The following is a 1114293-nucleotide window of genomic DNA, read 5'->3' as shown; positions in this document are numbered from 1 at the left end:
CCCTGGCAGGCAGGCCCCCTCCCTCGGCTCACCTTCAGGTCACTCGGGGGCGGCCTCGTCCCACGGGCAGGTCTCAGAAGGCTGGGTCGGGCTGGCCTAGAGCTCCCGTGAGCTGGGGCCAGGTGGGAGGGCTCCCAGGGCCGGAGAGCAGTGGCTTCAGGTGGGGTTCCACTGAGGCTTCCGGGCCTCCTTTGTGACGCAGGCGAGGGTTCCCTGGAGGCGGGACCATCTCCCACTCACCGGCAGGGGGTTCCATCTGGGTCTGGTGTGGGGGAGGGGCCGAGAGCAGCTCCTGGCCGAGCGAGGGTCCCTTTGCGGGCCTCTGGCCCTGCGTCCTGCCTCCTCCTCCCTCCTCCACCCCACCGTCCTGAGGGGGTTGCAGGGGCTGCCGGGAAGGAAGGCCAGGCCCTCCCCCCACCCTGCCTGAGAGGCGGGGACCAGAGACCCTCACTGGCAGTGGGGTTTGCCAAGGCCCCGCCGTGGGGCTCTGCCCCTTAGTCTCCAGTGAGATTGGTGGGTTCTGGGGGCCTCGCCAGGTATAAAGGGAGGTGGTGTTCCCTACCCGAGACACCCACGTTCTGCCAGCTTGGGCTCAGCGGCCTCCCTCTGCCCCTGGGGACTCTTGAGGGGCAGTCGGTCCTGGCTAGGGGAACAGGAGAGGCTTCTGGACTTGACAGGGGCACGCCAGTGCTTCCGAGCGTGAACCAGTCACCCGGCTGATGGAGGCCGGGGGCTCCGGGCGGAGCAGGTCCAGCCACAACCCAGGCTTCCGTTCCTCGGGCCCCACTCGGGTGCCAGCACGGTTCTGCTTCTGTTTCAGAACCCCACAGAACAAGCGGTCCCCCAGGCCCCTGGGACTCTGGAAGGGTGTCTGGGCAGGGCCGCCCATGCTGGGCCCTGCTGGGAGATGTCACACCCTTTTGGGGGAGCTCTCTGCTTGCCCCCCCCCCCCCCCGCCCCGGAGGAGGGCAGCGCTGGGGGAGGGGGGCTCATAGCCGACCCCACCCTCACTGCCCAGGCGAGGCTCTCCTCACCCCCCTGTCTGGTCTGTCTCCCAGCACCCACCCCATCTGAAGGCCAGAAACCCAGGCAGAGCGAGAAGCCGGCAGCCTGGGGCACCTGGGCTGCTGGCCTGGAAGGGCACGAGGTCAAGGTCAGGGGAGTGAGCCGCCGGGGGACTGCCCATCCCGGGGGCCTTGAAGCGGGCTGGGGGCCAGCTCGGCCAGCTCGAAGCTCCTTCCCAGAGCATGACGGCCCTGGGGACCCCACAGGTGACACGCTCCAGCCAGAGTACCACCTCTTACCCCGCCACCAAGGCCGCCGGGACGCAGACGCTGGCTGCTGGCCAGAGCCCAGCCCCGCCGTTCCCACCCAAGCTGCCGGTTCATGGGTTCTGTCTGCAGCCGTCCGGAAGCTGTGAGCCAGGGGCCAGCGGGGCGTGGTGCTGAGGCCGACACCATCTGGTGGGGCCGGCAAGGCGGTGCTCGGGTACCTGGCAGCCAAGGGAAGCCACGGCTCCACAGGGCAGGGAGCTACAGACCCCCAGCCTGGCCAGGTCCCTGGGTGCAGAGTCCCAGCCCCCATCCCATCGTGCCCAGGACAGTCTGGAGGGTGGATTTAAGCCTTTTTCCTAGGTGAGCTCGGGGGTCAGTGGGGGCTCCCTGCTCACCCCTGCCTGTATCTTGGGCAAAAGATGTGAGATGGGGGGTTGGAGACCCAGGCTCCCATGGGGGGAGGGGTGGGCACCACCTCCCTCATCGGCCCTGGGACGAGGGCAGGTCTAAGACCCGCCCTTGACTGTCGCCACCCCTGCTCTCGGGCAGGATCGTCTGGGCAGCTCCTGTCCTCTGCACGAAGCCCGGCCCCACCTGGCAGGTGTCTCTGGGCCTCTGCAGGGCAGCGATCAGATCTCCCCGCGGGTCTGCCCACCCGTGCTGTGGACAGCCGCGAGGCGCCCTGCTCAGAGGAGACAATCGGGCTGGAGGAAGTTGAGGACATTCCCAGAGCACTCACAAAGCTCCCGGCCTGTGGGAGCACCCCCACACCCTCCCTGACAGCTGCTTCCTGACATCAGGCCTTGGGTCCCCTGCACAGGAGAGAAGGGGCCGGGGTCTGACTGCCCCTGGTCTCTGTCACTGAGCCACCAAGCCAGTCCCCTCACCTAGAAGAGCCGTCACAGAGTCTGAGAGAACGGATGGTCCGTGCCAGGCGCAGAGGTGTGGTCGGCAAATAGCACACGGGGCACGGGGCACGCACAGGGGAGCTCGGTCACCCAGCGGGGGGTTGTGGGTGACGGACGGCAGCTTGTTCGGAGAGGCTGCTCGTCCGTCTTGAGCTCTGTGGTTGCTGCTTCCATGGTCCCTAGGGTTCTACCCGTTACATAACTGCCACCTTCTTAGCTAATTAGCGATTCTTTATATTAAACCCTTGCCATTGCAATCATGGGTGTGGTTTCCGTCTCGAGTGGACCCTGACTGATACGTAAATTGGTACCAAGAGTGGTCCCTGCCACCAGACCTACAAAGACAGATCTGGGGCCTGGCTCGGTTGTGTCCTTGGGCCTGTCTGCACGGCCAGGCTCGTCGGGAAGGGAGACTTGTGGTGTGCAGGGGCTTCGCGACTGATGGTGATGGAGCGGTCACCGTGGTGGTTGTGACGCACCCACTGAATCAGGGGGCGTGGGAGCCCAGGCCCTGTGGCGTGTGGCCGTTCCTGCAGTGATGGTGGCCGCAGGGACTGTGGCAGGGGGTGGGCTCTCCTGAGTGTCCTGGAGCACACACAGGAAGAAAATGACCAGCTCAGGTCATAGCCCGGGAGTCAGGGGGCTCCATGGCGGCCCTGAGAGGACCCGGTTACGAGCACGGGCCAGTGCTGCTGAATGTCAAACGCGACAGGTAATCCCGTGAGCCGTGTAATTACAAAGTTGGTCGCATTTACAGACACGTCAACTTTCTTGTGAGAAGTCAGGGCGCTGACTGCAAAGGGATGCGACCCTGGAAGTAGGAAGGGGGCTCAGATGAAGCTGAGAACTTGGAACCCCAAGTCCCCGAGCCCCTTTCCAGGGGTGCAGCCCGTCCTCGTGTGGGAGGAGACGAACCTTGTTTTCATCATCAACCCTGAGAGCCTCGTGGGGGTCAGGTGCCCAGAAAGAAGGATGCTCATTCTCTTCAACCTCCATGACCCCCTCCCTCACCCAGGGACTCTAGACCCATAAAAGGGGTGTAATCTCAGCATCCTGGGGGAGGGGGCAGGTACAACGTCTAATCCTGGAGGAAACAGCATATGCACCCCAACAATTGCAAGATTGTGCTAATTCACACAGGGGACCCTGGGAATTCTGTGTGGGAACGGAGTCTGAGGGTGTTAGGCCACGGCGGAGGGAACACAGCTCTGGGCTGGGTCGGCGCTAAGGCCGTGGGCACGCCCCCCACAGACGCTGGAGACGGTGTGCCCGGTGGTTTTGCCAGTCCCCGTGGCCGAGTGCAACCCTCACTCGTGGTCTCTAGTGAAGGAAGACGAGATGCCAGAACTTCCCGAGTACAACGGAAGGAATCCAAAGGCGTAGGATCTGTCCAGTGTGACCATACACCCTGCCCCCTGCAGCCCCCAAGAAGGGCCACAGGACTTGTCTCCCCGTAGCCCGATTACTACGATAGACCGTAGCGTCCCCCACCCTGAACCGTCCTCGTATTGCCGTGTACGTTGCTCGAGGTGTGGTGTGAACGCGCCGCTGGACTTGGGCTCGTTGATATTTAGGACTTTTGCAAGACAGGTGTGTGCAGGGGCCACGCTAATGTGTCTCGTTCCAATTCCGGTTCGTGTGCTGCCGAGCCAAGCATGACATTTAGGATTCTGCAACTGGTAATTCAATTGGTTTGCAGCGTTCTTTGGGTTGAGATCATGCTTTCTTCAACGATGAACTTGAAAGCTTTTCTTCTTTTTCTCGGCATGAACGAGTTTAAAGACCTTTGGAGTTGACAGCAGCAGGACGGCCCAGCGGAGGGACCCTGGGCTTTCTCCACTAAGTTAGCTGTTGGTTCATCCGCTTTATTTTTTGAGAAACCGTGTTTTAGGTTTATTCATTCTTCTATCCTTCTGTTCCTAATTTATTAACTTCTGCTTTTGTCCTTAATTCCTAGCTCCTGATTTCCCTTGCTTTACTGTCTTTTTCTGACTTCTTGAACGGAACACGTACTTCGTTTTCTTTTCATTGCTTGGTAATCTCCTTGGGGCCTGCCCATTCCCTGGGCACTGCTCTGACTACCTCCGGCAGCTGCTTCTCCGCACACGTTTTGTTAGGATTAGTTTTTCAACATTCTTTGATTTCAGATATGATCTCCTCTCGGATCCAAGAGCTGTGTCACCCGCAGGGAACTTTACAAAATTAACTTCCAGCTTTGTCGTCTTGCGATGACGTAATACTATCCATACGCTATCGCGAACGTCTTCTCGCTAACCTGAAACGTGGTGATCCTGTAGACTCTCACTTCCCAGCTGAGTCTGATCTACGTGGGTGAGGCCCACAGTATCCTGCTGCTCAGGAGCCCCAGGCGGGGGGCGACAGGGCGACCCGTGCCCCGGGCCCGGAGAGCACTGGGTCAGTGGAGCCGGCAGCCCAAGGAGGCCTCCCTCCGGACCCTCGCCTTCAGCCTCTTCAGGCCACTGTGCTCGGGGTCTACCAGGAGGCCATTCTCCGCGGCTGTCCAGGCCTCTGCATAGCGCTGCTCCTCCATCAAGGTCTGGCCCCGATGCAGGAACACTTGGGCAGTGGGGTCCCGGCCTGGCCGCTCCCACAGGCTGCTCTGGGCCAGCGCGGGCGCCAGCTCGAGGGCCCGGGTGAAGGCGCCCGTGGCCCTGGCCTCATCTCCCAGGCTCAGCAGCAGGCGTCCCCGGGAGCACAAATCCTCCACCTGCGTCGGGAGGCCACCGTCCCTCCCATCCTCCCGGAGCACACGGTCCAGGTCCCCAAGTGCCCGCTCGAACTCCTGCAGCTCAGCCAGACAGGTGGCCCTCAGGCGCAGGTGACGGGCATCGCTGCTACCTGCGAGGACGGCCAGCGAGCAGTAGCCCAGCGCTCGCCCCGGCTGCCCTGAGTTCAGGAGGGCGTGGGCTTCCCGGGCTGCAGCCTGCACAGAGGGGACAGAGGGACACGGGGCGGGTCGGTCCAGGAAGCTGCGGGCCCCTCACCAGCCCTACACACCTGGCCTCTGCTCCTGACCTGCCAGAGCGGCTGGCAGCTTCAGGAGGGGAAGTACAGGGGAGGGGACATGGGCTGCAAGCCCTCCACCTTGTAACCCCGCCCAGAGGGGTCCCCCCTGGACTCCCTTCTCCTCACTGGTCCTCCCCTTCCTCACAGCCCCACTGCTTCTGCCATCCGGTGAACTCCTCCCTCATTCCTCCCCGCCTCAGCCCCTCTCTGCAGTCACCTCCCCGACGACGGGCCCACGGATCCCACACTGCCCACCTTCCCGCGGCTGCGCTGGCCCCGAGGACCCTCGCGAGCACCGCCTCTGCCCAGCTCCGTCCCCGAGCCCCCTCCTCTGCCCGAGGTCAGGAAGGCGGCCGCTGAGCATTGGTGGGTTTCTCCCTCTGGTCCACGAGCCGCTCCTGCAGAGCCAGACTCAGCGCCGAGAAACTACTGCACTTGCTCCCGCATCGGCCACCGTGACCTCCGGGGACTGGGATTCACTGTGCTTCACCCCCCCCCCCCCCCCCCCCCGGACTGGTAGTGGTGTCGTGAGGAGGGCGGGGCCAGAGGTCAGCGGGCACCGTCCAACCTAGCCCTGCCCACCCCCCCCCCCCCCCGCCCCGCCGGGTACAGCGAGGGGGCTGGGGGGGCCACGGCTGGGGACTGCGGCCCATAGGCCGCCCCTCTGACACCCCCCCCCCCCCCCCCGGCTCACTTTCTGAACCGACGTGGGTGCCGATGAAGCCCACTCTCAAAGCCTGCCCCCATGCGCTCCGGCTCCCCCAGCGCCCCCTGGGATGAACCCCTCTCCCAGGAACCCACAGCGGCTCCCGCTGGAGAACACGGCGCCCCCGGGGCCGGCCTTTCCCGCCGCCCCTCTCCCTCCGCCCCGCGGCGGGGTGCAGCCGAGCCGGCCTCCCGAAGAGGCGCCGAGCATCGCGGGGCCCGCACGGACGCCGTCGGCCTGGGAGGGGGCGGCCCGGCCCGGGGTCCGGGGTCCGAGCGACGCTGCCCGGGCGCCGCCTGCCAGGCAGCCCGGGGGCGCGAGCCCGCGGGAGGCGGCACCTGCCGGGAACCTCGAGGCTCCGGTCCCGGCGGCCGACAGGGGCCGCTGCGGAGCATGCGCCGGGCCGCCGGGGATCGGGGCGCGCGCCGGAAGCGGGCTCCACCTCTCGGGGTCACTTCCGCGTCGGCCCAGCGTCGCGCAGACGCTCACCCGGGCGGTCTGCGCCCCGGAGCCGCAAGCAGCCTGCCGGCCGCCCCTCTGCGCCCCCTGTTCCTGCTCGGAGCCCCCCGCCCGGGCCCCCTTCCCGCTCGGAGACCCCCCCTCCCCACTCCTTCCCGCTCGGAGACCCTCCCCTGGACACCCTTCCCGCTCGGAGCCCCCCATCCCCTTCCTGCTCGGAGAGCCCCTCCCCCCCATCCTTTTCCCGCTCGGAGCCCCTATCCCGGACCCCCTTCCCGCTCGGAGAGCCCATCCCGTTCCCGCCTGGCACCATCCCCGCCAGGTAGTCGGACACCCCTTCCCCTCCCCCCTCCTCCCATCTCAGAGACACCCTCCCCCCAGACCCCTCAGGGGCGCCCAGAGACCACCCAGCTCCCTCCTACGAACCGGCCCAGACCAGTCTCCTCCGTGCCGAGACCCCAGCCAGACCCGTCTCAGAGATTCCCTGGGGGCTCCAGGTCCTGAAGACGGGACCCCCCCCCCCCCCCCCCAAGGTGGCAGCTCGTCCTCCTGCGTCTCTTCGCTGTTTCCACCCCTAATGCCTGTGCAGCCACTTCCTCTCTTAAGCCCCCTGGCTGAAGCCCCCGGTAGGGTTTCCGTTCTGCTGCCGGACCGCGAGAACTAGAACCCACTAGAGTCCTGGGCACAGCGGGCGTGAGGACGTGGGGTACCTGCCTCAGGTCGCAGGGCGCTTTAATTCGTAGTCCCTGGGACTCCGGTCCGCTTGTGCTCTTGGCCTCCCCTTCCGGTGGTCCCTTCACTTCCCTCCCCCTCCCCACAGGTGCAATTCAGCCACTTCCGGGGGGCTGTTCCCCAGCCCAGCGTCTTCCCCCGCCGCCAGGGTTCCTGCCCCCAGCCTGCGGATGGGGCAGCCCCTTCCCTCTGCCCCTGCCCCGCTGGCTCTTCCGTCAGACTGGCCCCCACTAGCCCTCGGCCCTGAAGCCTCTCACCCTCCCCCAACCCCCTCCTCCTCCATCCACACGAGCTGCACTGACCACCCGTTTTGTGGTTTTTGTGAACTTTCTGAACGTTTTCCTACCTCCACGCCTTTCCCTTGGCCTGTCTGTCCCCTCATGGTTTCGCCTCCAGTGCCACCTTGTTAACCCCACGGCCCTGTCTCAGGGTCTTTTCAATCCCGGTACTCTCGAGAGTGAACCCTCCCGCTGCCTCCCCTGAGAGACGAGGCCCACAGCGCTGCTGGAAGGCGCTCGGTGTCTTCTCGTCGACTAGACAGCGATCGGAAAATCAGCCAGCCGGAGGCGGTGACCCCAGCCCACCGCCCCGCCGTGGTGCCCCGTCAGCTCACGGCCTGCAGGAGCCCGCCTTCCTGCCACGCTCTCACTGGGAGGGACGTGCCGCTCTTTCCCCGACCTGGGGTTGGAGCGGGCTTCCTGCGAGGGCCGCTGCTCCTGGCTGGCTTGGCCGGCTCCGACCAGGGGTCCCCTCTCTCTCCCCGGCCCTGTCACTTGTGGCTCATATGTCTCATGCATACGAGGGAGGTTGCTGGGGTCGCTGGCCAGACTGGCTTGTGTCCCCATCCCACCCCCACCCCCCCACCGCAACTGAAGTCAGGCAGACGGGGAGGGCAGGGGAGGGCAGAGCCGCCCGGGGCGAGGGGCCGGGGCGCCGGGCGGGGGCTCCGTGGGGCGCACCTGGGTGAGGCTCTGCCGCTCCGAGGCCTCTAGGAGTTGCAGCAGGAAGCTGAGTTCCTGGGCGTCCGCCTCTGCCAGGCACTGAAGATCCCGCGCGGCGGCCGGCACGTCTCCCTTCTTGAGCTGGAGCAGGCCCCACCGGGCCCGGGCCGCCGCCGACAGGGGGGTGGCCTGCGGGGCTTTCTGCAGGCAGGCGCCAGCCTCCTCATAGCTGCCTGTCGGCGATCGGGGAGGGACGGTCACGGGGGGGGGGGGGGGGGCTGGGACGGGGGACGGGAGAGAGAGGTGGGAAGCTGGCCACAGCCTCTCTTGCTCAGTGCCGGCCCAGGGAGAGGCCAGATGATGGAGGGGCTCGGCTCCGGGAACAGGAGACGCCGACACCGTGCCAGTCGCAGCTTCCCTGTTGGCCCGATCCTCCCCACTTGGGGTGGGGGTGGGGGTCACGAAAGCCCCTGGCATGGCTCTGAGCCTCACAGTGGTCACCTGGAGGGTCTCTCCTGAGCACTCACAGGAATTTATACTCTACTGCAGGGCAGTCTAGGCCTTGAGGAGGGCACCTCACAGGCTTGGGTGGGACAGTGACAGGCCAGGGAAAGGCAGGCTGCAGAGAGCTCTCCCCTTTCACGTTAGTGCTAGAACAACTTCAGGATTTTGCCCCGCGTGGGCGTGAGGCCAGCCCGCCTAGGGCAGGGCCTGGTGTCGCCGGACCCTGGTGCACGCGAGCTGCATAAACGCACGAGCCGCCGAGGAGGCCGCGGTGTTGCGGTCCTTTTGTGAAAACCCAAACCGCTCCTTTGTTTCTCCTCCCTGCAGGGGGCCCTGGTGGTGACTGCGAGCTCTGGACCCTTACACCCCAGGCCCCACGCGGGGACCAGGTCACAGGGCTGAGGTTTGGGGTGGAAAGGACCCCAGGAGGCACTGAATCCTTTCATTTTACAGAACAGCACCAGGAGTGACGGGAGCCGGACACCCGCGTGCCCCGAACCCGGGCTGAGCGTACCCGCTGCCGTGAGCACGTCTGCCAGCAGGATGTACCAGCCCGGCTGCCCGCCATCGATTGCGACCAGCGCCTCCCCGGCCGCAATGAGGCCCTGGGCGTCCTCGTCGCTGAGGGGGGCCCCGGCGTCCGACGCCTGGCTCAGGAGGGCCCGGCAGCGGGAGGAGAGGCCCTGGGTGATGAGGGCCTGGGCCTCTGGCTTCAGAGAGCGGATCTCAGGGACCGCTGTCCTCGCATCAAGCTTCAGAGCCAAGAGGATGTCGTCCACGGCCTCCTGTGGGGAGAGCGGGGGCAGAAGGCGTCCCCGCGGGCGTTTGTCAAGTGTTCTCCCAGGGCCTGGGCGCTGGCCGTGCCAGAAGGGGCACGTAGCCGGGCCGCTGGCTTTGCACGATAGGACGGCCCGGCCGGCGAGCCGCACAGAGCAGAGCATGGGGAGCTGCGGCCAGGATGCTGGGGTTCCGGAAAGGGAGGGATGGCTGGCACCAGGGAGGGCACACTGAGGAAGAGCCCGCCACAGGCTGGAACGGAAGCCAGGCTGCCAGTGCCCTTGGGGGAGACTCAGGACTCCCGAGGGGCAGACGCCAGCACCGTCTCTAGAGGCTCTCAACTCAGCGTCTGGGACCATCTCTCCTTGCCTCCGAGCACACGGCCCTTACACGGTTAGGAACCCTGGCAGGCAGGCCACCTCTGGGCTGCAGCGCCTCAGGGCGGCCACCTAGCTTCAACCACCGGGCTGTGACGTTGCTCTTGGCTGAGAGGTGCCGTTGTCCAGGGCCGTTCAGCTGTGGCTGCCTGTGTGCAGGTTTTCTCTGGGAAAAGCCCCTGTCCTGGGTCTGCCAGTGCGTCCCCTCCCACCTCTGTCCCTGCATGCTGACCACCCGAATCCTTGGGCTCTGTGCAGACGGCTCGGGGTGGTTGCCAAGAAGGCAGCTGCGGTCTTGTTATGTTAAGCTGAAGGGGGGGGGGTCTAGTAGCCCCGAGGGCTTGCACAGCCTGAGCTCACTGAGGCTGGGAGGCACGGGGGCTCTTCAGATGAAAGGGACAGACTTCCTGAAACCTGGGATGACGGGACGTGATGATGAGTGTCCCGGGAGCCCCCGTGCAGGAGGAGTTTTAAGGGGCGTCTCACGCTCAGGACGGTCTGGCCCTGCTCCCTCTCCCCTTGGGCCCCAGAAGGAAAGCGGTGTCCTGGTTCCTCCCGGGTGGCCCTCCCCCAAAGCACTGTTCCCCTAACCCCGCTTGCCCAGTCCCAGGCGGGGAGGGGAGGGCCTGGTACCTTCTGCCGGTCCAGGGCCAGGGACAGAAGTGCCCGGCCGCACAGAGCCTGCACGTTCTTCGGCTCAGCCCGCAGCACTGAATTGAAGTCAAACATGGCAGTCTTCTTCTGGCCCAAGAGCCCATAACAGTGGGCCCGGATGAGCAGGGACTCAACTGCTTGACTCCCTGGAGGAAGGGGGTTGTGGCATCAGGACGTGGCCGCTGTTGGGCCGGGGGGGGGGGGGGGTACAGCATCTGCCCCCATCCAGCATCTGCTGGTGCCCAGCGGTGGGGCAGGGCAGGGGCGCCCCAGCTTCGGGGCCACCTTGGGGAGCTCACGGACCCCTGGGCACCAAGACACGATCTTGTGTCTGGGTTGACCTGGGGGCACTGGCTGCGGGGCACAGGGAGCCCAGCCATAAGGGTGGCATCCGGGAGGGCTGGTGGACAGTCCGACAGGGGTCCCAAGAGGAGGGGGCACTGGGGCTGCATCTGAGGTGAGGCCAGCCGAGCGTCCCGGAGGCAGACGGGTCCTCGGGGCTGGAACAGCTGGACGTGGGAAGGTGCCAGGTGGGCAGGGAGGAGCCCTCTGAGTTCTTGGGCCCCTCCCCAAGGAGACCGCCACCGCGCTCCCTCTGGTCGTCTGTCCAGTGATGGGCAGAGAACAGCACACCGGGCCCTGCAGGATGCTCTGGCTCACGTCCCCTTCCCCACTAGTGCGTGCAGGCCGTGAGCCCTGCCGTCCAGTCCTCACCACCCCGGCCCCTCAGCCCGGCGTCTCCATCACCCACTTTGAGAAGATGAAAACGAGGAGATGCTTAGTAAGTGCAGAGCCAGGAATCCACCTGACGACCCGATCCAAAGTCCGCACTTTGAATCTCCACGTGCCCCAGGAATTTGAGGCGCGTCCTTGGGGACGCCTCTCCCCTCCAGCATGCGCGCCCTATGCCACCACATCGAGAAGGCCCCACTTCAAGAGGCCCCGTCGCCCAGGATGGCGCTGGCTGGGCAGAAGGTGACAGCAGGCTCGCTCCTACAGACACACCCCCACTGTTTCCAGGAAGGGCTGAAGGGGGCCAGGACTCTTCCCGGTTGGAGGGAGGGGGCCAAGCTGGGGGAATGGCCTCGTTCCCTCCTGCCCACAGGGCCCAGGGTGTGTGTGTTGGGGGGGGTCCCGGCTCAGGTCCCAGCCGGTCTGGCCGGTCTCCCAGGTTTTTTAGCATGCTCGCCTGGACGGCTAGGGGCTAGGGCAAGGCGTGAACCAAGAGCGTGCTGGGATCCCTCAGGTCTCTGACCCCCTACCCCCGCGTGGCTCATCTTGCCCCCGTGTACCCGGCACAGGATGGGAACCCCGGGGCGGGCGGGCAGCTCCTACCTGCAGCGAAGATGGCCAGAGAGAGGTAGGCGATGGCCTCCCTGGTGTGGGCCGCGCCCTCGGCCCCGCTTGGCCGCGCCCGCAGGATGGCCAGGGCCCGAGCGTGGCAGTGACCCCGCAGCAGCTGCCGGTCCTCGTGGCTGAAGACGTCCAGGGTGGGCTGGAGGCAGGCCGTGTCCCCGGACTGGACCACCTTCTTCACCAGCTGCGGGGCAGGGCAGTCACCGGGTTGCCCCCTCCCCCCTGCGCCGGATGCCCGGGCCCCTCCACCCCCAGGTCCCCTCGCAGGGGGGCAGGGGCGTGGCCCACGAGGTGGAGCTTCCAGGGGCGGGGCTAAGGGGACCGGCTCCCGCCTGGGTCGGCGCGTTCCGGGGCCGAGAGCGCCGCCGGGAAGGGGGGGACGCGCTGGGCTGCTCGCCGTGGGGGCGGGGGTCCCAGTGTCCCCGAGCCGCACCTCCTCCTCCGAGCCACGGAGGCCCACACGCTGCAGGTCCAAACGGGAAGCGCGGGGAAAGGGGGCTCTCAAGTCCTAAGGGGACAGAGGGCACCGGAGTCCTTCGGAAGGCGAGGAGCAAATGCCCTGGGACCCGAGCCCGTTCCGGGCGGAGCGAGACCCGGGTGGGCGTGGCCGCGGCTCTCGGAGCCGCTGGGTCCCCCAGAGAGACCCGCTGCTGCCCCTGCCGGCCGCTCGCTGAAGACCCAGGTCCCAGAGCGGAAGGTCCCGGGCATCCTCCCCGCCCACCCGCGTGGCCTAGCGCACGGAGACAGGGAACCCGAATGTCTGACCCAAAGCCTGACACCTTCCCCTGGAACATGACCTCGGACCCCGGTTCCAACGGGAAGCCCTCATGCCACCTGAGGGAGGTGAAGTCCTGCTCTTCCTGGGAGCAGAGCGGGTGTCGGAGAGGGGCGAGGCCAGCAGCACCTCTGCCATCCCCCTCCCTGAGCAGGGTCACCTCCAAGCCTAGTTCACTTGGAAGACTTGGGGTGAAGCTCCGTCTACACCTGACTCTTGGCCCTTTTCCTTCATAACACAAGGAAAGCAGCTAGGAGGCACCTACTACACGCGGGAGACCTGCTGGGCCCTGGGGCACCTGCTCTAGCTGTTTCAGCAAAAACCCGTAAGTCCAGGGCACAGATGAAGAGACTGAGGGTCACAGAGGCGAGGCGCCTTGCCCGCGGCGGCAGAGCCCGGGGCTGGGACGAGTTCTGCCCGCTCCGGAGTCCAGGCTGAGGGTTGCAGAGTGAGGCCAGAGGGCCTGGTGCCCTCCAGGGGGCTGTGGCCCAGTGGGGCCTCCTCACCTGGTGGGCGTCATGGAAAAATCCCCTCCTCAGCTGCAGCAAGGCCAGTCTCGCCAGCACGGGGGCCGCCCCGGGCCTCTGGGAGAGGGCCACCAGCAGGGCCTTGTGGGCGTCGTCCAGGCGGCCCAGGAGGTACAGGGCATCGGCCCCCAGGAGGCCCGAAGCCTCGTCTCCCCTGTCCAGCTCCGTGAGGAGCGTGGCCAGCTGGTACACGCCGTGGGCATCGCTGTGGAGAGAGTAGCGGGGGGAGAGCTGTGCCCCTTCCACCTGCCCAGTGAGGCGGGCCACGGGCAAGTTCTACCGCCGGCACCTGGTCCGCGCACCTCCCCTCCCACCCGACTACAGAGGCCCGGTTCCTGCCAGAAGGCCCCTCACACACGTGGTGTCCAGAGCTCCAGCCGCCCTCTGACGTGCACCCTGGGCGCTCACTCTCTGCCCTGTCCTGCCACGGAGCCTGGCATCTGTCAATTCCCAGAGACAAGAAGTCCCAAAGGGCCCCCAATCTCATTCGGGGAAAGTTCCTCCTCAGCAGCACATTAAAGCGATTTGAACTGAGCATCCTGGAGGCAGAGGAAGGTGTGTGTGTGTGTGTGTGCGCGCGCGCGCGCATGTGCAGGGTGGGTGGTGGCCGTAGAGCCGACCTCAAACACTCCCCCCACCCCTCCCGGCCCAGGAGGCTCCCAGCTCCGTGCTGTTAGCTTTGCGGAAGCACGTTCCTGCCCCCTCTCAGCAAACAGAATTGCAAGTCAAAACAGCTGCAGATTCACCCACTGACTGAACAAACCGGCAAAACATCTGCAAAACAAACATCAGGGCGGGGGTGGGGGGCTGAATGGGCAGGCAGGCGGCTCCTGGGCTCAAGGGCCTCCCAGGGGGCGGTGCGCCCGGACTCAGAAACCCCACCTCCGCGCGCATTCTCGGGGCGGAAGGAACATCGTGGAGATGTTGCGTTATAACAAAGGGCAAAAGCTCTAGGAACGCGCGGGGAATGTTCCCGGGGTGCGCTATCCAGCTGCCCCAGAAGGAATCTAGGGGCCAAGGAAACGTTCAGGAGCTGCTGAATAAAAAGCAGTGGGCTAAAAATTGCACACAGAGCACACACTCTGGTGAATTCTATTTTGTGTGTGCACCGGGGAAACAACTAGAAGGGAACGTTATCGGTGCGGTGGTGGGCAAGTCGTACATTCCCATTCCCATTTTTGAGTTCTTAAATTTCTAGGGCCATTAGCCCACAAAACATCACATCGTTTGAGACTGAGAGTCCTAAGACCTGGCTGGGCTCCGCGCTGAAGCTGCCATCCATGATTTAGGGATCCCCCCCCCTCCCCCCCCGCCCGCGGCTGCTTCCTGCCTCAGTTTACTCATCCGTAAAATGGGAAGACGCACAAACCCTAGCTACCTCGCAGGAGACCAGAAAGAAGCAGCAGCCCCGGGGGTGCACCTGGCTAGTTTTTACCCTTCCTGCGCGGCGGGGCTGTGCATCTCGGCGGCCTTCCTCCGGCGGCCCGGTGCGCCCCTGTGTCCCAGGTCTGGCCTCCGCTGCAGCATCTCGCGGCCCTCCTCCCGCAGCACGGTCAGCAGCAGGCCCCGCTGGTTCCAGGGTACGTAGGCCTTGGCGACGAGCAAGGCCTCCTCGGGTTGCAGCCGGCTGGCGGTGACATAGTCCAGCGCGCCCAGGAACGTGCTACCCGTCAGCACGCGCAGCAGCCCTCGGCCGCACAGCGCGCGCACGCAGCTGCCCAGGTGCGGCGGTCCGTGCTCCACCACCTCCTGGAAGTCCTCCCGGGCGCGCCGCGCGTCGCCGGCGTGCAGCGCGCAGAAGCCCCGCAGCGCCAACAGGGGCGCTCTGTCCCCGGCGCGCGCAGGCCGCAGCCAGCGCTCGCACAGCGTCCGGGAGCCCGCCGTGTCCCCGGCCAGCAGGAGGCACTCAGCCAAGCGAGCGCCCAGGGCCGGGCGCTCCCCGGGCGGCGCAATGCGCAGCAGGACACGGAGCGCGCGGGTCACCGGGGCCAGCAGCTCGCGGCCCGAGTTTTCGCGGAGCTCAGCGCGGCCCCGCACGGCCTCCTGGAAGTGGACGAAGCCCACATCCGCCGCCTCCTGCGCCCGGGCCCGCACGCGCTCTCGGTCCCCAGCGGAGAGCACCGCCTCGAACTGCCTCCGCGCCCCCGAGGGGCTCTGGCGGAAGGCCTCGTGCAGGTCCCGAAGCAGGTCCCGGGCCCCACCGTCCAGGAATAAGGCCGCGGCCGCGCGGGTGACCAGCAGGGCGGCCAGACGCTCACCTGGGGAGAGAAACAGAGGCACTGGTCCTGCCTGTTGGGCCACATCCTCCGGGGTGTCACCTATAGCCCCCGACCGTGCGGCGCTTTGGACCCTCTGGAGCACCTCGTGGCATCTCCCGAAAGTGTCCCAGTAGCCCAGGACATCGCATCCCGAAGATGGACCGTTAGTGACAGGGCAGAATCGGGCGCGACAGCCGGGGCGCCTGTCCGGCAGTGTTCTCTGCCCGCGGGTTCAAAGCCAGTCTCACCGCTCAGCCCACAGGGAAATTTAGTTAGAAAACTTCTTTACTTTTTAACGATGGATTTGGGGATTGAGTTCCCTCTCTGGGATCAGGCCACCCCCCGGGGTCAATGCGGAGGTTCTTGACCCTGTGACCTTGGTAGGGGATGGCTGGAACTTCAGCATTCTGCTGCTGGCCTCCTTTGGCCTGGGTTGGGACCCAGCGCCTCCCTCTGGAGACGAGCCCCAGGTCACGGCCAGCGAGTAGAGGATGGATACATCCAGTGCTGCTTACACAGTGGGGGCCTTGGGCCATTTAGGGAATCTCGCTGTGCCTCAGTTTCCTTTTCGGCTTTATAATGGGGTTAAAAATGGTCTACACACGAGGCGCCTGGGTGGCTCAGTCAGTTGGGCCTCTGACTTTGGCTCAGCCCCACATAGGGCTCTGTGTTGACAGCTCGGAGCCTGGAGCCTGCTTCGGATTCTGTGTCTCCCTCTCTCTCTGACCCTCCCCCACTCATGCTCTGTCTCTCTCTGTCTATCAAAAATAAATAAATGTAAAAAAAAAAAAAATTAAAAAAAAAAGAAAAATCTCGCACCCTGAGATCAACCAACCAACAAGGTCACCGTGTCTAGTCTTGGTGGCAAAGTAGGATGCTTTGGGCCTTTCCTGTCCTTTACTCGTTTCTGAACAAAATTCTATGCCTGAGTTTTACAATACTTCACGTCCTAGGGAGTTGCGGTAGGCGGAGAGCCCTTGGGGCCCGTGGGGATCTGCTACCTATTTACCCACATGGAAGTGTGTTCTCTGTTCTTCTGAGGCTCCAGTTACCCAATCAGACTTCCAGACACTGTCCCACACGTCACCAAGATTCTGCTCATTTTTCTCGTGTTCTTCATACCGGATAATTTCTATCTTCACCTTGACTGGCTCTTCTGCTTTCTCCAATACGCTCTGCATTTTTCAAATCTAGAATCTCCGTTTCATTCTTTTTAAAACCAGTGTCCATTTACCGCCTCAGATTCCACATCTGTTCATTCATTGTAACCGTATTTTCCTTTGGTTCTTGAATCGATCTGGAATAGTTCCTTTCAAGTCCTTAGTCTGCTAAGTTCAGCACCTGGATCATCTTGGGCTCAGTTTCTGTTGACTTCTTTGTCTCCTGACTGTGGCTTCCATTTTATTTCCCAGTTTCTTTGCATGTCCTGTTGGTGTTTTGTAGAGACTCTGGATTCAGTTATGTTCCTCCGAAGGGGATTTTGTGTCAGCAGGCAGTTACAGTGGACAGGATCAACCCCCCAGATTCCGTCTTCTCTTTGCTGGGCCCAGCTAAAATCTCTGGTGAGTCCTTGAAGCTCCCAGCAGCTGCTCTTTCAGACCACCCAGTCTCTCCCACGGATGTGCAGTTTGGTGGCCCATCAGGGATTCAAGTGGATTTAATACACAGATTTGGGGTCTAACCCCCTCTGTGGCTCCCCCCTCTTCAGGACTTTCCTTCTAAACTTTCCAGCCACTTTTCTCAGCCTGAACTCTGTCCTGCAACCTCTCAACCCCGTACAACGGCAGCTTCCTGTTTTACTTGGCTAACACATGGACTGAGGGGGCTTCCTCTGGCAAAAAGCTGCAAGCCTGTGCCTCTCGCGTGGTGTACATTTGGTCACCGTTCGGTGCCTTCAAATGATTGCATTTTATATTTTGGCCAAATTTTATCACTGTTACCTGTGGGACACAGTCCAGTCAAGCTCGTCCACCATTATGGAAGCCAGACGCTTCTATTGTGAGACTTAAACATTTCGACAATATGGGGGGATATAAATGCTATTCCACTGTTGCTTTAATTTTAATTTTCCTGATTACTAGCGAGGCCAATTTTTAAAATTTTAATTATTTTTTCCAATGTGGTGGGTGGAGAGTGGTATCTCATTGTTTTAATTTGCATTCATATCATTGCCATGATGGTGAACATTTTTCATATTTCTTTGCCATCTGTGTTTTCTCTTATGGGAAACGCTTTTGCCAATTCTCATATTGAATGTTTTTTCTTATTGATATGTAGGAATTCTCCAAATACTCTAAGTAGTCATCTTTTGCCCATTGTATATTTTGCAAATATTTTCTCTCTGATGTCGATTTTCCTTTAATTTCCTATAGTTGTGGGTAAAATGGAAGCTTAAAATCTTAAATTTAATCAAACACAACAAATTTCCCTTTGTTTCCACTTTCTGTGTCTTAAGAAGTCCAGCCATCCACAAGAAATCAGAGTGGCGTTCTCTTACATTTTCTTTTAGAAACTCTACAACGTAGCTGTCACGTAATCCACCTGAAATTTACTTATTTTTATTTTTTTGCAGAATCAGCAGCATCCGCTAAATAACGGTCGTCTTCTTTCCCTATAGACCTGTGATGCTCACTCTCACATATCAACTTCTGGATGCCCACAGGTCTGTTTCTGGCCTTTCGAATTTGTTTTATTGCTCTTTCCATCTGTCCCTGAAGTCAGTAACCTTTGATATTGGTTAGTATAGCTTTGTATTGACTGGTAGGGGAAATCTTTATACCACTGTCTTCCACTCCATTTTCTCCTTCTCTCTCCCCTCCCCCTCCCCCCCCCCCCACCTCCTGCTCGTCTCCTTCCCCTTCTTCTTCTTCTTTGTCTTGTCTGCTATTGTTTTTTTGCCCTTCTATTGTAATACCAACTCTTTCTAACAATGAACATTGGATATCTACTTATATGGGTATTCTTTATTGTTTTTAAATAAAGTTTTATAATTTTCTCCACAAAGTTTTATAGCTCTTTGAAACCAATTATTTTCCGTCGCTACAGTGAGCGATATATTTTCAAATGATAAAGTTTATGTTTGTTGCTCGTGTCTGTAAATGTCAGTGCGTTCTGTACCTCCATTTAAATTCTGTCCCTATACCTAATACCTTTTTGCTGTATCCGTTGGCTTTCTGCATAGCTAATCACATTGTCTGGAATAACTTTGTTTCTTCCTTTCTAGTCCGACATTTATTTATTTTTATCTTGTTGCATTGGCTAGGATCTCTAGTACAATCGTGGACACAGGGGAGGCGGGGAGCCACCACATTCTTGACTTTAAACGGAAGACTTCTCCCAACCGTTAAGTTGACATTTGGGTCAGGTGTTGATAGCATCTTTCTCAGTGAAGGACGTTCCCTTCTATTCTTTGCATACATTTGTCAAAATTGTGTTAAAAATATTCCAGACTGCTTTTCCTGAGTTCCTTGCGACGATCATACATTCTCCTTTCATTAATGAAGGTAGTGGATAATACGATCGTGGACACGGGAAATTGTAACTCCCCTGTTATTTCACTGAGTTTTGGCTGAAACACGCACCAAAGCCTGTTGCCGTGAGTCGGCAGTTGTATTGGCTACTACTGCTGTGTGACAAACTGCCCCGAAACTTAGTGGCTGAAAACAATGACCGTTTCGACAACCAGAAGAGCCCATGATTCATTCTCAGTTTGGGCTACTTGGGTGGAGGTGAGCAGTTCTGGTGATCTCACCCGGGCTCCCTCATGCCTACAGTCATCTGGTGGCTTGCCTGGGCGGGAAGGTGTAAGGTGGCCTCACTCCCAGGCCCGGGGCCTTGGTGGTGGCCTGGTGGAGCCTCCCTCTCCGTGTGCCCCCGTGGCTCACTGGTCTAACTTCACGGCCCCGGGGGTGTGGCTGGATCACCCCCGACGCTTGCTGTGTGCGTTCAGCGAGGATGCACGTCAAACCTTAAAACGTCTGCCCACCTAGCGTTCAGGGGAAGGCGGCTGGCACTGCCTTTCCCCATCTCTAGGTGCCCGGCTGCCCCCGTCTCCCTGTCTAGACCCTTAACTCTGAACCCCTTCTTTGTGTGTTGGATTCTGAAACCTCTTCCTAAAACCAAGCTCCCTCTCATCTCAAGGCTCATGTGCTCAGCCGCCTAATGACATGTCCACATGACTGGCACAAGGGACATGTTTTTGAGTGCTTAATGGGTGACACCATTTTAAGCGTTGGACACATATTTTCACTGAACCGCAACAGTGAGCTTCAGAGGCCAGTGCAGCCACCAGCCCCACGTGCACGTGGGGAAGGGTGGGAGAGGCCGCGCGGCCGGGAAGGATCTTAGAGGATTTGTGGCAGGGTGGCGTGGGGCTCCTGGGACTTCACCCACTGACCCACGCTCTGTCCCAGCCCCCCACCGGAGGAGGACCCAGTAAACGGACCAGAGAGGAGCAGTATCTCAAACTGGGGGTGCCTAAGTCCCCCATGGCCCCCTTTCCCATCTGCTCCCGGTCCTCCTCCCGGCCCGGTCCTCCTCTCGATCTGGTCCTCCTTCTAACCTGGTCCTCCCCCAGCCCGGTCCTCCTCCCGACCTGGTCCTCCTTCTAACCTGGTCCTCCTCCTGCCCTAGTCCTCCCCCCAGCCTGGTCCTCCTCCCAGCCTCCCGGCCTCTTAGCATCTTCTGTGATCACTCTGGCTCCCTCGGCACATCTTGCACACGGCAGACAGAAGGAACTAGAAATGCAGCCGAGAGCACATCTCTCCGTAGTTTAAAACTCTTCTATGGTTCCTTGCTGCTCTGGGGGTAAAGTCCAAAGTCCTTTCAGGGCCGGCAGGGCTGAGCCACAGCTATCTCTTCAGGGCCTCCCTTCTCCCTCTGCTCCTGCCCCCTGACGGCTACTACGGCTCCATTCAGTGGCACGGACACCCCAAGTTCTGTCTCTCTTAGGGACCTGCCATGTTCTGTTTCTGCTGCCTGGCACCCTTCAGTATTAACTCAAATGATACCTCCTCCAAGAAGCCCCCCACTGACCACCCAGCTAGAGTGGCACCTTGCACGGTCCATTTTTCTAAGCACATTTTTTATTTGTTCCTTTTCTTGGGTGCTTTGTAAGGGCAGGGGCTTGTCCATCTGGTCACTGTGCTGTCCTCACTCCGGGAACACCCCCCCCCCCCACCCCAACACTGCACCGTAACCAGCCCTGAAGCACGCTGTGAAGGCTTGGCTGGGCGACTTCCACCCGGCACGTAGGGGACAAGAGCCACACTCTTACCTTGGGGGCCGCTGCCCACCAGGTCAGACTCCAGGGCCCGGCTGCACGCTGCCCGGCAGTCCTCATACCTGCCGCTGCGCAGCAGGGCTTCCGGTGACAGGGCATGGCTCCAGGTGCCCCCGGGGTCCAGGGCTGCCAGGAGTCCCCGGCAGGCGGTCTCCTGCGGGCCGGTGCCGTCCTCTGCCTCCCGGCGCCCTGAGATGTAGTCCTGGAGGGTGCCGATCAGCACGGGGAGGTAGGGCTTCTGGTGGGTTCGAACGAAGGCCACGGTCCGGTCTGCGTTCGAGGCAAAGGCCTGCAGATAGTCGACCGCGCCCGCGTCGGCCTGCAGCCCGGACAGGACGCGGGCCAGGGCGCGGGTCAGCTGTAGCTCCAGGGCTTGCTGGCCGTGGGCATCCAGCAGGCTGTCGCAGCGCCGCACCACTTCCTCGTGGTGCCCGTGTGCCAGCAGGCCGGCCAGGGAGTGCAGGACCGTGGCCGGGTGGTCCGGGCAGAGGGCGGCCAGGAACGCGGAGGCCAGGGTCCCCGTGAGGGACACAACCGCCATACCGTCCCAGTGGATGGGCGGGATCTGGCTGTCGCCCCGGCACCAGGCCTCGAGCGTGGCCACCACCGGCGCCCCCCGTGCCTCCGCCAGGGCAGCGCGGACGCTCCGCAGGGCCGAGGGGGCGTGGCAGCTGAAGGCCGCCAGGTAGAAGGCGGTGGCCAACGGGGGCTCTCCCAGGGCCAGGTGCCGGTCTCCCTCCCGGCAGAGGCAGGCCACGAGCTCTTGGGCCGACATCACGCAGTGCCCGCGAAGGGCCCGTGTCCAGTCCTCACGGGCACCTAGGGTGGGGAGGGGGTTGTGTGGTTAGTCCGCAACCCTCCCCACTGAGACCCCAGTGTCAGGGCCTGCGGGGTCAGGGACTCTAGGCCCTTGCCTCCCCCCCCTCCGGCCCCCACCCAGGCGGAGGACCCCTCAGGAAGGTGGAACACACGACCCCCTCCCTGTCCTGGTCACAAGGGCCACCTTCTCAACTGTCTGAATCTGCAGAGACCCGCCCAAACTCAGGGCCACACCTCTGCCCACCTCCCCAGTCCACCATTCCACGTGGGTGCCCTGGGCAGCTGGGGAGGTGAGGGGCACTTGCCTGGCTCCTGGGTGGGGGTGGGGAGCCTCGGTGGCCCAGGCCAGGGGGTCAGTTCTGAGGTCGGTTCCCGGGGACTAGCCCCTGCCAGTCCCCTCCCTCCCTTGCCAAACCCGACCTGAAGTCCTAACGACAGTACTCGGGGACATTCTCTCTCGGGTCCCAGAGCGCCTGCACACAAGCCCCACCTAATACACGCTGTCCAACACACGGACACCCGCACAAGCACCCTGCGACACAGAATACACGCGTGCACTCACCCAGGCACACACGCATGCACACACGCTCACTCGCACCCGCCTGTGCGCTCAGACACGCACACTCGCCTGTGCTCCGAGGCTGAGCGGGGCGCGCGCAGCCGCATGGAGGGGTGGGGTGGGGGGGGGGGCTGCGTCGCCGGGTCCGTTTCCCGGGAGAAAGTCAACACCCGGCGTCCCGGCTGCTCAGCGGCGCCCCCAGCGGCCGGGCGCGCCCCGCCCCGCCCCGCCCCGCCCCGCCCCCAGGCCCTGGCCCCACCCTCGGCCCCGCCCCGGACCCCCGCCACGCCCCCAGGCCCTGGCCCGGGAAGGGTCCGGGAGGAGGAGGGCTGAGCGGCCCTGCAGGGCCAGGGTCTGGGCAGCCTCCGAGCAGAGAACCCCGAGTTTGCGGGAGGTGGGGCTCGGGCCACTGGGGACCGGGACCAGCACTCACCGCATCCTCACCGTCCTCACCGAGGAGGAGGGAGCTCTGCGGAGAAGAGCCTGAGGCCTGGCCGCCCAGAACTCTGCCTTGGCTGCCTCGGGGCCCCTTCCCCACCGGCCCCTCTTCCCGCGGGTTGCTTCCGTGGAAGCCGGCTCTCGGGCCACCCCCTCCACGTGGGCTCCTGTGGGTGTTCCCGCGGGCTGTTCCCAACACCCTGCAGGTGGACCCTTATCTGCGCATCCAGCCCCTTTCTGCTGACTTCCTGGGTCCGGCCCAGACAACCCGTGCTGAGCAGAGGGCCTGCCCTTGCTTGGGGAGAGGTCCCTCGGCTGTAAGGAGCAGCGACCTCAGCCTGCTGGCCCAGGGTCAACTTGACTGCAGCTGAGGAAGGTGCTATTTTAGGAACCCCCTCCGCCTCCTGCCCTCCCTACCCCAGCAGGAGGTAGCAGCAAGGCTCTGAGATGTTGAGCCCTGCACAGGTGGCTGGTGGAGGGAGGGTGGGGGGGGAGTCGGTGATTAGCATGTCCCTGGAGAGATCCTCTTGCTTTGGGCGAGGCCCCTCCCAGTTCAGGTTGCTCAGATGCCAGGTAAACCCAGGTTCCTCTGTGGGGCTCAGAGAAACAGGCTGGGGTGCCTCTGGCGGAGTGGGGGGGGGGGCGACACAGGTGCCATGAGGCAGGGTGGTGGGGGCCCTGGGAGTGGGGGCCGTCGCATCTCTGACGTCCTTCCCGGGGATCCCGCTCCTGGGATGTGGCCTCTCGGCCCATTAGGGAGGGCACCACGGGCAGAGGCAGAGTCTGGGATCCAGATGTGCAGGGGGCGGGGGGGCGTGGCTGGCAGGGCCCCGTCCCCGCGACTTTCACAAGGGCAGAGCCCCCGAGCCGCGAACGAACGCGGTGGTGACAGTTTATGAAGAGCTCTCCCGTCGCTTTGATCACTTTCACTTAAATTACCCTAATTAGGCAAAAGCCATAATAGAGCGGGGCCGCCACATGGGGCCGTGCGGGGCCCGGGGCGCACAGGCAGCAGGCCTCTCACCAGCACGTCAGCTCTGATGGGCCCCCTGCCTCTCCGCCCTGCACATGGAGCCCGCACGCCTGCAGGCGCAGGCCAGACGATCCCGGTGATCTCAGTGGCCCACGAGCCGTGGCCACGGCCCCCCGGCCTCAGAGCCATACACTTGGCGGATAAGCCCAGGGCCCCTGCCTCCTGGCACCGGGTGGGGGGCTCAGGAGGCGGGACCATGAGCAGGTGTCACGTGTGCGTGGGCTGACCTGAATTCGACAGGAAGCTGACTCCCTGACCAGCGTCAGGTGGAGCCCTTGTGCCGCTGTGTCCTCTAGAACAGGACAGGACAGGTGGCGTCTTTGAGGGGAGGCCACGGCTCATCCCCAGCTTTAGGGGAAGCGGGGTTTCGCGGTGAGGAGCCCACAAGCGCTGTGTGGATCACGAGCCTGGTGGGAACAGGGGCCGCAGGGGCTGTCCCTCCGGGTCGCCAGAGGCGCCCCGGGCTTATCAGACCCGGCCCGGAGAGGGAGGGAGGGGGTCTCCTGCAGGACTCCTTGCTGTCCCTGAACCAGCCACGGAGTGGCAGCTCCGAGGGACACGGGCACCCATGTCGTGACCCCCCGCGGGGGCGCGTGGTCCCTGCTCTGGATGCCGACCCGGTCATGGCCGACTCGGGGATAAAGACCCACCAGCTGGAAAGGGAGCTCTGAGCCCCGTCATCAGAATTGTCTTAGGCGTGAGCAGAAGCATGGCAGGGAAGTTGGAAGCAGACGTAGTTTAGGGATGCGGGCTGCTGGCTGTGGCCTTGGGACTGACCTCACAGTTCTGTGGCTTCCGCCCCGTGTCAGGCGGGTGGGCAGGGTGCTCCTGGGCCCCTAACAGGTGACTCTGGGCTCGCTCAGGGCTGCTTCCTGGCCGGGCGGCCATTTGAGGCTCTGGCTCTTTCTCTGGGCTCAGAATCCATCCAGCGTCCCGTGAGCCCCGGGGTGCTGTCCGAGGGCGTGTGAGCCCCCCGGGGGCCCCCCGGCTGCCAGGCTCAGGACGCCCTCGGGACTCCGAGCCGCCCCTACTTCACCCTGAGGGGCTTACCTGTGGCCACAGTGGCTGGACACCGGCAGGGATCCGGGGACAGCAGTGGGTGGGGACCTGGTCGTCACCAGATGAAATTTCAGCTTCTCGTCCCTGCGGCCGAACAGGCAGGATGCAGGGGGTGTCGGCGTCCTCTGGAGCCTGGAGCCTGCAGGGAGGCCCTCTCATCCTGGGGCTTCCTCCTCGCGGGGCACCACCCCCAGGCCTGGCCCCGTCCCTCGGCCTGGCAGGCGGAGGCCACACCTGTCACGGGGCGGCTCCTCCCGATCAATAATGCAACGGGGGAGGGGCGCCCCCACCTTTCCCTCACCCACCCACCCACCTGTCGCTCTGCGTGTTTCAGTCTCAATTACAGGGCTGGCGGTTGGCCGAGGGCCGTCTCTGCGTCAGGGGCGCTGTTGTGGGTGAAGCCTCGGTTTAGGCGCCAGTGGAGATGGCTCTTCATCAGGTGTTTTTATCAAGGAGGCTTCTGGGGCTCCCCTGAACTAACAGCTCCTGCCCATGGGACTGCCCCCGCCCCCGCCGGTCACTCAGCCCAGCCGTCCTGGCTCCCTTGAAGTCCCCAACCCCACCGGTTCCTCCAGGAGCCCGTCCTGCCCCAGGGCCTTTGCACTGCCTGCTCCTCTTCCCTGACACTTCCTCTCTCGCTTCTTTCAGGTCTGGGCTCAATCGTCCCTCCTTAGAGAGACCTTCCCTGACCATCCCTCCCCCCGACCCCTGCATCTAAAGCAGCTCCCTCTTCCCCCCTGCCGCCTCATTTGCTTTGCCACCTGGCACAGTGTGCTTGCCTGATGTTGGCTTTTTTCCTTGGGATGTTGGCTCCCGAAGAGCAAGGTTCAGCTACAGTTGTCCAGCAGGTACCTGACAGGTGGGGGATGAAGGAGGGAGGGAAGGAAGGAAGGAAGGAAGGAAGGAAGGAAGGAAGAAGGGAGGGAGGGGGGAAGGGCGGAAGGGGAGAGGAAAGGAGGGAAGGATGGAAGGAAGGAAGGAAGGAGGGAAGGAAGGAGGGAGGGAGGGAGGAAGGAAGAAGGGAGGGAGGGGGAAGTGAGGAAGGAGAGAGGGAAGAAGGAAGGAAGGAAGGAAGGAAGGAAGGAAGGAAGGAAGAAGGGAGGGAGGAGGGAAGGAAGAAGGGAGGGAGGGGGAAGGAAGAAGGGAGGGAGGGGGGAAGGAGGGAAGGAGGGAAGGAAGGAGGGAGGGAAGGAAGGAAGGAAGGAAGAAGGGAGGGAGGGGGAAGGGCGGAAGGGGGGAGGAAAGGAGGGAAGGATGGAAGGAAGGAAGGAAGGAAGGAGGGAAGGAAGGAGGGAGGGAGGGAGGAAGGAAGAAGGGAGGGAGGGGGAAGTGAGGAAGGAGACAGGGAAGGAGGGAGGAAGGAAGGAAGGAAGGAAGGAAGGAAGGAAGAAGGGAGGGAGGGGGGAAGTGAGAAGGGGGAGGAAAGGAGGGAAGGATGGAAGGAAGAAGGAAGGAAGGATGGAAGGAAAGAAGGAAGGAAGGAAGGAGGGAAGGAAGGAGGGAGGGAAGGAGGAAGGAAGGAAGAAAGGAGGGAGGGGGGAAGTGAGGAAGGAAAGAAGGAAGGAAGGAAGGAGGGAAGGAAGGAGGGAGGGAGGAAGGAAGAAGGGAGGGAGAGGGAAGTGAGGAAGGAGGGAGGGAAGGAGGGAGGAAGGAAGGAAGAACAAAAGAAGGAAGGAAGGAGTGAGGGAGGAAGGAAGGAAAGGAGGGAGAGGGGAAGGGAGGAAGGAGGAAGGAAGGACGAAAGGAAGGAAGGAAGGAAGGAAGGAAGGAAGGAAGGGGAAAGTTTGGAAAGTTCCTCCCCCAAAGCCACTCAACTCTCTCCTCTGCCTTCCCCTTCCTCCGGAACTTGGGAGCCGGCAGGGGAGGGGCGCGGGGGTTAATGGGCCTGCTGGCTGGTCCTGGTTTGAATAAACGAAGTCTATCAAGCAGGCACGGAATCATTAATCACGCAGAGAAATAACACAACGAAATGACTTTTCGAGATGTCGTTGGTGTAATTATCATCCTGCCCATTACGTTAACCGCCGCCATTTATATCTGTGCTGTCTAAGTATGCAAACAGTAATTAACGGGGTAATGAACTGGGGCCCCAGAGCCTCCCCTCCCCGAGCTAATTTGCATGTTAATTATCATTAGTGACCAGGGAACAAGTTATAAACAGCCTAATTAGCAGCCAGATCATTTTTACAAGAAATCGCGTGCACTTTGACACTCGAGCCGGCGTCAGATTAATGAAGTCGGGCGGACCGGCCCCTCCTGGGGCAGGGGTGCCCTCCGCGCAGCGGCCTCGTGGCCCCGGTGACGTGCACCAGCAGGGCGCGATTAGGGGTTGACACGGGGCTGGCTGCAGTGCTGCACGAAGGGCGGGGTGCCCCGCGAGCCGTCCCCCCCAGACTCAGGCCGCCGACACCGGCCCTGGATGGACCCTCCCCGCCCCCCTCCTTGGGCGGTGGGCTCGGGGTGGACGGGAGGAGCCGGGAATCCGGCCCGGCTGGGCGACACCGGGGGAGGGGGGGACAGAGGCCCAGCCGAGCCTGGAGGCCGCCCCGACAGGAGCAGCTACCAGCGGGGACGGGGCCGGGGGCACTCGGTGCGGGGGTGGGGGGGGCAGGAGACAACAAGAGTAGCCATCGGGGGAGGGGGCTTCTGGCCAAAACAACTCTGCGGCACCTTGCAGGCTGAGGGCGGGGCCGGTGCAGGGGTGGGGGGACTCCGAGTGCCCCCCCGAAGTTCGTCGCCACGTGCAAAGTATCTGTGTTTGCACCTGCTCGTCTCGTGGACCCGCAGCTGCTCGGCCGAACATCGGGTCTCACTCCTCGAAAGAGGGGACTTTCATTCGGCTCCTGCCGTGTGCCGGGCTCTGCTTCCCCTGCCTCACACCCCTCCCCCACACCCCTGCAGAACAGCCCCGTGAGGGGGTGACTGTGGTGTCTGCTGAGCCCTGGGTCGCCTCTGTGACCGCACCCCGGGTGCTTCCTGTCCCGCGGCCTTGGCCTCTCCTCTCCCACCTTCCCTCCAGGCGCTGGCGACGCTCGGGCCTCCATTCTGTCTCCTCTGCAGAGGCGCGCTCTGGTCACCCCATCCGAGACGCCCCCCGTCGTGCCCTTGACCGTCCGCGTCCCCGGCTGGGATGTCAGCAGACCGGGGCAGGGACCCAGCACCTTGGGCACCGCCTTCCAGTGCGCTCGGCCGGACTCGGCGAGCCCCGGGGGGTGGGGTTAAGCGTGGCCGCGCGCCGCCCCAGAACAGGGCTGGCCCCGGGAGGAATGGTCACTTCCGGCCAGGCTGGCCCTGTCCCACGTACTCACCACCCACGGCGGGAGCCCGTGCCCACAAGACTTCACTAATGGCTGCTAACAGTTACGTCCCGCTATTTCCAGGTGTCACAAAAGACAAGCCTTTTGATATTTTCCGGCCACCACGAAGTGAAGACACCTACCTGTGTCAGCTCCTGGGCTGTGCAGCCAGCTGAGGTCCGGCGTTGGCCACCCCTTCAGGTTTTCTTTTCCACACGGATTTCAGAATCTGATTGGTTCCAGGGGTGCCTGGGTGGCTCGGTCGGCTGAGCGTCCGACTTCGGCTCAGGTCGTGGTCTCGAGGTTTCAGGGGATCGAGCCCTGCGCCGGGCTCTGTGCGGACAGCTCGGAGCCTGGAGCTGCTTCGGATTCTGGGTCCCCCTCTCTCTCTGCCCCTCCCCTGCTTGTGCTCTGTCTCTCTCTCTCTCTCAACAATAAATAAACACTAAAACAAATTTTAGAATCTGACTGGTTCCCATAAAAAGCTGTGCGACATATTTTAGGAGAACTTTTCCTACATTTATTGATTAATTTAGGAAGGTTTGCCATTTGCAGACCCTCCACATTTCTGAGTCACTCCTACCTACTTTGCCTTTTTCCCTGTTACTACGTTACACGGGCATCTTACCACACGGGACGTGTCGTTTGCGCCCGTGACGGCTCTGGGTTTCTCCGCGTTCATTCGGTCCCCAGTAACGGACTGATGTTTCCTGGGGCTTGGAACGGCCTTACAGCTGATGCCAGTGGATTTTCACGGCCCGGGGTCGTGCCGGCTGGAAGCAACGTGGCTTTTCTTCCTCCTCGCTGGTTCCCACGCGAACCGTTTGGCCGGAGCGTCGGCCGAGCCGCTGGCACGGTGCTGATGGATGGTGACGGGGTCTCCTCGTCACCCCGGCTGCACTGTCGGCGGTGACGCTACTTGAGGTGTGACCCTGGACGAGCCTCCGACCGGGCAGCCGGCAGCCTCCGTGATGGTTGGGGCCGGATCCCCACCCCTTTCTGGGGCAGACCCCGCTGAAAATGAGGCCCGGTGTCTAACGGGGGGGTGGGGGGCAGGGCCGGAGTGCTAGGTCGCGGAGGGTCCTCAGAGCAGAGAGCGGGCCCCCGGGAGCATGGGGACCGCAGAGGGGGCTTCCATTCTCTGTGCTGAGCGGGCAGCGGGACGCCCTCGTATTCTCTCTCCAGCACGTCGTGCGGGCTTTGCCGCCCCGTCCCTGCAAAGCCCCCTGGGAGCCAGTGATGAGCCACAGGCGTAGGGGGAGCATGAGCGTCACCTGCTTGTGGTCCCGTGCCCAGCGGGGAGGGCTGTGGGGGGCAAGGGTGGGGGCAGCGGGCCGTGGGGAGCCCCGCATGGTTCCAGAAGGTGCCATCGCCGCGGGAGGCCCAGGAGGACGCAGCCTGGCCTCCGCACCAGCCCCGATTCCTTGCGGATGTGGCTGCCACTTGGCTTCTCCTCGTGGGGCCACGTCGTCAGGAGTCAGCAGGGGTCGAGTCAGAGGAGAGAGCAGCTGCTGCCGGCTGTGGTGACCGAGGTAGGGCCGCACGCCGGGGACGCAGACGCCTCTGGTCTGCCCCCGGAGCCTCCAGAGGGAACCGGCCCTGCCAGCACCTTGGTTTTAGCCCCGTGACACCCAGGTCGGCCTTCTGGCCTCCAGGACAGTGAGAGAACACATTTCGGTTGTTTTAAGCCACTAGGTTTGTGACAACTTTGGCAGCAGCCTCGGGAGACTGATGGAGGGGGAAGCGACCCGAGGGACAGACCAATCCTGCACGAGTGCGTCACCTGCGTCCGCTGGGGCCGTGGGCGGCTCTGCTCCCCCCGCCCCCCCACCGCGTCCCGGCGTCCGGGCCAGGGGGCTCTCCCGCAGGGAAGCAGGGCACGGGTGGGAGGGAGCGAGCGACGGTGGGAACACCGCCTGTCCCAATGTTTGGTCACAAACGCTTGCTTCTCTGACACACGCAAGACGCTCCAGCCCCTGAAAGGCATCGAGCTCGAAATCCAGGCTCTTGTGACGCGCGTTATGTCTGGATGTGGCTTCCGGACCCCGAGACCCGCGTGCGGGCCACGGAGCTGAGCGATGCCCGTGCACTCCGGGCTCCTGGTCCCACTCCCGGGGAGATGCCCCTGTTTCCGGCATCTTCCTGGACACATCTGCGGGGGCCTTGAGAAGATCACCTCTCCGGTGGCTGAGGAGCCTCCTTCGCCTGCCCCCCGACTGTGGACAGGTTGGGGCCAACGGTTGTTTTCTATCCTTCGCAGTCGATCCGGGCTGGTGGCTCTCCGGCCAGTCCTACTGTCTTAAATCTTAAAAAATATATATATTTGAGTTGACACAGTTCCTTGTTCCCAAAGCCACACCCATCGCTCTTTCCTAGGTGTGTTCCCTCTTCAGATTTAAGATAACTTTTTAAACTTATTTGGGGGTGGGGAGAATAGAGAGAGAGGGAGAGAGAGAGTCCCAAGCAGGCTCTACGGTCAAGGAAGAGCCGGACTCGGGACTCGATCCCGTGGCCCTGAGATCGAGACCTGAGCCGAAATCAAGAGTCGGATGGTCAACCTACTGAACCACAGGTGCTCCTGTGCTGCCTCTTTAGACTTGGCCGCAGACCACCCTTCGGGTGGTGTCCCCCGAAGGCATGAGGCCCATCCCCCGATTCGGGCTTTGTCCCCAGGCTGGGTCTTAACCCCAGCCTGGGGCCACAAATCTCATACTTTTACCCACGAGGAAGAATTTCATCTTCTGACCGTGCGGTCCAGGGATTTCTGGATGCCCCTTCCCCCGCCGTGCCCGCTTGGGACAGGCCATCAGCTCTCCAAGCACCGTGTTTCCCAGGAAACCGGCCGAAGCCCGCTGTCCACCGCGGACCCGTGGACCCGCCTCAGAGCGTCCTCCCCGGAGCCACACGCTGCCTCCCTGCAGACCTGCCGTCCCGGTTGTCTCGGGCATCGTTTAGGAAATATTTTGCTGTGTCGTGACACGACATGCTTCCGGCCCCCCCAGAACTTTCTCTCCACCAAAGCCGATGTCGCCGTGCCATCATCGCTGGGTGGGGGGGGGGGGCACCCGCTTCTGGTTCCGGTTTCTGTGTCGGTCAGCTTTGGCTGCAGGAGCCGAGAGCCCGGCGTGGCTCCCAGCAGGCCCCTTCCTGGTCACGGTGCGCAGGGGACTGCTGGTGCTGGGGGGCAGGGGCGGCCCTCGCCAGAGCACGGCAAAGCCATCTCGCCAGCCGCAGCCCCAAGTCGGGAGGGTGGCGAAGCTCTGACTCCTGGGGGGCTCGGCAAGGAGGGGAGCAAACGGGTGGTCGTGACCCAAACCGTACAGTCCTCAGCAGGGTCACGCGGACACAACGTGACCTGCTTGGGAGACACGCTCCGTGTGGGACTTCTCCAAGTGTCGCTGGGCTGATGTGCTGCGACTCCCGAGCAGAGCCGGTCCAAACGCCTCCGATGGGAAGCCGACCCCCCCGCCCCTAGGACCCGGTGCCTCGCCGCGTCACGTGCGCGAGCTCGGGATCGATTGTGTAGCGACTCACGTGCTTGCACCCACGTATTGTGTGTGGCCAAGTTCCGCCCGGCTTCGGGCCAAGGGCAGAGGCGGAACTCGATGCCCGCTGCTGCCTGTGGCTGTGGTCCCACCCCCAGGAGGGCGGAGGGGAAGGCCCCACATTCGAGGGCCACGCGGGGCCGACCTGCGGCGTGGACGGCGTTTGGGCGTCTGCCGCGCCCGCTGGGAAGACGTTTCCAACAACGAGAGGCGAGCGGAAGCAGACAAGCCCAGGCTCCCGGTGGCTCGCGACAGCCACCTCTTGGCCATGTTGCCTGAGGACTGGCGGCTGGCCGCGGCCTCCCTGGGCTCTGCGGCTCCGGCCTGAGTGTGGGTGGCGGACCTCCCGAGGGGCCCCGAATGCCGACCGGATCTAAACCCACAGGCGCGGACTGTGAGAGCGGCCCTTTTTAGGTCTGGAGGCCATTGCACGGTGGTTATAAAAAGCTCGGCCGGGTAGATCGTGAGAAAGGGCACTTGCGGGGAGGTGGGGTGTCACAACCCCTCATTTCCCTGGTGAGTAACCATCTCTGTCCCCTCGAGCATGGGGACCAAGCAAAGCGATGACACTGGAAAGCAGGACTCTCCTATGCATATCGTTTTGCTAAATTTAGAAACCAGCGCCGTGGGCTTGGTATGTTCGGTACTTGCTATATATTTAAAAGAGTTTGGCGTATTAGATCATCCAATGGACTAGCCTTATGCTTCTAGTTTAAAACTTTAATGACTGATCTGGATTTGTAATTTTTTTCAGTTAGCTTATTTATTTTTGAGAGAGAGAGTGCGCATGCACATGAATGAGGGAGGGGCAGAGAGAGAGGGAGAGAGAGAGAGTCTCAGGCAGGCTCCACACTGTCAGCACAAAGCCCAGCGCAGGGCTCGAACCCATGAACTGTGAGATCGTGACCTGAGATGAAATTAGGAGTCAGAAGCTTAGCTGGCTGAGCCACCCGGTCGTCCCCAGATTTATAATTTTAAGTTGAATAGGACTTCAGTGAGTTTGTGAACAGCCCTGGAATTTGAAGAGACTTTAAAGATTTGTCGATATTTAACAGTTTAATTCGTTGGACTCATGAGAGTTCAACAAGTCTTCAGGGAGGTTTGTCTTATCAGAAAACGGAAGCACTTAAATACGAAAAATTTGTTTCCTTGTAAATGTCTAAAATGTTGACGTGAATGTAATTGCTCTTCCTCCTTTGGAAAACGATGGTTGCGATTTTAACTTTTTTTAGTGTATTTATTTTGAGAGAGACAGAGAGAGAGCAGGGGAGGGGCAGAGCGAGAGGGAGAGAGAGAATCCCGAGCAGGCTCCGGGCTGTCAGGGCAGAGCGCGACGCGGGGCTCGGACTCACAAAACCGTGAGATCGTGACCTGAGCCGAGATGAAGGGTTGGACGGTTCACTGACTGAGCCACCCAGGCGCCCCCGTGGTTGCGATTTTAAGATCAGAAAAAGAATAGAACGATTTCTCTGTGATCAAGAGCTTAAGGAAGAACAGGGTTTGAAAGTTTATCGGGGGCAAGATCCCTGGAAAGCAAGAGGGACTTGGGGGCCAGCGGGCAGGAGACAGGTTTCCTGAGTCGGGGAAGCTGGCGGCAGGTGCCTGCGCCCGGAACCAGGTTGCTTCTGGCTCCCTGGACTGCAGGCCGTGGCTGACCCTTCCCTTGCCAGCCTGTCCTGGGCTTCCGTCCGCCCAGAGGTCAAATGAATGGGTCCAGTGACGCAGCTCAGACCCCAGCAATGCCGGTGCAGCCGAGCCTCCCTGCCAGGCGAGGGACAGGGGTCTGGGATCGGACGGAGCCCCAGCCGGGGATTTGTTCCCCATTGGGAGGACTGTCCTGCCCGTGACAGCCGTGGCTGCAGAGCCACAGCAGAAGGGCAGTTCTGCGGTCTCGGTATTGATTTCCTGCATTGCCAAAATGGCCTAGTGTTTTAGTGGCGTCCACGTTTCCTTTAGCAAAATCAAAGAAGTGCAATATTTTCCGCGTTCGAGGGATACAAACGACGCATGTTGCAAAAGCGAGCAGAAAATGTAAGTTTGCAGAACCATACCCATCCCACATACGCCGTTATCGTAAAATTCCGTATTAGCAGATGCCTTGGTTCCCCCCCAAAAGTATTGCAGACAACAGTGAAACGTCATGTGATAAAAGGAAAGCTCTTTCTGAGTCTCGACATTTTATTTTATTTATTTATTTATTTATTTATTTATTTTTTTAATTTATTTTTGGGACAGAGAGAGACAGAGCATGAACGGGGGAGGGGCAGAGAGAGAGGGAGACACAGAATCGGAAACAGGCTCCAGGCTCCGAGCCATCAGCCCAGAGCCTGACGCGGGGCTCGAACTCACAGACCGCGAGATCGTGACCTGGCTGAAGTCGGACGCTTAACCGACTGCGCCACCCAGGCGCCCCTGAGTCTCAACATTTTAGCAAATAGTGAGGATGTTCTGATGAAATATTTGTCTCTGACCCCGATGCCGTCCGCATCGGTTAGCTACAGCCGCGGAACAAGCCACCCCAGGGTCTTAAACCACTCAGTGCTGGTAATTGTTCACATGTCCTTGGTCAGCAGCGGGTCAGGGACGGTCTTCCCGTGTCGGGGGGCTGGCCGTGGGCTGGGGTGGCTGGGGTCTCACCTGTGACGGGCCGGCTTGAGTTCGTTCGGAGAGAAAACACGAAACGCCGGACCCTTGGAGCCGCGCGCCGCCGTGTTCCGTGGGTCGGCCCGGATTCAGAGATCTCCCCCGTCCCTTCCTGCAGGGTGCGTGCAACACTGCCGTGCAAACGACGCGAAGGAGGCGAGGGGCGAAGGATCGTTCCCTGCTGTGCTGTCACTCTGGAATTGAGATGCTCTTTCTAACTAATTTTTTAAGGGACTGACTGCCCTTTTTGTCCCCGTAGCAGGCTGTCCCCGTCCTAACACGGTGATAAACTTCTCATCCCCCTACCAGCAAGCACACCCTTCATCTTTCTGGAAACCCTTTGGACGGGGGCTGGAAAGGCTCCTGCACGGAAGCTTTAGAAGCGGCAGGTGGGACGGGCCGCCTTGGCCTCCGGGCAGCTCAGGGCGGGTTTTGTCTGACGATGATGATGTCAAAGTCTGAGCCGACGATCTCAAAGATGAGCTCTGGATTTTTGAAACATACTGGCACCCTGGCCGCACACGAGCACATCTTCCAGGGTCTTGTCCTTAAAAATAGCGTGGTGTTATGGGATGCCAGGATTGTGGGATGTCCTGGAAAGTAGGGTTGGCTTGCTTGGGCTGAGCCCATGGGTCCACGAAGCCCCCGCCCTGCGGGATGTTGCCCCCCGGAGAAGCCCCGTCCAGTGCCTTCCCACGGCCCCCGGGCCAAGGCCCATACTCCCCACGGAGGCCCCGCGGCCTGCTGTGGCGGCTCTGACCTTGATCCCACGACACCGGGTTGTGCCGGAATCATCTGAATGCCTTTTATTCTTGGGCTCAAACAGAACGACCTCCTCCCTCTCATCTGGGCTGGTGGGGGCCTCAGGGCCTGGGGCCTCTGGGACTTCCCTCCCTCGGACGTGGTGCGGGGGGGCCCCCTGCTGCCTCCAGGCCCTTCGTGAGCGGGGCGAGGGCCGTGGGCCTGGGCTGGGGCCACACTCGCTGCTGCCCCTGTGCTCCGACCGGCCCTGGGGTGCTGGCTGGGGCTCTGACCGCCACAGAGACCCAGGCCCACCCACAGCCTCTCTCTGCGGCCCTCCCTCCTGGGGGTGCTCCGGGAATGCAGGCACCTGGGTGCAGGGCGCCCCCGACTCGGGCCTGCCCCCACCAGGCTCCGCAGCTCCCACCCCGCCCCGTGAGCCCCCTTCCTGCCTCCTCCCCAGGACGCCTCGAGCTTCTCAGAGTATCACAAATAACGAAAGTTCTTTGCGCAGGTAGGTGCGTATACACGTGGTCGCACGCGTGCAAAACAGCGCGCGTGTGGGCATGTGCCCCAGGCACTCAGTAACGCCAGCGCCTGCCCAGCCCTGACTATGTGCCGGCATGCTTGCCCGACCCTGCCGTGTGCCTCCGAGGGGCTGTGCCCGCCCCGCTGGGACAGACGGGGAGAGCTAGCTTCAGGGTGTCCCCGAGGCCCTGTGCCTAACTTGATACTCTCTCTGCAGAGCGGACCCCACGCTGAGAAGCTTCAGGCCCCGCGAGCCCTGCGCCTCCCCTGCCCCCATCTCCCGGCGGAGGAGCTGAGGCCCAGAGGAGCCCGGGAATGGGGAGCGGTGTGGGTCACAAGTGGAGGCTGCACCGTGCTATCCTCTGACATCGACATCTCCCTGGAGGGCAGGCCCTCTGGCTGGAACCGGGGGCTGGGGGATGGCAGGCGGTCAGGGGGCCGGGACCCCTGCAGGGTGGTGACCCCCTGCTCCCAGTGAGCCGGGCCTCTGGGAGGGGTCGAGGCGAGCTCAGTCTTGGATTCTGGGTCTGGCCCAGCTCCAGCCGGCTTCCTGCCCCAGCCCCCCCAGGCCCCCAGGCCCCCAGGAGCGACGGGCCGGTGGACAGAAATGTCCCAGCTTTTGCCGTCAGGGCAGATAAACAGTCAGCCCGCTGTTTATTCCTGCTGAGCCCGCCAGGCCCCTCTCTCTGGAGCCAGGGGAGCCGCTTACGACGGTGATGAGAGAAGCCCTTCATCTGCCTGGCCCGCGAGTGCCGCTGCGCCCGGGGGGCCGGGGGGTGGTGGCGGGGAGGGCCCGGGAAGCTGTAACCTGTGAGCCAGGCCCAGGGGGACCGGGATGGTGCCGGGGCCTCCGGTGGCCTCTCGGGGCAGGGGCCGGGCGTCGGGGCGCGGGCGCTGGGCTCCGGTGGGGTCAGGCCTTGAGCTGATGGAGGGTGGGCAGGGCGGGGAGCCAGGCTTCAGGGAGGGGCTCAGCCCCGTGCAGGGAGGGGCCCTGGGGTCTGGCCCAACCCCAGATGCCTGGCAGCTGGCGCCTCTCACTCACCGCCCCTCCTGGCCTCCTGCCCCCAGTCGTTCTGGGAGGAAGTCTTTTGGGGTGGGAGGGCAGCGGCCGGGCCCCAGCCCCTCCTGTCCCTGGGCCCCACCCTCTAGGGCAGCCCAGTCAAGGTCAAGGCGGCCCCAGCCCCAGGCAGCCTGCAGAGGGAACACTCCAGGACGGGCTGGAGGGCGTCCCGTGCCTCCGTGTCTCCGTCTGGGCAGTGGGGGAGGGTGGCCTGACCGTCTTTAGGCTGGCTGTCCCCCCAGGGTGGGCAGTGACCTCTGGAGAGACAGGGCTCTTACCCCAGCACGGCCTCACCTACGGATCACTGTCCGTGCCTGGGCCTCAGTTTCCTTCCTGAAGAAACAGTTTCGTGGTATCTGCTCTGAGCCCACAGGGCATCAGGGAGCCTGCCGTCTGGGGCGGCCCGGCACCTGCCGACTCACAGCGCGTGCTCAGCGGATGCTGGCTCCGCCCTGGGGCCAGGCCTGCAGCCCCGACTGAATGGACGGCGTCTGCCTTCTCGGCCCCCATGGCCCCCCACCATCCAAGGCCTGTGGCCCCAGGATCCCGAGCCATCCTGGAGGCGGCCTCCTGGGATTACCTCCTGAGGTCATTGCACGTAGGCGCCAGCAGAGGGAGGCCGCGCTCCACACAGAGCCGGGCCTTTTGCAGGAGAGGCTCCCTCCCAGGTGCCTTCAGGAAGCAGGGAGGCTGGGCCCTCAGGCTCACAAAGGCGGGAGGGGAGGGGAGTGCGTGCAGGGAGGTCCAGGGATGGAGAGGCGGTCCTGACTATTAACACCCACAGAGACGGGTTTTCTGCCCTGTCTCGTTCCGATCACACGGTGTCTTTGCAGGAACCAGAGTTCCACAGTTGGGGCCCGCATCGCTCCTGGCTGGGAGCTTAGAGCAGGCAGAGCCCGGGAGGTGGCCCCGCAGAGCGGGCACTGGGCCGGGCACATCAGTCTTGAGAAGCCGGAGCCCTGTGAGGCGCAAGAGTCTATGCGAAGGGCAGGGGCCCCGAGGCCTCAGGGACACCGGTGCAGGGCCTCGAGGGAGGGACAGCCCCCTGCCCACGTACGGCCGAGGCTGAAGCAAGCCTCCCTTCGAAGCTGGCAGGGACACCTTGCGGAGAGCGAGCCTGAGAGCCCCTGTCCACCGCTGATGGGGTCGGGCCGGGACGGCGCTTGAGGAGAGCACTATGGCAGCGGCCTTAGAAACGTCTGGAACCAGTAGGTCTGTGTGGGATCCACGCAGAGGACGTGACGTGAAGCGTCGTGAGTGTGGGGGACCCAGATGTCCGTCACAGCGGCGTTTATGACGCCAGATACGTTTGACACGGGACAGTTGCTGTGGGGCCCGAACACAAGCCCTCTGCAGCTAACAAAACCCGCGGGGCAAGAAGAAACAAAACAGGGCATCTGTATTAGCTCCCGGCGGCTGCTGTAACAAATTACCTCCAACTTAGTGGCTAAAAACAACGCTAATTTGTTGTGTTAGCCTTCTGGGGGCCAGAGTCCTAACATCAAGGCACAGGCAGGACTATGTTCCTCCTGGAGGCTCCGGGCGAGAGCCGTCTGTTTCAACGTGTCTCTTTCCAGCCTTTTCTGTCTCCACATTGAGATTAAGTGCAAATCACACATCCTAGCAGAGAGGGAAGCCAGAGCCTGGGAGGGCCCGGTGGGCTAGCCTCGGGCCTGGGGCCGCCCTGAGAGCTCCCACCACGGCGAGCCCCGAACTGAGGCTCCCCAGGCCTGTGGCCGGGTCTCTGAAGTCGGCGTGGTCTGCTCTGCCCGGGAGCATCTTGGGTCGCAGGGAGGGCAAGGGAGGGCCGGCCGGGCGCCTGGGACAGGGAGCTGGGGCCTGTCCCTCTGAGCCCGTGGCTCCGTGCAGCTCAGCCCTCCCCGGGAAGCTCAGGCCAGGGGCCAGCCGAGCACACGCCTGGTGGGGCCTCCTGGGTCCAGGGTCTTGACAGTGGGGGACACGCTGATGATCACCTGCTTCTATTCCGTTGAGCCTCTGTGCTGGGGCAGCCCTCGGAGGCTGAGTGTGGGGGGGACCAAGGGCTTGTGCGCCAGTGACCCTGGGACCTGGGGTCAGAGGCTGCACGCGGGAGTGAGGGTCGGAGGTCAGGCTGCTGGACTTGGCCTGACGGAGACCCCAGCCAAGGGGTGGGACCTCTCCAGCCTCGGTGACTATTGGCAAAATGAAGCCTGTGGTTCCTGAGCAGAACTCAAGACAGACGTGGGACCGGGCTGCCCCACTCGGGACCTGGGGGTCACCATGGAGACCCTCCCTCGCTGCTCCCTGGTTTCCCTGCAACAAAGCTGAGCTCCTTTTCTTGGAAAAAGGAACGGAAGCAAAAGCAAAGACAAAACTTGCCTCTGAATCCTCAGCGCTGTTGAAGGAACAAATCAGGGTTTGACGAGGCCGGGGACGCACGTCCACATTGCGGGATGAGTGGGGACCACACGGCCACAGGGAGGAGGCGGGATGGTGGCTTCTCTCTGATTCCCTCGGGGGCCCTGTGCTCACACACGCGGGGTTCCAGGTCCCCACGGCAAAGCAGGTGCCACACAGTCCCTCTAAATCATGTTCCCTGCTTACCCGCCCCTATTCTACCGGAATTACTGACGATTTCCACGGGGATCTGGAAGGAGAAAGAAGGAAGAAAACGAGGGCAGGGGAGGGACACATCCCCCAGGGTGTGCTCGGCTGGGCAGCCGAGAGCACTGAGGTGCGGGTGGGGGTCACCGATGTCACCCTGTGGGGTGGGTCATCGGGGCCGGAATCCCAGAAACAGGAGCTTCTTGTTGATGGCAGGCTGGTCCCTGTCCCCACTCTCCTGGCCACCCTGGACCCCGCTCGGGAACCTGGGGGCCGGATGAGGCCGTCACAGGGGCCCTGGTCTAACCAGCAGCACGTGCGCGGCCCGGGCTCCGGCTTCCTGCACATCACGCGTGCGCCCCGAGGACGGGCATTTGGCAATGAACAACTTGGCCGCTTTCCCCACGTGCCTGCCGTGGGGGCCCCACCCCACAGCGGGGGTCTTGGCATTGGAGTTTGCCAGACACAGCCAGGCGGGCGTGGTGGCCGCCCGTTGGCGGTATGCGCCCAAATTCGGGTGGAAATCCGGGGGTGGGAGCAACCGTGTGGACAGAGAGGTGCCCGCGTGCGGGAGCCATTAACCGCCAGGTAACAGATTTGATTAATTTTGTGCCTGGAGGGTTTTTTTTTTTTTTTTTCTTTTCCCAAAGAATCAGAGAAAACAAAATATTTTTCTAATTAAATAAATCTACGGTGCACGCTAATGGGGCCCGTCTGTGGGCTTGTGACAGGGCAGGGGGAGACGTGGAATAATGATTTTATTTTTTCATTAAATAGAATTATAGGCAGTTACTCAAAGCAACGCTGAGCCTAATTGAAAGAAACCCATTTCTTCTTAATTTACTTTCACGGTTTTGGATGATAAAAGAGCGTGCTCGTTGGAAAATTAAATAAAAAACACAACACGAGGAAAGGGGTTTCCGTAGGCGCGTTATTTTCTCCTTCGAGATTTGAGGAGCGGTCACTAGGCTCAGGCGGGAAAGAGGACGCCAGGCCGTGGGGGTTGTGTCCGGGGCTCCGGGGGGCCGGGCAAGGACAGCAGCAGCCAGCCGGGGTCTCCCGTCCGTGCAACACGCGGCGTGCACAGCCCCACAGGGTGCAGACAGCGCCGAGTCTGTCCCAGACCCTCCTCTCTCACTTCTGTGGGGTCTAGACGGCCCTGCAGAAAGGGTTTCTGCTCACCGGAATCATCGGGAAGGCTGCCGGCCCGGAAGCTCGGGGCCATCAAGACGGTTCATCAGAGTCTGTGCCCCTGGGGTCAGAGCCCTGCGTGCCAGTCCTCCAGGAGGGGTCCCGCCCCCTCCCAGGTTTGTGCTGTGGTCTCTGACCAGGGGCCTCCAGCGTCCTCTCTGGGCATCCATCAAGTCCGCCATCCTCCCGATGCCCGAAGCTCCGCTTCTTCCAGGAAGCCCTCCCTGACCAGCCCCCTCCTTCGCACATCCCACTCCCTGCGTCCAGCTCTGGGCGTGAGTGAGGGCCCAGTATTTACTGAGCTCCTACGGTGCGCCGGGGAGGCCTAGGAGATCCCGGCGGGGGGGTGGGGGGGACCACAGCGCAGCCTGCCTCGGTGGCCACGACTCCAGGAATGGGTGGCCGCGTGTAGATGTTGAGCCTCTGAGACGGAGCTAGTGTGACTCGGGAGCTGAATTTTCAGTTTTATTTATTTTCATTAATCTAAGTTGAAATTGTCGCTCTGGCTGGTGGCTGCCATATTGCACAGGAGTCTTTGAAATTCTGGTGACGTCCTCGCGTGTAAGAGTCTTCAACACAGAGAGAGGAGGCCTCTGTGCCTCCATAATACACACGCTGTCCTCAGTTTTGGGGGAAAATAGCATTTCTTGGGTGAGAGATAAATTCAACCAGACAAGCATGGGGACATTTATTTTTATTCTATTAAAAAAAATTTGTTTTAACCATTTATTCATTTTTGAGAGACAGAGCGTGAGCGGGGGAGGGGCCGAGAGAGAGGGAGACACAGAATCCGAAGCAGGCTGCAGGCTCCGAGCGGTCAGCACAGAGCCGGACGCAGGGCTCGAACTCACGAACCTCGAGATCATGACCTGAGCCGAAGTCGGATGTTTGACCAACTGAATCACCCGGGCGCCCTCGATTTTTATTTTTAATCGAAAAATTTTAACATAATATAAAGCTCAGAGTGCACAACGGCGTCTGGGACGAATCAAGGTCCCCCCGCCCGGCTGCCAGCCGCCCCCACTCCTGGGGGTTCCTCTTTATCCCTGAGAGTCGCAGTGAAGGGGTGGGGGTCCCCACGGGGGGTCAGGCACCTGCTGCAGCTGCTGAGTTTCCTGTGACCAAAGAGCAGTCACGTCGTCAGCTAACACCCCCGTCCACGTGTGCCCGTGACCCCCGTGGGCGGACTCCCAGGAGGGAGACACAGACCAAGGCCTCAGGGGGTTTCTCTGTGCATTCCTGGGCGTGTGCCCCCGTTCTCTCTGCCTCTGAGCTGCTGGGCTGTGGGGTCCCCACCAGGGCTGATGGAGGCCACGGGCTGTCCCGCAGTGGAGAGCTGCTGGGGGGATCCCCGGGCTCCCTGCCCCACCCTCCTGGGAACGTGACACCGAGGGTGCCCTCCTCTGCCCCCCAGCTTTCCCGACCCCTCTTGGCTCCACCTTGACGGCCTCGGCTCTCAGGATCCTCCCGGCTGGGAGCGGGCCGGCCGCCCCCCCCCGCCCCCGGTGGGGTCTCCACCTGTCTGTGCGCTGTGGCCGAGTGGTCACCTCCGGGTGAGGTCACTCCCCGTGGGGCCACTTTGCCGGGAGGATGTTTCCATTCACCGTTTCTGCTACTTTTTTTACACTAACTGCTTCCCAGGGAGGGCCCGGTGGCCGCACATAATGGTTCCCGTCTGCAAGGCTTCCAGGCGGCTTGTCATTGGCCGGGCCCCGAATCCTCTCCAGAGGAGCCAGGATGAGCCACTCCTGTCCCCCGGGGAGGCTTAGCTCCCAGGGGCACCGGGCGGGGGGGATTCCTCATTGTAGCCACTTCTCCTTGCTTTCTCGGGACCTGGGCCCAAAGGGGTCTGCCTGGTTCGGAGTGGTCTTCCGGGCTCACTTATTAAACACCTGCTGTATGCCAGGCCTGTGCCGGCCCCCGAGGCCTGGGGCTGGGCGCATGAGCTCCGCCGAGCGCCGGGCTGTGTGTGACACCTGCGTTCTTTCCCAGGAGACCGAGGACCCCAGGCTGCCCCACCTGCGCTGCGTCTGGGGTGTCAGCCGCCTGGCCAGGTTTCCTTCAAGTGTCACTGATCACCCCTGGCTGCCTGGGTCGGGGGCGGCTGGTCGGCGGCGTCTTCGTGGGCCGGAGAGTGAGCCCCAGCGGCCGGCATCCACCCTCTGCGTCGCCGCTTCTCAGCCTGCGGGGCCCTTGCGTGTTCGAGCACGGGTGCCGTTGGGACCCCCGCCCCGGGGCCTGCCCCTGGGTCACCAGGCCTTTCCATTACCTGCGGCTTCTTCCCAAAATGTGCGTTAATGCTCCCCGCCCCACGGCATGCACCCGTCAGCGTCCGCAGAAGGAAACGGGGCTGTGTCGGGTGGGGTGGGCTGGGGGTCCCGGGTCAAGGAGGGGGACGCATGGGCGGGGCTGGGCGGGAGCAGGTGCCCCCAACGGGTGCGGGGAGCCCGGAGGCAGGAGGGAGCCTTTGGGTTTGTGGACGGACGCGTGGAGTTGTCTGGACGGCACTGGGCTGACGAGCCTCTGTGCCTCATTGGTCTGCGCCCCAATGGCTCTGCCCTGGGTGCAGGGAGGGAGGGAACCGGGTGCTCGGCAGTGCCTTCCCCTCCCAGACCCCTCTTCCGCGGCCCCGCCGCCCACCCTGCCCTCTGGCCGTGAAGCCCATGGAAGGGGCAGCGGAGAAGTGTCCGAGGGGCCCGAGAGGGCTGGCCAGGCCTCCTTCATCCACAGAGAGCTGAGGAGGGGTGTCTGGCCTCCCCTCAGCCCGGGGAAGGTGGCCAGGGTCGGGCAGAGAGGTGCAGGGGGCTGAGCGGGAAGCACCCTCTTTGGGGGTCTCGGGGCCTCCGCATCACCCTCCGGTCCTCCCTGGTGGCCTCCGAGCCCCTGGGTGGAAGCTGGCACCACAGGGCGGTCACGGCGAGGCCCGCCAGCCAGCCACGGAGGCGCGCCCGGGGCGTGATGGATGGAGGCGACCGTCCTGCGAGGCCGTGACAAATGTCCCTCTCACTCACAGGCTCTCCTCGGGATCCTCTAATACTCCTCGAAGGTGAAGTCCCATTTTTCCGCTGTAATCACACTATTAAACTTTAATATCCAATATTAATAAAACATTCTCTCCCTAATAGAGCCAGCCGAGGCTGGGGGCGAGCCAGTGGGAAGATGGCCCCTGGGTGACCGTCCTCTGCTCTCTGCCCGCCGGGCCGGGTGTGGGGGCAGCACCGGGGGCGTCCCCTGGCCCCTCTCTCCCCTCACAGCACCAGGCTCCTGCTGGCTTCCGCCAGGCTCTGCATGGGTGAGCAGGGCGGCGGCCTCCGGTGGGGAGTGAGGGGGGGGGTGTCACTGTCCTGAGTTCACTTCCGGGGAGGCCCCCTGCACCTCCCCCTCCCAACCCCCGTGCTGTAGCCACGCTGCCCGCTGAGCCGCTGCCCATCGTGGGGCTGCTGAGAATCGTTTGTCCACACTGGGGCTGTCGGGAGAGCGCGGGGACCCCTCGCGTTGGCTGGGACGGACGGTGCAGCCGGGGGCCATCCAGGGACGCGGCATCGATCCCTCTCAGGCCTGTGCGGGGGGAGCCGCCCTCCCGCCATGCCTGCCTGTCTTCCTGACTGCTCACTGCCACCCCCGAGCCCCAGTCAGTGTCACCTGTGCCCCCGGGGCCTCCCCAAGATGTGGCGTGTCTGGGGTGACCGGCGGGGGCCTGGGCCACTCAGGAGTCCCCGTGCCTCCAGCAAAAGACAAAGGCCACAGGGGGACCGGGCCTGGGCTGCCGTGCCGTGACCTTTGTCCAGCAGAGTCGTCACCCCTCCCCCTGCCCCAGGCCAGGAGCCCCGTGGAGCAGCCTCAGTGGGCCCTCGGGAGGCTTCCGAGGAGGCGACTTTACTCCTTCTTCGGGTGGGGACAGAGGGGTCAAGTCTGGGGCCGTGGGGAACCCTCTCCAGGCCCGATCGGTCTCTGCTTCCCCCAAATGCCAGGCCGTCCTGGGCACAGAGAGTGGGGAGGAGGTGGAGGGTCCCCCGGGTCTGCAGGCTGGGGCAGGACCCCAGACCTCAGAGGCTGGAGGTGTTTATAGATGGAGGCTGGCCAGGAAGCAGGGGACAAAGAGGCTTTGCTGGGGGAGGGGCCAGAGCAGGGACAGAAAACCTTCCCTGGAAATCTGGCTGGCTCTCCGGTTGGGGGGGGGAAGGGAGGGAGAGGAGAATGGGGACTTTGTGCACAGCCCTCTCCCCAAGCCCGGCGCCGCCCCACCCTGGCAGCACGTGGCTCCCACCCTGCATCCCACCACCTGGAGCCTTCCAGAAGCTCGGCGGCTGCCTCCTGGCCCGGCTGTGTGGCTGGGGCGTGAGGCCCGGGGGAGCCAGGGATTCTGAGCCAGGGTTTGGAGTCCAGGTTTTAAGGCCAAGCCCCAGGGGGGCCTGAGTGGTGCCTGGGGGAGGGGGACAGAGCAGGAGCTAGTCTGGCTCCTGTGCCCGGGGTGGTGGGCCAGGAGTGTCCCCAAAGAGCCTGTGAGGTCATCTGGAAAAAATCAGCGGGCACATCCAGAACGGATGCAGCGCCCTCAGCCCCTTTCCATGTCCCCCCGGGGTCATGAAAACCAGGGGGAGGTGGTTTCCAGGTCGTTGCTCAGACGCTGTGGTCCCACACCTGGCCCCGCTGTCCCCTCCCAGCCGGCTCGGCCACCTCGGGCCCTGCATACAAAACCCAGTCTCGCCACCCCCCGCCCCCGCCCCCAGCGCCCTCCCCCTGTCCCCCGCCAGCCTCTGCCCTGTCTCCTGGGCTTCCTGGAGCCCAGGCCACGGGCCACCGGCGGCTCGGCCACCTTAAGGGGTCTTCAGGCAGTGTGGTGCATCGGACCAAACGGTGGGGAAGCATAAAGTCCACACGCATTCACTAATATGAGATTGAAGATTAATCATGACTTCCACAGAAATCCCATTATGCAAATAATAATCATTTTCTTCTGCAGGAGCCTCGAGGCCTGCAGGGTCCAGAGATCCAACTCCCCGACCCCCAGGGCATTATCTGTTATGAGACTTTGTCAGATACAGGCACGGAGCCCTAATGCGTTTGCACCTTTTCCAAAGAAAGCTCGGGGACCTCTGGATAAAACCAACCGCGTGCGCGCGCGTGTGCATGCGTGTGTGTGTGTGTGTGTGTGTGTGTGTGTGTTTCTTTCCCCAGAACAACTGCAAAGCGTTTTCAGATTTAAGTGTAAGATTTTGTTGCTAAAGGCTGAGAAGAAATCAAAGCTGCATACAGTTAAGTCCGCTGCCCTGGCCCCAAGGAGGTCACGGGACAAACCACAAAGCGAACGTAGGCGCCGGCCAAGGAAGGGGCAGAGGGGTGCGCGGGGCGTCCCCGTGGCGGCCTCACTCTGAGCTGGGGCCCGGCTGGCCTCACTGTCCAGGAGCGCTTCCTGACCTTTGTCGTCGCTGGAGACTCGCGACTCAAGACCCCTTCTGGTCTTACTGCGGAGTTGACGACGACGTGTCTGAAAAGGCCAACGGGGACCACGCTGTGCTAATGAGGTGCTGAGCTCTTTGGCCTGACGCTCAAAGACACACAAAGTCACACGGCATTCAGCTCACCCACACGGGGAGGAACCTGTGGGGAGTGAGGGACGGGACAAAAGTGTATCCACGACCCCAATCACGTAAGTAAACCTGATTCCCGTGATCCTCGGGTGTGGCTCGGTGGACCGAGCACGAGGGGGACAATAGGACAGCTTTCTTCCCACCTTCGTTAGTGCACGTTGGGGCACACGTGTGTGCAGCAGGCCGAACGGTGGCCCCGAACGCACTCGAGGAGCTAGCACCCAGACCAGAGTCTCCCCCACCCGGGCCCGTGTCCACTCCCGGTCACACGTCCGCACGCCTCCCCGGAGACTTCCCACGGCACGCACGGGGTTTGCCTCTTTCTGAACTCGACACGCCTGGAGTCACACGCGTGGCCTCTTCTGTGTCTGGCTCCGTCCTGTCAGCGTTGCTGGTGACATGAACCCACGACACGCGGGGCTGTGATTTTCTGCCACAGTCTCCCGTCCTGCCTAGAGCACCGTTTGCCATCCCACCGGATGGACGCCAGATTGCGTCCACCCCGGGGCTCCCGCCGACTGCGTTGCGTGAATGCCGTTGTGCGTGCCGACTGGGGCACGTGGGCAGGGTGGTCTTCTCCCCAGCGCTGGGGAAGCCAGACTTCAACTTCAGTCATTTTGGTAGGCAGGTCTCACTGGGAGGTTAATCTGCATTTCCCTGCTGAGCAATGACACTGAGCACCTCCCACCCCCAATTGTTTATAGGATAACTTATGAAATGCCTGTTCAAGTCTGCTCCTTACTCTTTGATTGTTGGACTGTCTTTGGTTCTTGCCGATTTGCAGATGGTCAGTATATGTTCTGGGTACGAGTCTGTTACCAGATATATTTGCTTTCGGTCCACGGTTTGCGTTTTAACTTTCTTGTCTTCCGGTCGGTGTTTGCGTATTCTACTTAAGAAGTCTGCCTCCCTCCAAGGTGTGTGGATTTTCTCCTGCGTCACCTTCCGGGAGTTTTGCTGTTTTACGTCTCGTATTTAGATTCGCGTTGTCCTAGGAGCTGATGTGTGTGGGTGCGATGGAGAGATCCGGATTTCTTTTCCATAGGGTATCAGGCACCATTTCCCAGAAAGGTTGGACTCCCCCTGCCACACTGCAGTGTGGCCTTTGTCCTACACCAAGGGACCATCTATGTGTAGGTCTGTTTCATGGGCCTCTTTGTCTGTCCTGGTGCCAAGGCCAAGACTGCAGTCCCCTGGCTGTAGCTTCGTAAGAAAGGGTCCTTCCGCTTTGGTCTCCTGTGACATTGTCCTGTCTCTTCCTGATCCTTGCCATTTTCACGGGCACCTCAAGACTGGCTTCTTGCCTCCCACCAGTGAAAGCCTCCTGGAATTTTAAGATGAGCATTGAACCCGTGTATTGATTTGGAGACACTTGGCATCTTTCAATGCTGTATTTTCGGTACACGAACATGGTGTGGTCCCCCATTTATTTAGGCTCTGCATCACTGTGTTTTTGAGAGGAACTGCACATTTTAAATTTATTCTTAGGTATTTGATTTTTTAAATGTTACTGATATCATTTCACTTTGGGTGTTTTTTTTTAATTTTAATTTTTTAAAACATTTTATCTTATTTTTTGAGAGACAGAGAGAGAGATTTTATCTTATTTTTTTGAGAAAGAGAGAGGGACAGAGCACAAGCAGCGGAGGGGCAGACACACACACACACACACACACACACACACACACACGCACACACACACACCGAATCTGAAGCAGGCTCCAGGCTCCGAGCTGTCAGCACAGAGCCTGATGCGGGACTCGAACTCACAAACCGCAAGATCATGACCTGAGTCGAAGTCAGACGCTGAACCGACTCAGCCTCCCAGGCGCCCCTCAATTTTTCGTTGTCCATCTGATTCCTGGCCAGCACGTGGGAGCCCTCACCCCCCCCACTCCCAAACCACCATAAAAACCCAGACCTGTCTCCTTTCCAAGCCCCTTCAAGTCATTTTCGGACAAGATGAGCCAGCACTGCCCTCTCCCCAGAGCCTCACTGTGGGAGCCATAAACCTTCTCATTTTCTTGGGGGGGGGGGTATATGTGGTTATTGGTATCAGCATCCGAACCAAATTTTATATGGGGTGGGGTGATCGATCTTGTTCCTTGTGTGGGGTGGCTATAGCACTGGCATATACGAACATCATTGACTTTCATATATTGACCTCATATCCAGTCACCTACTGAATTTATTTTTTTTTAATTGTTTAATGTTTTTATTTATTTTTGAGACAGAGAGAGACAGAGCATGAGCAGGGGAGGGGCAGAGAGAGAGGGAGACACAGAATCCGAAGCAGGCTCCAGGCTCTGAGCTGGCAGCACAGAGCCCAACGTGGGTCTCAAACCCACGAACCATGAGATGGTGACCTGACCCGAAGTCGGACGCTTAACCGACTGAGCCACCCAGGCGCCCTGCATTTATTTGATCATATAGTAATTTATCTGTGGATAAAACAAACCGTTTTAAACATTAGCCTCTCAGGTAATTCCAACCGTGAGATCATGAATGACCTGAGCCGACATCAAGAGTCAGACACTCAACAGCTACGCCACCCAGGCACTACTCTGCATTCTAGTATCTTTAGTAAATTGGTTTCTAGCTTAATTCCACTGTGATCTGTACTTCCAAGAAACTGGAAGCCAATGTCCCCTCATACCTTGTGTCTTGGAAGCCTCATCTTGAGTCACCCTCATCCTGGCCCTCCCTTGACATTTCTGGGGTGTTTTCTATCTCTGAATATGATAAACTTTGGTTAATATTCCTTGTGTACCTGCGGTTGTTGGATACAGTGGTGCGTATCTGTAAACCAGGTCCTTTCTAATTACATTTCCAAACCATGTTCTTACTGAAATTCTACTTACTGGTTCTTTCCGTTTCAGGCTGAGATAGGTGAAAATTTTGCCATTATGGTTATAATTTTGTTCTCTTCTCCCTTTATATCTGTCAACTTTTGCCCTATATGTTTTGAGGTTATATTATTAGGTGCATATAAGTTTAAAATTATTGTGTTTTCCTGAAAAGGTGACCACTCTGTCTTCACTGGGCATCTCCATGATCTCTAGCACAGCTTCTTGCATTGTTTGACATTAGTGTATCAAAACTTGAATGTCCTTTTGGCTGGTTTTATAGGGCACAGATTTTTTCCATACTTTTTGTTTCAATTTTTGTATGTCTTTACAGCTAAAGTGTATCACAAGCAGCATATAGTTGTTTTTTTATTTTTATTTTTTTTAACGTTTATTTATTTTCGAGACCGAGACAGAGCATGAACAGGGGAGGGGCCGAGAGAGAGGGAGACACAGAATCTGAAACAGGCTCCAGGCTGTGAGCCATCAGCACAGAGCCCGATGCAGGGCTCGAACTCACGGACCGCGAGATCGTGACCTGAGCCGAAGTCGGACGCTTAACCGACTGAGCCACCCAGGTGCCCCAGTTGTTGTTTTTTTAAATACATGATGACAGTTTTTATCTTTTAATTGGAACACTTAGTACTTTTACATAGGATTAGTGATATTTTGGGGTTTAAATCTACCATGTGACTATGTTGCTTTTCTATTGAAGACATCTATTTTTCTCTTTCTGTCTTATTTCCTGTTTTCTTCTTTTCTCTCTGTTAACTTGTGAGACACATAGATATTTTCTTCTTCTTTTAGTCTTTACCCTAAAAATTAAAACATGCAACTCTGCCATAGTTGATGACTTCTCACTTCTAAGACCGTGGAAGCAGCTTAGAGTATTTTAACTCCATTTATCCCCCCTTGAATTTTGTGCTATCGCTACAATACGTGTTAATCCTAAATATATATAAAACTTCGTAAGACATTATTATTGTTTTATATAGTCAAGATTCATTTATATTTATTCACCTAGTTATCTTTTCTGTGCACTTAACGGCCTCATGCATTTCATTTCTCCAGTTTGGAACAATTTTCTTTCTGTCTGAGAACTCTTTTTAATATTTGTGTGTGTGTGTGTGTGTGTGTAATGGTGTGTGTGATGTCATGTGTGTGATACTGTGTTTGTGTGTGTGTGTGTGTGTGTGTGTTGCTGCTACGTCAGTTTTCTTAGTTTTTATTTGTCTGCAAGTGTTGTTTTTGGCTTTCCTTAAAAACAACTTTATTAAGCTTTATTTACACACCACTAAATTCGGGGTGTGAATGAGTTTTAGTGTATTTGCAGGATTATACAACCACTGCCACCACCCCTCGTTCCCCACCCCCACCTCAGGTGACAGCTGGTGTACCCTGTGTGTGTACACATTTGACTTCTTGGGCATCTTGTATCACGACACGGGCCCTTCCGTGTTTGGTGTTTTCAGTAAGGTTTCCGAGGCGTATCCACGTTGGAGCCTGAACTGGTACTTCTATGGCTTAATATCCCACTGTCTGGATCTTCTACATTTTGGTTATCATTCAACGGTTGATGGGCATTTGAACAGTCTCTTCTTTTTGGCTTTTGGGTGTAAGGCCGCTATAAATGTTTGCCTGGGCAGTGTTTGTGTGGACATATGTTTTCGTTTCTGCCGGGTGTTCACCTGGCAGTGGAACTGTGGGGTCATACACATGGTCCGTGTTTCACTTTTTAAGGAAGTGTTGGCCTTTACTTGTGAGGTTCGCCCTTGGGTCAGAATTCCAAGTTGGGAGTTATTTTATTTCAGGACCTTAAAGAGAACCCCACGTCGCCTTTGGCTTCTGTTGTTTCTGTCTTACTGCTATTTTGAGGACATTGTTCAGTTCTGAAGTTTCCATTTATTACTTTCCACAGATTCCAAATTTCTGGTGAAACTCTCCATTTTCTGAAAGACGCCTTGTTAAGCCTTTTCTGAGGCCTCTAATACGCACGTCACCTGTGGGTCTGTTTCTATTGTCTGTGCTCGTTTCTCGCCTTCTGGTTGGCCGTGTGTCTCAGTGTCCTGTGGCTGCTGTTAACAGATTACCTCAAACGGGGGCTTATGAGGACAGGATCTCCTTCTTTTGGAGGCCAGAAGTCCAAAATCAAGGTGCTGGCAGGGTGGCCCTAAGGGGGAGTTCATTCCTTGTCCCCTTCAGCTTCTGGTGGCTCCAGACTTCCCGCCGATCTCTGTTTCCACAGTCATGTGGCCTCCTCATCTTGTTATTGTGCGTCCGGGACCCATACGTTCCAGCGTTTTCCGTTATATGGCAGGAGGATTGGCCTGCCGTAAGCTGCAGTAGAAGGGGAGGGGTATCATAACGTATAGTGATTGTCTAATAAAATAAAAATTACTTGGATGCTGAGTATGGAATACTCATTTCTTTACAGAGTTGAACCACGGTACAAATGATTCAAGTGCCGAAGGTCGATCTTTTTCCTTGTCGTCAATTGTTTGAGAAATGAGTTCCCGACAAGTTATTGAGCATATTCTGGAAGTACAGATGCATTCTGCAGCACGGCACGGAGGGTCACTCGGAGAGCCTCTGGGACTGAAGGGGGTTGGCAGTGACCTCACCCTCCTCCCTCGTCAGACGCACGGTGTGGCCATGAGAGGGGGCTCCGGGGCCTGGACGCCACGGCCTTTGCTGTGTGACTGACCTACACTTCAGCTTCCTCAGTGATGATGGCCCCGACCTCATGGGGCTCTTGCGGGGAGGAAGTGTGTGTGCGAGGCGTCCGTAGAACAGGGGGCTCGACACCTGGTAAGCACTCCGTAGACGTCTGCCAACAGCTTCGGCAAAATTGAATATCCAGAACTTTCCTTTGGAACCCCAAGTGCAGGCTGAGGACGAATTTCTGATTTGGTGGAAATAAAGACAAAAACCAGGTAAGGCCCTGACTGGTGCCTCCAGCCAGGGCTGTCCTGGGAAAGCACCAGCAATATCCCCCCCACCGGGCCCGGCTCTTGGTGACCACGGCCACGCCCTCCGGCCTCCCCCCTCCACACCCGCTGCACTAATGACTTCACCTCTCACTTATCATTCTACTTTAGCAAGAGTTTCGAGCACTTGAGAGTTTTAAGGTCTAGACATAGGAATTTGTGTCGTGGAGAACAGGGCTGACACCGAGTCCCCAGAGACAGTCCCACGTGGGGCTTGGTTTTCAGCTCACACGGGCCGGTTTCTTTGCAGCCTGAGCTGAGGAGACCCAGATTCTCCGCCACGATGCTTCCAGAAACGTCCAGCGCAGGGAAGCAGCATCTAGGGTCTAATCTCAGAGGTGATTGAGAAGAATCCTTCAACGTTTCTCTTCCTCCTTTTTTTGTTAAGTGTGAAGCTGGAGTTTGTGTAATCCTTCTGGACCGGCTGCCTACCCAAGATTAAGGAAAAAAAGCCCGAAACTCTCATGGTTTACCACAGCTCCCGTTCGGTTCTTGTTCACGTCACAGTCCTATGAGATTTGGGGGCTGTCCTGGGTGGGTGTTCCCAGTTGGTGTTTCGGGGACCCGGGCTGATTCCTTCTGCCACACGCGGCCCTTTGCTTCCAGCGCATGGCCCTGAGAAGGGGACAGAGGTACCAACCCCTCTTAACGACCTCATACCGCTTGGGTTTCTGTTGGCGGGACCCGGTCATGTGACCACGCTGTCCAGGTGCTGGGAGATGGCGGTCACGGGATGGGATGCTTGGGGATGAGCGATGGTTTCTGCCGCCGTTTGGTTTGAGCTTTTTAACACGGAAAGAGCTGCGGTGCTGGCTTTGGTGATATACACGTGCGGCAGTGAGGAGGGGAGAGGGCAAGTCTCCAGGTTCCGGAAGAAGGAGAAAAACCATGATCGTCGAGGTATGGGCTGAACTGGGGGTGTCTGGGGGGCTCAGTCGACCGCGCGTCCGACTTCGGCTCAGGTCATGATCTCATGGTTTGTGGGTTTGAGCCCCGCGTTGGGCTCTGTGCTGACAGCTCGGAGCCTGGAGCCTGCTTCGGATTCTGTGTCTCCCTCCCTCTCTGCTCCTCCCCTGCTCGTGCTCTGTCTGTCTCTCTCTCTCAAAAATAAACATTTAAACCAATTAAAAAGGGGCGCCTGGGTGGCTCAGTCGGTTGAGTGTCCGACTTCGGCTCAGTTCATAATCTTGCGGTCTGTGAGTTCGAGCCCCACGTTGGGCTCTGTGCTGATGGCTCAGAGCCTGGAGCCTGCTTTGGATTCTGTGTCTCCCTCTCTCTCTGCCTCTCCCCTGCTCGTGCTCTGTCTCTCTCTCTCTCAAAAATAAATAAACATAAAAAAAAAAAAGATATGGGCTCAACTGTGACCACCACCCCATATTCAGGGTTGGAGTCCTAATCCCCAGCACCTCTGGATGTGACTGTGTTTGGAGGCCGGGTCTTTACAGGGGTCATGAAGTTAGAATGAGGTCACGAGGGTGGGTCCTAATCCAAGAGGACAGGTGTCCTTATATGGAGGGGGGATGGGGACACAGACACGAATGGAGGGATGACCACGTGAGGACACGGGGACAGGACGGCCGTCCACCTGCCAGAGAGAGAGGCTTGGGAGGACACGGCCCTGCTGACCCCTGGGCCTCGGACCTCCAGCCTCCAGACTGTGAGGGAATCAATGTCCGAGAACTTTGCCGTGGAGCTAGCGGGCTGGTAACACACGTCAGAGACGTGGTCGAGCTGTCAGAACGCACGTCCTCAGTGGCAAAAATCATGCAATACGTGTCAGGCTTCGGTCTGCTCTACAACTGGAAAAGCACCTAGACGTGGCTCTTTAGGGGAGACCTTAAGCCGAAGATCCACAAGATCCCACCGCTGTGGCTCCTGAGGCCCACCATCTCCTGCAGAGGCTCCTGCAGCCTGTGCCCCTGACATCTGGGGCGTCGCAGCTCTGCGACGGTTGTGACGAAGCAGGCGGGCGGTCGCGGGCGTTTTCACGTTTGCCCGGGGCAGAGACATCGCCCCAGCTGCCGCGTGGTCCTCCCTCCCCAGCCGCCCGGTTCCCCTCCTGGGGCGCCCGCGGAGCAAGTCTGGGCTTCCCCGGGACAAGGCTCACCACGTCTGCCAAACGCTGCCATTGTGTTTGCACACAGAGGCCGTGGGCGTCGTCGTTCATTTACGGGCAGACGCGTTCGGCGACCCCATGGTGCTCTGTTTCAGGCGCCGTGGGGTCCGAGGTGCTGCCCTTTGCCCCGTGTGTCAGGCGTGGAGAAGGCGTCTCTCCTTCTGTGGGGCCCTCTCCTGTCCGCGGGGCCGAGCCGTGCCCACGGGTGGCTCGCAAGCTCGGGGGGGGGGGGGCCCGGTGGTCCGACGTGGACGGGGTGGACTGTCATGCCGATCTCATCCCTGGCAGCTGCCACGTCCCACGAAGCAGCCTCATGGGAGCCCTGGCCGGGGGCCCAGAGAACAGTCTCAACAGGCCCGGGTGCGGAGAGGAGGAAGGCCCGTGGGCCACCCAGCTTCTCTGGGGACGACGCCCATGGTGTGTGCCTAGATCGTCACATTTTCTTTATCCAGAGGCCCAGGGGCTTTTTTTTTTTTTTAGTGTTTATTTACTTTTTGGAGGGAGGGGAGAGGGGCAGAAAAGAAAGGGAGACACAGAATCCCAACGGGCTCCAGGCTCTGAGCTGTCAGCACAGATCCCAACGCGGGGCTCGAACCCACGAACTGTGAGATCATGACCTGAGCCGAAGTCAGACACTGAACCGACCGAGCCCCCCCCCCCACCCCCCCAGGCGCCCTGAGGCCCAGGGGCTTAACATGTGAGTTGTCCATTCAGAGATCCAAGGGCCCCGGGGAGTTTAGTCCCCTCGCCGCGGTGCACGTGGGCAGAAGACAGGCGTTTCTTTCCATCTTTTTTATTTTTAAAATTTTAGAGCACTTCGTGGAAGCATAGCTTGTGTGTGATAAGAGGCACCCGCCGGACCGCATGTTATTAGGATCGCTGGTGCAAAACGAAAGAAAGCAAGCACGGGGGGGGGGGGGGGGGGGACGTGGGGAACTGGACGTCGCACGCCTGTGCTGCGGGAACGTGGCCTGGCGCGGCCGCCGCGCTGAACAGCGTGGCGGCTCCTCGAAAACTTAAACACGCAATGACTGCGTGAGCCAGCCCTTCCGCCTCTGGGTGCCTCCTCAGAGGCTTCAAAGCTGGGACTCGAACGGGTATCTGCACACACCCATGTTCGCACAGTCTTGTGCACAAGAGCTACGACGCGGGAGCCACGGAAGGGGCCGCCGACGGGTGGATGGACGCACCAGCGTGGACCGTCCGGACGACCGCGCGTGACTTGTCCCCGAACGGGAAGGAAACTGTGACGCGGGCCGCGACGCGGACGGACCTTGAGGACGTCGCACGGAGTGAAGTCAGCCCGTCACAGAAAGACAAATCCTGCCCGATCCTACTCTTATGAGGCCCCCGGAGGCAGCGAATTCACGGAAACAGAAAGAAGAGAGGGCGCCAGGGCTGGGGGAGGGGGTGCAGGTTAGCGCTGAATGGGGACGGAACTGTAGCTTGGGAAGACGGAAAGTTCTGGAGGCGAATCGTGGTGACGGTTGCACAACCAGGCGTGTGTGTTTAATGACACCGAGCTGTATATCGAATGGTTAAAAGAGTGTGTTTTACGTCGCGTATGTTTGACCGCCATTAGAAAACGTACCCAGTTAAAGTGTCCGGTTGGGTGAGTTTCGGCAAATGTGTAATCCATCGTGTAACCACCTCCCAGAGCAAGTCAGGATGCCCTGCCACCCCCTGGAAAGCTCTCCCCTCTCCTTTGCAGGCAACCCCCCCCCCCCCCCCCCCCAGCCTCCACCCCGGGCAAGCCTGGGTCTGATTCCTAGCACTACGGATACGATCGGAGTGTAGAATACGGCTACGTCCTCTTCTGGCCTGGCTCCTTTCTCTCAGCATATTTGTTTTGGGAACATCCATGCGGTCCCTTCTCTACTGCTGGGCAGTATTCTGAGTAGGACCCCTCCATGGTATTCATCCCATGTATCCGTCGTATGTATCGATATTATATCCATCGATGCCCCGTGATATATCGATATTATATCTGTCGACGCCCCCGTTACGTATTAATACCTTATTGTAACCCCACGTATCAACCGTATATATTAACACATTGTAACCATCACATGTACCCATTACATATTGACACATTTGTACCAATCACATCCGTCCATCAGTGCATTATAACTATCGTCCAAACCTTTGCGATACATCGTCCGTGCATCGTACCTGGAGCACACACGCATATGCTGTATCTTCCAGCTCACCTACTGTGCGTATCGATACATTATATCCATTACAGTTGGCCCTTGAACCAGGCAGGCGTTAGGGGCGCCAACCGTCCCACACAGTTGAAAATCTGTGTGACTTTGGACTCCCTCCAAACTTAACTAACAGCCTACTGTTGACAGGCAGCCTTACCGGTAACACAGTCGGTTAACATCTATCTTGCGTGTGATGCGTATCGTATAATCTCACGGGAAAGTCAGCTAGAGGAAGGAAGACGTTACTGAGGAAATCACAAGGAAGGGAAAATACATTTCTGGCATTGCACTGTATTTATAGGAAAAAATCAGCATTTAAGGGGACCCGCACGGTTCAAGCCCGCGTCGGTCGGGGTCGGCCGTGCAGGGCGGAACTCTGGGGCTCCCCCGTGCCCCCCGCGATGGACTCTTGGGTGGCTCGCACCGTGGTGTTCCCACGAATACAGTTGCTTGGGGGCATTCACTGACGCATCCCTGGGTGGACAGGCGTTTCCGTTTCTGGGGTAAATGCCTAGAGGCAGGATAGCTGGGTCTATGGTGAGTTTAGGTTTTTCCAGAAAGGCTGTGCCATGCTGCGCTCAGTCCCAGTGGCCCCATACCCTCCTCAGCACTGGGCATCCCCAGGCTCTTTGAGTTGAGCCGGCCTGACGTCATTGTATTTCCCCGTATTTTTTTCCTCGTGCTTTGGAGCAGGATCTCTGCGGCCTCCTGCTTTTCTTTATCTGCCCCCTCCCCCCCCCCTCCCCCCGCCACTGCCACCGCCCCTCCAGGCCTGGAAGGTTCTGGCTTGGGTGGAGGTGTCTGCTCGATGCCAGAGGTCCGGGGGCTGTGAGGCCGGGATCTGGTCCTGCTGTCCGGGGCTCACGCCCTGCTGGGAGCTGGGACTTCGCACTGGTTCTCAAGGGGCTGCCCGGAGGAGGCGGGGATGATGCTGAGCCCGGAGGCCTCAGAGGCCTCTGACAGACATAGCGGGAGGGGGGCGACTTCCTTGGATGGTGCACCTCCCACTCGGGCCCGGGGCTGACATTCTCTGACCCAGCCTTTGACTTTCCCGGCTGGGAGGGACAGCTTCACGTCACAGGTTGGGGGTGGGGGGCCAGGCCGGGAGTGGCCAGCACGCGGGCTTCTGGGAGGGGCCGTGTGCGTGTGGGGAGCACGTGAAGTCAGCTCACGGGGTCTGGGGTCCAGGGCCCGCGGGGGCAGCACCATGAGCACCTGAGAGCCAGCGAGGAGGGTCTCCGTGACGGCGTGTCGCCTGGCTGGGACTCACCCCCGTGGCTGCCCCACGGCTCCGTCCGGGAGCCAGAACTTCGAGGCGCTGACCCACAGCCGCCTCCTGTGACCCAGGCCTCTGCGTCCTGCCTCAGGGGGACAGAGGTGTGTCGAGTCTCTGGGGGGCGTGCGTGGCGGGAGGGCTCCACTCAGCGGCGTCTAGGTTGGGACTCTCCAGTGGAGAGTCCCCCCCTCCCCCCCACGTGGACTGTTCTGGAAATGCTGTGTCGCTGGCTAGTGTGCATGGTGGGCGGAGATGAGTGGTTCACGCGTCTCTCGCTTTAAGCCCCAAACTCTGCAAGCAGGCCACGAGTCCAGGCCGGGAGCGGCAGACCCTTGCCAGAGGCCCTGCAAAGTGGCAGGAGGCGCTTGGCGACCGGACCCGCGTCTTGGGGTCCGGCTGAGCCTGGGCCCCAGCCGGTGGGGGACAGGTGGGGCCCGTCTCTCCTGGCCTCCTGCCTGCCTGGTCACCGGCAGTGTGGCCTTGGCCTGGTTTTTCTGCCCTAGTCCCCGAGTTCGGGGGCTTAAAACACACCCCCCTTTCTTCAAGGAGTGATCGTTTCAGTTTCTGTCTAAAAGAATTGATCGGAGACATCGCCACTGCCAGATGGGGGTCTGACTGGCCACAACAGCCAGCGTGCCCCTGGTGGTGATGGGGTTCCTGCCCCAAGCGCGGAAACCTGACGTTCTCCGCAGCCTGGAAATGTCGGATTTCCGTTTGGCCTGTGGCGGCACCGAGGCCAGCTCCGGGCCCCCCCCCCCCAAATCTCTCGCGCTGAGCCGCCCTCGTCGGGGGCCCCCCGGGGCCGCACGGCATCGGCAGCGGGGACTCCTGCCCCGTGGGGCGGCCCGGCTCCCCGTCTTCTCCCCTCCGCCCTCCAGAAGCTTCCAGAACCCCCCCCCCCCCGGACCCTGGCCCGTGGGCTGCCAGCAGGAGAGCCCGGGCCCCCGGCCAGCACCCTCCGCCCCCCACCTCTGCCCGCCGAGCTCACCGGTTCTGAGCTATCATGCCCTCTATCGCCTTTGTGAGAAATGTAATCCATAAAATGCTTTCGTGGTAACCTTATCCACGGCAGCCAGCGATAGCATCTCGCGGCCCCGTGACAGGCAGGAACTCGCAAGCATGGAGTTAATAATGCAGACTTTCAAAAAAGGAGGCTGGCAGAGGGAGACGCGGCCGGGAATAAAAGGGGCCGGTGTGGCCGTAATTGGGACCATGTGAACTTCCTCCGAGGGGGATTAGGGGGAAGAGACAGGCCTTGCCCGCGAAGATTAGTTTCAATTAGACGGGCTGGAGGCGAAAGGCCGGCCTCGGTGCAAGATTAAAACAAGAAGGAGAAAGTCTCGGCGGCGGTGGCTCTCGGCCCGCAGCGGCCGCGAGAGCCACTAATTGAAGCGAAGCGAGCGCGGGCCGCTCGGAAGGACGCGCGTTAATTGATTCGTCGCTGGCTCTGCTTCGGGCCTTCCCCGGCCGTCCTGCCCCCCAACCCCGCCACCCCAAGGCCTTTCCAGATCTTGGGGGGGGGCTGGGGGGGCAGTGGCTCGCCCTCGCCGGCCACCTCACCCGGGGCTCTTGTCCTCGGCCGGTGCCACCGTGTGACCCAGGCCCAGGTGTCGGGGTCACTTCTGGCCGCAGTCGGTGCTGGTCCTCCCCCCGCCTGGCCCCAGAGAGCTTTCACTCGGGAGCTTTAAAAGGGCTTTGTGGGCGCTGCTGAGCCTGGATGGAGCACCCCGTGTCCTCCCAGGGCTCAGACCCCGCGTGCCCGGACCATTGGTGCTGTGCCAGGACCCCGAGCACAAGGGATGTGCCGGCCTGCCCGCCTTCCTTCCTTCCGGCCTCCTTCCTCCCTCCCTCCCTCCCTTCCTTCCTTCCTTCCTTCCTTTCTTCCCTCCTTCCCCCCTCCTTCCTTCCTCCCTCCCTTCCTTTCTTCCTTCCCCCCTCCTTCCTCCCTCCCTCCTGCCTTCCTTCCTTCCTTCTTTCCCTCCTTTCCCCTCCTTCCTTCCTCCCTCTCTCCCTCCCTTCCTTCCCTCCTTCATTCCTTCCTCCTTCCTTCCTTCCTTCCTTCCTTCCTTCCTTCCTTCCTTCCCAGAGAAGGTGGGCATCCCGATCCCAGCCAGTGGGTCACTGTTCTGTCCTTCAGCTGTGCTCCAAGATGGACCCTGGGCCTGTGTCCAGCCCTGCGTGCAGGTCTGGGAGCCAGAGGCAGGTAGGTGCCCAGGTGTGGCCAAGGTGCCCAGGCCTGCACGTGGGGGGCAGGGCCAGCTGCTTCCTGGCACCTCCTCGGGCCGTTCCCCTCCAGGCCCCTCAAGCACGTAGTGTGCTCGTGTGTTTTATAAATCCTTCCCATTGTAATGACAGCTAAATTACGGAAAATGCATTTTCACAGCTGGTGAGAAAAGCCATTAGCATTAATCAAGGACCCAGCCTCGTCGGGGATTCGCAGGCTGAGTTTTGTTGGGGAACTTATGGGCGTGCGAAACAGTCATTAGTGGGATTCGTTTGAAATGGGGCCGATCGTTCATCTTTACGCCACACTTGGGGAGCCTCCTTGCTGGGGGCAGAGGGCTGCACTCACGGAAGGCCACCTCGAGGTCACTTTGCTCGGGTGTGTGTGGGGCTCTGGTTTTCAGGGAACCCCCCCACCACCGCCCCACAGCGGAGGGGCACCTCTGTCTCAGGAGCCAAGGGACGTAGTCCGGGTGACATCTGGTCACCCATCAGGGGACAGCAGGGAGGGCCCTCCCTGTCCCGGTGTCTGTGGTCATGCCCAGCAGGCACGGGGCCAGGAGTCTCGGTGTCCTTTGAGTCCAGGGCCATCGTGGGTCCTGGCCTCACGGCGATTACAGTCTCTGACCTCGGTCTCCCCGGGGAGCAAGGTGCCTGGCACTTGCTAGGTTCTCAGAGAGTAGAGGGAATGAATCAGTGACGGGCCACCGGCCGGCCAACTTCTTTTTTTTTAATTTTTTTTTTTTTAACGTTTATTTATTTTTGAGACAGAGAGAGACACAGCATGAAGGGGGGAGGGGCAGAGAGAGAGGGAAACACAGAATCAGAAGCAGGCTCCAGGCTCTGAGCCATCAGCCCAGAGCCCGACGCGGGGCTCGAACCCGCGGATCGCGAGATCGTGACCTGAGCCGAAGCCGGCCGCTTAACGGACTGAGCCACCCAGGCGCCCCAACCGGCCAACTTCTAGCCTTGAGCATTGGCTACCTGAAGGCAGTGTGCTGGGGTGACTTTTTAACATAAACGTTTTATTTTGGGATAATTTCAGGAGAGAGAAAAGCTGCAGAAAGAGAACGGAGCGTTCCCATACCGTCTCCTTCTCCGGACTCTTTCCCAAGCCCTGTAACTGCAGGGTCATCTTGAGACAAACATCGGACAAACCCAGACTGGGGATCTTCTCCGGGACCCCCAGCCCGTTCTCCTGCGGGCCGTCCTCACACCCCCTGCTAGCACCTTGGTTGTTAGCATCACCTCGGACGCGTGCTGCCAGAAGACACGGGAGGGTGTGCCCCGGGACCCACGCTCCTCTGTCTCCAGGCGCACCCGTTAATGGCCTTCGGCCCCAGGATCCCGTCCCGGGACCACACGGCATGACGGCCCTGCTCTCTTCTGGGCTGCGGTAGCTTCCGTCTTTCCTCGTGTTTTCCGACCCTGGCGGTCTTGAGGGCGACTGGCCAGGGGTCCTGGAGAACGTCCCCATTCGAGGTTTGTCTGATGTGTTTCTTATGGGTAGACTTGGGCTGTGGGTGGAGGAAAGAGCGACTCTGGGGTGAGGGTCCCCTCCGTCGCGTCATTTGAGGGCACCTGAGGTCTGCATGACATCACACGGGCTGCTGAGCCGGGTCACCCGGTGGAGGCGGTGTCCATCGGGTGTCACCTCTGTAGGGCTCCTCGGCGGCCGGGAAGATCCAGCCACGCCTTCTGTAGGAAGATGTGTCCCTCCCCCCCCCCCCCCCCCCCCGTCTGTCCTCCCTTCCATCCTTCATCGGTACCCGCATGAGCTCATGGGTATTCATCTCACGTTTGAGTTATAGTCCCTGTTATGTTCTTTGCGTTCTGTCCCCGCTCACGCTGACCCGTGTGTCCCTTCTTCCCTCCCCACTGCCGGCTGTCCCGGGCGCATCTCGCACTTCCCCGCTGCGGCCTCAAGCATTCCTGCTTCCTTCATTGGCAACTGGAATTAGAAACCGCGAACTGGGCACCCGGCGTGCTTGCCGCGTGCCTCTCGGGGGACGGAACCGGGGAAGACGATCGTGCGCGCCAACCCGTGTACACGCGTGTGTGTGGCCACAAAGTCGTACGTGTGTTGATGAGCCGTGTATACGCGTTCGCGTACTAACTGGTGTATACGTGTGTTTGGACCCGTGTATACAGACGTGTGCATACTAACCTGTGAATACGCACGGATCTATGGCTGCCGGGGTGGGGGGGGGCTTCAAGGGTCCACGAGGGAGGTTTGCACCTGCACAGAGAGACAGCTGGGGGCAAGTGGCGTAATGGGGTGCCGGGCGGGGAGGCCCTGTGGGGTCAGGGAGCCAGGGGCGACTTTGCAGGCGGTGGGTTTACGCTGGGGTGGGAGGGGCAAGTGTGGCGGGGATTCGGGGGACAGGGAGGGCCAGGACCAGGAAACCTCCCAGGGGGGGGGGTCAGGGAGCGGACCCTTCTGGGAGATGAACTGGATGTTGATGGAGCCCGAGTGTGGGGGGTGGAACACACGGGCCAGAGAGCCGTCCTGTACTGTCCTCAACATGTCCCACACCAGGCACGGCCCCTGGTCCTGGGGGACAGCTGGTGGCCGGGGCAGGGGCTGAGACAGGAGATGACAGGCTCCTCACCGGCCCCGCAGGGCGGAAGAAGGAAAGGAGCTTCCTGTAGAGACAGAGCGTCAGACTCAGGCTGCCCGGAGGCCGGAGGCCGGTCCTCAGCGCCCGGAGCCCCCGGGGCCCCGCAAGTGGCAGCGGGGCAAGAGGCGGCGGCCTCGGCTTGTGGTGGCCTCCTCGGGCGGCCAGGGAGCTCGGGCCCCTGGCCACCTGCCTCACCGGCCTCGCCCTGCCCCACCCCCTGCCCAGCAAGGACGGCCGCAGTCTGCAAACTTGAAAGCTGTTCACAGTGTGGCCCCGGGCACCCAGGCGGGCACTGCCCCGCGGGCCGTTTCCTCTGACAGGTGCCGCCACTGCCACCAGGCCACGGACACAGAGCCGCCTGGCTGGGGTCACGCAGCGGGCGGTCTGGCCGTCCCTCCGCACACAATGACGGTCAGCAGCTGTTTTGCAAAGAGAGTGAAGGTGTTTCCCGTCTTTGTCTGAGGAGGGACCGGGCTGCACAGCGACGGGGTCCTGGGAAGGCCGGTTCTCCCCGTCCACACCGTCCAGCCCTAGGAAGGGTCCTGGGGGTGACAGCCACACGGCTGGGGACGGGGACACTGGAGCCTCGGCCCCAGCACGCCCCCCGCTCACTGTCTGCCTCTCTCCCAGGACGAGTGGGGACAGCGGGGACGCTCACTGTTGGATGCACACGTTTATCTGCCGGTTTATTCCTGTGTCTGGGAAAATCATCAGAACCACATCTTCCATCCCAAACCAGGGGGACACAGCTCCCTCAGAGCTCTTCCGGCGGTGGGGCCTGGGCGCAGGGACGGTGGGACGAGGAGGCCGGAGGGGCTCGCCCACTGACCCGGGGTCTGCCTCTCGAGCCAGGAGCAAGAGAGCCAGGCCCGACCGGCCGCTCAGGGAGCACTGCCCCCTCCCGGCTGACCGGAGAAGCGCGGTCTCAGAGCTTTACTTCCTCCTCGGAGACCTTAAAAATAAACCAAGCCAGTCTGGTGCTCTCTGAGTTTGGGACACAGACGGTCCCCCAGTCGTCACCATCTCTCCATGACAAACAGTGTGGCTTCTCTTTCTTCTCTCATGTGCTACCCGGTGGGCACAGGCAGCACGTTTTGTCCCCGGGCTGTTTCCCACCCGGAGGAGGTTGGGGGAGGGGGAAGCTGACACCGAGGCCTGGAGCCCTGGAGTGGCTGGGGGGGGGGGGGGGGAGCCGGGGGGACAGGTGCTCAGGAACTTCCCACTCTGGCAGGGCGGAGGGGAATCTCCGGGGTGACCGCCCCGGGGCCTGGGAGAGGTCACCTGGAGGGAGGCGTGGGTTTCCAGAGACGGGCTCTGTGAGGTCCAGACCCCTAGGTGTTCAGTGACAGTGGCCCTTTCTTCTGGGGGTCACGTCCAGGCCCAGGAAGCCCCCCCCGCTGACTGCACTGGGTGGAGGTTGGTGCTCTCTCAGGGGCTCTGGCTCCCAGGAGCGCCTCCTCACGCTGAAGACCTTCTACTCCTTCTGAAAGTCAAAGCCTCCAGAGAGGAGCAGCGTCAGCAAATCCCCCGCCCCCCCCGACCCCCCCCCCCAGGGTGGAAGGAAGTGAAGAAAGTGTGGGCGGGGCCTGTCCTCTGACCCACCCGGCCGGCCAGCCGTCACTCACCCCCGTCCCAGGACCATCGAGGTGCATCTTGTCGGAGCTGGGGGCCAGCCGGATAGCAGGTGACCCTAGACGTAGACCCCCGCCCCCCACCTGCTGCTCCCTACGTGGGGCCCAGTTGGAGGCAGCTGGGCGTGGGCCGCAGGGAGCAGGGGGCTTGCCCGTGTCTGCGCACGGCTCAGAGGACACGGGCACAGGGCCTTCGGGACAGATGTTTTCTGGGGCGACAAACCCACGTTTGTCTCTCCGTAAACGTCCCCCCAGAGGCTGGGGCTGCCTCCTCTGTGGGCTCCATCCGGCGTCGCGTCCACATGGAGGGACGTCGATTTCTTTCTCGGGCGGAAACGAGATCCGAGTGCCTCCCGCGGGGGCGATCTGTGCTGGGCTCCGCGCCCCGAGTGACACCCGCGGACGTCCGAGGGCGGGGTGGCCCGGACGCGCCTGTGGGTCTTGTCGGCCCGTGGGTCTTGTCGCTGGCACGGGGGTCCTGGCCGTCCGCGGGCGCACCGGGCTGCGGCGGGGTTCGTTTGTTAAATTTGCTGTCAACTTCCAGGCGCGATCGATCAGCGATTTTAAAGGTTCTGTCCGTTCGGGGCTGGAACAACAGTGCGTCAGATTTTGAGCTGCAAATTCTTTCCGGTAAATGCAGTAATGTTCACTGGGTTAGCGGCAGCCTGAAGGGCAGGCCCCATCCCTCGTCTGGCGGGGCAGCTCCCGTGCTGCAGCGTCTCACCACCAGGCGGCTGGGTGGTCAGCTGGTGGTCACCCCAGCTTCCTGGGGGAGGGGACGCCCCAGGCTGTTGGCGGTGGGGGGGGGGATGTGTGGGGGTGGTTAGGGAGGTGGCTTCCTGTCGGGCTGGGGCTCAGACCCTTTGCAGAAGCTAGTTCGTACCAGCGGGAGGCAGCGCTTTGGGCCCCTCCCTAACTTTCTTTCTGGTGGCGGTCCCCTACCTGTGAGACAAGCGGGTGGGCAGCTCCCGGGGAGGACCAGCCCGGGCTTGGGTTCCAGGAGCGTCGGGGCCCTGCATCAGGGAGCCACACAGCGTCCCCACTCATCTGTGTCCCGTGCGGTGTTCCCCAAGGTTCCAGTGCGTTTGTGACTTGTACAGAGGACATGTTCGGTTCGGGCACCAGGCAGTGGGGGACGGCCCGAGCCCAGACTACCTTCTCTGCACCCCTTTCTCTCCCTCCTGCGGCCAAGGTGAAGTGGCCACAAACCCAAACCAGAAGTGGGGCCGGGACCACAGAACGCCTGTCCTCGGGGACCCCGTCCCCGGGGACACCCCTCCCTCGAGCTGAGGCCTGACCCAGGCCAGGTCCGTGGTCTTTGGCCAGGCCACCTGATTGCGACCGGCTTTCTTCAGTTGGGCAGCCAGCAGGGCGGGCGGTGTGGGGCAGCCGAGACCCAGCAGACAGAGGCTCCCTCGGGTCTGGGTGGGACCGGACAAAAGCAGGATCCAAGTGCTGGAGGCACGGGGGGCAGGGGCTCTGAACCGGTTTGAGAGCCAAATGCCAACGTAAAAGGGCAGCTGTGTAGGAGGGCTCGGGGCGCCCGGGGGAGCTGGGCCTTAGCCGGGCATGGGCGGGGCCGGGCGGGGGGCCAGGGTGGGGCCCCACTGAAGCTTAATTGGGCCCGCCGAGGTGGGCAAGGCCCTGGGGTCTCGTACAGGGGCCTTCCTGCTCCTCACCCGGAGCCCCACCACCTCGGCTTTGAACCACTTGGGGGGCGGGGGCCCGGCTGCTGGCTCCAGCCTGTTTCCCTGAATTCAGACGGACTGTGCTTTCTCCAGGACGGGAAATGGATATCAACAAACTTCCACCCGAAGATCAAACTGCTTCCTCCCGCCGGCCCCAAGGATGTCTCGAATCCTCTGACCGGCCCCTGCCCCCAGCCCCCAGCCCGCGTCCCCCTAGCCTCTCAGCCCTGCTCGAGGGTGGTGGGTGAGGGGGGCCGGGCCAGCCTGCCAGTCTCTGGGGTCCAGGTGAGGAGCCCACGGGGACCAGGGCCGCCTCCATCAGGGGCCTCTGGAAACGCCCGGCCAAGCGCGGCTGCGGTTCTGAGCCCCACCCTCCGCACCCCGCGCTGTGGGGTTTGGCGTGGTCCCCGGGCACAGCCTTCTGTGCCCCCAGCGCGTGGCTCCCGAGGGTCCGGCCGGCTCAGCTGAGACCCGCTGGGTTCTGAAGCCGGGAGACTCGGATTTTCTCCCTAAAGTCAGCTTCCGGGACACGCTTGTCTCCCCTGGGGCTGCGGGGCACAGCTCTTAACATCTCCCATCAGGGCCCCGCTCAGAAAGCCAGCGAGTGTGGAGTGCAGAGGACATCAAACCGCGAGCCTCCCGAGGACGCTGCTGCTGTCAGGGGTCCCTGTGGCGCAAGGGGCCGAGTCGAGCTTGGCAAAGCCAGGCCTCGTCCCTGTGGTGGAGCTCTGGGGACAGGGGGCGCGTCGTACGTAAGGCTTCCGGGCTCCCTCCGGGGCCTTGGGTCGTGAGAAGGACGAAGGACGGAGAGGTGCCCCTGGACCCGTGTTGCCAGTGTGGGCAGGGGGCTTGCGGTTCCCACCTGGGGGGCCGTGTGGACAGGCCGCGGTGAGGAAAGGGCTCAACGGTCACCAACGGAGGCCCCGGGAGGATGGGGGACACGGGCTCCTCCCTGACTGGCCCTGGGAGGGGCTGTGTGCACGGGAGACCAGCTCACGGGTTACCCACGAGAAAGAGGGGGGTGGTGCCAGGCTGGCCTTCAACCCGGGTGTGCCCGTTGCCGATGGGCACAGGAAGTGGGGGCATGCCTGTGACCTGGGGGTGACAGAGACGGGGGCAGGGAGAGACAGAGAGAGACAGAGGGCAGGGGAGGACACTGCCCCAAAGGGTGTTTCAAAGACCCTCGATCAGGTCCCCGGCCCCTGGGCTTCTCCCGCCCCGTCTGGGGCTGCGGCTGGGGCTCCGGACAGGCTCCTCCGGGGTGACGGCCGTCGTGGAGAGGCAGGCCCCGCGTCTCAGTGCTGGGAGGTGGTGGCGAGGTGGGAAGGTGCCTGGAGGCCTCGGCCGGCCCTGCCCTGCTCGAGTCCAGCTGGCCCCCCGGGGGCAGTCTCGCGGGTTCTCTCGAGCGCTGGCGGCCGTGGTGACCATCGTGATGGCGACCGTGGCCGGGCTGCCTCAGAGGGAAGGCCGCACCCGACCCGACCCCCTGCGCAGCCCCCGCCCACCGGCAGAGGGGAAGGTGGCGGCTCAGGGAGGCGCCCTGACGCTCCCGGGGGCCCCCTTCTGCACCCCCCGGGGCGGGCTCCCCCTGCGTGGGCGCCTCCGTGGCGGGGGGCTGCTGGGCCCACAGCCCTCTGGGCCGAGGCCACTCGCCCGCCCGCCTGCAGGTTGACGGATTAGCCGGGCTGCGTGGCCTGGCTCGGCGTCCTCGCCCCTTCCTATGCCGGGAAGAGACGGCAAGCCCTGTTTATTTAGACTTTTCCTAAAGCTGACAGCTTGAATCAGGCTAATTTACCTGAAGTATACCAACCGTCCTTGTATTTATTTTACGATGTTTCACCGGCGTAACCCAATCCCCGCCCTCTCCTGCCTTGTTTACGGCGGCTTGGAGCACATCTGTCTCCCGCAGCACCGCGGCCGCTGCCCTTCGGTTCAAGGACGGCGGAGAGGTTTCCAAAGGGGGGCGCCCGGGGGTCGAGCTCGGCTGGGGCTGCACACGCGGCCCCCTTCTGGATCTGGGGTGCGGGCCAGGCCTCAGGGCGCCCCACGAACAGCAGGACTTGTCACGTGCACCCCCTTCCCGGCCTCACCCGTCGGGGGGGGGAAGGAACTGTTGGTGGGGGCCCGGCAAGGGGGTTGACAGAGGCCCCCACGCATCTCACGACCGAGCTCGCCGGGCGCCCCGGGCTCTGGGCTGGGCCTCTGTGCATGGGGAGGTCTGGGCAGGAGTTCCAGGCAGAGGTACGAAAGCCTTGTGTGGGACCCCTCTTGCTGTTTGAGGAACAGAGCCTTTGTTTCCCCCAGAGTATTAACGACACGCCGAGCCCAGAGCCACCGTTCCCAGTGCCTGATGGGTGGGCGCTCCCACTGGGCTGGTCATCACTGGGTGACGGAGTTCAGCCTGCCTGTGGGGTCCCCGAGGACCCCCTCCCGCTCCTGGCCGCCCTGGGTCCCCCGGCGTCTGGCCGGGGAGAAGACTGGCCTCCACTACCCCCCATGTGCTATGAATACCCTGGTGGGGCCCAGAGGCAAAGCTCCACCCAGCACGACGACGTGGGTACGGCCGCCCCAGGCCCTGGGGGCTGGCGGAGAAGGGGTGGCCCTCGGGTCACAAGTAGGGGTTGGAGGCCCCGAGGCCCCAGGGACCCCCGGGCCTGAGATTCAGCCGGGCCTGCAGGGGATGCTGACTGAGTCCCTCCCCCCGAGTGGGGCGGAGGTCGGCGAGCGAACGGGGGTCCTGCCAGCGCCGGGGTGGGCGGGAGGGCCAGGTCCCGGTGGTCGCCGTCCGGCCTGCCTGTGCAGGGGCTCCCCCGCCCCGGAGCACGCTCCCCCCGGGAAGGGGCTGAGGCTGCACGGTGCCATACATCTCTGTCAAAATCTCTATGAATAAATTAACCTTTTTAAAGATTAGTGCACTCTAATACCTCAGGGTTTTTAAACAGCACAAATGCTAAAAATATTTTGACAGAGCTTGCTGAGTTTCCAGAGCGGCTCATCGACAAAGCCCGGGACCCCGGCCCCGCCGGCCGGCACCGGCGGGCAGGGGGAGCGGCCCCGGGGAGAAGGCGGCCCGCGCAGCGGGGTGGGGGCGGGGGCGGGAGGCGCTGCGGCTGTGCCCCTGGGTGGGGCATCGCTGCCCCTGTGTCTCAGCCTGGACCTGCCTCGGTGGTCCTTGGCCAGCTCCTCCCTTGTGGGCCAGGGGTGGAGGCCTCCTGCCCGACGGGGCCTGCTTCTCCCCCCGGGGCTGAGGAAGGCGGCGTGTCCAGGCCGGGGCTCAGTGTGGACGGAGGCCTGGAGTCAAGAAGTGGGGTTGCGGGGTGCTCCGGGGAGCATGGCGTGGGGAGGCTGGATCTGGGTGAGTGGGAGGGCCGGCGGGGGACGGGGGGGGGGGGGGTGTCGCAGGGCAGTGGGGGATGGGCGTCTGGGTGCAGGGGGAGGAGGAGGCGGGCTCTTGGCCCGAGCCCAAGGGAGCCACTGAAGACCAGAAGAAGGGGTGCCGGGCGGAGCCTGGAGAAGGTGCAGAGGCCAGCAGGGTCCCTCTGACCCCACGACGTCCCCTTGTCCCAGGGCCACCTTCCCTGCTTCTCTGTGACTTCTCAGCACCCAGAACTGAGCCTGGTGCAGAGCAAGAGCTCAGTGGCTGAGAACTGGGGGTGAGGGTCCCCTGGAGCCCCTGTCTCCAAACCCACCCACTTTTCCTGGGAGCTGGGTGAGCTTCCGGGGTCCTGGCTGGCCCAGCGGGGGCGGTGCTGTCCCCTTGGCCCCCATGGGCAGGAGGAGCCCCTTCCTCCCACGGCTCTCTGCCCTCTCGGCCGAGACCTTACCAGTAGCTGTCACCTCGGCCCTCGCTACGACACCCCCCCCCCCCAGGAAAATGGCAGTGGGAGGGGCATTCCCTGGGGCAGGGGGCTCTGGGGAGCTCGGGGCCCATCAACAGGGGGTCCCAGCCTCCTCTCCTCGCTGGGCCAGGAGGGGCAGCTCAGGGCTCCGTCCTCAGAACCCAGGGAGGGCTTGGCCCCCATTTGTGCCTGTGCCACACGGAGAGCCCAGCCCGCCGCCCAGAGGAGCAGGCGGGCACCTGCGGGGCGGGGGGGGGGGGGGGAGAAGGAGGGCATGGGGTACCAAGGGCCTTGGGAACAGGTCCCTGCGAATGGGGACCGGGAGCCCCTTCTCCATGTGTGAAGCTCCTGGCTCTCACCCTGGAGGGTCTCTGTTGCCCCAACTTCCACAAACGCTCTTCAGGCACCCGCTGCCTGCTGGGCTCAGCTCTGCCCCACCCTGGGCTAGTGCCCCTTTCCAGAGGAGGCGAGGCCCCGGCCCTCACCTGCGAGGAGGCGGTAGGGCCCGGCTTGGACCCCCCCTTCCTGTCCCCCACCTTCAGCTGCCTCCGGCTCTGGCCCTCTTGGGGTTTTGGGGTCTTCCGGATGCTATGTCCTATCTGCCCTCCCACCTGCCCTGCTCCTGTGTCCCAGCCGGCTGTTCTCCTGCTTCCAATTAAATAAACGCCTCTTCCTCCAAGAGGCCTTCCCTGATCTCACGAGGGCGAGTTAGTCCCGTGACATCTCCAAGACATTATAGGGTCTTCCCCTCTTATAAGACACCTGTCCTGCCTAAGCTTTTCTGGGTGGGTGGGGGGGGATCCTCAGCCTGGTCACGGCCTGGGGTTTCTCGCGAGGCTGGGCAGGGGCAGAGAGGGCTGGCCGAGGCCTCGCAAGGTCCCTTTCCTTTCTACACGTCACAGGCCCTGGCTGGAGGGAAGGAAGGGTCAAGGCCAAGCCCAGCCGTCCCCGTGTTTGCTTGGGGAGTGCTCCCGTCCCCCCCCCCCCCCCAGGCACCAGGGAGTCACCTGCAGCCGGCCTCACCCCGCCCACCACCGAGCACAAACTTGATGTCCCTGCCACACTCCCCTGGCTGCGGGGGGCTTATCGTGCTATAGAATGTGGCATCCCAAACCGCAGCTCCGTTTACGAGGTGGCATGGCATGTGGGACCTCAGCTTCCAGGCTGTGACTCCGTCCTGGGAAGAGCTCGGGACCCCCCTCCCATCCCCCATCCCCATGCCTTGGCCGGACCTTGGCAGTTCCTCTGGCGGCCCGGCCCCACCCTGGCCCAATGCTTGCTGTCTGTCCATCTGTCTGCCGGTCCCTCTGTCCCGGTCAGAGCCTGGGGTTGGAGGTTCTCCCTGTCCTGGAGGTGTCTGGAGGAGGTTCTCAGGCATCCTCCCCCAGGAGGATTGTCCCTGCGGGGACACCTCCTCCAGGAAGCCCTCTCAGAATCCCCGAGACTGGACCAGATCTCCTTTCCGAGTCCCTGAAGGGCTGCGGCGTTCTCTCGTGTGTGAGGGTTGCCCTGCTCCTTGCCCCCTCTAGGCCGCCCTGGTCAGGAGGACAGGGGCCACCACACAAGTCCAGTCCCCCAGCCTCTGTACCCTGTGGGGCAGGTACGAGGGTGGAGGGGCGACCGGGGGATGTGAGCCTGGGTGGCTCACGGGGCCAGTGACTCACCCATACCCGTGGTGGGGCTCAGTCGTGTGCCCTTGAGCGTGCGCTGCACGTGGGGCGTGTTAGGACCCCACCGCCCCGTTTAATCCCGAAGGCAGGTGCTGTCACCCCCTTGTCACCGACGGGGACTCGGAGGCCTTGCTCTGCACCGCCGGCCCCCGGGGAGCCGTGCTGGAGGCAGCCGATAAGAGTCCTGATGTGAGTCCGAGGGAGGCGGGCACACACCTCAGAAGGCAGAGGCGAGGGCGGCCCCCGCTGCTGAGTTTGAGGGAGACCCCGAGAGCCAGGACGTGGCCAGCCAGGTGTGCCCACCGAGCTCTGCTTGGGGGTGACAGGCTCCGTGTCGGGGTGAGGGGAGGCTCAGCGGAACTCGTGTAAAGGGTCAGCTTCGTTTGTGACAAGGGAAGAAACATTTATCCTGAGTTATTTCAGACAAGGCCCCTTAAAATGCTCCTTCTGTGTGCTGGGGACTGGGGGCGTGGGGGGGTGGGGTGACGGTGGCGGGGCTGTAGGAGTAACAGGTGAATAAAACACAGAGTAGTCAGGGAGTGGTCAGGACTGGGAGTATGACCCCCGGGAGGCTTCTCGGAGGAGGTGGCGTTGAGCTCAGGTGCAGCCTGGAATGTTACTTGTACAATGCGTGCTGTATCTCCTTCCTCAGGACATTTAAGCCCAGGGTGAAGGGGGAGGGCCCCTCGCTGCCCTGGGGCAAAGCTCCGAGATGCGGTGAGGAAGGCGGAGGGAGGCGCCCGTCTGGCCATTCTGTTGGAGCAGGAGCCAGGGCGGGGTGGCACGGATGTCCCAGGCCCACGGTGGGAGTTTATAGGACCAGGACGAGTGAGGGATGGCGGGGCGGAGGGGTGAGGCATTCCCAGGGCCTCGCTTTTGTGCTCCTGTGACACCCTGGTTTCCGGACGTTCCTGGGGGTGACCAGTGAGTGACAGCCACCAGCCTGCCTGCGTTCTGCAGACTCAACATTACAGAGACGGGACAGGGACCCATCAGGGGACAGGGAGACTGTCTGCCCCCAGGGAACCCCCCACCCCCGACGGTTTCCCCGTCATTCACATTCGTGGGGCAGCCGGAAGGGGCTGGTCTTGGGGGAAGGCGGGGTGGCCCTTCCTGCTGCCCTGGCTGGGTCCCCCTTCCCCCCAGTCCACCCTAGGCTGGTGGGGGCGGTCTGTCCCACGGCTGGAGGCAGGACAGTGCTCTCCAGACCAGCTGGCTCCCGTCTGTCGTCTGTCCTCTGCTTCCCGTGCCCCCATCCCTGCCTTTTGTCACGGTGCAGAGATCGGCGTGGGCCCTGGGCCTCCGTGGGTGTCTGTGCTCTGGGGTGGGGACCCTCTGGGAGGAACGGCCTGGCAGGGCCCACAGGGCGGGGCTGCTTTCGGGGTGTGTGGGGGGGCAGGCCCGCATCCCCGGCCACCCAGCCCCACCCGTGACCCACACAGACACACGGAGTTCTCACAAAAGGTAATTCAACAAACTCTGGACCCGATCCCGAAATTTGCTTACAAGGACCTCTATTTATAGAGCCTCCCCCTCCCTCTTCCCTCTGGGGTCGGTCGGCCATCCATACACTTTCAAGCGTTTATAACTCTATTATTAAATTTAAAGTTGGCCGCGGTTTTAATTCGGAGTGAAAACGCATTCTGTGGGGGGGCTGGCGGAATGCGTTTTCGGGCCACTGCCAGCAGGCGTGTCTCCAGGGGTCCCTCCCCGGGAGATGGCCCAGGTGGGTCCGGGAGACCCCGACTGAGGGCTTGCCGGAGCCCTTTGCCCCGAGGCGCTCGGGCAGCTTCTCTCACTGGGGCTTCTGCTGCTCTGGGCGGCCGGGGGTGCAGCCCCAGTCCGGTGGCCACCGCTCTTGGGGGGTTTCAACGCTGTGAAGGGAGCTGCCCTGTTCTCGGTGCCGAGGCCGGGAGCCTGAGAGGTAGTCACAGCCCGCTGGGGACGGGCCGGCTGCTGGGCTCCAGACGCCTCCTGAACAGGAGCCGAGCTTTCTGGGAGTTTGTCTGTGTCTCTACGGCGGAGAGGGGTGTCTCTACACCCCCACCGTCTCCTTAGAGCAGAGTCGGGGTGCAGGGCCGGGCCCCGGGCGTGCTGGGCGTCGGGATGGGGCTCGGGCTCAGCAGTGGGGCTGTGTGAGTCCCTCTGGATTCCTCCTTCCTTCTGGTTCTTCGGATGATCGCGGAACACCATTTGGTGTCGGTACCGGCCCACATCCAGACTCCCCTGGGAGAGCAGACGCCAGGCCCCCCTGCGGCTGGCACGGCCTGGGGTGGCCCGCGGGCGGCAGAAGGTGGCCAGGGAGGCCAGGCCGGCAGCAGCGAGGAGGCCGGGCCCCACAGACGGCGGGCTGCTCCCTCCCCTCGCCGGGGGCGGTGTTGATGGGAGGCTAGTCCTCTGGTCCGACCCCACAGGAATCCGTCCGCGGGGCCTACGCAGCCGTGTGTGCGGCAGGAGGCAGCGTGGACGGAGCGGGCGGCCAGTAGGTGGTGTTCCCGGCCTGCTTTCCGGGTGCTGCGGCCCGTGCCTGCCGGCCGGCTCCTGCGAGCAAGCTGGGCGCATCTGGAAATGTTTGATTTGATAGAGTGTCGCTTTACATGGCAGAAATGAGCGTAAGCGGTTTCTTGACCCACCAAGTGAGAAATGTGATCTGGGTTTTACTGCCGACCCTTTAAATAAAAACCAGATCGCTTATTAAACCATTATCTATCAAGGATGGGGAGGGGCCAGAGTGTGTCCACACGGGCACAGATGGGAGTGGATGTGGCCCTGTCTCCCGGCGAGGCGGGGGGGGGGGGGGCGGGGGTCAGCCAGGTCAGTCCCGCCGAACGAGGGCACGAGGAAGGGGCTGGAGCCCAGCGGGCGCCCTGCCCGCCCCTTCGCCAGCCGCCGGGGAAGGTTTGCCGCTTTCCTTGCCGGAGCGGCGTGAGTATCACCACCAGCTGCTGCCCACGGGCCCCGAGAGCCCTGCTCCCGCCGGAGAGGCTGGGCGGACTGTCGGCCTGTGGGTCCCCACGGCCCCGGGGCCGCGGGCTCGCACCTGGCCGCTGTGCCCACTGCCGACGTGCCCGTGGATGCAGGCACTCCCGCCCCCGTGGCCGCGGAGCTTGAGTCTCGGGGAACAGCCGTGTCTGGGCTGTGTGGGAGGATGCACAGATGACCAAGGTCCGGGGCCCCTCCCTGGCTACAGGCGCACCTTTACGGGGGTTGGGGGACCTGCATCCCGGGGGTCCTGGCTGCCTGAGATCCAGAGGGAGGCTGGCGTGTGGAAGGCGATGGGCCCCCACCTCCGTGGGGTGACTTCCTTCCGTTTTGAGTGGTTTTGCCTGATGAATGGGGTGTCGTCTTTGCTATCTACTTTAAAACACGGTTCTCACATCACCTCCCCCTTTCCTGCGGTCTTTTCAGTAAACGAGTCCCACTCCTGGCTCTGCGCACACGTCCTGGTCAGCTGACCAGAAGGCCACCTGTGGCCCTCCTAGGCATTTTCTGTCCGTCCAAGGACACATTTCAGGTGCGTCGTGCTGAGGCCTGAGCAGATCCCGCCCCACACGCCGGGGTCCTCACTGCTGGGACCCGGGGGTTTCCTGAGCTGGACCCAGAGGTGACGTGGGGAGGCTGGTCAGGCTGACCCGGCCAGGGGCAGGGTCGGGTGACGGGGAGAAGGGCCGTGTGGGGGGGACCGTCCAGGAAAACAAAGGTGGTGTGGACGGGGGAAGGCCGGGTTCAGGGACACGGGGAAGGACGGAGGTGTGATGATGTCGATGAGGCAGAGTCGGGGACAAGTTGTGAGGACGGGGCCGAGCTGGCCAGGCACTGCGCCCGGGGTCTGCTCCCCTGCAAGGCCGGGGGTCCTGCACACCCCGAGGCCTCGGCACGGGTCCCGTTGACTGCCGGGGAGGCGGGAGGACACGTGGGGCGCCCCTGAGCCGGGCTGCGGACACCCGGTGCTTCGAGGCGCCGGGGGGGCGGGGGGGACCCCGGGACCGGACAGGGGGCGCCCCGGCTCCTGTGGTTGTTCGGCAAACCTCTGTGGGGGTGCAGAGCCCGGAGCTCGGGGAGCCTCAGAGATGCAGAGGACCCCACGGCACCCGCCATCCACCCCCCAACAGCGGGGGCGGCTCCGGCCCGCCCGCCCGGCTGTGTGGCCCACCCTCGGGGTGCTGCTGGGGGTCCGGACACGGCAGGTGCTGCTTCTCAGGGGCCGGTAAGGGGTGGCCGGGCAGGAGAGGAGGTAGGCCGGGGGTGCCGAGAGACCCCGTGGTCGGGGGGGGCGCGAGCAGTGGGGGTTGGCGTCAATCGGCCTCTGGAGGGTCACGGGGTTCCCACGTGGGGCGTGACCCGCAGAGCAAAGCCGGGCAGAAAGCGCCGGATTCGGTCTGACAGTGGAGAAAAAGGAGGCCCAGAGAGGGTGAGTGACCGGCCTCGGGACACACAGCCAGAAAGTGACGTCTAAGACAGGGCTCCAGGGACCCGGAGTCCCACCCCACATAGGCGTTGCTGCTGGGGCAGGACGGGCGGCGGGAAGGAAGCGGCCTCCGTCAGTGACAGCGGCCACAAGGTCGTGCCCACCCCCCCCCAACATGCTGCGGGTCTTTGGCCCCATCCCACCCGCCCTCCACTGGCCACCACCTTCTCCGATACGGCCCGCTGCCCGCGCTGGGTTGGCCGGGGCAGATTTATCTCTGCTGTCATTACCAATAGAAATATGGCCCTGCCCGAGTCACTGTAGTTACCGTGACAGCCGTGAGGGGAACACGCGTGATGTATGGGCCGACACTCGTGTGGCCAGATGCGCCACGGTCCCCCCTCGGCAGACCTCACAGGGCCGCTCTTGACCTTGAACAGGGCCTGTGACCGCAGCAGGGAACCCCCCAGCACAAATGGGGGCCGCGTCTCGGTGGCCCCGTGGGGCATCCAGGCCTGGGGTGGCTGGAACGTGGGGTCTTCAGGCGGCAGCCCGCTTGTGGGGGCTGCATCTGACACAGGGGGGATTGGGGGACCTGGCTCAGGGGACGGCTGGGTCCCTGGGCTCCTGGAGGCCAAGGTGTGGGTTTGAGTGAAGACAGGGGCTTCCCAGTCCTGCCCCCCAACCAACATGTCCCCCTTGTTCCTCTGGCCCATAATTTTTGGCCACTTGTCGGACTCCCCACCCCTCCAGGTGGGGCTCTGGTCACGGGAGCCTGGCCCTCCCTTTCTCCTCTCCGCTGTCTCCCTGACCTGCTTCTCCTCCAGCTGCTCTGCAGGAGTCCTGCCTTGGGTCATCTGCCGATGGGTTTCTGCCACCCTTCGTTCCGAGCCCTGGGCCCTTCTGGGTCCTTGATTGCCACGAACACCATCTTGAATTGAGGGGCGCACAGTGAGGGTCCCTAGGCTCCAAAGCCACACCTACTGCTGTCCATGTGTCTCTTGTCGCCGGGGATGGTGGGCACTGGCCGGGGGTTCCCCCCCACACGACCCCTCTGCGTGGTTGCTGTAGCTGGTCTGGAACCAGGGCGGATCCTTGGAGCCCGGAATCCCAGCAAAGCCTGTGTGGGGCTGCTCCGATTTGCTCCCCAAGCGGAACGGGCCGCTCTGGGGACGAGGTGGTGGGATGCGGGGACCCTGGAGGCCACAGATTTCTTGTGCCCCCGGGTGTCCGAGGCCAAGTGCCCAGCCGGGTGCCGGTGGGTGAGGGAGAAGCCGCATCTCACCCAGGAGGCCCCTCTGTGCCTTCTGTGCCCCCACGGGACTCGCGGGGAGAACCCAGCTGTGGCCCGGATGCAGGCAGCCCCCTCCTCAGGCAGGCCTACCACGCCTGACTGTGCAGAAGGGGTAATGGAGGGTCGGGAACCCCTCGTAGCTGCCATGGAGGGAAGAGGCGGAAGGGGCGGGAGAGCAGCTTTTCTAGGGTCGGATCCAGGCTCGAGCGGAAGCCCTGTTGGGGGGGGAGGCGCGCAGCTGGCACCCAGGCTGTGCCAGGTGGGGCAGGGGTGCTGGGGTGACCTCTGTCCACGGGGCAGCTCACTCACAGGGCAGACCCCGGGCCGTGCCTCCCCCAGACCCCCTGCCGTGGCTCCTGGTGGGTGGGAACAGCACCTGCTCTGGGCTCTAGGTCCAAGGAGACGCGGGCCAGGACAGCTGAGCCCCAGGGCAGCCCCCGGGGCAGAAGGGCAGTGAGGCCTGGGGCCAGGGTCTCCACGGGGGAGCTGCCGGCTCTCAGGTCCTGAGGGTGAGTAGAAGCTGATGTGGGGGTGAATCAGGAAGGACAGACGTCTGGGGGCAGAGGGGACGGTGCCTGCAAGGGTGCAGGGTGACAGTGGCCTCACACACCAGCGCGGTGCCAGGCTAAGGTTGGGGGAGGCTGGCGGGTGGGCCAGGCAGAGCTGTGAGCTGGGGGAGCGGGGCAGGGCCTGGGGGGGCCGGAGGCTGCCCTCTGCCTAGACGGTCACACTGGGTGACTTCTCGGCCGCTCTGCCCCGTTCCCCTCTGGCCCATGAGACACCACAGTGGGCCAGAGAGACGGCGACCGGATGTGCACGTTCAGCAGGGAAATCCTGGGGCTACAGTAGGTGCCAAATAAGTGTTTGCTGGACGCACAGATGACACGGGATAAGGCAGCCCTCCCGGGGGCCATGTGACCTCCTCGCCATCCTGGGCGGTTCCGGAAGCTGGCTCTTTCTAGGGTGCCAAGCCCCAGGCTCCAGTGGAGCAGACACGAACACCGATGTGCACACAACCGTGGAGGCACATGCACGAACCCTTGTACGAACACACGCGTTCACACACAAACACGAGCGAATGCTCGTGCAGGCACCCACACTCACACTCATGTGAGCACCATGTACACGAATGCACACGCTCGTGCACACGGCACCCTTGGTATACTTGTGCGGGCACACAACCGCGCGTGCTCATGCACGCGCACTCGGGGGGGCACACATCACCACGTGTGCACCCTTGTACACACGCACACTTGTGCGCACACAACCACTCTGGAAGCACACGCTCGTACACGCACGCGGTGCAAACACAGGGTGGTGTTGATGCACGCAGCACCCCCCCCCCCCCGCCCCAGCCACCGACATCTCCGTCTTGCAGCGCCCCCAGACTGTGCCGGCTGCAGCCTGTGTGCGTGGGTTACACACTGGGGTGTGTTCCCAATAGATCGTCGTACAGGGAATCGCACGCGTCTCCACAGAGAGAAATCGTACCCAGAGGGTCACCGGCAGCTCTGCTCCTTAAGGGTGGGAAACAGAGGAGACCGAGCTATTTGAGTGGCCGGACCCCGGGCTTCTGGAACAACACCGAGAAGGCCACGCGATGACTTGGTCGGCATTTGTGTCCAGCAGGGGCGGTGGGCGTTGCGGGCAGCGGCTGGCAGGGGCTGCACGGATGGGGTCCCGGCCGGGAGGCAAGCAAGGACACCCACCCTCTCAGGCCTCCCGTCCTGCATCCCGGGAGCAAGGTGGGAAAGCAGCTGAAGGGGACAGAGTCAAGTGTCCCCAGGGGAGCTGCAGCCGGACAGCTGGGCTCCCTGGCGAGGCCCAGGCACCCCCGGCCGGTCCCACTGCCCGGGCTCATGAGGACTGAGCCTGGTGGGGGACACCGCCCCTGCCCTGGCCCCAAGGCTGGGCAGGGACCGCGGACTTGCCGGCCGCTCCCGGGGAGGCCTTCTCTACCCCAGGCTAAGCACGAGCAGCCGGGAGGCTCTGGGACACCCAGCAAGGACCCTGCTTTGACCCTGCTGACCTCAGGGAGGTCTCTGCTGAGGCCGCCTTGCTGGGGGCTCCGAGGGGCCAGAGTTTCCAGGACTTGGGGGCGTGCACCCCAGCCCCCTTGATGCCGGGGCTGCGTACTGGGGCCCGGGGCGGGCGGCCGGTGCCAGGCTTCTCTTGGCCGGTCCGAGCGGATGAGCTTCAGAGCAGGGTCCCCCAGGCCCCTGCCGTCTTCCTAGCCTGGCCACAGTTACCCAATACGTTTGTTGAGTGAAAGAACCAAGAGCGACGTATCTTCGTCCCTTGTGTGTGGAACATCCCACCAAGACATCAAGGGCAGAGGGCACCCCGTGAGTCTGCAGGGACGGGACCTCCCAGAGCACACGGTGCCCTCCACGTGCTGGCACCGCATGCCACTGAGGGGCTCCTAGGCCCCGTGGGGGTTTCATGGGGCCCACTAGGTCTGCTCTGTCCTGAAGCGGTCAGGGTGGGCCTCCCGTGGAGGACCAGGGCGGCGTGGGCGCCTGCCCCGAACGCACATCCCGTGCTCCCCGGTCAGCAGCCCTGGGTTTCATTACCCCCGAGTGCCCCCCCCGGAAAATACCCCCAAAGTAACCCATCCCTGCCGTGTGATCGTATCAGGCCTCTGCGGCTGAAAACTTGCCTCGTTCATCTGGTTTCCGTGCTTCCCAGCTGTGTGGGCGTGAGCAGGAGTCAGGTGGACGAGGTCTGGGGACAGAACCCGGTCGGCGCCATCCAGCCCGGCCCTCCTCCGGCCAGACCGCTGTGGGGTGAGGCGGCCCCGACGCACCGCCGTGGGCCAGGCGCCCGGAAGGAGAGAGCCCTGACGGTGGGGGCGGCGGGGGGGGACTGTCCCCCTCGAACCCGTCCCTCTGGCCGTGCGTCCATGTGAGCTGGAACTACATGTCCAGCTGGTCCGGAGGGGGCCTCCCAGAGCGCCTGGGCGGCGGGCCCCTGTCACCCCGGGGGAGGGGGACACCTGGGGTCGGCGGCGGGCAGGCAGGTCACGGCCTGTGGCCGTCCAGCTGGTCCACCGTGGGCACCTTGATTTACCGTCCCTGCCCCTTTAACGGCCTCCTCCGGGCGCGGGCGGCGAGCCCCTCCCTGGCCGGAGCTGCCCCGTGCGGCTGAGCTGGGAAAATCTATTACCGCCGAGTCATTAATCTGGGGCTGCCGCCGCGGGCGCTCCGGGCCCTCTATTTAATGGGCTGCTTCCTGAGCTCAGAGCCGCGCCGCTCGCCTCCCTTGATCAGCTTTGTTTAATTATCAAAATATTTGATGCAGAAAATTGACATTAGTTCTGAAGGTTCTGCCCTGCTCCCCCCGCCCGGCTCCTGGTGACATTGAGTGCCTCGGCCGCTGCGCCCCTCAACTCAAAATAGCAAGCGGCCGCCCAGCCCGTGCGCGGCCAGGCGGACACGGCCAGCAGCCGGTCGGGCCCGGCGCGCCGCGTGGGGCCGCCAGGCCCGTCGGGACCCCGACCCGGGCGCCGCAGTTCTGGACCCCCGGGGACGCGTGTCCCCCGTGTCTCTGCTGCCCCGGGGGCCACTCTCATGGGAGCGGCTGGAGCTGGGACTCAGCTTTGCACGGCCACCGTGGAAACTCTGGTGTCCCTCTGTCCCCACGCTGCCGACGGCAGGCTGGGCTCCCAGGGTGGGCGCCGCCCGTGTGTCCCGCTGTCTGGTTGTCGTTAGCGCCTCACCCGTCTGCGGAGCCCCCGAGGGACCCTCTCGGGCGGGGGCCAGGCTGCCCTGAATGGCTGGGCCCCTCTCCGTGGGACAGGACAGGCCCTCTCGGCCAGCCACGTGGCCAAGGTCTGAGTAGGGGCGGGACAGAGCCCGTGAACACTCGGCTCTGCTGTTCCACGTCTGTAAGGCTCATGCTGCTCCTTTCCACGCGCTGAGCCCAGAGCCCTAAAGGCTCCAGCTCCCGGGCTCCGACTGGGGACAGACAAAGCTGCCCTCCTTGCATTCCCATTCCGGGCCACGGTGGGGTTGGCTCACCGGCCCCTTCAGGCCTCAGAGCTGGTCTTGGAACTCTGCGTGTGCACGCGTGTGCGTGCACGTGCCCTGTGCGTGTCCCGTGTGTCCTAGACACGTGCCTATGCATGCCCACATGTGCCCATCACAGGCTATAACCCAGGGCAGTTAAAGTCACCCTCAAGGAATCCCCTGCTGCCTGACTCCTGGACCTGGGGCCGTCACCTGTGGGGGTCTGTCTTTGCTTCCGGAGGTCAGTGGCCCCAGAATGTGGCTTCCTGGTCCACGTGGTCAAGGTGGGGGTGGTGGCAGCCATGGCAGGCTTTTGAGCAGGGGCAGGCACACAGACACATCTGGAGAGCAGTCCAGCTTCACAGCCGGATCAGCAGACCCAAAACTCATTTATTTGCTCACGGTCCCTCAGTCTTGGGGACACTGGCCAGCGTTTGTCCTCAAACGTGGCTTATTTTTAGATGTCAGATAATTTTCAAAACAGAAGTAGTTTCAAGGTTGAGAAGAAGCCATTATGGAAAACAGTGTTCCAGCTCAGACTCGCGGTTTCACTTGCAGTCGGTGTCCCCCAGCAGGGACAGGACACAGGAAGGTGTCGCGCTCAGGGAGGCAGAGCGTGGCCACGGCCTCAGGTCCACCTGTGGGAAAAGCGGAATGAGCACCGTGCGTGACCTCCCGGCCGCTGGGAGGTGATGGGGCGGCCGCGGTGGCTGGCCCCTCCCGAAACCCCATGGCTCCTGTCTTTGTGACCAATGCGTGCTGTGCATTTGTGAGTCCGGGAACAGATGACACGGTCCCCTCTCAGGAGCTGGAACCACGCTGCGATGGGCCCTCCAGGATGCAGCACAGCAAACGAGCTAGCAAGGGGGAGCCCTGAGTTCTGGGAAACAGGAGCAGGGCGGGTCTGTTTTCTGCACTGGGTAGACGAGTTTCCGTCAAAAATATTCCACGGGTCTTTGCTGATTTCTGTGTGAGGGCCCGGGTGGGGCTGCTGTGTGGTCTGTGACCGGGGGGCTCGAGGGAACCCTGATGCCAGGGGGAACTCACGGGGCCACGCAGGTGCACAGGGAGGCCTGGGTAGGACCGTCCTGGGTTGTGGGGACAAAGTCCCACAGCCCTATGGAGGTGGACCCCCCCACAGCCAGCAGGCCAAAAGCCCGGGTGCCGGCAGGACGCCCTCCCTCCGGAGCTCAGGGAGGCTCGTGCCCGCCTCTGCCAGCTCCGGGGGCTCCAGGCGACCCTCCGGCCTCTGCTCTGTGGTCACGTGGCCGCCTGCTTCCTGTGTCTCCTCCTCTCCCAGGACACCAGCGGTGGCACTGGGGCCCTCCCTAAACCCAGGAAGACTTCATCTTGAGATCCTTAGCTAATTATACCTGTAAGACCCTACACCCCAGTAAGATCTCGTTCTAGAGTGCGGGGTAGACGAACTTGGGGGGACCCCGGTCAACCTGTCCGTCTGTGGGAAGTGTTTCCTTATTCTCCCCGAGCAGCCAGCCGAGGAAGGACATCAGGGTGATAGGAGGCCAGGGTTCTTCCCTCGGAGAGACACGGGCAGCGAATTGTGTGCAGAAGGACGCCAGCCAGCCCCGGAGGACACTGTCCCGGAGCCGAGCGCCGCGGGGCCTGCGCGGGGACCACGGGACCGCGTGCGAGCTGCATCCATTATGATACACGCATGTGCACGGCGGCCACTGTCCTAAATCTTGGTGGAACTGAGCAGGGGGTAAATGAACACACTAATAAATAACCATGGTAGTGACCTGCTACCCCCACCCCTGGCCCAGTGGTCTTTGAGCTCATTACTCTGGACGCCGTTTGGAGGCCACGGGCAGGTGACCTCTGTGAATGCTCATGGAGACCCCTGCATTTTTAGTGACGGCACCGTCTGCTCGCTGTGTCGGGGCATCTCAGTGGGCATAAGGGGGGCAGGATTTCCACACGCAGGGAGCCCGTCCCCATCCCTGGGCTGTTTGTCTTTAACTCCTGGAGCGACACCCCCCCTGCACAGCCTGGTTCCTCCCGGGAGCTGAGGCTGGGGGGCCGTCGTGTCTGCGAGGCAGGCACTGCCCTGGGCAGGGCGGGGGTCTCCAGACGGGCGTGGGGGCATTTGGGAGACTGTGCCTGTGGGCCCCTGGAAGGGACAGCCCCTGAGCCATCTCGGGGAGGGCTGCCGCTCTGGGCCCCACTGCCCTGGCCGCCCGGACACTCGGGGGTTAAGCCTCCTCGCGCATCAGCGCTGGCGCCCGGGGCGATCACTTTCAAATATATTTGTTTGTGGTCAGAAGTCGTCACAGACCAGGGCTACCGAGACCTTGACTTTTCCCTGACACTTACAATTATTGCCGCCCCGGGGACTCATTTTCTGTGCGGCCACCTGCTGACCCAGCCAAACGTTGGGCCGTCCTGTCGCCTGTACGTCCCGTGCTGTCCTCCTGCGTGGTCCCCCCTCCAGGCCCGCCGCAGCACTTGGGCTTGGAGCCCCCACCACAGCGTCTGCCCCCTAATCCAGCCCTCACCTGCTGTTTTCTCCCCACGCCTGTGCCAGGGCCCGAAGGGACCCCTCCTGGCGCCCCTGCAGCCCCTCCCGGTTAGTGTCACCCTGCTGGGTGGGGGGGGGGGCGGGGGTGGGTGATGAGGAGAGGCAGGAGGGGGGGAGGGGCAGATGGGGGGACGGAGGGGTGGGGGAGGGGAAGGGGACAGAACGCCAATCTCTTATCATCTCCCCATCCTGGATGAGGGGTACTCCCCCAGCCCGGCCTGCTCCGGCCCCCCTCCCGTGACATGCTGCTCACCACAGTCCCGCACGTCCACATGTCAAGGTGTCCCAGGGGCCCGCTCACACGGGGCCCCAGCACCAGCCCAAGGTGGGGGGAGGCAGGGGTGCTGTGGCCTGGCTGTCTGTCCCGGGCGGGCAGTGGCCCGGCCTCCCTTTGGACTCTGTGGCCCCCGAGGTCAGCGCTGGTCTCAGTCCCCATAGGACTCACTGCCCAGGGTTTCAGAAAGCCAGTGGACAGACGGCCCCACTGCCTCCCCTGCCTGTTCCCCGGGCCAGCCCGGTGCTGGGGGGACAGGTGGAGATGCCCTTTGAGGAGTGTCATTTGGGGAGAGGGTGTCTCCACCCCTCCCCCAGCAGGACGGCAGGGGCCTCAGCTTAGTCCGAAGGTGCTCGGACAGGTCTTGTCTGAAAAGTGCCCACCGTCCCCTCCAGTGAGGGGTGTCCCATTGGCCCGTGGGGCAGCCTCCCTCCCCCACCCCATTGCACCGTAGGACCCCAGGGAGAAGGGCTCCCCGCAGCCTTTGCCTGGGGTACTAGGTGACCACGGTGGGGGCAGGGGAGCGACCCCTCCGGGAGGCCGGGCTCCCAGCATCTGCCCACTCCTCCCCCTGCTGACTGTCACCCCTGCACTGCCCCACCCTGGCCGGACCGCTCAGCTGTCCTCAGGAACTGGCCACGCCCTTGGAGACACCAGGCCGCAGGCTCGGCCGGCCGCCAGGGCCTCTGGGGAGGGGGGTGGTCCCAGCCCGCCTTAGTTCCACTGCGGCCCGCAGTCCTGATGGCCCAGCCCGTGGATGGCGCCATGTCCCCCGTGTCCCCGCGGGGCTCCTTCCCTCACTCCTGGCACAGCCGGCTGGCTGGCCTTTGCCGCCTATTCGGATGCTGCCCCAGAGTCTCCAGCCCCCCCTCTGCCCACGTGGGAGCAAGGGCCCCTCCCCCAAGTATGGGACGGGCCCGTCCGCTCTGGGCTGTGGGGACTGCCCGTCCTGAGTGTGGGGCGCACTGGACAGCTGAGGCCGTACGGGCTCCAGAGGTGAGACAGCAGCCCGGGGGACCTGGCAGGAGGAGCGGCCCTCGGCCGGTGGCGGTGGGCGGGCGGTGTTCCCGCGGGAGACACGGCAGGCGCAGACCCGCGGCTGCGAGCCCGAGCGAGGACGGGACAGGCAGACGGCTGGGCAGAGTGGTGGGCAGCCTGGTGGGCGGCGGGGGGGTGTGGGGGGGTGCTCAGCCTCCAGGACAACACCCCGGTGGCCCTTTGCAGAGCACGTGAGCCGGGCTGGGCCCCGCACCAGGCACTGTGGGTCAGCGGAGGCGGCCACTCTGTCCCCTGGAGGGTAACGGGGGGCCGTGCTCTGAGACTTTCGGGGGAAGGAAGTCTGTCGTGGGCTGCGCCCAGTGCCCACCCCCGCCCCCTGCCCCCCGCCTTCTCTTTGTATCGCTAGGCCTAACGTGTAGCAATCGCCCCCCTCTTGGCTTCAGACAACACATTCAGTGTCTCAGAGTCTCCAGAGGCCCCGGCTCCAGGAATGGCTTCGCTGGGTCACCAGGCTGCAGGGACCTGTCCGCCGGGCTGTGTTCTCATCTGTGGGCTCGGCTGGGGGAGGGGCCCGCTTCCAAGCCCACTGAGCTGCTGGCAGTAATTTTTTCTCTGTGGTTATAGGCAAACGTCCTCGTTTCTTGAGCAGGGGTCACTCGTGGAGGCCACCCAGAGCCCCCTGCCCCGGGGGCCTCTCCCAGCACCGCGGCGCCCTGCTCCAGGCCCTGCAGGGGACTGTTGCTCAGGCTCACATGTGTCCTTCTCACCTAATGTGACCGAATTGGGGGTGACTGCACCGTCACCTCTGTCACCACTGTCACCTCTGTCACATCCTAGGCTCCAGCTGGCTTCATGCCAGAGGACGGCTCACGTAAGGCCATGACTCACAGAGGGGTCACCTTAAGGGTGCCAGTCACTCTGGAGTGTCCCCAGACACCACACTTGGGGGCAGACACTGCCACCGCTGGAGCTGGGTGTGGGGGTGTGTGGCCGGACGGTCTAGAGGGAGGTAGGACGGGAAGCAGAAGTGACCTGGGAATGGACACAGAAAAGCTACCCCCAGGCTCCCCCCTCCCTCCAGATGCCACCTCCCCCACAGACAGGCCAGTGCCCGGGGACATCGTCGGTACATAGTAGGACAGTGCAAGGAGCTGTTCCAGGTGGAACCGCCATGGTGCCCCGAGGCCCTTTCACCGGTGTGGCCAGCGGTATGTCAAGGACCCTGCTCAGAGGCCCAGAGCTGGGGGCCCATCTGCGTCCAAAGTCGGGGCGGGGCTTCCTGTCCCCACCCCAGCTTTTCTCTCTGGTCCCAAGCCACTTCCTGGGACTGCAGCTGGTACAGGTGGGGTTGGGCCCACTGCGGGGGTCGGAGGGCTGCAGGGTTCAGGTCCTGAGGGCTCTTAGGGGGCGTGTATGAGGAGGAAGACATGGTGGGGAGACTCTGGGGGGTCCCAAATCAGGCAGACAGTGGAGGAGCCCCTCCTGTCTCCTGTTCTGCCCTGAGGACAGTGTTGGGGGGGTGAACCCTGCCTAGAGGCGGGTGATGGGGGCCAGAGCCCTGACTCGGGCCAGCAGGTACCCGACGCGGAGGCCGTGGAGGCCAGCGGGGCTCAGGTGGGCGGGCTGGCCCCCAAAACCGGGGTTGTGCCCACAGATGGGCTCTGGAACCGGGCCTGGGTGAGGCCGTACGGATGGAGAGGGTATGAGTCTGGGTCCTGGGGCCCCACAGGAAGAGGCCAGCGGGCAGGCCCAGGAGAGTGGGGGTGGAGCCCAAACCACAGGAGGCGGTGGCCTGTGACAGATGTCGCTGTGAGGTGACCGAGGAGAAAGGGACACTGGGTCATGTGCAGAGGCACCCACTGACCCTGTGAGAGTTAGGGGACAAGGACCTGGGTCCCCAAGGACCAGGGGAGCCTCATGGTATCTTCCTGGGGTGGGGGTGCCTTGTAACTAGAGCTCACAGGGTCCGGGGGCCCACGAGTTCCCAGGCGCGGGGAGCTGGAGGGGTGTAGCCGGGCCCCAGGCCAGCCCTCCTTGGACCTCGCCGTCCGTGGGGCCATCAGGGCAGCCGTGGGGCAGCTCCCGGGAGGGGACTCCTGGCTCCTGGTCCCGCCTTCACCAGCCAGTCTCGCCCAGGCAGTCCCTCCTAGAGCTGGTTTTGATTTCTGCTTAAAGTTTCATGGTGCGGGGCCTCCAGGGGGCCGTCTTCCTGCCACGCTGATAGAGTCGTGCATATTCGATGAGCCCGTCAGCGTGAGGCTGGAGGCAGCTCCCCGGCTGGCAGCTGGCGGGTAATGAGCCCGGCGGGGGGCCCGGGCTGCCCTCATCTGTCACTGCCCGGCTTGCCCGGGACTTCGGACGCACCCCCGGGAGGAGGCCTGCTTGTGCGCCGGCTCCCGAGGTGAGAGGACTCACCCGGCCTGGAAGGGCCCTGATCCTGGAAGCCTACCTGGCTCAACTCGCAGCCCAGCTCTGCCTGGCTGTGTGACTCTGGCACAGCCCCTCAACCTCTCTGAGCCTCCATGCCCTGCGCTCTGCTATAGGGCCTTTAACGGCACCCGCCTCCCAGCTACATGGTGAGGAGAGAACCAGAGAATCCACACCCAGCCTCAGTCCAGCCCCGACGTGTTGGAACCCAGTTTGGGAAGCGCTGTCCGAATACTGGAGTTCCTGCAAAGCAGAGGAGAGACGGCCTCCCTGACGAGTGGGTGTGCAGCTGCAGGGGGCAGGACCAGCTCCTCTGTGGGCATCTGGGGGTTTCCGGAAGCCTCCCTGGCGGACCAGGTAAGGGCCCGTCCTTTTCCGCGGCATGGACGGTCTCTGAAGACGCACTGGGAGCCTCTTCTCAGAGGCGCCTCTGGTCTGTCCTGGAGCTCGAGAGTGCCTGTGGCCGAGCGGGGGCGCAGCCCGTTCAGCAGGTGGCAGGTGCCCGGCTGAGGGGCTGTTCTGCGGGAAGGGTCCGTGACCTGGGTTCCGATGGGTCTTCAGGCAGGGCAGTGAGTCCCCTCCAGGCAGCCTTGACCCCGTCGGGAAGCGTCTGCCTTTCTGGCACCAGCAGAAGGTCCGATGGCTTTGGAGCCACTGTGCCTACCTGCCTACACGCTCACTCAGGTCGCGGTGCCCAGGACCCGCCGTGGCTGCCCTCCCCGCCGTCTTTGGTGAAAACATCGATCCTTGACATTTCTATTCACACTAAACGCTTTCCGCTCTGTCCCCAGGCTCTCCCTCCGAGAGGTGACACCGTGGGTGGAATTAACACACTTGTGCTGGCCCAGACGGTGTCCGGGGCGGCCTTGAGCAGGGATGGGCCGTGACCAGGTCTGGGGCCAGTAATGACCGAGCGGGCCTGGGCTCCTCCCTGCCCACACCTGACTCGTGCCCCGCGGCGCCCCTCTGCACCCGTCGTACCCGGCCAGTGTGTGTGGGGTGGGTGCGGAGGTGAGTCTGAGGGTTGAGATCCGGCAGGTCCTGGGAGGTGGTGGGGCCTTTTCTTTCTTTTCGAGGCCGGAGAACCCTACAGTTTGGGGTCCAGAGAGAGCACCGGGCGTCTGGTCCAGCCTCTTCCCGTGGGAGGAGACGGAGAGCCAGGCCTGCAGAGGGAAGCTGTCCCCCCAGGGTCACAGAGCCCTGTGGGTGCCGCTCGCTGCTCCAGGGAAAGTGTGCTGACGGGTGGGCGGTGCCCCGGGATCTGCCGGCTCCCAGGAGCCCAGCGAGGGGGGAATGGGACCCACCTGGGACCCGGGCTTCCTGCCCATGGGTCCTGGGGGACCCACCCGGAACTGGGAGAGTCTTTGGCTCGCTGAGGCTGCTGCCCTCGCTGGCGCCCTCTGAGGGTGTCCCCGGCAGCCCCCCACCCCCCGAGGTGGCCCCAAGCCCTCCCTGCCCTGCTCTCAGCTTGTCTCCAGGAGGAGTGGGTCCACGCCTCCCTGATGAACTGGAGGACAGCCACCCGTGGTGCGGCCACTTCCTCTGCTCCCTCCGGGGGTGTGTCTGAATGTCCTGGGCGGCCATAGCAAAGTGCCACCTACTTGGTGGCCTCAAGCAGGACAGATCTTTGCTCACGGTGCTGCAATTTGGAAGTTGGAATCAAGGTGTGGGCGGGACCCACTTTCCCCAAAGGCTCTAGGGGACAGTCTCTCCAGCTGCTGGTGGCCCCAGGTGTCCCTGGGCTTGTGGCCACATGGCTCCGGGGTCCGCCTCCTTCTCCCCGGGTCTGCGTGTCCCCTTTTGCGAGGGGACGGCCCTGACCCACTGTGACCCCATCTTAACCCGATCACGTGTGCCATGACTCTGTCTCCACCGCAGGCACGTTCGTGGGTACCCGGGGGACGGGGGGGGCGGGGCTTCAGGGTGTCTTTCCAGGAGACGTGCTTTGGCTTGCCGAACCCCCCGCCACACGGGAAGGGGTGCCCCTGATGGAGGAAGTCGAGCGGGTGCTGTTTGGGGCAGAACGTACCCGGAGAGGCTCTGGGGGGTGGCTGGCAGCAGGGGGTGTCCCGGGAACTCCCAGGCCTCGGGGCGTCCGTGGGGAGGACGGGGGCGGGGCACAGTGCTGACTTGCACGCGGGGCCCGCACTTGGGGGGAGAGCCAAGCTGTCCAGTAGCCTCTGAGGCCTCGTGTCCTCGCCTCCGTCCCGACATTCTGGCCAAGGCAGTGGACCCAGGAGATAAAATGCAGGATGCCCAGTCACTTGAGTCTCTCGGGCGCGAGGAGGCCCCGGCATGGCCCGGGACACACTTACACTCTAGCTCATTCGGGTTCAGTGTTCATCCCAAGCCCAGATGCCGGCATCCTGTTTCTCCGGCAGCCCTGGCCCGGATCTTCACCTCGCAGAGGGCTCAGAGCCGCTCCCGACCCCGCTCCGCCCCATTCAGCCCGGTGGCAGGGCTCCCGCGGGCCCGGGACCGCAGGGAGGGGGCGCCTCACCCCTTCCACGGCCCCGGGCCAGCGCACCCGAGGCCGTGGCCGGGCCGCGCGGACGGCCCCCCGGGGGGCCCCGCGCCCGCCGAGGTCTGGGTGCTGCCTGCCCGCTCGCCCGGTGGACCTGTGGGCTCGCCGGGCCCCGCTCCCCCGCCTGCCGGCTGCCCCGGCCGAGAGGCCCGCCTCGGGCAGGACGGGGCAGCCCCCTGCCGGGCCGGCAGGGCCTCCGTGCAGGCGCCACAGGAAGGCCTCGGCTGCTGCTCGGGTCCCTGAGCCGAGCTGGTTCCTGAGCCACCGCGGCTGATCCGTGGAGGCCGGACCGTCTCCAGGAGAGAAATATGGAAGCAATTACTCTGAGAGCCGTGGTTTGAGTAATTCCCAAAGAGACACCAGGCCTGGTCCTTTCGAAGCCTGGTGCACGGCGCCCTAATGAAGCAATTAAGGCAAAGATCCTCTGACTTTGATCTCGATGGGGTAATTTTTACAAAAACATCACGGAGTGATAGATACCCATAACTCAGGGTCCTTAATTGTACTTAATTTGTTTGGAATACGAATGTGCATTTAATTAAAGCCCAGCTCGGCCCGCATGCTTCAACCAGGGCTGTCAAAGAAAATTAAGACCCAGTTTGCTTTCAAAGTTACTGGTTTTTATCAGGCAAGGACAGCGGTCTTCGAACAGAAGGTTAGAGATAATTAGGCCGAGAGCTACAGCCGCAGAAAGTGGGGAGAAGGCACCACTGAGCGGAGGGGGTGGGGAGAAGAGAGACGCTGCGGGGCGGGGGCTTGGGGAGGGGGTGGGCTGGAGGTGGGGACGCGTCCCCGGCTGGGGTCCGCCCAAGGCCAGGCCGGCAGGGCGTCCGGCCCTCGGTGCTGTCACACAGGACCTGACTCCCGTGCGCCTGGGCCCATCGCTCTGGGAGGGCTGTGAGCGCCCCGCCCACTCCTCGGATAAGACAAGGGCGAGTCGAGGCACAAGCGAGAGCCTGAGGTCGTCCATGTTCACACGGGCCCTCCCCTCCGTCCGGCACGTCCCACGGTGTGGTCTTGCCCGGCCTTGGATGTCTGGCCGCCAGTGGATCCCTGGGGGCGCGTGGGTGGGGAGCCAGGTCCGTGGGGTTTCAGGGAGGGAGAGCGGAGGGAGGGAGGGAGACCACCCCTCCCCTCTCTCATCCCAGACTTCCCCCGGTGCCCTGGGGGGGACGCTCCAACCCCAGCCCGGCCGTGGCAGGGTCCGCGGGCCGGACACCAGCCATGGAGCCCTCAGCTGTGGCGCCCCCGCTCGCTTCCCGGCTAGCAGGGAGATCAGTGTCCCCGGCTCCCGCCCCGTGTCCTCGGGGTGCAGTGTGCCTCTCCTCAGTCAGGTCCCTCTCGGGCTGCCATTCAGGGGCCTGTTAGCAGCCGTCTCTTTCAAGCGTCGAGAGGTCAAGTAACTTGCTCAAAAGACCCAGCTAGCGACCGGAGAGGATCCGTTCAAACCCGGAGTCCCGGAGCGCCCCCGTGTTGCTGCCTCGGGGGGAAGGGGGCTTGGTGCTGGGGGTCCTGGAGAGGCTGGCCCTCCAGGCCTGTGGAAGGACACTGTGCTTTGCTGGGGGCGTCTGCCTGGCCAGGCGGCTCCTTGTCGCTGTGACCCCTGAGCGCCGACTCCCCGGACGGCTCTTCCTGGAAGCAGATCGCTGATCTGTCCGTCCTCAGGGGTTGCCGCCTTGTTGGGGGCACCTGCCTGTCAGATGCGGGGGTGTTGTTGGCGGTGAACCCCAGGGAAATGCGGCAGGAACCTAGTGACCTACAGACACACAGCCAAGTCCGGGGGGCGGAGATGCCCCCAGATCCCAGGACTCCCGGCACCGAGCGCCAGGCTGTCGCGGGGCGTCCAGGGGCCACTGTGGCGCGGCCCCGGGGCTGGGCGTGAGCAACGAGGACCCTCTCCCCCCGTTCCAGTGGCCGAAGCCTGAGACCCAGGCGTGGGGGGCCTCGTTCCCTCTGGAGCTCAGAAGGAGGCTGTTCCCCAGCCGCTGGTGGTTTGCCTGCCGTCCTTGGAGATCCTGGGGTGTAGACGTGCCTCCCCGTCTCTGCTTCATCACACGGTGCTCCCCTCTGTGTGCGTGTCTCATTTCCCCCTTTTAGGACACCAGTGAGCCGGGATTAGGGGCCACTCCACCCCAGTGCGGCCTCATCTCAACTGATTACATCTGCAAGGACACTGTTCCCAAATAAGGTCCCATTCTGAGGTCCTGGAGGTTAGGACGCGATCGTGTGGCACGGGGGTCGTGGTTCAGCTTCTGGTGAGGTCCCCACGGGTCGGTGGGAGGATTAAGTGAGCCGGTGTGTGTCGCACAGACCCTCGGAGTTGCTGACCCAGGGACAGAGGCAGGCGTACTCGCGAGTGGTTTCCCTCTGCCAGGCATCACTGTGCCTCTGACCTGCAGGGTCTGTGGAGCGGGGCCTCTTCTGGCACCTGTGACCCTCCTCCCAATGCCTGTGTCCCTCGTCCCAATGCCTGTGACCCTCGCCCCAATGCCTGTGTCCCTCCTTCCAACACCTGTGTCCCTCCTCCCAACGCCTGTGTCCCTTGTCCCAATGCCTGTGACCCTCACCCCAATGCCTGTGTCCCTCCTTCCAACACCTGTGTCCCTCCTCCCAATGCCTGTGACACTCGCCCCAATGCCTGTGTCCCTCCTTCCAACACCTGTGTCCCTCCTCCCAATGCCTGTGTCCCTCGTCCCAACACCTGTGTCCCTTCTTCCAACACCCGTGTCCCTCCTCCCAATGCCTGTGTCCCTCCTCCCAACAGGGCTGAGGGTCAGTGGATTGAATGGTGGCACAGTCCACCCCCGTGGCTGCTGTTTGTCCGTGCACACCTTGTACACACGTCCGGACGACGGCAGAAACCTGTTTATGCTTCTGCCCGACGTGGTGCAATCACCTGTCGGAAAAACAGAGACACCTTTCCCTGTCCCGACGGGGGACGGAACCCCCACAGTGTGGACCCACTTCATCCCGGGCAGTGCTAGCTTCTCTTCTGGTTGGGCTGTGATATATCTTTTGCACAGTTTTGAGGAAGTATTTGCATGTGAATATTTTGTAGAGCACAGAATAAATTGTCAAGCACACATGTACACGCACACGCACGCACCAAGGCACACACACGTACAGACACACGCACTTGCCTGCCATCCCTGTGGGAGGAGGGACACACGTGCACGCATACATGGGCACACACAGGCACATATATATACACACGCATGCACATGAGCACACAGGCACACGCACACACACACATGCTCATGCACACACATATGCACACGGGCACACACATGCACACGCACGCACACGTACACGCATGCACACAAGGCACACGCATGCTCATGTGCACACATGTGCACACACGCACACTCTCACACAATGCTCATGCACACACGTACACACGTGCACACACATGCACATACATGTACACACATGCACACACGCTCACGCACACAGTGCACACATATGCTCATGCACACACGTATGCACACGTGCACATGCATGCACACACAGGCACACAAGGCACACATGCTCATGCACACACATGCACGCACATGCTCACGTGCACACACACACGTGCACACACACACATGCTCATGTGCACACATGTGCACACACTCACAAACATGCACACTCTCACACAATGCTCATGCACACATATACACACGTGCACACATATGCCCACGCATGCTCATATGCACACACATGCACACGCACACACATGCTCATGCACACACGTATGCACACGGGCACACACATGCACACATGCACACAAGGCATACACATGCACACAAGGCACACACATGCACACGCGCACACACGTACACACATGCACACAAGGCACACACATGCTCATGCACACACATGCTCATGTGCACACACGTGCACACACAAACATGCACACTCTCACACAATGCTCATGCACACATGTACACATGTGCACACACATGCACACACATGCTCATATGCACATGCACACACGCACACACACACACATGCTCCTTCACACACATGCACACACACCTGCACACGCACACACATAGAAGAGAGCATGTGACTGCACGTTGGCTGTAACCATGCTTCCCATCACACTCACCAGGCACAGCCCGTGTTTACGCCCACCCTCTGTTTCTCACTCTGTTCCCTTTGCCCGCCCCGCGTCTCAGCTGGTGGACGTTCTCTCCCCGGTCGGGCAACTTGAACTAACGTGGCTAACGCGTCTGGTCCTCAGTGGCCCTCCTTTTGTCTCGTTTGGGCTGCTGTGGCTCCCTGCTGATTCTCACCATCCTTCGCGGAAGCACCAGCACGCACACGGGCCCGGGTTCCAGCCGCATGTCCCCACGGCAGCCACAGCCTGACGTCCCCTTCGGACGTGGCATCGGTCGCTTCTGCTGGGGCACGTTGGCTGGCACGCGGAGCCACACTGTCTGTCTCAACTTCGGAGCCGCTGACGTGCCAGCTGGTGGCCGCGTCTGAACCGCAGCCTCGGAGTGGCAGGGACGGCAGGTGAAGGCTCCGGGAGCGCGTTAGCAGGTGTCAGAGCGGGAAGAGCCCTCGACCCTGGGCCCTGGAACCGTCCATTCGCGACTCGTCACATTGGTCACGTCCTGAGGGCCGGGGCCCAGCTGTTCCGGGTGCAGAGGCCCAGCGGGCACTGTAGCTGAGGTCCGCTGGGCCCAGCGGGTGGCGGTGACACGGCAGAACAAGGACCCGCAAGGGCGCGGCGCGCCGTGCTTGGGGGCAGCGGCACCGTGAGCGGCGCGTGACGGGGGTGGGGCCCAGCGCCGCCCGCGGACGGGGAGCTGCCCGGAGACGGCGGTGGCGGGGCCCAGGGAGGCAGCCAGGACCAGACGTGTTGCCACTTCTCCGGTCAGCGTGCCCCAGGTGGCCCAGGGGTGGCCTCTGCTCTGGGCAGGTAAGTCACGTGGCAGAGGTCACAGGAATCGCCGTGGACGGGAGTCCGGTCCCAGGACCCACGCAGAACTTCGTCTCCGCACCTGCCACGGCAGAGTGCCACGGGCTGGGGGGTTAGGACACAGAAACGGATCCTCTCACATTCTGGAGGTCAGAGGACACTTCCAGGCATCCCTGGGGCTCTGGCCGCATCCCTCCGCCATCTACCTCTGTCACCGCGTGGTGCACTTCTCTTCCTATGAGGCCACTGGCCGTGCTGGATTAGGGCCCCACCCTGACGCCCTCATCGTCACGAGCTTACATCTGCAAAGACCCCACCTCCGAATCTGACCACAGTGACGGGTGCTGGGAGTTAGGACTGGCACGTACGTTTTTTGGGGGGACACGATTCAACCCACGGCAGCCACCGTCCCTGCCACCACGGCCACTTTGTGGGCGGGCCCTGAGCGAACACGGGGCTAGCCGGGGGCAGGGGATTAGTGGCTCTCCCCGAGTAACCGTGTCTGCCTGCATTGGACGGCCTCCTGTGCAGGGGACGCCCTCCCCCGGCTCATCAGCATCTCCGGCCCCGGGCCCCGCCCGCATCTTTCCCTCAGGCCCCCCGTCCCCACCGCCCGCTGTCTAAGCCCCGGCTCGTGCAGGCACCCGCCAGTGCGCCCCCCCAGCAGCGTCCGTCCACACCGCCAGCCGCCTCTCATCCGCACGGAGCGAGCGTACAACCAGGCCTGGCGCTGGCCGTTTGCTCAATGACGGCTTCCTGCGCCCTGTCCCGGGACCCTCCTGATTACAGCCGGGACGCTCTAATTTGCCTCCGGCTCGTGACGAAGTGCAGTTCGGAGCCACCTATAAACCAAGCCTGGGGTCGGTGTCTCCAGTCGAAGGTCACGAGGAAGTCCCCGCGAAGCTGTGGGCGGGACGCCGAGGCGGCCGCCGCGCGTCAGGAGTGGGGTGCAGGCGCCCACCTCCCCGGCCAGCTCGGGCTCCGGGGTGCCGTTCCCGCGTGACCGGGGACCGCTGCCTCCACGCTCGCCCCCCGTTCCGGCCCCAGGTGGCCCCGTCGGCAAGGAGCAGCGGGGGGTGGGCCGCCCGGCGTCCACGGTCTGCACTCGGTCTCGGGCGCCCCAGGAGCCGGGAGCTGGTCCTCGAGACGACGACCCGGCCCCGCCCCGCGACTCCTGCTCCGGCGTCGCCGGGATTCCACGTGGCATCTCTACCTGCCCCCAGGACCACCGATGCCGGCACGTGTGCTCGTGATGAGGTCAGCGGAGCCGTGGGCACCGCGGCCCAGAGCCACCCGCGGCGGGACACGGGCGCAGCCCGGCCGGGCGGGGGGTGCGCCGTGCTGCCCCCGTCGAGGGGGGCCGCTCCGGTCTCACGGCGCGCTGGCCGCGCGGGGAGCTCAGACGCCTCTTCCTCCCCCGCGGGATCCACGCTCCACGCGGCCCGGAAACCTCACCCGCGCGTCCGGTCCCTGCGTTTTCATGGGTTTATCGCCCGCCTGCTGGCGCACACGGGTCTCGTTAGGTCATCCGGTTTGAACTCGCCGGTTCCCCGACGCCGGGACGGGTCGACGCGGTGTCACGGTCGGGTAGAGCGGCGTGACGCCCTCAGGGACCTCTGGTGGCTGAGACCCGTGTGGGTCAGATCACAGCAGGAAGCGGGGGTTAACGGGGTCCGGGGCAGGGCAGCAAAGGTGGGCATCGAGGCTGCCGGCTGGAGGCCGAGCCCACGCGGGTGCACGCCCACGTGGCCCGTCGCCTGTGCTTTCGAGGTCTTCCCTGCACACCTTCCGCGTCGGGGGAAGCGCCTGCACTGGGTTCGCTGCCTGATCGGGCGTCAGACAATCCAGAGCATCGGTGCCCGACTGTGAACGACGCCCACCCCCCCCACCCCCCCCCCCCCCGGGAAGGGGCCACCCGACAGCATCTGGAGATATTTTCAGTTGTCACAAGGGGTAATGAGTGACACTGACATCTAGCGGGGCTGGGGTCAGGATGCTGCTGAGCACCCTGCCGCGCAAGGACAGCCCCCACCGCGGAGAACGGTCCGGCCCCACTTGTCCGTGGTGACACTTGGCCAGCGTCATTCTCCCAGACCCGTCTGCCTTCTGCACGCCCAGGTGACCACCCCTCAAGAGGCAGACAGTGGCCGTAATCTCTGTCTTTCCCGGTCACGTGAGGTTGCTCCTGCTTCCCACTCGCGGGCACAGAGAGGTCCCGGGGGTGAGACAGCTGTTTTGGGCGCAGGCACAGAGGGCAGGTCGGAGGGTTTCGGGGACAACGTTTCAGGGTCCTTCCCAAGGTGCCTTAAAGCTGGGGCTCAGACTGTGAACCCCAGGGACCCGAGAGAGAGGTGTGACTCCCCACGGCGACGGCCAAGGCGGGGAGGTGTCCTGTGGCACGGAGCGGGTCACATTTTGCTTGGTCTTTGTCTTATCCCCAGAGATGCCACCGTCGAGCAGCCCAGACGAAGGACACCGTATGTTTAGCTGTGACTCGGTCCACTGTCCAGGCACCGTGGGCTCCACTGCCAGCGGCCCGGTCACGGCCACTTCCCTGGAATGGGGAACAGGGCACACCACGGCGGGGAGGGGGGTCAGCTGAAACGGCCCCCCCCCACGGAGGTCCAGGCCCCGGGGTCTGGAGGCTGTGGATGGCACAGTCTCCGAGATGGGATTAGCTCAAGGATCTTGAGACGGGAGACGGTCCCGGACTCCCCCGGGGGTGGGTGTGTGTGTCCCAAATGCCACCTGGTGTCTCACGGGGGGGGGCGGGATGGCACAGAGGAGGGCCCTGTGGATACAGAGCAGAGGCTGGGTGACGCCCGCAGCCCCCGGAAGCTGGAGCAGGGGAGGATCAGACCGTCCCCTGGAGCCTCCGGAGGGAGCGTGTCCCCACCGACACCTGGACCACGGCCCAGGGACGCCGGGTTTGGACTCCAGGCCTCCAGAACCGGGAGAGAAGAAACTTCTGCTGTTTTCAGTGGTGCACGAGGGGCCCTGCGTCCCAGCGGCCCCAGGAGACCAACTCGGGGAGGCCTGGCCCCGGGGTCCCGGCCTGCAGAGGACAGGGACGGGCTGCATGGGGTGGACGCTGAACCGAGTTTCCCCCTGTGCCCCGTGCTCCTGTCCGTCCCTGGCCCCGGGCTCTGGGGGCCGAGACTTCTCATTCAGATCCAGATCCAGTGCTCTGACCTGCCATCCAGTGCGCCCGCCCCGGTGTCCCCCCAGCTCGGCTCCTGCTTGCTCCCTCCCCTCCCCACCTCTGCTCCCGCCCCTCCCCTGCCTCCCCCTCCTGCTTTACTCTGCAGGTGGACACATGAGTGCGTGCTCCCCCCCCCGCCCCCAGATCAAGCGCAGGCTCCGACCGCGTCCCAGGAGGCTCCTGGCCACCCTCCCCGAGGACCGCCTCTGTGCCGCTGCCCGCCGACTCCGGGCTCGCACCCCAGGGTCCTGAGAGCATTTGTGCGCCCTGGTGTCTGAGACTTGACTTTGCCCTGTCTGCACAGCACTCACCGCTCCCTCGTGTGCCTCCCCTTCATTCACAGATTCTCTGTGTCGCTCCCCCAGAGGGAAGGCTCCTTGAGGGCAGGGGCCTTGCGGTCTCACTTCCTGCTGTGCCCCCAGTCCCTGGGGCCTGGCCGGTGCTCAGAGACACGTTTGCTCAGTGGATGCGGGAACGAACAAATGAGGGAGAGCAGGTGCACGGGCAGCAGGTCCAAGGGACGACCAGAAGGTCCCCCTGGCAGGGATGCGGCCTCGCCCTCCCCGCTTTTGCCGAGAAGCAGGACTGCAGCCCTCGACGACGGTCACCGACGGTGGGCACCAGCGAGTCCCAGGGCGACGTGGCGGGCAGGCGGCAGAGCCACCAGAGCGGCTGAGCCCCCACCACGCGCAGCTGGACCTCGCCCCTGGCCCTGCCCTCTGGTGTCCCAAGGGGTTGGGAGGGGGAGAGGCCCCAGCAGGCGGTCAGAAGCAGGGCAGAGGCCCGGCGGCGGCAGGGGACGGGGAGGGGGGGCTGCTATTGCTGGGTCCTCGTCCCTCGACCTTGCCACACCTCTGTATGGGACCCTCATAGCCTCACCCCTTCCCAAGTGCCCGGGCCTTCTTTCTCCTGTGGGGACTTGACTCACCGAGATGGGTTTGAAGATTGCGGCCGGGCCGCGGCTGGCCCGGCAAGGCCCGGGTGGGCACCGCCTTCTCTCGGAAGCATCTCAGAGACTGGGGGTGGGGGGCGCTGCCAGCGGCTCAGCGAGGCCCCTCGATGGGAGGGTGCTGGATGGTGGCCTCCGCCTGGAGCCGAACACCCTCCTTGGGGACATTTCTGCCTCTGCAAACGCGTGGCCCTGAATCCGCGGCGTGCACGCGAGCCCCACGTGGGCAAATGGCCTCCCACGTGTTTACCTGGCCGCGGGGAGGGGAGGCCGGGGCGTGTGGGAGCGTCTGTCCCCGCAGAGGCGCTCTTCTGGGGCGCAGCCCCTGGTACCGTAATCTGGGGATTTTCCTGGTGTGTCGCTTTTAATGGATGTTATTATGGTCTGGAGTCTGATATTCCGGTAATTGACCTCCTGGGCTTCATCCTGTGCCCTAATAATGCCGTCAGGGGCTCGACGTGAGAGTCTTAAAATAGTGATTATTTACAGTGCGTGCCGTTCCGCCGCGAGCAGTCCCGCCTTGGGCTGGGGCCGGGGGTGAGGGCGGGGCCTGGGGCGGCTTGGGGAACCCTGCTCCAGCTCGGAGGACAGGCCCGGAAGGACTCGGGAGAGGCCGTGTTCAAGCAGACCCGCGCCCGAGCCGCCGGGCGAGAGCTGTGTCCGGCCAGGCCCGGGGGCTGCTGCGTGCCGGCGTTCCCCTGGAGCCTTGGGGAGTGGACGGGCCCACGCCGGCTGCACCCAGGCCCCGTGTGTCACCTTAGCTGGGCACTTTTCCCATCCAGGTCTGTAAAATGGGCACAATCGAATATCTACGTCAACAGTTAGATTCACGTTACCGAGCGAGAGAAGGCAGTCCGCCAAGGCCGCACGGTTGCAGCCCTTGGCGTTCCGGAAAAGTCCGGTCTGTGGGGACGGTGAGAAGATCAGGGGTGATGGGGGGGAGGGGGGGAGGGATTTGTGGTGACAGGTACGTGTCCTCACACACTGGTCCAAACCCACGGCCTGCACAGCGCCGAGAGCGACCCCAAAGTGAACCGCGGAAGCTGGGGGACGATGACGCGTCCCTGCGGGCACAGCGACCATCACAGACGCACGCTCTGTGGGGTGCAGATGATGGGCCAGGCTGTGTGCACAGGGGACAGGGCGCGAGTGGGGACGCTCTTTCTCTCAAATTTGCCCTGAACTTCAGACTGACCTACAAAATAAAGTCTGCGAGGGGAGGAAAAAACTACCTGGTCAGGGGTGGATGAGGCCCGTGTGAGCCGGTGTGCACAAACCGCGTGCCTGGGATAAGTCACGGGTCTCAGGTGCAGCGGCCGTTGGCAGCTTGGCATGGGAACTGAGACAGAGGCCTTGCTGCCCGCAGGAACCAGCCCGGAGGCGGCCGGGATGTAGACGGAGACCCAGTTGTCCGTCAGGAAGCCAACGGCACAAGGTCAGTGGTGACGCTCTCGCCCCCACAGGCTGGCGATGGGGGCAGAGGCGCCCCAGACCCCCCCGCCCCGCCCTGCCCGGCCCCCTCCTCTGTGCTCGGCACCGGGGTGACCGGCTGCGGAAGGGAGTCCCCAGGGACCACGGCGCTCGGCGGCTCTCAGAATTGGGAGCTGGTGTGGAATCTTTGTTAGCGTCTGGACATACATCTTTTAAATTATAAATCGATAAATAGTTAATTCAATAATAGAACTCTCTTGAATATTTCATGCTGCCCGAGCACCGCGGAGCTTCGCCTGGATGTTGATGGCGCGGAGGCAAAGTCATTCAAGGCAAACTTCCCCCAAACTCCTGTTAGCGGCTGCGGGTTCAGCGGGGAGCAGGCGCGAGCCCCCCCCCCCGTCACCTGGTCCCCCCACCGTGTGGTGCCCGGGAGGTGACCCTCAGGAGGCTTGGGCATGGTCCCCCGTAAACCACCGCAGCTCAGAGCAGGGCCAGCCGTCTGATGAAAATGAGGTGTTTGGGGTGTTTGTGTCCCCCGAGTTTATATGTTGAGGCACCAAACCCCCGTCCGTCAGAATGCGGTGGTCTCGGGTCGTCAGGGAGGTGAATGTGCATGAGACCAGAGGGGTGGGCCCGGATGCAGCGTGACAGGCACCCCCATGAGAAGAGTAGGGGTGGGGGCACAGCCGGGCTCGGAGGGGTGCAGTGTGGTAAGCTCACGGGGAGGGGACGGCACCCCCACACCAAGGAGAGGGGAGAAAGTCATGCTGTGTAAGCGGCCGGGTCTGTGGGGCTCCGTCCCAGCCGCCCCGGGACAGGATCCGGGAGGCGTCTGTGCGCCCCCCTCCCCGACCCTGCACCTGTCCACGATGGCTCAGCCAGGCTGGCATGTGTGTCCCTCCCTCTGGAGACCTGGCTGCCACCACGACGGCCCACGGTACCCAGCGAGTCTGTCCCTGGGCATTGGTGGAAGAGCCAGGCCGCCGGGCTCAGGGTCTCCGCTCTTGTCCGCGCGTCGCTGTTCCCAGGCTGTGTGACCCCCGCCTTCCCCCGCCCCGCAGGGCAATGAGTGGCCACAGAGAGGTGGAAAATGAGCTTTGCTGTCACGCACGTCTGTGCTGAACCACGATCCCACCGCCCCTCCAAGCCTTGTGGCTTGTGTTCACCTGTGAGCCTCAGGCTTCTCCGTAAAGGGCACCCTCATCGCGTGCGGCTCTGCGCTGGCACGGGGAGGGTGTGGCTCGTAGCCACTGTGACTGAGGTCGCTCATGCTGTCGTGGTATCCTGGGGTCTTCAGCCTGGGCCGTGGTCTGGGAGTGAGCTCCGGCCGGGAGGAACGGGACCCACGGGGACCTGTCTGGTGCCCTGTGTGTGGTTCTGACTCGATAATACCCCTTTGCAAGTCCCGGTGCCAACCTGGTTCCCTGGCCCCGGCCTTTGCCCCGAGGAGGGTCCGGCTGCGGCCACGGGGACGGCCCCCAGGGGCTGAGCGACCTCCCGGTGCAGGTGCACGGCACCCCCCGGACACATGCCCCCGAGCTGGCTCTGGCCGCTTGGGAGGGCGAAGGGAGGCGATGCTTGGCGCCTGCTGGCATGCCGGCCCGGGGGCCCTCGGGTGGTGTCTGCGGGGCCCGGGAAGCCAGGGACCCGGCTTGGCGGGTCACGCTCGGCGTGGGCCGTTGCTGTGGGGAAGCGGGGCCCGTCCCCGTGCCGTGGCACGTGCGGTGGAGGAGCGTTAGTCTCGGTGGGGGAGGGGCAGCCGGCCCGGACTCCCAAACCGCTCTCTGGGCCCATCGGCCCCGCGTACGCACCCCTGCACGGCCTGACCTCTCACCTCTCCCCATCCCCCAGAAGACCCGATAGGGACGTGGCCCCGGGTCCCGGGACGCCCAACCCCGGGAGGCCCTCCTAGGGGAGCTGGGTGGGGGAGGTATTCAGCAGGTGCCGCATCACAGTCCCGTGCGTCTCCTCCAGAGCGTTCTGGACCAGGGGCCGCTCGGTGCCCAGGCTTCCAGCCAGCGGCGGCGTTGGGCAGCCCTTGACGTGCCCGGGGTCCGTGACTTGGGTCTCGGAGCTTGCAGGGGTGGGGATGCCGCGGGTGAGGGTCTCAGAGGTGAGTCTGAGTCCCCAGGGGCCCAGACGGCCGCTCCTGCCAAACTCCCCTGAGGTCTGCCCAGCCTCGTGGCCGTGGCCCGCGTGGACCCGGGTCTGTGGTCGTGCGCGTGGGGGCGAGACGCGGGCGCGTGGTGAGCGCCCCGGGCTGGGAGGGGCGGGCACCGCCCTCAGAGACGGGCAGACTGACTTGCTCCGTGCCCTCACGTCCAAGGAAGGGTGGCCGCCCCCTTCCCGGCGCGGGCGGCCTCCGCGGCCTCGGTGTGCCGTTGTCGCCGCGGCAGCCCTGCCTCGCCGGCCCGTTAGCCCTCCTGCCAGCGCCGTGACACTGACAGTAGATTAATGCCTCTTTAATCAGCGAAAATGAACGCGGCACGCTGCTGACAGTCCCATTTTCTGCTAACAGATTGCAGCCTAGCGAAACCCGGCGCTCAGCTGATTTTTATTTCTGCCAGAGATAATTCAGCGCGGGAGGACCGGCCACCGTCAGCCCATCCGCTGCCTCGCCGCTCAATAAATCTCGCCGCTCACCCACCTGTCACACGCCGGCCGCCGGGGACGGATCGAGACTCCGCGGGCCGGTGGCGTTTCGAGGCTGTGGCGGGGCCGGGAGGCACGCGGTCTCTGCCGTCCACACCGGCCGGGATGTGGCTCTTCCCGTGGGGGGGGGGTGCGTCACCGAGTGCCTCAGAAGCCACAGGGCAGGAGGGGCTGCGTGAGCGTGTGAGCAGGTGCGCGCGCGGGCACATGAGTGTGTGTGATGTGTGTGCCGGTGCGTTCGTGAGGGGGTGCACGTGTGCGTGTGTGTGCGTGGGCACGTGTGCGTGTGCACACGCGTGGTGTTCGAGGCCATCCCAGGCTTCCTGTGGCTCCCGGCCACGTCTCCCAGGCTGTTGTCTCTCATTACTGTTTTCTTTTTTTAGGTTTATTTATTTATTTTGAGAGAGAGAGAGAAAGAGAGAGAGAGAATCCCAAGCAGGCTCCATGCTGCCAGCCCCATGCGGGGCTTAAACTCACAAACTGTGAGATCATGACCGGAGCTGAAGTCAAGAGGCGGGTGCTTAACGGCTGAGCCACCCAGGCGTCCCTCGTTACTGTTTTCTGTGCAGGTGCCAAGAGCATCCCTGGTCCACCTGCTCCCAGAGGGGCATCCGGTGATACGGAAGGTGATGCTCGGGGAGCAGCTGGGCGGACCCCCCCGCCCGGATGATGGACTCCTCCGGAGCCTTCTGGATGCTTCCGGGAGGCTCTTTCCAGCGGCGGGGCACATCCTGTGCCTCCAGGTGAGACCACCGGCGTAGCCCCTCGCACCTGCCTGCTGCCCCCCCTCGGGGTGGCCGGGGCACACCCTCCCGCTGCAGGGCTGTCCCCGAAGCTGCCCCCAGCCAGCTTTGCCTTGGGGCCTGACTCCGGGGCGGGGGGTGGGGGGGAGGGGTCAGAGGGCAAAGTGACCTTAGAGGATTTTGCCTTCGGATCTTCCCCAGCACCTGAGCCTTAACTACGTGCTGCCTCTGCTGTGCTGGGAGGAGAGAGGGAAGGGTGCTTGGGGGCCGGGCCCAGGCCTGAGTCACGGGGAGCCCCGCGAGGGGGCTGCTACCACGGGGAGGGGCTCCGTGAACCTCCCTTCGGGTCCTTGCCATGCCTCCAGACCCTCTCGCGGAGCTGAGACGTGAGATGCCGGTCCTGGCCTCTGGCCCAGGCCGCAGGAGGATGGGGCGATGCACCTGCCGCCTCAGCGCCCCAGGCAGGCCTCTGTCCTCCCCATCTGGAGCGGCCCCAAGTCCTGGCCTCGGACCCGCCCCGGCCTGCGCTGGGATGGCACGGCCCTCCGCCTGCCCCGGCCGGGAGTCCGCAGCGGCTCCGTTCCACTGGCACCGGCTTTGTCCCGGTCCTCCAGGGCTGGACACGGGGGGTGTCCCACCCCTTGTTCCACGGGCCGCTCTGCCCACCCCCCCGACACTGGCTGGACCTCCGCTGGCAGAGCCGACCGGGGAAGGAGGGAGGGGGCTGCCGGGCGCCCAGCTGCCTCCGCGGCCGCGCGCTCCCCGAGCTCTCTGTGTGCTGCTGTCTCTGGGTCGTGGACCCGAGCGTGTTCACAGCCTGGCAGGGAAACAACGCGGGCAAAGTGGCCTCCCGGCAAACCGTCCCATGCGGGGCTGTGCAGCCGGGGAGGGAAAGGCCAGTGGGCGGATGTCGTGTGAGCGCCACCGTCCCTCCCCCTGTCCAAGGCAGACATCACTGATCGAACTCAGCACTGCTTTTTCTCCCAAAGGCAATACCGCTCCCTGCTCTAGGGTGAATCTCTTCCAGGCTGGACGTGGGTTGTGTCCTGCCAGAGACGCTGGCCGTGTGCCGTCCTTCCCTCCCTCGGAAGCCCAGAGCTTCGTGCCCCAGTCCCGCGACCTCCGCCCGGCCGGGCCGTGGGTCTCCACCGGCGGGCACGCCCCACAGGGGAACCCGGACCTTGGCGCGCCACGTTCGGAAAGTCCGGGCCGTCCGCTTGCCGGCTGGTACAGCCGGGCCCGCCGCGGCCCTCCCGCCACCCCTGGGGATGTGACCTCTCACCCCAAAGGGGTCACGGGCCTGGCTGAGGTCACTCAGTTTGCACATGTGACAAGGGGCCTGGTGACAGCCTTGCCGGCCTCCTCCTCCACTGAGCTCCTGGAGGGCGAGAGGGCGTCTCCGGTCAGCCCTGCACGAGGAGGGCCTGGCCTCCCGCCTCCGGCGGCCGCAGATTCCTGCCACTGATGTCATGGGTCGGCTGCTCTCGGGGGCTTTGGGTTTCGGGGCTGGTCCGGTCTTGGTCTCCACCACCAGCGGGAACGGAGCTGCTGGCTCTGCACTGGCCCCTTCTGAGGGCCAGGCCCCACCTGGGGACAGGACGGCTTCACCAGGGCCTGCTGGGGCTGAACGAGGGATGAGAAAAGCCAGGGGACCCCTGGCACTGTGCCTCCAGAGCCAGCAGCGCGGCCTGAGGGCCCAGCTCTGGTCCGTGGGCGGTGATTCCCTGCGAGGCCTGGCGCCCACGTGCGCTCCCCGGAGCCGTGCAGACGCCCGGCAGAAAGCGATTTCTCTAGAAAGGCCTCCCGGAAAGCCAGAGGCTCGGGCCGGAGCCTCACCCCTCCACGAAGGCCCTGGGCCAGCTCTGCCCCTCAGGCCACCTGATCCTGTCCGAGTGGGGAGAGGCTGGCCTGGGCCACCTGCGGGGGTCCCGGGTATGGCCTTGGCTTGGCCTCGAAGGGGAAGGCCTTTCCGGGAGTTCCCGCGGCCACCCCAGACCGCGTGAAGGCCCCGACGTAAAATCGTCCTCACTTACCCTCTGCCACCCAGATACCCGAACGGCCAACCGGAAGCCCTCTGCGTGGGGAGCCCCAGGTGTGTTCTGGGATGTCTCCACAGAGCGTCCTTGTCCTCGGAGGCCAATGAGGAGGGACGAAGCCGTGTCCGGCTTCCTGGTCCGGGAAGGGCCCGGAGGTGCCACCCGCTTGCCGGAAGGCCATCTCCAGGCACCGTATGAGTAATACTTAAATACCCCAAACCCTCCGGCCTGAGAGGGGTCCTGAGGGCCAGCCCTGGGCTCGGGTCTTTCTGCACGGGTCTTGGTTCCCCGTCGCACCGCCGGCCGGGGGTCGGAGGGGCAGACGCGGCAGAGGCTGGGGCTGGTCTGCCTCCAGAGTCACACGCCCGCACACGCCCTTACACACGCAACGGAGAGGCACACCCCTACCGCACAGAAACACGCACGACACACGCTCGGAGACCTCCCCCAGGGCCCAGGGCCCCTGCAGCCCTCCCACAGATCCCGGGTGCGGGGGCCCCGGGGTGCTCTGGGCCACAGGCCCCACGGGGGGACGACGCGACGTGTGCGTGGGTGTGTGAGTGCAGCATGCGGGGGGAACCACGCTGGCGTGTGTGTCTGTAGAGCACGGCTGCTGGGGGCGTGCACACGCGGGGCTGCACCCTCACGCACCTGCCTGCGTCACAGACACACACGTCCTCCTCTGCACCTGTGCTCAGGGGCCGGAGCGTGGGGCCGAGGCCGGGGCCGCCCTGGGGCGGGGGGGGGGGGGGGGCAGCTGCCCGAGTCCACCCTGCCGCGACAGCTGCGAGCCACCGGGGACACGGGCAGCCTCCCCTGCCACCCGCAGGCTCTCATCTGGCTGCCCCGGAACCCGGGGTCGGAGGCCTGGTCCCCGCGGCAGGTCCTGACCCTGAGGGCCGCCCCTCCCCCGGCCCCGTCTCGGCTGACAGGCTGGCATTTCCCTTACTGTTTGCTCTTTCTTCTCCCTGACGTGTCGACAAGCACAATCGTGTTCCCTGACAGACGGAAATATCAGACCTGAAGCACGGGGACAAAGCAGGCTTTAAACTTTAACGAGAGGCCGTAATGGAAATAAAATGTAAAGCTCCCCGTCAAATGTGGGGTTTCTGTTTTAGTGGAGAAAAAGTGCCCTAAATAATAAATAAACCACGTGTGTTTCAGTTCTTTTATGTGCGTGAATATTTAAAACATGCAAAAATGTGGAGGACGCATTTGCGGGGACGGAAGGAAACCCGCATTTCACTCCAGAAGTGAGTAACTGAGGGGAGGTGTGGGCAGGAGACGGGGAAGCAGAGTAGGCGTGTGTCCAGGGCCGGCAGCGGGGCGAGGGCGGCGCGCGAGCGGGTCTGGGGACGGGCCGCCTGGCGCTGGGTCTCCGGGGTCCGCCCTGCGCCCCGCCGGCCGCGCTGAGCCCGGCTCCCCTGCCCACCTGTCTGCTCTGCCCCCCCTGCCTCTTTTCTCCTCCCAACAGCTGCACCCTGGGGACTTAGTGCCTCCTTTGCACCCTGGCCTGCGCGAGCTCCCGGGACGCCCGAACGGGGACAAAGTCCCACAGCCCTACAGAGGTGGACCCCCCCCCCCCCCGCAGCCCTCAGCCCGCAGGCCAGAGGCCCGGGTGCCGGCAGGACGCCCTCCCTCCGGAGCTCAGGGAGGCTCGTGCCCGCCTCTGCCGGCTCCGGGGCTCCAGGCGACCCTCCGGCCTCTGCTCCGTGGTCACGTGGCCGTGACCTGGGTCTCCTCCTCTCCCAGGACGAGTGGCTGGACTAAGGCCCGCCCTCACACCCTCATCCCAACCTGAGGACATCCATCCTCAAAGACCCTGTCTCCAAATAAGCCACACGCACAGGAACCTGGGGTGAGGACGCAGACATCTTTCAGTTCGGCCCACAGCCTCCCGAGTCCTGTCCTGGGCAGGGTCCCTCTGCCGGCCCGTGGGCTGGGATCCTCTCCGGGGCTCTGCTGGGGAGGCCCGGGCCTCCACCTCCACCTTCCCCCGCCATTAGCCACGGGACCTCTGCAATTAATTGGCACTTTCTGTCCCTCGGACACCTGGCGTCCCGCACCTCTGAATCTGGAGGAGCTGTAGGCTCCGAGGACACTTGGGGACCAGTTTTCAAAAACCCTGTTGCGTCCTGGAGCGCGTCTGCCGCGTTCACGGGGTGGAGATGTTCGGTCCCCTGCTCACCCCAGCACCTGCTCCTGGTGGCGCCCGAGGGCAGGCGGGGGCACCGGGAGGGACAGCGGGGGGTGGGGGCCCTGCGGAGTCGCATGCCCGCCGCCCGCCCCTTCCTCACCACACGGCCGCGGCCCCTGCCCCCGCACACCCGTGGTGACGTCCTTGGTGAAAGGGACACAGGCTTGGTTAAAGGGACCCATTTTCACGTGGGCCTCGTCAGATCCTCCGCAGAAGGAAGTGGTGTTTTCCAGGGCACAGTCCGGCCTGGTGCCGATGAGAAGAGCGATAATCCTGCCGCCCGAGAAGCGGTTTCCACGCGGACGCCGGTGTTTTGGTCTCGTGTGGTTCCCGAGGCACGTGCGTGAGACGGTCCTCGCTGTCCCCGTCCAGTCAGGCGCGTGGGCGGCCCCGGCCCTGCTCCCTGCCCAGGTCTGTGCTGGGGTCACCAGGGCCTAGTTACCCGGAGATCAGCTCTGAGCCATTACCCCGCAATCCTGGAAACCCGCTATTGCTTTTAATGACAATTCCTTTCGCTGACCCACCTTGGAGGTTCCCCGGAGTAACCAGTCAATTATTCATCGCCCGGCCCTCCCCGGGATGGGGAGGCGGCAGAAAGCCTCGCCGTCTGCGGACCGCGTTCTGGTGTCAGCGCATTAAATTTTAAACTCCGTCACGTCAGGGGCCGGCCCCGAGATGTGCCCCTTCCAGACCTGACGGGGGTCAGGCCAAGGGGGCTGTGAGCTCTTGTGTCTCTCTGACGAGGACGGCCCAGGAGTACCCGGGACGGAGCAGAATTCCAGGCTCTCGGGTGGAAGAAGTTTCCAGACCCGCAAGCACATTGGTCAGCTAGAGAGGGGGATTATCACATTTGTCCCTGGTCCCCTCAGAGGCCGGAGGGAGCAGCCGGAGAGTAAGAAGCTGCCAGTTTACGAGTGGGGAAACTGAGGTGTGGCTTCCTTTAGAGAGTCCCTGGGGGCCCAGGAGGGGTCTTTGCAGAGCCCCCCCACCCCCCACTGCCGCCCGTCCCCAGTCCCAGGCAGCCAGGCTGATGCTCCTAAGTGCTCTGCGTGCAGACAGGCGGCCAGGCTCCCGGGAGGGCGGCCCAGACCGTTCTCATTACAGCCAGACAGAACCCTGTGAAATCGGAACACTAACATCATTTACATCAGCAGCGTCGCGGCAAAACGGCCTACAATGGTGTTTTACGTGCTACATGTGCACCATAAATATTTCCATAAAAACATGCATTAAAATATAAAAGTGGGCCCCCAAATATCAGAAGCTGGGAGGGAGGAAACCCACAGCCAAGCCATGTGGCGGCCTGCTTGGCGGGAGCAGCTGTGGTGGGGCCTTCCCTGTGGGCGGGACCCCTAACCTCCCTCCTTGGGGGTGGGCGGCACAGGAGAGCCGCGTGGGCTGGGCACCCCCACCCCCTGCCCGGCCTCGGATGTGCCCACAGGCTGTCTCCACCCCTCCATCCACCCCTGCCGGGGGCTGCCTTCTCCGGACCGGCACCGCCCAGCCTCTGCTCGTAGCTGCCCCTCCTTGGCCCCCCGCCCCCTCTGCCACACACTGCCCCGGGCTGACCCTTCCGGGCCCAGCCCCCCTGGCAAGGTGGACCCGTGTGGCAGGGTCAATGTGTCGAGCCTGGGTCCTCGTGTGCCGCGAGATAGTCAACTCCTTTCACTGCACCTGTGAGCACTTTGGTTGACTCACTCCGTAGCTGTCTCACTGGAGGTTGACACAGAGAAGTTAAGCGACTTGCCCAGGGTCACGCAGCTAGGAAGTGGGACCAGCTGTCTGGTTCCAGACCCCGAAGGTCCCTGAGCACCCTATACGGCGGAGGCCCCTCCTCTCTGACCACCCCTAGCTCAGGGCCTCTCCGTTGCCCCTCCAGCAGTCCCGGCCCATTTGCCGCAGTTTCGGGTCCTCTGAGGTCTCCCGGGAACTGGAGGCCCATCTCTGTCCCCGGCTGAGCTTGTCCCTGGCGAGGGGGGAGCCCTCCACGAGGCTGACCGGGTAGAGCCCCCAACATCCATAGCCTTGTCCCTCATCCGGTGCCCCGGCCTCCCCACCCCTCCCAGGAATGCCACCCTGCCTGGCGCACCCTCCCCCCATTTCTGGCCCTGGACGGAGCCCGTGGCACAGCCTCTGAGGTCCCCCACCCCCCCGCAAGCCTCCCTGCCTCTTCCAGCCAGACCTGGAGACCCCAGCATGTGCCACCAGCCCCCTCCCTTCTGTCCCCAGCTCCAGGACACTTCCCTGCAGGTCCCCAGAGGACACCCAAGCTCACTGTGGACAAGGTCAGGTGCCTATCTGAGGCAACGCAGGAGAGGAGGTGGTCAGAGAGAGAGGAGCTGGCCCCTGCCCCCGGGGCCCGGACGTGGCCCGGAGAGGTGTTCTGCTGGAGCCCAGCCCAGAGCAGGGCAGCTCGGCATGCGGGTGGGGGTGGAGGGGGGCAGCGCTGCGTCCTGAGGCGCAGGGAGCCCCAGAGGAGGGACAGTGCGGCAGGGACGCCCACAGGGTGTGCCGACGTCCCCGAGTTCCTGATGCAATGACTAAAACCCACTTAGAGAGGAATCGGATGGAAGACAGAAATGTCCCAGAAGGTACACAGGAGCGTCCCCGCTGCCCCTGCCCCCACCCGCCGAGGATCTCACGGGGAGCGGAGCTGAGCTCCTGCTGCGGCTCCCCCGAAGCAAGGCGCAGAAAAGCCAGCCCTGCCCCCCTGCCCCCCACCCCATCCTGCGAACTCGCGCCCGGAGCCCCCTGGTGGTGAGTGGCCGCCACTGCAGCGGGCTGTCCTGGGCGGGGTCGGCCCTCTGGGGGTCCTGGGGCCTGTGAGCCTGTGGCTTCATGGCAGAAGGGACTTGGCAGGTGGGGTGATGTTAAGGACGCGGAGACGGGAAATCACCCCGAGTATGAGGGCCCGGTATCATCACCTTGGAGGGAGCTGGGGGTCAGGCGAGGACATGTGGCCCCGGAAGCAGATGTCGGACTGACAGGGGCAGGAGCTGAGGTGGGCGGGGTCTCCGGACCCCGGTGAGGGTGAGGCCACACTGTCCCCCAGAGCTTCCGGAAGATCCCACCGTGAGGACTGCCCCCCACCCGGCTGAGCGTGGGGCTGAGTCCCGTCCGTCTTCTTGCAGTGACGTGACCGCGGGCACCTGAGTTCTCTTCTCTGGGCCCCAGTTTCCTCACCTGCGCACAAGGCGTCCGTTGTCCCCACCCGAGTGCAGGACGGACAAGACACGCCGAGGTGCAAGTCCTCTTACCGTTGGGGGCGGCTTAGCGTACCCCCGGACCTTCCGTCCAGCCGTGAGCCCGCGTTTTTAAGGTGAGAAAAGTTACTCGGGCCTGATACACGTACGTGGCAAACCGGATCTGTATTTGTTTTTTTCTATGTATGGAATTAGTTACTGCCCTTCTTTACTGGGACGGGTTAATGGCTACACATGTGATAACTGGGAGTCGGGGGTTACATCTGCACTCTGTGAGGCTCTGGAGGGACCGCATCTCACACGCCTCTGCCCTTGTCCCCGGGGGTCCTTGCAGCGGACGCCCCTCCCCCGTGGCCGGCTGTGTGGACCCCGAGAGTGGGGCGCGGGCTTCCCGGGCTGGTGCCGACTCGGGGGCCGGGCCTGCGCCGCCGTCCCCGGGGGACCCGACGCGGCTGCAGGAATGAGGCCTGGACGCCCCTCCCTTGGGTGCGGGAAAGGGGGAGCCGTCCTCCTCTAGGTAGTTGGCGAGACTGTATCCTCAGGGGCCTGCTTCTGGGTGGGCTGGGGTCTCGGAGAGGAGAGTCCCTTCTGAGATTGTCCACAGCTCTTTCCCTGGACCTCTCGGGATGTCCGAGGAGGGCTCACCAGGATGGGCCACAGACGGAGGGCAGGGTGGTGTCTTTTGGGTATTTTCTCTGCTGGGAGGAATTAGGCAGGGGGTGGGCCTCTCGGGGGCAGCGGGACATCCTGGGGACAGGCGGTGCCCGGCGTGTGACCCAGGCCTGGGGGACGCGGAGCTGAGGGCTGGGCAGGTGGGGCTTCCGGCCCGACCCCCTGGCAGTCCGTTCTTCCTGCGGCTCCGCAGACAGGAGAGTCATGCCTCCCTTTCGTTGTGTTATTGCAGCCCCTACAACAGCTCTGTCCGAGGAAGAGCCGGAAACGCACGAGGGACGGAGGTCTCCTCAGTTGATCCCAAACAAAAGGCGGAGGGGAGCCCCAGATACAACCTGAGAAAGACCCGGTCCCTCTCGGGGTTCGCCCCCGGGGGGGGCAGGGAACGTGCGTGCTGACGGTCCCGGGAGTTCCACGGTGCCCACCCGCTGTCCTGTCTGCTCCCGACAAGAGGTGAGGACCCGGGGGCACGGGTGTCCCCGGTTCTGTGAACTCCCCGTCCCCTTTAAGGACCAGAAAAAGGGCCCCTCTGGGCCAAACCGGCACTGAGGCCCTGTGTCTGTCATCAGCCACCTGACTTAAGGAAGTGAACCCCCAGGAGGATGCCGCACACCATGCCCGGCCCTGGGGCGCCCGCAGCCCCGCCGGCCCTCCCGGGGAGTGCCGTGACCTGAAGGGGCCCCCGCCCGCCCGGTGTCCACGGCGATTCGGCACGGCGCGTAAAACCTCTTAGGGCAGTTACGTTTCCCAGATTGTTTTACAGCGAAACTCGGTGTCAATGTTATGCTTTGAGACATTTAAGAAACAACAGTTCACGGTCTCAGATCTTTACGGTTGCGCGCTGGCCCAGCTGGTGTTTGAAATTCAGGAGGAACAGCCGTCGCGTTACCCCGGGGAGGACGGCCCGTGAAGAAAGTGCCCAAATCGCTCCAACGTGTTTCTGGTTTCACGTCCCCGCCCGGAGGACACGTGTCTGCGTCCGGGCACGCGGAAAGGGGAGATCTCCAGACAAGCCCACTTGGAAGCCGACCGCACGGGACGGCCCCCCGCGGGGCCCCAGGGGTGGACGTCGCCGCGCCACTGGCCGGTCGGCTCCCGTGCGGACGCCGTGGCCTCCGTGGCCGCGGGGCTCGGGAGACTGGCTTCCCGGGGCACGTGGCTGTTGTCCGCGTGCTTCCCGGGTGCAGCGTCTGCCCCGGGGGTGCGCGGAGGCCTGTCGCTCAGGGCCCGCGGGGCTTGCTCGGGTGGCGGCCGGGGGCCCAGCCGGAAGTGCCTACTAATGCTCTGCGTTTGCGGACCCGCAGGGGACACAGAGGCGTCTCTGCTCCTAATCGGAACAAACCCAGCATGGAAGTCAGCGGGAGGGTGCAAAGGCACATCCCCGCGGTGTGTTCGCGGAGCCAGTTGCCTCAACTACCTCGGGACCCCCTCCAGCCCTGTGGCCGAGGTCAGAGGCCGCTGCCTGGGGAGCCTGGAGAAGGTGTCGGAGGCGCTCCGAGTCCCTGCCTGCCCTTCACCCCTCCTTATGCGGTTGTCTGCTCCTTACTCGGGGAGACTGCAGCAGACCACGTCTTCCCGGGCTGGACTGTGGCTCAAGGCAGGTGTCTGTTGTCCAAACTGGCTGTTCTAGGACCTCTGAGCTTGCCTCCAGCCAGCGTCAGGAGGGGCCTAGAATATCACGGAGGGTCCTGAGACCCCAGCCCCCCACTGCAGAGCTGCCCAACTCCGCCTTCGTGGCCTGATAAGGTGGCCGGGGTGGTGGCCCCCAGCCGGCCAACGGATAGACCTCGTGTGAGCCTTTGCCCCCAAGCCTAGGCAGTGGCCAGCCCCGGGAAGAGCCCAAAGCTTGTACTGGGCACTGGGGGCTTGTGCTGGGCACTGGGGCCTTGCGCTGGGCCCTGGGGGCTTGCGCTGGGCCCCGGGGGCTTGCGCTGGGCCCTGGGGCCTCGTGCTGGGCACTGGGGACATGTCTCAAGAGCCAAGGCTGCAGAGGTGACTCATGACTCTACTCTCTGTAGTAGAGTGTGTGCCTGCCGGTGACATGTGAAACGTGAATTCAAATCCCTGACAGGTAACCGTGTAGCATAACCATGCAAATTAGTTTCCTGGGGCTGTCAGAACAGACCCTATACACGGGGCGTCCCTCTTCTAGTCCTGGAGGCTGGAGGGTCCGAGGCCCAGGTGTGAGCCTCTCTCCCTGGTGTGTGGACAGCCGTCCTGTCCCCGTGTCCTCCCGGCGGGGAGTGAGGGCTCAGACCCGGAAGACCCTGTGACCCGCCAGGCCAGCACCGGCCCTCCTTGGAGGTGAGGGGGCCCCTTTATCCGGAAGGAACGGTAGTTGGACGAGGAAAGCAGTGGGTTCCGTAGGCCCATCCTTGACCACACGTGAGTGCAGGAGCACGTGCACACCCGCGTCGGCACGTGGACGGCCCCGTGTGCGCACACAGGGACCCAGCAGCCGCCTGGAGGTTCTCCGGGGCACTAATGAGCCGCTCGCTCGGAGGCCCTAAGGAGATCGGCCCACGCGGGTCGGGTTTCGGATGGTTGATGAAGGGAGCCAGGGCCGCGAAGGCCTCTGGTTATAGTTTAGGAAAAACACAGGGCAAGTCTCCAGTTCAAAAGGCAGAAAGATGAAGGCAGGGAGTAGGCGGACGGCCAGAAGGGTTTACAGTCTGGCTCTGAGTCTGGATGTTCCTCCCGGGAACCCCAGCCTGCCGCAGAGCGGGGGGCAGCTAAGAGGCTGGGCCCCAACTCGACACCGGGATCGGGTGGGGGCAGGGCGGTCCCTGGGGGCCCCGATGGCCACACCGTGAGCGGGTGCTTGCGTAGATGGATCCCGGGGCCGCACCCCCCCAACCGCGGCCGCCGCTCCCCAGTCTCAGCCAGGAGGTTGGGAAGGGTCAGTGCCAGAACGGTTTTCCACTGAAAAACCTCCGATTTATTAACTTTGCTCCAGAAGCTAGTGTGTCTGTTATTTATGCTACTTTGATGTAAAAAGCTGTTTGTTTACGTTTTATTACGTTATAAATCCCCGGAGAGCAGGCATGATATTTTTATGATACCCAATAAGGATCCTCTTGTGAACACGTCCAGGGGCGGGGAGGGTCTTTGCTGCCCCGTTACCGCGGTCTTCCCTCCCACGGCCCTGTTTCTGCCCTGTCTCTGTCCACATGCGGCTCGCAGATGTGTGTCCCAAAGAGCACGTGGGGCTGGGTGCTGGCTGCAGAGTGTGGCCTGGCTTCGCGGAGTCCAGGAGCCCACGGGCGGCTCCCGTTGCCGGGCCGGGGAGGGACGTCGCTCGCTCGCGCGGGCTCGTAGCTTCTTTGCAGACCCAGGACAGGCCTTTGTCTCTCGTGCAGGTGTGGGCGGGAGATGGGTCACGCTAAGGCCTTTTGGCTCAGCTTCAGGGGCTCCTTCGCTAGAAGCAGAGACGGGCCGGTGGGGTAGGCCGGGGCAGCCACACCTGTCCCTGTCCTCCCTCCACGGATGCTGATCACGTACCTGTCCGGGACCAGACCTGCGCCAGGGGTGTGGACACGGGGGCAAGCAGGCTGCACGTGGCCCGACCTGTGGGAGGTGCAGAGCCGTCTAGGGACGGACGGCTGACGCTGATTTGGGGCCAGACAAGACCTCACAGAGAGGGGCTACGGGGCTGGGGTCGGAGTAGTAAGCAAAAGTCCAGGCAGAGGTGCCCAGGGGTGCAGGGCATGGGGGTTTGGAAAGGTCAGGGTCCCCCTGAGGCTGGGCTCCCCAAGGCGAGGGGAGCGGGCGGGGTGGGCAGGTAGGGGTTTTTGTGAAGGAGGGGAGTTCACGTCACTTTATTCTGGAAAGTTGTCATCTAGGAGCCACTGGGCTGGTGCGGGCTGGCAAGTCTCAGGTTTGCATTCTTGACTCTCATACACTTGCGATTTCTCGTGGGGTGGCTGTCTTTGTCTCCAGACTTGAAGCTCCGTGAGGGCAGGGACTTTCTTTCTGACCACACCATCTCCAGGACTTGGCCATCAGACCTGCTTATGGGAACAAGCGTATTCAAAAATGAATACTCATCAAATAAGTTAAAAGAGGAACAGATTAGTCAAGTAACCCCTCAGTGTCGAGTAAAACCCCTCTCCGGGCCAGGCGGGTCGGCACGAATGCGCACAATGGCCCACGTGGGCAGTGGGGGCTCCTGGGAATCACTAGGATCAGTGGTGAGCACTGGATTAAAAGCATTCAAACCGATTTTATACAGCTCTCGACCCCACGGGGTCAGGGGTCGGCGGCAGGTCACTGACCTCCATCCCAGACGTGGCAGCTTCCTTTCAGGGATGGTTTCGACGTGCCCACTGGTTCCACGGCTCCGGGCACCCGGTCTTCCCGGAGGCACACTCAGTAGGGCCTGTGCATCCTCTCGCCCGTCCCGGGCTTTGCCGCCCGAGGGCCTGGCCTCTGCCCACGCCTCCCTCCCTGCTCCCGGCGCGTCCTTCTGAAAGCTGGGTGCGCCATGTTTTCTGAACCAAAATTCAAGACCGTCCCACTGGGAAGCAAGACTGAAGGTTCTGGAGGCCAGGTGTCCAAGGTCAGAGTGACGGCAGGCTTGGTTTCTTCTGAGACCTCTCTCCTGGTCGTCTCCCCCTTGACTTCATAAGTCTGCCCTCTGTGGGTGTCCCTGCTGGTCTTGAGGAAAGGCCTAGACTTCACTCTGCCTACCATGGCCATGCGGTATGGGGCATCATCATAGGACAGGGACTAGGGGCATAGGACCAGACAGGGATAGGGGACACAGGACAGGGACTAGGGGACACAGAACAGGGATTAGGGGACATAGGACAGGGACTGGGAGACACAAGACAGGGGCTGGAGACACAGGACAGGGGCTGGAGACACAGGACAGGGATAGGGGACACAGGACAGGGGCTGGGGGACATAGAACAGGAATTGGGGACACAGGAGCAGAACTGGGGACACAGAAGAGGGGCTAGGGGACACAGGACAGGGAATGGGGACACAAAATAGAGATTGGGGACACAGGACAGGGATTGAGATCACAGAACAGGAACTGGGGACACAGGACCAGAACTGGGGACACAGAAGAGGGGCTGGGGGACACAGGACAGAGACTGGGGGACATAGGACAGAGATTGGGGACCCAGGACAGGGTCTGGGGGACATAGGATAGGGATTGGGGACACAGGATAGGGACTGGGGGACACAGGACAGGGATTGGGATCACAGGACAGGAACTGGGGACACAGGACAAGGTTTGGGGGACATAGGACAGAGACTGGGGACACAGGGAGCAGCAGGTAACAGAATGGGTGGTGGGCTGGTGAGGGGACCTGGGTGTGAGAGTAACAGGGGACAGTGTCCCAGTCGGGACCAGAAGGACCCCAGGTGCACGGTGTACCCTGGGGATGGTCGGGGGACAGTGGCTGGTGCCTTGAGGGGCAGCGTGTGGGGACCTGGTGGGCGCTGGGGGGACCTGGTGGGCAGTGGGGACCTGGTGGGGGCCGTGGGGGACTTGGTGCTGTCTCTCAGCAAAGGTGGGGCCATGGCAGGGCCAGGACGGCTCCGTGGGTGAGGGAGACTCGTGTGAGTGTGTGTGTGTGTGTGTGTGCACGTGCGCCGTGGCGGGGGTCCTGGAGGAGGAGGGCAGAGGAGGGCAGGTCCAGACGTGGTCGGACACCCCCTGCGTTATGGGCTTCCTACCACGGATGGGCAGTCCGCTGCTTTGTGACTGCCGAAGCGGCTGTTTACAAGGGTCACTCACAGTGCTGCAGACGGTGGGTCTGGACAAATGTCGCACACCCACCCTCCCGGCATCGCGCGGAATATTCTCGCCCCCTCCCCCCCCCCAGGAACAGGCGCTCCACCTGTACGCCCACCGGCCCCCACTGCCGCCCCTCTGGGTGCCCGGACCGAGCCCCCAGTCTCCGGTGCGGCACAGCCTCTCCAGGGCCGCCCGTGCCCAGGGGCGCCCGCAGGTGTGCTTGGGGGCGGGACACCTGGGGTCGCACCTGCCCCGCGGCCTCTCGGCTGGGAGAGCCTTGCTCGCAGCAGCCACGGTGTCGGAGGGAAAACCGGACGAACGCCGAGGCCAGCGGAGGGCCCGGGGCACAGGAGGCGCTGGGGAAGTCGGTTCTCTTCTCCCGTCCGCCTCTCCGCACTCAGACACTCTTTACCTCCACGGAGACACGCATCGGCTTGGCAGCCACGGGCGCCACCCCCTCCCCCCGGGCTGCAGGGCCTCTGATCCCCGCTGACCCCCCTCAAGGGGCTGTGGTCTGGCGCCCGGGGGAAGTGATGGGCGCATCAGCGTGAGCCGGGTCCCCCCTCACGGGCCCCCGTGTGCGGTGAGGTCTCTTCTGCACGTGACCCTCTGCGGCGAGGTTAAGCCGTGGCGAGCACCCGGAGAGCCCCGTCTTCATCGTTTATGCTGGAAGATTTTCAGGTGGAAAAGAGGGATAAACCCAGCACGGGCGATAACGAAGCCCGTGGGTGTGCTGGCGACACATCTGTGTCTGCGATCCGGGGGCCGGAGCCGCGCGCGCACCCTCGTCAGACGCGGGCTCGCAGGCGGCGCGGCCTCGCCCTGTCATCGGCTGTCAGGAAACTGCAACCTTAGAGTGAGTATCAGATGAGTTGCTAATGTCGCAGAACAAGCGGAAAACATGCGTACGGGCTCTGTTTTATGGCTGCTCTTGAAGTCAGAACCTGCGATTGTAACCCAACGCCGCCTCGCCGGCCTGTTTCCAGTGTTGTCGGGGAAATGGAAAGTCCAGATGACTTTGGCCATTATCGCCTGGAGCAGCTGATCCGCCACTGGCCCAAACGGGAGGAAGCGGGCCGAGCGGTTCCAGGAGGGCCGTGGAGCCGCGGTCCTGGTCCCCTTTCGAAGGGGGGCTTGGCCTGGCGTCGCGTCCCGGGAGGCCGGCGTCCCGGTGTGCGTGCCCTTTGTGGCAGGCAGGCCCTACGGGGCCCTGGGGGCCGTGGCATCTGTTACGGGCTGAATTGTGTCCCCCGAAAATTCGTACCTTGGGGTTGTAGCCCCTAGTGCCTCGGAATGTGGCCTTGTTCAACATGGGTTCGTTGTAGAGGAACAAATAAAAATGAGGTCACCAGGGTGGTTCCCAATCCCACATGATGTCGAGAAAGAGGTTAGGACACTGATGCACACGGGAGAAGCCATGTAAAGATGAAGCAGAGGGGAGCGTGGGGGGCTCAGTCGGGTGAGCGTCCGACTTCGGCTCAGATCACGATCTCACGGTCCATGGGTTTGAGCCCCACGTCGGGCTGTGTGCTGACAGCTCGGAGCCTGGAGCCCGCTTCGGATTCCGTGTCTCCCTTTCTCTCTCTGCCCCTCCCCTGCTCGTGCTCTGTCTCTGTCTCTCTCAAAAATAATAAACATTTAAAACAAATTTTAAATACATTTAAAAAATTAAAAAAAAAAAGACGAAGCAGAGATGGGAGATGGGGAGGTACATCTCTAGCCAATGGGGCGCCGAGGATCGCCAGCCAATGGCCAGCGGCTGCGGGAGGCTGGGAGGATTGTTCCGGAGCCTCAGAAAGAACCAGGCTCGCCCGCTCCTGGGTCTCAGACTCCAGCCTCCAGAACCAGGAGAGTCGGGGCTCCTGTTGTTCAAGCCCGGCCCCGGTGCCGGGTCACGGTGGCCCTGGGACGTCCCCCAGCAGCCAGGTGCTGCTCCGAGCGGAGTGGGGTCCCGTCAGGGTTGCTGGGCATGACCCGATGGGCGGGCTCCAGCCCTACAGATATTTGGGGGTGCTTGGGCCCTGCCCTGGGGGAAATGCCCCCACAGTCAGGGTGTTACCAGTCCCCAGCTTGGGGGGCAGGCGTGCTCTCAGTCTGATTAGATGCCTTTGCTGTTTTGTGACTCACGGCCGTGCCCTGTGGTCGGGTTGGGGGGCGCCGACCCCCACAGGGGGATGCGTCCCACCTCCAAGGTCAGGCTGCATTTTCCAGCCGTGGGGTCAAGACTGAACACACCCCTCTTTATGGCCGCCCACCTTTGTAGGATGAGAATGGGCCTTGGCAAGATGGATGGGGTGGGCATCTCGGCCCCACACCCCCCCGGCTCGTCTGCAGTGGTAGGCAGGCCGGGGACGCCCAGGAGCCTGACCGTGGACTTTCCCGCCCCCACCCCTAGTTGGGTTTGGGCGGCGGAAGTCACTGGAGGCCTCAGCTGCTCGTGCTGGATGCTGGTGGGTGCTGTGCCCCTCCCCCACCGTCCTCACCTCCAGGCTGCTGCTACCTGCCCCCCACCTCCCCCAGCCGAGCCCGTGTCTTACATGTGACCCCCGGGTTAGCCTTCCTCGACTTACCCCACAGTGAGCCGCCGACATCCCGCTGGGCCCCCAGCTGATGTGGGGGGGGGTCTCCCGCTGCCACCCACCCACCACCCCGATTGCCATCGTGCCGCTGCAAACCCCGAGGGGCTATTGAAGGCCCTGGTCACCTCACCTCCTCTGTGCCAGCCTGCTTCCCATCACAGACACGTCCGTGGGGTTAGGGGGGACACTGTGAGGTGCTCACTGACGAGGGCCCCTGCCTCCCCTCCCTCCAGTCTCTGAGGCCATCGGGAAGGCAGGACATGAGCGCACGCGTACGAGTGGGCCCAGAGAACCAAGGACCATCGAGGCTGCAGATTCTGGGCCCTTCTGTTGGATGCCGACCGTGTGGCGACTGCCGGCCCCCTGCCCCTGCCGAGCTGGGGTGCCCGGTCAGGTGCTCACGGAGGCCCGGCATGGGAGCACACGGGGCCCGGAGGAGCCTGAGCCTCCCCCGTCAGTCTGGAGGGAGCACCTATGCCTCCCGGACAGGTGGCAGAAGCAGGCAGGAGCCGGCCGTGCCGAGGACCTTCCCCACAGTTCTGGAGACTGAAGTGATGGGGAGGAGGGGCGAGCCGGCCAATGGGCTGGGACGGCAGGTGGGTCTCCGCCCCGGGAACCGAGACATCCACGGCCCTGGACTGGGGCCGGGGTGCCCGCCCCAACTCCCCACCCCCCACCCCCCTGGGCTCCAGCTGTCACCTGGGCGTGGCAAGGAGGGGACCCCTGAGCGAGGACAGCCAAATCCATTCAGAACGGACCGGTGTGCAGTCACATCCGTGGGGCTCCGCCCACGCGCTGTTTTCCGGCCCGAGGTTCTTGTCCCCGGCGGCCTGTGCGCATTTGTGTTGGGGGTCGGCAGGGGCGCAGCCACGGTCTCTGAATCTGAGCAAGACCCGGGAGGAAGATTAAGTGGCCCGGAGCGTGTGTGGGAGGGGGACGGGGCCCCTCCGCTTCCGGCCCCCAGGGCTCCGTGCTGGCATCTCCTCGTGCCTGAATCCATTACCCCGGGAATGTGTCACTTGGGGGTGGGGGGCTGCCTGGCCTCGTGCTTTTACAATTAGCCATTCTCTGAACACCTGGGCCGGGATTCCAGAGAGGCCAGGGGAGAGATGGAAGTCTTGGGGGGTGACCGTGCACCTCCTGTTGGGAGCAATAGACCAGGGCAGGTCCACGGTCCCCCCAGCCTCTGTCCCCCAGCCTTTATCCCCTAGCCTCTGTCCCTCAGCCTCTGTCCCCCAGCCTCTGTCCCTCAGCCTCTGTCCCCCAGCCTCTGTCCCCCAACCTTGTCCCCCAGCCCCTGTCCCCCAGCCTCTGTCCCCCAGTCTTGTCCCCCTGCCTCTGTCCCCCAGACTGTGTCCCCCAGCCATTGGCCCCCAGCCTCTGTCCCCCAGCCTTTATCCCCCAGCCTCTGTCCCCCCGCCTCTGTCCTCCAGCCTTGTCCCCCAGCCCCTGTCCCCCAGCCTCTGTCCCCCAGCCTTGTTCCCCTGCCTCTGTCCCCCAGACTGTGTCCCCCAGCTACTGGCCCCCAGCCTCTGTCCCCCAGCCTCTGTCCCTCAGCCTTGTCCCCCAGCCACTGGCCCCCTGCCTCTGTCCCCCAGCCACTGGCCCCCAGCCTCTGTCCCCCAGCCTTTATCCCCCAGCCTCTGTCCCTCAGCCTTGTCCCCCAGCCTTGTCCCCCTGCCTCTGTCCCCCAGCCTCTGTCCCCCAGCCTTCATCCCCCAGCCCCCTTCCCTCAGCTGCCCTCCCCCAGCTGGGGGGGAGGGGGCAAATCCCGAGTGGGAGGGTCTGAGGGGCGGCCCGCGGTGTGAATCAGACCTTTATGAGTTTTGCCGCACTTGCCTGGGAGATTCATGGGCCTGGCGCCCTCGACTCCGGGTTATGAACGGGGCCCTCAGCCATTTCCTTCTCATTTAATTTATCATTTGCGCCGTCTTTCAACACCAGGCCCCCGCCGGCAGTGCTGGAATGCCGGCTGCCGCGAGCGGGTGGGGAGAGGAAGGCAGACTCAGGGCGGCCCTTCCCCCAGGGCCGGGCCGTGGCGTGGGTCCCGTCCAAGCCCACCCGTCCTGGGAGAGCCGGGCTCGCGGAGGCCGGGGTGGCGCCAGGCAGAAGGGGCCTCGGGGGAGATTCTCAAGTCTCGGGGCCAAGACCCACCGGGGTCTTGACCTCGCCGTCCTCCTGGCCCGTGCCGGTCACGCCCACAGCGGCCTCAGGACGGGGCATCACGCCCACAGCGGCCTCAGGACGGGGCATCTCCTCCGCCTGAGTGTCCCTGTCGTGTTTGGATTAAGAAGCGGGGATTCCGGCTGCCGTGAAAAGTGCGTGACGAAGAGAGCGCCCGCTTTGCCGGATGCCAGCTTCCAGAGGCAGCGGGAGCACCGCGGCCCCCGGGGAGAGACGGGAGGCCAGGGCGGAGACCCTCCCGGGGTCCCTCGGGGACGCGGGAGGGCCCAGGCCCCCGGCTCTCGTGGGCTTCTGTGTGCTGCTGATGACGTCTGATCCGACGGAGACGAACGAACCCCTTCCCCGTGTGACCGTCTCACTGCCTCCGCCTTGCGTCCCGACTCCTTGCTTAGCACCTTTGGGTGTACGGAACGCACACACGCATAGCACGCGTGCCCGTGCACGCACACATGTGCACCCGTGTCAGCAGGAGGCCGAGGCTCTCCGGCAAGAGCTCTCTGCTAAGGAGGGCGAGAAGTCCCTGCCGAGCCCGAGAGGGGGACCGGAGACCCTTGATGCTGGGGGTTGGGGCTCCAAGGGCCGGAGCCCAGGACCAAAGGCTCAGCTCTGAGCCCACCCTTGGTGTGCACAACTGGCCTCACCACAGGCCGCGCCCGGAGTGAGGCCAATGCGGGCCTGCGGTCATGTGGAGGTCTGACACTCGTCCCTGTCTGGGAGCCCCAGCCCGGGACCGGAGGGAACACTTGGCAAAGGTTCCCGTCCCCAGGCTACTGGTGAGGGGACAACCTGTTCCCAATCCTGCAGATTGGGCAGTGACACACGTTCCTACCCGTTCCCACAGAAGGCCAGGCTGCCCTTGGACGTGGAGAATCACACAGGCCCGTTGGTGGGCTTCCGGGCTTGGTGGGGGGGCGGGGGCTGGCCCTGACCCGCGGGCCGGCCCGGCCTCTGGTGTCCCAGGAAGGCATCACCATCCCCTCTCTCTCCCCGAGTTTTACCGTGGAGCTCGAATCAACACCGGCACCGGCTCAGGACCGACAGAGGCCCTGTTGCAGGGGGTGAGGCTGGATAAGGAGGAGAAGGGTGCAGGGCAGGGGGTACAAGCCTGAAGTCTGAGATGTGCCCCTGGCCCCGCTCACCGCGGCGGACGGGGGGCCGGGAGAGGCACCCTCACCTCATCAGGGTTCCGGGGAGGCCAGCCGTGGGCGGGGGTGAGGACGGGGGGCGGGGGGAGCGTTCAGACCCTGCGTCTGGCCTCCCAGCGACCTGGCCTGGTTCCCGCCTCCTGGACTTGTCCCGGGGGCCTGTGGGGCGCCTCGGCGCTTCTGAGGATGCGATCCCAGGCCGGCGGGGACGGCTCGTGGTGCTTCAGAGCTACACGTGCCAGTATTTCGTCCAAAGCACGCGTGCGTGTAGTAGAAGCCTAACAAGGACAACACGTGACGCCCCCACTCGTCATCGACTCCCCAGAAGCAGCCATTTCTGCCCCTTCCAGAATCTGCCCTGTTGATGTTTACGTCACGCGCACAGCTTTTCAGTTTTAGAGCTTCTCTATCGGCCTCGCCCTGCGGGAGGGGGACGATCTCAGCCTCCCGACACACACCGGTCGATGTCAATCATCACATCCGTCTGGGGGTTCACGTCCTCACGAGCGTACAGATGATGTTCGCAGCTGAACCGCATGAAGGACGGGGACGTCATTTCCTCTCTGGAGCCCCCTTGTTTCGCCCGCATCAGCGCCCACCTTAGGTTTTCACGTCCGTCCGTGCCTGTGCCGCCGTCACTGACAATTCTCTCAAAATGGCCAAATGTGCCTGTTTCCCTCTTTGTTTCACTTACTCACTTTCCTTGGGGCTGTCCTATCGGATCCCTCCTTTTCCTCTGCACAACGTTTTGGTCGCTCATTAGGTGTTATCCTACTCAGGACCCATTGGGGAGCCGAAGGGAACCCTCTCCGTAACTGCGCTGGGAGACAGGCACAGATCAGGACGCTTGGTCCCGATTCACCAGTGCGCGAGTTCACCCCCGCTCTCTGCCACCAGCACAGCGGCTGTCCTGGGACTTGGTGTCACCGTTCCCTTGGGGGCCCTCGGCTTCTCTTGCATTTTGGATTCCTTGCGTCCTGAATGTCCCGTTTCATTTATTATAATTTACGTTTTTTGCGTGGCTTATGCCTTTGGTTTCCTCGGGCACATCCTCAAGTAGCTTTCTGAGAAAGGGTTCGTGGGATGTAAGCGTTGAAGCCTTCTGATCTTCGAAATTGTCTGTGTTCTCCCAGCACCGTCCCCGATCATGGGTTTGCCTACATGCCGCACCCTAGACCGGGAGTCACCTGCCTGCAGAGTCAGACGGGAGGCCCCCCTCTCCCCTAGCCTCCAGGTGCTGTGAGGTCTGACGCCATTTGATTCCCAGGCCTTCGTATGCGAGCTGCCTTTCCCCCCCGAATGATGGGGGTGGCGGGGGGGAGGGGGTAAAGTCTCACTCCTGGGTTTACACTTTTCTTTGTTCTCCCTTCCTGGTTGCTCTTCTGATTTGCGTCCCGTGTCCCTTTTCCGAGCAACAGGCCCAGGGTTTCATGCCAGTCCTGCCACGGACTGACTTCTGTGAACTTTGGCAAGTTGCTTACATTCTTGGCCTCATTTTCCCCATCTGGAAAATGGGCTCGGCCAGTGGTCTTCCTTCACAGAGTTCTTGGGGGGTTAAAAAACTAGTTTGTGATGGTGATGAGGATTCCAGGCGGGCTCCTTTAAAGCAGGCCCTTTGGGGCTTTAGGATTTTAAGGCCGAGACGGAGAGAAAATCTGGTGCTCCTGTGTCGATGTCACTGCCAGCAACTGGGCCCCACAGAGCGTGTGGCCCTGGAGGCCCTGGAGGCCCCTCCTGAGGCCCTGGAGGCTGACAGAAGGTTGTCCAGTCTTGTCCCCATTGCCAAGGATGTACGCCAGCCACATGGCTGGGATCTGGGACCTGGAGGTCATGCCGGGTGGCTTCGGGTGTCGGGGTCTGACGCCTGGGAGTGCCTTGTTCATGCTCCCCGGGTGGGGGCGTGTGCCCACCTGCCTGGGGCAGAGCCTGGCCTGAGTCCTAGCCCTGGGGCTGCCCAGGGATATTCATGTCTGCTCCCGGTTGGCCTCAGTTTCCCCCAAGCTGACCCCTGCGGGCCTTCCCACCTCTGCCCTCTGGATCAGGTCCCTTCTGAGCTGTGTCCGCCACCAGAGGACCCTCCGAACCCAGCAGCCCTCAATGTAGACATTCCCCTCACCGACGGCACATTCCTTCGCCATCAACCTCCTGCCCCGAGCCGACCACAAATTCTCATCGGAGACAAATGTAATGCGTTTCTCTCCTCGTCCCAGCACTACCAGCTCCCAGGCCACCTTGGACGTGTGGCTGCTGTGGCTCCTGTTGTCCTAGGCCCCTCTCTCTCCACCTTGGCAGGGAGCCCGTCTGGAAAGTTCCTGATTTATTGTCTTTGAAACGACCCGCAGATGTGGCCGCGTCTGCTGGCTGTTGGCAATTAAAGTGCTGGAGGGCACTGGCCTGCGTGCCGGAGTGGCCTCCCTCGCTAGGGTTTGGGACCGGATCCGCCATGGGCACCCGCTGGGCCCCACCGGGGCTCCCGGGGGGGACACTGAGCTGTGGGGGTGGTAAAACCGGACCGGCATCGTGGGCGTGGCAACGGTCCCCACACACCATGGCCCTCGACCCCCCATGGCAGGTGCCGTGCAGCACCTCCAGCCAGTGCAGGGACCCCCGGGGTCCTCGGCCAGGCTTGTCTGTTCCCACATTCACCCCGATCCTTCGGCACAGGGGTCACTCCTGCAAGGCCCAGGGCCCCCGCGGAACCCCGGGGCTCCAGCTCACCTCTGCTCTGGTCCTTTCTTGCTGCCATCGTCACAGAGACGGTGGGTTTCCACTCACTCCTTTGTCCTTTGGGGAGCCCCCCGGGGGTGGCTAGTCCTCCACCAGCCCCTGGAGCAGGGTGGACCCAGGCTGCTCCCCTGCCCCCGCCCGGACAGCAGCACCGAGGGTCGGGTCGGGGTGTGAGCGTGCGGGCGGCCTGGCTGTCCTCCCCCCAGGCGGCGGGGGGCTGGGAGCGTGGGGTGGCGCTCAGAGACAAAACTGAGTATGTGTGTGTGTGTGTGTGTGTGTCTGTGTGTGTGTGTGTCGGTGAGTGGGCCGCACTTGGCTTTCTCCAGGGACCCCTCTTGGCACAGACTGGTCTGGCCCGTGTCACCGAGTGCTCTGTGCGGGGACGGAGGAGCCAAGGTTGATCTCGGTGGAGATTTTTGGGAAGAGGTATAACTGACAGATGTCTGACAGCTGATAACTAATATGGTCTGACTAAAATCTTTTTTTTTAATGTTTATTTTTTATTTATTTTTAGAGAGAGAGAGAGAGAGAAAGAGTATGAGCGAGGGAGGAGGAGGAGAGAGAGGGAGACACAGAATCCAAAGCAGGTTCCAGGCTCTGAGCCGTCAGCACAGAGCCTGATATGGGGCTCGAACCCACGAACTGTGAGCTCACGACCTGAGCGGAAGCCGTACGCTGGACCGACTGAGCCACCCAGGTGCCCCCACCCCCCACGTAAAAGACTTCTCAATGTTTCCCTTAAGGCTTAGCTAGTATTTTGTTATGAACATGTGCTCATGCATCTCCGTAAACGTACAGGCAGGCAGTGAGCCTGTCGTTCCTGGAGGTGGAGGTCAGGGCTGGCCCAGGGGACAGGGGGGCACAGGGGCTGCCTGAGGGTGGGGGGCTCAGGGGCTGCCCGGGCTGCCCGGGTGTGACCTCAGCCTCGGTGTATCTCTGAGCTCTGGCCGGAGCTTCAGCAGTGTCCGTGCAGGAAATGCCTTGAGTGTCCGGCCTCCGTCCCCAAGAGCCCCCCTCCCAGGCACCCTCAGACTTCACATTGAGTTTCAGACCCTCAGCCCTGTACCCGGCCTTGCTCCAGGTGGGGGTGCAGAGGACACCTTGGCCTTCTGTCCCGTGTGCAGGAGGTGGGTCATCCTAGGAACCACCCCCAGAAGTGCGTGGAGGTTGGGGGGGATCCCATCCTGTGCCTGGAGCGCTGAAGCCGCTTATAGGGCAGGGTGATAACCCCGCCCTCTCTTCCCCGTCCCCAGTACTCGGTCTCCTCCCCCCATCTGGTCGGGCTGGCCGTGGGCGCCCCCGGCGGCAGGGCCAGCCCCGCGTACGGAAGAGAAAACGCCAGTGGCAGACCATTCGCTTTGTCTGTGGCCACAAAGCTGTCCTCTGGCTGTGTCGTTAGAAGTGTTTGCAAAAGGCATTCATTAAGACTTTGTGTGCACGTACGAGAGAGAGGACCCCGAACGGAGTGGAATGAAATTGGACGAGAGAAAACAGTGCGCTCGGGTGCGTCGCAGCCTCGACGGGCGGCCCGGCGACACCCACGGGGCCCGCCGTCGTGATGCTTTCAGACGAAGCTGTTCTGCTCCTCTCTGAAAGCAGGTCTCCCCCAGCTGGGCACACCACTGGCCCACCCGCTGAGGGGGTCGGCTTCCCTCCAGTGCCCGGGCCTGACCCGTTGAAGGCGATTTATTTCCTCGGCCTCAGCGGGAGCGTGGAGTTGGGGGGGGGGAGGGCCTGGCCGAGGATGCAGCCTTGGGCACCCATTCCCGAGGGTTCCCTCGCCCTGGGGGTTAGGGTGGTTGAGGGGGGAGGGGGTGGGAGCTGCCACCAGGCCAACCTCGGTCCGTCCTCGCCTGGCCCTGGGGACCAGGGGTGGCGGGAGAGGGCGCGGGGCCCTGGCCACCTGGGGACAGTCTTTAATCGACGTGGGTCACTGCTCTAGGTGTTTGAATAACACCAGGAGTTGGAGGTGCCGGGCGGCCGCAGCTTCTGTTTCTGATAGAGCCCTGGGCACCACGATTTAATGGATTAGTTAAAATCATGTGAAAAAACGGATCTCTGATTTATGATCTGCAATTTTTTGCTGACTGCGGCATGTTTTTTTCCAAGCCCTGCGTTTTAAGGTCTTGGGCACAGAAGGCCTTTGTTGTTTGCCCGGCTTTGCCCTCAGGGCTCATCCGCGGACCCTTTGCCCAAGGCCCCTCCAGACCTTTAAAACAGGAAGTTTAATTTTATAGAATTAAAAAAGAGAAAACGGTACTTAATTATCTGGCCGTGAAACAGCACTGCCCTTTCTTAATTTTAGTAGCTAATAAAATGCCGTTCCTGGAGTTAACTACTTCTGGTCCGAACGCCCTACAATTTTGGCTGTTTGGATAGAATATTTTATGAACTGTTATATATTGCACTACGATGACATATTTCTCTCAAGATTTACTAGGAATTTTTATTTAAAACAATATATTAAATAGAGGGGGGAAAAGTAATCTTAGGTAAAATTCAAATATTAGAGAAACATAACAGGGCCGAAAACCTCTTTTATTTGAAGTTGCCCCCGGGTCCGCCGGCCCCTTCGCCCGAGGCCGCTGTGAACCGGCTTGGGGAGCGGTGCCCGCAGCTGCCTCATTAATTCCACGTGGTTCCCAACCCGACCCCAATCAGGGATCAAGGTCAAGGCCAGCGGCCGCTTCAGGGACTTTATGGAGACCGAACGGTAAGCCGTGCCCGCCGAGGCCCCAGCGCCTTCCCGGTTCGCGCTGGGCCCCCGAGGCTGTCCACCCGGGCCCACACTCCCCACGTGCCCCCCGTGCCCCACGCGGGGCTGACTGGTCAGCCCACCTTCCCCGGGGCACCCCGCCTGCCCCACTGGGCGTCTCCTGTGTCCCTTTCCTCCTCTGTTCCTGGTCTGTGGAGGCCCCACTGTGTGCCAGCTCAGGAGACTCGAGCTTGGTGAAATTTAGCCTTGGAGGCAGGGAGAGGTCAGGCAGGGCCAGGACGCCAGGGGGCAGGGGCAGAGACCCCCAGGATCACGGTCGCAGCTCCCAGGGACAGGCCCCCACATCCCGCACTAATTCGGTAAGAGCTCAAAGTCAGCATGGAAGAGGTTCAAGCCGGCGACACCGAAGCCCCACATGCAGCCTGAGCCTGGGTCCCTGGGGTCTCACACCCGGACGCCAGCCCTGCGTGGGCCCTGGCGTGTCCGAGAGGGGCCGCAGGAAGGCTTCCGGCAGAGCCCGGGGCAACGGGGGGCCCAGGTGTGGGTGAGGACAGCCCCAAGGCCCCCACCTGTGCCCCCACTCTCCCAGCCTGGTGCAGGGGGCTGAGGGCTGGCCAGGGAATGGGACGGGACAAGCCTCCCGAGTGAACGTGCTGAGGGAAACCAGCAGGGCAGTGGCCGAGAGGCGGGTCGGGGGGCGCCTTTGACCTCCGGGTGTGGGGATGCCCCCGGTGAATCAGCATTTCTGCTGAGACCCCCAAGGTTGGCTTTGGCAGGAGACATCCAAGCTGCAGGGAGGCCAAGCGTGAAAACCTGGGGCTGGAACCGAATGGAGACAGGTGTGCAGTGAAGGAGAGAGGCGGGTTGGGGTCCCCCTTTGGGCCGTGGGCCCCGTTCCACCAGCGCACATGCCCCGGTGCCAGCCGGTCTCCTCCGGGGCAGGCGTGTGTGTTTGCGGGTGGGCCGCCCTGGGGGCACCTGCTTGCCCTTCAGGGTCACCGGGCGATGGCGCAGGCACGGGGCCTCTGCCCCGCCCGGCCACGAGCAGGTGGTTGCAAAGGAAATCATCCTCAGCAGTTACAGCAGTGGGTGCTTCCGAGAAGCCCCCCTTGCCAGCTGTGTGCCTACCAGTTGGCCGTGTGTAGTTAGTTAATTGGTGGGCATTCGGGACTTGGAGCGGAGAGCGATCATCTGTGCCGTATGGGCCCTCAAATCTCTCCACAGGGTTTTACTGGGCTCTCACCGGACCTGCTCAGGTCGGCCTGGGGCAACATGTGTGCGATGCGTATTTCATAAATAGCAACAAGGCCGTCTTTGCAGGGAAGCGGATGTGACCCCGGCTCTGTCCCCAATGGGGTGGGTGCCGGTGGGCACAGGAGAGTCCCTCACGGCGCTGCATGGGGCTTTCCAGGAGCTCTGTCCATGCAGGGGCCTGGCTTCCGGTACCCTATTCACCTCTGCCTGGCCAGCCAGGAGCCCCGGGGCCCCGTGGAAAGAGGGGCGCCCTGGTTGCATGTCCCTGCCAGGCACCCCAGGCCAGTGACCCCGCCGCCTGAGAGCCTGGAAGCCCCCTCCCCCTTGTGCCCACAGTTAGGACGTCCCTGCTCTGGGAAAAGTCAGGGCAAAAGTCAGGGCACTGCCCCGAGTTCCGCAGGTGCAGGTGGGGAGTGGGGCTGGAGGCTGGGTCAGAGCAGCTGGCTCCTGTCTTGGGGCGAACAGTGCCCCCCCCCCCCCCGAATTCATGTCCACCCAGAACCTCAGAATGTGACCTTGTTTTACTTGGAAATCGAGTCTGTCCACGTGTAGTGACAGACTCACTGTGGTGACATCACGGTGGATTGGTGGGGGTGGTCTGTGTCCTCAGAGTGAGAACACACAAGGAGAGTCACAGCCATGTGACCACGGAGGCTTACGAGGGATAAATAAAAAATTCTACAGACTTCTGATTGGATCCAAGGAGAAAGAAACAATACCTGCATACATAATGGCTGAAATTTTTCTGAAATTGGCAAAATACGTCCAACTACAGATTCTGGAAGCCCTACAAACCCGAGCAGGTCTACGAAAGTTGGGTTACAAATGTGGGAAGGGCTGCGAAATATGGCGGTAGGAGTCATGTGGCAGGACTTTCTCCCATCCACGTTCATTGGACAAATGTTGCCGATCTCCACCTCTGTATCTCTCTGTCTTCTCTATGTCTGTCTTTCCTGGGGCATCTTAGTAAACTGATAAAAACCAAAGAACAAGAGAAACCTTAAAAACGAACAGAAAATGAGACCCCTTACTTTCCAGGGAGCCCGAACTAGCCCTAAAGTTAGCCAACGAAGGAAGCTGGGAGACAAGGAAATAATGTCTTAACACTCTCAAATAGCATAATTGTCTATCTGGAATTCTACATATGGTAAAAGTGTATTTTAAGAGATATACCTTTAAGGATATTTAAAACATACTTAAATTTATGTTAAATATGTGCTATATATTTATGTTAAATTATATTTATATGATTTATAACATAAATTATAGTAAATTTGTATTAAATATACATATTTAAAAGTATATTTGAGATATACTCAAACATATACAAGTTGTAGGGAGTAAAACATATACAAGTTGTAGGGAGTAAAACGGAATTAAAATCTTTGCATTGTCTGGGGTGCCTGGGTGGCTCAGTCGGTGAAGCGTCCAGCTGCAGCTCAGGTCATGATCTCGCGGTCCGTGAGTTTGAGCCCTGCATCGGGCTCTGTGCTGATGGCTCACAGCCTGGAGCCTGCTTCCGATTCTGTGTCTCCCTCTCTCTCTGCCCCTCCCCTGCTCATGCTCTGTCTCTCTCTCTGTCTCAAAAATAAATAAAAACATTGAAAAAAATTAAAATCTTTGCTTTGTGCTAGTAAAACATAGCAAGTACCTTTACATTTTAACAAGTCAAAGATGAATGCTGTAATCTTTAGAATCATCATTAAATACATATATATATATATATATATATATATATATATATACAAAACTGATGAGAAAATGGAGGAATGGAGTAATAAAAAAACCTGAATCACCCCAAAAGAAGCAAGAAAGGAGAAGTAAAAGAATATCCAGGCCAAATAGAAAGTAAATAGGAAGGTACGTTTAAGTCCAATGACATCATCAATTCCATGAAATGCAAACAAAGTAAAGGCTCTAATGAAAAGACAAAGATTGGCATGCTCAGTAAAAGCAAAATCCAAATACGTTCTGTTTATAAAACCTACGCAAACAAAATCCAACATATATTGTTTATATGAGCTACAATCTAAACATAAGGACACAGACAGGTTGAAATAAAAATTTGAAAAAAGATGGGCTAGAAAAGACGAAAATTAGCAAGTTGATATCAGATGAATATGGAGATCTTCATATAAGTGAACTTAAGGCAAATATACTTCAAGGCCAAAGGCAACACCAGAGAGAAAGGTGGGCATTTTATGCTGATAAGGTGGTCAATTCAGCATGAAGATACATGCATATCCACACGATACAGTTTTACGCGTATTAGAGTTCGCATGCAGAACATTTAAAAATTAAATTTATACAGGACCATAAATCAAGTTTCAAAAGATTTCAGAGGATAGAAATCACTTGAAACTGAGTACGAAATGAAAACAGGTACCAACAATAAAAATCTTGCAAGTATGATAATTAAGAAAGATATTTTAAAATAACATGTAAGTGAAGAAAACAATCACTTTGGAAATAAAAATATTTAAAATGTAATGATGACAAAAATCCATCAAAATGCGTGGCATGAAGCAGAAATCCTCCTTGAAGGTACATCTACATTGTTAAATGCATTAAAAAAGAAAAGAAGAAAAAGAAAAATCCATTACATAAGTCATTTTAAGACATCATTTAAAAAAACTCTAAAGAGGGGCGCCTGGGTGGCTCAGCCGGTTGAGCATCCGACTTCAGCTCAGGTCATGATATCGCGGTCCGTGGGTTCAAGCCCTGCATCGGGCTCTGTGCTGATGGCTCACAGCCTGGAGCCTGCTTCGGATTCTGTGTCTCCCTCTCTCTCCCTGCTCCTCCCCCACTCACACTCTGTCTCTCTCTCTCTCAAAAATAAATATTTTAAAAAATTTAAAAAAAACTCTAAAGAAATTAAAAAGAAAATCATAGAGGGGTGATTTATAGCAAATAGCCGATGTCAGGGAGAAACAAGGGAGAAATTACTAGATCCGGAAGGCAAAAAAAAAAAAAAAAAAAAAAAAAAAAGACTATGCTAATCGATTAGGAAGTGTGAATACAATGGATATATTCCTTGAAAAACAAAAGTTAAAACCGTTGCAAGAGTTAACAGAAAAATCTAAATGATTGCACAACTGTTAAAGAAATCGGCTCTGGAATCAACATTCTTCTCATAAAGAAAACTTGAGGTCCAGATTAACTTCCCTGTTCAATTCTATCAACAGTTAAGAAATTGTGCCAACCTTCCACAAACCCTTTCAGACACTAGCAAAAAGGCCACTCTCCTCAACTTGTTTCTGAAGCCAGCCTAATCTTGATATCAAAACCAGACATGGGCACCACAGGACATTCCACACAGGTCAATCCATCCGCCACTTCTGAGCTTAGAGGCAAAGACCCTAAACAGATGCACTAATAAACTCAAGGTCATTGATACATAAAAATATTAGAACCTGACTACATTAGGTTTATTCTCAGAATGAAAGGTTGGGGTAACAGTCTTAAAATGAATCAATGTAATCAAGTACATAAATGGAACAGAGTGGAAAGTCCTACGGTAATCTCAATAGATTCAGCCACAGCATTTGATAAAACTTAATTTCCACTCATGATTTTTTGAAAAAAATTCTAACAAACTAGGAACAGAGAGTAGATTCCTCTTTATGACAGATACACAAAAACTGAGAGCAGGTGTCGTACATAACGGTGAATCGCTGAAAGGTCTTGGAGATCGTGATCCCAACAAGAATGCCTGTCACTACAAGTTCTATTAAACCCTGGACTAGAGATTCTAACCAGTGCAATAAAGCAAGAAAAAGTGGTAAAAATTGTAACAGTTAACAGTAGAAATAAGACTCGAACTATTGGAAGACAAGATACACTGTGTGTCATAATTTGCAGGTGATATGATCATGTCAGTAGAAAGTCCAATTTTAGTAGTTAGTTCTCTCTATCTAAGCAACAAACAGAAAATTAAAACGTTGAAATTGCCATGATAGCATCAGAAATAGCAAATGCAGAGAAATGAATCTGGTGAAAGGTGTGCAAACCTCATCACAGAAAACAACAAGCCTTTCGGGAAAATTAAGGAAAACATGAGGACATTGAGGGGCACTCCACATTCGTTGATCGGAAAACCCAGCTAGGCCGGGACGTCCACCTCTGCAGAGTGATCTGGAGGTTTCACGCAAGCCTAGTCAAAGTCCTGCCCATTTTTCTGTGGAAGATTCAGCTCATACCACGCTGCCTGCCCCTGCAGACTCACTTATCTGCGGAGTAAGAACTCGCTCTGGGTTCTTCCAGAATGATTTGGCTGTTTCGAATTCGCTGATTAAACGAGACCGCAGTAACAGCGTGGTATTGGCACAGGGATGCAGAGGGCCGCCCACGTGCGGACATCCCTGCTCAGGAGAGAGGCCCCGGTCTATCAGCAGCCCTGCACGGGGACAGGGCCCGTGTCCCCAAGACTGAACCTGCAGACGATGGTGCGAGACGGGGCCGGACACAGCACTGCCACTGAGCGCTGGTCTCAGGACCGCCGTTGGCTGAAACACTGCAATGAATAGGCACGTCTGATGAGAAGGATGTGTGTGGCACCCCCAAGAGTGGTGCCCTGGTCAGGAGGGCAAGGGAAGGATTGCTCTTCCCCCCACGGGGAGTGCAGGACATTCAGGTGAAATAGCCGAGCAGCGCCCGCAGGCCACCTTCTGCCTGATCCCGGCCGAGTGGTGGCTGAGAAGGAACCCGGGGACCCACCGTGAGGGGCAGGCAGCAGTGGCTCGTGAGTCCCGGGTGGCCAGCGTGTCGCAGCCGCACTGTGGGAGAGCAAGAAGGCCACAAGTCTGCCGATGGGCGGGTCTGTGGCCGAGGGGCGGTGCGGAAGGACTGACGAGCGGGCCGACACAGAAGCGCATCATGGAAGGAACTCATTTTAGAGATGTCCATGCGGCCTGCTGTCACTTAGTTCTCTTTTTCTGCTCTAACACGAGAAGAGATGGGACTCCAGGGGAGAGAGGATGCAGACATGAGCTGGTGAGAAATCCCATGGAAGTTAAACGAGGTGGGATGGTCCCCTTCTCCTGCCAGGAGAGGCCCCCATGCACACGGTGCCCTGGGGCCCACCTGCCCTGTGACCCAGCAAAGCCCCGGGGGGTGTGACACCAGCCTCTGAAGGACCCGGGCTGGACGAGCCCCGACCACCCACACAGGGACACATGGGGACACACGGATATACGTGGGGGCGTTTTCATTTCTTTGGGTTTTGCTCTAAATTGTAGGCACCAGATGGGACGTATTATTAGAGATCATTGAGCCACAATGTGTTTAGTTAACCAAAGTAGTCAGCTAAAAACGTCAAGGAACGTGATTAAATTTTATACCTACAATTGTAAAGCCACGAACCCTGCTTTCCTTGACCAAGCCTTAAGGGAGGACCTCTGATTCTCCAAGGTTGGCCCCGGTGACCACACAGCACGATTCCCTGCAGCCCCGCCTGGTGACAGAGTCTCTGGTAGGTTGTCCGTGAGTGGAGCCTTACATGTGGGTTCCTGCAGGAACTCTCTCCTCCCCTGTGCTAGGGAACATGTGGAGGCAGACCCTCGGGGCCACCCCGGCTCTGCCCTCCCTGGCTGGGTGGCTGTGGGCAGGTTGTGCCTTTTAAGCAGGACACCCAAGGCAGGGAGGAAAGGAACACCACTTGCCCCCTGGAATCATTGCAACAACAAGGCTAGCTCAGTGCTAGGAAGTACACAGTAGGGGTCAAATAAATGCCACTTCCTTCTCAGCAGCCACCCGACCCAGCTGTGTGGTTCCTGGGCTGGTCTGGAGTGGACACAGTGAGGACCCTCGAGAGGACCCACGGCGTGTGAGCCACGCAGGCCTGAGCCTGGGATGTCCTTCCCGCCTGGGATCCTCCTCTGGTGCCATCGGTCGCGAGTCTTCCCACGGGGTCCCGGGTCTGAGCAGAGCCGAGGGACATTCAGAAGTCAGCCCCCTCATTCTCAGCTTGTTGGGGCAGAATCAGGAGCAGGGGGTCAGCAGGGCGAGTGAGGGAGCCGTGGGGGCGCTGGGGTTGCCCGTCCTGTGAGCCGTCCTCCAGGCCATCCCTGTTTGGTATAAACGAGATGCCCAGAAAGATCCGGCTTCAATCAACACCTTTCCAAACACAAGCCGTACTTTATGCCAAATAGCGTTTAACGAGGCTTCAGCAGCGTGAGGCGTAATCCCTCCCCCACCCCCGCCCCCCCCCCCGCCCCGGTGCACATGCGGGGAGCTTCCTTCTCGTGGGGCGTCGGGAGGATCCGATCTGGGCCCCGTGTGCTCGGCGAATGTCTTCCTTCCTGGTCCCTGTTTCTCAGCAACGCTCCCCAAGGAGGGCAGGGCTGCGGGCGCCCTCCCGGACCGGGCAGGTCTTTAAGGGCACTTCGAGCTGCCTCTGAACTAGGCCGGGCCTGCGTGCGTTGGTGTGTGAGTGTTCATTTCCTCCAAGCAACCATGCTGGCCAAGAGATGCAAATACTCAATGTGGGGGGGACAGCTGGCGTCTTAAAGGTTACGCAGTACGAGGGTGACCGGCAAAAAGTGGCCCGTTCGGTCCCCAGCTCTCCCCCGGGTCCCCCCAAACGGTGAGATCGCTTTATTCCACAGGCTGAGAAGGCCCAGCAGACCCTTGGTGGCTGTGGGGATTCTGGAGACCTGGCTGGGCCCTTCACCCATCTTGGGGGACAGAGCTCACCTCTTCAGCAGGCCCCGTGCTCTGGGCTGAACTGTGACCCCCGCCCCCAGGTTCATCTGTGGGAGCCCTAGTGCCCCAGGGCCCCTGAATGTGACTGCATTTGGAGGCGGAGTCTTTAGAGAGGTAGTTAGGGTAACATGAGACCGCAGGGTGGCCCTGCTGTGATGTGACTGATGTCCCTATAAGCAGAGGAGATGGGGACACAGACACACACAGAGGACCGACCTCGTGAGGACACGGGGAGAGAATGGTCATCCAGACACCAGGGACAGAGGCGTCAGGAGGGCCCAGCCCTGCCGACGCCTTCGCCTTGGACCTCCGGCTTCCGGAACCGGGAGACGGCGGGTGCGTGTGTCGGGTGGCCTGGTCCGTGGTGTTTTGTTCTGGCCGGAACCGCAGCCTGGCGCAGGCGTCTGGGGCTGGACAGCTGCTGGTCACTCCTCCTGAGGGGACACCAGGGACAACCAGGAGGGGGGCGATAATATCATGCAAATGGCATAACAGACAGCTGGGTGTCCCTTTCTCGTCAAACAAATATTTGCTCAGTGCTTTCTGGAGGCCAACAGCGCAAACGCAACCGCGGCCCTGCAGAGCCCGTGGGCTATTAATGGAATTAATAGTCATTTAGGGAAAGTAACAAGAACATATGTGATAGTTTGGACTGTTGCTCAGCAAACACTCACCCCCTTCAGGGTGGCTGGGGTGGCGAGCTGCTGTGAGCTTTGGGCTGGGCCCTGGGACTTCTGTAGGTGTGGGTGACACGGTGTGACAGCGGCCTCTTGTCCGTGGGGCAGGCGCCCTGGACGAGAGCTCACCTGGACGCCACGCCGTCCTGCCCCGGCCCCTCCGTGGGGCGGCCGGCCCACGCTGGCCTGACCGTGGGGGCGAAGGTCGGGTCTGTTTTGGGACAGCCTGACCCGGGGAGGTCCGTTCCGCGGCATCACCGCGGCGTTTGCTGACTGAACCCCACAGACACGTGATCGTCACATCGGTCAGGAAAGGCGAAGGGGAAACATGGCCACGATCTACCAAATGCTGAAAGTCACTTACGGAATAGTACACATTTATGCACCAAATGTGCATATTAGGGGCGAGGGAGGGACCCTACCCCCGGAAAGGGGTTGGCAGATTACATTCTACAGACCGAGTCTGGCCTGCCATCTGAGTCAGAAGGGACTGCGAACTAAGAGTGGTTTTTATATTTCTAAATGGCTGGAAATGGAAAGCAAACAGAGTCATACTTCATGACGTGAGTACGTTACCTGAAATCCATGTTTTGGTGTCCATAAATGAAGTTTTATACAAACAGAGCCACACCCGCTCATGTGTTCTCCATGGCTGTTTTCACATTACAGCAGCAGAGGTAAGGTGGTCAGGCCCACAAAGCCTCGACCGCTCCCATCTTGGCTCTTTGACAGGAAAACTGCACTGACTTGTGGAGAAGAAGAGGTCTTAGGGCAAAACCCAAAAAGTGTACCTTATAGGGCAGGGACTGCACCTGTACCGTGGCCCTGGAGCAAAGCGAAAACAGGGCATCTTTCATGAACTTGCTCAGGCAGCCAGTGTCTGAGGCCTGCGATGTGCCCAGCTCTGTGAAGGTGTGCCCGCACCAATGTGAGGAAGCAGGGGTGGGGGCATGGTGCCTCATGCTTACTTCCGTACCCATGACCTGACGGTTCAAACCCTTTTTACTTACTTGTGTTTCTTCCTTCTTTCATGTTCTCTATCACTCACCCATTCCCTGAACACCTTCCATGTTCAGTGACCCATGCTAGACCTGAAGACACAACATCGAGTAAGGCATTTATTCACTCATATGCCCATCCATCCATCCACTCATCCATCCATCCATTCATCATCCATCCACCCACCACCCACCTATCCATCCATCCATCCATCCATCCACCCATCCTTCCTTCCATCCATCCATCCATCCATCCATCCATCCTTCCTTCCATCCATCCACCCATCTATCCATCCATCCATCCTTCCATCCATCCATCCATCCATCCACCCATCCTTCCTTCCTTCCATCCATCCATCCATCCATCCATCCATCCTTCCTTCCATCCATCCACCCATCTATCCACCCATCCTTCCTTCCTTCCATCCATCCATCCATCCACCCATCCTTCCTTCCTTCCTTCCATCCATCTATCCATCCATCCATCCATCCACCCATCCATCCATCATCCACATACACATTCATTCATTGATTATCTCCCGAGTGGTCATTTACCAACTGCCATGTTAACTCAGGTATATGGTGGCCAACAAACAGGTAAGACCGTGCCTTTGTGGAGCTCTTGTGTTGCAGGAACAGGAGCAACCTAATCTACCATGACAAGCTGTGGTGAGAGAGATAGGGAAAATGAGCAGGAGGTTCTGGAGGGTGGCAGGGAGGAGGCCTTTTTGGCGAGTGGATATTAAGCCAGACTTGCAGTTGAGGAGTAAGAAGATGCTTCGAGGACAGGAGGTCTGAGCCTGTACTAAGATGCCGCTAGGTGCTTGGAGAGGCCAAAGTGAGTGGAGGGGCCCCGGAGAGATGAGGGGAACTGCGCTTCTCGGGAATGAAAGATGGAAGGAGTCGCCCCCCTCGGAGGCTGTGTTGACCTCCTGTAACGGGTTGAATAGCATCCTTCCAAATTCATGTCCGCTGGAAGCTAAGAAGGCGGCCTTACTTGCAAATAGGGTCTTTGCAGGTGTAATCCAATTACGATGAGGCTACGCTGGCTTAGGATGGGCCTTAATCCAATGACTGGTGTTTTTATAAGGGGGAAATTAATTCAGACCCACTGAGGAGGCACATATAGGAGACGCTGTGTAAAGACAGAGGGAGCCTCCCCTAGCATCTTTGGAGGGAGTAGGGCCTTGCCGACACCTTGATTTTGGACTTCTGGCCTCTAGGGTTACGAGAGAAGAGATTTCTAGTTTGTGGTATTTGTCATGGCGGCCCAAGACACCCCTGTCCACACCAGGCCCTCCTCTTTCGACCTATAGGTCTTTCTTGCTACTGCGTCTTTTGTTGCTTGCCCGGGACCCTCGCAGCAGCCCCCAGGCCACTGTTGACGTTCCTGTCCCCCGTCTCACCCGCAGCCTGACCCATGCCTCCTTGGGGGTCCCTGGCTTGGCACACACATTGACGCCTCATCGCCTCATTTGCTGTAAATGTGTCCACACCCCCAACTTCCAGTTGTTTGAGAAAACCTGCCCCTCGGGGCCACCACCCTCTGAACCCGTCCCCCGTCTTGCACCGTGAGCTCTACCCTCACTGCTTTGCCAGGACGGACCAAGTGGTGGAGTGTGATAAGGAATCTCCCTCCTTGTCTGTTAAAAGGAGAAGAAATCCTTGATCAGAGCAACTCACCCACTTGGGACCTGAGATGTGGGTAGAATCCGGTTTTCCACTCAAAGGGAAACGATTTGTAAGGGGCCTGGAGGCCAAACACTCTCCGGGAAAGCGGGTGACAGAACAAATCACTTACCAGAAGATTCCAAGTGGATGTCTGTGAGGACATTCTGCCACTTGGTCGGGCCTTTCCCGGCCCAGGGACCAGCGTGACCCTCACGCCTGACCCCAGCCGGCCGCTACCAGCTCCGGTCTGGGGAAGGGCCGTCTGGTCATGGTCACGGAGCTGTGACTTCCTCCGAGGTAGGGGCTTTGGTCCCAGGCAGGCACCTGATGCTCTGGGTGGACGTCTGGCCCCGCGCCCCCGTCTCTCAGGGCCCGGGTACTGTGGACGCCCGGCAGGTGGGGAGCCGAGTGTGACCGGGTGGGAGGAAGCAAAACAAACGGGGTGACGCGGGGTCCACGGGGGCGTCTCGGCAGCCTGGAGCGGGCGCTGGTGCGCTCGGACGCCCCGCGGGGGCCCGGCCGTGGCCCTGCCACCAAGGCGCCCGCGAGCCTGTGCCGCTACTGCTTTGAGCCCGACGTGCTTGACCTCGCGGCAGAAACGCTTCCATATATCACCCGCGTCACGCTCGATATTCCGGGATAGATGCCGATTTGGAAACCACTCCCCCAGACCCTAATACGCCGGGTGAAAGTTTCAATTTGGAAAAGAGGATTTTTTTTTTTTTTTTTCGCCGCATGACTCACTTTCCCAGAGCGCGGAGGGATGGCCCAGCGGCCCTTATCTGCGAGCTCCATGTACTTAACGCTTATTAAAATCAATACCGTCCATTAGCCGGCCACGTTTCCATTTTTAACCATCTATTGATATATGGCCTGTGCTTTTATAGGACTAAACAAATTTCCGCTCTCCGTGCCCCTTTGTAGCCTGGGGGCAGGCGGGTGCGCGCGGCCGCGGGACGTAAATGTTTATTTACTGCCTGCTTCCTGATTGAGAACATGCCTGGTCCACGGGCTTCAGATGGCTTTTACACGGGAGACTGACGGCCACTTCCTGTTTTCCAGACACAGCACACCGTTTTTAAGGGGCGTAATGAATGCGAGGTATTGTGGGCGTAATCGCCGGGCCGTGCCCAGCCCTATCTGGGAAGCGGAGCGCGATCGGCAGGGCTTATTATTTATTTATGCCTTCGCTCGTTTCTGGGGGGGACGGGGGGAGCTTGTCACAGCTGGGGCCGCGTCCGCTGCTCTGTCCCGGCTTCCACACGTTCCTGTCCTGAGGGCATCTGTCTGGGAAAGGGAGGGAGGACCCGGGTGACCTCGGGGAAGGTTCTCATACCCAGGGATCCTTCCAGAATAAGGGAGCAAGCGGTGAGCTCCCGATCCTGACCCCCGGAGGCCGGGGGCCTCACCTGCCCCTTCCCGCACCGGCTCTGGCCCTGGTCCTGGCCCCACCACTGACGTCTTTGAGCTTCTTTGGAGCCGACTGTTTACAAACCTCTTCAGAGCCAGCCCTCTGCTAGGGACAGGGGAGTCAGAGACCAGCGGACCCCGCTCTGGCCCCTTGCCATTGTGGTGTAGATGGGGCTCCAGAAGTCCCGAGAAGGCATCAGTGTGTGGATGCTGGAGGAGGAGCCTGGCCGTGTGGAGGGTCTCTGGGAGCCCGGAGGGAGGCCGCTGTCATCCTGGGCCTGGGCGACCCGTTGTCGGTGTGCCGGGGGGCTCTGGCCAGGGAACCAGAGGGCAGGGGTCTCCCCGTCCACCATCGGCCTGTTCACCTGGATCCTTCCCAGCGCACATCTTGCTTGTCTGGAAGTTTCTCGGCAGGAATTGGTCTCAGCTACACGTCGGCTCGCCTCCAGCTGCCCTCAGGGAGCCCGTGCTTTCCCCATTTATACACCAGCTTCTGAGGCCGCGGCGATGGCCTGAGCACATGCTCCAAGGGCCGGGAAGGGCAGCTCGGAGCAGAGAGCTTAGAAGACACATTTCAGGGTCGGGAGGGGTGTGCATGTCGGAAGTCAGGGCTTGGCTCTGGAATTACCTACTCTTTCTGCTGCCGCCCCTGTGCGTGGCCTGCCCCGGGGGCCCCGGGGTGGGGGGCGAGCTGGCTGGGCCTGCAGGGCTGCGGCTCCCGGCAGGGCTGTCGTTCCGTGGGCACAGTCAGCGCAATGTTAGGGCCTCAGGCCCTGGAGCTGGGGACATCACAGTCCTCAGCCACCAGCCAGCATCCTAAACTGTGTTCCAAAGACCCCAGGCATTTGGTGGCAATCCAGCGGCCTCCTGGGGGTAAGGCGCAGGGTGGCCGAGATTTGCTTCTGCGGAATCAGCTTCATTTCCGCCTTTTTAAATTTGCTTTTCCGCTATTTGATGGTTTGTGTGCAGAGTCCTACTGCTGAGATATGCTGGAAGTCATTTGTCTGCTCAGATGCCCAAGTCACACATGGGGACGCTGAGGCTCAGGAGGCCCGAGGCTCATCTGGGATCACGTCGCAGAAGGGGCAGGAAGCCCGACTCCAGTCTGGGGTCCGTGCCTGAGTCGTGCCCCCAGCCGGGAATGTCAGGAGGGGTGCGGTCTGAGTACAGGGGTTGCTCTCTGCACCCACAGAAACAGGCAGACAGACCCGCGGGCACACCCCGGCCACCCAGCCCACGACACCAGGCCCCGGCCAGCCAAGGCTGCGGGCTGGGAGTGCATCTGTGATCGTGGCTTTATAAAACGCCTGCTAATGAAAGTCACACACGGCAGAGGGAGAGGACGGCCCTCACGCGGGGCTGCGTCTCGGAGAAATGTGCTTGTTAAAACGTGTAATAAGAGACATAACAAATCCCCAATATTGGGCAAAGCTGTCGTTAAATCCCTTAATGATAGCGGTATTTTTCTGGTGCGCTGCACAGGTCTTCATAAACCCCTTTGGTGTGGGGGGGGACACCGGGGGTGGAGGGGGTGGGGCTTTTCCTGCAGACTGAGGCCTGGGACCCTGACCTCCCCCCACACCTCTGCCCCTTCTCCGAGGTGGCCGTGCCAATGCGTCGCTGTCCGGCCGGGCCCCGAGGCTGGGTCCACGCTGGGCCGGCAGACGCCCACCCTGTGGTCCGCTGAGCTGCCCCTGGTCGGCTGCCCTGTTATTGGGCTCCTCCTGGCTCCGGGGCTGTTTGGCGCACAGGGGGTTGGGGGTGGGGGAGGCAGGAGGCAGGAGGGTTCTCGGCCAGCCTCCTGGCCTGTGAACTGGAAGGCCTGGGGCTTCAGGGTGTGACCTTGACCTCCCCCGGCATCCTTTCCCATCTGGTGACAGGCCCTAGGAGCCCTGTGAGGAAGAGGAGGAGGGAGGGGGAGGGGAGGAGGGAGAAGTAGGATGAGGGGAGGAGGGTAGGAGGAGGAGGAGGGAGAGGGGGAGGAGGAGGGAGGAAGAGGAGGGAGGAAGGAGGGGGAGATGGGGGAGGGAGAGGGGGGAGGGAGAGAAGGAGGAGGGGGGAGCAGGAGGAGGGGGAGGCAGGAGGAGGAGGGGAGGGGGGAGGGGGAGGGGGAAGGAGGAGGAGGGTGGGAGGAGGGGAAAGGGGAGGAGGGGGAGGAGGAGCGTCTGCCCCGGGTCCCCACCTCCCAGGCACAGCCTTGACCTGAGCAGCACCCTGGGTTTCGCAGGCCTGGCAAATCCTCAGGCCTGAGACCTGGGCGGAGTCACGGGAAGGCCGCCGTCTCGCTGCCCGAGCGGAGTCGAGCCCACGAGTCGCGCCAGGAGCCAGAACGGCACCAGCACCTTCCGCCACGGGCACCAGCAGCACCAGTTTGGGTTGGAATCTGTCACTTGCAATCAATCACAAGGGTCCTAATTAAGGCTCTCCGAGACTCAGTTTCCCCATCTCCCGGTGGGGCCTTTCCCAGCAGAGACTGCAGCCGGGGGTAGGCCTGGCTGGGCCTCAAGCCTTCCTGGGGGTGAAACTCCTGCTCTTGACCTTGAACTCCCTGGGGACGGGGCGGGGGGGCCGCACAAGGTCCGCCACCAAAAGCAGCCTGCCCGGTGAGTCCTCGCATCCCCGGGTGTCTCTGAGCCCTGGTGGTTCGAGGTTTGGGGGACACTGTGTGGTGGCCCGACCTTGGCCTCACCAGAAGGCAGTGTGGCCGCAGCTGAGGGTCGATAGAGCTGATGTCTGCCCCTCCCAGCTGCGTGACCGTGAGTCAGTCACTCGACGGCTCCGTGCTCCAGGGCTCGTGTGAAGAGGGAGGTCCCAAAAGGGCGCTCAGCGCCCAACAACCCCCATCCCTCGGGGTCCCGGGCTCGCGGTGCCGTGTGTCCGTCAGGCCGGGCCCCCGTCTCTAGGGCTCCACCCCCACCTCCCGCCCCTCCCCACACGGTGCCGATTACGGCTCTGCACCCCACCCCGTCTGTGCCTGCGTGAGGCCGTGTCCCCGCGGGCACGGACACACAGACACAAACACGCACCTGCTCGTGCACCTGTCTCTGAAGCCCTGCTTTGCACAACCTGGCGGCCGGGGTCCCCAGTGGGGCTGGTTCGGAGGCGGGTCTGAGGGGTAGGAGGTGCCGGTCCCGAGTCAGGCCGGACCCAGAGCACCTGTCTCTCCCGCCACGCACGGGAGACTGAACTCGACTTTGGACGGTCGTGGCCACCGCCGTGCGGCCGGGAAGGGGCTGCATGGGCTCCCCTCCTTCATGGGGAGGACGTGTCTGGGGCGCCCAGCCGCCAGGAGCCTCCACCTTCCCCTCCTGTGCACCCCCAGCACTGAGGGGCTGGGGGCCCGGAGAGGAGCACTCACACCCTCATCCCCACGGCCGGATCAGCACCTACTCATCCTTCAGATGCCCAGAAATGAAGGCCTCCCGGGAGGCCCCAAAAACTCAGCACAAAAGCTCACAGGTGGCCGCACAGGAAGGGGCTCTCTCCTGGGACCGGCAGGGGACCTGGACCCACCGGCTGGGTGGGTGGGGTTGGAGTCGTGGGTTCCTGGGCCTCCTGACCTCCTGCCCAGGTGAGCACAGTGCTGTCCATGGCCCCGCAGAGCGGCCCCTCCCAGCAGAGCAGCCGGGGGGGGGGGCGGGTGGGGACCCTCCTACGCATTTGGGGACTGAGCCCCAGTGAGGGGAAAGTCAGGGCCGGGCTCCCTGCCCCATCCCTCTCCCTGAGGTCTCTTACCTGTAAAGCAAGCATGCAAATTTAGCGGGGCGGCGATCGACCCCGGGGAGCAGGTGGGTTCGCAGGGGCTGGCTGGGAGCTGGGCCGTGCGGGTCCTCGTTAGGGGACACGCTCACGGGAAGCAGGCCTGCATGGCAGCCGTTCCCAGAGGCTCTTGGCGTCCATGGCCACCGTCCTTCCAGAAAGGCCGACCTGAGCCAGGCCTCACCGCCACACCCCAGAGGTCCTCCCCATAGGAAGCGGGGACGAGGCCACTCTGCTGGCCGGGAGGAGGACGGTGGGAGGGTGACCCTCGCTTGCCTGGGGCTCAGCTGACGCAGCACATGCAGCCTTCGCCTCCCCGCAGGGCGGCGGTTACCAGGCCGACGGGGGACCCAGGTGTGGGGAGTTTAATCGTCCGTGACCTGCCGTCCACTCTTGCCTGGGTGTTAATGGCCAAATGTTTTGCAAGTAAATTACCAGAAAGAGCTATTCCTGAGGGGGGCAGAGGCTTGTGGGAAAGTGTCAGGACACCGGACAAATGGCCAGCGTCAGGCTCCGAGCCGCCACCCCCTTCCTGGCAGAGGGCCGGGCAGGCCCGCTTCGGAGGCTTGGTGGGGAGTGGGGGCGGGAGGGCGGGGAATCCCTCCAGACGGGTGCCCCCAGGAGCCACTCCCGCAAGGGGGGAGCGCTGCGAGCCGCGTGGGGGGCCACAGAGCTCTCTGGAACGCCTCCCCCCTCGACGGCATCCTCCAGAGGTGGTCCAGGGACAGGCGGGACCTTGGCGGGGTGTGGGGGGAGGGTCCGGACTGCACAGAGAGCATGTGTGTCCCCTCCTCGTCCCCTGCAGGGAGAGGGCTGTTCTCCCAGGCTGTCCTCGGAGGCGGTGGACAGAGCTCCGTCCCCAGCCGGAGAGGAAGACTCGACGGGGCCCGGGCTTTCAGCAGTGGTGGCAACAACACCTGTCCCCGGCCAGGGCCCCGCCCAGGTGGAGGCACGGAGCCCAACGCCAAGCTGGCACGGTGGGCACCGTTCACCGGATCCCAGGCACCGTGACCCTGGGCGTGGCCGGTGGGCGGACCGTGTGAGCTGCTCCGGAATACGGGGCACAAAGTGGTGACCGGGCCCAGGGCCAGGAGGCAGTTGGCACAGGGAGGCCCCCTCCCCAGTTGTCCCGCCCGCCTCCACCACGTGAGACCCCGGCTGCCCTGAGACTGCACTCGGCTGACCTGTAACCTGACCCCAGGCGCGGGGAGGGACCGGCCACCGAGGGAGCCCAGACGGGCTCCGCAGACGAGGCTTCCCGGTTCCCGAGCAGCGTCAGGCCCTCGGCGGCACTAAGCCTCGTGCCATCAGGGACACGGGGAAGGCGCCCCCCTGGAGGTTTTGCGAGCAGCAAATGAGATACGATGAAAACACCTCCCACGGCGTCCTCGCAGGACGGTGGCCGAGCGCAGAGCCAGGTGTGAGTCCCCGAGGGCCGCGGTGCCCAAGCTCCCACACAGCCGGCAGGAAGACCCTGGAGGCCCGGGCGGCGGGCACTGCCTCTGTGCCCGGGGTGGGGGCCCGGTGCTGCAGCCCGAGGGGCGCCCAGATTCCCCAGGCATCGCCCGGCCTCCTGGGGGGGGACACGGCCCTCTGTACGCCCACAGGGGGGCCTGGAGCGGCGGGGGGGACAGACCCGCAGGTGAGCGATTCTCCAAGCAGACCCTTCGCCCTCCTCGATGGGCTCGGCCTGCGTCTTTAAGACGCTAATGGGCCCTCTTAAAAAAAAATGACAGTTTGCTTGCTCACTAACAGGTTCTCGTCTGACATCAGCAGGGAATCAAAGATATTTTATTATTTGGAAACCCCATATAGGGAAGGCAGCCTTGGAAGTCTGTCATTGCTCCAAAACCCACACCTCCCCTGGGAGTTAATTATTTTCTTAAAATGCAACTTGTACTGTTAGTTTAAAACATTCCAACTGTGTTCACACTCTTTAAATCTTCAGTAAACCTTAGAGTTTAAATCACTTGCAGATAAGAGTAATTCTATTAGGGAGGGAGGGGCCCACACTCAGAGGAGGTGAAATCAAATGGAATAAAAAGGCCATTGACTGTGGGCTCCTCGGCCACCTCCCGCCCTCGCCCCTCGGGACGGGCTGGCCACGGACGGCGGCCCACCGGGTCCCAGCGGCCGGGTGACCTGGCCGGAGGTGCCCACCGTCCCTCTCAGGGGCCCAGACAGAGGCCCTGGAGGCTGGATCAAGGCCAGCTGCGTAACGGCCGAGGTGGGGTGGCTTTTGGGGTGACCTGGGACCCTTGCCTTCGTGGGGAGGAGCCTCTGGGTCTCGGGGCAGGAAGGCTCCGGGGGCCTGGACGCCCACCTGAACCACCGGAGCCAGAGATCTGGGCAGCCCTGGGGGTGGTTGACGGTTTTCCTGTCCTCGCCCCCTAGCCCCTCAGGTCAGACGCTGCCTCCACTGCCCCCAGGGCTGAGCACAGACCGTTTGGATTAGCACCTGGGGGCTGGCCTTCCCTCTGAAGGGCCTCCCCTAAGTCAGAAAAATCAGATAACAAACCCAGAAGCCAGCCTGCTGGACAGGCGGGTTCTGTGCTCTGGAAGGCTCTCGGTTTCCGAGGGGCTCCGAGCCCCCCTGAGCTCTCAAAGCCCGCCCCTGGCCCCCACCCCTCTTAGGCCCCACTGCCAGCTCAGGGGCCATCTGTTTCTCTCAGGGCGACACCTATCATCCAGGTCCTGTGCTTGTCTCCTACTCCTGAGACACTCCTGTCCCCTCCAGCTTTGTTCACGTTGGCCGCCCAGCCTGGAACGTACTGCCCGGCTGGATGGCACGCACCGCAGGGACGGCCAAGCCACCAACCCCTCCTGGCCTCCTTTTCGCTCTGCCAGACCCCGCGCCAGGTGCATGAGGGGACCTCTTCCTCCCGAGCCCTCTGGGTCTGTCCGTCCGGGCGCTGGCCACGCTGGGCCAGGACTGCCAGGCCGCTGGTCATCTCTCCGCTGGACTGAGACCCTACCCCCAGGCAGGACCAAGCCAAGTTGACCTCGGGTCCCCAGGCCCTACCCAGGAGACGCCCCGGGTAGGGGAGAAGAGGGGAGGGTGTGTTGGGTGGGGGAGACTCGTGGCCTCCCACACGTACTCGACTCCCCTTGTGCTGGACAAGGAAGGCAGGGGGCCAGCCTAGGAGTGGACAGAGTGATCGGCAGGCTCCCGGGGTGTGGAAGGGGCTGGGAGCTTCTGGAGGTGGAACCCCCCCGCCAATTGCATAGCTATCCCAGCCGATTCTGGGGAGGGTGGGACAGCTCGGGTGGGAGGCAGGTGCCCCGAGATTTGGGCTCTGCGTGTCGAGAGAGCCTGTTGAGTGTTGTGAGTCTGCGGATGTGTGTATAGGGCCTGATTCCCGAGGGGTGTCTGGGAGGAGGGACGGGCTGTGTGAGCTGCTCCTACCCTCCCGCGGCCGCTCGGCTGCTCGGCTGGCGGTCTGCCTGCCCGGCCCTCCTCGCCCCGATGCCCTCACACCAGTCCCGGGCGCTGGTTCCCCGGTTCCGCGGGCCCATCAGCCGCCAGGAGCCCCGCCTGCCTTACGAGCACTTCGCGCCCCATTTCTAGAAGCTTTGCGGCTGCCTCGGTGGGACGGACGTGTTGGTGCCTGCTGTCTCTGGGAGGGTGGCTCTTTCTCCGTCATTTATAGGTGTCCCCTGCTGTCTCCTCCCCATCAGCACGGCCAGCTGGACCTATCTCTGTCTCTGCAGAAGACGGGTCAAGCCAGGCAGAACTCCGACAAGCTTCCCAGAGCACGCTCCGGGGCCGGCGGCCGGGGCAGCAGGCTGTCCCCGCAGCGATGGCCATCCGCGGACGGCAGAGGTGCCCGCCGCCTGGGCTCGGTCCGCTGGGGGCTCCACCACGTCCGGCCTGTGTCCTCAGGCCGCCTCGCCTCCAGCTGGGGGCCAGGCCGGCCTCGGGCTGCCCTTGGGGTGCAGGAGCCAGTTTCTAAGTTCCCCAGATTCTCACGGGGCAGAGGAGCTCGTGCTGGCCACGAAGGGCCGGCGCCCCGTCCCTGGGACTGCGCCCCGGATGCGGGGAAGGAGGCAGTCCTGTGGAGCGAGCGTCCCCCCGGGGCGGCCCGGGGGTGCGTGGGCTTCGTCGGCTCCCGCTCCTACCAAATAACACTTTGATGAGTTAAGTGTGAGAGAATTAAAAACACCCCGATTAAATTTCCTTTATAAATACACGTGGGTTTAGAAATCAAGGGAGGCGCAGCTTTGGGCTAATAAATTGCCGCGTGCGTTTTCCCCGCAAGTGTTGGGGGATGGAGTCTGACAGGCCCTGGGAGCCCCGCCCCCAGGCCGCGAGTCTGAGGCCCCCCGACCTCTAGCTCCCTGGCCTGGTGTCACGTGGGGCACACCCGCGGCCACGCAACCGGTGCCGGGATCGCGCCCGCTGCTCAAGAGAGTAAACCGAGGCAGGGAGCATGCCCAGACTGGCTGAGGGGCTGAGCAGCAGGGACACCCTAACCCCTGGGCCGCAGGGCCCGCTGCCAATATTTGAAGGCGTCGCTGGGATGGGTGTGCGGAGGGAGCCCCCCCTGCCCTGGGGAGGGAGGGAAGGAGGGAGGCGTCTCCGGGCATATGGCAGCAGGGGGAGGGGTCCGTGGCAGTGGAACGTTTGAGGTCATTGGAAAGGCAAACAGAATCATTAACAGCTTCCCAAAATAACCCAGTAAGAGTGAGATTCCCAGGGGGTTCCCCCAGGCGGTGGAGCTTGGACGAGGGGCGCACCTGTAACAGAGAGTGGCGGGCAGGGGTGGGGCTGGCCTTGGGGGTGGGCCAGGCTCCAGCCTGTGTCCTGGGCCTTGCAGAGCGCTGGGGAGTCCCCCAGCCTGCCTCGGGTTTCATCCTGCAGGACGGGCCGTCAGGAGACCTGACGAAGGAGGGGACACTCATTCCTCCATTCCGGCAATGTCCCATGTAATCATGCATATGGCATGCATGCAATCATATGGCAGGCACTGTCCCTTGCTCTTTTTTTTTAAGTTTATTTTATTTATTTATTTGGAAACAGAGAAAGAGAGAGACAGAGAGAGAGAGAGAGAGAGAGAGAGAGAGAGAATCCCAAGCGGGCTCCGTGCTGTCAGTGCAGAGGCCGACAGGGGGCTCGATCTCACGAACCCGAGAGATCATGACCCGGGCCAAGATCAAGAGTCAGGTGCTTAACTGCCTGAGCCACCCAGGCGCCCCTGTCCTGTGTTATTTTAAAGCAGCATTATTGGGGTACAGTCATATACAGGAAACCGCTCTGGTTAAATCGTGCCGTGTACTAAGTGTTCACATACGGATATGCCTGTGAAGCCGTCACCGTAACGGAGATGGTGAGTGTGTCCGTTGCCCCCCAAAGTCCCCCCGTGCCCTCGGCGGCCGTGCGTCCTTCCAGCACGGCCCCGGGCAACGCTGACCTGCTTCCCGTCCCTCCAGGGTGAGTGGCGGGCGTGTCCCCCAGTGTGGACGGGCCCTTCGGAGCCTCACCTGCTGCCGTGTCCCTGCTGCTCCTTGCCGTGCTGGCCAGTGCCAGATTCTTTCAACTTCTCCGGGTCTGAAGAAGTCTGGGTTCCACTGTGTCATCTGAACGACGTTTTCACTGGGTAGAGCGTTCTAAGTTCACAGGGCTTGAAACTTTGACAAAGTTTTTCTTGCAGGACGTTACCCTTCCAGCCTGCGTGGTTCCTAACGAAAACTCTGCCGTCGCCCCCATTCCTGTGGGTTTTCCGCGTGCCACGTGGCCGCTTCTAGGCTGCCTCTATGTGCTGGTCCGATCAACCTGACCGTGAACATATTCTCCTTACGTGTATTAAATTATTGAGCTTTGCAAACACCCTTCCGGATGAAAAATAAATAAATGCGGGTGCAGGGAGGCGAGGCTCTTCCAGGGTCCCCTGGCCGGCCGCCAGGCAGCACACAAAAGCTGGGTTGCATCCTCCGGACTCCAGAGCCTGAGCCCCCAGCCGCTCTGATCTTCCCACCCAGCCCGGGGCGCGGGTTGACGGGATCCCCAGGGCTGGAGGGGAGGACCCCTGGAAGCCTCCAGATTCATCCCGTCTTGGGGAGGAGAAGCCCCCGGAACACAGGTCCCACGACCTGCAGATACCGTACAGACAAGACAGTCTTCAGTGTTTCCGACGATGTTTTCTTTCCTCAAAGCCTCCCTCTCCGCCCCCCGGTCAGACTGAGTCAGGCAAGTGCTGGCTCACTGCCACGATGCTAGCTCTGAAGGACCAGAGTGGCCCAGTGGCCCGTACTAGCCCACGGGGCCACGCAGACCGCCCTCCTTAGCCCCATCCGGGCCTCCGGAGGGCCAACGGGCAGACAGGTGGGCCGACAGGGGTCCCAAGGGAGCAGGGTGCGGGCGGCCGGCCCGGCAGGGGAGCCCGGTGGTCAGGCGTGCCCAGCTCTGCCCTCTGGCCCCGCTCCTGGCTGAGGGCTTGGCCTTCCTCCGTCCCTGCCCTGGTGCAGGCGGGCAGCGGCGGGCAGATCCGGATGCTGTGGGATGTGGGTGGAGCCACGAACTCCCTCACCAGGTGCTCTGGGCAGGTCGGCCCCAGTCTGGGGGACACGCGGGGGTCCCAGCCCAGAGAGGACTGCTCGGGGAGCCCGGGGGAGACCCTGCCGAGAGGAGGCCACGGGGAGGCGCAGCCCCGAGGCCCGCGGAGCCCTGGCCTCCTCATGCCCTCTGTCACCGACCTGTCACCTCCCTTGGCGGGGAGGCCCCAGGGTCCTCGGAGAGTCTGCCCCGTGCCAGCCTCAACTGTCAGCCTCCGTGTGAGCGCCTGAGAAGCCTTTTTTGGGGGCTGAATTGCCTCGATTTTCCCCCCTCGGCTGGGCCCGCTCCAGGGCTGTGCGTCCAGGAGTGAACAGGCAGCTTTGTTTCATTAATTTTGCCCGTTGGAAAACTCCGGTATTAATATTTATGAGAAATGACCTAATATCCACGCTGCCTGCCGTGTGTTTGCTTAACATATTTAACGTGATTTGGGGGCTATGTTTACTTTTTAACTGCCTCAGTGAGGGGGCCTGACCTGTGTCTCCCCACCGTGGAGAAGAGGCGATGTGAGCCCCGTGGCCTCCAAAGTTCGCGTTTGTGACGCCTCGGGGAAGGCGCCCGGGACCCCCCACTTGGCCCGGCCCTCGGGAGGGAGTCCTGCGGGAGCCGTGGCGCCAGGTGGGGGTCCCCTGAGCTCTGCAGCTGTGTGCCATCCAGGTCCCAGCCTGGCAAACCTGGGGCAGGAGGAAGGGGGATTTCTCCGGGAAGAGAAGAAAAAACATTTGAGCGGTTTCTGAAAATAGCTCCTTAGGCAGTTATAAGACAGCAATTTAAGTAAGTGCTTTCTCCCAGTTTCTCCTGAACATAAAGGTAATTGTTTTTGCCCTGGAATAGATGGCCGGTTTTACTATAAATTGATTCTTTTCTTTAACATCCCTTTGTGCACTGCATTAGCTAATGTGGTGTGGCAGGCCAGCCCCACGGGGGTGGCAGGGACCGCGGGGGCCCCGGCCCGGGCCGTCCGACCCGACACCAGGAAGGATGTGTTCTGGGAAGACCCGGACCCGTGCGGCTGGATCCCGGCTCTGCTGTGGCACCTTCCTGAGCCCCCGCCGGGTAGAGGGGCATGAGGACGAGGACCGCCTCTGGCCCCAGTTGTTGTCGTAAGTGTTAGAAACGGTGCCCCGTCCGCTCTGGCCCTGCGTGGGTGGTTGGAGCGGCCAACCTGGGCGGCCGTGGGGACCTGGGACCCACCTCTCCCATGTGGCTCAAGACTCCAGGAGCTGTTCCCAAGGGGCTCCCGCAGGGTCGCCCTCCCTCCGCCCCGGCGAGCCCGGCAGGCGACACCTCAAAGCCAGCCTGTTGCCTCGGAGACCCCGAGGTGGGTCTGGACAGGGAGGGGCCCGTGCCCGGCCCAGGGGTCACCACGCAGGGGCGATTACGACCAACACGTTCACCGAGTGCCATCCTGAGCGTTCCGGGCCGTGAGGTCTCTGCGATGTGTCCAGGGACATTCTAACGGAGAGACCCGTGTCCCGACTGCTCACCTAATAAGGAATAAAAGGGGGCATCGAGAGCGACCCCTCCACCCCCACCACGAGGTGCCCCTTCCTAGGCTTGAGACATGCACCACACCTCCCCCACGGGGCACAGAAATGACGTGGGAGGGGGAGGGGGAGGGGGTCCCGGTGCCGCCTGCCTGCTGGGGGTCCGGCAGCCAGGGGTGGGATGTCCACGTGATGCTCGAAACCCACCGCAGGAGACCGGGCAGAACCGGTGGCCGGTCGTGACCTGGGCCCCGTGGTCAAGCTGAACACCTGTTGTGCCTCAGCCACCCTGAGGGGTGGACACCGTCTCCCCATTTTATCGCCTCAGCACGGAGGCTTCGGGGACTTTCAAAGCCAAAGCCCACAGCTTCCTGGGCCTCTCAAGCGCACCTGCTCACGGTACAGCCTCAGACATAAGACATCAGACGAAACTGCTGCCCCTGCTCCGGGGTGTCGGTCAGCCGCCTGGACCTGCCCGCTCCCTCCCGACCCAGCCGCCCCGTTGTCTGTCTTCTTTTGCCCGGGGAAGGGGTGACACCCACAGCGCCCCCCCCCCCTCCCGCCCAGGGAGCCAGCACGGCAGGGTGGGCAGTGAGACCTTAAGGGGAGAGGGGCCGGGACCCGGCAGGGGACCCGGCACGTGTGCCGGAATCTTTCCCTGCGGAATAAAGATGCGGCTCCCAGCCCCGATCCGGCTGCCCGCCGAGCCCGGCCCCAAGGCCCCCGGGAGAGGACACCAGCACGCGTGATCAATCAGCCCAACGCTTCCCAACGTGCTTCTCGAGTTACACGCCACAGGGATGAGGTCATAGCGGCTGCCAGCCCGAGCCAGGGAAGGAAGAGGCCCCTCTTTTTCAAACCAAGGGCCAGCACAGGCCAGCTCTTAGTGCCCCAGAATCCCTCTTCTTGGCTTTGGGAAGGGGACGGCTAGCGCTGGAATCCCTGCCTCAGGTCATGGGAGCAATTCATGCTCACTGCGGAGGATTTGGAAGATCCAGAAAAGCAAGGGGAGAAAGACAATATTCAGAATCTCACTCCATTACATTGCCTTTTGGTGTTTTCCATCACATGGCTCTACATCCTTCCTTCCTTCCTTCCTTCCTTCCTCTCATCCAGTTACACCTATCCATCCATCCATCCACCCATCCATCTACCTCCATCCATCTACCTTCTGTCCACACACCCCTCCATCCAACCATTCACTTGCATGCACTGACCCACCACCATCCACCCATCCACCCATCCTTCCTTCCATCCATCCTTCTATCAATCCATTCTTCCTTCCTTCGTTCCTTCTTCCTTCCTTCCATCCATCCATCCATCCATCCATCCATCCATCCATCCATCCTTCTATCCATCTGTCCGTCCATCCATCTAACCATCCATCCATCCGTCCATTCAACCATCCACCCATCCATCCATCCTTCCATCCATCTGTCCATCCTTCTATCCATCCAGTCATCCATGTAGCCACCATTGTTCCTTCCTTCCTTCCTTCCTTCCTTCCTTCCTTCCTTCCAAACATCCATCCATCCATCCATCCGTCCATACTGGTTCATCCATCCATTCATATTTTCCTTCATCCATCCGTTTATCCATCTGTCATCTTTTCAAACATCCTTTCTTCTTGATGATACCCCTCAATTTGCCCGAACGTATTTCCTAGATTCACCTGTGGAGGAAAAACAGCAGGTCATAAAAAAATGTGCTAGTCACAGGACGTATGGGGGTGGGAGGGAGCGGTGATAGTGTGATAGCTTGTTTTGTGCGTGTGAGAAGGACGGTGTGTGAATGTATGCGTGTGTGTGTGACTGTGTGCACATCAGTATGTGTGTCTGAGTGTGTGCAAGTGTGTATGCGTGCCCCCACAGGGAGGGGGGGGCTTGGAGGATGCAGCTGGTGGGTATGGTGGGAACCCCGCGTGGGCCTCCCGTGAGAACTCCCTCGGCCCTGCCGTCAGCCAGGACGTCCATCTTTCAGGCCCCAGGGAGCCGCCCCACACCCTGCTCTGGCCACCTTGTTTGGGCCAGGGGCACGTCCAAAGTCAAGATGGATGAACATGTCTTTGCTTGTCATGCAGCCGGCCGTGCGTGTCGGAGCCCGCTCTCCCACACATGGTCCACGTTAGCTGCCTCCCCTGACTTGTGTCCATGAAGCGCCTGGCCCTGGTGGTCAGTCCCCGCCCCCACCGCCAGCCTACCTCCATTTCTAATTGGGCCGCAAAGCCGTTTAATGGTGTCTGCGAGGCTGCAGGCTGCTCGGGGCAGAACAATGCGCTATTCATGTCCAAACAGAACACTAGTGATCGGGCTAATATCTTGAAGCTAAAAAGCAAGGCTTAATTGCGACAGATGCTGCAAATTCCAGTGCAAAAGGCCAGCTCCTATGTGATCTAAACCAGGTATGTGCCAGGGGTTCATTTTAATAGCGGCTTTTATTTTTTTTATTGGCATATGCAAAACTCACTAACGTTCTGCACAACAGACCAGCAACGGTCTCTTAGGAAACCTCCCCAGGGAAGAGCCCCGCAGACCTCGGTTGCTATTGTGTGGGTTACAGGAGACCCCCTACCATTTGGCCAGCTGTGTCCTGGCGGACCCTGGTCTCTCCTCTTCCCTGGGCCAAGATTTCGGGTCTTTCTAGACCACTGCAGCCACCGGTGCATCTGCCAAACGTGCTCAGATGCTGTGGGTCCTCGCGGATGTGGCCTCCCCTTTGCTAGACAGCGTCCTACCCTCCCAACGCCCACTGGGCTCTTTCCTGCTCGTATGCTCCTGACGTGCAAACACCCGGCTTTACTCTGAAACTGTAGCTATTGGACAGGGTGCTCCTGTTTTTAATATCTTAGCTGAATCTTCCAATCTAGGAGGAAAGTTCCGGAAGCCAGGGGCTGCTTGTGGTTTCTACAGTGTCTAGGACCTGGCTGAGAAGAATGGGCTTCAGTTTTCATGACTTCCACTTTCTCAGAAAAAGATGCCAATCCCAAAGCTCCCAGCTCTCCCTGGGACTTGGGGAGGGCCTGTGTCCTTGCTGTTCCGAAAGGGCCCTTGCCCTGTGTGCCCCATCCCGTCCGGGGTAGACTCAGAATATTCCTAAAAGTGAGCCTGACAAGGAGGGCCTGGAAGCTGAATCCAAAGCTCACTGTTGCTCAGACAACTGAAGCTGCCACCTCCTGACCCACTTCTGGAGGTATGGAAACTGCTTTAGATTCCTTAGAACATGCTTTCTGTTGTTGTAAAAGCTAAACTGAATGTGGCTTCCTGGCCAGTGAGGACCGTTATTCCATTCACTGGGGCTCCTGAGACCCCAAGGGAGCTGTTGGTGGGAGTTTTCTGAATAAATACCCCAAGAGGAAACCTCGGCTTCAGGTAGAGTCAAAAGTTGCAGAGACTGCCATCAATTTACTCCAATTTACTCGTCTATTTACCATTTACTTACCCCTTCATCCATCTGTTCTCCTACCCAACCGTCCATCTACTCATCCAACCATCCATCCATCCATCCACCCATCCATTCACCCAATCATTCATCTTTTCACCTGCCCACCCATCCACTTATCCAGCCATCCAGTCAGCCAGCCAGCCAGCCAGCCAGCCATTCATCTATCCATCCATCCACTCATACATATATCCATCCATTCATCTGTCCATCCATACATCCATCCATCTGTCCACCCAGCCATCAACCCACTCATTCATCTATCCATCCATCCATCCATCCATCCATCCATCCATCCATCCACCCACCCACCAACCCACTCATTTCATCTATCCATCCATCCATCCATCCATCCATCCATCCACCCACCCACCAACCCATTCATCCATCCATCCATCCATCCATCCAAGAAGTATTTACTTGGATCCTACTAAGTGTTCAACTGATATGTGAATTCCCTTCTGGAATTATGGCAATACACCACCCTCTCTTGGGCTATGGGGTAGGCCATGGGGCTTGCACCAGTGGCTGGTGGTTCAGTGAAGACCAGAAGAACCGGGAAGTCAGTGAATAAATTGCATGTGCACAGAGGCCAGATGAAGAACAAGCCCTCTGTCTGGGACTGGGGCCGGGCACCTGGAGGCCCTTCCTGCAGGAAAGGCTCTCCCTGTCCAACCCAAATCCCCCAAGAAATCCCTTTTCAGGCCCAGGATCTGGAAAACCTCCAGATAATTAGTGGGCAGGGAGGAGGGGGGCTTAACACCGGGTTAGTGAGAGTCAGGGGCCATTAACTAGGGGTGGCCCAGGCTCCACAGCCTTCCTCTCCCTCCCTCTACGGTGCCCCAGGCCAGAGAAATACAGGCCAAGTGGAGCAGTGGCCCTCCTGTGACCCCCACTTGTGGGAACCTGGGCCCAGCATTCCATGAGCTTCGGACTCTCCTTTGAATGGTAGCCAAGCACTTGCCCACGGTCACAACAGGGATGGACCACAGTGACTGCTGTGGTCCAGGTGGCCTGACGCTCGGTCTGGCTGAGCGAGATCTCTGGTGGGGTGGCAGGCTGTAGGAGTCAGCGGCGTGGGGACAGCCTCCCCGTGCCAGCACTCGTTCCATAGGCTTCCTGCATGGTGTCCTCCGGTGGGGACAGTAAGAGGGACTGGGGATACCCGGGGCCAGGGAGCTGGGACCAAAACCCAAGGCTGTTCCTCTAGGGTCCCTTAGGAAGACGCACCGTACCACATCCCCGTGGGGGAGACACAGGCAGAGGGGCACAGGGGCCTCGCTCAGGGGAGGGGAACCAGGCTGTGTTCTCATTTCCGTCGGCTTCTTCACAGGACTCTTCCGCAAGCATAGAGAAAAGTACAGAGAACAACAGGCAAACCCCCTACTCACACTCCCGCCCACCTTTGTCACCTTTATCTCGTTGGACAGCCCTTGATTCCGTCCTGTTTCCACTTGGAATCTCTCAGATTTGGTCTCGATCATTGCCAGGCCTGGTTTGTACTCTTCCGCTGGGCATCGCACGTTTCGTCCTGCTTTGCATGTGGTCTGGACGGGCTGTAAGTGGCTTCCCGTGTGATGTGCTGTCGGGTGGAGCACCCGTTGGGAGGAGCGAGGCTACACCCCGCGGTGTTCACCCGCTGTCCTGGTGATGGCAATCGGGGCTATTCCTGCACGTGATTCCTGGGTGCACACCAGTGAGCTCTTTTAGGGAACGTGCCTAATGGTGGGATTGCTGGCAGAAGGTGTGTCTTTACCGACGAAGCTGGCCGAATGACACGGGGGGTTGTTGCACCGACTCAGGGGCCTCTGGCCCCAGCGGTGTGAGAGAGGTCGCCCCCGCTTGGTGCCTCAGACCCTGTGTGGCTGCCCATCTGGCATCTGTGGGGCGGCCTAATTAACATTCCCTCCTGCCTGCTGACTTCGAGCATTGCTGCCTCAATGCCCAGGCGGTTGTGTTTCTGCATCTATAAACCACTCATAGCCTTTGCCCATTTTTCTGTTGGAATGTCTTATCTTTTCTGTTTACTCTTGATTTTTAATTTTTTTATAATGTTTATTTTTGAGAGAGAGAGACAGAGAGAGACAGAGCATGAGCAGGGGAAGGGCAGAGAGAGACGGAGACATAGAATCTGAAGCAGGCTCCAGGCTCCGAGCTGTCAGCACAGAGCCCGATGTGGGGTTCGAACCCACGAAATGTGAGATCATGACCTGAGCCGAAGTCGGATGCTTAACCGCCTGAGCCACCCAGGTGCCCCATTCTTGATTTTTAAATGAACATTTATAAAAAGACAACACCATACAGGAAAAAAATGTGCAAGTCGTAAGTGTGTGATTGAATGCATTTTCAACAACTGGGCACACCCGTTCACTCGGAACCCAGACTGAGAAACAGAACATTCCAGAACCCCAGAAGATGGCTGGGTCCTTCCTGGAGAAGGGCCTTTTCACCCCCACCTTTGCACTGAAGGTAGTGACTGCCCTGACTTGCACTGCTGTGGACACATTGCTATTCCTGAACTCTGTGCGAGTGGAGTCACGCAGCCTGCTCGGCCGTGTCTGGTCTCTTCTGCGCCATGTCTGTGTGTGGGGTGCACGGTGTCATTGCCAAGAATAATCACCAGGGCCTTCTTGTTAATGATCACTGTTGCCTTCTTGTGCCTTCATAGTGGCCCCTTGTTTAAATGCGTGATAGATTTGGGGCCCCCGGGGGGCTCAGTCGGTTGAGCGACCGACTCCGGCTCAGGTCATGATCTCGCGGTTTGTGAGTTCGAGCCCCGCGTCGGGCTCTGTGATGACAGCTCAGAACTTGGGACCTGCTTCAGATTCGGTGTCTCCCCCTCTCTCTACCCCTCCCCTGCTCGTGCTCCATGTCTCTCTGTCTCTCAATAATAAATGTTAAAAAAAATTTTAACGCACGATAGATTTGTACATTTTAACATTGATGAAGTTGGGTCATTTCCTGTTTTATGATATTTTGATTGAGGGTCATATCAACCACCTTGTAAATGCCTTTTGACTCGTGTGGGCGCCATTTCTGTTGGGCATCAGCACCTGGATCTGAGTGACGTTCTGGTTTTAGCGGGACTTCCAAACGGTCTCTCACAGGGTCCTCCCTACTGCAGACCCTCTGGCCGCGCACGGGGGGGCCTGTCGTTCCCCATCCTGCCAGCACACGGCCGGCTGAGGTGTGCGGTGGTGCTCACCGTGGCCTTGACTTGCATTTTGCTGCCAACTAAGAAGGCCGGGAGCTGTTCCGGGTCGTCTGGCCCTGTGGTGTCCCTCCCTCATCTGGGGCCTGTTCAAGACTTTTGCCCACCTTCCTGTAGGGTTGCCTGTTGTATGTGTCCTCTGCGAACACCAATTGTATTGCCGCAGGGGTGCTGTTCCACGTGCTGGCTTGTTCTTTGCTCTCATAGTAGCATTTTGTAATGATTGAAATTCAATTCTATACAGTTCAGTTTATTAGTCTCTTTCTTATGGTTAGTCCTCTGAGTGCTGCTTAAAATCCCGGCCTGCCCACAGTCGTGAACATACTCCACGATGTCCTCTGGAAGCTTTATCATTGTTCCTTTTACATGTACAGCTACACCCCATCTGGGTATATTTTTTTGCATGGTGTGAGGTAGGGACCAATTTTCATTTTCTTCTGCATGTGACTATCCAATTGACCCAGGACAATTGCTTAACAATGTCTTCCTCTCCCCATTCTTCTGTGCTGCTATTCTGTCAGAAGTCAAATGTCCATATGATGCATCTGCTTCCAGACTCTTCTGCTTCATGAGTCTGTAAGGATGGGAATGACATTAAAACGGAGCTAGTGGCTTGTAAGCAGAGACAGAAAGTGTAGTGGTCCCCTAGGCTGTGTATGTAACAAATACCACACATCGGGTGGCTCACAACACCCCCTTTTTATTACCTCAGAGTTTCTGAGTCAGGAGTCAGGGTACAGCCGGGCTGTTCTCTGCTCAGGACCTCACGTGACTTCAGCCAAGGTGTCTGCCAGATTGCGTTCCCTTCTGTTGGGGGTCCTCTTTCAAACTTATGTCGTTGTTGGCAGGAATCAGTGTTTCCTTGCTGGCTGGTCTCTTCTCAGCTCCCAGAAGCTACTCTCAAATCCTCACCACGTGGTCCCCTCCATCCTTAAACCCAGCAGCATAGACCATCCCTCTCATGCTTCAAATCTCTTCTGCCAGAACAAGCCTACTCCCTTTAAGGGACCACCTGATTAGGTGAGGCCCACCAGGGAACATTTCCCTATCAGCTGATTCAGCACTTAATCACATCTGCCGATGAAATTCCTGCTCCCACCATTGTGTTGTGGGTGTCTGGGGGGTATATGACGTGTCTTCTCCTGCTCTGTATAGGGAGGCACATCCAGACCTGGAGGAGAGGACCACATGTTGCCAAGAGATGGAAACATATTTGCTCTCATAGCAGTGGAATTGTTGGCTGTGTGCTCAACATGACTCAGCTCAACATGACTCAGCTGCCCGAGGTAATAAGCCCCACAGCCTGGCCTCCCTTGTAGGCAGTCACGGCCAAGCTAACAATGTCACTAACAGCGGTGGAGTGACACGTGCAATTCCAGGACTGTTTAGGGATTGTGCATGGAAGGATGTTCGGGTTTTTTGGTTGTTTGTGTTTTTGTTTTCTCAGCTTCTGCTTTACACAGACATGTGGCTGTGATCTGAATCCTCTTGGACCAGACAGCTGAGGGCCGTACCCCAGAGGTGATGAAGACAAAGCAGAAGGAGGCTGGCTCCTCGGATAATCTCCTGAAAGGGAGCTGCCATGCCAGCCAGATGGCCTCTCTCCAACTTTCCACGCAGGGGAGAATTAAACCTTACGTGTTCAAGCCACTTTTGTTCTGTCAAACGCTTTCAAACCTGAGCTCAGTTAATACTCATGGCAACTAATTTGAGTCAGACCTCCTACTGTTAAACCAGCCTTGCATTCCTCTGGTAAAACTACTTTGGTCATAAATTTTTGTGTTTTGCTTGTATGCATGTTTCACATTGCCGGATTTAATCTCTAGATGATTATTCATGATTTTTACTATGATCACAAACAAATTTAGCCTATAACTTGCCCCTTCTTGTGCTGTCCTTTCCCAATCTTGATTATCAAAGTGATTTTAGCTTCACTAGATGATTTGGGCGGGTGTTTCTTGTTTCTAGTTTCTGAAACAGTTGATTCAGAATCGCGATGTTATACTTATCAAATATTTCAGAGACCACCCTCTAAAATTCGATGTGTATATTTTGAATTATCTTTAATGGGCAGAGATTTGTTTTTCCAGATAGTTATGTTTACTTTTTTGCTTCTGTTTTTAAAAACCAAATGATGGACTTCGTTTGGATTTCACCAGGTTTCCTGCTAAGGTACTTGTTATGAGCCAGGACCCAGTCCCGGATCCCACAGGGATTTTGTTTTCTCATGATTACATTGTGGTGGTGGATTTGGGGGGAGGGAATTCTATGCCCTCGATGCTGTATGTCAGGGGGCCTGGGCTGGTGCTACAGCTTGTAGCAGTGACATTAACCTTCATCTCTGTCAAGGTTTACACTGCAAAATCGCGATTTTCCATTTGTATTTGAGGAATGCTTTAAGGCTGCCCAAACATCCCATTTCCCCTTAAGCTTTTACCCGCTGATTCTAGCTTCCATGGGTGGATCTTGCCTACAGTGGTTATCACCACGGTTTTGTAGAGGTGATTTTAAAATTGCCGTCCATCCAACCATTTTACATGTATTAATCGGAATATTACCGTATTCCTTCCTTCCTTCCTCCCCTTCCTTCCTTCTTTCTTTCTTTCTTTCTTTCTTTCTTCCTTCTTTCTTTCTTTCCTTATTAAAAGATTTTATTTTTTTACGTGATGTCTACACCCACTGTGGGGCTCGAACCCTCAACCCCAAGATCAAGAGTTGCTCGCTTCTCCGACTCAGCCAGCCAGGCGCCCCTTCCCACATTTATTTATTTATTCAATCATTTGCTTATGGACTTGTAGATGTCTTCCCCTCCGGGTTTTAATCAAATACTAGTATTATTTATTTTCTTATTCAAATTGTTTCAGCTTTGGCCAGTGAGCGCTCTTTCTGATTGGTTCCTGTGTCCTTGAGATATGCCTCGCTCAAATTTGTTCTTCTTCTCCCCTCCCAAGATTGTTTATTCTGGGCCTTTTGCATTTCCATATGACTTTTAGGATCATTTATCAGGTTCTGTTTTTTTTTTTATTTTATTTTATTTCTTTTTTTTAATTTTTAAAAAGTGCTTTATTTTATTTTTGAGAGACAGAGAGAGACAACATGAGTGGGGGAAGAGCAGAGAGAGAGAGAGACACAGGATCCGAAGCAGGCTCCAGGCTCTGAGCCATCAGCACAGAGCCCGATGCGGGGCTCAAACCCACAGATTGTGAAATCGTGCCCTGAGCTGAAGTTGGTCGCTTAACCGACTGAGCCACCCAGGCACCCTTCAGGTTCTGTTTTTTCAAAAAGGTAACTGAGATTTGACAGGGATTTCATTGTCTCTGCAGACCAGTTAGGGAATGGTGCTATGTTCCCAGGATTAAGTCTTCTGATCCAGGATCACAGGTGTCTTTCCATTTATTTCCGTCCTTTATTTCTTTCATTTCATCATGGAGTTCTCAGTGTGCAAGCAATAAATACCTTTTGTTGCATGTACTCCTTACGATTTCATTCTTTTTGAAGTCGTTACAAATCAAATGGTTTCCTTAATTTCATTTTCAGATAGTTCACTGATAGTATGTAGAACTGTAATCCCTTTTTGTATGTTGATCAGTGTTCTTAGGTCTTATAGGTTTTTCTTTCTTAGGATTTTCTACATACAAGATGATATTATCCGTGAATAAATGTAGTTTTGCTTTTTCTCCAACCCGGGCACCTTTTATTTCTTTTTCTTGCCCATTTCTTTATTCGATTTATTCAATTTTTTTAAAAGTGAATCTTTGAAGTTCTTATTTTGAGAAAGAGAGAAAGCAAGCAGGGGAGGGGCAGAGAGGGAATCCCAAGAAGGCTCTGTGCCATCGGTGCAGGACCCCAGGTGGGGCTGGATCCCATGAACTGTGAGATCATCACCTGAGCAGAAACTAAGAGTTGTACACTTAACCGACTGAGCCACCCGGGTGCCTCCAATTTTTTCTATCTGAGCATAGTTAACACACGATATAATAGCTGATTTCAATCTTTGTCTAGTAAGTCCAACAATGGGGCTTCCTGAGGGGCAGGAATACATTGTCCTATTGTGTATGTGTGTGTGTGTGTGTGTGTGTGTGCGCGCACGTGGCAAATTTTTGTTGAAAGGTCAACATTTTAGGGGTTCCTGGGTGGCTCGGTGAAGCGTCCCACTCTTGATTCCAGCTCAGGTCATGATCTCACAGTTTGTGAGATCGAGCCCCACATTGGGCTCTGGGCTCACAGAGCAGAGCCTGCTTGGGACTCTCTCTCTCCCTCTCTCTCTGCCCCTCCCCTACTTGAGCTCTCTCTCCCTCTCTCTCTCTCAAAATAAATAAACTTTAAAAAAAGGCAGATCAACATTTTAGGTAATATAACATGGCAAGTCTGAAAATCAGATTCCCTTTTCCCCAGAGATTGGCTGCTGCTTCTCTTTCTTTATTTAGTGACTTTCCCGAACTCATTCTATAAATTAGAAGTCAATTGTCCTTGTCGTGGTGGCCACAGAAACTTCTGCTTGGTTGCTGAGCAGGTCAGCTTATGTTTGGGAGAAGATGTCCTTAAATACCTTGAGCCAATAAGCGCTCTGGAGTTTACTGAGAAGGACATCAGTGCCCCAGCAGGGTGGTTCTGAGTTCACCTTCAGTTCCTGCTCATGCCGAGTCTCAAGGTCAGCTGGAGGTGAGAGATTCGCCCCCCACCCCCCGCCCACCCAGGTCCTTGCTGGGCACAAGTCCCTGCACACGCACGTGGCCTTTGGCTCCTCGGGAACGCACTCACACGTCCCCCTGGTCTGTAGGCTGGTCTCTCACAGCCCACGTGCTGGTGTTCAGACTGTAACAGTGCCCAGGGGGCCGGGGGTGGTGGTGGATGGTGAGCGAAAAGGCCACAGACGCCCTATTCTCATCCGGATTCAACCACTTTATGAACAAACGCGCTCCCAATTGTCGGAGGCCTTAGGGGGAATTTCTAGAACTTTAAAAAGCTGATGTTGATGATTTTTGTGAGTGGCCCCCTTGCTTTTGTGGAGGAGCATCATTCTGAAAATGCTTCTTCTCGGGCAGGGCTTTCAAACTTTCTCTCAGTCCAGGTAACGACCGACGACGAGCCTGCTTGTGACATCCGTGTGCGGGCGGGCGGATTTTGTTGGTTTGCTCCGTTCGCTGAGGTGGCTTCGTGCAGAAGCCGTTTCCCCCGCCTGCTCCCTTGGTGTCGCGGGGCCTCGTGCCCTGTCGTGGAAACACATTTCAAGCCCGTTTACATCACATTCCGCATCTGGGAGCCAGCCCCCAGGCAGCCGCGGCATTAGCTAACCTCGATTACTGGTTTGGGTCATGTTGTTCACTTTTGGGCCCCTGGAAAATTCCATTACTGTTTTGCAAGCTCAGCTCTCTTTAAGAGATGTGTGTCATATATTACCTGGCCATTCTAAGCTATTTCGTAAATAGGAGGGTTCTCGGGTTATCTCGACTGGAATCTTCCTGGACAGGAGAGCTCTCTCTCTCTTTAACACTCACGCAAACACACACACACACACACACACACACACACACCTGCCAGGCAGGGGGCGCTAAGCCGTGACAGGGACAGTGCGTGTGGTTCCCCAGCATGCGGACAGGTGAGAGTCTGATCTGGGTTCGGGGGTCTTCACGTGGTCCCCTCCAGAGGTGATTAGTGAGACAGGAATGAGGTTTCTGGGGTGTGTGGACAGCCAAGGGTTCCTGGAGTCCCAGGGCCTCTGCCCACCAGACAGGGGCCTGCCTTTGCTGAAGCAGGACCTTGGAGGCTTCAGGACTATTTGGGGGCCTCAGGAGCACCCCCTCAGCGTTCAGAGACAGCGAATGTGTCACCCCGAGGTGAGGGTGTTAGGAGGGGGGGGCCTTGGGGAGCTGACCGTGTCTGAAGGGGGGGCCCACGATGGGGCTGGTGCCCTTGTGCAAGACCCCAGAGAGCTCTCTTGTCCCTTCTTGCACGTGAGGACACAGGAGAACACATGAATCTGGAAGACGGATCTATGAATCCGTCTATGAATCCGGTCTATGAATCCGGAAGACGATCCCCACTGGGTTCTGAATCTGCCGGTGCCCCACTCTGGACTCCTGGCCTCCGGAGTACGAGGGGTGAGCGTGTGCTGTTGATGTGTCCCCGTCAGCTGAGTAGCCCCAGCAGGCACAGAGGACGCGTCCCCAGCGGGCACAGAGGACGCGTCCCCAGAGGACACAGAAGACGCGTCCCCAGAGGACACAGAGGACGCATCCCCAGTGGGCACAGAGGGCGTGTCCCCAGCGGGCGCAGAGGATGTGTCCCCAGAGGGACAGAGGGCGTGTCCCCAGAGGACACAGAGGATGTGTCCCCAGAGGGCACAGAAGGCATGTCCCCAGCAGGCAGAGAGGGCACGTCCCCAGAGGACACAGAAGGCACGTCCCCAGTGGGTACAGAGGGCATGTCCCCAGCGCGCACAGAGGACGCATCCCCAGCGGACACAGAGGGCACATCCTGGGAGGACCCAGGACGAAGCTGGCACTCCCAGCAGCCACCCCGTTTGTATAAGAGGACTTTCCGAGCTGGGGGTGGGGACGATGGGAGGGCTGGCCAAGGACGCCCAGTGGGGTGACAGGGTCCAAATCCAGAGGGAGAGGTGTGAGGACCAAGGGAGAACGGTGGTGGGTCGTTCAGACGGTGGATGTTTCCTTAGAAGAAGTGTGTGGGGACATCCCAGTCATCGGGATATAAATACCACGTCTCCCTCACCCCTGGCACTTGAACGTATATACATATATGGGCACACAATTCTACTTTTCTTTTTTCCCCGCTTTCCAGCCATTCAGTGGTTTTTATAAGCTCTAAATTTAGAAAGCAACAGAGTGTCTGGGACCGGGCTGCAGGCACTGGGGTTTCTGGGGCCCTGTTTCTGCCACAGCGACCGTTAGGAAGGCCGGCGAAGGATGAGGCCCCAGGGGGTGGAACCGGGTCTCGGCCTCCTCCTCAGCGCTCTTGTCCCCAGGGACCACTCGGGGTCTGTGTCACTCGGACCTCCCGGCCCCCCTAGGGCCTCCCTTGCTCCCTGGGTGTCCCAGCCGCGGGGCGCACGGCGAGTGCGTTCTCAGGCAGCGCTGGTCGGAGAAAGCCTGCGGGGGGAGGGGAAGGGCCGGGGCCGGGCCCTGGGGCCTCAGAGAAGGCAGAGATGGCCGTGAGCCTCCCCAGGGGACAGCTGACTTCCAGGGCGGGGCGAGTCCTGCCCATCGACACTGGCGCACGGGGCAGACGGAGCCTCTGGTCCAGCGGGGGGTCCGAGCGGCCCCAGCAGCACCCACGCTCTTTGTCTCAGGAAGCGCACCTTGCCCGGGCACGGGTCCCGGTGAGTCTGCGACCTCCATCCCTGCGGAATCTTCCGGAAAGGGAGCGGTGCCATCGACCACAGCCCCACGGCCCCGACGGATCTCAGGACCGTGACAAGCACTCGCCGCGCCCCGTCCTCTGTCTTGCCTGCCCCGGGGCCGGGACTCCTCCTGGCCCAGCTGACCTGACAGCCTGGGTCCTACGCCTTTTCAGGCCGTCAACCCCAAGCTTACCCGTTCACAGCTACAGCCGGGCACTCGAGCACAGCAGGTGCACACGCGGGCGTGTCCCAGTCCCTGGCATCCCAGACACCAGACTCCTCAGGCTCGGCCGCCGCCAGAGTCAGCCTTTCGCGCCTGGGGGTCTCCTGGCAAAGTCCGGCGAGAGCGACCAGGCAGGACCGTCCGGAACTCATGAGGGCTCTTCCTAGCGTGACCTCGGTGACACCCGTCCTCTGGGCACCAGAACGTCTGAACCCACACGGCCAAAGGTGGGGGGGTGGGGGGCTCACAGTCAGTCACTCGGGATGGGTGGGACCACCTGTGTGCCCGCCCGCTTCCCCGAATCCGTGGATGCTACTAACGCGGCCACAGCGCCACCCACCTGTGGCTGGCTCTGGGAGGAGACCGCGGGCAGAGGAGCGGCTCCGCATTCACAAAACGCCGTGTCTGCGCCGCATCTATAGGGGCCCGTCGTTCGGGGATCCGGGTGCGGTGCTGGAAAAGCAGGAAGAGCAAGCCCGCGCCCGGAGTGCACGCCAGGCCCCAGGTGGAGAGCCGGCCTTCCCAGCCCGGAAACGGTTCCACGGGACAAGGGCCGCCGAGCGGCCGGTTGGTATCTTTGAGGGGTGGAGTCGCGGCAGGGCCCAGGGTCAGTCTCCGATACCGAGACGGGTATCGGACGGGTCCAGACGATGGCGCCCACGTGCAGCCCAGCCGTGCCCCCTGGCGCTTGATCCCCGCGTGCGTCGCTCGAACTCGGAGGAAGCTGGGGGAGGAGGTGGTGGGGAGCCGGTCCAGGCACCCCGCGCCCTCGGCTGCTGGTGCCCTCGCACAGCGGAAGCTCCCCACGCGTGCCGACGGGGGCCTGTGTGCCCACCCTCAGAGGCCCGTGCGCGCGCCCCGTGCCCAGCGCACCCCGTCCCTGAGCAGCTCCCCCCGCCGCGGCCCACTGTCCGCGAATCAGCCCGTCTGCTCCTGGGGCCGCTTCTCCCCACACAAAGCTCGGCCCATCGGGGGGTGGGGGCTCCCTCCCTGCTTCCACCTGTGCCTGCAGGGCCCGGTCCCCTTGTGGCTGGCGCCGCGGTTCCTAGGCTAAAGCCCCGAACCCCCACGGGGTGGCGGTAGGAGGCAGCACCTTGGGGGGGGGGGTCATTCGGGTGAGATGAGGTCACGGGGTGAGCCCCCCGGGGGAGCAGGAGAAGACTGAGCTCTCCCCCCTTTCTCCCGCCCCCCCTCCCACCTCCTCGACCCGTGAGCAAGAGGGCAGCCGCCTGCCAGGAGGGGAGCTCACGGAAACGGAACGTGCTGGCGCCTTGATCGTGGGCGTCCAGCCTCCAGATCAGCGAGAAGGAGATGTCTGTCCTTGAAGCCTCGGGTCCCGGGTGTGTTCTGTTCCAGCAGCCCGAGCGGACGCCCCGAATCCCACCTCTAGGACCGGACCCCAAAGAGCCGAGGACGCCCCAGGCAAAGGTGCGTGCGTGAGGGGGTCCGTTGCCCACTGTTCACCTCTGCCGGCTCTGAGCAGGCCGGACGGACCCTCGGCAGGTTCGCAAACCCTGCCCAAGGTGCGGGGGGCCCCAGCCAGGGCGTGGGGACCACTCGGCAAAGGTGCGGGCCAACAGCCAGCGCAGATGGGGCCCCTCGGGGCCTGCCCGTCGGGATTTCAGCTCTTCCTGGGAGCGTCCGTCCCCAGCGGCCCAGGCCTTGTGGCCACGTCCTGGGGGAGGACCCGGCTGTGGCTGCATTCCCAGGGAGCAGAGAGGGGCCGGAGGCCAGGGCGCCTGAGCCCTGGGGCTTGGCCCACAGTACGGGCTCCCAGCTGCCGCAAACCCAGCGTGGCCCTGACCCCGGGGCCTGGACACTACACGTGCCTGCCTCTCTGGCCGGGCTTGGTGGGGATGCCTCCCCCCGCAGGGGCCTCTTTAATATACCAGGTCAGGGCTGGTCAGGAAATACCCTAAACCAGAGAGCCAGTGCTATGACAGGCAAAGAGCCAGGGAGGGTGACACGATTCCTGCCCCAGGGCCTTTGCCCGCCCCATGCCGCTCCCTTGCCATGCTGGAATGCTCTGTTTCCAGGTCTCCCCTGTGCTCTTGGCCTTGGCTTTGGGGTCTCAGCTCAGGGGGACACCCCCGACCACCTGGTTTAACTTGTCCCCCAGCCCAGTCTGTCCTGACCATGTTTCACGTTATGTGTTATTTTCCTCACGGCGTATCTGCCCCCCGACACCATCTGGACGCGTGTTTTTTAACTGGCCTCTGCCCCACCCCACCGCCTCCCGACCGTCCCCAGCGTGCCCAGCCCTGCCTAGGGGGCCGATGACAGGTGCACGGTGGAGGGGGGGATGGCAGCCGTCACAGAGGGCGGGCGGCGACTGGACAGGGCGCAGGGGCACTTGGGACAAGGTGGGGACCCTGGTCTCGTCCGCACTAAACCATTCATGTGATGTCCTCAGAGGTTCGGCGGCAGGAGGGGACAGGCAGGGAAGCCACTGTGCACTTGGCCCTCCCCTGTTGAGCCAATGGGGCCCATCGCTCTGCCCCGCCCGCGAGACAGACCCCGTCTGCAGCTCCTGACGTGTGTCAAGCTCCCTTTCCTGGCTTTGGTCGCTTCTGGCTAACCGATCTTGTGGACATCTTGGGAGCTTGGTGACAAGACCCGAGGGCAGGTAACGGTTACCCCCGGCTCTCGTGAGGTGCAGGGTGGGTGTTTCAAGTCTCCGCCGGCCGAGTCCCGGCACCCCTCTCTTGGGAGTCTGGGCGGACCGGCGGGGCCCGCGGAGAAAGGGGCCGGTTTCTATTCTTAGGTTGAATTCCCTTCTGGAAGGCTCCGGGCGTGTCTGTGGCACAGATGCCCGGGGGCCAGAGCTCCCTGGCTCACGTTCCCTTCCTCGTGTGTCTCCTTCCTCCCGGCCCGAGGGACAGGGCTCCTCTCTCCTGCCTTCGAGCAAGACATTTGTCCGTATTTAAGGCTCCTGAATGGAAAACACCAACCATCCGCACACCCGGCTCCGTGGAGCTTAGGACACGAGGCCAGGGAGGCCCGGCTCTGCGGCTCTGAGACTGCACACACGGGACAGCCCGCCCCAGCCGCGTTTCAGATAAACGCGGACAATGTTCAGCGTGGGCCCGTCTCCTGGCAGCCCCACACGTGCACGGCCGGGGAAGACTCTGGAAGACGCGCGCACGCCCCCCGACCGACGAGACGCGTCAGGAGCCCTCGCGGGTGAGCGAGGCCACGACACCCGTGAAACGCGAGCGGAGGTGACACGTGTCCCTTCCAGGCAGAGGCGCCGACCCGCTCTCCCGTGGCCCTCGGCGTCTTTCTTACCACGGGGACAGATGGTGCGTGGACAGCGTGGAGGCTCCCGCCGGCCCGGGTCTCGGGTCTGCGGGCAGCTGATGGCACAGACTCAGGACGCAGAGAAGCGTCCCGGGGGCTGGGCGCCCAGAGCGGGCCGGCCTTCCCGCGTCGTGTCCAGCGGGCGATGGGAGCCCGGCCGGCTGCTCGACACCTGCCCTTGGCGGACGCCCTCAAGGGAAGAGAAGAAAAAGAAGAGACAGGTCACTGCTCGCATGGGAGCCCGCAGGACAGAGCCCTTGGATTGCCCAGCTCATCTGTGATTCCTTCCCTCCTGTCGTGGGATCCCCAGATCCCGCCCTTGAGGGAGCTGCTTCCTCTTCAGGGGGTGGACACTGGGTCTCCGGGAAGGGCCAGGGGCCGCCCAAAGCACCTTGTTCTCATCCGTCCATTCATTCATTCATTCGTCTGTCCGTCCCAACGGCTGTCGTTGAGGCAGGTGCCGGGCTGGCAGGTTCAGGGACACTGGGCTCACAGAGCCCCTCCTGGAACGCGAGCTCTGGTGGGAGAGACAGACAGACCCGATCATGGTCAGAGACTAGCTAGAGGCGGTCAGAACTTGCAAGGACGAGTGTGGGAGGCAGAGACTCCCTCCGCTGTGGCTCTGAACACGGTTCCAGTCCTGACCGCTGGAACTCAAGGCCCTGGTGGGCAGGCCCGCACCTGTGCGTCCGGTCTGGCAGCCGCCAGCCACACGTGCCCGGGGCCCCGCGCGTCTTATTCTAACCGACGCCAACGTCTGTGGTCCCAGGGGTCTGGGTTACCGCACGGATCTCTCAGGTTTAGAGGCTGCTGGCATCTGGGAATTCGGAGGAAAACCTCTCCAGGCAGAGAGACGAGCCCCTGAAGCCCGAGGAGCTGGAGAGAAGCCGGGGTGGGGGTGGGGGGCCGGAGGGGAGGATCGGGACTGAGCAGTCTGCACGCGGATTTTATTCAGCCCGAAGGAGAAGTGTAGACGGTGGTACCAGGGTTATGACCAAGTGACTTGCACGTTTTCTAGATCCTTCCGGCTGCTGCTTCTCCCACCCAGGGCAGCGGGTCTGTGCCGGGGGCTGATGCCACCGACCTGGCTGCCCCCGGCCTGAGCAGGGGGGCGGCTGTCAGTGGGAGGGAGCCGTGGGCAGAGCAGGGGCGCGGGACTGAGGCCCACAGCTGCGGTTTCCTGTGCGGCGGGTCGGGAAACCCCTGTGGTGGCTCCGGGCTCCGGGCGCCGGGCTCGGGTCCCCCAACCCGCCCGCAGTGGCCGTGCAGACCTCAGACCCCCCTCATCTCCCCGCTCCGCCCAGGGACGCTTCCCCAGAGTGCCACGGAATGTCACAGAATGTGCCACTCCTAAAAGACGGACGGTGTTTGTTTCTCGAGAAATCTTGCCCCCACCCCCTAGCATCCTAGATCTGCTTCCAGTCGCCCAGAATCGGACAGCGCCTCGCGGCACAGAGGAGACGTGCACAGGACGTGGTGGGGGATGACAGGGAGGGCCCGGTGCCAAGACCCAGGTCGGGGGGGCGGCCCCCCCCCCCCCAGTGCTGCTCTGGGCTCTGCTCCTCCTGGAAGATGCTCCCCGGCCTCCGCCAGCCACGCCGGGGACAGATGCTCCTCTTTGGAGCCCTCCAAGTGAAGGTCCCACGGATGCCGTTTAATAGAAAAGGCGACGGTCAGGAAAGGGGGAAATGGATCATTTCGAAAGGTGAGTTGGGGGCTGTTTCGCGTCCCCGGACAGTGTCTCGGGGATCAGAGCGCCAGGTGCCACCTCAAAGCAGACTCAAGGAGGGGAGGGGCCGGAAGGGTGACACCGTTTGTCACCATCACATCGAGAAGAAGGGTGCACGTGGCAGCCACACGGCGCGCACGTCGGACAGCCGTTCCCAGAACCTCCCTCCGCTGTCCTCCTACGAGACGCAGGTGCAGGCCTTACGACGACAGAAACGCGTCCCCTCCCTGGGCGCCAGGTGCGGGCAGGGCTGGCCCCTCCGGGGGCCCCAAGGGAGGGTCTGGGCTGGTGCGTCCGCCCTTTCTCCTGAGCACACCCGCCGCTGGATTTGGAGCCCGTTCTCATCCAAGAGGACCTCATCTCATCTAACTGCATTTCCAGATAAGGCCAGATTCTGAGGTTTCAGGTGGCCGTGACTCTTTGGGGGACACCGTCAGCTCACGGCACACAGCTCTGCAAAGCCTTCAAACCCGAACGCGATCCCTGCGGCCCGCGTCGCCCCCACCCCAGGCTGTCCCCAGCTCCTGGCGGCCCCGGCCGCTTTCCTGGTCTGCGGCTGACCGCGGACTCTCCCTCCTCGGAGGCGCCTTGGGCGTGCCGGGCCTGCGGTCGGACCGTCATCCTGCCCCGTCCGCCACCGTGATGGGGACCGGGCCGCCGAGTGCACAGCTCTTGTGCGAGCGGGTCCCCCCTGAGCTGTCGGAGGGGCGAGCGTCCGCGGGGAGGGGGCAGCGCCCTCGGCTCCCCTCGGCAGACTCGCCGTGGACAAAAATCCTTTCACCTGGAATAGAAACTCCGCGGAGATGATAAATCTTCTTTTCCCCACGTCTGGCTTTCAGAAACGACGCCTGCCACTTACGGTATGAAAAATACCGGCGAGCCGGCTGCGAGCGGCACATGGTAAAAAGGTTAGTCCCCGTACCTCGGGCTCACAACCCGCCACCCTGCCCCCACCCCGCACACAAAGCCTTTTCTTTCTCCAGCTGGAACCGCGAACACCACATGAATGCAAAGAGCTCTTTCAACATTAGATTTTAAATTATTTGAATTAAAGCTGGGATCCTTCCGGGCCTTGTGCTTTCCTGGTTATTTATCACTGGCTAAATGTACGGGTCTGCCGAGCATCTCCAGGGACCGCCCTCACTTAGACGCGGCCTCGGAGATGTTATAAACTATTTAAAACCGAAGGCTTGGCCGTGTCCGGCTGCAGGGAGGGCGAGCACGCTCTGCTCGTCGGAAGCTCTTTGGGAAAACGGGGGACTCGCCGCTCGGTCATTCGCCCTGGCTTTCCTCTGGGTAATCACTTTAATACACTTGAAAATAAGCCTTTCCCCACTGAGGCACGATGATTTTTCCCCCCTGTTTAGCAAACATTGATTTTTTTTCCCTCCCCTCCGATCTCCCCCCCTCTTGCCCTGTCCTGTCTCGCCTGAAACTAACAAGCTTCCTTTTGTTCCAGGGACACCCCAGCCACCCCGATTTGCTGACACTTCCGCCGGGTGCCAGCAGGGGGCGGGAGACCCTCTTTTTTGAGGGCCACACTAAGGTGCTCCCGCCGGACCCGCCATGGGTCTGCGGCAGGCAGGGTGACTGTTGGCACCGAGACCCGGGGGCGAGGGAGGCCAAGATGGCTCCCCTGGGTGCCTGGGGAGAGGACGGCTCAGGTCAGGGACGCGACACGTTGAAGCCATCAGAACGGGCAGCAGCAGCGGTTTAAGTGCACGAGGCCAGCGGAGAGCCCCCCGCTCATCTGTCAGGGGCCCCGCGGCGCCCATGCTGCCGCTGAGGAAACAGAGGCCAGAGAGGCCACGCTTGGGTGACCAACGCTCTGGTGGATGTGGACAGCCTCCAAGGTCGCCCAAGACTCCTACCTCCGGGCGCGCGCCCCTTCACGTGCGCGGCTCCCCATGCTCTGGGCCGGCAGATGGCCCTCGGAACAACAGAAGGAGGCACAAATGACTGGCCGTCCTTCCCGGGATCAGGTATAAAAGGGCTGTGGCTCCCGACCTGGGCGAGACGCCTCACGCGGCGAGGGACGGAGGCCTGCCCACAGGCACGTGTGTGAACTTGGAAGCAGACCCCCCACCCCGGCCTCCCCGTGGACCCTTCAGATGAGACCGCGGCCCTGGCCTCCGGCACCCAGGTGAGCGGAGCCCGGATTCCAGGCCCACAGAGACCTCGAGATAAGAACTGACAGCTGTTTTCAGCGGCCAAGTGTCGCGTTAACTCATTGGGCGGGGCTAGGTGGCCCCACAGCCCCTTTCTGGGTCGTGTGCGGCCTCCCCTCCCCCGAGGTGCTCGCTGGGCTCCCGCCTCCTCTCCTGGTCCCTGCTCATCAACACACTCTGTTCTCGCTGGGCAGGTGCAGGGCATGGGCTGAGTTGTGTCCCCCACATTCTTAGGCTGAAGTCCTGACCCCCAGACCTGTGCAGGTGGCCTTACCTTGGCAGGTGATACGATTAAGATGAGGCCACCAGGGTGGCCCTAATCCAATATGACCGACGTTCTTATACAGAGGGGAAACTGGCCACAGACCCGTGCACGGGGTGAATGCCACAGGAGGATTGGGGTTCTGCTGATGCCAGGAGCCATCAGGAGCCCGGAGACAGGCCTGGAGGGTCCTTCCCCGGGGGCCTGCAGGGGGCGTGTGGCCTCTAGGGCCGCCTGGCTGCATGTCTGTGGTCAAGCCGCCCTGGCCGCGGGCTCCGTCACAGCAGCCCCAGGTCATAGGTGGTTCCAACCCCCCTGTTCTACCCTTCCCCCGGGAGGCTCCATGACACCCGGAGAGGAAGGGACTCTTGGAGCGGTAGGTCCCTCCTCCTCCAAAAACAGGGGCTCAGATCCTGGCAGCCTCTGCCCCCGGCATAAGCGTGTGTCCCTTCGGCCGTGGGGCCCCCGAATCAGACCCCTAACGTACACACCAAGCCTACGAAGACGGACGTACAGGACATCCCACTCCGGCCTTGTGATCGTTTAAACCTCGACAGCGGAAAACTCACTCAGTGCAAACCCTGAAGAGAGCTACACGGTCAGAAGAATCGGGTGAAGTGGGCAGCCGGTCGCTGAGCAGCCGCTCGGAAGGCGGAGCCCGAGCTCTGCAGGCCCCTCGAAAACAGAAACTCACGATGCGTACCGGTGGGAAGGACGGGACGGTGCGCGCGGAGGGAAGGGCGGGCCGCGTCCAGTCTGTTCACCTCTGCTCCGTCCTGCTGGGGCTGGAGCCTCGCCAGCCTCCAACGGGGTGCAGGATGGCCATGGTCCCACGGCCCCCCACCCCATGCAGGCATCATCCCGTGAAGGGGAGACGAGACGGTGGGACCCCAAGGTTTCCGGGTCTAGGAGCGGGGAGAATGGTGGTTCACAAGCCTGTCTCTTGTTCCCCTGGAGGCAGGTGAAGCCCTGGCCCGGCACCACCCCCCCACCACCGCCGGCTGGCCTCCCCTCTGCCCCTCCCCCCTCTGCTTTCCTGCCTTCCACGCAGAGGCGCCTGGCAGCTCAGCACATCTGGGCTCTCCCCCTTCTCCTCTGCGTCCCGGCCTAGATCGTCTTCCACCTGCCCCGCAGTTGGGTGGGGCCGGTCACGCTGCGGGTTCCTGCCACAGAGGGGAGGATGGGACAGCGCCGGGGATGGGCTGAATGTCTGTTTTCTCCCACCAGATTCCTACGCTAAAGCCCTGGTGTGATAGTGTCGGGAGGGGGCCTTTGGGAGGTGGTTAGTGTCAGATGAGGTCACGAGGGTGGGCCCCACAGTGGGATTAGTGCCCATCCAAGGAGAAGGAGAGACCCCAGCCCTAGCTCTGCCCTGCGAGGACCCAGAGGGAAGGTGGGAGTCCGCAGACCAGGCCAGGAAGCAGGGCCTCACCGGGACCAGGCCCCGCCGGCACCCCCACTCTCGGACGTCCAGCCCCCGGAGGCTCGAGACACGGACGTCTGTTGTTAAAGCTGCTCTGTCTGTGCTGTTCTGTTATGGCGCCCGAGTTGCCCAGGATGGCCCCCCCGATGGCAACGGCTGGGTCTCGGGGCAGGCCTGGAGCTGTGCCCACCCACACGGGGCCTGATGCCCCTGAGATGTGGGCTCAGGTTACGGTGGTTAGCGGTCCGGTGGCCGCCACCCGCCACAAGGAGAGATCATCCTCTCCTGCCTGCCCTGTGGTCAGGCGGACCAGGCACGGAGCCCTGGAGCGGCTGCACGGAAGGCCTCTGTCTTGATGGATCGGGAACCTGGGTCCCCCAGAGCTGCCTCGGGTCTCCAGCCATACCCGCCGCGATGAGGGGTCCACTTCTCACCAGCATGTACCGGGGTGAAGTTCATCACCCGCCGGGGCTGGGCCCCCACTCCCGCCGGGCCACAGAGCCGCGTGTCCCGGGAAGTTTCCCTCTGCCTCCACACCGTCAGCGGCCTGAGCGCTTGGGGACGCCACAGGCCAGCCCACCACAGCGCATTTGACCGCAGGTGCAGAATGCACGGCAGGCCACCTGACTGCTGGCCACAGGCCACCCCCACGAGGCGATGATTTAGGCAGATATTGAACAGTATATGAGAATTCAGGGGGAGGGGCGCAGGGAAGGGCCCTGCACCCTGACGCTCTCACCTATGTGACAAAGGCCAGCTGTCACTTTGAAAATGACCAGGCACCTGTCACAGCGCCTGGCAGGAGGTGGTGCGTGAAGTGGGGCGGGGCGAGGGTCAGGTGGGGGAGGGATGGGATGCACGTACAGCACGTCCCCGTTGTAGTTTGAAATCTAAAACCCTAAGGAACCCGCCAAGGTATCAGCAGTGCTTATCACGACCGGGTCGGGTCTACTTCTTATCAGCTTTATAATGCTTTTTCTTATGTTTGCCAAATTTCCTCCAACAAATGTATTTAGAAAACACATTTTGTAGGTGCTGGGGACCAGCGTTCCATGAGGGTGGGGGACAAAAAGCAAGAGATGGGTGGTCTGGCCTCAGACCGTCTCTCCCCCCAAATAGGCCTGCCTCACCTTTCCCGCCCAGCAGTGTCTCCACAGCGCCACCCTGAACGGTGGAAAGCTCTGCCAAGGGCTGTGTCGCTGAACTCCCAAGAGGATGTCAGCTCAACACCAATTCCTTCCTTCTGCCCCCTGAATACTGACTTGTTGCTGTCACGTTGGCTGCAGTGAGCCCGGTCTGCCCATCCAGGCCAGTTTAGTGAGTCAGGCTCATGGGAGGCTGAGAGAAGAGTCACCTAACGATGTTATTCCTGACCCAACTGGCTGGAAGGGGACAACAGTAGGCAGGGCTCATGATTGCTGTGCTGTCGGCTGTAGGGGCCCCATAGGCTCAGCTGAAACCCAGAGGTCAGCAAGGAAGGAGGTAGATAAAGACAAGTGAGTATGCTCACTTCAGCTACCAAGAGAAGAGAGGGGGATGGGAGGGATAATTGAACAGGAGGTTGGATGGATAGATGGGTGGGGATAGGTGAGTGGTGGATGGATGGATGGGTGGATGGAAGGATGGATAGATGGATGGATGAGTGGATGGGTGGGTGGGTGGGTGGATGGATGGGTGGATAGATAGATGGATGGTGGATGGATGGAAGGATGGATAGATGGATGAGTGGATGGATGGATGGATGGATGGATGAGTGGATGGATGGAAGGATGGATGGAAGGATGGATGAGTGGATGGATGGATGGATGAATGGATGGATGGGTAGGTGGATAGATGGATGGTGGATGGATGGATGAGTGGATGGATGGATGGATGAGTGGATGGATGGATGGATGGATGGTGGATGGATGGATGGTGGGTGGATGGTGGGTGGATGAGTGGATGGATGGGTGGGTGGGTGTATGGATGGAAAGATGGATGAGTGGGTGAATGGATTGATGGATGGGTGGGTGGATGGATGGTGGATGGATGATTGGATGGATGGATGGATGGATGGATAGATGGATGAGTGGATGGATGGATGGATAGATGGATGAGTGGATGGATGGATGAGTGGATGGATGGATGGATGAGTGGATGGATGGATGGATGGATGTATAGATGGATAGGTAAATGGATGAATGGATGGATGGATGGATGGATGGGTGGATGGATGGTAGATGGAGAATAGATAAGTGGGCATGTGACACAAGTTCCTTCTCAGAGATTCAAAAGAGCCAGGACACCACACAGAGTGCTCAGGGCTTTGGGCTCCCTGGGGCAAAGAGTTAGAAGAGAAGACAGTTGGGGAAACCTTGCAAGCACCCGTGGCCCCTGCGCTCCCACATCGTCCGGGGACATGTACCCAGTTCTCTCTTGTGGGAGCAGTGCCCATCCTGTCGCTCACATAGTGTCCCTGTTCCATCAGGCTGCCGGCCAACACTGGACCAGACCCTGGCAAACAGGATCTGGCCGCCAGATGTCAGCCACGACTAATGAGGCCAGCCTGCTGGTCACTAATTGGCTGAGGCTCTGGGCATCAGTGGCAGATGGAACCAGGGATGATGGGACAGCCAGGGCGGCCCCCAGCCCGGGACTTGTGTCGCCCAGTCGCGCTGCACCAGGGCAGTAAGAAGCAGGGGCGCTCGGCCGATCGGGGCTGCCCGCTCCTGTCTAAATGCCTGGCAGCTTTCCAAGGCTGCCCGGGGGCTGCGCACCTCCCCCCACGGGCCGGGGCTCCTCCAAGGGTGTGGGAGGCGGGGGTCGTGCAGGGGCTGGCGAGGGCTGCCGTTGGCCATGACTGCCGGACCAGAAATAAGAGCCAGCCTTCCCGTGTAAGACGGAAACGAGCGCCCTCCCGGACGATCACGGTGGCGAGCCTTGCCCTGTGGAGGGGGACGGAGTTACAGCCGGTTCGCCCATAAACTTGTTCGAGCGATTTACGAGGCATGGCCGGCTGGGGTGGGGGCAGGGCAGCCTCAGAGGCCGGCTTCTCACCGGAGTCTGAAGGGCGGTAACGTCCTTGTGTTAATAGCAAATGCGACCTTCGCGGCAAATGCCGAGCTGCAGGGAGCATCGCCTCCGCCGGAGTGGCAAGGACGCCTGTGGACTCCGACGTGGACACCTGCACAGGATGCGTGGTGCCCCCCTCCCCAGATGCACACCCCCGGGGCTGGGAGGGGCGGGGGCGGTTCCTCGAGGGGCCGCAGACACGGGGAGGAGGCAGGGCTGGGGGGGGGGGAGGTTCCCAGGCACCTGAGCCCCACGGGGTGGAATCTCTGCCCCCGACTGGGAGCTTGAAACCAACACAACATCACGTGGGCTGTGGCTCATAAACCCGCTCGGTTTCCTCAGCGGCCGCGTGGTACCGCCCCCCAGCGGATGTCCCACTTCCTGGTGGTGGGTCTCCTCTCCGTGAGGTGGACAGTCGTGAGCCAGACTGGACGCTGATGGTGGGGGCAGAGGCTTCCCCGAGCCCGGGGCCAGGCTTCGAAGGCACAGGCACACGTGACAAGCGGTGGGGAAGGTGCGTTCCGGGCGGGGGCCGGGCGTTTGTCCCAAGCGGGCGGAGAAGAGTGAGGTGAGGACCACTTCCTGGGGGTCGCTCTGCCGGGCGTGCGGCCACCCAGCGGCCACGGCTCGGCAGGGAGACTGGAAACATTTGGAGAAGGGGTCCTGGAAACACTCGGATGGCTTTGCTAGAAACCACTGTCCTGACGGCTGGGCCTCCTTTCCCGTCTCTGTCCCCGGGGGTCTGAGCTTGTCCGGGGCTGGCAGGTGTGGTTTGTGTGTGCTCGTGTGGCCTGCGCCCGGGTCAGAGGCAGCTGGCCTCTGGGACGCGGTTCTTGTGCTGTTACGACAACGGGCTGCCCAGTGGCCACGGGACGGTCCCACACCCACTGGCCGGTCTAAGCTGCGCCCCTGCCTTGGTCTTCTTCTCCTTCTCTGTCCCTCCTGCAAATGCCCCCCAGCCCCCGCCGGCCCCGGCCCCCACCCCCCGGGACCACCGTGTCACCCGTGTGCCTCGGCCCGGCGTGTGAAACTGACATCTGATGTTACATCACCTCCCACGTGGGCCGCTTTGGGGCCCAATTTAGAAACCTTGAGAGCACATTCCTCCCGATTCTGCCTGGGGTGTTTGGCGACAAGGAGAAAATTCTAGCAAAGCCTGAGACCCGGGCACACAGGCCTTTTATGGTGGAAGCAGAGGCTGGAACCCCCCAGACCCAGCCTTCCGCTGACCGTCCCCACGCCCGCAGCAGCCTGCCGGGGACACATCCTTCCCTAAGTGCTGGAGCCTCCAGATGGTGGGAGCCCCCGCAGGGGCAGTTGATGATGGTTTGGGGCTGTGCAGACTCCGCCCGGGGTCATCCCGAGGCACCAACCCCACTGCGCTTGTGACTCAGTTTCTACCTGAGGTGTCCTTTGGGGAAAATGTCCAGCAATGCCAACTTTATATCGATTCTCACCCAGGACTTAGCCCCGAGGGTGCCCCCAAAGTCCTACGTCTGTCACTTGTCTACACGACACGTATGCACCACACAGCTACACCACGCGTCTACACTACAAAATAACACGTGACTATTTTTGCTGGTGGGTTTAGAGGGGTCGGCCGGACACACAGGACCACCGGCAGGAGGAGGCTAGGAGGTCTAGTGGGGAGGGGCCCTCTGGGAGGGCTCTCTGGACGGGGGCGGAGCTGGACCCCCCGAGGTTGATTTGGGATGTGCAGGGAGAGGAGGGACCATCGGGGACTCACACGTCCCCCACGCCCCCCTCCACCCTCCAGGGCTCAGTGCTGTTGGCCCTGGCTCTCTGGGAGGCTGCAGCGGGTGCCCCTTGGCCTGGCCCCTCGGGCAGAGCAGGACTGGGGCTACAGCTCACAGCCTTGCCACCGTTCAGCCTCACTGCCGGCCTCAGATTTGCTGACCTGGTCATCTCTGAACGCGCTTCAGGGGGCGTGGCCGGCTGTGTGATGGTCCGTAGACACGGGTGTCCCCGACTCCAGAGACCTCAGATCCCGTCTTCAGAGGTCGTGTCCCAACCCTACTGCTACGGCTATGCATGCCTAGAGAGACAGCCAGCAGGCCCAGACAGCTTTGCTTAGCATCTCTTCTGTGGGGTAGAGAGCCAGGGCCACGGGCTAAAGGGAAGAGAAATCCCCGAGGCCTTCCTGGAGGAGTCTGCATGTTCTGAGTACCTGCTGTGATGGGCTCTGGGCACTGTCCCTCCAACCTGGACCTGTACAAAGGGAAATGCGTTTTTGCCCCCCCATAATGGCAGCCCGATGGGCCAGAGGCACCGGTCCCCTGGGTGGCCCCAGGATGGGCTGCTTTGCTCGGTTCCGAGGCCGGGCCTCGGCGCACGGGCCTAGCAATACCTCCTGTGGGTCTGGCTTATCCCGCGACTGTTGGAATCTCACCAGGAAGGGAGCGCTGGGGGGCTCCGAGCCCCCAGCCCCTGAAGGTCCTGTGCCGCTGGCTGAGGACAATTGTTGCCTTGGCTGGATTGTTACATGTGGGACCGTCACCCCTGAAGAGGCCACGGCCCCCGGGCCGTCTGAGAGCAGGGCAGACCCGTGGGGAGGATGGGGGGCTTTCGGGCACGGGCCGCCTGCTAGTGCCTCCTGGGAGTCGTGGAATCCCGTGCCCTTAAAGCTTCCAGGGGGCCTCTCGTGTCACAAAGTAGCTCGAGAGAGTTCTGTCTTCATCTCGGCGAGGCGCGGAAAAGGCTACTGCAGACATGTTTAATCCACACGTGCTAGATTCTCCCGCCGTGATTTTCGACAATGGCTCCGGCCTCTGCAAGGCAGGCCTGTCTGGGGAGATTGGCCCCCGCCACGTCATCAGCTCCGTCGTGGGGCACCCCAAGCTCAAGACGCCTTCGGCAGGACCCAACCAGAAGAAGGACTTTGTGGGGGAAGAGGCTCTGCACAAGCGTGAGGTCCTGCACCTGTGTCACCCCGTCGAGCGGGGCCTGGTCACCAGCTGGGAGGACGTGGAGACCCTCTGCAGGCATCTGTTTGAGTGGGAGCTGGGGGTGAAGGCCAGCGACCGGCCCGTGCTCATGACCGAGCCCTCGCTGAACCCCAGGGAGGCCCGGGAGAAGATGGCCGAGCTGATGTTCGAGAAGTTCAACGTGCCTGCCTTCTACCTGTCGGACCAGGCGGTGCTGGCCCTCTACGCCTCAGCCTGCATCACGGGACTGGTGGTGGACAGCGGGGACGGGGTCACGTGCACCGTCCCCATCTTCGAGGGGTACTCCTTGCCCCACGCGGTCACCAAGCTCTACGTGGCGGGCAGGGACATCACAGAGCACCTCACCCGGCTGCTGCTGGCTGGCGGGACCTTCCCGTGCGCGCTGGACAAAGCCCTCGTGGAGGACATCAAGGAGAAGCTGTGTTATGTGGCCCCGGAGCCAGAGAAGGAGCTCTCCCGGAGGCCGGAGGAGATCCTGAGGGAGTACAAGTTGCCGGACGGGAACGTCGTGCGAATCGGGGACCAGCTGTACCAGGCGCCCGAGGCCCTGTTCGCACCCGACCAGCTGGGCATCCAAAACCCGGGCCTCTCGAAAATGGTCTCCTGCAGCATCACCAAGTGTGACGCCGACATCCAGAAGAGCCTCTTTGGGGAGATCGTTCTGTCGGGGGGCACCACCCTGTTCCAGGGCCTCGACGACCGTCTCCTCAAGGAGCTGGAGCAGCTGGCTTCCAAAGGGACCCCCATCAAGATCACGGCCCCCCCCGACAGGTGGTTCTCCACATGGATTGGGGCCTCCATTGTCACCTCCCTGAGCAGCTTCAAGCAGATGTGGGTCACCTCCGCGGATTTCAAGGAGTTTGGGACATCCGTGGTCCAGAGAAGGTGCTTCTGAGGGGCCGTGGGCAGGGGTGGGTGCGAACTCTCCCCTCGGCATCAGCAGGACGCTCAATAAAAGACCAAACGGTGCAGCTTTTGGACACATCGGGCCGTTTATTCTAGGTGGCACCAGAGTAATTTGCGACCCTGGTGGCGAATCTCTTAAGTGGTTCCCCCCGTACCCTCCTCTCCCGAAAAAGCCCTGGCTTACATCTGCAGAGTTTGCACCGAAGGCAGGGGCCCAGGCCTCATGCTGGAGCTTGATTCAGCAGGGCCCTGGGATCTGCATTTCAGATGGTCTGAGATGGTCAGCCCTGGTGGGGGACAGGGACAATCATGAGCGCTGCCCTGCTCTGGGGGCCAGCAGACGCTTACCTGGTGCGTCCTCAGCAAAGTATGGCTTTCGTTGCTTGTACGAGGCCGGGCAGCGGGAGCAGAATGGAGCCCTCGTCCTGGGCGGACGGTGTGGGGCAGCAGCAGAAACTGCCGTCTGTTCAGGACCCTCTAGGGCCCCTGCTCCGAGGGGGCATGTAAGCATCGACACCCCTACTTGATTGTCGTTATGTGTCTGTTTGTTTTTACCTCCAAGGATGTTGATGGCGTTGTTTGGGAGTAAAATACCGGCCGCAAAGTGAACAGCCGTCAATAATGTAATGGTTGGATAAGTTATGCACAAAGGGAACTTTTCCTCATTGAGTTGGCAGAATTCTCCCAAAATAATATTGGGAGAGGAACAAAATACAGAAATGTCTTTATAAAATGACCTCCTTTTTTTTTTTTCCTGGCGAAGAAAACAACGGCACTTCCCCACGCCTATCTGTGCATGTTTTGTACCAGTGAACATGCGGGGATTTTTTTATAGGGTGATAAGCACGTGGAGCAAAGAACAGAAGGGTAGGTGCCACTGGTTGGTGCAGGAAGGAGGGAACGAGGCAGAATGCAGGGGGAAGGGAAGAGGGCAAGAGGGAGAAAAAAGTCTGGACTACGTGAAATTTTAGCCTGCATGAAATACACCCATTTTTCTACACGTGTGTGTATTTCATGTCTGCATCGTCCATAATCTATTCCTATACTTTTGTTGTCAAGCTACTTATGTCATATTTAGAGTGAGCACACAGTGCCTATGAAGGTAGCAGGTACCTGGGTCCCTTGTTGAGGCCGTGATCTCTGCCTTTTAGATGGTGTCTTTGGGTTGTTTACATTTAAAGCAGTATGTTCTATCTTAACTCTGCCTCCTTATTATTTTGTTTCCTGTTCTTCCTCTCTCCCCTTCCTGTGGGTGGTTGAACTTTTTTTTTTTAATCCCGTCTTGATGTATTGACGGGGATTTTCAGCATATTGAGTTGTATTGATTTTTTGGTGATTGCCACAGGTGCACATCGCAGTCCACTTGGAGTGATGTTTTAGCTCCTGGAGTGAAATGCAGAAAACATACTTCTGTTGAGGTCCCTTCACCCTCCCAGATATTAAGATAGAATTGTCCTGTTTCTTCTACGCACGTTGAGAACAACCTTAAAAGGTATTCGATTTTTCCTTCTACCATCAAATGATTTAAGAAACTCATTAGGATACCCCATAATTTGGGGCACCTGGGTGGCTCAGTCAGTTGAGCATCCAGGTCTTGATTTTGGCTCAGGTCACGATCTCATGGTCGTGAGATCAAGCCCTGCATGAGGCTCTGCGCTGAGTGTGGACCCTGCTCGGGACTCTCTCTCTCCCTCTCTCTCTGCCCCTCCCCTTCTTGTGCTGTCTTTCTCTGCTCAAAATAAAACAAAAAATAAGCATTAGAAAAAAAGACTACCGTGTCATATGGTTACCCTTATTCTACCCATGTTCTTTGGTGCTTCTGAGGTTCCAAGGCCCCTTTCTGTTTAAAAGAACCTCCCTTAGTCTTTCCTTAGGGGTAGTTTTCTAGTGGCGAGTTCTCTTAGCTTTCTGTCATCAGAGGATGCCTTTCTTTCTCCTTCGCCCCTGAAGGATATTCTCTGTGGACATAGAATCTGCAGGTAACCGTTCCCTTTCAGCACCTGAGCGATGCGTGGGCCCCTTCTCCGTGGCCGCCAGGGCTGCAGATCAGAGACCCTCAGTGATTTGCTGCCCTCGTACGGGTAACGTGCTGTTTCTCTCTCGCTGCTCTCGGGAGCTTTTCCTTGTCTGTAGTTCCCAGAAGCTTAATTACGGCGTGTGTGGGCGTGGATTTCCTTGGGTTCATCCTTTGGGATCTACGCCGCCTCTTGAATCTGTAGATGCATGCCTTTCGCCAAATTCGGGAAGTTTTGTCCACTCTTTTCGCTCCGCCCGCGATGTTGTATTGTCCCCCGGACTCCTGACAGTCTGTTCATCTCTTTTGGCCTCTCTTCTTGGTGGCTCAGTTTGGATAAATCCCACTTGCCTGTCCTGAAATTCACCAGTTCTGTCCCCTCCCATGCCCCACGCCGGCCCATTTGTAAATTTTAGGGATATTTTTCAGTTCTATAATTTGTCCCTCTTTTGTAAATTCTAATTCTTTGCTGAGATTTGCCGCTTTTGCATTCGTTGCAAGGAAATTCACAATTGCTTGCTGGAACATTTTTGTGATGGCTGCTTCAAAACTCTGCCAGACAACTCCAGCCTCGGATTCAGCTCAATCTGCTGCGACAATCGTGCCTGCTCCTCGCCCTTTCTCATTCAGCCTATGATTTTCTCGGGTCTTGGTATGATGAGTGATTTTCTATTATACCCTGGAAGTTTTGAAAGTCCTGAGACTCTGGATACTATCTAATCTTTTTTGTAGTAGACAGTCCCCCCTTGGGGTGCAGCACGAGGGCTGGGTGGAGTTTTCTGAGGATCCCCACGGCCAACGCCCCAGAAACACGGGCACTGACTCACACAGCCTGCTGCGGACGGGGGTGGGGCGGTGGACGTTCAGCTCCCTCCTCGGCCCCACTGAGGCCTCGGGAGGAAGTAAGAACCGACTAACTCTGCCTGCCTCACTGCCTCGGAGTGGGGGTGAACGCTCAGTTCCCCACTGAGTCCCACGGACACCAGGGAAGGGGGAGGCAGAGAGTCAGCTAGCCTTCGTCCACCGTTTCCTCCAACCATCTTGTTAATGCCGGGTGGGGCTGGGGGCTCAGCTCACGCACGGGGCTCCCGAGGAGTGTGTTTATCTCCATCATACCTAAAGGTCACTAAAGGAACTTAGAGAGGGCCACTGGTCCTTACTCTCAATACCCTCCCCGTCAGGGTCACTGCTTTCCAAGTGAGGATGTCAAGCTCAGGAGCCGTGACTTTCCAAAACCACGTAATAAGTTGAGAACCGCTCTCAGCCCAGCTTCTAGGGCTCTTTCCTCCATTGTATACTCCATCGCACCCCGCTCTGCCCGAGACTGTCCTCCTGTTACCCAGCCACACCACAAAGAGTGACTAAAACAAAGCCCCCTTTTATTCTATTCAATACACTCTGCTTTCGGGGCGCCTGGGGGGCTCTGTCGGCGAAGCGTCCGACTTCGGCTCGGGTCACGATCTCGCGATTCATGGGTTCGAGCCCCACGTCGGGCTCTGGGCTGATGGAGGTGATGGCGGTGATATTGGCGATGATGCTGATGGTGATGGTGGTGATGACGGTGATATTGGCGATGATGATGATGGTGATATTGACGATGATGATGGTGATGGAGGTGATGGTGGCCATGGTGGTGGTGTTGATGGCTGTGATGGCACTTTTCTGACCGCTAGGTCATCCTCAGCACTTTGTCCCTGGGGTGCTCTAGCGTGGAGAGGGAAAGTAGCTCCCCAGTCCCTGGTAGAGTCCATAGCAGGAGCCTCGTACCAGGTCTGGCTTCTAGTTCTGGCTTCCTTGAGGGAGCGAGGGGGCCCAGGGGAGGGCCAGGCAGGCTAGACAGACGTGAGTAGCTGTGGGTTCAGCCTTCCCATCTGCAGCTTCACCCTTGCGTCAGCCCAGAGTTGTCTAATGCAAAAGATCGGGGCTTGGGGCCGGGGTGGGCTAGGTCCTGGAGGAAGGGGGGAAACCGTCCTGTGGCTTTGAGCTCCTCAGACCCTGCCTGCCGGGAGAGAGACCGAGGAGTGAATCTGAGCCCGTTTTCTATTTCTGATTTATGGGTCGCCCTCCCCACATCTCGACAGAGCCCTCTTCAAAGCCCTTCCCACCCTTTCCCATCCCCGTGGTCACAAACAAAATCTTTCTGTGACGCACCATTTGGGTGCAAGGGATAATGGAGATGCTGTAGGCAGGCTAGCTCTGCTTGAGCGGAGGGGATGGCACACAGAGGCCAAGTGCGCCCCTCGCTCTGACCTGCTGTGTCCCCGGCAGAGCCCAGACCGTGTCAGCTCTCCTATCCCCCTACGGAGGGCCCCTGCCGGCCCTGCCGGACTGGTCACTCACATTCGGAAGCTCAGCCCGTGTGACTCTGGGGTCCGGGCTCCTCCGTGTTCTGAGGGCGCAGTGTTCAGCAATGCCCACACCCTGCGGTGTCCCCTCACGGTGCTCAGTTCCCCTGCTCTTAAATCCCAGCTGCCACGAGGTTCCCAGAAGGTTCCATGAGCGGTCCTGGCCGTGACTGCGAGGCACCCGCAAAGCCGCGTCTCGTGGTGGGAGCCAGACGCAGGCAGTCGGTATCAGGGTGATGGGGACGTCGGGCAGGGAGGCAGAGGACACGCAGGGAAAGCGCCTTTGTGCTCCTAACACCCACCTGTCCCCTGGATTCCGTGATCTCTGCTGTGACGGTCTCCAAGGCCAGCCCTGGACACCCCCGCGGGGCCCGTGGGTGCCAGCCAGTCACGGGCTCACCTACAGAGGCTCTGTTGCTCTCTAGAGATGTGGTCTGCGTGCCAGCCCCTCCACGTCGGGGTCCGGGCGCAACACTGACCCTCGGGAAATGGCTGCGCCCCTGCCCAGCCCTTCGCTCCCTCCTGGGCCCGGGTCCGCTTGCCTGGGAGGCCAGAGCAGAGCTCCAGGCCCCAGCGGCCTCCCACCTCCCGCCTGGCTGCAGTGTGTGGGCTGAGCTCCGTGTGGCCCCAGGAAAGCCATGGGGCCGCTCGGAGTCTCCGTGTTCCCCTCTATAACGGGGTGGTTACCACCCCTCCTCCCGGGGGTCACAGCTGCCCTCCTGCACCGGCCTCAACCCAGGGGTGGTGGGAGACGTGGAAGCGGTTCTGGGGCCAGCTCCGGGGAGCACTGCGTTCCAGCTCCAGGGAGCACCGAGTTCCAGCTCTGGGGAGCACTCTGTTCCAGCTCCTGGGAGCACGTTGTTCCAGCTCCGGGAGCATCTTGTTCCAGCTCCGCGAGCACCTCATTCCCGCTCCGGGGAACACCTCGTTCTGGTTCTGGGGAGCACCTCGTTCTAGCTCTGGGGAACACTGCTTTCTAACTCCTGGGAGCACCTTATTCCAGCTCCAGGGGGCATGTCATTCCAGCTCCGGAGAGTACCCCATTCCAGCTCTGGGGACCACCTCATTCCAGCTCTGGGGAGCACCAAGTTCCAGCTCCAGGGAGCACCAAGTTCCAGCTCTGGGGAGCAGCGCGTTCCAGCAGGTGTGGGGCAGCTTCTGCTTGTAGACGTGGGGCCATGAGGCCACTGGTGGAGGAGGAAGCCCAAGAGAGAGGACATGTCACTCCGGGTCTGGCCCTGTGTCCGCCATCGCCCCGTGGCCTCGACCCCGGGTCCAGGAGAGCGGGAGACACCCCCCCCCCTCAGTCCGTCGAGTATACGGGGGGCCAGACTGCAGATTCCCTCCCGTGAGACCGAGGGGAGGCCGCCCTCACGCAGACACATGGGGGAAAGGGGTCCCCGCCTGCTCACCTCTCGGCCAGGGAACGCGCCCTCTGCCCAAAGGGGCTTCAGCTGAGGTGACTGTGGTGACCGCGTGCACTCACTCACTCATTTGCTCACCTCACGGGCTCTGGTGGGAGCCCCTCCCCCCCAGGTCCGGGGGCTGCTGCGTCCCCCACGGGGCCACGTGGCTGCCAAGGACGGGAGGGGGCAGTGAGCAAAGAGGGGTGCACGTGGATGGGAGCCACGGCCCTGACGTGTGTGGTGAACGCCCGCTCGCTCCACAGGAGGCAGAGCAGAGGGCCCCAGGGAACTTTGAGTCTGGCACCGGCCCAGGCTCTGTGCTTGGACACCGCGACATGGGGGTGGGTCCAGAGCCATGAGCCGCTCCCCCGCCAGCAGCCCCGCACGCCTGCATGGACGGGAGCCTCTGCCCAGTAGTGCCGTGGGCACCAAGGAGCCTCAGGCGTCAGGGCCCCCGCCCAGCGCACCCTCCCATCCTCAGCCCTGAGGTTTGAAGACCCCTGTGGGACCGTTGAGCACGGACCACACTGTCCTGACCCCGGACAGACTCCCCTGGAGTCCGTGGGCAGGAGGACACCTGTACCCCCTCCCCCTGATCCTGTCCCCGTCCTTCCCCGAATGTGGCGACAGGGCTCCTCTGGCCCCAGGCCTGGGGCTTACGGGGCTGTTGGGAGACACAGGCCTCGGAGGCCCCAGTGCCAGCAGGGAAAACCTGTAAACCAATGAGGTGCGACCGTGGACAGTTGAAGTATGATACGGCTCGCTGACTTCCATATGAGAGGGGATTTACGGAAGCTTAGCGTTGAGACCCGGGGAATCCAGGGCAGATAACAAAAGAACCGAGGCGGCTGTAGGAGCCAGTGCCGTCCGCCAGGGGCCCTGGGGCCCATACCTCCCCCCGGGCGGCCCCATCCCCGCCCCTGCCCCTTTGCACTGACTCACGGGGCTGCCGTCCCCTGGGAAGGCACGGGAGGTGGACCATTCTCGGGGGCCCCGGCTGCCCTCTGAACACGTGGCCCGAGGGGCGGGGCGGGCATCTGTGGGCAGAGCAGACCGACCGCATCGGCACCGACCCCCAAAGAAATGAATGTGACTCTCCAGCCTCCCAGAGGCCCCACGGAGAAGGATCGGGTGGTGCCCCGGCTTCTGGACCCCCGAGCCGTGCGGGCCCACGCACGCGGCCCCCGCGCCCCGGGCCCGAGGAGACGGCCGTGGGGAGGGGCTGCAGCTGAGGGGCCGGGCAGATCGACATGCCTCCTGGGGTCCACGACGCGGGCTGCGCGAGCGCCGGGAAGGTGACCTCAGAACCTGAGGTCCGGGGGGCAGGCACGAGCTGGGGGGGGCCAGCGGTCAGGCCTGAGTTTCCTCACACGCTTGCCCGGGGCCAGCACAGAGAGGCCGGGCTCCAAGGGGTGGTCTGGATGGCTGGCCCTAGATGACCAGCTGTGTCCCCGTGGCAAGGTTCAGGGTGGGCCCCGTAAGGACAGAGACACAGCTCTCCTGCCCCCACCCCTGCCCTCGAGGCCTGAAGCAGGGCAGAGAGGGAGGAGGGCCCCGGGTGGGAGAGACCCTTCTGGGCTCTGCTCACTTTTCATTGTTCCTACAAGGTTCCTGGGGGCACTGCCCCATCCCTGCCGGGCCCCACGGGGCGGGCAAAGACCCAGGCCCTGGAACATTGTCGTTCCTGGTTCCCCTGGCGCAGGACCTGGCCTGTGCTCGCTGCTGTCCCGGGGAGGGGGGTGGGGAACCTGAGGCAGGCCCGGAGCCCCTGGGCCCTCAGCCGCTCCCAGTCAGGGAAGCCGGTGCTGGTTCCAGCCTCACGGTTTTGCTCAAAATGAAAACCCCACGAGCGTGCCCACGATCCTTCCACGAGCGCCTGTCCCAGCTGTGGGCAGACCTGTCACCAGGCCGCGCGCGCACGGCCGTCAGCAGCAGGAGGCGTGTCCCCCGTCCTCTTTCTGGTGAGTGTCCAGGGCCTCGTCCCCGTTTCCCAGTGCGTGCGGATCCCCTGTGTTCGGGGCTCGGTCAGCCGGTGACAATGCCCAGCACCCGGAACAATGCTCTCATTGTCACGGCCGGCCCTGGCTCCCGGCGCGGAAATGTAAGACGCGGGGCCCCCAGTTATCACGCTCGCAGGGAACGGGGCTGGGCTCCAGCTCGCACGAAGACATAATAATTCTCACCCATTATTCGAATCTCCTGTTTCCCTCGCCCCACCTTTTGGCGGCAACAGCCGAAGGGAGCGGGTGGCGGGGCCGTGAGGGCGCAGGACCGTGGAGTCTTCACACGTGGGCATCTGGCCACATCGAGGGCCTGGGGCCACGGCCAGGGCGCCGGACACGGCTCTCGAGGGGGCCTGGCCGGCGACGAGGTCATCCGTCAGAGCGCTCCGGGATCGGCTCCCCGCAGCAGTCGTCTCCTGACCCGAGGCCCACGGTGCTGGCAGGGCCGGGGATGACGCCAGGAGGGACGCAGTCAGAGGGCGGAGGCGGCCCTCGGCCCGTGCCGGCCGGCCTGGTCGGAGGCGGCGGCTCCTGGCTCCCGGAGGCCGGGGGCTCCTCCTGCCACGGCCAGTCCGCCTGCCTGTGGTCGGGGGCCGCCGCCAGGGGCCCGTCCCAAGCCTGGGGGAGGGAGCTGGAGGCCGGCCCGCCCGCTCAGGGCCATTTCAGGCCTCGCGGAGAGGCGTCGCGGAGAAAGCGGATACCTCACGGTTATGCAAGCCGGGTCTCCGAGGATGGCCGCTGTCGGCAGCCAAGACAAGCACGGTCCGCTCCAGAGCGAGAGGTTGTTGGGCCTGTGACGGGAGGCGCGGGGAGGCGGGGAGGGGGCAGGCGTGGCGGGGCTTTTCCAGCGTCTCCCCCCTCCGCACGACGAGACCTGCTCGCCTCACGCGCAAGCCGCACATCTGGGTCCGGAAGGGCGCCCGGATGGAGGGGGGTCTGCCGTCTCCCCCGGCCCCGGGGGGGGGGGGGTGCGGGAGGCCGAGGCCTGTCTGATTACCGGACTGGTGCTGAGCGAGCAGCGGTTCTGCGCACTGGGGGCCGTCCGGCAGGAGCCCCCAGTGTCAGGTGTCCCCCGCGGTTCAGGAAACACGGGGACAGTGCTGTCCCTTGCACCGGGGTGCCACGGAGTCCGTAAGGGCCTGGGGCACGGAAGAAACCCCCAGCGTGGACCAAATGGAGGGCTAGGTCGAGGCGGGGGGCGGGGTGGGGCGCTCCCGGCTGCATGGGAGGGGCCGGTCGGGGCTGTGAGCCGGAGGATGGCGGGAACCGAGAGCAGAGAGCAGGCTGTCCCTGCGCGGGGACCTCCCCTGTGGCGAGGCAGCACACCCCTTTCTGGCCGACGTGGCTCCGGAGCCCGGGATACGCAGCAAGGGCCGCACGTGCAGGTGGAGGCATTGCCCACCGGGGGCAGCCGCACCCCTGCAGGCTCAGCGGGGAGAGACACAACTCAGCGGCCCCCCCCCCCCGCGTGTGGCCCTCAGGCTGCAGCCTGGAGCAGAGGGAGGAGAGGCGGTCCGGCGGCGAGCCGAGTCCCCCCTGCACGCACCTGGGCTTCATGAAGACAGACGAGCGGAGGGGGGAGGCTCTCCACCCCCAGGGCGGGGCCTTTTATCTGCCGAGGGGCTCAGAGAATGTGTCACAGAAAACTCACCCCCAGGACCATCAATCAGAAAGTGGAAGGAAGACGCCGTCAAGACCTGAAAATATGGGCTTTGGCCTGTGCACGTGGGCGGTAAGGCTCTTAACCAGAAAGACCTGTGAGTCCACAGCCCCCGGCGAAGCGGGAGCAGCGCCCCCTGCAGACGCCTTCTGGCACCTGCTCCGGGTCCCACGCGGACGCGCGGGGCCGCCCTGGGGCTCCTCGTCGCCCTGAGGTCCGCGGGTGGGCGGGAGGGGTGGGCTTCAGGGGAGCCCCTGGATGGGGCCGCGGTAAACCCCGCCGGAGCCCCCCCTCCCCCCGCCCCCGGCAGGGGCGGGGACGCCCCCCGGCACCGGCTGTCCCGGCAGCGTCCCCAGCGGGGAGGGCTGCGCGGCCAGCGGGGCAGGGAATGACCACAGCTGGCTGTCCCCCTCCCGGGTCCTCACAGCATGCCTAACGCTCCCTTTCGCTTCCGGTGAGCGCGACAGGACAAGTGGGCAGCTTTAGCAGACAGGGGGACACCTAGACGGTAGCCGCGTGCCGGGGACAGAAACGCACGACGCACCCCGCGGCCCTGTGACTGCGGGCAGGCCCCGAGGCTTCCCGCGACGAGAGTCGCGGTTCCAGGCTGGGGAGGGCCGGTGTGCCGCCAGAGGCCAGCATGGACCTTGCCCGGCAAGACGCTGGGTGGCCGGCGGGCCTCTCTGGGTCCGCGGTGTGTCCTGTGATTGACAGGCCCGCGCCCCGGCCCCAGGGCCAGCCCCCATCACACAGGTGGCTGCTCACCGATGTCGGTGTCCCCGCAGCGACGGGCGGCGACCCGAGTACCCCCGGGGCTAGCGCAGTGCCAAGAGGCTTGGGGGACGCCTCGGGGTCCTGGGGGTGCCTGTGAACTGGGAGCAGGGGGAGCCCCCGCCCCAGCCCCGGCTCCCAGCTCCCCCACCCCACCCACCCCTGCCTGTCCAGCCGGGACGTCTCTGCCTTTCCTTTGGAGAAAGGTGCCGCGGTGGGGGCTGCAGGGTTAGGGGTGGGCGTCCTTCAGCAGAAACCACAGATTTTTCACCCTCAACAGAAACGCGCATCGGTGATAAACGTGCCCGACATTTCTGCGGGTGTGAGCCGCCCTCAGCCTCAGTGCAGGGGGCCCCCGCCTCCCCCTGTGGCCCTAGCGCGTCCCGGGTGATTCCCGGTGGGTCTGCCTGGGGCGGGGGTGCTGGGAGTGCACGGGACAAGGCAGACCCAGCGGGTCTTCCGGGGCAGGCAGCCTGTGTTCCCGGGGCCAGGCACCAGGGCCCTCCCATCCTCTCCCTGCTGGGGACACCCTCGCGCCCTCGAGGGCGGACAGTCGGGCTTCCCCGATGCAGGCCGTGGTCAGCGCGTGGAAACGCGCCCCCAGATCCCGCTTCCAGGCCTGTCCCGGTTTCCCCTCAGGACTCCCTGCTGACGTCGCCTTCACGAAATTGTCAGCATCGTTTGAGACGTGAATGGCTTTACTTGTTCGCAAGCCAACCTGCACGTGATCCGGTCCCTTCCGTGAGCTGAGCCACAGCCAGAGCTCGGGACACCCAGCCCTCACCGCGGGGTCCAGGGCACAGCTTCCTCTCACCGTCCTGGCCGAGCCCGAAACAGGCGAGCGATGTCCAGTGTCATGGGTCAGCTTGACCAGGCCACAGGGCCACACGTTGGGTCAAACACCGGTCTAGACCGGGCCGTGAAGACGTTTTTAGATGAGATGAGTGTTTAAGTCAGTAGACTCTGAGCAGAGTACGTGGTGGGCCTCGTCCGATCAGTTGAAGGCATGGATAGAACAAAGACGGAGCTCCAGCCGGGGGTCGGTGGCAGGGGGAGGGGGGGGGAGAAGGAGCTCTGCCATCAGACAACCTTCGGGCTCAAGCGGCTTCAGTTCTCTGGGGCGCTCTGTCTGCACACATGTGCCCACACACACACGCACACCCTAAGGGAAAGTGTTTAGGACATTCAGGGCAATGTGCTTTCTACTCAAAACACTCCTCACCGTCAGGCACTCCCCACAGCGCAGGGGTGCCGGGGGACGAGCTGGGCAGGGCCGGCTGGGGACTGGCACATTCTGGGCGAGCAGGTGGAAACCCATGCCGGCCGGCTAGGGGTCCCTCTGCTCAACGCCGGCTCACCGCTCGCCACCAAGCCCGCCCCACATGCCTCTCACCGCAGGGTCAGTTTCCCTAGGCACCTCGGGGCCGCACCTTTGCCAGGGGCATCTCGGACGCCTGGGCCGGTTGCCCGCACTGGCCAAATTCTGCGCCTCTGCACACAGGTCTGCATGAGCTCCAGAGGCGCCTGGGTCCGAACGTGAAGGGTAGGAGAGTGACGTTCGGCCACTGAGCAGCCGGACGGTGTGGGCCCCGGGCAGATCCGATGGCCACGCGCCAAGCTTCTCCGAGCCCCTTATGCCCCGAGCTCGCAGAGACGCCGCCAACATCGCCCGAAATGGCTCAGTCAGCTTGCAGGAGGCTAGAAAACAGCTCGCTTTTCTGAGAGCCGGTGAATAAAATATAGGAGCCAAGCTTTCGGAACCCAAGTACACACTTAAAGTTTCTGCAGCCAAAGCGCAGCAGAGCCCAGACTTTGGGGGAAAAAGTCACTCTAATGTTGAAACTGGGCCACATAACGTAAGTTACCGTGAGCCTGATGAACCGTAAGCGGAAGGAGTTGAGTGACCCATTTGGCTGACGCGTCTTCAGGGACTCAGCCCCCGGGCCGTGACTCTGGCCCTCAGGGCACGGCCGTGAGCGCCGAGCGGGCTCCTGGCCCTGCCCGGCGCGGCCTCCTGGATCTTGGGGACCCTCGGAGGTGGGGGGGACGTGCATCGCAGGCTGTGGGGGCGCACGCACACGCAGAGGCACACACACACGTGCCCACACGCACACACGACAGAGGTGCAGACACACGTGTGTGTGAACACGCGTGCACATGCGTGGACACGTGTGCACACGCACACACACGTGTAGACACGTGCACCTGCCGACAAGCAGACACACACACACACACGTGCACACACGGAGGGAGGGGCCACAGCAACAACCGGCTCTACGTCCAAGTTGGCCCCGGTTCCACTCTGGCCCCCGGGACGGCCACCCCCTGCTGTGCACAGGAAGTGCCAGAGATTTCCAGGGAGGTGCATGTGACCGTCCGGCGGCTGAAGACGCGGGCTCCGTGGCCTGAGCGTCCTGCAGAGGCGGGGTTTCCTGGGCAGCCCCGGGCGGCGGTGGGGGGGGGGGGGGCACGCGGGCCCTGCTCCATCACAGCCTCACGTCGGGCCCACCACCCCGCGCACACGTGCCCCCCTGCCATCCGGACCCGGGTGCCCCGTGCGGGTCCTCGGGGCCAGCAGGTCAGGGACGCCCAGCTGCGGGAGCCCCCCGTCTGGGCACCGGGGACAGACGGAGGGAAGTCGGCGTTGAGGCCGGACCACGTCACGTGACGCTCTCTCCCTGCCGCCCCCGCCGCCCCTCACCCACCGGCACTCGCGAGCGGCTGGAGTCTGACATGACCCCGGCAGCTCTCATGGGCTTACACGAAGCCAGAGTCACTCTTTCCGACGGATTACACAACCGCCTTTCTTTTACACGTTTCTCCCTCTGTCCTGAGGACAAGGAGGGAAACTTCCTGCTCCAAACCCTTGGCCGGAGGACCGAGGCTTCCTTCCAGGACAAGGCGAGGGGACGGACGAAGACCTGGTCCCTTCCAGCGCTGGTCTCCCGAGCCGGGTCGTCCCCTCCGGCCACGGGGTGCTGGGAGGGTGGGGAGCCATCGGGGGGGGGGGGGTATCTGCCCGGTGATGAGCTGCGAGAGGTGGACATGTGTCCCCCACACAGACTGTGCTTTGGGACCCTGGGGTGACCCCCGGGAGGGGGAAGCAGAGGGGGCCACGGAAACCACGCGGGAGAGAGCAGAGCGCCGAGCAGGCGTCGGTGGGGGGCTGGGCGGGGTGTCAGGGCCGCCGTCTGCGGGGCCGTGGCCGGCTGTGCTGGGCCCCTCAGAGAGGACGTCACAAAGACGTCGGGCTCGGGGGTGGCACCAGCTCGGCCAGCCTGGTGGGGCGCCAGCCGTCGGCGGGGGCCTCATAACGCCACAGGCTCGTGGGGGACATGACAGCCATGCGTGGGGGGCCTGTGTCTGTGGAAGGCCACGGCGACCAGCCCCCCAGTCCCGGGTCTCAGCAGGAAAATCCCGAGAGTCGGGGGCGACGAGCACGAGGGGTCCCGGTCTGTGGCAAAAAGGGGAGACACCCGCCCCGCCAGACCAGGACTCCCTCCCGGACCACACTCCTCTGAGCCCAGTTTAGTGAGAACCCCCACCCCCAACACCTGACTGGACTCCCCTCGGTGGGTTGCACCCCTGCCCTCCCCCTGCCGCTCCTGGAAGCCAGCCGCCGCCGCCGTGTCCAGAGCTGGCTGGGGGCTGCACCCGAGCCCCCTCCCCGGCCACAGAAGCCCCAGCAAATCTGTCTTGCTGACACACGTCTGTGGGTCTGTGACGCCCCCAGGACCCGGGTCCTGGCGTGAGACTCTCACCCGGCGGGGGGCAGGGCGGGGGGCAAGGCGCTGGGAGCATCCCCAACTCTCCTGCAGGACGGGGTCTTAGCTCCTGGGGTGCCTGAACCCGAGGGTTCCTCTCTGGGGTCCCCATCCCGCCCAGGGCAGACCCTCACGGAGCCTCTTCCGCACGGTCCCCGCTCCTTCCCTCACTGGCGCGCTGGGCAGAATCCCCCGGGCGCCGTGGTCAGGAGCCCGGACTCCAGAGCTATAGACGTGGGCTGACCTCTCCCACCCCCGTGTCTCCCTCGGGACCACGGTTCCCCGGCCTCTCACCCCACACCCGGGCGGACGCTGCCGTGCTAAGGTCCTGAGGCCGGGAACACAGGAACGGCCCAGGGATGCTGCTGGGCCCCACGTTCCACCGGGTGCTGGCCAGGCCTGACCACGGGCGCGTCTCCGGCAGGCCGCACACCCGGGACGCTCGCCTCTGATTTCCTCCGACGACTCTGCCGTCTTCGCCTGCCCCGGGTGGCTGTGGCGCGGGGCAGCTGGCCAGCCTTGGTGCAAAACTGAGCTCAACGCTCACCAGCCCTGGGACCGTGGGGACATTATCTGGTTGCCCTGGGACTCGGTTTCCTCAGGTGAAAACCACAGAAGACGTGAACAACCTAGAAAGTGCGGGAAAACGGCTGAATGGTCCAGGCAGGTGGGGAGTAAGGCGCGAGCTGGAGTTTGCACCGTTAGCATGGGGGGGGGGGGGGGCGGGGCGGGGGTCACGTGGCCCAAATCTCCCACCCCTCACCCGTCCCCGCGCCTGAAGCCTGTGGCAGCTTAGACACTGATGCTGACCACCAGGACCCAGGTGCTCTGCCTCCCCCCGGGGGGGTCGGGGCTGCAGTAGGGACAGGAGGGCTTAGGGGAAGCCCGCGGCCTGCGACCCCAGCTGGCACCTGCGGCCACACACCCGCGGCCAGCTGGCCCTTTTGGCCCCGCACCTGCTGTTCATCTCTGGGACCCCAGAGGGGGTGTCCCTGCCTCAGCAGCTCCGGGGACTCAGGCCTGGGCACCCTCCAGTCCCCGCGGCCTCGGGCCTGGGGTAGCGGCTGCCTTCAGGGTTCTGGACTCGATGCGTGTGCGTGTTGTGTGGGCACCTGTGTCGTGCGCCACCCCCCCAGGCGCCCCTGCCTGTTCATACATTTAATTCAGACATGGCCTTGATCCCCAGCAACAGGTAAAGACGTTAGGTCTAATTAAGAAAGTTCTTTCCCCCGGGGCGCCTGAGGGCTCAGTCGGTTAAGCGTCTGACTTCGGCTCAGGACACGATCTCTCGGTTCGTGGGTTGGAGCCCCGCGTCGGGCTCTGTGCTGACAGCTCGGAGCCTGGATCCTGCTTCGGATTCTGTGTCTCCCTCCCTCTCTGTCCCTTCCCTGCTCACACTCTGTCTCTCTCGGTCTCAAAAATAAACAAATGTTAAAAAACAAAAAAAAAAGTTCTTTTCCGCCCCAAGATGACTGATACCCCCGCCTTTTCTTTCCTTACTAAACGCGCTGTACGTCCGCCTGTCACACCTGGGGTTTTCTCTGTCCAAAGTGCACCTGTGCGAAGAATTGATTTTTTTCCCCACCTGGTGAGTCAGTTTTCCAAGTGCATCCGTGGAAATGCACATCTTCTCTGCAGAGCGAAAGCTGGCCTGGGCCGGGCCTCTCTGAGCCTGTTTCCGGACGTGCTGTCTCTCAAACCCAACTTGTCCCCAGCGCGGCTCTCCTCCCGTCCGGCTGTTTCGCTCCCACAGAGACGCATCTCCCGGAAAAGTCTGGTGAGTTCTTGCTTAGGCCAACTCTGGGTCTCCCAGGACGTTCTGCTGCCGGCGTGAGCAGCATCATATGCTCTCTACTACTTTTGCTCGCTGATTCCTGCTGGTCCTTGTGTGAGTTGGTCTCTTTTTAAAGAATTTTTTTTCTAATTTTTTTTATTTTTGAGAAAGAGAGAGAAAGACAGAGCATGAACGGGGGAGGGACAGAGAGAGAGGGAGACACAGAACCCGAAGCAGGCTCCAGGCTCCGAGCTGTCAGCACAGAGCCCGACCCGGGGCTCGAACTCACAAACTGCGAGATCGTGACCCGAGCCGGAGTCGAATGCTCAACCGACTGAGCCCCCCAGGCGCCCCAAGAATTTTATTTATTTTTATAATTTTTTTAATGTTTTTTTTTTTTCTTTTGAGAGAGAGTGAGAGAGAGAGAGAGAGAGACAGAGCACAGGTTGGGGCGGGGCAGAGAGAGAGGGAGACACAGAATCCGAAGCAGGCTCCGGGCTCCGAGCTGTGAGCACAGAGCCCGACGCGGGACTTGAACCCACGAACCGAGAGATCGTGACCTGAGCCAAAGTCGGCCACTCAACCGACTGAGCCCCCCAGGTGTCCCAGGTTGGTCTCTTTTTAACCTAGAATCTCGCCTATGTTGCTGCCGTGGCTGTTGTCTGTCTGTTAGTCGTTTAGGATTTTGACGTAGTCGTTAGACAGACAGCCATTCTTTTTATCTTCATTCTTTTTTTATTCCTTTTGTATTTTCATTCCTACAAGTAACGGTAGATTCATTCTTTCCTTTCAACCCTCATCTCCTGTGTGCGTCTGCTGGAGGAGGCAGGACCGCCCAGGGCCAACGACCAGCGGCGGGCGCAAGTGTCCCTGATCACGGGGAGGACACCCCCAAACCCCATCGCGGGGACCCTGCTGGCGGTATTGTAAAGACCGCCTTCATCAGGCTGAGAAAGCTTCTTGTGCTCTGGTTTTCGGAGTCTCTAGAAAGACGGTAAGCGATAACCTTTATCACATACTCACTCTGCACCCGTTAGTGTTTTCCTCAGTCCGTTGACGTAACTGATCACTATCCGAATGGAAACCACGTCTGCATCCCGGGGATAAAACCTACTTGGCCACGTTGTATCCTTTCCATCGTTGTATTATGAAATTTTTCCAACATATAGAAAAGTCGAGTTGTACCGTGAGCACCTGTGTTTAGAGGGCTTTTTAGATTACCCTATTACTAATAAAATTTGCTAACGTTTGACGCCCTTTACATTCGCACTTGACGAAACACGCTTTATCACACCGCTACCCACTCATCCGTCCGTCTATCCATCCGTCGGCTCATGTTTTTCTAATTTTTAATTTGTTAAGGGCAATTTATTTTTATTGATCTGTATGTAACTGGCACACAGCGCCGGGTGGGTCTAAAGCGTACCACGTGTGGATTCGATGCGTTTATATATTGCAGGATGATTAACTAGGATCTGCATCGCCTCGCGGAATTACCGCCCGTTTCTCGTGGTGACGACAATCAGCGCCCCGTCTCTTAGCAGCTGTGAAGTGTGGGATGCAGTGCTGACTGTCATCGCCGTGCTGTGCACTTTTACCTCTTTCTGAGGCACGTCGAGGCACCTCGCGACTCTCAGCTCACTTGCCCCTGAATTCTCCAGCACGACATTCTGCCTGTCCTTGTCGTTTCCCTTTTGAGATGAAGCGTACGTACTACGCCCTTGCCGAACGCACACGCCTGTGTGACCCAAACCCCGACGGAGGTGCAGGACGGTCACCCCGGGGAGCTTCCTCGTGCTGCTCCCCAGCCCCCCACCTCCCCAGGGGTCAGCGTAGCCCTGATTTTCTTCCCCACCGTGAGCTGGCTTTGCTTGTGCTAGAGGCTCGCGGAAACTGAACATAGCGTGTACCCTCTGCGTCTGGCTTCTTTCAAAGAGACGTCGGGTGTTGGGATTGGCCGTGGCGTCGAGCGGCTGGCGGTCCGTCTGGTGTTATTGCCGAGTAATATTCCGTCCAGCCTGCTAAATCCGTCCTCCCGCTAAGGGACTCGTGGGATGTTCCCACTTCTTGGATGTTACGGATCGAATTCTCGTACAAGCCATTTTGTGGACATGTGTTTTCACTTCTCTTGGGTCAACAACTTGAGGCAGGCTGCTGGGTCAGGGGGCACCTGCGTGTTTCGATGTATAAGCTACGGCCAGATCTCTACCCCGCGTGCCCCGTCACCACCGCGCTGGGTAGTCCCACGTTCTTGTCAAATTTGAAGTTACCGTCTTTTCAACGTCAGCCGTTCTGGTGAGTATGTACTTTTTAAATTATCATTCTAGAGGGACACAGAGGCAGCGTGAGTGGGGGAGAGGTGCAGAGAGAGAGGGAGAGAGAGAGAATCCCAGACAGGCTCTGCACTGTCAGTGTGGAGCTCGACCTGGGGCTCGAACCCATGAACCCGCGAGATCATGATCTGAGCTGAAACCAAGAGTCAGATGCTCAATGACCAATCCCCCGCCCCAGGCGCCCCGTGAATGTGTACTCTAAAACATGCTGTGGGATCCCGTTAGTTAATATTTCATTCGAGATTCTCCTACCTGTGTTTATAAGGAACATTGACCTCGTGTCGCCCTTATCCAGCTTTGGAACAAGAAGGACACCAGTGTCCTGAAATGAAACATATTGTTTTGCCTCTATTATTATTTCCTGGAAAAGCTTGCTTAAGATACGGACTTTCTGTCCCGAAAAGGGGCTGTAAACTGCTTTGGCATAAGGCTCTTCTCCTGAGAAAGCTGCGAAAACTCCGATTCCCACTTTATATCTATTTACGCTTTCATTGTTTCTTGGGCCAGGCTTGGCACTTTGTATTTTCCCAGAAATATGCCCATTTTATCTCAAAGTCTTCCTTAAATACCCTTGCCTCATACCTCAGCTGGGCATAAAGAGAGACCTGGGGGCCCCCGGGGCAGAGGATCAGAGGGCTGCTCCCAGAGGTCAGAGTGGTGCAGCGAAGGGCGGGAGGCTTCCTGGAGGAGGTGAGTCCTGGCATGGGCTCTGAGCTCCAGGACCAGCCGCCCTCCAGACACTACTCCCTCTTCCCAACCTTGGAGGACCTGATGTGACGTCCGAAGGGCTGAGCTTCCCCTCCAGGGAAGCCGGAAGGACGTCTGCACTTAGAAACTCTGGGTCTGCAGGGACTTCTGGAGGCTCCTCGGGGCCCTCCCCTGGGGAATGGGTGTGGTGGCACCTGCCTCGGGTGTGTGCAGAGGGTCGTGTGAACCGTGGCACCCGTCTCGGGTGTGCGCGGGGGATAAGATGAGGACTGCGACGCTTGCCCCGGGCGTGTACGGGAGACAGAGTGGATTGTGGTCGCTGCCTCCGGTGCGTCCTAGGGACCAGGCAAATTCAGTGAGAAGCAGGTGAAAAGCACATCTCGCAGCAGGCGTCTGTGCAGCCACATTTGCTTCCTGTCTCCCTCTCAGGAAATACAGCAGTAGTGAGGTTCCGAAGGCTTGCTTTCTTCTCTTTAAAGTCCAGAGGAGCAAGTCTCTGATACCAGAATGTGAGGCCACGTGATCCTGAGTCGGAGGTTGCCAGAAGCTTCTGGGTGCTCCTCAAACCACAGCGATGTGCGCCCGTCCCAGACAAGAGTGAGGCAGCGGGTCTCCCGGAATGTGTCATCGGAGCCTGACTCCCGCCCGCGACGGCCCTGCTCACTGTCCAAGGAGAGTTTCCAGGCTGTCCCCCGGGAGGGGAACCTAAGCTGAGCCTAAAGCTCTTGGGGAGTTGGGGCAGATGCGTTCAGGGTCCCCCAGATGTGCGCAATTGGTGAAATTCAGAGGACATGTGTGATAAGCTGATCGTACGGTACCAGAGAATTTCCTGGCTTGTACTCGGGTTACGTAAGATGATGGCACTCGGGCAAGTTGAGCAAAGAGTATGTTGGAACCCTGTGTGCTCCTCTGCAGCTTTTATTTTCTTTAATTATTAAATTCAAGGGGCGCCTGGGTGGCTCAGTCGGTTGAGCGTCCGACTTCGGCTCAGGGGATGATCTCACGGTTTGTGAGTCTGAGCCCCGCGTCGGGCTCTGTGCTGACGGCTCGGGGCCCGGAGCCTGCTTCGGATTCTGTGTCCCCCTCTCTCTCTGCCCCTAACCCGCTCGCGTTCTGTCTCTGTCTCTCTCAAAAATAAATAAACATTAAAAAAATTAAATTATTAAATTCAAGTTCCTTAACATATAGTATTAGTGGTTCCAGGAGAATTCAGTGACTCATCATGTACATACGACACCCAGTCGGCAGCTTTCTAAAAAGTGAGATTATAAAACAAATATTTTTAAATTACCAGGCATGAAAAAAGGCCAGAATAGATGTCCCATGACCAAGAGATTAAGCAATAATTACAAATAGACCCCAATAGGCTCCTGAGTGGCTCAGTTGGTTAAGTGTCCGACTCTTGATTTCAGCTCAAGTCACGATCCCACAGTTCACAGGTTCGAGCCCCGTGTTGGGCTTTGCACTGCGAGTGTGGAGCCCGCCTGGGATTCTCGCTCTCCCTCTCTCTCTCTGTGCCTTCCCTGCTCTCTCTCTCTCTCAAAATAAATAAACTTAAATTTTTTTTTTTAAAAGGTGGGAGAAAACATAAATAAGATGGGGGAGAAACACAAAATGCAGAAAAGACCCAGAATGAACTAGCGATGGAAAAAATGCATTTTCTGAGATGGGAAAATGTACAGAATGGGGTCAACAGTAGATTCGATGCTGCAGAACACATTTTTTTTAAAGATCAGTGGGATCTTTGAAGAGAGCAAGAGACTTTTCCAAAATGATATACAAAGAAAAATGACTGAAAAAAATGAACAGAGCAACAGTGACCAGTGGGGTAACAGGAAACAATCTAACAGACATTATCATTGAGATACAGGGAAGAAATGAAGGATAGAAAAGTTTCTGAAGAAATGGTTACTGAAGATATTAAAAATTCCATTTAAAAATGCTATAAACTCACAGATCCAGGATCTCAATGAACTCCAAACAGAAAAAAGCAAGAAGAAACCCATATCAAAATATATCATAATCAAATTGCTAAAGTGGTAAAGGGAAAATCTTACAAGTAGCCAGAGAATAAAAGACATATTATGGACAGATGAAGAAAGAAAAATATATAAATAAATTTCCCAAGGCACCTGGGTGGCTCAGTCAGTTAAGTGTCCTACTCTTGATTTTGGCTCAGGTCATGATCCCAGGGTCATGGGATTGAGCCCCACATTGGGCTCTATGCTGAACGTGAAGCCTGCTTGTTATTCTCTCTCTCTCTCTCTCTCTCTCTCTCTCCTCCCTTCTCCCCAGTTGTGCTCTTCTCTCTCTATGAAAATAAAAAATAAAAAAAAAAAAAAACTTCATCAGAAACTACGCAAGCCACTTAGACTTCTTTAAAGTTCTGAAGGGAGAATACTGTCAACCTAGAATTCTATACTCAGCAAAATTTCCAAATGAAGGCAAAATAAATAATTTTTTAGCCAAAAGAAAAGCCAAGAGAATTTATGGTCAGCAGATCAACACTGCAATAAATATTAAATAACATTTTTCGCATGGAAGGAAATTCCATCAGATGGAAAGAGGGACCCATGCAGAGAAATGAATACTGTGGACGTGGCAAATACGTGGGTAAATATAAGAACATTTAAATAAAATTTTCAATTTGAAAAGAAATTAACTTTTCAAAGGAAAATACTATATTAACCAATTGATAAGGTAGAGAAGCAACCTCTATGACAAGAGCACAAGGGCAGAGGAGGAGAAATAGACGTGTGCTACCATGAGGTTCCACCCTACCATGAGGTTCCACGCTATACATGAAAAGGTACAACACTATCTGAAGGCACTTTGATAAGTTAAAGATGTATGTGGCAAACTAGAACAGTCACTAAAGAGAAAAGATATAGCTAGTAAGCCCCTATTGGAGGTAAAATGGATGTTTGAGAACATTTAATTCAAGAGGGCAGAAAACCAAGAACAACAAAGAAATGAGACAGATAGGAAAATAAAAGGTAAGACGGTATATTGAACCCCAACCATATACAATCACATTAAATGTAAATGGCCTAAACTTTCCAATTTAAAAGTCAAAATTTTCAGGTTGAATTAAAAAAAATCAAGACCTGATTTTATGCTATCTACAAGAAACACGATTTGAACGCCAGGAAAACATACATAAGTTAGGTGGAAAAGACACACCATGTAAACACCAGTCAAAAGAAAGCAGGAGCTGCTGTATTAACATCAATAACGTTTATTTCAGAATAGGAAATATCACTATGGATGAGGAAAGACATTTCATCATGATAAAAGAGTCAATTCTTTAGGAGGACATGGTGATTCTAAATATGCATACACTTAACAAGAGCAAAATACACTTTCTTCCCACGTGCACATAAGAGCCATCAAGAGAGACTGCATTATGGACAAGTCCCAGTACACTTAAAAGGACTGAAATCATACAAAGCATATTTTCTTTTTTTTGTTTATTTATTTTAGAGAGAGAGAAAGAAAGAGAGAGAGAGAGAGCAGAGGAGGGGCAGAGAGAGAGAGGGAGAGAGAGAGGGAGAATCCCAAGCAGGCTCTGCACTGTCAGCATGGAGCCCAATGTGGGGCTCAAACTCACGAACCGTGAGATCATGACCCGAGCTGAAATCAAGAGTCAGACGCCTAACCGACTGAGCCACCCCGGTGCCCACAAAGCTTTTTCTGATGACAATATAATTGAACTAGAAATCAATAATAGACGATATCCAGAAATCCCCAAATATTTGAAAACGAACACATTTCTGAATAATTCATGGGCCAAAAAAATCACAAAAGAAATTATAAAATATTTTGAACTGAACAAAATTGAAAACGCAATATTTTGAAATTTGTGGAATGCAGCCTAGCAGTGCTTAGAAGAAAACTTGTGACGTTAAATTCTTATTTAGGGGTGCCTGGGTTGCTCAGTCAGTTAAGCGTCTGACTCTTGATTTCTGCTCAGGTCATGGTCTCGTGGTTTCATGGGTTTGAGCCCCACATACTGCTCTGTGCTGACAGCGCAGAGCCTACTTGGGATTCTCTCTCTCCCTCCCCCTCTGCCCCTCCCCCACTCATGCTGTCTCTGTCTCTCTCAAAAATAAATAAACTTAAAAAAAAAGAAAGCTACCTAGAATTTAAAAATGATCCTTAAAAATTCTTACATTAGAAAAGATAAAAGTTTTCAAATTAGAAATCTATGCTCCCTTCTGAAAGAACTATAAAATGAAGAAAAATCTAAGTCAGCAAAAAGAAATAATAAAAAGAAAAAAATAAATGAAATAGAAAAAAGAAAAATAATAGACAATCAATAAAACCAAAACCTGTTCTTAAAAAGGTTTATTGATAAGCCTCTAGCCAGATTGATTAGGAAGAATAGAAGACACAAATTATCAAAGTCAGAAATAAAGAGGAGACATCACTACCAACTCTACAGACAGTAAAAGGGTAATAAGGAAATGCTATGAACAGCTTTATGCTAATATATTCGAAAACTAAGATGAAAAGAATACATTTCTCAAAAAACACAAACTAGGGGCGCCTGGGTGGCTCAGTCGGTTAAGCGGCCAACTTCGGCTCAGGTCATGATCTCGCGGTCCGTGAGTTCGAGCCCCACGTCGGGCTCTGGGCTGATGGCTCAGAGCCTGGAGCCTGTTTCAGATTCTGTGTCTCCCTCTCTCTGACCCTCCCCCATTCATGCTTTGTCTCTCTCTGTCTCAAAAATAAATAAATGTTAAAAAAAAAACACACACACACACAAACTACCAGGGTTCACTTAGGGAATAAATAGGTACAGATAATATATTTACCTATGTAGAAAATTCAAAGGAAACTGAAAAAAAAAAAAGCTGTAAGGATTCATAAGTGAGTGTAACAAGATCACAATGTACAAAAGGTCAATGTGCAAATATTTATCAGATTTTACATGCTAGCAAGGAACAATTGGCAACTGAATGAAATTTTTTAAAATTTATAATAGGATAAAAATTATGATATGCTTAGAAATCAGTTTAACCAAAATTGTGTAAGGCTCATAAACTGAAAATAACCAAATATTGCTGAAACAAATTAAGATCTAAATAAATGGGGGAGATATACCATTTTCATGGATTAGAAGGTTCAATATTGTAAGAATGACAATTTTCCTGGAATTGATCTATAGATTCAATGCAATAGCAATTAAAAAAATCCCAGAATGCTTTCTTGGAGAAATTCACAAGTGAGTCTTAATGTTTATGTGGGGACACAAAGGCCCTAAAATAGCCTAACCAATTTCGAAAATGAAGAAAAAGATTGGAAGGCGTACTGTATCTCAAGGCCTCTTGTAAAGCTACAGTAATCAAGACAGTGTGGTACTGGTCAAAGAATAAATACAGAGATCAACAGAACAGAAAGTCCACAAGTAGACTGTACATGTTTTGTCAATTATTTTTTGACAAGGTTGCCAAGGCAATTCAAGGGGGGGGGGAATCATCAACTTTTCAACAAATGATGCAGGAGAAATTGGACACTCATATGCAAAACATACACACACTCACACACACACACAACCCACAAAAAACCAAAACTTCAACACTTACCTCACACCACAAAAAAAACCCCAAAAAACCTCAAAGACACTACAAAAACAAACAAATTCAAAATGGATCCAAATTTAAGACTTAAAACCATAAACTTTTTAAGAGAAAACATGGTAGGAAATCTTGGTGACCTCGGGTTAGGCAATACACGACAGAAACAAAGGCAGCAACTCTAAGTTAAAAAAATAGTATATTGCTAAAATTTAAGAAGTTTCTTCTTCCAAAGACACTGTTACAGAAATGACAAGGAAAGCCAGATCCTGGGAGGACATATCTGCAACTCACAGATCTGCGGAGGAGACATTGGATGATAAAATGTCTGGGGAACAGTGGGGAAAGCTTCCGCCTAAGGACTCCCGGGCACTCGGGGGCAGTGCTGGCAACAGAACCAGGCATCCTGACCCAGTGTGGTTGGGCGTTCTGATGCTCTACTAAGCACAATTGAATCTTCCAGCAAATTTCCATCTTCCAAGCGGCGAAGCCTCTCACTATGCATGCTCACTGGCCAGAGGGTCCTAGCTGGGCTGGGTGCCCTCTGTCTGGGCTACACTCATCACAGTTGGCAGGGTCCCTAATCATCACCGACACAAAGAGGGCAGGTGAACCTGGGTCCCCTCCCTCCCACCCAGCCGGGTGGGGTGGTCGGCTGGTCTGTCGGCACATGGACCCTCACCATGCTGGACCCTTGTCCTCCTGGCTGCACGCTGGGAAATGCCACCCATGGGTTGTGTCTCTGGGAGGGGCATCGCTCCCCTTGCTGGCCAAGGCTGGGGGGAGGGGCAGCTGAACAGATGCTTGAGGCGCTTCTGGAAGAAATCCACCTTCAAGGCAAGAGGGTAAACGAGCGTGATGTGGTTATTCTGGCAGAATTTGGAGAAAAAAAATAATGTTGCCTTTATAAGGGAGTCAGCTGACTATTTTACAATTTTTCCCTAAATCGACCAAGCCATTTTCACAACATAAAACAAGCAAAAAAAATGTAATTATTTCAAGGTGTCCTTCACCTCGAACTCACTGGAGGCTCACAGCTTAGGGGTTTTAAAAAATACATATATTTAAAGCAAATATTATTGCAAATGACTACTCTGTAATTTGGATTAATTGCTTTTGGTTTTTTCTGGAAATAAAATCTTTAAGGCAAACCCATAAAAACCTTGGAGCTCGAGGCAGCTGCTCTCGCAATGCCTCGTTTACACAGAGCCTGGAGCTGCCCCACAGGGGAACTTGATGGGTCACAGAGTCCCCTATACGGGGCCGATGACCCTGAAGGAGGCTGTGCTGTGCCCAGCACGGCCACAGCCAAGGACAGTTCTGGCCCACCCGATGGTGCCTGTCTACACCCGACTGGAAGGAGAGCCGATGGGCTGTCCCTCAGGGGTGATCCCAAGACCCTAACCCAGGGAGGGGTCTGAGCATTGTCATGGGGGGACGCGGGTTTTTGGGAATTTTAAGGAGTGAGTTGAAAGGGCACGTGCAGTGCTGCAGGGGGACAAGAGACAAAGTAGAACAGAGTTGTCTCGGATGTCTCTGGGGGCCCGGAGAGGAATTTCAGCAGAAGGAGGGGTACAGAACAGACTGTGTGGCAGGGGCAGGGCACAGGTGTCACGTGACCACCTTATGGGTTCTGAGCAGCAACCCTGAGAGGTGGGCATCAGCTTGTCAATTTTCCTTCCCTGGTTCCTGAGCCTGGGGTCTCACAGGAAGGACAGTCAGGGCTACTGTGCTGCCTACAGGTGCGGGCGAACAGAGGTGAGGGGTCGCAGATCTGGGGCCCTGGAGGGCTCCACCTTGGGGCCAACAAAAGGCCCAAGACACGCATCCTGACTGCTTGTCAAAGTGAAACGTAACCACCGTGGGCAGCCGGACAGGGAGGTCAGAGCTCTGGGGTCCCGGGCTGGCTCTGTTGCCAGCGTGCGCTGTGATCGTGAGAAAATTCTACCCTCCCCTCTGCTGGGCCTCAGTTTCCCCAGTGCATCTCTAGTTTCATCATGAAACTCCAGTTCCTCGGTTCATTGGGCAGGGGTTCGTCTACCCACCATCCATCCACCCCCCTCTCTATTTTTCCTTCCTCCTTCCTTCCTTCCTTCCTTCCTTCCTTCCTTCCCTCCCTCCCTCCCTTCTTTCCTTCCTTCCTTCCCTCCTTTCCTTCCTTCCTTCCTTCCTTCCTTCCTTCCTTCCTTCCCTCTTTCCCTTCTTTCCTTCCTTCCTTCCTTCCCTCCTTCCATCCCAAACCATTGTTCATCTCCATGTGCCACAGTCTGCTAGATCCTAGAGAATAAGAGGAAATAAAACAGGCAAGAAGCTCCCCTCTTGGCCCTGAGGGTAGCATGGGAGGACAGACTGCGGTTTGGGGACCAGCCAGGAGGTAAGAGAGCCGGTGAGAGATGGCAGTGGCCTGGAAGAGGCTGGTGGCAGAGGGCACGGAGAAGCTCCTTCCCTGGAGCCTGCCTGAGCCTGAGGAGCTGGCCTGGGGTTGAGCGAAGGGGCAGGTGCTGGGCTCCTATGGTCCAGGGGTCTCCCTGAGAGGAAACGCCAGGAGCCCGTGGACCCTGGGCAGCCTAGCCATCTTTGGGGGAGCGGATCCAATTCTAAGGGTGCGGGTCGAGGCCAGTCTCTGCCCTCAAGCCTTCAGCGAAAGCCCCCAGTTCTCCCAATTGGATGGGGTTCTGCCCCATCCCCTGTGTCCTCCTGGGGTCTGGGACAAAGGGAAGGCAAGGACCTGGGAACAACTACAGCCCCCAGCAGTCCTCAGGGTCGAGCCTCAGGTAAAAAGTGAGTAAAATCTCAAATACAAAGCAAATTGTCCACGTAGTGATGAGTGGGGCAGAGGATGAGGGGGAATCCGATCAGACCCACGTGGGCTCAGGGAGGCCAGTGTCAGGAGGGAGAAGGCAGAGGTGCGAGAGGAAGAGCCTGTCCCCCCAGGAGTTATCATATGATATGATATGATATGACCCTGAAATCTCATCTCTCAGATTAGACTCCTGTTAATATTTCAATTCGTATTCCTAAAGGCCCCTCCCCCCCGTGTTTCAGGGTCCTATCAGTGTTGGCAACACGCATGTGTCTACACCATCATGTTCACTGTCTGCACAACAGTCCGCGTGTGGACCCCACAGACACAGCTCAAGGGGGCGGGGGGTTCCAGGGGACTCACAGGTCAGGACCCAGAAAACCTCAGAGCCTGTGGAGCCCACACGATATTAAACCCGGATCTAAAGGGGACACGGCCTTTCTAATATAACCCCGCAAAAACTAAAAGGACTAAATGAAATAAAAAAACGGCCACAAAAGACTCCGGGTGAAGACGGCAGATTAAACACACCTATCGTCCCCCCTCTGCAACGCCCACTCCAACCGCACAAAAAAGGAGACTTTAAAAGACATCTACCCATGGGAGTGGTGAGGACAGGGTAGGGCAGGGCAGCGGCAAATCTCTGAAGACCCCCTTGCAGAGGGACCCGTGGCACCTGGCTCATGGACGAGAGGGAGAGACGGCCCCGGACCGAGAGAGGGAAGGTGGGCACCTACAAGATTAATTTCATTTGACTTCATTTCACTTCACTTCACTTCACTTCACTTCATTTCATGTCTATTTTACAGAGACAGACAGCATGAGCCGGGGAAAGGGACAGAGACGGAGGGAGAGAGAATCTTAAACAGGCTGCACACTCAGCACAGAGCCGGACACAGGGCTTGATCCCACGACCTTGGGATCACGACCTGAGCCGAAATCGAGAGTCGGACGCTCAACCCACTGAGCCACCCAGGCGCCCGGCTTTCACCGGATTTAATACAAAGAGCGCCCCAAACCCAGGATTGGCCATAAAAGCAAGCTTGAGACTTGGGGGGCAGGAACAGCTGTGGGCGGGAAGGCCGGCTGAGAGGGAGAGGATTCCTGGACGCGCTCCTCCCTCCCCTCCCCAGGTTGGCAACAGTCCAAAGGCCTCTGCCCCGGCACGCAGGCAGCCGTGACCCGCCGCCGACCGCAGACACCCCAACTTGGCTCCCAGAGTACCGGCTGGCCCCCCCTCAGCCCCTGGGGAACTTGCCTGGGCCTCAGACCCGTCCCTAAAGACGCTGACATCGAGTGCTGCCAGGATCACCCCGCTATGAGCGCCAAGGGTGACGAGCCCCTCCCTTACCTCCATCTTCCAACCAGCTCTGTGCCCCCCGCTTCAGATCAGAGCGGTGACGGAAGATGAACTCGCAGAGACTGAAACGACTAGAACAAAGCCAGCTGGAGGACACACAGACCACGTGGACAGAAGAAAACTTCTTAGTGTCCTTCGGATTCCAAGAACAAAGAGCGGAGGTAACAGAGGGCAGAAAATCCGCAACGAGGGATTTCACGGAAATTCCCCAGAACTGAGGGACACAAGCTCCCAGTTTGAAAGAAGCCCCCTTGGAGGAGAGCAGACACGCCCCAGCGCCCCGACATCCCAGCACCCCAGAGCCCCAGCACCCCAACATAACATTGCCCCAGCGCCCCAGAGCCCCAGCACCCCAATATGCAAGCACCCCAGAGCCCCAGTGCCCCAACATCCCAGCACCCCAACATCCCAGCACCCCAGCGCCCTAACATCCCAGCACCCCAGAGCCCCAGCGCCCCAACAGCCCAGAACCCCAGTGCCCTAACATCCCAGTACCCCAGTGCCCCAATGTCCCAATATCCCAGTGCCCCAACATCCCAACACCCTAAAGCCTCAGCACCCCAACATCCCAGCGTCCCAGAGCCCCAGCACCCCAACATCCCAGCACCCCAGCACCCTAACATCCCAGTGCCCCAGCACCCCAATGTCCCAGTACCCCAGCACTCCAGCGCCCCAACACCCCAGTGCCCCAGCACCCCAACAGCCCAGCACCCCAATGTCCCAGCGCCCCAACACTCCAGCGCCCCAGCACCCCAACATCCCAGCGCCCCAGCACACATTGGTCTGATGCCGCACCGAGTGGGACACTTGGGACAAGGAGAAGGTTCTATGAGATTCCCAGGAAGAAAAAGCACGTTGTACCCCAAGCACAAGGGGACAGAGTGTCCTCACTTTTCCACAGCGCCTCCGGAAGCAAGAAGATAATCTTACAATTCTGGATGCCGAGCATCTCCAAGCTCGAATTCCACGCCCGGCCAGGCTTTCACTCGCGTGGAGGAAGAATGAAGGCATTTTCATACATGCAGGTCCTAAAAGATGTACCTCCCAGTTTATCGGGAGTTCCTAGAGGATGTGCCCCAGAAAAATGAGAAAATAGGGGGCCCGGGGGGCTCCGTCGGCCGAGCGTCCGACTTCAGCTCAGGTCACGATCTCGCGGTCCGTGAGTTCAAGCCCCCGTTGGGCTCTGTGCTGCCAGCTCGGAGCCTGGAGCTGCTTCGGATTCTGTGTCTCCCTCTAGCTCCACCCCTCTCCCGTTCATGCTCTGTCTCTCTCTCTCTCTTCCTCTCTCAAAAATAAATAAACATTAAAAAAAAATTTTTTTATTTTTTTAAACGTTTAATTTTGAGACAGAGAGAGACACAGCATGAACGGGGGAGGGTCAGAGAGAGAGGAAGACACAGCATCCGAAATGGGCTCCAGGCTCCGAGCTGTCAGCCCAGAGACTGACTCAGGGCTCGAACACACGGACCGTGAGACCATGACCTGGGCCGAAGTCGGATGTTTAACCGACTGAGCCACCCAGGCACCTCCCCCCACCCCAAAATTTTTTTAATGAGAAAGTAGGCCACCACGATGTGGGTGCCGGGGGAGCGAGAGCCCAGCGGACGCCCCCCAGGGGACAGTAGGGGCAGCAGCCCCAGGGCCACGGCTGCAGGCAGATGTCGAGGACTCCCAGTCCCTACCCGAGTAGAGTGACTAAGGGGCCGGGTGTGCCAGCAACCTTGCGGTCACGGTCCCTCGCCTTGTCCTGACCACGTGTGAACTTCCCGCCTCCCCTCCTGCCCCGTGCGAATTTCCTGTGGCCGCTGCAACAAAATCCCATAAATTCAGTGGCCCGACACGGCGCCCTTTGTCATTTTGCGGTTCTGAGGATGGGAGGTCTGAAAGGGGTCACACCAGGCGAAAAACGAGGTATCGGCAGGCGCGCCTCCCTCCGGGGACGGTCTAGAACCAGCGTCAGAAGGCCACCCGCGTTCCTTAGCTCGGGGCCCCCTTCCGCATTCAAAGCCGGTTGAATCCTTCTGCCTCCCTTCACCACTTTAAGGTCCCTTGTGATTACGTTGAGCCCACAGACTAATACAGGACAACCAACCTTGAGAAAGGGAGAAAGGGAGACTGATTCAAAGTCTTAACCCCATCTGTAGCCTTGACCTGCACCGCCTCGCCCCTGCCCCCCACGCCCCCGCACTGATCTCCTCCCTCCATCCTTGTGTTCCAGCCACTTTGACCACTTGTGCCTCAGGGCCTCAGCACTGGCTGTTCCCTCTGCCCAAATGCTGTTCCCTAGACACTCACAGTGTTCCCTTCTGACTCGCTGGGCTCGTCTCCTCATTTCCCTCCTTGATTATCCCCCACGTCGCACAGAGACTTTGAACCTGCTGGGCAGGGTCTCAGCCTGCTTCCGCTGCCTTCCTCATGGGAACGCGAGCTCCACGGCGAGGACGCCTGTTACCTGTTTCGGTCACGGCTACATCTACGGGCCTCTGGCCACACAAGCACACACTAGGCGTGCGGTGAATGTGGGCTGCTTGAATTAACACAAGGGCCGGGGCTGTGAGTGGTCAGCTTTATTTCCCCCCGGCTTCCAGCTGAGGGTCTTAAGACTCGGGTCTGGCTCGTCCCTTGAGACCTTCACCCGCCCGCGACGCCACTGCCTTTCCTTCCGCAGCTTGGCGACCGGCAACCTGTTCTCTGTTTCTACAGATTTGCCTATTCTGGAGACTTCGTATAATACGTTGATTTATTTATTTTGAGGGGTGGGTGGGAAGAGGGGCGGAGAGAGGGAGAGGGAGAGGGAGAATCCCAAGCAGGCTCCGTGCCGTCAGCGCAGATCCCGACACAGGGCTCGATCTCCCGAACCGTGAGATCATGACCTGAGCCCAAATCGAGAGTCAGATGCTTAACCGACTGACCCACCCGGGCGCCCCTCTGGGCACGTCATATGGAGTCGTAGGACCCGTGGCTTTTTGCGACCGGCTTCTCGTGCCGCGCATCACGTCTGCAAGGTTCATCGTGTCATAGCTACGTCAGCGCCCTTTTCAGTGGCCAAACGATAATCCGTGGTGTGGACGGATCACGCCTCCCCTGCCCTTTTATGGTGATTTTAACGCGTCTCACTCATTTTCGTTTTGAACGGACTCTGCAGCTCGACTCTGCACCTGTGTTGGGTGAAGACGCTGTAAACTGAGGCAAGGAGATGGTTAACGCAAAATGCCGGGTAGGGGTTCCCTCCGGGCTGGTGGGAAGGAGACAGACTGAGGGGAGGGGGCCGCACAGCCAGCCCCGAGGAAAGGGGCCGTGGCTTTGGGCCTCACCGAGGTCCAGCGCTCGCGGATCCCTTCGCGGGGAGCACACCCCCGTCACCCGCCCTGCCTGCTGTGTGCTCGGTCCCGAATTTAAGAAGGGTTTCGAGATGGGCGCGGAGGTTTGAAACGTGCACGCTCAGCGGTGATTTTGCAAAATAACGGATGTAGTGAGATCCAGTCCGCACAGCGTAACATTTACCGTCTTATAGTGAACGGTGTGGTAGCATTTAGTACAGCCAGCTGGTTCCAGAACACGGTCCTCACCCAGCAGAGGGAGACCCCCGTCCGTCAACAGTCACCCCCCCACACTCCTCCCCCAGCCCCTGTCAGCCACCCCTCCCCCTTCTGTCTCTGCGGACTTTCCTGTCCTAGACACTTCTTGTAAATGGACCCAGACAACACGGGGCCTCGTGACTAGTTTCTTTCACCGAGAATGATGTTTCTGAGGTCACACGCGTTGTGGCACGTGTCAGGACTTTGTCCCTTCTCGTGGCCAAATACACCACATCTCCTGGACGCCTTCCCGCTGATTTTCCGGATCCTCGTTCACTTCAAGGGGATGACACCGCAGCCGGTGTCACCGTCGGCTCCGGAAGGACCCAAAGGGCCTTCACCTTCCGCCGGGCGCTGCACACGTTTCTTCTGGAAGCGTTCACGGCCTTTCCACCTCAGAACCTATGGTTCCAAAGCAAAGCTTCCAAGCAGTCTGTGGAGTTGGAGATGTTTTCGCCCTCTGGACCCGGTCGTGCCGGGCTGACCCAGGCAGAGACCTTTCCGGTGTCCCGGGCCGAGCCCGAGGCGGGGCCCTGGGCTTGCGGAAAGGGCGCCCGCACGAGGAGGAAAGCACCCAACGCCGATCTGACGGGGGAGGCAGCCTTCAGCGGATGACGTCACTCGGAGAACAGGAGTCTCGCTTCGTGCGATTTATTTCCGTGAAGAAATCCACGTACGACGCTGAGTTTTCAATGGCTCTAAGTGATACTTTTCCCTTTTTTCGTGACAGTTGGAAGATGGTAAACAGCTCCAGCTGTAAAAATTCAAGGCAGAGGTGAAGCCAAGCTGGTTATTACACAGAAGGGCTGAGGGGGGAGGAGGTTTGGCCCTTCTCCCCTCCGAAACGAAAATTACTCTCTGCCACAATGTGCCACGAACAATTACCCGCTGTTTATTAATTAGCCTCTGTTAAAAGCACCGCATTTCCACTAGAAACTGTTCCCTCTCTAATGTGAACACTGGCCCATTCGTGTTTATTAGAACAACTATGTCCCATGTGGTCCAGGCTCAGCGAGGACTCCACTGACACATATGTTTTTTGAACGACACATTTTACGATTGGAAATATCTCCGCGGAGGCCCAGATACAGAGCACGACTAGTTGGGCACGTCAGCCCCACGCCGAGTCCCCAAAGCCACCGGCTGGGGTGCGGGGGGGCCTGGGCCGCGGGGGCCGCCGCGGAACGGCCCCAGGGGCGGGTGTTGGGAAGGAAAGGGGGACCCCGACTCCCCAGTGAGAACCGGACTCTGGGGAAACACGTACCACAAACGGCTCCGTCTCTCGGGACGCCCACAAATAAATGCCTTGGCCACCGCCAGGAGCAGGCGGGTGACCGTCGTGCCAGCGCGCCCTCTGGGGCTCACATCCCGGGCACCACAAGGAATCCCAGAAAGGGTCCCAGACAGAGACCCCTCTGCAAGCAGCGCCTCTCACGCACCCACCCTGGCGACCAGCACCGTGGGGCTCGGAGGTCAGGCAGATGAACCCCGCTCTCCTGCCCCTCTGAAGAGCCCCTGCGCCTCCCAGCACGGGTCTCCCGTCCGTAAGGTGCGAACCATTGCAGTTCCTGCCGCATTGTCGCGAGGGTCACACAGCGGCCTGGCCCAGGAGCCCCGGCACCACCCGCGCTCCGTCACGGCAAGCCAGGGACCGCCATGGGGCCAGTTTCCCTCTTGCCGCCGTCACCCCCTGCCCCCATCATCCCGCGGAGCCCCCCCACCCCACCTCGAGCAAGCTGGCTTCCTTTTCCACACACGATGCAGCAGGGGACCGGGTGCTTGCTCACTGCCGTGTCCCTGTCATGTGGGCCCGGCATTGGCGGCCTGTCGAGTCGGGACAGGTGCAGGACAGGGCACGCGGCCTCCGGCACTCAGAACGGGTGACGTCTGGTAAGGTTGCCCCTCGTCCCCTTGGGCCTCTGGACCGAAATCAGATCTCAGAGCCACTTTCTTCGCACTCGGTACTTTTCATTCATTCGCGACTCATTCTTTCACTCACTGAGCCCCACGCGAGCTGGAGATAACCCTGGGGCTTTGTTGAGCCGCCCTGGAGGCTGCAGGGGCAAACAGCACCTGGTAAGTTCCAGGAGCATTCCGCCTTCGGGGGCCTCTGGCCACGTCAGCGAATGAACGAATGAGTGAGCGAGTAAATGCTAGGTCTGCAGCTTGGTCCCAGAGCCTTGGCCTCACGGAGGGCAGGGGTGCACCCGTGAGAAGACCGGGGCAGGCCCGGGGCCAGAGGGCGGGGCCTGACTCTGGGAGCCCATTGAGACCTGGGGATTCCATGCGCCCTGAGCCTCCCAGGAGCCCTGGCCTGGCCCACTCCCCCTCTGGGTCCGGCCAGCCAGAGCAGCTCCTCTCCATGACTCCAGCTCAGAGTCCCTAGAGACAGACCTCAGGGGTCAGAGGGCGCAGGGATCCCTGCTGATGACAGCTGCCACAACCCGGAGGGGCCAGTGGGGTCTGCGCGCAGCTCTCTCCACAATACCCCCTGCTCGGTGGCCCCCAAATTACACATTAGGAAACTGGGGTGCCCAGGAAGCTGGGGGACAGACTCAGGGTCCCAGAGGGAGTGGGGTCTGACTCGGCTAAGGCTCTTCCTGCCTTCACCCTCCACTCGGCTCTCTCGGCTCCCCTCACCCTATAATTCTGCTGTTCTGGAGGGGTGGGGGCGGAGGTCTGTCCCATGAATGGAGAGCCACTCAAGGCCAGGACCCTGCCCCAGGCCAGGGGGGTCTGTGGACTTGCCTGGGCTGCAGGGGGCATGGGGCTGGCCCCCTTCCTTCACGGGAGCTCCCTCCAGAAGGCAGGAGGCAAGGACAGGGGTGGGGTGGGATGCAGGGGGAGGGTGGGCGGGGGTCGGGGAGTGGAGATGGACAGCAGCAGGCCCTGTGCTTCAGGCACCAGACCCGAGACAGACATGGGTCCTGCTCCCTTCCAGAGCCCCGTGTCAGGGCACCAGCACCCGGGGCAAGGGCAGGAGGCGCTGTCCTGGGAGGGAGGACTCATGACTGATTCCATCCACCTCCCGGGTCCTCAGCAGGGGAGGTCAATTTTTGCCTTCCCCAGAGGCGGTCCTGGTCTCCACCAGCCACCCCCTCCCACCCCCATTATGGTTTAGAAGTAGCAAAGGGGTGTAGGGGAGGGAGTGTCCCCCTGAGCATTTCTTGGTCGCCCCAGTTCCCCTCCCCAGCTCCCCCGGCGGCGGCAGTGGCGGCAGTCCCGCCCAGAGCAGTGCGTGGTCTGGAAGTTTGGCTCAGGCCATGCCCCCTCCCCTTGGTTCCCCAGCCCCAGCCCCTCGGACACCACTCAGCGGGGAAGAGCACCGCAGGGGCACGCCCTACGGGGCGGGTCCCGCCCCGATGCGCCCGCAGGGACACTCCAGCTCTGGCCGCACCGGATCTCCCCAGCACCCCAGCGAGGGGAGGAGGAGGGAGGGGGCGGCGTAGTTCCCCTTGGGAACTCAGCAGGGACTCGGGCCCCTGTCGCCGGTCTCTGCTCCCTGGCAGCCCCAGGACCCTCCCTCTGCGGGGCGTGGGTTGCCGGTGGTACCACCAGAAGAGCTGGACCCTGGCGTGTTAAGCCTCTTTGCACCCTGGCCCCGAGGAACCCAAGAGAACGGTCGGGCGAGCAAAACCCAGGCAAGGGCAGAGAGGAGACTCCGGCCACCGAGCTGGGCCGTCACACCACCTGCACGGAGACCCGGGGAGGGCAGTTCCGGGACGCGGCTGGGGACGCACAAGGCAGGACCGGCCAGAGTTGCTCGAGGGCAACCCTGGACTCCTGGGCACCAGCTCTGAGCCTCCTGGCGCAAACGCACCCCAAGGGGTGGGCTGCGTGCGCAAGCCCCGCCTGAGGGCTCCATCCATCAGTTCTCTAACCTGCCCTACATAAACCTGTGGGAGGGGCCCAGGATTTGGCCTCACTTCACAAATGGGGAAACTGAGGCGGGAAGAAGAAACCCATCGCAGCTTTTCCAAGGTTACAGCTCTGGTGTGTCGAGCCCGCAGGAGCAAAGGCGACATTTGGTCTCCAAACTAAGAGGGTCCTTGTTGTGGGGGCGGGGACCACGGCAGAGAGACGGAAAGGAGGGGGCTTTGCAAGCCGAAGGGTGAAGGGGCGCAAGCTGACCTGGGGAGTCTGCTCAGTTATTCGGGCGCTGCGTCACTGTCCTTGCCTCTGGGGCTTTGGGGGAAGCGGAGGGCGGGCGCGGGCGCCCACCCAGAGGTTCCCGGGGTTCCGCCTCCGGGAAAGCGACTCGGCTCGCGGTTTTCGTTGCTCCCCGGGCCCTGCCGGAGCTCGGCCGGAACCGGGAGCAAGAGGAGGCGGCGGCGTCCACGCGGGCAGCGTTCTGCGGGACCACCGCGCCACCTCCGCCGCGCGGAGCTCTGGGCGCTGCTGGGCACGGGCGCTCGGTGCAACGAAGCTGCTCCCGGCGCGCAGGCGGGCGGCCCCGGGGGTGAGCGCGGCGCCAAGTCCCCGCTCCAAGCGGCGCGGGGTGAGCGCAGGGCTCGGGATCGGCGCGAACCCGCAACCACATTCGTTGGCGGATTTTGAAAGGTCTGGGATGGAGAGAAACGGCGAGGGAAGCCGATTCCGTTTGTGGCTGGCGCGGCGGTAGCCGGAGTCCGCGCGCAGCTGCGGGAGCCTGGCCGCTTACCCGCCGCTCGGCCGGGCCCCCTGTGCGCGCCGCGGAGGAAGCCGCATCTGGGGGCTTCCTGCGCTCCCTGGAGAGAGTCCGTTTGGGCCAGGGGTCCTGGGACCGAACTCCGCCCCAGGGAGCTCAGCTGGGGAGTTGAGGCCCACAGCTGCAATCTCTTGCATGAAAAACAAAACAAAACAAGACAAATTTCTGATTACCCCCCGCAAATGCGCAGACGCCTGCGCCCGTGCCCCTGAGGGATAGTTGTCCCAGCCAGGGCAGAGAAATCTCCCGTGGACCCTCCCAAGAGGCTGCCCGACGCAAGGGACCCAGTCCTCCTGCCTCGGGAGGAAGTAGGCTTCCAAATACCTGGGGTTTGTTGGAAATCGAGTACATGGCTCACATTCCTGGGAAGCGCTGGCCGACAGCGCCCCAACACAGTCAGGACCCAGTCCAGAGAAGGGGCCGCCTGTGCGCTGGGAGACCTGCGCTGAGAGCCGCGTAGGGAACAGCCTTGCCACTCCACGGGCGAACTTGCTGGGCCAGAGATCAGGACCTGTGTCCTCTGTCCCCTAACATTAGCCGGCTCACAGCTGGTGTCCCTGGCCTTGGGGTGGGATGAAGGGCAAAAGGGGGCCTGCAACATTAACCCCAGAGTTTTGGGAGGCTCCTGTGGCCCCGGCCGGGGCTGAGGCACCAGGAGGAGGACAAACACCGCGGAGGCTGTGCCCCACACCCCCAGCATCCTAGACCAAAGGCTCCAGCTAGCTCTGGGCCCTGCACTGGACGGGCTTCTGCGTTGGGTCTCCGCTGAGTCCCCTGCTGAGTGCCACCTCCGTTTTCTCTAGAGTGGGAATCAAACCAGATGGTCCTCCAGCATCCCAGTGGTCTCCAAGCCTTCTGCTGCTCAAGTCTGGGAGACGTCTCCACCCCATGTGGGGCAGGAGGACGTGCCCAGAGAGGGAGACCCTCATCTCAGCCCGACTCAGTGTTCCCGTGGTGGGGGTGGGGCAAGGACTGGTGGTCTGGACCCTTCGGGGCAGTTCCGTATGTAAACTGAGGGAGACGTGCTTTTATTCTGTTAAGCGACTCAGAGCTTTCCTGAGCAGGAACTGGAGGTCAAAACCTGACCGGGAATCCAATTGAGCCCCGAGGCTGAGTGCCTGAAAGCCCAGGGCCAAGTTTCAGGAGCGCAGAGAGCAACAGGGAGGGGGGAAGCAGTGAGAATCGGGGCCCACCTGCCCGGTCCCGCCTCCCAGCCCCAGTGGGGCTCCCTGGGGCCCCGAGGGCCTGGGCGGGTGGCTGGGTGCCGGCTAGGAGGCCAGGGCCCTGCACTCCAGATGCACGCACATCACAAGGCAGAGCTCTCCGGCAGTCGGGCCTTAAGAGCTAGCACGAAGCACGGGTCCTAGCCAAGCAAAGGGACCCCCTAGTCGAGGACAGAGTGAACCCTGGGAGCACGCGAGAGGCACTCCTGGGCTTCTCGGGGCATCCCGGAGTTGGAGACCCCCCCCCCCCCCGCTCGCTGCTTACGACAGCACTGAGGACTGGCTTGCTCACCCTCTCAAATCGGGCCCTTTCCTGAAAGAGTGCATCTGATCCTGGGTTTCCAGCTACACCTCCCTGCTTGTTGGAAAGGCCCTGGTGGGCAGAGCTCCTGGCTAAAGCCGGACTTCAGGCTGTGGCAAAGACTGGTGGGGAAGAGTCCTCTATCAAGGACCCTGGACCCAAGCAACAAAGCCGGGTCCTGAAGGGTGTGTCCCTGTAGCCCACACGTCACCAGCCTCTGACCGTTGGGCCCCTTGGCCCATGGCCGAAGCCCGCGTTACAGTGCATGTCCCCTGTGCCCGGCATCGGTCACGAGAGTCCCTGACGCTTGGCTTGGCTTGCCTTGAAAACTGCCCTCCGACTGTTTAGTGTCCACAAAATGAAAACTGCCCCTCTTCTAGTGGCCCCCGCCGGCCCATACCTGTTCCCCCACGTCCCCAAATGTCTGCAGGGCAGGGCTAGGATCTGGACTGGCCTCTGAGCCCCCCTTCTTCGCCCTTTCTCTCTGCAGGACTCTACAAAGCCTGACCTGTTCTCGGTTCTAAATCTGGCCACGCGGGGGCAGGGCCTGGCCAGGCCAGGGCCATGGCCTTGAGGATGGTCGGCCCAGGCAGAACCCTTGGGGGATGGGAGCCAGCGCTCTGCACCAGGGGGTGCCAGCAGCTAGGCTCTCTCCTGGCCATTCCTGACCCCTACTTCCTTCTCCCCAGGCAGGCCCTGAGCTGCGGCCCCCACCCCCACCCCCAGCCCAGGGCCCTGGAGGAGGGCAGGGAAGAGGCCGCTCATGTCCTCCTTCCCCAGACCCTGGAAGGGGTAACAGCCCCAGAGTCTAGAGAGCATCATGGCCCATCACCTTCTGAGCTGAGCTAGATGGCCAGAGTGAGCTGGGGTGCCCCAAGAAGAAGGCTGGGCCTTCCTAACCTTGGAGCCTGCTGGCCACCTCCAGGGCAGGGGAAAAGGAGGCCTGAGCTGCACTGGGGGTGGGGGATGGAGGTGGGGGGAAGAACTGCAGGTGAGAGTGCTTCGCTGGCCTCGGCACCAACTTTGCAAGGAGGCTCCAGGTGTGGGGAAAGGGGGTCCTGGGATGCTGAGGTCTGAGGGTGACCTTGTGTCCTCTTTGGCCAGTGGCACCAGACAGGTCACATCCATGGGCTGGAGCCGCCTCGGCTGGGTTATAGAATAGCTCCCGGCTCTGGGCTCCAGGTGCCCTCCTTCCCCTCCGGGTGACCCCCTACCCTGGGACTGAAGTGGGCTAGGAGCCTGCTAGGGGCTGCGGCAAGGCCCCAGTCCCCCATGGGGACCACCCATCATGATCCCAGAGCCTGGCAGCCAGGCCAGGGACCCCCCCCCCCCCCCCCCCGGCCCCGGCAGTTCTCCACCCAGCCCGTGGGGACAGAGAGAGTGTGGGGTGGGGGCGACAGGCCCTGGGACGGACTGCAGGCAAGGGGACCGGCCGCCGGTGAGCTCCCCGCGGCGCCGAGAGGGGCAACACTCACCTGTGGCCGGAAACAGCAGAGGCTGCCTTCAGCGAGAAACAGAGCAGGGAACAGAGTGCCTTCTCCGCCTGGGGCAGCAAGCGGGGCTCGAGACGGGGCACCCCGAAGCCCGGGGAGCTCCGTGGGCATTGGAATTCAGACAGGGAGGCAGCTGTGGGCCTCGGGGGCGCAGAGGCCCAGCTCATCCCCGCCTCTGCCCCTGCCAAGCCCTGCTCCGTTGAGCTCGCCCGCCGGGGGTGGCACGGGCCACCGGAGGGCCTCTGCTAGGACCCCAGGGTCTCGGTGTTAGCTGTTCCACGGCGGCGGGTTCACTTCTCTTCCGTGAGGCTCGGAACGCAGGTCTCGGCAGAGGCGCCCCCGGCCTCGCTGCGCAACAAATGGGGAGCGGCTGGGCGAGAGCCCACCCGCCGCAGCGGAGACCCGCATCCGAGGCTCGGCCTCTGCCCTGCTCGGGCGGACTCTGGGACCGCTCCCGGTCCTGCAGCCTGGCAGAGCTCCCGCCCGAGGAAGGGCCGGGGTCAGCGCCTCCTTCCCCCCCACCCCACCCCCCCACCCCCATTTCATTCTCGAATCCCAGATACCCTCGAATGAGGAGTTCTCACTGTCCCCACCAGGCCCCTGGCCCGGACATCCCGCCCGACCCTCCGCGTCGGAGGGCCGCCCGGCCGGCCGCTCCCTGCCACCTGCTCCGCCGGCCTTTCCCGCCCGCGACGCACCTGGGCCGCGAGAGGCCCCTTCCCCGAAGGTGGCCCGGCCCGGGGTGGGGGGCGGGGGTCGCGCCGCCGGGTACTCACCTGGGGCCGGCGGGGGCGGGAGTGCGCGGGCGCGCCCCTAGGGCGGCGAGGTCCGGGGCGCCCCGGGGTTCGGACGGCTGCCCCCGCGCTGCGTCCCCGGTGACCGGCGCGCTGCTCTCGGCGGTTCCGCGCGGACCGAGGGCGGCGGGTCCGAGTTTCAGCCGCCCGCCCGCCCGCCGGGGCTGCGGCGGAGCGCGGAGCGGGCGGCGCCGCCGCTGTTGTTTTCGAGCCGCGAAGCCCGGAGCGGCGGCGCTGGGGTGGGGGGCGGAGGGGAGGGGCGGGAGCCGGGCAGGCCCGAGGGGGGCGCGGGGCCCGGAGGGGGCTTCGGAGGAGCCGGGTTCGGCGCGCGGGGCCCGGACACCCCCTCGGGCGACGGCGGGCCGGGCCGGGGGGCCGCGGGGACAGGAGCGGGCTGGGGCGGCGGCGAACGCGAGGCTCTTTAATCGGTAATAAAATGCAACAAAACGAAGCAACCCAGCCAGACCCGCGTCCGAACTCGCGGCGCGCGCGGCCCCCGTTCTAGGAAGTGGCGGCGCGGACGCGGCCCGGGCCGGGGCGGGAGCAGCCGCGCGACGCGGCGCAGGGGAAGGGTGGGGGGGGGGGGGGAGTAGTCACCTCGCCTCCGGGGCCACCTGGGTCCTTTTAAAGTGTCCGGGGTGCGGGCCCCGGGCGGGAGCGCCGTGCACAGAATGTTTTCTTAAAGGGCCAGTTCCGAGCTGCGCCGAAAAGGGAGGGGGGGGGGGGAGAGGGGGCGGGGGGGGGGGGAGAGATAAGTGAGTTGAAGACCGGGAAGGCCGAGGAGAGCCCCCCAATCCCGCGCCGAGGCGGCGGCGGCGACGGCGGCGCGACGATGAGGATGATGAATACATTGCAAAGTTTTTTTGGCCCCGGCGAGGGGTGTCAGATTGAGTGCTCTGTGCGCATGTGCGAAGGTGTCCAAACTGACAATGCTGCGGAGATGAAGATAGTGTGTAGCCGCTTCTGGACTCGAGGAGGAGGAGAGAGATTCCGCGAGCCGGCACCATGCGATCCAAGGCGAGGGCGAGGAAGCTGGCCAAAAGTAAGTCTCCCGCGCTCGGCCGCGCCGCGCCGCCGGGTCCGGGCCGCGGGGCCGGGGCGCCCGGGCCAGGGGTGCGCGTCGGGGCGCGGCCGGCGCGCCCTGGGCTCCCGGCCCTCCGATCGGCCGCGCGGCCCCGGGGGCTGCTCCGCCTCCCGCGCTCCGGGGCGGCCGGGCTCGGCGCAGAGGCTCGGGGCGCCCGGGCCGCGCGCTCCCCGAAGGCGCCGGCCCCCTCCTCGCGAACCCCCTCCCCCCCCCCACCCCCAGTGTCAGGCGCTCGGGCCCGGGAACCCGAGGCGCGCGGTGGGGGCCGGGGAGGGGGGCGGAGGGGGAGGGCTGGGGGTGGAGGGGAGCGAAAAGCGAAAGTTAGCGAAAAGTTGACGAAAGGGTAGAGCAACTTTTTCCTCCTCGCTCGCTCTCTCCCTCTCTCTCTCGGAGTGGCTCTCAGTCCTGGTCAAATCATATTCCGGGCTTTTGAAATAGTGGGCGCTAGAGCACCGCCTTTGGCGTCCGCCAGCTGGGCGCAGAGGAGGGAGACCCCGAGCCGGGGAGGGGGCGGAGGAGGGGGCGCGGGGCCGGCGTCCACCCCGCTTCGCGGGCGCAGGGGCAGGGGTGGCGGCGGCGGGACAGCCTCGGCCACTTGGGGAGCAAAATGGAGACTCTTTCCTGGGCTTGGAGCTGCGGTCGGGAAGTTTATTCCCGACTGGTGCCCCCGCGCGGGGGGCGGGCGCTCCTCCGTGGCCCGGGCAGCCCCGGCGCGGGTGCCTCCGGCAGGAGGGTCCCCACCCGGCCGCCTTCCGATCCGCTGCTGCCGCCGCCCTCGGCCCCGCTCGGCCCCGCTCGGCCACCCGCCCCCCACCCCCTCCCCTCTCTCCAGCCCCCCTGCCCCTGGTCGCCCGGCACAGCCTCGAGGCCCGGCGGGGACACGGCTGCCCCCGGCGACGCTGCCCGGTCCCCGGTCTTACTTTCTCTTTCGCTCCGTCTCGGGCCGAGCCCCAGGCTCCGCGCGCCCAGCCCGCCGCCGGCCGGGTCCTCGCCGCCGGCCCGGTGCGCCCGGCCGCCCGCCCCGCCGCGCCCCCCGCGCTCCGGCCGCCGGCACCTTCGGCCCAGAGGCCCGCGGGCCCGGGATCGCGGCCCCGGGCGGAGGGCAGGTGGGAGCGGCGGCGCGGCGGGGCGGGCGAGCGCGGCTCCCGAAGCCCGGCCGAGGCCCGGCTGCAGCGAAGCGGCGAGCGCCGCGCGGAGAGGACCCGGCGCCGCCTGCTCCCGCCGCCCCCTCCGCCGCCGGCCGCCCGCCCACCCGCGGCAGGGGCGCCCGGCCCGCTCCCCCTCGGGATCCCCGCCCGACCACCAGGTCGTCCAGCGCGCTGCTCTCCGGCCTGACCCGGGCCGACCCGGCCCAGGCCGAGCCTCACCGCGCGGCGGCTGAGCCCCTGAGCACGAGCCTTGGTGGGCCAGAAACTGCCCACACTTTTCGAGAGAAGTTCTGCTCCGTCGACTGGGGCGGCCCGGCTCCCCAGGACTGCGCCCCGGCGGCCCGGCCGGAGGCCAGGCACCCGCCGCCCGCCAGGGGGAAAAGCAGCTCCCTGCTTCTGCCGGGCGCCCCTGGAGTCCCCCCGGGGCTGTGCGGGGCTCCTCCTCGAGGCTCCCCTTTCCAGCCCGTCTCCCCTGCCCCGCGCTCAGAGCCTGGGCCTCCTCCACCTCCTGTGATCTCTGGCCCCTCTTGGTGCGAACAAGGCCCCAGTGTTTCCTGGCTGGTGCTCCAGGGATGTGCCTGCACTACCTGTGGGCCCGTGGGCCGTGGGGTGTGGGTGTTCCCGTGCTGGTTGGGGTCTGTGCGGGAGCGCAGCGGGCTTTCTCAGAGTCTCGCCCCTGGGCTGCGAGCTGCCCCCTCGGGCTCTCGAAGGGGCCGAAGCTTTGAGCGAGAAAGTGGAAAGCGCGGCGCTCTCCCTGGGCCTTCGCCGCAAGCGAGAGGCCGGCTCAGTGCCCCCAGAGCAGCCCCGGGAACAGCCAGCGTCCCACGCCCCTGCGGGCCACCCGTCTGGCCTCCAGCCCTTCTGTCAGGTGGGGAAGCCTGCGCTGCCCGCTCCCCTCAGGACCCAGAACGGGTTCCTGGCAGCGTCCCGCGGCGTCCCTAGCCCTGAGGCCAGGGAACCAGACCCCAGGGTAGGGCAGAGCCCAGGTTCCCCCTTCCTGGGAGTCCTTCGTGAGGAAGAGCCCAGCACAGCGCGTGGCTCAGGCCCAGACCCAGCTGGAGCCCACACTGGGGCAGGAACTGGAAACCCCTCTCGGCCCTCCTCAGGAAGGCGGCCGAGGCAGGCACAGGGCCACGGCTGCCTGCCTGACACAGGGCCCTGGATCCGCTGAGGAATTTCATTTCACTGGACAATATTTTAAGCAGATGTGGACGTCCCTGGGGACCTGACTCCATTACCTGAATGTGAGGCAGCAGGGCAGCCCCAGGGCGGCCGACAGAATCCGCGCCGCCCCCCCCCCGCCCCCCACCTTCAGGCCACTTCCCGGCCAGGGTCGGGGGGCTGGGGGAGGAACGAGGGGTCATGGTCATAAGGCCAGCGTGCAGGGCTGGGCTGTGCCTGAGGCCACGTGGAAGGACAGCCTGGTCAGCGAGCGTCAGTCCCTGAGTCGGAGCGCGGGGGCTGCCTTAGAGGGTGCGTCGGGGGCCGTGATTTCGTTTGTGTTTCCCGGGACCCCGCTCCAGGGGGCTCCCCTGCTGGGGCTGCTGGTAGCACCTTTACTGAGTTATGGTAGCACCTTTGGGGCCCACGCCGGGGGCTCCGAATGGAGCTTTCCAAGGGCAGAGGCCACTGACGCGCTCACCGTCTCCTCGATGTGAGCCCAGACAGCTGCGGGCAGAGTGGGGACCGGGGGTGGGGGGGGCGGTCCACCAGAGTGCCCTCTCGCTGGCCAGGGCACCGCTGGCCTGCGGGGAATCGCAGGCGTCCCTGCCCTACGTTTAAAAATGAAATGCCTAACAAAAGCTTTGTGTTTCTGCCCCTGTTGGGAGCCAGGTGAACAGGTGGGGGTCGACCCAGCCAAGGTGCCCCCCTCCTGACCTCCTGCTAGCACAGCTGGGGGACCCCGTGCAGGGGAAGAAGCGTCCCCAGAGACTGTCCGGCCGCCGCGGCCCCCATTAGAGCGGCGCCTGAGACCTGATCCCCACGGGCGCGATAGACTCCTAGACCCCACGTATTCCGGGCCCGGGGTTAGTGTCCCCCGGGCGCCCGCCGCCTAGCCCCTGGGGCCGACCTGGGGGGCCCGCTGCCTCTGCCCGACGCCCAACTTGGCGCGTCTCGTCTGTGAGTTCCAGGGCCGTGCGCGTGAGGAAGGTGTGTGTGCGACACAGGGTGAGGGGAGCGCGGCTGGAGGCTGAGCCCCTTGTCCCCAGCCACAGCGGCCAGGCTCCCGCCCCGCTGGGCCCTGCCCTCCCCCCGCCTGCCCGCCAGGGGAGGTCTGCCCCTTCCACCAGTGCTCTCTCCCCGGAGCCAGGACAGCGGCCTCCTGTCTGGACGCCTGCAAGGGCAGCAGTGCTGGGAAATGTCCGGCCGGAGTGCAGCTTGTCGCCCCGCTTCGGGCGAAAACGCGGAGGCTGCCGTGGAGGGGCGGGGTGCAGGGCTGGCGGCCAAGGCCAGGTGCCCCGCGGCAGTGCGCGCACCGGGTGCCTTCGGGCTCCGGCTTCCACACTGGCCCTGCGGGTGTGCCAGGGCGCCCAGGCCTGTGGGGGGAGGGGGTGGGCGGAGGCCAAGTGCTGTGCGTTGAGTGACCCCCGAGCGGGCTCCCAGGGGAAGGGCACTGCATGTGCCCTGAGGTCCCCACCAGGCCGCCCTGCAGCCTCCTGGTCGGCTGCAGGTCTGGAGCAGGTGCGGGCTGGGCCTCCAACCCTCAGGCCCCATGGCCCCGAGCGCCCTGAGCTCCCCTTCTGGGCACAGCTCGGAGCTGGGGAGCTGGTCCCGAGGCCCGGTGCTGGCGGTGGGGCCAGCCAGAGGCTCCCCCCACCGGGCCCCCAGGGGGAGGCCACCAGCTCGCAGGGCGGCTGTGGGCTCTATTAGCCCCCTGTTTTATTCAATTAGGAGGCAATTAGGGATCCTTGGGGGGCTGGGGCTGGTAATTAAGGTGATGTATAATTAGAGTTTCAACAAAAATTATCCAGGATTAAAAATCTTTTGAATAATTTCGTTTAAAAATTTCAAATGGCGTTAGAGACAATTTATCAGGTTTTGAATCAAACCCGTGTAACAAGTCTTGGACGCCACAGCTCGAGCAGCGGGCGCGGGAGGACAAGGGACAGCCTGGGCGCTGTCCCCCTGCGGGAAGGAAACTTGGCGAAGGGACAGGAGACCCGGGCCTTGCCGCGCGGTACGGCGGCGGTCACAGGCGCAAGGGCTGCAGACTAGCGCGGGCTGGCCCGGCCGCGGGGCCTTGGGGACCCCAGGCCGAGCGGATGGTTGCCGAAGTCCCCTGTCCTCCGCGCTCACAAAGTCCCGGCAAACTACCGAGCGGGGCGAACGGCGCTGCCGTCTACACAGCGCAGCCGGCTTCCTGGCGGCAGCAGCGGCCGGCACCTCGCCCCAGCCCAGCACCTCGCCCCAGCCCAGCTCGCAGGAGCAGCGCCCTCCTCCTCCAGGGCCGAGGTCGGGCCCGAGGGTCCCCACCTCTCAGTTTCCTGGATGGAGGAGGGCGGGCTCTGCGCCTGAACTCCCTGAGTCTTGACCCTGACCCCGACGCTGTGGGGGGCAGACCCGCGTCCCCGTCGAGGTGGCTTTGCGGATCTGGGCACGCAGAGTCTCAGAGAGCACTTCAAGCGGGTGTCTGTCGGGCCGTGTGGGGAGGGGGGAGATGCTGAGATGCGTAAGCGCAGGGTGGAGGTCTGGCTTTGCGGATCCGTCAACCCTGCCTTCCCGGGATGCTTCCTCCAGCTCCGCCCAGGGTGGCCCATTGGTCCCCACCCCCCCTCCTCGGGCATTCGCCCCAGCACCTGCCCCGGGAGGCCCAGAAGGACCTGCGGCCTGAGCCGATGCCCCGGTCCCTGCCGCAGCCGCAGCCTCCAGACACAGGGGAGGGTCCAGGATCCCTGAAAGGCGCTCTTGGTCCGCTTACTGGGCGTGACCCCACTTCCTCTCACTGACCCGGGGAGGAGGGATTTCGGCCTCGTGGGCACCACTTTTCGTGGTAAAAACTCCCAAACACAGAGAGGTCAACTAGCCCATTCAAAGGCACACAGCAAGTTAGGGATGAAATTGAATGCCACTTAAGCAAAGCTCCCCAAGCTTTCTTGTTTCACACCCCCTCCCCGCCCCCTTCCTTAGGGTCCTGCAGGCTGCACTTGATTCCACAGGATTTTTTTTTTTTTTTTTTTTTTAACCGTCTCAAGGTTTAAGCCTTCTCCCAAGGCCAGTGCTCAGCCTATAACAGGTCTGGTCTTTAACGGCAAATACGACATCGGTGTCCTTCCCGCTTGTGAATGCAGCTGGCCGGCTGTGTCGTCAGCCTCCTCCGGGCCCGGTTCTCTTTGCCCGGGTCTGGACTCTTCCCTAGGCTGCGCAGGACACTCGCCCTGGGCTTTTCCGGCCCCCGGGGGCCCGGAGTCCTCTCCCCAGGGCAGGTGCAGAATAGAAGTGCCGACACCCTCTAGGTGCTGCCTTCCGCCGAGGCAGAGGCCGGAGGTGTGGGGGCTGCCTGCTCACCCTCCCGCTGCCACCCCAAATCTGGAGGGACATAATCACTGCCCCTCCCCCAAGGCAATCAGGGAGAGGTGGAGCCCGCTGCTGTGTGGACCTCAGCCGCTGGGCGGGAGGAACTGGGAGCTGTGGCTGGAGGTCCAGCCCGGAATCGGCCGCTGCTGCTTAAGCCTGGGCGCCTCACGGGCTACCCCCTGGGCCGTGGTACCCATTCCGGGCCGGCCGGTGCTCCGAAGCTTTTGTGGGCCCCCCGCGCGACGAGGGAGGCCTCTTCCTGCCCTACCACTCTCTGTGTTGGGTTTTCTGCCATCACATCCTTGGCTGGCCCGCCTGGCCGGCCTCTCCCAAGACTCCGGAACAGTGCCCTGGAGCTCCGAGAGAGCGGTGCCTCGGCTCCGAGATACATATTTGTTTAATAGTTACCATTCTGTGCAAAAGAGGAGGGAAGTCAGATTCTGGTGAAGGGTTTGCTTATTTTATATCCACTGTAACTATTTCTGTCCGTGAAAATTGGCTTAATTATATCAACGGAATGTTTCGTTTTCAATTAAGTCCATCTTGCTGGCTGCAATTTATTTTAATAAAAAAATAAACCAGTGGTGTGTACGGTTCCTCGTCCCCTGGGGACAAATGCGATCGGAGTGTTTAATTTCATTAACTACAATGCGGCCTACTGGAAAAATGTATAAAATCAGCTCTATACAGCTTAAACACTGGCATTTGAAACAAATCATTATTGCATTAGCTGTCACACTGGTAATTCTAGAATCTAAGGAAAAAAATATATTATGGCTGTTTTTATAACCCTTTGCAAAGGCACTGTTAAAATAATTTATAATCGTTTTAGAACATGGCTGGGTCCTGGTGAATATTTTCTCTCCTCTGTAGAAGGCCCTGCATCATCCCTGTCCGTTTTGCTTACCGACGCCCGGGCCCTTTCCAACCCCAAATACTCATCCTTCAGGGTGGAGACGGTGGGGCCCGTCCTTAAACAAGCCTGGTGATGTGGGGTCTCGCCTCTCCCTCCGTGCTGGTCCGACCCCGGTGTTGACGTGGACCGTCACGCGTAGCGAGACCCCTCTGAAATCCGTCCGGGGCCAGAGGGGACCCCGAGGCTGGCGCCGCAGACCTTCCCGCCCCCCCCCCCCGCCCCCCGGTGGGCGGACGGACCCAGAAACACACCTGGCTTCAGGGTTTTACAGGCGTGGGAGCGAACCCTCCCCCCAGGGACAGCGGTGTTCCCGCTCAAGCCTGGGGAAGCCAGGAGCAGCTTCCGTTGTGCTCCCCTGTGAACCCCCGCGCGGGAAAGAGGATCGGTGACCCTCACACACGTGCTTTCTGAGCCCGAGGTGAGGCTTCTCCGCACAATTCACCAGACCCCTGCCGCTTCTCGGGCCGGGGGTGCGCCCCCGGAGCATGGGCTGTGTGTGGGGTCGGCAGTGTCCGTGGGCTTCCGTGCCCAGCCCGAGCTGACCCCGCAGGTGGCATGGCAGGTGACGGGGGGGGGGGGGGGACGGACCTGGGCGCAGGGTGGTGGGGAACAGGGCTCCTCGGTGGCTCCTGGCTCTCAGGTGAGCTTCGAGGTGGGCTTTTCCCAGCGTGGAGGTGGGGAGGGAAGGAGGCGGGCTCAGCCTCGCCTTGGGCTCCTTCCAGAGGGCCTTCCTCCCCAGGCCCAGGCAGTGCCCCGGGGGCATGTGAGGGGTGCCCAGGCCTTCCAAGTGGATTCTCGGGGAATTCCTGGAGACGTCCTTGGGCTTTTCTGGCCACATGGAGGGCTAACCCCTGGCCCTACTCCTTGGCCTCCTGACTCACCTGGATGGGTTTACTTTGGACACATTTCTGTTTTCTAATGGATTCCGGTGTGGGTGATGGGAGGACATTGACAGGGACACAGGCACGGCGTCCTTAGGTCTGGAGCCCCCTCCTGCTCCTCAGGGATGTGGCCCCTGGGGCTGGGTGGGGCGCGCCGCAGCCAGGTGTCCCCAGATCCCAATTCTGGGGACCAGTCCCGCTGACGTGACCTCCGCCTACCCAGCGTGTGCCCTCAGGCCGTTCTCTTTCCATTCGAGGTGCTACCTGGTCGAGAAGTGAATGGCTTTGTCTACTTTCCTACTTGAAAAAGAATAACAAAGCCGAATGCTTCCTGCAAATATCAAGCCGCGGACCTGGACGCTGCACTTGAGGCCGCCGTGGGGCAGGCTGGGGGCTTCCTGTCCTGGCCCCAGAGACCTGGCTCCATACCTTGGGTGCCCCACTCCCGATCCCCACGCCCTGCCCTTGCTGCCAGCGTGGCTCCCGACCTTGCTGCGCCCTATCCTCCCCCTTTACTGTCTCCGCCTGAGCCGAGGCAGGGGTGCGGGGCCTGCCTGCTCACCCTCCAGCCCCCACAAATACCTGTGTGCACCTGCGTCTTACTTGTCCCCCAGCCTCGAGCTGCTTGGAAGGTTCTGGAAGGGTCCAGCATGGGGTTTGGAGGGGGGAGGATCCTGGAGCCAGGCAGGGAGTGAGGCAGAATTCATAGTCCGTTCAGACCGGCAGTCAGAGCTTGGGTTTCGTCCCCCGCGTCTGCCTGGGGAGACGCTTTGTTGGTCCCCAGGCTCCCGAGCCTTCCCGAGGGTCACCCGGGGGGCCCATGGCGGGGGGAGCGGTGGGGGCGTGCAGGCCTGCACACGTGTGTGCCAGTCAGGCCGAGGGTGCAAAGCCCTAGCACCCAGAGGTCTGCTCTGCGCCAGCAAAGGTCCGCTTTGGTTCTTGCGCACGGCTCGGCCATGAAATAAAACACACGGACGAGATCCTCAGCTTGTCTTTATTCTCAAACTGGGAAGCTCGGGTGCCGGGGTCTCATCCGGCCCCTCTGACCTGCAGCCTGCACCGAGGGCAGCCACCCCCTCCCGCTGCCTTCCCAAACCTTTCCTATCCTCACGCAGTCTCTGGGTTCCAACAGCTGCTGACATCTGCCAGCTCTCCTCTCGTTAGAGCCCCCCACCCTCCCCCGCCCCGCTCCTGCAGGAGCTCAGGGTCCTCTGTGCGTTTCGGGGGCTCGGTTCCATCTGTCTGTTCCTTCCTGCCCTGGAGCGGAACACGCTGTCCTTGGGCCTGCTGCGTGCAGGGCTCTGAGTGCCACCCGGTTCACCACGCTCTGGGCAGCGTGACGAGTCTGGGGGCTCACGGGTCGCTGCCCCAGGGTCTGGGCTCTCGTGTCCAGGCTGTTGGGGCCGGGGGGAAGCCAGATCAGACCAACAGGCTGCCCCCAGCCTCAGCGCGTCCGGAGGCAAACCCTCTCGGGCGTCCCTGGCCTGGCGTCCACGCGGGAGCCGACTAGTGACTCTATTTCAGATTAAAAAGGCCAGAAGGAGGGGACACGAGGGAGAGATGCCCGGAGAGGAGCTTTGCTCGTCTGCCTTTGCTTCTGTGTGTCTCTGTTTTAAATTCAGTGGCTCTCTTGGAACGCGTGGGGCTTCTCTGGCACCCACGGCGGGCAGGGCACCTCCAACACTCAGGCGCGGAGAGGAGGTGCCTGGGTGGACGCGTGATGAATGGGGACTTGCTACGGCTGAGAACCCTTCCCTGTGACACAGTTTGATCCCCGTATCTAAATTCAGAAGCTGGCGGTCGATATCACACCGAAATATGGATTTACAGAGCAGACTGCCATTGCCCCTTCTGGCTGCGTCTCCGAGGGAAAGGGGCACGCATTTAAAGGCGCTCAGACATTTGTATCTGCTCAATGGGCTGTAACAGCCTCATCGGGGAGGCCCGGCCACATCGGTCCATAAAGCATTTAAACAAAGACTGGAAATTACGCTCACCGGAGGAGCCCAAACGGTGAACACAGGGGAGCCCTGCCCGCCGCGGGCAAGCGCAGGGCGCCGACCCTCGTGCGTGCCCCACGCCTCCCCCCTCCCGGCCGCAGGGCCCTCAGACGGCGCTCCTGGTCAGGTCAGGTCAGGTGCAGGTGCAGACTCAGGCCATTTCCCCAGACTTCACGTTGTTACCAGGCGGCCCGTTCTCTCCCTCGGTCCCGGGAGAGCCATACGCTTAGGTCTTTGCTGCGCTGCAAACCAGCATCTCTGGCCTGTGCTGACCTGGCCAGCGTTTCTAGCCGGCGGGTTCGCAAGTGGCTGTCGGTCACCCCTGCTGGCCCGGCCCCGAGATGCTGCTGTCGTCAGGGTTAAATCCCGAGCGGTCCCGGGCCCTGTTTCGGGGGCGTCCGTCCGTCAGCTCGGAGGAGGGCACCATGCTGCCGGAAGGCCCCCGGGGTCCCTTTCGGATGGGAGTTTATGGGCTGCTTTAGGCTGTAGCGACCAGCACGGGGTGCGGCGCGCGTGTCCACGGCTGGGCCCCCTTCCTGGAGACGGCCGCCCGTGTATGCCAAGATGCTTCCCTGGGGGGACCTGGCTGTCCTTGCAAAGCCCTCCCAGCTCTTATCCCTGGGAAAGTCAGTGCATTCTTGAACCGCCTGAAAACCGGGGGGCGTTTCTGTCGGCCGGAGCCACGGCTGGCGGCGGGAGACGCGGCCCCCGGCACAGCCCCTTCATCTGGTCTGTGTGCGGAGATGGCCCCGGAGCGCGCAGACATTTCTACCGAGCAGGTGCTCCGTGCGTGTGCGCCTGTGTCCGAGCGTGGGTCTCATGCCTGAGCGAGACTCACCCTCAGGCTGTTCTTTCTGTTTTGTCAGTGATGTTGTCCTGTCCCTGCCCACTTGTGCTGTGCACGGAGGCTCCCCCCACCCGCCGCGCTGCTCAGTTCTCCGCCGTGTCTGGAACCGTGGCTGCGGCGGCCGGGCCCAGCGCCGTCCACAGCTGGCCGTTGTGGGAGAAGGGAAGGGAACGGAGAAGTTCAAAGGTGGAGCGCAGGCAATCTGGGGGCACTTCCCCGCACGTTTACAACCCCTCGGAAGAAACAAAGAGGAGCAGGAGGTGTTTGGATAATCCCGGGCCCTGGCGCTCCCATTTGGAAAAATTAGGGCCTCTCGAAAAATCACAGAATTGTGCCGCAGTGTCAGGTTCCGAGATAATGATGTGTCTGTGTGCGAAAATATTCAATTGCAATAACACTCCCGTGAGTGCCTCTCTGAATGGCGCATTCAGTTCCCGGCCCGGGCTGAGCGTGAAGCCAGTGACTGACAAAATACAAATGGTGTCATAAAACGTGGGGGGCTCCAGCCGGACTCTGCCTTCCGATCGGTCCTCCGCCTCGGCCCATCCAGCCATCCCTTTCTTTAATGAAACAGCCCAACGAGGTGGCTGATTATTTATTTATCACGTTAGCAGGAGGAAAGCTGTCAGAGACAGATCGATTTTTTCCCTGGAAGTGATTTGACGGTACTTTGGAAATAAGACCCGCTAAGCTAGGCCGCGTGCTGTCCTCAGAGCTCCGAAGTCCAGTCGGCGGCTCTGCGGACGGTCCGTGCTCTGAAACACGGGTCAGCAGCCCGAGCGGGCGGCGAGCCTCGGCGGGGCCAGCCCTCCTTCCGACGGGGTGGACGGATCAGGGATTTCTGTTCCGAGGAGCGTGGTCGACGTCTTCTTCCGGGCCAGCGAAATCTGGGCAGCAACGAGCCAGTCGGGGACAAGGGGGGACTCTTCGTGTCTCCACCGGGCCTGTGGGGACGCGGCATCTCTGACAACAGCCGGCGAGGTGGGGGGGCTCCCGTCTGGACGCGGGGAGCCCTCAGCCGTGTTCAAGGAGCTGGTGCGTGTGCGTGTGTATGTGTGTGTGTGTGTGTGCGCGCGTCCTGGGGAACGGGACGGTGCGGTTCGGTGCCGGCACACTCGAGGGGGGAACAAAAGCACTACCCGGGGCCGTCGGAAAGAAGTCCTCAGAAGCCCCGGGGGTAGAGAGACGGCCCAGGAGGGGCTCTCGTTTCTCGGCTGGGAGTCCGAACCACAAAGCAAAGGGGCCCCCCGGAGTCTTAACTTTCTCTCCATCGAAGGTGTTAATCTTACCTTCCAAAGGTTAGATAAAGCCGCTCAAAGCTGTTTGTTATTGAATCTCCTCTGCTAATTACAGTGGCGGCCTTGGTCCGAGGCCCGTCTGGGCCGCACCGCGTGGCCCCCGCGGCTGGCAGCCTGGAGAGGGGTCATTCTTCGCTGCAACCCAAGAGCTCCCTCACGGGGGTTTTAGGTTGCCCCCTGATGCTGACATTGTGCCCGCGTTCGAAGGGGAGGGGCCGTGGCCACGAGGGTGAGAAGCCCGTTGCCCCGGCCGGGTCCTAGGTGCCCCTCGGGAGCCGCTCCTCGACCCCCAGACTCCGCCTGGCACCGTGAGGGAGAGGGCTGGGCGGGGAGGGGCGCAGCCCGACCTCTCTGACAAAGAACCCCGACTCCTCATTCGCCAGGCCCTGGAATAATCCTCGGCCTCGCCTGCGGTGTCCGTGGCTGGCCGGGGGGGAGGGGGGGCAGGGGGCATGCGGGGAAGTGACCCACAGACAACTTGGCGAGGCCCGCAGTGGCGGGACGCCGGGACCTCCTGGGGGGACACGCACCCGCCTTGCTGGCCCCCCCCCCCCACAGGGCGCATGGGAGGGGCACCGCCGGGGCCAGGAGGGCCACCCAGGGGCCACGATGCCTTCTCCCGTCGAAGCCCGGGACGCTCACCGAATTTGTGAAAGCAAAACCAAGCCGAGCACCCCCCTCCCCGCCCCCCTGCCCACCTGCCCGGCCCAGAGGCAGAGGCCTTCAGCAGGCAGGGCTGGGGCGATGGGGCCACGGCGCCCCAGGAGCGGTGGTGGATGCTCCCGTGAGCGACACCACCGGGCGCCTCGGACCTGAGGGCCGCCTGCTCCGGGTCTTGGCGTTCGCTTCCCAAATCCCAAATGGCATGAGTGGCTCCGTCATGTCAGCTGACCTTGGGCAAAGCAGAGGAACTTGATGGGCCGCCTGCTAGCAGAGTGCTGCTGCCTGGTGCCTGGGTCGGAGGGCTGGCCCCAGGGTCCCTGCGGCCCCGGCAGAGGGAAGGCGGTCAGGGTGGTCTCAGGGAGTGCTGCGGGGGTGATGTCCTGCCCCTCGCATGCCCCCTGTCTGTCCAGCAAGGGCCCCTCCAGGCCAGCCTGACCCTCCATCTGGGGTCTCCCTTGGCCGAGGCGGAGGGAGACAGGACACCTGCTGATAAGTCAGACCCCTGAGGGCGACTGGGCCCCAACGTGCTGGGCTCCAAGGACAGTCCCCTCAGGAGGACATGGCCAAGGGTGAGTTTAGTTTTAGAGAAGCTGAGCAGGGGGCCCCCGGGAAGCATCCTGCACCCTTATCGGGGCTGGACTGGGGGACACACCCTGGTCACAATCACGGCACCCTTGCACCCGCAGGTCAGCTCCTGGGTCCTGACCCATCCCGTCTCTGCGGGGTCCGGACAGAGCACGGGCCGAGGGCGGTGCCGCGTGCCCTCTATCCCCGACGTGTCCAGCCTGCCTTGCAGGGCCGGGGAATTTCTCCAGGACCCAGTGAGGCAGACGTGGGGGTCCCGGGCCGCCTCTGTCCCTTCCGAGCCACGAGAAGGGCCAGACTGGCTGGGAGGATGACATTCCTGGTGCGAGTTCAGTGGGGGTGAGCCCCACGCCTCTCCCCTCCTCTCGGGGCAGGATGCTCACCTGAGCGGCTCAGACGGGACCCGGGGCAAGAGGCAGAAGGCTGGGATGGTGTATGGGGGGGCCCGTGAACGTGGCATTATCATTGCTATGATGTCTTTGTCGGCGGCTGTTTGGGGTTTCTGGAACTTTCTTGCACCTGCCTGAGGGCAGATGTGTGGGAATGTGCGGGGCGTAGGAGCCTCCGGACATGGCCTACGGATTAGAAAGCTCATCTGAAATGATGTTGTGGTGAGTGGAGAGTGAGGGAAGCGGGCAGAGGGCTCTGGTCCTGGGTGGACGCACCTGGCCCGAGGAGCTGTGCCCACCATCCGCGAGCCGCTGACTGTCCGGGCTGCCTCGGGCAGCTGTGCTCAGTGGGACCCCCGCAGGTGTCTTCACTGGATTTGGGGACCCCCGTCCCCCAAGTTCCCAGGAGGAGAGGAGTCAGGGACCGTGGGGAGCCACGCTGCCAGGGTCCGATAGGACACTGCCGGGGAAGGGGCGAGGGTCTGTCGTGAGCCCTGACTTTGGGGGTCTTCTGCTTAGCTTTCTGCCAGAGGACTTTGGGGCGCCGAGTGGCAGGTCCCAAACCTCAAAGGAGGGCAGCCGCTTCTCTCTCCCTGTCATCCACCTGACGTTCTGCTTTGGAGCGTCTTTGCACATCCAGAGGGACGAACTTAGGACTTGCTCAGGGGACCACAGGATAACGGGGCTTTCCTGTAATCAGTTTGTGTGTGCACTGACACACACGTGAGTGCACACGTGTGTGCAGGAACACAGACACACACATGCATGCAGAAATACGCACACGCACACACACTTGTGCAGGAACACACACACGCACACTTTTTGGGTGTGCATGTAGATATCCGAGCAGAGCACGTTTTGGGTGAGTGAAGGGACCCTCCTGCAGGGAGCTGCCACTGGGTCAGGAGGAGAGGGAGGCTGGTACAGCCTAGAGTCCAAGCACTAGTCCGTGGGACCCTGCAGGACAAAGGGTGTTGGCATCTTCTGGGCCAGGGGACAGGCCCTTCCCTCCTCCCTCGTCAGGGACGGCGGCCCTCGAGGGCCCTGGGGGTGTCGGGGGCCTTTGCCTCTAGGGTGGGACAGGCGGTGGCCTCCAAAAGCACCAGGGGACGGGCTGGATCTGGTATCATGCAGACACAGGAGCAGGGGCACAGGGTCCCCTCTGGCCCTTTCAAAGGGACATTCGATCTGAACCCTGGGGCCCAGTAAGGAGATTCCCGCGAACCAGTGCTGACGAAGTCAAAGCTCTCAGCATTGGAGAAAGCGTGGGGACTCTGGCATGAGGCCCTTTGTGGGATTATCTGCCCCCCTGGGAGGCGTGGAATGTCGGGGTGAGAGGCCACGGTGATATAGAGCTCCCGCAGGCCACCGATAAAGCGGGATGCTTTCTGTGGCCGCTCCGTCGCCGAAATTTGAGGTGCGGGCCCAGAGTGGAGGCCGCTGGCCTGGGACATTTGAGCCAGGGAGGCACCGTCCGCTCTGCCTTTGCTCTTGAGAATTTGAGTCCCGGCTGCGTCTGCCGTTGCCGATACCCAGGGCTCCTGCCCGCTTAGGAAACACGAAGTCTGGAGAGACCTGGGCGGCATCTTGCTTCCCAGACCGGGCTGCTTGGGGGCGTCCCGTGGGCTTCCGCTGCCGTGGGGAGGCCAGGCGGGGAGGCTGGCAGTTCTTGGGTGCCCGTCTGCGAGCCGCAGGCGGGAAGTGCCAGGTGTATCCACGCACGCCGGGCACGGCTGCTGGCCAGGCTTTGGCGCGCTTGGGGTTTGCTTCCACGGGGCATCCGGGCCCCCTTTCCTGCCCCCCTCAGTCCCCAGTTCGCTCCTGTCCTTGTCCGTGGACAGGAGCGCGTCTCGCTGTTCTGGGGGCTGGTGCCCGGGACCCGCCACTGGCCCTGTCCAAGAGCAGGCAGAATGTGAGCACAAACCGAGCACGTGCGGGCAGCACCGTGGCCTGGAAGAGACGAGGACACGAACGGGCAATGCACCGTCTTGGCGGGCCCTGTTCTTCTCGAACCGCGGTGACGGGGTTCTCTGCCTCATGGGGTCCGAATCGTCCTGCAGCCCAAGGACGAAGCTTCACCTGGCTGCCCAGCAGAGTCTGGGAGGACTATGGATGGGTCAGGTCCAACTCCCTGGACGTGGCTCTAAACTGCGGTGGGAGGGGGGAGGAGGAGGGAGGAGGGAAGAGCCGCCCCGGGGCAAGAGCTGGACGTTCCGCCCAGGGAAGTGCGTCCGTCCTGACCCTACGTCCAAGGGTGCCGTCTGTGCTCACAGGCTGGCTGCCGGGCCCGCAGTCCAGGCTCCGGGTTCAGGCAGACGCCCGAGGAACCCCGACCCCCCGCCCCCAGCCTGTGCGACCGGCTGCCCCTGCTTTTCCCAGTTCAGTGTCCACTGAGACACGGGGAATCCTGGAGGGTTGCGGTTGAATCAAGAACGGGCTGGCTTGTGCGCCCACACCAACTGTCCTCCTGGAGCCGTGGAAGGGGCCCTGGCCGGTCGTCTGCGGGAGCCTGGGGCGGCCTGCCCGGTTCACGGAGCCGGCAGGAAGCCCTCGGTCGGGACGTCCCCCCTAGGTTTTCGGGGGCTCCAGGGGCGCCTGCCTGCCCCAAGCTTCTTGAGTCCCAGGAGCATGTCCGGTCCTGAGACTTGCAGTCCATACACGCGGGCTGACTGCCGGGTCAGCTGCTCTGGGGCCCTGCGGCTGTCGGCACCCGACCACAAACCTGCTGGCCCCGAAGCCTCCTATGCGTTCAGGGCGTCCCGGAAGGCCGCGGTGGCCTGGCACGACTGTGCGGTCGCCTCCCGCCGGGTGCCTTTCTGCTTCTGCACCCCGGACCTCTTCCTTCCGGGGAGGAAGGTAGGCCGGGAAGTGGAGCTGTGCTCAGGGCGCACGGGTGCACGGGGAAGTCTCGGTGACCGGGCAGCGTCCGTCCGCGTGCAGGGTCTCCGGCCGGGGCGGGCGGCCTGGACTCCGGCGTCGTGGGTTCCGACGCCCTGGCTCGGCGGCCTCCGGCCTGGGGTTGGTCACCCTGCACTTCCTGTCCCGTGTGAGGGCTCCGGCTCTCCCCCTCGGGCCGAGGCCCGCTCCGGCCAGACGAGTCCGCGGGCCCCGGGCCCCGCACCCCCTCGGCACAGAAACGTCTGGAGCCAGAGCCTGGCCTGCGTTTCCTCCCGCCGGGCCCCTGCCCGACCTGCTTGCCCCGGGGCGGGCTCCCGTCTGGACCCCGGTCCTGTTTGGGAGCAGAAGGCACCCCGGCCGGCGGTACCAACCAGGGCTGGCAGAGCAGACCCTCCCCTGGGGGGGCCGCCCCCACCTGAGACCCCGAGGGTGGGGCTTTTACCAAGTGCCTCCCCTCTGGAGACTTCCTTTCCGAGCTAAGGAAAGATTCCTGGCTTCGTCTGGCGGTGCTTGCCCTATTTATTTATTTATTTATTTTTCTGGAGTATGCTGTTAATTAGGCAAAAGATGTGCAGAAGTGAGGCCGCGCCTGGAGTTTTCTGCGAAAACTGAGAACCCCTCCTCGGAATTTCCAGTAGTGACGCAATTAAGTGAAGGAATTTGGCAATTTGAAACACAGTACCATCCACCTCCCATGAAAGTTTAAAAACAAAACAAAACAAAAAAAAGGAAAGGGAAAAACCGAAATCTGAGTGACAGTGGCTGTCAGCCCAGGGCCACGTGCTCGCAGGGGGACGCGGAGCCCACGCTGGGGGTTCTGCGCGCCCGGCCCGGCCTTTGGAGGTGAAGGGTGAGGTGAGGCTCACTTCTGAAAGGGGGCCTGGCGGGTGTCTGCAGGGTGGAGGGGAGCGGGTCCCTGCCCAGGCATCCCATCTGGAGGCCCCGCGGTGGCCCCGTTCCCCAGGGTTACACCGCGGGGCCCGCCCGCCCGGGAACCACTTTCCACATTGGGGTCAGGTCAAGGGTCCTTCCCTGTGCTCGGCAAGCGACGTGACCCCAAATGAGGAAATGCACATTTCTTGGGTTCGTGGGAGGGAGTTTTTTTTAGCTCATCAGAGATTTAAACCAACTTTGATTTTTTTTTTTTTCCCCAAACGAATTCTTAGCCAAGAATGCCCACTGCGTGCCGTCCCCTCGGCCGCCGCCAAGCCCACATTTCCCGACCGTCAGCCCAGAGAGGCCCTCACAGCAGCCCCGGCAGCTTCCAAAACGCGTTTCTCGACCGTGCGCGCTGCCCACGGGTTTGGTCTTTCCTTTAAAGAAAAACCCAACAACCTTGAGATGCCTTTGGACGAGTCTCTGGTTGTTGACAAATCAATTTTCCGGGGAGGGAGGCGCGTTTGTGTTAGCGGCACCGGGGCCCGGCCTCCCGCTTGTGCTTGAGCAAAGATTGCACCCAGGTTCCCGGAGCCGCGTCCCCTCCCCTCCCCCGCGGCGCCCCTGCTCTTTGGCCTTCGCGCTACATTCTTCTTGCTCTCCTCATTTCGCTTCGTAATGTTGTTCCTGTCACCTTCTAAAGCCAGCCAGCAGCGCGGTGGGGATTTATGAGCCCTCAACGTACGGCGGGATCGTCTCCCTTCTATCTTCTCGGTGCTGCCCCGGCTGTTTGACCTCGGCCGCCGTCGGTGCGAGGTGTGCGTGCAGGGCCTCTGTGCGGCCAAGAAGTCTCCCGGTGGGAGAAGGGCAGGCCGGGCGCTGCGGGATAGGGGCCCCGAGGCATTCAGCACCATCCAGAAAGCAGTCACAGCCCCGCCAAACGGCCTTCTCCCCACGTGTGCTCTGGTGTGCTTGAAGAAGTCCACTCCGCTGGGGTGGGAGCCGGTGGGGACGTGACACGCGCATCCAGACTGCCCGCCGCCCCTCACGCCCCACCCTTCCTGGGGGTGCTTTTGCTGCGGGCGACAGTGGACACAGGCAGCCTAGCCGGTAGGAAATGCAGCACCCCGCTGCCGGTTCCCGAGTCTCTGGGCAGGCTGCTGGGCCTGCTGACCTTGAGGGGACCACTCATGGGGAGGTCATGGCTGCCCCATTCACCCCCCACCCCACCCCAAATCGTGTCCTGCCTTTCTCCATCGGCATGGGATCGACTTCTAGTTCAGAACCCACTCCCACTCTAGAGGGACTAGGGACCCCCTCCCCACGTGTGCTCAGAAGGGCTGCCTGGCACTCGGCCACGTGTCCCCCATCCATCCTCCCCCGGGGGATGCACTCTGTAGACGTGGCCCTGCCACGCGTGGACAGAGGTGGGTGGATGTGGCACCGTCACCCCTGCCTGGAGACGATGCGTGTCGGACCCTAAGCTGGTCACACGCCAGCGGCCGCACAGCGGTACCGGCCGAGAGGTGCGGGGCCCCGGCCTCCCGCGTCCAGCCCTGCGTCCCTGCGGCCGAGGGTGCCTCCGCCTGGGCCTGTGTTCCCCGCAGAGCTGGCCAGAGAGGAGCCCATTCACCTACTTGGAGCTCAAGGGGGTCTGTGAGCTCATTCAAGGCGGTGGGAGGGGACGGGAGGGCTCTGAGCCCAGCAGCCTGCCCTGTTCCTGCACAGGAAAAATAAAACGTCCCCAGGCCATAAAACGCACATTGTTCAATCAGCCTTTTATAGGACAGAGTTTACTCATCGAAACAGAAGCGCCCCTGCCAGGCACGGGGCCAAACACGGCTTTCTCGGGGAGCACGGCTCCCCAAGTGGCTCGTTCCCGCACAGCCACGCGGCACAGAAAATTCAAGGGAGCCGTGTGTGCGGGGCTTGCGGAGCCCCCTTCTTGGCGTCTCCCCCAGGCCCAGCCCCAGGCTGGGACGTTGATCCCGGGGCCCCAGCCGGCTCCCCGCAGGCGTTTTGATTTGGTGAAATGGACCCACGGCGCATGCCGACCTCGCCACGCCCGCGCACGGGTGAGCACTGTCCTCCGAAGCCGCTTCATTCATTTGTCCATTCGCTCACTCATTTGTTCAGTGCCCATAACGGTCGGGGTGCCCCCTTGGCCCTGTCCTGCCTCCTCGGTGCTCACGGTCTGTGTGGGCAAGTGCTCTATGAAGGCAGCCGCGTGAAGCCCGGATTCAGGGATGTGCGGGCGGCCCCCCGCGTGCGGCGGGCGGTTAGGAGCCCAGACGTGTGCCAGCCCGGCCTGGGCTCAAACCCCATCTCCGCCACCCACCAGCTGCCCTCCGCTCTCCAGCTCGGGTCCCGCGAGTCCCACCTGCCGGGCCCCTGGGGGACCGAGAGTGTGGACGAGCTCCCTGGCATCTGGCGGGCAGCCCAGAGGTGTCACCGCACGAAGGGGACCCTGGGGATCCAGACTGCCTGGGGGGGGGCCGGACAGGGTGGGGTGACCCCAGGAGCCACCTGCCTGCCCCAACTGCAGTCCAGCCAGGAGACTCCGCCGTGCACCCGCCTTGTCCGGTCAGAGGACTGTGCCTGTGGCTCAACAGGGCTTCGCGGGGCCCCTCTGTGCCTGTCCCCGCGCCTGGGGCGGTGCCCGTTTCCCCTGGGGTGGCCCAGGTAACGGTGGAGGCATGTCAGCAGTCAAGTGGCCATTTTTGCCCAAAGACGCTGGGCCAGGCCCAGTACCCCTTCCAGGCAGGTGTCCCCCTCTGGAGGCCGGCCGCGTGTGCGTCCCTGTCAGTGGGCTTCTCACACCCATGACCCTCATTCGGCCTCCGGCGGCCCCTGGCTTGGGGGGCCCGGGAGACGGTTTGGCCACTGCCTGCTCCCGCGACACTAGTGGTGACCTCCCACTGCACCCCCAGTGCTTTCCCACCTTTGACCTCTGGCTGAGGCACCCCGATTTCAGATTGGGAGCGTCTTTTCCTGGAGAGCAAGCAGCCCATCTGATTCAGCTTTCCCGAAGCAGGGGCGATGTCCCTGCTGGACTCGGGGGCCACCAGACAGACTGGCCTCCGAGGGCCACAGGGCGTCTTGGCGGTGCTCTCTGGTGAGCCTCGAGGACCAGAAAGGCAACGTCAAGGCTCCCGAGATGTCCAGAAGCGGGGCTCCCTGGGCAGGCCGCCGTCCACACCCGCGCCGGGCCGCCCCGTTGGCGCACGGGGACCCAGGAGCCGAGCAGGGTCCGGCTTGTGCAGGAGGGTCTCGGCTCTCCCCTGAAGCCCGCACCGCAGTCTTGCGCTTGGGGTGCGGGATGGGGGCCTCCTCTTCCAAAGCCCAGGCGCCAAGAGGAAGCTCAGGGAGCGAAGAGAGACGGCCATTGTGACAAGGTGAGAACCCTTGAGCCCAGGGCGCAGGACGTTCACGCCAGGCAGGCCCTCCTGTACCTGAGCTGTGCGTGCGGGGACCCCGAGGCCCAGGGAGGACGGGGGAAGCAGAGGTGGCCCGTGGACGCTGCCGGGGGCCGACTCTCCCATGACCGTGCAACCGAACTCCCAGCTTCTGTCTCCCCGGCTCTTCCTCCTGGCTCTCTCCTCAAGGAGCCGGAGAGGTCAGACTTCTCGGAAACGCTCGGACCCCCGTGGGGGTTGCTGAGGCAGATGGGGTTAGGACTGAGGTCACTGGTCCCCCAGCTCACACATCTGCCAGCCCCCGGGGCGACGTCCCCCGCAGGCATTCCAGCCGACAGCATGGAGCGAGCTGCCCCTGCTGGGGGTGGGGTGGGGGCGTGAGGGCCCCCCCCCCCCCGAGTCAACCCCGTGGCAGAGGGGCCGCATGCTCCCCGGGGCTGCAGCCACCAGGAACGGAGGGGCCCCATCCCGCGTGTTGCACATCCTAAACCTTCTCCATCTTGCGCGCCGGCACCCTGCGTGTCCCCGAGGTGGCCACCAGCACTCCAGGGTCACGGATCGGGTCCAGGGAGAGGGCTTTGTAGTCACGGGCCCAGGGACGGTCCAGGCAGGTGTGGATGGGCGTGCCGGCAGAGTCCCTTTTCAGGCCATGAAAACTGTGCCATTTAGTTACAGAAAGCCCTATGCTCACCACCTACGGTCAGGGACTGGGAAGTGGAAAGTCAGGGCCGGTCGGGGGCTTTTGCGGATGGTTCTGGACGAGTGCTGTGCTGGCGCCCCCCCGGCCGTGGGGCCCTCCTCCCTCTGGCCGGTGGTCCCCGCCTGAGCTCGGTGCCACGAGGTGGGTGCCCAGGTGCCCGTGGACCTGCCGGCTGCTCCAGGGCTGGGGCCCGGCCTGGGGGTGCCGCCTCTGCTTGTCTCGAGGGCCCATGACATCTCAAGACAAAACTTAAAATCCGGGGAAGATAGGAAGGGACTACAGCTGCCATGGGCACCTTGAAGCGGGTGGTGAGAACGGGGCAGCAGCCCGCCAGGTCTGGCCGCGTGGGTCTCTTCACATGTATGGAGGGATGTCCCCGCCTCTGGAAACCGTTGCCCAGCTCTGTGATCAAGAAGCAACAGTGAGCCGGGGCTGGTGACCTCGATGGTCCCTTCCCTGAGTCCACTGTGGTTCCTCATTCTCCCCAGCCGAAACGTCCCAGGACTGAGGCTGGCCCGATGTCACCGGCAGGGCCCAGGCCAGTCCGGTGTCGTGGGCCGACAGCTTCATACGCCTGTCAAATTGTGGGTAAATGTTGACCCCCGCCTGAGCCACAGCCTAGGGACAGCCAGTACCGATGGGCTCCAAAGGGCAAGGAAGGACCGGGAACATTTGGGGGGTGGGCTGGGTGATGGGGTCAGGCCCGTGCACCCCCGACATGCCTAAACAGAGAGTGGGCGGCACAAGGAGAGTCCTGGTAAATTCCCCTGAGTGCTGAGAATTTTTTGAAGTCACCACGGCACTTGGACTTCTGTGATTCTGTGGTCAGGCTGCTGTGTTCCAGGAAGTGCCAAACAGAAGTGGTGGCTGTGTCCAGTCACCTTGGTCTGGGGAAAGCAGTGGTCGCAGTCAGTGTGGTCTGTGACCACCGGTGACCTAGAAACCAATGCCGGAGTGCTCGGGGCGGGGGCCGGGCGGGAGGGGGGACTCACCACGCCGGGGCTCGGGGCGGGGGGATGGGACAGCGGGCCCCCAGGCCCCCAGCCTGCCTGTCCTCTCTCATGGCTTCTAAGCATCTCCAGGGAGGAGGTGGGATTCTCAGAACAGAGGGACACACACGTCACGTCGATGGTGCCCCCCCCCCCCCCCCCCCCCGCGGGATCAGAACCTGGTCAGAGGGCAGTTTGGGCAAAAGGGAGCAGCCCTGGCTGGGACGGCAGGGCTTGCGGGCTCCGTGGAGGTTCAGTGCCGGGCTGGGGACCCTGCAGAGAGCGGCTGTCACTTCCACTGGGCTCTGGGGAGCAGTGACCGGCAGGTGACTTTCACGCTGGTGACCAAGAGAGCGTGGCACTTATTGGTGTGAGCAGATTCGTTTAGTGGAGATCACGGGCATCCCCTGAATGTGGGCTTTGCTCTCAGAAGGAGGGCTGTGCCTTTGGGACACAGCCAGCTGGTGGCCGTCCTGCTGAAGTGAACAGAGACCTGGTGGGAGCTTCCCCGTTTCCCGCAGCCGGGCCCTGGGGTCCTGCCCTGCTGGTGTCACTGGGTGAGGCGCCTGACCCCTGGGAGAGCCCCGAGGGCCGGGAAGGGGACAGGGGCCGAGTGTGCGCCCCGGGGCGGGGGGCTTCCTTCCCAGTCTTCCCTCCAGTGGGTGGTGTTGTGGAGCCCCAGGGGCCTGGCAGCCTGGGGCACTGACCTGTTTTATGGCAGCATGGGGAATTTCCGGTCTCCAGCGAGAAAAGCCCGGGCGGGCGTGAGGCTGGGGGCTGGAGCCACGGGGACCCTCTGCTGCCCCAGGGCTCCTTCAGTGTCCCCACCTGGTGCCTGTGGCCAGCTTGCAGCTCTGCCCACCCCTCCAGTGGGGGCAGTGATGCCCCAGGCTCGTCCTTCCTGGCTGCTGGCCCGGGTGCTGGTGGACGTTTGGGGCCCGAGGAGAAGCCCCCAGCGGGGCTGGGGGGCCTGGTGGGCCCACGGCCCCTGAGGAAGGTGGGTCCTCGCAGAAGAGGCCTGGGCTCATCCTCTGGGTTTGGGAAGAAGGCAGAATAAGCTGGGTGGATTTATAGCAGTTTGGGGTGTGGCGATGTGTGCAGCTGAGGCTCAGACCAGCCTCTGTGCCTCAGTTTCCCCATCATTAACGTGGGAGGTGCATGCGTGTGGGCACGGCTCCCCCTGTTGTGCAGGGGGTCGGGGCAGTGGGGGAGAAGGAGAGAGGCAGGAGGACCCCAGAGCCTGGGGAACATCGAAACTGGTTCCAGAAAAGGGATTGAGGCCAGGCAGCGAGCCGCAGGAGGTGAGGGCTGGGCTCTGGTCTTGCCTGGGGCCTCCCTGGGTGCGGCCTCGGCGTTGGAAACGGGCCGGAGGGTTGGTGCAAATGGCCCCCATGGCCCCCTCTGCTGCTGACGACCAAGGTTCCGGGTCAGCAGCTGGATTTTGGACAAAGCCTGGGCTCGGCCTCCTTGTCCAGACAGCTACTGGGGACCGTGTGCCCATTCGAGACTCGGCCGGCCCTGCAGGGTGTGTGGACAGCCGTGGGCTGGGGCCGGGAGACCAGGGTCCGTGTGGGGCGTCCCCGTGGCGTCAGGGGTGACTTGTGGGGGCGCATTCGTCACTTGGTTGCCTGGACGTGGGCGCCACCTGCTCAGGGCTGGCCCTGGGGCGCCTGTGGGTCGGACGCTGCCTCGTACTGTTTCCGGACCGCACAGCCAGTCCGTGGGGTCAAATCAGAGGTTCGTTTCATCTCAGCAGAGTGGGCTTGATGATGGGCACTCGGTGTCGGGGTCGAGCCCAGGTCAGGGGGCCAGTCACCCTCGCTCCCTCGCAAACAGCCCGGTGACTTCCGTCCGGGGATGGCCTGGGCCCCCCGCGTGGCCTGGGCTGGAGTGGGCTGCAGCCTGTCTCCCCCGTGCCTTGGTGCCTGTCCATTCGGGGTGTGCGGCGGGCCCAAGGAAGGTCACAGCGCCAGGGACCCAGTGGAGGGAAGGGCCTTCCGCCCTCTCCTTGCCACACGCCCTGCCCCCCACCCCCCGCCCCCTTGGGGGTTCCCTCCTGTGGCTTCAGCCCCAGCCCCCCCACCCCGGGCCTCCTGTCCTTTTTCCTGCTCTGAGCCCCGCCGGCCACTGCTGCCCAAGCCAGGCCCCCAGTTGGGAAGGATTGAGGTCATGGGTGGGGGCGGGTCACGTGCTTGAGAGGGAGAGGGTCTGGTTTTAGAGCCCACACCTCAAGGCTGAGGCCAGAACCCCTTCCCTCTCGGACTGGCTCTTCCTCTTTCGCCAGGGCGGGCTTCTTTCCCGCCGGCCTCGGGCCTCCCTCAGTGTCCCTGCCGCCTCGACGTCGAGGGCATCGTGGGAGCTGGACGTCAGGGCCTCCCTCTCCTGCCCCCAGACAAGCGAGGAGGGAGGCGTGGGGCTCAGGGATGGCAAGCCTCAGAAGCTTCCGGAGAAGGCGGTTTCGCCTCCAAGCGGGGGCAGACGGTGAGTAGGCCGTTTCTCTGCCGGGAGAGCGGAGAGTGTGGGTGATGCGGGGCCCTGCTCTTCCTTCGTTTCCCCGAGCTGGCCTGTCCCCCGGGGCCGGTCCCACGGCGAGGTGGCCACCGTCCTCAGCAGGACCAGTGGGGCCCTTTGCTGGTGACTTGGAGCCAGGCCGTCGTCTCCCTGTGCCCCTACCTGCTCTCCCCGCGGGGAGCCGCTGCCCCCCTGCTGCCTCCAAAAGAGATCAGCCTGGACGCCCGGGTGTGCGTGTCCCTGGGGACCGTGATGGTCAGAGACGCCCCTGCCGCTTCCCGGGTGAGGACCCGGCTTCAGAGAACGGCCTGCAAATGTATTGTGGTCACTGGGGCCACGGGAAAGGTCAAGGGCGGGGTAGTGGAGCCTCTCCATGAATCCAGCCACAAGGTCCGGCTCTGCCGGACAAACTTTGGATCCCGATGGGTCCTTCACTCTTCCTGTGACTCTGGGCAAGTTTCCTGACCTCTCGAGGTCTACTTCCTTATCAACGGGGTGGGTGTGAGGATGTCCACCCGGGGGGGGCTGGGAGCAGCTCCCCCCGCCCGCCTCGTAGCGCCCAGGATAACGCGATGATGAATAATAATTGTGAGCGGCGAGCCTTCCGTCCCTGCGTCCCCGTACGTCCCCTGGAGTTTGCCACGCTGGCAGGGGTTGGTCAGGGCCTGGTCGTCCGGCAGAAGCTGGAAGCCGGCCCCGTCACCCTCACCACGGCCGACATGATTGGGAGAACGCGTCACACCCCTCCCCCCTCCAAAGGCTCCCGGCCAGCCTCCCGGTGTCCCCGTCCCATCTCTGGTTCTGGGTAACGACCCCCTTCCCTGCCCTGGGCCTCCTTCGTGGCCTGTGCCCACCTGATGGGCAGAGAGGAGGCTTCCCTGAAACTCAGGGGCACGCCCCGCCCAGGACGCTACTGCTCTGAGGGCTTGCTCCGCCCTGAGGCACGCCGATGTCCCCCGGCCACAGAAGGAGCAGCGCCCGAGTCCCTCTGCAAACCCTCTTCTGGTGGAGAAGGAGCAGGAGAGGAGTCGGGTCCGTGGGGGCCGAGACCTTCGATCAGCCACGACTTAATTTAGGATAAAACACCCCGATCCTGGTCCGCCTGGCCGGAGGCTGGGCTTCGCCCTGGGGATGCCTAGGGTGTCCAGAGCCCCACGCCAGCTGGCACCTGGGTCTACAGCAGGGCGCTGCTGACCTGGAAGAGGCGGGGGCAGAGGAGGGGCCCCACGTGGGTCTGTGCGGGAGGGATGATGGCCCCAAGCTGAAGACAGGGTGCCCCTGGGAGCTGCCGGAGGACAGGCAGGCCTGCGGGCAATGGGGGCTCCCCTTTGCAGCCTCTTTCTGCCCCCAGCCCTGGCAGACCCCGCCTGTTGGGAATCTCTGCCTCCACCGGCCGTGTGGCCCTGGAGGGCCGGGCCCACGTCCCACCGGTGCCGATCTGCCAACTTCCCATCAGGGCCCGGCACACAGCACTCAGCACGCGCTCGTCGACCTCGCTGGAGGGGGGGGGGGGGCAAAGGGAGGCTGCCTCTTCCCCTCCCTCCCCCACGCACCTGCCTGAAAGGACCCGTCTACGCAGAGAGGCCGTGGGCACTGGGAACACCGAGGATAAGCCCCGCCCCCCAGCAACCCCCCTGCCCCGGCTGACCAGGGGAAGGCGTTTCACTCACATCCGTGACCAGTGTCAGGAGGCCTGGGCTAGACGCAGGCCCCCTGGAGTCCTGTTTGCTTGGCTCTGGGTCACCAATGTCACAGGCGGGCTGAGGGGCTGGTTTGGGCATCGACCAAAGGGGGCCGAGGGGCGGGACATGGGTCCCGGGATGCTGCCGGGTATTTCCTGAGCATCGCAGAGCCGGGTGGTCCCCAAACCCCGGGCCTGCTGGAGCCCCATGCTTGTAGCTGGGGGGCAGAGACAATCCCAAGAATTCATTCCCAACTTGGGGGACGCGTTCGTTCCTATATTCTGGGGTCCGCCGTGGGGCCGTGGCCTTCAGCCCATGTCAGAAAACGGGCGACATTGATTGTTTAAAAGGAAGAAATGCCCCCTGCCCTCAACACAGGAGGAAAAGGAGCCAGGAAGGTGTGAACAGTGGATGGGGACGTGAGCCGGTGGGGCCACCCTTCCCCACATCTCCTCCCAGAGGATATGGCCCGGGAGCCGGTGGTTACCCTGAAATGCGGGTGGGAACCCGTCTCAGAGGAGGAGGGGCTCCCCTGCAGCACAGCCTGCTTTGTCACCTGGGGAGCAGGTGGGGGGGGGGGCACCACGAGCGGCATCATCAGTAGGGGGGCCCGTTAGGCGTGGAGGCCTCGGGTGGAAGGGGCTTTCCTGAGTCCCCGTGGGGGTTGGGGGGCTGGACCCTCGGCTCTGTCCCGTGTGTCCCCAACGTTGGCCAAGCACCTCCTCCTGACGCCAGTGGACAGGAGGGGGCAGTGGGGTCACTTTTCTTCTGTCCTCAGAGCCTGCTGTTTAGGGAGGGATCAGGTCAGCAGGGCACCGTCTGTGGCCTTGTGGCAGGCAGGGGGGACGTTTCTCTACCGCCCCCTCTGTGAGCTCAGGTTGGGGCATCTCCCCGTGTCCAGCTGGCTCTGTCCCCTCCTCGGCCCCCCATTTGAGGTATCTGCCACTGCTGGTCCGCGGCCACCCCGCCCGGGACTGTGTCACCTTTACTTAGCAGCATGGAGGCTCCGCCCGCTCTGTAACCTGGTCCCCGCACCTGTTCTGTGGGACATGGGACAGGTGAATGTGCCCGGTTGGCTTTTCGAGCTGACCATCTTCACAGGGAAGCTCCAGGACCTGGCTCAGGCTTGGCTGATGACGGCAAGGAGCCCCCTGAAGGGGAGGGGCATCTATGTCTTTGGGGGGCATAATCCTCACCTCCCAAACAGGGCAGGGTCTGGGGTTGGGCAGGGCAGCTCTGCAGGAGCCACCGGCCTCGTGGGGGGTGTGCTGTGCCCAAGATGACCCGCTTCCCCCGCCCCCGCCCCTGCCCCCGCTTCCCTCCCCTGGTCTGGATGAACCAGGAGTCAGCCGCTCGGCTGGCATTTGGGGGCTCCTGTGGCCAGTTTGCTGTGTGCTGGGCCAGGGTGTCCCCGGGCTCGGCAGTGGAAAGCTGTGGCGAATGACAGACGAGGTCAGGGAGCCCCAAACCCCGGCTCAGAGGGACAGGAGGGTGTCGGCGGGGGAGGCCAAGTCGGCTCTGTAGGGCGGGCGGGCGGGCAGGTGGCGAGCCGTGAGGTTGGCACCGAGGTGGTTTTTACCACCGTCTGCTCGATCCAACAAAGCCGTTCGTAGTCATAACCAGGTAACCATCAGTCACGATCGGGGCCGCCTCGACTCCATGATTTTAGAACAACTAACCTGAATGCGGAAGAAACTCCCATCCTTACTAAAATCCACACTCAGCGGACAAAGCTACTAAGTTCTGCTGTTTCTCAGTTTTGAAACCTTTTTTTAGTGTTTATTTTTGAGAGAGAGAGAGAGAGAGAGAGAGAGAGAGAGCAGGGGAGGGGCAGAGAGAGGGGCACAGAGGATCCAAAGCTGTCAGCACGGAGCCCGGCTCGGGGCTCGAACTCACGCGCCGTGAGATCATGACCTGAGCCAAAGTCAGACGCTTCACCTACTGAGCCACCCAGGCGCCCCTGTTTCTCAGGTTTGGGTTGTAAGCTGACGACGGCCACGCAGCAGGTGCACTGGCCGGACGGAAGGGACTGGGGGCGGCTCTCCACTCTCGCCGCGTGGTCCGTGCTGACTTCCCATCCACACTTGGGCACGGGTTGTGGGGGGATGGCGGTGCGAGCCCTGCCCGGCCCCGGACAGACTTCTGAACGAGGGTGGGGCTCACCCCGCGCAGAGCGGAGGTTGGAAAGCAGGGGCCGCATATGCTAGGGTGACGCTTCCCTGCGCATTAGGCTTGCTCTGGTGGCTGCAGCGGCTGGTGGGGATAGGACGCACCAGCGTGCGTCTGCGGGAAGGGCCCTCCGTCCCTGGCGTGGTCGGGACCGCCTGCCGCACGTGGTGGTGACAGAGGCCAGGTGGTCAGCTGCTTCTCTTACTGCGTTAAACACTCTGCCCGGTGCCTCCTCTTACAGGGCCCCAGGCTGGGCCGCCCCCACCTCCCTGGCCCTGGGTGGTGGGCAGGGAGGGACGCGTGTTTGTGTCCAGGAAGTGGACGCAGGCTGAGTGGACGTGTGGGGTGTCGGGGCATGTGAACCGAGGGCAGCACTGGGGGCTGGGGCGCCATGACAGTGGCGAGGGACCAGAGGCCGTCCCTGCAAAGCCAGGCTCTCAGGGGTGACCGGTGGGTCTAGGCGAGCCTCTCCCCTGTGGAAGAAGAACGTGGACAGGAGGGGACACGGAGGAGGCCGTGCGTGGCCGTCCGGAGCCTGGTTCCGAGAGATCCCAGGCTTTGTGAACTGTGCCGACTGGGCTGGGGCTTGGGGCCCTGGGCGCCGGTGGGGGGGCGGGGAGGGCAGGGGTAGGTGATGGCCAAGGGGTCTGAGTCCACGCCTAGCACACAGCAGGTACTTGAGCGCCAGCAGTCAAGAAGCTCACACCGGGCCCTGCTCCAGCTTTGCGGTGACAGGTGGCAGGTGGTCAAACCCTCCCTGAGGGCCTGAGGCCAGCGATGTGGACCCCCCACCCTCCTGGGGTGGGTCAGGCCCTTCACAGGTGCCTCTGGCTGGCGTCCAGCAGGTCTGGAGAAGCAAGCCGGCCCAGCTCTCCGGGAGCCCCCCGTTCCCTCCCGGGCTTAGGGAGCTGCCCCCGTGTCCGTCCCTCGAGGGAGAGAGAAGCCCCACCCTCAGCCAGCCTGAAGCCCCTCGGTCGTTCCTGGCGGGCGAGAGGGCACGAGGGGGATGTTGGCCAGCCCCGTGTGTCTGAGGACCTACCTGGGCCCGGGCTTTCGGGGGTGGTCCTCGGACGGGTGCAGTGGCGAAAGCTGTGACAGTGGCCCCTCCCGCAGGGACAGAGGCAGGCTGGGCCGTCGGAGAGGGAGGCGCTCACTCAAGGTGACCTCTGTCACTCTGTCACGTGCTGCCATTCTGGCCCCAAGTCTCCAGGAGGAGGAGGGAAGGGCATCTGCCAAGGGGCCCCTCGGAAGGACGGGGACCTGGGCAGGTGTCCCGTCTGGGGAGTGGGGCTGTGCCGTCCGTGGGGGGAGGGGACCTCTCGCACCGAGCATCCACCTGGCCCGGGGGCGCCCGGGAGGGCCGTCGGGAGAAGCCTCCGGGCCTGGGCGGACAAGCAAACACTCTTCCGTGAGAGATAGTGGCTCCCGTCCAGTGCACCTCGGCTAATCACCAGCCATCGTGGGAACAGCGCAGGATGGGGGCCGGGAGGCAGCTCATTGTCTGGGGGAGATTAAAGCCCCAGGGCTGCATTGTCTGGGCAGGGGGATAAATCTCGGTGCTGTCAGTCAGACGCTGAATTAAATCCCCCCTCGTTTCTGAAGGGGCTTATCTGTGCTGAATGGGCGGCCGCACCGCAGCCTGAGCGGACGTGTTTGGGAGCGGCCGTCCTGGGCACCTTCGGAGCAGGGGCCGTCTGGGGAGGGGACGCTGTCCGTGAGAGGTGGCTCCTCTCCTGGCTGGGTGGGTGGACTCCGCCTGAGGAGCAGGGGACCTGCCGGGGTCCCCGGCGGAGCCACCGAGGGCGGGGCCGGGCCAGCGGCAGGCGAGGAGCAGCGGGGAGGACTCAGGGCGGCTTGAGGCTGAGAGGGGAGTAACCTAAGTGATCCGGAACTTTCCAGAGCAGCCACCCCATGCCTGTCCCTTCCAGGCCCAGACAGACCCACCGGGGGAGGCCTGCGCCGTGCTGAGGTCCCGCCTGGCTGGCTAGGTGCTCCGGGCAAAGCACAGCCGCCCTCGGCCACCCCGCCTCGTCGGCTTCCATCCCCTCAGGCAGGAGGCAGGATCCGGGGTCAGTCTTCCAACATTTTTAGCAACAGGATCCTTTTTAACCCGAACCTCACGCAAGACCTTAATTTATAGAACGAGCAGTTTGGTGGGCGATGGGACCCCAGAGCTCTTGGGGACCCCCCAGGCCGTTGCAATGCTCCCCCCGAAGGCACCTGCATTTCCCCCTTTGCACATTGAGGAAGTGCTAACCGGGGTTTTCTGTGCCTTGCGGGGAAGGTTCCCCGTTTCGAGGTCGCCGATGCTCTTTTGTAGACCCTCCTGTCTGCACGCAGCTCCCGTCTCCCCTTGGAAGAAGCCCCTGGCCAGAGCTGAAGGAACAGGCTCGGCCCTGATCTGACTCTGAGGAGCTGAAAGCAGGGTGAGACGCTGCGGGCACACGGGGCGCGGAGCTCGCCTGCCCGGACCCCGCGGAGCCGCACGCCCATGTGCAGACACACACTGGTCTGGGGCGTGCGGCTTCCTGCCGGGCTCCTCCCCTTCTCCTTGCCTTCGATGAGATTGTGCCCCGCTGGCCAGTGATGCTATTTGGGACCTCAGGGACGACCTGTGTTTCTGAGCGTCACGGTCACATCAGAGGAACCCAGCGCATGTGCTGAATGTGTGACGTGTTCGGACCGTCCTTGGCCCAGACCGGGTGCCACCAGTCGCGTCTTTGCAGAGGAGACGCGAAGCCAAGCTCATCCCCCTCTGGCCCCGGGCGGGTTCAGCGCGTCCTCCCCAAGCCCCCCAACTCGGGGCTGTGGCGGGGCGCTGGCGGGAAACCTGGGCGACTCTGGCCCTTCCCTGCGGGGCTGCACGAGATTCTCGGGACCACCCCGGCCGACTACCAGCCGCCGGGGGCTCAAACCGGTCCTGGAGCCTGGAGGGTCAGAGGCTCAGGTGTGGGCAGGGCTGGGTCCTCCTGAGCCTCTCTCCCCGGAGTGTGGACGGCCGTTCTGTCCCTGTGTCCTCACGCGGTCATCCCTCTGTGCCCGTCTGTGTCCCTATCCCCCCCCCCTTCTAATAGGGACACCTGTCTTCCTGACTAGGGCCCCCCCAGCGACCTCATTTTACCCTAGTCACCTCTGTGAACGACCTGCCCCCAAATGCAGTCACGTCCTGAGGTCCTGGCGTCCGAGCTCCAATGTACAGATTTTGAGGACACACTTCACCCCGAAACAAAGTCTTTGCCACCCTCTCTGCCCACCTGTAGATGCATTTCGTTTGGGCTCTGAGGGCGTAGTTATCTGCGAGGGCACTCCCACGCCCCCAGGAAACCAGCTTGCAGAAGGGCCCCGGGAAGGCCGAGGCCTTCGAGGGGCGAGGCAGAGACGCACAGGGCCGGAGGGCCGTGGGGTCTCTGGGCAGCCCAGCCCTCAGATGCACCCGGAGGGGCAGGAAGTGTGCGATTAGCACGAGGTCCTTTCTGAAAAGCCAAATGGGCTTAAAAGAGAGGCCTTGAACCTGAGAAACGTCCATGAAAATCAGGGCTTGACTGGAGAGGACAATTTTTCTCATTTTTGTGGGCTTGAGCCTTTTCAATAAGATTTCAAGAGAGTGAAATCAACAGGCCCCAGGAAATTTGCATACGGCTACTTAACATCAATTCTGTGTGTTTTTTTAAAAAAGAAGGAATAAACACCTCCTCAAAGTTCCCCATCCGCAGGGCGGGACTACCCTGGGAGTTAACGGTTCAAACCTTTACAATTTTTTAAAACCCAGCAGCTTTCCATAACAAAGGGCAAAATTCACAAACAAATTGCCTTCCTCCTCCTAGGTCTGCTCCTTGGCCGGGGGAAGGCATGTTGACAACACACAGCTCCTTGGGTCACTGTTGAATGGCGGATCCCACGGAGACAAGGTCCCCCAGGAGCAAGCTCTCCCCTTCCAGGCTTTTCAGAGCCCCAGCTAACGAGCCGCGTGGTGGGGACCCCGGAGGTGGCCCCCGGAAGGCCTGTGCTTGCCGGAAGGCACTGGAAGGCGGGAGCCTCCGTGCACTGGGGCTGGAAGCATGTGTGTTGGACAGAAGGAAGCCCACCCCGGGGCTGGGAGGGGGTTCCGATGGACAGCTCTGGAGGGGCTGGGACAGTGTGGGCACCTCCGGTGGGCAGGAGCCCCCACGCAGGGGCTCGGAGCCCACTGCGCACACAACAGCCCCGGAGAATTGCCTTTGCTGGCCCAGCTGCCCGGGCTGTGTGCACCGCTCAGGGCGCCGGGAGGGTGGGATGCCCAAGCGGACCCCCAGAAGCCCTCAGTCCAGCCGGGAACAGGGACCCGGCCGGACAGGTGAGAAGTGTCCCGGGTGGCCCTCAGGGTCCCCGGCGGTCTGGCTCTGCCGTCCCTTCTTGCACACGTGGGCCACAAGCTGAGCATCCTTGCCCAGACCCCTTTCTTGTCTCTACCCCCCTATGGTAGCATCGCCTGGACCCCCGTGCTTTTCTAGGCGTGGCTGTCCCCCCAGAAGACCACGACCCCAGGGCAGGGATGGTCTTCCCGGTCCCCCCAACTCCTAGAAGGGTCTGGTACCCAGTAGGCGCTTATTAAATGTCCCCGGAAAGCCTGGATGGGAGTTGAGGGTGTGTCTCAGGGCGAATCCATCAGAAGGGAAGACGCCGGTCAAGTGGGGGCGGAGGGCAGGACTGTCCCAAAATGGCTGTCACCGCCGGTGTGGCCCAGGGGTGCCCGGGCAGGAACACAGGCAGGGCCGCCTCCCCAGGAGGCCAGCACCCCCAGCACAGCGTGGGGAGGCCATCCCGGGGGCCGTCGGCTCTTCCCCGACCAGTGGGGGCTTCCACAGCCAGTGTCCTGGAGGGCTCTGCCCTGGAGGAGGCCGCTGTCCTGCCCACTGGGCTCCCCGGCCCCACCCCGGGGCGTCAACCCGTGTCCACGTGTCTCTGTGTGCCGAGGGCCCGCTGGCCGATTGGTCCCGTCTGCCTCTCTGGGCCCTTGTGGCCATCCTGCCGCCCCCGTGGCCAGGCCCAGGGTGGGGGCCCGGCCGCTCACCTCTGGCCTAAACCCCCTGGTTCCCTCTGTGCACCGCAAGGTGGACAGGAGCTGGCGGGGGTGGGGGGGGGCGGGGTGGTCCCAGGAGGCCGCGCGCCTTCCAAGCCGGCGGCTGTCAGGAGACTCTTCCAGAGCGCAGTGGTGCATGGAGGTTGGAACCGGCCCGGAGGGAACGGGCCCTCCCACGGTCACCAGTCTGGATCCCAAAGGGTTAAGGAGTGAGTGCGGGGGCTTTGTTCAGGCGGCTCCCCAGCTAACCTGCAGAGCCCCCAATCCCTTCCTCATGACCGTGATTAGCACCGTACTGCACGATGAATAGGCCAGGCCCATTCCTATGGTAACCTTCAAAATGCATTCCTCGGGCAGGCACGGCCTCCTCGGTAATTACATTCCTAGCTGGGCCCACAGACAGCATGCTAATTAGCCCCGAGAGAGGGGGTTCTAGCTCCTCCCTGAGAAAGGGGCAGGAGGGAGGCGCCTTCTGTTTACAGCCCACCTCCCGCCCCTCCTCTTCCTCAGACAGGACAGAAACGGGTGAGGTGCCCCGTGAGGCCAGGCCGGGAAGTCCCAGGCCCTGAGAGCCCTTCCCCCTGGGCTCCGGCCGTTCTGCGTGTCCCCTGGGCGTCCACCTCTGCCCCGGCTTGGGTGTGTGTGTCCTGCGAGGCTGGCCCGGCCCCACCCCCCCGGGAGCTGCCGTCCCCACCGGCCCGGCCTGGGACAGGACCCTGGTGGCACATGCACGGATGGAGCCCCCCTGCTGGGTGTGGGGATGCAGGGCGGGCAGCGTGGGTGACAGCGGCTGCCAGGGCCCAGCCTGCTAACGCCCGGGCTGGAGGACGACCCAGCCTGTGCCGAGAACGGGCACCTTTCCGAGAAACGGGGGACCCACTGGGGAACCGGAAGGCCCAGAGAGGGAGGAAAGCCGGCCACCAGAGGGGCCGGGGGTGCTGAGCCCTGAGGCTCGGTGTATTGGAGAAGCTGAGTGAGGGCTGCGTGAGGCCAGTGGTGGGCTTTGCTCGAGGTGTAACGGGCAGTCCCCCGAAGGGCTTCTGGTAGGACAGTCGTGTGAGCCTGGTCCCACTCGTCAGAGGTCACTCAGACTCCGGAACACAGCAGAGACTGGAGAGGAGCCTGGGTGGGTGCAGGTGAGGGGGCGGGGGCGGGGGCAGCCCGGGCTCAAGGGCGGCACGCGGGCCTTGGGAAGGGAGGACTCCCCCGGCCTTCTGTCCCACCAGCTGGGCCTGTGCCTCGAGAGGCAGGTCCCAGCCCGCAGCCTTCGGGGCCGCATCGATGCAGCGCCGTCCCTGAACCTGCACCAGCAGACGCGCCCCTCTGACGTGGCTGGCGCGGGCTCCCACCGGCGTCACACGTCTGCTGGGAGCTCATTCTCAGGGCCCGCGGAGTCCCGCCGGCCCAGCCACCGGGGTGAGGCTTCCTGTCCCTGCCCTGGCCTGAGGGGCGGGAGGCCCTGGGGTCAGGTTGCTTGGGGTCAAGCCTGTGGCATGGTTTTGGGTGGGCAGCTCAGACCTCATCAGAGCAGGGACAGTAGGTGCCACGAGGCTTGGTGCCCACGGCTGCTCTGGCCTCAGGGGCAAAGGGCTCAGGAAGCAGACCGGTCACTTCTCAGGGGGGGCTGGGAGCCCTCGGCTGGCAGGGCTGGTGGTTCCGGAGGAGCTGCCAGCTCGTGACTCTGCGCCCAGGTGGTTTAGGCTCACGGAGGGATTACTGGCCGGGATTTGGAAGCCAGCGGTCCCTTGGTGTCAGCCTGCTCGACTAATTCTAATGTAAATAGAGCAATCCTTTAAGTATATATCACTTAATGCTCAACAGGGAGCCCGCAGATCCTCTTAACAGCAGCTTGAAATACCTGCCAGGTAACTTCTGTTCTCTCAGCCCATTTCCCTGATGGGCTGTGTTTGTGGTCAACCCTGGTCGAGTATCACAATAATTATGGGAATCGGCCCCAGAGGATTTTCACTCCCCTATTGTCCTCTCCGCTGGACGGATGCACCTCAGAACCTCCTTCTCTGGTGAGGCGTACACACGATCCGGGGGGCTCTGCTGACCAGCCCCGGGCACCTCCCCAGGGCTCAGCCCCCAAAAGGGCCTGCTTGCCTTCTGCCCCTAACCATCAGCCGAGTCCAGCCCCTCCTCCCCCCGCCCACACACACACACACACACACACACACGTGGACATGCCGTGTGGCCAGCCTGGGGCTGGGCTCTCCCGAGAGGTCTTGGGCAGAATGCACGTGGCCCCTGCATGCAGGGGGATGGGAGCGCCAGAGGGAAGCCGCAGAAGACCCCTCATCCCCCCCCCACCCCCCCGTGGTCCCCGTGCGAGGGAGCTTTTTCCACACCGGGCCCTGCCAAGCTCTCTCCTTGCTTGTGACAAACCAGTTTCACAGCCCCTGGTGCGTAGAGCTTGAAATCTTGCATCTGTGGCTGAGGGGGGAGCAGGTGGGGCCCGGCAATCAGTGCTGCCTTTCGTCCTCAGGGCTTCCGTGTCTTCGTTCACAAGCCCTTCCCTGTCCCCAGGTCAGAGTCTCCTCTACTCCCTTCTTGACGTTTTGGGGTTTTGCTTTTCCATATTTAAGTCCCTCCCTCCTTCTAGTGGGAGTTGTGTATGGCGTGAGGTAGGGATCTGACTTCACTTATGAGCCGCCGGGGGAGCCGCTCTCCCAGCCTGGTGCGAGGACTGGCCGTGCCGGTCTCGTGACCTGGGATGCCACCAGATAATAACCCTGAAGCAGCCCCCTGTGAAAGGTCAAAGTTCCACACGTGTGAGGGTTTGTTTGGGGGTCAGTGTGCAGAGCCTGATGGAACCAGGCACACTGACTGGAGTCTGTAACCTGCCAGGAGCTGACACCACCTTGAGACGGCCGGGGCGGGGGGTGGGGGGGGGGGCCCGCGGGGCTGGAACCGGCAGTGGGCCCGGCCTCACTCTGCCCTCACAGATCTGGAGGCTGTGGGCGCCCAGGGCAGATGCCTCAGGCCAGACCCAGCCGCCCTGTCACTCCAAGAAGGCCTTGGGCTCTTCCAAAAAGTGTCCCGCGTTACAAAAACAGACTATGACAAAGTCACGTGCTGTGCGGTGCCCTCCAGAGGCTGAAGGCTCTGTCCTGAGTGCTGCTGGCTTTCCCTGTCTTGGGCCCGAAGGTGCTTCTTCACCCGGTCAGTGCCTTGCAGGTGGGTGGGCTGTCGGGTTCCTAGCTGAGACCGAATCGGGTGGACACTAGCTTGCATTTGTTATTATTACCATTACCGTTACGAGGGCTAACGCACCGCCCCAGGACGCGGTCCGTGATCTCCTGCTTCCACGGGCCAGTGCACAGCCTGGCTCCCTGAACAGATGCTCAGATGACTCCACTCCACGGCGCTCCCAGAAGTCAACTGCCTTTTAATAACTGTCTGATACTTAGAGCTCCCCGGGGGCCTCGTGAAGCATCACCAGTCGTTAGACCCGCGCTCCTGCCAAGGATTAATTGTGCGGTGATTAGGGAGTGGCTTTGCACCAGGGCTGGAAACTGGAGTCGTCAGTGAACAGCATCGAATCATCCCAGGGCACCGGGCGTAGGGGACTGTCCCTCCCAGTCTGTGTGTCTGGGCGAGAGTGAAACTTGAAGTTACCATGGGTCTCGGGAACCAGATTTCCCACAACCCTCTGGGGGGAAGCAGGTGTATTTGATCAGTGACCGGCGTGATTTGGGGGGAGGCTTGGAAACTATCCAGTTCACGGTGGCATCACCCCCTTGAGGACGCAGGCGCAGCCCATGGGCGGGTGTGTTCCCTGGGGTGCGGGGGAGGGCTGCGGTGCTGGCGGCTGCTGCCCTTGGCTCTTCCCCGTCCGTACAGAGGACGCGATGGTGATGTGCGGTGACGGTGCGCCGTGTCTCGCCAGGACCCTCCCCTGCTGTGTTTATTCACCCTTCACCCACCACACACCAGGGTGCGGGAACAGCTGGCAGAGGGCATGGCGTGGGGGCAGGGGACAGGTGTGAACTCTGTTCAGCTCTGGGCCCAGAGGTCCTCCCCAGAGCCCACGGATGCCCCCGAGGACCCCTTCTTCCATTTGCCCTCTTCCTCGCGCTGATGTCAGCAGGAAGGGCCCTGCCTGTCAGGAAGCCCTGGGGAGAAAGAGAAGCCAGACAGAGGAGGGAGGCCCACCCCCCAAATCCGCAGCTCAAATAGGCCCTGGGAGTCCTGAGGTGACCCCAGCACGGTGCACCCCACGGTGCCGAGACTGCCCTCCAGGGGGCCGGGAGCCGACCCGAGTGCCACCCTCCCACTGGCTTCTGCCCCAGGCAGGCTGCGTGGACCCTGGAGGGCGGGACCCGTTCCCCTTTGAATCGCATGCTGTGTTGACAAGCTGGTCAGCCTTTCCGTGCTGGGCAGAGAGGAGGCCGGTTCCCCGGGGGCCCAGGCTGTGCTGAGGGCGACTGGGGCCTGGGGTTCTTCTGCCAGGGGCACCTCTGTGTGCCCCACCTCCCACCCCAGCGTTCAGATCAGCAGTAAATGTTAGCGATTGAAAGTGGATCGCAAGTTGCCTTTTCCTCAAAATGTCGTGCCAGTGGACGTCCGCAGAGACGGCTTATTTTGGCGTGGCGTTGCCGAGCTGTGGGCTTCCTGCGGGCCTGGAGAGAAGGTTCTGCACACAAACATGCTTCAGCATCTTTCCGGCTAGGCGGGCCGGGCCTGGCCCTCCTGAGGCTCCGGGGGCAGCAGCATCACCATCAGAGCGGCAGGGACGGGCCCTGAGCCCGCAGGCCACCCCAGCCTGGAGCCCTGCGCCCACGCCCGCAGCCCGGCCTGCCAGACCCCCAGGGACGGGTGGACTGTAGAGAAAGGGCCTTGGCCTTTGCCACCCTTTGTGGGGGCGGGTCTGCACAGGCCTCTGTGTGTTCTCTGAGCTGTGGGAGGGGGGGGTTGCGGCAGACAAGATTCTCCCTCTTGGAGGGGGTGCTGACGGGAGGAATCCACGCACAGAGGAGGGATTCTTGTCAAAAGGGCTGTGAGCCAGACAGTGACCTGAGTGCAGGACCTGGGACCCGAAGGATTTCTGTTGGGGGGAGGTGGGGGGAGGGAGGGGGGGGGAAGGAGGGGCTGGGGGAGGAGGACGGGGAGGAGGGAGAGCAGCAGGAGGAGGAAGGAGTAAGAGGGAGGGGAGGAGGGACCGGGAGGAGGGAGGGGAGGAGGAGGAGGGAGGGGTGGGGGAGGGCAGGGAGGAGGGAGAGCAGGGGCAGGAGGGGGTGGGGGAGGACGAGGAGGAAGGCAGGGGCGAGGTGGGCCAGAGCTGAGTGGCCGAGCTCGTGCAAAGGGGGCGGGGCGGGGGCGCACACACCCCCGGGGGACGGGGCGCGGGTCCGGCTTTCAGGTACCGGCCTTTTGTCTGCTGCCCTGAGCTCGCCTGTCAGCCCCGCCGTCAGAGGCCTAATCTTTTTTTCTTCGCGGGCTGAAAAGGCCCAGCATCACATCAGGCAACACACAGCTGCCTATTCTCCTTCCCCACGGAACCCAATCACTGGACAGCGTCGCTATAATTCACTCCCCAGCCCGCCCTTTGAAAAGGTGGGCGCCTCGGCGCTGCTCACCCAGCAAGATAAATCATGTACTCGAAATTAACTTCCATTGAAAGGCAGGGCGGGAAGAAAGGCCGATGGCCGTCGCGGGCGGGAGCAGCCGACGGGCGTTGATAAATGTCAGCGCGGATAATTTGGGGGCTGCGATTAAGATCTTATCTAGGTGGGAAGTACATAGAAACGACTTTAATAAAACTCCGGCCCCATCCGTGCCTCCGAGTCGGCAAGTTCCTTTTTTCCCTCGTCTTTCCCGTGTTTTGGGGCGGACGCACCCAATCCGGGGAGACCCCCGTTAGAGGAAAAGTTGCAACCAGGCCTTCACTTGAAAGGGTTAAATGGGCCCTGGGGAAGCCTCGGGGCTTCCCCTCTGGCGACAGAGGGCAGACGGCAGAAGTCTCCAAATTCCCGCTCGCTGGAAAGAAATGCTGAGCGTTCGTTCGTTCGGGTGGAATGTCCACACTGTCCACGGAGGTGGGCCTCAGGCCTCTCAGTTTTGCTTTCCTTTGGTCACGAACGATGTTTCGCCGCAACACAAGTTTTCCTCAAATGAAACAAAACCAGCCCCCTGCGTGCGCGCGCACGGGGCCCGGAGGCGGCCTGCTCACGGACGGATGCACGCGGCGCTCCAGAGGCACATCGGCAGCCACCGTGCACTGGGGTGTTTATTTTCGCTACTGGTGACTTCAGTGAGCCACAGCTGAAGCCCCGCGCCGCACGGCCCCGGCCGGTGACCCTCCCCGGTAGCTCCCAGGCCTTCCTGCGCTGCTGACCCCGCCCCAACGTCGGGGCAGCCGCTCTGGGCGGGGAGGGGCTTCTGCTGCCTCAGGAGGAAGTCCCACGTCTTTGACAGATGGACCCGAGGTCTGCAACACCCGGGTGGGCGTCTCACAGGGAGGTCAGCCGGGTGGCTAGTGGGGTCTCCCGGTCTGAAGGAGGCCTGTGAGGGGCTCAGTCCCGACCCCCGCTAGCTCCAGACTCAGTACGCCATTATGGGGATCAGCGCGCACCCCCAGGGCCGAGAGGGCCTTCTGAAGCCGGGGCAGCACCAGCTGCGGTCACGAGTACTCTGCGCCCACCCTGGAACTGACTCAGTGCAGCTTGGACCCATTCCCCGCCAAGGCCAGAGACCCTGGAGGCCAGAGAGGGTGTGCGCGCCCGGGCTTCACAGTAGGTAGGAGGGGAGCGGTCTCGTCTAAGGTCTGTCTTCCGGGGCCCTGCTGCGGCACGAGGAGGAGGGTGGTCCGGGAGGAAGGAGGCTGGTGTGGGAGGGCCGAGTCGGGGGCGGGGGCCCGTGGCCCTGTCCACTCAGCCACCCTGTAACCCGGGTCCCAGCTGGTTAGCCCCCAGCTCGCAGCTGGGGCTCAGCGAAGGTGTGTAGGGAGGAAAGAAAGCAGGAGAGGTGCAGGGGGTCCAGGCAGACACCTTACGGGCTGGCAGGGAGCCTGGGGCCCGAGGGCCAGCAGCCCGGGAGGGGCCGGGAGGGTTTCCCGGCCCCTGGACACCGTGTTCCAGGCACCCCTTGTCTCGGGGCAGCGTCCCCAGCCTCTGCCCCCGACAGCACCCGGCAGTGTTGACAGCCCAGGGGTCTCCCGGCTTTGTCCACCTGCTCGGGCCCTGGCCCCAGGGCTCAGGGGTTGTGTTTTGACTTGAGAACAGGGCGTTTCTCCCTTTTATGTTTTGTTTTTAAACCCACGGGTGTCGGCGGGGAGGGGTGGGGGGATGAGTTTCTGCCGCCAAGTTGCCGGGTTCTAAATTGTGGATTGGCGTTTGGATGGTCACCATGTGTCTGGAGACATGGGCATCTCCCCCGGCGTACACACACACACACACACACACACACACACTCATGGTGTCACACACATGCTCACAAACTCGTACATACCCACGAATACACTCACGCACATCTGATAGCAGATCCACAGTGCTCACGCACTCATGCTCACACGTGTTTACACATGCACATGCACACTCACACGCTCCACACCTGCTCACACACGCTCACACACACTCACATGGGTTCACACATGCACGTTCACACAGTTCACACCTGTGCTCACACGTGTGCACATACACAACACACACACACACTTTCACACCTGTCCTCACACCTGCTCACGTGTGCACATGCACACTCACACACATTGACACCGGCTCTCACACGTGTGCCCACACGTGTTCACATACGCACATGCATACTCACATGGTTCATACCCACTCTCACACCTGCCCACACATGTGCACATGCACACCCACACGCATTCACACCCGCTTTCACACACGTGCACATATGCACATGCACACGCGTGTTCACATATGCACATGGACACTCATGGTTCATACCTGCTCTCACACCTGCTCACGCATGCTCACACGCATTCACACCCTCTCTCACACATGCACACATATGCACACGCACACTCACGCATTCACACCCGCTCTTGCATGTGTGCTCACACGTGTGCACATATGCACACCCACACGCATTCACACCCATTTCACACGTGTGCACATATGCACACGCGCACTCACGCATTCACACCCGCTCTTGCATGTGTGCTCACACGTGTGCACATATGCACACCCACACGCATTCACACCCATTTCACACGTGTGCACATAGGCACACGCACACTCATGCATTCACACCCGTCTCACACGTGTACACATATGCACACACTCACACACATGTTCACATATGCACACGCACACTCACATGCATTCACACCCACTCACACGTGTGCACATATGCACATGGATACACAGTTCACAGCTGCTCTCACACCTGCTCACACATGCACACACATGCTCACACGCATTCACACCCTCTCTCACACGTGTGCACATATGCACACTCACAGATTCACACCTGTTTCACACGTGTGCACATATGCACACACACACTCAATGCATTCACACCCACTCTCACACGTGTGCACACATGCATACGGACACTCACACACATGTTCACATATGCACATGTGCACTCACACGCACTCACACCCGCTCTCACACGTGTGCACATATGCACACGCACACTCACACATTCATACCCGCTCTTGCATGTGTGCTCACACGTGTGCACATATGCACACCCACACGCATTCACACCCATCTCACATGTGTGCATATATGCACACGGACACACACACATGTTCATATATGCACATGTGCACTCACACGCTCACACCTGCTCTCACACATGTGCACATATGCACACGCACACTCACATGCATTCACACCCACTCTCACACGTGTGCACATATGCACGTGGACACTCACACGGTTCACACACGCTCCCACACGTGGGCTCACACGGGCACACTTGGGAAGCTAGCCGCCCTCCCTGCTGCCAGGCACACAGGTGGCTCCGGGCCCCCAGCGAAGACCCCCTGCACGTCGTGCCCCTTCGTGTCCACCCCCAAAGCCTCGCCACTGGGGCATCGCTCTTGCGGCTGGAATGGCCCGGGCGGCCCTGGGGGGGTGACCGGCAGAGCCCGAACGTCAGGGGCAGGGGCAGCAGGGGTCCCGCAGACACCGAGAGGTCCGCCAGGCAGGGTGGCGTCAGCGGTGAGGGTGCAGCCCGTTTCTGCACGGCCGGCCCCGGCCCCCGGCCCCTCCGGTCACACCCCGTCCCGCACAGGCCCCTGCTTGGTGACGCCATCCCTGTGCCCGGGGAGGTAGCCTCTGGCTCCCGCGGCGCCGGGTTCCGAACCTCAGCTAGGCCCTCGCTAGCTGCGTGACCCTGAGGCAGGGGCCGCCCCCTCTGTGCCCCACCGCTGTCCCGGTGGGCGAGGGGTCCGATGGCACTGGCCTCGCGGGGTGGCTGCGGAGACACTTGCCGTGGGCTGGCGTGGGCCGCTGCGGGTCGGCACTCACAGGACCCCGTGTGGAGGCCTCAGACCGCAGAGGCCGTCCTGGCGGTGGGGGCGGGGCCTGTGGGAACATGGTCGCTCCACAAACGCCCGTCAGGGAGGGAGTGCAGCGGGGAGGCCTGGAAAGCAGCGTAGAGCAAATACCCCCGCCCCTAAACAAACCCGGCAGGACAGGGCCGATGACAAATGATGGGACCCTGTCAGCTTGAGAGCAGATTGGACTAATGGCTCGCTGGACTTGGCATTCCCAGGATCGATATTCCATCAGGCAGGCCCGCGAGCCCGGCTCCCGAGGACAAAGGGGATCCGGCGACAGTCTTGCACGCACGCTGTCCACAGCGCCGCCTTCGCTGTGAGCCACGTGGAGGCAGGTGGGGGCAGGGCGTCCCCCGCACGAGCCAGGCTGGTGGCCCCGGGGCGCAGGTTAGCGAGCCAGCGGGCGCCCGACGGCTGAGGCCCGGTTCCAGGACGTGGCGTCCAGCGCGTCCGTCTGGCTCTTCCCCGGCCCCCCCCCCCCGGCGGCCGTGCTGCGGGCTCTCCCCCACGCGGGCCCTGCGTCGGGCACCTCGGTGCTGCCGTCCTCACAGCGCCTCCTGCCCCCCGGCGGCCCCGGAGGCCGAGTTCAGCTGCGGGAACCAAGTGCTTCCTGGGCCATGGAGGGACTGTCCCAGGCCCCGGAGTGGGTCACCAGAGAGAGGCTCAGCCCCCGCATCCACTCTCTGGCGCCTTCGCTCCGTGGAGGACGAGTACGCTGTTTACGAAAGCGAGGGCCAAAGCCAAGGGCGGGAGCGGTAGGGGGTGACAGTGCCCAGGGCCGTCCTGGAGAGGAGGCGGCCTCCTCCCTGCTTTCATGGGAATTTTAAGGCCTCTGGGCCTGACTGCCACCGACCCTGGTCCCGGGAGGGCAGTACTGGGCTTGGTCGTTCCGGGACGTGGACCCTCATCTTTTCCGGGGCCGCACAGCCCAGCCGGGCCTCTGTCCGTCTACCCTGGACTCTGCCCCGACTCGGATCGCAGACACCGTGGGACCCCAGGTCTGCCTAGCCGAGGCCGGGCCTGGTGAGGGTCTCCCCACACTCCAGAGGTGGGGCTAGAGGCAGGTCAGAGCTGCTCCTTGCTGGCCGCGGGACCGGCCGGTGGACACAGCCCCGGCGGCTGACTCGGCCTGGGCTGTGGGCCTCCGAGGGCCTGCGCTTCTCAGCCCCGGGAAGGGTCACCGTTGCTTCCTCCGGGGTCTCACACAGCCGCCCCAGGCCCCGCACCGAAGCTTGGGAACCGACTGGTGCCGGAGCCGTGGAACGCGGTCAAGTGCCCTTCGCTGGGCCACCCCACAACCACACCGTCTTGAGGGCACTCACATGCGGCCCGCACCTGTACCGACGGTGTGGGAACAGTTTGCAAGGCTGGACAGGTGAGGATTGGCCGTCCCGCAGAGGTCCGCGGGGGTTGGGGGGACAGGCCAGTGGCTCAGGCCTGGTGAGTTCCGTCCTCCGTGGGCCCCCCCACCCCCACCCCCCTGTGCTCTCTCGTAACGTGTTTAGCCACGGTTTTCTCAGTTAACATCCACTTGGAATAATTCGTTCCTGGTTTTTCCATTTCCATACCCACCTCTGTGAGAGCTGCCCCAGGCCGGGCCAGGTTTAAGGGCATTTCAAATACAAATATGGGCTCGGCCTTTTTTAGAGGCAGGAAATCAGATTAGACCGTGAGGGGTCCGGCCAATTGAAACCAGGGGTTCGGAGAGCGCGTGTGGGGGAGGTTGGAAGTCCACTGTTGGGGTGAGGCGTGTGCAGACGCCCCTCCTGCTCTGTCCGGCACGGCCAGTTCTCCCAGGGCAGGGCCGGGGGGCCTCGGGTCCGGTGGGGGGCGGCGCGCAGGCCCCGGCGGGCCAGCGCCTGACTGCTGCCGCACACACGGTGTACCGTCCGTTCGTGGATGTTCCGGCCGCTCCCAGGTCATTCGCGGAGTCGCCCAGACCAAGCAGGGCTGGGGGCTGAGGGCTCCTGGGGCCCGGTTTCCCCCGGCCCCGTGCTCACAGTACGGAGCTGAAGCCACGGGCCAGGCGGCCTCGGAGTGGGACTGAGTTCTCTCCAGCCCGACCAGACAGCCGAGTCTGCTCGTCCTGCCGGAGCTGGGAGCACATTCCTGTGCTTGTGATGCCTTCCTGGCATGGCTTTTGGCCCGTGGGTGGCAGCTGCTGAGGTTGAAAGTCGCGCAGAGATTGGGGTCCCGGGGACTCCCCCAGCCCAGGGCAGACAAGAGCACCGGGAGAGCCAGGCCCACAGGGCAGGGCTCAACGTGTACACGTGCGCGCGTGAGCGAGTGTGCACACGAGGGCCCAGGCAGTGCTTCCGAGGCTGAGTGGGACTCAGGACCCCCCAGAAGAAAGCGCCGGAAGGGTGCCGGCCCAGCTCTCCCAGGTGCTTTCCAAGAAGGGATCCCAGCCAGGCAGCCCGTCCGCCTTGGTCGCCCAGGGAGGTGGGGACAGCGTGGGCACGGGCCACCTCCGCCCTGCTCCCCGTACTCTCTCAGGCCCGGGGCCGTTGCAGCCCAGCACAGCGGCCTTGAGACTTCCTCCCGGACGCGCATCGATCCGCAGGGCTCGCGAGGATGCCCCCTGCCTGGCAGAGTCCTGCGGTTCCCTTTCATGAGCAGCTGGGTGCCTCTCTCCGCCACAGGGGGCTTCCTTTTGAGGAGTGGGTGGAGGAGAGTGAACCACCCACCTCTTAGCCATGTGGGAGCACCGAGGCCAGGCCGGCACGGCGGTGGCTCTTTGTGTGACCAGGCGGGTGATTCGACGCAGGCTCGGCCTCTGGGGTCTGGTTAATTACCTTTCTCCGGACCCCGGCGTGGAAAGTCATTTCCCTGAAAGGGCACGGTGAGGGGGCTCTCAGGCCGGCCTGGGCCAGGCTGGGGAGGTGGGCGAGTGTTCTCAGACTCGGTGGCCCCGCGGCCTTGGCTGTGGTGGGTCGCGGGGGGGTGGGGGGCGGGGGCCATGCTGTGTGTCCTCTGGGTCAGCCTGGGGCACTGGGTTGGGCAGTGTGTCCGGGGAGAGGGTTCTAGAAACCTGGGGGCCGTGGAACCAGGCTGGCAGGAAGGAAACGGAGACCTGGGGCTTGGAAATGTGGGAGAGTGGCGGGGGTACCGCGTTTTTGTGCCTGCACAATGAGATTTTGATGACTGATCCTTTTTCTTAATGTAAGCCGTGGAGTTAAGTGTTTGAAAATTGTTCCAGAAGCTGAGAAAGGCCTGCCCTTCTGGTCACGCTGGATTGTCTCTTACTTAGCAGCTGACAGGCCCATCTGTAGAGCTCAGGGGAGGGCCGTGGCTGGGGGCAGGGCAGCACCCCATCCCTGCGGCCCCCAGAGCTGCCCTGCCTCACAGGCCACCGTCCTGTCCCTTCTGTGGGGCAGGAGAGGGGGAGCCCGCCTTCCCGGCCTGCCCATCTGCTCAACCTGAGCCCCACCGGGCAGTGGGTGCCATCGGCCCCTCGCTGGGCAGAGGGATCCAAGGAGAGGCCAGGGCCCCGCCTCCTCGCTCGGGGAGGGTCCCGGCCGGCCGTCGCCCATCCTTGGCCGGAACCCACAGGTGGTTCCCTGAGCCAGCGTGGGGGGCCTAGGACAGGCCAGCCCTGCTGCCCCGCTGAGTTCTCAGCCCGGCTTGAAATCCAAGTAATTAAGGGGACGGATTAAATCTGTAAGATGTCTCCTCCTGGCCCCATATCGTGTCGTTCCACAAATATTACGTGCCCCTCACAGTCTGGCGGCCGCCCCTCCCCAGGCACTGGAAGGTTCCGGGGACGCGTCTCAGCCGGGTCACCGCCGTGCCCGTCCACCCTAATTGCCAGAAAATGGGTGAAGCGTAAACGCAGCACAGGAGCTGTGTGACGGCCCTCGGCGCACGGAGGGCACCCACGCTGCCCAGGGACACAGAGAGGCTGAGGTGTGGCTTTGTTCGTGACCTTGGGGGGTGGTCGTGAAGACCATCCCCACCGCACACCCAGTCCTGCATTTTTAACGGCCCCGGAGGGTCTGCCACGCCTCCTGATGCTGGAGGAAAGGGAGCGGGCTGTCAGCTGGGCCTGGCACGCTGGACGGCCAGGCTGGACCTCAGGAGGCCCCCGGCCGTCAGCTCCCGGTCCTGGTGCCCTGTGGACCCCAGAGGAGGGCGTGGGGGGTGCACACCCCCCCCCTCCCATCCTGCTGGAGCTTCTGCAGCTTTCGGTGGTGAAAGCCGGGGTCCATGCCGGAGGGTCTGGGAACGGCAGGCTGTTGGGAGGGGCCGCAGGCGGGTGGGGCGAGGGGACCCAGGGTGACAGGCTGAGCCCAGGCCAGGCGCAAAGGGAGGCCGCCGGCCCCAGAGAGGACCGTTGGAGGCTGACTTCCCACTTCTGCAGAGAACTCGTTCTGTGTTTAGATTAGAAACAGGATATAATAAACTTGTTAACATGTCAGAATCTTGTGTTGGGACAACATAAGTGGGTGTTTTCTCCTCTTTTCTTTCTGTTGTGCAGGAAAATGCCTCAATTAGTGCCTGGCTCTTGAGGCAGGGCTGGGGGAGGTGACGGAGGCTCCGTGCAGAAGGCCGCTGGGCTCGCGTGGGCCCGGGGCCTGCTCCCCACCCAAAGCCCACGGCCACAGGCCCGGCCTGGGCCCTCTGGGTGCGTGGGGTCAGCGGGTGACTCCCAGGGCAACGGCAGCTCCCACGCCAGCATCTGCCCACGAAAATGACCTGGGGGGGGTGGGGGTGGGGGCCGGTGGGGAGCACCACGTTATTTGTTTTTCAAAAAGGCTTTTATTTTAAAAGCCCCATGTCCTGGAAGAAAGCAACACGGAGCCATTTTCAGGAATGGGTTCTAGAAAGATCAGCTCTTAATTAAAACAAAACACGGCGAGATCAAGCCGTAGCCCAGAGGCCCCGACCGGAACAAAACCGTTTCTGTGGAGGCCTGCGGAAGCAGAGCGGTCGCTGACCCGCGGGCCCGCTGGCCCGCTCCCGACGTGGCTCCGTGGCTCCGTGGCTCCGTGGCCAGGACCGGGAGGTGGGGCACGGAGACATGGCCTCCAGACCCAGAGAAACAGACGTGAGTCTGGACGGGGCTGACGGGGGCAGGTGGGGGCATCGGGGGCAGGACCGAAGTGCATCCACGCGGCCTCGGGGCCGGGGCCTGGGCGGGCCCGCACTCCATCCTTGGCGGCCAGAGACCCCGGAATGTGAGGGCTGGGGGGCCGTGGACGGAAGGAGGGGCCGCGACCACGTCAATAACCTCGGTGATGTAGTGAGTGAAACATCGTGAAAAATGAAAGCAAATCCTCCTCTAATCTCCCCGAACAAAGGCCTTTCAGTTGGACCCGAGCGGCGCGGGCGGTGGGTATCACCAGATCTTTTATATTAAATGTGCACCCGGCAGAATATGGATCTTATTAGGGGAGCCGTGCTCACCGCAAGCCCCTTGCCTGCACATGGTGTGCGAGGGGGTCAGGGGGCCGCATGCAGCCACACGGCGGCCAGGCGTGCGGCCGGGTCAGGACCGCCCGCCTGCCCGCCTGCGGGGACCCGCCACGCGCCTCTCTGTTCAGCGAGGGGAAGACGTGTCTCCATTTGTCACGATTCCCGAGACAGCTCGGCCCCGACACTCTGCAAACAGTCCTTTGTCTCCTGGTGCGGCCCCACGTCCCCCCGACAGCCAAACGTGGCCCCTGGGGTGAGTGAGCCCCCAGAGGGACCGAGCCCCGAAAGCCCAGCGACCGGTCTGCGGAAGGGTCCGATGTCTGACCGGGGGAGCCGTGCGGCCAAGGCCAGGGGCCTCCTCAGGTGCTGCCCTCCCAAGCCCCCTGGCAGCTCGGAGCAGCCCCAGGGGAGGGGTTCAGGTTTGGCAGAATAAACAGCACTCAGGTGCCTGCAGGGGGAGAAATGAACCCTCCTGACTCAACACCACCACAGTCCCGCTCCTTCCAGAAGGGTCGGCCCAGGAAAGGAAATCAAATTTAGGGGCTTCCCTTACTGGCCAGAATGGTTAATTCAATACGGGGAGGAGGGGTGCTCTTGTCTCTGACTTCGGTCTCCTTGGTGCGGGTTGTGTCTTCCTGCAGGGCTCTGGGAAGGCGGCTGGGAATGGAAACCAGCCCCGGACCCGCAAATTCAAACCAGCACCGCCGCCTCCTGTCCCGGGGGTGGGGGGACCGTGGGGCCCACGAGCGGGATGGCGGGGACGGGAGCCCCCGCCGAACCGGGCCTGGGGGGGCAGCGTGGGGGTGGTGCGGGGGGCGGGGCACAGAGGGCCAAGGCGGGCGGGGGAGACCCCAGGTTTCAGCAAGGATTACGGGGAAGGAGGCATCGGTCCCTCTTGGCCACTGTGCACCTGGGTGCCCGGTGGAGACACGAAGGAGGGTCAACCCTCAGGTTTTGGGTGCCTACTGTGTGGTTGTAGCCTGTGCACGGCCAGGGGCCCCCAGTCCTCAGAGCTGCCTTCTCTGTGACTGGACCCCGGCATCGATCGCACTCCTCAAACCCTGGGGGTCCCCTTGCAGGGGGACCGGGGGCTGCAGGTGCCGTGGTCAGGGAATGTGTCTGTCTCTACCTGCACAGGGGCTGGGAAGCTGGCATGGCTGCCCTTGGGGACTTTTGCTGACTGAGGGGTGACATCTGTGAAATCTGTAAACCCCCAAGCAAGGTGTGGGAGGCAGAGATAAAATGCTTTCCCCAGGTGTGGTTGGAGAGAGGGGGAACCCATGGGGACTTCCTGGAGGAGGCGTTAGTCTGTGACATGGGCTCTCCCATCCTCCACTGGTACCGTCTCTCGGGTCTGAGATGGAAGTGTGTTCCCAGGGGAAGGAAGCCCAGAGTGCTCCCGGGGGTGGGGCAGCCCCACCCAGCCCCTCCGTGCACTCTCCTGGGGTGCTGAAGGCCACCGCTCCCGTTCCTCTGGGATCCGGCAGACAGGGCCGGAAGCAGACTCGTTCTATTTGCCGGTCAGGTGATCAGACATCCTCCCTGGACTAAGTCACCCTGCCCGTCCTCCTTTGGAAAAGACACTCGTGTCGTCGACGAGACTGAACGAGGGCATCTCCGAAAGGGGTGGGTCCCAGCCCCGGTGGCGGCCGTGAGGGGAATCGCTTCTGTCCTGAAGCAGGACACGGGGAACACCTGCAGACCCCCCACCCCCAAGGGCAGGCTTGGCTCAGTCTCTCTGGCTCCTCAGGGTCCGGGGACGGCTTGGTGCCCAGGCAAGGTCGCGGGCGTGCGGGGGTCCCAGGAGAGGCTGGTTTCTTCTGAGCCCACAGGCTGCTCTGCGTTGCCACTGGCCTGGCAGAGCTTGGCCGCAGCCTCTGCCAGGAGCCATCTGCGACCCCACGTGTAAACACGACCTCCAGGAACAGTGAGCGGACAGGGCAGGACAGGGCAGGACAGCCCCGGGGTGAAGGCCGGCCCCTCTATCCAGGAGGGAGCCTCTTGCTACGCCAGCAGCCTCTGGCCGTATCCCAGGCCCGACCCGGCCTCACGGCCACTGGGCCACCCTGCCAGGCCCCCTGGGCCGGGAGGGCAGCGGGGACCGAGGCTCGGACAGACCCAGGCCTGTGACCCTGCTTGGCCCATGGCACCGGTGGGACCCTTCTCAGCCTTGGGAGAGGCAGTGGCAGCATGGTGACGTCTCCTGACCGGCTGACGTGCCTCGTCGAGGGCCCAGAAGTGTCTGCATCTGCAGGCCTGGTGGGGTCTCGAGGCACCGGAAGGAGGCAGGGATGGTGTGGCTGTGCCAGGTGCCCCCTGCCAGGGCTCAGATTCGGCCGGCACTGCCCCCCACCCCACCCCCGGACCCTTGGGCCCCTGCTGTTCTCTGTGTCTCTTTCTGGGCCTCCGGGAAAACCCTGCTCCTGGGAGTCACTGCACAGCCCGGGCCGGGGCTCTGTGCCCGAGAGGCCTCCAGGTGGACCGGGAGGCCGGGCCTGCGACTTCTGTGAGCCCCAGACAGGACAGTTACGGGGAGAGCCGCACTCCGTGGTACCCGCACATCTCCTGGGACGCCCTGAGGTATGCACCGTCAGCACCAGGTCACGCAGGGGAAACTGAGGCCCCAGGCCACTCGGCTGCGGCCCGCTGGCTCTGAAGGGCGCAGGGCCCGGCCCGGCAGGTGCACACTTGGAAACGCCGATGGAACACGGCCGGCAGCGGGCTCTTGAAAAGGTTTATGGGGTGGGGGGGGGGGAAGGGGGGGATTGTGGGTTCCAGCGAGGGATCGCGCGGTCCCTGGGGGCCCAGGCAGGGTTGTTCTAAAAGGAAGAAAGAACGCGTCTCCTGGCACCTCTCCTTTGGGGTCCGCCGGCCCTGGCGAGTCCCGGGACTCGTAACGCATTCGGCTGGCGTGAGGGGCACTGACCCCTGCGTGCCTGGAGCCGCGCGGGCTGGTGGCGTCGGGGGTCCCAGCGCTGGCGGATTCATTACGGCCGCTCCTTTGTGGGCCCCGAGCCCCAGGCCCAGTGCTGTCAGGCGGGCTGTTACGGGCATAATGACGGGCATTAGAGCCCGGGAGCAATTAACAGGCTGCTTAATTAGCAAGAGGAATTAGCGTTTGAGTGGCTGATCTTCCGTGAAGACTTGTCGAGAGCGGGCAGTTATCTGATTAAGCATTGATCGCGTCCCCTCCTCGAGGTCTGTGAATATACAACTGTTTAAATATTCCCAACTGAACTGTCTCAATCAGCAAGGGGAGAAAGGGGCCCATTGTGGGCGCTGCTGGGCGGCCTCCCTTCCCTGGCCAGCTCCTCCGGCCGGGCGGGGGCGGCGGCTTGTCCCCAGGCCCTCGCCCGGCCAGCCTGGCTGCGCGTGGGAACGATGTCCGCGGGGTGGGCCCCAGCTGTCCGTGGCCGTTCTCCTCCGCGGGCTCTCCCAGCCCCTGGCGGCTGGGGCCCTCCCTGAGCCGTGGGGGACAGGCACGGGCACACCCATTGTACAGGTGGATACGGCGAGGCCTGAGGGTCCCGTGGGGGCTGCGCAGAGAGCTCCAGGCTTGGCTGCCTGCAGACGGCGTCTGGGTTCTCTCTAGCTTGTCAAGGGGGTGTTCCAACCACGTGACCGCGTGTGCCCGGTCCCTTCAGAAACAAGCCTATCTGACACCTGGCGTGGCTGCGGAATCCCCAGGTGGGGTTTGGAAGCCCGTGGGCGCTGGGTGACGGCAGGCAGCAGCCTCCTCCAGTTTGTGAGCTCTTGCGGAGAAGGAGGACTGGCGGGGCGGGGCCAGTGACCCCCAGCCCAGGACTCTGCAGGAGAAATACTTGTGGAGGGAGGGTAGGGAGGTGAGGGGCCCGGCCCGGCCAGAAGGGCGCACCTGGTGATCAGGAACCACATGCAGAGGCAGGAGGTGCAAGGAATACTCCAGAAAGGCTCCCGATCTTATGTGGCTGGCACACCGGGTGAGGAGGGGCTCAGAGTCTCCCACGTCAGGGGCCCCAGACGCCCTCCCTGCGTGTTCTCACAAACTTAGGAGGGCTGACAGCTGGCTTCACCAGACAGCGGGGAGGCAGCAGGCAGGACAGTGAGTGGACATGTTTGCTGGGCGCCCCCCCCACCCCCACCCCCGACCCCTTGGCTCGGCCCCACCAGGGCCTGGAGCCGGAGGCGGGAGGCGGGAGGCGGGAGGCGGGAAACGGCCGGGGCCTCTGGTTTTAAAACCCAAAGGGAGAGTAGAACAGAGACGACGGAGAGAGAGAGGCCCAGACGGTCTCTTGTTTTGCAAAACTCAAAATAGATCTCAGCACCGTGCTTTTTAAAGACGAATCTCTGCTCTCTGCCGCGATCCTCGCTTGACCCCTCCTGGTTTCTGGCAAAGGGAGCCTGTTACGATTTGGCACCGAGCGATTTAAAATGCACAACAGCGGTGCACAGACCTTGCCAAAAGCTGATCTGTGTTGGTTTCTTGAACTTTGCTTTTCTTGTGTGCTACATCAGATATCATCTTACCCAGACGATGCCCTCGCGAGATAGGCCCCCCCACCCCTCAACTTTGGGGGTGCAGCCAGCTCCGTCTCCGTGCCTGGACGGAAAGAACGCCGGTTATGGTGCGGCCCGGCCCGGTTCCTGGGCACTCGGGGAGTCTTTATCGAGCTCAAATGATTAGACCTGGTTTCTGGTTTCATTTTGGAAGAGTTACTGCTAAACAGATCCATCCTGCCTGTAAAACGATGCAGGCGCTCCAGGCCCTGCGCTCCCTCCGTGCCTGAGACCCTGCCCCTTCTCCGCAGGGCAGGGGACAGGGGGACCTGGGTGGTGTCCCGCTGGGCAGAGGCCTGTTGCCTCTGACCGGAAGCAGGTCCTCCAGGGGCCGGGGAGTCCCGGCGGCCCGGCGGCCTGGGGCAGAGAGCTGGATGGGGCGGTCACGGGGAGGGGCTGTGAGCCGAGCGCTGGACGGCAGGCCCTCACTGGAAGGTTTCTGGCATCCAGGACGCTTCCTGCCTAAGGTGCTAATCCCTGAGAAAAGGGCCAACATGTTTCCCTCCGCTTCAGACCGTGCACGGATGAAAACCCCGGTCCCCCTGGTCAGCCCCACGCCTCAGGGGGCAACTCCATTTCAGCTGAGAAGGAGTCCTTCTCGGTGCTGGAAAATGGAAAGAAAACTCCGGGTCTGTCCTCCAAGCACATTCTTCGTCACGGTGGGCGGGTTATTTTTAGAAAAAGGGAAGCAAAATGCGTCAGGTGTGACAGGAAGCCGTAAGAATCTCTGCTCACTGCTCTCGACTTTGTCCCAGGAAACTTGGGGGCCATCAAACCCACTTTGATCCCTGTTTTATCCCTGGTAACACGGACTTTAGAATATTCTGGGGTTGCGTCCTTATCCCTGCGTTCTGACCACGAAGTCGCATGTCCGCCTTTGGAAAATGAAAGCCAGTGTGGAGACATCAAACAGGAACCCACGGACCAGGACGCGGGTGGTCCACCTTGGGGACCTTCTCTCCTGCAGCGGTGGCTCTCAGACTCACGCCCGGGATGGTCCAGCCCAGCCCAGGGGTGCTCGGGCATTGGCTGCACCGTTTGGGGCCGGCCGGCCGTGACAGGAAGCTCCAGGAGGCTGAGGAGGTCGATGCGTTTGGAGCGCGGAGATTAAACTCGAGGGCTCATAACAGGCCCGGCGTCATGCGCGCCCGTGCATGTGTGCGTGCGAGCTGGGGCGGGACGCGGGCCCGTGTGGGCACAGACAGGCAAGCTGAGCCCCAGCACCGCGTGGCCTCCCTCGCCCCTTCCCCGCGTGCGGCTCACTTGCGTGACTCCGGGTGCAGGGCTGAGGTCCGGGGCTTGCAGTGGGGGCCTCATGGCCCAGCCGGTTCCCTGCTCGGGGTCCAGAGTGGTCCCCATCCCAGCAGGAGATGGGGGCGGGGTCATGACCTGATTCTGAAGGCTGAGTGTCCAAGGTCGAGGGGCCGCCCTGTGCTTCTGATCGCTGGGGGACAGTTGTCCCCTGGCCGGTCCGAGGATGGGCAACACCAGGCCCAGGTGGGGTATCAGCAGTCCCGCCCACCTCTTTCTCCCCCCGCAGCTGCTGGAACGTGAGGACTGTCTGGGCATCCATGAGGGAAATTGGGCACATGCCCGTGTGTGCGTGTGCGTGTGTGTGTGTGCGTGTGCGTGCGCGCGTGCACACGTGAACAGATGCAGACACGCAGAGGGCAGCGTCGAGGGCGGCTGGGAGCATCTGTGCACTTGAGACCCACGGGGACCCATCCTGGCGCTCACGCTCGGGGCCAGGATGGGATGGGAGCCCAGGGGCCTCCGTGGCGGCTTCTCTGTGGGACGTGATGCCATGGGGTGGGGGTGGGGGGGCAGGCTCCTCAGCGGAGTGGAAGCTCCTGGAGGGGCAAGAAGGACTCGGGAGAGACATCTGTCTGTCCCGGCCCGGCGAGTTCTCTCTCTCCGTCCGTTCCTCTGTGTTGTGCACACACGTGTGTATGTGTGCACGCTACACACACAGCATGTCTGTGTGCAGACTCTGTTCTAACCGATTCAGCTGACTCCGTAGAAGCTGAACTTAACACGGCAGGAGGGAAAGAGAGAAGCTGGCCGGTGGAAGGAAGGATGCCAGGGTCCCCGGAGCTGTGAGGACCACCCCCCGACCACCGCCCCGGGCCTGCGAGGCTCACACCTGTCTGTATCCACCAAGGACCTGGGGCCACCTGGACTCGGCTGCCAGAGCCTCGCGGGTACGGGGGTGTCGTCTCCTGACGCAAGGGACCTACTTCGGCCCAGCCGTTTTTACAGAAGGGCCTGAAGGCACTGAGACCCCCAAGACACGCTAATTGGTCCCCTGGAATGCCCCGGCAGTGTGCCCGGCCCCCAGGGTCTCGGGGGCTCTGGGTGACGGGCCGGCAGCCCCTCCCATCCTGGGCAGGCAGGGAGGCAGCACAGGGGCCCTGCCGGCTGGGCCCCCGCGGCCTGTGGGCAGCTGGGCTCATCCCTGGAGGCCACAAAGGGTCCGTCCGTCCCCATCCCTGTGTCCTCTGCAAACCACAAACAAAGCCCAAACTCAGCAGCACCTATCAGAGCTCCGGGCGAGGCTGAGCCCCGCGTGGTCAGGTCGACAGTGTTTACAAGTGTCAGAACCTGTACCCGGGCCCTGCTCTCTGCCCAGCCTTGCCAGATGGCCTCCCAAAGCCGCTCCGATCGCCGTCCGTCCGGCAGCAGAGGCTGTCCCCTCCCGCCGGGCGTGGCGGCTGCCACATCACTGCGCATTTAATTGGCACGTGTGGGGCCCCGGGTGGGGGGTGCTTCTCACACTGAGGTCCGCTCCTCTCCGCCCCGAAGTTTCAGGAGCTCACAGTAGGCAGGTTCCCCGTTGTCCTGCCCTGAGCTGCTGGTCCTTTTAATTGTGGTGACGATGTCTTTCCGGGATCCCGTGGGCCCCCGGGGGTCATCTATTCTGATGGGCAGCACACGACGGAGCTTGTTCAGAGGCCCTGCCGAGGGCAGTGAAGATGCCTTTCTTCTAGAACACTCCATCCTGCTGGCAGGCTCTGCTCTCTGCTTCCTCCTGCCTGTGCCTTACGCAATTTATAGCTACTTCGTTTTTGCTTGTATTGTCCTTGCGGGATCCGCAAACCATCCTCAAACATTTAAATTCTCACCGAGAAGCAAGGTTCCCCTTCTGTTTCCAACGGTTCCTCGCACTTGTCAGCTTTTACTGGTTTTCTCCCCGTCGGGAAGGTTTCTCCAGTTAAAACACACACATTTATTTTGCAGCCATATTCCGTTTTGGGGTTAAAGTCGGGGCCGGGAATCCTGGTGATTTGTAGTTCTTCCCACTTAGGAACGGGAGCGGCCTCCGTTCAGCCCGGGTCTTTAACAAAATGGTTTTCACTGAATGCCCGGCTCGGTTCATAGACTCCCCAGTGCGTGAGTTACTTCCGAGGATTTTTTTTAGCATGAGAAAAAACTTTCAAAGTGGAAATAATTCGAACTCTTACACCCGTCTACTGCGCCTGTGCAGAAAGTACACGGGTAGAGACGGCTCTGGAAACAGTAGGCGAGTCTTGGTGAGCCGTCGGGAAGGTAGCGGGTGCCCCCTACGTGAGTGCCGTGGCCTGGGGGTGCTGGGTGGGGCTCTGGGTCAGCAAGGGGCGCAAGGTGGCTCTGAGTTTGTCCCAGGGTGGCCGGGCTGCCCTGGGGTCCTGCTCCCAGCCCCCTGCGAGTGAGGAGTGAGCGTGAGGCCTTTTCCTCGCTTGTCGCGCTGAGAAGGCCTGTCTCCTCCCTCCCAGCCCTGCCCCGTGGCCCACGTCCTAGATAAGCCTGTTAAATTAGCCCCGTAATACTTAAAATGCTAGTCCATTTAATATGTAAACAATGACAATTTTTTTTCAAAGGGTTTAGGATTTAAATTAGTTTTTTAAAAACCCAATTACTGCCATTTAATTCGGAGGAGAGAGTTCTTTATGTGCTAATTATATAGCTGGGAAATGAGCAATCAAGGGTACAATGGGGCATTAAGGGCACTTTTTAAAGGTTTGAACTTATTTATCAGAGTTTGGGGTTGGGTGTCTGCAGCCTGAGCAGCCCTGATGGTGGGCGCCGAGGAGGAGGAGGAGGGCGGATGGGGGCCAGGAGGAAGGACAACATGGCCGCGCGGCAGAAAACCATGTGGCCTTTATATCATCTTATTATGTCGACAGTGTTTACAAGTGTCAGAACCTGGACCCGGGCCCTGCTCTCTGCCCAGATTACTCGCTGGCCAGCAGGCAAGGAAGGGGCTGCCGGGTGGAGGCCAGATGGGAAACCCCAGGCCTTGGGCTCCTGCAGGTGACATCCACATAGAACCTTCTAGAACTTTCCAGAACCTTCCAGAGGAGCACACATGCCCCAGGAGGCAGATAGGCTACAGCATTCGTAGTTCACTGCCTCAGACCCCAGATGCTGGGTAAACGTGGGAGGCGGCTTCTCAACCCGCCTCCACCGCGCCCTCCTTCCTCCCACATGAACCTGGAATGTTCTAGAACCATCCTGTTCACACTCCTGCCTCTGTGAGTAAGCACCTCCACTTCCTAAGAGAGAGGCGATGAATCATTTTAAACAGAGCTTGTCTTCAAAGCAAAGGGGCCCTTATTTTGGCCCAGTATTCCTTGGGGACTTGCCTGGGGGAGCACTGGCCACATCCAGTTAGGAGTTCTCTCCTTCCTGGAGGGACCCTGGGGTGGGGTGGGGGGTCGGAGACGGAGGCCTGAGGGGGCCTTGGCAGGTCTGCCCAGCCAAGTGCACACACCAGGGACCACGGCCTCATACAGCACAGACGCCGAGCTCCCGCCCTCAACTTATGGAAAACTAGGCTTGTCATTGACACGAAGCTGTATCGAACGCCCTGAGCGGAGCGTGTTTACAGGAGACGCCAGGGTGAGCTTCAGAGGAGCTTAAATGTTGAACATCTACACTGGCCATGGAGGCCCTCCTGCATCCAGCGGTGTGGCCGTGAGGCCCCGGCGTGGCGGCCACACCTGCTGCCTCCTGGCAAAGACCGGAGGGATGGCCTCGACTGGGTGTTGGAGACGAAACCACTGGGTTTCTCGGCGGGGCTGACTTCTAACGGCTCCAGGGCGCGTCCTGGGGTGGGAGCAGCTGTGTCTTACCCAGAGGAAGACTTTGCTGAAGTTGGACCCGTGGGTCACGCAGGGCAGGACCCCCAGAGCCGCCCTTCCCCGGCTAGTTCTTACAAACCCAGCCGGCCGGCCCCCGGCCACCGCCCCGCATCCCACCCGACTTCTGCGAAAGCCCACGACACGTGGGGCTGTTCGTGCCCCATTTGCGGAGGCTCACGGCCTGGCTGAGGGATCCGGCATCCAGTGAAGCCAGAACCTTGGGCTCAGGGCCGGCCGGGTCGGCGCTGGGGACCCACGAGGGTGCTCCAGGCCTGGGCCCTCAGGGTTGGTGGCCGATGGGGCGGGCGGCCCGGCACGGAAACTCCCCAGATAAGGGGGGGTTGTGTGGAAAGGGCCAGGGAGGCAGCAGCGTGTGGAGGAGCGTGGGAGTCCAGAAGGGTCCCCGGAGCGTGGCCTGCGTCTGGACTCTTAGAGACTAGGAGTTGGCTGGCACAGGGGCAGACGGCAGGGCAGGGGTCGCCAGGCGTAGGGCACGGCCGGGGAGCCGCCGGGAGGCGGGAAGGTGGGTCCGGGTTGGGGCTGCGGGGCCGTGCTGGCTGCGGCTTCAGAGCCCGCGGCTGTGACCGCCGGCGGGGACGTCTTGGGCCCAGGCCTCCAGCGCCTCCCGCGGGCACGGAGGGCAGGCGGGCAGGAAGAGACCCGTGAGCAGCGGGGGCCGTGACCTAATTGGTCCAGGAGAGCCAGCGTCGGCACCCAGAGTGTTCAAAAACAGCGAAGATTAATCTTAAAGCGATTAGCCAACTTATTTTCTTTTTCAAGACATTAGCTGGTCAAAAATGACAAAAATGTCCTTAAGCCGCGTTGAGGCAGAGGCAAGGAACAGGCAGCCTTTTGTCTGGTGGGGGGGCTGCCCGCGGAGCCTGCGTGGGGCTCGCGGGAGCCCATCGCCCCGCACGCCGGTGGAGGGAATCAGGGCTCCGGAGCCGCGGATTAGCCCGCCGGGCGGCAGGGGGGCTGCTGGCCACCCACGGGCCAGGGCCTGGGGTCCCGTGTCCGCGTGCCGGCCGCCGTCTGGGTCTTCCTGGCATGGCTGGGTCCCCTGGCCACTCAGGGGCCTCGGTCACCGCGAGGAGCGCCGCGGCTCGGGAGGGCAGGTGTGAAGGCAGGTGGGCCGCAGGGGCGCCTGTGGTCCTCGCTGCGGGCCTGGGGGGGAAGGGCGGGCCCAGGGAGGCCTTTCCCCTGGGCCGGCTCTTCCCGTGCTGCAGACACCGTCCTCGGGCCCGACGTTTCCTCAAGAAAAGAAAACACCCGAGTCCGTGTTTCTTATCTGAGGGGCAAACAGTGAGATTGTCGCCGGCCCGGGAAGGGGCTTTCGCAACAAATCCGGTGGACGGGGCCGGGGGCAGCAGGCCCAGCCTGGCGGCCTCTGCGCTCGGCCAAGGTGTGCGCCCGCCCCCCACCCCCCACCCCCGACCCCAGGCGGCAGGTGCCACACCAGCTGTGAGCCCAGTAACTGGAACCCGCCTGACGCAATGCGCCCGGCGTGGCAATGACAATTAAAGGGTCTCTTCCCCGGCTTCCTTCTGAGCACTCGCATTGTGGCTCTGCGCGCCCCCCCCTCCACGGGGGCTTAGGCATAATTATAGGGTCAGGTTACCCCGAGAAACAGGTATCGGCATTGTTGAGTCCGGTGCTGGACCCCGGCCGCCCCCGGCCCTCCCTTCCCCTCGTCCCTCGGCCGGTCCCCCAAGTGCCGTCCCCCTCCTCAGTGTCCTTCGCCCGCCCGGGGAGGGTGAGGCCGGGGAGGGGCCTGGACCACGTCTCGGGGGCCCGGTGGGGAGCTGGGAGAGGGGCAGGGGGCGTCTCTTGTTATGTCTCCAGCAGCTGGAGTTAAACGTCCAGGTGCAAGGAGATCGTTTGGTTCCCCATTGTCCGGAGCCACGGGACACGGGACGGGGGCCAGGACGGGGCACGGGGTGCCGGCCAGGGGCCCAGGAGATGCCCCTGGGAAGAGAGAGTGAAGCCTGCGCGGCCTGGCGGTGGACCCACGGGCCTCGGCCTCGAGCTGCACCCAGCGGAGGGGGGGAGGGCGATGCCCAGCCACTGGCCGACTGGGGCGCGGTGACTCGGGGCACCGTGAAAGTGGAAGCCGCCGTCGTCAGCCCACCTGCCCCGGGCGAGGTGATGGTGGCAGAGGTGAGGGTGGGGCCGGGAGCTGGGGGCGCCCGGGCTCGCCGGCCCCAGTCCTCACCGCATGCCGCCCGTCCTACAGACAAGGAAAGAGGACTTTCTCTAAGGACGGATGGTGTCAGAAGTCCGGAGGCCAGGATTTAAACCCAGGCCCCGCCATGTCCGGGGCCCCGCGCCCCCGGTTTTATCGTCCCTGTCTTGCCGAGTGGCAGAACGGGGAGAAGCTGGTCCCTAGGTTTTGGACACAGTGACCCCTGAGTCACTGCACCCACAAGTCAGCTCTGTGGACTCCTGGGCTTTCTGAGGGACAGAGGCCCTGGACACAGGGATGGACAGAGAATGGGCTCATGGGATGTCTCCTGAGGGGCCCCCACCACCCCACCTCTGAGTTCTGGCAAACACTGCCCCATAGGTGGTTACAGGCCCCCCCGCTCCGTCTCTACACGCAAACCCCTTCCTGGGGCGGCGTGCTGTCCGTGTCCCATGCTGTCTGTGCTGGGACGTTGGAAACTGGTTCACGGGGCTCTGAGGAGAACGAGGCAGGACGTGCCTTCTCCCCACACGCCTGGCTCTGGGCCGGGGAGGGGCTGATGCAGAGGGCTCACCCCAGTGCTGGGTCGTCAGACAAATGCGGTGGGCGGGGAAGCCGTCAAAGGAGTTTTATCCCATTGTAGAGAGGAGGAAACTGAGTCAGAGGGAGGCCATGGCCGCAGGGAGTCCAGCCCCGGCCCGGGATGTGCAGACCAGCCCTGGGACGTCATCCCTGCTCTCACCCCTTTCCCTCATCTAGGCATCCAGGGGACCGGGGACGGGGCTCCTGCAGCGGCACCCTCCGGCGGCCCCCGGGCCCCCTCTCCCCTCTCTCTGACCTCACAGCTGCCAGCCCGAGAGCCGGCATGTGAGGCGGGTCACACGATGCAGATTTAGATGTGTGCCTGTCGCACAGGAAACGAGGAATGCAGAGCCCTCCCCCTCCCGGCAAAGCCCCATCATGTGTGAGAGATCAGTTCCGGGGACAGTGGTAGCTGCCAGGGGGATGCCACCCGCGCTGTCCCAAACCGCCCAGGCAACGTGTGTAGGATGCTTCTTTCCAGGATCCCAGAATGTTCCGGTAGCAGCACCTCTCCCTGGAGTGCCCGAGTCCCGGAAACCAGGGAGGTGCTGCAAGTAAGACCAGATGTGGCCGGGTGCAGAGGGGACGCCCTGGAGGGCTCCCTGGAGGAGGTGGCTTTGCGTGGATAGAGGAGGGTGGAGATTTCCCCGAGAGGAACAAAGGGAAGCTTGAGAAGGATTCCTTCCCGGGTGTGTAAACCCTGAGATAGCTTCTCACCTCCACGCAGCGGCTGGGAATCAGGTTTCCTACAAAGTGGGCTCTTGGGAAGTATCCCTGACACCAGAGGAAAGCCTCGCTCTTGGGACTGCCTGTTCGGGGTTCCTGCCAAAGAGCAGAGCCGCCCGCCCTCCTGCCCTCGCGGCCGCAGCACCGGCTGCTTGGACCTCGAGTGTCCAGGAGCGCCAGGCCAGCCCCTCCCCCCCCCCCCCCCGGTGTCGCCATCATGGTGGATCCAGGCCAAGGCTCCCACCAGCGCTAAGATGTCTCAGGTCCCTTGTGGTGGGGGGTGGGGTAGGCCGGGGCCAGGGCCGAGGGCTGCAGGGGCCGCCTGGGCTGGGTGGGAGGCCCAGAGCCCGCAGACCTTGGCTCTTGGATGTTGTTCATGACAAGCTTGTGTTCTTAGGAAAGGACGGGGGGGACCCCAAATCCCTCTTGAAGTAACAGTGTGTCCCCCCCACCTCTTCTGTGTAATCTCAGGAGCTCGGGGGGAAGGGTGTGGGGCCGCCTCCGTCCTGACCGAACAATGCCGCGGAGCTCTGGGTGGAACCCCAAGGGTCTGGTCCAGGTTCAACAGCACTGACTCTGCACCCACGTCTCCAAGGACTGAGAGAAAACCCGTCGGTTAGATACACGAGGGATTCGCGGGGCCCGTCCTGAGGGGCTGGGTCTCAGGGCGCACTGTCGGGGCGCCGATGGGTGCGGCTGCGTCCGGTTCTGTATCCCAGGCACGCCTGCTACGCCCCCGGGAACGCCCGGCCCATACCCCGGGTCTCCCAGCGCCATGCTGCCCACACGCCTGTGCCCACCTCCTGGACCATCACCTTCCCCAGTTCCTGTGTGGGCGGAAGGTGGGTGCGGCATCCTCCGCTTCCCCCTCTGAGGTGTCCTCATCCGAAGAAGCCAACAAGACGTCCTCGTTTCCGGGGCCCGGGTTTCCCTACGCTCTGCGGCTGGCCCCAGGAGTGGTGGACAAAGTTCGCCCAGAAGGCAACCGAGAGGACCTGGCTGTTTGTCACAGACTCCTCTTTTTGGAATACGGTACTGGCCCCTCGGGAGGTTTGGGTGATGTGGCCCAGAAAGTTCGGGAAAGTTCCAGAAAGTTCCCGAAGGCTTCCCTGCTCTGGCCTAGCAGGTGTCAGGGCACAGGTCTTCCAGCCATGTTGGGGGGTGGGGTGGGGTGGATGTGGCCTCGTGGTCACTCAGCCGTCTAAGTGAGGGGGATGGTCTCAGAGGACCTTGGGGAAGGAGCCGCGTGCGCAGGCCTGGGGCTGGCTGGTGGATCCGGGATCTCTCTGGTTTTGTTGCCACTTCCATCAGCCCTTGGGAAGCAGGAGGAGGAACCAAGACTGTTCCCTGTGCTGCCCTCTCACCTCCTCCTCGGCCGGTTTTCCTGGGTGCCGTGGGCGCTCAACTCTGCCCTTTGGGATAAGAGAATGGGGCTTCTGTTCTCGGCAGAGGCTCGGGACCCGGTGCTCAGAGGCCCAGTGTGCTCCCTGACTTATCGTCCCGACAAATCTCAACACCGACACGTCTGCACTTTTCTGCTCTCTCCTTTCGGCGGGGCGGGCTGGCCGGCCCACGCTCCCGCCCTGCCTGGCACCCTGGCCTTCCCTCCCCAGGGAAATGCAGCACTCGGGAATCCTGCCTCCCTCCGCACCCCCCCCCCCCCCCCCCACAGCACAGCCAGCGTTTTCACGGGGACCACGGAGAAGCAGGGGTGGGGCTGCCCTTGGCGACCTTCCGGGGGGGGGGACCGGTGCTTGAATAATGAGTCACGTGCTCCTTTGCCCAAAGCGGGCAGCAGATCAATAGCAGATAACTCGCTTCCTGAGTGCTGGTCACCCAGCCACGACAGTGGAGGGACGGAGGTGCCAGCGGGGCAGGCGGGGATCCCGCTGGGGCCCCAGACCCCCCCAGGCGCCCCTCCAGGGGCTCAGCGCTGCAGTGCTCTGTCTTGGGGGGCACGCGGGGGACTTCAGCTCGTGTGTCCATGTCAGCGCGAACGGTCACCAGCCTCCTTGGCTGTGTCCCACCGTGGTCCGCGCTCCGGCTGCCTGGGCTGCCACGACTTCCCTCACCGCTGAGAACAGAGGCCGTTTTCAGAGTGCGAGGGGCCCGCCTTCCAGGCCGCACACGTGCCCGGGCCCGTTAACGGGGGTGGGGGGGCTGCTCCCGTCAAAGGCGGAAGGAAGGGCTCCGGGCCGAGAGGGGTTTGGGGGCAGGGGTGGACGCGGGAGGCGTGCCAGGGTGACGGGCGCCTCCCGCTCCTCACCCCTCGTCCCAGAGCCGTCCCCTCGCGCCGTCCCCCGGGGGCCATGCACCCTGACCTTGAGCCCCGACAGCCCACCTTTAATTGCCCCTGCCGGACACGCACTTCAGCGCCGCGTCCCCCGGTCAGCAGTGGCCGTGAGTCCCCCTCTGAGCGGGACTGTCGGCTTCTGGTGCTTGACAGAGTCATTAGCGAGGCGGGCGCTTCAGAGAGGCGCGCTGGAAAAGGGGCTCCGGGAGGTGATTATTTCTTTTATTTTAAACCCGACATCAGCAGCGCCCAGAGCGGCCTCTCGCGGGGCGGATGCCGTCTCCGGACGGCCGCGTTGGCCGTATATCTTTGTTTAGGGACCTGGTTTTTATTAAATTTAATTGCTTCCTTTTCTGGCCTTAAATCAAGGGTGGCCTCAAAGCAGGGACAGCATCAATTTAATTTAATTACTCTGCACTGCAGCCTTCCGAGCAGGAGCACGGCTACCGGGGGCTCTCGCGGGGCCCCCGATTTGGGATGCGCCCGGCAGCGTCGGGCGGGCACAGCTGAGGGGCCGCGTTCGGACCCCCAGCCTCCCCTGCCGGCGCTCACCCCTGCCGAGCACCGGGCCGCAGACCGTGCCCTTCACTCACTCATTGACGTGTTTGCTTTTCATTTGCCCATAAAAGCACGTGGGCTTTTCTAACTCGGGGCGATTCCTCGAGGGCCGTTTGTCTTTTGCGGTGATGTCCCCCCACCCCCCGCACTGCCCGGTCTGGGGCTGCAGACACTCGTGGGCTCCCAAGTGGTGCTCGGGGCGCCCTTGCTGCCCCCGTGTGCCCAGTCGTCGGGGGGACCACAGCCGAGCGGTCCCTTCCTGTACCCAGAGCCCCCCGCTGCCCAGCAGCCCTTCTGGGTCCTCGCCTCGGTTTCCAGAGAGCGCGCACGGCCGTGTTGCACTGGGTGTCCGTCCCCGCGCTCACAGGGGCAGTGCTTCCGTGCGCCGAGGAGCCTGCAGCTCTGAGCGCGGGTGTGGACGCCCCGGCCCGAGGCCGCCTCGGTGTCCCCGGCCTGCCGTGCGAGGCATCAGGAGGGCACGCGGGTCTGGGCTCCCTGGCACTCCGAGCACAAACACTGGGAATTATTAAGATGATTTGTTAAATGATAGAAAATGTTTTTCATTTCCCAATTTCCAGCTCTTGCTGAAGCCGCTCTCCAGCTGCCTGCGCCTCGTTCCTTAATATTTAGACTTATGGGCCAATTTGAGGGTATTTTCTCTTTCTGCCATGATTAATGCTTCTATAGAACAATGTCATCACAAGTCACCTACCTGCCCTGTCAGCTCAGCATCAATCTCGCTGGGCTGGGCGGTAATTTATGACTGGTGCCAGCAATTTGCAAACCTAATGGGGAGCAGGGGGGTGAGGGGTGGGCCCCCGGCTCTGTCTGCGGCCTCGTCAGCCCCCCCCATTAGCAGAACAAATGATGCGGAGATCAGACATCATCTCCAAGGCTCGATAAATATTTTATCAGCCATAATGGAAATTGTCAAATTGATCTAATTGTACAATACGTTATCAGTGAGATATCAAAGCCGGGCCTGGCCTCTGCCGGGACCCTCCCGGCCGCCCCAGCTGCCGAGGATGGGAGTCGGGAGCGCCGAGTGGGTCCCGATGCGGTGTAAATAATATGCTGGCCACGGCAGCCCGTTAAGGGGATGATAAATTTTGTGGAAATAAATGGCCTTATTCTGTGGTGCTTTGCTAGTCCTGATTTTTGAGAGCCACAGGGGAGCAGAGAGAAATAGGCAGAAAGACAGAGACGGTGCACTCAGAACTTTCCCGCAACAGGGGATCCAGTCCCACCGTCTTGGCTCCGGGAGCGGTGACAGTGCTTGGAAATCGGTCACAGAGACGCCGAGCAAAGACCCGGGATGGCCCCCGGCATCCTGTGACAGAAATGTGTGCCTCTGTGGCAGGGGACATTTTTTTTCTGACCCTCTGGAGCCAAGGGTGCTTGGGCTCAGCTGTGGCAGGGGCACGCGTTTCGACGGTGCTCCTTTAAAATCCGGGGTCATGCGGTGCATTTGCCACTCAAGGCGGCGGGGCGGGGGGGCAGACGCCGTGGACTGAGCCAGGCGAGAACTGCAGGGCAGGGAGCGGGTTTTGGAACGAGGCCGATGAGAAACCGAAAGCGGTCTGGGCGTCCCCTCCCCCCCGGGGCGCATTCATCAGGGGTCTGGTCCTGCAGGAAGGGATCGGGGAGGGACTCGGGACGGTGGCGGTCAGGCATCTTTCACAGCCAGGCAAGACCTTTTGATTTCTAGAACAAACAGTGATGTCTTGGGCCTGGAGCACATTTGCAAAATCGAGTGGAAACATCTGTGAACAAGCTAACGACGAGCTGCCTGGCCGAGCGTGGGGAGCCCTGCCCCGGGCGCAGGGGGGCGGAGGCCAGAGTCCTGCCTGCGCCCTCGTGCCGCCGCAGAGGAGGCTTCGTCTCACTTGCCGAGGTGCTCGTGGGTCGTGGGGGGCAGGCATCTTTGCAGGAGGCGCACAGGGGCCATCCTCAGCCGGCGTGGACGCCAAGGGCTGGAGCCCCGGGCGTCAGGACCCGGCCTCCTTCTGTCAGGTGTCTGCCCGGAGCGCGTGCCCTCCCGGGACTCCCAAGCCACGCGCTCCCTCGAGAGTGGACGTTTGCCTTGATGAGCACCGCTCGGGGGCTTCGGGGATGGTCTGCCGGCCCGGCCGAGACAAGCCGGCGGCGTCCGGAAGGGCAGAGGGCGGCGGCGAGAGGGTGTTGCCGCCCGGCTGGGCCTGGGCGTCGCGGGGAGGCTAACCCAGCGCCCGGGCTGCGGCCGCCACGGGGGCCCTGAGCCGTCCGTGCCGCCAGCTCGGCGGTGCCGGGGCGGGATGTGGACCCGTCCGTGGAGGCTTCCCCGTTAGGGAGCCCTGAGCCTTTCTCGGCTGCCGGCTGCGGCTGCCATGTTTCCCATTAGGTCACATGTGGCTGGTGACCACGCGTGCATGCACGGCAGCCTGCACTCCGCCTCCTGGGTCGCCTGTCATTTTGAATAAAAATAAGAAAGGAGACAACACTGGCGAAGCAGGAGCCGCGCGGGGCCGTGTCTGGTCCTTGCCTCCTCCCGGAGGGCTCCGCGTGGGCCCGCGTGGCCTGAGCTCGGGTTCCTCCGCCGTTCCGGCGAGGCGCGTGGCGAGCGCCGGCCGGCCTGGCAGAGTTGACGCGGGTCTGGGCCCCGCTCGGACTCTCCCCTGCCTGCCGGTCGGGGCGTCGGGACAGGGGCAGCAGGACCCCCACCCAGGGGCCGCCTTCTGCACTGAACCTGCCTGAGCGCCTTCTCTCTCCTGATGGGGACGACAGCCACAGCCTTGAAACTCTTTCTCCCTCTGCAAACCCCGGTGCTGGGCCGATGGGCCCCGTCGCCCTGCAGGGAGGTCCGAGAACACCGGCCACTGGTTCTACCCCATGTGACCAGCTGGCGAGGCCCGGCCACCCCCGCCCCTACAGGGGGCCTTCACCGGGACCCCAGACCCAGAGCGTGGGCGGCTGGCATCCCTGGGAGAGACTCGGAGATGCTGGCCCTCCCAGATACCCAGTCAGGATGGCATCACGTGGTCCCTAGGCACCCCTGCCCACCACCCCCACCCCCGGGTCAGCAGAATCGGGAAGATGTGCCCTCCACCTGGGAGCTCGCAGGGCCTCTGGGCCGGGATGGGGCTCTGACCCCTCCGAGGGAACAGGGCCGGACGCAGCTCTCTGAGCTGTAGGGGTCCCACCAGGCGGAAGGCACCCAGACACGCCACACCCCAGCCCCTCAGGGCCTCTGGATTTCGTGTCCACGTCCCTGCGCCTTTCAGGATGTCCTGCCCTGGCACACGCACCCCAGCCCTCACCCTTCTCTGGTGGAAACCGGGCGCCCACCAGCCAGCAAATGGGTGCTGGCTTTCTGCTGAGAGCGGGGGCTCCGCTGGGACTGCCACCACCTGCCTGGGGGGTCGTAGAAATCATTCAAGAACCTCCCGGAAGCAAGTCATGTCAATGACCCGTCTTATAGCCACGTGGAAGCCTGTGATCAAGGTGTCCCGTGTGTGCACGTACGCGCGTGTGTGTGCGTGTGTGTCCGCGACGAGATGTGCACGTGTTTGTGTGTGTTCCCTTGTAAGCAGGGTGAGGAGGACGCACCCTAAGCGCTGGGTAATTTGGGGCCCAGGGAGGGAAAGGAGGCCGAGCCCCAGTGAGCGGGCATCATGGGGACACCTGCCCCCCCCTCCCGTCCCGGCTGCCCCTTCTCCAGCCATCAGACTCAGGCAGATGGAAATACGGGGGGACCCGGGGCCACCACCAGATGCCTCGGGGATGCCATCATTTGTGACATGACCTTGGACCATGCTGTGGGCCATTCGGGCCGTTTGTGAGCTGAGGCCACAGAGGCCAGGTCGCCCGCGCAGTCCCTCCCTCTGTGGCTATTTTGGACGAATAGGAAGGGTCGCCCTTGCTCTGCAGCGTCTTGGCGAAGGCTGAGACCCCCGGTCTTGACCTGGGAGGCCTGGTTCCACCTGACAGCGTTGCTCCCAGGGGAGGTGCGGAGGCGTCCGGGAGCGGGGGCCGTGGGGAGTTCACGGGCTCTGCGTCGGGGTCCGCTTCAGTTTTCATTTCCTACGACGCCTCCGTTCAGATGCACGTTCTGGGCCAGACGCTGTGAAACGCAGCCCTGAGGATCTGTGATTCTGGGTTGACCTCAACCCGATTCTGCGAACCCTGTTCCGGAAACCCCTTCTGAGCGGCAGCATGGGGGACCGAGAAGAGCAAGCATCACTCTGGGCTTTGAGGGGCCTTCTGTCCAGGCCTCCTCCTTGTTCCCCCTGCATCACGCGGCTGCACGCGGACCCCAGCCCCGTGCTCACTGCTGCCGTGGTTGGGGGATGGCGGCACGATGTGGGGGTACCAGGACCGCTTCACGGAGGGGGCCCCGACTGAGGGGTGGGCAGGAGCCCCCAGGGGAACTAAGGGGTGCCTCGATGGGAGCCGTCTGGGTGCCGGGGCAGAGCAGCGTCACAGATGGATGTCCTCGTGGGCGCCTGACTCTGGCAGGTGTCCCTCACTAGCCAGACCTGCGGGAAGGCTGGCGCCCCTGGGGCACCAACACCGGCAAGGAGCCCGGGGGGCCAGGCCTGCGAGCCCGGGGTGGGCTGTGGCCTGTCCTGCCCAAGGCTCCCCTTGCCCCATCGTGGTAAAGTCCCTCTCTGCCCCAAGTGTCCTTCTCTGCCAGTGGCTCGGTGACCCGCATTCCCTGGGACGTGGTGGATGGTGGAGGGCGGCCCCCGGACAGGCCCTGCCGGGAAAGGTGGACAGCTTCGGCTCCCCGTGCTGCCGTCCGTCCAGCCCCTGCCAGCTGACGGAAGGAGTCTGCAGCCTCGCTTTCCCCGCCTTGTCCTGAGGCTCCCCCCGACTCGGGGGGGTTGCACAGGAAGTGCACTGCGTGAAGTGGAAGAGGCTCCCGACCCCTGGGATCCCCAAAACGTGCCTGGCACCCCCTCCCCCCCACCGCCCCAGCACATGGGGAAGAAAGCCGGCAGGGCGGGAGGGCCTGTGACAGGTCAGCGGTCCGGGAGGTGCTGTGGGGCGTAACTGCTACCATCTGATTTTTGTCTGGCTTTCCAAGTCCGTTCAGGAGCTGCGGCGGCCGGGCGGTGCCCAGACCCAGGGCCCCTCCATCAGCATCGAGATGGCCGCACAGGCGTGCCCCTCGCTCGCCTGCCCGACGGAGGGCGCCCACGCCGGCCCCGCGGACTCCCCGCCCGGCGCCGGCCCCACCTGCCGGCAGCCTGCACCGGGCCAGCCCTTCCCCTGCCCCTCCCTGCATCAGTTTCCCCAGGAGGGGATCGATTAAGGTGCTTCCTAAGCTTGACATTCTATGAAAGCTGAGGCCGCGCCTCCGAGGCTGTCGGTAGACAGTGGATCAATCGGGATAGTAGTGAAAAGGTGCACTGTATTGATCTGAGTTTAGGGAGTGTTCTCCCTGTGCTTCCTCCTCTGAGAAAGTTCTCGAGAGTCCGGTGTGTGTCGGGAAGTTCACAGGAAAAGCACTTGTGACTCTGAATGACCTCGAGAGGGCTGGGCTTAGGTGGGAAGGCCGTTCTGTCTAGGTCAAGGACATGACGCGTGACACGGAACTTTCCAGGAGAACGCTGAAGGTGTCCTTCACAGGCAGCAGAGCAGGCTTCTGGGACAAGGTGGCCAAGGGTCCAGAGGGCGCCCAGACATGCGTGTCCCCTGCTCGGCCGACCTTGGCCCTGCCCCGGGGCTGCACGACGCAGCTTCCTGACCTCAGCTACCTGCTTCTCTAGATTTCTTCCTGGCTGGCTTCTCAGAGTCCCATTTCCAGTGGGATCAGAGCACCACGTGGCTTTTAATGTTTTTTTAATGTTTTTATTTATTTTCAAGAGAGAGAGAGAGTGAGAGACAGTTGAGTGGGAGAGCGGGAGAGAGAGAGGGAGACGCAGAACCCGAAGCAGGCTCCAGGTTCCGAGCTGTCGGCACAGAGCCCGACGCGGGGCTCGAACCCACGAACCATGAGATCGTGACCTGAGCCGAAGTCTGGCGCTTGACTGACTGAGCCCCCCAGGCGCCCCGCACCATGTGGCTTTTAAGAAACTTCCGTTTAATTTAGGATCTGCACAAGTAACACTAGAGCAGGTCCACTGGACCTTTCCGTCTCTTCTGTGACCAGGCCTGGGAGGGGCCGGTATCCACAATTGGTTCCGGCTTTTGCGGCAGGAAGAGGTGAGCCCTGAGAAAGGACCAGGGGCAGGAAGGGGGTCTCGACGCCCTTCCTCCGGATGTGGGGCCACAAAGATGAGAAGCCAGCACTAGTCAGGGTTGAAGCAGGTCTGCCCCGAGTCTCAACGCCCGAGCGTCATCAGCAGCTTCTCCTCCACCGGGAGTCGGGCCGGCCCGTGGGGTGGGGGGCACTCTCCGGGGCCACCAAGGCCCTGTCAGTTCCTGTCAGTCCCGCGGTCTGCCCCCCTCGACCCGCCGTGTGGTCCGGCACCCCTGTCAGCTGGCAGAGCACAGTCTGGGGGTTTGTCCCGGGGGCACCGACAGGACAGAACCTTCCGTCCAGCTGGACTCCTCCCGCCCAGCCTCACAGGGCAGTCTGGGCCGGCGTGCCAGCTGCTCCCAGGACACCGTGGACGCTCACCCCCTGCCCTGCTTTCCTGAGACGCGTCTCCCCGACGTCCCCAAACCCGTCCCTTTGTTTACCGTCGTCCAAAGAGCTAAAAGCCAGAGCGTTCGGTACCGCTCTTCCGGTCAGTACAAGGCCTCGCGGCTCACCCTGCTGGCTCCCGGGCCAGTGAGCGAGGACGTGCGGAGGTCCCTGAGGCCTCCGCACCCGGGGCTCCGTCAGCCTGCTGGGGCGTCAACCACAGCAGCCTTGAAGGCCCCGTCCGGCCTGAGCTCCCGAGGTCCGGCCCAGGGTTCTGCAGCCCCGGGGTCACGTGCCTGTGTCTGCGACAAGTCGCGTCCCTTTCCGCGTTGCAGGGGGAGCGGGAAGCCCCGAAGGTGGGGCCTTGCCCCGACCCGGCGGCACGGCCTCCTGCAGGGCCCGGGGACTCCCAGCCTGCGCGAGGCCCGTGCCGTCCGGGGTTTGCTCCGACGGCGTCAGAGGTCAGGCTGGTGTTTGTGGGGCCTCGAGCGGCCACCTGCCCCATGGCACAGGGCACCGCGTGGCACCAAGAGCCTGCTGGGTCTTACTTCACCAGAAGGAAACCGACAAGTTCGTATTAACTTCTTCATTCAACCTCACCGCTCAGGAGGGAGAGGGTCCAGCCTCAGCAGCAGGGCTGACCGTCCGGCTCCAGGCTGGGGAATTGCATTTTCTGAGATGTGCTCGGGCCTGCTGTCGCCTTGGAGGCCGATTCCAGCTAACGTGGGCCGGGGACAGGCTCCCTCACCGGGGACTGGCTGGCGGCAGTCTTCGATGCTGACGTTGAGCACTCTAGGGAGCCGGAGCCCGGGTGTTTTCTGGGCCCTGCCAACGACAGACGGAGACCTGCCATGGCTGGGATGTGCCAGGGCCCCCCACCCCCCAGGTTCCCCCTCAAGGGACGGGGGGCTCCTAATAGGAGAAAACGCACCCCAGACGATGAGGTTGGGTACAGACGGTCCTCCCCAAATCTACACAATCCAGCATCTAAGCACAAGTGCAAGGTCAGCAAGCCTCGGGTATCTGCTAATTAGGGGAAGGGCTTTGGGCCAAACGTGAGTCCTCCCCGTGCCCGTGACCCTCTGGACTGTGGCTCTGGACACGTGGCCACAGGCAGTCCGTGAAGGCACGCGTCTACCCTCTGGCCCTGCACAGGCAGCCCTTCCCGCCCACTGCGAGCGCGCCCTATCTCCAAAGAGTGTGTCTGCCCTCACCCTCCTGTCCCAAGGAATCTGGATGTCCCCCGTCTCTGGGTTTGATCTTCAAACAAGTAGGAGAAAAAAAAGATGTTTGGGGGAAGCTGGTGCCCAGCTGTGACATTATAGCTGAGGCTGAACCTTGCCCTTTAACCCCCGGGGTATGTGGGGATGTGGGAGATTGAGTACAAAAGTCTTAGCTGTGCTGCCCTTGAATGGGAACCGACCCCCAGCCTCATGCCCTTTGCCACAGCTGGACACGGGTGTTCCTATGCTGGGGTGTGTGGGAAAGGTGAGGGGTCTCTGAGGACCCTCGAGTCAGAATCAGGGGTCAAGGCCCTTTAGGCCCCATTTGAAACTTAGCACCTGAGGCCCCTGAACTACAGGCAGTGCTTATCCATCCATCCATTCATTCATTTATCCATCCATCCACCCACCCACCTATCCTCCACCCACCCATCATCCATCCACCCATCTATCCATCCATCCATCTACCCATCCATCCACCCACCCACCCATTTTTATCCATCTACCCATCCATCCATCCATCCATCCACCCATCCATTTATTCATTCATCTACCCACCTATCCATCCACACCCCCATCCATCTACCCATACATTCACCCATCTACATAGCCATCCACCCACCCATCATCCATCCATCCACCCATCCATCCATCCATCCATCCATTTATTCATTCATCTACCCATCCATCCATCCACCCATCCATTTATTCATTCATCTACCCACCTATCCATCCACACCCCCATCCATCTACTCATACATTCACCCATCTACATAGCCATCCACCCACCCATCATCCATCCACCCATCCATCCATCCATCCATCCATCCACCCATCCATTTATTCATTCATCTACCCACCTATCCATCCATCCACCCATCCATCTACCCATGCATTCACCCATCTACATAGCCATCCACCTATCCATCCATCCACTCACCCACCCACCCACCCATCATCCATCCACCCATCTATCCATCCATCTATCTACCCATCCATCTACCCATCCATCCACCCATTTACATATCCATCCATCCATCCATCCATCCATCCATCCATCCCATATTTAGCCAGCCAGCCAACCATTCATCCACTGACATGTATGAGGGCCTTAACCTATCAGGCACTATCTGTGCTCTGCCTCGTTCATCCTCTCAATAGGTACTCTTAGATGCCCATCTCTGACAAAGAAACAGAGACTTAGAGGAGCTATGGGTCATCTCAGGCAATACAAGCTCTGCCCAGAGGCTCAGGCCTCTTCTCAGCCCCCTCTCCTGCGTATCCCCTCTCTGTCCAACTGAGCCCGGGGCTAAGGGATGGCCACTGAGAACTGTCCCCAGAAGAACAGCCTAACACTGGCCCTTGCTAAGGGGTCCTTAGTCAGGAAGTGTCCAGGAAATGCCCGCCTGGGGTAGGTAACCAGATGGCCTGAGGCCGAAGGCCAGGCCAGGCCAGACCTGGCTCATGGGCAGTGCCGGAACTCGTGTATGCTCCTCTCTTCTTCTGAGTGGGAGAAGGAGGTGGCCCCCATCCCCGGGCCTTCGCCGTTGGGCCTGCCACGCGACCTTCCTTTCCACCTCTCCGGATCTGCCTGCACGTCTCTGCGTTCATAGGCAACAGCAGGCGGTGGGGTGGACGGTCCCAAAGAGGACAGAGGCTGTGGGTGCGCTGGGGCCGGGAGGGGTCTAGAAGGGAATTAGGAGCGTGGGTCGCGAGTGGAACCAGAAACATGGTGGGGGCCTGGGTGGTGATTTGGGGGGTTCTGGGCTGCGTGCACGTGTGTGCGTGTGTGTGCCTGTGTGAGGGCTACCCGTCTGTGCCGGGGACACGGCTTGAGGTTAGAGGAACGGTTCGCGCGGCTGTCACCCACCCGACGGGCACGCGGCTCTCCCAGATGAAAAGCGAGCTCTTGACCACCAGCCTGCTTGTATGGGGATGACCACGGGGCTGGACCAGAGCACAGCTCCTGCGGACATGACCCGTGATTCGCCGTAGGAAAAACAGCAATGTGTCCCTTTGGAGGCCAGTCCTCAACGCTGGCAACAGTTTCTCTCGCTAATATTTGGTCCCGGAGAGCCCCGATTCACCCTTCCGGAAAAGGCAGTCCTGTTTGGATCAAAAAATAATTAGCAGGGCTTTAAGTGGGGGTTTCAAGTACACATTTAATTTACGCTGATTAACAGTCATATGCTAAGTAAACACCAGCTGAATATGAAACTGGCACCATTGAGAAGCACGGGACGCACGGTTATACAGAAAACTCAGTAAATGTGCCGTTTCTGCAACTGGCAATTATATTAATAACACGCCACACTCTTACAAAATTCAAATGAAAGAGTGCACGTCTACGCGGAGATCCGTGCTCGGGAACTTTTGATTTAATGTGTTGCTGGGGAGTCTTCCTTTACAAGCTCTCCTTTAAAGAAAGTCACAGCTTCCGAAGCCATTAGGCTGATGAACGCAAAAAAAGTAAGCTCCACCTTGGCATTCCTTGCCTCTTCCAACCCGTCTCCTGATCTATGAGCTTCTTTGTGAGTTTCTGATTTTAGAGCCTCCGTGCCCCACTGGGCCCTGCTGTTGCTTTCCCGCGTGTGCCGCTGTGTTCTGTCACGGGGACCTGCCAGGGCCTCGCCTGTGATGAGTCATTAGGGTCTGCCGCAGCGATCTGCCAACGTGTCCCTAAACGGGCTGACGAGTGTTGTCACCGCCGGCTGAAGCACTCTCGTGGCGGGGTGGTGGGGGGGGGGGGGGGGGGTGGTACTTTTCGGTGGGAGCTCTCATCCCAACCTGACAGGCTGTTACAGGAGGGGGACAGAACTGTCTGTACCGCCACCGAGGCCTTTTCCTTCTACAGGAGCAGCTTGAACCTTCAGGGAGAGGGACGCCGCGTGGGGCACCATCAGGATGGGCGGTGGCCCAGAACGCGAGCCTCCTGTAGCCCCACAGTCCCGTGGGTACAGTGTCAGGCAGACTCCGGGGGCTTTCTCCCCACTTTGCCGCTTCTGCCTCCCCCGTGGCCCCAGCTGGGTCCCCGTGATCTCCAGTCCCCCCCAGTAGGCCACACCTGCTGCAGCCCGAGTGGGAAGATCTCCGTGTCCGTCGTGGCCAAGGAAGGCGCAGGGCTCTGAATAGGACTTCACCTCCCCTGCTGCCCTCCCCCCCACCCCCCCACCCCCCACCCCGCCTCCAGGCCACCATCACGTCCTTACATCAGGAACCTGGGTGTCCAGTGCAGGCAAGGCCAGCCACACAGGGCTGGGGAGTAGCAGCACGCCAAAAAAGCGCTGGAAAATCAGTCTAAGTGAAAAAAAAAACCCTGAATTCTGTCGTTAAAAATAGCCACATGCACCAAAACCAAGTCGGTGTGGGTGAGGAAAGGTTCCGCGTGAAGCGACCCCTTCATCCCTTGTGGGAATAACCACTGCTCTCCCCGGCGGGTGCCGGAGCCTTTGTGGGTCCGGTCAGGTGGGGACCAGAAAGGCTCGTGGCCTTCCTGGCCTCCTGGCCTCCCACCCCTTCCCTAGGGCCCCCGGATCTGAGGGTGGCTGCATCCCTGCGGGGACCCCGAGTGGGGTCCTAGATGGGGGGGGGCAGGTCACCAGCCAGCCGCGGCAGGTGGGGGGACCAGGCACCCGCAGCTCCGTTCTTGGAGGATTTCAAAAGAAAATACAAATGGAAGGAAAAGTCTGGAGCGCGTGGCCACCGTGCTGCTCTGGAAGGAGCCAGCTCACGCTGGTGGCTGCTCGCTGTCCCTGATTTCAGAGTCGGGGACCCGCCTGGGCCTCTCGTGCGCCGCTCCGGAAACCTGAGATCGCTGAGGACCATGCCTTTCCCGCTTTGCAGAGCGAGCTTGCGTCGGGAGGGGTGGGGGGCGGGGGGCAAGGCTTCTGTCTTTTATTTTAACAAAACCTCGGTGGTTGGAGGGCTGCGGGGCTTTGGTGAGTGCCCGGCCCGACCTCAGCTCAGGGACACAGCCTCTGTTTTTCCTTCCTCTGACCCTCACGTGCCCAAGCCAATCCTCCCTTACCCTGTCTTCCTCTTCAGGGCTGCTCGGGGTAATGGACTTCCTTAAATTAATAATGCGTAGAAGGAGATTTACAACACGTCGCTAAAATATTGTCTCTGCCTTTTATTCATGTGTTTGTCACTGTGGCCTCTAATCGAGGTGCTCAGGGAAGGGATAAATAATGAAGAGAGAAACGCTCTGTCATAATCCAGGACCATTTGCAAATTCATCACCGATATTCTGGGAGAAGGAAAGACAGAGGAAATGACAAATATCCCGCAGCGCTAATATATCTCGTTGATTTCCTCTCCGTTTATTCAGATAACCTACTTGGGCCGTGATAGAATGAGGGGCCCCGGCGGCCCCAGCAACAGATGAGGCCGCACGCGCGGCGGTCCCGACGCCTTTCACAGGGGCCGGGTGCAGGGTTCCTTGGGATCTGTCTGAATTTGGGTGACTTTGGGGAAACTCTTCCCGGAGGAAAGCGGCACAAGGTGATCTCTGCCACAAAGCCTCGCCGCGCTCTCTGCGCCGGAGGGAAAGGAGCCTTTTTGCTCTTGTGTCTGTGGCTGGGTTTCATGAGGTCGATGACACGTGAACGATGTGAACGGTATTAAAAAGAAGAATTGGCCCAAACCCAAATCAATACCCCCCGAAAGAGACACAGAATGCTTTCCTGGTTCGGAGGGATTTTGTTTGCTGATGTCTCCCTCCTCCGGGCGAGGGCATGAGCCGCGCGCACTTGGGGGCTTTCTCTCACGATGGGTTTTAACTGCCGGGAATCGGAAAACGGGGGAAGAAAGCCGCTCTGGGAGATTTCTCTCCACTCCAGGCAGGGGAGCCTCCACACCTGCCCTTGGCCCCCACAGCTGCAGGTCAGAGCCCCGGACCTGCTCCCTCCTGGGTGTCAGGAGGGGTTTCCACGCAGGGTGGAAAGCAGAGGCAGAAAGGGCCTCCTGTAGGAACTCAGAGGTGGGGGTCAGCCTGGGGGGCGGCCTCCGGCTGCCTCGGTGGGGGCTGGGGGCTCCCAGAGTGTCTGGAGAGGGACCGATCGGACAGGCCGCCACCGCCGTGTGGTTTGCGTGAGGCACCCTGCGTAGGTCAGCGGGTCTCTGGGCAGGAAGGCATGGCCATGGCCACCTAGTCTCCAGGAGCAGGTCCCAGGACAGGGGCTTAGCACCTACCTGGCCACCTGCTCAGCCCACAGGGCCGGGAGTGCAAAAGGGAGGTCACTCAGAGATGGCGGAGCCCAAGCAAAGGTTCACCCCGCAGGGAGGGTGGCTGGATTTAGCAGATGGGGAACGGGGGGCGCCTGGTTAATTCCTCCTGGAATTCTAGATAAACGGCACATAATCCTTTAGTAGAAGCGTATCCCGAGCACGGCGTGTGCTTTATTGTATTTTATTTGTTTTACTGTAATTTATTGACATCCGTGCTGCAGCCTCGAAAACAGACTCCGCCAGATCCGGTCCTTTGGTGGGCGGGGGTCCGCCTGTCTGGCAAAAGACCCTGCATGACAGAGGGAGAAGGTCGATTGCAGGAAAGCCACGGCTCCTGGTTTACAGCAGCCCGGGGGGAGTCCCAGTGCCGTTCTGTGGCCGGGGGCTGTGGCCCGAGTGCCTTCTCCGGAACGTTCCCGGGTTGGATGGCACTGGGCGGGAGCCCTGTGAGCACACGGCACGGACGGGCTGCGTGGGGCTGGCTCGGATCCAGCGGCAAGACGCGAGGGCCCCGGACGGGACCCCCAGACAGTGACACCCCAGGGTCGCCGCGGGGCCCAGCGCTCCCCCCGCTCAGCCCGCCTGCGGTGGCCCCCCAGCATCTGCATCCGGTCCTCCTCTCCCACCCAAACTTTTCACATAAATTACCGCATATATTAGAAAAAGTATGCAGCCGTAAAAAACCAGCTCGCTCGTTGTAGAAAATACAGAAAAATCGTTTCCAGATTAAAATCCCATGCCCCACCATCTAGAGATAACGCTGAGCACATGTTTTCAGACCTGCTGTTTCTTTCCCATATCAGCGCATGTATGTCACCCGATGATATATAAATTACGTAACTCTCTATGAAAAGTATTTCGTGCGCGTAGTACGTACGTCCCGTAAGACGGCCCGGGAGGAGAGTGCGGGTCTTGTCCTCAAGGGGGTTACTTTCCAAAACCAGGAACCAAGCTTTAGAACTGATGTTTTGTTTAGAGGCTGAGAAGGCTCCTCCCCCCGAAAGCTGGCACTTTACAATCTGATTAGAAGAGACAAGCCCGGCTTTTGTCGTGGGGGAAGGAGTCTGAGCTTAAGGGCTGGTTACATATTTGTCTTCACAAAGTACAGGCTCAGGGTCCCAGGCTCGGCCACCCCCGCAGGCAGGCGTGCAGGCGGGTGTCAAACGTGGCACAGGTCACACTTGCACTCAGACGTCACCCCTCGTTTATCTGAAATTCAAGACTGGTTGGATGTCCCGGATTTTATCTGCTACTTCTGCCCACCCCACGCTGGAGACCTCACACGTTCCGCCAGGCGTGGGGTCCGAGGAGGGCGCGGGCTGCGGACAGCCGGGCATTTCTGAGCCCCGCAGCCGGGGGGGTCTCAGCACCGCACACAGAGCTGGCGGTCCCGTAGGGATCAGCCCTGGGGACCCCGGGGTGAGACGGTAGGCCCTGCCCCGTGGCTGTCCGGGTGGGCTGGGAAGGCAGAGAGTGACCGAGAAGGACTTCACACCTCGCAGCCCGAGGGCCGGCCCCCCAACACCGGCTGCTCCCGGGTGCGCACGGGGTCTGCCCGAGACGCCGCCTCACCCGCCTCAAGCATCCGTGCGGTGCCTCCTGTGTGTACAAGCTGAGGTTTGACATTGCGGAGGAGAGGAAAGGACAAGGACCCGGGGGTAAGGAGGGCTCCAGGGAGGGGATAGAGGACCTCCCGGGGCCCATGGAGCAAATGGGGTCCGCGTTTCCTGTGTGTCGCCCGGGTCAGGATGCCCCTCCGGGTCGGGGTCCCAGAGCCGTACCCTCGGCGGACAAGAACGTGACACACTGACTGAGGGCACTGAGCGCTGAACGCTGACTGAGGGCACCTGGCCGCGGACATCTTGCTAAGAGCCCAGCAGGAGTTGTCCGGGTTATTTGTCTCTGTCTCTGCACTTCCGGACGGGGTCCAGGAGGCTCAGGGAGGCCAGGTGCCCTGCCCGAGGCCACACAGCCGTGAGGAGGCGAGCCCGCGTCTGAGCCCCGTGCTGCATCTTGGGCAAAGCTCCCCCGTGGGTCTGTGGCTTTCCTTCTTTTCCTTCTCCCCATCCCCGTGCCGACGTTGTCGCTCTGTTTTCTGAGACCCTAACAGGGAGACAGAATGCAGCAAAACAGGCTCTCGGAAGCTTCTCCCCGGTGGCTGACGATCTGGAGGGGGCTGGCTCCCTGGCGGTCGGGTGCTTCTCCGTCCCAAGAAAGACGGGGGCTCACGGGCAGCAGCCGGCAGGTGAGGGAGGCCCGCTGGGAACGTTCCAGAAGAAAAAGACGGTTTTCAGAGTTTCTCAAAAGATGGCAGAGGCGTGCCCCAGACCCCGGCAGAAAACACACACGGGAACACGCTGGAAAGTGGTCAGGGAAAAAAGTTTATTTGGAACTTGGCCCCTGGAGCCGGGAGGGTTCTTTGTGTGCTGGTCACAGCCACACCAAGTACAACCAAGTGCTTTCCCACATCTTGTCAAAGGACAGCATTTCCTCTCTCCTTTCTCCTCGGGCTGATTAGCGGCTCAGGCCGTGGCGTGAGGACATGTTGGGGGAAGGAAAATGGGGGTCATTTTGGAAAACCTCTTTGTGGATGGGTCGGGAATGGGGAGAAAATGAATAGTTATAAGCTCATTTCCATAGAAACTGTCTCATTATCATGCTGGCTGCCCGCTGGACGAGGCAGGGCTTCCTGCCAGCAAATGAGCTCCACAATTAAGTGTCCCCTGCCCGCCCGGCTGCCAGAGAAGCCGGTCAGGAAAGATGGCTCCCAGCCCCAGCCAGCCCGCACAGAGGGACTGTCACATTCTCTGTTCTCTCGAAACAGCAGACATCTGTGTCGGGAGTTTACCGGGCGCATAAAGAAACGCAGGCCAGCCCCACGTAACGATGAGGCGAGGGCCGTCGGGGGGCTGCTCCCACGCACAATCTCGTGGGCTGGCCGACGCCGGAAGCCGTGTGGGCAGGCCTCCCCGGCGCCCCCGAGGGCGGTTCGCAAAAGAAATCGGAACAATTAGGTTTAAAACCACTTCCTGGGCCGTGCCCTTTGTGTTCTGCGTGACACCGGGCCCCCGGTCCCCTCGCCCAGGAGGCACGTTGTCCCCAGAGTCTCAGGCCGGCAGGTTGACTCGGGGGCCGATAGAGCTGTGTCGCGCCCCGGGGGCTGCCCCACGTCTGCCTCCCCACCCCCCCCCCGGGCCCCACGCTCACGCGTGGCAATCACGCCGTGCTGGGCTCGTCACCCCCGCAAGCGAGTGTAGCCCGGTCTGGGGTCGGGGGCCCGCGCGTCACAGAAGAAGCAGGGTTTCTCCCCAAGGAGGTGCCAATGAAGGCCGAGCGGGAGGCCGCAGCGCCCCGGAGAACCTTCTCTCCGAGAACCGGCCTTTTCGCCTTTGTGGTAACCAGACAACGTTTGTCAGTTCAGCCCTGGGTGAGCGGGCGGTTCGGCAGCGTGAGACACGCTCACGGGCTGCGCAGCCGTCGCCGATCTCTACCCGGAACTTTTCCATCGTCTCCAGCAAAAATTCGGTCTCCGCTCAGCACGCAGCCCCCGTCCCCCCTCCCTCCGGCCCCTGGCAGCCTCCATTCTCTTTTCTGTCTTTATGGATTTGCTGGCTTATCTTTTATCCCGGGAAAGCAAAGATTACCTCGGCAGCCGTTTCGGAACGGCCGCTGCCTTGGCCGGGGTCGTCCTCTGTATGCATTTATTAATCGCCCGTTTACCCTGGTTTTGTAAGAGGCCTGTTCGGACAGAAATGACCCTGCCCCGGGAAGCGAGTAATTGGGGATTGACAGCAGCGAGAGCACGCCCGCCGCGGGGGCTCTAAACCCTGATGGGCGCGGGGGAGGCCGGACTGCGTGTCGGGAAGTAAGGCGGTCGCACGGAACACGTGGGACGGGTCAGGTGCGGGTCTGACTGAGCTCGGCCGTCTTTAACCTTCAGAGTCACGGACGAGGGAGGTACGAGATCATCCCCGCGTTACGGTCTCTGACACCAGGCGGCAGGAGGCCCAAGGTCAAGGGTCAGCGCGGCGCCGTTGCAGGGTGGCCACAGAGCCGCGTCTGCGAACGCAGCTCGGGAACGCTCCAGGAGGGGGGCGCGAGTGCCAACCCCGGCAGGTGCCTGGGGGTGTCTCAGACACGTAGCTCTGCTCCGAGTCAAAGCGAGCGTCCGACGGGGTCCAGGAACGAGCTCCTGGGACCGTCCCAACAAAGCGGGCTCTCAGTTCAAGCTGACGTCCATGGATTAAGTGGCCGGACGTCTTCGTCTCCAGCCCTGTCCTCACGAAGCACCAGACCGGGGGCTCCCATGGCCGAAGCGGTATATCTGCCGCTCTTCCAGGGGCCGGGAGTCGGGGGCCGGTGAGTCTGTGGGCAGGTGGCTTCCTTCTGAGGCCGAGGCAGTGTCATCCCAGGCCTGCCCACGGGTCCCCGGGGTCGGCTGGCACCTCCGAGGCATCTAAGCCCGCCGCTCCCCGTGTGCACCTGTGTCCGGGTGTCCCTGTCACAAGGAATGAGCCCCACCTGAGGAGCTCAGCTTAACCGCTTATCCGCAACGGCCCCATTTCCGAATGAGGCCACGTTCTGGGTACTGGGGGTCAGGACTCCCGACACGTGAACTTGGGGAGACACGGATCAGCCCGCGACAATGGATATCTGCCCACGTCGTCCCACATGACACCGTCTTTCCGAGGGGCCCCTGGGGAGAGTCCGGCTTGCCCCACCTTTGGCTCTTGCCACCCCAGGATGCAGGTACACATCCCCGCCAGTCCGGCCGGCCTCGGCGTCCCCTCTGAAACAGTCGTGGGGTGCACACCGTCTGTTCTGGGACTCTGGCCTGCCCTGCCCCCAAATCTGGGTCTGCTGCAGACAGTGGGGGCCCCTGCCCTGTGAATTCTGTGCCCCTCATCTGGCCGGCCAGCAGCTTAAGTGGAATGTGTGATAAACACAGGTGATCACTCTGTTCCCGTGGTTCTCTAAGGTCTAAAGAGTGATGTGGAATAATTTTAGGCCGTCCTGGGGTTGGCAGACGGTGTGCTCGGCAATTCGAGAAGGCAGAGTTTCTAAACGGAAGCATTTGCTTCCACGTTTCTAACTTCTAGAAACATGACCGATGTCAGCCTGCGAGGCTGGGCGACAGCCTCCAGGAGCCATTTCTTCCCACAGGCCGCCCAGGCTCGCGGGTCGGGGCCTCAAAGACATAACCCTGGCGCTGGGTGAGTGAGGAGCCCGGCCCCCGCCTCCTACCGCCACCGCGAGATCCCGTAGGCAACCTGCTGAGCGGACCGAAAACGTCGCCGCGTGGGTGGCCTGCGAGGGGCGTGGGTGAGCGGGTCCCCTGCGTGAGAATGAGGTCGCAGCCACGTCGCTGGCCCATGCCAGGCCTTGCCGTGTTGACGGGAGGCAGTCCAGGGAGGGGCCGTGTTGGGGGGCCCTGGGAAAGCAGGCGGGGGCGTCTGGCTCCCATGGGGGTCTGCAGGGCGGGATGGGCCCGACGAACGCCCGGTCAGCTTCCACGTTGGCCCGTTCGCCACCCACCCCCACCGTGTTCTGGGCCCTGTGCCTGCGCCCCAGCATTCAGGGTGGGGCCCCTGCCCTCCAGAGGCTTCCCAACACCCCAAGTTTGGTTGTCTTTGACCTGCTCGGTTGGCCGATTGGCCCTTGTATCTGTGTTTTTGTGCCTCTGTGCCTGGTGGCCCAGTGCTCAAGGAAACGCTCAGACGTGGCTGGAGGCCTGTGCCGTTGGCGGCAGAAGCTCCAGGGTTTTTCTGCAGACGGCCCTTCCGGAAGGACCCGGGACACAGGCCCGCAGCCTCCTGGTGGGAGCTCCCACTCCGGTTCGGGGACGAGCTCCCCAGACTTGGGGACAGAGGTTCGCCTGGGCTCAGGGGTGGGGACCCGCCTGGACTCAGGGAAGGGGACCCGCCTGGGCTCAGGGATGGGGACACAGCCTGGGCTCGGGGAAGGGGACCCGCCTGGGCTCAGGGGTGGGGACCCGCCTGGGCTCGGGGATGGGGACGCAGCCTGGGCTCGGGGAAGGGGACCCGCCTGGGCTCTGGGAAGGGGACCCACCTGGGCTCGGGGATAGGGACGCAGCCTGGGCTCGGGGAAGGGGACCCGCCTGGGCTCAGGGGTGGGGACCTGCCTGGGATCGGGGATGGGGACACAGCCTGGGATCGGGGAAGGGGACCCGCCTGGGCTCGGGGATGGGGACGCAGCCTGGGCTCGGGGAAGGGGACCCGCCTGGGCTCTGGGAAGGGGACCCACCTGGGCTTGGGGATAGGGACGCAGCCTGGGCTCGGGGAAGGGGACCCGCCTGGGCTCATGGGTGGGGACCTGCCTGGGATCGGGGATGGGGACATAGCCTGGGCTCGGGGAAGGGGACCCGCCTGGGCTCGGGGATGGGGACCCGCCTGGGCTCTGGGAAGGGGACCCACCTGGGCTTGGGGATAGGGACGCAGCCTGGGCTCGGGGAAGGGGACCCGCCTGGGCTCTGGGAAGGGGACCCGCCTGGGCTCGGGGATGGGGATGCAGCCTCCTTCCTCTGTGGCCGCACCACTCACTTTACTGAACGTTCAACAAAATGCAAGTTGAGAAGTGCCTGGAGAAGGGCTTTGAGGGCACAGCAGGGGGTGTCGGATAGGCCGGGTGGAGCCCCCCGTAGCCCCTGGCCCTTCCTGTGTCCGGGTCTGAGGGCTATACTGCAGCCCCACCTTGCTTTCCGTTTGGCTGAAATTCATTAACTGCCAGGAAATCATGGATTTCCAAACCCAGCTCTTGCCATGGCCTTCCGCTTAAGCAGAGAAAATCAAATTGGTGCACGCACCTAACGAGAAACAGCCTCGGAGAGCTCCGCGAGGAAGGCAGGCCGCCAGCTCACCCGGCGTGGCGGGTGGCAGACACCCCCCGGGGTCCGCGCCAGGTGCCGGGGGCCGGAGGTCTGACTGCGGCGAGCACCCGTGAACACGCTCCGAAGCCGTGTCGGGGAACCTTGGAGAATTCCAGAAAGGAGAATGGGCCCCCAGGTCCACGGCGGGCCGGGCTCACGGGAGCCGCCGGCCGCCTCGCTTCCCTCGCGAGCCCACTTGGTCAGGGACACGGCCCCGGGACGGTGCTTCACCGATGGCCGTGGCCTTCTCTGCAAGCGAGAACGGGCTCTGGGAGGGAGGCCCCTGGTGCCCGGCGAGGGCCGGGCCCTGGCCAGAGCCTCCCCGTGGTCGGCAGGAGGCGGGCAGAAGTAGGGGTGGGGCTCAGGCCAGCTTCGTGGCCTCTCTGAGTGAACTCAGGTCTCTGTGCCGTGGGACGATCACCAGGCCAGACTGGGTGCCAGTCTGGGTGCCAACTATGTCCCCAGGGTGCTCAGAAGTCCGTCGCCTGTGTTAGCTCACCTCCTGCTCTGACCAGCCCTTGTCAGAGCACCCCTGCCGTGCACATGCCGCCCGGATGCCCAGAGACCTCAAGGCCCTTGCCTGAGAACGCACAGCCAGATGCTGTAGAATAAGGCTGAAAACTGTCCTCTAAGCCACCACTCAGTCCTGCCTCCCCGTCAGGAGGACTCCCGAGGACTTAACACCGAGCTGGTGGCAGGCAGCCTGGGCTCCTTCGGTGCCGGTCTACACTCCACTGGTGCCACCACTGGCCCCAGACTGGAGAAGGCAGGTTCAAGGGTGTTATCAGGAGAAAAGGAAGGAGAAGGCTCTTTCTGAGAGCCAGGGTGAAGGCCTCTGTCCCCGGCCTCCACGCAGCACGAGAAGCTCTTACATGAGAGGAGTTTCTAAAATGGGCCCCATCCAAGGCCAGCCGCCAGTCGGCCATCAGTCGAACCGGAGGTGCGCAGTTGGGGGGCCCCGGTCCCTGGGGCCGTGGGCCCATGTGGGCACGCGGCTTTAGGGACAGGCCCCATCTGGAGGCAGGAGGTCGATGGTCACCAGGGTCAGCCAGCGGGGGTGGGTGGGTGGGGGGGACACAGTCTGCCCACCGTGACTGCTGACCGAGGTGGGGAGGGGAACCCGCCTTGTCCCCAGGCCCGTCCGCTGCGGGACACGGCACCAGCATCCCACGCGGGAGCACGTGGCTGTCTCCGGCCCCGTGATGGCCACCGTGAACGGAACAGGTGGGAAGATTGTTGAGGCTCGTAAATTAGTTGCTAATGAGGAAGATTAGGAAATTTGCTGAGGCATAAACAATGAGAAGCCCAGAGAAAGAAGATAAATGGGTCCGGAGGTAGTCCCTCCCCACCCCCACCCGCGTGCTTTCCAACTCTGGGTTAGACCGGACGGAAACACAGATCCGGAGGCCGGGTTAATGGGAAGAAATTGGTTGAAAATGTAGAGACAATTAATCGGATTACTGCGCCAAAGTGGCGACGGTGGTGTCGGGGAACCCGGGCGAGGGGCCGACGTGACGGGGCGCCTGCCCCCTGCCCGGCCCGTGCCAAGGGCTCTGCACGTGTGCCGTCACTGGTCCCCACAAGGACCCGGCGGGTGGGCCCCGAGGCTCCTCTCCGCAGAGAAGCTCCACAAGCAGGTGTATCGTCCAGCCGACAAAGAGCCCGGAGAGCCCCCTGCCGACCCACCCCCTGGGTTCCGGGACCCGCGGCAAAGCACCTGCGGGGAGCTCGAGGTGGCTGCCCGGGGCTCTCCCATCGCTAGAGACCGGCTGTTCTTGTAAGAAGGAGACCCTTCGGGAGCCACGTCCAGCCCAGGGAGTCGCCCGGCCCCACACGCAGCCAGTGAGGGCACCGTCCCTCGGACACGGTCCTCAGTCATCCCTAACACTGCTCGCCCCTATCAGCAGAACCCACAGATTTGGGACCTCAGGAGCGACTGAACTTCAGGACATCCGCTTCTGAGATCTGCCCGGTAGGCCTAGCATTCCAAGTACGTATGGCTAGAAAATATTCTCACAAAGCTGACCAGCAGCCAAAGGAAACACCCGTTTGTGTAACTGAAGCCGACTCTCCGGGGGCTTTCTTGGGGACATCGGGGCCGGGGCACAATTGCACGGGGCTCAGAGCCCAGAGCAGTGGCCTGGTGGCAGCTTGGACCAGATTCCGGTCCCCGCTCTGCGCACCACCAGATTACTGTCTGGGGCGGGTCGGGGCTTATCTGTGCCTCAGTTTCCTCCTCCGTGTAATGGGGGTAATATTGGGCCTTCGTCCTGGGGTTACTGGCAAGATCATTGGCGGCCAGCACGTCGCTGTTGGTCGCGACCTGGACCAGGAGAGTGACACAGAACCAGACAACGAAGGAAGGAAAACCTCGGGACCCATCGCACCGGGCCCGCCCAGCCCCGTGTCACCGCGCCAGCTCTTGGCGCCCTCTGGCCGGCGTCAGGGTCTTGGGGGGAAGGAAGGGAAGGGACCGGCGTCGGCTCCAGCCCCTGGCGCCTCTCGGAGCGGCTCTCCTCTGGCTCCCAGTCCCGGGCCGGCCGCGCTCCGGTCAGCAGCAAGCTACTGCCTTGTCAGGGTGATTAATAGTGGTGGGGATTGTCGTTAATTCACTGCCTAATGACTGCGGCCGGCGTGCTCCGAGTAATCGGGTGATGTATGTGGGGAGCGTCCACCTCATGGCAGAGGTGAAAATCATTTCGACAAGTCAAATATTGTCACAGGGAGCAAATGGTTCTCCCTGTTAATAAAAATTAATGAATTTTTTTCTTTCTTTCCTTCTTTCTTTCTTTCTTTCTTTCTTTCTTCTTTTTTTTTTTTTTTCTCGCCACTGGCCTGCTAAATGAAACTGCACACTGGCTGAGCCGGACGATCGTGGGGACTGAAGCACTTTATTTGATGGTTGAAACTAGAAACGTCTTTATTAGGGCAAAATGCAGCCAGAGGGCCAGGGTGGTGCCTGCTGGGGGGTGGGGGTCAGAGAGTGGCTCCCCCAGGTCTGCGGGGGCTTTCCTGCGTAGAGAATGGGGACCCCCGTGGCTGATGGCTCGTCCCTCCTGTCTGCAGCCCCACGTCCGGGCAGCGCGGCCATGCGGGGAGGGGGGGGCGGTCTTCCCAGCCCCTTGAGAGCCGAGGCTCAAGAAGGCATCACTGTCCTGTGGGGCCGGTGGCTCTGACCCCCTTCCTAAATGGGGGGGATGGCGTGCCTCCGAAGATCCCATCCCTGCAGCCCCCGCCCCTGGAGCCCCCCACCCATGCTTTGCTGGGAACCAGGGTGGCCCAGGGAGCCGAGGGGGCCTCCAGGGAGGGGAAGGGGGCAGAGGACACACGCCCACCCCGGCAGCAGGACGCCCCGCCCCTTCTGGCAGGCCCCAAGGCCACCCCGGGCCCGCCAGGACCCTGTGTCTCAGGCCGCCCCAAGGAGACCCGCCTTCTGGGTCGAGGGGCAGGTGCTCTGGAGTGGCTTTCTTCCTCTTGTGATCTTTATTTCAGGGCAACATTTGTTTCCTTGCGGCATGACTTACTCCGGCCTGTGAATGGCAGCCACAGGCCCAGTTGGTAGGAACTGAGGAGATAAATATGTCTATAAATAGTTTGGTGGCGGTTGTCGGGGCTGTTTGCTCAGCGTTAACCCGTTCCTCCTCCACGGTGGCGCCCGGACGGGGAGGGAAGCAAAGCCGAGAGCAGAAGTGGCGAAGCAGGAGCCGTCCTCTCCCCGCCGCGCGCCTGTGGGGCGGCCCCGGGGGCCTGCAGAGCCTCGGCCTCGGGCCCCCAAGTCCTCTGCACCCCGGTGGCCGGCCACCAGCAGGCGCGGCTGGGCCCGCCTCGGCTCGTGCCCTCAGCGCGCGCCCCCAGCACCCTGTTTAGGCTTCTGCGTCTGTGGAACGGCGAGTTTGTGCGCGTTGGGAGGGTCCCTTCCCCAGGCCAGTCCCCGTCCTGGGCTAAGCTTGTTCCTGGGCTCCTCCTCCCCTTCCTCCATCTGGAGCGTCCTGGAGTCCCCAGTGCCCTCGGGCCTGGACCCCAGCGCCCCGGCAGAGGGTGGGAAGAGCCCAGGCAGCCTCCAGAGGAGGGAGCAGCCATGAGGTCCGGCTGCCAGCACAGCACCCAGAGCCCGGCGTGCAGGGGCGAGGACGGCTCAGGGACGACTGCGGGCCATGCTGGTCGCTGGTGCAGCCTGTGTTTGCTGGCGGGCCCCGGTGGTAGGGGCCGTGTCCCCACGTGCGGGTGCACCGTCACTTAGAATCCCCGGACAGGCTGGGTCTGGGTGGGAGACGGACGGAGAGCCTGCCCTGTTTGCAGGTCCCGAGCGAGAATCAGCTGGGGTGAGGAGGCAGAGGGCGCGGGGCCGGCGGGGGGCGCTGTTGATGGAACCCCGTTTCACTTTGGTGGGATAGCCTGTGAGCCCCTCTTCCCCGGGGGCTCTGCTCGTGCCACAGTGCCCTGTGATCTCGGACACCTGCCCACCCACGTGCACGGCAGCCGTCTCCACCAGAGCCCCGGTGCCCAGCGGCACACGGGTGGAGACACAGACGTGGTCCGGCCGCACCGTGGAGGGTGACTCTGCCTTAAGAACGCTGGCACCCTGCCGCAACGTTGAAGGCGCCTCGAGCTCGTGAAATCATCCAGAATCCAAAGGGCGGATCCACTCGGGGGAGGTCCCTAAAGAATCAGATTCAGGGACAGAAAGGGGAAGGGGGGACCCCAGGACCTGGGGCGGGAATGGGGAGGGAGGGTTTCGTGGGGACAGAGTCTCGGTTTGGGAAGAAGAGAGAGGGTCCAGAGAGGGACGGCGGGGGTGGTGGCACAGCAGCGGGGGCGCACTTAACGCCCCTGAACTGTGCCCTTGAAATAGTTAAAATGGTACATGTGATGTGTCTTTTACCACAGTTTTTAAAAAGCACACTCTTTTGTTGCCAGATGTCAGGTTACATATGGAGCTGGTGTCTGGGGCCAACCTCCCTTGATATTTGGGGGGGTCTTGTCGGCCGGGGACCCCCCCCCACCGGCATATTAACAATGCAGACGTGAGGGTTCTGGGGGAACGCCCCTGCTCGGCCGCCAGCTCACACAGTGCTTAGCACGGGGGCCAGGGAGAGTCGGCTGTGATTTAGAAGAAAAACAGACAGATTTGAGCAATCCATGGTCTACCTCGCTGCCCCCAGGGCTCGGGGAAGTGGTATATTAACCAAGGAATAAAGGAGAGGAAGAAAAAAGGCCAAATCACATCTCCCTGAAACAAAGAGGCTTTTTACCAGGAACAAGCCTTGATAAAAATTACAGTGGCATCGCAAGCCATTCAGCGCCTGCCCGGGGCGGTGGAGGCAGTGAGGAAATAGGGGTATGGGGCTTGAAATAGGAACACTGCCGTCCCTGGAGCTTTGCACGGATAAATAATCGTCTTAGAATAATGCACTCGCTTTAAGCAGGGGCCAGGTGGTCCGGGCTGCTGGGCAGAGCCCCCCGCGGCCCTGTGTCAGCTCGGCCGGACAAGGGACTCGGGGGCTAGGGAGGAGCGTCCAGCGCCATGGGCTCCCGGGGCCCTGTCTCAGCAGGCAGCCCCTGGGCACCCAGGCCTGGCTGCGGCAGGAGCTGAGGAGGGCGGGGGCCCCGGGGCAGGGGCAGGTGGTATGGGCTGTGAAGCAGGCCCAGGGCCCCGTCTGCTGCTGTGTGTGGTGGGGCGGGAGGGCAGGAGGAACCCCTCTGGCTCCCCTTCTGGATTCACAGGCCAGCCCCCCGGGAGGCACAGCTGACCCTGAGCAGTTTGGAGGCCGGTTCGTAGGATGTCCAGTCTCCCAGGCTCGGGGCTGTTGCTCAAGCTCCCCGCTCTGGCAAAGGGGCTCAGCTGGGCCCTGCATCCTCTAGAGCATCGGTTTCTTTATCTGCGAAATGGGCAGGCTGAACCGCTTCATGGAACCATGGCAGAGGAAGGACAGAGGGCGTCTGGGAGGGACGACGGCGGTCCCCAGGCCACCCCCCCCGGAATGCTGTGACGGAGTACCGCAAACGGGGGGTGGCTGAAAACCACAGAAGTTGATTTGCTCGTGTTCTGGGGGCCTCCGGGATCACGTGGCCATGCCCCCCCGTGTGTCTCCCTGTGTCTCCTCTTCTGAGGACACCGGGCACGTTGGACAGGAACTCACCCCAACGCCCTCATCTTGACCTGCTGCAAAGACCCTGTCTCCAAATGAGGCGACGTTCACGGGACCGGGGTTGGGACAGAACATATCTGTTTGGGGGACACATTTCAACTCACGTAGTCTTGGGAGCTGCCCCATGCTGGGGACATCCTGGGGACCGTCCGGGGTGGGCTGTGAGAGGTGGTGGGGACCATTCCCGAGCCGGAAGGCCTGGACCTGTGGCTGTGGGCGCCGGACGAGCCACTGGGCTGTTCTGACCTCACCCCAAAGAGGAGGCAGCCCCGGGGCCTTCCCTGCCTCACCCAGCGCCGGAGGTGAAGGGAGAGCAGGCATGAAGGTCAAGAGGCCGCCATGCCTCGGGACTGGGGAGACGAGGGAGGAAGCCCCACCTTTGTGGGGAGGTTTCCCTGCAGGAGCAGCTCGGAGAGGGCGGAGAGCCCAGCACCGTCACCATCCCAGGCTCTCGCGGACCCTAATGACGATTCTGCGCCATCGGCCCTGCAGCTGGGGCACGCTGCCCTCCGGTCCCTGTGGGCAAAGTCCCGGGCGTGGGTTTGAGAATATAAGCGACGATTGATTATTATTAATATTTGGCCTGTTTGCAGAAACGTCTTTTCTCGGTGCTATTAGTCTGCCACGGTAATATTAGCCGCACTACCGCTCTGGGCTGGCGGCTGCGTGGCGAGGGGAATGCCAATGAGCCGCGGGCCTGAGGCCGCCTGGTCGGGAGGTGGGTCCCGGGCGGCGGCGGCTCCTGGCGGGGGTGGTCCTGGAGGCGAGCCCCCGCGTTTGCTGTGGTCCAGGAAAGTGCAAGAACCCTGGGGAGGCAGAACCCCCGACTCCCGCTTCCCTCTCTGGCAAACCGTTTCCAGGAGCAGGTCTGCAGTTCCAAGACCCCTTCCACCGATGAGGGGGCTTCTCCTCGAATGGCCGCACCCCACAGAAATCCTCCGAGAAACAGACACATCTCATTTCCCAGGGTGGGGGGGCTTCCGTAGACCCAGCCTGACTGAGTGCGCGTCTCCTTCTCCCGGCGATGTGACAGCTCATGCGGACTTCCAGGCTCTGAAGCAGGGGGAGCTTTGGGGGGGTCTCGAGGGGCCCAGTGAGGAGTACTCCTCCCTGCTTGGTTGGAGAAGTCAGGGTCAGAAGATAAGAACTAAATTCCCACCTTATTTCTCCACAAAGACTCAGGTGTGCGGTACAGCTCAGTGAGAGGGCAGGGCAGGCTCGGGCTGAGCCCCAGAATCACAGAATGCTCACCTCACCCCTGGAATGCTGGGCCAGGCAGGTGGGTGGAGGGAGGGCAGTCCTGAAGGAGCAGTAGAGAAACTGGCCCCTTCCCAAGGTGGGGGCTGGGTGGAGCAAACCCAGGTATTCGTCCCAGATTAACTAATCAGAGTCAAGAGGGAGAAGAGCCAGGGAGTCATGTTAATGGGACTCATCCTCAGGGAAAGAGCAGTGACACTCCTGCCTTCTACCTTTACTGTTAAGCATTGCCCTCAAGATTGTCCTCACATCCATCCGTCCATCCATCCATCCACCCATCCATCCACCATTCATCAATCCTTCCTTCCTTTTTCCTTCCTTCCTTCCTTCCTTCCTTCCTTCCATCCATCCATCCACCCATCCATCCTTCTATCCATCCATCCATCCATTCAACCATCCATCCATCCATCCATCCTTCCATCCATCTGTCCATCCTTCTATCCATCCATCCATCCATCCATCCATCCATCCATCCTTCCATTCATCTACACACTGACTCATCACCCTTTCATCCATCCATCTGCCCAGTCATCTTTCTACCTACCTACCCGTTCATTCATACATCCATCTATGCATCTTTTCATCCACTCACCCACCCACCCATTCCTCCACCATCAAGTTATTCATTCACTTCTTGTATGTCTTCCATGGGGCATGAGGGAGGCCATCACTAAATGTTGGGGCACTTTTTTAGGTGTGTTCTCACTGTAGCTGGAAACTTGGGGTAGGTAGTGTGGCATCTGAGAGCTTTAGAATCAGGACTGGGCAACCCCCCGCTGGGCCCTGGCTGCCGCTGTGGCCATGAGCAAGTGGGTATTCCCTGAACTTCCCTGACTTGATATACAAAGTGGGGGACGTCTCAATTCTGCCTCCCCTGAATCAAGGGCAGTGCTGGCTGCGTGCTCCCTGGGCCCCATCAGCACCAAGCAGCCTGTGAAACCCTAAGGCCAAGCTGCCTTTGGTGCCCACAGGTGCCCACGGGTGCCCACAGCCTGCAGAACTAAGGAGAAGAAAATGCTATGAGCAGGCCTGCCTGTAGTTCCCCGGTTGCTTCCAGAGCCCCTGCTGAGTGGTTCTAGAATTGAACGGTGTGCTTGTCCACGGTCTCAGGGCTGTGATGGGGACATTCTGCTTTCCACACTGCCAACCCTCACATTCTGTACATAAGCTGCCCCGAACTGAGCTGATACCTATAAAGGCCACTTCTGGGGAGGCCCGCTGAGGTGTCTCTCTCCCCAGGGCACAGAAAGCTGGCCTTGGCTTTGGGGGTGGTGCCCTGTGCTCCTCCAGGCCCTCCCTGGCAGACACCGTGGTCTGGGGCCGTTGCTAGTGGCTGCCGTGAGGGCGACTTCTGGCCCGGGGCCCACACCGACCCCGGGGAGGGACACACTTCCCAGAGGCCTGCAGTCCACCCGTGGGGGCCTCCACGTGCGACCCCGTGTAGACCACCCCCTCCCACCAGCCGTGCTCAGAAGAGAGGGGCACTTAGAGGTACGGTGGCAGTGCTGAACTCCGTCACCTGGCGGAGACCCCGTTGATGACAGCAGGCAGCTGGGGGCCCAGAGCTGTGGGCAGGACGAGGGGAGCCCTCAGCACCATCCTGGGAAGTCTCTCTTGCGCTCGGGCCCGGGGGACGCGGGCGGCTTCTTTGCCACCTCCTCTGTAAGTGCCTCCAGCAGAGGAGCACGGACACCATTTCCCTTCTCTCGGGACATGACGGGGTGACCGGTAGCTCGAACAAGCGTGCCAGGTTTCGGGGCTTGTGGGAAGCGGGTCAGAGCTGAGTGGGTCGGGGCCGTGTGGACAGGCGCTGGTCCGGATTTCCAGGGTGACCTTCTGGATGTTTTAAGGACACGCGGCTCCTTCCGTGTTAGACCCCGTCCGCCCGACGTGCGCTCCACCGTTTCAGCCCGTCTGGCGTGGGCTGGCCCCTCACTTGCGGGAGCCACGGCAGGGGTGCCCACGGACCCCCCTCGCCCACCCCGTTTCAGCCTGGGCGGGTCTGGAGGGGGGTCGGGGGACCGCTGGGGCTGTTGGCTTAGGGACTCCAATCTGAGAGAGGGGCAGGACACCCCCAAAGCATCCAGCAGCTGGGTTCACCTGGCCTGGCAGGGCCACCCATCACCAGGAGCCTCCAGGGTTTGCCCAGGGTCACGGCTCTGTGTGGGCGCTCAGAGGGCCCGTCCCCTGCCGCTCAGCAGCTGGCCTTCTGGGCCGGTGCGGTCCTCCCCTGCAGGGCGCTCGGGGCCGCTGGTGGGCACGACTTCCTTCTCTGGGCGCGGTTCCCTGAGCACCTCGGCCTGACCCACAGCGGGATGCCATCCGTGTGGGCTTGCCTGCGGTGACATTTAGGTCCTGCCCTCGCTCCTGAGTCCACCTGGGGTTCCCCAGACCGGGGACGACCGTCAGATTGGCTTCCAGCTCAGTGCAGTTTACTGTGACTCTGATTCGTTTGACTCAAGAAGCGTCCTCGTGTCTGTTAAGTGGCTGTGCCAGCAGGGCACCAGGAGTGCCCACAAGAAACCGCGGCCTCTCTGACGGGGCGGCCATGGATCTCTGGGTTCGGAGGCGGAGTGCCCCCGGCCCAGAGCCGCTGTGGTGCCCCGCGGGGGCCAAGAGCGCTCACTGCACCTTGTCCGACTGGGGAGGATGTCTGTCACAATGTTCAGCCCCAGATGTGTCCCCAAGAGCTTTGGGGAGCCGGCCGGGCCCGGGCCTGGAGCATCGTTGTCACCTGCTCAGGGACAGGTGGGTCCGGAGGACAGGAGGGGCCGCCCAGGCCAGGCTGCTGGGGGTCCTTTGAGGACGAACGTGGGAGGTGGCTTTGAGCTTTGAGCTTTGAGCTTTGAGGGCTGAGACCAGCAACAGGGCCTCTTGGGGCTTGGTTCTGTGGGGTGACAAGGACGGTTTCCTCCGTGGGCTCTGTGGGCCCCACGAGGCGGCTGCAGCCGGCAGGCCGGACCCCGGGGCATCCAGGACGCAGGTGTGCCACCCCCTCTCAGGGCCAGGCCGTGGTCAGCCTGCGTGTCCCCACTGGGCAGGGCTGTCCACCCCCAGGTCTGTGGGGCCGGGGTCCGCACACTGAGGTCCTGTCCTGAGCAGCTCAGCTCCTGGGGGCCGTGGCAACTCCTCCCCTCCTCTCCCCATGGTCCTTTCTCCCCCCAAGTTCCAGACGTTGGTGTCCCCTCGAGAGTCATCATCAGATCAGCTGAGGACACTTTGGTTTTGACCGCAGACCCCGAGGTGATCGGCCCTCGCTGGGCGGGGTCCACAGATCTAGCTGCCGGTTCCCTGAGGCTGGGCCCGCCCCAGACCAGTGGGGATGGTGTTTACAGATGTCTCCCCATCTGTAAAGCGGGCAGCTCAGCGGCGAGAAGGTGGTGCCCGTGAGGGGGCCGCGCCCCTCCTCCCACCGCGTATGGGGCCGACGAGGGTGGCCTTCGGGGCACTGACCTCTCCATGCCCTGCCTGTGTTCCTGCATCCGTGCTGCCGGGTGTGGGCCTTTCTCGGGACGGCCGCTGGCCTCCCCACTTCCCCGGGGCCCCTCCTGAGATGCAGCAGAATCTCGGGGTTCAAGGAGTCCAGCGGGGAGCTTCCCAGGAAAGCTTCAGACTTGGGGTGAATCCAATGACCGCCTCGAGGCCCCATGCACCACCCGGTCCGCCACCCCCTGGGGGCCTCCTGAAGGTGGGGTCCACGTTCCCGACCCGAACTACAATGGCAACAGCACACGGGGCTTCTAAGAATTAGTATTTTCAGATCACCGTGGCATCTTGTGGTGACGCCCAGTCTTCTGACGAACGCATGATGTTGGGTCCGTCTTAACTTGGGGAAACGGGCTCACAGACGTCCCGTCGCGCCGCGGGCTCCCGCCGGACCTGCCCCTGAGAACTTGTCGGGGGCACCGGCGCGGGAGGGTGCCAGGCCCGAAGGAGAGAAGGGGCAGAGTTCAGGGGCTCGGTCACAGGGCCGGGCGCTGGGCGCCTCGCCGGCCTCCCCGTCCCAGCCCTGGCGGGCACCAACGTCAGCACCAAGTGTGACCCAGACGGCGTACCCGGGTCCCGGCGGATCGGCACAACCTTTTGTGCCGACGGGCAGGTGGGACGCGGCAGGAACTCGGGGGCGAGGTCCACACCTCCCGGCTCCCGCCTGCGTCACGGGGACCCTCCCTGACAGTTTCGCTCACGGGCTGCCTGCCGGTCCGTCCATGTGTGCACTCGTGAGAAAGGGGTCCCCTGGCGTTTCTCGAGTTTACTGGGGACACAGCTGTCACCCTCAGAGGCTGGTTTTGTTGTTTTAAAGCATCACCTCCCTGCCCCCCCCCCCCCCCCCCCAGCACCCGGCGCCGAGGCATCTGTGACAGGAGAGAATAGTTAATGTGCTCTCGCGTAAACCGCCAGAGCCGAGGGAAGGACCCGGGATGTGCACGCAGGTGGGACACAGAACGGCCGTTTTCTGGAGGAAGGGCTCTTTTATCAGAGATTTTAATTGAAATAATGTGCGTTCACACACAGCTGTAAGAATAAACACACAGAGGGGCTCCTGGGGGCTCCGTCGGTTGAGCGTCCGGCTTCGGCTGAGGTCACGATCTCACGGTCCGTGAGTTCGAGCCCCATGTCAGGCTCTGCGCCGACAGCTCGGAGCCCGGAGCCTGCTTCGGATTCTGTGTCTCCCTCTCTCTCTGCCCCTCCCCTGCTCACGCTCTGTCTCTCTCTCTCAAAAATAAACATTAACAATTTTTTTAAAAAAGAGTAAACACACAGAAATGCCGGGTACCCTTTGCCCTGTGACCCCCAGGGGTACCTCTGTAGCACGACACCCACAGGGACGTGATGTAGGATGCGGACACAGCACACCTCCCCGGGCGCGGGGTCTGACCCGGGCCCCCCCCAGCGCTTAGCTCTAACCCCAGGGAGGTCCGAGGACGCAGCACCACAGCCGGGATACAGGCCCACGGCCGCCCCAGCCCCTAAGGACGCCTCGCCTGGTCTTCTGCTGACCCTCGGCCGCCCTCTCCCCCCGTGAGCGCCCATTTTTAGCGGGCCCTGGGGCCACCCCCAGTGTGAAGTCCGCCCCTCTCCAGGAGCCCGTCTTCCTCCTCCTCGACCCCACAGTTTCCGGGAGCAAAAGCATAAAGTGTCAGAAGCAGCCCTCCTCCCTCGCTGGGCCTCCCTGCGCCGAAGGAGCCCGCGTGGCGGCGGGGTGGGCCTGCAGGGGTGCGGGGACGCGGGGAGGGAGCCCCAGGGAGGTGGTGTGAGCACGCGTCCCCGTGGGCTGGCGCGGCCACCTCAGGTGTCCAGAGGCAGAAACCTCTGGGGCAAAGAATCCGTGTTCCGGAGGGCAGCGAGCCCAAGGAGAGTCGTCCAAGGCGGCGGGGGAGAGCTGGTCCTGGATGGCGGGCGGGCAGGGTTCCCCATATTCCCTCACGGGGCCCGCTGGCAGTGGGCAGTGTCATCGTTCCCAAGAGGACAACGACGTCGCAGGCCAGCATCAGGATGTCCTTCGGGACCACCGTGGGGGCCGCCCGAGTACCATGCCTCAGCCTTGAAGGACAGAGGGCAAGGTGGCCCCGGTACCTTGGTCCCCCAGCCACAGGCGGAGGCTCCCACCCGGGGCACGGAGGCTCCCACGGGGCAGGAGGTACTGAGGACCTGGTGACTCCCAGCCGGTGTGGTCCAGACCCGGGGAGCGGCTAGGTTTCGCTTCTCTGACCCGTTTGATGAGACCGAATGTCCGTCGTGCGTGCATAGAGCAGCGCGTGACTGGCCTCCAAACGGGGTTTCGGCATGAAGTTCACTCACCAAGAGCTCAGTGACCCGGCTGGGACCCTGGCCTGGTGCAGGTGCCCTGGGGCCGAGGCTCAGGATGACTCCGCTGGCTCACTGGCTCCAGGCTCCTGCCCCTCCCCTCCCTTCCCCTCCCCTCCCCGCTTTTATTATTTGGGCAGGTCTCCCAAAAGAATTTTTAGGAGTGATGGACTCTGTCGTGAACCCTTAGCCTGAAATTACCGCAAAACCCAAATAAAGGACCTTGGCTCTCCCGACAAGTAAACAACACACATTGCACAGCCTATATTTCCAAAGTCATAAAAAGCTCATGTTCTTGGCTCTACATCCTGACTTTCGAGAGAGGGCTGGCTGGAATGTGCTGGCCGTCCTGCAGACCTAGGTGGCAGAGGCCGGGGGCAAAACGCCGCCCCGTCCCTGGAAATGCCCACCGTGCCCAGGGCAGGGGGCTGAGGAAGGATGCTCTTTTGGTCCAGCCTCTCCGGTGCTGGTTTGCTCGGGGACCCTGGGGAGCTGGGCAGTTGGTGCTGGTCCTCCCGGAAGGCTCTCTCTCTCTCAGCTTGCTGCTTTCTCCAGGGCCTGGGGCTGTTTGCTGCCCCTCATTTTCTCTGAATGTCTCCTGTGCGCTGATGAGGTCCCCTCACCCCACCTGTGAAAGGAGAGCTCTCTCTCTCTCTCTCTCTCTCCCCCAACAGCAGGGGCCGCGGCTTGGAGACCTGGCTTCTCCTGGCAGCTTCAGGCAATCACTTAACCCCTGTGCCCGCCGGGGGGTGGGAGGCCAGCCATGTGCTGCCTGCCTTTAATCAGCAGGAAACACCACCTTTCTCTCCTAAACTGTTTGCTCGGCCAGTAAATTAAACATGCCTTTAAAGCCCTGATTTTCCTCCAGTAGGTGAGGAGTTTTGGGAAGTAGAATTCAAACAGGAAAAAATAAAAAAAATAAAAAAAATAAAAACCAACGCCGAACGAGAGCCCTGAGCTGAATATGCACAGGATGGGGACCCCTCCCCACTTTCTGCGCTGGCAAAGCCGCGGCACCCCGAGGCTGGGGAAGCGCGCAGGGGTGTGGGGGGGGGGCTCCCAACCTGGTTTTGTTTGTGAGCCCCGTGCAGTTACCAGTCCCAGATAATGAGGCGGCTTGTTAATTACCCCCCCTTGTAATTTACCTTTCTGTGGGGCGCAGTCGCCGCGAAGGTTTATGGGGGTGTTCTTTCAAACCTAACGACTTGGATCTTCCCGGTGGAGGGAGCGGGAGCTGCGGGTCTGTTGTTGCGTTTTTGAAAGGAGCCTACGAGTCAATGAGAACAACCATTGGCCACTTAAAACGGAATAATTACTTCTGTGAATGCTGCTAAATTAAATAAGTATTAGCCCCATGATTTTTTTTTTGTCTTTTCAAGACTTTGGTTTCTTGTGAAAGAAAACATTTTCTTACTTCTCGGGCGGATCTGTTTGCAACCAGCATGAGGACCCTGAGGTCACCGTCCCTGTCCCTGTCCCCCCCACCCTCCACCCCTCAGGAGACTCTTGATCCAGCAGCCACGGGGGGGGGGGGGGCTGGGGCAGGGAGGGGCGTCGAGGCAGAAGCAGCCAGGTCAGAGGTCAGCGGCGCCCTCACCCCTCCAGCCCTCCTCTGGCTCCCCGTGCCGCGCGGCATGAGCACAAATCCCCCTCCTGAGTGTGAACGGTCCCTTTGGCACATTCACAAAGGTGTGCGACCACCGCCTCCCTCTCGGTCCAGAATGTTTTCTTCCCCCAGAGGAGCCCCCGTGCCCATTATCCAGCCCCTCCTGGCCCCCAGCAGCCACTATTATGAGCTCTGTCTCTATGGATTTGCCTTTTCTGGATGCTTCTACAAGCGGATCGTGTGGGTCGCACCCTGTGTGCTCTGTGCCTGGCCCCCTTGGCCGAGCAGCACGTCTGCTGGGTGGGGGTCAGCCTTTGTTCCTCTTGTGTCTGAGTAATATTCCACTGCGTGGATGGACAGTCCGTTTGTCTGTCTCAGGACGGACACGGGGCGTTTTGTGCCCTTGGGGACTCCGCATAAGCTGCTGTGGCCACCCAGCTGTCTGGGTCCCCCTTTCCCGTTCTATGAGCAGAGCCGCTGTCCTGGCTGACCCCACTCCTCCCTTGACCCGCTTCTCACTGTCTCTTCTGTGCTTCAGGCCTGCTGTCTGTCCAGGTGGCAAAATCTTGGCCCCAACCCTCTCCTAGGGTGGACCCCAAGAGAGGCCTGCACCAGACAGGCGGACCCCGTGACCTGCAGCCCCGAGACCTGCAGCAAACCTCTGTCTTAACTTGGCCCCAAGGTCACCGGGCTCTCAGGAACCCCATCCCCAGGGCCCCCGGCCCCACCAAGGTGCTGCCCAGGTGTCGGGGCAAATTTCATATAATCCAAATCCCAAGAACCCGAGACATGTCTCCGACCCCTAATTTCCAAGGCTACACGGCAACCAGAATGGTCTGGAAGGAATAGTTCACTCCTGGCCCTGGGTAGGGTGCCCCCTGTGACGGCTTTCCCCACCGCTCCCAAACTCGTGGAGCGTGGTCAGCTCCTTGCCTCGCTTTCCCAAAGCAGAAGGGGCAGACGCGTCCTCTGGTGGCGGCGTGGGGCCGCGGGGAAACGCACACCTCTGCTGTGCCGCGCGGTTCCGAACCCCGGTTCCCAAAGGAGCCCCGCAGAGCCGCGTCCCCGGAGGGAGGGCCGCTTTGTGCCGGGCGGGGCAGAGCGGACGCGTCCTGGGCAGGGGGTGGCGGCGTCTCGGAGCCCTCGGCCCCCATCCTGTCCTGTGTCCCGGGGGCCCCCTGAGGCTCCCGCACGGGGGAGGGTGTGCCACACAGCCTGACACTGCATTGTCTCCTTCAGGTGACGGCGACATTGTAAATAACATGCACGAGCCTGACCCAGACCTGCTGGCTGGCGAGAGCGCGGAGTACGAGACCGAGGACAGCGTCGTGTCCCCCACCCCCATGGGGCCGCCGTCCCCCTTCCCCACCAGCGAGGACTTCACCCCCAAGGAGGGCTCGCCGTACGAGGCCCCCGTCTACATTCCTGAGGACATTCCCATCCCGCCAGACTTTGAGCTCCGAGAGTCCTCTATCCCAGGGGCCGGCCTGGGGGTCTGGGCCAAGAAGAGGATGGAAATCGGGGAGAGGTTTGGCCCGTACATGGTGGCACCGCGGGCCACGTTGAAGGAGGCCGACTTTGGATGGGAGGTGAGCATTCCCGTGTGAGCATGATTGATCACGGCCATTTATCTTGTGTTCCATCTATTTATAAAGCCGGGCTGAGCAGCGCTGCCCGAGGCGGGAGGCTCGGCCGGAGAGAGCGCTCGAATGTCACATTTCCCAGGCTTATTTGGTCCTGCAGCTCGCATGACGCGAGTCCGCAAACATCAGCGGTCCTCGTGGGCGCCTGTCAGCCCCCGTGCCTGCTCTCTTCCCGGAAATGTGTCTTTAATGAGCTCATGTCTTAAAACACCCCCGTGCTCCCCGTCTGGACCTGAGGTGCTAAGGCCGTGGTCTCTGCAGAGCCGTGCAGATTAATGGAGTGTCCCAGAACAGGAGTCTCCACTCTGGGGAACGCTCCTGCAACGTGTGCCTGGTGGCCGTGCTGCCCCCAGAGGGCCCTGCGCCTCACCCCAAGCCCCCGCCCGCCGTGGCCTGCTCAGCCGGGGCCCCCACCTCTCGGGCAGCGTGGGGCGCGCGTCTCATCCGGCCAGGGAGGGGTGTGTGCGGATTCGCTCTCCCACAATCTGGGCCCGGCTTGGTGGTTCCGGAGCCCGCGTGCGGTCGGGAGAGGGGAGACCGTTAGGTGAGGGGTGCCGATGACCCCCAGAACATCCCTCCCCCTGCAAGTATCTTAGGCCAGGAGGGACGCCAGGCCCCAGCTTGGGGGTCTCTCAAGATGGTCTTCATGGGGACCCCGAGCCCCACAAAAGCGTTCTCTGCACCGGCCCCAGCCGATCTGCTTCACGACAGGCGACGCGCGGTGGTATTTTCCGCAGAGACCCTGCCTGGGTGGAAAATGCAGATGTAAACCCAGACCCTTCCACGGTGTTTGCTGGAGGTCAGCTCTTGGAAGGGGTGAACAGTCCAGGGAGGGAAGAGAGGCCTGCCTGGGGGAGACCAGGGGAGCGAGGGCCAGGGGAGGCAGTGCTCCCCACCTCTCAGGGCCTCTGGGAAAAGTCCCCAGCTCAGGCTCGTGTCTGCTCTCGCTCCGGAGGCTTTATGGTTTCTAAACATTGCCCCCTGTGCCTACATTTCTCCCGGAGACCTGGGATGCCCAGGTGTGTGCCCTGCTCCCCAGCCCTCAAGACCAGGCGCCCTGTGCTGAGGACCTTCCGCAGCATCTCCAGGACCCTGGGTGTGCTGATGCCCGTGGTGGTACCGGGGGAGGAGGGTCTCCGGCAGAAGTGGGGTCTCCACTCCCTTTCTGCACACTGGCAGCCCGACCGCCCAGCAGGAGGCACGTGGGGTGTGGACGCCGGGCACATGGAGCACCGGCTGAGAGCCCCGAGCTCCGTGCGGGGCTTTGAGGGTTCAGGCGAGCAGCGGGCTGATCAGAGGGATGAAGGAATGGAGGAGGCCGAACCCCCGGAGTGGGAGCCTGTCCGTCCCCTGGTGACGGGTGTGTGCTCCTCAAGGTCGGGGTCACCTTCAGAGCAGACCAGGGCCTGGGAGCAGGGTGGGGCGGGTAGCGAAGGGGTTTGAAATCAGAGTCGTTCTGTGGGCACGTTGCTCTGGGGTGGCCCCTCGGGGGGCCAAGGAGAGCCTTTTCCCAGCAACGTGACAGGTAAGTGGCTTTGGCTGCAAGGTGGCCTTTTGCAGACCCTGCCTGTCCTGTCCTTCCCACCTGGCTTCCCCAGAGAGGAATTTAAGGCTGCTTTTCTGACACGCTCAGAAGGATCTGGACTGTTGAATGAGCAGGTTACTTTGAGAGGGCAGAGGTTCACGCGACAGGTAGGGCTTTGGACGACCTTGAGGCAACCTTGCTCTTGTCTGTGCTGATGCACGTTTCTGTTTGCTCTTTCCCTAAAGAAATGGCCCCTATCGCTTCTGCTCGCTCGGTGCCAGGCCTGGTACCTGCTGTCACTGTGATCTGCCCGGCGCCTGTTGACTTTTCGATAGTGCTTATTCTCCGCGTACGTGAGGGAACGTTCTCCCTCCCCGGCGCGCCTCCCGTTTTCGCAGCGGGCTTTGTTCCGTGCTCGTGACCTGACAGCTGCCTTTCATGCCAGCACTTAGGACTGTGTGCACAGCCCAATGTCCTCAAACAGCTTTCCAGACGCACCCCGGCATTATCTCGGCCGACCTCGTTTTCCCTGTGAGCTCGGGCGCTGCTTACCTGCCTCTGGGATCTGTCTTGGGGCTGGTGGCCTTCCGTCACACGGGGTCCCAGCCGTGTTTGTGTTGCGCCTTGCGACGGAGGACCGATGGCCGACTTGGACGGGCAGCTTCCGTCTCCCCCAAGGAGAGAGAGGAGGAGGCAGGCACCCTGAAAGCTCAGGGAAAACCCACTTTTCCCTGAAATACGTAAGGTCCGGGTGGCTTCTTTCTAGCTCCACGGACCTCCGTTTGGGGCTTTGGGACCGGAAAATTGATGTAACTAAGCCGCCCTTGCTGGATTCCCCACTGTCACCTGCAAACAGATTATTGCCCTTTTGCGTGACCCTGTACCCTCCTCTGGCAGGCCGGCCGGCCCAGGTGCCCCATCTCAGTTAGGCCCCGTCCTTGCCTGGGCAAACAGGGTCCCAGCCCGGGTCCTTCTGTGGCTCTGGACAGGAGAGGGGCCTCCGGGGAGCTCGGAGCCATGAATGCTAAAAGGCACTCTGACCTCGAAGATGCCCTCCGCGGGCCTTCTGGTCACAGCCAGGACGGTCCCAGGCCCGTCCCAGCGACAACACCCCAGTGCGCGCATCATCCTGCGGCGGCCCGAGTTTTAGACGCATAACTGTTGGCTCTCGCGCCGGCATTTAAGTGTTACGGATCAGGGTGCTTTGATTTCGCTGCAATTTCCACAGGACTCGTTTCCTGAGGAGAACCAGTGATGACGGGTTAGCTAAGATGACAGAGGAGATCCAGGGAAGACGGGGCACGGTCTGCGCCCCAGGGCAGGCGGGAGGGAGAAGCCAGAGGGACCCCGGACACTGGCCAGGCATCCGCTGGAGGACTGGTTTGAAATCAAGGTCAAATAGGATATTCGTACCGTCATTTTGGGGCACCATGGCAACAATGTTCTTTCTACTCTGAGAACAACATTCTTCTTCCGGACCATTCCTTGGAAATCAGACCAAACGGTCCTGTTTTCTTTTCTCTTTTCCTGATGGACGCGGTGCCTGGCCACCGCGTGGTTTCTGGTGATGTGACCTTTCTGGCAAGAGCGTGTCTCCTGCCCACTGGGGCGCCATGGGTGACCTACGACCTTCAGGCTCCAGGTCACGGGGGCAGTAACGGGCATGCATGGGGAGGTCCCTCCGACTGTCCCCTGTATCTCCCGTCCCACGCGCTCATCGGACAGCCAGTGACCCTGGACCTCCCTCCTCCTTGGTGGTTTGGGACATGGCAGGGAGTGACCCCCACGTCAGGAGTGTCCCCTGCACCCCAGCCCTGTGTCCAGATGGGAGTGTGGGGTGCGTGGCAACGACCCCCAGGATCCATCTCAGAGGGCGGTGGTCTGTCCCCCTGCCTGGGAAGGCGCCCAAACCCCCCGCCCCCTCCGCCCAGACGCAGCCTGCTGGCTAATGCAGCCACCACTCAGTCTGCCCAGAATAAATCACCCCGTGATTGCATTTGATTGCCCTGGGGTCTGAAAAAACAATGATTTTGATCATTTGTTGAGTAAATCATGACATTTATCATCGTGGGGCTTATTTTGCTAATTAAGAGCTGGCTGCGAGTGACAGCCCGAGGCAGTGGGCTCCTGGGGGTGCCACCTGCCCCCGGGCAGGGCCTGTGGCCGGTGGGGGGGGGGGCACCGTGCCGGCCCCTGGGGGGGCAGGGACAGTCTTCACCCCGACACTGCCCGAGTTTGGCTCGTCTCCTCCTTGAGAGCCCGTCGTCTCCCCTGGAAAGCCAGCTGAGGGCAGCGTCCCCAGTGCCCGGAGCGTTGCCTGGCCCGTAACGGGCACTTTAACATCAGCTGTTGAATAAGTGTGCCTGCCTCCCTGTAAGAGGCTGGGGGGAAGTGGTAACGTGAATTGATGGGGTTTCATTTATCTGAAGAATTCACTCCAATGGATTACCTCACCCCTTGGCTTTACTTTCTGAATGTTCACACACGTGTTCATTTGTTCAGTCGACAAACAGGCCGTGTCTGGGCCGGGGCCACATGGGAAGCTCTGGGGGTCACAGGGGAAAAGGGCCCCGAGGCCGCAGGCTGCTCTGATGCTCCAACGCCTCGATCACAAAGCCCCCAGGCCCACTCCCCCACGGGTCCCCGGGGGCCTGCTGGCAGGCTCTGCCGAGGGCCAGGACCCCCCTGCCCCCTGTAGACCCTGGGGTGCCAGGACATACCCAGAGATGCCAGGCTGGGGGCGGGGCGGGGGGGCGGGTTGTGCAGGCAAAAGCTACCACGCGGCCCTGCGCTCTCAGATGCTGAGAGATTGCCGTGCATTTAAGATCACATTATGATCCGGAACACACAGCCCTGGAGAAGGGCCCGGGGTGCAACGGAAGCTGACTCCCTGGGTGTCCGTGCTTGTCCACCTACGTGTATGTTTAGAAAAGCAATGATTTCTTTTCCAAGGTAGCTGCCGAGCATCCTTAAAACGACAGGAAATTCGGAGGTCTCAATTTGGACTGGAGCGGAGGCTGGCGACGAGGCCCAGGGGGCGTCCCGCTGGCTCCCCGGGCACTGGGCTGCCTCCCGCGTGGCCGAGCAGCCTCTCCCGCCTCCGGATGGAAGTCTCCGGGGGGCTTTCGGAGGTGCGGTGACACACGCGTGAAAGCACAGCGCCGACGACTAGCTGCTCCAAGGACCCGGGAGGCTTTCCCGGCCCCCAACCCGAGGCCTCCTTCTCCTCCTCGGATCCAGGGTCTCTACAGGGAACCTCTTTTCCTTCTTCCCCACCACTCATCCTTCACCTCAAACACCTGTGCCTCTCTCCTCCACATCCAGAAGTGAACCCAGACTCGCCCCTGTGTGGTCATGTGAGTGTATACACGCACGCACGCGAGCACACGCACGCACACCTTGGTTTTTGCTGAAAACCCTAGACTGGGTGCCCCGCCTCCAAGGGCAGGAGGTGTCCCGTCCACCCTGTCTAGGTTTGGCAGCTCTGGGCAGCTGGCTCCACGAGTGCGCGTTGGGGCAACTGAGGGGACACTTCTCACGTGATTTCTGGCCCAGTTTCTGAGTTAGCAGGCTCCGGATTAATTCCCGGGCTCTGGGCGTCAGAGGAAGCCCTAAGCCGCCAACCCTCCCCTCTAGAACTGTGTTTCTCTCAACGAGCGCACCCCTCGATTCAGAGCCTCAGGGTCCCACGTGCACGTACTGGGTGGGTGGTCTCTTATCACAAGGGACTTGGCTGGGGGCCAGGGGGCAAGGAGATGGAGTTTCGAGGCTCCCCTTCTCCATGGTCATTGCCACAACAGTTTGCCGCTGCTGCGGGACCTGGACCAGGCCCCCCCACCTCGCCCCCACCGGGGGCCGGGTCAGGAGCTGGGGCCAGTTCTGCCGTAGGTCTGAGCCCAGGCAGGAGGGTGCCCTCTCATAACCAAGGACCCACCTCCCTCTGGAGACAGAGCTCCCCAGGCTCTCGGGAACCTGCTTCCGTTCTTTCTAGTCCTTACCACACAGTTGACCAAACAAGAACGAGGGTGGACCCAGAGCTGGGCCCGTGTAGTCGCCACATTACCGTCAAGCCCCTCGAGGCGTCTGATGTCTCCGGAAGAGTAAGCCGCCTTCCCCAGCACCCTGCCCCCTGTATTGACCCCTCGGGCCGTGGGTTCCTATCCAGCCCCAAAGGGGACGGGGCAGCCGGCACCTCCCACAGCCAGGCTCGGTCATCCCCCAGGATTCGGGGAGGAAGGGTTTGTCCTTCAGCAGAAGCACCAACAGTGGCCGGAGGCCGGTTCGGACCCGTGGGTGTTTCATTTTGCCGGCAGCCTCTGCAGAAGCAGAGCTCGTGCACCCGGGGTCACCTGGTCAGCGGGCAGGGTGCTCCTCTGCCCAGGAGCCGTCAATAGCCACGGGACCCCAGGCCCTTCAGGCCCAGCCAGCCGGGGAGGCCCCTCGGCCCCAGGATGGCGGGAGAAGAAAGCTGGACCTGGGAGTTCCCGCGGGCGCTCCAGGTGATTTGAGAAGTGACAGCCCCCAGCCCAGGGACACCAGGCTCTGCTCCAAGGACACCAGGCCCACACACACACCCGTGCACATGCGCCCCCCGGGCAGGGCTCACACATGAGCCTCCTCTGAGCGTCTCCCACCCTGGAGCAGACACAGGCTGGGGTGGCTCTCAGACCGTGTGACTTGTAATGCCAACAGTGGCACAAGAGCAGTGGCCGTGTGGGCGCCGGGAGAGGGTGGCCCCCCTGAATCGCGGAGGCTCCCTGTGCGGCTTCCCGCTGGTCTGACAGCCTCGCGGGTTAAGTATTCGAACATGGTATTCTCAGCCCCAGAGCTTGGCTGTCCTCTCTCTCTGCGCACTGGGGACCGGCAGGCAGCATCTTACCCCCCGGGACCCGGGAGTCTCAGATCCTCTCTGCTTCTCCCTCCCCTGCCTGGCACTGACTCTCCCTGGCGCTTTCCCCCTCTGTCTAGGGCGGTCTGGAGTTTTATTTTAGGCTGAGAAACGTTGCATGGGCTTCCCCCCCACCCCGCCGCCCAATGATTTTCTGAATCCGTTTAGGAGGCTGACCGTACGTTCTGGAAGTCTTAGATGGGTGACTCAGTGCACGTTCACACCCTTGGAAACAACACCTGGACGGTGGTGTATTGGGGCCGACCAATGGGACTCTGGACTTGAGGGGCCGCGTCCTGTGGGAACGGGGCCCGGGCTGGGCTCGCTGTGCACGGGGGGGTGTAGGGGTGCATAGAGACCCATACTCAGTCTCCTCGGTCTCCTGGAGCCACTCAGCACAACCCCTCCGCCATCACCCCCGAGCACCGTGACACTGGGTCCAGACGTTTTGGCCCAAGAATGCCATGAGATCCTGCACTATCTTTGGCCGGGCTCCGAGGCGCGGGTATATAAGGAATTTCAGAAAAAAGGGTAGAGAATGACTAACTAAGAATACCTCCCTGATACTGTTCTCCTTTATTTCCTTAAGGGGTAATAACTCAGCCGCAATCCAGCAGAGGGTACTTTCTTTAAATAGAGCATTCTGATTCACAAGCGAAAAAGGAAATAAATATTTTCTTTTCATATTCGAGTAGACGTCCCCAAATACCAACTTCTTAAATGGTATTTTACCCTCTGCGTCTCTCTCACACCAGTGACAACCAAGCAAACCCACCCCTACTCTGCGAAGGGCTGCTTGTGAACGCGGAAAATCCTGACGGGGGTCGTGGGCAGGAAGCGGGGCGGAGGGGAGGCTGGGCAGCTCGGGTCCCCTCCCGTGGGGCTCTGGCTGGGCCCTGCTCGCCGCCTCCCGAGGCTCTGTCCCCTCTTCCCTCCCCCCCTTTCTCTCGACTTTTCCTCCAGGAAGAGAGCTGACCGCTCACAGGGGGAATGTGACAGGGCACCTGGCGAGGCCGGGCAGACCCGTGGCCAGTGGTGCAGACCAGAGGAAAGGCCCGAGTCGGCCGGGCACCTACTGTGCACCACATGAAGTCTACACACCCTCTTCCTGGTCCCGGCCCTTACTCCACCGCTCGGAGACGACCCCACGTCCCAGCCCCGTGGGCTGCAGCAGGGCCTGGCAGGGCATCATGACGTGGAATTCTCCAGGCCCCAGAGAGAGCCTTGAGGTCAGGATTCGGCCTCGGCCCCGAGCGCCCGGGGCCTGGGTGCGTCTGAGACGTGTCCGGGCAGGAACCCGTCCCAGCCGGGCAGCCTTCGAGGCACAGTCTGGATCGCCCTTTGCACGCAAGGTTTTGTTCTGGCCGGAAAGAGAGAGGCCAGGGAGGGGCAGACCCCTCACGCCCCCCCCCAGCCGCTCACCTCAGGCTTGGGTCCCAAACTGGTGTGCTGAGCATCCCTATGGCACTTTCAAAATGCAGATTTGGGGCCAAAATACCGGATCCGAGTTCCCGTGGGGGTCCCCAGGAACGCGCACCCTAATCAGCCATGAGGGTCTGCACACTCGGCGGATGAGGGCTGACCTTAAATTTCCTGCCCCCTCCTCCCGGTGCCTCCCTCTCCTCACCCCTGCGACCCCAGAGAGACATTCTCCTGCAGGTGTGGGACCAGGTAGCCACAGAGCCTTTCTTCACCGTAGACCTTATCAGGGCCTTGTAGAGGGAGTGGGGGTGGGGCCGTCTCCACGGGCAAGGAGCTGCAGGGGCCCTACCGTCACCCAGCCTGAGCTCTCGCCCCCACACGGTGGCCCCTGAGGGCTGACCAGTGGTGAGACCCCTCCTGGGGCTGTGGCCACAGCTTCGTGCCCAGAAACTGCTGGGGTGGCCAGCGGCCAGTCTCACAGTGGAGAGAGGGGGTCACGCAGGGTCACGCAGTAGTTTGGCACAGGGGCGAGTGGCCAGACTCCCGGGACCCGGTTCCCCCGTGCCCGCAGTGGTGAGGGCGGCCCCTGGGGGCTGGCCCCGCCCCCCCCCGCCTCCCCCCGGAAGCAGTGGTGAGGGCACACCTGCCAGAATGACGCATCTGTAGCATCGTCATTTATGCAGAGAAAGTTCTACTCTAGACACTTCCCAGCAGCAGGCCTCCCAGGGAGAGGAGTGGGGGGGGGGGAGTCCCTGGGAAACCCCAGCACGGCCTCGGCCCCTCCGTGGGCCTCCTTCCCGCTGGATCAGACGAGAGCCCCAGGCGTTCAGGCCATAAAAGGTCTCCCTGGGTCATGGGACAAGGGCGTGAACCGCCCAGCCAGGCCTGGCCTGCTTATCAGAGCTTCTCTCCAGTTGAGAATTTCTGTGACCGGTCACCCCTGGGTTAGGAATGTGTTCTCGGCATGTCACGGGCCACCTCGGCCCCAGCCAAAACGGAGGGCAGCACGGCCGTGCGCATACTGCTCGGCTCCGGGCAGGTGAAGGGCGTCGGCGCCCCCTGGGTCCCGCCGGGTTTGCCCTGATCGAGGGGCCAGTCAGCCCAGGGCAGCCTCTCTGTGGGCAAGCGGTCCGTCTGGGCTCAGGGCGGAGGCCGAGGGACGGCCTCCAGGCAGCGCCCGTCTCGCCTTTCACACCATTTAGAGCACTGCGAATGAAAGAGCCTGAAAGGGACTTTTAAAAATCAGCCCTCAGGACACACGCTCGTGTATCTGGTGGGGTCTCCTCCTCCAGGAAGGAAGATGCTGAGACCAGGACGGCCACATGTCACCCTCAGGGGCCAGGGGCCCGGCTCCCCTCAGCGCTGGCCCGGGCCCAGACACCCGTCACCCTGGAGGCCAGCCCCAGCGGCAGCTCCCGGCCCTTCGAGGGTCCCGCGTGCGTGTCCTGCTGCCTCGGGAACCACCTGCGTCTGGCTGGAGGACAGCGCTTCTCCCGTCTGGGCTAATGCCCAGTTTAATTGCCCATCCCATTGTGTCCTCTCTGCTCGGCCCTGCTCCAGAAGCCCGCATCACTCCTGCCCATTTAGATCTTTCTAAAGTCCCTCGGGTTTATCAGCACAGTCATTTCACGAGGAGCTAAGATTTCTGCCATTTAGGCCCGAGGCATTGTCTGTCCCTGCGGCAGCCGAGATAAACCCTCACCCAGAACAAAGTCGCCATGACCTTTTACAAGTAGGAGCGGCCTTGTTTCCCTCTAGACTAATTTATCAGCCTGCTTTCAGCCAGGCACTCAGCGGAGGCCCCGGAGGCGGCTGCCAGGAGGGGACAGGGATGAGGATGCCTGGCGGGTCCTCCCCTTCCACGGGCACCTTCGGGTCAGGGCGAAAGCAGGAAATGGCCGTGGGAAGAGCAGGGAGGGACCGGCCGGTAGGACGCAGTCAGGTGTTTGCAGTCAGGTGAAGAGGGCAGGGCCTGTGGGTGGCCGAGCCCCCTCCCCTGGCCTCCTTCTGCGCCAGAGTAAAACCTCATGTGCCGAGGGGGATCATGGCTGGAAATAACAATAAGGATATGAAATGGCCTGCAGGCCCCGGAGCCCCAGGAGACGCCATTGGGGGTGACAGCCACGGGTCTGCCCACAGAGCTACCAGCTCCATCCTCCCTCCTGCCCTGTCCAGAGAGCGGAGTCCCGGGCAGGGACCAGGGAGCAGAGGCCTCTCCTGGGCCAGACCTTGGAGCTGAGGACCTTCCCAAGGTCCACGTTTCTAGAAGGTTCCGACGGCTCTGGTGGCTGGAACTTGGTTCACACGGGAGCGTCCCATGGAGTGAACTTCCACCAAGCCTCGTGTGCGTGAAGATTCACCAGGTGACAAGGACGTGAGTGTGCCCAGCCCAGGGGGAGCCAGCTGAGCCCCCGAGCGCCCCACGCGGGTCCCACCCACCCGAGGGCTCGCCAACCGAGAAGGAGCCAGAGGGCGCACGGCAGCGGGTCCTGACCCCTACCCAGGCCGTCACCTCCCTCTGCGGTCCCAGGGGGCCCCTGCTGACCCTGTCTCAAATCTGAGCTTTCCAAGGTGACACTGGCCCGTGAAGGGCTCAGGGCTGCAGCCCCACCTTCTGTCTGCGTCTCTCTACGTCCCCGGGAAATGCGGACGTCGCGGCCTCTCGGGGTCACCTGAAGAATGAGACCTCGCGTCTCCCGGACGCACAGTCGGCTGTGATGCCAGACCGCCCGCCAAGGTAACCATGGCGCTGACTCTCCGAGGAGGCTGAGGGCTCACCTCCGACCTTCCGGCAGGGAGAGCCCGCGGTGCGGCTGCCCAGGGGCCCCTCTGTTGCCCGGCCGCGCGGCCAGACGGCCCCGGGGAGGGCTGGTCTCGGGGAAGGCGAGCCTCGGCCGGCTCCTCTCGGCACCTGAGGTCTGGCCGGCCTGTGGGACGCCGCCGTGGCCGTGGCCCTTTGCCAGTGGCTTCCTTTAGATTCCAGTACGTTAAGAGACCTCAAAGCCATTGGTGGGACCTGCAGAATGAGGTGGGGGCTCCTGAAAATTCAGTGGGAGTTGGGGTGCCTGGCCAGCCCGGTTAGGGGCTCTGGGAGAAAACACCTAGAGGATATGCCGCTGAGCCTCCGTGTTCGGTGCTGTCACTGAACGTCGTGCCGGAAGATGCCAGCGTCAGTCAGGTGGCCCTTGGGGCACGGTCCCTGACAAGGTCTGGACTCCACCGCTAAGGACGGGGCATCCCCACCGATGCCGGGGACGCGGGCTGGCCGGCCGTTCGGAGCAGCGGGCTCAAGGCGCCCGAGGGGGTGGTCTGTGTCCTTCCGCCCCTGGCAGGTGCCTGCTCCCTGACGCCAAGTGAGCGTGCGTCCCTCCAGCAGACCTCCAGCCTCACAAGGAGCCGAGGCCCACAAGCAGGGCCTGTCTGGAGACGCGAGGCTCTCGCTGAAACCAGAGCAAAACCAGAATTCCCCGATGCTTTAGGGTCTGTCTGTCTTGGATTGACTCCCTCGTTTAATCCTACTTGGAATTTGAAATACATTAAAGGCAAGGAACGCGAGCCAGGAGGCACGTCAGGCCCAGGGCGGCCTTCGTGGCGCCCCGCACCCGGCCGCGTGTTCGGTTCCTCCGCTTCCAGCGCCCGGGGCGGGTCCCCGTCCGGGGGGCTCCCCTGCCTGCGGACGGCCCCCTTCCTCTGGGGCCTTCAGGCGCAGCCCCGGCTCGTCTGGCTTCCTTGTCTGAGCGGTGCCTTTGTACACGAGGACCCCGCACAGCCCCTCGGCTGAGGGCAGGAGGGCTTTCCAGCTGCCCCGGCTTCAGGGAGCACGGTCACGCTGCTCCAGGGTGCCCCCCACAGTCCTCAGAGCCCACGTGCGGTGGGGAGCCCCTCTCTGGGGGTGGCCGTCTGCACGGGCCCCTTTCTGAGGGTCCAGACAGCACAGCTCCGTGGTCCTCACCTGGAGGTGCTCCCTGGGAGGTGTTGTCCTGCCCCCCCATTACCTCCAGGTGGATTTTCGTCCTCTCCCTTGCATAACGGGAAACCAAGTCTCAGGAAGGGTAGCGGATGCTGCTAAAAGAGCAGGTAACCTGGGGCGCTGCGTCCAGCTCAGACCTGAGGCTGGTTCACTTCCCTTCACCCGTTTCCAGGAAACGGGGCGCGCCTCATGCTGGGAGACGTAGGAGCACCGAGAAGGCTGCCCGGCCGGTCCCTGGCGCGGCGGGGGTCAGGGCTGTGAGCGCAAAGGCCCACGTCATCAGCCTTCCTCGTGTTAATCGCGGGGACCGTGTCACGCGCTCTAACGCACAAGCAGGTGAGGGACCGAATGGCCATTCCAAGACTTTCGCGTGCGTCTCACGTAAGCTTCAGATAGTTTGCGGGGTTTTCTGAGATGGCGCGGTGCACAGAGGAAGGCGGCTCGGACTCACGGTGCTTCTGAGACTCCAGCAAGCCGTCCTCGCCTCTGACCTCGGCTTCCCCGCCTGTGAAGCAAGGATTGACACCCGCCGGCCTGAAGGCGCCTCCCATCCCCCGCCTGTCACCTGAATACCCTGGTCTTCACGCGGGGGGAAGGAAGGGTCTGATGGAAGCTGGCGGCGCACCCCCAAGCGAGGGCCACGGTCTCTCTCCACAAGGGCATTGTGTCCCCCATGAGCTAACCGGCCCCTGTTGGCTTCTTCCTGGCGGGTGTGGAGGAGCCGCCCCCCGGACCCGAGCCCCTGGCTCATTCCTGTGTTTCCTCCGGGCCCTTGTGCAGAAGGGCGCACATGGCAGTCATCAGAAGTGACCCTCGACGGCTCCATGCACCCCCACACGCTGGCCTGAGTACGTGATCAGGAGCCTCCCCAAAACTGACTTTGCTGCCCAGACGGTCTTGGTGAGCCCACCTTCCAAGGCACTTTCTGAACAGAGCAGTGGAGGGAAAGATTCGCCGAGTGGATTCCAGGTCCCTGCGCACCTGACAGTGAGGAGGGGCGGCCGCCCCGGCAAAGCCCCCGAGGCCGGAGGTCCCGGGGTCGGCGCGTCCGCAGGGCGCCGTCTCCGAATCCGGTGGTTTGCTAGAAATCTCTGGTGTGTGGACACATCACCCCAGGACCTCTGGCTTCATCTTTGCACGGCATCGCAGGTGCACAGTGTGCCCCTCTCTGTGGGGACGCCTGTCACGTTGGGCCCTGCATGCCCCAACAGGGCCTCACCTTAACTGATTACGTCCACATTGACCCTATTTCCACGTAAGGCCCCAGTCTGCGGGGCCTGGGGTTAGGGCTTTCACACACGAACCTTGGGGGCGCAGAATGCAACCCAGGCAGACTCCTAAGAGATCAAACACACCTGGGCCCGGTCATTCCCAGGTACCATAGGTGACGGGAGATGCTGCTACGACGCCTGGTCCTGGTGTCCTTGAAGGAACGCTCGTGCCCGAGACCCCCGGCCAGGAGCCGTGCCTGTGGATTCCAGGTCCCGGAAGGGACCCCGGGAGGGGTTTGGTGAATCACAGCCCGGGTCATAACAGTAAGATACTTTTTAGGGTTAGTCTTTTCAGCCAGTTGTTCTTTGAGCCAACATTGTCCACTGGGGGATCATGAACGTGGGACCCGGCTTGCCCCCGCGGACGCACGGCCTTCCCGCGGACCCCGGTCTGTGTGCGCGCGGGCCCTGGCCAGCCTACAGGGCCTCCCTGCGGGGCTCTGGAACTCTCTTCCTCGAGCAGGAGAAACGGATTAAGGGGAGAAAAGATGTAGTATTCGCACCTGAGAGGGGAGTGGTCGCCGGGACCGGAGCGGTGACGCTCGGGTCAGAGGGGGAGACCGGCCGCGGGGAGACTGAACCCCGGAACCGGCGAGGCTGAGGGGTCAGAGTCCCGGCTGTTTGTGTCGCGTTTCAGGGTGCCGGCGCGGGCCTTGCGGACGCGTGTCTTTGCTCTGCCCGCCCCCAGGTCTGCTGACCCCGCGCGGGGTTGCGCCCCCGGGGGCCCTCGGGAGTCCAGCTCAGAAAGCCACGGTGAAAAGTGGGCGGGCGGCAGGAAGGCAGTGCAGGGGGACAGAGGGGCCCAGCGGTTGGCTAATTGGAGAGCGGGCCCGGCGCGGGGGGAAGGCCGCGAACCCGGACAATGTCCCCCGGGGCCGGGGGCTGGGAAGGCCCGGCGGGATTGTTATCGAATTAGTTGAAGTCAGAGCCCCCCTGAATGAGGTAAAGAAGGGAAGGGGAAATGAAGGCCCGGGTATAATACGGCCTAAATGAGGGGCCCCATTCACTGCCCATGAAAAGGCTTCGGCTTCTTTTCTTGGGGAAAGGGGGGGCAAGCCCACTTTTGTTCGGCGGGGGGCGGGGCCTGCTCCTGGGGATGTACTTACCTACAGCCAGTGACAGGCGGAGGGCGGGAAAAAGGGGCATTGAAAATAATCCCCAGGCCCGCGGGGGAATGACAGCGGACACAATCGCACGCACACATCAAGGGCGCTGCAAAGAGCTCCTTCCCTCTGCCCGCACGTTTCCCGGGAGGCCGTGGGCCGGGTCGCCCGTGTCAGAGGAGCCCCCCCCGCCCCACTGCCAAGGATGCCTGCCTCCCCCCCCCCCCCCGCAACCTGTGATCAGGCCGGGGGATTTCTCTACATCTCTGTCTCCAGCCCGAGCGTGGAGATTTAATACGTGCCCTGTGGCCCATTCCAGATGCAGGAACGTATCTTGCGAGCTGAATCGGAGGAGGACGCTGTTGAAAGTAGCAACGAAACCCATAGAAAGAATGGGGGCGGGGGTGGGAGGTGGGGGGGGGGGACGGGCTTCCATAAAAATTAAATACTTAACAAAGTGCTATGCTCAGTAAATATTTGTTGAATTCACACATTAATTAATTTTCCAGATGAGATTTTCCTAATCCATTTTTTAAAGAAAGTAGGGATTAAGAGCGACGCGGGGTCTGGTTATTAGGCGGCCTGCTGGACATGAAAAGGAACACGGTGTGTGTGAGGTGTGGGGCTGGGCGCCTGGGGGGGGGGGGGGGGACCCAGGACGGGCTTCCCTGTGTCCTCGTCCTCGGAGAAGCTGATTTGCCGTTCAAGGCCCACCCACGGCGGGCGGCCAGCCCCCTCTTGGCCCCCCTGTGCCCTCTGACCGCACTCAGCATCTCCGAATCCTGCCCGGTTTACCCTCTCGCGAGGATGCGGGTGCCCGGGGGATCCAGAGGGTTCGAACTCCAGAACTCCCCACGGCGCAGAGGCAAGGCGCACCCCGAACCGCCACCCCCACCCCGCGGGTCCTGCTCGGCCCCGACCCTTTGGCTGGTGCTCAGCAGTTCCCGGGAGTCGTGGACGGGGTAGTCGCCCCACCTCATTCCCTGCTGCCAGCGACCCCAAGTGGCACCCTTGTCACAGTTTGCTTGGTAAAGACCCTCGTCCGGGGTCACAGAGCTGGTTCATGGTGGCCTTCGAGAGCCCACTGACCCGCCCGGACCTGGTCTCGGTCTTCACCGTCCCCAAGCGGGTCCGTATCCGGGCCGTGAGCCTGTCAGGAGGCCCCAGTGTGAAACCTCCCGGTGAGTGAACATCCTGCACAGGATCAGTCTCTGTTGGTGCCGTGGGTTTGCTCCCGTGGGTCACGGGAGCCCAGCTCTGCCACTCGCTGGTGGCTGCGTGCACGTCCCCCCTGCCTGCGCGGGCCAGGGCCCAGGCAGGCGCAAAGCCCATATAGGTGGCAAGTCCTGGGGTCTGGCAAGGTGTCCTGGGGCCGAGCGTCACGTTCCCCATTCAGACACCTTCGTGAGCTCCTCGCCCCAGAAGAGGCAGACTTATTCAGGTGTCGGAGGGAGAGAAAAGCCAGGTGCGCGCCCAGGCTGGGTGGGCAGGGCTCAGAGTCCTTGGGGATGAGCCAACGCAATGCATGTGCAGGGAGGGGTCCCTTTCGAGCCTCTGGGGGTCCCCCGGGGTGGCCTCCCAGCAGGGCAGCCGACACGGGTGCTTCAGGAGCCCTCGGGGCTGAGACCCGGCTGCTCTGTGAAACGGCAGGTGTACGATTTAGGTTTTCTGCAGCCCACAAATCTGTTTCTGTAGCAGTGGAGACGGTCCCGGGGTGGGGGGCGCCCAGGCAGGCAGACGCATCCATGCCGGGGTCAATGTGCCAGCTCGGCAGCTTTCCGTCTCCAAAATAACATCCAGGAAAGAGTTCTAGCTCAATGCTGTTTATCCCTTTTTTATGATTTGGAAAGAAATTCACAAGGTCATTTAATTAACCACCACTCCTCGTGCTCCGCCGTGCACACTCCCCGAGCAGGTCCCTTCCTAACAGCAAGTTTTACGACCTCAGTGCCTTCGGCATCCTTGCGTGGCAAAGATACGTGAAGTTTTGCCTCCCGGGGTGGCCAGTGCATTGCCAGGGACAGTGTGGAAGCGGCCAAGTGCATTTGTAATTCAGAGTTTGCAGGCCGGAGCTAGTGCAGGGCGGGACTTTGCTTTAAGGTCTATTTTTGAGTTGTGCTGTGGGCGGGGCCGAAGGGGAAGTCCCTTCGCCCACGCTTGTGGCCCGTGGCACGGTGGTCGTGAGACCCGTTTCCACAGCCCGGGATTTGGATCCCGCCTCAGCCCCCCGTTCGGTTGGTGGCCTTCCATGCTGTGCCTCAGTGTGCCCGTCTGGAAAGTGGTCCCGGCCTCTCCCGCCGTTGCCCCGTGTGTTCTGCGTTCGGACCGCGGTCTACCTGCAGCCTACGGGCTCATCAGGACCGTGAGGGGGCCCCGCGGTCACAGGGTCTCTGCCCCAGGGGGTGACAGGAGGGTGAGCGGAGTGACCCACACAGCGGCCCCTCGTGTTCTTCGTTCAGAGCAGGTTTCTCCCAGCGCCCGTACCGACTCGAGGGGCCCGGGGAGCCTCGGCTGCCGGCGCCGTCCTGGGCACGCAGGGTGCTGAGGACGTGGGGTGCGGCAGCCCCCACGCAAAGTCCTGACGGCCGGACGTGTGTCTGGACATTGCCAGATGTCCTCTGGGCAGCAGAGGCGCCCTCGCCTGAGAACAAGGGGGGCTGAGGAGGAATTCATCCCCCCCTCTTCCGACCTCTGCCTTCGGCGTGGTTGCTTCTCTGTCCGGCAGGTACCTTGCCGTCCACCAGGACCAGGTGCCCATGGGAAGCCCCCAGGCGTCCACGTGCCAAGGGGACAGCAGTGCCCAGTTGTACCAACTCAGGGCCTTGAGCCCCAGCCTGTGCCCCTGGCTCCAGGGGGGCTCGGGCCCAGGCTGCGGGTCTTACCACGCATTCTGTGGAGCCTCCTGAGGACCTGGCCTAAGCCCTGAGTTGGGCCCCTCCCCAGGCCTGGAGAAGCCGGGTTCTTCTTCCTCCCGTCTGAAGCTGCCATACAGGTGCCCCGGAGACCCCGGGAGACGCGGAGAGGGCAGACGACAGGCCCTCCTGTCCGGCCCTGAACAGGGACGAGCGGGTCCCCCCCACCCGCTGGATGGCAGCAGCTGGCAGGCCCTGGCGATGGGCCGGGGGTGTGACAAGGCCAGTGGGCTCGGATAGCCTGGGGGGCCAAACCCCACCATGGTTCCCCGCTGGCCCCCATGCAGAGTCCCGGTGAGCAGAGGGGAAGCCTGGCTCGCTGCCAGAGAGCAGGCTTTCCTGTCCGTGACCTGGTGCTGATCTCTCATTTGATGCGGGGGTCGTCGATCCACGGGTGCAGTGGTGACTTAGGCCAGCCCTCCTGCAGCCACCTGCTGGGGGGAGACGGTGGCTGCGGACGGAGTTCACGCCCACGAGGCCGCCTTGGCAATTCCCGATGAGCTGGGAAGGGAACGCTCTGCTTGCTGGGTGGGGTGGGCCAGACGCCAGGCAGCCTTGGAATGTCTTTGTCAAAAATATGGGAAAATTCTGGCTCCAGTGACAAGAAAAATTAATCATTGATCCGGTAAAGGTTCATGCCTGAGTAGGAAAGCAACAAGATAAGGACGTGAAATCAGTCTTAGATTGGGGTTTGCCAAGCACGGCCCGGCTCAAAACCCCCAGGAGTCCAGAAAACTGTCCCGAGCTGGAGAGTGGAGAAGCCCAGCTCCGCGGGCCCCCAGGTCCCGACGGGGTTGTCCCGACCTCCACACCTGCTCCGCCGTGACCTCGGACAGACCACAGCCGGCTGGGCTCCCGTTTCCGGGTGAGGTCTGTGAAGGTCACTTCCATGCACGTGCTCCCCTTCGAGAGCCAGGCAGGCGGCCAAGGCCTCGGCTCCCCTCCTGCACATTCCAGCTGGAAACTCCGCAGGTGCGGGTGGGGGCGGGGCATCCAGGCGGAGTGTCCTGGAACCCCACGTTGGGAGCCTGTGGGGGACCGCCCTACCGCAAATGTGCCCCTGCTTTGGGGGGCCCTGGCGACTGACGCCTGGAGCCTCCGCACCACCATCTCCACCACCCACCCCGGGCAGGGACCTCCCTGAGTTCTGGGCCACGTAGCGTGGCCCCCTGGTCACTGCCGCCCAGGACTATCTCCAGAAGTTTCCAGGCTGGCAGGATAAGAGGACCTGGCCAAGGCTGATAGCCTCAACCGGCTGCGGTCTGATCCCCTACGGCTGGGGGTGCTTTTCCCTTTTGTTCTCATACCAGTCCATTCCCAGGACCCTCATTTCACGTGGAAGGTGCCGTAGCACCTTCTAGAGACACTTGTGAGAACATGGCCTGCACTGGGAGCCGCTTTTCTCTCCCAGCGACAGAAAATCGGCGACTATTAGTATAACCTTATTTTGCAAAGTAACCCAGGTATGAGTGTCTAGAACGGGCATATATTGAATAAATCACCTGCGTTCAGAATTACTCTACCGGAAAATAGCTTTCTATAAGCTGGATATGCTCCCACGTTCAGTTTCCTGGCTGTGGGCTCGTGGGGCGTCCGGACCACAGCAAGGGCAACACTGGCTTCTGGGCGGGTCTTCAAGGTTCGGGACCCCATCGGCGTGAGCCGTTGCAGCAAAGAATGCTCTTCCTGTGATGGACGGGGAAACTGAGGCCCGGGAAGGTGATGACGTCCTGCAGACTCAGGAGGGGCCTCGTCAGGCTTGTCACAGGCGTCAGAGAGGGTTCTCAGAGGCGTGTGTGCACACGGGGCTCGGGCCACGTGTACAGGCTCATAGAATAACCTCCAAGACATCCTCCCAAGAACGGATGCCCCGTAGTCCCAGTTGAGGGTTTGAAATGAAAGAGAGTTTGCAGCGAAGCGCATGTCCTGACTCGCGGGATTTGCAAGGACTCACTCTCCAACTCTAGATATATATTTATTCATTCGAGCATTAGCCTCTCGTTCATTTATTCGCTCGTTAGAGACTTACTCGTTTGATATGTATTTGTGTATTCGCTTATTAGATATTTACGTATTGCCTCGTTAGATATCTATTTCCTTTTTCGCTTACGTAGTCTCTTATTAACTTGTGAGATGTGTATGTACTCGCTCTTCGGACACGCGTACGGCCCAGGGCCGGCCGCCCGCCGGCCGCCCCCGCTCGTGAGCCATCAGGCCGAGGGGTCCTCAGCATCCCTCTCCCTCTCCCAAACAGACCCGTCGAAACCACCTGTGAGTTGCGTCCTCGAACATCGTCCAGCTCCAGTCTGAGACGAGTGAGGGTCTGACTCGACGGTGGTCTCTGTGCCAAGGCCGTGGTCTGGACCCACCGGGAAGCGGGCAGCGGGCCGGCCCTAAGAGAAGATGGTTTGGCCTAAAATGGAGGCTCTTTTGTTGGGTTGGGGACTTCAGTGGATTCGCATCTCGAAAACGAGTTGGGCTCTGCTCTGCCCATCCTCCTCCTGCTCGATGATCGTGGGGCCTCTGTCCCCAGGGGCCCTGGGGAGCAACCGTGAGGCCACCCGGCTCGGCCCCGCTCCACCCCATGTGGCCTCTCATGGAAGGATTTCAGCGACCAGACAGCCCGGGTCCTTTTGAACAATCAACCTGCGGGAAGCAGACCGGGGCGCCTCTGTGGCATGCGTGTGCAAGCGCGTGTGTGTGCACGCGCGCGTGCAGGCCACGCCCGGCAGCCGGGGCCCACGCGCGTGAGCGGGGGACAGCGTGTGCGCCCGCCGCCCGGTCCCTGCGGAAAGCCTCACGGCAGTGGGCAACGTGGACGAACATGAAAGGGACCACAATAAATAGCTTCCTACCTTGCCCTGATAATGGACGCGTTCTTTAGATGGATTAATCCTCACGTGGCCTTTGGGCGTCAGTCTGGGAGTGACAGTAACAAGCGTCCCGAGGGCTCCGCTAATTTGCACTCCATTCACCCTCCCGTGAAAACCCGTCAGCGCCGCGGAGGGACTGCGCCTAGCCCGGCCCCATTCAGTGGGGGCGCGATGTGGTGGGAAAGGGGCCAGTTTCCACAGGAAGCTTTGTTCCTCCTGTTCCCCTTTTATGTGGCCCCGCACTAGTTAAGCTCCTCATTTGTCCCCGCCAGGGGCTCAGGGCTTGGGTCACCCTCGGGGCTGCCTTTCAGGTGATCTCGGCACCCCCCCCCCCCGGCCCCAGGTGGTGGGGAGGGGCCGGGCGGCCTGGGGCAAGGCCACCAAGGGCACTCGGGGCGTCCCCGCCAGGGGTGGGGGGCTGGGCCGAGATGGGGGGGCGGGGGGGGTGCCAGAGGCAGCCTGAAGCACATCCCTCCTCTGCCCCCAGGGCTTGGGGCCCCTCTGGGGTCCTGGCTGCAGATCCCTTATTTCCTAGTCTCACATCCTGTCTTTGGTTCCCCGCTTCGCCCCTGCCTCGCTTGCCACAATATATGGGCGCAACACAAATTAAAATTAACGAGGCAGTGTCCTTTTGGCTCCCACCCAACATTTGCTGGCTCTGTTCCCCCCACCCACCCCCAGCAATCTGTCCTCTCCCTGAGGCACAGCATCAAAGGAGCCCAATTTTTGAGTATCCTGCTTCATAAGGGATCCTCTCTCTTGTTCCCGAGTCGGGGTCCCTGGGCATTTTATTCCATTTCTTGGGGAGCCCTCCGGCCCGGGCACTGCCGTAAAAGCAGCCTCCCAAAGGGCCGTGTGCGGGGAGCTTCCTGGCGACAGGGCACGTGATACCTGAGGAAGGAGGGATGCTCCCCTCCTCGGAAGGCCCCGGCTCTCGAAGCCGCCGCAAATCGCGTCCTGTGCGCTGGCAGCCCCATCCCCTGCCAGAAAAGAGTCACCAGCGCGAACGGTACCAACAAACTCAGATTTTCAGATCCCCGAGTCAGCGAGTACGCACTGCTCATTCGGCGAGAGGGAGGAGAGGGAAGAAAAACACCTTCCCAGATCTTTATGAATTAAAGATGGGGAGCCCATCGGGCCATAGATGCAACCATTTCTGCCTAATTTGCTGACGGAAATAGCCCCGCCTGTTTTGTTGGGGAGAGGGCTGTGTGGGGCAGGGTGACGGGACCCCGGCTGTCCCCGCTCAGCCGTTGTAATTATGAAATCGTAACGACTGCAATTTGCCGCTCAGGCTCGTCGCTGGCTGGGAAGCCACAAGTGTCGCGCCGGGAGGTGCCCCCCTTGCAACGTTGGGGGCTTCACTGTGTGTGTTCTGTGCTGGGGAGTCTTTTGACGTGAACCCGTAGGTGCCTGTGTCCTCTGGACTCCGGAGGCTGAGTGGCCCCTCCCAGGCTCCGCCCACTCCGGGTGAGGAAGCGACGTTTCCGGGACGCCGTGTCCCCCCAAGGTCTCCCACGGACAAGGTCACGGCCACGGCCATAACCGAGGACTCGAAAGGCCCCCGGGGTGCCCTCCACGAGGCCTCACCGCCCCCCATTCGTCCTGCAAGTACAGATCATTATCAAGGCCGCTTGGCCTGGTACATTAATTTGGAAGCACGCAGGCCAGAGGGAGTGGCCGGTGAGCTGAAGGAACGGCCAGGCGAGCCGCGGCCAGACGCATGTCCGAGTCTCCCGTGGCCACGCGGTCGGACTCGTCTGGAACCTCTGGTTCTTGTTCCGCCAGCCCCTTCTCCGGAGGGCGCACAGCCGGCGTAAGGCACTCAACACTGCCGGGCGAAAATGTGTTTCTCCATAAACAGTTTATTACAAAAGGGGGAAATAAGAAAGAAGGATCAGGGTCTCCCTGTTCAGATAAGTGCCTTTTCACTCGGCTCTCCTGTCGGACACAAACCAGAAACTTCTGGTTTCTGACAAACCTGTCAACCCCCAACCCCACCTCTCCTTCTGAGCAAACATAGTGCCTTTTCCATCCAAATGGCCCTGGGAGCCCAGAGCAATGGAAGCTTCCAGGAGCTGATTTCCGAAGTGAGAGCCCAGGTCAGACTCGCCGGCCCGGGAGCCCCAGGCCTGGGGCAGGAGCCAGAAACCCGAGGCGGCCCCCGACCCCGCCCGCCGGGCTGGCGGCATCCACCTCGCACGTGATACACCCAGAGACGGAGGCACAACCTTGACCTTGGCCCGGGAGACCGTGGTGCAGCGTGCTGGGCAGGTGGACACGCACCCTCTCGCTGGGCGGCGCCTGGGAGCCTGGGGGATGCCCCGGGTGCCCGTCCCCCAGCCATCCCTGCACCCCGGGACCCCCTGAACTCAGGGTCGGCAACAGCAGGCCTGAGACTGGGGGTGGGGGGGGGGTGGCTTTGGAGGCCGTCGTCACGGGGACCCTTCGAAGACACCACCCCGTCTGTGCACGCCTCCCTGATCTGCCCCGATGGCCACTCATGAGCTCTGGGTTGAGAATTCAGTCCCAACTGAAGGCCTGTCCCCGGGCGTTCTTTGCTGTTCTACAAATAAGTAGGTATGCAAGCAGGGTGGGATGGGGTAGAGGACGGAAGGGCCAGACCCTGTCCCGGGCTGGCAGGCAACACTAGGCCCCATCAGGAGGAGGGCGGGGCAAGCCCCAGCCGAAGGCGGGGTCCGCCGTGGTCCCCTCGGACCATCCCTCTGGGCCAGGCCCCTCTGCACGGCGGGCGGGGGCCGGCCGGTCTGGGAGGTGGGAGCGGGCAGGTGGGCTCGCGCTCCCTCCGCCGGGCAGATCGGGGTCCCGGGCCCCTCCCGGTGCCTCGTTCCCGGGGCACCCGTCTGCGTGCCCGTCCGTCAGCGCCGCCTCCCCTCTGCCCTTTCCCACTGGGCGTGGACGGACGGCTGCGGCCTTCTCACTGCCATCCCTGCCCTCCGCCTCGGGGTGCCCTCGGGCCCTCTGATTTCCCCCTGGCTCTCACAGATTCTGCCCGTGTCTGCACCCTCATTAATCAATGTCAAGCACGGCATCAGCAACAAGGCCCGCATTCTTCCGCGGCCCCCTCAGCCTCATACATCCCATTGTTCTAGGCCGATTCAGATGGCAAGAAAACAGCCCATGCAGCACATAAAAGAGATGAGACAAAAATGAAAAGAATCGAGGAGAGAAAAGAGGAGGCATTTTTCCCCCTGAAACACTCGAATAAATACTCGGCAATGATAATTTAAATTATTCATACATTTATGAAAACAGCCATTGAAAAGTGAAGTGTATGATGCTCTTTGTCTATTTTTCTTGTCTCTTGTTCGGGATTAATCTTTACTGTAATCCGGGCCGGCCGTGCCCCCCTCACAAAGGCCACACTCTCTTTCCATGGGAAAAATGTTTCCGCATATCCCAGTGAGAAGTCGAGGGGCGGGGGGGATATTTGTGCTGATGTGGCAATCGCGGGGCCCTCGCGACGCTGGACGGGCTGTGTCCAAATAGTGTCCGACGAACAAAAAGCACAGAGTGGTTCTCACGTCCGTGTCAGCGCCATGGGGCCGGGGAGCCTGGCGGCCGCACGGAGCATGCATGCCGGCCCGTGCGGCCCCTGCCCCCCTCCACTCTCCACGTGACAGCCCGCGGGGAGGGCCACGACGCACGGACACGCTGCATCCCAGCGGCCGGTGGCTTCACGGGGGTCCTGTGGCCCCCCCCCCCCCGGGCCTTCTGGGTGGCCGTCACCTGCCAGACCCCGCCTAGAGGGGCAGACCCCCAGACCTGGAGGGGGAGCCACGAGCCACGCTGTCCTTGGGCCACATACGGCCTCATGCAGTGAAGGCCCAGGCCCAAACCTGAGGTCGGGGAACTTGAAATCATTCTCGGCATCACAAAGCCTGGGGCCACCGGCAGCCAGAGGACGCAGGTTGCTCACGGTCCCTTCCCGGGGCCACCACTGCCTTCCACGGCACGAAGCCACCACCCCGGGGTCATGCCGCCTTCCTCCGTGCGGTGCCGCTCCCAGCCCGGAGCCAGAAACGTCGAGTTTATGTAACACCCTCCCTCCAGTGCTCCCTGATCCAAGTTTTGGTGTTTTCAAAGCTCATTCCAACCCGGGTTAAAGAGGCCCAAAGTGGAATTCGCCCCCACGCGGGATTCCGCTAGGAAGCTGTGGTTTTCGCAGTGTGTGAGCTGTCCAGCAGCGATTTCTTTTCACTGGAAAGGACCCAGCATCACCTCGGCGTGGTGGCCGGCGTGCCAGATGGCCGGCACGGGCCTTTGAACTGGCGAGTGGGTGGGTGTAGCGATGGTGAGGCGTCCGAGGCTCAGGGACTATCTTGGTTCAGGCAGCCGGGCCCAGGCGTGAGGCTGCCCGCACCCGCGAGCCGCTCCCGTGGACGCTCACAGGTCTGGAAAGGGACCGGGACGCCTGGGAACAGCCCTCCTGGTTGGATTTATGGCTCCTCTGGCTTGGGCCAGGTCAGGGAACCGGAGGAAAACCGCTCCTTTCGGCTCCTCGTTCGGGAGGAAAACAGATCCGTGGAGCGGCCCGGAGCACACACGAGCCACTGGGGGACTTGGCAGGGGTGCAGACGGCCGGGGCGGGGGGCACTCGGGGCCTCCTGGCACCGCGGCCGGGCAGTGACTTCCCAGAGCAAACCGTCGTCACCTGGCTCGCTCCTCCTCCTTCACCTACCCCTGTGCAGCTCATCCCCGTACTTCCCTGGTTGTCTTTCGAACCTGGGGGATGCCATTGAGGGGGCACAGCCCGCTTCCCTCCAGTTCCCCCCAAGTCCCGGCCTGGAGTGGCTTGCCTCGCCCCGTCTTCTGCCCAAGGGTGGGGGGCGCCGCTCACCCCCAGCACCGTCCCCCCAGACAAGGTGCGGGGCCCCTTGGCGACACAGCCCTGTCCCTCCCCGTCTCTCCCTCCCTCCTCTGCCACCGATGTTGGGGTCTGGGAAGGTGGCCAAATGCCACCGAGGACACCAGAGCAATAAATCATCCCCTGGTCCAACATCTGCAGGCCCCGGGGGCTAGCCCCTTGCCGCTGCGGACCCCCCCCACCCCGGCCCCCTCTGACAAAACACCTATTGTCGTGGCGAGGGAAGAAGAGTCATTTCCACTTACAAAGGGCCTCTGAAGCCAAGTCGTGGACGCCAAAGGAGATGCCTGGCTCTCGGCGGGGAGCCTACAGCACACTCTTTCTTCCTCCCTGGTTCATACTTTTCCTCTCTCGTGGGGGTCCCCCAAAGCCTTTCATTCCGGCTTCATATTCACATAAAGACATCAAGAAAAAAAAACCCAGCAGAAAGAATTATTAAGCAGGGCTGTCAAATGCTTTATCAGAAAAGCAGGGAGGGGGAGCAGGGTAACCCTTTCTGCGCTGGCCTGGCTCCTGAGAGACCCCGGGCGTCCCGAGGGGGAGCCCGGGCCACGGGGGAGCCCGGGGGCGGGGGTGGGGCGGCCACGGTCAAAGCCACGCACTCACGCGCACGCCCGCGGCGACGCCGGCACGGGCGTGCGGGCACAGGCGTGCGTGTGTGTGTACGTGCACAGGTGGGTGTGCTCCGGCCTATTTACAAGCAGATTTCCAAATCACTGCGCTCCGTCTAAAGGTCCTGGCCCACTTTCCTCAGGGAGGGACACTCCGGGCCTTCCACGTGGTTCTTCCTTTGTTCCAATCAGCAGAAAACGCCTCCTTCCCTTCCCCGCCCCGGCAGGCGCCTCTGCCCCCCGTTATCCAGGAGCGGGGGTCTTTCCCACCCTTGGAAGGGAGGGCTGGCTGAAACCAGCAGCCGCCTTGAGGCCGGAGGAAGTCCCTCCCAGGGCGCACACGGGACACGGGACGGGACGAGGGGGGGTGACCCTCCCCACACAGATTCAGGATCCATGTGACCCGGCTGGCTTTTCCAGAGAGGAGACGTTTCTGTGCTTAGGAAAGGTGTGGGCTGCCCTCGGCCATTAACCCCTGATTTTCTGCTCCCCTCCTCTCGGCAAAGCGCAGTCTCACCAGCTCGTCCCAGACGGTTTCGCCACCTGCCCGGTCCTGGTGGTTTTCCGAAGGTGCACGGGGGCTCTGGGAACCGCTCTCCCAGAGGAGGGGTCCCGGGCCCGGAGGGAGGCCGCGAGCCCCCGGCACCCTGCCACCAGGAAGCCCCTTAGAATTTGTGGCGAGGGGCACCCCAGGGTGGGGAGCGTCTCGGGATGCATTTTCAACGCAGCCTCCCGGTGCACAGAAACCAAAAACCGCATGCCGACAAACGGCTCCCTCGGCAAACATTTTTATTTCCAATTAGCAAAAGAAAAATTGCTAATTTGCTGCAGTCGGGCCGGGCTGACGTCTCAATCTGCAGAGTGTCAGTGCCGTGAAAGAAAATGTTTCACACTGTGCCGGCGAGAGCGAGCCTCTCTAAAGAGGGTCAGGGCAGCGGGCCCAGAAACCAGATTGACTGGCCACAGTGCTAAATTACTCACACAAGACACACATTGTCTGCCATGCCAGCTCCCGGAGGACCTGCTTTCTCTTTCTTTCCCCTCGGAGCTGGGGCGGGGGAAGGGGTCCGAGCGTGGGAGGAGAGGCCAGGGGCTGGCGTGCCTTTGGTAGGGGCAGGATCATCTTCGGGGAACGGAGAGAGGCAGAAGTTAATTATTACCCAGGGCTGTCTGCGGTGTTCGGGAACAGGACGATAAAATTCTCCCAGAGCCCGGCCGCAGCTTTGCACCCGGGAGATTCGGTTCAAGATAATGTCCCATGGGAGTTAATAACTGAACAGGCCCAGGAGAGGGCCGGCTCTGACGTTGCTTCTCAAGGCAACCGTAACCAACCGCCGCGGCCCGTTACCGTCCAGCACCCTGGGCGGGTGCGTGAGTGCGCGTTGGGGGGTATCACCTCCCCGCCGTGGGAGAGCCTTGGGTGGGTGCCCCCCAGAAAAGCCACGTCTCCTCTGGGCTTCAGGACCTCGGGATCCATGGGGTCAGGGTAGAATGAGGATCCAGCTGACGGGGGCTCCTCGGGGAAATAAGGAGGCAGTCACGCTGGCCACAGATGTTTGGCGCTGAGGTAATAATGAACGTCTCTTGAAACCCATTGACCACGTAACCTCAGACAATAAAAGCCTCCGGGTAGCTCTTGGAGGACAGGCTTGCCTACATCTCCAGACACGAGCCTCGTTTTGAGCAGACGGTCCTTCCGCGCCCACGGGAGCTGGGGGTGAAAGCGCTCTGTTCCCTGAGCTCAGCCCACGCCGGCTCCCCATCCGCAGGGCCTTCCTCCCCGCGTCGCTGTCGTTCTAGATCCTACCGTTCTCCCAGCCCGTGCAAACGGGGCTTCTTCCAGGAAGTGTCCTCGGGGCTGTGGAGCCACAGGGGGCGTGTGCCGAGGCTGTGCTGTGACCCGGTCCAGGTGCACCCGCGGGGCCGGTCCGGGAGGCACCATCAGGCGTCCTCTGTGACCTCTGCCTCCGGTCAGCTCATCGGGCGTTAGACCAGGTCACGCAGGGCCTGGAGCAGCTCGGCGGGCGAGCAGCTGGAGGGGGCCGAGAGAGCTGGGACCAGCTATAGGTCCCGGGACCCGGGGCCTCAGGAGCACCTGGCCCGACCGTGCTTGGATCCTGCTGCCCACCTGGGCTGGTTCTCTGTCACCCGAGGGGCAGAGGTGCCCCCCGGAATGGTCTAGAAGAGGCCAGCCTCGGAAGTGGTTCTCGTCAGTGCCAGGCAAGGAGGCTGCTCAGTCCCCCGGTGGCCCCTGGGGTGTCCGGGACCAAGAGAGCTCGGTGATGCTGGCGATGGAAGGAGCTCCACGGAGGCCAGGCAGATGGCAATGCCGAGCCAGAGGCAGTGTGGAGGCACGGGGGCCCAGGCTCCACCTGCGTGGGGAGGGGCCCTGCTCTCCTCCCCGAGGGACAGGCTGCCTGGGCAGGAAAGGGCAGCCAGCTCGGGATGACCGTCAGCACCCAGCAAAGCCGGCTGCCGTCAGCCTGCGGGCGCTCAGTGCCAGGACACTCGCCGTGCGCGGTCGAGTCAGGCAGACCACGTGCGGGGACCAGGCAGCGCCCCAGCAGGGACGGTTAGGCGAGGGACTGCGGTCGTCGGGCCAGGTCCGGCCCTGGAAGCCCGGCTGGCCACGGCTGATGTCTGCGTCGGACCCACCGTGCACAACTCTGGCACAGAAGGAGACATGGGAGAAAGTTCTGGCAGGCCCCGCCGCCTTTGCCACACTCCGGTCTGTAAGGAAACAGCCTCTAGGCTCAGGAAGCAGAGGCCTGGACTCGGGTCCAGGTTCTGGTGCACTGTGGCCTCAGACAAGGCACCTAACCTCTCTGAGCATCTGCCTCAAAGCGTGAGGGAGGGGACCCACCCGGCCCGCGCACGTGGGACCTCACGGACAAGATGTGAACGGGTGCCAGGGTGTGTTGTCTTTGTGCAGACGAGGAAGGAGGCCGAGTCCCCTGTCCCAAGCGGGCCCTGCCTGGGACACGGTGTTTTCTCCAGTCGAAACAGAGTTAGGGCCAGGCCGTCGGTCATGGAAAAGTCTCCATCTGCCACGCTCACAGCACCGCTCCCGAGGCACAGAGGTGCTCGTGGGTCCCCTTCCTGCCGGGCCCTGAGCTGTGCAGACCCTGTACACGGGGGGGACACACGCATGCACACGAGTACACGTTTGTGTGCACACACATACACACTCGCGTGGACACACACGTACACGCCCGCGTGGACACTCACACCTTCACACCCAGCGTGCACACTCACACGTACACACACTCGCGTGGATGCACACATGCACGCACCCACATGGACACACACCCACCTGGACACACACGTACACACCCAGCGTGGACGCTCACATGCACACACCCAGCGTGCACACTCACACGTGCATACCCAGCGTGGATGCACACATGCACACACCCACCTGGACACACATGTACACACCCAGCGTGGACACTCACACGTACACACACTCGTGTGGACGCACACACGTACACACACCAGCATGGACGTAGGCGCTTGTGCACACAGAACGCATGCCCTCTCACGCACACACACTCGCATGTGCGTGCAGGCACACATAAGTTCACTCTTCTCTCAGAGTCCCAGGACCTGGAGACCCTCAGAGGTGACCTGCTGTGACGTAGGCTCAGGAAAAGCCCGAGAGGCTGGAATGTGGCACCAGAAGCCTCCGGAAGCTGGCTGGCCATGCTTCTGCTCCCTGCACCCCAGAACACGCACTGGTCCCCGACAGAGGCCCACAGACCCGGCGCTGGCACCGTGGGAGGGAAGGGAGGGCCGTCTCAGGTGCACTCACAGGGCTGGGCGTCCGTGGCAGGAGCCGTGACCTCGAGCTCGGGTCCCATCGGGCCCATCCCCCGACAAAGCAAATTGCCCAGAGGAAGAGACCTACCTGCCCCCAGGCCTGCTGGCCCCCACTCGGGAGGCCAGGCCCGGGATGTGCTTCCCTGGGCTCCTCCCCTTCCTGAGGACAAGCCTCTGCCCCTCCCCCATCAGCGCTTTGTCAGGAGTCTCTCCCTCCTGGCCGGGCTTCCGGTGGTGGCCCCTGTCGGGTCGTGCCCGCGGACAGCGCTGCCTCATGCCAGCGCCCCAGCAAGTGTGCCTTGCTCCCCAGCTCCCGTGCAGGGCAGGGCCTGCTGCGTGCCCTGGCTGTCCTCCGGGTCACCGGGAGACTCCACCAACATTGAAGCCAGGGCCCGAACCCGTGACGGGTGGCGGGCCTGGACACCAGCATTTCGCAAGGCCTCCGGGCGTTTCCAACGTGCGGCCGGAGCCGGGGACGGGGACCGGAGCCCCACCCGCAGCACCGTGGCCACACTCCGTGCTCTGTCTTTTCCGCGCACGCCTGCCCTCCCTCGGCCGATGGTTTCCACGCCCTGAAGTTTACGCATTTTGCCCCCAAAGGGGACCGGAGAAAGTGTGCGGCCAGCTCGCCCTGCCACGCAGCCCCGGAAGGCCTGCTCCCAGCTCGGGGGCGTTCGGACGGGCAGACGGACGGCGTGTGTGGGGCCTGTGTGGGGCGGCTGCCTGGGACCACCGGCCCGGGGGCGCACCGTGTCCTGGGAGTGAGCTGACACAGCCCAGATGACTCTCCCTGTCTCCACCGCCACCAAAATAAAGGCCTCTTTCTCCTGTTAGGGAATTATCACCTGGCTGTAGCCGGGGTAGAGCTAATCACGGCGTGGATTAGGGAGCTGTATCGATCTTCGCGGTGAGCAAACACCGCCTGAGCCGAGCGCCTCTTATCTTCTGATACAGGAGGTGCTGATGAGCCGAAGTCCACCCTTTGTCCCGGCTCCGTCCCGGCCCCGTGGGGTGGCACTTCCCCCACAGCCGTGCCAGCACCACACATTTTGTTTTAAATGGTGACAAGAGGGAGAAAGACCTTCCGGCCATCAAGGTTCTCGGCATTAAATCCAGGGTAAATCTGCTTGGGTTTGGGTTTTTTTTCCCCCCCCTTTAGATCAAATTGAACTCCTGCAAAGCTCGCTTCTCCTCTCTCGGGCCGCAGGGAAATACCCATCAATTTGAATATTTGGAGCACATAGAAATAATCACCACCTCAGGAGCAAATTTCTCAGTAAATCACGGACCTGGTGCCGAGTGTCACGCGGGCCCGGCGTCCGGCGCGCTCAGCCGTGGCCGCGGCCGCGGACCGTGCGACCGGAGTAAGGAGCCGACCCCGGCCTCGCGGCCCCGGGTCCCCTGTCGCATCGCTTTCCTCAGCCTGTGAACGGATGAGAGAGAACGCCGGATTTCCAACCCCACCCCCTTTCGCAAATATTAAGATAAACGGTATCGCTTTCGAAAATTTAAAATATAATAGGAAATCCATTCTCCAATTCACCAATCAAGGGATTTGTCTTTCAGGGAAGCTCTTATGGCAGAGAGAGAGGCAGTAATACATCAGCCCGTTCTGCCCCTCAAATAGATAATCAATTTCCCTGAAAGCATCAATAATCAGAGTGGACATTTATGGCCCCTCGGATGGTTTATCTCTGGGGCTGGGGACGGCAGGGCCGTGACGAATACCAAATCTGCCAGGGAACACAATTAAATGCTGGACGGATAAAGGATTTTATATTGTGCACCAAAAAAAGCAATCAAATTCATAATTGAACTCCATTGCATGAAATCAGGTAGAAATAAATATAACAGCCTAAACATATCGCTTGAGTCCCCGTGTTATAGGTCAGGCAAGAGTGTTGCCAAGACTCCATTTCTTTATCCCCGTGGGGGCCGTCGCCTGCCCCTTTCCCGAGTGACCCAGGCTGCACGTGGCCCACGGCGGCCCCCTCCCCCCCCCCCACCCGCACCTGCCCTTCTCCCGTGGGCAGAGCACACGCTCTGTCTGCCTTGGCTCACCTAGCGCCTGCATCAGCCAGGCCCCCGGGGACCGGGAGGCCGATGAGTTAAGCCTGCGGGTAGCTGGGCTCCACGGGACTAGAGAGCGAGCTCGGCTGCCCTCCTGGGGGGGGAGCCCCTTACCACCGGGGCAAGCGGGGGCCCGCCTCGAGATGACCCTGAGCTGGCCCAGCTAGAATGCTGGGAGAGAGACTGTAAAAATCACGACCTGGGGATTCTCGTCTCTGGAGAGTTTGCTCCTTGCCGTCAGGCCATCAGGCACAGCATCTCAGGGGCTCTGGGCTCGGGGTGGGGTGCTCTGGGTCAGAGCAAAAAGCCGGTAAGGCCAAAGGCTAATCACTTCCGCAGCTGGTCACTGGGTTTCCCCTGGGTGGGGGGAGAGTTGTGTGTCGGGGGGACACCGTTAGTTGCTGGGGGGGAGTCGTGTGTTGCGGGGACATCATTAGTTCTGGGGGGGGAGTAGCATGTGGAAGGGAACAATGTTAGTTCCTGGGGGGGGGTCGTGTGTTGTGGGGACACCGTTAGTTGCTGGGGGGGAGTCGTGTGTCGTAGGGACATCGTTAGTTCCTAGGGGGGGAGTCGTGTATCGTGGGGACACCGTTAGTTGCTGGGGGGGGGAGTTGTCTGTGGGGGGGACACTGCTAGTGCCTGGGGGGGGGAGTCGTGTGTTGTGGGGACACCGTTAGTTCTGGGGGGGGAGTCGTGTGTCGTGGGGACACCGTTAGCTCCGGGGGGGAGTTGTGTGTGGGGGGGACACCGTTAGTTCCTGGGGGGGACGTCGTGTGTCGTGGGGAGACCGTTAGTTGCTGGGGGGGAGTCATGTGTCGGGGGGACACCGTTAGTTCCTGGGGGGGGAGTCGTGTGTCGGGGGGACACCATTAGTTCCTGCGGGGGGGGTTGTGTTGGGGGACACCGTTCGGTCCCGTGCAGGTCTGCGTGGGCTAGGTGAACCTGATTTTCCAAAGAGCCTTGAAAAATGTTAGCGTTTAAGGTCACATACACTTGGCAAAATATGGCTTTTAGTTTGGAAGGGAAAAAGGCATAAAGGGCATTTTGGACACAAAATAGCTCTTTAAAACAGCATTTTGATGAGTTAAGTATAAATAAATCAGAAACACACGGATTTCATTTCCTTTAAAATACCCGCGGGCTCAAACACTAGCGGGAAAAGTGCCTGGCAAACGGTGGTTTGGGATTTTGACAAACCCAGATATTTTGAAGAGGTTTCTGAAATGTTTGCAGCCAGGGTCTCCTCGCCCGTCCCGCCTCCCGTGAGCACCGCGCGGGCTCCTCCCGTCTGCCCCGGCCGATGGGCACACGCACGCACGGGGAGAATCAGGAAAGACGATGCTTTCAGGCGTACAGATCTGAACTTTCCTTTGACACGGAACGGAAAAAAAAGAAACAAAAAAACAACGAGAATCCTACTCGAAGGAGGGGAAAAAAGGCTGAGTCCAAAATGGGCACCGGAACAAAGTCGGCATCTGGACTCAAAGTGGGAAACCCAGGCGCGGCCCCCCGAAGTGTCTGATCGCCAAGGACAGGCTCCCAGAGCACAGACAAGCCCCAGGGACAGCCAGACGTGTGGGCAGGGCGCAGACACGGCCATCGACCCTCAAGGGCCACCTTTTTCCTTCTGGAGGAGCCGAGCGCATTTGGTGGGGGTGATTCTCCCGCGTCCGTGCCGCAGGGGTGAGAGCCACAACCAGCCTGGATCCCTGCGGTGGCCCCTTCCAGGACAAGGCTTGGCCTGCGGAGTGGGGACAGTGCCAGGCGGGTGGGCAGGTTCAAGGACGTGTCGTGAAACGGCGGCTGCCTCCTTCAGGCGGCTCAGGTGCTAGGAACCGGGGCCAGACGGCCTTCCTTCCCGTCCAGAACCAGGACGGCTGGCAGGGGGTCGTCGGGGGAACCCCTGTTCCGAGTGTGCTAAGCCTCCTGATGAACAAAATACATACAAATAAAGCAAAACAAGAGTAGGGGGACCAAAAAGTTGGCTGACCAAAAAGCAGGGGGAGGGGGTGGGCTGAGACTCACAGAGCATAGTCCGCGGTTTTATAGGCCAGTAGGACTGTCCCGCGGGCAAAGCAGAAGGGCCCCAGTCACGTCGTGCTGCGGTCACTTCCAACACGGGCTCTCCCGGCGGACGTCCCGCAGCCCGATCATTCCGACGAGGCCGCAGCCGGCTCTGGGGGTGGATGCGCTGTGCACACACGCGGCCCGCAGCCCGAAGGTCTTATCTAGAACATCTGGCCCCGTGGAGGCCGTCTTCGCGTCTCCGAAACCTAACTGCTCGCTCGGAGACGTAAACAGAAAAGCTGCCTGGAGGAGGACCGCCCTGAGACATCTTTCCCCACAATGTTCCTTTTGGCGTCCGATTAGAAAAAAAAACTTGCAATCAATCCTCAAAGTTGGATTTTTTTGATTTTCTGCAGAATTGGGCTCGGAGTGTTTAATAACCAGGTTCCTCACTGCTTGGCCTCTCAGTTTATAATAAAAATAAACATCTCCCGTCCTGATGTAGCAGGCCAGGCCAGCAGCCGAGAGGAGCAGCGCGGGCACACTTGAACTCCACACACGCGAACCTCGGCGCCCGCGCAGAGCCAGGTCCCGGGCGGGACCCCAGGGATGGAGTGTGTCCCCCGCTGATCGGTGAGCACTTCACTTAATTGTGTGGTGCTGTTCCAATCATAGGCCAACGCCTTTCTCTTTAAGACCAAGACGGGACAAAGCCTCAAATTACTAATTACGCGAATACAGTGTCTTTTACTAATTGGATTGGTTAACGTCAGTTAACAAGGCACTTTAAGGACAGGGATGTGGTATGAAAGAGGCAATTCATACGTTTCATAATAGGCTAATAACTGTCAGTGATGAGTAATCAGCCACGGTCGCATGTGCCCACCGACCGACCCACCGTCGGACTGTCTCTCCGGGTCTTGGGACGCCTGCGACAAACTCCGTCCCGGGAGCGCACGGGGCCGTGAGGCCTGCAGCCCCGCCAGGGCTCGGCGGTGCACGGGGACCACAGCCCCGGTGGCTGCCTGCACAGCCTGCCCGCCAAAGACAGAGTGAAGCCCCGTTATGTCCATTATTTATGAAGGAGCCTCTGGTTAAGCGGTCAGGAAGGGGAACCGGAGTCCCGCGTCCTTGTCCTGAGGCCAGAGGCTTGCCTGTTTTACTCAGTGACCCTGGGCAAGCTCCTTGACCTTTGCCGGCCCCAGTCAACTCAGCTGGAAAATTGGGTAAAAAGATTGTGGTGTCTTTCAGGCATGAGCTGCTGAGCAGAGGTGCTCGGGGAGGCAGGACTGTGACAGCGCAGAGCTCAGGGACGGACCGTGACGGGGTCTGCCGCTCGCTCTTATCGGCCGACGCCGAAAGGAGAACAGGACCCGTGGGCCCAAAAGTGGGCCCTGGAAACTGGATCGGGGCCCAGCTCTGGGAGCGGCTCGGTGAGGGCAACGGCCAAATCCCCTCGCTGGCCGCGGAAAGCCTCCTGCGGGCGGCTGTGTCCCGAGCTCTGGCTCCCGGGGGGGCTCTGAGCGCAGGTGCTGGCCTGGGGCCTCCTGCACTCCTCCTCCGGTTCTGTTTTGAGATGTGGCCTCTTGGCTACATCTGAGTTTTACAGTTTTATTCAAATAAACCTTTTTCCATTAGGGGAAAACAAGACAAAAAAAGAATCTCCCGCCAGGAGGCCGCCCCCGTGCTGGTGACGCTGGTCCAATCTGAGGACGTCCCTCCTCGAAGGAGAGCCCGGGGGAGGCCCTGTCCACGGCCACATGCACCGCCCCAGGGGACAGAAGCACAGAGTTTCCAGGGAAGGGAGGAAAACCCATGAAGGTCCGTGAATACGTTTGCCTTCGGAAACAAAACGTCTCAAGTGTGCAGTGGGGGACGGGCCCCCCAAATCTTCTGCTTTAACCTGCAACCCCCGGGCAGCCCCCACTGACAGGGTTCTACGGCGGATGCTTGAACCACAGGGGCTTGGCGGGCCCACTTATACGCGGGTTTTTTCCTCATTCAAGGCAGTGCGTTACGGTATTTCCTCTTCCCTGTGATTTTCTTAGTATCGTTTTCTTTCCTCTAGCGGACCTTATCGTAAGATCGTACGACACGATACACGTAACACGCAAGCTCTGTGTAAACCGACTGTTTCGGTGACCGGTAGGGCTTCCGTCAACAGCAGGCTGTTAGTTAAGTTTGGGGAGGGGTCGAAAGTTATACTCAGCTCTTCGGGGGGCCGGCGCTCCCAGACCGCGTGTTTCTGAAGGGTCAACTGTGTCCGTTACGCACACGAACGTGCCGTCATGAAGCCCGCGAGGCCAAGCACAACACCCCACACCGGAGGTCAGAGAAGGGACCTTTTGTACCTCCCTGGACCGCCGTCCATTTCTGCGGGCAAAAGGGACGCTGTGGCAGCCGCCCGGGAAGAGGGGTCGTGGCCCAGCCGAGACGAGAGTCCAGGCAAAGGGTCAGCCAGAACGGGGGTCTCGTCTTGCTCTGCCTTCCCAGGGGCTCGTTCCAGAAGCTGGCCTGGGGAGGGAATGGCGGGTCAAGCTGAGGCTTGACCGGGAGTCCAGGCGAGCGGTGTCCTTAGCGAAGCGTGGCGTCTTTGCCCAGGAGCCCGCCCACCCGGAACGCCGTCCCGCGCGTCTACCTGTCAGACCCTCGTCTGTTTACCCCGGCCGCCAGGGTCTCTGCCGCGTGGGGATGTCCCGGCGCACCTGCTCTCCCTCTCTCCCCCTCCCTTGTTCCCTCTCTCCTGGGGTGGGGCCATGCTGGCCTCCACACCCGCAGGCAGTGCTTTCACAGACCCTCCCGTGGCCCCCGCCTGGCACACTGCAGCTCGCGCTTCAGTCTTCGGAAAGAACACATCATGCCATCGACCAAAATCCCCCAGCTCCGAGAATGGAGTCGAAGTCCAACTGCGTCCAAGAACATTTCTGAAAAGGCGGCCGATGTTTTCCCGAGGCTCTTTTTGCCCTGCACGGGCTGCGTGACCCAGCTTCCCTGGAAGCGGGTGTCCTGCCGGCCGGCTCAGGGGATCCTCCAAGAGACAGATGGCAGCGGCCCGCGGGTGCCCGGCCGTCTTCCCGTGCGCCGCCGCCCCCACCACGGCCCAGGGAGCCGCGTGCGCTCTGTGCTGCACTGTCCCCCCTGAGCTAACGGGGGTCATCTTCCTGAGTGCGCCCCGCACACAGACGGTGACCTCGTCACATTAAACTGACAGGCGCACACACAGCCAACGAGCATCCAGGGGCCGTCCACCCCCCATCGGGGCTGCCGGGCTGCGGCAATCGCGTCCAGGCCGGCAGGCGCTCTTGCCGTGGTCTCCGGGCTCATCCGAGCGCCTTCCCGTCCAGATGCCTCCAGGGTCTGTGAACTCAGTGGCATGTTCCAGCTTCAGGGAAACCAGGACCACGGGGAGGAAGGAGGGAGGTGTGCACACTTTTCCTGGACGCAGGCCCCAGGACAGCGGTGGGGTTCGGAGCCGGTTCTCAGAACCGGGCAGGGTTCTCCTCTTCCTCAGACGGTGACACGGCCCCAGGACCTGCACACGTGCTGGCCACCTTTGCAGAGCAGGGCAAGGCGACGTGGGAGAAGACTGCACTGTGCACAGGGGTGTGGGGGAAAAGCAGGGGCTTTGGCCTCTGTCTTTGGCCGGTACTCACCCTGCAGCTGCCTGTGAGGTGTTGCTGTGGCTGAGGCGGGACAGGCAGCGGTCGGGGCCGCAGGGTAACCCCCCCAGCCCACATCATCATGAAGTGAAATCGCCAGAGGACAGTTTGGGGGCCCGAGCTCCATAGCTGAGGATCCCCACCCAGACAGCTGCCTCCATCGGCACCTGCCGTGTGGTTCCTAATGTTCCAGCCGCTCTCTGGAAGGCGGTTTCAAGGCCACTCTCCAGAAGGCGGTTTCGAGGCTGCCAATTACAATAGCCTTCCAGGTCCCCAGATGTTACGAGGACAACCCCCCCGCCCCGAGGCGTCTGGGGATGAGCATGCGCCCCTGCCCCCGGAAGGGACCGTACCGCATCTCAGGGGAGGCCGAACACCCAGCGGAGCCCAGAGGCTGGAGGCAGAAACTCCGAGTGGCGGCTTGGGCCTCGCTTCGCGCCAACTTTGAGAGCCTCTCCCTGTCGGAAAACAGGCAGGGCCACAAAGAAAGAAAGGGAAACGAACGGAGCAGCTTCAGACCGCGTCCGATTTCACACCGACTTTCCCTGGTGGGAGGCTACAGCTGAGAATGCGCTCCCCGCGGTCCCCAGGCCGCGCGGCCGCAGCTGTCGGCAGGATCAGGTGTTCTTGGGAACTCTGCCCGCCGGGCTCGCTGGCCACCCCTCTCCCACCTGCCTGGAGGGTCCCCTCGTGGTGGCCGCAGACCTGGGGCATCGGAACTGAAAAACCTACGACGTTTCTTCCGCGTGGAGTCCTGCCTCGATGCTGGGCGTCCTCCACCCTGGGACAGGAGGGCGGCCTCTGCCCGTGCAAGCCTCTCGTTCCCACAGAATGTTCAGGAAGCCTTGTGCCTGCATCTGCGGCTTGCAGCTGGATGGGAGAGCTCCCATCTCCGTCCTCTGGGAAGCCGCGTCTGCCGCAGGCCCGGGGTCGGCGCGCTTCTCCTGTAAAAGGCCAGATGGGGCTCCGAGCCCGGGTTCTCCGTGCCGCTCCTGGGGCATTGCCCCGCTCCGCGAAGGTTCCGGAAGGGAGAGGGTGAGGCTGACGCTCCATGTTAGCCAGAAGCCCTCGAGGGCCCCAGGGTGGGAAGCAGTCCTCCAGGATTCCCCGTGGGCACCTCCGACCCCCGACCCTGAGCTGGAAATGCAGGAGGCTGGAGCCTTGCTGGTTCCACCTGCCCCACCCCCTGCACCCCCTCCCCCCCAGCAAGCCTGGCCGCGGGGTTCCCGGCCTCGGGGGACAGTCGCGCGGATGCCGCTGGATTCCGAGCGCTGCCCATTTTTCACAGCGGATCAGCGCCGAGTTCCCCCACACAGCTGCTGCTGTAATTGGGTCCCGTTAGGAAGTGTGCGGTCTCGTCTGGTGGCCCTCTGCCTCCCCCGCCCCCACGCACGGGGGTCTCGAGTCAGCCCGGCAGCTGTGACCAAACACCCGGGCACTCGGGGCTCTGCCGCGAGGCCTCCTCCCCACAGATCGGGAACATTCTTTGTGGGAGACAAAGTCCGGCTCCTTTGCGTCACACCCCCTCCCTGCCCCCAGCCCCCCACCGGGTCTCCGAATGGAGCCCGTCTTGAGGCCGTGTGACCCAGAGACTCAGCGCGCGGCCCGGCCCGAATCCCAGCCGCTCGTCAGCTGTGCCACGCCGCTCCGGCCACTCGGTCTCCCTGAGCTCAGCGTTCCCAGGGGCGGGTGGGGGACCCGGGGGCGGGAAGGTCAGGAGTGCAGACCGTTGTCTTTCTGGTTTCACCACCTTGCGAGGGTGCAGAATCCGACGGTGAGGGAGGGTCCACGATATTTGCCGACTGGATAGATGAGATAATTAAACAGCAAGGACGTGAGGCCAGAATTTGATGGGGGGAGAGGGCTTCTGTCCCCCACGTCGTCACCCCAAGGGGAGGGTGACGAGTGGTGGCTGTGAGTTGGTGCTCCGTCCTTCCGCAATCCCCGGGAAGCTCTGTCTGCCCCCATTTTTATGGGAATTGGAATTCGGTTCTGCTTTGAAATGTGGAGGGGTAATCTGGAGTCTCCCACCTTCCGATGATGAGAGCTTACCCCAAACCCCGGAGGGGTGGGAACTCCTAGCCCATGAGGAGCCTGAGTCCTGGGGGCTCCCCTGGGGAAGGGGCAAGTTCAACATCGGCCCAGCCCATCCCCCTGGACCTTGCGGCTTGGGGCTTCCCCACTAGCGTGTCTGGGCAGCCATCGCCTGGAGATCTGTGACCCCTTCGTACTCACGTATGATTATTAAGGATAATCTTAAGAAACACATTATCAGTAGGCAGGGTCAAGGTGAAGTGCGTTAATACGATTCTGTCGATACCCAGGCTGTTTCTGTAACTAAAGAGGGTTGAGGATAGGAGACAAATGTGCAGATAGAACCCATAACTCACTCCGTGATTTATTTTCCCCCTTGGGAGGCACTGAGGTGCCAAGTCCCCGGAGGGCTGCCCCAGAGTCCCCGAGGCGGCTTCTGGGACGGGCTGTCACGGAGACGTCCAGACGCAGCCCCGCCCGTTCCCTGGGGGGACACTGCCTGGCACCCAGCTCAGCACAGACGTGCACAGGGCTGTCAGTGAGTGCCTTCCGGAGCAAGGCGAGGCCGGCCCATGGGGGCCTCGGAGGACAAGTGTTCCAGACCTGCGTTGGGAGAGTCCCCTCGGGCTTGTCGTCCACAGAGCTGAGTGTTGATTTAAGGAAATGGAGAAATTAGCCCCAAAGCCACGTTGCGCCCTGTATGCACCGACACTCACCACGGACAAACACAATGTTCGCGGGCTGCCCGGAACATGAAAGAACATTCTAGAATATCTGGCCGGGCTATGTTAAGTGTCTGAGTGGCTGCTAAAGAATGGGGACAGGCACCTGTCAGCCCACCCCCCCCACCCCGCTTTGTTTGTCTTGGCAAAGCCCGGAGCCCTCAGCTCTTTGAAGCTCTTGGAAATGCTCGCATTAGGCATTTTCGTTAATTTATCTCCGTGTACCGGGGGCGTGTCGGACTCCCAGATGACCTAGGCCTGTGTGTGATAGTTGTGTGGGTTTTCTCTTTAGGGATCTTATCCCTCATACATACCTGCCTTCTGGGAGGGGGGCCTCCTGTGGGTCAAGCCTTGGTGGCTCTCCTCCTGCAGAGGGACCAAATGAGGGTCTCCTGGGACGGCGGCCTTTCGGTGCTCCACCCCAGACAGTCCCGGGCAACGAGACGCTGGTCCCCCTGCGTCGGGGGCGGATAGACACAGAGAGGCTGCCCCCTGGTATCGGGGCCTGGGAGGACCACCTCCGCTGGCGTGGCTCAGATCCACCGGGGCCCCCTCCTGTCCTCCACCTGGACATCAGAGGGGCTGTGCTCTGTGCCCCTCGGACCTTGCTGTCTGATGGCCAGGCACCTGCCCAGACGCCCAGCCTAGCAAGGGGAGACCCCCGCTCCTACATGGCAAAGCTTCTAGGATAGCTGTATAGGCACCCAGCCCCCAAGATCACAGAGAATTGCCCTGGGCGTGGGGTCCGGGCCCCCCGCAGCGGGGATGACCTGGCTGCCCCCTCCCACCATCGGGCTGGCACTGGGGAGAGTGCCCGGGACAGCGTTTTGGTGAGCCCTCCACGAAGGGTTCCCACATTCACTCACCTGCTCACCTCTGTGGGGTCTGGGTTCTACAGCTGTTTCTGCTCCGGGACAACCACACTGGGGTCTCAGACCCTGCCCTTGACCTTAGCACCCACCTGATCCAGGGGGAGCAGGCAGACAGGGCAGCCAGTCGGGGAGATTTTGAGACCTGCACGTTCCCTTCTGTGTGCGCTCAGAGGGGCTGGGAAACATTCAGAGCGACGGAGGACAGTGAGTGAGGCCACCGGGGGCCCCATAGAACCACCCACTTTCCGCAGCACAGGGGTGTGCGGTCTCCTCTGTCAGCCCCGCCCCCCAGGTCCCCCTCTGCAGGGTCCGCGACCTCCCAAATCCACACGGCTCCTTCCAGCTCGTGGCTTTTCTCCTCTTGAACCCGAGCGCTCGGAAGGAAGCCCGGGCGCCAGCTCCAGGAACCAGCAGCCCTGCGGAACTCTCTCCCCGTTTCCGGGGCGTGCGTGTCCAGTTCCTGGGCTTGGCTGTTGCTCGGCTCCTGGACGTGCCAGAGCTTCCCTTTCTGACGGCGGAAGTTATGACTTGTCATGAGTCATTGATTGGAAGTGCCACGCGTCCCCGGCTCTCGTGATTTACGTGCTCTTCCTCTGGGGACATCAATCTTCCGGAAGCAGGAGGAGGAAGCTGTCTGCCAGGGGCCATGTGCAGTGCTGGGCACACGTCTCCTCAGGACAAGGGCCTGCGGAGGCCGCCCCGGGCCTGAACCTCAGCTCACAGCCCGGCAGAGAAGGGGCTCAGAACCTGATATTCCTGTGGGGTCGGCGGCCTCGTCCGGCCTGGTCGGTGTGGTCAGCACCCCGGCCAGGGCGCCCTCGCTGGCCTGTGCCACCAGCAAGTCCTCTCCGAGCCCAGAGCCCAGCCTGGCATAAAGCCGCAGCCAGGAAAGAAGGAAGGGGGCCTGTGGTATGGGAGCCCAGGGTCCTGTCCCGCTCCAAGCCGAGCCGCTTCTGCAGGGAGGGGGGCGGGGGGTGGCGGCCCGAGATCTGAGCTGCCCCGGGTACTGCGAGCGTCGCTTTTGGGAGGAGCCTCACGCTTGGCCTCACGGGCAATTCAGAGCCTTGGTCGGAAAGGCCCCAGTGCTCCAGAGGTTGGGATGTGCTGAGCCGGGGGTCCCCTGTACCCTCTCATCTCTGAGCTTCTGTGGGAGGGTCGGTCCGGAGAGAGAGGGAGCCCCTGCAGACACCACAGCCCCCAGGGGAGGTGGTCAGCCCGAGGCCTGCCCCCAGCTCTGCCCGTGTCCCCGTGGCATTAGATGCAGGGGACAAAGCAAATCCCAGCTGGGGCAGGCCAGCGGCTGGCGGGAGTGAGGGGCAGGAGCTGTCACCCGGGGGCCTCTGTGGTTCTGGGCCACAGACCTGCTGTCCGCTCAGGGAGCATGTGCATGAGGTCAGCCAGGGAGCTGAACTGTTAACAAGGTGGCTTTGGGGGCGGGAGGGAGTGGGGGCTGGGCTGGTGGCATCGCCTTTCTCTCTCTGGGTCCTTTATCGGGAAGACGGGCGGTTGAGGGGCTGCGTCTCTGTCTGGGAGACCTGGGAGCGGAGGCCGGGCCAGTCCACGGCCGTGCTGCCTTCTGTCTTCCTTCGCCCCGTCCCGCCCTCCGACTGGGCCCTGTCCCACGGGCCCCCGTCACCTGGATCTTGGCAGCCCGGGCTCACACCCCCTGTGCGGATGCGGGACGATGCGGGACGATGGCTCTGCCTCTGAGCTTCCCCCTCCCTTTCACGGAGAGACGACAACCCTTCCTAAGACGGCTGCTCCACGTCTTAATGTGTCACGTGAGACAGGTGTGCCGCCCGGCCCCGCCAGCCCTGGGTCCTCCTCTGTCCCCCTGTTGTCGTCCAGGCAGCCCCCGGTGGGTCCGCAGCTACTGGTGGGAACCAGGGGGCCCAGAAGCCTGAGCGCTGGCTGCCGGGAGCCCAGCATGGCAGGCCCACCTGTGGTGAACGGGGAAGACGCCCTGAGAGTGACTCAGAGCAGGCGTGCGGACTGCGGTCATGCAGGGACGGGGGGCTGCGGTCACGGAGGGACGGGGGGGACTGCGGTCACGCAGGGACGGGGGGATTGCGGTTATGGAGGGACAGAGGGGACTGCAGTCAAGGAGGGAAGGGGGACTGCGGTCACGCAGGGACGGGACGCTGCGGTCATGCAGGGACGGAGGGGCTGCGGTCACGGAGGGACGGGGGGACTGCAGTCGTGCAGGGACAGGGGACGCTGCGGTCATGCAGGGATGGGGGGTTGCGGTCACACAAGGACAGTGGAACTGAGGTCACGCAGGGACGGGGAGGCTGTGGTCACACAGGGACGTGGGGGCTGCGGTCATGGAGGGACGGGGGGGCTGTGGTCATGGAGGGACGGGGGGACTGTGGTCACGGAGGGACGGGGGGATTGCGGTTATGGAGGGACAGAGGGGACTGCAGTCAAGGAGGGAAGGGGGACTGCGGTCACGCAGGGACAGGAGACGCTGCGGTCACGGAGGGATGGGGGGGTTGTGGTCATGGAGGGACGAGGGGAACTGTGGTCACGCAGGGATGGGGGGGCTGTGGTCACGAAGGGACGGGGGGGTTGTGGTCATGGAGGGACGGGGGGACTGTGGTCACACAGGGATGGGGGGACTGCGGTCATGCAGGGATGGGGGGTTGCGGTCACACAGGGACGGGGGTTGGGGTCATGGAGGGATGGGGGGACTGAGGTCACGCAGGGACGGTGGGACTGCGGTCATGCAGGGACCGGGGGGACTGAGGTCACGCAGGGACAGGGGGCTGCAGTCATGGAGGGGCAGGGGGCTGCGGTCACGCAAGGACAGGAGGGCTGCGGTCACACAGGGACGGGGGAACTGAGGTCACGCAGGGACGGGGGGGACTGCGGTCACAGAGGGACGGGGGGGTTGCGGTCATGCAGGGATAGGGGGGTTGCGGTCACAGAGGGACGGGGGGGGCTGCAGTCACGCAGGGACGGGGGGTTGCGGTCATGGCGGGACGGGGGGGTTGTGGTCATGGAGGGATGGGGGTTTGTGGTCATGCAGGGACGGGGGGTGCGGTCATGGACGGACGTGGGGGCTACAGTCATGGAGGGACGGGGGGACTGCAGTCACGCAGGGACGGGAGGTTGCGGTCACGCAGGGACGGGGGGGCTGCGGTCACGCAGGGACGGGGGGATTGCGATCACGCGGGGACAGGGGGACTGCGGTCACGGAGGGACGGGGGGTTGCGGTCATGAAGGGATGGGGGGGTTGCAGTCACGGAGGGCCTGGGGGGGTTGCGGTCACACAGGGCCGGGGAGCTGCGGTCACGGAGGGACAGGGGGGCTGCGGTCACGCAGGGACATAGAGGTCAATATGAAACTGTGCCCTGCAGCCCCTCCTTCCTCCCCTGCTCCCTGCCCTGCTCCCATCTGTCCAGATTCGCACTCGAGGACACACACCGCGAGCCCCCGGGGCCTTTCCAGGCCTGGTCGCCCCCCCTCCGCCACTTTCTGAGGGTGCTCAGTTCCCGTGCCTTCCCTTCCTCTGCCTCCTCCACCCCCCCCCCCCCCACTTCCAGCCCGGGATTCCTGGCTCCCAGAAGGGCCGTGTGCCCTCACTCCTGGTTCTCAGCGGGAGACTGGAGGGGGGCCCGGGGGGGCTCCCATTTCCTAACACCTGTGCTGTTGTTGAGGGAGGGGTCCGTTTTGTTCATTGCCCCCAAGTGGCTAATCCCGGACTCAATTTTAATGCCTCTGAGGCGCCTTCCACGGGGCAGTGTAGACAAAATGTGCTCCTTTTGAAATGAGGCTCTGAGTCCTGCCCTCAGGGGACCTCGGAGGCGCGGACTGGACCAGAAGCTGGCGAGGGGAAGATTCAGGGCCGGGGGATCCATTCGTTCTGCAGGAAGGAAGGTGCGGGCCCCAGACGGGCAGGCCAGGGGGTCCCGGGAGAGGGCACGTGCCCAGGACGGGATGGTGCCAGCGAACAGCGTGTTCTCGGCACGTCTGAAAACAGGCGAGCCGCGCCCAGAGATTCCGGGTCTGTGCAAGGCCGCGCTGGCCAGGAACCGTGGTCCGCCCATCGTCAGCTCCTGGGGCCAGAGCGAAGCCGCAGGCCCCGCCACCCTCCCCAGGGGTCAAGCGCGAACGCCCCACGCCCAGACCCGAGGTTCGGACGGGCGCCCCTGGGAAAAGCGGGCTGGGGCTGAGTGCCGATAAGGGCTCCTCTCCTGGGGCCCTGAAGGCCGAGTTGCCGGGTTGTCTTGGCCAACAAAGGGGTCTGGAAGGTGGGACTGTGCCGTCGTCCACACGGGGCGGTTTCCTCCTGCCGGACGGCAGTGTGGGCTCTCAGGCAGGCGTGGAGTGCAGACCCCAGGCTTGCAGGGTCCCAGGCGGGAGGCGGGAGCCGCCCTCGGGGAGGAGGTGTGGGCTGGGAATGTAAACAGCGGTGTGGGACCCATGTGCCTCTGGGGTGGGCCCTCTGAAGGAGCCCGCGTCCCTTCTCGTGCCGTACTTGACTGTGTAAATATTTTTCTTAGGAGTAAAGAGAGAGCCTGCATTCATGGGTAGATCTCACTTGAAAGAACTGAGAAGTATCTGTTTAGGCATAAAAGCTGAAAACAGGGTCCAAGGCGCCTTTCAAAAAAAAAAAAAGAAATCATTTCTGTAGCTCAATCACAGCCAAGCCGATTTTTTTAATGCAAAAAATAAATAAATATTACCCTGCTCCCGGTTGAGAGCCCAAGCGTCTGTGTCAACACCGGCCGAGCTTTGCGCTGGGAGCCAGGGCAGCCACCGGTGACTAACCCGCCCTTCCCGGTCCCCCGGCGGGGCGGCCAGCGGGGCCACCACCCGGCTCTGCTGAAGGCCACCGGCCGTGGACCCACCGTGGGGAGCCCCCTCCCGGGAGGGTCCCGCTCGGAAGGGAGGCCGTGTGGCCTCTTTCCCCCGCGACGCTGTTCCTCCAGAGCAGAAGTTGGAACCAGAGGCCGGGATTTGGACACAGGCCCCCTACTTAGCGGCTCTGTGACACGTGCCCTTTGCTCCGACTCCTGGGGCCCCTGCTTCCCCTTCTGTTTTGCCAGGTCCCGACAGCTTCTGCCGGACGGGGCTGTGGACACAAGTGAGGGACTGGGGCTCCGGGAGGGGCGCCCACCGGTCCCCGTCACCACGTCCCCCCTGCTGTGGCCTCTGGGACCATGATGTCAATGCAGCGTGCACGCCAGGGAGGGTGGTGCTCCCGGCAGGACTTTGATATGGACAGAAACCTACAGGCGAGAGCTGTCCTTTAAAAACTCCGTCTTCCAAGAAAGGGGGGCGCACACGCGAGGCCGTGGGCATCCCAGGCCGAGGAAACAGGGTGAAGTGCGGCCGTTCTGTTAGTTCTGACCATTGGCTCATCCGGCCCATTTCCAGGGCGCCGTTCAGCTGGGCAGAAACCCTCCTAAGAGGGCAGGCCACACAGAGTCCACGGCGGCTGACCTCCAAGGGGTCACCGGCATCCGTCTTGAACTGTCCGCCCGGTCTGTGTCTCCAGCAGGACCTGAGCCCCTGGTGTCCTAGAGGTCATCAGAAGGAGGCTGTGTGTGGGGACCGCGCGGGGAGGGCTCCCCATCCACCACCTGGGCCCTGCCCGACCTCTCGGGACAACCCTGTGCAGACCGAGCTGGCCCCCCACCCCCGGCAGCTCCTTCAAGGGGAGGGGCCGAGGATCCAGCTTCTGGCCGCTTCTGGGCCTGGCCGAACATCCCTGGGTGGAGAATGGCAGCAGGCGACAAGAGGGAAACGGGTCGGAGAGAGTCTGGCTGGGAGGTCGAGGGTGGGAGGTCAGTAAGTGAGAGCCGAGGGGGTTCTCTTGGGCCCCGGGCTGGGCTTGGGGCTGCGTCTACTTCCGTCTGGTTTTGGGGGTCCACAGGGTCATGGCTCCGTTTGGGTTCCCTCCTGTGGGTCTGTTTTCAGATGCTTTAGTAAGTATTTTGAAGGGAAGGACGCCTTCTGGGATCCGTTTGTGACACCGGCCCCAAAGCTCAGCCCCCCTCGGGGGACGCGCCAGGGCTCCAGAGCTGTGAACGAACGAGATGTCTGTGTGTGTGTGTGTCTACTCCGGGCCGACTTTCTGCAGAACAGAGGGTATTTATTTTAAGAGTCAAAAAAGATGTTTTGACCAACCCCACTTAGCTCAATCCTGGCACCGATACCCGCAAAAGAAGTGAAATGCCGGAGGTCAAACCTCCCTTTTTTGGCTAAAATGCTTAATCAAAACACACCTAATACTTCTGCTGGGGCGTGGAGGGGGGGGTCGAGAGCAGCCGGCCAGCCAGCAACGCGCGTGCTGAGGCTCAGCTAGCAAAATAAAGAGGTTTTTCAGCAAAGCGGCAGCCGTGGCGGGGAAGGCCGAGGCCGAGAGGCTCCAGAAGGGGTGCGTCCGGTGGGTTTTCACCCGAGGTCAGTGGTGGGTGAATGGCGGATGGCGATGTGCCTGCCTGCCGAGGCAGGCTGTTACACAGGGCAGGCAGAGAGAGGGAAGCTGCTGCAACAGGCATCCCCTGCTCCGAGGGGACACTCCTTTCTTCAAAGCGCCGGCCTCCCCTGTCTGCATCGTGTGACTGGGGTGGCGGGCCTCCTCCTGGTCACCTGCGGTCCTACAGCTGGGTTTCCAGGCCACTGCCCTGCAGCCCAAAGGGGGCCGAGGACCAGGCTCAGAGGAGGGGTGAAGACACCCTGGTCCTGCCTGTCCACCCCCCACCCCGCAGAGGTGCTCCGTCCTGTCTGGTCTCCCTGCCTCCTTGTGTCAGGCATAGCAACTCTGTGGACAGTGTGGCGTGAGTGCCGTCTCCACGTCCCCATCTGACACAGACTCCTGGGTAGGTGGCGATCCTTTCCGAGCCTGTGTGCCCAGACCTCGAGGGACTCTTCCCAGAATGGAGAAAAGAGCCTCGAGGCTGTGCAACGGGCAGATTTCCTGGGATGCTTCGTCCCACGGGGCCAGTCTGAGCCTCGGACAAAAGGCAGTGGTTCTGGCCCCCCTCAGCCCAAAGCCCGTGGGACACGGTGGGTCTGGACACGGGCCGGCTGTGTAAGGGACAGCGCAGATGTGGGGAGCAAGGCCGCACTCAGGACGGGCCCCGTCTTCTGGGCTCCGTACAGGGCTGGCCGGGCTCTCCCTGAAGGCGTCTCCTGCTGCTATGTGACCGGCGGTCTCTGGTTGAGTCAGGAGGGTCCACGCAGGTGCCTCGGATGCCGGCTGGGGAGCCCGTAGGACCGAGACTGCCGGAAGGGCCACCTTGGGGCCCCACGCTGCGGGAACATGGCCTGTGCCACCTTTAGGGACAGAGGGTGCCGTGCCCCTTCTGCGGCCCGGAGCGGCGCGACCCCAGCTGCCTCTCTGTCCAGGTGGGGCCTCCCGCCCAGGACACTCCCCGCTGGGGAGCAGGGAGAAAGGGAGGTCAGGGCCACCAGAACTCAAAAGGAAACATGACCGGGATGGCACACAGGCCAACAGAGGGGCCGGCGGGCAGAGGGAGGGCGGCTCCCACCCTGGAGGCCAGGATGGGGCGTGCCGGAGACCAGAGGGCTCCCGTGTGGGGCTGTGGGCTGACAGGCCCCCCACCCGGGTGAGCACGTGGCTTCCTCGCTCTCTCCGAAGCTCTCCGTGACGCGCCCATTGGGAGGAAGAGAGCTGGGCACCGGGTGTGAGATTCCAGCAACGAGCCGTCTTCCCCACCAGGAAGAGGAAGGTGCCTCCCTGCTGATCTCCAACCAGAGGGCAGCCAACTGCACCCCCAGCCCCCACCCAGTGCCTCTGGGCCCAGGCTGGGTGCGCGGGGGGTGAGCAGCGAGCCATGCTGGCCCGGCGTGGGGGCCTGTTGTCCCTGGTGCGCGTGCAGGCGGCACTGCCCCAGAAAGACAACATCGGCACCTCGAGAATCGCCAGGAAGGCCCAGCCTTTAACCCAAAACACGCCCCACAGACAGTTTTTCTGCTGGCGGAGGCTCGGCTGCAGCGGAAACTGCTGGGAGGCACCCCAGCTCCTTCCCACACACAAGGGGGACCCCCCCAGGGCCACCACGGGATGGGGGCGTCCCCTTTACCAGACCCGGCCCGTGGCCTGGGCTGGAGCCACCCAAGAGGGAGCTCAGGACTTTGCCTTCGGGGCGGCCTCGGGTGCCGTGGGCAGGTCGCAGCCCTCCCAAGCCGTGTCCCCTGCTGGAGGCGGCTTCTCTGGATGCCTGATGTCCACGCTGGCGTTGTGGTTAGAGAAGCGAGTCCCCAGGCTCTTGCAGGGACACAGTCGAGGCGGAGAAGGCCAGCCCGTGAACGGGTCCCAGGAAAGAGTCATGTGGCAGCCTCGTCACGGGGAGCCCGCTCTCCCGGGCTTTGCGGAACAGCCGCGTGGTGTCCGCGACTCAGTCCCGAAGGGCCATGACTCAGGGCTCGGGACTTCCCAGGAACAGAAACCGTCCCACGGGCGCTCCCCTCCCGCGGCTGCTTCCCATGGCTGTGTCCGCCGCCCGGGGGCACTGCACGGCTCAGAAAGATAAGACGCGGTTTTTTCCTCCTGGATCCAGCTGCCCCCCGACCCCCCATAAGGGGCAGGTCCACCTGGTCTGAGGGACCTCATGACCCAAGCAGGGAGCCCGCGGCTCTGTGTGGTGCTGACACAGGTCTCCATCCTGCTGGGTGGACGTGTCCAGGGTGCAGGCCTGGGCAGCCCCCAGCGGGAGGGTGGGCCCCGTCTCTGGCCTCTGGGCGTCGGCAGCCCCTTCCGGAAGCCACAGCTTTGCCGACAGTCAGGCCGTCTGCCGCGTCCTCTCGCTCCCAGTTGACCGAGCCACCGACCAGGCTTCCTGGCTCTGGACTCGGAGCGCGAAGCCGGATCATGAGGGAGTAGAAACACGGGCCCCCCGCTGGGCAGACTCGGCCCCCGGCACCTGAGGCTGACCCTGCCCCGGCCCTCGCGGGTGGGCCCCCGGCTCCCCGAGGATGCCCCGGAAGGCCTCCGGGGGCTCTGCGCTGCCCACCTGCTCCGCTCAGTCTCTCCCCACTTAGAACCACCTTCCAAACCGCAATTTCGGAATCTATTAAAAGAAACATAAAATCCCCAACTGGTTAGAATTCTCAACATTGAAAAATACGACTTATTGTTATTACAGCTGAGCCGGGCAAACGTGCCAGCGTTTTGGATGGTAGCACCCCGGCCCCTCACCGGCCTGCGTGGGCACTGGCCGGGGCTCCGGGCTCCGGGCTGGTGCTTTGGAAGGGCCCTGGTGTGATTTTAAGGGGAGGGCACATGAAACCCTTGGATCTGACACCATTTCTCATGTTGTTCTTCCACAATTAGCTTCAGTCTCGGTTTCTATTCTTATGGAAACGACGTTGCGACGTATGGACGTGTCTACGCCCGGGGTTTGTGATCCAGAAGGGAAAATCCCATTTATACAGCTAATTTGTCAGTTTGCTTAGCTTAGAAAGCACTCGGGGACCCGTCGCTGAAATGCTGTCCCTCTGGAGTGCAGCTTGGTGGTTTTTAAGAGGAGACGCCAGGCAGGCAAAAACGCTACAGCTCTCCAAAGCCGAGCCAAGAAAAGCTCCGAGTCAAAATTGTCGGGTGGAAGAAAGACGCAGAGCGGCTGGCGCTCGCTGTCCTCGCCACCCGAGGCTGTGTCCCTGGGCAGGGGGAGGGGCGGGGGTCCTGGCGTCGCCCACAGCCCACCGCGGGGGGGAGCTGGCCGTGAACGGCCACCCTAGGGTGCTTCTGTGACCGGGCCGCCGCCGCTGTCTGCCTGCGCCTGATTTCCTGTGAGAAGCTTCCTCCAAAAACCGCACGCGCTTCCCAGGGGTCTGCAGTAAAGAGCAATGCTGCCCCCTCTGATTTGCCAGGAGAGGAGAAGCGGAGTGATGGCATCGAATCACAGCCCCGCCAGCCCCGCGGTCACCGCCAGGTCGCGCCAGGCTCCGGCCGTCCACCCTCTACGCTTGCTTCCTCCGTGGCGGCTCCCCCTGGAGCGTGGCTACCGGGTCCCCGGGTGAAGCCGGCCGCTCAGCCAGGCTTGGCCTCACAGGAGAGACTGCAAACCCCATGCAGGCGGGTGCGTGCGTCCTCCCGCTCGCCGTGCGTGGCCCAAGGGGGGCACGTCCAGACGGGCTCCTCTCTGCTGGCGGAGCTCAGGACACAGGAGAGAGTCCGTTGCACGTTTCGAAACGTCTTCCTGCCCCCACCGGCCTGTTTTTAATAGCGTGTGGCTTGCCTTAAGGACCGGGGTGGGCCGCACAGAGAGGCTCCATCCTGGCAAGGACCCGGCTGCCTTCCCAGGGACGTGGCGTCCAGGAGGGGCCCTCGTGGTTCTCAACAAACCAGCAGACGCCGTGGGACGAAAGGCCCTGACTTCTCAACAGGGCACGTTCTTCCGTCTCATGGAGAAGCCACTGGGTCGCCCGCCCCCTGGTCATTTCAGGGGACGGATGATCTGCCCCACGGCTTACAGCCGCCGCAGCCTGAGATGGGCATGTGGTTCCTCAGGAACTAACCCCCCCTCTCACCATTGTTTTGCAGCAGATGCTGACGGATACGGAGGTGTCGTCCCAGGAGGTCTGCATCCAAAAGGTAGGAGACCTGGTTCCGTGCCTTCTCCCTCGCCGTGGCCCGCGTGCGATCCTGAGCCCATTTGCGCGTAGCCAGGTCCACAGGGGGAGCGATGCCTCGTCCGGGCGGAGCGCGTGCACAGGGCGGTGACGCCGACGACATTAGGGCGGATGCTTGTTTTCGTCTTGTGAGCAGGTGGGGGGCACTGAACCATCCTGACTCCTGAGACCCGGGAGAGCCCGCGCCCATGGGAACACTCAGGCCACGCGGACGCGGGAAATTAAATAAACGCGGGTCATGTTTGTTTAACCGTCTTCACTGGATACTCCTGTGAAAAGAATACAATACGGAGAGGGGAAAATCCCCACAATTGGCTGAAAATCCAACAAAGCCTTTGCTGTGCTCAGCCTCCAGAGAGGGCTCGTTCGGGCTGGGCGCTAAATGAGCAGCCCGTGAGGTGAGAGAGTGTCAGCATGGGCGCGGCCGCCTGCTCTACCCGGGGGCGATGGCGACAGCCGGGCAGCAAACATTAGTTCTACGAGATCCAGAGGATAAACGAGGCCCAGAAAAACCCAATACCCGGGGGGGCGCCCTGTGCACCGCGGGCTGGCCAGTCACAGAGGGGATCAGACCCAGAAATCATCCCCCAAACCCAGAAGCCGTTCACCAGAGGGGGCCCGGCTCTCCCGCCCAGCTCGGGTCGCCCGCGCACACGCACAAACACAGCACACACAGCCACACCTGCACTCACACACGGGAGCTGACCGTCTCTTCTGGATTCTCCGGTAGAATTGCAACAGCCCTCTCCCGACACGCTTGCCTCCGAGCACGGCCCAGCGAGGCGGGGAGTCCCCCCCCTGAGCAGGACGCAAGACAGCGTCCGGACGCTCGGGCTCCCGTCCTGTGCCGTGCCTCCCGCCGCCTGCTTATGGGGCACAGTCGGCCCTTCCCAGGGGGAGGAGGCTGAGGTGTGAGCTGGGCGTCCGTGTCCTCGAGCAGGGACAAGACCGGCCAACATGGCAGGAGATCCCTGTGCCTGGCTGGAGGGTCTGGGCCGTGCCCTCCGCAAGGGACGGGGGACCTGCCCCTTCTCGCCAGGCTCAGCCCCAGAGGTGCCGATTTTGGAGAAAACCCTGCCAAAGAAGGCATTTTCTGACCCTGCAGTGACCTCCTGAAGGAACTCCTTCTTCTCCGTAAACCACAACGTCCCGTCCCAGCCTCACTGCCCAGGGCGGCCTGAGGCCTTTCTTCCTTAAAACGCAGCATCCATCCCCACAGACTCCTTTCCCTCTTCCAGCCTCTGGGAACAAACTCCTGTTTCCCTGAAGGATGTAAGGGGGCGGAGGCTTTACACAGGTTTTCCGTATTTCAACGAATTGAGGTCTTTTCTCTTCCCGTAAAAAGGTAGCTGCAGTCAACTCCGGCCTCTTAACCTGTAGGAGAACACGAAATCTTCACTTTGCTCACCGTGAACAGGCAGCTGGCCATCTGCCGCCAGGCGGGAGGTTAGGGGTGATACGTTCCCGGTAGGACAGGCAGACGGTTGTCGGGTATGGGGGCAAGGATCAAGGCACAAGGCCGGAAGGTCAAGTCAAGGGGCGTCTGGATGGCTCAGTTAAGCGTCCGACTTCCACTCAGGTCATGGTCTCGTGGTTTGTGAGTTGAAGCCCCGCGTCGGGCTCTGTGCTGACAGCTCGGAGCCTGGAGCCGGCTTCGGGTTCTGTGTCCCCCTCTCTCTCTGCCCCTCCCCTGCTCACGCTCTGTCTCTCTCTCTCTCTCTCAAAAGTAAATAATAAAAACATTAAAAGAAGAAGAAGGTTAAGTCTAAATGTGAGGAAGGCAAGGAGGCCAGTGCTGGATGCTTTGAGCCGTGACCGAAAGAGACAGAGTGGGGACTCCAGTCGGCACATCGTCTGTGGTGCTCCTGATTTGCATTTTTCTTTTGTAAACAGTCAGCCCACCGGGTGCTGGCTGACATGGTCGGGGGTCTTCCTTGAGAGCCGCCCAGGGGATGGGTGGGACCCACTCACAGTGCTTGGCGCGGGCATCCCATCAAACACAGGCCGTCGTGAGGCCCGTCGGACGGTCCCAGGTTTCCTCGGACAGAATCTGAACAGACCCGACGGTCAGGGGGGCCCGGGCCCCGGAGCGGAGCGAGCCTGGGCGGCTGTTTTGAAACAGGCCCCCTGACGCCCAGCCGGGCACCTCTGCCTTCGGCTGCCCTGCAGGCCCCTGTTCGGGGGGCGGGGGGAGCCTGCTGCCTGGAAGGGGGCTCTGCCCACCTCCTCATGCAATGCCCCCCCCCCACACACACACACTGAGAAGCTGCTACACAGCGCTCGGCCATCCACTGAACTCTGGGATTTTTCCGGCCTCGCACTGAACTTAGACATTATCAGCTCTGGGGGCATTCAAGTATGACGGGATGGGTGCCCAGGGTCACACTGGTGGGATGATCAAAACCTAACCTTGGTGCTTAGATCTGGACCCATCCGGTTACGGTTCCATGCCCAGACGATCTGGGAGGGAGTGAAGGGTGGGGGGAGATCGGGGCTAAGGTACATGCCAAATGGGTTCATGCACCGAGGCTGAAAAATGGGTAAATGCGACATTCCTTTGACCCTCTTTCCAAAAAGAAGGTCCCACTGTACAAACGGATGCGTGTCACTCACACACACACACACACACACACGTGACCGAATATAACCATACCTGCCTCGTGGGCTGTGTTAAGCGTGCATTTAGTGAACTCCTTGGTGATACGAGGTGGACCCCCATTTATCAGTTTTGGGGTTTGGGATTTTTGTGTCTGGCTGAGCAGGGCTTGTGCTCCCCCACAGGCCTGGGAGCTTTAAAAATACCCCGGGGAATCGCTGGGGGGGCCTTGGGTTGGTTGCCGACATCTCTGAGCTTTGGTTATTCAGTCCTTAGGATGAGGATACTTCCCGTTCTGTTTGCGCATCAGTCAAGTGTAACAAAAGGTAATTCATGCAATCAATGGCTTGACAACAGTCGCAGAAAATGTGATATTTGGTGGGAAGTCGTGGCTATAAATTCTAAGCATTAGAGACCCAGGTTGCTGGACAGGTGATGCGTGGAATCCCTCTGCTGCGGGGGGGGGGGGGGGGGGGGGGCAGGACCCCAGGACCGGGGAGGCCGGAGGCGCCCGCACTCCCGAGGGGAGGTGGGGTTCGAACCAGGGCTGTGGCATGGCCTGAGGCACAGGGCGGGGCTCCCGTTGGCGTGACCGCGCCCACAGCCTGTGAGCCACGCCCCTGACCTCCCTGCACCCCCCTCCTGGGGCCACCAGCACTTCTGACACTGTGTCCCCCACAGCCCCGCAGGCCTCTCTGTCCCCTGCGCCCGCCCGGCAGGCGCGCGCCCTGGGCCGCAGCGTGACTGCAGGCCTGCGGTCCGGCCGCGTCGCCTCCTCCAGCCTCGGTGCCGGGCCTCTGGGACTGCTCCCTCCGGCGGACTCTATTTAGTCTCTGTTTACTTAGAGGGAAAGCCCGGGGCTCCAGCAGAGCAAACATCTGCGGGAGATAATCTAGTGAGTTGTCCATCCATCACTCGGGTCGCCCGGCTCCCTGGAGAGCCCTCCGGAGCCTGTAATAAAAAGGCCCAGCGAAGAGGCTTTGGGGACGAATAAAGAGCCGCGTTCAGGGCCTGCTGAAAATGGATGCAAGACGTTATTAAGACTCAATGGCCGTCTTATCAAAATCCAATAGGATAGACATTTGGCAAAAGGCTTAAATTTATTCTTTGACTTTCTGGAGGGCTTGAATTTATCCGTTAACAAGAGTGCAGTCCACCCGGGGAGATGATATCAGCTAAAAGAATTTTGATTTAATCTCTCTGGTGATATGAAAAGGGGACACCAAGCCCCAGCAGCCTTCCCTTTGTCCCACTTTATCTTGTTTTCTTTGACCATCTTGAAAAGGAAGGACGTGTTAATACGGTACAACTGGGGGGGAAGGCAAACAAAAGGAAGTGACCTTTTCCTTTTTTTATTTTTATTTCTTCTTCTCCTCCCCTTCTCCGTCTGCCCCCCCCTCCCCGCCCCAGCACTCAGGAATGTGCAGCAGTAGGGGTAGGACCCCTGAGGAGCCCAGGGGGTGAGGATCACAGCCACCCAGCCAGCGCTCTGCGCCCTTCTGGGTGGGGGGGGAACTGGAGGGGGGGGGCGATGCCGCGGAGACTCGAAACTAAAGGAAGTTAATGAAGTCCCACGTCTGGAAGACGGGGCGCGATGGCTCCATAAATCTCTCCCTGTCATTACGTGCAAAATGCTACAGGTCATAAAAGCCATCTGATAGGCCAGCCTGGCACTGTCCACACAGGGTGATTGATTGATAATTATTATTATTTGTGAAATGATTATTCGGATGTTAGGGCCGTGGTCTGCACCACTGGGCTGTTGTGCGCGGACGTGTTCCATAGCCTGGCCCTGGCGAAATGCCTCCGGTGTCCGGGATCCCCCCTGGGGGGACCTGGGGGCTAGGGAAGGCCGGCCAGGGAGTCAGGAAAGACAACTCTTCAAGCGTCAGGAAGGCGGGAGCGGACGGGACAGACGACCGCCGGGTACCTGTTGTGCAACAATCGCTTGAGGAGCCCACACGGCCCGAGGTCCGAGCGCGGTGCGACCAAGCTGGGACCGGCGGTTTGCGAGCCCGGTTCCTGGCCTTGGCCACGCCCACAGACGGGTACCTGTGTTCAGTGTCTCATTCTGCGGTCTCTCTGGCCTCGTTCTGGGGGAAGCAGAGGTGTCTCCCGGGTGGCAGGGAGGGCGGTGGAGACGGAAGGGACGTGTCTGGAACACGAAGGAGGTCGGAAGATGCAGAAGCCCCAGCTTACAGCGCTGACGTGCACAGGCTGGGTTCAGCTGGTCTTAGCGGGACGGGAAGGTTCGCTGCGGTCCTTCCGCTTTGCCGGTGCTGGCGAGGGTCGTTTCAGCCATCCTTTCCTTCTTCCACTTCCCCTCCTAGCCCGCGACACCCGGGAGCCACCGACGCCCCGTGTACCTGCAAACACGCTTTAGGACCCCCCCCCCCAAATCTCACCAGAGACCCAAGCCCTCAGAACCCCGCAGTCACAATTAATAATTTGCATGGGGGATCGGTTATGTCTTTATGAAATCAAAGTGTGTTTAGCTGCCACGGAGACAGCCCCGAGTTGATTTTGATAATCTCGGGCTGAATAGACTTGCTTGGACGCAGTAAGCCCCGGACAAAAGGCTGGGCAGTGGCTGAAAGCCCTTTGACTACTCGTCTCTCTTTCCTTTGTTCGGGGGCCGCTGACAAAAGAGCCAGGAGTCCATTAATTCAGCGAATGAACATATAGTAAAGTCAGTGCCTCTTGAGAACAATAATGTTGAGGTCAGCTTCGGTTGCCATGGAAACTAAGTACTCCTAAGAAGTTCGCACCCCTGATTTTGCTGAATCAAAGGCTGCAAAGCGGAGAGGTGTGAGGGGACCGAGACCGGACTGGAGTGGAGAGCACGGCCGCCTCCGCCAGTCCCCTTCCCCAGACAGTCCCAGGGACCCTCGCCGCCTCGGCCCAGCCTCTAGTCTGGCTTCCGGCCCCTACGCCTCAGGAGGCCTCTGATTTCACAACTGTGACGCTTATCTGAAGAGGCCGCCTAGGTGTGACTTCGGCAGCCCCAGCGCCCTGGGCTGAGAGTCAGGCCCAAGGGAGGGGCCGCAGCCCGGAGGCTCAGCCCCACCGCTGGCGGACTCTGACCTCTGGCCACCTTGAAGCTCCTGAACTTGTCCCTGGGGGGGCGGTGGCTGGGGGGGGGGGGGGCACTTCCAGCCCTGATAAGGGTGATTAATGGGCGGACAGTGGCAGCATGGGAGAGCTAGGGGCAGCTGCAGGGCTGGGGGACAACGTTATAAACGTAAGCTTCTTGCATTTTGCGCCCCTAAATTGGGTCGATTCCCCTTTCTCTGCCCCTGTCCCACCCTAGGGATCCCTGAAACCAGCTTAAAGCTGCACATCAGTTTGTCACCTGCCAGGGGACCACTGTGCCTGAGGAAGGGCGCCCTCAGGCTGTGGGCAGGCTGTGGGGGGCATGTTGCTCTCAGAGCCACACCTGGGGGGGAGGGGAGGGGTGGGGGGGGGAGAGTGCTTAGTTCCTCCCCTTTCTTGCAACTGAGAAAGCAACGAGCCGAGCTGGGTTTCTTGCTCTCCCTGGAGTGCCTCCTTCGAAACAGGTTCTGAAAGCCTTCTGGGCTACAGCTTGGGGTACTTCCCGGAGGAGGCAGACGGGAGGCCCCTCGGTGCCCAACAGCAGCCGCTGGCGGGACCTGTGGGAGCAGGTGATGGGGGTCCCCCCCCCCCCCGCTGTGGTCAGGCCCTTCCCACCCCCACCCCCAGCCGCCCTGCACACAAGCTGCCCAAACTTAAATCTCAAAGGCAGATAAAACATCACCAGTTTCCAAGGGCAGACTCAGCACTTGGAAATACGCCTTAACCCGGAAGGTAAACAAAAGAAATTCTCCTTTGCTCCGGAGACCCGGGCAGGCTGGGCCGGTCTGGCACTGCCGCTCCCGCCCCGCCCCCCCTGCCCTCTGAATCTGGTTGGCCCTGGATGGCGTGGCCCTCAGCCTTGAGCTCGGCCTCGTGCGTTTCCGGCTCCTTCTCGGCGGGCCGAGAGATAATGGGCGGCAGCACCTGACTCGGTCCCGGCAGTCGGCTGGGTGACAAGACAGCACTTGGGCACGGCTCTGGGCAGCGGGGGCCTCCTGGGGGGACGTCGGGGGTGTGGGGACGGCCACGGGCAGCGGGGCCCCCCTGGAAACCGCACCGAGCCTCGGGGTGTCCAGGGTGGCGCTCGCGGGAGGGCGCCGGGAAAGACTGTGGCACAACGCCTCTCACGCCGGGTAATGAAGCAGATTTATTATCTACATTACTGGCTTTATAGGAGCCAGATGGTGGTGTGAATAAACTCGGTAATCTTCAGGTGGGTGCGATAGCGAGTTAATTAAATTGTGCCTCACTATTAGGAGAGAAAATACATCAGCTCGGAGGCCTAGTTAGCAAGTCTTCTGCCTTAAACGCGCAGACACGCACCCCAGCGACGCGGGGTGTCACCGGCTGGGGGGCGTCTCCCCCACACAGATGCTCTCACGAGGAGGCCCGGCTCACCTCCGCTCGGAGAGCCCGTCACTGTCCACCCTCCTGCGTGCGAGGCCGACTTCTGGCGTTCACACACGGGCTGTCAAGGCGGGCCTGCCCTCTCTCCAGGGTGAAAGACGTCAGTGCGAGTGGCTGTGGACGCGGGGGACCCTCCCTCCACGCGGTCACTTGTGCCGTGCCCGCTTGTCTCTCGGGGCACGTGTCGAGCACCCCCAGGCCTCCAGGGAGGGCTGGCTCCCGAGGTCCCCTCGGTGGCGCCCCCCGCGCAGGCCCGCGTGAGGGCTTGGGGAGGCCCCTCTGCTTGGAGACGGGACGAGAGGGCCTGCATTCAGGGGTCTCCGAGGCCTGCCTGGCCAGTGGAGACTCTCGGCAGGGAAGGCTGGGCCCTGCCCACCCCGCCTGCGAGGCCACCTGCCGTCCAAGCAAGAGGACACCCGCACCGGCTTGCTGGGGGGGACGGGTCCGCCAGCATCCCCGCTGGCCTTCCGCTCGCCGTCGCCCCTGAGCTGCGGCCCTGGCTTCCTGCGTCGGCTCCTGACGCCACAGGCCCGGGGGTGCGGGTGGTGGCCCCCGTGGGCCCGACACCGGCCGGCACCCACGGCAGCTTCGAGGCTCGTGTTGCTGTTGGGCCAGCCACACGCGCTGCCTTGTGAGAGGGCCAGGCACCAGGAGGAGGGCCTGAGGGGGGAAGGGAGAGGCAGGTGCAGGGGGTTGTAGAGAAGAGGAATCCGGCCCCACTTGCCCCAGCGAGGATGTCCTCTGTTTTGTCACTTACGGAGCGTCATGTCCATAAGCTCCTTGATCCCCGGTCATCCCAGACGGGCGTTACTGTCCCGACTTTCCTGAGGAGGAAACCAAGGCACGGGGGGTTTAAGTCACTTGCCCAAGGCCGCGTGATTCAGTGGGGAGGCCAGGAGTCTCCAGATGCCAGCCAACGAGACCCCGAAGCCAGCGTTCTCAGGAACCGTGTGCTGGCACGTGCCTCCAGCGCCTCCCACCAGACGGAGCTCGCCTACGCGCTTCAGCGTTCGGGTGGCACCAAACCGTGGCCCCCGTTGCGCTCAGAGGAAGGGAAGCCAGAGTGAGGCTGCGCGGAGTGGAAGTGGGTGTCTCAGTCAGCTATTGCCACGTGATGCTGCGTAACGAACGGTCCCCCAAACTCGGCTTAAGACAACGCTCATTTGTCCTCACCTACACGTGTGCGGGTCGGCTGCTCCAGGCTGGGCTCGGCTGTGTGGTTTGCTCTGAATGTCTGTCACCCTCCTCGGAACAGTGGGCTCCGCGGGGCTTGTTGTCCCCACGGTGATGGCAGAAGAAGAGGGGACACGCACCGTCATCATGGGGCCTAGGCTCAGCAGGAGCGTGCCGCACCCACATCCGCAGGGTGGGAGAGCGCTGTGCCTGTCAGGGCAGGGTGTGGTCCTGCGGCACAGGGGGTGGAGGCGGGGACCCCGGCACGTTCTACTGTGGCAGGCTTCCTGCAGGAGGCGGCACGGAGCTGGCACGTGACCAGTTCCCAGGTGACAAGCTAAAGCGGGGCTAGAGAACGGAGTCCGCGGCGAGGCAAGTAAATTGTGAGCACGCAGGGAAAGACAAGGATGCCTGGCCGGCTTCTGGGGCCTCTTACACGCATCCGCCCCTTAGGAACGACCACTTGTTCCTCGGAGGGGCTCTTGTCTGCGGTCTAGAGTTGCCAGAAAATCGCGATGCCAGTCAGTCGTGGGGCCGTCCCGGGTCCCTGTGCGGGAGGGAAGGTAGCCTCTTCCTTTTGTTGACATTGACCTACTGGGCACGGACCCCCAGGATTGGCAGGGAGGCGGGGGGCGGGGGCGCTACAAAGAGGCACTCGGATGACCTCGCAGTAAAACAAGGGCTTTGCTGTCAGGCCACAGGAAGAGCCATAAGTACTCAGGGCCAAGTGACAGAAGCCAATCTGAGAAGGCTACACTGTGATGTTCTGGAAAAGACAGAACCATGGAGACAGCAGAAAGCTCGGTGTTTGCCAGGGTTTGGGAGGGAGATGGGGGTGAACAGGTGGGGCACAGGAGATTTTTAGGGCAGCGAAGCTATTCTGTGTGACCCGTGGTGGCTGCGTGAGCCTGATATTCATCCAAACCCAGAGAAAGTCCATTCCAGGAGGGACCCCCCCCCCCCAATATTAATGATGGGCGTTCCTTGTGACAAAAGGACCACACTAACGCAAGCTATTAAAAACAGGGGAAGCTGGGAGGGGAGGAGGGTTACGGGGTTCCTATAAGACTAAACTTCTGTAAAAAATAAAGAGTGTTAATTTTTTTAAGAACAGGGGTTTGGAAAAGTGGCAATCGCACACACACATCTTCTGTAAAACATACGTGCGTGTAGAAGGACGCACACACAGGAAAAGACTGCGTGGAAATAATACAAAAATGGTGACGTCACTCTTTGCTGTGACGTGATGGCTGACTTCTTTTGAAGCCAACATCTGTCTGCGGTATTTTGGTTGTTAAATATGTTGACTTACGTGAAGAGCTTATCCAGTGCCTGGCCCACGCCAACGCCAGATGGCAAAGGACGTTACCACTGTGGTTGGTGGTGACGGCCGGTCCGTGGACGGTGTTCCCGTTTGCTGGATCATAAACCCCTTGTGGCCAAGATTCCCCATCCTGCCGACATGCCGGGCCACTCACCCATCGTGTGGGCCTCTGCCTTCCCGGAGCGCGGTACCGCGCGGCCGTCGGCCCGCCTTGTGGTTGGCCGAGCCGCGTGGCCAGTGGGCATTTCTACACCCAGCGGCCGCTTGCCGGTGTGACAGCCCCCAGAGCTCCCTGCCCTCCCACACCGCAGCCAGAAAGTTCTGGACAGCTCCCAAGGCACTTACCGTAAGCAGAGCCATGCTGTGAATCACGCGAGGCAGGCGGGAGAAATGCAGCCATTTGGTCCTATCTTCGGGGCTCCGGGTTCGTCACCGCAGCACGGCCTCGTCAGTCACCCGACAACACTGACCAAGCGCCTACTGTGCGCAGTGGGATTCCTCCAGGTTGCTGCCCTCCCGGGGTTCGCGTCCTTCCCGGACCTCAGTCACCTGTGCCGATGGCCTCGTGCCCCTGGTCCCCTGGGGACGCCCAGCGGCAAAGTTCCAAGTCAGATACCCCTCGTCACGGTGGGGTGAGCTTCCGAGAGCCTCCTGTGCTGTTTTCTCTGTTCCTTTCGGGTGGCGGTGACCCCATCTTGCCACGTGGGCTTGGCCGTGTCCCCGCACGGTCGGTGATTCTAAGGAGTCAGTCCTCCGGGCGATTTTCCCTTTTTTTTAATCCCCCGTTATATACAGGGGAAATTGTGAGGATAACAAATAGATTTTGGCCGGGAAGAGTGGGATTCTTAATTTAACAGATTCACTGTGAGTGCCCCGTTTTCTTACTTCATAATATTTCCTTCTTTGAATAATACCCTCCTTCAGCGCCGGCCTCTTTGTATGCTAACAGGATTCATTATTCCACCTGACACCCCCTTCCATCAGCCAAGGCTGTGTTGGTGAACGGTTTCTTCTTACCCAGTTAACAAGATGTTTCTCCAGTATGGTGTTGATAAATTAAGTAATAAAAGGCAAGACTTATTATTTTATGTTGGAACCTTGCCTCTGTTATTTCTGAGCAATGGCCAAGATTCTGAGTATTAGCCACAGAAATGTTTGCATTGCCAGGGACGGAAAATTATCACATAAAGAGAGTCTGATGTGATGTTCATCACGGATCAGCTGAGAGGGAGGAGAGATTCGAAAACAAACAAAAAATAATAACAAAACTCCTCTTCCCCAGCGTCGCGCTGGGTGTGCAGGGGACGGGCAAGCTGGTGCGCATTCAGAGTTTAGGGGAGGGCGTCCCGCGTGCGGCGGGCAGGCCAGCACTTTCTTCCTGCCTCCCAGACCGGAGGCTCCGGGTTACCAAGGCCTCGAAAGGGCAGATAATTATCGGAAGAGAGTCTGAAGTGTGGGCACCCCAGAGAGCAGCAGATATAAAATGAGGAGGAGGAATTTTGAATAGCTTTCCTCCCTTTGTGTTCCTGGTTTGGACGAGAAGGGCAGAGGCAGGAGTGAAGGAGAGCTAGCGAGGGGGAGAGAGACATCAAGTTAGCCCTGGGAGAGGTCTGGCTTGGCGGGGGCCGCCCAAGCCGGGGGGCAGCGGGGGGACAAGGGGCGCCTTTGCTCCACGTCTGCCAGCGTGCAGGCCTCCAGGAGGGAGGACCAGCCTGAAGGGGGGCCTGTGTCTCTCCCCACTCACTCACCCAGGACGAGGGTCAAGGCCAGTGCCGACCGGAAGGTGCTCGGGTGAGCAGCCGTAGGTGGGCAGGACAGCTCCTGTGTCCGGGCCACAGCGATTGTGTCTTTCCGTGTGTGAAGTCAGGCCCCAGGGAAGCAGGAGCCCCGGCTGCCCACTCCCTGCCGTGGTCCCGAGCCTGAGCCGGGTGACAGGTGTGCTGGGTGCCTCACGGCAGCTCCGCGAGGCAGATACTTTTCTTCCCTGGGGTCACACGGGCCAACTCACCCACCGCAGTCACGCAGGCAGCGGGCTGCAAACTGGGCCCCTGCCAGAAGGCCCCCAGCCCCAGACCCCGGTACAAGGGGCCCCAGCAAGGCAAGGGACCCAGCAAGGGACCCCAGTCCCTGGGGGCCCCAGCAAGGCATTTTCGGGACGGTCTGCCGGCTCACCCTCTGGGGTCTGAACGGGAAGCGTGCGTCCCCCCGAACCAGGTGCTGGTGGTGGGGCCTCCCCTTGGCCTGGGCTGGCACCCACCTCCTCTCCCGGTTGGTTTCACTAGTTGTCGCCCTGTCCCCGGTCTGCCCTCCCGCCAGTGCAGCAAACGCCCACAGGCCAACTGCCTTCGGCCTCGAAGGGCCACCATAACGCTCCTCAAAGCCCTCGCCCCTCTTTGGCTCCCTGGTCTCCATCATGACACATCATTTGCCTCCTCGGAAACCGCCACACGCGACGCGAGGCACGGAGAGCTCTGTGTCTCCCCATCGCCCCCTCCTGGTCCTGCCCCCGGGGCCTCACCGCCGCCTCGCTGTGACGGTGGGGGGGGGGGGGGGGGACACTGGTCCGCCAGCAGGACAAACAGCCTTGGGCCTGCGAACCCCAGCAAGCGCCCCTGCCCCGCTGCACCCGTGGGAGTACTTCCAGAGCTGTCCTGGTTCCTGTGGTGTCGGGGTCTAGACCCCCAAGCCCAGCTTTAGAGACGTCCCGCTCAGCTGAGCCCAAAGGTTGCCTTTCTGCTCGGCCTCCATTGAGCTGCCGAGCGGCCGTCATGGAGGCCTATCCACGGCGCTCTCTAAGGACCTGGGAGGTCTGGTGCTGGAAAGTTCTTAGAAGGCAAAGGATCGCACGAGGGTTTCTTCATCCTCTGGGACCTCAGTTTCCTCATCTGCAGGGTGCGGGTGATAACAGCTCCTGCCCCAGAGTTCTGGTTAGCGATTCCACGAGATACTATGCATAGAGCACACGTTCAATAGCACCCGGCCCGTGCTTGGGACTCAGAGTGAGACCAAGGTGGTGACCGTGGGGGAGACGGACATGACGGTGGTGGTGATGATGTTGGTGCTTGTGATAACGGTGGTGAGTCTTTGAGAGCCCATCCAGACGCAGTCCTTACATGAGGAAGCCGAGAACCCAGGCGAGATCCGCAGAAAGATCAGAAGACCCCCCCGCCCCCCGAAACTCCGGTTTGGGCTCTGCCACCAGTGGGTGTGACCTGGGCAAGAGTCACTTAACCTCTCGGGACCTTGTTTTCCGACCTGGAGGCATAGGACAGACAGTCTGTACCCCACTCGAGTTCCTGGACTGGGAGGAGACCAGAGATAAGGCTAGTAGCTTGGTGCCCTGGCGGGTACCTCACAAACACGAGGCGGCACTGAAAGAAAAAACAACAGGAAGAGACGGAAAGAAAACTCATAAACGTCCCTCACATACCGGCCCTCCGAGATGACCTCTCGCACAGAGAAGCAGGCCTTGGGGAGTTAATAAGAAATACAGGACTTCCTGCAAGATAGCAAGTGAATTGTGAGCCGTGAATTACTTTTTTCCTTTGAAAAATGATGTAGTCGGGTCAAAATATCTTTGCATCTCAAACACTTGAGTCCCTTTGTCCTGGGGGCTGACACAACTTGGTTTCCATGCAGCCTCACAATGCGTGGAAACATCTTTTAACTGCCAGACGGCCCTTCCGATAAGCCGGCCAATTCATAACGTGCGTTCAGAAAGCTGTAGCGGGTGAGAAAGCAGAGGCCTTTGCGAAGTCTGTTTACACAGCAGCGAGAAGCCTTTTCAACCCCTTGGTAAACAGGCCCGAGCACAGGCTATTGAGCGAGCACCGGGGCGGGTGAGGGCCGGTGCACAGGACAGCCGCCTGGCCGCCCACACTGCACACCGGCCGAGCCCTCCGGGCAGGCCGGCCCGGTCGCCCCTCCGCTGCCACGCAGGGGGCCCGGGTGCTGCGATGGCACGGCCCGCCTCGTGGAAGGGGCCTTTCCCTCACAGTCTGGGTCACCCTCCACCCTGGCCGCAGCCCGGAAATGTCCCCCGTGGGGCCGGTTTCCTCGGCCGATGGCGGCTCTGGGGTGCACTTTCTTGCTGCCATTCTGGGCCATGAGGCGGCACGACGGGAAGGGGCCGTGCCGTGGACCCCTCCGTCCCCTTTCCTTTCCAAGCCACCTACCCCACTGTCCCAAAGCTGAACGAAGGCCCCACGGCAGGGTGTTTTCTGGGCGAAAGACTGAGCACCGAGCCCACTTGTGCACGTGGCCGGTGCTTCCTTGGGCACCTGTATTTGCTACAAAAGACTGGCTATGGGGCCGACCGTCTAGATAGACGGCACCCCTTTAACAGGGGACGGATGAGGCACAGAAAGGTTAAGTAACCTGCCCAACGTCACGCAGCGGTGAGAGGTGGAACCAGGGTTCGAAGCGGGGTCATCTGGCTCCGTGCTTTTAAGCAGTAGGATGCAATGCTGTTCAACAGGTGTCTGTTTGCTAAGTAAATGTGCCTTTGCTCACCCGGGCGGGTCCCTGGACTCTGATGACCGAGCACTCCTTTCTTTTCTTGAGAGACTCTGCTCTGAGCACTCTGTCAGCACAGGGGACTCCAGGGGTCAGCACCCCACTTAGGAAAGGCGGGAGTCCATTCAAGGCAGAGCCAGCCAACTGGGAGAAGACAAACCCAGCAGATCTCAAGGCCCCGACAGACCCACCTAATGGGAGGCGACGCGGGTCGAAGGCCCCCGTGGGTCCCCACCCGCCTCCGCCCCTGGGCGCTCTGTTCTCAAACTGGTCAGGGAGGTGGGAGCGCCGCGGAGGGGCTGCTGTCTGCGGGGAAGCGATTCCGTGAACCCCGCAGGTGATGCTGGTGATAACGAGAAAGCAGACAAGGCAGGGCCGCCGGGTGGGGACTGTGCCCCGCGCCCGCCAGGCCACTGCGTGGGCTGGATGGAGCGGCGGCCTGTGCCGTGGGCGGGCACCGATGGGCCGCAGGCTGCGGGTCGGGGGCCTTCAGCGCTCAGCCACAGCGGTGCACGGTTCGATCTGCGCGCGCGGCCGTCGGTCAGCTCCGCCGAGATGACAGACAGCCACAGACAGGACCGACTGCCCGAACACAGGCACTTCTCTCTCACGGGTGTGGGGGCTGCGCGTCCAGGAGTAAGACGTGGAAGCTTCGTGTCTAGTGAGGACCCTCCTCCTGGTTTACGGCCGGCTGTCTTCTCGGGGCGTCCGCAAACAGCAGAAAGAGGGAGGAGGGGCAAAGGGGCAAGCTCTCTGGCATCTTCGCTTAGGAGAGCCCTCTTCCCATCGTGGGGGCCCAGCCCCCCGGACCTCATCTAAACCTAATCAGCTCCCAAAGGCCCCATCTCAAAACCCATCACCCTGGGGATTACGGTTTCAGCATGTGAGTTTGGGGGAGCGGGGGGACACAAGCATTCAGTCTGATTACACCAAAGAGGCAAATAAGACACAAATACAAGCGATAAGCATGTGAGGAAGTGACCAGAAGGGCCTCAGGCTGGCACGGCACATAGGGGCTGTGACGGGAGCACGGGCTGGCGTCCCCAGGGCACCTCTGGGGGCCACTGGGGGAGGTCCCTGCGGGTGGAGGCCTATGAGCACGGAGCTGAGAGCACGGCAGGCAGGATATGCCGCTGAGAACCCCCGAGGGCCAGGAGGGAGGGGGCTTGGAGGGGCTGGTGGGTCCCAAGCGAGGGCCCGGCGCTGGATGCCCGGCGGGGACATGGGGCGTGGGGAGTCGAGGGCAGGGGTGGTGGGGCAAGAGTAGGAGTGGGGGGGGTGGCCGTATGAGGGATATTTCAGAGTGAGAAATTTCAGTACTTGGAGGACAAGGGGCCAGACGCCAGCTCCTGGGGCCAGGATGAGGCCATTTGCAGGGGCGCCTGGGGAAGGGGGCAGGCAGGGATGGGGATGTCAGTCTGGCCCACCTCGCTTTTGTGACGCCCCGTAGGCAGATGTGCCACGAAGGTGTCAGCGCAGGCAGGTGGATGTAGATTTACAAACTCGGGAAACCCTGGCGCTGGGGCCACCCCCCCAGGGGCTGCGGACGTGGAAGGCGCCAAGGGGGAGCCCGAGCAGCGGAGAGGGGGGCGGGGAGGACATCCCCCACCCCGCCACCCCCGCGTGGGCAGATGCTCACCCTGGGGGTGCAGGCAGGCGGGGAGCGAGGTGGCCTGTGGTTCGGGGGACCTGTCTGGGGCTCCCGGGAAGCGGGGGAGGGGTGAAGCCAGCCGAGGCCCTTCCAGAGGCCCAGAGCAGGTGGGCTGTGGGGTCCATCGGGCGAGGCCGAGGCTGGAGGCTGGGGGTGGCTCACGGGGGAGGTTATGGTGAACCCCGGCTGGACCGGCGTGCCGTCTGGACAGCACGGCGGATCTGGCGGTCAGTCTCCGGTGTGGGCCTGGGACCCTCACGCCCCGTGATGCCCCCACCACAGGGCGAGCCCCCGGCCCTCACGCTGTGCCCCCCCCCCCACCCCCGTGCAAGCGGCCAAGGCCCTTCCCCCTCCCCGCAGCCTGGGCCAGGCCGTGCGGTCACTTTGCACCAGGTCTCCGTCGTCTTGTGTCCAGCAGGGAGGCCGGCGGCCGTTGTGCTGAGTCAGCGAGCCCTGCCAGAGGTTTCAGTCGTCATAAATGCATATTTAATAACTGCCCTCCCCTCGCCGCTTCAGAAGCTCCGGAATGGTCTTCGCCCTTCGGCTGGTAATGGGAAGTTAATAAAAGTGGGATTTTGTGCAACGCTGGCCCTCTGACATCTTAATCTTTATTAAAGAGACGTAGACTTGCACGGCACAGGCAGGTCTGCCCGGCACAGCCGGACGCCAGGAGAGCCTGCAGGGAGTGGCCGGGGACGGGGACGCCGGCACCCCCTAATCCCCGCACAACAATGCGCGGGGGGGCCTCTCCTCCCGCTCACCTCGGCAGACGCGCGCCCCTTAGCCCCCAGGAGCCTCCGAGCGGCCGGCGGGCACGTGCAGCCGAGGCTGTGCCTTCTGGGACCAAGGCTGTGCCTTCTTTCTCCTTCCCATTGAGGCGCGATTCGCAAACATACGGATTAACCGTTTTCAAGAGAGCGATCCGGTGGCGTTCGGTCCCTTCGTGCTGTTGGGCGGCCCCCGGCTGGGCCTGGCCCCAGGCACCTTCACTGACCTCAAGGAGACCCCGACCCGGCAGCTGGCACCCCAGGCCCCCCTCCCCGCCAGCCCCAGGCGGCCGCGGGTCCGCGTCTCTGTGGCCTTGCCTCCTCTGGACGGTCCCACCGAGGGAATCCGTGTGTGGCCTCTGGGGTCTGCGTTCCGGTTGCCTCCCAGTGACATCCACCCTGGCGTGTCCCCGGGCTTCCCTCCCGATCCCGCCGTGTGGACCCGCCGTGACCCCTGCACCTGCTCCCCATCCCACGCACACTCGTGTTCTTTCCTCTTGCTCTTGGGGGGAGTGCTGCCGTGAACGTGTGTGTTCCTGTGTCGCTTTGTGTCCCTGTTTTCAACTCTCCAGGGCAGACACCCAGCTGGGGACTCGCTGGGCGCTAAGGTGACTCTGTGTCTTTCCAGGGAGCTGTCAGACTGCCTTCCCCGGCCCCTACCCCCCGTCACCTCTGCACGTGTCTGTGCCCTTTGGACTCAGAGTCGCTCAAAAGCAAGGGTGGGCTCACAGACTGGCCACAGGGTCGGCCCCCACTGACCCCCAGCTGACCTGTAAACCGGGGTAGAGCAGGCCACTACCCCCCCCCCCATCAGGGGCGAGAGGGCACGGAGGCAGGGACCCAGCCTGGCCCCGGGTCCTTGTAGCAGGAAGGTCCTTGACGCCTGTTCTGAGCCGGGTCAGAAGTGAACCTCCCTACGAGGAGCCCAAACTGTGGTTTTAGGTTTGCCTGGGGCTCACACTGGGGCTGGGTTTGCCTGCGGTTTACGCACGTACGTGAGCTGACTTGCCCTGACTTCCGGATCTGGCAAGCAGGTGCCCGTACCCCTGACGGCCTGGGCCCTCGGCCCTCGGCCCGTGACCAACTCCGGCTCACCTTTGCACACGCGTGTGAACACACAATGAGCAGGCCTTGGGTGCCAGCCCACCAGCCCCACGGCCAGCCACCCGTGAGCGCCCCGACCCCAAGGAAGGGCCACGTGACCCCGCTGTGGACACAGACCCGGCCACTCGGGGAGCATCGGGTAGGGTGCGAGCAAGTGTTTGTGACCCGCCAATCCCCCGGGAGAAGAGCAGAGTCTTTGTCGGTCTCCGAGCAATTAGGATAATTAAAAAATAAAGCTTATTGGGTAAACATGCTTTCAGACTGTGACCCCTTAATTAATGGGCCACGGGGAGAAATTACAGCAGTGGAAAGATAATTAACACGTGCGTTTACAAGAGACTGTCAGACGGGCTATGGGGACAGGGTGCCGGGCGGTGCGGGGCCGGCTGCAGAGGTGAGGGGGCCCCTGGCGGGGCACGCAGCTCTCCGGGGACAGCGCTGCGTGCTGGTGGGCAGGCCCTCTGGCCCCAGCTCCCAGGGCAGGTCACAGAAAGCCCAGGCAGCTCTGGGAGCAGAAAACTCCACAGTCCACAGCAGAAACCATGGCCTCCAGGGGAGCCACCTTGCTGGTGACAATGAACAGGTGAAAACAGGCTGGGGGACCCCGTGCCCTCTGCCGAGCTGGGCCCCCGCCCCCACCCCAAAGCCCACCGAGGCCGCTAGGATATCCTAATGTTCTTGGAATTCTGGAGGTGCAGGTGACCCGGTCGGGGCCCCCAGCAAGCCCAACCCCGCGCCTCTAAGAGAAAGGAGACTGGTGCAGACTTCCCCCTCCCGGCTGCTCTGCTGTCCTCTCGGCCTTCACCCGGGGCTCCCCCTGGGTGGGGGGTGGGGGGATGGCCTCCTCTGCTGGGTGGGGGAATCCCTGAAAACCACCCAATACTCAGACTCCTCCAGAGGGACACGAGTCCCTAGGACCGGGTAACTGCCCTAAGAGGTACAGAGGCCCTCATTCTCCGGGCCCCATGACCGGCCACAGGTCCCCCACAGCAGCAAACCCCTTCTGGCGACCAGCCCCTCCCAGGTTCTGCTAGACATTTCTGGAAACGGGGGTCCCGGCAACACGTCTCTGGCACGTTCCTCCAGGCAGGGGACAGCAGGTGCCCCGTACGGGTTTCTGGTGTGGTTTAGGATCAGGTACCAGGAAAAGGTTGCTAGGATGTGCAGAGGTCAAGGCTGACCTTCAGGGCCCAGAGCAGGTGGGGCGGTGGGTGGAGGGCGCTGACGACAGGCCCGGGGAGGCGGGGCCGGGGGTGGAGGTCCTGTTCCTCAGGCCCACCGGGTCCTGGAAGTCTCGAGTCAGAATTCATGAGGCCAGCCTCTGGTGTTGGGTACCCGGGAGGAAGGAAGGGGCGGGCTGGACAAGCCCCAGGGTAGGGGACCGCCTTCCAGAAGCTGTTGCAGACCCCAGCCAGGTCCCCGGGGTCACCCACGGCCAGAAAGCCCCTGATGGCTGCTTCTGTTCCTGGCAGAGCCCCCAGGCCTCTCTCGCCTCAGAGAACGGTGACAAGGGGACTTTGGGGTAAAGAATTCACTCTGAAGCCCCTGCCGACCAAATCCAGGCCCAGCGGGTTCCTGGGATCACCTCAGAGCTGCCCCAGGGCCTGCTGACCAGTCCTGCAGACCCGCCTGGGCCCACGTCTCTCAGCTCTGGTTCTGGGGCGAAGCCAGGCTGCCGGCCAAGGTCCACTGGAGGTGGATCTGGGTGGCAGGAAGGCCAAGGACAACTCTGGCTTGACCTCGGCCCGGGTCTGCCCATCCCTGCCCCTTGGGCACGAGAAAGCACCGTGGCCACCAGCCCTCAGGAGCCCCAGGGCACCGGTGTCCCCCTCTCTCCTCTGCCTCCCTAGATCCGCCCACACCTCCCCTGCCCCTCCCCCCTGCGCCCCCATCCCATCACGCACGGCCCCTGCCACGGACTCAGCGCCCACGCAATGAGACAAGCCCTCCCAGCTCCACAGGCACACTTGCTCGTGGGTTTTCTTTTCCAGGGGGACAGGGGGTGACCCTGGCTGGGGCACAAAGCCCCCATGGGTTGCAGGAGGATGGCAGGTTCTAGAAGCTCCCAGAAGCTTCTAGAGATGACTGGAGCCCAGGAAGTGCTTAAACCAGGGGGAAGCGGGGGGGATCTGGCTGACAGTTTCTTTCAGGGAAGATCGTACCAGGTCCTAGATTTGGGGGCCCGGGGATGCTGTTGTCTTCTTGTATCTGTGGGCCAGGCCGGAGGTGGGAGCAGGAAGCCTGAGATCACGCATTACGGGCCCCACCTGCAGAGGCGGGGGCCGGACGCGTCTTCCCAGTCACCGGGACACAGAGGAACCAACACCACAGCACGCGGAGGCCGACCCTCCAGCCCGGGCTGTCGGTGTCCCGTGGGCCCTGCTGCTCCGTCCACACCAGGCCTGGCCGGCAGGGAGCCGGCAGGCTCTCAGGACACGGCGCGTCCCGGGGCTCAGCTCCTGATACTCACGTTTGGCCCTGGGACGGCGCGGGTTTGCAATAACAGACACGTTGGCTACATGTCCCCGGTTTCGCGTTCATTGAGGGAGATTTAAAAGCTCCTGGTGTGATGCCTGGATCTTTGGGAGGCGCCAAGCTGGGACCCCACGGCTTCCGCCTTAACGTGGGGCTGGGGGCTGGCGTTCCGGGCCAGAGCAAGGGCGAAGCTCCGCGCCCCGTGCCCCCCGAGGGCCAGGAAGGGCAGTGGCTGTGGGAGGCATGCCGGTGAAGGGGCAGCCGGGCCCTGGGATCGCAGCTCGGTCACACCCAGGCCCCCCCCGCCTGGACTGGCCCCCCCCGAAGCCCCAGTGCCTGCAAGAACACAGGATGCTCTGCCGTGGGAGGGGGCTCTCACCTGCCAAACGGTGGGGACCGTGGTCCTAGGGCCGGGTCGTGTCATCCTGGTGGGCTTGTGCTGAGGAGTGAGCGGGACGCGCAGGTCTGTGTATCCGCCGAGAGGATCGGGGTCCCTCTTCCATGCCGTATCCCCCTCAGTGGTTCTGTGGGGCCCAGGGACCCCACGTATGATGTGAGACGGACCCGTCCATCCGTCCGCTCGTTCATTAGCCACACCCGTCACGAGGCCTACATGGCCGGTGTGCCCTGCCCTGTCCGTCTAAGGGGCTCACACGAAGTCCGCTGACATGGCCGGAGCTCACGGGCACTGGGGGGTGAAGAGAAGGCACCCAGGCCATCTGAAGGGGCGTGTGGGGCAGGGGCTGCGGAAGGCTTCGTGCTGGGGAAGGTTTAGGCAGGACCTAACAGAGTGGAAACCGTCAGTTATTGTCCAAGGAGAGGTGTTCCTAAAGAAGGAACAGAATGTGCAAAGGCCCAGCAGCATGGAACAGCATGTAGAAGGCCGCGGGTCATTCTGCGTGTCTGGGGCGTGGCCAGGGCCTAAGTGCCACGTCAGCAGTCAGGCCAGGTGTCGGTGAGGGACACACCCAGCAGCCCATGGCCGGACCCTGGCCGCTCTGGCTGCCTGAGGCAGCAGGGCCTGGCAGAGTCTGGCCAAAGCAGGACTCACCTTACCCAGAAAGCTGTTCCTTCCACGAGAAAGCACAACTCCCAGGGAAGAGAATAAAATGTCCTCAATTGGCAGCGAAGGTTTTCCATTGTTCCGTGTTCTTTGCTGCATTGTTCAAACCCCCCAAAACACATCGAGGCTCTGATACAATTTGGGGAAAAGATGAGGGGCAGAAAGGCCCCCCTGGACCCTGAGCCACCCTCTTTCCTTGGGCTGCGACTCCCACTCCACAGCCCCCGGGGGCGCGGCAGGGACGCCCCCTGAGCCAGAATGTGGGGCGGGGGCGGGGGGCAGCACCTGAACCTGAACAGGTGTCCTGGTGGGGCTGAGGCCTGCCGGGAGGAAAGTCAGGGCCTGCATGGGGGTGGTGGGGGATGCCTTCAGAATGGAAAGACGAGGCAAAGCCCCCTGCCAGAGACAGAAGGAAGTCCCGGGGCAGGATGGGGGCAGGGCGAGACGGCTTGGCAGGACCTAACCCTAACCTCCCACCCACCCAAACCCTAGTTTCTCTGAACCACGTGGAAGGAGCCCCACCACCCCCGAGGCCCCGTGCCTGGAAGAACCAGGGGTGCTCGGCCATGGGAGGGGCCTTTGGGGGAGAAGTGGCGAGTGGGGGCGCCCCCTGCCCATTCGCCGGGATCCTTGCGTTTTGGGGTGTGCCCCCGTGTGTTTCCAGGGTGGCGCGTCTGCGGGTGGGTGTGGGGGGCAGGTCCCCAACCGCGGGCTCCGCGTGGGGCGCCGGGAGCGAGCCCCGAAGGTGAAACAGCCACATCAATGTCTGCATAATGAATCGGGATCCAAATCTTTAACTAATTGAGTACATTAAATAGAAAGTCCCCAAAAAAGAGAGGGGAAGAAAGACTAACACGAGACACTTTTCAAAGCTTCTTTAATAAAAAGTGTATTGGGGATTTGACCGTAATGGCTATCCTCGTTTGCCAAAGCCTGACGCCCTGGCAGGTAACTTTCATGAAGCGTATCTGAAATGGTACCTAAATGAATTAGCAATAAAATGGACTTAGACCGAGCAGTGGGGACCTCCATTAATCTCGGGTTAATCACTAAAGAGATGCCATTCACTTTTCTTAAGAAGTCACATTTTTCTCCCCTTGCTGGCGACCAGATTTCATAAAGTAACATATTTCTAATGAAAGGTCTCTGCTTGAATTAAACCCTGAAGGTTTATGCAGATTTCGCGTCTGATTACTGCTGGCATGGGCTCTTAGCCGGCTGCGGAAGGAAGGTCCTCTCTGAAAGGGCCCAGCGTGCAGTTCAAAATATTCTTTGAAATAAAATAGTGCACTCGTGCTTAGTGGCTTTAATCAGCCCTGACTTTTGATAGTCAAACAATAGCTAATTACAGTAACACCTGCCTTCCAGGCCCTGTCACGTTGGCTCCTGCCGGAGAGAGGCCTTGTCTCTGAGCTGCGTGATTATTACAGACTCCCTGCACAAAGTCACTATAGCTGTGACACTCAGCAAGTTTGGTAGCCATTAGGAAAGGTTTATTTTGCTGCCGAATTGCCAGCTTTCCCTTTACATTCTTCTTTGTGTTTTGGGGGGGCTGGTGGCGGCGAGGGCAAGGAGGAGAGGAAAGGCACATCGGGGCCTCGGGAAGCCAGAGTCGGGCCGACGGTACGGGAGTCACCAAAACGCCGTGGATTTGCTCCCTGTGGCCTGAGCTGGAAACTGGCGCCCTGCATGCCGGAGACCCCGGGGGCCCGCCGTGTACCGATGGCCGGGCGGGACCGGCGTCCAGGCTGGGGGCCCGTGAGGGCAGCTCCGTGGCCCGGCCCCGTCCTCCGAGGGCAGAGCGTTATTTCAAATGAGATGTGCCCCCATGCGTGGGGAGCGGGGAGAGAGTGCCTCAGTGGAAGTCATAAATTACTATCTCGTTTACGTCTTTCCTTTCTCATTAATTTTGCCTGGCAAATGAGCCCGAGTCTTCCAGAACCCAGCCAAGTGAGTAACATCGGCCTGTCAGCCGTGGGCCTGACAGGCCCTGTAACAGGTTCCCTCCCTTGAACAACATGGACGTCGGTGATGACAAAGCGGTGGGCGTCCCGTCCTCCAGGCCCGGCAGACCCCAGCCCGGCCCCTGCCCACAGCTGCCTGTTCCGGGTCCCCTGCTTGCCCCCACGGCCCTTTGGTGGGACCCCCAAAGACAGAGGGAGGAGGAGGGTCTGGCTGGGCCTATCCAGGGGGGGCGGGTACAGACTGGCGGTCATCCAACATGCTGTCGGCCGGCACGACCTTGACAGCATGGGCCCCGAGGGGCCAGCTCTGTTCCAGGCAGGTGCCCTCTTTCAGGGCCCAGTTCGGGGCCCAGCTGGTGGGCCCAGTGCCGTCGAGAACTGCATCAGGCCCCCGGGGAGAGGAGGCCACCAAGGACCCGGGGGACCTTTCTCTGCCGGGCGACCTGAGAATCGGGGGTGGAGCCCAGAGGGTGGGAGGGGGCTGCCCCAAACCGGAGGGTCCCTGCAGCGGCCCGGTGGTTCCGGCTGCTCCCGCGAGGCCTGCCTCTCTGTGGCTCGGGGCTCAGAGCCTCCGAGGTGCTGCTGAGCTATGTGCGCCGCGGCCAAGACCCAAGTTCCCTGCTGCCTGCGGTCGGACGGCCCCCGCGGAGGGCGTGTGTGCGCACCAGAGTGTCCGGGTCCCTCTCGAGCTGCGGGTACCACTTCCGTGCCGCTGGCTTTGGTCTCTGGACGCGGCACCGTGTTGACAATTACCCCCGGCCAAGACTTGCCAAAACCTGGAGTTGAAAGGCCTTCAAGGACGGGAAAAAACAACTGGAAAGCTGTTTTCTGTTAAGGCAGGTTTATTTTTCCTTGCAATTATGTCTGACTAAAACGTCCTTGTGCGGGGAGGCACTTCCCCAAGAAAGGTCTGATTCATCCTGCCCTGGACAGCGCGCGGGGAACCGTCTCCAGTCCCCGGCCCGCGGGCAGCTCGGGGCTCGGGACCTCATCCGCCAGCCGACTCCCCTCCGCCAACGGGGCCGAGGCACAGAAAGCCCCCGTTTTCTGAAAGCCCCCAGGCTCTCATTTCTCCCTGGCACGGGAACCAGCCCCCTGCCCACGCAGCCCTCTGCCCTGCTGATCTGGCATTTTCTGTCCCCGGGGGCTCCCGCCAGGGCCCCCGAGGCCAGCCGGCAATGCAAGGAGAGCGAGTGCGCTGACGGGGCCTGGACCGCAGTCAAGTTCAGCATTTAATGTGCCGCCGTCCTCTCCCGAGCGCCCCCGCCCCCCTGGCCCTGACCCTCGGCCCCTGGGGCCGGCGTCTGCCTCTCGTCTCCTGGTGTTTGCCATCACCAATCAGTTTGATTGATCATCTCTGTGGCCACAGGTTGGTAATAAAGCCGTTTTGAGAGCCTCTCACATTTCCCCCAGGACTCCGTTGGCATGACAGGACTCGACACCAGCCATTCGTCACCTGCTCTGCGGTCACTGTGCGCGATGACCAGCAGACAGACAGGAACCAGGCTGGGACGGGGCTGCAGGAGGGCCAGCTGGGGGGCTGTGTGGCAAACGGATGTGTCCGCATGCCGTCGGACCCGCCGGAAGGTCGGGTGAGGCTCCGGCCCCTGGGCCACGTGTCACCTGGGGATGTCACCAAGCGGCCATGGCCTACCCTCTCCCCAGGGGGGCATCGACAAGCCTCGGGGGACAGCTTGGAGGCCAACAGGCACGTTGGCTGGGGCGGCGGTGTGGACCCACGGGAGCGCGGACCGCCTGGGTCCACCCCCCCCCCCGACCCATGGGCACCCTCTAAGGCCTCTTCTGGATGCGGTACCCCGGGCGCGTGTGCACGGACCAGGAGCACGATGAAGGGGAGCCCCCTGCTGGCCCGACCCTTCCTTCTTGGGGAGGAAAGAACAGGCTTTTGACGGGAATGTGCAGATGCCCTCGGGGGTGTGGCCTAGGCGTGTGCGCCCCGGTCGGTCGTCGGGGCCTAGGTGAGACGGGGCACGGCCCCAAGTGAATCCCCAAGTGCCCTGGAAAGGGGAATGAGTCCCAGTTTGCTTCCCGCCCCTTCACACACACATGCACACACGCGTGTACGTGCCCTCCTAAGATCACTGATCCGTTGTTTCTGGGAGCTGCGTGAGCAGCAATGCTAGCAGGGGGGGGAGTCCTCTGCTCCAGAAAGGACAGTGGCCAGAGGAGGAGTCTGGGGACATGGAGGGTCTGGGCTCTTTGCCAACCGACCTCCACGTGTTCCCCCGCCATCGCGGCCCAGCCCCTCCAGGCCCACCCCCTCCGTTCTCCTGGTGCTCGCCTGGGTCTCAACCCTCCCTGCCTGTGGCGGAGAGGACCCCCCCCCGAGGCCTCGCGGGGTCTCCCTGGACACCCCAGTTCCTCCCGTGGATTGTCCCCCATGATGTATTTTCCCAGGGACAGCCCGGGCCTGCTCACTGGGGCCGGCGGCCAGAGGACCAACTGGCCAGAGGATGCGGGCACCTCCAGGACGTCCTTGTGCTGGCAGAGAAACACCAGCCCTCAGGCCTACGGGTCCCCTCGGGCAGCACAGCGAGCCAGGATACCCAGAGGCGACCGCCGGGCCGGCTGTGGAGCTTGCGGCCGGTGTCACCAGGGGTCTCTCCACGCAAGGCTCCCAGCCCGGTGAAAAGTGACCCCCCGAGAGTTTTCCCAACTTCGTTGGCAAATTGTCTGGTGGTGCGTTTGGCGGGGGGGGGTCTGAATTCAGAAAACTTCTGCTGACCTGAGGACAGAGACGCTGGGGGGGAAATGGGGTGACGTAGCACAGCCGCCCGGTGTCCCCTCGTGAGGGCCAGGTGCCCCCAAGCCCCCCAGTCGCCCCTCCGACCCCCCCCCCCAGTGCTTCCAGCCCCAGAGTGTGGAGTTCCAGTGGGTCTCGGAGAGAAGCCGCCTGTGCCTCTGTCCTCTAGGATGCTGTCTGTCTGTCTGTCCGTCATCATCATCCTCTCACTACCATCAGGCCCGAGGGGCTGGCCTGCCCCGCAACCTCTCTGTGCAGCCTTTGCAAAGAAAGTGGGTGTGGAAGCCGCCACCAAGGGCCACCAGGGCGGTCCTGGGTCCCTGAAGTGTGAGGCAGACCGTGGAACCCTCCTGTCAAAGAGCAGATGATCACCGGGGCCCTGCACCTCCCCGCCCCCCCCCCCCCGCCACCCCGTCCACCCAGAGGGGCCCCTGGCTGCTTAGCAGGAGGTGGGGCCTCTGTGGGCACTTACAGGGCAGACGGAACAAGGAGTTGCTTCCCGAGGTCAAGCCCAGAACACAGCTGGGTCTGGGGGTGAATGAGCTCAGGTCAGATCCTTAAAGACGGACGGTGGGGTGCACGGCATTTGGAGGAGCCACCCTGCACAGCAGCCTCGGGCCAGACACCCCTGCACACGACAGGCCTCAGGGCTGGCTTCCTGCTGCACTGGCCTCACCCCTGGTTCAGGGCTCTCTCCTGCCCTGGCCAGCTGGAGGGCAGGACAGAGTAAGAAACTCTGAGAGCCCTTCCCGCCCAGGGAGAGAGACAGCAGGGGGAGGGGGAGGCCGCTCCTCGACCTCAACTGGGGGCTGCGAGTGGGGGGTGGGTGCTGCGGGAGGGCCCAGCGGGAGGGAGGCAGGGACAAAGGGGCTGGTGCCCAGGCCCCCTCGGGAGGGAGCCCCCCAGGGGCCCGTGGACAGCCTGGAGCTGCGGGCAGGCAGGAGGGCCACCAGGGGAGGTGACAGGGAAGCCAGCCTGTGCCCAGCCCGCCCCGAGGCAATGTCACCCAGAAGGCCAGCCAATGCAGAATTGGCAGATGGCCTCCTCCCCGGCACCAGGAAAGCCTGAGCCGGGTTGGGACAAAACCTCCGGGAATCCCAAGTCCCTTTGTGGAACAATTATGGGGAAGAAACCAGGATCCCTTAAATGAGAAAATCCCGGTCACCATGATTCCCCCGCTGGGACAACAGGATGAACGCATGGGCTCCGGGAGGGAGACACAGACTCCCGAGTGGGCACAGACCTAGCCAGGTGCACATACGTCTGCGTTCGGGCGGGTGCCCGCCTGTGCACAGGCGTGCTCGAGGGTGGCACACTCACGCGCTTACCGGTTCTGCGTAGTGCCACGCGCGGTCACACCACAGACGCAGTGTGACCTCGGCTTCTCGCACTCACCCTCCCGAGCGGCGTGGCGCCCCAAGGGCATGGCCAGCTCTCCATTGTAGTCGCTGCATGGTGCTCGGTGGGAATGGTGTAGCCTCACCAGACAGCTAGCCAGACCAGTGGCCCTGTCACTGTCACTTTCCACACTGAGGCTCCCTGCCTCACCTGGGCACGGGTCTGGCCTGTCTCTCGCGCCGAGGGCGTGGTTTTCTGTCGCCCCGCCCTCGCCACTGCGTCCAGCCCCACATCAGGGAGCGTCCGCCTCAGGGCCTGGGGCTCCTATCGTCCCCATGTGTCTCCCGCTGGGAGAGCCCCACCTGTCACCCTGGCCTCCACCAAGGGCCTTGGCTACAAGCACAGTGGCACCAACTGAAGCTTCTGAGGTCTGGAAAGAGGTATTTAGCTTTAAAAAAAAAAAATACTAATAAAAGGGAACCCTGGGCAAGACCCATTCCTGGGCAGGGGGGAGGCAGGGCCGGCCAGCCGTCCCAGGGCCACGAGAAACCAGGGCCAGGTCCCCCCGGCAGTGGGGGAGGGAGTGAGAATCTGCTCAGGACCCAGGCGGGTTCGGGGAGGCTGGTCGGAAGCAGCGAGGAGACCTGAAGGCTTGGTCCACAGCCCTGCTCGTGCTTTCCTCCCAAGCCAGGCTCCCGGGGCTCCAGGCCTCAGAGAGCAGAGCTCTGAGCGGTCCTTTGCCCTGGGCAGCCTTGTCCGGCCGCGTCCCTAACTCATCTGCAAGTGGGGACGATGCTGTCAGCCCTGCGGCTGCCATGAAGCTGGAGGGAACTGCTGAGCAGGGGTTGGGAGGTGGGGACAGGGGCCCCGGAGGATCAGAGAATCCACGAATCGGGGCCTTGGGGACAACGCTGCAGGGTGCCCGGATGTCCTGTCACTGTGAACCTCGCCGTTCTGTGCTGCCGGCTCCCCACCCGAGGACACGCCTGTGGGCACCGCCCCACAGAGGAAGCACCGGCCGTCGTAGCCACTGGTATCTCAGGCTGTGGCCATTGGCCGTGAACCCTGGGGTAGGTGGGCAAGCGCGGGGACCCCCAAGAGCCTGGAGATTCTGACGTGGGCTCCATGATGGCAGAACCTATCTGTCGCACTGATTCTTTCCCCCGGAGTATGGCTTGGCACACAGTAGGTGTTTGGTGGGCATTTTCTGAATGAACTCTTGGAGCCAGGAGGAAGACAGGACGGACCCGTCAGGAAGGTGGCCCTGGAACAGGTTCTGTAGTGGAACGTTTCCCGAAGGCCCCTCAGGACGCAGGTCTGGGCTTCCCACGGGGTTTATGCGTCTCTTATGCCTTCTGGGGGACCAGAGCCCCTCACAGCGGCCGAAGAGCTCTGCTTAAGCGGAGGGTCCTTACGGGCGTTGCGTGGACCCTGGCTTCCGCCCAGGTCTCCGTCCAGCCCCCGGGGTGCAGCCACCAGCCCCCTCCTTTCCCCAGGAAGCCCCTTTAGACTTGCAAATGAAAAGCATCTGAAACTGGCCTCCAACTTGGCCCCACCCGCCTACCTATAAACAGGCCCGATTCGTGAGTTCTCAGAATGTTCTAGAAGAGGAATGTGCTTGGGGCTGGCTTTGGCACGCAGACATCTCCATGGAGAGGTCGGTAAGTGCCAGGCTCTGGCACTTACCCTGGAAACGCAGGCTGGCTGGCTCAGCTCAGGAGCTGCCTGTGAGCCAGACGGAGGCTCCCGGCTCCTCCCTCAGCAGCCGCACGTCCTTGACCCAGAGACCTTGCCCCTGCAGTCTGGGCCTCGGGATACTTTGGGAGCAGAGGCCAGCTCTGGTTCGAGAAGCTCCTCCCTCCACCTGCCCCTGCCTGCAACCCCTATGGCTGAGGGTCTCGGCAGCCGCCCCCCCCCCCCCCCCCCCATGCAGGCTACTCTAGAGTCAACCCGCAGTGAGGACGGCCGCCTTGTGTTGAGAGTTGAGACCGGAGGGTCTTATGACTGAGTAGCCAAGAAGCTTGGTAACGGCCACGGCCACCGAGGTCCCCCGGGCCCCAGTCTCGTGTCCGGAAAGCACTTGCAGAAAAATCCAGGAGGCCTGTGTACGTCTGAACAGGCGAGACTGCTGGTCATTAGCCTCGCTTGCTGGTGTGTTCACTGTTGTGTGTGCGTCCGTGTCGAACCTGGGTGTGTCCCTCCCCCCGATGCGTGGTCAGGGCTGGAGGCCGCAGGGCCGGGGCGCTCGGGGACGGAGCGGGCCTCTCCCCCGAAGGCCCCGGTGAGGGAGGCCAGCAGAGCCGGGCGGTTCCAGGAACAGTGACTTCCCTTTCTCTTCTCTCTTCTGCATTTGTCCCCTTTCGGTGGGCACAGCCAGGGGCTCTGGAGCGCTCCCTAGCAGCGAGCAAGCGGAGCTCTGCGGGCCCAGGTCAGAGCCCAGGTCAGAGGGGAGAGCCCTCCCGGAGGGGTTCCTCCTGACACTGTATTTGGAGAAGTCTGGCCCAGTGGGGGGGGCCCTGCCCCCTGTTAGCTCGGTGCCTCGAGCACGGGGCCCTGCGGTCCCGGGTCCCGGGCAGACACCTGCGGACAGGGTGGGCGGGAGCAGAGGGTCAAGGGCAGGGTGCCGTGAGGCCGGACAGCCACCCTGTTCCGAGGGAGAAGCCTGAGCGTGTCACCCACCTATTTCTTCCAGAACCTGCCAGCAAAGCCCTGACCGTGGAAGGCCATCATTCGATCTCACAGAGCCAAGTTATTTGCAGGAGATCAGGTGGGGCAGAGGGAGGCGTGCAAGGCTCTGGGGTGGGACCCTGGCTCCCCCTTGGCAGACAGGAGCATCTCAAGATACAGAGTTTGGGGGGCCCGGCGGTGGCGGGCGGGGGCTCTGCGTGGCAGGTGGCCGGCTGCCTGGAGGGACGGACCCCAGTGGCTGATCAGTTCGCCTCCTGCGGTCCGGGCCTGGGCAGGGGCTGCCGCCGGGCTGCCCGGAGGCTGGGGTGAAGGCGCCCTCTGTCGCCTGCTTGGGTGACGTCTTTCCTCCCGAACACCCTAGCAGCTCGAAAGCCTTTGCAGACTGACATCACACGCCCCGGTTTCCCCAGACATTATCTGCCTTTTGGGAACCTTTAAAATAGAGTCTGACTTAATATAAACCGTGTGGTTCTTGAAGCGTGAGTTGTTTTTCGAGCGTTTAAGCGGCGGTGCCTACCTGGGGAGGGGGCTGGGGAGGGAGGAAAACGGACATTCTCCTGTTAAGTCAGCGTTCATGGAAAGCAGTTGAAGGTTCGGCCAAGATGATGTTTCCCGGCGGCCTGGCATTCTGTCCAGAGCACGAGCATGGCAGAAAGCTCCGGAAACAAGGGAGAGGGGGCACGCCTCCCCGGGGCCAGCTTTCCCCCGGGCTGTCTGCGTGTAGCACTGGGAGCAGGGCTGGGGTCCTCAGGGCTCTTCCGCTGGCGGGATGTCGCCGGCGGGGACGGGACGGATGGCAGTCAGGGCTGCAAAGGAAAACCACCTTTACGGTGTTCCTTCGCACGTTCCAGCTTGGGGAGAACACTTTTCCTCCCCGGGTTCAAAACTGCCTGCGTGCATCCAAACGTCAGAGTTAATAAGCATATTTAAGTGCTTTATGGAGAGCGGCTTCCCCTTTTGTTCTTGTGTCTCCGTGTCTAAGATGTCAGTTTTCCACCTGGGAACAAATGGATGATTTTTTTTTTATCTCCCTCTGTGGCAATTTGTTTCTCCTTCTAGTGACTCACTGCGGGGACAGTTGCACCCTAGTGCATCCCTCTGGCTTTCCTGACCAGACAAGTGGAGGCCAGCCCTACACGTGGGTCTCGCCAGGCAGACACGCTGTGTGGGCAGCACTGGCCCCCCCCCCCCCAGGCCATCCCCGAGGGGTCAGGGGCCACAGAAGTCCTTCCCCATCGGGACAGAGCAGGAGGGACAGGCCGGTGGGGGCTGAGGCAGAGGAAGTATCGGACAATAAGCCTACACTTCCCGTAACAATGAGCCTTCCCTGGAATTCTGGACTGGGTTCTGCAGAGAGAAGCTCAGAGGCCTTCCAGCCTCTGAGGATGCCCAGACATCATTAGACGAGTTCCACATTTGTGTCACCTGAGAGGCCCGGGCGTCCTGTCAAAGTCGGGGATCCTGCTACCCTCTGGGCCCCACCTGAGCGAGGCCCTGGGCTGACGACCGTCTCTAACAGCTCTGGAAACCTTTCCAAGGCACGTGGGCTCCGTGTCGTCAGCGAAGCTTTTATGAGTCCCACATTTGGGAGTGAGTTTATGGAAGGCCCAACAGCCACGGGGGGTGTGGGGGGGGGGTGCCACCTAACCTGAGAGAACGCCCCCCAGTGTGCCCTGGAGGGTCTGCTGGGACCGTCCGCGGTATCCTTTGTCCAGGTGTTGGTGGGTGAGGGGGTCCCTGTCCCCCCTGGTGCCAAGCACCTTGTCCCGTGCACAGCTTGGGTCCGCAGAGAGCCCCTGGCCCCGACGGAATGGAGATGTGGCCTTGGTACAGACAGATGCTCTGTGACGGAATTTGCAGCCTTACGAAGGGAAATCGGGCGCTTCATCCGTGCCGGGGAAAGAGGGATGAAACCCTGGGCGGTTGGGGGCTCTGTGCTTGGCTTCTCAAAACAGCTCTTCATCTAGAAAACTCCAGAGAGCCCACCCGAGCGGGCGACAGAGCCACACAAGTGCAGCGTCCCGGTCGGGCCAGGGGCAGAGCAGGGACCAGAGCCCGAGCCTGGCACGGGTGGTCCGGTCCACAGCGACAGACGGAAGCTTCTCGGCTCAGTGACCCAGGTGGCAGTCCACCACGCCCTCTGGCCCCTCCCCCAGCTCTGAGCTCCAGAGTGACGTGCCCAGGAATAGATCGTGGGCTTTGGGTGGCAATGGGGGCAGGGTCCCCGGGCACAGGAGCCGGAGGTGTTTGAGGCTGCCTCGGACAGCCCAGACAGGGGGGGCAAGCTGGTGCTCCGTGGCCCCAGCTCCAGTGGGAACATCTCCCCGCGGCCCTTGGAGAGGTTTTCAGAGCCCACTGGGTACCCTTGGGGGCCCCGGGTGCCTGTGGGATCAGGCCCCGTCTGGCTTGGGGGCCCCGCCACTCGGCCCCAGCCCCACGGAGGGCAAGGCCCTCTCCCCTCCACTTGGCCACCTGGACGTTCTTATTACCTCTCCAGGTGTCGCTGGGAAAGGAGCTCACCCTCCTGCCTGCGCCCCATTGTTCCGCAGGCTCTCTCTTAGGTCATTTTACATTTCCACCTGATCCCTGTAATTCTGTAAAACGTTCCCAGGCCACAGCACGACCCTGCCACAGCTGGTGTCTCGCCCCTGCTCACAAAGCTCAGACGGCTGGCGCTGGCCCTGGGAGCGGGCAGGTCCGCGGCCACCGGGATGGGACTGCCCCGCGTGCCCCGGCCCCACCCTCCACCCACGCCCCGACGTCAGCGTGGGGTGGTCACAGCCCTCCGCGGCGCTCCCCGGGGCTGCGGGCACCCGGTCAGGTGAGGGCTGGCTGCTGGCCAAGGACAGGCCTGCCCGCGGCGTGCACAGGACGCGGGTCGGGACGGGCAGACGGCGCTCTCTGCGCGGTCGCGGGGCCAATCACAGCCTGGTGCTGAAGGCCCCCGGCAGCGGCCAAGCACAAATACCAAGAGAACATTTGAAAAGCTCAATAAATTGATCATATTCCAGTGAACCTTCACCCTCATAACGATGGGACCATTTAAATGCTAATGTCATTTTTTAAAAAGTCAATTACGGGAGTTTTGGAGCGATGGAGTCAGCATTCTCCGCCCTCCTCCCGCCAGCCCCGGCTCCCCCGCGGCGACGGGCACTGGAGCGTTCGCCGGGGTCCCTGTAGGGTTCACCCCGCCAAGCCGTCCCCGTCGTGGAATCAAGCGGGCGCGGGCGACGGGAATACCCGTTGTTAACGGGGCAGCGTGTGTGGACCCCGGGGGTGGGGATGGCGGTGCACTTGGCCCCGCGAACCGGCGAGCCCGCCCCAGCCGCACGCCCCGCCAGGTCCCCAGCAGAGGAGGAAAAGGGTGGGAAACTCCCGGCCTTCCTGAACATGCGGGGGGGGGGGGGGGGGGGGGTGGGGACTGCCGGGTTCCGTCGGCCCCTGCTGCACCCTCTCCTTCCTCTTGGGGGGCTTCCTCGCCCGCCCTCCGGGCTCCCGAGTGGGCCGACCGGCTCCCCCGTGGCTGGGAGGGGATCCCAGCTGAGGGTTCTGAGCGTCGCACCCCGCACGGGGGCCTGGGGGGGTCCCGCGAGCACGCTTACACCGCCCACGCCAGCAACGGCAGCGATGGCTTCCGTGCTGACAGCCTTCTGAGTACTTCACGCTTGGCTCTCTCAGGGCCTTGCTCCAAAGAGGGAAACAGAGGCACGGAGGGGCCCGGGGCCGGCCTGGCTCACGTGCTGTCGGGTGGAAAGAGCCGGAACTCCAGGCAGGTCTATTCAGGGCCACTCGAGCCACACGGTGCAGAAGCAAAGCCGCCTCAGCCAGGAGACCTGGGGCGTCCGCTCTGGCGGCCACGACGGCCTGCGTCCCCAAGGACGCAGACGGTCCCGGCCTCAAGGAGGAAGTGACGAACTTCCCAGGGCCTTGGCGTTGAGTGCTGACCTGTGACCCCCGTGCCCAGCTCAGTGTTTGGACGGGGGAGCAGACACCTGGGGGCCGGGCGGGTCCTGGACGTCCTCTGTCGTGTGAGGCTGTGGGTCAGGGTCACGGCACGGCCGGGACGCCCCCTTCCGCTCTTCTGTCTGCGCTTTCCCCTCGCCAGCTTCTGGAGGAAGGCACCTCCAGGCTCTTCTACATGCCCTGGGCACGGAAAGCCCAGCCACTGGGGGGCCCCGGGATCTCTCCTGGGAAAGTCAAGGTGCAGGCCGCCGGCACGGAGCTCAGCCGGGGTGGCGGGGGGACTGTGCCCCGCTCCCCCTCAGCCCGGCCATCCTGCTGCAGGGAGTTTAACCCGCTGCCTTCACAGTGCAGATGAGACCCCCAGGCCTAGAGCCAGGAGCCAGGAGCCGGGGTCAGAGAGGCACGGTCTGCCCTTCCCGCCTCCCTCCCCAGCGCGTGTCCTGGGGCACGGGTTGGTGTGCGGGTTCAGCCGACGCCGTGGGAGGAAGTGTAGCTATTCTCTTCCTGCACGTGGCCGATGCCCGGTGCGTCCCGATTTGTGAGGCTTCAGAATTTCCAAAGGGGGGGCGGGCCCGATGGGGGGGGGGGGGAGCTGGCATTCCATCCCTGGAGCCACCTCCGTGCAGGGCCTCGGGGCCGCATGCTCAGCTGGCCTGCTGCCTGGACGCCATCAGTCCCTGGCCGATGACCCCAGTCCCTGCAGAGGAGGGGCTGGTGCTGCGTCCGGGGCCCTGCCTTCTTCCTGGTGCTCTGGGCAGTCACTACAGGCCGTCGGCGGGAGAACCCCGAAAGGGGAGGAGGGGGGGAGGGGAGGCTGCCCGTGTGGCCACAGGAACTGGGGGTCACAAGTTGGGGGGGGCAGGGCTCCAGGGAGTATGGTCCCAGCCCCTTGACACAGGACCCAGGGGAATGCGTGGGGTAGAGTGTTAGCCGGGGGGTCTGCAGGCTAACAACCCCCCTGGGAGTCCTGTTGCCACCACAGTCTGGGGGCCCAGCGGTGATGATAAGGACTCTGCAGACAGACAGACCGCCCCCCCCCCCCACCCCCTCCCCCCCGCCCCACCACCCAGGAGACCCAGCGCAGCCACTCAGCTCCGGGCCTCGCTTTAGGCACCCGTAAGATGGGACACCTACCAAGTGGCAGTTAAAGCGGTGACACCTGTGCTCCTGGCCATGCAGGTGCCATACACGTGCTCAGGTACGGGTTCACAGGTGTTTCCCTGCAGCACATTTCCACCTACAGGTGATCTGGACCTCTGGCCCCCGTGCCTTCTGTTGGGTGCTCCCTGAACTCACCTTCCTGCCCCTTGCTGGGGCCCATGCTGCGCTGGGGCCGGGGCTGGGGCCGGGGCTGGGGCCGCGTTGGGGCTGCGCTGGGGCTGGGGCTGGGGCTGGGGCAAAGGAGGCCTGTCGAGGCATCCGCAGCCCAGCCCACAGTCGGCCTCCTGACGATACTGACCCGGGAGCCGAGCCTCATCCCCAGATCTCCTGTGCAGGGCCTCCCTGAGAGGCCAGGGTCCCAGCCTTTGGGGGCAGAAAACGGAAGCAAATGAAAAACGGTGCCCACCAGCCCGGCTTGGCTCTGAGCTCCTAAAGTGTGAGCTCCTGCCATCTTCCCAGGACCCGGCCACGGAGAGGGTGTCGGCACCCCCACTGCACAGATGTGGAGACCGAGGAACAGAGCGGTTGGAGCTCAAGTTCCCCCGAGCCGGGTGGGACACAGACGGCCAGAACCCCCACTTTTCCCAAGGTGCTCACGTGGTCTCTCCCTCCTGCTCTATGCCACTTCTGAGCCCAAACCGCACCGAGTCCGGCCAGCTCCTCCCATGATGGGGACAGAGGGACACGCTCAGGACCGTGCTGGGGCAGCCATGGCTAAAGCAGGCGTGTGGCCCCGACCCCTTCTTCTGAGCGGCGTCCCCCCTGCGGATGAGCACTGGGCCGGAGCCTGAACGGGCTCCGGGAGGCCTCACGGCAGAGGAAGAAACTCAAGACGGGGGCCACGCATCGCAAAATATTGCAAAATTTTCCGAGGCGGGCCCTATTCGATCCCTGAAACGGGATATGTGCCCTGAACTTGGCCACATAATACAGCTCTGTCTGGGAAGGGCCGGGAGCACCGGGGACCGAGCTATCTTTCAAAGAGCGATAGTTACGGAAATTAGTGGTGCAGAAATCCAACCCCATCATTCATCGGGGCCTTATTAACTGTCCTACGGCGTGAGAGGCAGCCTGGCCTCCTGACCGCAGGGCCTGGGAGAGGCCGTCTCGTCCTCAGCACCGGGGAGGTGCGGGAGCAGCCGTGTCCCGGGGCCCTAGCGGTCCAGACAGCGGTGTGACTTCCCCAGATAGGACTCCGGGGACAGGAGCTGACACAGGAGGCACCTGACCCCTGGACTCTCAAGAAACATCATCTGTTTTTGTTACTATTCCAGCAGCCGGAAGGCCGGAGGGCCGGCCCCGGGGTCTGCGGGCCTCCTGGGCACTGGAGCCTCCAAGGTGCTGCGGGTCACGTGGACCACCCAGCGGCCACCGTGGGACAGGGCCTCCCCAGCCACGCGCTGCCTGCTGATGGAACCATTGCCGGTTTTAAATAAGTTTTTAAATAAGTTTTAAATAAGTTCCAAATGCAAAAACACCACGGAAGTGTCGTGCGTGTGGTAGCTGGAGGTCGCCAGCCTCAGCATCGTCCGGGGACCCGTTAGAAATGCAGGTGCTCAGGGTCCAGCCCAGACCTTCCGGGCGGAGCTCGGGGGCCATGGTCAGGGCTCTGTTCCGGTCTCTTACTGAGCCCCGTGGGTGATCCTGACGGGAGGAAGACCACTGGCCCGCACAGGACAGATCTGCTTCCAGCTACTGTTCCTGTAGGATCTTCTCCACGGGGAGCAAACGGAGGCTTCCCACTGCCTGGGACGTCCCCCGGTAAGATGCGAGAACTCGCCCTGCGCCCGTCTCCCGCACCCACCGTGGATACGTCTCCACAGGGGCTCCCGCAGGGCCCGGCGTCTCCAGACGCCCCTGAGTCCGGCCGGAGCTGCGCACGGCAGAGGAAACCCAGCGTGACCGCGCGTGATCGTTTCAGAAAGGCTGTTTCAGGGGCCCGAGTCTTCGGGCCAAAGAGGCCTTGGCAGGGTGCCTGCCTTTCAAGGTCATGCTGACGACCTTCCGCACACGCTGGATTTATTGAGAGGAAAACAGGTCGAGTTGTTTTGTCCGACGGCATCACCAGAAGGATCACCCGTGGCCGAGCCGCAAGCCTGTTACTCAACACTCGCGTTATTACGGCGCAAAGCCAGATGAGAGGGAGCGAGGAGGTGATAACGCAGCCGGCAGGGTGCACGGCCTTCCCAAACCTGTGCATTTTTAGCTCCTGTGAATCAGAGCGGCCACCGGCTCAGTCCGGGAGGCTTTGATCCTCCAGCCCGGCCCGCGGGGGCTCCACCCACGGAGAGACAGAGGGCGCGAAAAGATAAACAGCACTTGAGTGAGCCGTGCCGGCCCTGCAGCACCTCGACCGGCCTCCCCACGTGTTGACAAGGGCTCTCTTGGCAAGCGGCGCATACGTAACCTTCGCCCTTGACCACACTGTCTGGTGGCAGATAAGCAGTTGGGGGTGTCGAGAAGGGGAAGGAAAGGAGGGACAGTGTTCCCGCCCCCACAAAGAAAGAGGAGGCAGGCGGCGGGGGAGCACTGCCAGGCTCCCTTCGGGCGGGGGTGAGCCCGGGAGATGGGAATCGGGGGGTTGGTGCAGAGGCAGAGAGGGGGGCCCGGGGCGGAACACCTCTAGCGACACCTTGGCTGGTGGGTCCCACCCCACAGCCGAGCGACGGAAAAACCGATCCCTTCAAAACGGCCCCAGAGGGTCTCGGGCGGCTGAGAGGTGTGGCGAGCCCTGCGGGGGAGGCGTCCAGGCTTAACGGCTCATCTCGCTGGAATCGTCCCAAACGGGGTGGGGGGGGGGGGGGCATCTGTCTCATGAACTTGGACTCTGGCCTGGCCTCGTTTGACTGTCTGTCCACAGCTAATTACCAGGACAAGGAACGAACCCATGTTGAGTGTTACCGCAGACCTGTTTGGCCCACGAGGATGGGGGCCAGATCCTACTGACCCCGCATCCCACCCTGGTGTCCGACATGTGGCCGGGGCTTCCAGGCTTTTGAGTAAGCACCTCACCCTCCCCACCAGCCGCCAGAGGAAAAGGGAAGGGTCTTGTCCGGGAGGGGCCTCGGCAAAGCCCGCCAGAACGCCAGGGGGCCCGGACGGCTCCCTTCTCCACCTGAGACGTGCAGCGTCTCCCCGGCGGGATTGTGGGGACGGAAGGACGGCGACCGGGACCCACATTTGCGTCTCCATCCCCACCCAGCCCGTCCGCCGCCGTGCCGGAATGAAACCTTTGCAAATCGCCACGGACACTGGTTCTGATAATAACACGTGGGTGAAGGTGCTATTGCTGTCTGGGCGGTGATCCATCCATCTGTGAAGCAGGACAAGGCGGTAATGGGAAGGAGCCGATCGCCGGGGGCAAAGCACGAACGCTTTTGCAAGCTCATCGGAGGCGCTGGGCCCCAGCGCCGTGCCGTGAAATAGAATTCCGTTATTGTTTCATAAATACAGAGATTGAAGCACCCGGGCCAGGAACCGATGATCATAGGGGATTGCGCGTCAGCTAAACTCGAGACCAGTATTTGTTTTGAGTAAGAGGTTGTCTCGGCTAATAGTAGGGTATTTCATTGTTAAGAGCCTGTTGAACGGGATTTATGGAGGGATCCCGTGTGGCTGTTTGTGCCGCGTGCTCGGCGGCTGCCGGGAGGTGGGGAGTGGGCACTGCCGTTGCCTCCATCCCGGGTGGGCTTCTCGGCACCCCCGGTTCACCTCACCCCTGGAAACGGGAGGCTCCCTCCGGCCCTGCAGGGCCTGGGGTATCTGCAGGGCACGGCCGCAGGTCCAGCACAGCTCCCAGCAGGTGCTTGGGAGCCCCGCGTGTGCGCGTGTGCCCCTGTGCGCGCACTTGTGAGAGGACTCGGGCACAGGGACTTCGGCTGAGCCACGTGTTTCCCTGTCTCCTTCGGGACCCGGGCGTCCCCCCTCGCGCCCACCTGAGGGACAGCAACGGCGAGATCTAGGTGAGCAGGTGAGGTGTCGTCAGTGCAAAGAGCTTCCCTGTCCTGGCAGAGCCCAGCTCAGAGTGAGGGCGTCCCCGGGGTGGACAGGGCAGCGCACCCCCTGGGCCTTCTCCGTGAAGCCCCCCGAGCGGGCTTTTTCTGTGTGGAGGAAGCAGGTGGCAGGTCGGACCCCTCTCCCCCTCCCTGTCTGTGCTCAGCCTCCTTCCAGCTGCGGTCTGGGGGAGCATTTCCAGGGGCCTCCGCCCCACAATTCGCTCTCCCCTCCCAGCCTGGCTGCAGGATCACAGCAGACAGGGGCGTCCCCAGTCAGTTAAGCCCGTGGCGTCAGCACCCGGCCCGTCTGCCCAGACATGGGGGGGCCCGGTCCCTCCCATCTGGGGGCCCCCGTGTGCCCCCCTCCTCTTCAGCAGCAACTTGTCCCCCAGGAACAGAGTCCCCAGAAGGACCAGCACCCCCAGCCAGCTGGATCTCAAGGAACCTGGAGGGAAGAGGCTGGCCGGCCCCTCCCTGGCCACACCTTGTTGGGCCGTATTGAGTTCCGAATTAACAAAGACCCTGCGGTCCCGCCAGGAGTGTCCACGAGGAAATCAGAGCCAGCACCTTGAGCGGGATCACTCAAAACTAGCCGGGGTCCCCATCGTGGGGGGGGCCGGTGTGCACCCACACACAGAGCCAGCCCACCTCGTGGTCAGGAATGTGCCAGGAGGCAGCGTGTGGAACCCTTCAGCCACCATTGGGGCGTCACCCACCCCGGGAAACCCCCGTGTACTCGAGGTGCTCTCCTGCCTGCGGGGCCTGGACTGGCTTTTGAAAAGCTGCCTCCAGAGGGACCCCAGCCCTGGCCGACCCCTTAAGTCCCGTGTCTCCCTGTCTTTGCGACTATGGGAGCCGCTGATGCGGAGGCAGACACCCAGGCGGGGGAGACCAGGCGGCCGCAGGCAGGGCCGTGACGTCACACGGTGCGCAGGAGGGCTGGGTTGTGGACTGCCACCCCTCTGGCCTCAGTTTCCCTCTTTACAGGAGGGTGGGCTCGTCTGAGTGTAGGTCGGGAGGGGGTCGTGTTGGCGGGGGAGACCCCTCGTGGAAGAGGCCCTAGACGAGCTCGTCCCGTGATGAGCCCATTCAGGTGACACTCGTGTCCGGGTCCCTCGCTGGCCCTCGTGCCCCCGGCTCGGACCCCCGGGAGCGTCAGCGCGTGGGGGATGGGACGAAGTGGCCTTTGATGCAGGTGGGCGGCCCCCACTCGTTGAAGGTAGCCTGCACGTGTGCCACAGGAACAAAGGGTCCCTTCACCGTCACCTCCCCGGGGCCCGGCGCCGGCCCCGCCTGTGACCCAGAAGCCTGCCTCCGCTCCCTCTGTGCCGTCCGGCTCCCGAGGCCCGCACGCCGCGGCTCGCCCACTGCAGACTTTGTTTAGTCTGGGTTTCTGGGCGTCGGGCTCTTTTTTTCTCCAAATTCTTCCAAAATTCTGTAGGCTGAAGACACCACTCAGGCAGCCCCAGGGGAGAGTAAATAGCCCTCCTCGATGGAGAAGTTCCTGTCTCTCCCGAGGGCGAGAGCGAGGGGAGAACGGGGGTAACTGAAGCGTGACACCCCACGCCCCACCGGAAGGCCTCGAGTTTGGGACACGGTGTTCCCAAAGGCCCCGGAGCAGGAGGGTGGGGCTCGGCAGCCCCCCACCCCCAGCCCGCATCCTAAACTCAGGACAGAGGCCAGTCTCCAGACCAGCCTGAACTGTCTGCTCAAATCCCTTCGATCCCAGCTCCCAGCGGCGATGGTGTGGCCGTGGCCGGGTGCCTGTCGCACGGACAGATCTTACGTGGCGGTGGTTTTAATGGTTCTTGCCTGAAGCCCCGTCGGGGTGCCGTCCGGCCCCACCCCACGCGGGGACACAGGGGCCCCGTCTCCCTCCTGGAAAAGATGTGCCCCAAGCGTCTACGGTCCCAGAGGCGGCATCCGGCACCGGGCGCAGCGCCCTGTGAATCCGCCTGACAGGCCTCATGCCGGATGCCGGGCGCCGGGAGGGAGCAGTGGGAGTCTGTTCAAGCAACAGCCTGGCCTTCGAGGAATCTAAGAGGGTCGGGGCAGGAGGGATGCATAAAAGGTGACTTAGCACCTCATCTTCTTCTTGTTTTATGTGCCCGGGGGCCAGGGGCGGGGCCGGGAGGGGCTTCCGGCCACCACCGCCCGCCCCCTCCGCCAGGGACTCGCTCCTGCAGGGGGAGAAGGGGTGCTCAAAAGGAAAGGAAGGAATCTGGGATTGATGACCACAGCTCCCCACACCCCACCCCCCGCCCCATCCCTGCCCGGTCTGCTGTCTATCCTGTGGCTCTCTGGTGGGGGCGGCCTGTCCGGTCTGTGCCCCACAGCCCTGTCGTCCGTCGGGGCCACCCTGCGGCAGGTGCTGGGCTCTGTGGGGGGGTCCACGCCCTCTTTGTGGCTCAGCGTCCTGGGCTTCGGGAGCCCTATATCCACATCTGTGAGGCTACAGGTGATGTGAGGGCAGGGAGGCAGGAAGGATCAGGGAGGGGGACCGGGTTCCTGGGTCACACTGATGCCCACCCAGGCTGACTTCTGCCCTCAGGCTGCTGTCCGGGGCTCAGCAGGGGAACCAAGGGAGCCGCCCCAGAGCAGGAAGGGGGCGGAAGGAGGGGCCCAGGAGGCCAGAGGAGAAAGGAAATCCAATGACTAGCATCCAGGGAGGGAGGGGCTGTTTCCAAAGCATCCCTGGAGACTCCCGCGTCCCCCCGAAAGGCAAGGGGGCCGTGAGGAGCAGGAAGACAGGGGCGGGGCCGTTGGAGAAGGTCTCCCAGACCTTCAGAGCCTGAATGAGTGTCAAGTGACTTCGGCTGTCCCTGGGTTGGAATCAGCTGTGGATTAGACTCTGAGCTCCGTCTGCAGACCCCGGTGTCCCAGTCCCAAGGGCCCTCTGCTCCGCCCCTGCTCTGGTCCAGGAGCAGCTTTCTGGCGCGCCTGCGTCTGGAACGATCACGCAATTGGTGCCCCCACATCCGGTCTGGATGCGACCGTAGCCTTCCCTCCAGTTTCTTTCCTTGTTGTTATTGGTTTTTGTCTTGTGCCCGCCCCTCCCTCCCCACTCACGTGTGTGAGATACATTTATCCGTCCATCGGGTGAGTGACGGGCAACCACAGAGAGAAACGGCTTCCGTCTCCGCCGTCATTCCCGCACGTGGGGACCGCCCCGTTGGGCAGAGGAAGGGCCGCTTAGTGGGCTGTCTGTTTGCTTTCTGCACTAATCCCCCACAGTTGTCCCTGTCTTCTTGGGTCCGTCTCCCTTCCCCTGAGCGAGCTTCTCGAGGACAAGGCCTCAGCCCTCGACCGGAGACCCTGACCCTTAACAGGGTCCAAGGAACACCTGCTAATGAATGAACACAGGGAAAAAGAGTAGGTGGCTTTTGTGGTTGGGGGTGCATGCGTCAGACACAGAAGGAAGTTGGATTTCTGTCACGTTACGTGGCCCCTGGTCGTCGTCCCTCTGTTGTCATTGTATTTTCCGAGGAAAACATCTCATGACCGTGTGCCCAGCTCAGTGCGAAGGGCAAGATGTCGCTCGCCATGACAAGGTCGTCTCTAAGCCCCAACCACGGTCTGCGGCCAAGGCTTCTGGAGTCTAAAGCTGGTCAGGACGGGCATGCCTGCCCATCAACAGAGACACACGGGGGCGCCTGGGGGGCTCAGTCCGTTAAGCGTCCGACTTCGGCTCGGGTCATGATCTCACGGTCCATGAGTTCGAGCCCCACGTCAGGCTCTGTGCTGACAGCTCAGAGCCTGGAGCTGCTTCGGATTCTGGGTCTCCCTCTCTCTCTGCCCCTCCCCTGCTCACGCTCTGTCTCTCTCAATAATAAATAAACATTTTTAAAAATTGAAAAACAAACAAACAGAGATATTACAGGAGCCCCGGCCAGAGATGGGTTTCACGCTTTGCCTGGTGGGTTGTTACTTACCCTGAGCAAAGCCACGGTCCCAAACGGGCCCTGGTGTTTAGCCTCCCCCCAGACACCCACCCTCTGTGTCTCGAGCTGCCTTCTTCGTCTGCCACCCGAGCATCCTTGAGAGAGAGCGTCCTCGCTCAGGTCGATGCACTTGGCACTTGGCAGAGTCAAAGCCTCAGGGGGATTCCTGACTCCTCTGGTTGAGGCCCCTCCCTCGGGAGCCTGTGGGCACGTGCTGGGCCATCGGGGGCACACAGGCTTCGCTCAGGCCACCTGGGGAGACCCCTTAAGCTACCCGAGAACCCAGCTCGTTCCCATTTAGACACACCACAAACCCTCATTATCTGTGGAAGTTGAGTTTTATAAAGTTGCCGGGGACACTAAACGTCACCCACGGCTCCTAGGGGACACAGGCTACTCAATTCCTGCCGGCCTCTGGTCACAACATTTGTGTTCGGATCGATACACAACCTTGTCTCGTGCATGCTTCTGTCTGAAGACACATTCGCATGTGCTGTTGATTCACAACCAGTAACTCAGGGCCAACAGCGTGTGACTCGTGCCGGCGGGAAGCTTCTCTGACACCGTTTCTTCCTGAGGCCCATCACAGCCTTGTTGGGCTCAGGACGCTGGACAGCCCTTGCGTCCCGTGCTTAAGAGCCATTTTAAATGGTGAAATCGCCGACAAAACCCACAAGAAGGCAAAAGAGCAGACGCCAAACAGACAGCGAGAGGGACACTTTGGTTAGAGCCTGTGCTGCACCGGGCAGAGCGCTGTCCCGCCGGCCCCCGCGGGGAGCGTGCGTGGCGGACCGTGCGTGTCCTCGGGTGACAGAGGATGTGCGGTTGCTGGTCTGGGGGTTACAGATATATCTGAATTCGCAAATACGGAATCTGGATACCTAGATGCTCCGACGTCTGTTGGCTTTATTGGGGTGTGGCCGGTGCCCAGCAAACTGCACCCCCTTGAAGTGTCCAGCTTGGGGGGGTTCCCGCATCGGGGCATTGGGGGGGTTTTGCACAGCGCTGCCCCGGGCGGTCACCTACAGGTTTTTGTGTGAACGCGTGTTCGCTTCTCCTGGGTGGGTGCCTATAGGTGTGGGCTCGCTGGGTCGTGCGGTGACTTCTACGTTTAACTTTGTGAGGAACTGCCTGCCGTTTTCTGCCCCAGCTGCCCTGTATTACGTTTCCACCTGCGGCGTCCCGGGGTCTGATTCCCCACATCCTCCCCGACACCCGGCACATCGTTTCTGATGGCAGCGTCCCAGTGGGTGTGACGCGGGTGTGACGTGTGTCTCGTGTGCGTGCTGCTTTGGGAGAGGAAGCTCCGGGCGGTGCGGGAGGAGAGCAGCTTCGGGACGCCGGGGGACAAGGAGGCAGGAGCCCGGCCAAGGCGGTGCAGGGGGATCGTCTCATCTGTGAACTACGCTGCCTCTGAAATAGCCGGGAGGAAGGAAGGCAGTTTTCCGTGGAACTTTCTCGCGACAGGTCTTAGTTGAAACCACGTCTGTAGCCCAAGGCACACGCTCATCCCCTTCTGTGAAACAAAGAAAGCCTGTGTTTCATCCCTGCCCTGGAGGGCCACTGGCCTCAAGTGGCGCCCCCCACCCCCAAGCACAGGTGCAGGAGGGAGCCCATCATGTGCAACAGCTCCAGGGAGGGGTCTCCTGGGTGAGTTCACGACAGCAGGGACACAGCCTCCAACACTCGCTGCCCCCTTCTCCCGGGGTCCATCGCACCCCAAATCCTCCAGAGAGGCGAGGGGGCGGCCTCAGAGCAAGGGTCACCTCCCGGGGCTCCTCTTCCTCCTCAGCCCCCGTATTGCGGCCATCGGGGAACCTGGGACCCAACCCAGCTCCCTCGTGGCCCGGCCAGCATGGGACAGGCCACACCTGCACTCAGACCCAGGGAACGGATTGTATGGACCCAGTACCGTCCAGCGCCAGGGTCACTGACAGGCAAATAAACATAGCAGAGACTCCACGGGCCAGAAATAGCGCGAACCAGGAAAGCCACCTGCCTTGCAAGCAGCACTTATGCATTTTGGTGCTTCTGTGTGACGTTTCCGTGAACGCTCACAAAGGACCCACCGCGGAGGGTCCCACAGGCACGCTGAAGTCACGAAATCCCAGCAGAGGGGCGGCAGGGGCTGTGGGAACCGCGTGCAAACCCCACGCTCAGGCAGAGCCCTAGATGGCCACCGGGCCTGGGGGGGGGGGGGGGCGGGCGCGGAGCGGTCCTGTCCTCTCTCTGCACAGCCTCTGGCTGGTTGCTGGTTTTGAGCATCCAGGGCCTGATCCGTGGCAACCATCCAGCTACATAATTAGGTATAAGTGGATTTTCCTTTTCTTTCTATCTATTTGCTTACTCTCTCACGGCCTCTTGCACGTTGCTAATGATTTTGGCTGAAGTTCATCTGTCGGTATGATCTGTTGTCGTAGCTGACCGTCACAGCAGCAAAACGGCGTGACCCTCAGGTGCGAGAGCCCGCAGCCAGCGAGGGTGCAAAGCGGCCGGGATCGTTGGGCCCGTCGCCGCGGCTCCCGTGGGCTCTGTGGACCCCCCTCACACACGTGGCTCGTCCACGCAGAACCCAACAACCAAAGGCCAGGAGACGGCGCACAGGCTTTAGAAACCCTCCATCTCAAAGGGCAGAGCAGTCAGAAGGGGTACGCCCTCTCCGACCTGGAAAACGTCGTGGTCCAGACGAGCGGGGCACTGACGGGTTCCGGAAGGCTGAACTTCCTTTGTGCCCAGAGACAACCACGTGGCTACATGCGAGGGGCAGAGACGGAGGCTGTTCTGGGAGAATCCGCGGAGCAGCTCTTCTGTGCACACAGGTGCGGGATGTTCCCGAGACGTTCGCGTATTCCGCAGGGAGGTAGGAACGCCGAAACAGGGTTGCCCTCCGCAGTCACTGAAGTTTCAAGGCGGCTTCGTGAGATACAGCTCACATCCCTAACTGGTCCCTCAGGTAAAATGCACAGTTTGGGGAATGCTGTCTGGATTGGCGTCACGTGGCTGTGGACAAGTGGACAAGGCCCTGTGCCTGCTTGGGGACCGTCTCCAAGGGCAGGGTCGTCTGCAAAAGCCTCCCCGGTGGGGACGTCAGCCCCGCATGGTTTCCTCGGGATCCCCGTGCTCTCTCAGGGCTCCAACCTCCCCCATCTGATCCCCACTCACCTAGGGTCCCGGGGCCACGTCGAGTGGTCCTGTGTGCCCTCCCACGAGCGCTGCGCAGGGTGGCCTGCTGGCAGGCAGTGTCCCTCCCCCTCCGGTCCAACGCTGCCCATTGGACAACACGGCCCCGTGTGGCCTCAGTCGGGTGGCCAACCGTCCTGGTTGGCCCAGGACTTCCTCAGGTTTAGCACTGAAGGCCAGGTCCCAGGACACTTCTCAGTCCCCTGCCAGCCAAAGGGGTTGGTCACCTGACAGACCAGCGACATTCGTGGATGGCTGCGTGTGATGGCCCTGCTTTCCAGCCCCAAGTTCAGCAGTTGGCAGGACCAGTGAGGGGGGTGGGGGGGTGAGGGATTCCACTTTTTGGTACAAATCACCGTGGCCACCTTGGGTTTGTGACGTGTGTCCTTGCGCCTGGGTTTTATAAAGAACAGCAGACCTGTCGTCCCCAAGCCCCGCTCCGGTGTGGCTTTGCCGTGTCTCCCGCGGCCCTGAGAAAGAACCAAACTCAGGCCCAGACGCTGCCCGGCCAGGGTTCACTGCAGACCTGGGCTCTAGCCAGACCTTTGACTTGGCCACTTCCTGGCTATGTGGCCCTGGTAGGTGACGCAACATCGCTGTACCTGGGTCTCCTCCGTCAGAGGTGCGAACAGTCTGGGTGACGTGATGCGGTGACACATACGTCATGGCGAGGGTCCACGGAGGGTCCAGGATGGGCCGGTCCCCAGTGACCTTGAACATCCCCCAGCCCACGTCCCCGAACCCTGTCCACACCGCCTTCCCAGGTTTTCACCTCAGGGTAGGAAGGAGCCGCAGACACCAGTCCTCTGACCTCCCCCCACCCCCCGCCCCACCTCCCCAGCACCCGGTTCCCTTTCCAGAAGGCCTTCTAGTTCCCCTGACGTGGACACCATCTGCCCTCTGCCGGAAGTAGAGGGTCACAGGGAAGAAACCGGATTCTGATCATTAGAAAATATCGCCTGGACCCGAGCCTGGCGACCCCCTTCCAGTCAGGGAGCAGGGCAGACCCTGGCCGCCGTGGACGCACATGTGGGGAGCACCTTGGTGGCTCCAAAGTTCTGTCATCCCAGCTCCGCAGCCACGGGCAGTGCCCTCGACCTTTCCGGGCTTCACGTCCCGTCTGCAATATGCCGAAGAGGATCAGGAGAAGCCAGAGCAAGTGACTGTACTCAGCACGGAGAGACGCTCAGCAAACGTCCGGGGGACGGGGCGGCCCCTCCCCCGACCCCCCGAGGCCTGCTCGCTCTGTGCCCACCTTCCGGGTACTCGCCACCACTCGAGGCCGAGGCCACACCGGCTGGAGCGGGGCATTTCCGGAAGCACGTGCTTCTCCTGGGCGACCCCCGCTCTCGGGGACAGGGTGGGCAGAGGGCCCCGGGGGACAAGGGATGGAGGGCACAGCGAAGCCGCAGGGGCCGAGGGGGGCAGGGCCCTCTGACCAGCTGCGTGGCCCACACCGTGCCACATTCAGACCACGGATTCCGAGGAAAGCCCGAGAGCGCCCGCTGCCGCCAGCCCCGGGGTCCACGCAGGGCTCAGAGCAGGCCCGGCCCCCGGAGAGGGGCCCCTCGGACCCGACTCACAGGTGTGCGTGCACACGTGCGTGCATCACGTGGATTGCACTTTGCTTTAATCCTTTTCCACTCGGAAAGTGCATTTTGAAATTCAAAGCCAGGATCGAGTCACGTACACACGTCGTGGCCCTGCCACTGCCCGGCGGAGGGCCCCGGGTCAGGTCACACCCTCTGGGGGACTCATTTCCTCCTCGGTACGCGCGGGGGTGATGGACGCTCGCCTCAAGTGCTGATGGGACGTTAGCCTACTGGGCTGTGAACCCAGAGGCAGGTAGCCCACCGTGAGCGGCAGAGTTTTCTCGTCCTTCAGCCTCTGGAGTCCAGGGTCCCCCCACCCACGTCCCAAGGAGACCCCAGGCCCCTGGCACGCTCACAGGCCCTCTCCCCTGCCGGCTAAGGCGCCGTCAGCCGGGTGGGGCAGGGGGTCCCGCAGCTCCTCCCGCTTTGCCCACTTCTGGCATCATGGCGCACGGGGGTCTCTGGGCTGCCCAGCCTGGGGCCAAGTCAGGGTCTCCAGAGGCGGAGGCTTGAACCAGCTGGGCCACTTGGTCCCCTGTGCCCACGGCTGCCCCTTGTCCCCAAGCCCGGCCAACAAGCCCTTCTCGCCTGAGCCGACCCGGTTCTGACCCCACCTGTAGCCCCAGGCTCCCCCTGGCTCCTTCCCTCCTCTGTCCCACTCCCTCGTGCCCTTTAATGGCTTAGGTGAGTCTCTGCAGGACCCCAGGGGACAGAGCCCCAGGGAAGAGCGCCCCACGCGTGTGCACGCGTTGGCGGCAGGGTACAGACGGCCCTCACCTGGACCTGGGGGTCGGGACTGCCCAGCTCGGGCTGCCCGTGGTGTGCGGGTGAGGGCAGCCAGGCGGGGAAGGGGTTAACGCCCTCGGGCCGGGCTCGGGGTCCTGTGCCAAGACAGCCGTCACTTCCCGCTAATGCAAACCAGAGCCCGTCCTCCAACAATCGCCACAGTGTTCCCGCGCTCCCGCTCCCGGGACGCATCTTTGCTGGTGCTCCCCAGAGCAGGCTCGGTGCGTCTGCGTCCGCTGCCTTACTTTCCTTCGTTTTTGGAAAGAGACGGGAGAAGCCAAGTCCAGAGAGAGAGAGAGATTCTTTATTTCTTCCCCAAATTGCCTAGAAACCTGCCCCTCCGCGGTGCCCGCCGCACCCTGCCCTGGGCCACCGCTCTGAGGCTGATCCTGGCCCCGGGGAGGCTCCGGGCCGGCGGGCAGGTCTCGGGGAGTCAGACGTACAAGGGAAGGAAAAGAGGAAATGATCAAGGATCAATCCAGCCAAGGACCAGGCCAGGCACGGCAGATTGTTCCATTTACTCGTCACCTGACTGTGTAACTAATGGGAAAACTGAGGCACAGAGAGGTCCAGAAGCCCTCCCGGGTGGCCCAGGAAGGGTCAGGGCGGGAGGCCAGGGCTGCCGGACCCCAAAGACGGCCCCGCCTCGTGTCCCATCCCAGGAGAATGAACCCAGTGCCATCCCACCTCGCGCCCACAGAGCCCTCCCTGCAGGCAGTCGGAAGCCACACCCCCGTTGCCCCTTCCCCTGAGTCCGGAAGGCCTGCGAAGCCAACAGGTCTGCACAGTCCCGCCCCAGAGTCACCGTCACAGGTCAGCTCCTGGCCGGCAATGCCCAGGCCTCGGATGCTGCCAACAGCTTCCATACCCAGCTTGCCCGTCCCTGGAGAGGAGCTCCAGGTCCAGACCTGACTTCCGCCTCCCCCTGTGTGAGTCGGGATGGTGGCCAGGACCCTCGGTGCTGTGGGGATCAGACGAGGCAGTGGGAGAACAGGCGGGTGCTCGGCCTGGCCCAGCGGCGTCCTGTACTCCCTCACCCTCACTGGGCTCCCCTCTGCTCCTCCCATGCTCCTCCTGTGCCGGGACCTGGGGTCGTCGTGGGGCCCCAGAGAGGATGCCCCCCGGCCAGGTTGGGGAGCGGCAGGAAGGGCACTGGGGTGCGGGTCATAGGACCCCCGGGGGCAGGAGGCCGCGGCCCCGCCCTCGCCAACCGCGTCCCGACAGCCCTCCGCCCCCCTCCCCCGGCCTGCATCTGACGCCAGGATCTCTCTCGGTGGAAAGCGTCACAAGCCCATCCAGGAGCCCGAGGCCAGCAGGCCTGTGCCACCAAATGGATCGACCCAGCAAGGGGCTTTCAGAACCGGCCCTTCCAGCCTTCGCCCCGCAAAGCCCACTGACAGCCGCGCTGCTCGGCTCGGAAGGCTGGAATTTCAAACTTACACAAATATCCCCGAGCTCTCCAAGCATGTTCCAGAGAGACATTTATGTTGGCCGAGGCAGTGTTTTCCTTTTATTGCTGTTATGAGATTCAACATTTTTCCAGAAATAACTTCTGAAAAGTGTGCCTGGATTTTGAACACGTGTGATCCTGACATACCGGGAGAAAAGCTTTCAAATCACACACACACACACACACACGGGTGTGTGTGCCCACACACGCACTGAGTGCACCTTGGGCGTCCGCCTGAAGAAGTGCCACGTGCCTTTGTCCACAGAGGGGCTTTCGGGAGGGTCCGAGCCATCCCACGTCAGGCCGTGGTCACACGTGGCGGGCAGGTGTGGGCCGGGGGCGTGTTTCACGCGGTGTCTCCTGGGGAGCTGAGGGCCCTCGGCCGATCTGCCCGCTGCGGTAAATGCGCTTCCCGGTGTGTGGATGCTGACGGGATGTGGTTTCTGCCGCCTCGTCCCCGGCCTTCTGCCCACGAGGGGTCAGGCGGTGAGGCAGAACAATGCTTGGAAAGGAGCGTCCCCACTCGCTGTCCGCGAGACGCTCCCCGATCCGCTCTGCCCTGTGGGGCCTCGAAGCTGGACCCACGCTGGCCGTGAGGATTAGTCATCCCCGAGGCCGTGAGTCAGAAAGGGAGAGTGCAGCATCCAACCCCCGCACGCGGAATTTACCAGAAGCCTTCGCGAGGACTGCCAGGTGCCTGTGAAGCGTGCTGCCCCTCTAGGAGGTCAGGGTCGAGACCTTGAGAGAAGGGCGCTCGTGGCCCCGCCTGAGTGCCCAGGGGACAGAGACCAAGTGGAAAGAAACACCGACCGCGGACAGAAACTTTTCGCCCGGATTAGAAAGCGTGCGCTGGGGCCTGCCGCCCAGGGCCCGCCCCACCTGCGCCCCCCAGGGCCGAGCCCCGCTTTGTGCTGACCCCAGCAACCCTCGGGCTCCCCGCGGCCCGGCCTGGGATCTGCGAATGTGTGAAGGTATTAGCTGCCAGTCGGAACTGGAACGCGGCCTGGGGGCCTCGCTCTCCAGCAGCAAGGCTTGTAAGGCAGCGAGCCTGGACCCGGCCCAGCATCCAGAAACAGGAAGAATTAGCAGGAGGAAATGTGAGCTCTGTTAGCACTCCCGGCCGCGATTTATTGCCGATGATGCCGGGGAAACATCGCTCGGTTGCAGAGTTTCGTCCGTTTGAATGCAAAATGTAATTAACGAGTCGCCGAGTGTGGGGCCCCCAGAAACGGGTCCGTCGACCTGGTTTTTAGAGGCGTCCCTCGGACCGGCTCCCGGGAGCACACCTCCTCCCGAAGGGGAGGACCAGCCACCCCTCCGTCCCTCAAATCTAGAGAGAGAGCCTGGATCCCCAGGGCGTCTCAGAAGTTGTGGGTGCAGGGGTCCCCGGAGAGCGACGCGACGCCTCACATGGCGGGAGAGGACAGCGCGTCAGGGCCCCGGCGGGCGTGAGCTCAGCCACCCAGCGCCGCTCTCCCCGGCTCTCTCAACTCTGTCGTGGCCAAGACTGTTTTTAAATTGGCCTTGGAGAGCAGAGGGGGAGAGAGGGAGGGGTGGCAGGAGAGGGGGGGCGGGGAGAGACGGTGTCTCTCTCCGGAGGCTGATCAGATCTTGTGGGCCACAGGGCCACGGGGACAAGGACCTGGCGCGTCTGAGCCCCCGGCCTGGCCGAGCCCCCGACCACCTCGGGTCCAGTTATCACCGGAGCGAACGTCGCCCGCCAGCGGCTTCTCTCTCTGTTAGCGAGGGCAGGTTGGGGTTTGGTGCTGTTTCCCCCGCCCCCCCTCCCCGATCTCCTTCGCCCCCGTGGCCAGTTTGCTCTCAGAAGGCTCGACCCCCTCCTCCTCTTCTGGGCTTTGATCTTCTGGTTCGGGTTCAGCCGCCTCGTTCTTGGCAATTACCAGCCCAGAGGGAGGATGCCCTGACCTGAAGCCGCAGTCTGGCAGACAGATGGGACAGGAAGCGGGGAGTTTCTTTCAGCCCTCGCCCCTATTCATCTTGGATAGATTACAACAGTAGCAGCTCCGAATGTCTTCATAGCCCATTTATGATAAAGCGATGGTAACATCACACGAGAAGAGAAATGTGCAGATTAGTGATATCCGGGCAAAGATGAATTGACCGGGTTCACGAGATTGCTCTGAGCAAACCCCTCCTTCCCCCGCTCTGGGGAAAGCCCCTCCGTGGGGCTGGCCGGGAACCCCACCAGGGCATGGGGGAGGCTGGCGCAGCCCCTCTCCCTCCCTCCCCCTCCCTCCCCCACCCTTCCTTCTCCTCCCCCTCCCTGCCTCCCTCTCCCTCCCTCTCCTCCCCCTGCCCCTCCCTCCCTCTCTCCCCCCTCCTTCCCTCCCTCTCTCCCTCCCTCTCCCTCTCCCTCTCCCTCTCCCTCTCCCTCACCCTGCATTCTTTGCCTTTCCAAGTTTTTGAAAGTCTACAGGGCAACTCTGCAGCAGCCCAAATAAATCAAGCTGCCATGGTTACTTTGCAGAAGGCTGGGGGATTTATATTTGAATTTCAGGAAGAGGGGCAAATCCATCACCCGGGAATGCTGCATCTATAGATTTTAAAGTTTGCTTGAATTATTATTGGGGGGGGGGGCGTGCATGGTGGAAGGGGAGTTTGGAATAAAACCGAGGAGGACTGGCCAAGGAAGAGCTTCTAGCTGAAGGACATGGGCACATTTATAAGCCATCAATAAGAACCATTGAGACCTGCGGCTTTCTCTTTGTTCTTTTTAAGAGGAAACACTTAACAATTTGTTGTTCTTTGTTGTACTTTTTTAATGAGCCAAGAGAACATTGCCCTGTCCCCGGCGCAGCCTGGAGAGGAGGGGTCACAAGCTTTGTCTTTTATATTTTTCATCTTTTTCATTTACATGAAAACTGACAAGAAATCCCCCCATGAAGGAAAGCCGATCTGCCTGGGCTGGTTTCAAAGAGCTCCAATTTAGAGCATCCCCAGCGACTTCGTTTCTAATCATGTTTTTACTTTCCTGGTCTACCAATTGGAGACCCCCCCAGGTCACTCTGGTTTCTATTGATTAGAGCCCGGCTCCGAGGTGAGGGCCCGGGATGAAGGGGGGGCAGGGAGGATGCGTGTGAGTGGCGGTGGCCCTGCCTGGAGAAGGTATCTAAGGACTTGAATGACATCTCAGGGGACAGTATCAGGCTTCCAAATTCCTTTCATCCATCAGATGAGAGAACAAACCATGGCTTTCAGCCGGACGGGGCTGGGGCTTTCTCCTGGGCAAACGGACTCGGGCCACACAGATAAAGAGCTTCTCCTCTTCCTTCTAAACCATTTCGGGCAGGAGTCGTCTGTCACTGACTGAGGGCGGGTGGGGGCGGGAGGGACCTTTCAGCTCTGATTAGAGTAGCAAGTTCAGGGCCACAGTGAAGCTTTCGAAAGCCTTTCCAGCCCTTCTCTCCTGCTTTACTTACGGGTTTGCCCCGCACCACGGGGAAGGGGAGCCGCCGGCCTTGCCTTCTGGAGGAACCCCGCCTTTTCTGAGGCCCTAAGATCGGTCCAGCCTGGAAGGAAGGGCTCCAGGCCCCTCAGGTTCCCAACCGCATATCCATCCGCCTCCCAGGGAAGAGTGGGTGCTCATTAAATACCCACCGGTAGAAAGCAAGCACTGGGAGGACTCCAGACCCCAGGAAGGTGAGGACCTGGGAGGAGAAAGGAGTGCGCAGGGGGCCGGGATCCAGTTAGCGGGGAAAGGGATGCGGTGTAGCAGGAAACAGAGGTACGGTGTGGCAGGAAATAGATACCGTGTAGCCAGGAGTGGATACAGTGTAGCAGGAAATAGGGGCCATGTAGTGAGAAGCAGGGACACAGTGTTGCCAGAAGCAGAGACAGTGTGGCGGGAGGCAGGGACGCAGTGTGGCGGGAACCAGTGACACGTGCAGTGACCCAGACGCAGGCATGAGGCTCTCCACATCCTGGTCCAAAAAAAGCTCTGGATAAACATTCACTCCTGAACCCCTTGCCGGCTGACAGTATGACAGGTGGGAGGGTGGGAGGGGAACCATCTCTCTGGCCGCTTGGCCCCTCGGCTGTCTGCTCCGACGACGACGGAAGCAGGCACCCCAGGCCATGTTGCTGGCACTTCCCTGGGGGCTGACGGTAACGAGGGGAATAGAAGGACATTCCTGGCCCGCCCCTCGCTGACCCTGTGGGGACCCCAGCTGATAAGGACAGGCACCCCGGTGCCCATTCTCTCCGGGCGCCTGTCGCTTGTTGCCGGCCCCGTTACTAGGCTGGGTGCAGACACGGGCGGCCAGGGTCTCGGTGAAGGTGCAGAGCCGTGGGAAGGCTCCGGGGCCGAAGGGCCCTGGGCTCCCGCCGCACCCCGCTTCTACCCAGAGCCAGCTTCTCCCTTGGGAACCGACTTCCTCCTGCAAAGCTGCCGTCGGGGTGGGTCCCCCCGCACGGGCCACGCCTCGGCAGCCCTGGCCTTCCAGCCCCGGCCGCTCGGGGAAGCCCTCTGAGGGCAGCCCCGGCGGGGCCGGCATCGCGGGCCCGGACCTGCCACACACCCCGGCCTCCTCGCCCCAACACCACCAGCAACGTGAGGGATGCACGTCGTTCAGAGGATTATTTCCTTTTAATAAAGACCAAAAAAGTTTCCAAAGGCAAAATGACAGGCTGGTTAACTTCATATCCCAACTCCAAAAAGATACATTTTCCTCTTTGTAATGCACTAGTTAGTGGTTACTGGCACATTACATTAACTAATTTGAGATCGAATTATCAAATTTGCTCATTGCTGCTAGCGCTAATTCGAAACCTTACAATAAAGAAGGGTTTGGGAGGCACATGAAAGAGGCACCACCCACGGCGGCTCCGAGCCCGGCCCCGAGCATCGCGGCGAGGCTCGCAAAGGGTTCGGGGTAATTGCAGTCATGAGCCAGAGTTGATTGAAGAAAATTATACCCCGGTTTTTTACTACAAGTTTTTTTTTGTGTGGCTTTTCCCAAATTATGCGGTGAAATTCAATTACAAGGGAAGACACGTATAGGACTTTTAATAACCGTATGAATAGCCTCTTCCGAGCTCCTTTCTGCCCCGCTTTATCAGGTTGCTAACCTACAGCTGTGTCCCACGCGCCCCTGTGCTCGAGGAAACGATCTGCTTCGAGTTCCCTGTTTCCCGGTCGTTCTCTTCTTGTTCTTCGACACCTTAGACCGGAAAATGTGGGAAAGGAAGCTTCGGCCCAGCATGTGTGTACACGCACACACCCGTGCACACACGCACACATGTGTACGCACACGCATGCACACACGTACACACTGCACATGTCACACGCAGGCACACGTGTGCAAACACACATGCACACGCGTGCACGCGTGTGTGCACACCTGCACGAACGTACACATGTGCACACGTGTAACGCAGCACACCTGTGTATGCACACGTGCACCGCTGCATTGCACACGTGTGTGCACACGTGCACACCCACATGCACGTGTACACATGTGTACGCACACATGTGCACACGTGCACGTACACTCACACCTGTGCACAACGCACACTGCACATACGCACACGTGTACACACACACAGATACGTCATTTCTTCTCCAGCTTGGGCTTGTAGCTCCGCCCTTGCCAACAGCCCTCGCGGCCTTGAACCTCCTGGTGGCGGATCTCAGTAACCGCATTTCTAAATTGCAAGTAACAAAAGCAAATTTGTAAATTCCGAACATCATCTGGATATTTATGGCGTGCCAGAAAGCCGGAGAGGTGTGTTTTTCCCCTGCTTACTGAGAGATTTGGTAACAATAAAAAGTCATCGGATCGCCGCCGAGGGAACCGTGCCCGCCGCCCGCGCCCAGCCACTTTCCCTGGAAACACACAACTGTGACTGACAGAGCAGGGCCCCCCCAGCTCGGTAATTAACTCGTTTACATTTTTAAATTCATTTGCGTTTTTAATGCCACGTGGCGTGACATTTGAAGTGACACCCGGGAATTCCGACCCCGCATGTCCCGCCGTCCACTGGGCAAGCTGGGACGACAACGCTCCTCCAGAAGCCAGGGGCACGAGCACGCTCGGGTGACGTGCAGCGCGAGCGAGGACGCTGTGGGAGGGGGTCCGGTGGCCCCAGAGGCCCCGCAGGTGTCGAGGAGCCGGGGGGGGCCAGCTGGGGGGGGGGCTCGGACATGTGGCTCTGCGCGGGGCCCTCCAGCTCCTCTGCAGGTCGGAGGGGAGATTAGAAGCTGGCCTTAAGTCTCCATATTTGAAGGACGAGTCAAAACCGGCCAGTTTTCTTCTGACATGCTCGGTCGGGCATTTGTTCCAAACAGTCCGGCCGTCTCTGGCTTGGGAGCGTCGGCCTTCGGGGCAGGTGAACGATGGGGAACAACACAGACTGTGACTTGCTTCTGATTCCCGCAGAGTTGAGACAAAAGTCTGAGGCTGTCAAACCAAGTGGGGGGCAGGGGTGTAGCCGGGAGAGAAGCCCTCCCCACGTGGGAATCTTGCCGGCCGGGCCCTGGCTCCAGGGGTGATCTGAGCACCTGCCTGACGTCCCCCTTCACTGTCCAGTTGGGGAAACTGACCCCCGGGGGTGACGCTGACTTCCCCAATTCGGGGGCAGAGCCGAGCCTCAGCCCAGCCCAGCCCTGCTGGCTCCCAGTCTAGAGGACTGTCACCCCAAGCCACCTACGTGGCCTAGAGACCACTGTCCATGGGCAGGTATGTGCCTCTCCCATGGCGTCGGTGTCTTGTGCCCACGCTTGAAGGAAGCCAAGGCGGGACCAGCCGGGTTACACTAATGGGCCTCCCGGCCTCTGGGGGGAGCACAGCCGAGTGACTCAGGGTGGCCCGCCTCCCAGTCAGCATGACTCTAGCTACGTGTGGCAGAGGGCTGTGAAGGGAGAGAACGGCGAGGCTGTCCCTGAGAGGGAGGAGCCTAAGACTTGCCACAGTGGCCAGGTACGACCTTCTGGGAGACCTACTTCCTTTTTCCCCCGCCATGCAAGCTTCGCAAAGTGTACATCTCGCCCTCTACTGGTAATTAGCTGTACTGCGGTGTCCTGATAAAATGCACGACTACCCAGAATTAGAAGAGACATGTAAATCAGGCCGAGACCAGAAAATAAAAACAAATTGCTGTCTGTTGAGGACCAGACCCTAGAGGTCCCTGGGAATTCGAATGCGGGGTGTTGGCTTTGCAAAGTACAACTAGAAGGTAGATGGGTGCTGTGTGTGTGTGTGTGTGTGTGTGGGTGCACATGTGTGTGTGTAGGGGAGCGTGAGTGTGCGTGGGTCTGCAGAGGCTGAGGGCGAGGGCTGCCTCCAGCGTGCTCCACGGGAAGTGGGGCGGGCACAGGCAGTGCACCTGCCTTCTTGAAAAACAGGCTCATTTTCCAGGTGGGCCAGGCCACTGTTATCATCATCTTTAGGCACAAAGTCTGCATCTGTCCACCTTGACCCTGAGCGGGGGAGAGGGGAATCGATAATGCGGACCTGTATCTACAGAAACGCCTCCCACCGAAGCCATCCTCCCGGCACTGCGCAAAGGTCCTCCTGAGATAAGACAAAGTCCTTTGATCTCCATCGATCTCTGCAAAGGCGTCTCCCCAAGCCCGGGTGACTCAGAGACCCCGCCCACCCCACCCCAGCCGCCGTTGTGACAGGAAGGGCTTCTGAGCTATACCTGGTCAGCGGGGTCCAGCCATGCCTCTGGGAGGACTGAGGCCGGGTGGGGAAGGGGGGTGTGCTTCTCCAGTGACCGCAGCCCACGGGGCGCACTGTGTCGCACTCTAGGAGGGACAGGAAGGCCAGACGCTGGGTTTGCCCTCGTCACACACCCCGGGGACAGCTGCAACTGGGTCTGGGTCTGAGCCAGTGGACCTGAGCAGGGCGGGGGGGGGGGGGGGGGGGGCGGGGGGAGGGCGGGTGTGCCTCTGTGTGCACACGTGCGTGCAGGACGGCGTGTGCGTGCGAGCTCCCCAGGCCACCTCCAGAATTCAGAGACAGAGAGGAAACGGGCCTGGAAGAAACCGACAGTTGATTGACTCAAGTGACATCATTCTCTTCCCCCTCCAGAGCCTATAAATCTCCCTCTCCTTATAAAAACAGAATTTAAAAACAATTGAGGCTCCAGGCCGCCCCAGCCCCAGCCCCTGTGGCCTGTGGACAGGGTTGGGGGGGGAGGGCTCGTGGGCAGGTCCCAACCCCGGGACCCACTCTGAGGCAGGAGACTGGGGAGCCCTGCTGGTCTGTGGGCTCTGTTGTCCTCCCAGACTTGGGGCGGCCCAGATGTCACGGGCAGGCGCCCCGCATCCACAGGCTGTGCAGACAGAAATTCCTGCACTTGGGGTCCTGGCCTCTCCCCCAGACCCTTTGATTAGGCAGAGCCTCCTATACCCAGAAACTGGGCCACGACCACCCTGTCCGTCCGTCTTCCCTCTTCCGTGCAAAGCTCCACACTGCAGAGGACCCCGCCGTCCCTGCCAGTCCCCTGGGGAGAAATGAAAGAAAATTCCGTCTTATGTGGGGCTTTATGACATTCTGGACTTTCTGCTCGCCGCTGTGGTTCGGTCATGCGGCCCTCCCCAGGGTTCGGTCTCTGCCGAGGTCATGCTCCAGGCTTCGGTGGGATTTCCGGGCCCGTGGACGCGGGGGGCTGGGCGCCGGCTGGGGCGTGGGGGCTGATGTGGACGCCGGCTCTTGGGACAGGACCCTGGACCCCCGTGCGACTGTGGGGAGCGCCTGTGTGGGGCTGCAGTGTTGGGTTTAGGCCACCTAGCACCCCACGAGGAGCGGTCCGTGGGTCTGTGCGCCTCTCGCTGTGGTTTGGTGGGGAAGTGAGATGCTGTCGGCGTGTTTCCAACCTGGGATCCCGTGGGCGCCTCTCTCGGGACTTTGCACCCGGGAACGTTGGGGACCCCCTCCACTGGCAGCCCCCTCCCTCGAGGGCGTTGGCCGTGGCGCACCGGGAGGCCGAGAGCGACCAGACGCCCGCCATCCCCAAGAGGCTTTGGGAGTCGGACGGACCGGGGTGGGTTAGAGCCCTCGAGCCGCCGCAGGCCGTGGTTTGCGTCTGACCTTCACCCCGCCTGTGCAGCCAGAGCCGGGGATGTGTCTGCCAGCCGGACAGGTGCTCTCCTGCCCGGCCAGCCTGGGAAAGCGGCTCCTCTCCGCGCCCAGCAGGGGGTTTCTCTGGGACCCAGGGGGCCCAGGGGGCCGGATCAGCCGAGGGAGAAAGGATTCGTGAGAACCGGAGCCACCCCTCCGGCCACATGTGGGTGCCTGTGAGCCCAGGAGGGGACCCCCCGCCCCCCCCCCGCCAGGAAACCAAATGTGCACGATCAGGAAAAAGCCGCTTCAAGGGCGCGGAGGTTCCCCGGGCAGCGTGCTTTCCAGCAGGCCTGATTGCCCTTAATCCAGAGTAGTAAAAGCTGCGAGGCCCCGTATCCCAGAACCTCATCAACAAAGAGGGCTTTCTCCCTGAGTATTTACAACTTCTGGCAAGGCGAGTAACAATGTGACAGCTTATGTAATGATGTCAAGAGGCCTTTCCAGCTTAGAGAGCCTCTGGTCGTCCCCAGCTCCGGGCTCTCTCGCAGCATCTCCCCGGGGCTGTGGGGTTGCGGGGGCGGGGCCAGGAAGCGGGAACAGCTCCCTTGCTGGAAAGGAGAACAGGCCGCGAGCTGCAGGGTGAGGAGGGGCCCGCCATCTCCCCCATCTCCGTCTCCGGATGGAAGGGAGGCCCTGGGCTGAAGAACGACTGGGCATCAGAAGCCCAAACGGGGGTGGGCCTCGCGGGCAGAGGGGCTGGCGGCTCCTGGACACTCCCCTCCCACGGCCAGAGGAACAAGCGTGGTGTGGACTTAACGCAGCCAGGACAGGTCACGGTGGCCCCGGGGACTCCTGTCCCCCCCCCACCCCCCCGTCCCAGCCACGCCACGAAGGGGGTACGGGGCAGGACTCTCAGAGCGGGGCCTGGGGGGGCTAGTCCCCCCGACGCTCCTCCCCGAAGCTGCACCTGCTGCATCGCACCCCCACCCCGGCCTGGGCCCTCCCCCTCCCTCTTCTGGCAGAAGCTTGGAGCAGACTCCAGACAACCTCCCTGTGCACGCCGCACGGTGTTGCCAGCGCGGGAGGGCGTCGTGAGACACACGTCTGACAGATTCCTCCCTTCTGCCCTCCTTCCGTCCTATCCTTCCTCCCTCCCTTTTTCCTTCCTTCCTTCCTTCCTCCTTCCTTCCTTCCTTCTTCCCTCCCTCCTTCCTTCCTTCTTTTCTTCCTTCCTCCTTCCTTATTTCCTTCCTTCCTTCCTTCCTTCTATCCATCTGTCTTTCCTTCCTTCCTTCTCCTTCCTTCCTTCCTCCCTTCCTTCCTTATTTCCTTCCTTCCTTCCTTCCTCCCTTCCTTCCTTCTTTATTTCCCTCCCTCATCCTTCCTTCCTTCTTTCCTTCCTTCCCTCCCTTCCTTCCCTCATCCTTCCTTCCTTCCTTCCTTCCTTCTGTCCTTCCTTCCCTCCCCGAGGAAAGGCTCTATGGTCCTCATCACCTAGGATGACAGCTGGACCCAGGGCCACACAGAGAAGAAGTGCTGTTTCTGTGGAAGGGACACACCAGGGATCTGGGCAGAGTCCCTGGCTACCCGATAGGGACACGCTTTTCGCCCCATCCCCAGAGCCCAAGACCCCTTCCCCCCCACACACACAGAGGGGAGCCATGGCTCCTGGGACCGGCCGCCCGCAAAGCCCACCCGCTCCAGATCCCCTGCTCTTGGTGTTGTGACTTGAAAACACTTCCTTGGAGCGGTTACCCCAAACCCCCAGACCCTCTCTGAGGGACGCCGGGAGCGTCTTCCAGGAAATCTGCTGCCTGCGAGGCGCAAAGGCCCCCTCGTGATGAATGCCCCTCAGAGCACAGGACACGGTGCGGGGCAGTCCCCTCTGTGCTCCTGACCGCTGGCATGAGCAGGTTTCCCGTCGGGGAAGGCGCTCGGGGACGGGCTGCCATGGCAAGTGCCCGCTGCTGGGAGGCGGCCAGCGGCCCTCGGTTACCCTCACGGTGCTGCCATCTCAAAGCTGAAATCAAGGTGTCGGGGGGCGGGCTCCTCCTGGGGGCCTGCAATGGTGCCGGCCATCCTCGCCCCGTAGACCCCACGCCCCGACCTCCGCCTCCGTTGTCACGTGGCTTCTCCTGTGTGTCTGCAAAGACCCTCCTTCCAAACGAGGCACATTCTCAGCTTCTGGGCAGACGTGACTCTTGGGGGGGATGCTGTTGAACCGACTACAGGGACCACAGAGAGCTCTAGGAGGGGCACGTGCAGCCAGGGCTGGAAGCCAGCCAAGCAAGGGCAGCGGCCAGGTGACCGCTCCTTGTCTTTGTGCAGCCGCGAACCCGGGACCCTCCGTCACCCCCGCGCCTACGTCCTCACCTCTGCCTATGGATGCCGCTCCCCCTGCCAGGGTCAAGCAGAAGAGCGGAGAGGGGGCCCCATGTGTGGGAGCCAGAGCCCAGGAAAGAGGATCGGACGGCAGGCCGCGGGGGTGCAGGGCGTGGGGCGCGGCCACCTGGCCTGACGCGTGCCTGACCAGCAGCAGCCCTCGGGGCCCGTGACCGTGGTGGCTCCTGGGCCTCCAATGGCTGCCCCCCAGGCCCCCAGGCCGCTGTGTCTGTGGGCCGGGGGCAGAGCAGGGGTCTCCTGCCCTCCAGGCCACACTCAGCCTCGCTGGGCCCAGCGTGTCGGAGAGGGAAAATAGCTCTCTGAGTCCCCAGGCCTCTGTGGGCCGCCACAGACAACCCTCCGTGGGACGAAAGGGCCACAGGCAGGGAGCAGGGAGCAGGGAGCCGGCCTGGGCCCCACACCCCCCGGGCCAGCGGGAAGGACCCCGAAACTAACATTCGCCATTTGCAATTCTTTGTTCCTACATCCTTCTTTTTATTTCTGAATTGTCGCTCGGCCGAGAGTCCCCCTCAGGGCCCCCGCCCTCATGAGACCCCAGGTACAAAATTGCCCAACCGGGGGGTCCTTCTTCCTGCCGGACCCCGCACTGAGGCAGTGCCTCGGGCCAGTGCAGAGAAGGTTCCTGAGAAGCTGGTTCCGTCTGTGAGGCAGGGGCTCGGCCGGCAGCCTCTGCCAGGGGCCCCTCTGCCACCTGTCTGCCTCCCCATCTCCGTGGCCGTGAGCCCTCGGGCCCCCCACCCCGCCCTCCCTAATCACGCACCCTGGAGTCGTCTTTCAACACCGCCGTCCACACCGTTGGGACAACAAACGCGGCTGGTCCCGGGCAGGAATTCTGTTTATCCCGACAATAAGTTATTTGACCCGGACGCTGATCCGTTACTGATACTGAGCGTATCAGCTCTTTGCCGGCTCTGCCTCTGCCCCCGGCTGCCGCTCGCAGACATCTGGGGTGAGAAGCGGGACCTCGCTGGGGAGGCCGTGTCATGGTGGCAGGGAGGACGCACGAGGGGCCTGGGCATCAGGGCTCACCCCTGTCCAGGAGGGAGGGACAGCAGGAGAGTCGGGGTGGCCCCGCTTTGGGAGGGGTCCCAGAGCTTCGAGGGTGAACCTCACGTCCTTCCTGGGTGGCCCCTCATAGCAGGTGCTCTGATGGGGGGTCAGAGGCGCGGGGGACCCAGGGCTCAGGAGCAGGGGTCTCCGGGGACTGGGAGGACCGGGAGTTCTCCATCAGGACAGTGAGCATGGAGGGCCCTCTTGCCGTGCAAGCTGTTAGATGCCTCTTTGGGTCCATATCTTATGCCTCGAAGGGCTGGGTATCTGGGCACAGAGTCCCGGGGGACTGATTCCCGTGACAGAGCCCTGGCTGGGCTGAGCAGTGAGCTGACTGGACCTGGAGGGACTCCAAGAAGTCCCCAGAAGTCCCGACTCCCAGCTGCTGTGGCCACAGGACTCGACCTCGGGTCTGCTGATACTTGGGGCTAGGTCATTCTGCTTGGGGGCCACCCTGTGCACTGGGCGGGGGGGGGGGGTGTTCGCCCATCCCTGGCTTCCACCTGCTAGGTGACACTGCGGGCGGAGGGGGTCCCCCCGGCTGAGGTGGCTTCCTGCTCCGTCAGCCCTGCTCCGGGAGCAGATTTACTCCTCCGGAGCCACCGGGTCTCTTACAAACGCAGCAGGAAACACACAGACCCTCCTCGTTCGAAGGGCCGTAGGCTGCCGCGTCCTGCTGGAGCCGATAGGACACGGTGACACCCGTGTCACCAGGCGCTGCCACACAGGACAGCCCCTCCTCTGGGACAAAGAGGGTCCCATGCAGAGACACTGTGTTGCTGGGAGTGAGCTTTGTCAGACCCTGGACAACCCTCCGTCCCTCCCGGAGAACCAGGCTAGCGTGCGGACCTGGCAAGGACCCTGGGCTCTGTGAGCTGCTTAACACTGGGGCTCTGCAGCTGGGTGGCATCCCGAATGCCTCGGTTTCCCTGCCGTACAAAGGCACGATGCACAGAGCTCACCCCTCGGCTTCTTGTTCAGTGCACAACAGCGTGGAGTGAGCACCGATGCCGGCGTGGCTGGAATGACCCCCCTCCCAGCAGCCCACCCCCCCTTGATCCAGCCACCGAAAGGGCACCCTCGCCCTGCGCCCACTGTCTGATGGCAAAGTGAGGAAAGAGCTTGGAGCCCCTCCGTCAGCCAGCTCTTGTCCCTGTAACGGCCTCTCAAGCTGTCCCCAAACCCACCAACCACGTTCTGCTAAAGTCAGGTGTGGGCGCCGTCCCGGAGGAGGCCAGACCGGACACGGACACCGTGCCCTGGGACGAGACAGGCCGCACTTCCTGAGCATGGTAGGGGACCGCCCTCCCCACCCAGGGGCCCTGTTCTGACCCCGTGGCACCTCGGGTGGCTGTGCTCAGGGCAGTGCCGGCAGCTGACGGTGGGGCTGGGCCGTGCAGCAGGTGGAAACGGAGTGAGCCCATCGTGGCCATGGGGCTGTCGTGGGCTCAGGGCTCTGCGGTGGGAGGCAGATGTGCTGTGAGCCTGAGGCTGGGGGGCTTCTCTCCGGCTTCTTCATCTCAAGGGTTAAGTATCGGAGTAGGACCCTTCCTGCTCACCAACCCCCCCCCCCGCCCCTCCCCTGGCCCCCAAAGCGTCTCACTTCCCAGATTTGGGCAACCAGAGTTTGTGGGAGCCCTGGGCAGTGAGCCGGGACCTCGGCTGGCTTGTCGAGGCTGCGGGGATCCGACCGGACTCCCCACTGACGCTCGAGAACCTCGCGTGGCCGAGGCACCAGACGTGCGGTTTAGAATCGTCCTGACCTCACACCGAAAAGGGAGACCGGGGGGTTCAGCGGAAGCGGCTCTTTCGGGAGTCCTACGCGCCGCTGAGACCCAGGGAGACTCCAGGCTCAGAGGGCAGAGCAGGACCCCCTGTGAGTTAGCTCCCTGCCGGGGCCAGCCCTCCCCCTCCCAGCTGCTCAGCCCACGGGAAGAGGGGCGCCTGTGGTCTGTGCAGGTTCCAGAGAGGGGCATCGTCAAAGAGGCCCCGGGCCACCCCCCACCCCCGCCCCGGCCGACGCAGCCGTCATTGCCGTGGGCCTGACTCCGAGTCCCGGGCGCCCAGGCCGCTCCCTTCACAGAGGGCTGGGGCCGGGCCGCGTGGGGTTCTCGCAGCTGGGAAGACACGCACCGAGGTACGGAAGTTCCTGGGGCTGGCGGGGGGGGGGGGGGGGGGGAATTGTGGCCTCACTGTCCCTTTAAGAACGCAAGCCCATCTCTCCGCCAGCGTCTCTGATTCCCGTGTCAAGTGACAAGTGATGACGGGAGTCTCTGGAGAACAACAGCTGGAATTCTCAGCCACGAGGGGTTAAGGACGCCTTTGAGACTCTGGCCACCCACTTTACCTCGGAGTCGCCAAGTCGCAGGCAGCGTTTAACTCCTGCCTGGCCGGAGCTGCGGGCGCTGGGCTGGGATGACGCTGACCTGGAGCCGAGAGCAGCCTCCGGCCTCGCCCGCCCCGCTCTCACCCCTGCGTGCTGGCCCTCCTCTCCGCTCGCCTCCCTCCTCCTGCCCCCGCAGCCCCACCTGTAACTGCCGAGGTTCACGGCCCTTTCTCTGTCTCCTTCCACCTCACCGTGCTCCCTGTCCTCATCCTGGGGACACAGACATGCCCCCTCCAGCCGGCCCCCTCTCCAGATCCTGAGCCGAGGGCCTCCCCAGGGCCCACTCGTCCTGGCTGCACAGCAGTGAGAAAACAGACCACCCGGCGGGGGATGGGGGGGGGGGCGTGGGGGCGCTGCGGGGGAGGGCCGGCTCGTGGGGAAGCGTGGACCCTGCGAGGCCCTCAGATCTTGGGCCAGAATGAGGGAGCCCACCTTCGCCCCCTCCTGGAGAGGAGGCCGCTGAGGATGCTGCCCTCCCCCCTCGGGGAACCATCTGGTCTCACCTGCTGCTCCGGGGCAGAAATTAGAGCTAGAGCCGGCCTCCGAGGGGGCCTGGGGTCAGAGGGGGAGGACACAAGAGGTGGTCCTTTGTGCCCAGAGGGAGGGGGGCTTTCGTGGAAAGCACGGGAAGCAGGCCTGAATGCTGGGGACAGCTCGGTGCTCTCAGCTGCAGCAGCCACCCAGCCGGGTTCCATCTGATAAGGAAGGACGCTAAGCCGCACTGACAGGCCCTCGCCCACCGCCCCCCAGGGCCTCCTGCCCGCCAGCCTGGACCCGGCCAGCTTGGGAAGCCTCGCTTGGGGAGAAGGGGCCTCGGCCTCCAGCATGGGCTTTGGCCGTGGAGGATTGCAGCTTCTCCCTTCCCCCTTGCACACCCAACAGGGCACACTCAGAGCCCACCCGAGGCCGCCCACACACACACACACACACACACACTCCCCGCGGGCTCTGCCGACAGCCCGCCTTTATCCCAGGGCCTGTTGATTGAGACACGCGCTGCTTCCGCAGCGGACAGGCGGTCGGCAGATCCACAAACTGGAGACCCCGCCCCCAGAGGCCCCAACACCCTTGCCGAAGAAACGCGTGAACGAATGAACGAAGGGACCAGGCGGCAGAGATCCCAGACTCTACTCCCAGGCTAAGCGACCGCTGAAAAGGGGGCAGGAACGGGGGGTGGGGGGAGGAGGCCTCTCTCGGCCTGTTCTTTAAGAATTAAGCCAAATCCTGGAGGAAAAACGCGTTTGTCCAAAACGCCTAATTAGCGGCCGCGCAGGATCCTGGTCCTCGGGACACCGACAGGCAGGGGAACAGGCAGGATGGCCTTTCTCTCTGTTGCCCGGCACCCTGGGCCGAGGTGTTGGCAAGAGGCTGAGGAGCCGTCACCCCTGGGTCCCCTGTCCTGGGCTCTTGGCGGTTCTGTTCTGGGCTAATTGGCCCTCATTAGCAGTCTCCCCTCCTTGGGTGGGACGGCCATGAGCTGTCACCCGGCTCCCCTTTCTGTCCGCTCTGTGCGTAGTCCTGGAGGGGTTTGGGGACTCCGGGCTTGGGGTGTTTTTTTCATTTCACACAGGTGTCCCCGAGTCTCAAAGGATGACAGAGGTGTGACCTCCACGTCCGTCTGGACAGTGGCTCAACCGCATCCCTGAAGAATAAAGCCCGGCCTGGGGCCAGCAGACGCAGGCGACGGGCGTGGGGGCCCCCTAGGGCCGTGTACCTGGCGGATGCAGCTGCCCCGGGGACACCGGCCCGCCCCGCCCCGCCCTGCCCCCTCCGCTCTCGCCCATCCTCAGGCCCAGGTGGCCACTCCGGTGGCATATGCCCGCTCCCGATTGGGGAGGTGCGTGCACTTGGAAATGGTAATTACATTCTGCCTCACGTTGTGTACTCGTTCCCAAGAAAATCATCTATTAATTGATTCCAATTACTCTTAATTGTTTCTCATACATTTCAATTAGGCGGCCCCGTTGTTACAGGCAGGAGCTCCGGGTTAGAGAAGCAATCATCACGCCTCTAATGGCGGGGGCGGCAGGGGGAGCTCTGCCGAGGGGCGGCGGCCAGTGGCCACGGCCAAGGCCGGCCCTCGGCTCCCGCGGCCCCGGCGAGCGCGGAGCCAGTCCTTTCTTTCGGGGGCTTTGGGGCCTCCTGCCTCGGGCGGGGGGCAGCCTGGGTCCCCACGGTGCCTTCCGTCCCGGGGGAGGGGCGGCTGCACTCCCAGGACCACCCCCCCCCGCCCCAGCCCATGCCCCAGCCGCGGGCCACACCCACGGGGAACCGAGAAAGACCAGGCGGGAAAGTCAGGTCCTGAGGCTTGTGGGGAGGCCCGGCTTGCTTTATTCTGGCTTTTTTGGGTTTTTTTGGTTTTTTTGTCTTTTGTTTTGCGTAGCAAGATACATAACATAAACTCGCCGTCGTAACCATCTTCAAGGGTGCAGTTCGGTGGCGTCCCCAGCACTGTGCAGCCGTCACCCCCTTCCAGAACCCGTGCCTGGCAGCACCCCGGGCAACCGCACACCTGCTTTCTGCGTCTCTGTGTCCCCCCATTCCGGGCACGCGGCCCTCCCCCCTAGCATTTTGGGGGTTTGTCCACGACGCGGCAGGTGTCGGTAACACGTTCCTTTTTATGACTGAATAACGTCCCCTTGTGTGGATGGATGGCATTTTGCTCGTTGAGTCCTCTGTTGATGGACATTCGGGCTGTTTCCACATCTCGGTTGTTGTGAATCGTGCTGCTGTGAACGTTTGTGTCCAAATCTCTGTTCGAACCTCGGGTGTTTGGGATGTTACTTAGGGTGGTCCTGCTGGGTCATCGGGTCCACCTACAAATCTTAGAGGGACAAAGCATATGCGGTTGGGCAGCAGAGGTGACGGGAAGCGGTGCTGGTGAGGGGGCACCTTGGGGACCCCGGGAGGCCCTCGGGGAGGGGCTGGAGCAGAGGAGCACAGGACCGGAGAGGAGGCAGATGTCTGTGGAACGCGCAAGCGAGGCTTCTCCTCTCTGGGCTAAAGCGCCTGCCTCCAAAATCTTCCGGAACCTTCCCTCCATCAAAGTCTTTGTGGTACAGGTCGTAGATGTGGAGTCCAGCTGACGTGGCACGCATCTGACTTCAAACCCAGGTCGATGCCCTGGGCATCGGCCGCCCTCCCTGTCGAGTGAAGACAGGCTCACGCGTCCTGCACCCGAGGATGAGAGTCTGCATGGCCCCACACCCAACACACGCGAACTTCAGGAAACAGCAAAGACGGGGCAGACACGCACCGTGGTGTGGTCTGGAAGCCTCCCGCGTGAAGAGCCACAGCCCCGGAGCCCAGCCCAGGACCCAGGAGCTCCCATCAGCAAGGCCACAAAGTCTGAGAGACATGCCGAGGTCAGAGAGCGGACCCAAGCCTGTCCCTCCCTTCTCTGGGGACACCGCAGACGTTACTCAAGTCATTCCCGAAGTTGAGACGACCAGATCCTTCCGGTGAAAGCTGGCCCCCGAGCGCCCACCTGCAGGCCACCTGGGCTCAGCGCCCCGGATGCCTCCATGGCCGCCTTGGCCACCACAGCTGGAGCCGTCACAGGGAGGGGGGCCCGAGGCGCCTCTCTCTCTGCAAATTTAGTGCCAACAACCAAACCCATTTTGCAGGGAAGGAGGCTTCCGAGTTCATCCATGACCTGCCCCCGCACCGACGGCCGACCGTCCCCCCGCCCCATTAGACGGCGCCTGCGCGGATACTGGAAAGAGCCAGAGACCCTGGCCTCACCTGGACGCAGGCACGGGCAGGAGGGGAGGAGACACAGCTGGTCTCCCAGAGAGGACCGGGGACCCACTGCCAGGCTCCGGCCCCAACCCAGAAGGGGACACAGTGCACGCGGACCTAGCGCTGTGTGCGGCAGCCGCGATGGAGGCCGTGTTTCGGGAGCCGGGCGCCTCGCGCGGACGCGGGCTGAGGCCAGGCGGCCGCGCGCGGCCAGGTCCCTGCACGGAAGCACGCCTCCTCGGCCCTTCCGCTCGGCACAGTGGATGAAAGGACGTCATTGACTCGGAGCGAGGGGCCGCACGGAAACCTCAGGGGACACTGGGAAGCCCCTCCCGCGAGGCGTCCACAGAGAGCACGTTGTGTGTCCAAACTCGGCCACATGGCACGTGGCCACAAGTGCGCTCAGCGGAGTCGAGCGTGTGTGTTGACTTTTGACCGGCCAAGCCAAACACATAAACAGGACCTCAAAGAAGCCGAGCGGTAGAAGGACATCTGAAATCTGACCCCAGAGGCTGAGGTTTAAAAAACAAGACAAAACACGCCCCCGGACATAAATCCACAAATAAACTTTCCGAAGGAAAACGTCTACTTTTTCCGAGTCCACCCTTATTCCGGGTTCCGTCCCCGGTCCCGGTAGAAAAAAGCTCCACGTGGCCCGTGCGAGGAGGGGCCCCTCTGCCAGCCCCAGTGCCCAGCCGGGGTCACAGGGGCCGCGTGGGCTGGTCCCCCTGACCTGGGCCAGGGACCTCTCTCCCCGCCGGCCGTCAGAACCTGGCATCCTTGTGAAACTCCCTCGTGGAATTCTAGACTCGGATCCCTTGGCTGCCGACAGACGAGGCCGTGACACCCCCACCCACTAGCAAACCAGTCTGTGTGCCAGCCCCGTCCGCCGAGCCGGCCCTGGAGGACTCTGGAGGCAGGGGTGGGGGGTGGGGTAGAGTCTGACCGCCAGGCCAACCCATTGTGTGCGCCTTTCAGACACGCACGGGCATGTATACGTGTGCACGTGCGCTGGTGTGGGAGTGTGAGCCTCCGAGTGCGTGCACATGTGGACGTGCCTGTGCACACGCATGGAGAGGTATGTTTGGATAGGGTGCATGAGCGTGTGTGTGTGTGTGTGTGTGTGCACACCAGCTGTGGAAGGCTAAATCAGGAGAGAGGAGGAGAAGGAACGCCGTGAGGCTGGCTATGTTTTTCTCCTCATTTGAGCCTTCCGGATGTTTCCTGCTGTTACTTCTCTGAGCCTGCAGCCTAGCCTCCCTTTGTGGACGAGCAGCCATGTGGGTTCCTAGGAGAGCTTTGCTTTCTGGAGCTGGAGTCTCGGGGGGCAGGGGCACGCCCCCAGGACCAGGCTGGGTTCCCAAGGCATCACCGGCAGGGTCGCGATCTCTGCCTGGAGGGGCCCCTCTGCTCGAGCCCCGCCCGGTGGAGCGGCCGAGGGAAGGCTGCACCCCAGGCTTTGCTTCCGGGCCGGGGGTCTGGGCGCTGCTGGGCAGGCGAGACGGACACCGTGGGTGCACGCCACACGGCCGTCACGGCCCTGAGCTGGCGACCTTCCCTTTGCGTGATGTGGGACGGTTTTCCATTTGTCCTCTCTGGTTGGGGACACCAGGTGGCACAGGAGGTAAATTTCTTCCTGATTTTCATTTCCAGCCCCTTCTCATGCGACGACCCAGAGCCAAGCGCCCTGAGCGGTGACGCTAGAAAGCAAGAAGATGGGGAAAGAGACAGGACACACACACGGGCGCACACACAGACACGCGTGCACACACGGAAGACGGTGGTCATTTTTTCGTTCTAGAGAAACAAACAAACCAAATATCCGTTTTGGGGGCTGCAGGCGATGTTACTTGGCATTTCCAAGGGAGACTCCAGCTGGGGAGAGGGGGGGATCTGACGGGAAGGAAGGGACAGAGTACAGGCCCCCTGACATGGTGCAAGGACCCCTGCGTGCCTCCAGAAACCATCTGGATCCTCAGATAGGATGTGTCATTGGGCCAGATGCCCTCCTCCCTCCTCACTGCAGGGCTGGAGAGGCCCCCAGAGCATCTGGCTCTTGGGCTCCCACAGACGTACCACGGGCCCAGGATGCTCGATGTGCTCCCAGCTGTCTGAGCAACTAAGAGGTCCCTGGGGCTCCTAACCCAACCTCCTGACATCAGAGCTCCTTTCAAAGTTGGGGTGCTGGCCGCCCTGCCCGTCTGTCTACCCAGGGCTGATGGTTGACGAATACCTTCCAGGCTTGGCTCTTGTGCTGACAACCCAGGTCTGATGCCAGGCTGGGCACTCAGCTGGCTGGGTGGGGCAGGGGGCGGGGGAGTACCCAGAATCCAGGGGGTCTCGGCCACCATGCCCTCCTGGGGCTCCAGATGCAACCAGGACAGAAGGTGTCTGCGCGTGGATGGGGTGAGGGCCCTCTGTGGGCAGCACACGGGCCCCATTTCCTGGTGCCGAGCCGGGAGCTGACCAGAGCAGATAGGATCCTTGAGGATGGGCTGCCGAGGGAGCACCGTCCAAACCATTTCCGTGCTGGAGGGACTGTGCTGAGCTCCCCAAGCCCCAGAGAGCAGGAAGACCCAGTTCGGAGGGTGACAGGCAGCCTTGGAGTCCTTCTCTCCCTGCAGACATTTGCCCCTCAGGCCATTAATTGGGAGTTTCTGAACCATTCACTCTGCTCTGTCCTTCCCAGGCCCTTTCTTTTCCAGGCACTCTGGGCATCCCCTGATCTTTCCCCTCCTAAAGCACGGTTTCTTAGACACCCTCTCCTCCGGCCACTAAGAGCTGAACCACATTTTGCGGGACATAGTCCCCAGTGGAAACAGCCCTCTGGGGACGGGAGGTGTCCCGTCCATCTTAACACCCCTGGCTCCTGCCTGGAGTGAGGCGCATACAGGCATCGATGCATCAGTGCCTGGAATGGTAAACAGACGGACGGATGGGCGATGACGGTCCTGGGCAGTGAGCCCTGGGGCGTGCTCAGAGCGCAGTAGAGAGGGTGCCTACCTCCCTGGAGAAGGTGTTGCCCTGCCCGGAATCCAGAGGGCATCAGGCTTTGTCCCTGATGAAGGGACACAGGCAGGGAGGCTGGACGGGCACGGGAGGGGCTTTGGAGAGAGACCAGCACCTTGCTCTCATGAGACCCCAGCGTCTCTCACCGTGGGCCCCGCGGACAAGAAACGTGCAAGGTGGGGCCGACCCCTCCTCTGCCCAGCATGTCCCCAACTGCCAGAATCAGCAGAGAGCCACCCGCTCACGGGGAAGGATGGTCCCACCCAGCCAGGAGGTGAGGACTTCAGGCAGACGGCTTCTCGATCCGTGGAAAGATGCAACGCTTCTGGGCAGCGGACCAAATTTGGAAAAACCATTCAACGGGCAGGTGCTGGGACCAGGGAAGGTGTGATCTGAGTGCCCCCCCCCTCCTCTGGGGTTGCCAGCAGAATTTCTGAGATGATCCCAAGGGTGAGCAGTGACGCACCTGCCGTCTGGAATCTGCCACCTGACGTCCTCAGGATAGAGTTCCATCCCCACCTTCTTCTGGAAAAGGGGCCGCGGGTCCTCGACAGCACCAGCCAAGTTCTTACTGGGGTCCTGCCCACGCTGGCCGGGCCCCATTCTGTCTTGTTTCTCCTGGCTGTGGACGTTCCGAACCCAGAGCATCCCCGACATCCCGCACGGACTCGGATACCTCTGACCCTCCGGGGCAAGCCCTGCAAGCCCCCACCCACCCCTCGGGAGGCCAGCAGAAAGGACTGTGGGCCATTGTCTCTCCTTCCCTCCCTCCCCCCGAAACAATTTGGGGATAGGCTGTAACATAATGAGTGCAAGCATTTACCTGATGAACATCTCAGGAGGGGGCAGCAAAATGCCGATAAATGCCAAACTCCTGCTTCTGGAGAGCCAGCGTCACGGATCAGTGCGTCCGGGGGTGTCTGGAACATTCCCAGGGAAAATAAAACAATTATTTTTGACAACTTGCATCAATACCATCTACATTTTTTCCCTCTACGGCGCTCCCCTCCCCCACTCCCCGGCCGTCCCTTCTCGGCTCGTCTGTGTCTTTGGGAAACTCAATAAGCCAATTGTAAGCCTCATCGATCGTATTTGGGGGCCTGAAAATTCAGCAGACAGCACAGTGTTAAATTATTAACTAAATGTTTCCACTCGCTGGGGACATGCTTCTGTAAAGACCATCTAGATGAACAATGGCCTCTTTATGAAATTAACAGCCAGAGAGATGGTTGAGGAGGGGGAGCACAAGTCCCAGAGGGACTGAAGGAAGGTGCCCCTGTGCCCCTCCGCACAGGGGAGAGGGGTAGAGCTGAGCACTTCTTGGGGGGGGGGGTGCCTCCAGAGGAGGGAGCACAGAAGGTCCCCAGGCACCTCATGCCAGGCAGCGTGGTGCCAACGGCTCCGGGCTGAGGAGGAGGACACGTGGCTGTCTGAGCCGTGGCTTCCGCTTTGCTGTCACGGGAAGAGCATCCACAGGACGGCAGGTTGTGAACAAGCTCACAGCCAAGGCGCCAGGCAGAGTTCAGAGTGCACACCCGCCCCCCAGCCAGGCTCCCTCTCAGCAAGGCTCCCTCCCCCAGCCAGGCTCCCCCACCAGCCAGGCTCCCTCCCCCAGCCAGCCTCCCCCCCAGCCAGGCTCCTTCCCCAGGCAACCTCCCCTGCCAGCCAGCCTCCCCTCCCAGACAGGCTCCCCTCCCAGCCAGGCTCCCCCCCAGCCAGACTCCCCCACTAGCCAGGCTCCCCACCAGCCAGGCTCCCTCCCCCAGCCAGGCTCCCCCCCCAACCAGTCTCCTTCCCCAGGCAGCCTCCCCTCCCAGCCAGGCTCCCCCCACCAGCCAGTCTCCCCCACCAGGCAGGCTCCCCCCACCAGCCAGTCTCCCCCCGAGCCAGGCTCCCCTCCCAGCCAGGCTCCCCCCCCAGCCAGGCTCCCCCACTAGCCAGGCTCCTCCCCCAGACAGGCTCCTTCCCAGCCAGGCTCCCCCACCCAGCCAGGCTCCCTCCCCCAGCCAGGCTCCCCACCCGCCCCCGCCAGGCTTCCTCCCCCAGCCAGGCTCCCCCACCAGCCAGGCTTCCTCCCCCAGCCAGGCTCCCCCACCAGCCAGTCTCCTCCCCCAGCCAGGCTCCTTCCCAGCCAGGCTCCCCCCACCAGCCAGCCTCCCTCCCCCAGCCAGGCTCCCCCCACCCAACCAGGCTCCCCTCCCAGCCAGGCTCCCCTCCCAACCAGCCTCCCTCCCCCAGCCAGGCTCCCCCCTCCAGCCAGGCTCCCCCCCAGACAGGGTATGCAGGTCACAGAGGCAGTGACAGATGCTCCCTCAGCCTCCTTCACGCCCAGCAAGGGCTAGGCCGGGTGCCCGGGGCCAGGGGGCAGCGTGTTCAGACAGCCATTTCCTCTGGGAGCTCCTGGTCCGCTGAGGGAAGCCCAGAGCAGACTGACCACTGGGCCACGTGCCTCGAGAGCATCTCCTGAAACAAGTGACCAGGGACATCCCACAGCCTCCATCCGTGTGTCCGGCCAGCCCAGCCGGCGCGGCCCGCAGCAAGGGGCAGACAAAGATGGGGAAGCAGGGTGTCGGAGTTACACACGCTTTCTGGGTTCGAAGATCAGCAGTGTCTTCATTCAAAACCGGAGTAGGGCCTGCACGAAGCCAAAGTTTAAGTTTTTAAAGCAGTTTTTTAATGTCCATTTTTGAGAGAGAGCGTGGGGAGGGGGGAGGGGCAGAGAGAGAGAGAGAGAGAGAGAGAGGGGATCCCAAGCGGGTTCCCCGCTGTCAGTTCAGAGCCACGTGACCCGAGCCGAAATCAAGATTCGGATGCTTAACCGACCGAGCCACCCGGCGCCCCGGATCTTTCAGGCCGCTTCGCTCCGCCAACAGGTGGCAGCCGGAAAATCTCACCCGCTGGCCTCTGACCGCTGCTCTTCTGTCTGCGCCCCAGCAACAACCTTGAAACCCGCAGTCCACGCCAGGTCCTCGGGGGAGTTCACGGGCGTTTCCCCAGGGAGTCCCCTCCCCCACTGAGCCGCTTGTGACAAGTTCCAGGGCAGAGAAATGAACGGTCGCGGATCCGGGGAAAGCCACGGGGCGGACGGGACCGCCAGGCCACCCGCTAATTGGGCGGCAGCTTGCGTCACATCTGCTCGACGCCCGCAGGGAAGGTGGCTCACGGGATGACGCGGCCACAGCTTGTGAATGTGGGCCTCCGGGGGGCTCCGGCCCGCTCACACGAAACATAGCAGGAGCTGACAGGACGGAGCGTTTTTCTTCTGTGCCAACCGCGTTCTGGGAGTTTCCCCGGGCGTCTCATTCAGCTGTCACAACAGTCCACCCGGATGACTCTGTCCCCATTTTATGAATCAGAGACCTGAGGCCCTGAAAAGATACAGGACCCACACAGCCTCCCGTCCAGCCAGGGGTGGAGCTGAGACTCAAACCCGGGCAGCGTGGCCTCCGGGCCCCACACGCGCGCCACGTCGCACGGATGATAAACTGTGCAGATCACGAGCGTGTGCCCAGACGGCTTTTGACAGATGTAACCCCACCCGAGCTGAGGTGGAGGGCATTTCCATCAGTCGTCACTCCCGACCCTGCCGGCCAGGGCGCCCCGGGGCACGCGGCCACCCCCTTCTGATGGCTATGGCCTCTCCAGATGACTTCCACCTGTCTTTGAGATCCCTACGGACAGACTCATACCGTCTCCTCTCTTCCTTCGCTCCTTCTGCTCAACCTAATGATGTTTGAGATTTATCCACGATGTTGCATTTGCCAGTAATTCGCTCTTTGTCACCACTGAGTGGTGTCCTGTGGCCGAAGGAGATCACAGGGTGTTTTTCCGTTGTCGTCCTGCGGGTGGCGCACTGGGGGTCATTTCCAGATTAACTACCGTGAATATAGTGGCTGCGAACATTCACGCACAGGCCTTTGTGGACCCAAGTCTTTATTTCTCTCGTGTAAGTGATCTAGGAGTGGAATCTTTGGGTCCTAGGGCGAGTGTATGTCTAAGCGTGTGAGACATTGCCAGGTTGTTTTCTAACGTAATGAATTACTTCGCATCCCTGCCAGCAGTGGCCGACTCTTCAGCCGCCCCGTTCCTCACGGACGTTCAACATTGTCCATCTTGTAAGCTCCCGCCATTCGAGTGGGTCCAACACGACGTCTCCCTGTGGTTTCAGTACACATTTCCCTGATGATGAATGGTGTTGAACATATTTTCATCTCATGTGCTTATGAGTCTTGGGTGTAATGGCTTTTGTGCGACGTTTATTCAAGTCTTTTGTCCATTTTTTAAATTCAGTTGTTTGTTGGGGCTCCTGGGTGGCTCAGTCGGTTGAGCGTCCTACTTCGGCTCAGGTCATGATCTCATGGTCTGTGAGTTTGAACCCCGCGTCGGGCTCTGTGCTGACAGCTCAGAGCCTGGAGCCTGCTTCGGATTCTGTGTCTCCCCCTGTCTCTGCCCTCCCCTGCTCGCACTCTGTCTTTCTCTCTCTCTCAAAAACAAATACATGTTTAAAAAAATTTTTTTAATTAGACTGTCTTTTTCTTGATTGAGTTTTAGGAAATCTTTAGGAGATAAATCTTAGTCGTTTTACGTGTACAGCAAATATATTTCTCCTACCACAAGGCTTGGCTTTTTCCTTCCTGAACTGAGTTTTGGGGTGAGTGGAATTTTTTTCAATGTTTTGTGTTTAGTACTTCTTTAATTCAATTTATGTTTTCTGTTCCATTTTCTATCTCCTCTTTCTTCTGACACTTTGGTTTCACATACACCAAATATTGTCCCACAGGTCACTGCAGCTCTGTTCACTTTTGTTTCAATGCTTTGTTTTTTTTTTTTAATTTTGATTGGATAATGTTTGTGGGTCTGTCTCCAAGTTCTCTTACATTCTCTTCTGCCATCTTCAACTTACTCTGAGAGCCCATCCAAAGACTCATTCATTTCACACATTGTGCTTTTTTTTTAATGTTTATTTATTTTTGAGAGAGAAAGAGACAGAGCATGAGCAGGGGAGGGGCAGAGAGAGAGGGAGACACAGAATCCGAAGCAGGCTCCAGGCTCCAGCTGTCAGCACAGAGCCAGACACGGGATTTGAACCCATGAGCCGTGAGATAATGACCTGAGCCGAAATCAGATGCTTAACCGACTGAGCCCCCCAGACGCCCCAGCCCACGCTGTACTTTTCAGTTCTAGAATTTCTGTTTGGTCTTTCGTTGCATTTTCCATTTCTCTGGCAGCCTATCCTGTCTGTGCACTCATTATGATGATCTTTTTATTTAAGTCTCAGACATACGTAAATAGCTGCTTTAAAGTTTTTGTTGTTAATTCCAATACCTGGGTCATATCAGAGTTGGCTTATCTGGGCTGTTTTCCTTTGACTCTGGGTCACATGTTCCTGTTCCTTTATACATTTAGTAATATTTCTAATTTTTTTTAACGTTTATTCATTTTTTGATAGAGAAAGACAGAGTGTGATGGGGGAGGGACAGAGAGAGAGGGAGACACAGAATCTGAAGCAGGCTCCAGGCTCCGAGCCATCAGCACAGAGCCCAATGCGGGGCTCAAACTCATGGACCATGAGATCATGACCTGAGCCGAAGTAGGACGCTCAACCGACTGGGCCACCCAGGTGCCCCAGTAATTATTTCTTGTTTCATCGTACTGGGCATCATGGGTGACATGCTGGAGAAAGTCCAGATTCTGTGAGTTTCCTCTGGAGACTGTTGGGCTTTGTTCTGGCCGACCTTTCAGTCACTGGCTGCCCCTCCTTGAACTCACCTCGCAGAAGCTTTGTGAATACTCGGCTGGGGTGTATCTGTTTCAGTTTTGCTCTTACCCTCTGAGTTGACAGGACTCGAATCCCGGATCTTCGTTCTCCTGCTGTGGGGAACGGTAGCTGGGATGTTTGCTCAGCTCTCTCAGCCTTCCGGCCGTTGCCTTCGACTGGGGCCCTTGCGGTGTCCCCCGGGCTTGGCCAGTGCAGGAGCAAGCCCAAGACTCGGAGGGGTTAGCTGCACACTGGGGACCCCTGTCTATGTCCCCCTCCTCTCCAGAAGTTCCTCCTTCCACTTCGAGCCGCTCTGGCAGGCTCCAGGCTCGTCCTCCGGCACCTCAGTCTGGCAAGATTGTGGCTTTCTGCTGGAGTCCTAGCCACTGCGTGCCAAAAGGTGGCCTCGAGGAGAAGCCAAAGGATCGTGCACCTTGCTAGTGCATCGCCTCCTTGCGGGGGGGTGGTTCCCTCAAGTTTCTACTTGCTTCCGGTCGCTCCTTAATGCCTCCCGTTGCTCTTCTTACATATTTTGTCCAGAGTGTGTAATTGTTCTCTGCGGGGGGGGCGGTGAATCCAGCATGAACCTACTCTGGAGTCAGAGCCCCCGGAGCCCCCGTCCTTCAGCATTCCGTGCGCACGTCTGTGTGACGTCTGCGTGGCCTCGTGCCTTCGCCCTCGCTGACGCGGCTAGCACGAACGCCATGCTCGTCATATCGCTGGCCATGGCGAGGTTCACCCTGGTCGAGCACCTCTCCTGAGGACACCCGACCGTCAGGAGGAGAGCCTACGTCTTGAACCCCGAGGGGCTGATTGCAAGCCTCACGCTCTTCCGGCTCCTGGGTCCTGCGGTCCCATCCCGGTCACCCCTCAGACTCTCCATGCCGCCTTCCGCGGCTCAGTTTTTCTTGGCGGCCTTTTCGCTCCACCCAGAGCTGCTTGAGGCCCCACCCCGGGTTCCCGGGAGCCCACAGAGCCCACAGAGGCCACGTGGCTGTGGGCCAGGGTCTCCACCGCGCAGGAACGGTCTGAGGGGCTGCCTCTGAGTGTGAGCATAAAGGGGGGCATTGAGGGGCGGGCTCCAAGGAGACGCATTCTCCATCAGGGCCCCACAATGTGGGCTTTGTGAGGCCTGGCAGGGCTGAGCTGAGTGGGAATGTTCCTTTTTCTCCTAGGGAGAGATTATTTAATTTAAAAATAATTGAATGTGGAAAATGTTGGATATGGAAACTGTTTATCAGGTTTCCTTTGTCGTTCCTCCCGTTGGCTCTGCCCCACGGTGGGGGGCAGTGGTGCCCCCCGCCCCATCCCGTCCCCCACCCCGGGGCGTCTGCAGAGCAGCCATGTGCTGGGTTCTACACAGACTGGGCGAGGGGCTTCGGGTTTCCCAGAAGGCGGGCCTCAGGTCGCTGGCATGGCTGTTGTCAGTAAAGGGGCCGTGGAGAGTCAGGGGTCTTGGGGGTGGGGGGACGCGGAGGCTGCCCGACTAGAGGGAGCGTCCATCTGAATGAATAAGTCCGACGTCCGGAAAGTGCCGCCGTTCCCGCGACGCGCCCCCCGCTCGATTCCCCATCATTCCCTTTCGGGTGCCCTGTGATCCCCCCGGGACATCCCAGGCTTCCACATAACCGCCCTCCGTTCCTTCCCGGGGCCTCCTTTCTCGCGTGTCCACCTGCCCCAGTCTCCCAGGGGCCGCACAAAAGCCACATCCTCCTTGAAATTTATCCAGACGGCCAGCCAGGCCCACTCCCTTCATCCTCTGAGCGGCCGCTGTCCCCTAGGGGGCACACGCTAATGCCTCATCTTGCCCCAGAGGCCCCTCCTGGTGCCCGCGCAGAACCCACTCTGCTTTGCCTCCGTGGGCAGCTACACGAGGGGAGGGACTGCCTCGGACGCACGCCCATCCCTGGCGTATGGGGCGTATGGGGGTATGTGGGGCGTCGAGCAGGCCACGCGTTTGACCGGTCACTCGAATTGGCTTTGTTTCCACGTGCCCCTGTCATCGCTCTCCCCAAGCGTCCGTGTTTTCTCCTGAGACGGCTGATGACATCTGTCTCAGGGACTCGTTCATGTTTCTCCCCGACACTCAGCTCTGGCGTGGGGGCCCGACCAGCCTCAGGGAGGCCCAGAGATGTCCCACCGCCTTGCTGTGAGCTCCTGGAGACCTCAGAGGACCCAGCTTTAGAGTCGTGTCCCAGGAGAGTGGGAGGAGTGCAAAAAGGTGTGTGGCCCTGGGAAAACAGGAAGGAACTGGGACGCCACCTCCCAGGCCACTGACCCTGGGCTCACGATGCCACGTGAGCTTTCTCACCAGGCAGACACGCAGAGAGGCACCGGGGCAGCCGAGAGCCAGCCCAGATGCTGAAAGGGACCTCGGCTCCCTTTCCAGGTGGGGAATCGGGCCGAGGGAGGGAGTGACCCCTGGGAGCCTCTGCAAGTTCTGGCACGGTCACTGGCTGCAGTCCCAGAAGGAGTCTGGAGCGCCCTGGGCGTCACACGGGGGTGACTTGGGTCCCACTGATAAGTGCTGTCTGTCTGCTTCTTCAAGGTGCATCCCTGTCCCTTCTGCACCCAGGGCAGAGCTCTGCATACAGTGGGCACTCAGTACATGCTCTGGAATGAATGCTAGGGGCGGCCGGGGGCCAGCCGAAGGGCAGCAGCAGGAAGTCAGAGCCGTCTCGCCCCGCTGACAGGGTCCGCTCACGTTCAGGGCAGTGTGAGCCTGAGTCACGGGGAGGGGGTCACTGATCCATTTGGTGCATGACATTGGTGCCTCTGTGATGCTGGGGTGTGCCACGGGGGACAGGCAGGTCCTGGGCTAAGGAGGAGGCCCAAGAGAGAGCAAGCAGTTGTCCGCTCCAGGCTCTACCTGGCCCTGGTCCCCACCGCAAATGCCCCAGAACCTTCCGCAGGCAAGCACTGGCCATGGGGGCCCTGTCACAGGGAGGGCACCACCTGGTCCTGTACAGTGGCCCATCCCATGTGGCCATGGGGTCCTCCAAGTATCCCCAGGGCTGGTGCTGGGCCCTGGGCCTTCCCGAGGATTTGGACCCTGGCCTGCATATCTCAGTGGCTCATCCTGCCTGGGCCAGAAGCAAGCTGTAGGTCGACGGGCACAGAGGACCCATTTGGCGATAGGAAGCAGAGCTTCACCTGCAACGTGAATGAGGATGAGGGGAGCACGGAAAGGCCAGGAGAGGAGCACCAAGGGGACGGGGCCCTGGCGAGCCCGGGACGGAGATGAGAGAGGGCAGGCGTGGCCAGCCCCGGGCTCCAGCCCGGTAGCCCAGGCCCGGCCTCAGTCATCCGGCCCGGGCATCTCTGCAGGTTTGACTGTGAGCCTGAGGCCTGCGGGCTCTGCGGCGTCCCTGGGTCTCTGCCAGCCCCCCTGCCCCCCAACCCCGGGCCTGGGCCCTGAGCTTTCTAGAGCAAACACTGGCTGCCTGCTTGGGTCCTTGTCTGTGTTCGTGTGGACACCCGGGGGAGGCAAAGCCGAGAGTGGAGAAGAGAGCCGAGCAGGAGGGCAGCTACTGAGCCCGTCCCTAAAACCGTGGGCCAAGGGCCGGGGACGGAGGGCCGTCTCCGTCGGGCCATCAGGCGTGCGGTCACAAAGGCGGTCTGCGTGTGCAGGGTGGCGGGGAGGGCGCGAGCGAGCGTCTTCACGCCTCTCTTCCAGCGCCTCTAGGGAGGTGACCTTGAATACCAGGTGCCACCCGGCCACGTGCAGGGCTCCTGACACCAGCCCCTGGGTTCCTCAGAGGACAGTCATCCTCCCACCACGGGGGCCTGGGTGGTGGCAGGACAGGCCTGGCCCTCGCACGCGCAGCCACCCCGCGTTATTAAATTTCAGGAGCCAGAAGCCAATGCGTTTTTGCACCGTGTCGTCAGCAAGAATGCACGGTCCCCGCGCCCCGCCCCCGCCGGGTCAGCAGCTGCCGGGCCCCCAGGCCCCCGTCTGGAGGAGGCATTCCCAGACCTGCTCTCTGGCTCCCAGCGAGGGTCCCCACCCCGAGGGAGATAAGATAGAGCCGGTGTCAGGGAGGAGGTGCCGACGGGGCCGCACCGGCACTCTGTGAGTGATAAAAGGGGCTTCAGAAAGGTGCTGACGTGGCCGCCGCATTTAATGAGGTCATCGCACAAGCTGCTGCCCCCGATAACCTGGAGGTCAGGCGCCCGCCAAGTGGCTGGGGTGGGAAGCGCGGCCGCCCGCCGGCACCCGTCGATGCCCAGTGCCCGCTCATTTGAAGCGGCCGTCCTAATCCCAGGGGCATCCCTGTCCCAGGACGGCCGAAGGGAACAGCCTCGGGGCCGGTGGGAGAGAGCAGCACTTAAGGGGCGGCTGTCGTCGGGGCTCGGGGCGTCCGTCAAAGTCAGCTCACGCTGCGCCTTCTCCGCCCCGCCAGGTCAGCGGCCAGCTCGGGGGGGCCTCGAAGGCTCCGCGGCTGGATGTCCTGCAGGATCGCTGCTGCCCGGAACGCACACGGAGCCCGGGCCCCGCCGGAGCCCGCGCCGGGCGTGGGGGGTAAGGGCCAAGGTCTACGTGGCTCAGGCGCCCCCTGCCGGGAGCGCTCGGTTCACTTGCCTCCGAGCCGGGCCTCAGGCGGCCTGCCCCAGCCCGAGCCCTGAGCACCAGCGGGGAGAGCAGGGGTCAGAGGTGCTCACCCAACCGAGGGAAGGGGCTAGGAGTGCCAGGCTCTGCCACCTTGGAGCTGAGTGCCCCCGGGCCCCCCCCACCCCCCTCCTGATCTCCGTTTCCCCGTCTGCGTGGCCTGGAGCTGCCGTCGGGGTCCAGCTCGGTGAGGGTGCAAGTGTGAAGTCCCAGCCCAGTGGAGATGTGTGTTAGTGCAAAGATACATGTACCCCGGGGCTGCACGGGCCTCCGGGATGCTATTCTGGGGCCCCTCGCACCGAGGTGTAGGTGGAGTGAGTCTCCGCCAGGCAGAGGGGAGGCAGGGGAAGCAGGGGAGCCAGGCCCTCCCTGGTGGGCCTGGGGTGCAGCCTGGCCAGCAGGGCCCGTGTCACCCGGACCCGGATGTCCAAGAGCCTTTCTCCAGCTCAAAACACGCAGCTCCCTCCCCGGCAAGAGCTCTGTGTCTGCGAGGCATCCCCGCCTCCCCCGCCCCCCGCCCCCGATGCGACCCCCAATGTTTCCCTCTTTCCAGGCCTCATGTTTGTGCCCAGGTGGTGGCACGTGGCCAGTCCTAGCCCGTCCGGGTCACAGGGCCCCCGTCCCTGCCGAGGCTGCTTGTTATCCTGGAGCTTGGGGGAAAAAAATCAGAAAACCATTTCCAAAAATAGCCAGTGGAGAGCGGGACCGTCTGGACCGTTGCATGCTGCCCACCAGGCCGCTGGGGTGATGCACCTGGCATGAGCTTCCCCCAGACCCAGACAGACCCGGCTTGCCAGGCAGCCCCCAGCGGGACCTGCCCGCGTCCTGGGAATGGCCATCGGCCGGCCGGGCCAGGCGTGGCGTCGCACGTGGCCTGTCCGCTGGCGTTCGGGGTGTCTGAGCAGAGCCGACCATGCCCCCAGGGTCCACCCAGGTGCTGCCCGGGTTCCCAGCCACACCCTCACCCACGGGGCACTGGGCAGACAGAGAGGGAACCCGGGCTTTCAGGTGGAAAAGACCCTGTTAAGGGCAGGAGTTCTGAACACCTACCTGGAGATTTCCGACTTGGAACACACGTTCACCTGGCTGTGTTTAGGAGAAAATTTTGTCCTGGGACCCACCCGCCTGGGGTCCCGGGACCTGTATGGAACCTGTGTCGACTGAAGAGGAAGCAATGCCAGACGGTTGGGGGTGGAGCTCTCCAAAGACTGGGCTTCACCCCTCTCGGCCCCTGAAGCTGGGTGTCCGGGTCTGCGGAGGCCAAAGGGCTTAGCAAGGGCCAGGGCCACTGGCTGCCCCTCCCCTGCGGACTGTGACAGCTGGGTGCCTGCGGGGACCTTGACTTCTGTCCAGATAGGCTGGGTGAGGTGTATATTGTATGTAAAAATTCAGAGGAATTTTTTTGTCTTTTATTCATTTTCCCCCAAATTCGTAACACTCGCCACATTGACCCTGGAATTCAGAAAAAGAAGCCGGAACCGGGGCAGGGAGGTCCCTTCGAGGCAGAGCTCCGCGGGCTCCAAATCTATTTTTTCCCTTCTCCCGAAGACAGAGGTGCTCTGAAATTTTTCCAGCCTCATTCTCAGATTCTCAGACAAAACCAAACCTCCCTCCCCCGCCTTGAACTTCACGTTTTGCACTCGGGAACGCTTTCCTCCAGGAGGGTGCACGTGGTCCCTCGGCAGGACCCGGCTGCCCGGGGCGGGGGGGAGGGGGCGGTCAGCAGGTGCCCGGCAGGGGCCGCCCCGCTCCCGCCTCGAGGTGCTGCAGCGCCCGGAGCCCCCGCCCTCGCTGCCACTCACTCGGTGCCCGCGGCTTCGCGTCCAAACCGCTTTCTCTCCGTCTGTCTCTCTGTCTCCCTCTCACACGGTCTCACCATTGCCCCCCACTCTCCAGCCCACTTGGAGGGGTTCTGGCCCCCGGTGGGCACTCACTTCCTCGTCCCGAGCAGGAGACCCCACGGCGCCCGTGACTTGGTTCTGAGGCTCCCGGGGGCCCAGCTGTGCCCACACCAGCCTTGCCCGGGTGCCCAGACCCCGAGAGAGCAGGACAACCACACACTTGACATCCAGAGGGGACACTCTTGGGAGGGAACGTGCCAGCGGCCATCCTCCGGGGGCAGCCGGCGCGTCAGGGTGGGGGCCGCTCCCCGGTGCCCCCGCGGGCTGCCCTCTGCCCTCCTCAGCCCCAGCCCTGCCCGCCCCTCGCAGACGGCCCAGCAGAGCCGCGGTCCCCAGCAGCAGAGGTGGCTGCAGTTTTTAATTGCTTTCCCTCCTGAATGCCCTCCCCGTCCCTTTCCCCTCCACTGCCTCACCCCCCCCCCCCCCCCCGCCACTAAGTGCGCCTGGGGGTGGGGGGGAGGGGGATTCCAGAAGCATCCCCGCCTCTGCGTTCTACCACGTCATTTGTTCTCCCTCCCCTTCCCTTTCTTCTCCCTCCACGGGCCCAGCCTCTGTGATTAAGCCTCAAGGTCTCCTGCTGCTTTTAATAGGCCTGCGGGCCTGGCCATCTGATGAGAGCGGACCGGCGGCTCGTCTGTCCGATACTCACGCTGGAGCCTCCTAATGCAGAGTATCAACCATTACTGTCAAGCCATTCAGGCCCTAAGTACATCCACCCAGTATAAATTATACTAACCGGGAAGAAAAGGCCGTGATTGGCCGCATATTGAAAACAGACATCAGCCCCCGCCCCTGCCTCGCCCTCCCCCAGTTTCGGGGGCCCCCACCGGGGCCTCTGCCCCGTTTAATGAACAATAGATAGCTGGGGGTGTAGGTCAGGCCACATTTGGAACTCATCAAAGTTCCACGTCGTGTGCAAAAGTGACGCAGAGGCTGGGGGGTGGGGGGAGGAGTGCATCGTCGAAGGGGGGCCCAGGTACAGTTTGGGGTGCAGTTTGGGGCGCTCACCCTGCAAGCTTGTCCCCAGAGTGGCCGGGGCCTCCTTGGGGAGCCCGCGGGGGGCCAGGCTGAGGGCCATTTCTGGGCAGCAGCCCGGGGTGGGGCCAAGCGCGGCGCTGAGCTCCCGGCCGGTCCCCGCCACGGGGGCGAGGAGGGCAGATCTCGCACGCTGGCCCCCAGCCAGACTCCTGCGCGCCTGGGGGTCACCCCTGTAGCTGAGACCGGCCTGCTTCTCCGTGCTCCCCAGCTGCCGCTGCTTCCTCTTGGAGGGTGTCATAAAAGTTAACCGGGTGTGAAATGTGGTAAAAGTTTATGACGGCGGATAATCTGCCCCTGACCTGCTCCGAGCAGGGTCTCCGCTGCTCACCTGCAGACCGCATCCAGGGTCCCCGCAGCTCGGTGGGGTGGGGGACAGCCCAGGGCACCTCTGGTCACCTCTTGGACGTGGACCTGGCTCCATCCAGCGGCCCCCTGCACCTGGCCTGGGGGTCGTCCCAAGATGCCTTTTTCGAGGCCGGTCCCCACTGCCAGCCGCTTATAATTCATGTAAGTACTGCGCTGGCCACAGGCTGATGACACATACCCCCCGCCCCCGACGCTGCCTCTGGTGAGCTCTGCAGAGGGCCAGCTAGAAAGCTCAGGCGGGTCCACGTCCTGCTGTGCTGCCCCGACCTGTGGAGCCCCTCCCTCCCCAGAGGTCACCCTGGTTCCCAGCCGAGCCAGGAGCTGCTCTCTGTGAGCCCAGAGAAATCTAGAGGCCAACCCGGGGCCTAAGGACCTGCACGCGGGTGAGACCCGGGCTGCTGGGCACACGCGGGCCTGGCCCCAGGTCCCGAGAGAAGGGCGATCTGTGGTGCTCTTGGGGGCTCTCCCACGAGACCCACGCTTGTGGAACTGGTTCTCGGTCCAGACACTTGTCTGGGAGAAACTGAGTGGATCGGCGTAGGTGGGTGAAAATCGACTACAGACCAGGGCGCCAGGGACTCTGAATGATGCGGCATTGGAGGGACCGGAAGAGACAGAGGACCCTGCCGGGCCTTGGCACATGATCCCCGACTCTTTGGCCCCTACTCGGTGCCCAGGCCTGGGGTGCACCTCAAGCACAGACACTTGGGAGGCCGGCACAGGGACCGGGGCCGACCACAGCCGTGGACAGGAGGGCAGGGGACCTCAAAGAGGAGTCCAGAGGCCCCTCCCCGGGTCAGGGTCCAGGGCGTCCCCAGAGACGTCCCCAGAGAAGGGCCGTGGCAGGGTGCAGTGGAGATGTGTGCAGGGGCACCATTTCCATCAGGCAGTTAGAACAGTTTCCTTCCCGTTAGAACTTGGGGAGTGAACGCGGGCTTCATGGCTCCCACCGAGCAATCTGGGACCCGGACACCCAAAATCCTGACACACACACACACCCCGCCCCCGCCCCTGCCACCTTCCAGCAAATACCATCAGGAAAGAGAAGGCAAGAGGCCGTGTGTATGATACACAATCATGCGGAGGCAGGACAGGGACTTCGGGGCACACACCGTATGGGCAGGGCTCGGGGAGGGGAGCACCTCGAGTGTGTCCCGGGGCCGGAAGGAGCCGGCCTTCCAGAGCCTGTGGAAGCGTGACGCAGGGCGCAGGCCCAGCATCGCGGTGGGCGGGCAGGCAGGGAGCGCCACTGGGAGCAAACCTGGACGGGAGGACGGACGGCAGGGGAAGCCTCGGGGGCCCGCTGGGGGGAGGCTGGAGCGAGGGCCCCCGACCTGCAGGTGTTCGAGAGGCGCGTGGAGGTCTGGGTGCCGCGAACGCGTGTGGGGCCTGGGGCGCTGAGGGAGGGGAGGGGCGAGGCCGGAGGGTGCGGGTGGGAGGCCACCCGGGCGGGAGGCAAAGCCGTGGGGCTGAGCTCCTTCCTCACCTCACCCGCGTACCCCCTGGTGTCAACCCCTCATCCTCCAGTCGGGTTCACACAGCCCGGCCCGCCCACACCTTCTCTTTCCATTCAGTCAGCAGGGCGGGGAGCAGGGCCTCAGTTTCCCTGGGAGCAAACAAGGGTTGACACACGGCGTGCGTGAGGTCTGTGTGCGGGAGCCCTGCCCCCTGAAGACGCACAGACTGTGCTCTCTGCGGCCAGCGGGAAGCAGGGCCCAGAGAGAGGCGGCCGCCGCCCCTGCTGACTGATGTCCCCGGGCAATGGGCATCAGAGGCTTTCCCCGCAGCAGCTTTTGCTTGAAGGGGCCTGGTTTGGAGAAGCCCCGCTCGCAGGTGCACGTCAGTGACAGTAGGAATAAGGACAGTGTCCGCTCCCGGACAGCACGGTGGCTCCCGCGGCCCTCGTGACCTCCTCCGAGTGGGGACACTCAGTAGCTCTGGGCTCACGTGGACGAGAAGGCTGAGCCGCTGCCCCAGGGAGACAAGCTGGACCTGGGCGCCGGGCTCAGTTCCCGACCTCTCGTGCCACCGGCTGCCTCTGGAAATCGGGGTGCTCTGCCTATCCCAGGGCTCCCCTGCCCCCAGCACCCCCAGTCCGGAGATCTGGGAGGCATGTGGGCGAAGACACTCAGCTCCGGCTCGCCTGGGTGCTTCCGACAAAGACAACTGGCCCGTCGGTGAAGAGGAGACAGCCGCCACCCACACCTCGAATCAAGTGCGATTTTAAGGGTCCAAGACCCTCGCTCTTGTGGAAACAGTGCTGTTTGCTTTCCTGGCGACTCTCCGACGGCATTAGCAAAACCTCCCTAATTAATCTGGCCTGCATCAGTATGCAGCGGGCAGGTGAATTGCACACCAGCCCTGAACCACCCGACGTGGCTGGTGTTAGTGGAATTGGTTCAACCGCACCCGCAGCCCTACCCTCCTCACCATCATCCTCTCTCAGCCCCCAGGCTAAAGGGTAGAGGCCCCGGGCCAGAGAGTGGGGCTCAGGGCAGATGGGAACCAGGTGGGGGGGACAGACGGGAACCAGGTGGGGGGGCAGACGGGAACCAGGTGGGGGGGCAGATGGGAACCAGGTGGGGGGGGGCAGATGGGAACCAGGTGGGAGGGACAGACAGGAACCAGGTGGGGGGGGACAGACGGGAACCAGGTGGGGGGGCAGATGGGAACCAGGTGGGGGGGGCAGATGGGAACCAGGTGGGAGGGACAGACGGGAACCAGGTGGGGGGGGACAGATGGGAACCAAGGGGGGGTGCAGATGGGAACCAGGTGGGGGGGCAGATGGGAACCAGGTAGGGGGGGCAGATGGGAACCAGGTAGGGGGGGCAGATGGGAACCAGGTGGGGGGGACAGATGGGAACCAGGTGGGGGAGGCAGACGGGAGCCAGGTGGGGGGGGCAGACGGGAACCAGGTGGGGGGGACAGACGGGAACCAAGGGGGGGCTCAGATGGGAACCAGGTGGGGGGGCAGACAGGAACCAGCTGTGGGGGGGGGGAAAGACGGGAACCAGGTGGGGGGGGACAGATGGAAACCAGGTGGGGGGCAGACGGGAACCAGCTATTGGGGGGGGGGACAGACGGGAACCAGGTGTTTGTGGGGGGGGCAGACGGGAACCAGGTGGGGGGGCAGACGGAAACCTTCCTGGGTGGGGGGAAGCCCTAGCGAGCCCAGGGAGGGGATGGTGCATCTGAAACCCTCGTTCTCCAGCAGAGAAGCACTGAGCATCCCCTACCTCCCCCCACCCCCCTGCCTCCCCCGCCTGTTTGCAGAGCATTTAGAAACGAAAGCCTGCTGACTGCAGAGCTGGCCCTCCGAGCACTTGTCAGATGCAAATGTTTGTGGTCTTGCTTAAGCCTCAGGCCAGTCCCACCAGAGCGGTGCTGCCCCCATTTCACAGATGTGCAAATCCAAGGCCAGGAAAGTGAAGTCACGGGGGCAGGTCCAGGGGGCCCTCACAGCAGGACACTCTCAGGAGCAGCGTCCTGGAAGCTGGCCAGCCCCCACGGAGAAAGTCCCCGAACTGCAGAGACATTCAGGGAGCTGAAGCCTGCCAGCCACCAGCCGTCCGGGTGCCTGGGGCAACAAACAGGTGGGGCGGCTTTGCTTCCTATCCCGCCAGCCTTGGAGGAAACACGCAGGACGCTGGGTACAGAGCCGCAGAGAGGGGCCCCCAGCCCCTCACCCCGACCCCGCGAGAGCCACCGCCGTCGCAGCCAGGCACAGACTGGAAGCTCCACTACCCGGCGGGCCCCCACCGTCCCCGGGCCCCAACCCGCGCGGTGAACTGGACCTCGTGGACAGACCAGCCAGGGGCCGCCTTCCTCCCTGAAAACGGCATTCTCTCCGCATCTGGAGCCCTGCTCTGTTGACGACGCACTTTCTGAGCGAATGAAACGCGTCCTTCAAAGCACCCTCGACGGCTTCGTGCACCTGGGGGGGCGTCGTCTCTCCCGGAGCCGCGGGGCCCACCTGGAGAAGCCTCTTCCCCTCCCCATCTCAGCATCGGCCGTGGGAAACCCGGTACCATCCGCCTGGCAGAGCTGAGAGAACCCACCAGGTGCCCGAGTGGAGCCCCTCCACGTGGCTCACATGCAGGGTTTTCTCGCGCCTTGGACCTCCGCCCAGCCCTCCTCCTCCCTCCCCTGCATCCAGAAAGCACAGTTTTCTCTACGGGTGCCAGGCTAGCGCCCACGGGAGAGACGGCTTCCACAGAGACACCTTCCCCAGACCCCACTCCGAGATTAACCCACTTCTCCCCCAGAGCCGCTCACGTGCCCCCGGGCCCTGCCTGTGACGGCGGGGAGAGCGTCTGCCCACGGTCTCACCCATGGGCCATACTGCCTTCCAGGAGACACTGGCGAAGCCACTGGGTAGAGCCCAGGCCGGCCCCCGACAGCAGAGTGCGGTCCGGGTCCAAACGCGCTGCGGTGGAGGGGCCCCGTCTGAGGCCGCGGTCTTAGTAAAGCGAAACCACTGACGTGTATTAACACTGTGGCAAAAATGTGCCCTTGGGTAAACCTTGCTGTGCTCTTAACGCGATGCCAGGATTTGAGAATATAGAAGCCGTTTTGTGCGTGGCCCTGTCCTGCGCACGTGTCTGCCCTCGGGGCCGGGACACGCCTAGGTCAGCGTGGGCAGTGCAGACACAGTTCAATGGGCCCCTTTCCATGGGGATGGGGGGCCCGCTTGCCCCCTGTCCCCAAATGCAGGAAAAGGCACCATGCAACTCAGACTCACAGGCTCTGTCTCCAGGAACTAGACAAGCAGATCCGGAAAGGAGTTTTCTCCAGATACCAGATGCTCCTTTGCCCTAAGAGGGCATGGGGGGGGGGGGGGGGCGAGACCCCCACAGTGGCAGCCAGGGAGCAGAGCGCAGACAACCTCACTGCAGACGCCCTGCCCCGGCCTCCAAGAGCACAGGGATGAGGGCGCCCAGAGCCTGGGAAGAGGCGGGGGGACCCCTCGCCGCTCCCTACATCCCTCAAAGCGTGACGGCAAGGGCGGTGGCAGCAAACCAGACGGAGGGCCCAGGAACAAACACCACCAAAGACAACGGGACCCAGCAATAGGAAACGATGCCTGATTTCCACCTTATCCCGCGTCTCCGCGTCGTCCCTGTGTGTGGGGTTCGTGCCGGGAGAGGAGGCGAGCTCACTCCTAACTCAAACCATTGTGAGGGAAACGGACCCTCCGTCGTGCCCGAGGAGAAGAGAAAATCGTGGGGACTTGGACGGTGGCCCACGGGTCCCCCTTGAGGAGAGCCAGGGAGGGTACTGCCATGGCCATGGACAACACGGTGATCAGGGGTCATCCTGTCAGCGGACTGACCCCAGCTCCGCGTGCCCACCGCAGGCTTGAAACACATCGCTTTTGAATTTCTAAGTGGTGCACTGTTCCGGAAGTTCAGAAAATCGGGGGCATGAACCGAACCGCGGGGGGCTGGGCAGCTCCTGGACGGGGCGGTCCCCTCTCTCCTGCGACTGAAGGTCATTGACACAGCCCCCCTCCCCCCGGACCCTGCCGCCCGAGGCCGTGAGGATGTTGTGCCCTCCGTCCGGGGCCCGACGCCGGGGTTCCGGGACGAGCGGGACCCACGGCCGCCCTCCGCGAGGCTGCCCCCTCCGTCTGCAGGAAGTGTCTCCGCAGTGACTCTGCGGCTCTGGTCCACTCCACCTGTCACCCTTGTTTATCCTCAGCAGCCCTGTCACCTCCGTCCTGTGGGGCCGCCTGTAAAACGTCTTCAGAAAACCGTTGGCGGTGATAACTTCTTTCCCCCTGGGAAAAAACGTGTCGTCTGTGTGGGGTCAGGGAGGCCGGAGCCCCCGTGCGTGGACAGCGAGGCCCCGTGAGAGCAACGCCCTCACTCGAAGGTCACGTTGATCTGAAGTCGGCACCAGACAAGGGCTTCAGGTGTGCAGAGCGCGAGGTCTCCCGGAAAACGGAAGCTGCGAGCCATGCACCTGTCTGGGCTTGGACGTGACTCAGGCCCTGCGTGCAGACAGGCTCGCCCCAGAAACAGACAACGGGGCGTCCCGACCCACCTCCCAGAACGGGGTTCCTGCAGCAGCTCGGCATCCCGAGAGGAGCACCAGACAAACGTAATTAAGTCCATGCGTTCCTATCAGCTGGGCCACAGTCCCTCGTCCCTAATTGTCACCTATTTGAAAGCTCTGATAAATGAATCAAATACTTCTCTTATCCCGTCATCCGGGACTCGGCACGTTAATGATGACCGTATGTGCGGAACTCGAGTGGGAGGCCCGGGGGCTTCTGTCCAGGGAGATGTCTTCCGCTGCGACAGGGGCCAGTCATCTCTGGCAGCAGCCGGATCCTTCTAGAACAGTCTACGTTGTTGGACAAAGGTTCTGCTCAGCTGGGATGGAGGAGGTTGTGCCGTGCGAGGGGCCTGCACCCCCAGCCCCCCAGTTGGGGATGAGGCTGTGTGGTTGGGGGCTTGCATTCATGTGAGTCGTGCTGATCGCCCCCCCCCATCCCCTGCAGACAAGCAGAGGCGCCTGAGCCGGGGCTCCCAGCACTGAGTGGCCACGGGGCTGCTGCCCTTCCCTCTGGAGACTTCCCTCCCTGAGGAAGAGGAAGGGCCAGCTTTCTGAGCTGGATGCCGCTCCGGTGTTCTCGCCGCCAGCCTGGGAGGTGGGACGGCCTCTGAGGCCCGAGCGCTGCGCCCGGCGGGGCCGGAGAACCTGTCCCAGCTGATGGGCTCTGCACGTCCGTGGCCTCCTTCCGTGTGATCGGGCCAACACTGCAGCGTTAATTACCTAGAATCTTCTCCAAGGCTCCAGGCATTTGGGGAGCCCTACTTCACCATGCAGCCCCTTCAAGGCCGTGTGTAGTCCAAGATAATCATTGTTTCCTTAAAGGGAAACAAGTGAACAGAGAGAGAGAGATTTATCAACACAACCCCTGGTGTAGTCCAAACGTTACCCATTTTGGGCGTAACACCTGCCCAAACCCGACTTCCCGGAGGAAGGAGCAGTTGAAGAACAGGAAGGAACGTGTCCCAGACTTTGGGAGAGGCCCCAAGCAGGCCAGGGAGAAGAGTCTTGGCAAGTGGGAAGTGACAAGGCCCAACTGTCCACAGCCTGGCGTGGGCATCTGCTGGTGGCCGGCCAGCCCGGGACGTCCATCTGGAAGGTGAGGGAAAGTGCTCTCTCCTGACTCGGCCCCGCCTCCCGGCAAGGCTTCTCTGCAAGGAGCCCGGGGTGGCCGCCCGCTGACTCCGGTGACCTCGTCCTTCCTCCTCCGACAAGTGTCCCATGGCGTTTATAGTGCTGATCTCCAGTCCTACTGAACACTCTAACCAGAGGGGACGTGGTGGCACGAGACTCGCCTGTGCTGTGCACAGGACGGCCCGGGGTCCTCTGCTGGGAACCAAGGGCGCGTAGAGACCCGTGGGGGTGCAACGATGCATCAGGCTTCCTGCAGGAGAGGCGAGAGATGTCACAGACCTGGCTGTGAGCCGGGCGTCAGGACTCCCTGGAGGGGTGGGTGGAGACGGGGACGGCGAGGGCAGGTGGGGATGGCAGAGCGGAGGCTGGACGGTCACAGGAAGGCCAGCCTGGAGGTCGCTCGTGGAGCTGGGGCTCGTCTCCCCAGACGTCTGAGAAGCAGGGATTCGAAGACGCCACAACGTGCAGCCTCATTACTTAGAGGCCATTGAAGGGCCCCCTCGTCTGCGCCCCAGGAGTGGAGGGAGGGACCCAGAATCTGGGAGGCTGGCTGCAGCTCGGGGGCCTTCCAGCCCAGGGCGTGCAGGGGACGCCTGGTTCTCGGCCGGGTCAGGTGCCGGAGGCAGACGTCCGCCCAGGCTGCGAGGCCACCACCTCCCCTCATGGCGGTGTTCGAGGAGACGCCCGCGCCACGGGCTGGTGTCCCAGTAACTGCGGTCCCCTCGCCATCCCTGTCCTTTGACAACTGGTTTAACCACCAACATGACGCAGACCGCACCGTCCCTAAGTAAACCTTCCGCAGGAAGGTGTTCATTTCTGGGGAATCCCTCCCCACATGGGAGGGAGTCGCTGGGTGCACAGCCCCGAAGCCTCGGGGCCGAGGAGTCCAGTGGAGCACCGGCGGGCCGAGACCTCCAAGTCCCCCCCGGGCCTCCCATGAGGCTGCTCTGCCTGAGCGTCGTTCGCGGGGGTGATCGTTTAGGAGAGTGTGATCCAGGCTTTATGCTTTCAGAAGTGCGAGGTCCTGAAGAAGCTCCCCCCGCCCCCAAAAAGGCCCCTTCCAAACAAGCCTCAACACTGCCTGGTGGTTCTCTTTAAAGGGATTACAGCCGCCCCACAGGAATGCTCAGGAAGCTGGATGTTGGGATTAAAATCCTTTTGGAGAAGGAAGGGAGGACGAGGAGGAGGAGGAGGAGGACGAGGAGGAGTGGAAAACCCCACAACAAACCAAACCCAGATCCATGCAGGTGGATGCAAAGCACCCAACTGATAGCAGGTGGTTTGGGTCTGAGACCAGCGCCCGAATGAGCGTCCTGGACCCGATGCAGCCCAAGAGCCCCTCAGAAGCACGGAGAAGCTGTGTCTCTCCGGGGCAGGGGCGTGGTTTAGGCCGCAGGGGCCCTGAGCGCGGGAACTCCCAGGTGACATTCAAAGAGGCGCCCCCCCCCCCCATGGCTGCCACGGAAGGGCACAGAGCTCAGAACGGCCCATGCCCCCGCTGTCCTCGCCTTGGCACGGAGGCTCCTTTGCTTAAGAAGCGTTTGCTCCCGGTGTGAGGTGTGGGGCACAGGTCTGCGTTGTAGGTGGTTTGCTGGTTCTCTGGGGCTCCTGGTTCGCCCATACGTGGATCCCAGAGAGCCCCGCACAGTGGCCCTCAGAAAGCTCACCTTGACCTTGCCGCTCAGGAACATGGAAGGGCCTGGCGACGGCCCGGGAGGTTATCGCACTGGGTCGCGGCGACCCCACCCAGGGTGCTTCTGGATGAGGCTGGCAATTCATTTCCCGACTCCTTTTCTAGTTCAGTCCAGGTTAACAGAGACTCCAGAATATCCCCTGCCCGAGCCGGTCCTGCCCACCCCCCTCGCCCTGGCAACAGCCTAGTAATGACCCTGTGCTCCCACACTCGGCCCCCTGGCGCAAGGGCAAAATTAAACCGGGTTGATGGCGACATCGTTACTTGCTGCCCAGGCTCTTCCTCCCGCCCCCCTCCCCGCCCCCAGCTGCCCCAGGCAGCCGGGTGGGCCTTGTGGAGACCAGACCCAGGGCAGTTTGAATTATCAGGGTCCAGCCGGGAGCCCCAGAAGCCCGACACGTGGGCCCACTCCTCCCTGAGACCCGAGAAAGACACTTTGCTTGCTTGTTAGGGGAGCGGAGTGTCCCAGGGCGGATCAGTCCTTCCAGAGCACCGTTCTTCTGACCCCCGTGCCTGCTGCGTGCAAACCAGCAGAGTCCCAGGGCAGGGCCACAAGTGGCGATGGGAAGGGAGGAAACCGGCAGGGTCCCCACGATCAGCAGGGCTCCGCTCGGCCAGCGAGCAGCTCAGCCAGTGGGCAAGGCCGCGAGGGCGAGGAGGGGTAGGAAGCAGCTGGCATTCAGCGGACTGTAGGCTCCGTGCGGGCCACGCGGGAACTCGGGGGCTGGGCTGCCGAGTCAGCCATGACCCGAAGACCTTGGGTGGCCGCTCAGGGGGACTCCCGTTGGATTCCCATGAGCTCAGCCCTGCAACCCCTCCTTTGCCCCCCACGCAGCCCACGTCGAGCCCCAAACCCCCCAAGGACCTACTGTGCGGGCCACCAAGGTCACGGGTGGATCAGAGGCAGTCCCACGTCCGAGGTGGGTCTGTCTGTGCTGGGCTCTGTGGGGGCGGCCGACCCTCCCAAGGGCTCAAGGGGCAGAAAGGGGGTGTGAGGCTGCTCTTGGGGAGGAAGGTGGGAGACTTGCTGGTAATACACGGGCCCCTCCTGCTCCTTCCTCTTCCCAAACCCTGAGGCTGCTCCCCTCCCCGCCCCTGCTCTGCCCAGCCGTGCACCAGGAGGGCCCCCGGGTCGGTGGCACCCCTGAGGTCGGGCGGGGAGAAGAAACACGAAAGGCTCCGTGCTGGAGCCCAAATGTGGCCGTGATGTCAGCCACAGGCCAGAGGCATCAGGGCCCGGAGCTGCCACCACGCACACAAGTCATAAATCCCGCCTAAGTGGCTCCTGTCACCTCACCGAGGCCTCGTTTCCATTCTGCAGCCACTGAAGGTGATTAATGAGAATTATCATTAACGCTAATCAGAGCCGTTTGGAGGAGGCCGGGGTGGAAGGAAATGCCCTTTGTGGGGCCGCGGGGACGGCTCTGTGTGCGCACACGTGCTTGCTGGGGGCACACGCGCGCACACGAGGCCGTGGGCACCCGTGCACACACGTGCACGCACAGGACACGGCTCCGATGCTGGCTGGTGCGAGAGGGTCTGGGCAGATGGGGAGGAGCCGACGCTAAGAAGCAGCCTGTGCCTGGCGTGAAAGGCGGGCTCCCCAGCGGCGCTCGCGGCCCAGAACACAGGCCTCACATCTCAGCCCGGCTGGAGGGAGTTCTCTCCCCTGCGGCGAGCTCACACAGGACTCAACGTGCTTGGCAGGTGCGTGCAGCCTGGATGGGCTTGCACAAAATTAGAGCCCTGCGTGCTGGAGGGCAGGCACCCTCCGTGGGTTCCGTCTTCCGCCCCCGGCGCACGGCCTTGGCCACCGCACTGGGCCCCCGGCCGCCCACTCCCACCCCACGACACTGGGGATGTCCCCTTCCCGCCCATCTCCGAGGAAGTGGCAGACCGGGGTTCCATCCTCGCTCGGGTGGGGGGGGTGGGCAGCGTGGCTTAAAGATACAAAGTGTCCTTTTATTGGGAATATCAATTCAGAAAGGGGCTAGTAGTAAGCTGAGAATATTTGGATAAACTTAGGACTAAAAAAGACCTTTTGTTCCCTCGGAGAAAAAGGCCGCTGCACCACCCTGGGCTCGCTGGAGCTGTTCCAGAAAAAACCGAAGTGGGAGCAGAAAAATGATTAGGGCGTCTCGTGAAGGATCTTTAGGTTGAATGTTTATTAGTATTTAGTTTATTTTATTATTAGAATGTGTGGTTACCATCCTGTTGCATAATGCCAGGCTGTAAACGTGTCTTCGCACACCGGCCCCGTCCACCCCAGTCACGGGCTCACAAAGGGGACACTGTAGCACTGGGGGCAGCCGGTGGGCTGGGGGGGGGGGAGGGGCGCGTGTGTTATTTTCTCTGCTTTGTTTATGAGATGTCGGCCCGTTAAGGAAGGGGCATTTGCCTTCTAGTGTTTGCACTTGGACGAGCAAAGGGGTCTCTGCAGCTGGGGGATCTGGCCGTCCCAGGAAGGGGGTCACCACCGACAGGAGGTCGTCCTTGTGGATGGTGTGGCAGGTGTGGCTCGGGAGGGGTCTCTTCCGGCGGAGAGGAAGGTCAGATAGCTGCATGCTCTTGGGTTTGCTGGGAGGGTGGGGACCTTGAGGGAACCTTTCAGGGGACCCTCGAGTCACCTGACAGCCAGATGGCTTTTCAGGAGCCACCAGGACGTGACGGGGCCCCAGGACCTCCCTGAAACGGCTGCGCCCAAGTGTCTGTCGTCCAAAACGTGCGTGCAGCCCTGCGGTCCTCCGATTTCGTGGCCGTGTCTCAACTTATCAGCTCCTAAAAGCAACTAGTTGACTCTCAAAGATTCCCGTGAAAGGACATCCCTCCAGAAGCCAAAACGGGATGAAAATCTCAAACCTAATGTGAATCCTCATCCACCCAAATGTGAAAAGAAAAAGAGCTCCCCCCCCCCCCACCCCGCTCCCCGGGTGAGTAGGAGGTAATGTGGCAAAGCTGGAGAGAACCTTCACTCAGAGTTCCACGCCCCTGCCCTGCAAATGAGGTCTAATCCCTGTCTGCCCCTGAGCTGTTCGCTGGAACGTTCCAGGACCTGAGTTCCATGCAAATCCTGAAATCTCTCCACCGACCTCTGCAGAAAACCCAAAGACGGAGATCTTCTCACGGGTGGTTATATAACGTGAGGCCCCCTGGCCTCCAGAGGCCGCCTCTGTGCCGTCACGCCCCAGGCGGTGGGGTGCGGTGACAGCCCGGCGCGAGCACTCGTCCTAAAGGCACATCTCCGAGCGTCCCCCCTGCCCCACCCTCCCCGGAGGCCAGGACCTGGGACGAGGCTCCCTTTCCAGGGACGGTTCTATGTGCCAGGCGTTCCCAGGGGCCTTGTCCAGGACCCCAAATGGGAGGCCTTCCACGGAGCTCTGGCGTGACCCGTCCTGGAGCCCTCCGTCACAGCCAGCCTCCGAGACTCGGAAGAAATACATTTGACCACAGGGAGTTACAACAGGCGGCTGCCTAGGACTGCCCCCCAGATTGTGCCGCTTTGCAAATCTTAAAGAAACACCCAGAGAGAGCTGAAGGCTGTGCCGTGGGGTCACTCAGCCGGGGATGCGTTTCACAAACACACCGGGGCAGTGGATGGTACCTGCAAAATGCCAGCTGCAGAACCCCGGGCTCCGCCTGTATCTGTCAGCCGTTGTCCGTGGCTCCGATGCGCCCCTCGGGATTTTAAGGTCGTGTTTTCAGAGAGAACTCCTGCTTCCGCTATGGAATATGTACATAAATGTAAAGTACGGGCAAAAGTGGAAGGAGTCGTGTACTTTATTCATTTTTTATTTAAAAAAAATGTTTTTGTGTTTTATTTTATATTTGAGAGAGAGAGAGAGAGAGAGAGAGGGAGACAGAACATGAACAGGGAAGGGACAGAGAGAGAAGGGGACACAGACTCCAAAGCAGGCTCCAGGCTCCAAGCTGTCAGCACAGAGCCCAACGCGGGGCTCGAACTCATGAACTGTAAGGTCACGACCTGAGCCCAAGTCGGACGCTCGACCGACTGAGCCACCCAGGCGCACCAGGAGTTGTGTGTTTTGAAGTAATTACGCTTCTGAAGTTGGTTTTCACAATTTGTAGCTGATATGGCAAATGAATCACTGGGGTGGGAAGTGAGGGTGCTTATTTTAAATGTTTCTATCCTGTTGCGTGTTTCACTATGTCGTTAAAAAATTAAACTGGATAGTCAAACGAGAAAGCCTCGTCTTCAAAACAAGGCACTCGGGAAAGAGTCAAAGTTGGGGTTATTTGTGCTGAAGGAATAATTTCAAAATAATCCTCTAGAGGGAGGACTGAACAAAAATAAAATGAAAGCGAACTGGTATATCGTTTGGAGAGTAAGGTAAAGGGTAAAGGAAATAATGCATCTGACGCACTGAAGGGCTGAACCTCCTCACAGAGACAGAGAATCTTCTAGAAAAGAGCCTGTGCCCCAACAGAGAGAGGGACCGTGTGCCCTGAAGAGAAACCCCTAGCTCCGTGCCCTTTCATCCCTGACCTCCGAGGGACCGCTGAGGACCTGCTCGTCCTACCAGAGCGACCCCGAACCTTGCTGGCGTGGGGTGCTGGTGTGGGGCAGGTGCAGGCTTCGCTGGGCCACCGCCGCGGTGGGCCCGGCTCTGGCAAAGACCCCAGGGGCCTCCGGGGAGCCCAGCTCTCCAGCACTTCCAACTGGAGGAAGTTTGGGGGTCCCGGCCACCAGAGGGGGCCCCGCCATCGAGCCCCCGGGGTGGCCACCGGGAGGATTTCAAAGGAAAGTCTTCTGATGCATAGCTGTTCTGCCCGGCTGTCGGGGAGCCAGAGATCCAGAGATCCAGAGAGTCAAGAGGGACCAGAGACCCGCACCCGGCCCTCGCCTGGGAGAGCTTCTCTAAGCCCCGCACCTGCTGCAGGGCCCCGCTCAGGACAGCTGACCCGGGAGCCGCCCTAAGCCACGCTGCGCGACTTTAATTAGGTGGGCAGGGTGTTCCCTTTCCCCACGGGTATATGTTCACATCCTGACAGCATCCATAGAAACAGATCTGCCAGAATAAGTCACATATTCTTATATCACTCAAGGGAGGAAAGCGAATGCGCCCTCCCATCCTTTGCTTTTTTCAAGTAAAAAAAAATAATAATAATAATAACACAATAGCAGAATCCACAAAGAAAGATCCCCATTAAAATGTTCCCAGGCTCTTAAACACCCCCGTTTAAATTCTGGGTAATCGGCTGCATTGTGCTGTCCCCGGGAGGGGCCGTGGAGTTGGTGGGTGCCATTCAGGACCATTTGTGTCATATAAATGCTTGTGATTAGGTTTTTAATAAACCGTTTCGATTCTATTTCCTGGGCTTGAATAGATGCTTGAACTTGGCTGGTGTGGACCTGAAAGGGATCCAGGTAATATCATTGTGGGGGACACACTTTTAGTTCCTTTGATATATTTCGTCAAAGGTGACTGGCCGTAGGAACTGGCTGGAACATGGGGAAAGAGGGAGAGCTATTGAATTTAATTGGTCCCATTTGTCATTCAAGACTGACTTTGCCCACCTCTGTCTATGAATCATTTTCAAACTTGCCGATCGGACCAAATGTGCCCACAGCTTGGGAAGGAAGCCGGCTTCGGGCTCCCGGGGAGACATCTCAGGCCGAGCTCACGTCCAAGGGCAGGCCTGGCGTGCGGCTCAGGGTCCATCACCGAAAACCCGGATGGCCTCTGGCCGGGATGATAGCGCCTGAGAATCCAGGACCCGTGACACCCAGAAAGCGGGTACTGCCCCTCCCCCTCTCTGTCATTCCACGTCTGATACGCGGGGACGGCTGGGCGCGAGAGAAAGGATGGGCCTGTTGGATTACGGTTATGGGACCCCGGGGCCTCTCCCCACTCATGCAACTAGACGGTGGCTGAGCTCTGGGTGCCCTGGGAAGCAAGAAATCCTAGGAGGTAGAATCATTTCAATCAACCGTTCGGAGGAAAAGCGGACCTCCAGTCTCCATGAAGCCAGACAAGGTGCAGACCCAGGCCCGGGGGGGTATTCTGGGCCTGCTTGGGAAGGGCCCAGAGTTGCCTATTTGTAAGGCATCCAAAGACAATAGCATCTGCACCAGAAGCCCTCTGCCAATGACCATTTTTGTATGCCAAAGAGTTACAAGAGGTGCTCCTTCTGGGACAGGCAGGTATTTGCTTAGGTTTGGCCTGTTGAGATTTGAGCTATTTCCAGGAGCTGATCTCAAAACACCGCCCGATATGGAAGGCCGTGAGTCATGGTACTTCTCTGGACTGATGCGTCCCCAAGGAGGAAGAAGGATGGGCTTGGAGAGACTGAGTCAGCGGCAGGGAAGGCACTAAATATACCCCACCGGCTCTATCCTGGCCGCTGCCCCAGCGTCCTTGAACACCTACTGTGTGCCAGGTTCCACAGGGTGTGAGCCCGACAAGTTAGCGTGGCCTCTGCCCTGGGAAATAGGACGCTGTCACGTTGACTAGGGGGAAGTCGTGCTGTCACCCTGGACCCAGGAAAAACTGTAGCTCTGATTTCCAGCAAGGCAGGGCAACGAGAAGGAGGGTGTGTACTTGCTTGAGCAGAACCCATGGAGGAACAAGGAGGAGGGGTCGAGAGTGGGACAAAGGGAGATGAGGAAAGAAAGACCCACTGGGCAAAGCCATATGGAATATGGCAGGAGGGAGAGGTCTCAAGTGCCCATTTTGTCTCCTAAGCATTCATTGAGCACCCATTGTCTGCCTGGCTCTGGGAATCAGATGAAACCCTCAAAGCTCTCATCATCCAGGGGAAGAGAAAGGAATCATGTGGACAAGACAGTCACAGCCCACTGTAATCTGTACTGTGATGGGGCAGGGACTGTGAGGACCCCCAGAGGGGCCCACCCTGATGTGTGGGATCAGGGCAGGTCTCCTGAGAGAGGCGTCCCTGTGTTCTGCTGCTTTACATCTCCTGGAAGGATGCTGCCTTGTATCTCACTTTGGCAAGTGGAGGAAGCCAAAAGTGTCTGGAAAGGTCTGGAAAACTGTGCCTCATCCATCCATCCATCCATCCAACAGTCCATCCATCCATCCATCCATCCATCCATCCAACAGTCCACTCATCCATCCATCCATCCATCCATTGGTAGAGATGCTCGGTGAGCTACAACTGAACACCAGTCCTTGGCAAAGCTCTGGGGAAGCCTTAGTTGTTCTTGGCCACCAGCCTCAGGTAGAAGACAGGTGAGAAGGACAGGACCAACCAGGGTGTGCAGCACTAGTCCCCATAGGTCATGAAAGGAATGAGGCAGGCAGCCAGGACCCATTATCCAACCTGTCTGCCCCTTTCTTGCTGTGCAACATCAGGCCAGTTACCCAACTCCTCTCTGTAAGTTTCCTCATCTACAGAAGTGCCTACAACGGTGGCTGCCCCTTTGGGTGGATGTGAGCCTTTCGTGACTCGGTGGGGAGGCTCAGCAGTGACTACAGAGTCAGCGGTCTGCAGGGGGGTGGTGGCCGGAGGGGCATGTTGCCTCCGCATGATGGGGAGCGTGGTGGGAAGGGCCAGGTGGGCAGCCCCTGTAGAGAATGTCTGAGGAAGGGATGGGAAGACTGTGCTTCTCTCCACCCAGACGCGTCTGGTTCTCTGAGAGGTGCTTCTGGAATCACTCCTGGGTGCAGCCTGCATGCATGATCGTCGTCTGCAGAGACAGGGATGGACCCGGAGGGTCTGAGGACAACCAGGCCCCGGACCTCAGAGCGTTCTATCCAGGTCACGGGCTGGAGGACGCACAGGTAGCAGCCGAGCAGACAGAGCTGGGTGAGGAGGCCCTGGGGGGCCCGGGTGGGCTTCTACATGGGCTTCCACTCTGGAGGCTTCTGTCCAGCCGAGAGCGCCTGCCTGGAGGTCTCCAGCACCCCTGCCCCCGCAGGCTGCAGCAGCTGTGAGAATTCCTCCCGCACCTGCCGGGGAAGGGGGGGGTGTGCCTGTTCACAAGCTCTGCAGTTTGTCACCCTCTATGTGGCCAGAGAAGGGTTACAAATGTGACACCTCCCGGGGCCTCGCATCAGCCTGTCGGTGGAACCGCTTCCTGTGAGCAGACCCCGGGCTCCCACCCACCCTGGGCAAGGACGCCGCCACAGGCGTTTGGTTTTGGTTGTTTGGGCTTTTTTTCCAATCTTTTTTATGATCGAGAACAAAACAGAGGTGTCTCTTTCAGAATGTCACAGCTGAGCCTGCGGTGCAGGCAGCCCTTCGGCTCACAGGCTTCTGCTCCCGGCCCAGCTTCAAATCAAATTAGGGTTTGAAAAGACGTTGGGGCTGTTAGCATCCTAACCACAGCAGCCCGAGGGGCAGGGGCAGGAGGGTGTGGGACTTGCAAGCTGGGCGGTGGGGCGGTGGTGGGGAGGGGACCTTGCAAGCCAGGCCAGGACCTGGCCTTCACCTGTCCGACCCTCGGTGGCCCTTCTTGGCTCCGCCCTTCCCTGGGCCTCAGCCCCCCAGTCAGCCTCCAGGCCCAGCAGCAGAACCACTTGTGAAATTTCCACCCAAGGAGCTGGGGCCGAGTGGGGCTGGGACCCTCCGCGCCGGTGTTTGCTGGGGGCCCTGGCGGGACCATGCTTCTGCACCTGGGCGCCCACGAGACAGGTGTCGGTGTCCCCGCGGCGATGCCGGGTCAGGGTGGGGGTGCACACGGGGACAGAGCGTGTGCACCCAGATCATACCTGGGTTATTTGAGGTCAGGAATCTCAGCAAGACCGGCTCTGGCAAGCGGCCTCTCTTGTCACACCAGCCGGCCCCACAGAGGTGGGAAGGAAGGGAGGCCCGGGTCTACGGGGCCTGCTTTCCTGAATCTGGGTTCAGCTGAGACCCCGTCTCCATGTTTATGAGTTCTCCCATAAGGCCACGGCAGTGGGTCGGTGGATGGGTGTGGTGGGGCCCAGCCGCCCTGTGGCTGCAGACGCCTGGGGCTCGGCCCTGGGGGTGAGAGCGGGTGGGCCATCGGCGTGAGGAGCCCACTCCGTCCAGCAGAGAGGGGGGCGGCAGGGGCTTCGGCACAGGCAGACAACCCAGGCGTCCCCACGGGGACGGAAGGCCAGTCCCGGTGTGGTGCCCCTGACTATCCACAGGGAACGGACAGAGCAGGCCCCAGGCCCCAGCGCCCCAGGCACTGATATCAATAAGTCACCCCGCTGTTTCTCCTGGGACCCTCGGGAGAGTGTGACCCACTCTGGTGTCCTTCTGGGGTTGGCTAGGAGGGAATGACGTGTGCCGTCATCGCAGATCGAGGTGGCCCCCAGGCGACGCACAGGCCCCCCTGCATGTCAGCGCCGGGCACGTCCCTCGGGAGCTCCGACACCAGACCCTGGGGTCCCAGCTGTCTCACGGGAAGGGCTGGGTGACTTTCTCACTATTGCGCCCGCCTCGATGTCCCCTCCCACCTCCTCTCCACCCGTTCCCAACACAACCAGGCAGTCATACACGGGGCGTTCACCTTCTGGAATACCTTCCGTTCGACCTCAATGCAGGACACCTTTGGGGAGGACGCATCTGTAGACGGGGTCCCCCCCCCCCTACAGAAATTCAACGTACAAACGACATCACAGGTGAAAGTCTTATCATCCCAGCAATGACATCTGAAGATGGAGCCTCTGGGCAAAGTCGCCCCCTGGGAGTGGCCATAACAGCCTGCACCCCCATGGAGCGGGGCAAGCGGAGGGGGTCCTCGGGACTCCTGCTCATCAGCCCCTGGCTCAGCTCGCTGTTCTGGTGCTGGCGGGTCTGTGACGAGGACCCTCTCCTGCTGGGCGCCGAGGCTGGGCCCGGGGCTCTCTCTGTAGTGACCAGGGGCTTTCTCTTTGGGGACACCCTGAGAAACTCCAGAAAGCCCACCTCCTGCACAGGTGGGCAGCAGGGCTCCTGAAGGGAGACACACACCTGTTTGCTGGACGTCCCTCTCCTACTCACAGCCAGAACTGATTTGTCCCCATCGGGGTCCTGGGGCCCCCCACTGAAGATTCCTGACTGGCCAGGGGACGACTTCCTCACCAGCCAGAAGACCCAGGAAAGAGCCCCGCTTCTGGCCGGTGCCCTCACGGTCCTGTGCTGGACAGAGCCCCCCAGCCTAGCGCGTGTCTGGAGAGCCCGCGGAGCAGGTGCGGCCAGCCGGAGAAGCAGCCATCAGTAGCCAGAAACGAGTCCCCGCGGCACGCACACACTTGAGCGCTCTCAGAACCGGTGTGGGCCCGGGGCTCCGTGCTGGGTGTGTGCAACAAGCTTCCAAGAGAAACCAAGTGTCCCTTACAGTGCACACCACGTGTGCAGGGAGCCAAGGGCCTCCACGCACGCAGCCAGAAATCAGCAAAGAGGATTTCTAGCTCCAAAGGAGGGACTGAGTCAAGACGACCCGACAACCCCCGGGTTGTCGAGTTAGGAATTATGCGATTTCAGGGCAGGACAGGCACATACAGGTCAGAGTCCAGCCCCCCTCTGAGCACCCTGGAAGGACGGCCACCTACACCTTGAATCCCCCCAGTGACGGGGTGCTCGCCTCTCCGCAAGGCCCCTCGCCCGTCCACGGGCTGCCTGCGGAGATGTCCCAACGCCACCGCCACCTCCACCACTGCTGACCACTCGAGGGGTTTCTGTCCCGTTATTCCCTTGGACACTTACAAGTGCTGGTCCGAATCCCCAGTCTGCCCGTGTGCTCCTCTCGGGTCAGGGCTACAGCCCATGGCCTGGGGACAAGACGTGCGCTCGGGAGGAAGCCCAGCCCCCAAACAGCCCCTCAGGCTGCAGAGTGTGGGGGGACCCCCAGAGCGAGGTCACATTCAGGTCACAGCAAGGGCCAGTGACCCCGGTTCTGCTGCAGGCAGCTCAGGGCAGCCCTGAGCTAGAGACACTTCTCTCGGATCCTTGAGACCAACGACCTCGGCCCTTGTCTTCCCAAGACACGCATGGGGAGCCCCCTCCAGCTGCTTCCAGAAAACACCTCTCTCACCATGAGCTTGGGAGTCATGCTGGCCCTTGCCCTGGAGAACTGGCTTCCGTGAGATACCTGTTTTTCCTGGAAGCAGCCCCCTTCTGCCCGCCTCTCCCCTGCTCCCTCCACCCCCTCTCCACCTCTCCCTTCCCTCCCTCCTTCTCCACCCCCCACCTCTCCTCCCTTCCCCTCTCCCCCATCTCCCCTGCTCCCTCCCTCCCCCTCTTCCCTATCTCCCCTGCTCCCTCCACCCCTCCCTCCCCTCTCTCTCCCATCTCTCCTGCTCCCTCCACCCCCCTCCACCCCTCCCTTCCCTCGCTCCCCCCTCTCATCCCCACCTCCCTCTCAGCCAGAGCAGGTGGGGACCCAGGCCCATGACCTGCCTGCCAGGACTCCTGTCTGCTTGTGTTATGACCCCATGCTGTCAGCCACATTGCTGGTCAGTGCTTGGTCATATCACCACTGAGCCCCAGAATGAGAGTCAGGACAGGGGATTTATGAGCTCATCCAGGCTCCCTCTGCACCCGGACAGAGGTGTTTCCAGAATGCCTTTCCCCCACCTCCTTCCGTCACAAGAATGGACTTTCTGTTTTAGTTACTCATGGACCCCATAAATCGTAACCACGCTGTGTGTGTGTGTGTGTGTGTGTGTGTGCACACGTGTGTGCACGTGCCCGCATGTGCCTCTGGACAGAAATGAGACCCCCACGGCTCTGGGGGTCCTTAGAGAAGGGGTCAGGGTAGGAGGAGGCCCTCTCCGGTCCCCCCACCACTGTCACGGGTGGACACCATGCCTGGACTTCGACGGGGCTACCTTACGGCCACGGGGGGGGGGGGGGGGGGCAGGCTCACAGTGCCCGCGCCTTCCTGCATGCCCCGAGTCCATTAGGCGAGCTGACGACAGATGCCTCGGCGTCCCCCCTGCACGCCCGGCCGGGTCCGTGGCTGTTGCACGTGAGGGAGCCAGCCCAGCAGAGAGCCCACAGATTAGAAGTGCAGGAAACCTCAAATGATGTGCAAAAAAAATTGTCAAGGTTAAAAGAATTTTTCCATCCCTTTGCTTCATAACTCAGCATTTCTGATGGCGGTGATTTATGAGCGAGGGGAGCTGGCAGGGGGACCGGGGGTGGGGGGGCCTGTGAGGCCGAGTGGGGGGACGGACAGGAGGCAGCTGCCGGGAGAGGCTCTGGGATCCCCGAAGCTCAGCCCCGAATAACGCGGAGCAAGGCTTTGGAGTGGGGTCAGGCAAGGCAGCCGGATGGCAAATCTAGAGACTCGGCCCCGAGGCCCCCCAGGCCGCTGCCTACAAGGGGGCGGGGGCGGAGGGGCGCAGGGGGGAGAGGCCGGGGGGCTGGGCCCCCTCCCTCCTTCCCTCCTCAGGCATCGCGCACAATCAGGGGTCAGCCGCTTGCCGCTCTCGCCCTCCGACATCCACTTGTAACTGTCTCGGGCTCCAGGAGCCAAGGCGGGTGAGGGGTGGTCTCGACCTGGCCTTCCGGGCGCTGGAAGGTCTCACTGTAGGAGAGGCAAGGGCAGGGACCTGTGGCCTCCTGGGCCTGCTTTCTGGACTCCAGGACCCCGTGGGCCTTTGAGCAGGCACGGAGACCCTCCCTCCGGTCCCTGCCTTGGCTCCAGAGCCCTGCGTCTGGCTTCTGTCTCCTCTTGCGGCGAACCCGGCAACACCAGCACCTGCGGTGACCGGTACGGGGCCGCGCAAGCACAGACGGAGACCTGAGCCCGCAGGGGCTCTCGGGGTGGGCTTCCCAAAGGCCCAGCTCGTCCACTGCAGAGACCCTGCGGGGAGGACGGAGAGAGGAAAGGAGCGGAAGCCAGAGGAGACACGTGTCTGCACCCCGTTTCTCCCTGCCTGGGGTCACAGAGGGCACGGGCCCATCCACACCCCAAAGCAGAGCCAGGCCTACAGTGTCCTGCCCGCCGCGCCGGGGGCTCAGGCCCCGGTGAGGCCCAGGTGAGGCCCCACCACCCAGCCGCGACGACAGACGCAGGCCTGGGCCCTCCCACCACAGGGGCATTGCAGGTTCGGGCCCCAGACCAGGACTCGGACCTTCTCTGGCGGAAGAGGTACCTGATGCTGCTCAGAGGTAGAGCTTCAGGGAGGAGTCCCCTCAGACCCGCAGGACCCGCCAGGAGGTGACGCCCACCCTGTGACCACCCAGATGGTCAGGGGTTGGGGGGACAGGCTTTCTGGGCTGAAGGGAAGGGGCACTTCCCAGGGGGCACCAGGAAGGAGGGCTGCTGGCCCTCCAGCGTGGAGCCTCCCCCACAGGGACAGGGACGGCTTGGCATCCCGTGCGGGTAAGCAGCCAGCCGTGTCCACGCCCAGACGTGCTTGAGAGGACGGAGAGGGCTGCCTGGCACGGGGAAGGCTCAGGAGAACACGGGCCACGTGCCAGCACCTGCCCGGCTGTCCTAAGGGAGAGAGAGAGGTTGGTTCCACGAGGACCCAGAAAGCTCACGGGAAGGCTGGGGCGTCCGCGCCGAAGGCGTTCCCTGCCCGCAGCAGGACCGAGGGGAGACCAGGCCGCCGTGGGGGGACCGAGGGGAGACCAGGCGGCTGGCTCCAGGTGTGCACGTGGGACTCGGGCGTGGGCTCAGGTGGCAGTGTTGGACCGACAGGTGCCGGAGGGCGACGGACAGTCACTGCGGTCCAGGCGCCCTGCGCTTTCCCTCATCTGCCCCCAGGACAAGTCCTGTGAGCACCCGGAGGGTCAGACTCACTCTCTGGGGGGCAGTGTGGAGCCACCCCCGCGTGGCACGGAGCTCCCCTCGCGGCAGGCCAAGAGCCCCGAGGACTGAGCCTGCAAGGCGCAGTGCAGAGTCCCAGCCCCCAGAGAATGTGCTCTGCCTCTGGGACCCACATCCCAGGACGATCGTTCCCAGCCGGGGAGGCGGGAGGCGGCGGGGGGGACGGGAGGGTGCAGCCGTGGAGGACGGTGGCAAAAAAGGACACAGATGAGCGAGGCCCCCCAGGGAGGGTGCGTGCAGGGGGGAAGCGGGGGCCTCTGGGGGTCGGTCCTGTAGGCTCCCTCGGGGCCACCCCCTCACTGGGGCTGGTTTGTCTTTTCCCAAGACATGTTGCTGGTTTCTCAGCAACCACCTGAGTGGCGCCTCACACGCGCACACACACACACGCATTCACACGTGTGCACGCACACGCACAAGCATACACGTGCACGTGCACATGCAAATGCACTTGCAACATACAAGGCACACATAAGCACACTCACACATGCACGTGCACATACACGCATGCATATGCACACGCACACACGTATATGGGCAAACTGGGTGAAGAGGGCTTCTAAGCACTTAGGACAGTGGTTACTTGGTTAGTTGGACGGATGGATCAGTGTGCCTCTAGCCACTACTTGGGGAGACAGACCCAAGCCCGTCAAGGTGAAGCAACACCCTTGAGGCAACAGGTCAGCCCGGGGGCCGCATGGGCAGTGGGGGCAGAGGCCGCAAGGGCTGTGATGGTCCCAGCAGCCTGTGCCCTCTTCGCCATCCCCAGCCGGTGCCACGGGTGGGGTCGGACAGAGACAGTGGCTGGGGGGGGGGGGCATCACAGGGAGCCCGGGCCCCCGGAGGGGGTTGGGGTGGGGTCCATGGGTCTTGGCTGCTCGGCCCCTCTTCCTCCTGTGACAGAGGAAGGTGGCAGGACTGCCCCTTCAGTTGACGTGCCGCTAACCACAGGTTTTGCTTTGTGGGTCTTTTCTGCGGGTTTCCTGCAGTTGGGGTAGGAGGCGCAAGGGGGGCCCCTAAGAGGCGTTAGCGCCCGGAGGGGGGCCTCTCCCGCGTGGGCCTGCGCTCCCATCCCTGCCGGCCAGCCCCAAGTGGCCTCCCGATGCCGGCCTGGAGCCAGCCATGCCCCTGCGCCCCCTGGCACCCCGAGGTCCGGCTTCTCTGCGCCACACCGCCCTCCAGCCCCACCCCTCCGTCTCTCATCTCCCTCCTCCCCAGGCCCCCCGGCCTCTCTTCCCTCTCTCAGAATTAGGCCCATTTGGTGAAAGCCCCCCCCCCCCAAAAAAAAAGAGAATCACAGAACCGTGGTCCCTGGATTCGGAGCCCCCTCCAGATCAGCCTCCAGAGACGTCAGCAAAGCTGGGCCTGAGCTTGTCTGCTCCGAGACTTGTCATTTATGGGAGGCACTGCTGGTGGCTCCGGGAGGGGCTCCAGGCACCCCCACGTGCAGGGGGGCAGACAGGACAGAGGCAGGTTCCGCGTCTCCCGCGGCAACGCGCCTGCCTCCCGAGATCTCCGTTTCCTCACCATCAGAGGCCGGGCGGGGACCTTGGCCGTGTAGAAAGTGTCTGTGGACATTTGGGGAGCACCTGAGCTGCTACAGAGCATCCAGAGTTGCTGGTCAGAAGCTTCTGCGGGCCTCGGCCAGGAGCTGCCCTTCCCCGGGCTTTATTGTCCAGAATGGGCGCTCAGGACGCCCTCCGGGGGAGCAGAGGCCATGATGCTTGGAATCAGCCTCCTCTGTCTTTGCCGGGACAGGCTGCTACCCCCTGTCCTGACTTTACTGGGTCCTTCTGACACCCTGTTCTCATGTCCCCTGCCCACTGGACGCCCCTTCCTACTTTGAGGCTTCAGCCCCTCCCTCCTAGGCTGTAAGACCTGGGGCTGCGCTCCCCGGGAATTTGGTCCAAGATGCCGCTGGCTTCCGTGGCTCTGGATTCAGAACCCCACGCAAACACCGGACGGAGCAGGGGTGAGGATGGGAGGGATTCTGCTGCAGGGGCACCCCTCTCCCGGCGGGGGACAGCATTCAGGTCTTCTAGCAAATGACCCTCTCGGACGCACACACCCGGAGAAGCTCCAAGCCCTGCCCGGCAGGGGCTTGTGCAGAGACCCGCGGCGGGGACCGGGTCAGTGACGCCGGTCACACGCGCGTTGGCCGCTGGGCGCGCCGGGAGAGGCCGGGCATCTGCGGGCCCCGGGTGTCGAACGGAAACTTTTCACCTTTAAGAAAACTGAATGCTTTTCTTGCTCTCTTACTTTCAGGGGGATGTGCACGCCGGTGTGGGCACGCACGCACACACGCCTGCACACGCACACTCACGCCGAGTCCCTGCGGTCACACACCCCGACAACACCTTTACCTTCAAGAATGTTTTTCTCCAGCCCAGCGCCCCAGCTCCCCTTAGCAGAGGGCTCTGTTCTTAGACACAGTGGCCTCCGCTTTCTCACGTGTGGGGCGGCTCTGCAGGGGGTGGGGGGGGGCGGGCTGTGCAGCCCCTTTACTGCCAGACCAGGGCTGCAGTCTGCTCGGTGAGAGGAAGGGCCGTCCTCCCGTCCCTCCGCCAGGCTCTCAGAGGCTCCTGGGACGGGCAGCCGGGGGGAGGCGGGGGACAAGGACGTCGCCAATGCCCAGGGGGTCTGCTGAAGTCCAGACGCCGACTGCCTTCCTACTGGGCCCAGACGGCTGGTCCCTCATTGGGCAGTTGCAGGCTGTGTAGACCAGCACACAGGATGTCTCTGACCCTCCTCGGTTCTCGCTCTCCCCGACAGATCTCCGAAGACCTGAGCACGGAGAAGCTCTGCATGGAGGCTGCCCCGGCGGGGTCCGGCAGCTGGCTCAAGTACATCCGGGTGGCCTGCTCCTGTAATGACCAGAACCTCACCATGTGCCAGATCAACGAGCAGGTGGGTCTGGGGCTTGCACACCGGCCCTCGGAGTGGCTCCTGGGGCCTCGGCGCCCAGAGAGATGGTGGGGGCGGGGGGTGCCGGGGCGAAGGGGCAGCCGGGCCCTGGCCTGCCGCGGGGCAGGGAGCTCCGTGACACCCCGTGGCTGTTCCCCGGGGCCTTCTGTTGGCAACCCAGTTACGCACGACTGTCCTTGCGGCTCTGCTCGGAAGTGCTCTCTGGGGGGTCGGCACCGCCCTCCGGGGGTGCCCTGGGAGCCCCTACGGCGTCCCGGCCAGCCTGCGGAGGCCACTGGCTCCCCTGGCCGACAACCCATCTTTCTCCTGAGCCGGGTGGCCCTGACTTCAGCCCCTGGCCCCAGGGCCGGGACGCCTCACTCCTGCTGCCAGCCCCCCTGGGAGGCCAAGGACCCCGCTCGCTCGGCACGCTGGAGCCTCACTCGCCGTGCTATTTCCACGCCACCCTGGGAACGCAGGCACCGCTGGCTCTCATCGTTCATGGTGGCCATCCGGGCTGAGAGCCGAACAGGACAGAAGATGCCATATGCAGCCCCCACGTGTCCCCAGTGCTGGGAGGTCCTATTCTGTGTCTTTAACTACAAGTTCGCAAATGGCCCCTGAAGACTCCCCACCCCGGAGCCAGGCCCCTCGGCACGTCTCCGCTGCGTTCCCGGAGCACCGCTGGGCTCCTCGGGGTGCCCAACCCGGCCGATCGAAGCAGCGTGCGCTTGCCGAGAATATCTTGGGGTTCACGGGAGATTTCATCTGCGAAAGGGATTCCTCTGCTTCCAAAAATGTTTCCGGAGACCACATAACAAAGACGACATTCTCCCGTCGCCTGTGCAAACCATTAAAAGTGGATCGAGGCTCTTGACTTCAGAGAAACGGTTTTGCATTAGGAAACACAGAGAGCACGCACCAGGGAGGTCCCTGGGACCCCCGTCAGCTGCCCCCCCTCATCCGCTCAGGCTCCTTCTCGGCCCTGAGGCTCGGCCTGGATTAAGCCCTGGACACGAGCTGCCACCAGACGCGGCGAAGTTGGAAGCCACCTCTGCTCCTGAGACGGCTACAGCTCATAGCCAGAACCCAGCATTTTGAAAATAAGGTGGTTTGGGTTGTTGGTTTTTTTTTTTTTTTTCTGATTGCAAAAAATATTGCAGAAATTGAAGCCAAAAAGAATAATCCTCAAAAATTAGAAGAGAACTTAAAAAAAACAAACCACTTTTCCTTCCTCCAAATGAAAGTGAAATCTGAGTGACGGACGGTCAGATCCAGGCACGCCCCTCCTGTGCGGACCGCGCGTATGCCCGACCCGTGTCCGGAAGCTGATGGGCAGCGGAAGGAACACCGTGGGGCCGAGCCCCGGATGGCACTTCGCGAGAGGCAGGATCCAGAGTCTCCATTTAAGAAACATGTTTGCTGGACCGTTTGAGCCAAACTTTAGTAGCAAAGCAGGTACCTTTTCATGACAAGCTTCTAGAAAAGCACACAGATGTGTCATCAGACATCTTTGTGTTCTTATTAACATTTCGGGGAAGCGTTTCTGCCAGCTCCACATAAGGGTCCGCGTGGGACTGACTGCTCTGCAGCAAAGTCTTTCCATCTCCTTCCACCAGGGAACAGGGATACTTTCGGCTGGGGTGGAGTGAGTCTTGAACTCCGGCTGTTTCCCTTAACCCCATTGAGGGGGGGTGACTGGTCCCGACGGCTGGAAACACCGGTTGCTACAGAGCAACAGGCTTGACCTGGGTTGGAGCTGGAATAAGAACGTCCCTGAAATAGTAATAATAAAACAAAGATTTTTGAAGACAGGCTTCTCTTTGAGAAGGAAACATTACACGATAGTAATGGGGTTTCTCAGATGTCCATAATCCCAAGAGTTTCTACCAGGATTTCCTGGCACTTATGGACACCCCAGCCCCCGCTGCACACGCGCACACACGCACACACACACACACACACACACCGCCCTCGACAGCACGGACGTGGAGGGGACAGCGTCCAGACTGAGAATCTAAGAGGCATAAGGCAGTGTGGGTTTTGCCAGATGGTGCTCAGAAGCCCGTCACATGACCTCAGCCCTGGTTTTGAGAGGACGAAGAACCCTGGGCAGGAGGGGGTCTCGGGGGCACGAAGAGAAAGTCCCTGAAGTCACGGCTCCCTGAAGAACCGAGCTGGCAGCTCCGAACAGGAGACCGTGTCCTTCCGAGGGAGCCACGCGTTTCTTCCACGGACTGCGGCTCCCATGGCCGTGAGCACAGCCCTGCCTCCAGCTTCTCGTTCATGCCACAAGGCCCCCTCTTGGCGCCCTGTGGCTCTGACGGCCACCTCTGTCCCCCTCTCTGCAGCTCCAGACGGCGGAGCCCAGGGCAAGAGAGGCCACCATCGGGCCATGGATTTCCTCCTGGACTCAGCCCTATCCACTAAACAGTGGCGAGCGGCTTTCACAGACGGTCCTGGGCCAACACAGGCTCTGGGGTGGCCGGTCTGCTCCGGACAAAGTGGCCACGGCCTACGGCTGGGGGCTCCAGGTCTGTCTCTGGGTTTTTGGAAGTGGTCGGATCACAGCCGTAGACTCTGGAGGGCCCTGATTGACCTTTCCCACTTAGCATAAACGGAAAGCAAAGGGGAGCCCACGGGCAGCAGAGATCCCCGGGTAGCATGACCCTCCCCCGGCCCCGGGCGACCTTCACTCCCCTCCCCCTGCCGCCCGCCAGCCCCTGCTTTTCCTTCTGGAAAATCTGAGACGCTCAGATCACCCCTGGGTGGTTCTTTCTCCCGCAATTATGGGCACACGAGTCGGTCTGAAACGCTGCGGGAGACAGACGGGGCCTGTCCCTGGATTTGTTTTAACGTTAAGCCCGAAATCAAGAGCTTGGAAGTAAGCGCGCCCACCGGAGGGAGCAGAGAGGGGCGGAGGCCTGTTCACAGCGCGCCGTCTCCCCGTCCCCACCCACCTCACCGGGGCAAGGATGCTGGGGCCCGACGTCAGTGGCCAGCGGGGCCAAGGAGGGCGTGAGCCGGTGCTGGGGTCACACGCAGATGTCGGGGAGCACGACTCGGGGGCTCCGATCGCCCCCGCGCATGGAGGAGAGCCCCCGGGGCCCATGCTGTGCGTCCCCAGGGCCGGCCTGGCGGCAGGGAAAACCCAGCAGCACCAGCAGGTTTCCCGGGGCACAGCCAGCTCAGCCCGGGCACCGGGGCCGGGTCTCCCCGAAGAGGAAGCAGACAAGCTTGTTAAAGAAAGGCATTTCGTTAGCAGATCAGCCGGCCGATAACCACACAGCCCCGCGTCCAGGAGAGCCAGCGCTTGTGTTTAATGGAAACCTGGTGCTCCCGGGCCGGCCGCACGTCGGCCCGGCAGCTTCTCTTTTGCTTTCGCTTCCCTGCCCTCGATGCGGGACCCCGCCGCGGTGGCCGGTCGGGGCGTGGAGCCGTCCGCCAGGGCTGGAACCCGCAGGATGGCGTCCAGCACGGGTCCCCCGCCGCCTCTGCTCCCACCCCGCAGGATTTTCTAAATTAAACCTTGTAAATGGATTGGCCCGTTTCAATGGTAGCTCCCAAACAATTAGATACAATTTCCCCCTTTGAAACGAGAAGGGCAGGGGATTCATTGTAGCGTTTCCTGGCCAGTTTATAAAAGACTTAACATATATATCAAATTCATCGGGAGTCCGAAAGCCGTGGAGTTCTGCGGTGCCCTCTTCAGAGCAAGCTGACCCTGTCTTCGGGAAGGAACAAGACCTAAATTCGACCACGCCGGCACAACACCGGCCGGAGCCCTTGTCAGAATTTCCACTCTTCTCCTTCTTGACCGAATGGGGTGCTGGATTAGGAGAGCCACGTAAGAACGGTGGGGACCACGTTCCCCAGTAATGTGCGTGTGTAGATACACACGCTCTCCAGCCCCGAACCGTACGACGAAGGAAGAGACAGACGTGCGGGACTTTTTCCCACGTTTGTGCCGCTGGGAAGGAGACGGCACAGCGGCAAGACCGGAAAGATTCTCGGACACGAGTTGCTTCAGCCCCGCGTGGGAAGACAGGAGCGTGGCAACCGCCAGGCACGCCAGGCCGTGTCCTCTCCCCGGCGGAGGAAGGAATTGTCTGCCTGTCCCTGGAGCCCGAGCCTGCCGTGGGGGCCCGACCCAGACCCGCTGTCCCCGCGGTCCCGCTCGGCTCTGAAAACGCACAGGCAGGCCTCCGCAGCCCCCCGCGGCTCCCGGAGCCCTCCCCGCTCCGGCTTGGAGCACCGCCTGGGTGGTTTTTTAAACTCCCAAGTGCTCAAGCCCTCAGGCAGCCTCAGGGCTCTGGTGTCCACAGCCCTTCCCAGGCAGAGACTCCCACAGCCTGGGGACCTCAAGGAGGAAGGACACACCGCGGTGTTTCCAGAGTCCGCGCCGGAACCGCCTTGCCTCTTCGGGGGTCCCTGAGAGGAGAATGCCCAAGGACCGGCGTCCCCTGTGGGGACAGGCCAGAAGCGGACCGGCCATTCCACTCCCCCTTGCTGCTTCTCTTTTGTGAAAAGCCCTCGCAGAGCCCCCCAGAGGCCTTCACAGATCCCGCACAAAGCCGAAATCCGGGATGCAGGGAGGCTTTCTTTTTGCGATAAGCACACTGAAAGCGATGTTGCCCGCGTAACTCAGACACTCCTTGAAAGGTCCTCAAACTGTCAGAGGGGGAGAAGCGGTCCCGTGCACGTGACCACTTTCACCTTTCTGAGCCGTCCGTTTGCTCCGGGCCGGGCAGAGCCGTGGCCGTGGCCGAGCACCCCGTGCAACGCGGGGGCAGCTTCTCGTAATTTCAATCGTAAAACCCCCAGATTAAGTAGGAATGACAATCGTAGAACCTAAGTCGTCGTGTTCGAAAGCAGTATCACCCTCGTGAGTTGATTTGATATTTAAAAAAAGATACTTGAGGAACTCAAGAAGCTGTCTAAAAGTGACATCTATTTTAAATCTGAAATATTTCTTTGTCTTAAAGAACGTTGGGGGGAGGGAGTGACGTTTGTTTTCGCGGAAGGGTCTGAATGAGCACGGCCTGTGTGAAACCGACTGTTCTCAGGCACTCCTCTCCGCCTTGTGTTGGGAACGTGGGCGTATTTGTCCCCGAGCTCCATCTACCTGCAAGGGGCCCGCTCCCGTGTTGGGAGAGGGACGAGGGGGAGGAGAGGACCCCCACTCAGGGCCACCACCGTCCCTGCGGACAGAGCAGAGACATTCAAACAGGGACCTAACCTCAGACCTGTCTGTCTGGCTTCGGTATTTTGAAAGCCGTTTGTGAGCAGACGTTTATTGGCTCCCATGAACCCAGCTGTTGTGACTTCCCCAGCTCTCAGATCCTGAAACCAGAGAGAAAACTCCAGCTGGGCCTTGCCCAGAGCACGGAGACAGGGTTTCAGCCGTGCAGGGCTGCAGCTGTTGAGGGCGCGGGTTTTCGCTGCTGTCACAGACACAAACCTTTTTCCTTTTCCCGCGGTGGACGAGGCACCACAGGGGAGGGTTTCTTTTTCCTGGAGGAACAGGCCTCTCTCCCTCCTGTGAAAACGAGTGCTCAGCCCGTCCACATGGCAGGCGGGGCCCTCGGTCTGAAGCCGGCCCAGCCGCCGAGGGGCACACGGTGAACGGGAGTCGCCCGCCCACTTCAGGAGTTTTTAAGGGGCTACAGAATCATGTATTACAGGCCCCTGCGGAAGGGGCCGGGCTCCGCACCGTAAATGCGCAATTTGTAACGCCCCCAGAGGCCAGGAGCCGCCCAGGCCTCAGTCCCACCGAAGCCTGCGCGGCCTTTGTCCTGGGAAGTCAGCAGAGCCTGAGGACAAACGACCAGGAGGCGGCTGGCTGGCTGATAAGGCCTTTGTGCCGGTGGGAACAGGTCATAAAAACTCCAGAGCCTCCCTCACACCTCCGTGCCCTTGGCAATGGCATCGGCTGAGTTTGGAAAAGTTTGCTCTGTTCACCTCCTGTCTCCCTTTCCGGGTGGAGGCAGGTTGGGGGCGCCCCTGCCCCCCCCCACCCTAACCAGGGCCCTGCGATTAGCACTAATAGCAATTAATTCCGTCTTCCGCTCAAAGTCCAGGCGGCCATGGCTGCGGGCCGCTGGCCGCCCTCCTGTGCTGCGCTCACACCCCTGCCAGGTGCCGTCCGGGGTTGGGGAGGGGGCGCCCACTGTGCACAAAGCTGCCCCCTGTGGCCAAGTGCACCAGACCCTCCCTCAGCTCCTCCAAGGCTGTGTTGGCGGGGGGATCAGTCCCCGGGGAGGCAGGCGGCCTGGGACCACACGTGGGGGCTGTAGAGGGGTCCCAGGAGGTCCGGGCAGCCCTCAGAGCTGGGAGGGGGGTGGGGGCGGGGACCTAGGTGGCCTTGGAGCGCGGGTAGGGGATTCCAGGAGGTCCAGTGGCCTTGGGAGCCACCGGGGTGGGGGGTCCCAGGAGAGGCAGTGGCACTCAGAGAGGGGGGTGAGGAGGGTGGGGGGGGGGGGGTCCCGGGAGGCCGGGTGGCCCTCCGAGGGGGTCGGACGGGGAGGCGGAGAGGGGAGGCGGGCCGCGCCCAGCCCCTGCCAGCCCGGCTGGAGCAGGAGTTCAGCAGTCCCGGCCGGAGGCAGGATGCGGCCCCAGGAGCCGCGCTGAGCGGGACGCCAGGTCAGAGCGGAGCCTTGGGGAGGGACGCGGCGGCGGAGGGATGTGGTGGGCGGGCCCACATTGCCCTCTAACGGGGCCTGAGGAAAGCCACCAGGACCCTCCTCTGGCCCCAGCCGGGCCCCAGCCTGTGCGCACGTAGCTGGCCGCCGGGCTATGTGCACTTGGTGGGCCTACTCACTCACCGCCCAGATGCACGTGTGAGACCCGCCTGCCGACTCAGGGTCCCCTGGCTTTGTTGGAGTGTCCCATACGCTGGGTCCCACTTTGACATCCAGTGGCTCCTCTGATTTGTTTTTCAAGTAACCATTTGGCCACTGCAATTTTTAGTGAAAGTGATACAAAACCGGGACCTTAATAACAATGGCTTTGTGACGACAGTTGCTAAGGTCCATTCCCCATTTGAAACCCCTACCGTTTTGGCAGCAACGTGTGTGACGGCAGTTGCCAAATAAAATGAAGGTGCGTGGGGGGCGGGTGGGGGGCGGGGAGGAACTTTGGGCTGTGTGACACGCCCGTGCCGTGTGTGTTTCTGCCGTGCGGTGCCCTGGGAATCAATCCGGGCAGGCCCCGGGGACACCATGGGGCTCTGTGTGTCCTGGGGCGGGGGGGGGGGTCCCTGCTGTTGTCAGGACTGGTGGTTTGTAAAGGAGTCCGCACGGATGTGGCCTGTGGAGGGGAAAAGGGGTCCCACAAGTGACAGGGATGGCTCAGGCTTCCAGATGTTTCCTGGGGCCCGGGGGTGAGGGGGGAGGCTCAGGGCTCGTGCAGGCCGTGTGCCCAGCTCGAACCGTGTCCCCACCCCCCCACCCCCCCCCACCCCCCCCCCGATGCTGGAAAGCCTGGCCTGGTACCTAAGGCCCAGGTCCTCCGTGAGGGCGGGGCCAGAACAGCTCCAGGAGGGAAGGGCCTGGAGGAGCCTCAGCCCTCAATTTCCTGGGTGCAGATGGAATCTTCTAGTCTTTCTCTGGTCTCCCAGCCAGTCCTGCAGCCAGGCCTTCAGGCTTCTGGAAGGACCTGGGTTACTGTCGCCTGGATAGAGACCCAAATACCCAAGTGCTGGGGTGGTGGGCAGTGGCCTGGCTGACATTTCTGGGATCGAGATACAAGGCTTCCTGGTGTCTGCCCCACTCGTGTGAGGGGTTGGTATCCCCCCCCCCCGCCAGCAGAGGACCCGTGTCGCTGCTCTCCAGGGGTGGGGAGGCTCCCAGGCACAGAAGAGCCCGGTTCTCTCCCACGGTCACCCCGGCCTTTGCAGCTGGTTCCGGGGTCCCCTCCCAAACAGCCCCTGCCCCCATGGCCCTGCTGAGCCTTAGGGCTCCCCAGAGCAGACGGCCCTTTCTCAGGACATGCAGCGGCACTGGCTGAGGCCCTCCGAGTACTGAGGCTACACTTCCCACGTTCTCCTCCCCTAGACCTGAGCCCACTGCTCCAGGCTTCGATCTCCGCCCCTCCCCAGGCCCCACGCACCCCTCCCCGCGCTCAGGGTGCCCCCATCTGGGTCCCCAGGGCTGCCGGGTGCCGGTCACCAAGCTTGCCACAGGCACGTGTATCCCTCCACCGTCCCCATGGACGGTGCCCACGCTCACGGGAGACTCAGGGCCTGCCGTCCTGGCCCACAGAGCCTCTGTCGGAGTTCACGGCCACTTTCAGAATGTCCAGATTGGCCCTCGACCCCCTCCAGGCCCCCACCGGCAAAGGGCGTCTCGCGTACCCTTTGAGAAAAGGAGCCTGAGACCCAAGCCAGGCCCCGCTGCCCGTGAGAAGCGCCAGCCTCCCTGATGCCTGCCGCTGGGACCCGCCCCGCCTGGGCACGGCGTCCTCCGTCCCCTTTACCGACCTCCAACAACGGGACGGAACAAACTACAAGGGGCTCTAGCCCTCGTGAGCATATTCTGCAAAGTTCCAGGAGGGAGACTCTCAGCGGCAATTAGTGGGCAGGTCGAGTGGCCCGCGGGTGTCGCCTGTGTGCGCGCAGCGTGGCTCTCTCGGCAGCCGGGACAGCAACACTCACCCCTTCTCTCTGCCTTTCCGCCTAGATTTATTATAAAGTCATCAAGGACATCGAGCCTGGGGAAGAGCTGCTGGTGCATGTGAAGGAAGGCGCGTACTCCCTGGGCCCGGTGCCCCCCGGTCTGGATGGTAAGCCACCCCGCCTGAGGCCGCCCGTCACTCCTGCCACATGCCGGGGCCCGCCGCTCAGACCCCGGGCCGGCGGGACCGGCCCCCTCCTAACAAGCTCTCCGCTGAAGCGTCGCACTCTCCCCACCGTGGGTTATATGAGCCACACGCCGAATTCCCACCAGGACTTCGGGCCATAGGAGCCGATGGGTATCGTGTGGCATTATATCTTTGTCGTGGAAGTGTCCCGGGGGACTTTTTGTTGTTTTTTTTTTTTAACTGTATTATTAGCAGCATGGTTTTGTGGCTTGGAAACCTCCACCCTGCAGAGCTCCGTGCCGCGGGAGACGTTTCAGGGTCACTTCAGAGAGGGCAGTGCCGGCGTGTAGGTCTTTGAAAGCGGTGCCCTGTCTATCGTCGATAGCAGAGTCCGAGAGAAAAGTTAAGGGGAAACTGATGTCGTGAGAGGGGACATTTCGGGTTGGGGCGTTGCCACAGGGGCACTTGGACGGCAGCTGAGCCCCCGGAACCGTGTGGAGAGCCACCCTCCTGTCCTTTGCTCCCGACTCGTCACTCGGTGCTCGTCCCCCGGGCACGCTTCCCACCCTTCCTCCTTTACACACACACACACACACACACACACACACACACACACACACCTACATCTCAGAGGGTGTTCGAAAATTCCAGCCGCAAGCAGGCTGGCGTTTCCGAAACGCGGCCTTCTCCTCCTTCGTCCCCACTGTGAAGCAACATGCCGTTCATCTGGGGACTCTGGAACAGCGTTTGGGTCCCTCCGAGGAACGAGGAGCCCTGCACTGGCAGCGGAGGGCCGGTGGTTAACTCCCTGAGTGCCGCCGCTGAGCTCGCGGCGTCTTCCCTTTGAGACCCCACAAGGGAGCAGAGAAGCCACCTCCCCTTCTAGCCGGGGCTGGTGATTCCGCTCAGCTCACGCCGGAGCAGGCGGGAGGCTGCCTTTTCCCCTTCCTGTCTTTCCTTCCCTCCCCTCCAAAGGCACAGAGGCTTAATGATTAACACCACTTACCACAGGTTCCTCTAATAATGCCACGAGAGGGAGTGGCATGGGCCGGGGCCGGGAGCAAACTCGGAGATCTCTGCCTTAATTTACCCTTTCGATCCCCGAACCTGGCCCGGCGGCTGCGTCCTTCCTCCCCGAGGCCCGTGTCCCTGAGCCGCCGCTCCCAAGTCGTCACGGAGCCGGATCCTATCTGCGCGCGCCTCTCAAGTTTGGTTTTAATTAGGCCGTCAAGAAAAGAAAAATTAACGTCTGAGGTCTGGGTAGTGAGGGGATGGGCTCATTTTCCTTAAAATGATCGTTGAAAAGACCTATGGGTCTCAGGTAGCACACGAGAACTCGGAAAGATAAACCCACTCCCCTTCGGGGAGCACCCGGCCAGGGAATGTCGTTTGTATAATGAAACTTCTTTCTTCCAAAAGGTTTTAAAAACCTGGTTTGCTTTCCCCCGCCCCCACCGGGCCCCCCGATCTTAAAATAAGCCGGGTCCACATCTCCCTAATAATTCATCAAACATTTGTGGGCTGATTGCTTTCCACACATAATGGTCTAGCATCAAATATCTGACTTTTCATACTCTCTGCTGTCACAGTCATCCCCCAGCCCCCCAACGGCCGCCCCCTCCCCAGCTAAACTCAGAATCGCACAGAAAGAAAATGCAGAATCGTTCCTCGCTAAGATAATTATCATAAAAATCTTTTCTCCCGGCCCCAGCTAAACGCAGAGGCCCCTTATCGCGGCAGGAATTTGGAGTCGGTTCTCCACTGCTTTTGAGCCTCCGGTCTGGTCCATTGCCATGCAGATACCGCATAATTGTGTCCCCCTCGGCTCTCTGAAGCCATTAGGCACCGATTTATTTTTCTGTCACATTCCTGCCTTGTGAAGTTGCGGACGGGACTTCACACAGACAGGCGGGGTGTGGATGTGACACGCACGGCACGGGCTGCCATGGCCCGGGCCCGGTGTGGTTTGGGTAGCACACGGAGCGTCCGCCAGATTCCGAGTTGACTCACAATTGTTCGTGCTGCTGTTGCGGGCGGGGGGCCTTTGGCGGGGACAGCGTTCAGGTATCGCGGCAGACACGGGGGCCCCTGTGTGCCAGCCCACTGGGGGCCGAGGGCGCCGGTCTGGTGGATCCCGGCCTGGAAATGCTCTTTGAAAGCCGCGGCTTTGGAAAGAAACGCGGTTTCGGTCTCCCTGCAAGGGACTCAGAGCACAGGGACGCCACGTTCAGGTTCATTCAATAGCTGCGGCGACTTTTTATTTTGTTCTTATTCTTTCAGCGCGGAGGGGAAAGATTTCCCTTGCAGGAAAGCTTCTTGATCTTGGGAGAAAATAAGGAAAATCATTTCCATTCCAGTGTGCTTTTCTTTTGAGAAAGGCTTAAAATCGTTAACTCCGCTCCCCCTTCAAAAGAAGTCGCAAGGATGCAGTGACTTGTATATAAAGCGTATGAGGAAAATGATACAATGTAACGTAACATTATATGATATGGTATAAGTGCAGTATAATATGACATAACACAACAACATGATATAATACAACGTAACACAATATAAGCAGAATATAACCTATTCTTTTGGTGTTTTTTCACGTGGGGTTACTTGCGCCGGGCCCTGGGACCCACATGGCCGCGTGCATCCTCTGTGGCCCGTGCAGCGTGCCCCGGACGTGTGCACTCAATGCCCGCCTTACCTGCGTGGGAGATGCTGGGACACCTGTCCACGCCACGGCACGGGGCGCGGGGGACTGAGGCTTAGACATGTCCGGTGTCCGTCTCTGTCCTTCAACCAGGGCAAACGTGGGTCCGTGGAGGGATGAGGGGGCAGGGAAAGAGGGCGACACGTATCTCCAGTCAGTTCCGTGGCCTCTAGGAGGTCCTCAAACGCCGTCAGAGAGAGAATCAGGCAGGATTTTCATTTTAAATCCAAATTCCAGGCCAACACTGAGAGAATGGGTTGGTTGATGCTATGGGCGGGTGGGGTCGGCCTTTCTTCTCGAATTTGTTGTCAAATTTCAAACTTCTGGGACTGTTCCCAGTTGGGTCCAGAAAGAGTAAACTGCAGACTGGCATTTCTAACTTACTCATGGCGCCAGGAGCGGTGGGAGGGCCCCAGGAAGTCAGAACAAACCCACAGGGGCCGTTTCTGTGGGGTCCGTGCATCCGGCCCCGTTGTGAAACGGGGCTCTCGGTCCTCAGATGTAGAGGAAAGCCACATGTGTTAAGTCGAGGCGGGCCTGCAGGAGACGCCAGGGCGAGCCCAGCTCTCGCGGCCCGTTCGGTGCTCTCCCCGGGCCGCACACGGCGGGACTCCGCCACCCTGCCTCCAGGGCCCCGCCCGGTGCCGAGGCTCCAGTTACACGGCTCTGCCCCCTCCTCCCCGGGCGCACTGGGCCGGCCATTCCGTCTGTCCCGACCTCCGTTTCCCAGTTATAAATCGGGGATAAGAATATTCTCCCCCCGGCAGCGCGTGGATCGGCACGAGCCAGACCTCCAGGGTCCCCGTCGCCGTCCACGGCCCTTCCCGCGGACACTCCGGTTCTCCCGCAAAGGCGATGCTTTAGAGACACGCGGGGATGATTGTGCGGTGATGTGCACCCTCCCTGCGCCCCTCCCCCTCCCCGGACTCCACCCTGGCACCCAGGGGGCCCTCCCAGTGCCTGCATGGGTTTTGTGCCAGCACCTTCTCTGACTTGGTGCTCCGGGCGGCCCCGGGCCCCGCCGTCCCTATCCTCCCGCCCCTTGGTCTGCCCCTCGCAGGAACGGGGCCTGCCCTGGTCTTTGTGTTTGCAGACGCACTGAAGGGTCACTGGGGCGGCCGCCCTCCCTGCCTCCTCCAGCCCCCGGTCTGCGGTTGGTGTGGACCAGCTGGCCCTGCCTCCTCCTGGTCCGTTTCGCAGTTCGCCGTGTGTCTGCGGCCCTTCGGGGAGGTGTTTGGGGCAGAGCCTTCGCGGCCTCAGAGGCCCACACGGGGGCCCCGCCAGGCTCTCGCCCGGAGCAGGGCTGGGTGCTGTAACTCGACTCCCTGACCCAGACAAGCGAGAGCTGCTCGTCCCCGTCTGTGTTGAATTCCTCCAAACGAACACTTTCTCGACGGCTCGCTCTGGTCGGTGGGCAGGCCGGCAGGCCCGGACGGTGCGTCCGACCAGCACTGGAGCCCGCCCGGCCTGTCCACAGGGCGCCTCTCAGCAGCCCCCCCCCCATCACCCAGATGTCTGCCTCCACGCAAAGATGTGGACAGAAGTCACATTTGTGCACCTGAGGGGGTCATCCAAGGCCCCGGAGCATCTCGGATGCAGCTCCCACGGAGCCTGCCCCTTGGGTGTCGGGGAGTGGGGGCCTCCAGGTGCCACCGGTGGGGATGCCAGCTGTGAGCACACACCGGGAGCGGTGCCTCCAACGTTAGTCTCAGGGAAGCTTCTGGTCGGGAACAGGTGGCCCGCCCTCTCTCCTGACCCCCCTGTCCGGGCTGCAGAGCACCCCCTCCCTGTCCTTAGCACTCTGAGATGTTTCCGGTGGTCTCTCTGACGTGGGAGGGGGCGTGCCTGTGCCCCCACCTCCCTGCCTCCTTGACTTCCTCGGGGGCAGGCCATTTGGGTCAGCTTATTAAGGCTGAGCTCTGCACAAGCTTGCACACACACACACACACACAGAAGCACAGGCACACATGTCCACACTCCAACACACGGTCACAGGCACACACAGAGGCTCACTCTTGCACACATATACCTGTTTACCCACACACGTTCACACAAACACACACGAAGCCACACGCAGAAATACAGCCACATAGCACACGCACAACTGCACGCACAACCATTCACACACGTGTGCACTCACATGTACGTATGTGCACATGCACTCTTAACATGCACAACACATGCCAACCGTGTGCACAAATGTGTGCACAGAAACAGACATTTGCACGTGCAGAACAGGCGTGCACGTTAACGCCCACACACACGTGCACAGGTGCCCTAATGCCCGGGCGCACTCGTGTGCGAACATGTGCCAGCACACACATTTCCACGCATGTAGCTGCACACGGAAGCACATGCGTGCTCTGGCACACGCACACGGGTACGCACGCACACCAACACAAACAAGTGTGGATGCACAAATATCTCTACACGTTCACACAAAGGTGCACAGACAAGGATGCAGATGTGCTCAGATACACACATTTGTGCACACGCACACTCACAGCCGCACACCCGTGCACAAGCACACGAGCATGCACACATCCGCTCAACGCACACGCAGGCACGCTTTCCGACTTGGGTCCCAGCTTTCAGCGCAAGCGTTCCGTCTCGTCCTCGGGCAGGGAGGGGACACGGCGCTGGGGAGAAGCCACTGACAAGCAGTGGCCCGGGTGGGGGCTCGGGGATGGGCCCAGAGGACGTCTCCGCCGGGAAATTTACGGCTTTGAGCGGGTTGTTTGGCTTGGCACGGTGGTCAGGATGCTGCCTCATAAACTTAATAATAGCTGCCCCCTTTTAATTTGTTTGACCTTGACGACAGTAATTTACGATATGCATTAGAGCTCTGTCTTCTTTTTTCCCCTGATTCATAAACAAACCACTTGGCCAGCTTCCTTCTCTGCTCCCAAGCGCAGGGCCTTCTGGAGCCCGGCGTGGCCTCCTGCCACGCGGGGTGGGGCCCGGTGTTTCTCGGCATTTCTGATGGTGCGGACACAGGGTCCCCTCGGTCCCCAGGTCCCCGGGGCGGCCGCACCCGGCCCGGGATGAGGGCAGAGAGGAAGCGGGAGCGGGAGCAGCCGGTGTGGGAAGCAGGGCCCGCTGCCCCCACCCCCAACACCCCCTCCCGGGCCCGGAGCCTGGGCCCCATCTCGCGCTCCCCACGGACCTCCTGCCCTCTGTCCCTAGCAGGGGAGCCCACGTTCCGCTGCGACGCCTGTGACGAGCTCTTCCAGTCCAAGCTGGACCTGCGGCGACACAAGAAGTACGCGTGCGGCTCCGTGGGGGCCACGCTCTACGAGGGCCTGGGCGAGGAGCTCAAGCCGGAGGGGCTCGGCGGTGGGGGCGGCGAGCAGGCCCACGAGTGTAAGGACTGCGAGCGGATGTTCCCCAACAAGTACAGGTGCGGCTGCCCCCATCCCCCCCAGGCCTCTTCCCCTCCCCCCCCCACACCCCTCTTGTCCTCCCCGCTCCGCACCCCCTCACTGCCCCCCAGGCCCCCCAAGCTGGTCAGCAGGGCCAGTTGACCCTGGGACCACAGCTGGGACCTCGGCCCTCAGCCCTGTCCACACTGACGAGCCGAGAGAGCCTTAGGGACGGGGGAGACCAGGGTCCCCTCCAGTGTGGCTCACCTCAGGGGCAGGTGCCCCTCCCTGCCCACTCATCTGTCACTACACACAGCGTGGCCCACGAGCTGGTGGCTGCAGGCCACGGGTGCTCCCGGCTCTGACCCCTGGCCGGTGCCCCCCACCCCCGGAAGATCCGCGTGGTCGGTAGAGATATTTCTGGCCGTGCCATTCTGCAGTCAGGGCTGAGCCTTGGAGATAGACCACGAGGAAGGCGAGAAATGCAGGCCACACCCCGAGACGTGCAGGGCTCAAGCCCCAAGGCCACTCCCGTAGTAAGGCCCAAGACCAGGACAGCAGGATGGCAACACCCTGCTGTCCCGGGGTCCGTGCAGTGCCCCGGACCCTCTGCACACACAGACCACTCCTCACACGGTGGGCGGGAGCTGGCGGCTCAAGGCCGCCCGGGGGTCCCTCATCCCCCACCCCGGGCACCAGCCTCTGCTCCAGGGATGGAACCCACCTGTCCCGGGAGGTTTCACAGGCGTGGGCACGGTATACCAGGCCCGCCATGTGACGGCCGGACGTGGTCAGCCTAGAGCAGGCACGAGCTGGCCCTCCCCCTGGGAAGTGGGGGCCCTGAGGACCCCTGGGAGCCCCCCGGGAAAGATGAGCCTCTGGGCTTTGTGGGGACAGCGTCAGGGCGTGCGGTCCCAGTGCTCCTGCGAGAAGCGTGACGACTCGTCCGAGGTAGGCCCCTCCTCCGACCTTTGAGAATCTCCCCAGGACAGCCCTGCACGGTCAGAGCAAAGCCCCGTCGGGTCACTGACTGGCTGTGCTATTGCTGGGAACCGAACGCCAATCCCACCGTGGGCTCCCCGGGGATGGGAAACCCTCCACCCTGAACAGATGACTAAGAAAATGAGCGTTTGGGCAAATCCCAACTGAGACCCTGGGCGGTAAGCGCCGCTCAAGAGGGTCTGTGTTTTCTTTACATAAACACATAAATCACAATTAACAACAGGGAAAAAGATACAATCTGCCAGCGCTCGAGAACCAAGCGTTTCTGATGTAAATGGATGGCTGGGCCCCGTAATTAACGGGCCGTGATGTATTACTGCTCTGCTCACGGAGATTAACGGTCACACCTGGGACAGGAGGCGAGCCAGGACGTCCCCCCCCTCCGAGAGGAGGGGTGAGGAGTGGCTCCTGCGTCCAGGCGCAGTTGCCCCTTCCCGGCGGCTGTGTCCTCCCCACCTTTGGGGACCCACCCGCTCACCCCCGTCCCGCCCCCTCGGTGTGTGCCAGGCGGGTAGGCCGGGCGTGGCCTTGGGTCTCCCGGGCCTCGCCCCCACTCCGGGGCTCTCGGCGGTGCTGGCGGCTTCTGCGCCCCTTGTCTGAGGTCAGCCTCAAGGTTAAGGTTACCCCGAGGGGCAGCGAGGAGCTGTGAGCCGGGGTCCTGCCCTGCCGCCGGCCGCCTGGAGGGGACGTTTGCACGAGGGCCCGAGCTCTGTCCGGGCAGCGCTTCCTCCCCGTGGGATGTGGGAGGGCCGCCTCCGCCCTCCGTCCTGCTGGCCCGTCCAGAGAGGAGGTGGGCAGACGCGCTGCCCGCCGGGACTCACTCCCGTCTCTGGGCGGGGGGGACGGGAGGGGCCGCGGCCGGGCGGGGCGGCGGGCGGGCCCCCCGGTGACCCCAGCCCCCTGTCCGCGTGCAGCCTAGAGCAGCACATGGTCGTGCACACGGAGGAGCGGGAGTACAAGTGTGACCAGTGTCCCAAGGCCTTCAACTGGAAGTCGAACCTCATTCGCCACCAGATGTCCCACGACAGTGGCAAGCGCTTCGAATGTGAAAACTGCGTGAAGGTAACGCGCCCGCCGCCCCCGCCCGTGCCCCCCACCCGCGTGCGGACGGAGGGTGCAAATAGGACACCGGCAGCCCTCTGGGGCTGTCGCTTTACCGGGGACGGAGGAAGGGCAGCGGGAGGGGGCGCAGGGAGACCCAACCCCGCGCTCTCCAGGGCGGGCTCCTGCCCCCCACCCGCCAGCGCGTCGTCAGAGCGCTTCGGGTCGGCCGCGCTTTCCGAGCGCGTGCCCGGAGCGTCCCCCCCCCCCCCCCCGGCCACAGCTCCCCCAGGCGTTACCGCTGAGGGGACAGTCTGGCGGACAAGGGCAGCTCACCCCGGGCCGTCCAGCGGGTCACTGCGACGGCAGAGACCCCTCCCGGCCAGGCTCGGCGCAGGGGGCAGAGCAGCGGTGAGACCCGCCCCCCGCCCCCCCCCCCCGACCCAGCGGCCAGAACTGGGCCCACAGGGGAGCGAGCAAAGGTGTCTGTCCCCCCAGGTGTTCACAGACCCCAGCAACCTCCAGCGGCACATCCGCTCCCAGCACGTGGGCGCCCGGGCCCACGCCTGCCCCGACTGCGGGAAGACGTTCGCCACGTCCTCGGGCCTCAAGCAGCACAAGCACATCCACAGCACCGTCAAACCTTTCATATGTAAGTGGTCCCCCAGCCCGGCCGCCCCGCTCTCCCTACTCTCCTCTGCACTCACACCCCGGCCGGAGCTCTGAGAGGCGTGAAAATGCCGGTGACGCTCACCGAGTTCTGCTCATGCCCTCAGCGGCCTTTAGGGAGCCCGGCCCGGGTCCCCGGCACTGTCGGCACCACAGGTGGCGGCCGTAAGTGCCCCTGTCCTCACGGAGCTTACGCGCCGTGGAGGAGATAGAGGCTGGACCAGATGGACGATGAGGGCACGTGCGTCCGGCCTATCAGCCCTGACGGGGGCACAGGCTTAGGAGGCTCTCTGAGTGTCCAGGGTGGCCCAGGCGGGCGCTGGTCCTGTGAGTGCAGGGGGGCCAGGACGGCTTTTCTGGTGGACGCCTGGCGGACGGGCGGGTGTGAGGGGGCCCCTGCGGGGGACAGAGGTGCTTGGGACACAGAGGCCTTGAGGCTGGCGTGTTTGGGGGAGTAAGTGAGGGGGACTAAGAGGAGAGGGGCCACGGGTCCCAAGGGCCAGGTCGTGGGGACTTTGTGAGCCAGCGTAGGGTCACCACCCTTATTCTCAAGGAGTTTGGAAGCCACGGAAGATTCCTCTCTACCTGGCAGCGTGCTGAGTTATTCACACAAGATTGCGCTCGGCCGTCACGTCCAGTGATTTGCACTGTCGCCAATCACACACATTGCACTCAGCAACCATCCACACCGACCGTGCAGTCATCACCCACACCGACCGTGCAGTCGTCACCCACATCGACTGTGCAGTCATCACCCACACCGACCATGAAGTAATCACCCACACAGACTGTGCAGTCATCACCCACATGGACTGTGCAGTCATCACCCACACCGACCGTGTAGTCGTCACCCACACGGACTGTGCAGTCGTCACCCACATCGACTGTGCAGTCATCACCCACACCGACCATGCAGTCGTCACCCACATCGACTGTGCAGTCATCACCCACACCGACCGTGCAGTTGTCACCCATATCGACTGTGCAGTCATCACCCACACCGACCCACACTGACCGTGCAGTCATCACCCACACCGACCATGCAGTCATCACCCACACGGACCGTGCAGTCGTCACCCACATCGACTGTGCAGTCATCACCCACACCGACCCACACTGACCATGCAGTCATCACCCACACCGACCGTGCAGTCATCACCCACACGGACTGTGCAGTCGTCACCCACATCGACTGTGCAGTCATCAGCCACACCGACCATGCAGTCATCACCCACACCAACCGTGCAGCCATCACCCACAAGAACTGTGCAGTCGTCACCCACACGGACTGTACAGTCGTCACCCACACGGGCTATGCAGAGTCATCACCCACATCGACTGTGCAGTAATCACCCACATGGACTGTGTAGTCATCACCCACACGGACTGTGCAGTCATCACCCACATGGACTGTGCAGTCATCACCCACACGGGCTATGCAGAGTCATCACCCATATCGACTGTGCAGCCATCACCCACATCGACTGTGCAGTAATCACCCACACAGACTGTGCAGTCATCACCCACACGGACTGTGCAGTCATCACCCACACGGACCGTGCAGTCATCACCCACACCAACCGTGCAGTCGTCACCCACATGGACTGTGCAGTCATCACCCACACGGGCTATGCAGAGTCATCACCCATATCGACTGTGCAGCCATCACCCACATCGACTGTGCAGTCGTCACCCACACCGACCGTGCAGTCATCACCCACACCGACCGTGCAGTCATCACCCACATCGACTGTGCAGTAATCACCCACACGGACTGTGCAGTCATCACCCACATGGACTGTGCAGTCGTCACCCACACAAACTGTGCAGTCAGTCGTCACCCACATCGACTGTGCAGTCATCACCCACACGAACTGTGCAGTTATCACCCACACCGACCATGCAGTCATCACCCACACAAACTGTGCAGTCATCACCCACACGGACTGTGCAGTCATCACCCACACCGACCCACACTGACCGTGCAGTCATCACCCACACCGACCGTGCAGTCGTCACCCACACGGACTGTGCAGTCGTCACCCACATCGACTGTGCAGTCATCACCCACACCGACCGTGCAGTCGTCACCCATATCGACTGTGCAGTCATCACCCACACCGACCCACACTGACCGTGCAGTCATCACCCACACCGACCATGTAATCGTCACCCACACGGACTGTGCAGTCATCACCCACACCGACCATGCAGTCATCACCCATATCGACTGTGCAGTCATCACCCACACCGACCCACACTGACCATGCAGTCATCACCCACACCGACTGTGCAGTCATCACCCACACGGACTGTGCAGTCGTCACCCACATCGACTGTGCAGTCATCACCCACACCGACCGTGCAGTCAGTCATCACCCACATCGACTGTGCAGTCCTCACCCACATCAACTGTGCAGCCATCACCCACATCGACTGTGCAGCCATCACCCACACGGACTGTGCAGTCGTCACCCGCGTGACCTGTGCAGAGTTATCACCAGAATTGCCTGGACTCATCATCCACACGGGATTGCATGGGGTCATCATTTCACACACACGATCTCATAGCACCCTTCAGGGCCACACTGTCTCCTAGTGGCAGAGAAGGAAACTGAGGCTTGCAGACATTAGGGGAGCAGGTGCTCAGGGCCACGCTGCAGAGCCTGGATTCTAGCCCAGGCCTGGCCCTTGACCCTGGGCTGGGGGGGCTGGAGCCTCTCAGACCCCACGACACCGGTGTGAGGAAGAGGAACTCTAGGAGCTTGAGGACTGGGGGCTGGGGGACGTCTCACCGATGCTGTTCTGGTGTGGGACACCCAGGGCTGACCGGCCGGTCAGGCCTTTGCCGGGTGGCTGGGGCTGTGCCCTCCTCCTGCTGCTGTCCCCAGCCCAAGCTTCCAGCTGCCCTGCTAGAGACGACCCAGACACCAGCCTTCCTCGGCCGCTCAGCCCCCCAGTCACCTGTAGGTCCTGGATGGAGACCTGTGCGCCCCGGGGTGCACCAGTGGTTCCCCCTGGGAGGGGTCGGGAAGAGGCGAGCGGGTGTGAGTGGGAGCCAGGGGCTGTGACTTGGTGACTGGAGGTGTGTGTCCTGCTTTCTGTGGATGAGGGTCCCAGGGAGTCCCACCGTGGGGCATCGGATAGCAGCTCGGAGTTTCTAAATGAGCTTAAGAGCAGGAAGTCGTGCATAGGTTCAAAAGCTACCGCCTTTCCGGGCGCGCGGAGAACTCGGCGAAGTCTCCCTGGAGCGTATTTAGTGACAGAAGCTCCAGGGACGTAGGTCTCTACCACCGTTCACGCCGCCTGCACAGACTCCCCGTGTGGGCGGGCAGGGCGTGCGGCAGCCTGGCCGGGCCCCCGGGGCCGCAGCTCCCGAGACCGGCTTGCCTTCACACACACGTGCCTCAGATAGGGCGGCACACGCTTGGGAAATGGCACGTAAGTGTGGCTTTGCACGTCCTCCAAACCCCGGCGGAGCCTCCTTCGGCCCGTGGTAAAGGCCGTGTTGGGCTTGGAAAGGCGAACCCGCAAACGAGCGAGGAGGGGCGCAGACAGCGCGCGCCGGTCAGGAAGGACGGGCTGCTTGGAGGGGCGCGGGCTCACGGCAGCGCGGTCACGGGCGTGCCCAGAAGGCGTCCACCTGCCGGGCACCCCCTGCGTGGATGCACACGGCAGTGTGGGATCTGCCCAGACGCCCCCAAAAGCCCTTTCCCCGCTGACCACGCAGGCCGAGGCGGCGTGGCCTCCCAGGGTGCCTCCAGCCCCGCGGAGCGGAGCTTGTGCTGGCTGTTTGGGAGGGTGGTGTCGGGCACACAGGTGGTCAGCCTTCCCGTGGGCACTTTCCGGAAAGGGCCCCTCCCTAGAGTGAGCCTCGCGTGGGAGCGCATCCGCGCACACACCCTGCGAGCAAAAGACACGCGGTGGCCAGGGCCACTCTGCTCCCCGGCAGGGCCGGGGGGCCCCTCTCACGTCCACCGCGGGCCGCACCGGCTCTGAGCCAGCTGCCAGCGTGCGGGTCCGGCCGCCCCGTGAGGATCTCGGGCCCCCAGGAGGGTCCTCGGTAGCCCCAGCGTCCCTGCCACACCCTCCACCCTGCGAGCAGAGCGGTGGGAGCCGAGGGGCCCGGACTCCCCACGACCGGGCGCGGGGCCGGCCCTGAAGCCCTGCCGGGAGCTGCCCTGGCGGGGGGGGGGGGGGGCGTGCGCGAGGCCAGTTCCCAATCTGGGGTTCGTAGCAGCCAGTGACGAGGCACCGGCGAGCCGGGCCAGGGCACAGTGACACGTCACTCGTTCAGCCAGCAAGGCCCGAGCTGAGGAATGGCCTTGCTCCCCCGAGGCCGGGTGGGCGACCGAGTGTATTTATAGAGCGTCTCCTCTGTATCAGCCGCCTCCCAAAAAGGGCAGATTTGGTCCAACGAGGCCGCGCTCTTCCCCCCTCAGCCTTGAACACGTCCCACCACGCCGACGGCCAGGAAGGCAGGGCCTTTAATATAAATAGATACTGCGATGAAAGCGCGCGATAATCCGGGGCCAGAGCCCCCGCGGCAGGAGCAGGACACCAGGCGGCCGAGGATTTGTGTGAACAAGAGACAGGCTGGAATCACTGTTTCCACTGGGGCTGCGTTTAGGGGACAAATCGTCCTGCAGAGAGAGACACGTGTGCACGTGCGCTCCTCCCTTTCTGGCTAGAAAAACAAGCAAAGAAAGGAAGCAAAGCTGGTGATTCCGTGACAACACTCGACTCACAAGCCATCGGGGAAATGGGGAGACGGGGTCGCCTGGGCCCGGGGGTCCTGGTGTTCGGCTCTGGCCAGCAGCGCCCCCTCCTGCCGAGAGCAGAGGCCGGTGTCCCCCAGCCTGAGCCTGGTGCTTCTTCACCCCAACCTCTCGCTCTCTCGAACTCGGAACCAGCCCGTCTCCACACGGCCCGGCTTGGGCTTCCCTCCCGTGCCCACCTTCCAGCCATCCCCCGACGGTCACTACACACAACCAGGGGCCGTGCTCCCACGCCCAGACCCCCTAAGAATCCCCCGAGTGGGCTGGTCCCCCCGAGGCCCCTCTCCCCGGACGGAGAGCAAGAGAGTTAATCTGGCAAGTGGGGTTTCCTCTTAGTGGCGGGGACAGTGTCACTGAGGTGGACAGGGTGCAGGTGGGAACCCTGGGGCCCGGGGGGGACCGAAACAGGTGCCTGGGTGGCTGCACACTGGGGTTTAGCCCCCGGCAGGGATTTCAGGAGACCTTGGCCCCCACATCACAAACACTCATGTGCACAAACAGCACATGTACCCCACTTTCTAACGGGAAGGTTGAGGCAGGCGCCTGAGACCTGACCGAGTGGGAAGGTGCAGGCAGGTCTCACCAGTGTGTGCCGGTCACCACAGGTCAGCCCCCAGGGTAGGGTGCCCACACACGCTTACATACGTGTGCACACATGCAGGCACACACATACATGTACACGCACTCGTGCAAACACGCATACAGACACACGTGTGTGCACACTCATGGGTGTTCGTGCACACAGATACACACACTTGTGCAAACACACATGCAGACACACGTGCGTGCACACTCATGGACACTTGTGCACATGCCCACAGAGACACGCACTCGTGCAAACATGCAGACACAGGTGCGTGCACACTCATTGACACATGTGCCCACAGATACATGCACTCGTGCAAACATGCACACAGACACGCGCGTGCACACTCATGGACACTCATGCACACGTGCCCACAGATACACGCACTCGTGCAAACACGCATGCAGACACACGTGTGTGCACACTCATGGGTGCTCGTGCACACGTGCCCACAGATACACGCACTCATGCGAACACACACGCAGACACACGTGCCTGCACACTCATGGACGCTTGTGCCCACAGATACACACACTTGTGCAAACACATGCAGACACACGTGTGTGCACATTCATGGACACTTGTGCACATGCCCACAGAAACACGCACTCGTGCAAACACGCACGCAGACACGCGCATGCACTCATGGACACTCATACCCACAGATACACACACTCGTGCACACATGCAGACACACGCACGTGCACACTCATTGACACACGTGGCCACAGTTACACGCACTCAACACGCATGCAGACACGCACGTGCACACTCATGGACGCTCGTGCACATGTGCCCACAGATACACTCACTCATGCAAGCATGCACGCAGACAAGCGCGTGCACACTCATAGACACACGTGCCCACAGATACACACTCGTGCAAACACGCAGACACACGTGTGTGCACACTCATGGATGCTCGTGCACACAGCCCCAGAGATACACGCACTCGTGCAAACACACACGCAGACGCGTGTGTGCACACTCATGGACGCTCGTGCACACGGGCCCACAGATACACGCACTCGTGCAAACACACACGCAGACGCGTGTGTGCACACTCATGGACGCTCGTGCACACGGGCCCACAGATACACGCACTCGTGCAGACACACACGCAGACGCGTGTGTGCACACTCATGGACGCTCGTGCACACGGGCCCACAGATACACGCACTCGTGCAGACACACACGCAGACGCGTGTGTGCACACTCATGGACGCTCGTGCACACGGGCCCACAGATACACGCACTCGTGCAGACACACACGCAGACGCGTGTGTGCACACTCATGGACGCTCGTGCACACGGGCCCACAGATACACGCACTCGTGCAGACACACACGCAGACGCGTGTGTGCACACTCATGGACGCTCGTGCACACGGGCCCACAGATACACGCACTCGTGCAAACACACACGCAGACGCGTGTGTGCACACTCATGGACGCTCGTGCACACGGGCCCACAGATACACGCACTCGTGCAGACACACACGCAGACGCACGCGCGTGCACACTCATGGACGCTCGTGCACACGGGCCCACAGATACACGCCCTCGTGCAGACACACACGCAGACGCGTGTGTGCACACTCATGGACGCTCGTGCACACGGGCCCACAGATACACGCCCTCGTGCAGACACACGCAGACGCACGCGCGTGCACACGCGCGCACACACGTGTGCTCACGCACACAAGCAGTCTGCTCCCGATCGCGGGGCCCGCGCCCTCCTCGCAGGGTTTCCCCGTAATTTCATATCGTTTGTCTTTGCTTTGTGCTGATGTTTTAGGTGAGGTCTGCCACAAGTCCTACACGCAGTTCTCCAACCTGTGCCGCCACAAGCGGATGCACGCCGACTGCCGCACGCAGATCAAGTGCAAGGACTGCGGGCAGATGTTCAGCACTACCTCCTCCCTCAACAAGCACCGGCGGTTCTGCGAGGGCAAGAACCATTACCCGCCGGGCGGCATCTTCGCCCCGGGCCTGCCCCTCGCCCCCAGCCCCATGATGGACAAGGCGAAGCCGCCCCCCAACCTCAACCACGCCGGCCTGGGCTTCAACGAGTACTTCCCGTCCCGGCCGCACCCGGGCGGCCTGCCCTTCTCCGCGGCGGCCCCCCCGTTCCCCGCGCTGGCCCCGGGCTTCCCGGGCATCTTCCCCCCGTCCCTGTACCCCCGGCCGCCCCTGCTACCTCCCACGCCGCTGCTCAAGAGCCCCCTGAACCACACCCAGGACGCCAAGCTCCCCAGCCCCCTGGGGAACCCGGCCCTGCCCCTCGTCTCCGCCGTGGGCAACAGCGGCCAGGGCGCCACGGCCGCCGCGGGGCCTGAGGACAAGTTCGAGCGCCGCCTGGAGGACTCCTACGCCGAGAAGCTCAAGACGCGGGGCAGCGACCTGTCCGACGGCAGCGACTTCGAGGACGTCAACACCACGACCGGGACGGACCTGGACACGACCACGGGCACGGGCTCAGACCTGGACAGCGACGTGGACAGCGACCGGGACAAGGCCAAGGACAAGAGCAAGGCGGCCGAGGGCAAGCCCGAGTGCGGGGGCGGCGCGGCGCCCCCGGGCGCCCCGAACAGCGTGGGCGAGGTGCCGGTCTTCTACTCCCAGCACGCCTTTTTCCCGCCGCCCGACGAGCAGCTGCTGGCCGCCTCGGGCGCCGCGGGCGACTCCATCAAGGCCATCGCCTCCATCGCGGAGAAGTACTTTGGCCCCGGCTTCGTGGGCATGCAGGAGAAGAAGCTGGGCTCGCTGCCCTACCACTCTGTGTTCCCCTTCCAGTTCCTGCCCAACTTCCCCCCGGCCCTCTGCCCCTTCGCGGACCGCTCCCTCGCCCACAACTTGCTGGTCAAGGCCGAGCCGAGGTCGCCCCGGGACGCCCTCAAGGTGGGCGGCCCCAGCGCCGAGTCCCCCTTCGACCTCACCACCAAACCAAAAGAGGCAAAGCCCGTGCTGGCCGCGCCCAAGGCGCCCCCGGCGCCAGCGTCCGGGGAGGAGCAGCCACTGGACCTGAGCATCGGTAGCCGCGTCCGAGCCAGCCAGAACGGAGGGGGGCGGGAGCCCCGCAAGAACCACGTCTACGGGGAGCGCAAGCTGGGGGCCGGGGAGGGGCTGCCCAAGGCGTGCCCGGCACAGCTGCCCCAGCAGCCCTCCCTGCACTACGCCAAGCCATCGCCCTTTTTCATGGACCCCATCTACAGGTATTAACATCCCTGCCTTCACCTGCTCTCCCAGAGGGGCCGCCACCGCCCGGCTGGGCGTCTGGGCGTCCGGGCGGGACCTCCCGGACGCTCGGGGCTCCCTCTCGCGGACAGCCGCTGGGATCCCGGCCTCCCCTCGGACCCCACCCGGCCCCGCTGTGTCTCCAGCCACCTTCTCTGGACCAGCTGTGCCTCCTGCAAAACTCAGACCCTTGCTCTTTCCTCCGCTCCCAGTCCCGGTCCCGAGGCCGCCCTCGTGGCCCCTACCCCGCCCCGGAGCCACAGCTGGGGTTCCTGGTGGCCCAGGAGAAAGCACAGAAGGAGCCGCTGGTCTCCGGGAGGGAGCGGGGGGGAGGGGGGAGGGGGAGGAGGAGGGGGAAGGAGCAGCTTTGGAGGGTCCGCAAAACATCAGCATCCACCTCTCTGATAGCCCTCCCAGTGAGGGCTTTGATCCCCTCAACTGGGGAACCCCCTCCCCAATTTCTGGGCAGGCTCTGATCAGGTGGGTTTGTCAGGTGGGAGGGGTCCCGCCGCCACCACACGTTGTCCTGCGGGTGCTGGGCAGGCCGAGCCCGGAGGAGAGGGCGGCCTGGGAGGGGGGCCGGGGGGTCCAGGAAGCAGGCGCCAGGCACAGCTGTGGGGCTCAGGCTGCTGAGGCTGATACCGCCGGTGCCCGTGTGTGACAAGCCCGTGCGCACACACATGTGCGTGTACACCTGGTGTTCAGGGAGCACCAGAGCACGTGGCCGCCTTGAAGGCACAGACGCCTGAGTTCCCCAAGGGGCCACTGCGGCCTGGAGACGGTGTGCAAGTGAGGAGCCCACATCTGCTGAAGGTGTGCATGGGAGAGAATGACGTCAGAGCACGAGCCCGGGCTGGCCCGGCCTCCCACCCTCTGCGCTCAGCACCCGTGGCCCCGGCCGCCTGTGTGTGCGGCCAAGGACTGACGTCGTCGCCACAGGAAACGTGGAAAATGCCCCTTTAAGTGTTTGGTGCAGAACACCCCATCCACAGACGGTTTGAGAAAGTTGACCAGACGCTTGCAGAGGAGGGGGTCACTCTCCACCTGCCAAATGCGTCTCCTCAGCTTTCCGGGCCAAACGTGCCCGGCGAAAGGCCTAGAGGGCGCCTGACGGTTCCGTGAGGCTCTCCAGACTGTAGGCACGGCCCTGAGTGCCCCTGGGATGTGCAGAGGACGGCAGGGTGACTGCAGGCTGAGAGACCAGACCTCCCCGTCGGGCCACAGAGCTGGAATCAGCGGGTTCTCAGTTAACTTCTTCCCACCCTGCCCCTGGCCTCCCCGCCCTCTCTTCAGGCCCCCGCTGCGCCCCTCTGCCCCCTCTCACCTGGTTTAGGGCCACAGGCCTTTTACCGGAAGCTGGGTGAGGCCAAGAAGGGGAAGTCCAATCGGGGCTCCTCTGAGACCCAGCATACCCCTGGCTCTGGCTGTCAGCCCTGGGGTCCATCAGCCGAGGGAGGGGCTGCCTGGGCCCCAGATTCGGGCACAGACACCAGCGAAATGCCCTGGGGCATGCTGGCTCCACATCCCTCCCTGCCACGACCAAGCCCATCAGGACAAACGTGCGGTGTTTGGAGGTCCCTCCCCAAGCCAAGGTGTGGGCGGCGGCAACTGCCCACAAACAGGCCGGGCCCTGGGGCTGGGGGCCAGGGCCCCCCTCCTCTCCTGGGTGACTCCAGCAAAACCCTGCACCGTCCCCCACGGGCCGGCCCCCGGGTCCCATTCACCCCTAACACGTGACCCACGATCCTCCATCCTCCGGGCTGGGCGCAGGTGACAGTGCGGTCGGCCGGGCTCAGCTGGCCTTGGATGCTCAGGAACCGGCCTGACACGACTGCCCAGCCTCCTCCCTGGGGTCCCCTGGCTTCAGGGATGATCCACCAACCCCACAGCATCTCGCTCGACGGCCGAGTCCGACACCATCCAGCTCTGAAAAGGGCCTCGGGTAGGCCCCACAGAGCGAGACGCCCTCCAGGCCAGCTTCTCACACGACCAACACCGCCTCTCCGGGGGGAGGCCCTCCACGCCCCCTCCCGCGCCCTCTCCCTCCTGGGCCGGGCCGGCGGGCCTGCACGGTTCCCGGTGGCCCCTGGGACACTCCCAGGGTGGCCATGCTGTCTCCCTGCGGCTCACCCCTCTCCTTGTGCCATCTGTACATCCTGCTCTGGTCGGCGTCCAGCCGGCTCCTGGCTGTGCAGCAGAGCAAGGCCCTGGTGTGGACGAAACAGGAGTGGCTGGTGTAGGGTTTGCTCAGAGCAGCCGTGTCTGTGTGCAGAGAAGTGGCAGGTCTCCCCAGATGGCACTCTGTGAGTCTCTACCCAGCCCCCCCCCACACCCCGAGGGGACTGAGGCTCCGGTCACTTCCTCTGCCTGACCTATGATGGGTTGTCACCAGCATCTGGGGAATATTCTAGAATTGTCCTCTCCGGCAGCCATTGTGAGCTTTTCGGTAGACCCCACGTGGCAGCCATGGGAGGCCCTGAGGACCCCCCGGGACAGCGCTGGGTGGTTGGTCACTCGGGGGGGTTGGTGGACCTGCAGGGGTGTGGAACCGGGCGTGGGGAGCAGCGGGGGACATACAGCAAGCGTTCAGGCAGGTGGCAGCCTGGAGGCCGTGCAGGTGGGCAGGTGGGCTCCTTCACGACACCCCCCACTGTCAGGCGCACAGAGTAGTCGCGGGGGGACACGGATGGGCACCCTCCCTGTGCAGCCCCGGAGGCTCGGTGGGGTACGTAACCCTCTGTGTTGCCTGCCGTCCAGCAGGGTAGAGAAGCGGAAGGTGACAGACCCCGTGGGAGTCCTGAAGGAGAAGTACCTGCGGCCGTCCCCTCTGCTCTTCCACCCCCAGGTAAGACCCAGGGCTGCCGGGCCTCAGGACCCCCCATCCTGGGGCCAGGCAAGAGGGCAGGGCTCGGGACCCCCCGTCCTGGGGCCAGGCAAGAGGGCAGGGCTCGGGATCCCCCATCCTGGGGCCAGGTGGGCAGGCAGGGCTCAGGACCCCCCATCCTGGGGCCAGGTGGGCAGGCAGGCCTCAGGACCCCCCATCCTGGAGCCAGGCAAAAGGGCAGGGCTCGGGACCCCCCATCCTGGGGCCAGGCAAGAGGGCAGGGCTTGGGACCCCCCATCCTGGGGCCAGGCAAGAGGGCAGGGCTCGGGAGCCCCCATCCTGGGGCCAGGTGGGCAGGCAGGGCTCGGGACCCCCCATCCTGGGGCCAGGCAAGAGGGTTGGGCTCGGAACCCCCGTCCTGGGGCCCTGCAGCCGGGCTGCCCAGACAGACAGGGCTCTGCAGGGGGCAGGCTCCCACACCCAAGGTGTGCCTCAGCTCCCCTGTCCGTCAGACGGCCAGGGGATTGCCACCATGGGTCCCCATGAGCCCGGAAGGATGACAAGGTCCAAGACAAGTGAGGAAGGAGAGTGGTGCTCTGCAGGGCAGCCCCGTGGGTCTCTCGGAGGCGGCCAAAGACCCCAGAGCATGAAGGCACTCACCCACCTACGGTTCAGGCTCTAGGAGGGGCAGTGAGCCCGCAAGGCCGTGGGCAACAGCTTGGAGACGGTGGGTCCAAGAATTTAGAACATAAGGTGACAGACCCAGGACGTTTATGAGAGAAGACCAGGGTCAGGGGTCTGGGAACATGAATCCCCAAGCCAGGTCGTGGCCACACAGCCCGCCTGCAGGCACTCCCATCCCCCACTCCGGCTGCGTCCTCCCAGGGGGTGGGTGCAGAGATGTGGGGGATGCGCAGCAGAGGGGAGAGTTTGTCCACCTGTCCTCACCCCTTGGGGCCGCCCCCACCTCACTTGGGGGTCCTGGTAGCTGAATAGTGAGACGGCCTGAACCAGACCCCAGGCCGGGCATTGTTCTCTCTCTCTGCGTTTCCCACCTTGGACAAACACCCCCAGTCGGTGAAACCTGCCCCCTGCCTGGGTTCACAGCTAAACTTAGCACCTCCCATTGTTTCGTCGGGGCCATGGGGTTTGCTTAATAACTTCCCCTGATTTTCCTCGGGTCGGGCTGGAAAAAGCTGACAAGCCAGCCAGGCGCATCCTGTGTTTGTGTTTGTGCGGGAGCTCTAGCGGCCCGGAATATCTGATCGGGGGAGCAGGCCTGGCAGGCCGGACCTTCGGGCGGCCTCAGCAAGACCCACCCAGGCCTGAGGAAGAGAGGCCTGGCAGGGGGCCGGCTGCCCATTGTCCCTCCTGCCGCTCCCCCCTGAGCCGAGCCACCCCCGCTCTGCTGCCTGCCCCTGGGCCAGAGCTCAGGGGAAGGGGGGAGGAAGCCTAGGGAGTCACCTAATTAAATGGTCTGAGGTCCCGCGGTCACTCGGGCGCGATAACTGATGGCCTCTGCAAAGGACAGGGTCACCGCTGTATGAAGACATCAGCCCGCGGCGGCCAAGTGCAGGACTTTGCCAGGGCCTTTCTGACGCCCGACTCAGGTGTGTGCAGCCCCTGGGGTACAGGACGAGGCGGTCCTGCCTGGCCGCGGCCCCCCACCACCTCTGGAGTTGCCAGGGAGTCTGTGTGCAGAGAGCTCCAGAGCCTTTCAAGGCTGCAGCTAAAACTGAGGTGCAAAGCCAGCTGGGCAGCAGTCTGTGTGCCTGGGGTCCCATCGTCCAGGTGGTGGAGGGGCCAGCAAGAAGCCGGGCAGCAGCCGAGGGGCAAGCTGTCAGCGGGGACAGGGAGGGCAGCCCACGGCTGGTGGCATGATGTGTCCATGCAGCCCCAGCGGCCCCCTCCCCTCTCCTGTTCCCAAACCCTGAGCCCTCGGGGACAGGCACAGTCTGGGACCCTGATCAGAACTCTCCCCACCAGGTGGAAATGGCCAGTGCCGCGTCCTCCTCCCCCAGGCAAGCCCTTGGCATCTCCAAGGCCTGGAGAGGTGGCCCCTCCTATCCAGGTCACCATGTCTGTGCTGGGTCACCTGGGCATCATCCTTTTGAACACTCAGTGCGTCCAGCCTTGGGCTGTCGGATTCCTTCTTAGAACTTTGCCTGCAATCATGGCCCGCTGCCACTAGGCGGTGCTGCCCAGGCCCCTGGTCCCTGTTAACCTGAAATGCAGGTAGATTTCTTGATTTTTCACGACTCAAAAAAAAAATTAAAGGAAAAGAGAGGAGAGGAGAGAGAAATCAGACATGATTCTGTCTTTAAACCAAGCTAGCCCCCCAGGAGTGCCGGCCAGGGATGAGGCCAGCAGGGGTGGGGGGTGGGGGTCCCAGGTAAGGCGAGGTGTCATTGCAAGGCAGGAGCCTGCCCCACCGTGTGCCCCTGTCGGGCAGAGATGCTCCCACGGCCTGGGCCCTGGGCTGAAACGGGGCTCCCAGGGAAGGACGAGCGGCAGGGCTGGCCACAGTGGCCAAGAAGCCCGGAGACGGCCCGTTCTACCCACAGCCTGAGGGCCCGCACAAGCCTCTTGTCCTGGCCCAGCTGCGGATGTACTCGGTCGCCGGGAGAGGGGTCCACACTGCTCAGGAGAGGTAGCAGCTCAGGGGGTCCCCCGTCTCTCCCTCTCACCTGCCGACAGATGTCAGCCATCGAGACCATGACAGACAAGCTGGAGAGCTTCGCGGCCATAAAGGCGGAAGCGGGCAGCTCCCTGCAGCCCCTCCCCCACCACCCCTTCAACTTCCGGTCCCCACCCCCAACGCTGTCAGACCCCATCCTCAGGAAGGGCAAGGAGCGGTATACGTGCAGGTAAGGCTGGGCGTGCCCAGGGGGGAGGAGGGCGGGGGGCCGGTGGGCAGCCCGCCAGGTGGCCACAGGTGCCCCGCAGCGGCCGTGAGCCTGCGCATCCTGGGAAAACTAGGTCAAAGCCAGACCACAGCGGGGTAGAAGTACACGGTTTGCTCTCCAATGGAGGTCGTTCCCCACGGATGTGTAGGTGTGGGGTGGCACAAGAGAATGCAGCCTTAACCCAGCCGATCAGAACTCAGAGGGTCCGAAGCCAAGGTGTGCTGGTCAGCGTTTAAGCCCGGTTCTCAGAGCCGGGTGGAAAGCCCAGACGCACAGCCTGTCCCCAGCGGCAGGAGCCCGTTCAACGTGGCTGACATATTGCTGGGGGAGGGGGCGGAGTCCCAGCAGGCCAGAGTAGGGGGGGCCCGTCTGTCCAGCGGCAGGTGCAGGCGTCTCTGTCAAGTTCAGCTGGGCCCTGGGGCTGAAGGACAGACTGCAGTCCTGGGGGCCACAGCCAGGCCACCTGCCCCCCAGCTGTGGGACCTCGGGCCCTAGACAGCGAGCAGGAAGGAGGAACCGCAACGGGAAAGGGTGCGGGTGCCCCGGTCCGTGGCAGCGTGACTGCCTAACGGTCCCCCTGCCCTCTCCACCCAGGTACTGTGGCAAGATATTCCCCCGATCGGCAAACCTCACGAGACACCTGAGGACGCACACCGGGGAGCAGCCGTACAGGTAGGAGCCTGTCCCTTCGGGGCCGGGGCGGTGGGTAGGCAGGCTCCCGGTGAGACCGTCCCCTCCCCCCCCCACCACTTCCCACTCACAGGAAGGTGAGGGTGGGAGCCAGCATGCTCGGGTCAGGTCGCTCCCTGGACCCCAGAGCCGTCCTGTGTCCTGGGGTGTCATAAAGATTAGGCAGGAGGTGGCCAGCGGGCTTCCTGAAGGTTCTTGCCCACCCCCCAGAGTCGGGTGCCTGGGAGCAGCTCTCCCACCGCCATTGTCGACGGGGGCAGGGCGTTCAGAACAGCACCGGCCAAAGCCAGGGCCGCCCCGGGTGGCCTGATGGAGAGACCCCACCCCACCCCCACCCAGTTCAACTCCCATACGATGGGTGGGTGGTGGGCCAGGGCCGGCACCTAAGGCGGGGCGCGCAGTGGAAAAGGAGCTCCATGCAAATCCAAGTCTGAGCCTGGGCTTGGGGTGTCCTGAGGGACTCTCGGGTCGCTAGCCCTGGATGGAAGCCGTGTGTCTGCTCCCGTCCTGTCTCCTCAATGCTGGGCTTCTACCTGCGGGCACGCAGCCACCCGGCAAGTGGGTGTGAGAGCCGTCACATCTGTTCCCAAGGGGGGTGGCACCCCCGTTTCAAAGATGCTGAGCCAGAGGCTTAGACACCCTGACTTGCCCAGGGGCAGAGCCCACGGCCACTCTAGGTGACCTTCCTGTCCTCCGAGAAGCAGAGCCTGTCTCTCGGTCCCTGGGGCCTTCATCAGGAGCAGAAGGGATGGGGGTGACATCTGGCTTTCAGGGACGAGCCTGAGAGTTGGCATTTTATTTATTTATTTTTTAAATGTTTATTTATTTTTGAGAGAGAGGGATAGAGCATGAGTGGGGGAGGGGCAGAGAGAGAGGGAGACACAGAATCCGAAGCAGGCTCCAGGTTCCGAGCTGTCAGCACAGAGCCCGATGCGAGGATCAAACCCACGACTGTGAGATCTAGACCTGAGCTGAAGTCGGACGCTTAACCGACCGAGCCACCCAGGTGCCCCGAGAGGTGGCATTTTAAATGAGAGACCGGGTGGCAGTGACCAGGAGGCAAATCAGGGAAAACGCTGGTGTAGATGTCAAGACCTCATTCTGGGGTGTGTCTGGAGAGCAGCAGCTGCTGGGAACTCGGAGTCTGGTTTTAAGTCGGCAGCACAAGATTCCTGTGCCCCGGCCACACAGAGCTTGGAGTTCCCGTCCCTGGGAACGGCAGCCACGTGGGGTCCCCTCAGGTGTCGTGGTCCCCATGCCCCACCCTGAGATGCGACCACCACGGGGCCATGTCCTGTCCTGGCTGGACAAGTGACAGCTCAGTGCCCCCAGGCCACCCCAACACGCAGGTTCCCCCGTCCCCCCACTCCACAAAGCCTAGCAAAGGGAAGGCTGATTGGGTCTGGCTTCCTCCCTGAAAACGTGTTTTCCTGTAAGGGGAGCCACCTTCTGAACAGTGTTGTGTGTAGGAGCCCCCCCCCCTCCCCCCCCCCCCCCCCCGCCGAGGGTCAGGCGGTGTTTATGGAAGAATTTAATTATCATTGATTTCTTTTGCTCTCTCCAATCTGTGAGTTTCGACTTTCCTAACAATAATTGCTTTGAAAGTTTGCATTGCAAATCCTGACTTTATCTGGCTCAAGGCAGCCCTGTGATGGGGAGTGTGGGGTGTGTGATTTCCCTTTTGACATCACTGGGCGCTTCTGGGATCACTTTGATCCTTGGGAGAATCTACACTGGAGGAGGACATTTCGTCTGTCTGTCCTCAGAAACTGTCCAGGGGAGAGCCCCCCACCCCCCGCGCCTCCACCAAAAGACAAGGACTCCACCCCACCCCCACCCCGGCAGGGGTGAATCCAAACCACCAGCTGCCCACCCGGTGTGAGCTCCCCTTCGGGGCCAGCCCCAGGCGTGCGCCCCTTCGTGCGCCCCTGGAGGCCCCTCGAGGGCAGGAGGAGGGAGGGAGGGCTGCTGGGGTGCTGCAGAGTAGAGACAATCAAACCGGACGACCTCGGGACGCTTCCTTTTAAGCCCTTGCCCGAGATTCCCTAAAATCACTCAGAATGTGTTTCAAAGCCCTGACTCTCGGGGAAAGGAAGACCCCTTAGCGTGACTGACAGTCTGTTTCCTGGAGGGAAGGTCAGCCCACCTGCCGGCCCAGTGTCCTCAGCTAATGGCTTCTCCAGGCTTAGAGATCTTTGCCTGAGGTTGGAAGGTGCCGGAAAACACGTGCTCATCTCCAAAAGCTCCAGCAGGTGGGGGGCACGGGGTGCAGTTCGGGCTGGACAGACGTAAACCTGGGCTTGGGGTGAGGGGCTGCTCCTTGCACCCATGCCAGCTCCTCGCCCACGGGTCCCTCCAGGACCCGGGTCACGGTCTGGCGCGGGCCTTCGCGGGCTGGCCAGCGGGCTCTGGGAGGGACGCGCGCCCCTCCAGCCACAGCTCCTTTCCTCCCCGTGAGCCAGGCCCCGTCCCCATCCCCTCAGGTGGCCCAGACCGTCTCCTTGCTTTCCTAGTTCTGATTTTTAGGGCTGGATTTCAAAACTCTCTCTTCGCTTCCCTTCCCCCTGCTTTTACAACTACACAGAGCATGTCCCCCTGTGATGTCCGGTCCCGGGAAGGACCCTGCGCCTGCCCCCACCCTGTGACCGCACCTCCGCCTGGCTGGCTTCCCTGGGGTGAGGGTGACCAGGGGTCCTCTCGAGGCCCTCGCTGCATGCTGCCGGGCCACCGGTCATTCCTGGTTGCAGCCAGTGCCGTGGCCGTGATGTTCCACAGCCAGGCCATAAATTTCGCTAGCCACTTGTCGGCTTATTTACAAGGCAAACCCCAGCTGCTCAGAGGACGCTGATCCCCCGAAGCCCAGGGCTCCCTGCTCCCCTAAATTTCAAATGGGCTTCTCTATCCGGGCCATTGGTTTAGGTTGGAACCAGGAGAGGGCCACACTCAGGGCTCTCTGTGGCCAAATCCAATGTATGGCTCCCCTCCACCCCCCTCCCCGGCCCCACGGCGGGTGGAGAGAGAGCTCGGTTTCCAGTAACGAGACGATCCCGCCCAGCCCCGTGTCTGACCGAGGGTGCGCCCCGGCCAGAGCTCGTGGGTCAGCTGGAAGCTGTCAGAGTTTCCTGCATTTCCAAAGAGATGAGAAGGGTGCCGCACGTGGGTGTGTGTGAGCGCACGCGTAGACAGGCCCCGGGGAGGCCTGTTGTGTGGCCAGGGGGCAGGTGCCCAGCCCAGCATGGCCTCGTACTCGGTCCTTCCTGAGCAATCGCCCTGAAAGCAGGATGGTCGCCTGGGGACCTGTCAGCATCGGGGGCAAGGAGACGTCTGTGACATGATGGTGTGTCCAAGGATGTAAAAGCTCTCCTTCCTGGGCCATCCTGGGGGGGAGCCCAGGGCACCCCTGCACTGCTGACCCAGCCGCGTGAAGGGCTCAAGCCCCGGTCCCTGTGCAGCTCACGCAGAACAGCGCTGGCGCCCGTGTGGGCTTCCAGGATGGTGGGTCCACGCTGGGGCCAGCGGACATCGTGAGGCGTGGGAGGAGAGGCTGTGACCAAATCCGCGTGCTTCCAGAGGCCCGGAGGCGGCTTAGCCAGCCCAACAGGGAAGAAGCCGCCAGGCCAGTCCTGGGCTGAGGGGCAGAGAAGGCTGAAGGTCACTCAGGAGTTCACCAGGGACGGCGGCCCAAGCCGCTCACGTAAAGATCACGAATGGCTCCTTGCCCGCCGACCGTGGAGGACGCCAGAGTCAGCGAAGCCTCAGCCGAGAAGCTTCAGAAACCGAATGAGAGAAGCTCCAAAATCGTACCGTGGGAGACCGGGGTCCCCTCTGATGGGGACTCGCCCTGTTTGCCGTGCGTCCGTCCTCAGACCCCCCAGGGGCCGTGAGGCAGGAAGTGGGCTCCCCTGGACGGCTTCATCAAGCTGTCCCTGGGAGCAGGGACAGCTCCGCTCCCGGGCGCAGTGCTATCCACCCGGGGGCTCAGGCAGGAGGCTCCAGCTGCCAGCGGGGGCCTAAAGCGTCCTGCCTCGGGCCCCCCCCCAAGTGCACTGTGATGGCCAGACTGCCTGGGCAGGTGTCAAAGGTCAGCACCGGTGCCTCTCGAGCTGAGCAGGGCAGTGCCGTGAAGGCCAGCCTCACAGCCTGCCGGCCCGGCCCCCAGTGGGAGGCTGGGGTTTCGGAAGCACCCTCGGGCACGACTCGGTTCCCATGGACCAGGGCACGTGAGCGTATTCTATGTTGGAGCGATGGACGGGGGAGGGGCCTCCTGTGGGAACACCACGCTGCCACACTCAGGACAGGTCCCTGGCACCTCCAGCCGCACCCTCCGGAAGAACACACACCTCCATCGCGTGCCCTGCTGGGACCTGCTGCAAAGACGGCTCCTGAGAGACTCAGTGGGGGGAGGGGGGGCACTGCCTCCTGCCCCCTGCAGAAGCTGTTTGTTTCCAAGACAGGGAAATAAACTAGCCTGCGGACGATGTTGCAAGTGTTCACAGCCTCTGACACGGGGAAGCATCCCTGGAGGCCTTCTGAGGACCAGGCGCGCACACGCATGCACGTGCACTCCTGCACACGAACGCTCGCGCGTGCACACACCTGCACATGGGCACACACACATGTGCACCTGAACACGACTGCATCAGGTCCCCTCTGCTCGGACTTCCGCCACCAGGAGGCGCCGGCACGGCTCTGCAGACGTGTGGTGGCGGCTGTCGGGCCACCCTCCCTCCAGCTCCAGCTCGGCCGCTGTTTCTGGCTTCTGGGTGTGGATATTTCCCTCAACTGGGAGAATAGCCTCCCTTTCCTGCCCTCGGGGCCTGGGAGCAAAGGCCGCGCCCGCCCCAGGCCCCCACACCGAGGGGGCACCGCTCAGGTCACGGACACTCTGAGGGACCCGACTGAGGCGCCGGAGGAGGGAGCGTCGTTCTCGGATTTTTTCAGTGCTCGGCCCGGGCCCGCGATCACCGTCCACAGAGGGGCAGGGACGCGAGGCGATCGCGTGGGGCCCGCGGGACCCTCGCGGTCCGTGTCAGGGAGGCGGAGGACGGCCTCTGGGGAAGTTGGGGCAGCCCCCGGGCCCCAGTTAGTGATTTGGCACGCGAGGCCCCACATGCCCGCAGACCCACTAAAAGGCGGCCGGGTCCAGGCCAGCTCTCCCCATACCAGAGTGGGGAGGGGTCTCTTCGCCGTCTCTCCGACGGGAGGAAGGTGGCCGGGAGCAGGATGCAGGCTCCTCCTTGGGGGGGGACGGGGGCAAAGCATCGAGAGGCTTCCATGGTGCTCGGCTGCCCCCTTGAGGCTGCTGGGAGTGCGGCCCTCGGGCAGCGGGGAGGGGGGACCCGGGTGCACCGGCGGCCCCGCCCAGGGAGCCCACTGCCGCAGCACCGGGTGAGTCCCCACCGCCCGCCCCCCCTGCCCCGCCTGCCAGGAGGCGGGGGCGGGGCGTCTGCGAGGCTGCGGGGCGGGGCTTCTCTGAGGCGCGCGTGTCTTCCAGGTGTAAGTACTGCGACCGCTCCTTCAGCATCTCCTCCAACCTGCAGCGGCACGTCCGGAACATCCACAACAAGGAGAAGCCCTTCAAGTGCCACCTGTGCAACCGCTGCTTCGGGCAGCAGACCAACCTGGACCGGCACCTCAAGAAGCACGAGCACGAGCACGCCCCAGGTGGGCGGTGGGCATGGGGTGGGGGGGAGGGAAGGAGGAGGAGGGAGAAGACAGGGGAGGGGTGGGGGAGGAGGAGAGGAGAAGACAGGGGAGGGGTGGGGGAGGAGGAGAGGAGAAGACAGGGGAGGGGTGGGGGAGGAGGAGAGGAGAAGACAGGGGAGAGGAGGGGAGAGAGAAGGGAGGGGAGCGGGGAGGAGAGGAGGGGAGAGTCGGGAGGGAGAGGGAGGGGAGGGGAGGGCTCAGCTGAGGGATGCTCTTTCTCTGATGCTCCCCCCGTCCCCACAGTGAGCCAGCACTCCGGGGTCCTCACAAACCACCTGGGGACCAGTGCCTCCTCCCCCGCGTCCGAGTCAGACAACCATGCACTTTTAGACGAGAAAGAGGACTCCTATTTCTCTGAAATCAGAAACTTTATTGCCAATAGTGAGATGAACCAAGCATCAACGCGAACAGACAAACGGTAAGAAGTCCGTTCCGGACCCCAAGCCCACCTGCGTGGCCACGCCCAGAGCAGGGGCACCCCACCCAGCCCCAAGTCTCGATGAGTAGGGGCCCGCAGCGCAGGGTGAGACCGACAGGCACCGTTGTGGCCCGGCTCTGCCCCCTGCAGGTGGCGAGGGGTGGGGGGGGCTTCGGCCAGGGGGTCCCCTCCCGCCTCGGCCTCTGGTGGTGACAGTAAGCACCCGGGCTGAGGGTGCGCGCCGTGTGCTTACAGCCGCACCGAGCTGCCGGCGTGCTTTGGCTTGGGCGTCACGGGCGTGCCGCGGAGCACAGGCCGGGTGAGGGCTCTGGCGTGAGTTCTGCCGTGGATGTGAGAGTCTAGAACATTTCTGTGGAGTCCGAGGCACTGCAGGTTTCCACCCAGGAGCGCCGCCCCTTTAAACACACACGCGCGCACGTGTGCGCACACGAAGTCACACGTGCATGTGCACGCACATGCACACACTCATATATGCATGCACGTGACGGCACACATGTGTACGTGCATGTACATGTATGCACACACGTACATACGTGTGCACATGCAAACCCATACACACGTCTGCATCTGCATGAAATCACACACGTGCACACATGTACACACATACCCGCAAATATACGCACATGCGCTGACACATGAACACATGTGCATATGTATATACACACATGAAGTTACCCACATGCTTACCTACACACATGTGTATATTTACACACATATACACATGTACACACATATATACACACCACATGTACACGTGCACATGCACACAGATACACGTGCACGTGCTCATGCACACGCACACACACACTCGTATGCACACGCACACCACATATGTACATGCGCATGCGCGCACAATGCACAAACACACACACGCACTCATGTACGTGCACACACACACACTTCGTACGCACATGCACACGGTCGCAGAAAAATAGCAGAATTCAGATTCGAGATGTGGAGGGTGTACTGCACGACCCTGGATCCCAAGGCTCACGGTGTGGCATTTACTCTGGGGGTCCCTTCTGGAAGGACCCATCAGACCCCCAGGAAGACATTCTCCTTGCATAAAAGCTGGGGCCAGACCAGCCGGCAGAAAACCAGAGACACTGCAAACTTCAAGTGGCCTTGGGGTGCGAGCCCCTAATTCTGCAGAGGAAGACAGCCCGGTGAAGTGGGGGGTGGGGGGCTGCTCCAGCCACAAAGCCGGGCCTGGAACCTGGGCCCAGAGCCCTGGCCCTTAGGCTGGCCACAGGAGGGCCACCCAAGACAGAGGCCGACGAAGAGCCTACAAGGACTTGTCAGTGGCATCCACCACGGGTTGGGCGGCCATGCCAGGGTGAGCCCAGGAGCGCCGGGAAGACCTTCACGCCTGGAGCCCGGGTGGCCCAGCTCTTTGCCGTGAGGACCGGAAACCCGGCAGGACAGAGGGGAGAGGAGACAGCATCACCCTAACCTTCTCCACGGAGCGTCTCAACCGGGGCTTTCCGTCCAGCCCCCACGGGAGGGGCAGGAGACGAGGCTCAGACAGAGGAGACCGGGCCCCACATCCCTCAGAAAGCCCGGGGCGGAGCTGGCCACAGATCCAGGCCCTCGGATGACCTGTCCCGCTGAGACCCTGTCCCTGGGGGCTGGGGAACCTCCAGGAGATGTCCCACGTCATCACCAGAAGTGAGAACCACGATCACAGTTGACACGAAGCCACAACCCTGCGTCAAGTGCTGAGATGTTGGCGGTTCTGTGTGGGGCCGACGCTGACATTATCGGGTTCTCGTCCGGAACCAGTTTCCTTCTCTTGATCGTCAAGGAGAATCTAGGGATGCCAGGCTCCCTGGCCCCAGAAGCCCTTAAATACCTGGGCTGAACTGTGTCCCCCGCCAAATCCTGACCCCTAGTACCTCAGAACGTCACCTCGTTTGGAGATAGGGTCTTTACCGATGTAATCGGTTAAGATGAGGTCACCAGTGTGGCTACCAGTGCCACGCGATGTCGTGGAAGAAGAGATTGGGGCACAGAACACACGGGGAGAAGCCGTGTCAAGATGTAGCAGAGATGGGAGATGGGGAGATACACCTACAGCCGTCGGGCGCCACGGATCGCCTGCCAAATGCCAGCGGCTGCGGGAGGCCCGGACAGTTGTCCCTGAGCCTCAGAAGGAACCAGGCCCGCCTGCACCCGGGTCTCAGACTCCAGCCTCCAGAACCAGGAGAGTCCGGGCTCCAGTTGTGCAAGCCCAGCCCCGGCGCTGGGTCACGGTGGCCCCGGGACGTCACCTGCCTCAGGTGCCCGCCCTGTCTGAAGCTGACGCCAGCCTGCGGGACCCCATCCTCTGTCCCTGCTGCCCCCCACTGAGTGCTCCTGGTGGATACAGGCCTCCTGTGCGGGGCTGCGGTCCCTGCTCCCAAACAGAGGGGCCCATATATAGAAACTGCAAAGCACTCTTAACTCCGATTAGACGTGCACAGGGCCACCTGCTGAACACAGTCCCAGTCCCGGCCCCCAAGACAGCCACCTGCGCGGTTCATCCCACCCTCACGCCGCCGAGGGGGCACAGGCTCCGAGATGGCAAGGTCACCCACCAGAGAGCCAGGGACAAAGGCAAGACCCGGGTCCCGGCCCGTGTCACTTGCCTCCAGAGCCCTGGCCCCTGGCGGATGGATGCGTGCCTGGTGACGGTGCGAGGGGCCATCGAGAAGGGAGAGGTCAAGGGTTCTGCACGTCCGGGAAGGCCGGTCACGTGTCAGCATCTTATACTTCCTCCAGGAAAGGCAAGGGTGGAAAATGAGCATGGCCGACAGCCTGGAGATCGGGGACCTCCCGGCCCAGTCCGTCTGCACAGACCCCTGAGTGTGGAGGCCAGCGGTCACTCAGAAGTGACACCCCCTCTACCTGATGCCCAGACCAGGACCCCGGTCTCCCCTGACATCAGTGGATGGATTCCTGTGGGCCATGTGAGCTCCAGGAGGAACGGGGTCTGGGGGCTCTGAACTCTGGCCCAGACGTGGGCTCAGGAGGCGTCTGCCCAGCCTCCCCCTCCCCCTCCCCGCTGGACACCTGCCAGCATCTTCAGAAAGAAACGAGAAGGCTCACCATCACTCAGCTTGGGTTTTTTCCTTTTTTTTTTTTTTTTTTTTTAAGTTTGTATTTATTTTGAGAGAGAGAGAGAGAGCAGGGGAGGGGCAGAGAGAGAGAATTCCACACAGCAGACCTGCCCTGGGCTTGAACCCGTGAACGTTGAGACCAAGACCTGAGCCGAGATCAAGAGATCAAGAGTCAGACCAGTCAGGCTGAGCCACCCAGGTCCCCTGGGTGTTTTCCTCTTAATAACGAGGATCCAGAGTGGAAAAGTGTCACCCGGCCAGAGTCACTAGGAGGGAGATGTGGGGTCTGGGCTGCAGGAAGGAGGCCAGCAGCCTCCGAAACAAACTCGTCTGGGTGGGTTTCCCTGGCTGACAGCAGCTCAGCCCCCACCCTACGGAGCCCTAGGCCCCCAGAGCCTCTGTCGGCAGAGGCCCCCTCACCCTGGGTTGCCGGTGTCCCTGTGTCCTCGTGGCTGGCCAGGAGGAGCCAGCAAGGGTCGATCAGCAAACCTCCCCAAGGGTACCCCTTGTGCAGTCCCCAACCCCAGCTCCAGCGCCCAAGACCCCCTTCCCCGCTAGACTGGCCGTGGCCTCCCTCCCTGACGCGCACATCCTGAATCCCCGCTCTCGCCCCTGCCACGCCCTCGCTCGCTCCTCAAGGGGTTGCTGAGGCCGAGGGTTCCGACAATGCAGGCTCTTTCCACGGGGAGGGTGAAGACGGCCGTGGGGGGAGAGCCGACCGGAGCCCAGTCGGAGGCCTTGTGGGCCCCGGGGCTAACTCCCTCCCCTGTCCCTTCAGGCCGGAGGTCCAGGACCTGGACGGCAACTCCCAGTGTCCGGGCCTGGCCAGCGGGAAGCCGGAGGACGTGGAGGAGGAGGAGGAGGAAGAGGAGGAGGAGGACGACGACAGTCTGGCGGGGAAGTCCCAGGACGACACCGTGTCCCCCACGCCCGAACCCCAGGGTGCCTATGAGGACGAGGAGGACGAGGATCCGCCCACCTCCCTGGCCGTGGGCTTCGAACACACTCGAAGGTGGGGGCCACGCCCGGGCAGCCTGACCTGCTAGGGCCCAGGCCAGGGAGGGGCCTGAACATCGTGAGGGCGACCTCGCTCTCAGGCCACCCGAGGCCCCAGCATCCTCCTGGCCGGGTTCACCCTGGTTCCCAGCAGGTGTCTCCACCGCGGTGGGAGCTTCCACACACAGGCTGCGAGGCCCAGCCCGAGGCAGGGGGTCAGGGGCTGGCCCGCCCCCTCCCACACACACTTCCCAAGCCTGGGGGGCGGGGGCAGGCACGCTCCCGAGCCGAGCGGGAGCTGGTCCGTAGCGACACGGCCTCCATCCCGCGGCCGGGGCAGTGGCGTCTGGCCTCCCGCGGGCTGAGCACTGGCGGTTTGCGAGCAAGGCAGGCCGGACCCCTCCCCGCGCGGCCCGGCTGCTCACTGCCTTTGTCGGGCACCAGGGATGCGGCCAGCACTCCAGACGGTCCTGGGGGAGCCCTGCAGGGACTGCCCGTTTCCCCTCACCCCTGGGTCCTGGGAGCGGGAGCCCCCGCGCCCTCCAGAGCAGCCCCCCGATCCGTCCTCCGCCCCCAGAGCCCCGGGCGCCCCCCCGCCTGCTGCTTGCGGTGTGTGCACGCACTCGCCCCCTCCGGTGGCCTCCGTCCGTGGCCCTCCTGCATCTGTGTGGCTTCTGTCCAGGTGTCGACGTGTCTGTGTGTCCGTCTCCTTGTGCATGTGGCTCGTGGAGGCGCCATGGCGTGCATGCAGGCACGGAGCCGGCCGTGGGGCATCAGAGAGGCGGCCAGAGGCCAGACCAGCTAACGCCAGGCCCCCTCTCCCCGGTCGTTGGTGCAGGTGTATTGAGGAGCAACCAGGCGGTCTGTTAGCTTTGGAGCCGATGCCGACTTTTGGGAAGGGGCTCGATCTGCGCAGAGCAGCTGAGGAAGCGTTTGAAGTTAAAGATGTGCTTAATCCCACCTTAGACTCTGAGACTTTAAAGCAGACACTGTACAGGCAGGCTAAGAACCAGGTAGGTACCGAGCAGAGCCCCCCACCCCCGGCACCCCCGGGCCAGGTGGCAGGTGGAGGCCGCGCCTCCTCTCGTGGTGGCCATCCTGGGCCCGGGGCACGCCAGGACCGCTGTCCCGGGGCCCACCGCCTCGGCTAGAGACGGCCAAGCCGCCGCCCCTCCCCCGCGAGCAGGGGTGGGGCAGGGAGAGGTTGAGGCAGATGAATGGGAACCGGGCATTCCCGGACACGTGGGTCGCTGCCCTCTTGTCCCCGGTGACAGGCGCCCGAGGCCGGGCGTCCAGCCTTGAAGCTGGGCAGGCCTTCCTCCCTCTCCGACTCAAGCATGAATGGCTGGCGGCCCAGGCTTCTCTTGAAGGAAACCCCCTCTCACACAGCCACTCGTTCCACGCTGGAGCTCCGACAGGGTCAGCGAGGGCGTCAGGGTGGGCCTCGACCCCCCTTCTGTAGCGCAGGCGGCCGCAGGGCCCTGCTTCCTGCTTTCATCCGTCTAGAGGAGCGGGGTCTCCGTCGGCCCACCCCTGAGTCTCGGCAAAAACCGTCTGCGTGTCTGTCTTTGTCTTTTTACTAATCCTGTCCAGGGTGTAAACCCGGGTGGGAGGAGGGTCGTCGGCCTTCCCCCACCCCGCTCTGCTCCGGATGGTCCCCAGGTCCCACTACCTCGTGCCCCGTGTCTTGTGGCGGAATTGTCCCGTGGGCCAGCCACGCCCCAGGCCCAGAAACGCGTCGGCGCCCAGCTCAGACCAGCTGTGCGTCCGCTTCCCCGGGTCGCTCCGTGCTGTCCCCATGGTTGTCCAGACGGGCAGCCCCCAGGCCGACCGGTGCCCTCCAGACAGACACTGCCTCTTGTCGACCACCAGCAATTCCCAGGGCCCTCGAAAAAGTGGGGGTGGGGCAGGGGGAGCACCGCAAAGAGCTGAGGGGCCCCTGTGCACAGAGGCCAGCCAGGACCACGGCTTCTTGCCACTGTCTGCACGGGAGCCCAGCAGACACTCACCCCGCCACCTCCCACCACATCTTCCGCTTCCGGGCCCCAGGGGAGAGTCTAGATCTGCGCGAGGCTAAGCCCAGCCAGAGGGCAACGGGGGGCTAGGAAGGGGCCCTCTGGGATCTGCAGAGCCCCAGCTCACGCAGCTCACCTGCCTGTTGTGTGTGTGTGCACACACGTGTGTCCTTGTCCTCTCCCCGGCCAGGCGTATGCAATGATGCTGTCCCTCTCCGAGGAGGCTCCTCTCCACACCTCTTCCCAGAGCCCTCTGGACGCCTGGTTAAACATCACGGGAGCCACGCCAGAGTCCGGAGCCTTTAACCCCATCAACCACCTCTGACGGGCCCAGGACGGGCTGGGGTCTGAGTCCAAGCAAGGCATCGTGGGGCCCCGACGTCCCAACAGAAGTCCCGGCTGCGGGAGATGGAGAAGTGAGCCTTGGGGAGCGGCGTGGCCTGGGCCAGAGAGACCCCCCCCATCACCTGTGTGGATCACTCCTCAGCACCGCCCCCCCCCCCCCGCCGCCACACACACACACACACTATGGTTCAGCTCTAACTTTTCCAATGAAAACTCAGAACCCAGGAGTCGCTGAGCGGTCCTGGAGCCCCACCGTCTAAGAATTGGTCTCCGGAACAGCGTTCCAGAAATGGTACAACGCACGGCCGGCCACGTGCGGCTCGCGGGAGCTGCTCACGGAACCAACCCGCCGGGTGAGGGCGGGATTTCAATCCCAAACTGAAGCCAGCCGGGCCACTTTGGCACCCGCCTGGTGCCTCGGAAAGGAACGGACAGACACGGGTGTGCCCTGGAAAGGGAGATCGCCCCAACGATTTTTATAATGAGAATCACGAGAGTAACCCTTTTGGTAATCTTATTGACGACAGAGTCTATTTAAGCATGTGGTTTTAAAAATAGACAGTATTTTTTAAAGAATCGAAAAATGACTTGCAAATTGTTTTTTAAGAGTAATTTTGCATTGCTTTGAAATCTCAGCCTATTTGCAAGCCCACACTGGGAACTGGTACCGTGTTTGGGTGTGCTCTTTATACTGTAGATAACGGAGAAATTTTCTATCCCTGACCGTGTTTGTAAAGCCGTGATTCTGCCCCCCCCACCACCACCCCAGCCCTGCGCAGAACCAAGGGGGCTGGGGCCCTCCCCTGGGAGCAGTTTCAGACTGTACCTCGGAATTCTTAGACGTGGTGTCCTGGGCTGGCCCAAGGCTGGGAGGTGTGTGTGGCATGGGCGTCGTGCCTGTGGCCCCCACCAAGACCCCCCCCCGATTGAACGGGGAAGGTGGGAGCCGCGGCTCTGGTCCCCTGTGCAAGGGTGGGCTTGGCATCCCACGCTCCTGCCCACACGGCCTGCACATCAGCCACACCCACGCCGGCCACCCTGCCGAAGGGGGGTCCCCGCTGGCCACACCGGGTCTCCAGCCCGACCCCCACCCGCACCGTCAGACGGACAAGGGGGACAGTGGGCATCCCCCGTGGCCGCCGTGGGGCGCGTTCTGCGGCTCTCCTGCCCCAGGCCGCCCGCCAGGCTCTGTGCCCGCGTGAGACCCGGGCTCCAGGACACGACCACCGCCTCTGCTCCACGCGCGGCTTCCTGGCGGGCCGGCCCGGCTCCAGAACGGAAGGGCATCCAGGTGGGACCTGCCTCGGGAGCAAAGACAGCACAGCCCGGTCGGGACGGGTCTGCTTCTCCACTCGGATGGGCTTTAAGTTATTCCCATAGGGGCCAATTTCAACTCATAATTTGTTTCCCTGATGGAATTTACCTGAATCTGTATATAACTTGTAATTTTTTCTAATTCATTTCTTTTCTTATTTTATTTCTTCCTTAACAGTATTTTGGCATTAGACATTCTTATTGTGAAGAAATATTGTTAATATAAGTATCTAGTGAAGGACCAAAACCGTGTATAAGGTTGTGTGTTGTGTGATTGATAACCAGGGAGCGGGGAGGTTTTAAATGTGCCAAATACCCCCGCGCCCCCCGACGGATCCTGCTGCCCCGTTTCCAGACAATCACGTGTTTTTGTTAAATTAGAGTCTCAGTTACCTTTGCATTTAAGACAAGTGTTCTATTTATTTCTTTTATTGTTTGGAAGGAAAAAAAAGAGTAAGAGTGTCCCAACAAGAAGAGAAAAAGATCGCCCAAGTGGCCCTTAAAAAAGAATGTAGACGCAAGTGGTGAGGGGGCGGCCGCACCTGAGGACGGGGGTCTGGCGGGGGACGAGTGGGGCCCGCGGGCCCCGGCGAAAGGGTTCCCACCCCGCTCTCGGTCCACAGGAGGCAGCAAGACCCAGCCGGCCTCGCGGGCGCCCAGGCCGCTCGCACACGCGTGCGGCTGGAAGGTGGCCGCGCCCCAGGAAGAGCTGAGGCTTTGCAGGCGGGGCCCCCTCACCTCCTCACACGCACCCACCTCCACCCCGGGCCCGCCAGGCGTGGCGTGGGCTTTCCGATTTCCCCTCCATCCGCATCGGACCGTTTCGCAGAGCCGACCTCAGACATAATTTGTAAACCCAAATTACATTTCTTCTGCTAAAGAGTAAGGTGTGTGCTTTTTTTTGCGATCTGCCCCTCTCCGCCCAAAAGAGGAAGTTTGGCCAGTGGAGACCTGAGTGCCTGTTCTCCGTGGTCCCAGATAAGGGGCGTCGTGTCCTTTCCGGCCAGTCCCGGCAGGCATCTTTCTCTTTCCCTCCCTCCCAGCGCCCCAGCTGCACACCTTGAGTCCTTGCCTCTGTCCCTCTGAGAACAGCTAGAGCTCTAGCCCCATTTCTCCTAAACACTCAGTCCCGTGGGCCCAAGCACTTGACAGGTCTGGGGGGGGGTCTGTCCCTGGACCCCCGACAGAGTGACCATTTCCTCCCCACGCCTGGCACTTCTCCCCGCCCCCGACCACAGGGAGCTGCCCTCCCTGCGGTTCTCCATCTCCGGGCCACAGCACCAGCACGGGCCAATCAGGCCCAGCCCGGACGGTGGGGGGCCGGGGAGCCGGACGGCCAGAATTCTGAGACCCCAGCCTCAGGGCACGGCTGCAACAGGGGAACGGGCTGGCTGGCCAACGTGTCCTTGGGTGGTGGCCGGCGTCAGGCCCGTGCACTCGGGCACCACCGGGCCAGGGTCCTTCTGTCCAGCCTCGACGGTGTTCTTTCTTTGGACAATTGACATCCCCTAATGGAAATTCAGAAGGAAGCCTCCTTGCCCTGCCCTCCGTCCCTCAGACCGCGGCCGCCAGCGGGCCGACGCCATCCCACCCCCACCCCCGCCGCTGCTCTCGGTCCCGGGACAATTGGGTAGGACGCATGGGGCTCCGATCCTTTGGCCAGACAGGGCCTTCACGAGTAGGCCCCAGAGACCCCCTGTTCTGAACCCAGGGGTGTGCACTCCTGCAGCCCGCCTGGGACCCCGGGTGCGCATCAGTGGACAGGGTGAGCCCCGGCGGCCTTCCCGTCCGAGGCAGGAGCACAGCCGGTCTGCCCAGACCCTGAAAGGCCCAGCGCCTCCACGGCCCGAGCCTGGCCCTGGAAACTCGCAGGGCCCTCGGCCCTCTCTGTCCTAGCTGCTTCTTCAATGAGCGTTCGCAAAGCACTTGCCCAAATACGTGTCACCCGTGGTAGCCTTGAAGCCTCGAAGCACTGGATTGTGGTCCCCCCGCCCCGTCCCCCCGTCCCTCGTCCCCCCGCCCAAGTGACTGAAATCTACTGAGCTGTATTTACTGTGCTGCCCGGGAGAGAGGCGAGGGGGCAGCGCCACCCAGGAGAGCCGGGTACCTCGCGCCCGGCCCGGCTAGGGTGGCGAGGCCTCGGCCGCTCCCAGTCGGTGGAGGTCAGCCGGGAATCAAAAGCCATGAAACTGTGCAGCAGCGAGCGATACTGTGACAAGACATTCCTGCGTGAGTCCAGGAGCCTTCCTTCCCTCCCTGCATTCCAGTTTTGTGGTGTTTTTCCTTTCTGTCCCCGATTCGTACTACGGCTTTGGGAAAAAAAAGAAAACAAAGCAAAAGGCAGCTTGAGTTTCCAATCGTGCAATTCACTCGTGAGCAGAGCACTTCCCAAGGTGTCTCTCGGTGTGTTTCCTACCGTCGGTGTTCCCGAGACGAGGGAAGCTGAGCCCCCGTGTCAGAACACATCACGTGTGCATGTGTAACTGCTGGCAAGACCCCCACACCTGTGCGTCCGCACCCCCCCCCCCCCGCCCTTGTTCCATTACAGATTCGGTTCCGTTTGTTTTCTGGGTTTTTGTTTCGTTTTTCTTTTAGAACTGTATAGTGTTGAAAAAGAAATCAAGTGTAAATGTCAGGCTTTCAGATAATGTTTTTTTAAAAAAAAAACAAACCATTGAGAAGGAGGCAGGTGTGTGTCCCATGTCCCCCTGATTGTAAATTGCTTCTGTTACCAGTAAACCGTGCATGGCTCGTGTTTAGCGGTCATTACTGTGTCTGTTCGTGAAATTTTTATGAAAAGGAGAATTCCGTAGATGCACTTGTTGAATTACGTGATTAGGGTCTACGTCCTCCGGACTAGGAGCTCAGAACTGCTCACGCCAAAGCGCAGTTCTTAATCGACGCGGAAATCGCTGACGACCGTGAAGGCAAAGACACCCCGTGTAGCAAATCATCGAGAGTGATTCTGCAGATTTCGTTTTGATGCTTGTGATAAAGACAGATGTACTTGTGTCGAGAAACATCTTTAAGATGAAGGCTAGAGCAGCCGATCGGAGGTTAATGCTGTAGAATAGGACTATATGTAATCTTTCCGATGCTACGATGAATTTATACATGAGATTGATACGCAATAAATCTGTGTGCTTTTCTAAGTCTCGGTGCCCGCGAGCTTCACTGAGGGGCAACAGAGGCCCCCGGGGTGGGGAAGGACTCGGGGTCGGAGCGTGGCCAGCGGCAAGGCTCGCCGGCCTGGGTCAAGGGTCCCCGGGGGCAGGCTGCGAGACGTGCAAGCCCATCATCTCAGCACCACCGCCAGGGCAGGTACCCTCGTAGTCACATTTCCCAGAAAACCATCTCAGTGAAGGCGCCACCACTCTGGATGTCCCTGCGGTGAGAGTGGTGATCTCCAGGCGGGCTCTCCCCTAAGTGCGTCTCCCCCGAGGCACTTTGGCCCCCGGGCGTGTCCACCTCCAGGCCTGTCTGCCTCCAGCTGCACCTGGGCCCCGAGCCGGCCACCGGGAACTCTTGTATGACGTCTCTTGGTGGCGGAGAAGCCCATCCCATAAGGCCAACCCCAAACACAGCCGTTCCTGAGGGTGGACCTCCCCACTGACTAGCCCTCCCCACCGGCCGGCCCTCCACAGTGGCTATGCCTGCTGTCCTTGCACTGTCCCCAGTCGGGACCTGAGCCTGCCCACCAGGCGACGGCCAGGTGGACCGGGACTGAACAGATGCCTGGGGCTTCAGGGGGGCTCCTCGCCCCTCCTTTACATGCCCCCCACTTCACCCACTCAAGTGCAAGGTTCAGCCCCTAAATTCCGGGGACTCACAGCAGGAAGTCCGCCCGGTGGCCTCTGTCCTTCCACCAGAGCATGGAGTTGAGGTGGAGAGCGTGCCTCGCACACTCAAGGAGCTGCCTCTCTAGCAGAACAGCCCCCACCCTCACCAAGACGACGCACGGCCCTCCCCAGGGGTGTGAGGCAGGAAGAAAACAAGATTTAATGTCAAACAGACGAACTGGGGGGCGATGCTTCCCCCTGGCAGCCGTAGAAGTGTCTGGTCCAGAGTTTCCCCGCAGCCCCTCGGGCCCCCAGGACTCACGGAGGCCCCTGCGCCTGTTCCCTGGTCAGAAATCACCACTTGCACTGGATTTGGGGCTGCAGAGATGGGAAATGTCAGGACTCACCTCTCAATCCCCAAGGCCCAGCCTGAACACTCTCTTGGTGGAAGACGGGTTGCACAAGCGGATGCGTAGATGGGTGGATGGATGGGCTGCGGGTGGATTGTGGGCGGATAGATGGTTGTGGCTAGAGGGATGGCTAGATGAGCGGGTGGGTGGATGGATGGATGGGTTGTGGGTGGATTACGGGTGGATGGATGGATGGATGGACGGACGATTTGCTATAAGGACCCTCACTGCAGGCAAGTTCCCACATGGATTCTGGGAACGGCAGTGCCTCTGAGGGGCCCGAACGGGCTCTGAGGGGAGCAACGGGGAGAGGAGGCCTGGGGTCCCTGCAACGGCAGTGCTGGTAGCCACAAAAGGGAAGAAACAGAAGTTGACCTTGAAACAAGATCCCCGGACCCAAATCTGGGGCATTGAGCCTTTGCCTTCTCTTAATACCATCAAGTGAAGTGTGTTTCCCCAGGGAGGCGTCGGTTGGGGGAAGCGTTTAAACGTTTCCAGGTCATTTTCCCCCCAGATGTGACTGATGAAGTGTCTGCGAGGTCTTGACCCCGATGGTCAGATGTGGGGTTCACCCCAGAGCTCCAGGCGAGGAGGCAGCACGAGAGGCCTGTCTCTGGGGGACACACTTCCGTTCCCGGAGGACAGATCACGCGAATCATGAGTCTGATGAATGGCTGTGCGTCCGAGTTACTCCAGCGACAGAGTGACAGTGTCCAGGGCCCCCCACCGCGGCCCTTCCCGGAGCTCGCCGCCCCGGGGCTCCAGTGCCTCCCGTCCTTGTCCAGCCTGGCAACCTCTCTCCTCGTTCGCCCTGAGGGGAGAGGAAAATCCAAGCCACGAGGGAGCTATCTGATAATAGCCCTGTTGTCGGGGCGCCCGGAGGAAGGGAGAGCGGAGAGGACCAGCCGCTGACAAGCGGACTTTGTCTCTGCAACCCAGCTCCTTGCACAAAAGACGGAGGAAAAGGCAGGGGGTGGGGGGCAAGGATCAACTGGAGAAACATGTGTCAATGAGGAATCTGTTTTCTGGGAAAAGAGATGCTTTTGAAATTGCCCTCAGATTCATCTGGGGCCAAGCGAGCCTGTTGCTTATTTGCAGAGAAGCTATTTTGAGAATCGTTAACCTTCTTTCTCGCGGCAGCAAATGTCTTCCCCAAACCGAGATGTGTCCTCATTTGGGGCAAAATGGCCCGACGCAAGGTGGCTTTCGTGGGGTCCGAGGAGCCGGGCGGGGTTCTGGCCGGGGTTCTGGCCGGGCGGGGTTCTGGTTCCCACCCTTCTGGTGGGGGTTCTGGTGGGATCCTTGCAGTCACCAGCCAGGATCGCAGTCTCTGTGAAGGTAAAGGCACCTGTGCTCACCGTGGCCGGCAACGTCTTCCACGCGGCTTATTCTGGATTCAGGAAAGGGAAGCCAGAGTCAGCTCCAGGGTCCAGGGCGGAAGAGGATAGTATTCTAAGGTTACAAGAAGGGGGACGTGGGCACCAGCTGAGACCCCGCGGGGGGGGGGGGGGCTGGGGTCGCCCAAAACCCTAAAGGACAGAGTTGCCTCTTCTGTCCTGGGACCTGGCTTGTGGCCCTCCGATTCCTGAGCCCATCAGGAGGTTCCGGGAAGCCGTAAAGCCTGTAGAGAGCAAGAGCCTGCTTCTAGAACACAGCGAGTGAGCTGAGAAACCAGCATCTGCACAAAGATCTGTATGCCGACGTCCACAGTGGCTTTATCTGTAATCGCCCCAGACCGGAAGGAACCCGAGTGTCCATCCACTGGTCAGTGAAAGCACAAGCCGTGGGCGTGACGGAAGGCCGCCCGTCAGAGGACAGAGGACGTTACTCAGAGCTCCGTGCAGCAGGGGGTCCGCCACCAGCACCGGACTTGGCCGAGACTCGCAGGCAGGCAGGGGCCTGGGGAGCCTCCCGGTGGAAAAAGGGAAAGTTCCAGATAAGCCCAGATGGCACCAGGGAGGCGAGGCACTGGCCAGAAGCAGGCACCCCACGTGATTGGTTGGGGGCGCACGCGGCTTCCTCTGGCTGCTCCAGAGTCGGAGGTGGGGACAAAACTTAGGGAGGCCGCCGGTGACGGATCGAGTCCTGGCCCCTTTGGGCCCATTGTTCCAGGGGTTCCTGTTTGACTTTCTGGGTTTTTCTCTCACACTGTGGGTCAGAGGTCAGACTCCTGTCTTTATGTACAATCTGGCTGTTGTCAGTACATTCGGTCTCTGAAAATACACGGACACACGGCATTCTAGAAAAGGCAGAGCTGTAGGGACAGGGAGGGGGCTGGAGGTGGGAAGAGAGGCGGGGAGGCTGTCCGGGGCGTGAGTGTGGTTACACACCTACGCACTTGTGTCAGACTCAACCAACAGTACATTCCGAGGGGCCGTCTAGTTACAGGTGCCTTGTACCTCAACCTGATTTTTGTGAAAACTGTGCCCCGCCCACTCCCTCTTTGAGGCACGAGTCCATCATGAAGCTTGAGGTCCCTAGAGGGACTTCGCACCTTCCACCCAGGCTGGCAAGGGAGGGGCCCCACCTGTCCAGCCTGCCCTGCGAGGGGCCCTTCCCCTACAGCACCCAGCCTGGGTCTCGGGGGCCCAGCTCGGGGGGCTCCCAGCCTTGCTTTACCACAGGCATTTGGGTGTGCCCACCCTTCACCCCTCGGCCACCCAAGTCCCGCCTGGACCACCCAGTGCAGACCTTGTAGGCACAGACTTCCAGCTGAAACCGCCTGCACAGCTTAAAAATGCCAGGAGCGTTTCTGCGGACTGTTTATGGCAGGTTATGCGAGCAGGAAGCGGATAGGAACATGTACGAGGTGAATAAATACCCAACTCAGAGAAGGCTGGGTTTTAAATGTTTATTTATTTATTTGGAGCGAGCGTGCGTGCACGTGCAGAGCAGGGGAGGGGCAGAGAGAGGGGGAGAGGGAATCCCAGCAGGCTCTACACGGTCGGCGCAGAGCCCGACGCGGGGCTCGACACCACGAACCGTGAGATCATGACCTGAGCTGAAATCAGACGCTTAACCGACCGAGCCACCCAGGCGCCCTGGGAGTGGTTTTCCCTGGGAAGCTGGAGAGACAGAGGGGGGAGCGGGGGAAAGGCTGGGGAGGGGCTCCAATCTTCTCCGCGATGACTTGTAGACACTTAGGGGGTCGTTTAAAGAGAGAGAAACAGTTCTTCCTTTCCAAAATGTATGCTTTTTCTTGCCCCACCGCCCTGGCAAGGACCAACAGGGAACAGAAGTGGACAGGGTGGACCTCTCTGGCACCAGAGCCGAAGGGGACCACTGCCCACTCCTCACCGCTGGGCACCATGCCAGCTGTAGGTGCCTGTGCCCGGACGGGGAAGTTCCCTTCTGTCCCTACATTGCCACGATTTTTATCGTTGGTAAGTCCCGGGTCGGGTCAAGTGCTTTATCTTTAGTTTATTACGACGTTATACCATTTTACATAAAATATATGAACCTTGCAAAAGTATAATTCTATTCTCTGCCTCAGTATATCTTACTTCTACACGTGTCAGAAACTCCACGTATGGGCCGTCATCACTCTTGCTTTAAATACTCTACTTTCGGGGCACCTGGGTGGCTCAGTTGAGCGTCCGACTTCGACTCAGGTCATGATCTCAAGGTTCGTGACTCGGAGCCCCGTGTCGGGTTCTGTGCCGACAGCTCGGAGCCTGGAGAACGCTTCGGATTCTGTGTCTCCCTCAATCTCTCTCTGCCCCTCCACCACTCCCGTTCTGTCTCTGTCTCTCTCAAAAATAAATATTAAAAATTTTTAAATTTATTTTTGAGAGAGACAGAGTGTGAAATTTATAAAAATTTATAAAAAATTTATAAATTTTTATAATGAAATTTATTAAAAAATTAATAAAAATATTTTTTAAAGATAGTCTACTATCTTGTAAAGAACTTTTTAAAACATCCAGGAAAAAAATCTCACGTGTTTTCACGAGTTTACAGTTCCCAAGGGGCTTCTATTCCTTTGTGCACACCGGAACGTACCTCTCTCATCATTTCCTTTTGCCCCAAAAAACCTCCTTTGACATTCTTGTGGTGCCAGGTCTCTTATCCTTTGTCTTAAAATGTACTGACCTCACTTTCAGTTTTGAAGGACACTTTCACCAGAAACGGACATCTTGGTCGTAGACGGTTTTAACACGCCGGGGACGGGGCTCCGTTCCCCAGGCTCACGGGGTTTCCAGTGACGACTCAGCCGTGATTCGTGTCTTGATTCTCTTAAGGCGTCAAGGCTTTCTCTCCATCGTGGTTCCTAGTCATTTGATTATGAGGTGCCAGGTGCCACGGTGGGGCTTTCTTTGTACTCCTGAGGCTCTCAGATCTGTGGGCTTGAGGATTTTCTCACACTTGGAACATTTTTGGCCATGACTTTGTCACACAGACATTCTCGCCCCTCACCCCTTTGGGGCCTCCGACTCTACGTATTATTGTTAGACTGCTTGACATCAGCCCAGATCAGCAAGCCTCTGCCTACTTTTTCCAGGTTTTGCTCTCTCTGCGTTCATTTCGGGGAACTCGTATCAGCCGAGGTTCAAGTTCACGAATCTTCTTCCGTAGCATCTTATCTGCTGCGACTGTTTCTTTTACTTTTATATATTGTCTATTTTTGTTCTTAGAATTTGCATTTGACTATTATTCTTTCTCTTTTGATTACACTCACCACACATTCTTTTTTTGATTTTGTGCACAGATTCCTTTTAATCCTTTTGGGCAAAGATTCCTTAAATCACCAGGTGCCAGAGCTTGTAAATGCTAAGCTGTTGAGATCCTAGGTTTTGTTGGCGTTCTTTTTAAGGATGTTGAGTTTTGTGCCAACAGGGCGTTAAGTGATGACAGAGACCTGCCTGGTCTTTTCAAGGCTTACTGCACAGCTCATCGGCTCAGGCATACAGCAGCCTTCACACCTGAAGGCTAAGCTCACACCTGAAATACGGCCCTTGGTCCCCATCAAATGCCCCGCAGCCACGAGGCCTCTTCATTCTGGGTGACTGGCATTTAAAGCCCCCAGGCCCTGCGTGGACACTGAGAGCTGTTGGTCCTGGTAACTGCTCTGTGCCTGGCTTCCTGGGACCTCCCTCTGCGTGGGCACAGAGTGGCATTTCTGGAGGCTTCCTGGAGCTCTGTCTCTGAACCTCTGCCAGAGGTCCCCGCCCCCTCCCCCACCTCCCTGAACCCCACGTCTGTCCCCCCAGCTGGGTCAGACCACCGCGTTCTGCCTCTTGGAAGAAAGCCGTGCATCTGTGGGGCTCTCCCGACTCGCTTCTTCCTCCCAGGAACCATTTCCCCCGCCTTCCTGTCGTTTCTGTTCAGTTTTCTAGTTGGTGATTGTGGGAGCTGCTTTCACTGTAAGTGAAATCCTTACTATGTCTGAAACTCTCAACTGGAGGCCATACACACGTTTTTTAAAAAATTCCCTACTTCTTTGGAAACCTGAAAGAGTCCGTGATCACTACACAGGGGCCCGGGCTCTGCGGTCAGACAGACTCATCCTGACTGGGGCCACTCACTAGCCAGGTGACAACGGGCAAAGCGTCACCTCTCAGTTACGTGGCGTAAGAACTTAATAAAAGGATGCAAACAGTAGGCGCTTAACGGCAAGTAATGACCGTTTGCCCTTTGGGGGGCAAGGGCGAGTGGCCTTCTGCTGAGCTGAGCCTTCTGCTCGGCAGGGCTCCCCCGGTGGGCCAGACAGGCAGCCAGGCCCCGCTTGGCAATCGGGCTCCTGTGCCGCCCCCGCCCCCCTCTGGGGACCCCACCCGGCCCGGGCCTCCACTCACCCAGCACAGAGGAGCCTCTGTCCTCAGGCCCACTCACGGCCGCAGCGTCCTCCGAGATCAGCGAGGCCTTTCCCAGCTGCCCGCCGACTGGACGCGGGGCCCCGCAGCGAGGGGTCGGTCAGCCCGGTGCCCGGGCCCAGAGAATAAAGGACACGGTTGTGCCCCTTCCCTCCCCCCGGCACATTCCCAGGAAGGGAGGGGGACAGGCCACGGGCACTGGGCGCTCGGCCCTGAAAGGGGACGTAGACACGCCCCGCGGCCTTGCTTGTCCTCGGCCCCGGCACCAGACACCCGGATGGTCAGGCCGAAAGGCCTCCTGGGGGGCCGCTGGCCCCAGGGCATCATCTCTCCGGGCTGCAGCCCCAACGGCCCCTGGAAGTCTCAAAGCAAGACGTCCAGGGGCACCGGGTGCCCTCAGGCCACGGGAAAGGGGTCCTGCAGACTTGAGCATCGACTTCCCTAGAGGGAAACCCGGGCAGTCACGGGGTTGGGGGTGCACATCCTCCCCCGCTGGGGACGCTGCACGGGGAAGGCCCCTCGTTCCTGAGCTCCAGGCTGACCCACACGTTACCTTCCAAAGGCACACACACCGATGTGCAGCTCCAGGCCTGGGACCCTGGCTGTAGGAGCTGAGGCGGCCTGTGGCCTCCTGCGATGGCCCAGAGATGGGACAGTGGCATCACCTCCAAGGCTTTCATGGGAAAGGCGGGAACCAGGGCCACATGGCAGCTGCCTTTCAATTCTCAAGGCTAAAAAACCCTCGGGCCAGTAGGGAGTCTGGGGTGTGCGGGGTGAGCTCCGGCTGACTGCCCCAGCCCCTTCCAGGCCCTTCCAGCTCCTTCTAACCCCTTCTAGGCCCTTCCAGGCCCTTCTGGCCCCTTCTGGGCCCTTCCAGCCCCTTCCAGCCCCTTCCAGCCCCTTCCAAGCCCTTCCAGGCCCGCCACACGAAGGCCCGTGAAACCCGGGCCGACCGGCCACCATTCTGCAGATCAGCCCGCTCCCACCCCCACAAGCGGGCGTCCAAGGCCCAGAGGGACACCGGGAAACAGATGAGCAAAGCAGAGGACTCACCGGAGGGCAGAGGAGACAGGGAGACAGCTGCCTGAATCTGCTCCCTGGGCTGCTCTAAGCCACAGAAGCGGGTCCTGTCACGTCTGGAGGCTGGAGGTCTGAACGCCTGCCCTCCGGGGGCTCCAGGGCAGGGTCCTTCTCGTCTCTTCCAGCCTCTGGTGCTGCCAGCCATCCTCGTGTCCCTCGGCCTGTGACCACGTCACTCCAGCCCTTGCCTCTGTCGTCCCTTGGCCTTCTCTATTCTGTGTCTAAATGTCCCCCTTTGTATGAGGACACTGAGCACTGGATTTAGGGCCCGGCCTGTTCTACTCTGACGTTGTCTTACTTACATCTGCAAAATCGTATTTCCAAATAAGGGCACATCACAGATACTGGGATTAGGATTTTAACGTATTTTGGGAGGGACTCAAGTCAACCCACCTCAAGGAACCGGGAGTAATGAGTTTGGTGAGGAGCGCCTTCCTTCCTCTGTGGGGTGGTGAGCAAAGGCCTGGTTGAGAAGGTGTGCTTGAGGCAAAGGTGTGCACGATCGGGGGACGGCTCCGTGAAGACTGCCGAGGAAGAGGATCCCAGGCAGAAACCGTGGCATGTGCAAAGGCCCTGAGCTTCGGGGAGCAAACACTGGGGTCCTTATTTTTGACGTTGGGGGGCCCTGCAGAGGGCCTCGTGGGGTTTCATGAGATAAGCAGCCTTCATCTGTCAGCCAGGGGCGGGGCCAGCCCGGAGGCCCGAAACGGGGAAGAAGGGCCACTGTGTCCCCGACCACTGTGTCCCCTGGCCCCCGGCACTCGTGATCTCAGCCACAGGGCGCAGAGAGTTGCAGAGACTCACCCCTGCGGGCAGCCCTGGGGTCCTTCTCCCCCCATTTATGACCCCGGAGCCGCTCCCTTCCAGGCCCCACCTGAGAACAAGGTCTACACTACTTAGACGATCATCATTAACCCCCAGCTTGCGACTGAGACAGCAGGGGCCTGGGGAAGGCAAGCCACTCGCTCCGGGTCACCTGGCCCCAACCACACACTGAGCCAGCTGGAGACAAGGAGATGCCCCCCAGAGCCCCCCAGTTTGGGGACAGAGCCAGATTCGGGGTGCTGGTGGGGCCAAGTAGGTACTGGGCAGGAAGGGCTGGGGTGGGGATTAACTCTGCAATGACCAAGCAGAGTTCTGAAGATGGATTTTATAGGAAAGCACTGAGTGGGGGTCAGGCACCCGCGGGCCCTCGTCTCCCAGGGGACCAAGGCCCAAGGACCACCAGCTCCCCTTCCTACAGGCTGGGCCTGTGGGTGCAGTACCCAAGATGGCCTCTGGAGAGCAGCAGCGCCCCACCTTTCCCAGGGCGCTGCCCAGAAACTGTCCACCCACATGGGTCAGCCATCGGCACCCCCTACCCAAAACACACACCGATAGCACTGACGGCCCCATAGGGCACCTTCCCGTGGCCAACCTGGGTCCCACAGGTGGCACCTACACCCCGTGGCAGGGGACGGGAGCCCCGACGCCGGGCAAGCATCTGGCCGGCCACAGGTGTGCTGGGCGGGACCCTTCAAACCACGACACCCAAGAAAATGCCAAGTCGGCCCTGTGAGGCTGTGGCACCCCCTCACCCAGCCCTGGAGAGGGAGCTGCCAGGGGAGGGCGGGCCTATGCCCCCAGGCTAGACTGTGCCCTGCGGGCTGACACGCCCCTGCACCTTGCCCACCGCACCAAGGCCTGGGGTCAGCACAGGCACGAAGGTGGTCTGAAAATTCACCCAAATGCACGTCCCAGTGCGTTCAAATGGAAATTTAGCAATGGGCCTTTCCGGAAAAGGGAACCTGGAGACAGGTCAGAAGGAGGCTGGCACTCGCCATCTCTGGGGCTGAGTCCTGGGACCTCAGATCACATCAGTGAGTCACCAGGCACTGGCTGAGCCCCTGCTGCATATAGGGCCTCGGGCTCTGTGCTGTGGGATGGATACATGTAAGGGCTGCAGCACGAAGAGGCTGTATTAACAGAGGTATCATATCCAGAAGAGAGGAGGTGAGTCTTTCCCCGTTTTCTTATACTGGCGTGGTACCGGGTTCTGTTCCGAAGACCACATTTTGCGAAGGATTTTGGCACATTTTGAAGTGTCTTGGGGAACACGCCAGGATGATGAAAAATCTGGATACCACGTCACGCCAGGAACGTCTAAAAAATGTGATGAAGGCAGACAATGCAACGATCTGTATTGGGAGGGGGTGAGCTCCCCCCCCCGAAAGCATTCCAGAGGCAAGACATCAGCTTCCTTGGTCTGGGTTGGGGCTCAGGGTGTCTGCTTCAGCCGTCCTCCCTGCCCTCTCCTCTGCTGCCTGAGGGGTCTTTCCATCAGATCTGATCATTTCGGCCCGTTGCTCCCACCCGAGCGGCTCCTTGCTGCCCTGAGGAGAAACAATAGACCGCACGCCCAGTTGGCAAAGGCCACGCCAGTCTCCCCCATCCTACCCCCATCCTGCTCCTTCTACCCCAGCCCCACGGCCCTTCAGGCTGTCATTCGGACCGCACGCCCTCCCACCTCAGAGCCTCCGCACGTGCTGCGACCCTGCCTGACACTCCTCCGTCCCCTTTCATCCAGCTAACTCCGGCTCATCCGCCGGGTCTCAGGTCTCCTAGCCCTTTTCAGGGGCAGTACGGCGGTGCTGACACACCCCCCCCCCCGCCTCCCCCCTGCACAAGGCGCAGTCAGGACCTTCAGGACAGAGACCAAATCCGATTTGCTCAGAGCTGTATCTCCGATGCTGAGCCCAACGGTCAGCACACAGTAGGCGCTCAATAAATACCTCCAAGCGAAAGGAGAAGGAAAGCAGGAAGGAGAAGGCGTCTTGCTACAGATGAACCCTGGGCTGGCCCCAGATGAAGGGCTGTGACATCAGGAAGAAGGGAGGTGGCACGGTCAGGGCTCACCAGGACGTGCTGCCATAACGAACACGCCCCTCGCGCCTGGGGCTTCCAAGGGCGCCGCGGCGGTCCTCCACGAGCCTTCTCTTTCTGGGACACCAGCTGCAGGAGGAACAGAGCAGGGACGAGAGGCAGACCCCGTGACTAGGCACAAACACACAATGGCTCCTGAGGTTTCGGCAGGCGGCCTGTCACCGGCTCAGTGGGGCAAGAGGATGTCTCTCCCACGGAGAGGGCTCCAGCTCTCCTGAGCAGGGCTGGGCCTCCCGCAGGATGGGGAGCCTGGGAAAGAGTCACGCGGGCTTTCCCCCTGGAAAGGTGCGGGGAGGGGGGCTGCACAGGCAGAGTGCGAACAAGAGGGGTGGGCTTCACGGGGAAGTGGAGGCCGCTGCCCCTGCTGGATGGGCACGGGCGGTTCCCGAGCAGGGGCGAACAGGGAGCACTCTGCCGTTGCCACACCCTGGGTTGGTGTGGGGCTGGGGGTTGGGGAGGCTGGGTGACAAAGGACATTCTGCCCCGGCCTGGCGGAACGACAGGTCACCTCTCCCAGCCCCTGGCGCCTCCGGCAGGACTAAAGATCCTGATTCCTGAAATTAGCCTCTGTGGCAGCCTCCGCCCGGGGGACCCACTGTGGACAAGACCCGGAAAGGCCAGGCTTGCCGGCTGGGCTTGACTTTGCACAGGCTAGCAAGCGCCTTCCTTCCCAAGCCTCGGTGGCCCTACCTGTAAAATGGGGGTGATGAAAACCACTGGTGTGGGAAACAAAGGCAAAAGAAATACAGAAAAGGTTAAAGTCCCTTTGCAGCCCACTGACAAGTACCTGAGACAGGCAGAGCGACCTTTCCCGAGGAGCTCAGCTGCCTCGATGTCAATGTGCTAAAGGCAAAGGGCAACCTTGGCTTGACATTAGCCTGACCTCCAGGATCCTGTAAAAATCCCTTCCTTTATCCCCCCAAGATACATGTTGGCCACCAGCCTCCAAGCACGTGGCCCACTGACAGACATCTAAAGGGTCTCATGACTAAGGTTTTACTAGACAGGAGTAAATGGCCTTATCCTAACAGCAGCTGGCCCCTCAAGGTCGTGGACACCTTGCTTCCAAAGTCCTTAGAGGCTTTCCCAGTCCCTAACCCCCGCCCAACCTGAAAGTATGTAACCAGTCACTTCTCACAGCCCCAGGACAGCTCTTTCTGCCCACGGCTCCTGTCCCCGTGTTTTAATAACACTGCCTGTTTTTGCACCAAAAACATCGAAAGAATTTTTTTTCTTTTAAGTTTTTGAAACTGTTATTTAAGTAATCCTTACACCCAACCCGGGGCTCGGACTCACCACCCCAGGGTCACACGCTCTCCCCGCTGGGCCAGCCAAGCACCTCGCAAGTATTCCTTCTCGACCATGGGCTCCCGGACCCCAACGTCTCACATCAACAACCGCGAAGAGTGTTTTGTGCGGTGCTGGGCCGCCCTCCGGCCGCACTTTTGAAAGAATCCAGAAGGTGGCGCCTTTCCTGCCTTGAGAAGATCAGGTTCCCCTCTGCGCCGGTCGGCTTCCAGGAGGGCTTCCTGGAGGAGGAGGCAGGCTAGCCAGGCCGGGAAGGAAGGCGGGAGCCCGCTCAGGGTCACTGCCCGGCCACGCACGCCCCAAGCCCGCGGGCGACGCCGGCCCGGCCGCAGCGGGCGGGGTGGGCGGTCCGGGGGCGGACACCTGCGGCCCGGCCGCGGGGTCACGTGAGCGCCGGCCGGCCAGGTGGGGACGGTGACGCAGGTGGCCCGGCCAGGTGTCCCGGGCGCGCCCGGCCGTCCGCTCCCGCCCGGCCCACGCCCTGCCCGCGCGCGCGCGCGGGCCCACCCACCTGGGAGCCCACCTGGCCTGCGGCCGCGCGCGCGCGCCCGCCCGCGCCTCCCCTCCCCCCACCCCCACCCCGGCCCCGGGGCCGCGCAGGGAGCGGGGGGCGGGGCCTGGGAGGGACCGGCGGCGCTCGGAGCGCGGCCCGGATCGGCCGCGGGGCCGGGGCGCGGAGCCCGGAGGCTACACCGGCCCGAGTCGCCGCCCGCTGGCCGCCACGTCCTCCGCCCGGCACGCGGCGCAGGTGAGCCTGGGGACGGGTGAGCGGGGTGGGGGCGGGGAGGCCCGGGAACCCGGGGGCGCCTTTCCCGCCGTCGCCCCGCGGTCGGCGAAACTTGGCGGCGCCCTCCCTCCGCCGGGGGACGGAGCCCGCAGCCCGGGCGCGGCCCGACCCGGGTCCCCGGACCCCACCCCGCGCGGCCTCCGGCGTCCTGCTGCCCGCCCCCTGCCTCCCCTCGAGCCCCGGGGGGACGCTTCTGTCGCAGGGTCTCCTGTTTAGACATCAGAGCCGGGAGACCCTTAGGAAGCCCCAGGACCTTTGGAAATGGAGGTCAGGAGCGGGGACAAAACCACCCTCCCCCAAACTCCGGGCAATCTGCTGCCCAAACCCTCTTTGGCCTCAAGAGTCAGCAGCCCCCGAAACGAACATCCTCCCACAACAGACCAAAATCCACCGCTTCCCCCACCCGGTGGATGTGGTGGGCAGGCCCGGGTGGGGGGCAGGGGTGCTGTTCACTCTTACCTGGTAGGGGAGGAGGAGGGAGGGGTATGGGAGCAGCTTCTGGAGCGCCGGGGGCCCCATTTACTGCTGACGCCAGCCTCGGCTTCTGCATCCGGGAGGCAAGAGCCCCCTTTGAGATTTGGGTGGGTCTCAGCCCAGCACCCGGCATGGGGGGGACCTCTTCATCTGACTCGAAGCCCGGGAAGGCCTGATTCCTCCCTCTCCTTGAGCTGAACAATCTGCCCCTCCTGGTGTGGGGGTTCGGGGGGCGCCTGTCGGGGACCTGGCCGGGACCAGCAGGAGGGCGTCTGACCCTGTCCACCCTGACACCCCGGGGCCGAGTGCTTAGGGGCGGGGGCCCTGGTTCCGTATGAACTAAGGCAAGTTTCGTGAGGCTTCTGGACCTCGGTTTCCTCATCTGTAAAAGGGGGTAGTCAGGGTACCCACAGAGAGGGCCCCGACTCAGTTGCCGCTGAGCTGTTCTGGGGTTGCCCGCGGGCCACAAGAACAGGGCGACCTCTGCCCACGTAGATCAAAGGCGCTGCCCCCGGCTCCCCCAGGCCTGGTGGGAGAGCGCAGCAGGAGGTGCGGACCTCCGGAAGAAGTAAGGTCTTAAGTCCCTTGGACAGATGTCACCTGGAGAGTGAGAGGGACTGAGCCGAGCAGAGGGCCTCCTTTAGGGGAGAAGCCTGGGAGGGCTCTGGTCCCCGGGGTCATCTCCGCCCCCGCCCGGGAAGTGCTGTTCCCCAGCAGGGGACATGAGGCACAGGGGTGGAGGGGCTTGCTGGGGCCCCCACGTGTGCTGTCCCTGAGGGGCAGTCTGTGTGCGTGACCTGATGGGCACAGCCACTCACCCCGCGTCTGTCTGGGGCCCGGAATTTTAGTTTCGGTTTCCAGACGGATCGCGGCTGCTGGTCGTTTTTGCCCGTGGCAGTGACCGTACTCGTGCGACCGACCGTCTGTAAGAGCGTCTTTATTTCTGGTGAGACTCCCTGCCCGTCTGCGGGGCCCGCAGGACGGTCATCTAGGTCAGCACAGGTCTGGCTCCTCGTCCGGCTCTCTGGTGACAGGCAGCCTGACCCCCCCCCCCCCCCCGCCCCCCGGGTTCCCTCACCTGTCAGCGAGGGAACACACCCACCTTCCGGAAGATGGGGGAGGGGCTGCAGACACTACCGAGGAGAAAGCATTTGGAAGACACCTGCTGGTCACCTGTCCAAGCTCCCGTCAGAGTCGGGGCTCTGATTTCCCATCCAGAGGCTTCTTTGGGGAAATGGCATGCGTGTCAGCTGAGTCTGGGCCCGGAGCCAGGTTTATGGGACGTCCGGACCCAGACACAGGAGCCAGGGGGCGTGGACGTCGCAGACTGAGCCGGGAAGGTGGTCTCTGTGACCGCTGCCCGAGCCTGGAAGCCTCACAGCAAGAGGCTTCTGCGTGGGGCGGGCCCAGCACGGCCCCTCCCTGCTGCCAGGCCGGGTGCCAGGCTGGGCATGGCCAGTGGGTCTCCCGGGCCCCACCAGAAAGGGAGGGGGCCTCTGCGGGGCTGGGTTTCCCTGACCCCCTCCGTGAAGGGGTGGAGTCAGCTAAGCTAGGCACTGCGGACATTTGCTCCGGACAGGTCCCCCTGCAGGGTGTTGACCTGCAGGGTGTTGACCCGCAGGCATGGTCTCCGCCCACACAGGCGGGGCAGCAAGTCAGGCCGGCCGTGACCTCGTGACCTCTAAAACTGGCTCCGGATGTGGCCAGATGTCCCGGGGGGGGGGGGGGGCAAGGCCACCGCAGTCCCTGAACCACCCCTGGCCACCTGGCAAATGGAACCGTCTGCTGTGTGCTCTGTGACTTACACCCAAATCCTGCCCCCAGATTCCGTGTGACTCTGACGGTTGAGCTCGGCCCTGCAGAACTACCCAAGTACAAGACCATCAGCGTGGCCCGAGTCAGCCTGAGCAAAGACCAGGGTCTGGTGCTCGGGAGGCCGGGCCCCACCGGGCAGGGTGGGGTCAGCCGGACCTGGAGGCAGGGCAGAAGGGACAGAGAGGCCCCACGGACGGAGTGGTCCCAGTGGCTGTGGGAGCAGCTGTGGACAGGGCCACAGGGCCGGGCGGACTGATCTCCTCTGTCAGGCAGCGGGAGGGCGGGCGCTGAGCCCACGGAGTCCAGGGAGCCCGTCTGGTGAGAAGAACGCAGGAGCCGGGCACCGGGCTGCAAGGACCCCCGGCACCAAGTGCCGCTGAGGCCCCGCTGACCCAGCCACGTGGTCCTCCCTGACCCCGCCTGCTGCCCCTCCTCCCTCCCAAGTCTCAGGTGCCCCCCACCTGTCCCTGCACCTGTGCCTCGGACACCGGGCCGGCTGCGGAGTGGAAAAGGAGAGTTAAATGCCATGGATTCCAAGGACTCAACAGGTCACCGCCCTCCCCCGCCCACCCGGTGCGGAGACAGCAGGAAGTCCCCTGAAAGTCACCTAAAAGGTGGCGTGGATGGGTGTGGAAGCCCCCGCGATGCACCCTGGTGGCTTCTGCCGGCTCAAAGCTAAGTACCCGTGTGGGTGGTTCTGGGCACGGACCCCAGGGCCCCCCGGGAGGATGCGGCACCGGGGCGAGGGCAGCAGGACGGAGCTTGCACCACCACAGCCAAGAGCTCGCTTCGCACCGTGGAGCCCAGCCGTGTGTGCAGATGTGAACCGAAATCATCCCTGGGCCTGAAGGACCCACACCCCTCAGGAAGACCGACACGCAGCACGCAGCCCTCAGGGCCCCGGGTGTCTCTGGAGGAGCTGTGCTGGGGAGCAGACCCGCCCCTGTGACCCCATGGTCGCCGCAGGGCAGCTGGCCTCCCTCTCGGGAGCTCCGTTGCCCGGACAGTGTGGCTGGCATGTGCCCGAGTCCGTGCCCTCGGCCCCTCCCTTGCACTGGCCCCCAGACACCAGGCCAAGGCCGGCAGCCGGTGAGGACCCAGGGAGAGCCGCTCTGCAGAGCCGACCGGCCAGAGGAGAGGCGGCGGGTGGGGACGCGGGGGGCGGGGCTCCCCAAGGAGCATGGGGGGCAGCAACGCTCCCTGCGTGGCGCCGTCTTCCCTGCTAAAGTCGAAGCAGACAGCCAAGAGGGACCGGGAGGGCCTGCTGCCTTCGAGCTGGCGACGGAGGCCCATACAGGGACGGCCAGGGAGCAGAAAGGAACCACAAGCGACCTTTTCAGCGTCGACAGAAGCCGTAGCACGCCGCGGGGACAGGGCGCTCTGGACAGCTCTTTGCAGGACGTGCTGGTTGGAATCTCCCACGGTGTGGGCAGAGAATGAAAACCCAGGACAGAAGAGGCCGCAGTGTGGAGACAATGCCAGAGGTTGGAGTGCGGGATCCGGGCCGTCCCGGAAAGAGGAGCTGGAGAAAACATGCGGGGGAAAGTTTGCACGAGAGATCCCCAGGATGCGCCCAGACCTGCGAGGCCCGAGGAAGGGGCTGGAAGGAGGCACAAGTCTGTGGCTCAGGGAGTGCGTGTGGACCTTTCCCCACGAGTGCTGGTGCTCCCTGTCACCCCCCCCCCCCAGAAAGTGGGAGCCACACCTCCACAGGGCAGGGGACGCCCCAGGCTGTGATCGTCCAGGGAGCCAGCGTCGGAGCGTGTCTGGTGTTTTCCCAGGAGCAGAGCACCGGACAAGAAAGGAGGCCTCCGGATTCCGGAAGAAAATAATCTCCCACGGGACTCTGAGCTCAGCAGGTTACCAGCCCCAGGGACAAAGATCTGCTTCCCGTGAGGCTACCTCGTAGCCTCAGGAAGGTGGGGAGCTCCAGGACCGTTCCAGGATGGGATCTGGGGGCAGGGAAGGGAGCGCCGGGGAGAGAGGCCAGGGTCTCTGGGAGAACCAGGGCTGATGCCCTGATCGCACGGAGTGTGTGGTCCAAACACGCAAGGCAGGGACACGGGAACGCATGGGGAGTTAACAGGAGGACAGCCACCGGTCAACAAGAGGGAATTATTAACAAGGGGAGGCCAGGCGCTGGCGTCCTGCTCGGCCTAGCCGGCTGTACTAACACAGACACCCACGGGTCCTGCGTACCGGGCTGGAATCCCGTCCACACGGCAGGGAGAGGCTGGCCTGTGCGATCAGGGGATCTCAGAATAGCAGACATCGGGGAAAAGCTGTAGAGCCCGGAGAGGTGGCCTGTGGGGGACAGGGCAGTGGAGGAGGGGACACCTGTCTTTCACGGTAGGCCTCTCGGTGCCGTGTGACTTTTGGACCTGTGCCCGGGGAGTTGTGAGAACCCTGAGGTTAGAAGGGAGGTCAGAGTGTGCCCAGGTCAGCTGCACCCCCCCCCCCCCCCCGACAGCTGGCTGCAGCCGGCCCCGGTCCTGGAGGTCCAGCAGAGCCCTGGGATGGCACCCACTCCTCTTCGGGCCTCGGTCCCCTCGCGGGTGGCACTCCAGGCCTGTGGGTGTGGCCACCTTACTGAGAACGGAGGTCACGCCCCGCAGTGGCTCACCCGACAGGTTCCTGCTGGGGCACCTCCTGTCCCCAGAGTAGACTTTGCCCCCTGCTGGGAGCAGCCCTGCTACTGGCTGTGTCCGGGGTCTGGGGTCCAGGGTCCGGGTCCAGGGTCTGGGCCCAGAAGACCCAGGCCTAGGGCCTGAGGTGGGGATGGGGCAGGTGGAAGGCACAGTCACAGTGCTGGTTTTCAGGGCGACGAGGTGAAATGCCCCCACGGTCAACGCCTCCCAGACTAAGAGGACTGACCGAGCCTTCGGGCTCCCCACTCGGGGGCACTTTGCTTGGCCTGCATGGAGGTCAAAGTCTACCAGAAACCCCTTTCTCGGCCAGGCCTGGGTGAATGCAAAGTTTACGTGGGGGTGGGTGAGCCAGGGTGGGGGACCGCCCGCCGCTGGCTGCCTGGGACTCAGAATGTCCCCAGGAATGTGTGGGCGGTCCTCCCGGGGTGGGGGCGGCCAGGGCTCCTCAGGCAGCCACACTCGCCTGTCTGGGATGGCTTTAGCTGAGACCCTGTGTGCTGGGGGTCGGAGCACAGGCAGCCAGGCTCCCGGCTGCTGCTGTCACCCCGGCCGGTGGCTGTGGCTTAGGGCCCTCTGGGGCCTGGCTGCCCCTCAGGGAGGGGTTCTGGAGCCGAGGCCGGGCCGGGAACTTCCGATGCAGGGTGGGGCGGGGAGTGTGGGAGGTAGGCTCGGGCTGGGACCTGCCTGGCGTGTCCTGGGACGGATGGCAGGGGTGTCCCTGGGGTCCAGGGAACCGTCGACTCCAGAGGCCCGGGAGGCCTGGCGCAGGCCCGGGCACCTCCGGCTGCGTGTCCCCCTCCGCCCCCCCGGGGCAGGAGAGGGCAGGTGACCGCCTCGCTCCCACGGAGCTGTCGGATAAACTGCGTCTCCGTTCCTTCCCAGATCGGCAGGGCACGTGGCAAAGGATGCTGGGCAGGAGCTGTGCGCGGAGTCTCAGCCACCTGGGCTGCAGATTCGGAGACTTGATTTTTCCGCCTGAAAAATGGGCTTCCGGCCTCGTGTGCCCAAGCCCCGTGTCTACAGGAAGCACAGGAGTGGCGGCTCCGTTTGCTTGCACTGACGTTGAAAGGAGGAGGCGCAAAGGAGTGCGTCTCCCGCGGGCCTCCAAGGTCCTCCCGCCCCTGACTGTGGCCCTGGCTCCGCCCGGCGGCTGGGGCGTCGCTCCATCGCAGCCCTGCAGCCCAGGGCTGGGCTGCGACAGCACTTGACTCCCCCGAGCGGGAGCCTTGCTCCCGAGGCTTTGTCACCATTCTGCCCACGTTGCCAATCTTGAGCGGGAGGCACAGAAAAGAGCCGAGGGATGTGACTGACGGTCGCTGGCTGGAAGCCGGTGGCCGGGAGGCCTGTGTGGGCCCTGCCCCGCCCACAGTGGAAAGGCAGCGGCGGGCCCGTCCACACCGCAGGGCCGTGCGCCCTCGGCCCGGCGCGAGCCAGACCGAGCTGAAGAGCCGGCCCCACGCCGGTCGGCGGGGCTCTGCACGTGTGAGGCGCTCGGGGTCCCCGGAGGGACGGGCATCCACGGGATGCAGGGAGACCGAGCGGGGGCTGTGGGCCCCGGGTGTCTGCAGACGCCCCCCTCCCCCCTCTGCATCCAGGCATAGAGGGACCGTGCCCCGTGGGCTTTTGAGACGGGGACGGTCGGCCCTGCTCAGAGTCCGTGAATGCGGGAAAGTCCGGGCGTGTCACTGCACACGCAGAAAGGCCGCCTAGACAGCCGGCCACGCGGGAGTCACCACGCGGGGCGGTGAAGAGAGAGGGTCTGGAATCACACAGGCCGGGGGTCAGCCCCCAGTTTCCCACGCGTCCCGTCCCACACCCCGGGGGCTCCTGGGCTTCTTGGGGCCTCGTGTCTTCGTTTGCAAACCGAGAACGCAGACGGCCAGCGTGTCCCGCGAGTGAGCGAGCTGACACGACCTCCCCCAGCACGGCGGAGCCTGGCCCTGAGTGCTCTGGAACGTGGGGGTGCGGTGGAGGCCGGGGTCCCGGGAGCCCCACAGACAGCTTTGTTCGCAGTGCTCACGGTGACCAGGAGGAGGTGGTGCCAAGATGCCCAGTGTCCGACCCGGCTCGGGCCGGCAGGGCCCCGGGGCCACGCGCCCCTCATTGCCGCACGCTTGCACCCCCCGGCCTGGGGGTCCGTCCTCGGCGTGGGCACCCACCAGAGGAAGCACGGGGTGGGGGGCACGCCTGTCTTCCGCCCCGGTCCCAGCAGCTGGGTCCCGGCAGGCCTGAGCCTCCCGCCCCCCGCACACCCCCCTCCCGGCCTCCGGGCCCTGCATCCCGAGCGGGGTCCCTGGCCGGGCGGGCACTGAGAGGCGGTGGGCGGGGCCCGCGGGCAGGAGGGCCGCAGGGTGTGCGTGTCCGCCTGCCCTCACCTTTGCCCTCTCGCCCCAGGACGCCGTGGCCACTCAGCATGTCCCAGCGACACTCGGACAGCTCCCTGGAAGAGAAGCTGCTGGAATACCGCTTCCACTCCGAGCTGCGGCTCGATGCCAGGGGGAACCCGGCGTCCGGGCTCCCGATGGTGCGGGGCGCCCTGCAGCTCAGGGACAGCGAAGGCTTCCAGCTCGATACCTCGGTGCCCCCCGCTGTGTCCCCTAAGGACGAGGAGCCACGGGCTGTCGTCCTGAGCACGCAGAGCCCCGCGGCCCTCAAGATGGGCACTCAGCAGCTGATCCCCAGAAGCCTGGCCGTGTCGAGCAAGGCCAAGACCCCGGCCCGCCACCAGAGCTTCGGGGCGGCCGTGCTCAGCAAGGAGGCCGCCCGGCGGGACCCCCGGCTCCTGTCAGCCCCCAGCTTCTCCCTGGACGACATGGACGTGGACGCGGGCCCCGGGGGGGCGCTGAGACGGAACCTACGGAACCGATCCTACCGGGCGGCCATGAAGGGCCTGGAGGCGCCGGGCGGGGAGAGGGGCCCCCTCCAGCTCAGCCCCAAGCTCCAGGCCCTGGCGGAGGAGCCCAGCCAGCCTCCCGCTCGGTGCCCGGCCAAGAATAAGGTAGGGGGCCGTGCCGCCTGGACTTCGGGGCGGGGGCCGTGCCGCAAGGGGCCTCGGGAGCTTGTAGGCACAGACGGAGGCTCACTGTCACCCTCGCTGTCACCGCCACCGTCACCTGTCTCATGGGGCTGCCATTCAGTGAGCACCTACTTCGCGCAGGGTCCTGACGTGTATCCGGTTCGGTCTGATGGGCAGGCTGCGAGCGGAGTGTGAGTGTGCCCGCTTTATAGATGAGGCAGTCGAGGCTCGGCGAGGTCGGGGGGTTTCCGTGGGACCCCGGGCTCGGGGGTCCCCGCTCTCAGCTGCAGCGAGGAACGGAGCATCCCGAAGGCAGCCTCTCTCTCTGAGCCCCGAGGGGAGCCGGCCTGTCTGAAGGACGAGTTTCAGTGCTGACCTCACAGCAGCACCTGGCTTCGGTGGGTCTGCCCGAGGGGCCCCCCAGGTTGGGGACTCAGGAGACGCGTGACGCCCTCTCTGCGTGCACGCCCTCCCTGCCCCGCCCGACAGCCGCTCTTACCTCGGTGCTTTCGAGAGAACGGGCCAGGCACAGGGCTGGTGGGAAGGGGCCCCCGTGCCCAGAGTTGATGTTCCGGTGGCCGCCTCTCCGGGGCCTGTCACCGAGACCGGGAGCCGTGGCCGCGGGCGGAGGAGAAGCCAAGCCCACCCGTCGGAGTACGTGCAGAGGGGACCCCCGGGGACCACCTTGACTGCAGTCCTCAGATGCCCGTGGCCTTGGAGGTGGGGCGCGGCTCCTGCCAGGCCTCCCTGAGATGCCCGGGCCCCAGAAGCTGCCTCAGGACCTAGGCACACTGCAGCCACCCAGGGCCCGTCCAGCTGCCACGTCACTCCCTCGCATCAGACGTTTCCTGACTTCCTGCACAGCTGGAGCCGGGGTGCCGAGGGCACCCCTGTAGGTGGCTCCCAGCGAGGTCCTAGGGCAGGGAGGGGGCAGGCGTGCACCAGGGTGCTCCGGTCTGGGCTGGGGGAACCTGGGGGGCCAGCAGAGCACGGAGGAGGGGCTCCCCAGGAACTCCGAGCGGGGGCACAGAGGTGGTCCGGAGGCAGAAAGCAGAGGGTGAACGCTGGGTAGGTGCCCAGACCCAGAGGCAGGAGGGGTAGGGGTGCTGGGAGCGGGGGCCCGGGGCCCGGGGTGGGGGAGCAGGGCCCAGTGTGGGGGGAGCGCCACACATTCCAGACCCACAAGGGGAGTTTCAGGCCCCAACTTGTTGAAGAAACCTCTCCCTTTCCCGGAACCTGCATAGCTCCGAGGTCGGGAAAAACCGTGTCCCGGCCAAGAGGGCAGGCTCTGTGCGGCCAGCTGCCGGGGCCGGGGGTGCCTGAAGACCCTGCCCGCCCCCACCTGCCCCTGCAGTCCTGCCAGCAGCTGCTGGGACCCCAAGCCTGTGCTGGGAGCTCGACACTAACCTGCCAGTCCCTGCCCTTTCTGCTTCCCCCGGTGTGGCCCCGGCTCCCACCCTGGGCCTTCTGAGCCCCCTCCAACCACACCCGTCCGGCCTTGCTTGGGCTTCTCTCTAGACCCAGTCGGAACAGCCTGCTGTCCTGAGCACCGCTCTTGATCAGTTCAGGCCTGCCTGCCTCTTCCAGGCAGCCCTCCTGGGTCTGCCTAGCTCTCAGTCATCCTGCCCTACCTGCCCTAGCCTCTGCTTGGTGGCCGTGCGTTCCTTGTGGAGCTGACGTCTATCGAGCACCTTCCACGTGCCCAGCAGGGGCCCCCTCCTGTTGAGCATGCCTTCACATGTGGTGCTTTGAGATCTCCGGGCCCCCAGGGTGGCCTTGCTGTGGACTCACACCTGCCCCTCCTCCCCACTGACGGCCGCTGTTTCCGGGTCTCTTGTTTGCACAGAGGACACTGGGGCGGAAACGTGCACACAAGGGCTCCTTCAAGGACGGTGAGTGTGGCCAGGGGACGTGACCTCAAGAGGCCAGTGTGGGCCAGGCCGGGCGCAGCTGAGGCTGGTCTCGCCGGGGCTGCTGGGGGGCAGGGCAGTCTGGTGCGGCGCAGGGAGAACGGGCTGACTGGGATTTCTCTGGGGGCTGGAGGTCCTGGTGGCTTGTCTCATCGTGTAGTTCTGACGTGTCTGGAAAGTTCCCTCGGGCTCTTCTGTGCTGTTCCAGGGGCAGGGGATGGACAGAGCGCCCACACTCACCCCAGGAGACGTTTGTCCAGCGTGCATGTGTGTGCCAGGCCCGTCTGCACCGGTGCAGCCAGGGGTGCTGGCCCCAGGGTGTAGACACCCATGCTGTGTATACTGCCCACGGGACACAGGGAGCCCAGTGTTGGGGGCTCAGGAGGGCCCGGAGCAGTGCATTTGGCCTGCTGAGGGGTGATGCCAACGGGACCCCACGGGGGAGGGGCCCGCCCGCCAGGATGCAGCACCCAGTGGCTGTGAGGGGGCAGGGTTCTTAGGGTGCAGGGGCTCAGCCAGGAGGGGGCCCCCCTGTGTGGACAGCCACAGGCCTGGGGGTGGGGAGGCGTCAGGATCCGGGCCTCCTCCTGCCCCAGGGAGAGGAGCGGTGGTGCCCAGTCTCAGAGCCGGGACAGGAAGAGAAGGGTTAGGGTTGGTGGCCCTGAGCCAGGCACCAGCTGGCCCCCGGGGGGCAGGGGCGGGTGGTGATGGCTGCAGAGTGGGAGAGCAGGAGACCGCACCTCGGGTCGGAGGACTCGGGAACAGGCGTCCACTGCCCTCGGCCCAGCCTGGGAGCAGCCCCCACCGAGGGCGGCCCCCACGGCTCTGATTGGTCAGCTCGGCCCTGGTCTGAAGGTGCCACATTCTGCATGGGGACACCAGCCCTGTCCTGGGCTCGGCCGGGCACGGCCATGGGAGCCAGCCAGCCTGAGGGGAGCCTGCGGTGGGGGGCCCTGCACCGCCTGATGCCCTCGGGGTCTCCCGGGGAGGACTCAGCCCGCAGATTCCCGGGGGGAACCCGCTCAGAGCCCCCAGGCCTGCCGGTGACACACCCCCCGTCCCCAGACCCCAGGTTCTACCAGGAGATCCGGGAGCGGGGCCTCAACACCAGCCACGAGTCTGACGACGACCTGCTCGACGAGCCGTCCAGCCCCGACGGAACCGGCAAGGCGGACGCCCCCATCGTGGTCAAGAGCTACCGGCCGGCGCAGATCACCTGGAGCCAGCTCCCGGAGGTGAGGCCAGGACGGTGGGGTGACGCTCTGTGTCCGAGCCCACGGGCGATTGGCCCCTCAAAGCCGGTCGGGGTCCTCCTCCCCGTGAGGGGAGGAGGCTTCCAGAAGTACCCTCCTATGCCCAGCTTGCAGGGGGTCCCCCTTCCTGGCACCCTCAGAGCCGCCCTGCTCCGAGGGCACTCTGGGTCTGGTCCCGAGGGAAGGAGAGCAGCTGGGGGCCCGTGGCCTCGGCGCATGGGTGACGAGCCCCCCACAGGTGAGCCCCTGGCCCTCGCCCGACTCAGAGTGGCCTGCGGAGCTGTGGGCAGAAGGACCCCCCTCCGAGGCCCGGGAGAGCGGCGGGAGGGTCCAAGGGGGGAGATGGCAGGGGAAGGGCGAGGGCCCTGCCCTAGGGCTGTGGGGGTCTCCGGGGAGAGCTCGGCTGGGACAGAGGCCCTGGTGCTCTGAGCAGGTGTGTGTGGGGAGGTGCCTGCCACTACCCCAGGAGGGCAAGCGCTGGTGACCCGTCCCCTGAGGGCCCAGGGACAGAGCTGCACGCAGCCTGGGTGCGTGGGTGGTCTCCTGGCATAGATGGTCCAGGACCCCGCACCCTCAAAATGCCGGCAGATTCTGTTCCTGGCCGAGCTCGGGGGATCTCAGCCAAGCCTCTGGGCTGGACGAGGAGGCAGGGGGTTACCCGGCCCCCCAACTCCCGGCCCAGGCGCTGGTGACGGCCTCTGGCCAGCCCAGAGGGGAGGAGGGCAAGGATCAGGTGGCCCTGGGTCCTGCAGGGGGGTGCCCCTGGGCCGTGGGGCGGCCTGGCCGGCTCTGCAGGGCCACCGCGGACACGCTGTGGCCGAATGGGCAGCACGCGAGTCAGGGAAGCCAAGGGCCGCTGGGCCTGCAGGGGTGGAGAGCTGGAACGCCTCCCCTACCTCCCGGGCAGGACGCACGCCCACCTGGGCCAGGTGTGTCTGAGTCATGGCCGTGGCTCGCCGCTCAGCTCTCCTGGGTGGCTTTGGGCCTCTCCGCCCCCGGGACAGCTCTAGGGGACGGAGCCCACGCTCCCCACCCTCGGGTGTCTGTCGGCCATCCCCTCCAGATGCCTGTCTCGTTCCTCAGCCGCCCCGGGGCTCTCTGGAAGGGAGGATGGGCTTCCGGGATGAGCACCCCGTGACCCCCAGGCCTGTGCCCCCCTCAGGTGGTGGAGTCCGGCATCCTGGACAGGCTGCCTGCTGAGGAGCGCAAGAGGCAGGAGGTAAGGGGGCTGGGGGCGGGGGGGGGGGTGTCCAGTCCTGTGCCAAGACTTGGCGTGGGTCACACAACGCACGGGGGACGGTGGTCGTGGGGACACCTCCTGGGCCGGGCACTGGGACGATGGCTGATGCCCTTGGCGGGGTGACGGGGCCTGCCGTCGCCCCTTCTCGGACGCGGGTGCGAGTCCCCGCCAGCATCACGGCTCGTAGCCGCTGAGCCAGAGCACGTACCCAGGTGTCGGGCTCTCGTCCCCACGGCCACGCTCCCAGCCTTGCCCCGGGTCCGGCCCGGCCCGCACCCTGACCGCACCCCCGAGGCGCAGGGTGGCCCCAGCAGCCGCTGTCCTCCCCGCCAGGCCATCTTTGAGATCCTCACGTCGGAGTTCTCGTACCAGCACAGCCTGGGCATCCTGGTGGCCGAGTTCCTGCAGTCCGGGGAGCTGCAGGCAACGATGACCCAGATGGAGCGTCATCACCTCTTCTCCAACATCCTGGACGTCCTGAGCGCCAGCCAGAGGTGAGGCCCGCGCCCACAGAGGGCGGGAGGGCTGGGGCTCCAGGACACTCCCGGTCCGGGACTGCGGGGTGGACGGATCGGAGCTGCTGCCCGCCGGGAGGGAACGCGAGAACCTTCTCGGGCCCTGAGGCCGCCGACAGCTGGCCCAGGGACAGGCTGGGCACCAGGCCCGCGGGCGCCCCGGCAGCCCCAGCGCCCTGTCCCTTGGATGTTTGAGAGGGTGGAGTTCCTCCCACGGGGCACATCCCCACCGGGACATCGGGTGAAGGCGGCCTAATGACGAGGCGGGCGGTGCCCGCGGGGCGGGGTGGGCGGAGGGGGGGGGGGGGGCTTTCACTTGCACCCTCGGGTCATGTTCCACCCGGTGTTGTCTGGGCCTGGCCCGGGGCTCTGGTTGCAAGGTCTGGGGTGGAGGAGGGGCCAGACCTGCACGGGCCTGTGCGTAGCTGTGTGCGTGCATCCGTGCGCCCGAGTGCGTGTGTGTGTGTGTGCAGGTGTGTGCGTGTGTGTCTGCACATATGTGCCTGCGTGAGTGTGAGTGTGGTTGGTAGCGGGTGCACGTGTGTGTTTACTCCCATGGAGGGCACAGCCCACGTATGCACCCTTGTGCACTCAGCTGCACCCAACGCTGGGTCCCAGGAGACCCCGGGACACCGTCCCTCATGCCCCAGCATGCTCTCTAAACTGCATAGGTGGGCCCCACGAGCCCCCCTCTGCAGACTAGGGTGGGGCAGGTGACAGAAGGTGGCTCAGCCCCGGTTCACTCACATCAGCATCAGACCAGCCCCCCGAGCCCCCCAGCCCCCAGCCCCTGCTACCTGTTGCCCCATGAAGCTTCAGGGCCGTGCGGGTGGGCGGGGGGTGGCTATCTTGTCCCTGGAGACAGTCTTCCTGCGGAGCCGCGGTGACCAGCCCCAGGGAAGCTTGCAGCCCCTGACTCCGTGGGGGGCCCGGGATGGTGGCTGCCCCTCCGTTCAGCTCTGCCCCTCAGCTCCGTGTCCGTGAGGCGCAGCAGAGGCCCCGGGGCCGCCGTAGGCCGGCTGTCCTCTCTGCCAGGCGGCCACGTGGTTGCCTCTGAGCTCCCCAGGGCCTCTGGCTGGCCGTCGCTGTCCTGGGGTGGGACGTCCGGCCTCCTGAGGCGGCAGCGGCCTCCTGTCCGTGGCCGAGGCCGAGTCACGGCTGATCTCGGAAGGGAGCCCCAGGGGGAAGCGGGGCCTGGGGGGGTCCCTGCCGGGGAGTCCGCCCAGAGCCCCCACTCCCACCCTGAGCCGGGCAGAGGGAGCCGGGGCTCCGGGCCGGCCTGACCCAAGTCCAGGGCATGAAGCCAGAGCAGCAGGCTCCCCGTCCGGCCTGCGGGCTCCCCCGGGGTCTCCGCCAGCACCGCGCTGGAAGTGGCCTCGGAGTTGCCCTATTTCTCAGGCTGAAGGAGCTGACCCGTCCCGGGGTTTCCCCGGGAAGGTCACGGCCGGCCGCCGGCCTGGGCAGCCGGTCCCCGACGGCCGGGCCCCAGCCCGCTCTCACCCCTCAGGTTTTTCGAGGCCCTAGAGCAGCGGCACAAGGCGCAGGTGTGCGTGGAGGACATCAGCGACATCCTGGAGGAACACGCGGAGCAGCATTTCCACCCCTACGTCGCCTACTGCTCCAACGAGGTCTACCAGCAGCGCGCCCTGCAGAGGCTGATGTGAGCGGGGCCTCGGTCTCGGGGGGCCTCGGTCTCGGGGGGCCTCGGTCTCGGGGCGCGTTCCTGCGGGCTCTCCCGCCCCTCCCGCCGCCCTGACTCCGGAAGCCCCGTTCTCTGTCGCAGGAGCAGCAACGCCGCCTTCCACGAGGCCCTGAGGGAGATCGAGAAGCGTCCCGCGTGCGGGGGTCTCCCCATGATCTCCTTCCTCATCCTGCCCATGCAGAGGGTGACCCGGCTGCCCCTCCTGACGGACGTGAGTACACGGCGCGGACCCCGCCCGGGGAGGGAGGTCGGCCGGACGCCGGGACGGAGCTGCCCGGGTCCCCCTTCCAGTGGAGTGGAGCACGGCACGCCCCCTCCCCCACCCCGTCACTCAGCCGTAAGACGGCTTTGACATTTGATAGCCTCCCCCCACCCCGCCCTCCCCCCGGGCTCTGTGCCAGGAGCGGCGCCAGCACTCCGCAGGTGTTCGTCCCCGTACTAGAAGGTTCACGAGGTTCCTTCAGGTGGATGAGTGAGAACCAGGGTTGCCCGGGCCTCTGCCGAGTGCGGGTCCTGGGCCGCTGCCTCCTTTCCAGGATCCTCAGCCAGTTGTCCCGGCTGTGGGCCCCCAGGGCAGCCCGGGTGCCCGTCTCCTTCCCTTCTGTGCGTGGAGCTCTGAAGAGCTCACTGGAGTGGCTCATGCCTCGGAGATGCCTGCTCAGTGCTGCGGGGCAGGTGGGGGCGAGAGGCATACGTGCAGGTGCACGCGTGCACATGCTTGTACACATGTAGGCACACACGTGTGCTCAGGCTCGCACACATGCAGGCGGACGCGTGTGCACATGTCCACACGCTCACACACACGCAGGTGCACACGTGTGCTCACGCTCGTATACATGTAGGCGGACGCGTGTGCTCAGGCTTGCACACATGTAGGCACACGTGTGTGCTTAGGCTCGCACACGTGCAGGCGCACACGTGTGCTCACGTTCGTATACATGTAGGTGCACACGTGTGCTCACACTTGCACGCGTGTGTTCACGCTCAACATGCAGGCACACGCGTGTGCACATGCTCACATACATGCAGGCACACATGTGTACACACTCATACGCATGCAGGCAGGTGCACATGTGTGCTCACGCTTGAAGACATGCAGGCGCACACGTGTGCACACACTCGCACACATGCAGGCGCACACGTGTGCTCACACTTGTATACATGTAGGCGCACACGTGTGCTCAGGCTAGCACACATGCAGGCGGACGCATGTGCTCAGGCTCGCACACATGTAGGCGCACACGTGTGCTCACACTTGCACGCGTGTGTTCACACTCGACACGCAGGCACACACGTGTGCACACGCTCACACACATGCAGGCGCACATGTGTGCACACATACGCATGCAGGCAGGTGTACACGTGTGCATATATTCGCACACATGCAGGCGCACACATGTCCACACGCTCGCACACGCAGGTGTACACACGTGCTCACACTCGTATACATGTAGGCACACGCGTGTGTGCACGCTCGCACACATGCAAGCAGGTGTATCTGCGTGCACATACTCGTACACGTGCAGCCGTGCACACAGCACACAGAGGCAGCGTGTGGCTCCCGCTTAGAGTGCCATCTTTCCAAGCAGACGGGACATCAGACCTCCCAGGTCCCTGTGGGAAGCGTACAAAGAGAGGCCACGGGGACCGCCCAGACCGGTCCAAGACAGCCAAGGACTGGAAGGGCTGGGGTCCCGGGAGCGTGCTCTCTCCAGGTCCCACGAACCAGCCTGACCCAGCAGAGCCGTCTGGGGGCTGTGCACCCCAGGGCGGCCTGGCAGGAGCCCTCTGGACACTGGCCCTCGACCTCCCTGCGGCCCCGCCCGGTGTGACGTTAGTGGAGGCGCCCCTGCCCGTGCAGGCCCCTGAGCCTGGAGGGCAAAAGGGTCCTCGGCGCCTCACGTGTGGTATCCTCTCTGCAGACCCTCTGCCTCAAGAGCCAGGGCCACCCTGAGAGGTACAAGGCCGCCAGCCGTGCGCTCAAGGCCATCAGCAAGGTGAGGAGGGTCCAGGGGAGAGGAGGGGGCGCCCAGACCAAGCCCGGGCCTGAATGCTGCCCCCCTACCCCCACCCAGCAGTGGAGACCCTGAGGGCAAGGCAGGGAGGGAGGGAAGGTTTCCGTGCCGTCGTCTCCAGCTTTTCACGGAGGGAGTGGAGCTGAAACACGATGGGCGAGCCCGTGGGGGCGGGGGCGGGGCGGCCGGGCCGCTGCCCACGGCACAGCCTGCTCTCCCGACGCCCGCCTGGCAGCTGGTGAGACGGTGCAACGAGGGAGCCCACAAGATGGAGCGCACAGAACAGATGTACACCCTGCACACGCAGCTGGACTTCGGCAAGGTCAAGGTGGGCACCCCCACCGCTCCTCGCCCGGCTCGTCTCAGGTCAGGGGGCCACCGCCTCTCGGGGCTCCGGCTGGAGGGAGGCCCCTGCGGGCGCCCGCACCGAGGGGGCCGGGGCCTCTGCCTCCCCAGCACCCTTGTGACTCCCACCCCCTTGGCCACAGGCTCAGCTTTTCGGCGCTCCTGCCCGAGGCTCAGTGGGTACGCGGGTCTCTCTGGCCTGTGCCCCCACCCCCAGGGCTGCAGGCGGCATGCTGGGGTCGGGGGGCAGGGACGATGTCCGGGCCGGCTTGCGTCTTGGGTTTCCCCGTGAGGCCAGGAATAGCCCGTCAGTTCTGGGGCGGGGGCCTCGGCATCCTAAAGGCCGTCCCACGCAGGCAGGGCTCAGACTTCTGTCCCCCATGGATCCCCCACCATCCCATGGTCCAGGGGTGGTCCCACCGGCTGCCCAGGACCCCGCTGTGCCCCAGGCCACCGGGATCCCGCTTCCGCAGGAAGCACCTCCTGGGGAGGGTGGCGCCCAGCAGAAAGAGAGGAGCAGACAGACGCTTCCTCCTGGGAACTGCTCTACGGGAGTCAGGGCCTGGAGGCAGCTCTGTGGGCCGGGCCTCAACTTGTCATCAGCCGGCAGAGGCTGCCCAGCGGGCTGGAGCAGGTGCTGTGGGCAGGGCACGAGGGCCACGGAGTGACGGAGGGAGGCCACAGAGGTCCGGACGAGGGTGTGAGGGGCTCTCCGGCTCAGGGGGTGCTCAGTAGGTGCCTGGAGAGTCCCTGGGCCCGGCCGGAGGCAGGGAGGGCACCCACCTGCCTGGGTGGCCGAGCAGGATCTGGGCCGGGGACCTGGCACAGCGCAGCTGCCCCGTTTGTGCCTGTCGGCCAACTGAATAGCCCTTTGTTTGAGGCGAGGACACATCTCACTGTCCTCCTCCTCGGTCCAGCCCGGGGGGAGGGGGCAGTCACCTAGTCCTTGGAGGCAGGGATTGGTGCCCACCCGGCCTCGGTACATCCTCGCCCACACCCCGACCCCCCGACCGCCCCGACTCAGGCACCTCCCCGGCCCTTCCTTCCAGTCCCTCCCGCTGATCTCTGCCTCCCGCTGGCTGCTGAAGCGTGGGGAGCTCTCTGTGGTGGAGGAAACCGGGCTTTTCCGAAAACTGGCCAGCCGGCCCACGTGCTACCTGTTTCTGTTCAACGACGTCCTGGTGGTCACCAAGAAGAAGAGGTAGGCTGCTGTGGGTGCCGGGCCATGTGGCCCCAAGACGGGGACCGGGAGGGGCCTGGGGGAGTCACCCGGGCCTCCTCAGAGCTGGGGCACACGGTGGGGGCCCCCTCCCAGCCTGGCCTGGCCCCGGCAGCGGCCTGGGTCCCCCTGCATGTGACGTGGGGCGGCCAGGTCTCTCCCTGTGCCTGCAGACCCGGGTCTGCCCGCCCAGGCCACGGGGACGAGAAAGCGCACCGCCTGTGCTCCCCAGGGGGTGGGGGGAGGGGGGCAGCCCTCAGGAGCGTCCTTCTGGCCCCCGTCGGGCGGGGGACCCGGGCCGCCCACACACCCTCGGAGGCATCTGGCCGCCCCCTTGTCTCCCTGCAGTGAGGACAGCTTCCTGGTGCAGGACTATGCCCAAGTGGACCACATCCGGGTCCAGAAGACGGAGGCCTCCGACCCCTCCCTGCTGGGGGGCGGCGGCAGCCGCGGCTCCTCCGTGCCGCACCCCTTCCAGGTGACCCTGCTGCACAACAGCGAGGGCCGCCAGGAGAAGATTCTGCTGTCGTCCGACTCTGCGTGAGTCGGGGGGAGGTCCCGGGGCGGGGGCGGGGGGGGACCTGACCACGGAGGGAAACACGGCAGGGAAGGGAATGCCAGGAGGGGGACAGCCTGACCAGCACAGCGTGGCCCGGGGAGGAGGGCCTGGCAGAGGCACCACAGTGCAAAGGTCCTGGGGCAGGAGGCCTCTGCCAAGAAGCAGCCGTGAGGCCAGTGGGGCTCGAGCATGGGCGCCAGTGGTGGGGGTGATGAGGTCAGAACAGGCTGGGGGGCGTTGGGCAGCACGGGGAGGTGCCAGCAGGGAGGGGGCTCAGCGGGCAGGGGAGGGAGGGACGGTGGGCTTGGGACCCAGCGCCCAGGTTGTAGGGGTGCAGCTGCTGCCTGACTGTGACCCTGGGCAGATGAGACTCGGGGTTGGCCTGACTCGGTAAAGCCTGTCTGCTGCCCCTCTTGCCTGTGACTTCCCACACCCGGCCCCCGAGGGAACTGGTTTGTGGGGGGTCATGAAAGGATGCCAGTGTCCCGTGAACTTCATCATCACTGCGGGTCACAGCTCCAGGGCCGTGGGGGACGCCTGAGGAACCCTGGGGGAGGCCCTTTGACCCCCTGTCCCCGCACAGCACCACACTGGGGGTGGGCCGTGTGAAACCAGAGGTCCCCAGGCTGGCGGGATTGGCCTCGGGGCCTCACCCACGCTCTGTCCCGCCCCAGGAGTGACCGGGCCCGCTGGATCGTGGCGCTCACACACAAGGAGAGGCAGAGTCCCGCCAACAAAGGAGGTGAGCGCCCGCCGCGCCGAGAACAGGGCTCGCGGCCCCTTCCCCGGCCCTGGGCAGGGGGGCGGCACGGAGCTAAGAGGTATCGCCCAGCCCTCCGTCCGTGCCACTGTCTGCCCCCAGGGTGACCTGCCCAGGTACGTGTGTATCCGTCTGTGCGCACAGACCCAGCTCTGTCCCAGGGCCGCCTCGTCCGTGCGGGGGAGAGGACCGTGCCCCGTACCTGGAGCACGCAGAGCCGGGCCGGCCCATAGATCGTCAGCCTGGCTCCAGCCCCGCCCCTTAGGAGCCACCTGCCCCCTCTGCCGGGCAGGGGCAGCCTGTCCCGTGGCCTCCGGGGGAAGCTGCCACGTGTCCCCAGCCCGTGTGCCCAGCCCAGGCCCCGCCGAGACCAGGCCACGGGGGATGTGCTGGGAGGTGGAGCCCACGTCCTCCCGGGGACAGCTCTGCCCCTGACCCCCACCCCACCTGCCCCCGCAGACCTGCCCCAGGTGGAGGTCACCAAGGCCTATCTGGCCAAGCAGGCGGACGAGATCACCCTGCAGCAGGCGGATGTGGTCCTGGTTCTGGAGCAGGAAGACGGTGAGTGGAACGGCGCTGGTGGGGAGGCCCCGGGCGACAGTCCGCCAGCCCCGTCAGGGCCCAGGGCACACGCGTGTGGGCGGTGCACCCTGACCCTGGCCCCCCGGACACAGTTTCTGCCACTGCTCACGGAGCTCCAAGGCCCCCTCGGCACCCTCCCTCAGGGTGTCCTCAAATGTCCCTGAGTCACGGGATCAGAATCAGGTCCTTTGTCACTCTGTGTCGTAAGTGGGCGGAGAGTGACTGCGCTACTCCGGGGGCCCCTGCACACGCCCGCACGGGGCATGCGCCGGCATCCGGGCCGAGCTGCCGATGGAGGACCAGGTGCCCGTGTGACCCGGAACCGGGCCCCCTTGGCAGGAGCCGGTGGTGACCCGCTGTAAGGGAGGGGCCTCGGCCTGGTGCCTTCTGGAACAGCGGCTCAGAGGGCATCGCGGCCCCGCCCTCGTGCCCGGACCCCGCCCTCACCCGCCCCCCGTCTGTGTCCAGGGTGGTTCTACGGCGAGAGGCTGAGGGATGGGGAGACGGGCTGGTTCCCCGAGGACTTCGCCCGATGCATCACCAGCCGCGTGGCCGTGGAGGGCAACGTGCGCAGAATGGAGCGCCTGCGCGTGGAGACAGACGTGTAGCCCGCTCTGCCCGGCGATTCGAGGGGCGCAGATCCACACCCCAGTAAGCGGCCCGGCCCCCAGGAGCCTGACAGCCCGCGGGTCTCCCGAGGCTCTGGGGGCTGCAGTGCCAGCCGCAGACGCATCCGGTGGGGAGCTCGCACGCGCCGTCCCCCCCCCCCCCCCCGGGGGCCACCCCCCCCCAAGCTGTCAGGGCCACGCCAGCTTGGCCCCACGTCTCCCACACGTCCTGCACCCACCGCACCGCCACGCAGGGCACGTGACTGGACGCAGGACGTGGCCCGGCTCCTCCCTCGCCTCTCCTGCCCCCCACGTGGGACCGAGGGCCCCACTCTCCGAGAGGAGGTCCCGCCTCAGGGAGCGGACTCTGGTGCCAGTGCTGAAATCCTGACTGAGGTTTTCACAGACATTAAAGAAAGTATTTCTTTAGCGCCTGGATTTCCACGGGAGCCTGCGCCTCGGGGAAGGCCAGGGCAGTCCCTGCAACATCCCCAGGGTGCCACCGGCCAGGACCGGCTCCCCGCGCGTGGTCACCTGGGCCGGGTCCCGGGGGTGTGTCCGGCCCCCTGTTCCTGGTCACCCCGTGCTCGTCTGTGGCCTTGGCCGGACTGTCCGCCTGGAGCTTGGTGAGCGAGGCCAGTGGCTCCTGACCCCTGCCCCCACACACTCCTTTGCTGGGCTCCGTCTGGCTAGTGGGTCTGGGGGCTCTTCTGGGATGTCCCACCAACCCCCGCCTCCCTCAGGGCCCATCTGTCCCCGCAGGACCTGGACGTGCAGGTGGGGAAGAGTCTATCCACGCCCAGGGCCCCTCTCGGCTCGGGCAGTGCTGTCCTTGGGGTGGGGGCTCCCGTTATGACAAAAATCTGCCCAGATCCCGCTGGAGCTCCGGTCTGAAAGCCAGGGGGGCAGCTCCACACTCCCAGCCAGAAGGGGGCAATCAGGCAGACCCTGAGCTGTGCCTCTCCCGGTCCTGGGCCTGGCCAGGTGGGGAGGGGAGGCCGGCCGGAGCCAGTTGGAGGGCCCGGTGGGGATGAGCTGTCCCAGCTCTGCCCACCGAATGGGGTTGGGGGAGAAATATAATGCCGGGAGGGGTGAGCACCTCCTCCCCACCGACCTCCAGGGTGACCTCCATGGCCGCAGGCGGTCGGACGGACCAGGCCTAGGTCAGAGCCCAAGCAGGGTCTGGGGTCCCGGGCAGGGATTTTACACGACCAGAGGGCGGTGGGACAGCGGCAGGGTCCGGTCACTGGAGTCAGCCCCCCGTAGGTCCTGCCACTAACCGCACAGGTGGGAATCTGGGACCTCGACTTGCCCACCTGTGAGCTGGATTAACTCCCGGCTCTTTTCCCAGAACTGCTGTGCGGGCAAGCTGGCAGCCGAGGCCGGGCGTGTGCACACGCGTGTGTGTGTGTGTGTGTGTGTGTCAGGCAGGGGTGGGGGCGGCTTTCTGTGTAAGCCCAGCTCCCCCGAAGGAAGCCCGCCTGTTCGTTCTCCCCACCGACCCCCGAGCTCCTCAGGAAGGCAGACCTGTCCACTGCCCGCCCTCTGCCCGGTACCTTTCCGGCTAATGGAGCAAAGAGGGTTTGGAAAGCCCTGAGACCAGGCCCTCGACTTCCTGACCTGGGGCCAAGACGCCACCTCAGGCCCATTTCGGTCTGCACAGTGGTTGGCTGGAGCCCCCTCGTCCTCCCAAGCAAGGAGTAAGGTGCTTAGCCAGGAGGAAGGACCCCCCAGGACCCCGGGGGAGGGGCTGGGCCCACCCGGGCAGGGCCAGACCAGACCAGCCCAGGACGGGAACCCCTCAAAGCAGGCTCCAGAAGCACAGGGCCCTGGCGGCTTGGAGGCCTGGAGGGGCTCAGGTGGGCGGGGGGTGGCTGGGCGGTGAAGTGTGGAAGGCCAGGGCTCCCCCCAGGGCCAGTGCCCACTCCACACCCTCTGAGGGGCCTCCGCTTAGCCTGAGGTGCCTTCCTGAGGGCGGGGCAGGCCAGCCGGGACCCCGCCCCTCCCAGAGATGGCTCTGATCTGCCCTCTAGCCCAGCTGAGGTCTCAAGACCCCAAACGACCCTTCCTCCATGGCAGTGCCCAGCACTGCCCCCCACCCCCGGATTCCTGGGGGTTCTTTGAACTCTGCCACACCTGCCCTGCTGGGGAGGGGTCTCCAGAAGCAATCTAGCCCAGCCCCTCCTCCCAGCCAGCTACCGCCCCTTTTGGGCCTGCTGCTGGGGTCGGTGGGCTTCCTAGGACATCAGCCAACCCCCGTGGGGCCCAGTGTGAACAGACACCGAGGTGTCCCCGCCCACCCACCTATTACAACCACTCCGAAACATTCCAAGGCCTTTCTGCAGGGCACCCCCCCCCACAATCCAGTGCCCCTGGCGGCTGGCGGGGACACCGTGGCCGGGCCCACAGCCCTGAAGACATCCAGTGCCCCTGGGTGTCCACGGCGGGACCCTAGCAGTGCCTGGGGCCCCCCAGTCCCTGAAACTCGATGGGAGCCCCCGTAGCCCCGACTCTTGCCCCTTCAACGCGCAGGTCAGTGTTTCCGCCCTTACCTCCGTTGGCCCTGGGCGTCCACAAATCTCGCTCACGTTGCCACCCCTGGTGACTGTCCGTATCCCCAAGATCGGACCCCCAACCCCAGCTGTCCCCTGCCGGGCCATCATGGAGCTCTCTGGGCACGGGGTCACATCAGACTGGGAGCTCTCCAGTCTGTTCTCCTAACTTGGTTCAGGGCTTCCCGCATCCTCTTGCCAGATTAATCTGCTGGCATTGACAGGTTTTCTTGGGGAGGTGAAGGGTGCCTTACTTTGCGTTGTTTCCTAGTTGGTCACGGCCTCCGCTGAAGCGCGATTGAGTTTTATAGGTTTTACACATTTCATATGCTATATACGATTTTTATGCCCCGCCCTGCTGATCCTTACTGGTCTGTCGGCCCTTTTCTGTTCCCTGGTCCTGCCCCCCGACCACCGAGCGGGGTTCCCTCCCCGCAGCCTCACATTCTAGTGTCTCGCTCGCACCAAGTGTGGCCCGAGCCACAGAGCTCTGCTGGGGCCTGGGGCAGGAGACACTCCGGCTTTCCACTCCTTCTGCAGTGTTTCCTGGGCCCTAGGGGGTCCGGCACTAAGCAAGCGGAGCCCCGTCTCCCGCACTGTGTTCTCCTGGGGCAGGACAGCCAGAGACGGGGGCTTTCGGGTCAGGGCCGGGGATGCAGATGATGCAGGCCACGGGGAGGGTGGGGGCGGGGTGCTAGGCGGGCAGGGCTGGCCAGCGTCGTGTCGCTTAGAGATCGGAACCCCCTCAGCTTCTCCACCAGACTCGAGAGAGATTCTCGGCACGTGACCACTGCCACCAAAGCTCCCTGCAGCCACCCGGGCCTCCAAGAACTCACCTCCTGAAGAGATGAACTGTATAGAATGTTCTTTCTGCTCCTGTCGGACAATCATCTGATTCGTCTCACAAACACGTCGAGGCATTTTGTGATGCTATGCTGTCCCGCCGTCTTCAGGGCAATTCACGTTGGATCAGGTTATTACTTTGCGAGCATTTTGGAGCGGTGCGTGTTTGGGATTAGGACTTGTGCACACCCGTGACGGATCTGTCATCTCCTGTGCTTGCCCCACTCTCACCTGGTTTCAGAACCAGGTTGCCATGGGCCTCACGGAATGAGGTGAGCTGCTTTTCAGTTTCAGAGAGCTTCCGGAACAATTCCCATTAGACAACTTCACGGGGCCTTGCAACTCTGGCACCAACCACCCGGACGGGCATTCGGCCAGGCCCTCCCGCGGGCGGCGGCTTCCGTTACTACTTGTATTTACTGAAGTTGTGGGTTTGTGCAAGTGTATATTTCCACCAGCACCAGTCCTGGCGTTTCGTATCTTCCCTCAAGACTTACCCACTTTTTAAAAATTCTGTTACTTAGGGGCCTGGGTGGCTCGGTCGGTTAAGCGTCCGACTCCGGCTCAGGTCACGATCTCACGGTCCGTGAGTTCGAGACCCGAGTCGGGCTCTATGCTGACAGCTCAGAGCCTGGAGCCTGTTTCGGATTCTGTGTCTCCCTCTCTCTCTGCCCCTCCCCTGTTCATGCTCTGTCTCTCTCTCTGTCTCAAAAAAATAAACGTTAAAAAAAAAATTTTAAATTCTGTTACTTATACGTAATCATTCTTAACATCATTTTTAGGTCTTCCTCTCTGTTGCGTCTGTAAGTTAGTCCTTCCTCCTGTATCTTCTCTTTGCGTTTAAAAATACTATCAAGGCGCGCCTGGGTGGCTCAGCCGGTTGAGTGTCCGAATTCAGCTCAGGTTATGATCTCAGTTTGTGGGTTTGAGCCCTGCGTCGGGCTGTGTGCCGACAGCTCGGAGCCTGGAGCCTGCTTCGGATTCTGGGTCTCCCTCTCTCTCTGCCCCTCCCCTGTTTGCTCGCTTGCTCTCTCAAAAATAAATAAAACATTAAAAAAATTTTTTTTAGTATCATCAGCCTTGCTAGTTTTTTTCTTCCTTATTCATCTTCAATGGAATTTTAGGCTTCTTAAGTGCCCCATCATTCTCCACTTGCTGAATGTAAAGTTTATATACACGAATATAAATTCTGTACATAAGAATATAAATATATGAACATAAGTTTACATATATACCACGCATGTTAAAGCTTATTAAAATTTTATCATTGCTTATGTCCTGTTTGTTTAATGTGCTTTTTTTTTTAAGGAACACGTTAAAATCACCCACCGTCAGTTTATTTCTACCCTGTTATAGGGTCACTTTTACGGACTTCAGAGCCTCTACTGTCTCGTGCATTTATCTGTACATGTATTTATAGAGTCACTTACGATGCTTTCTGCCCAGAAACGTTGAAACTCCTACCCCGGCTTTCTTTTGATTTATTTCGTAAGCTTATGTTTTTGTCCTTCGAGGCAGGTCTTTGACAGTTAAAGTACCACAGAATTAAGGTCTGACGCAACCCACGGATCAGTGTTTTGATGTCCTTTGTAACCACTTACAAGGCTTTGCTAATCTACCTTCTCACTCTGCTTTATTATTCCTCCTTCTCCACTTTCCACCGGAGATGACATTCCCTCCGGGCAGGAAGTGACCTAGCCTGTTACCACATGTCTGCACTCAGTTGCCCTCACCTGCCGCTGCGTGTGGCTTGCTGATGTCCCTCCCCACCCCTGCCACACACACTCTCGGGGTCTCTGCTGCCGGCTCATGGGAATACCTGATTCTGTTACCAGGTCATGCGGGAACCGTGGGGACATCTCACTGCACCTTCCTAGGCTTTCTCTCCTTGCTGGTGAGCGTCCGCTGAGTGCATCTTGAGATCAGGCTTTCGAGGGCTAACCCAGTGGGGACTTGGGAGACCCAAGAAGAACCCTGACTTTGTTTTCCAGACGCTTGAACAGTAACATCAATCTCGAGCGTCATCCGTGCTTTGAAAACAGCACCACGGTCCTCAATTCCCGAGTTTCTGCCGTCAAGTCTGACGTCACCAGGACTTCCCTTCTTTTCTGGGCGTCTTAGAGTCTCTCTTTGCCGGTGATTTTCTTAAAATTCTTGGGATCCTGGCTCTTCTACTTTTGTGTTATGCGTGGAGCGCTTCTGGTCTGAGACGGTTCACCTTCTGGCCGGACAACTTCTGTTGTTGCTTCCGTCATTTTTTCCCTCCTTGTTCCAGAACTTCAATTAGAAGGATGTTCACAACTCCCCTTGTTTCTGCTAACCGTCCTCTCCGGTCCCCTGTCCCCATCCCCTGTCCCCTCTAGGAGCCTCCCTGCCGCCTCCAGGCGCCGCCCACCCTGCACAGCTCCACCCCCAGCCTTCACGACCCGTCCTCCTGCGTCCTCCTGCGAACGCAGCTTCCTGCATCACGTCACCAATCTGTCCCCCCTTGTCCCTCCTGGGACTTTAAGACCTTAACACAGTGGCCCGTCCCTTTGATCTCCTCTGCCACGGGTTGTTCACTAGGTGTCTGCCTAAGGGGACAGGGTGGGTCACTTTGCTCCATGAGATGCTTTGCCCTGAGGGGATCAGCTAGCTAGGCTGGTGTCGAAGGGAAGGGCAGAGGGGCTACAGCCCCGACCCTAAGTGTCCGGCCTGACCATCTGGGTGCAGCCCACTCTACTGGATGTTCTTCACCCCTCCACCGTTTCTGCTCTGAAGACAGGAGGGGTGGGGTGCCCAGCCTGCGCCCCCTGCCACAGCACCCCTGCCCTCGGGCCAGCCTCCTCCGCGAGGGGCCCACGCACAGACCAGCCCCCTCGTGCCCCTCCAGGGCACCGGGAACCAGGACAAACTCCAACCCTCCTCGTGTGCCAGCCACACGCTGGGGGAGCGGGGGGGGGGGGGGGGGGCAGACGGGGCCTCCCGGTCAGGAGGGGATCCCCGTCCGAACACACTCATTGGGCGCACCCGGGAGGCCACCACAGTGAGCCCGAAGCAGGGAGCACACAGGTCACAAGGAAGCGACTGCTTCTTCCTTAAATTACTGGGTTTCACATGTACCAGAGTCCCCCACCCAGAGGCCCCTCAGAGCCCCAAGGTCCCGCATCAGGGTTTCATGGTGCAGGGGACGGGCAGCCTTTGGTGCCCAGGGTGCGGCGGGCGTGTCCAGCTGCCCATAAATACTTTTACATAAATACAGTGGGCTGCGGCTCCAGAAGAACAGGCCGGGCCACAGCAGTCCCAGGGCCTAGCACCAGAAGAACCAAAGAACCACCTCGGAGGGCAGGGGTCCCCTGCCGCACCTGCGCCCACACCTCAGTCCCCACCAGGGGAGGCGGGCTTGCTCAGCACGCACAGCCAGTAGGGCCGGTCCACTCGTCCGGGCTCCTTGCGGCTGGGCCGGCCAGGGCCTCCCTCCCCGTTCAGGCCGATCCTTGCAGAGCGAGGGGCTGCGTGGCTGCACACGGCCCTCGGGGACGAGGCTGCGGCTGGAGTCCTGGCCCACGGGCACCCTCCTCAGTCGTCGCCAGAGCACCTGGGAGACGGGCCTGCTTGACGGCTGCCTCTGCACTAGTGTTTCTGTGCCCTGCTGCTGAGCCCAGGTGCTGGTCCGTCAGAGGCCGGTTGCAAGGCCGCTGTAGGGGCAGGGGAAGGGAGGGTCAGCCCCGGGGCACGGGGAAACTCTCGACCCGGCCAGTTCTGGGCTCCCACTTCAGGTGTCCCCTCCTGCCTCTCCAGCTCCAGGCCGATGAAGGGGAGACAGCCCAGCCCTTCCCCCCCAGCTTCTGCACCGCCCCGTGTCTGAGGTCCAGATTCTGGCCTGCCCGCCACCCTGTGGGCCCCGGGTTATAAGTAAGTACGTGCACAATCCTCATCCCTCCTCTGGCCTCAGTCTCCTGGTAACAGACCAGTGACACCAGCAAATGCCTCTCTGCCACCTAGGCCTGTAGGGCCCTCCCTCTGCAAATGAAAGCCCCCAGTGCCCCCAGGCCAGTATCACGTTGGGCTGGGAAGAGGGACTTTGAGGCTGGATGGAGAGGGGTTTTACTAGAAGCTAGCCGCTCCACTCCAGGAAAGCGAGCAGGGCCCAGAACTGCAAGGCAGGGAGGCCTCGCCTCTCCTCCTTCGCACTGGGCTCAGGGGTGACACAGGTCCCAGACCCTTGCCACCTGTCCAGGCTGCTAGGACCGCCCTAGGGCCTGCGGCGCAATCCCACAGCCGACCACCAGGTGCCGCCATGGGTGACGCTGCGTCCCGAGCCGCAGCCCTGCAAGCCCCGCCTCCACCGCCCCGCCCCCATCCCGCCTCCCGTGAGACCCCGCCCCCGGGACTCCCAACACTCCTGGGCCCAGGGCGGCCTCAGAGAGGCTCCAAGGCACGCTTGCACAACATCCGGCCCGCATTTGGGGTTCCCAGCCGAGGACCTGTCTGGAATCCCCACCCAGCCTGGCTTCTGGCTTCACCTGTGTGCACAGCCCGTCCGCACGGGCCCCAGACGGGCCCCAGGCACGACCTTCTCAGCACACACAGCCCTTCCGCTCAGCAGGCTGGGTCTGGGCAAGCTGACGGCGGAACCCCAGGGGCACCGCAGAGCTCTGCCTGCAGACGCACGTCCCCCCAGGGGGCTGAGGGGCCAAGGTGCAGTTCCTGCACCCTCCCTCACTGCCTGGGGGTGCAGGCAGGCACCGACGTGCACATGGGCACGGGCACGCACCAGCGTGCACACACACGGGTTAGCATATAGACTGCAGCACACGCATGCACACACACACACACACGGGCGCACCATCACGCTCTGGTTCACACACGCAGGGCAAGGAGGGGAGGGGTGGAGGGCCAGGTCAGCGGATGCATTCAGCCCTGCCCCGGCGGTTGAGCCCACCCTTGCCGCGGTCTAGGGCCGCCGTGGGCGGCTGGCGTGGCAAAACCCGGCCCCACGGTCCGCACCTCGCCCATCAGCAGCCATACGGACAACAGGGCTACCCAGCTGGGATGGTGATGTCCTCGCAGGGGCGCCGTGTGTGGGGACGAGGGATGGGGCCCGCGCCAGGGGTGGGGTGGACGCCGGGGGTGGGGCTGAGAAGCATGTCGCCCTCCCTCCACCCCCTCGGGAGCCTGGCTCACCTTGCTGGCAGGTGGGCCCAGTGTAGCCGTCCACGCAGTGGCACTGCCCATTGACGGGGTCACAACCGGCCCCAGCTCCGCAGCTACAGCGCAAGGCACAGCCTGGCCCAAAGAAGCCCGGTCTGCAGTCTGCAGGCAGCACGAAGTAGGGGAGACAGGCCTGAGGGTCCGCCCACCTGCCCTGCCCAGGGGACCCAGGACCTCTATGCAGGAGCGTGAGGCAGCGGAGGCCCCAGGCCTTGCTTTTCCTGCCCCACGTGAGCTCCCACACCAGAAAGCGCCAGGTACCGGGTACCTGCCCGGCATCACCACCCCGCCCCCCGCTCGGCCCTGGGGCTGGCAGAGGGGGCCTGGCGGTCAGGGACGCCCCTCCCCGGGTCAAGCTGAGCGCACAACCGTGAGCTCATGTGTGCGGCCCCTCCTCCGTCCGGGCAGGCTGGCGGATCAGGCAGGTCTCCACCCCGCCCAGCCGGGCCCCCGTTCTGGCCAGAGAGCAGAGTGTGGGGCCTTGACGAGCCTGAGCAGGAGCCTCATGCTGGGCGCCCCCTCCAGCAGCTGCCCCCCACAGAGGGGGGAGAGGTGCCCAGGGCGGAGCACAGCTGAGGCTCCACCTGCACCAGCAGCACTCGCCACCGACAGAGACCCACACCTGTGCCCCGCCAAGCGGGACCCCAGACTTACCACGGTCACAGGTGGCCCCTGTGCGCCCTGGGGGGCAAAGGCACTGGCCGGTGACGGGGTCGCAGGGTGCCCCGGCCTCGCAGTCACAGTGCTGGCGGCAGCCCTCTCCAAATGAGCCTGCTTCACACCCTGCTGGGAGGCAGCGGGCTCGGTGTCCCCTCCGGTCCCCGCGCCAGACTGGACAGGGCCAGGGTCGCACGCGGGAGCACAAAGCACTCACCCCTCTCGCAGAGCTGGCCGTGGAAGCCGGCGGGGCAGAGACACTGGCCGCTGACGGGGTGGCAGGAGGCTCCGTGCTGACACTCACACGCCACCTGGCAGCCAGCCCCGTGGAAGCCAGGGGGACAGGCTGAAGGGGACCCGCGTTAGAGTCCCTACCTCAGTTGGCCCAGAGTGAGCAAAGGGCTCGCGTCCCCCCTTCCCCCTCCCAGGCCTGGGGAGCTCCCCCATCACGGCTGGGGCTCGGGTGGGAGGTCCGCCGGCTCACACGGGACCCTGAGCCCAAGACCTCTGGCCTCGGACTCCCACGGTGAGCGGGGCCAGGCCCCAAGCCATCCGCCCCGCGGGGAGGGACGGGGACGGCGGCCATTGCCACGGAAGCCCAGGTGGGCCCTGACGTGGCAGGGGCGGATGCCGGGCAGGGGTCCCCTCCCCAGGACTCACGGTGCTGGCAGGCCTGGCCGTAGAAGCCGGGGCCGCAGCGGCAGGCGCCCGTGGCGGGCTCACAGGTGCCGTTGTTCTGGCACGAGCACTCCAGGCGGCAGGCGGCACCGTAGCGACCGGGAGGGCAGGCTGCGGAGAGAGCGGGGACGTGAGGGGCGGCCCCCCCACACCAGCCTGATTCCAGCGGCCTCGGGAGCCTGGCCCAGACCCGCGGCAGCCCCCCCCCCAAGCCCCACGCTCTCCAGGGGGCCCAGAGCCACCCCCATCGAGGCCCTGACCCTCCGGCCGCCCGGGAGCTCACCCAGCTCACACCGCGGCCCCGTCCAGCCCAGGCCGCAGGAACAACTGCCGTTGGTGGCGTGGCACAGGCCCCCGTTTCTGCAGGAGCACGAGTGCTCGCAGCTTATGCCAAACCGGTTCCGAGGGCAGCCTGGAGGCAGAAGTCAGGCGCTGCTCACAGCTCTGGCCGGGGCTGGACACGCTCTGGGGACACGTCCCCACCACGTCAGACCTTCCTTCAACAGACGCCTTCTGGGGCCTGCCGGTGCCGGTCTCCACCCCCAGGGACACGAGCGCCAGGGAGTGACACGAGCCGTGTCCTGTTCACTCATCCGTTCTCTCAGTTAGCAAATGCCAGGGCTGGCTGGGCACCAGGGACGATCAGGATGAAAGGGGCCAGCGGCCTCCAGGGCACGGGAGTGCCCGCCCAGCTGGCAGGAGGTGGTCAGGGAAGCCTTCCTGGAGGCGTTGGCCCTCCGCACAGGCACACCCTCTGGGCTGAGGAGGAGGCCGGGCTGCCATGCCCTCCGGTGGCCTCTGATTGTAATACGACTGACCGTGGCTGCCGTACTCCCCTGGAGGCGAAGACGCAGCCTAGCTACAGCCGGGCCATAAGGCTTATGACTCCTTACTGCCGCTGGTTAAGAATGGGGGTTTGTCACTGACTCCTTGAGGAGGACTAAAGAAAAGCAGAGAGCTCAGATCTACCAGGGTGTGGGGGCCAGGCCAAGGGGCTGTAGCTGTGGCCGTGGGGTCCGGGTGCCATCATGGGCACAAGCCACCCCTGTTCTCCCCCATGCCTCGTGCTCCAGACGTCCCTCTACCTGGGGTCCCTGGCCTCTTGGGCCAGCAGAAAGGGCCAGCGGGATGCTATGCCAAGGGGCCATGAGCCAGGAAGCTGGCTCTGTCCTCAGACGAAATAGCTGCTTGACCCCACCCCCCCCACCTGCCCACCCTCTGCTGGGAGGGTCCAGGTTGGAACTTGTTCGGCCCCCACGAGCCCCTTGGGATCGCCAGAGACCATCAGCATGAACGTACCACCCGGTTTTGGGGACCCAGGTCTCTCTCCCCTGGGGAACCCATGGCTCCAGCCCATCAGCCCCGCTCCCAAGGGCTGACACAGACAGTGGTGGGTGCAGTCCGTGCTCACCGTGCTCACAGTGGAGGCCGGTCCTCCCTGGGGGACAGGTGCAGCTGCCATTCACGGGGTCGCAGGCCGCTCCCTGCCCACACTTGCACACACGCGCACAGCCAGGACCGAAGCGGCCCTGTGGACAGGCTGCCGGGAGGAGACAGGAGGGTGGCCGCTGCTGCCGGCTGCCCTTCTCTCTGCCACGTCGGCCCAGGGACGGGAAGGGGCAGGGGGAGCCCTGTGTCTGGCCCGGATGGGGCAGAGGCGACCTCCTCCCGTGCCCCCGCCCGCCCTGGCATCTCCCCTCTACCCACGGGTCTGCTGGGGGCCAGGCCTGCTCTGCGGCGACAGTGACTCACCGATGCCCCCACCCCACCCCCACCAGCCCAGCCAGGCTCCCGGATGGGCGGGAAGTCCCCACATGACTCAGAGAAAGGCACTTTTCTCAGCTGGATGCCTGGCCGGCCTCTGCACAGAGGTCCACAAGCCCCTGCTGGACGTGGCTGGGGGGACTGGGGTGGGGAGGGGGGGAGAGTGGGGACAGGTGAAGGGGACAGAGTTGGCCGGCAGGGACACTGGGGTCACACTGACACCCCCCACCTTAGCCCAGCCTGGGGCCAGCAGGAGAATCGGGGGCGGGGGGGGGGGCAGATGGTCAGGGGCCCTGCCCACCAAGGCACAGAGGGCAGCCACCCCCTCCCTCAGCCAGCCACCCAGCCCTCGCACCAACCACTCACCCAGGCTGCAGTCGGCCCCAAGGAATCCAGCAGGGCAGAGGCAGGCCCCGGTGGCCGCATCACAGGAGCCCCCGTGGAGACACCCGCACGGCTGCTCACAGCCGGGTCCAAACCGCCCAGGGGGGCACCCTGCGAGGACAGGAGCCGTTGCCAGGGGCCAGGAGCTGGGCCAGGCCCACGGCAGTGCGCAGCCCTCCCAAGGACGGCCCGGCGGGCGGCCGGGCGCACTCACGCTGCCGGCAGCCGGAGCCGTGGTAGCCAGCGGCACACGTGCAGGTCCCCAGGGCGGGGTGGCAGGTCTGGTTCTCGCTGGGACAACGGCACTTCTGCCCACAGCGCTCCCCAAAGGTGCCTGGCGGGCAGGCTGGGGCGCAGGCGGAGGTCGGTCCCCGCCCGGCTCGGGAGCCCCCTCCGTCCGCCCCAGAGCCGCCCCCCTTGCGGAGCCCTCCCCCGCCCCGTGGGGGTGCCGCTCCAGGGGGACGCACAGCCCCGTGCCCGCCCGGGCGGGGTCACCTACCCTGCTCGCAGCTGGGCCCCGTGAGGCCCGCTGGACAGCGACACTCCCCGGTGACGTGGTGGCAGGCAGAGCCCGGCGGGCACTGGCAGTGCTGGCCACAGTCCTTTCCGAACCGGCCACGCGGGCAGGCTGCGGGAAGCCATGTGCTGGGGTGGCAGGGAGCCCCAGGGCCGGCGCGGGCCGGGCCGGGGGAGGGGGGACACGGCGTCAGGGCCCACCCCCACCCGAGCAGCGGGGCCCCCGGGTGCAGCGGCGCCGAGGGGCTCACCGTTCTCACACTGCGAGCCCCTCCATCCCGGGGGGCAGAGGCAGGCCCCCGTGACGTGGTGACAGGTGGCTCCCCGCCGGCAGGCACAGCGCTCCTCGCAGTGAGCCCCAAACGTGCCTTCGGCACAGGCTGCAGGCAGAGGGCTGGGTCGGGCTCCAGGGGTTCAAGCGGGGCCCCCCCAGCCCTCCCACAGGAGACCCCTGGGAGCTCAGACAGCCGCCCCTGCCCCCACCTGCCAAGTGACCCCTCACCGGGCCCTCCACCCTGCAGGGAGGCAGCGAGGCCAGCCCCTGATGGGCCCAGAGGGACCCCCGGACTTCCCCCGACCGGCCCCTAATCTGGCCCACTCACGGCTCTGACACTCGTCCCCGGTCCAGCCGGCTGGGCAGAGGCAGCGGCCTGAGTACCGGTCACAGAGGCCACCGTTGAGGCACCTGCAGCTGTGTTGGCAACCGGCCCCGAAGCGTCCCGGGAGACATTCTGCAGGGTACAGTGCTCCGGGAGTGCCCTGTGCCCCCCGCGCCCAGGAGACCCCCACCCCGCCCAGGGCCTTGCACCCCACGTCGAGAAGGAGGGGTGCCTGGGGCTGGTCACACTACGGGTCTGGGGCCACAGCCCCCAGCAGCAGGAAGCCGCCTCTGCCCACGGAGGTCGGAGCGGGGAGGCGTGCCGGGACACTCGGGGCACCCACCCCGGACCCCGGGTCCCTCCTCCTCCTCTACCGCCTGACCCATGCTCACCCTCCTCACAGGCTGGGCCACCCCAGCCCTCTGGGCACGTGCAGTGGCCTGAGACAGGGTCACAGGTGCCCCCGTGCTGGCAAAGGCAGGAATGTTGACAGTTCTCGCCGTAAAGGCCTGAGGGGCAGGCTGGAGGGGTGGAGGGGCGGACAGCACCCCACCAGTCAGCCCAGCAGGGCCAACGCCTCTCCCCTGTCGAGGGCTGGCCCTGGTGGTTCTGTGCTTTCCAGCCACCCCAAAACCCAACACCAGGCTCTGTGGGGAGGGCCTCCCCCAGGGCTGCGTGTAAGATAACCTGCCCCAGGCCACCCTGGGCCCCCAACCCACCTCGGTGGGGGCTCGGCACCCTCCTGCCGCCCCCAGGTGCCGCGGGCCCCGTGGGGGTGTGACAGGCCCCGGTCCTCCCTGCCCGTCGCTCCCGGTGAAACCCGCGTGTCACCGGCATCCAATGCCCACGTGACCCTGCACGGCTCATCGAAGGACTGACACAATCCTTGGTTCCGGACTCCCTGGGGTGGGACTGTTTGCTCCTAAAGGACCCCTCCTCGGGAGGGCTTACCCTCCAGGCAAGTGGGGCCCAGCCAGCCAGGGCCACAGCGGCACTGTCCGTGGACAGGGTCACAGGAGGCCCCGTTGAAGCAGGTGCAGGCTTGGCTGCAGTTGTGTCCGTAGGAGTGGGCTGGGCAGGCTGCAGGACAGGGGACAGTCAGGGGCCTGGGGAGCGGCCCTGGCCGGGGCTGCAGCAGGCAGGGTGGGCACAGGCAGGGTGGCCACAGAGACCAACATGCTGGCCCTTGTGGGCAAAAGCGGCGTTTCCCAGGTGGCCACCAGGCAGCGTCGAACACCCAGGATGAGGCCCCAGACGCGGGTCTGGCCCGGTGGACCCGGCCCCCCTCCTGTAGCCCCCGGGGCCGCCTGGGCCTCTCGTACCCTGGGCACAGCGGGGGCCCCGGCGGCCGGCGGGGCAGAGGCAGGAGCCGCTCACGGAGTCACAGGAGGCTCCGGCGACACAGTCACAGACGCCACGGCAATCCAGTCCGAAGAAGCCCGCCGGGCAGGCTGCGGAGAGCGGGCGGTGATGGGAGACAGCCAGGAAACGGGGCCCACCGCCAGCCCCGGCCCACGGCCCAGCTCACCACGTTCACAGAAGGTTCCCCTCCAGCCGGCCGGGCAGGCGCAAGCCCCGCTGACGTGGTCACAGGCTGCCCCGTGCTCACACTGGCACCGCCGCCCGCAGCCCGGCCCAAAGTAGCCCTGGGGACACCCTGAGCCGTGCAGCCCCCGCCCAGCATCAGCCGGAGGTGGGGAGACACGGACGGACACCTGCCTGTGCCTCTGCCATCCGAGCTGGGGGACGGGACCGCGGGGCAGTCCCCAAGGGGCTCATCTACCTGCCTCCACCCCCTCCCTGCCCGGCCCGCTAAGGACTGAGCCCCCAGGAGAGGAGCCCCAGGCATGACTCTGGACCCCTGGGCCCAGCTGTAGGGGGGCACACGCAGAAGGTCGTGGCCCTTGGTCCCCCCTCCTCCGGGTGCCCCGTGGGGTGCAACGGACCCCACCTCTCCCTGTCTGCTGCTCCAGGTGTGCCTGTATCTCAGGCCCAGGTACATGGGGGCTGCCTGGGCCCAGCAGGGCAGGGGGAGCTGGGGGGCAGGGGGAGCTGGGGGGCAGGGAGAGCTGGGGGGGCAGGGGGAGCTGGGGGGCAGGGGGAGCTGGGGGAGGGGACCCCTGCCTATCCCAGGACTAGGGCCCCCAGCACTTGCGTGCGTGCATGCACATGCGTGGGAGCATGGCTGTGAGCGGGCCAGGACTCACGCTGCTCACACCGCGGGCCCGTGTAGCCGGCCTCACACGCACACAGGCCGCTGACCGCATCGCAACTGCCGTGGCCTACACTGCAGCTGCAGGTGTGGCTGCAGTTGGGTCCCCAGTGGCCGCTGTCGCAGGCTGCAACACAACCCAGGTCAGCCCGCACAGGCCCGGCAGAACCCGCGAGCATCCCGTCTCCTCCTCCCCCCACAAGCCCGGCCCCGGGCCCCGGGCCCACACACCTCTCTGGCAGCTGAGGCCGGTCCACCCGGGGGCACAGCTGCAACGTCCGGTCACCGGGTGGCAGTGCCCGTCATTGGCACAGGAGCACCTCATCTGGCAGCCGGGCCCAAACCAGCCCGCCGGGCACGCTGCAGGACGAGGAAGCGTGAGCGGTGGGTGGGGCCGCCCGGGCTAGGGTCTGAGGTCGGAGGGGACATGGGACTCACCGTCCTGGCAGCGGCTGCCCGTGTAGCCGGGGCGGCACAGGCAGGCTCCGGTCCCGGGCTCGCAGACGGCACCGTGCTCACACGCAGGGCAGATCTCCTGGCAGCCCAGCCCCCAGCGGCCTTCGGGACAATCTACCCCCCCCCCCACCACAGCCAGTCAGTCTCCCCGGGGGGCCTTGCTGCCCCGGGGGAGCACGGTACCGACCCTGTGTCCCAGCCTAGTGGTGGCACCAACTGAGCCGGCCCAGGGGAGGGAGAGGAAGGGGTCATGGGAGCCCCCAGCCCCTCCTTGGGCTGCAGGCTGCAGAGGACCACCTCCAAAGAGGAGCCCCTGCCCCAGGACAGCTCAACAGGCAAAATGGGGAGTGCATCAGAGAGGCTGGGAGACCCCCATACGCCGGCAGCCCAGAGGGCACAGCACCGCCCACAGGGAGGGCAGGCGGCTCGGCTGGCCGGTCCGTCGCCGTGGCTGACGGGCTCCTGGTGCACGTAGGTCAGCTCGGTCCCCACCCCCAGACCCAAGCGTGATTCAGCGTGGGGTCTCAGCTGCTGAGGATGGGGCCGGGGTCTGCAGGCCTCCAGGGCAGGGGCCAGGGCTGGGGGTCCCCAAATGCAGTTGGCGCTGGGGTCCCCAAACACGGTCCGGGCTGGGACCACCCAGCCTTGTGCAGCGCAGTGGGGAGGGGATCTCAGGACACTGCTACCACTCACCTGCCCCACAATCGTCCCCAGTCCTCCCTGGAGGGCACTGGCATTGCCCCGTGACCCGGTCGCAGGGTGCCCCACCACAGGAGCAGGAGCCCGAGCAGTTCACACCGAACGTCCCCTCCGGGCACTCTGCAGGAAGGAACAGGTAGGTGGGGCCTCAGCAACCCCCTACCCCAGTGGGGCTGCTGGGCACAGCCAGAGTCCCCTGGGTGACCATAGTGGTCATAGGAACAGGCAGGGCGCGGAGCATGCCGGCAGGGAGGGGCCTGCTGGGGGCAGGGGGCGCAGGGAGGACTCTGCGGGCTCCCAAGCACACTGGAGCCGGAGGCAGTTCTGCCCTCCTTCCTCCCCGCTCCCCGCCAGCCAGGAAGCCCGGGACAGGCGTGGCCCCCTGCCTCAGATCCCCAAAGAGTACGGGCTGTGGTGAGGCAGGGTTCTACACACACCACTTTACCCCGCCCTGTGGCCCTTTCCGCGCAGGATGGGGGCTACCGTGGGAGCCAGACACATTAGGAGGGTGGGGGGGGCCTCCCAGAGTCCTGGGGCCCCCTCCTCCTCTGCCCAACAGAGGGGCAGCAAGACCCTGGGGGAAGAGCCAAGACCAGGGAGAGAGAGCCTGCTGAGGGGCGAAGACGGCAGGCTCTGTGGGTGCAGGTGCTGGGAGCCTCTGCGCCCTCCCCGAGAGAACACGCAGAGCCCAGGGCGCCCTAAGCCTCCGACCAGCCTGGGCACGGCCTCCCCCCACACCCCACAGTAGCCCTGGGCCCCCCTGCAGCTCTGCCCCTTGCCGCAGGAAAGCTCTGGCAGGTCCAGGAAGGAGGGCGCAGCCCCTGGAGGGGATGGGCTGTGGGGCCGAGCTCCGCACCCAAGGAATCAAAAAGTGCCCTTGGGGGAGTGGGGAGCAAGCACCCTGCCCTGGGGCAGAGTGTCGGAGGGGTGGGTGGAGTCCCTGGAGGGGGCTCTGGGACTGAGGACACATCTGCGGACCCTTGTCCTGAGGGCCCGTCCTGGGCGGGGCGCGCACCCGCCTCCCCCCGCCCCTGGGGCAAGGGCACCTGAGCAGGACTGGAGGCGCCCACGGGCAGCCGCGCAGTGGGGACCAGGGGACGGAGGCCGGTGACGGCACCAGCTGAAGCTGTCCCGTGGGGCCTCAGGGGGCCCGGCAGACACGCATTTGGGGTGGTAAATCTCTCCAGACCCGACAGGAGTGGGGAGCCCATCACTCCCAAAAAAATATGCATGGCATTTCCTGTGCTGCATCCTTAGGGTGCAGGAAACTATCAAAGAGAAAAGGGAAAGAAACAAGGAAACCCAGCAGAGAAGGGCTCCAGCTGACGGTTTCTGGAGAGACCTCCTGCCCGTCCCTGGGGCAGCTGCCCAAGTGTGTGCTGTGCTCACAAGCACTCCCGTGAGTGTCCGGTGGGGTGGGGGGAGGCAGAGAGAAGAGTCAGGGGTCCCCAAGGCAAGTCTGTGACTCGCTGAGCTCTGCCGGGGCTTGGAGGACAGGAGAGCAGATGTGTGCAGCTACTAAAGACCTCCAGAGACCGCGGAGCCCCTTGGGGTGCACAGGGGGTTGGGGGTCCAGGCTGGGTTCCCAGCCCCCCACACACTCCTCCTGGACCCCTGGGACCCGAGAGCTCTGCGAGATCATCACCTTGGCCTCCAGGACCACCCCTCTAGAGGGACCTGGCCTGGTGCACGGGGAGACACTGACTCATCTCAGGCTGGGTAGTGGCCTCCAATCCCCTCCTTGTTCTCGGGACGGGACAGGCCAAGACTAGGGGGAGCTCGAGCCAGCCAGTCCCCCCCGCCCCAACCTCAAAGAATGCTCACACCAGTGGACCGCTCAGTCCGGGCAGTTCCCATCCACTTGGGCCAACAGGTGCAAACAGTGCTCACACCGTGTGCTCTGGAAGGTCCCCACTTGTCCACACCCCATGAGTAGGGCTGGGCAGCCCCAGGACCCACGCGGGGGGCTTTCTTCCTCCTCATCTGCCTGCGGCGTGTGAGCACCAGAGGGGCCTCCAGCCTCGCCCACCGCTCTGCCCATGTCCTTCACCGCGTGGCCAGGGCAGCCGTGCGGGGGGCCTTCTGTCACTCGCCACGCCGCACTTCCAGCCCAACCCTGTGCTTCAAGTCGCCCCTGCAGGAGCAGCTGCCAGGGTCCCGCACTCAGACCCACGGTGAGGGAGCTGCCCCGGGTCCCCCAGACTCAGACCCACCAGGACGGAGCTCCCCCGGGTCCCGCACTCAGACCCACCGTGAGGGAGCTGCCCCGGGTCCCCCAGACTCAGACCCACCGGGACGGAGCTGCCCCGGGTCCCGCACTCAGACCCACCGGGATGGAGCTGCCCCGGGTCCCCCAGACTCAGACCCACCAGGACGGAGCTCTCCCAGGTCCCGCACTCAGACCCACGGTGAGGGAGCTGCCCCGGGTCCCCCAGACTCAGACCCACCAGGACGGAGCTCTCCCAGGTCCCGCACTCAGACCCACCGTGAGGGAGCTGCCCCGGGTCCCCCAGACTCAGACCCACCGTGAGGGAGCTGCCCCGGGTCCCCCAGACTCAGACCCACCGTGAGGGAGCTGCCCCGGGTCCCCCAGACTCAGACCCACCAGGACAGAGCTGCCCCGGGTCCCCCAGACTCAGACCCACCGGGACGGAGCTCCCCCAGGTCCCACACTCAGACCCACTGGGACGGAGCTGCCCCGGGTCCCCCAGACTCAGACCCACCGGGACGGAGCTGCCCCGGGTCCCCCAGACTCAGACCCACTAGGACAGAGCTGCCCCGGGTCCCCCAGACTCAGACCCACCGTGAGGGAGCTGCCCCGGGTCCCCCAGACTCAGACCCACCGGGACGGAGCTCCCCCAGGTCCCACACTCAGACCCACTGGGACAGAGCTGCCCCAGGTCCCCCAGACTCAGACCCACCGGGACGGAGCTGCCCCGGGTCCCACAGGCTCAGACCCACCAGGACAGAGCTGCCCCGGGTCCCCCAGACTCAGACCCACCGGGACGGAGCTGCCCCGGGTCCCCCAGACTCAGACCCACCGGGACGGAGCTCCCCCAGGTCCCACACTCAGACCCACTGGGACGGAGCTGCCCCGGGTCCCCCAGACTCAGACCCACCGGGACGGAGCTGCCCCGGGTCCCCCAGACTCAGACCCACCAGGACAGAGCTGCCCCGGGTCCCCCAGACTCAGATCCACCGGGACGGAGCTGCCCCGGGTCCCACACTCAGACCCACTGGGACGGAGCTGCCCCGGGTCCCGCAGGCTCAGACCCACCAGGACAGAGCTGCCCCGGGTCCCCCAGACTCAGACCCACTGGGACGGAGCTGCCCCGGGCCCCCCAGACTCAGACCCATCAGGACGGAGCTCCCCCAGGTCCCACACTCAGACCCACCGGGACAGAGCTGCCCCAGGTCCCACACTCAGACCCACTGGGACGGAGCTGCCCTGGGTCCTGCAGGCTCAGACCCACCGGGACGGAGCTGCCCCGGGTCCCCCAGACTCAGACCCACCAGGACGGAGCTCCCCCGGGTCCCACACTCAGACCCACTGGGACGGAGCTGTCCCGGGTCCCCCAGACTCAGACCCACTGGGACGGAGCTGCCCCGGGCCCCCCAGACTCAGACCCATCAGGACGGAGCTCCCCCAGGTCCCACACTCAGACCCACTGGGACGGAGCTGCCCCGGGTCCCGCAGGCTCAGACCCACCAGGACAGAGCTGCTCCGGGCCCCCCAGACTCAGACCCACCAGGACAGAGCTGCCCCGGGTCCCACACTCAGACCCACTGGGACGGAGCTGCCCTGGGTCCTGCAGACTCAGACCCACTGGGATGGAGCTGCCCCGGGTCCCCCAGACTCAGACCCACCAGGACAGAGCTGCCCCGGGTCCCCCAGACTCAGACCCACCGGGACAGAGCTGCCCCGGGTCCCACAGGCTCAGACCCACCAGGACAGAGCTGCCCCGGGTCCCACACTCAGACCCACTGGGACGGAGCTGCTCTGAGTCCCCCAGACTCAGACCCACCGGGATGGAGCTGCCCCCAGTCCCACAGGCTCAGACCCACCAGGCAGAGCTGCCCCGGGTCCCCCAGACTCAGACCCACCAGGACAGAGCTGCCCCGGGTCCCCCAGACTCAGACCCACCAGGACGGAGCTGCCCCGGGTCCCCCAGACTCAGACCCACCGGGACAGAGCTGCCCCGGGTCCCACAGGCTCAGACCCACCGGGACAGAGCTGCCCCAGGTCCCACACTCAGACCCACTGGGACGGAGCTGCCCTGGGTCCTGCAGACTCAGACCCACTGGGATGGAGCTGCTCTGAGTCCCCCAGACTCAGACCCACCGGGATGGAGCTGCCCCCAGTCCCACAGGCTCAGACCCACCAGGACAGAGCTGCCCCGGGTCCCCCAGACTCAGACCCACCAGGACAGAGCTGCCCCGGGTCCCACAGACTCAGACCCACCAGGACGGAGCTGTCCTGGGTCCCACACTCAGACCCACCGCGAGAGAGCTGCCCTAGGTCCCCCAGGCTTAGACCCACCGGGATGGAGCCCCCAGCACACTGAGCATGTTCTAGCTGACCAGTGGAGGGGCAGACCCCTTCCCTGGGCCAGGCCCCGAGCACAGACTTACTCCTGCCCCAGCAGCCCTGACAGGTGCACCGGGACCAGCAGACCAGTGCCGAGTCACCCCTGCATGACCAGGGCGGGGCCACGGCAGGTTCAAGTGCCACCGGGGCCAGGCTGGCGGCTTCACTCCACCTCCTGCTCCCGTCACTTCTGGGGCCCGGTGCCCGGCGCAGGCAGGTGACCCCCACCCCACCCGACCCCGGGCGCCCCCCGGGCTGGCCACTGACCTTGGTCACAGTCCTTCCCCCAGTAGCCGGCGGGACACCGCTTCCCACACTGGCCGCTGACGGGGTCACAGGCCACGCCCTGAGGGCAGGCACATGCCTGCAGGCACCCGGGCCCGAAGAAGCCTGGCTCGCACTCTGCAGGGGGCAAGGAGAGAGGGGCCTGCAGGGTCGGCCAGGCTGGGGCCCTTCCCCCCACCCCTCCGCACCCCCTGCACTCACCGTCCTGACACCGCTCGCCCCTGAAGCCCGCTTTGCAAGAACAGCTGCCGTCTCTCCGGTCGCACGCAAGCGCGTTCCGCTGTTCGCACTGACACTCCTCCGAGCAGCCCGGCCCGAAGGCCCACGGAGGACAGGCTGCAGCCACAGAGCCCACGTGAGAGCCTGGCCGCCTGCACGGGCCAGCCCCTCCTGGGTCCCAGCTCTCCAGCTCCCCCTCACGGACACGTGTTCCCGGGAGCCGCGCAGGGAGGTCCTGCCCTCCCAGACGCTGGTGTCCCAGGGGGCTGCGACCCACGTGCCCGTTCTATAGATGAGAGACGGTCTCGGCAGAGTGTGGGCGCGTGCCCTGGGTCCCACCACTTCCCAGCCGGGAGACCCTCGGACTCCCGGTTCCTCCCCTTTAAATGATCCTTCTACAGGGGAACGTGGAGATCTCCCAGGTGAGGTCGGCTCATCGTCACCCACCTTTGCTCCACTGGCCCACCAGGGAGGGGTGGCCCCGCTGGGGACTCAGGACTCCCCCTGGCTGCCAGGGAACCCCAAAAGCCAAGGTGAGCCCGTGCCCCGTTCAGAGGGAAGCCAGCCCACCCACTAGCCCGGGTGGGGCCGGGAGGTAACAGGAGACACCCTGAAGGCCAGCGCAGTTCAGAGGACGAGGCTCTGAGCCCACAGCCCCGGGGGCGGACCCCACATCCCAGCCGGGGGGGCCTCGCCAGCCCGGCATCGTCATCTGCAGGTGGTGACGCCTCACCCAAGCCTCAGCACGGGCAGCAAGGCACAGAAGGAGCCCTCGGCCGTCCCCTTGGGCGCAGGCAGCCAGGGCGGGGGACTCACCCAGGTGGCAGAAACGGCCGTAGAGCCCCGGGTCGCAGAGGCAGGCCCCGTAGAGGCGGTGGCACCGGCCACGATTGGCACAGTGGCACTTCTTGTGACACTGCTTGCCGTAGAAGCCCTTGGGGCAGCCTGGGGGAGGCAGGGCCTGCTGAGTGACCCCCTAGACATGTCCTCAGGCCGTGGAGATGCTCCCGGGGGCCCCAGTGCCTAGCATAGGAGCCAGGAGTGGCCCGGGCCACTGGGGCACAGGGCTCTGGTGCCACCAGCAGTCAGAGGACTCTGCACCCCAGACAGGGAGGGGCCCGGGGGGCAGGCAAGGGCACCATGAGGACAGGGCAGACACAAGATGAGCCATACATATGGCCATCTGCCCTGGCTGGCCCGTCTCCCCAGCATCTGTGGCCTGGAGGATGGCCCGGGGTGCAAAGCCAAGGACATTCTTCAGCATATGCGTGGGATGCACAGAGACTCCCCCGATCTCCTATGCCCCATCCACATCTACAGCATCCTGACTTCCGTCCCTCGGTGGTCACGTAGCCTAACCTCTGGCCCTCAGGGAAGGAGGGACACACAGCCCCAACCAGCTGTCTAAATCCCCAGGATCTACAGGTGAGAACCCCCCTTGGTTATCCAAGTGGCCTGATCCCCTGAGTGTCCTTAAAAGGGAAAGGAGAGGAAAGCTGGAGATGGGAAGACGGAGGCAGAGGCTAGAGGGATGCAGCCCCGGGCCCTGGAGCGCCCGGAGTCCAGGAAACTTATGCGGGGGCCGCAGAGCCCTCCCGCCCGAGGACTGGCCTGCCAGCCTCTCCCAGGACTGGTGCACTCTCCCCACAGGACCCCAGCAGAGGCCCAGGTCTCTGGGGGAACCACGCCACACCACGCCACAAGCAAAAGCACAACAATGCGAGCCGTTCACGTGCCAGGAGCCCCGTGGGTCTGTTCAGGGCCCACACACGCCCTGAAGCCTAGAGTGGGGGGGGGGGGGGGAGGGAGGGGGGGGGGCAAAGCCCCAGGGATGGCTTCCAGTGACTAAAACTACCCCCTTACTAAGGCAGGAAGTTCATGCACTAGCTACGTTCTGTGGCAAAAGAGGCAGAATTTTAAAGGCCTGCAGACTTAAAGGCAAAGTGTTTTTGGAAACTTATTTATATAGACTCTCGAATTCCTTCAAAAATGTTGATGCTTCGCAGTTAGGAAGAACGTTAGTGTCGTCCCATGCAATGATGGGCCCAGGCACGTTCCCTCGTGCAAATCCCACTAAGCCACCAGGAGTCTGCTTGAATGCTTCCAGGAATGGACAGCTCACTATCTTCCAGGGGAACCCATTCTGAAAGGGCTGTTTTCCCGCCAAGTCTTCACCATCAGCTCTAGTTGGGCCCCAGGCAAAGCTCGCATCCACACGGCCGCCTTCCCCACTCCCCACTCCCGCGGGAGGCAGGTGGCCAAGAGAAAGCCGGGAGGCCAGCTGGGAGGCCGTGTCCCACCCCCCCCACCCCAGGAGGGCGGCACCCACCGTCCTCACAGTGGGCTCCAGAGACGCCAGGGGGGCAGCGGCAGGCCCCCGTCATGGGGTGGCAGGTCCCCCCGTTCTGACAGCTGCAGGACAAGCTACAGTTCCTCCCAAATGTGTCTGGGGGACAAGCTGCGGGCGGTGAGAGCAACGCACCAGGGTCACCGGCCGCAGAAGCGCTGTGGCCCCAGGAGCCCCTCTGGAGACACCGAGGCGCCTCCCGGGGTGTGAACCCCCCAGTTCAGAAGCACCTGTGCCCCAGGCCCAGCCACGACACACGGCAGACATCACTAATCGATCACCACACTCCCTCCCTCTAAACCCCAGTACGTGCACCTCCTCTGCGGTGCTCTCAGCAGGCAAACCCTCGGGGACAGTCACCACGGCCCTGAGACCGCCCACCCACGGGCGCCTGAGGGGGGCTGGTCACTGGGTGGGGGCTGGGACAACAGGTCTCAGAGGCACTTCCAGTACCAACTCGCTGTACGGCCTGGGTCGTGGCTGGTCCCGCCCACCGGCGGCACCCCGTCAGACCCCCTGCCGCCTGGGCTGCCGCCCCGCTTGCCCCTGCCAGTCCCCGAGGGCCCCCGGCACCTAGAGCAGCGCCTGGCTGGACCCTGCACCTGGAGGGAACGCGGCAACGGGTAGGCCCCGGGGACCAACCCCCCTCCCCCGGCCCAGGGCGGCTGCCCGCAGGACCCCGCCCCCGAGGCCTCACTCTCGTTGCAGATGAGCCCGGTCCAGCCCTCAGGGCAGTCACAGCCGTCCAGGCCCGGGAGGCAGGTGGCCCCGTTCCTGCAGTCATCACAGGTGAGACTGCAGTCCTGGCCGAAGGAGGCGTCCAGGCACACTGGGGGCAGACCGGCAGAGAGAGGTCAGGGCCCACGTGGTCCGGCCAGGCTCAGCACCACCCCCCCCACCACCACACTGTGCAAACGAGACCCCAGGGCGGGTGGCGGCTGGGCCGCCGTCCCCGACAGCAGGGCCCCCACGGCTGGGCCCGCCCGCACCGAACTTCTCCAGCAGTGTGTGCTCGCCCCGGGCCTCCACCGCTGCTGCCTCCTCCTGGGCCCCCACGTAGTCATCTTGGAAGAGGTGGGGCAGCTCGTCCTGGAGCACCGCGACGTGTGGGAGGGGCCGCACGAAGGGCAGCTGGCCGTCCAGGTCTGCCTCGGGTACCTCCAGGGCTGGCGGGGGCACAAAAGCCCCTTAGCCCCTGCCACCCTCCCGTCCCGGATTCCCCCGCCCCTCAGTGCCCAGAGGCAGCTCCCACCCCCTGGGGCCCCACCTATAGCCCCTGCTGCACCCCGCCTCAGCTCGATGGCAAGGGGACGTCCCAGCTGTACTCCTGACCAGGTGCAGCAGGGGCAGCGGGGGTGGGGGGGCGGGGCAGCAGGGGCGGTCTCTTCCCTTGGACACCGTCCTTGGTCCCTCTCTCACCGGGGCAGGACAGGAACTGGACCACCCCGGACCCCTGGGCAAACCCCTGCCCTGGCGGAGGCCTGTCTGACCAGCCCCTTCCCCGACACCGCTGCCCCCAGCTTGTCCCACAGCCAGAGGCAGGACTGAGGTGGGCTCTACCTGGCCAGGACGGAGAGGGGGGGACCTGGGGGGCATAAGGGACAGGTGCCTAGAAGGCAGGGTCCCTGCGGTGACAGGCAGGGACTCACGGGCACAGCCTCGACGGTCCTCGTCCAGCCGGAAGCCGGCCTCACAGGAGCACTGGAAGGAGCCGGCCAGGTTGGTGCAGTGGTGCTCACAGCCGCCGCGGCCGGATGCGCACTCGTCCACGTCTGCGGGCAAACCCGGGGCTGCTGGGCCTGTCCCGGGGGGCCTGGGGGTCCGCCCACCCCCGGCTCCGCCCACCGGACTGAGGTCAGGGGCATGCGTGACGGAGGATGACTGCGCCACAGCCGTCCCCCCACCTCCGGCGTCAGGGGGACAGCGGACGCCCGCCCAGGGGGGAGGAGGCCGGGCCAGGAGCAGGCGGGGGTGCGCAGCCCGGGAGCGGGACGCGGTTGGCCGGGGGTGGGGGCGGCAGGCAGGGCAGCCAAACCCGGGTCCCCCTTGGGGGGTCCCCCCGGTCCCGCCCCGGGCCCCCAGCGGCCCCCGGCTCACCCTCGCAGCCGCAGCCGTCGGCGCTGAGCCGGTAGCCGGCGTAGCAGCCACACTCGTACCCGCCGGGGCTGTTGCTGCAGACCTGCTGACAGCACGGCGAGTCCGCACAGTCGTCCACGTCTGCGGGGCGCACACAGGGCCGCTGGCACCGCCTGCACGCACCCCTGCACGCGGTCACACGCACCCACGCACCTCCCCGGCCTTGCGCGCGCGCGCACACACACACGGGACACGTGCCCCGGCCCCAGGGCCACCCCGCTGGCTGTGGGGGCCAGACTGGGGGCCGCAGGGGGGGTGAGGAGTCCACCTGGCGGCACGGGGGGCAGGGGGGCGCTTAACCAAGTGACCGAGCGATGGGGGCCGAGGGCGCCCAGTACCGCCTTTCCCAGGCCCGCCCTCGGCCACCACCCCCGGCCCGGGGCAGAGCGAGCAGGACGGAGGGGGGCACGGGGGCATGCCGAGTCACGGCAGCCAGCAGTGCGCAGACCGGGGGCGTGTGCAGGGAGCCCGCGCACCGATGCATGTCTTCTGGTCCTGGTCCAGCTCGTAGCCACGGGGGCAGCTGCACAGGGGCCCCGCACTGCTGTGGCTGCAGCCGTGGGAGCAGCCCCCGTTGCCGGCCTCACAGCTGTTCACGATCTCCATCTCGATCCCTGCAGTGACACCCGCCACCGGGGATGGGGGTCTGGTGACACGGTCCTCTCTGACCCCCTGCAGCCCCCCCAGGCCCCTCCACACCCTCTGAGGCCGATGCCCGCCCACCGTCTACTCACGGTAGCACTGTCGGCCATCAGCGCCCAGCTCGTAGCCGGGGTGGCACATGCACTTATAGGACCCCCGGGTGTTGAGGCAGCCGTGGGCACACCGCGCCTGCCCTGTGGCACATTCGTCCACATCTGGATGGGAAAGATCGAGGAGGAGGCCCCTGGGCTGCCGGCCTGGGATGCACAGCCCCCAGTGTGTGTGGGAGGGGGGGAGCCTTGGGGTGAAGGGGCCCCTCAGCCCCATGTCCTGCTGAGACGCCCGCACACAGAGCGGCAGGGCGATGACGCCCGAGACACCGGGTCCTGGTGTTGGTGCCGTGGGGGGCACGTCTCTCGGACGCCCGGGGAAAAGCTCGCCGCCTGCCCTGGACACACCGCATCACCTCACAGACTCACCCTGAGGGTTACAGGGGGACACGCACAGACCCGTCCCCAGAGCCGTGTGCACGGGGAGGAGGGGGCACGCCCCAAACTCCTGTGATGGGGTAACAGACGCCCCAGGCCACTCAGCACACACCCCTGCAGCCAGGGATGAAGGACAGCTTCGTCTGGGACCTGGGACCGGGGACCGAGGACGATTCCGAGGGCGCCGGCCCAACAAACAACCGTGGAGACATCCAGAAGCCGGCCTCGGAGACGCCACCCGGGCTCGGGTGATCTCCCTCCCTTTCTCTTCGTGATCTCTCTTCTGTTTCCCTGACGACCGTGTACTACTTAGCTAATATGGGAACTATTTAAAAAATAAAAACACAAGGGGCGCCTGGCTGGCTCAGTCGGTTAAACATCTCACTCTTGATTTCAGCTCAGGTCAGGAGCTCACGGTTTGTGGGATCGACCCCGCGTCGGTCTGTGCTGCAGCATGGAGCCTGGAGCCTGGAGCCTGCTTCGGACTCTCTCTCCCTCTCTCTGCCCCTCCCCCGCTCTCAGTCTCCCTCTCTCCCCCAGAATCAATAGAACATTTAAAAAATAAAACAAGGACTAAGAACACAACCCGAGGTCTCCCACCTGCTTCTGCTCAGCGTGTCCCTGTCCCCGCCCATCCCCCGCGCGAGGTGGGGTGCAGAGGCTGGCTCACCCCGGGGTGGGGCATCGTACCTTCGCAGGACCTGCGGTCCGCCCCCAGCAGGAAGCCCGCGTGGCATTCACAGTGGGCGAGCCCCCGGCGCACCTGGCACGTGTGAGCGCAGCCGCCGTTCCGGTCCGCGCACGGGTTTCTCCCTGCAGTGACAGTCCCGGGCCTCTCGTGAGCTCCCCCAGGGCACCAGGCTGGGGGCGGGGGGGGGGGGGGGCTCCCTCTCACAGATGCGGGAGCCCCCGAGACACCCCGAGAAGACTCCAGAGAAGACTGGGTGCCGGCCAGCTCCTCCTGAGCCTTCTAGTGGGAGCCGAGCTGCCCCCCAGCCCGCGACCCCATGCCGCTGTGCCCCCGCTGCTCGGCCTCTCAGACCCACCCTCACTCCTGGCCTGGGACCCAGGAGGCCAAGTGGGGGTTGCGCTCTCGCAGTACCTGCCCCGTCCCAGAGCCCCGCCCCCCCAGTTTCCACATCCTGGGGCCCCGGGCCTACCCCCACCACCTCCATCGGGGAGGCTCCTCTCCCCGTGGCAGGCAGCCCTGAGACCCCAGGGCGAGATGCCAGGTGGCGCCCTGTCTACCTCTTCCACCCGAGGGCCGGGGCCTGGGTCCCACCTGCCCACACAAAGCCCAGGGCCAACACACAGATGCCCTTCCCATCGTCCCCCACGTGCCCTATCCTGGCCTTCCTGCTCCCAACAGATGCACGATCCCAGAGCACAGCCTAGGGGCTCCCTCCTCAATGCTCCCAGAGCACAGCCTAGGGGCTCCCTCCTCCGTGCTCCCAGAGCACAGCCTAAGGGACTTCCTTCTCAGTGCTCCCAGAACACAGCCTAGGGGGCCCCTTCCTCAGTGCTCCCAGATCACAGCCCAGGGGCTCCCTCCTGGGAGGGCTCCCAGAGCACAGCCTAGGGGCTTCCTCCTCCGTGCTCCCAGAGCACAGCCTAGGAGGCTTCCTCCCTCCCCCGTGCTCCCAGAGCACAACCTAGGAGGCTTCCTCCCTCCCCCGTGCTCCCAGAGCACAACCTAGGAGGCTTCCTCCACAGGGCTCCCAGAGCACAGCCCAGGGGCTCCCTCTCCCATGCTCCCAAAGCACAGCCTAGGGACTCCCTCCCCCGTGCTCCCAGAGCACAGCCTAAGGGAGTCCCTCCCCCGTGCTCCCAGAGCACAGCCCAGGGGCTCCCTCCTCCATGCTCCCAGAGCACAGCCCAGGAGCTCCCTCCCCCGTGCTCCCAGAGCACAGCCTAAGGGACTTCCTTCTCAGTGCTCCCAGAACACAGCCTAGGGGGCCCCCTCCTCAGTGCTCCCAGAGCACAGCCTAAGGGACTTCCTTCTCAGTGCTCCCAGAACACAGCCCAGGGGCTCCCTCCTCCGTGCTCCCAGAGCACAGCCTAGGGGCTCCCTCCTCAATGCTCCCAGAGCACAGCCTAAGGGACTCCCTCCCCCATGCTCCCGGAGCACAGCCTAAGGGACTCCCTCCCCCGTGCTCCCAGAGCACAGCCTGAGGGGCTTCCTCTCCAGTGCCCACCAGGGGCTGGACGATGCCTCGTCGCCTCCGCTGAGGCCCCCTTCCAGCCCCAGCCCCCCAGCATCTGCCCCTGCACCCGCCCTGGGCTCGGGCTTCGGGTCCCCGGGTGGCTCTATGGGTTATGGGAGCCCCGGTGGGGTCCAGCCTCTCTCCCGAGGGCTGGCGGCACACTCACGGACACAGCGTTTCCCGTCCTCCTGGAGCTGGAAGTCGGGGCGGCACTGGCAGCGGTGCTGGGTCACCGTGAGCTGGACACACTCGTGCTGGCAGCCGCCATTCCCCAGGGCACAAGAGTTGATGGCTGGGGACACACAGACAGGAGCCCAGGTCAGCCCAGGAGGGTGACCCGGCTGAGGGGCCTACCCTCATCAGGTGCAGAGCAGGGATATCACGTGACCGCCTCCTCCAGGGAGCCCCCAGGACCCTCCTCTGCTCTGTGTTCCGGAAGCAGGGACGGTGAGAGGGCAACACTGTTCCTGCGGTGTTCACGGGCCTGGCTCTGCTCCTCAGTCCATACACAGGGTGCCCGGGACGCGGGTCTGTTTCTGGCTCCACATCCCCAGCCTGTTTGGGGACTGGGTGCAAACAGGGACTGCAGACCTACCCAGCGCCATCCAGCCCGCAGTGCAAACCACTGGGCCCCGCTGAGAGCCCGGGTGTTCGGGGCTCAGAGGCCAAGCAGACTGGGAGGCTCCCTGGAGGAGGCGGTGGGCCGGCTGTGGGTGGTGGAGACCCAGACACGACCCAGACACTTCCACTATCCTGTCGGTCAGGCCAGGGGCCGGGTGGCCAGCACAGCCCACAGGCCTGGCCCGCAGCCCCCGTCAGACCCGCGCAGCCCCTGCCCACCCCGGGCCGTTTTTCGTCGCCTGTGGGAGGGGGAGCGGCAGGCCTGGCGGCATGGGGGAGCGGACACGGCATCCCCACAGACCGGGCGCCTGGCCTCAGGGCTCCGAGGACGCCAGGACCACGCTGTCTGCCAGGAGCAGTGTGCTCGAAAAATCCAGAACACCGCCCTCGTGAGAGACCCGACTTCCTCCCGTGAGGCATACGGCTGGGGAGCCCCTGCCCAGGGTCCCATCAGGCCCAAACCGGCACTAGGGAAGTGAGCCTATGGGAGGACACCAGGGTGGCAGTGAGGGCTCGGTCCCCTGGCAGCACCTGCCTGCCACATGCACCGAGGAGTGGCAGTGATGTGGGACCTGGGCCAGACCGAGGCCTGCACGGCAGCGCTGTCTGATGTCCGGCAGCCCTTAAGCCCCTCCCCCACCCAGCCACCTTACTCTGCACTGACCCCCCACGGCCCTGCCTGCCACACCTGAGCCACTATGACTGACTGAGCCACCGGCACCACCCAGAGGTTTCCGAGCACGACCTGACCCAGCCCGGTTCCTGGGCTCTCTGTGTGCATACCTCCCAGCCCTCTCCCTACTTGGGACTCATAACAGGAGCCAGAAGGCCTTCCTGGCAGGTGGGACAGGTGCACAGAGACAGGGTCTTGGAGCCCAGGGAAGGGCGGCCCACAGGACTGGTACCACGGCCACAAGGAGGGCCCAGGGGGCTGTGGCAGGGGTGGAAAGGAGACCCCCTGACAGGCAGAGCCCTCAGGACGAGTCCGGGGATGACCTGGCACTGGGCCCCCCCCCGCCAAGTGAGCCAGGGGACAAATCCCCAGCAGGTGGGCTTGGCAGAGGGAGGTGGGGCTCGCCGCGGGGCCTCCTGGCCTCCGGAACCTGACTCCCGCTGCCCGGCCACACAGTGCTAAGGTTCCGGGTGCTCCCAAGCTGTGTGCACGAGGGAGCCAAGCCCAGCGGCCTCGGGCACACCCTGTGCCACGGAGGCCCAGAACGCTGGAGGAGGCGGGTTTTTCTCAGACACGGGGCCGTGCAGCTCAGGGACGGGCCTGCTTCGGCACGGCCGGTGCCCGGAGCTGGTGGTGAAGGTCACACTGAGACCCGGCCGTGGAACCCATGCCCCAGCCTGCGCGGCCCCACAGATCAGGACCGTGCTCAGACCCGAAGCAGAGCCAAGAACCGGTCAGAAAACAGGAGGTTAGCGGGCCCTGCCGCCCCCGACGGGATTGTTGTTTCCGTTCCTCTGAATCGACACGCGTGCCCCTAAAATTTAACCCCCAGGGTGACTCCCTTTGGAGGCAGAGATTTCGTGGAGATAATTAAGGTTACATGAGGTCACAGGGCGTGGCCCCGATCCAACAGAAATCTTGCCCCCCCGTAAGAAGAGATGCGAGATTCTCTCTGTCTCTCCCTCCGCCACAGGACACGGCGAGGCCGCCAGGAAGGCGGGAACCCGCTGGCCGGCAGCGTGAGCAGCAAGTGCCCGCCTCCAGAACTGTGAGAAAATGCACCGCAGCTCCTGGAGACACCCACCGAGGTACCTGCTGGGGGACTTCTGCCCCGCACCCCCCCCCCCCCCCAGCAGGATCTCAGGGTGGGGCTGCACTGCCGCCTTCCGCCAGCAGGGGCCGCCACCACCCACGTGCCAGGGGCCGGACCTGCCCCATCACAGACCGCACACCCACCGGCCAGCTCCCAAGTTCCAGCAGGAGAGGGACAGCCACGAGCAGGGCGCCAGGGCCTGCCCGCCCCGCGCCGCCCACCTCGGGGTGAACCCGGGCTCTGCCGCAGCCCCTGGGGGTGCATCCGCCGCTGTTCGCACAGCCCAGGCCACCCGGCCCCATGCCTGGCCCCACACTCCATTCTGCGCCGCCCACACTCGCCGACCCTCCCCACCGCACCACCCCGTCTTTGCGCCCTTGCTTCCCTGTTGGCCCAGGGCCTGTGGCCACCACTCCCGGCCCCTGGGGTTCGAGCGTGACCGTCCCGTCGCTCCCGAGCGCCGGCAGCTGCCCTTCTGGGGCCCTGGGCTCGGCCAAAGCCAGGACTCTCCTGGGGAGGCTCAGGGGCGGGGAAGCCCTTCCCACCACCCCACTGAGACCCAGGGGCCCCGCAGGGCCAGGAAGGCACACTGCTTTCTTGCAACGGTGGCCTGTTTCGGGTTTGGGAGGCACCGGAGAGCACGCCCGGAGCCGCAAGGGAGCTTTGCAGGGAGGCGTGGAAATGAGCCTAGAGCCCTCTACCTTCCTGCTTCCTGTGGCTCTGGCGCCAGCCCCACTTTCTGCCAACGGGGCCTCCTGGGGGGCAGGGGGCCTCCCCTCTGAGCAGCCCTCGCTGCTCCCTCCCTGAGGGATCCAGGCCTGGTGGGGAAAGGACAGCCCCGAGACTACGGGGCACGGCCGGCAGAGGCCCGAGGAAACACAGGGCTGGGGAGACCCTCCCCCACACCGTGGGCACCACAGGGCCCGTGTGACTCCTAGGGGAAGGAACCCGGGTCAGGGCGTTGGGACACGGGTGAAGGAGGGTGGGGAGTGCGAGGGCTGGTGTGGGTGGGGGGTGAGTAGTCCAAAAGGCTAAGGGCAGAGGACCGGGGGGGGGGGGGGTATCACACAGACGGACCCCGTACTAGTTGAGCCAGTGAGGTCATGGTCCCTCAAATGGACCCTGTGCTGTATATCGCTTGCTGCGGGGGAGTAGGGGAAGTTCCACGTCCAAGGTCCAAAAGGGACCACTGGGCAGGTGTCCTGCTGGCTCAGAGTGCCCAGCCCTACAGAGGAGGCGGGTTTCCCAGTGCCAAGTGTTAAACCACCCAGCAGCTGGGCCCTCGGCAAGATGTCACAGAAAAGCGAGAATGGCCTTCCTGAACACGTCACCTGACCAAGGCACTCCCAGGCCCTGCTGCCCCAAGTTGGAAAAGGCAAGAGGCCTGCTCTATGACCCGAGGGTGACACTCAGGGTGCACTAGCACTGGGCCCTGCCCTGCTCTTTCTTCCCACCTCAGAGCCCGGGGGACACACCCAGGAGGGCAGCCCAGAGATGGAGGGCCCCAAGATGCCCGGCTACTGCTGCTTCCCTTGGGGCCAGGCTGAGTGGGTGGTGCTCAGGGGCCTCAGGCTGCTGGCAAAATCCTTCTGGCAAATTCTCATCTTTAAGAACTGAAACCTTTCTGTGTTTTGTTTCCGTCAGAACTTCTGAGAGGGAGGGATTTCCTGCCTTCTCCCTGCCTCGGAGGCAAGTTCCTCAAGGGTGTCAAGGCCCCCCTTGTGTGTTTCAAGGCTCCCCTCTCCAGTGTGCCTCCCTTGAGGACTTCCCACGTCCCTCAGGGCCCCGTGACGTGGAACACCCCAAGAGATGCCAGCACACAGGAAAGATGGCCATATCCCTGTGGGCGTCTTCTCTACCCGCCCTCCCCCCACCCCCCCCCCCCAGCATCTCTAGAACTCTTACTCCCAGCTGCTGGATGGGAGCGGGTGCCTGGGGCTGTCTCCTGCCAGCCTGCAAAGTCCCAGGAGAGCTCCCAGCACCCCTCCCCCAGCAGAGGATCCCAGCAGGGCCCAGGAGAGGGGTTCCAGAGCAGCTGTGCTCCAGCTGTGCAGCCTGTCCCATAGCTGCACAGGGTGGGGGTGCGGGTCCTATTCTGATGCTTCCCATAATCCTGTGCTACAGCCCTAGGGTGGTCTGGGCTCAGAAGGCGCCCTGTAAACCTCAGACAAGGCCCAGCTCCTCCCCGGGAGCCCCAGAGGAGACGGGGCAGGGCCCCACAACTCAGTGGCAAGAAGTCCAGCGCCCCCCCCCCCAACTCAGAGCCCTCAGAGGGTCCAGTGGTGCCCTCCACCCGAGCCCCACCTGGAAGCCACCCATCCACGATCTCAGATGCTTGGCCAGCCTGCCCACCCACCCAAGGCCACCACCGCACCTGGGCAGGTCCCTTGGCAACCAAAAGGGGCACAGTAGCAAGAAGGGAGAGGTGCCCCTAGAACGAACACTTCCCACTCTGCCTGTGAAGAAGCCCCCTGGAGATGCCTGTCCACTCTGGAAGTTTCTCAGCAAAGCCCAGGCCTCCCCAGGAAAGGCAGCTCCCAGTGGACCAAGTCTGACAATCCTGCACCAATCCCAGACACCGTGGGGGACGTGGGGACCGGCCCGTCAACCCGTCAGCTCCCAGACTCCCAGGTATCCACCTGGGATCCACAGGTCCCAGAATTCACCCAAAACAGCCCGGTGTGTGCAGGTAAGCGGGACACAGTGCGCGCATTTCCCGCCGGCGACTGCAGTCCAAAGAAAGAGAAAGCGCGAGAGGCCGTATGCCTGCTAAGAAAGGAGCCACTCCGGCTACGGGGAGCACCCAGGGGGCGGCACCAACAGGGAGAGGGCTGGCCGCCACCTGGGTATGGAGCGCACCTGCCCCGCCTGGTGGGCAGTGTGAGGGGCAGCCGGGCAGGGGCTGAGAGGTCCCAGCAGCCTTGGGTCGGGCTGTGCAGACCACGCCCAGGAGCCCGGCATCAGACCCGAGAGGACCCTTAAATAAGCAAATGTCACAAATCAAGACTTCTGGGGCCTGGAGCAGAGGCGACTCCTAGGAAAGGCTCCTGGGAACAGCTCCAGCGCAGCGAGGGGGTGGGCTGGGGGCCAGGGCAAGGCTGAGGGGCGCCCCACCTGAACTTCCCGCAGCCAACAGCGTGAGGCCAGTCTCAAGGCCACAGCCTGTCCCTCCACAGCCGTGAAGGCCCCCCTCCCTTTGCATGCTGCCCACGCATCACCACCACCCAGCACCTCACTGAAGGCCACGATCAGCACACACGGGGGGACTAGAGAGACTGGGGAGGTGGGTCCCAGCCCCAGGCCCCTTGCAGGGGAGCCCGCGACAGGGAGGGGGCAGTGGGCACCCACCAGGCCCGGCCCACCCCGGTCCACCCCGGACCAACCCCCAGGACACCCTTCTCCAGGGAGAACCCAGCCCAGAGGAAGGGTGAGGAGAGACGTCGGGGGGCCGGGGTGAACCAGCAGACTCCCAGAAGCCCCGTCCCCCTGGCGCCGGGGGGCAGCAGCTGGAGACTGCACCCTAGTCAGATTTGTCTGGAAGCACATTACAACACTTCCCACATCTGTTTCCACTTCCCGACCCAGAGAAGCTTCACGGAGCAGCGCCCGGACATGTGAGTATGCGCCCTGAGTGCCGGGAGGGCCCCCCAGGGGCTGGCAGGCCGCCCTGCCACATAGCAGTAAGGCAGGCGGGGATGGGGCCGATGGGAACTTGCCGGGCCCGCTCTGGGTCTCCAGGGTGAGAGAAGGGGTGTCCGGCCCCCAGCCCCCCCCCCCCCCAGAACGACCATCCCGTGGCCTCCCAGACACAGCAGCCCTGTGCCCTCGGCCCCTGCGTCCAGAGCCAGCCAGGAGAGGGGCACAGGAGGGTGGGGAGTGAGCGCTGGCCGCCAGACCCCAGACCCGCCTCCGGCCCCTCCAGCCTCCACCTCAGTGGGAGCCTGGCTCTGTCCCCTCCCCCCAGTAGCCCTCCATGCTCACAGGGACACCAGGCACTCCATCAAGCCTACTCCCCACAGGAAAAGAACGTGCTGAGGAAATGAGAGTCAGGACCCTGCTTCTTGGCTACCCCTCCCCCCGCCACGGCCCAACCCCCTACACTCCCCAAGGCTGGGACCGGGGCGGGGGGACCTGGGCCCAGGAACCCCAGCCCACCCGCCCGAGAGCAGTCTCACACTGCCCCCGCCCTCACCAGGCCTCCCCTGACACCCAGCAAGCACCCAAGTCGCCCCCGAGGTTGGTCCCCATCACTGCGGCTTCTGCAGAGAGGGCGCTCCACAGTATCGGGGCCCAGGGGCTCCTCCCCAGGGGCACAGAGGCGCCCCGGGCACGGGGCTTCAGCGTCCCAGGGCCCAGCCTCAGCAGGGGGAGCCAGGTCCTTGAGACTCCTCCTTTCCCTCCCCCAGGAGCTGCACACTCAGCAGGACGGAGACGCCCTAAGAGCTGCTACTGAGCACACAGACCCCAGAGGGTCTCTCCGTCCCTGAGTACAGGGACCCCAGCCCCTGTCCTGGCGGGTGCGCCCAGCAAGTGGGTGGGCCGGCCGCTCCCGGAGCCGCAGGGCGCTTACCCAAACAGGTCCTGCCGTCCGCGTGGAGCCGGAATCCGGGCTTGCACTCACAGACGTAGGAGCCTGGCGTGTTCACACAGCTGTGCTGGCAGCCGCCATTGTGCACCTGGCACTCATCCACATCTGCGCGGGGACACAAGGCCAAGGGTCAACAGCCAGCAGCCACCCGGGGTCGGGGCCCCTCACCGAGGAAACTCGGCGGCTGCAGAGGGGACTGGGCGCGGCAGGGGGAGCGGTGGGGGAGTGGAGTGCGCTTCCAAAGTCCAAATCCAGAAACACCCGGGACGGTGCCAGCCAGTGCCCGCCGCTCCTCTGGGGCCCACGGGCCCCAAAGGAAAAAACCGGTAACTCGTGAGGTGCCCTTGCCCAGGCTTTGGGGGACAAAAAGCCCAAGGGAGGGCAGGGGGTAGAGGGACTAGATGCCCCCCCAAATTCACATCTATCCGGAGCCTCGGAACGTGACCTTGTCCGCAAATAAGATGCGAATGCAAGTGGTTAGGGATCCAGGCAAGACCGCACGGGGCGAGGGGGGCCCTGGATCCTGCGACTGGAGTCCTGACAAGAGACACACGGGGAAGCACAGGTTAGAGCGAGGTGGCCACAAGCCGAGGGACAATGGGAGCCACGAGAGGCTGGGGGACACGTCAAGGACAGGAGGTCTCAGAGGGAGCGTGGCCCTGCCGTGACCTTGATGCTGGACTCCCAGCCTCCAGGAACAGCGAGAGAACCAACGTCTACTGTTGTGTCCGTTTTGTTCCCAGGAAACGAACGCGGGACCTGTCTGGGGTCCCCGGGGGGCTCCCAATGCCAGGGGAACAGGAGACCACCGGCAACAACCCCAGCACAGGACCCAGTGGAGGTCCCTGGCACTCCACTTCTGGGAGAACACCTCCCATCTGAGACCACCGACCACCAGGGCAGGACACCTGTGCCCATGCACCCCAGGAGGGTCACACCTCCTTCTGCAGGAATGCAGAGGTGTGGAGAAGGTTGGGGCTGCCCTCGCCTCTCATCCCTCCCTCCAGGCTTCCGTCCACCAAGCTGAGCTCGAGGGGAGGCTGGGCAGCGACTGGGGGCGTCAGAACAGGCTGCCCGGGACACCTGCGTGCGAGGCTAGGGCCAGGAAGGACGCAACTGCCTGGGAGACACGGAGACCGAGGCGGGAAGCCGCTGCAGACACGGAGCATCCCCAGCGTCCCGGGCACGGGGACGGGAGCCCACGCCTGGGCCGCGGGCCAGTCCACACTTTTCAGACGCAGCCTCTCCAGCTGAGCAGCCAGCTCCCCTAACCACAGAAGCAAGGAGACAGACACACAGACGCTTCACTCAAGCACGTACAAGCCACGACTGCACCCTCCAGTTCCCGTGAAAATGCCCACCTTCGGTGCTCCGACCCTAAGATGCCAGCCACGTGAGCCCACTTCTGAAGGGCGCCGAAGGCGGCACACGGGGGCCAGGCTCCTCCCGGCCACCCCAGAGCCTGCCCACCAGGTTATGCAAACCCTGCCACCGGTCCGTGCTCAGAATGTGCCCAGCCGGCACTCCAGAAACGACACAGAGCCAGGGCCTCTGCTCCCCCGGGGCCCTGCCGAGCCCTGAGGCTGCCTAAGACAGAAGACAGAGGAGCAAGAGAGGCTCTCTTGGAGTCCTCTCAGAACGGAACCAGGGTGACTCATGGGAAGCTGGAGGGCAGAGCAGAGCCCCCAAAGAGGGTGGGGCACAGAGGGACCCAGGACTCAGCTGAGGGAGAGCTGGCTGGGCGGGGAGGGGATGGAAGGATAGACCCACAGCCATCGGGCAGGGCAGGCGGACAGCACCCACCCAAGGGGGCTCAGAGAGGAGACCCTGGAGACCCCGCCCGTCCCTTCTGAGCGCAGATCCCTGTCTTTGAGAGAGTCCCTGAAAGGTAAGTGCCTCCAGGGGGCACAGCCCCGGGCACACAGTTGGCACTCAGTGAAGCTTTGAAGAAGGTGCACCACGTGTGTGTTGAGGGCTGGGTGGACGGCGGCCTCAGTGTCCTGAGCGGCCTTGCCAGGCAGGCAGGTGTCATTCCGGCAGGCTGACCCCCTGACGTGGTCGCGGAGGCAGGTGCTGGGTGAGCAGGCAGGCAGGGACGCTGGTTTCTGGAAACCTGCTCTCAGCCGGCAGCTCTGTCTCCATGCTCACTCAGTCCAGACCCTCAGCGGGGGGACAGGCAGGCTCGGATGGCACCATGCCCCTGAGCCGCTCAGACACCTGGCTGGGGGCGCTGAGCCCACCCTGAGGACTGCACCCTCCAGCAGCTCCCGGGCAGGTCAGATACGCAGGGAGCCCTGGTCAACGTCAGCCTCTCGGGCCCGCTCAGCAGCCCTTGTGGGCCACAAGGACACCAGATGGGCAGTCTGGGAAGAGCCACGTGGGGGGACGCAGGGGCAGGAGGCAGCCGTCAGCCAGTAGGGGCCCTCCAGTCGGGGCCTCCCTCCCCAGCTCACACCCCCTGCCCACGTGACCACTGTTCTGGCCCCCCTGCTGCCCGCACAGGAACACTCAGACTCCACCCCAGCGGACAGAAATCCTGCTCTTCGCTAACATGCACAGGCCCACACCCGCCAAGCCGTCTCCCAGGGCACCCCCCTCGGGAGGGGCTGGCACGCTGACCACAGCCCCGAGCTCTCCCTGGCCCCTGGAGCCGCACTGCCTGGTGATCGGCAACCTGCCACTGGGGAGGGGGGGTGGGGACAAGATCTGTGAGCGGGGGCCCCGCAGGTGCAATGATGCTCAGCCACCACTTCCGGCAACACTTGTGCCGTCAGCCCGGGTGGGTATCTGGACACAGCGGGCAGTTCAAGGCCGAAGGATCTGAAGCCTCCCCCGTCAGCTCTCTGGGCAAGGGAAGCCTGTTTAAGGGTGGTGGGGCATTTGGCCACATGACCTCCAGCTGGGCCCCTTCACAGAGACATAACCAGGACACAAGCAGGATCCAGTTACCTAAACCCGCCTGCCCCACTCCTGAGGTGACCACGTGGGGGCAGAGCAGAGCTGTCCTCAGCCCGCTCCAACCACCGGGAGCTTCTGACTCCGTGACCGTGGCCGTGGCCATGGCTGTGACCTGAGAGCCACAGCTCAGTGGTCTTTAAGGAGAGTGTGGTCAGCCCTCCAAAGGTCCACATCCTAATCCCTGGAGCCTGGCCCAGCAAAAGCGACTTTGCAAGTGGGCTTAAGTTGAGGACAGCGAGGTGACCAATGATCCTGGAGTATCCAGGGGGGTCCTGTGTCATGACGTGGCCCTTAAAGGAAGGAGCAAGAGGGTCAGAGAGAAAGAGATGGGAAGACACCCGGCCCCTGGCTGTGTCGACGGAGGCGGGGCTACCGTCAAGGATACAGTGCCTCTAGACGCTGGGAGGACAAGGAAGCAGGTTCTCCCTGGAGCCTCGGAAGGAACCAGGCCTGTCAATTCCTGGGCTTTAGCTCATTTCAGACTTCTGACCTCTGGAACCGTAAGGTAATAGACCCGTATGGTTTTAAGCCACTCAGATTGGGGTGATTTGTTGCAGCAGCCGCAGGAGTTAAACATGGGGCACACGTAAAGATTCCCTCTGTGGTCTTTTCTGGAACTGTGGGGTGGGGAGGCTCAGACCACCCATGCTGGAAATCCAGGTTTCCAAATGTCCACTCTGGCCAGCCCGGCCTCCTGACTCCCACAGTAAGATCCCCTGTGCTCCCCGGGGGCTGGCCGTGCTCCCCTGGGCCCCGTCCTGCAGGCCTGCCCTCTCGGGCCAAGTGGCCTACACGTAGCGATTCCTTCCCGCCGTGGAATCAGTGCCCTGAGGCACCCCAAGCAGCAGGGCCCCAATTGAGCATTGACACAGAAGGCCTTGGAACCACCAAGAGAACATCACTCTCCAGGTGGCACAGAAGGGGGCCTGGGTCCTCCCCCAGGCAGAAAGAGAGCGCGAAGGCACCGCACCTCCCATGCTGACCCGGTGGAGCCAGGGGACGAAAGCTGCCTCTGGGTGCAGACCCCCTGCCCTCTGCAGCCCGAGGCCCAGCTGACACTCGTCTGGGGCAGCTCACACCTGCTGGGAGGAGCCGGGAGCCCGGGAGCGGGCAGGTCCAGAGCCGGGCTACGGGAAGGAATAGCCGGGCCCGGGGCCTCCAGCATCGCCCACAGGTGCCGTGCTGCCCTCAGCTGACGCGTGTGGCTGGAGACTTGAGCAGCCTGGTGACACATCACTGGGCTGAGACCCGGCTGGCTCCCCGGCGGTGCCTGGGGACGCCCATCACGACGCGGCCGGGAGCCCATCAAGTCACGGCAGCTCCCAAGCCTGGAGCTCAGGCCAGGGCCAAACAAGCTGCCCCTGCAGAAACCACCCAGAGAAGCCCCTTCTGAAGCCCTGCTCCCTCCAGATGCTGCCGGGAAGCTCGGCTCCGATGGTTACCAAGTCCAGAGTCCTGCTTTCCTCCCAAACATGCCAGAGGGTCCTCAGGCCCGCAGGTGGCGCCCTGTCAACCACAGGCCGGGATCCTTTCCTCTCTGCAAGTCCAGGCAGGCCTGGGGTGGGGGGGTGGGGGGGTTCCCCGAAGCCCAGCCCCACACAGCCCCAGGCCTCGGGATGATACACAGCCTCACGGCGCTTAGTGCCACGCTGCTTCAGTGACAGCACCGGCCTGGCCTCGACTGAGCCAGAGTGGGAGGGCTGCCTACCCCGTGGGGACCCAGCCAGGGACCCGGCTGGCCGAGTGACAAAGCCAGGGGAGGTGGGAGACGGCCACCATCAGGGGCCTGCAGCTCAGTGCTCCATGTGTCCCCTGGCACGGAGGGCCGCAGAGACTGCCCCAGGGACAGCTGGGCAGGGCCAGCGTCTCCAAGAAGACACGTGCCCTGCCCAGAGCCACACGCAGGGCCCGGGAAGGCCTGGAGGGGAGCGCCCCCGCCCCTGCCGTGATCTGGTTGATGACTCACCACGCCCCACCTCGCATTCCTGAGGATGACCAGCTCCAAGTTCTGAGGAGCTCCCTCCCGCAGGGAGGGTGGCCCAGCGTGGGTACCAGATCTGGAGAGCAGGGAGAGGCCGGATGGAGCCAGGACAGGGGTGTATCTGCCGGGGTCCTCACAGCTCACCCGGAGCCCACTGGGCTGACCACTCCCAAGGCTTGCGGAAAGATGACAGAAAGAAAGGCTAGCGCCTGCACATCCACCCAGGCCCTGGGCACCCCGGAAGCCGAGACTTTGCCCGGGGACCCCAAGGACTCTCTCTTGAGCCTGCCTTCCTGCCTGGCCCCCAGAGCTGCCAGCGCCAGGGAAATGCACGCCCTGTGCCACAGGCCAATGCAAGGGGCTGTTTTATTCTTCCCTCCGCTCAAGACCACTCTGCTGTCGGCAGCCCCCGCAGCCAGGCCCCAGAGGGGATGGAATGTCGACGGCTCAGGGCGCAGGGGCCCCGTCCCAGAGGAAGGCCGGCGGCACTGCCCCCGCCCTGCTCCCTCCGGCCTCGGCTCCGTCAGCCGGGCCGGGCGGAGGCCGGACCCAAGCGGAGCAAAGGGAGCCCAGCGCGGAGCAGGGCACCGCCTCCCCCACGTCCCCCGCGCAGACTCCGCGCGGCGCCCACCTGGCCTCCGGTCCCCGGCGTTCCCGGAGTAGCCGGCCTGGCCCAGGTGGCACGGGACGCAGCCCCTCCACAGGTAGCGGTAGTGCGTGCCCGCGACGCGCGCCAGGCCCCCCAGCAGCCCGAGGCACCAGAGCGCGGCCAGTCCCCCGCGGCCGCGGGACGCTTCCATGGCCGGTCGGCGAGCGGCGCGCACCCCAACGGCCCCGCCGCGCTCTGAGCCCGGCGCCCCGCCCCTCGCCTTTATGTTCTCGGCTTTCCCTCCGCCCCCCGCAGGTGAAAGCCAAATCCTAGAGGCGGACGGGCCGCCCCCGCCCCCCGCCCCGCCCCCGCGGGCCGCGCCCTCGCCCCCCGGTGCACCGCCCACCGCCCCCGCGCACTCCCGCGCGCGCGCGCCCTCGCACTCGGACACAGGCACCCCGGGGTGCGCGCGCGCGCGCACACAAACACAGGCACCCCTCAGGCCGAGACGCAGAGACACGTGCACAAACAGACCCACGTGTGCAAATACGCACGCGACACACAGGGGACCCTGCACAGACGTATTCAGCAAACCCAGACACACATGCTCAAACACATGTGTTTCCAGCACCAACGCGGGAAAGTAACCAAGGCAGAAACGGAGGCCACCCTGGCAATGCCGCCTGGGGCTTTGAGAAGGCGGCTCGGTGGGGTGGGGTTGGGTGCTGTTAAGTGTGAGGGGGGTGGGGAGCCAAGCCACCAAAGTGGAAATCCCAAGGGGTAGAGACGCCTGCAGCCCCCAAGCCCGGTGTCCTGCGCCCTGAACTGTCGTGTCCTCCAGTGGACAGGGACTGGCACCCGGAGGGAGCAAGGGAATCCCTGTGCCCACGGCAGGTGGGAGAGGGCCACGGGGAAAATGGGCTCCCTCGCAAGGACAGCAAGCCCCAGATGCCAGGCTACAGAAGCCCCGGAGGCAAGTCCGAATCCAGACCCCTGAACCCCCACTTTGGCTCAAGGACGGGGACTGAGGCTCCAGCATTGTCCAAAGTGGCCAATGGCATCATAAGGGTCTATGCATTCCGGCCCCGATGAGCGCCGGACCGGCGGCCCCATGCTGGCTCCTGACGTCTTGGCCCTCGTGCCCTGCCTAGGCCGACCCTCTAGCTCCTGGCCAACTACTGGGGCAAAGGCCCTATTGGCCGTCACTCAGCCCTGCCCCGCAATGGGTGGGGTCCTCAAGTTTGTGGGAGAGAGGCACCAACCCACCTTGCCCGGTCCTGTCTGCAGTGCAGAGGCCAGCCCATTGGCCCCCCCGCCTGCCAGGCGCCCTGCAGTGCAGACACAGGCCTGCCTGGGGCCCGCCTGCCTGTCTGCCCCCGCCTCCTGGATGAGCCTCTCTTCTGGCCTCCCGCTGAACAGCACACCAGCCTTCGAACTCCGGGCTCTCACCCGGGGAGCCTCCGGAAGTCTCCCCGATGGGCACACCGTCAGATTGCTGTTTGAACGGGGCCTTCCACGTGGGCTGGCAGTCCGTTACTGCAACGTAAACCTCGTTCTCCAACAGCATGCAAACAAGTGCTAACAGAAACCAGAGGATCTCACCCCTGCAGCCAGCAGCCAGGGTGCAGGGGGACGGGAGGCCGTGGAGACTGTCTGTCTCACAGGGAGGGGCAGAGAGACACCTCGGATCCACAGATCACCCTCACCAATGGGGCACAGGGCCTGGGGCTCCTCCGGGAGCACCCTTCTGGGGTGGAGGCCCCTCGAAGCATCACTAACTCCCATGCAGGACCAGGGCCGTGGGAGGAGGAGGAGCCAAAGACAGGAAGGGGGAGGCGCCGGCCTCGTCCCCTGTGCAGCCCAAGTCTAGCCCACCCTGGGAAAGGGCTCTGCCTTGTCCCTTGTCACAGGGGGGCCTGAGTACGGGAACTGTAGCTCGTCCTGAATGGAGACACGCACTGGGGGTAAAACACACCACTTTCTCGGTACGAAAAAGATGACGGCGCTCCTTCTCATTTTTGTATTAAGCACACGTTAAAATGATTCTACCTGGACGTGTTGCGTTAAATGAGATACCTCGTCAAAATTAACGTCACCTGCTTCCTTCCTTTTTCAGTGCCGCTTCCAGAGAACTTAAGGTAGACACGTGCGCTCAGTGTGGCTCCGGCTACCTCTGCCGGGCAGCGCTGGTCTCCCCGAGTCCAGCCCCCAGCTCTGCTACCAAGGGGCACGAGGCTCTCTGTGCCCACTGCCTTGTCTGTAACGAGGGATGATAATCACAGAGCCGGTAAGCTGATGGGGAAAATGCTTCACTGAGAGTCAGTAGGAGTCAGACAAGGTTGGTGGCCAGGCCCTCCCCCAGGCGGGGCAGCAAGCCCCAAGGAAGTGCCCAGACTGGGTCTCCGAGGGGCGGTATCCCGGGACGTGGCCAGCTCCCTGCAACATGGCAGATGCAGCCGTGAGGACCACGGCATCCTGGAACCCAGCCAGGCCAGCCTGAGACGAGCCAAGGGACCCGAGGACCGTCCCTAGCTCTCTTTTTTTTCTTAGTATTATTTATTTTAGAGAGAGACAGAGTGCAAGCAGGGGAGGGGCAGATATAAAGGGAGACACAGAACCCGAAGCCGGCTCCGGGCTCCGAGCTGTCAGCACAGAGCCCGACATGGGGCTCCAACTCACGAACCGCGAGATCGTGACCTGAGCTGAAGTCGGACGCTCAACCGACTGAGCCCCCCAGGCGCCTCAGGACTGTCCCTATCCCACAAGAGCCACCTCCCCAGTGCCCCCTGCACTCCCTCCCCGACCCCAGGACCCCCAGCCAGGGACCGCTGCTCGGGCCACCTCGTCCCACCGCGGGGCTGTCACCATCCTTCTGTAGCCACCTGGACCCCGTCGCACATCCCAGCCTTGGGGTGGGGAGGCATGCTGCTCCAGGCCTCTGTGCTCAGCACCGGCACGGGTAGGGGCTGGGAAGGGCAGAGCACAGTCTGCGAGCAGCAGACATGCGTGCAGGCCCACGGACGAGTCCCAGGACCCCACTGGGCCTGCTTCCTCGTCTATGCAGTGGGCAGGACACGGTTCTGAGCAGCAGCAAATAAGGGTTATGATGAGGTCCCCAGAGCCCGGGACGGCTTTGGCACCTCCCTGAAGGACTGGGGGGGGGGGGGGGGCTGCGGATGGCTCTGGGCCCTACCCCCACCAGGCCAGGCACGGGGACTCGGGCACGGCCATGCAGGCCAGCAGACCACCCAGGACAGAACACCACCGGCCGTCCAGACAGTGCCCACAGCCGCCCCACTGTCCCCCCGCCCCCCGGGCTCGGTGCCGCCGAGCGCATCCAGGGCCACGGCTGTGGGGTCTGGAAGCTGTTTGGGAAATGCTTTCTCGATGCGGAAATGCGGGCTGGGCGTCTCTGCCCGGCGGAATGTCTGTGTGTCAGCAGAAGGAGCCGTTTCCCCCCCCCCCCCCCCCCACCGCCAGGCGGGCTCCAGCTTTCCTCTCCCAGCCGGGCGGCCACGGGGCGCCTTTGCCAGGCCCCAGGCTGCGCTGAGGGCCCCAAGCTGCCCCACAAATGCCACACTGCCCCCTCAGTGCCACAGACCCCTGACATCAGGGCTTTAGGGAGAGCTGCCACGTTCCTGGGTCAGCTGGGGCCAGCAGGAAGCAGAACACAGGCGAGCTTACCCCCACTTGTCGTGTCTGTCCCCTGGTACTCGTGGACACCTCCTCCCTGAAGCCCTCCCTGAGGGCTCTCGAGGCCCCACCCTGCTCAGTTCAGGGACCTGCCACATGCTGCCAATCTGAGGGGGGTGGGGAGGTGTTCCCCCCAACCCCGCCCCGTGCCAGCTGCCTTAGCTCCGGGATGCAGAGTGGGCGCCGGGTGAAGTCTGGCCGAGCCTGGGAGCGTGAGATGCTGGCCCGCGTTGGGAGGCTGCCCCACACCTCCCCCCTTCCTGGGGGTCAAGACATGGAGTGAGCAGGCCCTCCAGCAGAACCCAAGGAGGCCAAGCATCAGGCACCCTGTGTGGCCCCCGAGGGGGAACCCACAGGGCCGGACCCTCCCCGTGTGGCTGGGGGCCAGGCGTTCCTGGGTCCCAGCTTCTCAGGAGGAGCTAACCGCTCTGCGGGCGGGGCGGGGCTCCAGGAGAGAGGAACACACAGAGAAACTCCCAGAAGTCACTGCCCGTGGTCCCAGGGTGCCTGGACTTGAGGGTGAAGTCGCCGGCACAGCAGGCTCCAGAGTCCAACAGCAGGTGCTGGCCACCCAGCAGCTGTGGCCCTGGGCGCTGTGTGGGGGCCGAGGCCACGCCCACGCACGGCGGGCAGGAAGACCGGTCCTCCAGGCTCTCCAGCACCTCTGCTCACTCCGCTCCCCCTCCTACTGAAGTCGGGCGAGTCCCGTGTCCCTTTCTGGGCGGGAGCGACGGACAGCAAGTGCCCGAGCGGACTCCCTCCCCACAGCCACAGCGTGCCCGGGGACACACACGGGGTTCCACCTGTCTGGGCCCTGGGGAAAAGCTTCTTTGAGGCGGGGGGAGCAAGGGGGGGTGGGTAGAAAAGGGGAAGAGTGGGGCAGGGTGGGCTGAAAGGCAGAGACCGGTTACTGGGCAAAGAAGGCAGGGGAGAGCAGTGTGGGTGCCATCCAGGAGGCTGGGGGCACAGGACCGAACATGACAGGCTAGGGATCAGACAGCCCCTGGCTTATCTTCAATCTGCCCTGGGGGGGGGGGGGGGGTACTCAAGTCTTCTCAGATGGAAAGTCCTCCTTGCCACCTCCGGTCCCCCAGGTGACAAATGCCCTGCCTGGTTGTTCCCACCCTTGACGTCCAGAGCCCAGCCCAGAGGGGAGGCCAGTTTTTGGTCTGGGGCCACACGCGATCAGCCCAGACCCAGCGGAGCTGCCTGCAGGATGCCCCCCGCCCCCTCCCTGCCCCCCCCCCCCCCCGTGCTGCTGCCTGAGTTTATTTCAGGAGCGGGGAGCCAGCTGGTCCCCACGCCAGCCTCATGGTAAACCCATTACCCGGCTGGACTCCTCACCCAAGCAGAGGGAAGGAAAATTGAAACCACGGTTGCTTCCGAGAGCCCAGCTGCCATTCCTGACTATAGCCTCGGTGGCGGGGGCCCGGCGGCAATGGGGGTGCTCCCTCCTCTTTCACACACGGGCCCCCCAGGAGAGCCCAAGGTAGAGCAGGCCCCGTGTCCTCCGGGCCCCAGCCAGCTCGGGGGGGCCTCAGACCCCGGCACCACGCCGCAGAACCCAAGGCCTGCCCTGCTCCGGGGAGGCGCCCGCTGAGGGCCAGCCCCCGTGCTGGAGGCCTCCCACACACGTGTGCACATGCGTGTGTGCGCGTGACAGGGCCCGCTCTGTGGCTGCCCGCTGCCTGGACTCACGCCCCTGCCGTCACGCACAGGCTGCGGTGAGTCCAGGGCTAGCTGTGCCACCACCTGAGTCCAGGAACGCCCACGGTCCCCACGATGGGCACAGCCCCCGAGGCCTGGCTCTCACCGAGGACATCTGAGCTGCCAGGGACGTATGCACAGCACTGGGGCTCACACTACTCAGAGACGGGGAGACGGTGAAGGCTGATGGACGGGGAGGTTTCCCGGAGAATAGGGCGACGAGCCAGACTGTGGCCAGGTAGCGGGGAAGGGGGCAGCCGTGAAGACTGGCTCGTTGGAGGACATCTGGGCGGGTGCAGGGCTGCGGGTGCGGAGGCAGGAAAGGCCGGTGAGGGGAGGACGCCAGCCGGGGAATCTGGCCGAAGCCGTGCGCCTGGCCCCGGTCCACAGCAGTCACCCAGAGAGACGGCCAGAAGGAACCAGAACATCGACGGCCAGGCGCATCACCAGGCCCTCACCCAGCAGCCCACTCGGCCTGCTGGGCCCCGTCGGTCACTCCTCCTGCCGTTTTCCCACCCGAAGGTCAAACCCGAAGGCAGGACACTGCGGTCACGGGGATGTCGGCCAGCTCCAGCCAGTGTCAGGGACCAGCCCGCACATATGCTCCTTTTCAAGGTGCCCGAGCCCGAAACTGGCAGGCTGGCCATCGGCCCCTCCTGCCGCTGAGGCCCTGACGTCACACCACAAGTACTCAAGGCCACCTCCTGTAGAGGCTGAGCTCAGGGACAGACACCGTGCCTGTGACAAGCAGAGGGACAAGAAGTAAGTCCAGAGGGCTCCCCAGCTCTGACCCGGCAGGCCAAGGGCCCGGGCTCTGAGCACCCACATCCTCTCCCTAAGATCGGTTCACAGGAGATGCACCAATCCTGTGGTCTTACGACACGAGTCTCGTTTCCTTGTCAGGAGGAAGGAAAAACCTTTGCCCTGAGTTCTGGTACAGCTGCCTACCCCCAGGGCTGCTCTGGCCAGACCCCAGGGTGTGGTCAGAAGCCCAGCAGCCCAGCGGGGTCCAGAGCAGCAGGGAGAGGCGGGAGTGGAGGCCAGCCCAGCCCCGCCTCCCAGGGATGCCTGGAGAAGAGCCAGGGAGGGAGGGGAAGGTGAGGCCACCGTTCCACAAGGAGGGACAGAGACAAGGGGCAGCCAAGAGACATGGGGCAGAATCCAATCAGGAGATGAGGCGTGGGGGCCAGGGGCGGGGGGGGGGGGGGTACTTCAGGATGAGCAGAAACTCGCAAGGAAGGGAGCTGGACCGGGTGAGGGATGAAGCGGAGGGTAAGACCCCCTGCCCCCTGCCAGGCAGAGAGCCCCCCCCCCGGAGCGAGGCTGTGAGGGGCCTCTGTCTCCACTCTCCCCCCTTCCCCAGGTGAGCCACGGCCCCCTCGAGCTCCACATCGCTGCCGCCCCGAACCACCCAGCCTTCAGCAGGGGGCCCTGGACTACTGTGATTCCAGGTAACAGTGGCTGCCCCACACGGCAGGCCCCCGGCCCCGCGGCAGAAGCTTCTGGGGCGAGGGCAAGGTGCGGCCTGACTCCTGAGCTGTGCCCTCCCTCGCCGGTCCTCTCGGCCCAGGGGCATATCCCCACCCCAGCCCCCACCCCCCAGCAGCTGCCCTGGCCAGGCAGGGCCCCCGGCGCACGTTGGGGCTCACGGTTAACGTGGGTCGGCCTCCTCCTGCTGAGTCCCGAGTGTAAGGACCACGGCCTCCGAGGTTACCCGCCATGCCTGTGCTGAGTCGGGGATCTGAACCTGGCCTTTCGCACGTCGGCCCAAACCCTCAGGCCGTGCCACTGTCCTGGGCACCCAGGCTCACCCGCGTGGGAGCCTCCGGGCAGCCCATCCCCAGGTCTCCTCCCGGAAAACGGCACTGGGCCCCAGACTCGGGGGTCGGGCAGGCCTGCGGGCCAGGCTGTGGTCTCTCGGTCGCCGGCGGGCTCTGACTGCCGACGGCAGGGCTGTCATTTTTCCTGCCTTGGCCCTTAACCGAGGGCACGGCTGCTGGCATCGGCTCACTAGGGGAGCAAACGCAGCCGGAGTCGGGAAACAAAAGCACTCGATTCTCAGGGCCTCCGACGGACGAGACCCTGCCGCAGACGCCTCGTTGGCAACGCTGCCATCCTGCCTGGAAGGACCTCGGTTCCCAGTCGGGCCCGGGGTCCGTCCCTCGCGGGAACGAGGCAGGTCCCGGTCCCGGTCTCCACATCTGGGTCACCCAACAGATGCTCACCGAGCGCCCACTATGGGCCGGGCACCGCCAGCGTGGACGGCCCCGGAGGACACAGCAAGGGGCCCCCCAGGTGGGGCCTGGGAGCCCAGGATGTCACTCCAGGCTTCGTCCCCGGCTCCCCACACTCCCCGGCTGTGTGACCCCAGATGTACTATGAACCCCTGGGCCTCCCGCTGCATTGTGTCACCCGGGCCCTGGGCGGCCCTGAGCCCTGAGCAGCAGCGCTGCAGGCCGCGGGGTGCGGTGTGGGCTGGACAAGACAAGGCGGCCTTCTTGAGGTCACCATGACGGTTCCTGCCACCCTCCCCGTTCTCCGGATTCGGCAAGAGCATGATCATCCCGGGAGGTGCAGAAGTCCTCACAATGCTAAATCTCCCTCGAGACTCTCTTGGGTCGGGGGGTGGGGGGGCCCTGCCGCTGGAGGGACCAAGGATGACCCGGGCCGGGGGTCAGAGAAAGCCCCCCCACCTGCTATGAAGGCCCCGTGGAAGTGTGGTCAGACCCCACCTGGGTGCCACCAGGAGGGTCCCTGGCAGTCCCCCTTGTCGCACCCCCACCAGGATGTTGCCGCAGGACAGCACAGCTGGCCCCGGTCAGCCCACGGCCCTCCCAGGCTGGGGACGGAGCCCCGCAGCCTCCTAATCAAGGCCTGTCACTTCCCACATTCTTGCCTCTCCCTCGGGATGGTGAGAACCTGGCAGCCACATCCAGGAGGCCAGTGGAGGCCAGGCCAGGAGTCTGGCCAGGCAGAGTGGGAGCGACAGAGAAGCACTTGTCCGGCCGCGTCTGCTTCGGGGGTGGAGACAGGCCTGGAGCCACAGCCACAGCCGAGGCCGGGGGGGGGGGGGGGGGGGTCTGGCCTGCAGAGAGCGAGCCCTGCCCCCTCTTCGTGTCCCTGGGGGTCGGGGTGGGGGGTGGGGGGGCGGTCAGCAGAACCCTCTGCTCAGCGCAGACACCCAAGCTGGGCCCATGGGCTGGGACGCGGGGACCCCGTTACCGTCTCAAGTCCCGGAGCCCCCCAGGTTTCTCACAGCCACTCTGACGTGGACCCCAGCTCTGCCGGCCTCCCCCCGTGGCGAGGCGTGATGGAGAGGCACGCCCAGCCCCCCAGGAAAGACCCAGCTGTTCTCACCCCGAGGAAGCCTGCTCCCCACTCAGCTCCCGCCTGACGGTGACCGCTGCCCCTTCCCCAGAGCCTGTCTTATCTCCTGGGAGGAGGGCCGTCAGGGCGGTGGGAACAGTGAGTGGGGCCACGCGCCGTGGGAAAGCGGGCCTGTGGGCCTCACGTTCCCCCCACAGAGACACCCTCATTCTCTCCAAACAGCAGTGTCAATCTTCCTAGGGCGTGGGACCGAGACCCCCTAGCCCCATTGTGGCAGTGTCCCTGCGGTCCTCGGGCCACGCCATCTGGCCTAGCGTGAGGCCTGGACGAATCTTCCAGATGGGGCACTACGAACCCAGTACCCAACCAGCCAGCCGTGGGGTGGGGCGGGGGCTTGGGACAGGCACGGAGACCAGCCAGAGGGTCTTGGGACCCCCCCAGTGGCCTCAGTGTGGTCTCCCCAACCGCCCAGACCTGCTGACGAGGTCCTTGCTGAAGAGAAGGCTGTGACGTTGGAGAGGGGCAAGCTACCCCAGGCCAGGGGAGGACAGGTTCAGGCCAGGTTGGAACGGCCCGTCTCTCACCCCAGGCCCCCGAGGGAGCCGGCCTGGGGCTGGCGGCCTGCAGGGGCACTGGGCCAGCGGCCTGGAGGCACTTCCCCAGGGCCTCTCCAAGTTCCCTGAGACATAAGGGTCCTTTTAGTCCCACTTTCTGGATAAAGAGACTGAGGTTCAGAGTCACCCAAGGTGCTAAGCTGAGGCTCATCTCAGGCCTGACACCAAAACCTGGCCCTGGAGTGGCCTCCCCAGAGGGGCTGCCATGGAGAGCCGGGACCGTGGACAGGAGCTCGGGGACCCCGGGCTGCCAGGACGGAGGTTTTATGGGGGAGCCCACACTTCTTCCTGGGACCCGCCACCTCCATAAACCCCCACGTCTGGGGGTAAGGCCGACACACGCCAGAGGTCGTGCCCTGGGACTTGAGAGAAGCGTCAACCTCACCTCGGAAGTGCACCTGCTCCCAGTCTCCCAGCCTCCCGGCCTCCCTGCCTCCCAGTCTCCAGGCCTCTTGGCCTCCTGGTCTCCAGGCCTCCCTGCCTCCTGGTCTCCAAGTCTCCCAGCCTCCTGATCTCCAGGCCTCCTGGCCTCCCTGCCTCCTGGTCTCCAAGTCTCCCAGTCTCCCAGCCTCCCTTGCCTCCTGGTCTCCAGGTCTCCAGGCCTCCTGGCCTCCCTGCCTCCCAGTCTCCGGGCCTCTTGGCCTCCTGGTCTTCAGGCCTCCCTGCCTCCTGGTCTCCAAGTCTCCCAGCCTCCTGATCTCCAGGCCTCCTGGCCTCCCTGCCTCCAGGTCTCCAAGTCTCCCAGTCTCCCAGCCTCCCTTGCCTCCTGGTCTCCAGGTCTCCAGGCCTCCTGGCCTCCCTGCCTCCCAGTCTCCGGGCCTCTTGGCCTCCTGGTCTCCAGGCCTCCCTGCCTCCTGGTCTCCAAGTCTCCCAGCCTCCTGATCTCCAGGCCTCCTGGCCTCCCTGCCTCCTGGTCTCCAAGTCTCCCAGTCTCCCAGCCTCCCTTGCCTCCTGGTCTCCAGGTCTCCAGGCCTCCTGGCCTCCCTGCCTCCCAGTCTCCGGGCCTCTTGGCCTCCTGGTCTCCAGGCCTCCCTGCCTCCTGGTCTCCAAGTCTCCCAGCCTCCTGATCTCCAGGTCTCCAGGCCTCCGGGCCTCCCTGCCTCCCAGTCTCCAGGCCTCCCAGCCTCCCCACCTCGCAGCCTCATGGATTGCACGGCTCCTACTCCAGGATGGTGTCCCAGAACATGACAAGCACACGGCCTGGCAATGCTCCCGGAGCAAGGGCCAAGCCGCCCTGCAGCCAGGCTCCCATGCCAGCGCTCAGGGTTTTAGCGTCGATTCATCACTCTGAGCGGTTTCTGGGCTCACCCCACCGTCAACTCGGGGCGCACCACCCCGCGTGTGAGCGACCAGAGCTGCCCTTTCCTCGGCGGTAACATCTTGATTTCCTGCTGGCTCTGCTCGCTCACGGCCGCCGGCCGCCCACCGGTCCGGCTCACTCGCTCGCACGCTGCATTTGGGGGCTGGGGCTGGGCTGGGCTGGCAGGGGGACAGAGAAAACACAGCAGGCGCTTGGCTCTCTGCGGAGCCCTCTCAGCCTCGCGGTGACTCGGAGCCCCAGCCATCCCAAACACGCAGGGCTGGGGTCTGCGCACTTCCAGGGGCTGAGACCGGGGAGGGGCCCCGGGCGGGGGACAAAAGGCCAGCGCTGCGGGATGCAGGGTCTGAGGCCAACCTCCCCGCCCGCCCCCGGCCCACCCCCCCCCAACCTCGTCATTTTGTCCACGGCGCTGCCCTCAGACAACGCTGCCAGATGGCGGCAGCCCGCCTGCCCTTCGGGACCCTGTGGATTAAGGGATTCCAAAGCTTCCCAAAGGGAACTCGGAGAGGCCGGGTTTGCAGACCCTGTGCTGTGCTAGCTCCGTGCGGGGCCCTGGCCGGTGGCTGGGCAGCACCGGGAGCCCGGAGCACGTGTCAGAAGACCTCCAGCTCTGGAGCAGCCCCAGCACCTTCCCCAGAGCCTCCCGGACCCTGACAAAGGGTCCGGCTCTAGGGGCCGCGGACAGGAAGGGGCGGGGGGCGGGAAACCCAAGGCCCAGCCCCAACCCGAGAGGCCACTGGGCTAGGGGACCCTGATTCTGTCTCAAACTGTGCACAAACGGGCCCAAAAGGAGCAGGCGGCAGCTTCCTGAGGCTGGAGACCCTGCTGCAGAAGTCCAGGCCCAGACCGGCCAGGCCCACCAGGGTCGGGTGGCAGATGGGGGCTCGGACCAGGATCCTCCGGGGGCGCCGTGGAGGCGCCGAAGCCCAGGAGAACCTCCGCGGAGGGCGCGTGCGTCTTGTACGTGGGCATCCTTGGGGCGGAGGAGGGCCAGGGCAGCCGGCAGCGAAGCGGGCTCTCCCGGGGCTCTGCCCTGGGCCCGGCACGCTCCGGACCCCGGACTCGCTCGCCGCACCAACACGTGCTCCCCGCTTAGAGAGGTACACGGGCTCTTGGTGGGGGAGGCAGTCCGTCCTCCTGCTCCCTTCTGGAGGCACTGCCAGCTGGTCCCAGGTGGGGAAATGCAAACACCGCCCCCCAAAACCCCACCGGGACTCTCCCACGGGTGCCAAAAACACTCCTCATTGGCAGCAAACCTCCAGCCCCGTCTTTCCAAAACGTCAGTGGGCCACTGGATGTGCGGATCTGGTGGGCGTGAGGCAGGGAGTGAGGGGGGGTTGCTCCCCTACCCCCCGTCCCTGCTGCACTCGCTCGCCTCCCTCCAGCCCTCCTCCTGGCCATGGAAACGCTGGAAAAGAGACTCAACACAGGGAAACCCTGTGTTCACAGACACCCCCCCCCACCCCGGGACCCCGGTCCAGCAGGCTGGGCCCCATCCCGCCCTCTGACAGACAGCTCCTGGCTGGCACCGGTGGAGACAGTGTTCTCTGGAAAGTTCCGGACACAGAGACGGGGGTGGGGCGCTGTCCAATATGGGGAAATGGGGCAGATGCTGCTGCCTGACAGGTGTGCACTCGGGGGGACCCACGCTGCCCAGACCCGGCCCAGGGGTCAGGGGTCAAGTAGGGCTGGGGCAGACAGGGAAGTGTGAGGGGAGCCGCCCTCCCACCCCTGCCTTCCCCCTGCTTCAACCCTAATACGTCCCTCTCCCTCCCCACCCCCAGGGGAAATCTCTCCGTTCTCGATTTTGCTGACAGCCTGCCAGCGACCACAGGGCCAGGGTCGAGAGTACACCCAAGGCCAGCAAACACCTCCAGCCCAGGCCTCAGCAAGCCCCAGCCGGGCTCGGTGCCCACCGGTGCCTCGTGCATGCCTGGGCACACGGCCCTCCCTCCCGAGGCCCTGCTGTCTGCACTGGGCCAGCTGCAGCTCGAGGCCCGCCAAGGGCACCTCCCCCAAGACAGCCTCCAGGGTGCCCCCACCCCCTCAGGTTCTCTGAGTCCCCCAAGGCTCATTTTAGGAGACACACGTGGGTGCCCTAACGGCATCACGAGTGGTGGGGCAGGAAGGGCCCACCGCCGAGTGCCACCCAGGGCAGCCCAGGGGGACTAAGGAGGAGGCGCCCCAGGGACCAGCCAGGGCCTCGATGTGAGGTTGAGGCCGGGTGCAGCAGGGGGCAGCAGTGGGCTGGGCCCTGGGGCCTACCTCGGCGGGTCCTGCCAATCTCCCTGCGGCCGGGGTGGGGGGAGGGGAGGGGCAGCGGCAGTGGAAGCCCCCACAGTGTTGCAGCCCTGATCCCCACGGCCCCTGTCGCCACTGGCACACTCACGCACGTCTGCGAGGGGGAGATGCTGGTGAGCCGTGGGGACCTCCCTCCCAGCCACAGCCCACCCCACGGCCCAGACCAGAGAGGCCACAGGGGGATACTGAGCAGCAGGGACGGGGAAGCCTTGCCCCACCAGACAGACCCCACGAGAGGGGACACCCAACGTGTCAGTCCAGGACAAGCCATCTGTCCTGCAGCATTAGAGGGCGGTTTCTGGGGAAGGCCCTGCAGGTACAGCTTCTGCTCCCCCATAAAGGAGCCACACCTGCTCTTCTGAGTCCTTCCAAGAACTGCCTGTGCAGTGTTCCGGTCCCCCTGTCAGCGTTCCAGGGAACCCGGGCCTCCCTCAGCTCCAAGGCCAGGAGGAGCCCCTAGACCTGAACCACTGCCCCCCGGCATTGCTGACCCCAGGCTGCTGGGGACCTCACAGAGCCACGGCTGCCAGCAAGGACGGACAAGAGCGTGGGATGACGGGGGACCCGGGCTGCCCTGCCCCCATGCCCATCTGAGATCTGAGAGGGGCTCTGCTCGTCTCCTGGCGTCTCGAGGCCAAAGGCCAAGGCTCCCCTGGTTTCATGGGGAACGCGACCCAGAGGCAGGCACAGACCACGCTGAGACCCCGCTGGGCCACAGGCCACAGACGGCCAGGTGCGAGTACTGAGCACCAGACCCTCCCTGGCCACACAGGGAGCAGCCCCTCCCACAAGACTCGATGCCCACACAGGCCACCCCACAAACGCTGGTGTTCCCACCGAGCCCAAGCCTCCCCTGATGGCCCCGTCACCTCTGCACGTCCCCGGGAGGGTCCCCGGGAGACCCCGGGCCGGGCTGAGGCCGCAGTTCCACTCGAAAGGCTGCAGCCAGAACCCTCCTCGGGACCGCGGGAATGCAGCCCTTGGCCCAGACCCGCAGAGGTTAACGCCGGGAATTCTCTGGGAATTCCTAGAGAGTTACGCAGGGCCAGACAGAGGTCAGCCCGGCCGGGGAGTCAGAGACGGGGTGCCCAGGGCAGCAGTCGGCCTGGGCTGGGGAGACAGCACAGAGGCCAGCCCCAGTGGGCGGGTGGACAGGAAGTGGGCCCCCGGGGGCAGGGAGCGCGCCAGGCCGGCAGGACACACACCACGGGAGCTTCCTCACAGCCTGGCACGCAGGGTCCACCGGGCCTGACGGCTGCATAAGCCAGCACCTACCCGGACCCTGCTGGCAGCTCCACACCCCCCAGGAAAAGCCCTGAGTGCTGGGGGTGGGGGGAGGGGGCTGCGGGGCCCGGCGCTACACCCCTCGCTGCTACCCCTGACCCCTGGCATTTGCGTGCCATACGCCTCGACCCCAGAGCCCCCAGGAAGCCCCCCAACCCTGACTGGGCCGAGCCCCCTGTGACTCCGCACCAGGCGGGCTGCTCGGCACCTGTGTGCACGCGAGGCTGGGCCGCACCATCCTCGCTGTGGGGGCAGGACCCCACTAGTGTCGGGGTCCCTGTGCCCAGCCGAGGCCACGGGACACCCTCACTGAACCCTGAACAAATATCACACCGAGGGCCTGTCCCCGAGGGCAGTGGAAGCAGAGAGGGCAGGTGGCTGGCCCTCCCCAAGTCCCCTCCTCGGGCAACGGCAGCCCAGACGGAGCAGGACGTGACCCTGGCCGGGGCCAGGGAGGGGCTGGCCAGATTCGGCAGCAGGCTCCCCTCCGCTGAGCCCCTGCTGTGCACATGGCTGGGGGAATAGGATATAGACGAGGGACCCCATCATCCTGGGGGGGGGGAGCAGGGGAGAGGGAGGGGACCACACAGCAGTAAGGTCCCAGAGACTACACTTCAGGTTCAAAGTCTCCTGCTCAGTGGGGGGCCCACTGTTTCCCGCCCCCGCCCCCCACCTCCAGCAGGCCCCTCTTGAGCCATCTTTCAAAAACTCCACCGCTATAGACAGGGCTATGGGGCAGCTGTGGGTGCCGTGGGTACCCCAGGGTGATCAGCAGCCCTGCTGAGGACAGGATGGGGCCAGCAACGACCCCTCCCTGGAGCAGTAGCCAGGCCTGGGCTAGACGGCAGGGCAGGCCTGGGCTGAGGCCACGTGGCCAGAGCGAGGCGGGCGGCAAAGGGCCCGGAGCCGCCCCCCCCCACACAGCCTGGGAAGGAAAGGTGGCACCAGGAGCTGGGAGGGGAGGCTGGAGCTGCCTGGAGGGTTCTGGAAGCAGATCCTGGGAAGTCCTGGCCCAGGCCAGTGATGCGCTTCACAAGCCTCACGGGTTGGCTGCTTCCAGCGCCATCCATCAGTTCACCGTCGACCTCAGCGTGGGGTGCCCCGGAGCCAAATTCCAGCAGATTACACCCCGGCAGCCCCCACTCCTCACTGCAGCCCAGCACCCCGCTCAGCTCTGGCCCGTCGTGCGTGACCCAGACTCGGGGGGTGCTTCGGCCCAGGAAACCCCCCAGGCGGGTCTCACTGCCCTTCCCGCCCCCGGGGCCGGTCCGGGGGTGCGTCTCGGAACCCAGCAGGCTGGGCACCACATGGGCCCCTCACTCCAGCACGCCGCAGGGACCGCCTGAGCCCAGGCAGGGTCAGGTCATAGGCAGAAGCGACCAGAAGCAAGAGGTCAGGCTGAAGGGAGGGGAGGGCACCCTGCCCCCAGCCCTCCCCACCCAGGGAGGACGCTTCCAGCTCTGCAGGTTAAGCAGAGTCTCCAAAGGACGCAGTGACACCACTTGTGTGCGTGTGCCCGGGACACTCGAAAACAGGACTCAGATGGACGTGTGCGCGTGAATGTCCCTCACAGCATGAGTCACGACAGCCAGAGGTGGAAACCACTCAAATGTCCATCAGTGGGCGAACAGACAATAAACCGTGCTGTGCCCGCGGGGGGACTAGTACTCAGCTACAGGGACAGACCAGGAGCTGACACGCGGAAGAGGCTAGAAACACTGCCCTCGGGGACAGAAGCCAGACTGGGGGGGGGGGGGGGGCGCTGGGCGAGGTAAGGAGGGGCTGGCTGCCGGGCACGGGGGTCTCCCCTCGGGTGATGAAAATGTCGTGAACCAGGTAGGGGTGCCGGGGGGCACAGGAGTTTAGGAGCCTGAACGTGCTGGAATCACTTTAAAAGGGTCAGGTCCGCGTTGTGTGAATTTCACCTCAAGGACAACAACCAGAAAGCCCTCCTCCAACTGGACCCCCCACCACGCGTCTCCAGGGGGCGGTGCAGCACGAACTGGGGTCGGGGTCGGGCCTCGGCTCCAGGCAGGCTCTGGCCCGGCCGCAGGGCCCTTGCTCGAGCGCCAGCAACTCTGCAAACGTCCTAAGTAGCCAGCGGCATCCCTGCCGGACGAGCGCTCCTCCGAAGGCCCTGCCTGTGCAGCTGGTGGGCGACCAGGCCCCACAGAGCCAGGAGTCCCCGGCAGCTGTCCCTTTGCCACCCACTGGGGAACCAGAGGGGCCCACGCCCCACGGCCCGCGTGCCCTCCCCGCCCATCTGCCAGCAGCCTGGGGACAGCCACGGGCCTCTCAGGTCGACCGTGAGGTGAGGTGAGGTGAGGTGAGGTGAGGTGAGGACGGGGCTGGCCTCAGCCACAGAGCCCCCAGGCAGGAAGCAGGTGAGGAGAGGCACCAGGCCGCCTGCCACACGGCAAGGCCATCCCACTGCAGTGACAGCTGCCCACCCGCACGGGGCAGGCGCCCCGTGAACACGAGCGTCCCACACCCGGGTGGGACCTCGGGGGTCACAGGCTATCTCTGAGCCGGGGGGAGCCCCCAGGGTCCTGCAGCACACTGGCCCGCCCAGGACGGCAGACACTGCCCCTTGCCCTCCCCCTACACGTGCCTTCCCCCGTCTCCCCCGCAGGACAGGAAGCAACCCTCTGAGCCAGGCTTTCTGGCAGGACAGGCCTCGAGCCGCTCCAGGCGGGCGGGGCAGGGTATCGGCCTCGACCACCCACCGGCCACAAACCAGCCTCGGGTTTCCCGCCAGAAAACAACTACGTGAGGCACCCGCCGGGGCCCGGGGCCTTTCAATTCTTCACTGAAGGCTGACAGCACCCAGAAGGAGGCCACGGAAGCCCACGGGGTGCCAGACTCGGCTGGGCCTTGGGTCTGTGGGCACAGCTAGCCCTCATCCCGCCGGCCCACCAGGCCTCGGGCAACCTGTTAGCAGCCAGGATTTATGAGGCCCTGCCTGCCAAGGAGGCCAAGAACCCTGCCTCCCTGCAGCCAGGTGTCACCCGGACAGGCCAGGGCTGTTCCCCACGTCTCTGCCGGGAGGGCTGATGAAAGCTGGCTGGACCGGAGTCGCCACGCAAGGCTCAGGACCTACAGGTTCAGGGGGGCTGGTCTCATGCTCCCGCTTCACAAAGGGCACTGGGTGAGGGGCCTGGAAAGGTACCTGTGCCCCGAGGAAGGACGGGAGGTTCAACGTCCGGGAAGAGGGGTGCCCGGGCCAGCCCCACAGCCAGCGTGCCTGAACGCTGAGGGAACCCCCTCTCTGGGCAGGACACACGGCCGGGGCCTGCCCTCCCCATCTCCCCAGGAATGTTCCACCCCCAGAGCCCAGTCGGCCCCTCCTTCCGCCAGGGGAGACAGGACACTGGGGCTCCCTGTGTAAGCCTGCTCCTCGGGCCCACATGCCTGCTCGGTACCCCGGCCGGAACGGGCTTGGGCCTGCCCCAGGAGCCCGCGCGGGGTGGGGCTGGGCGTATGCACCCTGCCCCGCCCCGGGGACCCCCCCTTTCCCATGCACCCTACTGAGTGTCTAGGACAGGACGTCCCGGCCCCCAAGACAGGTGATGCAAGGCCCCTGTGGGGGCCCCAAACCAGCCTTGGGGACAGCCGCTAACAGGAGCCCGCGGAGCAGCGACAGGCCTGCGGGGACCCCCGTGACGGTGCCAGGAGGGCCGGGCAGGGCCGAGGGGGAGGCCAGGTCACCGGGCCCCTGGTGGCTCTGTCGGGGCAAAGCTGTAGACGGGGACTTGGCTTTGACCCAGGAGAGCAGAAATTCACCCGGAGTCAGGCAAGGTGTCCCAGCCGTGGCGACAGGTGGTGGCATAGTGTCCTGGGGCTGCTGGGACAGAGGGCCACAGACTGGGGGCTCAAACAACCGTAATGTACTCTCTCACACAGTTCTGGAGGCCAGGAGGCCAGAATCAGGGTCACTGGGCCGAAACCAGGTGGCGGCAGGGCCATGCTCCCTCCTGAGGCCCTAGAAACGGAAGTTCCCGGGGCCTCTTCCAAGAGCCGTGTTCCTCGGCGGACGGGGCACCACACCCACCGCTGCTGCCAGGCCCCTGCTCAGATGCCCGAGGCTGAAAGAGGCCCCTTCTGCACGTCCACCCCCAGAAGCTGGAGAGGCAGTGCCCGAAAGTAAGGCTCAGGTCCCGCAGGCAAAGGTCCAGGCTGCCCGAGCCTCCAGCCACTGGGTGAACGTGGCCCATCACAAAAACCCTCTGGGCCTCTGCTTCCTCGTCTCTGAAATGGGGAGAGCGATGCAGGCACCGGAGGGCAGGAAGGGGGTGCCCGAGGGGCCCCTCGAAGGAACAGAGGCCCCGGCCAGTGTTCAATTCCATTCGGGTCAAAAATGAAAGCCTGTGGTCACACAGCCCCAGGGCCCAGACTGGGACCCAGGCCCACAATAGCTGAAACCTAGACCCGGAGCCTTCTCCGTGGCTGCGAGGGCCTATGATGGAAATGCGGAGAGCCCACGGGCGGCACAGAACATCTCCGGGCTCACCCACGTTCTCCCGGCACGGCTGCCACGCCAGGCACTCGCCTCGGCTTGTCCCAGACGCTCCCGGGCCACATTCCCTGGGGGGGAAGCATGCACCAGGTAGGGCAGGGACCAGGCGGGCAGCCAAAGGCAGACCCACCCCCGCCCCCCGGCGAGGAAACAGTTATCCTGAGGATCTCAAAAACCTGTCCCATCACTGCCCAGGGAAGGGGTCTTGGCTGCAGGCCCCGCTTCGGGGTGGGCTCAGCCTGCCACAGACAGAGCAGCCCTCCCTGACCCCGGCACCACACGAGTCTGGCTATGCTGACGGGCCATCCAGGGGTCCACTCGGGGTCCTCTCCCTGCCCCACCCGGCCGGCAGTTCCAAGGACAGGGTGGATCAAGGGTCCACAGGTAACCCGGGAGTTTCTGTGTGTGACCTGCTAGCCAGTTTCCAGATCGAACTCCACATCCTGGGTCCAAGGAGACTGTGAGCTCCCTGGGGGCAGAAAACGCCACACACATTTCATGGGGTTGCCATGGTAACTGGCAGGTCCAAAAGCGTTTTGCCGGATGGAATTAAATTCACACCAGGCACCTCCACATTTGACCGTTGAAATATCACGTTACAATCATTTGTAACAACGGCAATTAGAGGCCCAATGGCTGTGAGCAGGGGTGCGGCAGGGGGACCAGGCAGAGACGGGAACCATCGAGCCGTCCTCGTCCTCGGGAGACAAAGGAAAGGAGGCGTCCGGAGGCCCACCGAGCAAGATGCCAAGAAGGCACTGAAAGAAAGCAAGGAAGCCGCCCTGATCTCAGGAGCAGGCAGGCGCTCTCAGGGCGGGGTCGGGCAAGGCCAGTCCTGACGGCCACCAAGGCTGGGCTCCTGCATCATCTTGTGATGAATTCAGAGATTTTATTCTTCAGAGAAGTTCTAGGTTCCGGGAAAAAATCGAGCAGGAAGCGCAAGGACTTCACGCGCTGCCTTCTCTGCGGACACAGGGTCCCCGTTGCCAACTCCCTGCCTTCGAGGCACATTCACCCCCACGTGGGCAGGACTGACGAAGCATCTGTAACTAAGCCCACGGCTCACGCGAGGGCCGCTCTCGGTGTTGGGCATTCCGGGGGTCTGACAAACGTGTGCCGCCGTGTGTGCACCAATGACATTAAGTAGCTTCGCTGCCCTGAACATCCCCCGGCTCCCCACCTGTCCACCTGTCCTCCCCCAGCCCCGGCAACCACCGATCTCTGCGCTGTCTCCCTGGCTGTGCCTTTTCCAGTCAGCCCTCCAGCTGGAATCATACACCGTGGGGCCTTTTTGGACACACTTCCTTCACTCAGCGATCGGTGTTTAAGGATGCTCAGCTGTTCACGTGGTTTTCCAAGAGAGGACAGCCTGGGCGGCCAGGGAAAGCTCCAGGTTCAAGGGAGTCCTTCCCAGGGCCAGAGAGGCTGGGGGGAAGGGGGTCCCATCAACACCCTCCCCGTCTGTGGTCTCCAGGGCAACCAGGGAAACCAAGAGTGGGTCGCCTAGAAATGGTCGGACAGGCCTCACCCGCTCTGGATTTCCAGGGTCACCTGGCAGTCCCCTCTGGAAGAAGGTTGTAGAGACAGGTCAGGAGTGGGGTGCTGCGTTCTCCCTCTTTGGGGCCTCCCCCAGAGGATTCCAGGGGCCAGCTCTCGGTCCCCGTGTCCCTAGGGCCAGGCACAGAAGTGGCCCGGGATCAGGTGAGGCGGCAAGTTCTCAGAAGCATCTGCTGAATACACCCTGTCTCCGCAAAGCAGAGGGGTCGTGGAGGAAGAGGCCCACCCGGCAGGAGACCGCCTTCGGATGGGGAGGTGGGCACAGTCCCACCAGGCAGAGGCCGCCGCCGGCTCCAGCCGCGAAGGCGGCAGAACAAGGAAATTCGAGCTCCAAGCGGAGCTCTGGGGGCCTGGCTCCGTCGAGGCACAGGGCTGATCGCACTCGGCTGCCAGTCCCAGAGGGGCCCGGAGGTGTGACATGGGGTGCGGGTCCAGGCAGGGTTGGCGACGAGGGGCCCTGAAGGCTCCCCAGCGGGCCCCCCAGCGGGCCCCCCAGCAGGCACAGTTCAGGAAGCAGGTCCACCCGCGGCTGGACCAGAAGGGCTCCGTCACCTCCTGCCATCAGCCCGGGACACAGGACTGCCTCTCCCGACTTCAGACAGAGTTTCTCTGTTTACTCTGAAACTTATCGGGTTTGGTCTGTTTATACAAATCAGCCTTCAAATATGTGGGAATGGGGCTTTTTTTTTTTTTTCCATTTGTTTCCCAGAAAACAAGACAAAATGTAAAAGGCCCAGAAGGGAGCCAAGAACATTCCTCGGTTCCCCCAATGTCCAGGTCTCCACTCTGCCCCCCCCTCCCCCGCAGCGCCTTCCCGAAACAGCTCAGTGCTTCGGGGGCTCCGGCCACACCCACAGCAGGAGCGACGCTTAGGAAGGGCTGGTGTGGGCCGAGCCATGCACACTCTTCTGTGTGTGTGCACGTGTGCATTGTGTGTGCGTGCCTGTATTGTGCACACGTGTGTGCATGGGTGTCTGCACTGTGCACGTGTGAGTGCACATGTCTCTCTGTGTCCCAAGAACCTGGACTTCCGGACTCACGTCCAGTCCACCCACAGCCGATCTAATCCCCTGCATGGTTGAGACCCGAACGGCACAACCCGGAGGCCCCGGCGGCCCCGCCACAAGGCGTCCACCCTCCGGTCTGGACAACAGGATGTGACACCCTCTCTGCATCTCGCTCAGTTTCTAGGCCAAGATCAGGAAGGACCGGGGGGGAGGGGGAGCCCTGCACGTCTCCATTCTTTCCCGAAGCAGAGTCCGAGGCCTCGCTGGGAGCCCAGCCCCCGCCCCCCAACGCACCAAGCTGGGCTCTGACACCTTGCTCCACGCCTGGATGCCCCTCACACCTCCCTGGTGTGAGACCCCAGGAGCCCCCGCGGCCAGGCCCACCCCATCCATCCAGGGCAGCAGCGGCGGCTACAGCAGAGGGGAGGAGGGGGCGCCTTTCAGGACTTACCCCCGGGCGGGCAGGCCGCTCCCCACAAGCTTCCCCAGAGAAGCATCCCGCTGCCCACCGCGGACCTCTGCACCGCCGGCCTCCATCTACGCTCCTTCTTAGCCCACACGAGGGTCACTTCCCTGGGGGCCACCCACTCTGCGGGCCAGCTCAGCCCTCTGCGCAGCCTGGGCCCCTAGACACACACACACGTCACCCGCGCCTCCACATGCGGCTGTCCTACCTGCCCACACCCTCAGCAGATACTCGTCTCCCCCGAGCTTCACGACTGTCTCTCTGGAGGTCACCGGAGACCTTGAGGGCGAGTCCCTACAGGCCCAGCGTTGGGCCCCGTGCTCGGTCCCGGCAGGCACCCCAAAGCTATGGGGTCCAACAGGCGGACAGACAGATGGACGAAGTTAGTGCAGAGGAGCACAGAACCAACCCACAGAGTGGCTGCTCACCCGGGACCAGGTCCTCTGGTGACCGCACGCCCGCCCCCGGGGACTGCCCCCAGCAGCGCCTGGTACACAGGGAAAGCCAACAAACATTCGTTGGAAGAGGGTTTCCTGGAAGATTAAAGGTGGTGATTATCTCACTTGGGATTTGGGTGCAAGTGCTCAGTTTTCCAGAAAGAGCCCTCCTCTGGGTCCCCGGATGCCTGCAGAGGGGATGAGGCTGGGGTTCGGGGCTTAGAATCCAAGAGGCCCTCAAAGGCCCAACCCACAGATAGGAACACACACGGGAGACGATGGTGCTGCCACCTCGGTGTCTGGAGCCTCGGGCCCTGCGGTGTCCACGCCCCACCCCCAGGGCCCGGGGGCACCTCCCGGCCATGCCTGCGGCTCCCGGCACAGAGGCTCCAAGTGCCCGCCAGCCTGCACCTGCCCCGGTCTTTGCAGTTGCGGGAAAGGGGCCCCTGTGCCCCCCACCTCTCAGACCAGATCCCGGGAGACGCCTCTTGCCCTCACACTGCACGCGGAGCCCCAGGCTAGCAGCACCCGCCCCTGGCCTGTACCCACCGGCGGCCTCCTCTCCCCTCCCTGCCAGCCCCGCCTCTCTGCCCTGGCCCGATGTCCCTCTGGCCACCGGCCGTCCCAGCATGAGCCACCACGGCTACCCGGGCTTCCGGCCTTGGCGCCTCGGGTGGTCCCCGAAGCACAAGTCTGCCCCTCCCCCCCCCCCCGACTTAGAGCCCTCAGCAGTCCGGCGGAAACAAACCCCTGGGACCCGGCCCCCGCCTGGCTGGGCCCTGTGCTGGCCGTGTCCCCCACCTGGACCGGCCAGGCCTTCACACTCGTGTCTGTGGCATGTACTCAAGGCCTCAGAGCCCCCGCCATCCCCACCAATGCAGCCCCCAGACACTTACATCCCTCCTCCTGGCTCGACCCTCACACCTGCCACTCCTGAAATCAGAAATCATCCCCGTGTCTCCTATTATCTGCCCCCAGGACGCGAGCCCCCTTTCCCTGGGGCTCCCAGGCCGTCCCTCCCCTTTCTTGCCCAGGACCGGTCTGGGTCTCATCTTCTTCTTCTCACAGTGTCCCTCAGGCCTCAGCAGCTGTCAGAGGTGACACCGGATGACACCAGGCGTCACGGGGCTGGGCTGGCTCAGAAGCAGCTGAGGAAATGACCCCAGAGCTCCCAGGCAGCCTGGTGCACCTGCTCTGGCTTCTCGTCGCCACCAGGGGGCGCCGGTGCCCCACCCTGACCACCCAGGCCGGGAAAGGCGGGGGCCCGGAAGGGGTCTGCGGCCCTAACCCTCTCTGTGCCTTCCCGCTGCCCGGGCCACACTCTGGAAAGGATGGCAGGGCTGGGCGGCCCTGGGGGCACCGCTGGCTGGACCAGGGCTGAGGGACCCATTTGCAAGGGTCACCCCCAGCCAGCCTCTGGGCCTTGCCCACCCCACCCGCAGAGCCCAGTGCCCACTGAGGGCAGAGGTCAACATGGACGATGGTTTGGGACACGACGTGGCCTTCTGTGGACATCTGCCTGGCGTGGGGTGAAGCCCGGGGGCACACCGCTGGGTGCACAGGGCCGGCTGCCTGGCCTCAAGTCCCACCAGGCCTGGGTGCCGGGGCCCCCAAGGTAACGTCTTCCTGGCAGGAACCCCACCCCACCCACCACCCCTCAGGGCCCCCAACACCTTCCAAGCACCCGGAGAGCTGCCCACCCCAGCGCGTCCCAAGGAAAGGAACAGGTTGCTGGAAGGTTTGCAGGTGGGCCTGGCTACAGATCACCTGTATCACTCATTCGTTCATTCATTCATTCATTCATTCACACAGCCCACAGAGAGCCAGATCACCCATATCATTCATTCATTCATTCATTTGTTCATTTATTCGTTCGTTCGTTCATTCACTCATTCACACAGCCCACAGAGAGCCAGATCACACATATCATTCAGTCATTCGTTTGTTCATTCATTCATTCGTTCATTCATTAATTCATTCACATAGCCCACAGAGCCAGATCACCCATATCATTCATTCATTCGTTCATTCATTCATTTGTTCATTCGTTCATTCACTCGTCTGTTCATTCATTCATTCATTCATTCATTCATTCACACAGCCCACAGAGAGCCCAGCAGGGCCCCGGCCTGGCGCCTGCCCTCCAGAACACACAGGGAGGCGCCGCAGCCACACATGCTTCAGAACACAGTCCAACCTGTGAAAGGAGGGGCTGGGGCCAGTGTCCGGCTGCCTCCGATCCCTGAGTTCGCGGGTCAAGGCAGCCTCCCAGCACAAGCACCATCCCGAAGCCTCTGAGGGGATCCAAGTCCCCACCCGCCCGGGGAGACACTCCTGCTCTGGGACAGCCAGGCGGGCCCAGGCAGCTGTGCAAGGCTGAGGGCCCGACTGCCCCCTTCCTGGAGCCTGGCCTCGGAAACGGGCAGGTTCAGCTCGTCGACACTCACCGCCGGGAGCGGGACAGGTGCCTTCTGCAGCCCCACCCGGGCCACCCCCAGTGCCCCAGCCTGGCTGCAGCTGGGAAACAGGAAATGACACAGGCTGGGCCCCGATGCCGTCCACATGTGCTCTGGCCACGCCCGCGGGGAGCAGAGTGTCTGTGGCCTCCAAGGGCTAGCGGAGGTAGCCAGCCTGGGCCCCCAAGCCACGGGGGCCACACTGCCCAAGACCCTCCTTGCAGGATCTCCTGAGGCTTCCCAGGTGGACTCGCCAGGCTCTTTGTGACAGCTCTGGGCCCAGCAGGTGCATCCGGGGCCGGCCGGGCCAAGGTGGGGCATCTCCCAATCCCACACACCCAAGGGCCAGAAACCTTGGCACCTTCCCCCTCAGACCAGAACGCGGGGGCTCAGCCAACCCTGTGCTCCCAGGACACAGGAGATGGGAGGGCCCGGGAGGCTGTGGGCAGAGTGGCCAGCACGGCCTGCACCCATCCCGTGTCCACGCCTGGCACCACAGCTCAGCCAAGCAACGAACAGGCTGCCCAGCTCAGCCCTGCACCCAGTGACCCCGAGGAAAGACAGACAGGGGGACAGTCGCTGCCTCTGAACACCACCCCCCGCGAACCTCAGTGTCCCCACCTACAAAGTGAGGTGGGGGCTGTGTCGATGTCAGGGGACTCACGGAGCAGTGTGAGCACCCGGCAGAGTATCACATCCCGGCTCCCTAGTCCCATAGCCTCTGCAGGGCCGTCCCGAGGGCGGTGACCTCGTGTGCAGCTCAAATTAGGGACAGGCTGTGTGAGTTCCAGACGTGCCCACCAGTGGACGAGTTCTCCCCCTGGGGCCTGGAGGGAGAGGTCCTTGCATGCGTCTGGTGCCCAGTGCCAAGGACTGTGCCAGGGCCAGCCACCCCATCCCGGCCACCTCCTCCCCAGGACCACCTCCCACCCTTCTAAGGGGTCCTCATCAACCCGGGAGTGGCCAGAGATGCCCGCCCTGGAAGGCAGCAGCTCCGGGGAGGTGGGGATCTGTCCTGGACGCGGCCAGACCCCACCCTCAGTCCGGAAGACAGCCCCGGAGGGGGGCAACTCCAGCCAGAGAGGGCTGGGGGTGAACAGGCCAGCACTGGGCACAGGCACAGAGACCCTAAAGTGATGGCGGTCCCCAGCAGGTGAGGGAAACCAGGACAGGGAGCCAGAATTCTGGGGCTGGGCCCACCGGCCTGTGCCCAAGGCCCTGAAGGAGGCGCTCAGGAGACCTCAGCTCCCAGCCCGGCCACTCTGACTTCCAGGGCGAATCCGGGTCCCCGGTACTGGATCCCGAGTCCCTGGGGAGAACAGAAAGGCCCAGCGGCCTCAGCGCTCACACAAACCGCTGGCCCTTCTCCAGAGGCCGTCTCGCCTAGCTTGCAACAGGCGCCCAAACCTAGCCAGCATCGGGCAGAGCCGTCCGCCCTGCGTGCCCACCAGGACGCAGCCGCAGCGCAAATGGGGACGTGTGGCCGCGCCCACCTGGCTAGGAGGGTGATGCTTGCAGGACAAGGTGTGAGCTCGCCTTTCCTGACAAACAAGTCATGTCACAGGTTTGCCAAAACTCGCCCTTCCTTTCCCCTGAGCAGACAAGGCCCCGCCAGGCCTTGGGAAGGGAAGGATGAGCGCAGAGCCAGCCCGTCTGACAGCCAGGGCCATGCCGGGGGGCGTTGGGCTGCCCCAGGGGGCTGGAAGAGTGAAGGCGGGGGCACTCCTTCTGTCTGTGGGGCCACCGAGTCCGGGACGTAATCCCCAGCTGGGAGCTGGGGCTAAGCGCCCGGGTGTGCAGTGTCCAAGAATCTTCCCAAATTCCCAGTTAAACCAAGTGGCCACAGGTCCGCCGGGCTTCTCTGCCCCAGGGGCTCACAGGCCCGCACCCACCAACACGTACTGTAGTTGGCTCAGGGTCGAGAGTCCCCAAGTCAAGGCGGCCACATCCACTGGGGAGAGCACGGACGGACGCGTGGGGCGCCTGCACTCCGTCCTGCTCCGGACTGGCCTCGAGACTGGCTCTGCAGAAACCCAGCCCACAGCAGGACGGGCAGCAGCACGGGGCTCGGTGGGGATGCGGCCTCCTCCCTCCAGAGACCTCTGAGTGCGGGGCTGGCTGTAGAGGGCCCCACAACGGAAGGCTAATGCACAGGTTCATCTCGCCCTGGCCCCAAATGGCGGGGTGACCTCCCCGGTACCCGGGGCTCCCAGCGGAGATGCTGGCCAGAGAGGCTGACAGGGGCAGGGACTCCCGTGCGGCCGGAGGCCGGTCTGGCAGGACGTCGGCACCCTTGGCCACCACCCCCTCCTCCTGCGGTAGCTGCCCTGTTGTCAGCTGGCCTGGCTCTGCGCGATGCTGCCCAGGCCCCACTTCGACCCGGGCACAGAGGGCCAGGCCCTGCTCTGGAATGCCTGGAGCCGCCAAGACCCGCGAGCAGATTCCGGGATGCCGAGGCCAGCTCCCTGCTTGCAGACCCCTCGTTAATTATCCTGCCGAGATGGGGAGGCAGGCACGAGCCCCAGGAATCCTGAAAACGAGCAATCAGCACATTTCCTGGAATTTGCCCCCGGAACAGCGCTGGGCGGCCAGCGCTTGGCAGGTGGGCGGCCAGCGCTGGGGGATGGGGTAGACAGGAGGCTGAGGCGCTCTCCAAGAGCCCTGAAAATAGCCGGGGGTCCGGACTCACCCGGATCTGCTGTGCTCACCGCCCAGGCCCTTCCCCCCACAGTCTCGGGGCACTGCTGGGATTGCAGACAGGGACGTGGCGGCCGAGGGGCCCAACCGCTAAGGAGGCAGCACCAGGCCCAGAAAGGGCTCCTGAGCGCAGGGCTGCACGAGGCAGGAACTCCGTAGGAATTCAGACCCCAAAGCCTCTGCCGAGCCACAGAAGCCCCCACAGGGGCAGATTTCTGGGGCAGCGAGAAGGGGCCCAGCACGGCGGGGAGCTCACTCGGGAGGTGCCCCTTCCTGCATGGGGGGTCCTCACGGGGGGGTGGAGGGAGGACCCCCATGGCTTCCTACGCAAGTTCCTTTCACAGGTGCCCATCCTCACCTGTGCGGAGACGGTCTCTCTCGTGTCCAGCCTGAGAGCTCCCCAAATGCAAGGACCACCCCCCATCTCACACTAGCATCCCCGGGCCCCTCCAGCTAACTGTCCCGACCTGAAAGCCCATCTTTCCACCCCTCCTGGAGTGGGCACCCGCCTGGGCCCACCACGGAGGCCTCCCCAGCTCTGCTCCCCTCTACTGGCGGAGAAAGCCCGAGGCAGCGACGGTCTGAAGGACCCAAGGGTGCAGGAGGGCAAGGGGCAGCCTCTGTACGGAGCAGGGTCCCTGAGGGCCGGGGGACAGCAGCCTGCCCAGCTCAGCTCGGCCCAGCCCTTCCTCTGTCCAGATAGAAAGCGCCAAGCCATCAACCCTGGCCAGCTGGGTGCCGTACCATCGGGCACTGCTGCTTCCTGGCCAGCGGGCAGCTGCCAGGCTCTACAGTCCAGTGGACCCCCGGGGAAAAGTTTCCAGAGGCCCGGGAGAGGCCCCTTGGCCCCAAACATGCAGGAGGGAGTTCCTGCAGTAGAGTCTGTCAATTCCAAGGTGACGACAGTCTGGGGACCCACATGGGGTACCCGTACTGCACAGACCCCCAGACACCACCCAGGGTCCCTCAACCCCAGTCAGTGGGGGGCCCCCAGGAGCATCCGGTCCTGCCCTGGTTGGTGCAAGAGGCTGTTTACACTGAGTCACCACAGACCCCAAAAACTCAGGAAGTGACAGGGCTCAGTGTTCCCATCTATAAAACGGGACGAGCATCCAGCCCACGCAGGGTACGCCCCAGGACCGCCCTTGTAAGGGAAGAGCACTCCACGGAAAAGTCTGGGCCAACCCTGGGGAGGGAGGGCCAGGGCAGTGTGGCCGAGGCGGGCAAAGGGCAGGTTCACAGGCTCCTTTCAGGAGACCACCCATGAGGATGAGGCAGGGATTGTAGCCTGGGGCAGCACAGGGAGGGGAGGCGCGGAGGCCGTGTCCTCTTATCTGAGCCTCGACCCTGCCTGGACGGTAGGCCCCATGTGGGCGGGGGCCATCGAGATGCCCACTCAGCAAATGCCCAGCCGGGGCGAGCTCACGGCCCACCCCCAGGAGAGTTGCCCTGTGGCTCTCGGCTATAATTATACCATAAGACCACCCGACTCTGAAGTCAGCCCTGGGAGGGGCCCACAGCCCCACTGGGCACGAGGCCTGCCTGGAGGCCACAGTCATCCCAAAAGACAGAGGCGCCTTTGTGGTTGGCTGGAGCAGGGCGGGCGGGGGGGGGGGGGGGGGGGGGGGGAGGAGGTGGCCGACCTGGTAGTTAAGTGATTCACTGTATGAACACGAACACCCCTCCCAGAGTCAGCCGCTTTGAAAGACCTGTTCGATTCTGCACGTGGTTGGTCTCCACTGTCCCGGAGCAGACACCGTCTGCAGACACACGGCCCTGCAGGGATGCGGCCCGGCCCGAGTGCGGGATGGACCCGCAGTGACCACCCATGGCCCAGCCGACTGTCAAGGGCAGCGGGACCGAGGCCAGAGGGCAGAGTCGATGCCACTACCCACCCCTGCATTTGAGCCAGCAGGCCTCCCCTCCCAGGGGCTGCAGGGCTCCCCTCCCCCACACCCCCAGTGCCAGGAAGCAAGAGTCACTGGGCAGACGCCCAGGGCCACCTCCTGCAGGGAACTGGGGCTCTGGAAATTTCGGGAACTCTCTTCGAGGGAGGGGCTTGGTGCAGCTAAAGCAGGTGTGCATGGAGAAGACAAAGCCCACGGCCAGTCCGCCCACCCGGGGTGGGGGGAAGCAGGGCAGAGCGGGCCGCCTGCAGCCGGAGGAGAGCCACGCACGGCAGGCCCCCACGTGTCTGGGTTTTCTCATGACCCAGAAACTGGACCCAGCTCCTCAAAGGCTAGAGCCTGAGGGCAGCCTCCCAGGGAAGCCAAGGTGTGTCCCCGGCTTAGGCGAAAGGTGCCAGGTGCCCACAGGGGACGCCCCCAACTCCTGGGCTCAGAAAGCAACCTCACACTGACAGCCAGCACGACTCAAATGGCCCTGCCACCCCACACGGCTGGTGCAGGGAACGGCGCAGGGAACCCACAACCGTGGCCCAGGACCAAGGTCAGAGGCAGGTCAGGACAGGTTAACCCGAGGCCACGCCCACAGGACAGTGGCTGAGCTGCCTCCGAGGGAATCGGGCCAGCGTAGGGCCACTGTGGCTGCCGGCCTCAGGACAGCAACCCCGTGGCAGGTGGCAGGACCACAGAGGTCCTGGAACCTGGCCTCTGCGGGCCGTGCCCTCCAAAACGAGACAACCCTGACCCAGGGCCCCAGCCCCTCCGAGGAGGGCAGCGCTGGCCCCTCGATGAGCTGGTCACAGCGGTTGGCCAGGAGCAGCCCTTGATGGTGTCTGGACCTCGGGCCGGGGGTCGGTCTCCCACCCTCAGACACAGTGGGCAGCACAGAAGGGTGGCCTGGGAGGGCCTGCTTCCTCCCTGTTGATCAGTCATCCCAATTTAGAAACAGAGTCGCCCTTGAGGCCTGCCTCCTGCCCCCCACCCTCGGGGCAGCAGCCTGTTCCTGCCGCTCTGTTTCCCTGCACAGCCGCCTCTGGGGTCTCCCATCCGCTGGCTTCCTGCTCAGAAGGCAGACTGTCAGGGTGCAGAGGCTCCAGGCAGGACCGCTGACGTCTCTCCCTGCTGGGTTGGTGTGAGGGCAGAGCAACAGATCACACTAGGTCCCCAGGGGCACCTGCCAGGTGGCCCTGGGAAGCAGGTCTTCCGCCAGCTCAGAGAGGGAGGCTAAGGGCCCTGAGGGTTCCAGGCTGACCCTCCTGCGGCCCCCCCCCCCCCCCGGCCCTCCAGGCCAAGCTGGCTCACTGTCTCCTCTCTGTGCCTCTGCTCCAGCCTATCTTCCACCTGGAAAGCCCACCCTGAACCACCTGCACCTCCCCAAACCTTCCCCAGCCCACAGGCCCTCTTCCTCCAGGAAGCGCTCCGGGCTGCGCTCTGTTGGGCCTCGGTGCTGATGCCCTGATCGGTCAGCTGGACCCGAGAGCCAGAGTCCCAGAACTGCCTCAGAGACCTGCCCAACCCACCCATTTTACAGGTGAAGAAACTGAGGCCCAGAAGGGAACAAAAGCCAAAGCTTCTTGGACCCAGAAGGTACCTAGAGATAACCCAAGCCTGAGTTCTCAGTCTGCTTCTTACCCAAGAGGTCAAGTGAGATCAAGTCACAAGAAATGACCAGCGGCTCGGTCACGACGCCCAGTGCAAAAGCAAGCTGTGTCCCTAAATGTATGTGTTTCTTGCCTGTTTTTTCCTTAAGACCCCATGCCCGGGGCCAGGAAGCACTCGCGTCACCGGCAGGTACTGGCTCACTCAGGAGCACGCGCTTGTGAGCCGGGTGCAGGGGTGGGACAAAGCCGTGTTTTCTGCTGGTGAGAACATTCCTGGTGGATCTGCAGGGCCCCCGGAGCCCAACAAGGGACAGCTACTGGCCCTGCTCTGCTGACATGCAGCTCACCCCCAGGGCGGGGAGGCCCCCAGTCCTGGGGGGGTGTCCCTACCAGAGGGCCCACATGTGAGCAGCACCGTCCGGAAGCTCAGGCACGCTGTGCATGCAGTTACCGCAGGAACAAGGGACAGTCCCCAGCCAGCCGGTCATCTACCCTCAGGCCCTCACGCCCAGCAGACCGGGCCTCTGGGGGGAGAGAGCACCGCCCCCACCACAAGCCTCTTCCACGGAGACGCCCTGTGCCTCACCTGCGCTGGCACCTGGGCCTTGCACGAAACACCATTTGATCCCCACCCAACAGGAGTGACTGGGGTCCAGGATGCTGTGCGCGGTCACACTGGCCCACCTACGGGACACGAAGCTGGCCCTGGCGGCGGAGGGCCTGGGCCGGGTGGGGTGGGGGCTCTGCTGCGGGTGCCCGGGGCCCAGCCCCCCACACCCCGCCCCACGCCCCGGGCTCTGCCCGCACAGGCCCCCTTTGTGTCCCCTGGCTCCTGCAGAAAGCCTTCCGCCTTCCGGAGGGGGGATGGGGGCGGGTGGAGGTGGAACAAAGGGGCTAAGCCACCGGGGGCCCCGAGGCCCCCAGCCCCAGGGAGAGGGGGCGGGCGGGGGAGGGCTCTTCCTAGGGCCCCGCCCCCTCCACGCTCCACCATTCACACAGCTGGGTCCTTTCCTCCCCCCTCTCTTTTGTTCAAACGAAAGAATTTGGGGGAACCAGAAAAAATATGGCTTTTATTTTCAAAACTGGAAGCAATTATAACTGGGGGGTTGGTTAAATATTGCCAACTGTGCTGAGGCTCAGGTCTGCCTCATCCGGACGGAGGAGAGACTGGAAGGTGGTGCTGGTGGACGTTTGGGCAGCAGCACAGACAACGGCTGTCCCTGCAGGCGGCCCAGCCCTTCCACCTGGCCCTGCACACCCACCGTGCACACCCAGCCTCGCACACCCAGCCCTACGCACCCACCTGTGTGCACCCAGCTTTACACGGCCAGCCCCACACACCTACCTGGGCACACCAAGCCTTGCACGCCCAGCCCCACACACCCACCTGGGCACACCCAGCGCTGCACACCCACCTATGCACACCCAGCCGTACACACCCATCTATGCATACCCAGCTTTACACACCCAGCCCTATACACCCACCTGTGCACACCCAGCCTTGCACGCCCAGCCCTATACACCCACCTGTGCACACCCAGCACTACACCCCCAGCCCTGCACCACACCCAGCCTGCCCACCACCCCTGCACACCCAGCCTTGCACACCCAGCCTGCACGCCCTCACACCCAGCCCTCACCCAGCCCTGCATAGCTGGCTCTGCACACCCAGCCTCTCTTCTAGGAGACGGCGCCTCATGAGGCAGCCCAGCAGCTGCCCTCCAGCTGGACCTGCTGCTTCTTGAAAGCCACATCTGTCCCACCCCTGACCAGCCACTCCCGGAAAGCCGACCTACCCCAGAGGACTCGGGCTGGTCACAGGGTGTACACGGCAGGGTGGGGACTTGGAGATCTGCCCCTCTCTCTCCAAAGCAGGTCTTGACGGGGCCCCACTGAAGCCTGGTGCGGGAAGACGGTGGAAGTTTCCAGGCACCCATTGCCCCAGCTCTGCTGAGACGTGACCAGCTACGTGGCCTCCCTGATCCCGGTTTCCTCTTCCACCAAGTGGATAAACTGAGGGTTCGGTGAGACGGCTCAAGTCTCCAGGCCCAGAGAGGCCCCCTGATGTGAACGCGGGGAGTGGGGGCTGCTCTGGAGGCAAAGCCAAGCCTAGAGCCCAGGCCCGGAAGCTAGAGGACAAGGCATGTGAGCACGGCTCCCCCCTCCCTAAGACCCCGTGTGTGGATCTGAGCCCACCGAGCACGTGTCCTGGCCAGACAGGCCCCCTCCCATGGACACAGGGTCACTTGCTGACGCTGAGCTCCCCCCACTTGATGCTCCCTCCCCATTCTGCCTCTGCAGGCCTCATGCCCCCCACCCCTGGCCCCGTGAGGCCAAGTGTCAGGGTCTCTGGGTGGGGGAGGCTGCTCATCAGAGACAGCACCAGCCCTCGAGACTCGGAGCTGGCCACCTGGACAGAGTCAGGCCAGGAGCGGGGGTGGCTGATGGCTGACAGGAAGCAGGGCATGGGAGGAAGGCCGGCCCTGAGGGGGTCAGGGCAGGTGTCCCCAGCTGCTTCCTGGAGGACGTGACCAAAGACAGGCCACACTCCAGCATCCCCTCACTGCCCTCCCCCCGCGGCAGGGACCACAGAGCATCCGTGCTGCCGACTTGGTAAGTCACATCCCTGACCCAGCAACGGCCCCAAAGCCAGCTCACCCCGGGACCAAGATGTGTCTCTTTCTCCAGCCTGCCTGGGGCGGGGGGTCACAGCCCACAGAGGGGCTCAGGGTCCTAGAGGGCACAGGGCAGGCCCCCCAGCACCCAGAGGGCTTGAGAGACAGCGGGCCTCACTCCCTGGCCCAGGCATCGGTCCTCCCGGCACACAGAGCCCATGAAGCAGCGGGACTGAGGAGCTGGCTGAGCAGAGAACCTTCCAGCTAACAGAGGGTATCAGAAAAGCCACCAACCCGCCAGCTTGTGCAATGGTCAGCACCCTCAGCTACCGGCACCTGTCTCCCCAGGACCCCTACCCTCAGCCCATGCTGGGGACAGCAGGGGGGCCATCACACGTGAACATGCAGGGACCAGAGAGAGGGCCGGGTCTCCTCTATAAACAGAGAGCCTCCTGCTCCCTGCAATTTCCTGATGCCCACCCTCCCCCTGGTTGCCCGCTGGGCATCCGAAGCATTGAAGCATGGTGCAGGACGAACGCCCTGAAAGAAGCCCCCAGCCGCTCACCAGGAGCAAGTTCAAAGCACCGGAAGCCGTCGGGAGTATTTCACTTCCCCCGGCGGCCGTGGCTCTGCGCCCCGTTGCGACAGGACCCGGAAAGCTACACGTTCAATGAAGGCACCGCAGACCGAGCAGGAAACCCCAGAGAGGGGAGCTCTCGCTGATCTCACAGAGAGATTAGGATGAATGCCTGCGGGGGTTCCTGTGACACGTTTTCACGCACTTGTACTCACTTTCCTTACAGAAACCCCGTCACCCGCACGTCTGCTCCAAGACCCAGCCCCCCTCCCAGCACCCCGACGGCACGTTGTTAAAAGGAAAACCGCAGGCCCCCAAAATGGCACCACGTAGTTTACGACCCAAGACCCAACCTGACTGCAGCTCAAAGCCCCGGGGGTGGGGGGGTGGTCATCACCCATAAGCGGTCATCGCGGGAACCCTGGTTGGCACAAGGAAGCAAACCGGTAGATTCCGCTCCCCTTAGGAGGCCCCCCTTGCCTGCAGCCAGGGTTCTTGGCTGACAATTTCCTTTTTCCTGCCCTTTCTCTCTCTCTTTAAAAACCTTTCCTTTCTGTAGCCCCCGGGAGCTCCCCTCCCCCTTGTTATATGGGATTCTGCCCGGTTCATGAATCGATTCCTAAAGCCAATTCGATCTCTGAAATTCGCTCCGTTGAGTTTCTGCTATTTAACAGCGTGTAGCGTGGCTGGGTTTTCGTGACACGTCACTTTACAGCCGTGCCCAGTTTTACTGAACCAGTCGCCTCCGATAGGACCCTGGCTGTCCCCCATCTTTGGGGATGCAGGAGCCTCCAGCAAGGCAGGAATGCCGTTTGCAGACCCTGGGACGGGCCGCTTCCTGGCCGCCCCGTAGCCCGACAGGTCCCTGCCCATCTCTCCAGGGGAGGCCACAACTGGACAGGCTCTAAGAGGAAGGGGTGTGGAGGCATCGGTGGTGGAAGGGGGTCTCAGGGTCCCCCCTCCTCCCAACAACTTCAGATGAGCCGCAGGGAGCAGGGTGAGGGGCTGAGAGAATGCCCAGCCGTCCACTCACCGTACTGACAGCGGGGACCCTGGAACCCTCGGGGACAGCGGCACAGCTGGACTGAGCTGGGCGCGCAGTGACCGCCGTTAAAACAGAAGCCAGCGCTGCACCGGGCTGTGGAGAGAGGAGAGAAGGTGTGTGAGAAGGGGCCACAGCCTAGGGGCAGCCCCAGCCCAGCCACCAGCGACCCTGGGGACGGTCCCTGAAGTCTCCCCATAAGGCCAGGCCTGGAGCTGGATGGGACCCAGATCCTCACCACAGACAGCAAAGCCCAGACTACGTCTTGAAGCCCGAGCCCTTGAACCTTGGCTGGCGGGGGGGAGGGGGTTCCCGGGCCTGCAGTCCCAACCCTGCCACCAGATCAGGGTCCAGCTCTGTTCTGTCTTGGGTCATGCACTGGCCCAACACCACCAGAGCCTGCAACACCCCCCCACACTTTCTTGAGGAGGTGGGGAAGGAGTCCGGGCCAGCAGGGGAACAGCCCCCCACTGAAAGGAAGGCTGCAGGCTTGGCTGAGGACCCGCCCCTGTCCAAGGGGACAGGCCCCCCCAAGGAACCCCCCCCACCCCGGCAGCTGAGGGAAGAGGTCGCACAAGCAAACACTGAAGAACTGCCCCCCCCACCCCCCCCAGGCGAACAGAGCACAGGAGCCAGAGCCTGGCTTTCAAATGAGCATGTTTGACACCCGCACAAGGAAGAGGGAGGCTCCCTGTGTGGGAAAGGAACAGGTAGATAGGAAGAAGGACCGAGTAAGAAACCTGGAAACAAAACACGTGAAAACTCGACGCATGGCTGTTACTGAAGGCTGGACGGATGCCTTGCAAAATGACTTAGGGATTTCCAAGGAACAGATGTGTTTTACGCTTCACGTTAGTTCATTTTTTTATTTTTTTTTTAATTTTTTTTTAACGTGTATTTTTATTTTTGAGACAGAGAGAGACAGAGCATGAACAGGGGAGGGGCAGAGAGAGAGGGAGACACAGAATCGGAAACAGGCTCCAGGCTCTGAGCTGTCAGCACAGAGCCCGACATGGGGCTCGAACCCATGAACCGAGAGATCATGTCCTGAGCCAAAGTTGGACGCTTAACCGACTGAGCCACCCAGGTGCCCCGGTTTATTTATTTATTTTGAGAGAGAGAATACCTAGCAGGTTCCATCCACACTGTTAGTGCAGAGCCTGAACCAGGGCTCGAAACCCACAAACAGTGAGATCATGAGCCAAAGTCGAATGCTTAACTGACTGAGCCACCCAGGCGCCCCAACATTAGCTCATTTTTTTAAATGAATTTTATGAATTCCTACTACGGTCCGGGGTCGCGACAGAGGCTCGGCTTGGGGACGCCCCCTCAGGCTGTCAGGGGGGCCAGGACTGTGCCCACAGGACCCTCAGGGGCCCTGGAAGGAACCAGTTGCCCCGAGAGAGTGAGAAATGCCAGGGCAGGCAGAGGTGACCCAGGCCCACGGGACCCACGGGTCTGCTGCCACTGGGTGGCTCTGTTCTCTGAGGGCCAAGCAGGCAGAGGGAGGGCCGAGCCGGGGGAGTCCCGCGTGGCTGGAGAAGCCCCCCAGGAACCACCGTGCACACACCGCCCCACAGCCCAGATGCCTTAGCGGGCAAGGCAGGCGGCTTGGGTGTTGTGCACAGGCGTTCAAGCTCCGGTCTGATATTAGCCAGTGGGTCAGAAAGTCCTGTCAAGCTCCACAACTTGCACACATCGAATACAACATTCTTAGCGACGTTCACACGACCAAGGGTCCCCTCCACACCACTGCCTGAGCCTGAAGCCGCACACGCTACCCGCAGCAGCTGCCAGGGCTGAACCGGTCTCCTCGCCCACGATCTGAGGAGAAAAGGGGGAACACCGCTCTGGTGTACAGAGTGCGGGCTGGAGGTTCGAGGACGGTGACGGTTCACCGAGCGTTCCAGCCCCTCCCCGGACCAGGCCTTGGCTCTGGGGGAAAAGAGGGAGGCTCTGCCCATATCCTCAGGCTGGCAGAGCCCTGAGGGGCGTCCAGTCGGCAGGCTGGCAGATCCCGGGAGCGCAGTCCCCAGGGTGAGGGCGGCACGTGTGGACATCTTCCGTGGCATCTTAGCGCCACTTTCTCTCGAGGTGGGAGGCAAGGAACAGGTGCTCTTGGCTGGAACTCCCCATGTGTGCAGCAGGCGCAGTACCTGCCAGGCCACCTGCCCGGTGGAGGGCCACCCCTCCTCCGCACCGGCCCCGCCCCCTCCACGCGGGGCCCGCCCCTCCACCGTGGCTGGGTTCCCGCACGCAGGCCCAGGCCTGGCCCCCAGAAGGGCCCCTCCGTCGAGCCCACGGCCCCTCCTCTTCCCTTCCTCTGCTGGACAGTAGAGTGGCCTCAGGCGGGACAGGTGTGATCCAGGCTGGCGAGTTTCTCCTGGTCCTGCCGGGCCACCCACCCGCAGGCTCTGAGCACGCGGCCAAGGTCACCAGCCGTGGGTGGCGAACGTCGGCCTTCTCCAGGCCAGCGCTGGGAATGAGCCCCTCCCTGGGCCCCTCTGCCGAAGCGGCCCGGAGACCCTACGTGCGTTCTGCAGCTGGAGGAGGCCGGGGCCGGAGGGACCAACTCAGACCCAGGACGCAGTGCCCCGCCTGTGACCCCGCTGACTCCGGCCGCCGGCCTCCTGCGCACATCCCCTGCGGACGCCTCTGGCTTCTGTCCTCTCTCCGCAGCGAGGGCTGAGCCAGGAGCAGGGGAGCCCCATCCCTCCGCCAGCTCCCCCACGGCGTCCCCGGAGGAGGGGCACGCCTGTCCATGGGATGGGTCTGAGGTCACATCCTGAGCAGACCTGCAGGCGACCTCAGCCCCTCCCTGCACCCTGCGCATGCTCAGTGCTGAATCCTCAGCTTCTTCAGGACGGAGCCTGGAAGGGGGCTCTCTGGGCCGCAGCTCCAAGGTTGGAACCTGGGATCAGCCCCCCACCGAGACACGTGGTGGACGTGGGGGCTCAATAAAACCGCCCACGTGGGCTCCCAGTGTGGGCCAGGCTCAAGGAAAGCTCGGGTAGGCCACCCCAAATGCAGCCGATCAATCCGATGACGGCTGGTCCCCAGCTCCCAGCCTTAGCAAGGATAGCAGTGACACCAGCACCCGGCAGCGTCCTGCCTGTGGCCAAAGCCCGCCAGGCCAGCCGGAGGGAGGGTCTGTGAGACGCAGCCAAGTGCCCAGGAAAGGCTCCCAGGACTGCGGGGCACACACAGCACGGTGGAACCCCAGGAGGACACGCCTGTCCCCAACATTTCTCCAGCAACCGGCCCTGGAGGCCAGGGGAGTCAGGGCTGGACCCGGCGCAAAGCACCTCCATCTGCCATCGAGGGAGGCACTTAGGGGTTCGAACAACCCTGGGTGGGGGAAGAGCGCTGACAAAGGGGGTGACAGCGAGGACGACACTGGCCCTGGGTCGCCCCGCAGGGCAGGTGGATCAGCGCCGTGGCTCAGGGCGGTCCTCAGCTCATCCAGCAAAGCCACGGGGCGGCCAGGTGTGGGAACCACAGTGCCCACCTCACAGCAAAGGGGGGCTGCGGGAGAGAGGCGCTTCCCCGGCAGCCCAGGGGACAGGACAGGCCCTGAGTCCCCCCTCCCCCTCCGTCTCTCTGTCCGCGGTCTGTCCCCAAACCTGCCGGCTGGGGGCTAGAGGCCAGGACCACGGGCCCCCACCCCAACCTCCGCCCATCCCGGACGCTCGCGGCGGGGAGGGAGGCACTCCAGCTCCAAGCTCCGGAGGAAGAACCGAGCCAGTGCCTGCCCTGGGGCCTGGGGACTCCACGGGCGCCGCCGTGGGCACGCGCCCGCCACAGGCCTGTGCTGGAGGCCCGGGGGAGGAGCGCGCGGTCAGCGTGAGTGCCGGGGGCTGCGAGTACGGGTGCGAGCATACCCCGTGGGCGTGCAGTGCTCACACCGGTGAGCAGCACGGGTGCATGCGCGTGCATGTGAGCACGAGCACGTGTGTGCAGGCGCATTTGTGCGTGTGTGAGCACACAGCACACGTGTGTGCGCCTGTCTCAGGGTGAGCGTGTCAGCACGTGTGAGACCATCCACGTGAGCACGGGATTGTGTGCACACGCATGTGGGAGTGTGAGCACACTCGCATGCACGGGCGCGTGTGTGAGGCCGCGAGGCAGGCCAGCTGGCCTGGGTGGACAGCATGCTGGCCCAGGGCACGCGTGTGCACCGTGCGGGGCTGCGTGTGACCGGGTGCGAGAGACCTGGGGGTGGGGGTGGGGGGGTCAGAGCAGGACAGCGTGCCCACCCCTAGCGACCCTGTGGGCGCTTACGTCCACATGGAGGACAGGAGGGCCAGGACGCCAGCTCTCCAAATTCCCACACTGGGCGCGGGCTGACACGCGTCCAGAACGGAAACGGAAAAGTGAGCGGCAAGGCAGGAAAGCAGAGGGCGGCCGTCCCCAGGCCTCGCGGCTGCCCCCCGGCTGCTCCTTCCCTAACGCCCCCACCAGCGGGGCCCAGAGGAGGCGGCGGCCGTCCCGGGAGGGAGAGCTATAGGGCCAGCCTGCCAGGCAGTCAGCAGCCTGGGCTTCCGTCCCCCGGCCAGCCCCACAGCCCGTCCTGGGCTCCTGTGACAACGAACCATGTCAGTCCCTCCCCTACTGAATGAAGCCCTCACAGGCCACAGATTTTTTCTAGCTGCCCCGGCATCCCCCGGGCAGCAAGAAGGCATGAGTGACCAAGATGGGGCGGGAAGCCCGTGGAGAAAGCTCCGGATGGTCACTCCACAGTGTCCTCCCCAGGACCCGGTCATCTCTGAGGGTCTGCTCAGAGTCAAGGGCACGGCTGTCCCACGCACTCTGGGCTCACACGGGGGTCCGGAGGGCTCCGAGGTCCTGGGCCCCCAGCCACGGCCACGGCTTCCAGACCCAGTTCCCACTGTCCCCGCACCCAGAGCCCGACCCCTTCTCACCATGCTCCCTGATCCCCCAGGGCCAGCCCCGAGGTGGCTCCTCGACTTTGCCTCTGCCCTCCACAGCAGACCGTGTCCCTGCCCCACTCAGACCCTGCCCTGGCTCCCTGTCCTTACAAGGGCCCCGGGACCTCAGAAAGCGACCCCGCTTGGAAACAGAGTGTTTGCGGGTGTGACCAAGGTAGGGCCCGAGCCCACTCGGAGCAGGGCAGGCCCTGCTAGGAGAGAGGAGGTGACACAGGCAGGGAGGAGGCAGGAGGGGGCTGACGCGGCCACAAGTCAGCGGACGAAGGAAGGACCCCCACGCGCACCTAGACTGGACACCTCTGGCCTCCAGGGAGTAAATCTGAGCCGTTCCAAGGCCCGCCCTGCCCCGCCCCGCCTGCGGTCCCTTCCCCGCCTCCGCGTTCTCCAGAGCGCGTCTCACCGGCCCGCACAGCATTGCTTGTGAGCTTTCCCGCGTGTCCACCTGCCCCAGGACAGCAGCCCCAGGAGCCTCTGCCTGAGAGCAGCGCCGGGCACCGCGTCGGCCCCGCACAGACGTCTGTCCAGTGGATCAGCTGCGTCGGTGTTTCCCAGGGCCTGCTTTAAGGACCCTGCTTATTGTTTCGACTTTGTTGTGTCTTCCTCCTTTCTTTTCAAAGAAAGAATTGGTTGGGAACACTACGGTCTGTCTCAGGAATCCTCAGGGCACATTAGCATGTTAAATGCTCTGAGAAGTCCTGCAACAAAGGAACCAGAACTGCGAGGACCGCAGAACCCCTTCCGGTGCGGCTCCCAGCACCTGCTCGGGCCCTGCCTCTGCATCCTGTGGCCTCCTCAGATGGCCGGAGCCCAGCCCTATACGGACAGAGTTAGATCGGGGAACCACAGAACGTATTCTCGGCACCGCATTCCTAGGTGGGTGCATGTCAGGGTCAGGCCAGACACCCACCTTCACACTCAGGCCCGCCTTTGACGAGGGGGAGCCAGGACCCAGGGCCTCAGGGGGTCTAGGCAGAATCTGCACCTGACTGGGAAAGACGGGGACTTGCGAGAGCCGCTGGGCAGGAATCTGGCACCCCGACGGCAGAGGGGGGTCGGCGCCAGGCTGCCCTGGGGACGCACGCAGAGGGGAGCCATGTGGACCCGGGGAAGCCCCCCGGTCACCAGGCAACGCGCCCCACCCAGCCAGCACTTTTCCTTTTCGGTCACCTCCGGGTCACAAGTGCCGCTTAGTGGGTCTCTGAGCAATCATGACGGCCATTAGAAGCTTCCTGCCATTCTCCCAGACGGCGTCAGGCCCCCTCCTCGATGCCACACAAACACACGGGGGGCCCGGACGTCGGCCCGCACACAGCTGCCCTTCCAGGTCACGAGGCTGGCGGAGCAGGGCGGGGGCTGCTCCCTGCCCTGTCCCAGCCTGACCACCTCCCACTCCCCCCGGGCCACAGACAGTCTGCACTGGGACCGAGGGAAGGTGCCGGAAGCCATCAGAGGAACGGGACAAGGTCAGAGGATCCCGACCCCCAGGGAAGCGGGCACCCCTCCCAAGTGGGGCCCGGCACCCCGTCAGCGCTCGCACTCGGGAGCCCAGGGACCCTGCCCCAGCCCTGCCACCACAGGCAAGCCCACGGAGAGGCCCAAGGCAGCCCCGCAGACACTCACCTGACCCCCCAGGGCAGGGCCTCCTGGGCGCTGGGGGCTCTGGGCACCTGCTCAGCCCGGGAGAGGTCACAGCAGGAAGCACACTCCCTGTGCTGAGCCCACCTTCCCCAGCCACGGCGGTGCTCCCACATGTGCTCCCGCCTTCCTCTGCCGCCCCCGCCCCCCGCCGCCATCCGCTACACTTCCTCCTGCTCGGGGCCCCAGCAGGCTCCCTGAATGCTCCCACCCCCACACCCCCCGGGCCTCCCCTGCCCATCTGCACCCCAAAGCCACCCCGAAGCCCCAGCTGGCTCTGTGCTCCCCTTCACACCCCATCACATCAGCATCCTCGAGCAACCAGCCTCCCGTCAGGCCTCACCTCCCAAGAGCTCGGTGGGAGCTGAGCGACAGGGGGCAGGGTCCCAGGCTCAGGACCCTCCCCATGTGAACCCCCCAGTCCCTCCCCTTCCCATGCCGGCAGCCCAGACACCAAGTCCGGAGAGGCTGGATCACAGGGCTTTTTCTGGAACATTCAAATAAACAGATAAAACCCAAATACGTAAATAAGTAAATCCTGCACTAAAAATGATCCTTCAAAAACAACTGAGGGGCGCCTGGGTGGCTCAGTCGGCTAAGCATCCGACTTCAGCTCAGGTCATGATCTCACAGCTTGTGAGTTCGAGCCCCGCATCGGGCTCTGTGCTGACAGCTCGGAGGCTGGAGCTGCTTCAGATTCTGTCTCAGTCTCTCTCTGCCCCTCCCCTGCTCGTGTTCTGTCTGTCTGTCTGTCTGTCTCTCTCTCTCTAAAAATAAATAAACATTAAAAAAATAAAGAATTTAAAAAAAAAACAGTCAAGAAAGGCAAAGCCTCCAGTTCAGGATACACTCGGAGACCGGTGACAACCGGGACCGCCAAGGCCAGGCACTGTGGCCGAGACCCGACCCCCCCCACAATGTCCTCACCGCCACAGCCCTGACCGCAGCCGATCTCCTCCACCTCTGCAAGGCCAAGGCCGCTCTGCCCCTCTACCGCATCCCCGCTCCTGCCAGTGGAGCCAGACCGGGCAGGACAGACCGTGGTGGCCGCTGGCCCTGAACGCTTGTGCTGAAATTGGCCTCCCGTCCCTGAAAAGCCAGCATTCGGGCCCCGTCTCTGCCATGGAGAGAGGCCAACAGGGCCTCCCAGGGTCTGGCCGGCCCTTGGGCCCTGCGGCTGCTCCCTGGCCCTGCCTCTGGGATGGTCTCTCTGAGACATGGGTAAAACCAAGGGTTATGGGACCCCAGCTCATGAGCGTGGGCTGTGGAAACGTGGGGTACAGACCCCGGCCTGCACCCGGGCTCCCCCCGTCCTTGCCTGTGACAGGCTACACGCCAGTCCCCCCAAACCAGGAAGCCAAGCCCAGAGGGCCCCCCACCCCCGGGCCACCATGTGGCTATACATCCGTGTCCCCTCCCAAGTGTAAAAGGCCACGCTCCTCACCCCCACCCGCACCTCCTCCGCCCGCCCCCGTCACCCACCAGATTGGTAGGGACGCCTCTGGCAGGTCTGAGGAGCCCCGGCCTCACAGCGGAAACCAGGAGCCTTGGCTTTGATGTCTGCACCCCCACTCAACAGACCCCTTTGTTTTCCTAGAAGCCGGAAGCAGGGAACACACACATCACCACGATCAGAGAGCGATCAGAGGGCGTGGGGAGAAGGGCCGCTGCCGGGGGGTGGGGGGCTGGCCAGCATCCAGGCGTCCCCCCCTCGTCCCCCAAGGCTCTCCTGCCCACAGGGAGGTGGAGCTGCTTCCTCGCCTCCTCCCTCCTGCTCCCTTCCTGGGGAGAATTATTCATTTCCTCTCCCAGAAAACAGCACCCACCACCCTTCTCTTCCCCTTCTCCAACTGGAGTTCGTGTAAAAACGTCTCTGCCCCTGTTCAGCGGCTCCCACGTTCCCCGTGTGTGGAGGGGGGCCCAGGGGCAGAGACAGACTGGAACACGGCCCCCCAAGTCTGGTTCCCATCCCAGCAGGGGGGAGCCAGGACCCCCAGCCACCGCTGCAGCATGGCCCTGTCCCTCGCCTCACATCAGGGGGCGCCACGGCATTGTTTCAGGGGAGGCCAGACCTCCGAGGCCACCTCTCTGGGAAGGGATGCGGCCTCCTCTTACCCAGTTACCCCAACTGCCCACCCACCTGTCCCCACACCCTCCTGTGCCCACACCTACCTGCTGGCCCACCTGTGCCCACACACCTGTGCCCACACCCACCTGCTGGCCCAACTGTCCCCACACACACCTGCCCCCACACCCTCCGGTGCCCACACCCACCTGCTGGCCCAACTGTCCCCACACACACCTGTCCCCACACCCTCCGGGGCTCACACCCACCTGCCGGCCCACCTGTGCCCACACCCACAGGCCAGGAACGGCTTCCCAAATACCCTCTACCGCCAGACTCCACAGCTGTGACCCCCCTTCCTTTCGAGAAGCAGAGGCATCACAGTGAGGCTCTCATGTGCTGACACACGGGCTCCCCGTCCCTCCTGCGTCGATCAGGACCCCCTCTCTCTGAGGGAGGCAGTGACAAACCTCCACTAGGCACCTGGGGAGTCTGAGGCCCGTGGCTCTAGGACGGGAGGCAGGACAGGAGCTGCCGTCTCGAATGTCCACAGAGGCCGGGGGCCACCGCCCAGCCCCGGGCCCTCCTGGGAACACAGGCCCGCAAGACCCAAGAGCAGGGGTGTGGCTACGGTGGGCTGGCTCCGTGACAGGGCCCTGAGAGGTTCCTGAGCCCACACACACCACTGCGTGGTCCCGGGGCTGCCCTCAGACCCCTCCCCCGGATGCCAGGCCCTGGCCGACAGCCCCCCACCCTCCGCTCGGAGCCCCCACCAGCCCCAGCCCTCTTTCCTTGGCCCCCGCCCGCATCAGCCTACGGAGCTCACCGCTCCTCTTCTATTATTCTGTTTTACAGCCTGGGTGGGGGGCAGAGTGGGGAACTCTCACGCTGTGGGAAGTGCCACCAAGTGCAGAGACAGGGTCTCTACCCCCACCGCTGGAGGACGATCCCTTCAGACGCGGCCTCTTCTGAGGCACAGATTTAGTGCTGGGGGAAGACACTCACGGGAGAGGCAGCCCTGGTCACCGGGCTGCTGGCTCCACCCGGGGCAGCACCTGAACACGGTCTGCGCCTCCATGGCATACACCTGCCTGTGGCCCGTGTAGTAGATGGTTCTAGAAAAGAAGGGAGAAGGGAAACGTTTACCGTGGAGACACAGCTCTGGCGGCACGTCCCGCTGCTTTTGGCTCTCACCCACCCACCCCTCCCCACGCTGGCTCCCCGACTTTCCCTTCAGGTCCAGGCTCCGAGGTGGGGGGAAGGTCTGTGAGCCACATCCGCACGAAGAGGGGCAGCAGGGCACACGTGGCTGCCCTGGAGCCAGGACCAACGGCCCTGGCCAGCTCCGCCCGTGGGGCTGCTGCCCCCTTCCCTCTCCGCCCCTGCTGGAGCCCCGCTCCAAGCCAGCGTCAGGATGGGCATAGCATCCCACGTCTGGCCCCAGGCCAGGTTTGAGGCCTTCGGGGTCAGACTCGAAATGTCCAGCCGAGGACCAAGAGTGGCTTCCAAGGTGCCCAGTGCTAGGCAGGCTGTGCCCTGGGTAGTGCCAGTTCAGACCCCAGGCTCCCAGGACACCAGACAGCAGGACCGCCCCGAGCGCTCGCGGTTTGCGAGGGCCCTCTTCCCCACCTGCGGAGTGGAGGGTTGAGCCGAGGACCCAGGGTGACCGGGAGGACAGCTGTGGACAACAGCAGAGGGGCCAGACTGTGGTCACACACAGCACTGCCGTCAGAGGGGGGAGCAGGCGGGAGGGACCCTCAGAGGAGAGGGGACAGGGCGGCCTGGGTCCAAGGCCGGTTCCTGTTCAGGATGGGGGCGGCTCTCACAAAGGCTGAGCAGAGAGAGACAGAGCCCCAAGCAGGGGCTGGGAGGGGGTCCACGCTGGAAGGAGGCACCCGGGTCTGGCCAGTCTGGGGTCTGGCACGGGCAGTGCCCATAGGAGGGCGTTGACTGAACCAGAAAGAGACCAGCTCCCCTGGAGGCTGCCCCAGGCCACCTGCAGCCCCAGGACCCATGGGGCTGCCCTCTGCATGGCAGGCTGGCCAACCCCAGCCTCCACCCTGCTTCTCTGCACAGCAGCAAGCCCCACAGGGTGGCCTTGGAGGAGCAGTGGTCAAGGGGTCCACCTCCCACAGTCCTGGGACTCGCCCCGCGGCCTTGACCTTGGAGCCGCAGCCAGGGTGGGGGACAGAAGTGTCTTGTTCCCACATCGCCCACACAGCCCCCCGTCTCAGTGGCACCCCACAGCCCCAGGCTCCTACATCCTGGCTCCAGTTCTGCCGGGCCTCAGCCTTCGGAAGGGTCTCTGCCATTCCGGAAAGCTCCATTCCCCCTTGTTCAGAGTGAGGTACGACTGATTCTCCCTCCTCATCCCTGCCCCGCCCACCTCCACCCTTACCCGGTGACGGTCAGCCAGACGGACAGCTAACTGCCCCAGCCCGGCCTCTCTGTTCTCACCTAGAGGCGAAGACCGTTGACCTTATTTGGAAGCAGGGTCTTTCCCAATGGAAACAAACTGAGGGGAGCCCGTACTGACTTCGGGTGGGCTCGCAGTCCAAGGACTGACGTCCTCGGAAGACAGGGAACGGTCACAGACACACCGGAGGAGGGCCACGTGACCACCGCGGCAGAGACTGGGGAGAGGCAGGTGTGAGCCAGGACACGGCCACCACCAGGACCCGGGGCAGGGAGAGGCCTGGGACAGAAGGAACCAGCTGTGCCCACACCTGGGTCTCAGGCCCCCAGGCAGAGAACACTGAAGCCCCGCCCCCACAGTCTGTCACAACCTGACAGGAAACTAACGCGGGACCGGGTGCTCAGCCCCTGCCCTTGGGTCCGTGGCTGTGAGGTCCTTGTGTCCACGGGACAGGACTGGTCACAGGCCGTGGGGAGGCGGGCAGGAAGGCCGGGGAAGAGGGACAGAGAGCGGAGTGACAGAACAAAAGGAAGGGGGTGACCCGAGGCCACCCCTGCCCCACCGCTGTCTGTAGGAAAGGTGACCGGGGGCCCGTCCAACAGCCATGGGGTCAAGGACCCTTGAGCCCCGGGAGCGGCCCGAGGGCCGGGCCGGGCCTGTCCAGGTGAGAAAACACCCTCCTGCCTGCTGGGGCTTGGCCGCAGGGAGCCGTGGGAAACCCACGGCCACCCTGGGGACCAGGACCCCACCAACAAGGCAGGCCACTTCCCGGAAGCGTGAGTTCACGTGCCCGCTGCACACAGCAGCTCGGGAGAGCTTTGCAAAACATCACTTCGGCAGGACATGAAACCGCTTGCCTGGAGAGACACCGACCGCAGCAGTGGACGGCTCTTGGCAGAGCAAACGGTGTTCGGGCCCTTCCGCCGTAAATATTTATCCCTCTCCCGGGGCTACGTGCTGCTACGCGCGGTCGCCCGGAGAACGGAGCCGGCCGGCCCATCTGCCACCTCCCCGCGCCCCCGCCCTTGGGAGTTAGAGACCCCTGCGACACAGCTGGTGGGCCTACTGCACCGTCGCTCCCCTGCAGCCCACACGGGACACCCCACGCGGGCTCTGGCCACCGCCGGGGAGCTGGCTTACGGCAGGGCCAGGGGCGACAGGGGGTGGGGGGTCGGGCGGGCCTGGGGGGAAGGGTTGTGGGAGGGCTCCGGGCTCCTCCAAGCACCCTTTCCCTCCCTCCTCCCCCTGCACAGGCCACACCCCCCCAAAGGGCAGGGGAGTGTGGAGGGGCAGGGCAGGGGAGGGGAGCCCCTCCCCCCCAGCACAGCCTGAGCTGGCTGGTGGTTTGTCGGGGAGACCCTCCTGATGCGCCAGGAGCTGGCAGATGGGGAAAGGGGGCCAGGGGGCAGGGCCGGCGACCCAGGCAAGCTGGGGCCCCTGCGCGTTCCTGAAGGATGGCACACCCTCGACGGCCACGGGAGAAACGCCTGCACGAGGCCTGTGGGCAACTGCCCCCAGACAGCACGTGGGGCTCGGCTGTGGCACCGCGGGAGGGGACATACCCACTACGGCACAGCAGGCGCCCCACAGAAGGGAAGTGGTTAGCACAGGTCGCAGAAACCCTACAGGACACAGAGGTGGTAAGACAGCTCTCATCCACGTGGGGTGGAGGACCATGGGGGGAGCAGCCCACGTGGCTGCATTCCAGGCCAGGCACCCCCACCCCCCGCAGGCCAGGGACCCAAACTGCCCCAGCCCCATCACCTCAAGCTGGGCCAGGAGAGGATGCCAGGAACCCGTTCCGCACGTGGCCCCTCCTGAGCCTTCCCAGGAGACCCCCACACAGAACACAGACCACTCCCCACTCCCTGGCAGGAAACGTGGCAGAGACCCATGGCCCCCGCCCCACATGACCGGGCAGCAAGGCCCTCGCAGACGGTGGGACTTTCCTCCCAGGGCCGCAGACGCTCCGCCAGGAGGCTGAAGGCTGCCCGGATGCTCCCGCCCCTACCCAGGCCAGCCTGGGGACCAGCGACAGGGAAATCGGGGAGCTGTCCGCCCTGGGGACTCCCTCAGCACACACGTACCCCCCCACACTCCAGCCCTGGGACCACGAGGCCCCTGGCAGCTTCTAGAAATAGCACCTCTCCCCACGGGTCGTCGTGGGGACACGGCTGACGTGACCTCACTCCCGATCTGTGAATGCTGGTGGCCGCACACGTGAGGAGGCCCGGAGGACCGCACAGAGCACACTTCTGGGGCAGCAGAAGGGCAGACATCCTCCTTCTGCCCCCAGTTCCCAGCGTGGACGCCCCTGACCTTTGGGCAGGACCCTCCGTGGCTGAGGGGCCATCCTATGCCCCACGGCACGGGCAGCGGCATCCCTACCCCCACCCGCTGGCTATGGCGCCCATCCTCGGCACACCTGGAACAAGGGACGCTGCCCTCAGAGGCCACCAAGGGCCCGCGGAGGGAGCTGGCACCCCACACGGATGACGCCGCGCAGGCGACCCTCGAAGGCCACGCTGCGAAGCTGGACGCCACAGCCCACGTGAGGGCCGCTCCCACCTTCCCTGCACCTAATGGGGGAGCTGCCCGAGCTGAGGCCCCCCCACCCTCCGGCTCTGCAGTCGGGCAGATTCCAGAGAGAGGAGAGGTATGCAAAGGCACTCCTTAATTTGATTTTGAAATAAAATCTTGAGCAAGAGAAGGTTTGGCACTGGCTCCCCCGGGAATGAGGCCCAGGGCTCGGCCGAAGCAGCTCCCACAGGGCACTCGGCAGGCCGGGCACCCCACTCTTCCCCTCTCGTGTGGCCAGCCCCTGCCCCCAGCACCCCGCCTCGGCCACGGGACTCCGTCCTCCTCAGAGCACCCTCCCAGAGTCCCCTCCTGCCTGCAGGGCCCACTGCGCAGCAACGCTCCGTCTGTGAGCTGCCCTCCGGGGCGGGAAAAGCTTTGGCATCAGGCGCAGGGCAGCGGGAAGGGGTGTGGACGGCCCTGGGACCGGGAGAGCCCCCCCCACCCCGGCCGCCCGCCCGCACGCCGGACCTGGGGCCCCAGCACATACCTCCGCTCGTGGCTGACGCACCACGACGCCTGCCGCCCGCAGCCCGGCTTCCACACGGGCACGGTTCGGCTGAAAGCCTGCACACAGGGCTGGGTCCGGCCCACCAGGGTCAGCTCCTGCTCGGCGCACACGTGCGGCCTGGGACAGAGGACAGATGGTCAGTAGGCCCCGGTCCAGGGCGTGGAGCCACCAGGGGTGGGGGGCACAACAGGGCCAGGCCCCGCGGTGACCGTCCCAGGCCTGCGGCAGGGCCAGGCTCGAGGTGTGGGAAGAGGACGAGGAGGGACGGCCACAGGGCCACATCCTGCAGACCCCCTGCAGGGGCCCCATGCCACCCACAGGACTATTGTAGCTTTGCCAGGACAACAGGGGCCTGAGGGTCAGCGGGAACAGTGACACGGACCCCGCGCCCGTGTGACTTCCTGCCTAGGCCCCCACCTCCCAGCCATCCTGGCCTCAGAGATATCCCCTGAGCTGCCCCCGCTGGGCACACGGAGTTCGCTCCAGGTGGGACAAAGTGTGGAAGGCGGGGAGCCTCCAGGGAGCGCGGAAGGGGTGCATGGCGGAGCCCTCTGATGTCAGTGGCTCCCCAGTGCCCTTGACCCCCCCGCCCCCACATAAGGACAGGAGGGTGCCTCGCTCAGGAAGGAGGTGGTTATAGAGAAGGGGCCTGGGAGGTGGGGGGAGGGGCAGCTGCCCCAGCCAGACACAGGCAAATTTCAAATTTCTGGAGACAAGGCACAAAGTTTGCGAGGCCAGCCAGATTCCACAGCCTCTGAGGAAGGGGATGGGGGGTGGGCTCGCCTCTCCCGTGGACACCCTCAGGGTCACACAACCCCGTGGGCTCACTCCCACTGGCCACTCTCCCATCCCTTAGTCACCTGCGTGACTTCTCCCGAGGCCCGTGGGCCTGGGCTCCCCCTCCGGCTCTGCTGCTCCCTCCACAGCCCCCCAAAACAGTCCCCGCTCTGCTGGCTGCCCACTGGCCTCCCGGGGACGGGGGTGAGCGCGGCACCGATCCCCTCGGGGGAGTTCCCAGCCCTTCAGAAGCACAGCTTGGGCCAACTTTTCCATCTTTGGGGTGGAGGAGGTGGGATGGGGGAGGGAACAGACATAGAGACGAAGTGTCAGCCCAAGTGGCAGGACAGTCACAGGCCTGTCCTTGCAGTTGGCTCCTGGTTCCCATCTGGGGAGGCAAGGCAACTCCCAGACTACAAAGCAAACAGTTCCGTGGGACATCTGCTCCCGGGCAGAGAGGGGCTCCTGGAGGCCGGCGCCTCAGCCCAGAGCCGAGGAGAAGGTGGGCACGTGAGGCGTCCCTTTGGGGCAGGCGGTTCCAGGCCAGCAGGCCCCAGGATGATGGCCCCAGGGTGAGGAGACAGGAAGGGGAAAAGCAGGCGGGGAGGGAGAGGCAGGCAGCCCCGCCCAGCTGGCGAAGCCGGGCTGGGCTGCGTGCACACCCTTGTGCAGGAGGAGGGCTGGGCTCCCCAGAAGCGTCTCCGTCGTGCCTGTCTTTACAAGCTCCCCTTTTGAACCCCAGGGTGGGCCTCTGAACACACGTCCCCCTGGACCAGGCGCAACCCTTGAACTTGGAAGCCTGCAGGCTCGGCCCTGGGCCGGTTGGAGCTCCAGTGTAGGGGACACTGTCTCCCCATCCCCAGACCCCGCCAGCAGCCCTGGGCCAGCCCTGTGTGTAGTGAGCGGTCACTCCAGGCCCCAGGAAGATAAGCCAACCATTCTTCCAGCAGAAATGCACTTAGAGGCATAAATAAATAAATAAATAAATAAATAAATAAAGACATGTTGTAGGGTTTCCAGTCTGGACACGGTCGGCCAGCGGAAACCCAAGAACCAGCCACAAGCTCCCACACGTCCACAAAGGCCACGCTGGGCCATGGGTCAGTGGGACCCCTACTCCACGGCACTCCTCTTCTCTTTGTCTCCCCCAGAGGCCCACCAGGAAAACCAGTCACAGACAGTGGGGAGGACTGTGCGGGGCCCTACAGGCTCATCAGACCTCCCCCAGGGGAAGGGGGCAGGGGGCACAGGACCAGCGAGGACAAAGCACTTTCAGGGACCCCAGCTGTTCTCTTGGCCCCCTCCCCTGCTCCTCTGGGGCACAAGGAGCAAAAAGCAAATTCTGGCACCCAGAGCCCACCGGCTTCCAGCACTCCGGGGTCTAGCAGAAGGCTGTCCCGTGTTCAGCTGGCCAGCGGAGCTCAATGCTGCCTAGCACCAGGTGCCTCAGAGACAATCAGAGCCAATGGGGCTGTGGAAGGTATACCCCGAGGTGTCACAGAAGTCAGTCTGCCCAGGGCCATCTGAGAACAGAAGCCTAGCCAAGAAACAGGGACACAGGCCCCCATAGGGGAAGCCACCCCTGACACGTGGGAGGCTCCCCGAGGAGGAGGAAGGGGAGGAAGAGACAGGGCAGAGGAGGCTTTGGGGAAAGCAGGAAGCAGAAAGTGAAGGTCTCCTGCGACCCACTGCTTGCCCCAGAGTGGCCAGAGGCTTCCCGGAGCCCTAGGTGACGTGCCAACCAGGGTCAGGGGCCGCCCGCCGCTGTGATAATCCCTTCTGAGGCTGCAGCTTCCCTTGGACAAATGAACTCACTGGGATCACAGGAAAGAAAAATGTCCAGCAGAAGTCATGCAGAGTCGGGACTCAGGCCACTCACATTTCTGGATGCAAAGGCCACAAGGAAATCTTCCTGCCTGGGGCAAAGCAAGACCCAGGGTGGGGGATGGGGGTCCTGGGGCACCGACTTGCCCTGCCCCCCAGCTCTGCCCCGCCAGGTGCACTGGGCCCTCTGGGCGAGTGCCGGGCAGGGGTCCCTAACCCGGGCCGGGCCACTGGCCTGCCCCTTTGCAGCACCCTGCAGGAGCCCTGGGCTGGGGGCCCCCAGCAGGCACCTCCCCTCCTCCCCCTCCTCTCTGGCTCACTTTGGCACCAGCGGTCCTGGGAGGCCAACACGGGATGGATCTGCCGGTTAACAGAGACCGCTAAACAGCCCGTTGGGGAATCATCTTTCAAAACTGAATTCATCTCCGCTGGCTCCCGGACCCTCTCTTCCTGCCCATTCTGGTGCTGAATTCCTTCTGTCTCTCAGCCCCAGCACGCACGTGTTTAACACATAAACCACGTCCAGCCACCACCACTACCGCCCCCCCCCCCCAGGCGTCTGGGCGCTCCCCGCCCCTGCACAGGCCCCCCAGGCCCCCGGAGGCAGCTTTGGAAGGAAGTGAGAAGGGGCTGCTTCCTTCCTGCTCGCTAGCCAGACCCTGCCCACGAGGACCCCGACTGGAGCGCGGCGGCGTCTGCCAGAGCGCGCGGTCGCACATGACGGAGTGGAGGGTCACCGACAGGGTAAGGGGAGGAGGAGGTGGCCCCGCCACGGAAGCGCCCCCAGACCCAAGCCCCGACCCCCGTGTCTTAACCACTCCCTCCCCAGGGGCGGCAAAGAGCCCAACTTTGTCAGGGCCCCAGGGACAAAGCTGCTCAGGGGCCCGGGGCTCCGCTACTCACATGCCGGGCCGCAGGCGGGGCAGGGCGCCCGCCGGACCCGCGGGGAGCAGCAGCACCAGGGCCAGGGCCAGGGCCACCGCGCGCCCCGCCGCCGTCGCCTCCGGAAGGACAGGCATCGCGCCCGCCGCCCCGCGCCGGCTCCCTCCTGCGACCCCCAGCTCACTGGACGTCCCCGCGGACCCTCGGAGCCGCCGCCCGCACGTGCGCCATGGCCGGGGACGCGCGGGACGCAGCCGCAGGTGCGGAGGGACCGGCTTCCCGCCCGGCCGGCGCCCGCTTCGCGCGACACTGCGCGCTCGGCCCCGGCGCCAGAGGCCGGCCCGCCTTTGCCACGCCCCCGGCCCGGACCCCCGCCCCGGCCCCGCCCACCGCCCGGCCCCGTCCCCAGCCCCGCCCCCAACCCTCCTCGGGTCCTCGCCGCGAGCCTCGCGCGCTCGGCTGCTCCGAGGCCGCCGGGTCTAGATGCCCTGCGAGCGAGTGGCCACCACCTCCGGCGGACCTCGGGCCCACGCGCCCATCTCTGGGGGAGCCCTCCGCCCTCCCTCCGTCCCTCTTAAGTCTCTGCGGACGCTCGGTCCGTTGTCACCGGCTGCCCTCTCCCCTCCCTTGCCGGGCCGGGGGCAAGGGGGTGGGGGGTAACGGCCCTCCCCGTGCCTCTGGGTGCTCCCCCTTGGGCACCCGCGTCGCGGATCACCGACCACCCCCTGGGCATTTTTACCCTTGTTCTGTGCAGGGCGTTCTTGGCCCGTGGCCTGAAGTGGGCGAGCCGGCCAGGGCAGGAGCCTCCCTCCGGAGACCCTGCTTCTCGCCAGTGTAACCTGGTTGGGGCGGCTGCCTGGCTTAGTCAGTAGAGCCTGCGCCTCTTGATCTTGGGGTCCTGAGTGCAAGCCCCAGTCTGGGCGTACAGGTAACTTAAACGAAGCTGGGTGGGGTTTGGAATTCACTTACTCCAGGGGTGACGACTAGGTGCTCCAGGGTCCAGGGGCTCGTGGGGGTCCCTGGGGTGGAAACAACCCCCTCCGGAGGTTTTTGAAAAGCAGGGGAAGGTGCAGCCTGGGTAGGACCTGAAGAGTGGCCGGGACTTAGGACCCGCTAGCCACCCGTGTGCCCGGCCCAGCTGCAGAGGCCCAGGGGTGGTCAGGCTCACTTCCGAAGCTGGCAGGCCTCTTTCTTGGGGTTTTCGTCCTCGCCACTTCCCGTGGTCTGGGTGACTGGCCCTCGCCTCGCCCTCCTACGAAGCGCAGGAACTCCTGGCTGGGAGGGGCTTGGGAGACAGGGACCCCCAGCTGTCCAGGAGCAGTGGAGATGTGGCAGTGCCCCCGGCCCCCCGCCGAGGATCTGAGCCCTCCACACCACCTGGAGGGGTATAGTCATCAGGCTGAGACGGCAGATGGGGAAACCGAGGTCAGAGTGGGGAGCAGCACCCCCAAGTCGCCCAGCTTGTAAACTTCAGGTCTGAGAACGGAACGCAGGGTCTGGCTCTGGGGACCTTTGGTAAACGCCCTACTCTGCGGCTGTGAACCTAAGAATAGCTCTAAAGCACATGGGGTAGGTGGAGGTCCCGCAAATCTGACTGCCCCACGGGGGTGTCCCGGTCTATCCAGCTGCCGGAACAGAGCACCGCAGACCCAGCAGGGTGAACAACGGACATCCCCCCACCCCACCCCCACCGCCCCGTTCTGGAGACGGGAAGTCCAAGATCAAGGTGCCGGCCACTGGTGCCAGGAGAGCACCCTCCTGGCTTGGGGACGGCTGCCCGCTCTCGAAGTTCTCACTCGGCAGAGAGGGGGCGGCCAGGAGAGAAGGCTCTGTTGTCTCTTCCTCTTCTTAGAAGGCACCAGCCCTATAGGGCCCCACCCTTATGACCTCATTTACCTTAACTACCTCCTGAAAGGCCCTGTTCCAATACAGGCACACTGGGATTTAGGGCTTCGACTTGTGAATTTGGGAGGGGCACAGTTCCGTCCATAGCTGGGTGATTTCACTGTCTTTGGAGACCCCCGCACCCCCACCTGTCCCCTCTGCCCAGCCCGGAGGCAGAGGGCATGCTCGGCGCTGGAAGGGGACGCAGGAAATCAGCACCATACCTGGTTGGAGCCAGAGACGGGGGAACCCTGTAGATACACAAACTATGGCTACTGGAACCCCACGCCAAATATTTTTGCCACGTCTGCGGGAAGTCTTTGGGTAGCCAGCTCTGAAGTTCATTTCTAAACCTCCTCATGTGCCCCGAAAGAGAAGCAAAACCAAAGAAGCAATCCACTCAAGCGTGGCGGGTAGGACGGAGACTCTGGGGCAGGTGCTGGCCAGCTACGTTCCCCTGGACCGGCCCATCCCCGGGGTGGGACGCAGCATCCGGAAAGGGGTCACCAGGGTGTTTGAGGTCACCTGTCACACCGAGGGCAAAAACCTGCCCATTCACGCAAAGCACCAGGTGTCGGGGGACAGCGGTACCGTGGGCTGAACTGTGTCTCCAAAAAGATACAGCCACGCCCTATCCCCCAGTACCTGCACATGTGACTGGATCTGGGGAGAGGGTCTTTGCCGATGGGATTAAAGATGTCAGGATGAAATCCCTGGACTTACGGCAGCCCTAAACCCACCGACAGGTGTCCTTATGGAGAACGGAGGGAGGGTTGGGACACACAGACACACAAGGAGAAGGCCATATGGCCTCAGGGAGGCAGAGGTCCGGCCGTGTGCCTGCAGGTGAAGGAAGGCCAGAGGCGGCCACCGAGCCCTGGAAGCGAGGAAGCGGAGAGGCCTGGACAGGTGTCCCTCAGTGCCAGAGGGATTTCAGATTTCCGGCCTCCAAAGAAGGAGGAGAGAAGAATGGGCTGCTGTTTTAGCCATCCAGCCTGCGGATTTCTTCCGGCAGCCCAGGAAGCCAGCAGCCATGGCGAGGCCGACCAGCACCTTCCCCTGGGGCTCCTGGCCGAGAGGAGAGCTGGCCATCCTGGGGGCTCGCGGAGGGCCCCTCCCTCCAGACATCGCAGCAGCACGTGGACACTGAGCGAGCAGAGGCTCCCTGGGGAAGCCAAGTGTGGGAGATGTGGAGTTTGTTGCTGGACACGCTTTCTGCGGGGTGGCCCTTGCGTTTCTTAGAAACAAGGCAGTATGCGTCCCCCAACCCGGCTGTGCCGGCCAGAACCAGGGCTGACACTCCAGTCCTTGACGGTGTGCATTCCAAGATCTCCTGGCCCCCAACCTAGCCTGCTGTCCCCAGCACCCTCCTGGCTGCAGCTCGCCCAAGGGAAGCACATCAAAGCTTGACCTTCTCGTGGATCCCACGGTGGCTGCAGCTCCTGCCAGGTGTGGAGAGAGAGCTCGGGGCACCTGGACCCAGCAAGGTGGGCGGCTTGGTGGAGACAGAGAAAAACCCCCATTCTGGCCGAGACATTCAGAATGTGTGACAAAGTCACCATGAAAACAACTCAGCTTTTAGAAACTGCAGGAGAACACTCCCTTTCCAATTCTCCAAATCCTGCTGTTTTGCCTTAAAGCTATCATGTTTTGGGGCGCCTGGGTGGCTCAGTCAGTTAGGCGTGTGACTCTTGATTTTGGCCCAGGTTGTGATCTCACGGTTCGTGAGTTCGAACCCTGAGTAAGGATCCACACTGACAGTGTGGAGCCTGCTTGGGATTCTCTCTCTCCCTCTCTCTCTCTCTCTCTCTCTCTCTCTGCCCCTTCCCTGATTTCTCCCTCTCCCTCTCTCTCTCTCTCTCTCTCTCTTTCCCTCTCCCTCTTTCTCTCTCTCTCTCTCAAAATAAACAATTATTTTTAAAAAGCCACATTTGGAAGCCTGCCCTCTTGGTCCCTAGCCCCCCATCCTCTGGGAAGGGTGTTTCTCTGTCCAAGTCGCCCCTACTTCCGCCGTGACCTGCCCAAGTCAAAGATTAAGGGCCGTCTCTGCGACATAACATCTGATAGCTCTCAGGCGGATCCCTAGGGGCCACAACAGCCTCCCAACCCTACACAGCCTCGGATGCAGCTCTGGTCCCTTTTGCACTCGCCCAGAGTGCACTGTCTCTGGAAGACGAGCTCGGCCCACGGCCCCTGCAGTCGGGAATATTCTCTGGGCTACGCACTAGCCTCCAACAGTCCAGCTCTGAGCTCCCACCCTTGGGGCTCCCATGCGGCACGTGCCTGGCCCCTCGTGCCCCTGACCGCTGCTTCCATCAGAGGCGGATTTCGTAAAACCCTAAACCACAACATCGGGAAGATAAGGTAAGCATCCACACTCACCTGCCCTCCGAGGGAAGAGAAGACAAACTGGTTTCATCTCACACCGCGCACTGTGTGAGGCGCCCTGGTTCGAAGGCCCCGTGTGGCCACTCTGCCACCTGCTGACGGGAGGGGAGCAGCCTGTCAAAGTCCCTGGAAAGAAGTCTCGCACACCCAGGGGGACCCGGCCAGGAGCCGCCTTCCCCTGCCTGATGGCCAGCGTGTGCACGTGTGTGGAGAGAGCGTTTCTGTCGGGGCCTGGTCGCCGTGTGCACACATACTGCCCATCTGCCCCGGCAGAACTGTGTCCCCCGAACAGATATGTTCAAGTCCTGACCCCGCTCCCGCGAGTGCGGCCTCGTTTGGAGATAGGGTCTCTGCAGATACAGCAGGTCAAGATGAGGGCATGGGGTGAGTTCTCGTCCAACGAGACACACAGGACACGGGGGACAGGGCCATGTGACAACAGACGCAAAGGTTGTGGGCATGAGGTCCCAGGTGGAGGGACACCGAGGACTGCCAGCCACCGCCAGATGCTGGAGAGGCCAGGGCGGTTTCCCCACAGGCTTCAGAGGGAGCGGAGCCCTGCAGACACGCCGGCCTCGGGCCTCTGGCCTCCAGTACCGGGGACAAGTCCCTGGTGTTCAGGCCCCGGAGTGGGGGGGGGCGGGGGGGGACTTCTGTGTGGCAGCCTGGGAGCTGGTGCACCAGCCGATGCTATTTGTCACCTACCACGACACGCACACGTCATTTCTTGTCATTTCCGCAACTTGCGGGCCTACTGGGTGCCCCCCACACCCACCCGAGGCTCGGGCACCGGGCCAGCATCCTCCTCCTCCTCCCGTCCATTGCTGCCGCCATCCTGGGGACCTCAGGACCCACCCATCTGACGGGTCCCGGGCCCCTGCCTGCCCAGTCTTTTGTGCCAACACCGCAGCAACCGGTCCCAAGACAGAGACTGGGGCTGGCCACCACGCAGAGCGTCCTGTCTGTGGCATCTCGCTGCCAGCACCCACCTGTGGGCCACAGCGCCCGGACGCCCAGCTCTTTCTCTCCCTACACCGACGCGCTCCCTCCGGGCTCTGGCTCTTCGTACCTCCCTCTATTGGGTGGCTACCTGGCCCCCGTATGCAGAGGGCAGGGGGACCCCAAAGAAAGAGGCAGACGCTCCCGGCTGGTGATTGGTGGGCAGCAGGTGTGATAAGCTACTTACGAGGCTGGTCTTGGGCGCCGCAGGCCGAGGGGATCCCCGCGCCCACCCGCCAGAATCTCACGACAGAGGCCTCCGCGGGGCTCCCGCTGTGGGAATGAGGGGTCACAGCCCACATCCGGGCGGGGGTGAGGGGCCGGCTCCAGGGTCCACCGGCGGTCACGTCCTCTCCGTGACCTCCTCCCACGCCAGGCCCCCGGTGACCCGTGACCGGCTCTCGGTCTCACAGGCCCCCTCCTCCGCAGCGGGCCCTGCGTGGTCAGCAAGGGGCGGCACTAGCCTGGAGGGGGCTCGTTCGGTGGCTTTCTGGCTCCCCTGGGGGCAGAGGCCACAGCAAAAGTGCGGGCACATGCAAGAGAAAACGCACATCGGGACGGGAATTCCCAAAATAAGTGACAGTGTTTTCCACCGAGAGCCCCATGATCGGACCCACTGGTTTATGAGATGCCCTGGGCTGGGGGTCAGACGGTTCAGGGCGCTGCCCTGTGTCCTCAGTGTGACTTCATGAAGACGACGCCGTAGCAGACCCCTCGGGTCTGAACACACAACTCCTCGAGGGGCACGAGGCGAGTCCAAGGCCATCCTATATCCTGTTCCGGAGCGCGGCTCTCCCGTCAGGGACCCCGCAGTGCTTTGTTGGCTGTCCCTCACGGCTTGTGGGCGGCTTTGGCGAGGGCCTCTGCGTGCTGTGGCGCCTCCTGGCCCGTAGAGGGCAGACACGGCTCCCGCCGACCCGACCCGCGGGAACAGAACGAGCACGGCTGGTCTCCGGGTGGGGGAGGTGCTGCACACACGTACGTGTTGGGGGGGGCAGGGCGGCATGGTCAGGTGTGACGACTGGGCGGGTGGGTGCACCCGGCCAGGACCCCCCGTTTCACGGTGTGTGTTCCATTCCAGCCACCGTGCGTTTCCACCGGCCCAGCTTGTGCCAGATACAGGGGTCCCAGGGAGACTGCGGGGGCCCCCCTCACGCATTCCGGGGCCACCCCATCGCAAGCTCAGGCAGACAGCTCCTCTCCCAGGCGTGACGGGCCCAGGGTTCCCGGTAGCGCGACGCGTTGATCCAGGGTCCGGGGGCAATGGCTGCTTCCCACCGGTTCCGCAGGGGGCCGGCCGGTGTTGGGTGCCTCTGCGGGGGTCCCCAGGCTGGCCCGTGGGGCACAACAGGCCCTGAACTGTGTAAGAACCCGACAGTAACTCAGCGACCGGCAAAGTGGTTACCTGTCGGGAATTAATCTGTGGGTTCCATATCCTATGTTTCCTTCCTACGACCCCTGCTGCTTGCCGGTTAGGGGGGCGGGGGCTCCACATCGTGGCCTTTGAAATGTGACCCCCAATCACCGTCTGTTCGACAAGGATATCCATCCGTGGTACTCAGTGGCCCAATGGTGGCAGCCTGGTTTGCGTGGTGACAGGAGGCCTGGGTTGGGCCAGATGCAGCCTCCGCGCGAACCGGGGCTTGTGGGGAGCCTCATTCAGAGGGCGGCACCGGTCTGTCTATAACGTGCCGGTCCCTTACTAGCCGGGGGTTCCGGAGGACGGCCCCAGGCTCCTTGGCCTCCTTGGCATTAGGCCACCTCGCCTGGGCACGGTCATGGCCATTCTTTCTGGGCGCGACCTCTGCTGGGTCTACTGGGGGTCACCTGCTAGGGCTCATCCTCGGGCTGGGGCGTCAGCTTTCTGATTGCGGGGGGGGGGGGGGCAGGGGGCCCAGTGCCTCCGGAGCCAGGATGCGGAAGACGCTGGTGGACCACCTGAAGCTCTCACGGCTCAACCTGAACGTCCTTCCACGTATCCTGACCCCACAGAGGCTCATTCACGATCCCTTTCCAACAGCCCGCCAGCACAAAGGGTTAACGGCCAGAACCCACGAGTGGTCACCAGCCAGACCTCCGAGTTCCGAGTTCCGCCCAGAGGCGGCTGTGGTTGGTCCCTGTTGCCGTCCACACGGTGTCACTGTTGGGCTGAATGGTAACTACGGTCCATGTGGACGGATTGCCTCCAACAGACCCGTCCGTACAGCGGGCGTCAGCGGGCGTCGGCGGAATCCGTCATCTGTCTCATTCCCTCCCCGCGGGCTGGCACGGGGCGGGGCACGTGAGGATCGGCGCCCGCGGGCTCGAGTGGCACCCGCATCTCCGGAGACGGCGGGCTGGCGGACGGGGCGCTGCTCTGCGGCACACAGGCACGCCGCTTGCTGAGCGTGGGGGTTTGCGCCTGGCCGAGGTGCGCGGGTGGGCGACGTCCTCACCCACGCGTGGCGGGCGGGGAAGGTCTCGCCGCCATCGGCTGTGCCTCCTTGGGGCGCTCCACTGGAGGAGCTCGGGGCACACTGCTCAGGGCTGCTGCTCTCGGGGGCCCCTTCCAGAGCTGGGACCAGAATCCTGGGGACAGTCGTTGTCTCTGCCACAGCCCCCAACTGGTACCTCCCGGTGACACAGACACGCCCTACTGGAAGGGCGGCCCTGCTTGGGAGACCCCAGACCTTTCACCTGCTTCTCTCCTGTTCTCAGAGGCTGCTCCCCGCTCTGTCTCCGGCCCCCCATGCCCCTTCTTCCCCAGGTGACCGAAGGGACAGAAGCACCGTGCCGGGTGGGGATAAAAGTCCTCCCAAGCCCCCAAATCCCTACACAGGCTCGCACCTGTTTCCTGTCCCCAGGGGTTGGATAGGCTGGCATCTAGTCCATCATACATTCTGGGAAGGTGTGCATCTTACACGACCACAGCTCCCCAAAACCTTACGGGGGGGGTGCCTGGGCTCCATCTCCCCCCCCACACACACACAGGTGCTCCAGCAAGGCCCCCAGAGTGTCCTGCTGCAGGGACAAGCCTTCACATGCAAATGCCGCATCACCAACGTATTGGGGGGAGGAGGACAGGGACAGGACCGCTACCCCTTGACATGGTGGGGGGCTGGCAGGTAGCCCCCGGTCCGCTGCTGCCCCTCCCGTGTGAAGGCAAATGGACTTTAGTTCTCACAAGCCTGCACTCGCCCGAGTCTTTTCCATGAATCTCCTTGAAGAGGAAGTACGTTTGCCAAGCGTTCGAGTAAAGCCATATGCGTCTGCACGTGAGAAAACACGAAACACTTACAAATCGCCACATCTACACATGTGCTGAGGGGGCCTTGTGACGCACCGAGGAGGAAAGTTGGACATTCCCGTGACACATACCGTTTTTTTTTTTAATGTTTATTTTTGAGAGAGAGAGAGAGAGAGAGAGAGAGCACGCCGGGGAAGGGCAGGGGTGGGGGGCGGGACAGAGAATCCCAAGCAGGCTCTGAGCTGAGCACAGAGCTCCATGCGGGGCCCGAACCCATGAACTGTGAGACCACGGCCTGAGCTGAAGTCAGACGCTTAACTAACTGAGCCACCCAGGCGCCCCCCCCCCCCCCCGCCCGTGACATACGCCTTAAAATTATGGCTGATGCCTTCTTACCGGGACACATCAGATTTTTAGGAATTTTGTATATAAATCTGCCCTAACACAAGTCTAATGTCCCTGCTCTCTTGACCGCACTTCCCACGGGAGTTAATGTGTCCAGTAAGCCTCATTAGCATAATCTCTCTCTGCCAGGAGAGAGAACCCGTCTTTTGAGATGTTTCAGGGACCTCCGCAAAATCCCAAAGATAGTTCAAGGCCAACAAGGCTTCACCCAGAATTTGACTTTTGGGATCAGCTCTCCATTTAATGAAAATGACAATGAAAGGGGCCCTGGGGGGCTGGACCGGTGGTTGAGCGGTAACTCTTGATGTCAGCTCTGGTTAGGATCTCAGGGTCCGTGGGTTCAAGCCTCACGTCTGCTTCAGATGCTCTGTCTCCCTCTTTCTGGCCCTGTCCCACTCACGCACTCTCTCTCTCTCTCTCTCTCTCTCTGAAAAATAAATAAATGGTAAGAAATTAAAAAACATAAAATGACAACAAAAGGCTTCAAAGGCAATACGGAAAGTTACACAGTTATTAAAATAAACCCTTAGTTCTTTTAATAGAGAAGACTCCATTTCCGGAAGTAATCAAAGACCTGATAAAAACAGCGGACACAGGCAAGTATTTTAATAAAACACAGAATCTTTGTCTTCTAGGTAGATGACCTAAAAGGTAAAGGAAAACCTTTCATAATTCCATCAAGAGAGACCAATCACCCAAGAAACTTTTGTCCTTTCACCAGACGGAAGACAATTTTCGATTCTTCCTACGAACATCATTGATACGAAAGCGTATTTTTCTGTAAGGCGATTGAACAGAGCCCTTTTACAAATTACTTTCCACAGTACCCTCGGGGGAGACAGACGTCGCACACGGGGAACACTCATCTGTACACGTCCACAAACATGCAGACGGGCACGGACACTCCAGCCGTGAACCTCACAACAGCGTAACAGTGGAAACCCACCGCAGGGGCCTCGGGCGCAGGAGCACAGGCTCTGAACCTCGGGGCATCCTAGCTTTGTGGACGGGACAACCTCTCTGGGCTGTTTGCTCCTCGGGAAAAGGGGTATCCCTGCCCCCCATGCATGAGTGTTGGGAGCAGAGGCAGTATCTGCGATACAGCGGCACTCAGGACCAGCTAAAAAAGAGTAACCACCGGGGTGCCTGGGTGGCTCAGCCGGTTGGGCGTCCGACTTCGGCTCAGGTCATGATCCCACAGTCTGTGGGTTCGAGCCCCGCGTCGGGCTCCGTGCTGACAGCCCAGAGCCTGGAGCCTGTTTCGGATTCTGTGTCTCCCCCGTTCATGCTCTGTCTCTGTCTGTCTCAAAAATAAATAAACGTTAATTAAAAAAAAAATTTTAAAAAAGTAATCGCTGACACAGACACAGCTCTTGACACGGGCCCGGCAGAGTGCCAGCCACGTCACGGGCACGGTCTCATTTGGTCCCCCCTGTGGCCATTGGAAGTAGGAACCATTATCTCCCAGAGTCAGTACGAAAGCAAACGGGGGCACAGAGGGTTGAAGGGAGCTGGCCCTCGTGGCCAGAGGTAGAGGAGGCAGGGTCCAGGCCCAGACAGCAGGGCTCCCGGGCCCCCACGCCAGCTGCTATCCTTGATGGGTCCCCGCTCTGCTCCAACTCCCCTGGGTGGTGACAGGAGACCCGAGAGAGGGGTCAGCAGGCCCCCCAGGGGCCCACCCCACAGGGACAGGGCAGAGCACACTCAGCCCCGGCTGTGGTTGCCAGAGAAGAGGGGCTCCCCCAACCCCCGCGGGGACAGGGCCCAAAGAGGGCGTCACCGGCCCTGGGGTCAACAGAAGGCAGCAGCGTCTGTCCCACCCCACCTCAGCAGGCCAGAGGGGATAGAAGCACTTTGCCGCCCACATTTGCACATTCACTTAACACTCTGAGATCTCTGTGTTTTTTTCCAGGGAGCCAAGTACCAAAACTACGCCGGTATTGACAGAGTTGGAAGTTAGCTAGAGAGGAGCTGGGGTCAAGGTGGCAGTAGGAGTGATTTTGTGGTTTCCAACCTCCGGGGCGGGGGGAGGGGGGCTAGCCACCCAAGAGGAACAGGTGACGAACGTGCGCCCTGCTTCCCAGCCTCGCCTAGCCCTTAGTTTCATTACAATATATTGACATTGCCGTCTGGACCTCTCCCCGCCCCCACTCACGCCTCAGGGGGGAGGACGGGCCTTGATGGTTCCAGCCAGGACCTAGTAGGGCCCCAAACTCCCCCTCCCAACCGACAAGAAACCACCTCAGTGGGAGACCACCCTGGCTGTGAGCCATGAAAGACAGCCCTGCACCTGGTACGGTTGCCCCCCTGGGCCCGCCCCCTCCCCCATCCTGAGAGTGCACCGTCCGGGACAAACCGCTTTGTGCTCGCTACCTTCTCTCTGGCTATCTGTACTCGAGGCAGAGTCCTCACATATGTCTTTTGCCGAGAATGCAAGCACCGAGCCCTCCGGTTCCCAAGAGGCAGGCTCTCCCGGCAGTAACAGTACCCGTGGAATCTGGTGCCAGCTTGGCGATGCTGACATTCAAGGGCAGCAGCCGGTGGTGCCGAGGGCCCGCTGTGTGCAGGGCTGCAGCGCCCTCCCTGGAGGGAGGTCCTGGGAGACAGGAGGTTGGGCCATCCTTGAATTTTGAATCTCGTACAAACCGAGAGGGCATCCGAGTCTGCACGGCCCCCGGAGGGGCTTAGCTCGTGGGCAGAGCTGTGCCAGCCTAGGGGATGTCCCCAGAACTCTCCGAACCTGCTCTTGCACCTGTGGCGTGTGGCCAGCCCTGGGCTCTGGTGAAATTTGAAGAACTGTGAAACTGGCTGTAAACCCCAAGGTGCAACCATATGCAAAGGGCTGGTTCCACTGAACTTTCCTAACTAATAAGGCACGCACACAGAGGAAAAAGCGAAGAACAAAACAGTAATCGAGTCATGGTGAATGGTGACGTCTCCTAGGGAGGGTGGTCTTAGACCCAGTGTGGCAGGATGGACCCAGTAGGGGTGAGGCAAGGCTTTCGGGGTTGGGGGAGTGGGGAAGTAAGAGGGTGGCCTGAGTAGAAGCAGCGAAGTCCCAAGTGACCAACTGGGGGAGGATTTGGAAGGGGCTGCAAACTGTCACGGATGCACAGCCCTTGGGTGCAAAGAGGGTGGTGAGGAAGTCCTGGGGCCCGTGGGGGCAAAGGCCGAAGCTGGGGCCCCTGACAGGGAGGGCAGATGCCTAGGGTGGCACCAGCCCTGGGCAAAGAGGTCACCCACAGGAGGAACAGATGTGGCTCTAGTGTCCAGAGGACAAGAGCTGGGACCTGCAATGGATCTTTGACGCGTGGCTGTGGTAAGTGACCCGGCTGTGTGCCTCAGTGTCCTTTTCTGTGAAACAGGGATCAGAGGAGGGCAGCTCCTAGGCTCAGTGAGGACTCTAGGCTGGTCACAGCGCTGGGCGCACTGCCCGGCCGCTCCATCTCGGGCAGCGAGCTGTGCTCAGGACAGAAGCGGGGCCCGCAGCTCCTCCAGGAAGCCCAGGCCACCTCGGCCTTTTTGGACAGGGCCTCTAGAGCCCGCGGCCCTTCCCGGCATCCGGGCGCGTCCTGGGACGGTGAGACGGGGACCGCGAGGGAGGGTTGGGGGGCGTCCCGGGGGGAGGGGCGGTGACCGCGGGGGGCGGGGAGGGACACGGGTCGGGTGTGGAGGGGTGGGGGGGGGGGCGGAGACCTCTCGGGGCGCGGGGGACGCGTGCGGGGAGAGGGGCGGTGACGTGAGATGGTGATGGAGGAGGTGGGGCGCGTCCGATGGGGAGAAGGGGCGGCGACCCGGTGGGGGGGGGGGCGGTGACCGCGGGTGTTGGGGGGGGCGGGGGAGACGGGTCCGGGGGTGGAGACCGCGGAGGGGGACACGTCGGGGCGGGGGAGTACGGAGATCGCGGAGGGGGAACGGGCCAGGGGCGGTGACGGCGGGCGGGGGACGCGTCCGGGGGTGGCTGGCAGTGAGCAAGGGCCGGGGTCGCGTCCGGGGGACGGTGAGGTGAGACGGTGATCGAGGGGGTGGGGCGCGTCCGGTAGGGGGAGGGGCGGTGGCCGCGGGGGCGGAGACCAGGGACTACGGGCGCGTCCAGGTTGGGGCGGTGACGAGGGGCTGGTCGCTCCCTTTACTGGGATCGGGCACACTCAACTCCTGACTCACCCTCTGCGTCTCCCTGGCAACCAGCCGCGGCCCCGCCCCTCCCCTCGCGTCGCGTACAGAGGAAATGGGCGTGCGCGCGGCGTGCGCTTCCGGCTTGGCGAGGGGCGGGAGCGATTGTGAACGGGCGGCGCGTAGGGCCAATCGCGGAAGACGGCTGGGGAAGAGCCAATCGCCAGGGCCGGCGGGCGCGGGTAGGGGGCGGAGCCTCGGGCGGGGCTGGCGAGGCCGAGCCAATCGCACCGGCCCTCGGGGCGGTAGCTGCGGCGACCGAGACGGCGGCCTCGTCGGGCCTGGGTCCGGGGTCGGGGTCTGGGGCGGCGGCGGGCGCGGCCATGCTGCAGCTGCGGGACTCGGTGGACTCGGCCGGCACGAGCCCCACGGCGCTGCTGGCGGCCGGCGAGGAGGTCGGGGCGGGCGGCGCGGGCGGGGGGCGGCCGGGGGCGGGCACTCCGCTGCGCCAGACGCTGTGGCCGCTCAGCATCCACGACCCCACGCGCCGCGCCCGCGTCAAGGAGTATTTCGTCTTCCGGGTGAGGCGGCCGTGGGGCCGGGGCGGCCCGGGAGGGGGGTGCTGGGACGGGAGGGGAGCGGGGCGGAGAGTGACACCTCCCCCCCCCACCCCCCGCCCTCTGCCCGCGCAGCCCGGCACCATCGAGCAGGCGGTGGAGGAGATCGGCGTGGTGGTGCGGCCGGTGGAGGACGGCGACATCCAGGGCGTGTGGCTGCTGACCGAGTGAGCGGGGCGCGCGGGGCGCGGGGACGGGCCGGGTGGCCTGTGCGCGGGGCGGCGCCCGGTGACTCGTGTCGTCTGCGGGCAGGGTTGACCACTGGAACAACGAGAAGGAGCGGCTGGTGCTCATCACAGACCAGGCACTGCTCATCTGCAAGTACGACTTCATCAGCCTTCAGTGCCAGCAGGTGGTCAGGGTCGCCTTAAACGCGGTGGACACCATCTCCTGCGGAGAGTTCCAGTTTCCCCCCAAATCGCTCAACAAGTAAGACTGAGGGACAGAGAGCCTGAGTACCAGGGCCTGTAGCAGGTCCGTCCCAGATCGGCCCCCTGGTTGTCCTGGGTCTGCCATTCTGCGCCAACATAAAAGCGTCTGCTTCAAATCGATAGTTTCTTAGAATAGAAGCAAGTGGGCAGCAGGTGCATTAAAAGGGATTCTGGCACAGAAGACAGCTATCAGGCTGGTAGTAAGATGAACTTGAGGTCTGTTGAAGCAGAGCTGACGTGCTCTTAAGATGAGAGCCACATCCGGTGTGTGTCACCTCTGTCACATCAAGCTCTGCTCCGGTTAAATTTTAACAGAAAAAAAAAAGCATCGCTTTTATTTACTGATGTTACTAAAGGTAGAAGATAGTTACTGACCTGCTTTCAGAAGGGCGGATCTTGAAATACGAGAAGCCTGGACTTTAATACAAGGTAGAGCTTTGCTGCAGGGATGTGATCGGGGCTGTACCCAAGTCAAGACCGCTAACCGGCCGTGGGGCCTCCTGGACAAAGGGCCTGAGGCTACAGACATGTTGTTCTCGCGGTTAGCCTGCCTGCAGCGCCTTCCCGTTGCTGTTGAACTGCACTAATAGCATAAAGGGTGTTGGGCCCAAACCAAAACAATGGCGTCGGTTTGTAGTATTCAAAGTGCTCGGTGCAGGTGACTGGAGACCCCCGGCTCTGAGTGACACAGGTCCTGTCCGCGGTCCCAGAGCAGCCTCCTAACGTCACACCCCATACCTGCCAGGCTGCCAGGGAGCGCTGTGGCCTGCTGGGTGACGTGAAAGCTTCTTTCTTTGTAGGCGAGAAGGTTTTGGGATCCGCATTCAGTGGGACAAACAGAGCCGCCCTTCCTTCATAAACAGATGGAACCCCTGGTCCACCAACATGCCCTATGCCACGTTCATAGAGCACCCCATGGCTGGTGCGGATGAGAAGACAGCGTCTCTGTGCCAAGTAAGACCGTGAGGGCAGCGCTGTCCAGCCGTGATGGTGACACTCTAGGCCTGTGTGGCTGTTGAGCACCTGGACTGTTCTGTGTCCTAGTAAAACCGAGAAAACAAACTTTTAAGTTTTAGACATTTTAGCTAACTTACGTTTAAATAGCCCCATGTGGCTAGTGGCTCTTGGTCAGGGTAGCTGTATGACATAGCCCCTTGTGGCCATGGTCACCTTGGAGAAGGGCCCGGAAGGGCTCTGGGCAGTCTGTGCTGGGCCAGCAGGCTGCGTGCTCGCCGGCAGAGGAGGCCCTGGGGCCACCGGTGAGGGGAGTTGGGCCTCCCTCGCCAGTCGCGCACTTGGCCTGCTCACTAGTCTGGCGGGTGGTGGTGAGGATTGAGTAGGTCCCTGACGACACAAGTGCTCTGTGAGGCCTGTCGTCTGTCCCAGTGAGCACAGAGCTAGGATCTGACGTTTCCAGAGACGCGCATCGAGGAGCCGAGGGGAGGGGCTGCCAGGGTGTGGCTGGAAAGGCACGTCCTCCGAGGGCAGGGACGGGGCTGGCACAGGAAGGGGTGGTCCGTTCCACGTGTAGACCACTGACCGGCAACATGATTTCTGTCTTTACAGCTGGAAAGTTTCAAAGCTCTGCTAATCCAAGCTGTCAAGAAAGCCCAGAAAGAGAATCCTTTGCCAGGACAAGCCAGTGGCGTGCTGGTCTTGGATCGTCCCCTCCTCATCGAGACCTACGTGGGACTCATGTCCTTCATTAACAACGAGGCTAAACTGGGCTATTCCATGACCAGAGGCAAAATAGGCTTCTAGATGGAGCCCAGAGGTAGACTTGGGGACACGGGGCCTCAGACCCGGGCCAGCTCCGCTGCACCGGCAGAGACGGGGCTGTTAACCTCTAGGGATCTGAGTGTGATTAGAATAGTCGAACGCATTCCCTGCTATCCCTGGCTTTTGGAAGTCTGGTAATAGGAGTCACAGACAAAAAAGCAAGGTGAATCCAGCGGTCCCGCTCGTGGCTGGTGTTCCGTCTTCTAGAACTTGTTTCCGTGTTTCTCCCAGTGTCTCCGTTCGGCTTCTTGTGGTCCTGCCCAGCCCTCCAGCATGTGAATAAACATGTGCCCCTACCAGAGCCTCCCCCCTAGCACTCTACCCGAGTGGATGGTTCCAACCAGGGAGGGCCCCAAACCCCAGTGCCTGGAGTGGCAAATAAGTTTATACTTAGTGTCAAGTTTTGTATTTGGAAATCTAATCCATTTTTTTAAAGCTAAGTGCAAAACAAGCCAGCAGACTGGTGAAGTAAACAGGGGACAGTCTTGTTGGCTCCCAGATGGACCGTTGCTTTTGTGCAAATACGTCTTTGACCTGAAGTCACGCTTTTTCTGAAGTTATATCGTGTTCGTATTTGTGGCATCTTTTCCAGGCCCTAAAGCTTGCGGGAAATCATTTTTAGACAATTCATTAATTTGAGTCACCTTGGTAGGTAGTTGTTTGACAGCTCTACGTGCTTTACGTTTGTACGGTCACGTTCGTATTTAAGATGGGGACTGCTCAGTTTGCTTTTGGAGAAATGCCCTTTTGAAAAAGGAACCGTGGTATTAGATTCTCATGAAGCCCCTAACGCCCGGCTTGGTTACCGCAGTGCCCACGCAAATGCGAGGCTTTATTGGTGTTGCCCTGAACGTGCCTGGGGCTTGGCGGCCCGCCGAGCACGTCCGTGTGGGAACCGTGGCCCCCCCCCACCCGTGGCACCCACACATCGTCGGCTTGCTGGCTTGACTGGAAGCTTTGATATCAACCCCAAGCGCTGGTGCAGGGCGTCCTCCCCATTTACAGCTCTGGTGTAGCTCTAACCCACGTGGATGTGATCCAGATCATAGCCTGTCCACGTCGAGAGGCCGCCGCCTCCATCCTGCCTGGGTCCTGAGCCTTTGCTTTTGGTCTCACAGTAAAGACGTTTACAACCGAATGGACATCGTTCTTTCTTTGAGATCGTTATTCAAAGTAGGGGCGACAACCAAGAAAAGTCACCTCTGAAGTGTGTACGTTAAAGCTTTGTAAACCTGCCACCTTGCTGTGCACGTTCAGGAGGATGCTAGGGAAGTATGGTCCCCTGAGTTCGCTCACAGAAAAACCCAGAGTGATGTGCCAACTGTCTAGCTTTTAGGAAGACGAGTCCAGGTTTGGAGCCCTGCTTCAGTCATCACAAGCACCTGAATGTAGAGGTGGGGGGACTCTGTGCGGAGCCGGCCTTGACCCGACGGCCCTGGGGCCGGCAGCTTCTGTCCCCGCGCCCCAGCACGCACCCCATGTGAAAACTGAGCCCGCTCTCCAGAAGGTTCAGTGACCAGGAACGGGGGCGCCAGAGCAGAGCAGGATGTCTGTCTGAGGGGGAAGTTGCTGCTTGGGGTCAGTGACTTTCTGTAGGACCGTGAACCCAAAACCTGAAACAAACCAGAAAACCTTCCTATGACTTAAACCTGTCACGAAAACAAGCATCAGCCGTCTCATGAGTTAGCAAATGTTTATTTTAAATAAAAATTAGTCTCATACCATACATATTTACAGGAATGCTATACAAAAATAAAAGCCGGTCATTTCATCTGGGCCACTGTTGGGGAACACCCCCCGCCCCCCAGAAGCCCCGCACCTTCCCCGTAGCTGCCACGTGCCACGGTGTTCTTTCGTCTCGGCTGGGCCTGGGCACTCGCAGGTCCTACATGTGGTCACCCGGCCGTCCAAAGGCCGTGCCAACCCTGTCCTCGGTTTCCAGGAAACACAGGCAGAAGTGGTCCTTACTGAGGAGGGCCAGTGAGTCCCCGTTTAAATGCCAGCACAGAGAAAGCACCTGAAAGTCACCTGGAGAAAGACAGGCAGCCGGAGGGTGAAAGGGTGAGGCCAGGGTCCTAGGGTGAGCGCGGCCCCAAATCCTGTGGCCGAAGGACAGGCCTGGAGAGACCCAGCTGCAGCCCCAAAGCTCAACTCGGGTGGGCATCTCTGTGTCCCGTGAGAGCTCGGAGCGGTGGACCCCCACCCGGTGTGTGACGCCGGGGACCGGCCTGAGGTCTCCCTGGATGTGCCGAGAGGGACCGACCGTACACCCGAGGCGGTCGCCCACACGAGCCACGGTGCCCAGGTCGGCTGGAAGGGGCTCATCTGTTAGGGTTCTGCCTACAGCCGGTCACAAGCGCCACCGCGCTCACCTTCCCCAGGCACCTGCACGGACACGCAGCCCGCTGGCGACCACAGGTACACCTTGCCGCCTCCCGTGCAGATGGCCAGCCGGGGCTGCTGCGGGTCCCACTGGAAGGAGCGCACGGGGGACAGCTGCTCCAGCACCACGAAGAGCCTCAGCTTCTGAATGTCCCAGATCCAGACGGCGTTCGGGACACTGTCTGAGGAGGGACGACGCGGACACCCTGCTTCAGTGTCCCCGCCTGCGATGCACGCTGGGGGGCAGGCCCCAAGCCCCGTGGACGTGGCTGCTCCGGTGTCTACGAGCCGGACGGTCCCCCCGCCCAGGCTTAGAGCCCACAAGGGCGGGTTTGGCGGTTTTTACAGCCCTCAAAACACGTGAGCCCCCTTCCCGCATGAAACGGGCCATGGCTGTGGTGGCGCCCGGACCCTGCTCTTCGCCCGACGGCAAGCAGCAGGCGGAGGCGCCGAGACACCGCACCTCCGGAAGCTTCCGTGGGCACAGCCTCCCGGCAGGAGGACGTGACGTGCCGGAAGCCCGTCACCGGGGTTTCCGCTCACCCGGTCTTCATGCCTGGGCACCGGAGGAAACGGGGAGGGGCACGGCCCGCGAGCGCGGCCACTGACCGCTTCTCGTCGCCAGGAAGTAGCTGTCCGGGCTGAAGGCCAGCGCTCCGATGCCGATTTTCGGGTTCGCTCTGTCGGCAACAGGCTTCAGGGTCTGTAAGGAGACTGGCACGGAGGCGATCTCATCTAGAACACGGAAAGGGAGGGGACAGGAGCCGCTGGCCTCGTCCACTCAGTTCAGACAGAAGGAAAAGAGGACTTCACGTTAACCCACGGAGGAAGATTCTATGGAAACAGAGGCTTAAGGGGACCCGGCCACGGCGCTGGAGCCCCCGTGGCGGGGTCTGTGTAGTGGAGAGGCCACGTGTGAGCGGGCAGGGGCGTGGCAACTCTGTGCCTTCCCCTCAGTTTTGCCATACACCTAAACTGCTCTAAAAAAGTCTTAAAAAAAAACAAAAAGCCATTATAAAACTCACGGCAAAAGGTGGTAAGGTGACGATGGAAGGCCAGGTGAGCGGGTGTGCTGGCTGTGTGTCCCCCCCCCCCCCCCCCCCCCCGATCCGGGGTGCTTACTGAGCGGGGCTGGGCCACGGACACCACACGACCTGGGGGCTGCTCCCCCACCTCCTGTACTCGTTAGCCCACCGTACCGATGCCGGGACTGAGGCACAGGCCACCTGCCCAGGACCCGCGGCCAGTTCCGCAGCCCCACCCCCTCTGGCTCCTCCAAGGGCATCTTACTGGTCCTTAAAGAACCACCTGCAGGGCGGTGCCTGTCACACTGGGACCACCAGCCCTCCCGACGCGACGGAAACTGCCCGCCCCCCCCCCCCCCCCCCCCCCCCCCCCCCCGTCAGGCGAGAGGACACCAAGCCGGGAGGTGTCGCGGTCAAAGGAGGGAGCAATCCCGCCCCCCCCCCCCCCCCCCCAGCTGCTCACACTTGGTCTCTGCAGGGGAGGCCACGCCGGCTGCTGCTCTGGGCGGGGGGAAGGCCAGGCGGCCCGGCGCCAGCCGCGGAGTCTTCTCGGCTTCCTTGTACACGACCTGGAAGACACGACAGTCCTGCCACCACCACCGCCCGCACATGACACGCAGGAGCAGAGGCGGTGACGCACCGGGTAGTGGTGACGCTGGACCTGGACGCGAGGTGCTGCCGTTCCTGGTGACGGACACAGAGACGCCGGGCCACCGGCGCCCATTCCCCCGCGGGGGCGCCCGGCGTGGGTCCCACCCCAAGCCCCACCCCGAGCCCGCCCCTCGGGGGAGTGGCCTGTGCTGGCTGCGGGTTCGTACGCGCCCAACCGACCGCTGGCCAGTGAGGACACAAGCATCTCAGTAGTGCCAAGTCACAGACACAGGTCCTGCGAACGAGGGGACATCTGTGTCCCGAAGCCTGATGGGCCCATGAGGCCGAGGCGGTGAGGCAGCCCGGCTGCCCCCTGGCCTCAGAACAAGCTCGGGCTGCAGGCCGGGAAGGCCGAGCAAACCCTTCACGGCCCGCGTGGTTGGCCTGCTCAGCCTCGGCCTCCCACAACCATGGATGGCTTCACCCGCCTGCACCTCCAGCCAGGTCCCACCTCGGGACCTCCGCCCCAGCCTCGCCTCCCCAGCTGTCCCCTCCCCCTCTCCTCCCCTCCCCTCCCCTTCCACACGGCTACCTGCAGCCCTACTCCTGGTGGCCTCCCTCATATTTCCCACATGTGGGACAGCTCCCCAAGGTTGGGGGTCTGTCTGTCCCCTGCTAAAAAGGACACACATGCCCACCTCAGGCCCTTTGTACTTCATGTTCTTGCTGCCAGAACTGCTCCTCCCTCTGATGCCGTATCACTTCTTCCTGGCCCCTGACCCCGTGACCGTCCCTGCCTGCCCCAGGGACACCTGCCCCCCACTTCTCAGGTCTGCTTCTCCAGCCCCAAACGCCCGGTGCTTGTGGGTGAGGGACCCTGGGTACTCTGCCGAGGGCAGGAACAGACCTGAGAGTGACCCATCTGGGGAGTGGGGAGGGCAGGGCAAGGACACCACTTCGGGTCCTTTGGGAATTGGTTGAGCCGAACATTTGAAATGTTACCGTAACGGAAGTTTCTGGTGATGTGAGTAGCGACATCATGATGAATAATGTAAAGTGAAAAAAGACTTTTTCTACCTCCCTTCTCCAAATGTGGCTCAAATAGAAACCTGCATTCCAGGGAGGGAGGAAGATGGCGGTGAAGGACGACGCTGGGCTCAGCGCGTCCTGCTGATCGCTTAGATCCCACCCACATCTGCCTAATTTACCCCGATAACCACGAGAAGACTAGCAGAACGGACTCTCCGGAGCCGCGCGCAGACGAGAGGCCCACGGAAGAGGGTAGGAAGGGCAGAGAGGCGGTGCACGCTCCACAGACTGGCGGGAGGGAGCCGGGGCGGTGGAGGGGCAGCCAGCCCGCCCGGCAAGGCAGAGCCCCCGAGTCTGGCTGGCAAAAGCGGAGGGGCCGGACGGAGTGTGTTCTGTCAGCCAGTGAGACTTAACATCTGGAAGGTTATAAGCTAACAGCTCTGCTCGGAGAACGGGAGGGCCGGAGGACAACGGAGGGAGAGTTGTTGAGCCCCGGACGACAGAGCGCGGCTTGGCGGGGAACAGAGGCACTGGGAAGCGCCTTCTCCCTCGCCCATCCCCCAGCCAAAATCCCAAAGGGAGCCGGTTCCCGTCACGGAACTTGCTTGCACCGCGCAAACACCCAACGCTGTGCTTCTGCGGATCCATCCCTCCGACGGGTCGGCCTCCCTCCCGGTGCCGCAGGGCTCCTCCTGAAGCGGATCACCGAAGGAAAAGCGAGCTGAGCCTGCTCCTCCCACCCCTGTGCGCCTTGCGGATCCACCCCGGCTAATAATACGCCAGATCCCATCGAAGCAGCACCACCAGCCTGGCAGTGTGCACACAGCCCAGACAGGGGCCACACCACTCCACAGTGAGACCTGCCCCTGGGAGAGGGGAAGAGAAGGTACACACCAGTCTGACTGTGGCCCCAGCGGTGGGCTGGGCACAGACAGCGGCTCTGACTGCGGCCCCGCCCACCAGCGCAAGTTACTCCAGACAGCACGGGGCAAGTGCCCCGCAGTTCCGCGCCACCCCAGGGACTATCCAAAATGACGAAATGGAGGAATTCTCCCCAAAAGAAACTCCAGGAAATAGCGACAGCTAACGAACTGATCAAAAACGATTTAAGCAATACAGCAGAAAATGAATTTAAAATAATAGTCATAAAATTAATCGCTGGGCTTGAAAACAGTATAGAGGACAGCAGAGACTCTATTGCTACAGAGATCAAGGGACTAAGGAACAGTCAGGAGGAGCTAAAAATGCTATAAATGAGCTGCAAAATAAAATGGAGGCGACCACAGCTCGGACTGAAGAGGCAGAGGAGAGAACAGGTGAACTGGAAGATAAAATTATGGAAAAAGAGGAAGCTGAGAAAAAGAGAGATAAAAAAAAATCCATGAGTATGAGGGGAGACTTAGAGAACTAAGTGACACAATTAAATGTAATAACATATGCATAATTGGGATTCCAGAGGAGGAAGAGAGAGGGAAAGGTGCTGAAGACATACTTGAAGAAATCATAGCTGAGAACTTCCCTGATCTGGGGAAGGAAAAAGGCATTGAAATCCAAGAGGCACAGAGAACTCCCTTCAGATGTAACTTGAATCGATCTTCTGCACAATATATCCTAGTGAAACTGGCAAAATACAAGGATAAAGAGAGAATTCTGAAAGCAGCTAGGGATAAACGGGCCTTAACATACAAAGGTAGACACATAAGGGTCGTAGCAGACCTATCTACTGAAACTTGGAAAGGAATGGCAGGAAATCTTCAGTGTGATGAACAGGGAAAATAATGCAGCCAAGAATCCTTTACCCAGCAAGTCTGTCATTCAAAATAGAAGGAGAAATAAAGGTTTTCTCAAACAAACAAAAACTGAAGGAATTCATCATCACTAAACGAGCCCTACAAGAGATCCTAAGGGGGACTCTGTGAATGAAATGTTGCAAGGACCACAAAGGACCAGAGACACCACTACAAGCATGAAATCTATAGATAACGTAATAACTCTAAACCCATATCTTTCAATAATAACACTGAATGTAAATGGACTAAATGCGCCAATCAAAAGACATAGGGTATCAGAATGGATAAAAAAAACAAGACCCATCTATTTGCTGTCTACAAGAGACTCATTTTAGACCTGAGGACACCTTCAGATTGAAAGTGAGGGGATGGAGAACTATCTATCATGCTACTGGAAGTCAAAAGAAAGCTGGAGTAGCCATACTTATATCAGACAAACTAGACTTCAAATTAAAGGCTGTAACAAGAGATGAAGAAGGGCATTATATAATCATTATAGGGTCTATCCATCAGGAAGAGCTAACAATTATAAATGTCTATGCACCGAATACGGGAGCCCCCAAATATCTAAAACAATTAATCAAAAACATAAGCAACCTTATCGATAAGAATGTGGTAATTGCAGGGGACTTTAATACTCCATTTACAACGCTGGACAGATCATCTAGACACAGGATCAATAAAAAAACAAGGGCCCTGAATGATACACTGGATCAGATGGACTTGATAGATATATTTAGAACTCTGCATCCCAAAGCAACAGAATATACTTTCTTCTCGAGTGCACATGGAACCTTCTCCAAGACAGATCACATACTGGGTCACAAAACAGCCCTTCATAAGTATACAAGAACTGAGATCATACCATGCATGCTTTCAGACCACAATGCTCTGAAGCTTGAAATCAACAACACGAAAACGTCTGGAAGACCTCCAAAAGCATGGAGGTTAAAGAACACCCTACTAAAGAATGAATGGGTCAAGCAGGCAATTAGAGAAGAAATTAAAAAATATATGGAAACAAATGAAAATGAAAATACAACAATCCAAACGTTTTGGGATGCAGCAAAGGTAGTCCTGAGAGGAAAATACATTGCAATCCAGGCCTATCTCAAGAAACAAGAAAAATCCCAAATACAAAATCTAACAGCACACCTAAAGGAGATAGAAGCAGAACAGCAAAGACACCCCAAATCCAGCAGAAGAAGAGAAATAATAAAGATCAGAGCAGAAATAAACAACATAGAATCTAAAAAAACTGTAGAGCAGATCAATGAAACCAAGAGTTGGTTTTTTGAAAAAATAAACAAAATTGATAAACCTCTAGCCAGGCTTCTCAAAAAGAAAAGGGAGATGACCCAAATACACAAAATCATGAATGAAAATGGAATTATTACAACCAATCCCTCAGAAATACAAGCAATTATCAGGGAATACTATGAAAAATTACATGCCAACAAACTGGACAACCTGGAAGAAATGGACAAATTCCTAAACACGCACACACTTCCAAAACTCAAACAGGAAGAAATAGAAAGCTTGAACAGACCCATAACCAGCGAAGAAATTGAATCAGTTATCCAAAATCTCCCAACAAATAACAGTCCAGGACCAGATGGCTTCCCAATGGCTTCCCAGGGGAATTCTACCAGACATTTAAAGCAGAGATAATACCTATCCTTCTCAAGCTATTCCAAAAAATAGAAAGGGAAGGAAAACTTCCAGACTCATTCTATGAAGCCAGCATTACTTTGATTCCTAAACCAGACAGAGACCCAGTAAAAAAAGAATACTACAGGCCAATATCCCTGATGAATATGGATGCAAAATTCTCAATACGATACTAGCAAATCGAATTCAAAAGCATATAAAAAGAATTATTCACCATGATCAAGTGGGATTCATTCCTGGGCTGCAGGGCTGGTTCAACATTCGCAAATCAATCAATGTGATACATCACATTAATAAAAGAAAAGATAAGAACCATATGATCCTGTCAATCGATGCAGAAAAAGCATTTGACAAAATTCAGCATCCTTTCTTAATAAAAACCCTTGAGAAAGTCGGGATAGAAGGAACATATCTTAAACAGCATAAAAGCCATTTATGAAAAGCCCACAGCTAACATCATCCTCAACAGGGAAAAACTGAGAGCTTTTTCCCTGAGATCAGGAACACGACAGGGATGTCCACTCTCACTGCTGTTGTTTAACATAGTGTGGGAAGTTCTAGCATCAGCAACCAGACAACAAAAGGAAATCAAAGGCATCAAAATTGGCAAAGATGAAGTCAAGCTTTCACTCTTTGCAGATGACATGATATCATACATGGAAAACCTGACAGACTCCACCAAAAGTCTGCTACAACTGATACATGAATTCATCAAAGTCGCAGGATACAAAATCAATGTACAGAAATCAGTTGCATTCTTCTACGCTAATAATGAGGCAACAGAAAGACAAATAAAGAAACTGATCCCATTCACAATTGCACCAAGAAGCATAAAATACCTAGGAATAAACCTACCCAAAGATGTAAAAGATCTGTATGCTGAAAACTACAGAAACCTTATGAGGGAAATTGAAGAAGTTACAAAGAAATGGAAAAACATTCTGTGCTCATGGATTGAAAGAATAAATATTGTTAAAATGTCAATACTACCCAAAGCCATCTACACATTCAATGCAATCCCAATCAAAATTGCACCAGCATTCTTCTTGAAGCTAGAACAAGCAATCCTAAAATTTGTATGGAACCACAAAAGACCCCGGATAGCCAAAGTAATACTGAAGAAGAAAATCAAAGCAGGAGGCATCACAATCCCAGACTTTAGCCTCTACTACAAAGTTGTAATCATCAAGACAGCATGGTATTGGCACAAAAACAGACACACGGGGGCGCCTGGGTGGCTCAGTTGGTTGGGTGACCGACTTCGGCTCAGGTCGTGATCTCGCGGTCCGTGAGTTCGAGCCCCACATCGGGTTCTGGGCTGACAGCTCAGAGCCTGGAGCCTGTTTCGGATTCTGTGTCTCCCTCTCTCTCTGACCCTCCCCTGCTCATGCTCTGTCTCTCTCTGTCTCAAAAATAAATAAATGTTAAAAAACAAAAACAAAAACAAAAAACAAAAACAGACACATAGACCAATGGAATAGAACAGAAACCCCAGAACTAGACCCACAAAAATATGGCCAACTCATCTTTGACAAAGCAGGAAAGAATATCCAATGGAAAAAAGACAGTCTCTTTAACAAATGGTGCTGGGAGAACTGGACAGCAACATGCAGAAGGATGAAACTAGACCACTTTCTCACACCATTCACAAAAACAAACTCGAAATGAAGGACCTAAATGTGAGACAGGAAACCATCAAAACCCTAGAGGAGAAAGCAGGGAAAAACCTCTCTGACTTCAGCCGCAGCAATTTCTTACTTGACACATCCCCAAAGGTAAGGGAATTAAAAGCAAAAACGAACTACTGGGACCTCATGAAGATAAAAAGCTTCTGCATAGCAAAGGAAACAATCAACAAAACTAAAAGGCAACCAACGGAATGGGAAAAGATATTTGCAAATGACATATTGGACAAAGGGCTAGTATCCAAATCTATAAAGAACTCACCAAACTCCACACCCGAAAAACAAATAATCCAGTGAAGAAATGGACAGAAAGCATGAATAGACACTTCTCTAAAGAAGACATCCAGATGGCCAACAGGCACATGAAAAGATGTTCAACGTCGCTCCTCATCAGGGAAATAAAAATCAAAACCACACTGAGACACCACCTCATGCCGGTCAGAATGGCTAAAATGAACAAATCAGAAGACTATAGATGCTGGAGAGGATGTGGAGAAATGGGAACCCTCTTGCACTGTTGGTGGGAATGCAAACTGGTGCAGCCGCTCTGGAAAACAGTGTGGAGGTTCCTCAAACAATTAAAAATAGATCTACCCAATGACCCAGCAATAGCACTGCTAGGAATTTACCCAAGGGATCCAGGAGTGCTGATGCAGAGGGGCACTTGTACCCCAATGTTTATAGCAGCACTTTCAACAATAGCCAACTTATGGAAAGAGCCTAAATGTCCATCAACTGATGAATGGATAAAGAAATTGTGGTTTATATACACAATGGAATACTACGTGGCAATGAGAAAGAATGAAATCTGGCCCTTTGTAGCAACGTGGATGGAACTGGAGAGTGTGATGCTAAGTGAAATAAGCCATACAGAGAAAGACAGATACCATATGGTTTCACTCTTATGTGGATCCTGAGAAACTTAACAGAAGACCAGGGGGGAGGAGAAGGGGGGAAAAATGGTTAGAGAGGGAGGGAGCCAAAACATAAGAGACTCTTAAAAACTGAGAATAAACTGAGGGTTGATGGGGAGTGGGAAGGAGGGGAAAGTGGGTGATGGGCACTGAGGAGGGCACCTGTTGGGATGAGCACTGGGTGTTGTATGGAAAGCAAGTTGACAATAAATTTCATAAAGAAAGAAAGAAGGAAGGAAGGAAGGGAGGGAGGGAGGGAGGAAAGGAAGGGAGGGGGGGGAAGGGAGGGGAAGGGAGGGGAGGGGAGGGGAGGGGAGGGGAGAAAGAAAGATGCATTCCAGACTTACTATTTTGGGATTGCTAATGGTGGCTGGGTGCCCGAACTCTGTGATCATTTTCCAAGTCACGTGATTAAGGATGCGCACCTGAGGGGGGAGAGTGCGCGTGAGGGCCCCTGGCGGGCGCCGTGCCCGCAGCATCTCCACGTGTGCTACTCGGTCTCACCTTCCCGTCATAGCTTCCGATGGCCAGGAACTGACTGCTGGGGCTCCAGGCCACAGACTTGACGCCCAGGGACCACTCGTAGGCACAGTACGCGGACAAGAGCCGGCCGTCCAAGGAGTAGAGCAGGACCTTGTACTGCAAGAGACCGTGCAGATGTTGACACTCACCCTGACCGGAGCATGGGGGGGGTGTGGGGGGGTGGGGGGGATGGGGACACAGCCGATGGCCAGCGGGAGGTCAGAAGGAAGACCGGTGGAGCAGGACAGGCCCTCCCGCACAGGGGACAGTGGGGACCTTGGCCGCAAACGTAAGGACTCGCTGGTCAAAGGGCTGGGCTTGGCCTCGGAGCCTGGTGAGCCGACCGAGCCTCCACATTCAGAAAGCCTCGGGTAAACACAGGTCAAAGCGCCCCAACACACAGGGTCTGCCTGGTCACCCTGCATACCTCCAGGCAGGTGTCCCACACTGCCAGCACACAGCCGTTTGGGGCCCACTCGATCCCTGCGAGGTCCTGGGTCTCCGTGTCAAAGTGCTTCCAAAGCAAGACAGAGAAACGTTAAATTCGAAAGTGTTTTCTTGAACAAATACACATTTTATCACTGACGTTGGGAACACGTTTAGTATTTAATTTCCTTGTACAGAAGCGGACAATGTCTCCAGCCCTGTCCTTCTGTCGTTAAAATCCTGCCTGAGCACTCAGGAGGCCCCAGGCGGGCCCAGGTGGAGCCCACCGGGCAGGACGGTGCCCAGCACCGCTGGCTGTGACGCAGCTCCCGCGGCCTGGCACCGCCCCCCACTCCCTCCCGGTTCCGGCCTGGCTCGGCCTCACTCCTGGAAGATCAGCTCCGCGAGATCCCGCCAGGACACCCCGTGCCCGGGTCGATGGGGCCGCCTCCGTGCTCTGGCAGGAGGGTCACTGCCAGTCCGAAGGCCTCTCCGCACCCACCCGGCCCGTGGAGCTGAGCCCGGCCAGGGGAGGAGGGCCCTGCACACCTGGCCGGGGCCCCTGGAGGCTGGCCCAGAGCAGACCCTCCCGGGGCAGCAGCCCCTGGGCGAACCGCACGGCCCTGACAAGAGGACAGCGGCTCACCCGATGGCCTGTGGCCGCCCCGCTCACCGGCAGGCCCACCCCCCCCCCCCGGGGCGTGCCCTCCGGTGACCCGCCCTCCACGAGATGGCGCTGCCGCGACCCCTCCCAAAGGTGCCCGGGCCTCGGAGACGCCCCGTGGCCGGCAGGGCACCCCCTACCCGCAGGAGCTGCCAGTCGCTGCAGACGAAGACGCTCACGTGGTCCTGGCAGTCGCGCCGCTCCGCCAGCGCCATGTAGCGGCCGTCCCGGGTAAAGGAGACCCCTGGCGGGAGGAGAGGGACACCCCGCTGCAGCCCCAGGGAGCGGTGAGAAACCAGAGGCAGGGGTCACGGGGAGGGACTGGCGCCCGCAGCCAGAAGGAGGGGCGGAGAGCGAGACCGCGGCCTCGGTGCAGCAGCCCAGGGACCCCCCGACCCCCAACCCCTGACTGGCAAGGGATCTGACGGAAAACCGCAGGAACCGGGCCCCCGAAGAACCACAAAGTGTCGCTGAAAATGCAGCTCCTGACGGATCGTCGTTTTTGGAGCACAAATCCTAGGGAGCTCAGCCAGCTTGTCAGCTTCTCATTACACCCAGTTTTACTTTTTTAAAAGAATATCTTATTTACTTTTGAGACCGAGAGAAAGCAACAGCTGGCGGGGGGGGGGGGGGGGGGCGGTGGCAGAGAGAGAGGGAGACGGGAACTGAAGCAGACTCCGCCCCGACAGCACAGAGCCCGATGTGGGGCTTGAACCTGGGAGCGGAGAGATCACGAGCTGAGCCCAAGGCGGACCCTCAGCCGGCCGACTAAGCCACGCAGGTGCCCCAACTTCCTACGTGTACTTTTGAATTACTCGGGAGAAGAAAAGTAAGGTCGGAGTTTAGAAATAAGCTTTGGTTGAAAATGTGAAACCGTATTTTCCGTTCTGTGTTAGTCGCAAGGCCCCAGGCCACAGCTCACACTTCGTGAGCCACAAGAACACACGAGGCACTGCTGTCTGCACACATCGCGGCAACTTTACGATTCAGGGATGGGCACCCCACTCGCTCTCCACGGTCCAACCGATTCCCGTGGTGGCCGGCTGGGCAGGGCGGCCGCCCTCTCCCCGGCACAGAGACCACAGAGCTGGCCAACAGAAGTGTGGAGGCTTGAAGTGCAGAACCGGGGGGTGGGGGTAGGTCCTGGGACACACATCAACCGAAGGGACCTGATCCCCAGTCCTACGACAGGAAGGGAACCGCACGTAAAGCCTACTTCTCTGAGGTCCTTTAAACCACTGTGGTTCTATCTTGAAAGGGGAGCCCTTGTCCTCGGGAGACACACACGGAACTATTCATAGATGAAGCATCAGCAGATCTGGGGCGTAGAGAAAGAAGCTGGCCACACGCTGATAAGCCGCTGAGACTACTGTGCCCGTAAATTTTCTGTATTAAAAAAGTGTCCCTCTCCCCCCCACCCCGCCCCCGCCCCCGGGCCCTGAACAAAAACAACAAGGAAACAGCTTCCAAATCAGCTTCGGCCGACTCACCCTGCTGGCAGGCTTTGGGGTATTTGATGTAAGACACAGACTTTGTGCACAAGGACCAGACAGTTATCCGCAGCTGTCGAGGAGAAGGGGAAAGAGAAACGGTGCAGGTTTAGCAGCCGGGAAGACGGCGGTTAAGTCACAGACAGGCATCAGTGACCCAGTAAGAGGTTTACTGCAGAATTAAGAACAGTAGCTGCTCCTGGGTGTCTCCCCCCCCACCCCCAGTCTCCCGTCCTTTAGTTTCATGCTCCTGGTGTTTGGTTTTCTTTTTGTAACAGTATTGCGTGAGCGACACAAAGTCGAATATAAGTGCATTTAGTTTAAAATTTCAAAGTAACTGCGGTTTTCCTCTCCTAACAAACGTGCAGATGCCGGCAGGCAAGCTGTCCAGGACGGTGGGTGTCCCGGGGACTGAGCGAGGTCAACCTGCTTGGTCCTCTGCCTCAGCAGACTCGTGAGCAGGAGGTGGGGGCAGAAGGGCCCGTGCGGTGGCCTCTCTGCACGGCTGCTTCCCCACAGGGTTTCTGGGGGTGACCGCTCTGTCAGCCGGCCGTCCCCTCCTCTCCCGGCCCGCGTGCCTGGCGGGGTGGTCACGGACACCCGTCCCCAGGAAAAGCCCACAGTATAGCTTTTAAGCTTTCAAACACCCGTCTACATTTACATCTAATATTGAGGTTCTATGACCCCCTAGATCCCATTAGAGTTTAAAAGGGAATAACCAGAATTTCTTAACCCCGATTCCTAGTTTTGTTTCTAAAAACGGTCTCCGTGCCCTTCCTGTTGGCTGACGTGGCAGTTCACTACTTGACGAGAGTCCAACAGCTGACTCTGAACAAGGACAACACTGGAAAACACACTGACCTGGTTTCCAGATTTACTGTAAAGTACTATAATCAGAGAGTATGCTGTTCGCACAAAGCGAGGCTAATAGGTCAATGGAACAAGACAGAATCCAGAAACAGACCTGCACACACACAGGCAACGGGTTTTTGACAGAAGTGCGAGTGGAAAAGATCTAAACTCAAAACAGGTCCTATGTTTACACTTAGGAGCCCAAACCATAAAACTTCTAGAAGAAAACAGAATAAACTCTTTTCAGATCTTGGGTTGGGTGGGGATTTCTTTAGATGCACAAAACATAAAAAAAACAAAACAAAAAAACCTGATCCGTTAGACTCCATTAAAAGGAAACATTTCTGCTCTTTAAAAGAAGCTGTTAACTAACTGAGAGGGCAAGCTGTAGGAGAAAACACTTGCCAGGCGCGTGTCTAGGAAAGGACCCGCCTCCAGAATATAGTAGAAGAAACTTCACAGTTGAGTAACGTGACTAGCCACCCGGTAAAGAAACGAACAGACAAGTCCTACGATAACGGGCATGTGACAGAGGCCTAATGGCATTAGTCATGAGGACAATGCAAACTGAAACCACAGGCAGGGGCGTCTGGGAGGCTCAGGTGGCTGGGCGTCCGACTTCAGCTCAGGTCATGATCTCTGGGTTTGTGAGATCGAGCCCCATGTCGGGCTGTGCACCGACAGCTAGGAGCCTGCTTGGGATTCTCTCTCTCTCTCTCTCTCTCTCTCTCTCTCTCTCTGCCTCTTCCCCATTTGTGCTCTCTGTCTCTCTCTTTCTCAAAATAAATAAACTTAACAAAAGCCAAAACCACAGGGAGACACCACAACACAAGACTGACTACAGTAAAAAACCACACTGACGCGTGTCGAGGGTCGTGAGAGTGTGGACACCTGAGCTCTAACCTGGGGGGCAGCCACGTTAGAGAGCAGTCGGCAGTTTCCTGAAGCGTTCGGCACGCACCCCCCCCCCGGCACCCCCTCCCAGGGATTTACCCGAGTCAAATGACGTGCGTCCCAGCAGCTCGTTCCAGACGGCGCCCACGGGAAAGCGCCCACGGCCTGCCAGATGGTGGACGGAAAGCAGATGCCGTGTCCCCGTGCCACGGAATGGCGCCCGGCCACGAGGGACCGCCGCTGATACCCTCAGTGACAGCACAGCGCTGGGTGACAGAGGCCAAACAGAGCCCCCCACGCCACGTGGCCCCCACCGACAGAGAATGTGGACAGCAAGCAGGCAGTGGCTATCCGGGAGCAGCGGTGGGCGCGGACGGGGCTGTCCACGTTCCGGCTGAGCTGCGCGCCTCAAGGGGTGAATGGTGCTCGTCGGTGGTTTTAACTGGCTTTGTGGACACGTAAGAAAAAGGTTTTCGGCTTATTTTTTTTTGAGGCAGCTACGGGCTGTTTACAACACAGACAGACACTGAAATTTAAGGACACGGGAAGGTGGAAAAGTAACAGGAGTGAAAAAGAAAAACCACGAGAGCCACAGGCTAGGCGAACAGCTGACAAAACAGGTTTGTGAGGCAAAAAGATCCACGAGGGACAACGGACGATGAGTTACAATCAAGGCTCCACTGGCGTGAAGACATAACATCCTCAGTCCGAGCGCAGCTGGTAACAGCACCCCACAAGTACAGTAAACAAACCGACACCACAAGGGCAACGGGAGGGGGCAGCCCCACAGACACCGACATGCTACACACCCGGGGGCGTAAACAGTGCGGCCCGGCAAACCGGCGTGCCAACAGCGGAAGAGGAAGGAAAATCGGAAATTTTACGTAAACATAAAGAAATTCAGTTCTTGATAAACGTCGTTGGGAAAAAGATAGACGTGGATCCCTTCCTCACACCACACGGTCCACAGGAACCTGAAGCGCATTTTAACCAAGTGTGCGAGAGTGTGCATGTGTGTAAAACAAGGTATGAAAGCACTCAACCTCACCAATAGTCAGGAAACGACAAGTGAAACCACAATGCACTTCCTCTGTAGCTCCACTGGCCTGGCAGCTACCTATCTATCACCTATCTATCTACCTATCTATCTATCTATCTATCTATCTACTTTTGAGAGAGACAGAGACAGAATGCGAGTGGGTTCGGGGCAGAGAGAGAGGGAGACACAGAATCCGAAGCAGGCTCCAGGCTCCGAGCTGTCAGCACAGAGCCCGACGCGGGGCTCGAACTCACAGACCGGGAGATCACGACCCGAGCTGAGGTTGGACGCTCAACCGACGGAGCCACCCCCGTGGCCCCGAAGTTGTTTTTTAAAATTAGATTCATGCTGGGGCACCTGGCTGGCTCAGTTGGGGAAGTATGTGACTCATGATCTCCGGGTTGTGAGTTCAAGCCCCGTGTTGGATGTAGAGATTACTTAAATAAAAATAAAACTTTAAAAAATAATAATAGTAAATAAAATTAGACTCGTGTTGTCAGGAACTTGAATGAACTTAGAAGGAAATTAGAATTTCATTCTTTTTTTTTTTTTTAATGTTTATTTAATTTTGGGAGAGACAGGCTGCTAGCAGGGGAAGGGCAGAGAAAGAGTGGGGGGTGGGGAGGAGACCGAATCTGAAGCAGGCTCCAGGCTCTGAGCTGTCAGCACAAAGCCCGACTCGGGGCTCAAACTCACGAACTGTGAGGTTATGACCTGAGCCAAAGTCAGACGCTTAACAGACTGAGCTCCCCAGGCGCCCCAGGACTGGCAGTCAGTTTAAATCCTGATAAAAAGCTCTGGAAAGTCGAATGCCATCTACTATAAGCGGGCAGTCCCCCAGGCTACCCCCGACAGGGTGCCTCAATATAGGTCACGTACAACATACTCCCGGCACCGTGGCCCCTACCCCCTTGAACACCGGCAGCAGCAGAGGGCAGACGGGTGTGCCGTGACTTCGCCTGCGAGGAACAGCAGAGTGAGCCACGCCTTCCAGACGGACGAACACCGAGGGCGAAGGGAACCACCCCGGAATACAGAGGACGAACTCGCGTCAGCAAACTTGAAACAGATGCAAAGCAAGCAACAGTGTATACGCTCGTTGTGCATGCGCACACGTGCACACACACACACACACACACACACACACACGACCCAAAGGAAAGCAAGAACGGGCCAACACAGAACGCAGGGTCCGTCCCGCCTCTGTGGGGCATGCAGGCAGCCCTGCTCTGGGCCTCGGGGGTGGGTTGGGGCACACAGTGCTTTACCCTCGGGGACCCTGTGCAAAGGGCCTGTCACATTCGTGTACGGGAGGCAGGGAGGCCCTGGCACACGCCCGTCTGGACACTGGATTCTGGCCCCAAGAATTCTAATCACGAAGACTGTCGGGTGAGGCCGTATAAACAGTTCAACACGTCTGAAAACTTCCAAGTTGCAAGCGTCTTTAAAAGGCCAACGTGTGCAGCTCTGGGTCTCGGTCCACTTTCTGTCTGACTCCGGATTTCAGCTCAGGTCATGATCTCGCGTGAGATCGAGCCTCTCACTGGGCTCTGCACCGAGCATATGGAGCCTGCTCAAGATTCTCTCTCCCTCCCTCCCTCTCTCTCTGCCCCCCACCCCCACTCTCTCTCAAATTAAAAATGAATGAATGAATGAATGAAAAGTCACCATGTGCACCGCAAGGAAACCAAGTGCCCTGTGTCCTGCTCAGTCTCCGACAGCCTGTATGAGCAGACACCACATCAAAAGCGGGTCTGAAACCGAAACAGAAGGTACGTGAAGCCACACGGCCGTCTGAGGCAGCCGACTCAGCCGCCCCCTCATGGCTGGACAGAGACCTTCTCCCACATGATGCCAACTTGAAAAAGACCCGATGATGACATCCCACAGGGTCGCCCGGCACCCTCACGGCTGGGCACAGACACTCGCCCTCGCCACACGCACGCACTGTCCCCTCTGCAGCCTGGGGCGGGGCTCCTGCAGGGCACCGGGCAGCCCAGGCCTGGGGGTTCGGGCCCACACACTGGGTCATGAAGCCCCCTCAAAAGGCGGCACATCGTTAACGGGATCTGCGCATTTTTCTGTCTTTGAAAACAACACTGCTGACACCAAAGACCTTCTACCCCAACACCTTATATGTGCAAATTCCCTAACTTTGTGGGGGGGGGGGGGGGAGGGGAGGAGCCCCAGCGAGTCTCGGACAGGACGCAGCAGTGACCAGACAGGACGCAGCAGTGACCGCGGTCACAGGTCAGGCATCTTAAAGACGTAAAGCTGATCGTAGTGAATTCATCTTCTACCGCTGAAGTAAAGGAACTGTTTAATTCTTAAATCCTGTCATTTAAAACCTGCGTTACTTTTCCTTAAATTTGGGCAGAAAGATCATATAACAACCGTGTCGACCTAAGACACACATCTTTCTCTGTCTCTCCCTCTCGAGATCCCCATATATGTATAATCTGAAAGATACACATCGTTCTCCAAAATTCACCCGCCTGACCGCTACCCAGCAACTTCCGGAGAAAGGCGCGAGGAGTCACCCTCCTCTGCTCGACGACGTGTGCCCGGGGCCTTTGCACTTACGTGGAACTCGGTTGTGTTGAGGATGTGGCGGCCGTCGGGGCTCCAGCAGGAGGCCACCAGCCCGGCCGAGCCCTCGTCGATCCTGCAGTGCCACTCCGGCTGCTCCAGGGACCACACCTGGATTCGCAACGGACAGAAACGCAGACCCACAACATGAGCGCACGCGCGTCAAGCTGGAAAACAGCCGGTTCAACGGCACACGGTCAGGACACAGGGCGCGATTCCACATCCGCCACGAGGCAGGGCTGGAGCCGGACCGCGGCACAAAAGCCACGCTCCCGGGGGACCTCACAGTGTTGGTTTTAAAGCCCTTCGCCAGCCCTCCAAGCTCCTTCGGGGAAACTTCAGATCTGCCAGAAACGCGTCTTCGCGCTTCCCCAAACCCGTGAGGCCCAAGCTTCTAGACAGCTGTCTGCGGACACTTCCTCTTACTGAATTCTACCTGATGACACGTTAAGGCTAGTTAAGTGTTTTCCTGTTGTAATTTTAAGAGGAAACCGGCTTGAGCCGCCTCGCCTTTTTTCTCAAACTCCAAGGGCACCGAAGAGGCTCGCTCCTTCCCGGGGTCACCCTCAGGCAAGAGCCCCTGGCTCGGAGCCCCGCGGGCGGCGCACCTGAACCTGCCCCCGCTTGTACATGGCGCACAGGATGAAGAGGGAGTCCGCTGACCACTCGATGTGCTGGATCTGGTCCAGGCACGTGTACAGGTGGAGGATCTGGAGGGTGTGCACATCCCGGACCACTAAGCGGTACTGGACGCAAGAAGCCTAAAGACGGGAGAAAAAGCCCACGATGGCCTAACAGTCTCAGGGAAGGGAGCTCAGGAGTCGGTGCTCCCCGCCGTCCAGGAATTCTAGCTCCCTCTGTCCTTCCGGATGTATTTCCTGCCTGGACGGCCTCATGTTCCCAGACTGTCACCCCCTCTAAGGATAAGGGTTCACGAGAAGACAAGGTCGAAATACACAAACTATGTGTTGACACTGCTCCAGGATAAGACGTTCTGTTAAAACTCTCTACTAGGTCATTTTTTACTTTCTGACTCGCGTATTAAAAACTAAAGCAGGACGCAGCGTGGGACCAGCTCTTCTGTGAACTAAGCCAGCACTCTGCTGCTTTAACCACCGGCAGAAAAGGCACAGGGAGTGCGGACGGGGGCCTCAGGGTCCTTGGTGAGAAGGACCACAGAGACATAAGGACGAGGCAACAGAAAAATACGTATTTGTCCCTGCCCCCAGGCCCTGGCACAGGACTTCTCGGGTCCTTGAAACGTCCTGGGTGGTAGGAGCGTCTTTTGTTCTAACGAGGCAACTCTAGGTGGGCTCCTGGCCACCAGAAATACCAGCCATAATTAGAAGCTTGGAATGTTCAGTCCCACTCCCCCTTCTCCAGAGAGGGGAGGAGGGCTAGAAGCGGAGTTAATAATTCATCACGAGGAATCCTCTGTAAAATGCCAACAGGACAGTGTTCAGAGAGCTCCAGGCCGGTGAACACAGGCACACAGGGCAGGTGACGCACCCACCCCCACGGGGACAGCGGCTCCTGCACTCGGGACCCTCCTGGACCTTGTCTTCTGGATCTCTTCACCTGGCTGTTCACCTGGATCCTCTCTGGTCTCCTTTAGCACAAGTGTCTGAGTTCTGTGAGCCACTCTGGCAAATCAGCCGAACCCGAGGAGGGGCCTGTGGGAGCCTCTGACTGGTGGCCCAGGCAGACGGAAGTTGTGGGGAGCTCGAGGACCCGCAGCTCTGGCTGGAATCTGAAGTGAGGGGCACAGGGGCACGTGGGGGGGCACAGCTGGTGAAGCGCCCGCCTTCGGCTCACGTCACGATCTCACGCTTCAGGAGTTCCAGCCCCACATCGGGCTCACTGCTGTCAGCACGGAGCCCGCTGCAGATCCTGCCCCCCTCTCTGCCGCACCCCTGCTCATGCTCTTTCTCTCTCAAAAATGAAAAAAAAAAATAAATAAATAAACAAGAAAATAAACATCAAAAATAATGCAGTGGGTGGGCGGTCCACCTCGGGTCTCCAGGGGGACGGTGCCAGAATTGAGCTGTGTGGCACCCGCTGGTGTCCTGAGGGCTTGTGTGCTGTGACACACCCCCAGCTCCTGGCAAACGTGACGGGAAGTGTCAGCAGTGCGGCGAGTGTAACAGCAGCCGCGGGACAGCAGAGGTGAAGAGCAGCAGCAGGCTGACGCTTTCCCGACACAGGAGGGGACGCAGGCAGGTTTCTCTTCCACTGAGGGGACTTATTCTGAGTACTGACCGTGAAGATGTTTAAGCGTTAATCCTGTTTTCTTGAAGAGGCAGTCTGTGTCCACGTTTGTTAATAATATCCATATCTAAGCAAATTATTTGGGTATACTTATCTGATTTTAGATTATATTATAGTTTAAAAATCAAGAACTGGTTTAAAAAAAAATTTTTTTTAATGTTTATTTATTTTTGAGAGAGGGAGAGAGGGAGAGAGGGAGAGCGAGCGAGCAGTGGAAGGGCAGAGAGAGAGAGGGAGATACAGAATCCGAAGCAGCTCCAGGCTCTGAGCTGTCAGCACAGAGCCCAATACTGGGCTCGAACTCATACACCCTGAGATCATGACCTGAGCCAAAGTCGGATGCTTAACTGACTGGGCCACCCAGGCACCCCAAGAACTGATTTTTAAATGTTAATTGCTTCGTTCTTATCAAGATCAAACTCAATTATTGGTTTGTGTTTTACAAACCTTTTCCTTTCCTTTTCCAAACCTTCCTTTTCCTTTTGAAAAAAACCTCGGGGCGCCTGGGGGGCTCCGTGTGATCTCGTGGTTTGTGAGGGAGTGTGAGTTCTGTGAGTTTGAGCCGTGGGCTCCATGACGCTGACGAGGAGCCTGCTTGGGACTCTCTCTCTCCCTCTCCCTCCCTCCCTCCCTCCCTCTCTCTCTCTCTCTCTCTCTCTCTCTCTCTGCCCCTCCCCCACTCGTACGCTCTCACTCTCAAAAATAAAGTTTAAAAAACACACCTCATGAGTTTTCCTTGTAAAAAGGAGAAGGGGAGGGTAACTTCAGCTGAGAACATGTGTCACATTGTAGCTTTGTCATCAGTTACAATGAGCTCCTTAAGACAGGATGTATGTGTCATGGCATGGAAAAACCATTATCAGATCTGTTGCAAGATATTAAAAACGGCAACACAGACCTACTTTCTTCAGGATTTAGGATAGAGCTTCGAAGAACAAGACTCCAGTAACACCATATTTCCACCAGGGTGGAGAAGCCAAAAAAAAAAAAAAAAAAAAAAAAAAAGCACCAAAATGAAGCAAAGGAACATAGTCTTTCTCTTTATAATTCACTGGAATTTTCATAGACGATTTTTTTAAACAATGAATTTATGGGGAGCATTTCAAAAAATACGCCACGGTTTCTGGGGGTGAACTTTAAGCTGAAGACATTGTGTATCTCTTAGCAGAATGCTAATTTATGTATTTAGGATAATACCTCCACAAAGGAGTTCCAGTTTCAAAGAGCTGGACAAAGAACAGGAATGTTCAGGTTCAAACTGAAAAGTCATGAAGCCTCGGTGAGTTAACATACAGAACTAAACAGACACACTTTTTTTTTTTTTTTTTTTTTTAACAGACACACTTTCTATAAGGCTGATCTTTTCCTGAATGGACTTCCAGTGCCAATCATACCGCCAGGTCCCGAGGATACACACTGATGATGCTGGTGTGTTTCCTGCACAGACTGGCTCAGAGATTTCAGCAGCATTTGGTCGCCCCCCTCCCCTTCCATGATGAACAGCTCGAATCCCAATTGTTGGAATAAACAGCAGTGCGGACGACTGGACTCATCCGGGCAGAGACTGCTGGTTATTTCAATCGCTTATTTGCCATATGGTGGGGGGCGGGGAGGGCTGGCAAAGACAAAGTCGCTGCACCAGGTTACAGCCAACAGAACTAGGTATGTCCCCCGATGTGTCAAAATAACAACAAAGAGCTGATATCCTCTGTACCCTCAAATGTGTGACAACACTGCCATTACCTGCCTCTGACAGATGGAAACTGGGGCGTAGGGAGGCTGGCACCTGCCCATGCCCCATTCCCCCGGGGCCCCTGCTTGGGGCATCTGTCGAGTCCCCAGCCCCGGTGTCCGCCCGGGTCACGTGCCCTGGGTCCCCTGCTCCAGGGCGCCTGCCTCGGTGTCCGCCCGGGGCCCCCGTCCGAGTCCCCAGCCCAGGGTCCCCTGCCTCAGGTGTCAGCCGGGGTCCCTGCTTGAGGCCCGCACCCGCGGACCCCCAAGCTGCCCCCTCCTCCCGGGCCCCGCGGCCGCTCACCAGGTACTTGCCGTCCGGGGAGAACTTGCAGAGCAGGCCGGAGAGCTTGAACACCTCGGAGAAGTTCATGGCGGCCTCCGACCCCCGGCCCCGGGCGCTCCACTCCCGCCCGGCCTGCGGCAACCGCCAGCACCGCGACCGGAAGTGACGGAGGGCGGAAGCACCTCGCGGCCTATCAGGGCCCCGGGTGCCCGCGCAGCATTGTGGGGCTTGTAGTTCGCACGTTCCCGCGCCGCCGCGCTTCTCGCCACCAGGACGATCCGCCCCTCAGCGAGGGTTGACACCGAAAACGCGGGACGCGCGCTCAAGTTGAATTTCAGGCAAACAACGAATGATTTTTGTGGGAAAATGCTCTCAGATACTGTATGGGACAAACACCAAAAAAGTACCCGCTTATCTGAACTTCAAATGTAAACGGGCGTCCTGTGTGTCCGCTTACGTTTGAGTGTTTACACTTACACGTGAATACGCTTAGATGTAACTACGTTTACGGACACCTACGCGCTTCTATCTAAATACGTAATAGTGTATATACACACATTGTATGTTATACACGGTGAATAAGTACGTATTCGTTTTCTGGGTTTTTTTTTTTTTTTTTTTTCTTTTCTTTTTTCTTTCTTTTTGGCTGAATTGGGCAACCCTGCCTGCAGGGAGGCCCTCGCCTCCCCTCGGGCACTACGCAGATCTGGGGAGAATGCCTTTGGCGTTTGCACCCGCGCGGAGGAGAGGGAGAGCGCAGGGCGCGACCCGGGACCTGCCCACGCAGGACGGCGCGCGCCTATGTCAGCGCGGGTTTTGCGCACCTTGCTGGCTCCCCCGCGAGTGCCTTGTCCTCTCGCCCTCTGGGAACCCCTGGTCCTCTTCCCCCGAAGGAGGCTTGCCCCATGACCCGACCAGGCCCTGCCAGAGCCTCCGCAGTCTACCGGGGCCGGCGGACCCAGACACTCACTCTCGCCCCTCCCTTCTGAGAACCCAGACCCAGCCTGGGCCCTCCCCACACCTCTGTGCTCACAGCCCCCGGCCTGCAGCCTGCCGACGTCCCCCGCCACCCCCCTTTGGAACACACGGGCAGGGGATGCGTGCACGCGTCCAGCTAGGCGGTACCAGACTTTTCTGTGCCGGGCCAGCTCCATCCGTCTTTGTGTCTCCAGCCCCCGGGAATCTAAACCAGTGGGTGAGCAGTAAAGGTGGGTGGAACTGAGCCAGGTCCGCCAGGTGAACGCGGACCCAGGAGGCCGGAGAACCCAGTTTGCACCAGCCCGGCTCGTACGCAGTTCCACAGGCGACACTGACACGAGGGTCACGCGGGCCTGGGGACGCCGGCTCGGAGGCCGATAACGGGTCCCGAGAGCACCGGAACGCAGTTCACGGCAGGTGCACGCCGCGAGAGCCTTTCCAAACGTGTCCTGCGGGTCGGGTTCTCTGGCCAAGGACCCGCCCAGAGTGGGTCCAGACCCGTGGAGCCGTGGGTGACACCGGTCCGAGGGAAGACTCGGCCCGAGGCCGGTGTCTGAGCGTAGAGAGCAATTCCGAGTGCACGATCCACGTGTCGCCGTGGACGCCCACGCGCACCTGCGCGAAGAAGAGAAACCAGCGCTGGGGGACGGCAGGCGGCGACCAGGGGAGGGAGGGAGCAGGGTGCGCGCCGCGACCTGGGAGTGTTTGCGTCACCAGATCCTCCCCAGGGGCCAAGGGACACAACCTCCGCCCAGGATGAGTGTGCGCCGGGGCCAGACAGTCGTTCCCAGAGGGTCCCTGCGGGTCCGTAATGCCGAGCGGAGCCGGGGAGCGGCCGTGACCTCGGCTCGGTGTCAGTATAGATGGCGCGCCCTCCTCAGAGTCTCACTGGAGCCCCACGGGCGCAAACGGCCCCACCCAATCCCCTCGCCCTGGGACCGCGCCCCTCACCCCTGCTCCCGGCAGCGAGGGCGGACACTCCGCGGACCAGGACGGCTCTTCCCCTGCTCCCGGGGGTCTGAGCGCCCCGCGCACGGAGGAGCCCAGCGCCGGTGGGGGCGGGAGGGCCGCCCGGGGTGTCGGGAAAATGCGGCGTCTGGGGGGTGGGGTGGGGCGGGGGGAGCAAGGCGTCGGGACGCGGAGCCTGCTTGGCTGCCCGCCCTCGCTCCCGCGCGCCCTCGCCCGCGGCCCCCAAGCTGGCCGAGGGTCGCGGTCCCCATCTCGCCTGCGTCCGGCCCGGGGTAGGCGGCCCAGCGGGCTCCGCAGGGGCGACGCGCGCCAAAAGGCGGCGGGAAGGAGGCGGGGCAGAGCGCGCCCGGGACCCCGACTCGCACGCGGCCAGCTGGTGGGGCGGGGCGCCGGCGGCCACCTCGGCCTCGGCCCGGCCCCGCCGCCCGCGCTCCTCCCGCCGCGCTGAGCGGCCCGCGCTGCCTTCCCGCCCGGCCGGCGGCGCCAGGCGCTAACTTCCGCGGCCGCCCCTGCCCGCGGCGCCTCCCCTCCGCGCGCGCATATAACCCGCCTGGGCCGCCCGTGCCCGCCGTGCACCCACTGCCGGGCCGGCTCCGGCGTCGATGCCCCCGGGCTCCGACTGCACCAGGTAGGAAGCGCCGCGAGCCCGCGCGAGGGGGCCTGGGCGTGGCGCCGCGCGGCCTGCGGGGGCCGGAGCGCGGGGCTGGGGGGCACACGGGCTCAGAAGCTAGGGGTTGCGAGGAGGGGGCGAGCGTGCAGGAGCTGGGAGAGAGGATGACGTGGGGCACCCCTCCGGGGTCCGACCGGCCCCTGGGACGCCGCGCGGGTGGCAGGGAAGTGGCCGGAGTTCAGCCCGCGAGGAGATGGGGGGAGGGGGGGTGCCTGCCAGCAGTGGCTCTGGGGGGAGGAACAGCGTCGCTGGGATTCCCGGAGGGCCTACCTCCAGCTGACCCCTCTCCACCCCAGCGTCTGAGGGGAGGCTCCGAAGGTGACGGGGAAGAGGCCGGGTCGGAGTGCAGGTGCCGATGGAAGTTGGTGAGCGTCCCTGTCGCTGACAAGCTCCTCCCCGCCGGTGCCCTCTCGCTCCGTCTGCACCCAAGAGGGCTGTAGAAATCCGGCCGCGTTACTCCCCGCTTCCCCGAGGCTGAGACCCAGTGCTCCCCTGGACCCCGGCGCTGGGCGTGACCACCAAGCCACATCCATGGGGTCAGTCACTAAAGAGCCAGGGTTCCAGAGGGACATCTCCAGGTGGTTCCGAGCTGGCCAAGGGTGCCTGGTCTGTCTTCTGAGCCTGTTTCAGGAGGAGCAGAGTCAGGCCCCCGGCCCACCCTGGGGAAGCAGCTCCTCTGTCCTGGCTCCCTCACTCCCTACCCTCCTTCCCTCGCATCCACTGTCCTTTCAGCCTTTGGAGGGAGGGAGCTATCCTTACTTTCTTACTCAGCTTGCATTTTTGTCTGGTCCCTAACCGGATATGCAGAAAGTGTGCACATGGCTACATAAATAGACCGGTGACAGGTAGACCATTGTCAACCAGCAAGGGACCAGGGAGACAGTGCATGGTTAACTTCTGACCGGAGGTCAATCGGTCCCAACGATTGTTTATTAAATCACTGGACATTTGGGAACCGTTAGCACAATGGTTTGGTTCTGTTTGCTCTCCTTGGTGCTGTTTATTTGTATAGACTTCACAATCACCTTTGGAAGAAGACGAGTACAGAAATGTATCGCATTCCCAGGCTGGGGTCTCCTGTTAGGTCCAGCCACCCATCTTTTGATTTACCCATTAAAGATAAAAAGGCATTGCATTGAGAACAATTTGAGATTTTGCAACATGCGAATTCACGGATTGTGTGTGTGATTCGAAAAATACGAGGCTGCGGGGCTGTGCCTGCTCAGCGGCCTGTCGGCCGGGGCTGCCGCAGGTGAGCTGGCCCGGCAGCTGGCACTTGGAGATTGTCCGCAGTGCTTATGCCCTACTCGCTGTCTTTCTAGTGAAGGCCATGGGGAACAGGGTCGTCTCTCCAATTTCTGAAGGGTAGCCCATGGGAAGGCCAGTCTGAGACAGAGATGAAGCAGGGGGATGTGGAAGTCAGAATGCTGGGGTTCGAATCCCCTCTCCCCAATTACAAGGCAATGCCTGCCTTTCACGAAGTGGCTCAAAAGTGATGGCGGATGGTTCCAGGTGCCGCTGCCCAGCTGGGAGAGCCAGGAGCCGGGGCGTGGGGGCAGCTCTGGGGCGGCCAGCAGGTCTCCCCTGGGAGGGAATGGAGTGGCTGGCATCCAGGCAGGAATCTGCCCAGGGCTTGGGCGGAGGCTGATGGCCCCCAGTCAGGGGCACTGCCTCCAGGATGCCTCAGTTGGGGATTTATTTATAGAGTATGCCCCACCCACATCTGGGAGTGGATTTGTAACATTGAGCACATGGGAAGACACAGCTAGGGTGGAGGTGGAGAGCCTGAGGACATAGGGAGAGAGGCAGACCTTCACCCCCTGGGTTCTGACACCTGAAAGGGAACCAACTCATGTCATGGGTGGGAGGGTGGGTGGGGGCGGCATGTTCATCCACGTGGGAGACAGTTTTGAGGGGAATTTACCCTCTAGATACTTGTATGAAAGACGTCACTAACATGAAGTAAAATAAAATGAAATAAAATAAGATAAAATAAAATAAAATATAAAATAAAATAAAATATAAAATAAAATAAAATATAAAATAAAATATAAAATACAAAATATAAAATAAAATATAAAATAAAATAACAATAAAATAAAACATAAAATAAAATATAAAGTATAAAATAAAAAATAAAATAAAATATAAAATATAAAATATAATAAAAAATAAGATAAAATAAAACATAAAATAAAATATAAAATATAAAATAAAATAGGGGCACCTGGGTGGCGCAGTCGGTTAAGCGTCCGACTTCGGCTCAGGTCATGATCTCGCGGTTCGTGGGTTCGAGCCCCGCGTCGGGCTCTGTGCTGACAGCTCAGAGCCTGGAGCCTGTTTCAGATTCTGTGTCTCCCTCTCTCTCTGCCCCTCCCCCACTTGCACTCTGTCTCTGTCTCAAAAATAAATAAAAATTTAAAAAAATTTAAAAAATAAAAAAATAAAATAAAAATAAGATAAAATAAAATATAAAATAAAGCATAAAATAAAATATAAAATAAAATATAAAAACAAAATACAAAATAAAATATAAAATAAAACAAAATGTAAAATAAAATATAAAACAAAATAAAACATAAAATAAAATATGAAATAAAATAGAATAAAATAAGGGGGAAAAAAGACGTCGCCCACACGGTGAACCTCCGGTTTGCCAGAAAGGCAGAAACATTTTCCAAGTGGGTTTCTTCCATCCGGCCCCCACGAAAGGGGAACGTATGCCTTATTTCCCAGTTTGGGTATTTCTGTGGGAGTGGCGAGTCAATGTTTTTAAAATATGTCACGTTCCGATGTATTACCTTCATAGAGCAAGAAAGGGGAAAGGAGCACATGGCATCTCCCTCGCCACCCTAGGGGTCTTCTCTCCAGGTGGGACCGGCTTTCTTATGGACCGGTTCCCCCTCCCCCTCCCCGCCTACCCCTGCCGAGTGCGTCCAGGTCCTGCCCGGATTTCTTTCACAAACGCAGAGGACACATCAAAACACACAACCACGTCTCCTTGACAAGTTGCCTCTGAAGCAAGTTACGCGGGACGCCTGGCAAGTCCTTTCCTTGTGCGTTAGGTAGAGGAAGGTGGATTCTGGTTTCTAGAAAAGTTCCCTCCGCTCACTGGGCTTCAAGTTAAAGACACGTCATAGCCAAGTGGGCTCCAAGAGAGAAGCACAAGTGGTTATAAACTTTCCATGTGTCCCCCCTGTCCGGCCAACCCCCCAGCCCCCCCACCTCTGCCCACTCTGACCAGGATTCCTTAGCAGAGCAGACATTTGCTCATCAAAAGTGCTTTCTTTTCCGGGACACGCTGCCCTAAATCAGAGACCCAAAGAGAAAAAAAAAAAAAAAAAAAAACTTCAGCCCAACAAGTTTTGGTTGAACACCTCTGATAATACCTAACATCGAGCGGTGGCTCAAGCTGGGACTGAGCTGAATGCTCGGTGCATTCTTCGGAGACTCGCGCACTTGCCCAAGGTTACAAACAGCAGGGTGCAGGAGTCGGGGCTCCAGGGCAGAGAGCTCAGCCGGGACTGGAGCCGCGGGGCTGCGACCTCAGGACACCGCCCGACCCTGGTGCTGCGGGACCATCTAAACCGGAATGTAGGGATGCTGTGACCTGCGGTGGGGAAAGACGAAACCTTTCTTTGTATCATTTCTGCAGCAGGAATTTCAGCATCCCGTCCGATTGTGGACGTGACAGCAAACCCCTGTCTGAGTGGCGCCTGTGACTTTTTCTGTGAGAGGAATCACCGATGTTTTCACCGTGCATCACAGTGGCCGTAGAAATTAAAAAATTTCGTTTCTGCTTGTCACCAAGTTGAAATGAGGAGTTATGAGACCCGCGGTGGGACCTTGTCATTTCATGCGTACAGAAACACGTCCAGATTTAAGTCACAAATTTTCGTTTTCAGTACTTTGATAGCTGTGGTGGTTTTCTGGAGCACCGACCGTAACAGATTACAGAGACCGGGCGACTTAAACAACAGAAACTTACTCTCTCTGGGTCTGGGGGCCAGAAGTCTCAAATCAGGGTGTAGCTGTGACTGCTTGGCGGGGGAGGGGCGGGGGCAGAGCCTGAGCGGGCCATCCTGATGGAGGGGAGTTCCCAGGGTGTTCACGTGTATGGGAGCTGTGGGCCCGCCTGCCTCCCCGTCTCCCTAGGGAGGCCCTCGCCTTTCCCTCCTGTGAGCTGCCCACGGGAACTCACTTGGGATCCCCGGAGGGCAGGTTTCCCCAGGGAAGGCTGGTCCAGCCCCCTCCCGCCCTCACCAGGCAGGCACAGAACACCTGGGCACTGCCCGTCCGGCCGTTCCAGCAGCCACGGTGCGGGGCCCGAGCGCGCAGGGCCAGGCTGGGAACCCGGTGCAGCCAGGGACATCTCTCCTTTGTGATCCTGCTCAGAGTGGCTGCATGCAGGAAGTTCCTGTCCCTGATGCCCGCCCAGCACCAGCTGGTAAATCGCTCCCTGTGGCCCTGGATGCCTGTGGGGAGGGGGCAGGGGCTCTAATTGCTCACCTGCTGCTCCAAGGTGCCAAGCCCTGGGGGAGGGGGCGGACATCTGGGGAAGCCTCTGGCTAATTGGGCAGGTGGCTTCTCCCTGGGTGGGGGGGGGGGGTTGCACCGGTTCCTTTAAAATGGGCAGGGAGGATGTCCCCTCACCCCTCCTGTCCCGTTTCCTGGGATTTTAGAGGTGACTTCCTGGGTTCCGTTTCCTCCATTGGTCTGCACCACAGGAGCAAGATGCAGAGGTGTCTCTTCTGAGGCTCACCTGGGCCGTGCACACTTGGCGGGGCTGGGTGGGGACGGGCGGAGGTGGGGGGACGGGTCCTGGTGTGGGTCCTGCCCTCCCACCAAGCGATGCCGAGTAGAGGGGGCGTAAGGATTGTGGGCCACCTGCCACAGAGACAGGCGTCACTTTTGCAGAGGTGGCAGGTGTCACGAGGGAAAGCTCATAAGTGTGGGCGCACAGTTAAATAAACAGACCCGAACGGTGCTTCCCCAGACCGCGTGCTCTGGCATCTGCCCTATGCAAATGTGGGTCTGCGTTAGGGAGCGGAGTGAGGGCCGCTAGGCATTGGGGTGTAAACCGAGGCCCTCCGCGTTGAACCGCTGTGACCCGCACCTTCTCAACTGCCCGCTCCCTCTTCCTGGCCGTTTTCTGCTTCCCGCTGGCCCCGACCACCAGCAAAACCCTGTAATTAGGCATCTCTTGTCGGGTTTTTTTTTCTTTCGGAGGAAGGCAAGCCTCAACTTGCTTCTGGGTTCTTAATTTTTGATCAGGGATGCTCCTTGACTAATTATTTGGCAGTAATGAGGGAGGAGGCATCGAGTGGGGGACGTCTCCCTGAGCTTTCAGACCAAGCCGTAAATGTAAGGACGAGGCATTTGGTAAACAGGACGCTAATTGGATTAATGCGAAACTAATGAATTCTAGAGAAAATAACAGAAAAGACGATTGTAAGATTGAGGTCAAGGTAATTCCAAGAACACTGTCCAAATCTCCCTCCGGTCGATTTGATCTTTGAAAATATTTAGAATGAGACAAAGAGTCTACTCTCCACGGTGAAATGTGTAGGAGAGTAATTTCTGGACAGCATGTTTTAAAACAAGAAAGGCTCAAGGGGAGTGGCACGGGGTGAAGGGCTGGGAACCCTGGCCGGCTGCTTTTCCAGAGTTTCCGGGACTGGCTGGCCCCAGATCAGTGTGAGTGACCAGCAGAGCTTGAGTTACTGACTTTCTCCTTCTTCCAGTTACTGTAGTGAAAAGCCCTCCGTTTGCTTTGTCTCTCCAACCCCCTTCTCTGGTGGCCAGGACAGCCCTGCCAAATCCAAGAGGCAGGGTGTGGACCAGTGCTTTGCCCTTTGTGACCTTTCGAATTTCGTGCTATTCGAAGCCATTCCATTGACGAGAGTTCTTGATGGTAAAAGGTGACAAAATCATGGTGAGGGTGGCCCTGCTTAGGAACCGGCTAGAAAGGGGCTCAAATTCACCCCAGATGTGCCACTTATTCATGTGATCTTGCAAAGCTTGGCTTTTGTAGGATGAGAGGAAGAAATGTCTTCCCAGAAACACTGTGGTCCCAGAGCGCCACCCACAGTCCCTCATCTGGGCCCCTCATCTGGGTGTCATACTGGGGGCCACTGGTGTTTCAGAATTCAGATTAAAAGAAGAATACTTTAGAAGAGTAGCACAGTACCTGCATCTTGTATTAAAAATTTTTTTTGAATGTTAATTTATTTTTGAGAGAGAGAGAGACAGAGCGTGAGCAGGGGAGGGGCAGAGAGAGAGGGAAACACAGCATCTGAAGCAGCTCCAGACTCCGAGCTGTCAGCACAGAGCCCGACATGGGGCTCGAACTCACGGACCGTAAGATCACGACCTGAGCCGAAGTCAGACGCGTAACCGACTGAGCCCCCTCAGGCATCCCAATGTTTATTTATTTTTGAGAGAGAGACAGAGACAGAGTGCAAGCAGGGGAGGAGCAGAGAGAGAGAGGGAGACACAGGATCTGAAGCAGCTCCAGGCTCCAAGCTGTGAGCACAGAGCCCAATGCGGGGCTCGAACCCACAGACCGTGAGATCATGACCTGAGACGAAGTCAGACGCTCAACCGACTGAGCCACCCAGGCCCCCCCACCCATGAATCTTGTATTTTAGAAACACCACCAACGGGTCCGATGGAAACGCCCCGCAGTCCAGCTCTCCCCCGTTCCTGCAGCAGAGTGCCAATGAACGTTTACACTGAGTGGGTTTAGAGTTTGCGTCTGCCCAGCGGAGTCTGCCCCAGACGGAGGGAAAGAACTCCCAGTTTTCTGAGCTCTCCGGATTCCCAAAAACGTACGGAAGTGAGGCTAGGCTGTATTCCACTGAAGACTTAATTTGCGCATTCATTCATGGCTCGTGTGTGAGGGGGCGCCCACCCTCTCCCTGCAGGGTCTGAGCAGGCAGGTGGGGGCCACACCCAGGACCCACCGGACCTTGGCACCCTGCCGAGGGCCTGGGAGCGGGCTTTGTTAATGGGGGTGGGGGGTGTGGGGACGGGTCTTGATGGTGGGATGGGGTGGGGGGACAGCTGGGGGGCAAGAGAGCCCATCCCCACGGCTCCAGCAAGCCCCTTCCCTCGACATTTGGAAACCTGCACTCAGGAGGGCGGGTGGTCAGACACCTGATGCTCAGGAGACAGGAGCCCAGTGACGGCCTTGAACCGTGAAAAACAGAAACAGACACGGGAAGTACGCGTGCCGCCCGGGTGCGCCTGGAGGAGGCGGCTCGGTCACGTGATTTGTGCGGGGTTTATTTCCAGCCTCTAACTGCCCCGCGTTGGAGAAGTCGCACGACCTCCGCGCCTCCCTTTCCTGGGGTGTAAGATGGGGTTAGTAGTTTTTCTCGTGGGGCTGATGTGAGGGCCTGGGACTAGGGCCTGTAAGACACTCAACACGGTCCCCGTGCAGAGAAAGCCGGGTGTCAGGCTGGAGCAGAAGGCGTCCCGGCCTGTGCACTGCCTTGCGGCCGCTGTTTCGCTTTCGAGCACGTTTCCGGGGTCTCGTCCTTGTGAAGCAGGGGTGGCTGGTAAACGTGAGGGAGCAGGAGGCGCAGAGGCGAGGGAGGAAGGGCGGCTGAGCAAACAGCCTCCAAGGTCCCCCCGCCCGACCGCAGAGAGGCGCGCCCTGTGTCTCCCCAGCAGAAGCGGGACCTTCCGCCTCAGGAATGAGTAAATGCCGACCCTGGGCCTTCTCCTGGAAGAGTGGGGGCCCCCCAGGCACCCGTGTCCTAAGGCCCCAGACCTCTGGACATGTTATTCACGCGGCCAAAGGGACAGTGACTCAGTCGGGGACCTGGAGGTGGTGATGACCCTGGAGCATCCAGCTAGGCCCATGGCATCACACAGGCCCCTGTAACACGGAGGCTGGAGGGTCAGGGACAGAGGGGGCCGTGGCCGTGGAAGCAGAGGCTGCAGGCATGGGCTCTGAATCTGCAGGAAGGAGCCTCGAGCCGAGGGACATGAGCACCCTGGCCACTGGAAGAGGCCGGAAGTAGGAGGAAGCAGCCCTGCCACCGTCTTGATTTTAGGCCCACGAGACTCCCCACACTCCGGGCTCCGGGACCCTGAGAGAGTGCGCGTGCGGCCACGCAGACGGAGCCTCGGGTGGTGTCCTGCTCTCATCCTGCTCGAAAGACGCCCAGGCCCTGGGCCAAGGTTCGCACCTGGACCTCGCGGATGAACATCGGGCCCCGGCCTAGGCAAGAGCGTCCCGGGAAGAGCTTTCCAAGAGGGTCTTGTGGTGGCAGGAAGTTGTGTAGGAATGCTTGTCCGGCTCCCCACTGAACACCCCAAGCTGGTGGCCATTCTCGCTGCCTCGACTGTGTCCAGAGGCCCGTCTGACACCATCACTCAGGGCCACCCACCCACCTTTGGTCTCAGACATGGACGTCGGGGGCTGTGGCAAGGTTCTGTGAGCCCTAAGTGTTCAGGGCTGTGTGTTCACCACCCAGCTCAGAAGGCAGGGCCCCAGCCTCCGGAGTCAGGCCGTCCGTCTCTCTACAGGGGATGGGCTGGGAAGGAGGGCGTGCCAGGAGGTCACCCCCACAGGAGCCCTGGCCATGAGATCTCACGGGCCGGGGTTGGGGGGGACCCTCCCAGGGTCGCATGGCTTCAATGAGGGCCGCTTCCCAGACGTGCAGGTCACGGGACCTACCTGCTGTGGTCAACAGCCGGCCGTGGGCAGCCTGGCATTGCCCGCTGGCTGCTTTGCCTCTTTTCCAGGACCGGGGAACACCTCCCTCCCGCCACCGCCCACTGTCCCTGCGTGTCCACGATGCCTCACACCTGCAGGCGTGTGCACACGCACACAGGACTCCCGCAGCCCCATCCCAGGCCTGACACACGGGCTGCACACGGACGCGGGCTATTCTGCAGAAACGTGTCCGTGTTCAGCAGGAGTCGGGGAGCCCACAGCTGCAGGCCGACGCTTCCCCAGGAACAGTCAGGGAGCAGAGCCCCTCGCCCTGGGTGGCCGGCCCCCCCCCCCCCCCCGCCCTCCCAGGGAGTCCAGGCGAGAGCACCCTGGCAGCGCCCCTCAGAAGTGTGTGCGTGCGTGTGTGCTGTGTCCCTGAAGGGCGAGGGCTTTGGCTCCCGGGTCGGCCTCCTCTTCAGTTTCCATCCAGCCCGGAGACCTTACCCTGCAGGGTACCCTGCCCCCCCCACCGAGGGTTTCTCCCCAGACTCCACGGGGCCGCGGGGTCTGCTCCAGGAAACCACTGCAAACAACATTCCCCCAACTTATGTTACGTGAGACCGGATTGGTCTCCTGTTGCCGCTGTAACAAATTACCACAAATTTAGCGGCTTGGAGCCCCGTGGATTTGCTTTCCCACAGTTCCGGAGGTCAGAAGCCTGAAATCCATCTTTCTGGGCTAAAATCAAGGTGCAGGCGCAGGGTGCTCCTGGAGGTTCGAGGGGGAGAATGCATTGCTTGGCTTTTCCAGCTTCTAGAGGCGCCTGCACTTCCTGCCTCGTGGTCCCTTCCTCCCTCTGCAAAGCCAGCAGGTCAGCACCTGTGCGCCCCCCTGACCTGCTGCCTCCCTCTAACCAGGACCCTGTGGTTATACAGGGTCCCCCCGCCCAGTACAAGATGCCTCCGCCCCTGGATATGTCCCTTAATCCTGTCTGCATGGTCCCTTCTCCCATCAGGTGGCTTGAGCTTTCTGTGCTGCTGCCTGTGGTGGGGGAAGGAGGGGCAGTGAGTGGTGACACAGGTTAGGGTCCCAAATCTGGGCTTCCTCAGGGTCCTTCTGGCCAGTTGTTAAAAACATGTGCTTGGAGCGCTATCGACAATAGCCAGACTGTGGAAAGAGCCCAAATGTCCGTCGACTGATGAAGGGATAAAGAACATATGGTTTATGTATACAGTGGAATATCACTCGCGACCAAAAAGAATGACTTCTCGCCATTTGCAACAACGTGGATGGACCTAGAGTATATAATGCTAAGTGAAATAAGTCATCCAGAGAAAGGCAGATACCATATGTTTTCACTCCTATGTGGAATTTAAGAAACAAAACATGATCATAGGAGAAGGGAAGGAAAAGCAATATAAAAACAGATACAGAGCAAACCGTGAGAGACTCCTAAATACAGAGAACAAACCGAGGGTTGCTGGCGGGGTGTTGTGGGGGGATGGGCTAGACGGGTGATGGGCATTAAGGAGGACACTGGCTGAGATGAGCACTGGGTGTCATATGTAAGTGATGAGTCACTGAATTCTCCTGAAGCCATTAATACCCTAGATGTTAGCTAACCTGGATTTAAATTAAAAACAGATAAATAAATAAATAACCCCCAAGATCTAGGTGCTAAGAAAAAAGAAAGAAAGAAGAAACAAAAACCACGTGCTTGGAAAATCAGAATCCAGTCTCGAGGCCGCGTATTACACTGAATTACCCAAATTTGCCGTGTGTGTGCGTGTACGTGTGCTCCCACACGTACCGGCAGCACAAGACAGTTGAATATCAACTTCCTGGTTGGACCTAACGTTGAAAAAGGTGGGTCCTTTTTCAATCACCCGCCGCTTAGAATCACCCACTGACACGTCGCGGGTGGAATGTCATGTGTATGGAACTCGCTGTAGCTGGAGGGCAGCCTGCCGCGGAGGCCGGGGGTAGGTTCACGGGCTGGTTGCACTCTGCTCTCTGTTTCTGTGTGCGTGTGGGAATTTCTCTGATGAGGACTACAGGGGGACGTGCGGGTGTGGCTGACACAGCCCCACTCCGAGCCCAGCTTCCAGCTCTGCTTCCTGCGGCCAGGGGCCTGTCCCCAGGTCGCCGTGCGGAGGGCATGGTGCTGCCCGCCAGCCCCAGGGCTCCCAGCCACGCTCCGCCCCGGCGGCTCCAGGCTCCAGGCCGGCCACGCTGCTTCCTTGGTTCCAATGTCATTGCCTAGGCGACCGGGACGCTGCCTCCACCGCCTGCCTGCCCAGCCACGAGCTGCTTTGGGCCTCCCAGCCGCCTCCGCCTCCACACCGACCCCGACCCACCCTCGGGGCCCAGGCTCCGCCAAGGTAGGCTTGGGCTCAGCCTGGCTGCCTCTCTCAGGCCTGAGCGTGGGGTCCTGTCCTGGCCTCCCGGCCACACAGCAGCCACCTGCTGGGGGGGACAGAGCCCCCTCCCCGCTGCCTTCCACCTGGCACCCAGGAGTGGGGTGCCCTGGGGGCACAGACGGCAGACAGGGAGGCCGTGTCCGTGGTTCCCCTGATGGGCAAGGAAGACCAGCCCCTTCTGGTGGCACTTTGCAGAGCCCTCTGCCCCTGGGGGGCCCTGAGTGACCCAAAGGGCCCCAGGTGGGGGTGGGGGGGCAGGCTGGGTGGGGGCAGAAGCAGCTTCCTTCCGGCTGCCTCCTCCCCTTGGCCTGCTGGGAACTCTCTCTCTCTCCACTTCCTGCCAAGGAGGCACGGCCTGCCCAGGCCAGGCATCACCCTCCTTAGCTTCTTGTGTGGCTCAGTCGTGGTCGATAGGTGTGGCCATCCCCGCTGCACAGGCCAGAAAACAGAGGCCCCACACGTGCAGGCTGAAGGCACTGAACCTGTAGCTGGTTGCAGCGCGTGAACCGGCGTGAACGGGCTTGGAAGGGGAGGCGGGACACATGTCCTCATCCCCCTGCCCCTCTGTCGGCACGGTCCGTTATGCCATGCGCTCCCAGCTCGTCTGGACCCCGCCAAGGCCTGCCTCGCCTCTGGGCTCGCCGGGCCCACGTGTGCCTGCCAGGATGACCTTCTCCTCAAACGTCCCGCTGCGTCCCCGCTAGAGCTGGGCCCTGAATCTTGCTCCCCGTAGTCCACAGGCTCAGGGCCCTTTGTGTGGCCTCCAGAGGGCCCCGTCCCTTTTCCGGCCCACCCTGCTATTCCTGCTGTCCCTGACCTAAAGGCTGCCAGGGCCTGTCCTTGGCCGAGCTCCACCCTGTCGGTGCCCATTCTCCCCGGGCACCCAAGTTCAGTGTCAGCTTGGGAGACCTGCAAATGACAACGGTCATCTGGGCCTTCGCGCACCCTTGTGCTGACGCTGGCCATGATCCACACCCCTTCACGGCGCCCTTTACACTAGGGGGTAAAAGCTGGTTTATTTGTCTGTCCCCCAATAGAGGGGACCTCCTGGAGAGCAGGGCTGCCTGGTGGGGACGAGAGTGGGCTCGGACCCGGTCTGCGCTTCCCAGCTGTGTGGCCCAGGGCAGGTGACCTACCCTCTCTGTGCTTCTGTGAGAGCGTCTGGAGAGTAGGGGTGCAGCCTGCTTTCCTTGCTCCTGGGTGATTGAGGTCAATAAATACAGAACACCCAGGCTGGAGCTGGGACGGAGAAAGTACACAGTAGACACTGGGCATCGTCGTCAGAAAGATAACCCCCAGGCTGAGGGCGTGGGGGGCAGGGCGGAGCCCGTGGGGCAGAGACAGCTCTGTGGAACGCTGAGGGATGTTTCTGGAGCAAGTGAGGGATGGCTGGCCGGCGTGGGGGAAGTCACGTGGGATGTGCAGGGGACCTCAGAGCAGGGAGGAACATACTGTGGGAGTCGGACTGAGTGTCGGCAAAGCAGCTGGTGTCAGTGACTTTGGGGGGGGGGGGGAACCCCAGGCAGTTAGTGCGTTTCCAGGCCCAGAGCAGGCGTCCAGAGCGCCGGAGGGTCTGCATGGTGGTTGGGGGACACACCTGAGGGGCATCTCCTTCTAGGAAAGTAGAGGTGTCTAGAGGAGGGTGGCTGGGAGGGATGATGGTTTGGGAACAACCATCCAGAGCACGGTTGAAGGAGCTCACAGGCTTGTCTGGGGAAGAGGAGATTCCAGAGGACAGAGCAGGCGCCTCCAATGATGCCACGCTGGCCTGTGGAAGTGTGACCCCTCAGGGTAGAAACAGGGCCTGGGAGGGGAGGGTTGGAGGAGACAGAGAGGTCAGGGGTGCCTGGCAGCCCTGTGGGTGAGAGGCAGTGTCTGGTCACTGGCACCGGGCTCCACGGCCACCCCCTCCTGGCGGTCCCCGAGGTGGAGGCTCTTCCAGAGAGCCAGGGACTGTGCCGGTCACCTGTGCAGACAGGGAGCAGCTGCCACCTCAGTGTGCCGAGCGAACGCTCCCGGGCTCTGGGGATGCAGCAGTGACCGAGCCCTGGGAGAGCTGACATCTAGAGGAGGAAGCAGGGGGCCCGTCCAAGCCGCTGGGGCATTCCAAAGCTTCCTCCTGTGATGGGACACGGGTCTGTCTCAGCCTGCAGGCGCCTCGTTCCTGGAGAGACCAGGATGCGGGGCGGGGGTTCTGCTAACGAGTCGGGGACGGGCCAGTGACCGTTGCTACCCCTGGGCCAAGGCCTGGCTTATGCCTCCACTGTCGCCTGCTCTGAGCGACCCCTGGCCGACTGCAACCCGCGGCTGTTTCTCGAGCTCCCGGTGTGTCTGGATCACCCTGCAGGCTTCTTCCCACACACTGCAGGAAACAGCGGCTCAGAATGGGCAATACACCTGTCCAGGGTCACACAGCTGCCAAACAGCAGAGGTGGGCTGGCTGGGCGTGGACGGAGCGGGAGACGGAGCAGGGGTGTGGGGCAGTGCCGAGCTGCAGAGCAGGAAACGACGGGACAGGAGCCGTGTGCCTCGGCAGGACCTGCAGGTGTTGGGGGGAAGGACTCCGGCAGATCTGCAGAGGGCAGGGGGGCCCTCGCCACGGGTGGGGGCTTCGGGGTGGCGGGCAAAGAAAGGGCTGGGCAAGGGGCTTTCCAGGCAGGATGCTTGGTGTGCAGGTGGGGTTGCAGGCTGAGGAGGGTCGGGCCAGGTTGAGGGCAGGGGTCATGAGCAAGGTTGCTGGAGCCAGACTTCTGGGTAGGGCTCTCGTCCCCAACTAGCTGTGTGCCCTTGGACAGGTGCCCTCGCCTCTCTGTGTGTGTTCCCACATTGATAGTAAAATGAGCCGCAGATCTGCTGGTCTCAGCCCCCCCCTCGGGGATGCCGTGCTGGTTCACGAGGCTTGGGTGTTTCCGGTTTAGTTCCTGTTCCAGGAGCTGGTCTGCGACAGCCCTTTCCCACGGGGCTGCTGGGGCATCGCCGATCAGCCGAGCCCTTCTCCCAGCCGAGGCCTGAACTCAGCCCCAGGAAGCTTGTGTTACCATTGTTTCCTTCTAGAAGTGCACAAAGCCCACGTGGTCAGAGGCCCTGTCTTACGTGGGTGCAAAGCCAAGCCTAGACTCAAAGCAAAACTCCTGGCCACCTGACTCACAGTTCTCCGGGCGGGCCCAGGTGCCAGGGGAAGGAGGCCGTGGGCCACGACGGAGGCCGGTGGCCGGGGTAAGAGGCTGGCAGATGAGAAGGGGCAGGGCCGGGCGGGGGGGGGGGGGGGCTCCTGGGGTGGCTCCAGAGTCTCCCCCCACCCCCTTCGAGTGGGCCCCAGCCCAGGAGGGAGAGAGGGCAGCTTAATCGGGTACCTCCAGCTGTTTTCATATTTCACAAGTGCACCCTGGCCCAGGGTGGGGAAGCTAAATTTGTCCCTCCTTCCCAGGGCTTGGTCTCCCCCCAGCGTGGGCAGAGGGGCGGCAGGGAGTGGTCTCCGGGGGACATGAGGCCCCTAGTCATGCCCCCCTCCCTGGGCCCCGCGGGACCCCGTCTCTCCGGGGTGAGGATCTGGCCGGCCCTGTCCTGACCCAGCCTATCCTACCCTGCGTGGCAAGGTCAGCCCAGCTCTCCTGTGGCCACGTGGCCCGGGCCACAGGCAGGGGAGGGGGGCGAAGGTGGCTGCTGCCACTGCCCCCGGCTCCCTGAGGAGGGAGGCACTCCAGCCGGGTCCTCCAGCCAGGCCGCCCCCCACGAGGCCAGGGCCACCCCTGTTGCAGTGGGCGGCAGGAGCGACAGAGGCCTCTCGGCCCCAAGCGCCCTGAATGCCCCGAGCGTCCTGCTGGAATTCAGCGGGGCCGCCACCCAGGGAAGGGCGCCATTTCCCAGAGGGGTGGCCTGCCCGCTCCGTCCTCCCCTGACAGCTGCCTGAGCCCTCCACCCAGGTAGGGGGACTTCCGGGTGCCAGAACGTTCTCAGTGCCCTTGAATTGGGGCCACAGGGGTGACTAGAAGGGGTCCAGCCCAGGATGGCCCGGGTCCCCTCCTGCGATGGTCAGTCTGCTGCGTCAGTGTTTACTGGTGGGGGAAGGGGCCTCGTCACGGCCCTTGTGACAGAGCGGAGGAGACGAGTGTTTGTGAGTGGGGGTCAGGATGGAGCTCTTGGGCCTCGTTTCTTAGAACTGAAGGAAGTTGCCCCTCCTGGTGTGTGGGCACCCAGATGGCTGGGGGTGGGGGGTGCGGGCCCCGCGTCGGCCCTGTCTCGGGGCTCTATAGGCGGCTGGGACTGCCGTTCCCACGCGTGGGGTGCCTCTGTTTGAGGGGGCCTCGCAGGGGCCCCAGTTTTTCAGATGTGGCGTTGGAGCCCGGGGCAGGCAGCGGGGACAGGCAAGCAACCCTCCCTGGCTAGCAAGGCTGTCCTGTGGCCACACGGCCGAGGGGTGCTCCCCACCTGCCAGTGACGGGGCAGAATGAGGGGCATCCTGGCTAGGAGTCAGGGAGGACAGATGCTTCCTAAGGAGGCTGGGGTCTGGCCTGGCCTGGGAGGATACAGGTGGGGTGGGGGCCACGTGGGGACAGGATGGGGTCATAGATGGGCCACATGCAGATAGGGTGGGGGCCATAGAGGGGATCCGTGGGGACGGGGGGGGGCCGTGTAGGAGACATGTGGGGATGGGGTGGGGGCCGTGGAGGGGACCCGTGGAGACGGGGTGGGGTCACAGAGGGGCCACGTGGGGACGGGGTGGGGGCCGTGGAGGGGACATGTGGAGACGGGGTGGGGTCACAGAGGGGCCACGTGGGGACGGGGTGGGGGCCGTGGAGGGGACATGTGGGGACAGAGTGAGGTATAGTGAGAGGACGTGAGGGGACAAAGCACGGAGGCAAGGGGGCAGGGGACACAGGAACATGGCAGGGAGCAGGGGAGACATATGGGGACAGGGTGGGGGCAAGGAGGGGACATGTGGGGACAGGTAGGGACAGAGAGGGGACAGGGTAGAGGTCAGGGAGGGGACACAGGGGACAAGGCAGGGGGCATGGAAGGGACAGGTAGGGACAGAGAGGGGACAGGGTGCCAGGCAGGGAGGGGATGCGTGGGGACTGGGTGTGACAGGTGATGTGAACGCCCAGAGGCCCTGTCCAGGGCGTGGCCAGAAGCACCTAGAAGCAGTGGTGTGGCCGTGTCTCCCCTGCGCACTGACCTCCGGGCCTGTGGGTTCTCCGCTGTGAGGGGCTGCGTGTTCTGTAGGGTGTTGGGAAGCACCCCTGCCCCCACTCCCAGAAGTGACTAAAAATGAAAATATCAGTAGATGCCAGGTCTCCCTGGTGAGAAAACCCGTGAGTCACATCGAGAGGCTGAAAGCGGGGAGGGTGGCGCCCCCGCTCGAGTGAGCTGGGGTCGAGGGCCCACCCCGCACGCCCTGCACCCAAAACCTGGATCCACCCGCGTGGCCCCTGGATCCTCGAGGGCGCGGGCATTTCCGTCCAGGGCGGCTGGCTCCGTGCGAGACGCTGCGTCGACACTTTACGACTCCGTTACTGCCCGAGAGCGTTTCTCACACCCCCCCGTACACATGTGGTTTTTAAGATGATTTGCAGCGTTTGCGAAAGCAATTTCCATTAGGTCCGAGAGCCACGTTTCCGTGGTGAACGTGGTCCCAAATTTAAGGTGCGGGCCTTCGGGGGTCACCGGGGACCCTTTGCAGGGAGAGGTTTCGGAGTCGATTTCTTTCTCTCACCTCTGCTGTCCGTGGCCGAAATGCTGCCGTGGGGATAGGGAAGACCGTGCCCCTGCCCCTGCCCCTGCCCCTGTCCCATGGAGAGAGGAGCGGGGCCCACGGGGTCCTGGGAGGACGCCCGGGGAGGGGCCTGCGTGTCTGCAGCCCCGATCCTCGGCCGACATCACCATATCCTCACACCCTGGCAGGCGCCCCAGCGCCGACAGGGACCGGTCTGCAGCTCCGTGGGCTCATGGTCCAGGGGGGGCCTGGGGTCAGGGCCACCAGCTCTGGGGAGTTTCCCAGGGAGATTGGAAATCGCGGAGCACCGTGGCTTCCTGGCTCCAGCCCCACGCGTCCGCTGAGCAGGGCAGGGCAGGCTTCCGGACCTTCCTTTTGCCGGTGAAACACCTGAGCAGAAGTCACCGGTGGAGGCCAGTGGCCGTCCTCGGGGCGGACGCTGAAGGGCCTTCGGGACTGGGTGAGCGGGGCCTGGGGGATGCTCTCCCCGCGAGGGTCCGTCTCAGAGGCGTGGTGAACCCCGGGATGCAGGGTTCTGAGCCCCTCCGCGGGAGCCCCTTGGAAGAGGCTCAGTCTGTGCGTCTGTCTGCCATGGACACGCGGTGGGCGGAGTCCCACGACGCGTGGTTCTTGGCGTCGGCCTCTCTCACTCAACACGACGTTCTCGTGGCTCGTGGCCGCTGCGGCGGGTGTCCACGCTTCCTTGTGCCGAGTAATACCCCGCTGTGTGGATGGACCGTGTCTATCCATTCATCTGTCCTGCACACTTGAGCCGCTGGCATCTTTTGGCTCCTGGGGTCCGTGCGGCCGTGATCGGGGGCCTGCAGGGTCTTCCTGACCGTTTGCTGGGTGCCGTCAGCCAAGTGGTTTCCATCTCTGGGCTTGGACGGTCCATCTGCAAAACGAACAGAGTGGGACCCACCAGAGTGGGTGAGTCGAGCCTCGTGTCGGCACATACTACCCACACCGAGAGGCCGCTCCGGCCGGTCCCCGCTCCCCCGTGGGGAGTGGGTGAGGCGGGTTTCTGCCCAGCCTCGGCTGGGCGGCCGGCTCCGCAGCCAGGCAGCTGGCGCTGTTCTGCCTCCTACCAAACCCGCCCCATCCCGACCTCACCTCCGCTGGGCTTTGGGCAGCTCAGCTCAGGGTGGGAGTGACCTCCCCAGAATAGGAGGCATGCAAGTCAGCACTCCCCAGCCTTGCTAGACCCCTTGTGGGGAGAGCGTGTGCCGGAGGCGTGCATGCCGTCGGGGGTGACTAACTTAATCTTGAACTCTGAGGGGACCACTCTGTCGTCCTTGTGCGTAGGGCTGTGCTGTATCACCTCAGCAGGTCACTGAATTTCTCTGAGCCCGTGGGAGAGTTGGTTTGGGGCCCGTGCTTTCTAAGCTGCCTGCCGCGGGCCATCCTGTTTGGCCTTCGCCCGGGGCCTCCTTTCGCCAGGGCCCGGCCCCTGAGGTGGCCCCACTGGCTCGTGCAACTGCTCCAGAGACCAGCGGCCCGGCACGTGGCGGCCCCGGGAGAGGGCCACAGACCTCCACCAGCGCCCGCCTACCTGGGGACATGGTGACAGATTGCGGGTGTGCCCTCCCTCCCCCAAAGGCTCTGGGCAGGTCTGGGCCTGCCCGCTTGGTCACTGCCAGGCAGACGGTGGCCAGGCTGATTCTCACGGCCCTCTGCCAAGGACCCGGAGGCAGGCCCGGGGAGGCACCACCTTGGCCCGGGTGGGGCAGCGGGCAGGGTGGGCTTTGGTGTCCCTGCCCCTCCCCGCAGGGGGACGGGGGACAGGGGCCCCAGCTGTGCCGGGCCTGGGCAAGGCCATGGCGGGGTGGGGGCTGGGTGTGGATGCTCTCAGGAGAGGAAGCTCTGGGGACAAAGGCTGGTGTGGCCGGGCATCTCCTGTGACGGGAGAGCACCATGCGGCGGTCCTGCCGCTGTGACAGCTTCACAGCCATGGCTTTGGGCTGCCTCGTGGGGTCCGAGTTGCTTTTGTGTCCAGGCGGGGGGGGGGGGGGGGTGGGGAGGACCCTGTCTCAGAGGCGGACGGCTGTCTCAACGTGCTGCAGCCTCGGGGCATAGCAGGACTCAAGCCCGGGGCTCTGCTCCAGCCTCTGGGCGTGCCCGGCACATGCCCTTCCCGAGAGGGAGTGGCCTGGGATCTGAGCCGTCCTTGTGTCCCGGGGCATCGGGATCCCCCAAACCCGGCTTGAGCCCCGAAGGCCAAACCCGGAGACACAGCTCAGAGCAATGGTGACCACACCCGTCGGGGCCTTATTGCGGTCCAGGCACAGCCCACTGTATGCAGCACCTGTGTGTTCCCCAGCTCCCACGGGGCCCTGCGGCAGCCTCCCGAGAGGGTGCCGTGGTCACCCCCACCCCGTAGGTGGCAGCTCTGAGAAGCCCCGGCCGTGCCAGGCACCGCCCGCCCCCCCAACCTGGGTCTGGAGTCAGGCCCGCCCGTCTGCAAGGCCGGACCCAGGCCCGGAAAGCGGAGGACGGACGGGGGGGTGCGAAGGGGTGCCCTGCCTTCAGCGGCGTCTGCATCGGTGTCACGGGCCCTGCCCAGACCCCACGGATGCTGAAGGAGGGCGGGGGCCGGCCTTCCCAAGCACCCACTGTCCTTCTTCCCTCCTCGCAGAGCCAGCTGCCCTCCGGGCCGGGTGCGGGGAAGATGTCCCAGCCCACCGCCGCCGCCGATGAGGGGGCCACGTTCGAGCACCTGTGGAGATCCCTGTGAGTACCTCCTCCAGCCACCCAGGGCCGGACTCGGGCAGGGCGAGGCTCGGGGGGCTTTCTCCTGGGGGTGCGGCATCCAAAGTCTGGGCTCTTTCCTCCAGCCAGCACTCCTGGGCCAGGAGGGGTCCAGGGGACAGAGCTCACGTGTGGCCACGCACCCCGGGCACAGACACTAGCCCTAGCGAGGCCGGCAGAGGAGGGAGGGGGAGCGGAGGAGACAGGCGATGGGGTGAAGGGCTCCTGCGGGCAGGACAGGTGTAGGCCTAGCCCACGAGCTCGGGGCCTGGGTGCCCCGGGGCTGACGGCTCTGTTCCCCTCTTCCCAGGGAACCAGACAGCACCTACTTTGACCTTCCCCAGCCAAGCCAGGGAAATAACGCGGTGGTGAGCGGCTCAGGGGCCAGCATGGATGTCTTGCACTTGCAGGGCATGACCACGCCCGTCATGGTGAGTGGGGAGGCTGTCTGCGGGGGGGGGGGTCTCAGGACGGGGTCGGTAAGTATGGACTGTTCTGTCTGGGGAGCTTGCAGAACCGGGACACTGGTGCTCAGGAGTACAGCTTCCTCGGTAGGCTTGTGAGGACATTTCAGTTTCAAAATAGAAAACGTATCAGCTCATGAGACTGTTAATCCACGGGCAGGAATGGATTCAGGCATGGCTGGATCCAGGCGTAGGAATGGCTGGATTTAGGTGTTGCAACAGCCTCTGCGTCTCCTGCCCTGCTCTCTCCATGATGGTGCCAGGCTCCAGCAGCACCTCCACCCCTGCTCTGCCACCGAGGCCCGGACACCCTGCTGCGGTGTCTCGGGTCCTACCGCTCTCGCGTTCCTCTTGGCAAGAAGGCAGGGCTGTGCTAACTGGGTGGTGGCCACGTCCCTGCTTCTTTCTCTGGCCACCCGCTGCAAGGCACTGGTGCGCCAGAAGGAGGTTGCAGAATGCTAGAAGGGGGTGTGAGGACCCCTGGCCCCCGGGGAGATCTAGTGACGCCTGCTGTCCCCACCACATGCCTGGTGGTTGCCAGCCCTCCCCAGGTTGCTACATACCCCCAGACGGCAGCGGCGCTGGTCCCTGGCCTCTCTGTGGCCAAGTGTCTGTCTCAGGGCACCAGCACCAGGCTGAGAAACTGGGCCCAGGAAGGAGGCGGTGCTGGGAGCTCTAGAGGCCAGGAGGGCCTGGCCCCCATGCCCTAAAGCCCCTGTCCAGAAGTTGGAGCCCCTCACCCCAACACACACCCGTCTGAGGCACCTTGAGCATCCGGCAGACAGCGAGGGCCGTGTGGGCTCCAGTGAGCGTGTGAACGAGCCACGGCGAGGCTGGGGTGGGGACAGGGGGCAGGAGGGTCCCCTGTGTCCTCTGTCGTGTCCGTCGAAGCCACTGGGCTGGCCCACATGCGACTTGGGCCGTTGCAGCCGGGGGGTCGGGGTACGGCAGGCAGGGGGCCCCCGTGACATCCGTTCCCCTGAGGAACCTTTCACGCTGGATCTGAGAAAGCTGACTGTCCGGCCCGGCCTCCTGCTCGGGGACGCCATCACAGTGAAGGCAGCCCGCCTGCCTTCCACACCTGTTTGTTCCCATTTTACAGGCGGGGAAACCGAGGCAGGTGCTGGCAAAGGGTGGGCCTCGATGGGCTGGGGCAGAGTCATCCTGGACCAGGACGCAAAAGTGCAAGCTCTGTCCTGTCCCCCCAGAACCTTCCCTGTTCTACCAGCTGCTCCCCAAGGGCCAAGGGTCCTGACCCCTCGCCTCCCAGGACCCCCTCCTGGACCTCAGTGTCCTCCCCAGCATCTCAGTAGGGCTGCCGTCGGCTGGCTGCGTCTGGGGCACTCACCTGGGGGAGGCCCACAGGCATCTCCCCACGAGCCGGTGCTGCGGCTAGACCAGCCCTTCTTTGTTTGACAACAGCAGGACCCGTGTCATTGCTCTCAGGGCTGGAGGGTTCGAGGCTGGCCCGGGCCACGCAGCCAGGTGGCAGGTAGAGAGAGAAAGAGACAGTGCAGACTGGAGGTTCTGCCTTTATGGGGGTGGGGGTGCGGGCCTGGGTTTCATGGGCTCACTCTTTACTGGTGAATTTAAAATACAAAAGCAGATTTAAAGCTCAGGAAGGGGAAAGCAGGGTCACCCGATGGTCAGTTTCTAGATCACTCAGGGCTTTCTCAAAGGGGAGCTGCGTCGCAGGGGTGGCCTGGCCCTTCCTCGAGCTGGGCGGCCGGCCGCACGTTTATTCCAGGTGGCTGTCTGCTGAGTGGCCACCTCGAGATCAAAAGCAGAACGTCAGGCACTTCTGTCACAATAAAAAAAGCTGACTGCCGGCGCTGGCTATGTCCACTGTGTGGAGGGGCAGGGGCTCTAGGGACAGAGGACCCTTGAAGAGTGTCCTAAGGGGTCTGTCTCCTGAATTTGGGAAGTGGCCCAGCCTTGCCCTCGAGGGCAGAGGAGCCTGGAGACCCCAGCAGCATCAGGAGCGGGGGTAGGGGTGGGGTCTGCTCCCCAACGGGCAGAGGCAGCAGCTCTGGGTTCCTGAGGGGTGGGGCGTGCTCCCCCAGTCCCCCCGGGAGCATGCCAGGTGCTGAGCACGTCTGGGCTGGGAATGGAGGGCACATGCCTCCCACCAGCCGCGGGGGAGAGAGAGAGTGGCCTCCCAACCCTGCAAAGGGCAAGAGGCCTGAACCAGCCAGGGAGGGACACACCTCTTAGTAAAAGGCTGGGACTCCCTGACCACCTGGTCAGCCTCAGCCTCGTCCTGAGCCCTGCCTGGACCAGTGGGAACAGCGACTGGTCTGGGGCGGGCGCCATGCAGAGAGCTTGCCTTAGCCCCCCTTCACCCTCTCGTGGCCGACGCAGCCGGATGCACAGACAGAGGCAGCCCGGCAGCCAGGGCAGAGCCGGGTGCCTGGCCGCCTCGCCGAAGGGCCCCCCCGCTCCCTGCCCCGTGTGGCCAGGGCCCTGGAGCAGGTGCAGGAGGGAGCCCCCGGAGGACACTCCACAGCGGCGGTGTTGAGTCCAGCCTGGGGACCAGGAGGGCGCGGCTCTCTCCCCACCCAGCCGCTCAGGGGGAGGCGGGGTAGCCCCAGCCTGGTGACCTTAGACAAGAGGCTTCCCAGGCCGGGCCTTGGAACCAGTGACCCCGGCTGGCCAGCGCTGCAGTTGTGACTCAGCATGAGGCGGGTGTAAAGGCTCACGCGCACAGTGCCCCCCACCGCTCCTGGGCAGGCAGCCTCAGTCATGGGGCTGGTCCGGCAACAAGGCAGAGCCTAGATGGGTGCAGTCCTTGAGTGGGGGACATTGGTCCTCCAGGGTGGCGCTTTCCACCGTCTGGGGCCTTCTTCCCGCAGGACGGGCCGGTTCCTGAGCGGCATCCCCTCCACGGTCAGAAGAGAGGCCACTGCAGGCCCACGGGATGCCCTTACCCAGAGCTTCAGTGGCCAGTGGGGACAGGCAGAGTGGATGGGGGCCCGCCTGAAGAGCCACTCTGTCCCGGGTTCAAGTTCCCCATGACTCTGAGCCTCAGTGTCCCTGCCTGGACCCAGCAGGAGCTCCGCCCAGCCCTGCGGGAAGGACAGCTTCTTGTCCTTGGACCTCCCTCCTGCCACACGGGTCCGGCAGTCAAGAGGACAGGGCCCCAACAGGCAGGCCTTGGAGGAGTCCTGAGCACAGATTCTTGGGGGGACAGTGAGCTCCCGAAGTCCCCACCACACCACATGCTGAGGTGACACAGAGGGAGGCCGCCGTGGGCATGGGGAGCTCTGGGACGCATCCCATCCCTACCCCTTTTCTGCCAGGGGACGCACACGGGGCCTCAGTTTCCTTGTCTGTACATCGAGCTGGGGCGGCAATGTCGAGGGTGGTGCGGGGCCTCAGGCGGCGTGTGACACAGCTAGGTGTGGGGTGGGGGCGGCAGGGGAAGGGCCCCGTGTCCAAGAGCGCTGTTCCCCCCCCCCCCCAGGGAGGACCCGACGCCCCTTGCCCAGGGGTCCCTGCGAGGGGAAGCCCTTGCCCTGGGTGGTGGCCTCGGGTTCTGGCCACGTCCGCCTGCCGCACATGGCTTGCTCCCTGCCACAAGGAGCTGTAAGCTAGGCCTCCCGCATCCTGCAAGGGGAGAACGGAGAAAAGCCTATCGGATCCCTGGCGTCCCAGGGGCTCAGGAGGGCAGTGGGCTGGCATGGTGAGGGGGGCGGCCTTGTGAGGTCTGTACTGGCCCTGGAGGCCCCCCCCCACGGTTTAGGGGGGGCGCAGACAGGATGAAGTCCTTCATTGTGAGCACTCCGGGTGTCCCAGGCAGGCAGTGGGAATCCCGACTCCCGCTGGACAGTGCTGGGCCTGTGTGTCTCCTCTGAGTCTGTGTCCCCGGGGACAAAATGAAAGCCAGACTCTTGGGGCGGGGAGGGGCAACTTCTCAGCTCCGATGATGCATGAAAGGGGGAGATGGCATGTGGCCAGCCTAGGCCGGAGGGCTTGCCTCCCTCCACCCCCTCCCAGCATCTCGTCCGGCAGAGTCCCCTCCCCCCTGCACCCCTTCCCGCCTCTCCTGGCGCCTCTTCTCTGGTGACAGCTGTTGTGGGCAGGTGGGCCACAGGGGTAAGGGCTGTGGCTGGCAGGGGCGGCTGATCCATGCTGGGGCCCCACCCCCACCTGCTGCACAGCCAAGCGGATATGCCCAGGGCTCGAGACCCCAGCAGTGACCCGGGGCAGGCCTTCCTGGCCTGGGGGTGCATTTCTCCCCAGGTGGGGAAGGGAGGGCACAGCCCAGCGTGTCCTCCCGGGAGGTGTTCCCAGGAAGCCGAGCTAGCCCACAGAAGGGGGCAGGTGCGCAGACAGAGGGGAAGGACGCCCCCTCCTCAAAGGGTCTGCAGCTCGAGGTCAGCTCCAGGACCCCCAGCCCACCTGCCCTCCGTAGTGAGCCCCGAGCAGCCCTTCCTTCCACAGGCTGTGGGGGGACTCCTCTGGGGTGCATGGAGCTGAGTCCCAGCCAGCCGCCGGGTCATGGAGCCAGCTCCGTGGCATCCTCCGTGGCATCCTCCGTGGCATCCTCCGTGGGGTAAGCAGAGCCATCCTCCCGTGGGTGCTCAGGAAGGAGTATGAGGAGTGTGGCCCTGAGCTGGCACGTCGCTGGTGCCCTTCCTGCGCCTGTGGGAGGGGGAAGAAATATCCCACCCCCCTCTGCTGCCACGAGCCTGCGGAAGTGGTCGGTGGGGTGGAACCTCCAGTGAGTTAGAATCAGGACAGCAGGTGCCAAGGCCCAGTGGGGCTGCCTGGGAGGCCACCCGGAGGAAGCAACTGAGGACCAAGCGAGGAGGGGGCGCAGTTCTGAGGACAGAGTCCCCCAGTGCCCTGTCCCTGCCCCCTGGGTGGCCAAGACTTAGGACACGTGTGCAGGAAGTGGGTGCTGCTCGGGAAAGACGCTGGAGTCAGGCACGTCTGCATATGGTGTCTTGCCCCTAGTCGCTCTAGGACCCCAGCCTGGCCCAGCTCACGGTGCGGGGGACAGTGCTGGTCCTCAGGCCCCGGGTGCCCAGAGCCTCCTCTGTGCCGCCCCTGCGGCCTGGGTGGGGCACGGACCCTCTGCCTCTGCTTCCGTCAGGGGTCGAGAGAAGACGCCTTCCCGACCTGATGCCCTCCCTCTGGAGAGCATGCTGTCCGGGGCTTACGTGTGGCTGGCTTCCCCTGGGCCCAGCCTGTGTTCCCCGGGCCATCCCAGTGGCCCGAGCGGCCCCACCCTCACCACACACTTGGTGGCCTAAAACAGCACTCGTGTGTTTCCTCATAGTGTCCGTGGGTCAGGAGTCCTGCAGGTCTCCCCTGGGTCCCCTGCTCAGGGTGTCAGCCAGGCGTGCAGTCTTGTCTGGCCCGGGGACCCCTTCCGCCCCCTGGCTGTTGGCAGAGTTCAGTCCCTTGTGGCTGTCAGACTGGGGCCCCTGCCTCCTTGCTGGCTGTTCCGAGGGCCACTTTTCTCAGCTCCTGGGGGCTGCCTGCCATCTCCTGCCACGTGGTGCCTCCACAGCCTGGCGGTGTGCTCCTAAGGCCATTTCGAGGACGTCTCCCTGACCTCTTTGAAGGGCTCGCCTGATTAGGCCTGGCCCACCTGTATACTCTCCCTTCTGATCAGCTCAGAGTTGACTGGGTTTGGAACCTAATCACAGGGGCTGTCATCACATCTACGGTGCCTCCCGAGGACAGGGGGCATTCAGGGCACAGACCTGGAGTGGGAATCTTGGGGCCACCTGAAGATTGAGTTCCCACACGTGGGTCCCCTGTGTGCCAACCTGTGCCCATTCCTGGGGTCTCTCACCTCAAATTCTTCTTTCCTCTCCTCTCCCCTTTGGGCTTTTACAAACCCAGCATGATTAAAAAGGCAGCTGACCTCCCCCAAGCCAGCTGCCCTGCATGGAGTCCCAGCTGGAGGTGTTGCCCTCAAGGGGGGTCGCGGGGGACACCAGCTGTGAGAGGTTGGGGTTTGAACCCTCCTCTTCTTCCCCTACCTGGCTCTGTGTCCCTCCATTCCGTCCTCCTGCCCAGCCCACCAGGCGCCTCCACCTCCAGCCTCCCTCCCTGAAGAACGGGCCCCCCAAGGGCAGCGGGCTCCCCACCCCAGGCCTTGCCATCTTCCAGCCAGAGCTCCCAACCTGGGCCCCCTGCTTTCCTCCCTTGTCTCATTGTGAGCCCTGGGAGCTGACAGCCACGGGCCACGGGAGTGAGTGAGTGAGTCCGGCCAGCCTGCAGAGCAGTGTCTCTGCTGCAGCCCCCAGGGCCCCCCCATGGGCTCTGCCTCCCCATCTGCCGGAGGAGCCTGGGGGCTGGGCTGGGCTGGGCCTTGGGTGGAGTCTGCCTCTGCCCTGAGCCCCCCAGGAGGCTGGGAATGGCTGTGGACGCGACAAGAATGGGCTGGCAGACAAGGGTCTCGAGGATGTCTTTCCAGCACCTCAGTGGTCTTGGGGGGTGGGCGGAGCTTGGAAACTTGAGGGTGGCCTGTCCAGTTTCACATGATTTATATGTAACTGTATAACTGATGTCCTGCCTGCTTCTAGGGAGGGCTCCGGCCTCTACCCCAAAGGCAACGTTGAGCCACAGATGGTTACATTGGGTTGGAGGTTCAGACTCCAGAAAGGGGGTAGTGGCGGCCCCCTCGGAGCCCCCGGCTAGGCGGGCCACCGTTATGCGGCGCCTGGAGGCCAGCACGCGGTCCCCCTCCTGGGCCACATCCCTGTTTCCAGGGTCTCGGCACCGGTGGGGACAAGGCCAGCGTCAGCCCGGGCAGGGCTGGGGCATCGGGACTCTGGTCCTCCGGCTCGATCCGCTGCCTTGGACCGCGCCTAGGCTGCTCGCTCTCGTAGCAAGGCTCCCTGCGGGTACCGGGGGGAGCAGTCTCCTGGGGTGCCTCTCCTCTCTGTTCAGCCCTGCGGGGTGGCCCCGGTGGACCACACGCTCCCGAGGCAGGAGGATTTGCTCCGCCCAGGATGCCAGGGCTACAGCACCACGTCTTGGCTCTGGGGTGGCTTGGCCCCACCAATCTGGGTCTCAAGGGCCCGGGCTGGCCCCGTCGCGCTCAGGGGTGCAGGCCTGTGGCCCCCGAGCCTCCCGGGGGCGGTGTCCTGAGGGGAGCCGGCTGTGGCTTAATTGCGGAGCGGGCCGGTGGCCCGGCGTGCCGCCCCTCCCCGCGCGCCTCCATGGTGCGGTCCAGCACAGCAGTGGGCAAGCTGAGGCCTGCCTGGACTTTGATGAATAGGCATGAGGAATAAGGGGTGGGCCACCGGTTTTGTTGTTAGACGCAGCCGGTTGACAGAACTGGGAGATGAGGAGAAGGAAAATGCCCGCAGATAGCCCACATGTCCCGGGGCATCCTCCGCCCCCCTAGCCACGGCGTCCCTCCGCCTGGGCCCACCCCGCCGGGCGGCCACCACTCTCCACCTCGCCCCCCGGCCACCCAGACCCATGCCTCGTCCCGCGGCACGCCAGCTCCCCGGCGTGTGCGGACCCCCGCGTGCCCACCATGCTGTATGTCAGTGACCCTGCGCAGCATTTTGCCACGGTAGGTGTGCCGCATCTCTCCGGAACCGTATCTCCATCCTCCTGGGGGAGCCTTGGTGGGGTTTTGCCGTGATGGGGCTTAGGAAGTGCGTTCTCTCGTCTGTGTCCTGCTCAGGCATCCGGTGCTGGCTGGGTGCCGCGATCCAGGGTAAGCTGAGGCAGGCAGGATGCACCGAGGGGCTGGGGCAGGTCCTGGGCAGAGAGGCAGATGCCTGCCCATCCTGGAGAAGTTTTGGGACCAGTGCCCACTGGCCGGACAGGACCAACAGCCAGGGAGAGGAGGGCGGGTCATGTCTGGTCGGGGCTAGGCGGTTGCCTTGAGTTGTGGGGCTTTCCGCTGCTTCCCGGCTTTGGGCTGGCGGCTCGGTCCTGCCCGCACCTGCTTTCAGGTCAACAGCATCCTCTCCTGGGAATCTGCTCGCTAGGCTGGCTTGGTGTGGTCTGAGATCGAGGTCAAGGACTTGTGGCAAACCAGCCTCAAGGTGTCCGTCTCATGGCAGGGTACCAGCCTGGCAGAGGGAGGGGAGGGGTGGCAGTGTTTGCTGGGCCCCTGCGGTCTGGGCCCTGGGGACCCGGGCTCATTTCCAGACTTGCCAGGTCCCCGGGGGCCAGGCAGGTACCAGGCTGCTAATTGAGCAGGTGGAGGCTGGGGCCGTCTTTCCTGCCAGGGATGCAGGTATAGTGGGGGCCGTTGGGACCTGTGGGAGACCCGGCGGCTGGCAGAGGCCAGGAGCCTGAGCCACAGAGACCTGGGGGTGCGGCAGCCTCTGGAGACGCGAAGGTTCTGGGCGGTGTGCGTGAGTGCACGGGTGTGCTTGTGTGCGAGAGAGCGTGTGTGTGCGTGTATTGTGTGCATTGTGGGTTTGGGATGAGCATGTGTGTGTGCCTGTGCACATGTGTCCCCAGCAAGGTCGGGGGTGGGGGGAGTGACAGTGTGTGGCCCAGGAGGAGCTATCTGCCTGCCGCCGGGGCACCTGGTTGTCACGCGCACAACCCAAGGCAGAAGCCAGAAGCCCCCGGGGCCCCTGGAGGCCAGTGTCCCTGCGCAGCCAGCGGAGAAGCCTGGGCACGTGGGGACCTTTTCTCCCCAGTGAAGTGGCCCCCGCAGTGCAAATGTCGGGTGGGGCTGAGCGTGGCTGCTGCGTGGCATCTTCCCTGGGGCGCAGGGGTGAGGGGCGCAGGGTCCTCCCGTGGACGGTGGACGGAGCATCTACATTGCTGCTGCGGCCCACACCCTTCTCGGTTCTGTGTAGACGAGGACAAGTCTGTCCTCAAGGCTGGTGCGTTTGTGCCCCGGGGCAGGTGGAGTCGCCCTCCTCTTCCCCTGGGGAGGGGGAGGGGCTGGGTCACTGATTTGTAAATGTGTCTGTTTCCTGTTTCTGTCCCAGGAGACAGAAACTTCCTGCTGCTGCAAGCCTCAGGAAAGAGGAAGTGAGATTTGGCCCAAAGCACCTGAAACCTCAAAACCAATATACAGGGTTGTCCCGAGCTCACGTTGTCATGTCCCTTGTCGCTGGGAGCCCTTTGGGGCCGCAGGGTGTCTCCCGTGTGGCCCCACCCTTGTCTGTGAGCAGGAAGCGCCCTGATGCTCGGCTTCGGTCAGCCCTGCGCCCGGGTCTGCTCAGGGGCTGCTCGGGGTCTGGGGCATCCTCCCTCGCTGCTGGCTTGTACTCAGGGTTTGCCTCCGCACCGTCCCTCTCCATCGAAGGCTGAACGACCCCTTTCGTGGCTCCCACTTACTGGGGGCGTTGGGCCGACACCGGTGGGGGGGCTGCTTCTCCCACTGTGGCGGGCCACCTACCCCCAACCCAGGAGGGAGCTGAGGGCACGGACGGTCCCTTCTCACCTGAGACCACACTGGAGATCGTTCGGAGCAGACACCTGGGGCCGACTTTTCCATGTTGATCTCTGTGATCTCCCGTTCACTATCCTCTCGGGCTGTTTCACTATTCAGCAAAAACTTTAGAGCCTCAAGAGATAAGCAGGGTCAATATTAGACCCCGTGGCTCTTTGCAGGCCTGTCTGTTGACCAGGGCCCAGGACTGTCTGGGCTGCAGAGTTACCGTTTTCTTGTTGTTAAGCATACTCGAGAGACAGAGAGACAGAATGTGAGCAGGGGAGGGGCAGAGAGAGAGGGAGACAGAATCTGAAAAGGGCTCCAGGCTCCGAGCCGTCGGCACAGAGCCCGACGCGGGGCTCGAACCCACGAACTGTGAGATCGTGACCTGAGCCGAAGTCGGCCGCTCGACCGACTAGCCACCCAGGCGCCCCTGCAGGGTCATGTGGAGCTGGGTCGTCAGCGTCTGGCCGGTTCCCGCTGTCCGCCGGTCTGGTGGGCACCGGCAGGTGTGTGTTGTGTGAACGCCCGTGCCCACGGTCCTGGCTCAGCACTTTCCACCCGCTGCCCAGCGAGGATCCGGTCGCTCTTTTCCTGCGGACAGTATGGCCTCTGGGCGGGAAGGGCCCCAGGTAGGAAAAGCCAATCCGTGCGTCCAGAACTATGTCCTGAGCGCCTCCTGTATCCCAGGCACACGGAGGGAGGGAGGGACGAGATCCCACAAGGCTTCTAGAAGGGGCCCCTGCTGCAGTGCTCGGAGGAGACCACAGGAGGGCAGGGCCGAGGCTGGGAGCCCGAAGCCGCTGGCAGATCCTGCGGAGGGATGGTACCTAGGGCCAGGCAGGAGCAGGGGAGGCGGTGAGCACCTGAGTCCTGGACGAGATTTGCTGGTGGGCTGGGGGGTGGGGACGGCGAGCACAACCCAGGTTGGACCCCGGGGGGCTGGGTGAAGGGAGTCGCCCCGTTTATTCAGATGGGATACCGCAGGAGGGGGATTTGGGGTGAAAAGTGTGAACTCGGCTTTGCTTCGTGAGCCACTCATCAGCTGTGGGGGAGGGGGCGGCGGGCCAAGACACCCCCCCCACCCCCCACAGCACAGCGCCTGGCCTGCTGGAACACCTGGGGGCAGGTGTCAGGGAAAATGACAGTGAGGAGGGTCCTGGCATGGGAGGGGGCTGCACGGATGGAGAATGACCAGATCCGAGATAAGCAGAGACAGAGAGGGGCAGCCTGGGAGCCAGGAGGGGGGGCCATGGGGGACAGGAAGGGGCGGGGCCTCTGGGGACCTGGACCCGGCAGGAGGGGTTCCAGTGGCTGGGAGAGGACAGGGCTGGAGTGGCCAGGGGCCTGGGCTGCAGAATGGGGCAGCAGCCACAAGGTGTCCTTTCCGACCTGGTTCAGGGCCGCTGGGGTCCGGGCAGGCAGGGATTGACTGTTCCAGAAGGGGAATACAGGAGCCTGCCTCAGTGGAGGTGAGGGATGGCCCCATTCGCCAGGCTCGCTGAGCTGCCCCGCCGGTGGCCAGTCGGCCAGTCGGGTCTCTGCTAGTGGAAAATCCCTTCTTCCCTTGCTTGTGGCCAAAACGCGGGAGCTATTCTGCAACAGCCAACGTCCCGTTCATTCGGAGCCCCCGACGTGACCTCTGAGTGTGCCAGGCCCTGCACTGCCCCACGACTGGTATCACGCCTTTGACTCGGGAGCCAGAGGGTCCCTGGGCTGAACCACTCCCCCGCCTCCCATCAGCCCTTCCTCTGGCCGCAGGTGCTCTGCCCTTTGACCTCCAGCCTGGAAGTTTCCCTGCACCCTGCCCATCTTTCACTTCCGACGGGCTTCGCTAATCCTTCTCATGAGCAACCCCCCCCCCCCGCCCCCGCCGTGAACAACAGGCTGTGTGTTCAGCCTGTTGTGAAGTCCCGAGCCCCCTACACACTCAGCGGCTGGTTTACTGGCTGCCATGGCCGCACGTGAGCACCAGCTCCCGCAGGGCATGGGCCGCCTCTGCGTGGTGCCGCCCTCCCCCAGCACCCGGGAGACCCTCACCCGCCAGGAAGCTTGTCAGGGCTCAGAGCCCGCAGGAGGGCCTGGGGTTGGCCTGTCTGTCCGCCCCGGAGCCGTGAACTGGGGAGGTGATGGCTGCTTCTCCATCCCCGGGTGCTGGCCGTCGAAGTGACCACCGCCCCTCCCCCCACCAGAGTCCCGCCTCCTTCACTGTGCTTGTTGCTGAGGAGACCAGGGGCCGCTCAGTGAGGTGCTGTGCAGGCAGGGCCTGTTTAGCGCCTGCGGATAGACAGACGGACAAGGGAGACGTGGGCGAAGGAAGTCAGGGCAGACACCTGGGTCAGCGTCAGGCTCTGGGAAGGCTGACTGTCCCCTGTGGGGCTCAGGGGCGAGGGGTCCCCCACGAGCTGCACCCCACCTTTGCTCCAGGCCCCGGGCACCCTGGAAGGGCTGTTTTCTGGGGGTCAGTAAAGTCTGTGCATCCGTGGGCCTCCGGCCCGTTCACCGGCGGCCCCGCAGACGCCGTCAGGGAGTCGCATGGGGACCCTGCGAGGCTCGGGCTCCAGGCCGCCGCCCCGGCTGTCTCAGCAGCGCTGTCTGCAGGCGGAGGCGAGCAGGGCCATCCTGCAGACACACGCCTCGGCAGCTGCAGGAACGGGCTTCTGGGGGCACGTTTCTCCAGCGCGAGGTGTGGAAAGTTCCACACGGCCCTGGCATAGGATTGGGCGAGGAGGGCGCGCGCATACTTCCAGGAGGGGAGGGCGCCTCCCCCAGCACGAGTACGGTCTTGTTGGCATTTCCACCCATTTACTCAGACTCCGGGAGATGCTGTGGGAAACACCGCGGGTGGAGGTCTTGCTCCGAGGGGGACGGGTTCTCTCCCCCTGAAGCCCGGACGGCATGCCAGCCACTCACCTCTGGGTGAGGCTTCACCCAAGCCCAGACATGCCTGCCAGAGAAGACCAGGGGGCTCGGAGTCTCATGCCCTATGAAACCTCTGGTATCAGTGTTCTGCGGAGAGCTGGGGGACGCTGGGGTCAGAGCAGAAGCCTGCGGGGGGTGGGAGGGAACCCCCCCAAGGCAGAGCCCTCTGAGATCCGTGGGGTGCCCGCCTGCCCACCCCCGGAGCCCACAGCGGGGGCGAAGGGGCCGCAGAGCTGAGGCCCCGTCTCCCCAGCTCCGCACACCCTGCCCCAACCGTGCGGGAGAGAATGATGCTGGCACCCCCGTGCCCCGGCTCAGGCGGTGCCGCGTCCCAGGAGTGGGGAGCGCCGAGCTGGCCTCACCCCAGGAGGTAACATCCGAGGGGGAGTCAGGGGAGCCTCCTGAGCGGAGGTCTGGGGAGGACATCCGGGCAGAGGGCCCGGTAAAGACCCTTGTATCCACCTCTCCAGTCAGATCCACTGTGGTCCCATGAGGAAGCCACGGCCGACACCGTTCACCCATTTTCCACAAAGACGGGGGCCACGCAGCCGGACGGTGACGTGGTTCCCACCCCGGGGCCGCCAACCTGGGAAAGGATCCATTGCTGTGTCTTACTGTTGGGCTCAGCTCCAGCCCTAGCTCCTGGCTGGAGGGGCAGCCGGGCCGGGATGCTTCCTGGGGGAGGTGGCTCTGAGGTTGGAGGCTGGAGGGCAGAACCTGGCCAACGGGATGGGGAAGGGGCCAGGGAAGCCAGGGCGGCTGTCTGCCAAAGGCCGACTATTCCTCCCGACTGTTCACCTGCGGCCGTGAAGGGAGCCGTGTTTGCCGGGCCCTCGGGCAGCACGGGATGCACGCGGTGCCACGGGCGTGGGGAGCGGTGGACACGGCAGGCGGGGCGGGGCGTCGGGACCCAGCAAGGCATGCTGGGGAGGGCAGGAGGCAAGGAGGGAGGAGAGAGGAACCCGTGAAGCCTCAGGCCAGGTGCATCGCCGCCTTCCACGTCTGCGAAGGTCACGGGTGGACTTTGTGACGAGTTGCATTTGGACCTCTCGGCTTTCTTCGGAAGTGCTTGGGAAATGTCCTCACCCCCATGGTCAGGAGCCTCAGGGGGCAGATAGAGGACCCTGATAGGACCGGCTCTGCAGCCTCGCCTCCCCTTCTGGACACTCGGGGGTCCCCCACGTGACACCCAGGAGGCCGGCCGGGGTCACAGAGCAGAGATACAGGCAGCTGACTTCACTTGCTGCTCTCGGTTCAGAGCAGCCTCGGCCCGAAATGCAGCGAGGGAAGTGGGCTTTAGTGTCCAGAAAGAACTTCCTGAGGGTCAAGGGTACACGATGCTGGGCGAGCTTAGCCAGGTCGGCTGTGGAAGCTCTTTGCTACAGGTTTTTCAAGAGGTGTGAATAGACAGTCAGAGCTGAGCTTTGGATAGCATAGCTTGGAACAGCTCAGTCTTGTTGGCTGTGTTTTGTTTTTTACTAAATACAGCGCAATACTGAAATGTATTTCCTCTTCCTTATGATTGAAAAGAAAAAAGCTTTTCAAGTTATTTATTTATTTTGACAGAGACAGAGACAGCGTGAGTGGGGAAGTTCCAGAGAGAGAGGGAGACAGAGAATCCCTAGCAGGCTCTGTGCTGAACTCACTAGACCGTGAGATCCTGACCCGAGCTGAAATCAAGAGTCAGGTGCTTAACCGACTGAGCCACCCAGGCGCCCCTCCTTATGATTTTCTTAATAAAATTTTCTTTTCCCTGGTTTACTTCATAGTAAGAACATGGTATATGACCCATGTGGCTTATAAAATCTGTGTTACGTGACTTTATGGTATCGGTAAGGTTTCTGGTCAACAGTAGGTTAGTAGTAAAAAGTCATACTTGCATTTTTGACTGCGTGGGGTATCGGTGCCCCTAAGCCTATGTTGGTCAAGTGTTTCGGGGTTAAGCTGTGTTTCGGGGTTAAAGCCAGAGGAAAATGGACACCCACGAGGTACGCACCCACAAGGGTGTGGGTCATGGTGTTTGTCACACTACCCAGAAAAGCGGGAGAGAAAGCCCCAGAACACAGAGGCAGGTGAAAAGAGCCAGGGAAGCTCCTAAGAGGAGGTGAGCCTTGAAAGGCTTTTCAGGTGGCAAGGAGACAGACAGTGTTCCAGGAGGGGGACAGCAGGAGCAAAGGCCCTGTGGTACGGACAAGAGGTACAAAGGAGGCTGGGATGGGGGCTCCTTGGGGGACCCTTTATCAACGCCACCCCCACCCCCCCAGAGGCCCAGGGGCTCTATCTTTTGAATCAGTGTTTGAGCCCAGTGTCTCCCGCTGCTCCTGCTTGGCCTGGTGCAGGGACGAGTCTGGAGGTCTCCTCTCTCCCTCAAGTCCCCTCTACTAGGTGAGTCAGCCTGGAACTGAGCCTCTGGGGACATAAGAAGAGTCGTCTGAAGTTTTACTGACAAGGTTTTCTGTTACGACTTTCACTAGAAAAATAAGGTCCACCCCGGGGATGCTGCGTGCGGCAGCTGCCCTTGGTCGCGGGCCGCGTGCTCACAGCCAGTCTGACTTTCCCTCCCGTCTTACTAGCCACGGGTGCCGGGAAGGCAGGGGAGGCCGAGGCAACCGGCACACAAACTTTAAGAGCAGTTTGCTTTCCATCTACATCCCTGAAACCCGCTTGAGATGGTTTACCGATTGTCAGTAAACACATAAAATGAGAGTCTTCTCCAAGTGCAAACCCGGCCGTGCGTTGTGGCCGCTCCCGGAGGCAGGACCTGCCTTTGACCCCAAAGAGCACCCAGGGCAAGAGCGGTGCTGTGGGCCCACGTGTGTGCTGAGTTCCAGGGTCCGTTTCCTTCAGCCCAGAGTTTTCTGAGCCTCCAGTCTGGGGCTGGGCGCGACGGGACGGTGGGATGTGGCCTCTCTGGGGCATGGGGGCCTCCCCGCTCACCCCCTCCCTGTGCCTGGCGCTCGGCCCTGAACTCTGAGTGGGGAGGGTCTGGGGGTGGCCCAGCTGGTTTCCCTGCAGCCCTTACCTTGTTGGGCCTTTGTGCGGAGGAGGGGGAGGGGAGAGGGGTGTGTCCAGCTCAGTTGGCTCCCTGGCTCTGGGGGGGGCCTCCTGGGCAGGGGTCATTCCTCCTGATGTACAGTCACAGGTTATGGCCTTCCTGGACCCTCCTGATCCCCACAGCGGTCCTATGGATGGCTTCACCCCTACTTTGTAATAGAAAGCTGAGGCCGAGAGCGGTGGAGTCCCGGCTGGGTCACATGGGGGGGGGGGGGCCTCGGCCCCCAGGTCTGCGGACCTCAGAGCCCTGCTCTACCCTGCTGGACCTGAGGGGTCCCTCCCGTCCTTCTCCTTTTGCCCCAGGACACGGTCCTTGTGGGTGGCACTAATCCTGGACCTGGGCACATTAGAGAGTCCTGTTCTGGAGGGTGTTAGGTGGGCAGTGGGATGGCCAGGAGAGCCCTGCGTTCTGGGATCACCAGCCCAGGCACCACCACCTGACCACCTGTGGGGACCCCCGGCCCTGGGGGCTTGGGCGGCAAGGTCTAGCCTGTGGGGCAGGGGCTGGAGGGCTGGGCTGAGCTCAGGTTCCCGGGAGAGGAGGACCAGTGGGCAGGCCGGACCCTCTGCTGCCTGTGGGGGTGCCTGGGGCACTGGGGCCTGGCTCCCGGGGCCTCTGAACCCCCCCCCCCACCCAGCCCCCATTCTCCGCTACCCCCTGGGCAGGGGCAGGGGCTGAAACCTGAGACCCTGGCCAAAGTGAGTGTCCCCCCTGTGTGAGGACAGTGCAGCCATCCCCAGCTTGATGCACCCCCCCCTCCCGCCCCCAGCCCCGTGCTAAGCTCTGCTGCTGCTGCTCTGTGCTGTGACAGCCCCCCGCGGTCTGCAGAGCAGGGGAGGCCCCGAGGCTGGGGATGCAGGGCAGGGCGGGCTGGAAGCTGGGACACCCCCACCCCAGGGCGGTTCCTTCTGTCCTCTCCCTACTGCTCCTGGGGCAGGACCCCCTTTTCCTGGGACTCCACTCGCTGTCCCTGCCAGAGACCAGCTCCTTTCCCAGAAGAGGGCCAGACACAGACACAGTTCAGGACCTCCACGCCGGGGGTGGGGCCTCCCATCGGGCAGCCTCCTCCCTCTGCTGGAGGCCGCAGCCTGAGGTCTAAGCCCCTTGCCCCTTCCCAGCGAGTGTTCTGGGCCCTGCGTGTGAGCACACTCGGGCATGTGGCCCCGAGGCCTATGTGTGCCCTTGCCTGTGTTTCTGGCCCCAGAGGTGCTGACCCTGGGAGCCAGCCTGGCCCCCTGCAGAGGCTGTGGGATGGATTCCCTGGTGCACTGGCCAGAACTGCCTGCACCCTGAGGGCACGTCCACCCTCTCTGCCCCTGCCCGCTGTCCCCTCCAAGTCGGCAGAGAGCACCAGAAAACATGTTTGTGGAGCAAATGGACAGAGACTGTTGGGGGGCCTGTCTGGCCCTGGTGGGAGGAGCCCCCAGGCCATCCACCAGGGTCCAGCAGGGCTCACTGAGGATCTGGGGGGAGATGTACTCCCCCGGCCCCAGCCCCTCCCGGAGCCCGGGCCCGGTGCATCCTCCGCGGGACCTGGAGGGGAAGCCGCCCGCCCGCCCGCAGCCCTGCTTGGGTCGGGCCCAGGAGCCCTGCACGCACATGTAGGCACATGCGGGCCGCCCCGGGCTGGGCATGTCCTAATCAGCCCGCTCTCTTGGGAGTTCTGCTTGAAAGCAAACAAACCAAAAAAGTCCTGGTTTTGCCCGAGGTTCCTCCCGCTGCCAGGGGCCTCCGGTCTGGACGAAGGGCACCCCAGGCTTCTCTGTGGCTGTGCTGGGCCCGGTTTGGACAGCGAGGTCGGGTGGGGCTGGTCCCCAGGGTGCAGTGCACCCCATCCGACTGGGAAGGAATGCAAAGGGAAGGAAGGAAGGACCTTTCGGGAGGCATGCAAAAGCCGCCCCACTTCCTAAGCAGCGGGGTTCCCTGCAGCAAAGCGGAAACGGCACAAAGCAAACGGGACAGAAACCTCTGCCCTCTGCCATTTCCTGGGGGTGTGGGCGCAGGTGTCCCTGGGGAAGCAGGACTCAGAGGAAGGGTAGCAGGGATGGCCCTGGCCCCGCACAGGGGCCCGACGCTCTCCTAGGGGGGAGGGGCGCTCCTCAGGAAGCTGGACCACAAAATGCCACGGAGTCACGGGGCGGGAGGGAGGAGGGTGCGCACAGGCCACCGGCTGGCTCGTGGGCAGACAGAGGGAGCCTGTCTGAGGCGCCCGCCCGGTGTGCAGAGCGCTCCCTTCCCGCTCACGAGGGCTCCCGCACACGGGCCCTGCCCCTTGTGGCTGCTGGGTACATGATGCTATCAGCCTTGCTCTTTTGGTTCAGTGACTAATTCCCTGGCACCCGCCGCAGATCGGTAAAGAATGTGGACAAGTTAAAATCTGAACAACGTTGTTGTCGTCGTGGGGCTGTCTCTCATTTCTGGGAGGGGGGGGCCGTGGGGGCCCTTTGCCCTGCTGGCCTGGGCCGTCCCGTCGGGAGGGGGCGGGGAGGGGGACAGACCTGCACCCCGGGTTGTGCCGTGCTCCCCGAGGCTCCCACAGCCCTTCAGTCGCCCAGGGCGCAACTGGCACCCCAGTCGCCCAGGGCCGCGGCTGGTCACCTGGGAGGGAAGAGAGAGGTCACGGAGCCTGGGGAGGAGGGTGCAGGCTGGGACCCCCGCCCTCCGCCCCGGACCCGGTGGGCTCTCAGCCTCCTTGAGTGGGAGGGCCGGCTTCCCACCTGGCCTTCAATCCCGGGCATCGGTCCGGGGGAGACCTCCTATTGCCTGGCACACCCACGCTCCGTCATTCATTCATTCATTCACTCACTCACTCGCTCGCTCGCCCGCTCGGCAGGCCTCTCGGGAAGCACTCTGTAACGAGAGCCCGTGGTACCCCGACGGGGGCCGGGCTGCTGATCGCAGCGGTTGTGATGCTGGGGAAGGTGGCAGCCTCCGGAATGCCGTGAGCCCCTGGCGGCCTGGGCTCTGGCCCGGCCCGGAGCAGATGGGTGCGAGCTGCACGTGCGATTTCCAGTAGCCACGTCGAAAAACGAACGGTGAAAAGAAACCCGTGGAAGTAACTTCACACTTTATCTCACTTATGGGAAACGGTGCCCGTTTCGGCGCGTGCTGAACGTGAAATCGTGAGCTGGATTCTGCCCTTTATGTTCTCGTGGCCAAGTGTGTACAGTCGGGGCGCCCACGCCCACAGCAGCTGCCTCGGCTGTGAGGGTGCGCCGGGGTCCCCGGCCCGGGCCCCACGTGGAGCGGGGAGGCTTGCTCTCCTCCCCGCCCCCCCCCCCGCCCCTGCCCCCCACCCCTGCTGGGCCAGGAGAGGGGAGGAGCCGGTCCCCAGTTGTTTTGTTTTAAACAGCTTGATCGACTTACATTTTACCTGACACGCAATTCACCCATTTCAAGTGTGCAATTCGGTGGGTTTTCGTATATTCACAGCTGTGTGTACCCGCCTTGACGGTGAATTTTAGAACCTCTTCATCACCTCCAAAGGAAACCAGCTGCCCCTTAGCCTCTGCCCCCAGCCCCACCCAGGCCCTGGTGGCCAACTGCTCTGCCTCCGGCTGGACTCGGCCGGCCGTCAGCGGGGACCCCACGGCAGGCATACTCGCGTCTGTGGCTGGCTTTGCGCCCTCGCTGGTGGCGCTCCCTGTAGGGCGTGTCTGGCTCCGGAATGGTTGTGTCCCACTGCTCCCTCAGACAGACCCCACAGTTTGCTCATCTGGGTGCCGGGGCCTCCCAGGTTGACAGGTGAAGGCACAGAAGGCTGTGGGGAGCCAGAGCGGGGAAGGAGGCCTCTGCGGTTGCCCTGCAGGGGTCCCCTGTCCGCCGCCCCCCTGTCCCTCTGCCGGCCCTTCCCCAGGTTCACAGCGGGCCACGGCTCCGGAGGTCCAAACGGAAAAGGCCTGAGGCCCGCCCGAGGGGTCCGTCCGATGGCAGTTTCAGCCGGGGGGGGGGCGGGGGGGGGGGCTCAGGTGGCTGTCCCCTGGGGGCTGGAGCATCCTGGGCTCCAGGAGCCACGAAGCCATGGCCACCTGTCACCTTCTTGCGCTCCATCAGCCCTTGTGGTCAGCTTCCTTCAGACTGGCAGTCTTCGGTAGAGGCTCCAAGGACCCTTGTCACCAGCAGGCCCGATGGGGGAACGTGTGCTTTCCAGACGGATGCTGAGCTGGAGGGGCTCTGGGTTATGCACACCTCTCTCCTGACGGAGGAGGCAGAGAGGGGCTGAACAGCCGGTCACCCTGGGGGATGCACCCCTGTGCTTTGCAATTTGGAGAAGGCAGGCTGGTGAGGCGGGGGCTGCAGGGCAAGCCCCCCACCCCACGCTTGCTGCTGGTCTGTCCCTGCCCCCCAGGGGGACCCCAGGCCCTCTGCCCGCAGTTCCCACCATCCCCACCCGTGTCCGGGGCTCTCGGGGCCACTGCCTCACCCCAGGCCGGTCACTCCCTCTACATGCCTCAGTGTCCCGGTCTGTGAAACGCGATAATGGCAGTGTCCACCTCGGGCTCCTAGAGAGGATTACAGTAAACCTCACCGCCATCCTGGCACAGAAAGCAGCTCACAGGTTTGCAGGTAGGAGCCCTTCTGGCCAATATCAGCTGCTCTTTGCTCTGTCAGCCCACCTGCCGCTCGAAGCCTCCAGATTGGGAAAGGCGTCTTCCTTGCCGGCCCTCCAGGAGGAGTCTGATCTGCCCTAGATTGGGCTGGTCCCCTTGCTGGGGCCTCCTCAAGCCCCAGGCAGGGGCTGGCCCATCTCGGGGTCCCGGGACCCCAAGGGGGTGAGCTGGGGGTGCACACACAGAGTACAGCTTAGAGTCCCTGTTCCTCCTGTGTGGGGGTGGGATGGGGAGGGGCTGGGCTCCCGGGTTAGGGTTAGGATGTGGACCAGTAGGAGGGGACTATGGGCCCCACACGCTGGGGCCACCCTCTGCCGGGGGCCCGCCTCTCCCACAGTTGGGCTCCCTGGGCCTGGGGTCTCCCCGCTTCTGGCTGGAACACAGGGTGGGAGGCGAGGGTGTCCGGCTGGATACCGCCCCCTGGAGAGTGCCGCTGAGTCTGCTGGCCTGTGAGAGGGTCCGGAGGGCCGGGAGCCACCCCCACCAGCAGCTCCCTCCAGGTGTGCTTGGTGGAGCCCCGGAAACCCTGGCACCCGGAGCCGATGGAGGGGGGAGGCGAGGTGAATATGTCAGTTTATCCCAACACAAGCAGTGACCTGTCGGGTGGGGGGGGGGGACGGGGAAATATTTGGGATGACTGAGCTGCTGGCCCTTTAAGTCTCCTGTAACAGGACACCTCTGGCCGCGCGTTTCCACTCTCCAGCCTGACTGTGTGTCCCCCTCCCTCCCCCTTCCCACGTTAGCCCCAGTTCAATCTGCTGAACAGCACCATGGACCAGATGAGCAGCCGAGCGGCCTCGGCCAGTCCCTACACCCCGGAGCACGCCGCCAGCGTGCCCACCCACTCGCCCTACGCGCAGCCCAGCTCCACCTTCGACACCATGTCGCCCGCACCGGCCATCCCCTCCAACGCCGACTACCCCGGCCCCCACCACTTCGACGTTACCTTCCAGCAGTCGAGCACGGCCAAGTCGGCCACCTGGACGGTGAGTTGTGCGTCCGCTGCCAGGGGCGCCTGCGGGGTGCGGGCCGGGGAGGGGTGATCGCCCCGGGCGGCCGGCCGGGTGTCCGCGCGCGGGGTTCCCGGCAGCCTCCGGGAGGAGCGTCGGGCAGGAGGCGGGTCTGGGGCTGGGCAGTCTGGGCGTGCCCACCCCTCGGACGGACACGGCCAGAGCGGCCAGCCTCCGCGGGGCCCCAGAGGGGCAGACCATCCTCAGGGGGACCCGCCGGCATCCCCGCAGCCCGGTGGGGTTTGCGTCCTGTCCTGGGTGAGCAGGAGGCGCGTGGATCGCCCTCCCCCCCCCCAGGGTCTGCAGAGGCCACTTCCTGCGGGTGGTGCGGGGCGGCGGGGAGGTCCGGAGTCTGGCGGTTGGCGGGCTTGGGCTGTGCCCGCACAGTCTCTGGGTTGTTGTCTGTGAGCGTGGGTGTGAGGCCGGGACGTCAGGGCTGGGTCGGCAGCTGTGCGGACTTGGGTCTCTGGCGCCGTGCTTGGGGGCATTCTGGCCCCTGGTGGGGACGTTGCCAGCTCGGATGGCATCCCGCACACCCACTGGTGCTTCGAGTTTACTCTAGAAACCACCCAGCAACGCGCGAGATAGAATCTGTTATCGTCCCATTTTACAGCCAAGGAAGGAGGCACCGGAGGGAAAATAGCTCGCTCGGAGTTACGCCGTTAGTAAGGGCCAGCTGGGAACCCCGTGGCCGGCTTCCCGGTCGTGGGGTCACTGGGGTTACGGTCCTAATCGCTGAACCGCGCTGCTGCGGCTGCGAGGGGAAGGGGCTGCCAGACATGCCCACGGGGGCAGGAACGCAGCAGAGACCCGGAGATCCCCAGGACGGACCACAGGCTTTCCTCTGAGGGTAGGGCACGCAGGGCATTGGCAGGTCACCTTCCACCCCCCCCCCCCACAGGACAAGGACAGTGAGCCTTGCCCAGTACCTACCCCGGACACATCTAGGGGGTCCTGGCCACGGGACAGCGTCACCTCCTGCAGGGGACAGCAGCTCCATGGTCTCCCCCAGTCCGTGGAAACAGGACCCTGGAACAGGGAAGTCTCCAGGCAGGGTGGCTGTGTCCCTTCAGGAGCACCAAGCAGGTGACCCGGGGGCTCTGCTGCTTTAAGGGGGGGGAGGGGTCCCACGATCCCCACTGCCCTGCTGGGCTGTTTCCCACGCTTCTGCGGGTGGGGGTGGGGTGGAACCACAGGGAGCTGGTCAGGCTCTGCAGGGGCCAGTCTGGGTCTGGCTTCCAAGTCACAGCTCCCCCTGACGCCCCAGCTGCTGACCCATCTCTGGTCTGGGGCTCCCACCCCGTGGGCGCCCAGTTTTCCTCATTTGCGACTTTTTCCTGCAGTGTCCCTTGTCGCTGGTGGTAAGGCTTAAAGGGCTGTTGCCCACGCAGCTCGGGCTGGCACAGTAGGAGCAATGTGTCACCTTAGCGGCAGAGCTGGGGATGGGGTGCCATAGGGCTGGTCCTCCTGGGTGAGGTTCTGAGGCTGCAAGTGCTAGAGGGTTCTCTTACTGCCTGCGGGGTCCTGGTCCTCCCACCCCAATTTGAGGTTTGACTGGGTGACTGTAAGCCAGGTCAGGAGGCTCCTGAGGCATCCCCACACTAGCACACCTCTGGTGACAGGAGACTCACTACCACCCCTACTCCATGTTCCTACTGTTCCCCGAGCCCTTCCTCCAGCTCCTCAGGGGAGGGTCCCAGCCTCCTGCACCAATGCTGTCACCCAAGCCTGAGCTGCCGGACCCCTAGGAATTTTGGCAAGCACTGGAGGGGGGTCCCGGCTGTCTTCCTCTCCACTGTTTGAGGAGGCAGGAGGGGTCTCTGCAGTGTCCTGGGGGACTTGGAGTGCCTTGGATGGTCTGAGCTGGTCCTCAGGAAGGGACAGAAGCTGCGCCTCGGCTGGCTGTCCCCCCCTCCCCACCCCCCACCTGGGGCCTCTGTCCCCACCTCCCCTGGCAGGGGAGTGACATTAAGGGTGAAAGCCCATGGCTGGGTCACAGTTGTCTGCTCCTAACTGGCCCCATGGGGTGGCCTGCCCCAGCCAGCCACACCAGAGGGCAGGGGAGGGCTTACCTTTGCCCAGCGGCTCTGCCCACAAGCCCCGACCAACCCTGCCCCGCGTGCCCGAGCCCCGATCCCCACCTCCCTGCCTGGGCCCTCTGCTTTTGCGTGGCTGCTCTGAGAAGGAGGTGTTGTTGTTGGAGCACACGGTTCCCCCCCCACCCCCGCCAGACCTCGTCAGTGCAGGGGGTGGAGGTGGGACAGACGTTGATAATGAGATTTTTGGCACCTTGGCTCTCTGGGAGAAGACCCCCCGTAGGCTCCTTTCCCTGCCCGGGATCACGGTGCAGGACGGGGACTGCCCGGCCGCCCGCCTGCTCGCAGCTCTGGGGGTCTGGCTGCGCGGGCGCTGCCCGGACTTGCTTCCCGGGCGCGCTGTCTGGGCTCCGCACCGCACGGTGCGTGGCTCCCGCCGTGCCGGATGCCTGGTAACTGATAGATAATTCATATTTTTCTCAAGTACAATTCCAAATTGACTGTTGCCTTCACTCCTGTCCCTGCTTGGAAAAAACACCCTCAACAAGTCCCCAAGGGACCGCAGCTGTTAATGGGGTCTTTGGCCTGTGCCTGGCCGAGGCCCCCTGCGAGCACCCCCACATCTCACATCCATGCTCCTTGGGCACCGAGGGGAGCCCTCAGCTCACAGGCGTGCGTGCCACACGCGGATGCACATACGGAAACACCTTGCACACGCGTGAAGACAGGCACACGCAGACGTGCACAGGCATACACAAACACATGTGCACACGTGCGGCCTCTTCTGGTCCCGACCCAGGGTTCTGACAACCCCTCCCGCCCACAGGCCAGGACCGGCGGGTCAAGCATAACTGAGCAGACAAGGGATGTGTGTTCAGCCTCCAAGATTATAAACTGGGGGCCAGGGACGGGACGAGGTGGGAGAGTTTGGCTGGCAGGGTCCAGGTCTCGGGTCTGCTGCACTGCTCTGGGCCTGGGTCTGAGGGTGGGGTCGTGACAGGACAAATGAGCTGCCTCCTGGGACCACTTCTAACGGGGCCTGGAGCCCGGAGAGCGCCCCACAAACCACTGCTGTTGAGCCGTCCTGGTGAGGGCCTGTCCCCTGTCGGCGCTCCTCGGGGCTCTGGGGGCGTCAAGGAGAGACCTACATCGAAAAGGTCAGGGCGGCGAGTGAGGGCTGGCACCCGGGGGCGCTGATGCTCTTTGGACCGTTGGACGGTGGAGCCCGGCCGGCGATGGCACTGATTGTGCCTTTGTCGCTGTCCCAAGCCCTCCCCGGCACCCTCCAGCCTGGCCTCTGGGCCCTGACGGCCACTCTCACCCTGCAGCCCCCCAGGGATTGGCGGTGACACGGACGGCTGGTCCCAGGAGCCTGGAGGAGCAGCCGATGAGAGGGGCATCTGGATGCCGTCCAGCCCAGCTCAGTCTCCCCCGGCTCCTAGGCTGGGCCTCGCCAGGGAAGAGGGCTGTCCTTGGGGTTTGGTAGGTTTGGGAGGGGGGTCCGAGGCCAGGCAAGAGGCTTGGGACGGTCGGAGCCCCGGCCCAGCTGGGTAGCGTGAGGCGTGATGGTGAGGGTGCACGTGGCGTGACGGCTCAGCTAGTCCCCGGGGGGGCCTGGACACAGCCCCCTGAATGACCTCCAGCCGCCCCACACAAGAGCGTCAGTCTGTCCGTCTTGGGGGCCAGCCAGCTCACGCAGCGTGAGCGCCACCCTCCTGGCCGCGGAGGCTCCTGTGGAAGGCAGGCGGGAGACACAGAGGTTCTCCACGGGGTTCCTGGCAGAATGTGGCTGAGTCAACACTAATGGATTCGGGAGAAAACTTTCCAGCCCCTCGGAGGTTTGCGAGCAGGAAAATAATAGTGGATGTGTCCCGACATGATCACAGTATCAATTGCGTTATCCTAAAAGTTTATGGAATGCATAAGTGGAATTAATACCTTTTACTGGCACCAGAAGCAGTTACACGTATTTAAGGCCGAGGGAAGAGCTCTCAGTGTCTGTGGTGGAGACAGAATGAGGAGCGAACAGGGGAAGTTGAAGCGATTGCCTGCATTGTGCAAAGCTCCTGGGGCGGGGACCCGCTTCCTGCAGGCTGGCCCTGGCTGGTGTCGGCGCCCTCGCCTGTGGCCTGAGCTGGGGATCGCTTCTCTCACCACCCTCTGCAGCCGCTGGGGCCCCTGGGCTTGGAGGTCGCAGAACTTGGCCTTGGAGGCCGAGTGGGGCCGGGGCTGGGGCCCGGGGAGTCGGGAGCGGGGCCTGGGAACAGCCCCTCCTCGCCTCTCCCTGGGCATCTCCCAGGCCCTGGCTGCCCAGCCAGCATCGGTAGCTGCCGTTATAGGGGGGACAGCTCCTCCTGGAACCGGGGCTGAGGAGGCCACGCGGTCCTGAGGCTCCCGCCCCCGTCCTGTGGACTCTGGGCAAGGGTCTCTGCTGAGCGACCAGTGAAGCTTTTCAGTGGTCAGTTGCAGGGGAAATCCGTGTCAGGATTTTGGAAGCGGGGCTCGAGTTCATGGACCCCAGGCCCCAGAAGTCCCCTGGCCACGCCTCCCCCCCGCCCCCCCCCCCCCGCCTTGCAGGGGTGATCCGTGTATTTGTCCAGGCGGCCCCAGGAAGAGGAGGGGGCAGAAACCCGAGGGCGGCAGAGCTGGGGTGAGGTGTGAGGCCCCCGGGCTGGACAGGGCCACAGGGCTGCTACGCTCGGGCTCGTTTTAGGGCAGGAGCACCGCCTCGCACAAGTGACTAGCACTCCAAGCTTCAGTAAAGTGGAAGCTCAGGGGTTGCTGGGGGATCCCGCGGTGGCCTAACGCCCAGGGTCCCCCTGGGATTACAGACCTGCCTCGTCCACCACAGCCGTGTGCCCCGGGGCGAGGCAACCCCTCCCCTCTCCTCCTCGTCCTCCTATGTGAGGAGCCAGCTGGCTCCTCCGGGGCCTTGGGGAGGATGAGACGAGGGGGAGCCACATGCTCACCACCTGGCACTAGGAGCCACTGCCCTCTGCAGGGCAGTCAGATGTTCAGGGTCCCAAACTCTCCTTTTCCCCCGGGGCTTCGCCGGGTATTTATCTTCAATTCCAGCCAACCATTGCCTTAAAAGCTGGAAAATGCCCGTCCCCACGTGTCCGGGGCATCCCCGAGCTCACTGGAGAAGCTGTGGGCTCCTGTCCTGCTGGCAGAGGGTGCAGTTTCTTAAGAGTGAAAAAACCATGCTCACCACTGCCTGGCCAGAGGGCAGGTCTTTAACTGAGGTCCTGAACTGGAGACTGACCTGTAGCTTCCATGGCAGGAAGGTCAGAGGCAGGAGAGCCCGTGCCCAGGGCCCCCAGCTGGAGCCGACACAGGGCCATCGAGGCCATCCTGAATACCCGTCCCCACTGTGGCCACGGCCGGGCCAACCTCCCCGCTCCCAAGCCACCTGCAGCTGGGCTGGCCCCAGTCCCAGGCCATCTGGAAGCTTCTGGGCCCTGGGGGCAGGAGCTGGCCCACCTGTGCCTGCACTCACCAGACTGGCAGTCATGTCCAGAATGGGGTGCCTGCAGTCAGAGGATCCCAGGACCATCCTCTGAGCAGAAGGTGCCTGCTGGCCCCCACACCCTGCCCAGGCGGGCTGACCCTATGAGCGCTACATTGACAAGGCCAAGCAGCTCAGAAGGGGAAGGTGGGCGTTAAGGGTCATAGGGGATCTTTCCCCTGGCAGTTGAGGGGACCCTCTGTGGTGAGCAGAGCCGGGCTGGTGGCCAGCCTCCTCATTCTGTCCCCACACGGGTAGTTCTCTGGTCTGGCTCACAGCCATGCCTTGCTGCATTCTTACCAGAGTGTTTTCCCCATGGGGCCAGCCAGCGGGGTGTCTGCCTTCTCTGGGAGGCCAGGACAGACAGGCTTGGGCTCTCCAGCTGGCAAAGTCAGAAACCAAGTTCACAGGCAGAGGAACTATGTTTGAGCCTGGCTGAGGCAGATCCTGGTGCTTCAGACGTGGCCACCATTTGTGCTCTTGGCCAGGAGGGTCGCTCCTGGTGGGAAGGCTGGGGCTCCCCGCAAGCCCAGCTGGGTCCCCAAAGACACATCCTGCTTACCCTCTCCATCCTCAAGGCCCCCTCCTGAGGGTCCAGGGGAGGCCAGATGGCAGGGCCTGGGTATCTGAGGCCAAGGGCAAGTCCCCGCCCATTGGCCCCCTTGCCCTGACCCCAGGCCAGAGGAAGAAGCATGTTGTGCCTGGCACCTGTGTCCTTGCTCTGTCCCCCTGCATGCTTCTTTGAGTGGCAGTCTTCCTGGACCCAGGGCTAGCCTGGTGGAGACAAAGGGGACTCAGGGGTCTCAGTGCTCCTACCCCTGATGTTAGCCCAGGACAGAAGCCACCAGAGACATCCTTCCCGGATTGCAGCCATGTGTGGGAGGAGGGTGGAGTAGGCCCAAGTCCCTGTGGCCTGGGAGTGCCTGAGGGGGATGCTTGCCACTTCCCAAGGCATGGTCCTTCCAGGTCGTGAGGGTCCCAGGGGCTCCTGCTCCCTTGATTGGGAACAGGCTCTAGGATGTGGGGGGGTAGGCTCCTGAGGGGTGTCGCTGCCAGCCGCAGGCCCACCTCTCACAGGTAGGCAGCCTCTGGCCCACAGCCTCTGGGGATTCCCCTGGATAGTGGTCAGCGTCACTCGGCACCCGCAAAGCCCACTTTTGCCTCCCGTTTATCCTTCTCTGGGCTCCCGGCGAGGGAGCCCCTGACCAGCCTGTGCAGGGTGTCAGCAGATGTGTGTGTGTCCTCCCCTAGCCAGGAGCTCTTGAGGATTCTCGGCAGGCTTCTTTATCAGGCACGGTTGCAGCCTACCGGCGTCCAGGAGCTCCCAGGAGCCTCCAGCCACCAGGCCTGTGGCCAAGGTGGGGCGTTGGCTGTGGGTTTCCTTGTGCAGGGACCCTCACCGCTTTCTGTCCATGGGTGCTCTGAAATGGGCTGGGGTGATGGTTACAGACTGGCACCCTCCCTGTTATCCTGCCCAGACCTCCCTGACATGTCAGAGCCCACTCTATGTCCCAGCAGCTCTCCGTGGAGTAGGGGAGGCCACCAGGAGGGGGTGTGGCAATGTGGCTTGTGTCACTCAGGGGCCCCTCCTTACCCAGGAGGGCTGTCAATGGGGGCTGTTGACCTAGGCCCCCTGTGGGTCTTGGGGGTCACCCTATGAACCCACACAGCTTCTTGGTAAGTGTTCTTGTGGGAGTTTCTCTAGGGAGGAAGGGAGTCTGTGGCCTTGGGTAGGTCCTCAAAGGGGTCCATAACCTGAGAGAGGAGAGAAATGTGGCTCTGAACACACACACACACACACACACACACACACACGCGCGCGCGCGCGGGAAGCAGATAAAAGTGGGCTATAAAAAAAATCATTTAAAAAAATAAAAGCCCCCCCCTCAAGGCCCCGTCTTCCAGAATCTGTTGTAACAGATTCGCCCAAGCTGGTTAACGGTATTTGCGGTTTGCAAGATGCTACACGTCCCTGGAAAATGACAGACAACCTATTATCACCTCTCCACTCTCCTCCTGTCCAAACCTGCCCATGCCGGGCACCCAGCTGCTGGGGAGCGGGTGCGAGGAAATTAACAGCCACGGAGCCTCGCCTGCCACCCGCCACCCTCTCGCCTGCCACCCCCGCGCCAGCCCTGCCAGGCCCCGGGCTCCCAGCCAGACAGGGCCCGTCGAGGACTCTAATGGGGGGAGGGTCCGGTGGGGGAGGGCAGGGATGGGCAGACACCAGCATTTGGGCAAACCGTTTCCTGCAAACACGAAGGGATACATGCATCTCGGGGCAGGCAAGTCTGGACGGCTCTGTGTCAACAGCCGAAGATAAATAAGATTTTATCAGCTCAGAATCTGTTGAAACACATCCATCTAGCGGTTCTAGGGAAGGAGAGGCAAGAGGGAGGGAGAGGAGGCGTCTTCACGTGACCTTCTCTGTGGACCAGGCAGGACCCAGGAGTCTTCCTCCCCACCTGCCCATGCCTGAGTCCCAGGAGCTGCTGGCTGGGGGGTGGGGGCTCACGCCTTCTTAGACACAGGCTACTCCACCCTGACCCCACCCTGGGTTTGGCCACCCCACGCCTCCCCCCCTCCAGGCCCACCTCCCGCCCCTGTAGCCCAGCAGCTGTGCCCCTGCAACATGCTACCAAGTGTAGGGAAGCCTCAAGGCATCCCTCCAGCCGCTGTTCTACCAGGACCGGGCTAGACATTTGTGGCTTCAATCCCCGCAGGGGTGGGGTGGCTGGTGTATGTGCCCACGGCCATATTATCAATCATCTTGGGGTGGCACTAGACTAGGGACACCCCTGTGGGGAGTGGGACCAGGCCCAAGGCTGGGGGTGGCCCTGCCAGGGACGCAGAGGGAGGAAGCGGGGGCCCTCTCTCCTCGCCCACCCTAGGCGGCTCCGCGCTCCCAGCCCAGCCTGGTCCGGCGCGGGTACCACGGACAGCTCCCCGCGGCTCCTCCCCAGGGCGGGGCGTCCTCCGCGCGCCCCTCCGTCCCCGCCCTTCCTCCACCCGGCGCCGGCCACGTGTCCCTGCGTTTTCCTGGGACCTCCTGCGGCCCCTGACACGGAGAGCACCCCCGGGCGCCCCCATCCCCGCCTGCCGGCCACGCGCCCCTGCGTTTCCCCCGGACCTCGGGGCCTCGGTCCGACGCCCAGACACGGACACCGAAGGGGCGCCCCCACCCCGCCGGCCACAGGGCCTGCAGAGGAGGGCTCACAAAGTCTCCGCCGGTCAGGGGCCTTGAAGCCCCGCCCCACTGTCAGGACAGGCCTGCGGGGCTGCACCTGAAGTCCTGCTCCCTCCCTGCTGGCTGATGAGCCAAGGCACCTGGCCCTTGGGGGGCCAACAGACCCCATCTCAGGCCGTGGATGGATCACGAGGTCGGAGGACTGACTGATGGGAGCCGCTGGGTAGTCGCCCCAGAGAGGGGACTGGAGGGCCTGCTCGCAGAGGGGCGGGGAGCCATCCGGCCTGGAAGTGACACTGCACACTAGGCCATGGCCGGACGGCTCAAGGGTGTTAAGTGTGGTCAGCCAGCGGGCCGCCTGCCCAGCCTGGGAGAGGTCTGTCCAGTGGAGTATAGCATCCCGCTGACAAGCACCAGAACCCGGGGGCCATTCTCCTCTTGACGCTTTCAGGCGGGAGCCTCCAGTAAGTCCAGATTCTTCTGAAGGTTGAAGGGGCCTCAGAGCCCATTTTCTTTCGTGACTCTGGAGCCTGGCAAACGATAGGCACCCCACAAACACTGCTGCAGGGATGGCCCTCTGGACCCCGGTTGCCCCTATCATTGGTTCTGTTCGGGTCCCTGCAGGCCAGCCGGGGCTCACAGTTCCCGGGGGGCCTCCTCCATCAGGAAAACCCCCTGGGTGACGGCTCTCCTGCTGAGCCTCTCCGAGGGCCTCCAGGATGCTTGCCTGGAAGTTCCCTGCCTGAAACCACCTGCACACTTGTCTGAGAGCCGGGGACCTGTTCTGAAGCCTCACTGTGGGTCGACAAGAGAGCGGGGTGCCGAATGGGCACCCGGTGTCTGCTTTGGGCCGGGCAGGTTGCTGCTGTCCTGGGCAGGGGCACCCAGCTTATCCCCCACACTGGTGCTTCGGGGAGTGAAGGGGCAGCATTTGTACTGATGAGGACATCGGAGGTCAGCAGTCACCCCCTGGGAAGCAGGACTGAGCCCCACAACAAGCAGGCTGCCCTCACTCCCTGAGCCCTGTTTTCTGCTCTTCCCAGAAGGGCCTCAGCAACCCCCCCCTCCCCAGGGCTGTGTGTGATCATTCTTTCCTGCACTGTAAGCAGGTCTGGGGACTCTGCTTCTCGCCAGAAGTGGGGGTCCCAGGTATGGGGTGGCAGGCTGCACCTGGCTCCAGGGAGCCTGGCGAGTGGGAAGGGGCGGTGAAGCCCACGGCATCCAGTTTCCTTCTGTGATGGGGGTGTGAGGGGCGGGTACTGAATTCAGCGCCAAGGGAAAGCTGAACAAGGTCCAACACCCCGACAATGCCTTGAACTCCACCCCAGGGATGGGTGTTTCCAGGAGGGAGCCCCGGTCAGCTCATCAGGGGAGGGATGGCTCACACTGTGGGGCCAAAGGCTGTGAGGGCACCGGGGACCCCCTGCTCTGGGGCTCTGCGTAAGTTCCATCTCCCTATGTTTCCCACCCCTTGCTTTTTGTACACTTGGAGTAGCTGAGGGTCCATTGTGTCCCTTGGTGGCCAGAGGGGGGGCTCTGGAGGCCAGTGGGGGCCTTACCTTTGCAGTGTGAGGGTGTCGGGGGCCCCCAGCTTCCTTGGCAGAAGCGGGCTGTGACCTGCCCCTTCTCTGGCTCTGTCGTCCACGTGTCCGGCCTCAACGGCCCTGACCGTAGCACGGTGGGTACACTTCCCGCTGGGAACCGTGGGCCCCAGCCTGTGGTCGCCAGTCCCCTGTGGTACACCTGCCACAGTGGTGGCCGGACCCCAGCTGGGCGCCTGTCTGAAGCAGTGTCTCCTGGTACAGTACGGTTTCTCTGACCCCACCATGTGGGGTGTGATGGGGCACTCTCCGGACTTTGTCTGGGGTGACTCCAGGTCACCGGGGATTTGTGGGGGGGCAGGGAGATTGTGGGGTGGGGCCAGGAACCTGAGACCAGGAACACTGTCCCTGGGGGAAGGAGGCATGAGGAGCCCCAGACGGGTCTGCCCAGAAGCCAGTCAGCTTGGAAGCTAGTGGCTACCCCCGTGGTCACCAGCAGGTCTCCTGTGAACTCATGCGAGGGTCCTTGGGTGGGCGACCTGGTCCCCCGGCCACTGCCCCCAGAGGCCCCTGCCAGGGTCAGGAAGGGCATCATCTGACCCTCCCTAGGACAGGGTCCCTGGGCTGCAGGTACTAGGGCTTTGAGGTCCCCGGTGGCCCATGCCACGCTGCAGAGCTCAACCCCTAGGACTCAATGTTTCACATTCTTCTTCACTCGATTGAGAAACATATCTGAAAAACACTATAAAACTTCCTATTTTTAAAGGGTAGGCTTTGCAAGCGCTCTTGCTGGGCCCTGGGGGCCTACGGTTGACAGCGCTGGGGGGGTGGGTGGGGAGGAGCCGGGCTTGACAGGGCACCCCTGGCTCCCAGCCCCCACTCTCCATCAGCTTCCCCCTTTCCTGGCCTCACCCGTGAGATGGACGTAATGGTGCTAACCTCTCCAGCCAGCGATGGCGGGATGAAAGCCGTCTGCTCTCCCTGTGCCCAAAGCGGCCGGTGCTGCCGAGTGGGCGAGGGGATGCGGGGAGGGGCGAGACTCCTGGCTGGGGGTGGGGTGCAGCTGAGCGAGGGTGCCGAGCCGGGGCCTCAACCCTGTCCCCCGATCCCCACCAGTACTCCCCGCTGCTGAAGAAGCTTTACTGCCAAATCGCCAAGACGTGCCCCATCCAGATCAAGGTGTCCACCCCGCCGCCCCCGGGCACCGTCATCCGGGCCATGCCCGTCTACAAGAAGGCAGAGCATGTGACTGAGGTGGTGAAGCGCTGCCCCAACCATGAGCTCGGACGAGACTTCAATGAAGGTGAGGCCCCCGGCCCCGTGCCCAGCAGCCAGGGCACCCCGGGAGGGAGGGCTCGCCTCGGGCGTCCATGCTTGGAGACAGCAGGGGCTGACAGCGTGGACCCGGCACGTCCCCTCCCCAGCCCCTTTTCCTCCCAGCTGTACCTGGGGCCTGGGGTGCAGGTGCCCAGGGGACAGTGGTCAGCAGCGATGCTGGGCCAGGCACCCTGAGGGCATCAGGGCCGGCGGCCCGAGCCCCACCTGGGAGGCTGGTGGGGCTGGCCTTTGCGGTCCCCAGTCTGCTGCGATGTGTCTGGCACAGGGGTGACCGGGCCCCAGCCGGGCAACCCCCTGAAGCGGTATCCCCTCCCGGCAGGACAGTCTGCTCCGGCCAGCCACCTCATCCGAGTGGAGGGCAACAATCTCTCACAGTACGTGGACGACCCTGTCACAGGCAGGCAGAGCGTCATGGTTCCCTATGAGCCCCCGCAGGTAGGTGGGGGCCCCTGCAGTTAGCCACGAGGGTGAGGGTCTGATCACAGAGCACTCATGTCACTTCAGATGGCCAACCTACTGTCCCCAGCGCCTCCGGGTTAAGTCTTGCTGTGGAGCAACTTCTTCACCTCCTGCCCCCACCCCCAGCCCCTGGCGCCTGGCACTCATTTCTGGTCACTTCTGTACAGGTCTAGGTGGGACCCCCCTCGGCCTCTCTGGCTACAGGACAGAGGCCTGGAGATGAGGGTAGAGGCCAGAGGTGGCCAGTGGGCGGGGCGGAGAGCTGTGGGCGGGGCTCTGCTGTGACCTGAAGGCAGCAGAAGGTTCTGGGGCTGCTGTGAGGGCCCAGCCAGAGAAGCTGGGGGTGGAGCCAGGTGGGGGTGGGGGGCTGAGCAGTGACGGTGGGTTGGGGGTGGGCCCCAGTTGGGCCCGTGGGCCATGCTTCCACGGGTGAGGGGGCACAGCGAGCCCCACCTTTCCTCTACCTGGCTCTGACCCCTAGACTCCCCAAACTGTGATCAGTTCCCCAGACCCCCAGGCCCCAGCCCTGCACCTGGCCCCTTAAACCCCCAGCCCCCAGGAAGGGGTGTGACCACCCTGCACTCCCTCCCTCCCTTGCCCTACGTCACCTGCCAGGAAAGCAGGGCTCTCCTGCCCCCTGGTGGCTTCTGTGTGCCAGCAGTTTGGTGAAAGGCCAGGTTTGCCTAAGCCAGTGACTGAGTTTTATATCCTGACCCAGGGAGACCATGACACCTGCCCATTTTGTGGTCCTGGGATGCCCAGGAGTCGAGAGCCCTGGATTCCTTGTGCAGCTGTCCACAGACTCCCTGGGAAATGGACACATGTGCTGGAGATGGGGGTCCACTCAGATGGCTCTGGTCCCTCTCTCTGCCAGAGCAGTGCCATTCACCTTTCTGCCCACGAGAGCCTGCAGCACGCAGAACACACCTTTGTGCCCACAGAGACCTGTGCACATGCCCGCTCACACCCAGCCTCCAGGGCTTGACCTCCAATCTATGTTAGGAGACGTGGTTGGGGCAACCAGACCACAGGACTTTGGGCCTCCGAGAGCCAGCACAGAGCATGGCACTCAGTGTAGCGCATGACTGGGTGGGTAGATGAGAGGTATAAGTGGATGAGTGGTAGGAAGGAAGGAAGGAAGGAAGGAAAGATGGAAGTGGAAGAATGGGTGGATGGATGGATAGGTGTAACTGGATGAGTGGTTGGAAGGAAGGAAGGAAGGAAGGAAGGAAGGAAGGAAGGGTGGATGGATGGGTGGATGGGTGGATGGATAGAAAGATGGATGGATGGAAGGATGGATGAATGGATGGATGGAAGGAAATATGGGTGGATGGATGGAAGGATGGATGGATGGAGGTGGGTCAGTGCGTGCAAGTGAATGGTTGGATGGATGGGCGTGTGGACAGAAGGTAGATGGATGGAGGTGGATGGATGGATAGATAGGTTTGACTGGATGAGTGGATGGAAGGAAGGAAGTATGGGTGGATGGATGGATGGATGGACAGAAGGAAGGAAGGATGGATGGATGGGAGAAAGGAAGGAAGGATGCATGGAAAGAAGGAAGGAAGGAATGATGGATGGAGGTGGGTCAGCGTATGCAGGTGAATGGCTGGATGGGTGGGTGGGTGCACAGAAGGTAAATGCATGGAGATAGAAGGATGGGTGGATGGATGGATAGATAGGGGTAACTGGATGCGTGCTTGGAAGGAAGGAAGGAAGGGTGGATGGATGAATAAAAGGATGGATGGACGGATGATAGAAGGATGGATGGAAGGAAGGATGGGTGGATGGATGGATGGAGGCGGGTCAGTGCGTGCAAGTGAATGGTTGGATGGGTGGGTGGGTGCACAGAAGGTGGATGGATGGAGGTGGATGGATGGGCGCGTGGGTAGGCAGATGGGTGGATGCCAGAGGACCACAGCGCAGGGGCCTGCCTCTCCCCCAGGCCCACCTAGGGTCGGGGCCTGGCCCAGAAGCACCCGCCTCGGCGGGTGGGGCCTGCATGCTGATAGCACTGCTTCCTCCCCTCTCCCGTGTGTAGGTGGGGACAGAATTTACCACCATCCTGTACAACTTCATGTGCAACAGCAGTTGTGTGGGGGGCATGAACCGGAGGCCCATCCTCATCATCATCACCCTGGAGACCCGGGAGTGAGTCTGCTGGGCTCGTGGGGTGGGGGAGGGGCGGTTTGGGGGCGGTTTTGCTGGGGGCTCGGCAGGCAGAGGGGCAGGGTGAGGAATGGTGCTGGCGCTGGAGGTGGGTTTCAGAGGGAGGGCTCCCCCTGGCTGCGAGGGCTGCTGGAGCAGGGCCTGGGATTTGGGAGGACGCAGGGGACCTGGTGTCTCAGAGTGGCTGGGTGCTCCGCCTTGGTCCCCTGGCTCCTCAAGACCCCGCCGTGGGGGCCGAGGTGGGTGGCGCAGGCCCCCGAGGCTCACGGTTCTGGCCGTGCCCGCCCCGCCAGCGGACAGGTGCTGGGCCGCAGGTCCTTCGAGGGCCGCATCTGCGCCTGTCCCGGCCGAGACCGCAAGGCTGACGAGGACCACTACCGCGAGCAGCAGGCCCTGAGCGAGACTGCGGCCAAGAACGGGGCTGGCAGCAAGCGCGGTGAGTGGCCTGGGCTGGGGCGTGGGGGCCGCCTGGGACTTCAGGGCCGAACGTGCCTCGATGGGCGTGACCCACGGGCTGCCGGGGCTCCGGCCCCATCCAGCGTGGGCCCCGCCTTGGGTTTACCCTCTTGAATGGGCTACTGGTCTCTGGGCCCATCCACGCTGCACACTGGGTGTCAGGGGTCCTATGGCTTGATCTGCAAGTGGCCTGCCTCCCCTGCCTCCCCTTGCAGCCTTCAAACAGAGCCCCCCGGCCGTCCCCGCCCTGGGCACCAACGTGAAGAAGAGGAGACACGGGGACGAGGATGTGTACTACATGCACGTGAGTGTCCTCCGTCTGTGACGCCCAGGCTGGGGCGGCCGGGGAGGACGCCACAGGCCACCAACTCGTCGCATTTTCAAGTTCTCCAAGAACGATCGAGGCCCCACGTCTGTTGGGGGTGCAGAGCCCGGGGAGGGGAGGAATGGTGGGCGCTCACTGGGTCCCGGACCTGCTCCTGGGGAAGGGGGGAGAAGGGGTTCCGGGGAGCCCTGCGGAAGAAGGGGCGCCTCGCTGCACGAGCACCTGTGCAGAGGGTCCCCCGGTGTGTGCTCAGGTGCGGGGCCGAGAGAACTTTGAGATCCTGATGAAGGTCAAGGAGAGCCTGGAGCTGATGGAACTGGTGCCACAGCAGCTGGTGGACGCCTACCGGCAGCAGCAGCAGCAGCAGCTTCAGAGGCCGTGAGTGCGGCGCCCCGAGCCCTGGGCCCCCTATGCCCCCAGGCCCCGGGACCCCCACCCCCCGGCCCCGGGCCCCCTACCCCCCAACTCCGGGACCCCCCAACCCCGCCAGCCCCGAGACCCCCCCAACCCCCAGCCCAGGGCCCCCCCTACCCCACCAGCCCCGGGCCCCCTACCACCCCAACTCCGGGACCCCCCTATCACCCCAGCCCCCCACCCCACCAGCCCCGGGCCCCCCACCCCTCCAGCCCCAGGACCCCCTACCCCCCAACTCCGGGACCCCCCTACCACCCCAGCCCCGAGAACCCCCCTAACCCCCAGCCCAGGGCCCCCCCACCCCACCAGCCCCGGGCCCCCTACCCCCCCAACTCCGGGACCCCCCTACCACCCCAGCCCCCCACCCCACCAGCCCCGGGCCCCCCACCCCTCCAGCCCCAGGACCCCCTACTCCCCAGCTCCGGGACCCCCCTACCACCCCAGCCCTGAGACCCCCCTAACCCCCAGCCCAGGGCCCCCCCTACCCCACCAGCCCCGGGCCCCCTACCCCCCCAACTCCGGGACCCCCCTATCACCCCAGCCCCCCACCCCACCAGCCCCGGGCCCCCCACCCCTCCAGCCCCAGGACCCCCTACCCCCCAGCTCCGGGACCCCCCTACCAACCCAGCCCCGAGACCCCCCTAACCCCCAGCCCAGGGCCCCCCCTACCCCACCAGCCACGGGCCCCCTACCCCCCCACCTCCGGGACCCCCCTACCACCCCAGCCCCGAAACACCCCTAACCCCCCAGCCCAGGCCCCCCCTACCCCACCAGCCCCGGGCCCCCTACCCCCCAACTCCGGGACCCCCCTACCACCCCAGCCCAGGGCCCCCCTACCCCACCAGCCCCTGGCCCCCTACCCCCCCCAGCCCCAGGTGCCCTGCCCCACTGAGTCCTCACTGGGTCCCAGACCTGCTCCTGGGGAAGGGGGAAGAAGGGGTGCTGGGGAGCCCAGCCCCAGGCGCCCCACCCCACTGGGTCCTCACTGGGTCCCAGGACCCCCTACCCCCCAGCCCCGGCCCCCACCCCACACCCCCTGCCGGCCAACACCTGGTGGGAAGTATGGGGCCACTTCCACCCGCCAGGACGGGTGCCCCCCTCCTCCTGAAGGCTCCCGTGCTCGTGCTCAGTGGCCATCTGGGCTATCCCTCCACCTCTCCCACAGGGGGGCCTAAGTGGCCGCTGACAGGAAGGCGAGGAGGGCAGGTCAGAGCACGGCCGACCCGCTGGCTGACTCTGGTGGCAGGAGCCGGCTCTCCCTCCCTCCCACCCCAGGCCGGGTCCCGGGGGACAGCCAGCGGCCGGGTGTGGCCCAGGTGTGGGTGGGAGTGCTGGGCGAGAAGGGAGGCCCCCAGCAGCCCGGGACATCATGTGGAGGTGAGCACAGGGGGATGTGGCCGCCTGGGCCTCTCACCAAGAGCCGTTGCTGTCTAAGCAGGAGCCACCTGCAGCCGGCGTCCTACGGGCCCGTCCTCTCGCCCATGAACAAAGCGCACGGGGGTGTCAACAAACTGCCGTCCGTCAACCAGCTGGTGGGCCAGCCTCCCCCGCACAGCTCGGCGGCCGGGCCCAACCTGGGGCCCGTGGGTGAGTGGCCCGGGCCGTGGGGGCACAGAGCAGGCCGGGGAGGCACACGGCAGGGGGTCTAGCTCGAGACACTTCTGCACAGCTCAGGGCTCTCGAGGGCAGCCCCCCGCCAGCAGCCCCTGTCCACAGGCGGGGGGCACAGCCACGGACAGCCCCCCGTGTCCATTCCCCACCTCAGGGAGGTCCCGGTCAGGCAGAGCGTTGCGGGGGGGCGGCCCGGCCCAGCTGGCTCTGACTGTCCCACTTGCCCAGGCCCCGGGATCCTCAACAACCACAGCCACGCCCTGCCAGCCAACGGCGAGATGAACAGCGGCCACGGCGCCCAGTCCATGGTCTCGGGGTCCCACTGCACCCCACCCCCCTACCACGCCGACCCCAGCCTGGTCAGGTACGTGGGCCGCTGCCGGGCCCTGCCTCGAACCCACTGACCTCAGCCCCTCGTGGCCGCCGGCCAGCTTGGCCCCCAGCCCTGCGGGCAGTCCCTGCCTGCTGTCCTGTGTGTCCTCACATCCACTCTGCCACCACGAGGACAGACACAGGCGGAGGAGAGGTCAGGAGTGAGAGTCCAACAGGTGCCGGGGGGAAGCACAGACACAGGGTTCCGTGGAGGCTGAGCCCCAGGGTGAGCACCTCGCCCGCGCCGGGCTCCCAGCCGGACAGAGCAGCCGCGGGCTTGGAAGTTACTGCCGCTTTATTTCCCAAGTTGTCTCTGCAGTTTTTTAACAGGATTGGGGTGTCCAAACTGCATCGAGTATTTCACCTCCCAAGGCTTACAGAACATTTACCACCTGCAGAATCTGACCATAGAGGTAGGAGCCCCGCCCGCGGACCCAGAGGCCGGGGCCCTGTGCCAGGGCAGAGCGGTTCTCCGCTTTGTGGGCCACTCTTTCCTGCTCTTGCTGAGGGAGGGAGGCGCGGGGTGGGGGGTGGAATCTGGAAAACCCTCGCTCCCACGACTGAGCTCAACCAACTCCCTCTCGTCCGGCTTCCTATGGAGTCAGCCCTGGAGAGAGAGTCGTGGGTGAGCTGAGCTGCTCAGGCAGTGTCTGGACGGGACGCCCGCCCGGGGCCCCTGGCAGCGGGCCACTCACTTGGACTTGGCTGTGAAGCTGCTCTCACGCACCCAGCGGCCCGGCTGCCTTTGATTTGGGGGACAGGCTATTTCCAACTCTCCAGAGTTGTGAAGGTCAAGGCCGGAAGGGTCTTGGAGCTGGCACGCCTCAGTGCCACTTACAGAGGGAGAAACTGAGGCCCAAAGAAGACAAGTCACACCTGCGCGTCCTGGGTTCAGATTGTGCCAGGCTACGAGCATCCTGGGCACCGTGACCAAACAGCCGTGGCTCACCTCTGGGTCGGAGGACAGTGCCAGCACTGAGCCCCTCCTAAACCACGGAAGACTGCACCTGCTCGCAGCCTAGGGCCGCCTTGAGCTGTAATGTACCATTAGCCAAGGGATGCGCAGGCCTCAAGAGCCCAGAGAGGCAGAGGCCACCGGGGACACTCCAGCCCGGGAGCCCCCGCCCCCTCCCCCCCTCCCCGCCTGCCGTTCTGTTTCCACCCAGGGCCCCAGGCCAGAGGGGCGCAGTCTGCCCAGCGGCTGGGGCCCCTCGTTCAGCCCTGACCGTGTGCTGTGTCCACCGCTGCCCTCCTCCTCCCCCATCCCCACTGACCCCTGCTGGCCCAGCTCGGTGCATGTTAACCCACCCCCCCCACACCCCCCCCCCACCCCCGTCCCTGTGTGACCCGCCTGCCTGGCTGGTGCGGGGAGGCCCCAGGGGCTTGATGGTCGGCTCCGGTCCCCCAGGGCGTGCAGTGGAGGCGTCGCCGAGCCCAGGAATGACTTCACCCCTGAACGGGGGCGCGTGCGCGCGCGCGCGCACGCCGCTTCTTAGCTCCCCGGTCACCCGCGGCCTGACAAATGCGGCGCCAGAGGCTCCGTTGTCCCACCGCCAGGTCCCGGAAGGGCGCCTCCGGGGCGGGGCGGGGGCGGGGCCCTAACGGCGGCTCTTGCAGGACCTCGGGGCCCTGAAGATCCCGGACCAGTACCGGATGACCATCTGGAGGGGCCTGCAGGACCTGAAGCAGAGCCACGACTACGGCGCCCAGCAGCTGATCCGCTCCAGCAGCAACGCGGCCGCCATCGCCGTGGGCAGCTCCGGGGAGCTGCAGCGGCAGCGGGTCATGGAGGCCGTGCACTTCCGCGTGCGCCACACCATCACCATCCCCAACCGCGGGGGCCCGGGGCCCGACGAGTGGGCGGACTTCGGCTTCGACCTCCCGGACTGCAAGTCCCGGAAACAGTCCATCAAAGAGGAGTTCACGGAGAGCGAGATCAACTGAGGGGCCGGGAGGGCGCGGCGGGGTCCCCGGGCAGCCTCGCGTGGTCTCCTCTTCCTCGTTTTCACAAACCGCCCCGGGAAGCAGGACCAGCAGGCTGTGCCGGGGGAGGGGGAGAGGCGAGGTCCACCCGGCGGCTCCCGGACAGCGGCTGGCGTGTCTGGACGCGATCTGGGCGGGGGAGGGTCGGCCCCCGGAGCCAGCGCCTTCCCCACCCGCCCCGTCCGTGCGTCCTCCCCTCCTCCGGGCTCTGCGGCTCCCAAGCGAGATGCTCCGGGGACACAAGGATCGCCTCCGCTGACGGACTGCCAAAAAGTATTTTTCGATGTCTTTTGTTTCCTGGCAACGAGCGGCCCCGTGATTGTGACCTAAAACACGTTTATTTTGGGGTCAGCGCTCCAGACCCTGTCTCTGCGAGGCGGGGTCCCTCTGCTGGATTTGAGGGTCTGTCTACCCCTCACACTTCAGACCCACTGCTACCTTCCACTTCCCGCCCCAAAACGAGAACCGGAATTTCCCGGGATTTGGAGCCGACTGGGGAGGAGGGCGTCCCTCCTTGGAGGCAAGGAAACTTCTGGTCAGTTGCCACCAGCCAACACCCGAGCCAACACCACCGGCCACGGCCAGAGCTCTCCAGTGAGCTTCTCCGCACAGACACGGACGGCATGCTCCTTAGACTACTGGAAATTGTCGATATTTGATAAAAAGATACCCTTTGTACTTGGTGGGTCAGCTTTTTTTTTTTTTTCTTTCATTCCTAACATTCCCTTCAGGGTTCAACCTGGCGGGCATTCCTGGCATCCCCGGGTCTGTCTAAACAAGCTGGACTAAGAAAGCAGAGGGCAAGCCAGGCAGGGGCCGGCGGCTGGACAGGAGCATGGGAGAACGGGGCAGGTCCGGCCACTGTTTGGCTGGGAGGCTCTCCACTTGGGACAGTTCCAGTCTGGTGGCTACTGTGGCTAGTTGGGGGTAGGGCTGTGGGTTGCCTTTCTCGGGGAGAGTCCCTCCAGCGGGGAGGGAGCAGTTGGCAGGAAGGCGCACCTGTTGGGGGCTTGGAGGGAGGCGGGGGCGGGAATGAGGCCGGTTTCATTTGTAAGGAACCTCCCGAGCCTTTGTGGCCAGAACCCTGACAGACCCAGCGCACTGCCCAGGGCAGGAGACAGGACAGGAGAGACGTGGGCGATGGGTAATGAGGCCAACACCCCCGGTGGGAGGGTGCCTGATGTGTGAGGCCTGAGACGAGCCTTGGGTGCGGCCACACCCAAGCACAGCCCGGGGAAGCCTCCAGGCCAGGGGAGGGTGTAGACGCAGCCCTAATCATCCTCTGGGTCTGTTCTCGTTGCCATAAACCACCCAGAAGATGCCTCCCTTCCGGGGAAGGCAGGACGGTCTCTCTTCAGGCCGCGTGTTCAGAGGTGTCCCCTGGGAGCGGGAGCACCGGCCCCCTCCATGCTGAGCCCAGACCGCGTTAACACTCCAGCTTCTTTCTTAGCTGTCCCCACTGGGAAGACGACGGCCGGCCGGTGGTCCTTGTTTCACAGTGTTTCTCAGAGACTGGCCAGCAGGGGGAGGGAGCCCCACAGGCTCTGAGCCCATCCCGACTCCCTGAAGGAGCCCGGAGCCAGCGCCGTCCCAAGCTCGCTCTCCGGCCGTCTCCAGACAGGACTTCATCTTGGAAAGTCAAGCCTATACGTGTCTACGGTCTACACTTACGTGAAAGCGCGGTGTGTGCGGACAGGAGTGCCTGCGTCTAGGGTAACGCGGCCCTCCTCCCCCTCCACCGCACCCTCTCTGGGGAACCACCTTCCGGGGTGTCAGAGCCCCCCCCCCTCGGGCCCTAACCTCCGGCCAGGGCTCCGGGGCCACGGGACCAGCTCATTCCAACGGGCAGCGGGCTCTGCTCACCAGAAGAGGTGTCCGTGCCCACAGGGGCCTGCAGTCCCCCCAGGGTACACCCCTACTGCACCCACAGGAGCCGTGGACTCAGGACTACCGCGGGTGCGTGTGGCTGCCCCTGCCCCCCATCCCCCGTTCTCTCACACCCCCTCCCCCCTGAGGCTGGGGAAGGAAGTACACTGCCCGTGCCATTTCACAGATGAGGAAACTGAGGCTAAGTCTGGGGTCTCAGGCATCACAGCTGGGCTGGAGTCTGGCACTTGCTCCAGTGGCCATATGCCTGAGCCCCCCACCCCCCGTGTGCCCCCTTGTCCCACCTCAGGAGCTGGGGACCCGTCCCTCAACTCGCTGGGGTCCATGAACCTGGGCGCAGGCCCGGGCGTCCCGTGGCTCTGTCTGCTCCTGGAGGCCAGAGTCCGGTAAGGGAATGCCACAGCCCACCCCCCACCCCAACCCGTGTGCCCCAGAGAGGGTCAGCGCGGGGCACGAGGGGCCCCAGCTGCACCGGTGCTCGCCAGACCCCACACAGGGTCCTGGAGCCTTTCTCCCACTGTGCTGGGGGAGGGGCACCTTGGGAGAGCAAAGCCAAGAACTCACCGCATGGAGGAGAAGCGCTGTGTGCTTAGAGGAAAACGCAGATCGATCGATGGGAGTCACCATCCCTGGGTTCCAAACTCTGGTTCTACAAAACTCAAAGGTTCAGAGAAAATAAACCTTTAAGGTGTGAAGAGGTGGGAGGGACGCTCTCTCTCGCAGGGGAGCATTCTGGAGAGTGGGGTGGACCTCTCTTCATCACCGACACCAGCCACTCTGGGGCGAGAAAGCGTGCCACTCCCCCCCACCCCGCCCGCCCCAGGGCCCCAGTGTACGACCACCAGGGACAGGCCAGGGTGTCAGGTCAGTCGCAGACTGCCGCGTCTCTGTCTCCATAAGTTAAAGCACTTTAGTGCTTTAAGGCTAAAACAAAAACAAAAAAACAAAAACACCACCCGTGTTTTTAATGTAATTAATCCTTTTCAAGCAGTATTAATGGATCTATTCCAATGATACTAACTTTTTTTTGGTAATGTAATCTTGGGAAAACGTGTTATTTTTTTAGCTGTGTTTTGGTGGGAAGTTTTGTTTTTGTAACATAATAAAGCCAAGTTCCGAAGGCTGTCTCTGAATAACTCCGCTAAGACAACAGCACGCACGAGAGCAGCAGCTCCTGAAGCCCCCACGCCAGGCTTGAGCAGCGACCCCCACCCCGCCCCGTCCCCGGTTTCTCCCGTGTTTTCAGTGGGAGGAGCCCGCGGGCGCCCTCCTCCCCAGGGCTATGTGCTCAGCGGTGTCTGAGGTCACACAAGAACGGCCTCAGGGCAAACACATGGCTCTGTCCTTGCAAAGCTGGTGAACCTCACAGGCCTGACTTGGGCCTCAGCCTGCCCACTGAGCCCTGGAAGAGCAGGCTCATCCGAGCTCCGTGGGGGCCGAGAGGGGGGTCTGGACTTCAGAAAGGTCACGCGGGGCCCGGGGAGATCACAAATTCCCTCCCAGCAAGCGGCCTGGAGTCGAGCACATTCACGTTTCCCTGCAAAACTTAGGAAAAGACGGCAGAGAGTTCACGTCTGTTCAACCGGGGCTGGGCCCACGCGGGCTTGTTTCCATGCTTCTAGTTCTCAGGTTTCTGCATTTCAGAACTCGAAGAGTCAGGGGCGCTGCCCCAGCAGAATAGGGCTCTTGAATCTGTTCAACCTGGAGGGAGGTTCAAGTCTTTTTAGACCTCGGGCTGAAACGAAGCACAAGATAAAAGGGACAAAGGCCAGATAGAGCCATGCCCACAGTCCTCTGGCACACACCGAGGCAGGGACACCACATGAAGGCAGGTCAGGAGAGGCCAGGTGGGGCCAGGAGAAATCAGGTGAGGCCAGGAGAGGTCAGATGGGACCTGGAGAGGGCAGGTGGGGCCAGGAAAGGCCAGGAGAGGTCAGATGGGACCTGGAGAGGCCAGGTGGGGCCAGGAAAGGCCAGGAGAGGTCAGGTGGGGCCAGGAGAGGCCAGACGGGACCTGGAGAGGCCAGGTGGGGCCAGGAAAGGCCAGGAGAGGTCAGATGGGACCAGGAGAGGTCAGGTGGGGCCAGGAGAGGCCAGACGGGACCTGGAGAGGCCAGGTGGGGCCAGGAAAGGCCAGGAGAGGTCAGACAGGACCTGGAGAGGCCAGGTGGGGCCAGGAAAGGCCAGGAGAGGTCAGACAGGACCTGGAGAGGCCAGGTGGGGCCAGGAAAGGCCAGGGGAGGTCAGACAGGACCTGGAGAGGCCAGGTGGGGCCAGGAAAGGCCAGGAGAGGTCAGGTGGGGCCAGGAGAGGCCAGACGGGACCTGGAGAGGCCAGGTGGGGCCAGGAAAGGCCAGGAGAGGTCAGACGGGACCAGGAGAGGCCAGACGGGACCTGGAGAGGCCAGGTGGGGCCAGGAGAGACCAGGTGGGGCCAGGAAAGGCCAGGAGAGGTCAGATGGGACCAGGAGAGGTCAGGTGGGGCCAGGAGAGGCCAGACGGGACCTGGAGAGGCCAGGTGGGGCCAGGAAAGGCCAGGGGAGGTCAGACAGGACCTGGAGAGGCCAGGTGGGGCCAGGAGAGGCCAGGTGGGGCCAAGAGAGGCCAGGAGAGATCAGACGGGGCCAGGAGAGGCCAGGTGGGGCTAGGTGTGGCAGCCTGGGCCCCAGCTACACCTTTCTGGTCGGGCCCATTCATTTCCTTTGAGCAAAACCTGTTCATCCCTCTCCTCAGTTGTCATCTGTTCCAGGGCCCACTGTGGCGGGCTGAGCGGAAAGTGCCCTCGTCCCATCACAGAGACAGGAATCCCAACACACCGACACCTCTGAACTGGAAGGGAAACAAGACTCAGGTTGTTTAAATAAAGGCAGCTTCTGAGGCGCCAACACAGCGCGACAGTTTCCGCACGAGGGCGCCTTTAATATCCTCGCTCAGAAACTTTTGAAAAGTAGGGTATGAGCGACGCGTCCAATTACTTTCAAACACATAAAACACCTCCAGTATGCCTGCGGTGTAATTTAAGAAGAGATCCGGGCTCCGAGCAGACCCGCCACTTTGCAAGGCTCTCTTGTTCCGGGAGCGTCCACACCACCCCTAGGTAGCTGCGGAAAAGAGAAGACAGGGCCTGCTTCGGAAGCGTGTTCCCCGCCCCTCGGGAGGAAAACGGTGTCCATTCGCACCCCCACCCCACCTCCAAAGGGAGCCTAGATTCGGGCAAGAATAGCAAACAGCAGAGTGGGCTTTCACACGGTGTCAGGATAGTTCGTCCCATCTCCCAGGACAGTGCTGCACATTATCGTACGCAGACACACGTCTCCACGGGTTCTCCAAGACATCTGTCTGGTTTTTATTATTTTTATTTTTTTAAGTTTATTTATTTTGAGAGACAGGGAGCAGGGGAGGGGTGGAGAGAGAGAATCCCAAGCAGGCTCCGCACGGGCAGCGCAGAGCCCGAAGCACAGATCCCACGAACAGTGAGATCACGACCCGAGCCGAGATCAAGAGTCCGACGCTTAGCCGACTCAGCCCCCTAGGTGCCTCGACTGTTTGGTTTTTAAATACTGCTACCACTGCTCAAAACGCCCCAGTGAGACCTGCAGCCTGCCGCTTGCACGTGACATTTAGTTTCGAATATGCCCCACCAACCTCAGCTCTGCTTTCTAGAATCCACACTATCAACACCGGTCTACACCTCAGGCACAAGAGAATGACCGAAGAGAAAAAGGGCTTTGGCAAAACGAACTGCAAAAACGCTGGCAGCGAGCACGCCCGGCTTCTGGCTCTAACTTCCCGCCGGGCTCTGAGGAAGCACGCAGCCCCGGGTCAAGCCAGAGGACCACACAACGCCACAAACACAACCCCGGTAAGATTTTCAGAGTAATGATGTGCTGAGCTCCCTCAGTGATCACTGAACTGATGGTGCTGGGTCTGGGCTGGCAGGGGGCCCGAGGGAGGTCCCGGGGACATGGCGACATGCTGGGGGCTGGTCACATAGGTTGTTCAGTTTGCAAAAACGCGCTGAGCTCAGGCACCTGTGTACATGCCGTGTACCAATGTGTGTTCTCTATGTGTGTTATGCTTCAGTTACAAGGGTGCAAACTCTCCTAAGAAGGGAGCCACCAGGAAGACAGCACCATAGATCATCTAAAACTACAATCTGCCAGCTTGCCAAAAACCCACACATTTTAAACACTTACACACATGCTTAGGTGATGAAAACAAGAGTAGCACGTGCTATAGCATTCAGCCGAACCCTTTCAGAACGCTGTTTGTGCGTTAACGAGTCAGGATCAAGCCTTCTTAACGCGTTATTAGGAATGGATTTCCCATTAGCAGTAGTTAGGGACTTGGGAGAGTCAGGTGGGCAGGAACTACAGGCACTACAGCAAGCCTGGCGGCCGGGGCCACCAGCCAGCTCCGGGTCAGCAGGCACGGGGGCAGCGGAGGGGGGGGGCCCTGCCCCCCTGTGGCTGGCTGGGCCGCACCTGACACCGGCCGGGCTGCTGCTGCCGTGGTGGCAGGGGGTCCGGATGGCTGTCACTCCCAGTGTTAGGCTCAGCTGCTGGAGATACTGCTACCTGACAAGGGCTCTCGTCCCCCCCCCCCCCCCCCCGGCTGTGAGTTAGGGAGCAGGGCTCTGCGTTCAGAACACCTCAAATCCAAGCCTGAACTACTGCGGCGTCCCAGCCCCCGCCCCGCGTCTCCCTGCCTCCTTCTGCCCCTGGGCCGCTACCGTGGGGTCTTCCGAAGGGTGCAGGACCTGCTGAAACAATGCTTGCAAAGCTCCAGCCGGGTCAGTCAGCCTTCCATGCGCCGCCCCCAGGGGCTTCCCAAGGACCGAGCCACGGAGCACCACCCGAAGCCTCTGTGCCCACGGCTCTGACCTTGTTTCTGGCCCTCGCTACCAGCTCTCTGCACTCCTGCCAGCTCGGTGGCTTTGCTGTTCCTTGAACAAGCCACAGGGGGCCTACTTCAGGGCTTTAAGAGGACTTAGTTTCCCCTCTGTGCAGATACCCGCACAGCCCGCTCAACCATTCGGGTGCCCGCCCCAGTGACCGGACCCTCTTCAGAAGCCTCCCCACCCTCCTCTTCCCCGCCCCGCGTGACTCGTCTTCGTGGAACCGAGTGGCGCTGACGTTCCATTGTACTCGTGTTTGTCCACTGAATTCAGCAGCTCAGAACGAGGACTCTGCTGTGCTGGGGGCCGTGTCTACAGCGCCCAGAGCGGTGCCAGCCCGGGCAGGTGGTAAGGGAACATCTGTATCCTGCCCTCGAGCCCCCGGCGCGCCCAACACTCCTTCGCGAAGGAGGAAGCCAGCGTGCTTGCAGCCCTTCACCTCGGAAGGAGCGCTCGCGGCCACACCCCACCCCACGTCGGCCGGGCCGAGGCGGCCAGGGGACCCGGCCCCGAACGACCAGGCGTCAGGCCTCTGACGGAAGCGTTTGCTCGGCCTGCTTTGAGGGCACCGCCGGCCTCTTCACTTGGAGGGCAGGAAACACGGAAAGGGGGCCGGCAGGGCAGACGTGCCACGGCTGGTGGAGGAGCTCATGGCACGGGGAGGGGAGAAGATACCCAGCGCAGACGCCCGAGCCGCCAACGGGACGACCCCCACGACACGAGGTCGGAGTGGGGTGCGCGGACCCCTCCCTCAGGACCGGGTCCCAGCGCTACCCCACCGCCAGCCAGAAGCGCGCCCTCCCGCAGGAAGACGGGGCCCGGGTCCCCGGGGGCGGGAGGGGGTCGAAAGCTGGGACCGCAAGGGCGCCCGCAGCCGAAGTGCGTCCGCCGGCGAACGCCGGTTAATTTAAGGCCTCTGAGAACCCCGCATCGACCCGGAACCGGAAGTGCGGGGAAGGTCAGCAGCGAGGTCTAGGCGTGAGGTGTGGCTCTGGACGCGGGGCGTGGCCGGAGCTGCTCTTGGCGGGGCGGGGCCCGGGCGGGGCGGGACAGAAGCACTCCTTGGAAGGACGAGGTTCCGGACGCGAGGCGGGGGAGAGGGGCGGGGGTTAGGATGGTGGGGCGGGGCTGGGGGGGGGGGGGGGGCCGGAGCGCCTGGAAGGGCGTGGTTCTGGACTAGGGGCGGGTTTTAGGGTGGTGGGGCGGGGCTGGGGCCGGAGCACGTCCTGGAAGGGCGTGGTTCTGGACTCAGGGCGGGCGGGGGCGGGGTTTAGGATGGTGGGGCGGGGCTAGGGCGGAGCCCTGGGCTCGCGGCTGGGGGCCGGAGGGCGTCCTGGAAGGGCGTCGTTCTGGACTCAGGAGCGGGCTCTGAGCGAGGGCGAATGAAGGTCACTGTCTCCAGGTCCCCGAGGCCCTCATCTTCTGGCGGTGGCTCTGTGCCTATTTCCCTGCGGAGCCTCTTCCCCCACGAGATTTCCTTGATCAGCGACAGGGCTTTTTCACATATTAATGTCTATCTTTGCAAAAATTGGCTTTCCAATTAAATTTTTTTTTAATAACCATAAATCATAGGCTTTTGGGGCACCTGAATTTAGCTCGGGTTTTGTTAAAGGGGTCGCTGAAACCCCCAGGGTGCGGGACTCAGGCACCTTCACGAGCTGTGGGGTGTCTCACTAGCTGAGCAGGGCGCTCCTGGAAAATGTGGCTGCTGCCAGAGACCCCGCCAGCGTCCACTCGCTTCCAAGATACATTATCTGGTGTCTCCCAGTCGGTTAGCCAACTCCCTCCGATTTTCGAGAAAATCTAGTCCTTTTCTTGCAAGGTGACCGTACCAGAAAGGTGACTGGTTTACGTGTTGGAATCACTGCCCCAAGATAAGTGTTCTATTTAATACTGACTTCTCTAATGATTGTCACCTTGGATTAAAGGTTATTAAATATGATAGGCTTGTTTTATAAGTTTCTATTTAGCTGCACAAGTAATCTGAAAGCATTTTGGGGTGGTGAATTTATTTTTTTAAATAAAAGTTTCTTGCAAAGATCATATCATAGATTTCCTTCAGCCCGCAAGAAAAGAAGTCATCCGACCTCCACTCCCACCCCCACTAAAAGCTTGTATAATTGGGGTTTTGTCTCTGTGTCATTAAAGATGTCCTGAGGAGGGCTGGGAGACCATCAGCAGGGAGCCAGGCTTCTCTCTCTCGTCTTGCTTTCTGTGTTTTTTCTTAAAGATGTTATTTTTAAGTAATGTCCACACCCAACGCGGGGTTCAAACTCGCAACCCTGAGGTCAATAGTCGCACATTCCACTATGGAGCCAGCCGGGCGCCCCCCTTCTTGGTCTTTCTTGGCCAAATGGTTTCATTCTCAAGGCCAATTCCTGGTGTGGAACTTTGGACATCCATCTGTGCTTGAAAGATGGGAGAGTGGAAGGTAACAAGATCACAACTCGAACCTCAGCAAGCCTCCATGTAAAGACCTCTCCAGAGACCCAGTGGCTTCTTTGGCACAGCTGCGGAATGTTGTCTTAACTAGGTTAACCCGTGCCAGGCGTAAAACCCAAGTTCTGTTTAAGGAGAGAACACCTGGGTGGCTTAGTCGGTTAAGTGTCCGACTTTGGCTCAGGGCATGATCTCACGGTCTGGGAGTTCGAGCCCCACTTCAGGCTCTGTGCTGACAGCTCGGAGCCCAGAACCTGCTTCAGATTCTGTGTCTCCCTCTCTTTCTGCCCCTCCCCTGCTCATGCTCTGTCTCTCAATAATAAATACACGTTAAAAAAAATTTCTTTAAATGAATAAGCGTTGATAAATAAATAAATAAATAAATAGCAGGATACTGGATAAGCAGCTGTCCAGTTGGGATGTGATCCCATTTCTAGATTTTGAACTCAGGATGCCTTCCTGGGTCATACCTGAGTAACAGTAAAGGTGAAGACCGAGTGTCTCAGGATAAAGTGTAAGCTCCACAGGACCAGAGACCTCACGGCGCTGTCCCCAGCCCCTGAAACGAGCCCGACATTTTTTGCTGGCTGTAAATATTTCCTGAATTGAAGTTTAAAATAAGCTGGAATGTCCTCCGCTTTTACTGCATTTTTCTTCAAAGTCCTTGAAGCCAGAAACGGTACTTCATTCAGCCAGACATTTTTCAGGCACCTGCTATGTACCAGGCACCTTCCTGAGGCCAGGGAATCAGGTCTGGAGAACTCCCTGAAGTCACTACTGCTCGAACGAAGGCAGTTCTAATGGGTGGTGAATTGTGTCTCCCCCAAACTCGCATGCTGAAATCCTGTGAACGTGACCTTCTTAAGAAACAGGGCCATTGCGGATGTATTTGGTTAAGACGAGGTATACTGGAATAGGGGGGCCCCCTCTTCCAAGATGGCCGGTGTGCTTATAAAAAGGGGAAATTTGGACACAGACACACAGGGACAATGCCACGCAAAGATGAAGCAGAGGTGGGGAAGGTGCTTCTACAGCCACGGATCCCCAGAGGCTAGCTAGGGAAGAGGCTGGGAACAGAGTCTCCCTCCCGGTCCTTAGAAGGAGCCAGGTCTGTTGACGCCTTGATCTTGGACCTCAGAGGTGCGGGAGAACAACCCCGTGCTGTGTGCGCCCAGCCTACGGCGCTGTCATGGCGGCCCCAGGAAACCGGTACAGTGAAAGTCACCCTTGGGGATTCTGGCTGCATCCCCAAAGCTCTTACACCTTCCACATAGGCACTGCCCAGCAAGAGGAGTCCAGGCCCCAAGAATCTGGCCTCCGCTGCTCTTTGAACAAGCCAAGGTCACTCCCACGTCCGGCTGATGAGTTGGTCTCTGCTGGCAATGCTGTTCCTCCTGATTTCCGTGGTGGACTCCTCGGCGTCTGGGCCCCGGCGTCACGGGGAACAGCCCACCTTCTCCAACCCGCCCACAGCACCTGCCATTACCGGCTCCCTCGACCCCCGCGCATCTCCATCGGAGCCCTTACCGCGAGCCGAAATGCTCCTGTGCGTCTGCGCCTCGGTTTTTGTTGTTTCCTCTGCTGGAGCATAAGAAACGGGAGAGCCAGGATTGGGCTGCTGTCTTTCCATCCCAGTGCCCGGAAGCGCGTCAGGCTCGCAGGAGATGCTCAAACCACGCAGGGAGCCGGGCGGTACAGCGTACTCAGATTGCCTCCAACAGGTGCCTTAGGACCTTAGGGCACGTGGGCTTGCATTCGGCCCGTGACCGCCCCGAGAATTCTTCTGGGTCCTTCCCAACCCCTCCTCATCCTGTCGCCTCTCCATCTGCTAGAGGGAGTGGTCAGGGATGGTTAGAGAAGAAAAGGACTCTTCCAACACCTTTTAATAAACTTTTGTCCAAGTTTATTTATTGTTGAGAGAGAGAGAGACGGAGAGAGCGAGCGGGGGAGGGGTAGCACGGAGCCCGATGCAGGGCCGGAGCTCACAAACCCTGAGATCGTGACCTGAGCCGAACCGATAGTCGGACGCCCAGGTGCCCCTCTTCCACACCTTTTAAAAAGTTATTTGTTAAATAAAATTGGGGCAAAATATAAATAGCACAAAATTGACCACTTCAAACGTACCGCTCCGTGGCATTAGGGCACAACATTCCCCCTGTGGTGCAGCCGTCATCACCGTCCATCCCCAGGACGCTTTCCGTCTTGCAGACTGAGACTGAAACTCTCCGCCCTAAACGCTAACTGCCATTCCCCTTCCCACCTTCGGTCTCGAGGAGTCTGACTCCTCTGTGTGCTGCGTGCGTGTGGCATCACACAGGGTTTGTCCTTTTGTGCCTGGCTTCTTTCACTAAGCATAATGTCCCCGGGGGCCATCTGTGCTGTGGCAGCCATCAGGATGTCCTGCCTTCTCAGGGCTGAGATTCCATTCTGTGGATCTCCTCTATTGTGTTTCTCCATTCATCCGCTGATGGGCATTTGGGTTGCTCCTGCCTTTTGGCCACTGTCACTAATGCTGCTGTGAACGTGGGTGGGCAGACATCTTCTCTACCTTTTTGTTTTAAATTTTTTATATTTATTTGTTTTTGAGAGAGAGACAGAGCACAAGCAGGGGAGGGGCAGAGAGAGAGGGAGACACAGAATCTGAAGCAGCTCCAGACTCCGAGCCGTCAGCACAGAGCCCGACACAGGGCTCGAACCCATGAACTGTGAGATCATGACCTGAGCCGAAGTTCGACGCCCAACTGACTGAGCCACCCATGTGCCCGTTTCCCCTTTTTATAAGGACCCCAGTCAGATGGCTCAGAACCCACCCTCATGACCTCTGTAAAGACCCTATTTCCAAATCAGGCCACATCCTGAGATTCTGGGGGTTAGGACCTCAACAGAACTTTTTGGGGGGTAACGGTCGCTGTGGCCCCCCCCCCTTTGCAATGCAGTGCACCAGGTGGTGTGCTTGGGCGGGGCTGGGTGGGGGGGGAGCGTGGCCACACTTCCAGGCCAAAGCACTGCTAACCAGGGGCCCTCGGGGCTCCCACCTCCTGCCTCCGACGCTGGTCACGGAGGAGGAGCCTCGTCAGCCTGGGTCCCTGACCAACAGACTCTGTCCTCGACCCAACTTTGACGGGGCCCCTCTGAGCCCTCTTCTCGCCCCCGAGGCCCCCATCCTGGCCTCCCCCATCCATGTTCGGCCAAGTCAGTTTTGGCAAGAGTCCTGCAAGGCCAGTTTTCAGAGTCCCCGGCCCCTTGTCATCCAACCACACCCCTCTTCTTCCCCTCCCTGTGCGTGAGCCCTCGGCCCGCCCCTGGAGAGGAGCCCCCACTCTTGCTGCCCCGCTTAGCAAGGTCCATCCACGACCCCCTCAGGCTGCTCCTGGGCTGGGGGCCCCGCTCACCTGCCGCATTCAGAGTTGAGTTCAATCTCTCTCGCCTGCTCTACTCCTTGAATAAAGTCTTCCTTCCCGTCCTGACGAGGGTCGGAGGAATTTTTCTGCAACGTGGCCAGTGGTGCCCAGCGAGGCAGGCAGCAGGGTCCAGAAAAGCCGTGCTGTGCTCAGCCCCTGGGGCCCGGCTGGCCGCTGCCACGGCGTGCCACGGGCTGTCCCACGGACTCCGTGGTGCCCTTGGGGCCCAGGGCAGCGTCTGGCGCCTGGCAGACACTCAGTAAGTGAGAATAAGTGAAAAGCCCAAATGCCAAAAAGACAGACAGAAAGGCAAAGTTAGAACTAATTTGCTTCTGAGCTCCTTGGCGTCCAGACTGCTGACGGTGAACATCAGTGAAAGCAGAGGTCAGTGCCACATGTGATTCATTAGGCCCCTGTTTTGTCCTCCTTCTCAACCACCCAGCTGGGCCCGGTCCCTCTAGGATGGCAAACAGGTGGTGGGACTGAGGATGAGGGTAGTTAACGATGATCATAGTTAACAACAGGTCATCTTTACTACGCGCCTCAGCTCTTTATCTACTTTTCCCGACTGAATCCTCACGCCGGCTCTGTGAGCTGGGGATTATCTTTACCCCCATTGCAGAGATGAGAAAATCGGCCCCGAGAGGGGACGTGGCTTCCCAGGGACCAGTCATAGGAGAATGTGGGTTCCCACCCAAACCAGACGGGGTTTCGTGCGTGAACGTGTGTGTGCGGGTCTGTGCGCGTGTGGGTGTGCGCCACGTACGTGAGTATGGGACCCGCGCCTGGACCGACGCCTGCAAGGAACACAGGGTGGCACTCGCGGTGTGACCTGGGGGTGCCTCGCACGCTCCTTGCTGCGGGCTGTGCGAACGGAGCCCCGCTCTCAGACAAGCGGTGCGGTGAGGGAGCAGGCTTGCACGGGGCGGGGATGAATTCAGAGGGAGTGAGTGTAAATTAAGAGTCTGTCGCAAAAATTCAGGGGAGAGGGGCGCCTGGGTGGCTCAGTCGGTGAAGCGTCTGACTTCGGCTCAGGTCATGATCTCACAGTTGGTGAGTTCGAGCCCCGTGTTGGGCTCTGCACTGACAGTGTGCAGCCTGCTTGGGATTCTCTCTCTCTCTCTCTCTCTCTCTCTCTCTCTCTCTGCCCCTCCCCACCTACCCTGCTGGTGCGCACGTGACTGCTCTCAAACTTAAAAAAAAATTATACAAGAAACGAAATGCTTCTTAAATTTCCATATCGGAGCCACGGCAGCGGGGTCCAACTTCAGGTAAGGCAGAGCACTGATGGGGGGTGGGGGGAAGGACAGAGACAAGAAGGGACCGGGCCGCCGGGGCCTCGGCCGCCTCTCCTGGGAACAGCTTCTGGGTCCCCTCGCGGGCAGGAAGTTAAGACGAATCACAGAAAATTAGGCCAAATGGCACGGCCTGTTTCTATGGAGACGTCAGTGATGCCACACACGCTCCCGGATCCCGCAGGACGCGGGGCTTCCGGAGCCGGTCCCGCCCGGGCCTGAGCAGGCGTACCCGTGAGCCCGGCTCCCGCAGAGGCCGACCGTCCACGGCGTCCTTCCGCTGCCCGACCGCGGTCTCTGCACCTGCCCTGAGGATGCTGCGGGCCGGAGCCCTTCCCCCCAAGAAGCGCAGCCTGGAGCCCAACCCGCTGGAGAAGGGCGTGCTGCTCCTGCAGAGCGTGGCCGGCCACGGCAGCTGCGGGTGGCACGGCCTCAGCAAGTCGGCTCGGGCCCTCAGCCGCTTCTACAGGAAGATGGTACGGGGTCCCGGCGGGCGGACGGCCTGCTTCTGCCCCTCGACCGAAGGCCTCCAGATACGCTCCGGAGATGGCCCCAGAAGGGCAGATTCTGGGGGGTGCAGAGCCCGTGAGTGAGGAGGCACCGTCCGCCTTGAGCCTTCCTCAGAGGGGTCTCCAGGAGGAGCCAACGGGGAGAGGAGAGGATGGGGGGGGAGGGGAAGCACAGCCGGAAGGTCCCTGGATGTACCTCAGGCTCCAGGAGACCAGAGAGCCAACCCAGGGTCCCCAAGGACTCCCCAGGCGGATGCCGCCATGTCTCCAGCCGGTGCACATGCTGTCCTGAAGCTCGCGGTGCTCGGGGAGAGGGGCAGGCGGCTTCCAGGGTCTCCTCTCTCAGTGTCTCGTTGTCCCCACTCCACCAGGACGGACGCAAGCAAGACGCCAGCGCCGAGGACACCAGCTTCACGGCCGAACTGGAGGAGCTGAGAAAGCTGTTCCTCGCGCGGCCTGACTGCCCTCGGTTCAGCACCAGGGCCACGTCCATGTGTCCTTACGGTGAGAGCCACCGACCAGGGGGCTCCCGCCTGAAACCGCCTCCTTCCCCCATGGAGTCGGGCGGCATTCCCTGCTGGCACATGTCAGCCAGAGCGGCGGCCCGCGGTGGCTGTGCGCGGTGGCCGCGGTTGCTGCTGCTGCTGAAACTCGCTGTGTGGGCAGGAGCCCCAGGTGGAACCAGCAGCAGAGGCAGAGGCCGAGGGATGGGAGGGGGAGGGGTGGGAGGAGGGAAGGGTGGGAGGAGGGGGGTGGGAGGAGGGGGGTGGGAGGAGGAGGGGTGGGAGGAGGGAAGGCTGGGAGGAGGAGGGATGGGAGGAGGTGGGTGGGAGGAGGGGGGTGTGGGAGGAGGAGGGGTGGGAGGAGGGAGGGAAGGTAAAGCCTCCTTTCTTTTCCCTGGTCTCCTTCAGCTGACTCAATACGCTTGGGGGAGGGGGGAGAATGTTGAAAATTCTGGAAGCTGCCAAAAAGGGGTCATAAGGCCAAAGACAGGAACAAACCCCTGTGAGGAGCCTGACAGCCGCCTGGTGGTGCCAGGCCCCGTTCTGACCCGGGAGAACCGGGGGCTTTGAGAGGGCAGCCGGGCACACCGTGGTCACCAAGGGGTACTGGCCAGGCCAGGCAGCACCCCATACCCCTCAGGTCCCAGCCTGCACTGGGCCCACGTGCCCGCACATGACATTGTCCGAAGGGACAGGGCAATGGAGGCTTAGTGCTGTGGCCGGGAACAGGAGCTTGTTCGTGTCCGAGGTGGGGGCCCCTACCAGCGCCCCTTTGTCAGGCCTGGGACCTCAGCGGCCTGTGCTCCCCATCCAGGACTTGTGGGCTGGGCTGGCCGGGATGGCTGGGGGACCACAATGCGTCCTGCATGCTGCTCGTGGCGCGAACCGTGACAGCTCGGGGGCAGCTGGGTCTGCCCTTCGGGACAGAGGGGCTTCTCAGATACCATGAAGCTGAGCCTTTTTTACAGGAGATGCGGGGTCCTTCCGGGGAGGGGTGCCTCCATTTGGAGAGACTCAGCTGCACCTGCTGCTCTGGGCCGGCACACCAACGCGGGCAGGAGGACGGAACCGTGTCTACGTTCAGTCCCAGGGTTCCCGCAGGTCCCCTGACACGGCACCTTTAATCCCACCTGAGGTTTACAAAGAAATGGAAGCGTGGCTCCTGCCCTGGAGGTCATGGAAGGTGTAGCCTTAGCGGCCATCAGCTGGCGTCTTGAACCCCCTGCAGGTTCAGCCATCTCAGCCGAGTTATCCGAGGAGTTGCGCGTGGCACTCGATTCCTGGAAGGCGACCCAGGACCCGTTCTCCAGCCAGCAGGTGGACGGTGAGGGCAGGGCCGGCTGCCACCGGGGTCCTCTCCTCATCATGCCAGACCCGAGGCCTCTGCCTGTACCTGCCCCCGGCCCCTGCTCTCCCCAGGCCTCCCTGATCCTGCCCCGTGGGGACCACCTGCCTGGCTCTGTGTCTCTGACACAGGGTGCGTCCCTCCTTGAGTAGAACACACTGTTCCCACACACGAATATACTTTCTGTCCTTTATCCAAAGACGATCTCTGCACGCAGAGGTCTCCTTTGTCTGAACGCCAGGAAACCCCTCACAAATGTCTGGGCCACCTGGCGCACCACGGCATCAGCATGACCCCTGCTGTCCTGGCCCCCAGGCCCCGGGAATCTCGCAGGGCTGCTTTCACCATTTCCCTCCCTTTCTTCAAAACACACTTGGGCAGGTGGGGAAGGATGGACAAGGGTGGTCACAAGTAGGGGTGTGGTGAGCCCGGCCGGGCAGTGAAGGGTTTCTGGGGGGGACACGATCATGGAAGGCCCTGGGACAGCTCAGCATGGGACTAGTCTGACTGCCCCCCGCTTCTCGACAGGGCGCCTCCTTCCCTTTAGTAAGAGCGCCTGTGAGTTCAACTATTTGAGGACAAGCGAATCCCGGATGATAAGCCCGGTCCCCAGCAGCCCAGTCCTAGCGCACAGCCAGCTGAGAAAGCACGTGCCCTGGTACATCTCCGTCATCCATGAGAAGGTACGGCCGTGTGCAGAGCCCTGGGCACAGACCCTGAGCCGCATGCCCCAGCTCCGCATCCCGCTGGAGAGGAGGGCCGCGGCCACCCCAGGGGCTCTCGTCCGGGGATCCGGTCAGCTGTTCAGGCAGGTCCCCAGACGCGGCCGAAGCTGACCCCCAGCTCCCTCTTCCGGTTCCGTGAATCAGACGTTTCCAAACCCTGCAGCCCCCGTGCGCCTTCACCCCAGTGGGCAGCGGATTAAGCTGGCGTGGGTCCCACCCCCTGGCATGCAGCTCGCCCCACGAGTCATGACCTCAACCATTCACATGCCTTTGACCCGATATTTCCACTTGGGAGGATGTATTCTTAAAGATTAACAACCAGCTCGGTGTGCAAAGATCTACCTACGAGTTGATTTGTTGGGATTTGATTCTCTGCATCCTTGTTTGTGACAGAGGACGGCCCGTAATTTACCTGTCTGGTAATTCTCTTGTTTGCTTTTGGTGTCAGAGTAAATCTGGCCTCTAAAGAAACCACCAAGCGGTGCCCGGGTGGCTCAGTCGGTTAAGCGCCCGACTCTGGATCTCGGCTCAGAGCATGATCTCACGGTTCATGGGTTTGAACCCCGCATCCGGCTCCATGCTGACAATGCCGAGCCTGCTTGGGATTCTCTCTCTCTCTCAAAATAAATAATAAACTTAAGAAGTTTTTTTTTTTTTTTTTTTTTTTTTAAATTTTTTTTTTTCATATTTATTTATTTTTGAGACAGAGAGAGACAGAGCATGAACAGGGGAGGGTCAGAGAGAGAGGGAGACACAGAATCTGAAACAGGCTCCAGGCTCTGAGCTGTCAGCACAGAGCCCGACGCGGGGCTCGAACCCACGGACCGTGAGATCATGACCTGAGCCGAAGTCGGACGCTTAACCGACTGAGCCACCCAGGCGCCCCAAGAAGTTTTTTTTTTAAAAAACCATCGAAAAGTTGGGAGGCATTTTCTCCCTTCCGTTCTCTATCCTCTGGAAGGGTCTACACAAGATTGGTGAAGAATTCATCACTGAGGACTCCTGCAGAGTCCTCAGAGAGAAGGTTCTACAAATAATGAAGTCACCTCCTTGAAAGATATTCAGAGTTCCTTCTCCCTCTTGTTTCAGTTTGGGGAAGCGATGTTTTTGTTTTTTGTTTTTTTTAGGAATGTGTCTGTTTCATGTAAATTTTCAAATTTATTGGCCTAGTCCTGTACAGGATGGTGTTTTATTACCCCTCTAATTTCTGCAGAGAGAAAGCATGCCTCTTTTCCATTCCTGATGGTGCTAACTCCTGCCCTCTCTCTTTCTCTCCATCTGTCCTGCTAGGTGTTTATCAACGTTAATAGTCTTTTCTTAGAACCTGCTTCTGTAGTTGTCTTAAAGCTGGTGAAGCTTTCATGGCCGTCATGGAGATGAGCACACAAAATGTTGAGTAGCTGGTGGGCACACAAAACCCTGAGGGTGTGGGTCCATGGGTCTTCGTATTACCTTTGATTCCCGAAACTGCCTGGACATTTTCTGATAGATTTCACAACTTTGAAAGTGTTGACATCCTGGGACCACTTTGGGGAAAGCCTGAGGCTCTAATTAGCTAGAGCCACACAGATCTGTGTAAAAGAATGTTCTTTGCAACACGGTGTTCTTAGGCAAACAGCGGGAAGGGGTATTACCAGCTGGCGGATGTGAACGGGCCTGGGGAAGGGCTGCAGGCTTGGCTACCTCCAGGAGCTCGGAAAGTGTCCTTAGGGCTGTCTTTTCCTCATCTCTGCCTGGTCTGAACTGGCCGAGGTGATGCTTCATCACTGGAGGGAGGCCAGAGAGCCACCTGCAGCCACAAGCCCCCAGTCGCACCGAACATGCCCTTTCCAGCCACCGCTGTCCAGTTTGGGACACATGCGTGGGTCTCGATCACTATGGCAGGGGAAAGAGGTGCGATTTTGGCAAAGTCATTTTAACGTAATTGTATAAGCAGTTCCGCATTCCTTCAGATCCCCCCACCCCCCGCCCCCGCCATGCTGCTGGCTCCGCCCCTCCCCCCCCATGCTGCTGGCTCCGCCCTCCTGCTGGCTCCGCCCTCCCGCCATGCTGCTGGCTCCGCCCCTCCCCCCCCATGCTGCTGGCTCCGCCCTCCCGCCATGCTGCTGGCTCCGCCCCTCCCCCCCCATGCTGCTGGCTCCGCCCTCCCGCCATGCTGCTGGCTCCGCCCCTCCCCCCATGCTGCTGGCTCCGCCCTCCTACTGGCTCCGCCCTCCCGCCATGCTGCTGGCTCCGCCCCTCCCCCCCATGCTGCTGACTCCTCCCTCCTGCTGGCTCCGCCCTCCCGCCATGCTGCTGGCTCCGCCCCTCCCCCCGCCATGCTGCTGGCTCCGCCCCCTCTCCCCTCCCCCACCCTCCCAGATCTTCGTCCACCCTCTCCTCTGCCACAGCCTCAGCTCTTTTCTGAAGCCCTGAGGTGGATGGCTAGCCCGTTGGTTCCCTCTGGGCCCCAATCGGTGCGCGTGGGGCTCGGAATCCGTGCCCTCCGTGGCCTCGGCCTCACCCTACAAATCTCCATATGTCTTGATGTTGATCATTGTTCCGTTTCAAACTTCTAACCTCCTTGGCGCATCTGCTTCTTTGACTCGTGGGCCCCGTGGAAGCCTGGCACTTAAATCCCAAACATCTGGAGGGCTTCCTAGCTGCCTCCTTTTCCTCCGGCACCTGTGCCTGGACCACCTCCCTCCGGCCTCAGCTCAGATCTGCTGGTGGCAAGTCCTCCGGTTTCCGTTTGTCCAAAAACATCTGTATCGTGTCTCCGACTCTGAGGAACTGGGGGCACCGAGATTTTGAGCACAGAAGGTGGAGGGGCAGACGGCGGGGCTCTCTGACAAGGCCCCGGGGCGGGGGTGGGTGGCTGGGGCCAGGCCTGAAGGGCAGGTACCAGGAGCCCACCCCCCAGGCAAGGATTTGGGACCTGCCCTTAGGCAGGGGTGGCTGGGATTTCAGGGTGCCTGAACGGCAGGCCTGCCCTTCCTGGGCTCAGAGCTGCCGGTCTGCAGGCGCCCGGAGAGGGTGGGCCCGGGAGGGGCTCGAGCGGCACATGGGGGCCACCTGCGCTTCTGTGCAGGATCACTGCCTGCGGACGCCGGGGGAGGAGGTGCAGCGCCTGTCCCAGCTGGAGGTCCTGCTTGGGAAGAAAGACGAGGAGGTCGCGGCCCTCCAGGAGGAGAGGGAGGCCTTGAAGAAGCAGCTGAAATTCCTCCTCCAAAGCAAAAGCCAAGAGATACTGGTATGTCAGGGCACGGGGTGAGCAGGGGGCCTGAGCCACGAGCTCTGCCGCTAAGGGTCCAAAGCTCCGGGTAGCCCTCGGGCCCCCCCGCAAGTGCCCCGTCGTCCCGGAAGCCTGCCACGTCCTGGTGGGGGCGGGGGCTCCACGTAGAAACAGACCCCTGTGCTTTGCTGCCCGCTTGCTTGGTCCCTGGGGCCGGAGGTGTGTCTGTCTGGACTCCGCTTCCTTCCCGTAAGATGAGGGCCGGATCCTCCGAGACCCTGAAGGATGGAAGGAGCCCTGAAGGTGGCATCCGGGGCTGAGACATGGACCCGGTGGGTGTGGCGGCTCAGATGAGCCAGGTCTGTTCTGCCTGCAGGACGTTCAGTGTCCTTGCCTATAAAGCAGGGGGGGGGGGTGCTGCCCCTTCCCAGGTCTGGACAGAGGGCTGAACCAGGCAGGTGCTGGTAGGGCTCGGGGAAGCAGTCGCCTGGTCTTTTCTAAAACTTGATTTCTTTCATCCCTGAGGATACAGCCCAGCATTATGCTGGGGGCACACATGAGGCAGGGGCGGGGACCCCCGAGATGCCACCAGAGAAAGCTGGACCAGACACCGATGGCACGGTGCCAGCAGGCAGGGGCAGCAGGAATCTCCGGGGGCCTGGGGGCGTCAGCCTGCCTTCCCTGCTCCCCAGCACCCCTCCCCCGGGGGCGCTTAGAGAGCTGTGAGCCACAGGAAACATGGGCCTGCTCACGTGCAGGCCACCGCGCCTCTTCTCAGCAACACAGCACCCTTGGCAGGAGGACGCTGGCTCCCCTCCCTCCCCTGCAACGTGGAGAGGCTGCTGTCCCCTTCCAGAAGGACAGGTCTCACCCCCCGGGGGAGCCGAGGCTCACGCAGGCGTCTTACAGGAGCAGCCCTCAGAGTCTGCACCAAAGCCCTTGGGGAAGCTGAGCATCCTGAGACCCTTCTTCGGAGACGAGGAGGAGTTGCAGCACAGAAGGCAGGTGCGGGCCTGTCGGGAAACGGGGTGGGGGGGGCGGGGCGAGGCCTGACCCCGGGCCACATCTGCAGGGCAGCCGGGCGGGGCCCAGGCCACGGTGTCCCACCCGTAGCTCTCACCTGCTGGCCTTTCCCCAGTCGTAGGCCCTCAGACACACCTGGGGGGAACAGGTGCAGGGTGGCGGGACTCCAGCCCCCCTGCCCCGGGGGGTGCCAGGGTCTCCGAGTGGACGAGGCTGACCCTGCCCCGGCTTGGGGGGGCCGCGGCCCCACGCCCAGTGCACTCCTGCCCGGCGTGCCTTCCGTGTCCCAGCCGCAGGACGAGTGTTCCGCGACCCGCAGGGGCAAGGACCTGGAAGTGGATGGCGGCCAACAAGACGAGGCGGGAGAAGCAGAGGGCGGGACGGGCAGCGGGGAGGCTGCGCCCGAGGAGGGGGCTGAGGTGGAGGAGGTGGAGCAGCTGGAGGAGGAGGAGGAGGTGCAGGGGGCCGAGGCTCAGTCTAAGAGAAGCTCGAGCTCCCTGGAAGAGGCCTTCGAGCGGGAGCTGGTGGCCCAGCTGGAGGAGTACGAGCAGGTGATCTGGGAGCTCCAGGACGAGCTGCAGGTGACCAGGACCAGATACTCGCTCGCGACAGGTGCGGCCGCGGGGCCCGGGAGCCTGGGGGGCGGGGCGGGGGGGGGGGCAAGGGACGGAGGCCCGCGGGGCGGGAGGCCGCCACCCTCAGCCCGGCTTCTCAGGCCCCTCCCCTCGCTCCTCTCCTCCACGGCGCTCACGCAGGAGCCATCACGTCCTTACAACGCCGAGTGGGTTTCCAGGAGTCCCGGCTGCGGCGGGTGCACACGGAGAACGAGGCCCTGCAGAGGGAGCTTCGGGAGCGGGAGGACCAGCTACGCGCCATGTCCAACAAGGTGGCCGTGCCCTTGTCACCCTGGCACTGGGAGCCGGGAGCCGGGGCGGCCCCGCACCGTCCACCCCGGGCCGCTCGGCTCCGGGCCGCTTCCCAGGAACCCCGCCCCGCGTCCACCCGCCCCTAGCTGAGCACCGTGTTTCCTCGAAGTTTTTCACACTCACAGCGTAAAGAATCAAGGAGTCCCACAGGCTCGTCGCCCCAGTAGGTGTGTCCACCCTCCTCCCCCTCACGCGCCCCTCCCCCACGGCGGCCGCTCTCAACTCTTCCTTAGGAATCGCTCTGCAGGTTCCCGGACGGCATGCTTCCAACGCCCGTTCTGGAACTTTCTGCATCATCACATTATCTATTGCTTCCTCCTTCCTCCCCTGCCTGGGGTCCCCAACGCAGGGAGGTCCGCCGGTGTCCCCCACCCAGGACCCCCAGGGGGGTGCGGGTAGGGGCACGTTGTCAGCAGCACACGCCTGCCTGGGGCTGAAACACAGGCTTCCGGAATGAGGATTAAGGTCCACTCTCTCTTCTGACCTACTCCCGCGTCTTCATGGGAGTGCATCCTGCAGCGATCTTTTGATAAAAAAATGAGTAGGTGGGGGCACCTGGGTGGCTCAGTCGGTTGAGCATCTGACTTCGGCTCAGGTCATGATCTCGAGGTTCGGGAGTTCGAGCCCCGCGTCGGGCTCTGTGCTGACAGCTCAGAGCCTGGAGCCTGCTTCGGATTCTGTGTCTTCTTCTCTCTCTGCCCCTCCCCGGCTTGAGCTCTGTCTCTGTCTCTCTCAAAAATAAATAAACATTAAAAAAATTTTTTTTTTCATAAAAAATTAAAAAAAAAGGCCTTCTGGGGTGCCCAGGTGGCTCGGTCAGTTAAGCATAGGACTCTTGATTTTGGTTCAGGTCGTGATCTCACGGTCCGTGGGATCGAGCCCCAAGTCAGGCTCTGTGCTGACAGCTCAGAGGCTGGAGCCTGCTTCAGATTCTGTGCCCCACCCCCGCTTGCGTTCTATCTCCCTTTCAAAAATGGATAAGCATTAAAAAAAAATTTTTTTTTTAAATGAGTAAGTGTAAACTGGGGGGACACCGTACTCTGTGAACGGCCTGCTTCTACTTGGCGGCAGAGTGTGGCCGGGACAGCGCCTTCCGTCAGTGTGTCCCCGCCTCTTGCTCGCCCGGGCCCACGCCGGGTGGCGCGGTGCCGTCCTGGTCCCCGGTGCCCTGAAAGCTGGCAGACTTGTGCCATCGCGGCCGGTTCACCGTCCTGGGCTCTCTGGGACCAACCGGGAACGCGTGTCCTGTGGTTCTGGAAGCTCACGTTTATCTCGGTTTTTCGTTTCCTCCTCTTGTCTCTCGAACCTTCCGTCCTCCTGGCGTCCCTAGACCCGGTTCCCCCTCCTCTTCCAGTCTCCTGGTCCGTCTGCCGTGCTTTCCTCGTTCTCCGCACTTTCTCCACAGCCTCCTCCCTCCTGCCTTTGTCACACTGACACCTCCCAGATCCGCCTTGTTCTCCGAACAAGATCGGTGGCCGGTCTGACCTCGCGCAACACTCCTGGCTGCCGGCCTTAATTACTGCAACATCTCTCTCTCTCCTGCAGGTGTCCTGTGTCCCTCCGCCTCGGTCTCTGTCGTTCGCGAGAGAGCTTTGCTCCAGCGTCAGGGCCGAGCGGAGTGGCCACGCGGTGCTCATTTTGTGCTTCACGCACAAGGGCACACGGGCCCCCGTCAGCCCAGCGTTCAAGGTCGTCTCGTTAGGGCTTTCCTCTTAATTTGCTCAGATTGCCCCGGAATCTGGCACCTGGGAGGGTTTCTTGCCTGTGATGTAAAGGCCCAGCTGCTGGTGTTCCGGGAGGCCCAGGGGGTGGGGGGGAGCCCACATCTGGAGCCTGGGGTCGCCACCCCCACACTGAGCCTGGCACCTCCCCCGCCGGAGGGCCTCTGCCAAACCCCGGCCCCCAGCCTCCCGCCAGGCTGACAAGGGGCAGGCTCCTCGCCGCTCAAGGTTGGGGACCGGTCTGCCACTCAGTTCCTGCAATGGTCACCACCGACCCCCACCCCACACGAGGCTCCACACCCAGAAGCAGCCGCACCTCCAACTCCTGAGACTGGGGGACTCCGGGAGGGAGCTGGGCGCGTCAGCTGTCCCCGCTGCTGGCTCAGCACCCATCCCCCTTGGCTCTGCCCAGCTCCCCGCGTGTTTGCAGGCCCCCCGTCCCTCTCCCTGCCCTTGGCAGGGGTCCTGCGGCTTCTGTGGCACTGAGGCTCGGGGAGACGGGTGGACACCGGTGTCCCGTCCGTCCTCCCGTTCCCTGAGCCAACCCCCCTTCTGCCTTCCAGTTCTCCAATCTCCGGGAAGACAAGAAACACGAAGAGATGATGGGCCTCATGGAGAAGGACAACTTTCTCCTCTGCCAGGTGACCGCCAGGCGTGGTTAAACGGTCAGCCAGATCTTGCTGTTTTTGCTGTAAGTCCTGACGCAGCGTGGGGGAGGTGAGCCCCGAACCCCCTTCGCAGTCAGTCGGGGGCCCCCCTCCGTCAGGCGTCACCCCCATCGGCAGTGGCTGGAACGCAGGTGCACACAGAGGCTCCTCGCCACTGCTGACTCCACATCTGGCTTGAACTCGGCGACGCCGGCCGTCTTGGGGGGACAAAGGGGCGGGGAACACGGTGACCCTACTCCCCCGTCCTCCCTCCCCCCCTCCGCCCCCGCAGCAAGTGGCGGAGCTGCAGAGCAGACTTGCCAAGCAGGAACACATCATCTCGGAGCTGGAGGCCAAGGTCAGCCAGCTGCAGGACCAGGTGAGCCAGAAGGAGGGCCAGCTGCAGAGACAGAAGTGGCTGCAGGAGGAGATGGGGAGCAGGAACGAGATGATCCAGCAGGCGGAGCTGCAGGCCCGCGTGGCCCTGGAGAGCGCGCAGTCCCGGGTAGGCCCCGCGTGCAGAGCCAGGGCGCCCCAGGCTGGGGAGCTCAGGGAGTGAGCAGGGGCTCAGGCTCTTCCCCCCCTCATATCCCGGCCCCCCTGGCGCAGAGCTGCGCTCCAGAAATGGTGGTGGAGACAGCAGAGGTGTGAGGGGCCTTGCACACTTCGGCCCCGAGGCGGGGGCAGCCTCGCCCGCTTCGTGGATGGAGTCGCTGCCTTGACTTGTGCTGGGAGTGGGCACCAGGGCTTGGCCGCCCAGGAAGGGGGGCTCTGCGGTCAGGGGGTATGCTAGTAACGCCACCATCTCCTTGCAAGTTACGGGGTGCTTGCCATGGGTCTGACACCGTTCTAAGCAGCTCGCTGAAGTGTTCTAACCTCGTGCACAAAGCTACAAGCAGGTATTCTCAGCGTCCTCACTGTGTACGTAAAGGCACCCGCAGCAGGGGAGGTTAAGTAACGCGTCTGAGCCCCCAGGGCCGCGCAGGGGTGGTGCTGGGATTTGAAGAGCAGGATCCCATATCGGAGTCCCTACATGGGACGGGACGTGAGCAGAGGCACAGAGGGAAGCCGAGGTGCCCTCTGCTATGAGGGACCCCCCCCAGGCGGAAAAGGAAACCGGCGGAAGAGCTGACTTGATTTAGAATCCGAAAAGCGGCAAAGGGAAAGGTCCTCTCTCTTTCCCACCCAGAGTGCCTGTGGCCACCCAGGTGCGCCCAACTCCCCATGGGGGGCCAGCCTCCTGCTGGGCGGCTCTGAGGGCATTACCGAGCCCCCCCCCCCCCCCGCTATCTTTCATCAAGTGGTGTCCCACCCAGCTGGAGCGTTAGCGGGGTGCTGGGTGCTGGGGTCTCAAGTCTGTCTAGTAGGGCCTGGAGCGCTGTGCTGAGAGGGTGAGCCTAGGCCTGGGGTTGGCAGGAAGGGGTGCCAGGACCTGCCAGTGATGCCTGAGACAGCCCGGGCGTGGGGCACTGTGGCCGGACACCCCAGCTGATGGCCACCTCCAGTAGAGAGGGCGAGACCCCCACACCAGTGCAATGCCAGCACCGAGCTGGCATCGGTCCACACTGGAAAACATGGGAGCCCCCCCCACCCCCGCCCAAGGTCCCGGGGCTCCTAACATCCCCTCTGTCCCGGAGCCAAAGTGAACCCTCCTGCAGCCTCTTCAGGCTGGTTCCCCCTTGGCCCTCCTGCTCTGTCGGGGCTTCCAGACGCGGAGGCCGAGGAGCTGCTAGCGTGCCGCCGCCAGAACTCGGGGGGCCCTGTCTGAGGGCTTGTGGGGTACAGGCGGGTGGAGGCGGGCTGGGGCCCTGCACGTGCACAGCCAGGCCGATGGCAGCGAGACCAGACAGCCTGAGCCCCGTCCTCGTCAACACCCGGTTAATGCCCTGTCAGCGGCTAGTTACCGCCAGCAGCACGAGGCAAGGAAGGAGGGACCCCCAAGTGCCCCCTCTAATGCTAACAGGGAGGGGCTGACAGGCTCGCAGGGCGCCCTGGGGTCGGGAGGGGGCTGCACCAGTTCCCTAGGGGAAGGGGGTGGCCCGGTGGGGGGTTGTTCAGAGCTCTGGTCCCCCCCTCCCTTTTAAAACCATTTCTTTTTCAATTAAAAAGGAAAAAAAAAGCAGTAGAAAGTCTTAAAGCCTTGGTGTCGGGCCCCCTGGGCCTGGGTTTGGATCCGGCCCCTTGTAGCTCACGGGCAGACCAGCCGGCCTCTCCGACCTCTTCCTGTTTCTGCGGCTGTGAAAAGCGAGGGCACGTCTACCTTCTGAAAAGCTTCAAGCCGGGGTGGTGACTCCCCCGCTCCTTCCCTTTGCTCACAGCTCGAAAGACTAAGAAACAACATCATCCAGGCCACCTTCAGCACCTCCGGGACCAAGTCCTTGGCCACTGAGATCTCTGACTATGACATTCTGGAGGCCTTGCAGGTACATTTGGCGCTGGGCTGCCTCCTTGTCCCCGAGGCCGCATCTCTGGGCGGGCGCCGACTAATCTGCAGCCAGAGGCGGAGGGGAGAAGCCAGCATGGATGCCACGGACCCCCATTCTGGTTCTGTGTCACTGTTCGCCGTCACCCGGGGATCATCCTTACTTTCTGCTCAGGCAGAGGGGGACCGGACCCCTCGAAAGGGTGGCGATGTTGTACAGCTGGCGAGGCTAGCCACTCTCAGCCTTCGGTGACCCCCAGCAGCAAGTCCGCAGGGGATGCACGGGGGGGGGGGGGGGGCAGAGCTGCCGGAGTCCTGGAGGTTCCCCCGCAGCAGGGACCCTGGCCCACCCAGCCTCTTCAGGGATGCTTCTCAGCACCTCGGCATGGCCTCAGCTGGGATAGTCATCTGTTCAGGCAGGACCCTGGCACAGACCCCTCCCTGGCCTTGGCCCACGCTGTCATCTTGCTGACCCCAAACAGAGGCCTCACAGGGGCACGGTGGTGCAGGGAACATGGTGCAGACTTTGGGGATGGCAGGGGTCAGTCATCACCCCTGTGGTCCTCGGCTGAGAAGCTGTGGCCGGGTCACTTGAGCTCAGAGCCACGGAGTTTCCCTCTGCACGTGGGAGACAGCGCGTCTGCCTTGGGGCGTGGTGGGGAGAGGGCCCTGGGAGCCGAGCCCTTGACCTGCACGTGCTCTGTGTGGCCCCGTGTGCTGCTCACAGGGGCTGCTTCGGTCCCCACGCCGCAAGCCTCCCACGGCAGGGCGCTTGCCACCAGTGCCTGTCCCCTTCCAGCGCCCCGTGTTTCCCTGAGACCTGATTTCTTTCCTCTGCGCCGTGGGGGTGGGGCCGCGGCCAGTGGCGATCCCGCAGGGTGGCAAAGGTCTCAGGGGAGGGGGGCCCTGCAAGAGGACCTGGGGGGAGGTCTCTGCAGCCTGGCTACCGTTGCTTGGGGAGAGGGAGAGGGAGGGGGCAGAGAAGAAAAGGGGGAGGAGAAGGAGAGAGAAGGAGGGGGAGGAGAGGGAGAGAGAGGGAGGGGAGAGAGAGGGAGGGGAGAGAGAGGGAGGGAAGGGTCCTCCGTACCACCCAGTAGTCAGGGAAGAATCCTTTCCCCTGCCAGTGTCGGACACAAAGGACACAAAACAGTGACCGGCGGTGAAGCAGGAGAGGTGAGGGAGGGGGCAGGACAGAAGGGCCTGGAGGGACAGGCTCCGTGGCCTCTGAGGTCTCTCGGTCAGGGGCTGCTGGAGATTCGCAGGGGACCTAGTGCTGCTTCAGGGGAGAGCGACCGCGGCCCGTGGGGGGAGGGGCTCTCTTCCCCACTCCGAGTTCTGTGGGCTTCATCTCCCGGGGCCTGACCAGCAGCGGTGGGAGCGTTTTCTGCACAGAAGTTCGCAAATGCTGCAAGACCACAGCTTTCCCCCCCTGGAGAGCCGGTGTCAGTGCTCCGTGCAGGCCCTGCTGCCGGCTGCCCTTGCTGGGGGGGTGGTGGTGGAGCAGCGGCGCCCCCGCAGCCACGGCCTGTGCTCCTCCCCAGAGGATCATCTCTGAGCGAGCAGACTACTACAATCAGCTGAAACAGAAAGGCATCAGGATGCCTCCCCTGCACCAGTCGGAGGCCCCTTCCTCCCAGAGCAAGTCCAAGAAGCTGGCCTCCAAGTAGAGCCCGCCTGCCCACGCGCCCCCCGCCCCCCCAGACGCTGGGCCCCAGCTCGCGGGGCCATCGTGTGTGGCCCGGTCTTCTCGCTTTAGAATTAAACCCTGTCCTTGGCCATGGGCTCAGCTTCTCTTTCCCTCCGGGACTCGTGGGGGCTCGGGTTCCGTCCGCAGCCCCCATCCGCATCCCTGGCTCCTTCCTGGGGAGACCCCCACACGGAGCAAGGGCCCCCTCCAGAGGCCCCGGGGTTTGAAGGCCTGAGCCTGGGTGCCTATCGGCTCCTTCAGTTGGGCCCACGGGGGGCCACTTCCGAAATGGGGGCTTCCCTGGCTGGGGCGACCCCTTTGGAAGAGGGTGAATGGAGGCCGTTTTTCCTGCTGCTGTTCCTTTCCATCACTCTGCGGGAGGGACAGCTCCAGGCGGCCGGCCAGGCACCTCTGTCTGCGTCCTGCGCACCGCAGGCTTCGGGCACATAAACAGGCGCTGAATGAAGGAACCCATCAGGCGCGGCTCTGCTCTCCGCCCGCACCCGTGCGCGCAGCCAGACCCGCCTCGCCCAGGGCGCGAACCGGAGGGACGCAGCGGGGAGCTCCGCAGCGCCCCCCCACCCCACCCCTGCAGGCAGCCTCAACTCTCGGATCAGACCCAGGCGCGTCCGGAGGCTCCGGGCCCCGCTTCTGCGCCCGAGCCCGTCCCTGCGCGGTCTTGGTGGAGGACCCCCGCTCTCACGCCTGGGACCCCCCAGGGCCCAGCGGCTCCTTCGGCCTCTCTCCCTAGCCGCCGCTCGCGCCTGACAGCTCCTCTCCCTCGCGGCGCCCCTTCCCAGCGTGCCCTCGCCCCTGCTACGCCCTCCCTCACACGCTTCTCTTTCCCGCGGTCCCCTCTCCCCTGCGGGCCCTCGCCCCCGCGGCACCTACTGCCTTCCTTCCCTGCAGCTTGCACGCCCTCCGGCGGCGCCCCCGGGAGCACCTGCGGCCTGGGCTCGGCTTCCCGGCTCGCTTCGCCCCTGGCCCCGCCCCTGACCCCGCCCCAGGCCCCGCCCCAGGCCCCGCTCCTCCCGGCCGGCTGCACGTCTGCGCTGCTCGGAGGCCCGGGGGCCGAGGGGCCCGTGGGACGCGCGTCGGGGCGCAGCTTCCTGGTGCGGGCGGACCGCGGAGGTGGACCTGGCCGCGGCCCCCCTGGCCTGTGAGCGTCGCCCGGGAGAGCGGAATTGCGGGGTAGGAGGCGGGGGAGGGTCTGGGCCGGCCAAGCGACCCCCTCTCCCCGCCCCGCCCCGGCCCAACCCGTGGAGGGACGGCCACGAGCCGGAAAGGGCCATCTGGTTCCTGCTGGCCGCCCCGGGACACCCCAGAGCTCCTCCTTTCCCTCCCCGGCTCCTCGCAGAGCCCGTCCTCTACACTTTATTTTCTGTGGGTTTTTTTCCCCCCTATTTTTCAGGTTGGAGGCATCGGCCGCACCTCGGACCTTGACCTGTGGCCTGGGAGGAGGTGAGATCTACTGGCCAGGCTCTGACCACCTGACCACCTTCCTGGGCGCCTGAGTCTGGGTTTCCTCGCCAGGACACTCCCTTTGTAAGTTGTGGGCTCCTCGGGGGTGCTTTGGGAGTGAAGGGGTCTAAGGTATGGGGTGGTACCCGCGAGGGCCCCCAGCTTGGCTGGTGGCTCTGGGCAGCACAGCCCCAGGCTCTTGCTACAGGGCGGGACCTTCCAGTGGGGGGCTGGAGAGTGAGGCCCTCAGGAGCCCAGCTCTGGGCACTTCACTGGCTTCTAGGGGCTTTGTCCAGTCAGGGCAGCTTGAAAGCCACAGTCTCCATCAGTTGGGAATGCTTTCTGGTGCACACGATGGGAATTCCTTGTCCCAGACTTGAACAGGTGTGGGTTGAGTCTTCTCACACAAAGAAGCCCACAGGTGGGTAATGGGTGTGGATTTGGAGACCCCCCACCCTGTCAGGGCTGGCGCTGCGTGGCTATCCGGTAGCAAAATGGCTGCTGCAGCTCCGACCATCACTGCAGGGCGGCCAGAAAGAAGCCGCTGCTATTTCTCTCGTGAGAGCAAAAACCCTGTAGCTCCTGCTACGCCAATCGGCCGAGGTATTAAGCTTGAATTAGCCCCCGGCTGTCATTTAGGGCAGCACCTTGCTGCCTGGAACCGGCTAAGGATTGTGCCCCCAGGTGGAAGGAGGTGGACGTTAGGTAGACAGCTAACAGAGTCGGCCCAGTAGCCCCTTTCCCAGACCCACCTGGGAAAGCGGAACTCACACTCAGTGCGCGCTTGGCCTCCCTTGGGCCTGAGAACGGCCACTGACCTGAGTGGCTGCCACCAAGCAGGTGGCTCCCGCCTGAGAGGCAGGCCTTGAGGCTCCGAGATGGGCTTCCTCCCTTCCTCCCACTGGCCTGGGACCCGGGAGGCACGTCAGGAGTTTAAGAACTGCTGGGTTTCAGCAGTGTCTGTGTCGGCCTCTTGCCGTTCAGGGACCCGCTGTACCTTTAAGCCCCTCCCCAAGTGTCCCTGGGAGGGGGTCCCGGGAAGAGAGGCGCCTGGACGCCCCCCCACCCCCACAGGCCCCAGCTTCTCCCCCAGGCGGTGTCGGGGGAGGGGCTGCAAGTCGAGCAGGCCAGAGGACACAGGACAGGGCTGCCCGCCTGCCCCGGCCAGCCAGCCAGCCTGTACCAGCCGCCGCCCCGTCCCTGTCCTTCCCCGCCTCCGGGGAAGCTCTGGGGCCTGATCTGTCGGGAACGGGGAGGGGGGCAGCAGTTATCCGGCCAAGGACCCGCCGCGTCCAGTCTCCAGGGCCCAGCAGCTGTCCCGGAGGCCCCCGCGAGGGCCTGGCCTGGGTGGAGGCAGCCTCTCACATTCCTGAGGGTAGGGTTTGGCGGATTTGCAGCCTCCCTGGGTTGGATTCCCGCTTTGCCGGCTCCCATGTGACCCTGGCAAGTGGCTTGACCACTTGGCGTCGGTTCACCTGCTGAGCCAGGTGAGAAGGTTCCGGTAAAGGAGGAGCCCGCCGAGAGTGCCTCTGCCCTTCCCCCGCTCCGCCCCCTCAGCCCGCCCCTCCCCCCTCAGCCTGCGCCCCGCCCCCTCAGCGCCCGCCCCCCTCAGCCCCCCGCCCCCTCCCCTCAGCCCCTCCCCTGCCCCTCTGGCCGTAGCCCGGGCAGCATGCAGACCCAGCAGAGTGGCGTCCAGTACAGCAGGTGGGATGACAGCAGCCGGGACGAAGTCCACGTGGCTGCCGTGTCCAGCACGGAGGAGGCCTCAAGCTGGGCGAGGTGAGGGCTGGGGGGAGGAGCCCCGCCCGCTGGGTCACGCCCTCCGCCTGCCGCGTGTCAGCAGAGTGCCAGGCCCTCCTCCTTTCGGGGCCCACTGCCCCCCCCTCCCTCCCCCGCCCAGCCCCCGCAGCCCCCGCAGCCCACTCGGGCTCACGTGCTGGCGGTTCCCTCTCCAGGATCTCCCGGAAGCTGTGCTCAGGCAAGCTGGGCATCGCCCTGAAGGTGCTGGGCGGAGTGGCCCTCTTCTGGGCCGTCTTCATCCTGGGCTACGTCACCGGCTACTACGTACACAAGTGCAAATAAGGCTTCCCAGCACGCACGCATATGCCCGGGGACGCGGGCCCGGGCGGACACCCCTGTACACCAGAATCCCCTTTGCATGCACAGACCCTCATGTACACGGATCCTCGTATACACCAGGTTTCCTCCACGTGCATAGACTCGTCGCCCCCCCCCCCCACAGACCCCACTGTGCAGCAAGCAGTCACTGGCCATCCAGGGGCACGCAGAGGAACAGGGACACAGGTCCTCGATGACATATACACATGCCTCGCACAGGCAGCCAGCCAGGGGCACACGTGGCCGGGAGACTCGGCCCAGTCTGAGCTGGGTCCTCCCTGAGCTGGCGCTGTATGGGGCTGGGGGTGCCTGGGTGGGCCTCTGGGCCCTCTGGTTTTGTAAGGATGGCTCTGGGGGAGGCGGGGCTATGTATGTCCCTCTGCCCCGCCCCGCTCCCCGGGCTGAGACCCCATCCCGGAAGTCGATCCTGGGCAGGGTGGGGAGCGGGCGCCACCCTCAAGTGTTGTCTGCGGTGCGGTGGGCATAGTTGCTCCGGGGCTTGGAGCCAGCAGGAAGGCCGCTGCCCCCGCCATGCCCAGGGCGGATGGGAACCTGTGCACCGATGCAGTCATTAAAAGTCTGTTGCATGAAGGTTGGGTGAGGGCCTCTCCCACGGGGGCCCCCCAGGCGCCTGCCCACGTGAGGCCAGCTGGAGGCCCTCGGACAACAGTGGGAGGCTTCTGGGAAGGGCCCTTCCTCCCACTTGGCTCTGGGACTCCGTGTGTGTCGGCTGCGCCCTCTGGTGGGAAGCAAGCCCCTGGGGGTCGGCCTGAGGGCTGGCAGGTGGCGGAACGTCTTCCTCCCTCGCCCAACCAACCGTGGACAAGGCCTCGAGGCTCAGGCTGCTCCTGCCTGCCCAGCGGATTCCCAAGACCTGCCCTCCTGGGCCTGTGCTCACCCCCACCTACTTGCCACAAGCTCACATCTCTGGCCCTGCAGACCCTTTGTGGCAGAAACACAAAGTTAGGAGAGTGCTTCTTCCCCAAGGACTGAGGGCTGGAGATGAAGGACAGACACTCCTTGTGGGGCCGGAGGTTGAAGGCCACGTGGCAAGCCTGCGTGGCCGAGGCCGAGCTGGAGGGGGAGGGGAAGGGCAGAGACCGCCTTCCCCCCCCCCCCCCCCAAAGACCGGCCTGCCCGTTGGGCAGGGCTGCACCCAGGTGATCCCAGCCAGGCCCTGTCCACCAGGAAAGCGGAGCACCTGGTGGGGTCTGTCCTGGGCGGGGGTCTCCAAGCAGCGATGCTTCAGGAGCGATTGGCTGCGGGCTGGGGGCAAGGAGAGCTGGCTAGGGGACAGCGGCAGAGGGTCTGGTCCAGCCAGCCTCCCATCTCTGGGCCTCGGCACCTGTCTCCAAAAGACCCCACCTCCCAGCCCTGTTTGGGCTTCCACACGGCAGGCCCACGTCTGTCCAGCCCAACTTTGGTGCCCCAGCTGGAGCCACCACAGGGTGGGCACTGGGTGGGTGGGGCTCAGTTGGGCTGCATGGCCTCCGTGGACTCCAGGAGGTTGGCACTCTGCTCCTGAGGTGCAGGGGCTGGGCCTCCCCGAGGCTGGGTGTAGCCACTGCCGAGAGCCGGGCTGGGGTGCTGGACAGAAAGGAGGCCCACGGCTGCTCTCTCTACGGCCGTTCTGGCCTCCCTAGCTCCCGAAATGCCTTGCGGGCTCTGGGGTCATGCTCCCTGGGCAGCCCGAGGGCAGGACGGAGTGGGTCTGCTGAAGGGCAGGTCAGATGGAACTGGCCGGGGACAAGGCTGGAGTACAGTGGGCGGGGGAGGGCAGGGTGGGGTAAGGAGGGGCAGTGAGCAGGTGCTGTCCAGGCACGTGGGTGCTGCTGGGATCAGGGGAGGGAGGTGCCCTCAGCCTGTGCAGCTCATCTAGCCCCGCCCAGTGAGCCCTGTGGGTCCACATACCTACTCCCAGGACTGGGGGACCCCACGGGGACAGATGACGGGCCCATTGATGCGGCCTTCATGCCCTGTGTGCCCTGAGGCCCCTAAGCCCCCGGGTGAGAGTGGGGTGCACAGTCCATTCCCTACACAGCATCCCCTTCCCTGGGCTCCGCCAGCAGCCCGAGCTCTGGCGCACACGACCCCTGCCCCCGCCCAGGTGTGGTCCCCGGGCCTGGCCAGAGCCGGATTGGCTGCAACAGAGGTGGTGGTTCCTCCCCATGGCCCCCTGGGGCCACATACCCTGGGGAGCCCCCTTCCGGCCCGGGGGGGGGGGGGGGGGGGTAGGGGAGGATGCTGGGAAAGGGATGTGGCGCCCCGCCATCTTGCCCCTGGATGGGGGGTCCACCCCCCCCCCCCCCAGGCCTGGAGAGCCCAGCAGCCTCTCTGGGCTGAGACTGTGATGATTCAGTGCCTCTTGGTCTTTGCTGGCAGGCGGGGATGGGGTGGGGTGGGGTGGGTCCAGGTCCTCAGTTTCCCTACAGACACTTCCCCGAGATACTGGCAGGAAAGGCTTCACTGGGGAGGAGCAGAGATGTTCTTATTAAATGTTTATTAGAGGGCCGCACTGGCAAAGAGAAAGAGTGTCCGGGTTTATGAGTGGGTCGGGCCGGCCAAGGGAAGACCATCCTGTTTCCGCGGTGAGTTGAATACATCCAGCACCTCACCCGGGGCTGAGCTGCGTCACGGGCGGTGGGGCTGGCGTCTCTGTCCACGTCAGCGAGGTCACAGACCAGACAGGGCCTGGCCATGGAACCGAGTACCAGGAGCCAAGAGAACCGCTTGGCCGTGGCCCAGCCACAGACCCCAAGCTGGCCACGGTGCCAGCAGTTGCTGTCCCGGTCGCCCAAGGCTCATAAGATGACAAGCCAGAGCCACCAACACAGACATTTGGCAGGTCTGGGGTTCACAAGACCAGGCAGAGCCACCCTGGTGCACCTGCTTCAGCCCAGCCCAGCCCAACAGCCGCCGCCTTCAGGGGCCAACGGAAAGGCTTGCAGGTGACCAGAACCGGGACAGGGTCTCAAGGCAGCTGGGTCCTGTCCTACAAAGCAGGTTGGCTGAGCTCTGAGAGAACCGTGTGGCTTTGTGAGCGTGCCCCCCCCCCCCCCCCCCAGGAGGAGGCTCAAGCTTCACACGTGTCTGGTCCTGACGGCTAAGGGCCTGGGTTCAGTGTGGCCTCTTGCAAATGCTCCCCAAATCAGCAGAACACACGGCTCGTCTTTTGCGAGTCAAGTCACAGAACACAAAACAGACGGAGTCAGTAAATGACAAAAGCCAGGGAGGCAGTTTCTTGACATCCAGGCCGCCTACGAGGCAGAGGCCAGTAAAACCCACCTACTCTGTGGCTGGCTGGTGCCTGGCTGCAAGCACGTTCTGCCTCCAGGGAGGAGTGTGTGTGCTCACACACGTAAACACACGCACGCGTACACACACACACACACACACACACACTGGTGGTCTATGGGCCCAGACATTCAAACCTGGAAATCCCTAAAACACAAGATGCTGCACAACAGTTCACCCCTCATGCGGCCATGGCCACTGTCCGTGCTTGGGCCAGCTGACGGCAGAGGTGTCCCATGCGTCTGTGAAGCCTGTTCTGCACCGAAAACCTGCGTGCTGGCCCTGAGCTGCACGTTCCGACGTCTGCCCGTCCCTGTGGTGCGACTGCACAAGCGAGCAAAGCCCCGATCCTCTTTCTGCCCTGCCAGGGCCGCGTGAGGGAACCGTGCGGCTCTACCCCTAAAGCATCCACGGTATTAAGAAAAATGCCTTTGCCAATTCCAAGATCACATAAAAATATTCTTCTCATAGAAAGATGATTTGTGGCCAGCTAGGGACATGGTGTCACTCCAGGCCTCTAAGCTGCACTACTGGTTCGGTGCGATTTTAAAAGCTGCTGTATCGTAGAAAAATAATTGTGTGGTTCTGTGAAACGCACATTGTTCAGCTTCCCAGTTTAGATCTGAATAGCGAAACCAATCAGTGTCTTTCTCCCCTGAATGACGTTAGTCGCTGTGTCTACGTGATTTCGGAACAAACATCCTGAACGGCTCACTCCAGTATTTGAGAAACTTCATACAAAGCGTTAGTACAATCAGTTTGGTGCCGAAAGGCAAAGTCACCTAAGCACGCGACAACACGGCATCATCTGTGACAGAATCGTCTGGAAAAGCAAGGGACGCGCATCGTAAAAACCACCGAGGTGAAACTGAACAAACAACACAACAGCATCGCACACGCGCCCTGCCGCGGCCCGGGGCTCAGCGGATCACGGTCACGTGGGGAGCAGCGAGGGCCAGGTCCGTCTTGGAGGGGTACACCACCCTCAGGTGCCCTTCCTCATCCACCACCCGGACCTGCTCCACCACCAGGGAGCCGTTCCCAGCCGTGTCTGCACTTGCGTTCGCGCTGGGCTCCGGAAGCTGTCCAGAAAGTGCGTCGGCTTCAGTATCTGAAACGGACCCGTCCTCTTTATTTTCTAACGTATATTTGTTGATTTCTGCCATTTTCTGCAAAAGAAAAACATCTTTTCAGAGGTGATCAGGAAAGATACGCAGCAAAGGCAGCCATGCGAGGGGTGGCAGGAAGATGGGGGGGGGGGGCGCGACACATGTCATCTGTGCCTCGCGGCCAGAGCGCCGACGGGGCGAGACGATGAGGCTGGCTCACCAGCACCAGGGCGTCCATGATCTCTTTACATATCTGTAGACTCGTGGCGCTTGTTACTTCCAAAAACAAATCTGAGGTGGTTTTCTTAATCTTAAAAGGAAATGAGAAGGATTTCAGAAAAGAATAAAGCTGTCGAAAGTAAGACATCAGCAGCTGTTCCAAAAAAAAGCCTCTAAGACAGTGTCCCCTTCCCGAAGACAGGCATGCGCCAGAACGCCGTGCACACGGGGGCTCTTGGTGCGCACTGTGACGGGGACGCCCAGCTCTGTGCAAGCGGCCCGGGCTCTCAGGCCTGCGCGTCCGTCCCGCGGGACGTCCCGTGACTGTGCGACTGACGCTTGTGCTAAATCTGCACGTGAAACAGCCCCAGACACGCACGTGCAGACGGCGCCCTACCTTCGTCTTCTCGCTGTTGGTTATGGGCGGGAAGGAGATCACATCGCCATCTGCATCCACAAGGCAGGGGTAACTTTCTTTACCGTCCAGTAAGTGCAGGTACCTGTGAGGGAGGAAACAGAGTGGAGACGACACTACGAGAAAACGTGCCTAGAGGCGAACCGGACAAATCAGTTCTTTACACAAAGTCGGTGCAACACCAGGGAGTGTGTCCTCAGCTCTGGACGAAGGACATTCTACAGCCCGCGCTCACACGGGAACGGTGGCCGGCAGGCTGGGTGCCCTCTTGGTCCTGTGGCCACAGGTCGCCCTTCACCAACCTGTGCCCCGCGTCACATGGACAGAACGTAGGGGGTGACCGCAGTGCCCTCCTATGTCCCCGTGCAGCCGGCGTGGACCCCGCTGTCCCTCCAGGCCACAGAGCCTGCACCTGAGAAAGACTGTTCTCCCCAAAGTGGCATCTGAGCCTGGGGCCCTCGAGAGGAGAGGCCTAGCAGCGCTGCTCTCACCCCAGGCAAGAGTCCCTAATAGCCTGGGGAATGAGGTCTGGGAGGTTCTCTCAACATCGGGGAGGAGAAGAGGAGAAGGATGCACGCCAGTCAGCCTGGGAGCGAGCGGGGGTGGGGACAGCGCCCCGAGGGGACGCCCGCTGACCTGTGCAGGCCTGAGACGTTCTGCCTCCTCTTCTGCTTCCTGTGCTCCTCGGCCTCCAGCTGTAGCTGCCGCACCAGGTCCTTGGCCTTGACTTCTCTGCGCCCCAAGGGGACGATCTGTGGGGCGGACACTGCTCCGTGAGCTCCGGCGGGGCCTCCTGTGCTCACCGGGCCATTGGCATCAACGTCCCCTCTTGGCGCTCCCTCGGGGAGCCCTGTGACCACGGGGCCCCTCTCCGGCATGCATGAGCGCCCCTCGGGGACCTCACCAGCACTCGGCCCCTCAAGGCGGAGCGCAGCCTCCAGCCCACCCACAAACGACGGCGTCTCCCAGGCCTGCGGCCCCTGGACGACCCGAGGGAGGGGGCAGACCTGGACCGGCCAGGCCCACGAAGCTCAGCTCCACACGAGGGGTTTTGCGGTTTGCTATAAACCACAAGTTTTGCTTAAAAGGGACCACACGAAGGAAACCACTTTCCAGCTGCTACCTTCCCTGAGGAGTTCACTTTTACAACGGGCCTGACGAACCCGCCAGGAGCAGCCTGAGATTCTCTCTCAGAACTGGCGTCACCAGAGCGCACCTGTCAGGGGGGCACGCGGACAGGGCCGCTGCAGCGGCAGGCAGGGAGGGGCGCAGGACGTCACCTTGAGGTCCTGCGGCGGGCGGGTGTCGTACAGCAGGGGCCCGCGGACGGCTCTGAGGTCGTGGGTGGCGATGGTGGCGGCCGTTCTCTTCTCACAGAGCTCCTCGTGGAGCTTGGTCTGCAACACACGGCCCGAGGCACCCAGAGCTCAGCGCCCTGCCCCTGATGCCCTGCCCCCGATGCCCTGCCCCCCTGGCCTCCCCCCTCGGCCTCCTAGCCAAAAATGTATTTTGTGGAAACTTCCCTGGATGATTATCTTATCTGTTTACTGGCAGAATTTCTTGTTTCTCTAACTCTGGAACAGAGTATTTGAGACTTCAAAGAACCCTCCTTGAACTAGAATTTATGACTGAATAAACAGAAGTAGGACTTAAAAAGAAAACTACCCGCAGCATGGTTTCCTTCCAAAACACCGATCTCTGGGTTTTAAACTCCCGGCTGGGAGTGCCCTTTGCTTCCTCCCTGAACATGAGCTTCCAGAAAGCTGCCTCTGTCCCCACGGGCCACACTGGGGCGGGGGGGGGGGGGGGGGTCTGCAAACTTCAAAGATGGGGTTTTTACTTTAAAAGCTGGCAGACTGCATACAAAAACAAATCAGGAAGTTCTTCTAGCTAAAACCTGAACAAAAACTAAACAGCTCACAACAGGCTGGCCAGTGCTGACGATCTCCGTACTGTCTTCTACGAAACCAACTGTGCAATTCATTACAGAAACCCCAAATCCCATCCCCCAAGACGTCAGAAACTCGGGAAACGCTCATCTCCCATCGCAACAAAGCCTTCAGAAACGAGGCAGGCCGGGAAGGGTCTCTGTGGACGAGCTGACAGGCAGGCAGCCTCCTGGGGCCGAGGCCCAGGTCCGACCTGCCCTGGGGCGCACCCGGCGGGTGTCATCCTCACCCGTGCCCGGAGCCAGGTCCCGCCGTGCACAGAGTGACACCGGGCCACCCCGCCCCCCCCACCGCGGGCCGCGCACACCCACCTGGGAGGTGAGGAGCCGTCTGAGCGCGTTCCCCGTCTGCAGGTCTAGGCCCCTCACGATGGCCCCCACGATGAACGGCCGGACGTCCCTGACCGCGGGGCTGACCCGCACCGTCAGCGGGGCGGGGCTCTCGGACACGTGCAGCACCCGGAGCAGCATCCGGCCGGCGCCGCCCACCTCCTCGTCCTCCCCCTCGCCGCTCTCCCTCCGCCGCCGCTCCCGCCGCCTCCTGCGGGCCTCGTCCTTCTCCGGGCCGTGCGCCTTGCCCCCGCCCCGCCCGCCGCCCCGGCCCCCGGCGCGCAGGTACTCCAGGATGGACCTGGTCTGGCAGCCGCGGACCATCTTCTCCAGCCGCCGGTCCGTCAGCTTGTTCCCCCGGAAGTTGACCTCCTTGAGCTTGGGGCAGTCGGCCAGCTCCGCCGGGACCTCGCTGAGCTGGTTGTTGGACAGGTCCAGCGTCTGCGAGGGACACAGAGGACCCGGTCACACGCAGCCCACCCAGCCACGGGGCCGTGCCGCCTCCTCCAGCACCCCCGCGCCCCCTGCGGTCTGTGCCCAGACTGACGCCCGCTACAGCCACCAAGCAGCCCTGAGGGGGACGGGGGGCTGGGGGGGGGGGGACGGTGGTTGCCAACGGTCCCCACAGAATGCCTGTCCTCCTCTTCCTGCTCCCCTGCAAGTTCCCTGTGACGACTGTCCCAACGGACAAGGTTAGAGGAGGAGCACAGGGACACGGAGAACGTGCGGTCATGAACACTGGGTGCTTCAGAAACACGCTCCCCACAAAATGGTGCTGAGATTTTTTAAATCAGACGAACTAAACAGACAGAACACGGCATCACCCTTCATGCAGGAACACGGTGCACGGCGCTCCAACTCTGCGTGCACAAAACGGCAGAGCGGCTCCGACCCTGGCCTGCTCTCGGCCTGCGTCTGGACCCAGGGAGGGATGTCGCAGCCTAAAGAGGGGCACGGAAGCCTCGCACAAGAACCTACTGCCGCTCCTGCTGCCTGGGCTCTGACAAAACCGTGTGCGGGAATCAGCAGCACAGAGACGTGTTACCAAAGGGCCGCCCTGAGGGGTCAAGCGGGGCAGGAGGAACGCTAAGGAGCGAGGTCAGACCCCAGGACACCGAGGCAGCATCTTCTGGTCGTGGGGTCTCGGCTTCCCCTTCTGCGGCCGGGTAGAGGACAGGCCCCCAGGAAGAGGCCAGCCGCTGTCCCCTCTGCTCTCCTCCCAGGCAGTGCGGGGCACCGTGCACAGAGCCCCTTTCTTGTTCTCCTCCTGGGCCAATGGGAAGCTCTGGCCTGACCTTGCTCGGCACGGCTAAGAGCAGACAGGGGGCATAGGGCCTCGGAAAAAACCCTCCTATCTGGTCAGCTGGAGTGAGCGCGGGGGAGGGCGGCTTGGGGAGAGCTCTGGGGCACAGGGGGCCTGTCTGGACTGCACCCAGGGTCAAAGCCACACCGGCAGGCAGCCATCTGCACGCAAACCTACGGCAAGAGTTCACACTTGGTGGGCGAGACCGCTGACCAGTCCTGGTTCTGGCTGGGATGTTAACGGGCCTGGATAAAGCGGGTGACAGACTTCATCATGAACTGGAAAGGGGGCAGGGGCTCTGATGGTCCAGAAGATGCCTCCACTTTGGCTGGTACAGAGGGCTTCGGACAGAACCTCACAGACTCAGTTACCAACAGAGCTGTCCTGGCTCAGGCCATCAAACTGCCGAGAAGCCGGGGAGCCAGAGTGGAGGAGGGGGTCAGAGCAGGGGGAAGGGACGGTGTCGCAGAGGAGCCTCTAAAGGCTATGCTGGGGCCTTAGCAGGGCAGCAGGCTCCCATCTTGCACTCAGGATGGGGACGAGGAAAGGAGGCATGGCTTTTAGTCACCTTGGGGGACCAAGGGGCCTGAGAGGCTGTGGGCAACGCGATTTCGTACAATTGTGTCCATTTTGTGCCTCACTGGGCCCTTCTCCACGGCTTAAGTGGGAATGGGAGCAGGGGATGAATGGACTGTATCACGGCCTGTCCCGGTCTCTGCCACATGGAGGCTTGTGAGTGGCAGCGAGGGGCTGACATTCTGAGGTCAGCCTCCACCCCCCCCCCCCCCCCCCCCCGCACATGCCAGCTTTGGAGTTGGCCGCACTGTCCAGGAGGCTTTGGCCGGCTCAAGGACTGCACTGGGACGGCCCTCACTGCTGCACAGAACCAGCCGGCCGGGTAGACGGCGCGCGCAGGTAGCAGAGGAAGAGCCGGCAAGGAGGGGAGACTGGGGGACGGGGCCTCACTGCCCGGCCACTTCAGCCACAGCCTCTGCAGGCCGAGGAGGTCTCCACAGAGGACAAAGGTGTGGGGTTACTGGGGGGGGGGGCGGGGGAGCTCCGCTTTCAGAGGCAACAATGACCGAATAATGGACATTTCAGGCCCTGTGCTGCGACCCTGTGGGAGTGTAAACAGGGAGGGGAGGAAGCAGCAGATCAGGGAAGTCGTGCCAGGCTCTAGAGGTGGGGGCCTTGTAGAGATGCGGACACCTGCACGTAAGAGGACAAGCCGCCCCCACACCAAGCCTGCGCTCCGTTGGCGCTGGGCACCACAGCAGCAGACTCCGTGAGGTCTCACGCCTAGAAAAGCAACACTAACGGAAGACAGGACCTTCAGGACACGCCGAGATGACAGGTAACGCCTGTACGCGGCTGAAATCATGCAGGACCGGGGAACAGAGCTCTTGCTTTCCGACGGAGGAAGTGGTCTGGACTGTGCGTGCCAATCCCCAAAAGGTACAAAATGCACAGAGGCTGAAGGGAGTGGCGTCCAGGAACCTGCCTCTGCCTGGAGCCGACCCACGAGGACACCCGCTTACTCCCTTCCTGCCGGTAACACAAGCATCTCCGACCTGGGTGAGGCCGCTGACTGCCTTCTGGGAACATCCCTTCTGCTGGGATGTGCAGTCCTAGATCCCCAGCTGGGCGAATGGGCGAACTGAAAACAACATGTCAGCCAAGGGCATGTTGGCCGAGGGGACCTGGATGTGACCCGGGCACCCAGTGAGCCTGTCACCTCTGCCCTGATGAAAAGATAGAGATGGACGAAGGGCTCCTTGGGGGTGGACAGGGGTTTCACGTGCAAAGTTTGGTTTCTCTGGAAAACCTGACCACAGTGGGAGTCCCATCTGTGAGCCACGTGGACGGTCCCCGTGGGCACGGGGCCCGAAACAGGGGGAGGCCTGGCCGGTGTGGCCTTCCAGCCGGCTTCCAGCTGCCAGGCCCATTCCTCTGTCAGCCCTGAAGGCCAGCACCCCGGCCTGGGTCAGTCGCCTACGACAAAGGCAAGGGTGACGCAATGGGCCATCATCCCTGGTGCACCACAGGTGACAGAACCCCAGAACAAGGACACATGCCACCAGGAGAAACCACCCCAGATTGTCTTAGGTCTCCCGTGGGGAGCCAAGCTGGATGGCCAGACAGCAGGACGGCAACGGGGCGGGCTGGGTCCGGGCAGTTAAGTAGGTGGTGAGGTTATGGCACAGTGGATACACAGCGGTCTCTCGGGCTCCCTCGTACCAGGTGGTGGGAGTGGGGAAGAGGGTCTGGGGCCCCCATCCGGGGCAGCTTCCTGGGGGAGGGTGCATGAGGCACGCATCTCCCTGCCTCAGGGGAAGTGAGGGGACAAGCGGGGGCCCGTGGGATGCTACTCTGGTGGCCCCCGTGGAACCGAGCCTCTGGGCATTTACATCCTGTGTGGCGTCTCCCCACGAATCTGGACTGGGCTCGCTCACTTAACCAGTGGGTGCAGTGGGAGCCAGGGTGCTGGTTCCAAGCCCCTTCTTCAAGGAGCCCTGTGGTCGGAGAACTGGGCCACCTTGCCGCGCGGGGAGAGGTGCCGAGACGACATGGGGCCAGAGGAGCCGGCACAGCATCGCAGCGGAGGCCAGCCCCGAGCACACGTGGTCTATGGCAAGCCCAGGATGGAAAACGGGCAGCACGTGACATGACTGGTGTTGTTTTCGGCCACAGGGTTTTGGCACGGTCCTCAGTCACGGTGACCGCAGCACCACCGCCCCTGTTCACGGCACTGTGGCCGTCCCCAGTCTCTCACAGGTGCAGGAACCGGCAGCAATGCCAGGACACGCTGAGGGGACCCCCACCTCCGCCTGTGAGCTCAGTTCTCCACCCAGGCCGCCTCCCCGCAGCACCCACAAGGACGAGAACACTTTTGTACTCAGGACCCCAGTGCGCACACAGGGCAACGCGGCCTCGCACGGATCTGGTACCGCTCCTCACGGAGGCATCGTTTCAGAGAGGCCCCCGAAGGACAGCTGAGTCCAAGAGGGATTCCAAGCGGCTCTGGCACGACCCTCCCCAAGACACAGGCGTCTTCGTGGGGAGGAGAGCCGATGGGGGCCTAGCAGCGGCCAGAGTGGAGGAGGCCAGGGGGCTCAGCAGAGGAGACGCACCCTGACCTGAATGCGGGTGTCTGCACACGATAAAGGCCACACGCGTCACCAGTGGGCACCACGGACGCGGTACAGAACGTCTGAAACGAAGCAGTCGTACACACTGGCAAGCGACTCCGGTGAAGTACAACACCCGATCCTGCCCTCGAGGGACCGCGCTCGGCTACATACCTGGCCCGTCAACCTTCTGGAAAACCAAGAGACCGAACAGACCCGAGTGAGCAGCGTTGTACATCACCCGTCACACCTCTGCCATAAAGGGACGCCTATAGCCGGGGGTGACCAACAGGTCCCAGGAGCACCCCCCACAGCCTCTTCTGGAAATGCCAGCAAGCACTCTGCTGAGAGGCCTCGTCTGTTTCTCTTAACTACACACACACACACGTGCACACATATTCATGCACACTTGCAGACACATCTTTACACAGACATACACGTTTGTAAAATCGGGTGGCAACACCTTAAGAGTAACTTCGGCTGGAAATAGATCAGTTGCTAAGCTGTATACACATTTTACTGCTTAAAAAATATCTGCATGGGGTGCCTGGGGGGGGGTGGGGGGGGGTGGGGGGCGGGCTCAGCCAGTTAAATGCCTGACTCTTGATCTCAGCTCAGGCCACGACCTCACCGTTTGGGAATTTGAGCCCCGAGACCTGCTTGGGATTCTTTCTCTCTCTGTGCCCCTCTCCTGTGTGTGCGTGCTCTCTCAAATAAACATTAAAAAAAAAAAAAGGTCTGCATGAAAAGGATGAAAAGTAGGAGCAAAAAGAAACAAAGACCTGCCTTTTTCAGGACGAAAGGAAAAGGGAACACGGGGAAAGAGGGCTGCCCAGGAGCCTCAAGACTGGAGTTAGGGCAGGGCTCTGCAATGTCCATCCTCCCCTCTCCTGCACACCTGTCTCAGCCAAGCATTACGCTGGGGCCTGCAGACCTAACGGGAGTACGTTAGCAGCCTCTGGACAAGGGAGTCTAGAGAAAAGCCCAAATGATTTGTTGTGGACTCGGCAACCCCTTCCGGCCTTCGGTAAACCAGGAATAACAACTCTTACTTTAGAAGGCGGTCGTCGGGGTGAAGGGAACAGCATACAGGAAGTCACACCGTGTGGCATTATGCGAAATCCCGGTAAACCACATCTCCGGGCCTTGCCTGGGTACCCCCCCGCCCAGAGCCACTGAATCATTTCACACATGCGTGAAGACACAGAGATTTAGGCGTGGGCCCCTGCTGTTGAGCCAACCACGCGAGGATGGGGGGCCCGGTCACGGGAGGGAGGGCGGCTGGGAATGCGGCGTCCCCGGGACGGCTCGCCCGGGAGCAGCTCCCTCCCCACCTCTCCTCCAGGGCCCCGGCTCGCAGTCCCCGCTGACCTTGAGCGAGGCCAGGTGGGAGATGTCGGGGCTGAGCTCTCGGAGGCAGTTGTCGGCGGCCGCCAGTTCGCTGAGCAGGGGCAGCGCGCCGGGGCGGAAGAGCGCGGCGGGGAAGGAGTCCAGGCGGTTGCCGGTGAGGTTGAGGGTCTGCAGGCGCGGGGCGCAGCGCGCCAGGTCGGCGGGCAGCTCGCGCAGCCGGTTGCCGCTGAGGTTGAGGCTCTGCAGCTGCGGGAGGCCCGGCGGCTCGGCGGGGCCCAGGCCCTGGCCCGGCGGCAGCGCCTCCAGCGCGTTGCCGGACAGGTCGAGCACGCGCAGCGCGGGCAGCGGGCCGAGCTCGGGGCTCAGGCCGGGCCCCAGCGCGTTGCGCCGCAGCACGAGGCTGTGCAGCTGCGGGAGGCCCTGCGCCAGGCCCGGGCCCGGCTCGCGCAGGCTCCCGCAGCCGCTCACCTCCAGGTAGTGCAGCAGCGGCAGCGTGAAGAGCCTCGGCGGCAGCCGCCCGCCCGCCGCGCGCACCCGCTGCTCCAGCCCGGGCCCCGTCAGCAGCAGCTCGCGCCGCCGCTCGCGCTCCGCCAGCTCCAGCTCGGGCCAAGCCTCGGGGACGGGGGCCGCTGCCGCCGCCGCCGCCGCCATGGCGCCGCCGCTTCCGCTGCAGCTCCCGGGGTACTTCCGGGGCACGGCGCGTCACTTCCGGCTCGGGCCGGGAGGAGAGAACGAGCGGGGCGGGACTGGCCGCGCGGGGGGCGGGGCGAAGCGAGGAGGGGCGGGGCGGGCGCCTACCGGGGAAGAGTGGCGGAGAGGTGCCTCCTGGCGGCCGAGGGCTTTTGCCCGCGCTCCGGAGTCCGCACCTCGAAGAGTCACCGTAGCTGAGCGGAGCGTCCTGGGGAGGCGACCCGCCTCCCGGGTCCAGCCCCTCGCCTCGCGCTGCCCCGGGTCCGGTTCCTCGCCCTGATCGCCCTTGACCGCCCCTCGGGTCCAGCCCCGCGCCCCGATCGCCCCGTGGGTCCCGCCCCGCGCTCCGCGCGACCCCCTCCCCGGTCCGGCCCCACGCCCCGCTCGCCCCCCGGGTCTGGCGCCGCGCCCTGATCGCCCCGACAGCCCCTCCACCCCAGGTCCGCCCTCGCACAGGGGTCTGGGATCGAATCTCCTGGTTTGCACCAGCACCCAGGGCAGCTGTGTCGTCCACAGATGAGTGGCTCTCGCATCGGAAGCGGGAGATTACCAATGACTGAGGCCTGGCCCCTGGTTAGAGAGAGATTCTGGCCTAATAAATGGTCTGGGCTGCGGGTCGGCCCGGGATGGCCCCCAGTTCCCAGGTGTTGAGTGGGTGGCAGGGTTGAGAAGGGCTCGGGGATGGGTCAGTTTTCCCTGGTCAGGCACCGCGCCAGCTGGGGCGTTGGAGGAGGGAAGGGGGAGTGCGAGCTCAGGGTAGCTGCCCCTCTGCTCATTAACGCCCCACCCCAGGGGTTGGGGGGGTTCCGTTGCTTCGTTTTGTTTTGGAATTTTTGAACTTTGTATTGAAGTGTGATCTACACACAGAAAAGTGTGCACACTTTGAATTTTGCCCCAATTGAACACATCCGTTGTAGCCATCATGCACAAGAAACGGGTTATTGCGTCTCCTCAGCCCCCTGGTGCCCCAAGGGGCGTGGCTTTCTTGGGCCCGGACACCACACATCAGCGCTCCCTGTGTGATGTGCAGGGTGTTCGCCGAGCCTGGCTGCTTTCCTTCCACACCATGCCTTTGGGATTCATCCACGTGACAGGCAGCTGTGGATGGTCTGCTGTCTAGCATTAGAAGTAAATTGTGAATATGCCGTATTTTTCTCCAGCGGGGTCCTCGGGCTAACTGGGAACCCGCCCCCCTCCCCGCAGCACGTCACCCAGAGAAAAGATGGTATTTTGCTTGGTTGCCTTTGCGATCAACTCCATCTGTGAAGGACAGGCATCAGTGGGGGCAGAACTCGGAGCCTGCATCTGGCCCCCCTTTCTGAGCTGGCTGCAGCTCAGAACCTGCAGGACCTCGTGCTCTGCGTCCTGCTGGAGCCACGCCACCCAAGCGCTGCAGAACTTTAGCCTTCCCCAGGGATTTCTTGGTTTCTCTGGAGTAGATTTTTGGGAATGAGACCACCAGCTCATGCTATTTATATTGCCCTCCTGACCGGCTATGAGAACATTAATGCTTTTATAGTAGCCAACACTGGAAACAAACCAGATGTCCATCAACAGGAGGATGGATCAATACTGGGTGAGACATCTCCTAAAATGGGTGAGCGCATCGGGAGTGAGTGTTCGGCTACGCCCGGCAGCATGGTGATTCTCAAGGTCATGCAGAAGGATATGTAGTGTGATTCCATTTGCATGGCTTAAAAACATGTCAAGCTCAAGATGATATTATTTAGGGATACGTTCCTATGTGGTAAGTCTACGTAGGCAGCCAAGTGTTGAGACGTTTCCTGAGAAGCAAGGCCGAGTTTACTACCTTGTAAAGCAAGGGGGCCTCTGGGGAGCACTGCCAACAGGTCTCCAACGGATTATGCAGGTGGTTAGCAAGTGACTTGTTTCTCTGGAGCCCCGCTAATGCCTCCGAGCCAACCTTGTGACGCTGTGTGGGCCAGCTTATATTTATTTATTTATTTATCATGACTATTTTTTTAATGTTTTTTGTTTTTAAATTTTTGAGACAGAGCATGAGCAGGGGGAGGGGCAGAGAGAGAGGGAGACACAGAATGTGAAGCAGGCTCCAGGCTCTGAGCTGTCAGCACAGAGCCTGACACGGGGCTCGAACCCACGGACCGTGAGATCATGACCTGAGCCGAAGTCGGACGCTTCACCGACTGAGCCACCCCAGCGCCCCTGTGTGGGCCAGCTTTTAAAGAGGGAAGGGACGGGCGACCGAGTGAAACTGCTTGCCCGCGGTGTAGGTGGAGCGCATCCGCTGTGGACAGGGGGCGAGGGAGCCAACGACCCAGTGCGCACTCGGGGCTGGTGTGCCTGCCTCCCGGTCATGTGGCAAGAACTAGAAGGAGGCACCTAAGTGTGAATCTGTAATGGAAGCTTCCATCGGTGTTGAGGGAAAATTCTTTAGAATCACAGTCAGGGCTGGAAGGAACTCAGCCTTGAATCCTCTCAAGCCGCCGCCACAACGGGAACGTCTCTGCTTCGTCCCCTCTGCAGTTCCTGCCCTGGCTGAGCTCTGCCACCTCTGTTCCCACAAGGCTTTGTGTAGGTCGCACCTGCTCTGCCCCAGGGGAAGAATCAGGGCTGGTCGCGGAAGTCTCTTTGCCAACAGTTATTCTGAGGATAGACTGACTTCAACCTGGTCCGTAAGCAAAATGGATTTCTGCTGCGGGCTCCTGGGGAGGTTTTCTTTCCTGAGAAGAGGCATGTGAGGAGAAAGCCCGTTCTCTCTTAACCACCTTTGTTTTGGCTCAGCACGCTGGAAGTAGGATGTGACGCTTGGTGCTGTAGTAGCCATCTTGTGACCATGAGGAAAGACAGCACCAAATCAATGAGATCTGGAAGGAGCCCGGACCATTTCCAGTGGTTTGCTGTTGTTTAGGTATTTTAAAAATTCTGAAAATTTAAACTATGCACTGAGTCAGCATTGCTAATCTAACAAAGTGACCTGCACTTGCTCAGAAAGTGTTCTTGTATACCTGCCTAATCCTCAAGAGAAGAAAGAAAGTACCGACCAAGAAGGCACAAGCTTCTGTTGCAGGATGATTTTGAAAGTGACGGAATAACTCAGCAGTGGCATTTCCGAGGGCTCCTGGGACACACTGGAAGTGCTTCCTGTGGAAAAAACTGCTTCTCATTATCATTAGAGACAGTGTCGTTCCACACACAGAGTCTTCTCTGAATACTACGTCCCCACCAGCGTGGAATGAAAAGGAGCACTTTTTAATATTTTTATAAATTTTATCCTCTATTTTATTTGCTTATTGAATGGTTACTTACACTTAATACTTACCTCTATGAACTTACAGTTCACTTCATATTTTGTAACGTTTATAAATTATTAAAATTTTTTTTTAACGTTTATTTTTGAGACAGAGAGAGACAGAGCATGAACGGGGGAGGGTCAGAGAGAGAGGGAGACATAGAATCCAAAGCAGGCTCCAGGCTCTGAGCCGTCAGCACAGAGTCCGACGTGGGGCTCGAACTCACGGACCGTGAAATCATGACCTGAGCTGAAGTCGGCCGCTTAACCGACTGAGCCACCCAGGTGCCCCTATAAATTATTTCAAATGCATTGGATATTAAGTTGCCCTGATATTTTTGTCATATGAATTGTGAACAATTTTTAGTAAAAATACTGTTTTCATGTAAATACTGAAGTGCCTGCCAGTATTGTTATTTTTTTCTGGTATCGCCATCAGTAATCTTTGTTAAACTTTTTCTGAATATCCTCCGGGTCGTGAGGGCCTTTTTGAAACGTGATATAGACATTAGTCATGTGGTGTCCTTACACGTATGGTGGGCGGAGTAATGGCCCCCAACAAAGTCCACGTCCTAACCCCGGAAGCGGGGAGCGTGCTAGGTTTTATGGCACAGGGGAATTGAAGCTGCGAATGGACCTAAGGTGGATAGTCGGTGACCTTGAGGTGCTGGCCTTGGACGTGGGGGGAGGGGCCCTGGGTTCGGGAAAGGGGGTGCCTCTAGAGGCCGGGTTCTGCTCGGAGCGCCCACAAAGGGGTGCACCCCGCTGAGCCCCCGTCTTAGTCCAGTGAGACCCCGTCAGACTCGTGAGCTGCGGAACCGTGAGGGGGCGAGTGTGTGCCATCGGTAACTCTGCTCACGATGACTGGTCCCAGCAGCAGCAGAACACTTGGGTGCCATGTTCTGGAATTACCTACCTGTTTTCACTCACACAGAAAGCCTGGCTGGAGGCCTGCTGGTCCCTTTCCTGATGACAGTAGGAATTCCGCGTCTTTTGGGTACTGATCCTTTGTCGTCTGCGTGTGTTTTCCATCTCTGTGAGGTGTCTCCATGCGCCTTTCTCGTGCACGGACGTTCATGATTATACTGGATTCCAAAGACGGGTTGTTTAGTTGTTGTGTTTGTGTCGTTTCACAAATCTCTACCTCGTTCAGGAGCAGAAAATACAAAACATCAGCTCCAGGTAGGTGACAGGTGTTGGTGTTAAAAAGCAAACTTTTAAACTTTCAATAGGGAGAAGGCAAGTGATTATTTTTTCTGTTCCTGGCCCTGTTCCATCCCAGCCCCGCCCAGGCTGAGACTTGGAGCCAGGCCCGGACATCTGCAGGCTCGCCCTCTGGCCTCCCCCAGCCACCAGGGACTGTGCAACCCCCCCACCCCCGCCATTCCAGGATCCCGGAATTTGGTAAACAGCACTCCCAAGGTGCTCCCTACCCCATGGGGAGAGAGAGATCTCCATCCAGAACCCTGGCATTGGTTCCCACAATGTCCCCCACCTTCAGGCAGGACACTGGTCCCAGGACACTGAGAGGTACCAGGACCTCTCCCGGGGAGTCCTGGGGGGTCCTCAACCTGCAGGACCACAGCACACAAAAGGGCTTTGCTTAGGGATGACCTCCTCCTGTGCACAAGGAAATCCAACCGATGGGGAGTCTGACCTCAGCCCTCCCCACTCTCCAGGCCCCTCCCCTGGAATCCCAGCACAGTGCCTCAGGTGGGCAGGTCTGGGGTCTGGGAAGCTCGGTGGGGTTTTGAGGCCTTCTGGGCAGGGGGTGGTCCATGCCTGGGTCTCCCCGTTCCCCAGCCCCTTGCTGCTACAGCCTAATGAGGGACGAAGGGCTGGGGGGACCCCTCAGCTTAAGTGTGGGCTCCCTCCCCAAACTTGCAGACTCACTGCCCAGGCTGGGCCTCTTCAGCACCTTCTATTTGGCTCCAGTCCACAGAGGGGAAACTGAGGCAGGGATCAGCTGCTGTCCACGGGCCTCCCTGGTCTGACCCATCACGACCCAGGTGCACATTTGGGCTCACTGCCTTCCAGGAAGCCGGTGTCCCTGTGTACCATTGAGGATATCCTCAGCTGCGTCGTGCGGGCCTCGAAAGGTCCCGGGAGACCCCGGGGGGACACGCTCTGCAGAAGCAGCACAGAAGGTCACCGACCCACTGACCACTTTCTCTGGTGGCCTGCATTTCAGAGCCAGGGGGCTCAGCCCAGGCCTCACCCGGGATGAGGTGGGTGGAGGCCCCAAAGCCCCGAGGGGCAAGAGCCAGGAAGGCTGCTGCGCCCACACCAAACTGCTCAGCGGGCCTAGGTTTTAAGAGCAAATACGCAACGGCACAAATGAACATCTAATTCGAACAGCACACAGGCGGGTTCTTTCCCTCTCGCACATCTCTGCAGGTGTGAATGCAGCGCACGCCCCTCGCTTGCCCTTGGCTTCTTTGGAAAGCGTGCTCTTTCGTCCTGCACTCGTGCAGTGCACACACCTAGCATCTGTACGTTATAACTTCAGAACGGAAGCAATTATACAATTACCAAAACTAATAAAAGCTTAAAAACACTCCAGAAATCAACAGAGGAAATACTGACGCTTTACTTATTTGAAAGCAAAATAGCCTTGTTGGCCGGCAAAAGTTCCTCTGTCAAAAGGGAAGAGCCCTTGCAGAGACCATAAGTGCAGCCCTCCCCCCACCAACATTCCGACTTTATCCCACAAGATAAAGCGGGTCAGTGATTCTCTCCAATTTACACGCACTTAAAATTCTTTAGCTTCTTCAGCGGGAAACTCCTTTCGACACACCCTATGTGGGGCCAGGCTCGGCCCCCCCCCCACCCCACGCCCCAACCCGCCCCAGCCACACCCGGTGTGGGCCAGAGTGCATGCAACTGGTTCACCTTTTAATTACAATCTTGAAATAAAAGTGACAGGATGTTTTGTGACCTTTTTATTGTGTTAACATGCTCAGAGTGAACTGACCCCTAGGCCCTGAAATAACAACAAAAATATATTGGTTAGATACTATAATTCTGGTGCCTGAAATAAAGACAAATAGAAAACTATATTAAAACATTAAAAAGTTAAAAATTTTCATTAAAGGTATTTACATGTGTATTCTGATGCCAAATTTATAGACACATTTGTTTTAAATTAAAATATTTTGAAATATGAAAATAAGAGAAATAAATATCCACAACATATTCATAGTGAAAATTATTAATTCCTGTTCCAAATTTACATTTTTATTTATAAATGGCCAAGGGATCCTACACTTCCTTCAGAATTGCCTGTCCTTTATTTTCAGTTCCTTAATAGCCTCTAACTCTGTGGAGCTTTTTGTAGCCGCTAGGCAGGGCTCATTTTGACAGAAACGCCTGCTCCTTCTGTAACCAGCAAGGCTAACCGGTCTTGAACGCATCCAACTGTGTCAATCACTAAAGTGAAATATTTTTACGAATCTTTTTAAAGTTACGATATATGGAAAATACTACATACATGTTTTTTGCGAGTGTTGATTAAGAGGGAAGAGAATGGCTCCTCGATTAGCGTTTCTCATCACTGCTCGTGTTACGGAGCGGCTCGCCTGTAGGAGGAGGGACCAGGTCGTGGCCGCGGTCTGTGAAGCCAGGAGGGGTCGCGTCACAGTTCCCTCGGCATCTGTGTTCTGCTCTGTCTGATGAAGGTTTACGTTCTTTCTCCCCACTACTTATTTCTTAATTGAATTATTTTTTGCAAAGGTAGTTCTCTTAGTCCTATTCTTGCTGTATTTTGAGTCAACCATATGAGAAAGTGTTAGTTCACCCAGAACGGAGAGTGGTTAGTGCAAACTCGCGGTCACTAACACACTCAGGGGACGCGCTGCTCCAATGGCTATGAGGGGTTTTCTGAAACGTGTTTTCTTTCACGTGGCGGGGAAGTAAACAGGTGTATATGCTGATGACGTGGTACAAATCCCACCCATTTCTCAGCGGCACCCCGAAGGCCTGCTGTCTACTTGCCTACCACGCGGGAGAACGGAAGCATGCTGGGCCGCGGGCGGGGTGGGAAGGGCCGGCCTCCCTGGGTCTCTGGGCGCCCAGCAGGCAGTGGGAGCGCAGGCCGACACAAGGGAGATGGGACGCTTCCCAGCAGGTTTCAGACACACCCTGGCTTTGCCCTGCGGCCACCTGGACACGAAGCCCGGGAACCGCTTCTGTGGGACACGAGGGCTGGTCTCTTCATTTTAAGCCATGTTGAGGTTTGAAGTGTCATGGAGCGTGTTTGAGACAAATGAACTTAGGGCTCCGATTCGTAGATCTGTGAGAGGCAGGACAGGCCCAAAGCAGACACCCGAGCCTGCTGGTCCGCGCTGAAGGCTCGTTCGCGCGTGTTAACCAAGTGCGGCTGCTCCCCTCGCCTGCTCAAGGCTTTGAGAGAGGGCTGTTCTGACCGACATGTGTTCAGGGCGCAGGACAATCGGTGGAGAGGCGGGTCCTAACTCTGTTCTAGAACCACAGGTGTGGTTCTAGAAGGAAGGAGCTGGAAGCACCGGGAGGAGAGCCCTGATGGGAGCCACAGGGCGGCAGGCTCGGCTCCCAGGGGCTGCAGCTTGGGGTCGGGGGGGACCCAGCACTCCGCACGGTGGCAGGGGTGGGGGTCGGGGGGGGGGGGCCTAGCGGGGCAGGTGCTGCAGGGGGACCCATGCGTGGCGACCGCAGGTTCGTCTTTCCCTCTCGTGACAGCGGGAGGTGCGGGGTCCGCACACAGTGGGGAGGTGCGCTGGGCGGGGGCCGGCGCCCGCCAAGATCCGCGCGGCCCAGTGAGCCAAAGCCCTGCGGAAATTCTGCCACGTGAGAGAGAGACCGACGTGCACGAGGTTTACAGCGAAGCCTTTATGGAAACCACTCCAAGCGCTTGAGGAGAGGGCGCTCTGCTCGAGGACACCCGTAACCTGCTCACCCGACCCGGACAGGGAGGTCGGTCCCCTTCAAATGGAACGGCTGCTCTTCTGGCGACGGCGGCCTCGGAGGCCAGAAGCCTGGTGGCTTCAAACCACGGTGAGCTTGGTCTGAGCCCCGGACGCAGGCCTTGCGTCAGCCCTCACAAGGAGCGGCAGGTGAGGACAGCAGGGCCACGAGCGGAGGGACGGCGGGGGCGGAGCACAGGGTCGCCACGTCCAAAGGCGGATCTTAGGAGAGATGGTTCGCAATCAAGAAACTCGCTCGGTCCCCCGTGGGGACGAAGGAGACAGAATGTGGGTCACGTCACCGCTTTGTGTACGTTCTGCCGGAGCTTTTGTTCAGTCCCTTTGGGGTAGGGATCTTGCTTCCGACCTTGGATGCAGAGGTCCCTGATTTGGTCGTGGCTGGGCCTTTACCTGCTGGACACACAACACACAGGCCCCGTGTCAGCAGGGAGGCTAACACACCAACAGAGCGCCAAGCCACAGTGAGGGCATGGCGGCCAGGTGTCGTCAGGCCCTGGGGAGAAGCAGAGCGCCAGCGGGGTCTGCAGGGGGCAGCACAGCGGCCACTGGGTCCACAGGTGGCCCGGCTGAGCGGGGCACGTGTGGGAGCTGGCTGCCGGGCTGAGGAGCAGGGCTCGTGCGTCCCCAACGGGCTCAGAGGAGACGCCTGGCCCGAGGGCGGGAAGAAAGAGAACTTGCTCATTTGCCCGGGTGTCGGCTGTAGAGACTCAGCTCCAGAAACGAAGAAAACGAGCAGCCACGCGACTACAGCTTCGCTTCCAGGCTGAGTCGCCCCGGGCAGGCGCCCCCTCCAGGTGCCCATATTCCCTCCGTTATGAGAGAGGTGGCAGGGTGCGGGGTGGGGGGGGGGGGGCGTCAGCCACACTCAGCCCTCGCCGGGTATCTGGCAGGTGGAGCCCAGAGCCCACATCCCGTCACACTCGTTTTTATTACTCTCTCACTTATTAACGCCCCTGAAGTAAGAACGTCCGTCCAACGGTTTTTCGTCAGGAAGAATTTTCTAACGAAAAACGTCCTGCTTTCCTGTCGGCGTTCTCAACCTAACACAAAGTAGCTGCAATTACAATTTATGAGGCAGGGAGCGGAGATGTCTGTGTCTGCTATATCCGTCTGTTTCCGAGCGCTCTGCTTTGGCGATGCAGAGCCAGGAGCAGGGGCGTGCGCCCGAAGGACGCGGAGGGAGCCCTGAGGCAAGAGCGTGGTGCTGACGACAAGAGGTCTGGGCACACATCAGCCTACTCGCTAAGGGAGGGAAGCACGTCCGTGTGACCCCAGAGGTGCGGGGGCCCCGCCACGCGGCACCCACGTGCAGCAAGGCCCCGGACCTCACCTGGCGGCAGAGCCTTGTGCAGCACGTGCGTCTTGCGCAGGTTCATCGTGCAGCCGGCGGGGCCCATGAGGTGAGCCTTCCACGCCTGGAACAAAAGAGGAGGCACACGCCGCGTCAACCAGGCGACCGAGAGGGAGCAGATGAGCTGAGCTCCTGTCAGAGCTGAAACCAGAGGCGGCCGCATCTCACATCCTGGCGCGGCACACGGAGCCCCTCGGTCCTCATCACCTCCGAGCACGGCGCGCTCGGACTGTTGTCACATAAGCACGTGCACGTGTGTGGATTCGGGGAGTACACGGGGCAGGGTGACCTCCAGGAGCGGGCAGTGGCCCCTGGCTGCCAGCCGGCAGAAAACAGGGACCCCGGTCCTGTAGTGACAGAAGAATTCTGCCGGCACTGGGGGAGCTCGGGAGACCCCCTCCCCCCCCAGCCGGGCCCATGGATGAGAACGCGGCCCAGTCGACGTGTCACTGTGGCCTGGTGACTCCTGGAGCAGAGGACCCGTTCAGTTGTGCCCACGACTCCTGCCCCACAGAAACTGACATCATAGAAGGATGTTTGAGCCGCCAAGTGTGTGGTGACTGGCTGCAGGCATGGACCGCTGAACCGAGAGCAAGCAGAGAAGTCCGAGAGGCCCGCTGACGGCTTTGGAGCCGCAAGCTGTCGGACGCCAGGGGACACAACTGCCAGGAGGAGAGGGGCTGAGGTCCGCATCGCACGGAGCAGGAGATGACAGCAGCCACACGCAGGGACCGGGTGTCCCGTGACAGCTAGTGTCACGGTAGAAATCAGACCCCGGACACAAAGCCTGAGTTTCACACGCGAACGGAGAGAAGGCGTGTGCACGTGAGGACTACTTACACGACTTTTAAAAGGGAAAACCGCTAAAAACGGCCCTGTTAGGAAGGAGGGGTGGTGGGCAGGGGCAGGCACTGCAGCTGCTCTCTGTTCTTCTGTGCATATGTCCCATTTTACAGACTTCAGAACTAGTCGAGTGCTTTATATAATTACAGGACTTAATTTTACCCCCCCCCCCCCCCAAAAACCAAATACACAATAAAGCAAGTGACCGCAAACGCACTGTGGCCGTGAAACAGCTCGTGGACCCCCCACCGCCAGGGGACACGGAAAGGATGTGAACAGGGACTCACGGCCCCGAGTTTGGGCACTGCTGCCAGGCACGTGCTGCGTGTGGGGTCGCGCAGTGCGCGTGCACGACGGGCGGCAGGCGGGTCTGGCATCTCCGGGGCTCTGAGAACCCAACCCTTGGGCTGGGGAAAGGGGACACCGGGAGACACAGGATGCGTCGGAAATGTTCGGCTGAACTCACGAGGTGGTCATGTCAGCATTTTCACACGGCTCCATCCACCGGGAAGGCCAGCGACAGTGACCAACTCGGTGGCTGTGAGCACGGGAGACACCGATGCTGTTCTAAAATATCCATTTCCACCGGAGGGAGCCCAGGTCCGGGGCCGGCCTGGGCAGGGTCAGCATGGAGCGGGCAGAGTGTGACAACAGCCGGGGGGTGCCGAGAACACCGGGGTCCGAACAACAAGGCCAGGAGCCCGTCTGAGAGGCCGCGCTGGCCACAGACCAGGCGACTCAGGCCTCAGAGAGGCTGCAGGACACCGGTTGAGTCTGCGTGTTTATGACACTAAGGGACACGCTGGTGAGCGGCTTGCTCCTGTGCAGCCCGTGGACCATGTGGGAGGCACACACGTTCTCGCCTGCGGGCGACTGCAGGGCAGAGGGAGGAACGCTTCTCTCGGAAGCAGCGGCCCAGCTGACGACTGCAGGGTGGCAGGCTGGCCTGTGTGGACCTGACGGTCCCTGACGGTCGTGGGATGTGCCCGGTCACGGAAGGGCGGGCCACTGGCTAAGAAGTGGCTGCGGGCAAGTCTGAGGTTTAAACGGACCCGGCCTACAGAGCCAACTGCGATTCACAGGAACCGGGCGGGAACGACCTCTTAACGGTGCCGGGAGGGAGGCCATCCGCAAACTCAGCCCACGGGAAACCCAGCCCACGGGAAACCCTGCCAGGCAGACCGCTTCTCACCAAACTCTAAAACAGAGCACACGGAGGAGGCTACTTAGAAACACATCCAGCAGTCTCCGCGTGCGGCCTCCGCGGGGGTCGGGACACTGACCCCGAGGGGAGGCTGGGGGACGCTCTCGAGAGCGCCTCCACGAGCACTGTTTCCGGAGCCCCACGGCAGAGCCATTTCCAGAGGAAGCGACGTGCCGTCTGGCTGCACCCCAGCGTGGCCTGGGCAGGGAGCCGCAGCTGGGTGCAGATGGGGCAGGGGTGGCTGTGAGCCCACGGCCACGCGAGCTGGCGATGGGGCGTGAGGGGCGCCTGCGGGCCCCTCTGCTCTGCCGCGCACTGTGTTGTGTATCTGACGTTTTCTGAGAGAGGGACGACGGGCCTGGGATGACGGCATGGGCACAGGGCCGTCTGCTACGTGCTCTCGGAGGTCGAGGGCAAGCTACAGAGCACGGCTGAGGGCGAGCTACAGAGCACGGCTGGGTCTGAGCCGTCTCGTGGGCACATCCCAGACGGCTGGGGCAGGGAGAGCCCGCGACGGGACCCGTGGGGAACTGCAGGTGCAGCGGCTAAGGGGGCTGGAGCGGAAGCGGTGGAGCCAGAGGCAGGTCCCCAGGACCGCCCTGCCTGGCACGTGGAGGACATCGCCACTGTCGTGTCAGCTGAACCACCGACACGAGTCTCAGACCTGCTCTGGTCAGAGCAGGGGGCCCAGGGAGGAGGGGGGCGGGAACCGGAAGCCAGAGTCGCCGGCGCCGGGAAAGGGAGGAGAGCTGGCAGTCGTCTGCGAGGTAGAACCCCCCAACTGCACTGGGCTGGACGGCAGTAATGAGAAGAGACCCGCACGTCTGGCCCAGACGCCACTCAGGGCCCCAGCGCACAGAGGGGTGCCGCGCCTAGACAGAGGCGAAAGCCCCTCGCGCTCGCCCACCCAGAGCTGAGGCCCCCCGCAGAGGGTCCAGGCGCTACGGGAGGGAGAACTCACGGGAGAAGGCAGGTGACAGAGTGTCAGGCGGACCTGAAGCGGGACCGGGGTGCTCCCCGAACACTCACGGTCCCCCACCCGCGGCCCAGCCCCGACAGCCTCGTCGCCGGCTCAGCCCCGGGTAGGGTCACGCTCGAGTTAGGTCCTCACCTCCTCCCCCGGTGAGAAGTTCTCGTGGCACAGAGGACAGCGGTTTGCCAGCTTCTCCGGTTTGGCGGCTAAAACGGCATCAGCAGGACAAGGCTCAGCTCCTCCCGAGACCTGAGCCAGGAGCTATAGACGCGGGGTGGGCCAGCCCTCCACGCGGGGCCTCCCCAGGCAGGGCCCGGGGGCACAGCGGGCACCGAGGGGTCTGGGCGGGGGCCGAGCGGGCACTCACGATTACAGTCCTTTGCTTTTATGTGTCTGGGCAGCTCTTCCTTCAGAACAGCCTCGTTGCAGCGGTAACACTTTCCAAACCCGTCTTTCTTGTCGCATTCTGTCAGCAGGTGCTCCGTCAGGCTGGAGATCTCGACCACCTGCATCCGGAAATGCAGAAGGAAGCAGGGTGCTGAGCGCACGGGGCGCGTGCGGCCCCACCTTGCACGTGTTCCCCAGGGCCGGAACACGCACAGCTCTTCTCTCACTTGGTCCTGACCCCGCCGGCCCCAGGGGGCTTCCTCGGGCGCTCGCTATACTCTGCTGAAGACCCCGTGCCCCCCGTGTGTCCCTCCTCGTGTTATAGTGGTAGTGCACAGAGGACACTGCCAAGGGGGGGTGGGACGGAGGAGCAACGGCTAACCCCCGCAGCACACGCAGGAAGCCGCGGAACAGCTTAGCCGTGTGGCCTCTGGTTCAAATCCCGCCTCCCTGTTGCTTGTAAGAATGTGCAGAGATGGGGTCACAAAAAGACTGTTAGGAGAGTCTCTCACCACCCAGGCACATTCAGCAGGAGTGACCACTATGCATGGACTCATACACCTGCTGGGAATCCAGCCAACACGGGCTGGGAGTTGGGGGGAGGCTAGAAGTCTGCACTGCCAGGCTGTGGGGGGTGGGGGGGGGGGCTCTGTCTACTTGAGAGCTGCTGTGTAGCCTGCAAGAGCCCCAAGGTAGAGGCCAGAAGTTCATTCTCCTCCTTTATTAAAAGGAAGGCCTTACTGCATCAGAGGAGACCTGCAAATCCGGGGGTGGGAGTTTTCTTAAAACAAGATACACAACGCGTAAACCACGGGCAAGACGAACAAGGTGGACAGCGTTTAAACTTAAAAGACACGCTGGGGTGACAAACAGGCCAGACCCCAAGCGGGAGAGGGCAACTATGGCACCTGGGGCTGGCCGAGGACTCCGGTCCGTGCACCTGAAGCATGACTACAGATCAGTAAAGCGGGACCGGCAACGCGATTCAGAACGTGAGCAAGAGACTGGAAGCTATTTTATACAAGAGGGCACTCGGGTGGCCGAGAGACGGATGGACAGGGGCCGCACCTCACTGTGGGCAGGAACCACGGAGCTGGCGAGGATGTGGCACGGCCCCCCACGCCCTTAAGACCCCTCCGGAGCACGGCCTGAGTCAGCCCCGCAGCCCAGCGCTGGCTCGCCCAGCCACTCCGCCCCCGGGGGTGCACCCAGAAAGGCGCGTTTGCAGGCGCCCTGGGAGCGGATACAAGAATGTCTGTGGCAGCGTTACTCGTGATAGGCTCTAACCGGACGCAACCTGAGTTCCAAAAACAGTAGGATGGAGGGATGAATCGTGCACTGCTCAAACAACGGAACACTATAAAGCTGGAAGACCAACCTGACATAAAGTAGGTACATTTTGTAGGGTTCTATCACGTAAACCCGAAACGCAAGCAACACTAACTTGTGGTGTCAGAAATCAGGATGGTGGGGTGACTCAGGGCGGGGGGAGGTGGTGCACTTTGAGGGGCCTGGGTGCTGGGGACACGGGTGTGTTATTTTGTGGGGGCCCCGCGGGCTCTCACACTCATGGCTTTGCGGACGGGCACCTCCTGTCACGTGCTTCGCAGATGCCGCGTTCTCTGCAGACGGAGGGGCTGCGACGACCCTGCACTGACTGGGTCATTCGCCACCACTGTCCCAGCGGCATTTGCGCACTTTGCGTCCGTATCACATTTCAGTCATTCTTGCAACACGTCAAACGTTTTCACTGTCGTACGTGTGACGGTGACCTGTGATCGGCGAATAGGACTTTGCCAGAAGCCCAAATGCTGGCCAGCGTTTTTTAGTACGTGTGTGACGCACGCACGTCCTTTTTTAGGTGCGGCTCATACGCTGGACAGACCACAGGCCACAGCACACGTAGCTTCCCCGCGCCCTGGGAAGCCACGAAGGTCACGTGACTCGCTTTCTTGCGCCCCGTGTGTTCCCGGGGTGGTCCGGAATGGAACCCCGCCGCTGAGGTGCGCCTGCACGTTTACGTACGTGGGACACGGCTCACTTAAAATAGCGGAAAACGTAAGAAAACGGGGTGACAGCCATCCAGCCACCTTCCCCGCGACTTCTCCCCGGGGAGCGCTACACGCGGGGCGGGTCTGTGAGGGGCCGTGGAGGGGCCGCGTGCGGCCGGGCGCCTGACCTGCCTGCAGCAGGCGCATCTTGTCAGCATGAGGCAGCGCTTCCAGTAGTGGAGGTCCAGGCCCTCCTCCGTGAAGGACTCACTCCTCTCCCCACAGAAGATACATAAACTGAAACGAGACAGCAGCGAGAGATGAGGCGCGGAGGGGCCTGGACGCACGCGCGCCCTCGCCTTCCCTGGGCGGCCCCGCTGCCCTGGCCGGAGGCTCCGGCGGTGGGGGGGGGGGGGGGGGAGGGGGGGGGCGCGGCCCACTCGTTTGACACAAGTCGGCTTCGGGTCCCACAAGTTCTAACCCACCGGCACAATCAGGCAGAAACTAACTCGCATCGGAAAAAAAGGCAAAGACGTTCTACTGAAATTCCTTGCACATGCGCTGTGGCGGTGGCACAGGGGACGTGCTTCGCTGTTGTCACATCTGGTACCTTTAACAGCCCTCTGACAATCGGCCGCCAAGCAGTGTTGGGTAAAGTGCGGGGAAACCGGACACACCCAGAGTTAAGCCCGTCAGCGTGGAGGGCAATTTTCCAACTTGTACAAATGAGCGACGCGAGCCTATCAGCCCACAGGCTCGCAGTGCGCTGGGGCGAAAATATCTACTGAGTCGCGTTTTATGTGGCCGGTCCCTTCCATCTCTATACACCGGGCTGAGGATGACCCCACGCACTTATCTAAGTAGTGAGCGGCTGGGACTTCTGGGGCAGGACGTGCGGCTGCCTTCCCTCCTTCCGTGTCTGAAATGAGAAAGAAAAATGGAAAAAAAAAAAAAAAGGTTATTTTTTAAAATGACCTTTTGTAGGAATTATTTTCAAAGTTTTAGTAACCAGTTTGGTGTGAAATACACTTAAAAGCACGTGAGTTAACAAAGGTCGTACAATGTCCCGCCCTCCAGTATTTGCTGAATGGCCGAGGGGACCGAGCACCTACCCTGACTGTCTGCCTCCAGCACAGGGCCTGCCGTCGTCTCCTAAGACACAAGAGCAGAAAGGTCAGGGACAAATGGCTGCACAGTCTGTCCAGGGTGTTTTGACCCTGAAAGCAAATTCTTCTGTTTTCAGACTCTCTTTTTTCTTTTTTTTTTTAACGTTTATTAATTTTTGAGACAGAGAGAGACAGAGCATGAGCAGGGGAGGGGCAGAGAGAGGGAGACACAGAATCGGAAGCAGGCTCCAGGCTCGGAGCTGTCAGCACAGAGCCCGACGCGGGGCCTGAACCCACAAACCGCGAGATCATGCCCTGAGCCCAAGTCAGATGCTCAACTGACTGAGCCCGCAAGGCGGCCCTATTTTTAGACTTTCTACCAACAAGTAACACAGCTCTGTGAGCTCCCAACGCCCAAATACGTGCCTTCCCCTCTCAAGTCCCTGCCTCAGGCTCCTGTCCCTGCTGCCGCTCCCCTGCCCTCGCCGCTCCCCTGCCCCCCGCTGGCTCTTCAGCAGCTCACCATGGTACTGTGAGCTCTGGGCAGCACGTGACCGTTGCCCTGCCCTGTGGATGCCCAGGGTGCCCCTCAAACGCCATTTCCTCAGCCGTCTCCCCTTTCCTAGCTGCTCATGCTAGGGGCGCCCTCTCCGGCCCCCCAGCTCGCCGCCCCCCCCCGTGTGGATGAGCAAGCGTTCAGCCTTCTCTCCCTGGGGGTCCCAGGCCCCGGCTTCTCCTGACCAGGCCTAGCAGCTGCCCCGCCCACCCTGCTGTGGACGAGGCTCCAGTGCCCCAGGTGCAAACTGGGCCACAAACCGGGAGATCTGGGCTTCTCCCTCTCCCCCCACGCGACCTCCACGAGCCCACCGGCGAATCGTAGGCTGCACTTCACGCACACACAGGCCACCCTCCTAGCTTCTGCCCGCACGGTCCTCTCTCCAGGCCGGGGGCACTACTCAGGAGTCCTCCTTCGTGAAGGCTGGTGGCCCCGTGAAGGCCTCGGAGAGCAGATTTACTCTTGCTTGAAACCCTCAGACAGCTTCCTGAGTCACTCAGCTGTCCACTCAGCTCGTTATCTTCGGTGCCCTGTGGGCCAGCCACCCGGCTCCGGCCGCCCCTGAGGGCCCCTGGTGCTCAGGCTCGGGCTCTGGCCTCCCGTCGCCAGGCGTTTCCCAAGACAAGCTCCACGAGAGGCCCCCCGGAGCAAGGCGCCAGGCGGCAGTCCCTCCTCCGAAGCCGCTCCTCTGCTCTCCTCTGCGGTCCCCCACTCTCTCTCACAAGCTCCCTGAGTATCTGGATTGCTGTCGGATGCCACCGAGAGAGGACAGGGTCCCTGGGGATGGGGACTTTTGTCTGTTCTGCTCTCTGGCACACACCGTCCCCAGCCCACTGGCGGACCCAAGGGATGAAGGTCAGTCAGAGCAGCACTGTTCGTGGCAGGGACGCTGCTGGGCACCACGCCCTGGAACCTTCTCTCCCGCACAGCTGACACTTCATGCTCCTCCGTGGCTACTGCCCACCCCCTCTCCCCCTTTCTTTCTTTTAGAGAGACGTTCTTTCTACTCAAGGAACCGAATTACAAAATCAGTGGCATGCAGCTGGTGTTTATATCCCCCAAGCACCTCCTGACCCCCCCGCGGACGATGTCCCCCCGAGGCGGAGGACCCGGGGCTCCCTGAGGTGGAACGTCTACCTGAACCCCCCCTTTTTAGTGCACGGGAATCACATCTTCACATTCAGCCATATTTTCCTCCTTTGCCCCTGAAGGAGGCCGGGAGCTCCGGAGAGGAAATGTCCTTGTACCAGGACCGTTTAGCCCAGAAGTTTCCTCTCTAGGAAACCTCCCCCCAGGCGGCCGTTTTTAGACTTCAGCGGCTACCAGCCGCTCGTGCCACCGCCTGGGAGGTGAAGAGTGGGGACCCAGAATCTAACGCAGAGCAGCTAGTGGGAGGTCCCTTTATTCACCCCCAGACTAGTTTTAGAAGCACTCGCAGCAGAGAACACACACAGCCACCCGCCCGAGGCCACAGAAAGTCACGCGAGCCTGCCATGCGTCTGTCTGGGGGGCCGACACTCGGCGACCGGGGAAGGATGTGCTGACCTTGCCATGCTGGACTCCGGCCTGAATTTCGGAGAGCACTGCCAACTGCCCTTGTAAAGCTTTAATTTCTTCTTTCTTTCGTTTTTCCGCTTCTTCTGTAGCCGCTTTTTTCTGTGCCTGATATGAAAATTATTTTTTCGTTAGAACAGCTTTTTAGGATGGTCTTCGAAATTGGGAGGGAATTACGGCATATCAATTACATCTCTTATATGTTAGAACGGTCGCTGACAATGTAACGAGGGTTCAAAGTAAATTCGCCAGATCAGCCTGAAAACATTTACTGGCAGATAAAATCGCCAATGTTCTCCCAGCTGTCGTTGCTCCAAAACTGCGGGTCTCACAGGCAGCAAGAGCAAAGGCCTGCACCTGAGCTCCGAGTGCTGGTTTCCTCTACGTGCAGCTCCTCTGTCACTCTAGTTGGGGACCAAATAACCCCTTCGGTACAGGATCAGATCACAGCTTCACACAAACTAACATACCTTCGTGTCAGCATCTGTTGGTCTGCCGTCTATTTTAGCAAATCCGTCAAAAATTGTTTTATAGAGAACGTTCTTGCGCGTGGTGTTGTCGTCTGGAGGGAGGTACTCTAGAATAAAAGCCCGGTGCTGTTTATACATGTCCAAAATAATTCTAACCGCTGTCTCTCGAACCTCATACACTCTGTGCTCCAGGGCACTCACTGAAAACTAAAAATAAAGTTGGGAGGGGTTCTTGTGGTTACTGATTCTTACAATAACAGTATTTTTTCCAGCATAAAATAAAGGCACATGACGAGAATTCGAAAAACAGACCACCACCCACACGATTCCATTATGACAGAGAGTTTCTCACCGTGTGTGTCTCACACACGCGATTGAACTCTGGTCGTATACATAACTTTGTTTTGCTCTTTTCCACTTAACATACCAACAAGCATTTGTTTAGGTTACAACCTTCCATAAACTTCGCATTAAACATTACAAAATATTCCAATCACGGAGGAGAGCAAAGGTGATAAGCTTTACACGTCCACCATCCACATCACCAAACTGTAATTCTGCCGTGTCTGTGTGGGACCTCTGTCTTTCAGAAGCAAGGCGCCGCGGTGATGGCGAGAGTCCCCCGTGGAAGCCTCCTGGGCCCGCTGTCCTCCCGTGCTCCTCGGAGGCGTGGCTCTCCCGAGGCAGGCCTGCACGCTCCTTCCCGTCCGCTAGTCCACTAGCATCAGTGTGCGCGTACCATGGTGTGTTTAATGTTTTAAACAGCATCCTGCGCTTATCTGTCTGGAGCTTTCTTTCCCTGCTCGACACTCCTCTGTCAAGGACGCCCATCTGTTTGGGCCGCAGGCGCTGTCACGGGGACCTGTGGTGACACGTTCACCCCATCGCAGACTGGTGTTGCCGCGACAGTGGACCGACACCTCCCCGTGGTGGTCTGGGCGCCAGGCTGCTCACTTCCCACGGCGTCAGCCTGGCCACGGGCTCTTTGGTTTTACCCCAGAGCCTGCCTGCCCCCCACCGCCCCCCGGAGCGGCTCGCCCCCAGGTCTCCTCCCTCCCCCACTCTCTTGTACTCCCTCCCTGACAGCTCCCCAACCCCACTGGGGCTCCGGTCCATTCCTGCACCCACCACTGTCTCCTCCTGTCACCTCCCTCCAGCCGTCCCTGCCCTGGGCGTCCAGCCTGGACAGTGCGGTCCATCGCTAGGTCACTTCCAGCGTTCATGCACACCCTTAGAGTCTGGGACCCCGTCTTCTCCTGCGTAGTCGTGGGCAGACTTGAGGCACGTGCTGACTGGCCACCCCAGGTGTCACGGGGACCCCAGTGCGCAGGGCACCGGCTGTGGCATTTCCAGTCACTTCACCTTCTCAGACGTCCAGGGGGCGTTTCATATTCCTTCTTGTCTCTTGAACCTCTGCCATCGGGTCTGGCTTCCGTGAAGCCCATGTGTTCCCTGCTCCACACGCAGCCAGCCCACTGGGTCTTTACCAGAGCCACTCGGGACTTCGCTCCTGCGGTAACTGACCCCTCCTTCCCACTTCTGTTCATTTCTTTCTTCTTTTCCTTCCATCAGGGTCACTCCTTCCAGCATTCAGACGGACCCGAATGTGGCTACGGGCTCGACAGGCCAGCCTCCTTCTTCAGTGCACACAGCCGTGGCACCCTTCCCAGGTCCTGTGTGTGTGGGCCACTGCGGTCACAGGAAGTGTGCCGGGAGCAGCCTGGCCCATAAGGACATCCTCACCACCCTCTAGTCGCTTCCTTCATTCAGTGACCTCCCAAGTTGTGTGTGAAAGCTGGTGGTGGCGACCCAGGAGGAAGCGGCGGCCCTGAGGGCCTGCGTGGGCCAGAGCGCCGTCTCTCCTCCAGAAGTAGGACTGCAGGGGAGAGCCGCGGGCACCGCCCCCGCCAGCTTCCAGAACCGATGCTGACGTTGGCACCGTGGAGCGGGGCGCCCGTAACAGGAATTTAAGTGTGCAGGGCAGGCTCCAGGCTCTGTGCTGGGGAGCACGGAGTGAACGTGGGGGCGAGAAACATGGAGGTCCCCGTGGCCGCGGGGCTGCTGCCGCCAGAAGTGGTGGAGGCGGCTGGGTACTGTGTATGGGGGCTACCACCGGCTGCCCCTGGCATTTGTAGAAGAAGAGACAGGAGCTCAGGAGCGACCACTGATGGCCAACAGACTGCAAGTCGAAGCTCCTACGGGAGCCAGACACGCGGAGCCCACAGAGGAGGGAGAGACGGCACTGAAATCACGCCGCAGACCCTGCCCTCCGGCACCGACAGGAGCGAGTACGGGCGGCTGCGGGGGCTGCACCGGGCACCGTGTGTCCGCGTCCGGCCAACACGCTGGTGGCGTGCACGGAGCTTCCGTGCGGACCATGTGGCACCAGGGACGCGGGGCCTCTGCTGTGGCCGTTTCTCTCCAGCGGCTTCTTAGTTGCACTAGGTTGTCCAGGCAAACTCCCTGCACTTCCGTAAACCTGACGTTCTTGCGGACTCGGCATCCGCCTCTCTGTGACCTGTCCACCGCGCCCAAGATCTGTACAGACCAGTTACCGACTCGGGGCACAGCCAACAGCAGGGAGACTTTTGGTGCACTCGTTTGTGACATGAAACAGTGACTGTCTTTCTGAGGTCACGCATTCGTTCGTTCGTTCAACAAGCAGTGACCGGACACCCACCGCACCCCAGGCCCCCCTCCCGTGCGGAGGCCACGGCAGCACACACACAGGTGCACTTACCTTCATCACGTTATCGACGGTGAAACCCGTGTTCCCGGTGCCCAGGTCTCTCAGGAGCCGGGCCAGGAGGTCCACCTGACTCATTGCCAGATGAGCCGAAGAGTTGGCTTTTAACGGCTGTACCAAGTAAGGTGGGATAATCTGGAGAGACCTAACTTCCTTAAACAAGGCCATTTCCTATAAAAACCAACAGAACTTGTTAATTTTTACTGGAAAACGCTTGAGGCCACTTAGTATAATTTAGCATGATCCTCCAAATATGCTCGTGTTTCTGTTCGAGGTGTACTGATTAAAAATAAAACCCTAAAGGAGCCTGTGCGGCTCAGTCGGTTGAGGGTCCGACTCTCGATTTCGGCTCAGGTCGTGATCCCAGGGTCACGGGATTGAGCCCCGTGTCGGGCTCTGCGCTGAGCGTGGAGGCTGTTTAAGATTCCCTCCCAGCCCCTCTGCCCCTCTGCTCCTCTCCCCACTCACACTTGCTCCTTCTCAAAACAAAAACAAAAAACCCTAAAGCATGAGAAATAAAACCATGATCACCCAAAGATAAATGAAAGATTTCCACAAAATGTGATTGAAAACTTAAGATTTCTCTTCTCAGGATTTCCCAACTTTAAGAAAAAGGTTTTCTAATTTCTAAAATTCTCAAAGAAATGAGTGCTGTGCTACTATTTAGGAAACGTCAACTGAGAGCACAGCAGTCACAGACGGCTGGCGGACGGGGGCCTTGGGGGGCTCACAGGACAGCAGGTAAGTCCACCAGCAACAGACACGTCTTCCTGTAATTAACGTGCTTATCACTCAGCAACCAGACACAGAAAGAAAACGATAAGACACTAAAGCATATGGGCTGCAATACAGAAAAAAATCCATTAACAGTCAGGAGGCCACACCACCTCAAACAGCCTCTGGCTTTTCCAGAAGTTCCCTTTAGTCCGGGCCCCTGAGGGACTCTGCCCACGATCACAGGTGCGTGGGCGGCCAACCCCGCCCACAGCTCGTTCACGGCCGGCCCTGCGACCTGCTGCTGGACGAGGGCACCGCACCGCGGCACCTCCAAACTACTCGGAAAGCAGAGGTCTTAAAAATGACTTCATGGAGGAAAGACACGCTCTCATTTTCAACACCCCTTCTGAAAACCGCCATCTCCCCCAAACCGAGTCACAAGCAAGAGGGGGTGTCTTGTAGGACTTTGGCGTCACTTTTGCCGTATTAGCATAACTCCCCCCTCCTTTTTCATACTCAACAAACTCAAGTTTGTTACAGAAAATGAGATTCGTGGTTCTTCACACTAAAAAGGATCCCTCTGAGAATGTTGTGCAGGACCTTCGGGGCTCATAGACTTGCTGAAGCCCCAGCATGGACCTCGAGGCAAGAGCTCCCTCGGGATTTCCCACGATGCCTGGCCTGGAGGAGGCTCGTGTGCGGCAACAACACAACTACTTAGATTGAGGTCATTGCACATTTATCTCATCTCTTTGCCCCCAATTTCCTATTCTGGTTCAGCTTTCCGTCTAGTTTCACTAGAAGTTACCAGCGCGTGTCGACGCAAATACCAGACGAGCCAAACTATACTTCACCGAAGTTTACATCTAAGGCAAAACTCAGCTTTCAGAGCACAAGAGACGCAGGGCAGGGCGTCACGAAGGAGAACGGGTGACGCTCTTCGGGGAGACAGAACCTCGCAAGGCCCAACGGCTGCAGTGACACGCTTCTTTGCCGTTTCAAGCTTCACGGCGGCATCCGTACCTGGATAAAATTGGAAGCTATGACTCGGAGGCGAGCAGAGGAGTCTCCGGTCCTGGTGAGCAGAACGGGAACGGTTCTCTCCACACAGTGGGCCGTTTCGAGCTTGCTCAGCTTGTGTTTGGGAATATATTGTGTAATTATCATTTTCAGCAGTTTCAAAGAAGCCTGAAAGACCTAAGGAGAAAGTGGTAAAAGCCGAGGCACTCCTCTGACATTTACTGAGAACGATAAACACGAGCATCGTGTGGAACATCACGTGCTGCGGGGAGGGCCGCAGAGGGCGAGCTGAAAGCCACTTCCTGAACACAGCGCCTCGAGCTGGGAAGACACGTGCCCGCACCTCACGTGTCAGGAGGCACCCGCTTCGCCCTGGACGCCAAGCGTCTGACCTTCCTGCCGGGCCGGGGAAATGCGGACGGCGGTGCCGCCGGGCGAGCTCACGGTCACGGCCCCTGTGGGGTCGGGGGATTCGCTAACGGCCCCGGGCTCCTCGGGCTTGTGAAACATAAAAACGTCAACCGAGTGCCTGCGGGTCGCGGGGAGCCCGGTCTCAGCGGATGCTGCTTTAAAGAGCACAGCAAAGCTGGTGCCGTTCGAGAGCAGAACGCGTGGCCGGGCAGAGACGGACTCCGATGCCCTTCGCTGAGCACGCTTCGTGCCACAGAACCTTGATTCCCAGCGACACCCGTGGCCCCTCCCGGGCTACCCCGAGCCCCGGGGGCACCTCACCCGTACAGCCGGGGCCACTGAGGGGCGGAGGGGACTCACTGGGGTCACGAGGTCTCTGACGGCTCTCCTCACGAGGAAGATGGACGCTCGCAGAACGTTCTTCAGCTCCTCCTTGGGGGCTCCAGCGGGCATCTGCATCAGCTGTTTGCACAGTGCGAGCAGCGCGTCTTCCCGGTACGACCATGTCTTGGAATAGGCCCCAGCGACCTACCACAGACCAGAGGCTGCCTTACTCCGTGCAGGCGTTTCAGTGATGTCACGCCGCCCCCCAGGACCCTGCGACCCCAGCCTCTGTTTGTTCCGGATGGAGAAAAATCTCTCGTGAGAACAGAATTAATATGTACACTTAAACAATAATTTCTCTAACGCAGAACACCGAAGGCCTGCTAAAGTACAGAAAGTATCAGAAGTTCCGCCAGGAGAAATACTGTGAAGCTGGCGCCCAGGGGCCAGGGGACCAGGGAGAGGCCCACTGGGCTCATTTCAAGAGGAGACTGCCGTCCTCTGTTTTGTTTTGCCATCATCTCCCCCCTCCCCGGCCTGAGTTAGCAGGTTCTGGGAGGGGCAGATTTTCAACACGGGCTCTGGCAATACTAGACAGTATCTTCAACACTCGTTCATAAAATCTTAAGTTCTAGCTTCTGCGTCTGCTGTTTTATATAATTAATAATTATCAGAAGGCTTCAAGCGAACAACAAGGACAACAGGAAGCCAAGGACATCTCAGACACAGAGCCGTGGGCGCTTTCCCGCCCTCGTCCCTCCCCGTGACCCGCGCCCACCCGCGGGCCCGCTCGTTACCAGGGCTTCTCCGAGCACGTCCACGGCAGGGCTGGCCTCTCTCAATGCCTTCTCCGTCAAGGGCTCCGGCTCCCCAGTGGCAGCTCCTCTGGGAGCCTCACTGCCATCCCAGTCACTCTTCTCTGGTTCCAGGGCCGCCGCAGGCTGCTTCCGGGCAGCAGGAAGGGGCCGCTCATCGTAGGGCACGGCCTGGAGCTACAGGAGAGGAAGGGCGGCTACAGAGCTCCGGCGGGGCTCCCCCACTGCCAACACCATGTCTACACTGCAGGCTTACTGCTCTGCGCTTACCTGGTCTGAACAACGGTATTTCGCTAAATACCAGTTTCATCAGATTAGGACAACTTATGCGACGGCAAGATTTAATAGGAAAACTTAGACAGGGTCTCTATTCCTTTCCAAGTTCACTACAGACCTAACAACAAAGTGGCCCGAACTCCACGTCAGTTGCTATTTACTGCTGGTAATTACAGTTCACAGGACATGAACTGACTAGGGTACAAGTCATTGTGTTTTCTTGACAAGACTTCTGTTTCTTTCCATACTTTATGACTTAGAAATAACGATCAGGCCTCATTTTAAATGTGCTTGTCATCCGGCAGACCTCTAGGAAGACGGGCGGCCCAGCCGAGGACCTCAGGGCAGCCTTCTGCTCTTCCTGCTGCTCCGGGCGGGCGCTCAGCCCCACAGGTGTTCGTCGGGCCCCTGGCCCAAGCAGTGGGCGACACGGACTCCCTGCCTCCTGGGGCTTCATCCCCACGTGGAGACAGACACGCAACTTGACAAGTAAGTATGTAGCAGACTTCCGGAAAATTAAGTGAGAGCAGAAACTGCTGAGTCATTTCCCGAGGCAGGTGTCACCGTGACGCTTCACTCACACTTAATACCCACTGAGACATAAACGGGGGGTACACCGTGTGCGAGAATGAGTTTCTCATCTTCTAAAATCTACTCTGCTGTAAAACACGTTGATGTGGTAACAAGGGGCATGTTAGAGTATCATGTGCCGAGGTATTAAACATGACTTAAAGCAATGAAGTTACAGACAAGATGCTCCTGGGGAGGCAGCCACACCAGTGCCGTCCTCGCTGGCTTTCCTGGGCGTCAGGCCGCAGCAGACACTCCCCGTGCCCGCCTGGCGCCCTGCCGCCCCACCCAGAGGCCACCGGCCACACCGCCTGGCGCATGGACGGGAGCTCTGGCGAGGCCCTCCTCTGGTCCCTGTCACCACTTCTGGGCCGGCACGTGACGCATACGTTCAGGTGCGCACGGTCCCCTCGGACGGGACGCCGTGTGCACCTGAAGCCACGTGGCAGCTCCAGCCCCAGGGCGCCTCGGACCCACAGGAAGCAGAGTTGAGACAGGAAGGCAGCGGGCGTCGAGGACACTGCCGAGCTGCTGAATCAAACCAAGCCTGAACCTGCGCGGTCCCTCAAGTCCCTCGTTACTGAAGCCAGCAGGCCCCCAGTTTAGCCGGGTTTTCTGTTACCCACAACACAGAAGATTCTGGAAGCACGGTACCTTGCATGTGTACGTGACAAGCACATGACTCGTCCTGAGGGTCTACCGAAGGCAGTTTACGTTAGGCCGCACAAACACTGTCTCATTTATTCCTGGAAGCAATCCTTCCAGCTGCTGCTTGCGCCTGCTTACAGGTGAAGCACAGGCTCCAGAGGCCAGCATGTCCCGGGCCGCCTGCGGTGGGAGGCCCGGCCGGTCCAAGTTCACACAGGGCCTCCCTGGGAGGGGTGATTACCTGCCGGCTGCTTAGGCTTCGGCACTTACGTCCCTGTCCTGGAACGCAGGACGGGCGGGGGCTGTGCAGGCATGTGCCCTGATCCCCGCACTGGGAGAGCCCGGGCACCAACGGGTCCTCACTGCGTGTCTCTGATCGCGCTGCACCCAACGTGAAACCGAGTTACCTACGTGGGTCCTGAGGTGAGGGTCCGCGGCGGGCGGGGCCTGGTCCGCTGTGGCGGGCTGAGGAGGGCCCAGGGGACGTGCTGGAGGCTTTTCCTGAAGGAAGGGCTCTGCACGCAGGCTTTCTGGGGCTCTGTCCTCTCGCGGTCGAGACAGCGCTGGCTGCTGGTGGCGAGGACTGCCAGAGTGTGCCAGGGGCTGCAGGGGCAGGTCAGGAGGCCTTTGCACCTGGGGAGAAACGGGACCCTTCATTCCCGGGGCTGCTGCCATGCCATTCCGGGGAGGGGCGGGGGGGGAGGGCGCGACAGCTGAGGCAGGCCAAGGGGCCCCCAGTCCTGTCGCCCCATCTGACCCGTCTCTCGACGGCTGTGTGCACTACGGAAGTGGCGGCACGCCAGAGCGCCAGTGTGACCGCGAGCATACCGCCTGGGTCACTGCAGGGCGGAAGTGCGCGTGCACACCTGCCAGCAGAGACGAGGTACGTGGGCAGAGCGCGCCTGGCGAGACCCGAACCCGGCACGGCCGTGCGCTCCGCCCTATGGCTGCGAAAGCGGGTGCCTCTGTGTCATCGTGACATCGGTTAGCTCGCGCTGGGCACGGAGGGAAGTGCACCGGACAATCTCCTTTGAGGTACGCCTCGTACGTAGGGTAAGGAAACCGAGGCACAGGGTGGCCGAGGACTGGCCCTGAGATCACACCGCCAGCAACGGGGCCGGATCTGAGCCCAGTAGTGCCGCGGCAGAGCGCACGCTCTCACACGGACTCCGTTGTGCGGCTCTGGGCCTCAGTTTCCTAGCCTGGGATGTGGGATGGACACCACTGCCCGTGTGGGCTCTAAAGGTCCGAGGCACGGCATCTCCCAGGAGACCGTCTTAACGAGCCGGGGCTGTCGGGACTGTTCACGCTCGACGCTCCCGAGGCCACGAGGCACACGTGAGGAGGGCTGGCAAACGAGGAAACCGGGCTGGGGAGATGCGGGGAGATACGGGCCCCGGCCCGTTCCCCTCCTCCTCTCCCGTGAGTCTCACCGCTCGTGTCCAGCAGCACCTCCCACGGAGGCCGAGGGAGCTGAAGTCACCTATCTTTTCTTTGGATCTTTTAGTTAAGAAAGTTTTTTAAAGTTTTATTTTAGAAAAAGAGCACACGTGCGCGCACGCACAAGCAGGGGAGAGAGGCAGAGGGAGCGAGAGAACCCTGAGCAGGCTGACGCAGGGCTCGATCCCACGACCAGGAGATCGTGACCTGGGCTGAAATCGGGTCGGGTGCTCCACCGACTGAGTCCCCGCAGGTGCCCCTGAGGTCACCTATCTGAAGTGTGACCTGAGCGCCACAGGGCCGCGTGTGTCTCACAAATGCCCGCTGTGGGCGAGCGGCCCCTCGGGGCGGCCCGCGCACCTACCAGCTCGGCGTCCACGAGGCTGTGCAGCCGCAGCTGCTCGTACACTTGGCTGCGGAACCGTTCCATCTGCTGCTGCTTCTCCTTGGCGCGGTCGTAGTCCTCCTTCTCCACTGCGCAGCGCTTCTCCACCTCGTACCGCCCGAGGCGCTCGCCCACCTGAAGCACACAGGGTCACTCTGCCCTATGTGGGCCCGCGCGCCTTGGGCACACGCACGGCTTGCCCCACGAGGCTCGGGTGACGGCATCACTCGCGGGGGGGTGGGGGGGGACTGGGCTGGGGCCACGGAGCGGCAGCCACGCAGGCCCACGAGGGGTGCTGCATGTCCTGCCCCAGCGTCTAAGACCCTGCGCGAGTCACAGGGACCATAAACCTCTTGGGTTCCCTGGCACTTCAGGACAGCGACGCGGCCGCAGAGGACGAGGTCTGAAGAGGCGGGGCCTGTGCCTTCACTTACGCTTAACCTAGGGGATGGACCGTCCCTAACTTCGTTTTGCTTATGTCTTTGGACCCACGCTAAACGTCCACGGGCCTTTGTTGTGCCACGCGTCGGGGTCACGGGTGGCCTTCTCACAGAACTGAGGGGGGGCCGCTCTCTCCGGAAGCAGTACCTTTTGCAAATCAGCAATAGCTTGTTTCAGCTTCTTGGCATAGTCGTAACGTTCCTTTTGGACGGCTTCGCGTTTTCTTTCGTCTAATTTACGTATAATCTGGGCAACTTCTGGATCTTGGTACATATCGAAAGCTAAGTCATCTAGTGGAGAAATGTAGTCAGATTTCCTAAAGGAACGAAACGGGTATTTCAGAGCGGACAGGGCAGTGGTAGAGGGAGCCCCGAGGGTCCAGTGCCGAAGACAGGGTCGCAGACACGGCACCCCCACCACTTCTGCTCCTGGAGCCTTCTTGCCTGAGAAAGCAGAGGCTCAGAAAAACTGTGACGGGCTTCAGTCACTCAGCTCTCAGTGCAAGCGGGTCTTTCTGACTCCACAGCTTATGCTCTTGGCCGTTAGTTAAACTATACTTGGGGCGTCTGAGCCTTTGCTGCATTCTTCAACAGATAGTTCTTTTTTTTTAATTTTATTTCTTTTTTAACGTTTTATTTACTCTTCAGTAGACACTTTGAGTGCAGACCCCGTGCCCAGCTCTGTTCTGGGCACCGGGGACAGGACGGTGCACGTCAATCATCTGAAGAACAGGGAAAACCCGAACTAAAACGAACACGTTTCTATGCACCATCCTTAAGGAGTCTGACTTGTGGGGCCAGGAGTCCAGGCGCCCAGCACGCCTGACACCAGCACCACCCTCTGACGGGCGCTATGGATGGAGAAGCACTTTGCCTGGCCTTCTCCTCAAAGCGTCCGTCTGTGGGACATCCCAACTCCTGGGGAGACCAGAAAAATCCTTCCAGGAATAAATGACCTTTTTGGTTATCTGAACACCCCATTTCTGATTACCTGTCACCCCACTCTTTCTTTCAAATTCCACAGCGGGCTGGCAGCCTTCTCCTGGGTCTAACATTTAAAACAGTAATGCCAACGTAACTGCTCAACAAAAATGCTAACTGAGGACATGTTTCAGAGTCTCCGTCTGCTGTATGAGCTACACAAAGTAAGCCAGTTGTTAGCTTTGGCTTAGATACTTTTATATACAGGGGGCGCCTGGGTGGCTCAGTCATTTAAGCTTCTGACTTCGGCTGAGGTCATGATCTCATGGTTCATGGGTTCAAAGCCCCGCGTTGGGCTCTGTGTTGACAGCTCGGAGCCTGGAGCCTGCTTCGGATTCTGTGTCCCCCACCCCCTGTCTCCCCCCCCAGCTCACACTCTCTCTCTCCTTTAAAAGTAAACAAACATTAAAAAAAATATTTATATATAGGTAGATTTTGATGAAAATATTACTCATCATAAAAGCCTGGTTGTCTCATATCATTGTTCACAGCCCCCCAGCCCTTCCCCACCCCTGGAATTCAGCACTCCACCAGACTTGGTGGTGGGGTCAGCTTCAGCAGCTTAGAACAACATCAATTAATCTCGATGATGGGAAGGGAGAGAGAACAGCTAGGGGCATCTGGGGGGCTCAGTCGGTTAAGCGTCCAACTTCGGCTCAGGTCACGGTCTCACGGTTCAGGGATTTGAGCCCTGTGTTGGGTGAACTTGAGCCCCCCTTTGGGCTCTGCACGGTGTGGAGCCTCTGTGGGATTCTCCCTCTCTCTCTCTCTCTGCCCCTTGCTCACTCTTGCCCTCCCTCTCAAAGAGAAACAAAGGTCAGTGATGACCAGGCAGTAACATGCTTTGGTGCTGGTACAAGATTAACCATTTCCGCCTAAACGTATTCTATACCCTTCAGTCAAAGTTGCTTTGCCCCAAAGTCCTAGAGATGAAAGCAAAGACTCCATCTCACTATGAAAATGCCACAAAGAGAAGAGTGGCACCTGTCCTCTGGCCCCTTGGTCACAATTCCAGGGCGCTGGGCAGTTTCAGGAGCGCGGGTCTCCCCACGGTCCACGAGTACCACCTGGCGGTGACCCAGGCACCTTTATGTCTGGTGCCGCCGCACGACACAGCACACAGGCTTTCTACCGACCTCTCTGTGCCTTCAGCAAAGCCCTGCGGATGAGTCAGGATGGGCACGCTGTGCACCACCGCTCCAGCGGGCTAACTTGATAAAGAACTAACGTAAACAGAGTCCAAATAACCTAAAGAACTTCTGTGGGAGCTACTAAGACCAGCCAGAGGGTTTGGCGGTCCCTGTTCTACCCCTGGGGCTTCACTGAGGGCAGAGCCGAGGAGCTGTCCGGGGGGTGGTGCTGACGGACGTGGAGGGATCACTGCGTCAGTCCTCACCCGGAAAGGTAAGGAGGGCACTGCCGTCACCCTGTGGGGCGCAGGGAGCGTCTGCGGGAGGCAGAGCGGCCTGTGGAGGTGAGAGGTCACTTTCCTCATTATTTTTATACACACGTAGGGACAGTGTCCCTACTTGCATCCTTACACCCATGCCGTAACTGCCAGGCGGCGGGCCCGGGGACGCTCCGCAGGAAGCAAGGCAGTCCAGACTGCTGACACAGAGTAATTCATTCCTAAGCCGGGCTCCTCTGCTTGCATAAAACATGGACAGATTCTCTCTGTGGCTCAGGAGGCACTTGTGTGCCAAGTACACACACCAGTGGACAGCGAGCCTCGCTCCCAGGGGAGCCTCCCTTGGGCCTGCAGCCCAGCCGTCACGGGGTGCGTGTGAGCGGGGAGTGTTTAAAGCAGACATAAGATGAAAGCTCTAGGAACTGACAATTCGGGTCAACTAATTCCTTTAATTCTTACCCACAAAGTTGCCTGTGCCAATAAAACATCAAAGCACAGTTGACAGATCTTTTACCCGCATGCATTTTAGGAACTTTCCAGTAATACCTGAACACGAGAAACGAAGATGTCTCTGAAGGGCAGTAAGTGAAGACGTGCTAAAGAAAACAGTGACCCTAATCTTTAAGTGTATTTAAGTCAATCCCATCAGTGGCTTATCTAGCTCAGAATTGAACTGAGAGGCTCTCGAGCCCAGAATCCTCTGGAGGTGACTCACACTTTGGTGATTCTGAGGAGCGTCACAGGAGTTGATGGCCTTGGGAGGAGGGACTCTTACCCAGTACAAGTTCCTTCCAGAGCTGGGTCCTCGGTGTTGTGCCCCAGATAATGATCAATCAGCTTCTCTCTAGAGGTCTTTGGGAGCAAAACATTCTGCTTAGCGTCTCAGAGGAAAACAGGAACAACACAAAGCCTTAACTAAGAGGTGACGTGATAGGAAGGTGTCAGCAGGCTTTAAGGACCCTAGTCTTTTGGAAGGACAGTTCAAATTCTTGAGTGAAAGAAACTTTAATACACTATAGCTGCTAAAGATTATCTGCTAGTTATTCAACAGACAATTTTATAAACATTTTCAAGAGGACACTTTATGTGACAAAAGTGATCAATCCCCTCTTGCTAGAAATACGTTTTCTTCTCTAGGAATGAAACTTCCCAAACTTACAATATTGCTTTCATCACCAAAATCTGCAGGGTCTCCAATGATATTTACTGCAACCAGAGCAACCTAAGGGAGAGTTGACCAACAGAAATTAAGTATCAAATTTGTGACTTACTCCCTTTAAGACAAGCTGCCCACTCATACTGTCATCAAGGAGGATGATGTACACCAAAGCACATTCATTGTAAAATGCCAAGTGTATTGAGTTGCTAGTGTATAGGATTACCACGAATACTTTCTACGAATTACATAAGTTGATATTCTAATACCAAATCGAGTGGCTATTTTAACGTTGAAAGTATATTAAAACAATAAAGGCTAAAAGACCTCCACAGGTTGTTTTTTTTTTAATTAAAAAAAATTATTTTTAATGTTTATTTATTTTTGAAGGGGAGAGAGAGACAAAGTGCGAGTGGGGGAACGGCAGAGAGAGAGGGAGACACAGACTCTGAAGCAGACTCCAGGCTCTGAGCTGTCAGCACAGAGCCTGACATGGGGCTCGAACCCACGGACCGTGAGATCATGACCTGAGCCAAAGTTGGACGCGTAACCGACTGAGCCCCCCAGGCGCCCCAAAACCTCCACAGGTTTAACACAGCCTCGTGTTGAAGTGCTTCCTCACAGTCAAGTGTGGGGGCCCATCCACACGATCTTGGTAAACTAGACAACGAACTCAAATTCTACATTGACGTAGCTCAGTCTGTCTGGATCAGTGATTCCCTGAAGGGGGAGGAGTCCCCTTCCCACATCCTCCCTTTCTTGAGGATCACTACCGGAATGAAGTGAGGGGAACTGCAGGTTCACACACACAAGATGGGGAGGAGAAAGTATCAGTCTTCTAGTTTATGGTCAAGCATGGCTGCAATGGACCAAGTAATGTCTCAGAGCTCGCTTCCAAGTCACTGGCTGAATATAAAACTTTGATGTGGTGGAACGTTTCCATTCCTCTTGGAGGGGGCAGGGAGTGTTGAAAGTATCTGTGCTAATTAAGAGTCTGCTGTGGACACTGTTGATTTCCACTACATTAATCATGCCCAAAATAAAACAAAACTGAAAAAGAGAAAAGAAAAAGAAAGACGGGAAGGGAGGGAGGAAGATGAGAGTTATTTGCTTGGAGCTTGACTACATGCAACATTTCATCACATCCCCAATTTCTCCCAGGGGGTTGATTTATCTTGCAAAATTTAGTGGGTAGAAGAGTGTCCTCTAACAGAAACGGTGCAAATCACACGGGTAATTTTAAATTTCCTTTTTTTTTTTTGAGTTTATTTATTTCGAGAGACAGAGAGAGGGAGTGTGTGCGTGCACACAAGGGAGGGGCAGAGAGAGAGGTGAGAGGGAAATCCCAAGCAGGCTCTTCACTGTCAGTGTGGAACCCCACTCGGGGCTCGATCACACAAACTGCGAGATCATGACCTGAGCCAAAACCAAGAGTCAGATGCTTAACTGACTGAGCCACCCAGATGCCCCAAGTTTTCTAATGGACACAGTAAAAAACTGTGAAAAGAATGACGTCGATTTTAAACTGAACATGGCCACAATAGTATCACTTCACTGTGGAAATGACTCTCTTCCTCACGTGAAGCCTCTGAACTCCAGTGTCCAGTTAACCCGCGTAGCCCCTTGCGCTTGGGTGCCCAGGCCCCCAGCGTGCAACGTCCGTGTGCGGCAGTGGCTCCTGATGGGACAGCGTGGCTCGGAACGGCCTACCGCCCTTCCGCAAAAGTTACCATCTTAGAGAAAGACTTGAAATGTCTTTGCCAAGGGGTGCGGGCCCACGCAATGCCACCAGGAGGCGGGGGGCGGTCAAGGGGAGGGCCCGCGTCTCACCTGATTATATATGTTGTACTTGTTGAGGTGGTTTTCGTGAAAGGTCAGCTTGAGAAACTGTCCCACCGCGTCCACGTAGACAGACTTCAGCTCCCGGGCCCTGCAGCCCGTCTTCTCGTTGTCACAGAGAGAGACATAGCTGAAAGAGAGCACACACCAGAGTCATGTTGACGGGGACCGTCCTGCGCAGCGGAAGTGGCCGCTGCCACCACTGAACTCCACAGGGTTAAATACAAGTTAAGTCTAGAGTGGAAAGACCTAGGGAAAAAGCTCAGAAGTTGCACTCTAACCAGGGTTCTTAAAACAAGTTCTAGATCTGAGGCAGAGACGAGCTCCATGGATGAAAACGACAGCCCTGCTTACAGAGCATATTCTACGTGGGGCGGCTGCTCAGACACCATGTCCCCCAGCACCAAAGACAAGTCTGCGACACAGGACCAACCGCAGAGGGCGATCCGTTGGTTTGCACTGCACTGAGACAGGGAGTCGGGTTGACAGTTCCCACCAGACCTTTCCAGGTCACGCTCACCCGAGCCTTCGAAAGCGCTCTGCCTGGTAGGGCACGAAGTACTCGGGCAGGCTCTCGCTGACGTAGAACTCCACTTTGCTGGGGATCATGTACTGGTGGGCGAGCAGCTGCAGCTTTCTTATTCGACACCTCTCCACCATCTGAAGAACGATCTCTTGCGGAAACTGGCAAAATCTGAAAGCAAACCATTGTTTTTTCCACACGGTCACGGCCGCGGTTTCCAGCCATGTGCGTGGCGCTCCCCACGTAGCAAGGCGGTCCGGGTGCTGACGTGAGGGCCCCACGCGGCACGGCTGCCCCCTCCAGCCTCCAGCTTCGCAAGGAGGGGCTGAGGCTCTAGGTCACACCCGACCTGCGTGAGTCAGACTTTTCACGGCGGAAAACCGTCCAAAATGAAACCTGAGGTTTACCACGAGATCAATACTTCCGTCTTAAGAGGCTGTTCTAGTGGGCTAGCAGGGCCGAAGGGTTTTCCCCAGGAACCCAGATGCTTCAGGAAAACCACGTGCTTGGCGAATCCCGAGCGAAGGGTGCCGGGCAAGAATCAACACTGAGCGAGTGCCACACGTGCCTGGCGGTCCGCAGAAGCCTGCGACTGGCCACTGCGGAGCTTCTAATTTTGCTTAGTACGTGACACGGCGCGTTAAGAACCTACACTGGAGGTCAGAGAACCGCAGCGTCAGCATAGCCCTCACGCTGCATGATCTGATCACGATGAACAACAGAGCACAGCGTTTGGGCAGTAGACGCCACGTCCGCTGAGCTGGCACGCCCCGGCTCACAATGGTGGGGCATCCAGGGCCTCGGGAGGGGGACGCACCCAAGGAGGGGACAGGTGGAAGGGGCTCGGCTGCCTGCAGGGTGTGCTCACTCCTGCCCCCTGGTCGTGCTCCCTGGCCCTCCTCCGCCACCTCTCCAGGCGCCTCCCTCTCCACTGAGAAGACAAGAACCTCAGATGGGGCTGCTCACTCCCTGAATGGGGTGGTGTCCCTGCCGGTGCCCCCCCACCCCCAGCCTCCTGAACAGTGCTAGAGCCAGCCTGCCCCCGAAACTTCCAGCAACACACAGACGCACTCTTAAGACCCCCCCCCCCCCCCATCCTAAGAAACCCCTCCTGTGACCGAACCGGGGCCTGGCTGCCAATGTCACGCAGGAGCTGTCTGTGGCCACCAGCTCAGCTCTTCACGCACCCTCCCCAGTCCCTCCAGGGCATATGCTGCCACAGCCAACTCTGGCCAAGGCCATGTGCAGTGGACTTCCCAGTCCTGCTCTGTTCAGTCCGCAGCTCCTGGCCTCCTCCTACCTTAGGGCGCCCTCCCCTGGGCTGGGTTCCAGGCTCCTTCCTCTCCCCACACTCACCATAGGGTGCCTATCTGACCACGGCTTTAGAAACCTCCTGCGTCAAGCAGCCCCAACTAAACGTTGCCCGGGTCCAAGCCTACGATCTGGCTGTGACCTGACATTTCCACGCAGACACCCATAGATGTTATTAGATGTGACAGACAAAAACTCCTGACCCCTGCCACCTTCCCCCATCCCGTGCAGCCAGTCTCCCGGTCCCCTGCTTTGCCAGCTGGGGCCCTCCTCCCCATCCGCCGTGGCCTCCCTCCCTCCCCACTGCTGCATAACGAGTGCCTGCTTCCCAGCAGCACACAGAAAAGAGGAAGGGAAGAATGCACAAAGGAACACCAGGCTGAATGCAGGAGAATCTGCTCAGCCTCTAAGTCCAGCTCTAGCTCCAAGGGACGTGCAGGGGTGACGAGGCGGGTGAGCACAGATCTGATGGACTTTCGCCCCGGAGGCACAGTCACCAGAAATCTGCCAGCACTAAGGTTTTGAGGTTTCAAAGATGAAAAGCTCGTAAGAGAGATGGCTCTGGGGCAGAAGGCAGCTAGTGAACACCGGGAACCAGGAACCCAGCAGAAGGCAGCTAGTAAACACCGGGAACCAGGAACCCAGCAGCTTGTGACTCGAACACTCCTCAGTCGCTCACGGTGGTCAAGTGTGGTTTTAGACGTTTAAGATAGTTACTATTTTCAAATGCTAAGCACATACGTCATACTCGGTGGTGAGGTCATTCTGGGCACAAGGACACTCTGAAAATCCTATAGTATATTTAAAAAAAAAAACAAAAAACCTCCAAAATTATTTAAAGAAAAATAAGACACCAGACAAAATCAGAAGTTCTAGGCTTTTTAAAATCCTTCAAAAACCGGCCCGTGACTCAGTTGTTCAAATGCAGCTTATAGAGTTTGTGCACGCATCAAAGCTGTCGTTGAGGGACACTGAAGAGGCCACAACGGGACGGTGGGAAGCGTGAGAGACGTGGCCACCGGGGAGGGGTGGGGCGCACTGGGGAGCTGGCTCCACAGGCAGGAAGCCTGTCAGGCACTTGCGTGATGGGACTCCTATGGTTTCACCTTTGGGGAAGACTGACGACCTCTACGGAAAAGGCTTAGTTTCAGAAAAATACCAACTCGTATAATGTTACTCAAGCAACAGACAGTTTAAAAGGTGTACAAATATTCGAGACGATCAATTGAAAGAGACGTTCTTGGTTAAAGTTTGGGGCTAACAAAACCTTACCCACAGGAGCTCGGCTGTGAAAGCAGGGACCTACAGACACCCAAGCCGGCACGGGGCACAGTGAGGATGCGAGGCCCGGCGGACAGTCAGGGGAGACAGTGAAACAACCGTGGCCGGTGAGTTTCCGCCCTCTCCCCGTATTTGTACATTTCTGAAGCCAACGTCACTTAATGCTTTGAGGGAAAAAGATCCAACAAACTTTCTTTAAAAACATAGAAAGAGGGAAAACGCCCACTGCATCACTATGCAGACGGCACCGCGGCACGAAGACAGCAGTGTGGTTCTGAGGCCTGAGTTGCAATAGAGCAGAAACTTAGCAGGAAGGGAGCCCGCCGGCCTGCCCTCGCCCCCCCCCACCCCTGCCCGGCCCACCTCACCTCGGTGACCTCCACCCGCTGACGGTAGGTGCGTGGATCATTAGTTCCCGGGCACTGAAGCCATCTTCGTGTCCAGAGGAGCTGACAACAACGAAGCCAATCTTGTGGGGCATCCTGGGCGCTGGGCTGGTTGTAAGGGCAGGAAAGACTTCTTTAAGAGAAAGGAATTGGTAACGTTTTAGACCACGGAAAGGGTTAGTTCGTGCCTTGCTAACAGACAACATAATTCACAACATATTCAGAATTTCCCCATCACTTTGAAAGAATCTAGTTTTTTGTTAAGCGTTTTTCACAGGAGCCTCTAATTCTACTTAAGGTATCATTTACCTTGACTTTTCCCAAACACATGTCCTAAAAACATGATCACGTTGTGGGCGGAACTGTGTCCCTCCAAAGATAGGTTGAGGTCCTAACTCCCAGTGCCTGTGAATATGACCTTTTTCGGAAATAGGGTCTTTGCAGATGTAATGAGGTTGGGATGAGGGCGTCCTGGAGCAGGGCAGGCCCGATACAGCAGCACCAGGGTCCATTTAGGAGACACAGACACGCACACAGCCAAGGAAAGGGCCAAGCGCCGGGGGCGATATGCCTACAAGCCAACGACCCGACCCGGCAAGTACTGCTGTCACCACCAGAAGCTGGGACCGGCAGGGGCGGTCCTCCCCTTCAGAAAGAGTGTGGCCCTGCCGGCAGCTGGATTTCGAGCCTCTAGCCTCCAAAGTTTTGTTGTCCTAAGCCACCCAGTTTGTGGCACTTTGTTATGGTAAAAACACAGTTCTGCTAAGATACAAATACCAAGTTTTTGTTTTTTGTTAAATCTGAGTTAAGAAAGCAATGTAACCAGCGTGTTAACAAGTTACACAAAAGTAAGAGGAAAAGGGGCAGTTTGGTCAGCAGCATGGTAAGGGCTGACGGCAAGCACACGCCCGCAGAAGGGAGGGCAGGACTCCAGGGAGGCGGGTCGGATGCAGAAGTGGCACCCGGGGCCTGCTGGAGTGACTGACTCGTAGCAGACACTTAGCCATTGGTCGAACGAATGTTTTATGCCATTTTTTAGTGAACCGTTCACAGCTGAATATCATTTTGAGGGTGGATGTTGCGACGTCCGGTTTTGCCATCCTGTCCCTGTGTGAAGACGGCACCTGACTGCAGTTTCCCCGGCACGCTCCACGTCCCTCCCCGGCAGCTAGTTCAGGGATGGGAACAGGAGAGCAGGACCCACACTGGACCGGCAAGGCTCTCCCCAAGGACTCTGCCGGGGCTACTGGGAGAGAGAAGTATTCTTCCTGCTGGGGCTATGGCCGCAGAATATTTCCCAGGGGCCTACTGGAAGCCTCCTGTGGGGAGGTCCTGCCAGAGAGTGGGCTGACATGGGGCAACAGCCACCTTGGGAACCCTGAGGTTCAGCCACATTTAAAGCCCAAACTACTCATAAGCTTCGGGTTATTTTCGAGTCGTTGAGCCAATCAAATTCCTCTTCAGTAAGCCAATCTGAACTACCTTTAAGTATCTGCAACCAGAAGAATCCTCACTAACATAGATAATAAAGAATTCTCCAGAAAGTTCTCTGGGATAGGACATACTGTCAATTGAAATTCTGAATGGGACGTGACATATAAACATATCCCACATGAAATTTTGCTTTTTTTTTTTTTTTTTAAATGTTTTATTTATTTTTGAGACAGAGAGAGACAGAGCATGAACGGGGCAGGGGCAGGGGCAGGGGCAGAGAGAGAGGGAGACACAGAATCGGAAGCAGGCGCCAGGCTCCGAGCCATCAGCCCAGAGCCCGACGCGGGGCTCGAACTCACAGACCGCGAGATCGTGACCTGAGCTGAAGTCGGACGCTTAACCCACTGAGCCACCCAGGCGCCCCGAAATTTTGCTTATTTTAATGTGCTTGGTGCATGATCTAGATCTTTGTTTTACTTTCATTCTGAACCTGAAAAGGCCCACATGCATAAATTACTGGCTGGTACTTGCTAACGTTTCTTGGGCTGTGGGAACAAAGGCATCCCAAATAGAAAAATAAACCATCATTAGGGAGCCTAGTTATTTCTGATGCAAGCTCACTGCAGGATGTCACAGTGCCGGAGGAAAGCTGAAGCTCGCCCAGAAGGTAATGAAAGGCAGGGATTATATTTGGGGTGTGCCTGCAGGGGTGTGGGTGGAGCCCCACCTCTGGCCTCACCAGGGCAGGGATTCGTCCTCTGCAGGGGCTCTCGGCCTGCACTCACTCCCCACGCCCCGTCCATCCTGCAGATGGCTGACTAGGACTGAATCTCCTCTTCTCCACCCCACTCTTTTCTAGAGGACGACTGTGGCCTGTGGCCAAGTCCCCCTGTCTGGAGCACTCCTCCCTCCCCCAACTATCCTGTGCTTCTCCTCACGCCCAGCTGGGCTCATCAGTATCTGGGTCTTCACTCAGAGCTCCAGATGTGCTCCCTATCCCGGGTTGAAGGGTCATCTGTGTCCTGACCCAGTCTGCTGTTTGAACCCCCACTTCTTATCATGAATTCTGAAGTCCAGCCGAACTGAAAGTTCTATGTCTCTGCTCTGAATTCCTCAACTCCCTCAATCATCTTTTTAAAAAAACTTTTTATGTCTCTGAGAGACAGAGAGACAAGAGACCGTGTGTGTGCACGTGCGAATGGGGTGGGACAGAGAGAGAGACAGACAGACAGAGAGAGAGAGGCAGGGAGACAGAGGCTCCGAAGCAGGCTCTGCACTGCACAAGCTGCTCGAGCTGTGAGATCATGACCTGAACCGAAGTCAGACGCTCAACCGCCTGAGCCACCCAGGCGCCCCTAAATCCCTCAATCACCTTCAAGGGCAGGGCCCACGACTTCCTGTTCCACCTTGGAACTGCAGGTATCTACGAGGTACCTTCAGCTGAACGTGATCATGTGGACACTACCTTTGAAGCACTTGCTGTGTGCCAAGGACTGTCCTCAGCCCTAGACACACACTTCCACCTTCGTCACACTGACGTGGGTTTGTGGTCACGCCAACCTCAGGGATAAGGAAGCCGAGACACGGACAGGCTGTTGCTCAAAGTTACACAGGTAGTAAGCTGTGTGGGCAGAATCTGCGTTTAGCCGCTCGGGTTCCGGAGTCTCTGACCTTGAGCAGTCCTCTCTGCTAAGGTGCTAAGACTTAAATGTGAGACTTCCAGAGTCCTAGCGAAGGAGGTGTCCCATACACTACACTGTCTCAGTAAGCCCCAGACAGAGTGCGGGCCTTCAGGACCCAGGTAGGAGGAACGCCTGGCCACTGTGAGGACAACACTACCCCACTGTTTGGAAACGATTCCTTTCTGTCCCCCTTCTTCCACGGCCCTTCCACCCTGCACCCTGTGGGACCCTTTGTGGGAACCTTCAAGGGCTGCGTGATACCTGGGGCGTTACTACAGGACGCTACTATCAGCCTCTGTGGACCTCACCACTGACATTCTGGGGAAAATCAAAGCCCCCCGAAATGCTCAGCTCCCGGCAAGGAGGACCGTGGCAGCAGCAGCAAGGGCTCTCACCTCGGCCTTGCGGCACACACTAGCGGCTGCGTGGACGAAGGCAGCTCGGCGGTAGCCTCACCAAGTCTATCAAAACGCAACTTTCCGAGATGTTCTCAGGATCGTTGACCTCCATGAATCAAAGCGAAACAATTCAGCAACTTCCGAACGTTTGGCTACAAGATTAGGAGACAAACCTTGTTTCCATCGTTCTTTTGCGGAAACCTAACTGTTAGGAGGGTGAAGAACGGTTGGCCAGGTAATCTTAAAGGCCGCAAGTGCCGCCGAGCGCACGTCCGAAACCGAAGACGGGTGGGGAGGTGGGGGTGGGGAGCCGCACCGAACCCGCACGGCGGCACGACCGCATTCCTCACTCACTCGGGTCCCCGTCAGCCGTGCGGCCCGAACACGGAGGTCGCGACGTGCAGAGAATACCCGACGCTAAATGCGACGCCGACGGGAGGCAACCGCAGGCCGGACCCTGGGCTGCGGCGGGCGGAGCGCGGGCAGCGCCCACCCGGGCCCGGGCACCCCGCGCCGTACGCGCTCCCGGGCCCGGCCCCCTGCCCCTGCCCCCAAGCCCCTCGGCCTCCGCCCTCCGGCCCCCGGCCGCGCCCACACCGCCAGGCCCCGCGCGGTGTCGTCGGGACTCCCGGTACCTGTCAGAACGGAAGGCCCGCCCGGACCTCGGCGCCCTCACGGCTCCCAGGGCCCTCCGCCGCCCCTCGGCAGCGGCTTCCAGAGCTCAGGCGGCGCCTCCTCCACCGCCCCGGGCCGGCCCGCACCCCCGAGCCGCAGCGGCGGTGGCCGCCGAGGAGCAGCCCCGGCCGCCTGCGCCCAGCGCCAGGGCCGCGGCCGCCGCTCTCATGACAACCAGACGGGCCGGGCTGGGCCGCGCCTGCGCACAAAACGGGGTCTCCCCGCCTCCACTTCTCCGGGCCTTCTGGGTAATGGAGTCTCGGGGAGGACGGCGCCTGCGCACAGGCGGGGCTGCCGCTCCACTTCCCCAGGCCTTCTGGGTAATGAAGTCCCCGAAGGACGGCGTCTGCGCGCAAGGCGGGGCTGCACCTCTGCTTCCCCGGGCCTTCTGGGTAATGGAGTTTCCGGGGGGACAGCGCGCGGCCCGGGTCTCGGTCGCAGAGCCCACCGAGCTCCGCATCCCCGCCGCTCAGCTGATCTCTGGGTCCTGGGCGAACAACAGCCTGAGTGGCCGGCCAAGCAGGTGCCGCCGGCGGGGCCGGAGGTCCTGAGGATGTTTACGGTGTTCCGGAAGCCCAAGACGTTCAAGCTGCGGGCTCTGCACGGGACGAAGAAGTTTGGGGTGGCGGGGAGGAGCTACCAGGAGGTGCTGCGGAAGGGGTGCTTCCACTTCCAGGTGCCCGGGGCCGGGGTTCGGGTGCCTTCACTTGCAGGTGCCCGGGGCCGGGGTTCGGGTGCCTTCACTTGCGGGTGCCCGGGGCCGGGGTTCGGGTGCCTTCACTTGCGGGTGTCCGGGGCCGGGGTTCGGGTGCCTTCACTTGCAGGTGCCCCGGGCCGGGGTCCATGGGACCTGGCGCCTCCTCAAACTTCTTCCTGTAGTCACTCAGCCCTTCAGCGGGAGTTTCTGGAGGGTTCTGGCGCAACACCTCCCTCTTCTGACCGTGAAGATTAGGGCAGCTCTGGCCTGAGATTCTGGGACTCCCTGTTCCAGTGCCTATCTGCTAACTTGCTGTGTGCTCCAGGGCAGTGTCAGTGGGCCTCTCTGGGCCTCAGTTTCCCCTTCCGTGAAATGAAGGAGTTGTGTTCACAGGCCAGCACTGTTGTCGCAGGGATTGCAGCCCTCATTCTCACTGGAGTCTCACTGTATTTGTTGTCTTGACCTGGACCTGGATCAGCGCGGGTTGTGGGTGTGTGTGCGTGTGGGGGCGGGAGCGTCAGGAGTTAGGGTTAGGGTGAGGGTTAGGGTGAGGGACAGTGTTAGGAAACCAGCGGACCGTGTGCCGTTCACACTTCGTCAGCCAGAGGCAATGAGTCATGTTCAGGAAGATGTTCGCTGAGCGGCGTGTCCTGATACCAGTCGGGTGATGTGTCCTCATTGGTGGGGGTGTGTTTATGGGCTTAGTGGAAGCAGTCAGGCATCATTTTCTGAAACGGGCTTGGATTTTAAGTGCCTTTAAGGAGCCCGTTTTGAAAGGATCTGTGTGGCGAATCCTTTGGAGTCGACACCGCTACGTATATATTTTTATGTGACTTGTCATATTTTTGAACGACGTGTAACCCCGGGCACGATTCTTTGAAACATATTTTTTTTCTGATTGTGAGGACCGCAGGTGGAAGGGCCTCAGGTTAATGCTCCCAGGCGGCCCGCCCGAGACCCGAGATGTTAGCTTCCTGCCCTACCCTCCCTCTCCGCAGCTCCCCATCACCGGTTCCCGCCTGTGCCTCTACGAAGACGGCACTGAGCTCACTGGAGACTACTTCTCGAGTGTCCCTGACAACTCGGAACTCGTGCTTCTCACCTCAGGCCAGACCTGGCAAGGCTGTAAGTGGTGGGGACGTGGGAGAGTGGCGGGGAAGCTGGCCCGGCTTTGGAGGTGCTGAGGGCCTGCTGTGGGGGCCAGCCAGGGAAACGGAGAATCTTCTCGCTCTGAGCTCCCCAGGGGGGAGCCCCGAGTCGGGAGCCTGGTTGTCCAGTTGGGTGTTTTAGGTGTCTTTTCTAGGTCATGTGAATTTTATGTTCGTTCTGGGTGTCCTAGTAATTCCAGAGGGCAGAAGGGAGGGATCTAGGGGTTGGGGCCTGCACAGGTTTGTGGGTAAGGCAGAGCCAGAGAGAGACGCCATCCTGTGTCATCGGGCCGTGTGAAGGGAGCGGTGGTGGCTCAGGTTGTGCTCTGTCTGCTCTGTTGGTGTTTGCTGATGTGCTGTCACGTTGGGGGCCCATCAGAGGCATCGCTTCCAGGCGTGATTCTTTAGGGGCATCCGGATTTAAGAACCAGCTCGATGACAAGTTGCACATTGGAGCTGTAGGCCAGGGGCAGAGCGAGTGTGCGTTCCTGGCTCTTGCGCAAAGTGGCTTACGTTTCAGGAGATGCTTCTGGTGCTCCAGGAAGTGGGAGCCCCGAAGACAGAGATATCTGCCTCTTCGGCCGAAGGGACAGAAAGGGGCCCTAGAGTGGTGTACGTGTGGCTTTGCCCTGCGGTTGGGACTCCGCTGTTAGCAGTCACATCTAGTGTCTGCCCCAAGGTGGCAAGCGCTCTATCTCTTTGGGGCCTTGTCCTTCTAGAGGGGCAGCCAGAAAGCAGAGTCACTGTGATGCCTCCTGGGACGGCCCCTTGCAGGAGGTGGGGACTGGGCAGGACAGGGCTGAGAGCCTGCCTGGCTTTTCCTTTTCTTTCCCATTTCGTGGTAGCGAAATGAACAGACTAAGAAACACGGACTTGTTCAAGTGTGTGAATCACGAGGGATTGGGATCGCATCTCAATATTTTTTTTTAAGTTTATTTATTTATTTTGAGAGAGAGAGAGAAAGAGCACAAGTAGGGGATGCAGAGAGCAGGGAAGTGTGAGAATCCCAAGCAAGTTCCACACTGCCAGTGCAGAGCCCGACGTGAGGCTCGAACCCATGAACTGTGAGATCATGACCTGAGCCGTAATCAAGAGTTGGCCATTTAACCAACTGAGCCCCCCAGGGCGCCCCACATTGTTGTTGTTGTTTTTAAAGAAACGGGCTGTTTTCCAGAGTGGGAACACCTGTCCCACGGCCTCCGCAGCCTCCCCCACTTCTGGCTTCGCCACTCTTCTATTTTAGCCATTCTGCTGGGCGTGCAAGGTGTCTCCGTGTGGACAGCTTTGTGTTCCTGCTGGTAGTGCGGTTGACCATCTTTCCCTGGGCTAGCGGGCTGTCCACCCGTCCTCGCCCAGAAGGCGTGTCTTTGTCCGTTTGTATCTTGTCCATTTTCTAATTGGAGTTTTAACTGTTGAGTTTCGGGTTTTTCTCAGAATATGTACTGGATGTGAGTCTTGGTAGACGCGTGGCTTCTAGGGACTTCCTCCTGCTCCGTAGCTTGTCTTTACGTCCCCAGAACAGGCTCTTTCACAGAACAAGTTTTCCATTTCGATGAAGCCCACATTGCCCGTGCTTTCCTTTTGTGCTCATGCTCTGCACGTGAAGACTGGAAACTTCTCGCCAAGCTCTGGGCCCGGAAGCGTTTCCCTCCTGCCTTTCTCGTCAGTGGATATGATCATGTGACTCTTTTTCTTTAGCCCATGAAGGGTGGGTTTATACTGGTTGATTTTCGAGCACTGAACAGCCTCTCGTCCCCGGAATGACCCGCTGGGCCGTGGGAGCATTGTTCTTTCTGTGGGTTGCCGTTTCTGTTGGCCAAGGTGTCACGAAGGGTCACGGTAGACCGTGGTTCCACTGGGTTCTAAGCGCTGGCTGGGCTGCAGTCAGGTTGGTGTGGGAGGCTCCAGGAGGGAGGTCCAGAAGGAGGCCCAGAGACGTGGGAGGTTTCGTTTGGGGAAGAGAAGGGCAGCGACCCACCGGCTGTCGTGCCTCCACATCCGGCCCCTCCCCACGCTGAGGGGTGGGCAGCCAGGCCCAGGGGAAGGGCTAGCTGGCATCCGGGCAAGCCCGGGGCCCCGGACGCCCCTGAGGTCCGGCAGGTCCAGAAGCGTGGTGATGCTGGGCGTGCGGAGACCCCTTCCTCACCGCAGCGCTCAAAGGACCGCCGGCTTTTCTGTCTGTGACTCTTCTGGTGGCAGATGTGAGTGACATCCATCACTTCCTCCACGTGTTCCACAAGCCGCAGGCGGGGCTCATCCAGGCTGCCCGGCAGCTGCTCTCCGGGGAGCAGGCCCCGCTGCGGCAGAAGCTGCTGGCCGACCTCCTGCACACCGTCAGCGAGAACACTGAGGCCGAGACCAGGGCCGAGGATCCGCCGTGGTTTGAAGGTACTCTGGGGCCCGGAGCAGGGGTGGGACTTGCTGGGAGCTGGCCACGCAGGGGACACCAGGTCCCACCGCAGTCCCTGGGCGGGGGGCCTGCCTGGCTTCTGTGTGCTAGAGGCCCCGGGACTGGCCTCCTTACTCCTCTGTCAGCTGTGGGAAAGCGTACGTGACGTAACGTGTTCCGTCTGAATCATTCTAAGCGTATGGTCTAGGGTCGAGCACGTTCTCTGTGGCGTGCAGCCACCACCAGCATCCGTCTCCAGAACCTTCTCACGTTCCTCTACGGCAGCCGTCCTTATGTCCCCTCCCAGCCCCCACCCTCCACCCGGTCTGGATCTGACTCCCCTCGGGGCCTCCCCCGGGGGATCACACAGGACTCGGCCTCCTGAGCCTGGCCTGCTCCACGAGACACAGTGCCCTCGGGTGCACGCGTGCTGCAGGCTCTCCCTCCTTCAGGCTGGATCTCGTTCTGTGGCGTGGCCGGACCGCGTTTTGCTTGTCTGTCACCCGGCCGTGGACACTTGGGCGTGTCCACCTCGGGGCGCGGCCTTCAGGCCTGCCGGAGCCGCCCTTGGACTGCAGGAGAGGGGGTTCGGGTGCCTGGAGCCGAAGCCCCTCTGTGGTGTCTAGATGCCCACGATGCAGGTGGGCCAGAGAACCCTCTCCAGGCAGAGGGCAGGAGCCCGCGGGCGGGACACGATCAGCACGTTTCTCAGACGAGGCGGGTGGCGCTCGCAGCCCTGCCGCCTGGGAGAGGATGGCCGTGGACTCCAGGGGGGGTCTCGTCTTCTCTTGCTCCTGGCAGGTCTGGAGTCTCGATTCAAGAATAAGTCTGGCTACCTGAGGTACAGCTGCGAGAGCCGGATCCGGAGCTACCTGAGAGAGGTGGGTGTGCGGTGGCGGGCACGGGGGCGAGGCGAGGCGAGGCGTGGAGACGGTGCCCGGAGCTACGCGCCTCTGCAGGCGGACGGCCCCGCCGGGGCCCAGCTCGCGGTGTCCCTGGGGTGCAGCTAGCGGCCGGTCCCCGCACTCCGCACGGTGCTGGCGTCTGCCCCGAGCTGGCGCCCTGTGGGGTTGTTGGGGCCCCACCTGGGGCCTTGGCCCCCTTTCTTTTTGCGCTGGAGTCTCAGTGTGGGTTTTGAATAGAACCGACCTGTGAATGTCATCACCCGTCAGGTGGTTGGATTTTGACGTGAACTTGTCTTCATCCAGCACTGGCTGTGACGGACGCCCACGTGGGTGCGTCCTGGCCTCTTTCCCCACGAGGACACTTCTGTCTCCAGGCTGTGGCCCTGGGTGGGGGGCCTGACCTCCGAGAACTGGGAAGGGCCGAGCTGCATCTGCTTTTGGGGTGCTCCGAGCCGTTGTGGGTGTGAGCTCTGACTCCACGGGCCCAGGAAGGAGATGACATCCTTCGCCCCCCTGGGAGATCCGAGAAGCGAACACAGATGGAGATTTAAAGCTTCGGTGCTCCCACTGGACGTGGCTGTCTGTCCCCAGAGAAATCTGTGCCCGATGTGGCCTCTGTCCTGCTGCCCCCTCAGCGAAGAAGCAGAGCCCACGGACAGATTGGCGGCACGGAGGGCAGAGCTGGAGCGGTATCCCGTCCCGCTCAGAGGAAAATTTGGTCCCGTGGCACTCGCCTTTTGCCGTGAGGGTGGGGGTCTGTGCAGCTGCCTTCCGACCTCATATGATGGGACAGAGGTGGGGTGCGTTCCCCAGGCGCTGACTTCTGTAAGGATGAAACATGTAAGAGTTCAGCTCTTCAGAGTGGACGGGAGTCCAGGCCAAGATCCCGTGACCCCTGCGCCGGGCCCTCCATGCAGGGGTGAGGCTGGGTGCTCCCTGCAGAGGCGTGTTGGGGGCGGGGGCTGCCCCTGTGCTCGTGTGCTTGGAAGGCAGTCCCGAGGCCGTCTTGCCCCCTGACTTTGCAGATGTTCTTCCTGCCCCGCCCCCTCCCCGTCTCCCTTCACGCCTGCCCGCGTTTCTTGGACCATAGATCGCAGGGTCTATGGTGCAGGACGATGCACGGCCCGTGCTCCACTGAGAAGGAAAGCTCAGGACCGCGGTGTGGAGGCCCCTGTGGTCCGGCCCGGCTCCCCCACCTTTTCTGTCCTCCCACCTCCGCTCCACCCTGGCCACCCTTGCCTGCCCCCTGCTGCTGCCGAGAGCGTGCTTCCTGCCCTGGCCGCCCCGGCCTGTCTCTCAGGCTGTGACCCCCTCGGCGCCACACAGACCCTGCCGGGCCCTCTGTGCCCTGTTAATGTGTCTGCTGTCCTGTTGCTCGCACTCGACCAGGAGCCCCGTGGGGAGGAGGGGGGTCTTTCTCTGCCTCCCCTGGGTGCTCAGCGTTTGGCTGCATTGTTGTGAGCCTCCCTCCAGCTTGAGTGGGCAGCGTGGGTGGCGGGCGGGTGACGTTCCTCGCCTGCCCGCCTCCTCTCGGGTTTCTTCCCACGTGGCAGTGGCGAGCGCCAGGGAGACGGGGCCAGGACTCCCGGAGCTTGAGTCTGTTACGTGGCCGACCCCGACCCCGGCTGCACGTCACGGGCCCAGAGAAGCTGGCCGGGCTTGGCCGGCCAGGGACCGTGTGAACTCAGCTCACTGGGACCCCAGGCGGCAGGGTCCCCGAGGGCCATGGCACCGAGTGGACTCGGAGTCCCCCGACCGCGCCAGCCTTCAGCGATGTCCCTTGGCGTCTTCAAGGTGAGCGCTTCTGCCTCCACGGTGGGCGCGGAGGCTCAGGAGGAGTACGTCCGGATTGTTGGCCTCATGTGCCGGAAGCTCAGGGCGGAGCAGTACCACAGCAGCTACTTCGACAGAGGAGCCGAGGCGGACAGCCGGCTCTGCACACCCGAAGGCTGGTTCTCCTGCCAGGTGAGCGGGGGGCCGGGGCCGGGGCGGCCCTCCGGGCATCAGCTCAGCTCGTGGTTCTCTGGCTTCAGTGGCCCTGGAACCCCCGGACGGTGCCGGGAAAGACCCCCCGCCTCCCGGCCCCCAGCTGCTCCTCACAGGTCTTCTGACCGCTTCCTGGGCGGAGCTGCTGCCACGGGCCGGGGCCCTCCTTCGAGAAACACCAGTGGCAGGGAGTACGCGGGGCACTGGGGACGGAGGGCGCCACTTGGCCCCCTCGGGAGAAGGGTGGTGGGCAGAGGAGAGGACGGTTTCGGAGCTTCTGAAACGTGGTGTGTCCCCGGGCAGCCATCTAGGTGACGGCTCAGATTTCAGGACTGGTGGCCAGATGTGACCCCTCGGGCGTTAGTGTGGCCTGACTCCACTCCCTGGCGGGGTGTGGTGGCAGCAGCTGGGAGCAGTGTCCTGGGCCTCCTCCCGGACACTCAGATAAATGACAGAGATACCGCTTCCCAACAAGTGCTACCACCTCTGGGGACCAGGGTCACAGTCTGGAGGCTTGGGGCCGGCGAGCTTTGCAAGGACGGCAGGGGCTGTTCCACTGCCCACGCTTCCTTCCCGGCCTCCTGGACCCCATGCATTTCCAGTAAAATGCCCTGTCCCCACTGGTGGCTTTTCTAGTGCCACTGAGGGTACGGAACAGGCCCTGGAGGCGGGTGTGGGACCCAGCAGGTGCTCGGTTGGGAATCCGGCATTCCTAACAAGTGTCTTACTGGGGGTAACGAGGGAAAGGGGGCACCGTTCCAAAGACAGGGTTCCTGATCGCCCCAAGCAGCACACCGTTTACCAGGACTAAGTCCCCTACCGGGGGCTCGTCAGTCAGCTCCTCCCGCTTGCCTGAGACCCGGGGTAAGGCCCTTCGAGGACCCGAGCTTGCTCTCTGTTGCCTAGGGTCCCTTTGACGTGGACAGCTGTGCATCCAAACACTCCATCAACCCCTACGGTAACAGGGAGAGCCGGATCCTCTTTAGTACGTGGAACCTGGACCACATGTGAGTACGGGTTCCGCAGAGGTCAGGAGTGCTTGTTGTTGAGAACTGAGCTCACAGACCCACGGGGCACCTGCGGGGGCCTGTCCCTGCCGTGGCGTCCGTGGCCTGCCTGCCGGCTGCCTCGTGTTTCACGTGCCGAGCTTGTGGGTTGTGGACCCAAAGGTGTCCTGGGTGTGCGTGCGGATGGGTGCAGGTGCCCACTCCTAACCTGCCTGATTAGGTGCCCTCCACGGTGGGGGCCTCCGACAGGAGCTGGTCCAGGTCCTTGTCCATGTGCGTGCGACCTGGTACGTGGCCCCTCGGTCACGTCCGGCTCCACCTGTGGGGCCCAGTGGGTGGCTCTCACCGCATCGCACTCTGGGGGTGTCCTGCCCCAACCAAGCAGGAGGTGCTCAGAGCGGGGGCTCTGGGTGGTTACTGTGCACGGGGCATTTCCTGCTTTCACCGGGGTGCGTGGAGGCCGGCAGCAGTGTTCTTCCACGTGGACGAGCTCTTTCTAAAAAAGGCGCACAAGTAAGATTGTGTTATCTTCACGGACTGTTTTCTGGAACGTAATGATGTCCTTGTCTCTGCTTTGTGAAGACAGAGGTCTTCCAGTGCCCTTCAAGTGGCTCTATCACTTTGGGGACAGGTGGCTTTGCACATATGTAGGACATCACAGGGACAGCTGAGGCTCACTTTCCACCCCTCCTGGATGCACCCCTGTCCTCGCCGGGGAACCGCTCTGCTGCCATTTGCGAGCGTCCCTGTGATGCCTGTTTACACAGACCTTTACCCTGTAGGTGTGATTTGAAATGGACGTAAGTGGTGGCGCACGTGGTGACTCTACACCGGGCTTTTCCGTCCCATGTCGTGCTCACGGGGATGCGTCTGTGGGTTTCGTGCACTCGTTTCACCAGGTGCAGAGTGCCTCGCTCTTTCAAGAGAGTATCGTTTGAATATCCGTTTCCATCCCGGTAGGCGCTTCTGGCCGCCCACCTTCCGCTATGACAGAGCCCCCTGGGCTGAGCGCGCACGCGGGACCGACCTGCGTGGCCATGTGGGGGTGGCCCGTGGACTGGCAGCGTCCTCAGCATGTGGGGACTGGTCAGGAATGCAGATTCTCGGGCTCCGCGCACCGTTACCCGGGTGCTGGGGATTGGGGTGCACGTTCAGGTGAGGAGGCTGTCCTGGTGCCCGAGCTGAGGAGCTGCGCTCCCCTCTCGGCAGGGTGCTGGGTCTCACCCCTTCGATGTGCACCGAGCACCCAGAGACGATTGCCGGGTTCTCCAGGTCATCTGTCGGCTACTTTCCGTGCCCCGCTGGGGCGTGGGGACATCGATCTGGGGGCGGTCCCAGCACTCAAGGGGCGGAGGAGGCCAGCCTGGAGCAGAGTGCGGACGAAGCAGCAGAGGCCGGAGCAGGGTTGTCTGACACCCTGGTTTCAGGTGCATTTTCTCTGTCTCAATACAGTACTTCTGTGTTCCGGCAAATCGGCCTGCTTCTCCGCACGCGTCTGACTTCCGGTTTTCTGTGCTATTTCAGGCTCGTTTCTCCCAGGAGGGTCCTGTGGGCACTAAATGTTCTTTGGTCTTGGAAAATGTCCCTCTGGCCTCTACTCCTGCGTGGTCATTTGGCGATACTGAATTCTGGGCGGTGGGTGTCCCACCTTCAGAACTCTGAAGACGTGCCAACACTCTCCCGGCGTCTGCTCGGGAGAATTCTGCCCACAGCCTGTTCTCTGCCTTTTCTACAGACATTTCAGATTTTCCCTTTCTCTTTGAACATGGCGTGTGTGTGGGTTTAGATCCTTAAATTCTGACCGGGGCTTGTCTTTATTCCGAAGACAAGTTTCTCTTTCGTTTTGGAAAACACCTAAGTATTTTTTAGTTACCCCTTCTCGGCTTCTCTCTGTCCGGCTTCTCTGGAGCTCCCGCTGGCCGCACGTTGGACCTTCTCGTCCTGTCTCCCTTGTGCCGTGGGGGTGGTGTCGGGGAGCCCTCCGAGGCCTCTCAGCGGTCTGTTTCAGAGTGCTCTAGCCCAGGTCCTCCGCGGGGGTCCTCGCCCCTTGCGGTGTGCTCCTTGTGGCATCTGTGCTTCTGGATTCAGAGTCCACCCTCAGTGGGGACTGTGTTTTCTGTGCACTGGCTTGTCGTGTCCCCACAGGGTGGTTTTGCATTTGTTTCTGCCGGATACTCACGGAAAGCCAGGGCCTCCCGTGGCTCTGAAACAGCGGAGTATTAATTTCTGGCTTGGGTCCCGTCCCCTGTGGCAGGTGCAGTCGGACTGTGGGTCTGTGTGAACGGTGAGCCGAGGGTCCTGGGTTTCCTGGTGACTGTGGAAATGGTCACGCTGTTGGTGCGCCCGAATCATGCCTCCTGGGGCCTCTACCTGGTGTGTCGTCCTCACCCCTCCCGCTGCTGACTGAGGCTCGGCCATGTGGCTCCAGCACACGGGACGCCAGTGGACGCCTGATACGTGCTTGCGCGCTGGGGCTCCTTCTCTTTGAGTGCTGGCGTCAGTGGGGAGGGCCCTGGCCTGGCCTCCTTGAGGGTGAAAGGCGCCATGGGGAGCAAGGCCGCCCCCAGCCAGCCCTCCAGCGTCGCGCAGCCACAGGAGCGGTCGGGGTCAGCGGGCGCCCCCCTGTTCTGGGGCTGGGCAGGCAGCAGTAGGTAGAGGGTAGGGTGGCTTCTCCTCCCTCCCGGAGCCCCGGGCGCCCCTGCCGCTTCCCTTCTGCTTTAATGGCTGGACTGGGGTCTCAGTCCCACCTCCCTGGCCCTCCCCTTGGGCCTCTGTCGGGACCAGAGCCCCAGTGGGCTGCAGGAGGGTGGCTCGCCCCTGCGGATCAAGTGTGGACTTGAGTTCCTGGCAGTGGGGAGCCCTCACCTGCTCAGCTTTGTACCTCTTTTCCCTTTTCTTCACTGTTTCTCCCGTGTTGTAGGGACAGGTGGGCCCAGCATGCTGCAGTGGCCCTCCCGGCCTTGTTTCTATTCCTCGTGTTTACAACTCAGTTCGCAAGCTTTACCTGTCCGTACGCGGGCTTTGAATGGTGTGTAAGCAGAACAGGTTTACACAAAGCAGTATCGCGATTGTCTCCAGTGGACACACACACGAGCACAAGGTCGCGGTCGGGAAGACAGACGTCAGGAGGCCCTTATGACTCTCCCCAGGGAGGACAGGGGCTCAGCTTTACTTCTGCGGGTCAGCTGGGGAGGTGCTCCTGTGTCACCACGGAGACGGGTGTCGGTGGGGACGGGTGGCATAGGGCTCCACCCCCTTTCCCCGTGTACTTCCCAGTACTTACAAACACGCGCCGCCAGCCCTCCTCCCTGAGACATTCGAGCTGCTGGCCCTGGGGCCGCATGCCGTGAGGACCGTCCCCCCAGTGCTGCCCCTGCTGACAGCCGCGGCCAGAGGAGGGGTCACTGCCCCACTGCTCCTCGGGCGTGTTTCCAAGTGCGGCTCCTTTTGAAACCTGAACCTCTGGCCACTTGTCCTCCTGTACGCCCCCAAACGTCAGCTCACATTTGGGCCACAATGACCGGGTGAAGCCCTCCATCGTGTCCCCGTGCTGCCATAGCAGGCTACTCGGTAGGGGCCGTGGGACGCCGGCAGCACCCGTGACCCTGTCTCGCCTTGCCCTGCAGAATAGAAAAGAGGCGCACTGTCATCCCCACGCTGGAGGCCGCCGTTGCGGAGCGGGCCGGCAGGGAGGTGTCCTGGGAGTACTTCTACAGCCTGCTTTTCACTGCACACAACCTGAAGCTGGTCCACATCGCCTGCCATAAGAAAACCAGCCACGGGCTCAGCTGTGACCCACGCAGGATCTACAGAGCCCAGATGAAGCCGAAGAGACGGCAGCCGGCCCGCAAGTGCCAGTGATGGGCCACGCGTGGCGCCTCCTCCCCCGGCGGGCACGTCCTCCCATTGGGCACTGTTACTACACTTTTGCCGCTGCAGTGGTTCCTGGAAAAACTTCACAGAGCCCTCCTACAAGTTCTGACCTCGCTACACTTCCGAATCTGTGTTCGCACCTCCGACGGCCCGAGTGCCAGCGGACAGGCTAGCCGTGCCCTGGGGCGCGCGGTTGGCTCAGGAGCCCTTCCGGCCCTGCTGGGCGGCCCCCGCAGAGACGCAGCGTCAGGCCCGACGTGGCCGCGCTGGTCCGAGGCACGGGCATTCTGTGTCAGCTCTCTGCTGGGTCTCTGCTTCCGGGCGGATGTGAGGCTGTATCTGCTGGACTTTTCCGGATGCTCCAAAGAGTGGCGACCCATTCAGGGTGAAATGTTTGTAAAGAACGCGCAGGGACACGCGCTGCTGTATGGTTTATGATGGCAGAAAGCGGGAAACCCTCCGAATGCCTGTCCACAGGTGAGTCCTGCTTGTGGTTATCGTGCTGAACCGCGGGAAACCGCTGGCTTTGTAGCTCAGAAGCTGTCAGAGGCCATTAATTTCTGGGTTCGTCTTCCACGTGGACATAAGGCACAGCCACGTGGCAGCTCTGTGTGTTTCATACGGAAAAGGGAAGCTGTCGAGTGCACAAAGCATCCGGTGGCTTGACCATGCAGAGGACAATCTGTTGGTTTTATAAAAGCCCGTGAGTGTATGTCACACGCACGTGTTAGCGTGTACAAGATGGTCAGGAAACACACCGTCAGGACAGCAGTAGTCCTGGGGGACAGGGTGGGGGGGGGGGTACTGGATTTTAAAGAGCCAATTTTCTAAATCATGTATTTTATAATACTTGAAGTTTTTGAAATGATCACTTATTTCATGATCCTTTAAACATTCATTTTTTAAAGTCACACAGATTTTAATATTTGAATTTTTACATTTATTGTATAATCATAAAAAGCAATAAAGATTTTTTAGAAAAAGACTTATCAAAAAAGTTTGCACTCACTGGGAATGATGAAAATGAGGATAAAAATAGGGGTTAGTGATTTTTTTTTCAAAGGTTTTAATTTATTTCTGAGAGAATGAGCAAGCAAGCGTGAGCAGGGGAGAGGCAGAGAGAGTGAAAGACAGACAGAGAATCCCAGGCAGGCTCTGTGCTGTCAGCACAGAGCCCGATTGAAGGCCTGCACTCACGAGCTGTGAGATGGTGACCTGAGCCAAAATCATTATTCCATTTTCGGAAATTGAGATCTCAGAGCGAGTCGATCCTGTGTGGAACCGTACGAGTGCCACCTCAGCACGTGGTGTTTACCTGGCTGGACCGGGAAGCCCAGACCGTGGGGGAGTCGGGGCCCGTGGGAAGCGTGCCCTGCTGTCCCGGTGGACCCTCCTTCTTCAGCCCAGCAGCAGTGTGACCTCTTTGCAAAACGGGGTCATGGGCTGTCCGTTTTCAACAAAAGAAGGGAGTTAAAACGTAGTGGCTGGGAGTGTTGAGTCTGGTGATCTGTGGGTGCAGGAATGCTGGGTGGTCCGGGCAGGAGGTCCCTCATACCGGCAGGCCCGTTACTTGCTGTGGGCCAGCTCTTTGGTCAGCAAGGCTGCAGAGAGAGGACCTCCAGACCCAGGGCCTGCAGGAGGGAGGGAGGCGGCCAGCAGTCAGCCTCTGATGGCAGCTGAGGGGCAGAGGGAGCTGGCTGGAGAGCGAGGGCAGGGAGGCCCAGGGAGGGAGTCGGCGTGCAGAGCCAGGGGGGAGGGATGAGGTGAAGGGTCCGCAGTGGAGGCCCTTGGACCAGTGTGAGCAAGGCACAAGGGCTCTGGTGAGGCGAGGCCTGGAAAGGGGGCATTTCAACCCCAACACTCTAGGAAGCCCTTGAAGCAATTTAGGAAGGGGCCCCGAGTGCCCATTGCCAGGACAGGCCGGTCTCCAGCCTGCCTGAGGCTCCAGGAACACCCCGCCCTGGGGGTGTCTGTCACCAGCCAGTGCCCTGGGCCGGGCTGGGGTCCAAGTCCGAGGTCCCTCGGGTGGGCATTCCAAGCTCGTGTGACCCCAACAAGACCCTGGGCGGCCCCAAGGTCTGGGTGAGCTTCCCGGGTCGGCAGCCCTCACAGGCACTGCCCCACATCTGGCTGGAGAGGGAAGCCAGGTCTCCGCCACCAGCTCGAGGCCTCTGCACTTTGCCCCAAGCGTCCTTCCCGCGATAAACGGGGACTGGGAGTATATCCTTTCCTGAGTCCTAGCAGTTGTGGGGATCGTCCAGCCTGAGGCCCGTGGGAGGTCCCTGTGCAGCGGGCGTTTAAGACAGCGTGGAATGCTTCTGCTGCTCAGCCAACCACTTGGGCAGCACTTTGTGAAGACCAGTAAGTAGAGATGGTTCCTAAAAATTCACAGTCACAGGGCCTGCTAGGTCACAAGTAATTCTAACGTGTATTTCGCTATGCCTTCTGAAACTTTATTTTGTCCCCAGGGCTTAGTCTGCATTCCTTTTGTACTGCTAAGGTCATCCCCAACGGGCCTCAGCCCAATGCTTGGTCCCGCAGCACGTGAGCACAGCACGGTTTCCCCCAGCTCCATGCTGTCTGTGCCGTCCCTGCAGGGGACGCCTGCTTGCTTCTTGCAGTACCCCTCACCTGGGAGTAACCGTCTCTGGCCCGCTCGCCACCCCAGTAGGCCACGCGGTGGGAGCAGGGGTGGGGCCCCCAGGCGCATGCTCGGTTTCGTTCTGCATTTTGGTGGGAACGTGATAGCAAGGCTCTTCTGCAGGTCAGGCCGATGCTTCTCCCAGAGGCCGGTACATAGGACAGAGACTCCTGGCATCTGACGCAGTTGTTCACCACTAACTCAGGTGCTGTGATCACTAGTTAATTCTGCAGTAACCCCAACTAGTTAGTTGTTTTCCCTGGCTGCTGTCAAAATGCCTTTATAAGCAACAATTTCAAGTTATTAAGTAGTTTGTTGATCAATAAACCACAAAATTATCCAGTCGGTGGTCACAGCTGCTAATGGTCACATTGGGCAGTGTCTCGGGTGGGTGTTGGAGGGGCTCGAAAAGCTTATAGGGCAACTCGGCGACCTACCTGCCCCGAATGATCTTTCACGTGAGATCCTTCCGTGCCTCACAGGACATTGTAATATGGTTAAATGTAGCTGCTGTCAGGACTGAGCTCCTGTTACTGGGGCGCCCCGCCCCCGCTTATCGGCAGGGGGTTCCTTCCAAGACCCCCAGTGGATGTCTGAAGCAGAGGTGGTCCCGAACCGGCTACGTGCCAAGTTCTCTCCTGTACGCGCACCTGTGATAAAGTTGAACCTTGCATCGGGCACAGGAAGGAACCAACAGTAAAGCAGAGCGGTCACGACAATGTGCCGTCCCGCACTCATGACAAATGCCTGTGTGCTGGGATGAAGGAGGTCGATGATGCGGGCAGGTGACACGGAGTTGGGCTACTTCCAACCTTCTGACCTTGCGTCACAGGGGGGACATTTGCTTCCGACCCCGCGGATGAGGGGGACGACCGCAGCTGAAGAACAGCCTGTGATGCTCCTCAAGAAAATCCCAGTCTTCCTGAATCGCAGGCAGCTTCCCTCGATCAGTCGTGGGGATCCCTCGTGGGTGTTCCTCACCTGCCCACCCGCTCTGTAACCGCACTGCACGGGGCGAGGACTGTGCTGAGCGCCGCTGTCTCAGGAACCCCTCAGTCTACACAGAGGGGCCCTCTCCCTTCAAGGGCACAGCCTCAGCTCTCAACTCTCGGGCCTCACTTCTGCCCACAACCCAGGGAGCAGGTACGAAGGCTGACCCAGCCTTAACAAATACAGGCGGGAAAGGATTCGTTTTCCCCACTTGACTCTCAAATATTGTAGACAAGCATGGAGTTTTAGGAACACGAGACTCTTTAAAAATACTTCCAAAATATATTTTATTTCTTAGTCGTATGTGTTTTGCAAAATTCCCAAGGTAAACATTAGCTTCATGTACAGAAATAGAAGGAGAGTTCTTTAAGAACTGGCACTGACTCAATCATGAGAATGATCAAATTTTGATAATGGAAAATAAACGCATGTGTTATCAAAACTAAAGAGCTTAAGTGAGCAGTTTTCTTTAGAAAGATCTCCCGGCCCCCTCAGGGGACTCAAGCCCTCGTCCGCCTACACGGATATCAGAAACCGCACGATCTCGGAGAACGTTCTGGGTCACACGTGTCCATGCTGCAGGTATCTGGCGTTCTGCACTAGGGCGTTCGTGGGTCAGCTTCAACGTGTGGTGAAGGACACGTTTTCTTGGGAGATAAGGTCGTGTGAATCCCAGAACTTGCTCAACCGTCAGACTACCACTGACTGTCAAATTCGTGTTTTGTTCTCTACACTTCTGCACCATCATCATCATCTTCGTCGTCTTTGGCTCTGAAATGCATCTTCCTGAATTCTCGTCTGCTCATTGAAGGACAAGACGAAGACGCCGGGGGAAGGTCCTTGGGGGAAGGAAACACTCCCTCAGCCACCGCCGGCCCACCGCACCTGTCGGCTCTTGGGCGAGGACTTGTCCCCCCCCCCCCCCCCCGGCTGACGTGGGGGACGCAAGGGTTAAACGGAAGAGGACGCCCCGCAAGTGTGGGCAGTCGCTTCCCACCCGTGAGCGAGCGGGGAGGCCCAGAGTCACCTGCCAGGCCCCCCGCCCCCACCCGAGGGCCGAGCGGGAAGGAGGCCTCCCGGAAGCAGCTGTGCCCTGGCAACCATCTCCCGCTGAGGATGGGGAAGGGGCGCGCCCACTTAGTGACTGTCTGTCTGCTCGTGGGGACCGGAGCCTGTCCCCGAGGCAGTGCCACGTGCAAGGAGTGCAGAGCCGGCCAAGCGCGCGCCCCGCGCGGGGGCAGCCACGGAGGCGCCAGTCTTACCTGCATGAGCTCCACGTTCCCGAAGAACCGGCCCACCGGCATCGGCTGGTTGCTGTCCTCGTCCAGAAAGACGCTGTCATCCGTCTGCAGTGCCGCCCCGCCCCGTGCGGTGCGGCTGCCGTGGGGGTCCTCTCCCGTGAGGGGCCCGTGTGCCGGCGGGGACAGGCCGTCTTCAGTCTCTGCGGGGCGAGTGTCGCCCACGGCGGTGCCATGCCCGAGGGGGCCGCCCGTGGCCGCCGGCTCTGTCGGGGGACCAGCTCCCCTTCCTGGAGGCGCCGTGGGGTCTTCGGCAAACCCCAGAGGGTCCCTGTCACAGGGGCGCTCGGGTGGTATCTTGGGCAGAGCAGCACTATCGCTCTTGGGGACTCGTTTCTGTAATTCTGATTTCACAAGATGACCTTTGTCATACTTGAACTTCTTGGAAGTTCGCCTGTCGGCGGCTTTGTGTGATGAGGAAGTCTGCGGAGAGAAAAGTGTGTGAGAGAACCGGACGCGTGTAGGATTGTGAGGCGGACGGCGAGTCAGGAGGCCTCCGTCCCGGGGGCGAGCCCTCCTCACACCTTCAGCAAGAGACGTCGTTGCCACAACTTGCACGATGGGGTCACGTCACTGTCTCCCTTGGAGGGACACGATGTAAACTGGCGGTTGGGGAAGAATCTAGACACACACCCACCGGGGCCTTCTACTTCCTGAGGCACCTTCGGAAGCACAAACCACCGTATCGTAGTTACAGCGCGGGACTCCGGGTCGCACACATCTCTGCTCGGACGGAAGCTGTTCTGTGACCCCGAGCAGGTGCACAGCCAGGATTTACTAAATGGACCGCAGTCTTTAAAGCCGCGTAGGCCACTGAAACTCTACGCTAGTTGTTGGTGTAAAACCCAAGTCCCAACCAGACCCCGGAGCGCGGCCCGAGGCAGGTCGAGCTTACAGCAACTTCGTGGGCTAGGATCGCTCGGCACAGACAGAGGCAAAGCTCTCTCCCGAAGCGGTCAGGGCTAAAGAAGCGTGGCGCCATGGCAGCCGACACCACGCAAAAGGCGGCAAGGAATGACCAGCAACGGTGCACGGTGAGTCGGAGTCTGAGACACCCCTGCCCGTGGACGGGCGAACGCTCCGAAAGCACGGCCCTGGGCTGCAGAGCGCACCTTCCTCTGAAAGCAGCTACACGGTTCTCTCCTCTGGGACCGAAGCACCACGACACTGTTCTAACACGACCCATCTCAGGGCGAACATTTCGCATACAAATGGCCACACCGGTCGAGACCCGGCAGCTCTGTGTTCCCGAGACTCACCTGACATACCGTCCTGGCAGACGTGGCGATGCTGGCTTCCCGAGCAGAGGCCAACCTGGCTGAGCGACGGCGGGCTCTCAGGCGCACCGAAGACCGCACTTCACCTGTGAGCTAGACCAGGACCCAAGGCGTCAGAAAACGCTCTTGTGAGACGCGAGCCCGGACACAGCGACTTCCTAACCGAAGAAAACCCTGTTGAGTCCTTCCCACCCCCCTCTTCACCTTTCTGGAAAGTCCTCTGTGGCCTTGTGCAAATTCAAACTAAACTGTCTTGGACTGAAGATGCAGACCTACTCTTTCCAACGGCCTCAGAAGCTTGGGGACAGTCTGTCCCCGTCACCTTATACCTCCATTTGTAGGTTAACAGATACTAAGCTAGCTGCAAACGTTTAGAAGCAGCCTTCTCAGAAGGTTCTTGAACTTTTACATGGTATCTGAGTTCCTGATAAAAGGTAATATGAAAAAACAAAAAGGCATCCCCACCCCCATCGCTCCCTCCCTCAAATTACAGGTGGAAACAGTCCCAGTTCTACTGGTTTAAAGCAGTTGACTTTGGACTAATCTTAACACGGTCTGCCGCCAGTTTACTCCGAATGCAAGTCTTCTAATGCAAGAAAAGAATTAATGAAAAAGTAAAACTTATAACCCACGGTACGTCTGGCAAAATGGAAAAGTTAGCATTGGCTCACCCCTGTTCACTAAACTACAGATTTATCTGAATTCCACGCTTTTTCTCTTTTTAAATAAATATTTATTTTTGAGAGCGGTGCACACGCACGGAGGAGAGGCAGAGGGAAGACAGGAAATCCCAAGCAGACTCTGAGCCATCAGCACAGAACCTGATGTGGGGCTTGAACTCACAAACCGTGAGGTCGTGACCTGAGCTGAAATCAAGAGTTGTTCGCTTAACCGACTGAGCCACGCAGGCATCCCTCCCCCATTTTTCCACGAATTCCTTATTCTGTTCTGGAATGGATACCAAGTGCACGTGGTGAGCAAGGGTGGGCCGGCACGCAGGTGGAAGGGCAGGGGCTGGGGGCCAAGGGGCCGGGGGAAGGAAGAGGAAACCAATCAAAAAGGAGACTGCGAGTTTAGAAATCTGCAATGGCGTCCCACCCATCCCCATCTGCAGCCCTGGAGGTCTCCAGAGGCCCCTGGAGGTGGCGGCTCACCCAGGCCGTGAGATACTGGGTTGTCCCATACGGCATTCAGGATGGAAGGAAAAGGAAAGGCCGTGGCCTGTGCGCACAGCGGGGACACGGCGCTCCAGGCCAGGTGAAGGGCCTGCCGGGTGGGTGCAGCAGGGTCTGGGCTCACAGCCACTTGTGGGGGAGTCTGCAGCGGTTCCAGCACGCCCCTCCTCCCTGCCCTGAAGTCCTCCTACCTCCCAGGAGGGAACGGCCGCCTTAGTCCCAGGCCACCAACTGTCCTCTCTTCCCCTGCGAGTCCTGCTCCCGCCACTCCCCCTTGTGACTGTGCTCGGTGCTGGCTGAGGGACACGACTGGCCTTGAGGATGGCTGCCGCTATCACCGAGTGCTGATGTAGCTAGCCACGTGCTGTGCTTGGGGCCTGAACAGCCTCCTCTTTGAGAGGATGGCGGCTCCGGTGAGGGGCCTGTGTGAGGTTACACAGGGATGCGTGGCCTCAAAGTCCTCCTCACCCTGCTTCATCACGCACGGCTCTCCCCGACATGAGCTCCAGGAGCCGCCCGCTCCCCAGGACGGAACCGGGGAGCAGCAGTCCCGGCTCCGTGCCGCCGAAGCGCTCAGGCCCTTCTGCGCAGCCGCGTGCTTCCCGATGCCTTCCAGCTTCACCTCTGAGGCGGGGGCTCCAGGCTCCCCAGGCAGGCTCCTTAACCTTCACTTCCGGGCCCCCTGCAGAGGCTTTCTTGGCGGGTATAGGCCGATGCTCAGGAGCTGCCGTCACATCCGGCACGGCATCACGCTGGCTTCGGGTTCGTCGCGGGTGGAGCCACCCCCCAGGCGCCAGCTCCCACGCGGGATCCGGCAGTTTCTTCTGCCTTGGGACAGCTGCTTGGCCTCCCGTCGTCGGTCTTCTGCCTTCCAAGCGAGTGGTTAAAAACTGGGATGTCACAGGCAACAATGTGGTTTCCCAAAAGGGCAGGACAAGACTGACCTCCAACGGGTCAGCACAAGGAACCCCGCTGACCCCCACCGAACTGGCAAGAAGTATGAAAACCATTTAAGACTTCTGGAAATGGTCCTATGGCATGCAAAGGGTAAAAGAATGTTATTCAAGACCACCCACGAAATTCAGTGGTGTATGGGCTCCAGACTGCCACCAGACCGCCGCCACCAGGACGCTGGGCTCCCAGGCGCGAGGCGGGTCCCACCACCCTTGCCCCTGCTGGGAGGAGGTGGGTCCAGGCCAGGAGAGGCAAGCCTTCCTCCAAGAGCTCAGGGGCAGAGGTGTCACATCAGTGAAGGCACTGACGCAGACATTTTGCCTGGGGAGGGACAGACTTAAAACAGAGTTCCTAATCAGAATTCTTAATCTCTTCCCTACAGAATTGACTTCTTTTGCAAGGAGTGTGGATAAAGTTCTTGCGTAAAGGGGCTCTCCAGAACACTAGAGGTTGTGGAGAAAGGCAGTTAGAGAGAGACATCAAGATAAACTTTAGGTCAGAGAGTCTGCAGGTGACAACCAGGGAACAATGCAGCTGGAAGAGCCCTCCTGGGGTCAGCACAAACATCCAACACTGACCCCAGAAACTAGGCCTTCAAAGAAGCCACAGCTAGACTGGATTATCGGCAGAGCAATTTATGCCCCAGGCTATTGCTGAAAACAATTGAGCAATCAACAGGCATTTACTGGGAGCTTAACAGCTAGGTGTGGTCAGGGCAGGAGAGGATGAGAGCCACCCCAGGGAGAATGCGGGCTGCCCGGCAGGCAGGGGCACGTCCCAGCTGCCCAGGTGAGAGGGGAAAAGACTCCCATAGAAGAAATCTACCCAGTCACCAAATAAAAAGCCTATAAACAATAGTCTGTGGGGGTGGGAGACAGGTACCCAGAACTGCTGCACTGTCTACTATGTCCAGGTTCAACAAGAAATGATGGCACGTGCGAGAGGAAGGCAGATGTCTACAGCGGAACAAGAGCTGGCAACGTTCCAAGAACCTGTGATGGTGCCTGGGGTGGAGTTTATCAGAAAAAGCCTTCAAAGTGGCCATGATGAACATGTCCAAAGGCTAAAAGGAACCACAGCTAAGGAATAAAAAATTTGACAATGTTGCATCCAATACAGAATGATGACGATAAAAAGAAATTATGAAAAGGAACCAAAAGGAAATTCTGTAGTAAAAAAGTACAAGAACTGAAATAAACACTTCACTGGAGGGAACTGGCAGAAGAAATAATAAGCAAACCCAAGGTCATGCAAGTCAAACGAGAGAGAAAAAAGAATGAAGAAAAATGAAGAGTCTTCAAGAAACTCTTGAAGTTTCTTTTTTGAAACTTGATGGGACTCAATCAAGGGCACCAACATATGTGTAATGGGAGTGCCAGGAAGGGGAGGGAAGGAGAGAAAAGATACACAGAGAAATAATGGCTGAAACTTCCCAGTTATTGAAAAAAAACAAAAACAAAAAAAAAACCAACCACCTTCACACACAGGAATGTCCAGGAACTAAACTCCCAATAAGAGAAATGGAAAGAGCTGTGTAAACAGACGGCGCCGCTTAAATGCTGAAAGCCTAAGACCAGAGAACTCTTGAAAGTGGCAGAGGAAACACCAGGGGAGCCCGATAAACAAACACACCGCTAACTGAGCAGGGGCAATGGATATAGTCAAACATAGTCAAAGTTCTTCGAGAAGAAATGTGCCAACCAAGAACCCTGTATCTAGCAAAGCTATCAAAGCAAAAGAGACACTTCCGGATAAGCAGAGAGAATGTTGCCCGTGTTTCTTGACAGAGGTACTGGGGGGAGCTCTGCAGGCTGACAGCAAGTGGCCCCGGACGGGAATTCAAGTTCACAGAAAGAGGGCGCCCTTTTTGTCGATGCTTACCGACAGCGTACATGCACGGTGCCTCCTTTCTTGGTGATTTATAAGCGGTTGTAGAAATAACATTATACAACGTAGACAGGAATGTGCTTTGGGGTGCCTGGGTGGCTCAGTCGGTTAAGCGTCCGACTTCAGCACAGGTCATGATCTCACACTCCGTGAGTTCCAGCCCCGCGTCGGGCTCTGTGCTGACAGCTCGGAGCCCGGAGCCTGCTTCAGATTCTGTGTCTCCCTCTCTCTCTGCCCCTCCCCCGCTCACGCTCTGTCTTTCTCTGTCTCAAAAAGAAATAAAAACATTAAAAAAAAAGAAAAAAGGAATATGACTTATTTGCCAGTTACAGCACAAAGGACGGGGGTGGGGGCAGGACTGTTGGGGCAACGAGAGGACCACACACGGAGAAACGATCAGAACAGGTCGTTGGGTTTCTAACACTAATAGATATAACAGGTATCCCGACATACCAAGAAAGTGGGTGAAGGGAATAAAGGTACATTTTTATGTCTCACGACAAATCTGGAGCAACCGGGTGCAGAAAGGGCGCCAGCGCCCACCTGTCTGAAAACAGACCCACGAGGCGACTCCGCCCCCGGAAATATCCATAGGCCCCAACTGGCCAATGGGCTACTTACAACCGGCACAGGTCCCGAAAAGGGAGAATCCCATTGGTGGCCACACCTCCGCATCTTCCCGCAGCCCCGCCCACTGCCTCCCAGCAGCCCCTCCTGCACTGCGCCCTTCCAGCTCCTGGGTTGCCCTTCCAGCTCCTGGGTTCCCCTTCCAGCTCCTGGGTTCGGCCTCAGGTGAATTTTCACACCCCGGGCCACTGGCTTCCACGCCACTGCCGCCCCACATGTGGGGGCCCCTGACCGATCAGTCACCCCATTTACACACCACAAAGCCGATTCCACTAAGTTACAATGCATACGGTGAAACCTAGAGCAACTGCTAGAAAGAAAACACAAATGCCCACCAGAAAACATTCATTTTCATCCATCTACACAAGGAACAACGATAACAGACGTGCATAAAGAAAACAAAACTAAAATGGCATGCGTGCATCCAACCAGACCAGTAACTTTAAAGGTGGGCCAAACGATTCCATCAAAAGAGAGGCCAGGCTGGTAAGACAGCCCCCCCCACACCCCCCGCCCGGAAAAGGGCCCGCTCCTTGGGCACCGGGTGCTCTGTGTCCCGGTCCGTCGCCAGGTACGGAGTGCCAGGAACCAGTGCCGGGTCAGTCCTCTCCCCCTCTGCAGTGGCCTCCTCCCACCCCACTCTGCACCTGAGGTGACTGGGGCCAGGCTGAGCTCACATGCTGAAGAACAGAGGGCTTGGGTGGCGGCAGCAGTACTCAGGGGTCCAGACCAGTTCTGGACAGGGAGGCCCCCTTTCCTGGGATGTGGTCTGGCAGCCCCCTACCCTGAAGAGCGACCCAGTACCCCTCTCTCCAACTCGGGCAGTAATCTGGGAGCCCCCTACCCAGAACCTTGACCCAGGACCCGCCCCGTCCCCCCCTCCCTCCCCCCCCCCCCACGGCCGTAATCTGGCAGCCTGCTACCCAGAAGGCTGACCCAGGACCTGCCCCCCGACTCAGGGTCGTAATCTGGGAGCCCCCCTACCCAGAAGCATGCCCCAGGACCCGCGCCCGCCTACGGGGCCGTAATGTGGGAGCCCCTACCTAGAAGCGTGACCCAGGACTCCCCCCGCCGCAGGGCTGTAATGTGGGAGCCCCCTCCCCCACTACCCAAAAGCGTAACCCCCAAACCCGCCCCCCACCCAGGGTCGTGATCTGGAAACCCTCCCGGACGTGGTCTCAGACCTCAGACCCGAGGGCGAGGGCAGGGAGTCCCGAGCAGAGGCAGCCCCCGGCCCAGGGCATATCGCGGCCTCCTCAACTCCCCAGACAATGGGTGGCGGGAGCCCCAGCCTCACCGGCACGGCTCCCGCCCGGTCTCGGCGCCTCACCTTCCGGCTCCTCATGAGTGTGAGCGGCGCGCTGCCGCCCCCAGCACTGCCCGAACCCCCGCGTCCCGGCCTAACGCTTCGCAGAGGAGCAGCGACCCGGCGGCCCTCGGCCCGCGCCCGGCGTCTGACGGCACCAGAAGTTTGGCCAATCACAGCCCGGCATCCTCCGGCATGTGACCCAACAAAGTCGGCGCTGGGCGTAATGGGCGGGGCGGAGGCCATATTTGTGAGGGGCACCCTCGTGGCGGCCCCATTTAAGCGGGGCGGCGGCCATGTTTATGAGGGGCACCCCCCCGGACGCCCGGCCACGTGTCTGGGGGCATGGCGGGAAGTGGTTGTTCACAAGGGGGCGGTGTCTTTCATCCTCGCCCGGGAGGTGGGTTCCTGCCCTGGCGTGTGAATGCCCGGCAGCGCTAGGGTGCTCCCGGCCTGGGGGCTGGCGAAGCCCCGGATCTCGGAGGTGGGCCGGCGAGGCCCTGCGTGGTTCTGCCCTTAAGCTGCCCGCAGGGACCCCGGCGCCCCCAGCCTCGAGCCTCTCCCCGGCGCCGGTGGATCGCAGCTGGCCCTCGGACGGCCGTACCTCCCGGGGTTCAGCCCTTTCAGTCCCGCTTCTCTGCAGCCCTGGCCTCACGGTGACGGTCCCAAAGGCGCTGCCCTCTCCCCTCTCCGGCGTCCTGGCTTTTGGCAGCTCAGGGACTGTGCATTAAAGCCAGTGTCTGCCTTTGAGAGTTTTAAAGTTAGATGAAATCCAGCCTTGCCTTTAAACACTCCAGGCCCCCAACTCTGGGCTCTAGGACCTGTGCCTCGAAGAGGCCTCGGTGGGCCCCCCGGGGGCTGAGGGACGCCCAGCCCTGTCCTCCAGCCCATCAACCCCCCCACCCCCTTTGGGGGCTGAGGGATGCCCAGCCCTGTCCTCTAACCCTGCTTGCTGGTGCCCCTCCGGAACTGGCTTCCCGGAGTCCTGGCACAAAGGCGGAAGCAGCCATACGTGTGCTTTGCGAGTCAATGACAGTGGTGTTTACTTTATTATCATGTGTTTACAGGTGAGAACATTTAAACCAGGCAGTTTTGTCAGAAGGATTAGATCTTCCGGTTAAACTGTACAGGTTGAAAAGTGACCTGTGTTGTGCTTCGGCCTCAGGTACCGCTCGAGGGTCCCCTGTGCATTGTTCTGTAGCAGAGGGTGATTCATATTCTCCTCCAGAAACACTAATGTGCTCTGCTCCTGCGGAATGACTCCCTCAAAGCCCGGAAATACATTCGATGCCTCTTTTTAGTGCATAAAAAGTGAGGGTACTTAAGGATCCTGCCAGCTCTCCCCTCCTTTCAGACTACCTTCTCCTTGCAGAGGCATCTTTGGGTAATTAGGCGGAGCCCCTTCGATTAGGCCTCATGTGGGGTCTGCTTTGGGCCGTGAGTGAAAGCACACGCAGTGTTGGTGTGCACACAGGCACGCTCGCATGCTCACACGTGCTTGTCCACCCGGCTGCCTGTTTCCCGTGGTCTCCGTGGAAGGGAGAAGACAAGTGTGGACTGGCAGGAAAAATCCATTTGAAAAGGAAACTAATATAACCACTGCCAGCTGTTGAAGAAACACCCAAGGCCGAACCGTGTTAAACACCTGTCTCATTTTCACTGAAATTGGTTTCCTGATAAACTAGGTTCAGTGGTTTTATTCTGGGGTCCTTCAGAGCTCCGGTTCTCATAAACTAGGAGCTGACTGTCACCAGCTAGCGTTTGCCTCGAAGGGGATCGTGGTGTCCGCTGATGTCGGGACCCCTGCTTGAGCGTGCCCGACTCGGTGAGGCCTGAGCCCTTGGTGCCTCTGAGCACGGCCTCCCAGAGGGGGATGCTTCATCTCTGTTCACAAATATGCCCTGCGCCCCCTCCCCTACGTTTGTGTGAATGGTGTTTCCAGCCCCCCAGCTGCTCCAGCCTGACACCCAGGGTCACCCGGGATAGGTGACACTCCCTCAGCCCCTGCTTCCAATCAGCGACCATTCCTGCACAGCCACATGGCTGGACCCCCTTCTCCTCCTGCCCACGCTGCCCACGGCAGTGGGGTGGTCACTTCCCAGTGGTGGCCTGACCCCCACTGAAGCTCTCTGTTCCTTCCCCCACTGCTTCTGGGATCAAGAGCTGGTCCTTTTTTTTTAAATAATTTTTTTTTAATGTTATTTATTTATTTATTTATTTATTTTTTAATAAGTTTTTTTTTTTTTAAAGTTTATTTATTTGTTTAGAGAGAGAGAGAGAGAGAGAAAGAACAGGGGAGGGGCAGAGAGAGAATTCCAAGCAGGCTCTGTGCTGCCAGCACAGAGCCCGACGTGGGACTCCAACTCACAAACTGTGGAATCATGACCTGAGCCGAAATCAAGAGTCGGCAGCTTACCCGATGGAGCCACCCACGTACCCCAAGAGCCGGTCTTAGTATGACCTGTAAGGCCCAGCACATAGTAGGTGCTTAGTGAATGTTTGTTGGATGAACGTGTAGCAGGTGGGGCGCCTGCTGCCCTCTCCCCTTACCCTCCCCTGCTCACGCTGCTCCCCTCCTGGCGCTCAGGGTGCAGCAGATCCCCTCCCCCTCCCGGCCTGGGCTCTGCCTTCTTCCTGGAAAACCTGCTCTCCCGGCCCCCCACCTATCTTTCCGGGCTAATCCCATGCTTCAGACCTCAAATCGGCTTAAACTGCATGTCCGCAGGGGGAGGGGGACATTACCAGCCGTCCTCCTGCCGCCCACAACCTGAGTTTCCTAATTATGGCTTTATTTAGCATTCTGCTTTTCCTTCAGGACGGGGGCAAGTTAGCTCTTTTCTCTCCCAGAGCATGGCACACTCACTCACTCACTCAGTCACTTAGTATATGTGTGCTGAGCCCCTCAAGTGTGCTGAGCCCCTCATGTGTGCTGAACCCCTGATGTGTGCTGAGCCCCTCACGTGTGCTGAGCCCCTCACGTGTGCTGAGTCCCTCATATGTGCTGAGCCCCTCAAGTGTGCTGAGCCCCTCACGTATGCTGAGCCCCTCATGTGTGCTGAACCCCTGATGTGTGCTGAGCCCCTCATGTGTGCTGAGTCCCTCATGTGTGCTGAGCCCCTCATTTGTGCTGAACCCTTCATGTGTGCTGAGCCCCTCACATATGCTGAGCCGCTCATGTGTGCTGAACCCCTGATGTGTGCTGAGCCCCTCATGTATGCTGAGTCCCTCATGTGTGCTGAGCCCCTCATGCATGCTGAACCCTTCATGTGTGCTGAGCCCCTCATGTGTGCTGAACCCCTCGTGTGTGCTGAACCCCTCGTGTGTGCTGAGCCCCTCGTGTGTGCTAAGCCCCTCATGTGTGCTGAGCTCCTCTATGACTGAGCCAGGCCCAGGGTTACAATGGTGGCCTGCTCCAGTGAATCACCAGGTCTGCCTTTTAGTCCAGCAGGGATGGGGGTGGGCGTTGGTGGAATAACCACACAAGGAATTGTAAATCTGCAGTGGTGATAAGAGCCACGGGGGAGAAGCCACATCGGGGGACAGCATGTGGGGGTGGAGGTGCCAGCTCTGCTCAGGGAGTCAGGCTTCTTGTGGGAAGTGACAGTGACAGTTATTCAGGGTCACCTCTTTCCCTCCGGGACTGAGCCCCTTTCAGGCCCGGTGGGATGAAGCAGGCAGGAGCCCACACCTGGGCCATGGCCGCCCCTCCTGGTGGGGCGGGAGGCCTCGAGCTGGTGGAAGATCCCTTCTTGGATCCTCTGGCTGCCGGCGTCGGGATGCCGTGAATCCCGCAGGGCACAGAGACAGACCGGAACCCAGGCTCGCGCCTCCACACGGTTCTGCACGTGCGATTCAGTTCCCTCTTCCAGCTGAACTGTCCCCTGCCTTCCTGCGTGGACGTACAGTGAGGGCCGTCCTCACAGCGGCAGGCGTGTGATGTTGCTGGGGTCCTGGCTTGTGGTCGGCCCCCCACGGGGACCGTAAGCTCCCTGAAGGCGAGGACCGTGTTGTGCTCACCACCGTGGCCTCAGAACCCAGCTCGGTGGCCGGGACATGCTAGGTGCTCAGCAAATATTTGTTGAATGGATGGATGGTGGGGATAATGCACACAAAGAAATCAAGGATTGAATATTCCAAGGAAACTTTGTATTCTCGCCCATCACGCAAACTCACTCCTCAAACACTGGTATGTCCACAGCTCAGTATTTGCCTTTCACAAACACTGGCAGGCCTGGTGAGAAAGTCGAAGAGAATTTTCAATTGATTAAGTCAGCGGATTTGTTCGCTGAGGTCATCCTGGCCTGGAGCGCGTCTCCTTACCGCCAGCACACGGTGGCCTGTATGACGAGGGATTGTCTCTTATATGCTGACCCTTTACATTTAGAAGACACATATAATAGTTTTTTAAAAAGCGAGGGAAAGCCATAAGCAAAAAAGCTCACAGAAGAACGTGAGGCAGAAACCCGTGGCTGGTGGGAATGCAAAATGGCACAGCCACTTTGGAAGACAGTTTGGTGGTTTCTTACAGAACCAGACATGCTCGTCCCATACGATCCAGCAGTCACATTCGTTCGTATTCACCCAAAGGAGGTGAAACTTATGGGGGCGCCTGGGTGGCTCAGTCGCTCGAATGTCTGGCTCTTGATTCCGGCTCAGGCCGTGATCTCACAGTTTGTGGGGTGGAGCCCCGCGGGTGGGCTCTGTGCTGATAGTGTGGAACCTTCTTAGGATTCTCTCTCTCCCTCTGCCCCTCCCCTGCTCTTGCACGTGTGCATGTACGTGCTCTCTCTCTCTCTCAAAATAAATAAACTAAAAAAAAAAAAAAAGAAGTTGAAGCTATGTCCGCACAAAAACCTGCACAAGGATGTTGATAGCAGCCTTATTCGTAACTGCTAAAACTTGGAAGAAACCAAGAAGTCCTTTTGAGAAGGCGAGTGGATAAATAAAATGGTCCATCCACAAATGGAATATTATTCAGCGCTGCAAAGAAATGAGCCATCAAGCCATGGAGGAACCTTTAAAATTTTTTCTAAATGTTTTATTTATTTTCGAGAGAGAGAGAGACAGAGACAGAGTATGAGTATGAGTAGGGGAGGGGCAGAAAGAGAGAGAGTGAGACACAGACCGTGAGATCATGACCTGAGCTGAAGTCGGACGCTTAACAGGCTGAGCCACCCAGGTGCCCCAAGCCATGAAGCTAAGAGAGAGAAGCCAAGCAGAAAAAAAAATACATGCTTCCAACTACGTGACCTTCTAGAGAAGGCAAAACTAGATGTAGCAACCAGGTCAGTTGCCTGGGGATGGGGGTGGGGCAGGCGAATGAGCTGAGGACAAGGGAGTCTCAGGGCAGTGAGGCGGGTCTGGGTGAGCAGTCTCTATTTTTGTCCAAACCCATAGAATGTACAACAGCAGGAGCGAACCCCAGTATAAACTGTGGGCTCTCGGGGACGATGATATGTCCACACTTGTTCAGCAACGATAGAAAGTGTCCCACTCTGGGCGGGGGGGATGTTGATAGTGGGAGGCTATGGGTGTGGGGGTCAGGGCAAATCTCTGTATCTTTTCAATTTTGCTGTGCACCTGAAGTGCTCTGAAAACCAGTCTATTTAGAAAAGGGGTGTGAAAAATTTCAGCATTGATTGAAAAACAAAGGGAAAGGAAAAGCTCGCAGCCTGGTTTTCACTGTATGTCTAAAAACCAGTCTATTTAGAAAAGGGGTGTGACACATTTCAGCATTGATTGAAAAAAAAAGGGAAAGGAAAAGCTCGCAGCCTGGTTTTCACTGTACGTGGCTGGGCAATCACAGCCCTACGGTAGGCAGCCGTGTGCTGTTGAAAAGATCTTAATTCCTCACCTGGGTTAAGAGATACCACACAGGGGCGCCTGGGTGGCTCAGTCGGTTGGGCGGCTGACTTTGGCTCGGGTCATGATCTCGCGGTCCGTGAGTTTGAGCCCTGCGTCGGGCTCTGTGCTGACAGCTCGGAGCCTGGAGCCTGTTTCAGATTCTGTGTCTCCCTCTCTCTCTGCCCCTCCCCCATTCATGCTCTGTCTCTCTCTGTCTCAAAAATGAATAAACGTTAAAAAAAATTAAAAAAAAAAAAAAAGAAATACCACACAGATTCGCCAAGGCCCTACTAGGCATGAGGCGTCTTCCGGACGTGGTCGGAGAAGGGTGTGCGGGCTCGTGGCTGCAGAGAGCAGGGGGGAGGGCAGGCAGAGCTCCTGCTGCGGCCGCCAGGAAGTGCCACCATGTTCCAGAGGGCGCCAGCGTTGGGCAGGAAGTGGTCTCTTGTAGAGGTAGGTTGGGCGAGAAGAGGTTTCTGGAAGAGGCAGTGCTGCTGAGCGTGTAGGGCACATGTGCACGTGCCTGAGAGGGGCTGGCGGGGGGGGGGGGGATGCCCGCCTGAGCAGGGGTGGGGGGGATGCCCGATGTTGCCCCTTCACAAAGCTTCCCCGGTAGCTACACACTGATGAGATTTTTTTGTGGCCCACTTTGCAGGCTAGTCAAACAGTTTGTGGCATTAAAATGTTTGGGAACAATGGGCCGTGTTGGGCTTCAAATCCCCTACACCCTGTTGGGAACAGTGTGCCAGTGTGGGTGGTTACACCTGCTCATGCTTCAGTAAGTTCATGATCAATGGAAGGTCATTATCCGGGGCCGGATCCTCTGGCTCGGGGCTCATGGGACAGGGGGGTGGGGAGGGGGCCGTGTTCTCCACGCTCACAGCCGTGACCCCGAGGACACGCTGCTACCAGGGGTCCTGACTCAGGATTTCTCGGTACTGGTTTTCCCCACCCCCTTGGCTTCCGATGTCGCCTTCTGTCTTTTCTGTAATCAAGTGTGTGTCCCCCAAATCCAACAACGCTTCTGTTTTCATTGATAGTCACGCAAAGTCATTTTGGGAAGTATCGAGATGTGAACGTGCATGAAGGAACATCCTTACGATGCCTCCGCTCCCCACCAGAGCTGCACCAGTGGAAATCGGCCAGGATCTCCCCGAACCCGTCTCCCGACACCCTGCGCACATAGTAACTGTTACCGTTACGCGTTCATTTCGTTCAGCAAACACTGATGGAGTTCCGTGTGCTTCGGCGTTGGTAGAAATATCGCAGGCACCACCGAACCGCCGGGGCCCTGACCACGGGAAGATGTGGTTCCCGCTAAGGAGGGTGGGGCATGCGACCAGAGAGACCGAGGGAAGCGGCTGCAAGTGAGCAGAGAGCTGTAGGGACCACCCCGTCTCCCTTTGCCCCGACAACGCAGAGAACATTAAACACACCCACTGGGGGCGGCGGGGAGGGGGCACCGCAGCCACAGTGTCCTCTGAGCAAAGAGCCTGGGATTTGCAGAGCCCGGAAGAGACTACATTTCCAGCTAGATGAGGACAATGCCGTTTCATGAGAAGCCTTGAGCAGGCGGGAAGAAAACCACAGGATGGAAAAGCCCTATTTTGAGAGCTCCCTCGCCCTCCAGCCAGCGGGGCTGTGCAGGTAGAAATCAGCTTAGGATCCTGTGAAACGGCCGGGCGAGGTTGGCGCTGGGGAGCCCGATGTGTCAATTAGGCGCTCTCACCAGGTCTGTTTCTGCCTCCCCCGCACAAACGCTTCCGTGTCCCACGGCCCTTTCGGCTCCTTCGGCTAAGCGTCAGCGAGTGACACGTTAGGGGCAGCCGCCAGAGAGAAGAAATTTGCCCACAAATGTGGTGATTGTTAGCGGGCGGCTGTTTTCCCTTCTGCGGCCGCGCGGGAGTCATTCGTGGCGGGACGGTCCGTGTTCCGGGCACCCCAAGCATCGGCAGGGCCTGGCCACCACCGATGCTGGGGGACGGCCACCAGCAGAAGGCACAGCGGTGGCCTTGCCAGTTCTCACTGGTGTCCCATACTTGATAGCACCAGGAACAACTAACCCCAGGTCTCAGTCCGTTTCTGGCTGTGGCCTTGAAGAGCGAAACGTTATCAGATTCCAAGTCAGATGGGTGTCCACGGGGCTACAGATATGCTCCCAGGTGCCCGCATCCTCCTGGGTTGTCAGTACAGGTGATGGAGGCCCTCGAGGGCGGTGGGAAGGGCAGGTAGGGAAGGGCCAGCGCCCGGAGGCACAAGTGCCCCCCCCCCCCCCCCCCCGGAGGACGTGACAGCACACAAGGCCCTTCCTTCCAGTGGCCTTTCAAGCGCACGAAAGACACGCCTTCCTTTCAGTGGCCTTTCGAGCGCGAGAAAGACACGCTGTTAATATGCACAGTTTGGGCTGGAGAGATTTTGCATGAGCAGCATTTGTTCAGAAACAAGGCAAGGTCAGGAAGAACCCTCTAGGTCCCCATGTCATGTGGGTGGTGGCCAGCTCGGGGGACAAAGAAAGGTATCCGATAGGGGAAGTGGTTAAATCACAAAATGGTACCGGATGTTACGACCAAGCCCTGGTCCTCAGGGACACTGGCAGCGCCCCCGTGCCCCCACGGCCCCGTGTCCGTCAGCGGGGGTCTCTCTCCCGTGTGCCACGGGCACCGGGAACAGCGTGGCACCTGGTCGGCCCGCCCTCGCTCTGGCTCCTCTGCACGAGGGAACCCCCGCCATCCCCGAAGGGCATCTGTCTACTCCTGTCCCCGTGGCTGCGTCCCCGTCTGGCTGCTTGCTAAGAATCCAGAGCAGATTCAGGTCAGTGCGTCTGAGGCAGCTACGTGCCGGGTAAATGATATTGTACGTAAATTGAAGTGGCTTAGCCAGGCGGCCCCATTCACAGCAGCTAACAGGTGTGACCTAATGTCACGGACGTAACCTTGCTTCTCAGGTGGTGCCGTTGCCAAGGCTGGCTTGCTCCCCGGTCCTCTCCCGGCTGCTGCGTGGAACGGTTCCAGCTTGCCTTCCTCCAGTCGCCTTTTCGAAGTCTGGGCACAAAGTGGCAGGCGGGGCCTGCTTTGTTATCTGGTCTCCACACACGGCTCTTGGTTCGTGGGGTGTTGGCTCACGCACGAGGAGCAGCGAACAAGGTTTGTGCCTCGTCGAGGGTTTTATGACTGAACCATCTGGAATTCCTGGACATTTTCAAACTAACACAGTTGGCGTGAATTTAGAGGTGAAAAGGTGGGGGTGATGTCTTCCCCTGGATTTTGTCAGTCCCAGGATGTAGAACTTCGGTATTCTAGAAGACGCATCCGCCCCAGATCAGGAGTTGGGGGATTGTGGGAACGATATTCATTCTCTCTCTCTTTGTCTCTTGCTCTGTCTGTCTGTCTCTCTCTCACACACACAGCATGAGCTTAGCCCAACTTCAAAGTGGAAGGATGCTGTCCACACAAGACCTCACTTCAGTTGCCAGCTTGGGAGTCCCCAGACCACCCTCAGGCGAGCTAATTCTCTAGAAGGACTCACGTTGCTCACCGAGGGCTGCTACCCCCACGGTTATGGTCTCTTACAGGGAAAGGACACGGGTGGAGATCAGCCAAAGGAAGAGACACACTAGCAGGGTCCTGGAAAGTGCTCAAGGCGGTTTCCGTTGTCCCCTGCCCCTGGAGTCAGGACACGTCCTCTCGGCCGTGGAGTGTGACGACACACATGGAGGACTGCCATCAGGGAACTCTCCGGAGCCTCGCGGCCCCACACGCTCCCTAGATGGGCTGCCTTTCAGAGGCATGACTGATGATTGACCAAGTGCTTATCGATTGGTTGGTCGCCCGCATTGCTGATCTCAGTCTCCAGGGGACTGATCCCTGTGACCCCAAGTCCCACTCTAAATCACAGGGTCTGTGTTTCTGGCAGGGCCGGCCCTACCCCACGACTACCACTCTGGGTCCCCTTGTTGGATTACCCAGGGTGACCCACGGCCCCCAGGAAGGCAGACCCTCCGGTCAGGCAGGACATTTTAGACATGACTGCCCAGAAGTGGGGGACAAAGGCCAGATTAAACTCTTTGCCCCGCCCCCGCCAGCATGGAAAAGCGGATATAAAGTGTCCTGGTGGGTCTGTAACTCCCTCGTCCTCTTTCCTAGGCTGGGTGGAAATTTCTTATCTCTTTTCTCCCGATTGCTGCTGAATTCCCTGGAACTAATGCCCATTGTATGTACCTGATTACAAAGGGAGCGGTTTTACAGAACATTCTTCCTCTCAGGAAAATGAGAGTTACCTGCCTTTTTCTCGGTGAGAGGGAAATGTTCTTTTGAGTAATTTTTTAATTTACTAAAAATTTTTGATCCCATTGTCGTGGGGATGCAATCTTCCAGAGGAGAGGCACACAGACAACGATGTTTGAATATTTGCACGGCTCTGAGGTGAGGCCAGCGAGAGCCCAGGGGCCGCCCGCACAGCCTTGCCTCTCCCAGGACCACGGGGATCGGGTGAACCTCCTGTCCCCAGCCCGACCCCGAGAGACACTGACCACTTGTGTGCACTAGAGGCCAGCCTTCCCTGCCAGTCAGAAATTAATTACCTGTGTCTCCAAAGAGATGGTGCTGTCCACTTACGACCTGGAGTTGTTTTTTTTTTTAATGTTTATTTATTTTTGAGCGAGAGGGAGTGAGAGAGCCAAAGTGTGAGCTGGGGAGGGGCAGAGAAAGAGGGAGACACAGAATCCGAAGCAGCTCCAGGCTCCGAGCTGTCAGCACAGAGCCCGACACGAGGCCCGAACTCACGAGCTACGAGATCATGACCTGAGCTGAAGTCGGACGCTTAACCTACTGAGCCACCCAGGCGCCCCTTAAGTTTATTTGTTTGTTAGCAAAGGTTTTTAAAACTTTGCAGCCAGGACAGTCAGCATCCGTGTGCCCGAGTCTCTGAGACAGCAGAGTGGCTACTGAGGTCTGGCGGTCCAGGCCCGCATGCCCACGGACCTCTTAATCCTGCCAGCCTGGGCAGCCTTTACGCTGAGGACGCTTTGAACTATGAGGTCACTGGTTCAGCACTGTGCCTGTTGGCTGGCAATGGAGGTGCTGTGCGGTCTTCCGGGGACGGCCGGGCAAGCAGGGTGCACAGGCATCGGGAGATGTGTGGTGGCCCAGCTTTGCAGACTCGGCCACCCCAGCTCCTGACCGGCACGAGGCTCTCACCTTCGTAGAGAATGGGGTGTCCGCCCGCCAAGGGGGCTGACACAGAGGTGGGCCTGCTGGGACAGAAGCCGGGCCCTTAGCAGGTCCCTGGTCACTGTTGACTGAGTAACCAAGTCAGGCGACATGGGGCCATTCTAGCGTCTGAGCCCCCGCGCCGATGGGGTGGGCACAGGGACGCCTACATGTTCTGAGGGTGCCTCCGTTTGTGCCTGGCACTGTTCTAAGCCAGCCTCTTCCGGGCGTTACGTCATGTGATTTTCGAAGCACCCGGAGGTGGTTCACTCATTGCACCTATTTAGACCTGGGGAGACTGAGGCATCGTGGGGTGCAGGGCAGAGGCCCCCTGTCCCCCCCGGAGGGGAATGCTGGGTGCTGAGCCGGGGCTGGAGAGCCGTGCTGGGCGCCCTCACTCTGCGGAGTCTGGCATCTGGGTCCCGGCAGCAGGGGGCAGGATGAGACAGGGAACTGCAGCCGTGGCCGCGGCTCCTGCTCCGGGAGGCTCCGGAGGAGGGCGGCAGGTGCGGGGCAGGGAAGGTGGCTCCTTCCCTAACGACGTGCAGAATCTGTGGATGGGCCCGGGTCAGGGGCAGCTACCTCTGTAGAGACGGTGCCTCTGGGTTCCCCGCACCCTGGGGGGCACCGGGCGTGAAATCAGAATCGCGTATTAAACACGGGAAGTGGCAGCTGCTCAGTGCCGGCTCGTCACAGAGGAACCCACCTGCCCGCCGCCTGCGGGGACCCCCGCGCAGCGCCCGCCCGCTGGTCTGGAGGCAACGCTGATCAGGTCCGCAGGGACGCCCGTGCGCGTTCTGTGCTGGGGGTCCTGGTGGGGGGTGGAGCTCTGCTCACCCTGCCCTCTTCCACCCTCTGCTGTCCCGAGCCCAGTCCCTCCGCGGAGCTCTCCCCAGCGCGGCCAGGAGGGCCAAGCTGGGCCCCCCACGCCCAAGGGGCCTCTGCCATGGGACCAGGAGGCACAGCCAGGACTTGGGACGCAGGCCCAGGTTGCAGACTTTCCTTCTCTGCCCGAGCCCCACTCCGTGGCTTCTTCTAGAAGACATGTCTTCCTTTGTGGGGCCTCCGATGAGTCCTGATGGAGGGAGGGTCGTGCTGGTCCAGATTCCTCAGTCGCGAGGGGGGACGCCGAGGCCCCGATGGAGCCTTGGGGGCGCTGGCTGGGGGGCTCCTGGGGGGGAGCGTGTCCCTGTGGGCAGGACCGCGTTCTCCGTGTCTCTGCTTGTCACTCCAGCTACTCCCTCCTCCCCCCCCAGCTTTCTTTCCCATGCCGTGTGTTCAAACCTCGTTCCTTCCTCAGCTTCTCTCCCGGGGCGCACACCTGAGCCCCAGCCCAGCGGGAGGAGGGACCCCCCCAGCCCGTGGGTCCCAGAGGCTTTAAGGCCGTGAGTCTCGTGCTTCCAGAGAGGCCGGCCTTGATGTAACGTGGACAGTCCCCACGGACACTCTGCCTGGGGTGTGCCCTTTATCACGAACTCGGCCCGGGGCCAGAGACGGGGCTGGAACTGAGCACCCAGACCTGCCGTCAGACCACCCAGCAGGCGCAGCAGGTGGCATCGAGCACCACGGCATCTCTTTGCAGGGAACGAGCGACCCATCACAGACACAGGGCTCCTCCAGAACAGAGCCTTCTGGGTGCGGTCCTGAGCTGCCTTGTGACCTGGAGCTTGCAGGACAGCCTGGGTGTCTGGCAGTGAGTGGAGACAGAATGAAGCCAGGACGTGGAGGTCAGGGCCGCCGAAGTCAACACACGGCGACGATTCCCTCGAGCTACTGGACCCACCGAGCAGGCTGCGCCTGGGGGACTGGAGCGGGGGCTTTGAGGGGCACCCTAGCCTGGCCTGGGTCCCGGCAGCATCTGGATGCCAGCTCACGTCACAAGGGGATGCAGAGTCCTCACTGGAGAGTGCGTGGTCCGTGCTGGGAGGGCCGGGCGCCGGTCTCACTGCTTTTCCTGGGTCACCACCCGTGATTTTTCCACGGCTGTCTGTGCTCGCTGGCCCCTGGGCCGAAGGGGGGCCCCAGGCAGAGAGGGGTTTTGTGCAGCCCTCCAGCTGTGACCCCTGTTTTAACCGCAGCTCCCTGGCCCTGCCCTAGACCCCAGTAAACGGGTCTCTCTACGGCACGCTCTCCTGACTGCCATCAGACTGGGCCTCTTGTGACCGGGTTGGGATCTTCTCTGTGGAGACGGGCCGGGGCCGGGGGGCCCCGTTTGTGCTCCCGGAGGAGCACAAGTTTGGCACAAGCTTCTTTCTACCCAGACCGCATTCCCGCCGCTAGACCTCAAGGCCCAGGCGAGCCGCACCTTTAAGAAACACGGCCGTTTGGTGCCAGGGTGTAGCCCACCCCTCACGTCTCTGCCCTCTGGACAAGGCCCAGGAAGTCACCCCCCTTGCCATCTATCCTGTGTTGACACCTGTCCCCAGGGATGCCCAGGCAGCCTGTGTCCCACTCTTGCTATTTCGGCTTCTAAAAGCCCAAGGAGCGCCTGACGTGGACCCAGGGAAGGTAACGGTACAGGTGTGTGGGTGTTGAAGATGGTGGACAGAAGCCAGGAGGCACTGTCTGTGGCCTCAACCAGACAGGCTTAGGTTAGAATATGGTTAAAAATTTTTTTTTAATGTTTATTTATTTTTGAGAGAGGGAGAGAGAGAGACAGAGCATGAATGGGGGGAGGGGCGGAGCTAGAGGGAGACACAGAATGGGAAGCAGGCTCCAGGCTCCAAGCCGTCAGCACAGAGCCCGACGTGGGGCTCGAACTCACGGACCCTGAGATCGTGACCTGAGCCGAAGCCAGTCCCTTAACCGACTGAGCCACCCAAGGGCCCCTAGAATACAGTTTTAAAGTGCTGATTATCCGTTTATCTAACACACATTCATGGAGCATCTGTTTTGCGCCTGACAACGGTGCAGACAATGTTGGGGACACTGCCGTAGACTTGAGTGGCCCCACACGCCTGCCCCGTGAAGGTGAGGGTCCGGGGGTGGGGGATGGAAATCAGTGTCCAGATGCCGCTAAGCAGATGGCACGGCGTGCGGGGCCCCATGAGGACGCTGGGGACAGACCGGGGCAGGTAGGGGTCGGGAGTGCAGGGAGGCAGTGAGTGTTGACGTCAGTACAAAGAGCTGGTGAATCGGAAGCCGGTAGCCTGGGTCCGGGTGTGAGGCGGGAAGGGCCCCGCCACAGAGGCCCGAGGACCAGTGAGACCGTGTCTCCCATGGGCTCGTGAGCTGTCGGCCTCTGACGCCGGGGGCAGCCTTCCTGCTGGGGAATAAGGGAGACACGAGGGCAGCCGACCCCGCCACCCTGCCCATCCCACCGCCGGACGTACGGCTGGATTCCCGACTGCAGCAGAGGACTGGCAAAGACAGACGCCCGGGGGCACCTTGTCTGAAGACAAAACATGACCGTTTATCTCATGTGTCAACTTGGCTGGGCCACAGTGTCTGGGTACGGGGCCGTCCATTATTTTGGATGTTTCTATGAGGGTGTTTCTGGATGAGACTGATATTTAAATCAGTGGGATTTGAGCGAAAAGCAGATTGCCCTCCCTGATGTGGTGGGCCTCATCCAATCAGCTGAAGGCCCCGACTGGTGTCCCCCAGGCAAGAGGGAATTCTGTGGCAGGTGGACTTGGGACTTGAACTGCGACATCAGCTTTTCCTGGGTCCCCAGCCGCCTGTCCATCCTTGCAGCTTCCATAATTGCGTGAGCCAATTCCTTGAACCAAATCTCTCTCTCTCCACATGTGCACACATCGTTTTGTGTCTGTTCGTCTGGAGAGCCCAGACTCACACATCGAGATGGGACACAACTGGAGTTTCCTAAGACAGAAGAAATGGAGGTTGAGAAGCAACAGCCAGCAAGGGCTGAAGAGCGTCCCTCTAGACCTGGGTGAGCTCTGCACGGTCACAGCAGGTCTGATGGAGTAAAGGCCATGTCACCTCGACCTCGCCATCCCCAGGAAAGCCTCTCCTTTACTGCATAACATGCACCACCAGTGCCCCTCCCCTGCCCTCCCAGCCCCCTCCCAGCTGGTTCTGGCCGTCACCCCCGCCCCCTCGTCATCCCAGCTTCCCCCCTCATGGCTTGACCGGTCCGGTGCTTCTCGGCCTCCCCTGACTCACAGGTACCTCCAGGAAGGGAAAAGAAGGGAGAATCTGTCTGCCGTCATTCTGAAGAGTCCCTTGGTGCTCTGGCCACGCTGGACTGTCTGCTGCATTCCTCTCCAGTCCACCACGGGGGAGGTGCAGCCCCCCAAGTCCCACAGGGGCCCTCCCACCCCTTTCCTGAGGATCAGACCCCTTCATATCCACCACCCCCGCCAGAGGGCTGGGTGGTCTCTTGTCGACTCGCCAGGCCCTTCCCGCCGAGGCCGGAAGCCGCCTCTGGGCGGGGGCGGGGGGGGGGGGTTGGCCAGCGTGAGGTCTGCGGGGTGCGGTACAGCAGAGGCCGTGTTCTCAGGAGGCCCTGGTGGCCAGAGGTGGTGGCACCAGACACAGCGGCTTTCTCAGGTGGCCCTCTGTAGAACCGTGCGTGGCCCCTCTTGGGCCGAAGGGACTGGGTCTCTCTCCTTCCTTCCTCTCTGCACGCAGACCAATGATGAGGCAGCCAGCCGGGTGGGTGTGTGCCTCGGGGCAGGTGGCCCGACTGGTTCCGCCACAGAGCTGCACCCCTTCGTGACAGCAGTGAGATTTGGCTTCTCCCAGCCCTGACTCATTTGTCTGATCTGAGTGAAAAGCATGTGAACTTGACTTTGCTCCTTAACCCCTTCGTGCCGGAGTTCCCCTCTGAAAGCGGGGGCAGTATGGGTGACAACTCTGGGTGTTTCAGGCGGCACAGAGAAGCCGCCCAGATGGGCGCCAGCCCAGGAAGTGACCATGTCATGTGGCTGCAAAGCCCAGGCTTGGCCACAGACCCTGGCTCTGCTCGCCTCCACGCGTCATCTGCTCCTGGGGCGACCGGGCCCGGTGGGAGGGGGCCCGGGAGAGTGGGGCTGCCAGCATTTTGAAGGGGGCCCCTCCTGAGGCTTGCCTCGTGAAGGGCACACAGGAAAACGTCGGATTGCATCGCAGTCTTGGCCGGGGAATAGGAGTGGGTACTTAACCTCGTTTTTAGGAATAAGCACATGTGGAATTAGCTCACGGGGCGGGGGGAGGGGGGGGGCGGGGGGCGGAATGAAAACCGGCCCCCGGCCTCACTGCGCTGACATTCATACAGCAGATTTCCTACGAAACTCTTGAACTAATTCCAGGTAGAATTCTCATCCAAAAACACCCACTGCAAACAGCTGGGATGCTGGAGTGATGTCAGAGTGTGACCGCACCGCTGAGACCCAGAGCCCTCCCGGACGCCGTGAGTAGGGTGGGGACTTATTTCCAGGATCCCCATCCTGGGGACTCTCCGAAGAGGGGGCAGAGGGCTGTTGGGACACAGAAGCATGGTGCTACGTGATCCCGATCCTTGCGGCAAGACGCCCCTGGCTGCCTCCCTCCCGCCTCTGGACCCCCGTCAGGCGACTCTGCGGCGGCAAAGGGCTCGCCCTCTCCAGCGCTATTTGTGGCTCTGCTGCTCACGTGGGGCTTCTTCTCGGTTGGGAGGAAGGCTTTGTGTGCTGGGAAGGCCAGCGTGGAGGCCAGCCCCTCCTGCCATTTAATCTTAGCCCACGGACGTCAGCTGCTTTCGCAGGGACGGTCTTTTTCCTTTTCCAAATAGGGCACGGCAGGCATCTCTGTCGCGACACCCCCCTTCTCAGTGGATGGCTCTGCTCTTTGCTGCTAGGGAAGTGATACTCTGGGAGTGGGCAGGGATGGGGGTGGGGGGCTGGGCTTATTCGGACACCCCCATAGTCTCTTTGCCACTTTTCCTGGTGATCAAGGCACGTGTGTTGTCAAGGCTGGGACACCAGGAAGCAGGGGATAAGTGACCTCTGGGGACCGTGCACCTGCTCCAATTCCAGGGAGGTTTTCATCAGCCGGTAGGACTGTTGGAGGAAGATCCAAACGCGAGCTGCCATCCTCTGCCCATTGGGAGCCCGGGAGAAAGAGACAGAGACTGTCCAGTCCCAGGGGCACTTTTGACCACTCGGGAACGGCTCCCCCGTCTCCTCCCTCCCCTGGGATTGCTCTGGAATCTTCCCAGCCTGCTGCCTGAGGCCGCTGTGGTTCCCAGGCCCTCACCCCATGAATGCAGGTGGGCTGGGCGAACTCTGTGATCCGAGGGTGACAGGAGCCTGTGAGCCACACCCGTCTGCCCCCTTCCCCGGGCGTCAGCCGGCTGGCATTTTTTCCTGCCCAGGTTGGCAGGTTTGGGGGTGACAGTGGGCAGTGATGTGTCAGGGGCCTTGGGGATGGCGGCCAGCCCTGGCCTCTGCTTTAGGGAGAGAGTCACCCGGATTGGGGCAGATCCGCCCGGATCAGGGGTTCAGGACACAAAAGCCAGGCCTCTGGAAGACATGGGTGGGGCTGGGGCCCCAGGGAACGTTCGGGGCTGACGGAGAAGACTACTGCTCTCCCCCTGGGGTGGTGGCTCTGTGGGTGCATGTCACTGCCTGGCTCCAAAACGAACACTCACGCTGTGCTTTCGCTCTCGCGTGTGGATGACACGGCAGCTAAAAACGTGCCACATGCACCAGCCAGCGCGTCTTTCTTCCCCCTTCGCGGGCAGACGGGGGTTGTGATAACCGAGGCGCTGTGTCAGGCTCTTAGCAAGCACACCCAGGACATGGTGACTGTCAATACAGGCTAGCTGTCGTATGTCACCATCCCTCCCACGAAGCGAAACGCATTCTTTCTGCAGCGGAAACGGAGAACGCCTCTTGGTTTCATATCCACCCTTCCGGAAGGCCTCACGCGTCCCAGGACCCAGGCTCAGGGTCTCCTCCCCCGTCCCACGTAGCTCATGCCGGGACAATGCAGTTAGACGTGCTGTTACGTAGGCAGATTTTCACCTGCCCGCCACCTACCCGCCCCAGGTGGTCAGTTTCACGACTGCAGGGACCAGGTCTGTTTTCCTCGTCGCCAAATGCTTGGTACCCAGCGTAGTGCCAGGCCCAGGGGACTCTTTAGAAACACTTGTAGCATGATTCAAGGCTAATGATGGTGATTTTAATGATTATTATAGTAGTTAACTTTCAAAACCTTTTCATTGTAAAATAAAGCACGGGTACAGAAAAACGGTGAGACAAATGTTAGCTTGATGGATTGTTAAAGCAAACAGCCTCGATGCCCCACCCACGTCGAGAAATGGAACCTGGTTTAGTCTCACTCATTATTTTTATTTATTTATTTATTTATTTATTTATTTAAAATGTTTCGTTTTGGGGCGCCTGGGTGGCTCAGTCGGTTGAGCGTCCGACTTCGGCTCAGGTCACGATCTCGAGGTCTGTGAGTTCAAGCCCCGTGTCGGGCTCTGTGCTGACAGCTCGGAGGCTGGAGCTTCTTCAGATTCTGTGTCTCCCTCCCTCTCTGCCCCTCCCCCGCTCATGCTCTGTCTCTCTCTGTCTCAAAAATAAATAAAACATTAAAAAAAAAAGGTTTTGTTTTGAGAGGGAGAGGGGGGTGGCGTGCGTGAGGGCACACGCGGGAGAGGAGTGGAGAGAGAGGGAGGCTGAGAATCCCAGGCAGTTTCTGCACCATCAGCGTGGTGCCCGACGAGGGGCTCGAACCCACGAAGCGCGAGATCGCGACCTGAGCCGAAATCAGAAGTCGGACGCTCAACCGACTGAGCCCCCCAGGTGCCCCAGAGCTGGTCTGTCCTTAAGTCTCTTTTAACAGACAGGTTCCACATGTATCCCTTTCTTTCCCTCACGCCTTGTCCGTGAGAGGCCTGGGCCATTGGACCCACACTCTGGGTTTGTTGACCACATTGTCACCGTGTGGTTTGTCACGTCCCCCCATCCTCGGGAACTGCTGGCGAGAGGCAGCTGAAGCCAGCGGCCCCGTCGGACGCCGGTGTGGTCCCCTTGGCGAGGCGCTGAGTTCTCCCACCCTGGGGCATGTAGTGCCTGGTTTTACTCTGGTTCGATGTTGGCAGCCGCACTGGGCAGAATTGCGTCCCAAACACACGCTCAGGTCCAAACCCTGGTACCTGTGAATGTGACCTTATTTGCAGATGTCGTCATGTTACGAGGCCAAACTGGGTTAGGGTGGACTCTCGTCCAGTGACCACTGTCCTTACGACAAGAGGGAGATTGGGATATAGATCTCACCACCCCCAGTGATGTGTTAGGGTTGGGGCCCGATCCCTGGACATCACACAGTGTGGGTTAAGGGGCCGGCTTGACTGGGGTGAGGGTGAGAAAAGACGACTCCTCAGGCTGGGCAGTGAGAGGGGTGCCAGATCTGGTGTGTGTCCCAGGGCCCCGGGGGATGAACGGCACCTCCCCGGACGCCCAGCTTTTTATAGGGCACACGAAGGAAATTGGCCGTGCCTGGACACGCCAGCTGCCCAGCACTGAGGCTCTGTGGCCACGAGGTTTCAGCCCCTTGGCCTGTGTGGGGAGCTGCCCCTGGGAACAGCCTGTTGGCCGTGAGAAGGGGGAGCCCCGTCCCAGCCCCCCTGTGGTCCAGACAGGTCGGTGTCACTGGGGACCTTGCATCGCATGTTTCCTTGGTGATGGATGGATGGGTATGAGAGGCACTGCCGGAGTTAGATTAAGAACAAGCTTGAGGTCAGTGGGGACACCCTGACATCTGCCTGCGGAGTCACCGACTGGCTGCCCAAGTGAGCTCTGGGTGAGGTTTGCCCTCCTGAGGGTTTTGCTGGAAAGATGGACCTTGGGAGTCGTTTGAGGAGCTGGTTCGGGCCCTGCTGCCCAGCCGGGAGCGCCACGTCCGCAGCCTTCCTCCTCCTTCCTCAGGACCCCGCTTGCCTGTCCTCTGGCACGGGCCCTTGACTTGTCTGCGCCCACCCCTTCCAGGGTGGCCTCTTGGGCAGCAGCAGTGCCCATCACTGTGGGCGGGGACGGTGACAGTAGCTCTCCCGGCTGCCAGCCACGGAGAGAAGGACGTGGAACGGGAGGATGAAATCCCTGCCGTGGGAGCAACAGGATCCGCTCTTCAGACAGGGCTCTTGGCCAATGGACAGCGTCCTCTGCCTTGTTCTGAGGTTCCCTGTCCCCCGGGCAAAGCCTGGGTGGCAGCCGCCGGGTCTGCCCGCAGAGGCTCTCCCGGTCCTGGAAATCTGTGGTTCCAAGTCAAGCTCATTCCTGTGTTCTGCAGCCCGGCTCTGACCTTTGCCACTGGCCATGATCTTGGCCGGCCCTCAGGCCTCTGTCGCTCCAGGCACCCCGGCCAGAACCAGCCGGTCACCTGCAAGTCTCTGTACCTCCTGGCCCCTCAGGGAATCAGCTTCCTCAATAACCCTTGGACCCGCTTCCTCCTCTGCAGCCCCCGCCCTGGGTGGGCCTTAGCACCTCTCGTGGATTCTAGAGTCACAGTGAGCTGCGGACACGTCTGTCTCCAAGCAGATGGCAAACACCGTTCCTAGCTGGGCCCATCTGGCCCAGTCGGTACTCAGTCACCCTCTCCTCCAGGAAGCCCTCCCTGCCCCTGGGAGGCAGGATCCTTCCCTGTGTCCCCGCCTGAAGGAGTTCACTGCAGTCCAGCAATATCCTTCCACCCAGTCCTCGGGCTTCCGGAGGGCAGGGGCCCTGTCTGCTCCCCCGCCAGGGCTCAGAACATGGGGTGCATGAATCGAAATGTTCGGGAGCTCAGTTCTCTCTCCGAGGCGGTGCTGGGCTTGGGAGGGAGGCGGAGGCCGCCAAGGTCATGGTCCCAGACAGTGAGTCACAGAGTTCCTCGTGGGACTTTGCTGGCCCAAATCCTCCCTCCGCCCAGAGCCGCGTTGCTACCTGCAGCCGCAATTACTCCTACCTGAGCCGTGGAGGCTCTTTCTTTCACCTTTCCCGGAGGCTCTGTCTCGAGACACAGCAGCACTGACGTGGGGACACTTCCCACTTCCCGTGGGGCTTCCAACGTGCTGGTGCCACTGTCCGCGCTGTCCTCAGACTGCTCTGCGAGGGGGCGGAGCTGCGGATACACGGTCCCAGCTGCCCTGAGATTTAGGATTATGTCCGAGAGGACTGAGGCACCTGACCCAGGCCCCGGGGCCGGGAAGAGGTGGGAGGTGGGTTTGAAGCCGGGCATCTGGAGAACTGGGGTGGCCAGGATGAGAAGAGAGAAAGTCCTTGTATCAATCTCCTAGTGCTGTTGTAACCAGTGACCCCACAGTTAACGCCTTAGAGCCACACACGTTAGTTCTTTGGCCGTCTGGGCGTCGGGAGTCTAAAATGGGTCTTCCTGGCTGTGCTCCTTCTGGAGGCTCTACGGGAGAATCTGTTCCTTTGCTTTCTCTTGCTTCTAGAGGTGCTCACATTCCTTGGCTTGTGGACCCTTCCTCTGCCTGCAAAACAGCTCTCTGTGACACCCCCATACCTCCCTCTTATGGGGACCTTGCGATGACACCGGGTCTGCCCACATAATCCGGGATAATCCCCACCTCAAGGTCCTTAACTTCCTCACATCTGCAAAGTCCCCTTGGCCACGCAAGGTGACGCATTTATGGGTCCCGGGGCTGGTAGGGGGGCACCTTTGGGGGCCATCGTTCAGCCAACCACAGCCCCTGTGGGCTCTGCCTAAGCAGTCACCAGTGTGTCTGGTGCTCAGAGAAGAGGGGGAGCAAGGAGGAGACTCCTGAGCAAACATGGGACTTGCTTAGATCAGAGGCCAACTTTCCCCGGCCTCGGGCAAGGCTCCCGCAAGCAAACGTGGTCTATTATTCAGCATCTTTGTGGAGGGAGATTAAAATTGCATCGGGCTCTGGGAACTCCTGCCCCCCAGCACCTGACAGTGACAGAAGGGGCTGCTGTACAGAAGGCTCATTAAAAATGAAAGCACGATGCTGATTTCCAGCACACTTGACTTACTTAAGCTGGTCTAAGTGGATAAATATTTCATGCCACAGTTTATTAAGTTCGCACCGATGGAACTTCTCTGAACGCTTCCCAGCGGTCTCGGCAGGGAAGCGGGGGACCCCCACTCCAGGCCTCGCCGACATGCCACGAGCAAGTGGCCCTGTGGGTTCTCGGGGTCACGCTTGGGCCCAGCTGTGAGTCACCAGGGTCCTCGGGCCACCCTCTGATGCGGCTCCCAGCACAGTGGGTGATGATCAGAACCAGAGAGAGTCCGTAAGCGGCAAGAACAAGCAGGGAACGACTGCCCGGTGCTTGTGTTTTTCTTGCCGAGGGAAACTGGGACCCGGACAATTTGGGAAGTGAGCTTCCTGCCCTCCCGCTCTTGCAGATGTGCGGAGGCTGGCAGTGCCCCGAGGCCGCTGGCACTGTGCTGGCGGCCGGGGAGCCCACGTGAGCACTGTCTGTCACGTGTCTGCGGGTGCTGGCTGTGGGGTCACCTGGACACGGGATGGGATGCCTGTCACTGGCTCTCCGTGCTCCTTCCCAGCTTGACATTCCCCCGCTCCCCGGAAGCTCCAAGTACAAAGAGCCATCTCTGTCCTAAGAAACTGTCCCACAAAGGACTGGTCTTCCCCCACAATGGAGCAGAAAATAGACACGCGGGCAGTTTGAGGGGGCCCAGCTGTGGCCTGGTGGGGGCTGTGGGTGTCACACGCTCCCCGGTGTGACATGAAGAGTCCTCTGCGTGAGCTCACGCACAGGGAAGGCGTTAACCCAGAGGGCTGGTGACAGGTGCACGGTGCCCCAGCCCCACGTGCTGAAGCCCTAATGGGCGTATCTCAGAATGTGACCCTATTTAGAGGGAGGGTCTTTAAAGAGGTTATTAAGGTAAAATGAGGCTCTGATCCAACAGGGCTGGCGGTGTCCTTGAGGGGAAATCTGGACATTCAGCAAGAATGCCGTGTGAACATGAAGACAGCTACAAGCAGGTTCCCCTCAGGCTCAGAAGGAGCCACCGGCCGACGATGCCTTGATCTCCGACTTCAGCCTCCAGCGCTGGGGGGAAGAAATGTGAGTGGTTAAAGTTCCGCTCCCTGCCCCCCACTCTGGTGCTTCATTACTATTGCCCCAGAAACGAAAAAACAGCCATATTCTGTTCCTTCGGGGAGGAGAAGTCGTCGTTGGTGGCAGTGACTGGGGGGGGGGGGGGCGGCCCGTTTGTGGTTGAGCGGCACATTTTGGGTGGAGAAGCCAAGTCTCGGGGAGTTTCTAACGTGGGCTCATTCAGCACTCAGCGGGGCACCGTCTTTTCCCCACCTGACCGACACAGGGAGGTGGAGACTCACCTGAGGTCACACTGGCAAGTGGCAGAGCTGGGCTTTGACCGTATGACGTCCAGCTCCAGGGCCTGCGTTCCTGCAGGGAGAATGGAGAATGTCGAGGACGTTTCTTGCGTCAGGAGGCAGAGGGGACTTGGCAGCCAAGGGGTCGCGTGGTTCCCAGGCTCTGTGGCCCCTGACTCACCTGGAGCGTGGTCCGAATGGTACTTGGGCAACACGGTGCCCGCACCCTTCTTCCTGCCCCGAGGCGAGGCCCCTGGGGGCCTCCACCCACACAGACCCCAATTCCTTCCCTGCACGACCCAGATGCCCAGTGACTGCCTCGGGCTGAGACCCCTGCCCTTTTCCAGGTTGTTCCCTCCTGTCTGAGGCCCTTCTAGCCATCGGCGTCTGTCCGCACCGTGGTCACACGGGTGGCCTCTGGAGGAGCCCATCCCGGACCAAACGCCCGCCCCGGCCCCTTAGTTCCGTCACAAACTGGAAACACATCTGCACCAATATTTCATTCTGCACAGCCCAGCGGGGGGAACAGCAAACGGGCCTCTGGAAGCCCTCCCTGCGCGGGGCGTCAGACCGCGCTGTGGAGCTGTGGGGGGCTGAGAACGGCGACACCGAGACCCGTCCTGGTTTCCGACTTAGCCGTACTGGAGAAGAGGGTGGGAACCCGTCAGCGGTGTCAGGAGAGCGAGAAAGCCGAGAGCCCTGCGGGTCGGGTAACGTGAGTGGGGGAAATTCCACGGGGATTGCTGGCAGACCAAGCAGTGCGGTCACTGGGCACTACGTGGTCCTCCCAGTTGTAGATGAAGGCTGGGTGTGGGGAGGGGGCTGACGCCAGAGGTCTGAGCTGTTTTCCGTGTTTGCACTCTCCACCTGCTTGGGGGGGGGGAGTCCCCAACCCTGACACAGGACTGTGTGTGGGCTGAAAGCATTAGAGGTGTGTGTGTGTGTGTGTGTGTGTGTGTGCACGTGCTGCTTTCCCCTCCTGGCAGGAGGAGAGTCACAAAGGGGAGTCACAGCAGGTCCCAGAGCTGGTGGAGGGCTCCCGAAGATGAAGGCCATTGAGCCACAAGCAGGTACCATGCATCTGGAGCTGGAAGGTCAATGTGTCCCTTACACTGGCATGGAGACACTTCCTCTGCATCTCTCAGATCCCTTCGTCCCCTCTACTCTGACCTGAGCTGCTTTAAAGGTTAGGGGTGGAGTCGAGGTCTCTCTGTCTCCAAGAAGGAACCGGAGGTCCTGTGCTCTCCTCCAAATATGCTGGGGGTCTTCAGGGAAGAGAGGGGCTCAAACCGTTCATAGCTCTGTTGGATGCGAGCAGCCAAGTCACCATCCCGCACGGTCCCATGGGGGAAAGGGACACTGGTACAGGTGAGGCTGAAGGTACCGAGGACGTAGGGTGAAGCCATGGTGGCATGTGAAGGGCAGAGAGTCCAGGGTGCCCCCTGGAGGCTGGGAGGAGCCTGGGGAGGGGAGATGGACCCTGGGTCGAGGAGCCAAGGTGGGGAACACCTCTGGTGGCTCCAGCTTTCTCTCCATCCCTCCCCCCCCCCCCCCCCCCGCCCAACTAGAAGGCCATGTGATCTCCTGGAAGCTGCTGCCATGACTCTCCACATGCTGAATTTAACTGTTGGAGTTTGAGAGAAAATGTTAGGAAAGGAAAAGAAGGCCACGTCACTTTAGGACCGGCCTCTTTTGTGGATTCAAGAATGGAGTTTCTCTGGGTTTGTCCTGTTTGTGGTTCACTGAGATTCTTCCACCTGGAGGTTTATGTCTGTCACCAAATTTGGGAGGCTCCTCAGCCACTATTTCTTTAGTATTGTGTGCACGCTGTGTTCTTTCTTGCCTCCTTCTGGGACTCCGATGATGTGAATATTGGACTTTTTGCTTTTTAATTGTCCCATAAGTCGCTGGCCCTGCATTTACTTTTCCAACAGTTATTTTCTGCGTTGTTAAGAATTGATCATGTCTATGGATCTACCTTGAACTTCACGGACTCTTTCATTTATTGTAGCCGATCTACTATGGCCCTATCCAGTGAGTTTTAAAATTTCAGTGATTGTGTTGTTCAATTCTGAAGTTTTCATTTGGTTTTTCTTTGTGTCGTCTACTTTGCTAAGTGAGACTTTCTATTTTCCCTTTTGTTTCAAGAGTGTTCGTGTTTGCTTTTTGGAGAATTTTCCTGATGGCTGCTTTAAAATCTTTGTCAGATAATTGCAACATCTGTGTCATCTTGGCATTGGTGATGGTTGTTGATGTTCTCCATGTGAGTTGAGATTTTCCTGGTTCATCATATGCCATATAATTTTGGATTGTATCCTGGACATTGTGAGTGTTATGAGACTCTGTGTTCTGGTTATATACTTTGAGGAATGGTGGTGTTTTTGCTCTAGCAAGCAATAAGCTAGGTTGGGTTCCAGCCACAGGATCCAACACATCTTGTGTGGGTTGTGGTTTCAATGTCAGTACAGTTTTCAAAGCCTTTGGAACACCCTTCATATCTTTCCCACGTGTGCTCGGCTGAGGGGCCAGTCTTTGAGCCAGAAGTGGTTCAGTTCTTGAAGTCTCCGATATACCACCTACAATCAGATTCGTGCCATGTGTGGCTTGGGAGGAGAGACCGGGAGTTCATAGCGACTTTATGGGGCTGCTTTCCAGAGCTGTTCCCTCTCTGCACTCTTCCCTGTAATCTCTGGCTCGCTTTGGTCCTTTGGCCAGGAACCTAGGGCTCTAGAGACCCTGCTCTGACATACACTTCTGTGGCTCTACCCTTTTCTGGTGCCAGTGATGGAGAAAGACACAGGAAAAAGAGCAGCGGGGCTTCCCCTACCCTTGTGGTCACAGATCCACTAACTGGAAAGGAAGATTCCTCTGCCTCAAAGTTTTCGCTCCTAATGGTTTCTGTTGTGGTCCTGCCAACACTGTCATAGGACCACGTGGGATCTGGGGTGTGAGAAAGTAGAGAGAAGAGAAAAGATGTGGGGTGCCCACATTTTTTCTGAGCATTAGGAGGCTCCATTCTTTCCCCTTTAAGTCCTTTTTTAACATTTATTTCATTTATTTATTTTTAAGAGACAGATCGAGACAGAGCACAGGTCGGGGACGGGCAGAGAGAGGCGGGGACACAGAATCCAAGGCAGGCTCCAGGCTCTGAGGTGTCAGCACAGAACCCGACGTGGGGCTTGAACTCACGGATTGCGAGATCATGAGCTGAACTGAAGTCAGACGCTCACCCGACTGAGCCACCCAGGCGCCCCCATTCTTTCAGAATTAGAAGACTTCCCTTAAGTTTTCTCCGTGCCAATGCCCAAGGGTTGTGAGCTTCACTGTGTGCGGACCAGGGGACACTGGAGGAAAAAGCTGGTGAGTTCACTACTGATTTAGTGGTACTTAAAAAATATCTGGTTTTCTTTCTCAATCTGCCTGCCACTATTTACTTTTCAAAACTCTCAAATAACTCGTGCATATATGTGTCCGGGTGTTATAGTTGAGTTTAGCAGGAAAGACCAGGTGGGGCGTGTTTAGTCTATCTTATCTGAAGTTGGAATCCTTGCCTTTACTTTTAAAAGATAATTTCACCCTATAAGGCTTCCAGTTATGGAATGAATAAGTCACGGGGATGGCAGGTACAGCAGAGGGAATACAGTCAATGGTATTTTAATAGTGTTGTATGGTGACAGATGATGGCTGCACTTGTGAGTGTAGATAGTGTATAGATTTGTTCGATCACTATGTTTTGCACCTGAAACTAATGTAACATATTGTGTCAACTATACCCAAATAAAACTTCTACTTCTTAAAAAAAGATAAGTCACTGTATAAAATTCCACGTTGACAGTTAAAAAAAAAAATTCAGTGATTTAAAGATATTGATCCACTGTCTTCTTGCTTACATTGTTTGCGATAAGAAATCGGCTGTCATTCTGATTTTTGTTTCTCTTTACGTAACATATCTTTTTCCTCTGGCTATTTTGCAGATTTCTCTTTATCATTGAGGTTAAGCAAATGGTGTGCACTTATGTTTCCTGTGCTGGAAGTTCGCTGAGCTTCTTGAATCTGTGGGTTTGTAGTTTTTGTCAAATTTGGAATATTTTAAGCCATTATTTCTTTAACTAGGTTTTATGTTCCTCTTCAACTTTGGTGATTCCAGTTACACTCTATCAGACTGTGTGAAGTTATTCCTCAGCTCACTAATTCTCTGGTATTTTTTCAAAATTATTTTTTCTCTTTGTGTTTTGTTTAGGTACTTTCTTTTTTTTAAAAAAAAATTCTTTTTACATTTATTTATTTTTGAGAGACAGAGCATGAGCAGGGGAGGGGCAGAGGGAGAGGGAGACACAGAATCTGAAGCAGCCTCCAGGTTCCAAGCTGTCAGCACAGAGCCTGACGCAGGGCTCGAATCCGTGAACCTTGAGATTGTGACCTGAGCCGAAGTCAGATGCCCAACCGACTGAGCCACCCAGGCGCCCCAGTTTAGGATACTTTCTATTGCCATGTCTTTAAGTTCATTGGTCGTTACCCTTTAATGTCTAATCTGCTGCTAATTTCATTCGGTGTATTTTTCATTTCAGATATTGTGATTTTCATGTCTAGAGATTTGATTTGGGCCTTTTAAATATTTTCCATGTTTCTAACTTTTTGAATATATGTGATTGTGGTAACTTTTTCTTTTTTCTTGTTTTTAGAAAGACTGTTCCTTAGAGCAGTTTTAGGTTCACAACAAAAATGAGGGGAAGGTACAGAGATTTCCCATATACTTTGTGCCCCCACACGTGCATAGCCTCTCCCATTATCAACATCAGAGTTATATATATGTGTGTGTATATATATATATATATATATATATATATATATATATATATATATAAAACCAAGGAGGAAGCTACGTCAGCATATCATTATCACCCAAAGTCCACAATTTACAGTAAGGTTCATTCTTGGTGGTGTACATTCTACAGGTTTAGGAAGGTGTATAATGACATGTACTCACTGTTGTAATCTCATACAGAGTATTTTCACTGCCCTAAGAATCCCCTGTGTTCTGTCTATTCATCCCTCCCTCCTCTACCCCTGTAAACTGCTGATATTTTTATGGTCTTCACAGTTTTATCCTTTCCAAATGTCATACAGTTGGGATCATGCATAGGTGGTCTTTTCAGATTGGCATCTTTCACTTAGCAATCACATTTAAAACAGTGATCCACATCTTTTCATGGTTTGATAGCTCATTTCTTTTTTAGCTCCGAGTAATATTTGATTGTCTGGATGCACCATAGTTCATCATCCATTCACCTACTGAAGGGCATCTTGGCTGCTTCCAAGGTTTGGCAATTATGAATAAAGCTGCTGTAAACATCTCTGTGCAGGTTTTTGTGTGGACATAACTTCTCAATCCATTTGGATTAATACGAAAGAGCATGCTTGCTGGCTCATACGGTAAGAATGTGTCCAGTTTTGTAAGAAACCACCAAACTGTCTTCCAAAGAGGCTGCATCATGTTGCATTCTGACCAGTAATGAATGAGAATTCTTATTACTCCACATTTGGTATTGTTAGTATTCTAGATTTTGGCCATTTGAATAGGTGTGCAGTGGTGTCTTATTGTTGTTTTAATTTGCATTTTTCCTGATGACATATGATGTGGGGCATCTTTTCATATTATTTGCCATGTGTATATCTTCTTTGGTAAAGTATCTGTTCAGGTCTTTTGCCCATTTTAAATTGGATAGTTTGTTTTCTTACTGTTGAGTTTTAAGAGTTCTTTGTATATTTTGGTTAGCATTCCTTTATCAGCTGTGTCTTTTGCAAATATTTTCTCCTGGTCTGAGCTTGTCTTCTCATTATCTTGACATTGGTTTTCACAGAGCAGAAGTTTTTAATTTTAATGAAGTTCAGCTTAAAAAAAACAATTTTCATGTATATTTTTGAGAGAGAGAGAGAGAGAGGGAGAGAGAGAGAGAGAGATTGGGGAGGGGCAGAGAGAGAGGGAGACAGAGGATCTGAAGTGGGCTCTGCACTGACAGCAGAAAGCCCGATTCAGGGCTCGAACTCACAAACCGTGAGACCATGACCTGAGCCTAAGTCAGATGCTTAACCAACTGAGCCACCCAGGCGTCCCTGGAGTTCAGCTTTTTAATTAGTTCTTTCATGGATTGTGTCTTTGGTGTTGTCTCTACAAGGGCATTGCCAAATCTAAGGCCAACTAGGTTTTCTCCTATGTTATCTGCTAAAGGTCGTATAGTTTTGCATTTACATTTATATCTATGATCCATTTTAAGTTAATTTTTGTGAAGGGTGTAAGTCCTGTATCTAAATTAACTTTTTAAAAATAAAGTCTATTTTTTTTAATGTTTATTTTTGAGACAGAGAGAGAGACAGAGAGTGAGTGAGTGCACAGCAGGGGGAGGGCAGCGAGACAGAGAGAGGGAGACATAGAACCTGAAGCAGGCTCCATGTTCCACGCTGTCAGCACAGAACCCAGCATGGGGCTCAAACTCATGAACTGAGAGATCATGACCTGAGCTAAAGTCTGATGTTCAACCAACTGAACCACCCAGGCGCCCTATAAATTTACTTTTTTTCAAAAAGTTTATTTATTTTGAAAGACACAGAGAGAGAGCAAGAATGCTCAAGAATGTGTGAGTGGGGGAAGGGGCAGAGAAAGAGGAGAGAGAATCCCAAGCAGGCTTCATACTGTTAGTGCAGAGCCTAACGTGAGGCTTGATCTCATGAACCGCGAGATCCCGACCTGAGCTGAAATCAAGAGTCGGATGCCTACCTGATGAAGTCACCCAGGTGCCCCTAAGTTTACTTTTTGCGTGTGGATGTATGATTGTTCCAGTTTGTCAAAAAGAACTTTGCCTCATTGTCCTGCCTTTGCTCCTGGTTAAAGACAAGTTGACTGTATTTACAGGGATCTACTTCTGGACTCTATTCTGTTCCCTTGACCTATGTGTCTATTCTTTCATCAATACACATTGTCTTGATCACCGTAGATTACGTAATAAGTCTTGAAGACAGGTAGTGTCTGTCCTCCATCTTTGTTCTTTTCCTTCAATATTGTATTGGCTGTGGTAACTTTATTTATTTATTCGGGAGCAAGGACCTTTGAAATTTGCTAGCTTTCTTTTTAGGCACATGGTAGTTTTTTTCTTTTTTTAAATTGAAGTATAGTTGACATACAATGTTATATTAGTTTTAGGTGTATAACAGTGTGATTCAACAATTCTATGCATTATTCAATTCTCACCCCAATAAGTGTAGCTACCATCTGTTACCATACAGTGCTATTAATACAATATTATTGACAATATTCCCTACACTGTACTTTTTAATCCCCATGACTTATCTATTTATTTATTATTATTTTTCCTTTTAGGCATGCAAGTTTATTTTTCTTTTCTTTTTTTTTTATTTTTAAATTTTATTTAAATCCAAGTTAGTTAACTTACAGTGTAATAATGATTTCAAGAGTAGAATTTAGTGATTCGTCACTAACATATAACATCCAGTGCTCATCCCAACAAGTGCCCTCCTTAATGCCCAGCACCCAGACTTATTTATTTTATAACTGAAAGGTTATGCTCCTCAATCCCCTTCACCAAATTTGACCATTCTTCCCATGTAATAACTTTTTAAATGTTCTTGTGTGCTAATTCTAACGTCTATGTCAGCTCTGATTTAATTGATTTTTCCTCTTATCACAAATCATATTTTCATACTTGTTTCCATGTCAAGAGATTTTTGATTGGATGCCAGACATTATTCAAATTTTACATCGCTGGTTACTGGATATATTTTATAGATCTGAAATATTCCTGAGCTTTGTTCTGGGATACAGATAAGTTACTTGAGAACATTCTGATCCCTTCAAGTCTTGTTTTTAAGATTTGTTGGGTGGGGCCAGCAAATCAGTAGCAATTACCCCAGACCAGACCAGCATCTGGTTTTGGGATAATGAATCCCCATGACTGAGGCAAGACCCTTCTTGTACTCTACCCAATGCCCTGTGAATTATGGGACTTCCTATGCTGGTGGTGGGAACAGTACTTCTCAGCCTTGTGTGACCACTGGGCACTGTTCCTGCTAATCCTTTTTGGGACCTTCTTTCCCCAGCTGTGGGTAGTTTCCTCACCCATGTGCACTGATCACTCATCTTCTGAATACTTGAAGGAGGTCTTCTTCAGATCTCCAGAGTTCTCTCTGAAGCTCTCTCCTCTCCAGTGTTCTGTCCTGTGAACTCTGGATGCCTTGGTCTCCCTGGATCCTCAGCTGTCTTCTCCACTCAGTGTTCCCTGTGCCTGTGCTGCAGTCTGGAAACTCACCCAATGCAGCAAGCAAGTGAGATCTTCAGGCTCACTTTGTTTATTTCCTCTGTCTCAGGAATTACTTGATTTTGTTGTGTGATGTCCATGGAATGAAACCTGTTGTTTCATACATTTTTCCTTTGTTGTTTTTGATTATTTTATTGTTATCTGGTTCTTTTAGTTAGGAATGTAAATCTAATCCCTGTTATCTTCACCTATAGACCATTAATTGGAGTGAAAGTATCTAGAAAATAATACACTTATTGAGCAGTGACTGTATACCAGCAGCAGTGCTAAGAATGTTATTTCTCTTATCCATAGACTCTTCATATTAATTCACTAAAGTAGGCGCTGTTATAGTCCCATTTCCCACAGGAGATGATTGAGCCTTGCGAGGTCACTCAGCTAGCGAGTGGTGAGGTCAATCCCAGGCTGTGGGGCTCTCAGCCACCCCAGTGTCCTGCCTCATTAGAGGACAGGTTTTAGGCTTCAACAGGGAGCTCCAGGAGGATCTTCTCGTGGACATTTCCAGGATGGTGAGGAATGAATCTCAATTAAATTTGAAAGAGCTTTGTGTGGGTCTTTGAAACTGAAGTGACCTTACTCACAAAGCTTAGAACAAAATTCTGGTGCTCAACCTTAATTTGGCCACTGCTTTTTTCTCCTTTATCCCCCTGTGTGCTCCTTTACAACTCCCACCTTGCCGAGGCTTGTACATTTGAGGGACCATGGAGGTCTGGCCACAGATGAGACCCTCTAAGTTTATACATAGGGAACATTTTTCAGTAGTCAGACGGACCATCCAAGGTACTATAAGGAAGTAACCCAACCATGGCTCACAGGTCTGCTTCGCCTAGGAACTTCCCTGACTCTATTCCCTTGCCTGCTCCCCCACCCGTCCTTCACTGGGAGAGACTCTCCCTCATTGTCTTATGCTCACCTGGGTGGTGCATGTCTCTTAATTGTCTCCCCTCCTCTATGGTGAGCATGTGGGACAGAGGACTTTTTCTTACTTGTGTTCTTATACCTTGTACTAAGAAGAGAATACCCAGCTGTACTGGGTGCTCAATGAAGACGGTATGAATGAATGAATGAATTAATGACTCTCCTACTTGTGCAAATGAGGACACTTTGGATCTCAAGTAATGGAAGAGCCAACTCAAGATGGTTTAACCATAAAGAGATGCACCATCTCATGGAAACATGTTCTGAAGTGAGGTCAACTGCAGGCACAGTGCCATCAGGGCTTTAGCCTCACTGTTCTATGACTCCCTTGACTCTGCCTCTCCTTGTCCTCAGGCAGCCTCCCTCATCACTTTAAGATGTGTGCAGCCAGTTGCCAATTGGACAACACCCAGAGGGAGAAAGATAGATGGAGGGCAAGTCCTTCTCATCCCTCTGATTGGCCAGCCTAGATAATATATTCCCTCCTGGACCTATTATAGTCACGAGGGGAATTCCATGTGCTGATTGGCTGACATAATCACTGGTGAGGAAGATGGCATACTGTGATTGGGTGGGTAATCAGGATGCAACCAGAACAACAGAAGGTATTGGCCTCCTAAGTCCATGGGCGGTGCAAAGGAGAGGTGGACACCAGACCAAACATGGGGTCTTGTGGGGAAGGAGGGAGTGGGGGAAGGTGACCTGTGCCCTGGCCACACACTGAAGGATGAAGGGAAGTCTTCTACATTGTAGGTTGTCCTCTTTTCTCCCCCAAATAAGCAGGGCATATGCGACAGCCTGCATATCTTGGGTGTACATCTGGCACCACAGAGGCCCTCCCAATTTCCCTTTGGGAAGGGATTACAATCACTTCATCTTAGAGATGAGGGAATGAAGGCAGGGGGAAATTAAGAAACTCAACCAGGGGCACCTGGGTGGTTCAGTCGGTTAAGCATCTGACTTCAGCCCAGGTCATGATCTCATAGTTCCTGAGTTCAAGCCCCAGGTCAGGCTCTGTGCTGACAGCTCGGAGCCTGGAGCCTGCTTCGGATTCTGTGTCTCCCTCTCTCTCTGCCCCTCCCTAGCTCACGTTCTCAGTGTCAAAAATAAATAAACTTTAAAAAAAATTAAAAAAAAAAAAAAAGAAACTCAACCAAAGTCGCACAGCTGGTCAGCAACACAGAGGTCTTTTAAGGATGGGTATCTCTGTGGTTTCCAGGACACTGCCCCCACCCCTTTACCATCTACTTCTCATTGCTTCCCATCTTTAGAAAATTTTTTTAATGTTTTTTATTTATTTTGGAAAGAGAGGAGAGAGAGAGGTAGTCGGGGAGGGGCAGAGAGAGAGGGAGACACAGAATCTGAAGGAGGCTCCAAGCTGTCAGCATAGAGCCCAACGTGGGGCTCAAACTCGTGAACCATGAGATTATGACCTGAGCTGAAGTCGGATGCTTAACCCACTGAGCACTCAGGTGCCTCCTCCCCCCTCCCCCAGTGCCTCCCATCTTGGCCCATCCTTCCCACACAGGGCTGAGATTCCTCAGTGGGCAGAAAGCACAGGCTGTTCAGGGACCCTCGGCCACATCCAAGGGTTCTTAAAAGGCAGGTGTCCCTGACAGCCTGGAAACCAGGAACTCCCACCCCCCTGGTTGGGGTGGGAAGGGCAGAGCCAGCATCTGGGGTCTCCTCTATCCCCATTCCCTCCCCAGACCTCCAATTCAATCCCTCTGGACTTGCACAGGGCCAGATGATCGAGAGATCCTTAGAAGGACATTGTGTGTAACCATAAAGAGTCCATGAATGAGAAAGACAAAATAGTAAGAAGGCATTAAAGCTGAGGCTAGGTGAACCCCCAGGGCAGCAAGTGCGGGAGTGTGCTGCACCCCTGGATGCTGCAGCTGAGTCAGGACCACCCCTCCCTGCCCACGGGGACAGTAACATCAACAGTGACAGCTCTCATTGGTGGCCTGCTCATTGCAGACTCTGGGCTATGCACATCTACATAGTCGTCCGCTCGACAAGCATTTGTTGGGCACGAGTGACAGTGTGCTGGCCATGCTGCCCCCATCACCTCGTCAAAACCTCCCCACTGTCCTGGAGAGTGGGGGCACTGACGGCCTGGAGAGGGGGAGGGTTTGACCAGCCTTCCTGGAGGCTTTATAGCCAAGCGTGCACCCTGGAGCCCTCTTCCCGGGTTCGATAACCGGGATTCTCAAGCCCCTGGCACCTGCACCCCACCCCACTCAGGAACTGCCCAGGACGCGGGGCTGTAAATCTCTTTTATGGCCCAGAAGCCGGGTGGTTCTCTCCCTCCGGGCAAAAAGCCCCTCTCCCCACTTCCTGCCCCAAAATACAGGACTTCCTTTCCCTCCCGGATCCCACAGGAGCAGCTGCTTCTGCTGCCTGTGCCTCTCAAATTCATCACCCCGCGGACGCCTGGAAAAATGCAAATAAAAGTAATATTATGATATTTTTTGTAAATAAGCAATGTAGCAACTCAAATCTGGTTTGGGCTGTCAGCCGAATCCACCAGAGAGAAATTGATGTTGAAATATTTGCGTATGTTCTCACGGAACATTTATTGTGGAATGCTGGGCTCCAATAAAGCCTTTATATAAATTATTCATTATGGAATTCAGATGAAACCCCAAAACCCTTCCCACCAAGGGGCTGCCTTTTTTTTTTATTAAAAAAAATTTTTTTTTGTTACCTCTAAAGAGCCGGTGTTGGTTAACGTCTGATGCCACTGGCCAGGCAGGCGGTATAATTATCGCGGAGAAACGGATTGGTCTGGCACCACATTTCTGACCTTATGTTGGCCTCTTCAAGCGAGCTTGGCTTTTCTTAAAGGATTTTCTCTGCGGGTCGAGCACCTGCTAATGTCGTCTCCTGCCCGCCAGGGAGCTGTGGTTTCTTGAGGGCAATTCCTGTCTTTGGTCAGGAAAACTGGTTTACAGCAGCCAGCACGGTCCTGTGAGGTTCTGGGAGGGGGCCGGGGCAGGTGTAGGGAGATCCAGGCTCAGACGTTGTTATCGTGTGCCCCTAAATCCATGCGCTGAGGTGCTAACCCCCAGTACCTATTTGGATCAAATGGGATCATCATGATGGGCCCTCATCCAATATGACCTGTGTCCTCATAAAAGGGAAATTGGGACACGAGGCATGCAGTCAGGGAGAACACTGTGTGAACAGGAAGGCGTCCTTCCGGGAGCCTCAGGAGGAATCAGCCAGCCGACACCTTGATCTTGGACTTCCAGCCTCCCCAGTTGTGACAAAATGCATTTCTGCTGGTTAAGCCGCCTGGTCTGTGGCGTTTTCTCACGGCCGCCCCAGCAAACTAACACAGAGATGAAGCGACTCTTTGAGGTTCAAAGACAGTGGGGCAAGATTTGAACCTACGGCCTCGGTGTCCAGACTGCCGGTGTCTTCAGGTTGGAGGAAGCAGGAGGACACTTTGAAAAATGGACCTCCCGTGGAGCCCAAGGATCAGGAAGACAGAGGCTGAAATGGGGAGCTCCACCAAGGCCCTCCGTCCTCCCCGTCCCAGAGCTGGCTGAAGCTCTCTGTAAATATTTGTGCCGTTAACCTCACCATTCACAAATGAATAAATGAAACAGCAAGCGGGCGAGTCCCCCTTGCTGGGATGACTCCGCAGGGAAAATCCCAGACGCCAGCCCTGTGTGTTTGGTGACCACAGCAGGCCGTGTCCCCTGAGCCCAGTGACCTCCTGGGGCTCTCCTGGGGCCAGTGGACCTGCCCGGGGGCGTCTTGCTCCCCTGTGACGTGAGACGAGGACAGATGTGGCCGCAGTCTGGGGACGGATGGGTTTCCCTGAAGGAGTCCTGGCCGAGGGCAGTTTCGGCAGGAGAGGAGGGCCGGGCGGCCGGGAGACTCGCTGTCCCACCAAGGGGTTCTACGTGGAGCAAAGTCCGCTGGCCTGGTTCAGATCCAAGTGTGGCTTCGCACGGCCTCGGATGATCTTTGGGGGTTTTCTATTTCCATTGTTAACATTATTAATCACTTCTTTTCTCTCAGGGAGAAGCATGTGGTGCATTAAGGAAATTGTTTGTGAAATGTATTGGATTTATGCTGAAAACAGTTAACGTCTCACAGAGCAGCACCGGGTCCTGAGAACCTTCCGGATCCTTGGTGCTTCCCCACACCCCACTGGCGGCTAGGAGCAGAGCGGTGCCGAGAAAGGCAGGTCCCGGAGTCAGGGCCGGACGCCTCCTTTCTCCTTCCTTCCCTCTGCAGACTCGCCCGCCCCTCTCTGTCTAATCTGCACGTATGCGTGTGTTTTAGATTTTACTGCTCGTACGTGTGTTTTGGTAGCGCGTTTTCAGAATTTCTAGTGTGCTTTGAAGGCCCAGGCGTGGACATTTCCGGAGCCTTTCAGTCTGATTGCACCTCCAGCTGTCCCCAGCTGCGTCCCCTCTGTCCCTCTGCCGTGCTTGCCCTCAGTGGCTCCACCTGTGTGGCCCCGCCTTTCCCTCTACACCCCCATCTCCCTGCTGCTGTCCCCGCCCCGGCTTCGGGGTCCTGCCCGGCCATCTCACCATCCTCCCGCTGTCCAGCTCCCCCGCTGGCCCCCGAGTCAGGCCAGAGCCCGTGTCCAGCTATGGCCACCCTGGACCATCCCCCACCTGCCTCCTGGAGCCCCGGTCACAGTCACGGAAGCGAGGCCTCCTCTGCGGTGTGGGCTTTGCCAGTGCTCCTACTCTGTGCCAGTGACAGCCCCTAGTCACCAGGCGAATGAATACGCTCAGGGGATGACAACACGGTTACTAAGAAAACCCATCCATGGCACGATGCCTTCTTTTTCCCCTAAAAAGAGCAGCGTTTGGGCGTCAGGAAGGCCGCGCTGGCGGCATTGGTGAAATCAAGGATGTGTGTCCTTGATGGCAGATGCGCTGGGCTTTGGTGCACCTGTTCTCATTTGCATAAAGCAGAGAGACCTGGGGAGGGGCTTCTCTCCTCCCTCTCTGGGCTTTTCTTTCTCCATCTGCCTGTCCCTCCCTCCCCCGGGTCCCCCTCTGAGCCGCGCTCTTTGCTGTGTCATAGACCGGGGTGTGCTTTGGTGCCTCCTGGACCTACTGTCCTCCTCCCCTCCCCCCGCAAACAGCTGCCTGGAGCGTGATTTATGCATCTGTGATTCTCCGGTCTTGGTGGCCTGAGGTTGTGGCTCCGACCCTCCTGCAGCGGGGAGAGCTGGGGGCCGAGGGACGGTCAGAAGAGAGCGAGGTGGATGGGGCCGGCTTCTGCCACCTGTCCCAGCCCCGCAAGGTGAAATGACAGGCAGCCGGCCCTTCTGGAACCCGTCTGCTCTTGGCTGTTCAGTGATGTGTTATAACATGTTCCTGGAACGCTCCTTTGCCATCTGTCTCGTGAGCTAGATTACCGTGCGGCCTTGGAGAGAGGAGTTCCAATTTGCAATTGTAAATTGTTTTTTTTTTTTTTCCCTTCCTCTTCACTCCTCCGGCAGCCACTCTGGCGACTTCAAGGGGCCGTCATGGGTTGCTCGTGTTCCATACGGCACGAAACATCCTCCCTGAAGTCCTCCCGCAGCGCAGACACTCCCGTGGGCAGGCTGGGGGGCAAGGAGGCCAGGTGGGAGGGAGGCTGGTGGGAAGGGAGGGGCCCAAGACATGGCCCGTCCCCAAGGTGACCTTGGCTTGATTCTGGGCACTGACCTTGGACCCCGTAGAGGGGACCCAGATCCCAGAGCCCACCCACCAGTACCCACCTGGCCTCCTGGTCTCCATTTCTGTCCTGCCAGAGCCTTTCCAGTGACGTGGGCAGCCCGAGGATTCCTTTACCACACAGGGCAGATCTTGTCACCGCGCCCTGGCTAGCACCCGCCCCCCGACCGCACCTGCCGGACCCTGGGCGCACTGCTGCCCTCTGCCCCCCAGGGACACCCCCCTCCCGATGACTGAGCCTCGAACATGCCGGACGCACGCTACGTGGGCCTGGGCCCAGGTAGCTCCACGGCGCAATTCTGCCGAACGTTTAAGTAAAATTTACGCCAGCTCTTCCCCAAAATGGAAGATGAGAAAGCACATCCCAGCTCTGTCCGAGAGTTATGCTGCTACCAAAGCGGGATGCGGACGCCTCTGTCTCAGCCCCGGCTGGTGAAACAAGTTCTGTGGGCCGGGGTTCAGACCCAGACCTTTATCTCTCACGGTCCTGGAGGCTGGAAATCCGAGATCAGGTGTGTGCACTGTCGGGCTGTGGCGACGACCCTCTTCCTGGCTCGCGGGCGGTGGCCTTCTTGCCGGGTCCCCACGTAGTGGAGAGCCGGTTCCCGGGTCTCGTCCCCTTCTTACAAGGGCAACGGTCTTACCAGCCCCCCGTCCCCAAACCTCATCCAACATGAGCCACCTCCAAGGGCTCCGCTTCCAAATACCATCCCACTGGAGTCAGAATTTGGGGGACACAACAAGACAAGACTGCAGGCCCGTGTGCTGTTCGCCCCTCTGCCTGGACCCTCCCCACGTCTCGGCCTGTCCCCCGCTCGTCATCTAGCCCTAGCTCGGGGCCCCTCCCTTCCGAGCTCTTCATAGCATTTCTTTCTGTGCTGCCTCCGTCTTGTCCGGAAGCAGTTCAATCTCAATTACAAATGGAACCCACTGTTTCTGTTACATCACACTGTCCATCATGGGGACGAGGTGATGACAACAGACAGATGGATGGACAGACAGTTTGGACGAGTGGATCAGCGTCGGTTCCGGGGGAGGGTGAGGTTGGCGGTGAGTGTGGAGGAGTGGTGGCGAGGACACACGTGGGTACTGGGGCCCACGCTCAGCTCCTCACAGCCCCCCCCCCCGGCTGGCCGGTTAATCCTCGGGGACCACCCCCCAGGCCCCTCATGGGGGTCCGTTAGACCATGTGGATGCTGTTCCTCAGATGCTGCCAGGGAACCCCAGACCCACGTGGGCCTGGGGCAGAAAGGGTCCAGGACAAGAACAGGTGTGCTGTGGGGGGTCGGCGTCACGCCAGGTCTGCTGGGGAGCCCTGGGCCAGCTGTGGGGCTGTTAATAGGCCCCTAGCGGGGAGGGTACGATCTGGGAACCGACACCCGGAGAAGCAACGATTTAGAACCACAGCTGTGGCCGGATTTCTAGGGCAAAGACCAGAGACTGGCCAGCAGAGGCCCAGACCCGTGTGTGCAGCCTGCTGTCTGTCCAGGCTGGCGTTTCACTGGCTCAGCTTCAGGGGGGCCCTGCTCCCCATGGGATTTCTTAAAGGTGTTAATGTCTCCACGACTTAGGAGCCAACGCAAGGGGACTTCCCTCACTTTTAAAACTTCACTGTGCTGGCTTCCGTGGCTCCCCGTTACCCGCAGAACTGATCAGACAGCATCTCCTCGCAACGTGGCTCTCCTGCTCCTTGTCCTTTGCCCCGTGTCCTCGGGCCCAACCTCATGCCCCGCCCGCGCCCCCACCTCCTCCCACCTACGCTTGCCAAGTTATGTTGAATTTCAGCCAGATTCTTCCCCTTGGGATGAGAACTGCCCCTGATATCACGGGAAGGAAGTTCCCCCTTGATTCCCGCCAGTGGACGAGAAGCAGAGATCCACTGCCTGTAGGCAGCAAGCATACAGGGAGTGACCGAGCCCCAGGCATCCTGGTGGTGGCCTCGCGGGGCGGCTGCGTGTCCCCTGACCTCCCCAGATGGCATCCCTTGCAAGGGAGAGACGACCCCTCGTGGTGAGGCAGGGACTCTGGGGGCAGCCATGGGACCCGCCTGAGGTCAGGCAAGTGGCCGTCAGCAGGGTTGAAAGCACTCTGTGCGGGCGGCCCACAGGAGCCTCTGTCTGGTCCACGGCGAGCACCCAGGAAGTGCTGGTAGTAACAGTGATTCGTGCTTTTTTTCTTCTTTTTCTTTTTTTTCTGAGTGCTTGTTTTGCTTTCTGCTGTCCCTTGTCCCTTGTCCACACACGTGGAGCTGATTTCGAGGACCCTCCCCTGGCAAGTGGCCAGGAGCGCACATGCTTTGTTCCCAGTTCCGTGTCAGGGCCCTGCCTCTCTGCTTTCCTCCTGCTCATCGGGGGTTCCTCCTTGTTCTCTGGATTTGGGGTGAAGCCGGGCCAGATGAAAGCTTGAAGAAGAGCTTTCCAGCTGCATGAAGGCTCTGTGACGTCATAGAGCTGTGATGAAGAGGAGGGAGGTGACAAGAGTGTAACCTGCTCGGTGTCACGGAGAGCTCCTGGGGCTTTCCCTGCCAGAGGCTCTGGGACAGACCTGGAAGCAAGAGGATGAGGGAAGGCAGAGGCTTCTGGGAGGTCTGGCCGTGGACCACACATCAGACCTTTGAATGAAAGTCGTCAAGTTCTCATGGAGACTGGACCGCTGGGGACCCCAGCTGATATGTGGGTTACGTTTGTGACCTAGGTTGAATCCCTTCTGGACAAGACAGAGGCGGGATGCACATCAACAAATTACACGGACCGGAGAGCCCCTCTTCCTCGAACATGCCATTCTCTGGTGACCTGTCCAGCTTTTCCATCCTTACAGGAAATGTTGGGCACGTGGTGAAGGAAACTCACTCTCCCACAGCCCGGGAACAGCAAGAGATGTGGAATGTGAGTCTGCTGCAGAAGGAACAGGCTCCAAGCTCCCAGCTGAATGGGACCGTGTCTGGAGGACGCCTGTACCCACCGTTGTCTCCTCAGTGCGGACAATGGAGAGTTGGTGGCAGTTCCGTGCATGGAAACATACCCTTATTTTTATGTATTCTTGGTGGGAATCGCTGGACCCATCATGGGGCTCTCGGGAGTCATGGTGGAGCGTGCTGGCCATCCATCAGAGATCTGCACACCCTTCCAGGCTGTGGAGCCCATACTCAGAGTTGCTTTTGCAGGCAATGATTACATTTTCCAGCCTCCTTATAACCAGGCAGAATCAAGTGACTGAATGATGGACACGGTGATAGACCTGCACTGTGGGCAGAAGGGATGGATGTTACTCCAGCACTAGGACAGCAGGCCCTCCCCCAGGACATCAGGCCCTCCCCCAGGACATAAGACCCTCCCCCAGGACAGCAAACCTTCCCCCAGGACAGCAGGCCCTCCCCCAGGACATCAGGCCCTCCCCCAGGACATAAGACCCTCCCCCAGGACATCAGGCCCTCCCCCAGGACATCAGGCCCTCCCCCAGGACATCAGACCTTTCCCCAGGACATCAGGCCCTCCCCCAGGACAGCAAGCCTTCCCCCAGGACATCAGGCCCTCCCCCAGGACATCAGACCCTCCCCCAGGACATCAGACCTTTCCCAAGGACATCAGACCCTCCCCCAGGACATCAGGCCCTCCCCCAGGACATCAGACCCTCCCCCAGGACATCAGGCCCTCCCCCAGGACATCAGACCCTCCCCCAGGACATCAGATTCTCCCCCAGGACAGCAAGCCTTCCCCCAGGACATCAGACCCTCCCCCAGGACATCAGACCCTCCCCCAGGACAGCAGGCCCTCCCCCAGACATCAGGCCCTCCCCAAGGACATCAGACCCTCCCCCAGGACATCAGACCCTCCCCCAGGACATCAGACCCTCCCCCAGGACATCAGGCCTTCCCCCAGGACATCAGGCCGTTCCCCAGGACATCAGGCCCTCCCCTAGGACATCAGACCCTCCCCCAGGACATCAGACCCTCCCCCAGGACATCAGACCCTCCCCCAGGACATCAGGCCTTCCCCCAGGACATCAGGCCGTTCCCCAGGACATCAGGCCCTCCCCTAGGACATCAGACCCTCCCCCAGGACATCAGACCCTCCCCCAGGACATCAGACCCTCCCCCAGGACAGCAAGCCTTCCCCCAGGACATCAGACCCTCCCCCAGGACATCAGACCCTCCCCCAGGACAGCAAGCCTTCCCCCAGGACATCAGACCCTCCCCCAGGACATCAGGCCTTCCCCCAGGACAGCAGACCCTTCCCCAGGACATCAGACCCTCCCCCAGGACATCAGACCCTCCCCCAGGACAGCAAGCCTTCCCCCAGGACATCAGACCCTCCCCCAGGACATCAGGCCCTCCCCCAGGACATCAGACCTTTCCCCAGGACATCAGACCCTCCCCCAGGACATCAGGCCCTCCCCCAGGACATCAGGCCCTCCCCCAGGACATCAGACCCTCCCCCAGGACATCAGACCCTCCCCCAGGACAGTAAGCCTTCCCCCAGGACAGCAGGCCCTCCCCCAGGACATCAGGCCCTCCCCCAGGACATCAGACCCTCCCCCAGGACAGCAGCCCCTCCCCCAGGACAGCAAGCCTTCCCCCAGGACATCAGGCCCTCCCCCAGGACATCAGACCCTCCCCCAGGACAGCAGTCCCTCCCCTAGGACAGCAAGCCTTCCCCCAGGACATCAGGCCCTCCCCCAGGACATCAGACCCTCCCCCAGGACAGCAAGCCTTCCCCCAGGACAGCAGGCCCTCCTCCAGGACATCAGACCCTCCCTCAGGACAGCAGCCCCTCCCCCAGGACAGCAAGCCTTCCCCCAGGACATCAGGCCCTCCCTCAGGACATCAGACCCTCCCCCAGGACAGCAGCCCCTCCCCCAGGACAGCAAGCCTTCCCCCAGGACATCAGGCCCTCCCCCAGGACATCAGACCCTCCCCCAGGACAGCAACCCCTCCCCCAGGACAGCAAGCCTTCCCCCAGGACAGCAGGCCCTCCCCCAGGACATCAGACACTCCCCCAGGACAGCAACCCCTCCCCCAGGACAGCAAGCCTTCCCCCAGGACAGCAGGCCCTCCCCCAGGACATCAGACACTCCCCCAGGACAGCAGCCCCTCCCCCAGGACAGCAGGCCCTCCCCCAGGACATCAGGCCTTCCCCCAGGACATCAGACCGTCCCCCAGGACATCAGACCCTCCCCCAGGACATCAGGCCCTCCCCCAGGACATCAGACCCTCCCCCAGGACAGCAGGCCCTCCCCCAGACATCAGGCCCTCCCCAAAGACATCAGACCCTCCCCCAGGACAGCAGATCCTCCCCCAGGACAGCAGGCCCTCTCCCAGACATCAGGCCCTCCCCAAGGACATCAGACCCTCCCCCAGGATAGCAGGCCTTCCCCCCAGCACAGCAGGCCCTCCCCCAGGACATCAGACCCTCCCCAACTATGACAGTCCCTCCGCCCTGATGACAGTGGGTGTTTATCGCTCACTGGGGAGGCACTTTGACCAGTTTCTTCACGTGTGCAGGGGGGGTGCAGGCATATTTGATGCCCTCCTCGCCGCCCCCCCCCACCCCCCCTGCATGCCCAGTGTCTTGTGGAGCATCCAGAGGTGGCCCTGGGGAGTTACTTCCCTTTTCGTTTTCTCCGTGTGTATCGCTGACCTGGGGAAATCTCCCGGGTTCAGCTTCGCAGGGTCTGGAAGGTGCCGGATGCCTGCCGGCCACGATGCGCTCTGTCTGGGGAGAACGCTGCCCGCAGGCGCGTCTGGCGGTGGCACTAGCCCGCCTGCCGTATTGCACCTGAGTGCCCATCTCCCTGGTCCTTTGGGAACGCGGGGACACTTGATGGACGTCTCCCCTGTTTCAGGGGGAGTATGAGGGCCGTGGGGTGGGGCGCAGAGAGAGGATGGGGTCTCCTGGGTCAGGGTCCCGCCCGTCAACCGTGCCTTCTGGAAACAAATCGGCTACTAGCTCGCATCTTCCTACCAGCCCCGTGAGCTGGTGTCTTACCCCCTCTCACCCCAGAGGCGGAAGTGGGGGCTCGGCGAGGGTTTCAAAACTTGCCCAAAGTCACGTTGCTAATGTGAGTCACACCCTCTTTTCAAAGCCTGTGTGCATATGTGTGGGTGTGTGTGCACTCACGTGCCCACATGTGCGTTCACCTGTGTGCACACTCAGGGCGTGTGCATGCACACCACCCCCTGCAGCATCCCTGCGGGAGCGGCTGAGCTGGCAGGGCCCACAGCAACGTGCGTTAGGAAATTCAGCGAAGACCCCAAATCCTGAGGGCCTGGCGAGGGTGCTCAGGGAAGCCTTCCGGGAGCAGAAGGAGCGTGGCGGAAGGTGTGCCCTTCTGAATGTCGGTGCCTGGCCCTCATCGCCCCAGGGCCCTGGCACATGGGAACCCCCTCCCCGTCCCTAGCCCTTCAGTGGCCCGGGGCTCCCGTGGGGCCTCTGACCGGGTGTGGAAGTCTAGCACCTCCCAGGGCCAGCAGAGTCCTCCAGCCTGGCTCCCCTGCCGGCAGCCGTCCAGGCAGGGTGGCACAGCCTGGGGTCTGCAGAAGGGCCCCTCCCTGTCCCCAGGTGCCACCACCCAGAAATAGCCTTCCCGCTCACCCTTGTGCAGCCCTGCCCTGGTGGTTTAACGCTTTGTGTTTTTTAATAACTGACTAGTCTGGCCACACTGAAGGCTGGTGCGTCCCGTGGGCCCCATGGGGACAGAGGTTTGGGGTCACGGCCTCTGAGCTCAGAGGACCCGCTCAGAGCTGCATCTCTGAACACCTCCCTCCTGTCCTGGAGGCTGATTTGGTTTCCCTGCTGTGGTTATTTGGTTATTTACCGGAGAACATCCATTCCCATGCCCTGGGGCTGGAACCCCAGCCCTCGGGGACCAGGACGGAGGCGGTGGGGCTGCCCCTCAGCCTGGTGTCGGAGATGTGGCCTCGCCAGACTTGGGGCAGAGAGCTTGCTCTTCTCCTTGCCAGCGTGTGACTGCCTGTCTCCCACCCCCCGCCCCCAAAGCCAAACATTTAAAATTATCCTTATTTAATTGGGCTAATTTAGAAGGGATGGCAGGCGTGATTTTGCCCGTGTTGCTGTCTCTTTGAGAGACACATTAATATTCTGATTCCAAGAGGGATCTGTGAATTCCTCAGTTACAGATAATACAATTATATTTCTAAATTCTTCCTCTAAATTAGTACAGATGGTTAAAAATACCCTCGCCTTTTAATTAATCTTCCCGGCAATAGTCTTATGAATACAAATGGATCATTATCCCCTTCCACAGATGGGGCTGGGGGTGGGGCGAGTCAGGGCCACGTCCCCAGCAGGTTGCCAGGCCTCAGGGAGGTCCTGGGGCTGTAGTCCTGGGGGGTGGAAACGGGGTCCTAAACACGTTCCTCTCATTTCCTGCCTCCTGGGGTCTGCTGGGCCTTCCATAATGACTGTTGTCTCTCGGGGGGGCTGAGGGAGCCAACCTTTGCCCCCCGAGTGTCCGAGTGTCCTAGGGTCCCTTTGGTTGTGCGAGGGGGCTTTGAAAGGACCCAGATGTTTCCTTAGCTATGAGGCTGCTCTACGCAACCTGTGTTTGTGTGCATGTGTGTGTGTATGTTTTCCAGAGAGCTTTGCGTCGGGTGCCATAACTGAGTCCATTATTGCCTGTTTGTGAGTCTGTCCACCTTGCAGACTGCAGGCATCTCTGGCCCTTTTCTTTGTGTGCCCAGAACCTCACGCGGGGCTGGCCCAGGCTGGATCCAAGGGCTTGTTGAAATTAGCTGTGCTTTGAAATTCAAAGCCAAATTTCCTAGACTCTGTCAAAGTAAAATCCCCCTGTGCATCAAAGGATACTAATGACAGTAAAAAGACAACGTCACAGAATGGGAGAAAATATTTGCAAGCTACATAACTGATAAGGGGTTCATACTCAGAATATATAAAGAACTCCTACGACTCAACAGCCAAGAACCAAACAACCGTATTCAAAACGAGGGCAAAGGATTTGAGCAGACATTTCTCCAAAGACATACACATGGCCAAGAAACACACGACAAGATGCTCGCCATCACGCATCATCGGGGAAAGGCAGAGCAACGCTACAACGAGATATGGCCTCGCACTCAGGATGGCTGCCTTGTCATCACCACAGAGATCAAGTGTTGGGGAGGATGTGGAGAAACCGGGCCCTTGCACTGTTGGTGGGAATGTAAAACGGTGTAGCCGCTGTGGGCATCAGCCTCAAAAAATTAAAAATTACTGTATGATCCAGCATTTCCACTCCTGGGCATAGAAATACGCCCCAAAAAATTAAAAGCAGGGACTTGAACAGGTGTTTGTACACTCGTGTCTGCGACAGTCAGTAATAGTCAAGCAACCGGGTGTTCACTGGTGGATGAGTGGATATTCAAAATATGGTGGACCCACACAACGGAATACCATTCAGCCTTAAAAAGGCAGGAAATGCCGACACGTGCTCGGTGAAATAAGCCAGTCGCAGAAGAACGGTACTATATGATTCTGCTTCTATGAGGAGCCTGGAGTGGTCAAGTCCACAGACAGAACGTGGCAGGGTGGGTGCGGGGGGGCTGCAGAGGGGGTGGGGGCTCCGTGTTTCATGGGGCTGGAGGCTCGGTCTGGAGATGGATCGTGACGGTGGCGGCACGGCCACGTGAATGCGCGTGGTGCCACCGAGGTGTGCACTTAAAAATAATTATGGTGGAAAATTGTATGTATGTTTTACCCCAATTAAAAAAAAGAGAGCCTACCACTGGGTCCAGCTTCTTGCTGATGACAGATCGGGGTGGCCAGACACCCCCTGGGGGCGGTGGGGGATGGGGACCCCATCAGATACCCAGGGTGGGGGTTTCCTCTAAGCTGACCTAGCTACAACTGGACGAGGCAGGTCCCCCAGGGATGGACGAGGTAGAGCCCTACAGACTTAGGGGAGGCAGACGAGAGTTCAGGCAGAGAGAGAGTCTTTGTGAAGGCACATGAACGTTCCTCAGCCTAGACCTCTCTGCCTGCCTGTCTTCCCACTGGAAGAGCTAGGGCTGCAGGCTGATGCTACCTCTCTGTGGAAATGATGTTTCCTCCTGGTAACTGGTCCCAGAAAATGGATTCCTCTCTCCCGTAAGGCCCCAGCCAGCTTCGGAGAGACCCATGCCTAGAAGCTGCTGCCACTGCCCTCTGGGCCCCGCGTGGTCAAGGCCAGTGACCGTGGCATTTCTAGGATCAGAGCTGAGCTGTGGCCACGGGGAGCGAGGCGGGGGAAAGACCGTGGCGTTCGGAAGGTCAAGGTTGGCAGCTCTCGGAGCCAGTGTGTGCCGGTGATGTGAACCAGCTGGCTCTCTGGCAAAACGCATGCACACCCGTGCACACGAGTCAACGTTTTATTGACGGATACACAGCACACAGTTTACAACTAATAATACAAGATACAGCACTCTTTATTGTAAATTCCCTGTGGCCCATTGATTCTCACAGATTGCTTTTGGTGACTTTTGCCGAACTCTGGTATTATTCATAATCAACCAACGCTTGCCATGGTCTGACGCGAATGTTGGCTCGTGCATTTGTTCACGCTGGCGAACGAGACCAACCTCAAACCGCCAAGCTGCACGTCTGGACGTCATCCGTCTGTCGACGATGTGAGTGATTTCTTTGCTGAACTGGATGACGGTTTTCAAACACGGCAAAGTTATTTCCTCGAGGAGCTGTGTTCTCCACGGTGTAACTAACGAGCACACTCACAGCACACTTTCAGATTTAATCTGCCTCAGTGACACTTCATTATTTTTCTAAGTCTAGAAAATCCGCGAGACAAGAAGTCAAGCTTCGATGTGTAGTGCTGGCCCCTTCCCTGGTGTCTGTCCTACCACGGCTGATCTCAAGCTCCCTGTGGGGACGTCGGGAGAAGCAGGGCTGGGAACAGGTGGGTGGGAAGTCATGGCCATCTGGTCCCCCACCCAGGCAGACCCGACAACCTTGAAGGCACAGAGAATAGTAACATGCGATAGACTCATTAGGGACCGAGGAATTTTGAGTACATATTACTTTTGTTTTTATTATAATTCAGCGGTGGATTTACATACTAGATTTTGTAATAATGGCTATGCTTTAAACACTGGCTCCTAAAATCCCTGAAAATTTAACACGAGCTCCTACCAGGAGGAGTGAGTGGCCTCCAGCCCCCCTTGCAGGCTCCCTCCCACCACCTGCTAGAACAGTTTGAGCCAAGGAGATCCTCCCAAGAAAGCTGGTGGCTCGTGTAGTGACCAATACATGCACGTTCCGCAGGCCTCGAGCACCCCAGGCTGCTGGTTATGCAGACGTGACCCTTCACAGCTCTGTGGGTCGTGAGCCTCGGTTCACAGGTCTGATGGCTCAGGCACACAGAGCACATGTGTGTTACTCAAAGCCACACACAGCAGGTACTCCCATTTCAGAGTCCTTTCTGGGGGTTCTCTTGCCATATCTTGCTGCCTTCCTTAAGAAAAAATGGGGAAAAAATACGTCCTTTAAGAGTCCATTAAAAATATTTAGAAATTTAACGCTGTCCGTCTTCCTGGCTGGACTCCATTAACAAGAAACTATTAGCCTGAGGTCCCCGTGCACGTGCCACAGACCATATGCCCTCACTGTCACCTTTGGAGCAGGGTGGTTTGGGGGCTGTGCCATGGACTGGGTTTTTGTGACCCCCTCAATTCATATATTAAAACCCTAACCCCCAGTGTGATGGTATTAGGAGGTGAGGCCTTTGGGAGGTGATGGTCAGGAGGGTGGGGCCCTCACGAGTGGGAATCGTGCCCTTTTCAGAAGACAGCTTGCTCTTCCTCTCTGCTGTCCACCATATGAGGACACAGCAAGACCTCCATTTGCAAAGCAGGAAGCAGGCTGTTACTGGACAAGGGATCCTGTACCTGGATCTTGGACTTGTGGCCTCCAGCTCAGACTCCAACTCCCCAGTCTGTGGTATTTTGCTACAGGAGCCCCCCAGTGACTGACACGGGGAGTTATGGAAGCTTTCTGAGCCTCAGTTATTCATCAGTAATGTGGTTATGGTAATAAATAGGAATTTGGGGGGAAACACAATTCAGTCCGTAGCAACTCGTGTCCTCGTAAGAAGAGGAATGCGTTGAATAAGACAGGCACACATCAAGAAGGTCATGCGATGACAGAGGTGGATGAAGCAGTAAGCCAAGGGCCACCAAAGGTGGATGGCCCCCACCAAGAGCCAGGAAGAGGTAAGGAAGGGTTCCGCCTACAGTCTCAGATGGAGTATAGTCTCACAGACACCTTGATGTTGCACTCCTGGCTGCCAGGATTGTGATGACAGAATGAATTTCTTTGTTTTAAGCTAACCAGCCTGTGGTGCCTTGTTACAACATCTGTAGGAAAGTAACACATTCATAAATTGACTCTATTGACACCTTTTAGGTATGCTGTTTTACGCCGACCTCATTTTCCTAACAGATATTTACTGAGTACCTGCCATGTGCCCTGAAAAGTGCTAGATTCTGGGGTAGCAAGAATGGGTGAGACACAGTCTTTGTTCTCATAAAGCTTATAGTACTGTGGTTTATATGCACAAGTCAATAGGTCACATCAAAATATTGTCATAATTATAGCATGTGGGCTAAGTATGACAAACCCCAGGGACTCCCTGGGAGAGACATCCAGCACATCCTGGCAGAGGAGCGTCAGGGCAGCTGAGGGATAACTGGGTGAGGATAACCTCAGGTGGGGAGAGACAGACTCCCTCCAGGTGGCAAAGTCCTGGGGCTTTGGCCAAAAGGTGAGAAGGGCCATGAGGTGCGACAAGAACTAAGTCACTCCACAGACTAGACATGGAGAGCCAGGATGGAGTGGGAAGGAGACATGTGGTCACAGAAGTCAGGAGGAGCGCTTCATGTGGGGACATTGTAAGCTGAGGCAAACCGAAGTAAACCAAGAACTTTATCCCCAGAAAATGGGGGAAGTCAACACTTGTCATGATTTAATGTATTACCATGTTTTAAATAGCTGATGATTAAAGCCAGTTAATGAAAACTGGTCATCTCCTGAACCAGACACATATCCGTGTGTGGCCGCACTGAAGAGAGTGTAATCTATGGCTCTTCCTCCAGAGGCGGCTGATCTTGCCCAGGCTTGAGTGGAGGAGGTGCACCCACTTATACTAAAGTGTTGGCTTGAAGGGTGGCCATCTCATCTAACACACATGTCTAGCAATGTTCTGCTGGAACGCTCTCTGGGGATGAGGTGGTGGGTTCCACCTTCACACTTTTCCATCCCCATGCTCCAGAGCATCATTATCTCATGGAAGAGGGCATTTGGTGCCTGAATCTTCGCAGACACCATGCAGGGGACTCCTCTCGGCTTCCTGACGCTAGAAGCCAGGGTAGCTTGTCCTCCTGGTTTCGTGGGACTATAATAATTGGTGGCACTGAAAAAGGAGCTCAGACCCTTACCTGGTGCTCTGAGTTTTGCAGCTGTTTCCAGAGGACAATTCTATGTCACCTGGCTCTGGTGGCCAGTGGGACTTATGCTTGTGGGTCCCACAGGACTGCAACAAATGGAGAAAGGATTCTTAAACAGCTACAAACCCCAGAACACAGCAAGAGACATCAGATCCAAGATCTCTGTCTTTCTATGAAGGAGGCTTAATAGCTGATCATCCTGGCTGTCGCCTGAGGGGCAGTCTTCTAATTAAACACACATCTGGAAGCTGACTGTAATTCTTTCCAGACACCTCAGAACGTGGGTGTCATCTTCGTGCTTTCCCTCTGTTGTGTGCTGGAGCACTGGTGTCTCCTGGAAGGTAGTTTACATGCACTGCTGCCCTGACTTTTATGTCTGCTGCCCCAGTTTTTGTGGCTGCAGCCCAGAGGACATCACCTGGCACTGGTGCCCAATGGGGCTTCCACTTGTGGCCCCACAGGACTGTACAAATTTACACCTCTTACAAAGCTGCTACTGAAGGATCTGGCTTCCAAAGAGTCTGGATCTAAGTCCTGAGATTCTGACAGGTCTTGGCACATCCTCGGCTGCTTGGAGCTATTAATACTATAATTGGCTGCTTTGGAAAAGCACAGAGGTTTGACAGACAACAAAGACCTGGGGCACGGGTGAATGACAAGGTTCTTCTCCTCCAAGAAGCCCCTCCTTCAGGACTGGGAGAGGTGGTTGTCTCATCTATTGCATAGAAACTAACCCAGAGAATCGAGTAAAGTGAAGGAACAGAGGATGATGTTCCAAATGAAAGAACAAGATAAAACCTCAGGAAAAAAGCCTGAATGAAATGGAGATAAGTAATTTACATGATAAAAGTTCAAAATAATTCTCATAAAGATGCTCACTGCCCAGGGAGGAGAATGGCTGAACATGGAGAGAACTTCAGCAAACAGATGGAAAATATTAGAAAGTACCAAATAGAAGTCACAGAGCTGAAGACAATAATTGAATTGAAAAACATTCTTAAGGGGTTTAACAGCAGACTAGATGAAGCAGAATAAGTGATCAGTGGGTTTGAAGACAAGCCAGTGGAACTTACACAACCAGAGCAAAGAAAGAAAAGAGAATGAAAAAAAGTGAAGATAGCTTAAGAGACTTACAGGACAGAGAGTTCTAAATGAGAAGAACCCCCACTCCAAGACACATTATCATTAAAATGTCAAATGTAAAGGCAAAGACATAATATGAAAAGCAGCAAGAGGAAAACATCTTGTTACATACAAGCTGTAAGGCACTCAGCAGACTTTTTAGCAGAAACTTTGTAGGCCAGAAGCAAGTGGTGTGATGTAATCAACATGTGGAAAGAAAACACTTCCAAGCAAGAATCCTCTGTCGGGTAAAGTTATCATTCAGAATTGGAGGAGAGATAAAGAGTTTTCTGGACAAGCAAAAGCTAAAGGAGTTCATCACAACCAAACCAGCTTTATAAGAAATATTAAGGGGATTTCTTGAAGGTAAAAAGGAAGGGTGCTAAATAATAACAGGAAAATTAATGAAAGAATAAATCTCACTGGAAAGGTAAATATATAGTAAAGGTAGTGGATTAATCACTTATAAGTTTAGTGTGAAGGTTAAAAGACAAAAGTAGTAACTTTTCTTTATAATTAAAATGATAATAATTAGTTAAGGGATACACAAGATAAAAAGAAGTAAAATGTGACATCAAAAACATAAAATGTGGGACGGGAGTGAAAGATGTTGAGCTTTAGGATGGGATCAAACTTAAGTTGTTACCAACATTGTTACAGATGCAAGTTATTATATGTAAGCCTCATGGTAATGACAAAACAAAAACCTATAGTAAGTACACAAATGATACAGAGAAAGGAATATAAGCCTACCATTAAAGAAAATCATCAAACCACAAGGAAAGAGAGCAAGATAAGAAGAAAGGAACAGAGGGGTGTCTGGGTGGCTCAGTCGGTTGGGCGTCCGACTTCGGCTCATGTCAGGATCTCATGGTCCGTGGGTTTGAGCCCTGCGTTGGGCTCTGTGCTGACAGCTCAGAGCCTGGAGCCTGCTTCGGATTCTGTGTTTCTCTCTCTCTGGCCCTCCCCTGCTCAAGCTCTGTCTCTGTCTCTCTCGAAAATAAATAAACATTAAAAAAAAAGAAGAAAGGAACAAAGAGGAACTAAAAAACCAGCCATTAAACAATTACCAAATGACAAGAAGGACGTAATTATCAATAACTACTTTATTTTTAAAGTTTTTTGTTTTGAGAGAGAGAGAGAGCACAAGTGCGGAAGGGGCAGAGAGAGAGAGAGAGAGAGAGGGAGAGAGAAAATCCCAAGCAGACAGCACTGACAGTACAGAGTCTGATGTGGGGCTCGAACCCACAGTCTGTGAGATCATGACCTGAGCTGAAGTAGGAAGCTTAACCTACTGAGCCACCACGTGCCCCAATAATTACTTTAAATATAAATGGATTAAATGCTCTAATCAAAAGACAGAGTGGCTGAATGGATTAAAAAAACCCATCTGTATGCTGCCTACATGACTCTAGATGTAAAGACATACACAGGCCGAAAGTGAAGGGATGGAAAAAGATATTTCATGCAAATGGAAACTAGAATAAAGATGGATAGTTATACTTGCATCACAAAAAATAGACTTTAAAATAGAGACCATGGGGTGCTTGGGTGACTCAGTTGGTTAAGCATCTGACTTTGGCTCAGGTCATGATCTCATGGTTTGTGGGTTTGAGCCCTGCATCAGACTCTGTGCTGACAGCTCAGAGCCTGGAGCCTGTTTCAGATTCCATCTCTGTCTCTCTCTGCCCCTCCTCCACTCACACGCTGTCTGTCTCTCTCTCAAAAATAAATAAACATTAAAAAAAAACCACAGGCTGTCATACGAGACATCACTCTATCTGTCACTCACTAATGGGGTCCTTATTTCTACCTTATAAGGGAGCATTTGAGTTCCAGGATTCCATTCTGAGGGGTGGCTTTCTAAATTTGGTTTGGGTTCCTCAGAAGCAGAGCCTGAGACAAGGGCTTGGGTACAGGTGCTTTAATGGAGAAGTGATCCCAAGGAGTAGGAGCAGGGATGGTGGGAGTGGAATAGGGCAGGAGGAACATTCGGTGAAAGAATCTGCTAGGGAGATAATTATCGCTGTATTCAACGGAGCTTCAGTCCCATTGGGACCCCATAAGCGCTGCACAGAACGCCTGTTATTGCACCTCTGAAGAGAGTGAGACAGGGCCATTTATCCACCACCTGCCGTTTGTTTTTTTTCAGGGTTGCCTCTAGGGTATAATCTTCCCTACATCGTGAGCTGTATGGGAGTAAGTGGAGAGAGAGCCTGATGCAAACAAGTCTGGGGTGGGGGAGGGGAGGAGACAGGGGAACTGTCCATGCCCACAGTGCTGAAGTGTCCTGAGGGTCTAAGGGTGGAATACCACCACTGTCTTCTGGGGGAGGGGTGGGGGGGTGGTGGCGGAGACAGGGGGAACTGTCCACCCCCACAGTGCTGAAGTGTGCTGAGGGTCTACAGAGTGGAATACCACCACTGTCTGCTACTCCCAACAAGCAGATTTGGATCCAAAATGTTTCTGAACACTTGACGACATCATCAGCCTGAAACCTTGCCTGCCATACGCCACGAATCTGCTTCAAAAATCTAATTTCCTTCACCTATGGTCCTGGCCCTTCAGCTCAACCTCTAAAATCCCTATGGATTTACATTAATGGGGGCACATAGCATCTGTGCCAGGAGAGCAGAGGGCAGTACACCAGCTGGGAGTCTGTCTGGAACTTGTTTGTCAACTCTTGTTTGTGGAGGGGAAAAAAAAAACCACAGGCAACCAGCTGTTGCATCTGTGTGTGGAGAAAACATCGTGTTGATTCCGGTTTGTGTATTTTGGTCGAGTAGTCTGCTAGAGCCTCAGGGGGTGTTGGGTCAGGACACTGTAATCTCTGGCTGGGATAAATAGTGGCTGCCCCATTTTTCTCAGTTTGGGCTCCTGGAGACAAACGTCAGCTGTTTCATCAAAAACAAAGTGTTCCCCAGTGGGAGAGTTTAAACAGCTCACCGATGAAGGGTATTACTTTTTCTTCCACTTCTGAAGTCTGCCCTGGTTTTTCCTTCTGCCTGCAGTACCCTTGAGTTATAGGTCTCCCAGCAATAAAAGAGACATAATGTTCACCTTTCATGAGTGAGGGGCCGAGGAGCACTTGCTAGAGGCTGTGTGTGGCTCTCTGAAAAATGCGCTGGAGCTTTGACCTTGCTGGCTGTGGAAGACCCATCATGAGGGACAGAGCATCTGGGATGTGGGTGGATATGAGGACCCTGTAGGCATAGGGAAAGCTTGTGAGCAGGTGGTCCCTGGGGTGGGACCTCCTGAGCACATCATTAAATGCAGGGGCAGTCAGTCATGGCTTCTGTGCTCTTGAGTCCCCAGCACACCAGTGGGAAGAAACGAGGGGATACAGGATTTGAGGATGTAAGTAATTACCCCCCCTCCTTTTTTTTTACTTTTCTGAGAGCTCAGGATCCAAGGCTATTTCCCCAGTGGGTAGTGGGAAGAAAGTATGTGCTAGGGGCAGACATGGAATTGAGTCTTGGCTGTCCATTTGTCAAATAGTGTGACCTTGAGCAAGTTATTAAGTCTCTCTGAGCACTGGCTTCTTCATTGAATCAAGGGCATAATACTCTTCTCCTCATAGAGTTGTCACAGGGATTAATGAGGTGGCCTCGTATGGGGCACACAACTGAGTGCTTGGTGCAAGCTCATTCCTTTCCCTTTTCCTAATCATAGGGAGAAAACCAAACTCTGTGGTTCCATTGCCTGGAAAGCCCATGGGTTTGGGAACAATGAGCCACACGGTCGTCCGCTGACCTCCAGGCAGTCTGAAGAGTGATTATAAGGATGTCTTCAGATGTTGGAAGCACCAGCGGCTGCCTCTTTGATCTGTCTGCTTTAAAAGTTCTATCTCTACACTAGCCTCACTGTAGGGTGTTTCAATACTGCGGGATTTCCTAATACGCTTTAAATAAAGATCAAAAAGAAGCCAGCTCTTGGCAACATCCCCCATTTCCAGCTTGTCAGTAGAGGTTTGGGTTGAGAATCCTAGTGACTGGCTCATGAGGGAACTGAGAATACTATATCTGGGCTCCACAACAGCTGGGAAACCTGGTCGCCTGGTACCCGACCCCACCCCCGATCTGTCTCTTCCTCAGTTTCTGAAATAATAGTTGTAAATGCTTCTATGTTCCAAGGACAGCTTTAAAATGCCTTATATGCCTGAGTGCATTAATTCCTCACAATAATCTATAAGGTAGCAACCCGTTATCGTCACAATCTGATTGTACAGATTGGGAAACTGAAGCACAGATGCGAACTGCTTGCCTAAGACCACACAGAGGCTAAGTGGCAGAGCTAGGATTTGGGACCAAGGGTCCATGTACATACCCACACAGCTGTCATATCAAGGACTTAACCAGCAGCCAGTTCTCAGCTCGACTGCAGTCCAGAACAACCCCTTTTGCACAGAATGTGTCTTCCGCCTTCCAGGCACTTGGGAATCCCAGCACGTTTCTGGGAACCACCTTCCCTACAGTATCCAGGGGAGACTTGGGGACCGAATTCCTAAGTTGTGATGTCCTGGGACTCAGTGGCTGTGGGGGTCTGATTGCCCGCTGCAATTGTCTCAGAGATGCCAGGAGACACCTGCTCATTTAATGCCAGGTTAGTCGTAGGTTAAATACTGAACTGGGAAGCATTTTCACTCTGACCTTAAAAGAAGGGCAAAAAGGCAGAGTGAGCCAAGTTTGCTGCCCAGATGCCATCAGCCCCTTTGTTATTTCTGTCCAAGAAGAGGGGGCAGAAGGGGCAGAGGCCCTGGCAGCGAACAGATGGGGCAAGGGAGACTTGGGTGGGGGAAGGCCACCATGTTGTGAGGTCAGCAAACATTTGTCTTCAAAGAGAGAAAGTCTCAAGTAAGAGATGGGACAAGGACTATGTGTTGAGCACCAGGGAGTGTGGTCAGAGGGGCATCAGGCGTCACACCCAGGGCCCAGCGTGGCCAGTGCCGGAAGTGGGTCCTACACAAGGGAGTGAGACCAGAGAGGGCAGCCAACACTGCCCCTTATCTCACTGCTCCAGAGGCCAAGGTACTTTCCAGATCCATCCCAGGATGAGGACATCCAGGGCCGTCTTTTCCATCAGGATTGCGAGGTGACCTGAGGACAGCATGAAGATGGGAGTAAGTCAAGAAGGAGCAGGCCCGGGGCACCCGGGTGGCTCAGTTGGTTGGGCATCCGACTTCAGCTCAGGTCATGATCTCACAGTCTGTGGGTTCGAGTCCCGTGTCAGGCTCTGTGCTGACAGCTCGGAGCCTGGAGCCCGCTTCGGATTCTGTATCTCCTCCTCTCTCTGCCCCTTCCCTGCTCATGCTCTGTCTCTCTCTGTCTTAAAAATAAATAAAAACATTAAAAAAATTTAAAAAAAGGAGCAGGCTGCCTCTTAACACCCCACAAATGCACATGTGGGCACACCCACAGTGCCTACGCATACATGTGCACGTGCACGCACACACACACATGTGCCTCCCCTTGGCCCAGACTCCAAGGGCAGGGGGAGTTCTAGTGCTTTCCTTTAAGGCTTGGTGCCCTTGCCTGGGTGCTGGCCAACACTCAGGGGCCCACACTGGGAGCTGGGTGGGGCCAAGCGTCTGGTGCCCTCGGTGGCCAGGCCACCTGGCTGCTCCCAGGCTTACGAGAGGAGATGGACCCAAGGGGCAAAGCCACTGAACTGTGGTGGCTGCAGATTGTGTGCCCTCACGGCTGGGAGGAAGTCCGCTGGCCGTGCTTCTGTCCTGACTGTTTATACGTTCACTTCATCATTCATTTAGAAGTTACTGAGATTTATTGTGTGTGCCTGACACTGCCTTCGAGGATGCAGTGGTTAGCAAAACAGACAAATCCCTGCCTCCAGGGAGCTGACATTCCAGGGGGGAACAATGGTCGTTGAAAAGGTGAATATAGGCTCAAGTTTGAGGGTCAGTGCTCTGGAGAAGCAAGAGCGTGAAAGCGGTCGGGGAGGCGAGCTGCGGCTTAAAATGAGGTGGCTGAGCAGGGCGTCTCTGGGCAGGGGGTGAGGGAAGGAAGGCCAGAAGGAGGTGAGGGAGGAGCCATGCTGGCGTTTGGGGGAAGGTCGTCCCAGAACAGAGCATAGCAAGCGCAAAGGCCCTGAGGCAGGAATGTGCAAGCTTAGCTCAAAGCAGTGAGGAGGCCAGGTGCTCCAGGGCAGTTCTGGTGACCCGGGGTCTCCCTCTGAGTGACCCTGGAAACTACCGGAGGTTTGAGCAGAGGAGTGACATCATCTGATTTCACTGTTTTGGGCTGAAGGAGCTGGGAGGATGGAATTGGCAATGGCTGAGACAGGGAGACTGTCAAAGGAACGGCTTTGGGGATAAAGATGAGGAATTTGGTTTTTGATATGTGAAATACGAGCTTTCTGCTTAACATCCAAGTGCAGTTATTGGGCAATTGGCAGGAAAACACTGGGGGCAAGGTCAAGGCTGGAGGATATGTATTTGGCAGTCCCGAGGGCAGGAATGAGGCTGAACAAGGCTGGCCTGGGAGTGAGGACAGGCAGAGAGGAGGAGAGATCCCAGAGTGCAAGCCGGGACCTCCAATGTTGGGGCAGGAAGGAACCGGAAGGCAGTGCATCCGCATTGCCGTGTGCATTGTGCCCCTGGAGTTGTGCAGTGCACAACCTGTGCGGCCACACCCAGCAGCCCTGAGTGAAGGAGATGGCGAAGGAGTGAGCAGAGAAGCAGGTGCGAGGCCGGGAGGATGGGGTGTCCTGGAAGCCAGCCGAGGACGGCACGCCAAGCAGGTGGGGGCCGTGGATCGGGTCATGTGATGCTGACAAGTCACAGAGCATCAGACCCGGGAACTGACCGCTGAGTTTGGCAGGGCACAGGTAACCGATCACCTGGACCGAAGCGGCTGTAGTGGAGGTGTGGAGGCTGTGGCTGGAGGCCGTGGGCTCCAGAGAGGAAGGCGGGGGAGGTGGAGGCGGAGCGCACAGGGCTCTTGTGCGGAGCCCCTCGGTGAAGGGGAACAGAGGAACGGGTGGAGCCTAAGGGGAGCTTTTGTGCTGTGTGCCTGCTCGTCAGTTTTTTAAGGCGGGAAAAAATGCCCACGAATTTCGCATGTTGCTGGCATAACACGGCAGAGGGACTAACTGAATATGAGAACAGAGGAGGGAGTTTTGCTGGAAATCTGACCTTGGGGAGGAGAGGGAGGTGCACAGGCAGAGGAGGGGGCCACGGACAGGTCATTGGCGGTGACAAGAGGAGGCGGAGAGGGGGGTGGCATCAGCTTCTGCCCCCCAGGTCACCCCAATGCTCCCAGTGAATCAGGATAGCAGTCATCCCAGCAGAGGGGGTGTGGTGTGACCGGGGAGCTGACGAACTCATGGACTGGGAGCTCATGACCTGACGTTCAACCGACCGAGCCACCTGGCACCCCTCCCTGTATCCATGCTCTTGAGGGGCTCCATACAGACTCCGGGCTTGGCCGTGTGACTTAGCAGCAAAGGCTGGAAGCACCTGTGCCCGGAGCCCTGAGGCCACCACCTGTACAAGCCTGAGCCAGCCCTCTGGAAGATGAAGCATTATAGGAGGAGAACTGAGGAGCCTGGCCGACGGTCTGCGGGACATCAGGCAGGTGAGGAGGCCAAGCTAGGCCATCCTGATGCTAGTCACCCCGTCTGTGGACCACAGACGTGCAAGAGAGCCCAACGAGGACAACCTAGATCGGAAAGTCATAGAGCCACAGTGAACAGGAAAGAGGCCACCTCCCCTACCTGCAGGTGCACTGGGCAGAGGCTGCGGGCGGGGGAGTGGGGGCGGGGAGCAGTGACTGCTGGGGACCCAGGACCTTGTAGAGCTAGAGCGAGAGGGGTTCTCCAGATAAGGGTTTGAGGATACGGGGCATTCTGGTGATGACTGGTTATGGGCTCAAGGGTCATGGTGGGAGGGCTTTAAGAGTTGGGGGAGAGTTGGGGCCAAAGCAGGGCTGGAGCCAGCCTCCATGGGGGTGGAGGATAAGGTTAGTTACCTGGATGTGCTGGGACCCGGGCTTATTCCAATCCATAAGCACATCCTCACTGGGTGCAGGGCACTGGCTGGCTGTGTGGGACTCTGTCCCTGGTCTCCCTTTGAAGTGGTTTCCCTCATTACGGGGGCATATGCTACACCCACCACTCACCATGGGAAAAGCCCACTGCTTCTCCGGCCCCAGTAGTCACTGGGTTTTTTTTCTCTTTGTGAGAACATGTCCTTGTCTGTATTTATGAAAATCAAAAGGAAATCAGATTCACCTAACCAATTTTCTTTGTTATAAATGAATCTGTCCACTAGTTGAGGGCTACCTGGGAGGCACGCGTCCAACCAAGGGAGCCCAGACTCAAATGCAGGGAGCTGCCAGGCCCTGGTGGTGCTCAGCGGGGTGAGAGATCTTGGAACTTCCTGCTTGCAGCCTCTGTAGCATGTAAACGAGCTATTATTAGACTTCAGAGCCCATATTTGTGTTGTATTAATTTAGTGTGATGAAGTCCCCTCTCCCAGGTGCCATCAGGGAGGCATCTGTCCAGGAAGGCAGAGGATCTGCTCCTAGCAGAGACTTGACCCTGACCCGCAACAAGAGCCACGTCCATCCGGCAGGCTGGCAGAAACCTTGGTTGGGCACATGATGTCGCATTTGGGGTTCCCTGATGTCTGGATGCTAAGCCCCCAACGGGCCTCCTGGAGGGGAGCCCCTCCCCTCAGTTGTCTCTTCACTTGGTCTTAGCCAAAAGGCCGAGAAGTGATGAGCCAGTTGTGTCTTGCCCTGGAGTGGCACTGGCAAGTTTCCAGAATTACATAGTCCACGGGATAAGGGCGCACCCAGAGGCCAAATGCTAATATTTCAAGGACCTGGAGTGACAGCCTTTTTTAGTCATTGGCTTTGGAAAATGCAGCCTTGTTTAATTTGATCATCGAACAACTGAATTTTACAGCCCAGCAAGCCCCTGGGAATATCCTGTGAATTGTCTGTGGGCATCTGAAGCTCAGAGAGGACCAGGGCTTTGCCCAAGGTCTGCTGGGTTTTCTCGTGCTTCCTTCTTGTGTGAGCCACGTCTTCATGGTTGAGAGGGAATTTTCTGCTTTGCTCTCTATGTGAAACAATCACAACATTTTATTTAAGCAAGTTTGTGTTTGAATGGCAGTGTGGTACAGGAGGAAGATTTCTGGGCATCTATCCATCCATCTGTCCATCCATCCCTCCATCTGTCTATCCATCCATCCATCCATCCATCCATCCATCAATACATCCATTCATCTATCCATCTGTCTGTCTGTCCATCCATCTCCTGTCCATCCATCCATCCCTCCATCCATCTCTCCATCTGTCCGTCCATCCATCCATCCATGCATCCATTCATCCACCCATCCGTCCATCTGTCTGTCCGTCTGTCCATCTGTCCATCCTCTGTCCATCTGTCCATCCATCCACCCATGCATCCATTCATCCATCCATCCACCCGTCCATCTGTCCATCCGTCTGTCCGTCCATCCATCCATCCCTCCATCTGTCCATCCCTCCATTCATCCATCCATCCATCCATCTGTCCATCTGTCCGTCCATCCATCCAACCATCCATCCATTCGTTCACCCATCCATCCATCTATCCATCTGTCCATCCATCCATCCATCCTCTGTCCATCCATCCTCCATCCATCCATCCGTGCATCCATCCTTCCATCTGTCCGTCTATCCATTCATCCATGCATCCATTCATCTATCTGTCCATCCATGCATCCATCCTCTGTCCATCCATCCATCCTTCGTCCATCCATATATCCCTCTATCTGTCCATCTATCCATCCATCCATCTGTCCGTCTGTCTATCCTCTGTCTGTTCTTCTGTCCATCCATCAGTTAGGGGACCCCAAAGTATCTATCCTGGGGGGTCTCTGATGGCAACGGCCCTGCTTCTGCCCAGGCCTGGGCTTCGATGAGGGGGTGGGGCAGACAGGGCGCCAGGGCTCAGGGGACCCTGAGTAAGGACTCAGAGCAGCTTCCTGTTTCTGTAAACAAAGCCCCAAGCCCACTCTGGGCCCAGGGCAGGTTGGAGTCTCCTGACTGGAGGGAGACGCCCCTCGTGGGAGAGGTGGTGGGCGGGGGATGCCCATGGCTTGTGGACTGGCTGGGGGGTTGCTGAGTTCTTCTCCTGAGGTCCGGAAAGTTCCTGTCCTGGCTCCTCAGCTGGCCAGTGTGGCCCCTGGCCAGCCCGCTGTGGTCTCTGATGGGAGGTGTCCATGCCAGGGAGCGTTTCCTTGCCCCAGTGTGGTGCCGGCTGGGGGGCCTGAGCAGAACCCAGTTTTCTCCCAGCCCCTCACCAAGGTTCTGCCAAGTGGCAGAACCTGGGCTTGAACCCATGGCATGTGACACCTTTAGGAACATGTTGTCCTGCAGCCCAGAGACTCCATCTCTGTCATGAAATCTCATTTCAGCATCAGAGGGGACCAGGGGACCTCGATTCTGGGGGCCAGCCAGGGACATTCTTGGCCAAATGTCCCCTTGGGGGTGGGGAGTCCCTGGCCTTCCTTCCCAGGAAGGGCTCACCTTTCCATTACGATCAGGTGGCTCTATAGTCATCCTCAACCAGGGCAGTTCGGTCCTCCCAGGGGCTCTTGCAATGTTTGGAGGCATTTTTGGTGGCTACGACTGGGGGGTGTGTGTGTGTGCATGCCCATGAGGGTGCTATAGGCATCCAGTGGGTAGACGCGTGGAGGGGCTCAGATCCAAACTCAGGCCCCCTCCCACATGCTCCTGGGACCCCAGTGAGGTCAGCCGAGCGACATCCTCTCTGAGTTCCACGAAGACTGAAGGTGCCGGGGGTGGTCCCTTGGCGTGGCTGTGAGCACAGAGTCACGGCATATTGGAGGGAGGCCCCTGGAGGGGTCTGCTGCCCATGGCCCTCTCTCATTCTCCGAAGTTCACCCTCACCCCTGCCCTACAAGGCCGATCCTGATTAGGGCAGGGGTGCACACCCCACGGTGCTTGGACCTGTTGTCTTCTCTCTTGGAGCATCTTGACTTGGGACATGGACACTCAGGTCAGTGAGTCTCTCCAACAAGAACTGTTGCTTGTGAGGGGGTCCTCTCCAGTTCTGGGCACAGGGCTGCAGACAGACGGTTTGTCAGCGGAAAGAAAGGTGAGGCAGCCGTGCCTCAGGCTGTGGTGCCCGAGCTTTGAGTTCTGAGCTTTGTCTATAAACCTCTCACTTCTCCCCGTAAACCAGCCGCTGGGGTGGGGGGCTTCTCAGACTCACAACCAAAGGTCTTGCACACTAAGCTGGTGTTCCTGATGGTGTGGAGACCCTCAGAGGGCGGGGCTGGCTGTAGCGGCTTGTCCACTGGCCGTCCTGCCTGGGACCCTGGCCAGCCCAGGATGGGGTCCCCCAAAGAAACTAAGAAGTGATGGGTCGTCCTTCTGATTTCTGCTGGGACCCCCACAGGAGGCTTCGGAGGTAGAGGAGCACTCCAGTCTTTGCCACGCGGGGTGTTTGAGGACAGGAACACTCCCTCAAGGGTCCCTGACCCTGTGCGTGGGATGAGGGCACAGTGTGGGGCTCAGGGGTTGTCCTGGAGCATCCAGGCTTCATAGCTGCTCTCTCCTGCTTTATTCCCCAAGTGTTCTGCCCTATGATGGCATGAAAGGTATTTTCATTGCTTGTTAAGGGCTGAACTGCGTCCTTCCTCCAGGATTCATATATTGAAGCCTTGACCCCAGGACCTCAGACTGTGATTGTATTTTGAAAATGGGTCTTTGAAGAGGTAATTATGATAGAATGAGGTCACTAGGGTGGGCCCTGACTCTCCGTAACAGGTACAAAGGGGAGCCCGGGGCACAGACACACAGAGGGAACACGTGAGGGTGTCCATGAACCAGCTCAAGACGCTCAGAGATGCGCACAGAGGAGAGGAGACGGCCACCCACCCGCCGAGGCGGAGCAGGGTCTCGGGAGAAACCCACCTGCCCGCACCTGGATGTCCCAGGACCGTGAGGGGCCACGGGCGCGTGCGGTAGCCTGACGTGCCCTGTGGCCGGCAAGCGGCAGTGACCCTGTTCCGAAAATGACAGCAGGATGGATTCCAAAGTGGATTTTGGAAAGAAAGTCACCCCACGATGCTTCTTCCCCTTCACCTGATTTCTCCCTGTCTTCTTGTTTTCCTTGTTTTTAAATTCTTATTTTAAGATTGTTCTTTGACTCTGAAGGTCAGAATGTGGTTGGGAGGAAAGTGCTGACCTTATGGGGCTTGATTCCACCTCCACACTGGGTGGCCTGTACCGTCTGCTTCCTGGGGTCTGGGGGGGAGGTGCTGAGCCCGCACGGGTGCAGGGAGAGGGGAGAGCTGAGCCCCTAGGGGTTCTGGGAGAGAGGGTAGTCTGACCCCAAAGGGGTGCTGGGGGGGGGGTCTGACTCCGCAGGGGTGCTGGGAGAGGGGGGAGCTGAGCCCGCAGGGGTGCTGGGAGAGAGGGGGGGTTTGACCCCACAAGGGTGCTGGGGGGTGTCTGACCCTGCAGGGGTGCTCAGAGAGGGGGGAGCTGACCCCACAAGGGGATAGGGAGAGGGGGGAGCTAATCCTGCAGGGGTGCAGGGAGAGGAGGGAGCTGAGCCCACAGGGGTGCTGGGAGAGAGGGGTTCTGACCCCACAGGGGTGCTGGGGGGGGGTCTGACCCTGCAGGGGTGCAGGGAGAGAGGGGGGTCTGACCCCGCAGGGGTGCTGGGAGAGGGAGGAGCTGACCCCCAGGGGTGCAGGGAGCCCAGAGAAGAAGGCAGATTCCAATAGCCCAAACAAGAGGGAGGAGGCGGAGGGGGGAGGGGCAGAGCTCCTTGGAGACTCTGCTCAGGGACAACAGCTCCGTCCCGGGGGAAGAAAGGACCAGGAACGAAGGCGCGTGTACAGCGTTCAGCCCCGTTTCTGTGAGGAAAGAAGAGCAGACAATACGAGCAAACGTGCTCCACGTGGTGTCCACACAGCACCATAGTGACCGGGGGGAGTCGTGGCTCGAGGGTGCGACGGTGCGAAGGTGGCTGAGTGTAGGTGTGTTTGCAACTCTTTGTTTTACAAATTATCTGAAACAAATGTGTCATTGTAGCAATAAGGATGACATGTAAAAAACCGACTTGTTTCTCTTGGGTAGGGAGAGTGACAGGGGACAGGCCTTTGGTCTCTGCCTCCTGGCTCTTTGTCCCTTGAACCCATGGGGACTCAGACACGTCACACAATCCATCTGATTGGGGTTCGTCGTTTGTAAATGCAGACAATAAGTGCACCTTCCTTCGACGTTCAAGTAAGGCTTGCAGCCAAGTCGTATCCAGGCAGTTCCGGGCACACTGTGCGTGCCCCCCCACCCCCCATGACCGTGAGCTATTTTTTATGAACATTGTTATTTTCTGGCCAGAAGCATCGCTCGAGAGGCGAGGCGGGAGCTTGTGTGATGATGTTGCTGATTCACTTCATGATGATAATCTTCCTTATTGGGAAGCGCGTCCCAACTTCTCTGTGGGGAGTGGGCTTGGGGAGGGGGCTGCCCGCCCCCTCTCCTGGCTTCTGGGGACGTCCGATGCTGTTTTGCCGTAACTCGGAGATGGCCCCGGATTGGATTCTGCGTCAAGCACAGCCCCGTTTTGAACCCGTGGAGACCCGGATTTGTGTGCGTTTGCAGAGCGAGGTTCCCCGGCAGGACAAAGGCCTGCGTCTGAGGCAGGGGGCAGGTCACAGCGGCCAGGGGATCCCAGCTCCAGGCGTGGACGGTTCTAGATCCTAGATCCTTCACGGAGGAAAGTCCCACGGTGCTGAGCCTTAACTCTAAATGACTTACGTGTTCCCACTTCTGAAATGGATGCTTCTTGTGTTCTGCATTTGCCGTTGAGTGATTTTCAGCTTCCTGCACACAGGCTGCCAAAAGGAAAGCTTCGATGGCTTCCCACTTTCCGTGTATTTGCCCTGAAGCGGTGAAACCTCAGAGGTGCCAAAGACCTCGTACGAGCAGCACGAGACTGCTGTGTGAGGTTTTTTTTTCATAAAAAAACAAAAAACCCGAACAAACCCAAACCTTTGAAATCATTTCTCTTTACGTGTAGCGTGCACGCACATATTGAAAAGCCTTGCGTGTGAGGGAAGGGGTGCAGTGAGCGGCCGTGGTCCTGCCCCCACGCCCCCCACCCCTCCACGGTTCCCGTGTGCACAAACCACGCTCTGAAGACCCAAACAGACAAAGCTCCCTGGAGACAGGACTCCAAACACAGCAGACACAGCAGCCCTCTCACGAAGAGACTTACCAGAAGCATCCATCACGGGGTCATTTTCACTGAAGGCCTTGCAATTATTTCAGCTGAGTTTTAACGCGGCTTGCGCCAAAACGAATTCCGTAAATCCCAGACATGCCCATGTTGGACGGGAGGCAGTGTGGTTTTCCTGATGTGTCTTCGGATTGGATACTGGGTAGAATCTGCCCCCACCCCCGGAAACGTGTGGTGCCATCTAGACGGTCAGGGCAGAGTAAACGTGAGGGCAAGGGCATCTCCGACAGGAGTCTGAGGGTTCTTGTTTAGAAATTTTTTAACGTTTATTCTTTTTTTTGAGAGAGAGAGAGAGAGAGAGAGCAGGGGAGGGGCAGAGAGAGAGGGCAACAGAATCCGAAACAGGCTCCAGGCTCCGAGCTGTCAGCGCAGAGCCGGATGCGGGGCTCGAACTCGCGAGCCGTGAGATCACGACCTGAGTTGAAACTGGACGCTCCACCGACTGAGCCCCCAGGCGCCCCAGGAGTCTGAGGGTTCTTGATCACTTTCCCCGCTGCAGTTAACAGAATCCAAGCGTTTCTGTGGAGGCAAGTGCCCTCACCTACCGGCAGGCCTGTTCTTGTTTGAGCTTCTGACATGCGAACACATTTTATAAGGCGTTGCGCTTCAAATCCTCTTATAAAACCAGGAGGAAGGACGCATCCTGAATCAAAAGCACCGATCAAATCTTTGGAAGATGTCATATCACGTTTTATCCTGAAAAGTTCACTCCCTTTGGCTCATGGGATAGGGTGCAGAGAGCTCAGTCACTCCTGGGTCCGTGTTCTGACACGGTTCTCTCTGCTCTTGGAAGTACCAGAAAAAGACAGAATGCCAAAGGATATGGTAGCTATGGAAACCTTGACGCCACCGGCACGGGCGGGTCCGCGGCCACTCAGGCTCCCTTCCCAGCTCCATACAGAGAGCCCAGCTGAGCACATGGTGGGAAGTTGTCTGTCGTTGAGCCACTAAGTTCATTCCACAGAGAGAAGGCTACTCTGATCTCAGAAGAGTGGTTTGACTTGCCACAAAAATCAACCTTGCGTTAAGCGGCTGCCAAGTTCCTCTGTGCAAAGTCGTTGTCCGTGCAACGTCATCATCTGTGCAAAGTCATCCGTGAAAAGCTGTCTGTGCAAAGTTGTTTGTGCAAAGTTGTCTGCACAAAATCGTCTGTGCAAAGTTGTCTGTGCAAAGTCCTCTGTGCAAAGCCGTTTGTGCAAAGTCGTCTGTGCAAAGCCATCTGTGCAAAGTCGTCGTCTGTGCAAAGCCCTCTGTGCAAAGTTGTCTGTGAAAAACCATCTGTACAAAGCCATCTGTGTAAAGCTGTCTGTGCAAAGCCGTCTGTACAAAGTTGTTTGTGCAAAGTCATCTGTGCAAAGTTGTCTGTGCAAAGCCCTCTGTGCAAAGTTGTCTGTGCAACGTCATCATCTGTGCAAAACCACCAGTAGAAAGCCATCTGTGTGAAGCTGTCTGTGCAAATCCATCTGTGCAAAGTTGTCTGTGCAAAACCGTCTGAGCAAAGGCCTGTTTGTGCAAGGCCTGTGCAAGGCCGCCTGTGCAAAGCCGTCTGTGCAAAGTCGTCAGCAGAAAGTTGTCCGTGCCAAAGTTGTCTGTGCAAAGTTGTCTGCACAAGGTCATCAGTGCAAAGCTGTCTGTGCAAAGTCATCAGTGCAAAGCCTTCTGTGCAAAGTTGTCTGCACAAAATCGTCCGTGCAAAGTTGTCCGTGCAAAGTCCTCTGTGCAAAGCCGTTTGTGCAAAGTCGTCTGTGCAAAGCCGTCTGTGCTTTGCCCTTTTGTTGCCTTTGGTGAGGGTCGGGGTGGGGAGTTCTTCGTCCACACCCTGGCCCCAGTGTTCCTGCTGTCCTTTCTGGTCGGGGAGCTTCTCATTAGTGCTAGCTAATAATTTCACAATACTAGTGACAAAGTGCGGCACGGTTGATGGAACGGAGGCAGTCGCACACGACACAGATCTTTTGGTCCACGGTGTCCGTCACGGACCGTGATGACGGCAGGTCTGGTGGTCTGTGCCCAGGTTAAGCAAACGGGCTGACGCGCGGCCACGCAGCCCCCTCGGACTTCCCCACACAATTCCTGGGACTGTCGCACGCAATTCTTGCCCCACAGGTGGAACCAGGCGGGCGCACACCCTCGTGGTCTCGATCTCGCCTGGAAGCACAGCTGCATTGAAGAGAACAGAGCTGACCTTTTGGTTAAAAAAAGCAACCGTGGTCTTTGCACAGCCAGCTCCGAGTCTGGCTGGGTTCCGGGGCCGGAAGCCGAGGTGGCAGTGTGGTGGGGGGGCGGGGGGGAGGTGGGTGGTCTATTTCCGTGAGACTCTCCAAGGGGCTTCCGGGGGGTGACCATACTCCGCAGCCCCCACCTCAATGCACAGAAATCTGAGAGTGCAGACATTCGTGTCCCCAGGGGGATAACAAGGACACCCTTGCCGGGCCACCGAGTGCCTCCCGGTTGTGGGCCCCCGAGCCCTGGCAGATCCCAGGAGGGGAAGGCGGGCTCCTGTTTAGGCTGCAGGGGACCGTCTGGCTGACACTTGGTGGCTGTGAGCCGGTGACACATGAGCTGAGAGAGCAGTGACCGGCATTGCTCTGTCCCCAGCTCCTGTCTCCTTGTTTTTGACTTGGAAAGGAGCCCTTCGGAAAAGGGCAATCCTTCCCATCGCGTAGCTGGGGCAACTGAGGCTGAGAGGCGAAGGAGAGAGGTTTGCCACCAGCCCCCAGGGGCCGACCCGGCCCAGGAACACCTCGCCCTCCAGCGATACCAAGCGGACAACTGCTTACTATATTTTTCTCCGCAGCTGAACAAATGGGCCTTTACAGAAATTTAGTAGGGGAATAAACCACAGATGAAAAATCAAAACACTTAGAAAAATCATTTAATGTTTTTATTTACAGCATACGTGCAAATACCAGCTTGGTTTGGGATTGAAGCTGTTACATAATTTATGGCCACAAAACCAATTCCTAATGCAATGTGTTCTCCCGTTTCGCGGGTCCCGGAGGCACCCGATCCATATTCCGTTCCGCCACGGAGAGAATGAGTGTCAGCGCCGTGGCGGGGAGGGAAGGGCGGCTTCCCGGGAGCTCAGAAGGGAAGGCACACGCCTCGCGGATGTAGGACAGCAGAGTGGTTTATAATGGAAGGATTGTAATTTATTTTGACACTGATCATGTATTATTCAGCTCGAGTAAAAATAAACCTTATTAACTAGGAAAATAGATCCCTTTCTTCAGCCCACACTATGCCAACTGCAACTTAATAGTCATGATCAGGACAATAGTTTGCTCAAACATCTCATCTGTGCTCGAAGAATCAAATCCCTCGCTGGGAAGAGATTTACAAACACGCAAATGCATCTCAATAATACGCCGCCCCTTCCCCAGCAGTGGAGCCCGGATGCCTCCCTGAGGGTCAGATCCTGTGGGGGAGGCTGTGTGGGGCTGGGGCCCCGGCCAGCAGGTGGGGCGAATCATCTACCGGCTCATGCATTCATTCATTCATGCATTCGTGCATTCATTCATTCCTCTATGCTACGGCAACTCTGAGCCCGGCATCTTTACACACAACCCCCTTGCGATCCCCCCAACTCCGCAAAACAAGTATTACCGGCCTTAATTTTGCCAATGACAGAGATGAGGCAAGGCCCTGAGGCACGTGGGCTGTGGGTGCCAACCTGTGACCTCCAGCCCTAAGCTGCTTCCACCTTCCCGCCTGCTGACCCGGCCATAGTGGGCGGAGCACTGTCTTCCCCTCCCCCCGCCCCCCCGCATTCATGTCCCCTGGGAACCTCAGAACATGATCTTACTGGAAATAGGGTCTCAGCAGGTGTAATCAACTCAGGATGAGGCCATGCTGGATTAGGGTGGGCCCTAGAGCCGATGACCAGTGTCCTTGTGACTCGGAAGAGACACTGGAGAAGCCCACGGCCACAGGGACATGGCTTGGAGGGACGTGTCTACGAGTCAGAACACAGTGAGGCTGTTGGTTGTCACCGGGAGCTGGACGTGGGGCAGGTTTTCCCAAAACTACCGGAAGCAACGAGCCTGCCAACATCCCGGTCGCAGACGTCCAGCCTCCAGAACTGGGAGAGTAGAGGTCTGTTGTCCCAAGTCCCCCAGTCCATGCATTTCGTAGGGCAGCCCCGGGGGACCAGAGAAGACACACAGCTGGCTTCGTTCACTCCTGCAGAGACGAGGGGAGCGGGGCGGAACCAGGCACCTGGCACGGCCCCCAGACAGCGGGTCCCCGGAGGTTTTCTGAGCAGGACCGTGCCCCCTGCAGTGTCCAGCCCCGGCCGGTCTCCAGCCAGCTGCAGGCTCGGGGGCACGTCATGTGTCTTGAGTCTCAAGAGGCCAGATGGGACAGGCTCTCAGCCCCGCTTTGGCCTCAAGTCCGGGCAGGTGCAGCTCAGGGGCAGTCAGCACGTTCTTGTGTGGCCGTCCCCACACGCGTCTGTGTAGGACCTTTCTGTCTTCCCACACGGACACTCTGTCCCCATAAACACTCGCTGCCCGTCTCTTGGCTCCTACCCGTTTACTTTCTGTCTCCACGGAGCTGACTCCTCTGGGCGTGTGGTCATTCAGTGTTTGTTCTTTGTGACCAGCTTCTTACCCAGGCAGGGGCGGGAGGACAGAATGAAGCAGTGTGTGTGACCTGCCTGGAGCCTCGCCTCAGCCCCTGCGGTTCTCAGCCGGGCAGCCCCGTGTCCTGACTCCAGCCCTGCAGGGACAGTAAGCGATGCCGTTCTGTAATCTTTCTGTGGACTCGTCAGGTCCTCAGACCAACCACGGCACAGCAAGCCCACCGTCCTCCCCCTCCCCTCGCCGTGTCTCTGTCTCTCTGACTTTGTCCTCCTGCCCCGACCATCTCACTGCTCCTTCTGCCTGGCTACCCTGACTCATGTTCCCCAGCGAGTATATACATCACCCCCCTCGGGGAGGGCCTCTCTGGTCTCCCATCACCTCCCCCACGCACCCCATCTCAGCCTGCACCTGCCGCGGGGGGAGTGGCCACATCTCAGCGCCCGGCGTCGAGTAAGTGCTCAGCAAACACGCAGCTGGCTGATCGCGTGTCTGCCCTGGCTCTCGGCTGTGGCACGTCTGACTTCGTAGTCACAGACCCAGAGGCCTTGTGGGTTCCTGTCTGTCCCACAGGAGTCGTGCCCTGTGAGCATGATGGAGAGATGCCCATGGGGATACCCCAAATGTGCCCCAACTTGCAGACGGTTGTGGGCCTGGGGGACGACTGTGGAGACCACAGCCAGGCACGCGTGCCCTGGGAGACAAGTTGTGGAGAGGTGGCCAGGGGGTGGGGGGAAACAGCGGAGGCTGTGGGCTCGCCCCGCCATCCCCCGGCCTGTTCTGAGCCCCGTGCTGGCAGCTGCTTTTCCTCACTTTGTGGGCTCTCTGAGGACGAGCTCCCCGACAGCTCCAAGGTTGCTGATGGGAGGAAAACTCGGGACTTGATGGTGTGGATTTGGCCTTCGGTGGGCACAGGTGTTAGGAATACTTTAACCACTTCGTTTTGCTTATGTCTTTATTTTTATGTGAGCACCGAAGTGATAACCAATAAAAAGCTCCGTCTAATTAAGTCCAGGAGAGCTCCTTCAATACAAATAAAATAAAAATTGTAAGGGATAGGAAGCATTGTGTCAGTTTAATTGGTGGTGTTTTTTCTTTCTTAGTGGTACATAAAGTAACGGAGCTTTTTGCCCCGGCCCCAGTCTTCAATTCAATGAAACATTCTGAGTAAAATATAGCAACAGTTGCGGCGTGTGCCGGGCACAATTGTACCTTGCTATCTGATTTACGTCATTCAGTTCTGTGACAGCCTCGTAATGTGCCAGGTACGGAAGGGGGGCTGCGACCGAGAAGCGGATGATCAGGGGGCCCCAGTGAGAGGTGCGGGGGCTGCACCTGCCCTGGGTGGGGGGTGGGTCCCAGCAGTTCTCAGAGCCACCCGGGTGAAGGGCCTGGGGTCCCCGTGTCCCTGGGGAGGAGGTCATGGCTCCAAGGCCGGGCTGTGACCGGCACGAATCAGCCAAGTGTCCCTGAGTCTGCACTGCCACCTGGGGTCCCAGCAGAAGGAGCCGCCAGCCGCCCACTGGGCCAGGAGAAGGTTGCACCACAGACGGGGCCTCTCTGTCCTGTCCTGAAGATGTGTGTGGTTTGGGATGAAAGGAAAGGAAGGAGGGGCACATGTGTCCTCTGAGCTCCCTGATTCCACCCGTAGCCTTTACGTGTAAACATTTCTGGAATGTAGCTGCTGGGGGGGCAGGGGGGTTGGCAGGCACGCAGACCTCGTGGCCTGAGGTGTAGCAGACGAGGGGGGCTCTCCGTCTGTCCTCTACCTGGCCCTGCTGGCCGGGGTTATGGGCAGGGAGGCCCTTTGGATGGGTAGTGGGTTTGCTCCGCGAGCCCCGAGGGGGGTTGAGGCCGGCCAGGTGGGTGAGGCTGCTGTCTGGGAGGTGGTGGGGAGGGAGGCAGCTCACGGGGTGGGGGTTGTGGGCCGAGGGGCAGGACATCAGTGCGCCCAGGTGTCCTTTCTCTGTAATGGGAAACAGTAACCCCTGCCCAGAGCACCCCAAAATGGTGTCACAAGATCGAAAGAGAGAGAGAGAGAGGAAGCTGGGTAGGAAATTGCTAGGGTTATTGGTGGTGTGGCTGTGTCCGCTGTCCCCCTGCCACGTGCCCATGTGTCTGGGCAGGTGCTCATGCTCCGTTTCCACCTCCAGAGTCTCGGCTAACGACTCCAACAGCAGAGGCTGGGGGGACGAATGCAGCTGCCCTCGTTGCTCGTGCAAAAGCCAAGGCCCCGCGGGTGCTGGCTGCTTCCAGAACGGCCGCTCCTTGAGTGCCTGTCCTGAGACCCACACTGGCCTTGCCCCACCTTTGCCTGTGGTTGGCCCTGAGGCCCCCATTCTTTGTCTGCAGGCCATTTTCCAGATGGGGACAGCACACCGGTGGCAGAAGGGCCTGCCCCTTCTCCTGTCCCCCCCATTCCTCCCACCCCAGCCTCCCTACCAGTTGTGTGGCTCCGGGCACACTATGGTCTCCCAACCTCCAGCTCAGCTGGGCTGGATATCGCCCACCTCAGCCCGACTGACTACGGTTGGATTTTCCGATCTATCGTGGACCTAAGCAAAGGTCACCTGTCAGGTTTCAGCGCCCAGGGAACTCTCAGGTGCCAACTGAGAAATAGTTGGAATTTATGGAGGATAAGACAGGTTAGATGATGGATGTGTCCATGCCAAGAAAATGCAGAAGGCGCTCTTCATTATTTCCTCTCAAATACCACGTGAAGAATGTCCTATTCCCTTCTACTCCCCACTCATATCTCCAGGGCTGCCATACACAGTTGCACAGCAGGAGCACTGCACGACCCTAGGGGTGCCATTCACAAAGATGATACTGTAAGTGGCATGCCCAGGAGCTGCTGGTCCTCAGCTATGTCGCGTAAGTTGCCCTCAGGCATGGTACTTGGGGGATGTGGGGCCATTCCTCACAGTATATGGTTCGAAGCTGTGTTGCATGAGGAAGGTCTAAGGTCTCTGATTAGGGGCTGGGGAGGGCAGAGTGAAGGAGGGTGAAGCCCCAGGGGCACCTGCCTCTGTGGCCGTGTGCTCATGGAGACCAGTGCCTCTGGCGACTGCCCCATGTCCTGCGCTGGAGAGATCGTCCAGGCCAGGGCGTGGGGGGTTAAGGTTGCAGATCAGCTGACGTTGAGATGCTAGGTTATCTCGGTTTACCCACAGGTGGACGCAGAGTAATCACAAGGGTCCTTGAAACACGAGACGGGGGCAGGACGGGAGGTCGGAGACACAGGGTCAGAGAGAGGCGGCCTCTGGAAGCAGATCCTGCCCCTGGAGCCTCCAGACGGATCCTGGTTTCAGCCCACTGGACCCATTCTGGACTTCTGACCCCAGTGACATAGCTTGTGTCGCTTTAAGCCACCATGTTTGTGGTGATTTGTGACAGCAGCGATAGGAAGCTGATATGACCACTAAGAGCTCCTGTGTGTATCTCGAAGATGAGCGATTAAAACATGGAAAGATACTAAAGCCTGTTGTGGTTCATGAAAGAGCCTCAGAGCTAAAGAAGTTCTAGTCTAACGACAGCCGGGCCGTGGGGGCGGCTCTGTGGCTGGGCTGAGCCTGGACGTGGGTCCTGAGGCAGGCCAGCCCCTCAGTGGACCTCGGTTTCCGCATCTGTATGAGGAGGGGGGTGAGGAAGCAGGTTCTACCGCTGCGGATTCCGGCGGCCCTGCCCCACCCGGCTCCCAGCGCCTGGCGGCTTCGGGGACAGTTTACTGAACTGAGTAACTCAGTCAGAGCCTGACTGAGCCACTGGCTGCCCCACTCGGGCCACGTCCCTCGGGTGACTGTGGACGCTGGGGCTGCCGCGTGGGGGACTTCTTGTCGTGCGCCCCAAGCCGACTTTCCTGCTGGAATAGGAGCCCGCACCCCGGCCAGCCCTGCCTGCTCCGTGAGCCCAGAAGCTTCCACCCTCCCTGCTTCGTCTCCACGCCCAGCCCCTGCTGCCCACCTTCCTCGTCTCCGGGTGCCAGCCCCCTGGCTTCTGCTTCTCGAACTCTGCACTCTCTGCCCCCTCCTCTGCTCTCGATCACCATAGTTCCGGAACCTTCCACTCCCTACTTTCAAAAAGAAGGTGGGAGGAGTTTGGGGGTCTCCTCGGTAGAGTAAGAGGCTTTTCCAGTGGAGCCTGAAGAGCACGGGTGCATGCCAAGGCCAGACGAGGAGCAGGTGGCAGGGGCCGATACTGTGCCCCGACAGTACCTGGGGCCAGTGTGTGGCCTTGTGTCTGGGGAGCCTGTGCACTTCCAGCCCTCAGGGAGACCAGTGGTGCTGGGCTCGCTGCCCCGGGGGGGGGGGAGGGGCTGGCATCAGGCTTTGGGGTTCACTTGTTGGCCCTCTTGTTCCATGAGCTTCCTCTGACTCAACCACCTTCAGGTGTCGGTATCATGAACCTCCTCCCTCTAGAAGGTCCGGAGGCCAAGGCACAGAGAGGCTGAGTGAATCACCCATAGTCACACAGCCAAAAAGTGCCAGGTGAGGACTGGAACCCAGGCTGACCCAACCCAACCCCTGGTCCAGACGGGGCTTCCACACTCCACTTGGGGCAGAAGGTGCTCTGAGCTCATGTGGGACACATTCAGGGCCAGTCAGGGTCTCGGGGGATGCGCCCAGAGGAATAGCTCCATGGGGGGGTGGGGGGCGGACAGGACTGTGCTTGGGCTTTAAACACTGGAACACAGCACGAGTTTTTCCCGTTACAGACGAACTTGTGCTTCACACGAAAGTCCCGGTGCGGTAACTGCTAACTGGCAGGCTTTCTGGAAGCATTAACACAGGTTTGAGTCGCAGCCCTGTGACGGGGACCCACCCAGCCAAGCCCTGGGGGGTCTGCACCCACCTGGGAGGCCCCGATGGTGTCGGCGTGAGTGAGCCAGTGCCTGCAGGAGCACCTTTGCTCACGCCGTGATTGGGGGGCTAGAGGCAGCCCCACTGGCCGCAGCCCCTGGGTCAGGAAGACTCACCAGTTCGAACCGTGTCCTGATAGAGGGGGCCTGCGGGACAGCCCCTCTCCTGACCCTGAGGCCACCTCAGGCTGGGCCCTGGTGGGACGAAGGCTGTGCCGAGCTTCGCAGACCCTGTGGCTCTCCCGGGGTCTGCAGAGTTGAAATGGAGCTGCTTCAAAGCGGTGGGCAGAGTGGAGCCTGGGCGTGCCTGGAGGTGGCCTTCCAGGTGGGTCTGGACTTTGGGGTGTGACCGTGATGCCTCCCTTCCCGATTGTCCCCCTCCTCTTCCGGGCCCCTCATCACATGATGCTGTCATGTAGCACGCGCATGCCTGTGTCCCCAGTAATCCTCAAGCAGGCCGCTCACAGGTCGCCCCCGGTTAGAGCCACCACTTCTCACCCCATGGTTCCTGGGAGTCAGGAGTGCAGGGGGGCCTCAGCTGGGCGGTTCTGGCTCAGGGTCCCTCACAGGGCTCGCCAGGGTTGCCGTCTCATCTGAAGCCTCAACTGGGGTCGGCAAACCATCTCCGGGCCCACTCGCGTGGCTGTTGGTGGCCTCGGCACCTGCTGGCTGGCGGCTGGCGGCTGGCGGCTGGCGGCTCTGTCCTTTGGCTGGTGGCCTCTCCACCAGCATTCCTGCAGGCGGCCACTCGCCTTCCCCAGAATGTGAGGGGGGCCGAGGAACTGAGGGAGAAGCCGGGCTTGGAAGTGACATCATCGTGTTGTATCATCTTCCACTGGTTATACAGACCAGTCCTGATAGAGAGACGGGGCTGCACAGGGGTGTGACTGCCGGGAGGCGGGGCCCTGGGGCCCAACTCAGAGCCTGGCCACCCCCGTGCCCACCCTCACCCATCACTGAGCCCAACCCCAGCAACCCTTGGGCCCGCAATGGGGTCCCATGACCAATCCTCCCCTCCCCTATCACGTGATGAGCAGACCAGCAGCTGCCCTGCCCCTTTTGCGTCTCAGACCCCTGATTCCCCATGATGGTCTTGGGAGGAAGGCACGTGCTGGACGCATTGGGATCCCTCCCACGCATCAGCGGGGTGGTTTCAGTGCACACACCTGGTGTGGTTTCCCCTCTTTCTCGGTAGTGGTCAGAGAGGGCAACTCAGGAGTGTGCCTGTGAAACCCCCTTCTCAGGTGTAGCTTGGAAATTATGGCCCTGTCCAACGTCTGGGGAAGGATGTCCCAGAAGGATACAATGAAGCAAGGCACCTGCTTCCCCTCCCCTGCAGCTGCAACAAAACAGGCCAGGCTCACAGACTTCACCGCGAACAAAGGCACCTTGGGAGACCCCGGGTGCAAGTGTCCTTGCGCCTTGAGAAAGTAACCTTTGTCTTCAAGGCAGGCTGTGCTTCTGATAAGGCGTCTGAATGGGTAACGTGTTGCCCTGGCAATAAGATTTAAATCAACGTCTTTGTTTTCTTGAAGGCATACATGTTTGTTATTTTTTCTTTACTAAACCAGAAGAAAATCGGGAGCACATTTTACTTCTCCGACAAGAATGGAGGAAAGAAAAGAAAAAGAGAGAGAACATTCCCCCCGTGAACCCAGTCGGACTCTTGAAAATTTAAGCAAAGTGTTTGAGAATCTAATTACCCTGAAATGAACAATATCTCTATAAAGAAGGTTGATTGATTCAATAGTCAGAGGCCCATTTCATACCTATTTCATCCGGAGGGTGCCTGGGGACTCCCTGTTGCTAAAATCAGATGGTCCAGGTAGCACGCATGCGGTTTTCCACAGATGCAGTGGGCTAATGGCGGTTCCACAGCACGTCCTCTTGGCCATGCTCTACGGCATAGGATTTGGCAGATGCGATCATATGACGTTTGATCCTTTGACACGAAGCCCAAAGCCAATGAGCAAACAGTTGGTTCCCTGCAGGCTCTCTCTGGTCGGGGTGGGGTGGGGACCTTTGATCAGGGCAGAAGTTTTGGTTAAGCTATCTGTCTAGCCATCTGGTCAACCTAACCAACACCCATCGTCAGTCGTCAGCCACAATAGTGCCTTTGCTCTGCGTCTCCTAACAAAAGCCCAATGATTACTTTTTAAAAATAGATGATCATTTGCAGGGTATGCAATCCGTCCATGCTTCTGGGTGCTCTATATTCTATCTCTGGAGCAAGAAGTCTGCACATTTAGACCACATGACCCTATCTTGGCAAAGCCCGGTCTTCACGGAGTCACGTTTGCTGTTATGCTCCCGGCTTTTGCTGAGATCCTTCTGAAAAAGCAGCCGCATGAAGTGTAGCCACGGTCCTTTTCCACAAAAATGTTATCAAGGACGTTCTCACTTTATCCCATGGGGTTCCCAGCATCAATTACAGTCTTCCTTTCAGGAATGTGCATGCTCCCTCCTTTCGGATAAGCGGCTCTCTTTTGTTCGTGCCCTCTATCTGTCTTGCAGGGAGCTTGGAGCCACGTCCAAATTCAACCACAGAGGCCAGTCTTCTGTCTCCCTCTTGTCCCTGGTTCGTACCATCCCGTGGTACTTGTTCCCTGGGTACTGAGCCTCCATTTCAGTTGGCACTTGTCATCACTGGGAAGTACAGGGACATGGGGGCAGGACCTGGGGTTTAGATTCCAATGGGCTATGTTCGGATCCCAGCTGTGTGGCCTTAGACAGGCGATGAGCTTCTCTGAGCCTAACTATTGCCAATTTCCCTAGTTTATCAAATGAGCCCTATTTAGTAGCAGGTCAGGGAGTCAGAGCCTAGCTAGGATGCAAAGAACCTTTCCAGTTTCTCGTAAAACGTTTAGGTAAACAAGTACATTTTAATCAGTATTTTCCACAGGGCACACAAAAGGTAGATTTATTGACTATATTACGATTTTCAGTCTTCGGAGAAAGACAGATGGGATTTCAGTACTTTAGGGTTGGGAAACTTTCCTCTGTGTATTTTTGGAGATGAGCCTCCTGAAGCCATGGGAGGGTTCTTGCTGCCTAGGAACTGGGGAGCCAACTGGCATTAATGTCCAGACTTACTGGGCCACGGAAGCCTCTAGAATTCTGGCTCCAATTCCAATAGGTGTGGGTTGTCCCCCCTCCCCACGACATCCACCAAGCAAATCTCAGGCAACAGCTGGGTGTCCTACAATTCAGCTCAGTTGTGACGCTGTCTACCTGGAGTTCGTGTCAGGTCCCACGGATTAAAGGGCTCAGTCCCACAAGACTGTCCTCCCCGCTTCCGATGCCACTCTCAAGCCCAGTTTGTCGCCTGTGCTTCTGACCAACCCGTCGTCGTAGATGGGAGGTTCCGAGGACCCCCTCCCTGGGTTTGATGAATTTGCTAGCATGACTCGCAGGTCTCAGAAAACCGTTCACTTCCCAGAGCACTGGTTTACTGCAAGAGGAGACAGCTCAGGAAAGCCAGCTGGAGGCGTCGGGCCAGGTGTGTGGGGAAGCCGCGGGCCTCCAGGCCCTCGAGAAAGCCACTGTCTCCGCACCAACCTGGAGGCTCTCCAAACTCTGTCTCCCGTGTTTTTCCCAGAGGCGTCATTACCTGGGCACGATTGATCCAGTCATTCACCAGTGGTGATTGATTCAGCCTTCCGCCCCTCTCCCCTCCCCAGGGGGCAGCGGGGAGGGGGCCCGGGGGGAGGGGTGGGACCGAAAGTTCCAACCTTCCATCACTGGGGAGGCAGCAGGCATCCGCTTCCAGCCTTAGGTGTGGTCCCAAGGCCTCCTCCTTAACGTAATAAAAGACACTTTGAAGGCTCTCCTCACTTAGGAAATTCCAAGGGTTTTTGGGAACTCTGTGTCGGGAAAGGGGTCCAGACCAAATAGATGCTTCTTATTACATAAGTCCCAAAACCACAACTGTGTCATGAAGAGCGCCTCAGGAGCCCACGAAGGGCAATGCTTTAGCCAAGGGTTGAGGAGTGGACTCATTCGCTGTGGCCGTTGAGGGCGGCCCCGAGGGAGGCTGTGAAGGGGCAGGCAGGACGGGATGGGCTGGTGGGAATGGTGGGAATGCATTGCTGGGGAGGCTTTAGAATGCAGATGCCCAGGCCCCCTCTCCCTGGGTTTTCTGGTTTGGCACAGCTGGCGGGGGCCCCAGGGAACTGCGCTTCCTACAGGCTCCTGGGTGATCCCACGGTCCGCTGCTGGGGTTTGCTGAAGCCAGGGCCTGGTGACCCTGGTTCCTTCCCGGCCTGGGGGTGGGTCGGGCCCAGAACCCGGGACAGTTTGTCAGCTGTTGTTGATCTTCTCCCGTGTGAACCACCAGGAACAAAACACATTAAAAAATTATTACTTATTATCCCCTTTGGCTCTGGGTAGTTTCTTCTGGAAGTGACTTGGCACGGGAGATGATAAGACTGGGAAGGGAGGTGTTGGCAGGACTGTGTTATTAAAACCCTCAGTTTCATTCAGATTGATGACAGCGTTTAAGAGGCTGGCCTTCCCAGCAGTAACTGAATTATGCCCCTGCTGCAGAGTCCCACCAACCCCACCAGGGGGAGAGGGGGTGACTTATGCCAAACTCCCAGGCCCACCTCTGTGTCCCTGATGCCAATCATGGACCTCTGCTCTGGGCCACTGGGTTGGCATGGGCGTGCCTGGAGATCTGGGAGCAGAGGTGAGGCTCGGGGCGAGGGGGGGGGGTGTTCTGCCTCCACGTCCCCACTCTGTGGTCTAACCAACAAGGCAGAGCCATCCTTCTGGAAGCTTCCCTCCATGGAGAAGCCGGGCCACTCCCCCATCACTCCTGTCCCAGGGCTCTTGGCTGCAACTGTTGGTCACGCTGACCAGCCTGTCCGGTATATCCTGTCATTCACTGTATCCATTTAGACAGAATCTCCCTTCTATCTGGGTTATCTTCTCTGCGTCGGCCATGCTCACGCATCCGGCTTTGGAGGGGCTTCTGTCCTCTGACTTCCACCAGGTGGGGACTCTGTCACAGTGCCTGGCACTTTCTCCCCTCCCTGAGCCCTACACACCTTCCACTCAGCAAGGCGGGCACCTCAGTGTTGAGCAGAAACGGAGGCGATTCAGGCAGGGCCTCCCAGAAACTGGCAGACATGCCTTGGCTCCCTAGAATTGTTGAGACTTGTGGTATTTTAAAAACTGGGGGCGGCGGGGGGGAACAAAGTTAACACTTAACAGGGCTTCAATATTCTAGACCCAGTTTTAAATGAATTACATGGATTAGCATTTTTAATCCTCATATGAATTCTATGATGTAGGGGGTTTTAGCATCACTATTTTGAAGTTAAGAAAAGAAAGACACAAAACAGAACTTAATGAATGAAAAAAATCACAAACGAAAACAAAGAACATTATGTAATTATAAAGAGCTATTCATTATACAAACACATGCACCTAAGTGCAAAGCTTCAAAAAAATATCAAGCAATACTGACAGGCATCGAGGGAGAAATTTTAATGTTTTTTTTTTCCATTTTTTATCTTTTTATTAAATTTACAAAATTGGGCACCCACATTAGTGATCAAAAGGTGATTGCCCGGTTCCTCTACTAGAATGCAATGCTATTCTTCTCATATCATAAAAAGCCCTTTCTTTTGATTTGGTAAAGAGAAACAAGGACTTTTCTCATTGAAGCAGGGCCCAAGAACTTTCCTTGAGATTATCTTCAGGGATGATAATCTCTTTAACACCAATAGCAAAAAAGGTGAATTTAAACATCTGGCTTTCACGCTGGGATATGTTACAAAAGCAAAATAATTATGCGACGTTCCTGGAGCACAGCAATACTTCTGCTGATTCAAAAGTCAAACAATTAGGAAAGTCTTAGAGGGCCCATGTATACACAGACACCTAACAGAAATGAGAGCTTTTCTTAACAAGCTTTCGTTTTAGCCCATTTTAGATCTCAAAGAAGAGTGCTAGAGGCACCTTCTCCAAGAAAAATATATTTTTTTCCCTAAAATGAGTAGCAACTGCCACGTTGGAGATCAGATCGTCATATGTTATGATTTGGCAACCCACGAATTCCAAAACTACTTGGAATATCGTTTGTCCACCAGCACCATCACAGGCATTGGTGAAAAGAAAGCAAGTTATGGTTGTCTTCGAAATTCCATTTAGTAAGTATTAACAATTCTTTCTTAATTATAAGGAAATTGTGAGCAGTAAAATGTAATTGCATTTATCCGGAAGCAACACGTGTTGGAAGTGAAGGAAGCATTTAACGTGATGCTAGCCCACCCCCCTCCCACCTGAAAATATAAGAACAGAAATTAAACAAGATCAAAGCAAAAAGAAATGAAAAAGATAAAACCTGTAGAAAGGGTGACCAAAACCAAAATCTGGTTACAAGAAATGAACATGCTAGGCTTCTGGAAACGCCAATCAAGAAAAAGATCGAGAAGCTGGAATAAATAAGAAATTAGTAGCATGAACGGGCATATTTTACCCTCTACGCTGTTACTTAGATGGAGCGATAAATTCTTACAGAAAGCATACAGTGCCCACGGGGTGCCTGGGTGGCTCGGTTGGTTAACCTCTCGCCCTTGATTTGGACTCTGGTGATGTTCTCACGGTTCCCGTCAGGCTCTGTGCTGACAGTGTGGAGCCTGCTTGGGATTCTCTGTCTCCCTTTCTCTGCCCCTCCCCTGCTCGTTCTCTCTCTCTCCTTTTCAAAATAAATAAATAAGTAAGCATCAAAACAATTATTAAAAAAAAAGCATAAAATGCCCCAACTGGTGTCAGATCAAATTGCCAGCTTGAATAGACAAACAGTGAAAGAGGGAGGTCGTGTCCAAGATGTTCCTCTAACAACTACCTACCATTCTTCTCCCTCCCCCCGCCAAGTCCAGATGATTTCTGAGGAGATTTCTACAGTATTTCCTAGGAGTAGGTAATTTCTGTTTTATACAAGATATTTGGGAAAGTCTAAAGTAGGTGAAATTTGTTCGGCTCATTTCGTGAATCTGCTGTAATCCAGGTTTCATAATAAGATAAGGACAGTAAGAGAAAGAAAAAAAATACTACGGGCCCATTTTATTTATGAACAAAGTTGCAGAAATCCTCATTAAAATGTTAGCCGAATCAAACGTATTAAGAAAACGACCCATGATGAAGCAGGATTTTACCAGGAACATCTAAAACTCTCCCATTTTCATTTGCTGTAGTGGTAGATGAAAGGGAATCTGTGTTTGTATCTCAATCAGTGCTGATAGGACTCAGCACCCATTTGTGATAAGATATGAGAGATAAAAACAACCCAAACTCAACACTGAATCCCCACCTGATGACATACATAAAAGGAATCTGGGTAGATTAAAGTCTAATAGGAAAAGCAGAAGTTAAAGGAAATGTAGGAGAAAGTCTTTGTCGCTCAGGAGCACGGATGCCTCAAATAGAAATTCAAAACCTCAAACCATAGGGCAAAAAACCAGCACATTTCATTATATCAGGATCAGAGACTTTTGTGCAGTGAAAGACAATACGGACGAAGTTAATACACAGCTGAGCAAATGAGAAAAGATATTTGCAATGTTAAAAACCGACCAGGGAGGGATTAAGACCTAGAATTTACAAGGAACGCTTGCAAATGAAAAAGACAAGCACAGGGACCCCAGAGAAAAAATGCGCAACGGATAGGGGCACATAATCGATAGGGAGGAAACCCCAAAGCTAATAAGCATGAGAGAAAGCCAAAGGCATCGGTAATCACACAAAGGAGAGTTAGGACAAGATGCCACTTTACATCTGCTGCGCCGGGAACAATTTACAAAGCGATTAAGCCAAGTGCTGGTGTGGATGTGGGCTGAGGAGCGCCAGCGATGCCTTGGACTCTACCGCCATTCTGAAGGCCAGGCAGGCGCGTGCTCCCCGTGGGCACAGTTCTGCGGCCGCACATCCGGCCCGGAGGCACTCGCAGGGCACCTGCAGGCAGAGACAGGCGTGGCCGTGCCCTGGGGTGCGCCTGGGTGCCCACCCGGCGGCGGGAGAGCGCACGGGCAACGTGCAGCGGATGCGCACCGCGGAAGGCTGTGTGCGCAGATGCGCGCAGGGCAGCGCGGCTGGGGCTCGAAGACCCGGTGACTGGAACAAAAGCAGAATGGACCACGTCACTTACGCAAATAAAACCTTCATGCCAGCGAGTCCGCAAAGCGGAGGTGGTAAAGGACACCGACGCACAGAAGGGATGGAAACAGAGTTGGGGCCGCTGGGGAGGGGACGGGGGCCGAGCTTTAGTTCCCACGGGGACCGTGTGCGTTGAAACAGCCCCTGACGAAAAACCGCGCGTGCCGCGTGCACATCTGCACACCCACGCACAGCCACACGCGCACGCACGCGTGGACACACGTCTCTCCGCTCGGAAAGGGGGTGGGCAGGATTCAGGGAATCTCGCCGTGTTTTTGTGCCGAGATGGGGCAGCCTCAGCAGATTCTCTTATTAAATCCAGGGTCTTTGATCAAGCAGAACGGAACCGAGAAGATGAATTATTAAAATGAGGGTCTGCCTTCCAGCATTCGGGGCTACGGTTACGCGGTCCAGGTGCGTCCAGGCCGGCCGGGCTCCGCCGTGGTTGCCCCCTCCAGTGCTCCACGCCAGCCTGCAGCCATCTCGACCCCCTCTGCCTCCTGCCGAGGGTTCTTCTCAGGGAGCCACAGGCTCGTTCATACCCGCGAGTTACCCCGAGGCCGTCCTTGTGAAGGAGGTCTTTTTGGAACAGGCCCCTGTGCGGTAGCTGGGATGAGTTTCCGGAAGTGGGGGGCGGGGGGCGGCTGGGAGGGTGTTGGCAGGTGAGTAGAGGGCCAGACGCTCGGGGTGGGGGAAGATGCCATTTCCTGCTCTCCTATCATCTCGGAGCAGCTCCGGCCAAGGGGAAGCAGGGGCCAGAGGGTGACGCCCACATGTCCCAGTCGGACGGTGGCGCTTCTGCGAGCTGAGAAGAAAGCCAGAGGCACAGAGAGCCTCCAACTCCCCTGTGTGAGATGTCAGGGCAAGGGAGGAACCGGGCCCGGCGACCAAGCCCTGTGTGCCAGTCTTGGGCACGGCAGCGATCTCACATACACCCTTGTGTGAACCCCCATCACTCCCTCCTGGATCACCGCTGCCCCCTCACACCCCTGCCCCCAGCGTAGGTGCTGGAGGCCCCACTGGCCCATCCGGTCCCCATGACCCACGCCACATCCTGGGGGCCTCCTCACTCCTCCTCTGCCCCCTCCAGGGCTCCAGCCGCCTGGCCCCACCCCTCCCTCCCTCCCCACCTGGGCCTCCTTCCAGACTCTCCCCCATCCCTAACCTCCTGCGTGTTATTATAAAATAGACCCTTTTTGGTTCTGATTTCCAGGATGCGTGGGGGGTGCAACGTGGCCCAGTTTCCACGTCGGGCCGGGAAGGCCTTGCTGGCTCCATGCACTTAAACAGGCTAAACTTTGTGATTTTGGCATTCAGGACCGTTCTGCGCTCCTTCTGCCTGAGCAGCTCCCTTTAAGGCTGGCTGGGGCCAGTCATTAGGGCCATGGGAGCCTGGGGTGCTGCGGCGGGGCTCTGGGGAACCTGCCAGAAGGAGGCAGAGGAGAAGGAAAGTCACTTTGGAGAGGACAGGTCTGCACAAGCACACGCTGGAAACCCTCCAGCAGGAGGAGAGGCGCCCGGCCGTGGCCCCGGGGTTCCAAGACCCTGGCTCCCTCCCAGCTCCTGGCCTCTGGGGTCCAGGATGGTCCCGTGCCACCTGCAGCCCCTGGGACGCAGGGGAAGCCCCTCCAGGCACCCCCCCACATGCTGCCGGCTGGGGCAGCTGGCCACATTAACGATCTCTTGACCCGTGTTTCTCTTGGTGTCTCAAATTAATCTCATTTTATGTAGATCGTGATGGATTTTAACATAACAGCAAACCTTTGCCAACCTCAGGCAGTTTGATAGCTGAAAACTCTGATTAAAAATTTTCACAGTCTGGAATGACAGAATGGTGTAGGACCTCTGCCATTCACCGTGATGTACGTTTTCTGCCCGAGACACGAAAATCTATTTTCTTACTTTTTCCCCAAAGGATCCCCCCCACCTCCAAAATGTACAACTCTCTAAAACAAGGTTTCCCTGGGAAATTAACCTCAATGTCTGTATCGTGGCTTTTCTTTCTTGAGCTCTGGTGGAGGCCATGCCTGGGTTCTCTGGACGAGGCGAGGAGGAGTGAGTCCCCCCATTCTGTGCCTTCCGCCTGGCCTGTGCTGGCCCGGGGCTGACTCCTGGTTCTGGTTTCCTATAGTTTCCTATATGTATACATATAAATGGTTTCCCATGTGCATTACCCGGACTGGGTGGCCTGAAACAACACAAATGTATTTATTCACTCACTGTTTCGGGGGACAGAGGACTGAAATCCAGGCTCCCTCCAAGGGCCGTGGAGGAGGCTCCTGCCAGCCTCTCCCAGCCCCTGGGGTCCCGGGGGTTCCTGAGCTGTGGCCGCATCCCTCCAATCTCACATGGTCTTTGTCTCTGTGGGTCTCTTGTGAGGACACCTGTCATTGGATTTAGGTCCCCTCCTCCTCCACCTCCGGGTAATCCAGGATGCTTTTTATCTCAAGACCCCTACCTCAATCACATCTGCAAAATAAGGTCCATTTTCTAAATCAGGTCCCATTCACTCTACCAGGGACTAGGACTAGGACATATCTTTTTGGGGGCCACCATTTATTTATTTATTTTTATTTATTAAAAAAAAAATTTTTTTTTAACGTTTATTTATTTTTGAGACAGAGAGAGACAGAGCATGAACAGGGGAGGGGCAGAGAGAGAGGGAGACACAGAATCTGAAACAGGCTCCAGGCTCTGAGCTGTCAGCACAGAGCCTGACGCGGGGCTCGAACCCACGGACCGCGAGATCGTGACCTGAGCTGAAGTCGGCCGCTTAACCGACTGAGCCACCCAGGCGTGGGGGCCACCATTTAATCCACTACAATCATCACGCTCCCCCAGGACAAGGGTTATAGGGACAAGGGCACTTCCCACCCCGGCTGGGGGGAGTGTGGGTGGAGGGTGGGGGGCACACACTGAACTGTGTGTCCCTGAAACGCACAGGTTGAAGCCCGGATCCCAGCACAATGGTATGTGGAGGGAGAGCCTGTGGGAGGGGGGCAGGACCCGATGAGGTCTCGCGGGTGGGGTCCTCAGGTGGGATTGGTGCCTACACAGGAAGAGACGCCGAGAGCTCTCTCTCCCTCCACTGCCCCGCCCCTGCCGCCGGAGGTCACAGAGAGGAGGCGCTGGCAGAAAGCCAGGATGGTGTCCTCTCCAGGAACCAAATCTCCTGGCCCCTTGACCTTGGACTCCTCCGGCTCCAGAGCTGAGAGGAACATGTGTCATGTTTCCATGGGTGGGTCGTGCGACCTGTGACACGTGTTATGGTGGCCTGTGCTGCATGAAGGTGAGGCCCGCCTCCTGGAGGCTCTTTGGCTGTCTGGATTAGCCTGCACTCCTACTCCTACATTTCTCTCTCTCTCTCTCTCTCTCTCTCTTTGCGTCTATTTGAATAGGGAGACCAGTGTAATAACAGAGGAGGATATACAGATGCAAATAAATAGCTGGATGTGGACACATCGGCTGTGAACAGCTGCCAACGATCGCTAACACTTTGTGTTTTCTCTCTTTTCTGTGTTTCTACATCTTTCGGGAGGCACCGATGAAGACCGGGATACGGAGGGGTGGTGGTTTTGGCCCCTGAGGAGCTCCCCGTTCAGTTGGGGAAAGAAACCCATGTAAGCAAATATTTATAATGTTGTGTGGCTGTGACCGAGCAGGCCGTGAACGGAGTGCTGCGTGGTGGGGAGGGCGGTGCTTGGCCGGGTGGGGGGAGCAGCCACTGGGTTGGGCAGCGGGGAGGGGGGTGCTTGGCCGGGCCGGGCACGGAGCGCGGGCACAGAGGAGCGCGGAGGGACTTCCTGGGGGCTTGGTCTTCTCTTCGGGGGCCGCGGGGGCCGTTGAGTTTCCAGGCAGGGACATGACTAGATTCCGCTTGTGCTTTGGGAGCTCACGGGGGTGATGTGCAGGACGGCCTCGAGGGACAGGATTCTGGAAGCAAGGGGACCAGGTGGGAGGCTGGGCAGTGCTCCAGAACCTTCCCCTCTCCCACCTGGACACGTATTTCTTCTCTACCAGGCCACCCCCACCTCGAGAGCACAAGGGGCATTTCATCATAGATAGATCAAAAACCCTATGATGTCCTCAGCGCCCCTGTCCCCCTCCTGGGCTGGGGACGCACTTCTTTATGCCCACGGGGCACTGGGGAGAAACAGCACAGGCCTTTTGTTCCCCGTGGAGACAGAAAGTGGTCCGGCTTGTTTATTGTCATAACATGCACTTGAAGTCCCACAGATCTGAGATCCGGGGGAGGGGGAGCCTTCACAAAACCCTCCCGAGTCCAGCAAATGGGTTCAGGGACCTGGTGAACTGAAGCCACCCTCAGCCTTGTTGGGAAAATCGTTTTCCTGCAAGTGCATGAAGCCGTTTATGGCACTTTGTTGTGTTGCCTCAGCAAGTTGGGCTTGGGCAGAGAAGAGAGGGAAAGAGAGGAGTTTAATCAAACTCTAGCTTGGCCTTGGGAGTACGAGAGAGGCGGGCGCCCAGGAACAGCTGCACGTGAAGCAATTTTCTGAGGACGCACCTGCTGTTGCAGGGAGTGTGGCTGGGCGGGGGGGGGGCTGCAGGGAAGCGGGCAGGGCGGGAAAAGCACCTCCCTCCCCTGTTCATGCCCCCAGGAGCCCCTCAGCAGGGCGTGTGGAGGCTCTGCCTGTGAACCACCCCCCCCCCCCGCAATCCACACTTCCCCCTGCCCCAGTGCCAAGGGTGTGGTGAGCTTGGCTGAGAAAGACAGCATCCTAGACTGCTGATGCAGCTGGACTGCCCAGTCCCCCACGTGGATCTGACCATGATGCCCCCGCGGCTGTGGCTGGACGGCCGACCTGAGGCTTGGGTGAAGGACAGGTAAACAAGCGGGCAGGGGCGCCTGGGGGGCTCAGTCGGTGAAGCGTCCGACTTCGGCTCAGGTCCTGATCTCACGGTTCGTGAGTTTGAGCCCCGCGTTGGGCTCTGTGCTGACGGCTCGGAGCCTGCTTGGGATCCTCTGTCTCCCTCTCTCTCTGTCCCTTCCCTGCTTTAAATAAAGTTAAAAAGGGGGTTGGTGAACGAGAGGGGAGGGAGGGGCGAGCGGGAGGAGACTGGGCTGTCGGGGGAGCAGCCCAGGAAGAGGTGCCAGGGAGAAGGTCTGGGTGTTCTGGTCCCTGTGCCCCTCATAGCAGGACGTCTGATATTAGGTGTGAGCCTGGGGCTGGGTGTGCACTCCCCTCCCCCCACCACTGCCTTAGCAAGCCAGTGGCAGCCAGGGTCTTGGGTGGGTGGAGCCCAGGGTGGGGTGGCCGCAGGGGCAGCGGGTCAGCAGACAAGGGTGGTGGGGAACATGGCAGGTCGGGGAAACGGGGCCGTGGGAGCCCGAGGACACACGCTTCTTGACAAGGAGGCAGGGAGCTGGATTTCTCACGTGTTAGATGGGGATTCGGGCCGGTTTTTATTTAACGACCGAAGGACAAGGTGGCAACAGAAACCTGGAGGACTCTGGGGACGTTTGCGCAGCCCCCCCTGTGCTTGTGTGGGAGGTGGCTGGGCCAGGCTTCCTTCACGGGACACACGTATCCCCAGCATCCTTCTGGGCACAGGGCCCCGCTCTGTCCCCCTCGTCCTGCCTCACCGATCCTGCTGATCTCAAGCACCATCCATCCCTCTGCTGTCCACGACGGGCTGTGTTTCCTGCCTCTTTCTGTATCGGAATGCCGGCCTCATGGGGGCAGGGACTCCCGTTCTCTGCTCTGTCCTCGGAGCTTACAGCAAGTCCCCGGCACAGGGTAGATTCCCGGGAAGTATTTGTGGAGCGAATGTCTCCGCCTCTGGCACAGTCTTGACTAGGGGCTGTGGGCTGAGTGGACCCTGGCAGGGTGCTGGCCGCCGGGCACACGGCCTGTTCCTTCTCACAGACACCGCAGGGACGGTTGGCTACAGATAGGGTGACGGGGTCCTCGCAGGTGTCCCCAGGTTAACGCGAGCTCGTGCTGCGTTAGGGTGGGCTAAATGCCATGGCTGGTGTCCTTGTAAGAACCCCTGGGGACACCGACAGAGGGGATAAGGTCATGTGAAGACAGAGGCAGAGATTGGGGTGAAGCGGCCGAAAGCCAAGGATCCCCCAGAAGCCGAGAGGGGCCTGGGACAGATTCTCCCTCAGAGCCTCCGGGGGGGAGCCAGCCCTGCCGGCACCTGCATCTTGACTTCTGGTCTGCAGAGCTGGGAGACAATGAGGTCCCGGCTGTTGGAAGTTACCCTGTCTGCGGTGCCTTGTTCCCACAGCCCCGGGACACGTGTGTGGGTCACGTCGGGCTCGGTGACTGGCGGGGTCTGTTTGCAGCCAGACGGGAAAGGGCAGAGTGGGCACGGGTGCAGGCTTGGTGTCCTCGGTCCCAGACCAAGGAAGAGGGTGGCCCCGGGCCCAGAAAGTCCAGGCCAGGCCAGAGTGTCTGAGTCACCCTGGCCCTGGCACTGAGCAGCTAGCCTGATGGGACACAGACCGCTGTTCCGGGTGGCTGGGGGTCGTGAGCCTCTTCTTGCTAAAAGTGGGCTGAGATTCTGTCTGCCCCTGGCTCCACCCTTTCCTCAGGGTCGCCCCGGGACATGGCTGGGGACCCCTGGTTTAGTGGAACAGCCCAGGGCAGAAATCGGGACGCCTGGTTCAGCACCAGCTGTGATGTGGAACCTCTCTGGGCCCGTTTCCACCCGCAGGGCTGCCGGGCATGGTGACATGAGAGGTGTGGAGTGTGGTTTCCAAGCATACAGAGGTTAGGAACTACACCACCACCAGCATCCTGGGGAACCGCGGTCATCTCGGGGCCCCTCTAGGCCCCCTGGTTGCCGAGCAGCCGTGGCCAGGAGTCACCTGTGTTTCATCCTCGGCGGGCTGCTGTGTTCCAGCCGGCTGGCTTCGGTCCTGGCTTCCAGGCCTGGGCTGGTTGGCTGGGCCCATTCTGGGGCCCTGGAGGCCGCTGCCTGTGGGCAGGGACGCTGCGGGGACAACCCAGGTCTGGTGCATGGACTTTAGGGTCAAGGGAGTGAGGTGCTCGTATAACTCGCACCTGGTTCCTGGCCTCTGGAGGCCTCCTCTGGCTGATTCCCGATTCAAGCTCCCACCTCGGATGCTGCATGTGTGTGGGGCCCTTGGCTCTGAGGACTGGATCTGGAGGACCCGGGCTGTGGAGACAAGGCAAGTGGCAATGCAACCGCCGATCATAAACATGGAGGGGCATTTCTTCCCTCAGGCGTTACGAAAGGCTTGGCTCCGGGCTTATTTGGGGATGGCGGTGAGGACAGTGTGGTATGACTCATTGAGTGGCCTGGGATGTGTGTGTGTGTGCATGCGTGTGTGTGCGTCTGAGTGTGTCCGTATGTGCATGCATGTGTGTGTGTGTGTGCATGTGTGTGCCTTGCATGGTATAAAATCTGCTTTCTAAAATACACACAGAGTTGAGACTACCCAAAGGAAACTACATAGTCAATGCAATCCCTATCAAAATAACACCAGCATTCTTCACAGAGCTAGAACAAACAATCCTGAAATTTGTATGGAACCAGAAAAGACCCCGAATAGCCAAGCAATCTGGAAAAAGAAAACCAAAGCAAGAGGCATCACAATCCCAGGCTTCAAGCTGTATGACAAAGCTGTCATCGTCAAGACAGTATGGGACCGGCACAAGAACAGACACTCAGATCAATGGAACAGAATAGAGAGCCCAGAAATGGACCCACAGACGTATGGCCAACTAATCTTTGGCAAAGCAGGAAAGAATAGCCAATGGAATGAACACAGTCTCTTCAGCAAGTGGGGCTGGGAAAACTGGGCAGTGGCATGCAGAAGAATGAACCTGGACCACTTCCTTACACCAGACACAAAAATAAACTCAAAATGGATGAAAGACCTAAATGTAAGACAGGGAGCCATCAAAATCCTCGAGGAGAAAGAAGGCAAAAACCTCTTTGACCTTGGCCACAGCAACTTCTTATTCAACATATCTCTGGAGGCAAGGGAAGCCAAAGCAAAAATGAACTATGGGGACTTCATCAAAATAAAAACCTTCTTCACAGCAAAGGAAACAATCAGCAAAACTAAAAGGCAACCGATGAAATGGGGGAAGATATTTGCAAATGACATATCGGATAAAGGGTTAGTATCCAAAATCTAAAGAATTTATCAAACTCAACACCCAGAAAATGAATAATCCAGTGAAGAAATGGGGAAAAGACATGAATAGACACGTTTTCAAAGAAGACATCCAGATGGTCAACAGGCACACGAAAAAATGCTCAACTCACTCACCATCAGGGAAACACAAATCAAAACCACCACGAGATATCACCTCACATCTGTCAGAAAGGCTAAAATTAACAACTCAAGAAACAACAGATGTTGGTGAGGATGTGGAGAAAGGGGAACACTTTTGCACTGTTGGTGGGAATGCAAACTGGTGCAGCCACTCTGGAAAACAGTATGGAGGTTCCTCAAAAAATTAAAAATAGAACTATCTTATGACCCAGCAATTGCATTACTAGGCATTTATCCAAGGGATACAGGGATGCTGTTTTGAAGGGACACCTGCACCCCAATGTTTATAGCAGCACTATCGACAATAGCCAAAGTATGGAAAGAGCCCAAATGTTCATCGACGGATGAATGGATAAAGAAAATGTGGCATATGTACACAATGGAATACTACTCAGCGACGAAAAAGAATGAAGTCTTGCCATTTGCAACAATGTGGATGGAACTGGACGGTATTATGCTAAGTGAAATTAGAGAAAGACAAAAATCGTATGACTTCGCTCATCTGAGGACTTTAGGAGACAAAACAGATGAACATAAGGGAAGAGAAACAAAAATAATATAAAAACATGGAGGGGGACAAACCACAAGAGACTCTTAAATACAGAGAACAAACTGAGGGTTGCTGGAGGGGTTGTGGGTGGGGGGATGGGCTAAATGGGCAAGGGGCATTACAGAGGATACCTGGGATGATCACTGGGTGTTATACATAGAGGATGAATTACTGTAACCTACTCCTGAAATCATTATTGTACTATCTGCGAACTAACTTGGATGTAAATACAATGAAATGAAATGAAATGAAATGAAATGAAATAAAATAAAAACCATAAAATACACACAGCAAATCTGGCCCTCCTGGAAAGCTGCCTGGAATGGGGTCTCCCTGGAAAGGGAGATCTAGGATGCTGGGAGCAGAGCCCGTTCATCTTGGTCAGAGTATATTTGTAGCAGTGAGCAGATGGCACTCGGCCCAGCAGAGCCAGAACCTTCCATGGTCAGGATACAGTGGCTCAAGTTTTCTGAGGTGGGGCCGGGAACGTACCCCCTCACTCCCTGCACCAACACCGCCTCTAATCTCGGCTTCCTCCAGCCCCAGGCCATGTGGCCCCACTGGCTAATGCCAGCTCCCTGTGTCCAAAGTCCTAATTTGTGAGAGAGACCCCGATGGCCCAGCTTGGGTTGTGTGTCCCCTCCCAGGATAATCGGCTGGAGGGCTGGTGGACCACGTGGTGAATAGGGTGACCTCTACCGGGAAGGAAGGGCAGATTCTTAAGGTGTGAGTGCGTGTGTGTGCATACATGTGTGTGGGCGTGTGCACACACACCTGCTGTCCCTTGCACACGATCCTGTGTTGAGCACCTATTATGTGCTTCCATCGATACCTGGTTTCTTCCTCATCCTGCCTTGAGGAGAAAGCATGTTTTCCCTTTGAGACTGGGAAACCGGGCCCCTAGACGTTAAGCTCCTTGGCTCAGGTCCTGCAGCGTGTAAGTGGGGGAGCGTCTCAGGCTGAGCCTGCCCATGAGAGGGCATCTCAGGAGGAGGCGCCTCACCCACGGGCGGCAGGTTCTAGAATCTGGATTTCACGGCAGAGCCTGGTTCCTGGGATGGGTGACCTCAACGGAGCAGGCCAAGTAAATTTTATTGATGTAAAACTTACCAAGGCCCAAGGCCCTGGATATCTCTTTCCAAACTGAGATGACTGCCTATGCCTGTCATCAAGGGGAGGGCCGCTGGCACCTTGGAAGTGCCCCTCGCCTCCGGCCCATCTCACCCTCCTCTGGGCTGTCCCTTTGCTCACTGCTGCTCTGTCTGGGACTCGGCGAGAAGCAGATCCTGTCGTACGCCGGAGGGACTGGAAAGCTAGCTGTTCCCTGGAGACCTAACTCACGTGTTTCAGCCTGCATCAGCTAGCTACTCTGCAGTAACAAACAGCCCCCAAATCCCAAGGCTTTAGCACCGCGGAAGTTTGTTTCTGATTCACGTAAGTTGGCCACAGACGCAGGCAGGTCCCCAGAGCAGTTCTCCTCCACGGGGTGACTCGGGGGCCAGGCGTCCTCTGTGTCCGGTTCATCTGAACGCAAGGGTGCCCCACGTGTCTACGTCAGGGGCAGAGAGAGCGGAGGGCTGTGTGCCAGCTTTCAAATGCTCTAGCCTAGACGCGGTATCACTTCTGCTCAGAGCCCGCCGGCTAGAGGGGCTGCGGCCTCAAACAGCAGGGCCCTGAGAAGTGCAGGGGACACAGGGTTTCCGGGAGGAGTAGATGCCTTTGCCTCACCGTGGGTGAGAGAGCCTCCTTCAGCGTGGCGTCTGAGTGGAAGGCGTGGTTCCAGATGTGGGACTGAGTGTGGGGGATGCTGGACCCAGGCTGGTGATGAGCTGTGCCGTCTGACCTCTGGCCCTCTTGGAGAGCCACCCCTCATCTCTGCAAACTCTCCCAACAGGACACACGAGCATCGGTCTGCTTGTTTTCTGAGAAGCCGATGTAACCGTGCTACTCTATCCACCTGTTTGAGGACGTCCAAGCAGCTGACAGATCCAGGCCCCACGCGTGGACGGATGGGCTCGCCTTTCCCCGAGGGGCTTGGAGACCAGAAGAGCAGAAGGGGACGCTGTGGAGCGTGACGAGTCACTTGGAGACCACTGGGTGGGGGGGGCCTCCACAGGAGGTGCCCCTGAGCCATGTCTTGTAGGGGTGGAGAGGTTGACCGGGGAAGGAGGGGGAGGAAGGCTTGCAGGAGGGCAGCTGGGCAGCTGGTGTACGGGGGTTACGGCTGAACTTGTGCCCCCCGGACCCGCACGGAGCCTTGCAGTGAGGGCCATGGAGGACTGCAGTGCTCCACCCTCTGAGGAGCCAGCCTGGAGAAACGCTTACGCTCCAGGCTCTGACTGTGGACCTAGTTTCTACCTTGAACCGGCAGCGAGTATCGTGCAACTATCCTGTTCCCCGTTGGCAACAGAGCTCCTCTGGGCAGGGAACCGTCTTCCTCTGGGAAAATGCCTTGCTGAGTGGCTGAAGGTGGAAGGTGGGTTTCTGAGGCCCAGCGAGAGAAGAGAAAAGAACGCGGGCTCAGGGTGGGGTGGAGCAGAGACGGGAGAAGGGGACGGAGGGTCGGGAGGGGCTGGCGGCCTCATGGGTGACTCTGAGTCGTCCGCGTTCGCGTCCTGGCCACCCATCTCCCCACACGCCAGCTCGGTGTTCTGCACACACAGGCCTGATGTGACCTGCTGAGGGGAGACTGCCACCCACGGGGAGAGAGGGCGCCTGCAGGTGTAGGCTGGGGGCGCTGCACGGGGGTGGGGGCGCCCTCCAGACGTCAAGGACTCTCCTGCGGCAACAAGGTGCGAGAGGTTGGGACCTCGCGGGAATCTGCAGAAACACGCAGGGCACCGGGCTTCTTCGGGAGAAAGACTAGGGTCTGTCTGTCTGCACCCGAAAGGGCAGGAAGACCCCAGGGGCCTCTGACTTCCAGCCATGTGCCTCCGCGGCCAGTTCCAGCAGGAGGCAGTGGTTCCCGAGGGGCCGAGTGGCCCGTGGGGCTTCCTTCCTCACCTGCTTTGGGGACCCGGGTTTTAGGACCGCAGGCAGCTGCTTCTTCCTGTCCCGGGCAGGTCGTCTTTGGACCCTGGAGGTCCGACCCGTCATCTTTCCAACACGGGTGATGTCCTCTGCCAGCCGCCGGGAGACTTGCTCCTCCCTGGGCGTGGCACACCACCCTCGTGGGGTTTATAACCCCCCACAGTGCAGGATTTAATAATATTTTATGGCAAACCGATTCAGGGTGGATATGCCTCAGCTCCTCCCGGCTGGATGGGCCTCAACAATTCTCCTTCTGGCCGGGAGGTGCTGGGAGGCCCCTGCCAGGTTCCCGCTCAGAGCCTGGGTTCAGGGTGGGGCCAGAGTGGGAAGATTTTAACGCGGGTGTTTCCCGATCCCGGATCTAGACCAGGCAGGTGCTGGGAGAGGGCGACTGTGAGACGGGGAGGGGGATGGATGGGAAGGGGGAGGGCAAAGGAGAGGGGTAGGGGGAGGGGAGGAAAGGTGGAGGGAGAAGGGAGGAGGGGAGGGAGGAAAGGGGGAGGGGGAGGAGAGAAGAGGAAAGGGGGAGGGGGAGGAAGGGGAGGAAGGGAGGAGGGGAGAAGGAAGGAAGGGAGGGGAGAAGGGAGGAGGAGAGGAGAGGAAAGAAGGTGGGCGAGAAGGGAGGAGGGGAAGGGAGGAAAGGGGGAGAGGGAAGGGGGAGGAGGGAAGAGGGGGGAGGAACGGAGGAGGGACAGGGGCAGAGGGAAGGGAGGAAAAGCGGAGGGGTAGGAGGGAAGCAGAAAGGAGGAGGGGGAGGGAGGAAGGGGAGGAGGAAAGGAGGGGATGAAGGGAGGAGGGGAGGGGAGGAAAGGAGGAGGGGAGGGAGGAGGGTGAGGTGGGGGAGGCAGAACGAGAAGGGGGCCTCTGGTAGAAGAGGGGGGCTGGGCCTCTGCAGCGGGAAGGCCAGGGCACCAGGAGATGGGCCTCACTTTAGGACCTGAACCGTCTACACGGAGGGAAGAAGCATTAGCTTGGATAATCCCAAACCGTGGGTAATCCAAGAGTCAATTATATCTGGATTTGAAATGAATCGCCTGATTACATTTGCAGCAGGTCGGCCCCCCTAATTAGGATTAATTAGGCTAATGCCAGGTTTGATTTACCTTCCCCGAGGGCCACCGGGGGCACAGGGGGGAGGGCTGAGCAGGGAGCCAGCCTGGGAGGCGTCCCCAGAGGGTGGCAGGCACTGAGGGGCTGGTGTGCGTCTCTCCCGAGCTCCGAGCAGGCCCCAGCTGCTGCCCCGCCCCCGAAGCCAGGGTCCCTCTGCTCCCTGTGGGAAGGAGGCCCAGCCGGCTCCCCCCTCCCCTCCCTTCCCAGGACGGCTGCTCCAGCCCCTCTGGCAGGCAGTCAGCTCAGCTCAGCTCGGCCGCCCACAGCCTCCTGAGGCGCCCAGGACGTGGGGCTCCAGCCTCCAAACCAGGAAGTTGTGTTCTAGTAGCTGCAAATGAACTGCGGCCCCAGGGGGCCCCTCCTGAGCCCAGCGAGGTACAGGCTGCTGGGTTGCGCACTTTACAAGCTCTCTTTGGAGGCAGGTACTGTGTGTCCCTCTGCAGGTGCCTGCCCACGTGTGGCCTCCGCTTGCTAGCTCACATCTGAGTTTCCTCTGTGACTTCACACCAGGCGTCTTGGGAGAGGGACAGAGAGGGCTCGTGGCATTGTCTCTTGTCTCTCGTGGACTGCGCACGCTGGGGACAGCAGCCAGCCTCTGCTGACGCTCAGGGGGTTTCGGAGGCAGTCCCTGGGCCTCGGTGGGGGAGAGACACAGATGTCCCCTCCTGTCCGGCCTCCAGCACTCGCTTGCCTTCCAGCGACCGTCATGGCGTGTTCTGGAACAGCTGCCGGCAGGGGCGCAGCACAAAGGGCCTCGTCATCAGAGGGTGACTTCCCACTTTTCCAGGGAAAGGGGAGAAAACCGTCCCGGGCTTCTTCGTCCTCCTCCGTGGGCGTGGGGGTGGGGCCCGGGCAGCTTCACCGCAGTCAGGGCCAGGGATCGGGTGGAGAAGGTGGTCAGTGGTGCCGTTCGGGGCGGTAATAATCGACGTGCAAGCTCCGGCTTCCAGGCCAGGAGCTGTGTTTCCGCGGACAGAGGTGCGAGGCCCCCACACTGCCCCGTCTGTCTGGCCCAGTTGCCCCCAGTGCGGCCAGGGGATTGGAATGGCCTTTCCGGTGACGGACGTTTGCTGTGAACACAAGGAGCCTGTCCCTGCATGTGGTCGCATCCCCAGCGTTTCTTCCCTGTTCTAGCAGCTCAGAGCCCCAGGCCCTGCTTGGCAGGACCCCCCCCCGCCGCCCCCCGCAGGCCTCTACTGTGCCCTGGAGCCTTGTCATTTGGGAGACCATCTCACAAGGAGGGACTTCTGTCTCCTTCGCTTTAAAGTCAGTTCCTAAAGTTAACTGCTCACGTGTGCTGTATCATCGCAGAATTGCACCTGCTGTAGACGGACAGCATCCTGCGGAGTTTGGACGAAATCAGTTTCTCGGAGGAGCCTCCCCAGCGTCTGGCCGTGCAGACTCTTCCAGAAGAGACGTGCAGGGGTCGGCTTGCAGGGAACTGGCCAGGGCAGTGGCCCGACTGAGTGGGGGTACCCTGCTGGGCTGTGCAGCCTCGGCTGACCCGGGGGCCCGGACCCTGCTCACAGGGTGGGCTTGGGGCAGAGCCTTGGGAGAGGGGTTAGGCTTTCTTGCAGGAGGACAGGGAGGGCAGCGGGGAGAAGACATGGGGTGGAGGCGCCCCGGGTGCGTGGCGACTGTCACAGGTTGGCCACCAGCCTCGGCAGGGACGGAGCGGCTGAAATATTGCTCCAGGAAAGCAAGCCTTTTTCTTAAAAACGCAAGGAGTCAATAATATAGAGATGTCTTTAAAATCAGGAGGAACAAAAGATAAATGCCCATCTCACTTGTCCACTGTCTCCATCATTCTCCTCCCAAATCTTGCCTGAGCTCCTACTATGTGCTGGGCTGTGTTTCAGCCCTAAGCATGAGACTTCCTGCAGCTCACATACTGGGCGAGAGGTGGGGGGCGGGAGGCAGACGACAGCGGTGGGCTTGCGGGGAGGGGGGCACCCACGCAGTTAGAATGGCTGGGCATAGTGTCGCCAAAACTTGAAGAGTGGGGAGCCAGCCCTGTGAAGGGGCAGGGAGCAGCGTTCCAGGCAGGGAACAGCAGGTGCGAGGGGCCCCGAGACTTGAGACACAGAGGGACTCCTCACAAACTTAGGAGCAGTGGTCCTCAACCAACCTCAGGTGGCTTAGCAGCCATTTCAATGGCTGCCCCACGTCCTCACGCCAGGATGCGGCTACTCCACCATGGGGATTGTTTTAGTCTGAAAACCCATCAGAGATGTGCGCCAAGATTTGAGGGCCAGAATAGCGCACAAATAGGTTACGATACATTCGGGTTCGGTGTGATCCCGTTTTGTAAACGCCGTGTCTTTTATTCAGCAGACGGAAGACTGGAAGGAAAAACGATCAACACCAAGGCGGTTACTGCTGGTGCAGGAACTGTGGGGGGTTTTGATTTCCTTCTGTGTTTCTTTCTGTGTTCCTTTGGTGATTAAGGGAAAAAAAAAATCGAATAGAAAGATACACATTAAAAAGAGTTTGTTCTCAGGCCCTTTTTGTCTCTTCCAGACCAACGTGTGACCCCCAGACTCCAATGCCAAGTTTACTTCCCATGAGGCCACTAGCTTCATTTTTTTAACACACGAAGATGAGTGTGTAACTCCAGCTGAAAAGCTCACACCATGCACACCTCTGTTCTTTCCCACTGCCTGCAGGCGGGAAGCCAAGCTCCAGAACCTGGTATTCAGTGTCCCTCACTGTCCGGCCTCCTTTCCAGCCATTCCTCTGGCAGCTTCCCCATGGTCCTGTCCCCTCTGAGGCTTTCAGGTTCTTTTATGAACGAACCCCCATATTTGTGCATTCTGCCTCTCCTTCCTGGACGCTGACCTTCATATGTTTCTTTCTGGGAACTCCTACCCATCCTTCAAAACCTTTTCCAAATGTCCCCCATTGTAATAACATCACTTCCAGTTTGAAATCCCAGTGCTTTCAGGGTGTAACCCAAATTTCTTAGTGCGGCTTTCTGTTTGTCACCCCTTCCTCGTCTTCTGCCCTCCTGCGTCCCCTTTATCCTCCCCTCCCCCACCTCTGTGTCCCACACGCTGTGCTGTGCACCCTCACAGGTGACCCTCCTGCATTGTTTTCTCTCTCCTCTTTGATGCCATTGTCAATTCCGGCCTGCGGGAAGGTCGGGGCGCGCTGGCAGGTTTGGCGCTGAGCCCGGCAGGGTGCGAGGCTTCTTCACCAGCTCAAGTGACTTGGAGATGAATCCAGCTGGAAGTAACTGTTTAGATTAAACCCATTACCCTTAATAAATAATTAACCTGTCAGATGTAAGACGCTTATGAAAAAGCCCGTTCTGCTCAGATTGAATGTGCTCGGGACAAAGGTCTGCCACTGGGGTTCCGAGCTCCTTCCAAACGGCCAATTAAATTCAGATCGGTTTGGCTGTGTGGAGACAGGATGTGTGCTGGCAGCTGGGGCTGCTGTTTTCCGGGCCAAGGGTCCGCGGGGCAGAGGGGAGGGAGACCCCAGGGTCATGGCCAGCAGATCTCCGGAAGTAGGAAGCCCTTTTCCCATCAGCGTATCATGTACCCAGACTGCACGGGCCCAGTCTGTGGTCCAGCTCCTGGTTCTCTGTGGCCTGGAGGCAGAGGACGGAGGGCAGAGGGCAGAGGGCAGAGGTGAGGGCTCAGCATTGCCCCAGGGCGTGTCCCCTCCCCTGCTGATGAGAGCTCTGGGTTCTCATACCTCAGTGATGCCGGCCCCCGGGTCTCTGCTCAGGATCACCCAGATGACAAACCAGCCCAGAGGTGGGATTTCGGTTTGCGGGTGACCCACGCTGGCCACTGTCCTGAGGGCTGGCTGTCCGATGTCACGGTTCAGACGGCGGCCTCGGAGGCAGATGGGTCTGGCACCAAAGCCCAGGTCTTCAGCTTGCTTGCCACCTGGCTCCCGTGAGTCTGTGTCACCATGGGTGACATGGCAGGTGGGTGGCAGTTCAAGGAGGAGCGTCTATGCTGTTCTAGGCTCACGACAAACACATGCACACCTGGCTGGGGCCTTCCCTCTGCTCACTCGGGGAGAGGTTGGTGGGGTTCCCAGAAACGGCTGCCCCGGGCCAGGTAAGCCAGCTTCTTCAGGCGACTCCTCTAGGGACCGGGGGGAAGATGTCCCAGGCCCTGTCTTCTCTCTTGCACCCCAGTCCCCCCTTTGTGTGAACAGCGCCATTAGCTGGGGGTGGGGGCTCGGGGTCTGGACAGGTGTGTGGAGGGGGCCCAAGGTAGGGCCGGGCTTGTGCCAGTCAGGGCGTCTCTGTCCTGTTTCTGGACCCGCAGACCACGAGCCCTGGGGTACTGGTGGCGGCCGGCAGATATCTCTTTAAGGGAGAGGCCGCCCTGTCCCCAGGACAGCAGAAGTGGCACCCGTGTCCGGCTGGGAAAACCTGATTTGCAGGGATACGTCTGTCGGAACACTTGGCTCTCACCTGGCAGCTCTTTCGGGGATGATGGTAATTTGCATATGTAAATTCAACAGTAATTTCTCATACATTAGCTCGTTTGAATTTCACGACTCCCTGGCAGAGGGACAAGTGTAACGATTTAGGAATTGTAATAATGTTGTTGTCATAACAGCGGTAAGGGGGTAACAGCCACGAAGTGATGGTGTGTGACATCTTCCGGTCCACACGGCTGCCTGGGATCATCGCCCGTCACCTCAGAGGTGAGGAGACCGAGGCTTTGGAGTGGAGGTGCTGCCCCGGGGCCCGTTTCTGCCCCTCCGGCCCGGTGGGCACCCTCTGTCCGTCCTGGCCTTGATGAGCGTTCCAGCGCCCGGGGACCCTGAGGACCACCCCCCGCACCCCCCCAGCCTGGCCGGAGGCTGCCCTCACCTGCCTCACCTGTTGCCAGGGGAGGTGCGTGGGGCGGGGCGGCTCTCGCTGTCAACGTTCATCACTTCCTGGTGGGAACAAATACGACACTGGGTGAGCTATTGGCTGCCTGCTCTGAATAAATCAGAGGCATAATGTTGCTGCCAGACTCCTCAGGCTGCAGCGTGATCAAGGCAATTAACTTGAAAATTGAATTGATGTGCATTGATTTTTTTAAATAAAGTTATTGTAATATATTCACTTGTTAGAACCCAGAGCCGAAAATAGACATTTTGTTTCTGATTATGGGGCCTGTCCCTATAAATCACCCGGGGGACGGTGGGAACGAAAGTGCTCGTTTCACATCATCCTTTCTTATTAGAACCCAAACGCCCGTCGCAGGCATTCTCCTGTACAGGGGCTTCGCACATTTGGAACCCCTTGAGGCCTCTTCTCAGCGGACGGGGCCGAGGATGACAGGGCCTGGGGAGCAGGACCCGAAGGTGGGGACGGGTCGGCTGTTGTGGCCGGTCCCAGGCCGCCCCCCCCGGGCTCTGCTGTTGGGGTTCTGTTCCGGGATGGGGACGGTGCTGGGCTGATAGGTGCCCCGTTAGCCTTGAGGTTGGAGACGCTGAGCAAACAGGAGGCTGGGGTGGTAATGGAGTGTGGCCCATAGGGCTCTGGGGACACCTGGACACGTGCCCCTGACCCCAGAACCACAGACGCTTGGACGGCAAGGGAGCTACCACACCAGGGTGAGAGGCTAGAGCTCTGAGGGGCTCGCAGGACCCCAGTGTGGCCTCTAGAAGTCAGAGTCTCCTGGCCTCTGCAGATGGCCTCGTGTCACCGTCCCTGGGGACTGGAGGCCAGTCTGCGTTTGGGCAACTCTGCCTGTTTGAAAAGCCCTGCACGTTGTGAGCCACGGTGTGGGCACCCTTTCTGTGTCGTGCCGTGGGAACCGGGGCGTGGGAGGCCAAGGACTCTTCCAGAATCACCCTGACCTATGACCTCTGAACCTGGAAGGGAACAACCGTGAGACCTGCGGTAACTGGTTACGGTGGCCGCGGGAGACGAGCGCACCGTGTTCACGGACGCCTTTGCTGATGCCACGGCACCTGCAGGGTGGGACCTGACGGGATGTGGCCACGGGGGCCTTGACAGATGCGGGACCCGGCAGATGGGGCTTCTGGGCAGGGCTGGGAGCAGCGACCTGACCCTGGATGAGATGGGAGTGGGGTGGGGGGGCCTCGCGGGCCCCTCCTGCCTGCGTGCTGGGCTCAGGCCCTCACTTATGACAACAAGCTCGTTCCCTAGAGAACTGAGTGGAAGCCCGGGCTGGGGAGCAGGTGACGTCCCGCAGCCCCGTGGGGCTTTCAGAGCACCCCGGGCCCGGCTCTGAGGCTGATTGGGAAGTGAACTTGGGGCCCGTGGGACAGGAGACAGGCACAGAACGAATCCACATGGCCTTGTTGGGGCGGGGGGGTTGTGAGGAGGAGCTGCCGTCCTAGGGGTGCAGGCCTGTCACCCGGAAAGAGGGTCCTGTCACCCGGACACTGAGCTGGGTGGCCTCTGAATGCGTTCCTGGGGCAGTTCATACCGAGAAGCCCTCTTGCTGGCCTCTTCTTCTGTCTTTCTGTCTCTGTCTCTCTGTCTCTCTTTGTTTCTCTGTCTAAAGTGTGAGGACGACGGACCTCGGGGGTGTTTCCACCTGGGCGTGGGGGTCTGGCGAGCTCTCTCCTGTGAGGGGCCCCGGCCGCCCCCCTGGGCCTGGGCCTTGGCTCTGAGCCTTGGGGTGACCTTGCGAAGCCTCGGGGCCTTGTTTGGAGGGTCCCCTGGAGCCTGGTGAGACTGAAGTGTGTGGGCAGCACCAGCCTGCCCAGCGATGCCCCGTGACCACGGGGCCCCAGCAACTCTTACTGGCTGTGGTTCTCGCCTCTGATCAGCCGATCTTCCCTTCTGCTGTCCTTCGTTCCTTGCGGAGGCGCTGGGCCCAGGGCTCGGCGCCTGACCCCTGTGGCCTGTCTGTGGTCAGCTGGTGGTACAGGCCACGGTGCGGGAGAGGGCTCTGGCCATCGCTGTCCCGCGGCCCGGGCCTGTGGAGTCCCTGCATCTGCCAACCCCAGAGGGAGCGGCTGACTCTGCACACAGCCCTGGACCGGCCCCGGAGCCTTCCGTGGCTGCAGTGGACCAACAGCCTCGACACCCGGCATTTGTCAGAGTTCTGGCCTCCTCCAGGCAGGTCCTGGGAAATGCTGGGCAGGCGGCCTTTCAGGAAACAGAGGCCCACCGTGGCCCAGAGCCACACGGTTAGCCAGTGACTGAGTGAAGAGTCTTCCCAGGCATAGACCACAACATTCTTGTGGAAGGATGAGTGAGGGTGGAGAGGTCAGTGACGGAGAAGGTGGCTCTGGGTGAGGATGGGCCCAGGACTCTGTGGTTGGGCAGCAGACTCTGGGGCATGGGCTCCAGGCTCCGGGTGCTCCTGGGTGGGGGTCGGGTGGCCACGCCCGGCCCAGGCCCCCGTCCTCGCCGCTGGGCTGACATCTGCATGAAACGGGCAGAGGGAGGTCCCCCCAAAGGAAAGTTGAGGTGCTGTTACCTGAGGAGGGGTTTGGGTGCCACAGGCAAAAGGTCACGGAGTCCATTGGTCTCTGTGGAACTCAAGGACTCCTCGCTCGGTCCCGCGTTCAGTCGTCATCCACGTGTTCGGCAGAGGGGCAGGGAGCCGACCGTCCTCGGGTGGTGACAGGTGGTCGGGGAAGAGTCTGCTGGGAGCCCGGGGAGAGGGACTGCGGGATGGCCACCCCAGGGCACGTCTGCTTTGAGTGCGGAGTGGGGTGTCCTGGGGCCTCGTAGGAGGCGTTCCGCTCATGTGTTCGCTTCTGGGCAGGTGGCGGGGGCCCTGGTGGTCTTCAGGGTGGTAAGTGACGATGCCAAGGGCTCAGGGGCCGCAGGAGCTGAGGGGCGTCTCTGCCCAGTGGCTGCTGGGCCAGAAGACAGGCTCATGTGAGCCCAAACGGACCACCTGGAGGTCTGTGCACAGCGGGAAAAATTTAAATGCAGAGCGAGAAGAACATAGGTAGACCCCAAGAAGTCTTCCCGGTTACGGAGTGTTAGGTCGTAAGGTACAGTATGAAGGTGGCCTGTGCTGGACTGGGATCCCCAACCTGGATTCCTATGTTGCGGCCACAGGGACCAATGTGAGGGTGTTAGGAGGTGGGGCCTTTGATTGGTGATGTCACGAGGGCAGGGCCTTCACGGGTGGGATCAGAGCCCTTCTAAGAGGAGGAAGAGGCGCGAGGGCTCTCTCCCTCTCTCCGTGTGCGTGCGCCCAGGAACGGCCACGCGAGTCCAGGAGGGTGGTCGCTGCAAACCAGGCCCCCGGGGGCTTGGCTGATCCCAGCTCTCGGGCACCTGGACCTCACACTGCCCTCCCGGGCTCTGGCGTAAGCCCCCCAGGCTGTGCCATTTTGTTATGCAGCCCCAAGCGAGGCCGCAAAAACGCCCTTTCTGAACCTTTAGAGAAGCCGCGTGTCCGAAACCGGGGCTAGAGGCAGGGAGGGGGCACTCACCCTTCACTGGGGCCCCGAGGGTCAGCCCCGTGTGGAGCTGAGGGCGTGGCTGGGGCTGCGTGTGGCTGGCTGGGCACAGGGAGCCCACGGATGCCTCCCGGCAGGGGAGGGACCCAGACAAGCCAGGTTGGGGTGCGGGGGCCCCTCGATCTTCTGTCTGCCGAGGACGGATGCCGCTGCTGACACATGGTCGCGTTGTGCCAGTGCAGTGCGCCCCTCCAAAACGCCACGAAATCATTAAAGAGAAGAGTGTGGGCAGTCTCCATTTATCTTGCTGAAAGTGTCCCTCTTCATGACATGTGTAAGGGCGTGCTTTTTTTTTTTTTTTTTTAATGAAAACAAGGCTTTGAGCGAAAACCCAATTTGTTTACAACAACCTGTAGAGTCATGGGGATGGGATTTTGACTAATGAGCGCAAGCCTCGTGTGCCCAGAAGTGTTCAGTTGTGGATGAGCTCGTTACCCTAGTGTGTTGGATTGGGACTGCGGGGACGCGTGTGTGCCCCCACTTTCGTGGAGCCCCAGCCCCCCGCCGCCCCCCCCCCCCCCCGCCATTAGGATAATTAATGAAACCTCATTCCTGCACGTTTTGCCAGGCGCAGATAATCACTTAATTTCACGATTCTGTATCCATCAGTCATCAGCGTGCACCCCAGGGGCGCTCTGCCAACGGCAGGTGCAGGAGGTATCTCCGGGCCTCTTGGGCGTCTGCTTGTTGATGGCGCTCGGGCTGGATGTGCCGACTCTGGATGTTGTGAAGGCCACTGGCGGAAGCCCCCACTCCTTCTCGTTTGCAGTGGTGACCTTGGCCGAGCTTCGTGGGGGTGCCGTGTGGGTACAGTGTCTGTGGCTCCCCTCTGTAACTAGCACACGGAGTTTGAGGATGGGGACGGGGCAGGTCCTCGGAGCCACGTTCGTGCAACCGGAAGCTCCTCTTCCCCTGCCTCTGAATGTGGCCAAAGCCCAGAGGTATTGTTGGGTTGTTTTTTTCCCACCTGTGGGCGTGGGTTGGGCAATTATACTCCGGGATGATTCCTTCTTTCCCTTCGCCTCCTAACAAAACAGAACTAAGTTGTCTCCATTTTTCAAATTGACACGTTGATGAGAGCAGCTAATCTACGTTAGGCGTTTGCTGTGTCGGGGCCTCGTGCGCTTGGTGCTGGGCGACGCCCTGATAGCGACATCGGGCGGAGAGGAGCTGCATGATTCTGTCAATCTCCCAACACCAGTGGGCATCAAAGCCAGGGGTGGCTCCAAAGCCCGTGCTCTGAGCTGGCTGGCTCATTATACCACCTGCAGGGCAACTGAGGCAGCGGCCAGCACAAAAATGACCAGGCTCCCCTCTCCCTTTGGGTTTCTTCCGGCCCAGGGGAGAGTCTTGTGTGACCCAGCCTTCACAACACGTCCCCTGCCGAAGCCACAACAGAGTCTTCAAGGCATGTCCGAGCGTCCCCTCCGGAAGTTAAGAGTCGATAGATTGTGCTTGCAGTTTTGTAACCATGTAAATATTGGCTGCACAGCCACGTGGTGTACTATGATCACAGTTTCTTTTCCGTACAGATTTCTTTCTCCTGGAGATTCCAGTTTTCTTTCTTTTTTTCTTGCATGATTTGTCATTAGCATAACCTTGCTTTCTGTCATCTCTCTGTAATATTAATAAGTTTCTGGAATTTCACTAAAAAAGAAAAGAAACTCCTTCGAAGTTCCTTCTTCGGGAATCTCGAGGTGGGCTTGATGGCATCCTAGGGCCATATCGCCTGTGTCAGCGTGGACCATCGATCCTCCTTCTAGTCTTTTCTCCCCATAGAGAGACCTCCCGTAGACCACAGCCTCAAGTACCCTTTTTATTAGTAAGCTTTTGTTAAAAAAAATTATTTTATTTTACTTATTTTGAGAGAGGAGGAGGTGGGGCAGAGAGAGAGGGAGAGACAGAGAATCCCAAGCAGGCTCCACACCATCAGGTCAGAGACCGACATGGGGCTCGAACTCACGAACCGTAAGATCATGACCTGAGCCGAAATCAAGAGTTGGACACTTAACCGACTGAGCCACCCAGGTGCCCCAAACTTTCAATTTCAATTTTTTTTTTAACGTTTATTTATTTTTGAGACAGAGAGAGACAGAGCATGAACGGGGGAGGGTCAGAGAGAGGGAGACACAGAATCTGAAACAGGCTTCAGGCTCTGAGCTGTCAGCACAGAGCCCGACACGGGGCTCGAACTCACGGACCGCGAGATCATGACCTGAGCGGAAGTCAGCCGCTTAACCGACTGAGCCACCCAGGTGCCCCGACCAAGCTTTCAATTTTAAATTGGATTTAGATGTACAGGCAGGTCATGGACATGGTACCCAGAGTTCCCATGTACCTGGCACCTACTTCCCGTATCACTAACGTCAATCAGTGTGGTATGTTTGTCACAACTAATGAACTGGCAGAGATATATTATTTTAAACAAAAGTGCATACTTCCCCCCGCCACCCCCCTCCCCCAGATTTCCTTAGTTTTTACCTAATGTTCTTTTTCTCTCTTCCAGGACTCCATCCAAGGTGCCACATGACATTTCGTCACTCTGTCCCGTTAGGCTTCTCATGGCAGTGACAGTTTCTCAGACTTCCCTTATTTTTGGTGACCTTGATAATTCTCTGGAGGACTGGTCAGATATTTCAAAGGCTGTCCCTCATCGGGATTTGTCTGGTGTTTTCCTCGTGGTTAGACTGGGGGGCGGCTCTTAGGAGGAGGGGCGGTGACCTTCCCCTCACGTCACGTCAGCGGGCTGCTGTCAGTGTGAGTCACCACCGCGGATGTGACCTTGACACTGGCCGCGGTCCTGTCGGTCAGACGGCCTCCCTGCCGGACGTTACCCTGTGGAGTTAGTTTGTTGGTTATTTTATTTATATGGCGGCCTCTACTATGCGTCCAACTGTCCCTTTGTCAATCGCTTCTTCTGGCAGGGTCCACTCGGCAGGGCAGCCCGGCGGTGGCCCCGCGACGTGAGTTTGACTCACTCTGGCCCTTTGGTGACATTTTGCTTTGCGTCTTGTCTTCTTTGCTTGACATTTTGTCCCTTCCCTACTGCCTCTTCAGATTGCGATTTTGTTTTTCCGGGACTCCCAGCATTCCTCCTGTTGGGACGGTGTCGCAGGGCGGCCGCTGGTCCTCTCGGGGAGCACTGCGTCACCGCTGCACCGCCATCAGCCACACGCGGATGCCGCCGCGCCAACCAGCTGGCTCCGCGAGGGTCGGGAGCTGAGCCAGCAAATGCCGTGATGGCAAGAAGGCCCTGCGGATCCCGCGGGCGAGCAGGCGGCCCGGCCCTCTTCCTGCCCCTCCCCTGCAGCAGGGCCCGTGTGTGCTGCGCACCGAGGGCCCTGTTCCCTGCAGTGACGCTGGCCGTCTTCCTCAGGAGAGGGGGCGCCCCCTGGGGATGTCGGTGTGTTTCCAGAGCAGTGATCTCGTTGGAGCTTTTTTCCTACTTGAGAGCACAGATGGGGGTTTCCTCTTGGTGCTGATCTGATGAATAAAATATTAGGAGCTAATGCTGTTGAGCCCTGCCGGGTGCTTGGTGGATCCCACGGCCGGCTCGCCACAGTCCGTCGCTAGGGGGAGACTGAGGCTCGGGGGTGTGTGGGGGGGGTGTGTGCGTGCCCAGAGCCTACAGCTAGTCACCTGTGGGGCCGGCATTCTAACCTGCTCCAGGGGACCCGCACACGTGTGTGTGACAGTGTAAGTGCCCCTCTGCGGCCAGTCCGTGCCCCCGCCCAGGCCTAGCCAGGGTGCTAGGGATGCGGGAGCCCCTCCACTGTGAGGGGAAGGTGCTGCGGTCCAGCCCTGTGGGGGCTCCCGGACCAACGGCGGCCCCGGAGATCAGGGGTCGTGCAGTCGCACTAGGCGCTCACCAGCGGTGGCCGCTCCATTTCCGCGTGTGGGAGCTCCTGGCAGAATGCAGGGGAGGATTTCACGGGACACTGGGGGCTGCTGCTGAGGCCCGAAGGTCAAGGGTGAGCAGAGGTTTCCCCCATGGTTGGTACGTCCCTGTCCCTGCCAAGAAAGTGGTGTCACCGGCAGGAAAATGGTGCCGTGAGGCACAGTGTGGAAGGTGGAACGGAAGCAGGGCACGCTGTGAGGGGCTTCCCGGGATTCGTTCCCGTTCGTGGACGTGGGCGGATGGATCTGTCTGACCTCGGGTTGCTCATCTGTAAAATGGGGCCACGCAGGCCCTCCCCCAGAGGGCGATCACAGTGTCAGTGCAATTGCTTCCCCCGGGGCGGGGGTTGGGGGGTGGGGTGAGGAGGGGGGAAGGCCCAGCCCTTTCCCTTCTGCCAGGGGCGTCCCTGGGCGTCCCTGCTGTCACCTGCCGGTCGGGGCCGGGGCTGTGTGCACCCTGGTTTACGATTCCAGCTCCCGTCACGTTTGTCATCTCAAGGGACAGAAGGAGGACAGACAAAGGTGACTCTGCTCCTCATGTGCACGGTGGACAGAGGGTTGGGCAGGGGTGGGCTCTCTGAACATCCTGTGTTACACACACACACACACACATTTCCTGCCCCACCTGCTCACAGATGACAACGTGCTCTCTGCACAACAGGGGCGGCTGCTCTCCGGGGGGTAAGCCTGCTAGAGAGTTTCTAGGCGTCCAGGGAGAGCCAGCCGTGCACCTACTGTGTGCTCACTCCTTGTGGCACCTCTGTGGGGCTGGGCAGGTCCTTGCCTTTGAGAAACAAAGGCAGTCTGGGGACCACGTGGGGACTACATATCCCGTCGCCACGCGCATGTAGGTGGGTGTCTACTTTTGTGCCAGAACACAACCAGGTGAGCGGGGTTGCAGCGTCAGCCTGCGGGGCTGCCTGAAGTCTCTTTACGAGGTCCTCTTTCCGGGCAGGGCGCGTCCGGTGGTGACGGCTGCTCTGGGGGACGTCAGCTGGGTGAGCAGTCACCTCATGCGGCCCCCGTGACTCCAACGCGTAAATGAAAATCTCTCCACTGAAGGAAAGCAAAATCTTCATGGATTTGTTCTCAAATTGCACGCTATTGTTGAACACGGGGAGGTGTCAAGGTAAGTGAACACTTGTCTAAATAGTGCATTCTAGCCCATTACTTCCAAGGCACGTTTTTCAAGCAAAGACTGTTGAGGACGGCAGAGGTGTGCAGTGTGATTTCGGGCAAGGGTTGGGTCTTGATGTACCGACAGGTGGCAAGTTCTCAGCCGGCTAAGGCCCCATACAGCGCTGGAAGGATGGAAGGAGCAGAAGGCACTTCCCTAATTGTCCTGCAAATACCCCAAGGCCAGAAGGACAGGACAGAGTTCCTGTCCGCCCTTCCTGGGGAGAGAGTGGGTCTCCCCACTTGACTTTGGATGGAATCGTTCAGAGGCTCAGATTGTGGGGTTGCTGTCTTGGGTCATTCACCCTATGTCAGGTTCTCAGATGCTTGATATGCCATGCTGAGAGAGAGAGAGAGAGAGAGAGAGAGAGAGAGGGAAAGGGAGGAGAAAAGGGGAGAGAGAGAGGGAGGGAGAGAGAAAGGGAGAGAGAAAGGCGCTAACCGCTTGGCAGGAGATGGAGATGGTCGCCACCGTGCACTCACAGGCTTGCCGGAGGGCTGAGCGTTCACACCTGAGTTAAGGGACACGATGAAGTCCTCCTGGCTTCAGAGCATCCCGATTCCCAGTGCCGGCCACACTTACCCCCACTTACACCGAGGGGACAGAAGGCTGGTTGCCCCAGGGCTGGTGTGAGCCCAGAACAGGTGGGTGACCCCCTTGGCTGAGCCCCGTCCTCTTGCTGAGCCAAAGTGGGGAGACCCAGGCCTTCCTCGCTCTTGTGGCCCCCAGACCCGGCACCTCCCCCCGCACCCACCTGGCGGGTCCCAGCTTGCTTAGAGGCCGACATGATTGCATCTTTATTTTACCAGTGTTTTCATGGCCACCGCTCCAGGCGATGTGAGGCTGGCAATAAAAATAATTTATTGGAGGGATGTTGATAAAGCCTTGCTTATTGCAAACAGTAAATTAAAGTGAGCATTTCCACCTTTCTTCCCCACCCGGGGAACAATAACCATTCGCAGTGAACTCCAAGGGGAAGGGGAACAAGATATAGGACAATCGTCCGACGTCACCCGTCTTACCAGCCACCTCATAAAAATTAAGGAATAATTTTTCAAAGAGATAAGGGCTACAGGGACATGAAAATCAAACCAGCCAAATTGTTCCTGCCCGGAGGAGGTGCATGCGGGCTGGGAAGGGATTTCTTTTCCCATTTTTAATTTACAAGAACCTTGTAAACTACAAATTAAAGGAGCAATGGTGATTCAGAAGGCTTGATTCATTAAGCCTTTATTTACCCTTAATGCCTCCAAAGAAAAGTAATTTGGTTACTGAACATGAGTTATGGGCTCAGAGCTGACATCTTCCCACACAAATCTGCGGCCGGGTCTCAGGGCGGGGCTCCCGCGTGCTGAGCAGAGGTGGCTGCTAACAGTGAACACCTGCTCCCCTGTTGTTCCGAAGTGTCCCTTGTGTCCGAGCTTCCTGTGGGCAATCCCAGCGGGTCGGCTCCTCTGGACGCTGAGTCCCTGGGCTCGGACACGGGAATGGCTGGGACGGACATGTGACCATTCTAGGACTGTTCCAAATTCATATTCCTTTTCCTGAGAAGCCTGAAATTATTCGTGGCCAGCAAGTGTAACAAGCAGATAGTAGGGGCCCAATAAATATGTTTTTAATGTATTTTTTATTTTTTAAGTTTATTTCTTTTTGACACAGAGAGAGAGCGAGCGTGAACTAAGGAGGGGCAGAGAGAGAGGGAGACACAGAATCTGAAACAGGCTCCAGGCTCCGAGCTGTCAGCACAGAGCCCGACGCAGGGCTCGAACTCACAGACCAGGAGATCATGACGTGAGCCGAAGTTGGACGCTTAACCGACTGAGCCACCCAGGCACCCCCACATAAAAATTTTAAATGAGTAAAACAGGAAATGAATGGGTGAGGGATTTTAATGCATTACCCCTCGTACTGGACTTTGGGGTGGCTGGGGAGTCTCCATGAACACACTGTAGCATTGCACGGGAGAGTTCCGAAAGGTGAGGTCTTGACGCCCTCCATCCACCTTCAGTCGCCACCAAGCACTTAGCACAAGCCAGGTCCTGGCTGGAGAAGCAGTCAGGCCTGGTCCCAGCCCTGTCCGAGGTTACGGCTAAGTGCATGTAGCCTTCCCTTAATAAGCTACTTCCGTGGATTTATCTGGTGGTTTCTGAGGGTGAGGAGGAAGGCAGTACAGTGTAAGGGGACTGAAGTGCCTGCTGTCGTGTGGACACAGGAATGTGTCCATTCTCCACTGCTGTGTGATAAATCACCCTGAACTGAACACACATGACAGCAGATATTGAGGTCAGACGTCCAGGCATGGGTCAGCTGGCTCCTCCGGTTCAGGGTCCCTTGCAGGCTGAGATTGAGATGTCAGTCAGGGCTGGGGTCTGATCTGAAGGCTTGACTGGGGAAAGACCTACTTCCAAGCCTGCTTGGCAGGTGGTGGCAGTGGTTAGTTTCTTGAGGCCGTTGCACCGAGGGCTCAAATTCCTCGCTGGCCATGGGCCAGAGGCTCCCTCTGCATGGTTCACAACAGAGCAACTTGCGTCCTTGAGGCAAAGCAAGCAGAAGGGCAGGAGACAGAGAACCGGCAAGACAGAAGCGAGAGTCCTTTGTGAGCCAATCCCGCAAGTGCGATGACATGGCAGGTCATATTCTATTTGCCAGGAACAAGTCCTTAGGTCCAGGCCAGACTCCAGGAGAAGGGACCACACCAGGGCGTGAACACCAGGTGGCAGGTCATTGGGGCCACCTCAGAGCTGCCTGCCACAGGTGAGCTCCACAGCTCGGTTTCCTCACCTGTGATATGAGAGGGCTGATAATGCCAATTGTATAGAATTCTTTGGACAGAATGTTATGTGTTTAGAGTCCTGAGCCCAGAGGTCTCTAAGCCCTCAAAACTGTGGCCCTCTTTCCTGGTGACTTCATATTCCAAGACTCATCTGAAAATCCCTGGGAAGGGCTGGAATTCATCCCAGGACCTCGAGACTCCCCTTTAGGGACTGTGATGATTAATTTTACATGTCAGTTTGACTGACCAGGGGATCCCCAGATTAAACATTAAGGGTGCTTCTGAGCAAGACTGGTATTTGAATTGGTGGCATCAGTAGAGAAGGTGGCCCTCCCCAGTGGCAGGTGGGCACCACGCAATCCATGGGGAGCCTGAACAGAACAAGGATGAGGGAAGGAGAAACTGACTCCTTTTTGTCTGCCTGCCGAGCCCGGACATCTCCACTCGTCTTCTGCCCTCAGCCTAGGACTTTCAGCATCAGTATGTCTGAATCTCAGATCTTTGCACTTGGACTGAGCCACGCCACCAACCTTCCCGGGTCTTCCAGATGGAAGGTTGTGGCACTTCTCAGCCTGCATGATTGCAGGAGCCAGCTCCTCATATACACACACCCTATTGGTAATGTCTCTCGGGAGAACCCTGACTAATGCAAGGACTCCTTTTTCTTTCTTCATGGAAACCCCCTTGCCCACGGTTCATCCAGAACCATGCCCCGTGGAAGGACCCTGTTGTCAATCCCTCCTGGTATGAACCTTCTGGCCTGCATTGAGGCTCCCTCCCATTGGCACCCCCAAAGACCTCGGGCTCTGCCTGGAGAGTATCAAGCAGGAGCAGGTGGGGATCTTTCCAGAGGTCCCCACCCCTAGAGAGGTGCCAACTCTGCCTGCTCCCGCCGGGACTCTGACCTCGGGGCACAATCACCACGTGGAGACACTATAGCTTTTTGGATTGAACCCAAGACATGAACTCGCAGTGTTTTTGGAGAAGATCTCGTTGCTCAAACCACTACCCTTGGAATAAATCTAGTGAAAGTGCCTAGAAAAGACAATGGACCTTGGGGTAAAGGTTCCCTGTGCAGGGTGGATGGGCAGGGGTGAGCTCTGAGTCCTGTGCTAGGAAGCCAAGAGTTCTTTCCATCACAAGCCTTTGGACTTGCTCTGCCCCTCTGCTTCTCTTGGTCCATACGTCTCTCTCCTTTTCTCCTTGGTATCATTGATGGGTTTTGCAAATGTTTCAAAAGGTGGGCTCCTGGCTTTAATGGGGGCTGGTCCTGGAATCTTTGCACATCAGGACAGAGCACGGAGGAGGCGTGGGACACAGGACAGAGCACAGAGGAGGCGTGGGACATATTCACACAGACGTGGATTCCTCGGGGAACGGTAGCTGGGAGGGCTGTCAGAGCATGGAGTCCAATGAGAATGCTGGCTCAACCTCCCGGTGCCACTTTGGGAACATCACTCTTCCCTGCCGGGGCTTGGTCTGCATCATAAGGCATGGGGCGTGGCTCACCTAAGCCTTGGCCAGCTCTGGGACTGCGGATACTTCAGCTATGTTCTCCAAAAAGATCTGTTGGAGTCCTAACCCCTGCTATCTGCAAATGTGACCTTGTAGATGTCATCGTGTTAAGATGAGGTTATACGAATGAGGATGGGCCCTAATACAGTATGACTGGCGTCCTCATGAGGAGAGGGGAATTGGGGCACACACACACATGTGAGACACAGACCTACAGGAAGATGGTCATGCAAAGATGGGGAGGGAGATTGGGGGGATGCATCTATAAGCCAAGGGACCCCAAGGGTTGCTGGAAACCAGAAGCTGGAAGAGGCAGGAAGGGTCCTACCTTGGAATCTTCAGAGAGACTATGGCCCTGTCAACCCCTTGATTTCAGATCCTGGTCTCCAGAGAGAATAGATTTCTGTTGTTTAAAGGCCCCCTGTCTGTGGTCATTTGTTATGGCGGCTCCATGACACTCCCCTGTGACCGTCAGCGGCAGGTGCAGGGGGCACCCTGAAGGGAGGGAGAGCTCTATGCCCTGGGGTGGCAAGGTGGCACAGAGGCTCTGGGAGCTGGGGATGCCCTCCTCTGCCCGTAGCACTGTGAGTGGGAGCTGGGCCAGGGAAAGTGGCCAGGGAAGGTGGATGGATCCCTCCACTCCTCAGCTGGGTTTGGAGGGACGTCCGGCAGCTGAGAAGCACTCTACCTCCTGTAGGGAAGCTGGGTGGAGCTGGCTTGACTCGGCTTCAGGTGCCGGCCCCTCCGTGTCCTCACCTGTGGAGTGGGGGCATGTGTCAGGGGGAGGGCAGCTCCTCGGGGTCTCTGAGTACAATCACCCTTATTCTGGGGGGCTGGCTGAGAAATGCCAGAGGGGAGCGGACATCCGAAGGTGTCCTTTGTTCAGAACACAGCCGGGTCCCAAGTGAAGCAGCTTCCCAAGTCCCAGAGATGCTGACTCTTCCTGCTTCCATGCTCCTTCCAGAACAATTCGGATGCTGCTTGGGAGTAATTGAGAACTTCTCCAGGTCCCAGGTGGTGATAAGCCTGCACGCTGAAGGCGGAGGTGGTGGGGGGGGGGGCGTTGGGGACAATCAGGCAAAAAAGTGGTTCCTTAAAAAACTTCTGGGATCCTATTTTGGCCTTTTCTCCAACACATTTGTTATGGGCTGAATTGTTCCCCTCCCCACCAAGTTCATATGTTGAGGTACCAACCTCCAGGGGGACCCCAGAATGTGACCATATATGGAGATAGGAGCTTTAAGGAGGCAATTAAAGTAACATGAGGCCACTGGGGGGGCTCTAATCTGATGTGACTGGTGTCCTTATAAGAAGAGGAGATCGGGACACAGATATGCATGAAGGGATGACCACGTGAAGACACAGGGAGAGGACAGTGGTCTGCAGGCCAGGGAGAGAGGGCTCGGAGGAACCAGCCCTGCTCACGCCGGATCTCAGACCTCCAGCCTCCAGGCCCAGGAGGGATAAATCTCAGTGCTTTAAACTGCCCAGTCTGTGGTTCTTTGTTATGGCGGCCGGAGCAGGCCAGTACGCCATCCCAACGATGCGGAAAACAAAGGACTAAAACATTTGTGTCACAAAGTGGAGATGCCAGCCCTTTTCCCGTCGCTACATCCCATGGGGAGGCATCCCCGAGGGTTGTCGTCACTGTAGGCTCAGGTGCTCTGGAAATAGCCATGCCGGGGGAGGAGGTAGTCCAGTTGGGTCTGGTCTCCCAGCCTGACCGGCAAAGGGGGTGAGGCCATGCATCCTGCAGGCTCCCGACCTCTCTTGCCTGGGCCGCTCTGGGCGGGACCGGGTGTGTGCCCTGGGGGGGGGGGGCTCACCAGCCTGAGCTCAGGGTTGGGTCTGAGCACCTTCCCTCCAGACCACCATGTGTACCTGATGGAACATCTGAGGCCACTCCTGAGCCCAGGCGACCTGGTTTCCCACAGATCCAGGCAGCACTGGCTTCTACCTGAGGTTCTGGCCAGGTCGGATTTTTTGCCTTTGATGTTCATCTCTAAAATGGGAGCAGCAATGCCTTCCCCTGGAAGAACAAATTAGGAGCTGGGGCGTGTGTTCATTGGCTAGCACTGCTGTAACTGAGTACCACAGAGTGAGGGGCTTCATCCACAGACACGTATTTCTGGGTCCTGGAGGCTGGGCTTCTGAGGTCAGGGTGCCAGCAAGGTCAGGGCGCCAGCAAGGTCAGGGCCTGGAGACAGCCCTCTTCCCGGTTTACGAACAGCCGCCTTCCTGCTGTGTCTTCACAGGGCAGAGAGAGACCATCTTATAAGGGCACTAATCCTATTCACGAGGGTGTGTCTGTGAAGGTGTTTCTGGAAGAGATTGGGAATCAGGAGGCTGAGGGGAGCAGAAGGCGCTCCCCAGCATGGGTGGCATCACCCAAGCCATCACAGGCCTGGATAGAACAAAAGGGTGGAGGGAGGACAAACCTTCTGTCTCTGCCTGAGCCGGACTGTCCACCCTCTCTGCCCCCAGACATCAGCACTTCTGGTTGCCGGGCCTTCAGATTCCAGCCGGGATTTAAACCATTGGCCCTGCTGGTCCTCAGGCTTTGGGGTGTAGACTGAATGACACCACTGCTCTCCAGAGTCTCCAGCTTGCGCACGGCAGCTCACGGGACTTCTCAGTCTCTGTAATCACGTAAGCCGATACCCTACAGTAAATCTCTTTCTGTACATCAGCATACATCCTATTGGTTCTGATTCTCCAGAGAACCCTGACTGATGCAGGACATCCCCCCTGCCCCATGCCAATCACTCCCCAAAGGCCCCATCTCCAGATGCCATCACGCTGGGGATTAGGGCTTCGACGTAGGGATTTTGAGAGGCACACAAATGTTCATTCCATAGAAGGGGGTAGGGTATGTTTTAATCCCCGTAGTACAATGACTGTCTGAGGAAATTGGACTCCACCCCTGTGGGGTTGGAGAGAAGATGGGGGAACCCGGATTGTGGGAGAGTGGAGCTAAAGAGTCAGAGGGGGGCGGCAGGGGGGTAGCCAAGACCTTCATCTTGCTGGCCTGTCCATGGATCTCATAGTGTCACTATGACCCTGGATGCTGGACTTAGTCTTTGGGAGCAGTTGGGAAGTGGAAGAGATCTCTGGCCGAGGAGGCAGCCAGACCCAGCCCCGCTGCCCACCAGCTGTAGCTCTCAGCAGGGGGCTACCTCTCTCATGGGGAAGATCACTGCCCTTGTGGGGTTACTGCTATGGTCTGGTGAAGTGAGGCATTAAGCCTCCAGGTAGGGTGTGATAAATAGGGAACCCCACTTCCTTTCTTGGGGGAGCTGTACATTAAGGGCTCCTTCTGGGAGGGGCTGGGTTCCCACATCCTGGCAAGTGGCCTTGATCTTGGCCAGCTGTCCTCATGCCTCTGTCTTATATGTGATTAAGTTATTCCCCCATTTATTTTAAAGACTTGTCTTATCACCTATTTACAAGACTTATGGATTTCTCATTACTTCCTTTGATGGGACTCAAGCTTTCTGTCCACTCCATCTGAGCTTGGCCTATAAAACATGACAGTAATAATGGCTGAAGGAGGAGCGGGGCCGTGCAGGGATCAGGGCCATGCAAACGGCTTCCGCCCACATGCCTTGGGGATTTATCACAGCCACGCGCACAGATGCTAGAGTTCCTCCCAACAGTTGTCTGTGGGTGCTCAGCCCGTGTCTCCCAGCACCAAGTCCCAGGGACACAGAGATGCAAATCTGCCTTTAAGGCCAGGAGAATGTTCCTGAGACCACCCTTACTTCTGACGCTAACCACAGCTTTTGGTGGTCCCCTGGACCACCCTCTGTTTTATATAATTCAGTGAATTATTATTCACTAGAAGGACTCCCAGAGCTGAAATCTGTTATACTTACAGTTATGGTTTATTACAGATTAAAATCAGGGAAAGGAAGAGGCTCATGGGATGGGGTTCAGGAAAGTTCCATGTGTGGAGCTTCTGCAGTCCTCTCTACTTTGGAGGTGTGGATGGTGCTGACTCCTTCCACTCACATGGAGTACTGCCCACCAGGGAGGCACCTCCAGTCTTGGTGTCCAGAGTCTTTCCTGGGGATCCATCACATAGATGTGGTTGGCCACCCACGTGGTTGACCTTAGTCTCCAGTCCTTCTGAAGGTGAGCTGATAATACCTGACCCAAAGCCCCCACTCTAAATTAAATTATTATACTGTCCAGAATGGCCCATGGTCCCCAGGTAAAGGACATTTTTAACAGGCAGGACATTTCAATGGCTTAGAGATCACCTTCCAGGGGCTAAGCACAAACAACCTCTCTTTGGAAAAGTTAGACTCTTTACTACACACTGTGTCTTTCTCTTGGCCAAGAGGGCCGAGGTCTGAACAAACTCAAAGTGGTCCTTACATATCCATAGAGACATGTGTTTACAGGAGGTGGGTGAGCCCGAGTCAGGATAAAATTCCCACCTGATAGCTTTGCATAGAAGAGCTGTCCTCCTCTGAACCTTGAAGAGTTCCCTGCCCTTCTCCAAGGCACGTTGGCTTTTCTCACCCTGGTCACAGACCACTGGTCAAGGCTTGACTTCCTGACAACAAGAGCCTAATTTGAATACATGGTTTAGACTGCTGGGGTGGTGAGTATGGGTGTGTCCACTTCTAGACTCAAATAACCAACAGAAAGGCTGAAGATGCCCAAAGGGTTGGCACTACAACTCTTGGGGTGATGGGTTACCAACCAGAGCTCGATGCAGGCTCTTCTTTAGCACAGCTCCGAGCTAATGTGATGTGAAGCTCACTTTCTGGGAGACAAGGACAGAGGCAGGGTCCTATTGGCAGATACTCAGTCTGTGAACATTGTTCAGTGAGTAGACAATGAATGGATGGATGGTTCATTGGATGGATAGATGGATGGATGGATGGATGGTAGAATGGATGGATGGATGGATGGATAGATGGAAGGATGGGTGGATGAATGCATAGATGGGTGGATGGATGGATGGATGGATGGATGGATGAGTGGCTGGATGGATGGACGGACAGGTGGATGGAAGATAGAATTGATGGATGGATGCATGCATGAATGGATGAGTGATGTGGTGTGGGAGCAGCATGATGTGTGGAATACAAACACTGGGGGAGAAGCCCATGCTGTGAGGCCAGTTGTGGCTGGCCAAGGTTTGTATGAGGATAAAATGAAAAATGCAGGTGTAATGTCTAGCATAGCTTCTGGTGCAGTCTAAGCTCTCAGTGAGAAGTAGTTTCCTTTCTCCTCTTTTCCCTGCTGGTACTCAGTGCCCACGTGACCACGGGTCTGTGTTCCCAGTGCCCACAAGTTCCACTGGGCTCTGTCATGTCCCACAGTTTTGCCTGTGTCTAATAGATGTATCCCATTGTGGGCGGAGTGTGGGGGAGTGAGTCCCCTCCCCAAACACTCTGTCTTGTAGCTGCGGTGTTTTGACCTCCTGCATACAGATGCTGTATCTGTGTTGGCCTCAGGTCCCTCATTCATTCGGCCCCATCCCCTCCTGCAAACATTGGAACTATTCTCTGTGGCTGTGGACCAGACACGACCATCCTCAAGGTGGTGTCCCAGTTATGCAGCCCAGATCAGCCCAGATGCCCTTTCTTCTTGGATCTTCACTGCTCAGTGTTGGGGGACTGATGGATCTGGGCCTGGCCCTGATGCAGGGCTCCGGGTGGGCCCTACTGTAGCTGTCCCTGAAGGATCTGTTTGTCCTGGAGGGAGAAACGTCCGGCACCCTCCCCTTGACCCCTTTCGGCTCTGCACGCAAACCCTTGTCCAGTGATCCTTTTGTGGTGCTGAAACACCTGTGGGGTTGGAGGTGCCCCACTTGCTTTAAACCCCCAGCTACCTTCCGGGGTCAGTGTCAGACCTGCTGCGGTCAGGAGGTACACACGTTGGTGAAGGACGTGCTTGATGGCTGTCTTCACGGTTGGCTTCCTGAGCAGTCACAAATAATTGTCCTTTGTCACCGTGGAGGGATGGTGTTGGATGGTGACATTAGAGAGGTGTCTCATCGCCCCTACCTGGGGTCACTGCTCCAGGCTGCCACCAGACCCCCCCTTCCAGGACGCCCCTGCGATCGCCGATCAATTATTCTTTGTGAAGCATAGTTCCTTCATTAGTCATTTCTTTGCTGCTTCGTTAGTTTCTTCTCAAGTTTCAGTGGGTTTCAGGCACCACTGAACATGAGATAATTTATTTTATTAGGCAATTTATTTTCTGGGTACATTTTAAAGGTCAATTAATCAACTTAAATGGAGGGGTGCAGGATGGGGGTCCAAATACGCCAGAGACTAAAGTTATATCACTGACACTTTTGGGGGGATGGCTTTGCTCTTTTTTTCTGACTTGGGAAGGACGGGGTCAGGCAGAGCCAGAGCGGAGGCGGCCTGAGTGGCAAACAGCATTGAGGACAGGGAGGCCCAGCTCCCTCACCTCCTGGGAAGGTGGCGGCATCAGCAGGAAGTGCAGAGGGGAGTCGCAGCGAGCGGGGGGCTGGAGGGAGACCATCTGCGGTCCGAGGCCCGAGCCTCCCCTGTCACTGACCTGGAGCCGGCCTCCTGTAGCGAAAGGGATCCCATCCACGAAGACTAACGCAGACTCTGTGTTTCCCCAGCGGCTCGTAAATAATAAATAAAGACACACCATGAATATTTAACGAGGGAGAAACATGCTTGAAGCCAAAAGTAAAGTGTCAATGGGTTTCATCTGCTGCATCCGGAGAACTGCCTTTCCGCCCAGATTTCGAGTGGAAATGCTTGGTTGGTGGAGGCCGTCGCCGCTCACAGGGGCAGACGTCATCCCCACTCTGCTGTCTGACCTCCCAGCTGGTGGTTTCTTAGTGAGCAGGGAACTAGCCGGCTCAGAACAGCACAATCGATTTTCCCCAAGCAGGTATTTTCCTCCCAAGATGAGTCGCTGAGTGATTAATATTATCACCAATTGATCGTTACATAATGCGTGACAGCAGCCAGCCCAGAATACATACTCTGTGTGGGAAAATACGTACCTGTGATCTCATTACAGCCGCAGGTACACAGCAGGTATCATTCCTGTTTTCACCTGAGGTCACGGAGTGGAGGGATGCTACCCAGATGGCTCACTCGCGGGGCGTGAGGACTCGAACCCGGGTCTCTGACTCCTCAGCTGGGCGGCTGTCTTACCAGGGGGCAGGCTGGCCCTCCTGATGGAACACCGCCTGGCCCAGTCTGGAAGCCACCTGCTGCCTCAGGGAGGATGGGTAAAGTTTCCCCAGGCTTTGGCGGCCGCCCCTGGGCCGATCCCGGCAACCATGCTGGGTCCACAGCGAACTGGTTGTTTTAGGGGAACAAAGCAGTGAAACAATTTCGTTTGCGTGTGTTTTACAGAAATCACATACAGTTTTAGTAACTGCTATGCGTGTAAGGGTGGCCGCGAACCACAAGTCGGGGCTGGTTCGCTTGGGCAGGAATTATCAGGAGGTTATTGCGTTTTCTGATCCCTGGCGTGCTATCGTTTTTGTTTGTAAACATCTGTGCTTCTCCTTACTGTTTTTGGGGTGGTGAATTCTATTTCCGGTTCCCGAAGGCAGATCGACATTTAAAAGTAGTTATTAAAGCAGAAAAGTAGTGATACGAATGGAAACAGAAGCTCAGAACAGCTGAAACAGCATAAATCATGAGCGTGCCCGACTCCGGTGCAGACGCAGCCTGCAAATCTGTGTGTCCCGGGCGAGCGAGGCTGAGTGTGTGAATCCTGTGTGCCGGAACTTGCTGGAAAGGCGGTCTGATTGCCCGTGGCCCTCAGCGTGTGATCTCTTGAGAGACTCTCAGGCGGTGACACAACATCAGAGAAGCTTTCAGTCCATTTTCAGAAGAGCCCAGTGGTGCTCTGGTCACCAAGGGAGCTGATCTTCACAAACATGACATTATGCTTCCCGGCACAAAACTGATGAGCGACCAGTTCTGTCACTGTGGACAGAGAGGAGAGCAAAGCAATGAAGGCGTCACCCAAGACTGGGCCACTGGAGCCGCAAGAAATGTCGTGAAGTCCAAACGACCAGTGAAAGGCACCTGTTAGGCTCAGAGAGGACAGGATGACAATTTGGCAACATCCGTCTATCCCACGACACCGTGGGACGCGTAGTGTGTGTAAATGGTGTTCCTAATGCGTGCGCACGCCCACACACCTGCCACGGCAGGGTGGGGTGGAACCGCTGGTGGGCCCGGCGTGAACGGCGGCTGGCGCGTGCGGGCACTTCGCACGGAGGGAGAACAGTGTGTGGGCTCGTGGGTCCGTGTACAGGTGAAGAGAGTTTTTGCGTAGCCAGCGACGTGCTGGGGAGCTGTGGGGAACACTGGGACAGCCGGGTGAAGCTCCGTACGTGGGCCCTGACGGGGTCCTGGGGTCCAGGCAGCCCCCGGGGGCCAGTAGGCTCTGTGCTCGGGGAAGGAGGGCAGCGTATGCAGGAAATAGTGAGGCAGAGGCCCGGATGCTTCTCTGGCCAGGGTGCTAGAAAGGGCCAAGGCTGCAACATTCTGCTCTCCCACGTGCAAGCTGAGGGGCCGGGGCTCATGCAGGCATTTGAAGTGAGGGGTTGAAACAGCCCTTACAACACTCATCACTCCATGAAAGGGCTGTCACTCCACGGCCAAGGCTGAGGATAAGACACCGGGGGTGTCGAAGAGGACCGTTCCGTGGTACAAAGCCTCCATGCCCCGGATTTCACTCTCCCCCAGCTCGTGATGATTTTCTCCCCCGGCTGGGGCAGGAAGTGGAGGGCCTGTCCTGGAAACGTCCAGAAGCTCCATCCAAAGCTGCGTGAAACTGGGACAGAGCGTTCCCAGTCCAGCCAGCCGCACAGCCGCCTCTCACCTCCCCCCAGGGAGGGACACCTCCGTTCCCTGCTTCGGACCAGCCTGCCGTCAGGCACAGCTGCCGGTCTGCAGTGAGCAGCTCCTCAGCTCTGGTCTTCGCTGCCGTGGGCGCCCCGCCGGACTTGCCTCCACCCCCAGCGATCCCGAGTGGCGAGCCAGGACTCACCGTCACGGTGGGAGGAGAGAGTGAGAACAGAGGTCGTCTGTGGCCGTCCCAGGGGTCAACTCGTCTTCCCCAGAGGAGCTCTAGGTGGGTGCCCACAGGTGCAGACGCTGTCTGTTTCAGCTGTTGCCACCGCGGATAGTCTTTAAATGCTATGTTTTGTTTTTATTTAAAAAGTTTACCGAGAGGTTCCGGTTGGTGTGCAAGCCTGATGCCCACCTGTGGGTCCAGAAATCCCTGCTCAGGGGGATTGAGGCCGGCATCTATGGGACTGATGTCACGGTGGGCAGAAGGAGCGTTTATTTGGTGCCGGCTGTGTGCCAGGCCTTCCACATCCAGTGTAACCTCACAGTACGGTCCTGAGCCGAGTGGCAGCATCTCCATTTTCTGGTGGGGACGCCAGATCCAAGGAGGTGACCTGGACCGTCAGATAGGGCTGATACGTGGCCCAGTCTGAAGCCACCAATTCCCAAGCCCTCCTCCCCGACCTGGGACAACGTTAGGGCCATGAAGCCACCCCTTCCTGAGGAACAGAAACCTTTGCCACCAGTTACCGCCCTGCTGGCCCCCTCCTCACTGTACAGGGTGTTGAGCTCCACACTCCGTCCTGCATCCCTGAGCCGCCCACACGTCTTGGTCCCTCTGCTCAGACACTTCCCACCAGGGCTGGTGCTGGATCAGGGACACAGTGGGCGTGGCAGGCTGCAGCCCCGGGAGCTGCCCCCAGCTCCAGCAGGTCCCCCCCCCCCCCCCCCGCCACTCCTGTGCTTGGGGAGCGGCTCCTGGCTGCTGCTCAGATGCCAGCTCACTTTAGCTGGAAAGATCTGGAGAACCAGTGTTTCCATCCTGCCTCTGTGCTAAGTGTTCTCCCTGTACTCACGGCTCACTTCAAACCTGACCTGACAAATATGTGATCAGGAAAGTCTGCCGACAGGAAGGCTCTGAGGAGCAGAGCAGCTGCGGCCATCAGAGAGCTGGCTGTGGTCGGCTGGGGCGCTCGGCTCCTGTGTTGGCCGTTCTGCCACCGAGAAGCCGGGACATGTATCTTTAATGGGCTCCTGATTTGTACTCTGGCATAGGCTGAGCAGCCAGAGGGGAAAGGAACCCTCAAAACAAGCTGTTCCACAGAAAATTGAGCTGTAGGAGCTGGGGATTGGTGAGCAGTCCACGGGGAGTCTTGGCCCCGTCCTGTGAAAGCGTCCTCCCAGACTTTTTCTAGAAGGTTCTGTCTCGAGAAGCCCAGGGCTGGATGGCCGAGAGGGACTGAGTAATTAGCCCCAATTTATATTAATGGCATTTAAATTAGTCACAGCTGAGCCCAGCTTCTGTCCAGTGCACTGGGGAACCAGATGTGAAGGAAAAATGCAAAAACATTTTTTAAAAGGTGGGAAAAAACACCAAAATAAAAGTGCCGGTTGAGTGTAAGGGAAGGGGCAGGAGGCAGGCGGGCAGCTGTCCCTCTGGGGCATCTGGCGGCTCCCAAGGGTCCTTCTTTCTGCCCAGAAGCTTTCCTCTCACCCAGCGGGGTCCCCTCACCTTGATCACACGCCCTGGTCCCATGTGGCAGGTGCAGGAGCAGGTAGGGCCAGTCCCCAGGAGCCCGGATGGGGACTGGACGGCTCCCCAGAGGGCGGCCCGGCCTGTGCCTGTCATGCGGCGGCCGTGGACACAAGCCCCACACCCCACGGCCCAGCGTGGACCCCGACTCCACTGCCGGGCAGCTCAGGTGGTTTCCTGCACAGGCTCACCTGAGGTCCCTGGGATGGGGCTGAGCTGTCCAGGGCTCTGCCTGTGAGAGGCCTGGGAGTGCAGCTCTGCCCCCCGATGACCCAGCACCTGCATGTGGCTCCAGGGCAGCAGCAGGCAGACCCCCGTCAGATGAACGTCGTCTCTGCCCTTCATCAGTGGGTCCGGCGTCCTCTCTAGTGCCCAGGGCCCCGCCACTGTTTCTGATGTGACCTGAGCCACCTGGGGCCTGGGGAACCTAGCAGAGACAAGACCAAGTTTGTGGATATTCGTGAGCTGGGGGCTGGGGACGGGAAGGACAATCAGGAAACAGGTGGGGAGCAGATGACCCCCCCCCCCCCCCACCAAGTAGCTCCTGTCTCCTCCCTGCCCCGCTCCATGCCGACGGCTCACTCTTCAGGTTCTAATGGTAGAAAGATGCCCGGCGAATCTCTCCGGCCTCCCGAATGCTGGGATGATGCCGTCCGGACCAGACAGCTCTCTCTCGGGAGTTGCACTCTCTTCTCTTGGGAAAGGCCGTGGCCCAGGGCCTGGGGTTTGCCCGTAAAATGAAAGCCAGTCATTAATGACCAGAATATGGAGGGCCTTCTGTGGGTGTGTGGGGTCCATCTCTCCCCTGTTTGTTCAGTCTCATTAAAAGGGTCCCAATGTCTTACTGCCAGCTTGCTGGGAAGGACGGGGCCCTCTTCCCAGCCTTGTAGGAAGAGTACAAAGGGTGGACGAGAACATTCTGTAAATGCCAGTGTTTGGCAGGGGAATTCTGCATGACAGAGGGGGCAGGTCCCACCTTCCACGTGGGGCGCTGCTCAGGTCAGGCGACAGGTGGAGACTGCGGCCCAGCAGGGCTCGGCTGGGCCTCCCCCCCCCCCCCCCCCGGGGCAGTGCCTCTCCGCTCCCAAGAACCCCACTTCACAGACAGGAGAGCAGGTGCCTGGAGGTGTGAGTAACACGCCTAGCGTCTCCCGGCTGGTCCTGGATGCTCCAGATTCCAGAGTCTGCCCTCTTAGCGGCCCACGAAGGGGTGGCCTTGGGACAGCGGAGTCCACGTGCTGCCTCTAGGAGTGATGCTCTGAGACTGACCAGGCCTGAGCAGCCCCCAGTCCAGGACCCTCAGAAGTGCCCCCTCCTTTCTTTCAAAGCCCTGCCCTCTGGCCCTCCCGCAGCATGCAAGGGCCGCCGTCCATGGTCCTCTGGTTTCTTAAGCGGGCGCTGTGTGTGTTTCAGGTCCCAGCACGTGTGGCCTGTCGAGCCCAGAGCAGCCCGGCGTGGCACAGATGGGCACATGACAGCAGATCCCAGAGCAGGTGCACAGGTGCACACCCACAGCCACAGTGGGCGGGTCTGCTCCGTTTCAGGTTTACCCGAGTCCCCTGATTGTAGCACTTGTCCACTCTCAGGCCTGAGTCCATGTCCAAACCTCTCCCACGGCCTCAGCTCCCCATCTGTGAAATGGGGATGCAGACGCTGCCGTGTGGCGTTGGGCAGGGGGGGGATCCGTGGGAGACTGTCACACAGGACGCACCCAATGAACACCAGCTATTGGTGAGCAGATGAGCTGGCCCAGCCTCTGGATCCCCACAAGGCCCAGAGCCGGGCCCCCAGGCGCAGGGGGACCTTGAGCCGTGAATCCAAAGCCAAGGGCTAGGCGGCTCCTTGGTTTCCCGTGTCTGCAGCAGGTGCCGCCCCTTCCCCCGAGCCTGAAACTCTGTGAGCAGTCGTCTTCCTGATGTGTGGCGACAGCCTGGCAGATTCACTCCTTTTCTCCTTCCAGGGCCTGTTTAGCATGCTTAAAAAAAAAAGAATAAAAAACCCTTGAAGGATTCTATTCTTAGCATTGAAAACACATCCATAAATCTATATTGAGAGACGGAACACAATAGACTGTTCTGGTGGAGAGAAGTTGGCCTTTGACAGGTTATAGCAGACATCTCAAACCTTGGAGCACGAGTGGGAGCTTACAAGTTATAATTTGCCTCTAACTGACACTCGGTCGCCTCCAGGGCCATCCTGCCCGTTTGCTCCTGGAGAGAGGTCCGGAGGAAAGCGCTAACGACCGAGGAGGCAGATCTATCCTGAGACCTGCTGCTGTCGTGAAACCAGCAAAGCAGAGCAGAATGAGACAAAACCTCCCTCCCCCACCCCCCGTCTCTCTGTCTGTCTCCTTCCCTCCCTGTCTCTGTCTGTCTCTCTTACCCTTTGTCCATCTATCTGCCTGTCTCCCTCCCTCTCCTTCTTTCTCTCTTTACCTGCCTGTCTCTGTGCCTATCCCCCCAAAACTTTCTCTCTCGGGCTCCTCCTTTGCTCCTCACAGCTGAGACAGGGGAGGGTGGGGGGGACCCCATTCACCCCTTCCTGGGGCAGCAGGGACCACCGGGTGTGGAAGCCCCTCTCGGCTGGACAGTCTGACCCCTTGGTCTTCCTGTTAGGCTCCGGTGTTCTAGTACGGGTCAGTGTCTGCTCCAGGACCGGCCTTGCCCACCGTGGGGGCACGATCCGCTCACCCTGAGAGGTTGCCCTCTGCCCCCTGGATTCTGGGGTTCTCCAGGCTTGGCTGGAACAGGCACTACTTAGTCCCTTCAGGGGTCTTTCCCCGTGCGTGGCCAGTATTCGCCACTAAGCTAATTCTTCATGGATTTCCCCCAAAAGGCTGCTGCGTTGTCAGACGCGTGGGAGGTGATGTCAGGCTTTTGTAAGAGCCTGGCTTCATCTTGCTGTTTGCCCAGCAAGGCTTTGATGATCTCCTGTACTTCTGTTCCACGGCGTGGACTTCTAACTCCATAATCTGACAGCCGCCAGTGTGGAATCTAGTCTCCCCGTGGCTTTGCAGATGACGGGAGGCGTGACCAAGGGCATTTCTTAGATGCCGAGCTCCCACCAGCCTGTCTGTGCTTTTGATGTGCAGAGGAGAAGCCGGTTTCTAAAGATCTGATTGAAGTTTGGCCTGTGTCAAAGGTCAGAGGCAGGAACAGACCGATGAAAGCAAACAAAATCAGGCCGGAATGAGTGTCTTCACGAGCCCAGTGCTGGGTCAGCCGGGGTCGGGAATGAATCATTGTTTCCCTTCGGTGAGCAGAGGGGCGGGCGGCCGCGATGCTAAGGCTACTGGGCTAACCTTCTCCTTCGCTGTGAACCCACGGGCGCCAGAGGGGGAGCTCTTAGGAATAGGAGCCCCACTCCTGCTGGGATGTCTGTTTGCAAAGACACAGCCCAAGCCACTCCCACCCCACGCTGGAGGTGCGGGCAGCCTGGGACCTCTCGGTGCTCTTGGGAAAGATGCAGAATGGAGTTTTCAAAAGCCCCAGAGCCAGGGAACCCGGCAACAGGTACGCTCGCAGTCACACGCACAGGGATGAGGGCTTCCGTGGCCTCGCCTCCCTGGTTTTTGTGGAACCGCATGAGTCGCTTACGGATGATGCTGGGGATGTGGGGTGCGGAGCCAGCAGCTGCCGGGTCCTTCCTGGGCGGCAGGGCCTGGCCTGGGTTCTTCTTGCTAATTCAGGAAGAGCACAGTGGCTCAGCACTGCTCCCTCCAGACCGTCCTTTGCTCCCAGAATGCCCTTTAGAGACGGGCCTGGCGATGTTTCCTCACGCACACGTCCTGCCCGCGCTTTCTGTCAGAAAGGCTTTTCTTGCAAGAAAAACGCCCAAGAAGCTGGCATGGGAGGCAGAGGGCAGAGCGGGCAGGGTCTGCACGGCCAGCGCCTGGACGGGCTGACTCGCGTGCGGGGCCGTGCACAGCCACGTGTTCCGGCTGAAGTGGGTTCTCTGCAGACTCTGAGTGCAATTAGAGACACGCACCGGGCTCGGGGGAGGGAGTGAAAATAAGGTGATGCTGTGGACGCTCCAGTGAGCGGCCGAGGATTCAGATGTGGCCGCGCACCCGAGGGGGTTGATGGCTGCTTCACGGGGAGCGCTCGCGGCCCGAGCTCCCGCGGGAGCCCCTCCCGGATGCCCCGCCTCCAGCCTGTCTGGCCCCTGGGGTGTCTCTCAGCTTCTCCTGCCGTGTCCCCCGCACCTCTCCGCTCTCCAGTGGCCCTTGGGCCCCCTCCCTTTGCTCCTGGCAGTTCGCTCTGCTTGGGCACATTGAGCTTTTGCTGTTTACCGGCTCCCAGAGGGCAGGATGCCATTGACAGCAGTGCTGTCCAGGGGGCCCTGGGCAAGGAGTCGGAGCACCGGAACCCGGATTTGCCGTGAGCTGGCCGGGTGCTTAGACGAGCAGATTAGCCTCTCTGGGCCTCAGTTTCCTCCACTGGCAAGCGGGGATGAGGACCCTGAGGTCTGGATGACTTAAGAATCAGGTGACGGGGCACCTGGGTGGCTCAGTCCGACTGGTTGAGCGTCTGACTCTTAATTCCGGCTCGGGTCATGATCCCAGGGTCGTGAGATCGAGCCCCGTGTTGGGCTCTGCACTGGGTGCGGACCCTGCTTGGGATTCTCTCTCTCCCTCTTTCTCTGTCCCTTCCCTGCTCACACACATTCACTCTCTCAAAGTAAACAAATGAACATTAAAAAAAAAGAGTCAGATGGCATAGGTTTTAAACTGTGCAAGGATGTTTAGACAAACAATACCAGAAAAATCTGCTTATTAATTGAACTTCGGTTAATTTTGAAACGATGACGGGCATGTGTATAGCACTTACTTGAGGGAGAAATCATTCCAAATCTCTAAGTCAGAGGCAGAACGGAGTCCTGGGACCAACCTGATAATAGCTACGTTCATTTATTGAGAGCTTACTATGTGCTGCACCCCGTGCACATGGCTTTATATACTGTAATAGTCAAGCTAAAGCTTGGCTGCTTGTATCGTAAAAACCCCAACTAGCACTGGCTCAAGTACATAAAAGCTTAAGGGACAGGAAATAAAAAGCTGCCACGGAGTGTTTCATGCTGTCAGGGATGCGGGATTCTTCTGTATTTCTTCTATGCCACACAAGACTTCCATTCTTAAAGTCACCTCATGAGCCAACATGGATGCTGGAGCTCCAGCCATCACATTCTCATTCTAGCCAAAGATACAGAGAAAGTGGGTGGGGGAGGACAAAAGAGGTGCGACTTCTATCTGACTCAGCTCCCTTTGTGAGACTTTCCTGGAAGTCCTGCGAACTCTTCAACTGTCACAGCCGCAGGTGAGGAAAGAAAGGGAACAGGGGCGGATGGAGTCACACGCATGTCCTTTAAGAGAAGTGGCCATTCTTAGTCCTGCTCATGTTAGTTAGTCCTGCTCATGTCCCACTGGTCAGATGGGAAATGTTATTCGGGGGCTAAGTGCTGTCCCACATAAAGGGGGATTATGTTTCTAAGGAAGAAGGTGAGAACAGGTCTTGAGTAGACTCCTAGGAACGTCAGCCACATGGAGAATATCTCATTTAATTCTCAATGTGCACACAGCGCGTGTATGAGGGGTTTTCGACAGAGGACACCAAGGATCAGAGAGGCAAGGGCTTTGCCCCAGGCCACACCCGCACTGGAGCCTGACCCCAGCCCTCTGCTGTCAGCGCTGGCTGGGCACACGGTCACACACCTGGTCATCAGGACAGTGCCCTTTCTCCTTGGAACCCCCCCCCCCTCCCAAATCAGGTCTCCCCTGAACTCCGGCCGTTCTGGAGCAGGGCAGAGAGGGGCAGGGCTGCCTGTGTTGGACCCGACGGCGGCGGGGGGAGGGAACGCCGTCCACAGAAAAGATGTGATTGGAGAGGCTCTGAGTGCCCACGGAAGGCCTCGTGGGCTGTGACTTCATGCGGTGGCTTTGGTTTTTCCAGCAGCACGTGGCCATCTCCTGCTGCGTCAGGGCTGGGGGAGGCCCACCTTTCCCCGCCTCCCCCCCGGCCTTCCCTGGGGTGGTGAGTGTGCTCACCTGGCAGGCCTGCCTGCTCTATGTGGGTTCAAGTCCTGGGTGGCCTCCCCTGTCTTGGGAGGCAGCTGCCGGTCTCTGGTTCTGAGCCACATAAACGCGGGTCTGGTCTCCTGTGGCGGCAGTAAGGGGCGGGGGGACAAACATACCGGGAGGGGTAACGGGCAGGAAGTGAAAACTGGCCAGTGGTCTGGGAAGTGCCGTCCAGCAAATCAACGCTGTCTCCTGAGGCTCAGGGACCCGGCACCACTGGCTGAAATGGTCATGTCGCCCAGCGGAGGATGTGGGGTCCTCACTGATGCACGATTTGAAGAGGAAGGAGCAGGAACTCACGGCTCCTAAGTTACTTGGGGTCTATGAGGAGAGAGAGGCTGCGGTGAGCACAGCCCGGGAGCGATGGGAAGGAACTGGGTGTTTGCAAATGGAGAAGGGCTCGGTGTTGGGCATCCCAGGCTCACTAGCTGCCCTGCAGCAGGTTCAGGTCTGACCTTCCTGGGTGTCCCTGTTTGGGCCTCCTGCTCCTTCTTCTGGCTTCAGGGCCCCTTGGTTACTTCCTCCCCATGCCTCCCACTTGGCCAGAAGGGTGGCTGTCAGTAGGACAAGGCGTACCTTGGGTACCCTCGCTCCAGCACCCAAGCAGAGGGTTTTGGGGTCCATCCTCTCTTTTGGACGAGTCCTCGTTTGTGGCTGTGCTAGTTTCCAGGGCCATGTAATAAAGTTGTTTCCCTGCATCATCCACTCTGCCCTGGTGAGAGGACCTTCCTCGTCCACCTAGTTCCCATTATCAGTGCTTATGCTTTGGGGAGAGTTGCCTCTAATTCTAGTCCAGGAGTAGACACAGGACCCAGGTCTGGGCAACCAGAGCCTCATATCCCATGGCCACAATGAACAGTTCAGAATTTGCATGTGTTCTGGTCAGCGTCAATCAGATGTGATGAGGCCTAGGTGCAGACTCTTGGGAAGGGGCATGCGTGGAACCTGGAATATTGGGGTGCCCTGAAGCTGGAGATGCCACCTGTCACCTTGTGGAGCCCGATTAGGGTAAGCCATACCCGAAGCAAGACCGCCTCAGGTTTCTCCGTTAAGCATGTAAATGAATTCCCTTTTCAGCCAAAGGTGGCTTTTTTTTATCACTTGCCTTTGGGAAGGTGTCCATTAATTCAAGGCCAGATTAATGCTAGGACCCATGTCTGCTAATGCACACGCATGTACACACATATATTAGAAAGGAGTCAGACCCTGGCCTTGTCCTTGGAATGTATAATCTAGTAAGGTAGACTCAATGTAGCCATGGCAAAGAAATAGTTACTGCTCCTGGTGAGAAATTCTAAAACCCAAGTGGAGACCCACAGGAGTTCCAAGAAAGGAGAGACTGGGAGTTTAGAGCAGCCAAGGAAGGCTTTCCGGATGGGATCATACCTGGATGGGGTCAAATTCTCTATTGTGTTCGAAACTCCAAAGAGACTTCACACGCAGGAGTGGACGTGAGTCTTTCAATCTCCCAGCATACCCAGATAACCCCGTTTAATTCTTGGTGCCAGTATTTTTCAAATGAACACTCATCAGAGTTGGACAGCAGGAGAGAAGTGTTTCTAGACCATCTTAGGAGGAACAACATTTTCTCTCTCTTTATATCTTTCAACGTTTTTTTTTTTTTTTTTTTTTCCCCCAGCAGAGCCAATTGAAAAAACAATGCTCTTGTGAAGCCTTCTTTGACCTCTTCTAGGACCGGGTTCTCCCCTTCGGAATTCCTGCCAGACATGCAGCTGAATGATGTAAAATGTCTGCATGTTTGACCTGCATCTGATGGCATAGGAGCTTGTGGGGGGCAAGTTCTGACATTTATTGATATCAGTGCAAAGTAAGAGAGAGTCACAGTGGCTTAATATTCAAAATCTTATCCCAGGCACCTGGGGGATATGTGGGTCAGAGCAGCAGGTGACCAGGAGGGTCCTCGGTGGGTTGATGGGGTCTAAACATTGGATATGTTTGTGCTACTCAGAGACTAGCCTGCCCTCCAGGCATCAAAAGCATGTTAAACCCTCAGATACAGAGAAGATGCCTTTTCAGCATATCCTCAGGCAGGGGGACCTTTGGGAAAAACAGTGTGACCAAATTGGAGGCAATCATACCTCTTTCTCAGAGACTTGCTGGAAGCCGTCTGCCCTCCTCTAAGACTATGACTGTGCTTTAGACAGGTCGTCCGTTAATATGATGTTAACATGATGGTATTCTGGGAGGGCAACACCTGCCACTGAGGTTGACAACGTCCAGAACCCACAAAAACAACGTGAGCAGAAGTGCACATAATGAAAGATCATTTGTCCAAAGATTCCATCCTGTAGACTGTGAATTCCTCGGGTGCGTGGGCATGTCTGTGACAGATGGAATGGACAGACTAAGAACCTTACAGCGGTAATATTAAATACATCAAGTTAAAGGTCAGGGAGAAGAGAAGGCAGAGCTTTAAAGGCAAGCCAAAGGGAAAACAATTCTATAAAAGTGGAAAAGGAGTTGACAAGGAAGTGTTGTGTATATGGAAGTCCAAATGCGTCAGAGAAGGACCCTGGTGGAGGAGGGAGCTTGTTGACAGAGCCCTCAGGGAGGAGGGGACTCCCAGGAAAACTGCCCTGGCATGGGGCAATGGATTTATAAAAAGTGGAAGGACAGGGGGCTTGGGTGGCATCTAACAAGGGTGAGTCTGGTTGACAAGGGGGGTCAAAGGTGACTTCTAGTCCAGCTTTCTGGGGCTTCCTGTGTGGGTCAGCCACAGGATGGATGAAGAGGCTATAGGAATATAGTGACTCAATAGGCTAAGAAGAAATAGTCAAGAGCTATGCTGCAATCTCCTGTGTGAATAGGATATGACTCACTTCAGGTTGTGGGTAATTCTGGGTATGAATGAGTGACAAGGAAGCCACAGAGGGTGGAGAGAAGAAGACCTGGTCATCTTCAAGAGTGTCCAGGACAGACAGCTAATCACCAGCACCCATTTCCGAGGCCATTCTGACAGCTAGGGACAAGGAGGATGTGTTTTTGTGAATGGAAGGGGCTCCTGAGAGCCTGACCCTCTCCCTCCCATCTTGACCCTGCCCTGCCCACACTTCAGTGGCACGCAGGGGACTCCAAGAATGACCCTGACCCCAGCCCTTTGCCATAGTCAATCGGTCTAAGGGTGGGTGCCCAACCTATGCTGGGTCATTAAATCCTTTTCTGGAGCTCTGGATCTGGGAAAGATAGAAATTGGGACCATCTCTATTTGGGTGGGTGAAGCAGTAGCATGTCAAACTTTAGAGCTGCTGGAGTCCAATTTTTTTTTTTTTCTGGGAGGACTGGGAAGCAAAAAACAGCAGTCTTCAGTAGGAAAGGAGAGTGAAAAAATGTGCCCAGAGGAACATGTTATATTTTGAGGGATGGTTGAAGCACTCTGGTCCCAGGATCGAGCCGTTCCTGAGGTCTGTCTCTATTCCTGCTCTTCCCGCCCACTCATCTTTGAATTCTGTGAGGTTCCCCTATATCCTTTCAATGCACAAAACTTCAGTGGGTTGGAGTTGGGTTTCTTCCAGTGACCAATTCAGAATGGGAGGAAAGGTGGAGAGATGGAAATCTCTTTGTGGCACACAGCTATCCAGCCGACTCACAATCTCCCACTCTCCTGCCTAACGTGATGCTTTCCTGGCTCCACACTCAATTCCTCTTTGGTTTCACATGTGGTCCAGTGACCAGGGTTGGAAATCTCAGCAATTTTGTGCTGTGGGAAACTAGATGCTGTACCCTTGAATTTAGAGCTGAACACACAGAACCCTTGCTTTCCCCGACTCTGGATAGGTTCCTTCTGCCACCGACAAATCCAACAGCCCCTCAGACTGGCAGGCTTGGACCTGTTATAGAGCCCCACAGGTTAAGTCTTCAAAGGACAGATGAATTGGAAGTAAGAGAACTTTGAGAATTGCAGCTGGACAGAGGCAGGAAGGGCAATGATTGCAAACACAAACTGCCTGGGAGGAAACATTTTCAAGACTGGGCAGAGAAGTCTTAAACACACTTGCAAGAGACAGGAGCCTGGGAGAGAAAATGGATTAACCTGAACAGCTCCCTCCAGCATGAAATATTCTCATAAACCGAGTCAGCATTCAGTGGAACTCATGCAGAAAGGTTGGAGGAAGCCCCAGGGAAAGACATTGCTCAGAAAAATCCCCAGCTCCCACGGCTTGCAAGCCTGTCCTTCAGCACCCAGGACAGCGCCATTCCCTCTGGCGAATGGGAGCGAACCTAAGATGTACTCAGGCAATAGCTGGGTGTCACTGCAGGAAGATGATTGAGATCCTTAACTGTCAGGGTTGACAATGGCCCTAATGATAGTATAATATAATTTTTAATTTTATAGATGAGGAAGCTTAGCTGAGATGGGGGAGTAACTTGCTCTGGGTCATGCTATTAGTTCATGGTGAGATAGACCAGAATTCAGGTTTCCACATTTTCCCTGAAGCCCCTGTCTCATTTTGCCAAACTGAATGGTTCGTCCATCTGTCTGTCCATCCATCCATCCATCCATCCATCCGTCCGTCCATCTGTCCATCCATCCATTTATCCATCCATGCGTCCACCCATTCATAGATCCATCCATCATCCGCTCCTCCCTGGTGAGAGGACCCTCACCGTTCATGGATATTTAAGACCTCTTCCATCCATGCATGAATCCATCCATCCATTTACCCATGCATTCATCCATGTACCCATCTATCTATCCATACATCCATACACTTATCCGTCTGTCCATCCACTTATCCATGCATCCACCCATGCATGCATGCATGTATCCATTCATTTATCCTTCCTTCCTTCCATCCGTTCATTTATCCATTCATCCATTTATCCATCCTTCTATCCACCCATGCATCTATCCATCCATGCATTTTATAATCACTAGCACAATTACTAGCACAACTGTTAATTGAAAGAAACAAGATAGCTGTCAAGAGTAGCGATGTGGGCTCTGGTGATGGTGTGTCAAGTTAAAAGCCCATCCTTGACACTAGGTTGAGGAAAATTTTAGACTCCTTTCATCCTCAATTTTTGTAGATGTAAAATGTAGTCATTGTTGCCTATACTTGTGTCAGATGGTTGTCCTGAGGATTTACTAAGATGATGTATGTTGACACTTAGTGGGAAGACAAAAGTCCTTTCTACTTTCAGTTCAGAACCTTTCCAAGGACATGCAGCTGGTAAAATGTTAGAACTTCATTTGGTAATGCTCCACAGATCCTGGAGTTCTTGTTAATTTCTTTCTATTTTTCTTTCTCTCTTCTGTTCAGATTGGATCCTTTCTATTGAGATATCTTCATGTCCATTGACTCTTTCCTCTATCATCATCATTCTGCTATGAAGCCCATTCAATGGCTTTAAAAATTATATTGATTATATTCTTTAGTTTGTATCTTTTATTTTTTTGGCTGAAACAATCTATCTTTCATGAGTTTCAAGAGTGTCCCCTTGCTTGCTGGAGAATTTTTATAGAAGATGCTTTAGAGTCTATTGAATAATTTCAACATCTGTGTTGCCCTGATGTTAGTGTCTGTTAATTGTCTTTCTTACCAGTGTTGAGATTTTCCTGCTTCTTTGTATGCTGAGTACTTTTGGATTGCATTCTGAACACTTTGAATATTATGCTATGGGTCTCTGTATCTTAATTAAATCTTAGATAGAATGCTGATACTTTTGTTGCTTTATCAGACCATCAACTTAGTTATGTTCAGGCCACAAGTTATGACCAACCCACTAAAGGTTGTGGGGGTTGAAATGAAGTTTCATTTTTAAAGTCCTTTAATTGCTGTTTGGATCTGTCCTGTCTTGCTGCCTTGCTGTTTAGATCATATCCACATATGCACAACTTGGGAAAAATCCCAGAAGTTTTCCAAGCTCCTCCCTCTCTGTAATATCCATGATTTTTTATGATTTTCTGGGGGAGAGTCCCCTTTATGGTTTTGCAGCCATAAATTGAGGGCTTTATTTATCTTGTTCTGGCATGTACTTCCTACAACAAATTTTGCTTGGCCGAAGATTGTAGGAGGACAGAGAAACGATAAAAGCAGTGGGATCTACTCCACTCTTTTAATTTTTAAAAATGTTTTCTATTTAATTTTGAGACAGACAGAGAGAGAGAGAGAGAAGGAGAGAACGAGCAGGGGAGGGACAGAGAGAGAGAGGGAGACACAAAATACAAAGCAGGGTCCAGGCTCTGAGCTGTCAGCACAGAGCCCAAAGTGGGGCTCAAACTCACAGATAGAGAGATCATGACCTGAGCCAAAGTTGGACCCTCAGCTGACTGAACCACCCGGGTGCCCCTACTCCACTCTCTTAAGACCACAGCGTCTGTAATTGGAGAAGAAAATTGTCTTGCAGGATTTTAGGTTCCTTTGGGCTTTCACTGATGCTGATGTTGCATGCAGTGGGAATTCTTAGAGTTTGGGTATAAAAAGGGAGGAAAGAAAAAAAATGGGACATTTCCTCTACTCTCAGCAGAGCCCAGTAGAGCTATAGTCAATATATAGACCTTGAGGAAAATGAGGAAAAAGTAACTCCAATTGTTGGAAGCCCCTGAGATACTGGGACTGTTTGTTGCAGCAATGGAAGCTGACTATTACATTAATTCTCAGCAAAATTAATGGCTGGGTGAGCCACAGATGCTAGCTAGTAGCTGACATGACAAACGTACTTAAAAACTCCATCACATACCATGAAAAAATTCAGTTATTTTAAAATACTATTACTGCTAATAAGAGCTTAACAACATTGACTTCGCCATAATTTGATTAGAGACCCACATGGATTTAGGCGTGTGAGACCTGATTTAACTAATGCCTCTGAATTATTCAGAGAAGTTTCTGTTGCAAGATGTAGGAGGATGGGGACAACGTGTTCTGCAAAGTGCCTGCCACAGGCTGGGCTTGCCTGCAGTTCCCAAGGAATTTCAGTCAGGATTTCGATAGGCATTCTGGACATGAGGCAGGCCAAACCACCCTTGGTTTTGTTCAGGATCCTGAGCTGTGACTCTGTCTACCCGTGTCCTTCTCCTGCCTGCCGCTTCTCTGGGGCTGTCCTTGTTCTTCCTAACTGCCAGGGCAGGTTAGCTCTGGGGTGATTCCAGCTCTTTGCCTCCAAGATTGCCTTGGGAAGCCAGGCCTTTGACTCCCAGTGGGGAGAACCACGCAGGGTCTTTATCTGGACCGTGGCAACAGACAAGATGGCTTCCCCTGCTGGGTCCCAGTCGTACCTCTAATGATTGGAGTTACTTTTTCCTCATCCCCTCAGGGGGACGCTATAAAGGTTTGGTCAATGAATAAAAGTGCCTCTTATGTCTGTGTAGTGCACTTGGGTTTATGAAGCACAGAAGACAGCACATGATACTTTCCAAAACATCACACCTGTGAATAAGGCACCAAGCTCTCCACTCATAGTGGAGGCAACAGAGGAGGTGAATGAGGCCGTGTGGCCATGTAGTTGGGACACCAGGACCTGCTCTGTTTGATCGGAGTCTGTTTGACTCTGAAGCTGTTCTGACCGTTGCATGTGAACGAACAGATGGTGTGATTTTTTAGGGTACTGAGTCCACAGACACAAATCCTCACATAGCTCCCTCCCTGAGTGAATGGCCTGAGTGGGGGTCCCCACTCTGTCTTTGCTATGCATTTACATTTTAGGAGAGTGCGTGCACTTGACTGCAGAATGGCCGCCACCCTGAGACGCTAGGGTGGGGCACAGGGGGGGCCTCTGGATGAGGACGGGGGAGGCTCGGTAGTGGGGCTTCCCTCCAGAGGGATGGAGTTCTGCTCTGGGTTCTGTGTGGACAGAGAACACGAGGGCTCATTGTGGGGTTGGGAGAGGAAAGAAGCCTGGCCCCAGAGGAGGGAGGGGGCTGAGCGGGGCTTGCGGGTGGGACGCCTTAGGCTGCGAAGGGCAACACTTTTGTGCCAGGGAAGGAGAGAGCCAGGACAGAGGCCGGCTGGAAACCAGTGACTGTTCTCAGGGTGATGGGGACTCTGCCTCCAAGGAAGGTGGTCGGGGGAGGTGGACGGCCGTGTGCGGCGTCTGGACCCCGACCCCCGTTCCACATGAGGGAGGTTCACACTGGCTGCGTCCAAGGCTTATTCTGCGAGCCCCACCCGGTGTCCTGGACCCAGAGGCTCTGGGGCTGGCGGCACTCACTGCTGAACAGACCCCGGCTGAGTTATTTCAAGAGCTGGCGGGAGTTTCCAGTGTCTCTGGTCTCCAGATGGTCTTGAAATTGCTGATCAAAACTGTCAAATTAGGCCCCAGCCTTGGGGGATGAATAGTTGATTAAGTGGAGGGACCAGGCCGCTTTACCTGACCAGAGAGGAGCCACCGCTGAGCCAGGGGTTTTAAGAGAAATGTCTCCCTCTGGGCCTGTTTGTCAGGATGCTTCTGGGCCTTGCAAATTAGGGCTATTCCCCTGGTGCCTGCCCTTGATCTCCATGCTGTGGCTCTCGGGGTGACCTATGAGAAGCGTCTCCTGGCGACGGTGGAGGGTTGGTAGGAGTGGCATCTGTGTCCCCTCGCCTGGCTTTGTTCCCTGTCCCGGGAGCTCTCCGTCCACCGGGAAGGACAGACGTGGGGTTACGTGTGGAGACGAAGGACCCTGTCCGGCGGGTGAGCTGGGTTCTGAACTGACTTCTGAAGGCACACGGGGCTCCAAAGCCTTCCGTGTCAAGGAACCCAGAAAATGCAAGCCCCTCCCCCTCCCTAAAGAAAAGCAATGCAGAAAATGAAACCTGCGAGTTCGGCAGCCGCTTTCAGCTTAGGGGTCCTGCTCAGCTGTGCTGGGGAGGAGGGCACAGGAGAGCCGTGGAGGCTTGGGGGCCACGTTAGTTCCCCAGAGTTGCCAGAACAGAGCAGCACAGACTGGCGGGGGTGAAACAACAGAAGTGTACCCTCTCCCAGTTCTGGAGGCCACAAGTCCGAGGTCCAGGTGTGGGCAGGGCTGCATCCTCCTGGAGGCTGCAGGAGACAGTCTGTCCTTGGTCTCCCCCCAGCTCTTTCCTGGGGGCCACAGGTGACCCTTGCCTAGTAGACACGGCCATTGCCACCTCACCTCCTTTCTGCGTGGATCCGTGTGTCTGTGTCCGACCCTCCCTTGCCCTCTGAGGACACCCACCCTCATCCAATGGGACCTCAGTGATAACTTGATGATAGCTGCAGAAGCCTGGTTCCCCAGGCAAGGTCATATTCTGAGGTTATGGGTGGTTGTGAACCCGGTACGGGGGGCGGCAAGAAACACAGGTTTGGTCAGGTAATAGTCTGTCACCTGATGTGACCCTGGGGCCTGGGTGTGGGGCCTGGAGTCAGAAACTGCCTTTTAGGCCCCTCTCCTCTCTCCCAGACGAAATACTTAGACCTCGAGGTGGCTCAGGTGGGGTGAGGGATGAAACTCTTCTCTCCACCAAGAAGGGTGACAGCCTGCTGGCCAAGTCCTTGCGCGCAGAATGAGTTTGGATCGTCTCACTGAAGCCTCTTCTCTGACACATCTCCAGGAAGACCAGTGACTAGCTCTCCAACGAAACAGGCCCTCGTCGAGCATCACTCTGAGCGTCTGTGGTCCGGATTGGTCTTCTTCAGCTGTGGAGTACAAATCAATACCTCTCAGGGCAGCGTGGCCCTACAGGGGACCCTACACCGAGGAGCCTTTCAGGGAGCACTCATTATTGTAGGCACTTAAAGTATGGGGGCAGGGGGCCCTGGGTGAGGTGGGAGGCGGGCTGACGGGGGACTGAAAGCAGGCACAGCACGACAGGAGCTGTCTTCAACTTTTAATTGAGAAGGTGTCCAGACGCACAAGCTTCGCAGGTGGCCGACTTTCCATTTTGCCAGGGAGGTGCGCTTCTCCATGAGGCGAGGGGCCAACATTCTGAGGACGCTCACTTGTTTGCATGGAGCAGAGGGGTGTGAGTTCAAAGGCAGGAGCTCTGAGACCAGAACATCAGCATGCTCCTTTGCGAACGCCGAGGAAGCCACCAAGCTTTTTTTGAGCATCCGCAAAGGCAGGGGGGTGAACGGGAGCAGAATGTGGAGGGACGTTAACGAGGCTGTTGGCTCATTGGACAAGGACCTCGGGCTGCTTTGCGCTCGCACTTGGGACGACTCGGGAGTGTGGAACGAGCCAGGAAAGTGGAAATGAACGGGGCGTGAGCCAGGCCGAGCAGCTGGCCTCAGCCCCTGACTTGGAGAAACACCAGCACTCTGAGTCGCCCTTGGCATTCCTCATGGAATGCGTATCCAGCCCAGCACATGTTTGAGCTTAGACGCCATGAATTATTCTTTTCCCGGAGTGGGTGACCTCCCTCGTAATTTTTTGGAAGGCGACTCCAGCTTCCCGTCCCGATGGTGACTCCGAGAACTTCACATCAATTTCCCAGGTGGAAGTATTTTTTGAGTGCATCATTGCACAGAAGAGACCCGGGCAAGGGGAGCCGGCTGCACAATCCCGCTCTGCTCTCCCTAATTAGCTGGGTGGCCACGGGCGAATCACTTAACCTTTCGGACACCCAGATTCATCATCTGTAAAATGTGGGCAGCGACACCAGCTGCTCCCCTGGCCCCAAGTGCTCAGAGGCGGCGGCCGGCAAAATCAGCTGGTAAGTTCAGGAGTTTTCTGTGTCTCCTCCCTGACAAGGAGGAGCACCTTGATCTCTGCCCCTCCATCCTTCTCTCTCTGTCTCTCTCAAAATAAAATAAACATTAAAAGAAAAATCAGGAGCTATAGATGCATGAGTTCCACTTAGGAAACATTTACAAAAGGACCTCTTCGTGCAATCCACAGGACGGACGCACAGCCTGACCTCATGGATCTCGACACTCAATGCACACAGAAAAAGCGCCTACTGTGTACCAAGCATGGGTGGCCCCAGGCAGTCATCAGAGGACTCTTTTAAGCAGATACTGCTGGTGAGTTGCATCACACGTCTCTGGTCAAAGCCAGGATGCTGAAGAATCAGAGGTCCAGAAGGGCAGTGTGGGGTCAGCCTGGAGCAGCCCAAGCTGGCTTTTGGTAGCCTTTCCGGGCCCGGTGAAACTTGCTGTGGCCGAGGACCTCTCCCTGCTCCCTCTGAGCCAAGAGGCTTCCGATGAGGGCACAGTGTGGCTGTTCCTTCAGACTCTGTCTGGGAAAGGGCACATGGAAGGGGGAAGCCAGAGGCAGTCTGCTGTTTCTTCTGGTGTGGTTAAGACTCCATCTGGCCCTGGGCGCTGGCACTGGCCGGCCGTGTGGGCTGGATCAGCACTCTCAGCAGCTGCTGGAGCCTCGGGGGAGCTGGGCAGGTGCCGGAGGATGGCGAGCCTCTGTGTAGGCCCCTTGTCCCGGCCCTCAAAGCAGGCTGTGAGATATCACTGCCGACTTGTTCCCAAGATACGGGATCTGCTGTGAACTTGACAGAGTCCTGTGGGTCTGATGCAGCTGCTCTTGAGCAGATCTTGAAGGTGAAGATCTTGAAGGTCCTGGCTGGGCCGCTGTTGACCAGGGGCTGGGCCCAGAGCCTTGTGAAGGTGACTTTGGCAGAAGAAATGGAGACCGACTTATCCTTCTGTCCCTGCTTGCCTCCATGTAGGTTGGGGGTCCATGGGCTGCCGATGTTCTGAGAGTCTGGGGTGCCCTACGCAGGAGCCACCCCTCTTCAAGCCTCCATGCAATTGAGAATAATGACCCTACATCATGCCAGGAATTTAATGGGCTTTCTGAGTCACCATGTCCCTTGCTAGCTTGCAAAGCCCATGGAGGCAAGGCCGGGTCTGACGCATTCAGCCATTCCCTGCCCTGTGCCCGGCTCTGAGGAGACTGTCAAAGGTGGAAGTGTCCCCAGTGTGGCTGTTAGTGCATAGCGGCTAACATGTGCTCTGGTCGGGTCGGTTCAGGAAACACTGGACAGTGCACAGCAGAGCACTTTTCTTCCTCAGTATTTTCTGTGGAGAATAACACAGCCCTTCCTCGGCCCAACTGAATTGACTGTTTTCCCTTCTTTTTGTCACTGATGTAAAATACACCTAACATACAATTTGCCAGCTTTACTATTTGTGGGTGACAGTTCGATGGCTCTAAATACGTCCCTACTGCTGTGCTACCACCACATCCGTCTCCAGAACTCTCTTCCCAAACCGAAACTCTGTCCCCTGAGACACTGATCCCCCACCCCCCCGCCGCCGCACCCAGTCCCCAGCCCCTGGTGACATCCCATCCACTTTCTGCCTCTACGAATTTGCTTGCTCTAGGGACCGCTGAGAAGTGGCGCCAGCCAGCATTTGTCCTTCCACATCTTGTTTATCTCACTTGGCATCTTGTTAAGGTGGACCCATGTTGGATCGTGAGTCAGGACATCGGTCCTTTTTGAGGCTGAATCATATTCCTCTGTATGGATCGACCACGTTTTGTCTATCCATTCATTTGTTGATGGGAATTTGGGTTGTGTCTCCCTCTGGCTGTTGTGAGTAAAGTTGCTACAGACACGGGTGTGCAAATGTCTGTCTGAGTCCCTGCTTTCGATTGTTTTGGGGTGTATACTTGGAAGGGGGATTACTAGATCATGTGGCAGCTCTATTTTTAGTTTTCCGAGGAAACTCCACACTGTTTTCCCCACAGCGGCTGCGCCAGTTTTCATGCCCACCAACAGTACATGAAGGTCCCATGAGGGTCCCCATTTCTGCACATCCTCACCAGCACCTGTTGTTTCCTGGTCTTTGATAGCAGCCTTCCTAACAGGTGCAAGGTGGACTCCTATGGTGGGTTGATTCACATTCCCTAATGACAAATGATGTTGGGCATGTTTTCATGTGCTTATTGGCCATCTGTATGTCACCTTCGGAGAAATGTCTACCTGTGTTCTTTGTCCATTTGTGAGTTGGGTTGTTTGCTCTTTTGATGAATTATAGGTTTTTTCATGTATCTGCTGGGTATTAATTCTTTTTTTTTTTTTAATTTTTTTTTAACGTTTATTTATTTATTTATTTATTAAAAAAATTTTTTTTTGACGTTTATTTATTTTTGAGACAGAGAGAGACAGAGCATGAACAGGGGAGGGTCAGAGAGAGAGGGAGACGCAGAATCCGAAACAGGCTTCAGGCTCTAAGCTGTCAGCACAGAGCCCAACGCGGGGCTCGAACTCACGGACCGCGAGATCATGACCTGAGCCGAAGTCGGCCGCTCAACCGACTGAGCCACCCAGGCGCCCCTTAATTCTTTATCAAAGATATGACTTGCACGTATTTTCTCCCATTCTGTGGGCTGTCTTTCCATTGCTTTGGTAGTGTCCTTTCATGCACAAAAGTTTATAATTCTGAAGAATCTACTTTTAGAAGATGTCAGTACAACCAACAGATTGAGAAATGCTGGTCTAGCAAAGTCCCTTCTCTTGCTCGTTTGTCCATTCAGCAAAGATTCATCGAGTCCCCCCTGAGTGTCAGGTATGTCCTAGGGGCACAGCCGCGATGCAGGTAGATGTGATCCTGTCCCTCTTCATGAGGGGACAGTAGACCAGCAGCGCATGCACACGTAACCCAGCGTCAGGTTGTGGTAGGAGATGTATGGACAACAAACTCAGGGAAGGGACCCCAGACACATCTCTCTAAAGACTAGACACCAAGGTAGGGACCTAAGTATTGGGAAGTTGTGCAAACAGGTGGGGTGGGGTGCTCCGGGGGAGGGATCGATAAGCATAAAAATTCTGAGGTGGGAAGGGGAGGCGAAGGTGGCCTTTCAGGACTTAGGAGGTGGAGTGAGGTAGGTGTCGAAGCCAGACACGTTTTTAGAGCCTGCTTAGGGGCTCTTAGGGGCCAGGGTTGTATTGTAGGTGTGTCAGGAACCACTGCAGGGTGTTGAGCAGGGTAAGAATGTGATCTGATTTCTGGTTAAAGATTCTTGGCTGCTGGGCTGTGTCGCTCATTTCCCCAGCTCCTCTGCTCTGGATGTGGTAACCTTGGTCCTGCCCCATTGTCAGCTACTGGGTACTTATGGGTGTGTGTGCACAAGGGGTTTGATAGCTGTCCTTTTCATTCATAAATTGCCATGCAGACCTGATGGAGGAGACCCTGGGCCTCCCTGGAGAGCCCACACTAGTGCTGCATGCCCTGCCCAGTGGGGCTCTTGGGAGTCCTCTGTGTGGGAGAAAGGACAAAGAGATTATTGGAGGCCAGAGGGTGGGGTGTGGGAGAACCTTGGTCCACTTCCACAGGAAGACACTTACCAGCCTCCCTGGCAGTAGCTCGGGACCCTGGGCTGAGTGTGCAGATGGGATGTACGTGTAGATGAAGGGGAGGGTCCTGTGACGGTCCTAGGCTGCCAGAGCCCAGATACATGAGACAGTGTCTGGAAGGGCCACCGGCATCACCACCTGTTGCAAATCATGCTTTGGTGACCGAGAAATGCATTTCACTGCTAAGCCACAGAGACTCTGACACTGTTTGTTACAGAGGCTGTTGAGTATTGCTCTAATACATCTCTCGATCCTGCCCCTCAGAAATGGCAAAGGGAGTCAAGGAGGACTCAGTGGCCGGCATCACTATCCCTGGAAGACCAGACAAGAGCCCTGGCTCCACTGTGCTTATGGGTCTGAAGGGGACCTTTAACTTTGGCTGCTCCATTTCTGAACCAGGTCACGTGTTCTCTGAGCCTCCATGGCCCCAGTTAGAGATGGGGTGTATCTACCTTGTGGCCTTTAAGTTACATCTGAAAGAAGTTAATAGAAAAATGTTAAGGGCAGAGTAAAAAAAGCCTCCAAATCATTTGGGGAAAAGAGCAGGCATCAGGTAAGGCATCAGGTAAGTCACCTAGGAGAATTGTTGAGGGCAACAGTTCTCTCCTGCTGGACTGGGTGTCAGGCACAGGTGGGGGCTGGTGCCATCCAGCACCTCAGTCCACGGGGACCCGGGAGGACTTTCTCTGGAGCAGCTCGGACTGGGAAACCTTTAATCTGCTGCTTGCTGGTTAGTCATACCGAACGGTGACTCTGCCAGAGCAGTTAAGGGCCACACACACTTTAATGTAGCTCTTAGTTGTTTTTCATACTGTAAAAGGCATATTGTTTATCTCCTATTGATTTTTGGTGAAATCTCGATGAGCTGCCGAGGCATTGGGAGACAGATGGCCCCTGGGTCATCTGTCTTGGGAGCTCCAGGAGACCCTGGGGGACCCTGAATGTGGTGGTCTGGATGGCTGTGGCTGCTTCTCCCACATGGATTCAGAAGGAACACTAAAGAGCTCCCACGGATCTCACTGGAGGCTGTGGTTTGCCGATCTGTGACTGCCCCATCCAAGGGGAAGGCATGTGGGACAGGAAGCTCCATTCTTTTGTTCCTTTGTCCACTCATCTACCATAGCCATGCCCCAGGGCCAGACCCCACACAGACACCCAGATGAAGTATGCCTCTCTCCCTCCCAGGACCTCAGGTTGCTCAGTGCTGGACGTAGGGACCTGGATGGAAGGTTAATCAAGAAACACTTTGCATTTGCAAAAGTTATGGAGGTTCCCAGAGAGCTTCCGTTTGTGGGTACTTTACCTACTGACATTTACTTCATTAAAGTTGTAGATGGAGGCATTAAAATTTTTGTATTTATTAGTTCATAAAAAATAACAATAACAAACCCAATTACATGTTAACACAAATAACATGTTTTAGGAAAAGTGATTGTGCACCCCCGCCCTCCCCCCTCCCACCGATAGTGAAAAATGTGGCATGGTTTTACCTCTCAGCAAATGTCTCTAATGTTTGGCTTTAATGGAAGACAGCTGGATTCTCAGAACGACTTCTGTGTTCAATCTGTTGTTTTGTTTGAAATATATGAAGAAAATACGGCCTCGCACAGGTATGTAGTTGGAAAACAGAGAGGTGTTTGAAAAGCTTGTTTTCAGATATTCTGTAGATGCCTACAAATAATTGTAGATAACCTTTTTTTTCCAAAAATTTCTAAATGTTTATTTTTGAGAGAGAGAGAGAGAGAAAGAGAGAGAGACAGAGCATGAGCAGGGAAGGGACAGAGAGAAAGGGAGACACGGGTTCCAGGCTCTGAGCTGTCAGTACAGAGCCTGACGCGGGGCTCAAACTCATGAACCAGGAGATCATCACCTGAGCTGAAGTCTGGTGCTTAACCTACTGAGTCACCCAGGCACCCCTGAATCCTACAACTTTCTTTTTTAATTTTTTTAACGTTTTTGTTCATTTTTTGAGAGACAGAGAGAGGCAGAATGCGAGTGGGGGAGGGGCAGAGAGAGAGGGAGACACAGAATCCGAAGCAGGCTCCAGGCTCTGACCTGTCAGCACAGAGCCCGACGCGGGGCTTGAACCCACGAACTGTGAGATCATGACCTGAGCCGAAGTCGGACGCTTAACCGACTGGGCCACCCAGGCGCCCCATCCAAGTGGTAGTTTTTGAGGCTGGTTGCAGTGTGGACTCAGAAACCATATCAACAACCTTTTCTTTCTTGTGACATCAGAATCCATTCTTCCAGTGCTTATGTCGCCCACGTGTGATTCTGTAACATCGCACGCTGGTCATCTGGAAAGTCTCGTTTCACTGCGTTTTGCACATCTTCCAAAGGTCCACACATCTCATTATTCAAGAAACTGCCTTCATTGATATCACCACCTACTTCACCCGAAGAGTCTCTAAGAACTGGGACATTGTCAAGCTCACGGTGGTGGAGACAAGTTTTCCAAAATTGTAAGTCTTGCTCGAAAGCCTGAATTCCATCATTGGCAGCCAAGGCTGCCAGCTGTTTCTGCTGGGGTGACAGGCTCACTTTATATCTTCTGAGAGAACGTCGGGCGAATACCCAAGTCTAAACGACCATAGTTTGTCTTTCCAGTAAAAATGTTGTTCTGTAACCAAAGTGGCTAGTTCAGCTCATGACTGAAGTGCTTTTCCCTGAGACAAATGACCCACTTTGGTTTGAGCAGGGTTTCTTTAAGTGCAGTTCATATTCGATCACAGAGAATATTAAACAGACGTGAACCCAGGGTTGAGATTTCATAAAATCGATCACTTGTATCGAAGCCCTGCTCAGTCACGGCTCCCGGCCCACGGGCCTGGCAGAGCGGCAGGGGCTCTGCTCCACACGGTCGCATGGGGATCCAGCCTGGGGCGGCTCTTCCAGCTGTGGCTACACTGTCTGGGACAAGTGGCCTTCTAGATGGTTCTTGCTGGAGGGTCTCATATGGGAAACTGGACACACCTTTCAGGGACACATGTCACTTCTGCTCGTGGCCCCTTGGCCAGTGTGTGGCTCCCTGGAGTCAGCACTTGTGCCCTCCCCCACCTCCCCTCCATGAGGCATTTATTTCCAAAGAAGAGTGGCAGGTGGTCAGCTTGGCCGTTGGAGGCCATGGTGGGTTTTGACCTGTTCTTCTGTGTCTATTCACCCTGCCCTCTGCCCTGATGTTGAATGGGATTTCCCTGCTGCAAAGCTCAGGAGGGGGCTCCTGGGGATACTGATGCTGGGAGTGGGGGATTGACCTTTGCGCCTGGAGGGAGGGTCTCCTCGTGCAAGTACTGTAAAGACCGTTCCTGTGCAGGTTCAAGGTGGAACCCTGTTCTGCTGAGCACAGGCCTTGATCCAGATTCGCTGTGTGGGTTTGACTAGCCCCCAGAGGTCTGCCCAGCCCATCCTCAGCAACGTTCTCAACTTACCAGCTCTGCGGGCTCCAGGTCAGCGTGCTCCTTGGGCTCCCCACTGATTGCCTGAGCTTTAGCTGTCGTGGGTCGTGGGGTTAAGTGCAGCAAAGCACTTTATAATCTATAAAGCCTGTTGCAGATGTGGGGACACTGTTATTGCCACTGTGAAAGACTGGGGGAAAAGAAGAGTGAATCATATGAGAGTAGGCTGGTCGAGCTTTCATTCATTCACCTACACACCACTCTCTCCTCTTTCTCCTCCTTGGTGCCAGGCATGTCCCTGGGCACTGGTGATCTGGTGGTGAATGAACCAGGCTTGTCCTTATCTAAGCAGAGCTGTTGGCGGGCAGGGGGGGGGTGACAGCCCTAAATGAACCATTACACGGTGATGGACACCAGAGAGCTCAGGAGCATCCCCAGAGGAGCTGGAGGGAGACAGGGGCCAATCCCTCCTCAATCCTCCCTTCCCTACACACGGCTTCTGGGATGTGCAGACAGATGAGAGCAGAGGAAATGCCCAGAGGTGTAGTGTGGCTGTGATGTTAGGGCATGTGTGTCTAGTGCGGGTGTGGACCCTTTAAAGAAGTGACAGGACTGGGAGGCAGCGTTTCAAACTCGATTGTACAGAAGACGCATCTGGGAACCTTAAATGCAAGTTTCTGGGACTCTTGTCCAGAGGTCCTGATCCTGAAGGGCTGGGTTTGGCCCGGGGAATTTTCACTTTTTTTTAAGAACTTTTTTTTTAATGTTAATTTTTGAAGGAGAGAGAGACAGAACATGAGCAGGGGAGGGGAGAGAGAGAAGGAGACACAGAATCCGAAGCAGCTCCAGGCTCTGAGCTGTCAGCACAGAGCCTGACATGGGGCTCGAACTCACAAGCCGTGAGATCATGACCTGAGCCAAAGTGGGACGCTCAGCCTACTGAGCCACCCAGGTGCCCCTGGGGAATTTTCACTTCTGCAGGTTGTCCAGATGGTCCTGGAGCAGGAGTGGCGCCATGCAGGGAAACCCCACTGTGTCCCCAGGGGCCTTTTTGGCTTCCAGCTGCCCCCCCCCCCAACCCTGGCAACTTTGTGGTAGGGATTGCAGCAACAGTGTGTGGCTTCTGTCTACACACTGGCCTCCTCAGAAGTTTTGCATTCTGTTTTTCCTGCAGATTTGGGGTGAGGCAGGAGGGGCGGGGAGGCACTGTCTAGAATATGGATGTTCATTTGTATCTCAAGTTTCTAACTCTGCTCAGGAGAGCCGGCGAGAAGGGGTGTATGTGCCCACCCCAGATTTCCCAGTGAGCTCCTTAAGACTTAGATCTTCAGAAACTCCCTGCTCTCTCCTTTTCCCCATCAGTTACATCGACAAGCACAGAGTAGCCATGTTCATAAATGTCTACTGGTGATGAAGAAGGAACCCCAAGCTTTCAAGTAGGCACATTATGACTCAAGCAGCAAATGTCAACCGGGTCTGGCATTGATGGTCGGATAAGGGGCTCTGTTCCCATCAACAGCGGGATGTGTGTTGGGTGCCCTTATTGAGAACTTTTGCTTTGTTTCAATATCGCCCACATTCGTCGCTGTCCTTTCTTTCACTCACTTCTGAGCATGTCAAGCTGAGTGTAACACTTCCCTGCTACCTAGAAAGAGGGGAGGCTCAAGACGTCTCTTTGGAGACCTGAGACCTAAATTCAGTTCCAAAAAGGCGGATTTGGTTTTGTTTCCAAGGCTAAGGGCTGACCCATTACTTCCGGAGTTCTCACTTACTGTTTCTGTTTCCGGAATATATGGTGGATGGTAGAGACTACACCAGGTGCCTGAGGTCCACTGCCTGGGGTCTCCCTCCCAGAGCTCGGGGCGCCCCCGCCTTCCCCTGGGGTCTCCCTGCCAGCCTTCCCTACCAAACAGGCTGCAGCTGCTCCGTTGTCCAGGGTCGACTCAGGGCGCAGAATGTTGTTAGCAAAGGCAAGAGTTTCTGCCAAAGAGCCAAGAATTATTTCAAGACTGGTTGGCCGTGAAGCTGTTTTTCCAGATGCCTTTGGGGCACGAGGCAGGCGTGAAGAGTGAGATCTGACTTGTTTATGGTTCTAGAATCTGCAGGAGGGAATCACATTTTCACTTAGTGGGGAAATTCACAGACTGGAGAGATGTTTTCTCTTTCTTCCCACTTTATTCAAGATGCTTAACAACCCATCCGTTCGCGGAAGAGACTTAACTTTTATTTAATTTCTTTTGGACTTCCCCTTTTAAAAGCGTTCCCCTCCCTCTCCCTCCAAGTTAAAGCGAAGGCTCACCTCGTTTTACCGTGATTCACAGGACCTGAGTTTTTACAAACTGGAGGTCTGTGGCCACCCTGTGCCGAGCATGCCCGTCGGCACCAACACCATTTGCTCACTTCAGGCCTCTGGGTCACATCTGGGTCATTCTCACCGTATTTCCAACTTTTCCCTTAGCATATTTTCATAGTGATCTGTGGTCAGCGATCTTTGATGTTACGGTTGTCATTACTTTGGGACGCCAGGAACCACATCCACGTAAGACGGCAAACTTAACTGATAAATGTCACGCATGTCCTGACTGCTCCACTGACCGGCCGCTGACCCGTCTCTCCCCCTCTCCTCAGGCTTCCCTGGCCCCGGAGACCTGACAGGATTGAAATGAGGCCAATTAATAACCCTACGGTGGCCTCTAAGTGTGCAAGTGACAGGAAGAGTCCTACACCCCTCACTTTAAATCAAAAGCCAGAAACGACCAAGCTCAGTGAGGAAAGCGCATTGGAAACCGAGACAGGTCGAAAGCCAGGCCTCTTGCGCCAAACAGCCAAGTGGTGAGTTCAAAGGAGAGTTCTCGAAGGAAATTAAAAGTGCTTCTCCAGTGAACATAGGACTGATAAGAGAGCCAGACAGCCTTCTTGCCGACATGGAGAAAGTCTGAGTGGTCTGGATAGAAGATCAAACCAGCCTCGACATTCCCTTAAGCCAAGCCTAATCTGGAGCAAGCCCAACTCTCTTCAATTCTTGAAGGCTGAGAGACACCAGGAAGCCGCAGAAGCAGAGTCTGAGGCCGGCAGAGATCAGTTCGTGAAGTTTAAGGAAAGCTGTCTCCGTGATGTGAAAACACAAGGTGAAGCCACAGGAGCTGATGTAGAATTCACGAAGGCGGCCACACGCAACAGCGGCTGTCGTCAAGGGCTTTCATAGCTAGAGAGGAGAAGTCAATGCCTGGCTTCAAAGCTTCAAAAGACAGGCTGACTCCCTTGTTAAGGGCTAACGCAGCCAGTGATTTTAAGTTGAAGCCAATGCTCATTTACCATTGTGAAAATTCCAGGGCCCCGAAGAACTCTGCTAAATTTACTCTGCCTGTGCCCTATAAATGGAACAACAAAGCCTGGGTGACAGTACATCTGTTTACAACATGGTTTGCTGAATATTTTAAGCCCACTGTTGAGAGCAACTGTTCAGGAAAAAAAGATTCCTTTCTAAATCTCACTGCTCACTGACAGAGCACCTGCTCACCCCAGAGCTCTGAGGGAGACGTACAACGAGATTAATGTTGTTTCCACGCCTGCTAACACAACATCCATCCTGCAGCCCATGGATCGAGGAGTCATTTTGACTTTCAAGTCTTATTATTTACGAAATACATTTCGTAAGGTTATAGCTGCCATGGAGGGTGATTCCTCTGATGGATCTGGGCAAAGTAAATTGAAACTCTAGAAAAGATTCGCCATTTCGGATGCCATTAAAAGCATTCGTGATTTATGGGAAGCGGTCAAAATATCTACATGAACAGGGGTTTGGAAGAAGCCGATTCCTACCCTTGTGGATGGCTTTGAAGTGTTAAAAACTCCGCGCAGGAAGTCACTGCAGATGTGGTGGAAACAACAGAACAGGAATCAGAAATGGAGCCTGAAGGTGGGACCGAACGGCTGCCATCTCAGGATAAATCTTCAACTAAGAAGTTAAAGGATGAGCAAAGAAAGTGGCTGCCTGAGCTGGAACCTACTCCTGGTTGAAGATGCCATGAAGATGTTGAAATGACAACAAAGAATCTAGAACATTCCTTGCACCTAGTTGATAAAGCAGCAGCAGGTTTGAGAGGATTGACTCCAACCTTGAAAGAAGTTCTATGGTGGGTAAAATGCTATCAAACAGCATCGCACGCTACACAGAAATTGTTTGAAAAGAAAAATCAGTCGATGCCGCAAGCTTCATTGTTGTCTTGCTGTAAGAAATCGCCACTACCCCAACCGTCAGCAACTGCCACCCTGATTATGCAGCAGCCGTCGAACCCAGGCAAGACCCTCCGCCAGCAAAAAGATTATGACTCCTTGAAAGCTCAGATGATGTTAGCACTTTTAGCAACAGAGTATTTTTGAATAAGGCATATGCATCATTGTTTAAGACCTAATGCTATTGCACACTTCTTAGACTGCGGTATAGTGTAAACATCACTTTTATACGCACTGGGAAACCAAAAGATTCATTTGACTCACTTTATTGTGGTGGTCTGGAACTGAACCCGTAGTTTCTCTGAGGTACACCTGCTCTGGCTGCGGGACTGAGTCTTTACATGTTTTCGCAGGGATGACTTCTCCAGATCGCAGGAAAGCAGAGCATCCAAGATGCCCATCGGTTTTCTGGGAGCCTCCAGATTGAGACTTCCTCCTGGTGTGACAGGTGCTGGCCCCATCAAGCCAGGGACCACAGTCTCCTTAGTTATTTCTTCCCTTCCCTCCCTTGTCCCCCTGCCCTCTCCTCCTCTCTTTCTGGGATAATAGTCCTTCATGAACCTTGGTGTCCTGATGGTGCCCCGCCCCGTGCTACTTTGCCCTAGAGTTTGGAGAGAATGTTCTATGATTGGCCTGCTGGTATCCCCTGAAAACCACAGCATCTGTAAGAGCCTGCTCTTGAGGGAGTATCTGAGTGACAGAGTGTGCTGTGGGGTCTACCAGTTCCCCGAGAACGCTTGGGAGCACGTCCACATTTTGAGGCATCCTTTTCCTCTATTTTGTCAGCGGCTTGGCTAACAGCAGCCTGTTTGGCCCAGCTCTGTCCAGATGTGGCCTTCAGGCTTCCCTGAGATGAAGCAGAGCCTCATGAATTAACTAACAGCAACCCGGGGGCACCTGAGTCTTTTACCTCAGCTGAGCAAGACCTCCAAGTTGCTGAAGGGGCATTAATCCTTATTTTATTTGGGGAAAACAGCTAGGAAAAGAGGCGTGTTTGCAATTTAATGTAACTAAATGTCATTCCACGCCCCCCGTATCGCCTCTCAATTGAAAGCAACGGGGATCTGGGCCGAGGGGAAGAAAGTGATTGCGTAACCTGATTCATAACCCTCAGCTCCTATTTCTATCATAAGATCGTTTACAGCTCCATAAAATGTGTTAATTTGGGCGGCCGGTGATGTATGTCTTTGATTTAGGAGCTGACATTTCTGCCCGGTGGCTGCTTAGCCCGGGCCGTGCAGCCCCAGGAACGGACCGGGGAGAAGGGTAATTGCGCTCAGAGGGCGGTGAGGTCTCTGGTTGTTTACCGCGATGTGTTTGGGCTGGTGGCCTTTTGGGGGAGCCTGCGGTAAGCAGGGGTGCCAGGAAGCCGGGGCACGTCTGTGGGCACTTGGTGCACTGTTGGGAGGTGATGGACGGGATGCTGGCCAATCATCCCTTGTGATCCCAGAATTCTGCAGTTTATTAAAAATCCCCGGTGTGATTTCCCTAAAAGGGACCTGGGTCCTTCATGAGGGTCCACTGCCCTGGACACATTATTTTACTGAGCACCTACTGTGTACCACGGTCGTCCTGGGAGAAGTCATGCACAAGACACGTGGGACTCCTGCTGGCGGATTCCTTCCGCAGCCCCTGGCATCCCGCCTTACTATTTCCAGATGTGTCCAGGGCAGGGGTGAGGAGGGAGGGCACAAGGAGCCTCTGTAGCTCCCCTTCCTGCCCCCTTGTGTTGTGTGTGGGCGATCAGCCTTCTCTTCCCTCAGTGGGGATGATGCTGGGTGACAAGCACATGAATGGACTTGTTCATGAGCTCAGAGCCTGGTAGAAGGGCATGGACGCAGGTGTGGCTGTTGGAAGCTGGGACGAGCCTTGGCCGGCACTGGGCAGCCCCACAAGCCAGCCTAGCCATCCCTGTGTCTGTCCTCTTTCTCCATCCAGCCCACCCTCCAGACTCCTTCCCTGGCTCTCCTCCCTTACCACCGGCTTCTTTTTATTGATTCGAAAGGTAAAAAGCCGATGTTCTGTGCATTCTTATCTTCCTGTCCCCTCCCCCACCCACCCCATAGTTTATTAAAAAAAAAAAATGCCTAGCAAATCATTTTTATGAGCAATTAAGTGCCCATCTCGTGTGTACAGGGAGGGCCAGCTGACAAATAGATTGATGCCCTGGCCCCGGGGCCGAGCTGGGCTCCCTGGTTCCACGCCCCCCACCCCACCGTCCCCAGTCACCCCGCCCCTTGGTGGACGAGGTAAGTGTTTCCATTTGTCAGTCTCAGGAGAAATGATGGTTTATGTTCTGGGCAATGAGCGTTTTTATTTGCCAATATTTTCTCCTCTCCATATGAACTGTTGGTTCATAACTTTGGTTATTGCAGAGTATTATTTACAGATCTCAGTGTGAGGGAAAGACAGCTGGGGGAATATTTGTTTGCAAACCCTCCCCCCAAACTCCCCTCCAAATCTCTAAATAAACTTTTCCGTTGATTCTGAAGGGAGGCATCCATCAGGCTCTGCCATGACTGTGAGATGGAGAAGCCTATTTCCTCCCTGTTTGTGGGACGTTGTGTCTTCACTTGGTTGCCCTGAAAATGGAGAGCTCTCGTCACCCCTTGCCGGCGCCCACAGACTTCCAGGCAAGACCCCTCGAGTTTGCCAAGAAGCCTGCTCTCCATGAAGGTGATTCCTGAGCCCAATATTCTGCTGCCCCCGTGGCTTTCCAGTCACATCCAGCGATTGTGAAATTATCCAAACGACGTTTACTTGAGGACTCCTCCTTTGGAAAGCAATGTCCATCAACGGGACGCAGAGATCATCCTTTTAAAACCAAGCATGAGAGCCTGTGCGCCTTCTGACAACATTTCCTCTGATGTTTACATTTATTTATACACACAGTCTTGCAAGGGTCCAAATTTCAGTCACGTGTGTGATCGATTGCTTTCTTTTAAAGCCTGGAGACAGGGGATGGGGACTTGTCCTTGAACATCCGAGATCCCTGGCCTCTCGAATCCCAGAACTCCCCTGTCGTGTGAGATCAGTCCCTAGTAGGAATTGCAGGTTCCAAACGGCTGACAAATGTCTCCTTCTTAACCTAAAATACTCCTTTATAGCAACCACAAATAGTAACCAGGTTATCACTCTTGACTTTATGTCCTCAGTGTGGAGAAGAGGGACGGGGTGGTCAGGGGGCTTAGAGCCTGTCGAAGTCTGGCCACATGGGCTCATCCCCTGCTCCTTCTGCCTCTTCTGCCAAGAGGAGGTAGTGTGGCCAGGTAGGCACAGCCCACGGCATCTTGCTGGTCCCTCCGTCCTTGAATTTCGTGTCCGCAGCACAGTGGACATGGAAGAGGTTGCGTCATCGTCTTGACCTGCTTGACCATCTTGAGCTGCTTGACCATCTTGAGCTGCTTGACCATCTTGAGCTGCTGCTGGGAATTGTAAGCAGGCTCGTTCTCTAACATGTCAGCAGACCCCGGCACCCCAAGTCTCCACACCCCATGGACATCAAGTGCCGTGCCCGCCACACGTGGTCATTCCACAGATACGTGTTGAGGGCATAGAAGGGTGAGTGAAAAGGGTGATACTTTCCAAAGTATCAAGGATGACTGCTGCCCTCTGCCCATCGCCTTCCTAAACCCCCCAGTGGCTCAGGGTCCCCTAGTGGGGGGCTTGGATTTGGGTCCTTGGATGTTTATCTGCAGCCAGCTCTCCTCACACACATCGAAGTGGGTGGGAGATGACGACTTACCCCAGTTTAAGAGACTCCAGTTACTAGGATTCGTCACATACTCAGGATGGGCTGGGTGGCCTGCCGGATGCTGTGCTCAGTCACGGCACTACGACGGGTTTTGGTTCTGCAGCTACTTTCTGCTCTGTTCACCCAGCTGGGGGCTGATTGTCGCTGGAGTTCGGAGCCTTCTGCCTGACCCTGTTTAACTTGAACTTCGCCGTCTGGTTTTTGTAATCTAGGAAGCAACCTGAGTAATTTGAAACTCCGGAAAATCTCTAGTCATTGCTGTTGTCGACGTGAGTAGTGCTAACCACGGGCAGTTCCCCAGCTCGCTGTCGCTGTTAGAGGCGTGTGTAGACCAAAGCAGGCTGTGCTCCAGGGCTGGTGTGACGACCCCCAAGGGGGACCTTTGGGTTTAGGCTCTGAGTGTAGGTAGCCCAGGAGGGAACAGGGGTCAGACAGACATGAGAGGGACGGATGTGTTTCAGCCCCGAGAGATACCCTCCCTGTCTCCCCGACTCTGGCTGGAGCTGTCCCGCTCACCCACTGACCTCAGCCCTGTCTTCCCTCCTCCTCCTCGTCTTGACATCCCGGCTGGCTGCCCGCCCGTCCTCTCTGCCTCCCGCCCAGCCCCGCTGCACCTGGGTCTGCATATACCCCTCTCCAGAAATTCGTGCTCACACATCCAGTCTGGCCTCCCTTCTGACCAGTCAAGGTGCCCACTCCTCCCTGGGTCTTGTGGCCCTGCTGTCACCTCCCCCTTCCTACCTCTTCCACTGATGCCTCCTGGTCCTCGGCCCTCCCCGCCCCACACGTCCTCTCTTCGTAGGGCCGGCTGCTGTCGCCTTCCTGCCAGCATTTCTGGAGCCTGGTCGCAGGGTGACCAGTATCTCCTAGGCTTGGCCTGGCATGGGCACCTGACTCAGCTTCCCTGGAGCTGATAGGGGGCCTGTCCAATCATTGCCCATGTGGGCACACTGATTGGGACTGAATGTTTGTGTCTCCCACACATTTGTGGAGAAATCCTGACCCCCAAGGTCATGGTTTTGGGGAGGGGGAGCTCTGAGAGGTGATTAGTGCCCTCATAAAGGGACCCCAGAAATGACTCCTTCCTCCACGTGAGGACACAGTGGAACGATCCCCAAGTACAAGCCCCAAAACAGGCCTTCACCAGACACCAGGTCTGCTGGCACCTTGACCCTGGGCTCCCAGCCTCCAGAGCAGTGAGAAGTAATTGTGTGTTATTTAAACCACCCGCTTGGTGGTCCCACAGCCCGTGTGGACAGAGGCGGATGCTCTCATGGCCCAGCTTGTCCCCCGTCCTGCTCCTGAGTCCCGGCTGCGTGTCTGGTCTGACCTCAGAGCCACACTCCCACCTCCAGGCTGGACATCCGGACTTGCACAGGGAACATTCCTGGAATCTCAGCCAGCCTCCCCTCCCTTCTCGCTCCTGCTGGGTCAGCCTTCTCCTCAAGACCTGAGGCCGAGGAGCCCGAAACCCCCTTGTTTTCCAGGCTGAATGTCCCCTCCCATCGCTGAGGTCTTAGAAATTCCTCGACTCTGACGTTCCCACTGGGGCTGACTCTGGCTGTGCTGTGGGAGAGGTAATGAACCAAGCTGTGGTTGGAACAAGGCAGCAGGAGTGAAATTTAACTGTGGCTGAAATGTGAGTGAGGCTGTCCATCTGCAAGTTAGTGAAAAAGCTGGGAAATGCCCTCTTCCCATTCCCACAGTGCGTGTCCTGAACGATGTTTCAACGCCAGGCCTCACTCCGGCCCACTCGCCACGGACACCCCCTCCATCCGGGGAAGAAGGTATCTTTCTTCCCGTTTCCCTGCCCCTGAACCTGCTCACTCTGTTCCCCTGCGTTCACCTCTCGGCCTTCAGCAAACGGACACAGTGACCTCAGGGGGACCCCGCACCCCGGGAGCTCCCCGCCTGCTGCAAGCATCCCACCTGTGGTCTTCCTCCTCCCACGGGCTTGTCCCACATTGCGGAGGGGACGCTGAGGGACAGGCTGTCGCTGCTGTGCTTGGCCTCAGCCGACGCGTTCGGTGCGGTGCGTCCACCAGGCGAGGACCACCCGCGTCTGCTTCTTCAGATCGCGCCGCGTCACCTGTATTTTGTCGGAGACTCAAAGGCAGGCGGGGGCGTGGGGGAGCTTCATGGTGGAAGCCCCGAGAGGGGGCTGGGGGCCTGGGGGAGCTGGAGGCACTAACCAGAGTAGAGGTGCTCCGCATGACTGGTCGGGGGCACATTTGGCTTTCTCTGGTTGGTCTCGAGTTAGAAGTTGGGACAAAAGTCAGGGAAGCTGCCAGTGATGGATCGAGTCCTGGCCCCTTTGGGCTCATCGTTCCAGGGGTTATTTTGCTCCCTGTGTTGTTGCTGGAGACAGCAGTCTGGCTTCCCACGGGTCTGATCCAGGCCGGCGTCCTGGGCAGGTTACCGCTCACCAGGGGCTGGCTTGCTGGCAGGTTGTGGGTTGGGGTTCTGTTTCTAGGTATGGATTGGCCATAGATTCAGTCTCTCGAGAGGAGGCTAGGGATCCAAGTTTTCTGAATCCCGGGGCCTTGGTTTTGCCCTTTAGTAGATGGTGTTCCATTTCATCCCCAGGCCTTCTGTGAGTGCTCCCAGGATGTCCCTGACCGAGACCCCGGCTCACGACTTGCACAATCAGACCTGAGTGCTGGAACCCGTACCTCATGCCGATTGAGCCTGCAGCCTCTCTCTGGCAAAGTCCTAGTGATTGTCCACTCAGAACTCAGGCAAGAGGCACCCCGCACCCAGTTGCCAGGCTGTACTGGGCACTGGGCTTAGAATCGGGTAGAGGAAAGAAACTCCCATGGAAATTGGAACACTGAAGGCTTTTCTGGGAGCTGGGAGGGCAGCTTTCACTCCTGTGTACACGCTAGTGAGCACAGGGTTTCTTGTGAAATTCTCACTCAGACAGAACCCAACCTGTGGCCGACTGGGCTGTAGTGAGGGCTTCTGGGTGTCATTCAGCCCCACCCCCGCCTCCTGCGCAGCCCCGGGATTCCTAGAGCTCCAGGACGGGAGGCAGGGGCTGGATGTGCCCATGCCCAGGTGAGGACAGAGGACCCAAGAGCCTCTTTAAGGCTGAGGTCCCCTCCTCCAACCGTCCTGGCTCTGTCTCCAAGGGCTGACTCCTCCCAGTTTGACATGGCGATGAGATGAGCCAGGCCCTCTCCCCACCACAGTCTGTCCCCACGGCACCATCAACATCATGTCTCATGAAGCACACGTTAGGTTCCAGAGGGGCGTTCCCATATCCCACCGATGCCCCGAGCTGCATTTTGGAGGCCGGGCTGAGAGGGAGTCAAAGGAAATTGTGGGGTCAAGGTTCCACCCCCCTGGTCTGTGAGTGTGCTCATGAGTGTGCCCTCACATATTTGTATACGTGACTGGGTATCCACATATGCGTGAGCACGTGTGCAAGTGTCTGCGTGTCTGATGCCTTCAGCGGGGAGGGTGGGGACACTCTCCTTACAGGTTCCTCCTGCCGTCTCGGAGCACACCTGGTTCTCACGCAGAATTCTGCCTTCTGGGATTGAGGCTTCCTGATGCATAAGCCAGGCCCGGCTCCTACTGGCTGTGGCACGGGGTGGAAGCTGTCGTCGTTACTCTCTGTTTCATAGTCTTCACCTCCAGCAACAGAGTCTGTCGGGTCACCCTCTTAACGTGATTATTTTGAAATACGGAGTCGAGCGACTCATCTTGTCGAAACCCCTGCTACCCACAGGCTCCCGGAGGAACGAGCCAGATTCATCTCTCGCTCTCCATAAGACCCGAGAGGCACCCATGCTGGTTCCACAGGTCACGGTTCAGGGAAATTTACATCTGAGTCCCTTTAGAGAATGTAAAGGCAGCTATTATGTAACAGTGTGTTGAACTGGGGGAGGTGTTGGTGTAATTTAAGCATTTAAAACCATAATTTAAAAACTTAAACTAAATACTTCGGGCTCACGACATCCACCCGCTGTCTCACAGGTCAGTGAGTGGGGCTGAACGAGCTGCTGGGAACCACGTAGCACAATGCTTCAGCGGAGGGCATCTCAGTGCCTTAGTAGTCCCAATCCACAAATCAGCGGCTGTCGGAGCTGCTTGCTTTCCTCAAATGTCTGTGGGTACTAAGGTGAGGCATCATCCACTCAGGATTTGGTATCAACAATATAATATAACTCTTCTTTTACGAGAGCATTTCCTTCTCAAAATATACTAAGCATAGGGTGGAGAATTCATGGCCGTTGGCTTTGCCGCCTTATTGGAGGAACTCACTGTGTTGAGTGAGGGTGCTGGCAGTCAGGCTGTCCTCCGATCTGGCCTCCTCGCCTTGGGATGCCAAGCGGAGGCTCCCACCCAGCATTCAGGCCACTGCCCTTGGGCACTCAGGGGAGAGAGGGCCGGTTGGTGCAATCCTTGCCAGAAGAACTGTGTAGGGCTGATCAATGGAAGTCCGGCCCAAGCCTGAATCCCATTCAGGCCACTAGCCAGGTGGCGGCCCTGAGGCCAGTTATTAGTAAATGAAAGCCTCAGTTTCCTCACGTGTAACAACTGTCCCTACCTCCTGAGATTGTTGGGATAAAATGAGTGAATATATGGAAGCACTTAAATAGTCCAGCACTTAGCAAATGTCCAGTCAATGATGGTTTGCTCTCATGACCACCATCATCGCCACCCTCCTCACAACTGTCACCACCATCACCAGCACCGTCATCACCATCATCACCATCACCATCACCCTCCTCACCATCATCACCATCACCATCACCCTCCTCACCACCATCATCACCACCGTCACCATCATCATCACCATCACCATCACCATCATCATCACCATCATTGCCATGATTTTCATGATTTGTCACCTGGCAAAAAGAGGCTTAATCAGCTGTAATTATGGGAAGTTAAGGAAGGCATAGATGCCCTAGTAAGTAAAAGAAATATTAGGACTGCTATATGCTGCTATTATCACCCCTATTTCATAGACAAGAAAGCTGGAGTACAGAGAGACTGCCCCCCTGCCCAGCATCACACAGAAGAGTTAGGAAATCTCAGTCAAGCTCTTAACCCTGGAAACGTTTAAGTCCTGGAAGGAGGATGGCTTTGTAGGACAACTACAGAGGGGACTCCAGCACCAGTGAGATGCTTCAGATAAGGGGCTCTAAGTCATTTCAACCACTGAAATTCTGTGGTCTTATGGAAGCTGTTTATCTAGTAACCAATTCCAAAACGGAGAGTGTGTTGGGTCAAATATTTTGAAACATGTTCATAGATTAGTAAACAAAAACCAGGAGCTCAGGGGGGAGAGTTATTTGACGATTAAAAATAGTAAGTGGGATTCAATTTCCAACGCCGAAACGCTGTGGTTGACTGGGCCAAGGGCCCGCCTATGTGAGCTGCTCATAAAGCAGTTCCCAGGACGCACACATGACTGACGGTCGGCACACGCATTTCTAAGGCTTGTCTAAATGTTTCTCATTTGATCCTTTTCTTATTGGAGTGTTGAGAGATGGCACGAGCTGAAACTCCCTTTAGGGCAGCAAACCCCAGGAAAAAGATAAAGCAATTCTCAGCCTTGATTCAAGACGAATCCTCCTTCCCCTTCATTAGAAAATCCCTATTATCTCCCTTTATCTCCAAGTGAGCAGCGTTATTTCAACTTAACAGTGTATGAGCAATGTACCACAATATAATAAAAGGACCAGAGATGCACTATTTAATGTCAGAATGACAGATGCTTCAATTAGGCAGACAGGACTATTTCTCCCCAAAATAGATAAAGATGAAATTTTTATAAGATTGTGCTGTTTGTGTTTATGGTACAGTACTGTTACAAGCTTTCATTACGGTATAAATTAAAATAAAAACTCCTTTTTCAGTGGAAGCCTACCGTCTTGCTAATAATTTTGCAACTCAAAACTGCAGTTTATCAAAATGCCTGGTCCCCTCACCTGGGAGGAGCGGTCTTTAAGGACTGGAGACGTCATCCAGGTAAGAAATCTCACCCTGACACTTATGCATCCTTTTCCAAGAGAGAAGGGAAGGTGTGATCGGAAGTTGTCATTTGGCTAATGCTTGTGGGGATGTTTTTTGACGCGTGAAAATTCTTTTTCTGCTTGGTCCGTATTTAAAGTCATTGGATAATTAATAGCCAAGGTGGGGTACGGCTTAGAATTCTGCTGCTTGTCTGCCCCACGCCCTTGGCAGAAGGATCGGCTGCCGTTCTGGCCACCAAGCCCGGAACCGGGGAGACCTTTGCCATCCCGAGTTTGGCCACGGGAAGTGCCTTTAGTGTCCTCTGACCCAGTGTAGCAACTTCCTTCCCCGTGATCAGTCTGAAAGAAACATTGTTACCAGTGACAGCCACCCTCTCAGTGTCTAAAGCTTGGTCTCCAGTGACTCTTCTGGTCTCCATCTGAGGGCTTTACATTCTCCGCACATTATGAGAGCACATTATATTTTATAAATAGAAAAAAAATGCATCAGCTGTGTGAAAACATTTGGAATCAGTAAACAAATGCCTGGCTCCAGGAAAATGGGGGTTCGAGATAACACGGAGCTCCTCCCTCTAAAAGCATAAGGAAAAGCCAGATGAAGCAGAACACTCGAAAGAATAAACAGAAGCTTTCGCAAGAAGAAACAGGAAATGCCCTGGGCCAGAAATTAACACAGAACAGGAGCTGTGAGTTGTAGTGACTTCAGGAGCGGGGAGTCTGGAAAAGAGGGCTGGAGACTAGAGTCGTGGGCTGTGATATTCACTCAAGGACAAACGGCCTGAGGGGGGTGGCTGGGGCTCTGACCCTCACGCAGAGCACCATAGGGAGAGAGGCCACAGGGCCAGCGACTGGGAGACGTGGGCCTCGGCCCTCCGGGGAGACGCTCATCGACGCCCACATAAGGGGGCCAGGGTAACTGGAAATTTGAAGCTCTAAGCTTGCTCCTCTGACAAATTTAGAGCCCAAGTTTCTATTGGTAACATGATTTTTCATTTTTTTTGAACTATAAATTCAGTTAGAGCAGAAATTGTGGATTCTACGGGAACCTTATAAGCTCCGAATTCTGGGAGTTTTCCTCTGGAGTTTTCTTTTTGGTTTGGTTTCGGAGCACTTGTTTCTGTCGTGACCAGAGGGGCCTCACCCGTTGGGGACCGGTGTCTGGGCTTGGGACGTATGGGTTTTCTCCGAGTTCTTCCCTGGGCTCTGCTGCGAACTTGGCTTCCTGCAGGGACAAGGACGCCCTGGGTCCCGGTGCCCAGCCCAGCACCTGCCACCTGATACCTGTCCCAGGTGCTGGGTGAGTGATGTCGGCAGGTGGGGGGTGGGTGGGGATAATGGATCCCTGGAATTCTCCACGTGCCCCCCAGTTCTGTTCCCAGGACTCTATGCCAGAGTTTAAACAGAAGCCCACTTGTATTGGGTTAAACAATTTGAAGAAAGAAACGCAGTGGAGAACTCCTTTTGTTCGGCTGACATTTTGGAAAGAACTTAAAAAAGAGAGAGGATGGCTGTTTAAGACGTTTTTACTCTGTGACACGACCTGCCCCTTTCTCCCCTGTGTGTCTGCAGCGTCCTGACACGGGAGGCGGGGCTGATGCTCTCAGACAAAGGACTCTTAAGAAAGAAGATTTATCATTCCGGAGGCTTCTGTTCCAGCTGTCAGGCCGGGAGGGAGCGAGGGAGGGGGGCTTACAGTCTCTAAAGCTCTCGTTTCACACGAGATGCAAAGAGATAATTAGAACTTTGGGTGACACGCAGAGGAAGAGACGGGATGAACCGGGGGCAGACCGGTGGGGTCAGCCCTCGGTGTCACCGGGCTGGAGCTGAGGAGGGCGGGGCCCTCACCTGCCCTCCTGTCGCATTGGGTGCCCTCGCGCGAGAGGGTGGGTGGGGGGTGAGCCGGGAGGGGGATCTCTCCTGACAGCTGGGGTCCTTTCCCCGGAAAGTGGTTTTGTCCTGCTGTAGGGCAGCCCCCCTCCCGCCGTAGGGTATCATGTGTCAGACACACTGCGACATCCCTCCTTCTCCACAAACCGGCCGTGTGCTGTCTGGTAACAAATCCGAATGGAGTCTGGGCCATCGGTCCCAGACAGAGGACGTGCACAAGGCCCACCGGCCAGGGGTGGCAGGAGCGGGACACTGTGCTGGGACGCTCGCCACAGGCCAGCTGGATGCACCTGCAGACTGAGCTGGGCTTATCGGGATGGCTCTGCCTCTGCCCTGGGGTGGCCCCTGTCACCTCCAAGGCATCCCTTGACCGGGACAGTACTGCCCCTCCACTAACGTGGTGAAGACATCAACAAAGTCTCTCGGTTCACCTGGAACAAGGGGGCTTTGGGGACATGGGGCTTTTGGTGTTAAAACTGGGAAAATCCCGGGCAAGTTGAGAGGAGTCGGTCATCACAGGGGAGGAGTGCGGAGGGCAAGGACCCCGAGCTCAGCCTGTGGTCGCGTGAGACCGAGGAAGGCGCTGGCCCGTCCCGTGTGGATGGAGGACAGGAGGTGGGTACGAGGGGCCCTGGGGAAGCTGGTCTGTTGTAACCACAAAAGCCGGGCCAGCCCGTCTCACCATAAAGCTAACGTCCCGTTCACAGAAGCACCAGTCTGGACCCCACGAGTGACTGCTGAGGTGTCTCAGAGGCTGGCAGACCCCGCATAACACACAAATCCTCTTAAAAATTGCTTCTCTCTTGCGCATTTCTCCCACAGGGAGAGGTTGCTGCCACCGTGTCCTCCCCCCCAACTACCCTCTGCCCTGTAACAGGTACCATAGCTCATCCCCGGCTATGATGGTGTTTGACGTGGCCTGGACGTGAAAAGGAGAGAGAGCAACAAATCTGGATCAGACCCAACCCACATCTCCTCAGAGACGATTAGGGACGTACCCGAGGTCGTGTACCTCCAAAGGGGTGGAGCCAGGATTTGTCCTCCCCATTTCCCAGGAAAGAAGCCACTGTGCGCCCCATGTAGTCCCCAGGTTGGGGAGAATCAGATAAATAATCTGAGAGAGCTTGGTGACGGACAGAGGGCCTGGCGTGCAGGGACCTAACGCTCTCTAAATGGGGGTATGTTCGTCTGTTTGTTTAGGGCGAGGCCCGAGGACCAGACGCACCTCTAGCCCCTGTGCCACACAGCCCTGTCCTCTCCCTGCCCCCAGCGCTGAGGAGCTAATGGCCTGGGGTCGATGGAGCCTGGGGTCGGCCCCTGGGGTTCCACGTTCAACCCTCACTCTGGAGTGAGGGCTTCTGCCAGTGGGAGGCCTGGTGTGACATTTGTCCCCTTAAGGGTCCCAATCTGTGCTGGATGAGGAGAGGCTGGCGTGCACAGACCCAACCAGCGGCAGGGAGGGATGGTGGGGACTCGGCCAGGTAAAGACCCAACCTGGAGGCTCCCTGCTCTGTGAGGGGGGGATCTTCTCAATGCTCCCCCAGGGCAAGGCCGAGGGCTCTCCTGACCCTGGGGTCTGGCCCTGGTGGCACACGGGAAGGTGACTTTGAAGGCCGTGCACGTCAAACTCAGCACCGTGCACAACCCACATTCCAGAGCCGTCGCTGCTGACCGGTGGCCTGGCGGGAGCTGAGGGAGCGTCCTCCGCGGAACCCACTTCCAGAACCTACCGGTCGGCTGTGCCCTGTAAAGCGGGAGGAAGTCTGGCCTCACGGGACAGCCCGGGAGCGTCCCCAGACCGCGGGGCCTGGAGCGTCCCAGCGCCCTCCCCCGGGGCCCAGGCAGAATGGTGTCCCAAAGTCACCAGTTATCGAAACTGCAATTTGCCTGCGATGATGTTGTTTAGAAGGGTTTCCAAACGTCTGCTTCTGCTTTTACTTAACTGTGTTTGCCTACGAATCAAGTCTAACGGTACCCTGTTTAATTCCCTCGCTCAAATAGCATGTGCTTAATGTAAACCAATTACTACAATTCCGCTTTCTAAGAAATCAGGAAATGCAATCAGGGAGAGGCAATTTGTTTGCTTTTCATGAAATATTACAGCGCGGCAGCGACAGGAGGTGGCCTTCGGAGAGATTAGAACGGGCGTGCGTGTGTGTGTGAGAGGGAGAGAGAGAGAGAGAGACGGGGGGTGTGAGTAGCTGTGAGTGCCCTGCCTGTGTCTCTGTGCTGGGTGTATGTGCGTCTGAGTGCGGGTGTGGGTATTTACCCAGAAAGCTCCATAGACGCCCACGCCGGGGACCGAAGCTCAGATTCACACACACCGAAGCTCACACACACACACACACACACACACACGGCCTGTGAAGTATTTCCTACAGGGCCTTTGCAACGGGCTCAGAGACCCACGGGGCTGGGGGAGGCTTTCACGGGCTGCCCTGCCCACAAGGGCTGATTGGGAATAAAAACTGGGAATCTGTTTTAAATCTTCTTTATTTTAAACGATAATTACCCTCTGGGGAGAGAGGCGAGGGTTCAACCCGGAGCAGTGGCCCGAGAGCAGAATGGAAGTTGAGCTGAGCCTGCAGACGGGAGGGGAGGGCTCCCTCCCATGGCCCCACAGGTCAGGGGAGCCCCCCCACTCCTCGCCCCTACTGCCAGGGCCCTGGGGGACATTCTCCAGTGCTGGGTGAAAACGCTCCTCAGCAAGTTGTCCCCTCTGTGCCCCACGCCGGCTCTGTCTGTGGCTTACCGTGGTGCCTGTCCATGTGGGCAGGAATGGGGTCCGGGGCGTTTGAGATGCGTCATGGCCTCCCGCCCCCCTTCCCCCACCCCAGGATCTCTGCCGTTAGGGTCGCGGCGTTGTGGCTAGTGAGCAGGAGGACCAGGGAGGGAGTGCTCTCTGATCTCTTTCCTCTCCTTCCCCCTCCCCAGAGCCCCCCAAGCGGGATGGTGGGGGAGGGGAGTGGGGCCGGGGGAGGGAGCTGAGAGACCGCCAGAGAAGAATCCAGTGATGGGGCTGGCCAGCCCTCACGGGTGTTCGGACTGAGCTGGTCTCTGGTGCTCTGCAAACATGAGACCCTCTCAGGAGGACAGGGAGGGGGGTCACTCATTCCCAGGGGGCTGCAGGCTTAACTTTCCTCAACCTCCTTTTGCAGAAGTGAAATCACACACCCTACAACTCACCACCGTGGAGCGTCCAGGTCTCTCCAGCTCCAAACCTTTCTTGTCACTGAGAGGACACGCCGTGCCCACCCACACTGTCACCCCTTAAGACCCGAATCCTTTTTCCTTCAGAGCCTGGGGCTGGCAGGTCCTGCCTAAAGTTCTCTGTGATTTTCGTTGTAAACGCCTTTACACATGGCCTGACCCGCCCCACCCCACGGTCCTGTCACATCGCCTTAGAAACCTCACGTCAGTTTACGGGATGTTCTGCCCAAAGTCTGGAGACGTCCCTGCGATGTGCTGTCCAGGCCACAGACCTTCTCCAGTGATGCTGGATGGCTGAGCCGTCGACATTTGGGAAAAGCCACGGGGCAAACACAGTGGGTACTCTGTGGTCTTGTCTCCCAATTTCGTTTGCTATGACTGTCTGACCTTTGAGTCATGGGTTAAACTTTACGCTCAATCAAACCCAATATTGGAATCGACAAACTAAGAGCTTAGACAACACGAAATCACGCTGACTGCATAGCATTGACGTATGGCACCCACTCTGTGGTCAAAGAACTTACATTTAAGTGATGATTATCCATGAAGCTGTGTCCTTTTCCCCCTCGCACATTGAATGACGTCTTTGGAATTTGCGGAGACAAATTGCCCGCAAGTCCCGGGAACCACGGACCGTGACACGCGTCAGCCCCAGGAGAACCGGGCAGGCGCTTTCTGGGAGCAGGTCTCTGTCCGGGGACCCCAGAAGTGCCTTGACCGCATGACTCTGTGGAAAAGGAGGTTTGGGGAACCAGAGCAGCAGTGAGAGCCTCCCAGCATGCAGCTGTGCAAGCAACCTGCACACGAGCCCCCAGTGTTGAAACGTGTCCCTGACAGTGGGTGCGATGGAGGCAGCACCTGCACGGGGACCTCCAGGGTGAGGTAGGAGGAGGGAGAACCCGCCCCCGACTCTGCCCAGGCCTCAGTGTCACTGTGGTCCCAGGTCTGTGAGGGGACGAGTGAGATGGCTTTGCTCACAGGGTGCCTTCATCACCCTGAGAGGCAGCTCGTCTCGTGGGTGCCAGCTGGGGGTGGGGGGAGCGGGCTGGGGGCTGTTAGGGTCCTTGCATGAAGCTTGACACCTGACAATGGCCTTTGGCATCAGGGTGACTGATTACAGGAGTCTCTGATTACATTGAAGGCCCTCGTACTTTTGCCCCTTTCATGCCCCCCCCTCCCCGTGCCTACCCCTGCACCCTGCCCCTCCTCGCCCACTCACCAGGACTTGTGGGGTTACCATCAGGCTGCTAGGCTCCCTGGACACAGGCTCTCTGCTGATGCCATGCAGACACCCCCATTCTTGGAGCGCTCAGGTGGCCTCCAGGATGCAGCCCTCCCGAGGGAGGCGGCCCCTCCCTGGCTCCCCGGCTCCTCTGTGGGTTCTGCCCCTTGGCTCACCCGTGCCACCCAGGCCCCTTCTCTGACCTCTCTTTCTCTCTCCCTCTCCAGGTGACGTCATCTGGTCCCGTGGTCGGCAGAACCACGTGCCCCAAAGGTGTCTGCCTCCCCGTCCCTGGAGCCTGTGGATGTGTGAGCTTCTATGGCAAAGGCACTGTGCCGATGAGATGAAATGAAGAACCCTGAGACAGCGGAGAGTCTTGGGGTATCTGGGCGGCCCAGAGTCATCACAAGGCTTCTGGGAAGGTACAAAGGGAAGCCAGGGGGTGAGCGACGTGACAACGCAAGGTGCCCGGGTGGCCTGCTTTCCCTTCACAAGGTCTCCCTTAGCAAGGTTTTTGCAGAGTGGGTTTGGGGAGCGGGGTCATTGCTCTTGACAAAGACCTTTCAAGGAGCCTCAGGGGCGTCACTGCCATGGCCCGGTGGCTGGGGGCTACTGCCAGGGACCCCGGCACGGTGGGCACCTGGAGGGGGCTGTGGGCACTAACGTGAGTGCAGGTAACTCTGCCAGAAGACAGAACAAACAGAACAGGACATTCGGTGGTGAAAGGGACCAGAGGGAAATCACACGACATACTCACACTGAGCAGCCAGAGGAAAGTGGACATTTGAACATTTCCCGTGAGAGCGTGAGTGCCGGCCCATTTCAGTTAGGGTCCTGCCCACACTGTGTTCTGTGCTTCGCTTGTTTTAAGCCAGATTTCATTCTGTGTGACAGTGCCGGGAGCCCACAGGGTGGGGTTCCCAGGAGAGGGGGTGCTTTTCCTGCGGCAGACTGTAGGGGGCACCATGGAGGGCCATGTGGCTTTCGCTGCAGCCAGGTGGGGCCAACTTAGAGATGTTTCAGGTGGGGGTTGTCCTCCTTATGGTAACGTATTCATAAAGGGGATGTTTTTTCCTCTCTGACTACTGATCTCAGTCTCCAGAGTTCAGGTGAAAAGGAAAGGCTTGGGGGGGGGGGGCTGGAACCAGGAGTGATAAGAAAATGAAATCGACAGGGGTGCCTGGGGGGCTCAGTCGGGTGAGCGTCCGACTTCGGCTCAGGTCACGATCTCACGGTTTGTGGGTTTGAGCCCCGTGTCGGACTCTGGGCTGGCTGACAGCTCAGAGCCTGGAGTCTGCTTCCAATTCTGTGTCTCCCTCTCTCTCTCTCTTTCTCTGCCCCTCCCCTGCTCACACTCTGTCTCTCTGTCTCTCAAAAATGAGTAAACATTAAAAAAAAAAAATTAAGAAGATGAAACCGACATCACGGCCCCTGTCAGCCTTCTCCAGGGAAACAGAACCAGTGGAAGATACACGTATATATACGTATATGTGTATGCACACAGTCACAGAAAGAAACAGAAAGAGAGATTCACGTTAAAGAATTGATTCACATACTTGGGGGGTGGGCAAGGGCAGGGCAGGCTGGAGACCCAGAGAAGAGTTGATGATGCCGTCTTAAGTCTGAAATCTGATGTCTGGAGGTAGAATTCCTTCCTCCAGGAAGGACCTCAGGTTTTTCCTCTGATGACCTTCAACTGATTGGGTGAGGCCCACCACGTGTGTGTGTGGGGGGGGGGGGAGGGGGGTGGGCGTTATCTCCTTTACTCAGAGCCTGTGGATTTAAATGTTAATTCCATCTAAAAAAATACCTTCACAGTAACATCTGGACTGGTATTTGACGAAAAACTGGGCACCACGGCGTAGGCAAGTGGATCATAAAATTAGCCATCACAGCCCTCTAAGGAGCGTGATTAAATCCCGCTAAGGGAGGCTGCTGCTGGCACAGGGGACCTCCGTCCTCCACTGCCCTGGGCAGTGTTGTGTCTGGATCTGGGGCGGGCTGGGACCAGAATTAAGGTCCTGGAGCTTCAGCTGCCCCTCAGTGACGGTAAACCATGGGAGCCAAGACCCATGCAGGGTTTTCCTCACCTGTCACTGGCCAGGAACTTTTGGGGAACAGGCAGAAGGGCTGGATTTCTGCCTGGAGCAGGCTGGAAGCAGGCTGGACTTTGTTTCCCCATCTGTAAAATGGAACAACACAGCTGGAGAGATGCACGTGGGAAGGAGGTGGGGGAAGGATGGTCGTGGCTCAGAGAAAGCCCCGGGTCTGGGCCGCTAGGGTCCCTGTCTGTCAGCACCAAGGGGCTCTGTCTGCCACCCCATGGGGGCACAGGTGGGGACGGTGAGCCGCAGAGGAGGAGGGAGGGTTCCCCATCCCCAGCCTTCCAGGAGGTTCTGGGACAAGTGGGCTGCAGGAGGGTCTATGATTTATCTCTGCATCTGGGTCTGTGTGTTCCTCTGGCCAAATCCACAGCCATATCACATCCAGATCTATATTTCTCCCCATTATTTTGCAAAGCGGGCCCTAAATTATATGCATATTTGTACACACTCATACACACGTATATTTCAGGCACACCCGAGATCATGCCTAATGACCATGAACTTCATTCTGGTGGCAGAGTTTGGCTCATTAACTCGGTTCCGTTTTCGTGGGTGGAGCTGCCTCCTGACCTCCTTGGGTCTGTCTAGACAGTCTTTCCAGAAGAGTCCACGCAGGGTTGCGTGGAGGGGGAGGGCATGATGGAGACGAAGGAGCCTCTACGTCAGGGTTGCCTCTTAGTTCTGGACTCCCGGCTTCTCGAGCAATCTGGGTGGGGATCAGGCACCAGCTGCCCTCATCCCTCCCCCTGTCTTTCCCTCCTCGTGCCTCGTGTCCTTGAGCCCCAGGACCTGCTATAGAATCAGGAGTCGGGTGGCCCCGGGACATGTGCCCAGCAAAGAGCAGAGGTAGAGAAGCACAGTCACCTTCTCCAAGAGCTCGGCAGGTTGGGAGAGGCACGGGCCGATGCCGTGGCTGGGAATGTTGAGACAGCCTGCAAAGCAGCCCCAAAGCTCACCGATCTGAGTTGGAATCCCGTCCGTGTGCTGGAAGGCTGAGGGCGTGGTCACCTCTGCTTGCTTCTTAAGCCTCAGCTTCCTCATCTATAAAATGGGGATGATGTCACCGAGTTGTGAGTGTTCAAGGGGAGGACACACCTCAAGCCTTCAGCTAAGTGCTGAGGACAAGCTCAGCGTGCCATCTATGGTCGTCTGTCAGCCTCAGCGTTCTCAGCTGTTAAATGGACATAACAACTACCCAGGTGGGCCATGTGAGAAGAGACTAAACACCATGCTTCATAACCAACACTGGTGACCGGTAATTTCATTCATTTCTTCAGCTTATCACAGGATGAGTTTTCTAACACTTAGAGCCGTTGAAAGTGGACAACTGTTCTGGGAAGCCTGAGGCTTGTCACTACGGTGTCCTGGTAGAGGCTGGTAGACCAGTCGTCTGGAGTGTGTGTGTGTGTGAGCCGGGCAGTAGGACCTCTTCTCCCCTCCGGCGTCGGGGGCAGAACAGCGGGCACAGATGGGGCTGAAGGAAAACCACAGAAGGGGTGAGGTTGACCACGAGGGCGGCTCTCCAGGCGCTGTCCACAGGCTCGTGGCCCCCTGGCCAGCCCAGATGCCCCCTCTGTACCCCTCCCCCGAATCCTACTCTGTCACTACTAACGGGACAAACTAAGATTTGGGCTTTGTATTTTCAGACACATTTTGGGGCACACATTATGATCATTAAGGCTCAAAGTGTCACTCCTTCCAAAGGCAGTGGGGGGTCCCTAGAGGTCCTGTGCCTTGACTCAGGGGACGAGGCTGGGGTCACAGGCAGGCTGTGGGATCACAACTTCTCGGGGGTCTCCCATATGGCTCCCCAAGACAGCCCCCATAAAAACAAAGCAAAAGGCGTCCCTTTGGAGCCAGGGGTGTGTCTGGAGGTGCCGCGGGTGGAGAAGGGGAGTGCCGGACACTGAAGGAGGCTCCTTCTGTCACTTTTCTTGAAGCCAGAGAGACACGAAACCGTGACTTGTCCTTCCGTCTCCACTGTTTCCCCTTCAGCATCTCTAGGCAGGCAGAGAGCGTGTGTGTGTGGGGGGGGGGGGGTGTAGATGCACTCCCAAGTTTCTACAGAGAACGCCAAGACATGACGGGCTGTCACCAGTTTCTGCAGGAGAATAAAAGGTTTTCGGTGCCCAGGTGGCCTCTGGCATCCTGCCCCCGCTTACTCCTCCGGGCTTCACGTCCTTCCCAGCGTTGGTAAGAAGGCTGATGTCCCTGGTGTCCCGCTTGGGAGCATGTGAGCCCTGCCTCTGCCCACCTGCTGTTTCTTAGAAACATCACGCAGTGAGGGAGTTCCTGCCACAAACGTTCCGGCCCAAACTATCTCCTCCTACCAGCCCTTCCTCTTGCCAACTTTCCTTGTTCCCTATAGCCACCTCTACTCAGGGATGCCCAGGAGCCTTGGCGGTGGCCTGTCCAAGCTGCCCTCTGTGCTTTCCCGCCCCTCTCCCCCTCCCCGCCCCCCAGGGCCTCTCCCACCACTGCCCTGGTCACATCTCTGGACTATCCATTAATTCAGCTGGGGTATCCATTAATTTCCCGAGTCTAGGAACTTGCCGAAAGTTTGTGCATGAGACGAAACCTCGACTCATTCAGTCACTACATTTCCTTGAGGAAAAAAAAACCCACCCGCCCACCAACCAACAAAACGACCTTTCAGCACAGGAACAAATGCAACACCCTTCCCTCTTCCCACTGTGACTTTCGGGTCTTCCTGGCGGTTACCTTTGGGTATGTCCCATGTTCCTGACAAATGATATGTTTGTGGAGCTACATGCATGTGGCCCTGCTTCCCCACCAGCTGTTGAGGGGACAAGATCCCTGGGAGGCTGGAAGGTACACTGCCCTGAGCAGTGGTCACGCCTGCCAGCTCCTGGGGGGCCGGGGCACCAAGAGCCCTCTAAGTTTCTGCAGGTGTCGATGTTTTATCTTTAATAAAGCTTCAAGACTGGGCAGCACCAGCTTAAGAGAGAATCAGCGAAAGCTTGTCTCTACCTGGAATTTCCAGCTGAATGATTCATAGCCAAAAACTCCTTCTGAAAGCAGGTGGCTTTGTCAACACACGGGGTCTTGGGGGGGGTGGTTCCCCATCGGAGTCCTCCCCAGGATGGCGGAGTCCTCCCAGGATGGCAGTGCCCGCTCTGTGGAGCGTGTCTGGGGTGGAAGGAGAGGCGAACCTTGTCACCCTTGGTGCCTCTCACACAGGGAAGTGCACGAAAAAACCAGGAAGTGGGAGGGACGCTCCAGCAGGGGCCTTGGGCCCCCAAGGGTAAGGAAAGGGGAGCAGTAGACACTCCTGCCCTTCGGATCCCCGAGGAATGACACACGGACGAGCCTCCTTGGTCTCTGCACCTTGACGTCTGTAGGGGCTGTAGTGAAGGGGTGATGTCCCCCTCCCCTGCAAGGAGCCTGCCCTCCTGGGACAGAGGCTAGAAGGGAATCAGCCAAGAGCTGGCAGCACAGCTGAGACTTCAAACCTTTATCTGTTGGCACACTTTACAGCCTCCTAGCTCCCCCCACCCCACCCCCGTTTCTGTGGCTCTCCTCCTCAGGGACTTTGAATCGCTTCATTCCTCTCTGGGCCATCTCTCTATGCAGCAAACCCCAGCCGGCTTTCCGAACTTTCTGAGGATTTCTTAAGCCCTGGGCCCATTCACATGCCCTCTGGGTCTAGCCCTTTAAAGACTCTGCCTGGGGCGCCTGGGTGGTGCAGTCGGTTAAGCGTCCGACTTCAGCCAGGTCACGATCTCGCGGTCCTGAGTTCGAGCCCCGCGTCAGGCTCTGGGCTGATGGCTCGGAGCCTGGAGTCTGTTTCCGATTCTGTGTCTCCCTCTCTCTCTGCCCCTCCCCTGTTCATGCTCTGTCTCTCTCTGTCCCAAAAATAAATAAAAAACGTTGAAAAAAAATTTTAAAGACTCTGCCTTTGCCTGGTGAGAGTCCCCAGCCCAGGGTGTTGCACATGTTGTGCACTGCACTGGGTTGGAAGGTTCTAGCCCTCACTTCCCTTGCTCAGCTCTGAGCTCTGGCAGAGGCTGTGTCTGGAAAAGGCCCTCTTCACCCCCTAAAATGTCCAAAGTGTCCAGTTTGGTGGTGGATGGCCCAATGTCACCTGCCCGGCAGCCCAGTTGTACTCTTTCCCCTGGTGTCTGTCCATCTTTGCTGCTGCCTTGGTGGCCATCCTGCACTGGGCCTGTCTGGGCTGGCCCTGACTGCATTTCCTGCCTCCCACTGGGGTTCCTCTTTCTTCATAAGGCTCCCTCTTCCCTCGTCCCAGCCTGGAGTTTCCTCCAGCTGCCTTCTGGGTGATCCAGCTGCCTTCTGGGTGATGCTCCTCTTGGCTCGGCAGACACAGGGCCCTCTGCCTTCTGTGTGTTCACGGGTTGTGGCAGCAATGCCCAGCCAACACAGCCCTGCCTTCCACCCTGGTGTCACAACCCTTCTCTTTGCCAGCTTCCAGCCCATGAGGGAGCCCTCATGGGTGCTGTGGGTGTCAAGGGTGTACCTGGTGGGCATGCCTGCAAGGGCAGGTGGCAGGGTGAAGACTGGAGAGGACGTTAGCTTCCCGTCTCAGTGACGGAGGTGTTCCGGGGCTGGAGGGTTGCCAGGAGACTGGGGTGGGGGCCAGGTGTTTGCTTTCCTCTCCTGGTCTAGGAAAAGCACCCCTTTACCCCCCCTCCCCCCCCCGGCCTCCCACCAGCTCTGTTGTTGCGCTCTCAGAGCTCATCTGCTCTCACATTCTTCCCACTTTTCTGCCCTCCCAGTGGATCTACTGGGGTTGTTGGCATCCAGGGGCTTTTCTTCTGGTCAGAAGTTAGGGGCCTCTGGGTCCAGCCCCACTGCTGTGACTGAACGTGGGCAAATCACTTCCCAGAACCTCAACATCTCAGGGAGGTCAAACCGTGGGCAATGCTACTTACCCTTCAGGGTTTAGAGGGTTAACTGAAGCAGTGCCTCAGAGCAGAGCCTCCAGAAGCAGGGTGGGAAGAGAGATTGTAGCCCTTGAAGGGGTCATTACTTCCTGGGGCCTTGGGCAGTGGGCTAGGTCAATCTACCTCTTCCAGGGTGCACGGTGCCTGGCCAGCTTTCTGGTGAGAGAGCCCTTTCTTTCTTCACGGTGGTGTTCAGGAGTGACAGTGACTTCTATGTCAAAGCTTCTACACAGCTATGTATTGTTTGCCTCTGGCTGGCTGGACCCTTGTGCTCATTTCCCATGTAACAAAATATCACCAAGTGGGCGGCTTAACCAACAGAAATGTATTGTCTCACAGCTCCGGAGGCTGGAAAACGTGTCGGCAAAGTTGGCTTCTCCTGAGACTTGTCTTCTTGGCTTGCAGACAGCCACCTGCCTGCCGTGTCCTCACGTGGTCTTTCCTCTGAGCACATGCATTCTTGGTCTCTCTTTGTGTGTCCAAATTTCCTCTTCTCATAGGGCCAGTCAGGTTGGATTAGGACCCTCCCATACAACCTCATTTAATGCTAATCACCCCTTTAAAGGCCCTACATCCAAATACAGATACATTCTGAAGTGTGGGGATTAGGATTCCACATATGGATTTTGTGGGAGCACAATTCAGCCCTTAGTGGCCTCCCTGAATGAGGCACCTCACCTCCCTGGACTTCAGTTTGTTCATCAGTAATATGGGGATGATGATGATAATGATGGTGGTGGTAATGGTGATGTTGTTGATGGTGGTGATGATGGTGATGATGATGAGAGTGATGGTGATGATGAAGATGGGGGTGGTGATGATGGTGATGGTGGTGATGAAAATGATGATGATGATGATGGTAATGATAATGATGACGGTGATGGTGATGATGATGGTGTTGGGGATGATGAGGATGAGGATGATGATGATGATGATGATGGTGATGGTGATGGTGATGATGGCGATGATGGAGATGATGGTGGTGATGATGGCACCTGCCCAGTAGTTGCTGTGAGGCTTAAAGGAGTTAATAGATGTAAAGTGCAGGAGTCAATGTCATATAAATCTTAACTGTTATCACTTTTCTTATTATAATGATTTTTTTAAAGCACATAATTACCAAAAAATCCCTGTGAGCTGGTTTTTGGTCTGTCATAGACCTGAGAATGAATCATCAAAGAGCCTGTTAGTGGCAGACACCGTGAGACATGATGGGCGACAGGCTGACACTGTAGAGGGAAACAAAACTGATTTAACGGCAGCCTCCACGGTGCACTGTCTGTAACCAAATCAGTGCATGTGCACGGAGAACTTTACTCATTTAAAAAAAGTCCAATTATTTTCTTGGGTTAGGGAGGCAAGGAAGCGCATCATTTATTTTAGAATAGTTTCCACCCACATAAGACAAAGTTTGGGGACCTGAGGCATGACAGACAATTCAAGGAGTGGTAGGTACATACCTATGTGTATTTCTGTCTTTGTACTGTAACCTACTAGCTCTGTGACCTTGGGCAATTAATTAAATATAAATAAGTAAATAGTAAAGCCCAAAAAAGGAAAAAAGAAAAAAAAAAGTGGACCATGAGAGTCAAAGCTTTGACAGACATCAGATTGGCTAGAAAAACTCATTTGGGGCAGTCTTTCCTCAAATTGCAGAAATAAATAAGGGCACAGATAGGGTTTTCTTAGAGTTTAGTTTGGTGTCATGTGTTTTGTCTTCAAATCATGATGATTATAAATATACGGTATGCCCCACTTGGGGTAATCAGTCAAGTTGTCCTCCGTCCATATGGACTAAGTATATTGCCGCCTCATTGCATGGAGTGCCTCACCGTCCAGAGCTACACTCACAGGCGAGAGCTGCTGCTTCCCATGCTGCGTCCATAGCCCAGCAGGTAGGGTGGCTCAGTCGGTTGGATGTCCCACTCTTGATCTTGGCTCAGGTCATGATCTCACGGTTCGTGAGTTCAAGCCCCACGTCAGGCTCTGTGCTGACAGTGTGGAGCCTGCTTGGGATTCTCTCTCTCTCCCTCTCTCTCTGCCTCTCCCCTGCTTGCATTCTCTCTCTCTCAAAATAAGTAAATAACAACCTAAGGAAAAACACAACACAACCCAACACAAAACAAAACTTGAAGTCGCCAAGGTTTGATAAAGGATCAAAAATCTTTTAATTGCACAAGCAAAAATCAGCACCTGATTGGCCAAGCCCATGGAGATGTCATTCCAGGAACCTCCTACCCATCGTCAGGGACCACCTGGATCCAGGTTTTTCCCTGAGTGCCCAGCAAAGGTGTTCAGGAGCTTATGACTGCACACTTTTGGTGCATCTTTATAAAGAGCAGAGCTACTCATGGCTCCAAGCACCTGAGGGTCAGAAGTGGCTTCTTGGAAGGAGCCATCGTGTTTTTCTGTCTTTTCAAACCCAAGTGCCAGCGAAAGGCACCCTGGGGAGGGGTGGCTTGCTGAAGATGAACATATTTGTCTACAGAGTGCTCTGTGCTCCTGGAGGGAGCAGCACAGATATCAGATAACATTATTATTCACCACCATTGCTGGAGCCAGGTTGCTTCTGTCCCCGGAGCTCCAAGGACTGGGATTTCAGCTGTCCCACACAATTAAGGGACCGCCTCAGGGGAACTGAGCTAAGCGCCCTGCCCCTCCCCATTCCAAATGAGCATGTAGGAGAGGAGGCTGGTGTTTATGGGCTGAGCTTGGGTCTCTTCAGTGACCACTGAGAGGTTATTATATATCCCCTGGTCCAGAAGCCCATCCCTCAAACTTTCCTGGCCGGCAGGTGGCAAATAGATTGGGGGCATGATTTATCTCTCCTTCAGGTTTGCCGGAGTAAGTTTCTCCAGAAACTTCTCCAGGCTTCAGAGATTGTTCCATTAAGTTAAACATCTTTAATCTGCCTCATTTTGCAGCCATTCATTTTAATCATGCAAAGGTCAGCTGTCACCTCACAAATGTTAGACTTAATTTGTTTTCTTGATGCACCTCATATCAGTGATAATTTGGCCCAATTTTTAGTCATTTGCCAACAGGGAACTGCCATGGGTAGAGTCACCAACAGTGGAGATGGGGATTGTGGATGGTGGAGGGGCTTGATTTGGGGCAGGGGTGCTGATGACAGCAAGCCCCAAGAACCTGTGCTTCTCTGTCCCCAGACTATGGCTCTGCAGTGGTGGCAATGTGGATTGGGAACCAGTAGTCAGGGTTGAGACAAGTTGCTGTTTTTTCCAAGTTGTGTAACCCTACATGTAAATGAACCCTCATCCTCTTCTCTTCTCCTCACTTAGAGCAAGAGTTTGCATTTGGGGAGCTGGTCTCTTACCTTTTCAGAATGGAAAGAAGCCAAAGAAGGCAGATGAGACCTCCTGAGCCTTCCTCGTCCTCCTCCTCCAGCCCCTCTTTCCTGTATCCTATCCCTGATCATCTACTGAGTCCTGAAATGAAGGCTCTCAGGCCCTGGCAAACTTTCCCTGAGCCAGTAGGAGATCCACGGGAAAGACTGGATGCATGGCAAGGCACCATGGGAAATGGAGTTCATCCTTTGGCAGGTGCATGACGTGGCACTGTGTGCTCCTGAGCCCCGCGCCTCCACAGAGGAGAAACTCAGAACAGCAGTGCTGTACTTGTAAGTGCTATGCATGCATCTCATAACAACCATACTCACATGCCTGAATGGGGAAGGGTTTGGTGTGGGGCTGGGTAGGCGGGGAGAGTTTCTTTTCTTTATCAAATGCCAGTGTGTCTTTGTATGCATCACCCACCGACGGTCTGCAGCTCCTTAAACTCAATGGACCCAGACCCTATCTTACCTTCTCTAAACCCATTGTCCATGCTACCCCTGGTCCTCATTGCCAAGTCATTATTCAGCCACTGCACACCTGCATTCTCTTCTCCGTGTCCCCCCTCAGTCCATATCCAGTCCCCTCCACTGTCTCCCAGTACACCTCCTCTTCCTCCACTCCACTCTTGCTGCTGTGGTGGGGGTCCTTTGTGATCCTCACCTGGACTATGGAGTCTATCCTTTACTGGTTGTTGGTGAAGGGCAGCAGAGCAGGCGACCCAAAAATATGCCACTTTGGCATAAGGATTATTCTGAGCTGAAGACAATTGAGAAGAAGCAGGTACAAGAGAAGCTCCCTGCCCTCTCTGTCTGCCCAGAACCAGGACATAAATTTGTGAAGGCGTCCCCCTCCCCTCTCTACCAGGAAGGGCAGAAGTTAATCATTGGAGACAATGCCAGACCCTGATCAGCACCAGAGACAGCTACGCAACCAACCTGACTACCACCCCTTGTCCACCATTATCCGCCATGCACTGGCCTTCCCACAATTTGCCACGCTAGAGACTGAAAGCCCTCTTGATTTTTCTTGTCACTGCTCAACAAGTCTGTTGTTCTTTGTTAACATGCTCTATAAGCCTGAGTTCTAACCACGCCTCTGTGTTACTCTCTCTGAAAGTTCCCGTGTGCGTGTGGGATGCACGTGTTATTCAACTTCTGTTTGTTTCTCTGCTTAGTCTGTCTTTGCAGGTTAATTTGTGGGTCCCCAGCAAGGAACCTGAGGTGGGTGAGGAAGATTTTGTCCCCCCCCACCGACGTTGGCGTGTGTGCTTGTGTAGTTTCTTTCTCCACACTTGGGTCATGGGCTCCATGGTGGGAGGAGTCAGGGCTGCTTGTGTTTGTCACCATTTCTCCAACACCTGTCATGGTGCCTGGCACACGGCCCACTCTCAGGACACGAACAATAGTTGTGGATAAATGGATGATGATGTGACCCATCTCTGCACCTCTACCCTCCCCCCACCCACCAATCCTTTGGTTCTTTCTAGACCGAAGCAACGACTGCTTTTGCAACTAGCACAGCAGTGACTCTTCTGAGCCCCGGCTGGACCAGGCACTCCACACACGTCCTTCCAGCCATAGCCCTTGGTGATGGGTGCCATGTTGTCCACTTTACAGAGAGGTGAAGTAACTTGTCTCAAGGCACACAGATTGTGTCTGTGCTAACCCCAAAGCCCATGCTGGCAGACACTGGGTCCTCCCCATCATATAAATCTGAAGGAGTCTCCACCTAAGGGGCCCCTCGCCATCATGGGGCCACCTCCATCTGGAAGCCCAGGTCTTTACAGCCTGGCTCAGATCTGCCTGGCTAGTCTCATCTCCTCACGGCTCCCACATCACCCCTGAGGCAGGGCAGCCTCCCCCCAGCCTCCCCCCAGGTGACTGCTTCTCTCTGCTGGGGCTGGCTCCCTCAGGCTGCTGGAAATTTCACATGATGACAGCTTCTCTTGGAGCTGCCTCTGCCCTTCACTTATCAAACTCCTACGCGTCTGTGAGGTACAGCTCACAGGGCACCTGCAAGGCTTTCCTGACTTTCCCAGGAGGAACACTGAGTTTTGCCTCTTCTCTCCTTCACATGACTCTTAGGAAGTTGCTCCATAATGGCTTCCAAGTGGGGGCCCCGAAGGCCTTGAAGACACTGCTTCCTGAAGCGGTATCTTCAGGTAAGCCCTCCTAGTGCTCTGTCTCCCTCCCTAGCCAGTTGGCATGGTTCCTGGCAGGTGCAAGGCTCTCAACGAATGCTCAGAGAATAAGCGAATGAATGTTGCAAAGCCAGTGTGCCCACATTTTAAGGTAAGGACTAAAGAACATTGGTGATGTGTGACACATGTGGTCCAAGAGCGATGACTTAGTGGCAAATGTCCCGGTAAAGCCAAAACAACGTCTGTATTGCCCTGGACAATGGAGTCACTTCTTGGTCATTGGAAATAGAACCAAGGGAAATGGGATGATGCAGGATGCCTCTCCTTGCTTCTTTTGAGTTTCTCTTCCCAATTCATAGCAACACTGAGCTCCATCCCAGATGGGGCACTTATTCCATACAAGACACTGACATCCAGAACAGCAGCAAAGGGTCAGGTTAAGACAGCCTGACACCCTGTCCTAGTGAGAGACTCGTTAGCTGTGTGGTCTGGGGCAAGGTACTTCCCCTCTCTGTGTCCCCTTCTTGGAGACCCACCATTGATTGGCATTAGTGCAGCAAAGGCTCAGGTGAAGTATGAACTCAAGAAACCTGTTTGGGACGCTCTAGGTTCCAGCATGTTCTTTATTGCAATGGCTTCCCAGAACTTTCAGTGTGCACATTTATGTTATGAATTTCCAAAAGGAGGATGCTGTGAAATTTTATCACAGATTGTTTTTATTCAGGGGCATCTCAGTTTGGTAACTTGATGATGACAATGACAAGGATAGCTAACACTGATGGGGCAGTCGCTTCCCTCAGGGTTGGGCTGCCTCCGCTTGGCCGCCATGTCTCATGCTGCTTTGGGCTGAGGAGCTTTGTACGAGGCTGGTCTCTTGGACCCAGTCCTCCGCCTGAGAGCCCAGCCTGAGCCCAGATCCTGTGGTCAGCAGCCTTCCTAGCACTTCCTGGGATGCTCTGTGCTCTTTAAAAGGACCTGGCCCAAACTCAGTCAAGGGTACATCCTCTCTCTTCCCTCCTCCCCATCCCTACGAACCAACTTTGTTTTTTCTTTTCTGATCTCAGTGAAGGGGGACCTGTATTCGTGTCCTGCGGTGCCAAAACAAAGGGCTGCAAACCAGTGGTCCCAGTTGATTCATTCCCAGTTCTGGAGGCTGAGTCCAACAAAAGGTGTCGACAGGGCCATGCTTGCCTCAAAAGCTCTACTGGAGGATCCTTCCTTGCTTCTTCCAGCTCTTTCTGGTGGCTGTCAATTCTGGCTTGTAGCTGCATCACTCCGATCTTTGCTCCGTGGCCACATGGCCTTCTCTGGGTCTATTTTCACTTCTCATAAGGACATCAGACATGGTGGATTAGTGCCCACCCTAACTGTGACCTCATCTTAATTTGGTTAAGGACTCTATCTCCACATAAGGCCGCATTCACAGGTATGAAGGGTTCATCATATCTGTTTAGGGACACAGTGCAACCCACAACAGGTGCCCTCCACACCGGCGCTCCTCCTGGGAACTGGCCAGCTGTCAATTCTGCTCTCCTTTTCCTCAGTCCCTGTTCCCAGTCTACTTCCTCCACATCTGACTCCCTCTCCCTCTCCACCTGCTCCCTGGACCTTCATGCTTCACCATGTTTGCTCAAATCTCTGCCCCCACCTCCTGCCTGGTGTTATTTTAGGCAACTGGTATTTAGAGTCTCCTTGTGTTCCAGATGTAGTTCAAAGCTGGGGATACAAAGGTGAACGAGACTGAGAAATGTCCTCCTGACTTCATCTTCCGGGGTAACAATGACAGATGCTCTGGCAAATAACACAAAATGCAGTGCTGAGTGGTGGCCCTTCTTTGGGGAAATAAGTTGGGGCAATGGGGGAGATGAAAAAGTAGTGAGAGAAATGGTGGGGGGGGGGCACTGGGGCAGCGAGGACAGCAAGGCGAAGGGCCCAGGACGGGGGGAGGTGGCTGGAGATGAGGCAGGTGGGATCCACAGCTGTGGGGTCCAGGGGAGTTTAGGGTTAGCACATGTGGTGGGAAGGCACTGTGGCATGGTAGGACTGAGGGGAGGACTGGAAAGGAGCAGCAGTATGAGCAAGGAGGCCTCAGGGGAGGCTCTTCTCAGCGTCCAGAGGTGTCCTGGGGTGACTTGGATGGGGTGTAGTGTTGTGGGTGGTGAGGAGTGGTTGGATGGGGGTAATGTACGATTTGTCTGTATTTCTAGCTGCCCATGGTTCCGCTGAGGTGCAGGGCAGTGATCTAAGAGGTACTGCCATTCCCATGTCACAGATGAGCAAACTGAGGCATGAAGAAGCTCTTCCAATGACTGAGCCTGGAGGTGTCAGGATGGAGCTGAAGGTCTCCCGCATTTGACTCCTCCTCCTCCTCCCCCAAGTATCCTGCTCTGCTGAGCCTGCTGGTCCAACTCCCTCCAGGACATGTCCCTTCCCTGGTTTGGGACAAAGTGGTCCCCTGCTTGGGGGCATGGCCAATGTCAGAGGTGTTGGTCAAGCTGCAGCTTGATTCCAGCAGCTATGAGCGTATCCCTTCAGAATCGTCGCTTTCCTGTGGCCACTAACGTGGATATGATCCCGACGCTTCAGGCCCGTCCCAGACCCCAGTGGGATTAGCACATCTCTGTGCCTGTGACACGGCTTGTGCACTCAGCAACTGCCCAGCTTCAGCTAAGCAGGAGGAGATTGGTCACGCGGGGCTCTTAAACTGTTACCCACAGCGGGGCTTGAGGTGTTGTGTTTGTAAGAAACTCCTTCCTTTTCCATCGATCGGGGTTCTCACCTCCTGGGGAGTCTGGAGACCTTCTGGAGGTTGCGGTTTCACGCTGGACGAGCTATTCGTTTTAGGTGTCCTCTGGTGGAACAGTGGGGCAGAAGAGAGCAGGATCAATGCGGAGTGTCACCATAAAATGGAGTGTGGTCTTGCTGGAGGCAGCAAACAATCCCAATCAAAGAATTTATCTTGCCAACAAGCTGAAAGCAAGATCGATGGTGCCCCACTCAGAAGGGAGTCAACTGGCCGGTATAATTCTTCCACTGGGCTCTCTGTGTGACACCTGCAGAATATGAATTGACTCGAACAGGCGGACGGGGCTGATAGAAAAGCCCCTTTCCATGCACCGAGGTGACATGGCAATGGCTTTGATCTTTCCATTCATAGTGATCGAAACCTTTGCAGGGAGGGTGCATCGGGTGACGGTCAGTTGGGCGCACCGTGTCCCTTCGCCCGGATGTTCTGGGATGTTTGGCACGGTGGATAAAATCAATATCAAGTATTTCTGTGCTGGGAAGGGCTTTCGACTCGCGGGGTAATGGACATGTAGCTTAGTGTCCAGGTGTGAAATGTCCGGGGATGGCTTGTTTCCTGGGACTGGGCTGGTGCCATCCATCTCCGTCTCCTCAGGCAGTTCGCTTGCTCCAGAGCGTGGCTCCAAGGTGTGGCCGGGATGGCAGCTGGAGCCCGGCAGGGGGATCTTGCCCCACGTGGGGCTCTGAGGTGTGATGTTGTGCTAGCTTCCCTCACACTCCTCACCAGAGATGGAGTCTTTCGAAAGTAACCCATGGTGTGGCTCTGGTTGGCAAAGTGTCATGGCCGTGCCAGCCCTTAATTAGCCGTAGCTGGGGAATTCGGGACCACCAGTCTGCAGGCTGCAGGGGATGGTTCTGAGTGACCGGAAGTGGGAGCCAAGTGTGCTCACTGGCGAGTGTAGGAGAGCCGGTAACCGCACTGGGTCACCTCATTCAAGACCATCTTTCACACGTAACTGGCCTCCCTCAGGAGGAGACAGGACTGGCCAAGGTCACGCAAGGAACGAATGGCAGAAACAGACTCCTGAACCCTTCCAGGGTCGTGTCCTGAAATGTCTGCTGCCTGTCCTCAAGAACAGAGGGGCACTCAGATGGGTCATTCCTTCCTTCCTTGAAGGCCCACAGAAGATGATGGTCCCCATCAGTATCAGGGGCAGAGACCGATGCCCCCTCTGCCTTCTGCTTGCCCCGCTACCCTTCCCTGGACTGGCCAACAGCAATGATTTGGGGATGGAGTCACCTGAACCCACAAGTCTTTCTGGGGTACCCGTGTGGGTGGGGAGTAGTATCTTCGTGGTTTCCATTTACATTTTCACCAGTCTTGTCACATGCTTATCGGCCATTTGCCTGTCTCCTTCCAAGAAAGATCTACTCCTTTGACCATTGTTAATTGGAATATTTATCTTTATTGTTGAGTTATGAGGGTTCTTTACTTATCCGGATAAAAGTCCCTTATCAGATAGAGGATTTGGGGATATTTTCTCCCTTGCTGCGGGCTGTCTTTCAACATCCCCAAGGGTGTCCTTTGAAGCACAAAACTCTAATTTTGCTGATTTTTCTCTTACGTTACTTGTGCTTCTGGTATCTATCTTTGAGCTGATGGTCTGGAGGTGAAGGTGCCCGTGGTGTCCCCAGCCCAGCCCGGCAGGGAAAGCCATGCACGTGAGTGAAGTGGCAGGTGCGAGGACCCCGGATGCTGGAGGGCGCCCCCAACAGGCCGAGGATGTGCTTTGGGCGGCAAAAGGCTGACGAGAGGCGGGGAGGTGGGCTCATTAGCAGCCGGCAGCTCCCCCACATATTCTGAGGACGACACCCCTGCTCTTTATCCATTGTTTTATACTAAACTATGAAGAGAACTTGTCCTTCCCATTTGGAAAGTCTCAGGTCTCATCCTAATGAGACTCGGTTATTCAGAGCAAGCAAACTAGCAAGCAGAAGAGAAAGAGAGAGAGCGCGGGGGGTGGGGTGAGGAGCGAGAAGGCTGCAAAATTCTCCTCTCACTTGGCTGTCAGCCATCCACTGGGAAAAGAGCTGGCAAATGATCTTGAGTTTCACATAAATAATTGCAGAAAGTAGCAATCTCTCACGGGAGTCAAGAGGCCCAAATTGCTCCTACTTGTAGCTTCTCCTTTAAACAACTTCAACATATCACTCGGTTGGAGGAGTAGCAGGTGACGTTCTCGAGGCAGGTGAGCGCTTGGCTGGGCACTGGCGGCTTGGAGGAGGAGGCTCTCCGCTCTGGAGGCTTGGGAAGGAGCTCGCGGGGGATCAGGGTTCGGCCCTCCCTGCTGTGTTCCCTCCAGGCGCTGAACACAGCACTGGCCAGCACCCCCAGGTCCAGGGTTGGAGCGAGCTCCCAGGAAGCGTGCTCCTGCAGACTTCTCTGGAAAGGGCCTCGTAGTCCCAGAGATACCGCGCAGACTCGTCCTTTTGGAGGAACACACCCGGAAGGTTTTCTGCTGGGGACGCTGTCCTCCAGCGGCCATGTGGGGTCTGGGTTGACGCTGGGGAGATTTAGATAGATTTGCTTGCCTTCACTGAGTTGTCCCACCACCCGGGGCAGGAAGGGCACACTGGACTGGGGGGCGTTGGTGCAGAATTAGTGGGGCCTCTCGAACCCCAGCCACCTGCTTTTCACCTTCCGGGTCGGCATCAGCAGAGTCTGCCTGCATCAGAAGGAGCCTCCAGAGGCGCCCTGGACGCCTGAACTTCGCTCACAGCTGTGACGGTACTGATCTCGTTCCTCCAACCTCTTCTCTCCCTGCTTGGCACTCTTCTTCTCCTGGGGAAACTTTCTTTTTTTTTTTTTTCTTTTTTTTTTATTTTTTTCAGTTTAATAATCAAGAGAACCTTGCAGAATTGGTTTATGAAGTAGATGGTTTCTCAAGCCTATACACTTTAAATCAACAATTGCAAGCAAAAGGTGTAAATGTTTTTACTAAGCATTAAATGATTGCTGAAATGTGAAACAAGTTAGAGCAGTGGAAAAGCAAACTGACCATGGAGACTCTGAGTCATTTGAGTCTCTTGATTCATTAAGATGTGATGAAAGTAAACTTGTAAACAAGAAACTTCATCAGTAACTTTTAACCTCTCTTTCTCTCTCTCTTTCACACACACACACACACACACACACACACACACCCCTTTTGGTGGCTGTTCCACTGAGAAAATAAGATCAACTACTTCAGCCTAAGATATGGTATCATTTTGGGTCTGTGAAAAAAGAAGGGTCTTATGGTTCTTCATAAAATTTTACTAATTCTTTTTTTAATGTTTATTCTTTTTTTGTTCTCTGGGTAGTATCATTTTTATCTGAATTTGCATATATATATATATATATATATATATATATATATATATATATACTTTTTTCTTTTTTTTTCAATATATGAAATTTATTGTCAAATTGGTTTCCATACAACACCCAGTGCTCATCCCAAAAGGTGCCCTCCTCAATACCCATCACCCACCCTCCCCTCCCTCCCACCCCCCATCAACCCTCAGTTTGTTCTCAGTTTTTAAGAGTCTCTTATGCTTTGTCTCTCTCCCACTCTAACCTCTTTTTTTTTTTTCCCTTCCCCTCCCCCATGGGTTTCTGTTAAGTTTCTCAGGATCCACATAAGAGTGAAACCATATGGTATCTGTCTTTCTCTGTATGGCTTATTTCACTTAGCATCACACTCTCCAGTTCCATCCACGTTGCTACAAAGGACCATATTTCATTCTTTCTCATTGCCATGTAGTACTCCATTGTGTATATAAACCACAATTTCTTTATCCATTCATCAGTTGATGGACATTTAGGCTCTTTCCATATTTTGGTTATTGTTGAGAGTGCTGCTATAAACATTGGGGTACAAGTGCCCCTATGCATCAGTACTCCTGTATCCCTTGCGTAAATTCCTAGCAGTGCTATTGCTGGGTCATAGGGTAGGTCTATTTTTAATTTTCTGAGGAACCTCCACACTGTTTTCCAGAGTGGCTGCACCAGTTTGCATTCTCACCAACAGGGCAAGAGGGTTCTCCTGGGGAAACTTTCTTACCGTTGAGTGGTAGAAGTCCTTCCTTGACGTCGTCCACGTCAGTAAATCATAACCATCGCATACTGGGTCTCCAGAATATTCTCCTAATCAGTGGATTTGCGTGGAAGTGCAGAACAGCCTTGACCTAATGTTCCAAAGAGATCTCTGGGATGGGACAGATAATCAGAAAGTTATCTGTTCTGCTGGGGAACAAGCAGCTTCTTGGAGACACTTGCCACGGGAACTGCAGCACCTCCAGGACTGTTCCTGCCTCTTCCCTCTCTTTCTTCCCTTCCACTATCTTTCATGGTCGAGGAGAAGCCACAGGAAGCAGAAGACGGTGGAGAAGAAGCAGCCCCAGCTAACAGCTTTGGCAAAAGCAGCAGAGGTCCGTGAGTCCCTCTCACTCCGCCTGGCAGATGTGTTCTGAACACCTGCTATACTCCAGCCACTGAAGATGCATCAAAGGAGACAGGAATCCTGGCCCACAAGGAGATTGATTTCTGCTGGAGAAGACAGATGATAAACCAGTTCAACAAAATAAAATGCGTGAACATTCTATGGTGATAAGTGCTAAGGACAGAAATAGGGCAGGGAAGGGCTATGGGAAGTGTGAGAGGAGAGGGTCCGGTTTTAGAAAGAGTGCTGCCTGAGAAGGTGGTAGTTGAATGAGACGTAATATTGGAGGGAGGGCGGCAGGGGGGTACATGGGAGGGGGTGTCTGGGCACTGGGAGTGTAAAGGCAGAGGCCCCACAGAGTAAAGAGAGGTCAGGAAGACTAGGAGGGGTGGTGGCCACGGGAGTTGCGGGAGCTGAGGTCAGGGAGGTCATAGGGCAGACGGCATAGGGCCATCCACGCAGGTGCCTGAGGGAGATGGGAAGACGCCACAGAGGGCGTTTGGACAGAGTGACAGCATGGGACCTGCCTTCTGTGAGGCTCTTCCTGGCTGCTCTGTTGAGTGGAAACTGCAGAGGGCAGGGGTGTATACTTGGAGGAGGCTGTCCAAGTAACTCAGGGGACAGGTGATGAGGCTTGGGTCACAGGGCAGCAGTACAGGTGCTGGGTGGTGGGTGGCTACCGGATATATTTTGAAAGTAGAGCCAAAAGAACTTGCTGGCCTTTGGCTCCAACACCGGGAGGAACGGAGATGCTGCTTCCCGGGATGATACAGACTGCACGGTGAGCCATTTGGGATGCAGCAGAGATTTGGGGTGCTTTTTAGAAATCCCCAGGGGAGGTGCCCTGTAGGCAGTGGGAGGCATGGGTCTGAGTTCAGGAACGAGGGCAAGACCCAGTGTTAGTGTGGGAGCCACCAGTGGATGGACGGGGTTTGAAGGCACGACAGTGACAAAACCAGGAATGCTAGCTAACTTTTACAGAGTGAATGTGCCAGGCACGTTCATTTGTTCTCATTTATCGACTCATTCAATCATTTCAACCCTCCTGAGAAGACCAGACAGACCAGGCATTCTCCCTGGTCTCCTGTTTTGCAGATGAGGAAACTTAGGCATAAGGAGGTCACATGACTTAACCGGGGTTCTTCAAGCCGGTTGCTGTTGGAGCAGGGCTTCCTCCAGGGAGAGGACTCCTGAGCCCCACATGGGGCTGAAGCAGGCCGGCCTCCGGGCTTTGGCCGGAGAAAACCCAGAACAACCCAGTCTGACAGCTGCAAGGAAACAGGTTCTGGCAACAGCTTGCAGAAGCTTGGGTACGGACTCCTCCCCACCGAGCTTTCAGATGAGGACACGGCCCAGACGACCATGGATGACAAGGTGTGTGAGACCCCCTCCCATGCACACCGTGCATAAAATTCACTCTATGAGCACTTGTTCCTTGGTTTCGACTACTTGTCCTGCCCCACGGTGTTTGGCCTGGGAGTGGTGTGTGAGCGTGTCTGGGCATCCTTGACACAGTGGCTGCCGAGGAGAATCTCTAGCTCCGTCTGCCAAGATGGAGTGTCCCAGCCACAGAGGGACACTCCTTCACTGCTCCTGCACTCTACGGCTGGAAGCAACTCACACGCCTGCCCACAGCACAGAGAGGGCTCACACAGAGGTGGGTGCCAGGAGATGGACATCCCTGGGGACCGTGGCTTCTATCAGCCCTCTGGGGGTTCACCGTGGGCCTCGTCTTCCTCAGGAAGCTTCACTGCTTTCTGCGCTCACCTCCGTGTTTTGTCGGAAGAAGGAGGAGCTTCACCGCTGGGACCCGGGGGAGGGGGGGTGGTTTCCATGGAGATTGTGGGGAGGGGTCAGCCACAGTCCACCCCTTCTCTCCCTCAGAGAGAGACAGGTGACACACAAGTGGGTTGATATGTAGAGGAGGTCATGTGAGCTGGGCCGGGGCCGGGAGGGGAATAAACAGTGTGACAGAGACTGTCAGGAAACTGTCCAGGAGAGATGGTTCCTGAGGGCAACTGGTGAAGGCTTTTCTGAGTAGGTAGCCACAGCCCTGGGGGCCAGTGCTCGCAGAGACCAATCTGTGCTGGGGGGGAGTTGGACCAGCTTCCATGAACACCTTGTTCCTATCCCTTTAACCTCCCCGGTCCTATCACTCAGGCTCCGAGACAGAGCAAACACCCAGCAAGCCAGTTAGCACCATGATGCGAATGTCTCACCGGCTGAAAATGTCCTTTCTGTGGCCGGTGGCTGGGATCTGGGAACCTGGGCAGAGTGTGGCCCCCGGGTCTGGTGCTGCTCACACCCTCATGTGTCTTATACATTCTCTCACCCGGGCAGGTGCCCAGAATCCCCCTCTCTCAGGGGAAAAGTTTTTGCTAGTGTTTTCTGCTTCTAAGAGATTTAAATATTTTTTTGAGAGGTCGATGGAAGAACAACCCAGATAAATGAATCTAGTGAGGAGGTGTCTGGTCCTGAGACTTGTGGGGAGGGAGATTTTAGGCCAGCGAGGTCTCTGACGGCTCACGTTGTAGCTGGAACTGTTCACTACTGACACTTTGTGCTGCCTCAGTCTGTTGTCCGAAAGGGGTGTTTGATCACCAGCTGTTCACCCTTTTGGTGACAGAGGGACCCTCTGCCCCAAATGGGAAGGGATAGTTGACTCATCATGCCCAACACTGGACGAATGAGGTAGATAACAATTTACTAGTCTTGTGCCCTCACAGCCCGGGAGGGGAGGACCCTGCCATTGTATCCAAAAAAATGTCCCTTGGGGAAGTGGGGACAAAATTGCCCCCAGTTGAGAACCTTGGGTCTGTGTTCACCACATTCCAAAGTCAGAGCCTACAGGTGTTTGAGCTTAGACGGGGTGTTTTTGGTGGCTCTCTGCTTTCTGCAAGATGAAATAAAACCTGCTTATGTTGGCTCCTAGATGTGACCTTGAACTTCACCCCGCTTGACCCTTACCTGAGTCCTGGTCTTAATCTGTTCATGGTCCTAAATATACTACAACGTTTCTGGCTTCAGACCCTTGCTCATGATGGCCCTTTTCGTCCACCCTCACCTCTGCAAGCTGCACCCTTCACCAAGGTCCTGGTGACTGTCATGGGGGCTTGGCAGACCCCCATCAACTCCATGATAACCTTGCTTGGAATTCATGGTGTCCATCTAGCCACAGAACATTCGGTCCTAGTGAAATTCCTCTTTATCTCCCATGTACCCTCGGTGATCCACTTTCATGGGATTAGTATTCATTCTGCAAATATTCATTGAGCCCTACTGGGTGTCAAGCCTTCTCCTGGGGACTGGAATCATGCGGCATTATGGCTGACTGCTTATTTGACTGTCTCCCCCAGTGGACAGGACACGAGGTGCTGGAATTCAGGGGCTGGTATATTTTAAATCCTATATTGTCGGGGCTATAGTAGTTGCTGAATAAATACTGGTTGGATGAGTAAATGGCCCATCTTTTGCAAACCTTGGCTGTACTTTCCCCTCAGTTCTTCCTGCCTGGAGAGTTGTTTGAAATTCTCACCTTCTCTGAAGTTTAAAGCCTACTGTGAAAGCCTTCTCCCCCACCATGTTTTCTGTGGCATTTCCGGACATCTTTGATTGTTGGGCTTTCCCCTGCCAAGATGAAAACTCCTATGAAGAGGGACGTGATCCTTCACATCTCTGGACCCCACCAGTGTGCAACCCACAGCCTCACATCATCAGGGGAATGGATCTGAAGTCTCTGGGCCCTTCCAGCTCTGGGATTTGGTGATTCTGTGAGGGTCCTGGCTGCGAGAAGGCCTGCTGGGAGGCTATTCAGTTATTGCGAGGCCCTTCCCATGGGTCACTGTGTCGCACTGGCCATTTTTAAGGGTAGATCTCTCTGGGGCTGGGGTGGAGGTGGACTGTTTGCATCGGGACTTGCCGTGCTGTGAAGCTGGCCTGGGTGTGTTCCCAGGCCATGTGCAGGATTTCTGCCCGAGCTTTTTGGACGGGGCGGCTTTCCACGAACACCCCACGACTTGATAACTGTCTCGGAGCAGCCCAGCTGTGTGCTCTGGTAAACATAGTTAAGTCACCATTTAGGCTGACCGCGGACAGTATGTCGAGGCTGCAAATCTCCTATTGATTCTCCTTTATGGCGATGCAAGGCTTTCCCTCTTGTTTTCCTCCATGTGATTCAAGAGAAGAGTTGCAGGAAGCCTTATTATTCTTTCCCTAAATCAGCGCTGTTGCTTTATATAAGCCAAGGGGGAAAACGGTCCTGGGAACATTTTTATTTGCTACATTAAGCTGACCCCCAGGGACACGTGCATCCCAGCGCTTAGAAGCTGGCTCTCTCTAAAACTTGTTTGCAAGGAGTTTCTGGGGAAAACTTTTTAATAAAGGGCCCACAGAGCAAGACCCATTCAATCTTCTCCAATTATACACGGAAAGTAACTTTTGTTCACCCCATAGGTTGTTTTCTTTGCCTCGGGTCTTTTTAGGGCTGGATTTAAGTCAAAGCCTGTACAAGAGAGAAGAAAAGCTTTGTGACCTCTTTGCTGAGGGTGGCTTGCAGCAAATTAGAAAGAAATGAAATAATCCCACAATATTCAAGCGCCTTTATTGGGCCTTCTGCATTAACAATGTGGCTTTCCTTTTTCTCATTTCGCAGAGATGTTTGAACAGTCCTTCAGAGCTGAATCATGGGTGTCATTTGTTTACTTGAGACGGAGATTTGAGTTTGGGTGTGATGCCGATCTTAGAAATGGAACCGGTTCCTGTTCCCAGAACTGCTGGCGTAGGGATACGGATGAGGGAAGGCAAGTGAGGCACCCGGGAGGCCTTTGAAGGATGCGCTCACTCTTGGGTCTGAGCAGGTGCCTCCTAAACAGTGAGGTGTAATCTTGGCCTTCCCTCGTCCTGCCCTGATGCCGGGCTGCCTGACAACTGGCCCGGCCTGCCATTCACACACCCAGGAATGGACTCCTCAGTTTGATGGCCTCATTAATTCAAGTCAGCAGCTGAACCGATTTTGCGTAGCCAGACTCTTGGGTTGTGTACATTACTTGCAAGGGGCAGAGAGAAGTGATTGTCTCCCTGTGGGTGGTGGAGTATCGGGTAAGATGTAGAACAGTCCCTCCACCCGGGCTGTGGGCTGAATTATGTCCCACCCAAATTCAGATGTTAAGTCCTAACCCCCAGGACCTCAAATGTGATCTTATTTGGAAGTCAGGTCGCTGCAGGTGTAATTAGTCAAGATGAGGTCACACTGGAGTAGGGTGGGCCCTGATCCAAATCCCTGCTGTCCACATGAAAAGAGGAAATTTGGACACGCACACACACACACATACACACACACACGGAATGTTATGGGAAGCCTGGAAAGGGGGTGGAATACCCTTCCCTGGAGCCTTCAGAAGGAGCCGGCTCTGGACACCTTGACCTCATATTTCCAGCCTCTAGAACTAAGAGATAATAAATTTCTGTTGTTTAAGCCACTCTGGTTGTGGTTCTTTGCTATGACTCTTTTTCATGGGCTACTCGTTTGCAATTGTATTTACTCTCTTTTGATTGTCCCTTACTTAGCATCTTTGGAGGCGTTAAATTCAAGCCTACCCTTTAAGGAGGAGCGGTTCCAGCAGTGTGGGTGTGCCGTGGGGACAGAGCAGGGCAGGGGTCCAGCTGGTGCCCCTTACAACATGGCCCCTTAGAAGCCATCCGGCCTGGGTCCACACATCACGCCTGGCCAGTTATCCCTCAGAGGCAAAGGGGTCTGAGTTTCTCCACCAACTGCTGGATATTTTTCTCTCTGTGATTGTTAGGAAATGCCAAATCAAAGACAAGGTACTGAACAGAGGGAGCCGTATCCTTGCGCTAATTATGAGCCAGCGTGTTTACAGAAAGCTTGTGTGAGGGAGAATTCTCTAAACCCATCGCTGGGTTTACAGTGCTCAGAAAGCCTAATGAGAACATTCAGCAGTGAAAATACCGTCCATTTGCATATTTCCCGGGATGCGATAATGTAATTCAAGAAATCGAGCTTCTGATGAATGCCATTTAAAGTTCAAGCCTGCTTTGGCTGCTCTGTGGTACTTTGAGTTGAAGATGGTGAGTAGGCAAAGGGGATGGCGATCAAACACGGAGCTGGGAGTCCACAGAAACTGCTCTGTGTTCTGGTTGACTGCACTTAGAGGAGCCAGGAAAGGCCAAGCAGACTACTTTTCCGTACGATCATGCCAGACCATCATGCTATTGTGAGGGCTCAGCCGCTCAAGCCCCTGTCCCGTCATGCGGGACCCATCCTGTGTCGAGACTATGGCCCTCAGGCCACCCTGGGGGAATGACCTCTGGACACCTTCCAGTGCCCCTGTTTTCTGAGGGCTGGTCTTACTCACAGTCAGGCAGATGAGCAGGTGGTCAGCGTGACTTGGGAGCGACAGCCATCAAGGCACATCAAGAACAGCCAGCGGTCTGTTTCTGGCCCCTGGGACAGCTCCACTCACCCTCGGATGTGGGCTTTGCTGAAAACACTGATACACCAGTGAAAAAGAGCCTTTTTATTTTTTAACGAGGGGAGAGGGAATCTCAAGACACAGAACATCAGCCGTCTGGAGAATCTGCCTCCAAATAATCAAGAGTCAGAAATAATAGCAGCTGGTGAATTTTCGGAGTACGGGTGCTGCACAGGGCCCGTGCCGGGCAAAGCTCGTTCGGTGAGGCGTTGCACGGTCACACCTTCCCGTCCTCGTATATGTAGGTTCTGGGACGCTCCTCGCCGCACAGACGAGCGTGGGCGCTTGGCCCCCACACCACGGTCTCCTGTGCAAGGTCACACTGCCAGAGCGTGATGGAGCGAGGGTTTGCCTCTGGGTCTGTCTGCGTCTAAACCTTAATGCAGTTTGTATTTGTTTCCTGGGTCTGTTGGAACAAATTACCACAAACTGGACTCAATACAACACAGATTGATTCTCTCACGGTCCAGGAAGCCAGAAGTGTGAGATTCAGGTGTGGGCAGGGCCACGCTCCCTCTGAAGGATCTACGGAAGAATCCCTCCCCGCCAATTCCAGCCTCGGGCTTGATTTGCCGGTAACGCTGGGGTCTGCCTTGGCATGCAGCCATAGCCCGCCCATCTCTGTTTCTGTTGCCACGTGGCCACCTTGCCCTGCTTTGTCTCTGTGTCCGAATTTCTCCCTCATTGCAAGGACACCAGTCATTGGATTTAGGGCCCATCCGAGTCCAGTATAACCTCTCCGTAACCAGATTATATCCTCAGAGACTCTTTTCAAACAAGGTCTCTTTCACAGGGACCAGGAATTGCGATTTCAATGAAAGTTTTAGGGAGTGATTCAATCCACAACACTGTTTAATGTTTCCTCCACACTTCCCCCTGGGAGGGAAGTTTATTCGCAAAGCATTGGCCGCATTGGAATAAAGGTAGAAGCCCCGGGCAGTGGCGGGCTTTTGATTTCTTCTACCGCTCATCCAGAAACTTCTCTGCTTGCACCACTGTGAACAGGATGGGCCCACATGCACCCGTGAATGTCAGGCATGAGTAGTGCAGGTGTTGGCTGTTGCCTTGTGTTTCGAAGGACACATTTTATCAACACGTGGCTGTGAGTTTTGAAGGACACGTTGTGTCAACTTGTGGACCAGTGACAAGGAGCCAAGAGAAGGTGTCCTCCTGGAAGAGATTCAGGTCCTGCCCCGCTAACGGGCTGTGGGCTCTAGATTTGCCCTGGGCTCACGCTGGCCTCAGTGCACTGACATGTGGCTCGTGGGAAGGACCCGCCTCCAAAAATATGCTCCTGAGGACCGCCTTCACTGCTTCCAGGATGCGGCTGTTGTCTCTGGCACCTGCCTTGCCACCTGCCCCCCTTCCGCCTTCCTCAGTCTCTGCCCCTTCCCTATCCACACTCCCGCCACCCCCGAAACTCCCGCATGGAGCAGTTCCTCAGGGAGGGGCAGCCACGCTTGGCGTGATGCTGTGTGGCTTGCGGTTTGGGGTGAGTGTGGAGACCGGGCTGCTCAGGTGGGGGAGGGGGGAGGGCTAGGGCAGGGTGGGTGGAGCCAGAGTTCCAGGGGGACGATTCGGGAGGCTGGGGTCCTGATTCTACATCTGCCACTTCCTAGCACGGAACTGGGGAGTCTTCAACCCCGCCTTGATTTCCTTATTTGGGGAAACAATCCCAGACACTTGGTCCCACCTCTCAGGGCTGCTGTGAAAACGAAGGGTTTTCCCAGATGACCCTACAGATGGAGAGTTCCCAGCCTGGAGGGAGGTTGGGGGGATGATCTGGCCTCACATGGGCCTGCCTGGTCCACGTCTGCCCGCAACACTGATGGAAGGAATCCCAGGCAGTTCCAATAAGTCTCCAAGGCTGAGAGAGGCTGCAAACCCCAAAGCCGCAGGCAGCCACATGGAAGTTGTTGTTCAATACCCTGTAAACACCAAAGGGGCTCGGCCTGCAAAGGGCCTGGGGTTGGTGCAGTTGGGGACAGAAGATACGCAGAAGAAGAAACCTAGCCCCAGATACCTGTAGGGGGCTGAACAGTGGCCCCCTGCAAAGATATGTTTGCCTCCCAACTCCAGTTGAGAGAGAGAGAGAGAGAGAGAGAGAGAGAGAGCACCAGTGGGGGAGGGGTAGAGAGAGAGGGGGAGAATCCCAAACAGGCTCCACGCGTAGCACAGAGCCTGACACGGGGCTTGATCCCATGACTGTGAGATCATGACATGAGCCGAAATCAAGAGTCACCCGGGCACCCCATGCCTCCAAAAACCTGTGAGTGACCTTATTCGGAAAGAAGTCTCTGAGGTACAATTAAGGTAAGGATCTTGAGAAGAGATCATCTTGGATCATTTGGGTGGGCACTAAATCCAGTGTCTGTGGTAAGGGTTGAATTGGGTCCCGGGATCCCCCAAGATATGCTGAAGTCCTAACCCCTGGGACCTCACAGCGTGACTTGGGGTGGATGTCAGGTCTCTACACAGGTCTTTAATTTAAAATGGGGTCATGAGAGTGGGTCCTAATCCAATACGACAAGTGTCCTTATAGAAAGGTGACCCAAGTCTACAGCCATACCACCCTGAACGCGCCCGATCTCGTCTGATCTTGGAAGCTAAGCAAGGCTGGGCCTGGTTAGTACTTGGATGGGAGAAAGGTGGCCCAAGGGCATGGAGACAGGGGCGCACAGAGGGAAGATGGCAGGAAGGAGAAGGGAGGAGATGGCCGTGTGACTGGAGTGAAGGGTCTACAAGTGGAGGGACACCAAGGATTGCCAGAAACCACCGAGAGGGAGAGAGACAGGAAGGATCATTTCCTAGAGCCTCCAGGGGTAGAACAGGTCTGCTGACACCTTGGCCTCAGACCTCTGACCTCCAGCCCATGAGAGAATCCACTCTGTTGTTCTCAGCCTTGCAGTTTGTGGGACTTTGCTATGGTGACCCCAGGACATTAGCACAGGGCCTTTCTCTAAATGGAGACTAATGGGGGCTAGTGGGTCAGGGGTCGGAGCTCAGTGGCTTTGGCACATGCAGAGCCATGAATTCTAGACCCCGTTTCTTATATCTTATGCCTTCTGAGCCCTGCTTCCCTTCTTAAAGGGTGGGTGCTGATGGGAGCCTGAATCAGTGTCCTGGGGTTGCCACAGCAACTTGTCACAAGCTGGGGAGCTTAGAATCACAGAAATCTATTCTCCCACAGCTCTGGAGGCCAGGGGTCCAAAATCCAGGGGTGGGCAGGGCTGAGTCCTCTGGGCTCTCAGGAGGACCTCTGCTCTGGCCCCCCCACCCCAGCTTCTGGGGGCTGCTGGCTGTTCTTGGCCTTCCTTGGCCTGTGGCCCTGTCCCCCTGATCTCTGCCCCCATCTCCACATGGCTGTCCTTGCCTTATATGTCTCTGGCTTTCCCTCTAAAGCCATCAGTCACATTGGGTCAGGGCCCACCCTAATGACCTCCTTCTAACTTGGGGACATCTGCAGAGACCCTATTTCCAAATCAGGCCATGTTCACAGGTTCCGAAGGTTGTGACGTGAATATAGTTTTCCAGGGGACAGGGTTTTTCCCGCAGCAGAACCCCTCGTGGGGTCGTTTAGAAGTCCCAGGGGGATAATGCAGGCAAAACGTGCAGCATGTTGCGACCCTGTGTCCTCCAACCATCCTGTGCCCTCAGGCGGCTCCCCGAGCACGGCTCCCTCCCTGGATGCCCCAGGCGGGGACAGCAGAGCAGAGGAGGGCTGGCCGTCCCTTCCCGGGCCCTGGACGGCTCTCCCTTCCCTTTTCCTGACATTTCCCTCCCTTCTGTCTGTATCCAGAGCTTGGGGGGCCCCCAGCTCATCTCTGGTCTGACCACTGAGCTCCAGCTTGTGCCTGGGACCCCCTGGCCTGCACTCCATGCAGACCCATCGCCCGGATGCTCCTCCCTGAAACCCCGTGTGGCAGGTGCCTTGAGTCCCGCTTGTACAGAAGGTGGGGAGTGAGCCCCGTGCTCCTGGGAAGACTGGCGAGATTGGGGTGGGAAGGCGGCTTTGCTTCCCTGGGCGTTTGGTCTCTGAGGCTGTGGTCACACTTTGGAAGGCAGAGCGCCACGGGTTAAGTCTTTGTGCAGAGCCTGTCCTGAGTCCTCTTTTTCCTTAATGCCAGCCCAGGGCGCTGGGCGACATTTGAGCCAGAAGCGCAGGATGAATACTGTTTCTTGGAGCTGCAGCCCCCTCTGGCTGCCCTCGTCCCTCCCCTGGGAGCGCTGGGGGCTGCTCCTGCTTCGTTCGTTTGGGGACAGCCGTCTGCAGAGAAAGGGCTCAGCAGAGGCGGCAGGCCAGGTGTCCCCCTGGGTGCAGCTGTGTTTTCCACACATCCTCACGGTGGCCTGTGCCCCTCACAGCGGTCGAGAACAAGCCTCAGGTTTTATCTCACGTGAAGTAATCAAGGTCCGCTGGGGTGACCCTGGGTACCCTGGACACAGACCCGTAAATAATGAGTCATTTCCTATTTTGCGTGGACCCACTCAGACCTCATCCCTGGATCTCCTGACAGTTCAGACGGCCGTGCGGAGCCCCCGCGGTGCCAGAACGGGCCGAGTGGTTCGAGTCCTGGCTCGGCCCCTTACTGGAAGGGGCACTGCGTTCGCTTCCTGGGCGGCTGTGACAGAGCCCCACAAACTGGGGCGTTTACCACAACAGGAATCTATCCTCCCATAGCCTGGGGGCCAGATGTTCCAGACCAAGGTGTCTGTAGGGCCGGGGTCCCTCCAGACCTAGTGGGGAGGGTCCCTCCTCCCTCTTCCGGCTTCCCGGTGGTTTGCCAGCTGGAGTCCCCGGCTTCCAGATGTATCTCCAGTCCTCCATGGTCCCATGGTACTCTCCCCGTGAGTCTCTGCTTTCTGTGGCCTTCGCGTAAGGACAGCCGTCCTGCTGACACAGGTCCCCGACTCCAGTGAGACCTCATCTTGACCTGTTACATCCAGGATGGCCCCATCTCCACCTGAGGTCCTGTCTGAGGCCCCGAACTCCAACTTAGTTTTTGGAGCGGGGCGGGGGGACACAGTCCTCCCTGTGACGTCACCATGGACAAGTCCCTTAACCTCTCTGGGCCCCCATTTCCTCCCGTGTGAATGGAGTTCCTGGCTCTACCCACCTCACCGGACTGTTTTAGGAATAAAAGCCTAGATCGATGCACGTGTTATGTGGTGAGTGTTGTACAGGACTCGGCTGTTACCAGCCTCTCCGAGCCGGCTGTCCAGGGACCCCCGGAGTCAAGGGCAGCAGCATGGGGAGGGAAGGGCTACACAAGTTCTGTTTCAAGCTGCTTAATGGAAAATTTCCCCCGCCGTGAACAAGGAGTAGCAGGTGCTTGGAAGCAGGATGGGAGCTGAACTTTCCCGCTGAGCAAAGGCGTTGCTAACCCATCACATACCTTTGATGAGCAAAACAAGGGGAAACGTGCTAATCTTTTAAATACATGTGATGTGTGTGTGTGTGTGTGGATTATCTTCTAGTGCCTGGAGTCAGTGGAGGGCAATGAAGGCTGCAAGCTTCTCAGTGGTTCCCAGGCTGGCAATCCTGTGCCCCCCCCCCCCCCCCCCCCCAGCCCCTGGCTGGGTACAAATGCAGAGATCCTGACAAGTACCGGCCGGGGTGTGGACACTCGTCCTCCAAGAGCCAGGCTGCCACTGTCCTTGCCACGCTCAGTGTTTGACAGTCTCAGAGATGAATTGGGTCTAGTCGGCTCTCAGACTCCACCGAGAACCCGACACATCAAGGTGCCCTTGTGAGGAAGGCCCAAGAAGTGCCTGTGGGTTTGTTTATTCTGCGGATAACAAAGGACAAAGAGACTTCTGTTTCTTGCAGGGCATCCGCGGGTGCGAGCAAAACAGATTAAAGTTCCCTTTTATCTCCATTAGGACTGGAAAAGAGCTTTGGTTTTATTTTCCAAATTCTTTGTTGTCGCCGCTCTTGCTGCAGAAGCAGCCACGTGCCTGACTCGTGCCGTAAGCCTGTTGTCCACGGCAGGCCATCAAGACCAAGCCTGCTTGGCATTTGTACCTTTCAGTGAAATCACTCCTCTCTACTTCCGTCCGACAGGGAGATTTCACTTCCTGGGCCCCAGAGTTGAGGAGCGGCTTGGCGATGTGCTCTGGCCAAGGTCACCGGGGGAGGAAGTGAAGCTTCTGCTAGAAGCACGACTGGCCGGTTCTCACAGCCCCAGCCCTCCTTCCCATGATCCGGGGGCATCTATGGGTGTGGACGTCACCCCGAGTTGCCGAGCCAGCCCGGGGGAGGGCATCTCTGGAGACGTGCAGCTGACTTGACAGGAGCAAGAAATAAACTTGTGTCACCTCGCTGACAGATTGGGGCTGGTGGTGATTGCAGATATGCGAGCCCATCTGGGTAAAGACACTGCTTTTATGTAGTTTTTCCCCCCAGAAGGCAGGTAAGCGAAGAGACCCGTCAGAGTTCAGGAAACCCAAATCCTAGTTCTGATCTCACCAGGGCACGGCCGCTGTCTCACCTGTGGTGGGCTGAATAGTGAGGCCCCAAAGATGTCCGGATCCCAGTCCTTAGACACGGATACGTGACCTTACCCCCCACGAGGGACTTTGCCGATGGGGTTAAGTCAAGGATCTTGCGATGAGGGGATTATCCTGGGTTATCTCGGTGGCCCAATCATCACAAGGGCGTTTATAAGAGGGAGGAGGGAGGGTCAGAGTCCAAGAAGCAGACGTCACCACGGAAAGCAGAGGTTGGGATGACGCGTTCTGAAGATGGAGGAGGGGCCACACGCCGAGGAGGGCAGGCGGCCTCTGGAATCCGGAAAAGGAAAGGAAACAGATTCTCTCCCCCAGATTCCAGAAGGAACGCACCCCTCAAGGTGCTTTAATTTTATCCTCGTAAGACCCATTTCCAGCTTCTGACTTCTGGAATTGTTGGAGAACACACGTGTGTTGTTTCAAGCCACTCGGCCGGTGGTGACTTGTTGTGGCGACGACAGGAAACGGGTGTCCTTCCCTGTCCACTTTTCTCAGACTGGGAAAGTGCGTGTGAACCCAGCAGGGTCTGATTTAGCGCATTCGATTGTGCAAGTGCAACCCTGGGGAAGCATGGCAGGGCACACCCAAGGCCGAAACCTCTCTGGAACCGAGGTCAGCTGACTCCACACTTGCACCTGTTAGTACAATCGACTGCTGGTGGGTGACGTCAGAGTCCCCGGCTTCCAGATGTATCCCCCAGTCCTCCGTGGTCACATGGTATTGCCCCTGTGCGTCGCTGCTTTCTGCTGGCCTTCCTGTACGGACAGCCGTCCTGCTGACACGGGTCCCCGACTCCAGTGTGACCTCATCTTTACTTGTTACATCCAGGATGGATGTAACAAAACCGTGCTAATCATATTATAACACACACACATTCTTTGGTTGGAGGGAGCTACACTCTGGCTTATTCAGGAATCGATCTGATGGCACATTGTCACCAGGGCACCTGGTGTCCGGGGGTTGCTAGAATTTGAGAAAACGCGGACCCTTGCCTCCCTTAATGAACACCGTGGAAGGCACCCAGGAGCAGAAACCCCTGTTCTCATGTCCGCCCAAACCGCGGCGTCAGAAAATGCACCGGAGAATACTTTTAATTCCATTCCTGCCGTCCGTCCTTGGAGCCGCCCCTCCCTGGCTTTCCTTGAGGTGACGTCTCTGTGTCTCTGGCCTCCACAATGAGAGACACGAAGGGCCAGCACGGAGATCGAGGGCAGATCCGGCCTGGAGGTTGGAAGTTAATGAATGAAGCTGCACAGGGGCCATGGAGGACTCAGGGCCAGCGCGGTGGAATCTCGGGTCACCCTGTCAGGGCCCCTGCCAAGTGCACGGCGGCTCCCGCGTCCTGCAGGATTATCAAGTCTGACAGGCAACGTCTGCCCTGAATTTTGGCATCCTCTCTCTTGCTCATCTCGTTTCAAGTTGCAAGCGTGTGTAGTAAAGGACAGACAGAGTTTGAGATGCACACGTTTTTCCCAGACGCCCGCGCTGGGATTATGCGAGTTTATGAAACTGAACTCGTGAGTCGGCATCTTTTAATTAAAGGCAAGAGCCCTTTCCTCCCTGAGAAGCAGGTCTGACGGTGAGATGCTGCTGGCGGGTGATCCGAGGAGTGCAGTGACAGATGCCGGGCCACCGGGAGGCCACCCAAAGTCACCATGAGGGAAGCAAGAGGGCCCAGCTGGAATTTAAATTTTTTTTTACACTTATTTATTTTTCAGAGACAGACAGAACACAAGCAGGGGAGGGGCAGAGAGAGGGGGAGACTCAGAATCCGAAGCAGGCTCCAGGCTCCAAGCTGTCAGCACAGAGCCCTACACGGGGCTCGAACTCACGAACCGTGAGATCATGACTTGAGCCGAAGTTGGACGCCCAACTTACTGAGCCACCCAGGCGCCCCCGGTCTGAGAATTTAAATAGAAACACAGATGTGCTTCGCCTACGAGCTGAATGGCTGGTGGGCAGGGTGGCCCTGCTGGTGTGCCCCCCGGGGACAGGAGGTTTGGGTCTATTGGCAATTCTAGCGGACGTGGGATGTGGTTAGACCCGGCGCTTAGGCTGTTCCATATAACTGCATCAAAACTCTGCTACAAGACTGAGGGGCAGTCACTGATGACGGACAACATAAAACGGTGTGAACAAAGCATGTGTGGCCTCAGCCGGTGGCTGGAGTGTGGCCAGGCGTGTCCGTCGCCAGAAAGGGCCCTTGCTCAGAGCAGTGAGCCAGGACAGGGGGTGTATGCGGCTGCCCTGGCAGGGGTCCCACCACAGACTGACATCCTTCTCAGCTCAGGTGCTGTAGGTGCTCCGCTGGCGGGGTTTTCTAATGCAGAGGAAAAACCCCATGACAGACATGCAGCGTTCTCGGGCACTGACTACGTCTAAACAACGTTTATTATCGTCAAACGCTTGTTTGCAACTGTGGTAAAATGCACACGCTATAACATTTGCCATCCTAAGGTCGCAAGTGTGCAGGTCGGGGGGCGGTCAAATCCTGTGTTGCCCCTACTTCCAGAACGTTCATCCCGTAAAACCCAAACCGTCCCCTGTTGTAAAACATTTGCGCACACAAATGAGTGAAAAGAGCAGGTTTCAGTGGCCTGCGTTCTGCTTGCCAGCGGATCTCCACGCCTTCTGGTTCTGCAGCCGTTAAATATATTTTGGGGGATGTTTCAGCCTTTAACAAAGTGGTATCCTGTCACCCTACAACTCAATGTTTTACTCAACCCTAGGTTTTTACAGTCTTACTTCATTCATTCCTGCTACGCCAAAGCACGTCACTTTGTAAAATGTCACAATTTATAGTTTTTGCTAATCCATTAAGTAGGAGAAACTTCATTCTCGTTTCCATATATGATTTCTTGATTACCGAGGGGGTCAGACATCTACATCCACTGAGACGCCTGTGGGTGTTTCTTTTTTAATTGCAAACATTCATTCTATGACAGGATTTTTGGGTGTGGAAATGCTCTGATCTCCCAGGGACATCCTTCTTTGTCGTGAAACATAATCTCTTTAAAATTTTAAAAAATGTTTATTTAGTTTTGAGAGAGAGAGAGAGAGAGAGAGAGAGAGAGAGAGAGAGAGATGGGGCATGAGCGGGGAAGGGTCAGAGAGAGGGAGACATAGAATCCGAAGCAGGCTCCAGGTTCTGAGCTGTCAGCACAGAGCCCAACGTGGGGCTCGAACCCACAAACCACAAGATCATGACCTGAGCCGAAGTCGGACACTTAACCGACGGAGTCACCCAGGCGCCCCGAAACATAATCTCTTTTAAACACACTGCTGTCCTTGATCAGCTGATGTATTGAAAAGATGGTTTACATATATATTTGAACTTGAAATTGATCTATGGTTTTACTTTTTGTGAGTTTTGCCATCAGGTTTAGACCAGTTTTACCCAATGATTTGAGTAGTTTTCCCTCCTCTGACAGTCTCTGTAACAACTTTACTGTTATTTAAAAAATCTAAGCCCAATATATTCTTTTCTTTGTTAGAAATTGCCTCTAAAACATCTCTCCTCAGAGCCTTTTGAGGGAGGGAGAGAGATTTCTGATAATATAGTCATTTCTTTGCTGGACGTTGACTGATTCCGATTTTCTAACAATCTTTAGCCAACTTTCTTAAAAATTTCTTTTTTACTGAAAGTTACCCAAATTTATTGGAAAGCCAATAAAGCTTTTAGAAGGATAATAAGAGAAAATATCTTCATGACCTCAGGGTGGGGAAGAATTTCTTAAACAAGGTATAAAAATTGACAGTAGCTATAAAAGAGAATACCGATCAATTTGGGTACATTAAAATTAAGGACACCTGTTCAACAGAAAATGCCATAAAGTGAAGATTCAGACCCAAGCGGAGCCTGTGTCTGGAAGAAAATACCTGTGATGAAAAAAAACTAACAAAGAAATAGTATTAAGAACGTATAAAAAGAAGCCATGGGAAGAAAGATCTGAACCAGCGTTTTCTAGAAGGGGGCACACAGTCTGTGCTTCTGGACAGACACCCCACAGTCCACCTCACGGGGGATGGGGAAGAAGCCGTGCCCTCCACGCCGACAAGCTTCCTATACGGACAGCAGTAGCCGTAGCGAGGGTACAGAGCCATGGGTACGTGAATATGTTACTCACAAGGCAAGTAAGTCGTGACACTACCTTTAAAAATGCAACTGGCATCTTCTGGCGTGTGGGCAGAGAAGCTGTGGATATCCTGGGGCCTTGTCTCTCCAGGAACGTGCCCGAGACGGGCCGGGGATCTTCAGTGCAACACCGTGCAAACCAGAAAGACACGTGGTAATGCCCTCGCCCGCCCGAAGGAGCACACACGTGTGCAGGAATCAAAGCCCGTGCAAAAGGAGACATCTGCCACACCCCTACCACCCTCTCACCTTTCACTGCGGGAATGTGCCCTGGCAGCTGGGCAGGAGAGCTGAACTGCAGAAGAAAGCACAACTGTCTGAATTATCAGATGTTACGACAGCTTCCCCAAATACCTGGGAGGGTTGTGATAGAAGCAAGTTGGTGCAGTGAAAGAATTCAGGAAGTGTGTTACTTTCCCTGGGCTGCCATAAGCCAGTACCACAGACCAGGCGGCTTACACAGCAGGGGTTTAACCTCACACAGCTCTGGGAAATCCCACATCAAGGCGCCGGCAGGCTGGTCCTCCTGCGGCCTCGAGGCAGAGTCTTCTCCACGTGTCTTGCCCAGCCTCACGGTCTACTTCCATCTTTGGTGCCCTTGGCTTTTACACGTGGCCCAACATCTGGCTTAATGAACCCATGGCACTCTCCCTGTGCGTGTGTCTGCGTCCAAATTTCCCCTTTTTATATGGACACAGTCTACTGGATTGGCTCACCTTCCTCACCCTGTATAACCTCATCTTGACTAGCGGCATCTGCAACAAAGCTACCTGCAAAAAAGGTCACGCTCTGAGGTCCTGTGGGTTAGGACTTCCACATAAGAATTTTTAGCGGACACAACTGAACCCATAATGGGAAGGCAGCAGGACATGAAATTGAGATGGAAACCAGCAAGGATGAGCAAGGCTCTAAAACTGAACCCCAAAAGGAACAAACGGATGCAAGTCTATTTCAGCTGAACAAGATAGCCCAGTTGAAGGGGGAAAAGCTAACACCAGAGACTAGACACAGGACTCTGATGCCATACCCTCAGCCCAGGGAAAAAAGAGGAGACTGACCCGGAACTTGTCTCAGGTTTGGTTTGGGCGGTGAGAGTACAGTGATTGTAGGGCAATTTCATGGGAATCCTGGGATTGATAACAGCATCACAGGCAATGGGTTACAAGTCCATACGGGTGATAAGTAGATAACGAATAGTTGAACAAATATGTGAATCAGTGAGGGAAAGGGGGGGGGGTCTCACTCACAGGGAGAAGCTGGAGGAGAAGTGTGGAGGAAGGAGACCATCATCGCTGCCCAACAACCCAACAACAACCTTGGCGAAGACTGGTTTCAAGGACAGTCATTGGTGGATGCTGCTAAGGTGGTGGGTTGGTGGGGAGGCAGGGCATTTGTGTGGTCTCAAGGTGCTGTACAGAGTGGAGGGAAACAGTACCCATGCAGCAGAGAAGGCGGACAACCCTTTGTAGGGTGATCCAAGTTGGCGGTGCCAACGACAGAGCAGACAGACCTCGGGCACCTGTGGCATGAAGCCTGCGAGTCACGCGTCATGTGGGCGGTGTCCTGAATCTGAGCACAGAGAGACAGCAGACAGGCCCAGGTGGGGCCATCCTGTGGCATCGCTGGCTGGTCTTCAAAGGTGTCAGTGTTGTGAGAACCAGAGCAGGACCGATGAGCTGTTCCAACGACGGAGCCTGGAGAGACACAGTCACCAAAGGCAGTGTGCAGCTGGGACTGCGTCGCGCACGGAGAGGAAGACGCTGTAAAGCCCGTCTCTGGGAAAACCACCAGCAGTGCTGGATTATGGCCCGTAGACTTGGGAAAAGCATGGCACCCAGGATGAATTCTCCGGATTTAATAACTAACTAGACTGTGGTTATGGGAGGGCATATCCCTTCCTTTAGGAAATTCACACAGAAATTGTAAAGGGCAAAGGGACATAACGTGTGCACCTTACTTTGAAATAATTCTTGCAATCGTTCTGTAAGTTTGCCAAGAATTTCATAATGTTCAGCAAAAAGGAAAATTACAGCAGAATAGGACCGGAGTCCACTTACGTAAGATCTAGACACCTGCACAGGTGAACTGCGTGTTGTGTAGGGGTTCGTGCATTTATTGGAATATAAGGAGAAGGGGGATGGAGAGGCACACAGAATGCAGGGGGGCGCGGGCTTTGGGGGATGGGGAAGCTGCTGAACAGGGCACGAGCCCACGGCAACCCTGGTGAGGTGTCTCCAGGGTTTGCCTTAAGTCGTAGGGACATGTTGTATCGACTCCTGAATGTATGACATTTCATAACACATTAAAAAACAACAGGAATAAACAAATGTCAAGATACCATCCTCTCCCCTGGATTTTTTTTTTAACAGATAAGGAAACTTAAGCTCAGTGGAGTTTAGAAATGTGACAGGGCTGGATTTGAACCTGATTCTAGTGGCTACACAGCCCGCACTGTCTCTCGCACCATAGGAAAGAGCCCAAGTCAAGATGGAAGAGGAGGAACAGGAAACCCTCTTCCTCAAGACGGAAGAGGAGGGAACCAGGCTTGCGAGGGGATTCTTTCTCTCTCCCATCTCCCCTTCCAGGGACCCCGGGTGTCTACAGTCAGGCCCTTTAACGGGCTTAGGAGGACCGTGACACCCTATCCTGTGGTCTCTGGCACCTTTCTGAGGTTGACCAAAGGGGCTCCAGGATGGCTATCCCCCAAATTAATTTAAATTCAAAAGTTACATCCGATCACAAGGATGAGTTGTGCCAAGATCAGGCCCGCACTGCCCACAGATTGCAGTCTCTGTGCCTGGACTGTTGGAAGCCCCTCTTCCAGTGATACTGGAATTAGCCGGAAGGACCTTTGCATTCTCCTGGAGAGAATGATTGTGGCTTCCCTACTGGGACATCCGTCAAATGGCCAGATGGGTCCGCAGTCGTCACGTTTGCCCAGAGTCCTCTCGTCGTTGTACCCGCCTGGGCCAGCTGAAAAACACCAATCCCCCTTTACTGTTCTGGACCCGCAGTGTCTGTGATCCTTTCGCTCCTGTCAATGACCAGAGTTTGATCTGATAAATCATGACTTCCTAACTGGCATTGGCTTCCAGTGGTTGGTGTGGTGGGTGACTGTCAAACAACTCGATTCAAGTCCCCCGTAAGTCAGCTCCGTCTGATGTGTTTTCCTCTGTTCCTTTATTCCCCGGTGAAAACATACGGACACTTCAAAATAAACACAGGTGTTGGAAGAGATGTTTTGAAATGTTCTCTTGTACCTGACAGCTGTGCTCTCTGTAGAAGTCGCGACAATTGTTTTCGCCGTAATTGCACAAGTTTTCCTCGGAGCTTCCAAAGTATGAACACTTGAGTGTGTTATTATACAAACTTACAGAGCAGGGATGTATTCTCGGCTCTCCTAAGATATTACCAAGAGCTGATGAATTGTGATGGTATTCACGGAAGTCTCTCGGAATAAAAACAGATGATCTTTTTCATCAAAATGTAATCCTTGCTGGGTCGAGCAACTTTGGGAGAAATGCTTACTTTGGAGAGACACTCAGACTTCTTCACGCCGGCGTCCTATGTCTGTGGTAGAGTGAATGGAGTCCTCTGCTCCAGGGATCGCATCGAATCGTGGCATCACGGTACCCGCCTGTGTTCACTGGGGGTCTCAGATACAGGAGGGGCTCCATGTGTTTCAGAAGCTCTGTTGTTTGGAGAACAGCCACAGGAAAGGAGGGTGATGTTTTCCTGCTCAGCTGTGTTTGTCGGCAGGAAGAGGGAAAAAATAAGCCTGATGCCAGGGAGGGAGGTCTGAGAGTGGCAGGGTAGCACTGAGATGGGCACGGCCTCTGTCCCAGCAGCCCCTGGGGCTTGTCTCTATTAGAGATCTGATAAAGAATGGTGTGCTGGCCCCTGGCCCCTGACGTGGAACCAGCAGCCAAGAACCCCTGCCATGGTCCGTGACTTCCAGAGAGGTGGCTTCGCTTTGTTTTACGCACACAGTACAAACCCAGATCATACAAAGGGCACACAGGACAGGGTCCGTCTTCTGTCTGTGTCCTGCAGGCTCCCAGGTGTCTCAGGGTTGTCTTCCCAGATGTTGTCTTGGCTGAAAACATCCAAGGCAGTCGGGGGTGGAGAGGCTGGCAGGCACGCCGACCTTCACGGTCTACCCTTCCCTCTTTCACGAGCTGGCATTGGGCCACAGCCCTCTGCTTCACTGTGCTCACATGGCCTCGGGGATCCCTCTGCAGCGAAACACACACAGTCACATCACACTCCTTTATACGGATGTATCATAATCCTTCAACCGAACCTGCAGAGAGCTTCTCACTGGATCGAGCACACTCTGCCCAGCGTGCCTGCAGGGGCGGGGAGGGCTGTGTCTCTGCCCCCAGTTCCCTTGTTTTGGGCCATTGTCAACCTCATACTGAGAACGCATTTCTCTGATTAGGAGTGAGGTTAAAAATCTCGACTTCGTTTAAGAACTACTTGTGCTGCCTTTTCAATGAGATTTCATCTCCTGTTCCTGTGGGTGGTTGGTTGTTTTGTTATAGATTTTTATGCGCTTCTCATGCATTAAAGAAATTAGCTCTTATCTGTAATAGAAATGAAGCCTTTTCCCTCCTTCACTCCCTCCCCTCCTTTGCTTCCTTTATGGTATTTGCAGTCGACACTTTCACTTTGCTTCTGAAGCTTTTGTTTTGCCTTGCAGAATCATTTTATTTTTACATCACCGAATAATGTACAAACAATGACTTCCTGTTTTCGTTATTTTTATGCGTACGTCTTTGATTCATTTGAATTTACTCTAGTGGAATACATGAGGTGGGGTCTAATTTTTTGTTTTCCTCTGGGTGGCTACTCCGGGGTCCCCATCCCTGGTCCGTCTGGCCCTTGGGCGGGGCCCTGGACAGCTAACACCACCCCGTCCTCCTCTGTGCGTCGGCGGCCTCACGGCCAGTTCATATATTCCAGGTAGCGCGGCTGCAAGGTAGGGTGATGGGAAGATGTGTGAGTAGGGCTCACACAGAATATGATTTTTAGTATCCGGCTCGTTTTTCTTTCCTCCAGTACGGCATTTGCCGTCCGTCGGTGTGATTATGGTGCTGCCATTTTACTGTGGGGTGCATTCCATTGTGTGACTAATGCAGTGGGCTTGCTCATTCACTTTTTCGTGGGTCTTTGGGTTGCTTTTTGGCATTTGGCTATGATGAATGAAGGTGTTGTAAGCACTCAGGTCAAGTTCTTGCGAGGGCTTACTTCTTTTGCGTGAATCCCTGGGAGCGGGATCTGGGATGCATTGTAAGTGTATAGTCAGGGTTTGAAGAACCGGGCAAGCCGTGTCCCATCATTTCACATTCCTGTTTCTGCAGGGGAGTGTCTGGACAGCTTCAGATTCCTGCCAACACTCAAGATGGGAAGGCTTTCAGCTTAGCCATTGTAAACCTATGGCAGTGTTTCAACCATGGCTTACATTTGTGTGTCTCTGATGACAAACAAAACTGAGCTTCTTTTTATGTGCTTGTATGACACTTGCACATCCTTTTTTCTGAAGTCTCTGTTCACATTTTTTTTTTTGCCACATTAAAAAAATGGTGGTGCCTTCTCATACTGAATTGTGAGGGCTTAAATATATATATATATATATATATATATATATATATATATTTGGATATTTGGGATTCAAGGTTTTTCTTTTGTTTGAGATATTTCTATTTATTTATTTATTTATTTATTTATTTATTTATTTATTTACATCCAAGTTGGATAGCATATAGTGCTATGATGATTTCAGGAGTAGATTCCAGAGATTCACCCCCTGCATATAACACCCAGTGCTCATCCCAACAATGTCCTTCCCAATTCTCCCCACCCATTTAGCCCATCCCCCCCCCAACAACCCCTCCAGCAACCCTCAGTTTGTTCTTTGTATTTAAGAGTCTCTTATGTTTTGTCCCCCTCCTTGGATGAATGGATAAAGAAGATGTGGTATATAGATACAATGGAGTATTACTCGGCAATCAAAAAGAATGAAATCTTGCCATTTGCAACTACGTGGATGGAACTAGAGGGTGTTACACTAAGAGAAATTAGTCAGAGAAAGACAAATATCATATGAATTCACTCATATGAAGAATTTAAGTTACAAAACAGATGAACATAAGGGAAGGGAATCAAGTTTTTTATTAAAAATATGTATTGTGATCTTCCCTCCCCACCCCTAAATTCTGGTAGTCCTTTCTTTTTCTTAATAATGTTTTTTAAAGAGCAGAATTTGGATTTGGAAAACCCCAATTGGTCATTTTTATCTGCCATGCTTTGTTTTTTACATTTCATGGAAAAAATCTTTGTCTACCTCAAGGTGATGAGGATTTTCTTCTAAGTTTTCTTCTAAAGGTTTTACAGTTGTAGCTTTACACTGAGTTTTGGACCCATGTCGACTTAATGCATATCCTCATCAGTATCTGCTATTGTCAGATTGTTGGACATCAGCCATTGTAACAGGTGTGCAGTGATAACACATTGTTGTCTTGTCTGTGATTCCCTGGTGACGTATATAACATTGGGCATCTTTGCATGTGCTTATTCGTCATCTGTGTGTCTTCTTTGGGAAGATATATGTTCAAATCTTTTGTCCATTTAAAAATTGTTTTAACATTTATTTATTTTTGAGAAACAGGGAGAGACAGAGCATGAGCACGGGAGGGGCAGAGAGAGAGGGAGACACAGAATCTGAAGCAGACTCCAGGTTCTGAGCTGTCAGCACAGAGCCCGACGCGGGGCTGGAACTCACAAACCGCGAGATCATGACCTGAGCCAAAGTTGGAGGCTCAACCAACGGAGCCACCAGGTGCCCCAAATCTTTTGTCCATTTTTAAACTGGTTTGTTCATGTCCTTATTGTTGAGTTTAAAGAGTTATTTGTATATTCTGGATAACATTCCTCATCAGATAAATCTTTCGGAGGTAATTGTTTTTCACTTGTGCTTGTCTTTGTTGTCAACAATCTCTTTTGCAGAGCAGAAGATTTTAGTTTCAATGATGTCCAAATTATCAAAATTCTCTTTCACAGATCGTGTTTTTGAGGTTGTGTCTAAAAAGTCACCTCAAGCCTTATGTAAGTTTTGCTAGATTGCCTGAGTTGTTTGTAAGATTCCTTTACTATCCTTTTAATGTCCATGGCATTAGCTCTTTGTGTCTCCTCTCTCTCTCTTTCCCCCTCTCTCTTAGCCTGGCTAGACACCTTGTATATTGATCCTATATCCTCCAATCTTGCTCAGCTCACTTGGATATATTTTTGTATATTCCTTAGGATTTTCTATATACAAGAGCATAAGATTTGCAAATAGGGAGAGTTTTACTTCTCCTTTACCATTCGGATGTCTTTTAATTCTTTTTCTTGCATAAATGCCACGGGTAGCATCTCCAGTTAGTATGTTGAATGGATGGGGTAAAAATGCACCTGTTGCTTGTTTCTGAACTTAAGGAGAAAGCATTCAGTTTTCACTGTTAAGTATGTTACGTGTTTTGTTTTTTTTTAAGGTTCTCTTTCTTTGTTTGAGGCAATTTCCTTCTATTTTCTCGAGTGCTTTCAATCAGGAAAGGGTGTTCTACTTCGTCAAATACTTTTCTATGTTTATCGAAATGAATATGTGGGGTGCATAATCCTTTTAGCCGCTGCCCTGGGGATTACAACCAACATCTTAACTTAAAACAATCTCGCTCCAATGAATGCTGCCTTCACCTCAATAGTACACAAAAGCTTTTCTCAGTACAGCTCAATTTCCTCCCCCTTCCTTCGTGCCAATATTATCATACAAATTACATCTTGACATTACAAGCCAGTCAACAAGGTTTTGCAATTGTTGTGCTATGCAGTCCTTTTAAATCAGATAGGAGAAGAAAACAGTTACAACAAACACTGTCCTTATTTTTTATCACCGTCTTTAAATTCACCTTTTTGTACTCACATTTATTGGTGTTCCTTGTCTCTGGATAGATTTGTATTACTCTCCATTTTGGCCTGGAAAATTCCCTTAATATATCTTATAGAGAAGGCCTGCTAGCAATAAATTCACTCCTGTTTTGTTTATCTTGGCGTGTCTTAATTTCTCCTTTTCTGAAGGTTAGTTCGGCCTGATACAGAATTCTCATGTGACAGCTTCTTTCTTTCGGGCCTTGGAGTATGTCACCCCCTTGCCTTCTAGCTTCGTTGGTTTTGACGGAAGCCAGCTGTGAAGACGCCTCGTGTGTGACATGGGACCCTGTGCTCACTCTTTTCAAGATTCCCTGTACTTGGTTTTCATCAGTTGGGCCATGATGTGTCCACGTGTGGCTCTCTTTCATTTTGTCTACTTGGGAGTTTGCTGAGTTTCTTAGTGTGTAGATTGTTTTTCTTTGTGTTCATTTTTTTTAGATGTTTGTTTTTCAACCCTTTTGTGCCTCTGCTTTCTTTCTGAGACTTCCATTATGCACGTGTTGGTGTGCTTGGTGGCGTGCCATGGTTCTCTGAGGTTCTGCTAGCTTTTCTCCATTCCTTCCATCCATGTTCCCTGGACAGGATGATCCCAATCAAGCCATCTTCAAGTTTGTCGATTCTTTCTTCTGCTAGTTCAAATCTGATGTTGAAACCCTTTCATGAATTTTTTATGTTGGTCACTATTATTTGTAATTCCAGAATTTCTGTTCGGTTCTTTCATCAAATAATTTCTATCTCTTCATTGATGTTGTCTGTTTAGTGAGATGTTGTTCTCTTACTTTCCTTTAATTCTTTAGGCAGGGTTGCCTTTAGACCTGTGAAAATATTGATAATAACCTTTAATAATGTTTGTAATAATAATAAAGTCTGGGGCACTTGAGTGGCTCCATTGGTTGAGCATCCAACTTCAACTCAGGTCATGATCTCACTCTTCATGAGTTTTAGCCCCACGGCAGTCTCACTGCTGTCAGCCTGTCAGCACAGAGCCTGCTTCTGATCCTATGTCCCCTTCTGTCTGCCCCCCACCCACTTGTGCTCTCCCAAAAATAAATAAATATTTAAAAAAATAGGGGAGGCGCCTGGGTGGCTCAGTCAATTGAGCTTCCGACTTCGGCTCAGGTCAGGATCTCACAGTTTGTGAGTTTGAGCCCCGCCTCGGGCTCTGTGCTGACAGCTTAGAACCTGGAGCCTGCTTCAAATTCTATGTCTCCTTCTCTCTCTGCTCCTCCCCCGCTGGTGCTCTGTCTCTCTCTCCTTCAAAAATAAATAAAAACATTTAAAAAAATTAAAAAAAATAGAGGCATCTAGGTGGCTCAGTTGGTTAAGTGTCTGACTTTGGTTCAGGTCATGATCTCACAGTCCGTGAGTTCGAGCTCCCCGTGGAGCTCTGTGCTGACAGCTAGGAGCCTGGAGCCTGCTTCAGTTTCTGTCTCCCTCTCTGTCTCTTCTGCCCCTCCTCTACTTGCACTCTGTCTCTCTGTCTCCCAAAAATAAATATTAAAAAAAACAATAAAATCTTTGCTTATGAATTTCTCTCTGGCTTCCCTTAAGTAAAGGTTCTATTAGCTGATTTTGTCCTTGTGTATTGGCCATACTTTCCTCCTACTCTGCATGTCTTATAACCTTTTGTCGAATACTTGGTATTTGAAGTAATTAACATGACAACCCTGGAAATCAGACCACTCCCAGTTTTATTTCTGGTGCTGTTTGTTTACTGACTTTTTGGGGACCAAATCTGTATTCTTTGTTGTGTGTGGCCAGCAAAGTCTCTACTGGAGTAGCTGCATGGTCACCTAATGACTTGACAGAGGTTCTCTTACATCACCTGAATCACTAGCTCTCCCAGCCATTGCCGTGGGGCTTTGTGTGTGTGCAGGGCATGTCGGCAATGCCTGGGCAGGAAGTTTGCAAAACTGCCTTAGCCCTTCACCTCCTTGTGCAGACTCTGGGCACTGGCTGTCGGTGAAAGATGAAGACCTTCTCATTGCTCCCCAGGCACCACACAGCCCTGCACATGCGTGTGGCCTTTTAGATTCCTAGCACTATGTCAAAGCTTTTCAAAAACCTCCATGTTCTCATTTCCCAATTTTTTTTCTTGTAAGTTTTCTCATTGACTTCGCATCAGATCCCTTGGTAACACTGTCTCCAACAGCAACCCCTGGGTATAAGGCTGTTCTCACTGAGTGATGTCTGTATCAGGTCAGATAGAGACAGGGGGAGTCCAGCTCTCCAGGCAGCTCATAGGTCAGTTGGTGACCATCCTTTGGGTGGGGACTTTTTAGGGAGCTCTGCTTTCTGGTGGATTCCTGGCTCCTGGTTTTCCACAGCTTCTGTGATGGGGAGGCTGTAGATTTTGAAGCCTACTATGTAGCTGGGGAGAACACAGGTTAAAATGCCACAAAGCTTACTGTACTTACCAATATTTAACCATTTTTCTTGAATAAATTCTCCTCATGTTGTTACAAAACTTTGGTAATCTCCATAGTTAAAAAAAAAAAACTTGACTTTGACAATTTTTCCCCACATTCTCACTGCTTTTATGCAAGAGTGGAGTTTTGGAAGTTCTCACTCCACCACGGAGGGTCCAGGATTCTATTTTGGGCAGTCTGACCCTGAAATCTGTGCTCATACACTGTATGCCATGGTTTCTCCTCCAGTGCTGTCCTGATTATCGCCATTCCCCAAACTCATACCCAAATAATGAAAGCCTATCATCACATTTGTCTGTTAATTCTTCCAGTGTCAGAGGATCAAATCTTCCCCAGAAGGCCCATGGAGATCACAGAGGAAGCTGCTGAAGTCCCAAAGAGCCATAGACAGCCAGTTTATCCATTTAATTTTTCCAGGGTGAGATTGGCCCTGGTGATTCATTCTGTGCTCTCATTAGAGCAATTATCCAGTTAATTGCTCTGATCTGGATTTGGCCGAGGCAGTCACTGCAGCTGGGGAGCCCCAGAGAACAAGCAGATGGACGTCAAGGAGCATTCTGAAGGAGGCCTGGGTAAGCAGGCTGGTCTCTGTGCCCCAAGCATGCTGTTCAGTACCAGCCACCCTGCTTTTATTGATAGCACTGGCTCCTCTGGGTGACCTTTCTTCTCCTTTCTGCTGCAGTCAGCAAATGAGGAGGACGGGGAGGTTCTGGGAAAGGTGACCTCTGAAACTGGGAGAGAACAGATATGAGGCTGTTATCTGAGAGGACGTCTATCAAGTCCTGGATCATGGTGGGGATATGCAAAGTCACCAAGGTGATGCAATTGTCCCCAGGCCAGCAAGGCTCGACTGTCACCCAACCCTATTGTTAAGGAAGCTAAAAATAGGATGTTTCAATCAGAAATAATATAAGGTGGTTAATGTTATGCCTGTTTGCTTCAATTCTGTTCCCCCAGTCCCTTACAGAAGCACGTCTTAATGACACCCCTTCACTTGGTTCATAGACTTACTTGGAGGTCACTGCTATGATTTCCCAGCTTGAAATTGGAGTAGACATATTCGGATTGGTTAAATCCCCAATTTGCTCCGTGGTTTCAGGGTAAGAGCTATTATAGCAGGGAAGACAGAGTAGAAGTCTCTGGAATGCTGGTCAAGATAATGAATCAAAAACAGTGCCATATCCTAGGGGATGACAGTCATCCTTTAAAACCTAGCGGATACAGGGACAGCCCCCCCCCTCAGATGCACACCTCATTCAACAATCCAGCGCACAAAGCCAGATAGGGTCTGGGGGACATGTGTGGATAGCTGTAGACTTAGCAGAGCAATGGACCTGATCGTGTCACTGTGCTGAGTTTGGCGTCTTTGCTGGGGAAGGTGGGCACAGTCCCAGGCAGCTGGGTGCAGTCACTGATCTGCTGAACCTGGTCTTTTCGTTCCTTACCGGGAGATATGAGAAACCGTTTGTACCCATATGGGCGGGCCACGGTACACCCTTCGGTCTCTTCTCAGGGCCTCGTATTTCCTGCCCCGGTGTAATATAGCCCAAAGGCCTGTGGACAATCTGCACCGTCTGAAAAACATCCCACTGGCCCACCCTATCAATGGTATCATGTCACTCAGACTACATGAGTAATTAGTGACACGTATATTGGTGGTCCCAATGCGGTGTGTACACTCCAGAAGGTGAGAGAAAACCCTCCAGAGTTTCAGGGACCCGTCACATCAGTGGTGTCTTAGAGCCCGAGCCATGCCAAGATAGTCTCTGCAAGATAAAAGGCAGATCATTGCAGCTCACGTCTCCCACAAGTAAGGAGAAATCTCAATGCTTTGTAGACCTCTTGGGTTACGAAGGGGGCACAGTCCCCACTTGGAAAGGCTTCTCGTATTCCCTTTCAGTGAGTGACATGGAAAGCTGCCAGCTCTGAGTGGGGCCTGGGGTAGGAAAGGGCTGTGAGCAGGTCCAGACTGAAGTGCCAGCAGCTTGCCACATGGGCCACATAACATGGAAGAGCCTACGAAGGTGGAGGTATCTATGGTGGAAAATACCATGGGGAGTTGGCAGCGGCCCCAGTAGAGAAGTCCCTCAGATTCCAGAGCAAGGACGCACCATCCGCAGTGTGAATGTTCTGTTAATGCAGGAAGTTTTGCTTGTTTTATTCACTACAAGATTCCCAGTGGCTCCAATGGTGTCAAGCTTGGAGCAAACTGTCAATAAATGTTTGTGCAGTGAACTCGTGAACTGAGTGAATGAAGGCCCCTGCCAACGCTGAAGGTCCCCACACTCCACACCCTGCCTACCTCCTGGTCTTATCATGTTCCCTGGCTCCCGACTCCAGCTGCACCAGTCTCCGACCGGTTTCTTGACATGCAAAGCTCACAGTTGCCTCCCACCTCAGGATCCCTTTGTCTGGGACAGGTTCTCCTAGCTGTCACATGGCCTTTTTCTCACTTTACCCAGGCTCTGCTCCTCAAGAGCTGGCCCGCACACCCTGGCTGAAAGAGAAGATCCATCACTCCTTGCTCTCCTTTGTTTTTCTGAAGCAAGCCTTACCACCGACTGCATGCCTCCCTCCTAGCAAACAAGTTCCAGGAGGAAAGAATTTGCTTTGTTCACTGTGGTTGCCCCTGGTCCTGCAACAGTGGTCAGTACACAGCACCCAGGAGGTACCTGCTGGAGACAGTTTCACAAGCACTGGATGCAGCAAAGCTGAGACATTCTTCTTCCCGAAAGGTTGCACAGAGTCTGCAGTGCGCATGTATCCTGTAATGTACACAGTTACGGTACAATGTGCCATAGAGTTCCAAGAGGGAGAGGCAGTGTGAAGAATTTCCAAAACCTGTTTCACTGGAGAACCATTTTTTGACATTTCTCAGGGCAGTATCTTACAGACTGCATTTCTGGAAACTGCGCTGAGGTAGTTTTGGTCCACAAGAGGGCCACTGGTACTGTCTTCGTCCTTCTGTACTGTTGACTCTATGACTCGTCCCCATCTGCTTTTCCAAAACTGACTCCACATCAAGGGCCACCTTGGGTCCTTCTTACCTTAAGGCATCTTCCCTAGTCTTGCTTATGACCTTGATGTTCTTACCTGTCACCGTGAATGGACCTTGACACTAAAAAGGGTAGTGAGCCCACGAGCCTGCCCAAACTCCCATGTTGCTATTTTACCTGTGTATTGCCATCCACCATACATGAATCTATATACTCATGCTTAGGTGTCAGGCTTTTTGAGGGTGGGGATCAGGTGTTTCTCTCATTGCAAGTCTGATCAAAATGAATTACCTGCCAGCCCCAATGGCTAAACTTTCACCCTTGGTAGGAATCTGTTGAGCTTTCTTATGAGATTTGGGGGTTTTGGGGACAGGGGATTACATAGTTTGGATGAGTTGGCTTCAAGCCCCATGGGGTTCTGGCCAAGAAGGTGGGTGGTGGGGAGCAGCTCTAAGACTGGGGGTGTGATGGGAAAGGTTTCCCTGGGGTGGCCTAAAGCAGAAGCAATCATAGCCAGGAGTCAATGAAAGTACATATATTTGACATTACATTGAAAGGGTTCTTAGCTCAGGCATTGGAGGGAAGCAAAATGTTCCAAACATGGATTTCAGAATATTGGAACCACAGAGCAGGCGCAGGGAAACTCAGGGGTCCAAGCAGATGGGCCCATAGGAACCTTGGGTCTTGACATCTACTACTGTTGGCAGCCAGCTCTGTGGGAGGGGGCTGAGTAGGTTTTGAGAGAAAATTGTGTAAACAGACTGATTTCTTGTCGGAAACTCCAGTGCACAAAGGCTTTTGGCAGCCCTGTGGGAGGAGATGCTTGTCAGCAAAGAACTCAGACCAGGATTTTCAAGATTGTATTCGATTAGACTCATGGCCACTCTCCTCTGGTTAAGTTCTCTAGAGAGAAAATGCCTGGCCAATCATCACTGGAGTGATGCTTGTGATTCCCATTATAGATTAAGCGGGTGTGGAAGATGTTGCAGGGCAAGACTGTCTGGGAGCATTTCTTACAACTTTAAGTGGATTGGTTGGTAATAGACTTTACTGGCTAACTCCTAACGTTCCTGTCACACAGGACTAGCTTTAAGCTAGTGTCAACTTGGGCAAGGGGTTTAATTTGTTAAAACTCTGTTTACTCCTAGAACGGGCGTAGGATTAAATGGTGTGGTGATTATAAGGTACTCAGCACTATTGTTACAGTTGTTATTATCATCATCATCATCACCACCAGCACCACCCCCATCACCGTTGTTACCATCATCACCATCATCATCACCATCACCATCATCATCACCATCATCACCACCATCACCATCATCACCATCATAATCCCACCATCATCATCATCACCACCACCATCATCGCCATCGCCATCAGTGTTGTCATCATCAACATCATTCCTTAATGTCCATTGAGCTCTTAACAATGAGCTCTTAACAATTTAGTTGAGCAAATAAAATGATTTTCAATGTTATGGCAGAGAAAAAGCACAGAGGTTGGAGTTAAAGTTTCTTTTAAAAAGTCAGGGCTGCCAGAGGTTGAAAACTAGGCTTGGAAAGAATTGGGAGCTGGTTAAGTCAATTTACCCATAGCTGGTAAAACAAAAGAGCTACTGTGTCTCAAACATTCCTTCTGGGATCATTGTCTTAATCCTTGAAGTGTATTTTTTATCTATTCCTTTACTGAGGGACTTTTCATGGTAAGCCTTCTCAGACTTTGTTTGTTTAGAAGTACCTTCATGTCACTGAGTTCTTCCAGCATGGCAGTGGCTTCCTCTCTACCACTCTGTGTTGTGGCTGCTGTGCTGTCTTCCAGCGCCGGCTGGTGTGTGGTTGAGACGTTTGTTGTCCGTGTAGTTGTTCCTCTAAGTGAGTTGTCTTTTCTCTCTGACTGCTTTTAAGATCTTTGTCTTTGATGTTTTATGGTTTTGATGGGTTCCCCACCCCTCACTGGGTTGCATGTATATATTTTATGTCCCTTCATCACTTTGTTCAACAGATGGTTGTGATATTTGATGGGTCCCAGTTCTGGGATTATGGGATACATTAACGAACAAGGCAGAGATCCAAGCCCTATAGTCTTAGGTTCTAGGGGGTATAGAAACACCAATGTGATAAATGAGGGAATTATATATGTATATATAACGTGGAGAACAAATGGTATGAGGATGGGGTGATCACAGAATCCAATAAGGGACTGATGTCATTGAGAAGGTGACATTTGAGTGAAGACTGTAGCTAACTGTTCTTAAGCATCACTTTTGGGTATTGACGCTTGCCTCCAAAGGCCCAAAGTGACTCAGAATCTCTACTGGCCCCTACACAACACCAGGGTGAGCCAGCACCCTGTCTTTGACTACCCTTTCTTGCCTCCCATGCAACTGTTGTACAATATTTTGGTTCCTCCTGAACAAAGATACCCATTAGAGGAGGGGGCTCCCAATGTCTGGCCTTTCTCCTTTCCACTCAGGCTCTGAACAGTTTCTGGAATAAAACCACTATAAGGACTGAGGTCAAAATATTTTGACCTTTTTTTCTGCTAGAGGCCCACCCAGAAGAGCAGCTTAGGGGGTGAGCCAAATGGGCACAGTGTGTCAGTCAGCTCAGGCTTCCATAGCAAGATGGCACAGACAGGTGGCTTACATGGCACACATCTGTCTCTTACAGCTCTGGAGTGAGAAGTCCAAGATCAAGGTGCTGTTGGATTTGGTTGTCGGTGAGGACCCTCCATCTGGGGGCTGTCTTCTTACTGTGTTGTCATATGGCTTTTCCTTGGTGTCTGCACAAGGAGAGAGTGTGCTCTGGTCTCATCACCTTCATAGAAGGGCACTAACCCTGTTGTGGGGGTCCCACTCCCATGACCTCAACTAACCCTGGCCACCTCCCAAAGGCATCATCTGTAGATAGCATCACAATAGTGTTAGGGATTCAGCATATGGATTTGGGGGACACAGACATTTAGTCCATTGTAGCATGTAACTCAAATCCCAGAAATAGGCAGATTTACCTGGTCATAGGCAGCACTAGACATTTGTTAAGAATGTTTTATTTATTCATGAGAGAGAGAGACAGAGCACGAGCAATGGAGGGACAGAGAGAGAGAGAGAGAGAGAGAGAGAGAGAGAGCGGGACACAGAATCTGAAGGAGGCTCCAGGCTCTGAGCTGTCAGCACAGAGCCCGATGCGGGGCTTGAACCCACGAATCTCAAGATCATGACCTGAGCCGAAGTCGGATGCTCAACCGATTGAGCCCCCCGGGCACCCCAACATGGAAGGCTTTCTATGTAGACACCTGCCCAGGTAAGATTTAGTGCAGCAGGGAGCAGAGGAGAGCTCAGGTACTCTCTGAGTAGCAGGCTTGTCTCAAGAAGCATGGGGAAGGCAAAACAGAGCTGTTTTTCTTCCCAAATTGACTGATCAGACAGGTGAGGAGGAAGAAGCTTTGCGAGAAGCCTGCAGTCACACTGCTTACATTTCTTTCACAGGAAGGAAGCATCTGGCGAGGGGCGTTCCTCATTTGCAGCCACGATTATTATTTTATATAACTGGGACTTGTTTAGACCCACCCTCATTTTTGCCTCTGTCTCTGCTTGCTTTCCTTTGTGCATCTGAGACCTCCTTTTGGGTTTACTTTCCTACTTTTGCACAAACCTGTTTAATAATTCAGAGGCAGGGCCAGCTTCTGGACTCTACTGTCGCATTGAGAAGCTGGCCGTAGGTCTGGGCATCATTACATCTCCAGATGACCTGTCCTTTCTCGCTCATCGATTTCAACGGTGTCTCGTCTTTGGAATTCCACAATATCATTACCGGGCATTCAGACAGGCTGTTTATTTGTTCTTCTAGGCACGCACGCTCACCAAATCTGAGAGGGTGACAGTCCCATTTACTCCGAAAAATTCACCACCGTGACTTTCGCTAGTTCTCTCCCTCATCCTTTTTCTGCTCCTTTCCTGGAAAGCGTAGACATCCTTTTCCTGCCATCCCGTGTCTCTTAACTACTTTTAAAAAGTTTTTAGAACTCATTCATTCAATTTTCAGTGATTTGGTTGGTTCGTGTTGAAATGCCCCTGTGATTTTTGAATGGCGCCCTACCTTCCCTCCAGTTCACGTCCCCTCTTTCGTGTCTGTCGCTGTCACTGTCGCGCCCTCCTCCCCAGCATTCTCCCTCCAGATGCGGCCCTGCTCAGTGCCTTGCTTCCTTCCCTCCCCTCACTGGACAAGCATTGTCTGGCAGGTGGACTTCCTTTTCTTTCCCAGCTGCAGCCCTCCCGCGGGACTGTCTCAGCTCCTGGCCCCCCTTGCTGTTTCTTCTTTGTGTTTCATACTGCCAGCACACTGCAGACATAGACGCCCAAGACCTACAGTGTGAGCCCCTCACTGGAGGAAGAGCCCCAGGAGAGCGGCATTCCACTTCACGCCCTGTGATAGCTCTGGAGCGCCGTGCATCTCTAATGAAGCAGCTGGATGCCCGAGTGTGGAACACGCTTGCCATCCTGTCCTAGGTCCCCCAGACTCACTTGCATGGCTCCGCTCTTGCCTTACCTCTGGGCTATCGCCCGTGGTGGATCGCTTCCTCGTGTATTCCGATTGTGGCTCATGCTTCTCTTTAACAAAGCCCCTCCCCAGTGAGGCAGAGCTATGCTCTGGAGCCAGATGGCTGGGTTTAAGTTCTGGCTCTGCCACTCTCTAGCTGTGTGACCTTGGGGAAATGACTTACCCTCTCTGTGTCCCAGTTTGCTCATCTATAGAACAAGAACGATGGTGGCTGCTTCATACAGCCGTCGTGGACGTTCACTTCTGAAGGGCTCTTGGAGCAGAGCAGGCTGTCACAGCCGGTCATCTGCAGGAATGCCACATGGCCAGTGAGGCCCATGGCGCCTCTGTTTCATGTAGGGGTCTGTCTTTCGTGTTGCTGCCTCAGCCCGGATGCTCCTGGATGGCTCAGGTGTGTGTGGCTCTACCCGCAGGGTCGTTGTGGGCAACTGTGATTGTGAATGTGCAGAGATGCCACCCCCGCTGAGCCCAGGCCGGCACACAAGGTCCCTCAACACCCTGCATTGAAGACTGACAATGCAGAAGACCCAGCATTGGGGGGCTGCTGTCTCTCAGCCTGCTTTTCTCCAGAGGCCCCTCCAGGTGGGCTTACACCTCCATCCCCCTGCCTTCGGGGTCTGTGGCCTCACCCCTGTCCTGCGTTGCTTAGGGAGACCCACAAGTGTTCCTTCCCCAGCACACAGGTGCACATGTACACACACACACACACACACACACACACACGCTGGGAGCCATGGCCTCAGCCCAGGTGCTCCCAGTTCTGGTTGTCAGTGTCTCATTCTGCTTCGTCCCTGGGCTTTGCTTCACCTCTGGAGAGCTCAGCTGCATATCTGAGGTCTGGCTGCAAATTTTGCCCATCATCTCGAGGAATCCCAGCAGGAGGGTTTCTGCACGCCTGAAACACCTCACTGTTCTAGGTGCTGAGTAGTCTTGCCATGCGCTGGCCCACTTTGTGTTTCTGTTGATGCACTTCTGTATTTTTCCAAGTTTTCAGTACTATGAACGACGATGCAGTAAAACTCTGTACACGTCCACCTGTGCATTCTGGGAGCTTCTCTGCGCTAGAAATGGGGGTGGGTTAAGTGGTGCCTCCGTGTTTAATTTGAAAAGTACGGCCAAAGTTTTCCAGACACGTCAGCTCACACTCTCACCAATGATGGGTGAGCGAATTTGCTTCCCTCCAACTGCAAACAGACATCTTATTGTTAGTGTTGTTTGCTCTACGGCGATAATGACCACGCAGAGGAAGAAAGCAGGGTAAGAGGAGACAGAGAGAGGCAGCAGTCCTAGTTTGGAAAGTGTTTTGAGAGGTGTCTGTGGGGGTGATGGAGAGGACCATGCAGATATCTGGGGGGAGCATTTCAGAAAGGAAGCAGCAAACACAAAGGCCCTGGGGCAGGAGGGTGGCTGGAGCAAAGAGAGGAAGAGGAAGGGTGAGTTTGAGGAGTTGGTGGGAGCAGTTGGGCAGGGGCCTGGGGGTCTCTGTGCAGACACTGGATGTGATTCTGAGTGAGGCAGGAAGCCGTCAGCGACCTTGGAGCCAGGATGGGGCAACACTGGCTTTTGTCTTAGGAGGGCCCTTGTGGCTGTTGTGTTGAGCCCCCTAATCTTTTAGGGACTGGGCAGATGTGGGGAAAACCAGTTAGAAGTTTCCGGTGGAACCAGGAGGCAGGCGGTAGACCAGGAGGGAAGCAGTAGAAGTCATGAGAAGTGATTGAATTGGCATCTGTTTTGAAGGTAGAGCCAACAGGATTTGCTGAGATTGTGTGTGTGTGTGTGTGTGTGTGTGTGTGTGTGTGGCACATGGGTGGACAGATAGATGGATAGATGCGTGGAAGGAAGGATGGATAGACGGATGAATGGATAGATGAATACACAGAGAGATGATAGACAGAAGACAGACTGCTGATAGATATATGGAAAGTGAATAAGAGACAGAGATAAAGGGAGAGAGGGAAAGGCAGGGGACCAGAAAGTCTGACATGCCACTTGGTGGGTAGGGGTGTATTTGAATGACATGAAGAAGGGGATATTGACGGGTTTGGCGGGGGGGGGGGGGCGCGTCAGTCAGCTCGGCCGCCATCACAAACACCGCAGGTGTGGCTTGAACAACGGGCATGTGTTTCTCACGGTCTTGAGGCTGCACGTCCTGGATCAAGGTGCCAGGGGATCCGGGGCCCAGGGAGAGCCTGCCTCCCAGCTTGCAGATGGGCTCTTGTGCGCTCACACTGCCTTTCCTCTGCGCGTGCAAGGAGGGACAGACGCTGGGGTCCCTCACTGTTAGAAAGACACCCAGTCCTGTCGCATCAGGGCTCCACCCACAGGACCTCATTTAACCTTAATTGCCTTGTTAAAGGACCCACCTCCAAACATGGCCACACTGGTGGTTAGAGCTTCAACATAGGAATTTTGGAGGGGACACAATTCCGTCCCTAGCAGGGGGAAATCAACTTTAGTTTTGATAATGTTCCGTTCGAGATGTTCACCAGACCAGCAGGCCGAATGCTCAGTTGGGCAGCTGGATTTCAGAGTCTGGGGTTCTGGGGTGGGAGCTGATGATGCACACTGGGCAACTGATTCCATGAAGTCAGAGGTTAGAGCACGGAGAAGCCTAGCACGCAGCCCGGGGCACTGAGGCCGTTGAGGCAGGTGCTCCCATGTCGGGGGCGCTGGAAGTGGACTGGCCTGCACAACGCCCCCTTTCTCCCTGGGCCTCGGGAGATCAACGTTCTGAGACCCAGGCCGTGTGTTCTGTGTTGCGTGCATTTCACCAGGTGCTCTTTGGGGCAGAGGCGGGACCTCAGGTCAGTCACCTTCACCCTTGGCTTCAGCAGGTGCTGCCAGAACGCTCCCCCAAGTGATGGCGTCTGTTTATTATTCCAACTCAAGCTCCCCTCTAAAAATTTTTTGAAATATTTATTTTTGAGAGAGAGAGAGAGGAGAGAGAGAGAGAGAGACAGAGTGTGAGCAGACAGGGGCAGAGAGAGAAGGAGACACAGAATCCAAAACAGGCTCCTAGCTCTGAGCTGTCAGCATAGAACCCATCGCGGGGCTCGAACTCATAAACCATTAAGATCATGACCTGAGCTGAAGTCAGACGCTTAATCGACTGAGCCACTCAGGTGCCCCATTGAGCTCCCCTTTTTAAAAGAAGATAGTGTGGGAAGACAGAAATGGTAATGTTTGGAGAATGCCCCTCCTCACTCACCTGGACAGGCTCTGGACAAGGATGGGATGGGGAGGCACGGGAGGCTGGGGGCATCATGGGGTGCCAGCTGCTGGCCATGTGCCCACCTCCTTGGATGAATGGGCTGTTGCCTGGGGACCTGGGAATCTTCTCCTGGCTGCCTTGCTTCTCAGCCTCAGCTATTGGCATTGGGAATGCGGTAGCCCTTCATCTTGGGGCCATCCCGGGCATAGTAGGAAGTTCAGAAGCATCCCTGGCCTCTCCCCACGAGATGCCAATACCCTCTCCCCAGCATGACAGTCAAACCATCTCCAGACCCTGCCCCCAGGTGAAAACCACTGTGTGGTCTGGACCAGCCAGGTTCGCAGAGACAAGACCGCAGCAGATCCACAGAGGGCAGAATGTGTCCCAACAGCTTTTTCAGCAGGCGGAGCAAACTGGTATCGTCCTGAAACCAGGGACCTCTGCTTCATGCTGGGGTCTCCTTTCGTCATCAACCACACACTATGCACCCCCAGTAACACAAATCAAACATGCAATCACGGCTTAATAAACACTAAAATAGTTTACTCTCATCAAATGATTACCTTGCCATCCAGGCAAAAGGGAGCGCTCGTGGTGTATGCCCAGCCCATATTTAGCGGCTGGATGACAGTCATATTTTAATATGAATTATTTGTACACAGCTTGAAGATTTCATCCAACACAAACCGTCAAAGCGGGAAGGCTTAAGAACGGAATCTCTTTGCATAATTAGCCAGCCAAGGGGACAGGCTCTGAAACAAGACGCTGCAAACACTTGGGCAGCTGTGGGCAGAGTGGGCTGCCTGGCAGTTAGTGGGAAACTGTCCAGCCCACTGGCCCCAGCCCGGGTCACAAAATTACCCTTTTTCTTCATCATTAGCCTCAAGCCCAGCTGCCGCTGCCCGGGGCTGGAATCTTGACACGATTGGAGCAGATACACACGGACCTTCCGGGACGCTGCTCTAGAGGATGCTCGAGGGCTCTGCACACGGTGCTTTTGACCAACTCTGGGCCCCTCGTCGCGTTGCCTCTGAGGCCGTTGAGGAGGGGCAGGGGCCGGCGGAACAGCATAGGCCAACAGTCCTTGCAGACAGATGGGGCCCCAGGGCCAGAGGCAGAGGGACAATTGTACCCTGTGCTCAGCAGCTCTTTTCCTTCTCACAGAAGACATCTCTCTCACTTCCCTCATGGTTTTCAGGAAGGATGTGAAGCAAAGACACAGAAGAGAGCGTCCTGGCAAACTACTTGCTGAACATTTATTATGTGCACAGGAGGGTGCTGGTCTGACCCGCCCCTCGGAGACCAAGGTCGCCTTCACTAGTGCTCCCCATTTCACCCTGCCCTCCTGGGTCCACACCACCCTCCGTTTCCAGCAGGCAGTTAGGACGACAAGCTCACGGGAGCCTGCCCTGGGGCCACAGCCGGCTCTGCACCTGCCCCAGGCATCTCTCCTCTGGAGGATTTGGCTCCCACAAATGACTGGCTGGTTAGGGATGCTGGGTTTTTCTTCTTCAGTCTTCCAGCTCCGGGCTGGCAAATTCATCCCCTCCAGCCCGTTGGGGACCTTGGATTTAAGTTGGTGGGTCTGTTGTACGGGGCGGGGGCACCTTTGGTGACGGGATTAAAACCAGCCTCAGGGACCGGGAGCTCCTGCTCATCCATTGAACTGGACAGAACACTCAGGGAGGGAGGCCAGATCCGGCCCCGGGTTTCCACGGGAGCCCTGTCATGCTTGCAAATCCTGAAGCGCTCAGAGGCCCCCAGTGGCTGACTGGGAGGCCAGGTCTCAATCCCTCAGGGAATGCTCAGCACCGTCCCACATCGCTGGGGGTGACTGATGGACCCAAAACGTCAGCTGCTGGCACCAAAGGCTCCCGATCCCGCAGGTGACCAGGCGTGCAGGCTGGGCCAGTGCCCAGTGATCGGAGCCAGAGTCTGGGGCATGCCCAGAGTAAGCACCTGCTGTCCTGGGGACAGGCAGCCACTCCTGGAGGACCATGTAGACCCTGGGAGGACAGTAGCAACAGGGACACTGGGACATTCTCCAAAGCAGGAGGAACCTTCTAGAAACCCACCTGGGTGTGGCCCACCAGCCCAGCCCTCCGCTCCTCCCTGATGTGTGTCTCCTGCTCCTAACACAACGATGCTCTTGCCCCTGTGGCTGGCAGGACCCCTTCTCAGGTCTGTGTTTATTGCTTGTGCTTTTCTTTCCTCAAAACAGGATTCACAACCCGAATTAAAGTAGCAAGATTCTATCCCAGACGCTTGGAAGCAGTGGTTCTCACACAAGAAGATGGGAGAAGCCGGCATAGAACCCCCTCGACTCCTTTACCCGGTTGGCCTCCTGCCCGGTGACTTTCTGGATGCTCAGCAGACAGAAGCCTCCACCTGTCGCTGAAGCTTCATCCACAAATGCCATCTGACCGAGCTCAGATTTGCTTTTTCCTTTTGTTCTCCTCCCTCAGATTTTTCAAGACTGGGTTGGGGGTGAAAGACTAAAAAGAAATTGGAACCGCAAAGGGAATGAGTAAAAAAAACAGAGAGGCAGGACAGCGCCCCTGGGTCCCAGCTTCCTCACCAGTAAACGGGATTCGGTGGATGACTGGGGGGTCTCTCCTAATTCGGGGTTATATCTTCCGTCATGGCTGGACTGGGGCCCTGTTAGTCATTTTCTTCGATTAAAAGTGTTCGTTCCAGGAAGACAAGAGCCACGACTCTGTCAAATGGCCTCCGTAATGATCGCGTGGAAACTGGCTGCGTGTGCAAGCATTTGGTGGTTGATTCATATTTTCAATCAAGCAGCTTGTTGGACTTTTAGTGTAGTCAGAGTCTCCGGGGTGTAGGCATGATCCAGTCAGGTCCATTATCGAGGCACAACCCAAATTAACTGAACCATAAATGTTTTCCTTGAGTGGGCAGGTGGGGAGCAAGGGCGTGAAAATCCCACAGGAGTTTTATTTTCCATGGAAACGTATCATGGTAAATGAGGAAGCTCGTAGAGCTCTGAGAGAAGCCCATGGAACCAGGGGCCGGGGGCTGTTAGGGACCCCTGCCCAGCCTCCCAGCGTCTCGAGACTTGGGGATTTCAACGGCTGACTGGCTGACCGTGTGATTCCACAGGGAGGTGATGCTTCCGGGATCTTTGCGCTCCTCTGTGGGTTTCCCTGAACCACCCGCCTCCCTCCACCACGCCTGTCTCTCCGGACAGATGGAGACTGTGCTCTGGTCCACCCTGGACCCCTCAGCTGGGGCCCTGGGTCAGCGTGGTCAGGAAACCAGGGCCAGACCATTGCCATTCAGGGAGCTCTCCGGCCTCGTCCGAGGGGATCGGCCACCGCAGCCGGTTACCCCCAGACTGGCGGAGCGACTCTTGCCTTAGCTTTGCTTCATAAGCCGTATCAGTTCCTCTTTTATAAATTCACCTAAATGTTAAAGAAAAACACATACATCTATTTTTTTGTAAAAAATGCCAGGGATCTACATGGGACCACTTCTCTCCTCTCAATCCTTACCCCTTCCTGGGAGGCCACTGTGGATCCTTCCAGACTTTTCCAGACTTTTCTGTGCGATGGTTTTATTCTGTGTTACTTCTTGGGGCATCAAGGTTTGTGCTTTAGTGTCTGTTCTGTAAAGTGTGGTTTTCTGCCATTGGCCTTGACAGCAGCCTGGAAGCCAATTCTAGCTTCTTCGGACCCTGATGGGTAAGATGGGTCAGCCGTTCGTGATGTCCAACCTCCTCCCGGCATTATGCATGGACAGCGCGAGGAAAAGCATCCTGTTTCTGGACTTTCACTTCGGCCCTTGGACCCTGCTGAGGTTGGGCCCCTCCCCCTCGTGCTCCCGGTGACGTGGGGCAGGGGCTCGCTGTGGCTGGCAGTGTGATGTGCCTGTCTCAGTGCCGGCAATGTGCAGCAGCTGGCTGGGGAGAATGGATGTTGGCAAAACAGAGCTCAGAACCGTGGGCCTGGAGAGCAGGTGCCGGGCACTCAGGGGGAAGAGGGCAGATTCCTTCTTGGGGTCAGTGCTGTGGCCCCTCTGGCCACATTCTCAGCTGGAGGGACCTCTTCCAAGGGCCATTTCCCAGTGTGTGGTCCTTCCTTTCCTCCCTTCTTTCCTTCCTGTGTTATTTAGAGCCCCGTCCCACCCCAGAGCGCTGGCTGGGGGTGGGTGGTGAGTGACAAGCCTTTGCTGGCCATCTGTCTATCGTAATTGTGGACTCTTTGGTCATTACTCTAGCAAGGCAATAGTCCCACATCATTGCAAAGAGCAGCAGAGACTTTCAGGCAGGCCAGCAGCAAATCACGCCCCCTCCCTGTGCCCCTGCTCTCTCCGTAAGCTGGGAGGGTCACTTCTTGGACAAGGCATCCCAGAAGAAGGACAGACACCCCCTCTGGGGCACACCCCCAGGGGCACACCATTTTCTTGCTTAGTGTGGAGGGTCCTCAGGGCACAGTGGCCGCAACTTCAAGTCTGGTGACTCTCCCAGACAGGGGATGTGTTTTCACAAAGTGTGTTCACAGCCAGCCCCACACTCACGATCCAAGGTGAGCGCCCCCTTCCCCCCTCCTCCAGCTCATGGCATGCCCTAAGTTGTCATCACAGATCTTTTTTATGTTAAATTCAGTAGTGACTTTTCCAAGGCCACCTGATGAGAAGGCCTACATTACCAGCCCTTGAAGACGTCCATATTTTTCTCTGTTATCAGCACGGCTCCGTGTCTAGTTAGACCATTGGGTCCTGCATCCCCTCCCCCCACCCCTTCACTCCCGGGACAGAAGGAAGGAAAGCTCCCTCCTGCCTAGTTTTTGCTGCCTGCAACCATCCATAGCAATGCCTCCCCCTGCGTCCTCCAGCAAATTCTTGTTGCATGAAGGACTCTGGTGTAGCCCCTCCTCCCAGCCCTCACTTCTGCCCCAGTCCTTCCTCCCCTCCCACCTGGATCAGTGATAACCCAGGGAATGGGCTCCTGCCTCTGGACTCTCCTGCTTACTCAGGAATATTAAGGATAATCCATTTCTGTTCTCTATTACTTCCTGAGGCATCAAGCCATCAGGACCTGTTTGCATCTGAAGTCCTGTGGCAGCTACATCTCAACATTCCTGGAGACCTTGGAAATCTCTGAAAGGGTGTGGCTTCCTAGCATCTGGATGCTGGGAGCGAGTGAAATCTGTTGTTTTGGGAGACCGCTTTGTCCTTGTGGTGTGAGGCCGGCACTTACCCTCCTTCTTGGGGGGATGCTGGGCCAATGTAGTCAAATACAAATGGGTATCTGTTCATTCCTAGGTGTTGGGTGTTCTGGTTAGAGGTTGGCTAGGTCCATACAGAGATAAAGAAGGGCTTTTGTCCTTCAAATGTGGCCCCTAGGCAGCCTGAAAAACGTTATTCTTGTTTATTATTATGCCAGGCTGAGCTGAGGGTGTGTGCAGTGAACAGGTGAAGGTCAGAGATCACCTTGTAGAACTCTGGAGTAGGGTGGGTGATGCGGGTTAACAGTGACCATGATGCCCCCTTTGGACTTTGTGAGTCCCTGAGGCTCTTGGGGCGAGGTATGTGGTGGGGGATGGGACTTCCCACAGGCGAAGGGATGAGAAGGCAGACACTATTGTTTGGGCCTTTCTGGAAAGGCTTCCCTGAAGCTGGAGGGGTTGGGGGACAAGACCAGGTCAATCACTCCCCACCCCCAAACTGCTTTGATGATGCCCTTGTCTGCAAATCAAAGCAGGATCCTGCCTTGTCCCTCACAGACAGACAGGCTTTTTCTCTCCTTTCTCTATTTTCCATTTTATCAGTTTCTGCTTTTGTTCTCATTTTGTCCTTTATTCCACTTACTCTGTGCCTCTTCTTAAGGTGAACCACAGGTTGTTTGTTTTAGATCTTTCTTCATTACAATATAAGAATTTAAAATGACGAATTTCTGCCTTAAGCACAGGTTAGTTGGATAGTTCCAATTCTGGTATATTTTCACTGTCATTAAATTTTAAATATTTAAAAACTTTCCTTCAGTTTTCTTTGACTCACGGGTTATTTAAGACTGTCTTGCTTCATTTCTAAATATTTAGGCTGAGATTTCTTCCTGCATTTATTTCTGATGCAATTCATTTGTGGTCCGAGAATCACCTCTCTATGATTTTAGACCTTTTAAAATTTATTTAGATTTATTAAAATTTATTCTGAGGCTCAGCATAAGGTCTGTCTTGTTAAACATTTTTTAAAAAAGAGTATATATTCTGTAGTTGTCGGGAGTAGTATTCTATAAATATCAGTTAAGTGTCAATGGTCGATAGAGCTGTTCTGATTATCTTTGTCATTACCAAGGTTTTGCCCTAGTTATTCTACCAGTTGAGGAGGACGTAGATCATAATACTCTTGTTGTATATTTGATCTCTTCCATTATTTTTGTTAATTTGTGCCTTGTGAATTTTGAAGCTCTGATATTAGGCGCATATACATTTGTGAATGCTAGGTCTTCCTGATGGAATGATTCTTTTATCGTTAGGAAATGTCCTCCTCTATCCTGACAACACTCTTCAAAAAGAGTATTGTTTGAAGGCCTCTTTGTGGCATTAATATAGGCTACTTCAGCCTTTATATACATACTCATTGCAGAATTTATCTTTTTTCTATTTATTTTCAACTTTGTCCCTTTCCATGACATGCATGTATTTCAGACAGCAGACAGTTGAGCCTTGCTTGTTTTAACCATTCTGAATCCCACTGCCTTCTAAATGTTTGATTTAGTCCATTCACATTGAATGTAATTCTTGATATGCTTGCCTTTAGGTTTACCAAAGTTATTTATCCCCCCCCCCCTTTCTTTTTGTTCTGCTGTTCCAGCTTTCCTTTCTTATTTGAATATTTTTAGGATTCCGTTATATCTATTGACTTTTTAAATGCTCTTCCTTGTTTTTTTCCTCCAATTGTTGCTCTAGGAATTACAATTTACATCCCTAAATTTAGAAGTCTGCTTGAAGTTGACATTGTATGACTTCATGAGTGATGTGGAAATGGTGTGACTTTATAGATACATTTAGCACTTTCTACCACCCTTAATATAAACACACATCTATTAACATTATAAACTTCAAAAGACAATATTGATTTTTGCCTAAACAATTGTAAGTATTTTTAAAAATTCAGAGGAATAGTCTTTTATATTTATCTGGCTATTTATTACTTGTCATCCTCTCTATTCCTTCCTGAAGATCCAAATTTATGTCTGGCACAATTTGCCTTTCCTTCAGCTTGACAACTTCCTTGAATATTTTTGTAGTGCAGGTATGCTGGCAGTGAATTCTGCTTCTTTACTTTTATTTAAAAATGTTTTTATTTCCTTTTATTATTTTTTAAAGTTTATTCATTTATTATTTCTGGGAGAGAGAGACAGAAAGAGAAAGAGAGAGGGAGTTAGCAGGGGAGG

At 60.3% G+C, this 1114293-nt stretch overlaps 17 protein-coding genes and 3 long non-coding RNA genes across 46 annotated transcripts in view; 9 read left to right on the top strand and 11 right to left on the bottom strand.

Annotated features, from left to right (window-relative positions):
• The window catches only part of MMEL1 (membrane metalloendopeptidase like 1), a 32015-nt gene extending 31003 nt beyond the window's left edge, over nucleotides 1–1012 (bottom strand). For 3 of the 4 annotated variants that reach the window (XM_081796471.1, XM_081796473.1, XM_081796474.1), the window contains exon 1: nucleotides 33–267. The gene's annotated coding sequence lies outside the window, so the exon portion shown is untranslated. Of the gene's footprint in view, nucleotides 1–32; nucleotides 268–562 lie in introns of those variants that run through there. The other variant, XM_081796472.1, reaches the window with a different exon arrangement.
• On the top strand, nucleotides 431–2439 carry LOC145715692 (uncharacterized). The gene is made up of 4 exons (XR_014138132.1): nucleotides 431–513; nucleotides 1059–1153; nucleotides 1272–1634; nucleotides 1824–2439. It is a non-coding gene; the product is annotated as an uncharacterized LOC145715692 (long non-coding RNA).
• On the bottom strand, nucleotides 2420–21406 carry TTC34 (tetratricopeptide repeat domain 34). The gene is made up of 8 exons (XM_081796475.1): nucleotides 20551–21406; nucleotides 14453–15275; nucleotides 12997–13222; nucleotides 11695–11899; nucleotides 10339–10505; nucleotides 9066–9336; nucleotides 8066–8280; nucleotides 2420–5126 (listed from the first exon to the last, which is right to left on the bottom strand). Exons 1-8 carry the CDS (start codon nucleotides 21329–21331, stop codon nucleotides 4599–4601), a joined length of 3216 nt encoding a protein of 1071 aa, XP_081652601.1. The 5' UTR covers nucleotides 21332–21406; the 3' UTR covers nucleotides 2420–4598.
• A 142470-nt stretch (nucleotides 21407–163876) lies between these two features.
• LOC145715644 (uncharacterized) lies at nucleotides 163877–181726 on the bottom strand. Its single transcript, XM_081796309.1, has 6 exons — nucleotides 181699–181726; nucleotides 181405–181632; nucleotides 170350–170551; nucleotides 167402–167785; nucleotides 167032–167268; nucleotides 163877–164688 (listed from the first exon to the last, which is right to left on the bottom strand). The coding sequence occupies exons 1-6, from the start codon at nucleotides 181724–181726 to the stop codon at nucleotides 164541–164543; spliced, it is 1227 nt and encodes a 408-aa protein (XP_081652435.1). The 3' UTR covers nucleotides 163877–164540.
• ACTRT2 (actin related protein T2) lies at nucleotides 181561–182940 on the top strand. The gene has a single exon (XM_081796470.1). It carries the CDS (start codon nucleotides 181725–181727, stop codon nucleotides 182853–182855), a length of 1131 nt encoding a protein of 376 aa, XP_081652596.1. The 5' UTR covers nucleotides 181561–181724; the 3' UTR covers nucleotides 182856–182940.
• Nucleotides 182941–224059: 41119 nt separating this feature from the next.
• PRDM16 (PR/SET domain 16) lies at nucleotides 224060–533333 on the top strand. Of its 7 annotated transcripts, none has more exons than XM_081796466.1 (17): nucleotides 224060–224504; nucleotides 324983–325332; nucleotides 376552–376602; nucleotides 487291–487425; nucleotides 496101–496203; nucleotides 502109–502319; nucleotides 504198–504345; nucleotides 504823–504976; nucleotides 512155–513571; nucleotides 516354–516438; nucleotides 519115–519284; nucleotides 519918–519995; nucleotides 525508–525677; nucleotides 525963–526137; nucleotides 530035–530268; nucleotides 531091–531265; nucleotides 532458–533333. In XM_081796466.1, the coding sequence occupies exons 1-17, from the start codon at nucleotides 224468–224470 to the stop codon at nucleotides 532590–532592; spliced, it is 3828 nt and encodes a 1275-aa protein (XP_081652592.1). In that variant the 5' UTR covers nucleotides 224060–224467; the 3' UTR covers nucleotides 532593–533333. The 7 variants fall into 7 exon arrangements, with proteins under 7 accessions (XP_081652592.1, XP_081652590.1, XP_081652591.1 ...); XM_081796464.1 differs by having other exon boundaries at nucleotides 516351–516438; XM_081796465.1 differs by having other exon boundaries at nucleotides 502106–502319.
• On the bottom strand, nucleotides 361487–367082 carry LOC145715687 (uncharacterized). 2 transcript variants are annotated; one of them, XR_014138130.1, is made up of 3 exons: nucleotides 366027–367082; nucleotides 365475–365526; nucleotides 361487–364741 (listed from the first exon to the last, which is right to left on the bottom strand). It is a non-coding gene; the product is annotated as an uncharacterized LOC145715687 (long non-coding RNA). The 2 variants fall into 2 exon arrangements; XR_014138131.1 differs by lacking the exon at nucleotides 361487–364741 and adding an exon at nucleotides 364757–365081.
• Nucleotides 533334–543334: 10001 nt separating the features above from the next.
• Nucleotides 543335–549606, bottom strand: LOC145715686 (uncharacterized). Its single transcript, XR_014138129.1, has 3 exons — nucleotides 547780–549606; nucleotides 545402–547380; nucleotides 543335–545312 (listed from the first exon to the last, which is right to left on the bottom strand). It is a non-coding gene; the product is annotated as an uncharacterized LOC145715686 (long non-coding RNA).
• A 4-nt stretch (nucleotides 549607–549610) lies between these two features.
• Nucleotides 549611–571115, top strand: ARHGEF16 (Rho guanine nucleotide exchange factor 16). 3 transcript variants are annotated; one of them, XM_081796460.1, is made up of 15 exons: nucleotides 549611–549986; nucleotides 557357–557960; nucleotides 559825–559870; nucleotides 560954–561123; nucleotides 562304–562360; nucleotides 562715–562875; nucleotides 564404–564556; nucleotides 564680–564809; nucleotides 566521–566595; nucleotides 566849–566941; nucleotides 568008–568159; nucleotides 568526–568717; nucleotides 569411–569478; nucleotides 569956–570057; nucleotides 570547–571115. In XM_081796460.1, exons 2-15 carry the CDS (start codon nucleotides 557376–557378, stop codon nucleotides 570684–570686), a joined length of 2124 nt encoding a protein of 707 aa, XP_081652586.1. In that variant the 5' UTR covers nucleotides 549611–549986; nucleotides 557357–557375; the 3' UTR covers nucleotides 570687–571115. The 3 variants fall into 3 exon arrangements, with proteins under 3 accessions (XP_081652586.1, XP_081652588.1, XP_081652587.1); XM_081796462.1 differs by lacking the exon at nucleotides 549611–549986 and adding an exon at nucleotides 551340–551445; XM_081796461.1 differs by lacking the exon at nucleotides 549611–549986 and adding an exon at nucleotides 553744–554233.
• Nucleotides 571116–577133: 6018 nt separating this feature from the next.
• On the bottom strand, nucleotides 577134–665719 carry MEGF6 (multiple EGF like domains 6). Of its 3 annotated transcripts, none has more exons than XM_078452526.2 (37): nucleotides 665431–665719; nucleotides 661906–662043; nucleotides 657428–657537; nucleotides 647765–647869; nucleotides 607106–607228; nucleotides 600315–600440; nucleotides 598635–598757; nucleotides 597549–597671; nucleotides 597291–597428; nucleotides 596776–596895; nucleotides 596328–596450; nucleotides 595668–595844; nucleotides 595376–595507; nucleotides 594661–594789; nucleotides 593148–593276; nucleotides 592314–592448; nucleotides 592095–592229; nucleotides 587234–587359; nucleotides 586523–586654; nucleotides 586316–586444; nucleotides 586080–586211; nucleotides 585401–585529; nucleotides 585195–585323; nucleotides 584824–584952; nucleotides 584265–584393; nucleotides 583876–584004; nucleotides 583525–583653; nucleotides 583257–583385; nucleotides 582972–583103; nucleotides 582740–582868; nucleotides 582021–582149; nucleotides 580893–581021; nucleotides 580592–580720; nucleotides 580149–580277; nucleotides 579929–580060; nucleotides 579248–579376; nucleotides 577134–577758 (listed from the first exon to the last, which is right to left on the bottom strand). In XM_078452526.2, the coding sequence occupies exons 1-37, from the start codon at nucleotides 665544–665546 to the stop codon at nucleotides 577694–577696; spliced, it is 4707 nt and encodes a 1568-aa protein (XP_078308652.2). In that variant the 5' UTR covers nucleotides 665547–665719; the 3' UTR covers nucleotides 577134–577693. The 3 variants fall into 3 exon arrangements, with proteins under 3 accessions (XP_078308652.2, XP_078308653.2, XP_078308654.2); XM_078452527.2 differs by having other exon boundaries at nucleotides 579929–580057; XM_078452528.2 differs by lacking the exons at nucleotides 647765–647869; nucleotides 657428–657537; nucleotides 661906–662043; nucleotides 665431–665719 and adding an exon at nucleotides 612694–612902.
• A 12983-nt stretch (nucleotides 665720–678702) lies between these two features.
• On the top strand, nucleotides 678703–682389 carry TPRG1L (tumor protein p63 regulated 1 like). Its single transcript, XM_078452525.2, has 5 exons — nucleotides 678703–679005; nucleotides 679117–679208; nucleotides 679294–679470; nucleotides 680273–680426; nucleotides 681039–682389. Exons 1-5 carry the CDS (start codon nucleotides 678808–678810, stop codon nucleotides 681231–681233), a joined length of 816 nt encoding a protein of 271 aa, XP_078308651.1. The 5' UTR covers nucleotides 678703–678807; the 3' UTR covers nucleotides 681234–682389.
• A 541-nt stretch (nucleotides 682390–682930) lies between these two features.
• On the bottom strand, nucleotides 682931–705292 carry WRAP73 (WD repeat containing, antisense to TP73). 2 transcript variants are annotated; one of them, XM_078452523.2, is made up of 12 exons: nucleotides 705118–705292; nucleotides 701423–701575; nucleotides 700809–700925; nucleotides 695441–695513; nucleotides 694091–694194; nucleotides 693288–693374; nucleotides 692843–692977; nucleotides 692686–692763; nucleotides 685122–685227; nucleotides 684243–684368; nucleotides 683624–683815; nucleotides 682931–683279 (listed from the first exon to the last, which is right to left on the bottom strand). In XM_078452523.2, exons 1-12 carry the CDS (start codon nucleotides 705184–705186, stop codon nucleotides 683137–683139), a joined length of 1383 nt encoding a protein of 460 aa, XP_078308649.2. In that variant the 5' UTR covers nucleotides 705187–705292; the 3' UTR covers nucleotides 682931–683136. The 2 variants fall into 2 exon arrangements, with proteins under 2 accessions (XP_078308649.2, XP_078308650.2); XM_078452524.2 differs by lacking the exons at nucleotides 700809–700925; nucleotides 701423–701575.
• A 120-nt stretch (nucleotides 705293–705412) lies between these two features.
• Nucleotides 705413–708272, bottom strand: LOC145715685 (uncharacterized). Its single transcript, XM_081796459.1, has 2 exons — nucleotides 707987–708272; nucleotides 705413–706692 (listed from the first exon to the last, which is right to left on the bottom strand). The coding sequence occupies exons 1-2, from the start codon at nucleotides 708247–708249 to the stop codon at nucleotides 705615–705617; spliced, it is 1341 nt and encodes a 446-aa protein (XP_081652585.1). The 5' UTR covers nucleotides 708250–708272; the 3' UTR covers nucleotides 705413–705614.
• Nucleotides 707463–768148, top strand: TP73 (tumor protein p73). 4 transcript variants are annotated; one of them, XM_060624590.3, is made up of 14 exons: nucleotides 707463–707674; nucleotides 727153–727247; nucleotides 727576–727696; nucleotides 748439–748681; nucleotides 760094–760280; nucleotides 760635–760750; nucleotides 762816–762925; nucleotides 763237–763379; nucleotides 763615–763703; nucleotides 763978–764102; nucleotides 765577–765725; nucleotides 765978–766113; nucleotides 766441–766534; nucleotides 767739–768148. In XM_060624590.3, the coding sequence occupies exons 2-14, from the start codon at nucleotides 727186–727188 to the stop codon at nucleotides 768063–768065; spliced, it is 1902 nt and encodes a 633-aa protein (XP_060480573.2). In that variant the 5' UTR covers nucleotides 707463–707674; nucleotides 727153–727185; the 3' UTR covers nucleotides 768066–768148. The 4 variants fall into 4 exon arrangements, with proteins under 4 accessions (XP_060480573.2, XP_060480572.2, XP_060480574.2 ...); XM_060624589.3 differs by lacking the exon at nucleotides 707463–707674 and adding an exon at nucleotides 718330–718765; XM_060624591.2 differs by lacking the exon at nucleotides 707463–707674 and adding an exon at nucleotides 721927–722020.
• Nucleotides 768149–781287: 13139 nt separating this feature from the next.
• On the top strand, nucleotides 781288–796833 carry CCDC27 (coiled-coil domain containing 27). Its single transcript, XM_078452522.2, is given in 13 exon segments — nucleotides 781288–782188; nucleotides 782191–782498; nucleotides 782903–783035; nucleotides 784263–784358; nucleotides 784908–785062; nucleotides 788175–788336; nucleotides 789228–789323; nucleotides 789632–789953; nucleotides 790097–790227; nucleotides 792552–792629; nucleotides 792928–793140; nucleotides 794954–795058; nucleotides 796599–796833. Coding segments are annotated over 13 exon segments (2166 nt in total). The 5' UTR covers nucleotides 781288–781947; the 3' UTR covers nucleotides 796725–796833.
• Nucleotides 796834–797749: 916 nt separating this feature from the next.
• Nucleotides 797750–800914, top strand: SMIM1 (small integral membrane protein 1 (Vel blood group)). Of its 2 annotated transcripts, none has more exons than XM_060621170.3 (4): nucleotides 797750–797935; nucleotides 798156–798289; nucleotides 799839–799984; nucleotides 800161–800914. In XM_060621170.3, the coding sequence occupies exons 3-4, from the start codon at nucleotides 799875–799877 to the stop codon at nucleotides 800285–800287; spliced, it is 237 nt and encodes a 78-aa protein (XP_060477153.1). In that variant the 5' UTR covers nucleotides 797750–797935; nucleotides 798156–798289; nucleotides 799839–799874; the 3' UTR covers nucleotides 800288–800914. The 2 variants fall into 2 exon arrangements, with proteins under 2 accessions (XP_060477153.1, XP_060477152.1); XM_060621169.3 differs by having other exon boundaries at nucleotides 797753–797935; nucleotides 799865–799984.
• Nucleotides 800915–802806: 1892 nt separating this feature from the next.
• On the bottom strand, nucleotides 802807–814104 carry LRRC47 (leucine rich repeat containing 47). The gene is made up of 7 exons (XM_060625292.3): nucleotides 813441–814104; nucleotides 807621–808079; nucleotides 806641–806757; nucleotides 805997–806112; nucleotides 805343–805445; nucleotides 804947–805036; nucleotides 802807–804786 (listed from the first exon to the last, which is right to left on the bottom strand). Exons 1-7 carry the CDS (start codon nucleotides 814068–814070, stop codon nucleotides 804538–804540), a joined length of 1764 nt encoding a protein of 587 aa, XP_060481275.3. The 5' UTR covers nucleotides 814071–814104; the 3' UTR covers nucleotides 802807–804537.
• A 6203-nt stretch (nucleotides 814105–820307) lies between these two features.
• On the bottom strand, nucleotides 820308–855860 carry CEP104 (centrosomal protein 104). Of its 6 annotated transcripts, none has more exons than XM_060623596.3 (23): nucleotides 855603–855858; nucleotides 854965–855119; nucleotides 851436–851586; nucleotides 848473–848646; nucleotides 847944–848082; nucleotides 846117–846179; nucleotides 845733–845809; nucleotides 842717–842885; nucleotides 842108–842263; nucleotides 840715–840936; nucleotides 838792–838986; nucleotides 838031–838198; nucleotides 837263–837436; nucleotides 835517–835693; nucleotides 832777–832983; nucleotides 832298–832414; nucleotides 830203–830242; nucleotides 829943–830009; nucleotides 829279–829387; nucleotides 827080–827218; nucleotides 826851–826918; nucleotides 823672–823756; nucleotides 820308–822734 (listed from the first exon to the last, which is right to left on the bottom strand). In XM_060623596.3, exons 3-23 carry the CDS (start codon nucleotides 851546–851548, stop codon nucleotides 822619–822621), a joined length of 2775 nt encoding a protein of 924 aa, XP_060479579.2. In that variant the 5' UTR covers nucleotides 851549–851586; nucleotides 854965–855119; nucleotides 855603–855858; the 3' UTR covers nucleotides 820308–822618. The 6 variants fall into 6 exon arrangements, with proteins under 6 accessions (XP_060479579.2, XP_060479583.2, XP_060479580.2 ...); XM_060623600.3 differs by having other exon boundaries at nucleotides 820308–822731; XM_060623597.3 differs by having other exon boundaries at nucleotides 851436–851561.
• A 110-nt stretch (nucleotides 855861–855970) lies between these two features.
• Nucleotides 855971–867819, top strand: DFFB (DNA fragmentation factor subunit beta). Of its 2 annotated transcripts, none has more exons than XM_060623603.3 (7): nucleotides 855971–856318; nucleotides 857338–857464; nucleotides 859687–859875; nucleotides 860678–860757; nucleotides 862576–862746; nucleotides 863674–863774; nucleotides 867401–867819. In XM_060623603.3, the coding sequence occupies exons 1-7, from the start codon at nucleotides 856196–856198 to the stop codon at nucleotides 867633–867635; spliced, it is 1026 nt and encodes a 341-aa protein (XP_060479586.3). In that variant the 5' UTR covers nucleotides 855971–856195; the 3' UTR covers nucleotides 867636–867819. The 2 variants fall into 2 exon arrangements, with proteins under 2 accessions (XP_060479586.3, XP_078308645.2); XM_078452519.2 differs by lacking the exon at nucleotides 855971–856318 and adding an exon at nucleotides 856872–857154.
• A 3729-nt stretch (nucleotides 867820–871548) lies between these two features.
• CC1H1orf174 (chromosome C1 C1orf174 homolog) lies at nucleotides 871549–879955 on the bottom strand. Of its 2 annotated transcripts, XM_078452520.2 has the most exons (5): nucleotides 879827–879955; nucleotides 873836–873946; nucleotides 873101–873238; nucleotides 872541–872999; nucleotides 871549–872117 (listed from the first exon to the last, which is right to left on the bottom strand). In XM_078452520.2, the coding sequence occupies exons 1-5, from the start codon at nucleotides 879839–879841 to the stop codon at nucleotides 872007–872009; spliced, it is 834 nt and encodes a 277-aa protein (XP_078308646.2). In that variant the 5' UTR covers nucleotides 879842–879955; the 3' UTR covers nucleotides 871549–872006. The 2 variants fall into 2 exon arrangements, with proteins under 2 accessions (XP_078308646.2, XP_078308647.1); XM_078452521.1 differs by lacking the exon at nucleotides 873101–873238.
• Nucleotides 879956–1114293: the final 234338 nt, after the last annotated feature.

The sequence above is a fragment of the Panthera onca genome, chromosome C1, assembly GCF_046562875.1.
Source record: "Panthera onca isolate mPanOnc1 chromosome C1, mPanOnc1 haplotype 2, whole genome shotgun sequence".
NCBI lineage: Eukaryota > Metazoa > Chordata > Mammalia > Carnivora > Felidae > Panthera > Panthera onca.
Note: the sequence above shows the minus strand (reverse complement) of the source record. Positions and strands in the feature narration are given on the sequence as shown.

Bases quoted from the DNA above. Each gene is read 5' to 3' on its own strand.
- TTC34 (XM_081796475.1), bottom strand. From the start codon at position 21,331: ATGTCGGCCCAAGAGCTCGTGGCCTGCCTCTGCCGGGAGGGAGACCGG. The intron at 9,337-10,338 runs GTACCAGGCCCT...CTCTCCCCACAG, and splicing joins TGGCCCTGGACCGGCAGAAG to GAGGCCGTGGACGACATCCT. The intron at 8,281-9,065 runs GTACGCTCAGCC...GATCGCCGACAG, and splicing joins AGACGTGCTCACGGCAGCGG to GCAGCTATGAGGAGGCTGGC.
- ACTRT2 (XM_081796470.1), top strand. From the start codon at position 181,725: ATGTTTAATCCACACGTGCTAGATTCTCCCGCCGTGATTTTCGACAAT.
- LOC145715644 (XM_081796309.1), bottom strand. From the start codon at position 181,726: ATGTCTGCAGTAGCCTTTTCCGCGCCTC. The intron at 170,552-181,404 runs GTGAGATTCCAA...TCTTCCCTTGAG, and splicing joins CCCCCAGCGCTCCCTTCCTG to GGCGTCCGCCAAGGGCAGGT. The intron at 164,689-167,031 runs GTAAGCTTGGGG...TTTCCACGACAG, and splicing joins CCGGCTGTAGCTGTGAACGG to GGCACGAGGCCCCGCGACAC.
- PRDM16 (XM_081796463.1), top strand. From the start codon at position 224,468: ATGCGATCCAAGGCGAGGGCGAGGAAGCTGGCCAAAA. The intron at 502,320-504,197 runs GTGCGGCTGCCC...GTCCGCGTGCAG, and splicing joins ATGTTCCCCAACAAGTACAG to CCTAGAGCAGCACATGGTCG. The intron at 519,285-519,917 runs GTAAGGCTGGGC...CTCTCCACCCAG, and splicing joins AAGGAGCGGTATACGTGCAG to GTACTGTGGCAAGATATTCC.
- ARHGEF16 (XM_081796460.1), top strand. From the start codon at position 557,376: ATGTCCCAGCGACACTCGGACAGCTCCCTGGAAGAGAAGCTGCTGGAA. The intron at 557,961-559,824 runs GTAGGGGGCCGT...TTGTTTGCACAG, and splicing joins GGTGCCCGGCCAAGAATAAG to AGGACACTGGGGCGGAAACG. The intron at 562,361-562,714 runs GTAAGGGGGCTG...CCTCCCCGCCAG, and splicing joins AGGAGCGCAAGAGGCAGGAG to GCCATCTTTGAGATCCTCAC.
- MEGF6 (XM_078452526.2), bottom strand. From the start codon at position 665,546: ATGCCTGTCCTTCCGGAGGCGACGGCGGCGGGGCGCGCGGTGGCCCTG. The intron at 598,758-600,314 runs GTGAGTGTGCCG...CTGTCACTGCAG, and splicing joins GGACGGGAAACGCTGTGTCC to GGAGAAACCCGTGCGCGGAC. The intron at 584,394-584,823 runs GTAAGCCCTCCC...CCACCCCTCCAG, and splicing joins GGGCCCCACTTGCCTGGAGG to CCTGCCCCTCAGGCCTTTAC.
- TPRG1L (XM_078452525.2), top strand. From the start codon at position 678,808: ATGCTGCAGCTGCGGGACTCGGTGGACTCGGCCGGCACGAGCCCCACG. The intron at 679,209-679,293 runs GTGAGCGGGGCG...GTCTGCGGGCAG, and splicing joins GGCGTGTGGCTGCTGACCGA to GGTTGACCACTGGAACAACG. The intron at 679,471-680,272 runs GTAAGACTGAGG...CTTTCTTTGTAG, and splicing joins CCCCCCAAATCGCTCAACAA to GCGAGAAGGTTTTGGGATCC.
- WRAP73 (XM_078452523.2), bottom strand. From the start codon at position 705,186: ATGAACTTCTCCGAGGTGTTCAAGCTCTCCGGCCTGCTCTGCAAGTTC. The intron at 694,195-695,440 runs GTGAGTCGGCCG...TCCTCCCGCCAG, and splicing joins CCCCAAAGCCTGCCAGCAGG to GGGTCTCCTTTACCCGGGAC. The intron at 692,978-693,287 runs GTATGCAGGGTG...GGTCTCTTGCAG, and splicing joins TGTGGGACACCTGCCTGGAG to TACAAGGTCCTGCTCTACTC.
- LOC145715685 (XM_081796459.1), bottom strand. From the start codon at position 708,249: ATGGATGTGGCTTGGTGGTCACGCCCAGCGCCGGGGTCCAGGGGAGCA. The intron at 706,693-707,986 runs GTAGGCCCTCCG...TTCTTCGCGCAG, and splicing joins TGGAGAGGGGTCAGCTGGAG to GTGCGCGTGGGCGTCCACGG.
- TP73 (XM_060624589.3), top strand. From the start codon at position 718,634: ATGTCATTGCCTAGGCGACCGGGACGCTGCCTCCACCGCCTGCCTGCC. The intron at 763,380-763,614 runs GTGAGTGGCCTG...CTCCCCTTGCAG, and splicing joins CGGGGCTGGCAGCAAGCGCG to CCTTCAAACAGAGCCCCCCG. The intron at 764,103-765,576 runs GTGAGTGCGGCG...CTGTCTAAGCAG, and splicing joins CAGCAGCAGCTTCAGAGGCC to GAGCCACCTGCAGCCGGCGT.
- SMIM1 (XM_060621170.3), top strand. From the start codon at position 799,875: ATGCAGACCCAGCAGAGTGGCGTCCAGTACAGCAGGTGGGATGACAGC. The intron at 799,985-800,160 runs GTGAGGGCTGGG...TTCCCTCTCCAG, and splicing joins GAGGCCTCAAGCTGGGCGAG to GATCTCCCGGAAGCTGTGCT.
- LRRC47 (XM_060625292.3), bottom strand. From the start codon at position 814,070: ATGGCGGCGGCGGCGGCGGCAGCGGCCCCCGTCCCCGAGGCTTGGCCC. The intron at 805,037-805,342 runs GTAGGGCGCCGT...TTTCCTTTTAAG, and splicing joins CCAACAGCGAGAAGACGAAG to ATTAAGAAAACCACCTCAGA. The intron at 804,787-804,946 runs GTGAGCCAGCCT...TTTCTTTTGCAG, and splicing joins TCATGGACGCCCTGGTGCTG to AAAATGGCAGAAATCAACAA.
- CEP104 (XM_060623596.3), bottom strand. From the start codon at position 851,548: ATGCCCCACAAGATTGGCTTCGTTGTTGTCAGCTCCTCTGGACACGAA. The intron at 846,180-847,943 runs GTGAGACGCGGG...ACTCTCCCTTAG, and splicing joins AGTACAACATATATAATCAG to GTTGCTCTGGTTGCAGTAAA. The intron at 835,694-837,262 runs GTACGGATGCCG...TGGTTTTTATAG, and splicing joins TAGCTTCCAATTTTATCCAG to GAAATGGCCTTGTTTAAGGA.
- DFFB (XM_060623603.3), top strand. From the start codon at position 856,196: ATGTTTACGGTGTTCCGGAAGCCCAAGACGTTCAAGCTGCGGGCTCTG. The intron at 862,747-863,673 runs GTGAGCGGGGGG...TCTGTTGCCTAG, and splicing joins AAGGCTGGTTCTCCTGCCAG to GGTCCCTTTGACGTGGACAG. The intron at 863,775-867,400 runs GTGAGTACGGGT...CTTGCCCTGCAG, and splicing joins ACGTGGAACCTGGACCACAT to AATAGAAAAGAGGCGCACTG.
- CC1H1orf174 (XM_078452520.2), bottom strand. The intron at 873,239-873,835 runs GTGAGTCTCGGG...GTGCTTCCGAAG, and splicing joins CTGCCAGGACGGTATGTCAG to GTGCCTCAGGAAGTAGAAGG. The intron at 872,118-872,540 runs GTAAGACTGGCG...CCTTCCCCCAAG, and splicing joins GGAACGTGGAGCTCATGCAG to GACCTTCCCCCGGCGTCTTC.